The following is a 1,153,433-nucleotide window of genomic DNA, read 5'->3' as shown; positions in this document are numbered from 1 at the left end:
CTTTTCAGGCCAGAGCGCTCCGTCGACGCCGCACCAGGATGGCGGAGATTTTTGCAGTTGACTCCGCGCCCGGGAAGGCTTCGACGTCGGCCTCGGCTTCGGCCCCGGCCTTGACCTCGGCGCCCTCGGCTTCGCCGCGTCCCTCGGCCTCGACCTCGAAGCCGACGCCTGCGACCAAACCTGCCTCGGGTAAGTCCTCTTTTCCATCCCCGACTCCAGGGTCATCGAAGAAGCCATCCTCGAGCTCCTCTGCTGCGGGTGGGTCGTCCTCGGCCCCGCCCCGGACTCCGGCCACTAATGCCCCGAGGGAATACTCGAGACCGAGGTCGCCCTCCAGGGAGCATCCCCCGGCCTCGGACCTGCCTACCATGGTCGGGATCCCGGCGTTCCAGGACCTGCTCCGAGCATTGATTTCCTTGGAGCTGTCTGGCGCCCTCAAACAACTGCAGTGGGCTGCGACCTCGACTGCTTTGACCTCGGGGGCGCCGACCTCGGCGACCTCGGTCTCGACTCCCTCGGTCTCGGGTACTGGGGCACCATCGGCCTCGACCTTGCCCTCGACCTCGGCCTCGGGGGCCCCGCCTGAGAGCAGCGTACGGCCCCGGGACAAGGTCCGCAGAGTGAGACGGATTTCCTCCTCCTCCTCCTCGAGGTCCTCCTGGGATTCCTCGCCCTCGGGCCGGCCTCGGGCGAGGCGTCGCCCGAGGAAGCCTAAGCGGTCGCGAGGCTCTCTTCGGCGACGTGCTCGCTCATCGCCGCTCGGGGGCGAGGCCTTGCGGGTCTCGGAGCTTCGCCTCGATAACCCGAGGCTTCTCCATTCCCCTGCGAGAGGGGGTTCTCGTGACTCCTCGCCGAGGAAAAGGGGGCGTGCCTCGGTCCCTCGGACGCCTGGGACTTCTCCCAGGGGTTCTTCGAGGCGGAGACGTTCCCCGACCCCCTCGAGGCCATTGGATCTGGCCTCATGGGGCTCGGGGTCCGGTAGGGAACCACGCTATTCTCACGAGGCTTCCCCCTTCTGTTCGGCGGAGAGGTCGAGAACTCCCTCGCCGCCTGCCAGACCGTCCTCCTTCTCCAGCTTTGTGCAGGACATGGCGCGTGCCTTGGGTCTGGATCTCAATATACTAAAGAGTTCCTCGAGGAGCAGGACCTTCCCACTCCACCTTGAATAAGGTCCTTCATCAGACCTTACTTAAGAACCTGGCTTCACCTCTTACAGTCACGGCGGTCCCGTCCAAGATGGAGTCCAAATATAGGACGATTCCACCCAAGGGTTTTGAGAAGGCTCAACTCTCCCACCAGTCCTTACTGGTCGAGTCTGCGCTCAAAAAGACGCAACCCTCCCGAGTTTCTGCGGCGGTCCCGCCCGGCAGGGAGGGTCGGACCCTGGACAAGTTTGGTCGTCGCCTCTATGCGAATTCCTTCATGGCAACCAGGGTTTTAAATTATGCCTTTACCTTTTCATCCTATCTGCGTGGCATGGTAAAGGATCTGCCCCAATATCGCGAATCCTTGCCGGACTCCCGCAAGGAAGGGTTTGACAGGTTTATGTCCAACCTGTCTCAATTGCGCCTGTACCTTTTTCATGCGGTGTACGATACGTTTGAGCTGGTATCGAGGGTGTCGGCTTTCGCGGTAGCTATGCGCCGGTTGGCGTGGCTACGCACCCTCGATATGGACCCAAACCTACAAGAACGCCTTGCAGACTTACCTTGCGTGGGGTCCGAATTGTTTGATGAATCCCTGGAGGCGGCGACCAAACGGCTCTCGGAACAGGAGCGCTCGTTGGCCTCCTTGGTCCGACCGAAACCTCGAGCCACGCCGCAGAAACCCTTCCGGCCTCCCCCGAGGCGGTACCCTCAAAAGTCGACCCCGGCTTTTTCTAGGCCACCGCCTCGGCGCCCCCCTCGACAGGGCAGAGGGGGACAAACCAAAACTCCAGCGCAGGGTCCTGCCAAGCCAGCGCCGTCCTTTTGACGGGCTAGGCGGATGGGGCCGGCCCCCCTCTGCGATCGCGCCGGACCCCCTTCCCATAGGGGGTCGACTCCGGTCCTTTTACGCGGCTTGGACCGAGATAACATCCGACACTTGGGTGCTCTGGACTGTCTCCGAGGGCTATTCTCTCAACTTTTGCTCTGCGCCGCCGGAACAGCCACCGGGGGGCTTGCCCATACAATCGGACCCAGCTCCCCATCCTCATGGCCAAGGCCAGGGCCTTGTTGAAGCTTTGGGCGGTGGAACCTGTACCCCCCGACCAGCGGGGGCGGGGGTTTTACTCCGGTTACTTTTTGGTCCCCAAAAAGACCGGGGACTTGCGTCCCATTCTAGACCTCAGGAAGCTCAACAAGTTCCTGGTCCGGGGGAAGTTCCGGATGTTGTCACTTCCGATATTGTATCCTCTCTTGGAGGAAGGGGACTGGATGTGCTCCCTGGACCTGAAGGAAGCGTACACCCATGTTCCGGTGCATCCCGCCTTCTGCAAATTCTTACGGTTCCAGGTGGGCGAGCTACACCTACAGTACAGGGTCCTCCCCTTCGGCCTGGCTTCGTCCCCTCGAGTCTTCACGAAGTGTATGGTGGTAGTCGCTGCAGCCCTGAGGTCTCGGGGGCTTCAGGTCTTCCCTTACCTGGACGATTGGCTGATCAAGGCCCCGACCAGGGAGGGGGTTATCTCAGCGACCCTACAGTCTATCGCCTTCCTTCAGCGACTAGGGTTCGAAGTGAATTTTCCCAAGTCACAGTTGTGCCCGGCCCAATCACTTCAGTTCATAGGCGCAGTGCTGGACACTGTTCGCCTCCGTTCATTCCTCCCTCCTCCTCGTTTGGAGGCTTTGGTTCGGTTGGGCCGTCTGATCTCTCAGCTTCCTGTGGTGTCGGCTCAGCGCATGATGATGCTTCTGGGCCACATGGCGTCTACGGTCCACGTCACTCCATTCGCCAGACTGCACCTGAGAATTCCTCAATGGACTCTGGCCTCTCAGTGGCGCCAGGAGTGCGATCCTGTCTCTCGTCGCATAGCAGTGACTCCTTCTTTGAGACGTTCGCTCCGTTGGTGGACCGACTCTTCGAATCTTTCCGGAGGTTTGCTCTTTCTCGTCCCTCCTCATCACAAAGTTCTGACCACGGACTCCTCGGAGTACGCGTGGGGGGCCCACATCGACGGTCTGCGGACCCAGGGACTGTGGTCGGCCGAGGATCGCCGCTGTCACATCAATGTGTTGGAGCTTCGTGCCATTTTTCTGGCGGCTCGAGCGTTCTGCCACCTGCTCCGAGATCAAGTAGTCCTAGTGCGAACGGACAACCAGGTGGCCATGTATTATGTGAACAAGCAGGGTGGGACAGGCTCTTGGTCCCTTTGCCGGGAAGCTCTGCGCCTTTGGGAATGGGCGATCTCCCAGAACATCTTCCTACAGGCGGTCTATATCCAGGGAGAACTGAACTGCTTGGCAGACAAACTCAGTCGGCTTCTCCAGCCGCACGAGTGGTCACTCAACTCCAGAGTCCTACGCAACGTCTTCGACCGCTGGGGGACTCCGCAGGTGGATCTGTTTTCCTCCCCGGAGACTCGCAAACTTCCCCTGTATTGTTCTCGGATGTACTCCCTGGACCGTCTAGAAGCGGATGCCTTTCTTCTCGACTGGGGAGGGAGGTTCCTTTACGCATTTCCTCCTTTTCCCCTGATCTTGAGGACGTTGGTTCGTCTCAAATCATCCAGAGCCACTATGATTCTCATTGCGCCTCGGTGGCCTCGTCAACACTGGTTCTCCCTGCTTCTTCAACTCAGTGTCAGGGAGCCTCTGCTACTTCCTGTGTTTCCCTCTCTGCTATCTCAGAGTCGGGGTTCGCTGTTGCATCCCAATCTTCAGTCCTTACACCTGACCGCTTGGTTCCTTTCTCCTTGACTTCGGTCCAGGTTTCTCAGTCGGTGAGGGAAGTTTTGGAAGCCTCGCGCAAGGTCTCAACCAGGCTTTGTTATTCCCAGAAATGGACCAGGTTTTCCTCCTTGTGCTCCTTGCGTCATCTGGACCCGGATTCGGTTCCGGTGTCTTCGGTGCTGGACTACTTGTTACATCTGTCTAATTCCGGCCTGAAGACGACATCTGTTCGGGTGCATCTCAGTGCCATTTCTGCTTTCCATCGTCACTTGGACGGACGTTCTCTTTCGCTTCATCCTCTGGTGACACGTTTCATGAAGGGTCTAATAAATGTTTGTCCCCCTCTGAAGCCTCCTCCCGTAGTTTGGGATTTGAATGTTGTCTTAGCTCAAATGATGAAACCTCCCTTTGAGCCTATCGACAAGTCTCTCCTGAAATTTCTTACTTGGAAAGTGGTATTTCTGATTGCCCTCACGTCTGCTCGACGGATTAGTGAGCTGCAAGCTTTGGTTGTGGACCCGCCTTTCATTGTGTTTCATCATGACAAGGTGGTTCTCCGCACCCATCCTAAATTTTTACCTAAGGTTGTGTCTCACCTCAATCAGTCCATTGTCCTTCCTGTGTTCTTTCCTAAGCCCCACTCCCATCCTGGCGAGACGGCGCTCCACACGCTTGACTGTAAGAGGGCGTTGGCATTTTATCTCCAACGTACCAGGTCTCATCGGAAAGTTCCTCAATTGTTTTTGTCCTTTGATCCTAATCGTTTGGGACATCCTGTTTCCAAGCGCACCTTGTCCAACTGGTTGGCTGCTTGTATTTCTTTTTGCTACGCTCAGGCCGGTCTTACGCCCCCGGGTCGAGTCACGGGGCATAAGGTCCGGGCGATGGCAGCTTCGGTTGCTTTCCTCCGATCTACTCCTGTGGAGGACATATGTAAAGCTGCCACTTGGTCTTCGGTTCATACGTTCACCTCCCACTACTGTCTGGATGCTTTGTCCAGAAGCGACGGCCGTTTTGGCCAGTCGGTGTTGCGTAATCTGTTTTCCTAAATTGCCATCCTCCCACCTGCCCTTTTTGGTTGGCTTGGAGGTCACCCACATGTGAGAATATGCTGCCTGCTTGTCCTGGGATAAAGCACAGTTACTTACCGTAACAGGTGTTATCCAGGGACAGCAGGCAGATATTCTCACAACCCGCCCGCCTCCCCGGGGATGGCTTCTTTGCTAGTGAAGGAACTGAGGACCACGAGGTGGGATGCGCCCTCTAGTGGGCGAGAAGGCATGCACATGCGTGGTGCAGTGTAGCAAACTTGAAACTTCAATCAAGTTTGCTTGAAAAGCTGTCCGCGCTGGGGCTCCGTAGATGACGTCACCCACATGTGAGAATATCTGCCTGCTGTCCCTGGATAACACCTGTTACGGTAAGTAACTGTGCTTTTCGAACACACAGAACACGGAAAATACCTTCGCCTAGTATGGAATATGTAATCACAAACTAACCCCTCCCTCTTTTACAAAATTGTAGTGTGGATTTTAGCCACAGTGGTAACAGCTCTGACGCTCATAGAATTCTGAGCATCAGAGCTGCTACCACCACTGCTGGCGCTAAAAAACGCTCCACAGTTTTGTAAAAGGGGGGATAAAATAGAAATACATAGACAAAGGTTAAATTGAACCAGCAGGACTCTGCATACAATGCAACACCACAGAAACAGTGACACATGTCTCCTAAAGCAACAAATAAATAGAAAATTTTTGTTCTACCTTTGTCTTCTCTGGTTTCTGCTTTCCTCATCTTCTTGTTACTCTCTTCCTTCCATCCACTGTCTGCCATCTCTCTGCCCCTATATGGCATCTTCTCTCCTTCTATGCCTCTTCCAGAAACTGTATACCTCCCCCTTCCATCTCTCCTTTCACCCCCCTTGGTCTGGCATCTCTCTCCTCTCCTTCCCTCTCCCACACCTCTCTTCTGCAATCCCTTTCTTCCCTCATTTTCCTTTTCAATTTATTTTCTGCATCCATCTAGATTGTTCTTACTACCCTCTCATCAATTTCCTTTTTTACTGTCTACCTACAGCTTGCCACCTCTTTCCCTCACCCCCTCCAGTATTTCCCTAACTCAATCCTTTTCCCCCATCATGTGCCCTCCTTTTATTTATCCCCTCCTTACATCCTCTGCCGTCTTCTCTCTCTCCCTTCTCTCCACTTCCATCATCTGCCCTCTTCTCTCTCTTTCTCCCCACTTCCATCATCTGCCCTCTTCTCTCTCCTTCCATCATCTGCCCCTTCTTTCTCTTTCCCCCCTCCTTCCATCATCTGCCCTCTTCTCTCTCCCCACTTCCATCATCTGCCCCTTCTCTCTCTTTCCCCCCACTTCCATCTTCTGCCCTCTTCTCTCTCCCCCCTTCCAATATCTGTCCCCTTCTCTCAATCTCTCCATCCACCACAGGCCCATCTTTCTCCCTCACCTTTCCGATTTTGGCAACAAGATCGGCAAGACCCCCCCCCACGATGACACTGAGCGGCATTGGCGCCCCCCCCACGACAGCACTCAAGTTTGGCCTCCTCCCAGCATCAGCAGAATTTCAGATTGGCAACAGGTGCTCAGTCAAAAGCTTCCCCTGACTCAGCTTCCTGTTTCCGCCCAGGCAGTTCAGTCAGGGGAAGCTTTTGACTGAGCACCTGTTGCCGATCTGAAGTTCTGCTGATGCCGGGAAAAGGAGGCCGAACTTGAGTGCTGTCATGGGGCGCCGATGCCACTCAGTGCCTTCATGGAGGGGGGGGCGCCGATGCTGCTGAGTGCCGTCGCAGCCCAGGAATTTTCCGGACCTGTCCGGCTGTGCACCCCCCCTAAGGCTGCACCCGGGGCGGATCTCCCCCCTGGTACACCACTACTTACATTTATTTGCTTCAAAATTTATATCATAAGAAAAAAAAAAACAAACAGTTTAATTCATTATCCAGCAGTCTTTGAATCACCTGAACAATTGTAATTGGATACAGGTGGGCTCTTTAATTTAAAAGTCAGCTTTATTAAGGCTGTTTTTTGGAAATGGAGGTAATCTGAGTTTGCTGTGACAGAGTGTGAAGTTGGGTTTTTTTTTTTTAACAATTTACCCCCTCCTTTACCAACACGTAGCATGGGTTTTAGTGCCAGCAACTGCTCCGATGCTCATAGAATTCCTTTGAGCAGCTGCCGGCGCTAAAACCCACACTACACATTAGAAAAGGAAGGGGTTAGTTTATGATGAAGTTTTAACACTTAAACAAAGCTCTACAACTAAATGTGCTTATCAGCATTTCCAATTCAACACCTCTTCCACATTAACTCTAAGGAAAGGAAATAAACAAAAGCAACTCCCCAGGTAGAAGAAGTCATTCATAAGTCAGGAACTGTAGAATGAGGTTAACATATATGAGAGGTTTTCAGACAAAGTCCAAGTAGCATTGAAAAGAATTCCAACACATCTCATAAGTTGTTGCTCAATTTAACCGCTTGGTTGTCAGTTTTTCTATTAAAAGAACATAATGAAGCTTCTTGTGCAACTTCTCTATTGAGGGGGGGTGAAATTTTTTGTAATTTAGATTCTTGTTAATTATTTTTTTAGATATTTCTATAATTGCTGTTTTTTTTGTTAAAGTGTGGAATATATTATATAAATCAATGCCATGAATCATGTAATGCATTTGAATATAATTTATTTGACAACAGCAAGTAAAAATAAGAAGTACAGGGTTGTGAAGATTGTGCAGTGGATGGTAAATGTATATGAATCATGTCTGGTTTTTCATAAACTAACACAATAAATGACAGATTAAGTCCTGTGTGTGTAGCACAGTGGTTAAAACTACACAGCCTCAACACCCTGATGTGGGTTCAAATCCGTGCTACTGCTTGTGACCCTGGGCAAGTCACTTAATCCCCTTGTTGCCCCAGGTACATTAGATAGATTGTGAGCCCGCTGGGACAGACGGAAAAAATGCTTGAGAACCTGAATAAATTCATGTAAACCTTTCTGAGCTCCCTTGGGAGAGCAGTATAGAAAAATGAATGAATAAATAAGTGGTCCATCTAGTCTGCCCAACACTAACCCACATTATTAATTCATGATTAAATTGTCTTTCTTTGACTTTTCTGGGACAGACTATAGGAGTCTGCCTAAGACTGTTCTAGAGTTGCTATCAAGCTCACTCCAGCCTATCCAAATCATCTTGTCATTTGTGGGAAACAGACCATAAAAGTCTATCCTCGTATTCCAAATTACTGGTTTCCATTGAGCCTTCTCCCAGTCCATTCTATACTAAACTGCTATATTTTGACACAGACCACGCAAGTCTGCCCAGGATTGGCCTTAGTTCTGTGCACCTTCTAAATTCCATTTGTTAATTTATTTTTGTTGTTATACTATTTATTTTCTAATTAGAGATCCTCTGTGTTCATCCCATGCTTTTTTTCTCTAATTATAATCAGTATTTCTGGTAGCTGAAGATCCTGGAAGACATTTCACTGTGTTCCAAGGTTAATGCCTCTGATAATGGAATTCCTTAGCAGAAATAATTTTCTGGTTTGACCTTTTCTGTTTGTGGGTTGGGGGATGCTTTTCTTCTTGAGCTATTGTCAATTGTTTGTTTTTTTCCCTAGAGCAAATGAATGGTGGAGGGGATAAAAATTGTAAGGGTGAATATTTCTGTGCAATATGTCGTAGTCTACCTCAGTGTTTTTCAACCTTTTTTGGGCAAAGGCACACTTGTTTCATGAAAAAAATCACGAGGCACACCACCATTAGAAAATGTTAAAAAATTTAACTCTGTGCCTATATTGACTATATATAAAGTAATTCTCTTGAATAGGAATCAAATAAACACAAAGAAAGTATTTTATAATTACTTTATTATGAAATATTAAGTAAACAGAATAGTGAAAAATTATAAAATACTTTATTCAGTGTGAAACCTGGGCCTGTTTGGCTGAACACAAAGCTGATATTCTGGCTGGAATCGAAGAAAGACACACACGTAGCTCTTCGTCAACAGCCGTTCCCTTCACCGCCCCGTCACCGCCATCCCTTTCACCGCCCCGTCACCGTCCCCGCTGCATCCATATAAGCCTTAGTACTGTAATATTTAGCTTATTCCTTTCTTATAAATCAAAGTTCCTGCTGCTGAACTAGAGAAAGAGATGTTCAGCTGGCAGGGCTTTGTTTATAAATTTTTATCAACACAACTAATATACTATTTTATCCTAAAGCAAAAAATAAATAAATAAATATAATTTTTTTTTTTCTACCTTTATTGTCTGGTTTCTGCTTTCCACATCTTCTCATTCAATTCCTTCCATCCACTGTGTGTCTTCTCTCTACGTCTTCCATTTGCTGTTACTGTGCCTCTCCCTTCACCCCCCCCCCCAATTGGTCTAGCACCCATCTTCTTCCCTCCGCTCCCCCATAGTCTGGCATCTGTCTTCTTCCCACTCTGTCTTCCACATTTCCATTCGGGGTCTGTTCCTCTCCACCCTCCTTCAATGTCTGTCCTATTCCTTTCCACCACCACCCTTCCCTCCCTCCTTTACCATCTGTTCCTTTCTACTACCCTTCAGCTCCTCTCACTTGGCTTATCTATCTACCTTCCTCCCTCTTATTTTCATGGCACGTTACAATGTAATTTGTGCAAGCCACTGGAGCCTGCGAGCTCGGTCCCTGTCCCATCCCCACAAACCATCTCGCTTCTGTGCTCCTATTTTCTCCATTTCTAATATCTCCCCTATGTATCTGTCATTGCCCCCCCCCCCTGTGTCCATATACCATCCCCATGGCATGTCCCCTTTATGTCTCTGTCCCTATGCCCCATGCACATAATTTCCCCTCTTTGTTACCTTCCTGTGTCCAGATTTCCCCTATCTTCCTCTTCCATACCAGTGTGTCTCTTCTTTTCAACCCCATCTAGCTTTTTTCCCTCTTTCTTCCCCCCCCTGCTTCTAGCATCTGGCTCACCTGCCTGTCCTTCCCTTTCTTTCCTGCTGTGGGTTTTTCTTTCCGTCTTCATCCCCTTGGCCCAGAATCCTTTTCCCTTTCACTCCCTCCTTCCAATTTGAGCCGGGAACACGAGCGATCGCATGGTCCCCGCAGCCACCACTCGCCTGCCCAATCGATCCTACTGTTTAGCCAGCTCTCTCCCTTCGCCTCACCTTAGTTTGTAGGTTTTGTTTTTCGGCGACATGCACGCTTTCCCAAAGAGCCGCGCACGCGCGGCTGCTCAGTGTTCAATCTTCTGCTCTGCTGCAACTTCCTGTTTCCGGTTGCGTCAGAGCAGAAGATCGAAACTGAACAGCAGTGGGGACCGGGGGAGTCTCATGGGAGCGCGTGCGGGACCCGGCCTGAGGCCTAATCAGTGTCTGCACCGTACAGCACACCAGGCAACATCTCGCGGCACACTAGTGTGCTGCGGAACAGCGGTTGAAAAACACTGGTCTACCTAAGCCTACTGGGACCTGTCTATTTCTGAGTTGTTTTATTCTTTCAGATAGCGATGGTAAATTGGTATGATTCTGTATGGTAATTGAAGCTGCTTTAATTGCATCCAGTTTCTAAGTTTACTGAGTTCCTCTTTAATACTAGCAAGCTGAAAACAGATGTGACAAGCCTTAAACCTCTAGATCAGTAGTCTCAAACTCACAGCCCAGGGACTGCATATGGCCCGCCAGGTACTATTTTGAGGCCCTCGGTATGTTTATCATAATCACGTAAGTAAAATAAAAGTTTCTTGATCATATGTCTCTTTAGCTATAAATTACAATATTATTATTAAGACTTAGCCAAAAGGAAAGATTTATAAAGTTTTACTTCATACAAAATTATCATTTCTTTAATAAAACATTAACTATTTTTTCTGCGGCCCTCCAAGTACCTACAAATCCAAAGTGTGGCCCTGCAAAGGGTTTGAGTTTGAAACCACTGCTCTAGATGGTGTGCCTTGGAACTAAAGCACCTCAATGATTACACTGACTAGAAGGCATTGTGATTGCTTGAAATGGGTATTAACTGAGTATTCTTAGAGACAAGCAATGCAACACTGTTTGTGATAAAATCAATTTCTACTTGAAATCTTTTTTCCCTTCACATCCAAACACTCCCAATAAATATGGAGCTCATAATCAAAACTTAAATACGTTTAAAAACCTGCGCAAGTCAGCACTTGAACGATCTAAAAGACAGGTCATCCAAGTGCCAATAATTGAAATGGCTTTTTGTACGTATCCATGGACATTTTAGGCCTCTGAAGCCCGCTGTGTGCCCAAAGCTGAAAGGGGCATTTTTGGAGGAGTGGTTAGGGCAGGATATGGGCTGACTTAGTTCTGCAGGGATAATCGAATGTTTGATGAGACTGCCTAGGTGAAACTTATATGTTGTGAGATGATGTAAAGACAGTATATGTGCCCAAAAGGTATCGAAAGTGACCAAATAACCACTGTAGAGAAAGTAGACCCCCCACACACTCCCCTCGTGATCACTGACTCTGTTACATCCCCACAAAGTTCAGAATAAAAACATACATACCTGCCTCCCGAGCATTAGTACCTGGCATAGGAAAGCCTAGTAGAACTGCACAGAGGTGGCTTAAGTAGTCTGGGGGATGGGCTAGTAAAACCATAGGAGGACCCAGGCCCATAAGCAACTCTAACCACTACATTCATGGTGGAAAATGTGAACCCACCAAAACCCTACTATACTGCCATATAGATACCACCTAAAGCCATATGGACTATTGGGATTGTAGAAAGGTAGGTATGGTGGGTTTTTGGGGGGCTCACCATAACCTATAAGGGAGTTCTGGTGAGATGTTTATGTGGCAACCTGTAAGGTACCCCACTGTTCATATGCAGTCTTGCATGAACAATGGAGAAATGCCACGTGGCCAAGCAGGTGTAAAATGTGGCATGCAGGCAGTTGCTTCTCTCATCTGTGTGCAGAGCTTTGTCATAGTCCTGTGCCTCCTCAGAAGATAGGCATGCAATTGTGCATATGTGAGCTCCCATCAATGTAAGTGAGCAAGCAAGCAGGAAGAGACATTTCATAGTTGATGATGAAATCCAGGGATAGTAGGGTGGATGTGTCCTGGATAGTGATAAGCAAGCAATTCCTGGAATAAGCCACAAGGAGCCAGTCATTAAGGTAGGAAAAAAAGTGCTACTGCTTGCATAGTTATGCTGCTAGTAATGCTAATCACTTCAGGAAGACTCATGGTGCTGAAAAAGACCAAAAGGTATAACCTTGTACTGGTAGTTGAGGAACATGAAGCGAGTTTATTTGATTAAACGCCTATCCAAAATACTAAGCGTTGTACAATAATAATTAAAACATTAACAAAAGTACACAGAGACTAACAATTTTAACATATTTCGGGTTTGTTTGTTTTTTATTATTAATCTACAAGGACACAATAGGAAAAGGGGGGGGGAGAACTACAATATTTATTAAGAAAAGATAACAGCAAAGGAAAGAACAGTGGGATGGGAAAAAAATCAAGAGTAACTGGACTTGAAACGAATAGTCAATTGTAGGCATCTTTAAAAAAGAAACATTTTAAACTATTTTTGAATTTCTGTAAATTGTGTTCAGATCGTATATATATAGGAAGAGAATTCCAAATTGTGGGGGCGGATACTGAAAAGATTATATTACATCGAGTGCCTATTATTCTTAAGGATGGGATATTAAGAGTATGCTGTGAGGTGGATCTTAGAGCTCTCGGAGGGTCATATGGAATAAGAAGTCTGTCAATAAATGCTGGGACATGTGTTTGTATGGTTTTGAAGGTTAGAAGTGCTATTTTATATGTTATTCTATATATGACGGGTAACCAGTGAGCTTTTTGTAGAAGAGGGGTGACATGATCATATTTATTTGAACCTGATATGTTTGATAGCTGTATTTTGAATCAATTGTAGACGTTTTATATCCTTTAGGTTTATCCCTTTCAGTAGAGAATTACAGTAATCACGGACTCACATGGGTGGGATATGGCTATACCGGGCTACAATCTACTTCATCAGGACAGAGAGGGCAGGTTAGGAGGGGGGGGGGGGGTAGCTCTATACATTATGTTTAAATTTGTTTATTGATTTTACAATAAAAGCAGAAATTCACAAGTCAAACATTTTCATCCCCCCTCCCTCCCCCTCCCTCATCCCAACACCCCACCCCCCCAACTCCCTTCTAGAACAACAAGTATCCTCCAGCAGACAATATTTTACGGGTTCAACAGGTTACTTCGGGCTCTGTGAGTCAACGTTAACCAAAAAGGTTCCCAAATAGAACAAAATGCATGACCTCCAGGAGATTCCAGGGAAGTCAAAGACATTCGCTCCAGTGATGCTTGTCGAAGCATCAGAATTCTCCAGAATGATACCGTTGGTGGGTCTGCAGTTATCCAATTATGTAGTATGGTTTTTTTTCCCATGAGGAAAGTCCGGGCCATAAAGCCTCGAAAACCCTTCGGGGGCCCCCGGGGAAGTGAGTCCATCGTAAACAACAGTTCCGGACGACTAACATATCCTCGGTGCCACATGGAAGCAATATGCAACTGCAGTTGTATCCAAAAGCCCTGTACCAATGGGCATGTCCAAAACTGGTGACCCAATGTTGATCCTGGTTGGGCACATTTAATGCAAGCATCTGTTGTGCTAAGTTTTGCACGATATAGATAGGTTGGAGATCGGTACAGTCGTAAGTAGAATTTATAGTTCGTTTCAATAAGGGTCGATTGCAAGGTTATAGTTTGAATGGATTTAAGACCCTGTTGAATATGTTGGCCGGTCACCTCACACTGCAAGTCCCCTGACCAGCGGGCCGCGTATACTTCATAGGGAATGGACCCCAAACTTTCACGCAGATAGCGTAGGTGGAATTTCAATGGAATATGAGTCTGCGCCGTTAAACATAAAGCTTCCGAAATCTTCTCCTGAGTATGGTTTGTAAGCCCTGCCGATGGGAGAGAGCGAATATAAGAAGTCATCTGGACATACGCCAACCAGTCCCGAGGTGTCCAATGATATTCAGTCTGCATCACCAGGAATGGTGGAACCGTGCCCTGTGCAGTTACCACCTGAGAAATATACTGCAGATTAGACGTTCTCCACACCGATACCGGAAATTTGGAAGTCCCAGGTGGAAAGTCTTTATTGTCCAGGAAAGGAAGGTAAGCTGTAGCTGTGGGGTCAATCTTTAGCATTTTACATAAACGTCTCCACATATGGCGTAATGGTTGAAAAAGAAATTTTCCAACTGGTGGAGGTCTTCCAGGGAGATGTAATGTGTGCAATAAATAACTGAAGTGGTATGGGGAACATAGGACTAGTTCCGACGGAGTAGCCGAAAAGTGGCTGGTCCCCCGGAACCAATCACTCAGGTGTCTCATTTGGCACGCCCAAGAGAACAGCCTTATACTATGAAGGCCCAGTCCTCCCTGGACCCTGGGAAGCATCAAAATGGACAAGGAAATCCTAGCCCTTTTGCCATTCCACAAATAAGAAGTTAAGTATCTCCCCACCTCTTTCTCATGTTTAGAAGACAATAAAATAGGGAGCAGTTGAAATATGTATAGCCACTGGGGCAAGAGCACCATATTATATAAAGCAATTTTCCCCATTAACGATAAAGGAAAATCCCTCCAAGTTAACAATTTCTGTCTAGTGAGAGTCAAGAGTGGCAGGACGTTCTCTGAATATAAGTTGGTGATGTCCATTGGTATTATAATCCCTAGGTATGTCAAGGAAGTGGTTGCCCATTTTAGAGGAAAGGGCCCCCTCCACTTAGCTGGGAGCTCTCGAGACAGAGGAAGTACCAAGGATTTTTGAAAGTTGAGTATCAATCCGGAATATAAGCTAAATTCGTCTAAGATGGCTAACGCTCTGTTTAGAGAAGCCTGAGGGTCAGCTAAGGTCAACAACATATCGTCGGCGTATGCCAAGACACGTAATTGCGATCCCCCTTCCGGAAGACCCAATATCCCATCGTCTCTCTGCAGTGTTCGCAGAAAGGGATCCAGATAGAGCAGGAATAACAAGGGAGAGAGAGGACTACCCTGTCTCGTCCCTCGTGCTATCTGGAAGGATGTCGTCCTCGTACCATTCACCAAAATGCTAGCAGTGGGTGACGTATATAATAACCTAACCATATCATAAAACCAACCGGTAAAACCCATGTACGAAAGTACAGAAAATAGGTAATTCCAGTTGACCTTATCAAAGGCTTTAGCCGCATCTAAGCTTACCAATATGCCATCTGTATGTGTTACTTGAGCTCTGTGAATGGCCGTCAATAATCTTCGAACGTTGAGGACCGAGTGGCGGTGCTTGACAAAGCCAACCTGCTCCGACACGATCAATTGAGGTAGCAATGCGGCCAGTCGATTGGCTAGTACCTTATCCAATATTTTAATATCTACATTAAGTAGAGAAATTGGCCTATATGATTCTATATCTGATTCTCGTTTCCCTGGTTTTGGAATTAATGTTATGTATGCATGATTAGCTCCCTCTGGAAATGCTCCCGCCTCCTCTGCCGCTTGATAGTATGCCTCCAAGGGTCCACAAAGTTGTGTGAGTAAAAGTTTATAAAATTCGGGGGGATATCCATCAGGGCCCGGGGATGTTCGGTTCCTTAATTGTTTCACCGCTAATTGTATTTCCTTCCCCTGTATTGGTCTATTTAAGGAAGTACGCATGGGAGAGGACAATCTAGGCATCCCCGCGTCCTCCAAAAAGTCCCCAGCCTCTGGTCCCTGGTCACCCTCCACCGAGGAGTAGAAATGTTTATAATATCGTAAAAAACTGTCAGATATTTCCCCTGTGCCAGTCACCTTCGTTCCATCTGGCAAATGCAAACAGGGAATATATCTATCAGACCTCCTTGATTTGGTGAGGGAAGCGAGTAACCTGCCCGGTTTGTTCCCGTATCTATAGTATTTGTGTTGTGTATAATATAAGTATTTTTTGGTTCGCTCATGAAGAAGGCCATTTAGGGCAACCTGGGCTGAATGCAATTGTTCATTAGAACGTGGTGTAGGATGCGCTAAATGTTGTTTTTTAAGGGTCTTGTATTGCCGCTCAAGGCAGATAATGCCCCTTGCCACTCGTTTTCTGTATGCCACTACATAAGATATGATATCTCCTCGAAGGACTGACTTGGCCGCCTCCCAGAATAGGAGAGGAGTCTCCCTATGCTGAGCATTAAAGCGAAGGTAGTCCTCCCACTTCTCCGTCAGGTATGTTATAAAGTCTGGATTATCGATTAAATAAGAGGGGAAACGCCACCCACTGAAAACCTGGGATGTCTCTTCAAGTACATCCATCCATATCGGGCAGTGGTCCGATATGGAGAGCGGACCAATTTCTGAGGTTGCAATCCGAGAGAATAAAAGTGAGGACACTAAGATGTAATCTATTCTGGAAAAGGATTGATGGGCTCGAGATTGGTGTGTAAAGTCCCTCTCCCTTGGATGTAATAATCTCCAAGGATCTACCAAGTCCAGAATGTCACATAAGTATGGCAGGCCCTTGTGTGAATTTGAACTTTGACTCGTGCCTGGACCCGTACGGTCCTGCTCTGGGTCCAGGACCTGATTGAAATCGCCCAGGAGTAGTAATGGGTTCTTAGGATCACGTTGCCCCAATTTAACCAGGTCTTGAAAAAATTTGTGATCATATTGAGTTGGGCCATAAACAATTAGAATATTTAGTACCTGGTCCGACATGGTCACCTTACATAGTAACGATCTACCCTGTGGGTCTGCATATAATTGTTCCACCCTTCCCTGAAATCCTTTTCGCACCAAGAGGGCCACTCCAGCATGTTTAGTATTGGCTGAGGCAGAGAAAATCTGGCCCACCCATCCCCTTTGTAGTTTTGCATGCTCGGTCATATTTAATCGTGTCTCCTGTAGGCATGCCAGATCTGCTTTATGGTGCTTTAGTCTACTTAGGATCTTAGTCCGTTTCACTGGAGAAGTTATGCCCCCAACGTTCCAGGACAATATTCTGAACGTCCTACCACTCATCTGAACCATAGAAACATACCTGTCTCAACCGTGTTTCCTGAAGATCCCCAGGCGCCCAGCCTTCGCCTGGGGAACCACCAGAGCTGATATTTGTATATAACCCGTTTACATTCCCAAGTTTTATTTGCCATATCACATTGGAGGATTTATCACAAAAGTCACACTTCCCAACATACAAACCCCCTCCCTCCCCTCCCAAAGTCCCCCCCATCCCCCCATGTACCCCCTGTTCCCGAACATCCCCCCCCAAACAGTAACCCATCCTGCAACACAAGGATACAGGAAGGAGGAGCACGTCTCTGATGCATGGAAACCCGTTCCCCTCTTCACTAGATGTAATGAAAAACACATGTCAGGAAAAACAGTGCAAACCATAATCTGCATGGGTAAGATCCCTAGTGAATATGGACCTTATACCCAAGATCAGGTTGTTGTCGATGGCCCCGGGGTCCCCATTCTATTAATGAATTCCCCGGCCAACACATCCGAGTCAAACACATGCCATTTACCCTCTAACTGAATTTTCAGGATAGCTGGATAGAGAAATAGGAAGCGACATTTGAGATCTGCCAGTTTCCTACAGAGAGGATAAAATACTTTCCTTTTGTCAGTTAATGCAGCAGAATAGTCCTGGCCAATTCGAATGGGAATAGAGTCATAGTTCAGTTTGTCTTTTTTAAGGCGAAATTCCTTCAGTATCTCTGTTTTGTGTCTATAATTGTGAAGCTTCCCAATCACTACTCTGGGTCTCTGCTCATTCCCTGCTCTGGGACCCACACGGTGGACCCGTTCAAAGCGTGCTGGGCCCAGGGCTGTTGGCATAGGTAATTCACTGGCTAGCCATGTTTCCAGCACATTTAACAGTGAAGAGTCAGTGATCGTCTCAGGGAACCCCATAAATCTCAAATTCCCCCTTCGGGACCGATTTTCCAGATCCTCCAGCTTGGCTTGTTGTTGATCCAATTGTTCTTTCATGCGTGCCACGTCCGTTGTGAGAACGCGGGCCTCATCTTCTGTTGTGGATACCCGGTCCTCCAGCGCTGTCACCCTCACTGAATGATCCTCCAGTATATTTTCTATTTTTGTCAGTTGTGCAGACAATTGTTCCATGCTAGGAGATATTGCTTGGGTGATCAAAGTTCTCAACTCTGCCAGCGTCTCCGGCGTAAATTGTCGCAGCACGCCGCCAGTGGGATCCGCCATCTTGTCTTCTGTGAGTTTACTTTTTTCTTTGTCTTTCTTCGTCGATTTTGAAGACATAGCTGGGGGGTTTGTGGTCAAATATCTGTCCATATGTTTCCCCAACTGAAGTCGCCGAAATTCGCGTTTTAATCTGCGCCGTTCGTTCCGGTTTTACGAGTCGGAGGGGAACGAGCTCCGGAGCCGGTTTAGCTGCGTGCACGCCGACTCACCGCATCACGTGATCTCCTAGCTCTATACATTAAAGAGGACATCAAAACCACCAGGATCACAGATGTCAAGTACACCGGGGAGTCCCTCTGGGTAAACCTGGCAAGAGGCAGAGAAAAATGCCTGTATCTAGGTGTGGTATACAGACCCCCAAGACAACTGGAAGACATGGACGCAGAATTAATTGAAGACATAGAGAATATCACTCTACGAGGAGAAGCTGTACTGCTAGGGGACTTCAATATGCCTGATGCAGACTGGAACTCATTTTCAGCGACAACCAGCGGTAGCAGGAGGCTCTTAACCTCCATAAAGGGAGCACGTCTCAAACAAATGGTAACGGAGCCCACTAGGGCCCAGGCGATCCTCGACCTGGTACTCACCAACGGGGAAAGCGTCTCAGAGGTCTCAGTAGGAGATACGCTAGCCTCCAGCAACCACAACATAGTATGGTTCAACCTTAGGAAAGGCTTCCCTAGATCAAACACGAAAACAAAGGTACTCAATTTCCGGGGCACAGACTTTGCACGCATGGGAGATTTCGTCCATCAGACGTTGCAGGACCAAGCGGAGACCGATGATGTAGAAGCTAAGTGGTTAACACTGAAATCAATCATACATGAAGCAACTAGCCGCTTCATAAAATCAGTAAATAAACGACAAAGAAACAATAAACCCCAATGGTTCACCGCGGAGATCTCGCACCTCATTAAGGAGAAGAAAAAAGCATTTCTCTCCTACAAGCGCACGGAGAAAAGAGAGGCAAAAGTAGAATATAGGACCAGGTCTACAGCAGTCAAAATGGCAGTTAGGGAGGCAAAACTTCGAGTGGAAGAAATTCTGGCAAAAAACATTAAAAAGGGGGACAAATCCTTCTTCAGGTATATTAGTGACAGAAAAAGGAACACAGGCGGGATAGTACGCCTTAGAAGACCGGACGGAAGTTACGTGGAAGCAGATTCCGATAAAGCCGAATTACTGAATACTTCTGCTCGGTCTTCACCTGTGAGGCACCGGGACACGGTCCGCAGTTGAAGGCAACACAAAGCACAGAAGACCCGTTTCAGAATTTTGAGTTCACACCAGGTGAAGTTTATAGTGAACTGGAAAGACTCAAGGTGAACAAAGCCATGGGACCAGACAATTTGCACCCAAGAGTGCTCAGAGAATTGAGCGATGTCCTGGTGAAACCGTTGGCTGAGCTATTCAATCTCTCCCTAAGGGGAAAGTTCCCCTGGACTGGAAATTAGCTAATGTCGTTCCTCTGCATAAAAAGAGTTGCAGGGCAGAGGCTGCGAATTATAGACCGGTGAGTCTCACATCAATAGTGTGCAAACTCATGGAAACACTAATTAAAAGCAAATTGGACACGATCTTGAATGAAGGGAATCTTCGGGATCCTAGTCAGCATGGATTCACCAAGGGTAGGTCCTGCCAATCCAATCTCATCAGCTTCTTTGACTGGGTAACAAGAAAGTTGGACTTGGGAGAGTCTTTGGATGTCGTGTACCTGGACTTCAGTAAAGCATTGGAGGTGACCAGTGGAGTGCCGCAGGGCTCGGTCCTGGGTCCACTCCTTTTCAACATATTCATAGGGGATCTGACTCAAGGGCTTCAAGGTAAAATAACACTATTCGCCGATGACGCCAAACTATGTAATATAGTAAGTGAATGCAGTTTACAGAATTATATGGCGCAGGACCTGCTTACATTGGAAAGTTGATCCTCAACCTGGCAGCTAGGCTTCAATGATAAGAAATGTAAGGTCATGCACCTCGGAAGCGGAAATCCATGCAGGACGTACTTCTTGAACGGAGAAACTTTAACTAGGACTTCAGCAGAACGAGATTTAGGAGTAATCATCAGTGCAGACATGAAAACTGCCAATCAAGTGGAGAAGGCTTCATCTAAGGCAAGGCAGATATTGGGTTGTATCAATAGAAGTTTCGTCAGCCGAAAGCCTGAAGTCATAATGCCGTTGTACAGGGCCATGGTGAGACCTCATCTGGAGTACTGTGTGCAATTCTGGAGGCCACATTACAGTAAAGATGTGCGCAGAATTGAATCGGTTCAACGGATGGCCACCAGGATGATCTCGGGGCTCAAAAGGGTCTCTCGTACGAAGAGAGACTGAACAAATTGCAGCTCTACACTCTTGAGGAACGTAGGGAGAGGGGAGACATAATCGAAAAATTTAAGTAACTCACGGGACGTGTCGAAGTGGAAGATGATATTTTCTTTCTCAAGGGACCCTCGGCCACAAGAGGGCACCCGCTCAAACTCAGGGGCAGAAAATTTCATGGCGACACCAGAAAGTATTTCTTCACAGAGAGAGTGGTTGATCATTGGAACAAGCTTCCAGTGCAGGTGATCGAGGCAGACAGCGTGCCAGACTTTAAGAATAAATGGGATACCCATGTGGGATCCCTACGAGGGTCAAGATAAGGAAATTGGGTCATTAGGGCATAGACAGGGGGTGGGTAAGCAGTGTGGGCAGACTTGATGGGCTGTAGCCCTTTCCTGCTGTCATCTTCTATGTTTCTATGTAATCCATTTTGGATATCACGAGGGAGTGAATTAATGTAGTAAGGGATTTGGCATCGAGAAGGGGGGGCCAAAGATCTAATCATCCTTAATTTATAAAAACAGTTTTTAACTAGAGCACTAATTTGTGGGCGAAATGTGAGTTTATGGTCGATTAGCAGAGGATTTGCCAGTGAGTGGGATGAATGGGGACATGGGTATGAGCATCAAGATCTAGCATAGCCAACCAGTCCTTGGGTCTCAGCGAGGGAGTGTGATTTGGAGTGAGATAATTCTGAACTTTTCCTTCCTGAGATAAACATTGTGTGAGAGGAGATTTAGAATGGGATAGGGTCCTCAAGTATTCTTGGGGATAAAATATGAAATTTTGAATAGTAGCCCATGTCTTCTCATCATTCCGGTACTTTCTGTATTGCATTGATCTAAATGAGAAGGGTTAGTTCTGCGGCCAGAAGCAGGATATGAGGGCATCTGAAAAATTTGGACTGTTGAAAAGAAATTTAGACAATAGCCTTGAAAGATAATATCCAGAACCCATTTCTTCATCATGATGGCTTGCCAGGTAGAAGTGACTGAGTCAGCTCCACACTAGTAATTTGTCAAAAAGTAGGGAGGACTTGAGAGCAGGGTAGTCTCAACCAATTTTGAAATAGTAGAAAAATATAGAACACATGCAAAATACTTCTTTTTTTCTGTCTGAAGTGTGAAGAGAGGTGTGACTGATACATTACAGCTAATGAGAACTCTGTGAGGCTATACCTCAGTCCCTCCTGCATCTCTGGAGCTGTGGTTCATGTTTTTTTGGCTATATCAACAGTATTATTTACTATAGTGATGTACGTTAGAAGCCTTCTTGTCGTGGTGAAAATCATGCTTCTAAAGCCCATCTGATTGCCAGGACCATTTCGTTAACACACAACCAGCATATTTTTCTGCTCCAGCTAACAAGCATATTTGCCTTAAGAGGGAGAACTTCCCCTGCCTAGTTTCCCAGCTGGAATACATGTTGGGCCCTTGAATATTATATCACAGTTGTATAAAACATAAGGTATAGCTTTAGTGCTCAGCAAGCCCGGCAATCTGCTATAAACAAGTTTTTATTTGTTTTTTTACATTTGTCTATTTCTGCTGGGCTAGAAAGCACAGTTACTTACCGTAACAGGTGTTATCCAGGGACAGCAGGCAGATATTCTCATTGATGGGTGACGGCACCGACGGAGCCCCAGTACGGACACTTTAGAGTGAATTGCACTCTAAGAACTTAGAAAGTTCTGGCTAGCCTGCACCGCGCATGCGCCAAGTGCCTTCCCGCTTGACATAGGCACGCAGTCCCTCAGTTAAGATAAGCCAGCTAAGAAGCCAACCCAGGGAAGTGGGTGGTTGTGAGAATATCTGCCTGCTGTCCCTGGATAACACCTGTTAAAGTAAGTAACTGTGCTCTATCCCAGAACAAGCAGGCAGCATATTCTCACCAAACTAACAGAGATGGGATAGTGGGAGTATTGGCCAAAGAAAATATAATGTGAAATACAAAATGGCTGAAGTGCCCATCCCGTCTGGAGAAAAAAAATCCAGACAGTAGTGAGAAGGTATGAACTGAGGACCAAGTGGCAGCTTAGAGTTCCTCAAGGATGTAGTTAAAAGGAAAAACAACAAAAACTGCCAGAACTCGAACTCAGGGGACCGGGACATGATATCCCTGTGCCAGTCCGGTCTGAGTATAGCAGAACGAAAGGCAGGCAATCAGCCAGGTGAAAATCGTTCTCATTAATATAGGATACCCGAACTGGGTTAAATCAAAAGAAAAGTTAGGGGAAAAAAAAAAAATCGCTGTGGCTTTGACCGGTGAATTGAGGACAAAAAACCGATTACATTCCAAAGTATACAAAGCAAGAGCTTCCTTAGGAGAACAAGGTGCAGGAGAACACACAGACAAGAACTGACTGAGTGAGATGAACACTGTAGAAGAGAATTTGGACATGTACACAGAACCACCTTGTCATGATGAAAAAACTGTTAAGAATGAATCTGCTAGTAATGCCTGAAACTCACCGACCCTCCTGACAGAGGTGAGAGACATAAGAAAAAAACACTTTCCAGGTGAGAAACTCAAGTTGAGCTGATGCCATTGTTATAAATGGTAGTATCAACAAACAGGAAAGAACTACAGGAAGTGCTCAGACGACATGAGGAGACTGTAGAGATGGTTTCACAGGGGATAAAAATTCCATTATAAACCTGGAAACCCAGTAGAAAAGGCTATAGCCCAAATGACAGAAGGTATGAGGTGTGGTTATACACATTAAAAAATCCCTGTTATGAATAGAAACCATCAGGATAAGCAGAAGTGGGTGATCCTTGACTGACAAAGGGGAAAAAATGCAATAGCATGGAAAAAGATATAGACTCGAGACTAGAATCAAACAAAAGGAGAAATAAGGTAAGATAGATTCCACCGGCTAGGAAGGTGGAACATGCAGACAAAAAAAAGACACCAGGAAAAAACCAAAACCACTTTTGATAGTAACATGGTTGAGTGGCTGGTGTCCTGGAGACATCCAGAAATAACAAACGGGCTGAGAAAGATGCAAATGAAATGGATGAAGCCCGAGGAAAAACCAATGGAGATTGGAATAAATCAAAAATTCCTGAGTCAGACTGAACCAAGTAGGAAAATTAGAATAAGAAAGGGCTCCCTAAAACTGAGTTTAAGAAGAAAGGAGAACCTATGTTGCCTGGGCCACCATGAAGGAAAGAGAAGCATGGTGGCTACTTCTCTCTCGAGCTTAGATAAAATGCTCAACAGGAGAAGAAGTGGAGGGAATGCATATAGAAACATGCCCGTCCAATCCAGGAGAAAAATAGCTGTTGGCAGACGAAGAAGGGAGTAAAGTCTGGAGCAAAAAACCTGGGGCAACTGGTGATTGTGAGGCGTTGCCCACAAGTGCACTGGAAGAGCGCCCCCTTGAGCAAAAATGGACTAGAGTTGTAAAATGGAAAGTCCATGCAGGAGATTCAAGAATCCTGCTGAGATTGTCTGCCAGGAAATTCAGCTCCCCATATATAGTAGCAAGAGCAGATAGCAAGTTGCCTCAAGTCCATAAAAATAGGGCCTCCTGACATAACAGGAGAGAGCCTTAGCCTTAGCTCAATTATATGTAGTGTATAACCACTGGATTGACTGTGCAATAGAGGAAGACTTGAGGACAGAGATGATGAAAAACCATGAGGGTCTAAAAACATCACTCAAAAAATTAGGAAATGGATGGTAAATTTCCGTTGCTTGAGAATCGAAAGGCATTGAGGCTGCAGATTACCCATATGAACCCCCCATGCAGAAAAAGATGCACCAGGCATGATGTGCAAGGAGGGACAAATAAAAAAAAAGGGAATCTCCGTAGAGAGTAGAGGAGAGCAGCCCCAATTGAAGCAACTGCAGATATACATGCTTTGAGAGATGAGCCCTGCCTGATACCACTGGAAAAGAAAAGACCACTGAGGAGTACAAAAAGGTAGTCCGACCCATGGGATAACAGAAAAAGGAGAAGCCCTGTTGCTCAAAAGAACCATCATGTGTCCGGCAGGAAAGGATTGAAACAACTGCGGACCCAGACGAATGAGAGATTGAAAGCAATCTTAAAGAAGAAGCACTCTCACCAGAGTGGTTTCAAGAAGTACCCCAATGAAACACAGACATGAATTCAGGTATGTAAACTCAAAAACAAAAGAAAATGAGATCATTTGAGAAGGTGTCTGAACCATTTCCCAAGAAAAAAACAGCCGGGGAAAAATCAGATGTTTAAAAAAAGGAAAAAACTGAGAAGGCCCTGTAATCGAACAGATGTGGCCAGCACCATGAGACACCTCCTGAAGAATCTTGGAGCAAATGCAAGTCAAAAAGAAAAAACCTATACTAGGAAGAACAGCTGAGTAGAACTGAAAAGCACAGTTTGAAAGCCGTATGAATTGGAGCATATGGCGAATGTCTTGAAAACCAGAAAGAAGAGCCATGAGGTCTGAAGGAGAAACTAGTCCTGAAGAACTTTCTCAACTAGAAAAAAAAAATAAAAGAGTTCTGAGATCCAGAACCCCCCCTCCCCCCCCCCGTCTCCTTGAAAATCAAATGAAAAAGGGATGAGAATTCTGCAAGAAAAATCAGCAGGAGAAAAAGGAAGGACTGCATAAGATCCCACGTAGACTCTCAAGTTTCAAGTTTCTTAGGATTTTATATACCGCCTATCAAGGTTATCTAAGAGGTTTTTACAATCAGGTTCTCAAGCATTTTTCCTATCTGTCCCAGTGGGCTCACAATCTATCTAACGTACCTGGGGCTATGGAGGACTGAGTGATTTGCTCAGGGTCACAAGGAGCAGCGCGGGGTTTGAACCCACAACCCCAGGGTGCTGAGGCTGTAGATCCAACCACTGCGCCACATGCTCCTCTCAAGAGAAAACAGAATCTGAGCAGGGTGAAAACATTAAGTGGATAAAACCTGCCATATGAATAAAACTGAGGTGACCAGAGAAACTGACCTGGTCGTTTGTGCAGAGGAAACATGGCCCAGACAGTCCTGGGAACATCAAAAAATGTTCCCCAAATCAGACATATACAATAACCTGTCCTGGTGAGTGATGATTAAAACAGATATTCAATTGCAGACCAGATCAGGAAAAAAACAGATCTGCAAGAACAGGTACTGAAAACATAGGCACCGTATGTGAAAGTAAAGAAATTGAAAAGCGGCTACATGGAATGTGTGAACAAATGTATGCCAAGGAAAAGCATTCAGGTAGTATAGGAAGCTAATAAGCCCATTTGGGGCTAACCGGTCCCTAGCCTTGTCCACTCTGCCCAGAAAGACAGAGGCCTACACACTAGCCGGTAGAATGAACAGCACCAGGAAGGAAACAATGACACATGCTGACTGTTTCGAAAGGCGTGTCAAAAAGTTCCCGCAAATATCACAGAAGGGAAGCAAACAAACCTTGAGTAGATAACTACAAATCAAGGAAAAGAAAATCCTTAGGGAAGGAAATGACTGACTGTATAGAGTCAACTTCCAAAGGAATGCTTTTACAGTGATGAAGAAGCACCCACTGCTTCAAAGAGATATGGGTTGTAGTTCCAAAAGACACTGCTACCCTCTCAGAAAGTCAATCCCAATACAGTCAGGGAGTCGATGTCGAAGGCCGAATACAGCGTAATGACTGCAAAGCCTTCCCATACCAGAGCAATACCAACACCGGTAACTTCAATGACAACTGGCGATGCGTTATAGGAGTTGTCAAAAATAAAGGAGACTTCAGTGGAAAAGCTACCGGTATTAACAACTCAACTGGATCAGCACCAGAAGAGACGGTGTCGACATGGCTGATGACCCCAACGGGAAACGCAGTTGAACATGGCGATGTGGAGAAAGAAGGTCCGACATATCGACATGGGTGTCGATGTGGACTTCGGCATGGATCAGAGATGTCGATATCGACATGGGCGCCGAAATCAATCAGAAAAGTCGACACTAATCATAGACGTTGTCACCCTCATAGAGATTGACATCGACACAGGAGTCGACAGGTACAGTGAAAACATGCCAATACTGACCAAAGTCGTGGACATGAAAGAAACACTGCTGAAAAGAAAGCATCGGTACCAATGGATGCAGTACCGGTATCATCGTGCTACATTCCAGAGATGAAAATGCCAGTATCAAGGCACACATCACTAAAGGAGCAGAAAGAAAATGACACCGGCACCCTTGGTCCATGGACCAGTACCATTGGTGTCGCTCCGGAGTAGAAAGAAAAGAACACCAGTACCCTTGGACCATGACCAGTACCTTCGGTGCTGCTCCACGCTTCCAAGATGAACATGCCCATATCAAGGCAGCCATCGACATCGAAGCGGAGCCAAAAAGGGGGCTAAAAGAGGTCGACAGGACTGGACTCACTGCTACAGTGACCAAAAGCCCAAGGAAGAAATAGCACCAACTTACCCAGAAGAGGATCGGGCCTGCAAAGTCGGTGCGGACTGGAGGAGCAGTGCTGGGAATACGCTGGGCACCGGATCACCGACACCAGCTGGTGCCGGATTCTTGTCGGCACCGACAGGAAACTACTGCTGAAGAATCCACATGAAAATGCACTGAAGCAGAAAAAAGCAAGGGGGGAAAAAAAACCGGCAAGGTCGATGTCCTGACAACACCAAAATCACAAAAGGATGTCTGTGAAGACAGGTTCCACAACAAAACAACCGCGTGGAAGAAAATTGAGCAGGAAAAACCTGCACGGAACAAGAGCCATGAAGTGGGGAGAAAACAAAATGGCAATCCATAAGGCCCCAAGCCAAACCAACAATGGTAAAGAAAAAAGGAATAAACTATAAAAGTTTAGAGTTTTTTTTTTTTTTACTAATGATAAACGAAAAGAAGAAACTGACTAAAAAAACCAAAAACCGCGAGAACAGAAGGCAGAGAAAAGAAAAAAACATTTTCAACAGACGTTGAAATGCGACTTCTTAGCTTCATGGAAACTAAGAAACTGAGGGACCGTGCGCATGTGCGGTGCAGGCTAGCCAGAACTTTCTAAGTTATTAGAGTGCAATTCACTCTAAAGTGTCCATACTGGGGCTCCGTCGGTGCCATCACCCATCAGTGAGAATATGCTGCCTTCATGTCCTGGGATAAACCACCCACCTCCTGAGGCACTAAATTCTATTAGAAAATCAAGTCACGGGAACTGTTCACCAGGACTTCACTGTAGCAACTCTTATCATAGGCTGTCTGCAATAAAGTATTCAGGAACTGGTAGAACTTTTCTGACACCAGCACCGAGTGCATGTGCAGACTGACTATAGACCTGGTCTATAATATACCTTGCTCCAAGATTACCCAGAACAGATAGCTGAAGAGCCCTCCTCTGTTTTCTGCTACTCCTACTAGTTAGAACTTATTATTTGGGTGTCACCAGTTGATACCTATAAAGCAGCTGTATCCACTTATGCTTATTCCTGACTTACCTGAGTACCTAGGTATGTGGATTCCCATCTGCTGCTAAGAAAGGTAGATAAAGCAGTTTAACAGGTGTTATCCAGGGCCAACAGGTAGATATTCTTACAGATGGGTGATATTTCCCCCAGAGCCCAGGTATAGACAGTACAAAACTGAAATATCACTTTAAAAACAAAAGGTCATGCTGCCCATACCACGCATATGCAGGTGCCTTCCTGCTTGCCACCAGCTTGCAGGACCACAAGCTCAGTAACAAAGCTAAGAAGCCAACTAGGGAAGGACGACAGGTTATAAGAATATCTGCCTGCTGTTTCTATATAACATCTGTTACAGGTAAGTAACTATGCTTTATCCCAGGACAAGCAGGCAGCATAGTCTTACAGATAGGACTCCTTAGCTGCCAGGATCATGCCTCTGCAAGGAGAATTTTTATTATTACCATAAGCCTGGTGATACCAAAATGGTTGGGGGAAGTTGGCTTTTAAATATAGAATAAATTTTGTAGAACTGTTTGGTCAAAATGGCTGTCCCTTCTAGAAAGATTTTTCAAACAGTAATGGGACATAAAGGTGTGGACTGAGGACCAAGTGGCTGCTTTACAGATATCCTTAATGGGAATGGAATGCACATGGGTTCTGAAGTTGCCATTGCTCACACCTTATGTGCGGTAACATGATCTCCTAGCATCAACACAGTTCCAGCATAGCAGAAAGAGATAGTTTGCTAGCCATGTAGAGATGGTTCTCTTGGAGACAGGAAATTTCAGCCTGTTAGGATCAAATGGCAGGATCAATCAAGTAGATGATCTGTGAGGTTTAGTTCTTTCTAGAAAATAAGCAAGAGCACATTTATAGTCTAAAGTATGGAGGGCAGCCTCAACACCTTTTAAAAGAGAACTGGAAGAATTATGGACTGGTTGAGTTAATGCTGAGACAACTTTTGGAAGGAATTTAGGATGAGTGCGAAAAACTACTTTGTTGTAGAATATTATAGGAGGATCTGCAACAAGTGCTTGGAGTTCGCTGACTCAGCATGCAGATGTGAAAGCAATGAGGTACACCACTTTCAGGTAAGATTTTTAAGAGATGAAGCCAAAAATCATTCAAATGGAGGTTTCATTAGTGTGGAAAGCAACATTGCAGTCCAAAGCCACAGGAGGAGGTTTGAGAGGTGGTCTGGTATGATAAAGTCCTTTCATGAATCTGGTCACTAGAGGATGTAGACATTGGTTTCTCATCTAGTGATGCCTAAAAAAACAGAAATTGAACTGATATGAACTCTATGTAGCTTTAAGGCCAGAGTTGGAGAGATGCAGAAGATAATCCAGTATTGATGAGAGAGAACAGTTTACTGGATCAAGCAAGTTATTACACCAAATGGTAAAATGAGTTCATTTGAAGCAGTAACATCACTGTGTGGAAGGCTTTCTGGAAGCTACAATGATGGCCGACACAGGTGCATATAGCGAAAAGGTAAACTACTGGCTGGGAGAGAGATACCATACTATGAGGGACAATAAATGCATATTGGGATGCAGACGAGCCCTTGTTCTGTGTAGTAATGTGGGAAAGATTTGAAGTGGGATGGATTCCTGTTTGCTGAAATGTAGAACTAGAAGGGACCAAGGCTTATGTGGCCACCAATGAGCTGTTAGTAATATGGTGACTGGCTCTTGGCAAAGTATGAGTAGAGATTTCTGATTAAAGGAACTGGAGTGAAAGCATATAGGAATGTTTCACCAGTTGAATAGAATAGCATCTGACTCCAAGCGATTGGAGTGTAGAGCCTGGAACAGTACAGATGAAGCTTGTGATTGTGGAGTGGAGCAAATAGGTCTATCTTTGGTGTCCCCCAATATGCAAAGATGCAGAGTCACTGTGTTGAGTGGCTGGAGAAATCTGCTCAATTTGTCCGACCAGATATTATGTTTTCCTTCTAAGAAAACTGTAATCAGAAAAATATTGTGAGAACCAGTTTTGAATGGCAGTTTTGAATGGCTTCCTGGCATAGAGACCAAGAGCATGGCTACTTAAGTTGTCTGTGTGAATCAGTACTACTTGAGTGAGACGGTTCTGGGAAGTGCAAAGAGCATTGCGAGCTGTGTCTCTGCAGGACTCCAAGAGCCCTGAGTGTGGAATTCATCAAAGTGAACTCCCCATTCAACCAGAGAGGCACTAGTTGTTAATACTTTCTGGTGCAGTAAAGTCTGGAAGAGAAGTCCCCTAGAGAGATGAATTTGAGACATCCCTTGAGACATCCACCATTGAAGTGACTGTCATAGTTGTAAGGTCACCTTGATTTGTGAGATAGAAGACCTGTTGTCTGATGTCATTGAGATAAGTGTCCAGGAGACGGGCAAATGGAGTTACATCACCTGTTAAGGCCAAATGGCCAAGCAGTCATAGCATTTGCCATGCAGAAATGTGACAAGAGGAGATCTCCTGGCAAAGTTGAAGTATCATATCTAGTCTTTGCTGAGGTAGTAAGGCCCAAGTTTGAGTTGTGTCTAAAAGGGCCCCAATGAACTCCAGTGCTTTGAGTGGGCTCTAGACGGGATTTCTGGTAACTGACTTTGAATCCCAGGAGCTCTGTTAGACAAAATGTTGCATTCAAGGCATGTTGAGCCAGTTGAGACATGGAGTCTGAACAACCAATTGTATAGGTAAGGGAACACCTGGAAACTGAGCGGAGAAGTACCGCAACCACTATTAAAAACTGTGTGAAAACTCTGGGTGCAGAGGCCAGTCCAAAGAAAAGCACCTTGTATTGGCAGTGTGTTCCAAGATAAAAGTGGATATATTTTCTGTGAGATGGTAGGATGGATATACAAGTGTACGCTTGAGATCTAGAGAGCAGAGCCATTTGTTTCTCTCCAACAGTGATAAAAGGGCTCCCCAGAGATCATACAAAATTTCTCCTTCACGTATTTGAGAGCTCAGAGGTCTAGTATTGGATAGATGCCTCTAGTTTATTTTGGTTTAAGGAAATACTTGGAGTAGAATCCTTGTCCTATTGCACTGAATAGGAAGGAGTAGGGCTGAGAGCTCTTGGAGGGTCTTTTGTTGGAAAATGAAATGAGATTTGGAGGTCTGCTTTGCAAATAAAAGGCACAGCACCGACTCACAACCTGAAATACCCACTGATCTGATGTAATCAGGGTCCAACACTGATAACAGGTGTCTCTGTAGGAAGAGTCAGAGGTGATAACTGAGGTGACTAGGATCTCTAGAATTAAGTCAAAAAGACTGCTGTTTAGATTGAGTTGGTGCACATGACTTCTGCTGCCTTTGTCTTGGTCTTCTCCGAGACAGTGGTTGAGAAGCTGTAGGAGGTTGACAATATTTACATCTAGAATAATAAGATGTACACCTGGACATGTTGGAAAATCTGAATTGATGAGACTAGTCTTTTAGGAGGACAAAGCTGTCCTGCAGTCAGCAAGTATTCTGAATTTTTTAATAGCCTCCTCTATATAGTCTCCAAATAAATCATCTCCCATACAGGGCATATTGGAGAGACAGTCATGGATATTGGTATAAAGATCTGAAATTCTGAGCCAGGCCAGTCTGCGCATAGCAATAGATCCTGGAGAGGCTCGATAAGTAATGTCAAAAGCATAAAATGTGGCACATACCAAGGTCATGTTCAAGATGCTACACAGGGAGATGCTCAGATGGAATAGAGATATCTTCTGTATGAGACATCATGCACAGTAGAATGTCATAAAAATTGTAGTTTATAATTCTTGTTGGCAAGCAGAGTTTTGAAAACTTCTAAGGCCAAACTTATCTAAAGTACTGCCCTCTTTTCCAGGGGGTTAACTGGCATAATTCTTAAAATTGCTATTTCTCTTCAAGACAGATTCTACAATCAGAGATTGGTTCTGTAACTGTGGTGTGTCAAAGCCAGAAGACTAAATCTTGTAAAGATTGTCTAATTTCTTTGGGGCAACTGAAACACAAAGTGGAGATTCCCAATTTCTTAATAAGGTTTCCTTCATGAGCTCATGCAGGGAAAGTTTTAAATGTTTTTTTGGATAACTCCATATAGTTAGTTATTTATTGGAATACATATAATCTAGAGCAGGGGTGTCCAACCTGAGGCCCTGGTCAAGGGCGATGCAGTATTTTCCTCTGCTGCCCCCAGATGTTTACCATCTTGCTGGCTCCCTCCTCTGTCTTGCTGCAGCGTTTGCACATTTGTGCGGCCCCAGAAAATTTTTTTTTGGCCAATGCAGCCCAGGGAAGACAAAAGGTTGGACACCCCTGATCTAGAGCATTGCATTTGGCTCTGTGGTAGACTCCATTTTAATACACACTTGCACCATGTCTTTGATGAACTTTGTACAAATGTCTCTGGGGGCAGTTTGTGCTGGCAGAGTTGGAGATGAACCCAAAATTGCACCCCGAGAATCATCTACTGAGTGTAGAGAAGAGTCATTCTGCTCAATGTGGGTCCCCGAAGCCTGAAAACGTTGATGAGAGGGACTAGTATACATCACAGAACATCTAGAGCTTGCATCAAGAGCATCGAAAGTGATGAAATAGTGCACTTTTGAAGCAGTGCACTTGCATGCACATCTAATCAACGCATGTGTTAGGAGCAGATGATGTGCCCTCAGGAGTCTAAAAATAAAGCCTTGCTGGAGTCAATGGGCAATGCTTGGACTGGGTCAAGGCCACAGGCATCAGTACCGATATCTGTACAGAGTGTGACTGTAGCACCGCTAAGCCATGTAGCAATAGCATGTAACAGCCATGTAACATGCATGTTACATGTAAAACCATGTAACATGCATGTTTATGCATTGATGGTGCTGATACGGTAGTTGGTGATGATGGCACAATGGGTGGTACTTGTACTGCAATAGATACATATGGCACAAAGGACTGTCCTGCAGCAGTGCTGTGGCAATTGCAGGGTTAAGCACCCACGTTTCAGCACTGATTTGAAGGGAGGTGTGGGGAAGCATTTGCAGCTTCTACCGGCAGCGCCGGAACTCGGGCCTGTCACCCTTGCCTAAGTGTTTCCCAGCACCTGCCTGCACTCGAATACAGCAGCAGGGCCGTCAACGAAGGGAGCACAAAACATGGCAGAAATTGAGAGCAGCTTCGAAGATTCCTCTTGCTTCTCGCCTCAGAGTCCAGGCTCCCAGTTGACAACGAAAAGGCAGAGCAAGGAGACCATGATCACTCTAAGTGAAAACCAAGTGTAAATTTGGGGCATTAGCAAGCAGGGTTGCCATAGAAACCCAGCTGGCAGAACAGAAATGATGCAGTCACAAAGGTCAGTGAAAGGGGAGCAGGAGCGACATGCACAGCCACTTGCAGCAGGAGCTTAGAGGGCAAGAGAGCTGCAGTTGGAGAGACCGAGGAAGGGAATGTTCAGAGAAAGAAGAGCTGAGACTGAAGGAAAAAAAAAAAAAAGGAAGAGACACCTACAGGGAAACACAGGATCAGGAGCATACAGAGAAAACAGGAGAGCTTAGAGCAGGGGTGCCCACACTTTTTGGGCTTGCGAGCTACTTTTAAAATGACCAAGTCAAAATGATCTACCAACAATAAAATAAAAAAAATAAAAAAACACAACGCACACTGTACGCATACAATTGTTAATTATCATTCCTATTCTGGGTTTTTTTCAAAGAGGTCAAAGGAGATGACTCTATGCACTGTCACCTCAGTAACAACCATACAAAAATAGACAAATACCCACCCCCTCCCTTTTTACTAAACCACGATAGCAGTTTTTAGCGCAGGGAGCTGCGCTGAATGCCCAGCGCTGCTCTCGACGCTCATAGGCTCCCTGCGCTAAAAACCTCTATTGCGGTTTAGTAAAAGGGGACCATATTGTAAAATATAGAGAGCAGATATAAATTCAGACACATTTTGATCACTAAATTTAAAATAAAATCATTTTTTTTACCTTGTCTGGTGATTTCATGAGTCTCTGGTTGCACTTTCTTCTTCTGACTGTGCATCCAATCTTTCTTCCCTTCTTTTAGCCTGTATACTTCCTCTCTTCCTGACCTCATTCCCCCCCCCAATGTTTTCTTCTTCTCTCCTTGCCCTCTCTTTCTTTCTCTCTTCATGCCCCCATTCTTTTTTTCTGTTTCTCTTCTTTCCTTCTGTCTCCCTGCCTGCCCTCTTTCTCCCTCCCTGCCCACCCACAAGCCACTGCTTCTGCCGCTGCCATCGGATAACAGGCCCCCAAAGCCGCCCGCCAAGCTCTCCTTGCTTTGGGCCCACCAGCATTCCTCTCCCCGACGTCAATTTTGCCGTCGGAGAGGAAGTTCCGCTGGCCAGAACTTCCTCTCCGACGGCACAATTGAGGTCGGGAAGAGGAAGGCTGATCGGCCCAAGATCGACATTTTGGGAAAAATGCTGCCGGGTCCTGCCTTTGAGGAAACAGAAAGTAGGCAGGACCTGGCAGCAAGAAGAGCAAATCGCAAGCTTCACTGACCTGTCTCCCGCTTTAGCCCGTGAACAGGGCTCTAACATGTGCGTGCCGGCTTCCCTTCTTACCCCTCCCCCTCCCCGGACATAACTTCCGGTTTCAGAGGGAAGCGAAGGGAAGCCGGTACAAGCACATGTTAGCCCCCGGAGCATAAGTTCTCCAAGCCTTTTTTTGTTTTTTTTTTTTAAATGTTGAGCAGCGGAGGCAGCAGCAGAATTCAGGAGCGGGCCAGTCAGGAGGGGAAAAAAGAGAAGGGAAGGGAACCCGTTCTGCGATCGACTGGGGTCGCCTGAGCAAGCGACCTGTCGATCGCGATCGACGCGTTGGGCACCCCTGGCTTAGAGGTTTGCAGGAATCAGGAACATATAGAGAAAGGAGAGCAGAGACCCCTGCAAGAAGAGAAAAGCAGAGACTGGGGATGAGAAAGAGAGCAGAGATGCTTGCAGGGAGAAAAAGCGAGGCAGTAATGTTACAGCTGGAGAGCGCAGAGTGAGGAAGAAAGCAGAGACAGCGCTGCACAGGGAAATGGAGGGGGAGGGACAGAAAGAAAAACAGACATATTCTAGCACCTGTTAATGTAACGGGCTTAACAACTAGTATATATACAGTACTTGTCTATAAGATAAGAAAAATTTTTTTTTTTTTTTTTTGGGGGGGGGGGGGGGGGGAGTTCCTCAGTTCCCCAGAAAACTAGTGGTCCTGGGAGCTGGCGGTAGCTGGGAAGGTACCTGCACAGTATAGATGATCTTAGACCTTTTGGCTTAATAATGATATTTCACTTTTGTACTGTCCTTACCTGGGCTCCATGGGAGACGTCACCTACCTGTAAGAATATGCTGCCTGCTTGTCCTGGGGTAAGATTAACATTCCTTGGGGTGACTGAGTGAAAATTATTTGCTCAGCACATATGAGGAAGGCAAAAGAACCCTTAGTTGTGGTCCTCTCTAGCTTGTTTGGGACCTCAGCAGTTATCAGCATATTGCACAAAGCAATATAGCTTTTCACATAATCTTGAAGAAGTTCATTAGTAAAGAGTACCTTATATCCTATTTATGTGAGCAAGGCAGGTCACAAATCATAAAAGAAATCTTACCCGAAATGCACAGATTTTACCTGAAAAGTAGAAGTGTGGTCATATACCTTGAGGATAATGGTACATGATCAAGGGCTGGAGGGTTTAAACTGCTGACAATAATAACCTTTGACTGGAGAGGGCTGTGAGGCTGAAGCTGGGCCCACAGGAGCCTTACCGGTGTTCTAAAGGCAGAGGCAGGCCTCGGATTTGCCTCAGATATTGGCGTCATGCTGGCTGGTGGATACAGTGTGCAGCATATCTGGCTGCTTCCTTTGGTTGCAGTTCCTGGAGTTGTCCTGAGGTTTCTGCCACTTGTCCCCAGTTCTGAAAATGCTGGGGAGTGGTGGTTTACCTCTCCCAATGGTGCATAACCAGGGTCCAGGGTGGTAAAGAGGTCTTTATGCTGGGTTTTCCTTTTAAAAAAGCTGCTTTAAGTACTTTAGATGATATTCTTCTAAGAGGGGTTTTTTTCCCCAAGTTCTCTGTGAGGTTCTTATTTTCAAGTTCTTTGTGAGGGTTCTTTTTTGTGTATGTGTGAGTAAGGAGAAAGCTGCAACCTGTCAGAAGCAGCTGAAGAAAAACTGAGCTGGAAAGTGGCAAAGCCACTGAAGGCAACCCTGCAGATGCCCAGTAAGCCAAAATCTTACTATTGCTAGAGGAGAGCACTACTTACAGGATCAAACTGAAGACTTCAGCAAGTGTGTCTGCATTAATCTGTTCATCTCTGACTAGCCTCTTTCACTTCACCTTTTAAATCATGCCAGCAGTCATTTGACCTTCCTTTCCACCTTTTCTAATTGTGGAATACAATTCCCAAATGGTATTTTGAACGCACCTGATACATTCATTTGACCTTTGCAACCACTCCATTTAGGGTTTAATTTTAGTCTGTTGCTTCATTTTACTGTAGTCTTTCTTTTTGAAAATTATATGGGAGCACAGTAAATTTCTAGTGTCCTTCCTCTAGTTAAGAGAAATTTGATCATGTTATGCTAACTTCTCTAATATGCCAAATCTTGTGTTTCACCAAGGACTAAGTAGGTCTAAAATAGCACACCCCTCTACTCATTTGTCAGTTCCTGAACCAGCTGGCTCCATGAAGCTTAGTTTGTCTAAGAACTTCATCTTCCTAAATTCATATTTTCTGGGCTCCAGAAATCATTTCTGAACTGGTTCCGTGTGACTGGTTAAGGAAGATTAAGTTCTTACTTCAGTAATTTTCTGTTAGAAGACATAGGATTCTGTACTGAAGCTGTTGTCCTCCTATAGTCTGAAATTTTGCAGCAGGGTGCCACTCATCTTTCAACTCCTCCCCTTCATCAGTGGACAGTAGCTCCCTCTTCAGTTAGTACCAAAGCAATCAAACACCACTGAAACAAAAGAGGAGGGGCATGGGCAACTTCTCCAATACAAACTACATTTCTGTTCTGCAAATTATTACAAAAGAATAATTAACAATAAATAATATGAACTCAGATTTGGGAGTATCTAGGAACCAACCTATGTGCAATTATCATTATCAGTTAAACCCCTCAAAGATTAAGAATAGTGTTATCCATACTCCTGTGGCTTTTTACTCATCCAAATGACAGAAGAAATCCATGACAGACACCAGCAACCGTTCGCAGAGAAACACCAGATTCTGTAAACCTGAGGAATGGTTCTCTGCAGAAGAGCATTAATTCTGAGATTCACCTCGCTGAGAATGGCCACCAGAAATAAGCCTTAACTGTAAGGTCTACAACAGACATATTTTGCAAAGGCTCATATGGAGTCTGAGAAAGGCCCTTCAGAATGACATTAAGGTCCCACGACAGCAGGGCCGGATTAACGGATAGGCCCAAGAGGCATGTGCCTAGAGCCTGAAATTGTGAGGGGGGGCCCACTCACTTTCACCTTTCCAATTATTTTTTTAATGGCCATGACAGCACAATTGGGCCTCCCCCACCCCCGCTCCAATGACAGTAAGTTCAGGCCCCCTCCCCCGATGACAGCAAGATTGGGCCCCACCACGGCATCGACATCAAGATCAGCCACAGCACCTGCAAGCGGTGCTCAGCCCAAAGTTCCCCTCTGAGGCAGCTTCCTGTTTCCGCCTGAGCAGTTCGCACCAGAGGGGAAACGGGCTGAGCACCGCTTGCAGGTGCTGTGGCTGATCTTGCTACCCGCTGGCATTCTTTGCTGCGTCTATGGGATGTATGCGGGAACCTCTGCAGCAGGTGAGCGCTGTGGGAGGGGTGGTTCTGGGATGCGTGAAGAGGGAGTTCCAGTGGTGAGGTGTTTGCTGCAGGTGTTGGGCACAGTGGGGAAGGAAGAAGAGTAGTAGCTGGTGGCGCCAAGGGTACTACAAACTGCAGTTCCTCTAAGAAGTCCGTAGAGGGGGTGCAGGGCCTGGATGCAGTGGGAAAGGAGCTGGAGAGGAGTGCGGGCTGCAAGCACCCCGAGTAGCTGAAGGGGAGAAGTGGAGAAGCAGAGGTCAGAAACCCTTAGAAGAACAGAAGGTGGTGGGGAGGGTTACAGGCCGCAAACCCTCCGAAGAATAATGAATAGTGGTGACCCGCTCGAAGGTGAGGGGAAGGGAGGGAGAAGGGCCTGGGGTGGAGGTTCAGAGTGAGGGAGAGAGAGAGAGACAGAGAGAAAGGGGCAGTTAGGCAGATGATGGAAGTGGAGAGAAGGGAGAGAGAGAAGAGGGCAGATGGATGTCGGTTGAGAGGGGAGAGCAGATGCTGAATGGAAGTGGAGAAAGAACACATACTGGATGGAAGGAGGGGAGTAAGAAAAAGGCTTATGCTGGATGGGGGGAAGAAGAGAGTTAGTGAGATATTGGAGGGGTGAAGGAAAGGGGTGGAAATCTGTGGGTAGGCACAGTGAAAAGAGAGAAACTGAGAACTGAATAGTAAGAGAATTGAATTTAGATAGAAGAAGAAAATAGAGAAGAGGGAGATGCCAGAGCATGGGGGGAAAGGGGACAGAAATATCAGATCTGAGTGGAGGAAATGAGAAGAGAGAGGGAAATGGAAAACTTAAGGGCTTCCTTTTTAAAGAAGCAAACTTAAGGGCTTCCTTTTTAAAGACGCTTTTAGTGATTAACTGAATTCTTTTCGTTTTTAATATTTTATATTAAATTTCTTCCCCTTTTCCCAATGTTATTTTACCTTAATTGTTTCTTTTATATTTAATTGTATTTCTCCCTATAACTTTCCCTTTATTTGATCATGTATGTTAAACAGTCTTGTTAGATATGTTTAGTCATGTTATTTTATGTTATGTATTTTTACAATATTTTAATATGTTTAATATTAATTAGTCATGTATGTTTCCCCTAACTTTGTAATTTTTAGCTGTACATCGCTTAGAATCTGGAATAGGCGATTAATCAAATCTTATAATAAACTTGGAAAGAAATGCCAGGGTAACAGAGGGAAGAAGATGGATGCCAGACCAAGGGGGCAGGAGGAGAAATGGAAAGATGGAAGGGGGTTGGGCAGACAGTTTCTGGAAGGGGCAGACAGTGGATGGAAGGAAGGAAGAAAATGACAAGATGAGGAAAGCAGAAACTGGGAGACAAAGGTTAAGTGCCATCAACGCGTGCTCGAGTCCTAGTCCATTGTTAGATGAATATTGGAGAAGAGCAAAGAACACCAAAACCCTAGTCTATACCTTTGCTTCATTAACTACAGCAAAGGTATTGACTGTGTGGATTACAATAAACTATGGAGAACTCTAGTGCAAATGGGAATACCCAAACACATAGAGAGCCTATATGAAAATCAAGACAAAGACAAGAAAAAAAAGACAAGACAAAGACAAGAAATTCTATTTTTAATTTTTTTGTTATAGGATAAAGTAGTAGTATAGCTGTGTTGATAAATGTTTATAAACAGAAAATGGAAATACGATGAGCGTTTTATTGGACTAATTTTAATATACTGTATTTTTGACTAACTTTTTGAGGACAAATTCTCCTTCCTCAGGTCAGGACAGGATACTGTAACAGCAGTATACTTTACTGACCTAAGGAAAGAGGGTTTGACCTCTGAAACCTAATTTAAAAATGTATTAGTCCAATAAAATATCTTATTTTCCATTTTTTGTTTTATTTGTTAATTTGTAAAGTGATTTGAATCTCCTTATTGTCTGCTGATCTTTTGTTCCATGTTGGATTCTTTGGTGGACCGCTTGCCTTGTTGTTTTGTTACAAATTAGCATACATGGAATGGAATGTACCAGAGGAGTTACAGATTTAGTTGTTTATACATATGGGTTAAAGTTGGATGACAGAGTGAGGCAGTTGAGACGAGTTGCAAACTTGGTTATTAATATAGACTTGTGTTTTGGATAGTATTACTGCTTTACAATGCATTTGAACACTTATATACGTATGGAAAGGGTTCAAAGTTAAAGTCCTGGGCAAATAGGTGGGAAGGGAAGGAAGGGGGGATTTGTTCAGAGATGTTTGGGGCTTGCATAGAACTAAAACTGTACATTGGCACTGGCATGAAAATCTTTGTTGTTTGTTTTGAATTTTATAATAAAAGAAAAAAAAGAAATGTGAGTGGAAATAAAGAAGTAAATAATAAAACAGGTAAATAAATGGGGGTGGGATGTGGGCAGGGCACGGGTGTGGGCAGGGCAGAGCTGGGGGGCCCAGTGTACTTGTGTGCCTAGGGGCCCTTGAAGAATTAATCCTGCCCTGCATGACAGGAAAGGCCGATACAATGGAGGACACAATCTGAGCGCCCCCCTCAACCATCGAGTGATGTCTGGATGAGACACCAGTGACTACTTACCTCCTAAAGCCCGAAAGCATGAGAGGCCTGCCACCTGTACTTTGAGAGATTCAACTGCTAAGTTTTTTTCAAGTCCGGTTTGCAAATTGGTGCCTGACAAAACTCTACCTGCTCCTTAGCACACCAGAGCTGGAAAGCCTTCCAGGTTTTAGCGTTAAGCCACGAACATTGAAGGCATTTTTGCTCTAAGAAGAATTACAATGACTACCTATGAGTAATTCATATGAGTATGGGCCAAGCACTCAAGAGCCATGCCGTTAGATCAAAGCACTCTGGATTCTCTGTGGGAACAGGGCCCTGAGTCCTGGATGAATCAGCAGCTTGAGACACCTGCCTCTATGCAGTCGCGCCAGATCTGCATACCAAGGCCGACGAGGCTAGTCCAGAGCAACTAGTATTATCAGTCCCTGGTGGCTCACAACTCTGTGGATGATCCGGCCCACCACAGCCTATGGTGGGAACACAGAGTAGCTTCTCTGTAGGCCAGGGCTAAACCAGGGCATCCAGCCCTGCACTTCCCTGTTCAACTGACATCCATTTTCACGTTCTTGCCTGATGTCATGAGATCCATCTCTAGTCTTCCCCAGCACTGACGAGGCTTGATGTTCTTCTGGGACCGGGACCACTCCCCTGGATCCAGAGTATGCCTGCTTGGACAATCTCTATTCCCGTCACATGGGCTGCTGAGAGTGCCTGTGAGCAGCATCCACCCACTTGAACATCTGTGACTCGAAGAGTAATAGGGAGCTTCTGGTCCCTCCCTATAAGCTACTGTGGTGACATTGTTGGAGAATACTTTGACCGCTTTGCCTGTCAGGAAAGTCTCCAGTGCTTTCAACACCAAATGAATAGTTCTCAGTTCCAGATGATTTAAGGACCACTTGCTTTCTGATGGCATCCACTGGCCGTGGAGCAGGTAACCATAGCAGTAAGGCTCCCAAGCTGGTCAGGCTAGCATTGGTTGTATCACCCATGTGGTGATTCTGAGGGGCATACCCTTCGACAAGGCATCCTCCTGGAGCCACCAATGTTAAGTTGTCCCTTGTCCTCCCAAGACCAAGAAAGCTGCATCTGTAGAGAATGCTGCTGGGGGGGGGGACACCTGGAGAGAAGGGAATCCTGGAACGGATGAATATGCACTCTCACCCAGGGGACGACCTTTAGGGTGACCAACATCAAGCCTAATACCCAAAGGTAATGCCAGGCTGTGGGGGCTTAGCAACGCTAAGCCTTCTGTGATCTGCTTCCTGAGCTTGTGTGGCTCAGGAATGAAGATGCAACCTCTTGCTGTGTTGAAGCAGACTCCCAGATATTCCAAGTACTGAGCCAGCTGTAGGTGACTCTTTCTTAAATTAACTATCCAACCGAGTCTCTGGAGGAGATCCACCACCTGCTGTACTGCATACACACTTTCATGCCTTGAGGAAGCTCTGATGAGCCAATCATCCAGGTATGAGTGAACCTGAAAACTCATCCTATGAAGGTGAGAAGGTGCCATGGCCAATCCAAAAGGTAGCACCACAAACTGGAAGTGCCTCTGGAGAACATGGAAGCTCAGATATCTTCTGTGATCTGGAAAAATGGGAATGTCAAGATATGCCTTCATTAAATCCAGTGAGGCCAGGAAATCCCAAGGAACCTCCACCACAATCACTAACCGGACCGTCTCCACGTGGAAGCATGGTACTCTCAGTGCCTCGTTTACTGACTTTAGTCCAGGATAGGCCTCCAATCTTCTGTGCCTTTCTTGGGCACTATGAAGTATCTGCCAGAGCCCGATTTGTCACTGGGAACTAATTCTACGGCATTAATGTCCAAGAGTATTATTTATTCAATTTTCTATACCGTTCTCCCAGGAAAGCTAAGAATGGTTTACATGAGATTATTCAGGTACTAAAGCATTTTCCCTGTCTGTCCTGGTGGGCTCACAATCTATCTAATATACCTGGGGCAATGGGGGGATTAAGGGCTAGATTCACTAAGCAAACCGATCGTGTACCGCTCAGTTTACACTCACTTTCCTATTACGGCTCGATTCACTAACCTTCCTCTAGACCCCATCCACACCCTATCCGATCTACGCATGCAAATGAGTAAAAAGGCATGTACATTTCTTAAGGCATCGATTCATGAAACCATTTCGTCCAAACCGACTGGCCTTTCCGTTCCAAAAAGTTACAACTGCTGAGGACCAGTCGCTTTACATCCTCGCCGACTATTCCTGCCTTGCAACTGCCGCGTGCATGTTAAGAGCCCCATTAAAAATATATCTCTACCCTGCAAAAAATCCAAAATATATCTAAACTTTAAATATATGTAAACTTTCATGTACATAAGTGTTACAAAAAGTTTTTTGGAATGTGCATAGCGAGAGTGGGAGTGAATCTCTGATTTAAAAATCAAAAATAACTTTTAAGGGCCAGCTATCCCTCCTCCCTTCCTTCCAGCTAGATTGTCGCGTGCATCTGACATCACAGGGTCGCCTTTTGTTGCTTCGTGCTTCATGGCAGAAAGAGCCACACAGCCTCCTGGGATTCGTAGACTGTATATAACAGCATGTGATCCCAGCGCATTCAACTGCTTTTAACTGTTGTGCCTTCTAGCAACTTAACAGTTCTTTTCCTGAGAGAAATGGACGGCGCTTGTCGGCTACGCTATCTGCTTCTTTTGGAACATGAGTATGCCGAGGAGAGGTTGGTAAAAACTAGTTCTTATATTGCATTTTTTACAATGCTTTGCGGTAGGCGCATTCGCAGCCCGCCAATGACGTCCATGATTAAACCCCACCCCATTTCTATGTAGTGAAGTCCTAAAGAGCTAGCGCATGCGGTCCAGATCTTGAAGTGTAATCGGGCCCTACGTGAGCAACCTCCGATGGCAAGGAAGACGCAGACCTCTCTCCGAGCTCAACCTCACATGGTCTGCATACCAAGGTCTTCTGGGCCAGTCTGGAGCCACAAGGATCACCGGACCCCTTTGAGAGGACACCCGGCGCAGCACTCGCCCAATCATGGGTCGGGGGGAAAGACGTACAGATGTTCCCCTTCGGGCCAAGGTTGAAACAGAGCATTGAGTCCTTCGCTGCTGACCTCCTGTCTACAGCTGAAGAATCTGCCTGCCTTCCTGTTCTTTGATGATGCCATCAGATTGAAGGTGGGACAATCCCAGCGGTGCACTATGGCCTCGAACACCAGCCCAGACAGGGACCATTCTCCCTGGTCCAGAGTCTGACAACTGAGAAAGGCTGCCTGAACGTTGTCTACCCTGGCCACATGAGCCACAAAGCCAAGAGATGACGCTCTGCCCAAGCAAGGAGCATCCGCGCTTCCAAGCCCAGCAAGGGACTCCTCGTACCCCCTTGACGGTTGACATAGGCAACAGCTGTCACATTGTCTGAGAACACAACAGCCTTCCGGTGGAGACTTCCTTGAAATCTTATCAGAGCTAACCAGATCGCTCACAGCTCCAGTCGATTGATCGACCATCTGCTCTCCCTTGCCGTCCAGCGGCCCTGGACTGGGACAGACATGCAAACTGCTCTCATCCGGAGAGACTCGCATCCGTAGTCAGGGTCACTCAGTCCAAGACCTGCAGAGGGAGCCCTTTGTTCAGAGTGACTGGGTTCAACCACATCATTCTGCTGCGCCACTGCCAACCAAGGCAGCTGCACCCCCAGCACATATCTTTCGGGATTCCACATCAGAAGGGATAACTGAAGAGGACGGAGGCGAGGTCTCGCCCATGGAATCACATCTATGGTCGCCACTGTGAGACCCAACACCTGCAGGTACTGCCAGGCCATCAGTGCTGGGACTGCTAACATGTCCTGAATTTGATTTTTCTAGATTCTGGAAGAAATACCTGGTTCAGTCCCATGTGGAACCAAGTCCTGGGTCGGCTCGAGTTGACTCTTCTTCAGATTGATCACCCATCCGAGATTTTCCAGCAGCCACCACTTGGCAAACCACTAAGTGGCTCTGCACCCTTGAGGGAGCTCTGATCAGCCAGTCGTTGACGAACGGGTGAACGAGCACACCCAGTGATTGCAGATGAGCAGCCACCACCACCGCCATGACCTTGGTGAAAGATCTGGGTGCCGATGCCAAACCGAAAGGAAGCGCCGCAAACTGGAAATGCCTCCCAAGAACATGAAACCTCAGGAACCTCCGATGATCTGGAAATATCAGGATGTGGAGGTGTGCTTCCGTGAGATCCAAGGAAACCCCAAACTCCCCAGGCGCCACTGCTGCTATTACAGAACACACTTTTTCCATCCGGAAATGTGGAACGTGCAGGAATGCGTTCACTGCTTTCATGTCCAGAATTGGTCTGCAATCTTCAGAGTCTTTCTTTGGCATGATGAAGTAAATCAAGTATCTCCCGGAGCCCAAGTCGTCCCTTGGGACCAGCTCCATGGCTGCCAGATCCAGTAACCGGCGCACCTTGCTGGCCTTGTACGGATTTTCCTTGGGAGAGGACAGGAAGTCTGCTGGCAGCTGAAAGAACTGTAGTCGAAGGCCGTCCCCGAGTACCTCTAGGACCCATTGGTCCAAGTTTATCTTGAGCCATTTTGGAAGGAAGGCCGAAAGCCACCCCTCGATTTGGGGGGGGGGGGGGCGCAGGCCTCATCAGAGACCTGGCATCATAATTTTCTCTTGAGTGGGATAGAAGGTTGAAAGTTGGAAGACTGTTGGTGCGCTGCATCTCCAAAGTGACGCCTGGAGGACGCTCCAAAACGCTGTCCCGCCACAGTGGGTGTGGTGTATTGTGTGGCTCTCTGGAAGTGATGAAAATTTGGCCATCCTGTCCCCCTGGTTGGGCGAGGTCTAGAGCCAGGAAGCACCTTAGGCTTACGGTCCTGCACACTTGCCATAAGGTCATCCAAACCCTGGCCAAACAAGAGTGAACCTTTGAAAGGCAACTTGCTCAGCGTAGCCTTAGATGAAGAATCACCCAACCACAGGCAAATCCATAACTTTCTCCTTCTAGAAACCGAATAAGCTCCCAGCTTAGCAAAAGCTTTCAAGATATAGTGTGTCTGCCAAATAATTCACCCCAGAAACCAGGAAGTCGAGGTCCCGAAGGACAACCTCCTCAGGATCCTGACGGATTTGGTATGACATGCCTGGGCCACAAAGGAAGTGGCTGCTGCAGCTCGCACTCCTGCCACAGTGGAATAAAAAAGATGTTTCATGACAAAATCCACTCTTCTGTCCTGGACATCCTTCAGGACAACCCCTCCATCCGAGGGCAAAGAGGTACGTTTAGTGATCTGAGCCACTGCAGAATCCACCTTCGGCAGGACTAAGTGCTTGGAAAATTCCAATGTCATGGGATACAATTTAGCCATGACCCTAGAGCACTTCAGGAGACCCTCCGGGGCCTCACAAACCTCCACGAGAATTTCCGCATGATCCGAAAATGCAGCAGAAAGTGAGCGCTTAGAAGTCATGACGGAACACTCTGCTTGAACTGCTGAGTCTGAATCACGTTTCCATGTCCGCAGTGACTCAGATAAGATCAGGAAGGCGGCTGGACTTAAAGAGCCTGTGCATCGTCTGATCCTCTCCCAGATCATGGAAATCAGTGTTCTAAGAATCCCCGAGATCCGCTAAGCTAGCCACATCAGCGGACCTTGCTGAAGAGCCATGTGACAGCAACGGCAAATAAATTGACGCAGGCACTGAGGCAATGGTGGGGAGTTGTTGCTTACTTTCAGGTGGATCAGCAAGGGAGCAAATGGACATGCTGAAATCCAAAGGCTGAACAGACTGCTGCACCGGAGTCTGAAAGGGAGATACAGGCATAGCTCTCTTTCTCATGAAAACCTGATACATCATATCCACAAATTCCGGCGGAAAATAGTCCCCGGCGGCTAGAGAGGGACTCCGATTTGGTATGTTTAGAAGACTTATGAGACTTTTCCCCGGAACTGCGCTTGCGTTTCACGGAAGCGCCCTCCTCACCCAAATTTGGCATCCCGGATGCCTGAATCATGTCTCCGGCAGAATCGGAGGAAAGCAGGGCCTCTCAGAGGATAGTGCAGGATCCACGCTCCTCGCGGGTCATGTGATATAAGGCTGTGAATCCGTTAGCCATCTGCCACATTTACGGCATGAACCACGCTATCCTGTCCTGAGGTGACCATCTTTGAAGTGTGGAGCATAAACGAAGCTTCTAAGTCAAAAAAATATACTTTAAAATACTTTGAAGATAGCCCAAGATGGCCGCTGTGGGTGCCGATTCTGCATTAAAAACGCCTGGGAAAAAAGCAGGAAAACACGAAAAACATAAATTTTACAGGTGGGGGGGGGGGGGGGGGAGGGGAGGAAGGGAGACCAGGGCATGCAGGGAAACCACCCAAAACCCAGATTTCAGCACACCCCAAAATTGGTAAACTCTGTGACTCACAGACACCTGTGCTGCAATGAAAGTCTATGGCAGTCTGCAAAACATAGTACAAGTAAAGATATCAGTACCTCAGGAGCTGATTAAACTGGATTTTTCAGGTCTTCTGACCGCCTCACCTTACCTGTCACCTCAGATCACAACCACCAGGACCCCTCAGGGAAATTAGGGAAGACACGCGGTCTGGTTCTGAACCTGGCGTACCTCCACGGAACTGCAGCAGCTTGCGCTCTACCCCTTTGTGGACGAACCAGGGGAGAAATGGCTCCCAATCCCGGAAACCCAATCTGCAGGCTGTCTAGAAGGCTTACTGCAGTTTAGGCTCACAGAGCACCCTTCAGAAGCAGATAAAATTTAAAATGTCTGTGATCTCCTGCCGAAGGATTACTCCCACAGAGTTGATTTGCAGCACTTGGGCAAACCCGTGAAACAAATCAAATAAAGACTAGGAATTGAAAACAAATCACGAGCAAAAGAAACCGATTTTACCCTTGTAGTGAGACTGCAGGAACAAACTGAGCATGACAGGAAGCTCCCAGGCAGGTAGCCTGAAGGGGAGGAAACAAATTAGCCCTACAGCTAAGGCTACAAAGGATGCAATTTACCCACGAGTTCAGCCTCCAGAGGGATTGTTCATGAATTTGCTATTGTTCTCTGTCTATTTCTTGAGATGCTGTATATAATTGCAAAACTTCAGTAAAATGTTAAACCAAAAACAAGGATCTCCTCCTCTGCCGGCAGTCAAGCCTTCTGTCCTGGCGCGGAGAGGCCTAGCGCAGAGGATGGCGTGCTCAAGACGGCTTCCCAACAAAACACATGTGGTTGCATACACACTAGCGGCAGCCGCGAGACATGCTGCGTGGGATGGGTGCCAGTTCTGCTGCAAGTTCCAACCCCAGTAAAAGCAGTAAATCAATATTACTCAAACACCCAGTGTGACTGAGGAACCTACTCACTGTGGGTAGCTGAGAGTGCAGATGCTCTCTTCACTGTAGTTAACCGAGACTGCTGGTGTTCTTTTGAAATACCTCCAATCCTAGCACTCCTTTTGAGTTTAATCAGTTAGGGGTTTGTTTTGTTTTTTAAGTGAGGAGGGAAATAAGAACATAAGAATAGCCTTACTGGGTCAGACCAATGGTCCATCAAGCCCAGTAGCCCGTTCTCACGGTGGCCAATCCAGGTCATTAGTACCTGGCCAAAACCCAAGGTGTAGCAATATTCCATGCTACCAATCCAGATGAGTGCAGAACTACCGGATAAGTGGGGGTCCAGGGGATGGGAAGGAAAGGGCACCTCCAGCTATACCTATAGGCACCCTAATCCCCATGCTCAATGGAGACGGGAAAGCCGCAACAGGAGCCAAGCTAGGATGGATTGAGCAACCGCTGCCATTCCATACAAAAGATGAAACCAGGAGAAGAGACCATCCAGCCGCCTGCAAAGATAGAGAATATTGAAGTACAGTGAGCAAACCATAGCATATATGGCAGAGCTCAACTTTGTGTTCTCTATCTCCGCCTGGTCATAACCCACTCATCTACATTCAACTGCAGCTGATGACAAGGAATATAAAACTAGGCATTAACATCACACCACCCTGTGCTTATCCCACATTCTCTTAAATTCCAACACCTTTTTTCTTCTTTGCCACCTTTGATTTGTTGTCTCAAGCGGTCACAACTTCTAAAATCAAACCTTTATGTAACTTCAATACAAATGAAGATCTTTCAATTATCAAAGTTCTTTTTTAAAAATAAAATAGTTTGCTAAACTTTTATTGCGTGCAATAATTTACCATTTGTCTTATTTTAACCTCAGTCAGCTGTCCATGTTTCTTTGCCAAACTTCCCTCCAAGTTGCATATGTTCCTTCTTCAGTCTGCTCACCCCAACCAATCTCAGTCTTTCCTTCTCATCCTCTCCTATCAACTATGACTTGAACCCTCCTACACAAAATTCAAATCCTTTCTCAAATATTGCTTTTTACCAAGATCTTTGGTATGGCAACGTGAACACTCTCTCTCATCTGTCCCCAATTCTCTCCTTCCTTGACTATCTTCCTTCCCTTCTGATATTGTTTTTCTTTCTAAATTTGACTACCTAGAAGCTATCTCCAGCCTTTCATGGTATATCAAGTCATGCATACTGACAGGTTGCTCCCCCACACCACCAAATGCTCCCTTCTTTGTGACCTTCATCTATAGTTAGGTGCCTGAAATGTTTTCTATACCACTCTGCATGCCTTCAATGATGCTGGCCATTAGGCTGGGGAAAAGGACAGTAACAGGAGAAATGGTAGCTGAAAACACAAACTGCAACCGTTACAGAGTCAAAAAGGATGACTGCAGAGGAACCACTGGCAGCCAGAAGCTTGCTAATTAGCGGTGGCCAATGTTTTCCATACAAGAAGCAAATTCTGAAGATGCCATATCATGTACAACTGTAGATTCTGGTAATCAAGCTACTGAAAGATTTCTTTCAAAACAATATAGGATACATCTCCATATCCCTCCTACCACCAGCCAGTCTAAGGATGTGATATTCCACCTGTGGCTCTTGAACAGCAAAAAGCTTTTAAATTCAGTTCACTGTTAAAAGTAACCAATAATAAAAAATATATCTATATATCTCAAGTAGAAGTAAATAAACTGGCCTGAGTAAAAGGGTAAATAAACTGGCCTGAGTAAAAGGGTAAATACAGTAGCCTCGTCTTTCAAAAATCTCAAAGTAGATGGTAGAAAATACATGCTGCCTGAAATAACTTGGCTTTTTGGAAATCGATTTGGGGCCAAATAAATTGTTTGTTGGAAAATCCTGTGGCTCTATCCTATGATACTATATTATTTGGAATGTCAATGAGGAAGAAAAGTCAAATTTCTGCAAAGAATAATAAGCTATTCCTTATTATGACAGGAGTTGCCATTCAGCAGATTACATTTAATTGGAAAAATTGGAATAGATTAAATTATAGTTTTTGGTGGAATTCATTATGTCATGTACAAGATGGAAAGAATGTTAGCCTTGCAGAAAGGTAATTTTAATAACTTTCAGGAGGTTTGGAGGCCATTAATAGAATATTGTAATGAGCAGTTATTGGATTATCATTTTTCCCTAATAGGTATAATTGCAAAATATGGGGGGGGGGGGGAATTTCTGATTTGATATTAAATGATTAGATTAATAGGACAGAATATATAATATGATATATGTACTAGATATTAATTAGTAGGGTTGGGAGGGAGGGTTTAAATATTATGATTTAAGTTAAATTGATAGAGAATCAAGTGATATTGTATAAGTTCAAATGTTATTATATGATACACTTGTTGTAAGATGTAAAATGAATAAAGAATTAAAAAAAAAAAAAAAGAAGAAATAACTTGCTAACAAAAAATGAACCTGACAACCTAGCATTCTATCCTAATTGATGGAGGAAGGGGGAAGGACAAGACCATCTTTATTTAAGAATACTGTATGCTGTTAGTTGTTTGGGAGGACAGAACTATAAACAGCTTAAGGTAAGAAAATATAACAATGTTGATGCAGAGCGGTGCCTGAAATACAGTTTTGTTTGCTCTGCTACCTAAGACTAAGGTAAATCATTAAAGCTTCTTGGTCAGTAATAGTTCTGATAGTCTACAAACTTTATTGAACAATTTAGGGAATTCCATATTGCAATAGTTTTATGCTGGGACCACATTCCCATAGCAAGAAATTGTATTAACCACTTAAGCAACAGGAGCTCCAGACCATCAGCATATTAAGCTTTTTTTTCTGACAATACTACAAGACCTAAAAATGCAGTTTAATATACTTAAAAAAGCATTCTCTTACAGCGTGCTTAGAACCTTGAAGCAGACTTGGATGGGATACAAGGAGCTATGAAAAAGTTTAACGGGAAGTGAAAAAAGAAAAAAATAAGGCTTCAAAAGGTATTAAGTTTGAATTTCAAATCTACATTTTAAATATTAAAGTATCAGACTCAGGATGGTGCATGTCTTCTGCTCACATCTGAAGTATGCAATCCAAATTACCCAAACATAACCGGAACATCTTTTAATTTTAAAAGCACTCTTGTTTTCCTTCCAAGCAGTTATCCTGGCTTCTAATTAGAAAAGTCATTTAGACTACACTTCTCCCCCCAGTGACTTTATACACTGCCATTTCCAGATAGTGCTGCTTGGATATTACACACTGCTTGTTATAATTTTCACCTTTATATTAAATGTTTATCTATTGCAGGATTAAACGTGCTGCAACTTTTATTCACACTGAGGAGAATGTGACATTTGTGCTATTCCTGGATAATGAACCCTACTGAAGATAGCTTCACTTGATTAGTTATCCAGAGATGGCCAATGATAGATTAAATGTAAGATCTTAGAAGAAAACCACAAATGGGTCTGACTTTTAGGATATCCAGAATGATTATTTGTTGGAAGTAGCTTCATACAATGGTCCAAAAACAAGGCTAGCCTGCATTGATTGCTTACCCTGATAACAAGCCCTTTTTAAAGCCTTTGAGTACAAAAACTGAAAACCTCAAAACTAGCAATCCTGAACTGAGTATTGAAAGCGTCATGCGTGAGAATAGATATTACTAAGAATTTTGTTCCTGGAATTAAAAACAATTCCAGATCCAGCAGTGTATAAGACTGCCATTACATATAAGCTGTATGGCCCTTAAAATTCTGATACAGCCATGGAAATGTAAACAAGTAATTTTCATGATTCCTACATTCTAGGATTTTTTTTTGGGGGGGGCAGGCAGGTGGCCTTCATTAAGTTGTTAAAAAAAAAAAAATCTGTTCCCATCATCATTCACTAGAAAACATCTGTTCCCATTGTTTACTGTTTTGTTGTTTGTTTTTCTAAATTAATTTTGTTTTTATTTGCTCTATTCAAAACACTTCTGGAGTATTATGCACCAGTATTCAAGATCTGAAAATCAGAATTTGTTGTTCCTTTTTAAGCAAGTTGGTAGATAAAGGCAAATTGGAATGCAAACAGGGAAATTCCATTTTATGCAGTTACCAATGGGAGGTGAATGAGTAAAGGAAATAAGAGGACAAAATGAAAGAATTTAAGATCATTCCACTGATTTCATAAATTTCCAACTTTCTTCTTATGCTTGCTATAGGCTTCATGGCTTTCAGTTTAGGAAAGTTTGCCTCACATGCTCACATGCTCACATGAAACTCACAGCATGTACAAAGTGACTTGTTAAGTTGTATTTTCTACAGTATACTTCACAACAATTTTCTGCTCTCTTCCTTAAGTATGAGTTATTATGAACAGGGGAAAAAGTGGCTCACTGGTATCTAAAAAGAAAAATGTCAACCTATCTTTGCCAGAGTAGACAGACCTTTCAGATGGTAAAAGAAAGATGACCCTACTTAAGTATCACATTTACTATTCCTTTTAAAAGGAAAGGGTAGGTGGGAATCACTCAAATTCCAGAAAATCTTGTACCATATCTATTTTAATTCCTGTGAAAGTTTTTTAAGCTTTTCACAAGATACAGAAATCAAGATAAAGAAGCCAGGACAACTACAATGGAAAGAAATATGGCTTTTTTCAGATAGGTAACAGCTAAATCAACTTAAATGCCCAATCTAAGAGCCAAAAGTATCAAATGTACATGTCTGCATTTGTCAAACTTTATACATCAACATATTTCTCACTGCTGAAGTTTGTGCAGTCCAATAAACTAAGATTTTAACAGTAGTAACTTTCAGACAGGTTACAGATTCCCTTCCTTTCATCTTAACTTTGAGGGATTTTGCATCATGCTAAGAATCCCAGAACGCAGAATAAAATGAAATGTTTATTGCCACTGAAGGTCTAAGCTTAATCTCCACTCACCTCCTCCTAAAATCAGCAGGCAAAGGAGATATCTATTCAAGAACAGACATGATTTAAAAAAAATACTAGATAAGAAATGGGTCACTCACAATATTAGTTTGCAAAGATGGTAGAGCACACTAGGTATATGCTATTTTCTTTTAGAGGGAATGGGGATTACATACACACACAGAGCTAACTTCATATAGATCCCATTAAACAACTGGATTTACAACAATTTTTTTCCCCTAATAAGAAACAGGCCAAGTCAGCCTTTTTCTTTTCAGAATCAAATGCATAACAAATGGAGAGAATTATGGTGTTGCAACCTTCACAAGTTTCAGTATCCACAGATTAACCCAACCAAGATGCTATATTTTTGAAGACCCCTTTTATGTGGCTCTAGAAAGATCAATTTACATCTCCACTCCTATCCTAGAATTCTGAAAGCCCCCCTCCCCCCACTTGTTATTGCCAGGCTCTGCTAGGCTCCCAAGAACTATGTAGGAAGGATAGTGGGATCATGCAAGCAATACAAACTCCAGAAATTCTAAGATATCCACGATCATTCCAGAGCTGACTGCCAACATGATTACCATTATTGTTAACAGGGACTATTTTGTATTGTGAACTTGAGGGGAGTAAAATCCCTTAATAAAAAGGACACCAAATACAAAGCAATATCATTTACTTTTAGTTATGGTAAGAAAGGGGAAAAGAGAAAGATCACATTTTACAGATAAAAGGTAGAACCCTGAAATACTGACATTCTCTTATCGTTCATGATGCCGAGGTTCTCTTACGATTTCATTTTAAAACTGCAATTAAAAATGTACAAAAAAAAGAAAACTCAAAATCAACCCACAGTATCTAAAACAAATGAAACAAAACCAGAAATGGGGGTGGGGGAACCTGCAGGCACTTCCTCTTGTGGAATGTTTTAAAAAGTTAGCCTACTAAAGAAAACAGTCGACTTCTTGTGAAGGTTTTGAAGAGAAATATGTATCAGTTCATTTATATTTGAGTATTTCAGTAATAGCCTTGGTGATACTGCTGGTTCCATGGCTTCTGACCCCAAAATTGCTGTGAATGAAAAACAAAAAAGGAGAAAAAATCAGATTAAAATTCTGGATAAATTTAACCTCAATTTTCTGGAAGAAAAAGCATCACCTAACCCATGGTCAAATGAAACTTGCTCCTCCTGCTAAATAAACATTAATACCACCTTGTTAAGAAATACAAAGCTAGTTATGAATAAGCTTCTCATTAGAAAATGCAATGATACTTATGTAATGTAATGTAATGTAATTTATTTCTTATATACCGCTACATCCGTTAGGTTCTAAGCGGTTTACAGAAAATATACATTAAGATTAGAAATAAGAAAGGTACTTGAAAAATTCCCTTACTGTCCCGAAGGCTCACAATCTAACTAAAGTACCTGGAGGGTAATAGAGAAGTGAAAAGTAGAGTTAGAGGAAAAATAAAAATAAAATAAACATTTTAACAAGACAGCATTGATCTAAATACTTTGGAAGGTAGAAGAGAGGAGAGAAAGGAATAGAAGCATGATGAAGTGATGAAGTGGAGCAAGTAAGTTTAGGAGGAGCGATTGACGTTTCCAGAAAGGGCTTCTTCAGGGAAGAGACTTGGCCGACAGTCCCAGGATGCCTATGTCTCCTCCCCTGAGATGTTCTCCCATCCATGCATTCCCTCCCAGACACACTGCCTGTGCCCCAGCCGTTCCAAGGATGCTGCCCCAGATGAGGCCCACGGTGAATGCAGGATTCTCTCCTCTGCGGGAAAGCCGCCCGGAGCCGACAGTCGATCTTCTTAGTGGATTGCAGGGGGGGGAGAGTTCACACTCTTGGTAGTATCGGGTCTGTGTGCTCTCGGTGGTTGTGGCTGGTCTCGTTGCTGCTTAGGTGTAAAAGCAGTTGATCTCCACTGCTGCTGATATTTAAAAGCAGGCAGATTGATCTCTCCAATGGACTGCAGGGGGAGGAGTTCACACTCCTGGCAGGATCGGGTCTGTGGGCTCTTGGTGGTTGCGGTAGGTCTCGCTGCTGCTTGTATGTAAAAGCAGTTGTTTTTCTACTGCTGCTGATATTTAAAGCAGGTAGATTGATCTCTTAAACGGGATATAGGGGGAGGAGCTCACATGCCTGGCTGGATCGGGGCAAGGGCTCCTATTATAGGCAGCTGGTCTTGCTGCTACTTAGGTGTTAAAGCAGTTGATCTTCCTAGCGGAGTTCTCCAAGGACAACAGGCATATATTCTCATGTGTGTGACGTTATCCATGGAACCTGGTATGGATATTGCCAAGTGCACTTTAACCAGTGCCCATACCGTGACTTCCTGCCCGACGCCAGCTCATAGGACAATGAGTTCAGTAACAAAGCTAAGAAGCCAACATCTGCTTCAGTCAAACTGAGGGGTTTTTGAGGCAGAATTTAAAGTTAGAAAAAAAGATCAATTTTAAAATCCAAGATGGCCACCATCATGAATTCACACCATAAAAATGGCAAAAATAACAAACATCTGAAAATTTTTTTAAAAAAATAGTGATTTGGGGTCTTGGGAGAATTACAGATTTTAAAACGTCTTCCAAGCCACCCTGAAGTTCCCATAGGAAACAATGGCGTTACTCACAGACTCTGTAATGCCTTCTGCTCATCAGCAGCTGAATGAATAAAAGGCTTTTCTGCCTCAGAACAGCTCTAAATGCCCAGGAATGGAGATCTTCAGACTGCCAGCTGGCCAGAGACCGACCTCAACCTCCACACCCACAGATCCTCTGCCATGCGGTCGAGTGGTAAAGGCAACCTGTGCCCTGAAACCCGAGTGGGTTTCTATCCAGACGCACTCAGCTTGCGCAAGAAACCTGTGACTGTGGGGTCACCGGCCTGTAAACTCCATGGGAGGGACCCCAGGTATTTCCAGAAGGTGGCACACAGCAGGCTGGCTTCACAGTGCCACCAGAGTTTCTCTGTGAAGCTGCAGTCTGGCTCCGCAGGACTGCGCCTTTTTTTCTGACAGCAGACCATTGAGGAGGGGTTTCAAGGCACTGAAGTCACCGAGAACAAAGTGAACTTTAAGCAAAAAAATAAGGAACAGAAGCAGAGTAACAGTAAAAGACTTCTGCCCAGACTGCTTGCAGAAGTTGAAACTGTTTCTACCACTAGAGGGTGTGCAGCATGTGCTCTGAAAAGATGTGAATTTTGCAAAACACAGACTGCAGGTTGGGATTGAACACTAGAATATGGAATCCAGAAGGGACGTAACAGAACTATGTTTGACATTCCCCACTCAGAGAAAATCGGATGCAAGACTTATGTGAAAGACCATTGCGAGGTTGGAAAGTCTATTTAACCTGTCTGCCATTCTGATTTCCCACCAAATAAAACTTCTTTGAGAAGCATCCTGTGAGCAGTGGCCCAATTCCAAATTTCGACTGCCTCCATACAAAGGGAATAAAAGCAAGTGCCTCCTTGTTTAAATAAAACATGACAACCTGGTTGTCTGTATGGACAAGTACTAAGACGAGGTGCTGAAAGGTTCTCAGCCTAACTACAAAGAGAATGATGTGGAGCCATAGATAGATGCTGCACCATGCAAGTTCAAAACAAGATGACCATCCAGAAAGACTTTTGGACTACTGCAACATCCTCTACCTGCCGTGCCCTGCAAACATGATAAAACAATTACAGACAACACAAAACACAGCCCTCAGACTGATCTATTCACTAAGCAAATATGACCACATCACCACCACATACCTAGACTTATACTGGCTACCTATACAAGCGTGAATACTATTCAAATTCTACTGACTATTATTCAAAGTAATGAATGGCACTGCCCACACATCTAATCAATTGCCTAAACCGGAACAAATCAACCAGACAAATGAGAACTTAGACCCCATTTACCCACCCCCCAATCAAAGGTACAAAGCACAAGAAGATGTATGAGAACCTACTAGCAACACAAGCAGCAAAACTTGATCACCTCCTCTCCAACATGCTGACAATGACCAACTTCAAATCATTTCGAATAAAACCCTGCTATTCAAAAAATTTATCAAGAAATCATAACACATCTCCATGACTATCCCTACTCTTGTAAATTTCCCATCAAAGTCTCAGCCATGTAAACAGCACCCTAATTTGTAATTTTCCTGGAAATGTCCAGTTACCTTCTTTTGTAATCCACCTAGAACTGCAAGGTATTGGCAGAATAGAAGTAACTAATGTAATTAATCTTACAAGTTATTCCACATATTCACCCCTAAGTTCAACACACCTGGCACATTGTGTCTGAAGTTTCTGTAACCCTTCTAAAAAACATTCCGATATCTGATAAAATCGCCTCTGAATCACTCGCAAACTGTCACCCTTTCAAATTCTTTTTAAGGTTTGGAAACGGAAAAATAGAGCAAGATCTAGTGAGTAGATGCATTGTCTTGCAAAAAGAACTCCTTTCAAGTTCCCCCTCTTCTTTTTTTCTTTCAATGCCTCATTTAATCAGCACAGCAAGTTACAGTAACTGATTGGCTTCTTGTAAGATATTTATTAAATTTTCTATACCGTTCTCCCCAGGGAGCTCAGAATGGTTTACATGAATTTATTCATGTACTCAAACATTTTTCCCTGTCTATCCCGGTGGGTTCACAATCTATGTAATGTACATGGGGCAATGGGGGTATTAAGTGATTTGCCCATTGTCTTAAGGAGTAGTATGGATTTGAATCCACCACCTCTGGGTGCCAAGGCTGTAGCTTTAACCACTACACCACCTTCCTGGGTCTTGAATTTCTTTGGCCTTGGAGAACTTGAGTGCTGCCACTGTATGGACTGTTTTGTCTCAGATCATAGTGGTATAATGCTTCAACAACAGTAACTTGCTGTTCCAAAAGTTTGACACCAGCTCACTGAAAATGCTGCAAATCAACTTCGAAGTATCCACTCGACCTCATTTCTCATCTCACTTGGCTGACAGCTTCTGCATACACAGCTGATCATGGATTATACACCCACCAGGTTCCCTGGATATCTGTAGTCTCAGCAATTGTTTTAGCTGATATTTGCCGATCTACCAAAATCAGGTCACGGACGTAGTCAACAATTTTAGGAGTTGAAACTCTTGAGGCCTCCCAACCTTGCTGCATCTTCGGTATCAAAATCTCCACACTGAAAGTTTGCACACCAACTTCTTCACTGTGGAGTATGATGGGCATTTGCCATTCAATGTTTACATCATACATTCATGGATTTCCTTTGGAGTTTTCTTCTACAGGAAAAGGAACTTCATGACGACTCAGAGTTCCACACTTGAAAAATTCCACACTTTTTTGTTGACATGGTTCAATCAATGATCTGAAACAATGTCAAAACATAGCATTAATGATTCTACAAATTGGCACTCTGCAAAATAAAACACCTTTTTCAGCTACAGTGGCAAAATAACGCTCAGAATTTAGGAAGTTGGTTGAGCTGAGAACTTTTCAGCACCCCCTTGTATTTCCTGAAGGAGGTAGTCCTGGAATGTTTTGAAAACATTCCTTATTGCTCATAACTCTAGGAGATTGATATGGAGGGTCAGTCCATGGTGAGACCACACTCCCCAAGTATAGAGACTGTCTAGATGAGCTCCGTAACCCAGTATCAAAAGTGTCCATGGTCATAAGTTTTTGGAGGGAAAGTGGCTGGAATGGGAGACCAGATTGTGGGCTACTATTCACCATTGGAGAGAGTGCTGGAGATCTGGGATAAGTTGTACTGGAGTAGATAGGGATCCCGTGGCTTGGGACCAGTGGGCTGATAAGGTCTGTTGCAGAATCCTCAACTGAAGATGTGCGAATGGGGTCTTGCCATATGAAAAAGGCGGCATAACATCTGGCGGGCAGAAGTGCTCTTGAAGATAAAGACTGACACAGGCAAATGAGATTCTTGACCCTCTGCTCTGAACTGTGTTCAAGAGTGCTCCTAGTAAGAACACACATGAAACTCTATGAGTGAAAGGCTGCTGCAGCTACACTAGGCATTTCATAAAGACATAAGGAGTAAACGCTCATCCAAAGGGCAAAGCCTTGTATTGGAAGTGCCTGAGACTTATGAAGAAGTAGACACTTCTTGTGAGCAGGTAGAATGGATATGCGAGTGTAAGCTTCTTTGAGATCTAGAAAGTAAAGTCAATCTCCTTTTTCTCCTCAGAAAGTTGTTGTTTTTTTTTTTTAGCTATGCATTTCTAGTTTACTGATGTACTATATGCAACAAAATATTTTTATATTATTCCAAAATACTGTATAATGAATGAGAGAGAACTCAGAGGTATTAAACCAGCATATTAAACCATTTCTAAATTATGCATGTCGGGATAATTGAATAAATGTATTACACATACTGTAGAGAAGGCTGTTTTACATGCAAAAAAGGGCTTTTAAAAACATGTGCCTTCATTTGCACATAAAAAGTATGTGAACAGAAAGTGCATACCTTTCTTTTATGCAGTCTACAGAAGGATGTTGCTGTGTTGATTTTGGTTGGCGTAAAAGAGGAGTTGTGATGTTGAATGAGGCAACCATTGGGAGAGGAGACACCAGAGATCGTTCCTGCCCCCCTTAACTAGACCCCAGGTGATCAAGTTCAGTCCAGGTCCGGCGCTGTGGCGGGAATGTCTATGCTGAGCATGGAGCTCAGCTCGTAGGCTCAACATGTAGGCAATGAGCTCAGCATTATGCACAAAGAGTCCCCTCCCCCGGATGATGCGTGCATACGTGGCTCAGCTCACTGCCTATGTGCTCAGCATAGACGTTCCCGCTGCGGCACCGGACTGAATTTGAAATTAGGTAGGCTCCCCATGGGAGCCCCGTAGACTGGGGGATCCCCACGGGACCCGGGGGATTCCCGCGATCCCCGGTCCCATGCAGACCTCTAATTTAGAGGGGATGGAGGGAAGGTAAGTGTATGCAGTGGCTATGGGAGCTTGTGTCAGTCATGCTGCCAAGAGAGAGAAGCTGCGCTGCAGCTTTGCTGTCAGGTGAGAGCAGCTTGGTCCTAGTGTCCGCATCACTGCTGGTTGAAAAGTTTCTCCCATTTTTAGAAAGTGTCCCTCGTCAGTTCTATTTTTTTTTTAACATTTATTTTCTCTGAAGGAAGGGGTTGATTGAAGATCATCTATGTGCTTATTTTTTAATCAGGCAGAGGTTTAAAAAATCTTTGAAACCCTATCTATATTAATTTTTTTTTTAAATTAATATGAAATAATTGTTTGAATGAGAGAGAGGGGAGAGCTGCGACCAGTTAGAATCAGCTAAGAAAAAACTGACAGGCTAGGGAAGGAGGTGGGAGTCTCTGCACATACTCAGTAAGCCAAACGCTTACTATTGTTAGGAGAGAGCACAGACACATAAGATCAGTCTAGGAGTTCACCATCAGGTGTACCTCCATCTCCTCTTTTTGTTTCAAGAGAACTAAGTACATGTACAGTATGCTGGCTCAAAAACTTGGTTAATTCAAAACAGTAGCTTCTCATGCAGGCTCCACTGTCCTCTGAGAATATCAACAAAAAAGGAAATGCTCCTGGCACCCCCTCTCTAAATTAGAGGTTTTTCCACTGCACCTCTCTTTACACCTGAGGCACTGCTATAATTCAGCACTCTTTAAAGCAATGCATAAAACCATAAACATTAAGCACATCTTCCCATTCACTGCACCTAATAAGATGACTAATGTCATATCTAAACCTCCATTCGAAGCAATAAATACTTACACCCTGCTGCTGCCACTGGCTGTAGCCCTGAGAGTGATTTTTGTAGCCACGATTATTTCCCCTTCCTCTGAAATTCTGCAGAAAATAGATCACAGTAAGATTTTAGGTTGGGTTTTTTTTTTGGGGGGGAAGGGATAGGAATCCAGAGATTTTGTACACCCATGTCTACATAGTAACATAGTAGATGACGGCAGATAAAGACCCGAATGGTCCATCCAGTCTGCCCAACCTGATTCAATTTAAAATTGTTTTTATTTTTTCTTCTTAGCTATTTCTGGGCAAGAATCCAAAGCTTTACCCGGTACTGTGCTTGGGTTCCACTGCCGAAATCTGCAGAAAAAGTCCTATACCCTGCAGTCCTTTCACAAGGAATTACAATACAGCTGTATGAACAAGAGTACCCAATCTAATGTTACTGGTAATCTTATTCATATAGGCCCTTTGATGCTTTGCAGTTGCATGCATGATAGGGTACTCAAACAGCACAGTTACTTACCGTAACAGGTGTTATCCAGGGACAGCAGGCAGATATTCTTGACTGATGGGTGAAGGCACCGACGGAGCCCTGGTACGGACAATTTTAGAGTGATTGCACTCTAAGAACTTAGAAAGTTCTAGCTAGGCCGCACCGTGCGTGCGCGAGTGTCCTCCCGCCCGACGAAGGTGTGCGGTCCCCAGTTAAGATAAGCCAGCTAAGAAGCCAACCCGGGGAGGTGGGAGGGACACAAGAATATCTGCCTGCTGTCCCTGGATAACACCTGTTACGGTAAGTAACTGTGCTTTATCCCAGGACAAGCAGGCAGCATATTCTTGACTGATGGGTGACCTCCAAGCTAACAAAAAGAGGGATGGAGGGAAGGTTGGCCATTAGGAAAACAAATTTTGTAAAACAGACTGGCCGAAGTGTCCATCCCATCTGGAGAATGCATCCAGACAATAGTGAGATGTAAAAGTATGAACTGAGGACCAAGTAGCAGCCTTGCAGATTTCCTCAATGGGAGTGGATCGGAGGTAAGCTACAGACGCTGCCATAGCTCTAACCTTGTGGCCCGTGACAGAACCTTCCAGTATCAGGCCCGACTGAGCATAACAGAATGAAACGCAAGCCGCAAGCCAATTGGATAAAGTGCGTTTAGATACAGGATGACCCAGCTTGTTAGGATCAAATGACAAAAAAAGCTGAGGAGATGATCTGTGAGGTTTAGTGCACTCGAGCTAGTAAGCCAGAGCACGTTTACAGTCCAAGGTATGCAAAGCCTGTTCACCTGGGTGAGAATGAGGCTTCGGGAAAAAAACAGGTAGGACAATGGACTGGTTAAGATGAAAGTCAGACACAACCTTAGGGAGAAACTTTGGGTGTGTACGCAGAACTACCTTATCGTGGTGAAAAACAGTGAAAGGTGGATCAGCCACTAGTGCATGTAACTCACTGACCCTCCTGGCAGAGGTGAGCGCTATAAGGAAGACCACTTTCCAAGTGAGAAATTTGAAATGTGCTGTAGCCAGAGGTTCAAAAGGCGGCTTCATTAAAGCGGAAAGAACCAGATTGAGATCCCAGATAACAGGAGGGGCTTTAAGAGGTGGCTTCACATTGAAAAGGCCTCTCATGAACCTGGAAATCAAAGGATGAGCAGAGAGGGGTTTTCCATGAATTGGCTCATGAAAAGCAGCAATGGCACTGAGATGAACTCTGATAGAAGTAGATTTGAGACCAGAGTCTGACAGGGAAAGAAGATAGTCCAACACGAGTCCCACTGCTAGAGACGTGGGATTATGGTGATGTAAGAGGCACCAGGAAGAAAACCGAGACCACTTCTGTTGGTAACAATAAAGGGTGGACGGTTTCCTGGAAGCATCAATGATAGAATGGACAGGCTGAGAAAGGAGTGAGTGAGCCGAAGTTAGCCCGAAAGATACCAAGCTGTCAGATGCAGAGACGGTAAGTTGGGATGCAATAGGGACTGTTGATGCTGAGTAAGCAGAGTAGGAAACAGTGGAAGAATTATGGTTTCCCTGGAACTGAGTTGAAGTAGAAGGGAGAACCAATGTTACCGTGGAGCGATGAGAATCATGGTGGCTTGTTCCCTCCTGAGCTTGAACAATGTCCGCAGCATGAGAGGTAGAGGGGGAAATGCATATAGGAAGAGATTGGTCCAATCCAGGAGAAATGCATCGGGTGCCAGACGGTGAGGGGAGTAGAGTCTGGAGCAAAACAGGGGCAGTTGATGATTGTGAGGAGCTGCAAAAAGGTCCACTTGAGGAGTGCCCCGTTGAGTGAAAATGGACTGGAGAGTCAAGGGGTCGAGAGTCCATTCGTGAGGTTGGAGAATTCTGCTGAGATTGTCTGCTAAGGAATTCTGCTCTCCTTGAATGTAGACAGCCTTCAGGAATAATTGATGAGCTGTCGCCCAAGACCAAATCCGTTGGGCTTCCTGACACAACAGGCGAGAGCCCGTCCCTCCCTGTTTGTTGATGTAGTACAATGCAACTTGATTGTCTGTGCAAATGAGTAGTACTTGAGGAAAGAGAAGATGCTGAAAAGCCTTGAGGGCATAAAACATTGCTCGGAGTTCCAGGAAATTGATGTGGTGTTTCTTTTCCTGGGCAGTCCAAAACCCCTTAGTTTGGAATTCGTTCAAGTGAGCTCCCCAGGCATAAGGGGATGCGTCTGTGGTGATCACGATATGATGAGGAGGTAAATGGAACAGAAGACCTCTGGATAGATTTGAAGATGTCAACCACCAAAGAAGCGACTGTCGAAGAGACGATGTCACAGATATGTGTTGTGAGCAAGGATCCGTCGCTTGGGACCACTGGGTCGCTAGGGTCCATTGAGGAGTGCGCAGGTGGAGACGTGCAAAGGGTGTGACATGCACTGTCGAAGCCATGTGCCCCAAGAGCACCATCATGTGATTTGCTGAGATGGTAATCTGATGAAATACCTGCCGACAGAGATGAAGGATGGTCTGAAGGCGGTTGGATGGAAGAAACGCCCTCATCAGAACAGTGTCCAGAATGGCTCCAATGAATTGAAGTCGCTGGGTTGGAATGAGGTGCGACTTGGGTAGATTGATTTCGAAACCTAACAGTTGAAGGAAGTGAATGGTCTGGTTGGTGGCAAGCAGAACCGCCTGAGGGGAATGAGCCTTGATCAGCCAGTCGTCCAGATAAGGGAAGACTTGAAAATTGTGAGAGCGTAGATAGGCTGCTACCACAATCAGACACTTGGTGAATACCCTGGGAGAGAAGGCCAGACCGAAGGGTAGCACCTTGTACTGATAATGATGTTGATTGATGAGAAAACGTAGATATTGCCTGGACGTCAGATGGATAAGAATATGTGTGTAGGTCTCTTTGAGATCGAGGGAGCATAGCCAGTCGCCCTGAGTGAGAAGAGGGTAGAGGGTGGCAAGAAAGAGCATTTTGAACTTCTCCTTGACCAAACATTTGTTGAGATCTCTGAGATCTAATATAGGTCTGAGGTCTCCGGTCTTTTTGGGGACTAGAAAGTACCTGGAGTAAAATCCCTGACCTCGCTGATCTGGAGGAACTTCTTCGATGGCATTGAGAAGAAGGAGGGATTGAACCTCTTGAGCGAGAAGGAGGGACTGAGACTTGTTGGAAGCAGACTCTTTTGGCAGGCCTAACGGCGGAGGAGTCTGAAAGTTGAGGGAGTAACCGTGGGCGATGATAGAGAGCACCCACTGATCGGTGGTGATTACCTCCCATCGAGTCAGAAAAATGTTTAGTCGACCTCCTATAGGCTGTGGAAGAGGACATGAGGGAGGAAGACTGGCAATGCTCTGGAGAAAAGAGTCAAAAGGGCTGAGTTGGTTTAGGCTGGGCAACAGGTTTCATTGCAGGTGGCTGTTGTTGCCGAGCCTGTTGTTGCTGTTGTTGCCGTTGTCTCCGAGGCTAAGGAGGATGAGGCTGAATTGGTCGAGCAGAGAACCAGCGCTGGTATGAAGTTTCTGCCTAAATGGAAGAGGAGGAGGAGGTTTCTTTTTATTTTTCAATAAGGTATCCCACCTCGTCTCATGAGCCGAAAGTTTCTGGGTGGTGGTGATTTTCCAAACAGCTCATCACCCAGGCAGGGAGCATTGGCAAGGCGGTCCTGGTGGTTCACATCAAGGTCTGAGATGCGAAGCCATGCCAATTGTCTCATCGCTACAGACATAGCAGTGGCTCGGGATGTCAGTTCAAAAGTGTCATAGATGGAACGGACCATAAACTTCCTGAGCTGCAAGAGACTGGCAGTGCATTGCTGAAAAGCAGAAAGCTTGCGGTCAGGAATATATTTTTGAAAAGTGGCCATCTGTTGGATAAGATGTTTCAGGTAAAAGGAGAAGTGGAATGCATAGTTACCTGAACGGTTGGCCAACATAGCATTTTGGTAAAGTCGTTTACCAAATTTGTCCATAGCCTTGCCCTCTCTGCCAGGAGGGACAGAAGCATACACACTTGAGCCTGCAGATTTTTTCAGGGTTGATTCCACTAGCAAAGATTCATGTGGAAGCTGAGGTTTGTCAAACCCTGGAATAGGTATCACCTTGTAAAGTGATTCCAATTTTCTTGGAGCTCCTGGGATGGTGAGAGGAGTCTCCAGATTTTTATAAAAAGTTTCCCTTAAGATATCGTGAAGGGGTAATTTTAAAAATTCCTTGGGAGGTTGGTCAAAGTCCAAAGCATCTAAGAATGCTTTGGACTTCTTAGAATCAGACTCCAAGGGGAGAGAAAGGGTTGCTGACATTTCCCTAAGAAATTGAGTGAAGGAAGAATGCTCTGGCTTACTAGCAGGATCCTGCACTGATGGGTCATCCTCATCCGATGAAAAATCCTCCTCGGTACCGAGGGGATCCTCGGAGTCATCCCACAAATCAGGGTCACGTACCGATGGAAGACGGCCCTGAGATAGAGGAGTAGAGGATTCGGTATGCTTGGTCTTGCGTACCGATTTACCAGAACGCATCGACACCGTACCCGGTGACTGTAAAGCGGTACGGGTGTCGGAGAGCGGTACCAGATCAGAGACAGCATGAGCAGCTCGACGAAGAGACTTTGGCTCTGCCGATAAAAGAGGCATAGATATAGAAGAGGCAGATTTAAGCCGTGCCGATAGCGTCGATGCTGACAGAATAGGCTGGTCGACGATCAGTACCGTAGGCTCAGTAGGTACCGACACCGGAAGGTTCGGGGTCAGGAGAGCCGGAAGCAGGTGTTGCAATTGCTCCTTAAGCTGGACCTGGAGAATGGATGCTATGCGCTCATCCAGAGACGGTCCCGATGGCACCGGTACCGCTTTTTTCTTGCTCGGTACCTACGGTGCCGCTCTAAGCTCAGGCGAAGTCGATGCCGATGAAGAGGCAGTCACTTCTATGGGAGTGGAGCGTTTGCGGGGCTGGCGCGCAGTCTGCAGGACTTGGCTCACTGCATGCTCGACTGGCGGGCCAAGAACAGTAGGGGATGCTTCTTAGCCGGCTTACCTGTGGGGTGCGACACCGAAGTTGCATCTTGCGGTGTCGAAACCACCGGTGTCGACTTGGAGAAAGTTGCCGATGCCGGGGTCGATGCCGGTGGAACTTCCATAGCGGCACCGAAAAGAATCTGCTGTTGGATTTGGCGATTCTTCAAAGTTCTCTTTTGAAGAGAACTACAGCGGGTGCACGTTTCAGCCCTATGGTCCGGACCCAAACACTGAAGGCACCACTTGTGCGGGTCGGATAAGGAAATAGGGCGTGCACACCGCTGACACTTTTTAAAACCCGGTGAAGGGGGCATGAAGGGAAAAACGGCAGTAGCAAAATCGAAGCTCGAGGCTTCGATGGTGTCAACAGGCCCCGCTGGGGCCGATCGAAAAAAGTCGAAAAAATAGACTTTTTTTTTTTTTTTTTTACAAGTAAAGGAAAGAAAAAAATAATGTGAAGAATTTCACGAGGAAAAATAACGCGCGAGCGGGAAGGCGACGAAAAAAGAAAATTTTCCAACAGCCGTTGGAAACGCGCGTCTTCTTAGTTCCGCGGAAACTAAGAAACTGGGGACCGCGCGCCTTCGTCGGGCGGGAGGGCACTCGCGCATGCGCGGTGCGGCCTAGCTAGAACTTTCTAAGTTCTTAGAGTGCAATCACTTTAAAATTGTCCGTACCGGGGCTCCGTCGGTGCCGTCACCCATCAGTCAAGAATATCTGCCTGCTTGTCCTGGGATAATGAGGCTTACACATATATATACACTAGTGCTGCCTGATTAGGGAAAATTTTTTCAATTCAGCCTTTTGGATCAATTTTTTGACTGATTTTCCCACTCAATCATGCGGTTCCCCCCCCCCCCCCCCAACATCCTGGTAAGTTTATTTTGTAATCCTTTCACCCACCCCACCCCCCTTTGCTCTCTCCAACCCCACACTGTCACTGTGGTGTAAACAGTCTTTTCTTCTCTGTTGGGTCCTAGCTCATGCTTGCTGTCTAAAACCAGCTCTGGCAGGATACACATTTCAAATCACACATATTGTAATCACAAAACAGAAAATATTTTTCTACCTTCCACTGCCATAGCCAACATTTCTCTTTCTTTCCCACTGTCTACCATATCTTTCTCTCCCTGCCTTGTGCCCTGGGTCAAATTTCTCTATTTTCTTGCAAGCAGCATCTATCCCTTCCTCCCCTCCATTATCATGTGCAACATAGAAACATAGAGTATGACGGCAGAAAAGGGCCGACGGCCCAACAAGTCTGCCCACTCAAGAACCCTCCCTCCTCGAGAATCCATCTTTTAAGCATTCCTCTGGAGTGACCCCACTAGACAGTCCCATCGTCCCTTGAAGTCGAGTGTAGTACTGGCCTCAATTACCTGACGTGGAAGACCATTCTTCGATCAATTACCCATCTCTCCCTGCCCTCCACCCTATGTCCAACATTTCTCCCTTTTCTTCATGCATGTCTCCTTCCCCTCCACTAGATGCAGGATTTCTCTTTCTCACCCCTTTTTACCCTCTTTGTTACATCTCTCCCTTCCTCTCCTCCGCTCCATGTCCAAAAGCTTTTCTCCCCTTCCCCTGTGCAGCAGCTACCCACTACCCCCCGTGTGAAATCTGATATATCTCCGGGCCTCCCAAAGCAGCAGTGGGAAGTCTAGCAGAAGCAGTGCTGTGAATAGGCAGCTTGCTGCCTGTCCCACTAGTGCTTCCCTCTGCCACGTCATCAGTAACATGGCAGAGGGAAGGCCCTGGCAGGGCAGGTCGCAAGCTTTCTGTTCAGAGTGCTGCCTCTGTCAACCGGCCACCCTCTGCTTTAGGAGGCCCAGAGGTATGTCAGGTCTCACTCTTTGTGTGTCACTGAATCGGCAAACAAATTAAGAGAAAGGGAGAGAGTGAATGTGTGTGCTTGCTTGGTGGGGGGGGGGGGGGAAGAGAATTTTTTTAAAAATCAGACTATTGATATATTATATAAAGTCTAGGTGAGCAAAGTTCAAATTCTGTTGCAGACTTACTTCTACCAAGTCAAAATTGGTACAGGATATACAGGCAAGCTTTGAAGCAGTCTGGATTTGCTTTTAACTGGTTAAAAATAATCTGCATATAGGGCTTACTAATTTTAGAATACCCTATATACTTGTATATAAACTGACCTGTATATAAACCGAAATAACCCTTTTTCTCACCAAAAAGGAGAAAAAAAGGGCCAACTTAAATATATAAACCTGAGGGTGTTTGTGTGAGGGTTATCAAGTGCCCTGCCAGACTCTGCACCCTCTCCTCCCTTCCATCCTTGCCAGGCTGTGTCCCTTGTAACCCCCCCCCCCTTCCCCAATGCCTTGCATGCCTCTACCATACCTGCCATAAGCCCTGGTGGTGCAGCTGGGACAGGAGATCCCTCCCGCCTACCCCATTAGTAAAAAGCATACCTTTAAAATCCCTGGTGGTCCAGGATCCCTTCCACCTCCTGTCCTGGCTGACTAAACTCTCACATCCCTCCTGCCTCCCTGATTAGTAAAAAGTGTACCTTTAAAATCCCTGGTGGTCCAGCAGTGAACCAGGGCAGGAGTGCTCTTCCTAAGCTCCTACCCCATGCAGAGCTGCTATCTGAACGGTTGCTGTGACTTCTTGCTGTAACCTTGCGAGACCGTGGGAACTCACGGCAGCCATTTAGATAGTGGCTCTGCATGGAGCCACTGGGGCAGGAGCGTAGGAAGATTAAAATCCCTGGTGGTCCAGCAATGCACCAGGGCAGGAGTAAAAGGTTTTTACTAATTGGGGAGGTATGGTACGATCCAAACAAGCTCAACCACAGAACAGCATATCAATGAAAGGCTCCGGCTAAAAGTAAAATTGGAGTGTAATTCCAAACTCTAATGGTCTATAATAGAAGTTAGTGAAGGGCTTACTGGTCTACCCAATTCATAAAGCCATACAGCCTACTAGACCGCCCATCCAAACTCATACGTAGAACCCACCTGTTTAGCTACCCTACCCTAAGGACCTGCCGTTACAAAAGATATCTAAATAGAACTCTTGCCTTCCAAGCAGGTCATCACAATAACTGGCTGGCCCACATCATCTCACGCTCTTCATCCTACTTAAACTTCAGGAAACTACTAAAAACTAATCTTATCCCAGGACAAGCAGGCAGCATATTCTTAACGCATGGGTGACGTCACCGACGGAGCCCCGGTACGGACCTTTTTAACTAGAAAGTTCTAGTTGGCCGCACCGCGCATGCGCGAGTGCCTTCCCGCCCGACGGAGGAGAGCGTGGTCCCCAGTTTCTTCGTTTCCGCGGAGTAAAGAAGACGCATGTGCTTTCAACGGCCGTTGAAAAGCTAGTTTCTGCCTTCCCGCTCGCGTAATTTTTTGTTTTTCTTCTAATTTTTCTTTTCGGACTCCCTATTTTTACTTGCAAAAAAAAAAAACAAAAAAAACTCGTCCAGTTTTCTTTATTTTTTCAGGCTGGCCCCGGCGGGGCCTGTTGCCACCATACAGGCCTCCGGATTCGATTTTGCGGAGGCCGTGTTTCCCTTCATGCCCCCTCAACCGGGCTTTAAGAAGTGCCAGCGGTGTGCACGACCGATCTCTCTCACCAACCCGCACAATTGGTGCCTGCAGTGCCTGGGTCCAGAGCATCGGGCTGACTCTTGCACTCGCTGTGCTACGCTTAAAAAGCGCACATTAAAAAACAGGCAGATCCAGCAAAATCTTTTATTCGGTACCGGATCTGCCATGGAACCTGCTGCGACGTCGACGGCACCACAAAAGTCGGCACCCACGACGTCGACACCACCTGACCCTTCTTCGGGGTCGTTGGGCCCAGGTAAGCCGGCTAAGAAGCCTTCCACTTCCCTTGAGCGCCCTCCTGCCACGGTTGCGACACCGGCCCTCCCGGCACCGCACCGACCCCGCAAACGCTCCGCTCCGATATCGGTGAGTGCCTCATCATCGGCCTCCTCATCGCCGGAGCGTAGAGCGGCACCTATGGTACCGAAGAAGAAAAAAGCGGTACCGGTGCCCCCCCTGGATGACCGCATCGCGGCCATACTCCAAAACCAATTACAGGAGCAGCTCCAGCAACAACTCCAACAACTGTTGCCGGCATTGCTGGCACCGCACCTTCCGGTACGGGACCGGTCCGAGCCTCGCACTGTCCCATCAGTGTCGACCCCCTCGGTACCGATTAATACCTCCATGCCGGTGCTCTTGGCTGAAACACCTACAGTGCATACCCGTACTGCTGCCGACCCTTCCCGGTCCCAGGAACGACATCGGTCTTCCTCTCCCGGTACCGCCTCGGTGCGCTCAGGCAAATCTCTCTCAAAGATCCGCCATGCCGAGCCTTCCACACCGATATTCAAACGTGCACACCCTGACGTTAGAGACCCAGACTTGTGGGAAGACTCCCTGCACGGTACCGAAGAGGACGCTTCGTCAACCGACGAAGAACCCTCCATGACCGATACCGCCTCAAAACCAGAACAATCCTCTTTTTCTAAATTCCTTAGGGAGATGGCAGCAGCTCTTTCCATCCCCTTAGAGTCCGACTCTAAAAAGTCTCAGGCTTTCCTCGATGCCCTAGACTTTGAGCAACCTCCCAAGGAATTTCTAAAGTTGCCTGTCCACGACATCTTACGGGAAACTTTCTATAAAAACTGGGAGACTCCCCTCACTGTTCCCGGGGCCCCTCGCAAATTGGATAGCTTGTACCGGGTTATTCCAATCCCAGGGTTTGACAAACCTCAATTGCCCCACGAATCCCTCCTGGTGGAATCTACTTTGAAAAAGTCTCAGGGTTCCAGTGTATATGCCTCCACCCCTCCTGGCAGAGGGAAAAACCATGGATAAATTTGGTAAGCGCCTTTTCCAAAATGCCATGCTAGCCAATAGAGCCAACAACTACACCTTCCATTTCTCCTTCTATATGAAGCATGTGGTGCAACAGCTCTCCTCCTTACAGAAATACCTTCCTGAACGTAAGGTCCCTCTTTTCCAGCAACATATTTCCAGCCTCCTCCAACTCAGGAAATTCATGGTTCGCTCCATCTACGACTCATTTGAGCTGACCTCTCGCGCATCTGCCATGGCGGTGGCCATGCGACGTTTGGCATGGCTGAGAGTCTCTGACCTGGACATTAACCACCAGGACCGCCTGGCTAACGCACCTTGTCTGGGTGATGAACTCTTCGGAGAGTCCCTGGACTCAACAACCCAGAAACTCTCAGCACATGAGACCAGGTGGGACACTCTGATTAAACCTAAAAAGAAGACTCCACCTGCTCGCACCTACAGACAGCAGTCTTCATAACAGCGCAGGTTCTCGGCCAGACCTCTCAACCCGCCTCAACAGCAGCCTCGCCGACCTCGTCAACAGCATCAATCTCAGGCTCGCTCACAGTCTCACCAACCTGCCAAGCCTCTCCCTCCGTCAAAACCATCTCAGCCCTTTTGACTTTTTCCTCCAGGGCATAGCCAGTCTCCCACCATCATTGCCTCTTCCTCAGCCTATCGGAGGTCGCCTCCAAATCTTCCTCAGCCGTTGGGAGGTCATCACATCAGACCAATGGGTCCTCAACATCATTCGCCACAGCTACTCTCTCAACTTCCAGACTCTTCCACCAGACAATCCTCCCTTAGAGTCTGCTTCTCACTCCTCCCAAACCCCCCTCCTCCTGAGGGAGGTCCACTCCCTCCTTCTTCTCAATGCCATCGAAGAGGTGCCTCCGGACCAAAGGGGTCAGGGATTCTACTCCCGCTACTTCCTGGTTCCCAAGAAGACAGGAGACCTTCGTCCCATCCTCAATCTCAGGGACCTCAACAAGTGTCTGGTCAAGGAGAAGTTCAGAATGCTCTCCCTTGCCACGCTTTACCCTCTTCTCTCTCAACACGACTGGCTATGTTCCCTGGACCTCAAAGAGGCCTACACTCACATCCTAATCAATCCGACTTCACGTCGCTTCCTACGGTTTCAGATTCAGCACCGTCACTATCAGTACAAAGTGCTACCTTTTGGCCTCGCTTCATCGCCCAGGGTGTTCACCAAGTGCCTTATTGTGGTGGCGGCCTTCCTCAGGTCTCACAACCTCCAGGTGTTCCCCTACTTGGACGATTGGTTGGTGAAAGCACCTACGTCTCCACTTGTGCTACAAGCCACTCATCACACCATCTCTTTCCTCCATCTCCTGGGGTTCGAGATCAACTACCCCAAGTCGCATCTGCTTCCCACACAGCGACTTCAGTTCATTGGAGCAGTTCTCGACACCACACTAATGAGGGCGTTTCTCCCCTCCGACCGTCAACGGACCCTGCTCCACCTCTGTCGTCAGGTGCTCCTTCATCACTCCATTCCTGCCTGACAGATGATGGTCCTCCTGGGCCACATGGCCTCAACGGTCCATGTGCTTCCTCTGGCGCGACTCCACCTCAGGACACCTCAATGGACTCTTGCCAACCAATGGTCACAGACCACGGATCTTCTTTCTCATCCCATCTCTGTGACATCGTCTCTTCAGCAATCTCTTCAATGGTGGTTGAACTCCTCAAATCTTTCCAGGGGTCTACTCTTTCATCTACCCCCTCACTCCATGATCTTAACCACTGATGCCTCCCCCTATGCGTGGGGAGCTCACCTGGGAGATCTACGCACCCAGGGACTCTGGACCCCTCAGGAGCGTCAACATCACATCAATTTCCTGGAACTCAGAGCCATGTTCTATGCTCTCAAGGCCTTCCAGCACCTTCTCTGCCCTCAGGTCCTTCTCCTGTGCACAGACAATCAAGTCGCCATGTACTACATAAACAAGCAAGGCGGCACCGGATCTCGCCTCCTTTGTCAGGAGGCTCTCAGCATCTGGACCTGGGCCACGGCCCGCAATCTCTTCCTCAAGGCTGTCTATATCCAGGGCGAACAGAACTCCCTGGCCGACAATCTCAGCCGCATCCTTCAACCTCACGAGTGGACTCTGGACCCTTCAACACTCCACTCCATCTTTGCTCGCTGGGGCACTCCGCAGGTGGACCTCTTTGCAGCGCCTCACAACCATCAGTTACCCCAGTTCTGTTCCAGACTCTTCTCTCCTCATCGTCTGACCCCAGATGCATTCCTGCTCGACTGGACGGATCGGTTCCTCTATGCCTTTCCTCCACTACCTCTGATGTTGCGGACGTTATCCAAACTCCGCAGGGACAGGGCCACCATGATTCTCATCGCTCCTCGGTGGCCTCGCCAACACTGGTTCTCCCTCCTGATTCAGCTCAGCTCCAGGGAGCCCATTCCTCTTCCTGTATTTCCTACTCTACTTACGCAGCAACGTCAGTCTCTACTGCATCCCAATCTGTCTTCGCTCCACCTGACAGCTTGGTTTCTCTCGGGCTGACCTCTCCAGAGAATCTGTCTCAGCCTGTCCGTCGCATTTTGGATGCCTCCAGGAAACCGGCCACCCTCCAATGTTACCATCAGAAGTGGACCAGGTTCTCCTCTTGGTGTCTACTGCATCATCACGATCCCACCTCATTAGCGGTGGAAACTGTACTGGACTATTTGCTCTCTCTGTCCGACGCTGGCCTCAAGTCTACCTCAATCAGAGTCCACCTCAGTGCCATCACTGCGTTTCATGAGCCTATCCTCGGAAAACCTCTCACGGCTCATCCACTGGTTTCCCGGTTCATGAGAGGCCTCTTCAATGTCAAACCACCTCTGAAGCCTCCTCCTGAATGTGGTTTTATCAGCCCTCATGAAACCCCCTTTTGAGCCTCTTCCCACAACTTCGCTCAAACTTCTCACATGGAAGGTGCTTTTCCTCATTGCCATCACCTCTGCCAGGAGGGTTAGTGAGATGCATGCACTGGTCGCCGATCCACCGTTCACTGTTTTTCACCATGACAAGGTGGTTCTGCGTACCCATCCTAAATTCCTTCCCAAGGTGGTCTCGGCTTTTCACCTCAACCAGTCCATTGTGTTGCCTGTCTTTTTCCCTAAACCCCATTCTCATCCTGGGGAACAGGCGTTGCACACGCTGGATTGTAAGCGTGCCCTTGCATACTACCTTGACCGTACCAGGGCTCACCGCTCATCCTAACCGTCTAGGTCGTCCTGTCTCTAAACGGACGCTTTCCAACTGGCTTGCTGCCTGTATTGCGTTCTGTTATGCTCGGGCTGGTCTCTCACTGGAAGGTGCTGTCACGGCCCACAGGGTCAGAGCTATGGCTGCTTCTGTGGCTTTCCTCCGTTCCACGCCCATCGAGGAAATCTGCAAGGCTGCCACTTGGTCCTCAGTTCACACGTTCACTACTCACTACTGTCTGGATGCCTTCTCCAGACGGGATGGACACTTCGGCCAATCTGTGTTACAAAATTTATTTTCCTAATGGCCAACCATCCCTCCTCCCTCTCTGTTAGCTTGGAGGTCACCCATGCGTTAAGAATATGCTGCCTGCTTGTCCTGGGATAAAGCACAGTTACTTACCGTAACAGGTGTTATCCAGGGACAGCAGGCAGATATTCTTACGTCCCACCCTCCTCCCCGGGTTGGCTTCTTAGCTGGCTTATCTTAACTGGGGACCACGCTCTCCTCCGTCGGGCGGGAAGGCACTCGCGCATGCGCGGTGCAGCCAACTAGAACTTTCTAGTTAAAAAGGTCCGTACCGGGGCTCCGTCGGTGACGTCACCCATGCGTTAAGAATATCTGCCTGCTGTCCCTGGATAACACCTGTTACGGTAAGTAACTGTGCTTTTTCACCCGATTCATACCCTAAGACCCTATGCCCACCCTGGCCCTCTATCTCTCTATGTCCTTTACGCAGATTGTCTTGACCTTCTTCACTGTACCATTTCACTGCCATAATTGTACCCATCTTTCTTTCTGTTTGTACCATTTTTTCTCTCAGTTGTACCATTTTTTTCTCTACCACCTAATTTTATCTGATTGTAACATTGTACCATTTTCGCTGATTGTCCAGCCCTTCTTCGTTGTAAACCGGGTCGAACTACTATGGCTTTTGCGGTATATAAGAAATAAAATTATTATTATTATTACTAGGTAAACAACAAACCCTTTCTAACTCCTGGCTATTTCTTCTCCCCATGCATTGTCTACTTTAGAAATGATCAAGTTCTGTTGGCCTACCTATCACATTTACTGGTCTATTAGTTTGTGGAAAAGCTTTTCCTACTGTGTCATACCAAATGATACTTGAGACCATATATTAATGGCATTTACCTGGTTATAGTTCCCCCTGGTGGGCAAGCCACCTCGACTGTAATTTCCTCGGTTGGCATAGCCACCCCTGCTTGGATAAACAGGACCACGAGGATATGGATAGCCAATTGCACCACCACCAGATCCACCTCCTCGCTGTGGCATGTTTCCCCGCCTGTTGTATCCACCACGGTTCCCTGGAACTGAAGAGAGATGATTAATCAGATTACAGTTCATCTATGCCAATTATTTCATTTCTAGCATTCAAAGATATTTTGGAATAAAGTGGAATATTAAAAAAATAATTAAAAGCAGCAGGAGATCCAAGATAGCATTCTTCAGAAAAGGACGCAAAACCAGAAGCTCCTCTGACAGGGCAAAATGCTGCTGAATTGAGCCTGTACCTCGAGTAGGATGGGAAAAAGGAGAGGCACAGTTTGGGAGTCTCCCCTAACTTTGGTTGCAGCACCTGGGATGAAGCCAGCCATGTTTGATCGTTTTCAAGCTCCTGTCAGACAAACCACTTAGTTGTGCCTGGAATGGAAGCTTTGGGCAGTTTAGATGGGAGTGTTTTGTGCCCCATGGAATGGGTGGCTCCCCTGTAGCCAGATGGTGGCTTTGTTGCTGAGCAGTGCACTGCTGAAGGGCCCTAGTGGAGACAAGATTTGGAGTGCAAGGGGGCAGCCAGTAACTGTATCAGGCTTGACTCTCAATGAAGACTTACCTTTGCAGGCAATTGTCAGGGTCTGAGTCAGGAAACTAAGTAACCTGTGGAGTGTTAAGAACCAGGCTACTCCTGAATTAAGAGCTTGGGTAATGAGACCAGCCGCAGTGATGGAGCCACTTTGGGAAGCTATCCTTTTTATTGGGAAGCATTCCTTTTTATTGGCAATGGTAAAACAGACTACTAGTAATACTGTGACCATTTTTGATGTTGCTCTTCTTCAAGCTCAGATATCTGGTCAAGTTTTCTCACAATTGGATTCCTTGAAAGCTAAAATGCAGTCTGTGGAAAGTTTGGAAGTAGCTGCCAAAGATAAGAACTATACCCATCAATGACTGGAGTATCTGGAAAATCAATTTTGCATGTCGCGACCCATTGAAGCAAAGCCTTAGGAGGGGCAGAATTGTCAGTGGGATAGGGGAGGAAGAGAGGATACTGCACACAGAAGGGAGAGAGGATATATTGTGCATGGGGTGGAGAGGAAGGCAGAGATACAACAAAAATTGGTCAGTGAGGGAAAGTTTCAAGTTTATTAAAAGTTTGATATAAACGCAATGTCAAATATTTCAATGCGTGTAACAATAAAAATTTTGAGGGGACAAAGTAAAACAATTTATACAGGTAAACATACAATCTATGTACACAATTAATTAGCGATACATAAGGGAAAAAGGGTGAACTACAATTTTAAAGAAAGTAGAAGAACATTTAAGGAAAAAACAACATCAGGAGGGTAATTGAAAATGTTTTACAAATAAGGCTAGGCCTAAAAAGTGAAAGGGAGAGGTTGTGATCTATATATAGATCTGGTTAAATTTAGAGCCCGAGATTGTTGATGAAAGAATTATCCTGTCTGTGACCAAATGCATCTTTGAATAGGTAGTTTTTTAATATGCTTTTAAATTTTTCTAAAGAAGTTTCACCATGTAGATAAATTGGTAACTTGTTCCAAAGCTGGGGTGCTATGATTGAAAAAATTGTAACTCTTCTGGTGCCTATTATTTTCAAAGAAGGGATAGTCAGCAAATGCTGTTCTGTTGATCTTAGAGATCTGGCTGAAGAATATGGTATCAAATAACGATGTAGAAATAATGGTGTGTTGGTTTGTTGGATTTTGAAGGTTATTAGTGCAATTTTATAGATTATTCTGTGTGAAATTGGTAGCCAGTGTGCTTTTCGTAGAAGAGGAGTGACATGATAGTATTTTTTGGAGTTTGCAATAATTTTTATTGCTGTATTTTGTATAATTTGTAACCTTCTTATTTCTTTCTGAGTTATGCCGTGGTACAATGTATTGCAGTAGTCCAGCCTGGAAATAGCCAAAGAATGAGTTAGAACATTAAGAGCTTTTGGTTCTAAGACTTTGGATAAGGATCTAATGAGACGTAGTTTATAAAAACAGTTTTTAACTACAGATCTAATCTGATCATGGAAAGATAATTCTTGGTCCAATAATACTCCCAGTATTTTTGTCGTCGTCACTTTTTGCACATGGGAAAGAAGTGTTCAACATGGGATGGAGGAGAGATGCAACAAAGAAGTTGAGAGGGGTAAGAAAGGGAGCAATCTTGCATATGACGTGAAGGGGAGGAAGAGATGCATGGAGAAGATGGGAGAGAAATGTTTGATCCAGGGCAGAAGGCAAGGGAGAGGGAGAGATGGTGGACAGTGGGAAAGAAACAAATGTTGGTTATGGCTGTGAAAGAGAGAGAATGCTACATGGGGAAGGGAGAAGAGAGATATTAGACCCAGGGCGCAAGGGAGGGAGGGAGAGAGATGTTGCACATTGGAATGAATGAAAGGGAGGGAGGCATACACAGGAGGGGGAAAAAGAGGGAGATATTGAATCCAGGAGCAGAAGGGAGTAGAGAGATGCCCGACAATGTAAGGCTACCTGGGAAGGGTGGGGAGGTAAGGAAGAGGAAGCAGATGTTGGACTATAAGGGTGGAGAAAGAAATATGTTGAGAATGGTAGAACTGAGGGAGAGGACAGAAGGGGGTGGCAAAGAAACAGATGAGAGGACAAGTTATTAGAGAGGGTAGAAATATGGTCACAAAGTACAGTCATGTGAAAAAATTAGGATACCCCATGAAATATTCAGTTCTTTCTTAAGAAATGTTCACATATTGATGTCAAATCTTTTATTTATCTCTGGAAAAGAAAGTGATATAGTTGCAGGTAAACAACAAAAATTTTCCTTGATTTATTTATGAAACAAAAGATATCCACAAAAAATGTGTATTCTAACTGAGGAATAAATTTGGACACCCTACACCCTAATAGCTAGTGAAACTGGAAGGGGAGAAACTGGAAGGGGAGAAGTTTAGAACAAATGCCAGGAGGTTCTTCTTCACACAGAGGGTTGTGGACACATGGAAAACGCTCCCGGAGGAAGTGGTCAGGCAGAGTACACTACAGAGATTCAAAGAGGGATTGGATGGATTCCTGAAGGATAGGGGGATTGAGGGATACAGATAAAGGGAAGATAAGAGTATGGAAAGAGTATAGATGAAAACAAGGGGGCTAGGGCTAAATCAAGATAACATGAAAGGTCATGGACCTGATGGGCCGCCGCGGGTGCGGACTGCTGGGCGCGATGGACCTCTGGTCTGACCCAGTGGAGGCAAATTCTTATGTTCTTATGTTACCCCCTTTGGCTGAAATAACTGCAGTGAGACGCTTCCTGTAGCCATCTACCAGTCTTCGACATCGGTCTGAGGGAAGTTTGGCAGACTCCTCAATGCAGAATTCTTTCAGTTGTGAGATGTTTGAGGGGCTTCTTGCGTGTATAGCCCATTTCAAATCACCCCACAGCATCTCAATGGGATTAAATCAGGGCTTTGACTCGGCTACTGCAGGTATGTTTTGGGTCATTGTGTTGCAGGGTCCATTTCTGCTTCAGCTTTAATTTTCTTATTCAAGTACCCTCTGATACATTGTAGAACTTATGGTGGATTCTATGATGGTGAGCTGGCCAAGTCCTGCTGCAGCAAAGCATCCCCAAACCAAGACACTTCCACCTCCATGCTTCACAGTTGGTATGAGGTTGTTCTCCTGGAATGTTGCATTTGGTGTATGCCAAACATGTCCTCTTTTCTGATGTCCAAATAATTCAATTTTAGACTCATCTGTTCATAGAACACTATTCCCGAAGTCCTGGTAATTTTCTTCGTTCTCTCTGGTAAACTTCAGTCTGGCCTTGATGTTTTTCTTAGAGAACAAAGGTTCCTCCTTGAACACCTCCCATGCAAGTTAAATTTGTGCAGTCTCTTTCTGATTGTAGAGGCATGCACTTTCACATCAACAGTAGCAAGAGCCTGCTGTAGGTCCCGTGATGACATTTTAGGGTTTATGGAAACTTCTTTTAGCATCTTGTAGTCTGCTCTGGGGGGTTAACTTTCTTGTACGGCCAGAGCTGGGAATGTTGGCAGTTGTTTGGGAAGTCCTACACTTGCTAATGTCAAATTGTTTCGCGATCTTTTTAAATCCCTTACCAGACTTAAAAGCTGCTACAATCTTCTTTCTGAAGGTCTCAGACAGCTCTTTTGATCTCACCATGGTGTTCACTCTTATCACAGCAGTCATGAGCCCATCAAACTAAATGTCTGAGGTTTAAGTAGGGCAAACCTCCTTCAAAATGCTGAGTAACGATATTCTAATCATGTGCACCTGATGTGATATACCTGTGTATTTAAGCTACTTTATTTGGGAGGATATGTGGGGGTGTCCTAATTTATTCCTCAGTTAGAATACATATTTTTGTGGATATCTTTTATTTCATGAGTAAATCAAGGAAAAGTTTCATTGTTTAACTGCAATTACATCACTTTCTTTTCCAGAAATAAATTAAAAAAAAAAAAAAAGATTTGACATTGATATGTGAACATTTAAGAAAGAACTGAGTATTTCATGGGGTGTCCTAATTTTTTCATATGTCTATACGTTGAAGATGAAAGAGAATGGCTGAGGAAGGAATAAGATGGGGAATGGGAGAGAAGTTGGAAATCTGATAGGTAGCTGAAAAGTGAGAGGAGAAGGGTAAGAAAGAGGCAAAAAAAGAGTTAAAAAGGAATTACCGTGTTTCCCCGAAAATAAGCCCTAGCATGATTTTCAGGGTAGGTCTTAATATAAGCCCTACCCACAAAAATAAGCCCAAGTCACCGGTGGCAGCAGCACTCCACCCGCGACCCTTTCATCTCACCAACCCATCAGAACCCCAACCACGAGACCGAAATACAGTACCTTATAACAAACCGCATTGTCGGCAGCACAGGCTCCATCGTGGCTTTCTCACATCATCAGCAACACAGCAGAGGAATGCCCGGGCGTGAGAAAGCCACGATGGGGCCTGTGCTGCCGATGATGCGGTTTGTTATAAGGTACTGTATTTCGGTTTTGCGGTTGGGGTTTGGATGGGTGGGAGAGATGAAAGGGTCAGCAAGGAGAGGGGGTGTGTGGCGGGGGGATGGGAAGGATTATAAAATGCTCCATGGGGGGATGGGAGGAATAGAAGCTGCAAGGGTTCTGCTGCACAGGGGGATGGGAGGGAGGGGAGAGAGATAGAAAGATTCTGCACAAGGGGTTGGGTGAGAGGGAAGGAAAGATGCTGCACATGTGGGGAAGAGAAAGGAAAACAGGAAGAATTGGAGTGGGGGAGAAGAAGGGAAAGATAATCATTGTACAGGACATGAAAAAAATAAGACCTTCCCAAAAATAAGACCTAGTGCCTTAATTTTGGGAAGGTAATTAGTCCCAATTTCCAACAGGTTGAAAATAAACTTATCCACCACTCAGAAGAATTAGAAAAATTAAAATTGGATATGACTTCTTCTAATAGTTTACTTGAAAAGACTCAGCAGGATATGGTTTCAATAAAACAACTCCAGGAAGCTATAATTAAAGACAACTTGAATCTTAGAAGAAAAGTAGAGTTATTAGAAAATCAGGAACGTAGTAATAATTTGAGATTGATAAACTTTCCAAGAATAACTATGGTAACACCTAGAGATATATGCTCAGGAGATATTTATTAGAAATTTTGGAAGTTCCGGAAGGTAATCTTTCACCATTTGATCAAGTTTATTATCTCCCTAGCAAAATTCCGCACCAACAGCAACCTGAGCCTACTGAAGGACAAGTAATGAATATTACAGAGATTCTGGAGAAGTCAGATAAGGAAGTGATAACACCTGCAACATTAGTAGCCACTTTGGCTTTCTTTTGATAAATCTTGGTTATTGAGACTATTTCTTAAGAATAAACAAAAGGAATTTCTTGGCTGTAAAATTCAAATGTTCCCTGATGTTACAAGGACGTGACTTCCTTCTTTTGAAGCCGGGGATCATCTCATTGGGGGCTACATTTTATTTGAGACATCCTTGTAAGTGCATTGTCCGTTATCACTCAACTAAATATGAATTCTTTGAGCCCCAACATTTGACTATATTTTCTGGCAATGTCCCATCTGGACAAGGAGAAAACTCAAGTTTAAGCTCTAAAAGAGAATAGTAACTTCCTTACCGATCTATAGGAACAGCATTACTTTTTTGATTGTTTCTTTATGTTCTCACAATTAATTCTTGGATCTAATGAGGACTTGAGCTAATTTTACCATAATAGTTTTTCTTGTATTGCTTAACATTGTTAAGTATGGATTTATACGATTGTAATATGCTTTGGTTAAATTTGCTTTCTGTACAAGTTTACTTGATATAATATTGAAATCAATAAAAATACTTAAATATTAAAAAAAAAAGACCTAGTGCCTTTTTTGGGCCCAAAATTAATACAAGACAGTGCCTTATTTTCGGGGAAACACGGTATCAATATGACAGAGGCAGGCATAGTGAGGGAATAGAAAACATAAGGAAGTAAGAGTTGTCATACTGGGACAGACTACAGGTCCATCAAAGACCAGTATCCTGTTTCCAACAGTGGCCAATCCAGGTCACAAGTACCTGGCAAGATCTCAAGAAGTAAAACAGATTTTATGCTGCTTATCCTAGGAATAAGTAGATTTCCCCAAGCCATCTCTAATGACCTATAGACTTGTTTTAGGAAATTATCCAAACCTTTTTTAAACCCTGCTAAGCTACCTGCTTTCACCACATTCTCTGGCAACAAAATTTCAGAATTGAATTACATGTACAGTGAAGAAATATTTTATCTGATTTGTTTTAAATCTACTACTTAGTAGCTTCATCGCATGACCCCCCAAGTCCTTGCACTTTTGGAAAGAGTAAATAAGTAATTTACATCCACTCTTTCCAGAATTAGGGAAAGGGATTGAGACTTGTGTACCACTTTTTTGTAGTTTTACAGCCACACTCAAAAGTGGTTTGCCAACAGGTACTTCAAGCATTTTCCTTATTTGTCCTGGTAGGCTCACAATCTACCTAATGAACCTGGGGCAGTCGATTAGAGAATGACATGGGGACAAATTTTTCCCCTTCCCCGCAGGAACTCATTTTCCCGTCGAGTTCTCTTTCCTGTCCGTGCCCCATTCCTGCAAACTTTGTTCTCATCTGCACAAGCCTCAAAAGTGTTCGAGGCTTATGTGGTTAAGGCAGAGCTTACAGGAATGGGACAGAGACAGCGACAAAACTCGTAGGGACGGGGAAATTGAGTTCCTGCAGGGACAAATTAGTCCCCGTGTCACTCTCTACAGTGGATGATCAAGGAGCAGGGTGGGGTTTGAACCCACTATTTCAGGGTACTGAGACTTTAGCTCTAATTACTATGTCACAAGACAGATAGGAAAGAAGGAAACTGGAACAACCATTATAGAAAAATAAAACATACAGATAAAGGTTGAAAAAAAGTATTTTGAGTGTTTTAGATGAAATATGGATAGTTAGCAAAAAATATTGTTTAAATTTTAACAGAGTAAGCTTGCAGAATTTGCTAATTGTGTGCAGAATTTTGAATTTTTTTTGTGCAGAATTCCACCGGTAGTTCTTTTACCCTATTTATCAACAGTTTGCATCCAACTTACTGATGCTTATGTTGCTTCTTGTTTCCTTTATTTGGATTCTTTTTCAATTTTTTTTTTTTTGGAAAGAATTCTCCAAAACATCCTGTAAGAAAAAAAGCAAAGATACTTACCTGCAGCAAGTGTTCTCCGAGGACAGCAGGCATATATTCTCATGTGGGTGTCCATCCACGGAACCCAATACGGATTCTACCAAGTGCACTGTCACTTTAAATTTAAGTCAGTGCCTGTACCAGTGTCTTCTCACCTGACGACAAATTTTGGGACTTACAATTCAGTAACAAAACTAAGATGCCAATTAGGGCAGGTTGCAAAAATACACTGTCTGTTCACATTATTCAAGCATTTCCAATGTATGTATCCATGGTTACCATCTATTGTGACCAACATTCCTCATTTGTGCTGCTGTGCTTGCGTAGTCGCGGATGTGCTTTCATTTTCACTTTGCGTCTGGTGTTCACTTCCAGATATGGCCTTCAAGTGTCCAGAGAGTGAATTACAAGTACCTATAGTGCTGTCCCGTACAAGAACCTAACCCTATTTTCTCAATAGGACCCACTGTTCACTTTCCACTTTTTGAGGCACAATACATACTGCTGGAACCTAAGTTCTATTTTCCCATAGACTCAAATTTACATTATTTGTGATTTTGCGGTTTGTGAACATTTTTGAGAACCATACTACCGCGAATATGAGAATGGACTGTGTGCCTGCTGTCCCCAGAGAACACTTGCTACAGGTAAGTATCTTTCTTTCTCCAAGGACAAGCAAGCATATTTTCACATGTGGAACTCCCAAGCTGCCAGAATCATGACTCTGGACAAGGATAATGGACATATCAACATGATGCTGTGAAACCCAAATGGGACTGGAGAGAAAGTTGGTGCTCAGGAAGTAAAAAAGATTTTGTGGAGCTATTTATTCAAAATGACAGTTTCTCCTGGAGTTTTGTTCAAAACAGCAATGAGAGTTGACTGTATGGATTAAGAACTAAGCAGCTGCTTTGCAGATGTCCTCAATAGACGTGAAGCCTTAATGAACTACAGAGGTAACAATAGCTTGGACATTGTGGGCTGTTATAGGGCTCTGCAATGTCAACCCAGCCTGAATATATATGGAGATAAAGTCTGCCAGCTAAGTAGAGATGGTTCCCTTGGTAACAGGAACTCCAGTTTCTTAGGGTCCAGTGTTACACAGCTGGGAGGATCCTCTAGGAAGCAAGTGTGGTCCATGTAGTTTGCAGTCCAAGGTGTGAAGAGCTGCTTCACCTGGATGGGAATGTAGTTTTGGAAAGAAAATAGAAAGAACTATGGACTGGTTGAGGTGACATTCTGATGCAACTTTGGGTAGGAATTCTGGATGAGTTCATAGCAGTACTCTATCATGGTTAAATCTTGTATAGGGCGGGGAGGTGTCACATGACACACTGGGGGAGCTCTCCCGACGTTTCAACCCAAATTTATTGCTTTCTAAGTTCCACACCGAGAATTTTTGCCCATTTTTCACTTTAGTCAGTAATATTTATAGCTACTGGGTATGCCTCCTTGGCAAGGCCCAAAAAAACTTAAGCTCGCTGATCTTCCAAACAAAACGGCAAGACCTACCAAACAAACCACCAAGCTACAATGCTTGTCGCAGCAGGAAAGGGTAGATTCTCCAGAACAAACTCCTTCTCTGGATATCGCTGCTAACTCACCTCCAGTGACAGTTTCCTGAAGAACCGGCCAAATCATTGGAAAATGTGCTGGAGGTTATTCAGGAGGAGAATGCCCGCCTGGAGGCCCAACTGGCTAGCATACAGAGTTTGGTACCCATTCAGAACAGCAAGCAATGGCTGGTCAGGTGTTGGCAGCAGAACGAATTGCAACCACAGAGGATGACATAGTGGCGATCTGGAGGGACACAAAACATGACATAGCTATTAATGCCTTGATGCAAAAAAATAAATGATTTGGAAAACAGGAGTCACCAATCTAATATTAGGCAGTATGGTGTTCCCTTTAGGTGTCTCCATCTTGTGTCTCTTGGCTCCGTGGCTTCCACCCTCCTATGCTTAGGTAAGCCACTGTTCCAGGGCTCTGGAAGAGATTTTTCTCCTGGCAGACAGGCCCTTCAATATCTCTGCAGCCCTAGAGACCTGAGGGAAGGCTAAGCCCAAAGCTCCCACTCCTTCACACGCTGCGCAGCACATGGTGCAAGGGCACACTTTTGGCATCCATTCAGCACATATTAGACATAAATTAGGGATAAAAGAGCCTGAAGACTCCATCCCTGCAAGTCTTTAGGCAAAACGAGGAGTTTTGAAGGTTCTGGAGAACTTTGGAAAAAAAAAATTATCAGGAAATCCAAGATGGCCAACAACATCTTGGCACCAAAAACTCCCAGCTTAGTTGAAAAACTCAGAAAAAAAGGATTGTAGAGGACCTTAAAGAAAAGAGTAGTAACCTTTAAAACTAGCTTTTTAAGAACACCCCCTCGATTTCTTTCATAGGCTTTAACAGTGTTATCCACTGTGACCTGTGCTGTGGATGTGCTGCAGCCTGACTAAGCTCCTAAAGTAGCTGGATCTGGGAGAAGAAACCACTGCCTCAATGGAACTGTCCTCCAAAAACCGGAAATCTCCAGGCTGCCAATCAAAGTCTCTCACTGATCTTCATCTCTCGTGGACTCGCATATATGAAAGGGGGGGATGGGAACGTGAAATGCAGCCAGCACCCTGCAGAGCTGAACCTTACACGGATGATTGACATCTACTGGGCCCTGCGACCCAGTAGGTAAGCAAAGCTACTAGGGGATTGAACCCTGAGCTCCACACGGGTTACTGCTGGCTTACTAACAGCTGCAGACCTTAATCTGCTTCTCCTCCATGTAGGCAAAGTTTTCCTCCTGATCTAGGGAGCTCTGAGCACCGAAAGCTGCCAAAAACAATGTGAAAATAAATAAACAGCAGATCAGAAAGACTTCTTCTGGCTTTCATACAGAAGGAAAAACTGAAGGGGTCAGCAGAGCCCTCTGGTGAAGGGGGAGGAGTTGAAAAGTTGGAGTGGATTCCTTCTGCATGGCTCACGAGCATGGTGACAAACCAAAAGAAAGGCAAGGGAGGCGTCTTTTCAGCCAATCATAGTCTTTATTTGAAATAGATGGTCCCAACAAAGATCCTAGTTTCAGTGTGTAAACCGACGCCTTCCTCAGGGACACTGGTCTGAGAATGTCAAACCAAATACAGTGGGAACACTGTGAAAACACTTAATGTGAATAAGCGTTTCCCAAATACACGGAGAACAACATGGTGAGAATACCCTACAGTCCAGAATGGCACACCTATTGCACTAGAAATATTATATATACTAGTCTTTAAGCCCGTTACATTAACGGGTGCTAGAATATATGTATGTCTGTCTTTCTTTCTGTCTCACTCCCTGCCCTTGTGTCTTTCTTCTTTTATTTCTGTCTCCCTCCATCCTATTATTTGTCTTTCTTTCTATTTGTCTCTCTTTCTGCCCCCTATGCAGCATTTATCTCCCCTTGTCCACTTTCCTGTACAGTAGCCATATCAGCATTCCCTCCCCCTCCATTTCCTTGTGCATCAGCATTTCCCCCCTCCCTACTTCCCTGTGCAGCATTTTCCTCCCTCGGGCTAGAATATATGTGTGTGTGTCTGTCTTTATTTCTTTCTCTCTCTGTCTCCTTAGCCACTTTTTCCTGTCCATTCTCCCTTCTTTTTACCTCCCCTGTGTCCATGACCACCCCTTCACTGCTCCCCTTATCCAGCAGCAGCCCTTCTCCCTTTGTTTTACCTCCCCCCTGTCCATCAGTACCTCTTCCTTCTCCCCCTGTCCAACAATAGGCATCCCTTCCTTTTTCCCCCTGTCCATCATCACCTCTTCCTGCTCCCTCTGTCCAGCAGTAGGCCTCCCTTCATTTCCCCCCCCCGTCCATCAGCATCTCTTCCTGCTCCCCCTGTCCAGCAGTAGGCCTCCCTTTATTTTTTTCCCCCTGTCCATCAGCATCTCTTCCTGCTCCCCCTGTCCAGCAGTAGGCCTCCCTTAATTTTTTCCCCCTGTCCATCAGCACCTCTTCCTGCTCCCCCTGTCCAGCAATAGGCCTCCCTTCATTTCCCCCCCTGTCCATCAGCAGGTCTCCCTTAATTTCCCCCCCTGTCCATCTGCACCTCTTCCTGCTCCCCCTGTCCAACAATAGGCCTCCCTTCCTTTTCCCCCCCGTCCATCATCATCTCTTCCTGCTCCCCCTGTGCAGAGTTTTTTAATTACTCGGATAGAGTCCTTGCGCCCCCCCCCTTCCTTTCCCTTGTAAGTCGGCGATTCAAGAAGCCTGTGCAGCAGTCTTCACACGCTGCTTCGGGTCCTTCTACTGCGCTTATTTGCTCTGTCGCGTCTCTGATGACACCATCAGAGACGTGGCAGAGCAAATCAGGGCAGTAGAAGGGCCTGAAGCAGCGTGTGAAGACTGCTGCACAGGCTGCTTGAATCGCCGGGTAGGTATTCGGGTCAGCGGCAAGGGAAGGGGGGTGAGCGGCAAAGAACTCCTCTGGTCTGTTGCGGAGGGCGGCCCGGCTCGATTTATTAATTCGTTGGGGGGGGAAATGCGCTGTGTTGGGGGGGAAGGGTAGGCAGATGCGGGGACCGTCCAGTTCGAGAGAGGAGCCGGGGGTGAGAAAGGCCGCCGCAGCTATGGAAATTTTTTTTTTATTTGAAAGCCGCCGCCGGGGCCGCGCATGCGCAATTGTTTTTTTCGCGACAGCTCAGGGAACACGTTTTTTTTTAGTGCGCATGCGCGGCTTACCATTTTATTATATTAGATTGGTATTAGATCCCTAGTATGTGTCACATTAGGATAAAAACTTATATTGATAAATCTTGCACTGTAGCTTTGTCAAATTTATCTTGTAAACTGTATACTATGTATATTGGCTAACAAGGGGTCTAGTATGCGTCAAATTAGGATATTGATGACTTCCGGTGACGTCATCAGCAGGATGGCAGCCTGAATCCCGAGCTCCCAGCCACCCTGACTAATTGATAATGTGCGATATTGCCCCACATAAAGTAGGCACAAAAGATACGCTAGAGGTTAGTTATACCAAAGGGATGACCAGCAAAAAACTATGGCCGGATTTGAAAGCATTTTGCCTTCCAAGCACCCCAGGTGGAAAATGTGTCCCTGCGCCAATCAGCAGGAGATGCGAAAAGTGGTGGAAAATGCAGACCCTATTGATGGGAGGGGGTGTCAAGACTGGCCTCGCGTATGGAGCTTCGTGAATGGATTAATGAACCAAAATCTGCAATGCAAACGATGCATCATGATCTGCATGCTGATTTTGATGGTGTGCGCAAAACAGTGGAGGATATGGGCAAATGGCTGAACAACTTTGAAGAAAAAGTGAATGACCATATCGGGGACTTAACTGAGCTGCAGAAAAGGTGCAAATGATTGGAGACCAAGCATGATGATCTCCTAGCAAAGCTAGAGGACGGTGAAAACTGGGCATGCCGCAACAACTTGCAGGTGTGGGGGCCTCCGGAATCGCAAGATGGCCTCTTGCCAGCAGAGCTAATGCAGGCAATATGTGAGCAGTCTCTGAGCTTAGCAAATTCGGATTCGGACTACCACATGAAACCCCGTGGAGGTCAAGAGACCTAATCGCCTGCTTTCTGCTTTTCCCCATCAGAGAGCATCTTGGCAGTGGCGAGGAAAGTCGGTTCCATTCAGTGGGATGGGGCTAAGATGGAGATTTTCACAGACGTGTCTGCCATTACTTTATGTAAGCAGCGGGAATTCAAACCAGTCACCAAATGTCTTATTTTTAGTACCACTGGCACTATCCCTTTGGATTATCCTTTGCAATGAATACTACAACTCAAAGTTACTGCCCTGCAGGAGGCTCAAGGCCATGAACACTATGTTCTTAAATACCCTTATGTGAATTTAGCCTCTAACAAGAAGGGTAATAAAACAAATGGAGTGGGATCTTTTTTGAACGATCGCTCCAACCTAAGGTGCAGGAGGTCATTAGGGTCAAGTCAGGTAGATACCTACTGATGAAAGTGGAGTTGGAGGGCTACCTTTAGATCCTGGCCAATAATTTTCAAGCTTGTCCCAGTCAGAGCATGTCCTATCACCTTTTTACAAAATGGTGTTGATACCTGACATTAGAAAAAGGTGTTCACAATTTTTGTGGCCTTTTAAGGCCCTCACTTGCTAGCTAAACAATCTTTAATGGACAGGAGTCAAGACAGTAGATGGATGGCTGAAGGCCTCTCAGAATTCTGGCTTCAGCTGGCCTCTGTGATCTCTCAGGCCCTCTGTTTTTGGTTTAAGGGAGTCCCATATGTTTGTGTAATAAGGCAAGTTTGTGTGCTCCTGATTGATAAGAGGAAACTAGATGAAGTTGCCTGTAAATCCTGGTGCAGACTTAGTTTTAGTGGCAAGAAAATCATTGCAGTTGAATTTTGAATGGACAGGCTAGTTCAGAGGGGCTGGCTCTGACTGGGACAAGTTTGAAAATTATTGGCCAGAATCTAATTCTATTTCTAGTGCAATAGATGTGTCATTCTGGACTGTAGGGTATTCTCAACATGCTCGTGAGCCATGCAGAACATACAGACCATGGTGGAGGTTACAGTAAGTAATTTAAAATGATGAACAGATACTTGGTTGAACTGGCAGCCTGTTCAAGACAGAGAAGCTTTGTTTTCTGGTTGCTAAGGCTTGGCAGTGCATTTATCATGCATTTCCTCAATTTAGCCTGTCCTCATCTAGGCAAGATTTATGCCTCTCTCTCTCCATTTCCATCCTTCACGCATAGGGTCTGAAGTTCTGGAAAGAACCAAGGCAAGCGTGAGTGAGTTATTAAGAGGAAGGCTACTATAATGGTATGTGGTCTTCATCATAAGGCGTATGGGGACAGAAAGGAAAGGGGATATATGATAGACACTGCTTAATGTAAATGTGCATGAGTCAAGTCTCTTTAATTTGAAAGGAAACTGCATTGAGAGGGCATAGGATGAAGTTAAGAGGTGATAGGCTCCGGAGTAGTCTGAGGAAATACTTTTTTACAGAAAGGGTGGTAGATGCATGCAACAGTCTCCCAGAAGAGGTAGTGGAGACAGACTGTGTCTGAATTCAAAAGGCCCTGGGATAGGCATGTGGGATCTCTCGAAGAGAGAGAGATAATAGTTACTGCAGATGGGCAGATTAGATGGGCCATTTGACCTTTATCTGCCATCATGTTTCTATAGGTGCCATTTTCTCTAGGGTCTTAGCTAAGTGTGTATGCCAAATATCAACCTGCTCTCACACTATAGTTGTCTTGGATATAGCAATAAGGATCATTTGGGTATAGATCCTTGGGGATGTGTTAGGGTTCTTAGGAGAGGAAGAGGTGGGGCCATCCCTGTTTTGAACAGTAGGCTGTGTAAAAGGACAAATTCGGAGAAAATCTGAGGGGAGATGGGTGTCCTGAAACACATTTTGTTTTGAAAACACATTCTACTCTATTTAAATTTGATTTGGAGGGAATATTCAGCCATTTTAGCACCACATCCTATATTTGCGGATTTTCAAAATTCATGGGTGGTCTTGGAATGGAACAACCGCGAATTTTGGAGGAGTACTGTTACCAGCAATTTGAAAGTTTATACTAAGAAGTGATTGTGCTGCTTTTTCTACCTGTGAATTGTTATATTTTGTTTGTTTTCGTATAAGATAATATAATTATTATGAACTGAAGAGGTTGTGTTAACCATCCTGATAATTTCTGTTATGTCTGCGGACAATTTACTGCACAAGATCAGCGAAAGAATCTGTCCAGCATGCAAACATTATTATGAAAAGTACAGGAGGCCGCCCATCGGTCAAAGCTGCACCAGAGCGTCCATCCCCTCAGCCTGAAGATCTCTGTGCTAACTGAAGAACCATGGCGCTTTGGCATTGACATTCGTGGCCATCAGGTCCATGACCCGCCGGCCCCAAGCCTGATCAACTTGAAGGCTGCTGGACCTAGACACCATCTGCTGGGATCCAACAGGTGATGACTGAGGAAGTCCGCCTGGAAATTCTCCACTTTCGCTATGTGGGAAGCCAAGATGTCCAGAAGATGAGCCTCTGCCCAAGCCATGAGCAGAGCAGCCTCCTCCGCTAACAGATGACTCCTAGTTCCCCCTTGACGTTTGACGTAAGCCACCACTGTGGCATTGTCCGAGAGAAACTGAACTGACTTGCCCTTCAGCAATGTCTGGCACACTAGCAATGCCAACCGGTTGGACTCCAGTACATTGATCAACCAAGATGCCTGCCTCCGGAGACCAGCTGCCCTGAGCCAAGTGAGGAGACTGGCGTCCGTGAGAAGCACTGTCCACTGAGGTTGATCCAGACACACTCCCTGCACCAGATTGGAAGACTGAAGCCACCAGCAGAGGCTGTGACAAACTAACCCACAAAGAGGAATGGGAGAGTTCAGATTGTGCAACTGAGGCAACCATCGCTGCAGAAGAGCATACTGAAGCGGCCACATGTGAGCCCAAGCCCATCGGACCATGTCCAGGGAGGTCGCCATCAACCCCAAGATTTGTAGAAAATCTTGCGCCCAAGGACACTGACAATTCATCAGGAAGTGAATATGCAACTGCAACTTCCACAACTGGGCCTCTGGAAGTAAGACCCTAGCCAGGCTGGTGTCAAAGAGAACCCCAAGGTACTCCAGGCACTGGCTCTTGGACAAGTTGACCATCCATCCCAGCGATTGTAGGGACTCCACAAACCGAGCCGTAACGCTGGAGCTCTTCGGAAGACTGCTTTAATCAATCAGTTGTCCAGATAGGTATGAACTAGAATGCCCTCCTTGCGTAAGGCCGCCGCCACAACCACAATAATTCTGGTGAACATCCACAGAGCCGTGGCCAGACCAAAAGTAAGCACACAAAACTGATAGTGCTTTCCCAAAATCGCAAAGCGAAGGAAGCGCTGATGGGAGGCCTGAATGAGAACATGCAGGTAGGCCTCCGTCAGATCGAGAGAAGTTAGGCATTCCCCTGGCTGGACTGCCACATTGACCAATCTCAGGGTCTCCATGTGGAAAGACGGAACCCAGAATACCTTGTTAACCCCTTTCAGATACAAAATGGGCCGGAAAGACTTCTCTTTCTTGAGCACCACAAAATAAATGGAATACCTGCCGGTGCGAAACTCCAGAGAAGGCACTAGGACTACCACTTTGAGGTTGAGCAACCGCTGCAGGGTCTGATGAAAAACCCGCTTCTTCCGGGCTGTCTGACAAGACAGGAAACGATCTGGCAAGGGTTGGGCAAACTCCAGAACATATCCATCTCCGAATCACCTCTAAGACCCACTGATCCGTCGTGATCACGGCCCACCCCTGATAAAACTCCCACAACCGGGTACCTACCAGCACCAGGGGAACAGCCCGAAAGGAGTCATTGGGCTGGAATGGATTCCTTCTGCAGAGGGTCATGGCCTGGGAGAGATAACCCGCTTGTCCAGAATGATACACCTATCTACTGAAAAAAATATTAGTAAGGTAAGAACCTAATTTCTTTCTATTTAGGGTGCTATACAGCCTGCGGATTTCCAGTGACTATCTTCAGTAGATGATGGATACGCAGTGGTAGTGTGATGGAAGATTTGGTTGCGATTCAGATACAGAACCATGTCTGCCTAATTCAGCAGAACAAAACAGCAGGGAGGGGGTGTTTCCCTTGTGGCCTTGTCTGGCAGAGTACCCTGTGTTCCAAAGAATGACACTTGAAGAAGTTTCAGTCCTTCTCCCTTTCTTTTTCCTGCTTGAGTAAAAAGTAAAAAGAGGAAGGCCAAAGAGAAGGCACAACAGTGTTTGCTTTCAGCAGTAATAAAGTTAAGGAAAAACAAAGCAGCAGAAATCAAAACCATTGCTACAAGGTAAGATGGTAGAGCCATAGAAGTGGGGGTTTGGTCAGTGCAAGCTTCATGTTCTCACCAGAAGCAGTGGGTGAAAGCAGGATTTGCAGACATTAAGAGTTGAGCATGGGAGACACTATCCTCATATGCATTGGGGCTGTCAGGAAAAGCTCCAGGCAAAGCAATCTGTGTTCTTAATCATCCCTCTAGACTGGCACAGCTACTGATGGGTAACAGCTCACCATGACCAGCAGGTGGAGACTGAGACACGAACTTTTTGGCCGTAGTACAAGTGGGATGTGCAGTCCTAAGTACAATCATTCTGCTCTCAGTCTCCAGCAGGTGGAGGTGGTAAGCCTGTGCAGATTTCCCTGGTTGAGTGTAGGGCTGTTGGATTTGGTTTAAATTTGCAGCCTTGTCCCCGCTTCTGGCGTCGGATTGAGCTTGGGGGACCTTTTCAGGGGGTCCATTTAACCTCGGGGGTGCCACACTTAACGTGTCTAGTCCCGTCCCCCCACCTCCCCTAATTTTTTTCTGTGGTGGTGCCTCAGCTGTAAGCTTTTTCACCAATATCTGCAAGGCATATAGCTTTGAGAGCCAGTGTGTGTGTGTGTATGTGAGGGGGGGGGGGGGGGGGGGGAGAAATGTCCTGAGGCAGTGCCGGTCTGAAGGGAAGCCTTCAGTTGAGTTTAATTAAATTTAATTGCTAACCAGAACTTTGTTTTTTTTCTGAGTAGCAGTTTTTGCAATGAGCACTTTTAAAGGGTAAAAGTGCTCATTGTGTTCCCGGCGCAAGGTCAACGCAGCCAGCGTATGTGCATGAGATGTGCTGGCTGCCAGAAAGGGGAATCCTCGCCGGCTTTGGGTACTGGCGAGCAAGGTTCCTTTTTGCACGTGCACCACTCTTCAGCAGCAGGCAGGAGGGAAGCCCGGGCTTCCCTTACAGCCCACATAGGGATTTCCCCAGCCGCTGACAGTCAGGGAAATAATGTTTCCCTAACCGTCGATAGTACTGGGGACTCCCTTACCACTGCTGCCGGCTTGCCTGCTTTAGTGGTTGGGGTGGTTCAGGCCTCTTTGCCAATGCAGGCCTTGGGGGAGGTTTTTTTCAGCAGGTTTTGCACCAGTTTTAGCAGGATGCTCCTCCATCTTGTCTGCAGCCTCAGGTAACCTTCCCCCTGTATTGGAGAGTCAGGGGCAGGCTTCTGCTGGGTTTCCTGCTGACAGTGAGTCCTGTGCCACCGGGTGGGGGGGGTTCCCCCCCAATTTTGTTTTGGCTTTATGCAAGGCTTACCTTCTGGCGACCGGGGGTCCTGTTTCCTACCTGGGGGTCTCGGGGTTTTTTGTTTGTAGGGGAGGGAGCTTTTTGGTTCTGTATTCAGTCCCCCTCAGCGCCGGTTCTGACCCAATTTTCTCCCCTCCCATCTTCGTCCCAGCAGCCGAGGGTCTCGTGGGATGATGATTTTTTTGTTTGGAAATGAGTTTACACCTGATAAGGACTTGGATCCCTTGGTGGAACCCCCAAGATCCTCTTGGGGATGGATGGTGGGCATTTTGCGGAGCCGCCAGCTGGCGAGAATGCATTGGTAGTGCACATTTTACAGCGGGAAGAGCTACAGGAACTTATTCTCCAGGTTTCGTTGGTTTTGCATTTCAAGGAGGACACAAAGAAGCCTCTGCATGTAGTGGATCCCCTGCTTCGGGGTTTCCGCTCAGCCTCCTGTATCTTTCCTATGTGTTGGGATATAGTGCTCGTGTAATGTCTTTTCGTCTTGCGCGGTCCATGACTCACCTGTATCCCATCCCAGAGGGGGATTAGGGTACCTTGAAGTCTCCTGTGGTAGATGTGGTGGTCTCGGCCATCGTGTGTCTGCATATGGTGCCGATTGAGGGGTCTCGGCCTTATGGGACTCTGAGGATCATAGGATAGAGCAGAGTTTTGATGTGGCTGCCTTGACAGTCCAGGTGGCGTAGTGTGGTGGTCTGGTGGCTCGGACTTACTTTCGGTGGCCCAAGCGTGTGCATAACCGGGAGTCTGATGACTGGTCTTTTGGTGGATCAGGAGGTTGATAAGATTGAGCTGGGCACTTTTTATCTCTTGGATGCCATGTATGATCTGCTGCGGGCTTTGGTCAAGTCCATGGCTCTCGCCGTACCCTGGGGTTGGTCAGCAGACGCAGCGTCTAAGGCTAAGCTTATGAAATTTCCTTCAGGGGTCTTTCTTGTTTGAGGATCTGGATGTTTGTTCAGTCCTTGACTAACTCTAAGGTATCCTGACTTCCTAAGGACTGTGCTCACCCTCCGTTGTTTATGTGTGGGGGTGTAGCTCAGGGGTGTTTGCGTGATTTTCACTGTTACCAATCTGGTTGAGGGGTGGCTTCCTTTCCTTCCACTGTTTTTTCCAGGAGCCGTTTCTCTCAGCACATGCAATCCTTTCAGGGGGGCTTGCCGGTGGGGGGGGGAGGGGGGGAACTCCACCTGTGGCCCCTCCGCCGCTCACCCAGCCATCCAACGAGGTATTTAAAGGGGATTTAAAAAGGTACCGAGGGGGAGGGGGAAATGATTTTTAAAAAGTTCAGCTACTCTAGATACGCAGCGGCCCGCCTCAATTCGACTAGTAACTGTTAGATAAGCCACGGCTAGTAACATGGGGCAGATCAACTAACAGTTTTAAAACTTAACTCAGCATTTTCTGTGGCCTATACAATGGGGCGGCCTATCATTGGGGAAATATTTTTTAAAGGCACCTTTCTACTACCTTAAGGTACATGATCTATAGTACATAAGGTACATGATCTATAGTACACCTTTCTACTACCTTAAGGTACATGATCTATAGTACAATTATACTATAGATCAGTGGTTCCCAACCCTGTCCTGGATGACCACCAGGCCAATCGGGTTTTCAGGATAACCCTAATGAATATGCATGGAGCAGATTTGCATGCCTCTCACTTCCATTATATGCAAATCTCTCTCATGAATATTCATTAGGGCTAGCCTGAAACTCTCACTTCCATTATATGCAAATCTCTCTCATGAATATTCATTAGGGCTAGCCTGAAACCCCGATTCGCCTGGTAGTTCTCCAGGACATGGTTGGGAACCACTGCTATAGATTAATAAGGATCATACTCCCATTTTAACAAAAATTCAGTGACTAGAACATTTTTTTTTTTAAACCATGTGTATCTACTTAAGAATTACAAATAAGCCAGAGCAAGGAGGTGGAAATGAGGGTAGATGTAGCTGATTTTATTTTATTTTTTCATATAAATTCTTTATTCATTTTAAAACTTTCATCAAGTGTACAAAAATTTATAATAAATAAACATAAATCTAAGCACTTGTGTATCTTATCATTAAGAACATAAGAAATGCCTCTGCTGGGTCAGACCCGAGGTCCATCATGCCCAGCAGTCCGCTCACGCGGTGGCCCAACAGGTCCCGGACCTGTGTAGTAATCTTCTATCTATACCCCTCTATCCCCATTTCCAGTAGGAATTTATCCAATCCTTTCTTATATCTTATAATTATAAATATAACCCTCCCCCTCCCACCCTCGAATCCCTCTACTTATTTTATTTTCATATAATGGAAACCCACCCCCCACCCAACCCTAAATCTTACATAATTAATAGAAAAATATTAGAAAAATGGCATCAATCATGACAAAAGGACGTTAATGGCTCCCAAATTTTAATAAAATTTTTATAATTTCCATTCTGTACCGCTATTGATCTTTCCATTCTATATATGTGACATACTGAATTCCACCAAAACTTAAAATTGAGCCTACTATGATCTTTCCAGTTATTAGTAATATGTTGGATGGCAACTCCAGTCAAAATCAATAAAAGTTTGTTATTACACATTGATATCCGACTCTTTTCTCATAGACATACCGAAAAGCACAGTATCATAAGATAAGGCTACATGGTTTTCCAATAAACAATTTACTTGATCCCAGATGTAGCTGATTTTAAATTACTAATGAACAACCCCCATATGCTTTGCTAGTATTAATATTTCTAGAGTACACATCTCCTTCCATATTTGTGGGTTTGGAATTCGTAACTTCGTTTATTCGTGGTTTTCATCTGGGTGACCCACCCCTGCCTCCTAGACCTCTCCACTTACTTTTTAAAACATGGTGGTCTAGCGGTGAAGCAGGGCTGAAGCAATCTTCCTACAGTCCTGCCCCGTGCACAGCCGGGAACAAAAATGGTTGCCGCAAGTTCCCATGGTTGCGGGAACTCGCTACAGCCATTTTTGTTCCTGGCTCTGCACAAGCAGAAGCATAGGAAGATCACTCCTGCCCTACTTAACCGCTAGACCACCAGACTTTAAAAAGTAAGTACAGTGGAGAGATCCGGGAGGCGAGGTTGGGTCAGTCTTGGCCCTAAAGTTATTCGTGATTTTTTGGTATTCGCGGGCTGGCTCTGCCCCTAACCCCCGCGAATATGGAGGGGTGTGTACAGTATTGAAGGCACTATAACCAGCTTACCTCCACCTCGGAAGTTGCCTCCACGCATGCTATATCCTCCACCGCCACGACCTCTGTGCCCACTAGTGCTGCCGCCGCCACCACCTCCTCTATTGAACTGATTTTTGCTGCTTTTTTTATTATTTTTTTTAGAGCCAGTGTTCAGCTTCTTTTCTGGAGGAAGAGCCTTTTTGCTTTCCTCCTTGTACTGCTCCAAGAGCTTTTGGGCCTCTTCCTTCTGTAGCTCCACATAAATGATTTCATCAAAGCATTCCCCTGCATCAGGCAGCGTGAAGTTCCCTGTGTATTAGGGAGCAAGAGAAATAGAAACCAGAAATCAAAGACAGGCAAAAGTTTCCCTTACTGACAAGGGCACTGGCATCAGATGCTAGATATGGAAACTAGAGATTCAATGTTAACCAAATTTTGAATATAGTAATCACAATCCAAGTAAACCCTTAATAGAAAGCAGAGGGATAAGGAAGGATTATGCTCTTACCTTAATCTTCTTTTCTGCAGAACAGCATATGATTGTTTGTGGATGGGTTAAGCACCCCTTCTCCTCAGTCCATACCAAAGCGAGTAATAACCCTATGAAATAAAAACAAGGGGGGGGGGGCATCTCAGGGTCTCCCTGCTCCAAATGAGTATGATCTTCTCTATAATAGTAAATAAGAGTCAACGAACAAGTACCCAACAAGGCAACAATTAACGGTAGAGAAAGAAACCACCTACCTGCGTGCAACCAGCACTAACACTTGTACAGCTCTGAGCATAATAAAATGTTCTGATATCGATTTTGGCACCAATATGCTGCCATTCAAAAGGTTCAGATTCTTTTCCTTGGCTGCCTCAAGCTAAGTTGCTGAAGACACTTCCCAATTTGTTAGCCAATGCAGGCATAACAGACATCTGACAGGGCAGGGTGTAAAGAATCGTATGCCATTCTACAGGAAAGAGGATTATTGAGGTGAAAACATAATTCTTACTTCCTGTGCAAACAGCATAAGATTCCTTACGGATGGGATGTACCAGAGAACCTGAAAGCCCCATCCTCCTGTGCCGTCATATCCATTCTGGAAAATTTTGTCATGGAGAATAAATAGACCATATGGCTGCCTTATAAATTTCAACGGGCAGCACTGCCCTGGACTCTGCCCAGGAGTAATCCACACTTCTGGTAGAGTGAGCTTTCACTGCAATTGGCGACTGTTTGCCACAGCCAATGTACGCCAAGGAAATTGCCATCTTAATCCATCAAGAAATAGACAATTTAGAGGCTGGTCTTCCCAAAGGCTAGCACTGGACAAGACAAATAGGTTATCCGACTGGCAGAACTCATTTGTCACCTCAAGATAATGAATAAGGACTCTCCTGACATCCAGTACTTTGATATTTTGTTCTGTTTTTTTCTTGACTGTGAGCTGAAAAACAGGAAGCTGCACTTACTGGTCGACATGAAATGCCAAAACCATCTTCAGCAGAAAGGAAAGCATAATGTGCAGAAATACCCGCAGATTCTGTAAAACTAAGGAAAGGCTTTTCTGCAAGAGAACGCCTGCAATTGCATCACTCTTCTCGATGATATCGTGACAAGAAGACTATCTTCACAGATCCATGAGAGATGCCACAGAGGCTCATATGGTGTTTTAGTGAGGGAGGAACACATATCGGACAAAGAAACAAATTCCAACAAGTCTGAAGTGAAGGCACAATGAATCCAAGACAAAGAAGAAAACTTCAGACCTCTGTACAAGATGCAGGCAATGTTTATTTCAATAAACATTTTGTTGCGTCAAATATATCACTTTTTAAAAGGTAAAGGGACCCGCAGCCCATAGATCAGGCAAAATTGTTGTATCTCTCTCTTTAACCACCTTAGGGACTCCTGATGAAGACGTGTTGATCGAAACATGGACCATGTCGGGTCCCTTTACCTGTTAAAAGGTGGTCTATTTGACATAACAAATTGTTTATTGAAATAAACGTTGCCTGCATCTTGTACATAGGTCTGAAGTTTTCTTCTTTGTCTTGGCTTTAGCGAGGTCCCACAACACAATGTTTGGGATTCCATGTAGGGACTGCCTGCTATACTGAGTGGAGCCCGAGAGCTCCCTTCAGTAACCTGAAAACATCTGAAGGAGAGACAAATTACTTTCTGACCAGTTGAGCTCTGTAACATGAAAGAAAGGCTATTTGAACTTTGAGAGATCTAATCGCAGAAAGGGCAGGACCTCAGAAATTGGAGCCCAGAAGAGGCCTGTTTCTCCTTACACCAGTGCTGAAAGTTTCCACACTTTTGCATAGGCTGCTTCAGTCGCTGGCTTCCTCAATTGTAAAAGAGTCATAACCATACCTGAATATCCTGCCCATGCTAAGACTGTACGCTCAATAGCCATGCCATAAGGCCAAAAGCATTCCGGATGTTCTAGGACTATGGGCCCCTGGAACAGAAGAGCCTGGTGCAGCAGTAGTCATACAGCTGTCCCACAGCAACTGAACTAGATCTGCATACCAAAGACAACGCGGCCAATCCAAGGCCACAAGATTGCCAAACCTCAATAGGCCACTATCCTGCGAAGGACCTGGCCTAGAATCAGCTACACCAGAAACACATACAGAAGCCCCTTTACTGGCCAAAGTTGTACTAGATTTCAATAGTATAACCTACAAAAGAAGAAGAATCTAGATAAACAAAAACGAAAAAAAAATATCCTATAGTAATTTATTGTAACTGGGAAGTGCAAGCGTGCCAAATGACACAGATTCAAAACACTGAACTGCTAATGCAAATTTAATTAATTATTAAGTTGTAAAAGTCTTCAGTATTCACTCCTCTATAATCAGGACAAGCCTGTAATAAGAGTTGTGAGCAAATGTTACCCAACATGGTACTCAAGCGTGAAACATCCTCGGACCTTAAACAACTATATAAAATCCAGTGAAAAAGTGTTCTGATTGCGTTTATTCTTTTTTCTTGTTTCTCAGTTCTAAATCTTAAATTGTTTAGATATTAGCACCATAGCCACTCCCAATGTCCAATAATAGTTTTTAGCAAAACATACGCCGAGATCAAACATGTAAGAATAGAATAAAAAAGTTCTTATAAACTCCCCTAACATCCACTGCTTCAAGAAAGTTCGTAAGAAAGCACAACAGTTTGTACTTAGCTGTGCATAAAGTCAATAGTTGAAGCTCTTCAACTTTAAAGAAGTCCTTGCTCAACAGAACTCCGTTTCAGGGAATAGCTCCCCTTCCTTAGTAATAAGGGAAGAATCAAACATAAGTTGTTCCAAGTCAAAATGGCGCCATTTTGACTTGTGACAACTTATGTTTGATTTAGCCAAAGCACCATTTTGACTTGGGACAACTTATGTTTGATTCTGCACCCTTGTTAGTTATCGCCATAGTATGACAGAAAGGTAGCAAAGCAACAGGAAAAAGAGCCACCTTATAGGCTCCATACCCCATGATGGAATCCTGAAGTAATCACAGTGAGTGATGAATGATAAAAGGTGCGCCTAAGAAGTTGTCCTGTAGAAGGAAGTATGTACTCCTAGGACTCAACTTGAGAATCCAGACCAAGGCACCAGAAACACCAATGATGGGATTAATGGAATGGGTGTTTTTAAAAAAATCTAATGGTCACAGACATAAAAGCAGCTCTGTACATCGACTCAAAAGCACTGTAAACGGACCAAAGTATGGACAGTTAGCTGTGTGCTGAAAATCTGTAGTGAAAAAGATATGGGGGAATCTAACTTTCAGACTCTACACCCATGTTAGATTCCCAGTGTAGACCTTTGAGAAGCAGAGGTAGTCACAGACTTCTGCTAGGTAAGGTAGTTTGGTAAAAATGAGGAATCTAACTTTACACACTCTATATCAGATTCCCCACCGTAGTAGTAGAAGAAGCAATAAGAACATAAGAACATAAGAACATAAGCAATGCCTCTGCTGGGTCAGACCTGAGGTCCATCATGCCCAGCAGTCCGCTCACGCGGCGGCCCAACAGGTCCAGGACCTGTGCAGAAATCCTCTATTTATACCCCTCTATCCTCTTTTCCAGCAGGAAACCGTCCAATCCTTTCTTAAATCCCAGTACCGTATTCTGCCCTATTACATTCTCTGGAAGCGCATTCCAGGTGTCCACCACACGTTGGGTAAAGAAGAACTTCCTAGCATTTGTTTTGAATCTGTCCCCTTTCAACTTTTCCAGATGCCCTCTTGTTCTTTTATTATTCGAAAGTTTGAAGAATCTGTCCCTCTCTACTCTCTCTATGCCCTTCATGATCTTGTAAGTCTCTATCATATCCCCTCTAAGTCTCCTCTTCTCCAGGGAAAAGAGACCCAGTTTCTCCAATCTCTCAGCATATGAAAAGTTTTCCATCCCTTTTATCAGACGTGTCGCTCTCCTCTGAACCCTCTCGAGTATCGCCATATCCTTCTTAAGGTACGGCGACCAATATTGGACGCAGTATTCCAGATGCGGGCGCACCATCGCCCGATACAACGGCAGGATAACTTCTTTCGTCCTGGTTGTAATACCCTTCTTGATTATACCTAGCATTCTATTCGCTCTCTTAGCGGCCGCTGCGCACTGTGCCGTCGGCTTCATTGTCATGTCCACCATTACCCCTAAGTCCCTTTCCTGAGTACTCTCATTCAATAACATCCCTCCCATCGTATAGTTGTACCTCAGGTTTCTGCTTCCCACATGCAGTACTTTACATTTCTCAACGTTGAACTTCATCTGCCATCTCGTTGCCCATTCCCCTAGTTTATTCAGGTCCCTTTGCAATTCTTCGCAGTCCTCTTTAGTCCGAGCTCCACTGAATAGTTTGGTGTCGTCTGCAAATTTTATTATCTCACACGTCGTCCCTATTTCTAGATCATTTATGAATATATTAAATAGTAGTGGCCCGAGCACCGAGCCCTGCGGAACACCACTTGTGACCCTCTTCCAGTCCGAGTAGTGGCCCTTCACCCCCACCCTCTGTTTCCTACCCGCCAACCAGTTTCTGATCCATCTATGCACATCTCCGTCCACCCCATGGTTCTTCAGTTTCCGGAGTAGACGCTCGTGAGGCACCTTGTCAAAGGCTTTTTGGAAATCCAGGTATACGATGTCTATGGGGTCTCCTTTGTCCGTCCGTTTGTTGATTCCTTCGAAGAAGTGCAATAAGTTAGTTAAGCACGATCTCCCCCTGCAGAAACCATGTTGGCTTGGTATCAGAAGTTCATTTCTTTCCAAATGTTCATCGATGTTTTCTTTTATCAGCGCTTCTGCCATTTTCCCCGGAACCGAGATCAGACTCACAGGTCTGTAGTTTCCCGGGTCACCTCTTGATCCCTTTTTGAAGATGGGCGTGACGTTGGCTATCTTCCAATCCTCTGGTATCACACCTGTTTTCAGGGATAGGTTGCAAACTTGCTGCAGTAGTTCTGCTATCTCCTCCTTTAATTCCTTCAGAACCCTTGGATGGATTCCGTCTGGACCCGGGGATTTGTCAGTTTTTAGTTTTTCTATCTGCCTGCGCACATCTTCAAGGCTCACTTCCATGGATGTTAATTTTTCTGCTTCATTTCCATTGAAGAATTGCTCAGGTTCCGGTAAGTTGGTTGTGTCTTCGTTCGTAAATACAGACGAAAAGAACATGTTAAGTCTTTCTGCGACTTCTTTCTCCTCCTTCACTACCCCCTTCCTGTCTCCATCATCCAGCGGTCCCACCTCCTCCCTAGCTGGCTGTTTCCCTTTAACATATCTGAAGAATGGTTTGAAATTTCGTGCCTCCCTGGCTAGCTTCTCTTCATACTCTCTTTTGGCTTTTCGAACCACTCGGTGACATTCTTTTTGATACTTCCTGTGCTCCATCCAGTTCCCCTCAGTTTTGTCCTTTTTCCATTTCCTGAATGAATTTTTCTTATTGCCTATCGCTTCCTTCACTATTTTAGTCAGCCATACCGGGTCTTTTGTTCGACTCTTTTTGCTCCCCTTTCTGAATCTGGGTATGTACAAATTTTGCGCCTCGCTCACCGTGTCCCTGAAAAAAAGCCAGGCATGTTCTACCGTTTGCCATTTCTTGGAAGTGTTCCTAAGTTTCTTCCTTACCATTTCCCTCATTGCTTCATAGTTTCCTTTCCTGAAGTTGAAAGTTGTTGCTATGGTTCTCTTTCCTTTCGGTATTCCTACTTCAACTTTGAACTTGATCATATTATGATCGCTGTTTCCCAACGGTCCCACTACTTCCACTTCCTTTGCAGGGCCCATTAACCCATTTAGGATTAGATCCAGAGTGGCATTTCCTCTCGTTGGTTCTCTAACAAGCTGCTCCATGAAACAATCTTGTGTAGCCTCCAGAAATTCTGTCTCTCTAGCGCATCTGGAGCTTCCAAGTTTCCAGTCTATCCCGGGGTAGTTGAAGTCTCCCATAATAACTGTGTAACCACTTTTGCATTCTCGCTTCATCTCGGTTTCCATTTCTCTGTCGATATCTCCGGTTTGCCCGGGTGGACGATAGTATAGGCCCATCTTTATTTCATGTCCTTTCCTATCCGGTATTTTAATCCATAGCGATTCCAGCTTGTTGGTCATCTCCACTGTGTCCATTCTTGTCGATTGTATGCTTTCTTTTATGTATAGGGCTATTCCACCTCCTTTCTGTCCTGACCTGTCCTGGCGATAGAGCTTGTACCCCGGCAGTGCTGTATCCCATTTGCTTTCCTCATTCCACCATGTTTCAGAGATTCCAATGATGTCTATGTCCTCTGCATTGGCCAAAGCCTCTAGTTCCCCCATTTTGTTGCTTAGGCTCCTTGCATTAGTATATATGCAATTTAGGTCCTGGCATTTTCTTGTCTTCACTACCTTTCCCTGTGCTTCGATCCTTGGTGTCTTCTCTTTTGCTGCACTCTTTCTAACCTCCTCTTCTAGGTTAGTCGACTCCTGTAATTTATCCCTTGCTTCTTCCCAGCCTTTTTTCCCCTTAGTATCTTCATGGGATACCTTCTTCCGAATCGTCGACTCTAGGTCGACTGTCGGCTTTCCCCTTCCTTTTAGTTTAAAGCCTGTTCTATTCCTCTCATGACGTTGCTTGCTAGAAGTCTTGTTCCCGCTGCGCTCAGGTGCAGTCCATCTCTCCTGTAGAGCTTGTTCTTGCCCCAGAACGTTGTCCAGTTCCTCACGAAGTGGAAACCTTCTTCCTCACACCATTTCCTCATCCACGCATTTATTGATTGTAGTTCCTCCTGCCTTTTCACATCTGCCCTCGGTACCGGTAGGATCTCTGAGAATGCTATCTTCTGGGTCCTCATCTTCAGCTTCCTTCCCAGAATCTTGAACTGTTCTATCAGCGTGCCTCTTCTGTAGTCTCTCCTGCTGACATCATTCGTCCCGATGTGGATCATTACTGCGGTCTCTTCCGTCTCTGCTCCATCCAGGATCATCCCAATTTTGTCCACGATGTCCTTGGTTCTCGCTCCTGGGAGGCAGGTCACCAGTCGATCCTCTCTCCCTCCTGCTATGTGGCTGTCCACATGCCTCAGGATCGAGTCTCCCACTAGGATCGCTGACTTTCCCTTCTTCAGTTTTCGCTTCGGTCTCAGGTCAATGTCCTCGGTGTGCTTCTCTCTCTCTTCTGGGCATCGACTAGCCAATTTCTCCCCCTCTTGTGGTATTCCTCCGTGGCTGTCTTCTTTGAGGTCATCTGCTTCTTGCTCCCCCTTCCATATTGGTGTAACTTCATCCTTCATCTGGAGTTCGTTCTCTGCCACCCTCCTCCTGTATGCTTCCTCAATGAATTCCTCGAGCTCCCTGACTTCCTTCTCAATGTGTCTCTCACTCCTGAAGTCTTCAAATGCCTTGATAGGGTCCTCTGTGGTGTAAAGTCCTTCTAGCTCCAGTATCTTGTCCTCAAGTCGCTTGACTTCTTTCTTCAAGCTTTTCAGCTCCTGACACCGACTGCATACATAAGACTGTCTCCCCGAGGGGAGGTAGTCATACATATGACAGTCTGTGCAGAACACTGGAAAGCTCATCTTCTGGTTTCCCTCTGCTTCCATCGTCGTTCCTACTTTTAAGATAACAGTTAAGATTATGTGCTCTTTCTGTGCCTGCTTCTTGCCTTCCTGCCTTCTTATGTGTGCTGTCTTTGCTCTTCCTTACTTTACTGCTTCTTGTGTGTGCTGGTTCTTTCTGCGCTTGCTTCTTCCTTACCTTCTGTGTTTCTGTACTTGCCGCTTCCTTACCTTTCAGTCCTTCCCTGTGCTCCTGGGTGTAGTGACTTGGCCCTTCTTGAGGCCCTTCGCAAAGGCGCTCTCGCTAAGGCGAGCGCCTTTGCCGCCCGCCTTCGCCGCGCGCCGAACGGCCGCGCGCCGTTAGCTCCTCCCCTTTTGTAGGGGAGTTCGGACGCTGACTCTTCCGACGCGGTGGGGGTGGGCGGAGCTTACTCTCGCCCTGCCCCTAGCCTCCTGCTCTTCCTCCTCGGCTCTTTTCTTTACTTGTAACTGTTTTTAAACAGCTTTCTCCTGCTCCTCTTCCTCTCCCTTAGCTATCCTTGCTGCTCCTCCTGTCCGATGCTGTGCACCGCGTGTGTCTTTGACTCCTCCCCTTTTGTAGGGGAGTTCGGACGCTGACTCTTCCGACGCGGTGGGGGTGGGTGAAGCTTACTCTCGCCCTGCCCCTAGCCTCCTGCTCTTCCTCCTCGGCTCTTTTCTTTACTTGTAACTGTTTTTAAACAGCTTTCTCCTGCTTCTCTTCCTCTCCCTTAGCTATCCTTGCTGCTCCTCCTGTCCGATGCTGTGCACCGCGTGTGTCTTTGACTCCTCCCCTTTTGTAGGGGAGTTCGGACGCTGACTCTTCCGACGCGGTGGGGGTGGGCGGAGCTTACTCTCGCCCTGCCCCTAGCCTCCTGCTCTTCCTCCTCGGCTCTTTTCTTTACTTGTAACTGTTTTTAAACAGCTTTCTCCTGCTCCTCTTCCTCTCCCTTAGCTATCCTTGCTGCTCCTCCTGTCCGATGCTGTGCACCGCGTGTGTCCAGTAAGAGACTTAAGAACATAAGAAGTTGCCTCCACTGGGTCAGACCAGAGGTCCATCGCACCCAGCGGTCCGCTCCCACAGCGGCCCATCAGGCCTATGACCTGTGAAGTGGTCCCTGACTATTCCTATAACCTACCTCTACTTCTATCTGTACCCCTCAATCCCCTTATCCTTTAGGAACCTATCTAAACCTTCCTTGAACACCTGTAGCATGCTCTGGAAGCGCGTTCCATGCGTCCACCACCCTCTGGGTAAAAAAGAACTTCCTAGCGTTTGTTCTAAACCTGTCCCCTTTCAATTTCTCCGAATGCCCCCTTGTACTTGTGGTTCCCCACAGTCTGAAGAATCTGTCCCTGTCTACCTTCTCTATGCCCTTCAGGATTTTGAAGGTTTCTATCATGTCTCCTCTAAGTCTCCGCTTTTCCAGGGAGAATAGCCCCAGTATTTCCAACCTGTCAGCGTATGAAAAGTTTTCCATACCTTTTATCAGTTTAGTCCTCTGAACTCCCTCAAGTACTGCCATGTCCTTCTTGAGGTATGGCGACCAGTACTGGACACAGTACTCCAGATGTGGGCGCACCATTGCACGATACAGCGGCATGATGACTTCCTTCGTCCTGGTCGTGATACCCTTTTTAATGATACCCAACATTCTGTTCGCTTTCTTTGAGGCAGTCGCACACTGTGCTGATGCTTTCAATGTTGTGTCCACCATCACCCCCAGGTCTCTTTCAAGGTTGCTTACCCCTAGCAATGATCCCCCCATTTTGTAGCTGAACATCGGGTTCTTTTTCCCTACATGCATGACCTTGCATTTCTCTATGTTAAAGCTCATTTGCCACTTTTTTGCCCACTCTTCCAGCCTCGTTAGGTCCCTTTGCAGGTCTTCGCAGTCTTCCGCGGTTCTAACCCTGCTGGTGTCATCCGCAAATTTAATAGCCTCACATTTTGTTCCCGCCTCCAGGTCGTTAATAAATATATTGAACAGGAGCGGTCCCATCACCGACCCCTGTGGAACTCCGCTCGTGACCCACTGCCAGTCTGAGTAATAGCCCTTTACTCCAACCCTCTGTTTCCTGCCTGCCAGCCAGTGTTTGATCCATCGGTGGACATCCCCTTGCACCCCTTCTTAAGCAGCCGTTCGTGAGGTACCTTGTCGAAGGCTTTTTGGAAGTCAAGGTAAATGATGTGGTACCATCCGAACTTATACCCCAGATTTTGGAAATCAGAAATAGGAATCCCCGCTGAACAAGGCCCGCAACTCGGAAAACTGCAGAGCCAAAACCATCGCCACAAGAAACCCCGTGTTCAACGGCACAAGGAGGAAATGAAGCCTTCGGTAAACTGCGAAGAAGTACCTGAAGATTGTACTCCGGACAGGGCTTTCTAAGAGGTGTATAAATATACCGTACTCCGTTTAGGAACTGAACTACATGAAGCTGAGAAGTAATCGAAGAGCAATATACCTAGCCCTTGTAACAAGCTAAGAATGACACTTGAAGCTGAAGGGAATTGAACGCTAAGCCCTCGGCAATACACCTGTGCCAAAAAGGAACTCTGGAAGGGTGCAAATGTTGAGAAGTATCCAAGAAAGGAAAAACCTCCAAAAGGAAGCAGAAGCCACAGGTGAAGACGTCTGTAGCACCTGGATAAGAGAAGAAACAACCTGCTTCGCATAACCCTTACACGTCAGTCATGACTTCTCAAAAGCTAGGTCGTAATACCAAAGTAGTACGAATATCCATGTTAGAAACATAGAAAGATGACGGCAGATAAGGGCTATAGCCCATCAAGTCTGCCCACACTATTTACCCACCCTCTTAAGTCTACTGACCCCCTAAAGTATAATTGTAATTATACTGTCACTCTACTGACCCGCTCATTCAAGTCCTAGTGACCCTATCCCTTGGCATGACCTCGTAGGGATCCCACATAAGTATCCCATTTGTTCTTGAAGTCTGGGATGCTGCGTGCCTTGACCACCTGCACTGGAAGCTTGTTCCAAATAGACCCTAGGTGAGCAAATCCGGAGATACCAGGAAACTTCTTAGTCCGGCTGTCGAAAGACTCATCAGATCCGCATAGCAAGGATGGCACATCCAAGCCAGAGAGTCTACAAATACTGTGCCCGGAAAGCGAGCTTGAGATGGCAAATCCAAGCCATCATCAGCCAGGGGAAAACACTGAAAAAGAGAAACCAGAGGTGAGAAAGAAGCCACGCTGTTACCCCCTCTAACTCCCACTCCCTGTGCCCACCGAAGAAGCTAGGAAGCATTGAATTGTGAGACGAGGCCATGAGGTCTAGTTCCAGGAGATCTCACTAGGCCAGCCAGGGAGTGCAGGGCGAGCTGAGCCTAGCAGAGCACGTGGCAGCATGCAGCGACCTGCTTGAGCTAGCAGGGAGGAGGAGAGAGGCATTGGAGAGAGAAGTTGCAGGGGCGAGTTCGGGGAGAGGATAGCAGAGCGGAGGAGGCAGTGAAAGCTCCGCCTACACCCCCGACATCACCAGCCAAGCTCCACCCATAAAAGGGGAGGAGCCAACGGCACACAGCCGTTCGGCGCACGGCGAAGGCGGGCCTTAGCGAGAGCGCCTTTGAGAAGGGCCTTGAGAAGGGCCTCAAGGGAGGGCTCCGGACAACCACCAAGGGAAAGAACTCCACACATACATTTAGACTATCTTTTCTACTCAACTCTCATACCCTTCTATCTTTTCTATTCAACTCTTACCCTTCTAAGCTAGTAAACAAGCAGACAGTTCTCTCATACCAGACATCAGGCAGACCCTACCAGTCTCTCTATCCCTCCCACTCTCAAACTACCCCTTCCACTCTCACTCTCACACTTTCAAACTATCTTAAAAAAATAAATAAATAAAATTTTTTTTCTTAGAAATGGCAGGAAGAACGAGGAATGCGAAGACTACAATCAAGACCGGCAGCCCAGTCACAGAAGGGATCCAGGGGATGGCCTCGGTCCACGTGCAGACAGAGGGAGAACCAGGACAGAGGTCTCTGCACAGACCGAGTCCCTCCCCATCCCCATCCCCAAGCAGACAACTACAGCCTCCACACAGACGGACGAGACAGACCAGCTAAACGGAGACATCCTGCGTGAGCTGACGAGCCTAAGAGAGGAGGTGAAGCGCTTGAGGAGCATCAGGGAGGACGAGGCCTACATCGATGAGGTCATCCAGGAGCTGTCCCAGATCACCGAGCAGGAGCCAGGCAAGATCATCCTCGAGACTCCCAAACTGACCAAACCTACAACTTTGGCACCAATGACTGGGGTGCAGGAGGAGGATGGGGATGCTGACTCCTGGCAGCTGGTAACCTCCTCCACAAGAAAACACGGAAGACCTTCTTCTTTTTCTTCTCCTGTCTCCTTCTCTTGCACACAGAGCAGCCCTACATCGACCCCACTAATAACCTTGAGGAATAGATTCCAGATACTACAGGAAGGACCCGTGAGCGAGGCACAGGAGGTCAACCCTCAGACAGTCCCAGTTCCAGAGACAACTGATCAGCTCCCCTCAAAGAAGCGCAGAGTAGTAGTCATTGGGGACTCCCTGATGAGGGGCACCGAGGGACCAATCTGCAGACCAGATATGCAGTCGAGAGAGGTTTGCTGCCTGCCAGGAGCCAAGATCCGGGACATAACCGCCTGCCTGGACCGACTCATCAAGCCCGAGGACTACTTCCCCATGCTCCTTATTCACGTTGGTACAAACGACACTGCCAGGAACACCCCAGAGAACATACCTAAGGACTTTGGAGCCCTGGGTGAGAAGCTGAGGCAGATGGGAGCGCAGGTGGTCTTCTCCTCGATCCTCCCTGTAAGAGACAAGGGAAGAGCCAGGGAGGAGCGTAGCCAGAGGACGAACGAGTGGCTACATGAATGGTGCAGGGACATGAACTTCGGCTTCCTGGACCATGGAGAGGCACTAAAGGGACTGCAGGGACCAGATGGACTCCACCTGACAAGGAGAGGCAAGAACGTCTTCGGACATCGACTAGCCCACCTACTCCGAAGGGCTTTAAACTAGGTAAGTTGGGGGAGGGTACCCACTCATGTACTAGCGCAGTAAGTAATTTTCCAGGAGAGGTGAATCGACACTCCATTTCTGAGACCGAGGTAAGTTCACACAGTAAAAACAATCATATAAAAGCCACTCAAACTCAGGTGGGAAATTCTACACAGGGTCTTAGCAAACATAAAGTATGGAGGGCTATGTATGTTAATGCACACACAGCTTAGGCAATAAAATTCTAGAATTAGAGACAGAGATAACGAACGCCGACCTCGATGTAATAGCGATATCTGAGACTTGGTTCACAGACTCACATGGGTGGGACATGGCTATACCAGGATACAACTTACTTCGTCGGGACAGAGAGGGAAGAATAGGGGGTGGGGTAGCACTATACACTAGAGATAACATCAAAGTCACCAGAATCACAGATGTCAACTACACCGGGGAATCACTCTGGGTGAACCTGGCCAGAGGAAACGAAAAATGCTTGTATCTGGGTGTAGTATACAGGCCCCCAAAACAGCAGGAAGACAGGGATATGGAACTAATTAATCAAAGACATTGAGAACCTCACTTTACGCGGGGACACGGTTCTGCTAGGGGACTTCAATATGCCTGATGCTGATTGGAAGACACTTTCCGCTACTACCAGCGGCAGCAGAAGGCTTTTAACCTCCATAAAAGGGGCGCGACTCAAACAAATGGTGCTGGAGCCCACCAAAGATCAGGCGACACTGGACCTGATACTCACCAATGGAGAAAGCGTTTCAGAAGTTTCGGTAGGTGATACACTAGCCTCCAGCGACCACAACATGGTATGGTTCAACATCAAGATAGGCTTCACTAGATCAAACACAGCAACAAAGGTCCTCGACTTTCGGGGCACTGACTTTAAACGCATGGGAGACTTCGTCCATCAGGCGCTACAAAACCAAGCTGAAACCAATAATGTAGAGGCTATGTGGTCAATCCTGAAATGCACCTTGCATGAGGCAACAAACTGCTATACAAAAACAGTAAGCAAACGACGGAGGAAGAACAAGCCCCAGTGGTTCTCTGCAGAGATCTCGGATCTTGTCAAGGAAAAGAAAAAAGCTTTTATTTCCTACAAGCATACTAGAAACAGGGTGGCAAAAGAAGACTATCTGACCAGGTCTAAAGCAGTCAAAGCGGCAGTCAGAGAGGCCAAGATTCAAACAGAAGAACAACTAGCGAAAAACATTAAAAAAGGGGATAAATCCTTCTTCAGATACATTAGCGACAGGAAACGAAACACAGATGGGATAGTACGTCTCAGGAAAACAGACGGGACCTATGCAGAAACGGATTCTGATAAAGCCAAACTACTAAATGAATATTTTTGCTCAGTCTTTACTTGTGAGGCGCCGGGAACCGGTCCACAACTGCAGGCAAGGCAAACCTCGGAAGACCCGTTTCAAAATTTCAAGTTTACACCCAGCAGCGTCCATGGCGAACTATCAAAACTCAAGGTGAACAAAGCCATGGGACCGGACAATCTACACCCCAGGATTCTTAGGGAGTTGTGTGATGTCCTGGTGGAACCGCTATCTGTGCTGTTCAATCTTTCCCTAAGTACCGGAAAAGTCCCCATGGACTGGAAAACAGTTAACGTCATTCCATTGCACAAAAAAGGTTGCAGAACGGAGGCTGCGAATTACAGACCGGTCAGTCTCACCTCAATAGTGAGCAAACTCATGGAAAGACTAATTAAACACGAATTAGATACGATTCTGACCGAGGAGAATCTACAGGATCCCCAGCAGCATGGATTCACAAAGGGAAGGTCCTGTCAATCCAATCTGATCAGCTTCTTTGACTGGGTTACAAGGAAACTGGATATGGGGAAGTCTCTAGACGTCGTGTACTTGGACTTCAGCAAAGCTTTTGATAGCGTCCCGCACCGCAGATTGTTGAGCAAAATGACTTCAATGGGATTGGGAGTGATATTGACGACATGGGTCAATGACTGGTTAAGCGGTAGAATCCAGAGGGTAGTGGTTAACGGTACCCCCTCCAATACATCGGAGGTGACCAGTGGAGTGCCACAGGGATCGGTCTTGGGACCAATCCTTTTCAACATATACATAAGAGACCTGACTCAAGGGCTTCAAGGTAAAATAACACTATTCGCTGACACCGCCAAACTATGCAACATAGTAGATAACAGCACCTTGCCCGACAGTATGGAACAGGACCTGCTCTTATTGGAACATTGGTCCTCGACTTGGCAGCTAGGCTTTAATGCCAAAAAATGTAAGGTCATGCACCTTGGCAGCAAAAACCCGTGCAGAACTTACACTCTGAATGGTGAGACCTTAGCTAGGACTAGGGCAGAACGTGATTTGGGAGTAATCATTAGTGAAGACATGAAAACTGCCAAGCAGGTGGAGAAAGCTGCATCCAAGGCTAGACAAATGGTGGGATGCATCCGTAGAGGTTTCGTCAGCCGGAGGCCCGAAGTCATAATGCCCCTGTACAGATCCATGGTGAGACCTCATCTTGAATATTGTGTTCAATTCTGGAGACCATATTATCAAAAAGATGTGCGGAGAATTGAGTCGGTACAGCGAATGACCACCAGGATGGTCTCGGGACTCAAGAACCTCCCATATGAGGAAAGACTGAATAAACTGCAACTATACTCGCTCGAGGAACGTAGAGAGAGGGGGGACATGACTGAGACTTTTAAATATATCACGGGCCGCATCGAGGTGGAAGACGATATCTTCTTTCTTAAAGGACCTTCAACCACAAGAGGTCATCCGCTGAAAATCAAAGGTGGGCAATTTCATGGCGACGCCAGGAAGTATTTCTTCACCGAAAGGGTAGTCGATCATTGGAATGAACTTCCATTGCAGGTGATTAACGCCAGCAGCGTGCTCGATTTCAAAAAGAAATGGGATATGTATGTGGGATCTCTAGCCGGGTGAAGTCTGGGGGTGGGTCATTAGCGTGGGCAGACTTGATGGGCTACAGCCCTTTTCTGCCGTCATATTCTATGTATGTTTCTATCTATAAAAAGAACTGGAACGCCTGAGCCAAAATTCCCAATATCCAGGATGTAGAAGATTTCACTATTACTAACGTTTACACTTTCTAGAGCGTACATAGTGCTGTACACTGTAACATACAATAAATGGGCCATGCTCAGATTTCGCGAAGAGAAAGTCTATCCAAACTCTTTTCCTGACCCTTAAAATGATCTGCCAACAGAAGAGGAAGATGAGGGTCCACCCATTGAAGTAGAACAACAACTGTACCTGGCAACTGAGTACATCATCTACTGCCCAAGCTGTAGAGAAATACCCCCATCATAATACTGACTGAAAGGACCCTCAGCGGCATTCCGGAAGAATGGTCTGAAGCTCCAGAAAGGTAGCCTGACCATGCTCAAGAGTAAAAGAATGAACAAGTACTGAGTCGCCTCTTAAGACCAGATTCCTGGAGCTGAGGATGGAAGGCACCGAGTTCCCCAACCCGACAGCCCGGGATGTTTGGTGGCCATGAGCTAGTCCAGCAAAGACCGAGGCATGCCTTTGAAAAGAGAAATCTCGCTGAGCCATGAAATCATACAGCGCGATGCATGAGGAGCCTACCAAATAATTAGAGCCCTGAGATACCACCGGAACAAAAGTGACTGCTGTAGCGTTATAATGGGAAAGCAAGTCGAAGTTCCCAGTGGAGTCAGCAACATGGATCCTAGAACCTGTACTCTTGGTCATGGTGACCGAAGAAGAATGCAAACCTGAGACTGTGACTCATCGCCCTAGTCTCTGGGAAGAAACACATTTCTCTCCTATATGAATTAAAAACACCTCCCCGATATACCTATAAATAGTACAGGAGAAAAGAGTGCTGTGCAAATTCGAAGATTCATGTCCAAAGAACTGAGGAAAAGAAACCACCCTTTTCGTGTCAGTCAAATGGCCCGACTGGAAGACGTCCGAATCAAGCAGTCAGTCAAGAAGAAATTAGGTGAATCACCTGGTAGCGCCAAAACGGTACCACTGCCCACATTTTCTAAAATGTTCTTGAAGCCTTGGGTAGGTGAAATGGCATGTGCCAAAACCGAAAGCGCTGCTCAAAGAGAGGCAAGCAAACCTAGTGCCGATTCAGAGTCCATAGGGAAAATGTAAATATTCTCCCAGTTTTTCTGTAGAAATGTGTAACCCTGAGAAACTAATTCAGCAGAATGGGATCCAGCCAGCACAATGCCCCCGTCTTGGGCACCATGCAGTAAGTGGAACAACTCCCTTAGTTCCCGAAGAACTACAAGAACTGTCCCGAGGACCAGAAACACTGAAAAAGGAAACACAAAACAGAGACTCCAAGAACGAACTGAAAACATGAGGAGGATGCAAAGTTGCAAGCATCCTGAAAAATCTTCACAGCCCCCTGACCTGACATTATATCGTCTTCTCCCTCATGAGAAAGCCTGAAGAGTCATTGGAAGAAGTCAAGATCCCCTCAGAATGAAGTGCAGAAGGTCAGGGAATGGCAGGATGAGAACTGTAGGATCTGCAAGAAGATTCTCCTAGGAAAAATCAAGTTTTACAATGTAAAGAGGAATATACTGGAATCATGAAAACAGTACTAACTCCATACAACATGAGCGAAATACGTATGTCCTTTAAAGTGAATATGCACTAGACTCAATCAAGATGCTGCACCTACCGCCCTGTGGAAAACAACAGCATCCTTACAGGTATCAGATAAAGCTCACATCGCTAATGAGAGCTTCAGGGATGAGGCTAACAGCCACATAGCGCGTGATCTTCCGCGGGTTTGATAGAATAGGTAACTGGCTCCTGGTTAAAAGGAGCTGTACAGCCCTTCCTGTCTGGTCGGGGGGTCCGTCTAGCATGTGCCATGAGAAAATGGCAACAGGAGAAACCAGCGTGATAAGCATGGAAATCTGAAGTCCAGGCCCCCTCAGAAATAGAGAAAGAGAGTCCTGGCCGCAGGAAGATGCGCAGTGTCATTATGCCCATAGAGACAGCCCGAACTTGGAAACTGTTTGTACTACCTTTAGGCATATATATCCTGTGCCACTACTAGACACATGCAGCTCAGCACAGAGGCCCAAATAAAGACAGTTACTAACAGACAAAGGCTCAATCTGCAGGGACCCCAAGAGAGACAATGAGATACCTGTGTGAAATACAGGGCACTATCTTAGTGCTGATTTCACCGTGCCGTGAGTTGCCGTATGTCGCCCCAGTCCGGAGACAAACCGAGACTGGGTGACCTAGCACAGGTCAGAGTCTCTCTGGTAAACCCCTTGAGTGCTAACCCCAGAGTCCGATTAAACAAGCAGATTCCTTCAAGGGAGTACAGCAGGAACACAGACATAGACATATAAATCTGCCCAAGCTTGTCCCAAAGCTGGTGAAACACAGCTGAACCGGAAAGGAGAGAAGCCCTGGCATACCCTGACCAAAGTCAGCTGGAAACAAACTATCGGAACGCTGCAGCTCTCCCGCCATCGCCGGAGATCCAAGCGCACGCCTGATTCTTGCTGACACGTGGCCGCTGCATCAACGCTCCTAGAAACATAGTCGGATTCAAGCCCCGCAAAATTTACCCTGCCGCGGCTTGCATAGAAAGAAAATCAGATTTGAGGAATAACCAGAAGAATGGCCCACAGTGCCGGAAAAAACATGTCCCATCTCATGCGCGCTGCTATAAACCGGCACCTGCACAATCAGCTGCACATGGCCGAGACAAACACCGATGAAAGAGAGCCTCAGAATAAATAGGACTACTGCTGCTGCACTGAAACCCAACAATGAGAACAAGTGCGAGCAATAAATCGCACCGCTACTGCCGCGCTGTAACCAACAAGGAAACCAAGCGTGTGCATGCAAAGGACGGGAAGTCCCGGCTCCCTCCACAGATTTCTAGTCATAAAACAGCCTTAATAAACTATCCATTCCTTAAACATACGTTGACTGAACCCACATTACTAAGACTCCCAAACAGAACCTGAAGTTCAACCAACATTAAAAAACAGAGACATACTCACAAGCTTGTTGTTAGGGCCGGTTGAAGCCAGTTAAAGCTGGTTGAGCAGCAGTAACATGCATGAATGTAGCAACTGTGGTCTCTTTTTTTTTTTTTTTACAGAGAAGGGAAAGAAGAAAAAAATTGAGACCCAGTCAGACCCTCTAGCAATGGAGGGAGGGTGAGGCAGGGACCTGGGGGGGGGGGGCCCAGGTGTAAACCCCTAAAGCCGGCACCGTTCAGCCGGACACCCCTGTCTCACTGAAGAGAAAATCTCAACAGGAGAAATAGCATTGCCAGCTCACTGAACAGAAACCTCAACAGAAGAAAATAAAGTTCCAATCACAGCCAGAATTCAGGAGCTAGTTGAATAGCGACCATTTCCTGCTGGGAGACAGAGAATACTGGAGATACAGGAGGAGTGCTAGCCAATGGGACCACCTGTTAATCAGTTTCTCTATCTCCGCCTGCTGGTAAATGTGTGCTATCCCATTGGTCTCTGGATTCATCTGCTGCTGTTGCTAGGGAATAGACAAATATACCCCCTCCCTTTTTTCTAAACCGCAACAGTTTTTAGTGCAGGGAGCTGCGCTGAATGCCCTGCGCTGCTCTTGATGCTCATAGGCTCTCTGCGTTAAAAACCACTATTGCGGTTTAGTAAAAGGGAGCCATAGTGCAAAATATAGACAGCAGATATAAATTCTCAAAACGGACACATTTTGATCACTAAATTGAAAATAAAATCATTTTTCCTACCTTTGTTGTCTGGTGATTTCATGAGTCTCTGGTTGCACTTTCTTCTTCTGACTGTGCATCCAATATTTCTTCCCTTCTTTCAGCCTACTATATGCTTCCTCTCCTCCAGACCTCATTCCCTCTCCCAACTTTTTCTTCCTCTGTCCCTGCCCCCTCCCCTTTCTTTCTCCCTGCCCCCCTTCTGTCTCCTTGCCCCCTTTCTTTCTTTCTCTCTCCATGCCCCATTTGTCTCCCTGCCCTCCTTTCTTTCTGTCTCCCTGCCCCCCCTTCTTTCTGCCTCCCTGCCTGTACCCTTTCTTTCTTTCTCCCTGCCCTCCCCCAAGCCACTGCTTTCATCAGGGAACAGGCCCCCCAAGCCACCCGCTGCCCCAAGGTCTCCCTGCTTCCCGACGCAGAAGGGCCGGGCCGACCAGCCTTCCTCTCCCTGACGTCAATTCTGATGTCAGAGAGGAATTTCCAGCCCAGCCAGGCAGCAATTGGCTGGCCCAGAATTTCCTCTCCAACATCAGAATTGACATCGGGGAGAGGACGGCTGGTCGGCCCGGAGCTTCTGCATCCTGTTTACAACGTCGAGATACAAGTAGAACACAAAGGCAACATGAGTATCACGGAGCCCAGGATGGGCTCCGCGATTGACCTTTTGGGCACCCTTGGTTTAGAATCTATCACCTATTGCACTGGAAAAACAGGGTAATAGGCACTACTGTCTCTCACTTAGAAAAGCCCCTCTACAATTGTTGAACACAAAATGGATAACAATTCCTGGGTGGGGGAGAAGACAGTGCACACACATTTCAAATCTCAGCCTGGGAATACTAACCTTTCATTTTAAGAACAGCATGCTCAGGAAGATCTTTCCCTTCCACTTCTGCCTTCTTTTGTGTCCGCAACTTGTATTCTTCATCTGTTGGACACACCACAACTGCCTTGCGCTGAAAGCCTGCAAAGAGGCACATTTTTCTCCTCTGAGCAGCTGCAGAAACATTAGTCTGAGGGAATAAAGGAACATCTCAGGAAATGATGCCTACAAACGTCTTTTCATATAAAACATCCTTTTTACCAGACTCCCATTTATAGCTTTCTAAAAAGTCAGCCTACTAGATTAAAACAAGTTCACTACAACTCAGCCACTTTAATGTATGTACCAGATTATTCCTTAGGGCAGCACTTTCCAAACTGTGTGCCATAGCAATGTGGAGTGCTGCAGCAAACTCAATAGGGTGCTGCAGAGGAAGACAAGCTTGCTGCCAATTTAGCACCCCACCTCCCTTCCCCATGCTGCAGCTTACAATCTTCAGGTTGCCGACAGCTTAAACACACTGCCTTTGATTCTTGGGACAGGAAGTTGAAGAGGGGAAAGCTTGCAGAGGTACCAAAAAGCACAGTTACTTACTGTAACAGGTGTTATCCAGGGACAGCAGGCAGATATTCTTAACTGATGGGTGACGGCACCGACGGAGCCCCGGTACAGACAATTTTAGAGTGATTGCACTCTAAGAACTTAGAAAGTTCTAGTTAGGCCGCACAACGCATGCGCGAGTGCCTTCCCTCCCGACGGAGGCACGCGATCCCCAGTTAAGATAAGCCAGCTAAGAAGCCAACCCGGGGAGGAGGGTGGGACGTAAGAATATCTGCCTGCTGTCCCTGGATAAAGCAATGTTACTTACCGTAACAGTTGTTATCCAGGGACAGCAGGCAGCTATTCTCACTAGTGGGTGACAGCATCAACGGAGCCCCGATGCGGACATCTCACAAGCATACTTGCTTGTAGAAACTTTTAGAAGTTTCGAGTTGCCCACACCGCGCATGCGCGAGTGCCTTCCCGCCCGATGCACCGGGCGTGTCTCCTCAGTTCAGATAGCTAGCAGAGAAGCCAACCCAGGGGAGGTGGGTGGGATGTGATGTGGCCTGCTGTCCCTGGATAACAACTGTTACGGTAAGTAACATTGCTTTATCCCAGGACAAGCAGGCAGGTATTCTCATGAGTGGGTGACCTCCAAGCTAACCCAAATGGGATGATGGGAGAGTTGGCAACTTAGGAGAATAAATTTTGTAATACTGTTTGGCCAAACTATCCATCCCGTCTGGAGAAGGTATCCAGACAATAGTGTGAGGTGAAGGTATGAACCGAGGACCAAGTGGCAGCTTTACGAATCTCCTCAATCGGTGTCGATCTGAGGAAAGCTACAGAGGCTGTGACTTTACTGTGAAATGGTAATCCAGCCTGGGCATAGCAGAAAGAGATACAAGCCGCCATCCATTTGGAGATGGTGCGCTTAGAGACAGGGCGTCCAAACTTGTTCGGATAGAAGGAGATGAAAAGTTGAGAAGCAGTTCTGTGAGGCTTGGTGCGTTCCAGGTAGAAAGCCAAAGTACGTTTACAGTCCAGAGTGTGAAGAGCTGATTCTCCAGGATGATAATGCGGCTTCGGAAAAAACACAGGATGAACAATGGATTGATTCAGATGAAATTCCGAGACCACCTTGGGGAGGAATTTGGGATGAGTGCGAAGGACCACCTTGTCATGATGAAACACTATAAAGGGCGGATCCACAACCAATGCTTGAAGTTCACTCACTCGACAGGCAGAAGTGAGGCCAATGAGAAGCACCACTTTCCAAGTGAGAAATTTCAGAGGAGCCTTGTTAAGAGGTTCAAATGGAGGCTTCATGAGCTGAGAAACAACGACATTGAGGTCCCAAACCACAGGAGGCGGTTTGAGGGGAGGACTGATATGGAAAAGTCCTTTCATGAAATTGGAAACCACAGGATGAGCAGAAAGAGGTTTCCCCTGAAGAGGCTGGTGGAAAGCAGCAATTGCACTAAAGTGGACTCTGATCGATGTAGACTTGAAGCCAGATTGAGACAGGTGCAAAAGATAGTCCAAAACAGAGGACAAGGAGGCATGTTGAGGCTCCTTGTGCTGAGAAAAACACCAAGTAGAGAATCTAGTCCATTTCTGGGAATAGCACATTCTAGTTGCAGGCTTCCTTGAAGTATCCAAAACATCCCGCACAGCTGGTGAAAACTAAAGGGGAGTTACGCTGAGAGGAACCAAGCTGTGAGGTGTAGCGACTGCAGGTTGGAATGAAGCAGAGATCCCTGATGCTGTGTAAGCAGAGATGGAAACACTGGCAGAAGGAAGGGCTCCCTGCGGCTGAGTTGCAGAAGGAGGGAGTACCAAGGTTGCCTGGGCCACCGAGGAGCAATCAGAATCATGGTGGCCCGGTCGGACTTGAGCTTGACCAGAGTCTTTTGAATGAGAGGAAACGCATACAGAAAGAGATTCCCCCAGTCCAGAAGAAAAGCATCTGCCTCGAGATGATGAGGAGTGTATATCCTGGAGCAGAACTGAGGCAGTTTGAAGTTGTGGGGAGCTGCAAAGAGTTCTATCTGAGGCGTTCCCCACAGGGAGAAGATTTGATGAAGGAGCATGGAATGGAGAGTCCATTCGTGAGGCTGGAGAAGACGACTCAAGTTGTCCGCCCCCTGAATGTAGACAGCTTTGAGGAAGGCGTTGTGGCGAATCGCCCAATCCCAAACTTTCAGAGCTTCCTGACAGAGGGAGGCCAAGCCCATGCCTCCCTGCTTGTTGACATAATACATGGCGACCTGATTGTCCGTACGAATGAGGACCACCATGTCGTGAAGCAGATGCTGAAAAGCAGTGAGAGCATTGAAAATCGCCCTGAGTTCCAGGAGATTGATATGGCACAGACGATCCGCACTCATCCAATAGCCCTGGGTGCGGACACCGTCCAGATGAGCCCCCCAAGCATAGTTCGAGGAGTCGGTCGTGAGGACCTTCTGATGGGTAGGCATGTGAAACAGCAAACCTCTGGAAAGATTGGAAGAGAGCATCCACCAGCGAAGCGACTGCATCAGAGCAGGAGTGACCCGAATGTGACGAGTCAAAGAGTTGGAGATCTGCGACCATTGAGAAGCCAGGGTTCACTGAGGAATCCGCAGGTGAAGTCTGGCAAAAGGAGTCACGTGAACCGTAGAAGCCATGTGGTCCAGGAGCACCATCATGTGTCTCGCCGAGATGGACGGGTGAGAAGAGACCGAATGACAAAGATGAAGAAGAGCCGCCAGGCGCTGAGGAGGAAGGAAAGAGTCTGTGAAGGTTGAAGATGGGATTTGGGAAAGTTGATCTCGAATCCCAGACTCTGTAGAAACCAGATTGTCCTCTGAGTGGCCCGGACGGCCCCCCTGAGACGTGGAATCCTTGATGAGCCAGTCATCGAGGTAGGGAAACACCTGCAGACCATGGTTCCTGAGTGCTGCGGCCACCACAACCAGGCACTTGGTGAAGACTCTGGGAGACGAAGCTGGGCCGAAAGGAAGCACTCTGTACTGAAGATGAAGGTGTCCCACCCGAAATCTGAGGTATTGACGGGAGGCCGGATGGATGGGAATATGAGTGTAGGCCTCCTTGAGATCCAGGGAGCATAACCAGTCGTTCTGCTCAAGGAGGGGATAGAGAGAAGCCAGGGTCAACATGTGAAACTTCTCCCTGACCAGGAACTTGTTGAGCACTCTGAGGTCCAAAATAGGATGCAGGTCGCCCGTCTTCTTCAGAACAAGGAAGTACCGGGAGTAAAAACCCCTGTTCTGCTCAACGGCACGAAGCCGGAGCAAAGCCTGAGCTTCCTGAAGAAGAAGGGCGGTCTGGGTTAAGTTGGAAGGATACTCTCTTGGAGGATGTTCCGGAGGAACATGATGGAACTGAAGAGAGTATCCCTCTCTTAAGAGGGAAAGGACCCAGAGGTCGGTGGTAATAGTCGTCCATCGATGGTAAAAATGATGGAGACGACCTCCGATGGGAAAAAGCGGGGAGGGCAGAACGATGGAAGTTATGCTTCCTAAGAGACAGTCAAAAAGGCTGGGGAGCCTTGGGGACAGCAGAAGGTTGAGGCTTTTGTTGGGGCTTCAGCTAGTGCTGTCTCTTCACAGGCGGGCGGATGGTGGGGGGGCCTGCTTCGGCGGGTAGCGCCTCTGATAAATCATAGGCGGACGAGACGGACGAGAGATAGCAGGCTTGGGCTTCTGGCGGAGAATAGATTGAAAAGATTTTTCATGTTTGGACAGCTTCTCCGTCGCCGCCTCGATGGACTCGTCGAAAAGGTCCGCTCCCGCACAGGGAACGTTCACTAGCCTGTCCTGGAGATTCGGGTCCATATCAATGGTCCGAAGCCATGCCAAGCGTCTCATGGCCACCGAACAAGCAGCCGCTCTGGCCAAGAGTTCAAAAGCGTCGTAAGACCATTGCATCATCTGCAAGCGGAGTTGGGACAACGACGCAGTACCTCCGAGTACTCGAAGCGAGCCTGAGAGTCCAGATAGGGCAAAAACTTTTGAAGAATGAATAGAAAAAACTCAAAGTAGGTTGCAAAATGAAAGCTGTAATTCAGGACTCGAGAAGCCATCATCAAGTTCTGGTAAATGCGCCTGCCAAATCTGTCCATGGTTTTACCCTCCCAGCCAGGAGGAGTGGAGGCATAGACCTGGGAGGGATGAGACCGCTTCAGGGAGGATTCAACTAATAGGGACTGGTGAGAGAGCTACGCCCCGTCGAAGCCCTTATGGTGTACCGTGCGGTACCTAGTATCCAACTTCCCTGGGATCGCAGGAATGGAGTATGGAGTCTCGAAGCATCTCATGAGGCACTCCCCAGGGCTCGAGGCTGGGCATCGAGGAGGAAGTCTCCGGTCTAGGCAAGAGAACTAGGCCTTGCATCGAGGGTATCGATTCCAAAGGTGGCATGGGCAAAGACTCTGCTCCTTGCGAGGCATGCCCCGAAGCCAGACCAGATACTTGCCGAGACTCTGCTCCCAGCAGTGAGAGTGTGTGCCGAGGAGGCACCGGAGGCGGCTCGACCTCGTGGGAGGCTTCCGCGTGCCCAGGCTGGATCTGGGAGAGAAGCGACGGTCCAATCTTAGTAAAGAGCTCGACAAATCGCTTCTCCATCATGGCATGAAACGAAGCCAGCAAAGAGGGATCCGCATCAGCAATGGGACCTCCAGTACGGACATCGCTAACTCGGCCGCCAGGGGCCTTGGGCTTAGAAGCCTTGGGCACCTTGAGCACCACTGGAGGAATGGGAGGCTGCGCTACCTGATCGGAGGAGACAGCGGAAGGCACCGCAGCAGGCATCTGAGTCGAAGCTGGCATGAACGAGGCAGGCTTCAGCAGTCTCGAGGCCGAAGATGTTGAAGCGGAAGTCGAAGACGTGGCGCTCTGCGATGAGGGCAGCTCCGGGGACGCCTCCATGCTAAACAGCAAGTCGCACAAAACACAGCGACACTTAAAAGCACGTGCTGTAAGTGTGGAGCAAGGCCGACATGATTTCGGAAGATGTTGAGGCCCCAGACACTGAAGACAGCGTCGATGAGGGTCCGTCAACAAAATCGCGCGCTGGCACTTGACACACCTTTTAAAACCGGTAACAGGCCGGGACATGGGCCGAAAAAGCTCCGCCGCAAGATCAAAGCCGCGGGGCCGCAGCCACGTGGCCTGCCCGGTCGAAAGAAATTTTTTTTTCCTTTTTAAACAAGAAAACGCAACGTGAGCCAACGATAATGAGCCCAAAAAACTCAAAACCTCGGGCACAGAAGGCATAAGTGAAGGAACTTCACGCAGAGAGTCGAAGACAGACTTCTCAGCTCCGCGGAAAAGAAAGAAATGAGGAGACACGCCCGGTGCATTGGGCGGGAAGGCACTCGCGCATGCGCGGTGTGGGCAACTCGAAACTTCTAAAAGTTTCTACAAGCAAGTATGCTTGCGAGATGTCCGTATCGGGGCTCCGTTGGATGACCACCACTAGTGAGAATACCTGCCTGCTTGTCCTGGGATAACACCTGTTACGGTAAGTAACTGTGCTTTATCCCAGGACAAGCAGGCAGCATATTCTTAACTGATAGGTGACCTCCAAGCTAACAAAAAGAGGGATGGAGGGAAGGTTGGCCATTAGGAAAATAAATTTTGTAAAACAGATTGGCCGAAGTGACCATCCCTTCTGGAGAATGCATCCAGACAATAATGAGAGGTAAAAGTTTGAACTGAGGACCAAGTAGCAGCTTTGCAGATTTCCTCAATAGGAGTTGATCTGAGGAAAGCCACAGATTCTGCCATAGCTCTAACTCTATGGGCCGTGACAGAACCTTCCAGTATCAGTCCGGTTTGAGCATAACAGAAGGAGATGCAAGCAGCCAGCCAATTTCAATTGGAAAGCATATGCTTAGAAACAGGACGACCCAATTTATTGGGATCAAAAGATAGAAAAAGTTGAGGAGAGGAGCGGTGAGGTTTAGTGCGCTCCAAATAGTAAGCCAAAGCACGCTTACAGTCCAACGTATGCAAGACCTGTTCCCCAGGATGAGAATGAGGTTTCGGGAAGAATACATGTAAGACAATGGACTGGTTAAGGTGAAGTCAGAGACAACCTAAGGGAGAAACTTTGGATGTGTACGGAGAACCACCTTATCATGATGAAAGACTGTGAAAGGTGGATCTGCAACTAGTTCATGCAACTCACTGACCCTCCTGGCAGAGGTAAGAGCAATAAGGAAGATGACTTTCCAAGTGAGAAATTTGAAATGAGCCGTAGCCAATGGTTCAAAAGGAGGTTTCATTAAGGCGGAAAGAACCACATTAAGATCCGACAACAGGAGGGGGCTTAAGAGGTGGTTTCACATTGAAAAGCCCACGCATGAATCTGGAAACTAAAGGATGAGCTGTGAGAGGTTTTCCCTGAACTGGATCATGAAAAGCAGTAATGGCACTGAGGTGAACTCTGATAGAAGTAGACTTGAGACCAGAGTTAGACAAAGAAAGAAGATAATCCAACACAAGTTCTACTGCTAGTGAAGTTGGATCATGATGATGCCGAAAGCACCAGGAAGAAAACCGGGTCCACTTCTGTTGGTAACATTGAAGAGTGGCCGGCTTCCTGAAAGCATCAAGAATAGAACGGACAGGCTGAGAAAGAAGAGAGTGAGACGAGCTCAGCCCGAGAGATACCAAGCTGTCAGGTGCAGAGACTGGAGGTTGGGATGTAGAAGGGACTGCTGATGCTGAGTAAGCAGAGAAGGAAACACTGGAAGAAGTATGGGCTCCCTGGAACTGAGTTGAAGAAGAAGGGAGAACCAATGTTGACTGGGCCACCGTGGAACGATGAGAATCATGGTGGCTTTTTCCCTCTTGAGCTTGAATAAGGTTCATAACATGAGAGGTAGAGGGGGAAAGGCATAAAGGAATAGATTGGTCCAATCTAGGAGAAATGCATCTGCCGCCAGACGATGAGGAGAGTAGAGTCTGGAGCAAAACCAGGGCAGTTTATGATTGTGAGGAGCAGCAAAAAGGTCCATCTAAGGAGTGCCCCATTGAGCGAAAATGGTCTGAAGAGTCAAGGGATCAAGAGTCCATTCGTGAGGTTGGAGAATTCTGCTGAGCTTGTCTGCTAAGGAATTCTACTCTCCCTGAATGTAGACAGCTTTCAGGAATAACTGGCGAGCTGTCGTCCAAGACCAAATCTTTTGAGCCTCCTGACATAACAGGCGAGAGTCCGTCCCACCCTGTTTGTTGATGTAGTACATTGCAACTTGATTGTCTGTGCACAGCAGTAGTACTTGAGGAAAGAGGAGATGCTGAAAAGCCTTGAGGGCATAAAACATCGCTCTGAGCTCCAGGAAATTGATATGGTGTTTCTTTTCCTGGGCAGTCCAAAGACTTTGAGTTTGAAGATCGTTCAAGTGAGCTCCCCAGGCATATGGGGACGCGTCTGTGGTGATGACCAGAGGATGAGGAGGCAGATGGAACCGAAGACCTCTGGAGAGATTTGAAGATGTCAACCACCATTCTAGACACTGTCAAAGAGACGATGTCACAGATATGTATCGTGAACAAGGATCCGTCTCCTGGGACCATTGGGTAGCTAGGGCCCATTGAGGGGTACGCAGGTGAATATGTGCGAAGCCATGTGACCCAAGAGAATCATCATTTGCTTCGCAGAGATAGAAAGCTGTGGGAGTACCTGCTGACAGAGATGAAGAAGGGTCTGAAGGCGGTTGGATGGAAGAAACGTCCTCATGAGAACAGTGTCTAGGATTGCTCCGATGAATTGAAGTCGCTGAGTGGGGATGAGATGGGACTTGGGCAGGTTGATCTCTAACCCCAGAATTTGGAGAAAAAGGATGGTCTGGTTGGTAGCCAGAGCCACTGCCTGAGACGAATGAGCCTTGATTAACCAGTCGTCCAGGTAAGGGAAGACCTGGAGATGGTGAGAGCGTAGAAAAGCGGCCACCACAATGAGATCTAATATGAGTCTGAGGTCCCCGGTTTTTTGGGGAACCAGAAAATATCGGGAATAGAATCCCTGCCCCTTCTGATCTAGAGGAACTTCTTTGATGGCGTTCAGAAGAAGAAGGGATTGGACCTCCTGAAGGAGGAGGGAGGACTGAGATGTGTTCAAAGCAGACTCTTTTGGAGGACTGTGGGTGGGAAGAGTCTGAATGTTGAGAGAATAGCCATGGCGAATGATGTTTAGAACCCACTAGTCTGAACTGATGAGCTCTCAATGGCTGAGGAAAGTAGGAAGACGGCCTCCTATGGGATGAGGCAGAGGGGAAGATGGTGGCAGACTGGCTAGGCCCTGGAGAATTAAGTCAAAAGGGTTGAGTAGACTTAGGTCGGGCAGGAGGTTTCACCGGTTGCTGCTGTTGAGCACGAGGCTGCTGGCTGATTTCATGAGTCTCTGGTTGCACTTTCTTCTTCTGACTGTGCATCCAATCTTTCTTTCAGCCTGTATGCTTCCTCTCCTCCACACCTCATTCCCTCCCACAACTTTTTCTTCCTCTCTCCCTGACCTATCTTTCTTTCTCTCTTCATGCTCCCTTTCTTTTTTCTGTTTTTCTTCTTTCCTTCTGTCTCCCTGCCTGCCCCCTATCTTTCTTTCTCCCTGCCCTTCCCCAAGCCACTGCCACTGCCATCGGGGAACAGGAGCCAAAACGCCACCAATGGATAACAGGCCCCAAAGCCGACGCCGACCCATGCTCTTCCTGCTTCGGGCCGACCAGCATTCCCTCTCCCCGACGTCAATTCTGCCATCGGAGAGGAAGTTCCGACCAGCCAGGCAGCGATTGGCTGGCCCGAACTTCCTCTCCAAAGGCAGAATTGACATTGTGGAGAGGAAGACTGATCGGCCCGATAGATCGGCAAGGCAAAGTGAGTCCTGGGTGATCGACTCACTTTGCTTTGGCGAGCTACCGGTTGATCGCGATCGACCTATTGGGCACCCCTGGTCTAGAGAGTCTCCAAATAACTCATCCCCGAGGCAAGGCGCATTGGCAAGGCGGTCCTGGTGGTTGAGATCGAGCTCCGAAACCCTAAGCCAAGCTAAACGGCACATAGCAACAGCCAATGCCGTAGCCCTTGAGGTCAGTTCAAAGGTGTCGTAAATAGAATGGACCATGAACTTTTGGAGCTGTAACAAACTGGAAGTATATTGGTGAAATCAAAGTGTTTTCCGTTCAGGGAGATACTTCTAAAAGGAAGCCAGTTGTTGAATGAGGTGCTTCAGGTAAAAAGAGAAATGAAAGGCGTAATTACCTGAGCGATTGGCCAGCATAGCATTTTGATATAATCGCTTGCCAAAGTTATCCATGGCCTTTCTCTCTCTGCCAGGAGGGACAGAAGCAAAGACACTAGTGCCCGAAGTCTTTTTGAGAGTAGACTCTATGAGCAAGGATTCATGTGGGAGTTGGGGCTTGTCAAAGCCCGGAATGGGAATAACCTTATATAAAGTGTCTAACTTGCGAGGAGCACCAGGGATAGTTAAAGGTGTCTCCAGATTTTTATAAAAAGTTTCCCTCAAAATGTCATGGAGGGGCAATTTAAGAAATTCCTTTGGAGGCTGATCAAAGTCTAAAGCCTCAAGGAATGCGTTAGATTTCTTGGATTCAGCCTCCAAAGGTATAGAGAGGGAGTCACACATCTCCTTCAAAAAGTGTGTGAAGGAGGACTTATCAGGTTTAGAAGGTTCCCGGATAGAGGGATCATCCTCAGCCGAAGAAGCCTCCTCATCAGACACCAGAGGTTCTTCGGAGTCGTCCCACAGATCAGGATCTCGTACCTGACAATCTCGACCTCGTGAGCCCAGTGTCGAAGGCTCAGTATGTAAAGTTTTGCGCACCGACTTCCCAGACCGCAGAGAAGCGGTGCCCGGAGAAGTGAGACGAGACAGGTGCCGGGAATGTACAGAAGGCTGTGGCTGTTCAGATGTCGTTTGAACGGCACGATGCAGGCCTCTGGTTTCTGCAGATAACACAGGCATAGAAAGCGAAGAGGCGGCATGCACCGGTACCGACAGAGTGGAAACTGATAAGAGAGGCTGCTCTGTAGCTGGTACCGGCAGATCAGATCGGACTGGTACCAGAGGCTCAGACTGGACCGGGACTGGAAGGTTCGGTGCCAACAGAGCAGGAAGAAGCTGCTGTAATTGCTCTTTGAGCTGGACTTGGAGGATGGCCGCTATACGATCATCCAAAGAAGGCACCGGTATCGCTTTCTTTTTCTGTGGTACCTGTGGTGCCGCTCGACGCCCAGAGGATTAGGAGGCCGATGAAGATGCACTCACCTCTATAGGGGCGGAGCGTTTACGAGGGTGCCTCGAGGTCAACAGGATTGGACTCTCTGCCGGAGCGACCGGAGGCCTCTCCAGGGAAGAGGAAGGCTTCTTAGCTGACTTACCTGGAGGGTGCGACACTGGAACGATGTCATGCGGTGTTGAAGAAGTCGGTGCCGATTTAGAAGGGGCTGCCGACGTCGGGGTGGATGCCGAGGAATCAGTCATATCGGCACCAAAAAGCAGTTTTTGCTGAATTTGTCTATTTTTTAAGGTGCGCTTTTTAAGAGAAGCGCAAGGGGTGCAAGAAGAAGCCCTGTGATCCGGACCCAGGCACTGTAAACACCAATTGTGGGGGGTCGGTCAGGGAGATGGGACGTGCATACCGTTGACACTTCTTAAAGCCCGGCTGCGGAGGCATGAAGGTAAAGACGGCCTCCGCTAAATCGAAGGCGGAGGCTTCGATGGTGGCAACAGGCCCCAACGGGGCGAGACGGAAAAAAGAAAAATAAATTTGTTTTGTTTTTTTTAATTTGAAAAGAAAGGAGAATCAAAAAAGAAGGGAGAGGAACTCTCAAGAAAAAAACGTGCGAGCGAGAAGGCAAGGAAAAGTTTTTCAATGGCCATTGAAAAAAACGCATCTTCTTAGCTCCGCGAAACTAAGAAACTGGGAACCGTGCGCCTCCGTCGGGCGGGAAGACACTCGCGCATGCGCGGTGCGGCCTAACTAGAACTTTCTAAGTTCTTAGAGTGCAATCACTCTAAAATTGTCCCTACCGGGGCTCCGTCGGTGCCGTCACCCATCAGTTAAGAATATGCTGCCTGCTTGTCCTGAGATAAGCAGTGAGTTTAAGCTGCTGATCAAAAGCTGCAGCAGAGGGAAGAGAGAGGTAGCAGATACCACAAAGGGAGGGGGGGGGGGGGTTATGATGCAGGTAGAGGAGCAATACAGAAACACTCCTCCGTCCTAATAGGGTGCAGCACATGAGAAAATTGCCAAACTGGAGGGGGAGAGGAGAAGGAAGGAGACAAATGCAAGACTACGGAAGGAGAGAGATATAGAAGACCAAAAGGAAGGGAAGTTCAAGTGATGCACATAGGGCCATCCTCTACCTGCTGGAGATAAATAGTGTGGAGCTGTACACTGCCCTCTCAGGGTTGAGCTCACAAACTTATAATCTCTACCTCCATCCTGATGGTGGATGGACATAAACCTACTGGCTTTGGATTGTTCTGGTGAGGATGCTAAGAAATGTTTCATTTGAATATTCCCCCAGTTGCCCTTTAACTATCATCTATATAGATAAGGTGTTGTCTTCACCTGATCCAGGATAAAGTTCCTTTTCTTGCGAGCAGCAATCTCAATGAATTTGCCAAGACACTGTGGGGCTCTCTGCAGCAGTGTGTTCAATTTTCCAGTTTCAGCCATCTGCTTCTTGAAACCAGCCACCTGCAGTTACAAGAAGATTAAGAGATCAGTCTAAACACCTCCTACATATGGGTTTAGTTAACTTAATAAAAACACTATTGATCTGCCAAATTATTTTAAACCAAAAAAATGTGCTCTTAACAGGAAGCTCCATTACATACCATCATTTTGTCCATGATGGTATTTGTGCCAAGAATATTGTACTTCCCAGGATTCTCTGCTGCATGTTTGGAAACCCATGTTGTTTTTCCTGCTCCAGGCAAACCAACCATCATCACAACCTTTTACAACACACATTGGGAGGAAGGGAGGAGAAAAACTAATTAGACCCCATGCAAACCTGCTATTATTCATGGTATACAGATATATATATCTAGGTACAACACTTGAGTGTATGTATTAAAAAGGTCCTGTTCTGGATTGAAAAGAAAAAAAAAATGCTCAACATATACCCTTACGTTTGAGTTACTTTTAGACTAAGCTAGTCAAAAATCTCCCTAAGGCTTGCAGGTATCATATTTGTAGGCGTCCTTGAACTAAATATAGCAGGAACCTTCAGGGAGATCATGTTCATCCATTTGTGACCTCATACACAGGCAAAAATGATAGGAAGCAGCAGTTCAAGCTTTGATGCAATGTAAGAATGAAGTATACTGGCTACCATTACACAATGGTCAATTTAGTTACTCTGGAATAAAAAGAATATCATTCTTATAACTAAAGACTTAGTGAGAGGATACTTGTTGCTATGTTGAAAAATGAATAAAACATCAGCAGGATGGAGCTAAAGAAGAAATTATCATGACAATCTTCTACCCAGATCCAGAGGGAATGCCAAACAATGGGAAATTCTGAACAGGAAATGAGCACAAAATGATTTAAAGTGTAGAATAAACTCTGATCTTCCATGAGCATAATGAAAATAAATATATTAACATCATATATCTTACCTGATAGTGTTTGTTCTTTTAGTTACAGCAGATGAATCCAGACCAGTGGGTTAAGTCCACCTACCAGCAGGCAGACATAGAGAGCACAAGTTGACCTCTGGCATATATGTGATGGTTTACTCACAAGAACGCCAGTATTCCTCGTAAGAAAACACCGACTGAAGATGCTCCTCGGCAGAGGACTCCCTCCTCACAGCAGTTGAATCCACCTCAAGGTCAGCCACAAGTCCATGTCTATGGGGATTCATCTGCTGCGACTAAAGGAACGAACATCAGGTAAGATATATAATGTTGATCCTTGAGGGCCACAATCCAGTCGGGTTTTCAGGATTTCCCCAATGAATATGCATGAGATCTATTTGCATGCACTGCTTTCATTGTATGTTAATAGATCGCATGCATATTCATTGGGGAAATCCTGAAAACCAGACTGGATTGCAGTCCTCGAGGACCGACATTCGACACTCCTGGCCTAAACCATCAACCAGCAAGGCCATGTCCAAGAAGCCATGCTAGCAAAGGCGTGCGCATTTGCACCCTAGAGAAGCGAAGATAAGAATGTGATAAAGGAGATCAACCTGTAGAATCCAGTCAACATACCCAAGATGAAGACACGAGAACCAATGCTGCACTGCACATCAGAAGACAGGAGTCCACAAAGCGGCACGCCATATGTGAAGATGGATATAAACGGAGGAGGCATCCCAAGCACAAGCCTACATCCGAAGACAGAGATGTGCTAGGCAGGCATCCAAAGCAATAATTTATATCTATAGAGGAACAGTGCTGGTCAACTGAAGACACCACCAGGGAGAGCCACATCATGGAACAAGTTAGAGAGCTCGAGAAGTTCATCGAGGAGGCCTGCAGGATGGTGGAGGCACAGGACCACCAGCACACCAGGAGAGAACCAACAGTTGGACGACAGAATCCACCAGACGCCATGGGAGTAGGACCTTGCGGAGGATCTGGACAGGCAGATGAGGTGGAGACCCAACAGAGCCCCGGAGGAAGGACTAGCGGACTGTGCCACTGACACAGACCTGAGACCAGAGAGACAGTTGAGGAAGGGGAGATCTGCTATCGTAGTGGGAGACTCAATCCTGAGAGGTGGACAGTCACATAGCCGGAGGGAGAGAGGACCGACTAGTGACATGTCTCCCAGGGGCAAGAACGAAGGAAGTCATCGACAGAATTGAGAGGATCCTGGAGGGAGCCGAGATGGAGGAGACAGCAGTAGTAATCCACATTGGAACCAACAACGTCCGCAGGAGGAACTACAACAGGACTACACTAACTGACCAGTTCAGGATCCTGGGGAGGAAACTGAAACTGAGGACAAGGAAGATAGCCTTCTCAGAGATCCTGCCAGTACCGAGAGCGGACGCAAGGAGGCAGAGCGAACTACAAGCAATAAACGGTTGGCTGAGGAGATGGTGCGAAGAGGAGGGGTTCCACTTTGTTCGGAACTGGACAACTTTCTTGGGGAAGAACAGGCTTACAGGAGAGACGGACTGCACCTGAGCACGGCTGGGACGAGGATGCTGGCACGCAACGTCCAGAGCGTCATTGACTTGGCTTTAAACTGAGGAGAAGGGGAAAGCCGATAGTCGATCTGACCTCGACACATCGGACAATAGTATCAAATAAGGATACTGAGCAAGGACATTGTAAAATAGGGCCCGGGACTGGGTGGGAATTTTTGGAAAAAGGACCTAAGGACGCAATGCTGGGGCCCAGGGCACAAATGAAACTAGCAAGCAGGATCAACAGAGAACAACGGGAGCCAGAGAGGCAACCAAAAATGGGGAAACAGGCTGAGGACGAAACAGACACACCGCAGGAGGAGGATGACCGAGACGAGGCTCGGGGACTGGCAACCCATGAGGGGGTCAGCAGGAGTGCCAAACCACAAGGAAAACCAGCAGAGAGGGCAAACAACCGGGACTTACATTGCCTATACACTAATGCTAGGAGCCTAAGAGCCAAAATGGGAGAGCTGGAAGTCATAGTCAGCAAGAAGGACCTAGACATAATTGGAGTCACAGAAACGTGGTGGACTGATGACAATAAATGGGATGTGGCCATACCAGGGTACAAACTCTACAGGAGAGACAGGACACACAAAAAGGGTGGAGGAATAGCGCTATATATAAAAGACTCCATACCCTCAACCAGGATGGAAACAACAGTAAAGGCGGATGGCTTGGAATCACTATGGGTTAAGCTACCGGGAGGAACTGGAGCAGACATAAAATTGGGTTTGTTCTATCGCCCACCTGGACAACCGGAAGAAATCGACCAGGACCTGGAGGCTGAACTGAGGCAGGTATGCAAAAGCAGAAGTGTGGTGGTGATGGGGTCTTCAACTACCTTGGGATAGACTGGAATATCGGGCACTCAAACTGCACGAGGGAGACCAATTTCCTGGAGGTCACGAGGGACTGTTTCATGGAACAGCTGGCCATGGAACCAACATGGGGAGATGCCACTCTTGACCTAATCTTCAACGGACTAGGGGGACCCGCAAAGGAGGTGGCGGTACTAGCCCCACTAGGAAACAGCGATCACAACACGATCCAGTGCAGGCTAGAAATTGGATCATCAAAAGTGAAAAGAACCACAACGACGGCACTCAACTTCAAAAAAGGGAATTATGATGCCACGAGGAAAATGGTGGGGAAAGAAACTCAACGGCAACACAAGGAAGATGGAGTCCGTAGAAAAAGCCTGGACCCTACTCAAGGGCACTGTGCACGAAGCACAGAACCTGTGCGTCCCCAAGTTCAGGAAAGGGTGCAAAAAAAAAAAAAAAAGAACAAAAAACTCAGTGTGGATAACAAATGCAGTGAAAAAGGCGATAAGTGACAAGAAAGCATCGTTCAAAAAATGGAAAAAGGACCAAACAAAGGACAACCAAAATGAGCACAAAGAACACCAAAGGGAGTGTCACCGAGTGGTTAGGAAAGCAAAAAGAGAATATGAAGAGAGACTGGCGGGGGAAGCAACAAACTTCAAATCAGGTACGTTAAGGGGAGGCAACCAGCAAGAGAGGAAGTGGGACCCTTGGATGATGGAGACAGAAAGGGAGTGGTAAAAGAGGAAAAAGAGATAGCTGACAAGTTAAATGAGTTCTTCACGTCAGTCTTCACGAGGGAAGACACAACCAACATTCCGGAACCCGAAGAGATCGTAAATGGAGATCAGGATGATAAGCTGGTCTAACTAGAGGTAAGCCAAGAGAATGTCCTCAGGCAGATAGACAGGCTAAAGAGCGACAAATCGCCAGGTCGGACGGCATTCACCAAGGGTACTCAAGGAACTAAGGAACGTAAATAGCAGAGCCACTTCGACAAATATGCAACCTATCGTTAAAAACTGGAGAGATCCCGGAGGACTGGAAAATAGCAAATATCACGCCCATCTTCAAGAAAGGTTCAAGGGGTGACCCAGGAAACTACAGGCCGGTGAGCTTGACCTCGGTCCCGGGAAAGATGATGGAAGCGCTGATTAAGGACAGCATCTGTGAACACATCGAAAACAATGGACAGCTAAAGTCGAGTCAGCATGGTTTCTGCAAGGGTAGGTCATGCCTCACAAACTTATTGTACTTCTTTGAGGGGGTAAACAGCCAGGTGGATAAAGGGGAATCCATAGACATCATTTACCTTGACTTTCAAAAAGCCTTCGACAAGGTACCACACGAAAGACTGCTTAAGAAGCTATGGAACCACGGGGTGCAAGGGGAGGTCCACTGATGGATCAAAAACTGGCTGGCAGACAGGAAACAGAGGGTTGGAGTAAAGGGCCATTACTCAGACTGGCAATGGGTCAAGAGCGGAGTTCCGCAGGGGTCGGTGCTGGGACCGCTCCTGTTCAATATATTCATTAACAACCTGGAGGCGGGAACAAAATGTGAGGTCATTAAATTTGCAGATGACACCAAACTATACAGCAGGGTTAAAACCACGGCAGACTGCGAAGATCTCCAAAAGGATCTGACAACACTGGAAGAGTGGGCCAAAAAGTGGCAAATGCATAGGGAAATGCAAGGGAAATTCAACATAGGGAAATGCAAGGTCATGCATGTAGGGAAAAAGAACCCGATGTTCACTTACAAAATGAGGGGATCACTGCTAGGGGTAAGTAACCTTGAAAGAGACCTGGGAGTGATGGTAGACACAACATTGAAGGCGTCGGCACAGTGCACCACAGCTTCAAGGAAAGCAAACAAAATGTTGGGTATCATTAAGAAGGGTATCACGACCAGGACGAAGGAAGTCATCCTGCCACTGTATCGTGCAATGGTGCGCCCACATCTGGAATACTGTGTCCAGTACTGGTCGCCGTACCTCAAGAAGGACATGGCAGTACTTGAGGGAGTCCAGAGAAGAGCAACTAAGCTGATAAAGGGTATGGAAAATCTCTCATATACTGACAGACTAAAAAAGTTGGGGCTGTTCTCCCTGGAGAAGCGGAGACTTAGAGGAGACATGATAGAAACCTTCAAGATCCTGAAGGGCATAGAAAAAGTAGACAGGGACAGATTTTTCAAATTATGGGGAACCACAAGTACAAGGGGGCACGGAGAAATTGAAAGGGGACAGGTTAGAACAAACGCTAGGAAGTTCTTTTTCACCCAGAGGGTGGTGGATACATGGAACGCGCTTCCGGAGGCTGTGGTAGGCAGAAGCACGTTACAGGGCTTCAAAGAAGGTTTGGATAGGTTCCTAGAGGACAAAGGGATTGAGGGGTACAGATAGGAGTAGAGGTAGGTTATAGGGATAGGAGTAGAGGTAGGTTATAGAAATAGTCAGGGACCACTGCTCAGGCAATAGGCCTGATGGGCCGCCGCGGGAGCGGACCGCTGGGCGAGATGGACCTCTGGTCTGCCCCAGCGGAGGCAACTTCTTATGTTCTTATGAAGAGCTAATCTAATCTAATCTTCTATTTCTGCATTGCTCATACCTAGGCAGGCTCAAGGCGACTTAGAGAGAGGAGCAAGGAAGAAGGGGGGAAAGGTGGGGGAGAAGAGAAGAGGTAAGTAGGAGGGGGTAGGGAGAGGGGTGGTGAGGGAAGGAGAGGATACAGGTGATTAAGTATCAAATAGATGAGTTTTCAGTTTTTTCCGGAATATGTTGTGGTTAGGTTCTGTTCTGGCCATTTCTGTAAGGTCATTCCAAGTTTTTACTCCTAGAAAGGTAAGAATGGAGTGGAAAACACGTTTGTATTGAAGATTTTTTGTGGGAGGGAGATTTAAAAGTATTCTGTTGAAGTTTCTGCGGGAAGCAGACCATGCCTTGGAGAAGAGTTGGATGAGAGGAGCCACGGAGTTTCCGTAAAGTATGCAGTGAATGATGCATGAAGTTCTGAAGGTTATTCGTGATGGGATGGGTAGCCAGTGCAGTTGCCTGGTGAAGGTTGTAATCAAGTCATAGTTTCTCAGGTTGAAGATTAGTCTAACAGCAGTGTCTTGGATGAGTTGCATTTTGTGGATTAGAGCGGTGTTGATTCCCATGTAGATGGAGTTGCAATAGTCCAGTTGCGGTAGTATCATCAGTTGTACAATTAAGGCAAAGAGGTATTGGTGAAAATATGGTCTGATTAATCTTAGTTGTCTCAAGGTATAGAGGAACCAACTGTGCCCGAACCAATGAGTCATCCAGGTAGGGGTGCACCAGAATGCCCTCCGACTGCAAGGCCACACTGCGACAACCACCATCACCGTGGTGAACGTCCGGGGAGACGTGGCCAGGCTAAAGGGAAGCGCACAGAACTGAAAGTGCTGACCCAAGATCGCAAAGCGAAGGAAGCGCTGTTGAGAGGACCGAAAGGAAACATGCAAGTAGGCCGCCGTCACAGTGAGAGAAGTCAGGAACTCCCCCGGCTGAACCGCCAGAAGGACAGACTGCAGTGTGTCCATGCGAAAAGAGGGAATTCTGAGAGCCCTGATGATCCCTGTTTAAATCGAGGAGGGGCTGAAAAGGTCCCCTCCTTCTTGGGCACCACAAAGGAAATGGCATACCAGCCGGTGCCGCACTCCTGAGGGGACACTGGAACAATCGCTTTGAAATCTAGCAAGTACTGAAGGGTCTGGCAAAAGGCTAGTGTCTCCCAGACACGGAGAGGCAAGATATGATCTGGCCTAGAGCGGCAAACTCCAGAACATAACCGTCCCGCAGCACCCCCAGGACCCACTGATTGGCCCACTTGGGAAACAAGTAGCGCAGCCAGGCACCCACCAGAACCAAAGGGGCGCCAGCAAAGAGCCATCGGGCAGGACGGGCAGCGGGGAAACCGGCGGGGGAACTCTCAGCCCCCCGAAAGGACTGCATGCGCTGAGCCAACCGACCCCGGGGAAAAACCGGAAGCCTGAAAAGATGCAGTCCGACGCCCAGGGCGAAACTTGCAAAATACCCGCAGACGCCCCCAGGCAGTGCCACCCCGAGACACTGGGTGGGCACGGTCCTCAGGCAGATGGGGCATCTCAGAGACCGTCAGAGTTTGAACCAACTTATCTAAGTCCTCTTCAAAACAAAAACGACCCCCGAAAGGGAAATTTTTGGAAATTAAATTTGGACGCGGCAACCGCCGACCAAGCACGAAGCAACAAGGTACAGCGCACGGCCACCAAAAGCCCCAGACTTAGCCACAGGCCGCACCAAGTCAGAAAGAGCATCCGAGAGGAACGAGGCAGCCATCTCAATCTTCACCACCTCCTGATCCACAAAGGACCAGACATCAGACTCAAGATCCAGGACAAGCTCAGACCACCGAAACACGGTGTGAGCCACCAGCCCCACACAAATAGCCACCTGGACCCCTAAGGCAGAGACATCAAGATTCTGCTTAAGAAGTGTCTCTAATGTACGCTCCTCAGAGACCCTAAGGGCAGAAACCGCCCGCAATGGGCACGGTATGCCGCTTACCAATCACTGAGACCACCGCATCCACCATTGGCGAAAATAAGGTAGCCCGATCCCCCTCGGGATGGGATCCCAACGAGCCAGGGTGTGCGCAAACCGAAATGGCGCCCCTGGCGAAATTCACTGCGCCAGCACGATATCCCGAAAAATCCTGATCCACAGGAAAAGAGCGGAAAAACAGGACAGACCCCTTGAAGCAGAGGGGACCTCATACGCGGGGTCTCCGGTGGTGCATCGTCAAAAAAGCAGCACCGAGACCTGCTAAATCAAGTCTAAAAGCGCATCCCTCTAAATAAAAGCGCACCACGGACGCCTCTGCGCTGGAAGACGGGAAACCTGACACACCGCTGCCAGCGGCCGTCCCCTCTAGAGGATCCTGGAAGCCCACCAAAGCGGCCAGGTCCGCACTCATGCCAAAACGCTCCTCCGACCACCAATCCGCAATCCAAGCCCTCCCGCGGGCGCATGGATGAGGGAGAAGGAAGAGTGGACGCCAAACGAAAAAAGAGGGAGGCAAAACCACAGGGAGTGCGGAAGGAAAACCACCCCCCAAACCCCCCGGGCACACGTGGGACCCTCAACTGTCTGCATAAAGAAAGAAATTAAATCAGGGGGAAAAAAACCCTGGGGGTCCCCAGGGACTCCCTGCCCCAGCAGGGGTCCCTGCTGAAACCTACCCCTGCGTTTGCAATACAGGGGGAAGGTCACCTGAGGTCGAAGACAAAATGGAGGGGCCAGACAGAGAAAATGGCGAAGTTCCCGTCAAAAATGCTCCCTCCATGGCCTGTAGCGGCTGAGAAGCCTGAACTGTCACAGCCGCTAAAACAGGCAAGTCGGCATCAGCTGTCAAAAAAATCAGCTGAGAGGGAATCCTTTGCAACCTGACCGTCGGTGGTTCGGGGAATCCCTCCGTAGGCGGTTGGGGAAGACCAGGCTTCCCCACTGCACCCAGCCGACTCGCAAGGTACCATCAGCGGGGAGCTCTGGGCACCTGCAGCCGACGGAGCTCCACCACCTCACCGGCCCAAACCGCCGAGTTCAGGCCGGCCGCAAGTGCCTCACGGCTGGACCAAATTGTGTCACACTCCCCCGGAGAAGGGCACAATTGCTCCATACACAACCTAGCTAGAATAAAAGTGCCGGTTAGTGCAAAAATACAGTAAAATACAGTAAACTGACAGGGAAGCAATCCTGCAGACCGACACTACCTCAGGACTTTTTTTTTTTTTTTAGAACAGACTCCACAGGCTCTCAAACCAATATGCCTTGGTTGATTTAGGGGGCAAGGCTTTATGCTGAGGCTCCTCTAAAAAAATGTGGGGAGGTAGAGGAAGTGGGGGGAGGGACCCCGCTCGAGACCCGCCAGATTTGACACCCCCGAGGTCAGACGGACCGCCAAACAGGGCCCGCCCAAGCTCTGTCCGGCCAAAAACAGGGACTAGAAACCCCCTAAACAAATTTCAACAGCCCTACCAAGGGAGATGGATACAGATCATTCAACACCTGCTAGAGACTGAAGTAGACTGATGAGAATAGAGAAGGGGATATCTTATGTACTATCTCACAGTTTTGTTTTCAGTCTCCACCTGCTGGGTATATGATTGGATATATACCCATTCATAAAGATTAACCTCTACTGGTCTGGAGAGTACTAAAGAATATCAAGTTATTTGAATACTTTTTCTGTTAATATTGTCTAATGCCTATGTCCAGATTGATCATCTTCTATCACCATCTTGGGTGACTTTCTTCAAAAAGGTAGTAAATAAATTAAAAATAAAGCTCTGAAACAGCAGCATTATGCATATGCCTGCAGCACTCCATATAGCAGGATAGGCAACTTTTATATATAGAAGACCACATGAACATTAGTACTATCCTTAGTGGGCTGCAACATCACCTAATGTTGGAACTGAAAATGCAGAACCCTGCAGACCTGTGATAAATAAAAATGTAACTAAAACTAGGGAAAAAACTGCTAGTGTGGTTATTCTGAAAATATTTGCAAGCTGCAGTATTTAAAATTGCCAAACCTCTGGTTAATGCTTCTTGTGTGTACTTCCCATGGTCTCACAAGCCACAGGTTGCCCATCCTGGTACATAGCAATAGCCTTGAACTACTTCTCGTATAACACACCTTTTCAAAAAGAAGGGTGGAAGCAGAGGCCCAGATATGCTAAAGCAGTACAAGCTGTTATCTTGTAAACTTTAAATGCAATATTGTTAAAGAAATTTAATAGTGTTTTATTCCAAAACATTAAAAAAAAAAATATCAACGACTCCCTTCTATGACAAGTACCTCACATTCCTTCTTCTGCTCAGGTCCCTTTGGACCTCTGACCCGATTCTCCAGTGGAATCTTCTGAATAAACGTGTAGGCTTCAGGTACTGGAAAGTATGGTTGTGCCATCTGACCAAAGTTAAATTCCACTGCACAGTTGTGGCAGAGTACGTGTGGATACAGAGCCTGATCAGCCAGGGTCTCCTTGGTGATTTTGAAGGCAACACCCAGATCTTGTCCGTTCTTTGCATAGGAAAGTTCAATTTCATCACCTTCAAGGTTCTTTAAAAATATAAAGCGAAAAGTGACCATTAACAGCCCACATCCACATCTTTTTGTTACAAATCAGGTTCTTCAAAACACTTGAAAGACACTTGGAAAACATTAAGATATGTGAGTAATATAACACTTATTCCAATTCACAAATCAAACTACATGGCTGAACTCCAAGATTTAAATTGGCGGATTTAAGGTCATCTGGAAACATTGGATGATTGCAGGAATACGTGTATTAGAAGATGTTATTTCCAAAGGTAAACTGCTTGAGTTGTCAGTTGCAACATAAATATGGCCTTAATAAATCACAAAGTTTTAGATGGATGCAACTGAAGCAGGCCATTCAGGTGGGGTTCCCTGAGTGGAAAAATCTAAATAATCAATATAGTTTGGAGTCTTATGCTTTCATGTGGACTTCCTAGGACACCAGGCCGCTCAGTGGTACAAATTAATATCTGGATTTATGAATAAAAAACCAAAGACTAGTCTTAGAGACATTTGGAGCATTGAGATTAAGCATCAGATTATTGTGTCTCAATGGCCACAAATTTGGTCTTGGAGGATGAGATGTACAATGTCTGCATCTATGAGACAAACATGGTTTTTTTCTGTTTCATAGAGCATTCTGGACCCCTGTTCATTTACAAAAATTAGATTGCTCTAAGTCTGATAGATGTCATCTTGAAGCAGGGACTTTAGACCATTTATTTTTCTATTGTCCATTTATTATGGATTTTTGGAAATCAATTTGGGGCCAAATTAATAGTTTATTAGAAAATCATGTGGCATTATCGTATGATACAGTACTATTTGGAATGTCTATGAGGGCTAAGAGCCAAATATCTTCCAAAACTAATAAACTCTTACTTATTTTAACAGGAGTTGCCATACAACAAATAACACGCAATTGGAAAAATTGGAATAGATTAAACAACAGTTTTTGGTGGAATTCAGTGTGTCATATTTATAAAATGGAAAGAACATTAGCTATTCAGAAAGGAAATTTTAATAACTTTCAAGATGTGTGGGGGCCATTAACAAATTATTGCAAAGAATAAGTATTATTTTCCCTGATTTGTACAAATGTAACAATGGGGTAGGGGGATATTATTATATGGTATAAGCGTTATGAGATGTTGAAAGGATGGGAGGGAAAGGGATAATTCTATTTAATATGAAGAATTGTAGAATTTCAAGTGATATATTTAAGTTATAATGGTTGATACCTTTTGATGCACTTGATTAAGTTATAAAAATGAATAAAGAATTACAAAAAAAAAAAAAAAAAAGAAGTAATTGGACCTTTCAAAATACATTCTTGCTTATTTCCAATCACAAGCACACAAAGCACAAATACACAAACACATGCATATCAATCCACACAGGAACCTGGAAAACACAGTTTACTTTCCTCACCACACCCCTACTATCTTTCTATTTCTACTAGGCTGGCTCTTAATGCTTTAGCTGTATATATAATTTCTTTATTGTAAATTCCACTGTAAAACCTAGAAGACTAAATCATATAGCTTTTTTAGTAATTAAATATACCACCTTTATTTTTGTAATTCCTTTTTTTATATTTTGCCTATGGAAACATTTTATATATCTATATCTATCTATCTATACACATACACACACAATACAATACAATACAATACCTAAGAACCAAATTATGCAATTTTCTACTGGTTGCTATGTGTATAACCCCCAAAACTTCCTTTGGATAGTGGCAACTGTGGTTGAACTTAGAATTCATCCTTTGAAATATCAATAATGACCAACAGTTAGATATTTTATTTTTCTTTATCAACCAATAGAATACGCAATTCTTACCACCCGTCTCCTTCAGTTCAAATATAAACAGCCAGATAAGGAGAAATGAGGTTCTTCTTACCTGCTAATTTTCTTTCTTTTAGACTCTCCAGACTGGCCCAGTTCACTGATAGGTAACAGCTCACCATGACCAGCAGGAGACAAAACCTTTTGGCTGCAATACAAGTAGCTGTACTTCCTCCTAATATATTCAGTCTGCCGAATAGCTAAGAAGTACTAAGTATAATATTAATAACACTCCGAACAGGAGTAACAACTAACATAGAACAATACTGTTGGAAATTGCATAGAAAAAGCCCCTTCAACAAACATCCCCACAGCTCGCCAGCTTCACCAAAGCCGCTGTTCTTTTTAATCTCCCCGACCCCAGAAAGAGAGTCCAAATCATGCACCTGGGGGCGACCACCGCTGAAGCAGAGCATGCTTAAGCAGGTGCATGTGAGCCCAGGCCCACCAAATCACATCCAGGGAAGTCGCCATCAACCCCAAAACCTGGAGAAAAACCTGCGCCTGAGGACACCAAGAAGCTATCAATAGGCGAATTTGCAACTGCATCCCCTCCTCGTGGTCTTCAGTTCAGATAGCCAGCAAAGAAGCCAACCCCGGGGAGGTGGGAGGGTTGAGAGAATATCTGCCTGCTGTCCCTGGATAACACCTGTTACGGTAAGTAACTGTGCTTTATCCCAGGACAAGCAGACAGCATATTCTCACATGTGGGTGACCTCCAAGCTAACCAAAAAAGGGACGGAGGGAAGTTGGCAATTTAGAAAAACAGATTATGCAAAACCGACTGGCCAAACCGGCCGTCGCTCCTGGACAAAGTATCCAGACAGTAGTGAAAGGTGAAGGTATGAACTGAAGACCAAGTGGCAGCCTTGCAGATCTCCTCAATTGGGGTGGACCTGAGGAAAGCGACAGAAGCCGCCATCGCTCGGACTTTATGTCCCGTGACCTGACCATGCAGCGAGAGACCAGCCTGAGCGTAGCAGAAGGAAATACAAGCAGCCAACCAGTTGGTCAAGGTGCGCTTGGAAACAGGATGTCCCAACCGATTAGGATCAAAAGACAAGAACAACTGAGGAACCCTCCGATGAGACTGGGTGCGCTGGAGATAGAACGCCAACGCCCTCTTACAGTCAAGAGTATGAAGTGCCGCCTCCCCAGGATGAGAGTAGGGCTTCGAAAAAAACACCGGAAGAATGATAGACTGATTAAGGTGAAAATCTGACACCACCTTAGGCAAGAACTTGGGATGAGTGCGCAGGACCACCTTGTCATGGTGAAAAACAGTAAAAGGTGGGTCCGAGATTAAAGCCTGCAGCTCACTCACTCTGCGAGCAGACGTGAGTACAAGCAGGAAGATCACCTTCCAAGTAAGGAACTTCAGATGAGCTTTGTCCATGGGCTCAAAAGGAGGTTTCATCAATTGAGCGAGGACTACATTGAGATCCCAAACCACCGGGGAAGGCTTGAGAGGATTCAAGACAAAGTTAGACAAGTTTTTGTTGAACAAGAACGTGCGCTGGTAGGGCTAGTCTCAGTTAGGGTGCTGGTCTTAGACCAGAGGGCCACCGCGTGAGCGGACTGCTGGGCATGATGGACCACTGATCTGACTCAGCAGTGGCAATTCTTATGTTCTTATGGATATTCAAGATCCCCCGCATGAAACGAGAAACCAAGAGGTGGACAGACAGCGACTGCCCATCAAGCTGCTGATGGAAGGCGGCAATTGCACTAAGATGTACACGAACCGAGTTGGTCTTGAGGCCAGACCGAGACAAATGAAGCAAATAATCCAAAACCGAAGACAAAGAAGCAGACAAAGGTTACATAGAAACATAGAAATAGACGGCAGATAAGGGCCACAGCCCATCAAGTCTGCCCACCCAAAGACCCTCCCCTACCTTTCTTTGTGAATAGATCCCATGTGTCTGTCCCATTTGGCCTTAAAATCAGGCACGCTGCTGGCTTCAATAACCTGAAGTGGAAGACTATTCCAGCGATCAACCACGCTTTCACCTGATTCGAAGCACACCACGTGGCGAATCTAGTCCACTTCTGGGCATAACACTGCCTAGTAGAAGCTTTCCGAGAAGCTTCCAGAACATCCCTCACCGACTGGGACAACTCAAAGGAAGGAGTCAGGTGGAAAGGAACCAAGCTGTCAGATGTAGAGACTGCAGATTGGGATGCAACAGCGAACCCCAACTCAGAGACAGCAGAGAAGGAAACACAGGCAGAAGCAGAGGGTCCCTGACACTGAGTTGAAGGAGCAGGGAAAACCAGGGCTGCCGAGGTCACCGAGGAGCTATCAGAAACATGGAGGCGCGTGTCAATTTGAGATGGACAAGCATCCTCAGAATCAATGGGAAGGGAGGAAACGCATACAGAAACCTGCCCGTCCAATCCAAAAGGAATGCATCGGCCTCGAGACGGTCCTGGGAGAATACCCTGGAGCAGAAAAGAGGCAGCTTGTGATTGAGGGGAGAAACAAATAGATCTATCCGCGGAATCCCCCACCGAAGGAACACCTGACACATAGTCTGGGAGTGAAGAGACCATTCGTGCAGCTGCAGGAGGCAGCTCAACTTAGTCTGCTAGGTAGTTTCGCTCATCCTGGATGTAAACCGCACGAATAAAGACATTGTGACGCAACGCCCAATTCCAAAGGCGCAGAGCCTCCTTGCAGAGGGACAGGGAACCCGTACCTCCCTGTTTGTTGACGTAATACATCGTCACCTGGTTGTCCGAGCGTACCAGGACTACCTGATCTTGAAGTAAATGGCGAAAGGCCACCACCGCATTGTAAATGGCCCAAAGCTCCAACACGTTGATGTGGCAAAGCCGGTCCGCACTCGACCAAAGACCCTGTGTACGCAGAACATCGAAATGCGCCCCCCAAGCATACGCCGAGGAGTCCGCTGTCAGGACACGGTGATGCGAGGAGCGAGAAAGAGCAACCCTCTGGAAAGATTGGAAGAGTTGGTCCACCAACGGAGCGAGCGTCTCAAGGAAGGGGTCACCGCAATACAATGAGAAGCGGGATCCCGATCCTATCGCCACTGAGAGGCCCGAGTCCACTGAGGGACCCTTAGATGGAGGCGTGCGAATGGCATGACATACACGGTGGAGGCCATGTGACCCAAGAGGACCATCATCTGCTTGGCCAGAACCGTAGCCCGCAGAGAAACCTGCTTGCTCAGCCGCATTATCGTGGCCTGCCGAAGAGGAGGCAGGAATGAGCGGAGGCGAATCGTGTCCAGCACGGCCCCGATGAACTGTAGGGATTGAGAGGGGCATAGCTGGGACTTTGGAAAGTTTACCTCGAACCCCAGACTCTGAAGGAATGTAATAGTCTGTCGGGTCGCTGAGATAACCCCCTCCCTCGATGGGGCTTTGATCAGCCAGTCGTCGAGGTAGGGAAAGACCTGCAGGCCCCGGGACCTTAGGGCCGCCGCCACCACCACGAGACACTTCGTGAAGACCAGTGGGGATGAAGCGAGCCCGAATGGGAGGACCCTGTATTGGAGATGCAGATCTCCCACCTGAAAACGAAGGAACCAGCGACAAGATGGATGCACCGGAACATGAGTGTAAGCTTCCTTCAGATCGAGGGAGCACAACCAGTCCCCCTTGTTGAGCAAGGGATACAGAACCGGAAGGGAGAGCATCCAGAACTTCTCCCGAACGAGGAATTTGTTGAGCCTCCGGAGGTCCAGAATCGGCCGGAGGTACCCGGTCTTTTTGGGGACCAGGAAGTACCTGGTCCCCAAAACCCCCGCCCCCCTCTGGGAGGGGGGAACCACCTCTACCGCATGAAGGCGACGAAGCGCCCGGGCCTCCAGAAGGAGTAAGGGGAGCTGCGTCCGATTGGAAAGAGACACGCCGGGAGGACTGTCCGGCGTTAACTCCCAAAAGTTCAAGGAATACCCCTCCCTGACCACGGTCAGGACCCAAGTGTCTGAGGTAATACGAGCCCAGAGTGGGTAAAAGGCTCGGAGACGGCTTCCGATGGGAAGGGGGGCATAAACCATCGCGGAGGGGGCCAGCCCCCATCCGCTCAGCCCGTCAAAAAGACGGCGCCGGCTTAGACACCACCGGGGTCTGAGGCTTCGGAACAGGCCGCTGCTGCGGCTGTCGGCGAGGAGGCGGGCGCAAGAAAGCAGGAGTGGACTTTTGCAGTTACTGCCTGGGCGGAAGCCAATAGGCCTTAGAAGGAGTGGACTTCGGCTTAGGCCGCACCAAAGCAGAGAAGGAACGCTCGTGCTGAGAGGCGCTTAGTGGCCGCCTCGATCGAGTAATCGAAGAGCTCATTCCCCAAACAGGGCAGATTGGCCAAGCAGTCCTGCAGGTTGGGGTCCATGTCCACGATGTGGAGCCACGCCAACCGGCGCATGGCCACCGCAAAGGCGGAAATCCGGGAGGAAAGCGCAAAAGCATCGTAAGCTGCATGGAAAAGATGCAACCGAAGCTGAGAAAGAGTGTCCACCAACTGCCCAAACTCCACCTGGTGGAAGGTAGACAAGTCACCCTGAAAGGCAGGCAGGCAAATTTGTCCATGGTCCGCCACTCCCGTCCCGGCGGGACAGCCGCGGAGACCCGGGAGGGATGGGACTTCTTAAGCGAAGACTCCACCAACAGACACTGGTGAGACTGTTGAGTCTTCTCAAATCCCGGGCAAGGGACAGTCCAGCACTTAGATTCCATTTTGGACGGAATAGCTGGAACCGCATAGGGGGTTTCCAAGTTCCGAAAGAAAGCTTTGCGCAAGACCGGGTTCAACAGGAGCCGCAGAAACTCCAGCAGAGGACACGGCAGGTCCATCTCCGCCAGATACTCTTTGGTATACTTGGAGTCGGCCAGGAGATCAAGGTCCAGTGCCCTCCCCATATCCTGCACAAACCTCGTGAATGAGGAGGGGCGACCCTCGTACCGACCCACAGGGGGGTGGTCGAACGAGATTGAGGCGCCGCCGAAAAGGAGGGAGAAGCCTCCCAAGAATAATCCCTGTGGCTGATCAGTATCCCTGTGGCCCGAATCCCAGGACGCTCCGCTGAGGGAACGCGGTGGGGTCGAGGGCAGGCGGCGCTTCGAGGACCCCCGAGGCGAAGACCCCGGCCCACTGACGCCGAGGAGACATGTCCCGGGAAGAAGTGGGCGAACCCCTCGAAGTCGGGGCCTCCCGGACCGGAGCCCCAGACCGGGAAGGCGACTTCAACAGCCGGGGGTTGGAGAAGGACAACTCTGAAATCCGGAGAGCCCTCTCAGTGCAAACCCCCGGGGACCAACCCCGCCTTGGGGAAGAGTCCCAGGGGGGGGCGCTTCGCCGAATGTCGAGACGGGGTCGAGACACGTTCCGACCGGTGCTTCGATCTCAGGTGCCCCAAGGGCAAGGAACGCCCCAAGGCGAGGAGTCCGAAGACGAAAGGCGCCAAGACCAACGCACCTTGCCCCCAGAGGCATCGACGCGACGCTCAGGCTGATCCGGCGTACGGGAGGTTGAGGCCGGGGTCAAATGGGCCAAAGCCGAGGTGAGCTCCGAGGAGATCATAGCCCTTAACATCTCCTGAAACACGGGCACCGAAAGCATCGAGGGCATATCGGGTGCAGCAGTGCATTCCACCGAGGGCGACCTCAAAGATGAGTATTCCCTAGAGGTGGAAGCACGCTTCGAGGGCTTGGCCAATCTCGATGAGGCTGGTGGAAGGGCATCCCCACCATGAACGGCCGGTGACTCCGAGGTTGGCTTCCTCGCCAGCGCTGACCCTGAAAAGGAAGAAAGAGGGGACTTACACGGAGCCGAGGTCTTCACCAGAGTCGAGCCCTTCGAGGCCAAGGTCTTCGAGGCCGAGGTTCAGGCCAAGACCGGAGCCGAAGCCAGGGCTGGATCCACAGCAAACAGTTCAGCCATGCAGGTCGTCGCAGGGCACGATTCTGAAAAATAGCACATCTGGGGCAAGCGTCGGTCAGATGGTCAGCCCCCAGGCACACCACCGATGCGGGTCGGTGATTGACAACAGCCGACCGCACTGGGTGCACTTCTTAAACCCAGTAAGAGGCCAGGACATAGGGAAAAACTGGCTGCGGCTAAGCGAGGCTAAGTGGCCACGGCAAACTGGGAGCCCCCGGATGCTGAAGACAAGGAAGTCAAAACCTTTTTTTTTTTTTTTTTTAAAAACCCAGAAGGCAAAACATAGAAACATAGAAATAGACGGCAGATAAGGGCCCACGGCCCATCTAGTCTGCCCACCTTAATGTCCCTCCCCTACCTTTGCTCTGTGAAGAGATCCCATGTGCCGATCCCATTTGGCCTTAAAATCAGGCACGCTGCTGGCCTCAATCACCTGTAGTGGAAGACTATTCCAGCGATCAACCACTCTTTCAGTGAAAAAGAATTTCCTGGTGTCACCTCGTAGTTTCCCGCCCCTGATTTTCAACGGATGCCCTCTTGTTGTCGTGGGACCCTTGAAAAAGAAGATATCTTCCTCCGCCTCGATGCGGCCCGTAAGATACTTGAACGTCTCGATCATGTCCCCCCTCTCTCTGCGCTCCTCGAGCGAGTATAGCTGTAATTTGTCAAGCCGTTTTTCGTATGGTAGATCCTTGAGTCCCGAGACCATCCGGGTGGCCATTCTTTGCACCGACTCCAGTCTCAGCACATCCTTGCGATAATGCGGCCTCCAGAATTGCACACAGTATTCCAGGTGGGGCCTCACCATGGATCTATACAATGGCATAATGACTGCCGCCTTACGACTGACGAAACCCCTTCGTATGCAGCCCATGATTTGTCTTGCCTTGGACGAAGCCTGCTCCACTTGATTGGCAGACTTCATGTCCTCACTGACGATTACCCCCAAGTCTCGTTCTGCTACCGTTTTTGCTAGGATCTCGCCATTAAGGGTATAAGACTTGCATGGATTCTGGCTGCCCAGGTGCATAACTTTGCATTTTTTGGCATTGAAGTTGAGTTGCCATGTCCTAGACCATCGCTCCAGTAGGAGTAGGTCGTGCATCATGTTGTCGGGCACTGAATCTTCGTCTGTTGTGCATTTGCCCACTACATTACTCAGTTTGGCGTCATCGGCGAATAATGTTATTTTACCTCGAAGCCCTTCTGCCAAGACTCTTATAAAGATGTTGAATAGGATTGGGCCCAAGACTGAGCCCTTGGTACTCCACTAATCACCTCCGTCATTTCGGAGGGGGTGCCGTTCACCACCACCCTTTGGAGCCTACCTCCAAGCCAACTCCCAACCCATTTCGTCAATGTGTTACCTAATCCTATAGAACTCATCTTGCTCAGTAACCTGCGGTGTGGTACGCTATCGAATGCTTTGCTAAAGTCCAGGTACACGATGTCCAGGGACTCCCCAATATCCAGCTTCCCCGTTACCCAGTCAAAGAATCTGATCAGGTTGGATTGGCAGGATCTCCCCTTAGTAAATCCATGTTGTCGGGGATCCCGTAGATTCTCTTCATCCAGGATCTTATCTAATTGGTGTTTGATTAGAGTTTCCATTAGTTTGCTCACTATCGATGTTAGACTCACTGGTCTGTAGTTTGCTGTCTCCATCTTTGAGCCTTTCTTGTGGAGTGGAATGACGTTAGCCGTCCTCCAGTCCAACGGGACGCTGCCTGTACTAAGGGAGAGGTTGAAGAGCGCGGACAGTGGCTCCGCCAAGACATCACTCAGCTCCCTAAGCACCCTGGGGTGCAGGTTGTCCGGCCCCATTGCTTTGTTAACCTTGAGCTTTGACAGCTCACCGTAGACACTGCTGGGCGTAAACTCAAAGTTACTAAACGGGTCAACTGAGCCAACCCTTGTCTGTAGCTGAGGGCCGAGCCCTGGCGCTTCTCGGGTGAAGACTGAGCAGAAGTATTCATTTAATAGTTGGGCTTTTTCCGAATCCTTTTCCACATAGTCTCCGTCTGGTTTCCTAAGACGTACAATCCTGCCTGAGTTTTTTCTTCTATCACTGATATACCTGAAGAAGGATTTATCTCCCTTCTGGATGTTCTTTGCTAGAGACTCCTCCATGAGGAATTTAGCCTCCCTGACTGCTGTTTTGACGGCTTTTGATTTGGCACAGCGACTCCGAGAGAAAAACAAAGAAGCCGCGGTGCTAGAAAGACACTTTAACAAGGAGAGAAAAACAACAGGGCTTTCTGGCTCCGCGGAAAACTAAAAACTGAAGACCACGAGGAGGGGATGCGCCCTCTAGTGGAGCGGGAAGGCACACACATGCGTGGTGCAGCACCAGCAAACTTGAAATCGTCAATCAAGTTTGCTTGAAAAGCTGTCCGCGTCGGGGCTCCGTGGATGGCATCACCCACATGTGAGAATATGCTGCCTGCTTGTCCTGAGATAATATCTGCCTGCTGTCCCTGGATAACACCTATTACGGTAAGTAACTGTGCTTTATCCCAGGAAAAGCAGGCAGCATATTCTCTACATGTGGGAGACCTCCAAGCTAACCAGAATGGGATGGAGGGAAAGTTGGCAATTTAGGAGAACAGATTTTGCAAAACGGACTGGCCAAAATGGCCTGGAGAAAGCATCCAGACAGTAGTGAGAGGCAAACGTATCAACCGAGGATCAAGTGGCAGCCTTACAGATTTCCTCAATCAGAATCGAGCGGAGGAAAGGAACAGACACTGCCATCGCTCTGACCTTGTGGCCCGTGACTCGACCCGGCAGGGAGAGACCAGCCTGAGCGTAACAGAAAGAGATACAAGCAGTCAACCAGTTAGAAATGGTCCGCTTAGAAACAGAGCGACCTAAGCGATTAGGATCGAAAGAGATGAATAGTTGGGGAGCAGAATAATGAGGAGCAGTGCGCTTCAAGTAGAAGGCCAGCGAATGCTTGCAATCAAGAGAATGCAGAACCACTCTCCCAGGGTGAGAATGGGACTTCGGGAAAAGCACAGGAAGAACAATGAATTGGTTGATATGAAACTCAGAAACAACCTTAGGCAGGAACTTAGGATGGGTACGTAGAACCACCTTATCATGATGGAAGACAGTGAAAGGTAGATCCACAACCAAGGCTTGAAGCTCACTGACCCGAAGGGCAGAAGTGAGAGCAATAAGAAATACAACCTTCCAAGTAAGAAACTTCAAGTAAGTCCGCGCAAGCGGTTCGAATGGGGGTTTCATCAATTGAGCAAGGACTACGTTAAGATCCCAAACCACAGGAGGTTTAAGGGGCGGATGAACGTGGAAAAGGCCTTTCATGAAGCGGGAAACCAAAGGATTAACAGAGATAGGCTTCCCGTCAATAGGCAGATGAAAAGCAGTAATGGCACTAAGGTATACGCCTCTTTGAGGTCCAGTGAGCACAGCCAGTCCCCCTCGTCCAAGAGGGGGTACAACGTAGGAAGGTGAGCATTTTGAACCGTTCCCCGACCAGAAACTTGTTCAGAGCACAGAAGTCCAGGATCGGACGCAGATCTTCTTAGGTACCAGAAAGCACTGGGAATAAAATCCGGTGTTCCACTGGTCTGGGGGAACCTCCTCGACCGCTCGAAGGCGAAGAAGGTCCTGAGCTTCCTGCAGAAGGAGAGGCAGCTGAAGCGGAGCAGAAGGAAACTCTCTTGGGGGAAGGTCCGGGGGTACGTGACTGAAGTGAAGGGAGTACCCATCCCAGATGATAGAAAGCACCCAACTGTCGGTGGTAAGACTTTCCCACTGGGCATAGAAATGATGGAGACGACCCCCTGATGGGGAGGGGGGAAGGCTCCAGCGGGAAGGGAGCCCGAAGGCTTGGACCGGCTGCTGGGCCTTAGTTTGACGCTGCTGCTGTTGCCGCGGCCGCTTTGAAGGAGGCCGAGAGAAGGCAGGAGTAGATTTCTGTGGGTACCCCCAGAGAGAAATTTTGTATTGCCGAGCCGGTTTAAGTTTCACCAGAGAGGCGAAGGACCGTTCATGGTCCGAGAGGCGCTTGGTGGCCACTTCGATGGAATCATCGAACAGCTCATGACCCACACACGAGAGATTGGCAAGACGATCATGTAGATTCGGATCCATATCCACAATCTGGAGCCAAGCAAAGCGATGCATGGCGATCGCAAAGGCCGTGACCCTCGATGACAACTCGAAGGCGTCGTAGGTCACCTGAAACATGTAAAGGCGGAGCTGGGAGAGGGTCTCCTCGAGGAGACGAAACTTCAGACGCCGAGAAAGCAATGTTACTTACCGTAACAGTTGTTATCCAGGGACAGCAGGCAGCTATTCTCACTAATGGGTGACATGATCCAAGCATTTTTGCTTAATGAAACTCGAAGTTTCGAGTCGCCCGCACCGCGCATGCGCGAGTGCCTTCCCGCCCAGACCAGGGCGTGTCTCCTCAGTTCAGATAGCTAGCAGAGAAGCCAACCAAGGGGAGCTGGGTGGGACGAGAGAATAGCTGCCTGCTGTCCCTGGATAACAACTGTTACAGTAAGTAACATTGCTTTATCCCAGGACAAGCAGGCAGGTATTCTCACTAATGGGTGACCTCCAAGCTAACCAGAATGGGATAGTGGGAGAATTGGCAACTTAGGAGAATAAATTTTGTAATACTGTTTGGCCAATTCCATCCCGTCTGGAGAGAGTATCCAGATAATAATGTGAAGTGAAGGTGTAAACTGAGGACCAAGTGGCAGCCTTACAAATCTCCTCAATCGGTGTCGATCTGAGGAAGGCTACAGAGGCTGCCATTGCTCTGACCTTGTGGGCTGTGACTTTACTGTGAAGGGGTAATCGAGCCTGGGAATAGCAGAAGGATATACAAGCTGCCATCCAGTTGGAGTTGGTGCGCTTAGAGATGGGACGTCCCAACTTGTTTGGATCAAAGGAGATGAAAAGTTGAGGACCAGTTCTGTGTGGCTTGGTGCGTTCCAGGTAGAAAGCCAAGGCACGTTTACAGTCCAGAGTATGAAGAGCTGATTCTCCAGGATGAGAATGAGGCTTTGGGAAAAACACAGGGAGAACAATGGATTGATTCAGATGAAATTCTGAGACCACTTTGGGGAGGAATTTTGGATGAGTGCGAAGGACCACCTTGTCATGGTGGAATACTGTGAAAGGTGGATCCGCCACCAATGCTTGAAGCTCACTAACTTGACGAGCAGAGGTGAGGCCAGTAAGGAACACCACTTTCCAAGTGAGATACTTCAGATGAGCCTTGTGGAGAGGTTCAAATGGAGGTTTCATAAGCTGAGAAAGAACAACATTGAGGTCCCAAACCACTGGAGGCGGCTTGAGGGGAGGATTGACATGGAAAAGTACTTTCATGAATCTGGAAACCACCGGATGAGCAGAGAGGGGTTTCCCTTGGAGAGGCTGATGGAAAGCAACAATTGCACTAAGATGGACTCGTATCGATGTAGACTTGAGACCAGAATGAGAGAGGAGCAAGAGATAATCCAAACCTGAAGACAAGGAGGAGTGTTGTGGCTCATGATGATGAGAAAAACATCAAGGAGAATCTAGTCCACTTCTGGTGGTGGCACTGTCTAGTAGCAGGCTTCCTTGAAGCTTCCAGGACCTCTCTCACAGGTTGAGAAAACTGGAGAGGGGTTACGTTGAGAGGAACCAAGCTGTCAGGTATAGAGACTGCAGGTTGGGATGAAGTAGAGATCTCTGCTGCTGCGTAAGCAGTGATGGAAACACTGGTAGAGGGAAGGGCTCCCTGCTGCTGAGTTGAAGTAGAAGGGAGTACCAAGGTTGTCTGGGCCACCGTGCAGAGATCAGGATAATGGTGGCATGGTCTGACTTGAGTTTGACTAGAGTCTTCTGGATGAGAGGAAATGGAGGAAACGCATATAGGAAGAGATTCGTCCAATCCAGAAGAAAAGCATCTACCTCGAGGCGGTGAGGTGTAGATCCTGGAGCAGAACTGAGGCAGTTTGAAGTTGTGGGGGGCTGCAAAGAGGTCGATCTGAGGAGTTCCCCACTGAGAAAAGATGTGATGGAGGGGCGTTGAGTGGAGAGTCCACTCATGAGGTTGCAGCAGATGACTCAGGTTGTCCGCCAAGGCATTGTCCGCCCCCTGAATTTAGACAGCTTTGAGGAAGGTGTTGTGGCGAATCGCCCAATCCCAAACTTTCAGAGCTTCCTGGCAGAGGGAGGCCGATCCCGTGCCCCCCTGCTTGTTGATATAATACATGGCGACTTGGTTGTCCGTACAAATGAAGACCACCTCGTCTTGGAGCAGGTGCTGGAAGGTATTGAGAGCATTGAAAATCGCCCTGAGTTCCAGGAGATTGATGTGCCACTGGCGGTCTGTGCTGGTCCAGTGACCCTGAGTGCATAGACCGTCCAGATGAGCTCCTCAAGCATAAGTGGACGAGTCGGTCGTGAGGACTTTCTGATGGGGGGGAGTTTGGAACAGCAAACCTCTGGATAGATTGGATGATAACATCCACCAGCGAAGAGACTGTTGCAGAGCAGGAGTGACCCGGATGTGTCGGGGCAGAGGGTCAGATATCTGCGTCCACTGAGATGCCAGGGTCCACTGGGGAATCCTGAGGTGAAGTCTGGCAAAAGGAGTCAAGTGAACTGTAGAGGCCATGTGGCCCAGGAGAGCCATCATGTGTCTCGCCGAGATGGACGAGCGAGAGGACACCAAGTGGCAAAGATGGAGGAGAGCTTCCTGCCGCTCGGAGGGGAGGAACTCTCTGAGTTGGGTAGTATCCAGAACAGCTCTGATGAAGGGAAGAGTCTGTGAGGGTTGTAGATGGGATTTCGGAAAGTTTATCTCGAATCCCAGATGTTGCAGCAACCAAATCGTTTTCTGGGTCGCGAGGGCGACTCCCTGAGATGTAGAATCCTTGATGAGCCAGTCGTCCAGGTAGGGGAATAATTGGAGGCCGTGGTTCCTGAGTGCTGCGGCCACCACTACCAGGCACTTGGTGAAGACTTGGGGTGACGAGGTCAGGCCGAAGGGAAGCACTCGGTATTGGAGATGAAGATGTCCCACCCTGAATTTGAGGTATTGGCGGGAGGCCAGATGAACGGGAATTTGGGTGTAGGCCTCCTTGAGATCCAGAGAGCATAACCAGTCGTTCTGCTCGAGGAGGGGGTACAGGGATGTCAGGGTCAACATGCGAAACTTCTCTTTGACCAGAAACTTGTTGAGCACCCTGAGGTCCAAAATGGGTCACAGATCGTCCGTCTTCTTTGGAACAAGGAAGTACCGGAGTAAAAACCCTTGTTCTGTTGAGATACAGGAATCGGCTCAATGGCTCCGAGCCGTAATAGAGCCTGAGCTTCCTGAAGAAGAAGGGCGGTCTGGGTCAAGTTGGAAGGATACTCTCTTGGAGGATGTTCCGGGGGTACTCGATCGAACGGGAGAGAGTATCCTTCTCTGATGATGGAAAGGATCCAGAGGTCAGTGGTAATAGTTGTCCACCGGTGGTAAAAGTGATGGAGACGACCTCCAATTGATAGAGCAGCTGAGAATGGCAGGACGACTGAAGTTATGTCCTCTATGAGACAGTAAAAAGGGCTGAGGAGCCTTTGGGACGGAGGATGGCTGAGGCTTCTGCTGCTGTTTTTGGAAATGCTGCCGCTTCACAGGCTGTCGGATGGGGGAGCCTGTTTAGGTGGGTACCGCCGCTGGTATATTAATGGTGGGCGTGCAGCATGAGGAGGAGCAGGCTTAGGCTTCGGACGCAGGATGGATTGGAAGGATTTCTCGTGGTCTGAGAGCTTCTTGGTCACTGCCTCAATGGATTCATCAAAGAGGTCAGTACCAGCGCATGGAATATTGGCGAGCCTGTCCTGGAGATTAGGGTCCATATCGATGGTCCTGAGCCATGCCAGACTGCGCATAGCCACTGCATACGCTGTAGCCTGAGCTGAGAGCTCAAAGGCATCGTAGGATGACTGCATCAGCTGTAACCGGAGCTGGGACAGCGAGGCCTGGACCTCCTGGTACTCAGATTGTGTCCTAGGGTCCACATAGGGCGAGAACTTCTGGAGTACCGACAGGAAGAACTCGAAATATGTGACAAAATGGAAGTTGTAATTCAGAACCCTGGATGTCATCATTAGTTCTGATAAATCCTCCTGCCATATCAGTCCATGGTCTTGCCCTCTCTACCAGGTGGGATGGCAGCGTAGACCTGGGAGGGTTGAGGCCGCTTCAGTGAGGACTCCACCAAGAGGGATTTGATGGAAGAGTTGGGAACCATCGAATCCCTTATGGTGCACTGTGTGGTACCTGGTATCCAATTTGCCCAGTACAGCGGGAATGGAATAAGGTGTTTCAAGGCATCGCATAAAGGTCTGATCCTGAAACTTATGAAGAGGAAGTTTGAGGGATTCAGCAGGTGGTTGAGGGAGGTGCATAGTCTCCGGGTATTCCTTGGAGAATTTGGAACCTGTGTCCAGGTCGTCTGCCATTTGTCGAAGGAACGAGGAGAACAACAGCAGGTCAGCCGAAGCCGGGCCTCGAGACGGGCTCGAGGACGTAGAGGCCTCGGGATCCAATGAGGACGGGGATTGTGTTGGTGATAAAGACCCCATCGTGTCCTCGAGCTCCGGCATCGAAGGAGGTGAATTAGCCAGTGAAGAATACTCGAGGAAAGGCTGCTTCCGATGAGGCGAGGCGAGGCATGCCTGGACGAGTGCCTCGATGAATGCCTCGACCGATGTGATCTGTGTTTGGATATCGGCCTCGATGAACGAGGCGAATGGATCTTCGCTGAGGCCCCCAGGTAGTGGATGGGGCAGAAAGCAGTCGATTGAAGCACAAGTGGATGGCTGGAATCACCCCGAGGTACTCATAGGGACTCGAACTCCTGCATCGGGTGGATCGGCTCCAATGGCAGCACTTGCAAAGACTCTGCTCCTTGCATCGAGTGGATGGGTTCCAATGGAGGCACCCGCAAAGACTCTGCTCCTTGCAATGCATGCACTGAAGCCAGACCAGAGACTCTGCTCCCTGTAGAGAGTGTGTGTATCGCTGAGGCACTGGAGGCAATTCGACCTCGCGGGAGGCCTCCCCGTGCCCAGGCCGGATTTGAGAGAGAAGCTTAAGCCCAATGGTGGTAAAGAGCTCAATGAATTGCTTCTCTAACAATGTCTGGAACGAGGCTGGCAAGGACGGATCCGCATCTGCAATGGGACCGCCTGCACGGGGTTCGCGTTCTTTGGGGGTAGTGTGTGAGTGCTTGGGCCTAGAAGCCTTGGGCACTTTTAGCACTACCGGTGGAATAGGTCCTGTGCTACCTGATCTGAAGAGACTGAGGGAGGCATCGCAGCAGGTGCTGGAGTCGGGGCCGGCACAAACGATGCAGGCTTGATGAGACTCGGCGCTGCAGAGGTGGAAGGCTGAGGAGCAGCGGATGAAGTCGAAGGTTTATAGAGTATAGCCTTTCGATGACGATTGCTCCGTCGAGGACTCCATACTGAACAGCGACTCCCACAAGACGCAACGGCGCTTGAAAGCACGTGCGGTGAGTGTGGAGCAGGGTCAGCACGATTTCGGAAGGTGTTCAGGCCCGAGACATCGAACACAGCGTCGATGAGGGTCCGTGAGCGAAATCGCGTGCTGGCACTTGGCACACTTTTTAAAACCGGTGATAGGCCAGAAAAGCTCCGCCGCAAGATCGAAGCCGCGGGGCTGCAGCCACGTGGCCTGCCCGGTTGGAAGAAATTTTTTTTTAAACAATAAAGAATGACAAAAATCAGTGATTGAGAAAAAAATAACCCAAAACCGTGGACTTTAGAAGGCACAAGTGAAAAATCTTCACGCAGAGTCGAAGACGGACTTCTCGGCTCCGTAGAAAAGTAAGAACTAAGGAGACGCGCCCTGGTCTGGGCGGGAAGGCACTCGCGCATGCGCGGTGCAGGCGACTCGAAACTTCGAGTTTCATCAAGCAAAAATGCTTGTGAGGTGTCCGCATCGGGGCTCCGCTGGATCACGTTCACCCATTAGTGAGAATACCTGCCTGCTTATCCTGGGATAATCCGGCATAGCTTCCCGGAATGAGCGGAGGGCATCCATACAGAACCGGAGGTAGGACGTGACGATAAAATTACAGTTGAGGACACGATTAGCCATCATTAAGTTTTGAAAAAGGCGGCGACCAAATTTGTCCATCATACGGCCCTCCCTGCCCGGAGGGATGCAGCGTAAACCTTCTAGGGGTTAGACTTCTTCACGGAAAACTCAACCACGAAGGATTGGTTTGAATGCTGAGAACTTTCAAACCCCTTAACCGGGATCGTCCGGTAACGAGACTCCAACTTGGAGGGAATGGCTGTGACCGCATATGGGGTCTCCTGGTTCTGGAGAAAAGTCTGCCGGAGAACCTGGTGCAATGGTAATCATAGCACCTCACGGGGCGGATGATCGACACCCATTTCCGCCAGGTATTCCTGGGTATAACGGGACTCAGACTGGAGGTCCATGTTCAAGGCCCTCCCCGTGTCAGAGATGAAACGAGTAAAGGAGAAGTTTTGAGAAGACATCCTCCTAAGGAGACCCCGAGCCGAGAAAGAAAGAGAAATTTCCCTCGAATAGTAAGCCGGGGCCTCGGAATCCCGCGAATGGGAGACCAAAAAGGCTCGAGTAAAGTGTCTGGGGGGTGTCGAGGAACGACCCCGTGCAAGGTGGACCGGGGAAGACCCCGGGGTCCGAAGAAACAGCTGGCGAAGCCTCGGAGAAGACGGGGCAAAGGAAAATTCCTCCACCGGTTTCAAAGAAGACCCCTTAGAGGCTGGCAGCTGCCTCGATCGGGAACACACACTAGAGTTCAACTCAAGGACAAGCGTGTGCCTGGAAGATTTTGTGGTCGGAGACCTGCCCCGAAGGGGCGGAGAAGACCAGGGCTTTTTAAGAGGGGCAAGCCGCGACATAGTAGCGGGGGAAAAACAGGCCCCTGGCCTGGACCCCCAAAAAGTCACAGGTAACACAGGGGATGAAGAAGCGCTCGAGGGAACCCGGCGAGTCTTGCGGGCATGTCCTTGAGATACGAGGGACGCTCAGGCTGGTCAGACCGAGACTGAGTCGAGACCGAGGTCAGAGGCGTTGAAGTCGGGACCAGTTGGCTAACCACCGAGGAAAGCTGTGTGGTAAGTATAGCCTTAAGCATGTCCTCGAACATAGGCACCGAGACCAATGGTGGTTGGTTCTTAGGTGCAGCAGTGTGCTCCTTCGGGAGCGACCTCAAGGAAGAGTATGCCCTACGTGAGGAGGCACGTTTAGAGTGATGTCTCGAAGACGCTGAAGAGGTGGCACTGACATGAGACTCCGAGGTAGGCTTCTTTGCCGGCACACCTGAGGAGGAAAGAGGAGACTTACCCGAGGCCGGAGTAGCAGGGGGAGCCGAGGCCGGGGACTTCGAGGCTGAGGCACCCAACCAAGGCGCCGATGGCCGAGCTCGAGGCCTGTACCCGCAGGATCCATGGGGCCAAAGAGTTGGAGAATCTTGGCCACCCCTCCTACGAAGAGCCCACGGTTTGCTAAGTCGCACAACAGGGACACGACTCAGCGCGGTGCTCTGCCCCGAGGCACTCCACACACCAACGATGAGGGTCGATGATGGTGATAACCTGGTTGCACTTAGTAGTTTTTAAACCCAGAATGAGGCCGGGACATAAGAAGAAAATACGGCCGCGGGCACAGCGACTCAACTAAAACTAACCAAACAAGCCGCGGTGCAAGAGGGACAAGATCGCGCAAAGCAAGGAAGCAGTACTTCTGGCTCCGCGAAAAACATAGAAATGAGGCCACACTGAGGAGACGCATGCCCTAGACTAGGCGGGAGGGGCACGCGCGCATGCCAATCGCAAGCTTGAAGGTCTTCAAGCATGTCTGTTTGCGAAAATGTCGGTGATGTCACCCACGTGTAGAGAATATGCTGCCTGCTAGTCCTGGGATAACTATAGCAGTCTTTTTACAAACAATATGGAAAAGCTAACTTGGCTAAAGTTCAAGGGGGTATTGGGGGGTTCTTGATTTCTAAGCAATATAGCAATAAGCAAAAAATGTGAACTAGCTAGTCGTATCAAGTTCCTACCATGGAAACTAACTCAATGACTAATGCATGGCCAGAGATTTTTTACCAAAGGAAACAAAGGATCTCCGATATTCATACCTATGAACTATTTATGATCCACAGTTATGATGTATCCATGACATGTTATTAACTTTTATCTGTTTTTAAGTTCTGTTCTATGCAAAGTTAACTTGGTATCTTTTAGTTATGAATTCTAAGACTTTTAGTATGTTTATTCTATTATGTTTTAATATTATGTATATCTTGTTAGTCGTTTAGTTGTAAACGGTATAGAAATTTTTAAATTAAATAAATAATAAATAAATAAGTGTCAAAAGGTAGTTTTGGATGATGGTATCTATCATAGATCCTAAGAAAATCTCTCTTAGGATCTAGATATCATCCAAAATTTCCTTTTGATACTTATGTACCATAGGTATGAATATCTAAGATCCTTTGTTTCTTTTGGTAAAAAATCTCTGCCATGCATTGTTCATTGATGTTAATTTCCATGGTAGGTTCTTGATTTTTACTCACTCTTTTAGTCTTCAACATAACTTCAAGTAGGTGGGGGCTGAACAGAAATCTTTGACCCCTTTAGGCTCGAGGCAGAGAAGAAGTAGACAGACCCTTTATAACTATTTTAGTCAATAGCCATTGAATTACCCTGCCCGTATTATCTTTTTGAAAGTTATTCAGTGCTTGTAGTTTTAAGTTGCATTGATTACTTTAGAAGTTATCTGGCAAGATCCAGTGGTCCATCATGCCCAACAGTTCGCTCATGCGGCGGCCCCTGGGTCAAAGACCAGTGCTCTATAATGAGTCCAGCCTCACCTGTGTACAACAGTTTAGCAGGAACTTGTCCAGCTTAGTCTTGAAACCCTGGAGGGTGTTTTCCCCTACAAACAGACTCCGGAAGAGCGTTCCAGCTCTCCACCACTCTCTGTGTGAAGAAGAACATCCTTATGTTTGTACGGAATCTATCAGACTTGGTCAAAGCCATGATTCCTCAAGTTAACTCCTTAGCTTTTAGCTACTCGTGTACAAGTGAAAGGCCAGTGCTCTTTTTGGGGTTTTTTGACAATGAGGTTGAAAACAACAATGTAAAGATATTAAGACTGTGTAAACGGACATTAGATATGTGACTAATTTGAGCGGAACACACAGCGAAGGCAGCTATTTGTTGAATTTTCCTTACTCTATAAACATTTTAAACCTTGTAAGATGCTGCAGAAATCTTATGGAAGCATTAAGAAATCTATTGAATCAAGGGAAAGGACAGAATTCTGAACACCAAGGAAACTTCTGGAAACATAGCACAGGAATTAGATTTGGCTATTTTAACAGACATTGTGGAATCTTCTAAGTACCTGATTGTAAAACCGCCTAGATCAGTGGTTCCCAACCCTGTCCTGGAGGAACACCAGGCTAATTGGGTTTTTCAGGCTAGCCCTAATGAATATGCATGAAGCAAATTTGCATGCCTATCACTTCCATCATATGCAAATCTCTCTCATGCATATTCATTAGGGCTAGCCTGAAAACCCAATTGGCCTGGTGTTCCTCCAGGACAGGGTTGGGAATCACTGGCCTAGATAACCTTGATAGGCGGTATATAAATAAAATAAAACCCAGATATTTTTGTGCCTTCAACCCTAATGAAGTCTTTGGCTTTATCTATAGGCAGACTGACTGTTTAGAATGTTAAAGAATAGATAAAGTTGTTCTACAATAGAAAAGTGGGAATTTTTCCTGACATTTCCAGAGAAACTCAAACACAATTTTTGCTCTTTCAACTTAAAGTTCTGCAACTTTGTTAATGCATGGTTAGATTACATACACAAAGATATGTGGGCTATTTTTATTCCCACTTGTCTGCTTGGTCAGCTATTAAGAAACTTGCTGCTGGGCAAATTGGGGAGACTAGTTACAATCGCCACTTAAAAGGTTCATTATAGTAATTCTAGTACAGAAATGGTTTAGCTGAAAGTAAGTATGTTTTTTCATCTCTTCTTTCTTATTAATAATCCTTGGAATCCTTCGTTACTGGGATTATAAGGAGTTTGAGATTGGATTCTCCTTGGAACAGTTACTTTATTACTAAATATTGTGATCTCTGTTCCTATTTCTGTACAAGTTATTATATTTTGGTCTGTTACGTTAAAAACTGCATGAATAAAAATAAAGCATAGCCAATATGGAATTAAGGGCTGTAAACATACTTCCTCAAACTACCACCACCAAAATGCAATACATAATGCATACCTTCTCTTTATCAAGGAAATGTCATAAATGGCAGGTAACGTCTAAGTATTATCAACTTGATAAAGTTTCAGTTACAATGTTCTTATCTTGCCAAACAGTTTTTGCAAATTGTGAAGTATTTTTAAAAAAAATAAAAATAAACTTACAGCAAAACATGCGATGACATCGTTTTCATCAAATTTTTCACCATAGTCTTCAGTTTCACAGTTGCTTACTTTTATCCCTTTCATAGAGTAACCGTATGAATTTGGCTCCTCGCCTAATTTAAAAAAAGTTATTGCAAAACTTTTCAGAACCAATCTAGAATTTGAGATGGAACTCTTCTATGCAGTTCTGCATGTTGTTACCTGAACTTTTCCAGCAACTGTCCCCAGTGGGGTTTTGTCCTGGAATAAATTACTGAACTCAGATCCAGCTTTAGGAAGCTCTAGCATATAAAAAATAGCAAACCATCTCAACACACCACTTTACCAACCAACACACTCTTGCTACTTTTCTATTGATAACACTTTCAGTTTTTATTTCCCAAGTTTATGTGCCCCCCAGCCACTTTTTATATGTAAAAGGTTGGTAGTTTCTCATGAACCACATTCCTGTTTTAAAAGCTTCCTTTCCATCAGTCTACAAATAGCTCCCTTCTTTCATTCTGCAAATATGCAGCTCTTACACACAATTTGTGTTCATAATTGTGCACTAGGCCAGTGTGTCGCAAACTTTTTAAGCTGCTGGCATACTAATCCCAAGGCTGCGGCTGGAGGGCACCTGGAAACATGCAGACGTTGATGCGCTATCACACAGATGCATGACATCACGTTGATGTATGCGCAGATGTCCTCCAACCACAGCCCTGAGCCTCTTATTACCGATGGGGGGTGGGGGGGGAGAAGGTGTGCTGTAGAAGGAGAGGTGAAGAGAAGGAGCAGTGGCACAGGTTGACCGACTACAGAATGTGCCTCTCGCTGCAAGAGCCAGTGCTTGCGCCTTTCCTCCTCGCTGGCATCTCAGGGCACACCTGGAATCCTCCGTGGCACACAGTTTGCGATACACTGCACTAGGCACTTCCAAAATATGCTCACTTTTTCTTTAGGAAAGAAACTAGCCACCAAACAATCTTTTTGAAGAACTTTGACAGCTACAATAGATGAATAAACCCAGAGTATTTTATTTCACTTACAACCTCCCATTTCCTAAACCAAGGCTCTACAAAATACTCTGACAATTTAGGTAAATAAGATCAATACTTAGTACTGAATGTAAGAGAAACTGTGACCTAATATGTAAGATAATTTAAGGTTACTCCCTTTTTCAGGGCATAGGGGGAGTAAGGGGGCAACAAATAGTAAATGACAATTATTTAAAAGTAACTATATGGACACCTTAAAATACCAATTCCCTTCCTAGTGGCTTGACTACAGATCACTTACCCAGCAGCATTCCACTGGTACTCATGGACCAGCCCACACGCACCTCATGGATATCTATATCTTTTGTGTACAAATGTTTGACTGGTATCTTCTCTGTGACCTGTTTTAAATAGAAGCAGCACAGACCAAATCAAATAATTAGAAATGAAGCAAAGTGAATAATACATGTGGCACCAATTGTTTTCTGAAAATCTTCAATGGGTTTTAGTTTTGCTATCGCATTCATGGCTGCTGCTATAGAAATACTACATAATTTCTACCATTTCACTGTAAGATTCTCTGATCTGAAAAAGAATTACCTTTGAAAGCTAATCTAACCATGCTCTAGTTAGTCCAATACAAAAAGGTATTACTTGGATTCTATTTGTTTTGTTTTTATTTCTACATATTAACTGTAAGATTTGTAAAGAAATAATGTTTATCCAGCATGGAAATCCTTCTATAATAAAGAATCTGTTTTGGACCTAGTCTGAATATTCTCCCTCACAATTACAATGTCTTGGTGGCCGAGTTACTTTAGTACTATCTGGAATTAAGTACTGCTTTTCATGGGATTCAAGCACAAGTTGGATGCACACCTTCTGGCATATCATATTGAGGGATATGGTAAAGTCGGATCTCCAAAAAGGAGTACCTAAATGGGCCGCCGCGTGTGCGGAGCACCGGACTGGATGGACCTCGGTCTAATCCGGTGAAGGCGTTTCTTATGTTCTTATGTGCAAGAACGGTACTCAGTAAGAACTAGTGAAATAAAATACGCTACCAAACTACAAATCAATTTGGAGCAAAAGCCTCAGAAAAAGCAATTTTAAAAACTTGCTAGCCTTCTGTGATGGAAACCTTTTGTCTGCACAGTTGTGGCATGGTAACCTCACTGCACAGGGAATTTAAACAGTGGGAAGAGAGACTTTTCAAGAAAAAAGAAAGAGAAGCACAGATTTCAAGCCCCTTCTGCCCCATCCCTCAAGTTGGCAAACCTTTTAAAATCTGCTGCAAACAAAGCAAGAGACCAGAATGCACAAAGTATTTACTCTGCCAAAGTTCTGTTTATTACTCTGAGCATAGCTGTTAGCTAGGCAGGAGTATGGCGCTACACTAAAACCATCTCCATCAACCCAGAGGTTACATTTAATGGGGTACAGGGAAAAAAATTGTTCTGAACCAAGTACTGCCATCAACAATCTAGTCAGAGAAGCTCCAGCTGCAGTGACACAGCAGGATGCTATCACCCATCTGTTACTATAGAAAACATGAGGGTCAGGCTTTAAAAACTCAAGTTTGCCCAACCCTCCCAGTAGGTAATATATGTTTATATATAATACTGTATTAAACAGACCAACCTTCATCTCAAAGCAGACTTTGCCTTTAGAAAACCCCGTAGGAAGCCCTTCCTCCAGCCCACAGGAAGGCAAAGCTTTCCATGGTAAGAGAAGATGCACTTAAACGATCTCTTGAGATTTTGAAGTGAAGATCGCAGTTATCTGTCAAGACAAACATGACAGATTATTTCGTCTCTAGTAGTTTTCCCAAGTAGATGGCTGAATTGGATTAAACAGAAGTTAGGTGGGCCCAAATACAGGCTTCACTATTTTTAAATAGCTGCTCTGTCACCAGTGGACATTTATGGCCCAGCAGTGGTCTTAAGGTGAAACTTGATAGACAAACTTGGTCATCTGCTAAGCAGAGGAAATCCAGGCATTTAAAAAGGGCTCACAGCCAATACACAGAGTTCAGACAAAGACTGCAATAAGCTTGGTGCTTAAAGCACACCATCTGTTACAGGAAGAAAAAAAAAGGTAGACATGTAAGCCTAATGCTTTCTTTACCTCAAATTTTGACTGGCAGTACTTGGATTTACACAAAATTTGTTTTTTTTGTTTATTTTGTTTTAATTTCTTGAAGTCCTCTTGTGTTTGTTTGCTGCATTATTTGTACTTACATTATGTCGTCATCTTTTTTTGCTATTATTTTTCCCCATCGATGATGTATACAAATTTACATACCTGATTTCTCTTGTTTCTAGATGCTTCACAATTCCATTAGCAAAAACGATTAACAATATATATAGTACAACTTGTATGTGTGTGGTGGAGGAGCTTATATGGCCACATGGATCAAGGGAGATATCAGAAGGATTTCTGCACTCACATGGCCTCTCTATGTCTAAACAAAAATATTCATACCTCCTCTCAAAATTAATAAGCTATATCATTAGTAAACATGTATTTTGGCTGTAATTGCATGCACTGCAAAGACTGTAACCTACAGAAATGTTTTTACACAGCGAGTTAAATATCCAACAAATTAGTAAGAGGGCTGTGCACTACCATGTGGAGGAAAAGAGTTAAACTCCTGGGACAGATGAGTCTGGAAATATTGCATTCACAGTACAGGGAATTGTGTGTTCCAGTTACTACTACTACTTATAGTTAATCAACAACATGCAGTAGATGACCAAGGGCTTATGAAAGCAAGGCTAAGGATGGAGTCCTCTTGTATAGCTCCTAGCCAATGAATAATCACTTATCTATGACAGTACTAAAGGATGTGGGGAGAATATAAACAGAGAAGAAAAACAATAATAATAATGTCTCCATAGTGATGAATGATCATAGCTAACAGAGGCTGGTTATAACAGCTACAAACTGTTTTTTTTTTTTAAACCCACAAAAAAATGAATATTGAGACCAATTTTCTCTCTTACTTTAACAGAAGTTGGCCAAAATAGTCTATAGTATCAACAATGCCAGACCCAAATTTGCAGCCTAAAGCAAGTAAAAAAGCAGCAGTAGTAAGGAATACATTTTCACTATAAGAATTTTATACCAAAACTACATCATCTATAAAATGACTATATGAAAATTTAAACCTAAAAAAAATTTAAACCTAAACAAAACCAAAACAAAAAAAACCAACAACCCACACGATTTCACATCTACCCCCAAGGTCAACAGCTGCAATGTTCTCCCCTAAATTAGAGCCCTAGTATCAAATTGTGTGTTCATCTTCTGGGTCTTCTGAGAGATCCCATACTCACAAGAACAAAGACAGCATGCCCATGTCCTCACTTAAGAGCCTTTCAACTTAACGTCAATATAAACAGAGGGAAAGATTTGGATGAATAAAAAGAAAACAAACCACCAAAATACTGGTTATGAAAGGTATTAAAATAGGTAACAAACAAGTGCATTCAGTGAAGGAGAAGCATTTAATAACTAGAAAGTTTAAGAAAACAAAAATTGCCTGGAATAAAAAAATCTGCAAATGAAAACCGACAATGTAGACCTTCAATCTTTATACTCTAAATAGATCTCAAGTTGTTGCAGAGGCAGGCAATATTGTGCATGCTGAAGTAGTCTTGGCTTCTAGTACAGTATTGATCTTAATTGTTAGCATTGTTTTAATTATAATGAAGAGAACTACAGGTCAGATCTGTACACCTGGGAAAAAGTTTACCCCAAATTAGAATAAAGCCTTTTACAACCACCCTATTTTATATTCTGCTTATGCAACATACAAAGTACTTCTGTTAAACTGCTCCATTTCTAACATATTTTAAGGAGGATTGTGAAGTTTGCAAAAACTAATCAACCAAGCGGTCCAGGTCAGCATTAATGTATCAAGCTACTATATGCTGACTCCATGGTAGTCCTTAAAATTGCTTTTATCACTTTATATCATTGCCTGTATATAAATAACTAGTACTGCAACCACATGCCTGGCACAGACTAAAACTAAGTAGAAAATCAGGAAGAGCAATACAATGAACCTTTACAATTTGTAAACTGCATTTAATACACACACATGTATGTATGTACATTTTCAAAACATATTGATCTCTTTTCACCAATGTATATTTTTCTAATCAGCATGTCTGAATTTAACTTCAAAACACTGATTGTTAACAGGAAATACCACAAACCCAAATATTATATGACAATTCAATAATTACCATTTACATCAACATTGCCTACACAAATGCATTACTACTCCGCCCCTTTCCCATATGAGGGCAAGGTATTCCTACAACAGACTAACTGTATTTGAATTTCCTATTCAAACAGAGCACCATGGGCTCATTCTATATAATAATTATCTTAAATCAGGATTTTGCACTATGCTGATACAGTTTAAAAATCTTGGTAGCCCACAAATTAAACTTTCCTATACTATGTTGAGAAAGGACTTGATCCACTTAACTTCACTGTACAGTAGGTTGAATCTGGCTACATGGTAGCTAGCCAACCTTAAAAACCATGAAGTTGAAAGGGAAGATAAGTTTAAGACTCATGGTAATCTGTGTTAAAAAGGAACACATATGAAATGGTTTGTGCAAAATTATAGTGTCAATATTCCACTCCACATACTTCAAAACAAGTCTACAGAGACCCATTATATTACCAATATAACAAGTAATAGGAGTCCACAGAGACATAATTACAGTGGCAAAATAAAACACAGAAATAAAACCCAATTAAAATGTTATACTACGAAGGTGAATCAAAAATTAAAGGCAATTGTTAAATTAAGCAATACCGGAACAGAGCTAGTGAAATGCAACATACATTGCCTGTTGGATATTTCATCCACACTAGAGAATGATACGGTGGCAGTTACCCGCGGGTAACATACCGAAACGGTGGGGTGGAAAAAGTGCTCACTGTGGGCACGGGTACAAGGCCATCCACCGTCCCGTGGAGTGGTGAATGGCCTTGTCCCTGCAGTTAAGGGAGGGAAGGCGCGCAGTCACCGATCGCGCGCAGCCCCCTCCCTCCCTCTGGCCAAATCTATCTCCCTCCCTCCCCCTTACCTTTATGGCGCTTTCGTAAAAAAACTTACTGAAGCCGGCAGGTAAGGGGGAGGGAGGGATATTCTCGGGCCGCTGAAGGGCGGTGAGATGGTGAGAGGGAAGGGTGGATGCTGCGGGGATGGGGTGGTGAAGGGGATAGCGGGGACGGGGACAGATTTTTTCTCCTGCCTGCTCATAAATTTGTGGAATATGTAATTTGTCGCTCATGCATATTTTTTTTTGCACACACCTCATCAATCCTTAGAGGGAACATTGGTCTGGGAAGCTGCTGGGCAGGGGAAAAAAGGGACAGCTGCTACTGGAGAGGGAGAAGGAGAGATGATGCTGGGAGGAGAGGAGGGAAATGAATCTGGGAAGCTGCTGGGCAAGGAAAAAAAGGGACAGCTGCTACTGGAAAGGGATAAGGAGAGATGATGCTGGGAGGAGAGGAGGGAAATGAATCTGGGAAGCTGCTGGGCAAGGAAAAAAAGGGACAGCTGCTACTGGAGAGGGAGAAGGAGAGATGGGAAATGAATCTGGGAAGCTGCTGGGCAAGGAAAAAAAGGGACAGCTGCTACTGGAGAGGGAGAAGGAGAAATGCTTCTGGGAGGGGAGGAGGGAAAGGAATCTGGGAAGCTGCTGGGCAAGGAAAAAAGGGACAGCTGCTACTGGAGAGGGAGAAGGAGAGATGCTTCTGGGAGGGGAGGAGGGAAAGGAATCTGGGAAGCTGCTGGGCAAGGAAAAAAAGGGACAGCTGCTACTGGAGAGGGAGAAGGAGAGATGCTGCTGGGAGGGGAGGGAAGAGAATTACTGCTGGACAGGAGGAGGAGGGAAGGGAGAATGAAAAAAGGAAGGAAACAGCTGGCAGATAGATTAGAGGAGGGGAAGGGGAGACACAGGCATGAGAAAGTAGAGAGATTGATAATAGGAAGGGGTCAGCAGAAAAATAAGCAGAGAGGGACAACGATGATAGATCTGGTGTAGGAGAGATAAAAATGAAGAGAGCAGTGAAGCTGGAATGAATCATATAAAAAGGAGAGAGGGGGCACAAGCTGGATGGAAAGGGGAGAGGGGCATAGAAAGAAGACAGATACCATATGGAAGGGGAAGAGGACAGACAGTGGATGGAAGGGGCAGATGCTGGATTGAAGAGACAGAGAGGGCAGACGCTGGAAGGAAGAGAGTGAAAAGAAGATTGAAAGCAGAAACTAGAGACGACAAAAGGTAGAAAAAAATAATTTTATTTCTATTTTGTGATTAGAATATATCAGATTTGAAATATATATCCTGCTAGAGCTGGTGTTAGACATAACTGGGGACTGCAAAGCCCAGGCAGTGCTTCTTTAGCTTCCAGCTGGCTTAGGGCGCTCTCTGACCAGGGGGCAGTTGCCCTATTTGCACTCCCCTAAAACTATTTCTGTCATGTGTGACTGCAGTATTCTGTTAGCATGATATTTCTGTGTAGCATTCTGTAATAATTTGGTTTGTTCAGTTTTCTTGATAGTAGAGGGGATATATGTGAAGGGGAGGGGAGACAGGGGTTTTGTTGGTCCTGCTCTGAATTATTTGTATTTGTAAAATGACAATTGTACAGAATATTGTTTCTTTTTATACTTTAATAAAATACATTCAATATAAAATCATAACTGAGGCTTGTGTGGATGGGGTCAGATGATCTGTGGGGACCGACTTGTGGAGATGGGGCGGAAACGGGGTTTTTTAATTTTAGTCCTAGTAGTTTGCCGGTCCACAAAATAATTCTTTTTTTTCTGCCGGTCCACGGGTGTAAAAAGGTTGTTGTTGTTTTGACTGATTGAGGTCATCTTGCTTATGGTGGCTTCTGGGCTCCAGCGGTCACTGGGGGCACTGAGGTTTGGTCTGCTGAGAGGGGGGGATGGTTGGTGAGCTCCATATTCTAACTGTTGAGTGGTTCTCTTAAGTTCTAAAAGAGGTTCTTGATGTGGTTGTGGGGATTTTGGCAGAAGCTATGACGGGTTGGGGGGGAACAAGTTATATTTTGTCTGTTTAGCAGGGGGCTGGGGTACTTCCTTCTGTATTTTGGAGTTTTCCCTTAGGGAGAGACGTGGGGGTTATGTTTTTGTGGGTTGTGAGGGGGGGTCAGTCTTACAAGGTTTCTGGTGTGTGGTTAAGCCTGGGGTAAATTTTTTTATTTTTTGGGTACTTTCTCTTGGCTTTCGTCCAGAGGAGGGCGACGAAAATGATAGGAGGCCTGTGCCAGAAGACGTATGAGAAGAGACTGGAAGCCCTGAATATGTATACCCTAGAGCAGAGGTCTCAAAGTCCCTCCTTGAGGGCCGCAATCCAGTCGGATTTTCAGGATTTCCCCAATGAATATGCATGAGATCTATGTGCATGCACTGCTTTCAATGCATATTCATTGGGGAAATCCTGAAAACCCGACTGGATTACGGCCCTCAAGGAGGGACTTTGAGATCCCTGCCCTAGAGGAAAGGAGAGACAGGGGAGATATGATTCAGACGTTCAAATATTTGAAGGGTATTAACGTAGAACATAATCTTTTCCAGAGAAAGGAAAATGGTAAAACCAGAGGACATAATTTGAGGTTGAGGGGTAGTAGATTCAAAGGCAATATTAGGAAATTCTACTTTACGGAGAGGGTGGTGGATGCCTGGAATGCGCTCCTGAGAGAGGTGGTGTAGGAAAACGGTGACTGAGTTCAAAGAAGCATGGGATGAACACAGAGGATCTAGAATCAGATAATAATATTAAAAATTGAACCAAGGCCAATACTGGGCAGACTTGCACGGTCTGTGTCTGTATATGGCCATTTGGTGGAGGATGGGCTGGGGAGGGCTTCAATGGCTGGGAGGGTGTAGATGGGCTGGAGTAGGTTTTAACAGAGATTTTGGCAGTAGGAACCCAAGCACAGTACCAGGTAGAGCTTTGGATTCTTGTCCAGAAATAGCTAAGAAGAAAAAATGAAAAAAAAAATTAAATTGCATCAGGTTGGGCAGACTGGATGGACCATTTGGGTCTTTATATGCCGTCATCTACTATGTTACTATGCTATGTCTGCTGGGGAGGGATGGTTCTTCTCTTTCTTCAGGATTTTGGGAGGCAGGCAGCTGCTGGGGGGGGGGAGGGAATAAGTGGTAAGGTGCCAATTACTTTGCTGGCCTGCAATGCTCAAGGCCTGAACAGCCTTTTCGTAAACAGTTGTTGTTTAAAGAAACTCTCCGACTGCGGGTCTTGATCTGATTCAGGAAACTCATCTGCTTCAGAAGCATGAATACTTGGTGCGCCACCCTAAATACCCTCATACTTATTTTGCTTCTAATATTAGGGAAAGGAAAAAAATGAGAGGGGTGGGTATTCTGATGTTCCATTCTCTCCCTTTTGAGGTGAGGAAACTGTAGCGAGATCCGGAGGGTCGCTATTTGTTGTTGCAGTTGGCTGTGGTCCCTGTTCTTTTCACAATACGTAATGTGTATGCTCCTAATGTCCGACAGGGGGAATTTTAACATCTGGACACTGTGCTCCTGCGGCATGCTGAGGGCCTGCTTGTCATCGGGAGGGATTTTAATCTCACTATAGACCCAATATGGAATAATACTACGGAATCGGTGGCATACGCGGGGGCGATCGGGAGCAGTTGGTGTTCTTTATAGCATATTGGGTCTTGGTGGACATTTGGCAAGGATGTCATCCTGAGCGGACTGCTTATATACTTACTATTCTTCCGTTCATGCCTCCAGTTCACGCATAGATCTGTGGTTGGGAGATGGCCAAATAGCAAGATGGATGATAGAGTGTGACATTTGTGCGAGCACTCTGTCTGATCATGACCCGGTGGTTTTAACTCTGCGGGGAGTGGGGGCTTCGCCTATTGGACTCCCATGGCGGATGTCGGACTTTTTGCTGGCGCACCCCATGCATGTTAAACAGATGGAGGTGGCACTGCAGGAATACTTGACTTTTAATGATTTGCCTGAAATCTTCACTAGATCCTTATGGGAAGGTTGTAAGGTGGTTATGAGAGTTAAGATCATAGATCTGCAGGCCCATTTTGTCAAAATGCGTAAGTTGCAGGAAGCGGGTTTGAGACATCAACTGCGGGAGACGAAAAATAGGTGTACTCTGGGGGGGATGTTGTTCGGGAACAGGAGCAGGTGCGCAAATTGACACAGGCTTTGCGTGATCTGGAGTTAGTGGATATCAGTGATGCCCTCCGAGTCCAGCAGACTCATTTTGAGTTTAACAATAAAGCCAGTCGCCTGTTAGCTAATAAATTGAAGAAGCAGGCAGCCTGCTCTGCTATTTTGCAAATCTATGATGTCAGCATCGGCTTCAGACTTCTGCTAGTGGTATCAGTGCTGTAGTTCAGCAGTTTTATAAATCTTTATATGGGGCGCCAGCGGCGGAATCGGCAGATGCTATGGACGCCTATTTGTATTCTCTCCAGCTGTCCAGTTTGTCTGAGGGGGAAGCTAGGGGACTCTTGGATCCTATCTCAGTGGAAGAGACGCTACAAGCTAATCGTTCTTTGCAGGTGGGAAAATCGCCAGGCCTTGATGGCTTTTCAAATGGGTTTTATCGATCCTTTGCATCATTGCTAGCTCCTGTATTAACCCAGGTCTTTAATTCTTTAGCTGTTGGACAGTCCCTCCCTCACTCTTGGCGGCAATAATTTTGCTGTTGAAGCCGGGCAAATCCTCCTTGGAATGTCAATCGTATAAGCCGATTTCCCTTTTAAACAGCGATTATAAAATTTTTACTAAAATATTGGCTGCAAGTTGATCCATAAAAATCAGGTAGGCTTTGTCTGCAATAGGCAAACTTTTGATAACATTAAGTCTGCTTTGCATCTTATTTAGGCGGCTCGGAGGTCCAGCTCACCCCTCTCTTATACTGTCCTTGGATGCTGAACCTTATTTTGCATGTTACATAAAATGGGATTCCGGGGTCAATTTTTGGACTGGATTTCGGCGCTGTATATGCCACCATTGGCAACTTTAAGGATTAATGGCTCTCAAACAGAGCTCTTTGGTCTTTCCCGGGGTACTCGCCAGGGTTGTGCACTTTCTCCTCTCGTTTGCTCTTGCAATGGAGCCTTTCGCATGTAAGGAATGCGGCAATGCTCGGATATTAGGGGGCTTGAGATCCATAACCAGCAGCATAAAATTTTGTTATATGCAGATGATATTTTATTAACTTTGCAGGAGCCAGAGGTGTTCCTGGTTGCAGTATCTCGGGTGCTGCAGGAGTATGGTGAGCTCTCCGAATTTAAAGTCAATTTTACTAAATCAGAAATTTTGAACCTCACCATGCCCCCTGAGCAGGTTGAAGCACTACAGTACGCCTTCCCCTATCAATGGGCATCGGGGGCCATCAAATATCTAGGGTCTCTTTGACATCTGACCCAGCAGAGCTTTATCAAGCTTATTTCCCTGCCTTGCTTGAGTCCATTTTTGGGGAATTGGAACTGTGGGAGGGTTTGACGGTTAGCTGGCTTGGTAGGATTGCTGCAGTAAAGATGCTTATCTTGCCTAAGTTGTTGTATCTGTTTATGGCTTTGCCCATAGCTTTCCCCTGTGGGTTTTTTTTTTGTAGGCTACATGGGAGGGTGTTCGTTACATGTAGAAACAGAGGCCTCCCCGAATTAGACGGTCTATCCTCTTTCAAAGAAACTCAGAGGGTGGTATGAGAGTTTCCAATTTCAGTCTATACTATCAAGCTGCTCTGTTATAGGAGATTGCAGTGTGGGTTACCTATGAAGATCGCCTTTGGTTGCCCATGGTCGTCTTTTATTCCCGATTTCACGTTGTGGAAGTTGCCATGGGCACCAATGGCTGCCTGGCGGGACCGGCTTCGCCATGATAATCCCTATATAGCTGTGATCTTACGCACCTGGTATAAAGTGCGCCAGTGCATGTTCCCGGAGAGGGTCTATTTTTCACATACCCACATTTGTACTGCTCAGGGGTTTTTTTTGCGGGTCGGAAGGAAATTAAGAGGTCACTGGATGCGGGAGGGTATTCGCACATTGGGCCAAGTTTGGGAGGATGAGATGGTTCTTTCTTTTGCTCTTCTTAGTGATGAATATGGGCTTACGACACGAGATACCTTTGTATTTACCCAGTTGCGCACCTTTTTGGGACCTCAGTCTGGGGGAAACCTTCCTGGAAAGAGCCCTTCATTCAGGGGCAGGTAGGGGTAGTATCTCCCGCCTGTATAGAGCCCTTTTGCTTCCTGAGGCTCCTTAGGACTCTTATAGGGATGCTTGGGAAGGAATGTTGGGATTGTGAGGGAGGCTGGTGGCTTGGCGCCGATGTTATAAACATTGGTTATCTCACCTCTGTCAAGCTTCACCGTTTTGCCAGTACAATTTCTGAGTGGTGTTGGCAGGGATGTGGCCACAGGGGAGATTTCTTTCATATGTGGTGGACATGCCCTGTTATTCAGCACTACTGGCATCAAGTGGGACAAGTGCTAAAGAAACATTGTCCTTTGATTCCTGCCTGTTGTCTCTTGAATGTTCCTGTATCTGTTATAACAGGGCTGAGCAGTGTTTGGTGGCCTTTATTTTCACAGCTAGTCGACTGGAGGTGGCTGCACAGTGGAAGCTACCCACCCTCTCCTGGACTCTCCTTGTTTTATGCTAAATTGGACTATCTCCAGTTAATGACCAAATTGACTTCAATTAGACATGCGGCCCTGCTGGATTATAGTAAGATCTGGGACGTTTATACGGCCTGGAAGACCCAGCAGGGGTGAAGCACATCCTTTCCCTTAGATAAGAGTTTTGTTTGATTTGTATGTAGGACTGTAGGGGTGGGATAGGGATACTAGGATTGTCCAGTTTTTGTGTGCATTTCTTGTTGGCTTGTATTTGTTTGCATTTTCTCAAACTTTTGAAATTAAAAAAAAAATAATGGTCTCAAAATCTGTTCAGACAATCATTCCTGCCAACTTCTAAGCAGCCTGTAAATGCAAGGAAAAAAACAAATCTGAATTGTTCTAAAAAAAAATATGGGAGAGTTACAGTATATAACACTAAATGAAAAGGTAGATATAATAGACATCTCAGAGATCTGGTGGAAAGAGGACAATCAGTGAGACACTGTTACAGGTAGGACAGACTCCACCTCAGCAGACATGGAACGAGGCTACTTGCAAGCAACATCAAGAGAGAGGTTGAGAAGTTTTTAAACTAGGAAGAAGGGGAAAGCCGACAGTCAACCGAGAGAGAGTTGATGGTTTAGGAACCGGTATACCCAGAGGATACCGTGCAAGAAGATAGAGGGAAAGACTCACCAGATCACAGACAAGACAAATCAAAAAGGACACAAGAGGGAAGGAAATGCAAGAAAGGAACAGGCCGCAAACTCAAGTGTATGTACATGAACACAAGGAGCCTTAGGAATAAGATGGGTGAATTAGAAGTACATAAGTACATAAGTAGACGCCTCCGCCGGGGCAGATCAGAGGTCCATCCAGCCCAGCGGTCCGCTCACGCGGCGGCCCATCAGGCATATTGCCTGATCAGCGGTCCCTGACTAATTTTATGCCTACCTCTACACTTATCTCTAAACCTTCCACTGCTCTTATCTGTACCCCTCAATCCCTTTGTCTTCCAGGAACCTATCCAGGTCATCCTTGAAACCCTGTACTGTGCTATTTCTTATCACGGCCTCCGGAAGGGTGTTCCATGTGTCCACCACCCTCTGTGTGAAAAAGAACTTCCTTGCGTTTGTTTTAAACCTGTCCCCCTTCAATTTCATCGAGTGACCCCTTGTTCTTGTGGTTTCTTTCAAATTGAAAAATCTGTCTTTGTCAACCTTTTCGATGCCCCTCAGGATCTTGAAGCTATGGCACAAAAAGATAACGTGGACATCATAGGCATCACGGAAATATGGTGGACTGAGGAAAACATCTGGGACACTGTGCTACCAGGATACAAGCTATACCGCAGAGATAGAATGGCTCAAAAAGGTGGGGGCATTGCCATATACGTCAAAGCAGGAATTGAATCTACTGGAGAACACGCCACAACTGACGTATAAGTTAGAGTCTCTATGGGTCAAAATTCTGGGAACAAGTGGCCTGGAAACGAAGATCGGCATTTACTACCTACCCCCGGGGCAGTCCGAAGAAATTGATGGAGCAATGATGGACGAGATTAAACACAACTGCAAGGGAGGCAACGCAGTTATCATGGGTGACTTCAACTATCCGGGAATAGACTGGAACGTAGGCACCTTCAGCTGCGTTAGGAAGACCAAGTTCTTGGATGCTGTAGGCGATTGCTTCCTGGAACAACCTGTCAAGGAAAATACTAGAGGAAATGCAATTCTGGACTTAATTCTAAATGGCCTGCGAGGACTGGCACAAGATGCAGAAGAAGAAGGGACGCTGGGAAACAGCGATCACAATATGATACACTTCGATCTGGATGCAGGGGAGAAACATTGGTCCAGAACGACGAACGACGGCATTGAACTTGCGAAAAGGGAATTACGAAGGGATGAGACTCATGGTAGGGAAGAAGATTAAGAAGAGGATAAGCACTGTAAAATCGCTAGAGCAAGCTTGGTCCCTTTTTAAAGACACAGTCACCGAGGCGCAAAATCTATATATACCGCGTATCAAAGGATACAAGAGGAAAAGAACAAAGAACTGGCGTGGCCCACTGTAGAGGTGAAGGAAGCAATCAGAGACAAGAAATCTTTGTTTAAGGAATGAAAAGGTCAAAAACGGACGAGAACTGGAGCAAGCACAAACATCAACGCTGGTGCCATAGGACTGTAAAAGGGGCCAAAAGAGACTACGAGGAAAAAATAGCCAAGGAGGCGAAAAACTTCAAGCCGTTCTTTCAATATATCAAGGGGAAACGACCCACGAAGGAAGCGGTGGGACCGTTGGATGACCATGGAATAAAGGGAGCGCTAAAGGAGGACAAAGCAATCACCAACAAACTGAACACATTTTTTGCATCTGTACTTACCAAAGATTTACACAGCATACCGGAACCCATCAGGCTACATGCTGGAAACGAAGACGGAAAGCTGATAGGATTGACGGTCAGTGTAGAGGAGGTGTGTAGGCAGATTGATAGGCTTAAGAGCGATAAATCCCGGGGACCGGATGGCATCCATCCGAGGATCATCAAGGAACTAAAAAAGCACAGTTACTTACCGTAACAGGTGTTATCCAGGGACAGCAGGCATATATTCTCACATGTGGGTGACATCATCTACGGAGCCCCAGCGCGGACAGCTTTTCAAGCAAACTTGATTGAAGTTTCAAGTTTGCTATGCTGCACCACGCATGTGCATGCTTTCTTGCCCACTAGAGGGCGCATCCCCACCTCGTGGTCCTCAGTTCCATATCCAGAAAAGAAGCCATCCCCAGGGAGGAGGGTGGGTTGTGAGAATATATGCCTGCTGTCCCTGGATAACACCTGTTATGGTAAGTAACTGTGCTTTATCCCAGGACAATAAGGCATGATATTCTCACATGTGGGTGACCTCTAAGCCAACCAAAAAAGGGCAGGTGGGAGGATGGCAATTTAGGAAAACAGATTTCGCAAAACTGACTGGCCAAACCGGCCGTCACTCCTGGATAACGTATCCAGACAGTAGTGGGAGGTGAAAGTATGAACCGAAGACCAAGTGGCAGGCTTGCAAATGTCCTCCATCGGAGTAGACCGGAGGAAAGCAACAGAAGCTGCCATCGCTCGGACCTTATGTCCCGTAACCCGACCATGCAGCTCGAGACCAGCCTGAGCGTAGCAAAAAGAAATACAAGCAGCCAACCAGTTGGACAAGGTGCGCTTGGAAACAGGACGTCCCAACCGATTAGGATCAAAGGACAAAAATAATTGAGGAACCTTCCGATGAGACTGAGTGCATTGAAGATAAAAAGCCAACGCCCTCTTACAGTCAAGCGTGTGAAGCGCCACCTCGCCAGGATGTGAGTGGGGCTTTGGGAAGAACACCGGAAGAACAATTGACTGATTGAGGTGGAAATCAGACACAACCTTAGGTAAAAATTTAGGATGGGTGCGAAGAACCACCTTGTCATGATGGAACACAGTAAAGGGCGGGTCCGCAACCAAAGCCTGCAGCTCACTAATCCGACGAGCAGACGTGAGCGCAAGTAAAAAGATCACCTTCCAAGTGAGAAACTTAAGAAGAGACTTGTCAATCGGCTCAAAAGGAGGTTTCATCAGCTGAGCCAAGACCACATTAAGATCCCAAACCACAGGAGGAGGTTTCAGAGGAGGATTAACATTCACTAAACCCCTCATGAAACGAACCACCAGAGGATGAAGCGAGAGAGAACGTCCCTCGAGATGCCGATGGAAAGCAGCAATAGCACTGAGATGCACCCGAATGGAAGTCGTCTTCAGCCCAGACTTGGACAAATGCAACAAGTATTCCAGAACCGAGGACACCGGAACCGAACTCGGATCCAGATGGTGCGAGGAACACCAGGATGAAAATCTGGTCCACTTCTGGGAATAACAAAGCCGAGTCGAGACCTTGCGCGAGGCTTCCAACACCTCCCTGACCGACTGAGAAACAGAAACCGAAGTCAGGGGGAAAGGAACCAAGCCGTCAGATGTAATGACTGAAGATTGGGATGCAACAGCGAACCCCGACTCTGAGACAGCAGAGAGGGAAAAACAGGCAGAAGTAGAGGCTCCCTGGCACTGAGTTGAAGGAGCAGGGAGAACCAGTGCTGACGAGGCCAACGAGGCGCAATGAGAATCATAGTGGCTCTGGATGACTTGAGATGAACCAACGTCCTCAAGATCAGAGGAAAAGGAGGAAACGCATAAAGGAACCTCCCTCCCCAGTCGAGAAGGAAGGCATTGGCCTCGAGACGGTCCTGGGAGTAAATCTGAGAACAAAAGAGGGGCAGTTTGTGAGTCTCCGGGGAGGCAAACAGATCCACCTGAGGTGTCCCCCAGCGGTCGAAGACCTCCCGCAGAACTCGGGAGTTGAGCGACCACTCGTGCGGCTGGAGAAGACGACTGAGTTTGTCGGCCAGACAATTCTTCTCTCCCTGAATGTAAACCGCCCGCAGGAAGATGTTCTGGGAGACCGCCCATTCCCAAAGGCGCAAGGCTTCCCGGCACAGGGACCAAGAGCCCGTCCCCCCTTGCTTGTTTACATAATATATTGCCACTTGGTTGTACGTCCGTACCAGAACTACCTGATCGCGCAGCAGATGGCAGAACGCTCGAGCTGCCAGAAAAATGGCGCGAAGCTCCAACACATTAATGTGACAAAGACGGTCCTCCGCAGACCATAGACCTTGAGTCCGCAGACCGTCGAGGTGAGCCCCCCACGCGTACTCCGAAGAGTCCGTGGTCAGGACCTTGCGATGTGGAGGGACGAGAAAGAGCAAACCCCCGGAAAGATTGGAAGAGTTGGTCCACCAACGGAGCAAGCGTCTCAAGGAAGGAGTCACTGTTACAGGAAGGGAGAGCGGGTCTCGATCCTGACGCCACTGGGAGGCCAAGGTCCACTGAGGGAGTCTCAGATGCAATCGGGCAAACGGTGTGACATGAACCGTCGATGTCATGTGGCCGAATAGAATCATCAGCCGGTGTGCTGAGACAGAGCGCTGCAGAGAAATCTGACGGCACAGTCAAAGCAGAGCCTCTAGCCTCGAAGAGGGAAGGAACGCACGAAGGCGAACCGTGTCCAGCACGGCCCCGATAAACTGAAGGGATTGAGCAGGGCACAGCTGCGATTTGGGAAAATTCACCTCGAACCCCAGACGTTGAAGGAAGATGATAGTCTGTCGGGTCGCTGAGATAACCCCCTCCCGGGATGATGCCTTGATCAGCCAATCGTCCAGGTAGGGGAAGACCTGCAGCCCCTGAGATCTCAGGGCAGCCGCGACTACCACCATACACTTCGTGAAGACTCGAGGAGACGAGGCCAGCCCGAAGGGGAGGACACGATACTGAAGGTGCAACTCCCCCACCTGGAACCGTAAGAACTTGCGGAAGGCGGGATGCACCAGAACATGAGTATACGCTTCCTTCAAGTCTAGGGAGCACATCCAGTCCCCCTCCTCCAACAGAGGGTAGAGAACCGGAAGCGACAACATACGGAACTTATCCCGGACCAGGAACTTGTCGAGCTTCCGGAGGTCCAAAATGGGGCGTAAGTCCCCGGTCTTTTTTGGGACCAAAAAGTAACGGGAGTAGAACCCCCACCCCCGTTGGTTTGGGGGGACTGGCTCCACCGCCCGAAGGCTCAACAAGGCCCTGGCTTCCGAGAGTAGGAGAGGAAGCTGGGTTCGGTTGCAAAAAGATGCCCCCGGCGGTTGTTCCGGCGGCGTGGCCGAGAAGTTTAGCGAGTAACCCTCGGAGACGAGACGGAGCACCCAAGCGTCTGACGTGATCATAGTCCAGGCCGAATGAAAGGCCCGCAGCCGGCCCCCGATGGGCAGGGGGTCCGGAGAGAGTGTGGAGGGGGCCCGCCCCCATCCGCTCATCACGTCAAAAAGACGGCGCCGGCTTAGACGCCCCTTGCGTCTGAGGTTTCGGCTGGGCCCCTCTGTCCTGCTGCGGTGGGCGCCTGGGCGGAGGCCTCGAGAATGCTGGTGTAGACTTTTGAGGGTATCGCCGCGGCGGAGGTCTAAACGGCTTCTGCGGCGTTACCCGTGGTTTCGGACGGACCAAGGAGGCGATGGAGCGCTCGTGTTCGGACAGGCGTTTGGACGCCGCCTCCAAGGACTCATCGAACAATTCCGATCCGACACATGGCAGATTGGCTAGGCGCTCCTGCAAGTTCGGGTCCATATCAACCGTTCGGAGCCATGCGAGACGGCGCATCGCTACTGCAAAGGTGGAGACTCTGGAGGCCAACTCAAATGCGTCGTAAACCGCATGAAAAAGGTATAGGCGCAGCTGTGACAAGTTGGCCATAAATTTACCAAAGTCCCCCTTATGGGAATCCGGCATGACCCCATGATAACGGGGTAATGCCTTCACCATCTGCCTCAGATAAGATGAAAAAGTGAAAGCATAATTAAGGACCCTGGCCGCCATCATGGAATTGGAATAGAGGCGGCGACCAAACTTGTCCAAAGTCCGACCTTCCCGCCCGTGAGGGACCGCAGCGGAGACCCTAGAAGGCTGGGACTTCTTTAACGCCGACTCCACCAGCAACGACTGGTGAGACAGTTGCGCCTTCTCGAAGCCCTTAGTTGGGATGGTACGGTACTTCGACTCCATTTTAGATGGAACCGCTGTGACTGTAAGAGGGGAGTCCAAGTTCCTCAGGAAGGTCTGATGTAGGACTTTATTAAGAGGCAGACGAGGGGTCTCCCTCGGGGGAGAAGGTAAATCCTGCTCCTCCAAAAACTCCTTGGTGTATTGTGAACCAGACACCAGATCCAGGTCCAAGGCCCTCCCCATATCCAGCACAAATCTGGAAAAAGAGGAGGGTTTGGACAGAGGGGAGGGCGATCGAGAGGCCCGCGTCTCCAAAAAGGAAGGGGAAGCCTCACGGGAATAACGAGGTTCCCTACCAGACCCCGAGCCCCAAGAGGCTGCCCCGAGCGATCTCGACGGGGTCGGGGACCGCCTATGCCCCGAGGAATCCCTGTGTGAAGTCCCCGGGGTACGAGGCACCGAGGTCTGCCCCTTCCGTTTCGGCGAGGAGTTCTCGACAACCCTCCCTCGGAGGAACGGAACAACCTCGGATTATCGAGGCGGAGCTCCGAGACACGTAGCGTCTCAGCCCCGGTTGGCGAGGAGCGACCGCGTCTCTGAGGAGACCCGCGAGAACGCTTGGGCTTCCTCGGCCGGCGCTTCGCCCGAGGCCGACCCAAGGGCGAGGAGCCCCGGGAGGACCTCGACGAGGAAGAAGTGGAAGAGATCCTCCGAACTCTCCGCACCTTGTCCCGAGGCCGCACACTCCGTTCCGGCTGGTCGACCGATGTCGAGGGCAAGGTCGGGGTCGAGGTCGGAACCACCCCGGGGGCCGAAGTCGAGGGCACCGAGACCGAGGCCGCCGAAGCTGGGGCACTCGGGGCCGAAGCCGGCTGCAGGTGCGCTAAGGCGCTGGACAGCTCCGAGGTAATGAGGGCACGGAGCAAGTCCTGAAAAGCCGGCACCGCCATCATGGCTGGTAGATCCGGGGCTGGCGGGTGCTCCCGCGGGGCACCCGACTTCAACGCTCGGGGCAGGGCCGAGGACGACCCACCCGCCCCCGTCGAGGATCCCGAGGATGGCTTCTTCGAAGTTGGAGCTGAGGAAGGAAGAGAGGACTTACCCCCCATCGACTTCGAAGTCGAGACCGTCGGCTTCGAGGAAGCAGGATGTCTCGTCGAGGCCTGCTCCACGGGGTCGACAGCAAAGAGCTCCGCCATTCTGGCACGACGGCGGCGGAGAGCTCTTGGCTGAAAAGTCGAGCACCTGGGACAGGAATCGGTGGGGTGCTCGAGACCCAGGCAAAGTAAGCACCACCGGTGGGGATCGGTGAGAGAAAGTAGCCGATCGCACCGGGTGCACTTTTTAAAGCCCGTCAAAGGACGGGACATGAAATCGAAAACGGCCGGGAACGGAATGAGGTCCCGTGGCCGCGGCTACCGGGAGCCCCCGGAGCCGAACGAAAAATCTTTTCTTTTTTTTTTCGACGATTAACAAACACACGAACGAATAAAAAAATAAAGCAAGCACAGCGACCGAGAAAAACGACTCAGACGCGGTATCAAGGCAAAAAAAGAGAGAGCACAATTTCCACAGGGCTTCTGGCTCCGCGGAAAAAACTGAACTGAGGACCACGAGGTGGGGATGCGCCCTCTAGTGGGCAAGAAGGCATGCACATGCGTGGTGCAGCATAGCAAACTTGAAACTTCAATCAAGTTTGCTTGAAAAGCTGTCCGCGCTGGGGCTCCGTAGATGACGTCACCCACATACGAGAATATCATGCCTGCTTGTCCTGGGATAAGCATGGTTACTTACCGTAACAGGTGTTATCCAGGGACAGCAGGCAGATATTCTCACATGTGGGTGACGTCATCCACGGAGCCCCGACGCGGATCGCTTTTCAAGCAAACTTGAAAGAAAATTCAAGCTTGCTGTGCTGCACCACGCATGCGCATGCCTTCCCGCTCCACTAGAGGGCGCATCCCCACCACGTGGTTCTCAGTTCACATAGCCAGCAAAGAAGCCATCCCCGGGGAGGAGGGCGAGTTGTGAGAATTTCTGCCTGCTGTCCCTGGATAACACCTGTTACGGTAAGTAACTGTGCTTTATCCCAGGACAAGCAGGCAGCATATTCTCACATGTGGGTGACCTCCAAGCCAACCAAAAAAGGGAAGGTGGGAGGATGGCAATTTAGGAAAACAGATTACACAAGACCGACTGGCCAAACCGGCCGCCGCTCCTGGACAAAGTATCTAAACAGTAGTGAGAGGTAAAAGTATGAACCGAAGACCAAGTGGCAGCCTTGCAGATCTCCTCGATAGGCGTAGACCTGAGGAAAGTAACAGAAGCTGCCATCGCTCGGACCTTATGTCCCGTGACTCGACCCTGCAGCGCGAGACCAGCCTGAGCGTAGCAGAAAGAAATATAAGCCGCCAACCAATTGGACAAGGTGCGCTTGGAAACCGGCTGACCCAACCTATTGGGATCAAAAGACAAAAACAATTGAGGAACCCTCCGATGAGACTGAGAGCGTTGAAGATAGAAGGCCAATGCCCTCTTACAGTCAAGAGTATGCAACGCCACCTCTCCAGGATGAGAATGTGGCTTGGGGAAAAAAACAGGAAGAACAATGGACTGATTGAGATGAAAAGCAGACACCACCTTGGGCAAGAACTTAGGATGAGTGCGGAGAACCACCTTATCATGCACCTTATCATGATGGAATACAGTAAAAGGCGGATCCGCCACCAAAGTCTGCAGCTCACTAGTCCTACGTGCAGACGTAAGCGCAAGCAGAAAGATCACCTTCCAAGTAAGAAACTTCAGGTGAGACTTATCCAGAGGTTCAAACGGAGGCTTAATCAGTTGAGCAAGAATCACGTTAAGATCCCAAACCACCGGAGGAGGCTTGAGAGGAGGATGGACATTCAAGAGCCCTCTCATAAAGCGAGAAACCAAAGGATGAACCGAAATAGGCTTGCCATCAAGCTGCTGATGAAAGGTAGCAATCGCACTAAGATGGACACGAACAAAATTTGTCTTAAGGCCCGAACGGGACAAATGAAGCAAATAGTCCAAAACTGAAGACAAAGCAGCCGACGAAGGATGAATAGCATGCAAAGCACACCAGGAAGTGAACCTAGTCCACTTCTAGGAATAGCATTGCCGCGTAGAGGCCTTACGAGAAGCCTCCAAAACATCCCGCACGGACTGAGATAACGGAAGAGAAGAAATCAGGTGGAAAGGAACCAAGCTGTCAGATGAAGAGACTGCAGATTGGGATGCAACAGCGACCCCCGACTCTGAGACAGCAGAGAAGGAAAAACAGGTAGAAGAAGAGGCTCCCTGACACTGAGCTGGAGAACCAGGGCTGCCGAGGCGCAATCAGAATCAGGTCGGCATGAGTCGACTGAGATGTACCTGCGTTCTCAAAATCAGAGGAAAAGGCGGGAACGCATAAAGGAACTTCCCCTCCCAAGCCAGGAGGAAAGCATCCGCCTCGAGACGATCCGGGGAGTATATCCGGGAACAGAAAAGAGGCAGCTTGTGATTGAGGTGGGACGCAAACAGATCTATCTGAGGAGTCCCCCAGCGTTCGAATACCCAACGTAAAGTCTGAGAATGAAGAGACCATTAGTGAGGTTGGAGAAGACGACTCAGCTTGTCTGCCAGACAATTCCGTTCTCCCTGAATGTAGACCGCACGAAGAAAGATCTTGTGGCGAAACGCCCAATCCCACAGGCGAAGGGTCTCCCTGCAAAGGGACAGGGACCCCGTGCCCCCCTGCTTGTTGACATAATACATTGCCACCTGATTGTCCGTGCGCACGAGGACCACTTTGTCCCAAAGCAGATGACAAAAAGACACCACTGCCAAATAAATCGCTCGAAGCTCCAGCAGATTGATGTGGCAAAGGCGATCCGCCGCCGACCAAGCGCCCTAGGTCCGAAGGCCATCGAGGTGCGCCCCCCACGCATACTCCGAGGAGTCCATGGTCAGGATCTTCTGATGCAGAGGAGCGAGAAAAAGCAAACCCCTGGAAAGATTGGAAGAGACGGTCTACCAACGGAGCGAGCGTCTCAAAGAAGGAGTCACGGCAATGATACGGGAAACCGGGTCCCGATCCTGCCGCCATTGGGACACCAAGGTCCACTGAGGAACTCGAAGGATGCAACCGGGCGAACGGTGTGACATGAACGGTGGAGGCCATATGACCCAAGAGAATCATCATCTGCTTGGGCGAGACTCAGGACCGCAGGGAAAGCTGCTCGCAGTCTGACAAGAGCCTCCCGACGGGGTCGAGGCAGGAACAAGCGAAGTTGAACCGTGTCCAGCACGGCTCCAATGAACTGCAGAGACTGCGAGGGGCACAACTGAGACTTGGGAAAGTTCACCTTGAACCCCAGACCCTGAAGAGAAATAATAGTCTGTCGGGTCGCTGCAATAACCCCCTCTCTTGATGGTGCCTTTATCAACCAGTCGTCGAGATAAGGGAAGACCTGAAGGCCCAGGACCGCAGCGTCGTCGTGACAACCACTAGGCACTTTGTGAAAACTCGAGGGGACGAAGCCAGTCCAAAGGGGAGGACCCGATATTGGAGGTGCAACTCCCCCACCTGAAAGCGCAAAAACTTGCGAAAGGCAGGATGCACCGGAACATGAGTGTAAGCCTCCTTCAGGTCGAGGGAGCACATCCAGTCTCCCTCGCCGAGCAGCGGGTACAGAACCGGAAGGGAGAGAATTCTGAACTTCTCTTGGACAAGGTACTTGTTGAGCCGCCGGAGGTCCAAGATGGGGCGAAGATCCCCGGTCTTCTTGGGAACCAAGAAGTAGCGGGAATAGAACCCCCGGCCCTGCTGACAGGGAGGGACAGGCTCCACCGCATGGAGGCGCAACAGTGCTCTGGCCTCCGACAGCAGAAGCGGTAGCTGCGACCGGTTGGAAGGACACGCGCCGGGTGGATTGTCGGGAGGGACCTCCCGGAAGTTGAGGGAGTAACCCTCGGACACGACCCGTAGGACCCAAGCGTCTGAGGTGATAAGGGTCCAAGCGGGATAGAACTCGCGGAGACGGCCCGCCCCCAACCGCTCAGAGCGTCAAAAAGACGGGGCAGGCTTAGACGCCGCCTGCGTTTGAGGTTTCTGCTGCGCCCGAGACTGCTGAGGCGGCCTTCGAGGAGGTGGTCTTGAGAAAGCTGGCGTAGTCTTTTGAGGGTAGCGCCGAGGCGGAGCCCGGTAGGTCTTAGGAACAGCGGGTTTTGCCTTAGGACACACCAGGGAAGCAAAAGATCGTTCGTGCTCCGAGAGGCGCTTCGTGGCCGCCTTGATAGAGTCATCGAAGAGCTCGGAGCCCACACAGGGCAGATTGGCTAGGCGATCCTGAAGATTAGGATCCATATCCACGATCCTGAGCCACGCCAGCCGGCGCATAGCTACAGCGAAAGCAGACACCCTGGAGGTGAGCTCAAAGGCGTCATAGGTAGCATGAAACAGGTAAAGACGGAGCTGGGAGAGGGACTCGACCAGCTGTCCAAAGTCGTCCCAGTGCAAAGCCGGCAGGACCCCCTGAAAGGTCGGCAATGACTTCACCAACTGGCGGAGGTAGGATGTAAAAGTGAAGGCATAATTCAGAACCCGATTAGCCATCATGGAGTTCTGATAGAGCCTCCGCCCAAACTTATCAAGCGTGCGGCCCTCGCGCCCCGGCGGAACCGCTGCAGAAACCCTGGAAGGGTGGGATTTCTTGAGCGACGACTCCACCAGCAACGACTGGTGGGATAACTGGGCTCGCTCAAACCCCGTACAGGGCACAGTACGGTACTTGGACTCCATTTTAGATGGAACCGCCGTCACCGCGTATGGGGATTCAAGGTTTCTCAAAAAAGTCTGCCGGAGCACCGGATTCAATGGGAGGCGGGGAGATTCCCTGGGCGGGGAAGGCAAATCCAGCTTCGCCAGGAACTCCTTGGAATATTTGGATCCAGCCATAAGGTCCAAATCCAAGGCCTGCCCCATATCCAGAACAAACTTCGAAAACGAGGAAGGCCGCACACCGGACTGATCGTCCTCCGGGGTAGGCAAGCGAGAACAGTGAGCCGCCGAGAAAGAGGGATAGGCCTCGCCAGAATACCGGGGCTCGCGGCCAGCACCATGACCCAAACCCCAAGAGGCAGCGCCGATAGAACGTGCCGGGGTTGAGGACCACCGAGGTCCTGAGGAGCCCCTCGGGGATGACCTCGGGGTACGGGGCACCGAAACCCTCCGACGCCTCGGAGAGGGATCCAGAGAGCCCCGGAGCTAACCCTTCCGAGGAGGCAACCGAAGCAACCCAGGATTCAAAAGAGAAAAGTCAGAGACCCGAAGTGCCTCGACGGTCCGAGCCGGCGGAGAGCGACCCCGCCTCGGAGGGGATCCCCGAGAGCGTTTAGGACGCTTAGAATGGCGCTTCGATCGAGGCGGACCCGAGGGCAAAGAACCCCCCGAGGCCCTGGGGGAAGACTCCGAGGACGAGAGCCGCCGGGTCCGGCGCACCTTGCCCCGAGACACCCGAACGCCCCGCTCAGGCTAGTCCGAGGCCGAGGGAGGCTGCAAGTGGGCCAAAGCTGAGGACAACTCAGAAGAAATTAGAGCCCGGAGCATTTAAAAAAAAGAGCGAACTCGAACGCGCACAGCGACCCCGTACAAAAAAGACAAGGCCGCGGTGCTAGAAGGCAAGTAACCGGAGAAACACAAAAACAGGGCTTCTGGCTCCGCGGAACTTTTAGAACTGAGGACCACGAGGTGGGGATGCGCCCTCTAGTGGAGAGGGAAGGCATGCACATGCGTGGTGCAGCACAGCAAGCTTGAATTTTCTTTCAAGTTTGCTTGAAAAGCTGTCCGCGTCGGGGCTCCTTGGATGGCGTCACCCACATGTGAGAATATGCTGCCTGCTTGTCCTGGGATAAGGGATTTTAGCTGAACTGCTTCAACTAATAGCCAATCTGTTGATCAAATTGGGAAAGATTCCAGAAAACTGGGAAGGTGGCGAATGTTACGCCAATCTTCAAGAAAGGTTCGAGGGGAGATCCAGGAAACTACAGACTTGTGAGTCTGACCTCGGTACCGGGAAAGATGGTAGAGGCGCTGATAAAGGACCGCATCATTGACCACCTTGACGGACATGGGCTGATGAGGACCAGTCAGCACAGTTTTAGCAAAGGCAATCGTGTTTGATGAACTTGCTGCACTTCTATGAGAGAGTAAACAGGCAAATAGACAAGGGTAACCCAGTGGATATTGTATATCTGGATTTTCAGAAGGCATTTGACAAGGTTCCACATGGACTACTTCGGAAAATTGCAAGCCATGGAAACGAGGGTGAAATACTCACATGGATTAAAAACTGGCTGGAGCATAGGAAACAGAGGGGGAGGAGTAAATGGACAATACTCAGACTGAAGGAGTATCACCAGTGGGGTGCCGCAAGGCTTGGTGCTTGGACCCGTGCTCTTCAACATCTTTATAAATGATCTGGACATTGGTATGACGAGTGAGGTAATTAAATTTGCGGACGTTACTAAGTTATTCAGAGTAGTGAAGACACAGGGGGATTGCGATGATCTGCAAGGTGACATAATCAGGCTCAAGGAATGGGCATCCAAATGGCAGATGAGGTTCAACATGGATAAATGTAAAGTGATGCATGTAGGTAGCAAAAATCTCATGCACGAATACAGGATGTCCGAGGCGGTACTTGGAGAAACCTCCCAGGAAAGAGACTTGGGAGTTCTGATAGACAAGTCGATGAAGCCGTCCACGCAACGTGCGAAAGTGGATCACAAACAGATCAGAGAAGGTTATCATGCCGCTGTACCGGGCCATGGTGCGCCCTCACCTGGAGTACTGCGTTCAGCACTGGTCGCCGTACATGAAGAAGGACACGGTACTACTCGAAAGGGTCCAGAGAAGAACGACTAAAATTGTTAAAGGGCTGGAGGAGAAACTGGGCCTCTTCTCCCTCGAACAGAGGAGATTGAGAGGGGACATGACCGAAGCATTCAAGGTACTGAAGGGAATAGACTTGGTAGATAAGCACAGGTTGTTCACCCTCTCCAAGGTAGGAAGAACGAGAGGGCACTCTAAAATTTAAAGGGAATAGATTCCATAAGAAAATAAGGAAGTTCTTCATCCAGAGAGTGGTAGAAAACTGGAACGCTCTACCGGAGTCTGTCATAGGGGAGAACATCCTCCAGGGATTCAAGACAAAGATAGACAAGTTCCTGCTTAACCGGAACGTATGCAGGTAGGGCTAGTCTCAGTTAGGGCGCTGGTCTTTGACCAGAGGACCACCGTGTGAGCGGACTGCTGGGCACAATGGACCACTGGTCTGACTCAGCAGCGGCAATTCTTATGTTCTTAAATTATACCACAAAGATAGAGTAAATCAAATTGGGGGAAGGGGTTGAGCTATATGTTATAGAGGAAATTGAATCCAACAAAATAAACATTCTGTTTGACAAGGTAGCATGGAATCCATATGGTAGAAATTCCATGTGTGAAGAGAAGTTATATACAAGGAAGGGCTGTACTACCGTCCCCCAGGTCAGAATGAGCCGACAGATGAAGAAATGTTTACAGAAATTAGGAAGCTGGCAAATTGAGCAACAGTATAATAATGGGCAATTTAGAAACACAGAAATATGACGGAAGATAAAGGCCAAACGGCCTAGCCAGTAAACCCATCCACAACATCCACTAACTCTTCCTCTCCCTAAGAGATTCCACGTACCTACTCCATACTATTTTGAGTTCAGACAAGTCTTTGTCTCCAATTACCCCAATATTGACTGGATAAAATGTTACATCAGGGAGTGCTAGGGAGGTAAAATTCCTATACGTAATAAATGACTGCTTCTTGGAACAACTGGTTCAGGCACCAACAAGAGGGGGATCTATTCTAGATTTAGTCCTTAGTGGAATGAAGGGAATGGTACAGACAAAACTGATGGGTCCACTAGGAAACAGTGATTATAACATGAGCAAATTTGAGCCGATATCTGGAGTGATGTCACTAAAGAAATTTTCAAAAGAATTACGATAAAATGAGGAAAATGGTTAAAAAGAAGCTAAAAGTATTGGTGGCAAAGGTTATAATTTTAAATCAGGCGTGCATGAATGTTATATAAAAATACTATCATTGAAGCGCAGACCTGATGTATTCCATATATTAACAAAAGTAGAACGATGAGAAAATGAGAGCCGGCATGGTTTAAAGGCAAAGTGAAAGAGTATTACAGTCAAGAAAACACCCTTTAAAGAATGGAAAAAGGATTCAGATAAAGAAATAAGCACTGGCAAATTAGTTGGAAAGCATTGACAAAGAAGGCTAAAAATTATCAAGAGGTAAAAAATTCATAGTAACAACGTTTTCAGATACAACAGAAGCAGAAAACCTGCGAGGGAATCTGTGGAACTGATAGATAATCAGGAAGCAAATGGGGCACTCGGTGAGGATAAAGCTATAATTAAGAGACTGAATTAATTATTGTACAGATGATAATGTAAGAGATCTACCTGAACCATAAATAGTTTTCAAGGGTGATAATGTACAGGAACTGTAAGATATACTGAGACAAGTTAAGAAATTTAAAGGAGTATCGATAGATCAACTGGACTGGATGGTATACATCCCAGAATTGAAAAATGAAATTGATGATCTGCAACCTAATCACTAAACTTCTGTAGTACCTAAATAAAGACTGGAAGGTGACCAGTATTACGCCAATTTTTAAAAAGGGTTCCAGATGTGATCTGAGAAATTATAGACTGGTAAACCTGACTTCAGTGCCAGGCAAAATAGTGGAAACTATTTAATATATATAAATAATTTTTTTTGGGCGGAACAGACAAACATGGCTTAATGGGACAGAGTCAGCATGGGTTCAGCCAAGGGAGATCTTGCCTCACCAATCTGCTTGATTTCTTTGAAGGTGTGAGTAAATGTGGATAAAAGTTGCCCACTGATGTAGTGTATCTAGATTTTTAGAAAGCTTTTGACAAAGTTCCTCATTAAAGACTCCTGAGAAAATTAAAGAATCATGGGATAGACAAATATTCTGTTGTGGATTATGAACTGGTTATTGGACAGAAAAGAGAGGGTAGGATTAAAAGACCATTTCTCTCAATTGAGGAGGGTACATTACTAGTAGAGTGACACAGGGATATGTACTGGGACCGGTGCTATTTAACATTTATAAATGATCTGGAAATTGGAACAAATTAGTAATTAAATTTGCAGATGACACAAAACTATTCAAAGTTATCAAAACACAAGGACACTGAAAAATTGCAGGAAGACCTTAGTAAATTAGATGACTGGGCATCCAAATGGAAGATAAAATTTCATGTAGACAAATGCAAAGTGATGCACTTCAGGAATAATCCAAATCAGTTACCTTATACTAGTGTCCAACTTGGGAATCAGCACCCAAGATTTGGTAAACATTGCAGCTGGGGCAGAAAAAAAAGCAAACATGATGCTAGGAATTATTAGGAAAGGGATGGTAAGACAATAAATTATTTTAATGCCTCTACATCACTCCATGGTGTGGCCTCACCTTGAATACTGCTCACAGTTCTGGGCTGCTGTATCTCAAAAGATAGTGGAATTAGAAGAGGTTCAAAACGATAAAGGGGATGAATTCTTCTCATATATGGAAAGACTAAAGAGTTTGGGGCTCTTCAGCTTGGGGGGGAAAAAATATGGCTGAAGGGGAATGGCTGAAGTCTATAAATCCTGAGTGGTATAGAACGGGTTAAGCGTAAATCTATTTTTCACCCTTTCAAAAAGTAGAAAATCCAGGGACACTCAATGAAATTACATGATAATACTTTTAAAACAAATAGAAAGAATCTTTTTTTTATTCAAATTATAGTTAAGTTCTGGAACTCATTGCCAGAGGATGTGGTTAAAGCAGTTAGATTAGCATAGCTGGGATTAAGAAAGGTTTGGACAATTTCCTGAAGGAAAAAAATTCATTAGTCTGCTGTTAAGACAGATATGGTGGAAGTCACTGCTTGCTGTTTCTGTACTGCAGACACTGTTGGATTTGTTTTGTTGTTTGCCGGAAGTCACTGCTTCATGGATTGGTAGCATTGAATGTTGCTACTATTTGGGTCTCTGATAGATGCTGTGGCCACTGTTGGAAACAGGAAACTGGGCTAGATGGACCACTGTTCTGACCTAGCATGGCTTTTCTTACGACCTTGCAGTCTAAAGCTGAAGTTTAAACAAGTTTCCTCTAGACTGAATTCTTTGGAAAAAAAAACAAAAAAAAACTTTTAACTCTCATTCTCCACTCTACAGCCTTTAAGGACTAACCTTTGCTTAGAAGTAAGGTTGATAACCTAGGGACTACTGTCAGATCTGAAAATTGCTTTTTAAAATTTTTCCTGTCTTTGATGATGGTACCATGTGAAATGTCTCAAACATATATTTTTTCCAGCTTTCTCCATGTATAAAAAGTACTATATCTTACCCCAGGAAAAGGGACATAATCTCTCTCTGCTGTGTTACCAGACACAGAGGATATTATAGCTCTTTTGAGAGATTTCTGTTATAGATTCTCTAACACCTGCCACCTTAAATCATGACATTTGATTTAGCAACCATTTGCGATCTACAGCTAAGATTATAAAATAATTTCAGACAAGCATACTTTGAGAATATTGGCCTTTCCTAATATTTCTATAGAGACCCAGAGAAGGTGTTTTTTCTAATAATGTCCCTTCAAATGTGTGGTTAAATGTTTTTCTTCCTTTTCAATTATAAACTTTTGTAGTCTCTCCAGACAGAGCCATCATTAATAGCACATGAGCCTCCAATAGCCTGGTTTTGCTTTGTTTCTTATCTCCCTTCTGCATCCAATAGACCCTCCAATTACAGCGGATTTGATATGGTAATTCTTCTTTATTGTGCACTTTTGTAAATTTGGAAAATTGTCTTCTATACAAGACATTTTATTTGGTTCAAGTATAAAAAATGTTACATAACATGTTCTGTCAAATCCCTCCCACCCACATCAAGGGTGACCACACCTACAGATAGAAAAAGGGTGTTAAAATCTAAATTTTAACATATAGCCCAAAATGTCTACTTTGATTGCAAAAGAAAATTATGTCCCGAATTTAGTTAAGTCTAAGTCATGGCTTACTCTGAAGGAGCATGACACTCCTACCTTTAACTGTCACAAAATGGAGAACCCTGATGGGTGAAATACTGGAGAAGTTTACAAACTGAAATCTTCCAATTGAGGTTGGCAGTTGCAGGGATGTTAAGACTAGGAAGCTGTGCACCTCTCAACTGTTTAGAAACCAATCAATCATGTGCATGGCTTTTATATCACTAGATTTAGTAGCTTTTCAATATATTAATTAAAATACAAAATAAAAAGTAAACAATAAGTACATTTACACTTTTTATGAACGTGTTCCATGTATAAGCAACATAACTATTATTTTTGCTCTGGCCTCATATCAAACCAATAAAGCTTCAAAACAAGAAGTTTTCCACCAATACTGCAAAGTTTCATACCTAGAACTTGCTTAATTTCCACACACCTCTGGGTTGACACACCCATATCTGCATGCAGGATACAACTGCACACTGAAAACTCATTGTGAAGATGAACTACTGCTTCCTCAGACTTTGGAATCTAGTTTTTGTTTTTTTTAAATGTGCCATTCACAAGCATGTAATGCTAATCTAATCTAATCTAAACCTTAAGTTTATATACCGCATCATCTCCATGAGAATGGAGCTCGACACGGTTTACAAGAACTTAAAATAGTGGGTAGAGAAGAAGAAAAAGAATGCTAATCATAATAAATCACAAGCTTTTTTAGAATTAAGATAATACTAACACATATTTAAACTTCCACAATGAAGCACTAAATACACTTAGCATATAGTCTTTCTGCCTCTCAGGGATTAGCAGTTACAAGAGAACCATCAGGACTTTTCCCCAGTCAAGTAATCACACTGCTTAATCACTAGAAGTCAATCAATAGAGGCTTCCCCAAAAAAGAAATGCTACAACTTATATACTAACAGAGAGGACTGGCCTCAGAAACTATATAAATGAATATTTAAGATAAATTCTACATAACTACATCACAAATACTTTACAATGAACATGGTCTATAGATGAAGATTGGGGCCTTTAATTTCATGCACTCAATCTTAACACTTCATAATTAAGACCCATATAAATCTAATGATAGTATGTATTATGACTAGAGAAAGGTTTTTGCTTCCATTGGGAAAAGGTTGGCCTTCCTTAGTGAAACTAAAGACCAAAAAAATGTCCTATTGATAAAAAACAGAAGACATTTACTCAATTTAAAGAGCACCAGTCAAGCATTCTATTTAGATTATCAGACAGCAGAATTTGTGCTGAAAATGCCACTTAAAGTGCAAGTATATCATTTGAAAAGAATATTTCATCACTGATCCAACAAGTGTATTGCATCCTTTCTTGCCTGTGACTAGAGCAAGAAACTAAATATCCACTCATTCCCTGCTGTGGTCCATTGATCAATTAAACTTTTGTGGCAAACACAAAAGATATCACGAGAAATATTAATCAGTTTCAATACTCAAGCAAATATAGAAATTAATGATACAAGAAGTAATCATGGTTGCTTGTGTAAGCTTTGGCACTCCATATATGAGCTTCCTGTGATAAAAACAAAGCAACCTGTGAGCTCCAAGTTTGTGAAAAAGAGCAAGATTACTGAGCATCATGACTAATAGTTTAGAGAATTAATCCTGAAATCCAACATTTATGCAAAGATTCTACTTCAATTTTATACAATTACTCTCAAAAGCAATAAACTGGCACTCTTCCCAGTGCCTCACCAAATCAGTCTATTAAAGAATGACTAATAATTATCAACTATAACAGTGAGAGATAGTAGAATATATGAGCTAGACATCCATTTTTAATCTGAGGCCATACAACTATATGGTTATTTTCTCTCCTCTCAAATACCTATTTTGTATATATTTTCTACAAACATTTGACCTCTTGCTTTGGAGACATGGCACTCCCATAAATACCCATATTCATGCTATAAGTAGTCAAATGTTAAAAATTAAGCACAACTTACAAGTATCAAGACAAACCACTGTATCATCCAAGTGCTCATCCTCCTCTTCAACTGGTGGTTGAGGAGATTTGGCTCTACAATTTAATAAAAATAAAAGTTTAAGACTAAACTAAATGTTCATAAATAAAAACTACTGTACTGGTAAAACAGTTTAATATGTGATTGTAATTAAAATTAACCACTTAAGATTGTTTTGTAATTTTGTGGTATATCAAATTAAATAGATTTGAAATCCATAGTTGTTACCTGCTATACTTATTTTCTTCAATATATTCAAAATAGCCACGGCCATGATCCTCACGTGGTCTCTTAACGCCCCTTTTCTTCTCTCCTGCCTTCTGTTCACCCTTTCCATCTCCTAAGATAAAAATCGCATTTTCTTAAAAGAAGGTTGTAGAACTCTCAAAAATAGTACATTTCAGAACAATCTCGGAGTAAGGTCCATGCTAAACTATATAAACAATTAAAATTCATGTATGGGGCGGCCTTCCCTTTGGACCCAATACAAACTGCACATCATTAACAACTGGAAAGAGAATTCCCATTTACCATTACACATGGTGTAACTGAATACTGGATGTACAAAAAAATATGAATCTCTTATAACTCTCCAAATTACTTTTTAAGAATCAGAAAATGGAAGTCTCTAGATTGTTTTCTTTCATAATTCAGGAACAATTTTCTTTATTCAATTTTTTGGTGCCTTATTACAAATAAGTACGTATACATTTCTTATTCTCTTTATGTTCGTATATATATATATATGAATCTTTTGTATTGTAACAATTTACAATTTCAATAAATATTTGAAAACAACAACAAAAAAAATAATCCCTTATTTTACACAAGCACTAATAAATATTTCCGTACTGTACAACCACATAAAGCCACCTACAACAAAGCATTCTAGAGAATCGCGCGTTTCTATTCCCCGTGGAGTGCAGCTTTAAAACTACAGACAATTTCAAACAAAGCATGACACATACATATGGCAGCATGGCTCGGACACTCAAAACGGGCGCCAGGTCCCGCACATGGCGCGCGGCTCCTGGAGAATTCCGGAGGCGTCCCTATTTCCTCCCCTACATCGTGCTCAACGTTCGAAAACCTTCCCAGGAACGTTCTAGTGACGTCACAGGAGCCCCACACAATACCCGCAAGATAAAAGTCGCGCGCCCTGACATAACTAATCCTCCCGCCAACTAAATAAGGGTGCCCATTGGGACATAGGCTCGACCTACTTCGAGAGCTTCCAAACGGCACCTATCCCGTATGCCTTTAATTCGGTATCAATAGAAAACACACTCTCGCTTTTCATAAACTTCAAATGAAACCCACTCTATGTTATTAAAAAAACAAGTTTCGTGATTAGAGGTATAAACAATAAGGAATCAACAAATAAAAAATAAAAAAACCCCGAGACAACAAAAGGCCACAAAAACCAATGGCGGCGGAAGCGCGCCGTCTCCTCGTTGCTCTATTAACAGCCCCCGCCCTCACCCATACGGCGCTATTAAAATCAATCTAAGACAAAAACACATTGGCGGAGATCGCCTCTTACCTTCAGATTTCGAGCTGCCTCCTGCCTCCGCTTTACGGTCCTTCTGCAGCCCTCTCTTGTCTCCAAGCTTTCCCGCAGCACTGCCTCCCGAGCGCTGCTTGTTTTCATCACCCACGTCGTCGTCATCCTCGTCCTCTTCACCCATAGGGATACCCTCGTCTTCTTCCTCCTCGCCCTCTTGAAAACCTTGGTCATCACCATTCTCATCCTCCATCGCCTGATCGGCCGTTTCCTCGCCACTGCCCACGGCCTTCTGGGCTCCCGCCTTGGGCCGGGACCCATTCTCTCCCGCGCAGGTCGCCGCCTCCTCCCCTGGATCCGTTTGCTCTCCGCCACCAGCAGCGGCCTCCTCTTCCTCCTCTTCTTCACCCGCAGCGGTCTCCTCTTCTTCTTCAAAGCCCGCCTCCGCAGAATCCCCGCCGGCGCCTTCCACGGACTCCCCGGCCCCATTGCCAGGTCGTCCAGCCTGCTCCTCGTCGAGCGCGGCCTGTAGCCTTTCCATGAGATCGGCCTTCAGTCCTTTGTCGGAGAGACGCCGTTTTTTGAGCTCCTCCTTCAACTCGGACACTTTCAGCTTTTTTACGCACAAGGGCGAACTCATTTTGATTTTTATGTATCTTCTCTTTGGATCCGATACTCGATTGTCTCGTACTTTTCCTCGTTGGATCCTTTTTTGCGGCCCACAAGTATGTCGGCACGAATGAGAACAGAGGAGTTGTGTGCCCTCGGGATGAAAAAAAAAATCTAGATGAAATAAAAGTAATGGGTACGGTAGAGGAACAAGAAGCAAAAAAAAAAAAAAAAAAAAAATTAAAATAAAATTCAACTGAACGGTTGGATTCGCTGGCTCGCGGATCCCTCCTGCCTTCCTCTCTCAGCGCGCGCTGTTTGCCTCGCTGTGAGGGTCTCCGAGCTCGCGTTGCAGAGCGGACCCGCCTGGAGTCGACGAACTGCGCCAATTCCTTTCAGCAAGCTACAGACGTAGGGAGGGAGGGGAGTGTCTCGGGAGCACGCACGCACATCACGCAGCAGCACCTTCGAGGTCGAGTAGGCGGGAGAAGGATGAGCTTCCGGGATGGCTATTGCGCATATGCAAAGATTAAAAAAAATGGTATCGCTTCCTGGCCTGAAAAGAAGCCAGTTAAATATCCTTCACTTCACTTCTTGATCTGTGCAGTTCTCCTGTGCTACAGATCTGCCTTAGACGGCTAAAGTAAAAAAAAAAAAAAAAAAAAAAGCATGAGGGAAAGACAATTTTTAGTGGGGTTTTGTGTTTTGTTTTGTTAATGTGGTGGAGCAGAGTTTAAAGCACTTTTTTTTATGTCATTTGAAAAAGCATCTTTTTTGCTTCAAAAGTCACCTTGTTTCATTTTGGACCCAGTGTTACTTTGGTCAGAATTAAGGTCCCAAAGACATGCATCATTTGCATATGTGGATACCCTATGTGATATAGAGCCATCTTTGGTGCCCTATTGTGTAACATGCAAATGAGCTAGAGATGTGACATTTTACATTGCATATTTTCTTTCCTCCAAACTCACCACCTGTTCCTCTGATCCCATCCCCACCCATCTACTTATCACTATCTCCAGTGCTATAGGTGAGCCATTCTTCTAGATCAGTGTTTCTCAATTCAGACCTGGAGTACCCCTTTGCCAGTTAGGTTTTCAGGATATCCAAAATGAATATGCAAAAACTTGATTTGCATACACTGCCTCCATTATATGCAAATTTCTTTCATGCATATTCTTGTTTTTTTATTTATTTCAATTTGTTATATAAAATACATAACATCAAAAGTATCAGGAAAATTAACGCAAAAAATAAAATATTGTTACTGTCCTAGCCCACATCATTGGGGCTGTCTAGTACCATCAAAATAGCAAAATTATAAAAAAGAAAAAAAAATTAACAAGAAAAAAAAATTCCAAGAAATTATTATTAGATTGTCACAGGCAAACTAATATAGGCCTAATTTTAAATGTCTCTTATTATCATCAACCACTATAATAGTTTCATGCATATTCATTGTGGATATCCTGAAAACCTGACTGGCAACGGACTGAGTTCTAGACTATAGGGTTATTTCCCTATACCCACATGGGCTGCAGAAGAGATCCACTCCAAGTTTTCCACTCTCCCTCTAGTACACTTCACAGGCTAGCTTAGCTCCTCCTATCAGTCTTTCTCTTCAGCATATATCTGCAAGGTGTTTCGGTTCTGCTCTCACATTTATTATTTTTAATTCAATAGTTTAATCCCCTTTCGTGGTTCTTTCGTGTTCCATCAAATTTGAAGAGCTGCCTGCTTAAGAATTCACAGATTTCGGTCTGTAGCTGATAGGCTGATCTCTTCAGGGTACCTGTTAGTCAGTCTGCTAGTCTTCCTTGGAGCTCAGGGCCATCCCTGATTTGGTCTCACTCCCTGTTAAGCAGGGGGTTTGAGCGCAGACTTTTTAGCATGCTTAGGGCAGGTTGTGCAGGCTGTGTTTTCATGCCTCTGCCCGGCCTGGTGCACATTCAATGGTCCAAACAGGTGGAGGCATAGTCAAACAGTGGAGTCTGACCGGCAGCCCGAAGATCAGCTTGGAGACAGTATTTCCAGCAGTATGGCAGTGATTTTTGAATTGACGAAGCAGGTGCTAATATGCTAAGCCAGCCTGTTGGGACAGCTGGGCTCAGTTCTGAGGTTGCGGTGGCGGCCTGCCACAAGACTGACCCTCCGCAGCTTACGAAACGCAAGTCTAAGTCATCTAAAGGTGACTCTATGCCCCAGGGTCCAGATATCTTTTCTTAGTTCATGAGATTTTTGTAATTTGAGTTTCAATCCAGGGGTTTGGCTGCTTGATGTTCTTCTGCCCCCCCTGTGCTGTCACAGACCATCAATATCTTCTCAGAGATTTCTGCATCTGCACCCATTCCATCTGTCCCTTCTTCACAGCCAGTGCAGGGGCTCCAGCGGCAGATCTGGACCTCGTTGATCATTTATTTGATGGTGCTGTCTTGCCCAAGGTGAAGGTTCTGGGTATGGATGCTGGATCCACGGATCCCTTAGGGGCTTCGGACCTGGGAGATGATCCGACTGTAGTACACTTGTTTAAATTTGTGGCGCTACCTGATCTGATTGCTGAGTCCTTGCAGGAATTGAACTTGGATGCCAAGTCTACTCCTACTTCCATTTCTCCCTGGGTTTGCAGCGTGCGCTCACAATCTGTGACCTTTCCATGGCATCTAGATATGAGTTTCATGGTTATGGAGCAGTTTGACTCTCCGGAAGCTGCTTTAAAGAAAGCTAGAGCTATGTCACGCTTGTACTCTCTAGCGCAGGAATGTCAGCAGCTTTTGGGGCAACCAAAGGTGGAGTCCCTGGTCGTTCAGGTGACCCGGCGCACTTCACTGCCTAGTGACGGTGGAGTGAACCTGAAGGATATGCAACATCGCAAGGTGGATGTGGTTCTCCGGAAAGTTTTTGAGAAGGCTAACTTAGGAGTTAAAGCTGCTGTGGTGATGTCCTATGTGGTGTGTGCCTGCCTAGCTTGGCTGCATACACTGGAGACTGATGCTTCTTAAGGTTGGGATGGACTATATGGTGGATGGTTTATATGACCTTTTGAAAGTGCTGGCTAAACTTTCACCTTATTCTATTTCAGCCTGTTGAATGCTTTGGGTTTAGCAGTGGGCTGGTGAAACCACCTCCAAAGCGACTAGCCCAGCTGCCTTTCAAGGGGAAGTTACTGTTTGGTAAAGAGCTGGATGACTTCATGAACCTGATAATGGATTGGCATCTGAAGACTCTGCCTGACAGTAAAGTAAGACCTAGGGGTTCTCTGAGCTCCTTTTTTGGGGGATCCCGATGTAATTTTTGGGACTACAGGACATATTTTCCTTCCTTGTCGAGAGGTCCTTTCAAGGTACTAGGAGTCGCTTTGCAGGCTACAGGTGCTCTCAGCCTGCCTCCGCCCATCCTACCCAACCTCCCCGAAAGTCACAATGACGCCAGGAAGCCAAGTGTCTCTCTGCAGATAGGGGGTCGGCTCTTGGAGTTTTTGCCGGCCAGGATGTGCATTATTGCAAACCAGTAGGACTTGGAAATTATTGGATCCAGCTATAAGCTGAAATTTGTCCGGCCGCTGACAAACTGCTTTGTGACTTCTACTGGGAGACCAGGCAAAATCTGGGCTACAGTTCAGCGCTTGCTGGTTATTTGAGCAATCGAGCCAGTGCCAAGAGATCTTTTGGGATCAGGCAGATACTCTGTTTACTTTATCGTACCAAAGAATCTGGATCTGCAAAACATGAATGCAGCTCTCAGGATTCCTCAGTTCCAGATGGAGACCGTGAGGTCAGTCATTGTAGCATTGTTTCCAGGGGAGTTTCTGGCCTCCCTGGATCTTCAAGAGGCGTATCTATCCATTCCCATTTTTCCAGGGCACCGCAAGTTCCTGAGATTTCATGTACTGGATCAGCATTATCAGATTGTTTTTCGCTTCCGCTTTTGTCCTGCACTGTGTAGGAGCTTTTACAGATTGTTTGGCTGTGCACTTCCGATTCCAGTTGTTATCCATCAGGTTTTCTGCTTATGATATCAATTAGGACCCCTGAGGAAGGAGTGTTTCTTCGAAACATGGACCGGGTCCAGGTTCATCATCCTTATTGGATACAAACTGTTTTATGATTATTTATTAAATATTCATTTTATGATCAGTTAAAGACTTATCATCTTGTACATCACTATTGAAGTTTTTGCCTTTGTTCTTCTACGTAATACTTCACTGCAATTTTGTTGGATTTTCTGTTTGTTGTTGCCTTTCAGTTTTCAGCTGTGCTATTTGGACTGGCAATAAACATACAAACCTATCCATAGTTAATTAAAGGAATATCAGGAAAAACTACATTTGTTTTAAAAGAAAAAAAAAAAAGAAAATAAATAAACATTTAGGAAAGGAACAACATCAGGAAGGGTATTAAAATTTTTTTTTATGAAATTTGGTTTGGAAAAAATGTTTAAAAAAAGGCTTAACCCTGCTCACTCTGTTCGATATTTATTGCAAGCACTTGACGAATTCAAATTTTATTCAGGATTTACGTTGAACTACCAGAAATCTATGGCCCTAGCTAGCCCCCTGACACTACAACAGACCTGGAGCAGTCATTTCCCATTTACGTGGGCTCAGACTTCAATTCGCTATTGGGGGTACAGATCCCCCGAGACCTTACGACCCTGTACACCAGCAATATCACCCCATTGCTTCAAGACACCTCACAACATTAACAGAATTGGTCCACTTTTCCCTTATCGGTGGCGGGCCAGGTAGCCCTTTTTAATATGGTGCTCTTTCCCAAATGGTTATATCGCTTTCAGGTTTTACCTCTGCTGCTGTCCCATGCCCATAACATTCGTTTAACGAAAGAGCTACAGTGTTTTCTATGGGGTGGTAAGCGACCACGTATGCCCTTGCTACGGATGTGTCTGCCCAGGGATAGGGGGGGCTATGGTTTATTAAATGTACGTTGCTATGCTATGGCTTGTCAGATGAAACATATTAATGATTGGTTTAGAGGCGCATCTGATTTTTCTGCTACACCACTGGAGTTATCTTTGCTGGCTCCGTTCCATGTGAGCTATTTTCTACATGTGGCGGATCCGAGGATGCGTCCTTTGGTGTCTCACTACCCCATTTTTATGCCGGCCAGAAGGACATGGAGATGGGTCTGTAAAACAGCCAAATTGTCTTCTAGGGTGTCTTTATATTTGCCTATACTGGGCAATGGAGCTTTCCAGCCGGGCATGCAAAATGCCACCTCTCTTAGCTGGCAAGCACAAGGTCTACAATATCTTTTTCACCTGTTTTCGGAGGAGGGGAGCCTGGTCACATTTGCCGAGCTGCAACGAACTTTTGACCTACAGGCTAATGATCTCTTCGCCTATTACCAGATCCGTCACTATGTTCAGTCCCTCCCAGTGGCTGCCCTTACTGAAGTCTGCAGGGAGGCGCTTTCGGAACTCTTCAGCCTTTCAGCCCAACAGAGGATTCCTCTACGATTTCATATTGTGGGGAACCGGGATTGCCAACCAAGTATGAATCTGGATATATTAGCGACAGCGTGGGCTGAGGACTTGCATTGCCAGTTGACTGCTCAACAGTTACAACGGGTCCTGAAGAACATTCAGAATGTGTCACCCAATATTACTCACTGGGAAATGCAATTGAAAATTGTTCTTAGACTTTACATTCCACCAGAACGTGCAGCCCGGATGGGGATTACTGCGTCGCATTCTTGCCCGAAATGCAATCAGGCTCACGCATCTTTGAGTCACATGTTTTGGGCCTGCCTCACAATCTAACAGTTTTGGAGACATCTTGGCCTATAAACCACATCGCTTTGGGGAAGGCGATGGCTTCCGCAACCGAGGGCGATATTTGGATTTTATAATATAGCTTCGCCCAAACCCAGGGGAATGTCAGCATTTATCTCCAGAGCCCTTTTGATGGGAAAAAAAGCCATCCTCACCAACTGGCTCTCCCATGATCCCCCGTCATATGCACAATGGAGATCCCTAATGATAGTGCACGCAACACTGGAGAGACGCATGGTGGGAGACTTGACTCTTGGCCCGGGTCGCAAATTTTGTCAGGTGTGGGAGCACTTCTGGCAGGACCTCACACCGCGTGCTCGCAGTAGACTTTTGAATCTTTAAGATTTTATTCCCACTCTCAGCTGTTGGACTGGCCATGGATTCTTGGGGAGGGGGGGATGGGAGGGGAACTGATTATATTGTTGAAAATGTTATTTCCTGAATGGTACTACTGTTTGTATTTGCTTCTTACTGCTGGAATAATAAAAATCATTTAAACATTAAAAAAAAAAAGGCTTAATCTAGAAGTAAATAGGAAAATCAAAAAAGATTATCTGATCTAAGATTCATATGCATCTTTATAAAGATAGCTTTTTAGTTTGCTTTTAAATTTTTCTAAGGAGGTTTCAGCGCGCAGAAAAATTGGAAGTTTATTCCAAAGCTGGGGTCCCAAGATAGAGAAAGTTGTAGTTCTTCTAGTGCCAATTATTTTCAATGATGGAATGGTCAACAAGTACTGATCTGCTGATCTAAGGGATCTAGCTGGGGAATATGGTATTAAATATCGATAAAAGAATATTGGAGTATTAGTTTTCTGAATTTTAAATGTTAGTAACGCGATTTTATATGTTATTCTGTGTGAGATCGGCAGCCAATGTGCTTCTTTTAAAAGTGGAGTGACATGATCATATTTTTTGGAGTTAGTAATAATTTTTATTGCTGTGTTTTGTATGATTTGTAACCTTCGTATTTCTTTCTAAGTTATGCCTTGATATAATGTATTGCAGTAATCCAGCCTGGAGATTATCAAAGAGTGTATTAAGACATTTTGAGCTTTAGGTTCTAAAACTTTAGCTAAAGATCTGATGAGACGTAGTTTATAAAAACAATTTTTAACTACAGAACTGATCTGATCATGGTATGATAGCTCGTGGTCCAATAATATTTCCAATATTTTAGTCGTTGTTACCTGTTGTAATGGAAAATTGTCCAAAAAAATTTGTGATGTAAATGTAATATCTTTTTTCCATGGCAAGAACATTATTGAAGATTTAGATGGATTCAGGGCCTGTTATTACAGGTGCCTCTACTTCACATACATGGATGCCTCTCGGTGCTTGGGTACTGACTGTAGAGGGCGCTAAACCAATCAGTGAAGTACTACCGTGGCAGAGTGAAAAATCCGGAGTGGATTCCTACTGCAGAGCATGCGAGTATGGGGGAAATAACTCTATTGTCTAGAATGGCTCTTCTATCTACTGGAAGAGTTTACCAGTATAAGTACATAATCTCTTTATCGAAATGTCATTTTAGCAGTGTGTTGAGGCAGACATTTTGGGAACATGCCCTGGCCTGTGAAACCATTGTGCCCTTTATGGTACAATGGCTGCCTTATGGACAGGTCCTGGCCCATCCTGATATTTCTTTAGCTTAATGAAACTATGACTTAGTCATCTTATTTCCATCTGTCCCTTTCTCCAAAATAGCTGTTTATTTTCTATTGTTTAACAGATGTCACTTCTGTTTTCTTGTTGTATTCTTTATATTCAAACATTTTTATTGAAGGAATAAAAAGAAAATACATTCATATAATATATAAAGATATTCTTAACAAATAAAATTCACATATTTAAAAATTCCATTCCTTATAATACATATTATCAAATAATATTATTCCGCCAATCATTTTATATTATAAACAAAATCCCTCATTATCACCTCCTCTCTCCAACCCATTTCCTTTTTCCCCCTCCATCAAGTTTCAAGTTTATTTAAAATTTCTTATACCGCCCAATCAACCTTCTAGGTGGTGTACAAAATCATAAAAACATACTTTAGCTAAAATACAAATTTAAGCTGACAAAGCATCACCAAACAGTAACAATAATTTATGAAGACTTTTAAAAACAAAGACAAACAGGAACAAAAGGTAAAAAGGCAAGAACTACAATAGTCAAAGTAAAAGAGAACAATTAGGGAAAAAACAATAGGAGGGGCTGCTATAAATAATGTTGAACTCAATTGCCCTTTAAAGGACAGTTAGGTCTCGAAGGCATCAAGAAAGAGAAATGTCTTTAGCTTCATCTTAAAATTATTAAGAATTGATTCTTCGCGTAAGTAATTTTGGATACTATTCCAGAGAGAAGGGGCAGTAATAGAGAAGATAGTAGACCTCATTGTATTTATATACTTCAGTGATGGAATAGAAAAAAGGTTATTGGCTGTCGATCTTAGAGTCTTAGAAAAGTGACAAAAATCAGCCAAGATCTGGAATGCATTTAAGACAACCATAGCTTCAATGTAATTCACTGAGAATTAAACTTCTTGCTCTAGATGAAAGTTTTTGAACATAGGGATCCCAAGGGCTCCTTTTAAGAAGCCACGTTAGCAGATTAACGCACGTAATAGAGTGTGCTAATTTGCCAGCCGCGCTAGGCGCTACCGCCTCCTCTTGAGCAGGCGGTAGTTTTTCGGCTAGCACAGGGGTTAGCACACACTAAAAAGGTGCATGCAATAAAGCCGCTAACGTGGCTTCGTAAAAGGAGCCCTAAGTCTTCATAAAAAGACGCTTTCATCTAGGAGATCGACAAACCTCCCAGATCTCGAGAGAGAGAACCCTAGCACTAAAAGAGAGAGAACATTAACACTAAGCTGTCATGGTAGGAAACCTCTCCCTTGACTGAAAGAAGCCATTTCTGGCTCACCAAGTTAAGGCACCTTGTCTATCCTCTTCAGCTCTCATATAATGCCATTTTCTCAAATATTATGCTGTTTGCAGGCTGTGAGGCAGTTTAGACATCTCATTGGACAGTTGAGCAAGTGGGAGACTTGCCAGCTCATCCCCCCCCAAACTTAGCACAGCTACCCTGTTTGCCACCCCCTAAGGGTCACCCCACTTCTCTCCTTTGCAGCCTGGGCTTCATGAAACACTAGATAAGACAAAGGTCAATGTGACGAAGTAGCTGAATTTACAGTTGTGCTTATTAAGGAAACACTAATGCCTGGATGCTACTCAATGTATCTGAATGGGCACTGGCCTTCCTTTTGTAAATAAGCACAAGGTGAAAAATGGTTTAAGATTTTTATTGTAGAACATCATGTAACTTCTTAGACACTCAAATGTAGAATCATTGCATAGTCCAGGAAAGCTGCATGCATCTGCAGTTCGATGAGATGGATCACAGGTATGCAGCGTAAGCCACTCCTAGGTCCAACTGTGGTTGACTTGTTAAGATCCCATAATCTTCTGGTTGCAGAAGGCAGGCTGAAGAAACAAGAAAATGGTTTGAGATAAATTAACAGTATATTGGTGTGTTTTAGGCTCTCTTTTATATAGGTGCGCTAAATTAATGCACGCATTACGATTTACCACACGCTAACCGCATTGTCCATCAGGGTGTCCTTAGCGCGTGCCTAATGTTAACGCGTGCATGTTAATCTATGAATGCGTTAGCAGTTAGCGCATGCGTTGATTTAGCGCACCTGTATAAAAGAGAGCCTAAAACTCACCAGGGAAAAGTGTAAAACATGTTACCATTGTGAAGATGCATTTAATTCATCACAAGAGCTACTCAGGGAAAAGGTATAGTTATAACAGTGCAGATAGTAAGCAAAATTTGCAGTCAGGTAAAGGATATCTAGCATAAGCAAACAAAGGTTGCAATACATCATTCTTACCTGACCCCAGTTTTAACAGACTTGCTCTGACCTCTGGGAAACACAAGGGGAGTCATTAGCCACCCTGGGGAGATGAGCATAGTCAACCTGAAATCAGGGGAAAAGAGTGAATATGTTAGAAAGACATCTGTGGCAAAAATAAAAAGCAGAAGTTATGAGAGAATATGTCACAGCACAGTCTCAAAATAACAACTAGAATGAACAGAAGCGCAAACACTGTTGGAATCCTAAAAAGAAGAGGCAGCTGCATCTGAACTCTTTTTATAATAAGGATGCCTAACAATTATGACTAAAAAGATTTACCTTTAGCTCTATGAGTAAAAGCACTGCTTTCATCTTCCTAACATCATAGGTTCCACTCTCGGGTACAGTTAATACATATTCATGTAACTTGCATATCCATTTTCCTGGCACCAAAGTTTCAAACAGCATGGGTGTTTTTTCAGCAAACACACATGGAATCAATTTTTATCATCACTAATTCTCAGATCTGCTAATGGCCCTGTAGAATGGAGAAAGTAGTGGCAGATATCAGGGGGACAAAAAGTTAAAGGAGAATCACCATAAGTATTAACACAGAATGGGAGTCCAAAAGAAAAAAATTAGTTCTGCCTGAGCTTTTTTGTAATAAAGACACCTAAATAGCAAGCAATATATCATTCTCAGCTGGATTTGGTATCTGAACTGTTAGCAAGGAGTTCCTTGCATAGGTGCAGCATATTCATCTGGAAAGATGAAAAATGTTAGAAAGACATCAATTGCAAATTACTATAGCTGCTAATGGTCCTGTGGAATGGAGAGAGTTGTGGCAGGTATAGGAAATAAAATGTTAAAAGATAATCAGGAAAAGTGAGGTCTCAGAAATCAGCATAAGCAATAACACAGAATGGGAGTCCTAAAAGAGAAAACACTGCTCTGATGGACCTTCTTATACTAAGCACGCCTAAGTGGCATCTGACGTCGTAGGCACTGTTAGGACTTCCCGCCAGAAAAGGTTCAAACTGATTGGGCATGCTTTGGGTGTGGTTTGGCCAAACACAGCTGTACTGACTTTTAATCATTTCCTTCACTTCTCAAAGCTTTTACTAGAAGCAATTTGTCATCTGCTTAGTCTCTAGAGGCTCCTGTTACCAAATTCTGAAAGGAATTCCCTCTATAACTCTATGCTTCAAAGCACTGCTTTTGTCTTCCAAACGTCAGGGGTTCAAGTCTTGAGTGCGGTTAGTAAATATTTTTTATATTCATTTTTCTACCAGAAAACCTTCAAACTCTTTGGCCATTCCTTTGCTTAAACATATTTGGGTTGAGCTTTAAAATGATTTGCAGCAATTCTCAGATGTCTAAAGCAGCCTGTTCTCTCATCCTAAACTCCCTCGCCCATGCATGTTAAGGTCTGTATCTGGTTTTTCTATTTTTAAGTTTTGAGAAATGAAGTAATGTGTGCAATATTTATCTCCTTTTCATGTTCTTTCTTTGCTTTCAAGAAGAGCTGATTGCAGCACTGTTTGGTGAGAAAAAAAGGGGTTATTTTTAAGCAGGAAATCCAAAGGTGTTGTAATTAGTAAATCATATTGCTGTTTGGGCAGAAAAGTACTATGTTATGCATGCAATATATTTGTATTGATGTGCCCTATTGATATGGTGGCTTATTACATCTATTAGGACGGGAAAAAAAGAGAAAAAACATATTCCGGAATTCTATGTTTGGAAGCCCAAAGCACGTCTATGTTCCGCCCACAGAAACTTGCGTTCAGCCCAAGCAGAAACCAAGCAGAAACCACACTTATATCAACTTTTCATTCACCTACAATTTTTGCGATGTTTAGACACGGTCTGCCGCCCAACTAGCATCTATCTGGTGCCTATCCTTAACCACGCCCAAGTTATGCCCACATTACACCCACATCTACATACTTAGGCATGACTTTTGTTGAAAACGCCTACAAATATGGATATGTGTCTGAAAATTCACGTCATAGAAACATAGAAATGACGGTAGAAAAGGGCCATGGCCCATCCAGTCTGCCCACACCAAGACCCACCCCCTATCTACCTCCATGAAGAGATACGACATGCCAATCCCATCTTTTCTTAAAATCTGGCACGCTGCTGGCCTCAGTTACCTGTTGTGGTAGACTATTCCAGCGATCAACCACCCTTTCAGTGAAGAAGTGTTTTCTGATATCGCCATGAAATTTCTCACCCTTGATTTTCCACGGATGCCCTCTTGTCGCCGTGGGCCCTTTAAGAAAAAAGAGATCTTCTTCCACCTCGATACGGCTCGTGACATATTTGAACGTCTTGATCATGTCTCCCCTCTCTCTGCGTTCCTCGAGTGAATATAGCTGCAACTTATCCAGCCGTTCCTCATACGGGAGATCCTTGAGACCTGAAACCATTCTGGTGGCCATTCACTGAACCGACTCAACTCTCTGCACATCCTTTTGATAATGCGGCCTCCAGAATTGCACACAGTATTCCAAATGGGGTCTCACCATGGATCTGTACAATGGCATAATAACCTGGGGCTTACGGCTGATGAAACTTCTATGGATACAACCCATGATTTGCCTAGCCCTGGAGGAAGCTTTCTCCACTTGATTGGCAGTCTTCATGTCTTCGCTAATGATCATGCCCAAGTCGTGTTCTGCTACAGTCCTTGCTAGGATCTCGCCATTTAGGGTGTAAGTCCTGCATGGATTTTTGCCACCAAGGTGCATGACTTTGCATTTTTTGGCATTGAAACTTAGTTGCCAAGTCTTTGACCAATGCTCAAGCAGGAGTAGGTCCTGCGTCATACTGTCAGGCATTTTGTCGGGCATGGTGCTTTTGCCTACAATGTTGCATAGTTTGGCTCATCGGCGAATAATGTAATTTTACCTCGAAGCCCCTCGGTCAAGTCACTTACGAAGATGTTAAATAGGATCAGGCCCAAGACCAAGCCCTGCGGCACTCCGCTGATCACCTTCGTTGTATCGGAGAGGGTACCGTTAACCACTACTCTTTGTCGTCTACCCCCAAGCCAGTCCCTAACCCATGCGATTAATGTTACACCCAATCTCATCGAACTCATCTTGCTCAGTAACCTGCGGTGTGGGACGCTATCAAACGCTTTGCTGAAGTCCAAGTACACGATGTCCAGGGATTCCCCTGTATCCAACTTCCTTGTTACCCAGTCAAAGAAGCTGATCAGATTTGATTGACAGGACCTTCCCTTCGTAAAACCATGTTGATGGGGATCCCGTAGTTTCTCCTCGTTCAGGATTGTATCCAATTTGCGTTTGATTAGCATTTCCATAAGTTTACTTATTATCGATGTGAGGCTCACCGGTCTGTAATTCTCAGCCTCTGTCCTGGAATGACGTTAGCCGTCTTCCAATCCAACGGAACTCTTCCTGTACTTAGGGAAAGATTAAAGAGCGCGGATAACGGTTCCGCCAGGACGTCACTCAGTTCCCTGATCACCCTGGGGTGTAGTTTGACCGGTCCCATGGCTTTGTTCACCTTGAGTCTAGATAGCTCATCATAGACACTATTGGGCGTAAACTCAAAATTTTGAAATGGGTCTTCCGAGCTTTCCCTTGTCGGCAGCTGAGGGCCGGATCCCGGCGCCTCGTAAGTGAAGACCGAGCAGAAGTATTCATTTAACAGTTTGGCTTTTTCGGAATCCGAGTCCACAAAGTTCCCATTGGGTTTCCTAAGGCATACTATCCCATCTGTGTTTCTTTTTCTTTCACTAATGTACCTGAAGAAGGATTTATCGCCCTTCTTGACATTCTTTGCAAGGTCTTCCTTCACTCGGAGTTTGGATTCCCTGACTGCCGTTTTGACTGCTTTAGACTTGGCCAGATAGTCTTCCTTGGATTCTGGCTTCCCTGTTTGTGGAGGATGAATGCCCTTTTCTTCTTTTTTATGAGGTCTGAGATCTCCGTAGAGAACCATTGTGGTCTATTGTTTCTTCGCCGTTTACTTACTGATTTGACGTAGCGGTTGGTTGCCTTTCGTATGGTTGATTTGAGAGTTGACCACATCACCTCTACATTATTTGTTTCAACTTGGTTTTGCAGCGCCCTCTGGATGAAATCTCCCATGCTTTTGAAGTTTGTGCCCTTAAAGTTAAGGACCTTGGTTGATGTGTGTGACTTTGTGAAACCTTTCCTGAGGTTGAACCGTATCATGTTGTGGTCACTGGAGGCTAGCTTATCACCTACCGAGACCTCAGTGACACTTTCTCCATTGGTAAGTATTAGGTCTAGTATCGCCCGGTCCCTAGTGGGCTCTAATACCAATTGTCTGAGTCTAGCACCCTTTATAGAGGTTAATAGCTTCCTGCTGCCGCTGGTCATAGCGGAAAGTTTGTTCCAATCCACATCTGGCATATTGAAGTCTCCTAACAATACTGTATCTCCACGCAAAGTGATATTCTCAATGTCCTCGAGTAAATCTATATCCATGTCCTCCTGTTGTCTTGTCTACCTCGTGTCTATGTTCTAAGAACGCCTACCAAATGTCTAAGTCCAATTAACATTTGTTAAGACCCTTAAATCGCTCATTATCCACTTAAATCGGACGCCTTAACGGTAGGTATCACTTAGGCGCTATAGCGCACAGTAGCCGAAAATCTACCACCTCCTAAAAAGGAGGCGGTAGTGGTTAGCGCGCTCGGGAATTTAATGCACACTATTGCGCGCGTTAAGGCTCTAGCGCACTTTTGTAAAAGGAGCCCTTAATAAATAATCATAAATCAATTCATTATAGTCTCAAAAACTCATGAAGATCTTTCATTAGGCTAGGAATGATAAATCAAAAAATAAACCAGAAGAGCCAGCATTCCAAATCTTTTTGAATTAAAAATGTTATCATACCAACTGCCTTCAAAACTGTTTATAACAAATAATAACTGTTAATATCACCAATTCTCTCATGAAATGAAGAAAGATATTAAATTATGCATGCAAAGCCAGCAATATAAAACCAAAAACCACATGTCACACTAAGCTGCTCTCAGATCACTGGAATCTTTCTTCTGGTAATATAATAGTAATAATAATAATAACTTTATTCTTATATACCGCCAACAATCTTGCAACTTCTAGGCGGTTTACAATGAAGAGAAACTGTACAGACAGCGAATTACAGAGTATAGCATTGAACATCTAGTGATAGTAACAGGAGAGTTACAGGGCTGTGTATTACATGGTTTCACAATGAGTAGCATTATACAGTCGACGATATTCAGAGTATAAGTAGGAGAAGAGAAAGGAGATTGCGCTTTGAGTTACAAAGGTGCAAGGCTGCGAAGGTGAAAAAGATAACATAAGATGTTGATGAGAAGTAAGTTGTTAAGTTGGTACATTTGAACGAAGGACGGGCACCAGTGGGAAAAACTGGTAACAATTAAAGATAGAAATTTTGGCAGAAGAGGGTAGACGGACTCCTTGGGATGGGAGGAGGCTCCGATTTTAGGGGAGAAGTCTGGTTAGGTTATAAATTTCTTAAACAATGTGGTTTTTAGTTCTTTCCTAAAGATACTATATGATTCTCTGGCGGCATAAGTGAAGTAGCCTGTCCAAGTTTGCAGTCTACCTGCTTGGAATTTGAATGTTCTATCAAAGAAGGTGCGATATCTACAGCCTATGATATTTGGGTAGGTAAAGAGGTTACGGTTTCTGGTAGGCCTAATAGAGGAGTGGAATTCGAAGTGAGGTAGTAGGTAGCCGGGGGCCAGTCCCCAGATTAGTTTATAGCAGAGGCAGGAGAATTTGAATAGAATTCGAGCTTCAATTGGTAACCAATGAAGGAGTTTGTAGAATGGACTAACATGATCGCTCTTCTTTAGTCCGAATATTAGACGGATGGCCGTATTTTGAACTATTCTCAGTTTTTTCACATTTTTTTTAGATATTCCCAAGTAGACAATGTTACAGTAGTCCAGGGTGGATAAAATCAGTGATTGTACCAATATTCTGAAAGATAGCGGGTCGAAGTATTTTTTTATGGTTTTCAGTTTCCAAAGGATGGAGAAGCATTTTTTAGTCACCGAGTTTATGTGCTCGGTCAGGGACAGGTGGGTATTCAGGGTGACTCCCAGTATTTTTATGGTTTTTAGTATTGGGTGATCTTGGCCGTTTACATATATTGTAGTTGCGGAGATTTTCTCGTTTGGGCTAGCAAGGAAAATCTTTGTCTTTTCTGAGTTTAATTTCAGTTTGAAGTTTAAAGTCCATTTTTCTATTTCGAGCATGATGGAGGAGATATGTTTTGAGTTGGTTGAGGTCACATTTGTTATTGGTATTAATATGGAGATGTCGTCTGCGTATATATAATAAGTTAGGTTAAGCTTTTGTAAAAGGTGGCCTAGAGAAGAGATGTATATATTGAACAAGGTGGGAGATAGGGGGGATCCTTGTGGGACTCCCGAGGGGCTTTTCCAGGGTTCAGAGTAATTTCCTTCATGGACCACTTGATAAGATCGTTTGGTTAGGAAACCTTGGAACCAGGTCCACACTCTTCCTGATATTCCCATTTCGTCGAGGCACCTAAGCATAGTTTCATGGTCCACGAGATCGAAGGCACTGCTGAAGTCTAACTGTAGGATCAAGGCGCTGGAACCTTGATTGAAAAGGTCGTATAGGTGGTTAAGGAGAGAGCCTAGGACTGTCTTGGTGCTGAATCCTTTTCTGAATCCAGATTGGTGGTCATTTAGGAGAGAGTACTTATCTAAGTGATTTACTAATTCCAAGTTGACCAGCCCTTCCAGCATTTTGGTGAAAAAGGGGGTGCTCGCTGATGGACATTCATCTAGTAGACAATTTGATTTGGAGTATTTGTTGAAGAGTGCAAGGAAGTTATTCCAATCTGGGGGCTCGAAGTGGTTCCAGCTCATATCGCCTTTGGATTCACTACTCTGCATTTTGAGGTTGAATTCAAGATTGGGTGGAGGAGGGGGTATTGAGGCTCTGAGGTCGGTGATTTTTTTCCTAAAGTGGTTGGCTAGGGTGGAGACCTCTGGGATTTGATCGTGATGGTTCTGTAGTATCTGTGTGGTGTCTGTTATTTTGCTTACTAGTTTGAATAGTTCTCTACTGTTTGTATTGGTTGTTCCTATTTTCTGTGCATAACAGTTATAACACTTTTCTTTGATCCGATTCTTGTAATTTTTCATTTTTTGTTTCCATTTAATTTTATCTTCCACTTTGTCTGTTTTTTGCCATACTCTTTCCAGTTTTCTGAGATCTTGTTTGAGGGCTAATAATTCGGCGTCATACCATTCTTTTGATGCCCTTGTGTTCTTTTTGTATGATTGAACAGGAGCTATTTGATTTAGTGTGTTTTTTGTGAATTTGTCCCATCTAGTGGGGAAGTCTTGCTCTTCCTCTATTTTGGGGTGTAGTTCATAATGGGTCCAGAATTCTGCTGGATTGGTGATGTTTCTGCAGGTGACTGTTTTTTTCAAACTGGTTTTGTTTATATGTTTTGCTGTTGAGTGTTTCTTTTGCCAACATAATTCAAAATTGAAAGTATAGTGATCTGACCATATGTTCTTAACCCATTTTCCTGCATGGTATTGTATTTTTTTTGTGTCGGGGTCTTTGTGGGAAAAAGTGACGATGTCCAGTTGGTGTCCCTTTTCATGTGTTTCCTCTTTGTCAGGAATTTCAAAGCCCAGGGTATTTAGGAACAAGTCGATTTCTGTCACTTCTGGTTTTTCCTTTTTCTCTAGGTGAACATTTATGTCTCCCAGAAGTAAGTTGTATGGGCCTTTTATGGTATTGGATGAAAGGTATTCAAAGAATTCTTCTTTTGCACTTGACCATTTATTGGGGGGGATGTAGAATAGTGTGGCTATTAGAGATTCTTCCAGTTCGGGGTTGGTGATCTTGCAGGTGATGATTTCCAGATCTTCTGTGATTTTTGAGTCCATTCTGGTGAGGTCAAAGTAGCATTTAAGGATTATCAGTAGGCCCCCTCCTCTTTTCCAGCTTCTAGTTATTGGGACGATTTTATAGCCCTGCGGTAACATTTCCTTCATAATGACATCTGTGTCTGAGATCATCCATGTTTCGGTTAGGAATATGATGTCCGGGTTTTTGTGTTCTATCCAGTCATGTATGATGTGTGCCTTATTTCTCACCGACCGGGCGTTGAGATAATATCCTTTGAAGTTCCTGTATTGTTTGGGGGTGGGGGTTTCAATATGTTTCAGTTGTTTTAAGTTTTTTTTGTTTTTGGTCTTGTTTCTGTGTTGTTTGGATGCTTTATATTTAGGGTTTACTGCGGGTATTTGAAAAGGACCGAGTTCTGAGCAGTTAAAAAGGGTTTGAGGAGAGGGAGTTGGTTTTGTCTGTTTGAGTGGCCTTTGCCAGGAGATGTGGATTGGGATTTGTTCAGGGGGGTCTTTTGTCGTTACACTGGCATCTATAGTAAGTTAGGTAGATGATGCATAATACTATCTGTGTGGTATTTGATGCCCTCATTTTGGCTATGGGTGAAACAGATATGGCCTTGGTGATAGTAGAGACGCAGTACAAATATGAATATGAGGCTGATTATAAAACTTTACAATAATAATAATGATAAAACTTCACAATATTCATGCAACTTCACGGTATTCATGCAGTGACAAGCAGGATCGCAATATCGTGTATGTTCGTGTAGTCTTGCGCTCTCACCTAGTCAGGCAGTGCAGTTATAGACTTCACAGTATTTAGGCAATTATTAAACTTCACAATATTCAGGCAAAAATCATGCAGGTTCGTAGTAGCATGGAGGTTTGTGTAGTCATGCAGTTAAACCTAGCCAAGCAATGTCATGTATGGTCATGTTAAGTCAGTATAAATTATTGAGGTTAATAGTTATTTAGTTATACTTATCGCTAGGAGACTTTTGAGGCTGTTGGGAGTCCTGCTGAGACTGGTTACTGTGGTGGCTGGTTACTGTGGTGGAGATTCACTAGTCACCCTGTGCAGCGTTGGGGCGCTTCCCATGTCGGCTCTTCCCGAAGGCGCACACGCCGAACGGCTGCACGCCGTTAGGGAGTCCTTTTTCAAGGCTCCCGAAGACTGGTTTTGGTCCGGAGGAGGGGCGAAGCAAGGGCTCCCACGCTCCTCTCCTGGGTGCTGGGCAGCTGAAAAAGGCTGCACTTCGTTGGGGAGTCCTTTTTCAAGGCTCCCGAAGACTGGTTTCGGTCTGGGGGAGGGGCGGAGCAAGGGCTCCCACACTCCTCTCCTGGGTGCTGGGCAGCTGAAAAAGGCTGCACTTCGTTGGGGAGTCCTTTTTCAAGGCTCCCGAAGACTGGTTTCGGTCTGGGGGAGGGGCGGAGCAAGGGCTCCCACGCTCCTCTCCTGGGTGCTGGGCAGCTGAAAAAGGCTGCACTTCGTTGGGGAGTCCTTTTTCAAGGCTCCCGAAGACTGGTTTCGGTCCGGGGGAGGGGCGGAGCAAGGGCTCCCACGCTCCTCTCCTGGGTGCTGGGCAGCTGAAAAAGGCTGCACTTCGTTGAGATGATGAGATGATATATGATGAGATGAAATAAATTGAATAGCATCAGCCAGTGTAGAGAAATAATGTTGTTTTCCATGATGATTCAAACGTAATTTCATTGGAAGCAATAAGGAAAAAGGCACTTTAGTCTGAGCTAGACGTGAACAAATGGAAGTAAAAGTTTTTTGTTTAGCTACTATAATGTTTGAATAATCCTGAAACAAGATTTTTTGAGACTGATAATCCATCTTCTTCCCAGAACGAAATGCTCTCAAAATAAATTATTTGTGTGAGTAATTCAAAAGTCTTATTAAAACCACTCGTGCAATTGCAGGAAATACAGTTTAAATTGCTACACCACACATACTTTACCAGGGACAGGGGAGTGCGGGCGGGTCTCTGGGAATCGGATGAGTTTGTTAAGTGCAAGTGTATGAAAGGGACCCTACTGCACATGATGCTTGAGTGTCCGATACTGAGTACTTACTGGAATGGGGTGTTGGACTTTCTGGCCCAGATAGTGGGAGCACCCTTCCAGTGGTCATATTTGCTCCTGGCCTTGGGCTGTGAGGGGGAGGTGCAGGATCAGGGTTTGGGGATGGAGCAATGGCGCTTCCTCTATACCGCCCTGTTGGTGGCTAAACGGGGAGTGCTCCAGATGTGGATGGATGAGCTTGCCCCTGAGGTACTTGCCCCTTAGTCAAAAACTGATTTTACAAACTAAGAATGATTCGAACACTAGCTCCTCTTCTCGACACCAGTTCCCTTAACGTTCTGATTCATTCACTCGTAATCTCAAAAATAGACTATTGTAATTCACTTTTAAAAGGAATATATCATAAGGATTTGAAACGTTTACAGTTAATTCAAAATACGGCCATTAAGTTAATTTCAAGAGCATCAAAGTACGATCATGTTACCCCTCTGCTAAAAGACGCCCACTGGTTGCCAATTTCACATAGGATAACTTATAAAATAGCTCTTTTAACATTTAAAACCATGCAAACTAATTCTCCAGCTTTTATTGATAGATTATTGATCCCTTATGACCCTCCAAGATCTTTGAGATCCATAACCCAATCTAACCTTAATATCCCTTCATTAAAGATGATTGGCACACGCCGTACTACCATTTTTTCGGTAACAGCCCCAACGATTTGGAATTCTCTTCCGTTGTATTTAAAAATGGAAAATAATTTAAAATCATTCAAAAGCAAATTAAAATGCTTCCTTTTTAATGATGCTTTTAACTGAAGTTTTACTTTATCTTAAATTTAATTTTAACTGACGTCTTATTTTTAATCTCTTTTTTTTAATCTCCCTGCCCTTTTGTACTTTCCATTAATGTTTCTTCCATTTACTATAACTATTGTATTTCCTCCCTCTTTACCATGTGTGTCTTTTGTTCGTTCGTCCACAACAACTTTGTATGTATTATAGTTCGCCTGTAGTTTTTTAAAAAGTATGTATTAATTGTAATATTGTTTGTCTAAAGGAAAAAAATTTTTTTTTTACTCTGTACAACGCTTTGTAGAATCGATAAGGCGTTTAATCAAATAATTAAAATAAACAATAAACAATAAACAGTACTGGGGTGGAAGCAGTCCCTTTCAGAAGGGGCTTGCTGGGAACTTTGTAGAGCTCAGGGGGGGGTCTCCCTTTCACCGATTGTACCGGTCTCTCTGGGAGGCGGCACTGTTGGAGGTCAGTTCCTTATAGATAACCTCATTTTTTACTCTCTATCACCCAGATGGGGGGTGGCGGGGGGGGGGGGGGGTTCTGGGGGTGGTATGAATGGGGGGATGTGTGAGTGTGCATGGTTATATGGCTGGGTTGCTTGGGGAGCTATTACTTTCTGATGTTAAAAATTGGAACTTATTGAACGGTCTGTTTATTCTTTGCCCAATGATCCTGATCTGCTATTATTTTTGTTGTGGGGACTAGTATTTGAGGGGGTATGTGTGGGCTTCGGCCTCCCTCTCCTTAGAGTGCAAGTGTTTTCCTTGTCCTTGTGTCTGCATTTGCTGCCAGTGCATTGTTTGCTTGTTCTGTCCGTTCAGTAATTTTCTGTTCAATAAAAATTATTTTTAAAAAACCCAAAACCAAAACCCCCCACTCATGGTCGTTGATTAATGTCCCACTGAATCCCTAAATAGTGTGCCCTCTCAACTCTCAAAGGGCCATCTTCACAGGAAAAATCCAATTGAGTTTTAAGCCAAGATTCAATTATACCTCTCATGTTGTCCATTATAATCTCTGGCAAGCCTATCAACCTTAAATTATTTCTCCTGCTTCAATTCTCTAAATCATCCACCTTTTCCTCCAACTGTCGACATACATTGCTCAAACGTTGATTTTCCATCTAAGCTGACCCACATCTGTGCCAAGCAAATCCAAATGTTGACCAATCACCACCACCTCTCGATTCAGCTCTGCCACTCGATCTCCTACTTCCACAAGTTTATCTAAAATTGATTTTAATTTCCAGTCCAAGGAATCCTCCACCGATGTTGTAATTTCTGCCATTATTTCAGCAGCAGTCCACCCAACTCCAGCCTGTAAAGAAGTTGACGCCACAGGTTCCGCCATCTTACTTTTACCTCCTCCTCAAAGCTTTTCTTTCTCTTTCTGGAGTGATTTTGCCGCCATGAGAATTCTACCCCTGTAAATTTCCACTGGCAGTTAACACTGTAATGTAGTGCTAAAAAAAAAGTAAAAATATTGATTTGAACGGAATTAGAGGTCGGGCTTGAGTAAGTAAGGGAGGAGCTAAGCAGTTCAGCAACCGCTCAGTACCATAGCCTCACGCAACCCCGTTGTATTCTTAAATGTTGTATTCTTTTAAGTTTTCCTTGAATCATTTCACATTTCTTTTATTATTGTTATCTTTAGTTGACAATTTATTCTATCTTACAGAGGTTAACAACGAATTAGGTTCTTATAGTATTGGGATTTATGATGTTTCTGAATGCCACAAACTATCATGGTTTTATTATGGCCAAAATGGCCAAAATGAGTTCTTTCCTGAAGAGCAAGAGTTAATAAAAAGACTCATAAGAACATAAGTAAGAATAGCCATACTGGGTCAAACCAAATGGTCATCTAGCCAGTGTCCTGTTTCCATAGTAGCTAATCGAGGATTGGGATTTATTATGGTTCCGAATGTCACAAATTATCAGGGTTTATTCTGGCCAAAGTGGCTTAAAGTCCATCAATGATTTCTTTCCAGAAGAGCAAGAGTTAATAAAAAGACTCATAAGAACATATGTAAGAATAGTCATACTGGGTCAGACCAATGGTCCATCTAGCCCAGTATCCTGTTTTCACATTGACCAATCGAGGTCACAAGTACCTGGCAAAAACCCAAATAGTAGCAACATCCTATGCTACAAATCTCAGGGCAAGCATTGGCTTCTCCCATACCTGTCTCAATAGCAGACTATGGACTTTCCCTCCAGGAACTTGTCCAATCCTTTTTTAAACCCATCTATATTGACCGCTGTTACCACATCCTCTGGCAACGCGTTCCAGAGCTTAACTATTCTCAGAGTGAAAAAATATTTCCTCCTATTAGTTTTAAAAGTATTTCCCCGTAACTTCACTGAGGCCCAAATTCTGTAACCAGCGCCTAAAGTTAGGCACCTATTTCGGAGATGCCCAACTAGATAGGCACCCATCTAAACCGAATAATAAGCTCAATTAAGCTTTTTAATCAGCACTGATTGAAATATAGGCGCCTATCAAGAAAGCGCGATTCTGTAACAAGGCACCTCTAAAAATTTAGGCGGTCTTCAAAAAAATAGGCACTATGCATGTTAGGCGTGGGCATGGCTATGTGTTAGAATCACTGCTCTTAAACATACTTAAGTGCTTGCATGGGCGCTTAACTTTTAGTTGTGCCTAGAGCTGGCCTATTTAATGGGCGCCTCCATGATTCACTAAACGGCACCCAATTTTACTTCAATCACGCTGAACAGTGCCTATATCGGTGCCTAGCTTTTGGGCACTTCTTATAGAATTTGCCCTTGAGTGTCCCCTAGTCTTTGTAATTTTTGATGGAGTATAAAATTTATTAACTTGTACCCATTCTATACCACTCAGGATTTGTAGATTCCAATCATATCTCCCCTAAGCTGTCTCTTATCCAAGCTGAAGCATCCTAACCTCTTTAGTCTTTCCTTATATGAGAAGAGCTCCATCCCCTTTAACATCTTGGTTGCTTGTTGAATCTTTTCTAATTCTACTATATCTTTTTGAGATACAGCGACCAGAATTGAATGTGAGCAGGGGCTTTTATCCTATCTAATAAAGTAAACCACCAGAATGCTTGTGCAAGTATAAGTAACTTTATTCTTTGGTATTAATAACAAGCAGTCAGCCTTGGCTATAGTTGTATGAAGGGGCAGTGTATCTCCGTAGGCTGAGGTAAACGTCCCAAAACCTGAGATACACATTAGAGAATGACACGGGGAAAAATTCTGTCCCCGTCACTGCCCCGTCCCCAGACCACCATCCCTTTGACCGTCCCGTTCCCGCCGTCCCCTTCACTGCCCCGTCCCCTTCACCGCAGCATCCATACAATTACATTACATTACATTACATTAGTGATTTCTATTCCGCCTATGCCTTGCGGTTCTAGGCGGATTACAAATTATAAGAGATCTGGACATTACCGAGAGAATTTCGTAACAAAGATTATCTAGAGAATTACATAACAGTGATACAGGGTACTTTACATAGTGTGGTAGAGGATTCAATAATAAGAATTACATAGCAGAGAATCATATGATAACAGTGATAACAGAATCAAGTGATAACAGGGTACAGTGGAGAATATCAGTATATACGGGTTATAGACGAGAAGTTACCTAACAATGACGTAAGAAGTTTGTTGGATAGTGAGGTAGATGCTTATTTAGGAATAAGAATATTTTTGGAAGGAAAGGTTCTAGAGTTGAGAGGGAGAGCTTGTGCGAAAGGGAGGAGATTAGTTAGTAGGGATGTGTTTTTTGAATAGAAATGTTTTGATTTCTTTTCGAAACACTTTGATGTCTGTTGTGTTGATCATTAGTTTGGTGATGGTGGGGTCAATTTTCGCTGCCTGTGTCGCTAGAAGGCTGTCGTATAGTTTGTTACGTCGGATACCATTATGAGGGGGGAAGGTGAATAGGTTTTGAGTTCTCCTTGATCTGGATGAGTGGTAGCGGTATAGGCGGTTGTTTAGGTAACAGGGGGCAGTTCCATGGGTTACTTTAAATAGTAGACAATAGAACTTGAATTGAGTTCTTGCTTTTATCGGTAGCCAGTGTGAGTCTACATAGGCGGGGGTGATGTGGTCAAATTTGCTGAGACAGTAGATGAGTCTGATGGCTGTGTTCTGAACGGTCTGTAGTTTTTTTATCATGTTGTTTGGGCATGGTAGGTAGAGGCTGTTGCATGGTATCTACAGATAGTCTGTGCATGCGTCGGGATCGCTAGAGAGCGATCCCGACAGTCGGATGGGGGCATGATTCCAATCGCATTTGCATTTGCATTCGTGAATCAGCCCCCCCCGACATGGATCGGATCAGATCCCTCACGAATCGGATCCGATCCATGCCCTTTGTGAATCTAGCCCTAAGTTGGGTATGCAACTTGGATCATACAATTCAGAATCTGGGCCTAACAGTATAACTCAGTATCAGTATGCCTAGCATTTAGGCACTCCAGTTACACCAGCCATAGACCTGATGTAGGTGCAAGTAAGGCAGGAATGTACATGCAGCTTATATATTATGCAAATTATACTCATAATTAGGAGCCCCGTATATGTAACCAATAAATAAAATCCACCATTCAAAATATAATCTTAAACAGTTCTTACCATAAACTTCTGTAAGTGTTTAAGCATAAAATAAACTTTTTCCAAATACCTGGGGAGAAAAAGCTTCAGGGTACAGGTTTGGGATAAAAGTTCTCACAAACCACAATAGGAAGTGCCTCCTCATTGGTATAAAACCCCTTTTAAGCTTAGAAATTCTTTTGAAAATCATGAGTCAATTCATGCAAAAATAGTTCACATTAGATAATCAGTGCAAAGTTAGGGTGTATGCTGGATATATTCACTCCATCACAAGATACCCATCATTGTGTGTGCTGTTTATTGCTATTGAAAATGCAATGTAATAAATACATCCATTATGGTGGAGGGACATTTTTAATGTTTTGGCGCCACATAGTGGTGAATGAATGTATTTCTGGGGGAATTTTAAATCTTTTGAGGTAGATTTATTAATAGCCTTAACGGTTAGACCACAAAGACAGTCAGGATAGTTTTCAAGAATTATTATGAAGTCATGAAAAATCAAGCAGTTTCCCATTAGATATAACATCATCTAATGTACAAATGCCTGCCTGAATCCAATGCTTCCAGAAGATCCCAGACCCTCCTATTTGAACCTTGGAGTTTAACCATAAGGATTGATAAGTGGATTTCTCTACTGGAACATCTGTGAATTTATTAATACATTTCAAAGTTTTCCAAGTATCAAATAAAATACTATTGTCCTTAACATATCTGGGTAACTTGATACTCAGCACATGAAATAATTGTAAAAGGGACATAATTTGCCACTCTAAGTATAGCCAATCCGTAAGATTTTCCATAAGCCTGTAAAGTAAGTTGTTCCCATTTTGAGGCCAATTGTGACTCCAAATGTTTAATATTTTGTTCCAGATAAGTAAATTCCTTAATAAGTTGTTTCCTAATATGTACTGAATATGAGATTATATGCCCTCTCATGGTAGCTTTAAAAGCATCTTATTTACCACCCCAATAGCCCTTATGGTTGCAGGAGTCACTTATATACTAGTAAAAAAGGGTTTTGGGGGTATATAGGGGAGTGCACATGTTTCAATATCAATGCAGGGATTACAGGGGCTTATGGGCATGGGTCCACCTCTCTATGGGTCCCTAACCCGACCCCAAGATGGTTTAAGAGACTTCTGTACAGCACAACTAGGCTTTCCTATGCCAGGCTGCCAGGTGATGATGTTCTGGAGGCACAATTTTCAAGTTGTGATTAATATTTTTATGGGGGTGATCACTGGGGTAGTGTGTGGGGGTCTGTATTATGTGTTTGCAGTGCTTATCTGGTGACTTTAGGTGGGTTTTTGTGACTTAGATCATGTTTTAAATGGTCTAAGTCACAACGTCCAAGTTCCGTCTAGGCTCTGTAGTAAAACTTTCGGTTATACATGCTATACGACTAAGTCTAAGCCTGCCCATGTCCTGCCCAAATCCCACCCTCGACACTACTCCTGAAACGCCCTGTTTAGCTATGGTTGTTCAGCGGCACTATGAAGGCCTAGGTTGTTTAGAAATACGTCCAAAACCCAGTTTGATTATCGGCACTTGGACGTCTTTCGTTTATGATCGTCCAAGTGCCAACTTAGGCCGGTTTTGGACGTTTTTCTCTTTCGATTATGAGCCTCTTAGTATTTATGATTAGTATTTTATCAAATTTTTAATAAACTTGAAACTTAATAAGTTATTTGTTGCTTAAAAAAAAAAAAATTCTGCCATTTTATTTCTTCAAGTTCTCAAAAGTAATTCTATCCAACATCAGTTTATATTTCCACCAGTTTTTCTTCAAAGCATTGTATTCTCAGGGTTTGCGTTTGTGCCATTCCTCTCCAGAATTCAGCACTTGAACTGAGGTACCGGTAATTGTCACTGACTACAGAATTTCTAGGTAAATTAGTAGGGCATTTGCTGAAACAGAAGAGGAAGACCAGTCACACTATGCTTCAGTCAATTTTGAAAATAAAAATAAAAAATCCTGAAAATGCCAAAACTTAAAGAAACATTAATTAGAGGAGGGGTTCTCATAGTGAATTATGGTACTAACACCCCAATTCTGTATATAGTGCCTCCACATTGCGTGTGTTAATCAGTGTGCACAGCCGATTTATGCACACAACTTAATTGTTTAACAAGACCAATTGGTGCTAGTAATTGGCAGTTAATACCTCATAACTGATGCTAATTGACACTAATTAGAAGTTATGAGCACATCTTAATGCGTTCAATAAAATGATGCGTATCAATTTTAGTGCAAGAATATTGAAAGGGAGTGTAGACAGGGAGGAGCATGGACAGGTAGTAGGCATTCCTGAAAATTAAGCACACTATTATAGAATATGCCCAATCGGAGTCACGTGATGATATGAACGAGTGAGGACGTCTCCTCGTTTCACTCCGGGGCAGCCCTGCCGAATTGGACTAATTTCCTGACACCCTGCCGACCCGATCGCAGCGAGAGTCGCCGGGTACGATCCCTCCATATATGGATCGTTATCTCACCCGATCCCAGGAATTAATGCAGCAGAAATCGGCGAAAAAAACCGGACCACGTGCCAGACCGGTGGAGCCCAAGATGGCGGTGAGTCCCGCGGCGGCGGTCTCCAGCCTGACTGAGTCGGCTTTGAGCGATATTAAAACAGCGCTCTCACAGGTATTGGGGCCCCAAATGGAGACACTCACCTCCCAAATTGCTCATATTGAGACTTTGTTGGCTACGGCTGCGGCTCGTACCGCGGAGCTGGAGGGTAGAGTGTCTGACCTGGAAGACTCCTCGACGGCGCGGGACACAGATATTAGCACGCTGCAGGCGCAGGTTAGGGCTCAGAATGAAAAGATTGATGATCTTGAGAACAGATCTCGTCGCTCTAACCTGCGTCTGATGGGCATTCCGGAGACGTTACCGGAGAGAGCCTTACCCGAATTACTGGAGACCTGGCTGCGGGATGAGTTCACTTTGAGACCGTCACTGGGGCCCTTACGCATAGAACGGGCGCATCGGCTGGGCCCCCGACCTGGCCTAGACATGCGCCCGCGTGTTGTGATATTGAAATTGTTGAATTTCCAACACAAAATTGAGTTGCTGCGCCAGTATAGAGCCAAGAAGGATGACCTGAACTATGATGGTCAGCCAGTCCGACTGAGCCAGGATTTCTCGATAGCTTTGCAGGAGCGGCGACGACCTTACTACCCTTTATGTGCACGCCTGGCGGATTTGAAACAGCGTTTTCAATTCAACTACCCAGCTACATTGAGGATTCACTGTAATGGAGTCTGGAAAACTTTTCAGACCCCAGAGGAGGCGGATGTCTACATGCAGCAACTGGGCGCTAAGAAGCCGGGAGCGGATTAACCTGGGTTTGGACACAGGCTGGGTGGGGTTGGTGTCTGCATAAGCCTTTTGTGTTCATTGCTGTTTGCAGGGACAATGTTTTTCATATATTGTGTTAGATAGACAGATACTTGAAGGTCAGGGAGGCCCTGGGGGGTGATCATTTCTGTGACTCTAGTTCCTCCAGATGGGGGTTCTGGGCTTAGTTAACGGGGAAGAGGGGGTTGGGGATTTCTTGGGGGCAGCAGCGGTATGGTTTGGGGATATTTGTATGTTTACTGCTTTTTCTGTTTTATTGCATGGTTTCCAGCGGAGAGGGTGGTCTGCTTGGGAGTGGATTGTGTGGTCTCGGGGCGAGGCTGGGTGTCCCGGGACTCTTAATACTACTAGAAGTGGTGTTATTGATAGAAGGGATAGGGATCCTTACGGGTGATCGTAATTTACGTATTCTTTCCTGGAATGTTTCAGGAATAACGTCTCCCGTAAAACGCACTAAAATACTTTCTCAATTGAAACATCACTCTGCAGATATAGCTTGCTTACAGGAGACTAGGCTTACTGATAGTGAACACCGGAAACTTCAGAGAGGGTGGGTCGGAGATTTACACTTTGCTTCTGCACCAGGGAGGAGAGCTGGGGTGGCCATATTGATTCGCAAGGGCTTCTTAGGTACAGTGCGGGTATTGCGACGTGACCCTCAGGGTAGGTATCTATTGGTGCGGGTGGAGGGACCTGGTGGGACGTTCCGACTATTGGTGGGATATGGTCCAAATAGCTATCAACATGCATTTTTTCAGAATCTGGTGAATATTTGTGTGCAGGATCTGGGCTGCCCCATAATTTTGGTGGGTGACCTGAATCAGGTACATAATCCCACTATGGACTGCTCTGGGTCGACGTGTATGACCAGAGTACAACAAACAAAGGGCATTCCTTATTTGTGTAGAGCCTTGGGGTTGGTGGACTCCTGGAGACTATTACATCCAACTGAACGGGATTATACGCACCAGTCTAGAGCACACGGTTCTTTTTCTAGACTAGATTACATTTTACTCTCTGAGACTTTGTTTCCTAGGGTCGCGGAGGCCACGATAGGCCCTTTAGAGATATCGGATCACAATATGATCTGGATTGACGTGGCACTGGGAGGTCAACAGGGTCCGGGAACTGGATGGAGATTTCCCTCCTATTTACACAAAGATGTTCATTTTCAGGAATTCTTACAAGAAAAATGGGAGGCTTATTGTACACACAATGCCCAACATGTTGACCACCCAACTTTATTTTGGGATGCGGCCAAAGCGGTATTACGCGGGGATATTATTGCTTATGTCACTACTAGAACCCGTAGAATAGCACACCGCATAATATACCTGGAACGACAAGTGACACTGTTGAAGCAGGATTTGTTGCGTGCTCCATCTGAGGCTAATACCGAGGCGTACAGGGCGGCGTTGGTGGAGCTTAACTCCCTCATCCACGAACGCACCAAGAAACTTTTGTTTTACCGTAAATTTCAATTTCATAAATATGGTAACAAGGCGGGTAAATTACTAGCGGCTATAACAAAAAGTTGGAAGGGGTCCAGATACATACCCATGATAAAGGAGAGCTCAGGGAGGTTCTTGACTTCGTCGGTGGACATTGCGGCGGGTTTTCAGAAATATTTTGAGGCATTTTATGCATCCCCTGGCTTGTACACGGGTCCCGACGTACAGGACTATTTGGCGGATGCGGGATTGCCTCGACTGACAGTGGCCCAGACATCCAGATTAGACAGGCCGTTACATGTACAGGAGGTGACCTTGGCAATCCAAAAGCTGCGATCTTGTACAGCACCGGGCCCGGATGGCTACTCCCCCGAGTTTTATAAGATCTTATCCCCCTGTATAGGTAACTCTCTTTTGGATTATTACATAGCTATACAGGAACAGGGGGTTTTTCCCCGTCATAGTAATGACGCCCTGATTACTTTGATTCCAAAACCATCTAAACCCCCAGACGACATAGAATCCTATCGACCAATATCTCTCCTGAATGTTGATGTTAAGATCCTAGCTAGAATCCTAGCTGATAGATTGGCCCTTATTCTGCCCTCCATAATAGTGCCTGAACAAGTGGGATTTGTTCGCAACAGGCATTCCACCATTAATGTCCGGCGCATACTTTTAGCTCTTTCCCGTGCACAATTAGAACAGCGCCCTGGACTGCTTGTCGGGTTGGATGCAGCAAAAGCCTTTGATAAAGTTAACTGGCATTACCTGTTTCAGGTCTTAAACTATATCGGGATCCCCGCGAGCTTCCTCTCCTCTGTACAAGCACTCTACAATGGCCCGACGGCCTCGGTGTTGGTTAATGGAGTGAGATCTTCTCCCTTTGCCATTGGTAGGGGGACAAGACAGGGCTGCCCACTATCCCCCTTGCTTTTTCTGCTGTATTTAGACCCATTGCTGCGTACTATACAAAAGGATGATATACTTGTGGGTTTACCTGAGGGCACGTCGCAACTACGGGTGCTGGCCTTTGCGGATGACCTTTTACTCGCATTGGATACTCCACACAGCTCACTACCAAGAGCGTTAGAACTATTGGATGAGTTCCACATTTATTCTGGCTTGGAGTTGAATAAGCAAAAATCTTTAGCACTACCCACTTTTCCAGAGGTGAGATACACTTGGCCGGGTGACTTTCCCCTACAGTGGGCTACTTCCTCGTTGACATATTTGGGTGTAATTATCCCCCAAAATTTGAATAGACTCTATTCCGCAAATATAACACCCCTGCTTCATCGAACTGCTACTACACTGCATGGCTGGCGGACATTCCCTATTTCCCTGTCAGGCCGAATAGCTCTTTATAACATGATGGTTGTGCCTCAATGGACATATGTCCTACAAATGCTCCCTCTCATGTTAACCACATCTCACACTGCACTTCATTGCTCCCATCTCTCTAAATATTTATGGCAGGGTAAAAGAGCGAGGATTTCTTTGGCTAAGTTGAGGCTTCCAGTGGACCAAGGGGGGCTGGGATTACTATGTGTATCTCGGTTTAACCTAGCATGTCAATTACGTCACATTCATGACTGGTTCTGTGACACTTCTGATTTTTCTATGCCTGTGATTGAACACTTTTCCTTCCAGCCCTATCATTTTAGCTATCTTCTCCATGCTCCTCAGTTACCAGACTTACCTCAGCTGAAGTCCCATCCACTTTTGCCAGCGATGCGTACAGCATGGAGGTTGTTGTGTAAGGGCTTGCAGATTTCTCCTCATCATACACCTTGCCTTCCATTGATTGGAAATGGTGATTTCTTACCTGGCATGGACTCTGCGGTGTTCAGACGCTGGTCTCGTGAGGGCCTCCAATATGTGTCACAGACCGTACAAGATAATGGTTCACCGATTCCCTTCAGAGACCTACAAACGCAGTTTCGGCTATCACCTATGGACTGGTTTGCGTATCGACAACTTACACATTATTTACAGTCCTTGACAACGGGGAGGTTGCAGGAGGATATACAAGACAGATTGCAAGAAGCGATTGCACTCACAGCTCCTGAGTCAATGTCCCTCAGATTCTTCCATAAGGGGCTACAGAAACGGGCGGGTGAATTGGACTTTCTTGCCCTGGCTCAGAGGTGGTCTGCTGATCTCCAATTGCCCATTGCAGCGGAGGTGATTCGCAGAGGCATTCGTTCGGGAAGGAACACGACGGTGTCCTCGATTGAGAGGGAAAGAAATTACAAATTTATGCTGAGAGCCTTCTGTACGCCCAAGAGGGCGCATGTGATTGGGATAAGTGCGGATCACAGTTGCCGGAAATGTGCTGGTTCTATGGCATCGTTTGGACATATGTTTTGGTCATGCCCCATGATCTCTTCCTTTTGGATACAGCTAGTGTCCTTAGTGGCACGACTTTGGCATTGCTCTTGGAGATTGCACCCAAACTTCCTTTTCACGATGCAGATTCGATTTCATCCACCTAGATCAGGTTGTGCAGCATTCTTAAGGAAAACTGTATTGCTGGGACGAAAATGTATCTTGTTGCAATGGCTTTCACCACAACCTCCGACTGTCCCTCAATGGAGAGCATTAATGTTACATCAAATGCTACTGGAACGTCGTGAAGTGATGGACTTGTCAACTAAAGCTGGACGTTTATACACTCAGTGCTGGTACCCTTTTAGCTTGACTTTTACTCCTTATGTTCAACACCAACTTTGGGGTACTTAATTGACTTCTTTTTGCCCCTTTGCTTTATCTTTCTTGATTTGTTACCGCTGCTGCCGGGGTGGGTGGGAGGGTGGGAGGGGGGGGGGTTGGTTGGGTGGGTGGGGATTGGCTTTGTATGCTATTTGAACTTTGTGCTATGCTTTGTTAATTGCTATGTTTATGCTTTAATAAAAATGATTTAAACATAGAATATGCCCAATCCATGCACAAAAATGAAAATGTTACAATGCCCTTGCATTGCTCTATGGTACAGTTACATCTCAAATACTGTGTGCAGTTCTGGTCTCCGTATATCAAAAAAGATATAGCAGAATTAGAAAAGGTAAAGAGAAGGGCAGTAAAAAGGATGAAAAGGATGGGAGGACTTCCCTATGAGGAAAAGCTAAAGTGGTTAGGTCTCTTCAGCTTGAAGAAGACACGACTCAGGGTTGATATGATAGAGGTCTATAAAATACGGAGTTGCGTGGAAAAGGTAGATGTGAATCACTTGTTTACTCTTTACAAAAATACTAGGTTTAGGGAGCATTTGATGAATCTACTAAGTAGTAGATTTAAAACAAACCTTCTTGCATATCATATTGAGGGATACGGTAAATCTGGGTCTCCAAAAAGGAGTACTTAAATGGGCCGCCGCGTGTGCGGATCGCCGGACTAGATGGACCTCGGTCTGATCCGGTGAAGGCGTTTATGTTCTTATGTTTATTTCTTCACAAAATGTGTAATTAAACTCTGGAATTCATTGCCGGAGAATGTAGTGAAATGTTAGCTTTGCGGCATTTGTTGTAAACACTTCAATTAAATAGGCATTTCAAAACGCTGGTTACCTTCAATGCAGTTCCCACAGGTGGGAGCGTCTTTTTGAACATTCAAGCTGCATTGAAGGTAACCAGCGTTTTGAAATGCCTTTTTAATTGAAGAGTTTACAACATAAATATTATTATGTAAGGTGTTTGCTTATATTGACTTAGAAGTAATATATTGTTGTTTTACATTTAGATTTAAAGTACCTATTGCTGCCCAGCACGTTCTGATGAGTGCGGCTAAATTTTAAGCTGTTTGGTTTCCTGAAGCAGGAGCACGAAACGTGTGCACGTTGAAACCAAGAAACCAAGCTTTAAGTTAAGCAACTTTGATTTTTTGATTTGTTCACACTAATTTGATATTAATTTGGCACAAATTGGCACTATTTATGCTTCAAAGTATGGAAGATACAGCAATGATTGGGTGGTGAGGTGGTATAAGGGGGGTTTTGCCTTCTGTAAAAGCCCCTCCATATGTTTGAGCTGATCTTTACATATGTATAGCATTGTCAAATCATTACTATTGCATATCCAGGAAAGTGTTTAAAGATGAATGTAGAGCAGAAAGTGAAGAAGGAGAGAAAACCAGCAAATGGATAATGCAACCCTGGAAACACAAGAGCACAGACAGAAGAAAGTGCAACCAGAAACTGGGAAAAGATCACCAGATAACAAATGTAGAGAATATGATTTTATTTTCAATTTACTGATTAAAATGTGTCAGTTTTGAGAATTTATATCTGCTTTCTATATTTTGCACTGTTCAGGAAGAAATCAAATTCTTTCTATTTCTCTGGTGTTATAATGCATGTAGAGTCTGGCATCTTAGGGTTTTGTTTGTGTATATTAGTACTTTGAGTTTGTGGTCCTGTGTTTGCTTAGGGGTTATCATCTGTGTTCTGCATTGGTGATCAAGGCTAGGTGTTCTGGTAGGAAAGAATGTTGAGAAGCATATAGTGTGCTTTGTGTAGTTTAATTTTATGGTTAACAAGATTATTGTGTGTGAGTGTATAAGAAAAATGAATGGAAAAAATGGTATTACAATTAATAGTATCATTATTATGGGGGTGGGGTCAGGGATAGATAGGGTCAGATATGGAACTTTTGTTCCCCCCAAAAAACAACCAAACAAACCAAAAAGCGTTCTGCTGCCTATGATATATAGAATCAGGCCCTAAATAATCAAAAGCAGCCTAATGCCAAAGCTTTTTTCGTTATACATCTTACCCCAACCCCTGATGCAATAGCTGACAAATCTTATTGAGTTAGACTCTGGGGGCTGCACAATAATTGCAACTTTGCAATTTTTGACCTTAAAAAATATGATCATATTAGTCCTTTTTATACAAAACTCCATTGGTTGCCTTTTGGGGCCAGAGTGCTTTTTAATTTGGGAGCATCTGCTATAAGGCGCTTTTTGGATTATTGCCCTCATATCTGACTTCCTATTTGAAACTTTCTTATTCAACAAAAGGTACTAGAAATTCAGATAAGTTTATCTTCCCTACCCCAAAGGCCTGTCGTTATAAGACTTTTTTAGACAGGACTTTGGAGTATCAGGCTGGGAAGATGAATTCCTGGTTAAAGCCCGATCCTATTCTTACCTTACATTCAAGGAAACATTAAAAACCTATTTATTTGACAAACAAGAATGCTGATTTTGATATTTCCAATGAGGTTTTATGGTTCTTATTTTTTTTAAAGTATGTTTTAATCTTTTTAATAATTTTGTATTATTATTAACTTATAACATTATATTGATATATGTAGTTAATGTGTTTTTTAAAACTGTATCATGTGCTGAAATGTCTAAGTTTTTTCCTGCTGTGAACCGCCTAGAACTATCGGTAGGGTGGTATATAAGAAAATAAATTATTATTATTATTATTTTGAAATTTGGAGGAGAAGAGCCAGTTTTGAGATATGTAACTTGAGCTCCTTTTACAAAATCTCGCTAGTGATTCCTGCATGGCAAATGTGACAAAGCCCATAGGAACTGAATGGGCGTCATAGCATTTGCCTTGTAAGAATCGCTAGCATTGCTTTGTAAAAGGAACCCTTTATTAGTAACTCTAATAGAGTGCATTGTTCATTAAATAGTTGCACAGTTGACACAATTGCACTGTTGGCACTGACAATATATTAGGAGGGTGCTCAGTGACTATATAAAAATGAGAATCGAGAGTCAAGCTTTTCCAATTAGGCTGCATTGATTGCTCAGAAATGTACTATGGGAACCCTTCCTTTACTTACTTAATTGATTGTTTCTTTTAGTTTCGGCATTTTCAGAATTTTTTATTTTGACATTGGGGGTCAATTTGAGAGTTTCAGTCGATTCTGAACAATAGTTTGTCTGATTGGGTAGTCTCATATATGTGGAGACATTCTATTGTCCCCTTCTTAAGAAGTCAAATTTGGATACGTCTTTGTATTTCAAATCTTTCTCTATGTATTCAAAATTCTGGAGAAGATTGTTATTCTCAGCTAATAAGAATATTATTTATCCCAGATAATTAGGATTCCATCCAGGTCATAGTGTTGAAACTATTGCTGGCCTTCTCAGCAAATTACACAGCATTCTCAATGGAAGTAGAATTGCTTCGTTATCTCTTTAGAGCAGTGTCTCTCAAACTTTTTTGTAGCTCAGGCACACTAAACGGAGCAAATCATAATTGCAAAACCAACATATTAAATTTGAAAGTTATTTATTTAAAGTTCTTTAAGCTATGCATGGGTAATTGTAACAACGGTGAAACTAACGTAGATAGAATAGAACTGCTAATCAATGGATGTTCTTGTTTTTGAGTGCAAATTAACTCAAAACGTGACTCGATAGTCGACAAGCAAACATGCATTTCATCATCCACCATCTGTAGTCATTCTCTTTTTTTTTTAATTTAATTTCTGTCAGAGTAGAAAATCCAAGTTCACAAGGATAAGAAGATCCAAATGCCTTGATTGCTTTGATTGCTCAAGTTAGGATAACTACTGCATAAAAAGTAAGAATAAAACTAAAATTATTTGTCGTTAGTTTTCATGGACCAATCACGTCAAAGAATGATGCTTGTTTGGGTAGTTGTTTCCTTATGCATGCAGACGTTCTTAACATTGACAGACTTTTGCGTACACGATGTACATGTCATCTATTCTAGTGTATACTTATGAAGGGAATTTGTAAAAATAAAGTTAAATTCTGGAACCTCTCATGGCCCACCTGGAATCTCTTCAGGGCACACCACTGTGCCATGGCACCTTGAGAACACTGCTGTAGAGTTATCAACAGTGTTCATCCTTGTTGACCATTCCTTGCTCTTCTCTGCCTTTCTGATGTTGGTCTTTCAGGGACAATTTTCAGATGGTTTGCATCTTTTCTCCACCAGTGTTCCTTTTCTGTCAAAATCCTCCCCTCGTGGTCCTTACTGATATTATTATAATGTGGTATTCATCATGGTTTGGTGCTGTCTTTTTGCTATTTCATGTTTTCTTAAGTCTGTTAGCCACACTGGGACAATCACAGGGAATCTCAGCTTACTATTATGCAGAAGATATTCACCTGTTCTCTACTACTATTGCTTGTTACCTTGTTTAAAAGCAGACTGAAAACCCACCTTTTTGATATAGCCTTCAATCCTTAACCCTACTCCTTTGCCCTCCAATCCAGCCAACTTCTTAACCATTCCCCGTAACTGTATCCATGACATCCTGTTTGTCTGTTTAGATTGTAAGCTCTTTCAAGCAGGGACTGTTTTCTTCTTTGTGACTCTGTACAGCGCTGCATACATCTGGTAACGCTAGTACTACTACTACTACTACTACTCATTTCTAGAGCGCTGCTAGATATACGCAGTGCTATGCACATCATAAGCAGGTACTTTCCTGCATGAGATTACTTCATGGCTGCAGGATAATTGACTTGTTTTCAGTCCTCCCAAGTCCACTGTTTGTTGGATTACTGGTCACTTCAATTGCCTTTGGTTGTTCTGTCCTTAGCAAGTTCAGTTATTAATTAAGGACCCCTTTTACAAAGTTGCAGTAGTAATTCTCCTGAGGTAAAAGCACCAAAGCCCATAGGAACTGAATGGGCTTCGGTACATTTGCCGCAGGGGAATTGCTACCGCAGCTTTGTAACAACAGGGGTCCTTAGTGGGCTCATTCAAGTATCTGGATATGGTAGCATGGGCTAGCAGCCAGGCGTGGACCCTTCAGAGCTCTTGACACCAGACATTACAAACAAGGAATGCACGTCCTAGTAATCTAGTTCCACTCTCTCTTTTTGTTGAACTATTCCAACTGGACCCTGGAGCTTCCCATCACCACCAGGGAGTGACAACAGGTACAGAGTGCACATTTACTAAAATGAAAATTGTGTACAGGCCCAAAATTTTCAATTTGGGGTTTTTTTTTTCTCAATTTTGGGGTGCCTTTTTTGTTGATTTCACATTCATTTAATAATTATTTTTAACACATAGAACTTTTTAAATGCATGCAAATCGAATATACGTGCATTGATTGTAGATTAATATGCATTAAATCAAGTTTGTACTCATTAACATTTTAAGAACATTTTAAAGAGCATTAATACGGGGAGCTGCATTGATTACCTGACTGGGACGCAGGAGGAGATCCTGAACGCTGCCCCGTGTTCCCGCAGCAGCGGCTGGGCCCAGAGGAGGAATCGGGCAGGCACTGAGAAAGACGGACCCTTGATGTCATCGGGTCCGTCTTTCCTGCTTTGTGAATTTCTTTAAATTGGAAATCGCTGCTGCGGTTGCGGCTGCAGGGCGTGGCCGAAGGGGCGTGCCCTAAGGGGCAGGTCTCACCCCTTGGGAGCCCCTTGGAGCAACAAGGAGCCGGGGAGCGGGAACTCAGGTTGTATAACTTTAATCTGTTATTATGGGTAAAAGGAAAATTAAGCCTAAGAGCTCAATACCTGCTGTTTCTGGTCCTATGGATAGACATTTGACATTTTCTACAGAAATTTCTTCACGACCTTTACCTGATATGAATTCTCCCATATCAGGAGCATCGTTGAGCCCCCTCGAAAGGACACCCCCCCTTCATCCAGTACCTTGTGGTAGCGGGAATACTATGCCCGCTATATCTACTGAATTAGTGGTATCATCTACTCAGACAAGTAAACTAGACTTTACTGAAATACCTAAACCACATGAATTTTCAGGTGTAGTAGAAAATCAATCACTAGCAGTAGAAAAACAAGATATTATCCTTAAAGATTTATGGTTAGGTATTTCTAGAGTTGAAGGGTTTTTCAGAGAGTCAGTGAAACAAACAGTGGACTTTTCACATTCAGTGTCTCAAAAGTTTGAGAATGTGGATTCTAACTTAAGTTCTTTGGATAAAAGATTAAGTGTGGTTGAAACCCAAAGTAATACATTGCAAGCTGTCTCAGTATCTGCTGTTAAGGATTCTACGGTGTTACATTCTAAAATAGAAATGTTGGAAAATATGCATAGAGCGAGGAATCTACGTTTGGTTAATTTCCCAGTGACTCACTTATTATCTCCTGAAATTTTGTTAAGGAAGCTTTTTTAAAGAAATACTGGGATTACCTAATCCGGAGAATTTCCCAATCAATAATTGTTATTATATTCCGCAAAAGAAAATACAATCCGACCAGGAGGTGGACCACCTGGTAACAAGTGAAATAAATCTTACAGAGTTTTTGGAAGATACTCAGGATGTTATTCAGAGTAGGTCCACCATGGTAATAACATGCATGAGTGAGATAGATAAAATGTTAATTATGAAACTTTACTTTAAAAATAGGTTGCTAAGAACTAAGAAGGAAAGAATTTTTGAAATTAAGAACAAGAGTCTTAGCTCTTGAGGCATCTTTTTACCTAAAAAGGGTTCGGTGCTGGTTCCAATCCTGTTCAATATGTTTGTGAGTGACATTGCTGAAGGGTTAGAAGGAAAAGTGTGCCTTTTTGCAGATGATACCAAGATTTGAAACAAAGTAGACACCGAAGAGGGAGTGGAAAATATGAAAAAGGATCTGCAAAAGTTAGAGGAATGGTCTAATGCCTGGCAACTAAAATTCAATGCAAAGAAATGCAGAGTAATGCATTTGGGGATTAATAATAGGAAGGAACCGTATATGCTGGGAGGAGAGAAGCTGATATGCACGGACGGGGAGAGGGACCTTGGGGTTATAATGTCCGAAGATCTAAAGGCGAAAAAACAGTGTGACAAGGCAGTGGCTGCTGCCAGAAGGATGCTGGGCTGTATAAAGAGAGGCGTAGTCAGTAGAAGGAAGAAGGTGTTGACGCCCCTGTACAGGTCATTGGTGAGGCCCCACTTGGAGTATTGTGTTCAGTTTTGGAAATTTGTATCTGTATCTGGCGAAAGACGTAAGAAGACTTGAGGCGGTCCAGAGGAGGGCGACAAAAATGATAGGAGGCTTGCGCCAGAAGATGTATGAGGAGAGACTGGAAGCCCTGAATATGCATACCCTAGAGGAAAGGAGAGATAGGGGAGATATGATTCAGACGTTCAAATACTTGAAGGGTATTAACGTAGAACAAAATCTTTTCCAGAGAAAGGAAAATGGTAAAACCAGAGGACATAATTTGAGGTTGAGGGGTAGTAGATTCAGGGGCAATGTTAGGAAATTCTACTTTACGGAGAGGGTAGTGGATGCCTGGAATGCGCTCCCGAGAGAGGTGGTGGAGAGTAAAACTGTGACTGAGTTTAAAGAAGCGTGGGATGAACACAGAAGATTTAGAATCAGAAAATAATATTAAATATTGAACTAGGCCAGTTACTGGGCAGACTTGCATGGTCTGTGTCTGTGTATGGCCGTTTGGTGGAGGATGGGCAGGGGAGGGCTTCAATGGCTGGGAGGGTGTAGATTGGCTGGAGTAAGTCTTAACAGAGATTTCGTCAGTTGGAACCCAAGCATAGTACCGGATAAAGCTTTGGATTCTCGCCCAGAAATAGCTAAGAAGAAAAAATTAAAAAAAAAAAAAAAAAAAATTTAAATTGAATCAGGTTGGGCAGACTGGATGGACTATTCGGGTCTTTATCTGCCGTCATCTACTATGTTACTATGTTAAAATTTCCATGTAAATGTCTTGTTAAATTACAAGCTAATACTACTGACACTGGCTTTTTAGGAAAAACTTAAGTCCAGTGTAATTGAATCAAACAGCAATACCTTTAAACACTTGGAACAAGAAAAGCTTGAAATCACTTTAGTATGTAGTTTTGGACGCCTCAGCCCCACCACTCCACCGCTGTAATTAAGTTTAGTATTACACCGGGAAGGCTGTGTGGTGCCTCATCATCGGCAGTCCATTAACAATATCTTTTTTTATATATAATTTTTAATTTTGTTAATGGACTGCCGATGATGAGGCACCACACAGCCTTCCCGGTGTAATACTAAACTTAATTACAGCGGTGGAGTGGTGGGGCTGAGGCGTCCAAAACTACATACTAAAGTGATTTCAAGCTTTTCTTGTTCCAAGTGTTTAAAGGTATTGCTGTTTGTTAAATTACAAGACATTGAATATGTATTTTGGGATCCTATTCAATTGCAACAATTTCTAATAGCTCGAGAACTGATTGTCTTAAATGATTCATCACTGAGAAATTGGTGGATGTAAGATTCCCAAATAGTAGGGAATGGTCAAGATTCATATGAATCGAGAACCAATTCTTAGTTTTCTTTATTTTTGTTAGTTCAAAAGTTGCATGTCTCCCCATTGTTTGTGGGCTTGAAAAGGAATGTTTGTGTTGTATAAGTATTGCTAAATCTTGGTGTAAGTAACCTTTATCCTTGGTATCTTTTGATATTGTAAATCATTAAATTTATACATAAATTTTTTAAAAAAAGAGCATTAATACATCAAATGTACACTAATAAATGTGCATCCCTAATAGAACCACTTTTTTTTCACCAGCGCAAAACAACATCAGGTGAGTAACAGAAATGACTTTTCTGAGAAAATCTGTGGGGACCTTATACTAAGCTGGGGGAGTTCACTTGTCAGCTGGAGAGAATTGGCCTCTCTCCCAGTGCTGGGGGAGGCACTTCTAAAAATGGCTTTTCTAGCAGTCTCCAACACTGCTATGCTGGGGTTTTCACTATTCCGGCACCCATGGACCAGTTGCTAATTTTTGTCACCACAAGCCGACACTGCTCTTGGAGAATGGCTCGGTGATTTTAAAGAATCCACCGGAGTGCTCATTTTAATGTTGAAGAGCCCATTTGCATGTCAGTGTTGGAGACTGCTAGAAACCTTACTAAAACCAGAGATAAGCCGTTTTGATAGTCCGCTGCTTAAATGTGTGCAGGCTAAACTGTCAGAAAACAGTTTAGTGACGATGTTAAACTTTTAAGACTTTGGGCCTAAGTGACTTGCCCAGGGTCACAAGGAACAGTGTTGGGATTTGATCTTACAACCTCTGGATGCAGAGGTAGCAGCTCTTCCAGTGAGCCACACTTTCCATTGTGTTAGAACATAAGAACATAAGAATAGCCTTACTAGGTCAGACCAATGGTCCATTAAGCCCAGTAGCCCGTTCTCACAGTGGCCAAAACTCAAGGAGTAGCAACATTCCATGCTACTGATCCAGGGCAAGCAATGGCTTCCCCCAAGTCTTTATGAATAACGGACTATAGACTTTTCCTCTAGGAAATTGTCCAAACTGTTCTTAAAACGAGCTACGCTATCTGCTCTTACCACAACCTCTGGTAATGCGTTCCAGAGCTAAACTATTCTCTGAGTGAAAAAAATATTTCCTCCTATCGAGTGTCCCCTAGTTTTTGTAATTGTTGACAGAGTGAAAAATCGATCCACTTGTACCTGTTCTACTCCATTCAAGATTTTGCAGACTTCAATCATATCTCCCTTCAGCCGTCTCTTTTCCAAGCTGAACAGCCCTAACCTTTTTAGTCTTTCCTCATATGAGAGGAGTTCCATCCCCTTTATCCAGTGGCGTACCTAGGGGGGGGCGGGCCGCCCCGGGTGCACACCCAAGGGGATGCACAGGAGAGAGCTGAATGGGAATGATGGGGGATCCGCAGGGTTAAATACAACTTGAGCCGTGAGGCTCGTCTTCTGTTCCTACCTGCCCTGCCGTGCACACATAGCCGACTGGAATGAGGTGGGAGAGGGAGTGCATTTTTGGACACAAAGCATGAACTTGGGAGAGAGGATGGAGGAAGGGAGGGAATGAGGTGGTAGAGGGAGTGCGTTTTTGGACACAAAGCATGAACTTGGGAGACAGGATGGAGGAAGAAAGGGGAAGAGGTGGGGGAGGGAGTGCATTTTTGGACACAGAAGGCATGAACTTGGGAGAGAGGAAGGGAAGGAAAGAGATGCTGAGGTGGGGGAGGGAATGCATTTTTGGACACAGAAGGCATGGACTTGGGAAAGAGGGAGGGAAAGAGATGGTTGTGTACATGGGGAATGGAAGAAAGGAGAATTTTTGGTCATAGGGAGGGAGTGAGGTACAGATGAGAGGGAGAAATGTTGTGGTGGAACAGACAGATTGAAATGGATGCAAGAGGGAGGAATGTTGGACATAATGGTGAAGGGAATGGAGGGAGAGATGTGGCATGGTGCTGGAGAGGGGTGATAGAAGGAGAAATATTGGGCATGAGACTGGAGGGCAGGGGTGAAAGATGAGAAAGGGATAAATACTGGACCCTGGTAGGAGGAACTAATGGACAGCAACAGAAGAATTTACAGAAGATGGGAAAGCGGAAAAGAGAAACTGGGACCAACTTTATGGAGAAATAAGTCTCCAGACAACAAAGGTAAAAAACAGAATTTATTGACTAAAATATGTTAGCTTTGGGAAATGTATATAGCAGAATTCTTTGTATTGTGTTCAAAAGAAAAGGAAATGCATTTCTGGTTTTATTTCTACAGTGTTGAAGTACTTGCTGACCCTTGCTGTGACTAGTGGGGATCCCCAAGCACTGCCAGCAGAGCAGTGGTGTACCTAGCATATGTGACACCCGGGGCCCATCATTTTTTGACACCCCCCATCTGTATGAAAAACATGATTTTTAGTAACAAGCCACATGTCACACATGAGTACCTAGGAAAAGGCAGCATCTTACATACTGCAGTGAGCAGTACAACATCAATACACCCATTGTAAAACTAAACAAGCCAGACTAGTACAGATCAATCCTGCAGTCAATCCCAACAAAAAACCATGTCTTTCGAACACACAGAACACAGAAAACACCTTCGCCTAGTATGGAATATGTAATCACAAACTAACCCCTCCCTCTTTTACAAAACTGTAGTGTGGATTTTAGTCACAGTGGTAACAGCTCTGACGCTCATAGAATTCTGAGCATCAGAGCTGCTACTACCACGGCTGGCGCTAAAAAATGCTCCACAGTTTTGTAAAAGGGGGGGATAAAATAGAAATACATAGACAAAGGTTAAATTGAACCAGTAAGAAGCTGGATTCTGCATACAGTGCACCACAGAAACAGACACATGTCTCCTAAAGCAATAAATAAATAGAAAATTTTCTTCTACCTTTGTCTTCTGTGGTTCCTGCTTTCCTCATCTTCTTGTAACTCTCTTCCTTCCATCCACTGTCTGCCGTCTCTCTTCCCCTATATGGCATCTTCTCTCCTTCTATGCCCCTTCCAGAAACTATATGCCTCCCCCTTCCATATCTCCTTTCACCCCCATTAGTCTGGCATCTCTCTCCTCTCCTTCCCTCTCCCACACCTCTCCTCTGCAATCCCTTTCCCTTTTTTCCCTCATTTTCCTTTTCAATTTATTTTCTGTATCTGTCTAGATTACGTTCTTACTACCCTCTCATCAATGTCCTTTTTTACTGTCTACCTAAAGCTTGCCACCTATTTCCCTCACCCCTCCAGTGTTTCCCTAACACAATCCTTTTCTCCCCATCATGTGCCCTCCTTTTATTTATCCCTTCCTTCCATCACGTACCCTCTTTCTCCAACCCTTCCATCTAGTACCTTCTCTCTCTGTCCACTTCCATCCAACGTCTTCTCCCCTCTTTCTCTCCTTCCATTTCCTTCCTGCATTTGCTCCCTTATCTTTCCCATCTGCACTTCCATCCAGCAGAGGCTCCCCACTACCATCCAATGTTTGCCCTTTCTCTCACCTTCCACCCCTCTTCAATCAGCATCTGCCCCCTTTCTTTCCCTCCAATATCCTTCCCCCTTATGTCTCTCCCCTTTCCCTGTACATCAATTCTATCAGCATCACCCTTCCATACCATCCTGCCCACTTTCTTTCTCTCCACCACTCTTCCAAAAGGGACTCCCGGCCAACTGCAAAGGAAGTCCTCAGCTGACAGCTTGGGAGTTCTCATCAGCTGAGTATTTATATTTTATATTTACATTAGAGGCTCTGGTAGAAACCTGTTTAAAAAATATGTATTCTTCCCAATTAATAAAGTGTATTTGCTTATATGTAAATGGATCTCTGCCAGAGCCTTTAATTCAGTAGCATAATTAAATTAAATAACTATTTCTGAAGTTTATAGGGATGGGTAGGGATGAAGGGGATTCCTCGCAGGGACAGGTGGGGATGGAGGGGATTCCTCATGGGGACAGGTGGGGACGGAGGGATTCCTCACGGGGACGGGTGGGACTTCTGTCCCTGCGCAACTCTCTAGTGCACAGCCGGCCACCCTCCCTATTCTGCCGCTGCTGCTTTCCTTAACCAGCAGCAGTGGCAGTAAACAGGGGTGTCCATGGGTGCTCACCGGCATTGCTCATCTTCTGGCTGGCTCCCCTGCTGAATGCCGCGGGCGTCCGCTCCTTGTGCGATCCGCAGCTGTGTCAAAAGCATTCCCTCTGACATCACGAAGTCACAGAGGCTTCCAACACAGCTGCAGATCGCGCAAGGAGCGGATGCTCACGGCTTTCAGCAGGGGAGCCGGCCAGACATGCTGGGCAGGAAAGGGGGGAGAGTAGACATGCTGGGCAGGGAAGGAGGGAGGGTAGAAATGCTGCACAGGGAAGGGGGAAGGGTAGGAAAGCTGCACAGGGAATGGGGAGAGTAGAAATACTGCATAGGCAAGGGGGGAGAAATTCTGCAAACGCAAGGGGGGAGAAATGCTGCTGCTGCTGCACTGGGAAGGGAGGAGGGTAGAAATACTGCACAGGCAAGGGGGGAGACATGCTTCTGCAGCAGCACCCAATTGGGGAGAGAGAAGGAAGGAGGGAGAAGGGAGAGGAACAGAGATGCCAAGTCCATGGGAGGGAGGGAAAGGAAAAAAGGAAAGGAGATACCAGACCATGGATGGGGAGGAAGAGATGCCATGGCATGAGGAAAGGGAAAGAGATAGAGATACCACACCATGGTGTGGAGTGGGAAGGAAGGAAGGAAAGGAGAAGAGAAAGAGAGAGATGCCAAAGCATAGGGGAGGGGGTGGAGACAGAAAAAGATAGGGGTGAAGCTGAAATGAATCATGTGCAAAGGAGAGAAGGGACCCCAGATATACAGTTTATCGAAGGGACATAGAAAGAGGGAAGATGCCATATGGAAGAGAGAGAGGGTGGACAGTAGATGGAAGGGGCAGAGAGAGTGTGGGCAGTAGATGGAAGTGGTAGAGAGATAGGGCAGAAGCTGGGTGGAAGGGGCAAAGAGAGGGCAGATGTTGTATGGAAGGGAGAGAGGACAAATGCTTTATAGAAAGAAGAGAGCAAAGAAGATGATTAAAGCAGAAACGACAAAAGGTAGAAAGATTTTTTTGTTGCATTACTTAGAATCAAGTAGTATTGTAACTGTATTGATAAAAGTTTATAAATAGGAAATGGAAATAAGGCAATTTTTTGGACTAAACCCCTTTCCTCAGGCCAGGATACCATAACAGCAGTATACTGTACTGTTCTGAAGAAAGATTTGGCCTCTGAAAGCTAATTGAAAAATGGATTAGTCCAATAAAATGGTATTTTCTTATTTCTCATTATTTGTTTTATTTTTATTTGTTAATTTGTAAAGTGGTGATTGTTATGTATCAGTTTTTTCAAATTTACATCTACTGTCTTTATATTTTGCACAGTATTAGGGGACATGTATCACTGTTTTTGTGGTGTTGTGGTATTGCATTGTATGCAGAGTCTGGTTTCTTGGCGGTTCATTTTAACTTTTGTCTGCATATTTCTATTTTTAGTTTGTGATTATTCCATATTGGGTGAGGGTGTATCTGTTCTGTGTGTATGAAAAGGACATAGTTTTCAGTTGGCACTGACTGCAGGATCAATTGACTGTGCGGGATCTGGCTTGTTTAGTTTTACAATGTATGTGTTGGTATTCTAGTGCTCACTGCAGTGTTTAAGATGCTGCCTTTTCCTAGATACACTCTTGTGCGATAAGCGGATTGCTACTAAAAATCATATTTTTGATATAGATGGGGAAGGGGGGGTGTCAAAAAATGATGGGCCCTTTTCTAGTGACGCTATATCTTTCTTGAGATAAGGAGACCAGAATTGAACACAATACTCCAGTTGCTATAACTCTCCTCAGTTATGATTGTCTTGTGAGGCTCCTGCCCAGCTAAACCCCACTGAGCAACCCGGCACCTGATATTCAGTGGCACTTTATCAGTTAGTGCCACTGAATATCACTTCTAACTGGCCATCTCCTAACTGCTTAGGTTGGGGGTGGAATGCCTACTTAGCCGGTTAGCGGCAATTTTGATTCCACTAATCAGCTAAATAACCACAAAAAGCTGCCCTAACTTTGTGCTCTATAGTTAACTGGGCACCAGTCTGAATTAGAGAGCTGCCCAGGGACAGAAATTCCATCTATCCCCATCCATTCCCAATGGAATTTAACCCATACCCACTTGTACCTATTAAGATTCATTCTATCCATAACCATCCCCATAATTACGTAGTCTCCTCCATCCCCACCTGTACCTGCAGGAATCAATGCTATTATTTACTTGCTTGCAGCCCTCTGTTTCCTCTCAACCCCAAGATCCTTCCATGGTTTTTTGGATAGCATTCACTATTTAACTAATGAGTGCTCCAAGCCTCAGTCTGGTGTTCTAGCTGCCTCTCTGGGCATTCCAAGTTTCATTCTGGTGCTTCAACTGCCTCTCTCCATACTTTCCAAACTTCATCCTGGTGCTCCAGTTGTCTCTCTCAGTATGTTCCAAGCCTCATTCTAGAGTTATCAGATATTTTGACTATACTCATATGGAATGTCATGGTAACTTCTTTCATCCCTGCAGAATTCTTTCATCCCACGAGAATCTTGTGGCAAATTCTTCCATACCTATGGGAATCTTGCTGGTTTTGTGAGATTCCCGCAGTCCCCATTCCTATGCAGCTCTATAATCTGAATATTGGCTGGTGTCTGGTTAACTTCCAGGTGATGCTGGTACCTGAATACTCACTAGACAGACAAACAGAAAAACGCCATGCCTTGGGATATATGCAGACAAACATAAAGACAAGGGAGGCATCTTTTCAACCAATAAACGAGTCTTTATTTGAAATCAAGTAATTCCAACAAGGATCCCAGTTTCAGCGTATAGCAAACACCTTCCTCAGGGGACATCAGAAAATGCAAATTCAAGATCTCATTAATCTGGCAGTAACTTGCTGTTCTCATATATCTGGCAGTTACAATTGTTGCCAGTCAAGTCTAGAGCACTGGGATCCCTGTTGGGATTACTTGATTTCAAATAAAGACTCGTTCATTGGTTGAAAGACGCCTCCCTTGCCTTTCTGTTTGTCTACCTAGATACTTAATGCCAAAAACTACATATGCCCCAGCATTGAATATCTGGGGTCAGTTCTGCCATGGGTTGTTTATCGCGCCCAATATTCTTTTCTCTTATGGACAAATACACTTATGATAACCATAATGCCTAAGTGTGAATTTGTGCTGCCTATAGGTCATCATGGGGCAATAATTATTTAGTAAATTCTACAGCTTCACTTAATTTTTGAAACTTACCAATTCAAATTAACCAAATGTGTGTCGTTTTCATTTTTACTTGTAATTCTAACCATATAATAAGAAGGGGAGGGAAAAATTCATCTGAAGCTGGATAGTCAGAAAAACTGGCATACACCAGCAATTGTGATTAAATAATTTTTACCATATTACTTAGTGCATATAAAACAGGTTACTACAAATGTCAAATTAGATAGCTTCCTCTCAACAATCAGCTACAGCTTCTGACCCAGTGGATCAAGCCTGTGACTCCTACAATGCCACTGAACCCTCCTATTCATGTATAGGAGATGCTAGCTTCACCTCATGATAAAGCAGTGAATGGCAATTGTATTGCTTCAATGAGTCCAACACCAGTGATCACTCAGTTAAGATGCATGGCGAAACCTACGTACAGAGCAGATCTATGGAAACTCATCTATGGCAGTTTGTTTACAGCAAGGTGAATGAGCAAAAACAATGCTATGCTAGCCATCATTGCAAGCAACAGTAATTTTCTTTCTTTTTTTTTTGTTTTAGTTAAATATTTTTATTAAATTTAATCAAATGAATACAACAAACTCAAACCCCACCTCCCCACAGGATATAATTTTTTTTAAAACTTTATTTAGTTTTTAATGCCAGCAAAAAGTGCATTACAATTTACATACAAATAATAATAATCAAATAATCAATCAGTAGCTATACAAAAATAAAATTTCCTCCCCATCCAACATTACCATCAGGAATAATACCAAAACAAAAGATATACCCCCTTCCCCCCTCCCCCGGATGTGTAGGTGCAAAACAACGGAAAATAAAGCTAAAGATAAAGGACATCTATAACAAATCTACAAAAGATGTCAGTTACCATCCCCTGTAAAATTCCAGAAACTAAATGCACACAAGCTTGCAAAAAATCATCCAAAGGTGCCCAGACTTTTAGAAATGATTGCACATACCTTTTTCTTCCAGCAACAATCTGTTCAATAAAATTTGCTAGATTGGAGGTTCCCATTTCTACTTCAGCTGCAATGGGGAAAAGGAATCGATTTCAAAAAAGTTCTGGGCCAGTTGGAGAAGGTTCTGGATCATAGACTTGGCAGAAATCCACTACTGGAACTCAGGTTTATTGTTAAGACTAACACTCAGGTCCACAAATGCACACAATTGAACAATGGTACATTAAAAATTAAAAATATATAAAGATGTGTTCATGAACTCACCCTAGAAAAAGTGCTACATACCTATGGTCACCTTCAAAGTACTCCTCTTGGGAAGCTATGCACCAACGCCAGCACCTAGTCTACCCTTCAAAGCAATTTTGGAACTCTTTCTGGAATGGTCATCGGAGCTGTCGTTGTATTACCCTTGATATCCTGAATGTCTTCAAAATGTCTTCCTTTATCTTTGGGTAAAGAAAAAATTCATTGGGGGCCAGATCAGGTGAGTAGGAAGGGTGTTCCAATACAGTTATTTGTTTACTGGCTAAAAACACCCTCACAGACAGTGCCATGTGAGCTGGTGCATTCTCATGATACAAGAGCCACGAGGGACCATTTTTGCACACATCTTTCTCATGCCAAGATTTTCAGTTAAGATTTTCCTAATTGTTTCTCTATCAATTTTTACTTGGTCTACTATGCTTCACACAGTTAGTTGATGATTTTGACTCACAATTTGACAAATTTTTGCAATGGTTTTCATCAGTTCTACTCGTTGCTGGTCGCCCTTCATCAGTGATGCTTTCTCTCCCCTCAGAAAAATGTTTAATTCATTTGTATACTGCCGTTTTCTTCATGGCATTATCCCCATAAACTTGGACTAACATGTCCTTGATTTCACTTCCACTCTTGCCAAGTTTAACAAAAAATTTAATGTTTGTTCATTGCTCTAATTCAAGCTCTGACATTCTCACGACAGAACACAAAAACATGCCACTCAGCAAGATACCACCACACGTCGACACGAACACAGCTGTGAGACACTGATATACTAGGTTATAAAGCTGTTTGTATAGTGCTGCCAACGTAAGCGCACAGTGGCAAGTTCATGAACTAACTGTCAGATCTCATAAGAACATATTTTCTTATGTTCTTATTGAGCAATAGAGTCCATTATTGTGCACTAGTGCGCACTATCAATGACATTGCCCTGTGGCACCCTTGAAATGTCAGAGAAATACAATTCCCTATTAAGCACCAAGCTTATTTAGGTGTTTATAAGTGGTGATTATCTGAGCCCTGCTTTGGGGAGGGATATTTGGTTAACTGCCAGAAAATGCTATATGCAGCTCTGGTTGTTTGATACCTTTACAAGGTTGCTCATAGGGAACCTAGAAGGTATAGTTCTGACTGCTGAGGAAGGGGAGAATAGGCTGCCAAATCCATAGTACGCTGGAGCCCTGGGGAGGAGTTGTGAAGCTCCTGGGATGTGTGTATGGTTACAAGAAGCTTCAATCAAAAATAGATGCCCTCTGACCTATTCCTGCATAGTCAACTAGGAGGGGCTGATGTGAGCATCTGCAGAAGAGAAACTGCTCAAGGTCAGGGGTTGGCAACCTTTTTAAAGCAAAGAGCCAATTTATCCTATAAATTTGACCCAAGATTTACAAAGAGTCACAATGGGTAGAAAAGGGAGTTTAAGATATTCCAGGTCTCTCACTCTCTCTTCCTTCCCCAAGGTCTAGCTTTTCTCCCTTCTTTCTTTCCACCAACCCCTCACAGGTCTCTGCACCTCTCTTCCCTCCCTTCCTCCCCTGCCTGTCCCTTTCCCCCAATCCATAACCAAGGTTCTCTCCCCTCTTCAGGCCCTGACCCTTTAATCTCCCTCTCAACTCCATGACCCCCTCTCGGGCCTACTAAGGTACGTGGTGGTCCAGCGGGGTCTTCGTGGCATGAGCGCTGCCCTCTCACTCTGGCTTCCATGTGGCTGCCTTCTAAAATGGATGCTGAGACCATTCATGACTGCTCAAGGTATTTCCTGTAGTACAGCAAGCTGTTGCGAGAGGTTGCGGCAGCCATTTTAGAAGGGAGCCACGAAGAGGCAGGAGCAAGAGGGATGTCCCCTGCCCCCCTCCGCTCCTTCCATGCCACACTCACCCACTCCCTTCCCATACCTCTTAAAATCTTTGCCAGCATGAGCAACTTCTCCAGCCTACTGCTCGCGCTGGCTTTTCTTCTGACGTCACTTCATGGCCCCGCGTCCCAGAAGTAATTTAGACCCAGAAGTTATTTCAGGCCAGCACAAGCAGCAGGCTAGAGTAGTTGCTCACACTGACAAGGATTTAAAGAAGTACGGGGATGGGGAATTGAGGGCATGAGCGTGGCATGGGGGGGGCAGAGAGGTACCGGTGCCCCACCAAGACGGCGCCCGGTGCAGACTGCTACCTCTTACTACGCCACTGATGCCAGACATGGGAGGGGAGTATACTGACACAGAGGGAAGATGCTAGACAAGGGGGAGAATAGGAACACAGAAGGGAGATGCTGGACTTAAGGGCATAGGGACACAGAGGAGTGATGCAAGATACAGGAGGAGGGGATAGGGACAGTGGTGATAAAGAACATGGAGAGATGGACATAGGGGAGATGCTGGACAGGAAAGTGTAGGGGACACAGAGAAGGGAGATGCTGAATATGGGGAAAGATAGGTACAGAGAGATGGAAGATAGATGGTGAGCATGGAGAAAGAAGAAATGTTTGTTTGTTTGTTTTTTAAATTCTTTATTCATTTTTAAACGTACAATAAGTGCATCAATATAATATAACAAATAGATCATAAATATATCACTTAATCGTCATCAAGAGTACACATAAAATGCTATTAATCCCCACCCTCCCCAACCCTTCCTATTATATAATCAAATACAATGTACAATATACATTAATAAAATAATAAAATTATCCCCCCTCCCCCCTCGTAATTGAACCTGTAAATCAAGGGAAAAGAATCATTTAATCATTGCAATATTTTGTTAATGGCTCCCACACATCTTGAAATTTTCTAAAACACCCTCGCTGTATTGCAATATATCTTTCCATTTTATATATATGACATAGGGAATTCCACCAAAAATTATAGTTTAGTCTACTCCAGTTTTTCCAATTGTACGTAATTTGTTGAATGGCAACCCCGGTCATTATAAGTAATAATTTGTTATTATTTGAAGAAATTTGACTTTTTGCTCTCATTGCCATACCAAACAACACAGTATCATATGACAATGCCAATGGATTGTCTAATAAACAATTAAATTGATTTCCATAATAAATGGACAATAGAACAATAAATGCTCTAAAGTCCCTGCTTCAAGATGACAATGCCAACATCTATTAGACTTAGAGCTATCCAATTTTTGTAACCGAACAGGGGTCCATAACGCTCTATGTAACAGAAAAAAATCCATGTTTGTCTCATAGATGCTAACATTGTACATCTCAGCTTCCAAGTCCAAATTTGTGTCCATTTAGACACAGAAATTTGATGTTTAATCTCTATACCCCAAATGTCTCTCAGACTAGTGTTTGGTTTCTTTTTAATAAGTCCAGTTAATAATTTATACCATTGGGCAGCCTGATGACCCAGGAAGCCTGCCTGAAAGCATAAGAACTTCATACTATATTGCTCGCTAAGATTTTTCCATTCAGGGAACCCAGCCTGAATAGCCTGCTTCAATTGCAACCATCTAAAACTTTCTGATTTATTAAGGCCATATTTGTATTGCAATTGTGAAAACTCAAGCAGTTTACCATTAGAGATAACATCATTTAATAAGCGTATACCTGCAATCATCCAATGCTTCCAGACAATCCTTTCTCCGCCTATTTGAATCTTGGAGTTCAGCCATATAGATTGATTTGTAGATTTGTAAATTGGAATAGTTATTAAATTACTTACATAACGCATTGTTTTCCATGTAATGGCAAATATTCTATTATCTTTACCGTAACTAGGCATTTTGATACTGAGCACATGGCAAAGGCGTAATGGAGACATGAGTTGCCATTCTAACCACAACCAATCTGGGAGTTTTTCCATGAGCTCTGAAGGACCCAATACATACCCTGGCGCAATATATAGGCTTGATGATACCTATAAAAATTGGAAAAATTTACCCCTCCCTCTGAAATTGGCCTTTGTAAAGATACCAAAGCAACTCTAAGAGTTTTACCCAGCCAAATAAATTTTATAAGAATGCTATTTAATTTTTTATAAAAGGACCCTTGAAAATAAACCTGCAAAATACTCATCTGATAACAAACCACAGGCAAGATCATCATCTTAATAGTTTGGACTCTCCCCCACCATGAAAGATGTAAAGGATTCCATTGCTCACACATTTTTGTTACCTTCTGTAATAAAGATTTTTCATTTATTTTCATTGTTTCTTCCAGCGTATTTTTAATCCAAATACCTAAATACTTTATTCCATCTTCCCTCCAAAGAAAGGGAAATGAATCAAATAAACCTTTTGTACAGTGGACATTAAGTGGAAGAATTTCTGATTTACTCCAATTTATTTTGTAACCTGAAAATTTTCCAAATTTCTCAATCAGTTCAAGTAAATAAGGAATGGTTGTCACAGGATTTCTCAAATAAAGCAATATATCATTCGCATAAGCAGAGACCTTATATTCCCGATCTCTACGAGGAATACCCTGTATCTCCTCTGTTTGCTGACTAGCTAATAACAAGGGTTCCAATACAAAATCAAAAAGCAGAGGAGATAAGTGACAACCTTGTCTAACCCCCCTTTGCAACCTAAAACTTTCTGAAAAATTATTATTAATATACAGTTTAGCAACAGGGGAGCTATACTGTGTTTGAACCATTTGTATAAATCCTGAACCTATGCCAAACCACTCCAACGCTTGATACATGAAGGTCCATTCAACTCGATCAAAGGCCTTCTCTGCATCTAGGGATACAGAAAAAGCCAGATCATTTAAGGCTTTTGACAGATTTAACATATGTAAAGCCAGCCTAGTATTATTAGAAGAATGTCTTTGAGCAACAAATCCTGTTTGGTGCAATCCAATAATAAAAGGAGAGCTTTAGCCAAACGTATAGCCAAAGTTTTAGCTAAAAGTTTTCCATCCACATTAATTAAAGAAATAGGCCTATAATTTGAAACCAGTGTGGGATCTTTATTTGGCTTTGGCAAAACTATAGTTAACGATTCTGCCATGGTACCTGTAATACAACCTTTAGTTAGTTGATTCTGATATAAATTTAACAAATATGGTAATAGGGTAATTTGAAATGATTTATAAAACTCTACTGTAAAACCATTCCCACCTGGAGCGGATCCAACTCTAAGGTTCTTCAATGCTGCTTGTAATTCTTTTATTGATATTGGCTTTTCTAAGCTTTCTTTTATATGCTCAGGAATTTTCGGTCCCTTAATTAATTTTAAAAATTCCAATCCATCATTTTCTTTATCTAAATAAGGCTCAGAAGAATACAAATCTTTATAAAAATGTAAAAATTGTTTTAAAATAGGACCAATTTGTGTAAATTCCCTTTTTCATCTTTTATCGTCACTACTTTTGTTTTTCATTTTTTTGCTTTTAAATAATTTGCCAGTAGTCTTCCTGCCTTATTTGAATTTGCATAATACAATGCCTGTTGGGAAAATAAATCTTTCTTTATCATTTTAGAAGAAATCTCATTATATTTCCCTTTCGCTTTCAAGAGATCTTGTAATGTGGAATATTCCCATTTATCAACCAATTTTGATTCTAATATCTTTATATCTTGTTCCAAATTATAAAATTGTTTTTTAATTTGCTTTTTAATGTATGCCGAAAAAGAAATAATTTGACCTCTCATGGTTGCCTTGAAAGCATCCCACAGCGTTTCTATAGAGATATCTTCTACATTATTAATTTGAAAATAATCATTTATTTTCAACTGTATTTCCTCTATAAAATTTGGTTCCGTCAGCAATGTATTATCAAATCTCCATACCGGTCTATTATCTTCTTGGTCAGTTATTTTCATTTTAATCCACACCCACACATGATCAGATAAAATAATTGGATCAATGGAGGCTTGTGTTACTTGCTGAATTAATGTATTTGAAACAAATATATAGTCTATTCTTTTTTTTTTTTAAGTATATTTTATTAATTTTTCCAAATGATACAAAACACAGGAACGCAAAGTGCAATGCAAGTAAACAAAATGAGTACAACAGTTCAGTCCAAACCCATTCCTGTCCCCATCCTATATAGTCTATTCTTGAAAATGATTTGTGTACATGGGAACAAAACGAAAATTCTCGTTCATTAAAATGAAATATTCATTATATATCTTTCAAATCACAATTTTGTACCAAATTATCCAATCCTAATGATTTCATAATTCTGCTAGGTTTTTTGTCCATTAAAGGATCCATAACAGCATTAAAATCCCCTGCCACAACTAAATTAGAAGCAGCCAGTGGTAACAACAATGGATGTAGAGATTTAAAAAATTCAATCTGATTCGAATTAGGTGTGTATACATTGAATAGCGCCATTGTAGTATTTCCCATAGTCATTTCTACATGTATCAATCTCCCTGCAGGATCAGCAGCAATCAAATTAAATATAGCGTTACATTTTTTATGAACTAATATTGCTACACCTGCTTTTTTTTTCACAGCAGGGGCAAAGAAACAATGTTTTATCCAATCCCGTTCTAGCTTTTTAGTCTCTAAATCTGATAAATGGGTCTCCTGGATAAAACATATATCTATGTTTTGCTGTTTTAAAAACAATAATGTTTTCTTCCTTTTTATTGGGTGATTGAGACCATTAATGTTTAATGAGAATAATTTAAGCTCCATTTAAATATTTATTCCTATGACATTTGAACTTCAACAGAAGCTTGATCATTTTATAATTTTCCTGTATAAAATTATTTTCCCTTAAATTACAATAATAAACATCCCCTCTTACCCTTGATTCATTAAAATTTATATATATAAGATTACAAAATCCCTTCCCTTCCCCCTCCCATATCCCTCCCCTCTTTATAATACGATAACTTAAAGACATAAGATCAGACCAGCTATCACACTCCTCCCCCAAACGTCCTCTTTACTATTTCTCTTCATTATATATATATATATATATATATATATATATATATAAAATTGATCCATTCATATATTTTAAAAAACCCTTTGCTTATTCATTTAATTATTTCCCTATCCCATTACATATAAACTACATTAATTCAATTCCATAGATAAAAGTATACATTAAAAATATCCTGTTATTAATATCAATCTAAAAATCAATAACATATTAAAATTTCCAATTACATATCTCTAATAATTCTTAAATTAGTTTTAAACCATAAATGTATTACAATATTATAGTGTTTTAAATCCCATTGAACTAGGAACTCTATTTCATTAATTTATAAAAATTCATTCAAACAATCATTCAATCTATTAAATATTTCATAAACTATTAATTTTATACAATCCTTCTTTTAATTTTATTTATTTTAGTAAAACAGCTATATAGTAATATAAATTATAAAATAAAGTAGAATGCATTACAATATTTAATTCTTCCTTCCCACAATTTATTATGTAATCAATATAACTTCCATATTCAACCATTCATTCATCTCATGTTATCTTTTCATTTAAAATATATAAAAGGTATAATTTAGAATCCATCCAAACTGTAAGTTTTAATTCTGTTAGTAATTCTTATTACTAAAAGCAAATGTATGTTAATGAATCAAATATCACTTCAGTTTTGTGCAAAACAGAGCTGCATATCTCCATTTCAAAACTCCCTGTCAGTACCACCAGAGAAATTTCTTCTAAGGCAGTAATTGTTCACATAATAGCAGCTGTATGACAACACTTGGTGACCTTGAACTTTTCAGACAAAGATCCATTCAATATCTTCAAACCCCACTCTCACCTCTCCATGCCAGCAGGGAAGAAGTGCGACCAAAGGGAATTACCTTGACGTTTTCTCCATTCAAACCCGGAACCGGAAGTGACCAGGAACTATGAGCTGTAAACAAACCAACGAGTTTCTTTTTTGTCACTCCATAGACTTCACCGGAAGGAGCAGAAATTTGATATCCAAACGCCGCAAATCAGCCTTTCTCTATCCCGATCTCACACAATCCATTTTCTCAGCTGCCCCGGCCCCATCTCTCATCTGTTCGCCGACCTTTGAGTGCGCTGCGGCGGTGGATTTATTCCAAGCTGCGCAGCCATTCTCCAGGGATCACGGCTCTATCAGATGCATCGCCTCTCTTCCAGGCCAGTCAGGCAGCTGCAGCGGTCTTTTCTCCGATCTGTTCATAAGGATGACTTCACAAAGAAATTCCACCATCTATACAGCATGTCCCCCCCTGCAATCATTCATCAACACAGATCCAGTGAAGGCATCAGGATCAGAAGATTTTACCATTCCATCCTAGATTCATCAGATGTCATCATATTCTTGAATAATTAATTACATCACCAGGTATTTATGTGTAACCTTAGAATCTTTTCTTGTTTTAAAAAGTTTCCAGTTCCATCAGATCTATTTCAGTTAAAAGTGAGTTATATCAGCCATTTTAGAGTTAAAAATAAATCTTAATATATATATTCATTTATTTCTATAATTCTGAATTTTTTCTATTTTTCCACCTAAATTTTCCCCTTACCAGCATTTTAAGTTTCAGTTCATGGGTATTTCTTGAGCAGATATGAACTCTTTAAGTTTTTCTGGGTCTTCGAATAAAATAGTTTTATCTTTATAGGTGATTTTCATTTGTACCGGATAAAATAATCCATATTTTGCACTATTTCTTTTAACGGTTGTCTTAGTTGTAAAAACCTCTGCCTTATTTGAACAAATTCCTTAGCCAAGTCAGGAATGAAGATCAATTTAGAATCTTTATACATAATATTTTGTACATCTCTAGCCGCTTTTAAAATGTCTAAAACATGTTGGAACCTCATTACTTTAAATATAACTATTCTTGTCTTACCTTGGTTTTGAACTTTTTTTGTTCCAATTCTGTGTGCTTTTTTTTAATTTCTAATGGTGTTTTTATCTTTAGTGGAAGGATCTTTGATAGAATTTCTTCTAGAAATGAAATCATGTTTTTTCCTTCACTCCCTTCTTTTAATCCTAAAATTCTCAAATTCTGTTTCCTAGAATGATTTTCAAGATCAATCATCTTCTTCTGCATCTCCATTAACATTTTATGATCCTCTTTATTTTCTTGTTGTGTTTGTTCTAATTTTTCTATTCTGTTTTCCATATTATCAATCCTGTTAGTAATTGTATCCAGTTTGTTGTTCATGTGATTCATTTCCTTTCTTATCTCCAACAGAGTTAAACTTATGTTTTCCAGTTTGTCTATAACATCAATTACATCCAGTGCATCTATAGATGTTGAACCTCCATTTGATGTCTGTGGATCTTCCTTAAGCCTTTTGTTTTTACCCAAAGATTTTATTGAGATTTCTTGTAACTTCTGTTTTGTGGTTGTCATCTTTGAAGATTTTCTCCCAAACAAGGCAAAAATTATTATTTATTATATATTAATCTCTTATATTAGATGTTCATTGGAGGGAACTCAGTTTTCAGCCAGCCATTCACTCTGCCTCCAAGTTCCGGAATCCGAAAGAAGAAATGTTAATGGGCAGGAAACCCTGCTGAGTGTGTTCAGAGAAGACAGAAAAAGAAACCAAAACTTGGGTCCAAAATGATTTGAAAAATAAAATGACCAGACAAGATTTTGTGATTAGAATAGGTCAGATTTGAAATGCCAAATGTTGATTGGGCTATTACACTGTTTGATTCTCCAAGGTAGCTTGGGTCTATGAAAGGTAGCTGAGGGTCTATGAAAGGTTGTTATAGGTTGCTAATTTGGCTTGAAATAGTAATTCTAGCTAAAATGTTGATTGGGGGCATCCCTTTTGTGGGGTCTTCTGGAAGTAGGGAGTCGAGTGCTGCTGCTGCTGCTGGAGGCCTGAGTTCTGTTGCCTGCTGCAGAATATAGCTGGCTGCGGAGAGACAATTTACCACGGATCCGTGAAGCTGCTGCAGGAAATACCTGCACAACTTAGCCGCACCCATGGGGAGAAAGAAAATCACAATGAGACGACTGAGCAGATGCGGCCCAACCCCGACGCGGACTCCCCACTCACCATTAAAAACAAAACGCCAGTTCTGTGCATTGGTGGCTGAGGCAGAGGGTGGCTGAGTGCAGTTGTGCAGGACTGGACTGACTGCATGTAAGAATCTGATTAGTGGTCTGAGCTTAGATTGGTTGGGCCTGGGCAGTCTGGGCCTATGTGTAAGAATAGTGAAATATCAGTCAAGATATCTACGAATGACTAAACCATCTCAACTGTGGACATTGGACAGTTAGAATAATGCAATTTGAAATGGTTCTGTTCTGAAAGTAAATGCAGACGGCAAAACCAAATCTTGGAAAACATTCAGATTGGTTGGAACTGCAAACTGAGAGCAGATTTTTGGTTGGGCGGCCTGTGTGAATTGTTTGAGTTGTCTACTGTTTAAGTCAAGGTCAGATGAAGAATTGATTGAACAGTATGGCGCCAAAAATATAACAGATCATATGAAGGCGGGCAAACGCTGATTAATCGGTTGTGAGAAAGGTTCCTAATACAAATAGTTCACCAGGGGATAGAGCTGTCTGTGAAGAGTGCTAAACTGCATATAGTTATTGAGGCTGGACTATTGTTCTCTGTTGGTGAGAGGCCTATATTTGTCAATTGTAGCCTTATCTGCTGACACTGCATCTGGAGCTGGGAAAACATACTGTGGGTCATGGGTATGGGTCATAGGTTACAAAAGATGACCCAATGTCAGCTCTGCTTCAGGAAAATCACAGTAATTTGCTCCTCCCCAGCCATAAAGGGTGTCATTCCTTGTGCTAACACAAAGTACTGTTGGTGCTAAAGCTGGCTCTGTTCTTATACTCTTGCCAGCTTCAACAGCTTTAGCTGCCACCCCTCCCTTAATGGTGCCACTCAGAGCAATTTGCATAACTGGTTGCAGTGACCCTGCATCTGTAGGCTTGTTATGAGTCTCATTTTCCTGAACTTACTCCAGCTTCTCTTCTAAAAGCAGACAAGTCGCAAGAGACGAGAGCCAGAGATTATAGGACTGGGATGTGGGAAAAACATTTGGTAAGTAAAAATCCTTTTTGTTCTAACAGGTGAGCCCTCAGCCAGAGTCATGGATCTGATAATGAATTCTTACACCCCCCCCCCCCCAAAGAAGAGATCAGTTCCAGACAAATGCATGCATTTTTTTTCTTAAAAAAAATTAACTTTATAATTTACTTTCCTTGTAGTAGAGGGAATAATGAAAAATGGTTGCAGGGGCAATAAAAAGGCCACTGCAGGGACATTTTCCTGGGCTTTCCTTTTAGTAAATTATTTGGCGTTTATCATGTAGACATGTGCATTCGACTGAGACCTCCAAGTGTATTTTGCAAGGGGAAAAGGGGAGGGGCTGCCAGGAGCTAAGCAGAAGCCAGTGTCAAAAGGCCCAGTTCAGGCCTCTTGCACCACCTCTGCAAATCTGCACATCATTACATCTCATAAATTTGCTTCACCTTCCCCCCCAATCTTATTATTTTTTTGAAACATTAATGAAACAAATCAAGCTGTCATCTGAATGCTTGCTAAGGAATATTTAAGTGCATAATCTTGGAAGACAGTTATGCTTTATTTGATGCTAAGAGCGTCTCATGCAATGCCTAGTAAATCAGGAAGTTTCTGCTCCAATAGTTTCCTTTGAGACCATCAGCTCTCTGTGGACAGGGAAATAATTGGCATACCTGAATGTCACTTGCCTTGAACTATTCCTGAAAAGTCTTGAGCTAAATCTCATGCTCCCCTCCATTTTTATCAATGATACACTTTATAATGAGTTTTTAATAAAGAATTACATCTTTCAAGGACCTTGTTTATCTGTGGTAACTCCATTGCCCCATGTACAAAATAAGTATTGATAAAGAAAACTAAGAAAGAATATGAAAAGAAACTTGCCAAAGACACAAAAAACTCATAGTAACAACTTTTTCAGGTACATCAGAAGCAGAAAACCTATGAGGGAATCCGTGGGACCATTGGATGATCAAGGAACAAATAGGGCACTCGGGGAGGATAAGGCCATAGCGGAGAGATTGAATGAATTCTTTGCTTCAGTCTTTATGAAAGAAGATCTACCTATATGAACTAAGCCAAATTGACAAGTTAGAAAGTAATAAATCACTTAATATACATCTGATATACATCTCAGGGTACCAAAAGAACTCAAATATGAAACTGCTGACCTCCTATTAGTGATCTGTAACCTGTAGTTAAATCATCTGTAGTACCTGAAAATTGGAGGGTGGCCAATGTTACACTAATTTTTAAAAAGGGCTCCAGGGCAGATCTGGGAAATTACAGACTGGTAAGCCTGACTTCAGTGGCGGACAAAAAATAGTGGAAACAATCATTATAAAATCACATAGACAAACATGATTTAACGGGACTAAACCAGCATGGGTTCAGCCAAGGGAGATCTTGCCTCACCGATTTGTTTAATTTCTTTGAAAATGTGAACAAACATGTGGATAAAGATGAACTGGTTGATGTAGTGTATCTAGATTTTCCGAAAGCATTAAGAGGCCTAAATTACATTGGCAAAATCATATATGGTAGGGAAAGGGTTATTTTATCATTATGCTTTGTGTGGTTAGACCCACACCCAGAGAACCTGAGAAACTTTTAATATAAAATTCTGTTTTCTGTCACTCTGAGAAACAATATTACTGTTATCTTTCTCTTCCTCTGTCTATTTCTCTTATAATCCTGTCTGTGCTTTTATGATGGTTTCATTAATTTTTTAAATAAGGTTTATATAGTAACTGACATCAGATAAAGTCCATTGTCTATCTAGTCCAGTGGTCTCAAACTCAAACCTTTTGCAGGGCCACATTTTGGATTTGTAGGTACTTGGAGGGCCTCAGAAAAAATAGTTAATGTCTTATTAAAGAAATTACAATTTTGAATAAGGTAAAACTCTTTATAGTTTATAAATCTTTCCTTTTGGCTAAGTCTTAATGATAAAACTGTAATTTATAGCTAAAGAGACATATGATCAAGAAACTGTTTTATTTTACTTTTGTGATTATAATAAACATACCGAGGACCTCAAAATAGTACCTGGTGGGCCGCATGTGGCCCCCGAGCTGCGAGTTTGAGACCACTGATCTAGTCTGTCCAGCAAGGTGGCTAGAGTCCTACCTTCCACTCTGTGTGGAACCTGTAGGTTACCTCCACTGGTGAGGCTGTTAAACTATACTGTATGAAAGTAAACAGTTTTAGTTGGAAGATTATACTGTTTAGACATTAATAATAATAATAATAATAATAATAATAACTTTATTTTTGTATAACGCCATACCCCGAAGAGTTCTAGGCGGTTCACATTAGTTAGACAGAGATTACAAGTGGTTACATATCAAATTGAACATAGAGTTGCAGACAGCAAAGCGAGAGTAGTTACAAATGGTTACATATCGAATTGAATCATAGAGTTGCGAACAGCAAGGAGAGAAGTTGGGGGGAGAGGAGGAGATGGGGGAGGGGAGTAGATCAGAGCGAGGGGAGGGTTGAAGGGGCATTAAGGGTCTTGGTATAGGTGAGTTTTGAGTAATTTTCTAAAGTCGAGGTAGTTGTAGGCCTTGAGGACCATTTGGGCTAGCCAAGGGTTTAGTTTGGCGGTTTGAAAGGCATAGGTTTTGTCGAGGAATTTTTTTGAGTGGCATAGTTTTAGGGAGGGGAAGGAGAAGAGTTGAATTTTTCAGGAGTTCTTATAGTTGTGGTTAAGGGTGAAGTGAGGGGTGATGTAGCTTGGGGATAAACCAAATATTGTTTTGTAGCAAAAACAGGCGAATTTGAATGTGATTCTGGATTCTAGTGGGAGCCAGTGGAGTTTGTGGTAGAAAGGGGTGATATGGTCCCATTTTTTCAGGTTAAATATGAGGCGGACAGCGGTGTTCTGGATCATTCTTAATCTCCTGAGGGTTTTCTTTGTGGAGCTCAAGTAGATGATGTTGCAGTAGTCCAGTATGCTGAGGATGGAGGATTGTACTAAGAGGCGGAATGAAGAGTCATCGAAGTATTTTTTTATGGTGCGGAGTTTCCAAAGTATCGAGATACTTTTCCTGACTGTGATATCAGTGTGTTTCTCGAGGGTTAGATATTTGTCCAGTGTTACACCCAGTACTTTTAAGGTTTGTTCGAGGGGGAATGTGGATCCTTTTACTTGGATTGTAGTGTCCTTGATTTTGTCTTTGGGGGTTGCTAGGAAGAATTTTGTTTTGTCTGGGTTTAGTTTTAGTCTGTAGGATAGCATCCAGAGTTCTATCTGATTAAGTATGCTTATGAGGGAGTTAAGGAGTTCTTGAGTGAAACTGGTTAGAGGGATGACTATGGTAATGTCGTCTGCGTAGATAAAGAATTTCAGCTTGAGGCTTTGCAGGAGGTTTCCTAGGGAGGTGAGGTAGATATTGAACAGGGTGGGGGACAGGGGGGAGCCCTGTGGCACACCGCAGGAGTTTTCCCAGGAGTAGGAGAGAGAATCATTTTTAAATACTCTGTAAGATCTGTTCCGTAGGAACCCGTTGAACCAGTTAAGGGCCTGGCCGGAGATGCCAATGTAGGCAAGGCAGTCTAGGAGAATGTCGTGGTCGACTAGATCGAAAGCACTGCTCAGGTCCAGTTGTAAAATCGGGGCACTGGATCCCAGGCTGAAGAGTGTGTGTATGTGGTCTAGGAGGGAGGCTATGATTGTTTCGGTGCTGTGATTGGAGCGAAAGCCTGATTGGTTGTCATTAAGGATGTCAAATTTTTCTAGGTATGTGGTAAGTTCGGCGTTTACCACCCCTTCTGCTATTTTGGTGAAGAGCGGGATACTTGCGATAGGTCTGTAGTTGGATGGGGTGCTTGATGGTTCTTTCTTGTTTTTTATGATGGGAGTTATTGAGATGTGGCCTTGTTCTGCTGGGAAACTTTCAGTGGTTAGTAATAGGTTTACCCATGCTAACATATTGGCTTTAAAATGTATTGGTATAAAGTATAATTAGAGAGTATTAACGAATGGTGCTTTGTTTAATATTAACTCTGTGTTTGTTTGTGTTGTAGTGGCTTCCCCCTCCTGATGAAGCAATATACAAGCAAAACTCGAGTCAAGGGGGTAACCTGTGAAACAGGTGGTTGGGAATTTAGAGACTACATACAAGCAGGGAGGAGCCGATGGCATATTGACAGCCATACATCAGATAAGTTGGTGTTATTATTAGAATTGAAAGTATTACATTATTTATGTGGTTTATGGGACCATGTGAGTGCTGTGATGGTTCCTACAGCATTCAATTCATTGATTTGAAACATTGGAGGTGTGAGTCTGAGCACTACATAAATTACTCTGAGTAGTCTTTACTGTATAATTTTTCATTGTATTTTTTTGTGATTTGGGATATATATATATATATTTTTTAAAAAAATCTTTATTAATTTTCAAAACTAATACAAAGTGCCAGGAATTATACAGACATTAATAATCAATAACAACGCAGAAGAAAAATATCCCTCCCCTCCCATCCAACAATTTAATCAAGAAATAAACCAAAAAAATATCCCCCCCCACCTACCCTGTCTTAAATGTGTATGGAAATAGGTTTTGGGATATATTTAAAATATGTAATCCTGTGGTAAAATGGTGGATTTGTTTAGGATTACCCTCTAGTCCATATAGATTACATCTTGCAATGTAATTTGTTTTCTTTTATTCTTCAGCAAAATAATTTCTAAAGTTAGAACCTTACTCTCTGTTGATGCAGGAGAGAAAATGGTATGGTATTGATATTTGTTTTATAAATATAAATATATAAATATAAAGCCAAAGGTAAATCTAAGCGGTTTACAATAAAAATTTAAAATAAACAATGTAAAAATTAAATAGGGTAGATAACAAAAAATTAAACAAAACATAAAATACAATAGAAAACATGAGGAAAGAGGGAATCAGTGGTCAAAATAAAAGTAAAAAAGACGGAGGAAAGGGATGAACAATATGGTAGGGGAGGAAACAGAAAATTTAGTTCTACCCACACTGATTTGATAAAGCTAGAAGTGCAATAAAGTCAGGATTTGATAAAGCCAGCAGTGACATAATCAGTCATGGGATTTGGGGGCAGCAAAGAAGAGATTGGTGAAATGATTTGTTTCTGCCTTCTCCCCTCCCGAAGCGACTGTGATGTGCTGGCCCTATAGGCTGTATTGCAATAATGCCAGAAACAAATGTGCATGAATGAGGATTCAGCTCGTTGCATCCCCTGTGATCACTAGATTCACTTAAAGATACAGAAACAAAAAACACCCTTATTTGTTGCATCTTACTACTTCTCCAAAAATAAAATGTAATATTCTGCCCCAAAAAATGAAATAGAGGCATGATTGTGCAGCTCTTTTTAAGAAGAATTATGGGGGAAGTTTTGTTTGCAAGAACTTCAAATTTGCACAGATAACTAAACTCACTTTTCACACTTTTTTGTTTGTTTGCTAGACCTTAAATTAGGTCATTGAACTTTACATGAATCTCCATTTACTCCAAGACCACATAATAACCTCTCTCAAACAAGAACATACAGTACTTTCTTGAAGGTTCAGATCTCTGTTTTTAATTACACTTGTGATTAAGAGCTTGTAAATATTTAAGCTTTTGCTTCAGTACTAGTAGGTTTCCCATTTAATTAAGCCTCGAGTCCTTTTTATTGCTTTATTAATTCATGATAAAATACAGATTTTACATGACACTAATGATTAATTAAGCTTCATTTTCATTAGTGTGCAGTGAAATCAAACAGCACAAATTTAATGGGGTTTTTTTTTTCTCTAACGTGAGGCAAATTTAAAAACTATTGAAACAGAACATCAGCAAGGAGTCTATGAGTTCCACATGTAGGGCAGTTTAAGGGTAGGGGCCAGGGCAAGAATCAATCAAAAATTTTGGAAATAGATTTGAACTGGAAACTAAGGGCTCCTTTTACTAAGGTGCGCTAGCGTTTTTAGCACACGCACAAAATTACCGCACGCTAAATCGTGTGCTACGCTTCTAGAATAACACCAGCTCAATGGTGGCGTTAAGGTCTAGTGTGCACAGCAATTTAGCGTGCGCTATTCCGTGTGATAAGGCCATAATACACCTTAGTAAAAGGAGCCCTAAGAATTCCTAGATGTGTTAAATCAGAGATCCATCTAGCCCAACATACTCTCTGTAACAGTGGTATGTAGAGAGTGCTTAGAAAAATAGGACAAGATGTGAAGTCTCCATTTGCTTTCCTGGGGTGACATCCTTGCCAATTATGTTAAACTAGTTTTTTAGCCTGTTACATTAACTGGTGCTTCAATAGATGTGTAGACTTAGGCATTTCTTTCTTTCTGTAAGTCTGTATTTCTTTCTCTCTCCGTGCTCCCTTTCTTTCTTTCTGTCTCTCTCCCTGCCCCCTGTCTATCTTTCTATCTCTCTCCCCCTGTCTGTCTTTCTTTCTGTCTCTCTCCTGCCCCCTGTCCAGCAGCACCCCTTCCCTGCTCCCCCTGTCCAACAGTAGCCCTTCTCCCTTACTTTTACCTCTTCCCTGTCCAGTAGTACCCCTTCTCCCTTCCCTGCTCCCTATGCCAGGCAGCCTCGGGGCTTTTGCTAGGCCGGCATTATCGCATTATCGAAGTGGGCTGGCCTAGAAAATGCCCTGCAGCTGCTTGATGAAACTGCCGCTGCTGGTCCGGGGTGAGAAGAGGCGTCTCAGCAGCAGCAGCATAGTCAGAAGGCAGAAAGTCAGCCGGCATCGGAGATAAGGGCAGGAAATCAGCAGAGGCAGGCACTGCGTATTCATGGCATGGAAGCACGGATCACGGAGTTTGAAGTGCGCACTAAGGGTTTTATTATATCGGATAGCCTATAACTGATCTATTTTATTCTCATACTACAGAGAAAGATGTGAGCTAAATCCAAAGAATCAAAAATCCAAATCTTTTGAAGCCAGGTGCCCTGCTTCCAATGGCAGTAAGTTTTACAAGCTATAAGAGCCAGTGGCATAGTAAGGGGGAGGCGAAGGGGTGGTCCACTCCGGGCATCATGCTAGTGGGGGTGTCAGCACCCCTCCTCCTCTCTGCCTTCCACCTCTTCCCAATCTCCCCTCCATGCATGTGCCCCCCTTCCCCGTACCTCTAGTTGAAGTTGTTGCTCGCGGTGGTCAACATGCTCTTCGTGACCCCATTGGCTCTCCCGCTGATGTCACTTCCGGATGCCGTGCATAGGAAGTGACATCAGAGGGAGAGCTGATGGAGTCACAAGGATCACGTTGTTGATTGCTGCGAGCAACAACTTCAGCTAGAGGTACGGGGCAAGGGGAGGAAAGGGGAGCGTTCATGGGGGAACACATGCTGCCGGCGGGATTGGAGAAAGTGCGGGGGGGGGGGGTAGAGAAGAGGGGGGGCACCACTGCCCCAGGCACCTCTCACCCTTGCTACACCACTTATAAAAGCCGACTTTTCAAGTCCATATTAGGAAATTAAAGTATGGTGGGTTATGAATACAACTGGCCAGGCTGTTCTTAAATGAAAAGCACAGAGGGTGGTGGCACACAGGGAGGACTTGTGGGTAAGAGGAATGCTAGGGGTAGCACTGCAAGTCCCACCAGTGTCTCTTCCTCCCCAAGCCCAATTCATCACCACAGTTTATCATCGTACTCCCAGACCATCTACACCACACTCATGCTATGCCATCCAGTCCACCCAGGTCTAAATAATACAACCCATATTTTCCCTCTCCTTCTTCCCTAACAAACCTGTGCACACCATATACTTTCAATTCTCTTAGACCATCTCTTCTTCTTTCTCGGATCCTCCCTGCCTTAATGCCCTTTCCTCCTCTCATTTTCTCATTCTCTTTTTCACTCACATCATTGCAGTTTGACTTTTGTTTTGGGGTAGGATGCTTAATATCATCTACCCCGTACCTACTCCAACCTCCTATTCCAGTGTCTCGCAAACCTTTTGAAGTTGCACATGTGTGATATCATCACATCAATGTCCGTGCATGCACTGAGGATCTCCAGACGGGTCCCTGAGATTGCTATTACTACAACCGGGGGGGGGGGAGGGGGGGGAAGGGGGGAGGGGGTGCAAGAGGAGGAGAGGTGTGGAGATGAAGAGAGGCACTAGTGAGGACAGAGGCATGAGAGAACATGTCTTGTAGGCAGTAATGCTGCCCAACTCAGAGAAAAAATTTTCAATTCGATTTGGTCCATTGAATTGATTTTAAATAATAAATAATTATTTGATTTGATTTACTTTTTCTGCCCAATCAGGCATATTTTTCAAACATCCTGGTGGGTTTATTTTGTAGCCTTTTCACCCCATCTACCCCCTTTGCCCTCTCCAACTCACTGGCGTTGTGGTGTATACAAAATAAACAAAAAAGACTTTTCCTCTCTGTTAGGTCCTAGCTCACGCTCTGGCAGATTATACATTTAAAATACGACATATTGTAATCACCAAACAGAAAATACCATTATTTATCCTACCTTTTATTATCTGGTCATTTTATTACTCAAATCATGTTGGTCCCAGGCTATGGTTTCTGTTTGTCTTCTGTTAACTTTCTTGCCAGGGTCTCCTGCCCATTTGACGTTTTCTTCTTTCTCACCATTGATCTTCCATCTCTGTTCCTTCCCTTCCATTGCCATATCCAATATTTATGTTTCTTTCCCACTGTCTACCATCTCTCTTTCCCCCTGCCTTGTGCCCTGGGACAAACCTCTCTATTCCCCTCCATGCAGCATCTTTCTCTTCTTCCCCTCCATTATCATGTACAACATTTCTTTCTCTCCCCATGCACCATCTCTCCCTGCCTATGTCCAACATTTTTCCCTCTCTCTTCTCCATGCATGTCTCCGTCCCCTCCACCATATACAGGATTTCTCCCTCTCACCCCTTTCTACCTCTTTTTTTGCATCTCTCCCTTTCTCTCCTCCACCCCATGTCCAACAATTCTTCTTCCATGTGCAGCAGCATTCCATCCCTCCCTCCCTCCCATCCCCCTGTATAGCAGCTTTCCATTCCTCTTCCTCCCCCTGTGCAGCACCTCCTTACCAACCCCCTTCACCATGGATCTGACATACAGATCTCCCACAGCAGCAGCAGTGGTGGCCGGCAGGAAGAGGCAACACTTGGAACAGGCTGCTTCTGGCCTGCCTCGCCAGAGCTTCTGTCTGCCTCGTCATCAGTGACACCATCAGTGACATGGCAGATAGAAGGCGGCCAGGAACAACATGTTCCAAGCACTGCCTCTTTCTGCTGGCTACCGCCGCTGCTCCTGCTGCTTTAGGAGACCTGGAGGTATCAGGACTCACTGAATCGGTGAGTCCTTTTTTAGAACGTGAATCGATTTGAATCGATCCTCCAATGTGAATTGGTGAATTGATTCGAATCGGTGAATTGAGCTGCACTAGTAGGCAGTCAGCCAGCAAGGCGCTTCTCCTTCTCTCCGGCTCTAGTGGCACACCCTGAATTTCACCATAGCACACTAGTATGCTGCAGCACAGTTTGCGATGCACTGCCCTACTTCTCTGTTCTCTACTTCTTCCTAATTTGTCCTTCCTTGCCCCCTACTAATTCTTTCCCTACTAATTCTTTCCTGTCACTCTGCCTTAGTCAGTGCCCTTCACCTGTAGGCTAGGCACACCCAACCCTCATACTTCCTAAGCATATTGTACATTTCAAAATTTTTATTCCCACCCTTCCTGGCAAAGATCATATTCTTACTCCCCCTTCCCAGAGTCCCAGATACCATTCATATCTAGAACTCACAGACTGAAATACAAGTTCCACATCCAGAAAAGCCCTATGAGCTGCACCACTACCCGAATGCACAAACCCTGGAAGCTCAGCAATCAATTGCTCCACATCCTCTAGGGCTACATTTGAATGTGGTGCTTCTTGATCTCAGACTGAAAATCCCAAAGATCACATGTTGAGAAGGAAATCAACCCACTGTGTGCCAGCCCACCTGCTATAACTCTAGCAGAATAAGTGCTGGACTTGGTGAATTGAGTTAGCACTGCATCTAGCACCTTCTGCAGAAATAGAAATTGGCACCTCATTTAGTGGTAACAACTTTGGCACAATACCCACTTCTTTATTAATGATTCCCTCTTACTCTCTCCTTTTACCAAACACTCCCTTCTTTCTCCTATATTCTCTAACCAGCACCATTATACCCCAACTCCCCTCTTTCCCTGGCCCACATTATGTGGACGGATATGGGGTGGCACACCACTACACCAGTACCCCCTCAGTCATGGTGCCCTGCAGTGCCACAAAAGTCATAGCTCCCAAAAGCTAGCCTATAGCAGAGCTGTGCTGACACAGAATGGAAAGACAGGGCTTAGCAGCTGAGCCAAGAGGTAACCCAAACCCACCTACCCCTTCTAGTTTCACCCATCTCTCCTGTAACCTCTTCCAGCTGCTGCCATGCTATTTCTTTGGGATTATATAGCATAATGAGCCCACTTAGTCTCACCACTATCTCCCATAAGATGTAACAAAGGAATGAGAGCTAGATTTTCACAACTTTGTGGTAAAAACCGATGGGCTGCTGTTGCAGCCGTTATTGTACTGATTTCATAAAGGCAAGTCATTCTCCATAAAACGCACTTGCAAATGAGGTTGGCGAAGAGTAGCGAAGATTCATTAAATTTACATGTGCCCATCGCTGGTGATGGTGATGGGCACATGTGCAGAATAAACACATGGGAGTTTGTGGCGCAGTGGTTAAAGCTACAGCCTCAGCACCCTGAGGTTGTGGGTTCAAACCCACTTGCTCCTTGTGACCCTGGGCAAGTCACTTAATCCCCCAATTGCCCCAGGAACATTAGATTGTGAGTCCGCCAGGACAGACAGGGAACAATGCTTGAGTATCTGAATAAATGAATGTAAACCGTTCTGAGCTCCCTTGGGAGAACGGTATAGAAAATTTAATAAATAAACAAATCTTTCCCCCAAATCGAAGATTGGCAGGAGGGATGCCCACTCTCTCCCGCTGCTGAAGTCAAGCAACCCTCCCCATGGCAGTGAGAGAGATGCCCAATCCATCCTGTCGCCAAAAAACAACCCCCCCCCCCTCTGACAGCAGGAGAGATGCCTACTCCCTCTTGCCACCAAGCAATGCCCTCCTGGCAGTGGGAGAGATGTCCACTCCCACCCACCACCAAGCAATGCCCCCCAACACCCTCCAGCAGTGGGAGAGATGCCCATTCCCTCCTTTTGTCATGCAACTCCCCAACATCCCCTTGTGCCTCTGACAACCCCCGCTCCCTCTCCTTTACTTTATTTATGATGGGTGGCTGGAAGAATGCCTACTTCCTAAAGCCAGCAGGCCAGCCTCTTCAAAATGGCTGCCTTCCCCTTCACAGTGCATCCTGGGATGCACTGGGGAGGGGCCTAAGACTCTGATTGGCCCCTCCTATGGGGGCTGTCAGGGGAGTTGCTTGGGGGCGGGAAGGAGTGAGCATCTCTCCCGTTGCCAGGGAGGTGTCATGGGGGCGTTGCTTGGCGGCAGGAGTGGGCATATCTCCCACTGCTGGGGGTGTGTGTGTCGGGGGGAGGGCATTGCTTGGCAGCGGGAGGGAGTGGCTATCTCTCCTGCTGCTGGGGGAGGGGGTTGGGGGTTGCTTGATGGCGACAAATCTTCTGACAGGTCTGAGCTGTCAAGCCTTAGTGCCTGAGCCAATCTGTGCTCAGGCACTGATCAGAAAGTAAGGCAACAGCTCAGACCTGTTGGCAAATTTTGGCCGCAAATGTGACACAATGAGTTTAGGGAATCACTCGGCGATTATAGAGAATTGCTTGGAGTGCTCATTTTAATATTAATGACCTCGTTGTAATATATTTGCATGGCAGTTATAGAGACTGCTAGAAAATTCAGAAAAGACCATGGTAAACCATTTTAATAATCCACCGCTAAAATATGTGCATGCTAAACTGGCTGGAACTGGTTTAGCAAGCACATTGAAGGTAGATTTTAGTTTTTGAAAATCTGTCCCTGAGTGTTTTATTTTTGGGGATGCAACTCTATTCCCTTTCTATTTGAGACTCAGTCATAAGTCTCTGTATTTCAAAGCTGCCCACAAGAAGCAATTTTAAATATATTTTTGACTATGGCATCAAATACTGGAACAGTCCCTTCCTCCTCTCCCATGTTCTTCCAGAAAAGTAGCATATGAATTCTGGTGACTACAGGGCTGGAGGAGAAGGGTAAAATATAGCTATTGCCTACCCTTGATCCAGCCCAGCTGCCACAGGAATCTTTTCTAAAACCATTTTCCAACCTTTATGTCTATAGCTTAGCTTTTGTCTCTACTTGACCTTGGATTTCTCTATGTCCTCAAGTTCTTTCTAGCCCCACCCCCATCCCCACCCTAGCCCCGCCCCAATTTTTTCCATTCATTTTCATGTACACACAATATCTTATTAATTCATAATGGTAAACATAAAATATAACCCCCCCCCCACAAAGTACACTGTACGCAGAGAAAATGTTAATTATCATTTATGAGTTTCAGGGTTTTTTCAAAGATGTCAAGGCAGATTACTTTAAAATATGCAATGTCACCTCAGTAACTATACAAAAATAGACAAATATAGTGCAAAATATAGACAGCAGATATAAATTCTCAAAACAGACACATTTTGACCACTAAATTGATAATAAAATAATTTTTCCTACCTTTATTGTCTGGTGATTTCATGAGTCTCTGCTTGCACATCCTTCTGACTATGCATCCAATCTTTCTTTCTTTCTGTCTTTCTTTTGCATTCAACATTTCTTTCACAATCCAGCCCCATCCCCTTTGGGTCCAGGTCTCTCTTTCTTTTCCCTGTTACCCTCCCCAGATTCAGTGTCAGTTCTCCTTTCTACCTTTGTTTCAGGTCTCCCTCTCTCTCCCCCTCTGTTTGAACCTCCCATAGTCCTGCATCTGCCTCCTGACTTTCCCCTTTCGTCCAAGCCTTTTTCTCTGTAGTCTTTCTAATGTGCTTACAACCCTCTTTCTCTGCCTCTTTCTCTCCTTCTTTCCTTCCTTCCCTCCCAGCAGATTTTAGCATAGCTCTCTCCTCCTTTTTCCCCCTCAGATCTAGTATCTGTCTCCTTCCTTTTTTCCTCCTCCCAGGTCTGGTATCTGTCTCCTCTCCTTCCCCCCTGCTCTGGCATCTCTCTCTCCACTCCCTTCCTCCTGTTCTTCCCTGGTCTTCCTCCTCAATTTATTTTCTGCCTCTGTCTAAATTATTTTTTATTATTCAGTCCTCAATTTCTCTCTTTCATTGTGTCTATCTATAGCTTGCCACCTCTTTCCCTCACCCCTTCCAGTAACTAACTCTATTCTCTTCCCTCAATCCTGCATGTGCCCTTTTTTTTTCTCCTCCCCACTTCCTTCCAGCGTCTGCTCCCCCTATCCCTCACACTTCCATTCAGTGTCTGTTTCCCTCTCTCTACCCCTTCCATCTACTATTCACCCTCTATCTCGCCTCTTCCATTCACTGTCCTCTCTGCTCTTTCCATCCAGTGTCCACCCTCTCTCTCTCTTCCATATGGCATCTTCCCTCTTTCTATACTCCTTCCATAAACTATCTATCCTGTGCCCCTTCTCTCCTTTGTACATGATTGATTTCAGCTCTGTCACCTCTCCGTTTTTCTCTCTCTCTGTCACCACCTCCTCCCCTTTGCTCTGGCATTTCTCTCTTCTCCTTTCTTTCCTTCCCACCCCACGGTCTAGCATCATCCCTTCCCTGATTCCCGGCATCTCTCTCCTTTCCTTTTCTTCCATCTCTCCCTCCCCTCCATGCTCTGACATCTCCTCCTTCTTTTTCCCCTTCCCTCCATGCCCTGGCATCTCTTCTTCCCTCCAAGCCCTGGCATCTCCTTTCATTCCCTCCCTCATCTTCCTTTTCCCTCCAGTTGGGTACAGCAACCCTCTCCCCAATTAACTCCCCCTCTGCTCCCTTTCCTCCTTCTGTCACCCAAAGACTGGTGTCCTGACCTTCATCGGGCAGCAGCAGCATTCACAATTCACTGCTGTTGCCACCTTCAGGCCTTCCTCTCTGTCGAGTCCTGTCTTCATGAAAACAGGAAGTAGGCAGGACCCGGCAGAGAGGAAGGCCTGAAGCCGGCAACAGCAGCGAATTGTAAACGCTGCTGCTGCCCGAAGAAGGTAATAGCGCTAGGCCTTGTAGCACCCGAGGCAGACCGCTTCTCCCCCCTCCCAGCCGAACCCCCCTCCTATGCAAACCCTGCTGACACTCCCAGCGAGATGACCGAGCAGCAAACCTCCCTCCAGTAGCGTCAGCAGCCGCAGCACGCTAAAAAGGCTGCTTCACAGCTTTCTCTTGCCGGTGAAGCGTCACTGATGACGTCATCAGTGATGCGGCAGAGGGACACCGGCAGGAGAAAGCCATGAAGCAGCCTGTTTAACGTGCTGTGGCTGCCGATGCTCCTGGAGGGAGATTTGCTGGTTACTGGGAGGGTCGGAAGGGTTCGCTTGGGGGGGAGAGATAGGAGGGTCAGCGGGACCCGAGCAATGATGTTTCCACTGCCGAATCCAGACTGCGATCCCCTGTCCCGTTGTTCCCACTCACAGCTTCAGGACGCCCTCTCTGATAACGGGACATTTCGGCATCCCGAAGCTGTGAGTGGGGACAACGGGACAGAGGATCTGAAAAAGGGACTGTCCCGTATGGTCACCTTATGTATGAATTACTGCTATTCAATGGTCTCACAGTGAAGAACGTATGACATCTCCAGTGTGTACAAAATGCAGTGATCAGGCTCCTAAAAATCCTCCATGCCCGTGACCCTGCCTCTCAGGCTCTAGCGTCGACTCATTGCCTGCCCATAGTCAAACATTGTGTCTTCAAGGGCCTGATGCTAGTGTTTGAATCCTTGTACAACATGGCACCAGGATACATGATAGCTAAGCTTCCTCCGTATGTGCCAAATAGGTCCTTCCATTCCCAGGATGAAATATGCCTCAAAACGCCCCCTGGTTGTGCCCTTCAACTGCAAACCACCATACGATATTCCTACTCCCCAACTTCATACTGAGCAACTGGAATTGACTTCCCCACAGATCAAATCCCTTGAAGGACTCCTCAACTTTAGGAAAGCAATAAACACATACCTCTTCACCTAATTCCCCTGCCCTTGATTGACAGATTACACAGAAATGTATGTTGGTACCAGAGCCCAGTATGTGTCATGTAAGGAAAACTTGTATTGAAAAATCTTGCAATATAACTATGGCAAATCTAACCTGTAAACTGTCTATGTGTGTTAAGTTAGGATAAAACTTGTACTGGAAAATTTGCACTGTTAAGGATAACTATGGCAAATTGTAACCTGTAAACTGTATACTGTATTATGTAGATTAGGATTAGCTCCTAGTATGTGTCAAGTTAAGATAAAAATTTGTATCGTAAGCTTGTACTGAAATTATGGCAAATCCAGCGCAAATCGCAACCTGCTAACTGTATATTACGTGCGTTTAACCTGTAACCAGTGGCGTACCTAGCATATGTGACACCCAGGGCCCATCATTTTTTTGACACCCCCCATCTGTATGAAAACATGATGTTTAGTAACAATTCACACGTCACACATGAGTACCTAGGAAAAGGCAGCATCTTACATACTGCAATGAGCAGTAGAACATCAATACACCCATTGTAAAACTAAACAAGCCAGACTAGTACAGATCAATCCTGCAGTCAGTCCTAACAAAAAACCATGTCTTTCGAACACACAAAACACCTTCACCTAGTATGGAATATGTAATCACAAAACTGTAGTGTGGATTTTAGCCACGGAGGTAACAGCTCTGACGCTCATAGAATTCTGAGCTTCAGAGCTGCTACCACCACGGCTGGCACTAAAAAACACTCCACAGTTTTGTAAAAGGGGGGATAAAATAGAAATACATAGACAAAGGTTAAATTGAACCAGCAAGAAGCTGGACTCTGCATACAATGCACCACAGAAACAGTGACACATGTCTCCTAAAGCAATAAATAAATAGAAAAAAAATTTCTATCTTTGTTTTTTGTGGTTCCTACTTTCCTCATCTTCTTGTAACTCTCTTCCTTCCATCCACTGTCTGCCGTCCCCTATATGGCATCTTCTCTCCTTCTATGCCCCTTCCAGAAACTGTATGCCTCCCCCTTCCATCTCTCCTTTCACCCCCATTGGTCTGGCATCTCTCTCCTCTCTTTCCCTCTCCCACACCTCTCCTCTGCAATCCCTTTTTTCCCTCATTTTCCTTTTCAATTTATTTTCTGCATCTGTCTAGATTACGTTCTTATTATCCTCTCATCAATTTCCTTTTTTATTGTCTACCTAAAGCTTGCCACCTCTTTCCCTCACCCCTCCAGTGTTTCCCTAATTCAATCCTTTTCTCCCCATTATGTGCCCTCCTTTTATTTATCCCCTCCTTCCATCATGTACCCTCTTTCTCTAACTCCTCCATCTAGTACTTTCTCCTCTCTCTGTCCACTTCCATCCAGCGTCTGCTCCCCTCTCTCTCTCCTCCCATTTCCTTCCTGCATTTGCTCCCTTATCTCTCCCATCTGCACTTCCATCCAGCATAGGCTCCCCACTACCATCCAATGTCTGCCCTTTCTCTCTCCATCCATCCCTCTTCAATCAGCATCTGCCCCCTTTCTTTCCCTCCATTATCCTTCCCCCTGTTTCTCCTCTTTCTCTGTACATCATTTCCATCAGCACCTTCCATACCACCCTGCCCCCTTTCTTTCCCTCCACCACTCTTCCATTCCAGCAGTCCTGCTCCTTTCTCTTCCTTCATGCAGCAAGGTCCCACGATGACTGTAGCTGCCGGCTGCCAGTCCACCCCACTCTGACGTACTTGCTCTGGAGCGGACTCGGCAGCCGCATACTGGAAGGTCCCGCGATGACTCGTCTGCTGGCTCTGCTCCGGAAGAAATAAATTACGTTGGAGGTGGTGGACCCGGCAGACACAGGGAGTTGCGGCAAAGTCCCGCAATGACTGCGTCTTCCGGGTCCACCCCCTTTTACGTAATTGATGTACCGAGAAAGAGGAGAGACAGGGGGAAGGATATTGGTCGGAAAGAAAGGGGGCAGATGCTGATTGAAGAGGGGTGGATGGAGAGAGAAAGGGCAGACATTGGATGGTAGTGGGGAGCCTATGTTGGATGGAAGTGCAGATGGGAGAGATAAGGGAGCAAATGCAGGAAGGAAATGGGAGAGAAAGAGGGGAGCAAATGCGGGACCTTCCTGCACCTCAGCGCAGCTGTCGACTCTGCTGCAGAGAAAGAGGTAATGTGACCATTTATTTTTTTCATCAAAAGGGGACATCTATTAATTGACTGTGTATCCTTTCTTTCTTCCTGCACTCAGGCCCAACAATTGTCCCTTTCTATTCCCTCCTTCCTTCCCATGTCCTTAGTGCCCCCAATGCCTCGTTCCTGTGTCCTTAGTGCCCCCAGTGCCTCCGTCCTGTTTCCTTAGTGCCCTCAGTGCCTCCATCCTGTGTCCAGTGCTTCCTTCCCATGTCCATAGTGGCCCCAGTGCCTCCGTCCCGTGTCCATAGTGCTCCCAGTGCCTCTATCCTGTCCTTAGTGCCCCCAGTGCCTCCGTCCTGTGTCCATAGTGCCCCCAGTGCCTCTGTCCTGTGTCTATAGTGCCCCCAGTGTCTCCGTTCTGTGTCCTTAGTGCCCCCAGTGCCTCCGCCCTGTGTTCTTAGTGCCCCCAGTGCCTCTGTCCTGGGAGTGCCTCCGTCCTGTGTCCTTAGTACCCCCAGTGCCTCCTTATGTCCCCACACTGCCTTCCAGATTTTATCCACCCCCAAAGCCAACCTGCCTGCCTATCTATCTCCCTCCCTCCCTGTCGCGCTAAAGTCAGCCAGCTTGCCTGCCTACATCCTTCCCTCCCTGCTGCGGAAAAACAAAAGCCTCTCTCCTTCCTTTCCCCCAGTCCGCACCGCTGCAATCTTACCTCCCCGCTGCTGCTGCTGCTGCTATTCACCGACAAGAAGTCTTCTTTCCAATGTCAATTCTGACGTCGGAGAGGACATTCCAGGCCAGCCAAGCAGTGATTGGCTGGCCCGGAACATCCTCCCCCTTTGTACGCCACTGCCTGTAACTCATTCTGGGCTCTTTGGGGAAAATGAGATAGAAAACGAATAAAATAAAAATAAATAAGATAGTGAGGTGCAGCCAAGTGAATGCATTTGTAGGTCAGTAGGAGGACTTTGAATTATATTTGGAAATGGATGGGAAGCCAATTAAGTGACTTTAGGAGAGGGGTAATGTGACTATAGTGGCTGTCATGGAAGATGAGTCGTGCAGCCAAATTCTGGATGGACTGAAGGGGAGAAAGATGGCTGAGCGGAAGACCTGAGAGTAGTGAGTTGCAGTAATCTAAGCACAAGGTGATGATGGTGTGGACAAGGGTTTTGGTAGTGTGCTCAGAGAGGAAGGGTTGGATTTTGGTAATATTATAGGGGAAGAAGCAGCATGGATCATCGATATGTTGTATCTGGTTGGAGAAGGAAAAGAGGCGTCAAAGATGACCCCCGAGATTGCAAGAAGACAAGACAGGGAGGATGAGAGTGTTGTCTACAGAGACAGAGAACAGGGGAAGCGGGGCGGTGAGTTTATGCAGAAGATGAGCAGCTCCATTTTAGCCATATTCGGTTTTAGATGGCAGTGGCACATCCAGGCAGCAATGTCAGACAGGCAGGCTGAAACTTAGGTCTGGGTTTCAGTAGAGATATCTGGTGCAGAGAGGTAGATCTGGGAGTCGTCAGCATAGAGGTGATACTGGAAACCATGGGAGATCAGCACTCATTCATGACTTCCAGAAAACAGAGAAGAGACCACTGTACATCTAAAACTCTGAGGGTTGAAAACTGTGGCATCTTCTTTCTTTCTATGCCCCTTCCAGAAACTGTCTGCCTCCCCCTTCCATCTCTCCCCCCTAATAATAATAATAATAATAATAATTTTATTCATATATACCTATACCACCAAAGCCATAGTACTTCGAGGCGGTTTACAATAAGAAGAGCTGGACAATCAGCAAAATAATTACAATAAAAGTCGTCGAATACATGTAGGTAGGTTAAAGAGGTAATCAGAGAAAGGGAGAAAGTCACAATGTAGGGACATCGAGTACATGTAAGTAGAATACAGAGATAAGGCTTTAAGAGTTCTTGGATACAAATCTGTTAAACAAATTTGTTTTAGCTAGTTTTTCTAATGCTAAGATAGGATGAGGAATGCTTAATGATGTTACCCAGCTAACCGTTCTGTTGACCTCCATTGGTTTGGCTTCTATCTTCTTCCATTCCCTCACCCAATGGTCTGGCATCTGTCTCCTCTCCTTCCCCTCCCATGGTTTGGCATTTCACTCTCTCCCTTCCCTTCTCTTCCCTCATCTTCCTTCTCAATTTATTTTCTACATCTGTCTAGATTAATTTTTTCATACTATCCAGTCCTCAATTTCCCTCTTTTCACTGTCTACCTACCACTTGCCACCTATCCTCTTTCCCCATCCAGCATGTGCCCTTTATTTTATTTATTCCCTCCTTCCATCATGTGCCCTCTTTTTCTACCCTTTCCATCCATTCCATCCTCTCTGTCCTCTCCCATCCAGTGTCTGCACCCTCTTTCCACTTCTAGTGTCTGCTCCCCTCTTTCTCTCCTTCCCTCTTCCTTCCTGCATCTGCTCCCCCGGAACCTGAAAAAATCTTCAACGGAGATCAAGCAGAAAAATTAACATCCATGGAAGTAAGCCTTGAAGATGTACACAAGCAGATAGATAGATTAAAAACTGACAAATCTCCGGGCCTGGACGGAATCCACGGAAAGAACTAAAGGAGGAAATAGCAGAACTACTACAGCAGGTTTGCAATCTATCCCTGAAAACAGGTGTGATCCTGGAGGATTGGAAGATAGCAAATGTTACTCCCATCTTTAAAAAAGGTTCGAGAGGGGACCCGGGGAACTACAGACCGGTAAGTTTGACTTCGGTTCCAGGGAAGATGGCAGATGCGCAGATAAAAGCATTGATGAGCATCTAGAAAGGAATAAACTGATGAAAACAAGCCAACATGGCTTCTGCAAGGGAAGATCGTGCCTAATGAACTTATTGCACTTCTTCAAAGGAATTAACAAACGAATGCATAAATGGGACCCCATAGACATCGTATATTTAGATTTCCAAAAAGCCTTTGACAAGGTACCCCATGAACGCCTACTATGGAAACTGAAGAACCATGGGGTGGAAGGAGATGTACATAGATGGATCAAAAATTGGTTGGTGGGTAGGAAGCAAAGGGTAGGAGTGAAGGGCCATAAAGGGTAGGAGGAGGGTCACGAGTGGTGTTCCTCAGGGGTCGGTACTTGGACTGCTGCTGTTCAATGTATTCATAAATGATCTAGAAACAGGGACGAAGTGCGAAGTAATAAAATTCGCAGATGACACCAAACTATTTAGTGGAGTTGGGACTAAAGAGGACTTTGAGGATTTACAAAGGGACCTGAACAAACTAGAAGAGTGGGCGACGAGATGGCAGATGAAGTTTAATGTAGAGAAATGTAAAGTCTTTCATGTAGGAAACAGAAACCCAAAGTACAGCTATATGATGGGAGGGCTGGTAATGGGTGAAAGTACCCTAGAAAAGGACTTGGGGGTAATAGTGGACAAGACAATGAAGCTGTCGGCACAGTGCGCAGTGGCCTCTAAGAAGGCGAATAGAATGCTAGGTATTATCAAGAAAGGTATTACAACCAGAACAAAAGAAGTTATCCTGCCGTTGTATCGGGTGATGGTGCGCCCGCATCTGGAATACTGCGTCCAATATTGGTCACCATACCTTAAGAAGGATATGGCGATACTCGAGAGGGTTCAAAGAGCAACGTGATTGATAAAAGGCATGGAAAACCTTTCATATGCTGAAAGATTAGAGAAACTGGGGCTCTTTTCCCTGGAAAAGTGGAGGCTTACAAGATCATGAAAGGCATAGAGAAAGTGGAGAGGGACAGATTCTTCAAACTTTTGAAAACTACAAGAATGAGAGGGCATTCGGAAAAATTAAGAGGGGACAGATTCAGAACCAATGCTAGGAAGTTCTTCTTCACCCAAAGGGTGGTGGACATCTGGAATGAGCTTCCAGAGGGTGTGATAGGACAGAGTATGGTATTGGGGTTCAAGAAGGGATTGGATGATTTCCTGAAGGAAAAGGGGATAGAAGGGTATAGATAGAGGATTACTAAACAGGTCCTAGACTTGATGGGCCGCCGCATGAGTGGACTGCTGGGCATGATGGACCTCTGGTCTGACGCAGCAGAGGCACTGCTTATGTTCTTACTCTCCTCCCAACTTCCATCCAAAAGCTGCTTTCCTCTCTCTCTCCCATCCCCACTTCTATCCAGCATTGGTCCCCCTCCCCTCCCCATTTCTATCCGGCAACTGCACCCCCTCTTCCCTCCCCACTAACTTCCAATGGCTGCCCCCTTCTTTCTCTCCATCTACCCCACTTCTATCATGCATTGTCAATTATTATTATTTTTTAATTTGTAAAAGTTTGGAATGACCTTTCTTCTATAATGAGTTCTCTGTCATCTACCCACTTTTCGTAAAGTACTGAAGACATATTTATTTCAGAAATTTACTAATGATCCTTCTTTTTCAAATAATCAATCATAAAAGATAAAATTCTGGCCTAAAAGATATGGGGTTCCTTTTACTAAGGTGCGCTAGCATTTTTAGCACGCGCTGAAGGTTAGCGTGTGCAAACCCTGCGCTAAACGGAAAATACTAATGCAAGCTCTATGGAGGCGTTAGCATCTAGCTTGCACTAAAACCACTAGCTCACCTTAGTAAAAGGAGCCCATAGTTTCTGTTCTAATCTCCTGTATAATTTTATTAATATTTTGTTAACTGAGTCAAGATCTCCTATTAGGATGAATCGGTATAAAAAAAAATCAAACATTAGATTAGATCTATCCCCTCTCTCTCCCTCCAACCCAATTCCCTCCAGTATTCTTCCCCCTTTTGTCTCTCCATTCACCCCAATTCCATCAGCATCTGCCCCCTCTCTCTCCCTTCACCCCACTTCCCTCTCCCTCTACCCCCCTCCCAAACCAGTATCCTGCTCTCTTCTCCCTTCACCCTAATGCTATGCGGTATCCTGCCCCCTCACCTTCCCACCACTGCTCTATGCTTCTCAAACCAGCAGCAGCAGCAGCTGTAAACTTAATGCAGCCATCTTGGGACCTTTCTGCACCTCCTCGTGGCTGTTGACTGTGCTCCAGAACAAGGAAGAAATGTCAGAGGAGGTGGACTGGCAGCCGCAGGAAGGTCCCGCGATGGCTGAACTTAAAGTTTACTGTTGCTGCTGCTGGTTCTGGAAAGTAGCGGCAGAGTAGGGCAAGGGGTCCTGAACCCAGTGTGCTGGCTGTACACCCCCTTAGAGCACCCAGGGTGGACTCCCCCCTACTTGGTATGCCACTGCTTTCCCTGACCCAGAGTGAAGGGATACTTCCACATCATAGCTGGAACCGTTATCTGAAGACATGGCTATGGATATAGAAAAAAACAGATACCTGGATTGGGAATTGGTTTTCTCTGCACTGTGTGGAGCTATGATAGGCTGTGATGAAGAGAAAAGGTGTCAGCCTCAACTGAAGAGTCTGAACTCCTGACACATCCACTATTTTGCTGAAACATGGCTGTGTTGAGTTTTTACCTTTTGTGCCACATGTATATTTTGATAAAGTGAAGAAATAAACACCAGTGACCTCACTTTTTGTACTTTAAAAAGAAACCCAGCTCAAGAGCTAATACCCTTGGGTGCATAGAAATTCTATTCTCACTTCTAATGTAGCAGGAACCAAATCTGGAAATACATATATTTTATAACCATGAAACAATTCATGCTGACGCTTAAAACACAAAGCAAAAATTATATATTTAAACTAAACTAAACTTTAAGTTTATATACCGCATCATCTCCACGGATGTTTTGGAGCTCGGCACGGTTTACAAAAACTTAAAATATAGGAAGAGAAGGAAAAAAAAGGTTTACATGAACTTATATATAGAAGAGAAGAGTAAGGGGGGATAGAATTACATTTTAGTGAAAAGCCAAGTTTTCAGTTGCTTGCGGAATAATTGGAAGGAGCTCAGGTTCCGTAGCGGGGTAGTAAGGTCGTTCCAAAGACCTGTGATTCTGAAGAGAAGGGATTTTCCCAGTTTGCCTGCATAGCGAATACCGTGTAGAGAGGGGAAGGATAATTTATACCTTTGGGTGGGTCTGTTAGATTCAGGACTCGAGGAGTTATAAGATAGTGGGATTAAGGGAGGAAGGATGCCGTGAATGATCTTAAAAGCCAGGCAGGAGCATTTGAAAAGGATTCTGGAAATCACTGGGAGCCAGTGAAGTTTGGCTAGGAGTGGGGAGACATGATCAGACTTGCGTTTTGCAAAGATCAACTTGGCTGCAGTATTCTGGATTAGCTGGAGTCTTTGAAGACTTTTTTTTGATAGGCTTAAGTAGATGGCATTGCAGTAGTCTAATTTGGAGAGGATGATGGATTGGACAACGATGGCGAAATGCTGTTGGCGAAAATAGGATCTTACTTTCCTCAGCATGTGGAGGCTGAAAAAGCATGATTTAGCCAAGGAGTTGAGGTGGTCATTGAGGGAGATAGAAGAATCGATAATGATGCCAAGGACCTTGCTTGAGAACTCAAGCTGCAGTGCAGCGCCTGAGGGTAGTGCGAAGAGGGTGGGCAGGTGTTCTAATTTTGGGCCGAGCCAGAGTAATTTTGTTTTGGATTCATTCAATTTAATCTGTACCGAGAAGGACTAGGAATGGAGTCTCATTATGCAAGCTGTAATGTTCTCGTGGAGGTTGGTGAGGTTCTGGTCTGTCTCAAGGAGGACAAGGATGTCATCAGCGTATGTGTAGATTGTTTCAAGGGGGGATAATTGGAGGAGTTTCAGGGAGGACATATAGATGTTAAAGATAGCAAGAATGTCACTATGCAACTACAATAGCGCCATTATTAGTTTCCTCCACTGAAGTCTCTAATAAAGCTTAAAACTCAGGAGTCTGACCCTGAATTCCTTTAAATGAGGTGAGAATATAACAAGCCCTAGATATCACGGAGAGATTTCCACCTTAAAAAAAAATTTTCAGATTTTGTTGGTAGATACCAATTTCTTCAAAAGAAATGTAAATTATTATTATTATGAAAATTATTTTCAAGAAGATCTATTTTAGATTTCAAAAACATATATATCTTTCATGAAAACCTGATTTCCTCCTTCTAATAAAGTAATTTGGCCACTGTGAATAGAAATATACTTAATATTTACTCATAACTTGCTAATTTAGCTGCTTCTTCAGCTGAAAATTGCATAATTGAGAAAAGCAAGAATCCAATCTAGCAATCATTTTCCACAATTCAGTATTAGAAACCTCTTTAGGAGGAACAGTGGAAAAGCCAGAAAAGATTTGCACAAGAGGCAAGATTAGCAGGCTTTATTATAGAGACAGCTATTGTTACTAATTATGTTTCAGAGGAAGATACCTCGGCAAACATTTGGAAATCATCATCTTTCTCTAAATTAATTTTTAATTGAATGTGCTAGAGTCACATCAAAGTCTTTTCTAGAAACATAGAAACATGATGGCAGATAAAGGCCAAATGACCCATCCAATCTGCCCACCTGCAGTAACCATTATCTCTTCCTCTCTCTAAGAGATCCTACATATTGATACTCATATAAAAAAATAGAAAATCAGCCATTTTACAGCTGCCATAAAAATGGCCATAATGTGTGGGAAAGGCGAGCATAGGTGCATGCTAGTAGAACCCCTTAATGAAGAAAAACAAATGTATAATCTCAGGACTCCATGGACCTCCTTCGGCCACGCACCTTTGGTTGTCTGCAGACTCTAGCAGTCACATTATTCCAGACAGGGCTCACCACCCCACAACAAAGGCTGAACTTGCTGATCTCCTCAATGAACCCAGGTTCTGCAGTGGATTAAGCAGCGGTGAGTCTCAGGCAGATGACTTCAGCACAGGTGCACCTCAGGTTCTGGCAGCCACATCACTCCGATTGGGCTTTCCTTCACCACCCTTCCCTCTCGCCACTTCTCCGCCCTTCGGCACCCCTTGAGCGACCCCCCTCCCTCCTTTCTACCTACCTGAATCTATCTATTTCCTTCACTCCCCTTTACCTTTGCAGCACATTTTGAGTAATTTACACAAAGCTGTCGAAGCCTGCAAACAGTAGCATGCGTGTATGGGCAGAAGCTTCTCTTCTGACGCAACCGGAAGCTGCGTCATAGGAGAAGCTTCTGCCCACACACACACGCTACTGCCTGCAGGCTCCAACGGCTTTGTGAAAGTTACTCAAAATGTGCTGCGAAGGAAAGGGGGAGGGAGACAGATAGATTCAGGTAGGTAGGAAGGAGGGAGGGAGCCGCACGCGATTGGTGACTGCATGCATTCCTTCCCTTAACTGCGGGGGCAAGGCCATTCACCGCTCCATGGGGCGGTGGATGGCCTTGTCCCTGTACCCACAGTGAGCACTTTTTCCCCGCTCACTGTTTCAGTGGGTTACCTGTGACTAGACGCGGGTAACAGCCACCGTGTCATTTTCTAATTCACATCTACCCAGTATTTTATAGACCTCTATCATATCATCTCAGAGCTGTCTCTTCTCCAAGCTGAAGAGCCCTAGCTGCTTTAGCCTCTCCTCATAGGGAAGTCATTCCAAAATTTTTATCATTTTCATCACACTTCTCTGTACCTTTTCTAATTCTGCTATATCCTTATTGAGATACAGCAACCAGAACTGCACACAGTATTCAAGTTGCGGCTGTACCATAGAGCGAGACAAGGGTATTATAACATTTTCATCTTTACTTTCCAGTCCTTTCCTGATAATTCCTAACATTCTATTTGCTTTCTTAGCCACCGCCACACATTGAGCTGAGGGTTTCAATGTATCCTTTACAATGACACCTAAATCCTTTTCCTGGGCAGTGACTCCTAACATAGAACCCAGCGTTACATAACTATAGTTCAGGTTCCTCTTTCCCACATGTATCACTTTGCATTAATCACATTAAACGTCATCTGCCATTTTGACACCCAGTTTCCCAAGGCCCTCTTGCAATTTTTCATAATCCTCTTGCAATTTAACAACTTTGCACAATTTTGTGTCATCAGCAAATTTAATTATCTCACTAGTTATTCCCATCTTTAGATCATTGATAAATATGTTAAAAAGCAGCAGTCCCAGCACAGACCCCTGGGGAACCCCAAAATTTACCCTTTTTCATTGAGAATATAGACCATTTAAACCTACTCTGTTTCCTCAATGAAGATAATGGGAGTATTTCTTGATGAGAATCTGTCTTTTAAACAACACTATATTGCTAAAAAAAAAATTTTAAATGCTACTACAGCCTTCACATGATTCAGAGGGGCATTATCAACTGGTCGCCATACCTCAAGAAGGACATGGCAATACTCGAGAGGGTCCAGAGGAGGGCAACGAGGATGATAAAGGGTATGGAGAACCTTTCATATGCCGAACGGTTGGACAGGCTGGGGCTCTTTACCCTGGAGAAGCGGAGACTGAGAGGGGACATGATAGAAACTTATAAAATCATGAAAGGCATAGAGAAGGTGGAGAGGGACAGATTCTTTAGACTAGCAGGGACAACTAAAACAAGAGGTCATTCAGAAAAACTGAGAGGAGACAGATTCATAACGAATGCAAGGAGGTTCTTCTTCACTCAGAGGGTGGTGGACACCTGGAACGCTCTTCCCGGAGAGGTGATAGGACAGAGTACAATTCTGGGGTTCAAAAAGGGACTGGATGATTTCCTGGAAGCAAAGGGAATAACAGGGTACAGATAGAGGTTTACCTTACAGGACATTGAGCGAATAGGGTATGGATATTTTAGGTTAGGTAGGGAACACTTTCAGGTCATGGACCTGGGGGGCCGCCGCGGGAGCGGACTGCCGGGCACGATGGACCCCTGGTCTGACCCGGCAGAGGCAACGCTTATGTTCTTATGTTATGTCTAAGTTCGACTTTGGAAGTTTCCCGCAAGATGTTCAAAGTTGGATGTGGAGAAACAGTCATTTTTAAAACTGGCAACACCACAAGACATCCAAAGTTGGGTTTTTTTTTGTTTTGAAAATTGCCTACTTAGACGTCTTGGCCAAGGACTGGATTGAGAAGATTAATACTTGAGAAATACAAGCAAAAGTCTGTCAACACTGCACAAGAAAATATAATCAAATTAAGGAAAGTATGGCACTGATATTTCCAGCAACTTGTTCACTAGCATAAGGCCAATGTACAGGGCTGAATATATATATAGATCAGACTCAAAGCTAGTGCAAGTTAACTTGTAAATGAACCAGGAGGCATTTTCAAATCAGGGATCAGACTTCTACAGGTTTCCCCTTTTCCCTGCCTAAGAAAAACTAATTATCAGGCTTCCTTTCTTTCTGATTCAACAAAGGAAACGTTCCAGACGTTTTTACATGGCTTAGTGAACAGTAAAGGTATTCTGTTGTTTCTCAGGCAAGCAGGGAGAACTGACTAAACGAACATATGGCAGATTTATAGAAGTGTGTAACGGTTACAGGCCTACAACAACCGCCTTTTCTGCGAAATGTATGTGAATTATTTTTTTTTTCAATTCAGAAAAGAAATGATATGCTATGTTCTGGAGGCCTTCTGTTCTCAATCCAAATTTATACAATGCATCCATTTTTGACATATAGATTGATGTCCAGTAAATATCTGTAATTTGGGTTTATATGGCTTCTTTCATACAGACATGATCCCAAAGCCCCTTATAATTTAACATTTCAGAATTGTACACAAAGCAACTTCTATGATGGGAGGCCCATGGACCCGGCACCTGGCCTTCATGAAAGTCACTAACGAGAAGTTAAGGGAAGAAGGAGCAAGGTATTAAGGGAACTTTTTATTATCCAATTAGAATTGTGTAAACTAAAGGATAAGCTCATACAAAGAGCTAGTGTTATCCAAATTTGTATCCCAGGACTGGCTCTGACTTTCAGTTCCCCAAGTACAGACCTACTCCTCTTCCCTTCTGCCAACAGGGCTTCTTTCAATAGAGTCATGTCTGACAGCAGATGAAAGAATATTTCTATTACAGCATGACAGGATAAGCTAGGGAGAAATAAATAGTAGTGTTTACTAAATGGCCATGAACACTTCTTGTGTCAAATCAGGAAAAAGTGCAGAAAGTGTTCAAAAGAATGAGATAATTCAGAAGTATTAAATCTCACCAGGCTACACTTACCAGGGAATGTCTATAGCAAACAGCATGTCAGAAATCTGCTGTACGTGCTTCCCCAGGTTTTTTTGAGGTTCTCTATTTTCAAATTATGGAATATGGGATTTGGAGATAACATTTGCAAGGAGAAAAGAAAGTGACTTCAGGGGAGGCATCAGCAGGTCACAATGATGGGCAAACATTTCCTTCTTATTTCAGAAACTTACAATAAGGAAGCTTTTTGCTTCATTTCCCAGGTGTAAAGAATAAGTACAAGAAGACTTTTTTTTCTCAAATAATAGCATATCGAGCAGCTTTAACTTATAATATACCACCCTTAGAAATTTTTTTTTTAAAAAGCAATTTTTGGCACAGGCCGGCACGCTGAATGCTCTGCACGGCTCATCATGAGCTCATAGGAGCTCTATGAGTGTCGGGAGCAGTGCAGAGTATTCAGTGTGCCAGCCTGTGCTACAAAAATGCTATCGCGGTTTTGTAAATGGGGGTGGGGGTTAATTCTCATGCTTTTTGAAATGAGTTGTGAACTGAGATTCTACAAGGGATATTGTGGACTGATCGAAAATGGGTGCTTCCTCACTTTGATTGGAAAAAGAGCACATATATATGAGCTACGTTAGCAGCCATTTTCTTAGCCCTATATAACTGAAGAGTATATTATTAAAATATTACTTTTATTATTTTTATTTTTGCATAGAAATGTTAGTAAAATGAGAAATTAAAACATTCTGGGAATCAGAGATTAGTAAAAAAAAAAAAAAAAAAAGAAATTAGATTGTTAGGTAAGTTTTCAACTGTGTTACAAAAATAAAACATAATTATCTTTTTAAGAAACACTTATCTGGCTGATTATGTTTAACTTTATTTTGTTTATAGTAACATAGTAAATGACGGCAGATAAAGACCTGAGTGGTCCATCCAGTCTGCCCAACCATACATGCTCCATAAATTAATTATTTAGTTTAAATTCTTTATTGATTTTTAAAACTTATATATAGAATAACAGCACTTGTATTCTTACAAACAATGAAACAAATTACCCTATCTCCCCCCTTTTCCCTCCCTCCCTGGATCTGTGTAGAAATATAAGAAAATCTAGAAATTAAGGATTCAATAATTCTGCTGTTTGACAAATTCCTCCAATGGACTCCAAATCTCTTCGAACCTTTTATTATTTCCAGATTGTTCCGCTATCATTCTTTCATATCTATAATACAGACAAAGTGTTTCCCACCAAAAAGAAAAGTTCAACCCCCCCGTCATAATAATAATGTCTATTTTTATGTGTATCAATTGGACTCTTAGGTTTCAACAATGTCTCAAATAAAACCACATATATCACAAAGTTGGGAGTTAACGCTTGTACTGCTGGATAATTAATACTTGTATTCTCTAAAATCTCAGCTTTATTAGTTTTTCTTTGTTAAAACAATACTATAATTTAAATACTTATAATTTAGTAAAGTGCTCAGTCCTTATAACCATTAGTGCACTGATAACATGCTACAGTGGTTAATCTGGGGCCATCATCGTCTTTACTACCCCTTTACCAACATCCTACCAGATAGTAAAAATATGTACTACTTATCTGTAGTCTCTCCTTAGGTTGGATTTCTTTTATAACCACTGGATAAATAGTGAAAGTGAGCTTGTGCAAAAAGTGCTATGGTGCTGTAAACATGACTCCTTTGGGTTTCATCTACCCCCCGACTCGAGTTTCGAAATTGTATTCGTCAGGAGGGGTACTAGGAGCATAAAAGCATTATGAAATCTTTAATTACTATTAGATCTTAAAAGTAGATGTTATCTACTCTAAAGATTTAACAAAATCCTCTGATTACTGATACTCAATACAATCTTTCTAAATCAAATAACATTCAATAAATACATCTACATTCATACCTGTCAATCGGCTCACACTGCCTGGGGAGAACGAGCAATGCCGGAGACTCTCTCTACTCAGAATGGGCTTTAAATATTCTATCTATTTACCCTAGCCGGAAGGACTCTCTCTAAACCGGAAACTAAACTTTTACAAAATTGACCATTCAACTTCCATATTCAATCCTGTAACAGTGAATGTTTTCCAGTTAAATATGAAATGTTGTTCCTTATAATGCAATAATTTACTTAAATCACCCTGGAAATTTTTTATTTGTATTAAAACTGTATATTGTAACGAGTCAACTGTATGGGATTCCTGTAACCAATGGGTTACCAAAGGGGCGGTAATACGGGCACATCGAATATTACTAAGATGCTCTGTAATGCGAGTCTTTATCATCCTACTCGTCTGGCCAATATATAATTTGTCACACGGACAACTAATACAATATATCATACCTTCTGACTCGCAATCAGTACCCGAAGATAGCTTAAATTGTTTACCATTAGAATGGGGAACTGCAATCTGATCCTGCTCCATAACATATTTGCAGTTACAACAGTGACCACATTTACGATGTGGAGGTAAATGCCTATAATCTTTATGATATTTACGATATTTAAGTTGGGATTATCTTTCAACTCAGGGTGAACTTCAGCACAGCATTTACAGAATCCCATTCCTGAATTCAATTTTGTCTTACGGAAACCACAACAAATTCCCATCCCACGGCAAGACGACCGGAGAAGAAAGCGTTATTCTAAGACTGATCCCGAAACTTGGGGACACATTAAAAGCTTGAGTGACCAAGCCATTCTCACCTTGAAAAAGACTGATAAAGAAATGACATCTGAAAATTTTACAGCTGCTATTTTTGCACAATTAACTTGTAATTCTTTAATGATTGTTATTTGGTTGTTAACTTTCCTTAGTCTTCCTTTATCTTCTGCTGGGGAAGCATGGGAGCAAAGAATGCAATATAACATTTGGGAAAAAATAGATGATATTTCAGGGAATGACAACTTCTGCTTACAGCAGAGTACTGATGCAGTGTGTAAAGCGCCGGGGGGAATAGTAAATACTACCCAACCCACCAATTTTATGACTGAAGATGAAGTATCATATGTTTACATCATGGGGACAAGTAGCCCGAAAATTACCCTTGGATGCCATGACCATTTATACCCCCATAATAGCAAATCACAAAAATCTGTCATGTGCTAGGGTACAGAATTGTACTAGAAATTGCATTAAGAATTGTACTAGAAATTGCATTAACAGTGGACTAGCTTTATGAAACTGTTCGCATTTTGTAAATATATCATATATTATTGCTCACCTTGTCCTGCCTGCAGGTTGGTTTTGGACCTGTGGAAAGCGAACATGAAATTATATTCCTGCTAATTTAACACACAATACCCAATGCTGCCTTAGTAGATTGGTGGCAGCATTGGTAAATAAACAGCAATTGATTAATCCCAGGATTACTAAAGAAAGACGCTCTGCCTTAAATGACCAGTGTGATAGTAATGTTAACCTGCTCTCAAAAGCTGAAATTATCTCTTTGACAATCTGTTTAGTTGGTGTACCTGGGTTAGCATTGTATAATCAAAAAACCTTAGCACAATTAGCTTGTGCATTAGCTAAAGACATTAATCATACCTCACACGCACTTAGCTTGCTAAATCAAGAACAAAATGAACTACGGACAGCTGTTTTAGACAACTGAGCCACTATAGATTATCTCTTACTATTACATCATCACGGCTGCGAAACCGTTAAAATTATGTGCTATTTCAACCTATCCAATAACAGCAACCATGTACACGACCAAATTCAGCAACTACATATATTGGCCTCTAATATGCATCAAGACATCTCACCTCAGTGGTGGAATGCTTTATGGTCCTAGCTCCTGTCTGGCCAATGGATCCAGGTTCTTTTGCAGTATCTCCTCATTGGAATAGGTCTCTTAATTGCTCTCTGTTGTTTTGTGCAATGCCTGCCTTCTTTGTTTAACTTATTCATAAGTCCATTTTATGGTCGATATCGCAATTTATCCCGAGCAGATTTGCCTTACCTCCATAAAGCACTTATCAATAGTAAAGTAAGGGGAAATGAAGGGATGCAGTTCTGATACAAGGCTATATCAGCACACTGATATATAAGAAATAAATTACATTACATTACATTACATTACTGATCTAAGGCCCTGTAAAGGAATTATGAATCATTCCTCATTCCCTCTCCCCTCTTGCCACGTAGTATCACCAGCGGGGTCAGGGCAATGGGTCCCGAGCCGCTGGGACACAGAAATTTTGGCTCGTGTGCTGCGGCTGGCGACACAAGGATAAATAAGTCAGGATTCGCACAAAAAGGAAAAACACACTGCAAACAGATAAGTAAGAAAACCAAAACCTGGACTGGATTTAATGTGAAATATTCCAAAAACAAAATAGTTGCATCACTCTCCAGCTTGAATATCAGTCCTCAAAACAAAGTTATCATAAAATAAACTTGTCAGAAAATGACCATCAATAGGAAAGTCTTGTAATGTTCAAAAGGAGGTAACTCATTAGTCTTATAATCTCTCCCACCAGAGAGTTCCAAAAGCAAAAACACAGCCAAAACAGTAAAGAGGAAAACAAACTCCAAAAATCTGTATTTTTTAGTCTGATTAGGAAATAGGTGCAGCACAAGTCCTTATTTCCCTCCTAAGCAGACTCAGCTTAAACCAGTGCTACGGCACTGATTCCCTCCAGCATCCGAAGTGCTGGTGCAAGGTGGTGTGCCTCATGTGATGAAATTTTGCCAGATATTGGCCCGCTATCCCACCACATATAACGTGAGGCTAACCCCCACACCTTGACTACAAAAACAGTCTGACTTGCTAAACAATAGGCCTTCCAGGAAAACCTGGGCACTTGTAATCCACAGTGATACAAAACAGTTGCAATGCAAACAAAAATAGTCCATTCAGCAAACACCCGGATATTTATAATCCACAGCTTAGAGGCTTTAAACACTTGCCTTGGCTTAGCTGACTTCCATGGGCTGCACGCTGGATGGTAACTCTGTCACTGGCTCCGGCTCCAAATCCAGTTCCATACCCTGGACTTCTTCCAAAGGGCCTACCGGTGATTCTGCTCCTGCCTCAACGAGTTCCATGGATTCGGGAACTGAACAGCTAGGCAGAGCTCCCAGCCCTGAGCCTTGCGACTGCCTCGCTTGCCTCCAGCTCTCCTTCTCCCCCTCTAGCCAAGCAGACCTAAGGTTTAGAAGTTTGGGACCACGCCCCAAACGCTCAGGTGTGCCGGATATCCTGACTTTCCTTCCCTGACTAAGTGGGGGAAGGGAAACCTGCAGTTTAGCACTAGCACTCCCTCTGCTGGATACAGGAGTCAAGGCAGGCAAAAGGTTACCTTGGGGCTTAAACAGAGTAGCTTGGGCACTATCTGCTCTAGCAATGGGCTTTATATTAGGAACAGCCCTAGCAGACATACCTCGCATACTACAGTAGCCATTCGCAAGGGAAAATGTTGGCACCTTGTGACAGAATGTTGAGGCATTCCCCCCTCCCCTCTTCTCGTAAGACCCCTGTCACAAATTAACCCTTATTTTATTCCTTATCTTGTTTAAGTATTCCTTATATGGGCAGCAAACAGACAGTGTCTACGTGCAAAAGCAGGCCTCTGTCACGTGCTGAGTTTAAGGCTGATCATGAGGTGCTTAAGGAGCACCTCATGATCAGCCTTAAAGTTTGCTATAGTAAACTTTTAGACATATTAGATGTGTACACAAGGGAATCACTTTATTGTAACCGTTATAATGTATTCAGATGTCACGTGAGATAGTAGCTTTGAGAATCACATTAGATATGTAAACAAGGGAGTTACCTTAGTATAATCCGCACTGTAAATGCATGATGAAACTGTAACCTTGCAAAGCATTAGATAAGTAATTAAGGGAGTTAAGATACTCAATAAAAGGGTTAGAAAGCTCCCATTTAGGGTCACCTCATCCCAATCTGAGTCCTGTATGAAGCCTCATTCCTACACTATGTCAGCATAATGCTTATGAAACACCTAATAAGCACCAGTTAGAGCAGGGATCTCAAAGTCCCTCCTTGAGGGCCGCAATCCAGTTGGGTTTTCAGGATTTCCCCAATGAATATGCATGAGATCTATGTGCATGCACTGCTTTTAATGCATATTCATTGGGGAAATCCTGAAAACCCGACTGGATTGCAGCCCTCAAGGAGGGACTTTGAGATCCCTACGTTAGAACGTTCAAATAACATACATATGATGCTAATGCTTTTTTACATAAGAACATAAGAATTGCCACTGCTGGGTCAGACCAGTGGTCCATCGTGCCGAGCAATCCACTCCTGCGGCGGCCCCCAGGTCAAAGACCAGAGCCTTAACTGAGATCAACCCTACCTGCGTATGCTCCGATTCAGCAGGAACTTGTCCAACCTTGTGTTGAATCCCTGGAGGGTGTTTTCCCCTATAACAACCTCCGGAAGAGAGTTCCAGTTTTCCACCAGAATTTCCTTATGTTTATACGGAATCTATTCCCTTTCAACTTTAGAGTGCCCTCTTGTTCTCCCTACCTTGGAGAGTATGAACAATCTGTCTTTATCTACTAAGTCAGTATCTTGAATATTTCGATCATGTCCCCTCTCAGTCTCCTCTTTTCAAGGGAAAAGAGGCACAGTTTCTCTAATCTCTTGCAACTCCTCCAGCCCCTTAACCATTTTAGTCGCTCTTCTTTGGACCCTTTCGAGTAGTACTGTGTCCTTCATGTACATCGACCAGTCCTGGACGCAGTATTCCAGGTGAGGGTGTACCATGGCCCGGTACAGAGGCATGATAACCTTCTCCGATCTGTTCGTGATCCCCCTTCTTAATCATTCCTAGCATTCTGTTCGCCCTCTTCACTGCCGCTGCGCATTGCGCAGATGGCTTCATTGACTTTTCGACCAGTACTCCCAAGTCTCTTTCTAGGGGGGTCTCTCCAAGTACCGCTCTGGACATCCTGTATTCGTGTATAAGATTTTTGTTACCAACATGCATCACCTTACACTTATCCATGTTAAACCTCATTTTCCATGTCGCGGCCCATTTCTCGAGTGTGTTTATGTCCTTATGAGTCTTCACTACTCTGAATAGCTTCGTATTGTCTGCAACTTTAATCACCTCACTCGTCGTACCAATTTACAGATCGTTTATAAATATGTTGAAGAGCACGGGTCCAAGCACCAAACCCTGCGGCACTCCGCTCGTGACACTTTTCCAGTCCAAGTATTGTCCATTTACCCCCACTCTCTGTTTCCTATCCGCCAACCAGTTTTTTATAAACATGATTATGTCACCCTCGATTCCATGGCTTGCAATTTTTCGTAGTAGTCATTCATGTGGACCTTGTCAAATGCCTTCTGAAAATCCAGATATACAATGTTAACCAGCTCACCCTTGTCTATCTGTCTGTTTACTCCCTCGAAGAAGTGCAACAAGTTCGTCAAGCAAGATCTCCCCTTGCTGAAGCCGTGCTGGCTGGTCCTCTTCAGATTGTGTCCGTCAAGGTGATCAATGATGCAGTCCTTTATCAGCGCCTCTACCATCTTTCCCGGTACCGAGGTCAGACTCACCGGTCTATAGTTTCCCGGATCTCCTCTCGAACCTTTCTTGAAGATCGTCGTAACATTTGCCATTTTCCAGTCTTCCAGAGTCCTTCACGATTTGATCGACAATACAGCTTATCATATAGCCAAGGGGCCAACTGCAGGTTGCTTTTAACTCCTAACCCCCTCTCACTTATAAAGTACTCATGCCTGAGAAACTCCCTAACCCCCTACTTGTCCTGTATGTCTGTTTGATTAGATTGTATGCTCTACTGAGCAGGGATGGTCTCTTAAATGTTTTAATGTACAATGCTGTGTATGTTTAGCAGTGCTATAGAAATGATAAGTAATAGTAGTAGATATATAGATGGGGACAAGATGGGTGGTAATGAATCCATTGGGATAAATAGATGGGTAGCTAAACTCAAGGCAAGTTGCTTTTACAGTTAAACAAGACATAACGATCTGATCTATGTTACAGCAAGCTAGTTCAAGTGCAGAATGGGTGTACAGGTGGAGGGGCATTTTCAATAGGACTTCTAAGTTTGAGCATGGAAATCTTGAGAAAGACATCCAGAAATCCAGTAGAGAAAATGTTCATTTTCAAAACTGCAAGATGTCTATCTTTTTTGTTTGAAAATGTGTTATCTAGATCAGTGGTTCCCAACCCTGTCCTGGGGGACCAGCAGCCAGTCAGATTTTTGGGATAGTCCTAATGAATGTGCATGAGAAAGATTTGCATATAATGGAGGTGACAGGCATATAATGGAGGTGACAGGCATGCAAATCTGCCCAATGCATATTCATTAGGGCTATCCAGAAAACCTGAGTGGCTGGTGGTCCTCCAGGACAGGGTTGAGAACCACTGATCTAGACGTTTGGGTCCTTAGTACGTCTTTCTTTTTGGCCATTCTCATATATAAAGACGTCCACATGAAAAACACACAAAAGCAATCTTTTTAGATGTCCAAACAGCCAGCATTCTTAGCAAACTGTTCACAGACAGCTGAGCATTCCTGAGCACAGCAGAGGGGCACTCTAAAGATTACTGCAGAGAATTTCATATTAAAGTCCCAGGTACAGATGTCACTATAATTTACTTATATTATATGGTGAGCCCTCCAAAACCCACCCAAAACTTACTGTACCCACCTGTACACCACAAAAGCTCTTATGCCTACAAGTGCCAGCTTTATGTAGGTGCAGTAGATTTTGGAAAGCTTACCATACGATATAAGCAAGTTATAGTGACAGTTGTACCTGGGACTTTTAATATGACATTCTCTGCAGTAATTTTTAGAGTGTCTTTCTACTCTCTGTGCTGATGTATGAGAGCCATCTGTCATACAGACTGGACAGTACTGGGTTTTTTCACATCTTTGGGTGGTGGAAGGCAGTCGGTGACCACTGGGGGAGTAAGGGAGGGTCATGCCTGGTCAGTTTGGGCACCTCTATAGCATTTCGATGCTTTTAAAAACAGGTCTAGCTCCACACATCTAAAAAAGTCCTGGATGTTTTTTTTAAAGGTTTGATTATCCCTGCTGAGCATCCAAGTCCTAAGCCCACCCTAAGGCTGCCTCTAACATACCTCCTTAAGATTTAGATGTACTGGAGACAAAACAACCAGAAAGGCATCTAGAAAGTCTTTTTTGAGAATGCCCACTTGGACGTTTTGACTAGTATGATGTTCAAGTACCGGTTTGTGCTGTCTTTTGGACATCTATCTTTTTTTAAAATGAGTCCCTTTGTCACTCTATGTATTAAAGGCTTAGGAGAACAGCCAGGCTTTTACCTGCTTCCTGAAGTAGAGATAGTCTGAAGGTAGACATAGCCCCGCTGGGAGTAAATTCCACAATGTGGGGGCAGGTAAGTTTCAAGTTTTTATTTATATTTGATGAATCGCTTATTCCAGTTACTAAGCGATTTACAACTTCATAGAACAGGTTTATAAAAGTAGTCCAAATAACTTAAAACTAACACTATTAAGACATACACGAAACGAGAAGGATAGAAGTAGGTAAAGTTACATCTTCTCGGCTTAAGAAAAGAGACAAAACAAGGAATGAAACAATAGGATGGGGTAATAAAACTGAGCCCTAATGTCTGCATCTAATAGGAAAAAAGCTAGAGATTGAATGCATCTTTAAAAAGATAACTTTTTAGTAGTTTTTTGAATTGACCAAGGTCTTTTTCTTCTCCGATATATTGGGGAAGAGCGTTCCATAATTGGGGGGCCATTACTGAGAACATATCATGTCTTCTAGTGCCAATAATTTTTAAAGAAGGAACAGCTAGGAGATATTGGGCTGTCGATCGAAGAGACCGGGAAGTGTTGTGGGGGATAAGCATTCGGTTGATAAATAGAGGTTCTTTAAAAGTTAAAGTTTTGTATTTTAGAAGTAATATTTTGAAAGTAATGCGATGGCTAATTGGGAGCCAATGGGAGTTAATCAATAAAAAGGGGTGACATGATTGTATTTTTTTCCATTGTGTATGAGTTTAACCGCAGTGTTTTGTATTATTTGAAGGCGTCTTTTTTCCTTCTGGGTAATATTGATTAGTAAAGAGTTGCAGTAATCAAGCTTGGCAATGACCAGAGATTGGATTAATATATTGATAGATTTGGGCTTGAGAAATTTTGAAATCGAACGTATCATACGTAATTTGAAAAAACATTGTTTAACTGTATTACTTATGTGATCATGGAACGAGAGTTTATCATCGATGACAACGCCTAATATTTTTAAGGAGGTCACTGACTCTATGTGGATATTGTTAAGAGAAAATGGGATGCTCAAATGTATGTCTTTTTTTCCACAGAAAAAGCAGTGATTTTGTTTTTTGGATATTTAAGGCTGGCTTGTTAGAGCAGAGCCAATTTTTTTATTGTCTCTAGTTTCTTATTGATTTCGTGTATTTCCTCTATGTTCTCTGGGTTTAATGGATGTAAGAGTTGAATATCGTCAGCGTATGAGTATGTGGTGAAGCCTATTGATTGGCAAATGCTCAGTAGCGGAGATAGGAAAATATTAAACAATAAAGGGGAGATAATAGAACCTTGAGGGATACCATAAGTTAAGGAGTAAGCTTTAGAGAACGTATCATTGTATCTAACCATGGTAAGAAATGAGATGAACCAGTCTAAAACTTGATCCGCAACACCTATGGATTTTAATCTTTTAAGTAGTAGATCGTGATCAATTGTGTCAAAAGCAGCAGACAAGTCTAATGAAAAAAGAATTACGGATTTATGATGATCTAGATCAGGGGTGTCCAACCTTTTGGCTTCCCTGGGCCGCATTGACCGAAAAAAATGTTTCTGGGGCCACACAAACGCGCAAACGCTGCAGCAAGATAGAGGAAGGAGCTGGCAAGACGGTAAACACCGAGGGGCAGCAGAGGAAAACACTGCATTGTCCTCGACCGGGGCCGCACAAAATACTTTACGGGGCCGCAGGTTGGACACCCCTGATCTAGATAATAATGTGTATTCGTTATCAATCCTAACAGTGAGTATTCTGTGTTATGATATTTCCTGAATCCCGTCTGATTCGGGTGAAGTACGTTTGTGGATTTGACAAAATCGGAGAGTTGTTCAAATACCAGCCTTTCCGTTAATTTGGTTAGGAAAGGTATATTGGCAATGGGACAATAGTTTGATACTTTGTCCAGACTGATTTTGTGGTCTTTTGGTATTGGGGTGATTATTGCAGTTTTTCAGGACTGCGGAACCGTACTTGTAAGTAGGCTTTTTAGTATAAGGGAGTGAATGAATGGGCCGAAGCAAGAAAATAATTTTTTAAGAAAGAACAGGGGGATGGTTTCTGAACTGGATCCTTTTATATTTTTTATTTTAGAAATTTTTGCATTATTTAACAAGCATATCATCTTGTACAGAAAGTGCAATTAAGAAAACATAATATTAAACACAACATTAAAAATACTTTCTATCCAAAAAAGAAGAAATAACTCTCAACTTAATCGCACACTAGTCCTCAAAATTAGGATCCAAGACTTAAGAAACGGAGTGATTTAAGGATACAAAATAACAACTAAAGGAAATCACATTATCTGATACTGAAAAGGAGCTAATTATTCCTTGGATGCTGATTTTCCTTCATTCCCAAGGCGCTTCGTGGAGAGGAAGGCTGTCAAATGAGCTGGTTCAAAGAACACATATTTCAAAGTATGATACCTTACTACACATTTACAAGGATATCTAAGGAAAAATAAACCCCCAATCTGGGTCACACCAGGTTTCAACATTAGAAATTCCCTTCTTCTCTTTTGAGTCTCCTTAGAGACATCCGGAAAAATTTGAATATGAAAACCCAGGAAGTCTGTGGTTCTATTTTTAAAGAAAAGTTTAAGGATCCAGTCTTTATCTGGAGCCAGAACTACAGTCAGTAGGAGAGTGGCTGGAATAGCCACTTCTCTGTCCGACTGCTCTAATAAAGCAGATACATCCACAGAACTTTCCTGGGATTTTCCAATTACGTCTTTCTTCTAAGCATCCTGAGTCTTTATAGGTAAATAATATACTCTTATCAATGGAGGTAATGAATTCTCAGGAATTTTTAATATTTCCAGAAAGTAACGCTTTATCATGTCTCTTGGGGAAATTGAAGAGACCTTTGGAAAATTAATTAAACGCAAATTATTAATCCGGGAATTGTTTTCAAGTGCTTCCAATTTTCTCCTCATTATCAAGTTATCTTTTACCAATGAGTCATGATTACTTTTTATCATTTTTATGTCCTTCTTATCTTCTTGGGTATCAGATTTCAATATTTCTATGTCTTCTTTCAAATTCTTAATAACTTCTTTCTGGTCTTTAAGTTCTTTATCTAAGTTTTTAATTTGAGGAGTCAGAGAATTACCCAAAGCCACAACTAACTCCCAGAGCGAGTCTAAAGTGACTTCTGGGGGTTTAATTGGAACAAAAGGAATTATTAGTGTAGGCAAAGATAGTTCAGATGTCTGGTCTACCTCTTCAGTGCCCTGTTCCTCCATAGCACGAGTTGTCCCAGTCTCTGGTTTCTCCAAAGGGAGCGAGTCCCTCTGAGTTGTCTCCTGCTGCAAGCCCTCCGACGTGCTGGCCTCTCGAGGGGAGAACACACTCTCGTCTGACGTGCTCTCCTCTCGCGGTGAGCTAGCTCCCAGCGGCAACGGCTGGAGGGGAGGCGTCCTAACGTCGGGGCTCAGAGTCACGTCTAGCCCATGGGATGTCGTCGAAGCACCCCTCTCTGCCGACGCTTCCATCGGGCGATTCCCCGAACCGACTTGCTCGTTTTGAAGGCGTCTGAAGATGTCTTCAATTGTAGGAACCGTGGGTCCTGAGCGCTGGGAGGCACCACCAACACTCTTGCCCCTTCTTTTCGGCATTTCCAAAAAGGTAAGGAAAACACTTTCAGGCGTCCTTCCAGCATCAGACAGCGGCAGCCATCTTGGATCCGGATCCTTTTATATTGACTTTTTTGAAGAGGGCTTCAATATTTGTTAGGGTAGGAATCTTGAACTTGGCACATTTGACTGTAGGTAAGTATTCAAATTTGGAACTGTTGGTTGAGTTCCTTGATGTGCTAGAATCAAATGTATTGCGGATGTTACTAATTTTTTTACAAAAGTAATCGGCCAGTTCTTGGGCCGTGAGTTGAGTCTTTTATTTACTATTATCTCTATGGGTCATGGGAGCAATTGATTTCAAGATGACATATAAAATAGATGGATTTTTTGCTTTAGAAATGTTTTTTGAATAATAACTCCGTTTGGCATAGTTGATTTTCATTTTGTAGAGAGAGGCATGTTGTTTGTAGCATTTTAGGTTTAAGTCAGATTTAGTGTGGCACCATTTCCTTTCCAGTGACTGTAATTGTTTTTTAAGAAGGGAAAGTTCGTTAGTGTACCAAGGATTCGATAATTTGCGGAGGGGAATTGATTTGAAGATTAATGGAACTTTATTGTCTAGAAAAGATAGTAAGGTTGAATTCCAAGTTAGCAGTTGCTCTTCCAGCGAGTCAGTGTTGAGTGCTGGAGAGAGCGGATTAAATGAAAGGAGAATATCGGATAGTTCTAGTTTAGAATAATCACGAAATGAAATCTTTTTATGTTCTAAAGGTGTTTGTATAAGTGAGCCCTTATGTGAATAGATATTGCATGAAATAAAGTAATGATCAGACCAGGGCACGGGTGAAATATTCGGGACCGAATAAGTGAGGATTTGAGATTTGGCGGCGAGAATCATGTCCAAAGTATGATTAGCAAAATGCGTTGGGTCCTGAATTATTGTTTGTAAATTTAATGTCTCAATGTGAGTTAATATGTCTTTGGTAGTTGGATTAGTTATTTCCTCGAAGTGAATATTAAAATCTCCTAATATCAAAGGATAGTTTGTAGCGGAACAGAAATCAAAAATTAGGTTTTGGAGAAGAGATAAATTATTTTGTCCTATGGGAGGGGGAATATAAAGTAAGAGAAGGTCAATTTTGGGATTAAAGTTAAGTTTGACATGGAGATATTCGAGAGCCTCGTTTCCGGTTGACAAGTCACTGGTCTTAATTAAATTGTTATGCTAAATTATGGCTAAGCCCCCACCTTTGCGGTTAAGGTGGTGGTTCCATCGATAAGCGTAGTTTGGTGGGCAACAATAAGAGAGGTAAGCTTCGTCTCCTTCGGTTAGCCAGGTTTCAGTTATGCATAGAATATGGAGGCCCTGTAAAAGGATGGCATCTTTTATAAGGTGATATTTACTTTTAATGGATCTAGCATTAATGAGACCTAATTTTAAGCAAGTGTTATATGAAGTCTGATTGTTGTAAGAGGAAGAGGGAGTAACTGCTGGTGTGTGATTCAAAGACTGAGGTAAGGTTGAAATTTCCAGAATTGCTGGTGAACGAAAACTAGTGGGCTTTTGATTTAGTGGTCGGTGGCCCCAATGAACAGGGATGGTAGTTTGATGAGAAGACATGATGGGATCGATAAAGGCACTTGAGTACAGATTCATTAATCCAACCAGTAATGTGTAAGTTATAAGGAGAGTTTTAAGTCTATATGACTTTATAGAGTCAGTTGATATATCCAGTTTGGCTTTCAGAGTGGGGGCGCCCTCAGTTTGCGCACGAAGGAGCGAACTAAGGAGCAGGTCCTGCTCCTTATGTGTGCTCCTTCTCTGAGGCGTGCACCGCAGAGAGCCCAAATTTAAAGTACATGGGCTGACTTGGTTGGGGGCGGAGTCCGGCGGGCCGCCGCTTTGTGGCGGCATAGGACAAGTAAAGCAAGATTACAAAGTAAAATATAAATAAAATATAAGAACACAGTAAAATAAACTTGTAAAAACAACTTTAAAATTAAGTGCTGAGTAGAATGGCCGCTGGTGCAAAGGTGCATCATATCATACACTTACTTTTGGTGAGGGTACACATAGCAATACTACTTGAGAGGACCTTGGAGGTCTCAAAGGTATGTAAAGGGCTAATATTCTTTGTATTCTGGCCCATTTTGTCTGATGACCTTAAAAATTAAACACAGTTTTAAATTTAGCTCTGTAAGATGCTGGTAAACAATGAGTTTGCAAAGAGGGCACACATTAAAAGTGTTGGACATGGGTGAGGTGGGGCAGGTGTCCTATGTTTTGACTTAGCAGATATGATCTACACTTCTCCCTCCGTATTTGCTGTGATAGGGGATTAACAGACCTGTGAATATAGAAAAATCATGAATAACTTTTCATATGTTATTCGCTGTTTTCTATTAAAAACCATCGTAAATATGGTGAAACCGCAAATAGCATGGTGGGAGACCTGGCCTGTTCCTGAAGGAGAGGCAAAACAGGGTGAAGAAAGTGCTGGGAATCAGCGATTTTCTGTGTAAACGCTTGGAATCAGCGATTTCTCTAAGCAAACTGATGTAATTGGGGGGGAGGAGCCAGCAAACTAAAATCCGCAAATAATCGAAACCTTGAATGCTGAAACCACAAATATGGAGGGAGAAGTGTAGTGGTGGTCAGGACAGGAAGTGGGGCAGGAGTGAACCTGACTCATTTCTTCCTCACAGCTCTTAATTAAAAATGGCTGCTGTAACCTCTAGCAGTAGTCTCGGTATTATAATAGGGGTCAGCTTCTAGCAGTAGTATGTGTGATTATAGCTAGAGCCAGGTCAGGACAGTTATTTTAATCAGGAGTTGCAAGGGGTCGGAGTGAGAGGTTTGTCCCTTCCCTGGCTACCACTCAACCACCAGGCATGTTTCAGAAGGCCTGAAGAGAGCCTGCTGGGACTTGGGGGGGGGGGGAGAAGGGAGGGAGATCAGAGAATGTTGGAGGGGTCAGAAGGAAAGATCAAAGCATGTTAAGCATGTGAGAGGGAGAAAGATCAGCTCCAGGCTACTGCTCAGAAGTGATGCAGGTGTTGTCAGATATCCAGTGCCAGCAGATGCATAGCTAAGCAGTCATAGTTTGAACTGCTTTCTGTGGCAACTGCATAACTGTTGGCTCCTCCCTGACTCTGCCCCCCCATGCCCCTTTTCTTAAGGGACTTAAGATGGCCAATAAGGGCCAATATTCAATGACACTACCCAGGGCTGTAGCGAGTTATGTGCTGGCAGTGTGGCCGCATAGTGCTCAAAGGGGGCAGAGGCTCCAAACCTTTGTCCTGTCCACTGTCTTCCCTGCTTGGTGGCAATGCAGTGAATGGGATAGGAGTTCTAGGGGGCGTGTCACAATGGGTGCATTTCCTGCTTGGGATGGTCCTGGCACTACCCAGATAAATGCTACTGAATAGCACCAGCCTGCCATCTGTAGCTGTAGTTGTGGCTTCTCTTGCCCACTTATATCACTGAATATCAGGTCCTTGGGGCTAGATTCACTAAGCAAACCAATCGTGTACCGATCGATTTGTGACCCCTTTGCGACCCAATTTTACTCCGGCCCGATTCACTTACCTCTGTCGATCCGATTCCGATCCGCGCATGCAAATGAGGGGAACGACATGCAAAGTAGGCAGGGACACGATTCACAAAACAAATTTTGCGATCCGACTGGGCTGGCCGATCAACCCAAGAAGCGACTGCTGGGGACCAGTCGCAAATGTCCTTTCTGACTCTCCAGCTCCATTGCTGCCCTTCTCTCTGCATGCTTTGCTCTCTGCTGCCCCGAATCTCTCCTGCCTGCCACCCTGATGCTCTGCCCTGAATCTGTCCTGCCTGCTCTGCCCCAAATCTATCTTGCTTGTCGCCCCGAATCGCCGCCCTGCTCTCTCCTGAATCGCCGCCCTGCTCTTCCCTGAATCTCTCCTGCCCTTCCCCGCACTGCGAGTCCGTGGTTTTAACCCGCAGGTTTAAAGCGGATTAAAACCACTGGCTCGCTGGGCTACTAAAGGTAAAGTAAAAGTAAAAAAGAAAAAAGTTGCGGCTAAGACGGGTCTTCGACGCATGTGCAGACCATCTACAGATGGTCTGTGCATGTGTCGGGATCGCACACTAGTGATCCCTGTTGGTGGATGGGGGCGTTCCTCTGATCGCCCCCATTAGAATATTGCTGGTTTGTGAATCCATCGGACCTGCCCGGATAGGACACGGATCGGGCAGGTTAGTGAATCTAGCCCTTGGTGTCCAAATCAACAATAAGTGCTATTTTTCTGGCCACAGAGACAAATAATGGGTGCCATATGTATTGAAGTTTTATGCATTTGGGCCCATGAGCATTCAATTTGTTTAGAGCAGCAGGGGTGTAGCCAACTCCTTGTGCCTGCTCAGTTTTTGTGTGAACTGAACGTGCTCAGGGAATCCTTGAGTTGGCAGCTGGAAACATGCTGCCGACTTCCTAAAGCATCAAAATAAAGAGGGGTGCAGCTCGGCAGTATTTAGGTGGGAAACCTAGAGAGTAGCTAATGCAAAATAATATACGGTAGTAGCGGTTCATTAGGTCCGTAACTGCTAACCAGCAGAGGGCGCCAGTTCTCCACAAACTCGTTACACCAAGTTTACACAGGGGGTGCTTAGGAATGCGGCTCCTTGCTTTTCCAAATAACAGATAAAAAAGGGTTGTTTGTTTGTTTATTTAACTGGCATTATTAGTATCGGGCGCCATTAACGTGCATTTAAGCTCACTGCACTTGCAATCAGCTGTATTCAGGATTTTTCTCCCTTTTGCTCTTTAGGGAAATTTTGAACACAGTATATAGTATATTTGGCTTAAGTAGCACAACCAGGTAGCCAGCCAGAAGCCGCTTCACGCTACAAGAAGTACGGAATTTAAATATAGCCCAAGTGGCACAGACCTATGTGCCTTGTGCTGTTTTGAGCCGGAAATGGCGAGTCATGGTCTGGCTTTCAGTGAATCAATCAAGCCACCAGAAAACCTATTCCCTTTTTGTTTTGTTGGGGTGCTATAGCTGTATAAAAGTCAGGTAATATTTGTTGTAGGATGTTTTATACCAGAATTGGAAAAAAAAAAGAAAAAGAAAGTAAAAGCAAAGTCTGGGGTACGCAAATAGAAAAGGCAGGTAGTGCGCCCAAGGATAAAGGTGTCCAGAGCCTTGACTCCCAGGAACTGGCAACTTAGCATGTGGGCACGAAGTACGGGGGCAGAGGGCACTATTAGCATCTACGCTGCTGTAGAGCCCAGGTTTTGCTCGGGCTGGGCAGTGGGCATCTTGGTTCTGTAATCCTCCCCTCTTCTCCCCCCCATGGCTTGCAAGCTCTGCGCTAGCCCCCCACGGTCGCCACTTGTCAAGGACGCAGCATCAGCTCTGAGCGACTTTTTCGCAGCCACAATAAATCCGCATGACACCCCCATCTCGAAAGAAGGTATCACGGACGTGTATGCGAAAGACCAAATAATGTATGCGTATGCCTATACATAAGATTTTTAAAAAGTGTGTGTGTGTGTGGGGGGGGGAGGGGGTGCTTGGAGGCTGTTTCTTATCCACCCCCACCGGCAATTCCGTGGCTCTCAAAGGAATCATTCCTCCGGTCGAAGGGAATCATAATGAAACGACCCCCCCCCCCAAGAAAAACCCACCAAACAACCCGAAAACCTGTCAAGTGATCGAATACATTAGCATTTCCTATTATTTTACACCGTGGGGGAGGGGAGCAGTGAAACACCGCACACGAAGGAGGGATTTACTTTCACCTTTGCCCTGACAGAAATCTGAAATCCTGCCGACCGATAAAACCTCTGTGTGTGCGCGTGTACAAGGCATTGGGGGGGGGGGGGGTTAACCCCAAAACCAACCCAAAGATTAAAAAAAAGAAAATAATTCTGTTTGCGAGGGTTAAGGTGGCTCACAGCCTCTGCTCGGAAAGGCTGCGGCGGGGAGCTTTATATGCCTTTTCCCGACTGTCAAACACAGCCCCTGTCTCAGGATATTGGCTCCAAGTGACCACTGACTCCTCCCAGACACTAGATGCTGATATATATTTTTTAATTTTTTTTTTTTTTTCTTCAAGGGAATTTCTTCCCCCCCATCCCCCCCGCTTAAGTCAGTGAAAACCTCGCTGAGGGAAGCAAGTTACCACAGCGCCACTGGCAGAGGCGGGGAGAAGTCTCCACTTCTAGGAGCAGCGCAGTTCTCTGTCTCTTTGCCACACATCTCTTTTTCCATGGGATTTCTTCTTCTTTTTTTTTTTTTTTAACCCCCCTGGATTTTAAGTTGCTGTAGGGAGGGGGGGATACGATGCCTTGTTGAACGGTGATATCAAGCTTTTCTGGCTCGGGATGATGCAGTGTTCCAGTGAAAAAAGGAGCGCGCGAGGAAAAAAAAAAATGATGTGAAGGAGAAAATTAATGGCATTTAAGGAGCTCGAGGGTTTTTAAATACATTTTTTCTTTGTTCCGGGAAAAGGGGAAAAATAACACTGCCGAGCGTTTATCCGGCGGATGGCCCGGATTGGACCGAAACCATAAATCGGATCTTTTTTTTTTAAAAAAAAGTGCAACAGAGAGAAGAATTCCTCTTTTGCCATTGCCATGAATTCCGTGGCTGGGAATAAAGAGCGAACTGCGGTGACCAACAGAAGCCGCAAATGTGGGGTAAGAGAGGTGCGCTCTGCGCGCATGCATGCTTTTTGACACGGAATAGCGTGGCGGGGACATTCCTGCGTCCTCGCTCTTTCCGAGCCCGACAAATGGTACAGGCGCCTCATCAAGGTGCGTGTAAAACGTTCACGGCTCCTCCACCACCACCACCAATTTTATTTTTTTTTTTACAAATTTATCACGAAAAAAAATGCATTTTCCCTTCTCGGTCGCGACCGAATTCTTCTCGTCGGATCCCCCTTAAACTTTGTTTATTTTCCGCAATCTTTACCTGCTCTTCCTTTTCCGTGGACGAGATCTTCCCGGAATCGAGAGAGCGCTTGTTTGGAAGATCGACGCGTAAAGCGATTTTGGACTAGATTTAACATCACCTATCGAGGCTTTATTTTCTATAACACCTTGCTGCTTATGAATGCATAACATAAGGCTCTGTAGCACTCGTGAGCAGGATGCATGCAACTGCTATATTTTGCACATACGGGTATGAAAGAAATAAATTGAAGCTTGGCACGATTGCATTGCGGGCGTCTGAGCGCAGATCGGCTTTTTGACACCCGAAGTTGCGCCGATCCTTACATTTATTTTTGCACCATCTCTTCTTTTCTTCTATCTTTCAGGTGAACGAAGCGTGCTCCCCCACTAAGGCCGCCGCCGCCTTCTCGCCGGAGATCTGGTACCGCAAGGCGTACGAGGAGTCCCGGGCCAGCAGCCGCCCCGCCCCCGAGGGAGCGGGCTCGGTGCCCGGCTCCTCGGGCACCCCGTCGCCGGGCTCGGGCACCTCGTCGCCCGGCTCGCTGGCGGGCTCGCCGGCCGGACCCGCCTCCCCGGGCATCGGCACCAGCTCCCCGGGTTCGCTGGGGGGCTCGCCGGGCTTCGGCACCGGCTCGCCGGGCTCGGGCAGCGGCGGCGGCTCGTCCCCGGGCTCCGACCGCGGGGTGTGCTGCGAGAACTGCACCGCCCGCCTGGTGGAGCTAAAGAAGCAGGCGCTGAAACTGCTCCTCCCGGGGCCCTTCTCCAGCAAGGTTGGTACACGTTTATTTCCTGGTGGAGATTAGAGTTGGGCGCCTATTATCCCTTTTGGTACTTGCATGTGGGCTGTGTGGAAGGGGGAGCCTCGGTTTCGCTCGCCCCGCCCCCTCAGCACGATGTTGTTGCTTTTAAGCGGGCTCCAAGGGACTCTGGAGCGAAATTATATGGTGAAAGCTGTGGGAGATCTGGAGTAATGTTGAGGGGGCTCCGGCAGACCGATGCCAAGTGTGGAAGGAGGCATGCAGAGAAACTCTATAAAGCTGTAGGATATCTGGGCGATGGGAAAATAATAATAACAACAACAACAAAAAAACAACTTTTGTTCAGGTTCGGAGCAGCCTTTGAAAGTTTGAAAGAGGCAGGGCATAATGGCATGCGAAGGGATCGGTACAAATGGGGTCCGTCGGTGTGGCGGAGCATACCAAGTGAGCAAGTAATCAAGGCCAAGCTTAAGGTATCACGGTAGGGAATTGGGGAGGGGGGGGGAAGGGCTCAGCAAAGCTACGCAGGTGGGTGAAAGTGAAGTGGAAAGGAAGCTGAGGCGTTTGAAATAATTACTGCTGAGAAAGGGGCAGAGCGGTAGTAACGGGGGCAGTGCAGGGTGGGGGGTTTGGAAGATGTTGGCAATGCATCTCACATTCTGGTGGTATCTGGGGAACAAGGTAAAACCGAATCCTAATTTTACCCAGACCCCTTGTCTCCTCAGTTCTCCATGATGTTATTAATCCATCTCTCCTCCCTCTAATCCTGGCATGGTTCGCAGGAAGTGTATTTTGAGAATTCTATTTACTAAACCAAGGCACGTGTGAGCTCCCTATAGTCAGACATGCTTAATGTAGCAAAGGTGGAGGAGAGGATGCCTGCTGCCTATAATTTTCAGCATAATGTCTGTCTCTCTTTGCAAACTGTTATGCGTGCATCTCTTTTTCAGGGCTGTCATTTTTTAAATCTCATTTCAGTGTATTTCATGCAGTGCATTTTTCTGGCAAAAAAGGTGCTCATTACTCAAATACCAGGCCATTATTCAGGAGTGGGGTGATCACTGAGGGACTCACCCCACAGTAACCAGCCACAGAATCCATGAAAAAGCAGCACAGAGTATGCAGAAATTGAGCTCTTATCAGTGACATATTAAGGGTGTCTGTGTGTGGACTGGGTGCTGTCTTGGAGTCTCTCTGCCCCCCCCCTCCATGCCACACTCGCATCCTCCCTTTCCCCCGCCCCCATATATTTTAAAATCTTTACCAGCATGAGCAAGCCTGCTGCTCTCACTGGTCTGGCTCCTTCTGAAATCACTTCTGGATCACAAGTCCAGGAAATGATATCAGAGGGAATGCCAATGCCAGTGTGAAGAGCAGGCTGGAGAAGTTGCTCGTCTTGGTGAAGATTTAAAGAGGTATGGGGGTTGGAAGGGAGGGCACAAGTGTGGCGTGGAAGGAACAGGGGGATGGAGAGGAGGGCGCTGGGGCGCCACTGCCTGTGTGCTTCCCACCCTCACTAGGCCACTGGCTCTTATATTAATACTTGGAGACCCTGGGTCATTTTTATCAAGTAATGGAAAAACTGTCAATACTCAGTACCCTTTCAAAAAAGCTCTGATTTCTTGTGGTCAGAAAATCTTGGCATGCTTCTAGATATGAATATCTTAAATAGAGATCTTTCCAAGGGAGAAATATTTCAAGAGCAGGCGAGAGATACTGTGGGCTCCTTTTACTAAGGTGCATTAAGGCCTTAACATGCGGAATAGCGCACGCTAGACCTTAATGCCAGCATTGAGCTGGTGTTATTCTAGAAGCGTACCGCGCGATTTAGCGTATGGTAATTTCCATGCGTGTGCTAAAAACGCTAATGCACCTTAGTAAAAGGAGCCCTGTGTCTTTGAGAAGCAGACATGCAAGCCACCATCTCACAGTCTTTAGAACTTTTATTTTTGCCCTCCTGCGCTTTTTCCAGAACTCAAGCCCTGACTGTGTGTCAATTGTTGTGGTTTTATGTTTTTGCCTATTATTTTATGACTGTTCTGATACACTCCACTTAGATCAGCTCAGATAAAGGAATACATGAATTATTTCTCTGCTTCTGGAAATTTGCTTGGCAAACTGGGTGGGCTTGGATTAGGCAAGAGCATCTCTAGCTACTGCTAAAGCTTAGTACTCCTTAGCAAAATGGCTCATAGGAGGGGGGTGCAGAAAAGTTCTCAGGCCAATCAAGAAGAGAACGACGGCTATAGTTCAGCCGCTGATCTGAAACAATGTTAAAACATAGGATTTCATTTCTGCAAATTGGCACTTAACGACTTTAGGAAGTTGGTTGGTTGGGCGGAAGACTTTTCAGCCCTCCCCCCATAAAGTATTAATAGTAAAGAGAAAGACAATTTGTTCACAGTGGCATAGCAAAGGTGGGTGGCGCCCCTTCCCTCCCCATCCTGTTCTCCACCCCCTCTCCTTCCCAACCCTTTCCTGCCGTGTGCGTGCCCCTTCCCTTTCCACTGTACCTCTTTAATTTTTCCAGCGCGAGCAGCATCACGAACTTGCTGCCTGCATCATGCCTGCTCTCCCTCTGATGTCACTTCCTAGGCACGGGACCCGGAAGTGATGTCAGAGACAGCTGACACCGATGCAGGCAGCAAATTCGTGATGCTGCTCGCTCCAGGAGAATTAAAGAGGTACGAAGGAAGGGAAGGGGGCCAGGGGGGGAGCAGGAAGGAGTGGGGGTGAAGAGGAGGATGGGTCCCAGTGACCCCACTAAGACAATGCTCGGGGAGGACCACCCCATCCCCCCTTACTATGCCACTGTCTGTTCATCATGATAATGAGCAAATAACCCGCAGCACTCCAAAACACGTGGCAGTATTAGATGTAAGGAGTACAATCTTAATAAAAAATCAGCAGAGGAAATGCTATTGATGAACATTTTTTCTCTTTTACTTCCTATAACATAATATGCTGTAAGGTTGTACGCAATTGGATGTGTGTGATGTTAAATGCACGTTACAAGGCAGGCGCGCTCCCCCTAATTCTATAAAAAGTGCAGAAAATTGGACGCCTACCCGATTTGCGAGTGAAATTTAATTGAATAATTGGCACTAATTAAAATCAATTACAAGTTATATGCATGGATTTTTAGGCACAGGATTCACACCTAAATTTTACGCACGAGTCAAAAAAAAAAGGGGGATGCAGAGATGGGCAGGTCATGGGTGGATCGGGGGCATTTCTTTAAGTTACGCCAATAGTTGTAGAATGAGGGCATCTGTGCCTAAAGCTTAAGTGTGGGCATTGGCACAACATTTTTATTGGCGCAAATAGTTGTGTGTGAAGTTAGGTACATCTGGATATGCTATTCTATAAACTGTGCCTAACTTTTAGCACGGTTTATAGACTAGCACTTTATCAGCACCAAATTCTTAGGTGTCATATATAGAATTTAATGTGCAGTGTTTTATGTACCCCCTCTCCCATACACACACCATATTCAACGGGGCTTAGCAAGCCAAGAATGGCTCCTTGCCAGCTAAGTCCCATTTGTTGAGAAGGGGTTTATCTCTAGGAGTTTGCTGGATGAGAACGTCTGGAAGAAGTAAGAGTGAAGGATAGCCAACTTAGTAAAAGGAGGGATAAGCAATTAGTAGTCATAGTAATAGTAATATATAATCAATCTACCTGCTTATACATACCTACTTGTATATACCTATATAAAATATATCATATATTTTTTCATATTATAACTTCTGTTATGTGCCTAACTCAGTAGGTACCATGTTAGCATCTACACTGAAATGCGGTGCCTGATGGTGCCTACCCAAAAAATAGGCATAGTTAGGGGCGGAGTGTAGATGTGGATTGAGTTAGGCACTGGTATATTAGACCGAGAAAACTCTAGCTTATTACAGGGTGGGCCAAAAGTAGGTATACAGTATTTATTCATTATTTACTCCTGGCGGAATTCTGTGCATAATACAGAATTTCCACAGCATTGCACAATCGTGCAGAATTCCCTTTTCCTGCCCACGATCTCAACTGTGTCAAACATCTATGAGTTGCAGTATCGGCAGCAATTCCCATGCTCTGCCTGCCACTAACCCAAAAGTTTCTCCTGCAGAGGGGAGGCTTCCGGGTTAGTGGCAGCCAGCCTGTGAGAGTTGCTGCCGATACTGCAACCCAAAGAAACAAGCCTTAGAGTACAGGGAAGGAGATGAAGGAAAGGTTCTGGCATAGGGGGAGGGAAGGGGTGAGAGGAAAGAAAGTTGGTGGCACAGGGGAGGGGTGAGAGGAAGAAAAGATGCTGACACAGGGGGAGGATAGGGGAGAGGATACAATTGAACATAATGGAGGGTAGGAAGGGAGAGATTTGTCAAAGGGCACAAAGAAGGGAGAGAGAGAGAGAGGTGTTGGATATGGGCGTAGGTGAGAGGGAGAGAGAGATACACAGGAGTTTGAAGGGGAGAAGGAGGGAGATATTGGATCCAGGAGCAGAATGGAGTGATAGAGAGATGCATGGAAATGGGAGTGAGGGAAGAGAGTGGGAGAAAAGCTGGACCATAGGGGAGAATGCAGTAGGGAAGAGATAGGGAGATGTCAGACTATGAGGGTGGGGAGGGAAGGAAGAGAGAGCAGATGTCGGGCTATAAGGGTGGAGGAAGGAAGATACAGAATGGTAGAACTCTGAGGGGGAGGAGAGGGTGGCAAGGAAACCTATGAGAGGATAGATATAACAGGGTAGAAATATGATAATAGAGGTACATTGAAGATGAAAGGGAATGGAGGGTTGATGCACTTTATTCTGAACGACTGTTGGTCAGTTTGTCTTCCCCCCTTACGTTACTCCCTTCTCCCTCCTTTTTCTTTATACATTGTAGTTCTTTCCTCTTCCCTATTGTTTCCATCATGTAGGTGTATATATATACTGTATATATACATATATTTATTTTTTATGACATTGTACCATCTTCATTTGATTTTGTATTTTATGTATTTTGTATATATTTTACCTTGGTAAACCACCTTGAAGTTTGATTAGGTGTTATAACAAATTTTAATAAAACTTGAAACTTGAGAATGAGATGGAGAATGGGAGAGAAGATGGAAATTTGATAGATAGCTGAAAAGTGAAAAAGAGGAGAAGGGTAAGAAAGGCAAAAAAGAGCTAAAAAGGAATGATCAATATGTCTGAGGCAGGTGTATTGTGGGAATAGACAGGTGAGAGTAGAAAAGACAAATGGATAGCAGCCACTTGAAGGAGAATTAGTAGGCGACAGGAAAGCAGAAAAAAGAAACTGCAACTAACATGATGGAAAACTAAAACACCCAGACAACAAAGAAGTCCTTTTACTAAGGCGCCTTAATAAAAGGACCCTACTGGTAGAAGAAAAACATTTTTGTTGCAGAATTTGCTAATTTTGTGTGTAGAATTTTGAATTTATTTGCGTAGAATTCCACCAGGAGTAATTATTTCCTTTTATTTTACAGGTGTCATGAATAACATTCGTGTGAAGTTTTTGTATCAGTTACATGGTTTTGCTTCTACTTGATTACCATTCTGTACTGTCTTATACCTATTCGATACCTGTAAAATAAAAAGAAATAACGAATAAGTAGGAATGGAGGAGTGGCCTACTGGTTCGAACTGCAGCCTCAGCACCCTGGGGTCACAGGTTCCAGCCCAGCACTTCTCCTTGTGACCCTGAGCAATCACTTAATGCTCCATTGCTCCAGGTATCATTAGTCAGATTGTGAGCCCACTGGGACAGATAGGGAGAAATATTTGAGGACCTGAATGTAAACCACTTAGGCTATAAGTGGTCTAATTATTAAAATAAATAAATATTGTATACCTACTTCTGGCCCACCCTGTATACCAGTGCCTAACATTATGATGCCTACCAGTGCCTAAGTCCGAATTAGGCGCTGGTAGGTGAGATTCTACAAATGGCACCTAACTTTGATTAAACAAGGAAAGGGTATTAATAAGTACTCTTACCCACAATATACAAGCAGTCCCCAATTTAAGAACTCTTGACTTATGTCAAACTCATACTTATGAACCGGAGTACCACCTCTCCCTTCCTGTGTCAACGTGCCCTTTCTTCCTCCCTTTCTGTCCAAACACGACCCTCCTCTTCCCTTTCGTGTTCCAATGTGCCCCTCGTCGGCCACTTCCGTTCTGTGTCACAAATTCATACCTCCCGCAGGCGTTTACCTCCTCTGTCCAGCTCCCTCCTCTCAACCACATTTCTGTTGTCAAAGCCGCGAGTGGTGGCTTCTGCACGCGGTCTGCTGGTCTTCCAAAAGGGCTCCTGCTAGGGTGTTTTTTGGGGTGGGAGCCACCACTGGGGTGTTGTTTAGGGGGGCTTGGTTGGACATTACCCCCCAAACGAACCGAGCCACTGCTGGGGTATTTGGGGTGAACGTAAAGGGCTGCAAAGGCAACTCCAGCTGATTCAATGCAGCTGTTTCACGTGTCCGTGGCGGTGAAACGGCTACGCTCAACTGGCCATGGTGAAACGGCCACGCTGAATCATCCTAGATCTGTTTTAAGAGGGGCTTTTCCTGTTGGTAAACAGCTGTGCTGCCTCTGATTGTTAGCATTATGTCACCGTTATAATGTTACATAATTTTTGTCAGATGTACAAACGGGGGAAAATAACATGGCCTCTACTGAAATAAGCCACATGAAAACCACAATTGCAATAAAAAATATTCTTTAGAACTAGTTTGCAAGGAAGAAATAAAGAGAAATACCATTTTTAGTAGCATAATCTCAAGAGGCTGGCGCATTGTACTTCATCTACTGTAATGCTCTAATATATAGGCTTCTTTCTCCATAAATGAAGGAGACCCCTTTATTAGAAGTACTAAAGGAGTACCTTTGTCTTTCATTTTACTGCCCTTCTTGCAATGAGAGCTTATAAACCAGATGCGAGGGAGGGCTAAAGGAGTGACCGTCTTTCTCCTAGCCCTGGCCTGCCCAGGCAACCAGCCATCCGTCTCTGCCCAAGGCCCTTCTAATTGCATGTTCCTCTTTATTAGCTGCCTTGACCTCCATTAAGACCTTTCTTCAGGCTAACAATGCCTGAAATTTGAGACTGTGAGTGACTAACATGTCAACTCAACAGCAGCTTTCCAGCAAAGTTTATGAATGATAAAAAGCATGACAAAACATTGCAGTTGATTTTAAAGAATTGCCCTTCAAGAATCATGGCTATCGTTTTACCAATCAAAACAGTTTTCAGAACAAGAAAAAACAGTGAATGATGCAGGGTGTGGATTTACATGTAGCTATTTGGATTTTAGAACCATGGATAGAGTAGTTCCTCCATTGTCTTTAGGTAATAAATACATATCTTTAAGAATACTAAACTTATTATTTAACATGTTTATATCCTGTCCAGTCTTAGAATTCATACTCCAGAAAATCTATGAGATTTGTTTTAAGACCAGAGAAGCTAATTATCTTGTGGCAGTCACCTGGGGAGCAGTAGACAACATAAGTGAACAATTTTCCTTTCTCCTTTGAAAGCTAAATTTCTACTTTATTCCTCTAGTGTCTGTCCAGTTCACCCCTACTTAAGTTAGGAGTAGTTCCAAAGGACTGGAGATAGGCAAGTCTGGTTCCTGTTTATGATAGTGGAAGTAATAATCTTGGGGGAATTGTGCACAAAATAATTTAGGAGTCAATATTCAAAGTTCTAGTGCAGTGTGTCTAGTAGTCCTGAATGCTAGGTTTATGCACCTGAACCCGCAAGTTGCTTGCAGAATCATATCACTCATCACTCCTTCCCAGCAGGCTTGCATCTGCCGCCTTAGTTTTTCTTCTGCAAGCAAGTTGCTCAGATGTGTTTCTGATCTGCTCTGCAATTTTATCGTTTTTTGGGGTTTTTTTCCTGTCCTTTTAAGTTTGAGACTTGGTGCCCAGAGGTTTCCTCTTGTTAGGACCTCTGCCTGGGAGAATATGCAGACTTGCATGGCGGAAGTCTTCTGCTAGCAGGATCAGCCCTCAGGGACACCTGACTAGCCAGCTTGCTGTAATATTTTTGGAGCTTCTTTTCCCCCTCTTGGACCTACCCATTAGCTAGCTCATCCCACCAGGCATACCTCAGGTGTCCTGGTGGTCTAGGGCCTAATCAAGGCAAGACTGATTCACAGTAGCTCTTGCCCCAGCCTTATCTGCTGCCAAAGTGGCTGCCGTGATCTTCATCGGCAGTCTTGGTGGACATCTTGAGTATCTTTGTTGTTCTTGCCTATACCATCTCCTATCTGAAGATGGCCGCCGAAACCTTCAGTGGCTATCTCATAAAACTGCCCCTAAAGCTCACGGTAGCCATTTTGTCAGCTGGTAGGGCTGGGGTGAGAGTAACAGTGCCTGCTCTTGCCCCGATTAGGCCACTAGACCGCCAGAGTGCCTGAGATAGACTGAGTGGGGGGTGGGGTGAGAAGTTTCTGGTGGGGGAAGGAGGCTGTATGCAGCAACAGCGGCAGCTGGGGAGATGGAGACTGGCTATGAGTTGTGGCAGTGGCAATAGGTCAGGGACCATTTCATTTCTAGCTTTGTTTTCTGCCAAAACCAAGTGGTCAAACTCTACAGTATTATGTATGTTATGTGCATAAATGTTGGTCCTTCTCATACCCTGGTCCTTCTCATACCCTGGTCCTTCTCATACCCTGTTCATGCATCTCCCCTGTGAATGCCTCCCTTGCATTTTATCCGCTAAGCAAATTGCACATGTGATGCTTACATTTGCATGCAAAAGTTATAAATAAACCAAAGTGTTGGATATTATCTTTATTCTACTAATGACTATAAATTATTGATATGGAGCATTAGTTCCATGTTGGGTTTTTTTTTTTTTTTTTTTTAAATCATCCAGAGTAATCACTGTGGTTCAGAAGTTACAAACTTGGCTTATTGGATGAGAAGAGAATGCTGAGTTAAGCGACTGCAGTGCTTTTCAGCCTCCCAGCCCTGGCCCTGACTTTACAAACTAGTCCTAAAAATACGTACTGTAAAGTAACTCGCCCTGATGCTTGCCTGTAAGAAAGGTTTTTGAGAAAGGCTTCCAACAATATAGAGGATGGTTTGGAGAACATGATGAGAGATCTAGTCAAGTTGAGTTTGGCAACTAAGATTTAATTTTGAGAAATGCGGGGTCATGCATTTGGGCTGTAAAAGCTCTGAGTTGCAGTACAGTGTAGGGATGAAGTTCTTTAGTGCGCAGAACTGTTTGGTTTGGGGATGATTGAATCTGACAAACTTAATGTGGCCTAAGAGGAAGCATAAGGCAACAGGGAAAGCCATAGGAATGCTTAGATACATAAGGCAAAGAATTGCTAGCAGGAAGATAGAAGTGATATTGCTTCTGTGCAATGTCCCTGGTGAGACCTCATTTGGAGTACTATGCACAATTCTACAAATCATCATGTCAATATTCAACCAGTGGCAGTAAATACATTTTAAGCACAGACTGTCGCTGGCTAAATTAGACCCGGCTGTTCAATGTTGGACCATACTAGGCATTAGCATTGAATATCTGGGTATGACTAGATATGTGATGACTGCTGATACTTATGGGGGTTCCAGCCCATATTAAACCAGGACCCACATAAGGCGATCTTGCCTGTTCTGCCCCCTCCCTCCAATTGCATTCTCCCCTCCCATCCTCCCTCCAAGAGCATTGTGTCCTTCCCTACCTCCCCAGCAAGACGAGTACAATCTCAACCTCCTTCCCAACAAAAGCCTGCTCCCCCTAAGCGAAGTCCACTTCCTGAACCCTCCAACATGCCTTCCCCTCATGAAGTCTCCCCCATTCCCTTGTAGGTCTCCTTTGGTCCACTTTAGTATCCCAAGTGGTCAAGGGGGATAGGCTGGTCAGGAGTGAATCATAATTGCTTCTGCCCATGTTGGTTCTGGGAGCAAAATAGTGGCCACAACATCTAGTTGTAGCTTTGCAGCCTTCCACTTAAGGGCACCACCACAAGAGGTCGTGGCCACCATTTAGCATCCAGAGCTGACATGAGCAGAAGGGATTGGAGTTTGTTCCTTCCCAGCCTATCTCCCTAAACCACAAGGGACACTAAAGTAGGCTTAGGGAAGTTCCAGAGTTTGGGGAGGATTTCATGAAGAGGGAGGGACATGGAAGAGAACAGGAGGGAAGCTTCTTTAGGGGGAGAGGGGATTGAGAGAAGGATGCAATTTTGTTGGGGGGGGGGTCAGGAAGGATACCATGCTCATGTGGATGGGGTTAGGACAGTGGATAGCTTGTGTGTGTGTGTTGGGGGGGGGTGTGTGAGAGGATGGGAGAGCAGAAGAATTTTTAGGCCACTATCCTGGTACCAACCAGTATTCAGAGCCAGCATCTGCATAGTTAAATGACCAAAGTTAGGACAGCGATTTGTGTGGTCCTACATGATCACTTAGCTATGTGGACACTGGCCTTGAAAATCACCAGCATTTGCATAACTCCCAGTTCCTCTCGACTCCATCCATGGATTGCCCCTCCACTGCCTGGTTTTGACATGCCCAGTTCGAGTCAGTATTCAGTGGTACTGTCTGGTTAACTGTTGCTGAATATAAGTGGTGGGTCTCTCCAATGTGGTTTAATCAGCAAGATTCTCTCCTGTCTGGTTAAACCCTTTTGAATATTGGGTCCCACATCTTTAAAAAGGACACAAACTGGACAGAGGGCAGTTGTTAAAATATTCAGTAGCCTTCATCATAAAGAACATGTTGACATACTTAAAATCCTAGACAAGTATAAACTGGAAGAAAGGGGACATATGATGGAGGCAACATGTCTAAGGAATAAATGTACAGGAAGAAGGTCTCTTTCATTGGAAAAGAAGCTCTGGCAGGAGAGGTCATGGGATAGTAGGGTGAAAGGTCCCATGGGTATACCCAAGATTAAGCTAATAAGATATTTATATACAGAATGAGTGCTGAAAGTATGGTGGACACGAGGAAAGAATCAGAATGCAAGAAAGCACGAGAAAGCCCTCTGGGAACAGGGAAATACCTGGTGTACTTCAGTGTACTTCACTTTGACCTACTACTGAAAAAGATGTGAGCTGGTGGTTAGAGCTACAGCCTCAACACCCTGAGGTTGTGGATTCAAACCCCGCACTGCTCCCTGTGACCCTTGGCAAGTCACTTAATCCTCCATTGCCCCACATACATTAGATCAGGGGTGTCCAACCTGCGGCCCGAGGGCCACATGCGACCCCGTGAAGTATTTTGTGCGGCCCCGGTCGAGGGCGATGCAGTGTTTTCCTCTGCTGCCCCTGGGAGTTTACCGTCTTGCCGGCTCCCTCCTCTGTCTTGCTGCAGCATTTGTGCGTTTGTGCGGCCCCAGAAACATTTTTTTCGGCCAATGCAGCCCAGGGAAGCCAAAAGGTTGGACACCCCTGCATTAGATAGTTTGTGAGCCCACCGAGACGGATAGGGAAAATGCTTGAAGAATCTGTATGTAAACCGCTTTGAGTGTGGTTGAATAACTACAGAAAGGCAGTATACAAGTCCCAATGCCTTTCCCTAAATCTAAATAAAAATAATAATAAAGCATAAAGGATTTCTGATGGAAAAGAAGGAACTGTAAAGCTAAACTGGGGGTGTGGAAGGGCAGACCGAACAAGCCATGTCTTTTTTCTTATATTCATCTGGTAAACCTCCGCCTGACTTGTCCATAATATGGTTGCATCCAGTCACATTCGTACAGTGGAGCAGAGTTCTGGCACCTCACTCTCTCCAATACAGACTGGCATCCCCTGAGCTTAGCACCTTGGAAGGCCCTTCCAAGGGCCTTGATTTTTATCTGCAGTTATTTTCTCTGTTCTTGCACTCTGCATGTACATAGTAAGTGGTCGCTGGGGGCATGGGGAGATCTCACGGCTTAAGGATGGTACGAACAACCCCGACTGGCTTAGAAGCTGACCCAGATACTAAAATAAGGGAATGAGAGGAGATATGCCTCAGATCAGGCATACTAAGCTTAAATTTTCCGGAACTGCTAGAAGTGTGATTGATGGCAATTACCAGATTTTTCATGCTTATTTTCTTAAGTGGGAGAAAAACCTCCCAGAATACGTCATGGTGACAGGGCTGACAGGACTGAGAATGTTTTGTGATTCACTGCATAAAATACATTAGCATTGCCAAGTTAAGGGTGGCAGTAGCAGTTTTACTACAAAATCCCTGCTGCTAGGCTCTCAGACAACTAGACAAAATGTTGCCTCCCTACCTTTTTGAAGCATTCAAAATAGAGAATGACATGGGGACAAATGTGTCCCCATCCCTGTAGGAACTCAATTTCCCCAACCCATCACTGTGTGTTTTTTGTCCCTGTCCCTGCCCCATTACTGTAAGCTCTTCCTTAACCCACAAGCCTCAAACAGTTATGATTTTAAAGGGCCTAGGCAGATGAGGATGGAGCTTGTAGGAATAGGGCAGGGACAGGAAAAGAACTCGCCAGGATGGAAAAATGAGTTCCTGTGGGGCCGGGGAAAAATTTGTCCCCATATCATTCTCTAATTCACAATTGCTGTAGGTGGAGGTGGGGGAACAATAATTGTCAGGTTCCAGAAGGAGCCCTAGTGTATGGCTTAAAGCCAAGGACTGTTACTATGGCCAAAAAAGCAAACAAGATGCTAGGAAGTATAAAAAAGGGGATGGCTAACAAGACTAAGAATATTATAATGCCTCTGTATCGCTCCATGGTGTGACCTCATCTGGAGTATTATGTTCAATTTTGGTCTCCTTATCTCAAGAAAGATATAAATGCACTAGAAAAGGTTCAAAGAAGATTGGCCAAGACGATAAAGGGGATGCAAGTCCTCTTGTATGAGGAAAGACTAAAAAGGTTAGGGCTCTTCACTTTGAAAAAGAGACGGCTGAGGGAAGATATGATTGAAGTCTACAAAATTTTGAGTGGAGTAGAACAGGTACAAGTGGATTGAATTTTCACTCTGTCAAAAATTACAAACACTAGGGGACACTCAATGAAGTTACAGGGAAATATTTTTAAAATTAATAGGAGGAAATATTTTTTTTCACTCAGAGAATAGTTAAACTCTGGAACGCATTGCCAGAGGTTGTGGTAAGAGCGATAGCATAGCTGGTTTTAAGAAGGGTTTGAACAATTTCCTGGAGGAAAAGTCCATAGTCTGTTATTGAGAAAGACATGGGGGAAGCCATTGCTTACCCTGGATTGGTAGAATGGAATGTTGCTACTTTTTGGGTTTTGTCCAGGTACTAGGGACCTGGATTGGCCACCGTGAGAACGGGCTACTGGGCTTGACAGACCTCTTAGGAGACCCTATACAACAGAAGGAAAAACTCAGCTAGCTACAAATGAAGGTTAATGATGCCAAATCCCATCTGGGTTCTGACTGAGCTGGAAGTCCAAGGGAGCGGGAAGAAACTACTAAGTTAAAAAGAATAGAAAACACATTCTAGACACATGAACAGGCATTTCTTCAAAGTCCTGTGTGTGTATGAAATATTCATTCATTCATCAATTAATTTATTTAATTTGTATGCCATCTTTCCAAAAAGTTCAAGGTAGCAAGGGGCAAAGAATATATTGCAATACAACCACTAAACACCAAAAATCCCCAAACAATAATTCCCCAATCCTGACAGCCAAGAGATTTCCACAGTCACCCTCAGACCGATGCTCAGAATCTAACGCTGGCACTAGAGGCGACTAGTACCAGTGTTGGCGTGCTCAGGATGTTCAGAGGGTACTAGCGAGGGAACAGAGTGGGAAATGAAGATTAGTGCAAAGAGCATACAAATGAGGCCTTAGATATTCCCTTACTACTGAAAACCTAACAGCAGCTCAGAGCTGGCATTAGGGTGTCTGAATGTGAGTTTCTCAATGGCTCAACTGGGTTTCTTTAATAACTTGAGTCCTGTTTTGTGCTAACAGCTGTGTCAGGAAATGGGCAGAAGGAAGGTTGCCAGCAGAAAGACAGCAAATCCCCTTTCCCCTCACCCACACATAAATCAAATTTTGCCCAGCAGTTCTCAGCTCTTTCATCCCCTCAGTTATTTTGCGGTGGTAGCAGCATATTTGACTGAAATCACACCTTCCAGCAGGAGATTGGTCCACCTCCCTTCTGGGCATTTGCCAAGATCTATGCAGTAAAGTGCACACGTGCCAGGTATCGGTAGAAAAATAACTTCCTCTAATGTTCAATACTAACAGCAAACATATATTCTCTTAGACTTCCGCAGCTGGTGTCATGATTGTAGCAGTTTTCTGGGTCTTCCCGCATCTGAGTAGAAAGAACCGACGTTTCAGCCACAGCTACTCAGACGCAGCAAAGACCCGGAAAACTGCTCCAATCAGCCTGCTCCCTCCAACATGCCTTCCCCTCATGAAGTCTCCCCCATGCCCCCTGTAGGCCCCTGTATGTTTTTGGTGTTGAGCATTAGGAAGTTATCTTTGTGCGCTGTCCCATAGACTTTTCCCAGCATTAAGTTCTCTATAGTGCCAGAGTTTTGAGCATCGACTTGCCTGTGAAGGAGCTGCCAATGGAATGAAGGCCTGAGGATCACCTACTAGGTTAGACAGCTGTCAGAGAGGGGTGTGCACAAAATACAGCTACGCTTAGCCCGGGTGTCCAACAGCAGAACATTCTTTTCAAGAGCCAGATGTTTCCTTCTCTCACTGCAGGGCATTAAAGACCCCTTGAGATCCTCTTTAAAACCTTTTCACACTTGCGTTGAGCAAACATAGACAAGGGAGACTCTCCCCAGAGAAGAGAGTTAAGTAAGCAAAACAGGACAAAATACTGTTATTTCAGGAGCCTGGTGTGAATCAGGAGAGGAAGAAAAAAGGAAAACCGAGACTGCCATCAACGACTGAGCTCTGTATATCATTATTATTAGATTTCTTATGTACTGCCTTTCTATGGTACAATCAAAACAGTCATACAAAAACTCTTCTACTATAAATAAGCCAGGTACTAGTGGTGCTTTAAGAAGCATTATGATCACACTTCCATAATCTACATTTCCATCTATTAAAAAAATGATGGATATATGTGCATCTCTAATGTATTATCTATAATTTATTATCAAACAGTTGTATTTAGAAGGCACATGCTATCCAAAAAGTGGCAAAGAGAAAAAAGCCTCAAATCCCTCCCTTTGCTTCCCGGAGAATGGGCAAATGGTTATAGGGTATGTCCAGTGGCGTAATGAGGGTGAGAGGCGCTTTTCCGCCCTCTTCTCCGCCCCCCCACCTTAACACACTCCTTCCTCGCCCCCTCCTGCTGTGTGTGCACTGCTTCCCTTTCCCTCATACTTCTATACCAGTGGTCTCAAACTCAAACCCTTTGCAGGGCCACATTTTGGATTTGTAGGTATTTAGAGGGCCTCAGAAAAAAATAGTTAATGTCTTATTTTAAAAAATGACAATTTTGTATGAGGTAAAACTCGTTATCATTTGATCAAGAAACTGTTTTATTTTACTTTTGTGATTATGATAAACATTCCGAGGGCCTCAAAATAGTACCCTGGGGGCTGATTGTGGCCCCCGGGCAGCGTGTTTGAGACCACTGCTCTATACATAAGAACATAAGACTTGTTGCTGCTGGGTCAGACCAGTGGTCCATTGTGCCCAGCAGTCCACTCACGCAGGTTCAGGAAGTGATGTCAGAGGAAGAACCGACGCTGGCGTGACAGCAGTTTGGGAGTGGCTGCTCATACCAGGAATGTTAGAGGTATGGGGGGAGGGAAGCAGTGCACAAGTGTATCAGTGGGGGCGGGGAAGGAGTGGGGGTGGCAGAGAGGAGGACAGGTGCCTGCGCCCAGGGCTTCTCTCTCTGGCTCCACCCAATTTCGCCTGCCCCGAACCTCCCTGAGGTCGAAGGCCGCATTTGGAAGTCTTCATGCATGCGCAGATGTTGACGCAATGACATCACACACATATACGTGTGCATATGACATCACAGTGATGGCTGCGAATGCGCAAAGGCTTCCAGTCACGGCTTCCAACTCAGGACTTCCAAAACCCGGACAAAGTGCCAGGTTTTGGAAAACCCTCCAGGCACCCGGACAGTCCTCTAGAAGAGGACATGTCCTGGTTTTCCTGGACGTCTGGTAATCCTACTTGTTGGCTATTTTGGTTTTGTAATGTAATAAAGCTGTTAGATAATACTTTTCATATGGTATTCCCCTGGGTCAGGAAATCACTCTACTCACAGATCCCAAAGGATGGCTGACACAGCCAGAGGAAAAGTATGCAGAAGTTAAGTGAATTGAAAGGATAATAAGAGGTTCAGGGAACCTGACAAAGTGTGTGAGGCTGAAAGCTGACCACTAGCATCAGAGGAGCCAAGAGCATGTGGGCCTGTGCCATGAGCAGCTTGGAGTCTACAAACAGGAGCAGGCTGGGGTGACATTAGAAACATAGAAATTGACGGCAGAAAAGGGCTATAGCCCATCGAGTCTGCCCATACCAATGACCCACTCCCTGATTCTTACTCTCCTAGAGATCCCACATGAATATCCCATTTTCTCTTGAACTCTAACACGCTGCTGGCCTCAATCACCCTCTGAGGCAGCTCGTTCCAATGATCGACCACCCTTTCAGTGAAGAAGTACTTCCTCGCATCACCCTGAAATTTCCCTCCCCTGATTTTCAGCGAGTGTCCTCTGGTTACCGAGGGCCCTGTAAGACTGAAGATATCATCTTTCACCTCTATATGCCCAGTAATATACTTAAAGGTCTCAATCATGTCCCCTCTCTCTCTTCGCTCCTCCAGTGAGTACATCCGCAGTTTTTTTAACCTTTCTTCATATGTGAGTTCCCTGAGCCCCAAAACCATCCTGGTAGCCATTCGCTGAACCGACTCAATTCTCAACACATCTTTTCGGTAGTGTGGTCTCCAGAATTGAACACAATACTCGAGATGAGGTCTCACCATGGCTCTGTACAGCGGCATTATGACTTCAGGTTTTCTGCTGACAAAACCCCTACGGATACAGCCCATCATTTGTCTTGCCTTGGACGATGCCTTCTCTACTTGATTGGCAGCCTTCATATCGTCGCTAATGATCACTCCTAAGTCACGTTCCACCGTGGTCCTGGACAAGGTTTCACCATTTAGTGTGTAAGTTCTGTGTGGATTTTTTTTGCCTAGGTGCATTACTTTACATTTTTTAGCATTAAAGCCCAGCTGCCAAGTTGATGACCACTGTTCAAGCTGTCTTAGGTCCTGCGTCATAAAGTCAGGCACACTGCTTTTGCCAACTATGTTGCATAGTTTGGCATCGTCAGCAAACAGTGATACTTTTCCTCTAAGTCCTTGGGTCAAATCTCCTATGAATAAATTGAATAGAATCGGCCCTAAGACGGAGCCCTGAGGTACTCCACTCATCACTGCTGACGTTTTGGAGGGGGTACCATTTACCATCACCCTTTGAAGCCTACCATCTAGCCAATCCCTTACCCATGTTGTGAATGTATCCCCTAATCCCATCGATTTTAGTTTGTTCAACAGCCTGCGGTGTGGAACGCTATCAAAAGCTTTGCTGAAGTCCAAGTATATCACGTCAAGGGACTCACCGGCATCCAGATGACTGGTCACCCAATCAAAGAAGTCAATCAGATTAGATTGGCAGGACCTTCCCCTGGTGAATCCGTGTTGATGTGGATCACGTAGATTTTCTTCATCTAGAATTTTGTCAAGTTCCTGTTTGATCAGTGTTTCCATGAGTTTGCACACTATGGATGTAAGACTCACTGGTCTGTAGTTTCCTGTCTCCGTTCTGCAGCCCTTTTTGTGGAGTGGAATTACGTTAGCTGTTTTCCAGTCTAGGGGTACTATTCCCGTGCGCATGGAAAGATTGAAGAGTACGGATAGTGGTTTAGCCAGAACTTCACTCAGCTCTCTGAGTACCCTGGGGTGTAGATTGTCTGGCCCCATAGCTTTGTCTACTTTGTCTACTTTGAGATGAGCTGCAGGATCTGAAGAGACAAGGAGTCTGTTTCTTCTATGGAACAGCTTACTATATCTTAGTGTGTGGTAGACCTCTCTAATACCGTATGTACTGGAATATAAACCAATCCAAATATAAACTGAGGTAACCTTTTTCTCTCCAAAAAAAGGAGGAACTTGAATATACACCGAGGTTAGAAATCTGGGTATTTGAGCGTTGTTTGTCAGGGATCATGGCATAAGTAATCACTAATTTTTCAGTTGGTGCTGTTTCAAGTAAAAAAAAACTGAAGGAAAGCCAACAAATATTTTCCTACTTGGGACCACGAGACCAACCAAAGTTTCTGGACTTCTATCCTCACTGGAACTCTTGGCCTCAGTCACACATACGGAAAAGAAAAAAAAAAACCCCAAAGACTTTTCAAATACAAACCTACAAACTAAAAGTACTGTTGTACACAAATTAAACCCTAATATGCCAGACTCTGCACACAGTACATCACAAGAGAAATAGAAAGAAATGCATTTTTTCCTGAACTGTCTAAAATATAAAAACAACAGATGTAAATTTTCAAATTTGCCATATTTCAATCACTAAATTCAAAGTAAAAACATTTTTCTATCTTTGTTATGTGGCGATTTTATTTTTCTGCTCATCTTGTTCCATCTGTGCTTTTAACGCTGTTTCCAAAGCTTCAATATGCATTTGCTGTTTCTTTCCTCTCCATTTTTTGCACTACATCCTTCTTTGACACTGATTTTCATATTCAGTTTTCTTCCATTTTTCTGCCTGCATCTCAAATCTATCTTTCCATCTCTTCTCCTTCCCTCCATCCATGTACACCATCTCTTCCCTCCTCTTCCACTTCCTTCTATCCATGTGCCCAGTGGCATAGTGAGGGTGAGAGGCGTCCCTTCCCCACCCTCTTCTCTGCCCCACAACCTCCACATACTTCTTCCCCGCCCCCTCCTGTCTCGCACATGCTGCTTCCCTTCCCTCGTACATCTGTAATGTTCCTGGCTCGAGCAGCAACCCCCAACCTGCTGTTACACCAGTGTTGGCTTTTCCTCTGGCATCACTTCTTAGGCATGGGTCCAGGAAATGACATCAGAGGAAGAGCTGACGCTGTCGCAACAGCAGGTTGGGGGTTGCTGCTTGCGCCAGGAATGTTACAGAGGTACAGGGGAAGGGAAGCAGTGTGCATGTGTGGTAGTGGGGAAGGAGCGCGGGGTGGGGGGCAGAGAGGAGGATGGGTGCCTGTGCCCTCACCAAGAAGGCACGCAGGGCAGAACACCCCCCGTTCCTCTTCTCTCTGCTCCCATTCAGCGTCTCTCCCTTCTTCCTCCCTCCCTCCCCCTCCAGTTCCACCAAATGTTCTTCCACCTGTTTTGAAGCTCCCCTCACCATGAAAGCTATAAAGAAGTCGGTGATTCTTTTGCGCTACCGGTGGCCTCCTCTGCATTGTTCCTTTGCTTCAGTCCACCCAAGCGGAAACAGGAAGTTGTTTCAGAAGTGAGTGGACCACAGCAAAATAAAATTACAGAGGAGGCCACTGGCAGTGCTGGAGAATTGAAGAACAGTGGCTTAGGCATTCCTATCCTTCACTACCCGCTTCCTTCTCCAGACTGACATCGCACTTACAGGCCTGATGCTTTGAAAACCGTCACCGATGCTGTGTGCAGGTGAAGGGCCTTGAGTGTCTGTGCATGCTCAAGGCTTGCTGGACTCCTTTTGAGAATCCCAGAGAGGGCAGGAACCAGCAGGCCTTGAGCATGCGCAGATGCTCAAGGCCCTTCAGCCCAGCACAAAGCACTGGTGTTGTCTTCCAGAGCATTGGAACTTTAAGTGTAATGTTGGTCTGGGGCAGGGGGGAGTGGGTAGTGGAGGATAGGAGTGCCGGTCATTGGAAGGGGGTGGAGGATAGTAGTATTGGTCATCATTTGGGGAGGGGAGGAAAAAAAGCACCATCATCAAAAGGAGGCTCGAATATAAACCGAGATCCCCATTTTTGGCCCCAAAATAATAAGGTAGGTGGAACTGAGGGATACTGCAGAGGCAGATATACAAACAATTTGGCCAAATGTAACCCCGCTCCACCCCTGAGAGAAATACCTACTGCCTCTCAATCTTTGTAGTTATTTAGTTGAGGGTTTGTTAGCAGGACTCCTCCCAGGAAGAGGAGACCAGACCAACAAAAATGGATCACCCAAATAATAAAATGGGTGAAATAGAGCTTTTGTTAAAGCTTGAAGAAAGAATAAGATCAGGTTTCCACAAATCCAGTCAGTCATATAAAGAAATTTATTGCACTCAAAGTTTTAAAAGTCAATTTTAAAAATTAATAAATATGTAAAAATTCCCATTAAAATGTTACAACACATAGGGGGTCCTTTTACTAAGGTGCGCTAGCCGTTTTAGTGCGCGCTAAATACTAACACATCCATAGACTATAATGGACGCGTTAGTGTTTAGCGTGCACTAAAACGGCTAGCGCGCCTTAGTAAAAGAACCCCGTAGTTAAGAAAACACTTTTAAAGGTCCCTACTGGCCAGTGAATTACATTGCCAGTGAAGTAAATTGCATTAAATGAATGTGGTGCTTTCCCTCTGCTAGTGTCACAATTTTCGCTTTTAAAATAAAACCAGAAATATTTACCCCTCCCCTTTTACAAAACTGTAGCAGTTTTTAGTTCCGGCCGCAGTGATAGCAGCTCCTATGAGCAGCTTAGCTCTCTCATATACTGAGATACAAAGTACCCAACTTCAGAAAAGGACCTAATGTTCTACCAAATAACTACGGGCTAGATGCACTAAACATAGTCGCCAAGATTGTGCGAGTCACTGTTGGCCGATATTTTGGCTGATTGCGGAACAGTGATTGATGTTCCAACAAGTTTCCATTTAAATGATTGCACTGAGGTTCGCCGTAATCCCTGTTGGACCACTCACTCTGAGAGCGCCTGGACACATACACAGAGCCAGTTTAGGGATGCCTGAATAGCTGAGTGGCAGGGGAAGCCCCAAACCAACCTCCTGCCATTCAGCTGTTGGCGCTTTTTCCATTTTAAATGGCACAGATATGTGTGTGCTACACGCATAATATTTACTCCATTAAAAAAAAATGGCCCGCCCCTGCTGATAATGACTCCTCCTGACAACCCCCCCCCTCCCCGGAACCATAATGGAGGCAGGAGCGATGCTTACTCCCTCCTATCACCATGGAACCCCCCCCCACACCAGCCAAAATTGGCAGGAGAGATTCCTACTCCCTCCCCTGCACTCAATTTCCCCTGCAAGGCCACCCTGAACTGACCCCTCCCTCCTCTGCTCCCAATCCTAAAGAAAAAAAAAATCAGCAGGAGGGATGCTCATTCCCTTCTGCCACTGGATGCCCCCTGAACCCCCCCACTACCCTGACCCCCCTCTTACCTGGAAATTATTCGACAGCAGGAAGGATGCCCAGTTCCTCCGCCACTGCAAAATGGTGGGCCTTCCCCTTCCCAGTGCATCCTGGGATGCATGGGGAGGGGCCTAAGGCCCTTATTGGCTCAGACGCCAACTGCACATATGCCAACTTTTCAATGCTGAGCAAGCAATTCAGTTTGGTATTAGTAGCCCCAGACTGCAGGAGCAATTGAGATCTCTTTTTGCACTCTGCTCGGTTTTATGAATAAGAGGGTCTTACAGAGCAAAATCTGATTGCACCGCATGTGACCCTGAGTTTCATTCTGAACCATTCTATAACTAAAGTTAGTTTTCCCTATATTTCCCTCAACTCATCTCAGTTGCGTTACACCCAATATTAGCACAGTGGTCAGTGACACAATTTAATGAACAGCTCTAGTTGTCCAAATTTAATGGAGTTAATCTTTCCAGAAGCTGACAAATGACTTCCCCAGGCCATTTAAAATTCACATTTCTAATACAGTAATCCCATCTGCCTTACAATGAGTCAGGACAAAATGATTAGATGCTGGGAATATTTGCACAGTGAATCAAGTTACCGTCCAGGTTGGCCACTCTTCATCACAAAGGTGTGGGCGGAAATCACTCCAAGCATGATAAAGCACCAAGAAAGATTTGTTACATCTCTCCTTCCACCAGAAGCATTTCTAAGATAGTTACAAGCTAATGAGAGCATTTTACTATTCCCCACTGCAGTGTATATGAGGTCTGACATATACTAATGCTCAAAGTATGGGAAACAAAATTCTGGATCTAGAAGCAGTGATGGAAGAAGATGAGTTGAATGTAGTGGCAATCACAGAGACATGGTTCACGGAGAACCATGACTGGGATGTAGTTATACCGGGCTATAATCTGTTCAGGAAAGACAGGGTAGGAAGATTAGGAGGGGGAGTAGTGTTATATGTTAAAGATCATATTGAAGCCACACAATTGCAGGATCTGCACGACAAGGAAAGGCACTGTGGATCAATTTAGAAAGAGGGAATAATAAATATATTTACATTGATGTGATATAGAGGCCTCCTTCACAGACAGAAGAAATGGACTGAAATTTAATAGTAGACATTCAGAATATATCTAAAAAAAGGGACTTTTTATTAATAGGTGATTTTAACATGCCAGATGTTGATTGGTTTATCCCTATTGCAGGGTGTTCTAGAAGTAGGGAGATTCTGGATTCTCTACAAGAACTGTTCCAGCAGTTGATAATGGAACCCATGTGGGATGGGGGTCATACTGGACTTAGTGCTTACAAATGGGGAAAATGTTTCTGAACAGTGGGTGATCATCTGCCTTCCAGTGATCACTGCATGGTACAGTTTAATATTAAGACAAGTATAGAGAGGGCTCATTCAAAAGTAAAGGTTCAAGATTTTTAAAAAACTAACTTTGTTAAGATGGGGGATTACATCAAGTAATTGTGTGGATGGGAACGTCTGGAAGTAGAAATGCGGTGGGCAAAACTGAAAGGAGTTATTGTAAGGGTGACAAATCTTTTTGTGAGGCAAGTAAGTAAAAGTAAGAGGAAAGAAGGCTACTTTGGTTCTCAAAAGTAGTAGCTGAAAAGGAAAGGAATAAAAGGTTAGCTTTCATAAACTGCAAAAGATCGCAAAAAAGAAGAAGACAGGCAAAATTATCTGGAAATGTTAAGAGAGGCTGGTTGAGAAGTCAGGAAAGCAAAGATAGAAATGGAAGAAGAAATAGTTGACATGGTAAAATGGGGAGACAAAATATTTTTTAGATATATCAGTGATAGTAAGAAGTACAAAAGTTGCATTGTTAGTCTCAAAAGTGAAGGGGAGGAATATGTAGAAGCTGATAAAGAAAAGGCTGAATTGCTTAACAATGTAGAAGCTGATAAAGAAAAGGCTGAATTACTTAACAAATATTTCTGTTCTGTGTAGAGAATGACACGGGGGAAAAATTTGTCCCTGTCACTGCCCCGTCCCCGCAGCATCCATACAAGCCTCAGTACTGCAATATTTGGCTTATTCCTTCTTTATAAATCAAAGTTCTGGCTGCTGAACTAGAGAAAGAGATGTTCAGCTGGCAGGGCTTTGTTTATAAATTTTTATCAACACAACTAATATACTACTTTATCCTAAAGCAAAAAAAAAAAAAAAAAAAAGGGAAATAAATAAATTACTCCCAAAAATTAATTCTCCTACTTTAAATAGTCACGAACTTTTCAAAATAGTCAATTCTTTCTTTGATATTGAATTCCACAAGCACTCCAATACAGACTCTCCACCCTCTGCGGCGATCTTAGCTGACTTTTTCGCTACAAAAATGAACAAATTGAGATCGTCTCTTGCAGGTTCAAGCATAGATTTACCTATCATGTTTCCTGCCTTAGACAAAGAAGGTAGAGCTGTTGATATGATTTGGAATCACTTTGAAAACCCAGACTGGAGCCACTTCCTCAAGCTTTACTCAAAATATGTAAAATCCAATTGCCTATTAGACAACTGCCCACCGACTATTATGAAAACAGCTCCTATCTCCTTCAAGGCTGAACTTTTTAACTGAGTTTCATCATGCATGCGTACCGGTAAATTCCCGGAGGAATTTGGTCATATCCTTGTGACTCCTATTATCAAAAACCCAAAGAAGTCCGTTTTCTTGAAAGCCAACTACAGACCCATTGGCAACATACCATTATTTCTTAAACTAATGGAAGGTCTGGTTAACATCAACCTCACGGAATATTTAGAGAAGTTTAACATTCTACTTGATTCTCAATCTGGCTTCCGAACAAATTACAGCACTGAAACAGTTTTGGCCTCCATGTCTGACCATCTTTTCCATTTGTTTTCCCGGGAAAAAAGCGCACTGGTTCTGCAGTTCGACCTGAGCAGTGCCTTTGACCTTGTTGATCATGACCTCCTGCTTAGGTGCCTTGATTCCATCGGCATTTCTGGACAGGTTCTAAATTGGTTCATGGGTTTCCTAAAAAAACGTACATACCAGGTCTACAGCGAAGGAACCTACTCTCAAGCTTGGTCCAATCCCTGCGGAGTGCCACAGGGCTCCCCACTCTCCCCCTCACTTTTCAATATCTACATGGCTTCACTGGGAAATATGCTATCCAATTTAAAACTGAAATCGTACATATACGTGGATGATATAACAATTATTATTCCCATAACCTCATTGACCCAAGAGACAGAACAATTCATGTCATCTGTCCTTACCACGGTAGAACATTGGACTATGCACTCCAAACTAAAACTGAATCCCGAAAAAAACAAGATCTTCTTGGCAAGTCCCAATAACAAGATCATGAACACCTCCTTGAGACTAAATGGATCAGATTATCCAATTAATCCCACAACCAAAATCCTTGGTTTCACCCTGGACCGAAGCCTGACGTTTGAAGATCATACTAATGCTCAAGTCAAAAAATGATTTCTCACTCTATGGAAATTTCGTACCATTAAACAATACTTCAATTTCTTTCCCTTTCAACTGCTGGTTCAATCCCTGATCTTAAGTACCTTAGACTACTGCAATATTATATACTTAGGATCTCTCAAGAAAACCATCAAACGACTGAGAGTCATCCAAAATGCTGCAGTCTGTCTCATTTATGGCCTCAAGAAATCCCATATTACAAAAAACTACACTGGCTGCCTGTGGAAGCAAGGGTCATTTTTAAGTTTGCTTGTCTTTGCTTCAAAACCATGACAGGTTCATCCCCATCCTATCTGTCTCACCAATTCGAATTCCCAGGCACAACTAATACATGCAGTACCTACTTATTTGCTTTTCCATTCCATTCCACCTACAAGAGATACCTCAATAGAACACTATCATTCCAAGCAGGCAAATGGAGCAAATGTTTAACCAACTTCATCTTAAATGTACTTTCGTACCAAACGTTTAGGAAGTCAATAAAAACTTATCTCTTTGACAAATTTCTCTGACCCCACTTCAACCTGATGTACTTCCAAAACACTTCCAGATAAACCTGACAAAACTTAGCATGCCAATGTAATTTTGAAAATTCTCTGTAATGTCGCTGTCTGTATACAGTCTCTTCCCTTGTAAACCACTTAGAACTGTTTGTGGTATGGCGGTATATAAAAATAAAGTTATTATTATTAATAAATAGAAAATTTTATATACCTTTGTTGTGTGATTTCTGCTTTCCTCATCTTCTCATTCAATTCCTTCCATCCACTATCTGTCTTCTCTCTGTGTCTTCCATTTGTTATGTTACTGTGCCTCTTCTTTCACCCCCCACCTCCCACCCCCCCAATTGGCCTGGCACCCATCTTCTTCCCTCCGCTTTCCCCATAGTCTGGAATCTCTCTCTTCCCCATTTCCCTTCAGTGTTTGTTCCTCCCACCCCACCTTCCCCAGTTCCCTTCAGCGTCTGTTCCTCTTTAGCCCACCTTCCCCAGTTCCCTTCAGCATCTGTTCCTCTCTAGCCCACCTTTCCCAGTTCCCTTCAGCATCTGTTCCTCTCTAGCCCACCTTCCCCAGTTCCCTTCAGCGTCTGTTCCTCTCTAGCCCACCTTCCCCAGTTCCCTTCAGTATCTGTTCCTCTCTAGCCCACCTTCCCCAGTTCCCTTCAGTGTCTGTTCCTCTCCTCCGCCACCTTCCCCAGTTCCCTTCAGCATCTGTTTTTCTCCACCCCCACCTTTCCTCCCTTTCTCCTTCCCTGCCCCTTACCTTCGCGGCAGGCAGTTTCTAAATGTGTTTCCTACCAGCAGCGGAGCGTTGAAATTGTGCATGGCTGCAGGAAAGGTCGTCTCTGATACAACTTCCGTTTGCATCAGGGATGACCTTTACGGCAGCCGCAAGCGATTTCAACGCTCCGGCTGCTGGTAGGAAACACATTTAGAAATTGCCTGCCATGAAGGTAAGAAGCAGGGAGGGAGATGATCATGCGGCAGCGGTGGTGATTGGGCTCAGGCAGCAGCGATCGGGCTCAGGTGGCAGTGATATAGAGGGAGGGAGATGCTTTGGCGGTGTCGGCAATCAGGCAGTGTCGGTGACTATCAGTATGGAGGGAGGGAGCGCTATCGGTGACTTCGCGCGTTCCCTCCTTTACTGCGGAGACAAGGCCATTCACTGCTCCACGGGGCGGTGAATGACCTTCTCCCCGTACCTGCGGTGACCACCTCTTTTCTCTCCCCCGTTTTGGCGGGTTACCCGCGGCTAGCCATGGATAACAGCCACCGTGTCATTCCCTAGTTCTCTGTTCACGGCTGAAGATCTGGGAGCAGGACCGCAGAAAACAAATGTGAATAGGGATGGTGGAGTGGTAAACCCCGATCAATTTTCAGAGGGTTGTGTTCGTGAGGAGCTAGCAGATGGGCAGACTAGATGGGCCATTTGGCTTTTATCTGCCATCATGTTTCTGTGTAAGTTCGCAAACTCATCCTAGGAAAAATGCTACATACCTCATTGCTTAATATCACTACGGTCACCTGCAAAATACTCCCCTTGGGAAGCTATGCACTTAGTCCACCCTTCAAAGCAATTTTGGAACTCTTTTTATGGAATACCCATTAGAGCTGTTGTTGTATTACCCCTGATGACCTTAATGTCATCAAAATGACAGTGCCATGTGAGCTGGTGCATTGTCATGATATAAGAGCCATGAGATGTTTTCGTCTAACTTTTTCACGCAGACTTTTCAGCACTTTCAAATAATAAACTTGGTTAACTGTTCGTCCATTTGGTACAAATTCTTAATGAACAATCCCTCTGATATCAAAAAGGTTAGCAATATTGTTTTGACTCTTGATTTGGACTGGCGGAACTTTTTTGGTTGTGGAGAATTGGCTGACATCCATTGTGCCCTTTGATACTTTGTTTCAGGGTCGCATTGGTACATCCATGTTTTATCGCCAGTGATAACATGGCCCAAAATATCATCTTACTTCTCCTAAGGGACTTGGCAAACTTCGACTCTCCTTTACTTTTGTTCATCAGTGAGCTCCATTTTTGCATACACCTTTCTCATGCCAAGATTTTCAGTTAAGGTTTTCCTAACTGTTTCTCACAGTCAGCTGACATTTTGACGCAAATTTTGATGAATTTTTGTAATGATTTTGCCAGTTCTGCTTGTTACTGGCTGCCCTGACCTTTCTTCATCAGTGACGCTTTCTCTCCCTTCAGAAAAACATTCATTCCATTTGTACACTGATGTTTTCTTCATGGCATTATCCCCATAAACTTGGACAAACATTTCCCTGATTTCACTTCCATTCTTGCCAAGTTTAACAAGAAATTTAATGTTTGTTCGTTGATCTAATTCAAGCTCTCACATTCTCGTGATGGCACATAAAAACACGCAACAATAATGAACGCCACTCAGCAAGACACCGCCACACGTTGACATGAACACAGCTGTGAGACACTGATATTCCAAGACTATGAAACCTTACTGAGTTGTTTGTACCGTGCTGCCAACTTAAGTGCACAGGGGCAAGTTTGTGAACTTAATTATCAGACCATATGTTTTTATTGTTATTACAGTTTGGTAGGTCTAGAATAGGGAAATCTGAAACATTTGTTTTCTAAGGGGTGGATAGCCTGGCAGCGATCAGCATATTTTGGCTACCACTGGCTTTATCACCTGATATTCAATACCAGGCCATGTCTGGACACCAGCACAAGATATCTTGGCATATGTGGCCAACTAACACTTTTGTTATTAAGAGCAATATTCAGCACTTTTAACCGCGTAAGTTGAACCACATAAAAATGTGTTTTATACAGTTCTATTTTTGTGGTTACCTTTTACAGTTAAACACTAAATCTCAGCACTTAACCGCATAAGTACTGATTCTGCCCCCAGACCACCCACAAATTAGCCAGTTTTGATTTAGATTCTAACTGTGAATTTTCAGTGATATTACCTAGCTAAGTGCCACTGAATATCCATAGTTAGCCCTGGACAAGTAATTTAAATGGCCAGGAGCCTCTCCTGGCCATTTAAATCACTTTGAATATCAACTCCTAATATATATTTCTGTCAAGTTTCTCCCTTAAAATGTTCAGGAATCTCACGCCTAAATCACCATTTCCACCTCACCTCGGTATTCCCACACAGCCTTGTTCTCTCACTTCCCACTGCACTGTGGTTGCGACTCACAGGTAGCTCCTTATTAATGAAGCCCAGCCACTTCTTCTTTCTGTTTCCTCCAACTAGCCCCCAAGGCTGCCATTCCCAACTCAGTCCTCGGGGCACATCTAAGTTTCCAAGTTTATTTGTTCTTTGATATACCGTTTATCAAAAACATACCTAAATGGTTTACAATTATCAGAATATTGTTAAAATTAAAATAGGAAAAAAAAAAAAGTGTGTATGGGGGGGATGACAAGACATATAGACATACTGGAATGAAAAGTGGGAGATGGGAAGAGCTTAAATACAATGGCAAAAATAAAAAGGGAGGGAAGAAAAGGGAGGAAAGACACAGGAGGGAATTAATACATTAGGTTAGGGGTCACTTCAGAAGAAGTGTTGTGTTTTTTGATTCGGTGCTACCGAATACAAAGAAGCTGTTTGGGCTCATGGAGAAGAGTCAAATTGAGAAAACGTCTTTGAAGAGGAATGTTTTAAAATTACATTTGAATTTTTCAAGGGATGTTTCTTGTCTGAGATCTAATGGAAGGTTGTTCCATAGCATAGGAACAGTGACTGAAAAAATGGTTTTACAGGAAGAATCAAGAAATAAGGAACAGAGAATAGGTTTTGGGTAGTGGAAAGCAGATTCCTGGAAGGGCTATACAGAATAAGTAATTTATCGATGAATGCTGGTGAATTGGACTGCTTGGTTTTAAATGTTAACAGATGTATTTTGTAGGTGATGCAGTGAGGAATGGGTAACCAGTGAGCTTTGCGAAGGAGGGGAGTCACGTGGTCAAATTGTTTAGCTTTGTAAATAAGCTTGACCGCAGTATTTTGTAAAAGTTGTAACCGACGGATTTCTTTGTGAGTAATTCCTTGATATAAAGCATTGCAGTAGTCAATGGAAATGACAAGGGAAGTGAATTAGAATATTGATGGAGGGGGATCTAATAAAGAAAGAATAGAATGGATAAGCCTTAATTTGTAAAAGCATTTCTGAATGACATTGCTGATTTGGTAGTGAAAGTTGAGATCTTCATCAATAATAACTCCTAGGAGTTTGATTTTCTTGTCATGTTGAATACTGCATGAATCTATACTGATCAGATGGTTCAAGAAAGCTTTCTGGGGAAGTAGAGAAAAATACACTCTTGGATTTGGAGATGTTTAAAGAAAGCTTATTTTGCCGAAGCCAAGAATTGATCAGGTTGAGTGTATTATTCATTTCTTTTATTTCAGCTAGTGTAGTAGTGTTTAGGGGGTGAAGTAATTGAATATCGTCAGCATATGCAAAGATAGTAAAACCTATGGATTGTGCCAAAGTAAGAAGGGGGCTCATAAAGATATTGAAGAGAAGGGGAGAGAGAATGGATCCTTGTGGAACGCCATAGGTTTGAGTTATTGTGGATGATGTGATATTAAATTGGACTTTGTAGTTACGATTTTGAAAGTAGGATGTGAACCATTGTAATGAGGTCCCTGTGATACCTATGGTTTGTAATCTATTAAGCAGTAAGGTGTGGTCTATGGTATCAAAAGCAGATGTCAGATCGAGTGATATCAGGAGAACAGACTTACAGTGCTCTTGGAAGTAGCGGATATTTGTAACTAGTCCGATTAGTGAAAGTTCGGTAGAGTGGTGGGCTCGAAAACCTGTTTGGTAAATCTAAACCTGACACATGAATGGATAAGGCGTGATTAAAGATGAGAGCTTGATCATTGCAGTGGAGGGCAGTGAACCCATTGGGTTCTTAGGATATCCACAGTAAATATGTATGAGATAAATTTGTCTACAAGACAATGCATGCAAATGTAACTCATGAATATTCATTTTAGGTTTCCTGAAAATCCAATTGGACTAGGTGTGCCTCAAGAACTGGGTTGGGAATGGCTGTCCTAAAGGGCAATTCTATAAGGAGCTGCCTAGTTTAGGCAGCAAGAATGTGCACAGATGGTAGTAGTCTAGTCATTTATACATGTCAGTGGGTTCTTACATGTGATTATGACCTCTTATAGAATACCAACTAGCTGAAACTTATGTGTCATGCTTGGATATATACTTTGTGAAAACAAATAATGGGGAAAACCAAATCCTTGGTACTCTATCTTAAGAGTGATTAAAGGGAGTATATAAAAAATGCTATAGAATCACTCTTCTAATACATTAAACAGACTTTTTATGCACATAGAACTGTGATCATTTAAAGTGAAAAAATATGCTCAGAGACACGGAGGCAAAAACAAGGAGCGAACCCCAAGAATATCGCCTCACCACCCAGTCATTGCATATAATTGAATGATGTAAAAAATACAATTCTTCGCTGCAAAAAGCAGTCAAACTTATTCTTATGCTGTTACAAGTTCATAAGCAAAGAACTTATCTTAATCGGGGGTTTTGACATGGCCCGTTTCGATCCTGCATCAGGGAACCGAATTGTGCATTCAAAAAACCTTACAAGGTGGTGTGGTCTCAAAAATATTAGAGGACGTTTCCAAAAAGCTAACTTCCTCCACCAAATCTCAACGGCAAACCCCCCCCCCCCCTAAAAAGTCTGTTTAATGTATTAGAGGAGTAATTCTATACCATTTTGGATATATACTTTGCCAGTGAGCATGTGCATAGGTGGAGTCTCAATGAATATGGGTGGGGCACACTGTAAGTAAATTATATGTAGATACTGAATACTACGGAAACGAGATAGAAAGATTGACTCATTTGAGCTTTGATGCTGGAGAAGGATTTAAGGCATGCCGTGGACCACCAGAAGAACTAACAAATTGATTCTGGAAGAGGTCAAACTGGTTATGTCACTCGAAGCCCAAATGATAAAGTTACGACTGTCTTATTTTGATCATACTTTCAGAAGAGAAAGATCACTGGAGAAGGACATTATGTTTGGGAAGCTTGAAGGTACCAGGCGAAGAGGGCGACCTGCAATCAGATATCTGGACATGTTGAAAACAACCATGGGGATGACACTGGAGGACCTCTCCAGACTAGCACAAAAGCGATTTCTTTTTAGATCCGCAATTCATCAAGTCGCTAGGACTTGAGCACGAGTCGATGGCACCTAACAACAACAACTGAACAGGAAGAAGGTAAAAGGCCCACAAAAAGACAGACAAAAGAAAAGCTGCAGATCAATATTATTCACAGGGTATTGGGAATCATGCTTGGTTGACTAGCATGGCAGAGGGTAACTAGGACCTCAGGCCACACAAGTAGGAAAAATACTTAAGTGGAAGACATTGACTTATCCCAGACAACAAGGTGCTCGAGACACACCAAAGCCTTTTTGTACCAGTTTCATTTAACCACTCAGGTATGACAGTACCAGTGACATCATATAACTTCATCATCTACAGGTAGATCTAAACCTTACACATGAATGTATAAGGAGTGATTAAAGATGAGAGCTTGATCATTGTAGTGGAGGGCAGTGAAGTGCAGCTAAGACAGTTCACAGCCATCACAGGAAAAAAAAGTCCAGTAAATCAGACAAATATTCTGTATTACAGAACTGAAAAGTGTTGCACATCTCGCCTCTGGGTGCGACATGCTCATGTCAGAAGTCTGTATATAGAAAGACACAACAAGTTAGAACAGCTGATCATCTGGAAACTACAAAATAATACTGCTGTATCAGAAAAACAGTGGGGTTGTGACCCTGGAAGAACTGCAGAGAATAAAGACGCTGTATTTAATTTTTAGCTCACACCTTTCCAGTGGTACTTCATGGTGAGTTACATCCAGGTACAGTAGGCATTTTCTCCAGTTCAAAGATTTTTTTTATTGATTTTAATAACATACAAATGTAATACAAATATAAATGTTAATGAGGCATGATACAAGTTGTACAAAGCAAAGAATCACAAAATATTATCTATGCAATACAACAAGCTGGCCCCTATCTAAAAAGAGAGTGTCAGCACAACCTACAGCCATAACAATATACAATATCCAAAGCACAGAGGAACACCGGAGTTATACCCCTGTATAAATATGGATAGCGAGCCATGATATAATGTATAAGTTCTGTTGTAGATATCTATATCCTAGCACAATAACTGAATGCCATCAGTCTGTATTGCAATAAGAGTTGACCGGACTCCAGATTTTGATAAATGAGCTCATAGACTTGTGCCTTTCCACTATGACACTTTCATATTTTACTGTAAGGCATAACATATTCCACCAATTAATATAATTCCCCTTAGGTCTTTCCAACAATGTAAGATATTTTTAAGGGCCAAAAATAGAAAGATGTTAAGCAGCCTCGCATAATGATCAGTCAGCATCTGCAGTAGGCCATGATGACCCAGTATGATAATGCGCAAACTTAAGGGCTCTTGTATATTCAAGATTGTAGAAATGGTTTCCCAGACTTTGCTCCAATAGATGTGATGTGATAGATGTGAACAGTCATAGATCATATGAGTTAGCGTGCCTTCCTGTAAGTTACAAGACCAACACATGGTAGAGAGTCCATTTGAAATCTTAGCTTACCTAAATTGGAGTCCAGTGTGCTCTATGCATAAGGAAGAACAGAATATGTATGGTCTAGGCTTGTACCTGAGTTAATGGAAGGTTAAGTGATTTTGTTAAGGCCACAAAGAGTGCTAGTGGGATGTAAGCCCTGATATCTTTGGTTTATAAATATTTATTATTATATTAAACCCACTGAAATTAGACTAATGTTACTCAACTCCTGTACTCAAATGAAACTTCTGTAACAAATGAAAAGAACCACCAGAGAGTTACCTTGAAGCAGCGGGAACGAGAATAATCACTGCAAAATGCTGGCTGCGTCGGTGGCAGTGTAGCGGCTGGAAAGCAAAAACTGCAGGAGAGAACATTTATGTGAATGTGCAACGCCACATTAAGGCTGGAAGGCTTGTTCTGAACAAAGGATAAAGAGAAGAAATTTAAGATAAGTGAGCTGAGCTGAGCTAATTATACGTAGAAAAATTATACGTAGAGAAATTATACGTAGAAAAACTCTATACTGTTTTGATTGCTGTTTCTCAGGACTAACTCCCTCTTTTACTAAGGTGCACTAACCGGTTAGCGCGTGCAAACTGATTTAGCGCGCGCTAAACACCAAAGCGTGCAATTCGGTTAGCACACCTTAGTAAAAGAGGAGGGTAACTGTTACTGAACTCTGTGCTTGAAATTGATTAAGGCAAGAACTAATACTGTTTGTAGTTTTCCTTGATTGTCTCATATGCCTTCAATTATTGTATTTCCATCCCTACATTCCGTATTGGTTCTGTTTGTCCTGTAAGTCATGTATTTGGTATATTAATTTTTGTTTCCCTGTACATTGTCATAAACTGTTTTTAGAATTGTGCATCGCCTTGAATCTATGATTAGGTGATCGATCAAATTTTAAAGAAACTTGAAACTTGCTATTGCATGATAGGACTAAAAGAAGTAAATAACAAATATTTGAAAAAAAAGAAAATAACAACAAAAAAAGTTTTTTGTCTAAAGTTGAGGGTGAGGAAGGTGATTTTTTATGCCAATAATTTGATTAGGTCAAATCAAAATCTATATTGTAGGCTGTTCCAGACTGGACTCTAGCATACTTATTTCAAATTCAACACCAGTCAAACAATTCTCATAAGAAATAACATAAATTCTTAACGATCCTCAGAGGGTTTAGAATGTCCCATAGGTTCTAATGATAATAATCACCGGACCCAATCGTCATAGAATCAGTAATTTATGTATTGTTTATATATTGTTTATATTATATATTTTTTATATTTTTATCTTAAATTATTCATCAGTCAAGTTTTACTTAGCTTTATAGTTACTTCACTCGAATTGGGAGCGCCTCTACCACACTTTGCTCCATTTCTGAGGCATTTTCCACCTTGCAGAGAGAAAATTGAATGCAGGAGTTGAGTAACATTTGTCTAATTTCAGTGGGTTTAATATAATAGTAAATATTTAGTTATCGGACCACTTGCTTAAAGTATTGGTATAAGAACATAAGAATAGCCTTACTGGGTCAGACCAATGGTCCATTAAGCCCAATAGCCATTCTCACGGTGGCCAATCCAGATCACTAGTACCTGGCCAAAACCCAAGGTGTAGCAATATTCCATGCTACCGATCCAGGGCAAACAGTGGCTTCCCCCCGTATCTTTCTCTGGTTTATAACCTGCTACTCTAACCACTACACTATTCCTACACTAGGATTCTCCTCTGAGAATCTTCACGCCCCTCGACCACAAGAGGGCATCCGCTTAAACTTAGAGGAGGGAAATTTAGTAGCGACACCAGGAAGTATTTTTTCACGGAAAGGGTGGTGGACCACTGGAATGAGCTTCCGGTGCAGGTGGTCGAGGCCACCGGCGTGCTCGACTTTAAGAGAAAATGGGACACTTACGTGGGATCCCTACGTAAGTCGAGTCACTAGCATCTAGACTATTGGGGTGGGTCAGTGGAGTGGGCAGACTTGATGGGCTATAGCCCTTTTCTGCCGTCATCTTTCTATGTTTCTATGTTTCTACATTGGCTTCCTATTCAGTCAAGAGTCAAGTTCAAATGTGCTTCTGCAGTTTTTAACAAATTTTATGGACAATTAGGTGACACAGTTGTACCATTGCCTTTAGGTCTGTCAAGACAAAGTTGCTGTAGATCTTCTACTGCTTATAAGCTGTTTTTTCCATCATTTAAAGGTGTTCAGTCAAGGAGTGAAGTCTTCCGTTCTTGCTCTTTTCTATTTACCACTCTATGGAACGAATTACCGTTCAGTTTGCAGTCATGAACTATCAAATCTTTTCAAAATGATTAAAGCCTTTCTTGTTTTCTGCCATTTCAGACTAGTTTTTTTTTAATAGTATAATTCATACAAATTTTTAAATTAATATACTGTGCAAAGTCTTAATGTAAAGCTGCCTGTTTACCGGTGCTTCCTCTGTTCGCCGACTGCTGCTACAGCTTCAGCTTCAGGTGAGTAAGGAATGGAGGGAGGGAGGGAGGAGAGTTGTCAGGACACTCTGCTGTTTCAGGAACGGAGGGAGGGAGGATTGTTAGCATCAGCTCTACTGCTTTGGAAATGGAGGGAGGGAGGAGGTTGTCAAGACTGGCTCTACTGCTTCAGGAATGGAGGGAGGGAGAGAGGGGCAGTTGTTAGGACTGGTTGCCTGCTGCTTTGGGAACGGAGGGAGGGAGATTTGTGTTTGTTGCGATGCTTCGGGAGCCGGAGGAGGGAGATTTGTGGCTGCTGCTGATACCTCTGGGACTGGAGAAAAGAAGGGAGGGGGTTGTTGGGTCAGGAGCACCATTTTAGAGGAGCGCGGGAGACAATTTTTCTTTTTTTTTTGGCTGACAGATTTTTTGTTGGTTGAGAGTGCCGGTTAATTGAATGCCGGTTAACTGAAATTCTACTACAGTATATGTTTTTACATGATGTATGTTTTTTTTTAATTTTGTATGTCGATTGTACACTGCTTTGGTTTAAAGTGGTATATACATTTTTTAATAAATATGTCATTCTCTAGGATCCCAGCCCACTGAATTAACCATTACGTTACTCCTCTGCTTCATATAGATATGCATATATTTACAGAATACTACATAGGCATGTATGCATATAGCATAAGAAAGTCCTTAAGGTAAGCATGTATGCATATAGTGAAGTTATTCATCTGTAGTAAGTGTTCGAGGACAGCAGTACATAAGTTCTCACATGTGAGTGTATCACGGATGCTGAACAGGATTCTTTCAGCCTCTGGAAGCCATTGTCAGGCCTGACTGTGCATGTCTGACTCGTGCAGGTCCTTCAGTTGAATACAAATATATTCAAAAATGCAATTACTACAGGGAGGTGGGAGGATATGCAAGAACTTATGTCCTGCTGTCCTCAGAGAAAACCTGCTATAAGTGAGTAATTTCACTTTTTCAAGGACAAGCAGGTCTATAGTTTTCACATGTGAGAATCCCTAGCTACCAGGCTCACTGAAAGCAACATACAATGGTTAATAGGGTCTTGTAACACCAAAGCAAACAATAAACAATAAAATTAACAACAAAAAATAGCCCTGGTGTGAAGATGCAGCCTGGAACTGCCTAGAAATATAAAAAACATACATCATGTAAAAACATATACAGTAGAATTTCAGTTAACCGGTACTCTCAACCAAAAAAAGAAAAGAAAAATAGTCTCCCGCGCTCCTCAGACAACGTCCAAAGTGGTGCCCTTGACCCAACAACCCCCCTCCCTTTCTTCCTCCAGCCCCAAATGGGCCTAGGAGGGTGGAGTTGGATTCTAGTCCCCAAACAAATTCTGCATCACTATCTGTCCAAACTGGCTATTTTATTGGGTATACTGCCAAAACAGTATTCAAATGTGAATGTATGGACTGAGTACCACATCCATTCAATGTCTCCCCTCTCTCTCATCATCTTTCTATTCATCCTCTCTCTCTATCCCTCTTCCATACAGCATCTCCTCTCTTTTATCCATTATTTCCCATTCGCTCCTAGCACATTGAGCCCAGGGATGATGCGGTATATAAAATGAAGGATTAGATTAGATTAGTGTAGAGGAGTTGGGAGGGGAGAATCAATCTTTTGGTGTTTAGAAATTAAACTGGGACACTCCCATTCCTACTGAAAAAAATCTTGATGCGAGAATAGCAACCACCATAGTAAAATAGACAAGCACAACAATGGCATTGCTAATACAAGCATCAATATCAAACACCAATTTTATACACAAGAACATGAGATTAGCCATATTGAGTCAGATCAAGCTTCATCAAGCTCAGCAACTTGTCTCCAGCAGTGACTAGTGCAGCTAACTTATACCCAGCAGATCTACTTGAAGAGATAAGCAATGAACAATGTACGGATAGAGCAAACTCCCTTAAAAAGTAACAAAAGACTAAGAAAATGCGACCAAAAAGTCCCAGCTGTTTTGGGCACCACTTTCTTGCTATGTTCTACATGTTACAGCTTATGAACTGCAGATGGAGGCTCTCTTTAGCTAGATCTTATTAGCTTTACAGATCATACGAAAGAGCATACTAAGTTAAATGAGGTATCATTGGCAAAAGGTTCCTTGATCAGATCATTTTCTTGGACGCTTCTGTCTTCCAATATTCATGTCCCCTATTAATGAAGATAAGCCGCAAAAACGAATCATAACTACTAGGAAAAAAATTGATTCTGAATCTTTCTGGTCCGAATTAATAAAAATACTACAAGACAAATCATCAGATAACATCTGGAAAGAATGGATGAGATTGTCTGAAAGTGCATTTCAAATGTTATCCCCTTTAACAACTAAAGCGATGAGTTATATGCGTATAGCACCCTGGTATTCAACGTATCATCGGGAATTAAAACAGGGATGTAGAAAATTAGAATGGAATGGGAAAAAACAAATTTAGATTCAGATAAAAGACTCTGGAGAGTTAATATCAAGAAATATAATCTGGAAATCAGAATTGCAAGGAAAAATTATTATGGTATTAAGATAGCTAAATCAAACAACCAAAATAACATTCTTTTTAAACTTTGGCATTCATTATCTTTAGTAAATACAAAACCGAAGCAAGACTGTATTCCAACTGCTGAAGAGTTAGCGAAATTTTTTAACAACAAAATTGCTTTTATTAGAGATATCTTTCCAGCCATCAATCCTGTTGACTTTTCCTTAGGCTCTAATGGGTCTATATTAACCCATGTAGATCGTCTTTGGAATGTATTTGACCCTGTATCAGAACTTCAAGTTCTAAAATTATGTGAGAAACTGAAGAAGTGTAGTTGTACTTTGGATCCTTTTCCTTCCTACCTTTATGGCAATTTACCTTTACAGGCTATTACTTAGCTGACTTTTTTTTTTTTATTAAACCACCTTCTTAGTAATGGTCATTTCTCACTGAAAATGGGTAATATAATCCTAACGCCGATTTAGATCCTTTGGTTTCTTCTCATTATTGCCCTAAACTTTCCAACTACTTAGAGAAATTTTCTATCTTATTACCATTTCAACATGGATTCAGGCCAAATTTCAGCACAGAAACTCTTTTAATATCATTAATTGCAAAGATTCAAAATTTACAGATGCAGAACAAATATGCAGTATTGTTACAATTTGATCTGTTGGCGGCATTCGATGTGGTCCACCATGATATTTGATACATATGTTGGCTGACATAGATCTGACTCATGTGGTCCTGGATTGGTTTAATAAATTTCTCTCGCAACGTTCTTATGAGGTATGTTTAAAGGATGAGGTTTCATCTTCATGGACAACCCAAATTTAACATTTATATAACCTCATTAAGAAACTTTTGCCTCTCTTCCGTAGAGACCATATATACTTATGCGGATGATATTTTCATCCTATTAGAAGTTAATCACAATCTTTGCGACCTGGTTACAGGAATAGACAGTTACATCTCCAAGCTTCAGAGGTCCACTGTGCTTGCTCAGTTGGATTATTGTAATTCTGTATATTTGGGTGTTATACAGGGCAGTCTAGATCGACTACAATTGACACAGAATACAGTGGCCAAACCTATCTTTGGAAAGAGAAAGTACGATCATGTATCGCCGTTGTTGACGGATACAGTTGTCACAGGATACAGTTTAAATGTGCATGTTTGTTTTTTTTTAAATTCCTATATGGAATATTTGATCCTTCAATCCCTCTATTGGAATGCTATTAGATCCTGTCATTCAAGGATTACAACAATTTATAAACTATCATTTCCATCCTCTAGAGGACTTAAATGTGCTGGGAAGCTTAGTAAATCTATGGCATCTAAACTGGTGGAGATTTTGAATAAACTACCAGATTCTTTAAGACTGTTAGGTCAGCTACATCAATTTCGGAAAGATCTAAAAACTTGGTTGTTTATGTAATAGTTATTTAAGATTACCAGTCGACGAACATCAACTAAGTATACTCTATCTTTCAACTATTTAAATATCTATCTAATTCTTAATTAATAGTACTCTCTCCATTTGGCCTATTCCAAATGGGTGACATGATCGAGACATTCAAATATCTCATGGGTCGCATCAAGGTGGAAGAAGATATCTTCTTTTTCAAGGATCCCGCGGCAACAAGGGGGCGTCTGTGGAAAATCAGGGGCGGGAAACTGCACGGGGACACCAGGAAATTCTTTTTCACTGAAAGGGTGGTTGATCGCTGGAATAGTCTTCCACTTCAGGTTATTGAGGCCAGCAGCGTGCCTGATTTTAAGGCCAAATGGGATAGACACGTGGGATCTATTCACAGAGAAAGGTAGGGGAGGGTTATTGGGGTGGGCAGACTAGATGGGCCGTGGCCCTTATCTGCCGTCTATTTCTATGTTTCTATGTTTCTATTAGTTTGTTATCTTATTTTTAATGAACTGTAAACCAAATCAAGTTCCCTCGAGAAATGATCCGGTATATAAACTGAAGCCTAGATTAAATTAAATTAGAATAAAGATGCAGAAATGAACAGTAGCAATAAACCTGAAACGGAAATTGTCATCAACATGCCCTGGCATAGGAGAGAGGTCCATTCTTGTCACGGTGGGTGCAAAATTTAATCATTTGGAGACATTATCTCCAAAAGAGACATTTGGGTCTACAATGGCAGGTGACTGTAAAAAAAAAAACCCCAAGTAAGCTCAAATAAACATTTATCCTGATAGCTCAGAGAAACTGACAAGCTGTCAGATGACATGCTCAAAGAAACTGGAGTAAAAATAGATTTGAAGAACATGAGAACATAAGCAATGCCTCAACTGGGTCAGACCTGAGGTCCATCGTGCCCAGCAGCCCGCTCACGCGGCGGCCCAACAGGTCCAGGACCTGTGCAATAATCCTCTATCTATACCCCTCTATCTTTTTTTCCAGTAGGAAATTGTCCAATCCTTTCTTGAACCCCAGTACAGTTCCTTTATAAATGAAGGAAAAGATCTCAGAGTTGCCATTCCCAGGATAATAATGTTATTGTCCAGAAGGGAATTGTGGCTTGTGGTTTCTTTCATTGATCAAAAAACCTTCATTATTGATTATTGTAATATGTTTATTTTTAATTTTTCTTTAAAAATTATTAAATACTACCACTCTAAACTAGTTTTCTCATTTTCTTCGAGGAGTATTAAACTTATAATTTTTTCTTGTTTTTTCAAATTTTTACTGTGCAAAAATGCTTAAAGTGCAAACGTTTCCTAAAGTGGCTAGTGCAAACCTAGCTTATTAATCTAAATAGGCTGTGCAAAATAGCAAAAATGAACATAAAACATCATGAAAAGGCCTAAAACTGGCACTTATCTGTTAAACATGATGTTTCAGAAAATGGCACGTTCATCTAGCCGTAGGAGACCCATATATCCCAACCAACGGGGACCCGTTTCGCCGCACTCATGCGGCTTCCTCAGGGTAATATAAGGCAAACGGGCTGAAAATAGAGATATACATACAAAATAATTGGTTAAAAAGAATCAAAAATATAGGATTGGTAAATATTAAATCAACAAATTTAAAGCACAGCTTACTTACTGATAACGTATAGCAATCTGGGCTGTTGTTACACACACCCGCTTACAAAAATGGCGCTTTTAAGCATAGGACGCCAATGCATGCGCAATGCAACCACCAATCAGATATTTTTAGATGAGGAAACATTGGATGAAATATTGTACAACTATTGTTAAAATGGTATTATTAAAATGATTGAGCAACTAAATCAAATGAATACAGACCAATCTACTGCCATATTTAGACCATATGGGTGCATACTCTTAAGAGCATAGATCCACCTTACTTCTCTTCTTTGAAGTCTTTTAACTCTGTCTCCCCCGCGCTGGATTTTTGGTTCATGATCAATTGCTAAAACTCTGAGGTCAGAGAAAGTATGTTTATATTGCGTACAGTGTTCTACAATGACTTCAGAGCATCGGTTGCGTTTAAGGTTGGATTTATGTTCGTATAGTCTTGTTTTTAAATCACGTGTCGTCATTCCGACATATAGCATCTTGCAGGGGCAGAGAATAACGTATATGATAAAGGTGGACCTGCAGTTCGTAAAATAATTCAATCTGTATTGTTTATTGTTGTTAGGATTAATAAAGATCTTCGTTTGTATAGTGATTTCACATATACTACATGATAAACATTTATAATGGCCTTTAGTCTGCTGAAATGTTGACGGAGATTTCGTTATGGATGGACATAGAATCTCTTTTAAGTTTGAATTTCTTGAGAAAGCAATTCGAAGACCCTTGTTTTCAAAAATAGAATGAAGTTTCATGATGTCCCAATTACTTTTCATGATCTGTGTTACCCTGTTGGAATTAGAGGAATACCTCATTACAAAAGTCTCTACATCATCTTTGAAAGAATTATTCCTTTTCATATCCAGAAGATGGTCTCTGTTGGTGTACTTTGCCCGACGTCTTGCTTTTCTCACAACATGATGTAGATAACCTCGTGATGTCAATCTCTCTTGTAATTTCTTTGATTGTTTTTGATATTCATTTAAGTTGGTACAATTCCTTCGGATTCTCAACATTTGAGAGAAAGGTAAACTTTCCTTCAGTTTCAACGGATGACAACTGTCAAACTGAAGGAAAGTATTTCTATCGGTATTTTTCATGAAGACTTTAGTCACAAACGTATTGTTATCCTGACATATATCTACATCCAAAAAATGTATATTAGTGCTGGAACATTCCATTGAAAATTTGATGTTAGTGTCACAGGAATTTAGCCAGGAAACAAACGAATTTAATTCGCTGTGAGATCCTTTCCAAAGAAGGAATACATCGTCGATGTATCTGTGCCATGAATAAATCAAAGAATCAAAAGGGGAATTCCTAATCCAGACCCTTTCAAAATCAATCATGTACAAATTTGCAATGGAAGGCGCAAATGTAGCGCCCATTGCTACCCCTCTAAGTTGTAAATACAGTTCATTCTCAAAAATAAAGAAATTTTCTTTTAGAGCTAACCTTGTCAATTGAACAAGGAATTCAGGTGGAATGCGGAAAGGCCTAGCTGATGCAAAAAGAGCTTCTTTCACAATTTGAATTGCTGAGTCCTGAGGAATGACTGTATACAGGGAAGTGACGTCCATGGTTACCATTAAAAAGGAAAATCGTCAGATGGAACTGACGACAAAATATTCAAAAAATGAGCAGTATCTTTTATATAGGTATCACTGGAACTAACAAGATCTTTCAAAAAGAAATCCACAAATTTACTTAAAGGGTCAAGCAGTGAATTACGAGAAGAAATAATCGATCGTCCAGGTGGATTGACTAAGCACTTGTGTACTTTTGGTAGAAAGTACATAACTGGAATAGTGGGGTTAGCTGTGAATAAGAACCTTGCATCTCTGGAGATTAGAAAACAAGCTTCAGTTCCTTCCTTAATGATCCTCTTAATAATGCCTTGTAAACGTTTAGTGGGATCAAGTTTGATATTTCTATAGGTGTTTGTGTCTTTTAGTTGTTTAAATGCCTCAGTTAAGTAGTCATTTTTGTCAAGAATGACCACAGCTCCACCTTTGTCGGCTTTTCTTATAACAATGGATTTATCTTCCATCAAATCATTTAGGGCATTCCTTTGTTGTTTATTTAGATTATTAAAAGTTTGTTGTTTCTCTAAATGTAGTTCTTCTACTTCTTTTATGATTTTTTGTTTGAAAATTGACAAAGTTTGGTCCATAGGACCAGGTGGAAACCAACTTGAGTGAGGTCTCGTAATGGATTTACTTCCAAAATCAGTGCTGCCTTGAAAAAATAACTTTAGATTCAATTTCCTGATGAACCTCTCTAGGTCAATATTGAACTGGAACAGGTCAAAATGCTTAGAGGGAACAAAGGAGAGTCCACAGTTAAGAACTTGTTCCTCAAAATTTGATAGTACTCTAGCTGATAAATTAATTATCGCTGTGGAATCAGTTGTACATGATTGATTTTGAAAGGGTCTGGATTAGGAATTCCCCTTTTGATTCTTTGATTTATTCATGGCACAGATACATCGATGATGTATTCCTTCTTTGGAAAGGATCTCACAGCGAATTAAATTCATTTGTTTCCTGGCTAAATTCCTGTGACACTAACATCAAATTTTCAGTGGAATGTTCCAGCACAAATATACATTTTTTGGATGTAGATATATGTCAGGATAACAATACGTTTGTGACTAAAGTCTTCATGAAAAATACCGATAGAAATACTTTCCTTCAGTTTGACAGTTGTCATCCGTTGAAACTGAAGGAAAGTTTACCTTTCTCTCAAATGTTGAGAATCCGAAGGAATTGTACCAACTTAAATGAATATCAAAAACAATCAAAGAAATTACAAGAGAGATTGACATCACGAGGTTATCTACATCATGTTGTGAGAAAAGCAAGACGTCGGGCAAAGTACACCAACAGAGACCATCTTCTGGATATGAAAAGGAATAATTCTTTCGAAGATGATGTAGAGACTTTTGTAATGAGGTATTCCTCTAATTCCAACAGGGTAACACAGATCATGAAAAGTAATTGGGACATCATGAAACTTCATTCTATTTTTGAAAACAAGGGTCTTCGAATTGCTTTCTCAAGAAATTCAAACTTAAAAGAGATTCTATGTCCATCCATAACGAAATCTCCGTCAACATTTCAGCAGACTAAAGGCCATTATAAATGTTTATCATGTAGTATATGTGAAATCACTATACAAACGAAGATCTTTATTAATCCTAACAACAATAAACAATACAGATTGAATTATTTTACGAACTGCAGGTCCACCTTTATCATATACGTTATTCTCTGCCCCTGCAAGATGCTATATGTCGGAATGACGACACGTGATTTAAAAACAAGACTATACGAACATAAATCCAACCTTAAACGCAACCGATGCTCTGAAGTCATTGTAGAACACTGTACGCAATATAAACATACTTTCTCTGACCTCAGAGTTTTAGCAATTGATCATGAACCAAAAATCCAGCGCGGGGGAGACAGAGTTAAAAGACTTCAAAGAAGAGAAGTAAGGTGGATCTATGCTCTTAAGAGTATGCACCCATATGGTCTAAATATGGCAGTAGATTGGTCTGTATTCATTTGATTTAGTTGCTCAATCATTTTAATAATACCATTTTAACAATAGTTGTACAATATTTCATCCAATGTTTCCTCATCTAAAAATATCTGATTGGTGGTTGCATTGCGCATGCATTGGCGTCCTATGCTTAAAAGCGCCATTTTTGTAAGCGGGTGTGTGTAACAACAGCCCAGATTGCTATACGTTATCAGTAAGTAAGCTGTGCTTTAAGTTTGTTGATTTAATATTTACCAATCCTATATTTTTGATTCTTTTTAACCAATTATTTTGTATGTATATCTCTATTTTCAGCCCGTTTGCCTTATATTACCCTGAGGAAGCCGCATGAGTGCGGCGAAACGGGTCCCCGTTGGTTGGGATATACGGGTCTCCTACGGCTAGATGAACGTGCCGTTTTCTGAAACATCATGTTTAACAGATAAGTGCCAGTTTTAGGCCTTTTCATGATGTTTTATGTTCATTTTTGCTATTTTGCACAGTCTATTTAGATTAATAAGCTAGGTTTGCACTAGCCACTTTAGGAAACGTTTGCACTTTAAGCATTTTTGCACAGTAAAAATTTGAAAAAACAAGAAAAAATTATAAGTTTAATACTCCTCGAAGAAAATGAGAAAACTAGTTTAGAGTGGTAGTATTTAATAATTTTTAAAGAAAAATTAAAAATAAACATATTACAATAATCAATAATGAAGGTTTTTTGATCAATGAAAGAAACCACAAGCCACAATTCCCTTCTGGACAATAACATTATTATCCTGGGAGTGGCAACTCTGAGATCTTTTCCTTCATTTATAAATGACCATTATATTTAATGGTTTGTAGTCTTCAGTAGATTAACCTTTTTGGGGATCTTGTTGATAGCAGTTAATCTGTTTTCTTGTTTTGTACTACCTCCCCCAAAGCCAGCCTCCCCCAAAGCCAATCTGCCTGCCTACCTACCTCCCCCAGAGCCAGCATGCCTGTCTCCCCCAAAGTCAGCCAGTCTGCCTGTGCCTGCCTACCTCCCCCAGAGCCAGCCAGCCTGCATGCCTATCTCCCACAGAGCCTGCCTGCCTGCCTCCCCCAAAGCCAGCCTGCCTGTCTCCCCCAAAGTCAGCCAGTCTGCCTGCCTGCCTCCCCCAGAGCCAGCCAGCCAGCCTGCCTGCCTGCCTACCTCCCCCAGAGCCTGCCTGTCTCCCCCAAAGTCAGCCAGTCTGCCTGCCTACATCCCCCAGAGCCAGCCAGCCTGCCTGCCTACCTCCCCCAGAGCCAGCCATCCAGCCTGCCTGCCTACCTCCCCCAGAGCCTGCCTGCCTACCTCCCCCAAAGCCTGCCTATCTCCCTCCCTCCCCCAGAGCCAGCCTGCCTACCTCCTTCCACCCCCCCCCCCCCGGAAAACAAAGCCTGACGTTGGAGAGGACGTTCTGGGGCAGCCAGGCAGCGATTGGCTGGCCCGGAACGTCCTCTCCAACGTCAGAATTGACGTTGGGAAGAAGGCTTCCGGGTGCGAGTAGTGGCAGCAGAGGAGCAGCAGGGGTGGACCTAGGAGGAAGTTTAAATCGGGCCTGGAGGGAGGCTTTTTTTTTTTTTTGGTGCGGCAGGGGAGGGACAGGAAGCGATCGCCTGTCCCGTAGTCCCCGTGCACAGCTTCGGGACGCTGTCCCTGAAAACGGGACATTTTGGCGTCCCAAAGCTGTGTGTGGGGACAACGGGACAGGGGATCCGAAAACGGGACTGTCCCGTTCAAAACGGGACGTATGGTTACCTTAAGCTCACAAAAGCTCTCCAAACCCCTCTCAATTCAACAAAAACAATTGTTTGCTAAAATGAATGTGGGCTTTATAAATTATTTTCTTTAATGAAGAAACGCAATGGAAGCAACTAAAGTCAGGATAAAATCCTAAGCAACCACCCTAGAGACCCTTTTACAAAGCTATGCTTTTTTTACTGCATGGGTTTTCTGCATGCTGAGGCCACTTTTTAGTGTGGCTGTAAAATGGCCACAATTTGTTTCTTCCCATTAATGGCCATGCGCTAATTTCAAAATTAGCATGTGAGCCCTTACCATTAATCCTGCACTATTGCGCGCCAGTGCCCACATGCCAACCAATTAGCTCAGGACATGCCTACACCTCTAAATATGCCCCAATGTGGTTGGCGCATGCTAAGCCCAAAATTAGTGTGGTATCTGAGCATACCCTGCAGCTGTGTCTAGTATTTTTGTTAATTTTAGTTCCTATTTCCTGACTGGCTCTTTACTTTCAGTAATCCTTGTTTACCCTTTATGCTGGATGTACTTCTTGGAGGTACCTTAAGGACTTACCTTGAGCAATCCTAGTTCTTGTTTTGTTATATAGTTTAGTATTCAAGCCTCAGGATGACAGAATGAACCAGATAAAATAAGGTACTGACTCAGCTAAATAAAAAAGCTGATAGAAAAACTCAGCTAAATGAGTCTAACCAGAAAGGACAGCTTAGCAGGGTTTAAAAAAGGTTTGGATAATTTCCTTAAAGAGAAGTCCATAGGCCATTATTGAGATGGCTTGGGGAAATCCACTGCTTATTCCTAGGATAAGCAGCATAAAATCTGTTTTGCTACTTGGGATCTACCTAGGTACTTGTGGCCTGGGTTGGTCACTGTTGGAAATAGGATACTGGGCTTGATGGACCTTTGGTCTGTCCCCGTATGGCAATTTGTATGTTCTTATCAGCATTTTTGAATTTTCCACATAGGCATCCTGTTATAGCATTACTCCCTCAGAGTTTTAAATTTATATCTTTACTGAAACAGAAACTTCAAAACTGCCTGTGTTCTTCTTGTTGCTAAAAAATAAATAGGGTAGTGATTTTGTGGTGACCCGTCAAAAGCGCATAAGACAAATGTGTGCAGACAAGCGCACGCAAGACATATGTGCGCAAGTCACATGCGTGCAACAGAAATGCACGTGGATCAAATGTGCGCAGGTCAAATGCACGTGCCGGGTGCGCTAAATGCTAACCGATATTGTGGCACATGCGCATGCCCCTAAAAGGCGGACATGACATATGCATGCATGCGCATAAGCTGATGTGCAAATGGCAACTGCTATTGTGGCACATGCACACGCCCTCAAAAGGCGGACATATTGTAGTGATTCCTGGGCTCCGCAGAAATGTTTCTTGTATTAAATATAAGTAACTTACACAAAAAGGAAAGCTGGTTGAATTCATTCTTCATCCTTATCATCAGTAAAGAGAAAATTTAAATTCCTACTCCCCCATTCTGAAAATCTGCACTATTAGAAGACAAAAGGCTTTTGGTATCCAAACACCAGGAAGAGATTGAAGAAGGACCGTTCCTGAGCTTCAACTGGGCTTGTATTTTGTAAGAGGCTGATGTTAAGGAACTGTGGTAATTCAGATCATGACATTGATAAATGGCTTCCCTCCAACAAATAGCCTGAGTACATTCTCAGGCAGAGATTTCCCAGCATTCTCTGGTCCACTGGGTGAATAAAATCTTTGCTGAGCCATTAGTTTCCCAGCTACATGTAAGGTGAAGGAAGAAAGAATTAATGATTTTGAAACAGATCTCTCTCTCTCTTTTTTGAGAGAGAATATTGCTTTCTAGCTCTGGGTTCAGGTGATGACAACGTCCTTCTACTGAGTAGCAACTAGGAAGTGCAAGAATCCTTTTCAAGAAGAGTAAAGGGTCATGGATTTGATATATCACCTTTCTGTGGTACAATCAAAGCAATTATACATGTATTATATGCAGGTACACCCTCTGTCCCTAGTGGACTCAGTGGACCTGAGATAAGAAACTAATTAGGAAGGAGTAGCCTAGAGGTTGTGGGTTCAAACCTTATGCTGCTCCTTGTGACCCTGGGCAAGCCACTCAATCCTCCATTGCCCCAGGTACATTAGATAGATTGTCAGCCCACCGGGACAGATAGGGAAAATGTTTGAGTACTTGATTGTAAACCGCTTAGATAATCTTGATAAGTGATATATAAATACCTAATAATATAAAATAAAAATTACTTTCCAGCCAGTATTCAGCACTATTTGGCTGGCCAGGAATGGCTCCTAACTGGTCAAATAGCACATAGCCAGGTATCTGCCTATATTCAGCAGGAGATAGTCGGCTATGCCACGTGACATAGCCGGTCACTGCCAATATTCAGTATCTGGCCAGCTAAGGCTAGAGGCTAGATAGACCCACCTAAAAAGGTGGTCTATCTTTGGCCGCTAGAACTTAGCTGGATAGCTGCTAAATATTGTTTTGGCTGGTTAAGTCCACGATGGTGAAATTTGACCTGGATATTTGATGTTGGTGGCCAGATATGGCCCCGGCATTGAATATCCGGGATCACTACCGACTGCGGGAGGTAGCTGGGTTGCCTCCCACAGACTCAGTATTGGGCCCTTTCAGTTTAAGAGGAAGTTGAAGACATGTCTCTTGCAAAGGTTTTCTTAAAAGTATTTATTTTTTACAGTTTTTATGTTAGGAATTTTTGCATTGTTACATCCTAGCTAGGGCTGAACAATTAACGTGTTAATAAAGTGATTAGTGCAGGCCTTGGGGGAAGGTTGAGCAGGGTAGCTCCTGGGGATCCCCATGGGAGGGAAGTCCTTCCCTTATTCCCCCCATTGTCCAAAGATCCCCTACCTCACTTTTAAAATTTAAGGGCATCCCCAGCATGATAGCAGTTCTCAAGCACTGCCTGGGCCTCCTCAGTGTTCTGCCTCTGTCACGGCCCACCTCCTCTATGATACAATTTCCTGTTTCCGGCTCAGCGGACTGTGATGGAGAAAGAATGCTGAAGAGACCAGGGTAACTCTTGAGAACCGCTGCCACACCGGGGATGCCCTTAAATTGTAAAAGATTAGGTGGGGGGTGGTCTTGGACAGGAGGGGGAAGAAGGAAAGGACTTCCTCAGTGCCTGGGCAGTGTTTGAGAACTGCTGCTGTGCCGGGGATGCCCTTACATTTTAAAAAGTGAGTGTACATCTGCTATCTCTGTATTGCACTGTACAAGGGATGCTTTTTAATTGTGATTAATCATGTGATTAAAAATTTTAATCGATGTACAGCCCTAATCCTAACGCATTTTACTAGTTTCTTATTTGTACTCCATGTTGAACCAATTTATAAGAATTAGTATGGTAAATGTACAGAATACTAATACTGATATATTCCTATGCTACAAGGGGGTAATTCTCAAAAGTTGCCTAAAGTTAAATACTAAGATGCTGTGCATAAAGAGCCGTATTCTACAAATGTACTGGTATCGGTGGCCGCCTATAAAATGGCGCTGATCATAGTATTATGATGCACTCGTTAGGTTAAGAACTTGAAAGACATAGGGCTCCTTTTACTAAGCTGCGCTAACGGTTTTAGCACGTGCTTAGTGCGCGCTACAATGCCGCACGCTAGACACTAACGCCCCATAGAGCTGGCATGAGTTTTTCCGCGTATCGCGGGGGTTAGCATGCGCTAATCTTCAGCACGCGCTAAAAACGCTACCGCAGCTTAGTAAAAGGAGCCCATAACGTTTCCATTTATATTTATGCTGATGATATCAGCATTCTTTTACCTTTCAATAATAAGGATTTTGATTGGAAGATGTTGAAGTGTTTGCTCACTACAGTTGAACAATGGATTATTGCTCTTAAATTGAAGATAAATACAGAAAAAAACCCAAATTCCTTTGGTTGGGTTCGGCAGGTTTGGCTAGATCAGGTCTTTTGTCCTCTTTCTGTCAGAATGGTTATAAATTCAAAATGCAAACTAGAGTATTGGGAGTTCAACTAGATAATAAGTTAACTATGGAATATCAGGTTAATCTAATGAGTAAAAAAGTTTTGGGGTTTTTAAAGAAATTAAGATTAGTCAGAAAATGTTTTGATAGTTCAACATTTTCACTAGTGGTCCAGTCATTAATTCTTTCGCAATTGGATTATAGTTTATCTTGGGTGTACTACAAGATTCCTAAAGAGATTATAAACTGTTCAAAATATTGCAGTTAGAGTTATATTCGCGATTCCCAAATATGAATGGATTACACCTTCCTTTGTTCCATTACATTGGTTACCAATTTCTGCTAGGATAACTTATAAGATTTGTGTATTGGTTTTTAATATTTTACATGGCCTAGCTCCTTTTTATTTGCTGGATTTTGTTTCCTTAATAATTGGTAGACAGGGTCATATACAACAAAATTGATTCTGTTTACAATTTCCATCGCATAAATCAATTAAGCTATTCCGTCAATTTAGTGCTTCTTTTAGTTATCAAGCTCCGACTATTTGGAAAAGCTTCCTCTCACTGTTAGATCAGAAACTAATTGTTTACTTTTTAGAAAGCTTTTAAAAGTTTTATTCAAGAAATTTTTGAACTGATTGCTTTTTATGATTTTTTTTCAATATTGCCTGTTTAACCGGGTTTGTTTCTGGTGATCTGCTTTATTGTAATCCACCTGGAACTCATAAGGGCTATGGCGGAATATAAAAAGCTTTGTAATGTAATGTGTCAAACACGCAACGATGCCGTTTATAGAATCATGGCTACCTCAAACATAGGAACCAGAAATGTAGGCCAGGGTTTTCGAGGCCTACATTTCCGGTGCCTGCATTTGATGTGAATCACATCTAGGGCAGCATCTAAGGATGCCTATGGTCATTTCCAATGTTAGCCACGCTTACTGTGACCATAGGTGTTCTAAGGTGCCCCTATAAATATGATATAGGCACCTATATTTTGTTTTTACATGATTTTTAAATGGCTTTACCACTTAAGTTAGGCACCTAACTTAAAGCGTTGTTTATAGAATATGGGCCAATGTGTGTATTCTAGAACTGTAGTTGCTGTTATGGAATACTAATGTAAGTCTATAGTTATACATTTAACTTTAAGTGTGAGCACTTATGCCAGTCAAATGGCTAATGCAAAACTTGCTTCTAATTGTAGGCAGTAAGGTTGGTAACTTCCCAGTGATTTCCAGAATCCATTTCAAATACTCCTGCCTGGCTTTTAAGATCATTCACGGCATCCTTCCTCCCTTAATCCCACTATCTTATAACTCCTCGAGTCCTGACTCTACCAGACCCGCTCAAAGGTATAAACTATCCTTCCCCTCTCTACACGGTATTCGCTATGCAGGCAAACTGGGAAAATCCCTTCTCTTCATAATCACAGGTCTTTGGAATGACCTTACTACCCCGCTGCGGAACCTGGGCTCCCTCCAATTATTCCACAAGCAACTGAAAACCTGGCTTTTCACTAAAATGTAATTCTATCCCCCCTTACTCTTCTCTTCTATATATAAGTTCATGTAAACCTTTTTTTTTTCCTTCTCTTCCTATATTTTAAGTTCTTGTAAACCGTGCCGAGCTCCACAACATCCATGGAGATGATGCGGTATATAAACTTAAGGTTTAGTTTAGTTTAGTTTAGTTTATAGTTCATTAGGTGTTTTCTATACCCCGTTCCTCAAGTCATATCACAGTGGTTTACAAAACTAAAAACAACAAAGAATTAGGAAAGGAACCTCATGTTCAGAAAGAACAGCACAAAATCTTATCAGAAAAAAGTAAGGGATTAATTAGTATTAGATGCCTACCTGAGTTCCACCGAACCATCCGCAGATGCATTATATTAAAAAAGCTAAATTTTATATATTGTCACATAATTATACAGTAGAATCGGTGACGGGACAAAAGCGCGCGAGACTTCAGCGGGCTGACATTGCAGCGGCGACAATTTGGTGCAAGACACCAGCGTACTGCCTAAAAAGTGACTTTTAAGGAGCTCTGACAGGGGGGGTGGGGGGGAACCCCCCCAACTTTACTTCAGACTGTTCGTGCTGCCGTTGGGGGTGTGTGTGGGGTGCAACTCCTCACATTATAGAGAAAACTTAACTTTTTCCTAAAAAGTCAGGAAAAAGTTAAGATTACTCTATAATGGAGGGTTCAAACCCCCCCCCCCCCGAACGGCAGCTCCCCAGTTAACCGGCACTCAACCAATCAGCACTCTCAACCAACCATTAAAAAAAAAAATTGCTGGCAAAAAAAAATTGTCTCCCATGTTCCTGACCCAACAACACCCCTCCCTCTCTTCCTCCAGTCCTGGCAGGGCCTTTTCTCTGTTGTGTCACTTCCGATGTGGCAGAGAAAAGGCCCTGCCTAGGCTGGCTGCAAGCAGCCTGTTTACAGTGCTGCCTCTGCTGAATAGCTGCTGCTTTTGGAAAGCCGCAGGTAAGAGATACTGGCTCTATAGGGTGAAGGGGATACATTGGAGGCCAGACTCACATTGAGGGAGGGAGGGCAGACAGGGGGGGAGGGATGTAGACCAAAAGTGTGTGTGGGGGGGAGGAAAGGACATGGATACTGAACCTGCAGGGTGAAGGCAGGGAAGAGAAAATGGATGGATGCTGGACCCATAATTGATGGGGAGAAGGGGGAGAGAAAGTGACCCAGTCCAGAAAGGAGGGTGGAAGGGAGAAAGAGATGCTGGACCTATAGGTGGAGGTATGACAGAGGAAGAAAAAGTTTATTGACTGCCATTTAACTAAAATTGCACACTGCATTCATAAAGCTGTTTTTTGTCTTTTTTTTAAATTACTTTATTTGTTTTTATTTACTGTATTTCAATATTAATATCAAGTCAATACAAAGTTTATAGTATGATATGGGGTATGGTATTAGTTAGGTCTATTTTTAATAGTAACTCAACCAGAAACTACATTTATGTGGCACCTACCAATCCCCATTGGTGCCGGTTGTCTACTGTATTTTGCCGCATATTAGGTTGAATAGTGACAAAATAGGATGGAGTTTCATTCCCTCTCTAATCTTCATCTAGCCGCTCTTTCTTTTATGTATCCCCTCCTATCCTTCACCTAGCCTCTCTATCATATAAGCCTCCTGCCTCTCTTTCACCCTGCTTACTTAAGCTGCATCAATTTCGGCTTCCTGCTGCAACTCTTGCTCTCTGCAAGCTTATGTTGTGCAGTGCAGGAAGTTTGGGAGCTCTCATGGTTTCAAATCTCAGAAAACCTGAAATCACGAGAGTATAGGGTTACCATATTTTTCTGTGAGAAACCATGGACACATAACTGCCCCATTCTGCCTCCTGCCCCACCCCGTTCTGCCTCCAGCTCCACACCGTTCTGTCCCAGGCTCGTCCAGTTCCGTCCCTAGCCCCACCAGTCCTGCCTTCAGCCCCCTACCCACAAAACCTCCTCTCTTCTTCTGGACAAGCTCCAGCTGTGTCTGGAGGGCCTGGAGCATGTACAGATGTGTGTGACATCATCCACACATGCTCAGAGGCCCTCCAGATGAGTCCAGAGCTTGTCGGGGCTTTCCAAAATCCGAAAAAATGCTGGGTTTTGGAAAGTCTATCTGGGATCCTAAACATCTCTGGGTTTTCATGGACATCTAGTAATCCTGTGAGAGTGCCCAAACTTTCCACATCATGCGCTGACAAGGTAGCAGCTGCAGAGGCCCTGGCCTGACAAGTGCCATGAGGTATACTAGCTCCTTATTCATTTATTGATATCTCACACTGGGCCCCGCCCCAGTGCTAGTCCTATTATGGACTGAACATATTTAGGTTACATGTAGCTCACATAGTCCCAAATTCTCTGAGAACAACATGACTATGTCTGTAAATGTGGGGGAGGGAAAGGGGAGGGTGAAACTAGGATTGTCAAAAGCTGTGGAACACATTTTTGGATGGACAGGCTAAACATACTGTTCTCCAGATCTTTGTAGTTGATGATGCTGTGTTAGACAAAATATTGTTGGGGCCATGGCCCTTGTGGCCTGCCCCATCCTGTTGCCTATGATTTTAGTTTCTCTCTTATTGTGGAGCTCTCCAGTCAACTGAACAGTATTTTTTTTCCTTATGGGATCAATAAGTTTGGATGTCAGAGCATTGCCTTCTGGCTTCCAAGTTATGATTGTGCAGGGCAAAAAAAAAAATAAAAAAGCCCAGAGTCAATAGAAGGTCATCAGCGAACAAAGGCAGCAATCCTGGGTAGGTCTAATTAAAAGGCAAGTGTGCCAGAAAAGACAGGCCATTCAACTAACTGACACTCGCTCCCCTAATTGGCCTAGTTTGGCATTTTGTCACAGTTTCTCACAGCTCTCCCTTACTCCCCTCTGGTCTCCTCCTCAGTCATATTGTGGCAGCTATCATACTGTTTCTTAAACTTTGTGTTTTCTTTTTTATGGGTCTCCTCCTATGGGTGCGGATGAGTGTCATCTCCCTTCCCCATTTATAATATAGTAACATAGTATATGATGGCAGATAAAGACCCGAATTGTCCATCCAGTATACCCAACCATACACTCTCTACAAATTAATGATTTAATTCAAATTGTCCTTATTCTTAGATATTTCTGGGCCAGAAATCCAGAGCTCTGGCTGGTACTGTGCTTAGGTTCCATCTACTGGAGTTTCCGTCAAAGCTCACTCCAGCCCATCTAAACCATCCCAACTGTTGAAGCCCTCCACAGCCCATCCTCAACTGAATGGCCATACATGGGACCCAGACCATGCAAGTCGCCTAGTATGGGCCTTAATTCTTCAATATATACCATTATTTTCTGATTAGAGATCTTGTGTGTTCATCCCTTGCTTTTTTGAACTCTGTCACTGTTTTCCTCTCCACCACCTCCCTTGGGAGCGCATTTCAGGATCAACCACTGTAAAGAAAAATTTCCTAACATTATTCTTGTCTGCCACCCCTCGATCTCAAATTATGCCCTCTGGTTTTACCATTTTCTTTTCTCTGGAATAGATTTTGTTCTACGTTAATACCTTTCAAGTACAGTGGTGCCTCACACAACGAACTTAATTGGTTCCAGGAGCAAGTTTGTTATGCGAAAAGTTCATTATGTGAAACGCGTTTTCCCATAACAATACATGTTAAAAAAAATAATTCGTTCTGTAGCATAAAATATGCTAAGATGACATAAAAAAAGATAAATTTTTTGTTATTATTTTTATTTAGATACATCTAAAAACATACATCTCCCTGTCCTTTTACTTCCACTATCTTCCTATCCCATCTCTATTCCCTTTTGTCCCTCTCCCCATGATCAATCATCTCACCACCTCTCTCTGCCCTCACCCTCAGGGTTCAAGATTGCTTCCACTCTTTTTCCTGTTGTTCTCTCTGCCTGTCACCCTATGATTTAGCATCCCTTCTGCCCTTGTCCAATATTTCCCCTTCTCTCCCTCCCTCTCATCCCCTGCTCCAACATGTGCTTTCAGCGGCCTTCTCCCCCCTTAAGCGTCTTTTCTTCTCCACTCCACCTTTCCTCCCTCCCTGCCTCCACCTTTATGGCGCTTTTGCACCCGACCGACAACAGAACAGGCCCGGTCGGACAAATCTCCCTGTCCTGTAGCCGCGAATCTAAATTACCTTCTTACAGCAGCTGGATTATTGAAGCTGCTGTAAGAGGTAATTTAGATTCGCGGCTACAGGGCAGGGAGGTTTGTCGGCCGGGCCTGTTGTCGGTCGATCGGGGGACCTGACCAGCTGTGCACATTCTTCGGGGCGGACCGCCCCCTCCCCCCTCTTTCGTTCGCCATTGCCTTCTTCCTACCTGCCCTGCCGCAGCCGCACACAGCCGACCGGAAGTCTTCCTGATGTCAGCGCTGACGTCGGAGGAAGGGAGGGCTTTGCTTAAGCCCTCCCTCCGACGTCAGCGCTGACATCGGGAAGATTTCCGTTCGGCTGTGTGCTGCGACAGGGCAGGTAAGGAGAAGGAGACTACCCTCGCGGCTCGACCAACCCCGCTGCGATCCAACCCCGCAGGAACCCCGGAAGGATGCAGCTCGGGCGACTTCGTTGTGTGAAACGAAGTCCGTTGTACGAATCAAGACATAAAGTTCGTTGTGCGCAGCGTTCGCTGTGCGAGGCGGCCGTTATGCGAGGCACCACTGTATTTGAATGTCTGAATCATATCTCCCCTGTCCATCCTTTCCTCTAGGGTATACATATTCAGGGCTTCCAGTCTCTCGTTATACGTCTTTTGGTGCAGACATCCTACCATTTTTGTCACCTTTCTCTGGAGCGCTTCAAGTCTTCTTATGTCCTTTGCCAGATATAGTCTCCCTAATTGAACATAATACTTCAGGTGGGGCTTCACCAATGACCTATTTGGCTGTTGGCTGGGAGTTTCTATTCTGAAAGAGCAGAAGCAATGTAGTTGTTATGGTACTTTCCCCGTCCTAAAGAAGAATCGAAACGTGTTGGTGGGGGTGTAGTGTAACAGGTTGACCCATAGTGCCTCTTCCTTACCCTGTAGATCCTGCAATTGTGTGACTTTAATATGATCTTTAACATATAATGCAACTCCCCTTCCTTTTCTTCCTAAACTGTCTTTCCTGAACAGATTATAGCCTGGTAGAACTATATCCCAGTCAAGGCTCTCCATGAACCACATCTCTGTGATCACCACTAAACCCAACTCAGCCTCTTCCATCTTTCCCATACTTCAAGCTTAAATATATACTGCTTTCCAGACATTGTCCTTTTTTCTCATTTGTGTAAAGATATTTAGTGATTCACCTATTTATTTAATCACTTTTTTAGCCTATCCTCCCAAAAGAGACTAGAATGGGTTACAAGTTAACATACATAGTATAAGTTAGCTAAAGAAAGTTAGTGAAAGACTTGTAATAGAGATAAGCGAGAAGATGGATAGAGAGAGTCTATTAATAATGATAATAGACATCTTGCAGTGGTGGGACAATTCCCATACATTAATGGACTGATCTAATATAATTGATTGGATGATTTACATTAGTAAGACAGTCAAAACAATTACTTGAGGGCTTATACTTACCTGAGGGCTTTGATTACCCTACCCCAACGTTTCAAGTTTATAGTCCTCTTCAGCAGGTTAATCAGTCTGCTGCTGAAGACATTTCTTCTTCTTTGATAAATGCACACCATCCCAGCTCAGCAGCCCTTGGAAAATCATACCATGTGCCAGGAAGCCAAAAACGCTCATAATCTGTGCAGCCACGCATTTATCTCCAGGATGTGAGTTTCTCTGCCATGACCTTTACCCTCGACAGGGAGGATTGATGAGAACTCTACCTGCACACCTGACTGCTTTCCTTCTCTCCCAGAGCTACAAAGTAATTTTTGATATGTTTGGATGGGTACCATAGTGCCAACATGGATGAGCAGCATTGGATAATAGTCATTAGGCTTTATGAGTCATGGCAAGCTCTCCATAACATCTTCAAATTTGGCATCAGGCAGACAACACACCTCCCAGGATGTGTGGTCTGCAGATGTACACCTCTGAACCCCTCAGAAGGGAATCACCAATCATCACTACCTTTCGCCTCCTAGTGGTCACAGAACCAGCAAGTTTGGGGATTTCATGCTTTGGTCCTTCTTCTCTCTGGGATGCTCTCATCTCCTCCACTGCCAGGGCTGTACACCGATTCTTCAGTTCAAGAATAGGTAGAGTCACAATATCGATCCTGCAGAGTCTCATAACCTGAGTCCAGCTGTACTCAATCAGCATGGCTTCTTCTTCGCCACAGAGCAGCAATATAAAGCCAGTAGTTATATAGTTAAAGTTCACAATAATGTCAGTTACTTGTGTATTATGCTCTTGAAATTCTTTTGTTTTGTTATATAATATCAATAAAATTTATTGAACTTAAAAAAAAGTTCACAATAATGTGTGTAGCTGTTTAAAGTTCACAAAAATATTGAAAACAACCTTATAATCAGTCCAAAGCACCTAAAATATTAGTCCATCAGCCCATGTTTTGGCACTATGGTGGTAATATTCAGCTCATGGAAGTAAGCGGCTTATAAGTTGATCTAACCTTGGATATTCAATGCTGGGGCATGCGGGGCTCCTTACATCAAATTTCTGGGTATGTGCACTGACCCAGAAGTCTCCAACCAATATTCAGACTGCAGGCCAGATAACTCATTGCTTAAAGATAGGACAGCCTTTTTTCTGTCCTAACTTTGTGTGCTTACTAAGCTGGTTGGTGGAGATATTCAGCAGTGCTACTCAATTAAATGCCCCTGAATACTGGTGGGCAGCTAGCTCAGTGGGATTTAACCAGGCAAGAGCCTGTCAGTGAAACCTTTTTAATTATTATACAAATTATTATATAAATTATTCAAAATACAGCCGTTAAGCTAATCCACAATGCAAAGAAATACGACCACGTCACGCCCTTAATGATTGGCTCCCATTGGCTTCCAATAAGCCATCGCATCACCTTTAAGGTGATACTTTTAGTATTTAAAACATTAATCTTCAATGAACCCCTATTCATAACCAGAATGTTAATCCCTCATAATACCTCTCGACCTCTTCGGTCAACCACTCAGAATCTCTTAGCTATCCCATCTCTGAAAATAGTAGGCACCAGAAGACACAATATGTTTTCCGTAATGGGTCCTCAATTGTGGAACTCATTACCCCAATATATTAAAGACGAAAAGGACCTTATTTCTTTTAAAAAAATCTTTAAAAACTTCTCTTTTTAAAGACGCTTTTAATATTTAAATTTTAGACATGATATAATGTTTTAGGCTTTTAACTCTCTCCCTCCCTTTTTTTTTATCCTTTTTTTGTTTATTCCTTCTAAGAAAGAATTGTAACTTTTCCCTCTTTTCCTCCCCGATTCATGTTTGTTTTAATTGTAAGATTCATGTTACTTCGTTAGTTTTTTTGTTGTAACTTAGTATCTTTTTTATATGGTTGTACATCGCTTAGCAAATTGAATAAGCGATTAATCAAATATCAATAAAAACTTGAAACTTAATATTGACTCCTATATGTAAGTAAAGATAACATAGACTGTGTATCAGAGAGCTCTGACAGCTTGAAAACCTGACTGGCTATGGGTCCTCCAGAGCAGGTTTGGAAAGCTCTGGTCTAGGGGGCATCATATTTTGAAAGATGTCAATTACCTGGATGGTAGCTACCAGGACTAAGTGCCTTCTTATTCCCCCTGCTTTTCCAATGAGGAATAGCCTCCTAAGCTCTGAATTCTGAACCTGGCCTTCCTGCCATGTTGCCTGGCCCTGCCTGTGGGCGTTCAGTGTAATTTGCCTGATTGGGGTGAGAGAATGGGGAGGCAAAAGCTAAGGAACTCTTGATGGCAATGAGGGAAGGGGACTCAGTGCGGTCCACCCTGGGTGCCATCTTGGTGCTGTACCTACAAGTGGGAGTGAGAGGATGATAAGAGTGAGGTGGGAAGAGAGACCAAACTTATTTTTACAGTAACTCTCAAGCAACTAGAAACTACAGTTATCCGGCATCCATCAATCTCCATACTACTACTACTATTTATTATTTCTAAAGCGCTGAAAGGTGTACACAGTGCTGTACATTTTAATATACAATAGACGGTCCCTGCTTTGATGAGCTTACAGGACATTTTGGGGTTGGGGAGATTATGGTAGAGGAAATGATACAGTGGGTATAGGTATCTGACAGCAGTGAGTGGGAGTTAGGAGTTGAAAACAGATTCAAAAAGTGAGCTTTTAGCTTGGATTTGAGTGCTGCCAGGGAGGGAGCATGACGTATTGATTCAGGTAGCCTGTTCCACGCATATGGCGCCGCAAGAAAGAAAGGACGGAGTCTGGAGTTGGTAGTGGAAGAGAAGGGTACAGAGAAGAGGAGCTTGCCCGATGAACGGAGATCACGGGGAGGAGCATGGGGGGAGATAAGCGAAGAGAGATATGGGGGGCTTCAGAGCGAACGCACTTGTAAGAGGAGTTTAAACTGTATTCGTAGATGGACGGGGAGCCAATGAAGCGACTTGAGGAGACAGGTAATGTGAGAATAGTGGCTTTCATGGAAAATGAGTCGCACAGCAGCATTTTGAACGGATTGAAGAGGCGAGAGGTGGGTACATGGGAGGCCAGAGAGAAGTACGTTGCAGTAGTCTAAGCGCGAGGTGACGAGAGCATGGACAAGGGTTTTGGTCATGTGTTCAGAGAGAAGAGGACGGATTTAACTGAGATTTGACTGTATAATTCCCACCGTAGCCCCTTGTGACTTTCCCCTAGGTACAAAAAATTAGATTGTGAGCCAAGTAGGGACAGTGAAAGTACCTGCATATAATAAATGTAAACCACTTTAGCTGTATTTCAGAAAAGCAGTATGTCAAATCCATGACCCTTTGCATATTTTACAGGTGAGCAGGGTGCACATTTATACATGTAATGTATAGACTACTATAAGTTACACATGTATCACTGTCACATAGATGCACACATGTATGCTAGCTCTGTGGCTGGGGTAAGTGCTTGGGCCTAAATTCATACATATATACCGGTACCTGCTTCTGTCTGTATTCTATAAAGGAATGTGGTTGTCTATATTCCTTTATAGAATATGGGGTTTCCCCTGTTTCCCCGATGATAAGGCAGGGCCATCAAATAAGACAGCCCCCCCTTTTTAGAAAAAAATGTAAAATAAGGCACCCCCCGCAATAAGCCACCCACCGATACCTGCACTTACCCGAATCGGGTGGTACGGTGGGTGACTCCGTGTGGTCCCTCCGTCTACCGTATTTGCCTCCATGGCTGCGTGCCGCGCCTCGTCATGAAGTGAAGAGGAGGAAGTGACAGGACTGCAGCGCGTGCACGTGACTCCGCGCAAGGAAACACAGGCAGCTTCCCTCATCCCTCCCTAACGGAGACTGCAGGAGTTTGTTCACGGCCAGAACATCCAAAAGTGAGACACGCAGACAGGTTTCTTTTGCTGTGAGCAATACCACTTACTGTATATAAAGCCTGTTTAAAATGCATACGGTATATAAACAATGGTTTCACATTGTCAAGTCCCCTCTGATGCTGCACTACAGAATAATCTCTTTACTGTGTTTCCCTGATGGAGAACATTGGGGACATTAAATGGTACAATATATGGTATGATGGATAAAGCTGGCCATACACGGTACGATTTTTCGGCCGACCGATTCTTCAGCCGTCAAATAAGACAGCCCCCCCTTTTTAGAAAAAAATGTAAATAAGGCATCCCCCCGAAAATAAGCCCTAGAGCATATTTTGGCCTTCCAAAAAAAAATAAGACAGTGTCTTACCATCGGGGAAACAGGGTATTATAAATAACATAGGTGTCCAAAAGACAGCATAAACCGGCACTTAGATATCTTACTAGTCAAAATGTCCAAGGGGGCATTTTCGAAACTGACATTTTAGACTTCTTTGTCTCCAGTGCGTCTAAATATTAAGGGTGTGTGTTAGAGGCGTGTTTTGGGCAAGATTAGGGCGGGCTTAGCACTTAGACATTTTACACCGATATCTTTCTTAAAATTTGATAAACAGCAAAGTGGCCAGTGGTATACATCAACACATAAAGCAACAATTGAAATCATGAGCAGCGAATACAAATAAATAAAGGTCAATATGCATCAGAGCAGAGGATATAAATTACATAAAGCAATAATGTCAGGCTAACTAAGACAAAAACATGAATGAAATTAACCAGGAAAGTTTGCAAGTAACATAGTAACATAGTAGATGACGGCAGATAAAGACCCGAATGGTCCATCCAGTCTGCCCAACCTGATTCAATTTAAATTTTTTTTTTTTTTTTTTTTTTCTTCTTAGCTATTTCTGGGCGAGAATCCAAAGCTTTACCCGGTACTGTGCTTGGGTTCCAACTGCCGAAATCTCTGTTAAGACTTACTCCAGCCCATCTACACCCTCCCAGCCATTGAAGCCCTCCCCTGCCCATCCTCCTCCAAACGGCCATGCACAAACACAGAGCGTACAAGTCTGCCCAGTAACTGGCCTAGTTCAATCTTTAATGTTTTCTTGAATTCGGACAGACTAGATTGATTCCTGATATGTGGTGAGAGATTGTTCCATAGTTTCGAGCCTATGTAACGAAAAGACAGATTGTCGTGAGGTGGTGAGATGAATTTCTGAAAGAGGTTGTAGACAGAGGAGGTTGCTGTCTGCTGAGCAGAGGGATCATGAGGGAATGTACAGCATAACAAACCGACTCAGATTTAAAGGAGTGTGTGGGAGATGAGACAAAAACACTAAAGTTTAAAGTTTAAAAGTAATATGAGCAGAGAGAGAGGGAGCCAGTGTTCCGATTTAAGAAATGGGGTTACATGGTTAAAATGGCATGCTGAACGCAGAAGCTTTGCTGCAGTTGATTGAACAATTTGTAACCTTTTGAGTGCGGACACAGAGAGACCAGCGTTTAAGGAGTTGCAGTAATCTAAGCGTGATATGACTAATGCGTAGATTAATGGCCATAAAGGTGTGGAAGTGAGAAGAGAGCAAACCGAATGGTTGCGTTTCATTACGTGGAGAAATGACCTAACATCTGAGTCGATTCGTGGCTTGAAGGTGAGTTTAGTATTGAAAAAGAATCATTTTACAAAACATTCAGGGCACAATTTGGATATTTTGGACTAGACCTGTTTTTAAAAAAAGGGCCAAAAAGGTACCCAAACTGACTGCTGGAGGGATAAAAATATGGCCCCCACAGAGACCCCCAGTGGTCACTGACCCCCATCCTAACCCCCAAATATCTGCATGATACAGTACATATCTGTCTCTGTGACAGCTGCAGACACTGTGGCTAGTCCTAGTACCGTATTTTCACCCATATACCGCGCACCCGTGTAAAACGCGCACACGGGTATAGCGCGTGGGGAACAGAAATTTATGTAAAAAAATTTAACTATAGCGCACACACGCATATACCGCGCATGCCGCCCCCGACTCTCCTCTTGCCGCCCCGACTCTCCGTTCGCCGCCCCGACTCTCCGTTCGCCGCCCCAACTCTCCGTTCACCGCCCCGACTCTCCTCTCACCGCCCCGACTCTCCTGTCGGCCGCCCCGACTCTCCTTTCCAAAGGACCGCTCGCACCCCCACCCGAAGGACCGCTCGCACCCTCACAGCCTCCCCCCCCTCCCGCATGGAGAAGCTGCCTACCGTTGTTTCCGGATGCCAGTGAGCCCAGCTGCTTCCTCTGCTGGCGGTCCCGCCCCTTCTCTGAGCCCTGCACTATGCTGCTTCCTCTTCCGGCGGTCCCGCCCTTTCTCAGACATCAGTTACACATCAGAGAAATCTGACATCAGAGAAAGGGCGGGACCGCCGGAAGAGGAAGCAGCGCAGGGCTCAGAGAAGGGGCAGGACTGCCGGCTGAGGAAGCAGCTGGGCTCACTGGCATCCGGAAACAACGGTAGGCAGCTTCTCCATGCTGGAGGGGGAGGGGGAGGGGGGAGGCTGTGGAGGTGCGAGCGGTCCTTCGGGTGGGGGTGCGAGCAGTCCTTCGGGTGGGGGTGCGAGCGGTCCTTCGGGGTGATGAATCGGACATCGGGGGGGGGGGAAACTATGTAAAAAAAAATTTGTACAACGCGTTCATGCGTATAACGCGCATGGTTATGCACGGTTTGTAAAATCGTGTATAACGCGCGCGTTATATGCGTGAAAATACGGTAGGTCTGTGCAATACCCTGGTGGGTAGTGCAGTGGACTGCAAAGAAAGGGACCCAGGCCTATATGCCACCCTAATTAGTATACTTGTGGAAAGTGTGAGCCCACCAAAAGCCCACTGTATTGTCATATAGTAATGAGTAATGTTCGGAAATTCTTTTTCACGGAGAGGGTGGTGGATGCCTGGAATGCCTTCCCGAGGGAGGTGGTATTGAGGAATTCAAAAAGGCATGGGATAAACACAGAGGGTTTCTAATTAGGAAACAAATGGTATAAATTAAAGAACTAAGGCCGGTATTGGACAGAGTTGTATGGTTTGTGTCCCATATATGGGCTGGGAAGGGCATCAATGGGAACTCTGCTAACTTGGAACATGAGGATGTTACTGGCCAGACTTTACGATAGATATCCTGCAAACAACGGGATGGTTGGATAGGCTGGAGTGAGCTTAGATGACAACTTCAGCAGGTGGAACCTAGGACAATACAAAGTGGACTTTAGTCTATGGCCCAGAAATATCTAAGAAGAGACAAGTTAATTTAATCATACATTTTTAATGAGAATAACTAATAGGCAGACTGGATGGACCGTTCAAGTCTTTATCTACCATCATTTACTATATTATTATATAGGTGACACCTGCAGGCATAAGGGCTATTGGGGTGGTAGACAGGTGGGTACAATAGGTTTTGGGAGAGTTTTGAAGGGCTCACCATATAATATGTGGGGGTTATAGTGAAATGTGTACCTGGCACCTTTAATGTGAAGTTCATAGCTGTGCCCCTTAGGGTGCCCCACTGCTTTGCTGGCATGTCTGTATGGCCAATTCATTAAAAATTAACTTCTAAAAATGAAATAACTAGTAAGATGACTAGAATTTGGAAAAAACAAGGAAAATTGGCAGACCGTAACAACTGGAGATCCAACATAAAAATCTACAAACAACTGATAAAAGACAAACGTAAAGCATTCCACTCTTCCAAAATCGACTTATCTAGCACTAGCTCAAAAGGAATCAATACAAAAGAGCTGTTCAACTTGGTTACAAATTTATTTGACAACACATGCCACACTCAACTCATGCACAATATTGAACTATCTTCAGCAAATGATTTAGCACAGCATTTTGATTCAAAAATTAAAAACCTAAGAAACAACTGTTTGACAAATGACATTAATGTTCATCAAATAGCTAACATACAAGGAAATGAAATACCAGCGGACATGATCTGGAGTTCCTTTCAAGATTTAAAATGGAATAATTATATCAAACTATATAACAAATACTTTAAATCATACTGTGTTCTGGACTCATGCCCCCCAGAAATTATGAAAGCAGCTCCACTAGACTTTAAACTATCTTTGCTAAATTACTCAGCTGATAACCTAAAAAATGGAAAATTCCTCACTAATAATGGTCACATAATAATAACCCCTATTCCAAAAAATAGTAAAGAATCATCAGCACTAGTAACCAACTATAGACCAGTAGCATCCATTCCATTTATTGTAAAAATCATGGAAGGATTGGTACATACCCAATTGATGGAATATCTGGATCAGTTTTCTCTCTTACAAGAAACTCAATCTGGTTTTAGACCTTTGTTCAGTACTGAGACAGTAACTGCGGCTATCTTAGATAATCTGCGTCTCTTGTTCAGTAAGGGCCTTAATGCCCTGATCATGCAATTTGATATGAGCTCTGCCTTTGTCTTAGTGGACCATAGGAAACTGCTACAATGCTTAGATGCAATTGGTATCAGGGAAGAGGTGTTAGACTGGTTTCGAGGTTTCCTCATGTCCCGTACCTATCAAGTACGTTTCAATTATGATCTCTCCCAAACCTGAAGCAATCCACTATCCCCACTGCTTTCCAATGTCTACATGTCCTCACTAGGTGCGCAATTGACCCAGCTAGGGATAAAATTATTTAGTTACGCAGATGACTTTACGATCATCATACCATTTGCTAACTCTCTCTCGGAAGTTACTCCCAAGGCAACAGAAGTACTAAATTTGATGGAGCAATGGATGACTGAATTCAGACAAACTTAATTTAAAAAAAACCAAAATTTTTTATTGCTTTGCCACACCCACTTGACATCAAAACACCACTATGAATCAATAAGCTTAATTATCCTATTCAGTCTACTATGAAGGTACTGGGTGTAACACTAGACCAGAGCCTAACCATAAAAGACCAAACTTGGTAGTGAATTTGGGGAATTCCTTAAATCCTCAAATAAAAAGTTTGGATAAAGAATTAAAAGAACAAAAGGAAGAAATAAAAGTTTTAAAGCAGGATATGTTACAATTTAAAACTGAGACACAAAATACAAATAAGGAGTTAATCTTACTGAAACAAAATCAAGATATGTTGGTTAAAGATAATATATTACTCAGGAAGAAGTTGGAAGTGCAGGAGAATAATGGTCGTATAAATAATTTGAGATTTATAAATTTTCCAAGAATCCTGTCAACTTCTCCTAGAAAAATGGTGAAAAGATATTTTATGGAAATTTTGGAAATTCCTGAAAACTCCTTACCTCCTCTTACAAGAGTGTATTACCTACCTGCTAAGCCCATATCCAAAGAAGAAGGGAAAATTGAGGAACCCCGGGAGAGGTCAATGGACATTTCGGCAATACTGGAACAATCAGATAGGGAACTGGCTGTTCCAGCTACTCTCTTGTTGTCTGTCGCTTTGGCTCCAGACAAAGATTGGATATTAAAACTTTTCTTCAAAAACAGATCCAAAGACTTCCTGGGGCAGCATATTCAGATTTTTCCTGATGTCTCTAGAGAGACTCAGAAAAGAAGGAAAGAATTTTTAATTCTTAAGCCTGGAGTGACTCAAATAGGGGGTATTTTCTTTTTGAGATATCCATGTAAATGTGTAGTTAGATATTTATCATTTAAGTATATATTTACAGAGCCATCTCAGCTGATTAGCTTTATCTCAGTGAAACGTCTAGAAAAAGGAATAATAACAACATAACGTCTATTTAAGGTTAATTCCCTGCACTTTAGTCAGAAAAGGATTTTTTTTCTTATTTAACTAATTTGAATTATATTTGTTCTACTCTTAATTATGGATCTAATAATATTGAGGACTAGTGTGAGATCAGCTAGATTAGAAGTTCCTTGTAGTAATATTAATTTTGGAATGTTAATTTAATATGTTGTGTGATCTCACTTTACTGTACAAGATGTATATGCTTGGAAATTTTGTAAAAAATTCTATAAATAAATAAAAAAAAAAAAAAAAAAAAAAAGACCAAGTAGACTCCTAAATCAGAAAGGGTTTTTTCACTCTCTGGAAGCTTCAGTCCATTAGAGCATATTTTGATTTGACAGCATTTAGAATTCTGGTACAATCCTTTGTACTGAGTCAACTTGATTACTGTAATATCGCCTATTTAGCAATTTCCCAAAAGAATATGCGACGATTACAACTGGTGCAAAATGCAGCGGTCAAACTGATTTTTGGACTGAAGAAATTCGATCATGTGACACCGTACTACCGACAACTGCATTGGCTGCCGATGGAGGCACATGTGAAGTTTAAGTTTGGTTGCTTTTGCTTTAAGGTACTATTCGGTCTAGCCCCTAAATATATAACTGACCTTTTCTCTTTCTCAGCCAACAGACATAAGAGAAGCTCACATTTTAACTTTGTTTCCCCTCCAGTTAGAGGATGTAAACTCAAACAACATCATCAACAACACCTTTTCTCACATCAGGCAGCACTATGGGGTAAAGATCTAGAACAATTGCTTACGCCTACTACTTATGGGGAATTTAGGAAACGCCTAAAAACATATCTCTTCCTGAAATATCTAGGCATCTGACCTGTACAACTCTTTCTCCACAATAACTGATCCATAGAGCTGTTAATCACTAGCTTTTAACTCTGTTATGTTCACTCATTCTGTACTATTTTTTAATCATTGTAAACCGCATAGAAGTTTCAAGTTTGAAGTTTATTTACAATTTGATTAATCGCCTATTCCAAATTCTAAGCGATGTACAAATCAGCAAAATACATAGTTAAAATATACATAAAATAAACATACAAAACTAACAAAGGGACTAAGTTTGCAAAACATAATAAAAAAAACTCATTTACGAACACAATGAAACAATAGGTAAGGCAAGGAAAGAAATACAATCTAAGTAACTTCACGGTCCTGCGGTATATAAACTGTTATTATTATGGCCAATCCATTAAAAATGCTGGCTCCTTCTACATGCAAATGACTTGTTTTAGATGTTTTTAATTTGGATTTTTTATTTTTTTTTAATAATGGCAAAAAAAAAAAAAAAGATGTCTAGCTGAACAAAACATCTATCTGGGCCATTTTGGGGAAAAAAGAGAGAACAGCCTCCCGGAAGAGGTGATGGAAACAGAGACTGTGTCTGAATTCAAGAGGGCCTGGGATAGGCACGTTGGATCTCTCAGAGAGAGAAAGAGATAATGGTTACTGTGGATGGGCAGACTAGATGGGCCATTTGGCCTTTATCTGCTGTAATGTTTCTATGACTTCTTGTGCAAAGTCAGACTTAAACATCCTATCGAAAATGCCCCTCTGCGTGTTTATTGGATGCTCTCTAGGTACATGTATATAGGCATAGAGTTATTGATTCTCTAAGGAGGTAATTTTATAAGCGGGCATCTATTTTTAGGCACAAAGGACCTGATTCTATAAACAACGCCTAAATCGAAGGCACCTAGGAATGTGGCGCTTAGTGCATGTCAATCTCAAGTTAGGCGCCTTTTATAGAATCACACCTAGCAGCACCTAAAGTGGAATTAAAGCGCCGGTCGGTGCACCCTATTTATGCCAGGGTTTTCTTGGCCTAAATACTGGTGTCTAAGTCTATTTAAGGCACCTACATATAAAACATGCCCACGATTCACCCCTATCCATACCTACTTTCTGGTAGGCGTCTTGGACTAGGAGCCTTCCTGAAACTGGTAGGCGCTAGTGGCATAGTAAGGGGGGGTGCGGTCCACCCCAGGCGCGGTCTTCCTAAGGGTACGGTGGCACCTCTCCTCCTTTCTGCGCCTCCGCTCGCTCGCTCACCCACCCATTCGCTTGCTCCCACTCCTCTTCTTGCCAAATGCGCCTTTTGCTTTCCCTGTACCTTTTTGACGCTCTCTGATATCACTTCCGGGACTCGTGCCTAGGAAGTGACGTCAAAGAGGAGCCGACATCAATGTGGGCAGCATGCTGCTCATGTCGGAAAAGTTTAAAAGGTACGGGGAAGGAAAAGGGGCACATGTGTGGCAGGGGGATTTAGGAAGATGGCAGGGGAGGGGCGCAACCGCCCCAGGCGTCACTCACTCTTACTACATCACTGGTAGGCGCCACCAAGTTAGCCACCTATTTAATTTAAGCCAATTTTGAGTTGCTAATTGCTTGTTATTGGCACCAATTAAGCTTTTCAAAGAATTAAGTTATGCACCTAGAGCTAGATTCACTAAACCTACCGATCCTGTAATGACAATCACAACCAATTTTTGCTATCGTTCCCCAACCCAATTTACTAAACTGCTGCCCGATCAATCTCCTTTCTGATCCACCCATGCAAATTAGTAAAACTCCATGCAAAATAGCTAAGTGATTGATTCACTAACAATTGCTTGGCTATTTTGAATCGGGTTTTACTATCCTAAAACCCAACTGCTGCAGACCTGTTTTTTTGTTTTTTTTAATGGCACTGGTATTTTACGTGTATTAGACATGCAAAATATCATGCAAATAAAAATGAAAAAAAAGCCACCCACCCCCCAACAGCACTCCCTCCCCCCCAAAATATCAGGAGGGATGCCAACACCTTCCTGCCATTGGCGCATAGTCTGTGATTAAAAATATGGCAGTAGGGATGCCAACACCTTCCTGCCATCGGCACATGGTCCGTAATTAAAAATATGGCAGTAGGAATGCCAACTCCCTCCTGCCACCAGATGCCCCTGCCCTCCCCCTCCCTGTACCTGTAAAGTTGGGAGCAGGAGGGGTGCTCTGTCCTGCTTCTCCAGCCTCCTCCAAACATGTGATGCACGGGAAGGGGCTTAAAGCCCTGATTGGCTCAGGTGTCTCGGGCTCCCAATCAGGGACTTCCTTAGACTTAGCCCTAAGGAAGTCTTTGATTGGCTCAGGCGCCTCAGGCCCCTCCCAAGGGAGAAGCCGGAGGCACCTGAGCCAATCAGGGCCTTAGGCCCCTCCCCAGGCATCACATGATGCACTAGGGTGGGACCTAAGGCCTGCAGTTGTTCATAGGAGGCCAGAGGAGCAGGAGGGACTGAGCACCCTTCCTGCTCCCAACTTTACAGGAGGGGAAGGTCCAGGACGTCCGGTGGCAGGAAGGTCGGCATCCCTCCTGCCATTTTTTTTTAAAGGGTGGGGGAAGCGCCGATGGCAGGAGGGAGTTGGCATTCCTCCTGCCATTTTTTTTAAGCGGTAGGGGGAGGAAGGGACCCTGACAGCAGTGACAGATTCTCCTGTCACTACTGACAGGGCTCTGCCCCGACTCAATCACTCTCTGAGCAACTATTAAGTTTGCATGCAAATGATTTGCACCTCCGTGCAAATCATTTGCATGCAAACTTAATAGTGAATCAATTGCTGTTGGCAAATCGGCTAGAGAATCAGCTAACAGTGATTGGGTCGCTATTGTTAGTGAATCTAGTTCCTAGATTGGCTAGATAAGCTGATCTAGGTGCCTAACTTTAGGCGCCATTTATAGAATGTATGTGTCTCTGCAGGGGTTATTTTAGACATTAACATATGCACACAAATGACCTCTTAGAAAATCATGGCCAACATAAAGGTATGCACCATCCTCAATGGCAATAAAATAACATTTTGATTATTCTTATTTGCTTGCTTAGATCACTTTATTGTTATGAATGTTTGATTTATGTATTTATTTAGTTAAAAGCACTAGATATAAGAGAATACGGGATAGGGACTTGTATACTGCCTTTTTGTAGTTACACAACCCCATTCAAAGCAGTTTACATACAGGTACTCAAACATTTTCCCTATCTGTCCCGGTGGGCTTACAGTCTAGATATGCCACTGTTAATGCCATAGGCTTTACATAACAGTTTACAATAAATTCCAAAAGTGAAGGGAGGGATTCAAGGTGGGATGGGAAGGGGTGGCAGGGATGGGAAGGGGAGGCAGGGGAAAGCTGGAAGGGACAGGATCTGAGGGGAAGCAGAAACCTAGAAGTCTGGAGAAAGTTATTCAAAAGCTAGCTGGAACAGCCATGTTTTGACTGCTTTTTTGAATTTAGGATGAGGAGATTCCAGGCAGAGGTCTCATGGAAGACAGTTCCAAAGATATGATTCTGGAGAAAGCAAAATACCTATAGATGTTGAGCTGGAGGAGGGTGGGGGTGGCAATGCAAAAGGAGTGCAGTCTGAAAGAAGCAAAGAGAATAATTGAGGACATAAGGCATGTCATAGCCACAGATGGAACAGGGTTGGCATAGACCCATCCATTCTTAGCTCAGGACCACCCAGCAGTGGCACCTCTCTTCCTCTCCTGCTCCAGTGGCCCAATGGCCCTCAGAGATGTCCCAGTGTCTGCAGCAATTTATCTTCATTGCCTGTGCTAGCCCTCATAGACTTTCCTTTGTCACCTTCCACCCTTGCTGACATCATTTCCTGTTTCCTTACTGGTGGGATGTGACAGAGGGAAGATGGATCATTGTGGCGCTGGGACACCTTTGAGGTACCCTGGGGAGGGACAGAGGGATTCAGAGAGGGGACAGGTGCTGTTTTTGGGGGGTAGAGGGGGTATTGGGAAGGACAAAAGAAATGCTGACATAAGGGTGTGGGGTGGTTGGAAGGCCCCAACAAAATAGTAAATCTAGCTAATGGCAAAGCCAACCAGAATAGCACTAACAACAAAAAATAGTCCTGTCTCAGTGTTCCCTCTAAGGTGAGCGCATGAGCGATCGCTCACTATTTTCAGTGGCATCGCTCATACGCTTTCCTCTGTCGCTCACTCGAGGGCGGGAAGAGGTGAGAGGAAGCGGTGGTGGCGGCGGCGGCCTGTATTTTAAAGTTAAAAGATGCAGCGGCGGCTCCTCTCAAGATCCCAGATTGCATCGGACTTCCGACGCAGGTGGGGATTCGTGAGAGGAGCCGCTGCCACGTCTTCAGTGTCCTACCAAGGGGGGGGAGGGGCGGTCCGCCCCGGCTGTGCACCCGCCCTAAGGCTGCAGTCGGAGAGGAAGTTCAGGCCAGCCAATCGTTGCCTGGCTGGGCGGAACTTCCTCTCCGACGGCAGAATTGACGTCGGGGGAATGCTGGTCGGCCTGGTGGGAAGCAGAGAGAGCTTGGGGCAGTTTCCCCCAATGGTTGCGGCGGTGGCGGATTTGGGGCCTGTTTCCCCCGATGGTGGCAGCAGTGGCTTTGTGGAGGGTAGGGAGAAAGAAAGGGGGCAGGCAGGGAGACAGAAGGGAAACAGAAAAAAAGAAAGGGGGCATCAAGAGGAAAAAAAAGAAAGAAAGGGCAAGGAGAGAGGAAGAAAAAGTTGGGGGAGGGAATGAGGTCTGGAGGAGAGGAAGCATACAGGCTGAAAGAAGGGAAGAAAGATTGGATGCACAGTCAGAAGATGAAAGTGCAAACAGAGACTCATGAAATCACCAGATAAGGTAGGAAAAATGATTTTATTTTAAATTTAGTGATCAAAATGTGTCTGAATTTATATATGCTGTCTATATTTTGCACTATGGCCCCCTTTTACTAAACCGCAATAGTGTTTTTTAGCGCAGGGAACCTATGAGCGTCGAGAGCAGCGCTGGGCATTTAACGCAGTTCCCTGCGCTAAAAACTGCTATTGTGGTTTAATAAAAAGGAAGGGGGGTATATTTGTCTATTTTTGTATGGTTGTTACTGAGGCGACAATGCATAGAGTCATCTGCCTTGACCTCTTTGAAAAAAAACCAGAATAGGAATGATAATTAACATTTTATCAGCGTATAGTGTGCTTTGTGTTTTTTAATTTTATTGTTGGTAGATCATTTTGACTTGTTCATTTTAAAGTAGCTCGCAAGCCCAAAAAGTTTGGGCACACCTGAGCTAGAGCGTTGAAGCTGTGTATTTCTATTTTATCCCCCCTTTTACAAACTGTGGAGCGTTTTTTAGCACCAGCTGTGGTGGTAGCAGCGCTGATGCTCAGAATTCTATGAGCGTCAGAGCTGTTACCACTGTGGCTAAAATCCACACTACAGTTTTGTAAAAGGGTGAGGGGTTAGTTTGTGATGACATATTCCATACTAGGCGAAGGTGTTTTCTGTGTTCTGTGCGTTCGAAAGACATGGTTTTCTGTTAGGATTGACGGTGTAGGATTGATCTGTGCTGGTCTGGCTTGTTTAGTTTTACAATGGGTGTATTGATGTACTGCTCACTGCAATATGTAAGATGCTGCCTTTTCCTAGGTACTCATGTGTGACGTGTGGTTTGTTGCTAAAAATCATGTTTTTCTTACAGATGGGGGGGGGGGGTGCCAAAAAATGATGGGCCCCAGGTGTTACATATGCTAGGTACGCCACTGTATGTAAAGATACCAGAAAGCTGGCGTAGCAAAAACTTTAAGTAAATTGTTATTCTTCTAAGCTTTGAGTATTTAACCCTCCCACAATCTCATGGGCACTCGTTTCAAGTTTATTGAGATTTTGATTTAAACGCAATATCAAATATTTTCAATGCGTATAACAAAAATAAATTTGGGGAAATAAATAAAACCATTTGAACAATAAACATACAAACATATCCATAGATGATTAAAATTACATAAGGAGTACAAGGATAAACTACATTTGTTTAAAAATGCGTCCTCTGCGCCTGCTCATAAATTTGTGGAGTATGTAACTTGTTGCTCATGCATATTTTTTTTTGCACAGACCTCATCAATCCTTAGAGGGAACATTGGTCCTGGTGTGAAGGTTCAGCCTTTTATTTTATGTATCAAAAATTAACAAAAAGGCAGAATACAAATATGAATAAACAGAAGTCACCAGTCTCTCTCTGTGTGCTTCCATTTTCTTATGCTTCTGTGACCCTACCTCCCTTCCCCCACCTAAAAGCCTCTATATCTTTCTCTAGCCACCTCTCTGTCTCTATCTGACTTTCTCTCCAGTTACCATTTCAAACCATCCTCTAGTCTAACACATGGCTCAAACACTGTGGATGTTTCCAGGCCCTTTCATTTACTAAGGTGGTAATGTGAAAAGATCTAAGACTTAAAATTACAGGTCATTTACTACATTTCTCCCTTCTTGCCTCTGGGTACAGCATTCTTATAAGCACCCAGGTGGCTGAAACGCCTTGCAGGGCTCAGTTTCCCAGTGATCTTGAGAACAGTTGTTGAAGGAGGAGGAGGGATGGAACATTATTTCATAGTTCAGCTGCAGAGATTTCCATTTAGGACCTTGGAAGGAAGATTTAATTGAATATCCCAGGAACGCTTTCTGCCATTAACTCCCTTGCTAGAAATCCATGTCTTGCAGCTGTACATAAGCAAACATGCGGTGAAGAAATAGGAAGAAAGAGAATGAGGTAGGGCAAGAGACAGAAACAGTGTGAAAAAAACAGGGTGATTTTCAAGAAGATGGAAGTCTTTGCCTAGAAGGTCATTGTTCAGTAGAACACGGAGAAAAGTGCTCTTGGACACAGTAATACACATTAATCGTATTCATGTGAGCTCCTTGTCATGTGCTAATTCCATTTCTCTTTTCTTTTTATTGTAGCCACATGCATCATGTGGATGGTAGATGAAATAAGAATTTATCAGGAGTACATGGTTTTCTAGCATAAATGAGAGAACGAGGGAGATCAGCTCTAAACCAAAGGGCATATTTTGAAGAAATGCTTATGAAAGGTGTTTTTAGAGAAGAGGATCTCTAGAAAAGTCCATTTCTGCCACTATAATCCTACTACTACAACTACTACTACTGTTTGTTATTTCGAAAGCTCTGAAAGACCTCACAACACTGTACAATCCAGGCAATTTTACATTAAATATGAGTTAGATAATTCATTTAAAAAAAAATTAGGGTCCATTTGATGCGTGTGGATGCTTACAATTCAGAAATTATTTGAATTTTAGCAATGGCATAAATTCTGCTCAAGCAGCCTCATATTGTGGGGGTTGGTGGGGGGGAACCAAGACAAGAAAGGATCCAATAGTTTTAATCATCTTGATGGTTCTGCTTCTGGGCTTGCCTCTTTGCCCCCCCCCCCCTCTCATTTAGAGCTCCTAACTAGAGAATGACATGGGGACAAAGTTTGTCCCCATTCCTACAGGTCTTCTCCTTATTCCTGCTCTGTCCTCGCTGGCTCTGTCCCTATCCCTGCTCTGTCCTGGCAAGTCCCATCTTCATTCCCGCCCAGTCCCCGTGAATTCTGTCCCTGTACCCGCTCCATTCCCTTGGACTCTGTCCTCATTTGCACAAGCCTCAAACACTTATGATTTTATATTCAAATCTTGTTATTAAAGTATAAAAAGGAACAATATTCTGTACAACTGTTTATAAATCACAAATAGAACCTTACATTTCAATCTGGTTTTAAACATAGAAACATGATGGTAAATAAAGGCCAAATGACCTATCCAGTTTGCCCATCCACAGCATCCTCTCCTCTGCCTATGAGATCTCACGTGCCTGTTCCATGCTTTCTTGAATTCAGATACAGTCTTTGTCTCCGCCACCTCTGTTGGGAGAGTATTCCAAGCATTTACCATCCTTTCTGTAAAAAAGTATTTCCTTAGATCAGTGGCGTACCTAGGGTATGTGGCACTAGGGGCCCATCATTTTTTGACCCCCCCCATCTATATGAAAAATATGATTTTTAATAACAATCCACATATCGCACAACAAGAGTGTAGCTAGGAAAAGGCAGCATCTTAAACACTGCAGTGAGCACTAGAACACCAACACATACATTGTAAAACTAAACAAGCCAGATCCCGCACAGTCAACTGATCCTGTAGTCAATGCCAACTGAAAACTATGTTCTTTTCATACACATAGAACAGAGATACACCCTCGCCCAATATGGAATAATCACAAACTAAAAATAGAAATATGTAGACAAAAGTTAAACTGAACCGCCAAGAAACCAGACCCTGGATACAATGCAACACCACAAAAACAGTAACACATGTCCTCTAATACAGTGCAAAATATAAAGACAGTAGATGTAAATTTGAAAAAAACTGATACATAAAAATCACCACTTTACAAATTAACAAATAAAAATAAAACAAATAATAAGAAATAAAAAATACCATTTTATTGGACTAATCCCCGTAAGCTCGGTCCCCATTCCCGCAAACCACCTGATTCCATCCACACAAGCCTTGAATTGTTTATATTAAAGTATAAAAAGAAACAATATTCTGTACAATTGTCAATTTATAAATCAGCATCTTCTCCCCACTCTCTCTTCCCCATTTCCCTTCAGCGTCCTCAGCCCACTCTCTCTCCACTTTCCTTCAGCGCAAGCACATAAAATCAAGCAAGTAATTTTATATCATTTTCATTCTATTCATTCATAGAAATTAAAGTCTAAATAATGCCAGTCACATAACAAAACATGATTTTACAAAAATAATTCCCTGCACAGTCAAGCCTGCAAGGATTACTAGATGTCTTTCAGCAGCTCCCCTCCCTCCCTCCCCCTTACCTTTGTGGCCAAGTCAAAATGATCTACCAACAATAACATTTTAAAAACACAAAGCATGCTGTAAGCAGAGAAAATGTTAATTATCATTTATATTAGAAACATAGAACATAGAAAGATGACGGCAGAAAAGGGCTACAGCCCATCAAGTCTGCCCACTCTACTGACCCACCCCATTAAGTCTGAGTGCTGCTCGACCCACGTAGGGATCCCACTGGATGTCCCATTTATTCTTAAAGTCGAGCACGCTGGTGGCCTTGATCACCTGCACCGGAAGTTTGTTCCAGTGATCTACCACCCTTTCTGTGAAGAAATACTTCCTGGTGTCACCACTAAATTTCCCTCCTCTGAGTTTGAGCGGGTGCCCCCTTGTGACTGAAGGTCCCTTAGGAAAGAATATGTCGTTTTCCACCTCGACACGACCTGTGACATATTTAAATGTCTCAATCATGTCACCCCTCTCCCTGCGCTCCTCTAGAGAGTAGAGCTGCAACTTGCCCAGTCTTTCCTCGTATGAGAGGCCCGCGGGTTTTCAAAGAGGTCAAGGCAGATGACTTTATGCAATGTCACCTCAGTAACAACTATACAAAAATAGACAAATATTCCCCCTCCCTTTTTACTAAACCGCGATAGCGGTTTAGTAAAAGGGGGCCATAGTGCAAAATATAGACAGCATATATAAATTCTCAAAACGGACACATTTTGATCACTAAATTGAAAATAAAATCATTTTTCCTACCTTTGGTAATTTCATCAGTCTCTGGTTGCACTTTATTCTTCTGACTGTGTATTCAATATTTCTTCCCTTCTTTCCTGTATGCTTCCTCTCCTCCAGACCTCATTCCCTCCCCAAACTTTTTCTTTGTTTCACCCTGCCCCCTTCTTTTTTTCTCTCTCTCTCCATACCCCCTTTCTTTCTGTATGTCTGTTTTTCTCTCTCTCTCCGTGCCCCATTTCTTTCTTTGTTTCACCCTGCCCCCTTCTTTCTTTTTCTCTCTCCATATCCCCTTTCGTTCTGTATGTCTGTTTTAATCTCTCTCTCTCCGTGCCCCATTTTTCTTTGTTTTACCCTGCCCCCTTTTTTTCTTTCTGGCTCCCTGTCTCCCCCTTTCTTTCTTTCTACTTGCCCTCCCCTATGCCACCACCATTGGGAAAATGCTGCCACCGCCACTGGGGAATAGTCTGCCACTGCCGCCATCGGGAACAGGCCAGCGCCGAGTTCGCCCTGCTTCTCTTCCCTGCGGGGCCGACCAACTCTCGCCACCCACGTCAATTCTAACGTCGGAGAGGACATTCTGGGCCAGCCAGGCAGCGATTGGCTGGCCCAGAAAGTCCTCTCCGACGTCAGAATTGCCGTGGGTGGCGAGAGTTGGTTGGCCCCAAAGGGAAAAACAGGGAGAACTTGGCGCCGGCCTGTTCCCGATGGCGGCGGTGGCACTCAGGTGGCTAAAGAGACGCAGTTTGCCGGCCTAGGGAGAACACTGGAGGGTGGCCAGCTGTGCACCCTCTTGGGGCGTAAATCCGGGGTGGACCGCCCCCACCCCCACCCCCACCCCACCCCACCCCCACCTTGGTATGCCACTGTCTGTACCTCACTCCCTCCCTATGGCCAAAAATTCTCCTTTCTTCTATTCCCCGTGTACACAACCATCTCTTTCCCTCCCTTCCTCCCATGCCTTCTGTGTCCAAAAATCCATTCCATACCCCACCTCAGCATCTCTTTCCCTCCCTTCCTCTCTCCTAAGTTCATGCCTTGTGTCCAAAACTCACTCCCTCTCCCCTTTTGTGTTCCGCGTTTGCCTGCCAGCCCATCTTAGCAACCTTCTCAGCAAAATGGAGCTCGAGCCGCGAGGCTTATCTTCTGTTTCCAGCCTGTCCTGCCGCGCACACATAGCCGACCAGAAGTCTTCTCCGACGTCAGCGCTGACGTCGGAGGGCAGGCTTTGCTTAAGCCCTCCCTCCGACGTCAGCGCTGACATCGGGGAAGACTTCCGATCGGCTATATGTGAGCGGCAGGGTAGTCGGAGCAGAAGACGAGCCTCGTGGCTCGAGTTATATTTAACCCCGCAGATCCCCCGTCGTCCCCGTTCAGCTCTCTCTCCTGTGAAGCCCCTTGGGGCGTGCACCTGGGGCGGACCGCCCCCCCCCCCTAGGTACGCTACTGCCTTAGATTACTCCTGAGTCTATCACTTCTTTACCTTATTCTTTGCCCTCTCACTCTGGAGTCTCTTTAGTTGAAAGAGACTTGCCTCATGTATATTTATGCCACATAGATATTTAAATGTCTCTGTCATATCTCCCCTCTTCTGCCTTTCCTCCTAAGTACTCCCTTCTTCTGCCTTTCCTCCAAAGTACCCCGTGTTTCCCCAAAAATAAGACCCTGTTATATTAATTTTGGGTTCAAAAAATGCACTTGGGCTTATTTTGGGGGGATGTCTTATTTTTTTTGGTGTACAATGATCAACTCTCACCAATCTCCTTGTGCAGCATCTTTCTATCCCTCCCTCCCATCCCCCGCCCCCGTGCAGCAGAACCCCGAAAGCAATTTCATTGTGTTGCATTAGATCTAATCTAAGCAATGTTCTTGTATGCCACATCTTCCTTATACAATAGAGCTTTGAATGGTTAACAAATAAACAAATTACAGATCATCCTTAAACAAACTGAATTTCAGATGTCATAACATTTCTGAAATAAAAAAGTCTTGAGATTTTTGTGGAACAGAAAATACATGTGCTTTTCTGAGGTAAATACAATACCAAACAACTCCAAAAGATAAGCCACTTGCCTGTTTACTGTAATGGAATCCTGTGCTGCTGAAGTGTCTGGCACCATTTTGACAACTTTTAAAAGACTGTTACACTCAGTGTTTGGGGTGTTGCAGCCCAACTAAAGCGTGCATTTACATAGTAACATAGTAGATGATGGCAGATAAAGACCCGGATGGTCCATCCAGTCTGCCCAACCTGATTCAATTTAAATTTTTTAAATATAAATTTTTTCTTCTTAGCTATTTGTGGTCAAGAATCCAAAGCTCTTCCTGGTACTGTGCTTGGGTTCCAACTGTCGAAGTCTGTCAAATCTCACTCTAGCCCATCTACATCCTCCCAGCCATTGAAGCCCTCCCCAGCCCATCCTCAATCAAAAGGCCATATACAAACACATACCATGCAAGTCTGCCCAGTACTGATGGGAAGGTCCTGGCGGGGAAGGCTGCAAAGCAGGCTGTTCAGTGCTGCCGCTGCCGCTGTTTTGAACAGAGGTATGTTGGCTTCGTGGTGGGAGGATCGGTGGGGTTTTGCTGTGTGGGATGGGAAGGAGGGATGGAAAAATGCTGCACAAGGGGATGGGTCACCCAATCAAAAAATTCAATCAGGTTCGTTTGGCATGATTTACCTTTAGGGCTCCTTTTACAAAGGTACGCTAGCGTTTTTAGCGCATGCACACAATTAGCATGCGCTATAGCACGTGCTATCTGAAAAAATACCGCCTGCTTAAAAGGAGGTGGTAGCGGCTAGCGCGTGTGGCATTTTAGCGTGTGCTAAGCGCGCGCTAAAACCACTAGCGTACCTTTGTAAAAGGAGCCCTTAGTAAAACCATGTTGCCTCGGATCCTGTAACACAGTTGTCCTGCCACCCCACAGCTCCAGGTGGCCCCATGGCCCAGCATCTCCCACCTTTTCCTCAGAATAGCCTGATGTTTCCCTTCCTTTCCCCTCACCTTCCAGGCTACAAAATCCATTTCCTGCGGCAGTGATTTCAAATGGCTGTCTTGAAGGTTTCTCTCTGTTACGTTCTGCCCAAGTCGAAAATAGGAAATTGTGTTGGGAAGAGGAGCAGAATGCAGCAGAGAGAAATCTTCAAGGCAGCCATTTGAAGTCGCTGACATGGGAAGTGGGTTTTGTAGACTGAAAGGGTGAGGGGTAAAGGAGGGAAAAGGTGGGTGATGCTGGGCCACAGGGCACCCTAGAGCCTTTCTAAGTTAGCTGTGGTGGAGGGAGGGGGGAGAGGGGATGAGAGAGAGAGGGACATGCTGGATCAAAGCTGGGAGGAGGGGCCTTGAGAAATGATCTGCCCAAAAATAAGAGGGGGAGGTGGATGAGAGAGAGAGATAGATATATGGTAGACAATGGGAGGGAAGAGAAAAGGAGAGATATTGGACATAGGGATGGATGAAAGCACATTTAGGAAGCAAGAGCGTTGTTGGTCTTGGGGATGGGAAGGAGGGAGGGAGAAATGGTGGACAATAAGAGGGAAGGAAGGATGAAAGAAAGATAGAAATGTTGGACTTAGGGGAAAGAGGGAAAGATGTTGGAAAATGGGGCAGGAGTAGGATAGAACAGCAGGAAAGAGAGGGAGAAAAATTGGATGAGGAGAGATGTTGGACCATGGAGAGGAGCAGAGATGGACCATGAAGGGAGGAAATGGGAGGAAAGAGAGGTGGGCTGGTAGATAGTGGAGGGAAAAGGACAGGGTAATTTGAGGCTATGAGGGGAGAGGAGATGCTGAGCTACAAGAGTGGAGGGATGAGAAATACTGGAAGTGGTGGAACCATGTGGGAGAGATCAAGGGGAGGGGATAAGTGGGAGAAGGATAGTGAGTACAGAGGTAGCAGTGTGGTAATGAAGTGTAGATGAAAGGTAGCAGGGAATAGGAGGCTGGGGAAGGAGTAAGATGGGAGCACTAACGCATGAGAGAAGGAGATAGAAAGTTCTAAGTAAAAAGAAAGAAGGTGACATTTGAGTGGACAGGGGCAGAAAAGGAGAAAAGAACTAAAAGGGAATGATCAGTATATCAGAGACAAGTATAGTGAGGAAATGAAACAAGAGAGATGAGAAAAGCCAAATGGATTGCAGCCACTGGAAAAGCAGAAGAGACAGAAAGGCAGAATGCTGGAATTAGCAGAAGAGACAGAAAAGCAGAAGAGACAAACTATGACCAACATGATGGAAAATTAAAATGTCCAGACAACAAAGGTAGAAAAAAGGTATTTTATTTTGGAATTTATTAACTGGAAAATGTTAACTTTGTATGGTTCAGTGGCACAGCCAGACAGCTGATTGGGAGGGAGTATGAGCCCAAAGTGTGCTGGCCAGTGGCGTACCAAGGGGGGGGGGGGGGGGGGCGGTCCGCCCCGGGTGCCAGCCCTGAAGGGGTGCTCCCGGCCTTGCCGTTCAGTCCCCCCACACCCCCGAAGGACCGCTCGCCCCACTGACCTTCCTGCACCACCTGTGAAGCAGCAAGCAGCAGGATCGCGAGGTCAGCTATCCCTGAGCTGCTTGGGCGCTGCTTCCTGCGCCGCAGTCCCGCCCCTCCTCTGACATCAGAGGAGGGGCGGGAACGCGGCGCAGGAAGCAGTGCCTAAGCAGCGCAGGGATAGCTGACGTCGCGATCCTGCTGCGGCTGCTTCATAGGTGGTGCAGGAAGGTCAGTGGGGCGAGCGGTCCTTCGGGGGTGGTGGGGACTGAACGGCAAAGCCGGGAGCATAGGTAGTGCTGCTTCATAGGTGGTGCGGGGAGGCCAGGGGGGCGAGCGGTCCTTCAGGGTGGGGCGGGTGGGCAGGCAGGCAGGCAATCAAGGGGGAGGGGGGTGACAGGCAGGCAGGCCTTCAAGGGGGGGACAGGCCTTCGGGGGGGGGTTCAGACCTTCAAGGGGGAGGGACAGGCCTTCAAGGGGGGGCAGGCAGGCCTTCAAGGGGGGACAGGTCTACAAGGGGGGACAGGTCTACAAGGGGGTGGGCAGGCCTACAAGGGGGTGGGACAGGCCTTCAGGGGGGGGTGCAGGCCTTCAGGGGGGGTGCAGGACTTCAGGGGGGGTGCAGGCCTTCAAAGGGGGGACAGGCCTTCAAGGGGGGGACAGGCAGGCAGGCCTACAAGGGGGGGACAGGCTTACAAGGGGGTGGGACAGGCCTTCAAGGGGGGGACAGGCCTTCAGGGGGGTGCAGGCCTTTGGGGGGGGTGCAGACCTTCAAGGGGGGGACAGGCCTTCAAGGGGGGGACAGGCAGGCAGGTCTTCAAGGTGGGGGGACAGGCCTACAAGGGGGAGGGACAGGCCTTCAAGGGGGGGACAGGCCTACAAGGGGGTGGGACAGGCCTTCAAGGGGGGTGCAGGCCTTCAAGGGGGGACAGGCAGACCTTTAAGGGGGGACAGGCCTTTGGGGGGACCCTGGTTTAGAAGTACACGGAGGGAAGGGGGTGTTCAAAGAGACGTGCATATGCCAAACTTTGGGGGGGGGATGAAGAAATAATGGGTCTGAAAATAGAGGAGAGGGAGAGAAATGATGGACCATGAGATTTAGGGAGGGAAGGAACTGAAAGGGAGAGAAATTGGACACAATGGATGGTGTGGAGGAGGGATAGAGATACTGGATAGGATGGTAATTGGGAAAAGAAAGGAAGAGATGGTGGACTCTGGGGTGGTGGGGAAGGAGGGAGAGATGCCGGATGAAAGGGTAGTTAAGAAAAGGTGGATCTGTGGAGGGAGATGAAAAAAAGGAAAGATACCAGACTTCCTGGGGAGGGAAGGGAAATGGAAAGGGAGGACAGAGTTGGCAGATGGATGGTTAGCACGCAGAAAGAAGAAAGAAGGAGACCCTGGCAAGCAAGTTATCAGAAGAAAACCAGAGCCTTGGACCAACAAGATTTGAAATATAACCAGACAACAAAAGGTAGAAAAATTAATTTTATTTTCTGTTTTGTGATTATAATATGTCAGATTTGAAATGTGTATCCTGACAAAGCTGGTGTTGGACTGCAAACGTGAGCTAGGATTTAACAGAGAGAGGAAAAGTCCTTTTTGTTTCTTTATTTTATTTACACCACAGCGCCAGTGTGGTTAGGAGAAGCCAAAGGGGGTGAAAAAGCTATAAAACCCACCAAGAGTTTTGAAAAAAATCACCCAACTGGGCAGGAAAATCGAATTGAAAAACCAATTCAATAGGCTGAATCGAATCGAAATTTTTTTTCCTGAATCTGGCATTAGTTTGCGCTACTGTCTTAGACTTTAGGACCTGGGATTGGGGAGAGATGGCATCCTCAGTACTTTATAATGCAAGTGAAACGAGGATTTGGTCAGACTTTTGAAGGGTCTGCAGAAAAAAAATATTGTATAGGCCGGGGACATGAAACAGCAGGAAATGGGAACTTTTCTTCCTTCTATTTTTGTGAATGGAAAGGCTGAGGATGTCAGAGAATTCAGTTAAAATATGTGCTTTATAAGAAAATATAATAATGTGTTTTATAAAGTTTATAGCATAGCTGGCCTACCCAGTGAGGTGTTTCTAGTGGTGGTGGTGGCAGCGTGTCAATGTGTTGAGAGGAAGAGGTGGTCTGGGAAATTCTGCTGAGCAAACTCCGGGCCCATTTCCACCCCCCAGTTAGTCCACTCCACTCAATTGGTTCACACACTGAGTGGGTCTTTGGGTGTTGTGTTGGGATCTCTTCCAGTGGTTTATCAGTATCTCCTTCTGGTCTAAGGAAGGAAACTTTGTTATCCTTAGCATTGACCTACAGAATATGTTTGTAACAGCGCTGCTTGTGTGGCATTAGGCTATGTAGTGATCGAAAGAAAAAAACAGACCTTTGCACATTTTTGCACTATATGGTGGGTGTATGAGGAGATTCACATTTCCTGCACAGCTAAGTCCATGTGAAGTTACCTTGTGCTGTATTTGACATCTAGCAAGGTCTCTGTTTGAAAGGAAAGATCTAAATTTAAAAATGAAGTGGCCAGAAGTTATGGTAAATGCAGATAGTGTAGCTGGTTTTAAGAAAGATTTGGACAAATTCCTGGAGGAAAAGTCCATAATCTGTTATTAAGACATGGGGGAAGTGTCTGCTTGCCCTGGATCGGTAGCATGGAATGTTGCTACTCTTTGGGTTTTGACCAGGTATTAGTATCCTGGATTGGCTACCATGAGAATGGGCTACTGGGCATGATGGACCATTGGTCTGACCCAGTTAGGCTATTCTTATGTTATGTTCTCATCTGTAGGGGCCTTTGTTTTCACTTCTTATTTTAATGTATTTTTTTTCTGGGAACTTATCAGTGTTTTTTATAATGGGAACAAAAATGGAAGAGAATTAATGTGTGTGGGATGAGGGGGTAACTAATTTCTTCAGCTAAATAATTCAATCCACTTCAAACAGACATAGGAGAACTCACGCACCATTCACACACCCTCCAACCAAAAACGTCAAAAGAAAAAAACTGTTCGACAACCTCCTAGCCATTCGAGCTGCAACACTCGACCCCCAACCCTACAACCAATTGACATCGACCACATACTGCAAAACCTTCAAAAAGAAATAAAAACCCTTCTATTCAAAAAACACATAAAACCGAACTAACACAATCAGAACTGTCCCAAGCATCACCTGCAACTACTCCATATGTACTTCTGATGTCATGACAATTCAGACATAATTTATGTTATGTTATGTTTGGAATATAAGAAAATTTTCACTGCCTGTTTCTATTCTGACCATTTATTCCATTTCATGGTCATTACAAAAAATATTTTTTTACATGGGGGGGGGTGTCAAAAAATGATGGGCCCCGGGTGCCACATACCCTAGGTACGCCACTGGTGCTGGCACCAAATTTTCTCCATGCCCCCTACCCAAATGCAAAATATAAATACCTGATCTGGCAGGGATCCCCAATCCCCACCAGCTGAAGACCTCTGCCTCTAGTCAGGCAGCCAAATCTTTTCAATGCTCTGCAGCTGGTGGCAGTTCAAGGATACTGCTAATGGCTGCAGAGGTTGGAGATTTCTGGCGGATAGACTGAATGAGGAGATGGTCTTCAGCTGACAGCAAAGGAGGTGGTTAATTGGGCGGGTGGGGGCTAGGCTCTGTCCAAGTCCCATCCCTGCTAGCTCTGTCCTAATTCCTGCCCTGCAGTTATCGTGGATACCCATCCCCATGCCATTCTCCACACCTAACCTCAGTGCTCAGTAGTAGCACTCTGTGTCCATGAGTTCTGTGCAGTTCACAAAGCCGATGCACGAACTACGTGGATGAAAGAGAAGAGGCACTGGCATTGGCATCACAACAGAAAAAACGCTCAGGTTAGGAGTTTTGGGTTGTGAAAAATGGAAGAAAAATAAGGGGAAGAATGAGAAAAACTAAAGGTGAATGTAATAGAGGATGGCACCTGGAAGGACAACCTGGACAACACTTAGGAGAACATAGACTCTCTGACTGGATGGGATTTTGATTAGAGGGGAGAGGAGGTAAGGGACAAAAGTGAGAATAGAGATTCCCAGATTTGGGGGATGGGGTTGGACAGTAGGGATTCCCAACAGGCTGGGCATTGTTAAGGGAGATTTTTTTTGGATTTAGGATTATTTTTTCAGAAGTTAAGTAGCGGATATTATATTGAGGCTGTTTTTCATGCTGAATATATTCAAGATTTAGAACATAATAGCCTTACTGGGTCAGACCGCAAAAACCTAAATAGCAACATTCCCCCATGTCTTTCTCAACGGACTATGGACTTTTCCTCCAGGAACTTGTCCAAACCTTTTTTTAAAACCAGCTACGTTAATTGCTCTTACTACATCTTATGGCAATGCGTTCCAGAGCTTAACTATTCTCTGAGTGAAAAAATATTTCCTTCTATTGGTTTTTAAAGTATCTCCCTGGTCAGCCATAGGTAACATGTAGAGATTGTTACTGCTGCTGGGGACCTGTACAACTTGAAAAGAGGGACACAGGACTGTATTGGTTCACTTCCAGAGTGGGAGCACACCGGGCCTCCTGAACCCTTCAGGCCCAATGCAAGCGCCTATTTTGCCTATCTGTTAATCCAGCCCTGGCTGTAGACAGTTCTTGCAGTTAGCAGACAGTAAGTTGCTATGTGCTGTCACTACTGTAGGCAGAACATGGCTGCCTGTTTTTAAAAAATCCTGGTCCTCTCCAGCAGCATCCTGAACACCCTCCTCCTCCCATTCCTCCAAGCAACAAAATGATTACTCCCTCTCCTCCACCCACTTGATCCTTTTCTGGAACTTACCAGGAATGTCTCATGCGGATTAGTGGTGAGGTTGAAGAGAACCCTAAACACTCCTGCCCAATTGCTGGTCTGAGTTCAAAATGGCAGAACTGGTGCCAAATAAGAAGATGCAAAAGAATGGAATGAGAGAATAAAGTTAAAAAAAAAAATCCAGATTACAAAATGCTCAAAACTGGGATGGGTATTTGGGATACACTGAGATGTCCAATCCCTGATTCCTCAGTTCTGGGCTGTTCAAGAGTAGAAATAGGATGCTTCTTAATGGTCCTGCTCACCTCACTGAGAAAGTTCAGCCCTCAAACCCCTCTAAGTCCTTTTCAGTTCTCCTCTCTCCAAACTATTTTATTTTAGCAATTAATGTAAGTCCATATATAACCAGTTTAATAATTGTAGCACTCCCTGCCTTGTATGACCTTCAAAAAGGCTGGCTGGCCATCAAAAAGGCTGCTTGGGGCTCCTGAATCCTCTCCTTCTCTGGATTTCTGTGGAGTTCACAAGAATACGCTTGACCCTGAATTCAGCAGGGCTATGCATTTTTCCCTGCAAAAGTAGCAAAAGAGGTACCTCCTGACCATTGAATAGCAAGTCCGCCCAACCTCCATGACTTTGTATTACAGGCAGGTCAGATTAGGAGCAGGGACTTTGTGAGAATATAGAGGGCACATTGTAGTAGTTCAGCTACAAAGAGGAAATTTTCCTCTCATCCAGTCTCTGCCTGATACTTCCTAGTCTTTGAAGAGGACAAAGTACAGAAGTCTGCTCATAAGTACAGAAGTCTGCTATAAAATGTAACTCTTTCCAGATGCTTTGGCAGTAAGCTTAAAAGCCATTCATGTGCATTCCTCCCCTCACTTATACATGCTGACTAGGCTGGCTTTGTCCCTGGATGATATGCCTTTATGAATCTTACTAGAGCCTTATTGGTCATTCACGAACACAGGGGCAAGGGAGGCCAAGCAGGCATTGTGGGTCTTGATATGGAAAAGGCATTTGACAGCATCTCCTGGCAATACCTGTTTTGGGCTTCTCCAAGAGTATGGTATGGGGGGTCAAATTTTTATTTTGGGTGCAGAGCTTATATCATACCCCTCAGGCAAAACTCTTAATCAATGGGAAATTGATTGGGGAGGAGGGGGGGGGGTGTTCCACTGGCCAGGGAACCCAGCAAGGGTGCCTTCTATCCCAGTTTCTTTTTCTGCTAACTATTGAACCCTTGGCCCTTAAGATATGACAGGAACCACAACTCACAGGTGTTCGAATTGGAGCTCAGGAAAGAAGAATTAATTTATTTGCAGACAACATCCTGCTTTATTTAGACCAGGCGCCCATCCACCTGGAAGAAGCATTGAAATTGGTCCGGGATTTTGGTGTGATCTCTGGACTTATAGTTAACTGTGCTAAATCAGAGCTTCTCCCCTTAGGGCAGGGGTGCCCACACTTTTTTGGCTTGCGAGCTACTTTTAAAATGACCAAGTTAAAATGATCTACCAACAATAAAATTTAAAAAAAACACAAAGCACACTGTATGCAGAGAAAATGCAGGGAGCTGCGCTGAATGCCCCACTCTGCTCCCGACGCTCTTAGGCTCCCTGTGCTAAAAACCACTATTGCGGTTTAGTAAAAGGGGGCCATAGTTCAAAATATAGACAACAGATATAAATTCTCAAAACGGACACATTTTGATCACAAATTGAAAATAAAATAATTTTCCTACCTTTTTGTCTGGTGATTTCATGAGTCTCTGGTTGCACTTCCTTCTGACTGTGCATCCAATATTTCTTTCCCTCTTTCTGCCTCCTGCATGCTTCCTCTCCTCTAGACCTCATTCCATTCCCCAACCAACATCTCTTGCTGTCCCTCCATGAGTCTAACTTTTCCTTCTTTCTCCCTGCCTGCCCCCTGCCACCCAACACACTCCATTCCCTCCCTCAACTTTTTCTTCCTCTCTCCCTGCCTCCCTCCCTCCCCTTTCTTTCTCTCCGCCCCCTTCTTTCTTTCTGTTGGTCTTACTTTCTTTCTCTCTCCCTGCCCCCCTTTCTTTGTTTCTGTCTTTCTTTCTCTCTTGTCTCTCTCCAGGAAGCATGAAGCTCTGTGTCTTTCTTTCTCTCTCTCTGCTCCCCGAAGCCACCACTGCTGCTGCCGATTTCTCCCTGCTTCCCCAACACACAAAAGCCAGGCCCGTGCAGCCACTGCACAAGCGTTTCACCCCCTTGACGTAAATTCTGACGTCGGAGAAGAAGTTCCGGACCTGTCAGTCAGCGATTGACGTTGGGGGGAGAGGGGGGGAAGGCTTGTGTAGTGATTGCATGGACCTGGCTTTTGTGTGTCAGGGAAGCAGGGAGAACGCAAAGGCAACGCAAATCTATTGCCGAGCCTGGGATGGGCTCCGCGATCGACTTGCGTTGCCCTTGCGATTGACCTTTTGGGTACCCCTGCCTTAGGGTCTGGAAGACCTGAACCCTGGCATGCTCAATTGACTATCCCACCAGTAAGAAAACCCATGTAGTATCTGGTCATTTATCTCAGTACCAACTTACAAGCTATGTACAAAGCTAATATTTTAGACCACATTGATAAATATTCGTACTCTATGCAAAGTAGAAGGAACTTCCTTTAAAACTGTAGGATAGCCCTAGTAAAGATGGTCATGCTTCCTAAATTGCTATAGCCTATTCAGGCTATGAACGGGTTTTTAGGGCTATTATAACCACTTTCATCTGGAGAGGTAAAAATCCTATAATCAAATATTAGAAACTCTCTATGGACTGCTGCCGAGGGGGGTTAAGCCTGCCAGATATTCACCTGTACAATATAGCTGCCTTGATGAGGATTATTTTTGAAGCTATCAATGGGCAACCAAAATTCTTGCCTGCTGGATGGTTGGAGATATGGCACGCCCCCTACTCTCTTATGAATCTTATTCATGTGAGGAAGAGTCAGGTACCAGGCCTTCTTCACAAAATCTGCTTTCTATTACCCCTTTGAAATGCTTGGAGGAGAAGGCAATGTAAATCTCCAGAGGCCTCTCCGTTCCTTTTCATGGTGGGATATGGAGATTTCTCTTCAGGATTTGAGTGCTCCTGTTTTCATGACAGGGCGAAGAGGGGTTGTAAGTTTCTGGGTCAGCTTTTAGAAGGGCAGAGTACTTCTTTCCATACATTTAAGCATATTAAGGATACTTGGCGAATCTCTACCTCTCAGTTCTGGGCCTATCTGCAAATTCGACACGACTACAGTTCTCTTCGGGCTAAGTGGGATGAAGCGCTAGTGGCTCGATAACTGAAAGTAGTTGAAAACGTGCTTACCGTATATTTTACCTTTGAGATTATTGGAGAAATCGTTTCAAAATAGCCTTGCAATTTCTTTCCAAATTTTCAACTACGTCCATCATACATGCTGGAACTTGACCATGAAGACCCAAATATTTTAAAACTCACCCTGGCCTCAATAGACAACCAATGCAATAGAACCAAATTGAGTGTCTACACAATCATTTGATAACTTTTAGGCCCAAAATTGATTCTTTTCTTCCTAAGTTTCCAGAACATTCTGTATACTTTAACAGACAACACTTTCACTTCTGAGTCCAAAAAAGTGTGCTATCAAATATTATTCCCCAAATTTTAAGTTATTTTCCTAACTTATATGTTGTGGCATTTAACAGTAAACTCTGTAGTAGGCAAACAGTTAAAGTAACTGCTTATAGTCATAAATTTATTCTCCTTCGTGTCTTGGCTGTGGGAGCTTTATTTTTCCTAAAGTTCCCATGTAAATGTTTAATGACTTATCAGAATAATAAATACATTTTTGTTGATTCAGCTTAATTAGAAATATTTCTTCAAGATAAACCTAAATTAGATATATTGCCTGTAACTAATGCAGAGGCTGAGATTGAGTGAGTTATGTAGAATAGTTTGTTTTGCCTGATATTAGAGGATTATGATTTATATTTTTCTTTTTTTTTATGTGATTCCCGCAGGAGATAATCAGCCCCCATAATGTGGAATTAATAAATACTTTTAAGTTTGGTATATTTTTTTTGTACCATTTTGTAATTGCTGAGGTTGTTATATGTTGTAACAAATGAATAAATTCATTTAAAAAATAAAAAATTATTCTCCTTATTGAACTTAAGTCTGAGCTGAGAAGCCCAGCATTCCAATATGGTTAAATCCTTTTTAATATCTTGTAGGACTTCAGCAAGATCCCCAATCAATTGTATATAAATCATAATCACATCAGCATATATAAATGGGTAGAATCCTAAGGCCATTAATCTGTTGACAGAGTGGAAGAGTGGCCTAGTGGATATGGCTACAACCTGAGGTTCCTCTATCCTGTTTCCTCTAAATAAGTTCACTGTGGAAGTCATAAATCAGATATCGTCTATATTATCTCAGACAGAGCAATGGACTATCAATTTCAGGCTGAAACTTAACACAAAAAAGACTAAAATTTTTTTAGCCTAATGATAAAATAACAGAAACATCGCTTTATCTTAATGGACATGGCTATCCAATAACCAATTCCATTAAAATTCTGGGAATCAAACTTGACTGGCAATCATACAAATTTAGTGGTACAAGAATGTTTTTATATATTATGGAAATTACAGACCATTAAAAAATATTTTGATCCAGTTTCTTTTAGGCTATTGGTACAATCATTGATCTTACCCATTCTGGATTATTGTAACATCATTTATTTGGGGTCCTCCCAAAAAATTTTAAGAAGATTGAGAATAATTCAGAACACCGCGGTTCGACTGATTTTTGTTCTGAAGAAGAATGACCACATTAGCCCATATTATCATTTATTGCATTGGTTAAAGCTAGAAGCAAGAATACTATTTAAATTTTCTTGCATTTGTTTTAAGTTGATATCGGGAAAGTCTCCAATTTATCTGTCTCCTCATTTTGAGTTAAATAGACTATCAAGGAATACAAGAAGTTCTCACTTATTTGCCTAACCTAAGCCAAATGGTGTCAGATATAAGACATTCTTTAATAGGACCTTAGCGTTTCAGGCAGGTAAACTACAGTTCTGGCTTGGTGAATGTATTCATCAAGCCATGTCTTACTGTTCTTTTCGAAAATTAGTCAAGTCTTCTCTGTTTGACAAATGTATTACTTAGTTGGGTATTTTTAAGATTGTAATCATATTTTTAAACTTTTGTAAGATTTTATTTTCATGGTATGAATGTATTTCGCTGATTGTTCAGTTTCTTATGGTGTAAACCGCCTAGAACTCTTGGTAATGGCGGTATAAAATAATAAATTTATTATTATTATTATTATTATTATTAATAAACCTAGTGCTGCTCCTTGTGATCCTGGGCAAGTCATTTAACACAACAAAAAACCAGTAATTCCACAACCAAATATCAAATACACAAAGAAAGTGGAATGAAACAAAAAATTAACTTTGTCAATTCATGACAGGGCAACCAACTTCCTCAATGGTTTCCTCTGTCTTGACATTCTCTGCCGCTGTGTCCTCCTCCTCCACTGCTCAAAGTGCTTCCTATTCCAGTATTCTGCCTTCCAGGAGTCTGACTTGTTTCTTCAAGCTCTCCAGTTCCTCGTATCGAGTGCATACATAAGACCGCCTCCCAGAGGGGAGGTAGTCATATATATATGGCAGACGGTGCAGAAAACTGGGTAGCTCAACTTCCTGATTCTGTCTGCTGCTTCCATTGTTGTCCGCTTGCTGGTCTGTTGTCTGCTGTGGCTGTCCTCTGTGGCTGTCCTCTGTGTATGCTGTGGCTGTTCTCTTGCTCTTCTTCAGTGACTCGTCCCTTCTTAAGGCCCTTCGCAAAGGCGCTCTCGCTAAGGTGAGCGCATTTAACGCTCGCCTTTGACATGCGCTGAATGGCTAAGCGCTGTTGGCTCCTCCCTTTTTAAGGGGGAGCACTAGTGGATGACATCGGAGGGTGGGCGGAGCTAACTTTCACCGCTGCCCCTAGTTCTCTCTCTGCTCTCTGCTTCCTTCTGCTTTTTCTCCCCCTCTTCTCTATCGTTTGCCTGCTTTCTTCCCCTCTAAACTCCTTCTTCCTCATGCTCATCTGCCCGAGCCTTTAGTTCGCTGTTGGCTCCTCCCCTTTTAAGGGAGAGATCTGGTGGGTGACTTTGGGGGTAGGCGGAGCTAACTCTCGCCATTGCCCCTAGTTCTCTATCTGCTCTCTGTTTCCTTCTGCTTTTTCTCCCCTTCTTCTCTCTCTCGTTCGTCTGCTTTCTTCCCCTCTAAACTCATTCTCCTTCCTCCTGCTCGTCTGCCCGAGCCTTACATGTATATTTCTAACCATGACAAGGAGAGGCATTTTCTAGGACAGAGGTTGTGGATATACACATACATGTGGATTTTCAAAGGTTTGCATATCAGTTGTTGCAAAAATTCTTTTTTAAAAAAATTATTTTATTTATGCATTTTCAAAATAATCCACAAGAGTACTCTTGTTACAGAAAACAGAGTATATATAAAATATGATTATCATAAAATAATAATAAGACAAAACAAAATAAGGTAAATTAGATAATCATTGAAATTCAATTACTGTATTATAATTATTCATATCTTTAAACTCTTAATAAGTCCTCAATTCTCTAGAGAAAATAATAAAGAAAAAGACAAGGAGGTCATATATTTCACATTAATACATAATCATAGAAATGGCTTAATGTTGTTTATATTCATCCAGAATTTTTCTTTAAACTGCCCTACAGCATTTTCTTAGTGTCCAGAAAGGTGCGAAGTTGCTCAATAACAAAAAATAAAACATTTTTAATTCCAGAATACCTAACTAAAGATTTACAAGGATACCCAAGCATAAATGTAGCTCCCAAACTTTTAACTTCTTCCCTCATAGCTAAGAATAACTTCCTATGGTTTTGAGTGCTCTTTGTGACATCGAGAAAAATCCAAATTTTTTGACCAAAAAACAAAGTTTGGGAGTTGCGGAAAAAAATTCTTAGTATAGCTTTAATATCTTGCTCAAAAACCAAAGTTATAATCATTGTTCCACGATATTCAATTTATTCTTGTGTATTTTCCAAAATATCAGTTAAATTGTTCAAATCCAAGGTTTGTAATCTTTCAGCTTGTTTATCAGGAGGTAAACTTTCTGACTTATTAGGCAAATAATAGATCCTATTGATTGGCGGGATTTAGTCTGAGGAAAATTTTAAATTTTCAATCAAGTATTTTTTAAACATGTCAATAGGAGCTCTAATTGCTGATTTAGGAAAATTCAGTATTCTTAAATTAAGTCTTCTATTATGAGTCTCAAGCTGTTCAATTGTTTTCTGGAAGAAAAGTCTGTCCTTAACAAAAGTTTGCTTACATATTTTGAATAGAGGTTATCTCTTTATTGATATTGTCAAACTTAGAATTAGTCTTAGTTTGAATGTTGTGAACATAGGTTGAAAGATCATCGATTTTACTTATGACCACGGACATATCAGTAGTGGATTTAGTAGCAGCAGCTTCCAACCTCTGGAGCACTCGCCAAATGCCTTCCAGTATCACCTGCGAAGAGCGGTTCTCTCCCGCTTCTTGTGATGTTACAAACTCAGCGATCAGGCCGGCATGAGGCCCCCCCAATGCATGAAGGCGTCGGACTCATCAGGAACTCGGCGTTCACGCTCTCAATATCCTCCTGCTCTGGGTTAAGTGGCAAACGGGCTGCCTGAAGGGACAATGAGATCTCCAGCCCCTAGCCTCAGGTGGCTCCTTCCATCAGAGTTAACGCTGGGTTCCTTCCCCCTTCAGTACTGGCCGGTGAGCTGGTCAAGAAGCGATCCATTGAAGCTTGCCTAGGTATGGGGAGGTCTACCCGAAGAGGGCCCTTATGTTTGGTATGGGGCATTGTCGGTTCCCCGAAACGATGAGGTAAATGGCTAATGGGAAATTATAAGGCACAACAGAACTCGCGTTAAAGCAGCTATCACGCCGCCGCCATATTGTTTTCCCCTGTTCTGTTGCAAAAATTCTATGATACTAAATAGCATTTGTGAACATGTGTAGAGTTTTGGTGAGGCAATTTTCAAAAGGAAAATATGTGTATACTTTCTCTTTGAAAACTAATGTCGCTTATGCACAGGCCTGCTACAAAGTTACCCTCACTATGTACTTACTTCTTGTGATTCATTGTGATTCTGGAGCTTTTGACAGTTTAACACATTTTGTTGTCAAATCCTTTTGTTGAAGCAGTAACTCAGGTTTTTTTTTTTTTTTAATGAGGTTCAGGTTCAAGAGACTTTCAGATAATATTTCAAGTTCTGTTCTAATTCAGGAGAAAAAAAATAAGTTTGCTCTGGTATTTTGTTCAGGTTCAATTTGACTCTCTAGTGTGCAGGACAACCTTTTAGGGGATCATAAATTAGATGTGACTTAGAAATGTGCAGCAACCACTAGATGGCCTCATCGGGTGGCCACTGTCCTCTTTTCATTAAATCATGGAAGGAGGGGGAGAGAAATCCCTCATTCATTCCAGAACTGTCTGTTTTTGTGTTTTCCTGGACTACCAAGGTAGCTTTAGGCAAGTTGACCTTATGTTTCCTCTTGCAAGCCGTCCTAGATAACCCTAGGTACTTCATTACCGGTTCAATACTAGCTGACCGTCCCTAAAGTCATAGTTGTGTTACACAGTCAAAAGGTCTCAGACCTCTGAGTGCTGTGGAATCAAACAATTTAATGGTAAATTAATTTTCTTTCTTTAGCCTCGAGCCAATTCTCATGGAACCATAGGTGCCAGCGTTTCAATATGAATTGGAGTGCCAGACACAATGCGCATTATCCCTCCCTGGACACCAATGAAGTTCCTACTACTACTACTACTTATCATGTCTGTAGCGCTGCTAGACGTACACAGCGCTGTACATGAAAGCATTCAAGACACAGTCCTTGCTCAGTAGTTCTTGCTCAGCACCCATTGCACCCACAGAGCTGACTCCTGTAAAAGAAACTTAAGGGCTCCTTTTTGTAAGGTGCACTAGCGTTTTTAGCGCACGCAGGAAATTACCGCATGCTACACCGCGCGCTACGCTTCTAGAACTAACGCCAGCTCAATGCTGGCGCTAAAGTGTAGCACGCGCTATTCTCTGCATTAAAGCCCTAGCGCACCTTAGTAAAAGAAGCCCTAAAGTTTATTAGTGAACAATTTTATCATAATTATTTTTACCGTAAGTAACCATTGTTTTAATAAAGGGATGAACAGAGGAAAATAATACACTTTCTTAAAGGAGCTTTCAGTGCATTTTGAAGCTTATTTAAAGATATATTATCTAATGTTACCAAAAGATTTCTTTTCCCATGACTGTTGAAATGTTTTTGTGTGACAAGCATTTCCTTCTGCAGTTAGGTTTGTTTTGGATTTTTTTTCCCCCTGCTGCTTTGCGTTCATGATTTGGTTTCTTTATGCGCTCAGTCTCCTTTCCTGGGATGGAATTTTGTATTTATTTGCAGTGGGACTGTGGCATTCCTGAATAAAACAGGCAGGTGCCACTTTTTCTTTAAAGAAAACTATTTCATTAAGCTGCATGGAAAGAATGAATGGAGGGAGACCGTGAGTTTGGCTTTGTAGGATTAGTTTCCAAAGTCACAATCTGATTTGGCTGCCTCTGTTCATGATGTCAGGGACTTGGCGAGAGAGCTGTGAAAAATGTTCCTATTTTTAACAAGTGTTTATGAGCGTCTTACTTATTGTAGAAGTTTTGTCACTTGTGTTCACAAAGGAGAAACCTTTTTTTGGCAGCAGAAGACCTGCTTGTAGGGGAGCAGACATTTTATGATGGAATCCATATATCCGATGAACTGAGGCAGCATTTTGAAAAATAATATGTTTGTAGCTGTGTGCAGAGGGTCTCCCCTCAGCTAGAACTGAGCATTTACTTATTAAATTCACCCTTTTGCTCCCTTGTGGGTGGTATAGTTAGATAGGCTTGGCTGAATTAAACAGCTATTATGACCAGAGGAGCATGCTAAGAAGCAATTGTAGCATATTTCTCTAAAATAAACAGGTAATTGTGGTGCAATGTTAGTCCATAGAAACAGAGAAAAATGAAGGCAGATAATTGGCCATATGGCCTATATAGTCTGCTCATCCATGCCATCTAATATCTCTTTCTCTCCCTCAGAGATCCTGTGTAGAAAATGACATGTGACAGAATTCATCACCGTTCCCATCCCCATGGATAACTACAGGAATCCATTCCCATGTCATTCTTTAAGGAGAGAGGGAAGAATCAGAGTTTGAATGGGCACAACCACTGACCCTCAAGCCTTGCATTGAGGAATGCTGGTGTAGAAGGACTGAGGTTGAGATAGACACGAAAGAATGACACGGGATGGTTTCCCATGGTTATCCGCGGAGATGGGAACAGTGCTGAATTCTGTCACCATGTCATTCTCTAATCCTATGTGCATATCCTTTGCTTTCTTCTTCACCATCTCCAATGGAAGGCCATTCCATTAATTCACCATCCTTTCTGTGAAGAAGTATTTCCTCAGGTTACTTTTGAGTCTGTCACCCAGAGCAGGCTCAAGGAACTGTGGTGCCCTAAGCCAACCTTTGCATTGGTATCCCCCCAACAATCTGATATATATTCCTCCATTACCCCCTGCCCTGTGAACTGGTATCTCCCCCTGTCTCTTAAGTCCCCCCTCCTGATAAATCAGGTGGGACAGTGGCTTGTAGTAATGATCGTAAAGGTTGCCAAAATCCCAGCTGATCATCTCCAGGGGTAGGGAACTCCAGTCCTCGAGAGCCGTATTCTAGTCGGGTTTTCAGGATTTCCCCAATGAATATGCATGAGATCTATTTGCATGCACTGCTTTCAATGCATATTCATTGGGGAAATCCTCAAAACCCGACTAGAATATGGCTCTCGAGGACTGGAGTTCCCTACCCCTGATATCCCTTTAGGAGTGTGAAGGCAGACCAGACTGGGATTTTAGTGTCCTTTATCATTGGCGACCTAGGCCAGTGCTTCACCTGGCCATAGGATGAGCCAGCCCTACTGTCCCCTTTCATTAATATCCTATGCCTTCTCATTTCAGAGCTTCCTTTCAATTGAAAGAGATATGCTGCAGGTGCATAACATATCCTCCCTCTCCTGTCTTTCTTCCAAAGTACAGAGATTGAGATATTTAAGTCTGTCCCCAAACACTTTATGATGAAGACCACCAACTACTTTAGTAGCTGCCCTGATGCATCTATATGGAAACAGAACAGATGAAAGCTTTTTCTTGCTTTAAGTCATCGAGTTTTGGCTTTAGGCGCAACATTTCAATTGCGCTATCCTTGTAAATGCTTAGTTAAGCTACAGGAAGTTAGAAATTTTTTTGAGCCATATCAGTTGCAATTATTCTTGGATGGTAAAGGAATAGTGTCAAAAGTGAATTCTCAATGTCATTGTATTTAGGGTCTTAGATACTAAGGGGCTCATAATCGAAACGTAAACTCATCTAAAAACCCACCCAAGTCGGCACTTGGATGACCTAAAAAACAGGTCATCCAACTACCGATAATCAAACTTATTTTTTTTTATATATATCCGGGACCTTTTAGGCCTCTGAATGCTGCTGTGTGCCCACAGCTAAAAGGAGCATATCTGGAGGAGTGGTTAAAACGGGATGAGAGCTGACCTAGACTTAGCCGTCCTGCAGGGACAATTGAATGTTTTATGAGACTTCCTGGATGGAACTTATACATTGTGACTTAGACGGTGTAAAAACAAGTATAAGTGCCCAAAGGTATCCAAAGCGACCCCTACACACTTCCCCAGTATTCAATGACCCCCCTCAACCCCCCGCAAAGATCGGAATAAAAACGTACATACCTTTCTCCAGAACATCAGCACCTAGTATAGGAAAACCTAATACAGCTGCATGCAGGTCTCTTAAATAGCCTGGGGGGGGGGGGTCTAGTAAATCATAGAGAGGAGGACCCAGGCTCATAAGATACTCTAACCACTACATTTATGGCGGAACATGTGAGCCCACCAAAAAACCCCAAACCCTCTGTACTGCCATATATGTGCCACCTGCAGCCGTAAGGGCTATTGGTGTTGTAGACAGGTGGGTATAGTGGGTTTTGGAGGACTTACCATATCCTATAAGGGAGTTCTGGTGAGGTGTTTATGCGGCACCCTTTTTGTGAAGTTCACAGCAGGGCCTGTAAAGTGCTCCACTGCTCTGATGCCATGTCTGGGTAGCCAGTCCATCACAATGCTGGCCCCTCCCATGTCCAAATGGTCTTGTTCTGGGTATTTGGAACTTAGACAAATTTTTGGTTGAAAATGTGGTATAAAGATAGACATATTGGTGGTCTGGACAATCAATAGCCTGGCCTTCCAGATAGATGATTGTAAAAAAAAAAATAAATTCTAGATGTATTTTTCGAGAATGGAAATTTTACCACTGCTGACTTTGCCCACCATCTATCGCGATCATGATCCTCCTGAACTTCCGCAAATATCAGCAGTAAAGATGCCAAATCTCTTCTGCAGAGGTGCACCCCCGACACCCCCACCCCCGCAAATACCGGCATGACAGATGCCCAATCTCTCCTGCCGAGGTGTACCACAGACAGCCCCACCCCTGCGAATACCGGCATCCCAGACCCTCCTGCCAAGGTGCACCCCCGGATCCCCCTCCACAACACCAGCAGGAGGGATCCTAGGCCTAACTGCCGAGGCACACCCCCAGAACCCCCCTAAACAACCCCACCACCACCTATAGGCGTGCCTTAGGCGACTAGGCAAATCAGGCCCTACGCCCCTCCTTAGTGCATCCCACAATGCAACGAGAAAGGGCAGGCCTGCCATTCCGAGGATGGCGGGCCGGCCGGCCGGATCAGGGACCCATCCATCTGGCCAATGTTAAAGGTTAGTGTGGGGGGGTCCGTGGTGGTAGGGAGGGGAGTCTGGGTCCGGGGTGGTTGTGGTGGTGGTGGGATTGTTCGGGGGGGGGGGGGTTCTGGGGATAAGCCTTGGCAGAAGAGCCTGGGATCCCTCCTGTTGGTGTTGGGGGGGGGGGTTTCCTGGGGTGCGCCTTGGCAGGAGGGCCTGGGCGGGTGGGAAAATTCTGTAATCAGTGTTGTTTTTGACAGATGCCGGTTACAGAATCCAGCTGTTAAAAGGACTGGCCCCTCCTTCGTTTCAGACTTGGGTGATTTTTTGTTTAGGAATGTGTTTTAATGTTAGACATTGTGGTGGTCTGGGAAATTAAACTGCTGAACGTAGAGGTAGGCCATTCTCAAACAAAACCTCATTTTGGACTATTTTTTGAGAATGGACATTTCCATGCTGCTACTTTCATCGTTTAGGGGCTTAGGCCAAAAGGGGACTTAGAGGTTTTGTAAAATTATGCTCCTCCACATGGTTTACATTTAGATACTCAAGCACTTTCCCTTTTCAGTCCTGGTGGTCTCACATTCTATCTGGGGCAATGGGGGATTAAGTGACTTGCCTCAGTGTGTTAAGGCTGTAGCTCTAACCACTGTGCCACAGTGTAGGGTGGGGGAAGATTTTGGGACAACAGAGAGTAATTCTAATAGCTTTCTTTACCTCATTTTTTAACCATGCCAGCTGTCGTTTGGCCTTCCTTTCTCCTTTTTAATAAATGAAATATATCTGGTCTGGGCTTCCAGAATGGTATGTTTGAATATTATCCACATCTGATGTAAATTTTTGACCAATGCAGCTACAGTTTTTTTTTTGACCATTCTCTTCATTTTATCATAGTCTCCTTTTTGAAAATTAAATGCTAATGGATTGGATTTCCTGATGTATTTTGGACAAGTTTGAGAATTACCTTCTTTTCAACAGACCTGAATGAAGAAAGGATAATACTAAAAAGCTTGTCAAAGATACTTTTATATTGGACTAAATTAAGGGGAATTCTATAAGTAGGTACCTTCTTTTATGTGCTCTGATGTCACACAATGTGAACCTATTGTATAACAGCATCTGGGCATTCAGATTCCATTACAAAATACTGTACTACTATAACTTGACATCAGTATGCCTTACATTTAAATGTCCGCAGCTACACCAGCCATAGATGTGGGAGTTATCCACATACAGTTGAGACAAAGTACTGCTGTGTCCTTACCATGAGAGAGAAAAACATTTACTCATGCTATTGCCCATTGCAGAATTTACCTTGTTTCATGCAGAATTTGGCTTGAGGAAGGAATATGAAGTTTTGCTTCAAATGCCTGAGCTACAATAGCCTTTTTGCACCACATAACTATTCCAGCTGGCGATCAGCCTGTTGCAGGAAGTCATGTGCTATTCTTGTGAGACTTAAGAACAGCACAGGATTTTCAGGACCATGTTAATCACACACTGGAACAGCCACATGATGCAGGAAAGCTGTGGCAGAAGCAATATTTGAAACGGAGAGCCTGTCTCACAACAGTCATGCCAGCTGGGGAAGAAGGATTTTGGAGACTGAAGATAAGAAAAGAAGGTATTGGGAGAAAATGGACCTAAGAAAAAATGAAGAGGGAGAAATGAATAAATGGACCATGCATGGAAGGGGAAATAAGCTGGAAGAGACAAGGGGTACGACAATATATGTGGGGAGGGGGAAGATATGGGGACAACTCATAACTCACAATATGTGCAGCATCTTTCCTTCCTTCTCACTCATCTCCTTGTGCAGCATCTTTCTATCCCTCCCTGCCATCCCCCTGTGCAGCAGAACCCCACTGACCCTCTCACTATGAGACTGGCATATTCCTCCACTCTGAGGCCTCCAAAAACAGCAGCGGCAGCAGAGCTCAGTGATGCGACAGAGGAAAGGCTCCAGCGGGGAAGGCCGTGAAGCAGCCCGTTCAGAGTGCTGCCACCGCTGTTGCTTTAGGAGGCTTCGGAGCGGAGGTATGCCAGGTCTTACTGGGGTGGGGGTTGCTGAATCAACGAGTCTGATTTTTTTTCGGCGAATTGGGCAGGGATGGAGTCAGAGAGTATTGGGGACATTCAGGGGGGAACCTTCGGTGGTTGATCTTAACTAGGACTTATTCTTGGGGTAGGGCTTATATTAGGAACATCTTTAAAAATCATGTTTTTGGGTTAGGTCTTATTTTCAGGGAAACAGGGTATGTATCAAGCAGAATCAATCACATCCAAACAATAGATTGGGCATCTCAACTGCTGCGGCAATTCAGGTAGAGGGGTAATTGCATTGTGGCAGGCGAGATGCCATCTCTCCTGCCGTGGTGGGGTGGGTGGATAGGTTGCCGGGCCGCTGAGCTGATCGCGGCAGCCGCCATCAGCTCAGCGGGCCCTTTTTTGGCACTTATACCTGTTTTGACTTGGTCTAAGTCAAAACATATAAGTGCCGACTAGGCAACCTGTCAAAATGTTTGGTTATATCTGCTGTACGCCTAGATCTAGGCCGTCCCACCTCCCGCCCTTTCCCCTCCTCTAAAAACGCCTCTTTTCGCTCTATGCGTTTAGAGGCAGGGGAAAGGCCTAAGCTAGTTTTAGATACGTCTAAAACCAGCTTTGGTTATGGGTACTTAGAGGATCAGGTTTTTTGATCGTCCAAGTATCCATTTAGGTCACTTTTTTAGATGTTTTTGTTTTTTTAAATTATGAGCCCCATAGTTTATAATATCTGTCTATCTATATCTTCACCATTTTGCTATCCGTATTCGCTGTGAAAGGGGATTAACAGACCCGCAAATACAGAAAAACCGCAAATAACTTTTTCATATGTTATTCGTTGTTGTCTATTAAAAACCATCGTGAATATGGTGAAACCGCAAATAAATTGGTGGGAGACCTGGCCTGTTCCTGAAGGAGAGGCAAAACAGGGTGAAGAAAGTGCTGGGAATCAGCTATTTACTCTGTAAACACTTGGAATCGGCGATTTCTCTATGCAAGCTGACGTAATTTGTGCGGAGGAGCATATTCATTGGGGAAATCCTGAAAACCTGACTGGATTCTGGCCCTCGAGGACTGGAGTTGCCCACCCTTGGACTAGACAGTGGCATAGTAAGAAGGGGAGAGGGGCAGTCTGCCCCGGGTGCCATCTTGGTGGAGGCGCTGGCACCCCTCCTCCTCTCTACCCCCGACTCTTCCTCTCGCCATGTGTGCACCCACTTCCCTTCCCCCATACCTCTAGTTGTTCACCGCTGCGAGCAACAACTTCAACGTGCTCCTGGCGTTGTCTGTCCCATTGATGCCACTTCCGGGTGCCGCACATTGGAAGTGAAACCAGAGGGAGAGCCGACGGGATCACGAGGAACATGAAGTTCTTGTTGCTTGCGGCAGTGAACAACTAGAGACACAGGGGAAGGGAAGGAGTCGGAGGGAGGGCGGAGAACTAGGGCAGGGGAGGAGCATCACCACCCCAGTTGCCTCTCTCTCTCGCTATGCCACCGAGACTAGATGTTGATGTTTTTTGTTCGACTTTACCTTTAATGTTGGATTAGATCTTTTTTGCAAAGTCTGTCTGATTGGGTTTATAGGTTCTAAAGGAGACCACAGTTCATGCATTTCAGCTGGAGAGCTGTTACTGAAAGCAAAGCCTTAGAGCAGGAAGGCTCTCTCATATTGCCTTAGGAAAGGGACAGATCAGACTGACCATGTGGTTCATAGCTATTTTTATTTGCTCAGTTTCTCTGTAATCGAGGCTAGTTGTAAAGGTTAGTGAAGAATAAAAATGCAAATTTTCCTTCTTGTGAATTCCTACCTAGCATGGCATGTGTTCATCTTAAATGGTATGATATCTTCCTGTGACGGATGCAGAGAAAATTGCTATGTGTCAAGCCAGAAGCTTTGAAAGGTTGTCACAATTTGTATTATAATTACATGCTGAAGTGGGTGGTAAGGGGTTCTTTCTTGGCCAGCGATAATAACTGAACATAATTGCAGAAAACAATTTGGATTTTATTAATGAGATACTCTAAACAAGATCGTATGGCCTATTGTCTGGTTTAAATGCCAGTTCATAAGAATGAGTGTTTATAATTCTCAGTTATTTTCCCCCTTTTATATTGTAATGACACTTGTCTATAATTGCTCCTGCTGCTTGAAGCAAAAGATGGTGCTTCTAGTAGGTGTTGTATCACTATCAGAAATTACTGACATCAGCCAAAACAGTGTCGTAGGGTGTTGCTTAACTTCTGTGCTGTAGTACTTTGGTGGAATGCGTCTAAGAAAAATGTACTGGGTCAGACCAAAGAGCCATCTAGCCCAGTATTCTGTTTCTAACAGTCCAGGTCACAAGTACTTGGCAGGATTAAAAAAAAAAGAAGAAGAAGCAGGATTTCATGCCTCATACCCCAGGGATAGGCAGTGGCATCTGATTGTCATAAAATCTGTTTAGCTGCATAAGATTGGAAGTGATGGAGATATTTGTCACCTTTAGAATTTTACCCTTTCCGCTCTGTGCAGCTGACATATTTGGAACAGATTTTTTATACAGTTAGTTTATTTGATATACTGGATTTTTTAACAAATGTAGTTAAATCAAAGCGGTTTACAAAATTAATAACAGTGGGTTTAAAAAAACCCAAACGGATGGGGAGGGGAGGGACAATAGACATACTAAGAAAAAGGATTTACAGGGAAGGGGTAGTTATTTGCGGGGGAGAGGGAAATAAAAATAAAGGGAAAAAAAAAAACAAAAGGTGAAAAGGTAAAAAGTTCTTCCTGCAATACAGAGAGTCTATTGCGATTCGCAGTCAAATGCCTATCTAAAGGATTAAGCTTTCAGCTGTGACTTGAAAACTTTGAGGGAGTTTTCTGACCTCAGATAAAGCGGTAATGAATTCTAGAGGCTTGGGGCCGTAACAGAAAAGTTTCAATAGCGATTATGTGCATCTCCTCTTATTGGATACTATGGTTGATCCCCACATTCTTATAAGTACCAATGGTACTTCTGTGTTAAAAGTCCACCCCAGACAATGCAACTTTCTTTGTACAGTATTGCATAAAGCGGAAAATTATCCCGCCCTCAGTTCTCAAAGATCGCAAATTGTTTGGGATCACCCTTAATCAACAAGATTCCCTCTTCCTTCCCTTCCTAATAATTCTGCTGCCTCTCATCCTGATTACAATTTTTTCCAGCCTTTTAGCCTACAGCAAACCAATTCTAACTTTAATCTCACTGTTACCCTTTAGCACATTCTGTTACCACAGCCAATTCTGCCCTGTCCACTGCTCTGGAGTCTCAAAGGTTTCTTCCTTTTGGCCCACCGTTGCTTCCATCTTCTCTAGAGCATCTCCAACTAATTGCCACAGCAGCAACAGGACTGTTGTCTCCTCTTCCTTTTAACAGGGAACATTGATTCTGACTGTGGCTTTAAAGGCTATTCTCAAACCAGGACACTTCAAAGTGCAGTCCTTCCAACATTATTTTCCTTTCTCCACACTCTTCTGTTTCTTGAGTCCCCGGCGGAATGTATCCTGCATTTTGAATTATAGCTTTATATAGGGTGGGGGAAGGGAGGTTGGAAAACCTGGTAATGTAATAGGAACCAGACCTACTCTCGATGTATATGTACAAAACTGTATAGAGGTGTATATTAACAGGTAATAAGATACCAGACTATCAGCTTACTCAATCTGTTCCCCCATTATGCAAAAAAAAAAAAAAAAAATAAAAAAAAGGATTTGAAACAGAACAGATGGGGAGGACAGGCCTAGTGGCTAAAGCAGCAATTTGTGAACCAGAGAGAACAGGGTTTGTATCCTACTGATAGTGGCGTAGCTAGGGAGGTTGGCACCCGGGGCGGTGGCTCCTGAAATCCCCACACCATGTGCCCCCTTCTCTTCCCTGCCACTTGAGCACTCCCTAACCTCACTGATTGAATCAACCCCCCCTTACCCTGTGTATCTCTTGAAATGTTCACCAGTGCGAGCAGCATCTTCTACCTGCTGCTTGTGCCGGCCTCGGCTCCCTTCTGATGTCATGTCCTGGTCCTGCTTCCGCATGTGAACATTTCAAGAGGCACCGGGGAGGGGGGGGGGGGAACGGACAGGAGGAGAGGAGCTAGTGCCAGTGCCTCCATGAATACAGTGCCTGGGGTGGTCCGTCCCCTGCTCTCCCTTACTATGCCATTGCTGACTGATATTCCCTTGTAACCCTTGGCAAGTCACTGAACCCTCCATTTGCGCAGGGTACAAACTTGCTGGTCAAAATATTCAGCCTATGGTATTCAGCATTTTTTAAATGTGAACCGTCATGGTCGGTATTAGTCCTAGATATTAAATGCTGGGCCATGTCTGTGGCTAATTTGGTATATGTAGGTGCTAGAGTTATGCCTGGCCAATATTCAGCCTCCCTCTGAAGTCTCCCTTCCTCTCCCCTGAATCTACTTTCTCTCTCCCACGATCCAAAGGGATTGTGATCCCCCAACTAGCCCCTCCCAGGCCTACCTTTGAGGTGAACTACAGCAGATCTCCCATCTCCATCAAATCCCAATCCTCCCTTGCTGATACCCAAAACAACAAAATCCTTGGTGGTCTAGTGGACCACCTCCCCTGACTCATAGCCCCTTCATTCTCCAACATCCCTGACACCCAAAATAAAATCTATGTAGTCTAGTGGACCCCTCCCTTCTCCAACCCCCACCCCCTCCCAAAATAACATCCATGGTGGTCTATTGGACCATGACCCTCACTATAGCCCTCCCCTGGATTTCTCTGAGCCCTCCCCCCCCATTGAAGTTAGGAGACGGGTATAGTTGTCTCATAATGCATGCACTTGTTGCGAACCATTGAAATTCTGAGAACCGACCCTTAGAGCAGGTTAAGGTTATGCCTCCTATTTGTGTGCTCAGACTCAGCCCACGAAATATAGGCCCCTATTTACTAATGATTAGTGTGCACTGAGGGTGTCATGGCATGTTATCTATGGTGAAGCCCATTCTTTTGCAGTAGATAATGTGTCATGAGTGTGGAAAATTCAAGTTAACTGCTTGCATGGGCTAAACATATCCAGGCTGTCCTTTTGATGCTCTTCAGGGAGAAACTAACAGGTTGTTAAATCTAACCACATAACTCCCTGAATAAGTGGCTAGATCCTTTGGAAAATAAATCCTACACTTTTTTCCTATTGACAAAGAATAGCAAAAAAACCTGACAATCTCGTTGAAATGATTTGCTTGAGATTAGATCCAAAAAAGATGCAAATTTTAAGGATTTTTAATAAATGCACAAGCCTTAAAAAAAAAAAAAATTCCCTAATTTGTTTTGGAGCTCCGACAAATGCTGCAGTCTTTCTGCCCTTCACCTTTAAATGTATTTGTTTCAGACTGCTCAAAAAGTGAGAAGTGATGTGTGAAAGCAGAAATTTCAACCACAAAGCACATTCTAAAGCTCTGTGGTACCAGCTGGCATCCAAGTTCGCTTTCCTGCTAGCCTCACATCATTGGGCAGCTAATGCCTTGTATTTAGGAAAACATATGACCCATCAAAGAAGTGACTCTTTAATCTTTTCTGAACAATGAAATAGCTGGGGGCTATAAAACAATATACATTCACTGGCCTCTTATTGTCTGCTTGTTTTTCTTTAAACAAGGTGGGACATAATGGAGAATTCTAAAAAGAGTTACCAGAAGCCAAGGACAGGTGAAAATTCCAGGGATTGTTTCTGACTTCATTGTTACCTCACATCTCTGGCTCAGGAAGAGCCCTATCTGGCTTTTCCTGTATGTCTCACATCTTTGCTGCTGGCATGGCGTCATTCTCTTGGGATGTGCAGTTGAAGAGTTGGGATGTGTGATGTCACTGGGAGATTAGAGCCTTAGAAATGCTCTCTAAGGCTTCCGCGACTGGCTTCATGATTGTAGCAGGTTTCCGGGTCTTGCCATGTCTGTGCAGAAATAAAGTGATGTTTCAGCCATCATGCTGTGGCTTTCTTCAGAACCTTAGAAATTTAGATTATGATGTCAGATAGGGATCATAAAACCCATCAGGTCTGCCCAATTTTATTTCTTCAAGACGTTCTTTCAATATATTAAGGGGACACAACCCGCAAAGGAAGCGGTGGGGCCATGGAATAAAGGGAGCGCTAAAGGAGATCAAAGCCATCGCCGACAAACTGAACACATTTTTTGCGTCTGTATTTACTGAAGAGGATATCCACAACATACTGGAAGCCGACAGGCTATATGCAGGAAACGAAGACGGGAAACTGATTGAGATTGATAGGCTTAAAAATGATAAATCTCCTGGACCAGATGGCATCCATCCGAGGGTAATCAAGGAACTCAAAGGGGTTATAGCTGAACTGCTTCAACTAATAACCAATCTGTTGATCAAATCAGGAAGGAATCCGGAAGACTGGAAAGTGGTGAATGTTACACTGGTCTTCAAGAAAGGTTCGAGTGGTGATCTGGGAAAATACAGACCGGTGAGTCTGACCTTGGTACCGGGAAAGATGGTAGAGGCGCTGATAAAGGACTGCATCATTGACCACCTTGATGGACACAATCTGATGAGGACTAGCCAGCATGGCTTCAGTAAAGGAAGATCTTGCTTGACGAACTTGCTGCACTTCTTTGAGGGAGTAAACAGGCAGATAGACAAGGGTGACCCAGTCAACATTGTATATCTGGACTTTCAGAAGGCATTCGACAAGGTCCTGCATGAACGACTGCATTGAAAAATTGCGAGCCATGGACTCGAGGGTGAAATACTCACGTGGATTAAAAACTGGTTGGCGGATAGGAAAAGAGAGTGGGGGTAAATGGACAATACTCGGACTGGAAAAGCATCACGAGTGGAGTGCCATAGGGTTTGGTGCTTGGACCCGTGCTTTTCAACATATTTATAAACGATATTGGAACAACGAGCGAGGTGATTAAATTTGCAGACGATATGAAGTTATTCAGAGTACTGAAGACACAGAAGGATTGCGAAGACCTGCAACGTGACATAAACATGCTTGAGAAATGGGCTGTGACATGGCAAATGAGGTTTAACGTGGATAAGTGTAAGGTGATGCATGTCGGTAACAAGAATCTTATACACGAATACAGGATGTCTGGTGCAGTACTCGAAGAGACCCCCCAGGAAAGAGACTTGGGAGTATTGGTCAACAAGTCGATGAAGCCGTCCATGCAATGTGAGGCGGCGGCGAAAAGGGCGAACAGAATGTTAGGAATGATTAAGAAGTGGATCATGAACAGATTGGAAAAGATTATAATGCCGCTGTACCAGGCCTTGGTACGCCCCCACCTGGAATACTGCATCCAGCACTGGTCACCGTACTTAAAGAAGGACACGGTACTACTCAAAAGGGTCCAGATAAGAGTGACTAAAATAGTTAAGGGGCTGGAGGAGTTGCTGTACACTGAGAGATTAGAGAAACTGGGCCTCTTCTCCCTTGAAAAGAGGAGACAGAGGGGACATGATTGAAACGTTCAAGATAATGAAGGGAATAGACTTAGTAGATAAAGACAGGTTGTTCACCCTCTCCAAGATAGGGAGAATGAGAGGGCACTCTCTAAAGTTGAAAGGGGATAGATTCCGTATAAACGTAAGGAAGTTTTTCTTCACCCAGAGTGGTGGAAAACTGTAACGCTCTTCCGGAGGCTGTTATAGGGGAAAACACCCTCCAGGGATTCAAGACAAAGTTAGGCAAATTCCTGCTGAACCAAAAAGTACACAGATAAGGCTAGATTCAGTCAGGGCACTGGTCTTTAACCTAAGGGCCGCTGCATGAGCGGGCACGATGGACCACTAGTCTGACCCAGCAGCGGCAATTCTTATATTCTTATGTTCTTTAAATAATCCATGATTTTTTTTTTCTACATTTTAGCATTTCTCATATTTTATCTTTCATTATAAGCCTTATTACACATGGGTATTTTTATTTATTATCAGGATACATGAGTTATGTATCAGGGCTTCTCTGAATGAGTTATTTGGATCACTGCTAGTCCTTAGCTCAGTTCTCTTGTGGTAGGAAATTTAAGGTTTCTTTTTGGGCTAGTAGTGTCTTCATATGGCTTTGTTTTGTGCATACCATCCTAAACCAGTGAACCATAGAGTGGAGGACCCAGGCCAATAACCCACTCTAACCATTACATTCATGGTGGAAAATGTGAGCCCATCAAAAAATCCCAAAGCCCTACTGTACTGCCATATGGCGGTGAAAAGGGCAAACAGAATGCTAGGAATGATTAAGAAGGGAATCACAAGCAGATCGGAGGTTATCATGCTGCTGTACCGGGACATGGTACGCCCCCACCTAGAATACTGCGTCCAGCACTGGTCGCCAAACATGAAGAAGGACAGAGAAGAGTGACTAAAATGGTTAAAGGGCTGGAGGAGCTGCCGTACAGTCAGAGATTAGAGAAAAAATTAGAGATTAGATTAAAAAGCGGAGACTTAGAGGTGACATGATCGAAACATTCAAGATAATGAAGGGAATAGACTTAGTTGATAGAGACAGGTTGTTCACCCTCTCCAAGGTAGAAAGAACGAGAGGGCACTCTCTAAAGTTAAAAGGGGATAGATTCCATGCAAACGTAAGGAAGTTTTTCTTCACCCAGAGAGTGGTGGAAAACTGGAATGCTCTTCTGGAGGCTGTTATAGGAGAAAACACCCTCCAAGTATTCAAGATAAAGTTAGACAGAAAGTACGCAGGCAAAGCTAGGCTCGATTAGGGTACTGATCTGCCGCGTGTGTAGACTGCTGGGCACGATGGACCACTGATCTGACCCAGCAGTGCCGATTCTTATGTTCACGCTGTATTGAGCTCTTAAAGAACATCCACTGTCTATAAATGAATAAAAATTAGAAAAGATGAGACACTTCAGTCCGGGCCAAAGTTAAATGCATTAATACTACTGTATAACTTTTTATGGCCTTGGGCAAAAGACTCATAGGTGACCAGCACCAGGTTTAGAAAACCTTAATAAGTCCTGCCTCATACATCATTCGGTCTCTATAGTAATAAATAACTAATGTGAGTAAACGCTCAGTGAGAGGCTTTAAGAGCAAAATAAAGGGATCCATATAAGAACTGTGAATGAAATGATTTCCCTTATATCTTTTTAGATTTTTTGCACTTTAGCACGCAGCACTTATTTTTTTAGTTTTTGAAATTATTCATTTAAAAGGCGGGGCTTTTATGAGCCATATTTTTGGCCTTTTATTTATCAGTACAGGACGCTGCCAATCTTTTTTCTGTTTTGTTATATTATAATTTTGTAAGGTGTTTTTAGAGGTTTTTGGCTGCCATATAAATGTCACCTGCAGCCACAAGAGCTATTAGGGTTGTAGACAGGTGGGTTTTGGGAGGCTCACCATAACCTTTAAGGGAGTTCTAGTGAGATGTTTATGTGGCACCCTTTTTGTGAAGTTCACAGCAGTGCCCTGTAAGGTGCCCAACTGCTCTATTGCTATGTCAAGGTGGCCAGTCCATCACAATGCTGGCTCCTCCCACATCCAAAAGGTCTAGTTCTAGGCATTTGGAACTTAGATGAATTTTTGGTCAAAAATGTGGTATAAATATAGAAGTACTGGTGGTCTGGATGATCAATGGCCTGGCCGTCCAGATAGACAATTTTTGAAAAATCTAGACATATTTTTGAGAATGGACATTTTACCACTGCTGTCTTTGGGCATCTAGCACCATATGTCCGAATCGGACTTAGACATTTCTTTTGATTAAGCCCCTTCATGTGTATACAGTATAGGCAACTTATCCAGGTGTTCTTAAAAAAATCCTTTTAATCAAGCCTATGGCTCCCAATACAATGGGAAATATATTTTTATAGCTTTCTGAAACATTTTCATACTATTTGAAGATCTTTTCTTTCTTCACTCAATGCACAGAATAATCACTTGGCACTGAGACCTCTAGAATCAATGCTGTTCTCATGTTTTTCTCCTTTACCACAATTTCTGGTTTTCTTGCATTAAGCTTTTTTATTGATTGGAATTTAAATGTCCCCAAAACCTCTGCATTTTCTAGAATTCTCTTAGGATCCTGATTCTAATGTGTGCTGTTACTACAATGTTGTAATATTTACAGTTTTCAGTGGATGAGATCCACCACCTTATTCTGCTTTTCTGTATACAGACCTAGGGATTCCAATGAGGATGCTCAGGAAGCTCCCATACAATAGCCAAGAGAATGATGGAATACAATATCGGGTGCCAGAGCTGAGACAGTTTGCCTCAGGGTCTGTTCTAGGATTGATGTTTTTCAGCGTGCTTATAAATAATCTGCAAATGAGAACGATGAATGAGGTAATCAAATCTGAAGAAGGCACAAAAATATTCAAAGATGTTATATCACAGTCACCATCAAACAAAGACTGATCACTGCCATTGTGCTCCCAATCATGACATATGGCTGCGGGACATGGATACTCACGAAAGCAGATAGAAGAAAAATCAATGCCTTCGAGTGTGGTGCTGGAGAAGACTTCTATGAATCACATGGACAGCTAGGATCACCAACAAAGATGTTCTTGGAAGGCAAGTCCCTGGAAGGCAAGATTACCTGGAAGGCAAGATTACCAGACAGAAACTGACCAATTTTGGACATGTGATGAAGGAAAATTCACTAGAACAGGAGGTGCTACTTGGAATGGTCAGTGGTAAAAGGAAGCAGGGGAGACCAAAGACCTGTTGGCTGGATACCATCAAGAAGGACACGAGAATGGACATCAAGCAATTGAAAGAAGACAGAGAAGTATGAGATGGAAGACAGAGAAGCATGACAGAGAAGTATGGAGATGGCTGGCCTACAGAGTATCCAAGGGTCGGACACGACTGAATAGATAGTAATAGTTATATCGCATGTGGACTGTATGAAATTGCAGGAGGACCTTGAGAGGCTGGCGGACTGGACATCAAATGATAGATGAAATTTAATGTGGACAAGAGCAAAGTAACCCAGACTTTTACTACATGATGCTAGGTTCCACATTAGGAGTCACAGCCACAGATTTATGAAGGCAACATTGTCAGCAGTGGAATACAACACTGAAAAAGTCGTAATGTATCTCCAAATCTCCAAAGTAATGCCCAACAAATGAGATAAGAGAAGTTGAAAACGTGTGAAAATATTTTATTAGGTTCTGCTGTAAAAGAAACACTGCTAACAACAGCCATTTTTTTTACATTTGTACAGTGAGTATGCTGAATAAGAGAAGAAACATTTTTGAAACATTACCGGAACTTCACGGGTTGTGCTGTAGGCATAAATATACATTTTATAAACATACGGTAAATGTTTCACTTGAGTGCATGACAGTGAGAATTTGCTAAATTATTAAGCTGAAGAAACTTTCAGTGCTTATAAGTGATGGGGTCAAAATGACCCCAGGTGTGTAAAGTTGTGGATAATTTAACGTATGCATGGAAGGGTTAATTCAGGAAAAAAAATGTGCACAAGTCAGCGGGGGTAAATGATTCTGAGTGCTTCTCTAGCATAATTTTCAAAGTGGCACTTCCTTTTGAGTGAAATTGTGCAAATGCGCAGCATAAAGTAATAACAAAGATGGCTGGGTCTTCGACATTTTAGTGCTGTTTATGACAATTTTTAAAATTTTATTTTGTAAGCATAAAAAGATAATAATATTTATGTTAAATGCAAGTTGTGCTTGGTAAGCCACAAGCCTGAGAGGATGAACTGGAGTCAATGATAGCAAAGAAATAAAATCATATTCAATTAACTGTTGATTTTAACTTTGACATCAGATTTCACAGACTCATATTGATGGTCTTTTCATGAACTTTGTCATGGAAAATATGCAAAACAACAGGAAAGCCCAAACGGGGAGCACGAACTCAATGAAAATATATATTCCCCTACATGTATAGGATTGGTATACTTGTCAACACAACTTAGGGCTCCTTTTACTAAGGTACGCTAGCATTTTTAGCGCACGCAGCAGATTAGCGCGCGCTAACCCCGCGCTACGCAGCTAGAACTAATGCTAGCTCAATGCTGGCGTTAGCGTCCAGCGCGTGCGGCATTGTAGCGAGCGCTATTCCGCGCGTTAAAGCCCTAACGCAGCTTAGTAAAAGGAGCCCTTAGATAACGCTCAATAAAATCAAATATAATTAATATAGTGAATGTGTACCCTCAGTGTGTTAACAAAAGCTATGAGAACAATGGAAAACAAGTTCAAAGGCTTACGTGTCAAGCGTCTCCCAAGGCCTCTAAGGCAGGCTTTTACAAAGGTGCACTGCCAAGCATCACATGCTAAAAGCTGAGCCACCTATAGGAACAGAATGGGCTTTCATTGCTTGGCAGTGCGCCTTTGTAAAAGGAGCCATAATTGCATTAGATCCCTATACAGTATTTGAGAACTTGAGCATTTTCTGTTTAGTTTTCTTTGATAATGGATGGATATCCAACTTAGAGAATGACACGGGGAAAAAATCTGTCCCCGTCACCGCCCCGTCACCGGCCCACCATCCTCTGCACCGCCGTTCCCTTCACCGCCCCGTCACCGTCACCGCCATCCCTTTCACCGCCCCGTCACCGCCACTGCCATCCCATTCACCGCCCCGTCACCGTCCCCGCTGCATCCATATAAGCCTTAGTACTGTAATATTTAGCTTATTCCTTTCTTATAAATCAAAGTTCCTGCTGCTGAACTAGAGAAAGAGATGTTCAGCTGGCAGGGCTTTGTTTATAAATTTTTATCAACACAACTAATATACTTTTTTATCCTAAAGCAAAAAATAAATAAATAAATATAATTTTTTTTTCTACCTTTGTTGTCTGGTTTCTGCTTTCCACATCTTCTCATTGAATTCCTTCCATCCACTGTGTGTCTTCTCTCTGCGTCTTCCATTTGCTGTTACTGTGCCTCTCCCTTAACCCCCCCCCCCTCCACAATTGGTCTAGCACCCATCTTCTTCCCTCCGCTCCCGCATAGTCTGGCATCTGTCTTCTTCCCACTCTGTCTTCCACATTTCCCTTGGGGGTTTGTTCCTCTCCACCCTCCTTCAATGTCTGTTCTATTCCTTTCCAACACCACCCTTCCCTCCCTCCTTTACCATCTGTTCCTTTCTACTACCCTTCAGCTCCTCTCGCGTGGCCTATCTACCTTCCTTCCTCTTATTTTCATGGCACGTTACAATGTAATTTGTGCAAGCCACTGGAGCCTGCAAGCTCGGTCCCTGTCCCATCCCCACAAACCATCTCGCTTCTGTGCTCCTATTTTCTCCATTTCTAATATCTCCCCTATGTATCTGTCATTGCCCCCCCTGTGTCCATATACCATCCCCATGGCATGTCCCCTTTATGTCTCTGTCCCTATGCCCCATGCACATAATTTCCCCTCTTTCTGTTACCTTCCTGTGTCCAGATTTCCCCTATCTTCCTCTTCCATACCAGTGTGTCTCTTCTTTTCAACCCCATCTAGCTTTTTTCCCTCTTTCTTCCCCCCCCCTGCTTCTAGCATCTGGCTCACCTGCCAGTCCTTCCCTTTCTTTCCTGCTGTGGGTTTTTCTTTCCGACTTCATCCCCTTGGCCCAGAATCCTTTTCCCTTTCACTCCCTCCTTCCAATTTGAGCCGGGAACACTAGCGATCGCACGGTCCCCGCAGCCACTACCTGCCTGCCCAATCGATCCTAGTGTTTAGCCAGCTCTCTCCCTTCTCCTCACCTTAGTTTATAGGTTTTCTTTTTCGGCGACCTGCACGCACGGCTGCTCAGTGTTCAATCTTCTGCTCTGCTGCAACTTCCTGTTTCCGGTTGCGTCAGAGCAGAAGATCGAAACTGAGCAGCAGCGGGTGCGCGGCTCTCTGATAGTGTGCGGGTCGCCGAAAAAGAAAATCTACAAACTAAGGTGAGGAGAAGGGAGAGAGCTGGCTAAACACTAGAATCGATTGGGCAGGCGGGTGTGAGCTGCGGGGACCGCGCGATCCTTCATGCCTCACTGTGGGGACAAGACCATTCACCGCCCCGCAGGCGGTGAATGGCCTTGTCCCCGTCGCCGCAGCGACTGCTAGTTTTCTTCCCCGTTTTCGGCGGGTGACCCGCGGCTAAAATGCGGTGGCCGCGGGTAAACCGCCACCGTGTCATTCTCTAATCCAACTGCTAGAATTATTTTTCTGTAATGTCAAAACAATGGTTTATACCCAAGAAATAAAAATTATCTAAAAGTAACATATTAGTTTCACAGTAACTTTACATATTACTTCACTGAACAAGTACTAGTAACTTTAATATATTACTTTTTCCTTGCAGTAACTAATAACTTTAATGTATTATTTTTATAAAGTACTTGTCCAACTCTGGTGGCAAGAAAAATGTGTGTGTATTTTTCACCTGTGGAGAGCTATTTTCAAAATGGATGTGTAAGTTCAATTTGGGCAATTCCCTCAAGATATCCAAATTCGGAGGCTCAGAAATATCCATTTTTGAAAGGTGAACTGCTAGATGTTCAAATTGTTTTTTTTGGGGGGAAATCATCTATTTGGACGTTTTGGTCAATAAGATGGCCAAAGAATTTCCAACCTTAGCACACCTAACTTTATACCCCATTTTTGACCACAGAAACATCCAAGTCCAAAAAGAGACCATTTGAATGTGGGAGGGGCCAGCATTGTAATGGACTGGCTACATAGATATACCAATAGAGTAGTGGGGCACCTTAGAGGGCACTGCTGTGAACTTCACCATAATCCCCTTATAATTTATGGTGATCCTCCCCCAACTCACCCAAAACCTACTATATCCACCTGTCTTCCACCCCAGTAGCCCTTATGGCTACAGGTGGCACCTATATAACAGTAAGGTTTTGGTGGCCTCAGACTTTCTACCATAAATGTAGTGGTTAGAGTGGCTTATGGGCCTGGATCCTCCTCTCTATGGTTCTCTAGCCCTCATCAGGCTACTTAATACACCTGTGTGATGCTCTACTAGGCTTTCCCATACCAAGTGCTGCTGTTCTGGAAACAGGTATATAATGTTTCATTCAGAACTTTATGGGGTAGGAGGGACTTAGTGACCACTGGGGGAGTGTGTGTGTGTGTATGTGTGTGCGCGTGGAGGGTTATTACTTAATCCCTCCAGCAGTCATCTGGTACCTTTGTGGCACTTCTAAAACATCTCTAGCCCAAAATGTCTAAGTTTCATCTAGAATGTCCTGGGAAAGGTTTGATTATCACTGCATGACGTCCAAGTCTAACCCACCCAAAGCCTGCCCATAACATGCCTCCCAAAACACTCCCTAGACCTCTGGACACATAGTGAGCAAAATGCCTTGCTAGCCATCCAGAAAGTTGGCTTTGAAAAAGTCAGCACTTGGCTGTCCCTGTGATTAGGACATACAAGTGCCAACTTATGATTGTTTTTGGACATCTTTATTTTTTGATTATAAGCTCCATAGGCAGCTATAAAATGACACATTAGTGTTTTCTCCAATTCTGTGCCTCCATAAAGTCTGGTGCACATGAAGCGCTATGCAGCCATCTCAGACGTGTTGAATATGCATCAGAGTCCTTTTTCCAGCTAATTTTTCCAGACTGACATATAATAGGACATGAATAAAACTAAACAAAGTCAGAGGCAGAAAGAGCAGGCAGCAGGTCTGTCACAAGTGAGAACAAAGGTCCTGCAAATCCTAATCAGGCAGGATAAAGTTACAACTTCATTCATGCCTAACTAGGAACTGGCAAAAGACTGAAATTATTGCACTTCCACATGTCGCTAAAGACAAGAGTACCGATTGTTTTCACAAGTTTTAAATTTCAAGATTATTCAATGCTTGAAATGCCACCTATTGAGGACCTCTAAACAGCATACAATAAAAAGTCTTATCAAATCAGGGAACAGAAAGAACCATAGGGGGAACAGAGAGGGAAGGAAGGAGGAAATACAATGATTTTTGATTTGAATTAAAAAATATACAATGTTTTTGTTGGTTGCCATCTTTTTTTTTTTTAATCTTTATTCATTTTTAAAACTCACAAAAAGTGTAACATAAAATACAATCATTTTATACTTTAACATCACTTAATATATCATCAAATTATAGTTGGTTTCCATCTTTGATGTTGTCTAAAATATGTAAAGCGCTTTGATTGTGTAACCACAAAGAAAAAGCGATATATCAAGTTCCCCCCCCCTTATACTTTTGCCTGTCCTTCAGTATTTAAAATGAAGTTGCCTACTTAATAATTTCAATATGCCTGATCCCAGATAAAGGGAATCAAGTGTGGCAGACTGCTCTAGAATTCTGGAGTGCATTAAAATTAAAATGTTTTTAGTGGTGGCTGATAATACAATATACTCTACAATACAAAGAAGCATACCAGTAATTGCCTGACCACACATTTCTGTTCTATGATGCTGATAGATACTATGCACCAAGCTAGATTATCACTTGATACTAGTGTTGCCAGATTTCATATTAAAAAAAAATAATTTGAATACCTGGCCCCGCCCCTTTCCAGCTCCATCCCCGCCCCACCCCACCCTCAGCCCTGCCTCCACTCAAACTGTGTGCCTCCTTCCTCAACCTCGGTGCCATATCTGGATATCCTCTGCGCATGCGCGGACATCAACATGATGCGTGTAACATCATCATGTTGGCGTCTGCACATGCGCAGAGGACATCCAGCCATGGCCCCAAACTCGGGCCCTTCTGAAACCCAGACAAACTGCTAGGTTTTGAAAATCTCTCCAAGCACCCGGACAGTCCTTAAGGATATGTCCAGGTTTTCTTGGACATCTGGTATCTCTACTTGATACATATACTGTACTCGTATAACATAAGATAAAATTTTATTTGTATACTGTGAGGTTTGATGCGATTAACAAAAAACCAGAGGACATAATTTGAGGTTGAGGGGTGGTAGACTCAAGAGCAATGTAAGGAAATTCTTCTTTATGGAGAGGGTGGTGGAGGCCTGGAATGCACTCCGAAAGAGGTGGTGGAGAGGAAAATGGTGATGGAGTTCAAAAAAGCATGGGATGAACACAGAGGATCTAGAATCAGAAAATAATAGTAAATATTGAAGAAATAAGGCCAGTACTTGGCAGACTTGCACGGTAGGTGTCTGTATATGGCCTTTTGGTTGAGGATGGGCTGGGGAAGGCTTCAATGGCTGGGAGGGTGTAGATGGGCTGGAGTAAGCTTTGACGGAGACTTCAGGAGTTGGAACCCAAGCACAGTATCAGGTAGAGCTTTCGATTCTTGCCCAGAAATAGCTAAGAAGAAAAAAATTTAAAAAGAATTAAATTGAATCAGGTTGGGCAGACTGGATGGATCACAAGCACATAAGCATTGCCTCCGCTGGGTCAGACCAGAGGTCCATCATGCCCAGCAGTCCGCACACACGGAGGCCCATCAGGTCCAGGACCTGTGCAGTAGTCCTCTAACCGTACTCTTCTATCCCCTTTTCTTCAGAAAGTTGCCCAATCCCTTCTTGAACCCCAATACTAACTATAAACACCTTCACCGGATCAGACTTTAGGTCCATCTATTTTGGCGACCCGCACACGCAGAGGCCAAGCCAGGTGCTCCCAGATGGAGACCCTGATTACCCATATCCCTCAATGTGATTTGCAAGGAGGTGTGCATCCAACTCACGCTTGAAACCCAGAATGGTAGTCTCCGTCACCACCTCCTCTGGGAGAGCATTCCAAGCGTTCATCACTCGCTGTGTGAAATAGAATTTCCTGACATTTGTCCTGAGCCTGCTGCCCCTCAGCCTCAGTCTATGACCTCTTGTCTGTGTCACTTTTGACAATGTGAACAACGGTATTTCTTGCTCAATTTTATCGAATCCATTCAGTATTTTATAAGTCTCAATCATATCTCCTCGCAGTCTCCTCCTCCCGAGGGTGAACAGTCCCAGTCCTTCGAGTCGTTCTTTGTAGCTCAAATTTTCCATACCTTTTACTAGCTTCGTGGCTCGCCTCTGCACCCTTTCCAGCAGGGTTATATCCTTTTTTAGATATGGAGACCAGTGTTGGACACAGTACTCCAAGTGTGGTCTGATCATTGCTCTGTAAAGCGGCATTATAACAGCCGCCGATCTACTGGCTCCTCCTTCGTCTAAAAGCTCTTGTGTTGGGCGTTTGGGACTTAGGTTTTTTTCATTGATTATATGTGGTAAGTGTAGACGTTGTGGTGGTCTGGGCGTTTAATCAGCTGAACATAGAGGCAGGCCATTATCCAAAAAAACCTTTGGGATGTTTTTTATGAGAATGGACATTTTCCCTACTTCTACTTTCAGCGTTTAGGGTCTAGGTCAAAAGGGGACTTAGATGTTTTTTTTTTATTATGCCCCTCCATGTAATGATCTAAAGACATACATAGGTGGTTGGTGTACAAATACAGAGAGCACAATACAAATACAATCACTTCTGGTCTTGTGTAATGCACCCATTGATGTTTTGTGTTCTGGAGGCACATAAATTCCTGACTTAAGAGCACTGAACAATTCACCTTGTCATACTAGTTATATTTTGAATACTGAGCCAACTTTCTAAATGAAATGATCAAGTCCAGTCATTTTATAGCTGCCTGTATGGGTGAAAAGCACACTCTTTTCTTGTCGTAGACTTTCACTTTGAAATTGTCCTAGGAAAACACCATCATATATTTATCCATACTGACTTATGTGGATATTTTATCTGACTCATTTGCTGTACTGCTAACATTTTCTTTCATTAGAGAGGTCATGCTAGGAGCATCTGCATATGTAAACAGTGGTACCTGCATATGCAGATTGCATGAAACTGTATACATTTTGGTCATATAGCAAGTACCAGCCAATTCTTTATATAGTCTAGGGCAGTGTTTATCGACTCCCTTGCCAGTCAGGTTTTCAGGGTATCCACAATGAATATGCATAATAGAAATTTGCATATATTGGAGGCAGTGTACGCCAATCAAGTTGATGCATATTCATTGTGGATATCCTGAAAACCTGACTGGCAAGAGGTTACTTCAGGAATGAGTTGAGAAACATTGGTCTAGGAGGAACCAGTAACATTTTGAAGTCTGATTTCTGTGTTTTTACAATGCACCAGAAGAGCTGACCTTGAGATATGCTTTGGAGAGGGTAGAGCTAACTGTGGAAAAGGTTGGAAGAGACTCCGATGACCCCTTTCATGACTTGACTGTCAAAAAGACAAATCTTTCCCTCCTCTAAAAGTCATTCTCCATTTATCACTCCTGGTTTATGGTGAGAGTGTGACAACCCCTGCGCGGTAGCATCTAAGTAAAGCTATGCATGAAAAGAAAGTGTTTGTCAAACCGTTATAGAAAAATGTCAGCAGTCTGAACATCTTACTGGAATCGTCTAGTTTTTCTTTTCTTTTTAAAAGAAGGAATAGAAATGTTTTGCATAATCACAATTTTAAAGGATTGCTTTTAAATCACCAGATTTCAGTATGTGAGGACTGTACAGTACTCCCCCGAAATTCACAGAGGTTCCGTTCCAGGAACCCTCGTGAATCTTGAAAAACCGTGAATACGGTTTTTCGTGGGGGAGATTGGAGAGGGCAGCGGGAGAGGCAGCGAGAGCTGCCGGAGCACCGGCGAGTGAAGGAAATCACTTGCTGTATGCTCCGACCGCCTCTTCTTGCACCAAAGTTGGGCCTTACCAATCAGGAGCTGCTTTTTCCAGCTCTGGATTGTATGTCACTACTAAGGGGGTCCTGTCTTTGTTTTTCTTGTCCTTGTAGTGTAGTAAGTTTTCTCTGGGTGTTTTAAGGGTTTTAGGCAATATTCTTGGAGACTATTTTAGGGTTGTATCCTTTTTGTCTGAAGGATTCAGTCAGGGCCTTTAGGTGTTTATCTCTGTCTCGTGGGTCAGAGCAGATGCGGTGGTATCTTGTGGCTTGGCTGTGTATAATGGATTTTTTATATGTGAAGGATGAAAGCTGGAATTGTGGAGGTAACTGCATCTGTGCATAGGTTTCTTGTATATAGATGTTTGTATGTAACCATTGTTGATAGAGACTTTTTCCCCCACTATAAAGACATAAGAACATAAGACTTGCCTCTGTCGGGTCAGACTGGAGGTCCATCGTGCCCAGCAGTCCGCTCACGCGGCGGCCCCTCAGGTCCAGGACCTGATAGTGCTCCTACCCTAAAACTCACATACACTTTTTGATTTTGTCCTGTAGAGTAACCTTCTATCTATACTCTGCAATCCCCTTCGCTTCCAGGAAGTCATCCAGTCCCTTTTTAAAACCCAGTATTGTACTCTGTCCTATTACCTCTTTTGGAAGCGCGTTCCAGGTGTCTACCACCCTCTGAGTGAAGAAAAACTTCTTTGCATTCATTTTGAATCCGTCCCCTCTCAGTTTTTCCGAGTGACCTCTTGTTTTTGCTGTCCCTGCTAGTCTGAAGAATCTGTCCCTCTCCACCCTCTCTATGCCTCTCCTGATTTTATATGTCTGTATCATGTCTCCTCTCAGTCTCCGCTTTTCCAGGGTAAAGAGCCCCAGTTTGTCTAATCTTTCGGCATATGAAAGGTTCTCCATTCCTTTTATCATCCTAGTTGCTCTCCTCTGAACCCTCTCAAGTATCGCCATGTCTTTTTTAAGGTACGGTGACCAGTATTGGACACAGTATTCCAGATGTGGTCACACCATTGCTCGATACAATGGCAGGATAACCTCCTTCGTTCTGGTAGTGATACCTTTTTTGATAATGCCCAGCATTCTGTTCGCTTTCTTTGAGACCGCTGCACATTGCGCCGTTGGTTTCATTGTTGTATCCACCAAAACCCCCAGGTCTTTTTCCAGGGTGCCTTTCCCCATCACCCTCCCTCCCATCGTATAGCTGTACATGGGGTTCCCTTTCCCCATGTGCAAGACCTTACATTTCTCCACATTAAAGCTCATCTGCCATCTTTTTGCCCACTCACACAGTTTGTTCAGGTCGCTCTGCAGTTCTTTGAATTTCTCAACAGTTTTGACCCTGTTGGAGAGTTTTGTATCATCCGCGAACTTGATAACTTCGCACTTCGTGCCTGTTTCCAGATCGTTAATGAATATATTGAACAGCAGCGGTCCCAGCACTGACCCCTGCGGGACACCACTCGTGACCCCTTTCCAGTCAGAGTAGTGTCCTTTTACTACTACCCTCTGCTTCCTATCCGCCAGCCAATTTTGGATCCATCTGTGGATGTCCCCTTCCACCCCGTGGTTCCACAGTTTCTTCAGCAGGCGCTCATGGGGTACCTTGTCGAAGGCTTTTTGGAAATCCAGATAAACTATTTCAATGGGGTTACCTTGGTCCAAATGTTTGCTTATCCCCTCAAAGAAATGTAGTAGATTCGTTTGGCACGATCGTCCTTTATAGAAACCGTGCTGGCTTGTTCTCATCAGTTTATTTTTTTCTATATGCTCATTGACACCTTCCCTGATCAGTGATTCGACCATCTTCCCGGGAACTGAGGTCAAGCTCACCGGTCTATAGTTCCCTGGGTTGCCTCTCGATCCTTTTTTGAAGATTGGTGTAACATTTGCTATCCTCCAATCTTCCGGGATTATCCCTGTTCTTAAGGATAGGTTGCAAATATGCCTGAGTAACTGCCACTTTTCTGTCTCTGCCCGCCCACCCACTCCTCCCTCTTCCTATCTCCGAAATGCTTTCATGTTTTCTTTATATATACTGATATTTGTCAACATTTGCTTTTTTCTAATCTGAAGAAGGGGTTACCTTTGAAAGCTCATCATAAAATGTATTGAGTTAGTCCAATAAAAAATCGCCTTATTTCCTTTCCCCCTCTTTTACAAAGGGCTCCTTTTACTAAGGTGCACTAGGGCTTTAATGCGCGGAATACATTGCCGCACGTGCTAGACCTTAAAGCCCTTGAGCTGGCGTTAGTTCTAGAATGTGTAGTGCGTGGTAATTTCCTGCGTGTGCTAAAAACGCTGACGCACCTTAGTAAAAGGAGCCCTAAGGTGCGCTAGAATATAATGGACGCATTAGCATTTAGCGCGTGCTAAATCGGTTAGCGCGCCTTAGTAAAAGGACTCCTTTGTTTTATTTCTTTATATTTTCTAGGAGCATAAACAGATATCAACTTTCTTTTGTCCAGCTCTGCCCTCCCCAAATGTCTTGGCTAAACGTCTTCTTTGAACATACTACTTGAAACATCAGCCAATCAAATTACTCTTAGCTTTCTCCATCATACACACTTTCTTGCAGCAATACTCTCAGTGTGCATGCGCAGCACAAACTTTCAACAAGCAACATTTAAATAACATAACATAACATAACTTAACATAACATTGTGCTTATTGACCACGTAACCAGAAGTTCAACGCGGTTTACAAAAAGTTATAAAAGTAAACATGTTACATGAAATAAGATGATTCATTAAACAGTCAAATATTTAGAAAAAGATAGGTCTTCAATTGCTTACTAAAATGGCCATAGGAATGAGTAGAAAACAATAAATAACACTTCTTCCATTTGTAATTTGTTTCTATTAAGAACTTAGAAGAGCAAATGCAAGACAGCAATAACCAAAATTGAGATAACACTAATGAAAAGAGTAATAACAAATTACCAAACCTTGTAGCAACACATTGAACAAAAGTAATTTTTACTTTTTCCAGTGAGTAGAAACAAGCCACTCCCCCCCCAACCACATCAACCCTTCAAGTAACCACCCCAACAAGGAATCTGATGCCTTATGCAGGTATCGGATCCAAGAAATAAACATATGCAAGATACCTTCTAATTTAGTAATTGAGGATCCAACTGCAGCCCGATGGGGCATCCCAGTCCAAATTGGCTCCTATATCTTAAGAACATAAGAATTACCGCTGCTGGGTCAGACCAGTGGTCAATCGTGCCCAGCAGTCCACTCACGCGGCAGCCCTTTGGTCAAAGACCAGCACCCTAACTGAGACTAGCCCTACCAGTGTACGTTGTTGTTCAGCAGGAACTTGTCTAACTTTGTCTTGAATCCCTGGAGGGTGTTTTCTCCTATGACAGACTCCGGAAGAGCGTTCCAGTTTTCTACCACTCTCAGGGTGAAGAAGAACTTCCTTACCTTTGTACAGAATCTATCCCCTTTCAACTTTAGAGAGTGCCCACTCGTTCTCCCTACCTTGGAGAGGGTGAACAACCTGTCCTTATTTACTAAGTCTATCCCCTTCAGTACCTTGAATGTTTCGATCATGTCCCCTCTCAATCTCCTCTGTTCGAGGGAGAAGAGGTCCAGTCCTCTCTAATCTTTTGCTGTACGGCTTAGTCCAACATCGATGCCAACTCACTCAGAGTCTTTCAAGATAATGCCCAATAGCTGAACTTAGTTTATCAGTGGGATATTACTTCACCATTGGACAAGAATACATTTCCTAGCTAAAAGAAACAAAGTATGAGATGCCACAGTAGAGCAGTGAAATACTACATGAAGTACCACAAGCTGCTGTGAGAGGTCATGGCAGCCATTTTCAAAGGCAGCTGCAAGGGGGCAGGAATGAGAGGGCTTCAGTACTCCCCTCAAAAATCCTCCTTGGACCACCAGGTAAACAGGTAGGCCCAGGAAGGCCTGGCTGGACATCTAGGGGTGGGGAAGGGTGGGGGTTCATTCAGTGGCAGAAATGGGACTTAGGACATGGCAGGGAGTGTGTATGCGTGTTTGTGTGGGATTAGAGAGGCTCTAGGGGGGCTTAGGAGGGTTTAAAAAAATAGTTATGCGGGTGTTGGCCCGATATTCAATGCCAGCACTCACATAGCTAATTTAATATAGCATCTTAATTTAGGACAGCTTCTCTCCAGTGCCGCCTCTCAGCGGTCTGTGTAAATATTCAGTAGCACGCTCCAGTTTAGCAGGAAGTGATTTAAGCAGGCAGGAGAGATGCCTACATTGGCCCCCTTCTCTTTAATTTGGACACTATGCAAGTTCACCCTGAATTCAGAGTCCTTCCCCCAACAGATGCCTATATAGCACTGCTAGCTCTAAAGCAGCTTGAACACAGTCAGAAGCTGCCTACTTATAGGAAGCCAATAATGACAAGAGTGTTGCATGGAGCTTGCTAAACTGAAGGTAATAATAATAATAATAATTTTATTCTTATATACCGCCATACCCGGCGAGTTCTAGGAGGTTTACATCAGTTAAATTAGGATCCGCGTTGACAAGCAGATTTACAACAAATTATAAGATATATAACAACAGATTTACAACAAATTATAAGATATATAACAAATTTTAACCAAACTTGATAGAGGAGGAGGGGAGATTGGGGAAGATCGGGAATAGAAGCTATCGTGGGGGAGGAGAAGTGCGGGGGGGCGAAGTGTAATGAAATCAGGGGAGGACCCTTAGGGGTTTTGTTTGCTGAATAGGTAAGTTTTGAGTGATTTTTTAAAGCTGAGGTAAGTGGGGGCATCAAGTATCATTTGGGCAAGCCATGAGTTCAACTTGGCTGCTTGGAAGGCGAAGGTTTTGTCTAGGAATCTTTTGAGGTGACAAAGTTTTAGCGAGGGGAAGGCGAACAGCTGAATTCTACGGGATTTCTTGTTTGTGCAATAATGGTTAAAGTGAGGATTGATGTAATTTGGTGATGAGCCATTTACCGATTTGTAGCAGAAGCATGCGAATTTAAAAAGAACTCTAGATTCGAATGGCAGCCAGTGCAGTTGGTGGTAAAAGGGGGTGACGTGTTCCCATTTCTTTAGACCGAAGATGAGACGCATGGCGGTATTTTGGATTATTTTTAGTCTCCTGGTAGTTTTCTTCGTGGCGTTAAGGTAAATGATGTTGCAGTAGTCAAGAATGCTGAGGATGGAAGATTGTACAAGTAGGCGGAAAGAGGTGTCGTCAAAGTATTTTTTTATGGTGCGTAGCTTCCAAAGTACGGAGAAGCTTTTCCTGACAATGAGGTCAGTGTGGTTTCTAAGGATAAATTTTTGTCCAGTGTGACTCCCAGAATTTTTAGGGTGGGTTCAAGGGGGTAAGTTGTTCCTTTCAGTTGAATTGTAGTGTTCTTGATTTTGTCGTTGGGGGTGGCTAGGAAGAATTTTGATTTGTCGGGATTGAGTTTCAGTCTGAAAGATAGCATCCAGAGTTCAATCTGGTTGAGGATGTTTGTAGTGTAGTCCAGTAGTTCTTGTGAGAAATTGGTTAGTGGGATGATTATTGTGATGTCATCTGCATAGATGAAAAATTTGAGCTTGAGGTTAAGTAGGAGGTTACCTAGGGAGGCCAGGTAGATATTGAACAGAGTGGGTGATAGGGGGGAGCCCTGAGGGACCCCACAGGTGTTGTCCCAGCTATATGAGAAGGAGTTGCTCTTGAGAACCTTGTAGGATCTATTTCTTAGGAACCCCTGGAACCAATTGAGGACCTGGTCGGAGATGCCGATGTGAGCCAGGCATTCTAGGAGAATGGAATGGTCGACCAGGTCGAAAGCACTGCTCAGGTCGAGTTGTATAATCAAGGCACTTGAGCCCTGACTAAAGAGCGAGTGGAGGTGGTCAAGAAGGGAGGCTATGATGGTTTCGGTGCTGTGATCTGCGCGGAAACCTGATTGATTGTCGCTTAGAATGTTGAATTTTTATAGGTATGCGGCGAGTTCTGCCTTTACCAACCCTTCTGCTATTTTGGTAAATAGGGGGATGCTTGCGATCGGTCTGTAATTCGATGGGGAATTTGGTGGTTCTTTCGCGTTTTTCATAATTGGGGTGATCATAATCTGACCTTGCTCTGACGGGAAGTTTCCTGTGGCTAAAAGGGAGTTAACCCATGTCATCATATTTGCTTTGAAGTGGAGCGGGGCAGCTTTCATGATGTTTGGTGGGCATGTGTCCAATTTGCAGAAGGAGTGTGTATATTTGTTGTAGTAGGTATTAAAGGTGTGCCAGTCAATTGTTGCGAATTGTTTCCAGCTTAGGTCTGTTCTGGTTCCTGGGTCTGGGTTAGATATATCCGGGTCTGGCAGAATGGGAAACAACTCGAGGGGATTGGGCCTGGAAGGTAATGTTGATCTTAGTTTTTGGATCTTGAAGTTGAAGAAGTCAGCCAGGGTGTTGGCAGTTAAAGTGGATTCCTCGTGTGTGTTTGTGAAGGTCTCGGTGTTGTATAGGTCATTAACCAGTTTGAAGAGGTTACTACTGTTGGTTTTGATATTACCGATTTTGTGGGAGTAGAAATTTTTTCTTTTTTCATTAGTGAGGTTTTTGTAATTTTTTAGTTTTTGTCTCCAGGACAATCTATGTTCTGGGATTCCCGATTTTTGCCATAGTCTTTCTGCTTTTCTGAGATCAAAGCACGGGGCTAGAAGGGATACATCAGAGGAACTTAGGGAAATGATGGTGGCTCCACTACCTGACCTTTTCAATGCTTCTTTAAAGTCATGAGTGGTCCTGAAGGAATGGAGAAAGGCAGATGTGGTCACTCTCCGCAAAAATGGAAGTAAGGAGCAGGTTGGTAACTAGATGCTGAGTAGTCTGAAGGCTGTTGTGAGTAAATTAATGGAATCACTTCTAAAATAGAGGACAGTGAGGTTTCTGGAATCTAATGGTTTGCAGGACCCAAGGCAGGTCTTGTCAGACAAATCTGAATAATTTCTTTGACCCAGTGACCAGACAGTTGGATTGAGGGGGAGCACTGGATGTGGTGTATTTAGATTTTAGCAAAACCTTTGAGACAAACTGCTTGCTTTTGGTATTGGCCCTAAAGTGACTGATGGAGTTAGAAACTGGTTGAGTGGAAGGTGATATAAGGGTGATGCTTAATGACGTTCACTTAGAGGAAAGGGAAGTTACCACATTTGTTCTGCAAGGACTGGGCCTGGCTCTGTTTAACATTTTTGAAGTGCTGTCTGGAAAGGTTTGCTTGTTTGCTGATGATACCAAAATCTGCAATACGGTAGACACCCCTGAGGTGTAGACATCATGAAGAAGGAGCTAGCAAAGCATGAAGAATGGTCCAGAATTTAGCAGCTAAGATATAGTGGAATTAGAAAGGATTGAAAGAAGGGTGACCAAAATGATTAAGGGAATGGAACTCCTCTCATATGAGCAAAGGCTTAAGAGGATGGGGCTCTTTAGCTTGGAGAAAGACAGCTAAGGGGGCATATTATAGAGCAGGGTTACCAGACATCCAGGAAAACCCTAACATGTCCTCTTTTGTGTGTGTGTGTGTGGGGGGGGGGCTGTCTGGGTGCCCAGAGGGATTTCCGAAACCCGGCAGTTTGTCTGGGTTCTGGAAGTGCCTGAGCTCGGGGCCGCATCTGGAGGCCCTCTTCGAATGTGCGGATGTTGACCTGATGATGTCTTATGCATGCGTGCTTGCACATGATGTCATCAAGTCAATATGTGCACATGCACAGAGGCCCTCCAGATGTGGCCTCGAGCTCTGGGAAGGAGATTGGAGGTTCATGTGGGGGCGGGGCTTGGAATGGAACGGGCCAGGGCCAGGTGTCGTCTTTTTTACAAAGAGGAAATCTGGCAATCCTATTATAGAGGTCTACAAAATCCTATGTGGAGTAGAATGAGTAAACATAAAAAAATCTTTTGCTCTTTCAAAAAGTACAAGGACAAGAGGACACTTGATGAAATTACATGGTAATATTTTTAAAACAAATAAGAGAAAATATTTTTTTCACTCAACAAATAGTTAAGCTCTGGAACTTGTTGCTGGAGGATATGGTAAAATCATTTAGCTAATTTGTGTTTTAAAAAAGGTTTAGAAAGGTTCCTGGAAGAAGTCATAAGTATATAACATAAGCTTTGCTATACTGGGATAGATCAAAGGTCCATCAAGCCCAGTACCCTGTTTCCAACAGTGGCCAATCCAGGTCACAAGTGCCAGCAATATACCAAATGAGTGAAACAGTCCATAAACTGCTATTAATGTAGATATAGGGAAACTCACTACTTATCCCAGAAGGGCTTACAGTCCAATTTTTGTACTTGAGGTAATGAAGGGTTAAGTGACTTGCCCAAGATCATAAAGAGCAGCTGTGGGTTTTAAACTGGGATTTCCTGGTTATTAATCTGTAACCTCTAAGCTACCCCTCTACATAAGAATAGCCTTACTGAGCCAGACCAATGGTCCATCAAGCCCAGTAGCCCGTTCTCATGGTGGCCAATCCAGGTCAGTAATACCTGGCCCAAACCCAAGGAGTAGCAATATTCTGTGCTACCGATCCAGGGAAACAGTGGCTTCCCCCATGTCTTTCTCAACAACAGACTATGGACTTTTCCTTCAGGAACTTGTCCAAACCTTTCTTAAAACCAGCTATGCTATCCGTTCTTACCACAACCTCTGGCAATGCATTCCAGAGCTTAATTATTCTTTGAGTAAAAATTTTTTTCCCTCCTATTTGTTTTAAAAGTATTTCCCTGTAACTTCATCGAGTGTCCACTTGTACCCATTCTACTCTACTCAGGATTTTGTAGACTTCAATCATATCTCCCCCCAGCCATCTACTCCACTTATAATGCTTCATTGGGTCTATTACTTAAATAAGCATCATAATTCATTTAAGCTTTGACCCATCTTAGCCCCATCTCCCTACCTCCAGAAGCAACCTTGATGATAAGTAGGATGGTGGGGGAAGAACAGAAGAATCTTCCCCATCAATTGTTGTATGTTTCAGGTGACCTGAAGACAACTTAGAACATCTAGCCTCATCAGAGATACTCAGCGCCATCAAGCGGGAGTCTCCTACGTCCTTGGGTGTTACATTTCATTGTATGCTCTCTGATCTTCTGTTTCTCCTCTTAGGTATCTTTTTTTATCATCTGACCTTGTGTCCATGTACTCCCACAATCTGCTGGGCCACTAATATATATGACTGACCTTTCACCAGCTGCATGGTTATTTTTTTATCTTTCTGGCATTTTGCCTACCTATCACTCTCAAGAGAACATTATGTATGGTATTTCTTGGCAAGACAAAGGAATAGAGCCACACTTCATCATCACTGGACCACTGGTGATACTGTCATATATTTTGGTGAGTTTAGCATGCTACTCAAAATATAGGTAGCTCTGGAGACTGTTGTTTGTTTCAAGCCTCTGTGAAGCTACTAGACCCTCCTAGATTGGTAACTAATCAAGACTGTCATTTCCACTTACAGCTTTTGTCCAAGGTTTGTAATTGAAGCTACACTTCAGCCTTGACAGCCTAAAAGTAGAAAGGCTGGCATTTCACCCCCCACCTCAGTTTATGGCAATAGTGCTTTGTAGTACACCCTTAGAAAGCAAGAATCATTTTCCGTTTATAAATGACTTTTTGCCTTCTGAGGGAACCTAGCAAGGCTCCCTAGATCGTAAATATCCACAAGGAGCATTTCACATTGCTTTTGCTAAAGTTCTACTATAAAATCTGAGCAATGTGTTCAGTGCTTACATGACAGGTATTTAATACATTACAGCAGTTCAGGAAACATTTTTACCCTTTATTTAAGTGATCTCCAATGCACAGTCCCAGAGCCACATGCAACTCCTTATTTATTTATTCAATTTTCTATACTTTTCTCCCAAGGGAGCTCAGAACAGTTTACATGAACTTATTCAGGTACTCAAGCATTTTTCCCTGTCTGTCCCGGTGGGCTCACAATCTATCTAATGTACTTGGGATAATGGGGGAATTAAGTGACTTGCCCAGGGTCACAAGTAGCAGCGTGGGTTTGAACCCCCAACCTCAGGGTGTTGAGACTGTAGCTTTAATCATTGTGCCACATTCTCACCTCAAGTCTCCTGAAGTTCTCCATTGTGTCTCTCAAATAGTTGGCTGAAATGCTCTTCAAATCCTGAAGCTGTGTTAATTTCAATCTTACCTACTTGATACAGTAACTGCAAACAGTCTTAAGTGTGTTACTCAGGTGTCTCATCGATGGAATTTTTTTTACTACTGCTACTTATAATTTCTATAGAACTGCCAGACGTGTAAGAGACAATCCCTGCTCGATAGAACTTATAGTCTAATCAAAATAGGCAAATGGGAGAATTAGGTGTTAGGGAATTTCTCACAGAGGGAATGATAAAACAGACATTGGTAAGAGTTAGGAGTTAAAAGTGGGCTGTTAGTCTAGATTTGAACACTGCCACTTTCTACTGTTGACAATCCAAAATAAAGAGATTTTTAATATCCTTGAATTGTTGTAGAATCAATATTAGTATTAAATGTTTAATATCCAATCTGAACAAGCAGTAATAGTATGTGCAAGCTTGAAATCTTTTGGTGGTCCTCAGACCTTTCTCATATTCATATGGAAAAGATTGGAGACCACTATTTTAAGATGTGAAGTACTGTTGAAATACTTGCTTTTCAATAAAATAATTCACTTAAGGTTCTATTCACTAAAATGTGTTAAAAATAAAAAAAATGTGAGTTGCCCTATTGGGACAGATGAAGAGTCTATCTAGCCCAGGATCCTGTTTCCAACCCTGGTCAGTTCAGGTCACAAATATCTGGCAGAGTTTCAAAAAACAGCAAGATTTCATGTTACCAATCCTAGGGATAAGCAGTGGCTTTCCTCAGGTCTACCTTAGCAATGATTTGTAGACTTTTCCTTTAGAAATTTGTCTAAAACTTCTCTAAACCTAGGGTTACCAGACGTCTGAGAAAACCTGGACATGTCCTCTTTTTAGAGAACTGTCCGGGCACCCGGAGGGATTTCCAAAACCCAGTAGTTTGTCCGGGCTTTGGAATTCAGGGGCTTGGAGGCCGCATCTGGAAGCCTTTGCACATGATGGCGTCATACACATGCGTGCATGTGTGTGACATCATTGAGTCGACGTCCACACATGCAAGGCTTCCAAATGCGGCCTTCGAGCTCAGGGAGGTTTGTGTAGAGGTGGGGTTGAGGGAGAAACAGGGTGGAGCCTTAGGCAGCATGGGGTGGGACTGGGGGTGGAGTGGGGTGGGGTTTGGCATCCTCTTTTTTCAAAGAGGAAATCTGGCAACCCTGTCTAAACCCAGCTTAGTTAATTGCTTTTAGCATGCTCTAGCAAAGATTTCCAGAACTTAACTATCCAATTTTTTTAAGTGCACTATGCAACTTACCAAATCCCAACTATCCCACCATTGGCGCAAGCTCTGTAGGTGCTAGAGTACCCCCAATATTCTTTCGAGCACTGCCCAGACATCAGAGCTGTAGTCTTCCTGATGTAGAGCAGCAGGAGAAAGCAGGAAGAAAGGCTGTGTCTCTACAGCTACAGCTACTGCTTCTGCCTCCCCCTGCAGCCCATTGGCCAGGCATTCCTTAGCTAGCCAATAAGCTGCAAAGGAAGCAGGCCCAATAGCTTAGGAGACATCATTGGTTAGACATTCTTTAACCAGCCAGCAAAGGAAAGCAGGACTGGTATTTACTAAGCTATTGGTCCTGCCTCCTCTGCAGCTTATTGGCTGACTAAGGAATATCTGACTAATGGGCTAATAGAAGGGAGCACAGAAGAGATGCAGTGTAGGTCAGAGAGGCTTCCTGCCTTTGGTCTACCATAGAGAGGAGGAGACATGCTGGGGAAGGCTCTGGGAAAGGAATGAAGAAGCAAAGAGTAGCACAGACTCTGAGAGCTAGATGGAATGGTTGTAATGGTAGGAGAGGCTGAGGGAAGAAATATGGACTATGAAAGGGAAAACAGAGCTGAAATGAATGCAAGTTTGGGGGGAGGGCATGGGCTGTGATACAAAGATAAGTGGGTGAACGATGGGCTGAAGAAAGAGATGAGGGCAGAGAGAGACTGTGTGGGGTTCAAATAGTAGGAAACTGAGAAAAGTGTTCTGAATGCCACTTGCCTGTTATGCTCCTTTTTCTGTGAGTGCTATTTCTCAATAAAATAATTCACATAGGGTTCTGACTCCTAATGTATGTTGGTAATGTGTTAATATAAATTAAGCATGTGGAGATAATTTTAGAACAGTACACCTATATCCAAGTAGTAAAGAGATGCCTCTTTTATAAAGATCCCATAGGGATCTATGCACAAATACTAACGCACACATTTCAACCAGCTCCAAATTTGGCGTGAATGTTTATTTATACGTTGTTTTTTTACACATGTGGAGGATGCACTTCCCCCTCCCCATTCGCGGTTTCCCTACTCGCGATTTCACATAATCGAAATTTTTTGGGGGGGAGGAGGAGGGAAAATCCCCCCCATATTTTTGTCTTCCCCCCGGCATCCTGGCCTTACCCAGTGGTCTATCTGGTTTTTGGGACAGGAGCGATTTTCCTACGCTCCTGCCCCGTGCAAATAGCCATTAGGAAATGGCTGTGGGGAGTTCCCGTAGTCTCTCGGGGGGGTAGGGGGGGTGGATGCCGTCTTCCTTCCACTCCGGGCACTAGCATTTTTGCTATGCCACTGCACAGGGGGGTGGAGGGAAATGGGGAAGAGTCCTGGATTTTGGACCAGGTTTGGTGCTGATTGAATCTGAAATTCAGTTGGCCTCTATTGCTGGCACTGACATAAGTCCCAGTTCCTCCCTGACTCTGCCCCTGTAATGCTCCATTCCTGTCCACTTGCAACATGGGCAGTTAGTGCTGATATTAAATGGCACTGCTTAGTTGCATGTCACTGAATATTGGTGGATAGCTGGCCACAGGTGATTTAATAATACAGGAGTGTTAAACTTTGAATATTGACCAGGAAGTGGTTAATTTGCTGGAGGGGAGTCATGTCCTTGGTTAAGGGCAATGTCCAGGGTTAAGTCCAGACAGCCAATTTTGGACAGGCCAGAGCCCAAAGTGGGTGGTCATCTCTCTTTCTTTCCCTCCTTCCCCCCCCTTCCCCCAGGCTGTGCAGCAGACCCTTTCTCTCTTCCTCCCTTCCCAGCCCCCCAACCCATGTACCATTTCTTTAGGTCGCTAGCAGCGGTTCCTACACGCTGACCCAGAAGCCTTCTCTCTGACACAAAATGCAAATGTGTCAGAGGGAAGGCTTCTACGTCAGCACTGGCACCTTGTACAAACCACTTCTGGTTCCCTGTGGTTACTGAGTAGCTAGGCCTGGGTAACTTCCAGTGGCTAGATTCAGAAGTCCAGTTGCATGGACCTCAGCTGAGGAATGACATTGGAATAACTAGACTAAATGTGTTTGGTAGAGGGAGGGAGGGTGGATATAAATAGAAGCTATAACTGACAGTTCATGGCACCAGATCTCTGCTTCTGACTGAGCTAGAAGTACAAAGTGACAGCAGGAAACTGCCAGGTGAAAAAAAATCCAGCAACTAGATGACTTCTTTGGCTGAAATGAGAGGAGGTAAAAACCAGAATAGGAAAAGTCTATTGCTGTCATAAAAAGGTACTTAATTTAAGTAGGGCTACACTGACATGTACTGGAACAGAGAACTGGGGGAGGAGGAGTGGGGGGGGGATACCAGCTGGATAGGGGTTAGTACCCTAAATTTGCATTGCACCAATACACTGAAGCTTAATGCAGAGCTGCCTAACACAAACTTTTAAATCCCCCAAACTAGAAGCAAATATCAGTAGATTATATCATAACACAATTACAATACTAATCTTAATATAATATAATTTTTGTAGACATTCAGAAGGTGAACTTTACTGAAAATGTAACAATCATCATCGGTCCTAGTTTTATCCTTATTGTTGCTATCACAGAGACATGGTTCAGTGACTTCCATGGATGGGATGCAAACATACTGGAATATAATCTTTTTAGGAAGGGCAGAGATGGTCAAAAAGGTGGAGGAGTAGCTCTCTATGTAAGGATCAATATCTAAGCAACTGAAATGCAGGAAACCTGGGGAGAGGAAGAAGCAATATGGATCGCTCTGAAAAGAGAAGATGGAACTTCTATCTACGTGGGTATAGTCTACAGACCTCCGACTCAATCACAGCAAATTTATAAATATCTGATTGCAGATATTGAAAAGTGGAAAGAAAGAGAAGGTGCTTCTTTTAGGTGATTTCAATCTGCTGGATGTGTACTGGAAAGTTCCATCTGTGGAATTGGAAAGAAGTAGGGAGATTGTAGATGCCTTTCAAGAGGTTCAGCTCAGATAAATGGTGACCGAACCTACGAGGGAAAAAGCGATACTGGATCTGGTCCTCACAAATGAGGAGAGTATCTCTAATGCTCAAGTGGGTGCCCACCTGGAAAGTAGCGATCATCAAACAGTTTGGTTTGATATAACAGCTAAAGCGGAGAGTGGCCACACAAAATCACAAAGTCCTAGATTTCAAACATATGGACTTTAGTAAAATGGGAGTGTATTTGAAGAAAGAGCTGATAGGATGGAGGACATAAGAGAAGTGGAAAATCAGTGGTCTAAGCTGAAATGAGCAATAAAAATGGTTACTGACCTTTATGGGAGGAAAATAAATAAAAACAAGAGAAAAAGGAAATTGAAATAGTTCTCCAAACTAGTGGCAGAGAAAATAAAGGCAAAAGAGTTGACATTTGTGAAATATGAAATTGCGAGACTAAAAGATGCTTTGAACCAATATGTGGAGAGTGAAGAAGAAAAAGCAAACATGCTAAACAAATACTTCTGTTCTGTGTTCATAGAAAAAAATCCTGGAGAAGGACCGAGATTGTCTGGCAAAGTTACACATGAGAATGGAGTAGATATTGCACAGTTCACAGAAGAAAGTGTTTATGAATAACTTGAAAAACTGAAGGTGGACAAAGCAATGGGACCAGACAGGATCCATTTCATGATATTGAGGGAGCTCAGAGAAGTCCTAGTGGGTCCTATTAAAGACTGGTTCAACAAATCTTTGGAGACAGGAGCGGTTCCTAGGGATTGGAGAAGAGCAGATCCCTATTCACAAAAGTGGTCGCAGAGATGAAGTGGGAAACAACAGGCCAGTAAACCTCACTTCGGTTGTTGGAAAAATAATGGAAGTGTTGCTAAAGGAAAGATAGTGAATTTCCTAGAATTCAATGCGTTACAGGATCCGAGGCAACATGGTTTTACTAAAGGTAAATCGTACCAAATGAATCTGATTGAATTTTTTGATTGGGTGACCAGAAAATTGAATCAAAGACATGTGCTAGATGTAATTTACTTAGATGTCAGCAAAGCCTTTGTCAGTGTTCCTCATAGGAGGCTCTTGAACAAACTTGACAGGCTGAAGTTAGGACCCATAGTGGTGAACTGAATTAGAAACTGGTTGACAGACAGGTGCCAGAGGGTGGTGGTTAATGGAATTCGCTCAGAGTAAGGAAAGGTGAGTAGTGGAGTCCCTCAAAGATTGATGCTGGGGCCGATCCTATCCATTGTGTTTGTGAATGACATTGCCGAAGGATTAGAAGGAAAGGTTTGCCTTTTTTGAGGATGAAACCAAGATTTGTAACAGAGTACACACCAAGAAGGGAGTAGAAAACATAAAAAAGGATCTGCAAAAGTTAGAGGAATGGTCTAATATCTGGCAACTAAAATTCAATGCAAAGAAATGCAGAGTAATGAATTAGGGGATTAGAAATCAGAAGGAGCCATATGTGCTGGGAGGTGAGATGCTGATATGCATGGATGGGGAGAGGAACCTTGGAGTGATAATGCATGAAGATCTAAAGGCAAAGAAACAGTGTGACAAGGCGGTGGCTATTGCTAGAAGGATGCTAGACTGTATAGAGAGAGGCTTGACCAGTAGAAGAAAGAAGGTGTTGATGCTCCTGTACAGGTCATTAGTGAGGCCCCATTTGGAGTATTGTGTTCAATTTTGGAAACCGTATCTGGCAAAGGACATAAGAAGACTTGAAGCGCTCCAAAGAAAGGCGACGAAAATGGTAGGAGGTCTGCACCAAAAGACGTATGAGGAGAGACTGGAAGCCCTGAATATGTATACCCTAGAGCAGGGGTGTCAAAGTCCCTCCTCAAGGGCCACAATCCAGTCGGGTTTTCAGGATTTCCCCAATGAATATGCATGAGATCTATTTGCATGCGCTGCTTTCATTGTATGCTAATAAACCTCATGCATATTCATTGGGAAAATCCTCAAAAGACTGGATTGCGGCCCTCGAGGAGGGACTTTGACACCCCTGCCCTAGAGGAAAGGATGGACAGGTGAGATATGATTCAGATATTCAAATACTTGAAAGGTATTAACATAGAATAAAATCTTTTCCAGAGAAAGGAAAATGGTAAAACCAAAGGGCATAATTTGAGATTGAGGGGCGGTAGACTCAAGAGTAATGTTAGGAAATTCTTCTTTATGGAGAGGCTGGTTAATGCCTGGAATGCGCTCCCGAGGGAGGTGGTGGAGAGGAAAATGGTAACAGTTCAAAAAAAGCATGGGATGAACACAGAGGATCTCTAATCAGAAAATAATGGGTATATATTGAAGAACTAAGGCCAGTACTGGGCAGACTTGCATGGTCTGTGTCCTGTATATGGCCATTCAGTTGAGGATGGCCTGGGGAGGGCTTCGACGGCTGGGATGATTTAGATGGGCAGGAGTGAACTTTGATGGAGACTTCAGTAGATGGAACTTAAACAGAGCTCTGGGTTTCTGGCCCAAAAATATCTAAGAAAAAGGAATATTTAAATTAAATCATTAATTTATAGAGAGTGTACGGTTGGGCAGACTGGATGGACTATTCGGGTTTTTATCTGCTGTCATTTACTATGTTCAATAAACTTCAGTGTAAAATTATCTTCTCAAAATAATTTTTAGTCATTCATAGTTCAGGAGAATAACTGCCAGTGGAGGAGTAGAGTGGAGGAGCCTGGAGAGTGAACCAAGGATTCCATTGAGGGCCACTAATTTCATCTTTTTATTAATCAGATTGTATTTCTTTCCTATTCTTTCCTTGTGTTTTATTATGTTTGTAAAGTTGGTTTTTATTATGCTTCGTAGATTTAGTATTTTTGTTAGTTATGTTTGTTTCCCCTAACTTTGTAATTTTATCGATTTGTTCATCGCTTAGAATTTTGGAATAGGCGATTAATCAAATTTTATAATAAACTTGATCAATGCGGGCCAACTAGGTATACAGTGCAGCAGTCTCCTGTAAAGAGTAGAAATTCTGGAGGAGCCTGGAACATGACCCAAGGTACCTAGAGATCTTTACCACCATCTGGCAACATGCATCCTTCATTCCAGCATCAACCCGCTAACATCATCAACCTGGGCTGATGATGCAGCAGTTTTCTATAGCATGGCCACAGGTTGTAGCCAAAGAGATATGGCCTAAGGCAGACATGTCAAATTCTGGCCCACAGTGTAGTAAAATTTGACCTGCCAGAGGATTACCAATTTTCACTGAAGCTGGCCCACCAGCAGAAGGAGCACACGTAACGACAAAGCTTTGTTAAAAAACAACAACCCTATATCGAATCAGACTAAAACCCACCATATTACAATACAATAAAACTATGGCTGCAGGTACAGCAACGTAGACAACAAGAGTTTACATACCGAGCACTCTTTGATAGTTCTAATCTACCTACACTTTCTGGTCCGCCCCAAGGCATGAGGTGTCCAGTCTGACCTCGGGCTGTTGCCTCATTGACGTTCGCGCAAAAAATTGAATATTCTTGTGTTAGGAATAGCAGGGAGAAATGTGAGTGTCACCGGTAAGAGAAACATGACCTGGGTCCCGGAAAGGATAAGAGCTGATGCCTGGCAGGTCTGATGCCTGGCAGGTCTGATGCCTGGCAGGTCTGATGCCTGGCAGGTCTGATGCCTGGCAGGTCTGATGCCTGGCAAAGAAAAGGGAGGACTGATAATTCTGGGTGTGGGACAGATGTAGCTGTGAAGGATTTTGCTGGATAGCGAGAAACTGGCTTTGGCCGCTACTAGTAAGTCTTATTGATTCGCTTTCGCATGCACATCCACCTGGTCCTTGTCAGGGAGCTGGTCGCTTGTAGTCTTTTCCTATATTAAATGGAGTTTATTTGAACTATGTAGTGTAACACCCTGCTGTGTCCAAGAGAACCACCTTCTCAGTTTGTGCACTGTGCAATGAGAGTAATGCTGTGCTTCTCTCTATGGCCTGGAATAAAGACCAGACAACAAAAGGTAGAAAAAATAATTTTATTTTCTGTTTTGTGATTACAATATGTCAGATTTGAAATGTGTATCCTGCCAGAGCTGGTGTTAGACAGCAAGCGTGAACTAGGACCTAAAAGAGAGAGGCAAAGTCTTTTTTATTTATTTTGTTTACATCACAGAGCCAACATGGGGTTGGAGAGATTGTAACCCTATACTTCTACTAAGACTAAGGGGTACTTTTATTAAGATGTGCATTTAGCGCGTGCTAAATTGGTTAGTGTACCTTTTGCTTACTGACACTTATGGGGAATTTAGGAGACATCTAAAAACATCTGTTTTCAAAGTATTTAGGCAGCTAATTCGTAAAAATTTTATTATGCACTATTTTGATCATTTTAATGTCTCTAATTATAGGCTTTTAACTTTTTTAGTTCTATTCAACTTCTTTTATTGTAAACTGCATAGAACTTTACGGCCTTGCGGTATATAAACTGATTATTATTATTATTAATAAAAGGACCCCTAAATATCTTAATAAAAAATTTGGCCTGCAATTTAGCCTAAGTTTTAGAGTTTGGCCCCTTATGTGATTGAGTTTGACACCCCTGGCCTAAGGGGCATGCCAGGCCCCTTATGAACCTCTTTGGAGCTCTGATGGAGATTTGGTGGACCAGGACATACTGCTTGGAGGTATTCTTAATATCCCACAGGTACTCTTTAACTTGTTTTGTTATGAGGAAGTGAAAGACTAAAATCCAACAGTGAGTACGCCAACAGTCCCTCATCCAACAGAGAGACACTTGCAGCTGCTAAATAAGGATACTTTGTCCCTTCTAAGAGCAGTCTTAGACTTTGCATTTTGTATCAGAAAGAAGGCTTCTGGTTGAAAGACAGAAAACATAGACAGAAAACAGACAGAAAACAAAGACAGAAAACATAGGTTTAAATGGTCAGTATTCTCAATGGCGAAAGGTAAATAGTGGTGGTGATGTGAGGGGGGGGGGTGTTCCCCCAGGGATCTGTGCTGGGACTGCTGCCTTTTAACATATTTATAAATGATCTAGAGACGGGAATAACTAGTGAGATAATTAAATTTGCTGATGACACAAAGTTGTTAAATAACAAGAGGACTGTGAAAAATTGGAAGCAGACCTTGTGAGCCTACGAGACTGGGTGTCAAAGTGGCAAGATGAGTTTAATGTGAGCAAGTGCAAAGTGATGCATGTGGGAAAGAGGAACCCGAACTATAGCTATGTGATGCAGGTGTCCCAAAGATACCGTTGGACAGTCCTGCTTTGTGGGGGAGGGCTCCTGTGACAAGAGAGGAAGTGATTTTAACACCGCTGCCTGGCTGGCCCGGAACTTCCTCTCCGACGTCAGAATTGACGTCGGGGGGAAGGCTGCTGGCCTAGTGCGGTGTCGGAAAACAGGGAGAACTCAGCAGCAACGGCAGCAGTGGTTTGGGGGCCTGTTCTAAGATGTCAGTGGTGGCTTGGGGCTTGTTTCCAGACGACAGCCACAGTGGTGGCTTAAGGAGAAAGAAAGGGGAGAAAGAAAGATAGGGAGGCAGAACAAGGAGACAGAAAGAAAGAAAGGGGGGCATGGAGACAGAAAGAATGAAAGGGGACAGGGAGACAGAAAGAAAGACAGAACTAGAGAAAAAGAAAGAAAGGGGGGCAGGGAGAGACAGAAAGAAAGGATAGGGGGCAGGGAGAGAGGAAGGAAAAGGGAGAGGTAATTGAGTGTCGGGTGGCAGGGGACAGGTAGGGAGAGATGAAGAAAAAGTTGGACTCATGGAAGGACAGAGATGCTGGTTGGGGAATGGATGAGGTCTGGAGGAGACGAAGCATGTAGGAGGCATAAAGGAGGGAAGAAATATTGCATGCACAGTCAGAAGAAGAAAGTGCAACCAGAGACTCATGAAATCACCAGACAACAAAGGTAGGAAAAATTATTTTATTTTAAATTTAGAAATCAAAATGTGTCCATTCTGAGAATTTATATCTGCTATCTATATTTTGCACTATGGCCCCCTTTTACTAAACCGCAGTAGCGGATTTTAGCAAAGGGAGCATATGAGCGTCGAGAGCAATGCGGAGCATTCAGCACAGCTCCCTGTGCTAAAAACTGCTATCACAGTTTAGTAAAAAGGGAGGGGGTATATTTGTCTATTTTTGTATAGTTGTTACTGAGGTGACATTGCATATTTTAAAGTCATCTGCCTTGACCTCTTTAGAACCCCCCTCCCCCCCACGAGTATAAATGATAATTAACATTTTCTATGTGTAGAGTGTGCTTTGTGTTTTGTAAAATGTTATTGTTGGTAGATCATTTTGACTTGGTCATTTTAAAAGTAGCTCGCAAGCCCAAAAAGTGTGGGCATCCCTGCCCTAAACTTTCCATTGCCTCTAAACTTATAGGTATGCTTCCTTAGTATTTACTCCCAGTCCTCAAGGGCTACCAGTTGTTCAGGATTGAAGGATATCTATAGTGAATATGCATGAGAGAGATTTACATATCTGCTACTTCCATTGAACAGTATGCAAATCTCTTTCATGTATATCCATGAGGAATATTCTGAAAACCTCATTGATTGGTGGCCCTTGAAGACTGGGCGTGAATCTCATTTTTCATTTTATTAAAGTGCATTATGGCAAGAATGTGATTTATTTGTCCTTAACAATATGAATAATGCAGTTTGTGTTAAATCTCGCAAGTTGTGTTACTTATGGAAAAATAAAACAGCTGAAGGAATACAGTACTCCCCTGATATTCGCGGGGGTTCTGTTCCAGGAACCCCCGTGAATCTTGAAAAATCGCAAATATAGTTTTTCATGGGGGAGACTGGAGAGGGCAGCGGGAGAGGCAGGAGAGAGCAGCTTTCTACTTCAAAATGAAGCCTCAGCACCCTGAGCGGTAGTTATATGTTATTTTAAAGGATATGTCTAAATGTTTGGGGGTTAAGGGGAATTTGAATATGTCAAAGAGGGATCAGGGGTGGAAGATATGGCAAAAGGGTATCATGAGTAATAAAGAAGGTCTTAATTTTGCAACTGCTCCAAGAACAGAGAAATCCCCCACATTGTACCTGGATGTAACTGGTGTTGAGCTTCTTCTAAAAAGACAAACTAAATATAATGCTGGGTTCTGTGTTAGGAGTCACTGCCCAGGAAAAGGATCCAGGTGTCACTGTTGAGGATACATTAAAACCCTCAGCTCAATGTGCGGCGGCTGCTAAGAAAGCAAATAGAATGTTAGGAATTATCAGTAAAGGAATGGAAAGCAAAGATGAAAATGTTCTAATGCCCTTGTATCGCTCTATGGTAATGGCCGCACCTTGAATGCTGTGTTCAGTTCTGGTCACCTTATCTCAAAAAATATATAGTGGATTAGAAAAGGTACAGAGAACGACAAAAATTATAAAATGATGTACTGGGCCATGGTGCGCCCTCACCTGGAGTACTGCGTATAGCACTGGTTGCCATACATGAAGAAAGACATGGTACTACTCAAAAGGGTCCAGAGAAGAGCGACTAAGATGGTTAAGGAGTTGTAGGAGCTGCCGTACAGTGAAACTGGGCCTCTTCTCCCTCGAACAGAGGAGATTGAGAGGGGACATGATCGAAACATTCAAGGTACTGAAGGGGATAGACTTAGTAGATAAGGACAGGTTGTTCACCCTCTCCAAGGTAGGGAGAACGAGAGGACACTCTCTAAAGTTGAAAGGGGATAGATTCCGTACAAACGTAAGGAAGTTCTTCTTCACCCAGAGAGTGGTAGAAAACTGGAACGCTCTTCTGGAGTCTGTTATAGGGGAAAACACCCTCCAGGGATTCAAGACAAAGTTAGACAAGTTCCTGCTGAACAAGGACGGACGCTGATAGAGCTAGTCTCAGTTAGGGCGCTGGTCTTTGACCAGAGGGCTGCCGTGTGAGCGGACTGCTGGGCATGATGGACCACTGGTCTGACCCAGCAGCGGCAATTCTTATGTTCTAGATGACGTCCCTATGAGGAGAGGCTAAAGTGGCTAGAGCTCTTTAGCTTGGAGAAGAGATGACTCAGGGGGGATATGATAGAGGTCTATAAAATAATGAGTGGAGTGGAAAGGGTAGGTGGGAATCACTTGTTCACTCGTTCCAAAAATACTAGGACTAGGGGACAGGCGATGAAGCTACTAAGTAGTAGATTTAAAACAAACCAGAGAAAATATTTCTTCACACAACATGTAATCAAACTCTGGAATTTGTTCCCAGAGAATGTGGTGAAATCAGTTAGCTTAGCGGGATTTAAAAAAGGTTTGGCTCATTTCCTAAAAGAGAAGTCCATAGGCCATTATTGAGATGGCTTGGGGAAATCCACCGCTTATACCTAGGATAAGCAGCATAGAATCTGTTTTGCTACTTGGAATCTAGTTAGATGTTTGGGACCTGGGTTGGCCACTGTTGGAAACAGGATACTGGGCTTCATGGACCTTCGGACAGTCTCAGTATTGCAATTCTTATGTTCTTATGTAAATAAATAATAATAAGAGCAGTGCAGAGTAGTTAAATCAAAACTGCCTCAGGCTACCAATATATGTAACACAGACACAGATGCCAACCTTTAGACCAACTTGCCTTGAGAGAAAAAGCCTGAAAGTGCACTCTTTCCTCAACCAACATTCCCTGAAATTCGCACAGCTCTTTGCACCACCTGAGGCCTATTTATCAATCATGGTTCTCTATTAGGTTACTGGGAGAAGAATCATTACCCTTAATGTTTAAAAACTGTGCTGGGAAAGCTAACGCAATAAAACTCATTGAAAGGTAATTTAGAGACGCTTTCTACTCAAGCTTTCTGGTGTTTTTTTTTCTTGTTGTTTCTGTTAATCTTTTCTACTCTTATCCCCAGGGTTCAGCAAACCTTGGGTACTCGGATTCTGTGAAGCTTTGCTTACCTGAATTACAGTGCTGTATATTAATTAAGTAAATGTAACTAGTTACTGTACTTAAGTAAATATTTGATCACTTTTACTTGTAAAGAAGGACAGAATAACATTTGTTACTTTTACCGAAGTAATCATTTTGACAAGTTATACTACTTTTAGGGCTCCTTTTACTAAGCTGTGATAGTGTTATTAGCGCACGCAGAATTTTAGCACGCGCTAAACCTGCACTACGCGGCTAGAACTAATGCCAGCTCAATGCTGGCGTTGGCGTCTAGCGCACGGGGCAATTTAGCGCGTGCTAAAACCGCTAGCGCAGCTTTGTAAAAGGAGCCCTTAGTCAGTTACACCTGATGCTTGCAGTTAAAAGTATAAAGTAAAAGCAGAAGTAAGATGCAAATGATCACACTCGTTACCACTTGCTCTCTCAGCAACAATACCGTTGGATACAGCTGAGACACAGCTTGACCGCTCTTTATCCGGATGTGAGGAAATTGGGAACTACTCCGACATTGATCTCTCAATCATCGTTAATTAATAAAAATAAAAAAGGAGTCGCCTCGAGATGGTATATCCTATTGAGAAAGTCTTCAATTTATTCCCTGTCAAAGGTGATGAATGCATGGCATGGAGACTTGGGACTAGTATTAGAGGAAGAAACTTGGCAGGCTGTCTGGAAAAATTTGTTTAAATCCTCTCGATCTGCCAGCATTCTTCAATCTATGTTCTTTCTGTTGCATAGAACTCACTGGACCCCAATTAAGGTAGCGAAAATCTCCCATGTGTTGGTCTTGTAACTTGCAGGAGGGCACCTTAATGCATATGATCTATGATTGTGCACTATGATTGTGCACACTTAGTAGGTTATTGGAATAAAGTATGGGAAACTATTTCTAAAATCTTAAACATGTCAGAACCTCTAAGTTTGCGCATTATTGTACTAGGTCATCATGGCCTCCCGCATGCACTGCCTGATCACAATGCGCGACTGCGCAACATATTGATATTTCTAGCCCTTAAAAATATATTACATTGCTGGAAAGACATGTCTAAGGTGAATTACAACACATGGTGGAACACGCTATGCCTTACAGTAAAATATGAAAGTGTTATTGCAGAAAAACATAAGGCCATGAGTTCCTACACTAAAATATGGAGTCTGGTTAACTCCTATTGCAACACAGGCTGATGACATTCAGTTCATTTGCTGAAACATGGATATCATCATCTAAACCTGGCTCTTACTTTATGGCTCACTCCCAGTGTTCCTATAGGTGTATGGCTCCGGTGTCTCTCTGTGCTCGGTGTTTTGGATTTTACATGTACTTTTGGCTGCATGTCGTGCTGCTACTTTCCTCCTTATAGATAGGCATAGGTCTGCCTGCTGTATTACATTATGTAGATAATATTTTGTGAATCTTTGCATTCGTATGGCATGCATGTTTCTTGCCTTGTTAACATTTATTGTACTTCATCTACTAAACTCAATAAAAAATTTTTGAACTAAAAAAAAAAGATGTAAATGATGATTCCTTAGTAAACCAAAAGAAACTGCAAAACCAGGAACAAGATTTTCTATTGCAAACCCTTTCATATAAACAGTGGATTATCTCATCTTAAATTTTGCTGTGAATATAGCCTATGAGAACAGTGGTGTTACCTGTGTTTTTGTTGAACTAGTTACAGGTCTTCAGCCCAACAGAACAGTGATGAGTTAGATCACTTTAAAGTGGAGAAGAAGCTGAAGCTGGTAGGAATTCTTGTTGATCAGAAGTATATCTCTATCAGACTGATCATTATCCCATAAAAAATTCTGCATTGGGGTGATAGTCTTTAGAGAAGAAGTCTGCTTCTCTGGCCTTAAGACTGAAGGATTCCCACATAGTGTTACCAGGGTACAAATTATATTGCAATAATAGAGTAGATCAAATTGGAGGGTGTGTGTGTGTATGCTATATATTAAAAAGGCAGTGGTGTAGCAAGGGTGAGAGGCACCCGGGGCAGTGGCATCCCTATCCTGCCTTCTTCTCTGCCTCCCACCTCCACATGCTCCTTCCCCGCCCCCCTCCTGCTGCACGTGTGCCGCTTCCCTTCCCCCATACCTCTGTAATGTTCCTGGCGCGAGCACAAGCTGTTGTCACTCCAGCGTCAGCTCTTCCTCTGATGTCACTTCCTAGGCGCGGTTCCAGGAAGTGACATCAGAGGAAGAGCTGACACTGGCACGACAGCAGGTTGGGGGTTGCTGCACATGCCAGGAATGTTACAAAGGTATGTGGGAAGGGAAACGGCATGCATGTGCAGCTGTGGGGAGTGGGGAAGGAGGGGTGCGGAGAGGGGACGGGTGCCTGTGTCTTCACCAAGATGACTCCCGGGGTGGACTGCCCCCCTGCCCCCCCTGCCCCCCTTACTACGCCACTGGAAAGAGGGAATTGAATCAAACAAAATAAATATTTTTTATGACATAGATAGTAGCATGGAATCCATATGGATAGAAATTCCATGTGTGAAGGGAAGGAATATACAGGTAGGTCTATTCAACCATCCCCCAGGACATAATGAGCAGATAGGTGAAGAAATGTTTACAGAGATTAGGGAAGCTGTCAAATTAGGCAACAGTATAATAATAGGTGATTTCAATTACCTACAACATCAAGAGTCCTGGATATATTTCACTAACCATAACAACTAATTATCCAGTCAAACAGAGAAAACTTGATCACGAAAAAAGTATGATCATGGAAAAAAGTTGAAAAATGTGAAGAAAAAGTCTCAGTTTAATAAGAGTCAAAGTCCCAGACAAGCCATGGACCTACTCCTATTCTTTCACTGGCAGAAAAAAACTCCACTTATCTCCTGTCCACTTAATTTTATGCATCACATATAAATTGAAAAATTGAAAAAATGTAACCATGAAAAAAGTATAGCTCTTTTCAATTATAATGTCTCATGATTTTAAACTCCAAACAGGTTCTAACACCACTTTGCATTCCAACTACTGTCATGTTTCTATGCTTCTATGGTAGATGCGTGGAACAGTCTCCAAGGTGGTGGAAACAGAGACTGTGTCTGAATTCAAGAGAGCCTGGGATTGGCACGTGGGATCTCTCAGAGAGAGAGATAATGGTTACTGTGGATGGGCAGACTAGATTGACCATTTGGCCTTTTATCTGCCGTCATATTTCTATGTTTAGGCAAATAATAGCCATGTACTTATCTTCCAAACCATTGCATGGTCACTCTCATACCTGATAGGATTCCTGTTTCACGATTCATTGTCGCTGCTTCGGGAGAAGACTGTTTCATCTGGCATTTCTCTGGCTTTCTTTTCAATTACCCTAATATTGACTGGATAAATGTGATATCAGGGAGTGCCAGGGAGGTAAAATTCCTAGATGTAATAAATGAATGCTTCCTGGAGCAACTGGTCCCGGAACTGACAAGTGGGGGAGCTATTTTAGATTTAGTTCTTAGTGGAATGCAGGGCATAGTGTGAGAGGTAATGGTGTTGAGTCTGCTGGGAAACAATGATCTACTGTAGCAGCATTTAATTTTCAAAAGGGTGACTATGATAAAATGAGGAAAATGGTTAAAAAGAAGCTAAGAGGACTGGCAGCAAAGGCTAGGACTTTAAATCAAGAATGGACGTTATTTAAAAATACCATCATGGAAACCCAGACTAGATATATTCCACTTATTAACAAAGGTGTAGAGAAGAGAAAACAAGAGCCAGCATGGTTAAAAGGTGAAATAAATGAGGATATTAGAGCTAAAAGAACATTCTTTAAAGAATGGAAAAAAAGATCCAAATAAAGAAAATGAGAAGCAACATAAGCACTGAATATTTGTCATTGTGTACTGGATAGCACTGGCAAGTTAGATATAAAGCATTGATAAAGAAGGCTATAAAAGAATATGAAGAGAATCTTGCCAAAGAGGCAAAAAACTCATAGTAACAACTTTTTCAGGTACATCGGAAGCAGAAAACCTGTGAGAAAATTTGTGGGACCATTGGATCATCAAGCAGCAAAAGGAGAACTCAAGGAGGATAAGGCCATAGAATTCTTTGCTTCAGTCCTTATGGAAGAAGATGTAAGAGATTTACCTGAACCAGAAATGATTTTCAAGGGTAGTGATGTGTAGAAACTGAAAGAAATCTCAGTAAACATGGAAGACATACTGGTCCAAATCAACATGCTGAAGAATGATCAATAGTATGCATCCCAGGGTACTGAAAGAACTTGAACATGAGATTACTGATCTGCTGTTAACGATCTATAATCTATCACTAAAATTGTCCGTGTAACTGAAGATTATGTTATATGCCAATGTTATACCAATTTTTAAAAAGGTTCCAGAGGTGATTCTGGAAACTACAGACCTGTATGCCTGACTTCAGTGCCAGGCAAAATAGTGGAAACTATTATTTAAAAAAATAAAAATAAATTACGTATCATGTAGACAAAGATGGTTTATTGGGAAAGAGTCAGCATGGGTTCAGCCAAGGGAGGTCTTGCCTTACCAATTTGCTGCATTTCTTTGAAGGTGTGAATAAACATTGGATAAAGATGAGCTAGTTGTTGCAGTGTACCTGGATTTTATGAAAGCTTTTAACAAAGTTCCTCATGAGAGACTCCTAATAAAATTAAAGTGTCATGGGATAGGAGGCAATATTCTGTGTGTGTGTGGAGTGCGTGGTGCAGCCTCAGCACTCTGAGGTTGTGGGTTCAAATCCCATACTGTTCTTTGTGACCCTGGGAAAGTCACTTAATCCCCATTGCCCCAGGTACATTAGATAGTGTGAGCCCATCAGAACAGAGAGGGAAAAATGCTTGAGTACCTGAATGTAAACTACTTAGACTATACGTGGTATATAAATACTTAAATAAAAATAAATAAATGTGGATTAGGAAATGTATACGAGACAGAAAACAGAAGGTAGGGTTAATTGGCTCTCAATGGAGGAGATAGATAGTGGAGTGCCACAGGGATCTGTATTGGGACCAGTGCTATTTAACATATTTATAAATAATCTGGACATTAGATTGACAAAAAAACCATTCAAGGATGTGAAAAAAACCCATTCAAGGTTGTCAAAACATACGAGGACAGAGAAATTACAAAGGGCTCCTTTTACTAAGCTGTGTTAGCGTTTTTAGCACATTCAGGATTTTAGCGCATGCTAAACCCTGCGCTACTTGGCTAGAACTAACGCCAGCTCAATGCTGGAGTTAAAATCTAGCGCGCAGGGCAATTTAGCACACGCTAAAACCGCTATCGCAACTTAGTAAAAGGAGTCCAAAGTTACCTTATGCTAGGGTCCACCTTAGGAGTCAGCATCTGAGAAAAAGATCTGGGTGTCATTGTAGGCACAATGCTGGAATTTTCTGCCCAGTTTGCAGCTGTGACATAAAAAGCAAACCAAATGCAAGGAATTATTAGGAAAGGTACTGTAAATAAGACCAAGAAATTTATTAACAAATTAACAGATGTTCCATTAGAGAAATCCACTTATCAATCCTTATGGCTAAACTCCAAGATTCAAACTGGCAAGTCTGGGATCTTACATTACATTACATTAGAGATTTCTATTCCACCATTGCCTTGCGGTTCTAGGCATTATCCCAGGACAAGCAGGCATGATATTCTCACATGTGGGTGACGTCATCTACGGAGCCCCGGCGCGGACAGCTTTTCAAGCAAACTTGATTAAAGTTTCAAGTTTGCACACTGCACCACGCATGTGCGTGCCTTCTCGCCCACTAGAGGGCGCATCCCACCTCGTGGTCCTCAGTTCAAATTTTTCCGCGGAGCAAGAAAGCCCTGTGGATCTGAGCTCCAGTGTTTTTGCCTTCTAGCTGCCGCGTTTAGTTTGTTTTCCTTCGAATTAGTTCGCGGTGCTGTTTCTTTCTTTTCGTTTCTCTTCAAAAAAAAAAAAAAAAAAAAAAGTCTTTCGTTTTTCATCGGACTCCGGGGGCTCCCGGAATCCGTGGCCGCGGGACGTTGGTACGTTCCCGGCCTTCTTCTTTTTCTTCGTGGATGTCCCGTCCTGTTACGGGATTCAAAAAGTGCAACCGGTGCGAGAGGTTGCTTTCCATCACTGACCCTCACCGGTGGTGCATCGTCTGCCTTGGGCCCGAACATCCGACAGACTCCTGTGATCGCTGTGCTACCTTCCAAAACAGGGCCCTCCGTCGCCGTAAGGCAAGAATGGCCGAATTGTTCGCCGTCGACGCGCCGCCTAAGGCCTCGACGTCGGCCCCGGCTTCGGCCCCGGCCTTGACCTCGGCCTCGGCGTCCTCGGGGGCCTCGGCCTCGCCTCGGCCCTCCTCCTCGAAGGCGTCGTCAGTGAAGCAAGCTTCGGGTAAGTCCTCTGTTCCATCCCCTTCAGCAAAGAAGCCATCCTCGAGTCAGGCCAAGGCGGGTGGGTCGACCCCGGCCCCGCATCGGACCTCGACTCCGCACACCCCGAGGGAATACTCGAGACCGAGGTCGCCCTCCAGGGAGTGTGCCCCGGACTCGGAACTCCCCACCTTCGTGGGGATTCCGGCCTTCCAGGATCTCCTCCGAGCTCTGATCTCATCGGAGCTGTCGGGAGCCCTGGAAGTGTTGCAGCGTGCTGCGGTTCCGGCGGCCTCGACCTCGGCCTGGACGCCTTCGGTCTCGGAGGCCCCGGCCTCGGCTCCCTCGGGAGCCCCGGCCTCGGCGACCTCGGTCTCGGGTACTGGGACCCCGTTCACCTCGGTCTCGGCCCCGCCCCGGACCTCGACCTCGGGGGAACCCCCTGAGCGGAGTATAAGGCCCAAAGAAAAGTTGCGCAGAGTGCGCCGTCTTTCCTCCTCTTCCTCCGGGTCTTCCAGACACGCCTCGCCCTCGACGCGACCTCGGACGGGGCGTCGATCGAGGAAGTCTAAGCGGCCCCGAGGCTCGCCTCGGCGCGACCGTTCCTTGTCGTTCGGGGGCGAGGCGTTGCGGGTGTCGGAGTTGCGCCTCGACAACCCGAGGCTCCTCCGCTCACCCCATGGGAAGTCTTCCCGGGCCGCCTCGCCGAGGAAACGGGAGAGTGTCCCACGAACCCCGGGGTCCTCACCCAAGGGCTCTGCGAGGAGGACAACTTCCCCTTCCCCCTCGAGGGCCCTCGAGAGGGGATCCTGGGATTCGGGATCGGTTAGGGATCCTCATTATTCCCATGAGGCCTCCCCCCTCTCCTCAGTGGGGCGGTCGAGAACCCCCTCTCCCCAGGCTAGGCCGTCCTCATTTTCATCCTTCGTTCAGGACATGGCCCAAGCCCTGGGGATTGACCTGATGGTAGGCTCTCGGTATTCCAAAGAATTTTTGGAGGAACAGGACCTCCCCATTCTTCCTAGGGAGGTGCCTAGACTCCCCCTCAACAGTGTCCTTCTGCAAACCTGGCTGAAGAACTTGTCAAACCCTCTTACAGTCACGTCTGTGCCCTCAAAAATGGAATCGAAGTATAGGACGATTCCCCCTAAAGGGTTCGATAAGGCGCAGCTCTCACACCAGTCTCTTCTGGTGGAGTCTGCTCTTAAAAAATCACAGCCCTCACGGGTTTCTGCGGCGGTTCCACCAGGCAGGGAGGGGCGGACCCTGGACAAGTTTGGCCGCCGCCTCTATTCAAATTCCCTGATGGCCACCAGGGTTCTAAACTACGCCTTCACCTTTTCCTCCTTTTTGCGTGGTATGGTGAAGGACCTTCCTCAATATCGAAACTCGTTACCGGACTCCCAAAGAGCAGGATTCGACAAGTTTATGTCCAACCTGTCTCAATTGCGGTTGTACCTATTCCATGCAGTGTACGACGCCTTTGAGCTGGTTTCGAGGGTGTCGGCCCTCGCGGTGGCCATGCGCCGCTTGGCCTGGCTTCGCACCCTCGACATGGACCCAAACCTGCAGGAACGCCTGGCAGACTTGCCTTGTGTGGGGTCCGAGTTATTCGACGAGTCATTGGATGCGGCGACCAAGCGCTTGTCGGAACAGGAGCGCTCCCTAGCATCCCTGGTCCGCCCCAAACCTAGGCCCCCGCCGCAGAAACCCTTTCGGCCTCCGCCGCGCCGATACCCTCAGAAGTCGACCCCGGCTTTCTCGAGACTGCCTCCGAGACGTCCGTCTCAGCGAGGCAGAGGTGGACAACCCCAAGCCCCGGCGCAGGGCCCTTCTAAGCCAGCGCCTTCCTTTTGACGGGCTGAGCGGACGGGGCGGGTTCCCCTCCGCACTTTCACAGGAACCCCTTCCTATCGGGGGCCGTCTTCGGTCCTTCCGGGAGGCATGGACCGGGATTACCTCAGACGCTTGGGTGCTCCGGATCGTCTCAGAGGGCTACTCGCTCAACTTTGTGTCCTCGCCGCCGGACAGTCCCCCAAGTTTAGTCCCCTGCAACCGTTCGCAGCTACCGACCCTTATAACCGAAGCCAAAGCCCTCTTGAAGCTTCGGGCGGTCGAGCCGGTCCCCAAGGACCAGTGGGGTACGGGGTTTTACTCCCGCTACTTCTTGGTCCCAAAAAAGACCGGGGACCTGCGCCCCATACTGGACCTCAGGAAGCTCAACAAATTCCTGGCCCGGGAGAAGTTTCGAATGCTATCTCTCCCGGTTCTGTATCCCCTCTTGGAGGAAGGGGACTGGATGTGCTCCCTCGACCTGAAGGAAGCATACACCCATGTTCCGGTGCACCCCGCCTGTCGAAGATTCTTACGATTCCAGGTGGGGGACCTCCACCTCCAGTACAGGGTACTGCCCTTCGGCCTAGCCGCGTCCCCACGAGTATTCACGAAGTGCATGGTGGTGGTCGCAGCAGCCCTCAGGTCGCGTGGACTTCACGTGTTCCCTTACCTGGACGATTGGCTCATCAAAGCCCCGACCAGGGAGGGGGTTATCTCAGCGACCCGACAGTCTATTGCCTTCCTGCAAACCCTCGGGTTCGAGATAAACTTTCCAAAGTCTCAGTTGAGGCCGTCGCAGTCTCTTCAATTCATAGGTGCGGTGCTGGACACGGTGCGCCTACGCTCCTACCTGCCGACCCAGCGGTTGGAAGCCCTGGTATGGATGAGCCACCAGGTCTCTCAACGGTCGAAGGTGTCAGCCAAGCGCATGATGATGCTGCTGGGCCATATGGCCTCGACGGTACATGTCACGCCGTTTGCGAGACTACATCTGAGGATCCCTCAGTGGACCCTCGCGTCCCAGTGGCGTCAGGAGTGCGACCCGGCGTCTCGCCTCATTTCGGTAACTCCGCCCTTGCGGAAATCGCTGCGTTGGTGGACAGACTCTTCAAATCTGTCCATGGGACTATTGTTTCGCACTCCGCCTTTTCGCAAGGTCCTGACCACGGACTCCTCGGAGTACGCGTGGGGAGCCCATCTCGACGGTCTTCGCACGCAGGGCCTGTGGTCGTCAGAAGACCGCCAGTGTCATATCAACGTGCTAGAGCTGCGAGCCATCTTCCTAGCACTTCGAGCCTTCGTTCACATATTGCAGGACCAGGTGGTCCTCGTCCGCACGGACAATCAGGTGGCAATGTATTATGTGAACAAGCAGGGAGGAACGGGGTCATGGCCCCTCTGCTCCGAAGCTCTTCGCCTCTGGGAGTGGGCGACCTCCCGGAACATCTTCCTCCGGGCGGTCTACATCCAAGGAGAACGGAATTGCCTGGCGGACAAACTGAGTCGACTTCTGCAACCGCACGAGTGGACTCTACACTCAGCAGTTCTACGCGAGGTCTTCGCTCGCTGGGGAACGCCACAGGTGGATCTGTTTGCCTCTCCGGAGACACACAAACTACCACTATATTGTTCTCGGATGTACTCGCAGGACCGTCTGGAAGCGGATGCCTTCCTACTCGACTGGGAAGGGAGGTTCCTGTATGCATTCCCTCCGTTCCCTCTGATCATGCGAACGTTGGTACACCTAAAATCGTCCACGGCCACGATGATTCTCATAGCACCTCGGTGGCCGCGCCAGCACTGGTTCTCCCTGCTGCTCCAGCTCAGTGCCAGAGAGCCTCTCCCCCTGCCTGTCTCTCCTTCTCTGCTGTCTCAGAGTCAAGGATCCATGTTACATCCCAATCTGCAGTCATTGCACCTGACAGCCTGGTTTCTTGTTCCCTGACTCCTCCGGACCTGTCTCAATCGGTGAAGGAGGTGTTGGAAGCCTCCCGCAAGATCTCGACGAGGCTTTGCTATGCGCAGAAATGGACCAGGTTTTCCACCTGGTGCTCGTCTTTTCACCTGGATCCGGTATCAGTTCCGGTATCCTCGGTTTTAGAATATTTGTTTCATTTGTCGCGCTCCGGCTTGAAAACCACTTCGGTACGGGTTCATCTCAGTGCGATTTCTGCTTTCCACCAACCTCTGGAGGGACGCCCTCTGTCACTCCATCCCTTGGTGACACGCTTCATGAAAGGGTTACTCAGGGTTTGTCCCCCTCTTAAGCCTCCGTCAGTCGTGTGGAATTTGAATGTGGTTCTGGCTCAACTGATGAAACCCCCGTTTGAGCCACTCAACAAGTCCCTCTTAAAATTTCTGACTTGGAAGGCGGTGTTTCTAATTGCCCTCACCTCCGCCAGGCGGATCGGGGAGTTGCAAGCCTTGGTCGCGGACCCTCCTTTCACTGTCTTTCATCACGACAAGGTGGTTCTCCGCACCCATCCTAAGTTTTTACCTAAAGTTGTTTCTGACTTCCACCTCAATCAGTCCATTGTCCTTCCTGTGTTCTTCCCGAAGCCCCACTCCCATCCTGGCGAGACGGCGCTTCACACGCTTGACTGTAAGAGGGCGTTGGCATTTTATCTTCAACGCACCAGGCCTCATCGGAAGGTTCCTCAATTGTTTTTGTCCTTCGATCCCAATCGATTAGGGCATCCAGTTTCCAAGCGCACTCTGTCTAACTGGTTGGCCGCTTGCATTTCCTTTTGCTACGCTCAGGCTGGCCTTCCTCCCCCGGGTCGAGTCACGGGGCACAAGGTCCGAGCGATGGCAGCTTCGATAGCTTTCCTCCGATCCACGCCGATGGAGGACATATGTAAGGCTGCCACTTGGTCTTCGGTTCATACATTCACCTCTCATTACTGTCTGGACACTTTATCCAGAAGTGACGGCCGGTTTGGCCAGTCAGTATTGCAAAATCTGTTTTCCTAAATTGCCATCCTCCCACCTGCCCTTTTTTGGTTAGCTTGGAGGTCACCCACATGTGAGAATATCATGCCTGCTTGTCCTGGGATAAAGCACAGTTACTTACCGTAACAGGTGTTATCCAGGGACAGCAGGCATATATTCTCACAACCCGCCCGCCTCCCCGGGGATGGCTTCCTTGCTAGTTATGGAACTGAGGACCACGAGGTGGGATGCGCCCTCTAGTGGGCGAGAAGGCACGCACATGCGTGGTGCAGTGTGCAAACTTGAAACTTTAATCAAGTTTGCTTGAAAAGCTGTCCGCGCCGGGGCTCCGTAGATGACGTCACCCACATGTGAGAATATATGCCTGCTGTCCCTGGATAACACCTGTTACGGTAAGTAACTGTGCTAGATTACAAAAGAATTACAAAAAAGGTATTACATGAAGAAGATATCTGGTAATTTCTAGGGGAGATACGGAGTAGATGAGGTTGCTTTGGGGATTCGGGATGGTATTAGGGAGTGGTATTGGGAAGTAGGAAGTAGCTAGCGGTATTAAGTCATTTGCAGGAATTTCTTGAAGAGTAGAGTTTTTATTTCTTTTCTGAATGTTTTGTAGTCTGGGGTCATAATTAGTAGATTGGAGATTTGGTTGTCGAGTTTTGCTGCTTGTGTGGCTAGGAGGCCATCATATAGTTTTTTCCGTTTGACTTCTTTGATTGGAGGGTATGTGAATGGAGTGTGGGTTTTCCTATATCTAGTTGATGTAGTTTGGATGAGACGGTTGTTCAGGTAGATTGGGCTGTCGCCGTTTATGGTTTTAAATAGTAGACAGTAGAATTTGAATAGTATTCTTGATGGAATTGGAAGCCAATGTGAATTGAGGTTTGCCTCTGTGATGTTTCCTCAATGAATAGATAAGTCTCAGTGCTGTGTTTTGGATTGTTTGTAGTTGTTTTATCATTGTTGCTGGGCAGGGGAAGTAGAGAATGTGGCAGTAGTCAAAAAGACCTAGGACTAGTGATTGTACCAAGAGCCGGAATTGTGTTCTATCAAAGAATTTTCGATAGAATTGTGTTCTATCAAAGATCTTCTGGAAGCAATGGATGCAGGCGGGTATACACACATTAGATGATGTTTTATCAAATGGGAAAATGTTTGGTTTTTCACAACTGCAACAATCATTTGGTATTTTAAAGTCTCTAAATTATAAGTGGTTGCAGTTGAAGCAGGCCATTCAGAAGGGGTTCCCTGATTGGCGAAATAAAAAAAATCATTATAGCTTGCAGGTCCTAAGCTTCAAGACAGATTTGCTAGGACATCAGGCTGCCCGGTGGTATAAATTAATATCTGAATTTTTGAATAAAAAAACAAAATCTAGTCTTAGAGAAATTTGGAGCATTGAGATAAAGCAGCATATTTCTGTATCTCAATGGCCATGAATTGGTCATGAGATGTACAGTGTCAGCATCTATGAGACAAACCTGTTTTTTCTTGTTACATAGATCTTTTTGGACAGTTCTAAATCTAATAGATGCTGGCACTGTCATCTGGACATTGGGACATTGGATCATCTGTTGTTCTATTGTCCTTTGATACTCAACTTTTGGAAGTCAATATGGGAACAGATTAATATCATACTGGAATCATCAATTCCATTGACATATGAGGTAGTCATATGTGGAACATTATTGCATACTAGCTCGTTACATTAACGGGTGCTAGAATATATGTCTGTCTGTCCTTCTTTCTGTCTCTCTCCCTGCCCCTGTCTCTTTCTTCCTTTCTTTCTGTCTCTCTCCCTCCAGCTGTCTGTCTTTCTTTCTGTCTGTCTTCCTGCCCCTGTGTCTTTCTTCCTTTCTTTCTTTCTCTCTCCCTCCCACTGTCTGTCTTTCTTTCTGTCTCTCTCCCTGCCTCCTGTGCAGCAGCAGCATTTCTCTCCCCCCACCTCCCTGTGCATCAGCTACAGCAGCATTCACCTCCCCCTCCATTTCCTACGGCGGCTTCTCTCACAATCCCTGCCTTTGTCGGAAGCCTTCTCTCTGACGTGATGTCAGATGCAGCTGTGAGAGGAGTTGCCGTGGTCAGGGACTGTAAGAGAGTCGGCCAGACCGCGGGCTGCAGAACAGTACTTGGGGGGCCGCAAGTATGGGGCCATTCTGTTAGACAGAGTGAGGGCGGGAGGGGGGAGTCGCCTCCATGCGTCCCTGCTTAAGGTGACTCTGCATGCGCAGAAGAAACCACTGCTGACTCCTTCTACTACACATGCGGGGCCACGGAGCTACGGATCACAGAACACGCAGGTAGGAGTGCGCATGTGCACTTAGGGTTTTATTTTTAGTGATTAAGCCCCCCATGGACCGCTATAAATGTCAGGTTTTAAAAATTATGACCGGGATAGCCATGCATATGGTAACTCGTAATTGGAAAAATTATGATCGCCTCAATTTTCCTTTATGGTGGGCGAATTTATGTTCAAGTTATAGATATGAGAAAATGAATGCTGACATGTTAGGGCATAGCAATTTATTTAAATTGGTTTGGGGACCATTGACATCTTTTATTTCTTCATTATAGTTGTCTTTTATCTTTAATTTTTATTTCCAAACACATCCAGGGAAGGGTGAGGGTGATGGGAGGGATACTTTTATCTTAATTATAGCCCTTTGAATACATACATCCAGGGTGGGTGGGAGGAGGGTGAGATACATTACTACTTTAAATAGGGAAAGGTTATTGAAAGAATCTATGTATTTATGTTTTAGTTGAATAGTTATTGGATGGGTGGGTGGGTTTAAAGGCTCATGTATGCCTGTAAGATGAATGTGCTTTTCTTGATTTATTATATGTTTATATACTTCTGTATTGCACTGTTGATATATGGAAAATCAATAAAGAATTTAAAAAAAAAGACCAAGAATATTATAATGCCTCTGTATTGCACCATGGTGTATGCTCAATTTTCAGCTCAAATATTTGCCTCAATTTCTCCTCACTTTGTCTATATTATTTCAGAGGCTCAAAAGAAACCCCAAATAATTTAATGCTGTCTTGATTCATTTGCGAAGCAATACTACACTTAAATCATTCTAGAATTATATCCTGGATGTACCATCTGAAAAATCTTCAATCTCACTCCTTGGCATGGTAAATCTCATTCTTTGAGATGATTCACTCTTGGCATCTCTACTACCTGCCACCCTTGAGAGGGGTTTGCATTAGTCTGGTGTCTGGTTATCTTACAAGTTCCCTTTACGCTCCTAATTACCTTTCAGTGCCATACAAAAGAAGCTAGCCTGGTATTGCACGCTGACCTCTGACCCCCAGTTTGCACATTGGTGTTATAATTGTACCACAACCCAGCATCAAAGTGATTTCCAGATGTTTTATATTTTGACAAGCTCGGCTCTGCAGTCTAGTTTTGTAAACAACATCAAAGAGAACGGGCTAAAGTGCAAGGAAAACAAAGCAGAATTTGGAGGCCTAATGTCCAAGTTTGAAGAGGCCGAGGTGGTAAGGAGCTGAGAGCGCTGGGAGTGGAGTGAGAAGGCTGGGGAAGAAGAGAGCACAGGGGGTTTTATTGACCTTTTTTTTTTATTGCTCTATATTCCCTCACCCCCTGCTTTCTTGGATGACCAAGGTTAATAAACACCTTTTCCAATGGGATCTGCAGTAGAGTGGCAGCCTCAAAGATCAACATGAAACAACTTTAGACAGTGTATTCTACCACTCGGGCCAGTTTAAGTTTACAGAGGTATAATTTTTCAAACTGTTCACACTACATCAAAGTCCTTGGGTACTCTTTACTCATGGCTATCACGCCAATTTTCAGTGAAAGCATACCCCTATTTTCATTTTGAAAACTGCCTAAGAAAAAAGTACCAGCTGACACCCGCTTTTCCGGTAGGTGCTTTTTTCTGGCCAACACAACGCATTGTAGCAGTCTCTGCCCTAAGCCTCCCTGCTGGATGCTGGTGAAAGTATGTGTTAAGGAACAAGATACCTGCTTTCAGATCCTAACAACAACCCATCTGCTAGCACCCATGTCTTTCATTCCCTCTGTAATTCTCCATCTGAGCACTGTATATAGATGCACCTTTTTGTCCAATTTGTCTGTAGATTGTAAGCTCTTTTGAGCAGGGACTATCTATTCCATGTAGAGAATGACACAGGGACAAATTTGTCCTCATCCCCGCAGGAACTCAATTTCTCCGTCCCATCCCCATGAGTTTTGTTCGCTGTCCCTGCCCTATTCCTGTAAGCTCAGCCTTAACCACACAAGCCTCGAACACGTATGATTTTAAAGTGTTTGAGGCTTATGCAGATGAGGACAGAGTTTGCAGGAACGGGGCAGGGACAGGAAAAGAACTCATGGGGATGAGACGGGAAAATGAGATCCTGCGGGGATGAGGACAAATTTGTCCCTGCGTCATTCTCTAGTGTACAGCGCTGCATATGCCCAGTAGCGCTATAGAAATAATCAGTAGTAGTAGTTCATTGCACATGGGGTAACCAGTTTCCAGATAATTGTTTTACCTGTGTAAATAGGTATCTATGCAAGTGGGTTTTGGAAATTGTCTTCATAATGTATTCCAAATAAATAAATACCTAAAGAACGACTTAAAAATGCAATCATTGAGGGCAGTTCAAAGCTAATCCTAAAGGATCAATATTCCGAAAAAAATTGTTAAACCCCACTGAACTGTCCAACTGCTGATATTCAGCAGCACTTAACCAGGCAGTGTCACTGAATATCAGCACTAAGCAGCCATGTCAAAACTGGGCATTGGAGGGGTGGTGTGAGGGCAGAGTTGGGGAGGAGCCAGGAGTTATGCGGGTGCTGGCAAGATTCAGTCCTGTCTTTGGTCACTTAGCTATGTGACTCTTGGCACTGAATATCGGCTCATTCACATTTTAAACTTTCCCTCCCTTCTAGGAAAGGAATTAAAGGAATCAAGAATTTCAGCCTTTCTCATTTCCCCAATTATGGAATGAACTTCCTTTAATTTTGAGGTGTCCCGGCTCTTTCCAATCTTTTCGTAAATCTTTAAAAACTTTTCTATTTGCTATACATTTAAAAAATTAATCCCCTTGTATTTTAGCATATTTCTTAACTTATTGTTAACCGCGTCGAGCTTCCTCTGGTTGAAGACCCGGTATATAAAGTTAAGTTTTAGTTTAGTTTATATTCTAGGTCACAGACTGCATTTCTCACTGTTCTCCTCACACTTCCACCCCCCAAAACAAGATCTGACCCTCTCTCGACCTCCCTGACAAGATATTGCCCCCACATAACCTGACCCCCCTTAACAAGAGACACTCCCATATATGAACTGACCCCCTCCCATTCCCCCCAATAAGAAAAGCCCTCCTCCAACCTCCCAGCAGGCCCCCTCAGGCCTACTCTAACATCGCTGGTGTTCTAGTGATTGGTCCAGGCTATGTGATGTAGGGTTTCATGTTAGGAGTCGCTTACCCAGGTGTCATCGTTGAGGATATGTTGAAACCCTCAGCTCAATGTGCAGTGGTGGCTAAGAAAGCAAATAGAATGTTAGAAATTGTCAGGAAAGGAATGGAAAACAAAGATGAGAATGTTATAATGCTCTGGTATCACTCTATGGTACAGTCACACCTCAAATACTGCGTGACATTCTGGTCATTGTATCTCAATAAAAATGTAGAGGAATAAGAAAAGGTACAGAGAAAGGTTAACACGGCTAGGGCTTATGGATGTAATGATAGAGGTCTATAAAATACTGAGTGGAGAGGAAAGGGTAGATGTGAATCGCTTGTTTACTCTTTCCAAAAATACTAGGACTAGGGGACATGCAATGAAGTTACTAACCAGTAAATTTAAAACAGACCGGAGAAAATATTTCTTCACGCGTGTTAAACTCTGGAATTTGTTGCTGGAGAATGTGGTGAAATCAGTTAGCTTAGCAGGGATTTAAAAAAATTTAAATAATTTCCTAAAAGAGAAGTCTAGCTAGGTACATGGGACCTAGGTTGGCCACTGAGGGAAAAAGGATGCTGGGCTTGATGGACCTTTGGTCTGTTCCAGTATGGCAATTCTTATGTTCTTTTGAGTGAACTGCACTCACTGTTGCTCCTGGTTGCTCTGGCTGAAAAATGTCAGCCACAACATCTAGTGATAGTTTCTCAGTACTACCACTACAGATATGTTATCCACTTAAAAACTGCTGGCTGCCACTGACTGAATATTGACTGGTAAATATTTTTCTTCCCATTTTATTTTTGAGTAACTCCAGCCACTGACAATTTCTTGGATTGTGAGATAGGCTCTGGTCACATGTTAATTGCAATCTTTTGTCCTATGCCAAAACAAGACATCTGTTTTTGTCCTTTTTTTTTAGTGTATTTTATTTACAACTACAGTATTTTTCACTGAATTACAATTATCCTTTCAGCGAGTTACAACAGAATAAAAACATAGGGGTAATTTTATAACAGGGCACCTAGATTCATAGCACAGAAAGGGGCCTATTTTTTAGGCTGTTTTATAATGTCACCTGGACACCTATGTGCATTTATAAAATACTAGCACAAATCCTGCAGAAATCATGTCTATAAAGAAGGCGTGAACCTCATGTCTGCTCAACAGGTATAATTGTCTTATGCATATATGCACATATTTTACAGAATATATACATAAATCATAACTATGCCCATCCAGAGTCTGCCCCAGAACATGTGATCTTGCCATTTCATGTATTTTTCTATGTAGGTTAATTTTATAAGAGGCATTATATTTATGTATATTGACAAAACATGTGAAAATGACTTTATAAAATTACCTTCACAATGCAGATCCAAGGTTAAAATACCTTCATCCATAAAATCAACATAAAAATCATGAGAGCCAAGATGGCTGTATTGAGACTTTGCCCTCAAATCATACTCTGGGTTCCTTAAAAGGTTTGTTATCTTTTATGGGGGGTTTTTTCCCTACCATATTTGGACATGATGAAAAAGGGCAGAGTGAAGTAGAGATAGAGAAGAGAGGACAGGGTTAAATGGCCATTTTTTTCAACGGAGGAGAGTAAACAGTGGAATGCTGCAGGGATCTATACTAGAACCGGTGCTATTTAATTTATCTATAAATGATCTGGAAATTGGAACTATGAGTGAGGTGATTAAATTTCCAGATGACACTAAACTGTTCAAAGTTGTTAAAACACATGCAAATTGTGATCTTAGGAAATTGGAAGACTGGGTGTCCAAGTGGCAGATGAAATTTAATGTGGACAAATGCAAAGTGATGCACATTGGGGAAAAATAACCCAAATCACAGTTACTGGATGCTAGGGTCCACTGTGGGGGTTAGCCCAAGAAAAGGATCTGGGTGTCATTATAGACAATACGATAAAACCTTCTTTCTAATGTGCGGCGGTGGCCAAGAAAAGCAAACAAGATTTTAGGAATTATTAAAAAAGAGATGATTAACAAGATTAAGAATGTTATAATGCCTCTGTATCGCTTCATGGTATGACCTCACCAGGAGTATTGTGTTCAGTTCTGGTTTCCTTATTTCAAGAAAGATATAGCGGTACTAGAAAAGGTTCAAAGAAGAGCAACCATGATGATAAAGGGTTTGGAACTCCTCTTGTATGAGGAAAGACTAAAAAGGTTAGGGCTCTTCAGCTTGGAAAAGCGAAGGCTGAGGGGAGATAGATTGAAGTCTACAGAATCCTGAGTGGAGTAGAACGTGTGCAAGAGGATTGATTTTTCACTTCATCAAAAATTATAAAGACTAGGGGGACACTCGATGAAGTTACAGGGAAATACTTTTAAAACCAATAGGAGGAAATATTTTATCATTCAGAGAATAGTTAAGCTCTGGAATGCATTTCCAGAAGTTGTGATAAGAGTGGATAGCATAGCTGCTTTTAAGAAGGGTTTAGACAATTTCCTGGAGGAAAAGTCCATAGCCTGTTATTGAGAAAGACATAGGGGAAGCCACTGCTTGCCCTGGATCAGTAGCATGCAATGTTGCTACTCTTTGGGTTTTGGCCAGGTACTAGTGACCTGGATTGGCCACTGTGAGAACGGGCTACTGGGCTTGGTGGACCTGTGTTCTAACCCAGTAAGTCTATTCTTATGTTCTTATCCCTTTGCTTCTCCTCTGTCAGCAAGGGATCCATGCATGCACATGTTTGGCTGATTGGGCATGGCCGGTTGGCTGGCTGGCTGGCTGGCTGGAATGAGGCAGGCCTGGGGGCGGGGCCATGGGTACAGATTTTCAGTTTGGAAAATTGGTAACCCTACCTAGGGGGAGCCTCAGGGTGGCTTACAAAAGCAATTATTTTCTAAATACAATTCAAGGTTCTCTCCTAATTTAATATTCTTCCCACACTGCTTCCCTGAGTTTCTCCTCAGGTATTATAGTTCAGCTTCAACTGGAGTCCTCTTGCTTGGAGACCTTTTCTTCTCTCATTGACTCAGGGAATTTAACTCCTTCCTGGCCTGAATCCTGCCTCTCTGATTCAGTCTCAGTCTTTGTGGGCTAGCGCCTCCTGCTGTAAGGTGGATGAACTACACTAACAGTGAGGGAATGCTCTTTACTATCCACTCCCTCACAAAGAGGCATATAATTGCAGGTGTCTAGATTATAGAACTGCCCTTTAGTACAGGCCTCCTTAAAAGGTTTACAGAAAGTGTTAACTTGAAGCATCAAAGCTGAAATGGTGTTGCAGTCTCCCTGTTCCAACTAAAGTGATTCCAGAACACATTTGGAGCAGTGGCGTAGTAAGGGTAGGAGGCACCCAGGGCTGTGGTACCCCCCCTAAGCTCCCCATGCCCCCAGTCCTTCTGCATCTCCCCTTTCCTTCCTGCCCCCCATTCCACACTTGTGCTCTCCCTTCCTACCCCCATGTACCTCTAAATCTTCGCCAGTGCAAGTGGCTTTGGCAGCATGCTCCTCGCGCCAGCGTTGGATTTCTCTCTGATGTCACTTCCTGGCCCTGTGACCTGGAAGTGATTCAGAGGGGAACTAGGGTGGCGTGAGCAACAGGCAGAAGTTGCTCGCTCCAGCATAGATAATACAGAGGTACAGGGTGGGGGAAGGATGGCGCGAGTGTGGCAGAGAGAAGCCAGTGCCCCCACCGATTTGGTGCCCAGGGCGGTCCGCACCCCCCTTACTATGCCACTGATTTGGAGAATTTTGTTGAAATTCTTCATTACAAGTTTTCAGGATATCCACTCTTCCTCTCCTGCCATTCCTTGGACATCTCTTTCTTTCCCATTATCATCTGCTGCTAGGGATGCCATTTCCCAGGGATCAACCCAGACTGTCCATGTCTGGTTTTGCCCTATTGCATACATGGAAATATAGTGCTCCACTTCTTAGGAAAATCTAAACTCCAATCATGCAGTTGGATAAAACCAGGATACGATCAGTCTTAAGGGTGAATGTGCATGAGATGGCAGCTCTGCCTGGTGCTGCTCCTTAGACTTTCCTTTTGTCCAGGGGCAATGGTCTCTATATGGGTTCGTTTTGCACTTAATCTACAAAAAGGCTAACAAAATGCTGAGTAAAGTCAAAGAAAATTCCAAACAAATCTCTGTTATGCTGTGTTGAATGGATGACCCTTCATTAGATACTTTTAAAGCTTTCAAAACACTGTGGTGGAGAAAAATCCTCCAACTCACATGACAGCAAAGATCAAACAAGCTGTCATTAATACTGTCATAGGCATAAAAAAACTCCACCCACACTACAAAAACTTTATAAAGTCTCAAAATGACCCAAAGTCATCCATGTGCACAAATCCACCCCCCCCCAACGCATCAGAGGAAATCATTCACTCCCATGATACAATCTCTGGATCCACCGTTCATACAAGGTGCATTCTGGTGTAAAACTGTGACTGAGTTCAAAGAAGCGTGGGATGAACACAGAAGATTTAGAATCAGAAAATAATATTAAATATTGAACTAGGCCAGTTACTGGGCAGACTTGCACGGTCTGTGTCTGTGTATGGCCGTTTGGTGGAGGATGGGCAGGGGAGGGCTTCAATGGCTGGGAGGGTGTAGATGGGCTGGAGTAAGTCTTAACAGAGATTTCGGCAGCTGGAACCCAAGCACAGTACCGGGTAAAGCTTTGGATTCTTGCCCAGAAATAGCTAAGAAGAAAAAATTAAAAAAAAAAAAAAAAAAATTAAATTGAATCAGGTTGGGCAGACTGGATGGACCATTCGGGTCTTTATCTGCCATCATCTACTATGTTACTATGTTTTATTCTCATTTCAATCCAAAGTGCCTCAAACACATCCTTTTCAGTTTTTAAAAATCAGCTTTGTGACCTTTGTGACTTTTTTTTTTTGCCCTCTTACAAGCTGAGATCCTTTTTTCTATACTCCTTGCCGCACACTAGATCATCTCTCTTACTTAGGGTTGTCACCTCACTTAGGTCAAGCCACCACTGCATGTATAAACTTCTAGTTCCTCTAGGAAAAGCATGGCCCCCAAGTCAATGGGAACAAATTAGAACTGGATCAACCTCTCAGAGTTGATCTTGGTCTTCCTACACTGTTCTTACCCATTTGCTGCACAGTGCTATTGCTTGGGTTCATGTGGAAATCTGTTCAGGTCATCTCCTTGTGAGCAGGTAGCAGCAGCAACACCGTGTTTATTTTTTGAGTGAGGATGGCCGCTCCTTTGTATGTCCAGGAGGAAGTTGACAACCATTGTTCTGCTTCTGCGGGGATGGTCTGGTCAGGGCAGAGGGACAGAGGAGACAGGGATAGGTAAACATGGTGCTCGTTCAGATGGGTATGGTGGGTGACAAACCAATAGTGGCTTTCCACAACATCTTTTAGAGAATGAAAACATTGGTATCAGCTCTTAAATGATGGATAGAAGGCATTAATCTTTTCCAGCACATGCATGATGCTATAGAAATTGGCTGGTGATATCTGCCCGTTGCATGTCTGCAGACAGAAAGCAAGCATGCCTTGAATAGCTGTATTGTTGGGAGCAGGAGAAATGCTGATGGAGACAGAAAGAAGGGAGACGCTGGATGCAAGGAGGGAGAGAAAGACAGGAGATGCTGAATGGAAGGGTAGGAAGGGAGTTGGGGGTCAAATGTAAAAAGTAACTACTTGCTCCAGTAAGAAACTATTATACTGACAGCAAAGCAAGGAAGGTAATGTGAGTAAGGAAACCAAATATTTTCAAATTTGGAATAAGAATTTTTAACTAATCACCACTGGCTGTATCTAGGGAGGTGCTGTGATGTAACAGTTATAGACAACTCAATGGAAGGGGTATGCCAAGACCAGCTGAAGATTTCAAAAATGTTCTTAGAAAGCTGTACTTGGATAAGTTAACATTTAAAAAAAAAATCAAAGGTGAGATACTTAGATCAAATAAATATATAGAATTTAGTTTCAAGTTTAAGTTTCAAGTTTCAAGTTTATTATATTATTTGATTGAACGCTTTTCAGGATACAAAGCGTTTTACAAAGAAATAAAATTGGATTTCTTAAATCACAAATACATCGTAAATAAAAATAATTACTTTAAAATTAAAAAACAAACCGGGGTAACAAACCACATGAAACAATAGGAAAGGAGGAAAAAAAGAAAAAATACAATGTGGAAAAGATCAAACATCTTTGAGTCCATATTGCAGTACTTGTACATCAGCTGGGCACTAGATTGTGACTGAAATGGTTATGGAACTGTTTTCCAGTACAAATGATAAACAAGTCATTTTATAAATGGCGGGTGCTGGATCTTTCTAGTTCCTTATTACTCTTTAATAATTAGATTTTATTGTTCTTTTTAAATTGCATAGGGGATGGGAATTAAATAAGAAAATCAAGAGGCAAACTCCCAGATCACAAAATGTAGCCTTTTCACTTTCAGACGAAGGAACATGGTCATGTCCTGGGCTTGGATATCAGAGTGCACAAGATTTTTACGGCTAGATTCACTAAGCAAACTGATTGTGTACTGATTGGTTTGTGAGCTCTTTGCGACCCGATTTCCCTCTGACCCGATTCACTAACCTGTGTACTGATCTGATCTCGATTCGTGCATGCAAATGAGGGGAAGCAGGAAGGACATGATTCACTAAACTTTCTTCTGGCACACCGACTGGCTGGTCAATCAAAAAACTAGCGACTGGTGAGAACCAGTCGCTTGTGCTAAAACCCTGCTCTCTGCCCTGATTCTCCTGCTCTGGCCGCCCTGCTCTCTGCCCCGACTTTCCAACCCTGCTCAACCCCAACTTTCCTGCCCTGCTCAGCCCTGATTTGCCTGCCCTTCCCCGCAGTGCGAGCCTGTGGTTTAAACCCACAGGTTTAAAGTAGGTTAAATCCACGGGCTTGCGAAGTAAAAAAAACAGTAAAGTAAAAAAAGAAAAAAACACGGGCACGAAAGACCAGTGCATGCGCAGACCATCTACAGTCAAGGAAGATGGTCTGCGCATGCTCAAGGATCACTCTCCAGCGATCCGTGTGGTTGGTGGGGGTGGAGTGCCAACGATTGCCCCATATGCATGCAGGCCTTTAGTAAATTAATCGGCCTGCCTGCAATTGGACACGGATCGGATACGGATCTCAGGTTAGTGAATCTAGCCCTTAGTTCAGGGGTATCAAAGTCCCTCCTTGAGGACCGCAATCCAGTCAGGTTTTCAGGATTTCCCCAATGAATTTGCATGAGATCTATTAGCATAGAATGAAAGCAGTGCATGCAAATAGATCTCATGCATATTCATTGGGGAAATCCTGAAAACCCGACTGGATTGTGGCCCTCAAAGAGGGACTTTGACACTCCTGCCTTAGTTGGTAATAGAGGCCGGGTTAACACAGGGAGAGGATAGCCTAGGGGTGAGCAACTCTTGTCCTCGAGGGCCGGAATCCAGTCGGGTTTTCAGGATTTCCCCAATGAATATGCATGAGATCTAGTTGCTTTCAATGCATATTCATTGGGGAAATCCTGAAAACACGACTGGATTCCGGCCCTTGAGGACCGGAGTTGCTCACCCCTGATAGCCTGTGTACTTGTTTGTCTCCATGCTTGGATTCTCTGTGACTCTAAACCTTTGTTGTTTCTGGATGCATGCCAAGCTCAGCAGCAAGCCTTGGAAGCAGTTTAGCTCCAAGCAGAGGTGGGTTTTTTTTTTCCTTTTCATAGGTTTCTTTACTAAGCTGCCCTTTTTATGTTTGGTAAGATAATTACCATGTTTGTTTTCTTTCCCTATAACATTGGTTTTAAGCATTTCTCTTTGTGCTTCTGCTTACATTTCTCTTTTCTTTGTTTGACCTCCCCTCCCTTTCTGGCTAAGATTCTGTGGCATTCGCCCCTCCCCCCTCCCCCGAGAATGACACATTTTTCCTTGTCCCAGCAGGAACTCAATTTCCCCATCCCGTCCCCGCAAGTTTTGTCGGAGACGGGTCAAAAGCGCGCAAGGATAAAGGCGTGCTGACAACTGAGCGCAGGGCTTAATTGCGCTGAAGAAAACCCGTATTTTAAAGGGCTCTGACGGGGGGTGTTGGGGGGAACCCCCCACTCTACTTAATAGGGATCGTGCTGCCTCATGCTGCCATGTTGGGGGATTTTGGGGGGTGTAACCCCCCACATTATACTGAAAACTTAACTTTTTCCCTAAAAAACAGGGAAAAAGTTAAGTTTCCAGTATAATGGGGTTACAACCCCCCAAACCCCCCACAATGCCAGCGTGATCTCTATTAAGTAAAGTGGGGGGTTCCCCACCAACACCCCCCATCGGAGCCCTTTAAAATATGGGTTTTCTTCGGCGCGATGAAGTCCTGCGCTGTTGTCCGCACTCGGATGTCGGCACGCCTTTGTCCTCGCGCGCTTTAGACTATGAACCGTTTTGTCACTGTCCCAGATATTGCAACTGAATGTTTCTACTGACCATCTCAGCATAATCTGGATAGTTTGGGGGCTGAGGTTTAGGTGAAGCTGGAAGTTATCTGATTAGCAAGGATATTGTAGTCTGTAAACCAGAAAAGACAGGAAGGCAAAAAGGCTGCCCTAACCTTAATTAGTTGGCTAACCAGTTAGCAGCTTGAACATTTCTGCTAAATGGTTAGTATCACTGGTCATCCCAGAATCAGGATATTCAGCGCCAGCTGGTTTCTGACCTCTAATGATAGTAGCATGGAATGTTGCAGCATTTGAGTTTCTGCCAGGTTCTTTTGACTTGTACTGGCCACTTTTGGAAGTAGAATACTGATCTAGTTTGACAATTGGTTTGACCCAGTATGGCCATTTTTATGTTCTTATGTAGTACTGCATTTACCAAATGGAGCCACGAGGGGCAGGAGCAACTAGAGATTGCTACTGCCCGGTTCATAGACAACGGCGCGAAAGACAAAGGCCTGCGCTGCGCTCAATTGTCTGGGCGCGCCTTTGTCCCGGCGCGCTTTTGACCTGACACTCTACTTGCCCACTCTATCCCACTGGACTATCAGAGATGTATGGTAGGCTTTTGAGAGGGAGGTCAGGAAGGGAGCACATTCACAAGTCTGGCCAATATTCAGTGCTGGTATCTGCATAGCTAGGTGATCAAAGTTAGAGCTACTATTTTTGCAGTCTTCTTTGGTTGTTTAGCTAGGTGGACTGAATACTGTGGCACCTGCATAGCTGCAAGCTTCTCCCTGACTATGTTTTCGGAATGTCCCATTCCTGCCCACTTGCAAATGACTGATTATTCAGTGCACTGCTGGTTAACTACTATTGTGAGTCTAGGACAATTCATCGTGGCCAGTTCATCACGGCTGTTTCAGCACTGGTCAGTTCAGCACTGAATAGTCATCCCATGATGAAATAGCCGCGAAGATTCAATGGGCCCGGGAGCTACAGCAGGGCAGGAATTTCAGGCTGATTACATTGTGGAGGGGAGATGCCTCCCCCCAAATTCTTCCCTTCCTCTCTCCTCCCTCGCTGCGTTCTACTAGCAGCACACCTGGAAGGGGATGATTTGTGATTTGGCACCTTTTGGGTGATGCCTTCCATCCACCCAAAGTTTTCCCCTCCCCCTCTTCTCCTTGTTCACGATCCACTGGCACCTCTCCCTGCTCCTTGAAGGGGACGATTCAGCAAGGCCTTCTCCTTGTCCATGATCCGCGTGCTCCTATGCCCATGGTGACAGAAGGGGACAATTCAGTGTGGCCGTTTCATCGCAGCTGTGCTGAAATGCCCACAATGAAACAGCCCTGATGAATCGTCCCATTCCGTGCTATTGAATATCAACGGCTGACCCACTGACCGAGATTTAAATGAGTAGGAGTCTCCCATGCTTATTTAAATCACTCGGAATATTGAGTCCTGTTTGTATAGCACAGCCTCCATTGTCTGCAAACAGATCTCATGCACGTTCATCAAGGAAATCCTGAAAAACCATTTGGGTTGCGGTTCTTGAGGATTGCGTAGATGCCAAGTCTGATTTGAAAGCTTTCTCACTATCACACTCCGTGAGCCCTATTTTCATTCATCATAGCTTCAGTACTAGTCTTGATCACTGCTTTCTTTCTTTCTTTATAATTTTTAACTATTGACAATTTTACAAGTTAAAAAACCCCCAAAACAGCCTGAAATAGAAAAACGTATTGATACGATGTATTACATTGCCTTCCCATTATTTCAGAAAAAGGAAAAAAATTTTATTTTTTTTAAAATAAATTTGAATAATACAATATCCAATAATACAAAAGAAAAAAAGGTGATCTCGTAGGCAATACATAATCAATCGTACACAATTCCTTTTTAAGCCCACATAGATGGGGAGACATGATAAATTTTTACAAACAAATTATAAGAAAAGATAAAGGAAATAATTCTCGACTCACCCACGTGAGTTTTAAACCATTCCTTACTTTGTAGGGATTCTTAATTTTTCTTCCTCATATTCTCAGCTCTGAAACTTAAAGAAAAATTAATTCATTTCTGTTCTTGAGTAATTAAAAATTATTGTAATTGAATGGGATCCCAAAAAACATATTCAATGTCTTGTAACTTGATGGAAATTTTAGGTAAAAAGATGCCTCTAGGGCCAAAACTCTAACTTTTAACCTCAGAAACTCTTTTTTCCTTAATTGAGTAGCTCTAGAGACATCAGGGAAAATTCTAACCAAGTCCCCACAAAATTTTGTTAGTCTATTTTTGAAATAAAGTTTCATTATTAATATCTTATCTATCTCACTCATGCATGTTATCACCAGAGTAGACCAACTCTGAATCACATCCTGACTATCTTCTAAAAATTCAGTCAAATTAATTTCGGTTGTGACCAAATGGTCCACCTCCTGGGCAGATTCTATTTTTTTTTAAGGAACATAGTAATAATTATTGATTGGAAAATTCTCCGTATTGGGCAATCCCAGTCTTTCTTTAAAAAATTTCCTTAATAAGATTTCAGATGATAATAGATGAGTTGACCAAGCGGAGATTCCTCGCTCTATACATATTTTCCATTAATTCCATTTTAGAATGAATCACAGTAGAATCTTTAACAGCAGATACTGAGACAGCTTGAAGGGTATTATACTGACCTTCCATCACATTTAATCGTTTATCCAAACATCTCAAATTGGAATCCACATTTTCTAGTTTATGAGAAACAGCTTGTGAAAAGTCCAGTTTGTTTTATCGTTGACCTGAGAAACCCTTCAACTCTAGAAATACCTAACCACAAATCTTTAAGGGTAATATCTCGTGCTTCCCCCGTTAGTGGTTGTTCCTCCACTACACCTGAAAAATCAAGTGATTTAGGTATTTCAGTATAGACCAATTTATTTGACTGGGTGGGGGATACCACTTGTTCGGTGGATATAGTAGGATTTATATTCCCACTATCACTTGATACTGGATGAAGGGGAGGAGTCCGTTCGAGGGGGCTCATTGAAGCACCTGACATAGAGGAATTCATATTAATTGGTAGTACTGAAGGATTTTCAGTTAATAATGTTAGATGCCTATCCATGGGGCCAGATACGGCTGGTTTAATTTTTCTTTTCAAAAAGTGTATGAAGATGAAAGTGAGGTAAATCGAACCTTGACAAATCCAAAACTTCACCTCACTCTACAAGAAGAGGATTTTCAGTTAATAATGTTAGATGCCTATCCATGAGGCCAGATACGGCTGGTTTAATTTTTCTTTTCCCCATGTTCAATCTATCAAGTATTTATAAAGTAAAAAAATACAAACTTTAGTTCCAGCTCCTCGTGGATCCAAGGGGCCAGACGTGCCCCTTTGGGCACGCCCCTTGGAGCCACGTGGCAGCGGCTTCAATTTGAGAAGTTGGAGACGGACCCAATGATGTCAGGGGTCCATCTCACTCAGTGCCTTCCCACTAAGCAAAAAAACCAAGCGCTGCTGCAGAGAGCTCGGGAGCGGCAATGAAGTCTCCTCCGGTGTCCCTCTAGCAGGTATCAAGCTCCTGGGTTAGCCGCGGCAGCAGCTTCAATTTGAGAAGTTGGAGATGGACCCAATGACGTCAGGGGTCCATCTCACTCAGTGCCTGTCCACTGAGCAAAAAAAACAAGCGCTGCTGCAGAGAGCTCGGGAACGGCAATGAAGTCTCCTCCGGTGTCCCTCTAGCAGGTATCAAGCTCCTGGGTTAGCCGCGGCAGCAGCTTCAATTTGAGAAGTTGGAGATGGACCCAATGACGTCAGGGGTCCATCTCACTCAGTGCCTGCCCGCTGAGCAAAAAAACCAAGCGCTACTGCAGAGAGCTCGGGAGCGGCAATGAAGTCTCCTCCGGTGTCCCTCTAGCAGGTATCAAGCTCCCCGGAAAAATACTTTAAACTTGCAGGTTGTAGTTATTCCACTATATAAGGAGGAGGAACTGAAATTTAACAACATCAAAATTTTTTTAAGGTAAATTAACGATGAGGCTATATAAGTCCAGAGCTTTTCTTTACTGAGCTAGCAAATGGCAACATAACTCAAGAGGTAATAGTAATTTGTCCTTTAGTGGAAATAAATCTGGATAATTGCTGTGGCTCATAAAAAACATACCCGTATTTTTCGCTCCATAAGACGCACACTAAATTTAGAGGAGGAAAACAAGAAAAAAAATATTCTGAACCAAATTCTCCCTGCCAGGCTCTGCACCCAACCCCACACTCCTTGCCAGGCTCTGCACCCTGTCCCCCTTCCCTGCCAGGCTCTGTACCCTCTCTGATGGTCTAGTGGTGGGTAGGTACAGGGCATAGGGCAGGCAGGGACAGGGCACAGATATCAAGGCAATGTCACCTCAGTAACAGCTATAGAAAAATAGACAAATACAGTGCAAAATATAGACAACAGATATAAATTATCAAAACTGACACATTTTTAATCACTAAATTGAAAATTACATCATTTTTCCTACCTTTATTGTTTGGTGATTTCTTTCTTTCCTTCCTTCTTCAGGCCCAACAATTGTCCCTTCCTCTCTCCTATTTCCCCCTCAATGCCTTCCAGCCTTTGTCCTCTTCCTCCCCCTGTTGTCTGGTGATTTCTTTCTCGCTTTCCTTCCTCAGGCCCAACAATTGTCCCTTCCTATGTTCCCCTCACTGCCTTCCAGTCTTATCCTCTTCCCTTCTCCCCCACAACTCAAGCCCAACAATTGTCCCTTCCTCCCTCCCTCCAGTTCCCCTCACTGCTTTCCAGCCTCTGTCCTCTTCCGCCGCACCCCCAAGTCTGCCTGCCCACCCGCCCGCCTGATTTAATTACCTCCAGCTGCTGCTGCTTTGAGGACACGTCGACGAAGCAGCAGCAGCGGGTGGGGTGGGGAAAACTCCTAGCTCAGTGCTGCACCCAGAACAGAAGATCTTATTGGAAGGGCCGGGCGGGCGCAGCAATTGCACGCCTCCGACCCAGAAGCCTTATGCCTGACGACGAATCAGCAGCAGTGGGTGGGGGGGGGAACTCCTGGCTCAGCACAGCACCTGGAACAGAAGATCTAGTTGGAAGGGCCAGGCGGGTGCAGCGATTGCACGCTGGCCCAGAAGCCTTACTCTCGTTGTCAATTCTGGCTGGCCCGGACCTTCTTGCCGACGTCAGAATTGACGTTGGAGGTAAGGCTTCTGGGCCGACATCATGCAATCTCTGCACCCGCCTGGCCTTTCCCTTCCTCTACCTTCCGTGGCAGTGAGCAAATAGCAGAAGCAGCGGCATGCGAAGGGTGAGCAACGGCGGCAATCTAAATAAAGTAATGGGGGGATTTGGGTATTCATTCCATAGGACACACCCCTTTTTCCACCCACTTTTTTGGGGGGAAAAAGTGTGTCTTATGGAGTGAAAAATACGGTATCTGTTTTTCTTAAACACCACAACATACTTGCAAGGATATCTCAAAACAAAGGTTGCTCCCAACTGAAGAACTTGAGGTCTCATAATCAAAAACTGTTTCCTCCTCCTTTGGGTAGGACGAGACACATCTGAATACATTCTAATCACGTTACACAAAAAGGGAACATCTTTATGTTTAAAAAACAGTTTAAGCATTCATTCCCTATCAGAGTCTATGGCAAATTGTACCAATAGTGTAGCCGCAACCTGGACCTCAGTATCCGACTTCTCCAGGAAAATTAGTCCAGACTAATCACAGATAAATTCTGCTGATTAGAACTTTGAAACTTAGGGCTCCTTTTACTAAGCTGCAGTAGTGTTTTTAATGTGTGCTGCAGATTAGTGTGCACTAACCCCCGCACTACATGAAAAACTAACGCCAGCTCTATGGAGGCGTTAGCGTCTAGTGTACATGGCATTGTAGCGCATGCTAAAACCGCTAGCGCAGCTTAGTAAAAGGAGAAATTAATCTGTCTAGGTAGATAATATACTTTGCAGAGAGGGGGATATGAGGTCTCCAGTACCTTCATTTAAATATCTTTTAAACATGACTAGTGCTGTTAGTGGAAATATTTTTGGGAAGTTAATAATCCGAAGATTACACCTCCTGATAGAGTTCTCCATTATTTCTTGTCTAAAATGCAAGCTTGCACTATCTTTGACCCAGGTCAAAGCTTGCGTTTCCAAAGTCTTTATCCTGGTTTCCACCTCATCTGATTTATTTTCCAAACTTAGTATATTAGTCTTAAGTTCCAGGTTTTCTGAAAGCACCATAGTACACTTCAAGGAAAGTTGTTCCATTTGATTCCCCAAAAACATTTGTAAATTAGAAATCGCCTCCCAAAGAGACTCCATATTAAAGACCTTAGGTCTCCATAAGGGGGTAAACTCAGTTCTGGGCCCTACAACAATACCTTTTGCCGCAATATTAACCACTGAAGTAATCACTGGATTTTTTTGAGCTTGTTCCAATCTCCCCGCTGACTGCAATGATGGTACCAAAAACTCCTCCTGCCTCCTTCGTTCAGGGACAACCATTCTGCCCTGCTGGTCAGGCAGAAGAACATCCTGAGTCAGTTCAGTCAGAAACAGCTCATCCGATACTACAGGATGAGTTGTCGGGCTCCGCTCATCCGTGGACAGAGTGGCTCCCTCGAAAGAGAATTTGCGCGGTTCAGCCTGCACGCTCTTTCCAGCCAAGGCAAAATCCTCCGGTTGTGTTGCTCGGACACTCCTATCTACAAAGAGATCTATCGGACCGGTCTGTGCAACAGCTGATTCCTCCGGGAACACTCGGGGCTTCGATTACGCTTCACCATTTAGGCAAATCAGGGAAATTTTCAAAAAGACCGTGACGGCATCTCCCTGCAGACATCAAGCCGCCATTTTAGGTTAGTCTTGATCATTGCTTTCATGAGAGGGAAGCCATAGAGAAGTAAACCAAGTGGTCCAACCAATAGGAAGAAATCTGAGCACACCTTCCTGCCTACAGCGTCCCCTTGCCCTGTCCCTTTTTTCTTTACAGCAAAAGTACAAGTGCTCTGAAACCAATACACATTCTTTACATAGAAGCATGATGACAGATAAAGACCACATGGCCTATCCAGTCTGCCCGTCCTCAGTAACCATTATCTACTGGGTTGAACAGTGGCCTAGTGAGGGTGAGAGGTGCCTGGGGTGGTGGCACCCCTCCACCTCTCTCATCTCCATCCCCCCCTGCTTCTTCCCTGATCCCCCTTGCGGCGCATGCCCCCCCTTCCATTCTCTCGTACCTTGAGATGAAGTTATTGCTTGTGGCACCTTGCAACCCTATCAGCTCTCCCTTTGATGTCACTTCCTATGTGCTGCACTAGAAGTGACATCAGCGGAAGAGCTGACGAGGTCACGAGGAGCATGTTGACCACCTCGAGCAACAATTTCAACTAGAGGAACGGGGGAAGGGGGCACACACATGGCGAGGGGGGGAGTGGGAAGAGGTAGGGGGGAGCAGAGAGGAGGAGGGGTGCTGATACCCCCACCAACATAGTGCCTGGGGAAGACTACCCCCTCGCCCCTCCCTTACTACACCACTGGGGTGGAAGACAATTTTCAGCTCCAAATATTTATCTAAATTGCTCCCACTTTATATTCTTTCAGAGGCTCCAAAGAAAAGCCAATATTATTTCATGTTGCCTTGATTCATTTGCAAAGCAATACTATACTTTAGTTATTCTAGATTTATACCTTGGATGTACCTTTCGAAAAATCTCTCTTTGGTCTTAAATCTCACTCTTTAGTGTGGCAAATCTGACTGTTTGAGATGATTCACCCTTGGCATCTCTGGAAATGCTTTATTCCAGCTTGCTTAGCCACAGTTTGCAAGCTGGAATAAAGCTTTGTTGCTAGATGGAGGGTACCTTGGTCCTCATTGTTACAACTGCATTTCTACTTTGTAGTCGATGCGTTTACTTTTCTGCTGTGCCTGTTCTGTGATTTGTGCAGTTTCATGGAAGAATGGCATGGAATGTTTGCCTGGCAGAGTTATGCAAGCTGCTGGTGTGAGATAAAATGATATTTCAAAGCACAAGTTTCAATGAATCCACATTTAGAATACTCCTGTGAACTGTCTTTCAGCATTAAAAAAATTTTTTTTTTAGATGCCACCCGAGGTGTGCTGTTAGTGCAAACCTACTCCTGCAACGGCCCTGAACACTTCAGAAGAATTTTGTAGGAGTAGGACTGACTAACTTGGTTATTTATTTTTTCTTATTTATTTATTTTTTTCCTTATTTTTCTTATTTTGCTATTTCTACATAATCTGAAAATGTAAAAAATGTTATACTGCTTTGAAGGAGGACACACGTAATATATCTGAATAACTCTGACATGAGAGTTTTGACCTTGATGTAAATCAGAACACTTGCAAAAATTAATCCCTTGCATTCAACTCTCTAGAAAATAATATTCAGAATCAATAATTTGACTACACATTTTTTAATTTAATTTTTTTTTTAACTTTTTCCCCAACCCATTACTGTCTCCATCTTATCCCTATCTTCCTCCTTCTTCCTTTCTTTTTAGGGGACACTCGATGAAGTTACAGGGAAATACTTTTAAAACCAATAGAAGGAAATATTTTTTTTACTTAGTGAATACTTAAGCTCTGAAACGTGTTGCCAGGGGCTGTGGTAAGAGTGGTTAACATAACTGGTTTAAGAAAGGTTTGTATAAGCTCCTGGAGGAAAAGTCCCTTGTCTATTATTGAGACAGACATGGGGGAAGCCACTCTTTGCCCTGATTGGTAGCATGGAATGTTGTTACTCTTTAGGTTTTTGCCAGGTACTAGTGACCTGGATTGGCCACCATGAGGAAGAGCTACTGGGCTAGATGAACCATTGGTCTGACTCAGTAAAGCTATTCTTATGTTCTTATCTTGAGCATATTCTAACACAGAGAGCACATTTTTTTTCATCTTACAGTTGTCCAAGAAGCAAATCAAAGGTAACCAGAACCACAAAATTTATGATGTCATTATCTCTTGTTTCCTCCCAGTGGCGTACCAAGGAGGGGGGTGTGGGGGGGGGAGGTCCACTCCGGGTGCACACCCCAAGGGGGTACACAGCTGGCCACCCTCTCTATTCTGGCGCTGCTGCTTTCCTTAACCAGCAGCAGCGGCAGTAAACAGGGATGTCCGTGGGTGCTCACTCCGGCGACTCTTCAGCTTCTGGCTGGCTCCCCTGCTCAAAGCCGCTGGCGTCGGCTCCTCGCGCGATCTGTGGCTGCATCAGAAGCGTTCCCTCTGACGTCACGACGTCAGAGGGAAGGCTTACGATGCAACCGTGGATCACGTGAGGTGTAGACACCCGCGACTTTGAGCAGGGGAACCGGCCAGAAATGCTGGGCAGGGAATATTGTTGCTGCACAAGGAAGGGGGGGAGGGTAGAAATGCTACACAGGCAAGGGGGATGGAGAAATGCTGCACAGGCAAGGGGGGGAGACATGCTGCTGCTCCATAGGGAAGGGGAGGAGAAATGCTGCACAGGCAAGGGGGGGGAGACATGCTGCTGCTGCAAGGGAAGGGGGTAGAGAAATGCTACACAGGCAAGAGGGGAGACATGCTGCTGGTGCACAGGGAAGGGGCAGGGGTGGAGAAATACTGCACAGGCAAGGGGGTAGACATGTTGCTGCTCAGGGAAGGGGGGTAGAAATGCTGCACAGGCAAGGGGGAGACATGCTGCTGCTGCACAAGGAAGGGGCGGGGGTGGAGAAATGCTACACAGGCAAGGGGGGAGAAATGCTGCTGCTGCACAGGGAAGTGGAGGAGAGAAATGCTGCTGCTGCAGCACCCAATTGGGGAGAGAGACAGAAGGAGGAAGAAAGAAAATAAGGGAGAGGAACCAGAGATACCAAGTCCATAGGAGGGAGGGAAAGGAAAAAAGGAAAGGAGATGCCAGACTATGGAGGGGGAGGAAGAGATGCCATGGCATGGGGGGAGGGAAAGGAAGGAGATAGAGATACCAGACCATGGTGTGGAGTGGGAAGGAAGGAAGGAAAGGAGAAGAGAAAGAGAGAGATGCCTAAACATAGGGAAGGGGGTGAAGACAAAAAAATGGAGAGGGGGTGAAGCTGAAATGAATTATGTGCAAAGGAGAGAAAGGACACAGGATATACAGTTTATTAAAGGGACATAGAAAGAGGGAAGATGCCATATGGAAGAGAGAGAGGGTGGACAGTAGATGGAAGGGGCAGAGAGAGTGTGGGCAGTAGATGGAAGGGGTAGAGAGAGAGAGGGCAGAATCTGGGTGGAATGGGCAAAGAGAGGGCAGATGTTGCATGAAAGGGAGAGAGGACAAATGCTTCTTTGACTGGGTAACAAGAAAGTTGGACTTGGGAGAGTCTTTGGACGTCGTGTACCTGGACTTCAGTAAAGCTTTTGACAGTGTCCCACACCGCAGGCTACTAAGCAAGATGGAATCGATGGGGTTAGGAGAGACACTAACTGCATGGGTCAATGATTGGCTGAGTGGCAGACTTCAGAGGGTGGTGGTTAATGGTACCCTCTCTAAAACATCGGAGGTGACCAGTGGAGTGCCACAGGGCTCGGTCCTGGGTCCACTCCTTTTCAACATATTCATAGGGGATCTGACTCAAGGGCTTCAAGGTAAAATAACACTATTCGCCGATGACGCCAAACTATGTAATATAGTAAGTGAATGCAGTTTACAGAATTATATGGCGCAGGACCTGCTTACATTGGAAAGTTGGTCCTCAAACTGGCAGCTAGGCTTCAATGCTAAGAAATGTAAGGTCATGCACCTCGGAAGCGGAAATCCATGCAGGACGTACTTCTTGAACAGAGAAACTTTAACTAGGACTTCAGCAGAACGAGATTTAGGAGTAATCATCAGTGCAGACATGAAAACTGCCAATCAAGTGGAGAAGGCTTCATCTAAGGCAAGGCAGATATTGGGTTGTATCAATAGAAGTTTCGTCAGCCGAAAGCCTGAAGTCATAATGCCGTTGTACAGGGCCATGGTGAGACCTCATCTGGAGTACTGTGTGCAATTCTGGAGGCCACATTACAGTAAAGATGTGCGCAGAATTGAATCGGTTCAACGGAGGGCCACCAGGATGATCTTGGGGCTCAAGGGTCTCTCGTACGAAGAGAGACTGAACAAATTGCAGCTCTACACTCTTGAGGAACGTAGGGAGAGGGGAGACATGATCGAAACATTTAAGTACCTCACAGGACGTGTCGAAGTGGAAGATGATATTTTCTTTCTCAAGGGACCCTCGACCACAAGAGGGCACCTGCTCAAACTCAGGGGCGGAAAATTTCATGGCGACACCAGAAAGTATTTCTTCACAGAAAGAGTGGTTGATCATTGGAACAAGCTTCCAGTGCAGGTGATGGAGGCAGACAGCGTGCCAGACTTTAAGAATAAATGGATACCCATGTGGGATCCCTACGAGGGTCAAGATAAGGAAATTGGGTCATTAGGGCATAGACAGGGGGTGGGTAAGCAGAGTGGGCAGACTTGATGGGCTGTAGCCTTTTTCTGCCGTCATCTTCTATGTTTCTATGTTTCTATAGAAAGAAGAGAGCAAAGAGAAGATGATTAAAGCAGAAACGAGAAAAGATAGAAAGATTTTTTGGTTGCTTTACTTAGAATCAAGTAGTATTGTAACTGTATTGATAAAAGTTTATAAATAGGAAATGGAAATAAGGCAATGTTTTGGACTAAACCCCTTTCCTCAGGTCAGGACAGGATACCATAACACCAGTACTGTTCTGAAGAAAGATTTGGCCTCTGAAAGCTAATTGAAAAATGGATTAGTCCAATAAAATGATATTTTCTTATTTCTCATTATATGTTTTATTTTTATTTGTTAATTTGTGGTGATTGTTATGTATCAGTTTTTTCAAATTTACATCTACTGTCTTTATATTTTGCAGAGTATTAGGGGACATGTGTCACTGTTTTTGTGGTTTTGTGGTGTTGCATTGTGTGCAGAGTCTGGGTTCTTGGCGGTTCAGTTTAACTTTTGTCTACATATTTCTATTTTTAGTTTGTGATTATTCCATATTGGGCGAGGGTGTATCTCTGTTCTGTGTGTATGAAAAAGACATTTTCAGTTGGCATTGACTGCAGGATCAATTGACTGTGAGAGATCTGGCTTGTTTAGTTTTACAATGTATGTGTTGGTGTTGTAGTGCTCACTGCAGTGTTTAAGATGCTGCCTTTTCCTAGGTACACTCTTGTGCGATATGTGGATTGTTACTAAAAATCATATTTTTCATATAGATGAGTGGGGGTGTGTGTCAAAAAATGATGGGCCCAGGGTGTTACATATGCTAGGTACGCCACTGTTTCCTCCATCTTCCCGCTGATTGTCCCCCGAGGACTGCTTCTGTTGTTGCTATCTGTCATAGAGGATATCTTTGCCCCATAAAGATAATGTTGGGTTGTGCTCTCCTCCTCCTGTAGGTTTCATGCCCCTCCCCTTTTCCCCCTCAGTCCCACACCTTTTATTCATTCTTTTCATCCTATTATTCCTCTGTCATATGTTGATCTCCTGCAAAGTCCCTCTTCTCTTTTCTCACTGCCTTTTACTCCTGACTTTCCTTCCTTAAACTGTTTCCTCCTTTCCTTATTCATGGATACTTGACTTCTATATTGATGATCCTTGTGACTCATATCCCTCAAAGCTCCTTGCCATAACCACGTTATTTATTTAGGAATTTATTATATTATCAGTGTAAGAAATCAAAACATGGTATAATAGGAGATTTGACCTCCAGTTATACTCTTCCACCCCCACCCCCCCCATTTACCAGTATGACCACTGCTTTGACCTGGTCATTTCTTCAGTGTTCTCTGTTTCCTCTTACTGAGCATCATCTGATGACTTTCACTCTTAATCATCTTGTACCAGAATTTCATCCAGTCATAACCAACATCTGTAGGAACCTCCAGATCGTTGGCTATTGAATCCTTTCTACTTTTCTGAGATTTCAGATTTAGCTCCCACTTTTCTCAGTTGTAGCTCAAGATGAGTTACATTTAAGTACAATAGGTAATTTTCTGTTTCTGGAGGGCTTATAATCTAAATTTACATCTGAGGCAATAGAAGGTTTAGTGGCATAGCAAGGAAGGGTGGTGTCTGAGGTGGTGGCACCTGGCATCACTGCACTGTGTGCCCCCCCCTCTTCCCTACCCCCAGGACCTAATTAAAATCTTTGCCAGTGCGAGCAACTACCTCTAGCTTGCTGCTCACGCTGGCCTGGCTCCCATTGAAATCACTTCCGGGATGCGGGGCCAGGAAGTGACATCAGAGGGAAAGCCAGCACAAGCAGCAGGCTGGAGAAGCTGCTCGCACTGGCGAAGATTTTAAGAGGTATGGGGCTGGGAAGGGAGGTCACGAGTGTGGTGCAGAAGGAGGGGGGGGGGTGTAGAGATGGGCACATGAAGGCGATACTACCCCAGGCCTTCTACCCTCGCTAAGCCACTGAACTGGTTTGTCCTGTTCTCTAACTACTATATTTTAGTCTAAGTTTTAGTTTAATCTACAACCTCCTTCTAAGAAAATAAATTGGACCATATTTGGGAGGGGGGAAGGGGGCTTAAGTTTTTCTGGAACCCTTAGTCCGATTTGTCCCATTTTCATACACGACGTGCTTTTATCTGTTTTTTTCCCTCACGCCAAGTTTCTTCCCATTCGGTGAAATCTTCCGATTTATTTTGCCCCCCGACAGACGTTCTCAACTCCTATTGTATAATTCTTTCCACCTTTCATTGGGCTGGAAAGAATAATAATAAAATAGCTCTAAAATTATACGTGGTGCTTGTAGCTTTCAGAGATGACACATTATGAAAGCATCTCACATTATTGAAGTTGTGTACCACCAGATATGGAAGAGCGAGACAGAGGATGGAGTGTTTGAGATACTGATTTACTGCTTTTGTCTAGGCTGTATTTGCTATATACTGCCTGAGGTGAATTTCTTTAAAAAGTCGTAAATAACTAAGGGCCCTTTTTACAAAGCTGTGGTAGTACTGCTGCTGTGGTAAATGCACTGAAGCCCATTCAGTTTCTATGGGCCCTAAGTAAATAAATAAAATTATCTAAGGGAAACCACCTGTTAGAAAAGGTTAATGATAGCACCAAGGACAGTCTCACAATTATTTGAGCTTCTGCTCTTGCTGCCATGCCTTCTAGGGTCTATGCTTTTGGGCGGGGTGGGGGGGGGGGAGACGTTTAGTGAAACCAGCTCCTTGGTTTGGCCATGGATTGTAGAATTTCACAGTTTGGCAAGTGTTTAAGCTGTACAGGAAACTATCCTGTTTACAACGGAAGATGTTCATACAAAGGATGCTGTTATTGTGTAATATAAAACAAGTGCCAGGATCGGAATGATTAGCTGGAGGCTAAACTTCACAGCTCTACAGGTCGAATCTAGTCTCCCTGTAACAAATTATTAGATACGTGAGGATGCTCTTCTCCTTTAGGGCAGGACCACTAGAAGAGAATTATGGAAGCATCAGATTCTGCTGGGCAGACCACTGCTTCCTGAGGTCATGCTGCCCCAGAGGCTGTATTAATTTACATTGTGTGAGTTACAGATGTAATGGGATTTTCCCCCCAAGATTTTCATTTGTTTGTGTACACCAGTATAGAACACCGTGTTTTTTGTGTGTGTGAACCTGAGTTTATATTCAATATTATTGGCATGTTTCCATTCACAGCATTAGTCTTTTTTCTCAGGAACATTTTACAATTTGGGATAACTTACATACCGGTATATTAAATCAAGGGAGAGAAAAGTGTGGTAATACCTGAACTTTTCTGAGCCTGAAAGTAAATTTTCAGTTTTTTAAAAATAAAGCACTCAAATGCAATTCTTTTATTTTTAGTAGGTTTAAATAATAATGCAAACATACACTTGTGATAAAAAGCATATGTGTACGTCTGGTAGCTCTATAGAAATAATTATAGTAGTATAAAGAATTTCCGGGTGTTTTTTGGCTGCTAAAAACATAGCCAGTTGGCCCAGGCTGTAGAAGCTTGGACCAATCAGGCCTTAGGCATAGCGGGTCCGCCCATCCCCACTAATCCTAAGGCCTGATTGGCCAAGGTGCCTAGCCTGGGCCAATCAGGCCTTAGATTTAGCGGGGATGGGCCGGGAAGGGGCGTGCCGTCTCATTTCCACTAGGCAGACCCGTCGGCTGGACGGCAGCAAGACCCGTCCAGCTGACCAACATTGAAAGGTTAGTTGGGGGAGGGAGATTAGTTGGGGCGGGGGGTCGTTGGGCTTTCCGGCAGGAGGAGTTGGGCATCCTCCTGTCGGCGATTACAAGTTTGGGGGGGAGGGGGCTCGGGGTTCTGACAGGAGTAGTTAGGCATTCTCCTGTCGGTGATGGGACAGGCAGCCGCAACAACCGCGGCCGCTATACATATTGCAGAAGGGAGATCCCTTGCTGCCATAAGTATAGCGGCCGCGTCTAATTTAACCCGATTCTCTAAAGACGCTGGTTACAGAATCGGCGTTTAGTATAGGACGCCTCTCCCGGGCGGCCTGCCTGGGGAGCATTTTTTTTAAAAAAACGTGCATCCTGATTGGCTGATTAGACAGCTGTAGGACGTCTACAGCTGCCTAAAATCGGGACGCACTTTTGGAGAATCAGGGCCTAAGTGCTAATATTCCACGCCATCATGCTGGGGTTATTTTACCATGGGAGCATCAGGACATGCAAAGCGGTGGTTTGATGCTCCCAGTCTGCTCCCAGAGGTTGAATCCCCTCCCCTGTCAGACACCACTGGCAGACACCCCCCAGCCCCTCAACCCCCCCAAACCCCCTGGTGGCTACCAATTCAGGGGGGAGCCGTTGGAGGCCAGGGAGGCAGCCAGGACCAATGCCACTAACAAAATGGCGCCCCTAGCAATCATCTTGCGAGCGTACCGCTAGGGGTCTTATTTCCATATAAGGAAAATTTCCAAACTTTCAAAGACCAAGCTTTGCCTGTGGAAAAATATATCAACTGCAAAAATGGGGCAGGTCAGAAATGGGGTTCCAGAGAATTAAAGTGACCACCCAAAAATGACTGAAAGCAAATGTGAGAGAGCGAATTCTAAAACTGCAACATGCTGTAGAAATACCAATACATTGATACTTAGCAGATAGGGAATTGATCCTTTTAAACAGTTCCTCCCTCTTATCTGTCCTGGTGACACATACATAGAACACATACATACACACATAGACAGATACACAGATACTGCATCGATCCTAATTTTGAATACTGCGGTAAAGAATTTTTATGTGCGAAAACTGTAAGGGACATGCCAAGCATTCTTCTAACAGTTATTGCACAGCCTTTGTGCATACCATGCATTAATGTTTGTTGTTAGAGCAGAGATGCCAAGTTACCCAGATCCAGGCTGGAGATTCTGGAACAGTCCTTGATTTCTAAACACCCAATCCTGGTACATTATTGGGCTTGCGGCACTGATTTCAATGGACAGGATCAGGTACTATAAATCCCACACTGCTTAGGGATGTTAGTTCAAAACTAGAAGTGTCCCAAAATCTCCAGCCTGTAACTAGGTAATTTGGCATCTCTGATAGAGCAGAGTAAATGTCAAAATTAAAATCTTTCACTTGGCGTTGGAGTTCCTTTAATGCCAGACTAGTATGGTCCATGGAACTGCGGGACTCCTTTACAGCCTGAGCAAGGGTTGACACATGCTCCTCCAGTGCTGCAATGCAACCTCCAAGAGCACTCGCCTCCATTCAAGTGTGGCTTTGACATCATTGTGAACCTCCACTATCTCCTTCTTCAACTCCTGATACCAGGTATACATCGTCTTTTTTGGAATTTCGTTTTTGTCCAGTGGGTGAGTGAGGAAATTCTCCTCCTTTGTATCTGATTGCGTTGGCATCATCTTTTTTTTTTTTTCTCTCCGATTGCGAGCCAGTGTAGTGAAACTTGTCTAGCTTCTTCCGACTCGCCATTCTGCTTGAAAACCAGCTCCACTAATAGCTCCACTATTATATTATCTCTGCAGCCCTGACGGAGTTTTCTAACTAGGCAGCCATTCCATGTGTGACATCACTTCCTCCCTGTAAGTGGCAAAATTTACCACACTTTAGTAAAAGACCTCCATAGTATTATATTTCCAAAACTAGCTGCATGTATGTGCAGGATTTTATCCTTTGGCATTTTTCAAAATACATGTGCAAAGTATTTGCATTTATAAAAAGGTGCAAAATCAGTGGGTATTGGATTTTTCAGCAGTGGTGACAGCATGAAAATTGCCCTTAATGGTTGAAAGGCCAGTTCAGAAAGGCTGCAAATTGACTTAAAAAGCAACCTGCCGACAGCTGCACACAAGCCAATGATAACGTACTCATAATGTCAGAAATGCAGAGCTTTGACCACTAAACACTTGCCCACAGTTGTGTGTAAGCCAGTAATAACACATTCACAATGCCAGAGTTAGAGAACTTTAACCACTAACAGCTAACTCATACCACACGCCATAGCGCATTCATAATGGCAGAAACAGAGAATCCAGGATTTTGCCTCTCTTAGCAGCCATGCCTGGCCACTTGGAAACACTCAGGAAATCCTTATGGGAGATCAATTCCATGTTGTTCATTCCCAAAAGTGAGAGGTGGCACTTTTCAGGTTTGCTCGCTGGCAGAGCTGCTGCCTCTGCACCGAGAGGTTGTGAGATCAAATCGAAGCGCTGACCCTGGGCAAGCTACTCAATTCTGCAGTGCCCACCACTTTGAATGTCAGTTTTGAATGCCAAAGCCACAGAAAGGCAGTATACAAGTCCTCATTCCCTTCCCTTACCTGGCTAATAATTGTTACGGTAATATAATTGGCCCTCCCAAAACTTGCCAAAATCTTTTATAAATCCAACCCGACTACTTGTGCTGACAACAAGTTCTACAGGTTTTAATTGTGCATGGACTGGAAAAGAAAACTCCCTTAAATTTTTATATTTTGTATAATGTTCCCCCATCTTAATACTGTAGGTAACTGTTCCCTAGCAACTTAGTCTACACTAGTCAAGGGTTTTCTTTTTTTTTTTTAAATCTTTATTGAGTTTTCATAGCTGCCAAAAAATATAATACAATATACATACAAATAATAATAATCACAAGGTTTTATAAACCTCTATCTTGACATTTCAGCAAGAACCCAAATCCTTTTATTATTTGATACCCCTTTCTGTATCTCTTTGACATTCTGCTATATCTATTTGAGCTGAGGCAACCAGAACCACACACACGTGATCGCAGGAACATTATTACATACTTCGAATATCCCTCTAATCTAGTCAAATATTTCCAGTGCAATCCTGTCCCACTGTACAATCAATTATATAACTATTGTAATCCCAGGTTGTAGTACTTACCTAGGCAGGTACCTAGTGTGTGCTCTGAGTGGTGGTGCCAAGTACACAAACAAATTGTTGATTATAAGGACCAGAGCCAGGACTGGATTACTCCAGGAGGCTAAATAAGCAGTTCAGACTTCTAGAAAGCTCCACTCAATAATTCAGTCAACTCTCAGTATGTTGTTTTGCTTACTAATTCAAGTGCGGACCAAGTAGGACCAAGCTAAAACCTCTACCCAACTTCACCCATCAGTAACAACAGTCCACAAAGCTGTTTAATTGAGGACCAGTGCATTGGAGGAAATCGCTCTTGAAATCCACCTCTGAGTTTCAAGTCCCAAAATGTGGAACTGCCTCCTGACCTGCTTACGCCAGACCTCCTCCTATCTTCAATTTAGGAAGGTGCTAAAAACGCACAAGCGCTAATCCTAGGACTCCTGGCCTACTGTAACATCCTATACCTGTCATGCCCAACCAACATGCTAAAACAATTACAAACAGTCCAAAATACAGCTCTTAGACTGATTTACTCGCTGAAAAAATATGACCACATTACCACCGCCTTCCGAGATTCACACTGGCTCCCAGTACAAGCACGCATACAATACAAATTCTACTGCACCCTATTCAAAGCCGTAAATGGAAACAGACCAAGCTATCTGAGCAACCGCCTAATCAGGAAAAACACATCTAGACCAAGGAGAACTCATGCACACTTTATCCACCCCCCAATCAAAGGCATACAAAGCAAAAAAATATACGATGGACTATTAGCCACCAGAGCAAAACTAGACCGCCACTTCTCCAATCTGTTGACTATGATGCCCGACTACAAAACATTCAGGAAAGAACTTAAAACTTTTCTATTCAAGAAATTTGCCAAATGATCTAACTAAACCTGATAGACCCTCCACAGATCCCGACGCATACTACACCTATTAACCATGTATTCTCCCTGGGAATGCCCAGGCCAACTCTTGCTGTAAATCGCCTAGAACTGAAAGGTATTGGCGGAATAGAAGACACCAATGTAATGTAATGTAATTATGGTCTTGCTATGATTCATAATGTTTATGTTGCTAACCTTATTAATATTATGTAAGCCACAATGATTCCCAGTTGACCTTTGCGGGGTAAAAGAAACACGATGGAATGGTATATGCAAGTTCAAATGTGGAAGAAGCAGTTAGCAACAACCTGAAACTGTTTTCAAACATACTGTATGTACAAGTTATCTTTTAGTTCACTTCTGTTACCAATAGTGTTTAATCTCTTTTTAGTTTCTACCACTGCAGAGTGTTAGGTTTACACACAGTTTTCCTTTTGCTCCACTTATTTATTCAATTTTCTATGCCGTTCTCCCAGGGAGACTCAGAATGGTTACATAAATTTACTCAGGTACTCGAGCATTTTTCCCTGTCTCAGTGGGTTCACAATCTATCTAATGTACCTGGGAAATGGGGTACCACGTGGCCTGCTCAGGGTCACAGGGGACAATGTAGGCCTGAACCCACAATCACAGGGTGCTGAGGCTGTAGTTATAATATTCCGCTATGGGAGCAGATAGGCAGATTCATTTTGTAATTCTGCATCATAACAATGGTGAACCCCAGGGAGCCTGAGATCTGATGTTAAGCCACTGGTTAGGAACCTAGATGACTGAGAATTCTAGAAACCTGTAGAGATGACAGATGTTATCCTTTTGGCCTTAAGATGCTCCTGAATCACAGGGATTTGTGGCTAGGGTGCCTTGCCGGAATTCACAACTGTAACTCAGCCTCCCTATCTCCTCTACATTATTTTAAGGGATGCAGAAGGGCCTCCACCTTCTTGCCTGCAGTACAGGTCAGACACTGTAAAGGGCTTAATATCTCTAGGATCTATTTTGATAAGGCTTGACTTGAAGGCTCTTCAGAGGCTAGGAGGCATAAAACCTAAGACATTGCTCCTAGGTGGAATTTGTTTTATAGTCAGAGGAGGATTCTGCTGACCCCAGAGCCTCCAACTGATTAGACTGGACACTCCTTTTGTTTTGCAACTTTAGTATGTGTTCTAGTGCTCTCTGGGAAAGGTCAGACACTGTTCTACATGCTTATAGATGATGGCAGTAAAAGGTTTTTAAGGACACTTTGAATCTTTGCCAGCAGCTAACCTTGCCAGATTCCCTGGGGGTCCTACATTATTAATTGTTTCATAAAGAGAAATACTGACATCTTTCTTTATCCTTGGATGCCGTGGCGTAGTGAGGGTGAGCGGCGCCCCTCCCCTGCCTGCGCCCCCTTCCCTTTCCCCATACCTTTTTAACTTCTCCAGTGGGAGCAGCATGCCCACATCCGTATTGGCTCGCCCTTTAACGTCGCTTCCTAGGTGTGGGTCCCCAAAGTGACATCAGAGAGAGTGCCGATGCCGACGCAGACAGCCACCTCGCACCGGGGAAGTCAAAAGGTACGGGGCAAGGCAAGGGACATATAGCAAGGAGAGGAGTGGGGGAGGGGCGGCGCAAAGGAGGAGGGGTTCTGTGCTATAGGAAGATGGTGCCCATGGCGGACCGCCCCCCCTCGCCCCCGTTTACTACACCACTGCTTGATCTTGCCATATCACCTTTGCTGTATCCCAAGTCAGCTCATGGATGTCTCTGGCATCATACAGAGAAAGGAATTCTCCCCTTGCAGTGTCAAAATCCGCTACTTGGCCAGGGAATGTTGGGAACACTGGGATTTGAACTGATGTCCCAGAGACATCCGGGGTAGAAGAACAGAAAGAGAGCATACAGTGTATACATGTCTTCTAAGGCATTACTTCCCCACCTTCTGGAAACACACCTAGCCAGATAAACTGTAGCTGAGATCCCTGTATACAAATCTGTCTCATGCACATTTGTTGTGGCGATTCTGAAAACTTTACCAACAAAGTGTACCCTCGAAGGTTCAGGACAGTCTGTATGAGTTACTGCTTGCTGCTTGCCCAGCACTAAAGGATTTAAAAGGTACCGGGGGTGGGGGGGGAATGAAATTAACAGATGCTGGATTGCTTAGGATGAGAGATGCCACACAGGGTAGGGAGGAATTGGCAGCGGCTGCAGTGGTTTCAGTGGGGAGGGGGTGGGGCAGGTAGAGAGACCCCTGGCGGTGGCCAGCCTGCATACCCCCAACAGGCGGCCCGCGTACCATACTGCAGGTTGAGACACACTGCACTAATGCACATGCCTTAGCTGGTTAACATTTCCACATCCATTCTCCACACATGACACGCCCCCAGTAAAAAAAATAATTTTTTTTTTTTTTACAATTTAAAAACAGCTAACATATAATTTGGCATGTTTTAACAAAAGGTTCTTACATCTTGGCTTCCTTGGTTTACAATCTGTTCTTCAACCACTAGGACACTTCCTAGGGTTACCAGACGTCTGGAAAACCCAGACATGTCCTTTTTGTAGAGGACTGTCCGGGAGTCCGGAGGGATTTTCAAAACCCGGCAGTTTGTCTGGGTTTTGGAAGTCCTGAGCTTGGATGCCGTGTCTGGAAGCCTTTGTGCATGCGGGGCCATCACCGTGATGACATCATACACAAGCATGTACCATCATTGCGCGAAGGCTTCCAAATATGGCCTTTGAGCTCGGGGAAGTTTGTGTGGGGGTGGGGGTAGGGGTGGAGGTGGAACAGGGCGAAACTAGGGGCAGAGGTGGAATGGGGCGAGACTGGGGGGCGGAATGGGGTGGGGACCTTTTTTCAAAGATGAAATCTGGCAACCCTACTGCTTCCCCTTTTGCTGAGAATGATCATGTGACTTGACAAACTCAAGCGACACAAATTCATGGCCAGCAGCAAGGACAGCAGACCACCAAGCAAACATAAAACAGTAGTAGAAGAAGTATTAAAGCTTTTAAAGTTTTTCTACTGCTGCTTTGTGTTTGCTTGGTGCTCTACTGTGGTTGTTGCTGGTCATAGTGTCATAGATCCCTGCCTCCTGTGATCCCTGACACCAATTCATGGTCACTGGTTTTGGTGTGGTAGTAGGGGAGAGAGACTGATACTCTTCAGATAAATAATGGATATGTTTTAGTTTATTTTAGGATTGTGGTATAAGTAATTCATTGAAATATATATATATATATATATATATATATTTTTTTTTAAATCTTTATTAAATTTCCAAACTACCATTGTGCAAACAAACAATTTCAATATACATTACACAAAATGCACATTAAACTTATAGACATTAATGCACAACTATTTCCCCCCCCCCTCAAATAATCAGAAAAGTACATACCTACAGGAAACCCTCCATATATTCCCCGAATGAAATTCCAATGCAAAACCCTCCCCCCTTCCACCCACCCTGGATGTGTATGCTTAAGGGTCAATAAAATAAAATCAGTTATTCCTTACAGAACTTAGACAATGGTTCCCAAACATCCATAAATTTCTTATACCGTCCCTGTTGTACGGCCATCGAAAGTTCCATTTTAAAAATATAACAGAGAGATTTCTACCAGAAAGTGTAATTTAACCTATTCCAGTTCTTCCAATTCTTCAAAATGAGTTGAATGGCAACCCCTGTCATTATAAAGAGAAGTTTATTATTTCGAGCTGATATTTGACTTTTAGCTCTCATTAACGTACCGAACAGGATAGTATTGTACGTCAATGCCACTGGATTTTCTAATAAATTGTTTACTTGATCCCAAATGGATCTCCAAAATTTAAGTATCAAGGGACAATAATATAGTAAATGATCCAAAGTCCCAGCTTCAAGATGACAATGCCAGCATCTATTAGATTTTGAACTTCTAATTTCTGTAAACGAACTGGGGTCAAAAATGCTCTATGTAATAAAAAAACCATGTTTGTCTCATAGATGCTGACACCGTACATCTCATCCTCCAAGTCCAGATTAGTGGCTATTGAGACGCAGTAATCTGATGCTTTATCTCAATCCTCCAAATGTCACGAAGACCAGTCTTTGGTTTCTTATTTAAAAATCCAGATATTAATTTATACCACTGAGTGGCCTGGTGTCCCAGGAAGTCCGCCTAAAAACATAAGACCAGCAGACTATACTGATTTTAAAGATTTTTTCCAATCAGGGAACCCCTCCTGAATGGTCTGAGAAAAGTCAGAGCTGGTATTGGATATTGAACCAGCTAAGCTCTAAAGCAGGGGTAGGGAACTCCGGTCCTTGAGAGCCATATTCCAGTCAGGTTTTCAGGATTTCCCCAATGAATATGCATTGAAAGCAGTGTATGCAAATAGATCTCATGCATATTCATTGAGGAAATCCTGAAAACCCGACTGGAATACGGCTCTCGAGGACCAGAGTTCCCTACCCCTGCTTTAAAGTGTTTATTCTGTGGTGTATATTTTCTGCCAGCTCATTAGAACAAGCAGGCCTTGTTTAGGCTTTTGTTATTTTGCTGTTTTCTTTACTTTCAATTCCCCCAAGGATATTTCCTTAATCTGTTTGACTGTGAACAGTATGTATGCTGCTGTTACACTAGAAATTATGCTAGACAGCAAAACACCGCTTCAGCTTGGTTACCCAGATGTTAGCTTATGTACGAATGCAAATAACATCCCATTACGCTAGAAATTAAGCCAGAAGAATGGTTCTTGAGCTTTATGTGCTCGAGACTCTCTCCTTTTCCAGCTTTGACACACTAACGGGAACCACCCCAGCTAAAGACCTCACTGCAAATTCCAGACTGAAATTACATCTACTCTTTATTTTAGTGCTGATGTTGCTGATGCAGTATGTGTTAAAATAATTCACAAGCTATTCCCTTACCATGGGATTTTATTTTGCTCCCCCGAGAGTGGAACGTTAATTCTTGACCTGCCTGTGCATCCCCTGGGACTTGGCTGTAGGTTCAGATTTGGGTTGTCAACAAGCCATATACTAATGGAGGCTCACTTCACCAGGCCTGCTTTCAGCACTTCGAATGTCTGGACTTCCAGTCCTGCTTTCTTTTTTTTTTATTTTTAGAAATAGAAGCTGCAGGTCTCCAAAGAGACTATGGATTAAAACTGGGACTTCATGGCCTGCCTCTTGAGCCATGGAGCTTGCGGACAGCTTTGGTTCAGATCTACTCCATGGGGTCCTATGAGAATAGTATACAGATCTTATTTTCAGTAACATTCTTGTAGTCATTTCTGTGCAATCAGAATATTGTTTGCATCCTCACTTTGTGAGAAAATGTATTAATGAAGAACTCAGTGAAATTCCTGAGCCACATAAAATGACTAGTCCTTATAGGTATTGGGGCCAGTATTCAGATCATGGGAGTTAGCCAGGCTAACTCCTGTGGTTGGCGGTGAATCCTGAAATTTTTATTTCAAGTTTATTTAAAAATATTTATACCCCCATATAAGAGATTTCTAGGTGGTTTACAATATTAAAAATATAAAAAAGGGAAGACAAACAGTAGGACTTACAGGACGAACATCAGACAGGTCATTGACAATGTCAAATAGAATTGATTACAAGAGGTTAAGGGGGAGAACTAGAATTCTGTATTGGAAAGGGAAAACAATTAAGGTTAATACAGTGGGGAAGAGAATTTTACGTCTGTGTTGGAGAGAAGGAGATATAGTGTCGTTTATAAATTGAACGCGTCCTTAAAATAAAAAAGTCTTTAGACATCACTTATACATAAGTGATGTCTAAAGTGTAAAATGTTTAATTTTATTTTGTTTTCACTTATTGAATGTATTGAAAATGAATAAAGAATATATAAAAAAAGTCTTTAGATTCGATTTGAATCTGTCCAAGAAAGATTCTTCTCGGAGAAATGAAGGCATAGAGTTCTATAAGAGCATGGTTGTGACTGAAAATATTGAATGCTGGACTGTGTCTGGCGAGTGGCATTGAATTTCTGGTCTATTTTTAGCCGCTAAAGCATAGCTGGCTAAGACCCTATTCATTATTTGGCTGGCTGTCTGTGTTATAGGCCAAAGATAGACCTACTATATATGCAGGTTTATCTGGCTGCTAAACCTAGCCAGTTATCCAATGAATAGTGGTACTACCCAGATACATCGAGCAACATAGCTGGAGACGTTTTAGCTCTTAGTACGTCTATCTTTTTTGGCCATTCTCGAATATAAAGATGAAAAACGCACAAAAGCAGTCGAACTTTGGAAAGGAGTGGTTCTATAAAATAGTGGCTAACATTTACATGTCTATTATGAATTTAAATGATTAGAATAATGGCATATATATTAAATAGGTGCCTAAGTGTTATTCTGCAAATATACATATATTGTAAGTATTTTACAGGTAGGAGTACACATGGGTACAGAATATTGCCAGCATCTGCATAGCTGCCTGCTCCTCCCTGACTCTGCCTTGGGAATGCTCCTCGCCAGCCCACTTCAAAAATGGCAGGTAACAGCTGATATACAGTGGCACTATCCACTTAGATGCTGCTGATTATCAGCACCTGGCCTGCTTTGAATATTGACTAGAGCATGTCTAGTGGACATAGCTGGTGACTGAGCTAGCGCTTAGCTGGCTATGTGCTAGTTAACAGCTCCTGGCCTGCTAAAAAGCACTGAATATTGGGTGGATTGTGCATGTTGGTTCTGTCTGTACAATACAGAAGATTTGCATGGGCCTGTAGTGGAATGTTTTGGTTTTATATCTAATGTTTTATTTTCTCAGTTTTGAAGACCAGAAGATCATAGGAACAAGTGTTTGAGTAGTTGCACAGATAGGGCTGGATTCTGCAAACGACGCTCTTATTGGTGGCTGCCTACAAAGGTGTGCCATTCATGTGTCAAGTCAAAAGTAGGTGCTGGAAATGTAGGGCAGGGTTTCAAGTTTTAAGTTCATTAGGTTTTTTATATACTGCCTATCAAGGTTATCTAAGTGGTTTTACAATCAGGTACTGAAGCATTTTTCCCTATCTGTCTTAGTGGGCTCACAATCTATCTAATGTACCTGGGGCTATGGAGGACTGAGTGACCCGCCCAGGGTCACAAGGAGCAGTTTGGGGTTTGAACCCACAACCCCAGGGTGCTGAGGCTGTGGCTCTGACCACCCCACCATACACTCCTCCTCCTCCATGGGTTTTACAGGCCTATATTTATGGCGCTTACCTTTAATGAGCATCACGTCTACTGGCACCTACATCCACTTCTGTTGCAAACCACACCTACTTATGTGCCTCTATAGAGGGGCTTTGGATGATGTTCTTTATAGGTGCCTACATTTATTTAAAATTACTTTATAAAACTGCAAAATGTCTATCTTTTTTTTTTTTTCTTAAAATGACTTATCTAAATGTTTTGGAAAATCTGGTAACCCTAATGAATTCCCTCCTTAGGCCCCAATGTACAAAAGTATTCCTTGCAAGTAAGAATGGTTTTAACCTTAGGTGCCTGAGCCAATCAGTGCCTTAGGACCCTCCCAGTGCAACCCAAGATGCACCGGGAAAGGGAAGGCCCACCATATTTTGTATGCTATTGTGCTGAGCATTACTAGTAAAAGAAAAATTGCTCCCACCATGGTATGTTTTACCTTGGTGTTGGAGCTTTGTGCATCTGGGCCTTAATGACATCCATTGTATTGCAATGAAAGGGGAGATATTGCTGATAGGAGATTTTAATAGGCAGGTGTTGATTAAGAGCATCCCTGTGGTTGAACAAGATGTTAAAAGAGATCTTGAGCTCTTTACAAGTAATAACTGGCATGGACCTATTAATGGGGATACAGCACAGGTGCTGAAAGTCATAAATGGGCAGAAAGTTTCTTATGCCACACAATATTTATTTATTTGGATTTATATCCCGTCCTCCCAGAAGAACTCAGAGCAGGTTACAAGTAGTGGTCAAATGTTCTCCAGCAATCACCAATCTGTTTAATATTGAGAGAATTTAAAAGTGGGACCGGGATGTAAAGGGGAAAGGGAAGATAAATAGTCAGGAGGTATAAGTTGAAAATGCTTCATTATTACATTCAGTTAAATTCTTGAGCTAGAGCCCCTTCGTTTTGCCTTACCATTTCCTCTTTGATTATGCCGTCTGGAAGCACAGAAGCAGCAGGATTCACATAACTGATGGGAAGCAGTTCATAATTACAACAGCTTACAATAGCTTGCTTTTTTCCTACTCCCACTCCCACCCACGTTCCTGTCCTCTTTCTATTCTGCAGGCCCTTCAGCGCACCTGAAACCCAAGTTAGGGTGTATTTCTGACCTGAGAGCTTGGTTAGATCACCGACTGTTCTTTCTTGTTATTCCTGTTCAGAGTCACTTTGGGAATATTTTAGAAGAGATTTGTAATCTTAGCCCTCTTCAGACCACACAAGTCAAGCGGTTGGTGCTCTCTTGGGTTTGTCAGTGGTTGGCCTGCTCAGGTCAAAATGATATTAGAGCTGCAAGGTTGGCCCATGCTTGGAGATCAGCACTATAAGGCTAGCAGTGCAGTGCTGCTTTAGTACTTGGAATCTATTACATGAATATTTCTTGTTCTGATTTGCAGGGATTGTGTCTGAGAAAGGAGACTTGGAAGGGAGTGTGGGGGATGGGCTGGCTTGGGAAGTGGCTGACTGGCCTCACTCAACACTGAATGTATTCATTGAGCCCCTGCTGAGAAGGCTTTCCAGCTGAGACCATTCACATCCTGTAGTAACCAGACAGGTTAGGGACTTATGTTTTTTGGAATGGCTGGGGGAGACAGGAAAAGGAACTGGATACTACAACAACCCGCTGTAGATTATTTCATGAAATGCTTTTAAAAAACTTCAATTAACTGTGGAGCTTTTAAAATCATTGAAGAAGCTGTGCTATATCAATTATAGAGCCTTCCTACAAGTTGACAATAAGTTTTGACTTATTTTTCAGGGATTAAAATTAATAAAAAATGAAAGTACTTTGCCCAGGTTTCTCTCTTTCCCACCTTTGAGAGTCGTGGTGAGCTTCTCTCTTTCAGTCTATATAATTTCTCTTTTCCTTCCTCTTTCTCATACTGCCCATCTCTTATTCTCTCTTTCCTCTCTGTTCCTCTACTCTCACACTTTCTAAGCAAACTGATCATGTTCCGATTGGTTTGCGACCCCCTTTGCGACCTGATTTTACTCTGGCTTGATTCACTTACCTCTCTGCCGACCATCCTCCGATCCGTGTATGCAAATGAGGGGAATGGCATGCAAAGTAGGCAGGGACGCGATTCACTAACCAAAACCCTGCAACACCGACTGGGCTGGCCAATCACAAACAAGCGACTGCTGAGGACCAGTCGCTTAAGCCCTTTCTGCTTCTCTGCTATAAGCCCCGATCTCCTGCCTGCCCTGAATGAATCTCCTGCTCTCTCCTGCCTGCCCCAAATCTCTTGCTCACCCTGAATCTCCTGCTCTCTCCTGCTGCCCCAACTTGTTCCAAATCTTCCTGCCTGCCACCCCAACTCGCCCCGAATCTTCCTGCCTGCTGCCCCAACTCACCCCAAATCTCTCCTGCCCTTCCCGCAGTGCAAGCTTGTGGTTTTAACCCGTGGGTTTAAAGTGGATTAAAACCACGGGCTTGCAAAAAAGTTTTTTAAATAGTTAAAAAAAAAAAATTAATAAAAAGAACACTGCTCTTAAGCATGCGCAGACTATCTACAGATGGTCTGCGCATGAAACATAGAAACATAGAAAAATGACGGCAGAAAAGGGCCATAGCCCATCAAGTCTGCCCATTCTAATCACCCACCCCCTCGACTTTACCCCTCTAGAGATCCCACATGTGTATCCCATTTACTTTTAAAATCTGGCACGCTGGTTGCCTGAATCACCTGCAGTGGAAGTTCGTTCCAATGATCAACCACCCTTTCGGTGAAGAAATACTTCCTGATGTTGCCATGAAATTTCCCTCCTCTGATTTTCAGCGGATGCCCTCTTGTGGCCTTTGGTCCTTTAAGAAAGAATATATCATCTTCCACCTCGATATGGCCTGTGATATATTTAAACGTCTCAATCATGTCTTCTTTCTCTCTATGTTCCTCGAGCGAGTATAGCTGCAATTTATTCAGCCTTTCCTCATATGGGAGATCCCTAAGCCCCGAGACCATCCTGGTGGCCATTCTTTGAACCGACTCAACTCTCAGCACATCTTTTTGGTAATGTGGCCTCCAGAATTGAACACAATATTCTAGGTGAGGTCTCACCATGGATCTGTACAACTGCATGATGACTTCGGGCTTCCGGCTAACAAAGCTTCTGCGGATGCAACCCATCATTTGTTTAGCCTTAGATGAAGCCTTCTCTACCTGATTGGCAATTTTCATGTCTTCACTGATTATCACTCCTAAATCCCGTTCCGCTACAGTCTTGGCTAAGGTCTCGCCATTTAGTGTGTAAGTTCTCCACGGATTTCTGCTGCTAAGGTGCATGACCTTACATTTTTTTGCATTGAAGCCAAGCTGCCAAGTCGAGGACCAATGATCCAGTAGAAGTAGGTCTTGCGTCGTACTGTCGGGCAAAGTGCTTTTACCTACTATGTTGCAGAGTTTGGTGTCATCGGCGAACAATGTTATTCTACCTTTAAGCCCCTGAGTCGGATGGGGGTGTGATTCCAATCGCCCTCATTTGCATGAGGACGATTCGTGAATCAGCCCCCCGGACACAGATCAGATCGGATCCCTCACGGATCGGATCGGATCCATGCCCTTTGTGAATCTAGCCCTTTGCTTCTTACATCTTTATCCATTCATCGTCTCCTTTTTATGCCCTCTCACCTTTTCCTTTGCCTCCTCTGTTTCCAACCCCCCCTCCAATTTCCTTGTCATCAACTCTCCCTCTTCCCCAGCTAGTAGGAAGGCAAAGGCACTCTAGGGAAGGTCCATGTCACCTCTTCTGCTGAGTTTAATATGCTTAGTTTGAGCTCTAAGGTCCCTGCAGCTTTTGCACACCATGGAACTAGCCCAACAGCTGAAACTATGTGAAAAAGCCACTGGAAAAGTGGAGTTTCAGTAACAGCCACTGGAAGGGGCGGGGCTTAGTTGGGGGGGGGATGTTCAATGCTTGCACTTGCTGACTGTGGGTGGAAATTTATAACAGTGTGCCTATACTTAGTTCCCAGAGGGCATGTATGTGGCACATACGTATAGAGGAAAGTACATGCCTACCTTACCTTATAGAATACTAGCATAACTGGGTATATATACGCATATGAAGTTCGCTTAGCCATAGAGCTGGTGTAACCATTTGCACCTAAATGCTGGAGATAAGTGTATACTTGGAAACCGCTTAATCTTAGGCGGTATATAAATTTTTTAAATAAATACGTGATGCGATTTGAGGAGGCTTTTTAAAACCCGGACAAAGTGCCAGGTTTTGAAAAGCCGTCCGGACTCCCGGACATGTCCTCAAAAGGAGGGCATATCCGGGGAAATCCGGACGTCTTGTAACCCTACTCATATGTGTGAGTCCCAGCTATGCTCTGCCAAGACTCTTCCCATGTGTACTCCTACCTGTAAAATACATACTAGTATATAAGATATATGCATATTTGCAGAATAGCACTTAGGCACCTATTTGGTATATATGCCATTATTCTAATCATTTACATTTATAATAGTCATGTAAATGTTAGCCGCTATTTTATAGAACCACTCCTTTCCAAAGTTCGACTGAGTTGCACCATTTTGAGCTCTGGTATACTGTACGTGTGTCTGCACAAATACTAGTTTATTGAGAATACACAATTGCTCCCCATTGCTAAAGGGTATGTTTCACTCCCCTTGAATTGATTATAGGGCTACAGTTAATTCATAAGTGATGATGCCATGGCAGGAGAAACTCAACGCAGTAAGCTGTTGTGAGACAATGGGCAAAATGGCACCTTTCCTTCCAAGGTGCCTAAAAGGGCAGGAGGGACGCCTACTCAGAGTGCCAGTAATAAAGCAGGAAGGGGGGAGGGGTGGGCATTTCACTCAGGACAGCAGACAGCTGTTGCAAGTTAATTATCTAGCAGGGGACACTAGAAAAAGCAATGCTGACCCCCTCACATTGCACACTGCACCAATACAATGTTAAATGGTAGCGTATCCACAAAAACCTCCCCTCCTGAAGCAATGGTTGCAGAACAAATGAGGGCATTCCCCAACAAAACTCACCATACAAATGTTTTGATTATGATGTCATCTCAGGAACAGCAGCATACAGTATCCATTCTCCAATCAATCAGGACCTACAGACAGGGCAGGATTAATTATTCGAGGGCTCCTAGGGCACACAAGTACTCTGGGCCCCCTAGCCCTGCCCGTGCTCCACCCACACCCCACCCCTGCCCCCCATTTATCTACCTGTTTTCTTATTTACTTCTTTATTTCCACTTGTATTTCTTTTTTTCTTTTATTATAAAATTCAAAACAAAGATTACCATACCAGTGCCAGTGTACAGTTTTAATTCTATGCAAGCCCCAACCATCTCTGAACAAATCCCTCCTTCCTTCCCTTCCCATCTACTTGCCCAGGACTTTAACTCTGAACCCTTTCCATACGTATATAAAAGTGTTCAAATGCATTGTACAGCAGTAATACTATCCGAAACATAAGTCTATATTAATAACAAAGTTTGTAACTCCTTTCAACTGCCTCACTCTATATCATCCAATTTTAACCCATATGTATGTATAAACAACCAAATTTGTAACTCCTCTGGTACGTTCCACTCAAGGCAAGTGGTCCACTAAAAAAATCCAACGTGGAACAAAGAAGATCAGTAGACAATAGGGAGATCATTTCAAATCAGGTTTATTCAAGGTGCTCCCAGGAACCATGCCTGATGCATTTCGCCAAGCAAAGCTGGTCAATGCTAACAGAAAACCTCACCCAGTATGGAGTAAGTACCGTATTTTCGCGGATATAACGCGCACCCGTGTAAAACGCGCACACGGGTATAGCGCGCAGAAATCACGATGATATGTACAAAAACTTTTGTATACCGCGCTCACGGGTATACCGCGCGAGGGGTATGCGCGGTAGGTAAAAACGCGTATAACGCGCGCGTTATATCCGCGAAAATACGGTAATCACAAACTAAACCCTCCATTTTTTTACAAAAGCACAGAAGAGGCTTTTAGCGCTGGCTGGCGGGCTGAATGTTCTGCGCTGTTCTGACGATCATAGGAATTCTGTGATCATCGGAGCAGTGCAGAGCATTCAGCATGCTGGCTTGTGCTACAAACCGAAGGAACGGTACAGTTTAGGGGGTGAATAAACAGTGGTGCATATCCTCCAATACTGAACAAAATATAAAGATAGATGTAAATTTGAAAACAGAGAAATAACAAATCACTTTACAAATTAACAAATAAAAATAAAACAAAAAAAATGGAAAATAAGATAATACCATTTTATTGGACTAATACATTTTTAAATTAGCTTTCAGAGGTCAAAACCTCTTTCTTTAGGTCAGTAAAGTATACTGCTGTTAAGAGTATCCTGTCCTGACCTGAGGAAGGAGCATTTGGTCTCTGAAAGTTAGTCAAAAATATATTAAAATTAGTCCAATAAAATGATCACTGTATTTCCATTTTCTATTTGTAAACATTTATCAACACAGCTACAATACTACTTTATCCTAAAGCAAAAAAATAATTTTTTTTTCTACCTTTGTCATGTGGTTTCTGTTTTCCTCATCTTCTTGTCATTCTCTTCCTTCCATCCACACTCTGCCCCTTCCATAAATTGTCTATCTACCTCTGCCATCTCTCCTCCTCCCCCCCCCTGGTTTGGCATTCATAAGAACATAAGAACTGCCATCTCCGGATCAGACCCATGGTCCATCGAGTCCGGCGATCCGCACACGCGGAGGCCCAGTCAGGTATACACCTGATGTAGTTTTAGTCACCCATATCCCTCTATGCCTCTCGTAAGGAGATGTGCATCTAATTTGCCTTTGAATCCCAGCACAGTGGATTCCTTAATAACCTCCTTTGGGAGAGCATTCCAGGCGTCTACCACTCGCTGCGTAAAACAGAACTTCCTGACATTTGTCCTGGACTTGTCCCCCCTTAGCTTCAAACCATGTCCTCTTGTCCGTGTCACGTTGGACAATGTAAATAATTTATTTTCCTGCTCTATTTTATCGATGTCTTTCAGCATTTTGAACGTCTCGATCATGTCCCCTCGCAGCCTCCTCTTCTCAAGGGAGAACAGTCCCAGTTTCTTGAGTCGTTCCTCATATTCCAAGTTCACCATACCTCTTATTAACTTCGTTGCTCATCTCTGCACCCTCTCCAACAGTTTTATATCCTTCTTTAGGTTGGGAGACCAATGTTGGACACAGTATTCCAAGTGTGGTCTGACCATTGCTCTATAAAGCGGCATTATGACTTTCTCCGATCTACTCGTGATTCCTTTCTTTATCATGCCTAACATTCTGTTTGCTTTCTTTGCCGCTGCCGCGCATTGTGCCGACGGCTTCAGGGTCCTATCTATCAGTACACCCAGGTCCTTTTCTTGTTCGCTCTTACCCAGAGTTGCGCATGACATTCTATACTCGTGTTCCTTATTCTTACTACCTAAATGCATTACTTTGCATTTCTCCACGTTGAACTTCATCTGCCATTGCTCTGCCCATTTCTCTAACTGATACAAGTCGCTCTGGAGTTCCTCGCTATCCTCCTGCGATCTGATTGCCCGGCATAGCTTTGTGTCGTCTGCAAACTTAATCATCTTCCCTCTGTTCCCCTCATGGTCTGGCATCTCTCTCCTTCCATCTCTCCTGCCCTCCCCCCTGTGGCTTTTAGCATCTCTCTCTTCTCATTTCCTCCACTCAGATCTGATATCTCTGCCTCCTTCCCCGTTCTCTGGCATCTCTCTCTTCTCTCTTCCCTTTCCTTTTCTTCTCTGGTCTTCCTTCTCTATTTTCTGCCTCTGTCTAAATTAAATTCTTTCTTACTATTCAGCCCTCAATTTCTCTCTTTTCATTGTGTCTACTCACAGCTTGCCATCCCTTTCCTTCACCCCTCCACTATCTCACTAACTCTATCTTGTTCCCCCCCCCTCCAGCATGTGGGAAAGCAGCAGCAGTGGTGAGGAGGTGAGGGCTGGGCGCAAGTTCTCCCCACTTCCATCATCTGCTCTGCTCCCTTCTGTCTCCCTTATTCCAACTTCCATCATCTGCCCTGCCCCCTTCTCTCTCTCCCTCCCTTCTCTCTCTCCCTCCCCCCCAGGTCCATCTCACTACTCACCTTTCACTCCGATTTTTTTTTTTCTCAAATGGCGAAAGCCCCCCCAGCATCGATCGGCAATGGACCCCCCCCCCGATAAACGGAAAGTAAGATAAGCAAGCAAAGCGGGTAAGAAAGGCAACAGCAACTGTAATTTTGCAAGTGGTGTTCAGCCTAAAGCTTCCCCTCTGACGCAGCTTCCTGTTAACGCATGGGCGTGTCAGATGGAAGCTTTGGGCAAGCAGCATCGCTTGCAAAATTTCAGTTGCCGTTGCCGATCTTATCCGCGTTGCTTGCTGATTTTACTTTCTGTTGATGGGGGGGCCGCATTGCCGATCAGTCCGTTGATGGGGGGGGCCCGTCGCCGTTTGAAAAAAAAATTTTGCGTTGATACCCTCCTTCATCGGGTCCCCCTGACCATTTTGGGCCCTAGGCATGTGCCTACTGGGCCTATTTTTTAATCCAGCCCTGCTTACAGAGTAAATCAATCATAGTATAATAGCAGTAACTTTCTGAACTCAAACACCAAGGACACTACCTAGGAAAAGGTAGCACCCTAAACACTGCAGTGGGTCCTAGAACAATATACCTTTGGGAGTATTAAATAACCCAGGTTACAACAGATCCAGACATAGAAACTACATATTAACAGGATACCTGGTCTTTGCTACATACCCAGCACATAAATGCTCACCAAGTCTGCATTTACATGTTGGCGCTCATTCTGGGTACCTATATTATAAAGAAACATAGACACCAATGTTGCCTTCATAATGTAGGCACCCTGTTATAAAATCAGGACATTTTTTTTCCTAATTAAGTTTGTCCTATTTTCTGGTTTCTGCATTCTTCTTACAGGGTCTTCTATTTGTCACTTTTCTGTCCTGTCTTCACTACATCCATTTCTGACATTTAAAAAACATTTTCAACTTACATTCTTCAATACAACCATTCAAGAGGGGGGAAAAATAATTGAAATTAAGAATAAAAGCTACAAGAAATAACAAACCCAATTTCAGAAATCATCAAAAGAAAAAGAGATTGGGAGCCGAGAAAAATACCCAGAGACCATAGTGAAGAGCTCATCTCATCTTTTAAGGAAGTCAACCCATAATAAAGGGAATTAGGGAACAAACACAATTGTCAGTTAGACAAGATGGGTTATCAAGCTCCTCTACATGTTCTCCATGATTCCACAAACTTCTGTAGCTTGCCAGATCAAAAAGGCAAAATCTACATAACATAACAACATAACATAACATTGTGCTTATTGACCGCATAACCAGAAGTTCAATGTGGTTTACAAAAAGTTATAAAAGTAAACATGTTACATGAAATAAGATGATTCATTAAACAGTCAAATATTTAGAAAAAAGTTAGGTCTTCAATTGTTTTCTAAAATGGCCATATGAATAGGTGGTAAGCAACAATATTCGGAATTCGTTGTCATGAAGAGCTGCCTGAGATGCCAAAGTATGACTTAGAAATTTCTTACTCCTGCAATCCTGGACAGATGGAAAATTAAACAAAGGATGAGTTCTTCTACTATGTCTGTATGATACTAAAGAAAATCTATTGACTAAAAAAACAACACAACACTTTCAGGGAAATTTAAGTAAAAAATAGTGCTAGGGCTTCATCTGTTTTAAATTTCATAACCCAGTTCCTGCAGGCATAAGCGGCAATCAGGATGGTTATAGATATGGGTTATTCCATAGCATGTGGACCAGGAATCTATGCTTGACCTCCTCCAAATTGAACAAAATTTTATGTTGATGTTCCTCAGGGTCTCAAATAAAACCATGCAAAACTTTTTGTCTGGATCTCTGTTGGTTCAAGACTTACAGGCAGCAGAATGGAGGTCACCTTTAGAGTGCCATACTCCGTATAACGCAAAACAGTCATTTTGGCCAGGAGTTGCAGCCCAAGAAAAACTGTCATGGGACATGGAAAAGCAAGCTAAAAGCATAATAAGTGCAACAAGCTGAGCTACATTGTAAAATGTCACATCTCTAGTTCATTTGCGTGTTACACAATAGGGTGTCAAAGATGGCTCTGTACGAGAGGTTGCTGAAAAGTTCTCAGCCAACCAAGAAGAGAATGACGTAGATATGATTCAATCAATGATCTGAAACAATGTCGAAACATAGAATTTTGTTGGATGGTTCAAAGTCTAACAGATGCTGGCATTGTCATCTTGAAGTAGTGACACTGGATCATTTGTTGTTCTATTTTCCCTTGATACTCAATATGGGGACAAATTAATATGATACTGGAAACATTGATTCCATTGTCCTATGATGTGGTAATCTGTGGGACATTGTTGACACCTAAACCTCCATTAGAGAGATATAAAAGCAGACTCCTTATCATTATGACAGGAATTGCCATGCAAATGATTACCAAGAATTGGAAAAACTGGGACAGGCTTAATTTTTCCTTTTGGTGGGAAACTATGTTTATGTTATAGATATGAAAAAATGAATTCAGATATATTGGGTCATAATAAATTATTTAAAACAACGTAGGGTCCATTAACAAATTTTGTTAACTCTGAATAGCTGTATTTTGCCTTTATTTTCTATTTGATTTGCACACCCATCTAGGGAGGGGGGAGGGGGAAATATATTTTGCACTATTTTTTGATTGGATATAGTGGAAGTGGGGGGGGGGAAATATATTTTGTATTGTCATTGATCGCATGTAAGTGCTCTTTCTGAAGATTCTTGTATGTAAATTCTAATGCACTTTTGTACTTGCCTTGAAAATTAATAAAGAATTATATAAAAAAAAGATAGGGATATGTAAAATCTCAGGGCAAATGTGTCTAAATACTATCCAGTCAATATCCATCCAACAGTGGTCAGTACCTTTTCAAACTGCTGTTTCCAGCTATATTAACCTTGGATATTCATTGCTGGTCTAGGTGCCAGCACAAGCATTGAATATCTAGGCCTGACTAGACTGCTAGCAGCTACCAAAACTTATGCAGATCTCACTCGATATTCAACTGGGACCCTCATAAGATACTTACACTAATCTCAGCTAAATATTGACCAGGACCCGCATATGTTTCATCCCAAAGTAGCTCCAAACCCTGCACCCACCCCCTGAGCCCCAGATGGCCCCATCAAGCCATCGATTTTGGGGATGCCATGGCCCCTGTGGCCTTCCCCGTTCTGATGCCTATGCATTAAGCTATATCTGTTCATAAGGCGGTATATCAAATCTCAAAAAACATAAACATAAGGCTAGTAATTTTGATTTTCAGAATAGTTTCTATTTTGTTGGTGACAACATCAGGCTTACTGTTCTATAAAGTACTGATGCTATAGTAGTCACCCTTCGGTCTTCAGGTACTGTAGCTGTTTTTAATGATACAGTAGGATACAAGTTGTTAGTAATAAGTCTGTGGTGCCATTTTTTAGTTCTTTTAAAATTCTAGGGTAAATAAATCCAATCCAGCCTTGGTGATTTGTTACTCTTTTTAGTTTGTCAGTTTATTACTCGTATATCTGACAATTAACATCTCTGCCAATACATATTTTGCCTTTGCTATAGAGACTGTGCCTCAGTATGTAAATATATTTGCTGTATTTTAAATACATCCTGCTTCCACAAAGAATAAGAGCAAGGGGTTGATATTCAAAGCAATTTAACCAGCTAGAAATGGCTCCTGGCCAGTTAAATTGTTTGGGGTTAACTGGTCATATTCAGCAGCATTTTATTTATTAATTGGGATTTATTAACTGCCTTTTCATGAAGAGATTCACCCAAAGTGGTCCACAATACATTGAATAGTAATCAAGTACTCTTGGGTATTTTCCCTATCTGTCCAGGCAGGATCACAATGTAACTGTGGTACCTGGGGCAGTTGAGGGTTAAATGACTTGCCTAGAGCAGTAGTTCCCAACCCTATCCTGGAGGACCACCAGCCAGTCAGATTTTTAAGATAACCCTAATGAATATGCATGGAGCAGATTTGCATGCCTGTCACCTCCATTACATGCAAATCTCTCTCTTGCATATTCATTAGGGCTATCCCGAAAACCTGACTGGCTGTTAGTCCTCCAGAACAGGGTTGGGAACCACTGGCCTAGAGACACAGGGAGCAGGCTGAGATTGAACTCAGAACCTCAGGGTGCTGAGGTAACAGCTCTAACCCCTTTAACCAGTTAGCAGCACTGAAAATGTACAGTTAGCACCCAACTCATAACCGGCTATTTTGAGGGCAGAGTCAGCACTTGACTGATGTGCCGAATATTCAGCCATGGTAACTGCATGAATAGGACTGCATAAAAATCAGTCCTTTCTTTAGGCAGTTCGCCATAACCAGTTAAGTGCTGAATATTGCATGTAACTGGCTATGGTTTCATTGGCTCCATAAATTTGGAAATTCACTGCTTGAGCTTGGAGATGGCGGTGCAAATGCTGAATGTCACTGGCTGAATATCAGCCCCTGGGTTTTTAATTTTTGAACTAAGACTAGTAACCTGTTAGGAAATCACTTTGGTTGTACCACTGCTTTGACACACAGCTCCTGATTGGTGAGGCCCGACTTTAGTGCGGGAAGAAGCGGTCGGAGCATACCGCGAGTGATTTCCTTCACTCACCGGCTCTCCGGCTGCCCTCTCCTGCCTCCCCCGCTAAAAACTGTATTCGCGGTTTTTCAACATTCGCGGGGGTTCCTGGAATGGAACCCCTGTGAATATCGGGGGAGTACTGTATATCAAATGCAAAAAACTCATACCCTTACTAGGTGAGGAACAGTGAGTTTGGTTTCAGTGCCATGAATTAACGAATTCTCTAGCCACTGGGTTTGATGGGCCATTGGTCTGACCCAGTAAAGCTATTCTTACATTCTTATATTCAAATGTTACAATACATGAGCTCCAGTGTCTTTATGTCCCATGTGTAATTTGTTTTTTTTTAAACATGGTTCTCTTTAGCATTTTCATCCAGGGGTGTAAAATATAGCATTAGGTTTAAGCCCAATTTCCTGTGGTTAATGAACTAGACAAGAATAATGGACTAGCATTAATAGCCAACTGTGCAGTAGGCCTATGAATAGCAGAGCTGCCAGGAGGCTTTACCGCTTCTGCTTATAAATAGGCAAAGTTTCAGTTCATAGATAGATTCTCGTTAGCTGTGTTCTCTAGGGTGTCTGAAGAACTCTCTCCTTGCACTGCTGAAACGAGGAAAAAAGTGGGTTATGGCAAAGTTATATTGCATTCTTCCAAAAATGCAGCATACTCATGGAAGCTGATTGAAAGTTTGGGCAACCTTAACTTTCTCACTAATGATTCTGTTGTGAATATGGGAGGGGCGTGGAGTAGAGGGACTGGGGCTGGTGGATGGAGGGGAGAGAGCATGCTTTCCTTACACTTTTCCACTTTGTGGTCATCTTTTCAGTACAGTAGAAGTGGCCAGCCTGAGGGTTTACTGAGTTTAGGGTTTCATCTCCCCAACACCATTGTTTTTCATCAGTTTCCTGCCTGGGTCAGGTTTCTGTCACTGAGCTGCTCCTTGCCCTGTTCTGTATACGGGGGACGGTAAAATGATTTATAAATCAATTAAGCACTGCATGCTGAGGAGTTGTTCATGGTTGCTGAACAGTAAAAACAAAATGCTTGAGCATATACTGTAATAATGATGGGCTATAATTAACAATGCTCCTCCCAGCCTGGTCACTCCTTTCCCACTCCCAAAAATTTGTAGTAACTGGGGATAAAAAATCAGACACAGGTTACTACTATTTAGAAAGCTTTTAGTTTTTATTAGTCGTGTTTTAAACAGTTTCAAGTTTTATTTAAAATTTAATATACCGCTTAAAAACCTGTCTGAGTAAGCGGTGTACAATATAATAGCTATTAAAAACAAAGGGGATAACATTAAAACCAAAAGACATTAATGACAGCCGGCAGCCATGCTAGCGGCTGCCGGTGGCAACAGCCCCGAAGCCTTTTAAATCTCTATGGGCTTCGGGGCCGTTAGCGCAGGGCAGCCGCTAGTGCGGCTTTGTAAAAGAGGCCGATAGAGACATAATGATAAGGGGAGAAGTACAATCTACGACAGGAAAGGAGAACATAAATGGTCAGTACATGAGGAGGGGGGAGATGTTCTTCCATCTGCCTAAGGTCTGATATCTACTTGTCATAGGCATCCTTAAAGAGAAAGGTCTTTAGATTGGCTGTCTTGTCTGATACATCACAGTTGTGTGTGTTAGAGGAAGCATGGAAACTGCCAAAAATAGCATCTGCAGTGTTTATTATGTATTCCAGGAGGTTTTAGTGAAGTTTGAACAAGGAATTTTAACTATCAGGAGATGGCGGGAGCAGGCTTGGTCCATTACCCCATGCGAAGCCAGTAGGTAGAGCTTGTCACCATATTGATTCACCCTATACAGCCTATTAGAATCCAAAGAGGTTTAATTGACAGGAGAGTGTATCAATCAGAGAATATGTCTTGAGTGTATCAAGATAGTGGCAGCGTGAGGAGATGGCTTCAGCATTGTCACATGACAATGACGCTGCCTCCTGTTATGTAAACCTCCTTGGGTATTAAGATGAGGGGCCAGGATCAGCGTAAATATTGTGCATACTAGGTGATCACCTGGGGCAGCAGATTCTAGGGGGTGACAAAAAAAGCAGCTGCAGTCATGACAGTCAGCAGCACCAACTCAAAGAACCATCAGCATGTATTTTTATCTGCAGGAAGAGTGGGCAGTTTTCAAAGAGCCTTGTATCTGGATAAATAGGCATTTGCCCGGGTAAATGGCTATTGGAACTTGTCTTCAATACATATATACAGGCCCAGTTTAATATTTAAAAGTATTAATGTCCAATTAAGTGCGTTTTAAGCCTCATATTATTATGCTAATTACATTCAACAATCTTAAATACCTCATTCTAAGAAAGATAGGGCTAGATTCACAAAGCAAACCAATTGTGTACCGATCGGTTTGCGACCCCTTTACGAGCAAATTTCCCTCCGGCCTGGTTCACTTACTTCTCCTGTGATCCACTTCCAATCCGTGCATGCAAATGAGAGGAAACGCATTCAAAGTAGACAGGGACACGATTCACCAAAGAAATTTTATGCTGGCCAATCAACGCAAGAAACGACTGCTGGGGACCAGTCGAAAACATCTTTCCGACTCTCCCGCGCTTTTGAAGCCCTGCTCTCTGCCCTGTTGACCCTGATCTCCTGCTGCCCTGAACGCCTCTTGCAGCCCCGACTCTCCCGCTGCCCCAGATTGCCTGCCTGCTCCGACTCTCCTACCTTTCCCCGCAGTGCAAGCCCATGGTTTTAACCCATGGACTTTAAGCGGGTTAAAACCACGGGCTCTTTTGCTGCTATCACCACTGATGCGAGCATGGGAGCATGCGCTGGACAGCTCTGTGGTGCAGGTACCTGGAGGACGGAGGTGCTTGTTCGTGTGCATGCTCTACTGTTGTTGCCACTACCTGCAAGTGTCTCCCCTAATGCCTGATTCTCTCCCTCTGTATTTACAGCTGTGATTCCACTGCTGCTGCTCTCCCTTACCCTTTTATTTTCCTGTTACTCATACTAGCGGTCTACCCTCTGCATTAGGAGAGCCGCCAAGTATCTATCCCCAAATTATAAATTTTTTAAAAAAAATCTGCTGGGCCCAGAGGTCCAGCGCATGCGCAGACCTTCTACAGATGGTCTGCGCATGCGCTGGGATCGCTTTAGAGTGATACGGGCAGGCAGATGAAGGCGTTCCTCCAATCACCCCAATCTGCATATTGTACTTTGGAGAATTCATTGGACCTGCCCGGATCGGGCCCAAATCAGGCCCGATCGGGCAGGTTCGTGAATCTAGCCCATAGTGTTGAGGAGATCAAGATTATTGAAAGTAATTAGCAAAATCTCAGGAAGGAATCTACAGGCTAGAAAATTAATTGGGGAGAGGGCAAGACTGCAGATTTTCCTGGTGGTCTTAATACCTTTCCATCAGCCCTGAAGACAGTGAAAAACAGTTTATTACATGATATTTAATCTATGCCTCTAGTCTTCACTTTTTCATTTTCAGCTATTTTGCAAAGCACAGTTGCATGGGGAATATATTACATTCAAGATGTCTTTGTTTCTGCCTTTGTAAGCACATCTCAAGTGGATTTTCTAAATGCATCATCAGCAACAGTGTTATTCAGAGAGCCTTCTGCTTCAAGCAGATTTTTAATGCTGGTTTCTTGTTCTGTTATTTTATTTCAGGACCCGGCTTTCTCCACCGTGATTCATGACAAGCTTCAAGTACCCAACACCATCCGGAAGGCTTGGAACGAGAGGGACAATAGGTGTGATGTTTGTGCCACCCACCTGAACCAGCTAAAGCAAGAGGCCATTCATATGGTGCTGACACTTGAGCAGGCCTCCAGCACTGAGCATTACGATGCTGGTTCGCCAGGCTCCCCACCACCACTCTCCAGCATTCCTGCAATGGTGGGCTCCCGCCACATGGGCAACCTGCAACCCAGAGACTGGGTATATATGCCTACACCATACACCACAACTACCTACACAGGCTTTGTCACAAATAAGCATAGTGGCAAGCCCAATGTTCTTGGAACTGGCAATAGTCAAGAAAAGAAAAATGGTTCACCTGGTCACCAGGCCAAAGTCAGCCTCCAGATGGCTACTAGCCCAAGCAATGGCAATATTCTGAACTCTGTTGCCCTGCAAGCCCACCAGTACCTAGATGGCACCTGGTCCTTGTCAAGAACAAACGGGGTCACTCTATACCCCTATCAGGTAGGTGCCATTTTAAAGTTAAGAAACATTAAGATGGAGTTTCAGCTGAAAACTTGTGCTTCTTAGCTGAAAATAGGGCATAAATTTAGGAGCTCAGCTTTTTGTAACTATCAGGCCCTTGATTAAAAATGATGCATATAGTTATTTCCAGACCAAGTTCTATTAGAACAAATCGAGCATTCAATAAAATGTTAAAATGGGTATCAATGTGCAAAACCTCATGCAGATTTAGTGCTCTTTTGTAGATACAGTCTAATGATAGCTATATGGAGCATTATGCCTTTTTTTACACCATAAACTAACAAGTCTGATATATTATCAGCTTGCAGTGTGCACAGCCTTCTATGAGCCATTTTCTGTTATTCCTTCTAAGTATGTCTAGCTAAGCTTTGGGTGGGTGTTGCAAGAAGCAATGTTGGTGATATGGGGCTAGATCAGAGGTGGGCAACTCCGGTCCTCGAGGGTCAGAATCTAGTTGAGTTTTCAGGATTTCCCCAATCTCCTACAATCTCTCCCAACTTAACTGCCCGCTGCTGCTGCAACTGCTGGAAGGGAAGGGCCAGGCGCTGGCCCACAATCCTTCTCCCCGATGTCAATTCTGATGTCGGAGAGGAAGTTCTGGGTCAGCTGAGCAGCAATTGGCTGACCCAGACCTTCTCTTTGACGTAAGAATTGACGTCAGGGGAAGGCTTGTGAGCCAGCGCCTGGCCCTTCCCTTCTGGCAGTTGCAGCGACGGCAGGAAGCAGCAACGGGCGGCGGGCAGTGGCGGCGGACCGGGGGGTGGGTGGGTTGTAAGCCGAAGAAGGAGATAGGCCAGGCTGAAGCTGAAACTGTACAGCAAATTTCGGCCACAGATTCAGTTTCACTCACTCTCTAAGCAATGTCACTTGTTTGAACATACAGTACTTCATTTTAACTGTATGAGCCACAATCAGTACATTCATTTCCCTCATCCTCACGTGTATGTTAGAAAAGGTTCCATGTTCAGCAAACCTTCTGTAAAATACCCTGGAAATTGCGCTTATCCTGACCTGGATGACCAATTTTTATTAGAGATCCTATGGAAAATTCAGACTTCACATGCTTCTTATTGGTTATGTCATGTAAATAAGTAATTTATCTTGAATCGGACACTCTTAAATCTCCCCAGGACTTTCATATTTATTGATGACTTCATTACTCATGTGTCCTATAACGAAAGCACCATAAAAGAAAATATTGAAGCAGTAAAGAACATAAGAGCTGCCATATTAGGACAGACCACAGGTCCACCAGGCCGAGTATCCTGTTTACAACAGTGGCCAACCCAGGTCTCTAGTACCTGGCAAGATCTCAAAGAGTCAAACAGATTTTATACTGCATATCCTAGAAAAAAAGCAGTAGATCCCCCACATCCATCTTGATAATAGCTTATGTATTTCTCTTTTAGGAAGTTATCTAAACCAGTGGTCCCAACCCTGTCCTGGAGGACCATCAGGCCAAGTGGGTTTTCAGGCTAGCCCTAATGAATATGCATGAGAGAGATTTGCATATAATGGAAGTGATAGGCATGCAAATCTGCTCCATGCATATTCATTAGGGCTAGCCTGAAAACCCGCTTGGCCTGGTGGTCCTCCAGGACAGGGTTGGGAACCACTGATCTAAACCTTTTTAAAATCCTGCTTTGCTTGTTGCTGGTGCAATAATATATTTAGAAAGTAGCCCTCCTCCCCAACATATTCAGCTGGCGGCAGGCAGAGTTGTTGATATCCACCTGCGGAGTTAATCCTGGATATTCAATGCCTAGAGAATGCCAGCATTGAATATCTGATTTGATTTATTTTTTTTTTTTTTGGCTAGCTAGTACATGCCCGATTAATTCAATATTCATAGGTAACCAGCTAAGCATTAGCACATAAATATAGGACAGCTACTTATGAGATCCTATTAATGCATTTAACCTCCCTCCCTTTTACTAAACCGCGATAGCGGTTATTAGTGCAGGGAGCCGCGCTGAATGCTCTGCGCTGCTTCCGACGCCCATAGGAACTCTAAGAGCATCAGGAGCAGCATGGAGCATTCAGCATGGTTCCCTGCGCTAATAACTGCAATCGTGATTTAGTAAACAGGGGGGGGGGGGGAGTGGGGGCGGGGGTAGTTGGCTAGCTCTGAAAACTGGGAGCTTACCAGGCTCCACCTCTGAAATGCTCCTGTAACTCCCCAGATATAGCCAGCTTGCACTTTGGCTTTGGTGCTAACTGGTCATTTTCAGTGAAAATAGCTAGTTAAGCACTATTGAAAATGACTAGTTAGCTGTTGACCAGTGAGTTAACTGGTTGGAAGCCATTTCTGGCCAGTTAACTCATGCTGAATATTGGCCAGATTGCATTCCACAGTGCAAATGATTGAACCAATGTGTAACTGTGTTTGTGGCATTTCTTTTAGTGCAGGTAAAATGGCCTTTGTGCTACCTTAGTATTCGGGGGGAGGGGGAGTATTTCTATGACAGAAGACAATGCATTCCTTCCTCATCAGTAGTACAGTATCCTTTAAGTTTAACATAACCTAGTACTAGTGGCCTGGATTGGCCACTGTGAGAACAGGCTACTGGGCTTGATGGACCTTTGGTCTGACCAAGTAAGGCTATTCTTATGTTCTTATAACCTCCCTAAAGTGATGAGTAAAAGGCAGGGGCGAATGGAACTGGCTAGACTTACTGGCTCTGGTGTGGTCATTCTCCCACTGTAAATTACCTTTAGGCAGTCTGGACAACTTGTCAAAAATGGTTGAGCGCTTTGAAAGCCAATCTTAGTTTTTCTGCTTATGTGTAATCTATTCATTTTACTTTCGCAGTGGAACAGAAAACTATAAAGACAGCAGAAGTGCAGGGTGACATTCAAAACACCAGGAAAGACCATTTCATACCAACACATACATATTAGGCAAGTGGGGACAGAAACATGGCAGCAGTTTTATAGAGCATTATCTACATTTAAAGCCTGATTTTTTAAATAAAATTGCCCAGCTGCATATGCACTTAAAGGGAGTAATTCTCTAAGATGCTTGTAGTAATGTGGGAGCGGTGTGGGAGCAAGGCCTTCATAAAACACAGTGAGACAAGGATACAGAGTAAAACAAAAGTCCCTTTATTAAACAATGCTGAACTCTGTTACTTTACAGACATAGTCAATAAAGAATGATGTCCCTTTCCGTTCAGAGGCAAACTTTACACAATTCTCAAACTCTCAGTATGTATAGCTACTTACGAGATTGTATAAACACAGGCCCAAACTTCCTAAAAAGGATTCTTGTATAGTCAAAGTTAAAGCTCCGTTTACCTTAGCTGGCTTCTAGTGTCTTACGTACAAGCAGGGGAGACCCAAAGTCTAGGGCAGCTTCTCACCTACCTCAGGCTCTCTCCTGGAGACTTCCTGCCTCAGGGCCCTTCCATTCTGTCCTGCCATAGGGTTTTTACTTCCAGGCACCCTGTTGAGTCCCACCTAATTTTCCATCTGGTAAAAGAGGAAGTATGACCCCCACCCTGTCCAACCCCCGGGTCTGCCTCATTCTGCCCCCAGCCCCACACAAACCTCATCTCTTCGGGCCGGGCCTGGAGTGCATCTGTGTGTGAACAGATGCACTCCAGCCCTGGATCTGATCTCACCAGCTTTTCAAAACCCGGCACTTTGTCAGGGTTTTGAAAAGCCGTCCCTAGTCCCGCCCCTCTGGCCAGACAGCCTAACTGTCCTCTGCTTCAGCTTCTGATTCTTCAAGTTATCACCACATGTTGGAAGGTAGCTTAACTGCCACATCAGTGGGGGAGTGTTTCTAGGGATATCTGCTATTATGCCACTCCCTCCCTCATAGGGCTGTATACTTCAAGTGGTAAAGTATGTGCCCATTTTGGGAAAATTGAATCATTTACTCATGGATGTCATACTCTTGTGAATGACCCTTTACAGCAAACCAACCAGTTGAAAAGTATGTGCCATGACATTATGGCAAGAAACACAGTGAAGGCGACCCTTGGTGTTCAATTTCTTTATCGTATATATTAAGACTCGACATGTACATGTTTCGGCCCTAAGGCCTGCTTCAGGAGTCTGAATGATAAAGAAATTTGAAAATGTCAACTACAATTATTGCCTTTATAGCAGTGTCCTTAGGAAGGGGAGTGAGGAAGGGAAGGAGAGGAGAGGGGCTGGTTTGAGGAGGTCCTGGTAGGGAGGCTCAATTTGGCGGGGTGGGCTCATGGTGGAAGAGGGAGAGGGCATACCTCCTTCCGATTTTGATTGGTATGGGGGGAGGGGGTGCAGAAGGGATTGGGCATCCCTCCTTCCTCTATTTTGGTTCTGGGGGGTCATTGGGGGGGGGGCAGTTCGATTTTTTTTTTTTAAATGTAACACATGCACAGCATCTGTGCCATTAAAAAAAGAAAAAAGCCCCAACATCTGAGAGGCAGGAGGCTGCTTTGGGGCTTCCCCTGCCACTCAGCTGTTCAGGCTTCCCCAAACCGGCTCTATGCATTTGTTAAAGTCACTTTCACAGCCATTGATTGGACAGGATAAACGGGAACCTCCGCGCAAACCATTTGCATGCAAACTTGTTGGAACCAGGGCAGGATTAATTCATCGAAGGCCCCTAGGCACACAAGTACACTGGGCTCCCTGTCCCATCCTACCCCACCATGCGACCAGGTGGAAACAGGAAGCTGCGTCAGAGGGAAGCTTTGGGCAATTACAGTTCCTGTTGCCTTTCTTACCCAAGTTGCTTGCTTGTCTTACTTTCCGTCGATGGTGGGGGGGGGGGGAGCCATGTTGCTGATCAGGGTGGGGCCCACGTTGCCAATCGGGGGGGGGGGGGGTCAGCATTGCCAATCGATGCTGGAGGAGCCCATCGCGTTTGGAAAAAACAATGTTGATGCCCTCCTTCATCGGGCCTCCCTGATCATTTCGGGCTCTAGGCACGTGCCTATTTGGCCTATTGGTTAAATGTGCCCTGGTTGGAACATTGAACACTGTTCCAGAATCAGCCAAAATATTGGCTCACAGCGACCCACATGGTCTTAGCAACTGTGCTTTGTGCATCTAGCCCAGAGTCCCCATATCATTCTCTAAAAATTTGAAACTAGGATCAATATGTAAAAACTTTACACATCTTAGACAATTGGCAACTGAATTCAGTGATTAAACCCCGCAGATGCTGCTTTTGGATTTCAATGAACTACTGTTAAATGATATCATTTGTGTCTTGTCTGCCATCTGCAACATCCATCATGTGCCCAGTTGCTCAAACATCTTACTGTTACTGCAACAGATTCATCTATCATTGCTGGCATCAAAGAACATTTCTAACATTTAATAGACACTAATTTTCCTGTTCACCACTACACAGTTTAGGTTCTCTTCTACATCCACACCCAATATAATTTATTTATCATTTATTCTAAAAATTTATAGACCGCTTAAGTCTAAGCTGTTTAATTAGGAACAGACACAAAATTGTAACGAACAACATATAGCTCAGATTTTAACAATATCAGCAGTGTTTCTATATCTCAAACCATAACATTAATATTTGCATTTCTCAAACATGATGTTATAAAGTTACTATATTAAATTCAAGATCCTCCCTTGCTATAAATCCTTCAGTTTCAGAAATGAAAGATAGCTATATCAAGGACAATGTGCCATCATCATATTTTACATGAAAGCATCCACAAATAATTTAGGAGTCTTTTTACTAAGGCATGCTAAACGCTAATGTGTCCATTATATTCTACTAGTCTTTAAGCCCGTTACATTAATGGGTGCTAGAATAGATGTGTCTGTCTGTCTGTGTTTCTTTCTCTCTCTCTCTTAGGCCGCTGTCTGTGTCCTTCTGTCTCCCCCCCCCCGAGCAAAGCTGTCTGCCCCCAGCACACACCTCCCCCCAAAGCAGCCCCTTTTCCCTCTCTCTGTCTCTCCATGGCCCCTTCTGTCTTCCCCCCAGAGCAAAGCTGTCTGTCCCCAGCACACCCCTCCCCCCAAAGCAGCCCCCTTTCCCTCTCACCCTGGTCCCCTCTATTGTTCCCGTTCTTACCCTCCCTCCATCCTGGCGTCTTCTGGCCTGCTCCTCTTCAAAGCAGCCTGCGATCGTGACCAACTTCAGCGAACCTCGCAGGCCGCTCTCCAACTCGGTAGCACGTTCCCTCTGACGCGATCCTGTGCATCAGAGAGAATGTGCTACTGAGGTTGGAGAGCGGCCTGCAAGATTCACTAAAGCCGGCCACAATCGCAGGCTGCTCTGAAGAGGAGGATCAGCGGCGGCGGCGGTAGCGGTGAGCGAGGGCGGGAGGGGGGAAGCTCCAGTGTGTTCCCTGCCGAGGACGCGGGCAGGGAGAGAGCTTTTGCCAGGCTTCCTCCAGCAGTTGGTGAGTGAGGGTGGGAGGAGGGGAGTGGCCAGAACATTCCCTGCCGCCGCGTTCTAAATAGAATTCGGCCAGGGAACAGAAAACACGGCGGCAGGGAACACGAAACCCTAAGTGTGCAGGCGCGCTTAGGATTTTATTATATAGGATGGATGTGTTAAAATTTAGCGTGCCTTAGTAAAACAGGGGGTTAGTTTTCAACAGTTTCATGAAGGTTAAGCGGTCTGCACATAGTCTCAGGGTCCCAGGAAGAAAGTTCCAAAGTGTCACTCCAGCTATGGAGATCATGGACACCCTCGATCTTATATAATAAACGCTGTCCTCCTTATCTGTAATCAACCTCATCCCTCCCTTGGACCTCATCTTTCTCCTTGGTTGATAGATTTTCCAGAGATTTTGAAAACATAACGGCTCAAATGAATATAAAACTTGATACACAGTTGAAAGCACTTTATAGTTTATTCACTGTTGCACTGGAAGCCAGTGTAATCATTTCAATACTGGGGTGATATGTCCTGTCTTAGATATAAAGGTAATCAACAATCCAATTACCTTCCCAGATGATGTAAAAACATAGGCAACTGAATCTTTGGGAAGGTTATACCAAAACCAGATAGACATGGAAGGCTCTATACATGATTTATAAACAGTTGTACTGAATATTGTCCCTTTTTATAATTTAATAAAAAAAGATTTAAATATAAAATCATAAGTGTTTGACGATTGTACAAATGAGGACAGAGCTTGCAGGAACGGGGCAGGATGGAGATGGAGTCTGCGGGGATGGGTCGGTGACAGGGTAGGGATGAGGACAAACTTTGGGCTAGATTCACTAAGCAAATCGATTGTGCACCGATCGGTTTGCAACCCCTTTGCGACCAGATTTCCCTCCTGCGATCCGCTTCCAATCCGTGCATGCAAATGAGGGGAAACGCATGCAAAGTAGACAGGGACGCGATTCACCAAAGAAATTTATGAAACCGACTGGGCTGGCCGATCAACCCAAGAAACGACTGCTGGGGACCAGTCGCAAACGTCTTTCTGACTCTCCAGCTCCATTGAAGCCCTGCATTCTGCACGCCCTGCTCTCTGCTGCCCTGAATCTCTTCTGCCTGCTGCCCCGATGCTCTTCCCCAATCTCTACTGCCTGCTGTGCCCCGAATTGCCGCCCTGCTGTTTCCCAAATTGCCGTCCTGCTTGTCCCCGGATCTCTCCTACTCATCCCATTCCCCGCACTGCGAGCCCGTGGTTTTAACCCACGGGTTTAAAGCGGGTGAAAACCATGGGCTGGGCTAAAAAAGTTTTTTTTAAAAGTTGTGGCTCGGATGGGACATAGACGCATGCGCAGACCATCTACAGATGGTCTGCACATGCGTTGGGATCGCACACTAGTGATCCATGCCGGCAGATTGGGGTGTTCCTCCGATTGCCCCCATTTGAATATTGGAGGTTGAAGAATCCATCGGACCTGCCCGGATTGGACATGGATCGGTCACGATCGGGCAGGTTAGTGAATCTAGCCCTTTGTCCTCGTGTCATTCTCTATCTGATCCTAAAGAATTTCTAGCCTCTGTTGGGTATGATGAAGATGCAGCATTCTAATCAAACTTGTGGCAGGCAGAAGCTAGATTCTTTGAGAAAGAAACCTTCAGTGATTGTTTCAAGTGCAAGTACTGGTCAGCTCATAGTTTTAGTAGGGAAATGTTTATGATGAAATTAAGTTTATGCATTAGAAAATAATTTCAGAAACGTATTGCTCTTGATTGTAAGTTTTCAGAGCATATAGTCCTCATGTTCAGTAACATCGACGTGCTTTTTTTAATTCTGGATTGTTCTTCAGGCTGGTACAATATACTGTAATCTCTGCAGTATAAACCAGTGTCTGGACTCCTTTACCCTTGTTTAAGGCCCCCTTTACAAAGCAACAGTAGCGATTCTCTCGTGGCAAATGCACTGAAACCCATAGGAATTGAATGGGCTTCAATGCATTTGCAGCAGCGGAATCATTACCAGAGCTTTGTAAAAGGGGCCCTTAATAAGAAACTATATCATGCTTAGTGGCATAGCAAGGGTAGTAGGTGTCCGGGGTGGTGGCTCCTCCTTTGCTCTCCTCTCTGCCCCCCTCCTTCCCTACCCCATATATCACATTCGTGCCCTCTCCCCCCGTAGCTCTTTAAATCTTTGCCAGGGCGAATAGCTTCTGCAGCCTGCTGCTTGTGCCGGCATTGTCTTTTCCTCTGACATCACTTCCTGGCCCAGTGACCAGGAAGTGATGTCAGAGAGGAGTCAGGCCAGCGTGAACAGCAGGCAGGAGAAGTTGCTCGCACTGGCGAAGATTGGCATGGGGGATGGAGTGGTGTTGGCACCACTCCACTTGGGGCGCTTGGGGCGATCCGCCCTCCCTTCCCCCCTTACTACATCACTGATCATGCTTGTCCTTAAATCAGTTTTATAACTAAATACAAAACGGAAAGCATCTCAGTACTACTTTCTCTTGTTACGTGTGCAGTTTAGGTAAACATAAAAAGCTGGTGATCACGATTTTTAAAAAAACATTTTCTCACAAAGGTCCTGTCTCAGAGGATATTTAACTACATTGCATTGATTTGGGAATCTAAACATGCCAGACTTGTTGAGAAGTCCTTGTTAAAAATAACTCTCCGAGTTGTCAGCCTGTGCTTGCAGTTCCTGGGACAGGAAGGTAATGATCTCCTGTGGGTTTAGCAGAAAGATGCTGGCTGCAAGTTCTGACTAATGGGCCTCACTGGTCCACATTCACACAACCAGACTTTAGTTTCATTTTGGGCTTCAGTCAAAACAAGGTGGAATTTTGGCTGCAGTTTCTTTTTCTGATGAAAGTGTGATAATTTCAGTGGCAGTTTTGGTTTTGGCTAAAACTGAAAAAGGCAGTTTCAGTTTGCCTTTACCTATGACCTACTTCTGCCCCGAGAATAACTTGTCTCCTATTCCATACTTCAGATACCCATAATTTATTACTCAAATTATAATTGTAAGAAAAACCAAACCAAAACAATGCCCACATCAGTGAAAGCTAGAAGGACAGAAACTATTTCATATGCTTTTTTTTTTTTTAAAATAGATCTAACGATAATGTCAGTGCTAGAAGGGTACATCAATACAAATGTTATTATACAGGGTGCCCACAAAAACACTCCTTGATTTTAAATGGTTACAAAATCAAAACTTATTGGAATATGTTTATAAATAAGATGACAGCAAATACAAGTCCCAAAAAGCACGGTTAGCAAGATCTTACACAATCGCTTGCACTTTCACCCTTATAAGCTGCAATTGGTGCACAAGTTACAATCTTCAGGCAATGCAACATGACAAAATTGTTCCTCAAGTGGCTCCCGCGATTGTGACTTTTTCCTTTGGGGGTATGTACCTCCACTGCCCTGAACTATGGATGATCTGCAGGAACACATCACTGAAATTATAAATGCGATCACGCCGGATATGTTTCGGAGAGTCTGTTTCGAGCTCGATTATCGCATCAATGTTTGCCGAGTAACAGGTGGGGCCAGGGCCGCCATCAGAAATTTCTGGGCCCCTTACTGAGCAATCCTATTGGGCCTCCCACGCACCCCTTCCCCCCCCGACCTCCCTTCTTCCATGGGCCGAATACACACATACTTTTCTCTGTCGCCGCACTCTTTGACCAAAAGATTTGTAAGCCTGCAACCACGTCAAGGTAGATTCTTTCAGCAGAGCCCTAACCTAACCTAAACTAAACTAATCTATACCTATCTATTCTAAACTAACATATGTCTAATACTGAACTAATAACAAACTAACAAACATCTGCATAATAAATAACTAATAAATAATAGTGCTAATAGCTATAATTCACTTTTGAATGTAAAATCTCAGTTAAGGATTTCTTTTGACCTTTGTAGGCCAGAAGTAGATCACAATTGCACAATATTTTTTGTAACAAGTATTAAATGTGTTTTATAAATACTGTAAGCTTAATAAATATATCAGAAAAAACTACACATCTGAGCGCATATCTGAACATACACATCTGTATGATCCCATCCTCCTCTGCTTGCCTATAGCTGCATCATGCATGTTAAAAATGTACGATATGTTGATATGTGCACCTTCCTTCCTTCCCATCCATCCTCCTCAGCCTGTCCTTACACATCCACAGCTGCATGTTAATGATGATGTATATGTTATGATGATAAATAAGTGCATATGAGCACATCATTAACATGCAGCTATGGATGAATATAAAAAAGAAACAATATTCTGTACAATTGTCAATTTATAAATCAGCGTCTTCTCCCCATTCTCTCTTCCCCATTTCCCTTCAGCGTCCTCAGCCCACTCTCTCTCCACTTTCCTTCAGCACACGCACATAAAAACAAGCAAGTAATTTATATCATTTTCATTCTATTCATTCATAGAAAATAAAGTCTAAATAATGCCAATCACATAATAAAATATGATTTTACAAAAATAATTCCCTGCACAGTCAAGCCTTCAAGGATTACTAGATGTCTTTCAGCAGTTCCCCTCCCTCCCTCCCCCTTACCTTTGTGGCCAAGTCAAAATGATCTACCAACAATAAAATTTTAAAAACAAAAAGCACGCTGTACGCAGAGAAAATGTTAATTATCATTTATATTCCGCGGGTTTTCAAAGAGGTCAAGGCAGATGACTTTATGCAATGTCACCTCAGTAACAACTATACAAAAATAGACAAATATTCCCCCCTCCCTTTTTACTAAAATGCGATAGCGGTTTTTACCGCAGGGAGCTGCGCTGAATGCCCCACGCTGCTCTCAACGCTCATAGGCTCCCTGCGCTAAAAAACGCTATTGCGGTTTAGTAAAAGGGGGCCATAGTGCAAAATATAGACAGCATATATAAATTCTCAAAGCAGACACATTTTGATCACTAAATTGAAAATAAAACCATTTTTCCTACCTTTGGTAATTTCATCAGTCTCTGGTTGCACTTTATTCTTCTGACTGTGCATCCAATATTTCTTATATTTCTTCCCTTCTTTCAGCCTCCTGTATGCTTCCTCTCCTCCAGACCTCATTCCCTCCCCAAACTTTTTCTTTGTTTCACCCTGCCCCTTCTTTCTTTTTCTCTCTCTCCATACCCCCTTTCTTTCTGTATGACTGTTTTCTCTCTCTCACCCTGCCCCCTTCTTTCTCTCTCCACACCCTCTTTCGTTCTGTATGTCTGTCTTTCTCTCTCTCTCTTTCCGTGCCCCATTTTTCTTTGCTTCACCCTGCCCCCTTTCTTTCTTTCTGGCTTCCTGTCCCCCCTTTCTTTCTTTCTCCCTGCCCTCCCCTATGCCACCACCATTGGGAAAATACTGCCACCGCCATTGGGGAATAGGATGCCACTGCCGCCATCGGGAACAGGCCGGCGCCGAGTTCGCCCTGCTTCTCTTTCCCGCGGGGCCGACCAACTCTCGCCACCCGACGTCAATTCTAACGTCGGAGAGGACGTTCTAGGCCAGCCAGGCAGCAATTGGCTGGCCCAGAACGTCCTCTCCGACGTCAGAATTGACGCGAGTGGCGAGAGTTGGCCGGCCCCACAGGGAAAAGCAGGTAGAACTTGGCGCCGGCCTGTTCCCGATGGCGGCGGTGGCACTCAAGTGGCTAAAGAGCCGCAGTTTGCCGGCCTAGGGAGGACACTGGAGGGTGGCCAGCTGTGCACCCCCTTGGGATGTAAACCCGGGGCGGGGCAGACCGCCCCCCCCCCACCCTGGTATGCCACTATCTGTACCTCACTCCCTCCCTATGACCAAAAATTCTCCTTTCTTCTATTCCCCGTGTACACAACCATCTCTTTCCCTCCCTTCCTCTCTCCCAAGTCCATGCCTTCTGTGTCCAAAAACTCATTCCCTCCCCCACCTCAGCATCTCTTTCCCTGCCTTCCTCTCTCCCAAGTCCATGCCTTCTGTGTCCAAAAACCCATTCTCTCCCCCACCTCAGCATCTCTTTCCCTCCCTTCCTCTCTCCCAAGTCCATGCCTTCTGTGTCCAAAAACACATTCCCTCTCCCACCTCAGCATCTTTCCCTCCCTTCCTCTCTCCCAAGTCCATGCCTTGTGTCCAAATGCACTCCCTCCCCCCTTTTGTGTTCCGCGTTTGCCTCCCAGCCCATCTTTGCAACTTTCTCAGCAAAATGAAGCTCAAGCCGCGAGGCTTGTCTTCTATTTCCTGCCTGCCCTGCCGCGCACAAATAGCCGATCAGAAGTATTCTCCGACGTCAGCGCTGACGTTGGAGGGCAGGCTTTGCTTAAGCCCTCCCTCCGACGTCAGCGCTGACATCGGGGAACACTTGCGATTGGCTATATGTGAGGGTAGGGCAGGCAGGAACAGAAGACGAGCCTCGCGGCTAGAGATGTATTGAACTCCGCGGGTCCCCCGTCCAGCTCTCTCCTGTCCACGTGGGGTGGACCGCCCCTCCCCCTAGACTGTGGCCTAGGACCCTGGGGGAGCCCGGGCCCCCTGTCAGCTTCGGGCCCCTGAATGCAGGACTGGTGGTACTGCCCTGATGGCGACCCTGGGTGGGGCACACATTGAGTGTATGTAATCAACAGATACTATATGAAACTTTATGAGTTGATGAAACTGTAGCCTCAAAGGTGAAAGAATATCCCAATACATTTTGGTTTTGTAACCATTTAAAATCAAGGAGTGTTTTTGTGTGCACCCTGTATGAGATGACTTATCTTTGATGGCTTATTCTAACAGATGTTCTCTGGAATGCCATAATGCTCTTTTAGCTGCCTCTTCATAATCTTTGAAGAATAACCTTGGGCTTGTAATTTAGTTAATAATTCTGGAACTCTTTGTTAAAAATTTTCAGTGGTACTACAAATATGGTACTACCTGAGAAACTGAGTAAAAGAAATGAAAAGGATGCATACTAGAAAATCCTGATAAAGAACCACAATCACAGTATACAGTACACAAATGTAAAAAAATTTCAAGCACTGAAGTCAAATAAAAGATAAAAAAAAAGTAACAGTGGATGTGTGTCATTATCCCTCAAACCTTATAGTAGGATGACAAGTGTTCAAAACCCCCAGAAAACCTTGCAGCTGAATTGCCGTACCATTTCATATCATCATCAACATACTATGTTTTGGCACCATGATTAAGAGAACACCCACGATTCTTGAAAGAATGACATGAGCAAATTGACAATAGCCTGGACAAATGCTGCCCCCATGTTCTAGAAACTTGCAGATAATATTTCCAGTCAAACAAAAAATAATTCCGTATGTTAGCCATTTCACCAAGATCAACTAAAAAATCTGGTGGGATCAAATGGGGATGAGAAGTAGCCTCCAATGTATCGCAAATCACCTCAAGAGCCTCAAATGACTCAAATGATAAATTACTCAAAATATGTGTACTGTCTTTCACATACGAACCAACAGAACACACACAAGGCTGCAAGAATTTATCCACATATTTGCATGTGTGTTCAAAGAGAGATCCCCTGGCAAAGACAATCAGGCAGCCTAATGGAGCAAACGATGGTCATGAAGCCATATTGCGATTTCCTGAAGACAGATCTGAAGAGGTAGCAAATCTATTACTTCTCTATTAGTCTGTTATTGAGAAAGACATAGGGGAAGCCACTGCTTGCCCTGGATCGGTAGCATGGAATGTTGTTATTCTTTGGGGTTCTGGAATCTTTTGTTACTCTCTGGGATTCCAGAATCTTGCTATTCTTTGAGATTCTGCTACTCTTTGGATTTTGGCCAGGTACTAGTGGCCACCGTGAGAACGGGCTACTAGGCTTGATGGACCATTGGTCTGACCCAGCAGCGGCAATTCTTATGTTCTTATGAGATTCTGCTACTCTTTGGGTTTTGGCCAGGTACTAGTGACCTGGATTGGCCACCGTGAGAACAGGCTGCTGGGCTTGATGGACCATTGGTCTGACCCCGTAAGTAAAAATTCATCTGCATAAGAATGAAAATTGATCCTTTGTGTTTGAATTAATAATGCTAAAGTACTAACAGCAAATTAAAAAGAAGTGACGAGAGAACTGAGGGAATCCACAATTAAGAGTAGGAATGGAAGACTGAGAAGACTTTTGTCTAGCGTGAAGGGAACATTGTGCTAAAAAAGGAGAACCAGCTCAAAACTGTTCCTGAAATCCTAACTGAAGCTAGACATTGAAGCAGTGAATGATGATTAATCAGGCAAAATGCAGCTAAGAGAGCTAAGGCTACAACCAGTGCAATTTGATCTAACTCTAAGTGACTATGAAGCTCACTCAAGAGTCCAGTAACAACCTTCCCTGCGCTAAAGCCAGACCTGAAACCTGACTGACATGAGTGCAACGCATTAGTTGATTTTACATGTGATTGTAGTTGAGAAAAAACTGCAGATTCCAAGATCTTAGAGAGGATTGGATGATAATTCTTAGCCTTGAAGTGAGTCTAAGGGCTCCTTTTATGAAGATGCGCTAGGGTTTTTAGCGCACGCACAAAATTACCGTGCGCTATAGTGTGCGGTAGCCGAAAATCTACCACCTCCTATTTACACTTCTCCCTCCGTACTCGCTGTGATAGGGGATTAACAGACCCGTGAATACAGAAAAATCGCAAATAACTTTTTCATATGTTATTTGCTGTTTTCTATTAAAAAACATCGTGAATATGGTGAAACCACGAATAACGTAGTGGGAGATCTGGCCTGTTCCTGAAGGAGAGGCAAAACACGGTGAAGAAATAATAATAATAATAACTTTATTTTTCTATACCGCCATAGTCAGATGACTTCTAGGTGGTTCAACATCGAAAGAAGGCTGGACATTCAGCGAATTACAAATGCATGAGGGGAAAGTTACAGAAGAAAGGGTAGTAGTGGAGGGAAATGTAAGAGGAGTTGAAAGTGGGAGGGAAAGTGAGAGGGGTAGTTATTGCCTGAAGATTGCTTTCAGAATCAGCGATTGCTGGGAATCAGCGATTTTCTCTGTAAACACTTGGGAACAGCGATTTCTCTATGCAAGCTGACGTAATTTGGGGAGAGGAGCCAGCAAGCTAAAAACCAAGAATAATCGAAACCGTGATTGCTGAAACTGCGAATACGGAGGGAGAAGTGTCATTTTATTGCTACACGATATGAGATTTTAACAAACATGAACATATCACTACAGTGCAGCTTTTCTCTCCAGAGCAAAGGGTTCTGTCACAGCACTTCTCTTTCCTTTTCCCCATTACTCATGCTGTAAGAAGGAGATGAAGGAAAACCAGCCATGCTTTCTGGGTAAGACAGTGTAAAACTATATGGTTCAAAGTGAGACTTTCTGGGCCTTCCAGCAGAGAAGGATGGACCTAAGCTACTGTACTGCCAGGTTCATAGATGAAAGCATGCGGGACAATCGTGCGTAGACAAACCCGCTAAGACAAATATGCGCAGGACGTCAGCGTGCTGAATTAAAAGGTAAGGTTAAAGTGCTCCGAGGGGGGTTTGCCAGTTTATTTAGAACAGTTGCCGCTGCTGTTGAGGGGCTTGGGGGGGCACCCCCCATTACAGAGGAAAGTGTAATTTTTCCCAGTGTTTTAGTGAAAAATTACAGTGATTGGCTGTCCCGAAATGTCCTCTCTGACGTCAGAATTGACGTCGGAAAGAGGACTTCTTGTTGGCGATTAGCAGCAGCAGCGGGGAAGTAAGATTGCAGCGGCGCAGACTGGGGGAAAGGAAGGAGAGAGGCGCTTTTTTTTTCTGCAGCAGGGAGGGAGGGAGATAGGTAGGCAGGCAGGCTTTGGGGGTGGACAAAATCTGGAAGGCAGTGGGGGGACATAAGAAGGAGGCACTGGGGGCACTAAGGACACAGGAAGGGGGCACTATGGACACAGGACGGAGGCACTGGGGGCACTATAGACACAGGAAGAAGGCACTGGGGGCACCAAGGACATGGGAAAGAGGCACTGGGGGCACTAAGGACACGGGAAGGAAGCACTGGGGGAACTAAGGACACGGGAAGGAGGCACTGGGGGCACTATGGACACGGGAAGGAGGCACTGGGGGCACTATGGATACAGGACGGAGGCACTGGGGCACTAAGGACACAGGACGGGGCACTGGGGACACTATGGACACAGGACGGAGGCACTGGGGGCACTAAGGACACAGGACAGGGGCACTGGGGGCACTATGGACACGGGAAGGAGGCACTGGGGGCACTATGGACACAGGACGGAGGCACTGGGGGCACTATGGACACAGGACGGAGGCACTGGGGGCACTAAGGACATGAGAAGGAGGCACTGGGGGCACTAAGGACACAGGACGGAGGCACTGAGGGCACTAAGGACACAGGAAGGAGGCACTGGGGGCACTAAGGACATGGGAAGGAAGGAGGGAGGGAATAGAAAGGAACAGTTGTTGGGCCTGAGTGCAGAAAGAAAGAAATGAAAGAAAAGATACACAGTCAATTAATAGATGTCCCCTTTTGATGAAAAAAATAAATGGTCAAGTTACCTCTGACTTATTTTCTCTGCAGCAGAGTCAGCAGCCACGCTGAGGTGCAGGAAGGTCCCGCGATGACTCGTCTGCCGGCTCTGCTCCGGAAGAAGTAAGTTACATCGGAGGGGGTGGACCCGGCAGACGCAGTCATTGCGGGACTTTGCCACAGCTCCCTGCGTCTGCCGTGTCCACCCCCAACAACGTAACTTACTTCTTCCAGAGCAGAGCCAGCAGATGAGTCATCGCGGGACCTTCCATCATGCGGCTGCTGTGTCCGCTCCAGAGCAAGTACGTCGGAGTGGGGTGGACTGGCAGCCGGCAGCTACAGTCATCGTGGGACCTTGCCGCATGAAGGGAGAGAAAGGAGCAGGACTGCTGGAATGGAAGAGTGGTGGAGGGAAAGAAAGGGGGCAGGGTGGTATGGAAGGGTGGTGCTGATAGAATCGATGTACAGAGAAAGGGGAGAGACATAATATTGGAGGAAAGAAAGGGGGCAGATGCTGATTGAAGAGGGGTGGATGGCGAGAGAAAGGGCAGACATTGAGCCTATGCTGGATGGAAGTGCAGATGGGAGAGATAAGGGAGCAAATGCAGGAAGAAAATGGGAGGAGAGAAAGAGGGGAGCAGACGCTGGATGGAAGTGGACAGAGAGAGGAGAAGGTACTAGATGGAAGGGTTGGAGAAAGAAGGTACATGATGGAAGGAGGGGATAAATAAAAGGAGGGCACATGATGGGGAGAAAAGGATTGAGTTAGGGAAACACTGAAGGGGTGAGGGAAAGAGGTGGCAAGCTTTAGGTAGACAGTAAAAAAGGACATTGCTGAGAGGGTAGTAAGAATGTAATCTAGACAGATGCAGAAATAAATTGAAAAGGAAAATGAGGGAAAAAAGGGAAAGGGATTGTAGAGGAGAGGTGTGGGAGAGGGAAGGAGAGGAGAGAGATGCCAGACCAATGGGGTGAAAGGAGAGATGGAAGGGGGAGGCATACAGTTTCTGTAAGGGGCATAGAAGGAGAGAAGATGCCATATAGGGGAAGAGAGATGGCAGACAGTGGATGGAAGGAAGAGAGTTACAAGAAGATGAGGAAAGCAGAAACCACAGAAGACAAAGGTAGAAAAATTTCTATTTATTTATTGCTTTAGGAGACATGTATCACTGTTTCTGTGGTACACTGTATGCAGAGTCCAGCTTCTTACTGGTTCAATTTAACCTTTGTCTATGTATTTCTATCTTATCCCCCCTTTTACAAAACTGTGGAGCGTTTTTTAGCGCCAGCCATGGTGGTAGCAGTTCTGATGCTCAGAATTCTATGAGCGTCAGAGCTGTTACCACTGTGGCTAAAATCCACACTACAGTTTTGTAAAAGAGGGAGGGGTTAGTTTGTGATTACATATTCCATACTAGGCGAAGGTGTTTTCTGTGCTCTATGTGTTCGAAAGACATGGTTTTTTGTTAGGATTGACTGCAGGATTGATCTGTACTAGTCTGGCTTGTTTAGTTTTACAATGGGAGTATTGATGTTGTACTGCTCACTGCAGTATGTAAGATGCTGCCTTTTCCTAGGTACTCATGTGTGACGTGTGTCTTATTACTAAAAATCATGTCTTTCGTACAGATGGGGGGTGGGGTGTCAAAAAATGACGGGCCCCGGGTGTCACATATGATAGGTGCGCCACTGTTTTGATTCCTTTCACAGAAGGAAGGGAGAGTTTGAATTGTTGGGTGCCTCTTGATTAGGAGAATCTATAAGCATTCCATAATAAAGGGACAAGAGGGATGAAGATACCATATAAAATTTTAAAAGTAATACATGCACATTTAAAGTGAATCCTGAGATAGACTGGAAGCCAGTGAAGGTTTAAAAGTAAAGGAGACACATGGTCAAATTTACTTTTTCCAAAAATTAATTTTGCAGCGGTATTTTGTATCAGTTGGAGTCTTTGAAGGCAGGTCTTTGTTATGCCGAGATAGATAGCTTTACAGTAAATCACTTTACTCTCCATTTCCTTGGATACAAGATTAGATTATAAGCCCGATAGAGAAAACCCAGTTTACCTGAAGGTAATTCACCTTGAGCTAGCACTGAAAAGGTGTGATCAAAGTTCAAATATGCAAACATACCAGGACCACTCAAAACATTCTGGGCCGGGCAGGAGAGAAGATGATTCTGGCCTACAAAGCTGTTGTCTTTCTCTTTTTAAGTAGAAGGTATCAACTCATTGACACTATGGGCAGTCAACTGACCATACAGTGAATTAGCTGAAGATCTGCACTGGGAACAGAGGTTGGATGACAGAGCTGGGTGGGTTTATGCTGTTTTCAGCAGGATAAGCCTTAGAAATGGAATCCAACGTCAGGCAGAAAACACTGGACTAGAAAAGGTCACTTCTTAAATGGCTCACCTGTTTCTAATATCTCAAGATAATGAATATGGAGGGGCAGACTTTGTGATGAAATAAAAACTCAGCCTGGTGGGTTAGCTTTGAGATTGCAGCTAAATTTTAATAGTGGATCATAGAGAAACTGGATTGTGTTGATGAATGCTCTGACATAGCAAATTGAATTTTAATGCAGATAAATGAAACGTGGTACCCATGAGACTCCAGATAAGACAATTAAAAAAAAAAAAAGGTTTGAATTGGAGCTGAAGGAAGGTAGTTGTTAGAGTTCAAAGCTATTGTATGCTCCTGAAAACCTCTGTACAAGGTAGCAAAGCAATTATATCCTGTGAAAAGCCCTGGTTACCGCTTGAAGGACAGTCCTGGAAAGCCTTAACTATGCTTTTATAAGTCTCTTTGTTGAGGGACATATTTCTGATTATTTAGTTTTGGTGTCCTTGGTAAAGGATTTTTTTGAAAAGGTCTGTAGAATGATAATTGCTAATACAAGAACACTAGTATTTTGGATGTATAAAGTCCAGCTTTAAAAAAAAAAAAAAAAAGGTATTATGTGCAATAATAAGTTGAATGGTCTGCGGCTAAAAAAACATTTTTGTCATGCAGCCTTTCTTCTCCACTTGCTGTTCAATTAATATGTAATCCTGGGTCACCACTTCCACAGACTCTGGAATAATTATTTAGGAGCCATGGAAACATTTCTAAAGTGTCAAGGCTACGGGTTCTTTCCCAACTTGGGGAGGGTGAGGGAAAGACAGATTAATTCTCTGACCTCCTCTTTTACTAAGGTGCGCTAAGCGATTAGCACGTGCTAATCGAATTAGCGTGCTAAATGCTAACACATCCATAGACTAACATACACGCATTAGCATTTAGCACACGCTAATTCGATTAATGCACCTTAGTAAAAGAGGGCCTTAATCTTCTTATGGCCAGATTCTCAAAAATTGGTGGGGCACAGTCGCAGGTGTTCATGTGGCGATTTAAAAAAATGCGAGTCATTCTCAAAAAAATCACTCATGGAAATGAGGACAGTGGCGAAGATTCGCTAAATTTGCTGGTGATAGCGATGGGCACATGCACAGAATAAAGGCAAAAAAATAAAAATAAAAACAACAGCAAAAAATTGAGCCGCAAGTAACCCTCTTCCGCTGCCAAGCAACAACCCCCGGCAGCGAGAGAGATGCCCAATCTCTCCCGCCGCCAACTGACACAGCCCCCAGGCATCGGAAGAGATGCCCAATTTTAGAAAACCCATCTGGATGCCCGGATAGTCCTCTAAAAAGAGGACATGTCCAGGTTTTCCTGGACGTAAGGTAACCCTGTGCAACATATATGTGTAAGTACTGGAGAATGCATGTATAGGTTGTGAAATCAGCATATTTTTGTGTATGCACGTAGAACTGAGCAATGCTGTTCTGTTTCTGTACAATGCAGCTTTTTTTTTAAATATAAACTTTATTGCTTTTCAAAAAGTTATACAAAGTGCAACAAATATATAAACAACAAGTAACAGCACTTATATTTGTGCAATCAACTGGATCACATTCAGTGGCGTACCTAGGGTATGTGGCACCCGGGGCCCATCATTTTTTGACACCCCCCCCCCCCCCCATGTAAAAAAATTTTTTTTTTTTTTTTTTTTTTGCAATAACCATGAAATGGAATAAATGGTCAGAATAGAAACAGGCAGTGAAAATTTTCTTTTATTGAACCTCATATATGTAACCATTATTCCAAACATAACATAACATAAATTATGTCTAAATTGTCATGACATTAGAAGTACATATGGAGTAGTTGCAGGTGATGCTTGGGACAGTTCTGATTGTGTTAGTTCAGTTTTATGTGTTTTTTGAATAGAAGGGTTTTTATTTCTTTTTGAAGGTTTTGCAGTCTGTGGTTGATATCAATTGGTTGTAGAGTTGGGGGTCGAGTGTTGCAGCTCGAATGGCTAGGAGGTTGTCGAACAGTTTTTTTCTTTTGACGTTTTTGGTTGGAGGGTGTGTGAATGGTGCACAAGTTCTCCTATGTCTGTTTGAAGTGGATTGAATTATTTAGCTGAAGAAATTAGTTACCCCCCATTCCACACACATTAATTCTCTTCCATTTTTGTTCCCATTATAAAAAACACTGATAAGTTCCCAGAAAAAAAATACATTAAAATAAGAAGTGAAAACAAAGGCCCCTACAGATGAGAACATAACATAAGAATAGCCTAACTGGGTCAGACCAATGGTCCATCATGCCCAGTAGCCCATTCTCATGGTAGCCAATCCAGGACACTAATACCTGGTCAAAACCCAAAGAGTAGCAACATTCCATGCTACCGATCCAGGGCAAGCAGACACTTCCCCCATGTCTTAATAACAGATTATGGACTTTTCCTCCAGGAATTTGTCCAAATCTTTCTTAAAACCAGCTACACTATCTGCTTTTACCATAACTTCTGGCCACTTCATTTTTAAGTTTAGATCTTTCCTTTCAAACAGAGACCTTGCTAGATGTCAAATACAGCACAAGGTAACTTCACATGGACTTAGCTGTGCAGGAAATGTGAATCTCCTCATACACCCACCATATAGTGCAAAAATGTGCAAAGGTCTGTTTTTTTCTTTCGATCACTACATAGCCTAATGCCACACAAGCAGCGCTGTTACAAACATATTCTGTAGGTCAATGCTAAGGATAACAAAGTTTCCTTCCTTGGACCAGAAGGAGATAAACCACTGGAAGAGATCCCAAAACAACACCCAAAGACCCACTCAGTGTGTGAATCAGTTGAGTGGAGTGGACTAACTGGGGGGTGGAAATGGGCCCGGAGTTTGCTCAGCAGAATTTCCCAGACCACCTCTTCCTCTCAACACATTGACACGCTGCCACCATCACCACTAGGAACACCTCACTGGGTAGGCCAGCTATGCTATAAACTTTATAAAACACATTATTATATTTTCTTATAAAGCACATATTTTAACTGACCTCTCTGACATCCTCAGCCTTTCCATTCACAAAAATAGAAGGAAGAAAAGTTCCCATTTCCTGCTGTCTCATGTCCCCGGCCTATACAATATTTTTTTTCTGCAGACCCTTCAAAAGTCTGACCAAATCCTCGTTTCACTTGCATTATAAAGTACTGAGGATGCCATCTCTCCCCAATCCCAGGTCCTAAAGTCTAAGACAGTAGCGCAAACTAATGCTGCCAGATACAGGAAAAAAAATTTTTGATTCGATTCAGCCCTATTGAATTGGTTTTTCAATTCGATTTTCCTGCCCAGTTGGGTGATTTTTTTCAAAACTCCTGGTGGGTTTTATAGCTTTTTCACCCCCTTTGGCTTCTCCTAACCACACTGGCGCTGTGGTGTAAATAAAATAAAGAAACAAAAAGGACTTTTCCTCTTTCTGTTAAATCCTAGCTCACGTTTGCAGTCCAACACCAGCTCTGGCAGGATACACATTTCAAATCTGACATGTTATAATCACAAAACAGAAAATAAAATTAATTTTTCTACCTTTTGTTGTCTGGTTATATTTCAAATCTTGTTGGTCCAAGGCTCTGGTTTTCTTCTGATAACTTGCTTGCCAGGGTCTCCTTCTTTCTGCATGCTAACCATCCATCTGCCAACTCTGTCCTCCCTTTCCATTTCCCTTCCCTTCCCAGGAAGTCTGGTATCTTTCCTTTTTTTCATCTCCCTCCACAGATCCACCTTTTCTTAAATACCCTTTCATCCGGCATCTCTCCCTCCTTCCCCACCATCCCAGAGTCCACCATCTCTCCGTTTCTTTTCCTAATTACCCTCCTATCCAGTATCTCTATCCCTCCTCCACACCATCCCTTGTGTCCAATTTCTCTCCCTTTCTGTTCCTTCCCTCCCTAAATCCCATGGTCCATCATCTCTCTCCCTCTCCTCTATTTTCAGACGCATTATTTCTTCCCCCCCCCCAAAGTTTGGCATATGCATGTCTCTTTGAACACCCTCTTCCCTCCGTGTACTTCTAAATCATGGTCCCCCCCCAAAGGCCTGTCCCCCCTTAAAGGTCTGCCTGTCCCACCTTGAAGGCCTGCACCCCCCTTGAAGGCCTGTCCCTTCCCCTTGTAGGCCTGTCCCCCCCTTGAAGGCCTGCCTGCCTGTCCCCCTCTTGAAGGTCTGCACCCCCCGAAGGCCTGCACCCCCCCGAAGGCCTGTCCCCCACTTGAAGGCCTGTCCCACCCCCTTGTAGCTTCTCCCCCCCCCCTTGTAGGCCTGTCCCCCCTTGAAGGCCTGCCTGCCTGCCTTTCCCCCCTTGAAGGCCTGTTCCCCCTTGAAGGCCTGCACCCCCTTGAAGGCCTGCACCACCCCCCTCGAAGGCCTGCACTCCCTTGAAGGTCTGCACCCCCCCCCCGAAGGCCTGTCCCCCACTTGAAGGCTTGTACCACCCCCTTGTAGCTTCTCCCCCCCTTGTAGACCTGTCCCCCCCTTGTAGGCCTGTCCCCCCTTTAAGGCCTGCCTGCCTGCCTTTCCCCCCCTTGAAGGCCTGTCTCCCCCTTGAAGGCCTGCACCCCCCTTGAAGGCCTGCACCCCCCCTTGAAGGCCTGTCCCCCCCCTTGTAGGCCTGTCCCCCCCTTGTAGGCCTGTCCCCCCCCTTGTAGGCCTGTCCCCCCCTTGAAGGCCTGCCTGCCTTTCCCCCCTTGAAGGCCTGTTCCCCCCCTTGAAGGCCTGCACCCCCTTGAAGGTCTGCACCCCCCCCAAAGGCCTACACCCCCCGAAGGCCTGCACCCCCCTGAAGGCCTGCCTGCCCCCCTTGAAGGCCTGCACCCCTTGAAGGTCTGCACCCCCCCCCCCCCGACGGCCTGTCCCCCCTTGAAGGCCTGCCTGCCTGCCTGTCACCCCCTCCCCCTTGAAAGCCTGCTTGCCTGCCCGCCCGCCCCACCCTGAAGGCCTGATGCCCCGACCCACCCCGAAGGACCGCTCGCCCCCCTGGCCTCCTCGCACCACCTATGAACAGCCGCAGCAGGATCGCGAAGTCAGCGTCAGCGATCCCTGCGCTGCTTCCTGCGCCACGGTCCCACCCCTCCTCTGACGTCAGAGGAGGGGCGGGATCGCGGCGCAGGAAGCAGCGCAGGGATGCTGACGCTGACTTCGCGATCCTGCTGCGGGCTGCTTCACAGGTGGTGCAGGAAGGTCAGTGGGGCAAGCGGTCCTTCGGGGGTGGCGGGGGACTGAACGGCAAGGCCGGGAACACCCCCTTAGGGCTGGTACCCGGGGCGGCCCGCCCCCCCCCCGCCCCCCCCTAGGTACGCCACTGATCACATTAACCCAACCCATCCTCCCCCCTTTCCCTCCCTCCCTACCTGGAAGTGCGTAGAAATCTAAGAAATCTAGAATTAATGTCTTTAAACTTTTCCCCATTTCCAAATGTTTCTGCAATCATTCTCTCATATCTGTAATACAGACAAAGTGTTTCCCACCAAAAAGAAAAATTGAATCTGTCCCAATTCTTCCAATTTCTGGTTATTAACTGCATGGCTACCCCCCGTCATAATAAGTGTGTTTTTATGTATATCAATTGGACTCTTCAGTGTCAAAGTCCTAAATAGGACCTTGTCATACGACAATGGAATCGAGACTCCTAATATCATGTTGATTTTGCCCCAAAATGATTTCCAAAAATTGAGTATCAACAGACCATAGAATAGAAGATGGTCCAATGTCCCTATGTCAAGATGACAGTGCCAGCATCTATTAGACTTAGAACTATCTAACATTTGTAAATGAACCGGGATCCCAAAAATTCTATATAACAAAAAAACTCAAGTTTGGGAAGCCAGTGGTACCTGTGTTGCCAGTGGGTTAAGGGGGGGAGCGGTGGGGAGGCTTCTCTTGTTGGATGGGGCTTGGTCGAGTCTGGGTATAAGAACCCAATCTGGACTCTTCTGGTCTCCGCCGTTTGGGTGGTTTGTTGTTGTTGTTTCTGTTTCTATATATAGTCAACTGAAAATGCTATCTTACCTGCTATGTTGATTTGGCCTTTATCATTTAATACGGTGTCAGGTCAAAAGCGCGCCGAGACAAAGGCACGCCGGGACAAAGGCACGCCCAGACAATTGAGCGCAGCGTGGAGGCGCGCGCCGCTCAAAATTACTGTTTTTAGGGCTCCGACGGGGGGTCGTGGGGGGAACCCCCCCACTTTACTTAATAGACATCGCACCGCGTTGTGGGGGCGTTGTGGGGGGTTTGGGGGGTTGTAACCCCCCACATTTTACTGAAAACTTCACTTTTTCCCTGTTTTTAGGGAAAAAGTTAAGTTTACAGTAAAATGTGGAGGGTTACAACCCCCCAAACCCCCTATAACACCGGCGTGATGTCTATTAAATAAAGTGGGGGGGTTCCCCAACAAAAACTCCCATCGGAGCCCCTAAAAACTGTAATTTTCTTCGGCGCGCGCCTCTGCGCTGCGCTCAGTTGTCGGTGCACGCCTTTGTCTTTCACGCCGTTGTCTATGAACCTTTAATACACTGTTTGAAAACCCTCCCCCCAAAAAAACTAAACCTCAAGTTTGTCTCATAGATGCTGACGCTGTACAATGCAGCTTTACAAAACGGATGCTCTGGGCTATATGAGCCAGCAAATAGTGCATTCTTGCAGGGCCTTATAGATATTTGCAAACTGGTTGAAATTCAAAACAATTTAACTGGCCAGAAAGGGCTAATGATTAATTCACTTGTTTGGGGCTATCTGCTAACTTTGAGCAGCATGTAACTGGATGTAAAGCAGAAATTCAGTGTAGCTCATCCGATATGGTGCTGGCATTGAATTTCTAGTTTTGCCGCAGACCACAAGATCCTAAAACTAACAGGCAGCCAGTGTTGAACACAGAGTAAGGGTGTAACTTCATTGAACACAGAGTAAGGGTGTAACTTCATTGAAATGCCTAGCATCAAAGAGCAATTTAACATGTGTATTTTATATGAATTGAAGTCTGATTGAGTAAAGAGATAGACCAGCTAATAAAATGCTGAAAATTAGCAGTTAGTACCTAAGTGAAAACTGGCTATTTTGGGGGGCATTGTCAGGGGCAGAGTCAACACTTGGCCAGTTAAGTGCCAATATTCAGCACTTAAATGGCCAGGGTAACCACATAAATGGCACCACCTAAAATACAGTCCTATCATTTTGCGATAACCCACAGCCACTTAAGTGCTGAATATTGACTTAACTGGCCATGTATTAGCTGGCACTGCATAAAATGGATCTTTAGCGCCGAAGTCCTAGCATTAAATATCTGAGAATAATGCAAAATGTTCACTGGCGCCGGCTGAATATTGAGTCCAAAATCTTAAATAATAAAATGCTAGCCCGCGCATGCGCAGTAGCGAAACGTGTTCCCTGATCCCTTTTCTGTCGGGATGTGGCCGCACGACTGCGCATGCGCTAGATGGCGCGTTGGGGAGTCATAATGCAGACCCGGAAGAGCGAAGGAAGCCTCACACTGAGCAACTGTATTTACACTGTGCAACGAGCCTCTGCAACGGTCCCGGGTCCCTCTCAGCCCACCCTTCTCGCGGTCTGGACGGCTACCTTAGTCCTTTGCCGCCGCCGCCACCCCCTTCCCTTCCCTTCCCGCGGTCGACAAAACTCTTGCCTCCAGCAGCCGCCGCAGCACTGTAAACACGCTGTTTCGCGGCCTCTACTGCCTTCATTTGCTCTTCCGTTTCTCTGATGACGTCATCAAGGACACGGAAGAGCAAATCGGGGCAGTAGAGGCCGCGAAGCAGCGTGTTTACAGTGCTGCGGCAGCTGCTGGAGGCAAGAGTTTTGTCAACCGCGGGAAGGGAAGGGGGTGGCGGCGGCGGCAAGGGACTAGGGGAGCTTGCCAGACCGCGAGAAGAGAAAATCGCGTGAGCCAGGAAGAGACAGGGAGGAACTGGGAAGAAGGAAGAGGAAAAGGGGCCTGCTTTGGGGTAAGGGTGTGCTTGGAGGCACACAACTTTGCTTGGGGGGGGAGACAGAAGGGAGGCCACGGAGAGACAGGGAGGAACTGGAGCTGGAGAGGGAAAGGGGCCTGCTTTGGGGTAAGGGTGTGCTTGGAGGCACACAGCTTTGCTTGGGGGGGAGACAGAAGGGGGGCCACGGAGAGACAGGGAGGAACTGGAGCTGGAGAGGGAAAGGGGCTTGCTTTGGGGAAGGGCTGTGCTTGGAGGCAGACAGCTTTGCTTGGGGGGGAGACAGAAGGGGGACCACAGAGAGACAGGGAGGAACTGGAGCGGGAGAGGGAAAGAGGCCTGCTTTGGGGGAGGGGTGTGCTTGGAGGCAGACAGCTTTGCTTGGGGGGGAGACAGAAGGGGGGGCCATGGAGACACAGTCAGGGAGGAATTGGAGGGGTAGAGGGAAAGGGGTCTGCTTTGGGGGGGAGGGATGTGCTGGGAGGCAGACAGCTTTGCTTGGGAGGGGAGACAGAAGGGGGACCACGGAGACACTGTCATGGAGGAATTGGAGGGGTAGAGGGAAAGGGGGCTGCTTCGGGGGGAGGGGTGTGCTGGGAGGCAGATCATTTTGCTTAGGGGGGAAGACAGAAGGGGGGGCTACGGAGAGACAGTTAGGGAGGAACTAGAGGGGGAGAGGGAAAGGGGGCTGCTTTCTAGCACCCGTTAATGTAACGGGCTTAAAGACTAGTATTTTATAAAATATTGGATGAAATGTGCATGGCCCACACTAGATGTCCCTTTTCTCACATACTGCCCCTATTTTAAATAGTAATTTTACCCTGTTAAGTTGGAGGAATTACAGGGCTAATGCTCTCTAGATAATTTTTACTGATTACACTGGTCAACAAGCATTTTGCTACTGAAGTTCTGTCACCTATACCTTAACAAGGGCCACATGCTGACTCTAAATATGAAAACAGTTTTCATCTATCACATGCTGTTTTTAAGTTATTAGTTAGTTTGTGTTTATATAATTTTCATCAATAACACTACTGTGAAACGTCGATATTTTACTGTTTCTGTAACACAATATTGCATTTTAGAACAGCTCATCGATCACATATACCAGTAATTTGAAAGTTTTTATACTAAAAAGTGATTGTGCTGCTTTTTCTACCTGTGAATTTTTATATTTTGTTTGGTTTTGTCTAAGATATTATAATTATTATGAACAGACGAGGTTGTGTTAACCATTCTGATAATTTCTGTTATGTCTGTGGACAATTAACTGCACAAGATCAGCGAAAGAATCTGTCCAGCATACAAGCATTATTATGCAAAGTGCATACAAGTATTATTATGGCTGTAATGTTGGTGACCAAGATAAAGCATGGGTATCTCATGTGTGCTGCACTGTATGCTATTCCGGATTAACACAGTGGCTGAATGGGAAATGGAAGAAGATGCCTTTTGCTGTACCCATGGTATGGCATGAAACAACAAATCATCACTTAGACTGTTATTTTTGTATGACAAAAATTGCTGGATTCACAAAGAGGAAAAAATAGAAAATTGTGTATCCTGATTGCCCGTTAGCAATTAAACCCGGTCCTCATGACTCGGAGAATCCAATTCCAATTCCTTTTCCACATCTGCAGCACAATGTGCCGAAAGTTCAGATGAAGAATGTGCCTCTGCTGCTGTAGAGGAGTTGTATGAACCTGAAATGGATGAAAAACAGCCTCACTTACTAACTCAAGAAGATCTTAATGATCTGGTTAGACTTGTTAGAGACTTGTCTGTCAAAGGAGAAAGCAGAATTGTTGGGTTCAAGGCTGAAGCAATGGAATCTTTTAAGGCAGGTCACCAAAATATCTTTTTTTCTGTGATCGTTACACCATCCTGGCTTCCTTTTACCAAATGGAAGGAAACATTTGTTTCTGTACTGTTATTAATGGTCTCATGCGTGAACTGGGATATGAACATGTTTCTGATAAATGGAGACTATTCATTGATTCAAGCAAAGCAAGCCTTAAAGCGGTACTTTTACACAATGGAAACCAGAAGCCATCTATTCCTGTTGCTGATGCAGTTGGGTTGAAGAAAACGTATGAGTCGATGGAGATACTTTTAAAACTCATATGCTATGCAGATCACCAGTGGAACCTCTGTGGTGATCTCAAAGTTGTATCACTCCTTCTGGGTCTGCAACTGGGGTACACCAAATGCAAGTGCTTCTTGTGTTTTTGGAACAGTCGTGATGTTGCCAACCACTATAGGCAAATACAATGTGAAGCACCTGCCGTTAGTACATCGTGAGAAAATCTGTCTTCCATCACTTCACATAAAACTGAGTCTGCTGAAAAATGTTGTCAAGGCGATGGACAGAAATGGTGATGCGTTTCAACACCTAAGAAGTACATTTGTTTTTGAGAAAAGTGAAGCCAAAATCAAAGAAGGTGAACCCAGCTGAATCAGCAGCATGGGAAGCATTCTTGCTGGTTGTTCAGAATTTTCTTGGTAATCACAAATAAGATAATTATGGCTTGTGGAGAACATGCTGACAGCATATCAGATAAAGGAGGCCAGAATGTCACTTAAAATGCTCTTTTTACATTCTTACCACGACTTCTTCCCACTCAATCTTGGTGATGTCAGCGATGAGCATGGGGAAAGATTTCATCAAGATATCAAGGTGATGGAAAGCAGATATCAGGGAAAGTTCAATCCCAGTATGATTGGAGACTATTGGTTCTTGCAAAGAGAGACAAATGTACAGTACAAGCGTAAAAGCAAGTGTCTCAAACATTTCTGAACATGCTGACATCACTTTTGTGTGAGTTAAGAGAGGCGTAAATATATGCTGTAACATGTCTCCTTATTGTCTTCGTGTTTGTTTTCAGAGTAAACTCCAAAACACAAGTTTGATGGGATACAGTTCATACTCGCAAAATTGTGCCGATATGGCAAACTGTCTAAAAAATCAGTAACGTGTATCTCAGAAACCTGACGTGCTAGCTGAATTTCAATTACAGATCTGAAATCTGCGTCATTAAATTAACTAAAAACACTTAAGTTCTCAGTAGCTAAGAAAACCCCTTTTTTTGACCAGTGATGAGATTTACCCAGTTATGTTCCTGGAATGCTGTTTTTTATTTATTTAACTGCCTTTCTCATGAAGAGATTCACCCTATACAGTCTACAATACACTGAATAGCAATCAGGTACTCTTAACTCCACTCCCTTTACAAAACAGTAGCGTGGTTTTTAGCGCTGGCTGAGGCAGTAAAAGCTCTGATGCTCATGAAGTATTTTCCCTCTCTGTCCTGGCAGGCTCACAGTCTAACTGTGGTACCTAAGTGACTTGCTTAGAGTCACAAGGATCAGGCTGGGATTGAACTCACAACCTCAGGGTGCTGAAGCTGCAGTTTTAATTACTAGGCCACATCTCCACTTCTCCATTTGGATTTTTTTTTTTTAATTATTACCACTGACGAGGTCACTGAATATTAGCCCCAAAGAAACCAACACATGAGGCAAGATTACCGTGACCATTTATTTTTCTCATCAAAAGGGGGCATCTATTAATTGCCAGTCTCACCCCCAATCCCGCCCTAGCCCCACCCCCAATCCCACCCCCATTTTTTTTCCATTCATTTCTCATATATACATAATATCTTATTAATTCATAATGATAACCATAAAATTTTTAAAAACTACAAAGCACACTATACACAGAGAAAATGTTTGTTTTTTTAATTGAAATTTATTAATGTATCCAAACAAGTATACAGGATATGGGAATTTTCACAAAAAATATATAAATATTATTTCTTAATACAACTTAAATCAGTCATAGAAAATCAGAAATCCCATCAAGCCCACATCATTGAGGAGAAAGAATTATATTACATAATAACATAAAATTTAGTAATCAATAAGGGATAACACTCTTAATTTTATAGAGGCATTTAACTATTTAAACTCCTATTTTCATTGAAAATGTTAATTATCATTTATATTTGGGGGTTTTCAAAGATATCAAGGCAGATGACTTTAAAATATGCAATGTCACCTCAGTAACTATACAAAATAGACAAATATAGTGCAAAATATAGACAACAGATATAAATTCTCAAAACTGACACATTTTGATCACTAAAGTGAAAATAAAATCATTTTTCCTACCTTTGCTGTCTGTTGATTTCATGAGTCTCTGGTTGCGTTTCCTTCTGACTGTGTATCCTTTATTTCATTTTTTTCTTTCTGCATTCAGGCCCAACAATTGTCCCTTTCTATTCCCTCCCTCCCTCCTTCCTTCCTATGTCCTTAGTGCCCTCAGTGCCTCTGTCCTGTGTCCTTAGTGCCCCCAGTGCCTCCGTCCTGTGTCCTTAGTGCCCCCAGTGCCTCCTTCTCATGTCCTTAGTGCCCCCAGTGTCTCCTTCCTATGTCTTGCCTTCCAGCCTTTGTCCCACCCCTCCCCCGAAGCCAGCCTGCTTGCCTACTCCTTCCCTCTCTCCAGTGCCTGATTCAACCACCTCCCCCCCCGCCCGTGTACCGCCGCTACCTGCTAGCCTCCCTCCTTCCCTCCCTGCCGCGCCGATTCAAACCCTGGTCTGCTGCTGCTGCTTTTTGCCTTCTTCCCAACGTCAATTTTGACGTCGGAGAGGAAGTTCCGGGCCAGCCAATCGCTGTCTGGTTGGCCTGGAACTTCCTCTCCGATGTCAGAATTGAAGTCGGGAAGAAGGGAAGAAGCAGTGGCGGCAGACTGGGGTTTGAATTGGCGCGGCAGGGAGGGAAAGTGATCGCCCGTCTCGGTGTCCCTGCGCACAGCTTCAGGATGCGGTCCCTGAAAACGGGATATTTTGGTGTCCCAAAGCGGTGGGTCGGGACAACGGGACGGTCTGTCCGAAAACCGGACTGTCCCATCTGGTCACCTTAGGCAAGATATACAGAGAGAGGTGTGCACAGCTGCGTATACAAACATACATGTTGAGATATGAATGTTTAGGATTAAATGAATTTTCAAACAGGAAGTATATATTTCCACTTTGAAAACTATGTCAGAGAAACAGTGCACTTACTTTTACACCTTTTCTTTAACATACATTTTTAGGGTTCATTTAACATACATACTTGAGGGTTATAGGGTTAATCTAACATATATACTTGAGGTTTCAAAATACTTGTACAGGGAATGTCTTTGTTTAGTCTAGGAAAGCTCACAGGATATATGAATCTAAGTTTACCTTCCTATCAAGTATGTGAGGAGGCAATTTTATGACAACTCATTTCTGCACCGTTTCACCTGTGGAGATGCTTTAGAAAATCACCCCCATTTGCATCCTGTGAGATAAAAAATGATCTGTCATCTTCAACAATGGGAGATCAGACCTTCGAGCCATGCATCAATTTCCAGGTAATTTAATCTGACTGTTTCAGTGAATGTATGCAAACAGTTATGCACGAGAGTAAATCCCCTTGGGAGAGAACCGAGTGCTCTACTCTTTCCACTTAAGTGGCTCAGGAGATTTTGCAGAATTGAGGTCATACCTGATAGCAGCAGCAGTATATATTCCAAAATCCAGGCAAAGGGAAAGGGAGGAGGAGGAGCAGAGAGCTGTGTGAAAGAAGGAAGGAAAGAGCTCAGCTGCCAGTCAAGTCTTTCTTCCCTTCCAAGCCACCACATTCTGCAGGAGCACTGCTACAGATTTTAGTGGGGTCGATATTCAGCACCATTTAGCCTGCTGGGAACAGCTCCTGGCTGGCTAAATAGCACATGTACATTAGGCATCTGTAATTTTGGTGGCAGGTGTATCATTATGTAATAATTTGACTGGACCATTAAAGTTGCTCCCTGATGTTCAGAAATTCAAGATGGTATTGAAAACAACTTTGTTTATAGAGGCTTTTAATTAACTAGATTATAATACTGGTTGAGGTGAATGCAAGCTAGGTTATGTTTTGCTTTCTTTTTTTAAATGGAGTTCCTTTCCCTACTTTCCTCATAGTCATGTAAAGTCTTACCACAGTTTTTATTTTGTTTTGTTTTTATCTTATTTTCAAATTATAAGCCGCCTAGATATATTTTGATAGGCAGGATATCAAAATTGAAATAAACTTGGAAACTTTTAGGGCTCCTTTTACTAAGCTGCGATAGCGTTTTTAGCGTGCGCAGAATGTTAGCGTGCGCTAAACCCACTCTACGTGGCTAGAACTAATGCCAGCTCAATGATGGCGTTAGCGTCTAGCGCATGGGGCAATTCTGCGTGTGCTAAGCGTGCGCTAAAACCGCTATCGCAGCTTAGTAAAAGGAGCCCTTAATGTTTTGTGTGTCAGATTACAATAATGTTTGTATTTTGTAAACCACTTAGGACTAAGTGGGTTAAACATTTTTTGAGGAAAATAAATAAATAACTACTGATATTCAGCGAGAGATGGCTGGCCATCTCCTGCTGAAAATCCCAACTGGCAGATTGCCCAGTGACTGCCTATGCCATGCAACATAGCCGGTCACTGCCAATATTCAGCAGCTGGTTAGCTAAATTCAGTGGCCAGATAGCCCCACCTAAAATGCACGTCTATCTTTGGCCACTAAGGCTTAGCTGGCTATGTCTCAGCTGGCCAAATGTAAAGCAGAAATTCATGCGGCTCATCGGATATGGTGCTGGCATTGAATTTCTAGTTTTGCCGCAGACCACAAGACCTTAAAACTAACAGGCAGCCAGTGTTGAACACAGTAGGGGTGTAACATGATTGAAATGCCTAGCATCAAAGAGTAATTTAACAAGCATATTTTGTATTAATTGAGGCCTGATTGAATAAAGAGGTAGACAAGCTAATAAAGAGATGTAGTATTCTAATCAGGTAAGAAGGGTCTTTAGACATCTATCATCAAGAAGAAATTTAAGAGATCTGATTTTCATAGGGGCACAAGATGACCTGTGGATACTTTTAGAGATGATCATCCCCCCTAAGGCAGTAGTCCTTAATCTAGGGGCATAGCCAGCCCTGCAATTTGGGGAGCACTCAAGTATGGACTGGGGGTCAACATATTCATATGTTTCCTTGTGTACTCATAAGATACCTTTGTTGGTAGGGATGCCAAAGCCCCACTGATCAGTTTCTGAGCTGTTCCCTTTCTCCTGGCATTGCTTCTTTATTGCAGAAATCAGCAACATGCCTCCAGTTGCCACTGGGATTTCTGGTGGATGCTCAGTTTGCGAACTGAGCAGGCAGGAGAAAGCTTGGCAGCAGTTGGAGGCACACTACCAACTTATGCATTACATAAGTAGTGCTAGGAAGAAGGGAGCAGCTCAAAACCTGGCTTTTAAACTAAGATGTGTGGGGGTGGGGTGGAGGAGCCAACAGTGGCCCAGGAGCAGATGGTTAGGTATGGAGTATCCTTGAAGAATACTATTGAAACAGAATATTTAGGGAATCCCAATAAAGAGGTTTGAATAATGGTGAAAGAAAGCCAGGAGTGTTTAAGGGGAAAGCAGAGTAAAGGATGCAAATTATCCCCATCAACTTCTAAGCAGTCTATAGATGCAAGGAAAAATACAATTTGAAGTACCTGTATATAAATTCTAGAAGACTAAAAATAAGAGAGGAGAGTTAGATTATATAGCACTAGATAAAGAGATAGATATAATAGGCCTCTCAGAGACCTCGTGGAAGAAGAATAATCAATGGGACACTGTGTTACTAGGGTACAAATTATATCAAAATGATAGAGTAGATCAAATTGGAGGAGGGGCTATGCTATATGTTAAAGAGGAAATTGAATCAAACAAAATAGATATTCTGCATGACATAGATAGCAGCATGGAATCCTTATGGATAGAAATTATTTTTGTGAAGGGAAGGAGTATACACGTAGGGCTGTACTACTGCCCCCAGGACAGAATGATAAAACAGATGAAGAAATGTTTACAGAGATTAGGAAAGCTGGCATATTTGGCAACAACATAATAATGGGTGATTTCAACTACCTGTGTGAACAATAAACTTAATCTAGGCTGAATAGTAAAATATTTCAATAACACACTTTTCTATTCTCCCTTAATGAGGGAGAGACAGCAAAAATACCACATTTTAGTAGTGGAGAAAAAAACCTCACATTTCACCATTTGAGTATAATATAACTGAAATCAAGTAAGCTCACTCTTCATCATAGGTCAGAAAAAAACTCCACACTAGAAAGAACGGGAACTATATATGCTCCTCTTCCTACAATAGACAATAAGCACTAAACTTTAAACCATACAAGTTCATTTAAAGTTCATTTTCAGTTCAAAATGTTTTTTTCATCAAACGGGGTAGCAAATGTAGTATTTAGCTCAAAGCCATTTGACACTTCACAATAGAATCCACCTTATTGAACCCACGACCATGGCATTATCAGCTTGATGCTTGTCTGGATGATTGAATCCTTATACACACAGATGCTCATAACATTTGACTGGCTCTTGCATATACAACGTATATGTTATCTATTCTAGTATATACTTATGAAGGGAATTTTAAAAAATAAAGTAGAATTCTGGAATCTCTCATGGCACACCTGGAATCTCTTTGGAGCATACTACTGTGCCATGGTACACAGTTTGAGAGATACTGCTTTAAAGAATGGAAAAAAAGACTCAAATGAAGAAAATAAGAAGAGACATAAGCACTGGCAAATTAGATGCAAAACACTGATAAAACTAAAGAAGACTATGAAGAGAAACTTGCCAAAGAGGCAAAAACTCATAGTAACAACTTTTTCAGGCACTGTACATTAGAAGCAAAAAGCCTTTGAGAAAATCTGTGGGACCTTTGAATCAACAAGGAGTAAAAGGGGCACTAAAGAAGGACAATGCCATAGCGGAGAGACTGCATAAATTATTTTCTTCGGTCTTTACAGAAGAAAATGTAAGAGATCTATCTGTACCGGAAATGGTTTTTAAAGAGTGACGATGCAGAGGAACTGAAATAAATATTGGTGAACCTTGAAGACATACTGAGCCAAATTGACAAGTTAAAGAGTGATAAATCACCTGGATTGGATGGTATACATCCCAAGGTACTGAAAGAACTCAAACATGAAATTGATGATCTGCTGTTAGTGATCTGTATCTATCGCAAAAATCATTTGTAGTACATGAAGACTGGAGGGTGGCCAATGCTGTAACCCCAGTAGTTAAGACTGGAGGGTGGCCAGTGCTACATGAATTTCTAAAAAGGGTTCCAGGGGCGATCCAGGAAATTACAGACCAGTAAACCTGACTTCAGAGCTGGGCAAAATAGTGGAAGCTATTATAAAACATAAAATTATGGAACATATAGACAAACATAGTTTAATGGGACAGAGTCAGAATGGGTTCAGCTAAGGAAGGTCTTGCCTCACCAATTTGCTTGATTTCCTTGAAGGTGTGAATAAACATGTGGATAAAGGTGAGCCTGCTGTTGTAGTGTATCTAGATTTTTAGAAAGCTTTTGACAAAGTTCCTCATGAGAAACTTCTGAGAAAATTATTCATGGGATAGAAGGCAATAAATTTGTTATAAATTAGGAATTGGTTATTGAACAGAAAACAGAGGCTAGGATTAAATGGCCATTTTTCTCAATGGAGGAGGGTAAATAGTGGAGTGCCGCAGAGATCTGTATTGGGACAGGTGCTATTTAACATATTTATAAATGATCTGGAGATTGGAATGACAAGTGAGGAGATTAATTCCCTCTTTTACTAAGGGCTCCTTTTACTAAGGTGCGCTACCGTTTTTAGCTCGTGCAAACCCTGTGCTAAATGAAAAATACTAACGCAAGCTTTATGGAGATGTTAGTGTTTAGCGCTCGTGGTATTGTAGTGCACGCTAAGCATGCGCTAAAACCACTAGCGCACCTTAGCAAAAGGAGCCCTAAAGTCAGCAATACAAGCCAGTGCAGTAAATTCTCCGACAACTATAGGAATTGAATTGACGTTGGAGCATTTGCGACTTTGTAAAAGGGATCCTTTTTTAAAAAAAAAAAAAATTCTTTATTAAGTTTTCAAGGCTATTATAAAGTGCATAAAATTGTACATACATTAATAATCAGAATCAGCACTTACAATCCATCAGTAACAATACAAAATGAATTACCCCCCCCCCCTTCCATCTTGGTGAGGGCGTTGGCATCCTTTCTCCTCTCTGCCCCCCACTCCTTCCCACTCCTCTCCCCCTGCTGCGTGCATGCCTTCACTACCCCCTACCATACCTCTATCTCTTCGCTGGCATGAACAGCAACTCCAATGTGCTGCTCGTGCCAGCGTCAGCTCTGCCTCCGATATCACTTCCGGGTCCTGCACCTAGGAAGTGATGTCAGAGGGAGAGCTGATGCCGACACGGGCAGCAAATTGGTGATGCCGCATGCACCGGGGAAATTAAAAAGAGGTACGGAGTAAGGAAGGGGTACGCGCATACAACGGGGTGGGGGGGAAAGGAGCAATGGAGGTGGGGGTGGGGGGTTTTCGCCACCGCCCTGGGTGCTTCTCAGCCTCGCTATGCCACTGCCTGAGTGGATTCTCAGCGCACCACTCAGGACTTAATATGTCTTATTGTCCCAAGCTTTACGTGTCTAATCCTCATTGGATCTGCTTTGAGGCCAGTGTCCCTAGCCAGAGACCACTTGGTTTAAGCTAAGTTTTCGCTTATTCAAAAACTAAATTAATGTATTACGGTAATTAAAAGTAAAAGTTAAGCTCTTAAATAAGATTTAAAAGAGAGAAGACTAAAAAAGCAAATCCAATGAGGATTAGACACGTAAAGCTTGGGACAATGAGACATATTGAGTCCTGAGTGGTGCCGCTGAGGTTGTTATAATTAGCTGAAAAATTACAGGTTTTTTTCGGTGAAGGTATTTACAGTCACACCTCCCTTGAAGTATTTAGATGACCTGTGCATTATTGGTTTGACTGCCTGAGTGGATACATTTTTACTGAAAATTTTAGTAAGCTCTTAGATTTAGGAGCATGAAGAGTCTATGGCAAAGGGCAGATTTAGGATAGGGGGTTGCTTAGCACTGAGCTTCATCACTAGACTCATAAATACAGGCAAACAAATGTCAGACGTACTGTATATTTATGAGCATAACTTCTTTTTTTAATAAATCTTTATTCATTTTAAAACTCACAATAAGTGTAACATAAAATACAATCATTTTATACTTTAATATCACTTAATATATCATCAAATTCTAACTCACATCAAATATCCCCCCTCCCTTATACCCAACAATGAATTATAAGCATAAAAAAATCATAAAATATTCCCACCCCCTTACCCTACCCTGGACGTGTATGAACAAAAGGGAATATTTATTCTAAGCAGTAATTTAGGTGAAATGAAGATGAATTTTCAGCTGAAAAGTTATGCTCCAAAGTTTAGCTGAAAATAGAGCCCAAATTTAGGAGGCCAATTTAGGAGCACGGCGTTTTCTGAATATCGGGCCCTTTGTCTTTCCTTCCTTACATCCAGTCACCTCATGCTTCATTTTGGCCACTGAATAGAAGTCTGGGCAATTTACATTGGCAACAACTTATACAATTGGGCAAATTGCTTTGAAAATTGTTCTTATAACGTGTGTGTCATCACATCGACATCCACAAATACGTGGAGGCCCTCTAGGCGTGGCCCAGAGCTCAGGGAAGGAAACATGAGGCTCGTGTGGGGGCCGGGGTGGGAGGCAGAACAGGACGGGATCATGTATCCTCCTTTTATAAAGAGGAAATCGGGTAGCCCTAAGCATGGAATACCATGAACTGAAAATTTACCTTTTAAAACTTACTTTCTCTTGGCAGCTTTGATTTTGAGAGGGCTGTGGTCAGGGATTGAACTGAGGGAGAATAAAGAGTAGCAATGTTCCCATTCCTCACATAACTTAAAAATATTTTCTCCCCAGTAAATGCCACAGGTGGTAGAAATGGTGGGGGCACTGGGCTATGTGTGCCTAAAGACGTAGCATAGCAGCTGCAGGAGGAAGAGTGGCAGGACACTATTGGCAGTATTGGGAATGGGGCAAAGGAACGTGCTACCTCACAAACTATACGTGTTCCTAATTTGGCTCCCTGGCTTTCGTCTTGCTTAATTGCTAAATCCTTGCTATCCTCTGTATTCTTGGTAAAATTCCGCAACTACCTCCCAGGTAGAGTTATCAGATTTTCCGTATGGAAAATCCAGACCCCTAGACCTGCCCCCAGGCCCACCCAGTTCCAGCCATCCCCGCCCCGTTAAGCCCCCAGTTCCGCCCTATCCCCAATCCCTCCCTAGCCCTGCCCCCGCTGCCTGCTTTCGTCAGGCAGGAGCACATCCGTGCATGCGCAGATGCAATGCAATGACATCATGCGGCGTCTGCACGTGCGTGGATATGTTCCTGCCCAACAGTGATTTGTTCCAAAGTGCCGGGTTTTGAAAGGCCGTCCGGACTCCCAGACATGTCCTCAAAAGGAAGACAGGTGCCGGGAAATCTGGACAACTTGTAACCCTACTCCCAGGTCTCAGCTCCTTAAGCTGGATGCTTATTCCTTGGTTACTGGAGCAATATCCTGAAGGCAGCTCAGAACTAGAGCTATAACTAGAGAAATAGACACGGTGGCTATTACCTCAGGTAACCCGCCAAAATGGTGGGGGGAAAAATGGTCACCTTGGGTACGGGAAGAAGACCATTGGAGCGGTGAATGGCCTTGTCTCCACAGTTAAGGGAGGGAAGCGCACGCTCACCGATCGCGCGCAGCCCCCTCCCTCCTTCCTAAAGACCGCCGCTGCCGTTGTCTGTCCGGGCATCTCCCTCTCTCCCTTCTCCTTACCTTCAAGCGATTTTGAATTTTTTTCCTACAAACAGCCAGAACTGCATGTGGCTGCCGGAAAGTCCTTCTCTGACGCAGCTTCCGGTTTTGTCAGAGGACTTTCCTGCAGTCACACGCAGCTCCGGGTGCTTGTAGAAAAAAAAAAATCCAAAATCGCCTGAAGTTAAGGGGAAGGATTTATCTCTTGGAAAGAGTTTGCTGATTCACAACCTACTTGAGTAGTTATTTTGGGGATTTCAGCTCCTCTCCGGATTCTTTGAGTTTTCTTTGTGTTGTTCCTCTTGCACCACTTTGTAAGTTTTGTTAAGCTGTGGGGAGTGAGGATTGTTTGGAGGGAAGGGATAGGGTGGTGGAAGGTGAAAGAGGGGGTTGGGGGTTGTGTATTTTTTTATTTTTTTTTGCCATGTACTAAAGAATTATGGTACATCAATTGTATTGTATCTGATCCTCTGCTATCTTGTCTGTGATATTGTGTTTGGGTGTTTTTTTGGTGTTTGGCTTTTATATTGTAATTTGTGTTTTTTTGAACAAAATATATACAAAAAAAAGAAGATTAGTGAAGGAGGGAGATGCCCAGATCGCACGAAGGGTACTGAAGGGGGGTGGAGAGAGGGAGGAGGTGGAGAGGAACAGACGCTGAAGGGAAATGAGGAAGAGACAGTGGGGAGAAGGTGTGTTGATAATCATTTACAAACAAAGCCCTGCCAGCTGAACATCTCTTTCTCTAGTTCAGCAGCCAGAACTTTGATTTATAAAATGACAATTGTACAGAATATTGTTTCTTTTTATACTTTAATAAAATAAGCTCAGTGTAAAACTATTCGAGGCTTGTGTGGATGGGATCAGATGGTTTGCGGTGATGGGTTCCGAGCTTGTGGGGATGGGACAGTGACGGGGACCGAGCTCGTGGGGACAGGCCGGTGACGAGCTCGCGGGGAAGGGGACAAATTTTTTCCCCGTGTCATTCTCTACTCAGAACACAGTGGCTTAGTATGAGTGCATGCTCCTGTGCCCTGGGCTGCTAGAACATGTTCTCCCACGTAGCATGTTCTCTTTGAGGTTTCACACTATGATCGTTGCTGGGCTTCCAAAGCTCAGGGTGAGCATGTGGCAAAGAATCTGATGTGGACTCTGCAGGCAGAAAGGTGGCCATTGGCCTGGAATGTGTGAGTGCCAGGGTTAAGTGCTGCAGTGCAAAAGGAGATGAGGAACCAGTCCCGGAAAAAAAGGAATGTGCCTGGAGCCAGGGAGAGCAGAGCAAGGAAATGATACACGCCTGTGGTCAATGGGAAGTCATAAATTGAGGATAAGTTAAATGTGCAAACAAAAGGAAGCCTCACCTGTAGAGGAGAGTGGGAAGTGGGAATCTTTAGAGATGGGTGAGTGAGATCTGCTAGGGAAAAGTGCATTGGACCTTGCTGAGGAGTGGAGGAAAATAGAAGGCTGGGAAAAGGAAAAAACCCCGAGATGTACAACAGATTAAAAAGATTTAGGGAGTAGAGCAGACCAAGAGCGATTAAATTCCTTATGCCTATGTAGTAGGAAAAGAATTAAAAAGTGCACATGGATGAAATTAGGGGAATAGAGTGGTATAGATGGACTGAGGGAAAAGAGGGACTGGTTGAAGAAAAGTGCTATAAATGGCATGAATGGAGGGAGGGAGAGAGAGGGAGAGTATGATGCTGGCACCTGGGAGAGGAAGGAGAGAGTGGCTGAACCCTAGCTTTTGATTTGTCCTCATTCCCTGCCCCTGCTCTTGACATTTAGATACAGTCTGGTCATCACTACCATTTGCTACCAGATGTATTTTGTTTTTCCTTTTTTTTAATTTGCTGGGCGAGGGGAAATTTGTTATTAGTTACGAGTTGAGCACCCCCAATCATTTTCAAAAGTTGGCTCCTAAGCCTGAGGTCAGTGAAGAGGGAAACAACCCAGGAGCAGGGCCCCTCCACCACTACTACTCACTTATAGTAACAGTACACTTTTCCCTCTGTATTCGCGGTTTCAGCATTTGCGGTTTCGATTATTCCCGATTTTTAGCTTGCTGGCTCCTCCCCCCCAATTACATCAGCTTGCATATAGAAATCGCTGATTCCAAGCATTTACAGAGAAAATTGCTGATTCCCAGCACTTTCTTTGCTGTGTTTTGCCTTTCCTTCAGGAACAGGCCAGGTCTCCCACCATGTTATTCGTGGTTTCACCATATTAACGATGTTTTTTAATAGAAAACAGCGAATAACATATGAAAAAGTTATTCACGGTTTTTCTGTATTTGCGGTTCTGTTAATCCCCTATCACAGCGAATATGGAGGGAGAAGTATAATGACAAGGTAGAGAATCAAACAACACATTTTCCTCTTAGATCAGCCCCTATACTCAGGGCCTGTGCAAGAGCATTAGGTGCTCTAAATGAACTTTCAGCCTCGCTACTCACCCCCCTACACCACTAACCCCTCCTTTTATCAAGCCGTGTTAGGGTTTTTTATCGCAGGTCATGGCGTTGAAAGCTCCGCCGATGTTCATAGAATTCCTGTGAGCGTCTGAGTTTTTGCACCGAGGCCGGAAATATAAAACCCTAACCCGGCTTGAAACAAAGGGGGGTAAGTTTTGATTTAAACTTGAGAAGCATGATCACCCCAATACAACTGCTTCCAGAACAAACCCACAAAAAGACATAATTGAACATCATATTTTTTAAATTCATATATTTATATTGTGTTTGTTTTACATTGGAACCTGCTTAGGTTGTAGGTGGAATATAAGAGCAATAAATAAAATAAATACATATGATTGTATAAGCAGGACAATTTCACCAAAATATGTACCTGGGTAAATAAGCTATTTTAAAACTGTCTGTTCTCCATGTAGGTAAAAGTATGGTTCCTTGAGTTTGTGCAGTAGTCAGGACTTACTGTTTTGCTGTCTGCAGCTGCTCTTTACGGCCATACCCTTAAACCAGGGCTGCCCAAGTCCGGTCCTTGAAATCTACTGGCAGGCCAGGTTTTCAGGATATCCACAATGAATATGCATGAGAGAGATTTGCATGCCAAGAAGGCAGTGCAGGCAAATCTCTCTCATGCATATTTATTGTGGATATCCTGAAAACCTGGCCTGCCAGTAGATCTCAAGGACCGGACTTGGGCAGCCCTGCCTTAAACTATCACCCCAGGCCCTGTCCATAATGCAGACCCCACACATGCAATTGTCCTATGTTCAGTGTTGTATAGTAACTAACTCCTCTTTTTACAAAACCATAGTATGGTTTTTAGAGCTGGCTTTGGCGGTGACAGCTCTGATGCTCATAGGAATTCTATGAGCATCAGAGCTGTTACTGCCACAGCTGGCGTTGAAAACCACGCTACAGTTTTGTAAAAGGAGAGGTGAGTAAATGTAACTAATTACTGTACTTAAATAAAGTTTTATTACTTTTCATGTAAAGAAGTTCAGCATAACATGTTACTTTTACTGAAGTAATAATTTTGCCACTTTTCTGATTCTTGCAGTTAAAAGTTAAAAGTAAATGCAGAAGTAAGATTTAAATGACGATTCCTCAGTAAACCAAATCAAACAGCAAAACCTGGAACATGATTTTGCTATTGCAAACCCCATCATGCAAACAATGGATCATTTCATCTTAAATTTTGCTGTTCAATAAATATAGCCTATAAGATTAGTGGAGTTATTTTGAACTGGTTACTAGTCTCCAGCCAAAACAAAGCAGTGACGAGTTGGGTCACTTTGATATAGAGATGAAACTGAAGCTAGTAGCAATTCTTGGTGAACAGACATATATCTCTACCACAACTGACTGCTAGTTATCCCAAGGAAAATTTTATACTGGGATGACTGTCCACTGGGTTGATAACAGGATCATCATATTCAGACCATGGGTGATCACCAGCAATCTCCCACAATTGGCGGCGATACTGGAAATTCAATGCCAGCACCTTATCCAGCCATGGTATTGAGCTTCCAGTCTATTTTTGGCTGCCTGGGACATAGCCGGCTATACAAATATTAAGCGGCTAGCCGGCTAAATCTCAGTGGCCAGAGATATAACTTTTAGGCAGTTTTCTTTGCTTGTCGAACCGGTGAAACTCCTGCTATGTCGCTTGATATAGGTGGTCACCAGACAATAGGGCTCCTTTTACTAAGGTGCACTAGCGGTTTTAGTGCGCGCTACAATGCCACGCGCACTAGACGCTAACGCCTCCATAGAGCTTGTGTTAGTATTTTTCGTTTAACGCATGGTTTGCGCATGCTAAAAACGCTAGCACACCTTAGTAAAAGGAGCCCTTAGTGTGAGATCTGCCATTGAATATGGGTGGATAACTGGCTATGTGCTATTTGCAGATGGCCGGTAGCTATTCCTGGCTATCTAAATAGCATTGAATATCAGGCCCATAATCTGTAGAGAGTAAGCCTGTTTGTCTGGCCCTAAAACTAAAGGGTGCCCACACATTTGATATTCTTGCATCAGTTCTTGAAGATAGAGTTTGCCATCAAATGAAAAATTGATAGAATATCAACAGAATAAGCGACGAGGTGGCAGATGAAGTTCAATGTAGAGAAATGTTAAGTCTTGCATGTAGGAAACAGAAACACAAGGTACAGCTATACGATGGGAGGGCTGTTACTGAGTGAGAGTACCCAAGAAAGGGACTTGGGGGTAATGGTGGATGAGACAATGAAGCCATCGACAGTGTGCAGTGGCCGCTAAGAGAGCAAATAGAATGCTAGGTATAATCAAGAAAGGTATTACAACCAGAATGAAAGAAGTTATCCTGCCGCTGTATCGGGCGATGGTGCGTCCGCATCTGGAGTACTGCGTCCAATATTGGTCACCGTACCTTAAGAAGGATATGGCGATACTCGAGAGGGTTCAGAAGAGAGCGACACATTTGATAAAAGGTATGGAAAACCTTTCATACGCTGAAAGATTGGAGAAACTGGGGCTCTTTTCCCTGGAGAAACGGAGACTTAGAGGGGATATGATCGAGACTTACAAGATCATGAAGGGTATAGAAAAAGTGGAGAGGGACAGATTCTTCAAACTTTCAAAAACTACAAGAACGAGAGGGCATTCGGAGAAATTGAAAGGGGACAGATTCAGAACCAATGCTAGGAAGTTCTTCTTCACCCAACGGGTGGTGGACACCTGGAATACGCTTCCAGAGGGTGTGATAGGACAGAGTACGGTATTGGGGTTCAAGAAGGGATTGGACAATTTTCTGAAGGAAAAGGGGATAGAAGGGTATGGATAGAGGATTACTACACAGGTCCTGGACCTGATGGGCCGCCGCGTGAGCGGACTGCTGGGCATGATGGACCTCTGGTCTGACCCAGCGGAGGCACTGCTTATGCTTATGTTCTAAATAAGTTATCTTACTTTTTTTTTAGTTACTAAGGGCTCCTTTTACAAAGCTGCGCTAGGACCTTAACGTGCGGGATAGCGCATGCTAAATTGCCGTGCGCACTAGCCGCTACCACCTCCTTTTGAGCAGGTGGTAGATTTCCAGTTAGCGCGCGCTATAGCGTGTGCTAATCTGGTGCATGCGTTAAAAACGCTAGCGCACCTTTGTAAAAGGAGCCCTAAATTGTATTGTGTTTTAAAAAAAATAATTTTATGATTAAATTGTAATAATTTATTTAAATTCAATAAAATATGTTGAGAACTAAAAAAAAAAAAAAAAAAAGAGTATCAACAGAAAATGATTCCAACTTTGTGAAAAACCTTCTCTTTAGTTGACCAGCATGATGATGATGATAATGGAGATGAAGATGCAAGTTATGAATTAGACTGTATTGCTTCCAACGTAGATGATAATGACGATGATGATGAAGTATTCTTTGCTATACAGAAGTCAAGTATTTTAGAGAGAGATTCCCTTGATCAGTATCTCCAGACCCAGTCAAAAGACATTAGTAATATTGCAGCCAAGCCTGCTTTGAAGGAACTTTTTACTCAGACTGAGCAATCCACTTTCTGCCAGTGCAGTTGTTGAACACCTTCTTAGCTGTACTGGTTTGATAACAAGCACACTTTTCTTTCCATCACCCCCCTTGTCTTCTCTTCCTACCACTTTTATCTTCCCTTTTTGTGTAACATAATTGGACATGCTTAACCATCATACTGTATTATATTAGCTATTATCATTAATCCCTGATTTCTTTGATATTGCCTTTATATGATTGTCCTTGATTGTTCTTATGACCCTTGTACACCTTTTTCCTTTTTGTATTTCACAAAAACTCAATAAAATTTCAAGTTAAAAAAAAAAATAAGCACACTTTAATGAGTGATGTTCATTTTGAAAATTTAGTTTTACTAAAAGCAAAGTAGATTGAATTGTAGAGCAATAAAATTGAATTAAAACAATAACAATAGTTGCATTCATTGTAATATTTTTACTTTTTATTCAAAAAGTATTATATTAAGCAATAACTTTTTTCTTTTACTTTTACTTCAGTAAATTTTTAAATGTGTTCTTCACTATGGGCTCCTTTTACTAAGGTGCGCTAGCATTTTTAGCATGCGCTGAAGATTAGCGCATGCAAACCACGCGCTAAATGAAAAATATTAACGCAAGCTCTATGGAGGTTTTAGCATCTAGCGCGTGTGGCATTGTAGCGCACGCTAAGCGTGCGCTAAAACCGCTAGCGCACCTTAGTAAAAGGAGCCCTATATTTTTACTTACTGTATATACTCAAATATAAACTGAGATTTTGGGGCCAAAAAATGAGGGTCTCGGTTTATATTTGGGTAAGTGCTGACCTGCCCCTTTCCTGGACCTGTTGCAGGCCTCTTCCAGGCTTGCCGTGAGACCTAGTGGTGCAGCGGTAGCTGGGACAGGAGGGATCCCTCCCGCCATCTGTCCCAACCGATTGTAAGAATTTTTACCTCCCTCCCGCCTCCCCCACATACTTGTAGCATCCTTGGTGGTCCAAAGCAGGAGCGACCTTCCTTCACTCCTGCCTGCACAGAGCTGCTAGCTCATTGGCTGTCATGAGTTTTTACGGGACCGCAAGAACTCACGGCTGCCAATTAGCTAGTGGCTCTGCATGGGCAGAAGCAAAAGAAAGTCTCTCCTGTCTGTACACAGCCGCTAGTTGATTGGCTGCCGTGAACTCGCGGCAACTAATCAGCTAGCGGCTCTGCATGGGCAGGAGTGACCTTCCTTCGATCATGCCTGTGCAGAGCTGCTAGCTGATTGGCTGCTGAGAGTTCAGTTAGTGGCTCTGCGCGGGCAGGAACGAAGGAAGGTTGCTCCTGCCGCAATTCACCGCTGGACCACCAGAGATATTAAAGGTACATAGGGGAGGCAGGAGGGTAGTAAAAATTCTTAGAATTGCTTAGGACAGGAGGCGGAAGGAGTGTGTGGCGCAGTGCTTAAGAGCTACAACCTCAGCACCCTGGGGTTGTGGGTTCAAACTCTGCTCCTTGTGACCCTGGGCAAGTTACTCAGTCCGCCATATCCCCAGGTACATTAGATAGATTGTGAGCCCACCGGGACAGATAGGGAAAATGCTTGAGTACCTGATTGTAAAAAAAACACTTAGATCAGGGGTGTCCAACCTTTTGGCTAAAAAAAATGTTTCTGGGGCCACACAAATGCGCAAACACTGCAGCAAGACAGAGGAGGGAGCTGGCAAGACGGTAAACACCCGGGGGCAGCAGAGGAAAACACTGCATCGTCCTTGACTGGGGCCGTACAAAATACTTCAAGGGGCTGGATGCGGCCCTCGGGCCACAGGTTGGACACCCCTGGCTTAGATAATCTTGATAGGCAGTATATAAAAACCTAACAGACTTGAACTTGACACTGCATATGTTCTATTCTCTCTGGTAGTTCCACCATGAAAAAATAACTCATGACAGCTTGGCTCCTATAGATCAGATGTGGTTCACAGTCCCAGGAGTTGCTAAACTGATTGCATTTGCTAATCCCCAAGTTTTTGGTTTTTTAAAAAAAATCTGCATTTAACAGCAGTAGCTATTCTGTTGCTTTCATTTTATTTTTTAAAGTTTTTTTTTTCCATTTCAGGGGCAATGTCATTAATAGGGTACACTACTGCTCACAAAGTTGAATAATTTTATTTAATTATTTATTTGTAGTACTTATATACCACTTATGGTCTAAGTGGTTTACATTCAGGTACTCAAGAATCTCCCTCTCTGTCCTGGCAAGCTCACACTCTATCTAATGTACCTGGGGCAATGGGGAATTAAGTGACTTGCCCTGGGTCATAAGGGACAGCATAGGATTTGGACCCACAACCTCAGGAGGCTGAGGTTGTAGCTCGATCCACTGTGCCACACACTGCTATACAATAGTGCACTATTGATAGCACAGAATCTGCCCCCCGTCATTTCAGATTTTTTCCTATTGTTTTGCCATGTCCCTACCTTCTGGGTCCTCCTTCACTGAAACACACACACCTGGTCACAGTGGCTTTGATTTCTTTCCATGTAGGTAGAGGCCCACACAGTTGGAACTCAGGCCCACCCAGCAATGGCATAGAAGCGATGTGGCTGGTAGGGATGCCCAGGCCCCACCAGCTAAAGATTCCTGGTATTTCTCCTTCTAGGAGATCAGGGACTCCACTCTCCTGCCTTTAAATCATTATCCTTTAGATCTAAGACAGCAGTGAGCAGGAACTCATTCCTTGCTCATGCTGGGCCGAGCCTTCCCTCTGATGCAACTTCCTGTTTGCAGAACCAGGAAGTTGCTTCAGAGGGAAGGCTTAGAGTTGGTGTGAACAAGGAGAATGCATTGTTGCTTTCTGCCAGCAAAGACCTAAATGATTTAAACATGTTGGAGGAGTGGAGTTAAGTGATCAACTTGGAGGAAGGGTGATGCAGAGCACAGGGTGGGTTTTTCTTTCCCATCCACTTTGGTCTCAAACCTGCCAAAAACTGAGTGTCTGGCTGTGCCCCTGCTTCCATCTTACCATAGTAGCAATAAACAGCTGTCTTCATCACCTGATTCTGGCTTCTACTTAGCCCTGCATGTCTGAGTTCATCTCGGCTATTGTGCCCACATTACTGGAGCCAAGTATCCTCCCTCCCCCACACTGTGATAAAGAGAAGCCAGATGCATGAAAAGGAGGACTAAGACCTGCTGGTTCATGTGGGGCTTCTATTCTTGGAGCCACAGCGATGGCATGGCAGGAGGGTGCTTCTTAGTGCTTCAAGTGGGAATTTGCAGAGATGGCGCAAGGTTTGGCCTGCTGGATGACTGAATTTGATAAAGGAGAAACAACTGATGTGCTATATGTTTGACGCCCCTTTAGAGGGCATTCCCCCCCCCCAATATTCTCAGTCACAAAGGTAGGAAATGTCTAGTTTAATGGCTTTGTAATAAATTCTTGGTCAACAGTTCCTTTTTCCAGTGGTTGGTTAGGGTGAGCATGGGTAGAAGTATCTTTCCTTCAACCAGCAGAACGAGTGCTCTCTAAATCTCAGTTGAAAATCTGCAGACAGCCTCTCTTTAAACTTCTCAACAAACCAAAGCCTCGGGGGAAGGCGTGGGAAACATGATACGCCTGGTATAAGACTGTTGGAGAAAAGATAAATGATACCCCATGCAGACATAAACACAGAAAATCCTGTGTAGGTAGCAAAGGTCACGGCTTGTATTTCGAAATGCTGGATCATTTCATGATAATGTAACGTTTAGGCATCCTCATTTTGTTATGTTTTCCCAGAGAGTATTGGGTGGCTGTTGTACGTTTTCTTAGAGAGCTGAAAGAAAACAAGCATTATCCCTGAATCTACTGGGTGTTTCTGAGAATATCAGCCTTTCGGGCAGTTTTTGTGTTTTCCCTAACCTGCAAGCCAATACAAAATAACGAATGCAGCTACTGAAATAAAGTGCTTTTTAAAGGCTGTCATTTTCATCAAAATATTGTTTGATGATAATAGTGCACACACACGGGGGCTTGATTTTCGAAACGCGTGTCCTCCTGATTGCAAGCGACGGTAGAGATTTTGATGGCGATTTTGGCAGTTGGAACCCAAACACAGTACCGGGTAGAGCTTTGGATTTTTGCCCAGAAATAGCTAAGAAGAAAAATTTAAAAAAAATTTAAATTGAATAAGGTTGGGCAGACTGGATGGACCATTGGAGGCTTTATCTGCCGTCATCTACTATGTTACTATGTAAGCATCCTACCGCTGTCTTGCAGCTAATCGTGACACACGTTGTTAAAAAGAAAAAGTGTCCGAGGCAGGATACCTACATTGTAGGCCTCTGTAGTGTGTCTATGGAGAAGCGTACCCTAGATTACGAACACCCACGACATGGACGTGGTTTTGCCCAGAAGAGGCCTTGGGCAGGCTTAAATGTCAGTACGCGTCTCTGTAGACGTGAGACAGATGCCTTAAATGTAGGTCTGCAAAATGCTGGCCTTCATTTCAGGCGTCTGGCCGGGAGAGTAGACACGATTCTGAATAGGATGCTGATGCGTGATTGTCACACAATCGGCGGCCGCCGATATCAGCGTCCAATACAGAATTAGGCCCACAATGCCTTAATAGTTGGCACTCACCAGAATGTCACCTACCTTGATTTTATAAATGCACTCGCCATAGAATCACACTTAGGACCCATACGCATGACTAACATTTAGGTGCGCCCATTTAGGTCAATGAAAACCAAGCCTAAATATCTGTGCCTAAGTTGTGTGTGGATCGGGCTCACTGGAAATCTAATATTGTATGTACATTTGAAAGTGTGTGACTTGTATTTTTTTTTCTCCAAAAACTGTTTATTAGAAAAAGGGCAAGATAGAAATAAAGCAGACACAGCATTTTTCAATAGCCAACAAACAAAAGAACAGTGGTCAAATGAAACAGACTGAGACAAACGGAGTCCAGGCTTGGGTTCTTATAACCCAGACTCAGCTAATCAACCACCCCACTGGAAATCCCCCCACCCCCACCATCCCCCAACCCACCCTCAACCAACTGACAGTAAAGGTATCGCTGGCTTCCATTACAAATTAACCACGTGACTTTTAATCAGAGGGGGTAAAGACTCTAAACAAGAGGACCAGACGGATAGAAAAATCTTACTCCGATGTCTAGAAAACTGAGCTGACATGGATTCCCACACTATTAAAAGATGAAATTTATTGCGCCAATACCAAATGGTGGGTGGAGAGTCCTGAAGCCAGTGATTTGTGTGACTTGTTTTTTTTAATGTTGCCACCAGATGAGAGATGAGTGCAGCGGTCTCTGGTAGGGGAGAAGCAAAAAAACATATTTTAAATTATTGTTTTATTATGGCATATGGTGTTCAAAATAAGGAGGTTGTGCAAGATCTCCCATTCCCAACGCTGTAAATAATATTTAACAGTGTCTGCTTGTGTGAGCTGTAGTGTCATCATGTACTATTCCGTAACAGTGTACCTAACTTTTAGGAATGCCCAAGCTCCACCCATGCTCATACCCTAGCCACACCCCTTTTGAGATTTGTGCACCAGAATTTACATGCATCACTTTATCGAATACACTTAGGGCTCTTTTTACAAAGGTGCGCTAAGCATTTTAGCGTACGTTAACCATGCGCTAAACGCTAACGCGTACATGTTAGTCTATGGACGCATTAGTGGTTAATGCACACGTATATATAGCGTGCGCTAAAATGCATAGCGCACCTTAGTAAAACAGGGGGGTAAGTTGTGCATGTAACTTCTAATTAGTGCCAATCAGCATCAATTATTAGGTAGTAATTGTCAATTATCAGCACTGATTAGCTTGTTAAACAATTAAGGTCAGGATTCCGTAACCTGCCCGATCGAGCCTGATCCGGGCCCGATCCGGGTAGGTCCGACTAATTCAGGAAACTCTAACATGCAGATGAGGGCAATCGGAGGAACACCCCCATCTGCAGGCACGGTTCGCGCTATAGTGATCCCATCTATAGATGGTCTGAGCATGTGCGGGACCTCTGGGCCATCGGAGTTGTTTTTTTTTTTTTTCTTCTTTTATTTTTTTTTTAACTGAGCACAGCCAGGGAACCTGATTGCTGGACCTCAGGGCCGGAGATCGAGGAACTTTTGGGAGCCCGTGGTTTTAACCCGCTTAAGCCCGTGGGTTAAAACCACGGGCTTGCAGTGCGGGGAAGGGTGGGAGAGTTTGGGGCAGGAAGGCACGTTTGGGGGGGGGGGGATTCCGCATATTTTCCTTCCCCATGGCTTCCCCATGCTTGGCAGAAGGATATAGATGAGAGGGGGCTGCAGCCCGGGGCCCAGCCAGCCCGTACAATTACAGGGGTAGCCTGGATTGCCTGGAGATGGGTGCGAATGGGTATGCCCTTGGCTCCCGGCAGCCGCGGCCATATTCGAGGCAGGCAGGCAGTCACGTTCAGGGCTCCAGGAGGCATTCGGGGCAGCAGGAGATCGAGGCTGACAGGACAGAGAGCAGGGCTACAGAAGGCAGGGCAGTCGCAAAGGGCTTCAGCGACTGGTCCTCAGCAGTCACATTTTTTTTAATTGTCCAGCCCAGTCGGTGTTGCAGGGTTTTCTTTAGTGAATCGCGTCCCTGCCTATTTTACATGCCATTGCCCTCATTTGCAAGCGTGGATCGGAGGATGGTCAGAAGACAGGTAAGTGAATCGGGCCGGTGTTGCTAAGGTGTCACAAACCGATCAGTACACGATCGGTTTGCTTTAGCCCAAAGTTGGGTGCCTATGGGGAGAATTTTGTTTAAGGCAGCCTTGGGGCTAGATTCACAAAGTAAACCGATCATGTACTGATCGGTTTGCGACACCTTTGCGACCAGATTTCCATCCGGCCCCATTCACTAACCTCTCCTGCGATCCGCTTCGAATTCGTGCATGCAAATGAGGTGAAACGCATGCAAAGTAGGCAGGGACACAATTCACAACACAAAATTTCACACCCGACTGGGCTGGCTGATCAACTGAAGAAGCGACTTCTGGGGACCATTTGAAAACGTCTTTCCAACTCTGGAAGCCCTGCTCTCTGCCCTGCTCCCCACCCTCTCCTGCCTGCTCGCCCTGAATCGCCGCATCACCGCCCCAGTTTTCTCCTGCCCTTCTTCCCTGAATCTCTCCTGTCCTTCCCCGAAACTCCTGCCTGCCTGCTCGCCGCATCGCCGTCCCGGTTTTCTCCTGCCCTTCTTCCCCAAATCTCTCCTGCCCTGCCGTATTTTTAACCCGTGGGTTTAAAGAAGGTTAAAACCACAGGCTGGCAGGGCTAAAAACTAATAATAATAATAATAAAAAAAAGATTGCGGCTCCGATGGGCATGCGCAGACCATCTACAGATGGTCTACGCATGTGTGGGGATCGCAGAAAAGCGATCCGTGCCAGCAGATGGGAGCGTTCCTCCGATCGCCCCAACCTGCATATTTTAGTTTGCTGAATTTGTCGGACCTGCCTGGATCGGACCCGATCGGACAGGTTGGTGAATCTGGCTCTTGGAGGTCAGGTTTTCAGGATATCTACAATGAATACGTGTGAAAGAGATTTGCATACAATGTGGGAATTAAATCTGTTTGCTAGAACAAACTCAGCAGGAAAGTCCCCTGGCTGCTCAGCTGTTGTAGTCAAACAAAAACAGAAACTAAGTTGAAGAATGACATCACTCTATTGACACTCTCTAGTAAAGATAAGAGACAGAAAATCTAATCCAACCTAATCTACAATTTGTGATTCGCTCTGTGCCTAAATAGGTTCAAAACTGAGGTACAGGTCGAGAGAGGCAGAGAAGTAGAGGGAGGAGAGAAGTGACAGGAGGAGGAGGGGAGGGAGGGAGGAAGGTCAACATTAATGGTTATTACTCATTCTGCAAAAAAAAAGAGAAGAAAACTGTACAATTCCCACAAACTTTTTTTTTTTTCATTTACTTTCTTTTCTCTGACCTCAGTTACTGAGTTAGTGAGAGACAATGAACAACAGGTTTATGCCACAATATAGCTACATGCCCCACCGGGTAAAAAAAAGTCACACAAGAAGTCTGCAACATGTCCAGCAAGCTTATCATACATGTCAGTGGCGTCGCTCCCCTGCTCCTTCCCACCCACCCCCTGCTGTGCGCACTACCCCTTCGCTCCCCCATACCTTTTTAATTTTCCAGGTGAGAGCAACAGCATGAACTTACTGCCTGTGTCGTGTCGGCTATCCCTCTGATGTCACTGTCTAGGCACAGGGCCTGGAAGTGAGTCAGAGAGAGGCCACACTGACATGGGCAGCAAGTTCATAATGCTGTTCGGGGCTTTCCAAAACCTGGATAAACTGCCAGGTTGTGGAAACCCATCCAGGCACCCAGACAGTCCACTAAAAAAAATAGGACATGTCCAGGTTTTTCTAGACATCTGGTAGCCCTGTCCCTCCCCCAGGTCCTGCATCTCTACATCTCCCAGAGTGCAGCGCAGCTCCGCCAATGTAAAAAGGAGCTAGTCGAAACGGAGTCCTGCCACTGCCGGAGAAGAGAAACCACAGGGTCTCATATCCAGCACCACTCAACAGAGCCGATCTTCCCCGACACCAAAGAGGAGCACAATCCAAACTGCAGCAGGTAAGAAGCCTACAGCCATTGGACCAGAGTAACGGTCAATGGAGGAATAAGTAAATAGAAAAGAAAGGAATAACGGCTTTAAGCTCTGGACCAATAAAGCAAGATTGAAAACTATGACGATAAAAAAAAATGATCAACTGAATAAAAAATGTAAAAGTAAAAGTTTTATTACTTTTGATATACCAACCATCAAGTTAATATCTGGCTGGTTAACAATATGTTTAAAAGAAAGAGAAGTTATACAAAACTGAAAAAAAAAAAGAGGCATTGTGTATCTACATATAACATCACAAGACGAACTAGATAGTGAGGGTAAAAGGCAAAGGGAGGGTAAAGTTACATATTTGAGAAGAAATTGGAGATAGTAGGGTGAGGATAAAACATGATGGAGAGGGGCGCTTTAAAGAAAGCGGTTATTATTAGATTTTTTGATTTTGGTAATTAGGGAAGACGTCTCTAGTTTAATGAGAAGGCATCGCGAAATAAAAACGTTTTTAAGTCTGTTTTAAATTTGTCAAGTCGTGATTCGTCACGGAGTTGCTGTGGCAGGGAGTTCCAAAGAGTAGGGGCAGTTACTGCGAAATTTACTTTACGTGTGTTGTAGAAGTCTTTGATGGTGGGGATAAATAGAAGTTGTTGATCAGTTGATCTTAGAGCGCGTGAGGAGCTGTAGGGAATGAGAAGTTTGTCAAGAAATAACGGCAAATGAAAGAGCTTTATTTTGAAAGATAGTAAGATAATTTTATAGGTGATGCGGTGAGAAATAGGGAGCCAGTGTGCTTCTTTTAGAAGAGGGGTAACGTGGTCGAATCTGCCTACTTTATGGATAAGTTTTATTGCTGTATTTTGTATTAATTGTAGACGACAAATTTCTTTTTGGGGGAGGCCATTTAAGAGAGAGTTACAGTAATCAAGATGAGAAATTACTAATGAATGTACCAGAATAGTGATTGAATTAGTTTCAAGAATGGAAGAAAGAGATCGGATGATGCGTAATTTATAAAAACAGATTTTAACCACTGAACTTATGTGATCATGAAAGGTAAGATCTCTGTCAATGATGACCCCTAGAAGTTTTATCTTTGTGTCCATTTGGATCGGTGTAGATTTAATAGAAATGTCGTCCAGTAAAAATTCAGTGGATTTGATAGGGAGTAGCAGACTTCGAGATTTGTCCAGATTGAGGGAAAGCTTGTTTGTATACAACCAGTCATATATTGTGTTTAGTTTGTTATTAATGTCTTTGATGTCTGAAGTGTTTGAAGTATTGATTGGGTGAAGAAGTTGTATGTCATCGGCGTAAGCAAAAATGGTAAAACCGATGGATTGAGCCAGTGTGAGAAGAGGAGATAAGAAAATATTAAATAGAAGAGGGGATAGAATAGAACCTTGAGGGACACCATAGGAGTTAGTTGTGGGTGCGGAAGAGTTATTATTTATATGTACTATATTGGAACGTTCATTGAAGAAGGATGTAAACCATAATGAACAAAAATAGGACAAATGGGAAAAGGAAGCGCCTACAACCTAGCAGATGCAATCTTGCCAAAATCCAATTTAGTGCCAATTAATGTCAATATTTGGTTGTCAAAGGCTCATTATTGAATTTATTTACATGTGGATCTCAGGATCACACACAACTTTGAGTACCATTTATACTAGGGTTGATTCATAAGTTATAGCAACTATTTTTTTTTTTCTCTCAAAAATTCCCCCACACTGGAAATCTATTATACAGTATACATTTGAAAGTGTGTGGCATGTACTTCTTAATGTTGCCAACAGATGAGAGATGAGTGCAGTGGTTTCAGCAGGGGAGAAGCAAAAAAAAACAACCCCATGACATTTGAAATCATCGATATATTATGGCATACAGTGTACAACATGAGCAACAAAGAATAGGGAGGTTGTTGCGAGATCTCCCATCCCCAATGCTGTAAACAATGTTTAGCAGTGTCTGCTGTGTGAGCTGTAGCATTACAAAGAAAAATGGGGAGACCCAATGATCCACAATGAAAACAATCCATCGATGAAAACAAAAACAAAAATTGTGGATATAGATGTTCTGGAGATAATTTATTAAACACTGACATATAAAATCATGAAAATTCAATTAAAAAAGTACAGTGATAAAAAATACTGTGATAAAAATCCAACCAGACCCTACACGTTGTGTTTCGGCGAACACGCCTTCCTCAGGGGTCCAATGTTTTTTTTTGGGGTTTTTTTTTTTTGCTACTTCAGCTTGTCTGCGGTGTTCTTTGCTCACATGTTTAAAGACAATAGACTGTTTTCAGTCCAATTCTTTATATGTGAGTTTGCAAACCATTGGACCCCTGAGGAAGGCGTATTCACCGAAACACGGACCGTGTAGGGTCCGGTTGGATTTTTATCACAGTATTTTTTATCATTGTACTTTTTAAATTAAATTTTTATGGTTTTAGATGTCAGTGTTTAATAAATTATCTCCAGAATATCTGTATCCACAGTTTTTGTTTTTATCGGTGAGCTGTAGCAATGTCATGTAGGATTACTTTGTTGTTCATGTTGTACACTGCATGACAACATTAAGAAGTACATGCCACACACTTTCAAAGATTTCCAGTGTTGGCGCATTTTCGAGAAGAAAAAAATATAGTTGCCATGATTTTTGAATCAACCCTCGGTAGAATCCGGAGGTACATGTGTACTTGCACGATCTAGGTGCAAGTATTGACACCAATATTATGCTGGTATATTATAAAGAAATATAGGTGTCTAGTTTTTTTTATAGCTTAGACTCCAAATAGGTGCATTCTTGGCACCCAATAATAGGCATCTTCATAGAATTACCCTCTAAAAGGGAAATTATATAACCTAGATGCCCATGTTTACAGGTGCATTGTGCATGTAATTTTTTTTCCCATAAAAAATTAAAGACTTTTCTTTTCGAGACAATATACTCCATTGACAACCAATAGCTTATTCAAATCCAAAGATTACTTCCTCATCCTATGTAAACTGTTCTTTAATACCTCTTCAATGCTCATCCAATGCAAACTGTTTTGATAACTCCTCAATGCTGTCCCGAAGAAGTCTCTACCCCCCTCCATCTCCTCTTCCAGCTTAGAGCCCCCTCTCTTCTTTTTCTGCTATCTGTTTTTCTAATACCTGAATTGTATGTCACCTTGAACCTATTTAGACATATAGAGCGACTCACAAATTGTAGATTAGATTAGATAAATATTTTATTGAAATTTTAAAGAAATCATTACAAATTAAAACATAAAATAGTATTAATAAAATATTTAAAAAAAGTCATGGGGTGTCATAACATATTATCCAAAATAAATAATTACCAACATTTAATCCTTAAATTTAAGTAAACAATCCCATACTTTCTTAAATTTTCTCAAACTGCCACACTTAACTGCATATATTTTTTCATATTTGCTATACAAACATAACATATTCCACCACATGTTATAATCCAATTTGGAAAAATCCTTCCAATTAGATAAAATTGTTTTAATTGTTATCATGATTAAGTTCTTCAATAGTTGTGTTGTATAAGTGGGGGTTTTTCCCATTAAATAATTAATTGAATTTTTTTAACCCCCTCTTCTACAAAGCCGCGCTAGCAGCTGCTGCGCGGCTTTGTAGAAGAGGGGGTAAATTTATAAAGATACAACATACCAAATCAAATGAAAAATACAAAAAAACAAACTGAAAGCATAAAACAGAAAAAGTCATATGGTGTCATAACATATAACATGAATCCAAATTAAGCGTAATACTGTACATTAATCATTAAGGGGTCCTTTTACTAAGTCGCGCTAGCTGTTTTAGTGCGTGCAGAATGCTAACGCGTCCATTCTATCCTATGGACGCATTAGCGTTTAGCGCATGCTAAAACAGCGAGCGCGTTAGTAAAATGACCCCTAAGTTTCAATAAACATTCCCATATGTGCCTAAATTTTGCTAAATTACCACATTTAGGGCTCCTTTTACAAAGGCGATTTAGGGCCTTAACGTGCGGAATAGTGCATGCTAAAATTCCGCACGCGCTAACCGCTACTGGTAGTTTTCGGCTAGCGCGCGCTAATCTTGTGCGCACGCTAAAAACTCTAGCGCACCTTCGTAAAAAGAGCCCTTAATTGCATAAATCTTCTCATACTTACTATACGACATAACATATTCCACCATGTATTGTATTCTAATTTAGAAAAGTCCTTCCAATTCATGAAAATAGTTTTAAGCGTTAGCATTAATAAGATCTTTAACAGCTGTGCTTTATGGGTACTTACAGAAGTCTGCAACCCAAAACCTCCTAATATAATTATTGGATAAAACAGTGGTTCCATTATGGACAACAAATGTGAAATTGTCCATATCTTATCCCAATAAGAGGCAACATATGGATATTTGAATAGCATATGCTCCAATGTACCAGTTGCATCTTTACATGACCAACAAAGTTGTCCCTTAGATGCATCAATTCTGTATAAACGAAGTGGAGTCCATAGCACCTTGTGAAACAAAAAAACCAAAAGGACTGCATCATACACACAGAATGTAGTGACGTGGTAACTGATTTCCATACTAATTTCCATTGTGATCCATCTAAATTGGTGTACAAATCAAATTCCCACGTTCCTTGCAAACCCCTTGGCAGTTTACATACATTAATCTTCAAACATTTATACCACCTGGGCCAGAGGATAATGCATAGCAAAGAGACAAATAATCTGGCTGACCCTTCTGCATCGTAATTTGAGGATGGATCGATGTAATACAGTGCTTAAGCTGAATCCAGTGCTTAAGTTGTAAAATTGATGTTGAGGTAGTTTATATTTATTCACAATTTCAGAAAATGGCGTCCAATCGTGACCATGCAACAATTGTTTTATCTGCCAGATACCAGCCTTCTTCTAGAGACTTTAGAATGAACCCCCCTAAAATAATAATTGGTTAGAATGTTAGCGCTTATGGACCATATTCTCTAAATGGCGCCTTAACTTAGGTGCTGGTAGGTGCCTAAGTTAAGTGAAAAAAATGCCATTTAAAATGCTACTTAAAAAAAATTTCAAGCTTCTTCAGGAGGAAGAAAGGAAAAAGTCCCGTTTAAATGAAGTAATTTAAGGCAGTAAGACTGGCAGGGAACTGCACGGCTCGCAAAGCTTGCTACTCCTCATGAACGAACAGGGTGAGGAAGATGAACTGATTATGCCTTAGTTTGGAGAGTGTATTTTGTGTAAGTGTGTGTTTTGGACACTAATTTGTGGATTATAACATTTGATACTGTTTGGGGATTGAAGAACTCGGTAATGGCGAGGTTACCACCCATAGCCGCATTATGACTAAAGAACATCTTGGAACATCAGCTAAAGATACGTCTCACTTCTTTCTTTTTTCATCTATGAATTATTGGCTGGTAGGGGGTGATGCTATGATGTGATATCTATAATCATTACCTGGAGAGATGGTTTATATCAGGGGTGCCCACAATGATCTACCAACAATAAAATTTTAAAAAACACAAGCACACTGTATGCAGAGAAAATGTTTTTTAAAAATGTATTTACTCATTTTAAAGCCATAAGTAAGTGCAAAATATAATACAATCATATAACTCTATAAAAGCACTTAAATACAATTACAATTATAATCTGTGACAAAAAGATATATAACCCCCCGCAGAGAAAATGTTAATTATCATTTGTATTTGGGGTTTTTATCAGAGGTCAAGGCACAGGACTTTAAAATATGCAATGTCACCTCAGTAACAACTATATAAAAATAGACAAATATACCCCCTCCCCCTTTACTAAACAGTGATAGCGTTTTTTAGCGCAGGAAGCTGTGCTGAATGCCCTGCGCTGTTCTCGCTGCTCATAAGCTTCCTGCGCTAAAAACCCCTATTGTGGTTTAGTGAAAGGGGGCCATAGTGCAAAATATAGACAGCAGATATAAATTCTCAAAATGGATACATTTTGATCACTAAATTGAAAAACTTAATTTTTCCTACCTTTTTGTCTGGTGATTTCATGAGTCTCTGGTTGCACTTCTTTCTTCTGTAAAGCCAATATTTCTTTCTTTCTGCCTTTCTTTCTCTCTCCCCTTGGCCCCCCTCTTTCTTTCTGCCTTTCTTTCTCTCTCCCCTTGGCCCCCCTCTTTCTTTCTGCCTTTCTTTCTCTCTCACCTGCCCCCCTCTTTATTTCTGCCTTTCTTTCTCTCTCCCCTTGCCCCCCCAAGCCATCGTGCCGATTTCTCCACTTCCCCAATTCTTTCCTTACCCCCACCTCCAAGCTACCAATGCAATTTCTCCCTGCTGCTTCCCTGAGCCAGGCCTGGCGCATAAAAGTGCCGGGCCCACAAGACTTCACTTCCGATGTCAATTCTAATACTGGGGAGGAAGTTCCAGGCCAGCCAGGCAGTGATTGGCTGGCCCAGAATTTGACGTCAGAGGTGAAGTTTTGTAAGTCCTGTGCTTGTATGCGCCAGGCCTGGCTCGGGGAAGCAGCAGGGAGAAAAAGATCGCAAAGGCAACGCGATCGATTCACGTTGCCTTTGCGATCTACTGGTCGATCGCGATTGACCATTTGCGCACCCCTGGTTTATATTATTTACTGAGCACCTTTTTTCATATATTATTATTTTTTCTGATATTTTGTATTTTATATTTGAGATTCATTATTTTTTGTGCTTATTTTATAACTATACGTGTAATTTAAAGAACTCCCCCTGATCCCCCCATGACCCGCCATTTCTGTGCCCTCTTTTTTGACTTGCGCATAAAATATAGGCACATATCTGGCACCTAATTTATGCATATAATTTGTAATCAATTCTAATTAATGCCAATGAGTGCTTGTTGAAATGCCAATTATTGGCGCTAGTTAGCTTGTTATTCAATTAAATTGTGCATGCAAAGTGGGTACACACCCAAATTTGTGTGTGCAGTTTTCAATTAAATAAAAAAATAGAATTAGGGGTTAATACATCTGGATTGTTTCTGATGACATATCTACTGGTGTAATGGTAGTACAGGCATAGTGCCGGGAGATTTTGCAGCTTATTTTGATTTTATGCCTAATGTTGATGTTATGTATAAATTTTTCGGACTGTTTAATCATGATCTGCCTAGTGTTTAGGTGGAATATAAATTAATAAAATAAAACAAACTACATGCATGTGTGAACACATCTTGCCTGTACAGCACAATATGCATGTGAACTCATGAAATTAAAGAGCTCCTACAGTGATGTAGTAAAGGGGGAGGGGGCAAGGGGGGGTCGGATCGCCCTGGGCTCCAACTTGATGGGGGTGTTGGCACCTCTCCTTCTGTCCATTCCCCTGTTCTTTCCCACTCCTTCCCCACCACTTGCATGCCTTCACTTCCCCCCTCCCCGCCATTCCTCTAGCTCTTCGCCTGCGCGAGCAGCACCTACAACCTGCTGCTCGTGCTGACCTCAGTGCTCCCCTCCGACGTTACTTCCAGGTCCTGTGACTAGTGGCGTTAGATTGAGAGCCAACGCTGGCACAAGCAGCAAGTTGGAGATGATGATCGCACCGGGGATTCTAAACAGGTACAGGGGAAGGGAAAGGGCGCGTGTGCAGTTGGAGGGAGGGGGGGCACCTGCTACGCCAATGCTCCTACAAAGAAGAAGTCAAGTATATCGAGATGCTTCTTTTTGTTGGGGGGGAGGGTTGGGGGGGGGGGTTAACACTAGGGAGATACTTAAACAGTGGTACCTTGAAATCTGAACACCCCAGAACTCGAACAACTTGGAATCCAAACTATTTTTTTGATTAAATTTTGCCCCGGAAACCGAACCCTGCTTTGGAATCCAAACTGCAAGCGTTGCTCAGCCCAAAGCTTCCCCTCTGATGTAACTTCCTGTTTCTGCCTGGGCGGTTTGCGTCAGAGGGAAGCTTTGGGCTGAGGACCACTTGCAGTTGCCGTTGTCAGTCTTGCTGCCTATGCCAGCGGGGGCTCAATCTTCAAGTTTCAAGTTTATTATAGATTTGATTGATCGCTTATTCAAAATTCTAAGCGATGTACAGATCAAAAAATTACAAATTTTTAGGGGACAACAAAATAAACAACAAAGACTAACCTTACAAACATATTAAAACAAAAGGAAAGAATGGGAAGAGAAATACAAGTTGTTGATAGTAAATAAGACACTTATGGGGAAAAAGCAATGTGTCTATCCCGATTGGGGGTGCCTGATCTTGCTGTCTATTTGAAAATCTGAGTTTGTGGGAGCAAGGAACGGATTAATCCAGGTTCTATTATTTTCAATGGGAAAAATTGTCTTGGAACTCGAACGGGGTTCTGGAATGGATTAAGTTCGGATTCTGAGGTACCACTGTATTTCAAAACAAAACAACAATAGTCAGAAAAGCTATCTGACAGGTTGGCGAAGAGGCCTTTTTACTGGAAGAACTTCAGAAGCCGTTGAACAGGAGTTAAAACTTTATCTAAAGTGTTTTGTTGTCTAGTGAGCCTATTCAGCCTAGTGCAAGGATAGCCCAACCTATGATTCTGTGTGTAAAATATCTGTCTAGGAAAGACTTGGTTCAGGTTGCCTGGCTATCCTAAAGGAGGCAGTTTTCTGGGTCATTAATGCCCTGTAGGCAGAGGTCACATGCAGACACACTCTGGTAGCTGCCATTACTGTCAACAAAGGAGTGAGAGGTCAATGGCTTACAGATTGCTGTCTGTGATGTGAAAGCTACTAAAATAACAGTGGATCATGTTGGCACTAGGAGAACAGTAACTAAACAAATAAGAAGAAACAGAAGTGTAAAATTTGCTTAAGTTCAAGCTACGAATGTTTTTGTTTCTATTTCACTATTGCCCGAGTTAAAAAAAAAAAAAAAAAAATCGAACCTTTCCTTTAGTGCCGGGGGCAGCTTAACAAAAACCTGTTAAAATTTTCTGGTGGACGGGGGTCTACCCGAAAAGTTTAACAGGTTTTTGTTAAGCTGTCTCCAATTTTCCATAACGGTGATCTGGGATTTCATAGTGATAGAGTCAACAGTCTACATTGAATGCTTAATACTCTTCAGGGTCTGAAAAGCTCTTAGACCCTGATTCCTATAAACGGTGCCTAACCCCTAGGTACTGTTGAGGGCAATTGCTGATCATCCACTGGTGCCCTTCATAGAACTGCATGTAGAAGCACCTGAGCAGTCTTAGGCATCATTAGATGTTGAATCCTCAGGTGCACCGCCATTGGGAGAATCTTGTCATGAAAAGGCAGATAATAAAATCTCAATAAATAAATAAATATAGACTAGGGGTTTCTTGGCCTACATGAGTGCACCAAGTTAGGAGCCTATGGGCATCTAAGACAGACCATGCCCAAAATCTGTCCCTAACTACACCTAATTGCTGGTAGGTGTCTTGGTCTAGACCAGACAAGGGTACTACTTATATGTATATTCAGTGGCACTAGTCAAATGAATATGGCTGGGGAGGTTTTGCAGCTCATTTGCATATTCTTTCCAGCATTCTCCAGGCTGGGAAGTCCACCCTGATCCACTCAGCCTCTGCTCCTGCTAGTTTATGCTCCTTGCTGAGTGCTGGGAAAGTTTTGTCTTCTGGTGTGACTCCCACCAGCTGAATATCAAGGGGGGATGGATTATTTTTTGTAATGTACGAGTACATACTCATATTTTTTTTTTCTTGAAAAATGATACTATGTCTCTATCAATTGCTCAGGGCCCTCTTGAAAGAAAGAGTTACCGTTTCTTTGCCACTATTTCTAAAACTTCTGCAGTTCAAAAGCTTGTAATCTGTATGCATGTTTCATACTTCAATATGGGTGTTAAAAAGATATCCTTGGTGGCACATCTGCCAGCAATATAGAGTATTCAGAATGTACCTGAAATCTCATAGTGAGCCAAAAACTGCTGAATATTAAACAGATGAAAAAATTCCTTATGGTTAAGGTCAGAGATAATATTGTACACTTACATTGGCATGCCTACCCAGAAATATTAGTGTCTCTCAAGTTTACAATAAATCTGGAAGTCTCTGTGCTAGGTTTCTCAAACAGATATGGCAACAGATGATATAGTATGTGGTTAATTTGCCTGTAATGGTACATGCAAGGGACATGACTAAGGCACTGAAAGATTTTCACTGGGAAAGGTGTGTGTGTGTGGAGGGGGGTATCTTATCTAGATCTGAAACTGATCTCCAGAAATGGCTCAATATTGCTAAATTGTGATATCGCTGCTCCCACTAGGTGGCGTTACACACCCAAGTTTCCCTCTGGCCCTCATCATTGCCCTTTCAACCTGCCCTGCCATCCGAGACCACCTGATATGACCATCCTAAGTTCCATCATCCCCATGAAAAGAAGCACCTCACCCCCAATACCAAATTAATGCATGTTAATACATAGTAACATGAATAATTTGATTTAACAACATAGATAGAAAATAGCCCCCATGGTGTTAAACATCTTTTAAACCACATTAATGCATTACTGATTAATTCATGTTAGTAAATGAGGCTATTAATTTGCTTCTTTTAAACTAAAAACTCTAATAGCAGCTGTTCCTTACTATTTCAAGTTCAGTCCCCAACTTTTTTTTTTCAAGTAAGACATGCCAATACTAAGTATTGGCACCTTTTCTTGTTTTCTAAAAATGCTCCAAAGCCTCATGAACTTGTAGCGCAGACACAGCAGAACAGAAGCAGTGCTGCACAGTGGCGTACCTGGCTTGGTAACCGCCTGGAGTAGGTTTGGATAATTTCTAAAAAAAAAAGAAGTCCACAGGCCATTATTGAGATGGCTTAGGGAAATCCACTGCTGATTCCTAGGATAAGCAGCATAGAATCTGTTTTGCAACTTGGGATCTAGCTAGATACTTGGGACCTGGGTTGGCCACTGTTGGAAACAGGATAACGGGCTTGAAGGACCTTCAGTCTGTCTCAGTATGGCAACTCTTATGTTCTCTACTCTCAGTTCTCATATTATACAGCCAGCCATGAAGGGACATTTATACTCATTCTGTGTGCTTTGGAAAAGGATTTTAGAAGAGAAGGATGGGGGGGGGGCATTCAATGGTGTTATCTGTCTACTAATTTTAGCCCCTTAGTATTGAGAAACTGGTTACATTAGGACAGGGATCTCAAAGTCCCTCCTTGAGGGCCGCAATCCAGTCGGGTTTTCAGGATTTCCCCAATGAATATGCATTGAAAGCAGTGCATACACACAGATCTCATGCATATTCATTAAAGAAATCTTGAAAACCCAACTGGATTGCGGCCCTCAAGGAGGGACTTTGAGACCCCTGCATTAGGAACTACTTGTGAGTTTTGAGTATCTAAGTCAGTGGTTCTCAACCCAGTCCCTGGGATACACTTAACCATTCAGGTTTTTAGGATCACCACAATGAATAGGCATGTGATAGATTTGCATGAAATAAAAATAATGTATGCAAATTGACCTCATGCCTATTCATTGTGGTGATCCTGAAAACCTGACTGACTGGTTATGCCTTGAGGACTGGGTTGAGTACCTGTGATCTAGGGTAATCATTATCTGAATATTGTTGACATAGGAAAATGGAGAGAACAGTGGCGTACCTAGGGGGGGGCGGGCCGCCCCGGGTACCAGCCCTGAGGGGGTGTTCCCGGCCTTGCCGCTCAGTCCCCCCCCACGCCTGAAGGACCGCTCGCCCCACTGACCTTCCAGCACACCTATGAAGCAGCCCGCAGCAGGATCGCGACGTCAGCAATCCCTCAGCTGCTTGGGCGCTGCTTCCTGCGCCGCTGTCCCGTCCCTCCTCTGACGTCAGAGGAGGGGGCGGGACCGCGGCGCAGGAAGCAGCTCCTAAGCAGCGCAAAGATAGCTGACGTCGCGATCCTGCTGCGGCTGCTTCATAGGTAGTGCGGGGAGGCCAGGGGGGCGAATGGTCCTTCGGGGTGGGTCGGGGCATCAGGCCTTCAGGGTGGGGCGGGCGGGCGGGCAGGCAGACTTTCAAGGGGGAGGGGGGTGACAGGCAAGCAGGCAGGCCTTCAAGGGGGGGTGCAGGTCTTCGGGGGGGGTGCAGACCTTCAAGGGGGTGCAGGCCTTCAAGGGGGGGACAGGCAGGCAGGCCTTCAAGGGGGGGACAGGCCTACAAGGGGGGGGGACAGGCCTACAAGGGGGTGCAGGCCTACAAGGGGGGGGGACAGGCCTTCAAGGGGGGACAGGCCTTCAGGGGGGGTGCATGCCTTCAGGGGGGGTGCCGACCTTCAAGGGGGTGCAGGCCTTCAAGGGGGGGACAGGCAGGCAGGCCTTCAAGTGGGGGGACAGGCCTTCGGGGGGGTGCAGGCCTTCGGGGGGGGTGCAGACCTTCAAGGGGGTGCAGGCCTTCAAGGGAGGGGACAGGCCTTCAAGGGGGGGACAGGCAGGCAGGCCTTCAAGGGGGGGACAGGCCTACAAGGGGGTGGGACAGGCCTTCAAGGGGGTGCAGGCCTTTGGGGGGGTGCCAACCTTCAAGGGGGGGTGCAGGCCTTCAAGGGGGGGGACAGGCCTTCAAGGGGGGACAAGCAAACAGGCCTTCAAGGGGGGGACAGGCCTTCAAGGGGGGGACAGGCCTACAAGGGGGTGGGACAGGCAGACCTTTAAGGGGGGACAGGCCTACAAGGGGGTGGGACAGGCAGACCTTTAAGGGGGGATAGGCCTTCAAGGGGGGACAAGCAGGCAGGCCTTCAAGGGGGGGTCAGGCCTTCAAGGGGGGGGACAGGCCTTCGGGGGTGCAGGCCTTCGGGGTGGGTGCAGGCCTTCGGGGTGGGTGCAGGCATTCGGGGTGGGTGCAGGCCTTCGGGATGGGTGCAGGCCTTCAGGGGGGGACAGACCTTCGGGTGGGGGGTACAATCCTTCGGGGAGGGTGCAGGCCTTCAGGGGTGGGGTTTAGGCCTTCAGAGGGGGACAGACCTTCGGGTGGGAGGTAAAGTCCTTCGGGGGGGTGCAGGTCTTCAGGGGTGGGGTGTAGCCCTTCGGAGGGGGGACAGACCTTCGGGGGAGGGGGGTCCTGGTGTAAAAGTACACAGAGGGAGAGAGGGAAGGGGGGGTTCAAAGATACGTGCATATGCCAGACTTTGGGGGTTAGAAATAATGGGTCTAAAAACAGAGGAGTGGGAGAGAGATGGTGCATAATGGGATTTAGGGAGGGAAGGAACAGAAAGGGAGAGAACTTGGAAACAGGGGATGGTGTGGAGGGGGGATAGAGATACTGGATAGGAGGATAGTTGGGAACAGAAAGGGAGAGATGGTGGATCCTGGGGTGGTGGGGAGTTGAGAAAAGGTGAATCTGTGGATGGAGACAAAAAAAAGGAAAGATGCCAGATCTCCGGGAGAGGGAAGGGAAACGGAAGGGGAGAACAGAGATGGCAGACGGATGGTTAGCACGGAGAAAGGAGACCCTGGCAAGCAAGACAACAAGAGCCTGGGACCAACAAGATTTGAATATTGATCAGAGAACAAAAGGTAGAAAAAATAATTTTATTTTCTGTTTTGTGATTACAATATGCTAGATTTGAAAAGTGTACATGAGACAGCTTGAAATGGGAACTTTTCTATTTTTGTGAATGGCAAGGCTGAGTTCAGTTAAAATATATGCTTTATAAGAAAATATAATAATGTGTTTTATAAAGTTTATAAGCACTGCTGGCATACTCGGTGAGGTGTTCCTAGTGTTGGTGGTGGTGGTAGCATGTCAGTGTGTTGAGAGGAAGAGGTAGTCTGGGAAATTCTGCTGAGCAAACTCTGGGCCCATTTCCACCCCCAGTTAGTCCACTCCACTCAACTGGTTCACACACTGAGTGGGTCTTTGGGTGTTATTTCTGGGTAGTTGTTTTAGAATCTCTTCCAGTGGTTTGTCAGTATCTCCTTCTGGTCCAAGGAAGGAAACTTTGTCAACCTTAGCATTGACCTTCAGAATATGTTTGTAACAGCGCTGCTTGTGTGGCATTAGGCTATGTAGTGATCGAAAGAAAAAAACAGACCTTTGCACATTTTTGCACTATATGGTGGGTGTATGAGGAGATTCATTTCCTGCACAGTTAAGTCCATGTGAAGTTACCTTGTGCTGTATTTGACATCTAGCAAGGTCTCTGTTTGGAAGGAAAGATCTAAGCTTAAAAATGAAGTGGCCAGAAGTTATGTTAAAAGTAGATAGCGTAGCTGGTTTTAAGAAAGGTTTGGACAAATTCCTGGAGGAAAAGTCCATTGTCTGTTATTAAGACATGGGGGAAGCGTCTGCTTGCCCTGGATTGGTGCACTCAGCAGCAACAAATACTAGTTTTGGCTGGCTCTTTCCCCGCATTTCTCCTCTCTTCCCCACGATTTAATATCCAGTTCAGGCAATAAGTAAATGCATCGGCAGGGGGGGTCTGGTAAGTCTTGGGGGCTGGGGATGGAAGGTGAGAATCAGTTCTGTAGGCTATCAGAAATTTGCTTAATTATCTACTCACACAGAAAAGCAGTAAAGTCAATAGGTTCTCTGAGTGGGAACAACCTGTTTGATCTTGCACTCTTGTGATTGACCAATTGTTTATCACTGTTTAATTTATCACATTGATTAATTTGAGCACACCTGAGGTGTCCTATGATGGTGTGCACTGCAGGCAGAGGAGCCTTATTGTGTAAAGCACTGGAGAATTCTCTCCTCTCGCTTACCTCTCACGCTGAGGACACCCTGCTTCAGTATAATCATTTATATGATTTATCTTATAAACATTATTACGTGGTCTTTTCCTCAAGTGCTGAGACATCAGGTTGTTCCCACTTGGAGAACCTATTGACTTTTACTGCTTTTCTGTGTGGCTTTAACATTTTTGCTATTCAGTATACCTAAACTATTATTCAGTAGAAAAAATTTGGTTTGTTCAATCAAATCCTGTGTGGACATTGGACTTCTATGAGTGAATGTTCTGCTTGATTGAACAAACTAAATTTTTTCTACTGAATAATAGTCTAGGTACAATGAAAGTAAATAGCAAAAATGTTTGAGTAGATAATTAAGGAAATCTTTTTCATATTGCTTGCTTATGGACTGGGAAAAAAGACTGTTCAAGCAAATGTCTCCAGAACTGCTTTAATGGAAAAATGTGATTTTTTTTTTTAAGTACTTTGTGAAATTTATTGTTGTTGTGAAATTTATTGTTATACTTTGTTTAAACTTAAAAAGCGGTGTCATTAACAGTGAATCTAATCGAAAAATCGATTCAACAGGGTGAATCGAATCGAATGAAATATTTTTCTCTGAATCGGGCAGCACTATTGGCTACCATGAGAATGGGCTACTGGGCATGATGGACCATTGGTGTGACCCAGTTAGGCTATTCTTATGTTATGTTCTCATCTGTAGGGGCCTTTGTTTTCACTTCTTATTTTAATGTATTTTTTTTCCTGGGAACTTATCAGTGTTTTTTTATAATGGGAACAAAAATGGAAGAGAATTAATGTGTGTGGAATGGGGGGGTAACTAATTTCTTCAGCTAAATAATTCAATCCACTTCAAACAGACATAGGAGAACTCACGCACCATTCACACACCCTCCAACCAAAAACATCAAAAGAAAAAAACTGTTCGACAACCTCCTAGCCATTCGAGCTGCAACACTTGACCCCCAACTCTACAACCTATTGACCTCGACCACAAACTACAAAACCTTAAAAAAAGAAATAAAAACCCTTCTATTCAAAAAACACATAAAACCAAACTAACATAATCAGAACTGTCCCAAGCATCACCTGCAACTACTCCATATGTACTTCTGATGTCATGACAATTCAGACATAATTTATGTTATGTTATGTTTGGAATAATGGTTACATAAATGAGGTTCAATAAAAGAAAATTTTCACTGCCTGTTTCTATTCTGACCATTTATTCCATTTCATGGTTATTGCAAAAAAAATAAATAAATAAATAAATTTTACATGGGGGGTGGGGGGGGGGGTGTCAAAAAATGATGGGCCCCGGGTGCCACATACCCTAGGTACGCCACTGGGAGAGAACTCTAGGTTTTGTATCAAACTTGCCAGAATGACCTTAAAGATATTAAAAGGTATGGATTGCTAGTAACTAGCCAAAGGGTAGAGAGTAATGAATTCACTGTAAAAGATCTAAGTGGTTTACAATCAGGTACTCAAGTATGTTCCCTATCTAATGTACTTACAAGTTACTCCACACTTTCCTTGACACTTTTTTGCCTGAAAGGAAACAAAACATGTCAAGAAAAGTGTGGAATAACTTGTAAGTTTCATGGCTCCACATCATTCTCTTCGTCCGTGGCCCCTTGTATTGCTCATTTACAGGCCAATGCTCAAAACTCCAGTGTTGTGTGGAATAGCACTGAGCAATAACATGAGAATAGCGCATCATAATAACTTTCCAATAATGGCTGTTAACGTTGAACATTCAGGAGGTAAGGGGGGGGGGGAAGAATGTGCCTGGTGCATGTGCACAAGAGTTTGTAGTAAGCTCTCATGCGAATGCACTCAGCAAACCCAAAGGTGAGGCATACATTTGTGCCATTTTTTGTGCCTTTAAATATAAGCTTTCCAATTTTTTGTTTCTCTTGGAAGGCTTATATTTAAGCTGGAAATAGGCGCCAATGTGTGCTTTCAGTTCTGGGTTTGTTCTGACTCGCACACATTTGTTTCACTACCATTGCCAGCATTTAGGGCAGGGGTAGCGAACGCTGGTCCTCGAGAGCCAAATTCCAGTCGGGTTTTCAGGATTTCCCCAATGAATATGCATTGAAAGCAGTGCATGCACATAGATCTCATGCATATTCATTGGGGGAATCCTGAAAACCCGACTGTAATACGGCTCTCGAGGACCGGAGTTCCCTACCCCTGATTTAGGGGCTTGCACAGGCTTCCTTCTGTTTCTAAATTAAATAAAAACTGGCAAATTTTACAGACTGAATTGTGGGAAATCCTCTCTTCAAACACCCTAATGCCTGCTCCAAACTGGTATTAAGTGGCTTTGTTTTCTGCACTAGGGAACAGGAAATGACCTCATCAACATCCATTTGACTACATTTGTGTGCTACTTGCGCTAATCTTTGGCACACACATTATCTCCCTTGCCAGAGCCCTCTGCACTCACCAACGCCAGCGCTAGTCTGGTGCTAATCGCCTCTAGCACTGGTTTTAGGTTTTGAGCATGGGCCGATCAGAGAACAAAAAAGGTCTGAGGTGCATAAAATGGCAAACAGCTGAACTACTGAACTTGATCACAGCGAGGAGGAAGAAGGCTGATTAAGAGAATCACAGCTATTGTTTCTTGTTTACCTAGATCTCTCAGCTGATTACTGAGACTGGCCGAGAGGGCCTAACTGAAGCAGTGCTGAACCGCTACAATGCAGACAAGCCCGCTTTGTACAGCTTCCCTGCTCCTCAGAGCAGCTATGTGGCCAACGACACATCTACAGGCACATCAGTGGCCGCCTCTTTCTTTGCCAGGTAAGGCCCTATCACTTCTTTTGGCTAATTTTCTATTAGCTAAACATTGCCATGGAGGATTCCTGCTGGACTGAAAGAAAAATGCACATGTGAGCTGGTAAATATTATGGTGTTTCCAGTAGGATCATTTGGGCCACATGTGTATTGTATCAGATTGGTTAATAATTATTTTACTGTTGTTTAGGTGAAAACTGCTAACGATTCTTATGTACTGAAATTAATAGCTTTGGACGGGTCAATATTCAGCCAGCTGTGGTCAGTCTGGACTCTGATATTAAATATCTGGGTCGTCGGTGGACTTGGAAGTTATGCTAGTTCAAGGGTTATCAGATGTTTGGGAAAACCCGGATATATCCTCTTTTTAGAGGACTGTCCAGGTGTCCTGATGGATTTCCAAAACCCAGCATTTTGTCTGGGTTTTGGAAAGCCTCGAGCTTGGGGCCGAAGCATCTGTTGTCAAAATATGGTCTAAGACCTAAAATAACTTATCCATTTAGAGGCCCATTTTCTAAACAATGCTAAAAATTAGCCTGCGCTAACCCCTATGTGGGTCTTTCCTGTGCACTAAGGCCACTTGTAGTGCTGCTGGTAAACGTTTGATTTTTTTACGTTTTTGCAATAATGGCCATACACCAATTTTCCCATTAGTGTGAGGCCATTAGCTTGTCAGAATTTGCTGACACCTATTTTGTAAGCAGTAAGGGGGATATTCTATAAATGGTGCCAAAACTTAGGTAACTGGCACCTACGTTAATTGAGAAACGCCATTTAAAACAGTGAAAAACAGTAAAAATTATGGGCCTACCGGTGCCTAAGCTAATTGAGAAATGCTATTTAAAATGGTGAAAAATAGTAAAAATAAAGCACTTACCGGCGCCTAAATAAAAGGCACTGGAAATGTGTCTATGTAGGTGCTTTAGCCTGCCAAATGCCAAAGTAGGCAAGGCCAATGCCGGAAGTGGTGTTAGGTGGCCTAAAGCACCTATGTAGGTGCGATTCATGCAAAGAAAGGCACCAGAAATATAGGCCTGGGAAAGAGAGTAGTGGTGTGTGAGGATAGAGATGGTGTTGTTCTTTGGAAGGAAGATTTTTGGTTGGCTTTTTGGTTCGCATTAGTAGCCCTTCGGCCGGGCTGCCAGTGGAGAAGCTTGTCTAGCAGTGGAGTTGCCCTGCAGAAGAAGTCTTTGAAAAGGCAGCACCACAAGGCACTTGGGGGGTGGTATTGGTCTCCCACACCTGGCCAACTCTTTTCCTTGCGGCAACTGGAGCTGAGGTGAGGAGATGGGGCTGCTCCCGATAGCAGTGGAGCTGCCCTACTGAAGGAAGCTGGGGGTTTTTTTTCCAAAGAAGAAGTGGCACAGCAAGGGCCACTGGGGGCGGAGCTGGTCTCCAAAGTCTGGCCAACTCCTTCCTTTGTGGCGGCTCACTCTCTCTCTCTCGGGCCTACATTTCTGGCTCCTATCTTTGCCAGGGGATCCCAAAAGTAGTACACAGCTTGCCATCAGCTGATCACAGTAGGGGTATCCCATCAGCTGAGCAGGCAGGACTCCCTGAAACTGCAACTTCAGGGAAATCTGCCAGCTCAGCTGATTGGGGATTTCCCTGCTGCAGTCTGCTGAACCAGCAAGAAGATCCCCATTTCCTCTCTCCCTCCCTTCCATCCACCAATTCCCCTAGCCTCCTCCACACTCCTGACATACCCCCAGCCCCCCTCCCAATACCCCACAAACCCCCCAACACCCCTCCGACATCCCCACATACCCCTCCATACTCCCCTACATTGGCAGGAGGGATGCCCACTCCCTCCTGACGATAGGACTGCCTCATCAAAATGGTGGCCCTTCCCCCCTCCCAGTGCATCTTGGGATACACTGGGAGGGGCCTAAGACCCTAAGCCAATGGAAGAGGGAAGGGCTACTATTTTGAAGAGGCAGCCCCACGAGGAATCCTGCCAGCTCATCTGATTGGTGATTCCCTTGCCGCAATCAGCTGATGGCAAGCCCTAGACTATTTTTATTTTTGAGGTGCAATTCTCTAACAGGCACCACCGCATGACTGACACACATGTGTGTTTGTTCTTTGTAATGATTACTACAGTGGTAGGTGAGATTACAAGTTTCAAGTTTTATTAGGATTTTATATACTGCCTATCAAGGTTATCTAAGCGGTTTTACAATCAGGTACTCAAGCATTTTCCCTATCTGTCCCAGTGGGCTCACAATCTATCTAACGTACTATGGGCTATGGAGGATTAAGTGACTTGCCCAAGATCACAAGGAGCAGCGCGGGGTTTGAACCCTGAGGCTGTAGCTTCAACCACTGCGCCACACACTCCTCCTAAGAGGAGACAGAAGTCGGCCTTGATGGGTTTCTCTGGCCAATAAAAAGCATTTAAAGAGACTGAGAATAATCATTATGGGTCCGATTCTAAAAATGGTGCCCTTAGACACCACTGCCTAACTTAATTGGGTTTGATTGGTTTAATCAGTGCTATTAAAAATGGAGGTGCCTAAGGGTGCCTCCAAAAAGAGTGCCGCTGTCATGCCTACAGAAGCACCTTATGACGCCTAACACCACTGTAGGTGTGGTTAATGCCGGAAGTGGTATTAAGTGTTGTAAGGAGCCTCCATGGATGCGATTCTCATGAAAGATAGGTGCTAAAAATGTAGGCATTGAAAACCCTGACCTATATTTCTGGTGCCTACCTTTCATTTAGGGCTCCTTTTACAAAGGTGTGCTAGCGTTTTTAGCGCATGCACTGGATTAGTGCATACTATAGCATGTGCTAGCTGAAAAATTACCACCTGCTTTAAAAGGAGACGGTAGCGGCTAGCACGCGTGGCATTTTAGCGCGTGCAAAGCGCAAGCTAAAACTGTTAGCGCACCTTTGTAAAAGGAGCCCTTAGCCGTGATTCTGTAAATGACGATGTAGTATGATTGACAGGCGATTGGCGTCCGGTTTTAAGGTGGCCGCCAATAACAGCGCTGTTTACAGAATCCAGCCCTATGTTTTTTAGATCCTTTACAGTTGGAAAATTTTCTAGTGGGTAAGCAAATTAAGAGTAACTTAAGTAATGTGGGATCTGCTACTTCCTGAATGTATCAGTCGTTTGAGGATAAGAATAAATTAGTTCAGATTAAGTTATTGATGACTATAATTAGCCATTTGTAAAATTTCCTTAATATTGTACTTCTTGAATCTGTGGAACATGTCCCATGATGTGGACTTGAAGTATTTTTTTTTCTTTATATAATGGTTGTATTTTCCTTCTTTTTCCTAAAGACGTAGGTCCTGATTCTATAAAGCCTGCCTAAATTTAGGTGCTGATATCAGTGCCTAATTTAATTGAGCAATAGGCTTGATCAGTGCCTATATTGGCACTTAACACCTTACAATTAGTTTTAATTGGATGCAATTGAAAGTTGCCTAACTCAAAAAAACTCTATTCTATAAAAGGTAGGCGCCTAGCCCAAAACACCTACACTAAAAGTGGGCATAGGTGTGATTTTCAATAAAGCGTGATCATAGGCGTGATTTTCAGTAAAGTGCCTCTTTGTGCTATTAGGCTTTGATATTGGTGCCTAACTTTAGGCATAGATAGGGTTACCAGATGCCCGGGAAAACCCAGACATGTCTTCCTCATATTACTTCCCTTCCCTCAACCCCCTCTTTTATTTTTATTTTATCATTGTAATTAATTACTTTCCTATCCCCAAATATCTTCTCGTTTCTAATCAGTCTCAATTGTCATAGTTTTTTTTTTTTAGTTCAAAAATATTATTGAGTTTAGTATAGAAAGTACAATAAATGTTAACAAACATTTATTGTACTTTCTATACTAAAGTCATAGTTTTAGGTTTACTCCATATTATTTTATTTTACCTATTTATATTAAACCTTTTAATTTGTGATATTGTAAACCGGCCAGATACATGTGAGGGTCGGTATATCAAGCCATGAATAAACTTGAAACTTGAGGGCTGTCTGGGCTCCTGGATGGACTTTCCAAAATCTGGCATTTGTCCGGGTTTTGGAAAACCCTGACCAGTTCCGGCCGCACCTAGAGGGCCTCTGAGCATTCGCGGATGATATCACACATATCTGCTCATGCTCCGGGCCCCCCAGAAGCGGCCGGAGCTGGTTGTAGAAGAGAGGAGGCTTGCTACTACTACTATTAATTATTTCTATAGCGCTATCAGATGCTAGGGGTGGGGCTGGAGGAAGAATGGGGTGGGACTGGGAGCAGAACAGGGCGGGGTTATGTGTCCGGGATTTTCGTTTTCAAAATATGGTAACCCTAGGCATAGAAAACCCTGGCATATATTGGGGTCGCCTAAATATTAGGATGCTGAGTGCCGCCTAATCACATGCTTAGATGATGTTGAGCGTGATTCTATAATAGAATTGATGTTGATATCGGCACCTAACTTTAGGCAGACTTTAAAGAATCAGGGTCTTATTATTTATTATGATAACATGTCAATTAAAAAAAAGCTTTCAAAGAGATGATTACTGGTAGGACCTTCACCACACTGGATAAATGCATTCCAAATTTTAAACCATTAAAGAATACTGAAAAGATATTCCTATTCCACACAATCAAAAGCCTGTTCTGCATCCAGAGAAAGGAACATCTAGCCTCTCTGATACATGAAAAACATTGTGAGAGTGGCATTATCCACAATCTACTAAATATAGATTCTGCTAGATCCAAATCTGTGGAAATTGTTTTACCTGGTACACACTGAAACTGATTAGCAAAGAATTTTGCATACATTTTTGCATCGATGCTAATCAGTGATATTAATCTATAATATGCTTTGAAATTGAAGAAGATCTTTTCCAGGTTTTTCTAATATTACAGCCATGACTACTATAAAAGAGCCATTAATGTTTCTTAAGGTTATAAATGTCTGATATAGATTTTTTAAGTGTATAATTAAAGGCTTACAAAAGTACTAATAATACTCCATTGTAAATCAGCCCTGTTCAGGAGATTTACAAGGTGATAAGCCATTATTGCATTTTTAATTTCTTCCTTACAAATTTCTTTGTTTCATATTGTATGTGAAGGATTGGGTAATGATGAATGGATATGTTAAATTGTGGATAAATTGAGGTATACTTCCTTTATCTTGACAACCATCAAACATGTATAGGGCAGAATAAAATTGGCTCATGATAATTTATTTTCATTTTTTATTTAAGTGTTTATATACCATTTATAGCCGTGGAGGGGCATAATCCAAAAAAAGTCTAAGTCCCCTTTAGGCCTATGAAGAAGCAGGGAAAATGTCCATTATCAAAAAAAACATCCACCCCGCCGAAATGATCTGGGCAGCAGTGAGCCCAAGCCCTTCTGCCCTGGCGAACACCCCAAACGCAAAAACAATCCGGGCAGGAGGAAGCCCTTTCTGTCTGGCCTAGGTGACCCCCCCTACACTTGATCCGGGCAGTAGGGAGCCCATCCCCTCCTGCCCAGGTGACCCCCCAGCACACTTGATCCGGGCAGGAGGAAGCCCAACCCCTCCTGCCCAGGCAACCCCCCACACACATTTGATTCGGGCAGGAGCGAGCCCAACCCCTCTTGCCCAGGTGAACCCCCCCCCACATACACTCAATCTGGGCAGGAGGGAGCCCAACCCCTCCTGCCCAGGTGACCTCCCACACTCGATCCGGGCAGGAGGGAGCCCAACCCCTCCTGCCCAGGCGACCTCCCACACTCGATCCGGGCAGGAGGGAGCCCAACCCCTCCTGCCCAGGCGACCCCCTCACTTACACTCGATCTGGGCAGGAGGGAGCCCAACCCCTCTTGCCCAGGCGAACCCCCCCACACACACACTCGATCCGGGCAGGAGGGGCCCAATCCCTCCTGCCCAGACGACCTCCCCCACTCGATCTGGACAGGAGGGAGCCCAACCCTTCCTGCCCAGGCGCCCCTCCTATCCCCACCCCCACTAAGATACGGACAGGAGGGATCCCAGGCCCTACTGCCCTCAGCGCACCCCCCTTCCATGATCGCCCCCCCCAAACCTCCAATTGCCTCCCTACCCACTGACCTGCGAGACCCCCCTGCCGACCCCATGACACCACCCCCTACCCCCAACACCTCCCCCGTACCTGTCAAAACATTGGCCAGCCAGACAGGTCCCAAGCCTGTATGTCCGGCAGCCCCGCCATCCATCGAATTGCGGGCCTTAGGACCTGATTGGCCCAGCCGCCTCAAACCCCGCCCATAGGTGGGGCCTGAGGCACCTGGGCCAACCAAAATTGGCTCAGTAGCCTTAGGTCCCTCCTGTGGGTAGGGCCTTAGGTACATGGGCCCAACACAGCCAGAAAGAGAGAGTCATGTCAGAATGTGAGCAGGGCCCCGGCTCCCCCCCCCCAAAAAAAAAATGCACTTAGCATGAATCAGGAAGGAGTAGCAACAATCCCCAAACACTGCAGGAAGCCTACCCAACCCCCAACAGGTACCCTTCCCCTTAACACTCTCCCATTCAAAGCCACTAGCAAGCATACCCCACAGACTCATAGCAGACAACACAACACAAACACACCCACCATACACACAGAGAGAAAACAAGGCAATAAGAAAGGGCAAAAAGCCCCCCAGGGCCGAATATGCGGGAGACCACCAGGTGCGGTCCACCCGAAACTCCACAGTATACAATAGGGAAGAGTGGAAGCGGAAGAACAGAAAAGCGATCTGAGCAGATCAACTCACGCCAACAGGTAAGCAGAAAAAGAAAGACAAAAAGCACCTCACCAAACAAATCCCCCAATGCTGCCATCCACCCCACACACAAACCCAAACCAATAGCCCCACCAACCCGTATACAACCACCCGGAACACTCAGGCACAATCAAACCCACAATACTATCTGGAAATTATTACGTTCAAATTTATAAGTTTGGCACAAGGATTCCCACCAAAAACTATAGTTTAATCTGTCCCAATTTTTCCAAATAAGTTGTATGGCAACTCCTGTCATGATGAAAAGCAGTCTATTGTTATGTGAAGCTATTGGACTCTTATCCATCAATAACATACCAAACAGCACTGTTGGGAGACATTGGACATTATAGGCACCTATATTTTTAGACACCATTTACAGAATTTCCCTGTCATCAGCACTTATCTGGTTCGCTGAATCAGTAAGGGGGACCACAAGTTTGGTGCTTGATATTATGTGAATGATCAAAGGAGCTATGGAAAATCTGATGCAAAATCACTCTAATATATTCAATAATATTTATTAGATATCATATCAACTTATAATGAAACCAGTGCTCAGAGACATGGAGGCAAAAACGATGGGCAAACCCCAAGACTATCGCCTCACCACCCAATCATCACATTTTCAATATATTTCAGTTGATATTCAAAAATCTTCACTCAGCTGTGTACCCACAGGTTATCACTTTTTCATATAAAAATGGTTTAAAAATGATTCAAAAGGCAGACTTGTCTGAAATCACAGGTTCCGATTCAAAAGGCAGACTTATCTGATATCACGTGGCTCATTTCGATCCTGAGTCAGGGAACCAAAATCTTAATTCAAAACATTATTTCAAAGGTGGAAATGTCTCAAAAAGTTAAATTCATTTGAAGCTGTGAGTTAAACTGAGTTGTTCTTATGCTCACTTTCTCTTTTTGCTCCTTGTTATTAAGTTTGAGCATCTTGCATCGCTCTGTTGCTGCAGAAAAGCAGGTTAAAGTATGTGCAGATAGAAATACAGAAACAAGGTTCTTTGAGTTTATCTGGCAAGAACTGTTGTTTGGCTTTGACTGCAGCTGCTCAGCTCAAAGTGCAGCGGTGGCTAAGAAAGCAAATAGTGTGTTAGGAATTATCAGGAAAGGAATGGAAAACAAAGATGAAAATGTTCTAATGCCCTTGTATCGCTCTATGGTATGGTCGCGCTTCGAATACTGTGTGCAATTCTGGTCACCGTATCTCAAAAAAGATATAGCGGAATTAGAAAAGGTACAGAGAAGGGCGAAGAAAATGATAAATGGTTTGGGATGCCTTCCCTATGAGGAAAGGCTAAAGCGGCTAGGGCTCTTAAGCTTGGAGAAGAGGCGACTCAGGGGGGCTATGATAGAGGTCTATAAAATAATGAGTGGAGTGGAAAGGGTAAATTTGAATCACTTGTTTACTCTTTCCAAAAATACTAGGACTAGGGGACAGGTGATGAAGTTACTAAGTAGTAGGTTTACAACAAACTAGAGAAAATATTTCTATACACACATGTGTAAACTCTGGAATTCGTTGCCGGAGAATGTGGTGAAATCAGCTTAGCGGGGTTTAATAAAAGGCTTGGATAATTTCCTAAAAGAGAAGTCCATTGGTCATTATTGAGATAGCCTGGGGAAATCCACTGCTTATTCCTAGGATAGCAGCATAAAATTTGTCTTATTACTTGGGATCTAGCTAGGTACTTGGGTGTGTATACTTCTAGCAGCAGATTACTTTGAGCCGCCCCTTTCCAGAGAGCTGGCTCCTATGTTGCCCTAGAACTAAAACCTCCCATCATATTCTATGATGACTGAATATTCGGTTTTGTGGTGCTGTACTGAACTGGAGCCAATCTGGGGGTTTTCACTGTTTGATAGGAGTTGGAAAGCAACCAGTGCTAAATCATTATCACCTCAGCCATGGAGAATTTCCTCCTCTTTCCTAGGAAGCCGTGGCCTGGCAATATGACAGTGGGTATTGTTGGCCATAATTTCTCTTTAATTGGAGGTTGTTTCCTGGTGGTGGCTCTTCTCGCCTTCCCACACAGTACTGTTGAAAACAGTCAGCATTGGATCTTATTCATGTTTTTATAGATTGTGCTTTTGCAGTTGAAGAGGATGGCTTGTCAAATTCATTTTGAGATTGCATCTGCTAGCTATTAAAACTGAGCCTGTTTGTTCTAATCTAAGAATGAAAAAAAGCTTCACCAGGTGTCGGCAAATGAGTGGAACCCCACTGGAGTCACAGTGAAGAGTTGTGGTATTTGAAAAGGAGTAGCCAGAAAAAAAGTGCCATGAATTTGTTACAAGGGTCTTCTGAGGTTCCTGATGGTTACAGTTAAGGCAGTGTGCCAAAATGTTCTTAAATAAATTAACTGGTTGCAGCGAGTTAACTACAGCAGGACTGAATGGGCCTTGGGCAGAAAAATTAAGATGAGTCCCTATAACACCGTCTCTCTCAAGGAAGTGGGGACAAAAAACATATTCCACACTTATAAAGAAAATCTATCATAGTAATAGACATGGAAACTGAAATGCAAGATATCAGAGATGCACATTTCCCCAAACTGACATATTGCAATTAATAAATTCAGAAAGTAAAAATACATTTTCTCATTGTCTGATCATTAGTTTGGTTCCAGTGTCTCTTTTCTGCTTTTTTTCTTAACTCTTTTCAGGGTCTCCTAATTTCTTCTCTCTCCATGTCCGCTAGGGTGGTCCACAGTAGTATGCAAAAAAAAAAAAAAAAAAAATTAGCCTTGTCAAATCTTGTCTCCACAAGGCTTATTTTTGTCCACTTGGTATATCTTGCTCATGTGTCAGATTTCAGCTTGATTAGACAATATTTAGAGGTCACCCCCAGCATGCACTGTTTGCTTGTGTGCTGTAGGTGATTGCGTATGTAGGTGATTGCGCATAATTAATATTTATAGCTAGTATAGTATGTATAATTAGTTAGTATGTTTGTATGGTGTCGTCTAGTTTGCAATCTGAACCCGAAAACTGGCTCCTTGGGAAGTCAGTCTGTCAGCTGGACTGGATGTTCTTCGAAGGGTCAATTTTCATCACTATGATGAAGGAAAACCTTTACCGAAAAGCTATAAGTTGGCATGTGAGTCAGTATGGGATTGAACCAATGGGAATTAGGGCACCATATAATGATGTTGAACTGCTGTCTGCTCTCAACACATATCCAAATAAAACTGTTGCAAACAAGGCACTCACAGCTATTTCCAGACATCTATGGTTTCTAGCAGCACTTGCCTTTTTTGATGACAGAATTGCACCAGAAACAAAGCCACAAATGGTGCAAAACTTACAGCGTCCACCATTGTCAGACGTTCCACGATGTCTTATGCGTACAAATGAAACACAATCTGTGACCTTTGAAAGTCTTGTAACATAGAGAACACAGTCATTTTTTGATCTCTTGATTGAAGGAGGATCAACAAAAATGAAAATATTCCTGAAGAAACATCCCACAGAGTGGACTGACAATCCAGTTTTCAAGGAACTTTGGAACTGGGCATCCAAACTAACTGTTGTTAATGATGCAGCAGAACAAAGGATAAACCTCACTGAAAAAACACAATGATACTTTGACAAAAGGTGAAGTACAGGAGCAATTTGTTCTCTGGCTAGTGGCCAGCCACTGAAAGAAGTTTCCTTCTGCATCAAAGGCAGCTCTTATGCTATAGACTGTTCATTATTTGTTGAGTGCACAAGAATCACAATATACTGTAAAGCTTAATGGTAGTTTTAAAAAACACTGAAGTGGGGTGACCCTTCAACTTTGTTGGTTTTAAGTAAAATTTTGCGTGTTTTTCATTTTTATATAAAAGAATAAAATTAGCCTTATGGACAAATGGAATGAGTTGATTAATTTTTTGGGACTACCCTGATATCCACCATCCATCCTCCCTCTGAATCCTTTATCTATCATATCCAGCATCTCCTTTCTGTGTCCCTGTCTCTATTCTTCTCTCCAGTAATGCCCCTTTATGTCCCTGTTACTATGCTCCCTTCATGCCCAGCATCTTTTCTCTGTTTCATGTCTCTCCTCATATCCAGCTTCTTCCTTTCCTCCTGTATCCCCTTCCCAAGGTACAGGCTTTCTCCTCCTATCTCTCCTGCCATCCTGTACCCTGTCCACCTACTTTGGAGCAATATCTGTCCCTCTTGTACCCTTCCCCTTCCCCCTGTGGTCTTGCATCTCTCCCTCCCTCTCTGTATTAGTCTAGCATCTCTCATCTGCTTTCCTCCCCCCTCTTTTTAGTTTGGTCTCTCTCTTCCCTTCCCTTCACCCCAGGTCTTGCATCTCCCCTCCCCTCTCTTACTCTCTCTTGTCCCTTCCTCCTCCTCCCTCTGCACAGGCCTGGCAGACATCTCTCCATCTTCAACATACGAGTATAGCAAATGTGTTATACAACCAGGGCTGTGGACTCGGTAAACCAAATCTTTGATTTCAACTCCTTTGTTTTTCTATTATCCAAATCTGATTTCGATTCCTATTACATATAGCAAATCTAAAAGAAATTTGATTAATTACAGCAACATAAGATATTTCTTTATGAACAAAATAAGGCCTAATAGAATGTAAAAATATATATATTTCAAGTTTAAATAAAGAATCTGAAAAAAATGTATATAAAATGATAAATTTACAATGTCACATCCTGAAAGTTTTTATTTTGAAACTGGAGTTGGAGTTGGTACATTTTTACTGATTCTGACTCCACCTAAAATTGCTTCTGACTCCACGACACTAATTCTGACTCCACAGCCCTGCATCGGCAGTAGTGCTAATTATGGGCTCCTTTTACAAAGCCGCGGTAGAGGTAAACGCTCTGATTCTCACAGGAATTCTATGAGCATCGGAGCATGTATCTCGCTGACCTACAGTAAAAACCTCTACTACTGCTTTGTAAAAGCTGATGTATATGATTCAAACAGCAAAAATCCTACCTATGAGTAGGTAGCACTGCAGCTATTACAGTATTCCCTAAAACAGCTACTCCAGGTAAAACAGAACAAATGGGACTGCTAATGAGGTCTACACAGAAACTACAACCAAGAAGAATACCCCATCTCAGTCTTATCCAAATCAGACAGACCCTTTTCAAATACAGAACAAGAGAATACAAAATACAAACAGAAATAAGAAGACAACAATGAACTGTAAAACATGGCATGTATCTCAACACTAAAGAAATAAAAACGGAAATGCATTTTTCCTTTTATACTGAACATAATACAAAGACATTTACAATGCACATTTTCCAAAGCTAACATGTTCCAGTTACTAAATTAAAAAAACAAAAAACAACAAGAAGAACAACATAAGTTGTTTTTTTTAATTTCCTTAGTACCATCATGCTGATCCCCATTTCTCTTTTCTGTTTTCTTGTCTTCTGCTCTCTTTCCATCAGCTGTTGTCCATTTGTTATTTCTGCTCTTTCCTTTTACCTTGTTCTGTTCCCTCACTATACCTGTCTTTGAAACACTGATCATTTCCTTTTAGTTCTTTCCTCCCTTTTTTCTTTTCTATTTCTTTGTCCACTGAAACTATCTTTTCTCATCTTCCAGTTCTCCATCTTCTTTTCACTTTCACCTGCATACTAACTTTCCATCTCTTAATCCATATGTGAGGGAGTCTATAAGACTCTGACATTTCCCCTTAAGGGCACTCCCCTCACACTGTCAGAACCACTTTAAAACTCCTAGTCCCGTCCTAGGAGGGTATGGTCCAGAAAGTATAAAACGACAGGCAAGAGTTAGATTAAGGGGGGCCCAGAGGGATGCTATGATACCTACTGCAGATATCTTTACTCTGAAGCTGAGAAGCTGTAATCAGGTAGGCAAGTTCAGCTTGGAATCTTGAAGAGCTTTTGTTTTGACCTTGCCATCTGCAGGTCAACCTCATGTATCTACTACAGACTATGCTGAAACTCTGGATTCTGAAACCAGGCCAGAGATCAGCAAGAGTTGTTGCTGTGTGATGAGGAATCCATATATGCTGTTGATTGTGTGGGGCTTGTCTTACCTGGCCCTGCGACCCTGCCCTCACATATGGTACCACACCATAGCTCTTCCATTTCCAGTCTCACTTCTTCCCCAGCTTCCTATTTTATTCTATCTTTCATGTAGTCCCCAGTACCACATTTCTGTCTTCTGTAGTCACTATCCTTCTGTCACTCATCACCTTGACAGCTCCCGTTGGGTTCTAACATTCCCAGTATCTCCCTTTCCTCTCTCCATCTTTCTAACCTAGCATTTCCTCCCCCTCTCTCTCTCCTCCCAATCTTGTATCCTAATTTCTATCTGTCCCTTCCCCTGTTCCTGGTCCTGGACCTGTTGGGCCTCCGCGTGAGCGGACTGCTGGGCATGATGGACCTCAGGTCTGACCCAGCAGAGGCATTGCTTATGTTCTTATGTGCCATCCATGGTTCTGAATGCTGCTTCCCTTTTTCTTCTCTCCAACATCTTTCTCCCTCACTTCTTCCTCACAGTCAAACATCTCTCCCCCTCCCTTCCCTCTCTTCCTCTCCACTACACCCTGGTCCAACTTTTCTCCATCGCTTTTCCTCCTATTCCCCTACTCCACAAGTCCTTCACCTCTGTCCTTGGATACAACATATTCCCATTTCTCTTCCTTCCCTCCCTCCCTGCATATAACATCTCTCCCTTTTTGTTCTCTCTCTTCCTCTCTGCTATCCCAGGTCCAATGTCTGTCCATCACTCTACATACCACACCCCACCCCATGTGTCCAACATCACTTGTTCTTATTTCCTTCTGCTTCCTTGTTTGACACTGCTCCTCTCACTCAACTGCTCTCTTCCTGTCTGTGAACTGATATCTTCCTCCCTATCTTAAAATCTGCAAATGTCACTGTTGCTGTCTAACTTCTACTATACAGAAACAGCTCTCTGCAAGTCCTCAGGTTTTTGTACTGAAGCAAAGACTTCTTTAAATTACTGGCCACTTTAAGTTTCCTGTTCAGCCAACTCCTAATTCCTTAATCTTTTTATTTTATTTATTTATACAGTTTTTAAACAATTACCAAGCATAAACATCTTGTACAGAAAAGTGTGATCAAAGACATATTAACTTAAATTTACTTTCAAACTTGAAAGATAAATTACTCAAATTATTTAAAAGAAAAAAAAGGAAAAGCTCGCTTGATCACACACTAGTTCTCTAATCTTGGATTCAAGACTTAAAGAGTAGAGTAATTAAATTCACATATTTATCAAAAGAAAGCGTAATAACTGCAGGACAGAGAACTAATTCTTATTAGGCACAGTTGTTATTTCATTCTCAAGACGTTTCATTGAGAGAAAACTTATCAAAGGAGATGGGTCTACAAAAACATATTTCAAAGAACGATATCTGCCTACACACTTGCATGGATATCTCAAAAAGAAAAGACCCCCTCCTAATTCCTTAATCTTGATGTCACCAGACTGAATCAATTGAACAGTTCTTTAATAATTAAACAAACAACTTACAGTCAGATGATAGTTCAATGTAGTTCAAGCCTGTACATTCCTTCTCACTCCACTAGCATATCATGTCTATGCCAGGAATGTCCACACTGTGGAGATGACACCGTTCTCCAGACTTTGAAGTAATCTAACCTGTACCGTATTTTCGCGGATATAACGCGCGCGTTATACGCGTTTTTACCTACCGTGCATACCCCTCGCGCGTTATATGCCTGAGCGCGGTATACAAAAGTTTTTAAACATAGTTCCCACCCCGCCCGACGCCCGATTCACCCCCCCAGCAGGACCGCTCGCACCCCCACCCCGAACGAATGCTCGCACGCGCTCCCACCCGCACCCGCATCCACGATCGGAGCAAGAGGGAGCCCAAGCCCTCTTGCCCGGCCGACTCCCCGATGTCCGATACATCCCCCCCCCGGCAGGACCACTCGCACCCCCACCCCGAAGGACCGCCGACTTCCCGACAATATCGGGCCAGAAGGGAGCCCAAACCCTCCTGGCCACGGCGACCCCCTAACCCCACCCCGCACTACATTACGGGCAGGAGGGATCCCAGGCCCTCCTGCCCTCGACGCAAACCCCCCTCCCCCCCCAACGACCGCCCCCCCCAAGAACCTCCGACCGCCCCCCCAGCCGACCCGCGACCCCCCTGGCCGACCCCCACGACCCCCCCACCCCCCTTCCCCGTACCTTTGGTAGTTGGCCGGACAGACGGGAGCCAAACCCGCCTGTCCGGCAGGCAGCCAACGAAGGAATGAGGCCGGATTGGCCCATCCGTCCTAAAGCTCCGCCTACTGGTGGGGCCTAAGGCGCGTGGGCCAATCAGAATAGGCCCTGGAGCCTTAGGTCCCACCTGGGGGCGCGGCCTGAGGCACATGGGCCCAACCCGACCATGTGCCTCAGGCCGCGCCCCCAGGTGGGACCTAAGGCTCCAGGGCCTATTCTGATTGGCCCACGCGCCTTAGGCCCCACCAGTAGGCGGAGCTTTAGGATGGATGGGCCAATCCGGCCTCATTCCTTCGTTGGCTGCCTGCCGGACAGGCGGGTTTGGCTCCCGTCTGTCCGGCCAACTACCAAAGGTACGGGGAAGGGGGGTGGGGGGGTCGTGGGGGTCACGGGTCGGCTGGGGGGGCGGTCGGAGGTTCTTGGGGGGGGCCGTCATTGGGGGGGAGGGGGGTTTGCGTCGAGGGCAGGAGGGCCTGGGATCCCTCCTGCCCGTAATGTAGTGCGGGGTGGGGTTAGGGGGTCGCCGTGGCCAGGAGGGTTTGGGCTCTCTTCTGGCCCAACTACACAAAGGTACGGGGAAGGCGGGTGGGGGTGTCGTGGGGGTCGGCCAGGGGGGGCGCAGGTCGGCTGGGGGACGGGCGGAGGTTCTTGGGGGGGGGCGGTCGTTGGGGGGGGGGGGTTTGCGTCGAGGGCAGGAGGGCCTGGGATCCCTCCTGCCCGTAATGTAGTGTGGGGGTGGGGTTAGGGGGTCGCCGTGGCCAGGAGGGTTTGGGCTCCCTCCTGGCCCGATATTGTTGGGGAGTCGGCGGTCCTTCGGGGTGGGGGTGCGAGTGGTCCTGCCGGGGGGGGGATGTATCGGACGTCGGGGGGGGGGCATCAGGCTTTCAGGATGGGGACAGACCTTCAAGGGGGGACAGGACTTCAAGGGGGGACAGTGCACGGAAAGTCAGGGGGGGTGAACGGAGAGTCGGGACAGCGCACGGAAAGTCAGGGCAGTGCACGGAAGTCTGGGGGGGTGAACGGAGAGTCGGGACAGCGCACGGAAAGTCAGGGCAGTGCACGGAAGTCAGGGGGGGTGAACGGAGAGTCGGGACAGCGCACGGAAAGTCAGGGCGGGTGAAAGGAGCGTCGGGCATCATGCGCGGTATACCCGTGAGCGCGGTATACAAAAGGTTTTGTACATATCATCGTGATTTCTGCGCGCTATACCCGTGTGCGCGTTTTACACGGGTGCGCGTTATATCCGCGAAAATACGGTATTTGATTGTCAGAATTAAAGGGGTAAAAAACCTGGTGGGAGAACACCACTCTCTGGCTCTCACGCTAGCATGTGCTGAGCAAATATGGCCACTGCTCTCCTCTGACTGCGGAAGTAGCCCAGTCCACTGGACAACAAAACCCTCTGGGTAGTTGAGTCCACAGAGCACCCATAATTAAAACACATCTAAGCAAACATTAACTGAGCAAATGCCCACATAAAATGTCTGCTACCCAGCCCAGAGCTTGCTGTCTGCTATGTTCCACCCTTGCCAAAGTAGGAAGTTACATCTAATATAATAAAACGCTAGGCCACACATGTGTACTTCCTATGTGTGCGCCAGTTTTCCATGAGCTGTAGCGACACATAGGAAGTGCGCATGCGTGGCTTACAGTCTGGAGTGGTGAGCGGTGGCTACTCTCACGATCCCCGCCTGCGTTTATTGCTCTTGACGTCGCTGCGTTGTAGGGACCCACAGGTAGGACTGCGCATGCCCTTACAGTACTCTCTCCGCTCTCTCTCTTCCTCCCCCCCCCGAGGCGGATGTCGACCGCGGCGGCCCCAGTCAGATGTCGGCCGCGGCGGCCCGAGTCGGATGTCAGCTGCGGCGGCTGCTGGCCGTGGTGGCTGTCGGCGGCTGCAGGCCACGGCAGCCAAACCCGCAAAGCAATTTAACATAAGTAGGAAGGAAAGTATGAGGAAGGTATGGGGGGGAGGAAAATACTGCACAGGGAAGTGGGGTGGGAGGGAAATGCTGCAACACATGGAAATGGAGGGGCAGAAAAGTGGTTGATGGACAGGGGAAGAGGTGCTTATGAACAGGGAGGGGGGACAGAAAAATGAAGACAGGCCTACTGCTGGACAGATGATGGACAGGGGGAGGTAAAACAAAGGGAGAAGGGCTTCTGCTGGATAAGGTGAACAGTGATGGGGTGGTGGAGGACACAGGGGAGGTAAAAGGAAAGGAGAATGGACAGGGGGAGCAGGCAAGGGGTGGTAGTGGACAGCCAAGGAAAAAAAAAAAAAAAAGACAGACAGAAATACAGAAAGCGGCTAAGGAGAGAGAGAAAAAAATAAAGACAGACACACACACATATTCTAGCACCCGTTAATGTAATGGGCTATAAGAGTAGTTAGCCAATAATCCCCTTAATAGGCTGAAAAAAAAAAATCAACTTTTACTTAGCTAAATCAGAATCAAGAGCTCACCAATATGATCACATTTTAATTATAAACTCTATGTCAGGGATTATTGGACTGTTTATATATAAAAAATAATTTTTTGAAATATTTTTGGTAAAGAATATGATTTTTGGTATAAAGATTTTCAAGGTAGCTTTTGCTTTATGAAACTGATGGCAGTCCCTAATGCTTATATCTATGAAGAAATTTAAGCCTCTGAAATAATGGTCCCCAAACTTTATTAAGTTATATTCATCCATTCAATTATGTTGAAGATTTTTATGATTAAAATTTGAATTTGTTTAAAGGTGGTTTTTTTTAATGGTTAATCGATTCACTTTTGTGCAGAATGTTTTTTTAAAAGCTTTTATACAGTAGTCTTACAATAGATGTCTTTTTGAACTTGTCACCTAGACGCCAGATCTATAGTATTCAGTTGCATATTAGGAAGGACAAGGCCAAAGTGGCTATGGCCACCAGTTCTGGAACCTGATTCCAGAACAGTCATTAGTTCACCCATTTCAGTATAGCCTATAATAACTGCATGCTTTCCTCTGTCAGCCTTAAGTGCAGTTCTGTCAAACTGTTTTCTTTTTGGGATATAATTTATGGTTTAGAATAAAAGACATTTTTTTCTGCACAGTTTAACAAATTAACCAGGGAACAGGAAGTTGAACATTAAACAATAACACTCTGTGAAAAACGTCCTATTTTGTTATTGTACAAAATTCTGTAGATATTAAAGTGTGTGTCATGCCTTGGGGGTTGTTTCACAATCATATTGAACTCTTGTCCCTACCTGACTTGCTTCACTTGAATCTTGATGGAAGGGTGTTAACATCTGTTTCTGATTATATTTAGTGTACCATAACAAATGGAAAAATTGTTGGTTGTATTCTGGTATAGTCCACTGGATGCAACAGACTTTTTAATATATTTACCCATTCCCTCTTAAAGAAGAACATGCAGGCCAATATTTTTAACTAAGGGCGCCCCACTGGAAATGTTGCCTATACACAGCAAGCAGATTTTTCTTGAATTGAATTTGAAAATCAAGTTGTTATTTGGCCGACTGTACTAATGTACGTTTAGATGAAACAAAGCAGGGTGAAAATTAGGTGTGGTATCCTCAATGCCTCTTTTCAATGCAGTTACCGTATTTTCACGCAAATAACACGCACCCGTATAAAACGCGCACACGTGTATAGCGCGCAGAAATCACGATGATAAGCACAAAAACTTTGGTATAACGCGCTCACGATTATACCGCGCATGCTGCCCGACTCTCCGTTCACCCCCCCTGACTTCCGTGCACTGCCCCGCCTCTCCGTGCGCTGTCCCGACTCTCCGTTCACCCCCCCTGACTTCCGTGCACTGCCCCGCCTCTCCGTGCGCTGTCCCGACTCTCCGTTCACCCCCCCTGACTTCCGTGCACTGCCCCGCCTCTCCGTGCGCTGTCCCGACTCTCCGTTCACCCCCCCCTGACTTCCGTGCACTGCCCTGACTTTCCGTGCGCTGTCCCGACTCTCCGTTCACCCCCCCCTGACTTCCGTGCACTGCCCCGCCTCTCCGTGCGCTGTCCCGACTCTCCGTTCACCCCCCCCTGACTTCCGTGCACTGCCCCGCCTCTCCGTGCGCTGTCCCGACTCTCCGTTCACCCCCCCCTGACTTCCATGCACTGCCCTGACTTTCCGTGCGCTGTCCCGACTCTCCCTTCACCCCCCCTGACTTCCGTGCACTGCCCTGACTTTCCGTGCGCTGTCCCGACTCTCCGTTCACCCCCCTGACTTCCGTGCACTGCCCCGCCTCTCCGTGCGCTGTCCCGACTCTCCGTTCACCCCCCCCCCCCCGACGTCCGATTCATCTCCCCCCCCCCGGCAGGACCATTCGCACCCCCACCCCGAAGGACCGCCGACTCCCCGACAATATCGGGCCAGGAGGGAGCCCAAACCCTCCTGGCCAGGGCGACCCCCTACCCCCACCCCGCACTACATTACGGGCAGGAGGGATCCCAGGCCCTCCTGCCCTCGACGCAAACCCCCCTCCCCCCCAACGACCGCCCCCCCCCAAGAACCTCCGACCGCCCCCCCAGCCGACCCGCGACCCCCCTGGCGACCCCCACGACGCCCCCACCCCCCTTCCCCGTACCTTTGGTAGTTGGGCCAGAAGGGAGCCCAAACCCTCCTGGCCACGACGACCCCCTAACCCCACCCCGCACTACATTACGGGCAGGAGGGATCCCAGGCCCTCCTGCCCTCGACGCAAACCCCCCCCCCCCCCCCAACGACCGCCCCCCCCAAGACCCTCCGACCGCCCCCCCGGCCGACCCGCGGCCCCCCTGGCGACCCCCACGACCCCCCCACCCCCCTTCCCCGTACCTTTGGTAGTTGGCCGGACAGACGGGAGCCAAACCCGCCTGTCCGGCAGGCAGCCAACGAAGGAATGAGGCCGGATTGGCCCATCCGTCCTAAAGCTCCGCCTACTGGTGGGGCCTAAGGCGCGTGGGCCAATCAGAATAGGCCCTGGAGCCTTAGGTCCCACCTGGGGGCGCGGCCTGAGGCACATGGGCCCAACCCGACCATGTGCCTCAGGCCGCGCCCCCAGGTGGGACCTAAGGCTCCAGGGCCTATTCTGATTGGCCCACGCGCCTTAGGCCCCACCAGTAGGCGGAGCTTTAGGACGGATGGGCCAATCCGGCCTCATTCCTTCGTTGGCTGCCTGCCGGACAGGCGGGTTTGGCTCCCGTCTGTCCGGCCAACTTCCAAAGGTACGGGGAAGGGGGGTGGGGGGGTCATGGGGGTCGGCCAGGGGGGTCGCGGGTCGGCTGGGGGGGCGGTCGGAGGTTCTTGGGTGGGGGACGGTCGTTGGGGGGGAGGGGGGTTTGCGTCGAGGGCAGGAGGGCCTGGGATCCCTCCTGCCCGTAATGTAGGGCGGGGTGGGGTTAGGGGGTCGCCGTGGCCAGGAGGGTTTGGGCTCCCTTCTGGCCCGATATTGTCGGGAAGTCGGCGGTCCTTCGGGGTGGGGGTGCGAGTGGTCCTGCCGGGGGGGGGGGATGTATCGGACGTCGGGGAGTCGGCCGGGCAAGAGGGCTTGGGCTCCCTCTTGCTCCGATCGTGGATGCGGGTGCGGGTGGGAGCGCGTGCGAGTGGTCGTTCGGGGTGGGGGTGCGAGTGGTCCTGCTGGGGGGGTGAATCGGGCGTCGGGCGGGGTGGGAACTATGTTTTAAAACTTTCGTATACCGCGCTCACGCATATAACGCGCGAGGGGTATGCGCGGTAGGTAAAAACGCGTATAACGCGCGCGTTATATGCGTGAAAATACGGTAATTCTGTGCCTGTTGTGAAAATATGGGCCTACTTTCATTTGGCAAAAATGCTATGTTATTTTTAAGCTATCTTATATTATTTTGTGCTTTTATACTGCTATAAACTTAAGTATGAGAGTTGAATGAAAGGCTAAGCTTCCACCTCCATAATTCATCAACAGATGGCAGCAGTGACATGTTACACATGTTCAGTTGTTTGAAATCTCTTCCTTCACCTCACTTGGCGAGAAGGGTCTGTGTGAAGAGGCTGTTTTGTTACTGTTTGTGAAATGGAGGCATTCAGTGAGCATATGGTGCAATGTTACCATACAACCCAGACTTAGCGCTATGTGATACCCACCTTTTTTCAAAAATTGAAGGAATACCTTCAGGGGCATTTGTTCAGGTAGAAAGAAGTGCGAGCAACTGGTTGGAGAGACAAGATGTGCAGTTTTTTTGTGACAGCTTTCGAAAACTTGTCCATCGTTGGCAGAAATAAGGGGCAAATGGTGGTGACTATGTAGAGAAGAAAATACATGTAATAAAAGAGCAACTTTCAAGTATTATTTTCTTTTTTTTTTTTAATTCATTACAATATTTTCATTTAAAAACAAAAGCTATGGAGGTGGAGAAAGACACGGAAAAAAAAATTGAAAGCTACCTCAGTAATATAAGAATACATCAATTAAGTGTACAGTAGCAATCTTTTTTATTTTGGTAATTTTCTGCCTCGTTTTTGAGGACTATGGGTAATTCTTCTGGCGCATCAATGTCTTCCATCCAGATAGTGGTGTAGCGAGGGTGGGAGGCACCCTGGGCGGTAGCACCCCCTTGCCCTCTTCTCTGCTCTCCCCCCATGCACCCCTTTCTTTCCCCAAACCTCTTTAAGTTCCCTGGCACAAGCAGCATCTCCAACTTGCTGCACTTGCCGGCCTTGGCTCTCCCTCTGATGTCACTTCCCGGTTGCAGAGACTACGGGAACTCACGGCAGTCATTTCCTTTTGGCGATCTACATGGGTCAGGAGCGTAGGAAGTTCGCTCCTGCCCCGAAAGCCCGCGAGACCACCAGGTAAGGCTGGGATGCCGGGGAGAAGGCGGGAGGGAGGCGGGGTGGGTCAGAGCCGGACCAGAAGATATTCACGGTTTTTCTCTATTCGCGGTCTGGCTCTGCCCCTATACCCTGTGAATAACGAGGGAAAAGTGTAAACTCATGTCAACCATTCTAAGCTCTCCTGGGAGAATGATATAGAAAATTGAATGAATGCATGCTAGGATGTCCATGTGGCTAATGTACTAGGAATGTTGGACCCTCCAACATCCCAATCGCTTGTTTGTGTGCATTTATTTTTGGGAATTTTTTTTTTTCCAAAAATGGTTCAAAATGATGCACTGAGCACAAAAGCATCTAAGAAATGGCAATTTTGAAACAAAAATATATGTTTTCCTGTTTGAAAATGTTCATTTTTGCTACTGGATTCTTGGACATTTTATGCAAAATGTCCAAAATTGGATTTAGACATCATTTTGAAAATGCCCCTCCACAGATCCTAGCTAAAACAGTATATCAAGCTTAATAAATCAAACGTATTTAATTTATTTTAAATTTATGACTAGCTTGATCCACTATTTTAGGTAAAGTAGAAAATTCTGACGTTTAAAATAAGAAATGACCGGGATAGCCATGCACATGGTAACCCGAAATTGGGAGAACTATGACTGCCTAAATTTTCCTTTCTGGTGGGCAAATTTGTGCTCCAGCTATAGATATGAAAAAATGAATGCCGATAGTTTGGGGCACAGTAATGTATTTAAGCTGGTTTGGGGAACATTGACATCATATATTACTCACTATAGTACAGTGGTTCTTAACCTTGTTGGAGGTTCTGAACCCCACCAGTTTCATATGCGTGTTCACCGAACTCTTCTTTATTGGAAAAATAAAATATGATTTTTACAAATTCAAAACGTAGGTATACAGTGAGGGAAAAAATAATATCAATTTTGAAAACAAAAAAGTTATCCTACATTTCGAATAATAATAATATAATAATGAAATTTACTGCAAATCAGTGTGACTTCTGCTGTTGCCTCTCAGAGACCAGTTCAGAAATGCGCGGCTTTACCTTGGCAAGTGCCACTCTCATGTCATTTTCGCAACAAAGTCTGTTCCTTTTCTTCGTTTTTATGTCCAGGATCCTCGAAAAGGATTGCTCGCAAAGATATGTTGTAACAAACGGTATGAAAATTTCCAGAGCTTTCTTAGCAATAACAGGGTACGTTACCAATTGTTGACACCAAAATGTTGAGAGCGTTGTTGTTCTGAAGAGTTGCTGTTGAACCTTGCTCTGCTGAATTTCAATGATTTCATCGAGGTATTCATCATTGACATCTGTTGTCTCAACACTAAACGTGAACGGCTGTCTCACCCATGCTGGATATGACTCTCTTGTAGGGAAGTATCCGTCGAGAGACTTTGCAAGCTCATCTAAGTGCGTGGCAATAGTTTGCTTCAGTTCCGCGGGTACAGAAATGTCTCCGATTCCAGATACATCTTCGATCTTACTTACACAGTTGTCTAGCAGGGGAAAGTTTGCGAAGTTATCGTTTTCTGTTCGTCGTTTCCATAATGGGTAGCTTTTTTTGAAAAGCTTTCAGGTTTTCTTCCGCTTCGATGATGTTGACTCCACCACCCTGCATCTGCTTATTGAGATGATTGAGAGCTGCAAAGATATCAGCCATGTACGCTAAAATGAGAATGAACTCAGAATTTTTGAAGCAATCTGCATGACAATGTTGCTGCTCTTGCAAAAACAGAGCTAATTCCACACGCATGGCAAAAACACGATTCAGCACCTGTCCCCGGGATAACCACCGAACGTTAGAATGGTACCTCGAATTCAGATCCCAATTCTTTACACAGCTCCTTGAAGATGGGGTGCTTCAGAGCATTATTTTGCTCATAGTTCACGCATTCCACAACAATTTTTAAAACTTCTGCCAGCTTTGGAGGCAAGGTTTTTGTTGCCAACGCATGCCTGTGCAGAATGCAATGCGTAACAATGATGTGTGGTGCATCGGCATTCACTAGCGCACCAAAACCGGACTTTCTTCCGAGCATGGCTGGAGCTCCGTCCGAACAAACTGCAGAAACCATATCCCACGAAAGATTGTTGTCTTTGAAGAAGTCATCCACAAGTTTCTTCACATCAGTTGCCTTAGTTGTTGTTGTAAGAGGCTTACAAAATAAAAAATCTTCCTTTATCACGTAGCGCACGAATACTGCAAGCTGGCTTAGATTGGAAATGTCTGTGGTCTCGTCGAGTTGAAGGCTGAATTTTGCCAGGCTTGAAATCAGATCTGCAACTACTTGAGCCAAGATGTCTTTGCTCATGTCCTCTATTCTGTTGCTGATGATGTCATTTGAAAGAGGAATTTTAGATAACTGAACTTCAGCTGCTTTTCCCAGCATGATATTCGCCATCTTCAACACAGCTGGTTTTATGAGTGTTTCACCAATGGTGTGCAGTTTGCCCTGCTTTGCGATCAGGTAAGCAACTTCGTACGATGCTGTGAGGATCGGTTTGTTGATGGGTACAAAGCCGAGAACAGGCAGAGTAGCCTTTTCATCGAATCTTGCTCTCTTCACTTTGAATTCAGCGAGCGTTGTGTTCTTGTATTTTCCATCTCCATGCAGCTTAAGGAAGTGTTCCCTTAGTTTTGCCGGAGCTAGACTAAAATTACTCAACTTGGCATTGCAAATCATGCAATTAGGATGCTGACTCCCATCACGTTCCGTTATACATGTGAATCCATATTATACATATTCGTCCGACCACTTTCGTATTTTACTTGACATAGTTAGTAAGGGATTAAAATATTAAGATAGGTATCACACGATGTACCATCACAACAGTTACAATTCGACTACTGTGCGCATCAAATCCCCTGCAGCACAGAAAGGCCAAGCGATGTTGCGTGATCACCTGCAGCCAATTATGGACAAGCGGGGCGTATCATCACAAATCATAAGCGCTTCGGTCACGTTCAATCATCTATCAGTTAAATCACAAATTTTGATCAGGAATTGATTGATGTATATAAGGCTTTAGTTACAGATTGATAGATCAAGAAACCAAGTACACGATCAGTCTTGATCAAAATCACTGAATAACTGATAGATGATTGAACGTAACCGAAGCGCTATATGAGTCGGAGGTGTGTTCTGACCTCCGCCGAACCCGCGAGACTGAATCACCGAACCCCTGGGGTTTGGTCGAACCCAGGTTAAGAACCACTGCTATAGTAGGTCTTTGATTATGAGTCAGTTTTGGTTTATTTTTGTTCACATCCAGGAAAAAAAAGGGGGGGGGGCTATTTCTGTCCTAATTTGACTTTTGAGTATGTCCACCTGGGGTGAGAGGATATTTTAATCTGAATAGAGTAAGGTTATTTGGATAGTCTATGTTTCTGTGTTTTATTGAATAATCCATTGGGTGAGATGGGTGAGGGGGAGAAAATGGTTGGATATGCATATTTGTAAATTGAATGTGCTTTTATTAACTTATTATATGATATATTTGTGTATTGCACTTTTGAAGTTTAGAAAATCAATAAAGAATTTTAAAAAAATGGTTATGAGACAGCGTCAGTATACATTATAAAACACTAAGGGTTCCTTTTACTAAGATGTGGTAATGGATTTAGCTCATGCTAATGATTAGTGTGCAAAATGCTAAGGAAACATAAATACTACTGAAACCATATGTAAACTCTGCAGATAGTGTTTTTCTAAAATGCTGTCTGCAGTATTTAAATACTTCTTATATATTCTATGCCATTATCTGCAAAAGTAAACGTGCTAAATATATGTACAGAGTAGTTACTACTGCCATTTTGCAGTTTAAGTTTTGACAGCTGTTTGGTGTCCGCCTAGGGAAGTTTATATTCAATGCTGGTGTCTGGACATGTCTTGGCATTGATTATTGTGATGAGCACCTCTCTAAGGAGGTCTCAGACAATTGGAAAAAAGACTCCTGGCTACAGTATTACAGAATTAGTGTGGCTTTTTAAATTGGTTTTTTTTTTTGATATCTGTTTTTATTTTGTGCATATTGTGCTGAGCCATCTGCCTGTGTCAACAGTGCTAGATAGAATCAGTGGACCAACTTTTCCAGGCCTAAACCATAGAGAAAAATGAATTAAGCTAGTTTGAAGCTTATAAGGCTTGTCCTATATTGTCTCTTCACAGTCAGAGTGATAAAAAAAAGTCCAGCTTATTCCATATGAATATTCAGCAATATATTTATTAAAGCATTCAGTCATTATTTCCATTGAAGTTATTCTTCTTATACATACATCAACGCACAATCCCAACAAATCATTTCCCAGCATCCTTTCAGGTATCCAAATTAGTTCTTCAATGGCTGCTAATACTGCCAATTGGGGAAGGCACAAACAAAAATTGTTGGTTGCTGTGTCACTTCTGCAATTCCATAGGCTTCTTAGTGACCTGCTGCTTCTTATCAGGTTTAAAACATTCAATATTCCATCTTCATTATCCAAACTTGTGATCTTTAGTTCAGCTGCTTTACTTTCACTCAAGTGAATACTGGTTATAAATTTTCTGTAATATTCACACTTAAGACTGAACGCATATGCATCAAATCCAGAAAGCCTTAAGGTACATCACTAACAGACCTCAGCGGTGCAGCTTGTATGTATCAAACTTTTTCACATGCAGCAAATCAGCACCAAAATCGTCTTTGGTCTCATATTTTACAAATAAATCTTTTATAAATTCCAGGTAGAAAAATACTTTGAGTAAAACGATACTCATCTTATCCCCTCTTCTATTAAACTGCGCTAGCAGTTTGTAACGCAGAGAGCCACGCTGAATAGCCCGCGCTGCTCCCGACGCTCATAGGAACTCTGTGAGCGTCGGGAGCAGCACAGGCCATTCAGCGCGGCTCACCGCACTAAAAACTGCTATTGCAGTTTCGTAGAAGAGTAGGTTAGTCTACACGGATAGGGGCTAGTACTCCGACATAGGACCGTGTTTCGCCTTAGAAGACTGTATCAAGGAATTCCCCCTTTAGGCGGCAGACTCATGTTCCCCGTGGCTGGTTTAAACTGACTGATGTGGGAAGCATGAGTCTGCCGAATAAAGGGGGAATTCCTTGATCCAGCCTTCGCAGGCGAAACATAGTCCTATGTCGGAGCACTAACCCCCATCCGCGTAGCCTAAGATGAGTATCGTTTTACTCTAAAAGTATTTTTCTACCTGGAATTTAAAGCAAAGTATATTTAAATTATTTATAAAAGATTTATTTATAAAATGAGACCAAAGACGACTTTGGTGCTGATTTGCTGTATGTGAAAAAGTTTGATTCATACAAGCTGCACCGCTGAGGTCTGTTAGTGATGTACCTTATTGCTTTCACTCAGCCATTCCAAATACTAGCAGCATACAGCCCACTTGGCTTCACTTCCTTAAACACTACACCCCTTTCTTCTGCTGTACCCCTTTTGATAGAGCTCTTTATTTATTAACACTTGATAACCGCCTTTACTAACTGGCAGACCAAAGCAGTGTACAGAGTAAAATATTATCAGAGGTTGGAAAAGAACTACGACATTTGACAGGACAGAAATCATACACACAGGTAGATACAGGAAACAAGATATGGGTAGGAGGGAAAAGAGATGAGGGAAGGTCTAGGAAAAACCCAGGGTAGAAGCAGGTAAAGGGGGGATGGCTTTTTTTGCCAAAAACTTCTCCGTAATCATTCCCAAACAAAAAGTGCAGTCAAGCTACCAGAGCATTTGCTCTCATAGCAAAATTGCTTACAATTCCAACTGTCTTTTCTCTAAAATCCATCTTCTCTAGAAGAGAGTTCAACATGAATTAGCACCAGCATTCTTTTTTTTAAATTTATTTAAGAAGTCTTTATTGAAGCATATAAACAACCCCATATTTACACATATCATAACCATCAAACTTAGTTCAAAATATCACATTTATACCTCAAGACAAGGCTGAGGGCTGTATGGTAACTTATTGCCAATAAAGCTTGTGGCAGAAGACAAGACTTTACCTTTCTCCTCTGAATTTCCATGGCAGGGTATTTTTTCTCAGCACTATCCAGCATACTTTTTCTCAGTCCTGAGTAGGGCTCTTCCTTTCCTCCCTCTCCTCCTATCCTTCTCTCAGCCTAGGGAAGTTTATATATCCTACAGGGGAACTAACATCCCTCTCCCCTGTGATTGGAGTGTTAAACCTCCTGGGTGGAGCCCGGGAGACCAACTTGCCGGAATGTTCACTGTCTACCTTGGACTTTGCTCCCCTAGCCTTTAAAGGGACATACTCTTATTCCTTCCATTATCCTAGGGTCTATTGGGCTACTAAAAGCCCATCTGCCCCAGATTTTCTTTCCCTCCTGAGCTCTAGCCCACCTCTCCTTAAACTCTCTAAAACTAATCATGTGGGAAAAGGGCAGCAGGATCCTGGGGCAGCCTCTGAATCATCACAATATCCAGGCATCCTGATGATTTTCTTCAATCTACATATCATGGTATTTTAGATATTTTAGACACACTCAAAAATTATGAAAAATCAAATTATCCTAATCACAGTTGGAACCCAAGCACAGTACCGGTTAAAGCTTTGGATTCTTGCCCAGAAATAGCTAAGAAGGAAAATTTAAATTGAATCAGGTTGGGCAGACTGGATGGACCATTCGGGTCTTTTTCTGCCGTCATCTACTATGCTACTATGTTACTATGTTGTGACAACCTTCACCCCTTGCCAGTTAAAAATTAGTTTGATATCAAAGTTGTTGGGAAGGGAAAGGCTCTCAAGTGTTTAAAGTGTTTTGCATATCTTCTTATGTATTGATTGTATAAAATGTTATGAGAAATAAATGATTTGATCAGAGTATTTTTATCAACTAATAGCTTCTGTATATTTGATGTATTGACTTAACTGAAGCTGTGGTGTATTGAAACTAATTTTGTCCCGATTTTTATGTGATTTGGATACATATTCATTAGGGACATGCTGTAAAACCTGACGAATTGGAGAACCACTATGTTAGGGTATAGATATTTAAATCCTTAAGTCTCATTTCATAGGGTTTTCGATAAAGACCCTATACAGTAATGGTGGTCCTTTATTGAACTGCGCCACTGTATCCATATCTTTATGAAGGTACAACCTCTAGATCAGGACCCAGTACTCCAGGGCCTGTATGATGAAATAATTGGTTCCTTTTTCCTACTGTCACTATGTACCAACCCTTTGGCTCTGGCTACTCTCTTGTTTCACTGTTCTGGGACTTTGATTCAAGGTCCTTAAAATCACTGAAATAATCACCCTAAGAGATCTCTTCAAAAAAATATTCAGTTCAGTATCTCGAAGGAATTACATATGTTTCCAAGGACAGATATCTTTTACAGACCAGTACAAGGGTATTGGGGACTCAAGGCAGACTTTCTGCCTCATTCTCCCCCCTCTTTAATTAATCTTCTGCTCTCCCCCACAAGATTTTGATAAACTCAGAAGTCATGATCATCCCAGCACCAGTCCTTCCATAGTAATCCTGTAAAAAGGTATATTGGACATTTGAATTTTGCTTTGCCTGTGTGTCATGCAATGAAGGAAATTTCCAAAAGTCATTTATCCAAGAAAACGAGATATTTCAAAACTGTCCACCAATCCTGCAAATAAAAGATGCTGATGGTTCTTTCAGTTCATATAGGGTTCAGTTCATATAGCTATGACAACCTAGTATGTGCCGCCTCTTGCTGCCTTCAGAAGCTGCCACCCCAGGTAATTTCCTAGCCTTGCCTAATGATTAAACTAGCTCTGACCCTTTGAATTTATGGTGATGGGTGGAGCTGTATAACAAATCTTTTTCAGGCCTGTGCTCACAAACTGATCCAAATTCTAATGAGAATGAGTCATAGAAAAAAATGAGAGTCCAATAGCAGTTGCTGCTCACTTTCAGGGTGTTCTTGTAATTTATAGATAAAGAACACTTTGAGAATAACTTGGGGAGCATTCATGCCATCTTTCCTCTTCTTTGTTTAGAAATGTTATCTTATGTGAGTTGTCAAATTTAACAATAAACTGCAGAACACTAAATTCTGGTACAGACATGACTGCCTTGTGCGATCACAAGACAGAAAGTGCAGGAAGTTGATTTATTGTTTTGTGGATTCCTTATTTCCGATAAAGTTTCAGCACAGGACAAGGACTGATTTATTGTGTCTATAGCCTGGGGCTGGAGGGAAGAAATTGGAATAAGGATATAACGCCACACTGCTTTTCACTTTCTGCAGTAGACTTTCAACCCTAACTATGCCAGACTGTTACAAGACTGAGAACCAATAAATCCAAATTAGGAAAACTGTGTCCTTCAGATGTGAAATTTCAGGACTATGGTTATTTTTCCCCTAGGTATGGGTCAGCTATTCAAAAGGACTTATCCACATAGTGGCTTGAGTGGCCTAATGCAGTGGAATACTGTGTGCAATTTTGGAGACCACAGCTTCCAAAAGATATAAATAGGATGGCGTGGTTCAGAGATCTACTACAAAATTGGTTAGTGGCCCTTGTCATAAATCATATGAGGACAGACTTAGAGATCTTAATATGTATACTCTGGAAGAAAGACGGGAGAGAGGGGATATGATAGAGACATTTAAATATCTCCATGGCGTTAATGTACAGGAGGAGAGTCTTTTTCAAATAAAGGAAAACCCCGAGAGGAGAGGGCATAGGATGAAGTTAAGAGGTGATAGGCTCAGGAGTAATGTAAGAAAATACAGTAAAATCTTGGTTTGCGAGCATAATTCGTTCCAGAAGCATGCTTGAAATCCAAAGCACTCGTATATCAAAGCAAATTTCCCCATAGGAAATAATGGAAACTCAGACGATTCGTTTCACAACCCAAAAACTTTAATACAAAATACTATACGTACTTGTATTGCAAGACCTCGCCTCCCCTCACTCACCCCGCCCCCTGTGCGTCCCTGTCTCTGATTGGCCTGCCCCTTCCTGGCCCTATTTCTCTCTACCCCGATTCCACCCCCTTTCCCTTCCCCTCTAGGCAACGGCCTCAGCCATTTTGTTTCTGCTGCCCCCCTATAAGGTGGGGCGCTTGTCCTTACTGTATGTACTTGTATTGCAAGACATTGCTTGTATATCAAGTTAAAATTTAATCAAATGTTTTGCTTGTCTTGCAAAACACTTGCAAACCAAGTTACTTGCAATCCAAGGTTTTACTGTACTTCTGTACAGAAAGGGTGGTAGATGTATGGAATAGTCTCCCAGTGGAGGTGGTGATGAAGACTGTTTCTGAATTTAAAATAACATGGGATAGGCATGTGGGATCTCTTAGGGAGAAGAGGAGATAGTGAATGGTATGGAAGGGCAGACTGGATGGACCATTTGGCCTTTATCTGCCATCATGTTTCTATATCCACAAAGAATATGCTTAAGATAGATTTACATGCACTGCCTTGTTGGTATGTAAATATATCTCATGGACGTTCATTGTGGATATCCTGCATGATAAAAAAATGGCAACCATATAAAAGGCAATGATGAAAGATGGAAATACTAATACACTAAGAAAGCAACACTAAAAACAGTCTAAACAAAACAAATAGAACCTCTCAAAACTTTTAATGACGTCATGTGAATAAATGCTAAAAATAAAACTAAACAAAAAAAGGGGGTAATGAGGACCCAACGTGTGAAAGACACGCAGTCTAACAACTGGAAAGAACTATTAAAAAAAAAATTACCTTACTGGATGTGCATCTTCTAAAATGTCATATTATGAACCACCGATGTCACAATAACACCAGAAAGAAAAAGGAAAAGGGAAAATTCTGGAAACCAACAATACTGATTGTGGTAACACTTAAAAATCTATCCCTTACTGGCAGGAAAACTCTCCATAACTTATACAAATGAGTCTATAACAAGCTAAGGAGCCATACAAAGTAAAGCAAAATGGAGCAGGGCAACGCGAGGCCATTTTGAGGTGTTGTGACATCATAAAATAACTTTATGTAGCACATGGAAAGAACAAGAAAATAAGGAGAGGTAAAAAATATAAATAATAATAGAAAGAGCATCTAAAGATGAATAAAAATGAACCGAAAACAACAAGTGCATGTAGAACAAAGCCATACCATGAAGGGTAAAAACCCCTGAAAATACGAAGACAAAGCGCACTGTGGAAAGTTACTTTAAAAAGTACAGCAAAATATCATATAAATACAAGCAATGTGATTCATGGAAACAAAATTACGGATGAATAATTAAACCAAACATAAAAACGGCAAACAAATGAAACTGACAAAACTGAGCCAGCTAGTAATAGAACAGATAAAGCAACACTTAGATTTAAACATATTTTTATTGAAGGAACAAAAAGAAAATACATTCATATAATATATAAAGATATTCCTTACAAATGAATTCACAAATTTAAAAATTTCATTCCATATAATACATATTATTAAATAATATTAGTATTCCTCCAATCATTTTATATTATAAACCATGATTCCTCATTATCACCCCCCTCTCTCCCCTTCCCTCCTCCCTCCCTCCCTATCCTTTCCCCCCATCCCTCCTCCCTCCAACCAATTTCCTATTTTCCCCCCTCCATCCCATTCCCCCTTCCCTTCATCCCATTTTCCCTTCCCCCTCCCCATATGAAAGGTGACAAAAAAACAGCCAAGATCTGGAATGCAATTAAGACAACCATAACTTCAATGTAATTCATTGAGAATTAAATTCATGCCCTAGGTGAAAGTGTTTGGACATAGGGATCCCAAGTCTTCATAAAAAGACGAGTTCGTCTAGGAGAGCAAAGAACCTCCCAGACCTCAAATAAAAGTAAACGATGCAATTGGTTCCTCCAATGCCAAAAACTTGAAGATTCTTTCTGTAACCAAAATTGCATAATATATTTATGCCCAATCATACATGCCTTCTGAAATAAAATACATCTCCCTTGACCAAATACCCCTCAAGCAGCTGCCTTACCAAAAATTATTCCCCTTGGAGAACCCACAACAGGACTATCCCATAATGAACCCACATATAATAGGATGGCAGATCAGAAAGACTTAATTAAAGGGCACAGCCAAAAAAGCATGAGATAATGTACCAAGATCCCTATCACATTTAATACAAATTGGGGATTTTAACAAACCCGCATGAAAAGCTTGAATTTGGGAAAAATAAGCCCTATGTAAAACTAGCACGCACTATAGTGTGCGCTAATCCGGTGCATGTGCTAAAACGCTTAGCGCACCTTCGTAAAAGGAGCCCTATAAGTACATTACCTCCAAACAAAACCCATAATAATTTTTGGTAATCTATTAATAGCATGACTAAAATCAAGAAGTGAGATCTGAGTCACTCCAATTTTGTAAAAATTTTTCATATGTACGATTTGGAAGTAAATTCCACCACTACTTATGCAATAAAGATATTGAAATTGGCACATCTTCACATTGATTAAAAAAAGATAGAATTCTATCACGAACTCCACATGAAAGACCCGATCTCCGTAATTTATTCAAATAGTTCACCAACACTTAAACAAACCTATGATGTATATGACTGTGGTGTATATGGCTAAAAAATGAATTGATAGACACTATAGTGTGGTCTGTTCTTCTTCTGCAAAATGATTTTCTTTAACCCTATAATAACTGTGCTTCAATAGATATTTCACAGGGAAAAGGTTACCTCAAGTGCTTGCGGCTGCATGATTTTAGATCAAGGCTTATCATACCAGCCTAATGCAAGCTATCATTGGTACCTTTTAATTTTCCCTTTTATTTTTGACTAATTAATTTTTTTATCTTTTACTATTCATTTAATTAAAAATTATTTTTTTTAACTAAGCAAAGTGTCTCTATTAAATTCTTATTTGTTTTTATGTTAGTAATCCAGGGGCTGTCAAGCTATTTCTTATAGTTAATTCAATATTATACTTAGCTTTGACTCTCCAATAAGCTGGGAATATGATCTCCCAGCTTAACGTGTAGCTGATAAGTTTCAGTGTCCTTCTTTTCTGTAGTGATGTGTTTCTGTGCTGCAATTCAAAAGATATAACAAATACAGTATAGGAGGCAACCTATCACTTTAAATAAGAGTGGGTTATTGGAAGGATACTTGCATTTATATTATTAAATAAAGGGGGTGGGGAAAAGATTACTTTTGAATATTTGTAAGTTTAAAGTGCTTTTCTTGATTTGTTATACATTCAGATTCATATGTATTGCACTGTTACTACTTGAAAATCAATAAAGATTTATATAAAAAAAAAAAGATTGCTTGAAAGTTGCTTTTAAGTCAACTCTTTTTACTGATGAAGCAATACTGTATATAGCAGTGTCTCGCAAATTTCTGGAAGCCGTGGCACACTAAACCCGGTGCCGCAGCTGGAGGGCATCCGGAAATGTGCGGATGCCAATGTGATGACATGCGCATATGTGTAAACATCATCACGTCGACGTCCGTGCATGCGCAAAGGCCCTCCAGATGGGGCCCTGAGTCGCCAGTGGGGGTACTGCAAGAGGGAGAGGTGTGCATAGGAGGAGAGGTGCTGGTGCCAGCTGACTGCCTACAGAACGTGCCTCTCGACATGACCTGTAAGCAGTCAGCCAGCGCCGGCGTCTCATGGCACACTCGGAGTGTGCAGCGACACACAGTTTGCAACACACTGGTATATGGGAATAAAGATTAGCAACAATAAAAAATTTCCATAATAGAGACAATCAAACATCCTAGAATTTGAACTCCCCACTTCACTAACAGTCTTTATTTCTTATATCGTTTCTTCCCCCTGCCCTGTAACTATTCTTCGTAGCTCTACCCGACTTCCATCCCTTCCATGGCCCACATTCCTGGCTAGTAAAGGTACAGCTAAAATTCTCTACCCCATGCAAGCCCCAACATAAGTACTTTCAAGTCTTCCCCTACCACATTCCCCTCCCCCAAGATATTGGGTCTAAAAAGTATATAATATCAGGCTACCACAAGGCATATGCCAAGGATTGGTACATTGCATCCCTGATCAGTCATGTGGCACCCAAAATGATGGGAAATATAGTTCTGTATCTTTCTGCCACATTTTCTTGGTCGTTGACTGCATTTCTTTGTATCCGAGAATCTTCTCTCTCCGCATAATGCACAGAGCAATTATTTAGTGCTGGCACTTCTGTTATCAAATGCCATTCTTGTGTTTTTTTCAGTTTTATTAATCTGTCCAGTTTTCTTGCATTGAGTTGTTTATTGGTTAGAATGAGAATGACTTGCTTTCTGCCTTGTGAAGACAGCTGCCCTGTAGAACAGAAATGGAAAATGACAAAGTTACAGAGGCACTTTAAAAAAGTTACATTACATTACTCAGTTCTATTCCATGTTAGCCATTACTAGTTGAACACAGTTTACAGATCAAGAAAAAAGGACAGTACCTTGTGAATTACAGTCTATTTTTAGCTATCTACCTTAGGAAAGACGAAAAAGGTTAGGGCTCTTCAGCTTGGAAAAGAGATGGCTGAGAAGAGATATGACTCAAGTCTACAAAATGCTGAGTGGAGTAGAACAGGTACAAAAACTAGAGGACACTCGATGAAGTTACAAGGAAATACTTTTAAAACCAATAGGAGGAAATATTTTTTCAATCAGAGAATAGTTAAGCTCTGGAACGCATTGCCAGAGGTTGTGGTAAGAGCGGATAGCGTAGCTGGTTTTAAGAAAGTTTTGGACAGGTTCCTGGAGGAAAAGTCCATAGTCTGTTATTGACAAAGACAGGGGGAAGCCACTGCTTGCCCTGGATTGGTAGTATGGAATATTGCTACTCCTTGGGTTTTGGCCAGGTACCAGTATATGCACTCCTAGGCAGTTGCCTGGATCTTTTACAAGTCCTGAAGGGATCCTCTAGTTACAGAGGACACATTGGGGTAGTATTTTGTCAGAGCCAAAGCACACTAATGGAGGGAGTTAGGTGCCAAGCTCCGTCGCTGACAGTATTCAAATCCAGGCTAAAAGCCCAGTTTTTCAAGGTTGCTTTAAACTCCTAACTCACACTCGCTTGTAAAGCATTCATGCCTGAGAAATTCCTGAACCCCCTATTTGTCTTCTTTGTTTGTTTGATTAGATTGTTAAGTTCTGAGCAGGGACCGTCTATTGAACGTTTTAACGTACAGCGCTGCATATGTCTAGCCCAGGGGTGGGCAACTCCGGTCCTCAAGGGCCAGAATCCAGTCGGGTTTTTAGGATTTCCCCAATGAATATGCATGAGATCTATTTGCATGCACTGCTTTCAGTGCATATTCATTGGGAAATCCTGGAAACCCGACTGGATTCCGGCCCTCGAGGACCGGAATTACCTACCCCTGGTCTAGCCTTTGGAGAAGCGAGGGTAGGAGGTGCCGGGTGGGGGTGGGGTGGCGCCACCCTCATATCTGCCTCTCCTGCTCCTTCCCTACCCTTCCTGATGCACATGCCCGCTCTTTCCCCCCCCATACCTGTTTAGCTTCCCCAGTGCAAGCAGCATCTCCAACCTAGCTTTGGCTCTCCTAATGTCTCTTCCTAATCGTGGGACCAGGAAGGTGGCGTCAGAAGGGAGTGCCAGTTCTGGCATGAGCAGCAGGTTGGAGCTGCTGCTCGCGCCGGTGAAGAGCTAGAGTGGAAGTGAAGGCATGCACACAGCAGGGCGGAGAGGAGGAGAGGTGCTGGCAACCCCACCATGATGGTGCCCGGGGCAGTCTACCCCCCAACCCGCCTCCCCTTTACTACATGATCTGTAATTCGCTTTATCCAGTATTTCGCTTTATTCTGTAATATGCTTTATTCTGTAACTCGCTTTATTCTGTAATTCGCTTCATTCTACAATTCGCCTTATTGTCCAGCTCTATTCTAAAATTTGCAGATTGTCCAGCTTTATTCCTTGGGTTGCATACAAGAGATCTATACTACATACTTAAGATTCATATTTTCCTTTTATCTATTTCTTATGTAATAAATTGTACCCTCACTTCTTGCATTCTGTAATTCGCTGATTGTCCAGCCTTCTTCGATGTGAACTGCCTAGAAGTCATTCGACTGTGGCGGTACAGAAGAATAAAGTTATTATTATTATGTCACTGCATCTAGCACAGACATGGGCAACTCCAGTCCTCGAGGAACAGAATCCAGTCGGGTGTTCAGGATTTCCCCAATGAATATGCATGAGATCTATTTGCATGCACTGCTTTCAATGCATGTCCATTGGGGAAATCCTGAAAACCCGATTAGATTCCGGCCCTCGAGGACCAGAATTGCCCATGTGTAATCTAGCAGCACTATATAATATAGCAGTTTCTTAATAACTGATTCTTCACAGCCTACGTAAATCACATTACAGTAGTCCACATGAACTAACACTAAAGTTTCAACCAATATACAAAATATTTCAGTCCTAAAAATAAGATCTAATTATCTGAATTTATCCTATAATACCATGTGCCCACTTTCTCCTGATATATTTTCCCCAGACAATCAGGGAGCTGGAACTATATCGGGGGTGGGGGGGGGAGAGGGGAGTGGTGCTACAGGGGTGAGGTGGGCCCTGCTAGGGTGGAGGGGTAGGGGAATTGACCAGGTCCATCCTGTTGATTCGGGAGTGGGGAAGGAGGGGAATTGGTACAGCAGCAGAGGGAGGGAGAGGTCAGAGTAGCTAAGGCATTCTGTATTTATGTGGTTCCAGGTCAATATTCAGTTCAGGCCTGCATAACTGTCTCATGTGGAACCTGGCTGTATATCGACAGGGACTTGCATAAGCACTGGTGGCCAGTGCATGTTCAGTTAGCCCCAGATAATCAATGCTGGTGTCCAGACATGGCTCTGCATTGAATATCTGGGGCGAATTCTGCCCAGTTAGGCAGTGTTTTAAAAAAAAACAACAACCCTACAACCACTGATCACTACATGCTGAATATTGACCAACTTTGGTATTCTTGGTGTTTCATTCAGTCATAAAATACTGACCCCTTTGTAAATGACTGAAAAGTAGTCATAACTGACAGGTAGATATTATTACTGCTCGAAGCAGAATAGAAAACACTCAGGTTCATATTCAAAAGCAGTTCTGTTTGGCCATTAAATCACTAAGGGTCCCTTACTAACAGAATTAACACATGCTAAATTACCCTCTCCTTTACAAAGGCGCACTAGCGTTTTTAGAATTCCTATGAGCATCTGAGCTGTTATCGCCGTGGCCGGTTCTAAAAACACTGGCGCAATTTTGTAAAGGAGGGGGTTAGGTAAGTAGAAAATAGGTTCTTATTTAGTAAATGGGCCCTAAATAATCAAAATAATTTGTTTTGGATTTTTTTGAGTATGGGGCTTATAGCAGTAGAAAGAGTGGTGAAATCAGCTACTATTCACATAAACCTATGCATTTTAAATCAAACATATAAACAGCTGGTGTAACTTGAAAAGGATTTGTTATCCATTAAAGTTATATAAGAATTTTCATTGATCTTACTTATATACTGTGTTTCCCCGAAAATAAGACACTGTCTTATATTAATTTTGGGCCCAAAAAAAGCACTAGGTTTTATTTTCAGGTAGGTCTTATTTTTTTTCATGTACAATGATCATCTCTCCCTTCCTCTCCTCCACCCCAATTTTTCCTATTTCCTTTCTCTCCCCCACATGTGAGCATCTTCCCTCCCCTCTCACCCATCCCCTTGTGCAGTATCTTTCTATCCCTCTCTCCCTCCCTCCCATCCCCCTGTGCAGCAGAACCCTTGCAGCTTCTATCCCTCCCCTTGTACAGCAGAACCCTTGCAGCTTCTATCCCTCCCTTCCTCCCATCCCCCTGTGTAGCATATTTCTATCCCTCTTATCCTCCCCGCCGCCACACACCTCACACCCCCCTGCTGACCCTTTCATCTCTCCCCCCCCATGTGAACCATAACTGTGAGTTGAAATACCTGGAAACAAATGGCAGTGTCGGCAGCACAGGCTGGATCACAGCCTGCCCTTCTCACGTCCGGGCATTCTTCTGCTGCATCATTGATGATGTCATCAGCAACGCGGCATAGAATGGCCGGGCGTGAGAAAGGCAGGCCACAATCCAGCCTGTGCTGCCGACACTGCCGTTTGTTTCCAGGTATTTCGGCTTGCAGTTGGGGTTTGCATGGGAAGGAGAGATGGCAGAGTTGGTGGGGAGCGCGCTAGCGAGGGGGAGCAGGGGTAAGTGCTGCTGCCGGCGGCTAGGGCTTATTTTCAGAAGTAGGGCTTATATTAAGACCTACCCTGAAAATCATGCTAGGACTTATTTTCGGGGTAGGTCTTATTTATGGGGAAACATGGTACTTAGGGTTGTTGAAAATTTGCATAATTTTAAATAAATAACATTCATTTAAAGCTGAAATTTGATCTCCTAATTTCTTTAATATTGTGTCACACAAAAAGTATCATACGTAAACCCTTACTGGTTTGTTTTCTTTTCACTGAAATGAGAGGGTCTGATATTCCAAGCGATTTAACCAGGAAGGAAAAGCTCCTGCCCAATTAAATCATGCAAAGTTCCAGCCATTGGTATTCAGAGACACTTAACCAGCCTGCACTGCTGCATCTCAGCTTGTTTAGTTCCGAGGTAGTTTGTGGTAGAGTCAGGGAGGAGCTGCTAGTTAGCCGGGCTACAGCCATATTGCTTGCTGGTTCCTGCATAGCCAAGTGGGTGGTGGAACTAGGCTTGCCATATTTTGTTCAATAAAATGTTTATGTTTATTGGTGTTTATAGACCATTATTCAATACACCATCATAGTGGTTTACATAGTACTAAACAAAAAAGAAAAGAACTCTATAATCAATAGGAAAGTAAAATACAAAGAAAATAATAATAATTTACAAAGTAAATTCTAATTAAAATAGAAAATAGAGTATGATTTCATAGAAAAAAATAGAAAATAGAAAAAAAATATAACTTATAATACAATTATAAAATGTTACAACTGCAAATCTCGTACCAATATGATACTAACCCCCTCTTCTACGAAACCGCGCTAGCGGTTTATAGCGCAGAGAGCCGCACTGAATGTCCTGCACTGCTCCCGCCGCTCAGCTCATTGAGTTCCTATCCCCTGATTAAAAAATAACGAATGGCCTCTTTACAAATGGCCCCAAAGCCCATAGAGATTTAAAGGGCTTCAGGGCTGTTGCTGCGCGGCAGCCACTAGCACGGTTTTGTAAAAGAGGGCGTAAGAGTATGTCAATCGAAAAGTTAAGTTTTTAACAGACTTCTAAATTTAATATGTGAGAGTTCGCTACGTAATTCTAATGGCAACAAATTCCATAGATAAGGTACAGAAACAAAAAAGGCAGAATTACGTGTAGAGGTTAATCTCACTAAATGGACTGAAGGTAAGGATAATTGATGACCATTAGTGGAATGTAAATTTCTAGCTGGTCCATATGGGATCAAAAGATTGGCTAAATATTCTGGTTGCCCCTTCCGTAATGCTTTGAAAGTTAGAATCAAAGCTTTATGCATTAGTCTCGACTTTATTGGAAGCCAAAGAAAATCTTTCAGAAGAGGAGTAAAACATGGTCATATCTACAGGCATTTGTTAATACTCTGGCAGTATTTTAGATAGTCTGCAATTTTTTAAGAGCTATTTTCGGAAGGCCAGTGTAAATAATATTGCAGTAATCCAACTTTGAGATAACCAAAGTGTGTATCAAAGATTCACAACAAGTTTTGTCTATGTAGGAACGTATCAATCAAATTTGACATAACAATACAAAGCAAAATCTAACCATAGAAGTTAATTGGAATTTAATTGGAATTTACTCGCACACCCAAATATCTCATATTTTCCAAAAGTCTAATTGGCTGATTGTGGAGTGTAAGTGCTATAGTAGGTGATCTTGAAGTACCTGTAATCCAAATCCCAGTAGCTTTTTTGCAGATTCAAGACAAGCATGGCCCAGTCCTATTCTACCCCCAGCCCCAATCCGCCCTAAGTCCCCCCCAAATCCGCATTTTGAAATTTCTGTCCTGTGGACCGTGTCCGGGGGCTTCCGAGCATGTGCGGATGCGTGTGACATCATCCGCACATGCTCAGAGGCCCTCCAGACATGGCCAGAGCTTTCCAAAACCTGGACAATTGCTGGGTTTTGGAGAATCCTTCCGGGCACCCGTTCAGTCCTCTAAAAAGAAGACATGTCTGGGGTTTTCCCGGACGTCTGGTAATCCTAGGTGGAACTGCATATCAGCCAGCACTTAACTTCTTTCTGCTGTTCACATGCATATTCACTGCAGGTAGACAAATTCTTACAAAGTCCTTGATCTCAGCTTGCATGTTAGGCCACTAAAGGGTATCATGGATCAGCTAGTATCACACTAAGCCATCAACGTGGCTTGAATGGGTACATGTTAGAATCTCTGCTCACAGTGATTTGGGTATAATCCTGGATCCTCTGTATATAATGCCATTTTGTATGCGTGGAGGGGCATAATCAAAAGGAACGTCTGAGTCCGTTTTCATCTAAGTCGCAAGTCGTCCAAAGTAAAAAAACAGCCTAGGACACATTTTCGAAAAATACGTCCAAAATTTTTTTCTTTCGAAAATCGTTTAATTATACATCCTGATAATCTGTCATCCAAGTCGCTAAATCGTCCATCTTTATACCACATTTTCGTCCAACTGTTCGTCCAAGTCAAAAACACCTAGAATAAATCCTGTTGGATGTGGGAGAGGTCTGCAAAGTGATGGACTAAACACCCAGACATGGCACCTAAATAGTGGGGTATCTTACAGGGCACAGCTGTGAAATTCACAAAAAGGGTGCCATGTCTTTTCCTCACTACAGCTCCCTTATAGGTCATGGTGAGCCCCCCAAACCACCTCCAGAATCCCCTAGACCCACTTATCCTACCACCCTAATAGCCCTTATGGCTGCAGAAGCCTCTTATATGCCAGTAAAAAAGCGTTTGGGGGGGTGTATCGGGAAATGTATGCGAAAAATCTTTAAATATCCTAATACATTCCCTTATCATTTCCAAATTAGATTATTGCAATGCATTGTTCATGGGCATATCCCAAAAAGAAATTAGACGCCTTCAAATCATACAGAACGCTTCCATAAAAATAATTTATAAAGCTAAGAAATTCGACCACGTCACTCCTTTACTTAAAGAGTCCCACTGGCTTCCCGTGGTACATCGTATTCTATATAAAATTTGTTTGCTTACGTTTAAATCAATAATGTCCCAAACCCCAGCTTTTATTTTTAGAGTTCTAATTCCCTATATAACTTCAAGAACACTTAGATCTCAGGACCAACATCTATTGGCTATTCCATCATTGAAAGTTATAAACACTAGACGGCTTACTATTTTTTCGGTGACCGCACCACAATCTTGGAATAATCTTCCTATTTATATTAGAGAAGAAAAGAACTTAGTTAATTTTAAGACTAAGCTTAAAAGTTTCTTATTCAATGATGCTTTTAATTAATATTCAATGATGTTTTTAGTTGATATACAACTTTATAATCTTTCTTATCTTTTACATTTTTATTTATGTTTTTATTCCCTCCCTATTGTTGTAATCCTGAAATATAAAATTTGATACATAATGTAACCCTTTAAATATCATTTTCCTAATGTTTCATGATTGTAAGTTTTTGTAATTATGTAATTTTATTTGTCTATGTAATAACTACCCCAAGTTTTTATTTATTCATTATTGATTGTATATCGCCTAGAATGTAGAATAGGCGATTAATCAAATTGCATAATAAACTTGATAAACTTGAAAATGCACATGTTTAAGTATCAATACAGTGATTACAGGGGCTTATGGGCATGGGTCCTCCTCTCCATGAGTCTCTAACCCACCCCTAAGATGACTTAAGCCGTCTCTGTGCTGGACGACTAGGCTTTCCTATGCCAGGCGGCCAAGTAATGATGGTCTGGAGGCTGAATTTTAAAGTTGTGATTACGATTTTTATGGGAGTAGGGGGGGTCGGGGATCACTGGGGTAGTGTGTTTTGTGTGTTTGTAGTACTTATCTGGTGATTTTAGGTGTTTTTTTGTGACTTAGACTATGTTTTAAATGGTCTAAGTCACAACTTCCATGTTCCGTCGATCCTGGGCTGTATAACTTTCGGTTATACATGCTGTACGACTAAGTCTAAGCTGGCCCACGTCCCACCCAACTCCCACCCTCGACACTCCTCCTGAAATGCCTCATTTAGCTTTGGTCGTTCAGCGGCACTATGAAGGCCTAGGTCGTTTAGAAATACGTCCAAAACCTGTTTTTATTATCGGCACTTGGACGTATTTGGACAATGTTTGTCCAAGTGCTGACTTAGGCTAGTTTTTGGATGTTTTTCTCTTTCGATTATGAGCCCCATATTTCATCCTCTAGCATATAAAGGGCAGGGTGGTGGGAGCGATTCACCCCAGGTGGAAGGAGTTGTGGGTGCAGCAGCGATCATGAGGCTGTGGTTCACGTGTACATGGCTGTCAGCTCCGTTGGTCCTGCCCCCTTGACGCCATCTTTCTATTCCAGACTAGGAGACTAGCAGAGTCAATGGCCAAGCGCATACGGACTGCAGCCTTGCGACCGCTCCACTTTCCCTGTTGCTGGGAGGAGGAGGTGGTGCTCTGCCCTGGATAACCAATAAGCCGAGTATGCCATTGATTTCATCCCTGAATGACCAGTATTCCCCAGTTTCAGCTGGCGTTTCCTCCTTCAAGTCTTGTCATCTAGCCAGGACTACAGATGTCAGTACTTTCAAGGTCTCATCTCCTGCAATGAGCTGTATGATCTGATTCAACCTTCTATCTTTGACATTCAAATAATCTGCCTAGTTGATTTGTACAATGTCACTTTATTCTTCTTGCACCTAGCAAACCCTGAGATGTTTAGTACCGCTGGACTGCTGATGGTTGTCTACAGTGGCTCTGCTGACTGAGTGTATCACTGATAAATATCTCATGACTCAGTTCATAAACAACTCTGAAGTCACTTCATTGTACACAATAGGAACTTTTGAAGATTGCTTTCAGAGGCCTGTGGTCAGTTTTTGCTGTAATTATGTCTCAGCCACAATGGTAATAATGAAAGTGCTGCAGGCAAACACAGTGCTGAGACAGTCGTTTCAATTTGTGCATAATTTTGCTTGGCTGTGGTAAGTGCCCTGCGTGTAAAAGCCATACCAATCCTCTTAAGCAACAGACAGCCCCATTTTGCTAAAATCAGTATGTGTTACAAGGGACTTGGTAACATCAGGGTCACTGAGAAGGGGGCAAGATTCCCCCAGGCCTCCAAGGCTGGCAGTGCCAGATTTAGACTTGGTGAGGGCCTAAGCTATATAACGCTTGGAGGTCTCTTGTTAATAAGTTACACCAGTGGTCTCAAACTCGTGGCCCGGGGGCCACATGCGGCCCGCCAGGTACTATTTTGAGGCCTTCTGTATGTTTATCGTAATCACAAAAGTAAAATAAAACAGTTTCTTGATCATATGTCTCTTTAGCTATAAATTACAATATTATTATTAAGACTTAGCCAAAAGGAAAGATTTATAAACTATAAAAGTTTTATTATTAAAGAATTTTAACTCATGCACAATTGTCATTTCTTTAATAAGACATTAACTATTTTTTTTCTGAGGCTCTTCAAGTACCGACAAATCCAAAATGTGGTCCTCCAAAGGGTTTGAGTTTGAGACCACTGAGTTACACCATATTGTATACCGTAAAAACAAATACATAAATGGAATTTTTAAAATAATTTTAGCGCTAGGACTGCTGCTGCAGTACTGTAATCGTTCCGACATCCATAGGGAATTAATGGACATTGGGGTATTTGCCGACGGCAGCCACTAGCGCGACTTTTTAAAAGAAGCCCTTAGTAATTTTGATAAGTTTATTAATATAAGTAATAATGATCTTATTTGCAAAAATCAGAAAACTGCTAAGCCTGGAAACAAGAAAATTTACACTTAAAATATTGCCTAAATTCATTACATATGAAGCCATTTTAAAAGTACAGATGAAAGTAATTCCACCTCTTGAACATTTAAAAAGTTTGATAAAAAGCCACATAACATTTCTAGAGCCCTCCTCTCCAATTCAGAATATTTTTGAGGCTCTTGTGTAGGGTTACCAGATTTTTGTCCGGAGAAACCCGGACACATGGCCCCGACCTATTCCGCCCCTAGCCCCGTCCTGTTCTGCCTCCAGCCCTGCCCAGTTCTGCTTCTAGCCCTACCTCCCACAATGCCTCATCTTTGTTTTCCGACCTCCGGGTCGCATCTAGAAGGTCTCCGAGTATGCCCAAATGAATGAGGCCCTCCAGACGCGGCTGGGAAATCAAGGTTTTCTAAAACCCAGACAAACTACCGGGTTTTGGAAAGTTCATCCAGGCACTCAGACAGTCATCTAAAAAGAGGACATGTTTGGGTTTTTCCAGATGTCTGGTAACCCTACCCTTTTGAAGACCCCTGCAGATTGTGAGGCCCTGAGCTGCTTATAGGTAAATTTGGCATTACATCCTGGACTTTACGATCCTGAATCTCCCTCCCCCTCCTTCCCTTAACAAGCCTCTCTGAAGGGGTTAATGGCAGTGGCAGCAGTGATTCTCACATGCTGCCTGCAGCTGATCAGAAAACCACCCTTCTACTGCATCAGGAAGTTATATGAGAGGGGGGTCAGGACACGGCAGAGGTTTGGTTTCCTGGTAAGCTGCAGGCAGAGTATGAGAGTCACTGCTGGCAGGATGGGGACAAGGAGTGGGGCAGGGGCCAGGGCTGAACTCTCATTATCATTTGCCCCAGGCCCGGCTTTGTCTCTTGGTGGCCCTGGGTAACATCATAGTACCTCAGTACAGGGGCAACAGTGATTAAGTGCTTTATTTTCTGTTCTGCCTGGCCATGAATTAGAAGCCAGTGCCAAACTGCATCTATATCCAGAATTCTTCTCAAACGCTCACATAGCTCTCACAGGCATGGCATGAATTTTGCTATGTATGTTATAAACCCAGTAAAGCACTGCACTGATTTTAAGCAGTGGCATATCCTATATGGCTTTAATCATCTCTGGATCTGCTTTCATGTCTTGGAAGACAGAATATGTCCATTGAAATGGACTTCCTTCACTTTAAATTATATTTGCTTCATATTGAGGTGTGGCTCCCCTGTCTGCAGTAATCCATTAGGGTGAAAAGCTTTTCATAGTCATGTTTTGCTTCCTCAGCAGAGTCACCACAGCCAATGATATCATCTGCTATTGAGTCTGTGCCACTGATCCAAGCCAAAAATTCATGCTGCTTCCATTGATTTAGTGCTTTAGAGACTCCAAATGATAGTTTAAACCAGTGATATTCAACCCAATCCCCAGGGACCACCTGGCCAGTCAGGTTTTCAGGATATCCACAATGAATATGGATGATAGAGACTTTGAAACCCCAACCGGCCAGGTGGTACCTGAGGACTGGGTTGAATACCACTGGTTTAAACCATCTTATCCTGCCCTATGGATACAGAATGTGGTCATGAGACTTTTCTCATCTAACTTACACTGCAGGAATGCATCACATGCATCAACAAATGTAGACAAGGGAGCTTTGGGCAGCCTGTTTAAAACATCTTTGAGTGCTGGCACAATTCAGTGCCTCCTTCATGGTGATCCAGTGAGGAAGCAGTGCAGGAGTGAACCCCATTTTCTCCTGCCCATGGCTGCTCTAGCTTAAAATAGTGATCAGTACCTGTTACAGAAGTACCGCCAGGGACAGGAGTGAGTGGGAGTTGCTTCTGCTCTGCTTAACTATTGGTGCACCATGGAAGTTAAGGAAAGGCCCAGGGGGAGGGGTTGAGAGGAGGGTACAGACATGTTGGGGGGGTTGGGAAGAGTTTTGTATATTACAGATTGGTACCCAGTAGATATGATGGTGCTGGCCTGTTCAAAGCTGGGACCCACATAGCTAGGCAGGCATGGTTAGGACCTCCTTTTGTGCAGTTTTACCTGCCTCCTCTGCTATGCGTCCACCAGCAGTGAATATTGCCAGTACCTGCATAACTCCAGCTCCTCCGTGATACCACTCCCAGAATGCTCCACTCCTGCCCAGATTTGAAATGGGCAGTTAGTGCAGGTATTCAGCAGCACAACTAGGTTAAGTGATGGCTGTTGGTGGCTAGCCCACTGAGTGTGATTAAAATGGGCAGGAACCTCCTCCTATCCGTTTACGGTAAATTGCTTTGACTACTGACTGCATAATGTTTATGAAAATAGAACATTCTTTAATAATATGAACAAACCATGTACAATTATCCCCTTTTAACTCATAAAATACAAAGAATGTTGGATTTAAGAATAACGATGCAATCAAAGCCAACTAGGGCCTATAAGCCCCAGCTCACCGGCACCTGGTAAGTCCTGTTCACGATGTGCTCGATAGGTGCTTCGTAGTTCTGGTCCTGGATTCTTCACACAACAGGTTGGATTTTTCAGGACAGCCCAGATATACAAATTAACTTGTGTTTTAGACCAAATAGTTACAAACTTAAGGCACCTTTTACAAAACCAGGCTAGCGACTGTGGTATGGCAAATGCGACAAAATCCATTCAGTTCTTGTGGGCTTCATCGCATTTGCCGTGCTGGAATCGTTAGTATGGCTTTGTAAAAGGAGCTTCTAATGAATACTGTGTGCATTCTGGAAACCTGATGGGAAGTGATAGGGCTTTAAAGACCACATTGGGAAATCACTGACCAGTGCCTTCCCTTTGGCACAAATTGAAAGGTCTTTTCACTCTAGCAGTCCTTTTCAAATTACATTCCTGTTTGAAGTGCCTTCTGATTAATTGCTGCAAATGCATCAGGCTTCTAAAAAACCGCCATGCTCGCAACCCTGTCTCTCAGGCTCTAGCATCAGCTCACTGGCTGCTCATAGCCAAATGTTGTACCTTCAAGGATCTGATGCTAGCGTTCAAATCCTTGCAAGACATGGCGCCGGGCTACGTGATGGCTAAGCTTCCTCCGTACGTGCCGAACCGATCGCTCCGCTCCCAGGATGAAACACGCCTCAAAATGCCCTCTGGTTGTGCCCTTCATCTGCAGAGCACCAAACGAAGGTCCTATTCCCACCATACCGAGCCACTGGAATCAACTGCCCCCGCAGATCAGATCCCTTGAAGGACTCCACAACTTTAGAAAAACAATAAAAACATACCTCTTCACCTAAACCCCCGCCCTTGACCGAATGACTATAAAGAAATGTATATTGGTACCAGAATCAGTATGCGTCACGTAAGGAAAACTTATCTTGTAAATGGCAAATCTAACCTGTAAACTGTCTGTGTGTCAAGTTAGGATAAAAACTTGTTTCGTAAACCTGTACTGAAATTATGATGAGAAAGCCGGGATAGAAAACGAATTAAATACATAAATAAATCTCCATCTGACTTCATAACATATCTATGATACAGTACATCTGTCTTTGCTGTTGCAGCACTCAGACCAAAACGTACTCTCATAAGAACATAAGCATCGCCTCTACTGAGTCAGACCACAGGCCCATCATGCCCAGCAGTCCGATCCCGCGGCGGCCCCCCAGGTCAAATGACCTGTTAGTCATCTATTACTCTAAAGCATTTTGTATTGCATAGTACCCCTCTATTTGTACCCCTCAATCCCCTTTTCCTTCAGGAACCTGTCCAGTCCCATTTTGAATCCCACAATCCCCCTTTGTTCTACCACTTCCTCTGGAAGCGCATTCCAGGTGTCCTCCACCCTCTGAGTGAAGAAGAACTTCCTGGCATTTGTTCTGAATCTGTCTCCCTTCAACTTTTCTGAGTGCCCTCTAGTTTTTGTTTCCCCGGCCAGTCTGAAGAATATGTCCCTCTCTACTTTCTCTATACCCTTCATGATCCCTCTCCAAGGGTTCATTTGTCACCTCATGACTTTTAAAGGATTTCTTTCTGGCATCTGTTGAATTCCATTCATTTCAGCTTTCATAAAGTGGTTTATATGATTCTGTGTGTTCAAACAACCAGTGGCATAGTGATGGTAGGAGGCACCCAGAGTGGTGGTGCCAACCACGCCCTCCATGCTGCCCCGCTCCTTCAGTGCCACCCTGCTCCTTCCTCACTCTCCTCCCCATACTCGCAACCATCCTTCCTAGGGTTACCAAATTTTCCCGAAGGAAAATCCAGACCCATGGCCATGCTCCCCAGGCACACCCATTTCCACCCCATTCTGCCTGTTTCATGCCCCATTCTGCTCCCCAGCCCCACCCCCAGATGGCATCCACGCATACGCGGACACGATGCAATGATGTCATGCACATGTGCACATGAAATCACCGCACGACATCCACGCATGCGTGGATGCCCTTTCCTGATGTGATTTTGATGGGAAGCTTTTCAAAATCTAGACAAAGTGCTGGATTTTGAAAAGCTATCCGGACCCCCGGACATTTCCTCGAAAAGGAAGACATGTCCGGGGAAATCTGGACATCTGGTAACCCTAATACTTCCTCCCGTACCTCTTTAAATCTTTGCTAGTGCGAGCAGCATCTCCGGCCTGCTGCTCACGCCGGCATTGGCTTTCCTTCTGATGTCACTTCCTGGCCTCATAACCAGAAAGTGATTTCAGAGGTGAGCCAAGCCAGTGCGAGCAGCAGGCCAAACTTGCTCGCTCTAGCAAAGATTTAAAGAGTTTGGGGGGAGAGGAAGGGAGGGTGTAAACATGGCATAGGGTAGAGTAGAGAGGTGCCGGTGTCCCCCCCCCAAGATGGCGCCCGGGGCAGTCCATCACCTCCTTGCTACTCAACTGTAAATAACCATTTTTATCTATTTACGTATATACTGTACTTAACTAGATTCCCAGAATACTTTGGGACTTGTAATTTGTTTTCTCTGAAGGAAAAGAAATACAGTACAATTGAAGCCACAGACATATCTGGGGCTTCTTAAAGTGGGGCTGAACATTCCTCCCAACCATCAGCTATATGATAGCATGTGGAAGGTGTAGAGTGATGGGGGTGGGGATTGTGATGAGAGAGGTTGGTGACCAAAAACTGGAGAGAGTATGGTGTCATGAAGGCAGTCACTATCTGTTTGTTTTTCTGGCAGTTGGGTGCATATGTTTTTGATGTCTGAGGAAAGTTTGAGATTTCTGACAGGAGCTGGACAGGCAGTGAGAAATTGCTTAGGATGACTATAGAATTCTAATTGGGTTTGGGTTTGTAACCTTTTCTGGTCTCTGGATATTCAGCGGTGACTGTTAATGGCAGTTATATCTGGTTGAGGGCTCTGTATGCAGTGCGGCTTTAGGCATGAGAGAAAAGAGGAGACTTTACTTTCAAGTCAGTACTGTGCGGCTGCCCCAGCCAGGTGGCTTTCCTTTGTTGATGATTTAAGCAGTGTTTTTTTTTAGATGTGATTCAAGAGTTTTGATGGTCAGCTTCAGGTAAGCTGATTTCAGAATGCTGAGAAGGGGATTAATTTGTTTGGATGTGTTGGTGGTGGGGAAGTTGGGTTTGGGGTTTGAGTGGATGTATTTGTGGAAAGATTAAATTCGCGCGAAAAGAAGTTAGGCTATTGCGCATGTGTGCTACTGCATGCGTCACAGCACTAAACCCGCCAGAAGGATTTATAATTGAGGTCGCACACAGCATAGCGGGTTCTCTGAGGAAGCCAGTTCGGCGAAACGCGTCAGAACCCTGCCGGACCATCGCTGTATGGACATTGAAGCTAAGTTTTTGATTACACTACCTTTTGCAGTTACAAGGTGTTGGACATTTTATTCACTTTATGGATATACTAGTGTTTAAGCCCGTTAGATTAACGGGTGCTAGATGTCTCCTGCTTTTGAACCTGGGCAGGGGCAGAGGCAGAGCCAGGGCGGGAGGGAGTGATGGTGGGAGAGCAATTTCAAAGCCTCGGCAGCGGCGGCTCCTTGACCAATCTGCGCTTACAACGTCCCCACACTCGCGGTCTGGCTGGCTCCCCCTCCAAAGTCCTTCGCAGCGGCAGCCCCTCCCGCATCCATCCCCGTGTCCCATGCCTCTCCGAAGGCCGGCTCCCATGAAAATGGTGCCCCTCTGTCCAAAGCTGCAACGGCAGCCTCCCTCAAGACACATTTCAAATCTGACATATTGTAATCACAAAACAGAAAATAAAATTATTTTTCTTACCTTTTGTTGTCTGGTCATTATTCATACCATGTAGGGGTCCCAGGCTATGGTTGGCTTTTGATAACTCACTTGCCAGGGCCCCTTCTTTCTTCTTCCCTCCCTCCATCCCTGCAGCTGAAGACAGGCACCTCCCCCCAGTGGTCTGAGACAGGAGGGAGCAGTTAGGAGAGGGTCTGAGGGCAAAGAGGGGCTCAACAGCGCACAACCACCTTTCCTTCCCTCCCTCCATCAGGTGCAGTGAATCCACCAATATTAAAAGGAGCCGCGTCGAAATCGGAGGCCTGCCACTGCTGTAGCACGTTCCCCTCTGCCTTGGTCCCACCCCTTCTCTGACATATGGGACCGCGGCAGAGGGAACGTGTTATGGTGGCGGCAGGGCTCCAATTTCAAAGCAGCTCCTTTTAACATAGGCGGAGCTGAACTGTACCTGATAGAGGAAGGAAGGAACGGTGGGGCAAATTTCGGCAACGGCAGGAATTGTTTGGCGGGCCAAGCACTGTGAAACTTTGTTTCTTTAGGCAGCCCCGGTTGTTTACTTGGATTCAATGTCAGCATTAGGGTTCGCCGGCCGCCAGCCATGAGAGCCGGGTGAGGAAGGCCGCCGCAGGCTCGCGGTTAGGTAGGGGGACAACAATGGCGCTTATGCTCAAGCCCCCGCCACAGCTCCTCTCTCGATCCTGGTGCGGTTCGAGAGAGGAGTCATGGCGGCGGCTTGAACATAAGCGCGATTGTTGTCCCCCTACCTAGCCGCGAGGCTGCGGCGGGGTTTCCATGGCAACCCTGATCGCGGATCTCAGTGTAGGGCCGGGTCTGGCGACGCCGTGTAGGGTGGAAGCGGGAGGCGGGACCTCAGCACAGCACCGCCGGGCGGCTCACGCCGCCGGCCCCCAGGAGCTCGAGGCCGGCGGCGGACATGCCTGGCGTGGCATGGTGCAGGAGGAACAGTGATCGGTGGCGCGAGGTGGAGAGCAGGTAATGACAGTGATCGGTGGCGCCAGGTGGAGAGTAGGTGATGATGTAAAACGCGCGCATGCGCACTCATGTTTTCGCGACGAATCAGGGAACACGTTTTTGTAGTGCGCATGCGCGGCCTAGCATTTTATTATATTAGATAAGACATTTACACTGTTTTTTATGAAGCCATTTTAATCACCTTTCTATCAAATAAGATGGTGCAATGATAGATTCAGTGAAAGACTCTTTAGGGGTTTGTTCCCCACGTTGAGCTTTTCCATTCCATTCTTGGATTCTGAGCGCCACTTTGGTTTGGAAGGTATTAAAAACTTCTACTTTTGTTCCTTTTTTGATGTTGTTGCTATATTTATCTTGGGAATATTTTTTGTTCACTTATTTACCCAGTTGTTGGTATTGGGAATCACCAGCAGGTGCCACATCCAGAAAAACATCTTTTTTTAACATAGGCTCTTTAAATATAGGCCAGCATTTTAAAGCCAGGAAGTTCGAGACAGGCGTCAACATAAAAAAAAAAATACTGTATGTCCCGATTGGTTCATTAGATGGCGGTAGGATGCTACTGCCACCTAACTTCAGGACACCATATGATGAATTTGGCCCTAAGTATCTAGCACTTAATTTGAGTATTGGTTTTAAACAAAGAGTGGTGATTCAGCAGGAGGATTTGGGAAGGTCTAGAGTTGTTAAAAGGGTGTCTGAACAACCCAAACACTTTGTGAATGAGATAGCTGTTCCTATTGGAGTGAATCAGAAGAACAGAAGGGTGTGAGTGGATGATGAATCTAAAGTCACAAAGATGAGAAAGAAAATTATTTAGGGGAGGGTGAAGAAGAGTAAGTCAAAGGAGGGTTCTTTGATCGTCAGCCTTTAAACAATGATCCTAATTTTCCTTCGATTGCTTCTCTAGCCGACGGGCACTTTTTCATGTGCTTGGTTTTCCAATTTAGAATTTAGCGCTCCTTTTACAAAGCCATGCTAGGGCCTTAACGCGCGGAATAGCGCACGCTAAATTGCCCCGCGCACTAGCCGCTACCGCCTACTTTTGAGCAGGCGGTAGATTTTCGGCTAGCACGCGCTAATCCGGTGCGTATGCTAAAACTGCTAGCGCACCTTTGTAAAAGGAGCCCTTAGTCTTCTTGTATCACTACCTTTCGTCTTATCACACATTTTTTTTTAACATTCACCCATTTAGTTTACTTTCCATTGACCAATGTTTGGCACATGCTCTCCAATATTCATTCATTTGTGCTTTATTATATATTGTAATTTTATATTAATGTCTTAGGACCTCCGAGGAAGGTGTTGTACTGAAACATGGCCCGTGTTGGGTCTATTTCATACCAATGTGCACAGTGTTTTAGTCTTTTTGAAGAAATAAAACAAAGATTTTGAAAATTGTTTCCACAGTTTTTGCTTTGGTTGGTTCTGCCTTTGTTTTCTGTGGAAACTAGGGTCTCTTTTTGTTTCTAGTTAATAACATTTGCAATGGGATTGAATAATCTATCCAGTACACTATTCCTAGTATATGGCTTTCAGGGAGTGTGTGGCACAGTGGTTAGAGCTACAGCCTCAGCACCCTGAGGTTGTGGGTTCAAATCCCGTGCTGCTCCTTGTGACCCTGGGCAAGTCACTTGATCCACAATGGCAAATGACTCCACTTCTGAGTGTTCAGTACAGAGAGAGATCTAAAGAGTCTCCAACACCAACTGAATTCCACACCGATTGTGTGGTACAAACGTTTAGTGGGTAATGATGTATATTCTTATCCCTTATTTCCACCTCCTCATTGATGTCTTGCTTAACATTTACTGTTGTTTCATAGTTCAATGAACCAATTCAAATAAAACACCACAATGTGCAGAATCTTTTAATGTGCAGAATCACTAGCCTGCCCCGACAGGACCCGTTTCACCACAAAAAGGCTTTTTCAAGGGTTCTTAAGGTGCTCCACTCAAGCGTCCTTTCTTTCTTGGGGCTAGGTTTTCTCTGCAGACAATTGGTTCATTGAACTATGAAATAACAGTAAATGTTTAGCAAGACATCAATGAGGAGATAGAAATAAGGGTCAAGAATACATATCATTACCCACTAAACGTTTGTACCACACAATCGGTGTGGAATTGAGTGGGTGTTGGAGATCCTTGAGATCTTTCTCCATACTGGAGACTCAGAAGTGGGGCCATTTGCCATTGTGGATTTTTCCAGTTTACCTCACTTTATCATCTTCTATACAGGACAGGATTAATTCGTTGAGGGCCCCTAGGCACACAAGTAAACTGGGCCCCCTGCCCCGCCCCAACCCACCATGTGCCCAGGCAGAAACAGGAAGCTGCGTCAGAGGGAAGCTTTGGGCAAGCAGCACCGCTTGCACAATTACAGTTCCCGTCGCCTTTCTTACCTGCGTTGCTTGCTTGTCTTACTTTCTGTCAATAGGGGGGGGGGGGGGCGTGTTGCCGTTTGGGGTGGGGCCTGTGTTGCCGATCGGAGGGGGGCCTGTGTTGCCGATCGATGCTGGAGGGGCCCATTGCCGTTTGGAAAAAACAATGTTGATGCCTTCCTTCATCAGGCCCCCCCTGACCATTTCGGGCCCTAGGCACGTGCCTACTTGGCCTATTGGTTAATCCTGCCCTGCTTCTATACCTTGTTAGCAAGTCACTTGATCCCACATTGCCCCAGGTATATTAGATAGAGTGTGAGCCCACCGGGACAGATAGGGAAAAATGCTTTGAATACCTGAGTGTGAACCACTTAGGCTATAAGTGGTATATAAATACTAAAATAAATAAATAGTATATCCCACCATGAAAGCTTTTCTATATTCTTTATTTTTGACACTAACTGATGTATTAACTTTATACCCTTGGTGATTTTCTCAGTTACTATCTTGTTTTCCTTTTTAAGTTGCTCTAAGGACCTCTGTATAATAGGGTAGTCCCATTCAAACTGTAAGTATGTTACATTAAATCCTAAGGGAATAGGTATTAGTGGGAGTGGATAGGTCAGTAGAAATATAGAAACATAGAAACATAGAAAAAGACGGCAGAAAAGGGCTATAGCCCACCAAGTCTGCCCATTCCAAATACCCTCCCTCCTTAAATTACTCCCTTAGGGATCCCATGTGAATATCCCATTTTCTCTTAAAGTCTGACACGCTGTTTGCCTCAATCACCTGCAGTGGGAGTTTGTTCCAATGATCCACTACTCTTTCAGTGAAGAAGTATTTTCTGTAGTCGCTATGGAACTTCCCTCCCCTGATTTTCAGCGGATGCCCCCTGGTGGTCGAGGGTCCCCTGAGGTAAAAGATATCTTCTTCCGACTCGATACGGCCCGTGATATACTTAAACGTTTCAATCATGTCTCCCCTTTCTCTTCGTTCCTCAAGTGAGTACAGCCGCAGTTTATTCAGTCTTTCTTCATACGTGAGATCCTGCATCATTAATCTGGAATAGCTAAAAATCACATCCTGTAATCCTAGTGACATCACATAAACTTAGAGCCAACCCATCAATTACAACAAACAATTTACTATCAGCAATAATTAATGGGCAGGTAGTTCTAATACTTAAAAAGAATGAGAATATGGAACTACTGTACTACTATCATTAGAAAGATGAAAGGCTCATACACCATTAAGCATGCAATTATCATAATAACTGTCTAGGTTACTATCACGAACAAAATAATTAGTTCTGTCTCCAAGAGGACATAAGGAAAAACAGGATCATTGTCTGATAACATGAACTGTCCTCCGGGTAAAACCAATCCCAACTGGATTACTCGAAAGGCCAAAACGTTCTGTTCAGTCATATACGTAATAATAGTGATAAATAATTTATGATGGCGTAGGTCAGAAAAGAATGATGTTACGAGCCTCAGTTGACTTGTCCAAGGAAGAAATATCTTGCCCCAACAAGCTTAGGATCTCTAATGAAATGAGTCCATGCTTTGCAGACCTGATAATGCTACGTAGTGTCTCTGTCAAAAAACTGTTGTGCTAGTTTGCAGGCAACTGCCAAGGAACTAATGGAAAATATATAATTTTGTATGTTGACTGTTATGTTCATGGTTGCTGACTGATGATGATACCAGTATAGGGTTGCCAGATGTCCAGATTTCCACGGATGGATTTTCAATACCGGGACTTTGTCCGGGTTTTGAAATCACGTCGGGCAGGAGGAAATCCATGCATGCATGCACGTGATGTCATCACGTGGCATCCGTGCATGCATGGATTTCCTCCTGCCCAATGAGCAGGTAGTGGTGGGTGGAGTTGGGCCGGGGCTAGGGAGGGATTGGGGGCAGGACTGGGGCATAACGGGGCGGGGATGGGTGGAACTGGGTGGCCCTGGGTGGTGGGTCTAGGGCAGGGGTGCCCAACGCGTCGATCGCGATCGACCGGTAGCTCAGGAAGGCAACGTGAGTCGATCGCAGAGCCCATCCCGGGCTCTGTGATAGACTTGTGTTGCCGTCCTGATCTACCGGGCCTATCAGCCTTCCTCTCCCCGATGTCAAAGACGCCGACGCCGGGCATTAGGCTGTTTTTGTCATTTCGGGAGGGGGGGGGGGCGTGGCGGCGGCAGCAGCAACAGCCTGAAAAAGAAATCATGCTGGCCCGGGTCGGTGTCATTCTCCGGAACTTCTACCTCTTCTAGCAGCCCTCTCCCTTCTACCTGCTTCCGGCCACACCCCCTGCTCCGCGGCTCTCTTCGGCAACTCAGCAGCAGCGATCGACAAGCTTCTGACGTCGGGGCCTACCCTCTGCGAGTCCCGCTTGTTTCAACTTCCTTTTTCCACAAAGGCGGGACTCGTAGAGGGAAGGCCTCGATGTCGGCAGCCTGTCTTGATCACCGCTGCTGACGAGTTGCTTAAGAGAGCCGCAGAGCAGGGGGGTTTTGCCAGGTGCAGGTAGAAGGGAGAGGGCCAGATGCAGGACTCGTGGGTGAGGGAGCAGAAGAGAGAGAGAAAAAGAGAGGGGAGGGAAACAAAAGGAAATATTTCATACTGGGCTGGGCCGGAGTGGAGGGAGGGTGGAAAGATTCTGGCTACAGGGTGCATTAACAAAGGGAAAGGGGGGAAAGCTGAAAATGGAGATAGTGACACAAAGAAGAGAAAGAGTAAGCAGGACCTACTGAATAAGGATAGAGATACAGAGGGGACATGAAGAGGAGGTGAAATAGAGACATAGAAGTAATGCTGAAAAAGTGTGTGGGGGGGAGATAAAGACATTGAAAGGGCAAATGGTGAACATGGGGTAAAGACAAGGACAGAGACAAATGAAGATTCTGAAAAAGTGGTGAGATGTACACAAAGAAGGGTGATGCTGGAAAATAGGTGGAATGGTAATTCTGACAGACACAGAAGGGAAATGCTGGATCAAGGAGAGATGGGGTTCAGGCTGGATGGAATGAGGAGAAATGCCTTGTTGGCCCGGAACTTCCTCTCCTACGTCAGAATTGACGTCAGGGAGCGGAATGCTGGTCAGCGCGATGCTTCTGCAGGGAAAGCTTGGGACGGCGGTGGCTTGGGGGCTGTTCCCTGATGGCGGTGGCCGCAAACCGAGTGGCTTGGGGGAGGGCACGGAGAAAGAAAGAAAGGGGGCAGACAGGGAGACAGAAAGAAGGAGAACAGGGAGACAGAAAGAAAAAGTTGGGGGAGAGAATGAGGTCTGGAGGAGAGGAAACATACAGGAGGCTGAAAGAAAGGAAGAAAGATTGGATGCACAGTCAGACGAAGAAAGTGCAACCAGAGACTCATGAAATCACCAAACAGCAAAGGTAGGAAAAATGATTTTTCATTTTCAATTTAGTGATCAAAATGTGTAGGTTTTGAGAATTTATATCTGCTGTCTATATTTTGCACTATGGCTCCCTTTTACTAAACCGCAATAGCGTTTTTTAGCGCAGGGAGCCTATGAGCATTGAGAGCAGCGCGAGGCATTCAGCGTAACTCCCTGTGCTAAAACCTACTATTGTGGTAGTAAAAAGGGAGGGGGTATATTTGTCTATTTTTGTATTTTGTTACTGAGGTGACATTGCATAGAGTCATCTGCCGTGACCTCTTTGAAAAAACCCGGAATATGAATAATTAACATTTTCTCTGCCTTTCAGTGTGCTTTGTGTTTTTTTAAAATTTTATTGTTGGTAGATCATTTTAACTTAGTCATTATAAAAGTAGCTCGCAAGCCCATAAAGTGTGGGCACCCCTGGTCTAGGGGGTCTGGATTTTACTATAGTAAAATCTGGCAACCCTACCATAGTGTAGCCAAGTCCAACTGTTAGGATTGAAGTGTATGTACACTATGGCTGCCAATTGGAGATAAGTCCATAGCTTGTCTTATTTTTTCAGTACTACCTGTAATCTCATTAGCAAATACCTCTGAATCCATATCGTTGATGTCACCCAGACCTCTTCTGACTACTCTTAATTCTGTGCTGTAATAATTCAGTATTTATGAGATATATGACCACTTCCCAGCCACAGGTCTTTGCACTCAGTCAAAACTCAATTTAAAGTCTTCATAAAGAGCAGGGGTGTCAAAGTCCCCTCCTCGAGGGCCGCAATCCAGTCGGGTTTTCAGGGTTTCCACAATGAATATGCATGAGATCTATTTGCATGCACTGCTTTCATTGTATACTAATAGATCTCATGCATATTCATTGGGGAAATCCTGAAAACCTGACTGGATTGCGGCCCTCAAGGAGGGACTTTGATACCTCTGATATAGGGGAAGCATGGGGATAAATAACAGAGGAATTAGTAGTAGTAGATGTAAAGAGCAAGAGTGGACAATGGGAGTAGAAGATAACAAAAGGGATTTAGCAGCTTTTTCCAAGGACAAACAGGCAGTATATTCTCACATGTGGGTGACATCATCCACGGAACCTGGCACTGTTAGTTTTCAGTTTTCCACAGAGCTGAGAAGCTATTCATTAGAGTTTCTCCAAGCATGTGCCTTTTTGTTTCATTTTTCCCTTACTTTTAGTCATATTTTTCTATTTCATTTATTTTTCTTTCATTTGGTATAAAAATTTTGGAGTTTTTACTGATTTTGTTTTTCGGGCTTTTGGGCTCTTTTCAGTCTGTTTTCAGACTCAGAATGTCAACGCTTTTTCAGACCTTTCCAGACCATAGAGTCCTTTGACCTCACATCGGCAGTTTTTCCATCAATGTCCAAGGCTCCTAGCGGCTTCAAGTGGTACACTCGGTGCCACAAAACCACCTCAGTACGGATCCGCACAATTAATGTTTCCAGTGCCTAGGTCCTGTCCATCTAGACATATCCTGTATATGCTGCTCTCATTTACAGAAGAGGCTGCTTAAAGCCAGGAAGTTGCAATTCGAGAAGCTTTTTAAGTCAACTTCACGTATATCGACTATGACTGGAGACGTCGACGCCGATGCTCAACCTCGAATTACTCCAACATCAACACTCCCACTGACAGCATCTACAATCCATTCCACCTCTTCATCTTCAGAGCCACCATCATCGGGGGAGCTTCATGAGAAAGCTAAGAAGTATAAACATGTCTCCCCATCCAAGCATGCATCGGCATCTTCTCAAGCATCATCACCCTTGACACACTCTAAGCATCGACGCACAGATACCAGATTGCCATCTCTTCAGTTGGTGTCTCCTCTGAGACATGCCTTGACACTGAGGTCCTCAACACCTTGACACCCAACGCAGCTAACGCCTAATGTACCCTTGTCAATATCGGTATTGGTGCCTAACTTCGGTATAGGCACCAATATCGGTATCAGTATAGGTATAGTTATCAATATCGGTATCGGCGCATAACTTATTTATTAAAAAAATGTATAAACCGCTTATAATCAAAGCGATGTACAAAACAACATACATATTGTTAAAACTTAATTATTTAAAAGGATTAATCAGCACCAATAACTAAAAATTAGTACCTCATACTTGACGAAATTTCACTTAATTGGACGGTAGGCACCCAATTTGGAAGGTACCTACCACTACAAGGGAGGTTCTTAGTCCAAGGCACCTACCAGAAAGTAGGCATGTTTAGGGGCAGATCATGGAAGCATTTGTTATGTAGGCACCCCTTTTGGACATAGATGTACTCATTTAGGCCAAGAAAGCTAGCATACATATTTATTACTTATTTTTTTACATTTGTAAACCTCCTACAACTAAGCAGCATACAATATGAACATACACAGCAAAAGAAAAACAAGAACAGCACACATTCATTTTACAGCTTAACATATCTTTAGCATAGATTCTTTCAGTCTTGAGATGCCTATTGATGCCTAAGTCCACCTTAGGTGCCACTAGGCATGGTTCTTTAAAGTGCGCCTAACTTTTATAAAATAACGCCTAAGCATCACACTAGTCAGTACCTAAGTTTTAAGCGCCATTTATAGAATCAGGTTCGAAATGCACCCTAAGGAGTCCTTTTACTAAGGCGCTAACCAATTTAGCGCGTGCTAAATTCTAAGGCGCCCATTATATTCTATGAGCGCCTTAGAGGGGCATAATCGAAAGGGACGTCTAAGTCCGTCTAAGTCCATCTCGCAAGTCATCCAAAGTAAAAAACAGCTTAAGACACATTTTCGAAAAATATGTCCAACTTTTTTTTCGTTTCGAAAATTGTCTAATTATACGTCCTGCCGATCTGATCGTCCAAGCCACTAAATTGTCCATCTTTATACCACATTTTCATCTAACTTTCCGTCCAAGTCCAAAACGCCTAGAACAAGCCTGTTGGATGTGGGAGGGGTCTGCAAAGTGATGGACTGCACACCCAGACATGCCACCTAAATAGTGGGGTACCTTACAGGGCACTGCTGTGAAATTCACAAAAAGGGTGCCATGTCTTCTCCTCCCTACAGCTCCCTTATAGGTTACGGTGAGCTCCCCAAACCACCTCCAGAATCCCCTAGACCCACTTATCTACCACCCCAATAGCCCTTATGGCTGCAGGAGCCACTTATATGCTAGTAAAATAGGGTTTTGGGGGTGTATAGGGCAGTGCATATGTTTAAGTATCAATGCAGTGATTACAGAGGCTTATGGGCATGGGTCCTCCTCTCTATGGGTCCCTAACCCACCCCCAAGACGACTTAAGCTGCCTCTGTGCTGGACAACTAGGCTTTCCTATGCCAGATGGCCAGGTGATGATGGTCTGGAGGCTGAATTTTAAAGTTGTGAATAATATTTTTATGGGGTTGGGGGGATCGGTGATCACTGGGGTAATGTGTGGGGGTCTGTATTATGTGTTTTCAGTGCTTATCTGGTGAGTTTAGGTGGGGTTTTGTGACTTAGACCATGTTTTAAATGGTTTAGTTTAGTTTTGGTCATTCAGCGGCACTATGAAGGCCTAGGTCGTTTAGAAATATGTCCAAAACCCGTTTTTAGTATTGGCACTTGGACGCATTTGAGAAATGTTCGTCCAAGTGCCGACTTAGGCCGGTTTTTGGACGTATTTCTCTTTCGATTATGAGCCCCTTAGCATTTAGCGCATGCTAATCTTTAACACACGCTAAATCGGTTAGCGCGCCTTAGGGCTCCTTTTACAAAGCCACGCTAGTGGTTTAACGCACATAATAGCGCTTGCTAAACTGCCGGCCACGCTAGCCGCTACCACCTCCTCTTGAGCAGGCGGTAGTTTTTCGGCCAGCGTGGGGGTTAGCGCGTAATTAAAAGTCACACGCTCTAAACCCGCTAGCGTGGCTTTGTAAAAGGAGCCCTTAGTAAAAGGACCCCTAAACTGGTATTATGTAAAGGCAGCATGCCATTTGCAAATGTTTTAGGTTGATGTGTTTTGTGTTTGTATTTTTTATACGTGTTCTTTTTTGCAATGAACAATATAACAGAAAAGTCAGATATAGTACATTTTTTAAATGATCCAGTCCATAGGTCAGAAGGAAAAAACTAACAATAATATCTGAATTGAATTCAAGACACACATTGACATTGAACTCCAGCAAAACAATTTTTTCAATGTGATTTTATATTTCTCTACCCTCCCCATCCTTCCAGCAAATTAAAAAACAAAACTCCTTCTCCACCCGAATCCAGTGGTAGTGCTTATACTGAATCCACGATTAAGCAAGCCCAGTAAGTCCATTCTGTCCATAGAAAAAAATATTAGGTATTTAAAATCCAGCTGTGTGCTCTGTGTTGCATTGCAAGCCGTACTGGTTCCTAAATTTCTTGAAAACATATCCAGTGCTGTGTATTATACCATCCAACCTTGTGTTTCTCTACTACCAGCACCGTATAAAGAAGATTGAACCATTGTGTAACAGATGGTGATCATAATTACACCACTGCAATAAAATAATTTTTTGAGCTAGAGTGAATATACAAAACATTAGTTCTTTTTCCGCTGGTTTAGCAGAAGATGTAGGAACAAAAAAATAATAATTCTGCAAAATAAATACAGCTGTGGAAAAAGTGAAAATCAAATGCCCAAATCTAAAGAAGCTGGAGTACACTTGTCAAAATTACTTTGTAATTGGACATGACCAGAATGACTGGCCAAATTAGCCATGCGCAGCCCACATTTAATACAATTGCTGTCTCTCAATATGTGCATTTAAAAATTTTGGAAAAAGAGATACAGTAATCCCCCGAATTTCACGGGAGTTCTGTTCCAGGAACCCCCGCAAATTTCAGAGGCAGGAGAGGGCAGCTGAAGCGCCGGCGGGTGAAGAAAATCACTCGTGGTCTGCTCCGACCACCTCTTCCTCTAGTAAAGTCAGGCTACACCAATCAGGAGCTGCTTTGACATGCAGCTCCTGATTGGTGTAACCCAACTTTACTACAGGAAGAGTAGAATCTCAGTTAACCGGGTCTCGGTTAACCAGCACCTCACCCAACTTGCAAAAAAAAAATCAACAGTGAAAAAAAAAAGTCTCCTGAAGCGACAGCGGTCCTGAGCTGCAAATCCCCTTCCTTCCCTTAAGCCCTGAAGAACTACAAGTAGCAGCAGTCCTGAGCCGTTAACCCCACCTCCCTCCCAACCCGAAACATCAGCGTGGCAGTGTCCTGAGCTACAAATCACCCCTCCCTCCCTCAAGTCCCCAAGCCCTGAAGCAGCTGAGAGATGAACACCCCTCCCTCCTGTATCGAAGCACCAGTGCGGCAGCGATCCTGAACTGCAAAGCCCTCCTCCGTCCCTCAAATCCCTTAGTGGCAGAAGCAGGCAGCGGTCCTGAGCCATGAACTTCCTCGCTCGCCTCAAAATAGGCTGCTCACAGCCAGACTCGGCAGGGCCTTTATTCTGATGCGCCACTTCCGTGAGCAGCCTGTTTTGAGGCTGTCTCCTGCTGACCGGCTGTGCTTTGGGTAAGGAAGGGAGAGAGGGATGGAGGAAGGAAGCAAGGGGGTTCAATGTTCAGGATGCCACCTGCTTCTGCCACTTCGGGGCTTGAGGGAGGGAGGAGCGCTTTGTAGCTCAGGACTGCTGCCGCACTGGTGCTTCGGGGTGGACTGGGGGGATGGGGGGATTGAGACTGTGTTAGACAAGGTTTCTAACACACTCTCAATTAACCAGAAAAACAGTTATTTGGTATCCAATACCTGTGGGTGCTGAATACATGATCTTGTATTTTATGTATTGTTATAAGTTTGTATCTGTTTTGTTCTATTGTTAATTATTTATGTTTAATTGGCTATAGTGCTTATTTTTGAAGCATATGGACGTCACAAACTGGGGAATTCTATAAATAGTGCCTACATTAGGCGACACTAGGTGTAGATGTGTACAGATACAACCCTCAGTGTCAATATAATATATATATGTTTTTACCATACCAACAATATTGTGTTGCATTTGTCAATAGTCAGCACTTTACTACTCTTTGTTCCAGCATACCATCTTTTCAGATCTTTTTCTCTTTGTTGTTATTGGGTTGTTTGTTTTAAACCTATCCTCTTTAAGGAAGCCAGAAAAAGTTGTGGCTCTTGTATACCCACAGTAAAGAGAAGAAACAGGCATGAAACCCTCACTAATGCTGACCACAGAAGAATGAGCTAACCCTTTACTTTTCCTCATACTTTGTGCTAAAGCCTGAGCACTAGAAAACTCTGCACTCAGTCTTCCAGTCCCTTGCACATCTCTGCATCTACATCGACACAGACGTCTAATAAATACACTGAGTGCCCTCGGGATGGGTCCCAAAGTGACAGGCTGGGTCAAGAGCTGATTGAATGGAAGGCAACAGAGGGTAGTAGTGATCAATGGAAATCACTCTGAGGAAAGGGATGTTACCAGTGGTGTGCCTCAAGGTTCTGTTCTTGGGCATGCTCTTTTTAACATTTTTATAAACAATATTGCTGAAGGGTTGTCGGGTAAGATTTGCCTCTTTGCAGATGATGCCAAAATCTGCAATAGAGTACACACGCCGGATGGTATGAATAACATGAAGAAAGAGAATGGTCTGAAATTTGGCAGCTAAATTTTAATGCTAAGAAATGCAAGGTCATACATTTAGGCTTCAAAAACCCGAGGGAACGGTACTTAATCCCTCTAGTGGTCAGTTTGGGTACCTTTTTGGCAATTAGATGGTTTTAAAACAGGTTTATCTCCGGTCATCTATGTTCTGTCCTGGACATCTTTGGAAACGTTTATAACCACAAGATGTCCAAGCACTAAGCATGCCCAAAACATGCCTCCAAAATGTCCCCTTGAACTTTAGATGCGCAGTGGCTAAGAAGCCTAGGAAGATATTCAGAAAGTGATTTTGGCGAGAAAAATGGCCGAGTGCCAATTTATGCCATTTTTTTGGATGTCTTAAGTGTTCCGAAAATGAGTCCCTATGTGTTAGCTGGCTTAAAAAAAAGATATTCAAAGCCAGTCTTCACAGGTCCAGGCTTTCAATAACCGGGAATAGTGCTGTCTGTGGTGAGCAAAATGCCCCAATAGGACTGTGAAGGAAAGATCTTGTGAGACTAGGAGAATGGGCATCTATATGGCAGATGAAATTTCACATGATCTGATGCATAATGATGCACACAGAGAAAAATAATCCAACTACAGGCACAAAATATTGGGCTCTTAGGAGTCTGCACCCCTCTACCCCCCAAAAGGTCTTAGAGTCATTTGGGCAATACATTGACATTTTCATACCATGATTCCACTGTTGCTCAAGACAAAAAAATTGAATATTAGGTATATGAAAAGGAGTGGGGAACACAATCAAGAATATCATAATACTTCTAGAACCTTTGCCACTTTTGTAACAGCCATACTTGTGCATACATGAATTGTTCAGATTGAACTGAGTAAAGTGGTAGCCATGTTAGTCTTCTTTTAAAGATAATAAATATTAATAAAATAAAACAGAAAAGAAGATGAAACTTTTTATTGGTCTAACAAAACATTTTTTGATTAGCTTTGGCCCTCTGTATCTATTAGTTTGAGATCCGTGGATTCAACCAACCATGGCTCTCTGTATCAGGTCCCTCACCTCCTGGTATACCTTGGCATTGTGTCTTTGGCTGTGCAGTAACATCAACAGCTATACTCAAAGGCTACAGCTTGTGCGAGGTCTCTTCCTCGGACCTGGCCCATCCAGGAAGTTGCATCAAAAAGGGCAGACCAGATCAGAGGGCGAAGCCCTTTGAATTTGGCTCTTGCTGTTGTTACAGGGGCCCAGCAGGACCAAAGACATGATGACAAGGTGCACTGGGAGTGGGGGACCTGATACAGAAAGTGGGGGACCTAATACAGAGAGCTGCCAGACCACATGGTGCAGAGGGGGAAGAGGGGGAAACCAAGAAACTTGAACATCCACAGATTTGGGTATCTGCAGGGGTCCTAGAACCAATCCCCTGCAGTACACAGGGCCAACTTTACCTTCTTCATATCACAAATGGTCATAATTTGCTTATTTCTAATCTGAAGAAGGTGTTGCCTTCCAAAGCTAATCCAAAAATATATTAACGTTGGTATCATCTTGTTTTCTTTTCCATGTTTTGTTTTATTTGTGCTTATTAACTTCTGATTGAACTGAATTAGATATTTTAGCATTTTAAGCATTCCTTGTTTTCTAAACTTGTTTGAAGGGAAGAGTGGAGCAGAGAATGAAGATGCCCATATGGCAAGTAGATGCTATATTTTCTGCATTCGTTGAGCTTGCAAAGTGTAAAATGTGTCAGAGCACGGCATCTGCTAAACAGCAAACCTGACCTCATTTTCTAAATGCTGCAGTGTTCAGATTTCATATTACTGAACCAGCATGCTCAGCATTACTAAATACTAATCGCTAACAAAACAGGATCCATTATTTTGTGCTCCTGGTTTTTACACGTAATCTTAACATGTGAAGGGCAATTCTATTACTGGGTGACTGCATTTACATGCCACTTTCACATGTAAATATACACTTGCATATGTAATTGGCAAAGTGCTATTCTGTAATGGTGCACGCAAGTTGCGCAGGGCAAAATTTAGCAAATGGCACGTTGAAAAAAAATGCACACTGAGCGCTATTCTATAATTAGCGCTCTAAGTTGAGTGCCACTTATAGAATAGTGTATAGTGCAGGGATCTAGGCTCTCTCGAGGCAATTATAGTTTAGGATATGTGTGAATCTTATGAAATCAGTCCTATCTGTAATGGTTTTTGAAGTCTATAAATGGGCAGTATGATAACTAACTATGTCACGAATATACTGTAAGTTCAGAGTGAGTTGATGTTTGTTAGGTCTTGAGACGCAATAATGAATGTCTATTTTAATGGAAACCACTTAGGCCCTGATTCTTTATAGGACGTCCAGGAGAGGTGTCCTATACAGAATCAGTCCTACACTAAACCCCGATTCTGTAACCGGCGTCCATGGTACAGACGCCGGTTAGAGAATCGGGTTAAATTAAACACAGTCGCTACACTTATCGCTGCAAGGGATCTCTCCCTGCTGCAATAAGTATAGCGGCCACGGCCGCCTGTCCCATCGCCGGCAGGAGGATGCCCAACTCCTCCTGTCGGAACCCCGAACCCCCCCTCCCCCCCAAACTGATAATCGCCGACAGGAGGATGCCCAACTCCTCCTGTGGGAACCCCGAACCCCGGACCCCCCTCCCCCCAAACTGGTAATCATCGACAGGAGGATGCCCAACTCCTCCTGTCGGAACCCGAACCCCGGACCTCCCCTAGCCTGGGCCAATCAGGCCTTAGGATTAGTGGGGATGGGCGGACCCGCTATGCCTGAGGCCTGATTGGTCCAGGCTTCTAGAGCCTGGGCCAAACAGGCCTTAGATTTAGCGGGGATGGGCCGGGAAGGGGCGGGCCCATCTCATTTCCACGAGGCGGGCCTGTCAGCTGGACGGCAGCAAGACCCGTCCAGCCGACCAACATTTAAAGGTTAGTTGGGGGAGGGAGATTAGTTGGGGGTGGGGGGTGGGGGTCATCGGGCTTTCCGGCAGGAGGAGTTGGGCATCCTCCTGCCGGCGATTACCAGTTTGGGGGGGAGGGGGGGTTCGGGGTTCGGGGTTCCGACAGGAGGAGTTGGGCATCCTCCTGTCGGCGATTACCAGTTTGGGAGGGAGGGGGGTTCGGGGTTCCGACAGGAGGAGTTGGGTATCCTCCTGCCGGTGATGGGACAGGCGGCCGTGGCTGCTATACTTATTGCAGCAGGGAGATCCCTTGCCGCGATCAGTATAGCGGCCGCATCTACTTACAATGTAGACCAGCATTTTGCTGGCCTACATTTTAAGCGTCTCTTCCTCTACTAGGGAGATGCGTAGGGCTGCCTAGGTTCGCCTAAGGCCCGTCTAAGGCCCTTAGGCGAGCTTAGGCGTCTTGCGGGTCTCCCTAGGCTCCCAGAGGCGCCTTCAATATAGGCGGCCTGCCTGGGGAGCATTTTTTAAAAAAACGTGCATCCCGATTGGCTGATTAGACAGCTGTAGGACGCCTACAGCTGCCTAAAATCGGGACACACTTTGTAGAATCAGGACCTTAGAGTATAGGTGGTGTATACAATTTTAAATAATTTATAACATTTTATTGAAGGAAATAAATAAATATAATATAATACAAATAGATTTTCATTTCAAATAGATTCACAGTTATGATATTTTCATACATATTTCTATCATTCCTCCAAAATATATTTCCATATGACCCATATCAATCCTCCTACTCCCCCCACCTCCCTTCCCCCCTTCTCCTTTCCCCTTCCCCTTCCCCCTCCCATTCTATTGAAGTAATTAATTAATCAATCAATCAATTTACAGTAACTGAATTGTGGCATAAATCCCTGTGCCTTAATTAGGTGCACATCTTCTGAATTCTAAGTTATTAGTGCAGTGCTGACAGTGCTGCTGGGCTCCATCTGTGCTACATTTTTTCCCTTCTTGTATTCCACTAGACCAGAGGTGGGCAACTCCAGTCCTTGAGTGCCGGAATTCAGTTGCGTTTTCAGGATTTCCCCCTATGAATATGCATTGAAAGCAATGCACGCAAATAGATCTCATGCATATTTATTGGGGAAATCCTGAAAACCCGACTGGATTCTGGCCCTCGAGAACCGGAGTAGCCTACCCCTGCGCTAGACCTTCCTGCAGGGACATTGTTGGTTTCATCCCTAGTAACGACATCAGGTGTGTGGAATGAAGAGCAGGAGGCTGACACTGGAGGCGGAGTGATGTTTGTGCTGTGCGGTTGTAATCCACCAGATTCTCCTACAGGGATATTGCAAGTTTCGCCCCCTAGTGACATCATCAGGCACGCAGAATGAAGATCAGGAGGCTGACACCGGAGGTGGTGTGGTGTTTGTGCTGTGCTGAGTGCTGGGTTCCATCTATGCTGCATTTCTTCCTTTCTATTGTCATCCATTGTACCGTCCAGCAGGTTCATTGCTGACTCTGCCCCCAGTGATGTCATCAGGTGCATGGAGTGAACAGCTGAAGGCCAATGCCAGAGGCATCACACACCAGAGGAAACATGCCAATTTTCTCGTGCCGACAAAGAAGCATAACTAAGGAGCTTCTTAGGGCAATTCTTTGGGTGGAATTTGGGTGCCACGACAGATAATTTTCCGTTATTATTTATATCCTATCAAACTCTACTTGGCTCAGACTTTCTGAACTGGTAACTTCCTCACAACAAAAAAATGAAAGTCAATTAGTTGAATCAGCAGATTTCTAGTCCTAATATAGAGGAAGGAAAAGATTTCAGTTATGCTTTTCCGACATGGGTTGCTTAATTTCAACCTAATCCTAAACACTCTTGTGTAAGTCAAAGATAGGTAATTAAACCAGAGGAAAAAGAGTCTCAGTAACCTCACAAACCATCCACCAGGGATAATCTAGGTTCGTATCTACATGGGGTTCCGGTGTCTATCATTGACTCAAAAAACCTCCGAGTAATTCTCTATTTTTAACATATAATTTTTATTTTTTTATTAGTGTTTTAACTTTGTTTTATCAATAAATATACTTAATGTCATTTTTCATATAAAACTTTTTGTTGTTTAAGTTACTCAAAAAACAGTGGGACTTATCTTAGTCTGCAGTTATGACTGTTTAATTAATTCCCATCCCCTTGTTAATGCTAATAACATATTTTAATCACCTAATTAACTAACTAGTTTATGCATGAACCCATGATCCAGGCCCAAATTTGCGCACCGAATTTTCAGTGGCCTACACAGAATCCAGCGGTGAGTGTTATAAAGGCAACCTTCCTATCAATTAGTGGCTACATACAACTCTAACTTGATGGGACTTCATGACAAGAACTAAATTAATTTTGGGTTTTCTTATCGAACAAAACTAAATAGGCTTATACAGTATACCGCATCTTCTCTATAAATAATAGAGCTCGACACGGTTTACAAGTCCTAATATTGAGGAAAGAAAAGATTTCAGTTATGCTTTTCCGACATGGGTTGCTTAATTTCAATTCACCTTATGTATTATAAGCACTCCATGGTGAGCTGAAATTAAGCAACCCATGTTGGAAGAGCACAACTGAAGTCTGATGATTCAACTAATAGACTTTTTTTGTTGTTGTTGTCTGGTATTTATATTGCCATGTGTAAGATATCAGTAATTACCAGCAATGAATGGTATGGTGTATTGTTGCCTCGATGTCCTACTATGTCTGGATGAAAGGAAATAACTTTGGTGTCTGTTTTGGTGGTTGCCAAGTGCAGTAAGATGGATTCCTGTCCCATATGGATGGACCTCCTAAATGTGTGCTCAGTGAGCAGTAAGACTATATTAATCTATGTGTAGGGTTACCAGATTTTCCATTTGGGAAATCTGGACCCCTATACCCGCCCTGAGGCCCGCCCAGTTCCACCCATCCCCACTCTGTTATGCCCCAGTCCCGCCCCCAATCCTGCCCAAGCCCCGCCCCCCATTGCCTGCTCTCATCGGGCAGGAGGGCATCCGAGCATGCGCGGATGCCCTCCTGCCTGTCGGCGATTTCTTAGAAGCTTTTCAAAACCCGGACAAAGTGCTGGGTTTCGAAAAGCTGTCTGGTAACCCTATCTATGATAGTGGAGTTGAGTGGAGGCGTGGTCTAGTGGTTAGAGCTGCTGCTGCCTATGTGCTCTGAGGATGTGGGTTTAATCCCAATGCCATTCCTTGTGACCCTGGACAAGCCACCTAATCCTCCATTGCCCCAGATATCATAGTTAGATTGTGAGCCCACTGGGACAGATAGGGAAAATGTTGAGTACCTGACCTCTAATTAGAGAATAACACGGGGACAAAGTTTGTCCCCCCCCCCCATCTCTGAGGGCTTTATCCCTGTCCCCACCCCATCTTCGCAGACTCTGTCCTCATCTGCACAAGCCTCGAACACTTATTTTACATTTAAAACATTTCAGTAAAGTATATAAAAGGACAATATTCTGTTCAACCGTTGTTTGTAAATCACAAACAGAGCCTTCCATTTCAATCTGGTTTTGGTACAATGCTCACAAAGATTGTGTTGCCTCTGTTTTTCCATCATCTGGGAAGATAATTAGATTGTATATCAGATATGGATGTAGAAGAGCACCAACACAGTATAGTGGATGCACAGAAAAAAAGTGCCTATTAAATGCTGCAAATGCTCCTTGATGCCAGCAATGATGGATGAATCTGTTGCAGTAACAGCAAGAAGCTTGAGCAGGTGATGGAGGGACATTACAGGTGGTAGGAATCTGATCAGCAGACAAGACACAAATGATGCCATTTGAACAGTAGTTCATTTAAACCTAAAAGCAGTTTTTGCAGTTTGTTATTGACTTCACTTGCCAGTTGTCTAAAATGTGTTAAGGTACTGTCCTCATTGTCACCCCTCTATCCCTATCCTCATCCCTGTGGGCTCTGTCCCTGGTTAATCGCGGGTACCCGTTCCCATGTCATTCTCTATTCATTGTAAACCACCTTAAGTGAATCTCTTCAAAAAGGTGGTTAATAAATCCAAATAAAAGATATGTTATTTCTCAGCATGCTTGGATGTGTTTGCTATTACAGAATCCTGGTTAGAGCTTTCTGATATAAAGTTAGAAAAACATTATTGTCCAAAGGAATATAATTGGGATTGGGTCTGCAGTGATGTTAAATGAGGAGGGTGAGTATGTGATTTATTGAGAATCTGTATTTTGGAAAAGTTTATGTAGATAATATTGGGCTGTGTGACAGGGATCTGGCTAGCCTTACTAGAAACAAGGAAAAAAATCCCTGTAAGCCCCATTAAAAACCCTGTTACCAGGTTTAGGAAACATCCTGAACAGTGTAAAAATCCTGTGCACAACATTAGAAAGGAGCCCGTCCCTTTAAGAGTGTCCAGAGCTCAGGCTGATATTGAGAAGGCAGGGCACTTTAAGAGTTTGTCTAACCCTGCTAGGAGGGGGTGTGGCTTGTTGCCGAGATTCCCATTTACTGAGCTTTCCTCGTCAGATAGAGAGGAGAGACAGCTGGGACAAGGAGCTGAACAGAGGCTGGGTAGGAAGCCAGTCCTTCCAGCTGAACCATGGCCAGCACAAGGAACTTTCCCTGAGGATTGGGAGATGGAAACCTGGAAGCCAGCCAGTCCAAACCAGTCGCAGAAGCCCAGCCTGAGGACTATGACATGGAGTACCAGGAGGACTGTGTTTTGCCTAATTTGGAAGAACATTCAATGGACTGTGAGTAGGCTGCTAAGCCAAGCAGTTTTTCTTTTCCCTCATGGGAGTTTTGAGTTTGTGTTTTATTTTTATTTTTTTTGGAGCAGTTTGTACACTGCTCTGACTTGTGCTTGGGGGTTGAAGAAGGAAAACCTGAGCCCGTCTATTGGGAGGGCGGCAACACCTGTGGTGTATGGGCTTATCTCCTCCCAGCCTGTTGGGGATTCGGTTCTACCCAACAGGGCCACAGCCAGAGTCAGAGAGAGCATTTTCAGAGAACAAGTGTTTGGTGCATGTACTGTTTTGTTAGGCCTTGAGTAAGGCCAGAAGGAAAAGTTACGGACTTTTGTGTTGATGGACTGGACTGCCTCTGAAAGTACGGCTTGTGCTAAAGTGAGACTTATCTGCTTCCTATGAGGAATGAATTGAATTCATGGAAGCCTGTCCTTTGTGTTCATGCCATTTCTGAAATTGTGTTTGGAGTTTTGTTTTCCATTAAAGTGTTTTGTTTTGATCAACCAGGAAATCTCAGTGTGTAATTCTTGGGAGGCACTGAGTGCTGTGTTCCACCACCTTTATTTAAACTTTTGGACTGGGATTCAGCAAAGCAACTAGGCCTAGCCAGGATCCTGTCCCACAGCTGATAAGAACATAAGAATTGCCGCTGCTGGGTCAGACCAGTGGTCCATCGTGCCCAGCAGTCCGCTCACGTGGCAGCCCCCAGGTCAAAGACTAGTGCTCTAAATGAGTCCAGCCTCACCAGCGTATGTTCCAGTTTAGCCGGAACTTGTCCAACTTTGTCTTGAATTCCTGGAGGGTGTTTTCCCCTATGACAGACTCCAGAAGAGCGTTCCAGTTTTCTACCACTCTCTGGGTGAAGAAGAACTTCCTTACGTTTGTACGGAATCTATCCTCTTTCAACTTTAGAGAGTGCCCTCTCATTCTCCCTATCTTGGAGAGGGTGAACAACCTGTCCTTATCTACTAAGTCTATCCCCTTCAGTACATTGAATGCTTCGATCAAGTCCCCTCATTTCTAGGGAGAAGAGGCCCAGTTTCTCCAATCTCTCACTGTATTGGTGTTAAAAAATTTACAGTGGTATATGTGATTTATTATCCTCCCACTGTGTTGCGGCATGATTGTTCATTATTTTTTTGAATGTTTTGGTTGTTTTATTTGTAGGTTTAACAATTTTATGATAGTAGGTGATTGTAATTTGCCCATAATCCTTGGGATGAGATGCTCACATATACTATTTGATGTTTTATCTGCTTACTCAGATTGTGGACCAAATCACTCATTCAGCAAGATAAGAACATAAGAATAGCCTTACTGGGTCAGACCAATGGCTCATCAAGCCCAGTAGTCCGTTCTCACGGTGTCCAATCCAGGTCACTATTACCTGGCCAAAACCAAAGGTGTAGCAATATTCCATGCTACCGATTCAGGGCAAGCAGTGGCTTCCCCCATGTCTTTCTCAAATAACAGACTATGGACTTTTCCTCCAGGAACTTGTCCATACCTTTCTTAAAACCAGCTACGCTCTCCGCTCTTACCACATCCTCTGGCAACCCGCGTTGATGTACTGCTGCTAGTGTGGACAGACCACTATTAATTACTTTTCTAATTACCATTGATTGAGACTGAAATTAAAATCCAGAGAGATGAAGTTACTAAGGCCCGGATTCTCAAAACGGCGCAGTTCAGAAGGCTCCAGTAGGCGCCTAAGTTAAGTGTTCTAATTGGCCATTAACAGTGTGGTAATTGACCATGCCATTAAAATCCAATTAAAAACTAATTAAGAAACAAAATAGGCTCTACGAGGCACCTACAAAAAAAAGGCGCCTGAATCACATCTACTCAGATGCTTACTGGTGCTGAACATCAAAAGAGGTGTGATTATGGATAGGGTTGATGTTTGGCGCTACTAAGCGTGATTCTACATCAAAGATAGGGGCCAGAAATGTAGGCCTGTAAAATCCTGGCCTACATTTCCGGTGCCTGTCTTCAACGCAGGCCACAATTTTCAAAACAGCGCTGTAGTTTGAGTGATGTGCGATCATCACCGGCCGATTCTGGCGCTGTTTTGAGAATCCAGGCCTAAGTGAATAAGAGGGGAGATTGACCTTTTGTTTCTGATGAATATTTGGGCCCTTTTCTGGCTGATAGATCGGGTTGCACTACCGGTGAATGATGCAGTGGACCATTGGAATACTACTCTGACTCTTGCCTTAGAGAAGATTGCTTTTGTGAGAACAATTAGAATTAGAAACGCTGCAATATAAATTGGCGGGAATGGATAAAAATGTATTTAAGGTTGTCTGTGTATGCACTGGGGTTGTTAGTTTCAAGTTTCAAGTTTATTGAAATTTTGATGTAAACGCAATATCAAGTATTTTCAATGCATATAACAATAATAATAATTTGGGGGGACAGATAAAACTTTTTGAAACAATTAACATACAATTTTGAAACAATTAACATACAATTTTATCCATAATCGATTAGTGATACATAAGGAAGGCAGGGATAAATTACAATTGTTTAAAAAAGAAAAAAACAACAACGCGAAATAGCAAGAACATGGTCTTCTGCTAATATTCCTACGATAACCCAGATGATTCAGGGTATATGGAATGCATATTATCTTAGTCAACTAACAGCTATTTGTAGAAATCAAGTACAGTGGTACCTTGGATTACGAGCATAATCCGTTCCAGGAGCATGCTCGTAATCCAAAATGCTCATTTATCAAAGCGAGTTTCCCCATAAGAAATAATGGAAACTCGCTTTGATAGGTTCCCACCCTCGACCCCCCCACCCCCCGAGGCCAGCAGCGCTGCTCCCCCCCACGAGAATCGGCATTGCTCCCCCCGAAAGCCCCCACCCGCGAACCGGCACCCTCCCCCCCGTGATCTGGCACCCCCCCCGCCGCCATCGGGCACCCCCCGCCGTGACCTGAGGTCCCCCCAACCCACCCGAACCCTCTTCTTACTTTGATGTAGCCTTCGCACCGGCACCAGCATGTCCTGTGCTGTGCCGGTGCCCGAAAATCTGCCTCCGGTGCTGGGCCTTGAGCATGTGCGCATGCTCAAGGCCTGAGAGTTCACGTTGGACGTTCGACGTGAACTCTCAGGCCTTGAGTATGCGCACATGCTCAAGGCCCAGCACCGGAGGCAGATCTTCGGGCACCGGCACAGCACAGCACAGGACATGCTGGTGCCGGTGTGGAGGCTACATCAAAGTAAGAAGAGGGTTCGGGTGGATTGGGGGGACCTCAGGTCGCGGCGGGAGGGGGGGTGCCTGATGGCGGCGGGGGGTGCCGGATTTTGGGGGGGAGGGTGCCGGTTCGCAGGGGGGGGGGGCGTTCGCAAATCGAGGCGCGCTCGGTTTACGAGGCACCAAGTTTGCAAATGTTTTGCTCGTCTTGCAAATCACTCGCAAACCGGTGCACTCGTAAACCGAGGTACCACTGTAACTAGTTTTCAGAAGAGGTGGGAATTGGTAGAGGCCTGGTTTGTTAATCATAAATGTGATTAGATATTATGATCATTATTTAGGGCTCCTTTTACAAAGGTGCGCTAGCGTTTTTAGCGCACGAACCGGATTAGCGCACGCTAGCTGAAAAACTACCGCCTGCTCAAGAAGAGGCTGTAGCGACTAGCGCACGTGGCATTTTATTGCATGCTATTCCATGCGTTAAGGCCCTAAAGTACCTTTGTAAAAGGAGCCCTTAGGGGTCCTTTTATCAAGCTGCGGTAGGGGTTTAACACACATAATACCGCGCGTTAAACCGCCTGTCGTGCTAGCCGCTAATTCCTGCATTGAGCAGGCATTAGTTTTTTAGCCGGCCGCGGGGGTTAGCGCGTGATGAAATGTCTGACGCGCTAACCCTGCTAGCGCGGCTTGATAAAAGGACCCCTTAGTGTTCTACATACCTCAGATTGTTCTTACTCATGAGAAGTTTTAAATATAACAGCTGATTGAAAAAAGTGAAAATGTTACAAGTTGGATATTCTTGGAATTAATGTATTTGGTTTTCATACTGTATGTATGTTTTTTCTTTTTTTTTTAATAAAATAAAGAATTATAATTAAAAAAAAGAATTACTATTTTGAAGAAATGAATGACATGCGATGAAATGTTAATATGGTAAATTTATTATGTAATGATTATATTATTGTATATTTATTGGAGTTCTTCAATAGAAAGTTATAAAGTAAATAAACTGAGTGCCCTCGGTAAGGGCCCCAAAATGACCAAAAAAAAAAGAATTAGAAACATTGCTGAATTTCTGCCTTGGTTTAATGCTGGATCGATGCAATTGCGGCATGAATTATGCCAAGCTGAGCAAGAGTCTAGGAAGAAGAAGGATAAGGGCTTTCAAGATATTTAATTAAACTGCAAGAATATAAGCTAGTTTTAGCTAGGGAATGAAGAACCTATCAGAAGTGGATCAGTGAGTCCTTGAACTGCCTTAAAGAATTGTTTCCGGTTGTTTGCCCACTGACGCAGCCAGTGAAACTATTAGAAATTAACGCACCTTTTTCCATGAATGATTTTGCAGATTTTTTTTAATGTGTCTAAAATTTCTGATATGGTAGCCTTATTTCCAAAAAAATGGGGGTGTAGAAAAGCACGCCGTTATCTGTGGTGATAGTTGGGACAGGCTTGAATCTTTGAGTGAGATGGAGGTGGGATTTAACTTGAACTTTTGTTGCCCTATACCAGACCTGCCCAAATCCAGTCCTCGAGATCTTCTGGCAGGCCAGGTTTTCAGGATATCCACAATGAACATGCATGAGAGAGATTTGCATACCAAGAAGGCAGTGTAGGCAAATCTCTCTCATGCATGTTCATTGTGGAGATCCTGAAAACCTGGCCTTCCAGTAGATCTCGGAGACCGGACTTGGGCAACCCTGCCCTATAGGATCAGCCATGGATATTTATAGGCCCTATCTACTAGGGCAGTGGACCCCAACCCTGTCCTGGAGGACCATCAGACCAATAGGGTTTTCAGGATAGCCCTAATGAATATGCATGAGAGAGATTTGCATATAATAGAAGTGACAGGTATGCAAATCTGCTCCATGCATGTTCATTAGGGCTATCCTGAAAACCCGATTGGCCTGGTGGTCCTCCAGGACAGGGTTGGTGACCACTGTACAAGGGAACATGGATAGCTTTATACTTGTAGCATTGACTATTATGGTCAATAAATCTTCGGAGAGTGGATTTTCCTGACGCATTAAAGGTAGTCACAGTTCACCCTAATTTTGAAAATCCTGCCTTAGGGTTTGGTGTGCTCTGCAACTTTCAGAGTTGGTGAAAGTTATTGAGAAATTAGATTTTCATCAAGTTGATGAATATCTATCGAAGATGATGTGTTTGAGTTCTTTCCAGTATTGCTTTCAAAAGGCCCATAATACTGAAGGATTGATAGCCACTATGCTTGATGAGATATAATGATGGATAATATTGAAGATTCCTCAGATTGCACTTTATTATGTTGTATTGAATTATTGTATGTGAATGCTGTTATGTTTTTTATGTATATTATCTTGGAAACCGCTGAGTCTCCAGGTGGTATATAAATTTTTAAAATAAATTAATATCAGGGGTTGGATCAGGTTATCAGCTATCTCCTAGTTTTTCTGTGAGATTTCTGCAGCATTTGATACCCTTGATCATCAGATTGTGTTGTTGCCGGATCTGTACTGAACTACCATATTTTCACGCATATAACGCGTGCGTTATACACGATTTTTACAAACCGTGCATAACCTTGCGCGTTATACGCGTGAGCACGTTGTACAAAATTTTTTTTACATAGTTCCCCCCCCGACGTCCAATTCACCCCCCAAAGGACCGCTCGCACGCACCCGCACCCCAAGACTGAAGGACCGCTCGCATGCACTCCCACCCGCACCCGCACCCCCAGTCTGAAGGACCGCTCGCACCCCCACAGCCTCCCGACCCCCCCCATCATGTAGAAGCTCCTACCGGTGTCCTGCTGCTTCCTCTTGGCGGTCCTGGCCCTTCTGTGAGCCCTGCGCTGCTTCCTCTTCCGGCGGTCCCGCCCTTTCTCTGACGTCAAGCCCTTTTGCCCCGCCGACTCCCCGACACAATCGGGGCAAGAGGGAGCTCAAGCCCTCTTGCCCCAGCCAACCGCGGCACCCCCGACACGATCGGGGCAAGAGGGAGCTCAATCCCTCTTGCCCCCCCCAACTCCCCGACACGATTCGGGCAAAAGGGAGCCCAAGCCCTCTTGCCCTGCTGACTCCCCAACTCCCTGAAAATATCGGGCCAGGAGGGAGCCCAAGCCCTCCTGGCTCAGGCGAACCCCCCCTCCTCGCTAGTTGTTCGGGCCAGGAGGGAGCCCAAGTCCTCCTGGCCCTGGCGACCCCCACCCCGCTAGTTGTTCGGGCCAGGAGGGAGCCCAAACCCTCCTGGCCATGGCGATCCCCTACCCCCACCCCGCACTATATTACGGGCAGGAGGGACCCAGGCCCTCCTGCTCTCGACGCAAACCCCCATCCCCCCACCGACCCCCCCCCCAAGAACCTCCGACCACCCCCCCAGCCGACCCGCGACCCCCCTGGCCGACCCCCACGACACACCCACCCCCCTTCCCCGTACCTTTGTGTAGTTGGCCGGACAGACAGGAGCCAAACCCGCCTGTCCGGCAGGCAGCCAACGATGGAATGAGGCCGGATTGGCCCATCTGTCCCAAAGCTCCGCCTACTGGTGGGGCCTAAAGCACCTGGGCCAATCAGAATAGGCCCGGGAGCCTTAGGTCCCTCCTGGGGGTGGGGCCTGAGGCACATGGGCCCAACCCGACCATGTGCCCAAGGCCAGCGGGGGCCGTCGGAGGTTCTTGGGGGGGGGCAGTCGTTGGGGGGAGGGGGGTTTGCGTCGAGGGCAGGAGGGCCTGGGATCCCTCCTGCCCATAATGTAGTGCGGGGTGGGGGTAGGGGGTCGCCGTGGCCAGGAGGGTTTGGGCTCCCTCCTGGCCCGAACAACTAGCGGGGGGGGGGGGGTCGCCAGGGCCAGGAGGACTTGGGCTCCCTCCTGGCCCGAACAACTAGCGGGGGGGGGGGGGGGGGCGGTCGCCAGAGCCAGGAGGGCTTGGGCTCCCTCCTGGCCCGATATTGTCGGGAAGTTGGGGAGTCGGCGGGGCAAGAGGGCTTGGGCTCCCTTTTGCCCTGTAACTTCATCAAGTGTTCCATAGTCTTTGTAGTTTTTGACGGAGCGAAAAATTGACTTATTGATTTAGGGGATTAGCCTAAGTATGCACTGCCTCCAACACCAAATTCAGGGGTCCTATCTGAGGAGCGCATTTTTATGCTGAGGATGACCTGGATATGTAAAATATTAGCTACGTTTTTAGTTGATATGAGTTATACTTGTGCATGATTGTCAGCAAGCTGCTAAAGAGCTCTAGGCAGATTCCAGGCACATTGACTTAAACCTAGGGTTATCAGACTTTACGATCGTAAAATCCGGAAACATGACTCCGCCCCCAGCCTCACCCAGTCCTGCCCTGTTCCGTCCAAGTCAATCCCCATTCCACCTCAGCCCTGGCCTCCCCCAATCTCTTCTTATGCTCAGAGCCTCATCTGGAGAGCATCTGCACTTGCACAGATGTGATACAATGACATCACATGCAGGTGCGCATTCGTATGACATCACTGCGTTGCATCTGCACATTCGCAGATGCCCTCTCAACTCGGTCCCAAGCTGAAAGCTTATCAAAATCTTGACATAGTGCTGAGTTTTGAAAAGTCATCCGGACTCCCGGACAGTCCTCTAAAAAGAGGACATGTCCGGGTAAATCCTTACGTCTGGTACCCCTACTTAAACCCATGAGATGACAATTGAAGGGCATCTGCCTGCACCGAGAGGCAAAATAAACCCTGACATTCCCATGAGCTAAAGATAAATCAGTCATTTTTAAACAGCTACAAAAGTTTTTCATTGCAGGCACCAATTATTTTTTGGCTTTTTTTTTTTTTCCTGATTTGTGCTTTTCTCTTTGCGTCACAAATGTGATTTTTTTTTTTTTTTGCACTGACACTGTTTCTCTGCTGACCTGCTGCTATTTGCTGAGCATATAATAAACTTCACTGTGCTGTTGATAATCACCCTGCATGCTAAATAGACTCATTATTTTGAATGCAGGTTGTTCTTGTTTCTGCAGTTCATCCTGGGCCTGATTTTTTTTACACTAACCTTACCAGATGGCCCTTCAGCAATATCACTTATAAAAATGCTTAAAAAAAAAAAACAGGCCCAAGAACCAAACTTGCAGAAACAAGAACAAGCTGCATCCAAAATAATGAGTCTTTTTAGCGTGCAGGTTTTTAACACTATTTGTGGAGAGGAATTTTCGATAGAACATCTAAGTTCAACTTTGGACATTTTCTGCAAGACATCTAAAGTCGGAGGTAGAGAAATGACCATTTTCAAAACAGGCAATACCACAAGATTGAATGATATTTATGTTACCTGTATAGATAATAGTGGAATATGTGGAATATCTTTTGTTCTTTCATTTGTATGACACTGTTTTTAATTAAAAATCAATAAAGAATTAAAAAAAAAAAAAAATTGCCTACTTAGACGTCTTAATTGCTAGCAATATAGTAAATGACGACAGATAAGACCTGTGTGGTCCATCCAGTCTGCCAACAGTCACATTCATTTTTGAGACAATGTTAAACCAACAATCCAGTCCTTATTCATTTTACTTGCTAAGTTCCACTATAAAATGTTTTTCCCTTCTCCCCTGACTATATGAATGTGGTAAAAATGTGCATTCTTGTTCCTGATCGATATTTCTGCACACGGGACACAAGCTGTAGAAGTTTGCCCGGCATCGGTCACACTGCCCCGTCGTTGCAGTCGCTGTCCAAGCTAACTCCAGCCTAGCCACATACTGGGCCCAGACCGTGAAAGTCCGTCCGACATCGTCTTCACTACTGGGACTGCCATTTAAGCACCATTCTTGCACACTTTTGGGGTGTGGGCGTAGCCCAGAAAAGGGGGGCTACCCTCCTTTAAGCATGTCCAACCTTAGGACATCCAACTTTATTTGCCATTTATGACTACATAATTGTCCAAGTTCAAAATGTCCTAACATAGGGTTACCATATGGCTCCAGAAAAAGGAGGACAGATTGGGACATCCAGGTTTTACTTCCACTGAAAACAATGGAAGTAAAACCCGGATCCTTTTTTCTGGAGCCATATGGTAACCCTAATCCAGGCCATTTGGAGGTGGAAGGGGCCATCCTTCAAATGGACTGGCCACATAGTAGACACATCAATAGAACAATGGGACACCTTAGAGGGCATTGCTTTGAATTTCACATAAAGGGTGCCAGAAGTACATCTCACCATAACCCCTTTCTAATGTATGGTGAGCTTTCCAAAAACCCCAAAACTTACTATACCCACCTGTCTACTACTCCAATAGCCCTTATTGCTGAAGGTGGCATCTAGGATTTGTGGGTATTGGTGGCTCACACTTTCCATCATAAACATAGTGGTTAGAGTGGTTTATGGGCCTGGGTCCAACTCTCTAAGACCCACTTACCAGGCGACTTAAAACACCTGTGTGATACTCTACTAGGATTTCCCATAGCAGATGCTGCTGTTCTAGAGTCAGGCATGTATGCTTCATTTAGATTTCTGGGGGGGGGAGGAGGGGTGAGAGGAACATTGTATGAGAAAACTTGGTATGGTCAGACATAGGATGAAGCACATAGCGTTAGAGACTTGTGACAGTGGGGAATTGGGGCACTTTGTCAGAAGGTTTGGGGAATTTGAGCAGGCGTACTCTCATAGAGGGTCAGAGGAATAGGTGAGTTTTTATTGCCTTCCTGAAGTTCAGTAGACCTTTTAATGATCTTATGTGGCAGGTAGTGTGTTTCAGAGGCGCGATAGGTAATGCATTATTATTATTTTCCAAACTAGGTGTGGGAATTATATACTAAACACGTGGAGGGGCATAATCAAAAAAAGCATCTAAGTCCCCTTTTGGCCTAAGTCCCTAAACGTTCAACCCAGAAGCAGGGAAAGTGTCCATAACCAAAACAAACGTCCATGTTTTGATTATGGCCTTCTTCTGCCTAAACGCCCAATCTCCACTACATCTAAAAGTACACCCACAGCACGTCTACACTTTTTAGCCATAATGAAAGAAAAAAATGCCTAAGCCCCAAACGTCCAACAGAAGAGCTTTTAGGCGAAGGAGGAGCCAGTCCTTCGCCTAAAAGCTGGATTCTGGTGTCTGTCAAAAACAACACCGGTTACAGAATCCCCCCCACACACACAATGATCCAGGCAGGAGGGTGCCCAAGCCCTCCTGCCATGTCAAACCACCAACCTCCCCCCCCCCCCGACTCGATCGGGGCAAGAGGGAGCCCAAGCCCTCTTGCCCTGCTGAAGCCGCAACCCCCCGACTCGATCATGGCAAGAGGGAGCCCAAGCCCTCCTGCCCTGCAGCAGCCGCGACCCCCCCCCGACTCAATCGGGCCAGGAGGGAGCCCAAGCCCTCCTGGCCCAGGCGACCCCCTACCCCCACCCCCCACTACATTACGGGCAGGAGGGCCCCTCCCCCCAATGTCCACCCCCCCAGAACCCCTGATCGGCCCCCCACCAGCTGACCCGCGAACCCCCCGGCCGACCCCACGACCCCCTCACCCCCACCCCCCCCCTCCCCGTACCTTATTTTCGTTGGCCGGACAGACGGGTGCCAAACCCGTCCGTCCGGAAGGCAGCCCACAGAAGAATGGGGCCGGATTGGCCCAGCCGTACCAAAGCCCCGCCTACTGGTGGGGCCTAAGGCACCTGGGCCAATCAGAATCGAGTCGGGGGGGGTCGCGGCTTCAGCAGGGCAAGAGGGCTTGGGCTCCCTCTTGCCCCGATGTTGTTTGGGGGGGGGTGGAGTGATCCATCGCGGCAGGAGAGATGCCTTTTCTCCCCTACCGCGATGCCATCACTCCTCTATCGGAACTGTCGCGGGTCGCTGCAGTTTGGGTAGAGGAGTGATGGCATCGCGGTAGGGGAGATGAGGCATCTCTCCTGCCGTGATGGTTAAGTTGCTGGTCCGCTGAACTGATGGTGCAAGCGGCCATCAGCTCAGCAGCCCCTTTTTCGGCACTTAGACCTGGTTTTCTTTCGTCTAAGTCAAACAGGTCTAAGTGCTGACTAAACTGTTTTGGTTATAGGTGTTGTACGCCTAGGTGTAGGTCGGCCCACCTCCCGCCCACTGCCCGCCCTTTCCCCTCCTCTAAACACACCTCTTTTCTCTCTGTGCATTTAGAGGCAGGGGATACGTCTAAAAACCAGCTTTGGTTATGGGTACTTGGACGATCAGGCTTTTTGATCGTCAAAGTAGCCACTTAGGACACTTTTTAGACGTTTGGGTTTTTTTTTAATACCCCCATAAGTCCTTCTTTGTTCTGAACCGCCTGGATCTTATGGTTGGGCGGTATACAAGAATAAAGATTATTATTATTATTAAACTGGGTCAGGCCAGTGGTCCATCTAGCCTATTTCCACATTGGCCAATCTAGGATACAAATAACCTGGCAGAAACCCAAACATTACCAACATTTTGTGCTACCGACCCTAGGATTTTGAAGACCTCAATCATATACCCCCTTCAGCTGTCTCTTTTCCAAGTTGAAGGCCCTAAGCTCTTTAGACTTTCCTCATATGAGAGGAGTTCCATCCCTTTTATCATTTTGGTTGCTCTTCTTTGAACCATTTCTAGTTCTGCTGTATCTTTTTTAAGATATGGCAACCAGAACTGAATGCAGTACTCGAGGTGAGGTTGCACTATGGAGCGATACAGAGGCATTATAGTATTCTTGGTTTCATTTAATATCCTTTCCTAATAATTCCTAGCATCCTGACTGCTTTTTTGGGCCAACACCACCACACACTGGGCAGAAGATTTCAGCGAACTGTCTACAATGACACCATCCTAACAGTCAGATATTGTAAATCTAGATCAGGGGTGCCCACACTTTATTTGCTTGCGAGCTACTTTTATAATGACTAAGTCAAAATGATCTACCAACAATAAAATTTTAAAAAAACACAAAGCACATTGAAAGGCAGAGAAAATGTTAATTATTCATATTCCGGGTTTTTTCAAAGAGGTCACGGCAGATGACTCTATGCAATGTCACCTCAGTAACAAAATACAAAAATAGACAAATACCCCCTCCCTTTTTACTAAACCACAAGAGTAGGTTTTAGCACAGGGAGTTACGCTGAATGCCTCGCGCTGCTCTCAATGCTCATAGGCTCCCTGTGCTAAAAAACGCTATTGCGGTTTAGTAAAAGGGAGCCATAGTGCAAAATATAGACAGCAGATATAAATTCTCAAAACAGACACATTTTGATCACTAAATTGAAAATAAAATCATTTTTCCTACCTTTGCTGTTTGGTGATTTCATGAGTCTCTGGTTGCACTTTCTTCTTCTGACTGTGCATCCAATCTTTCTTCCTTTCTTTCAGCCTCCTGTATGTTTCCTCTCCTCCAGACCTCATTCTCTCTCCCAACTTTTTCTTTCTGTCTCCCTGTCTGCCCCCTTTCTTTCTTTCTCCGTGCCCTCCCCCAAGCCACTCGGTTTGCTGCCACCGCCATCGGGAAACAGCCCCCAAGCCACCGCTGTCCCAAGCTTTCCCTGCAGAAGCGTTGCGCTGACCAGCATTCTGCTCCCTGGCGTCAATTCTGACGTAGGAGAGGAAGTTCCGGGAAAACAATGCATTTCTCCTCATTCCATCCAGCCTGAGCCCCATCTCTCCTTGATCCAGCATTTCCCTTCTGTGTCTGTCAGAATTACCATTCCACCTATTTTCCAGCATCCCCCTTCTTTGTGTCCATCTCACCTATATCCCTATCTCATCACTTTTTCAGAATCTTCATTTGTCAATGTCCTTGTCTTTACCCCATGTTCACCATTTGCCCTTTCAATGTCTTTATCCCCCCCCCACCACCACTTTTTCAGCATTACTTCTATGTCTCTATTTCACCTCCTCTTCATGTCCCCTCTGTATCTCTATCCTTATTCAGTAGGTCCTGCTTACCCTTTCTCTTCTTTGTGTCACTATCTCCATTTTCAGCTTTCCCCCCTTTTCCTTTGTTACTGCACCCGGTAGCCAGAATCTTTCCACCCTCCCTCCACTCCGGCCCAGCCCAGTATGAAATATTTCCTTTTGTTTCCCTCCCCTCTCTCTTTCTCTCTCTCTTCTCCTCCCTCACCCACGAGTCCTGCATCTGGCCCTCTCCCTTCTACCTGCACCTGGCAACACCCCCCTGCTCCGCGGCTCTCTTCAGCAACTCGTCAGCAGCGGTGATCAAAACAAGCTGCCGACATCGAGGCCTTCCCTCTACGAGTACCGCCTTTGTGGAAAAAGGAAGTTGAAACAAGTGGGACTCGCAGAGGGTAGGCCCCGACGTCAGAAGCTTGTATCGATCGCTGTTGCTGAGTTGCCGAAGAGAGCCGCGGAGCAGGGGGTGTGGCCGGAAGCAGGTAGAAGGAAGGCTGTAGAAGCTCCGGAGCATGACACCGACCCCAGCCAGGATGATTTCTTTTTCAGGCTGCTGCTGCCACGCTCCCGCTCCCCCCCCCCCCCCGAAATGACAAAAAAACAGCCTAATGCCCGGCGTCGGCGTCTTTGACGTCGGGGAGAGGAAGGCTGATAGGCCCGGTAGTTTGGGACGGCAACTCGAGTCTATCACGGAGCCCGGGATGGGCTCTGCGATCAACTCACGTTGCTTTCCTGAGCTACCGGTCGATCGCGATCGACGTGTTGGGCACCCCTGATCTAGATGATTCTGAAAGTAAAGCCTGTGTTAGTGATGGTGAAAGAATGTTCACCCTGAAACACAGCTAGTGCTTGAAACATGATCATATTGGTGTTTCTTTGTTTCACTAAGATAAGTTACGTTTCACTTCATTTTTCTATATAATTGAGAGACCATTGATTAGACATTTACTAGCCATAAGCTTTGCATTTGACAAAATTGCATTATAGTCCTGAAGCTGATGGTGACAAAACTACATAAATATTTTTTTTCTGCATAGATTTACTATACTTGACCGTTGGGGAGGTTATTATTTTCAGCACTTATGGAGTGCCCTATATCAGGCTGCTTTCCAACAATAGGTTTCTCCTCCAGACAGCTCACAATGTGTGTGCTTAAGAGAGAAGGAGATTGGGAGAACAATAGTGAAAGCCCCTTTTATAGGTAAATGCTATTTTACCCATGGAAATAAGCTTTTTTACTATTGACTATCTTCCATGTAGATAAAAGTGAGTGCATTGTTCCACATACTGTAGAAGCAGAGAAAAAGGAAGGCCTATATAGTCTGCCTATCTGTTATCTAGGACCCCATCCTCTCCTTTAGAAAGCCATTGTACTCGTCCCAAGCTTTCATGAATTCAGATACATTTTTCATCTCCACCACATCTACCTGGAGGCCATTCTATGAATTCACTACCCTTTCCATGAAAAAGTATTTTCTGAAGTTACTTCTTAGTCTATCCCCTTTCACCTTTATCCTATGCCTCCTCATTCAAGAGCTTTCTTTCAACTGAAAGAGACTTGCCTAATGCGCATTTATGCCAGAGCATTTCAATGGCTCTGTAATATTGCCCCTATTCCGCATTTCCTCCAAAGTATACGCGTTATAATGAAGACCACCACAAGGGGGGGGGGGGAAAGTGAGCAGAGCTGCTACTTACAGAGACTGTCTGGTCAGCCATCAACATGATTGGAAAGAAGGAAAAAAAAATAAAAAAAGCCAACAGTATTATTCTTCCATTAATACTGTTCAGATTATCATACCTCTAAAACTGCAGTCTCCTTATCTCTCGGTCTGTCTCTGAATAAAAAAAAAGAGGAGACTTTAAATGTCAACAGTGGCCAACCCAAGACACAAGTTCCTAACAAGATCTCAAGCAGTAAAAAAGATTTTATGCTGCTTATCCTAGGAATAATCTGTGGATTTCCCCAAGCCATCTCAATAATGGACTTTTGTTTTAGGAAATTATTCAAACCCTCTTTAAACTTTGCTAAGCTAACTGCTTTCACCACATTATCCAGAAACAAATTCTAAATTAAACGTTGAGTGAAGAAATATTTTCTCTAGTTTGTTTTAAATCTACTACTTAGTAACTTCATCACACTCTGCAGGCCAGTATCATGGAATATGGATGCTAACTAGTCATTTCTAAAGTGCACTGGAGAGGGGTGTTTCAGAGGCAGAGTTGGGGAGGAGTCGGTAATATTCAGTGCTGGCGCCCACATAGCTAAACAAATAAATAGGACCCTATATCTCCATGTACCAAATAAAACCTCTGAAGTATTTACTGTAAACATTTGTGCAGGCCTCTATTTAGTCTTTGTTTTGACCTTTTGCATTTTACAATAATAGACAAATCCCGCGATCAAATCTTCTATGCGTGTTTGCTTTCTAGTCAGAATGTGGAAAGAAGCAGCCAAAAGGAACCAATCAGTGGTTATCAAATAAATGAAATATAACCCCTCGCTAAAAGGCATTTCCCACACAGGAAAGCTAGGGACCTCCCTCCACTTCAAAATCACTGAGCTCTGGAACAACCTTACCTCCCCTCTTCGGAACTTGAGCTCTCTCCAAGTTTTCCGCAAACATCTGAAAACCTGGCTTTTCTCAAAAAATGTAAGTATCCCTCCAACTTAGGAATCAAGGAAACTCTTATATCTTGGCATCCCAAGTCCTCTAAATTTTCTTCACACTTCTACCTCTAACCCTCTGTTGTAGTTCCTTCCTATTTCTCCTACTGTAAACCGCGTCAAGCTCTACGAACGTGGAGATGATGCGGTATACAAACCTAAGGATTAGATTAGATTAGATTAGATAACAGAGAGGGGGGGGGGGTAAATGGACAATACTCGGACTGGAAGAGTGTCACCAGTGGGGTGCTGCAGGGCTCAGTGCTTGGACCTGTGCTCTTCAACATCTTTATAAACAATCTGGACATAGGTACAATGATCAAGGTGATTAAATTTGCAGATGATACGAAGTTATTCAGAGTAGTGAAGACGTAGGGGGATTGCGAAGATCTGCAACGTGACATAATCAGGCTCGAGGAATGGGCATCGACATAGCAGATGAGGTGGATAAGTGTAAAGTGATGCATGTCGGTAACAAAAATCTCATGCAGAAATGCAGGTTGTCCGGGGCGGTACTTGGAGAGACCTCCCATGAAAGGGACTTGGGAGTTCTGATAGACAAGTCGATGAAGCAGTTCACCCAATGGCGGCAGCGAAAAGGGCGAACAGAATTCTAGGAATGATAAAGAAGGGGAGCACGAATAGATCGGAGAAGGTTATCATGCTGCTGTACCTGGCCATGGTGTGCCCTCACCTGGAGTACTGCGTACAGCACTGGTCGCCATACATGAAGGACATGGTATTACTCGAAAGGGTCCAGAGAAGAGTGACTAAGATGGTTAAGGGGCTGGAGGAGTTACCGTACAGTGAAAGATTAGAAAAACTTGGCCTCTTCTCCCTCGAACAGAGGAGATTGAGAGGGGACATGATTGAAACATTCAAGGTACTGAAGGGAATAGACTTAGTGGATAAGGACAGGTTGTTCACCCTCTCCAAGGTAGGGAGAACGAGAGGGCATTCTCTAAAATTGAAAGGGGATAGATTCCATATGAACGTAAGGAAGTTCTTCTTCACCCAGAGAGTGGTAGAAAACTGGAACTCTGTTTCGGAGACTGTCATAGGGGAAAACACCCTCCAGGGTTTCAAGACAAAGTTAGACAGGTTCCTGCTGAACAAGTTGGTAGGACTAGTCTCAGTTAGGGTGCTGGTCTTTGACCAAAGGGCCGCCATGTGAACAGACTGATGAGCATGATGGACCACTGGTCTGACCCAGCAGCGGTAATTCTTATGTTCTTATTAACAAGCAACCTTTAATAAACAGAGTCTAGCCAATATTCAAAGCTATTTAACTGGTTAAATGTGAGTATTCAGTGTGAGATAACTGGTTATCTCTGCTGAATATTTGCACTGGTGACTAAAAATTAACTGGCTATAATTGGCAATTTTCAGCACTAAGTGGCTAATGTAACCTCCTCCTTCTTGGACTGAGGTAAAAGGTCTTGAAATAAACTTCGTTTGTAGTCGTGAACACCGAGGGTTAAATTGATACCTTTCCCCAGGAGGAGTGATTTACATTAAAAAAATATAATGTATGCAATAATAACATGTAATATAACCTGGAAATAAAAATGTTAATTAAACCATTAAGAAAATAGATATAAAGCAGCTTACCATATTTAATCTGTTTTTCTGATATTCTGTGAAACACCAGTAGGGACCCTTGAGGAAGGAGGGTTCCTCAAACACGGACCGTGTTGGGTCCGGTCCACAGGAATATTGAGACCAATTGCTGTAGATGTTTTTATATTTTTGTTTTTGCGGTTTTAATAAACTCCTGTACCCTGTACATTTCCTTGCAGTATTGTTTTTGTTTGCTTTTGCTGTTTTTTACTGCAAGTTCTGATGGTTTTTTGGTTTGTTTTGGCATTCTTCTAAGTCCCAGACAGACACTGTTCTCATAAACAGTATACCACTTCTCAGGATGTGGGCTCCATGCACGACTATCTGGACTTGGGCTCCGTTCCTGTGGACTCTCAGGCATGCATATGACTTCCTAACCGGGCTTTCATCTCTGGCCGACTTTTGAACATTGAGGTCTTCTAACCTAGCACAACAAAACCGGATAAGGTGTCCTGGTTGACCACAATAGTAACAATAGACTAACTTTCTCTCACTCCAGTTCTGTTGGAAGGAATATCTTCTCCCATTTTCATATCTTTCTGGGGAGTACTGTTGACTCCTATTCTGCTGCCAATATTTTTCACGATTCCACTCTTGCCGCTCAGACAAAATATCATAATAATCTCCTCTTTTCCTCCTGTCATTATGGAACTTCTGCTTATATCTTGGCCATTCTAACTCTTCTTCCTCTTGATCTTGTCTCTGTCTATAGATACAGCTCTCTTCATCTCTGTATTTTGCCATTTACAATGTAGAAAAAATACCTGTCTCTCAGGAAGATTTAATGTTACCCAGGAAAAATTTTAGTTAACCACAGTGCAATTCACCACAATGCAATTCATCATAAAACAACACATTAATTTCTCAGATTTGCTCACAGGTCCTTTAATAGATTTCAAGATTTCTGGAATAATGCACTAAAATATCTTGTCAGATGTCATAAGCAAAAATCTATCCTGCCGACTACACCATTTTAATGTAACCCCCTCCTTCTCGGATTAAGTTAAAAGGTATCCCTCTTGAAATAAGATTTATTTTGTAGTCGCTAACACCGAGGGTTAAATTGATACCTTTCCCCAGGAGAAGGAGTGATTTACATTAAAAAAATAATAATGTATGTAATAATAAAATGGAAATGGAAATAAAAATATTAATTAAACCATTAACAAAATAGATATAAAGAAGCACTAAGGATTCAAAATTGAAAATAGAAATAAAATTTAATAACCAGTTATTGTATAAACACTTTAAATAATAACATTCAGCTTCAGCTTCACTTCCTGACAGTTCTCTTTTTTTTCCCTCAGGTTAGTATATTTGAAGCTTTCTGTTTTTTTCTGTGTAGGGACCCTTGGCTGGCTTTAAGGTTGTATATGTTACTGTATTTATTTATAAACTATGCCTGCATCTTTGTACATTATATGCAGTTTGTTTGTTTTTTGCTTGCTGTTTGTCACTGCAGACCACGTTGGATTTTCTTTTTTCCTTTGTGCATTTTCTGTGTAGGGGTAAGAACATAAGAATTTGCCTCCACCGGGTCAGACCAGAGGTCCATCCCGCCCAGCGGTCCGCTCCCGCGACGGCCCTCCAGGTCTATCACCTGTGCTGTGGTCCCTGACTATTCCTATAACCTACCTCAACTCCTATCTGTACCCCTCGATCCCTTTATTGTCTAGGAACCTATCCAAACCTTCTTTGAAGCCCTGTAACGTGCTCTGTCCTATCACGGCCTCCGGAAGCGTGTTCCACGTGTCCACCACCCTCTGGGTAAAAAAGAACTTCCTAGCATTTGTTTTAAACCTGCCCCCTTTTAATTTCTCCGAGTGCCCCCTTGTACAAGGGGGTACCATGTTGGCATGGTTTTGCTAGCAGACTCTCTCTTCCTGAAACCAACCTACTACTATAACTAAAACCAAATCAATAAGAAAAACCCTATCCTAAATCTAGAAACCCTTAGCTAAGAAAAAAATAGATAATTGATGTTCCCTGTACTATTTCCCTCCCCAAAATTTCCTATATACTGTATAATCACAAAAAATCATACTTTCACTAAACATTTAATGCATATAAATCTTTTCCCAAAATCCCAAAAATCTTTACAGAAAATATTCCCAGAAAAAGATTTCCAAGGCAGTTTCATAACTTTGCTTCACTAATAGTCTCTCACAACATTCCACAGAAATTTGTCACAGGACATCTCATTAAGTTCTCCAGAAATCAGCACCACAGATTTGTTACTCAGAGAATCTCAAACATTTCCCAGAAGATTCTCACAGGATATCAAACTGAAACTTTCTCCAGACTCTCAAACATTACCAGCATCAAACAGTTTCACAGATAAAACAATTCTTCACATCAGCAAGAAAGAAATGTTTTCACCTTTGGATAAATACCAGAACCTATAAATTAAACCTCAACTTCAACCAAAACCTCCAATTCCTATTCAAAATTCAATAAAACCAGCTATAATCACCTTCTCACAAGGCACAGAAACCAAAACACCTGCACACAGATCCAAGTCACCCTCCCAGCTGTCAAATCTGACTGAATGTTCAGACAGCTGATGCTGATCTCTGCACTAGGACAGCAAACCTGGAGATCAGCAACAGAATACCAAAACTGCACCAATATAAAAAAATACACAAACCAAACTTCTCAAAATAGGAAAAAAAAACACAGGTCTTACATTCCAGATTTTCTTTGTTTTTTAAAAACCTTTAAAAAAATTTTTAAACCCTGTTTTTCTCACTCAGGTAACTTTTAAATTTTTAATCCTGGTTACACTAAGTTTAGTGGCCAAATCCAGCAGCATATCTTTGGCCACTATAATTGTAATTAGTCAGTGCTGAATATTGACTTAACCAGTTAACTCTTAAGCAGCCAAAAAAAATCCCAGATATTCAATGCCAGTTACCAGAAAGAGCCTGGCATTGAATATCCGCAATTAGCACCTACCCTGGGAGTTAGCTAGGCTGCCTCCCGGCAGCTGAATATTGGGCCCAGTGTGTTTTGTATTTTATTTTAGTTATTTATATACAGTGTTCTCCCATGAATTCATGGTTCACGGACTCACCCATTTGTTGTCTGCTCCGACCGCCTCTTCCTGTAGTAAAATCGGGCTACACCAATCAGGAGCTGCATGTCAAAGCAGCTCCTGATTGGTGTAGCCCGACTTTACTACAGGAAGAGGCGGTTGGAGCAGACCCTGGGTGATTTTCTTTATCCACCGGCACTCCAGCTGCCCTCTCCTGCCTCTCCAGCTGCCCTCTCCTACCTCCCCTGCCTTTTGACAAGTAAACAACCACATTCACGTTTTTTTGGAATTCATAGGGGTTCCTGGAATGGAACCCCTGAAAATTTCGGGGGAGTACTGTACCGCTTATTAATTGTCTAAGCAGTTTACATTCAGGTACTCAGTCATTTATCCCTATCTATCCTGGTGGGCTCACAATCTATCTAAAGTACCTGGGACAATGGAGGATTGAGTGACTTGCCCAGGGTCACAAGGAGCAATGCAGGGCTTGAACCCACAACCTCAGGATGCAGAGGTTGTAGCTCTAACCACTAGGCCGCTCCTTCCTACCATACAGGCATATTAATAATTGTTCAATATGTTTTAGCAGTAAATCCTTGTAATATCCTTATCCTTATAATTTGAACACGCAACACTGCTAGAAACAGATCAGAACAAATATATGTAATAAAAACACAATCAGTAATTAAAATCAGACCCCTAATATTCACCCTTATTTATCCAACCAGGAACGGCTCATGGCCGTTTGGCCAGCTAACCACTCATATCCAGTAGGAAATAACTAGCCACAAATAACTAGCCACTGACATTTAAGCGCTGACCGGCTAAGTATGTTGGTTAAATTTAGCTGCGTAAATAGCATCAGTTCCATATTTATGGAATTCCCTTCCAAATGAATTATGCTGCGAACCTACATACTCAAAATTCAGAGCCTCCTTAAAGACTTACCTATTTGGATTGGCATTTTCTTCTTAATTTTAGTGCTTTTAGATTTTTTTATATGATTTAAAATCATACATTTCTTAATTTCAAGCAACAGACTACGCTGTGACTAATGGACTATTAATTTTCTTTTTTCTCTTTCTTTCTATTATCTGTCCTATAAATATTGGCGTTCCTTTCCTTTTAAATTGTTGTAAACCGCACTGATGCTGTAACGAAGAACGGTATATAAATACTAATAAACCTGAACCAGGCTTATCTTTGGCGCTATTAAGTTACTGGCCAGTCCTGAATATTGACTTACTAGCGTTTTTAGCAATGGCTATGGCGGTAACAGCTTGGATGCACCAAAAATGCTTACATGGCTTTATAAAGGAGGTGGGAAGTTAATAATGGCCAACCCCCCCCTCAAGATTTTCAATGCTGGTTACTGAAAACAGCTCAGCACTGATTATCTGGGCTCATTGCCAACTGTGGGACTTAGCCAGACTGTCTCCCACAGTCTGAATATGGGTCAACAATTAATCTCAAATGACAGGCTAATGAAGGACTCATAAAAACAGTGAACACATGCACATTAAAAATGATGCACTCAATATATAAAGAACATGTAAAATAAAAAAAGGGAGAGGTATAATTTTACCTCAGTGCTTAAAGGTTGGGCTCTTTGAGGCCACTGTGAGCTGCTCAAAAGGGAATTTCATATTTCAGTACAGGTAGCAGCAATGTTTCCAAAAATCAATTAAAGATAAAAATCAGAGGTGCTTTTTAGTACGATATGATACAGTTTTGCAAATTTCTATGCTGCCTCCTAAAACAAACTTTGAGGAGGAATAGCTCTGTTTTATTATTGAGGTATTTCATTTTTGGAGGGATAAAAATGGACAGTTTTTAAGATGGTTCTGTAATTCAGAAAATTGACCACTTTCTACTTAACTGCTGGTAATTTCTTCAAACTATGGGCTCCTTTTACTAAGGTGCGAGAGGCATATCCTATAGCTGTCAGCTTGCACCAACGACTCTCCTCCTCTCCACCACCAGCAAAGGGACAGGTTTAGGCTCTGGCCAGAAGGCCTCCACATGTGTGGACGTCAACACGATGACAACACACATGCGTGTGACATCATCGCACTTCCGGGTGCCTTCTGGCTGCAGCACTGGGTTTAGTGTGCTCCAGTGCCGAAATGTTTGTGGGACACTGATATACAGAGTCATGTTTAGAATACAATTTGGTCATTTTAACTTACAGTAAAACCTTGGATTGCAAGTAACTTGGTTTGCAAGTGTTTTGCAAGACAAGCAAAACATTTGAGTAACTTTTTTTTTTTTTCAGTTCAATAAGTTTTATTGATTTTATGAAGTACAATATAAGAAAAATAACCAACAATATGAGTGACTTGATATACAAGCAATGTCTTGCAATACAAGTACATACAGTATACACGCATCACAGCATCACAACTGAGCCGATGGTTCTTCTCTCTCTGACGCTGCAGAGTTTAGTAAATCAGCGAGGTCTTGCAATACTAGTACGTATAGTATTTTGTATTAAAGTTTTTGGGTTGTGGAACGATTCGTCTGAGTTACCATTATTTCCCATGGGGAAATTCGCTTTGATATACAAGTGCTTTGGATTACAAGCATGCTTCTGGAACAAATTATGCTCACACACCAAGGTTTGACTTGGTTATTTCCATCTTCAGTTAACAGAGTGAATCTAGATCAGTGTACATTAGAATACATATGGTTTGAAGAGCATGACTGGATTTATGGGAAGAGGTAAGTTTTTATTGCTTTCCTGAAGTTCAGAAGCTCTTTGAGGGATCTGATGTGAGGAGGCATTTGATTCCAATAGCTTGGTAGGAAGTGGGAGTAGGAACAGCATTTGGCTCTCTGGAGTTGGAAGGCTCCCGCGCTAAAGTTATATTTCTGGTTTATAAAACATTAATCTTTAACGAACCCCAATTTATATCAAAAATGATTGTCCCATACAACACTTCTCGCTCTCTAAGATCATCCTCGTCAAACTTGCTTTCAATCCCCTCGTTGAGAATTATCGGCACAAGACGAAATGATATGTTCTCCGTGGTGGCCCCTTCATTGTGGAACTCCCTTCCAAATTTTATTAAAAACGAAAAAGACCTTATTTCTTTTAAAAAAATTTTAAAAACATATTTACTTCAAGACGCATTTGATTTATGATAGATCTATTCTAAATTTTCGCACTCTTCTATTAATTAATAAAATTTCTACCCTGCCTCACCCCATTTTTACCTAATGTGTTTTCCTTTTTTATGTAAATTTTAACAAATATCGTAATTGTAACTTTCCCCCTCCTTCCTACTCATTCATGTCTGTCCAAATTGTCTGTCTATTGTCTAGCCCATTCAAACTATATGTATTACCACAATCTGTTGGCTTTTAAACTGTACATCGCTTAGATATTGTAATAAGCGATTCATCAAATGTAATTAAACTTGAAACTTGAAACTAACCCTGCACTAATCAGCGTGCGGCAGTGCCCCAAACGCTAACTAATTTGCACTGTTATGCTCACTATTCATCCCCAAACTTGCCCCTTCCCAGAAAACAAAAATTATTTTTTTAGTGTGTGGTGTGCACGCACAAATTGCCAAATCTACCAATGGACACCTCAGCGCGTCCAGTAGTAACCCTTTTTAAGCTGAAGTAAGTACATATTAGTGCTTACTGCAAGTTAATAGAAGGACCCCAAGGTACAACTACTCTGAGGCAGGGGTAACTTTCTGTTTGTAGCCTGTGTGAATAAGCACACAAAAAAAGGGGGAAGAAGACCCAATGTTCCACAGTAGAAAAAAAATCAAACAATAAAAGCAAAAAAAACTGTGGATATTGATGTGCTGAGACAAATTTATTGTACACTCATACTTAAAAACATAAAAGTTCAAATATAGTAGTCCAATGGACCCTACACGGTCTGTGTTTCAGCGAACACGCCTTCCTCAGGGGTCCAATCGATCTCAATTATACAAATAGACTGTTTTCAGTCTATCTTTTTAATTGTCTTTAAGCGTATAAAACAGATCACTGCAGGTGAGCCAAAATGATGTGAAAAAACGCTAAGAGGGCATTTTTCACGTTATTTTGGCTCGCCTGCAGTGATCTGTTTTATACGCTTAAAGACAGACTGTTTCCAGTCCATCTTTTTCAGCACGAAATCAGTTTGTAAAAAAACCCCTAATGGTGATATGATGCAATTACATTTACAATTTAATTATCACAATTAAATGTATGAGATGCTATAATCACGGTCAGATGTTTCAATAGGTTTAACCTTCATTTCACACCAACACAGAGGTTAAACATTTACATATTTGTATTTATTTGTTGCACCCAAAAGAAACAATAACAATTGAGGGTGAAAGAAAACTAGATAAGTACAATCAACAATTTTTATGAGATGTTGTTTAAACAAGGTAAATTATATTTAAATGTACACTTCCCCCTACATATTTGCGGTTTCCGTATCTACGGTTTCGATTATTCGCGATTTTCTGCCCAAAAAAATATTTTCATTTTTCGGGCTATTTTAAGCCCTGTTAGCCCCCCCCCCCCCTTAAACCTTACCTGGTGGTCTAGCGGGTTTTCGGGCAGGAGCGATCTTCCCTCGCTCCTGCCCCGTGCAGATCACTCACAGGAAATGGCTGGTTTCAGCTCCCGTCATAGTCTCGAAAGACGACGGGAGCTCAAGGCAGCCATTTCTTGTGAGCAATCTGCACGGGGCTGGAGGTGGGCAGATCACTCCTGTCCGAAAACCCGCCTGACCACCAGGTAAGGCTTACAGGGCTTAAAATAGCTGGGGGGAAGCGGGGGTTAGGGGCAGAACCGGCCAGAATATTATTTGCTGTTTTTTAATATTCACGGGCCGGCTCTGCCCCTAACCACCATGAATACGGAGGGGGAAGTGTAAATGAATAGCAAAGCTAATTTAACATTCACATACGATCAAGTTTACATCAATGACAACATTATAGTTAGTAATAATATTCAAACCTCAAACAAACATGTCATGCCTTTTAGCTTAATATTGACTTTGTTCCAGGATATCCAGAACCACAGGTAAGGATTTGAACAGATGACTCTTTTAAAACCAGAGAGTGTCTCTCAGTCCCAATGATGGATGCGGACATCATAGCACCTTTCTTGTGTCCCCATCACAACATGTAGAGTTCACTTTTTTCTTGTGGGTCTTTTTTTTTTTTTTATTCGGGGATAGAGGGCTTCTCATGAGTATTTTAGATTCAGAGGCGAAGAGGCCAGACAGCATCTGTTCTTGATGAAAGCCGACTGAGCTTTGCTCTTTTCTGTTCTTCCCTTTAACAAGTCACGGATGTTCTCTGTTTCCTTTATATTTCCCTAGTGTGTGACAAAATAATCAATAGCACACATTTATTCAGGTTTTGATTATAACTGAGCCATAGAGGACAGGAAGGTTTGCTATGAAGTTGATCCTACTCGAGTACATCATAGTAATGTTTTAGCTGATAGCTGAGTCGTCTTCTTCCCTTCAGCAGTGGGGCTTACTTCAGGCTATATGTAACAGACCTGAACAAGGCATCTCTACACCTGTAACTGATGCAAAATGAGACATTTTCTATGGCTGCAGTTGTAACTTCTCTTATAGACATTTTTCTAGTAGGAAAGATCACTTTCAACCATTTGCTCACAAGTCATTAAAACTGTAATTAAAATAATGATGAGTTTTTAAAAGACTTCCTCAGTATTTCCACTGTTGGCTAGAAAACAAAACCACTAATGGTGATTGGTTTATGCTGTGTTTTCCTATATTAGCATCCCAAATGAGCTTTATATTTCATGATTTATACTTTACATGTATTCAGCTTGCATATCAAGAACTACAGTAGAAAATTAAATTATCTCTTCCCCATCGTCCGCCAGAAATTGATTTTATTTTCGTTTAAAAAAAATATCTTTATTCATTTTAAAGCCAAAAATAAGTGCAACATATTTTACACTTTAACAACACTATGGGCTCCTTTTACAAAGGTGCGCTATAGGGCCTTAACACGCACAATAGCGCGCGTTAAATTCCCGAGTGCACTAGCCATTACCGCCTCCTTTTTAGGAGGTGGTAGATTTTCAGCTACAGTGCGCTATAGCGCACAGTAATTTTGTGCGTGCGCTAAAAACCCTATAACTTCTATCAAATTATATTTATGGCAAATACATATATCATCCCCCCTTTATACGTATCCAACAATTGCACTCTAATTAAAAGTATCTCCCCCACCCTGAACGTGTATGACCAAAGGGCAAAATCAACAATCACTTCTCACTGAATTCTGTCAATGGCTCCTAAACATCCATAAATTTCTTATAATGTCCCTGTTGTATGGCTATCATATGCTTCATTTTAAAAATGTCCCTAAGAAAATGGCTGTATTTTCTTATATTAATTCACCGGAATCAGATCTCTAAACGTACTATAACCATACATAGAAACCGGTATGAAGTGTTTTCAAAAAGCTTCAATCGAGTATGAATATGCTATTTTTTCAGAATTGTTTTTTTATGTATATGTTTTTTTGTGTATTTTCTTATGCATATCTATAAAAACTTCTTAGCTATAAAGCTCAACTGTGCTTAGTTGTACTTAGCTTGTATTGCACAGCTAATCCAGCCAACGCCAGGGAGTTTAACCCAACGTGTTTCGCACCATACAGGCGCTGTGTCAAGGGTCTCCCGAGGTGCAGCGTGTCATCCGACTCAATTGGTGTCTGGAGTAGACTCGTGTCGGATGACACGCTGCACCTCGGGAGACCCTTGACACAGCGCCTGTATGGTGCGAAACACGTTGGGTTAAACTCCCTGGCGTTGGCTGGATTAGCTATGCAATACAAGCTAAGTACAACTAAGCACAGTTGAGCTTTACAGCTAAGAAGTTTTTATAGATATGCATAAGAAAATACACAAAAAAACATATACATAAAAAAAACAATTCTGAAAAAATAGCAATAGTAGGTTTAAAATGATTATGAGCGGCCAATGATGAAGTGCCACATAAATCTCTCCGCAGTCAAGAGCTAGTTCAGCGGTGGAGTGGTGGGGCTGAGGCATACTCATACTCGATTGAAGCTTTTTGAAAACACTTCATACTGGTTTCTATGTATGGTCATTTAAAAAATGTGGCATAGAGATTCCCACCAGAAAGTATAATTTAACCGAGCCCAGATTTTGCAATTCCTCAAAATAAGTTGTATGGCAACCCCTGTCATAATACAGAGAAGTTTATTATTATGGGAAGATATTTGGCTTTTGGCCCTCTTTAACATACCAAATAGCACAGTATCGTATGTCAAAGCCACTGGATTTTCCAATAATTTATTTACTTGATCCCAAATGGATCTCCAAAATTTAAGTATCAATGGACAATAGAACAGTAAATGATCCAATGTCCCTACCTTGAGATGATAGTGCCAGCATCTATTAGACTTAGAACTATCTAATTTCTGTAATCGAACAGGGGTCCAAAAAGCTCTATGTAACAAGAAAAACCATGTTTGTCTCATAGATGCAGACGCCATACATCTCATCCTCCAAGTCCAAATTCGTGGCCATTGAGATGCAGAAATCTGCTGCTTTATCTCAATGCTCAAATGTCACGAAGACCAGTCTTTGGTTTCTTATTCAAAAATTCAGATATTAATTTATACCACTGAGCTGCCTGATGTCCCAGGAAATCTGTCTGGAAGCATAGGACCGGCAAATTATACTGATTTTTTAGATTTCGCCAATCAGGGAACCCCTTCTGAATGGCTTGCTTCAACTGCAACCACTTATAATTTTGAGACTTTGAAATACCAAAAGATTGTTGCAGTTGTGAAAAATCAAGCATTTTCCCATTTGAAATATTTTCATTTTTATTTAAAGTACGTATTGCAGTATTTCTTAGATGTTTTTTCTTGTTGCTTGAGAGTTCCGGTTAACAGAGAGTTTATTGTATGCCAAAATGCCAAAGTCTCTTAGGGGTAGTAGAGGTAGTGGTGGGATTGGTCAGGAGCTGTGGGAATTACATGAGATATACATAGGCTGCTGGCAGAGAATGAGAGAGGTGTAAAGAGTAAGGACATTCTGTTGAATACTGCTAGATAGCGTACCTCTTCATTCCTGTTCCAGTTTTTTGCCTGGATAACAGCAAATAGATTAAAAGAGGGATAGGAAAGTGCTGAAATTGATTGGCCATCTGGGAAAATCATATATCGTACATAATATTTACACTTCTCCCTCCGTATTTGCTGTGATAGGGAATTAACAGAACCGCAAATAACTTTTCATATGTTAGTTGCTGTTTTCTATTAAAAACCATCGTAATTATGATGAAAATGTGAATAACATGGTGGGAGACCTGGCCTGTTCCTGAAGGAGAGGCAAAACACGGTGGAGAAACTGCTGGGAATCGGCGATTTTCTCTGTAAACGCTTGGAATCGGCGATTTCTCTATGCAAGCTGATGTAATTTGGTGGGAGAAGCCAGCAAGCTAAAAACTGTGAATAATTGAAATCGCGAATGCTGAAACCTCGAATATGGAGGGAGAAGTATATTTATATATATCTCAAAACCATAACAAATACTCTATATCAGCAAGTGAAAGGGATCACAAAGGCTTCCTCCTGTTTCTCTGCCTATCCTGTTACGGTGGCAGTTTTCAAATCCTTGAGAACAGATTCAGTTTTAGATTGCTGCAAACTCCTCAATAAAGAGGCTCAAGCGGTGAAGCCGAATGCAGCGTTTCAACATTTTTAGGGACTGTGGGGCCCTCTGCAGAAATGTAGTCGTGTTTTCTACTTACTGTAATTTTCCAGCAAAAGCTAATGTCTAGTAAGTCCAAACCCTGTGCAGTAGATGCGAGGGTCATGCCCAGCAACTGCCCTGTAAGAAAGTCTGAAATAGGGCACCTCCATTAGCGCACATCGAAGCCATGTGTCAGGATCCTACGAATCAACAATCAATTTTGCAGCCAATGTTAGAGCAAACTGTATACTGTCATTGCATCAACATACTCCCAATCCGACAGTAATAACATACATAATCAAGTTTTATTTAGCTAGATCCTCAGAAGTGCTTTCTATAGGCACAATGCTTTAGTCCCATAGAGAAACAAGCACATACATTGTCACTAGATCTGCCAGAATTATTTTCTTTATTCTTTAGTAGTACTCTGTGTTCTTTACTGAACTTATTTAAAGTGCTTATTAATTAAAAAAAATATTGTAAAAATAACTTTTTCATCAGTCGGGAGGGGACTAATCACTCTGACATGTTTCGCCTTATGGCTTTTTCAACGAAGTCCCCCCTTCAATTTTTCTCCGTACCATCCCGACTTCATTATTTCTGCATTAGGGCTGGGGCAGAATGGGGCGGGGCCACGTGTCTTCTTTTTTTTAAATTAAGAAATACGGTAATCCTGGGTAAAACCACATACTGTGATGCAGTGACAAGCCTGTTTAGCAACTCTTTCCCGAACTCTTGCAATGAAATGATGCACCATGTATGAAGCTCCTGGTTGCATCCGCTCTAATTAGCCGAAACTTAAATACATATCTGTGTCAGTGATCTCGGCCTGCATTTAAAACTTCAAGGCCTTTGAGTTATTCATTACTTGATGGGTGTTTCAATGGCATCTTCCCACTGCCTGATGCCTTTCTCCTACCATGGTTCCTTTCGTTTTTCTCTCTTCCTTAGATGTCCTGTTATTTATGTATCTTCTGGTAATTATTTTCTATGTTGTGCTTTGCTTTTCCTCTCCATTCATTGCCTTTAATATATTAGTATTTTCCATATTCTGTTTGAGACTTTGATGTTTTGTAAGTGGCCTTGATATCTCTGGATGATTTGACAGTATAACAAATGCTCCAATAAATATTCCTCTACTTGAGTCCCAATGTGCTATAAATATTGGCAGTACCTGGATAATTTCTGGAAACGACTCTTTACCCAGTCAATGCTGGTATCTGGATTACATCCGGTGCTGAATATTCGGGTACAATTTAAATGACACAGCTGATGTTTAAACGGCTTTACCATGTTTTCCCTAAATTAAGACACTGTCATATTAATTTTGGGCCCAAAAAATGCACTAGGTCTTATTTTTGGGGTAGGTTTTCTTTTTTTTCATGTACAATTATCATCTCTCCCTTCCTCTCAATATTACCATGTTTTCCCTAAATTAAGACACTGTCTTCTATTAATTTTGGGCCCAAAAAATGCACTAGGTCATATTTTCAGTGTAGGTTTTCTTTTTTTTCATTTACAATTATCATCTCTCCCTTCCTCTCCTCCACCCCAATTCTTCCTCTTTCCTTTCTCCCCCCTTCCATGTGCAGCATCTTTCCTCCCCTCTCACTCATCCCCTTGTGCCTTCCCTCTCTCCCATCCTCCTATCCCATCCCTTGTGCAGCAGAACCCTTGCACAGCTTCAATCCCTCCCTTCCTCCCATCCTCCCCATGCAGCATCTTTCTATCCCACACTTGCGCAGCCAAACCCCAACTGACACTTCCATCTCTCCCTCCCATTAGAATGCCACCAACCGTGAGACCGATATATCTTGCAAACGGCAGCATCAGCAAAAATCTAATCAGGCTGTTTTGAGGCCTTCTCTTCTCCCTCCCCGGTGTTCCTCTGCCGCATCACTGATGATGTCATCAGCAACGCGGCACACTATTGATTTTCCTATCATTTTCTTGTACACTGAGAAATTGAGGATATGATTTACAAAGGCTCCTGAGGCAGGCCGTAGAGGCCGAAACACGTGCATGTCGAGCCACCGCAGAAAACAGTGATTTGACTAATAAAATTGTACACCAACTTTTCTTGGACCTGGACTGTGGTTTGTTGATGGAAAACATGTGCATGACCTAGCGAAGCTTGAGGAATGATCTAAAATCTGGCAGCTAGTATTTAATTGCTAAGAAATGCAAGGTCATGCATTTGGGCTGCAGAAATTTGAGGGAATGATACAGTTTAGGGGTGAAGAACTTTTGTGCATGAAAGAGGAGCGTAATTTAGGTGTGATAGTATATGATGGTCTTAAGGTGACCAAACAGGTTGAAAAGATGACAGCAAAAGCTAGAAGGATGCTTGGGTACATAGGGAGAGGAATGGCCAGTAGGAAAGAGGAGGTATTGATGACCCTGTATAAGACTCTGGTGAGACCTCATTTAGAATATTGTGTACCATTCTGGAGACCACATTTTCAAAAAGATTTAAACAGGATGGAGTCAGTCCAGAGGAAGGCTACTAAAATGGTTGATGGTTTGCGTCATAAGGTGTACGGGGATAGACTTAAAGATCTCATTATATATACTGTGGAGGAAAGGTGGGAGAAGGGAGATATGATAGAGACGCCTAAATACCTATGTCGCATAATAAACAAGAGGTGAATCTCTTTCAATTGAAAGTAAACTCCAGAGAGAGGGCATAGAATGAGGTTAAGAGGTGATAGGCTCAGGAGTAATCTAAGAAAAATATTTTTTTTTACAGAAAGGGTGATAGATGTGTAAAATAGTCATCTCCCAGTAGAGGTGGTATCTGAATTCAAGAAAGTGTGGGACAGGCACATGGAATCTCTTAGGGAGAAAAGGAGATAGTGTATGCTCTGGATGGACAGATTGGATGGGCCATTTGGTCTTTATCTGCCATCATGTTTCTATATTGCTATGAGGGTAGTAGCAGCCATCTCATGGTCTATAGATTTTCCCTGTAAAAATATGAAAATATACAGTAGACCCTGATACTCAGTGACATTTATCTGAGTAGGAGAGACACATTAAGGCTTTGCCATTTAACATCATTACTGAACTCCTTGGCAGCATCCAAAGTGGCCAGGGGGCAGAGCCAAGGAACTAAAGTTATCCGGGTACCACCAGTACTCAGCGCTGGTATCTGGATAACTATCCCCATAATTGTATAAAGCTAAGTATGCAGATCTATAACTAACATGCAAATTTACGTGTGGAATTTATAGACTAGGGTCAGTTGTGTACATGATTTAATAATTACCGTAGATGCTAATTGGTCTTAACAGCCAATTACTGCAGAACTTGGACCCATGTGTTGTATAACATTGTCAAAAAGCAAAAGTCCAACAGGACAGGAACCCACGAGTTCAGAAACACACAAAAAGCATTGTTCGGTCCCACTGCTGTATAACATTGCTTCATAAATTAATACATTGGCCAATATGAGAGGAGGTTGAACTGAAAGCGACTTGCATTTATTGGCTGCCTTTCTGTGTTTCCCGAACCTTGACTATAGATGGGTCAGAATACTTCCGTGAATTCAGTTGGCGGCTAAGCCACATAAGAAGGCTGGGCAAGCAGTTAAAGAATGGAAATAAAAATAAAAATAGAGCAGAACAAATACTGAGCATTGCAGAATGTGAGTCATTGCATGTAGAGCACTGCAAGACGAAACATCAGACTGACTTCTCTTGCAAAGTGGGCGGATTTAACGCTTAATGTAATAAAAGTCCAAAATTCCAGGCAGCTCAGGGATTGGGTCAGTCTGGATTTTAAGATTTTCCAGATTCTCAGAGAGTACTTTTAAAATTCAAATTTAAGGAATAAATAAGAGATGAACAATTCAGTTTTGTTGATTTATTCACTAACAAATACAGAATGCTTCATTTATCAAAATGAATATATTTACAGGAAAACATACAAAGAAACTTACATATCATGGGGCTTCTTTTCAAAAAATAAAGACATCTGAAACACGGTCTAGACGTCCAGGAAAGCCAAAATCATCTAGGTCAGTGTTCTTCAACCTTTTTACACCTATGGACTGGTAGAAATAAAATAATTATTTTGTGGATCGGCATCGGTTCGCGGACCGATGGTTGAAGAACACTGGGCTAAGTCGTGGGCCAGACCCCGCCCATCTCTACCCAATCTCCACCCCAGACCCCGCCACCATAAGCATTGTAACACAATTTTTCCCATTCATTTTTCATAGATACACATAATATAATCTTATTAACAACACATAATGGTTAACTACAAAATTAAACTACACAAAGCACACTGACAGTAGATGTAAATTTTCAAAACTGACATAATTCAATCACTAAATTCAAAAATAAAATCATTCTCCCCCTACCTTTATTGTCTCCCTCCCTCTATGCTATGCCTTACCTTCTGGCCTGCTCCCTCCTGGCCATTTTGTGCCGCCCCCAGTGTTATCTTCAGGCCAGCTCCCTCTTCCTCACTGAAGCAATGCACAAAGCTGCGGGCAGCGGCTCCTTGCACGTCCTGTACCTCATCTGGAAGCCTTCCCTCTGACATTGCGATGTCAGAGAGAAGGCTTCCGGTTCAGGCGCAGGACGCATGTAGGAGCCGCTGCCCGTGGCTTTGTGCACTGAATCAGTGAGGAAGAGGGAGCTGGCTCAAAGATAACGCCGCACTGAGCGCACTGTGGACCGGTGGTTGAAGAACACTGTTTTGGGCCTGATGCATGTGCCGGCTCTGTGGACCGGCAGGAAATTTCTGTGGACTGGCACCAGTCCACAGACCGGTGGTTGAAGAATACTGATCTAGGTCACGTAATCAAAGGGTTTTTGAAAAGATGTCCAGGAGTGCTGGATGCTCAGTGAAAGACATTCAAGATGTGGGTCATACATGGCCATGCTGTGGGCGTGCGTAGAGACTGGACATCCAAGAGTGATAACAGAAACTAAGATAATTTGGTTCAGTTAGAACTGTTTCAAAAGTGCATAAGGTGAGTCCCAGGCTGTCTTTTTTAACCCACTCGTGATCTGGTTGTGTTGGAGAGCTAGAGCCATGTGTTTGTCTGAAGTTACATTGGAAGGAGGGACTCAGCCGGAGAAAAGGTCCCAGAATAGGCCTGCGACATTGCCTCTTTGTCAATGAAGCCCAGGGCAGGAGACGCAAAGGGGCTGACCCGGTAGGGAAGTTGCAGGTTTTGGGGGGAGGGGGAGTCAATGAAGCCCAGGGCAGGAGACGCAAAGGGGCTGATCCAGTAGGGAAGTTGCAGGTTTTGGGGGAGGGGAGAGTTTTGCCATTTGACCTGCAATTGTGAGGGAGGGAGGGTGGGGGGCTGTTGGACCCACAATTGTGAGGGAGGGGGCCGGGCTGCAGGACCCAAGATCGTGAGGCAGATAAGGGCCATGGCCCATCCAGTCTGCCCACCCTAATGACCCTCCCCTACCTTTACCTTGTGAATAGATCCCACATGTCGATCCCATTTGGCCTTAAAATCAGGCACGCAGCTGGCCTCAATCACCTGAAGTGGAAGACTATTCCAGCGATCAACTACCCTTTCAGTAAAAAAGAACTTCCTGGTGTCACCTCACAGTTTCCGTGGAAAATCAGAGGCGGGAAACTGCGAGGTGACACCAGGAAGTTCTTTTTTACTGAAAGGGTAGTTGATCGCTGGAATAGTCTTCCACTTCAGGTGATTGAGGCCAGCTGCGTGCCTGATTTTAAGGCCAAATGGGATCGACACGTGGGATCTATTCATAAGGTAAAGGTAGGGGAGGGTCATTAGGGTGGGCAGACTGGATGGGCCGTGGCCCTTATCTGCCGTCTATTTCTATGTTTCTATGTTAGGGTAGGTGGAGATAGAGGTGACTTGTGGCAGTCATCCTGTACTGCGGGAACAAGGCCCTTTACCACTCCCATGGGGCAGTGAAAAGCCTTGTTCCCAAACCCATAGCAAACGATCACATTTTTTCCCTGTTCCTGTAGGTTTACCATGGTTTGCTGCGGCTTACTGTGGGGAACAGTCACCATGTCATTCTCTAATCTCAATCTCTCTCACACTCTCTGTCTCTCACATTAGCGCTCTCTGTCTCTCTTACTCTCTGACTCTTTTTTTCAATAACTCTCTCTCCACCACCAAACTCCTCACTGCATCCACAAGGAATCATCATTCCACGTGCAGAACTTTATATAGATGTGCCGGACGTCAGGGACATCCTGTTACTACTGCAGGGATATTTTGATGGCACAACTAATGGGATGTCTACTTTAGAAGTCTTGTGGGCTGTATAATCAAAATGCTTGGACATGCAGTAGAATGGACTTTGGATGGCGATTTTTAAGATGTTTAACTAGTTTATTTTCAAAATGTCCCATTCTTCCTGTACATCTTTTCAATTATGGGCTCTGCACTTTGGATGTCCAGTTCTGGACATCCTGGATTGAACTTAGACATCCTATTGCAAATGGCCCTCTATGTCTCATTTAATTAGACCAGATCTAGGAGAGTCATAGAAAACATAGGTATTTTACTATAAAATTTAGTTTTGAATATTCATTGTAAAAGCTCCAGCATCACTATGTCTCTCTCTCTCTCTCTCTCTCTCTTTCCCCAAGAGCCCGAATTACAAATTTTAAAGGGTTTGGATGCTTAGGCAGTTTGGTTTTCTGGCATCTGGATTTTTGGACTGTGTACTGTACAGGGAGCCCTTCTCCTGCTAATTAACAGTGATTAACAATGCAGAATAACCATCAGTGTGGAAACAGTTTCCCTTCAACATGGATTTTCTTTTTTTTTTTTGTAAATCTTTATTGACATTTCAAACTTTCACAATGTATACATTGAAAGAATTCATAGAAATTAGAGTCAACAACTGAGCTGTGTATGAAACACTTTTTAAAAATTGGATTAACTATGGGACCCTCTTACTATAACGGGCATTAAGCCCCTAATATGCAGTTATTACATGGTAACATGCTACTGCACAAATGTGTTAAGGAGTTGTGTGGTGGTTTGGCTTTTATTGCCAAACTGCTTGTTATTGTATTTCTTTGCATTTTTGTCTGAGGGGGTGTGGCATGGGCAGAAGCTGGGCATGGAAGCATTAGCTAGCTAATGCATAACATTTAGAACAGGGGTGTCCAACCTGCGGCCCAAGGGCCGCATGCAGCCCCGTGAAGCATTTTGTGTGGCTCTGGTCGAGGGCAATGCAGTGTTTTCCTCTGCTGCCTCTGGGTGTTTACCGTCTTGCCGGCTCCCTCCTCTGTCTTGCTGCAGCGTTTGTGCGGCCTCAGAAAATTTTTTTTCGGCCAATGCGGCCCAGGGAAGCCAAAAGGTTAGACACCCCTGATTTAGAATTTAGATAAAGCAGAGTTAATGTGGGAGCATATATGGTACCGAAAAATTAGGTGCCAACTAGAGCGACACTAAGGGTGATTCTATTAAAGGTGCACTTTACAGAATAACGCTTAGCATTGCTCGGTGTCCTAAGTTTTAGGAGCACTGTATTTATGCCAGAGTTTTCTTGGCCTAAATACCTGCACCTAAGTTAGGCACTTACCAGTACCTAAGCCCAAAAGAGACTCCTGCATGCAAAACACTCTCATGATCTGCCCCCTAACCATGCCTACTTTGTGGTAGATGCCTTGGACTAGGCACCTATTTCAAAATGGTAGGCGCTACTAAGTTATGCGCCTAACAGCTAACTGAGCACGATTTATATCAATTACAAGGTGCTAATTCCCAATTATTGGTGCCGATTACATCTATGAAGAAATTAAGTTTGGCGCCTACATCAGCTAGGCACGCTGATTTAGGTGCCTAACTTTAAACGGAATTTATAGAATCTGCCAGTTAAGGCCTCCTAAATAGGAAGTGATAAATGGTCCCTCATTAACGTCCTGCAGGTGCCACGAGTTAACATAGAACATATTAGTGCATGACCTGCAGAAATGAAGTGGGAAAGCCCTCAAGATTCAAGATTCTTTATTTTTGATATACCGTCTATAAAAATACATGTCTAGACGGTGTACATTATAAAAAATTATAAAAACAATTAAAGGAAGCAAATAAAAATGGTAGTTTATCAGATGTTAAAAATACTGGACAAATTTAAATTAACATACATGAGATGAAAGGATAGTAGGGGAGGGAGAGGTTGTTTAAAATACATCGAAGTAAAATTAATAGAAAAGGAGGGTAAATGTGGAGTGGTAAAAACAATAGGAGGGGATCACTTCAGAAGAAGTGTTAGATATTTCAAAACTATATATGAAACAGCAAGCATGGAGATCTATTAACCCAGGAAGCTGGAAAAACTGGATTTTTTCTTCTTCTGACTGCCTCACCTTCCCAATCTGGACCTCCAGAACAATCAGGGAAGGTACGCAGTCCAGTCCAGTCAGTCCAGTCCAGTCCAGTCAAAAATTGCAGAATAAAAATTCATTGTTTCATGTGGCATTAAAACGTGTTAACTGCAAATTTTAGCACACTTCAATAAACGTGCCCCTTAACAAGGGGGATAGAGGAGCAGCATAATGGTTAGAGGAGTGGACTGGGAACCATAGCGTCGAGGCTTAAATCCCACAGTAGCTTTTTGTGGCCTTGGCAAGACACGTCAGCCTCCTTTGCCTCAGGAGAAGGCAAAAGCAAATGACTTCAGTATCATGCCAAGAAAACTACAAGGTGGGGGATTCCTTTCTTGTGTGGACACCAGGAGTCGAAGGCACATCTGGATCTGGAACTTCTTGAGGGTCATGTTTTCTACATGGGGTTAGTGAAACTGAGACCAGTATGTTCAGCTCATTTTGGTTTGACCTGGGGAAGGGGCAATAGCTCTTTCATGTTCAAGGTTTAAGATTCAAGGTCCCCTTTGTTTGGTAACTCGCTTAAGGTAAAACCATCAAAATGATAAACAATTGTAATTATAAAATACAATAAAAAGAGCCAAAGGGACAGAAAAAGAAATATAAAATGATAGGAAAGCAAGAGATCAAAGTCCTCTATTATGCTCTCCATGCTGCAAGTCACAAACGTAAGCTATCACCTACAACTTGTTTGTCATCCTTTATTTTTACATACTGTATCCAAGTGAACTGATGTGACAATGGGGCTATTTGATAAAACGGCCCCAGAATTCGTTCAGTTTTATATTATTAAGGGGGAGACGCTCAAAAGTTACTGTGCTTGTAACCTTTCATTTAGACTGGTTTTAGCCAGCCTAAATGAAGCATTATGGTGCAGCCGATGCACAGAGGAATTTGGGGACTGCTTTACTGTGCACAGACGCAGTGACCGAAAGTCCCATGCTAATGAGCTAAGTTTATTTAAGAAAAAAAAAAGTTTCCAAGTTTATTAAAAATTTGTTAAACCGCCAATTCAAACTGCTACAATACATTAAAAGGGCATAACATAGAATATCAATAGATGATTAATAAAACAATTAAAATAGCAAACATATTAATATTGAGACTAATAAAAACAAACAACAATACCAGCATATTAGTATCGAGACAAACTCTTTTACGAACGCATAATGCGGGTTTTAGTGGCGGCAGTGGCAGTAACTACTCCAACGCTCATAGGAATTTTATGAGCGTCGGAGCAGTTACTAAAATCTGTGTTATGCATTTGTAAAAGAGGGGGTAAGTTACTTAATACAAACTGGAACAAAAGGAAATAGGGTAGAACTACACAGTTGATAGGAAAGAATAGAGAAGGGGAATCACAAGAGGAAAAGGGGGACGTACATTCATCCTAAAGAAAAATAAAAGGTAATATTAAAACAAGCTCATGAGCAGATTATGTGCAATGCTCAGAACAACGGCACACAGAAAACCCCTGCCAAACTACCGACAACTGTTGAGATAAAAAAAAATTCTGGTTGTGCCACAGAGTCTATTGCTGAGTATTTTTTTCTGGTGGAATCAAACATATCCATTTGCATAACTTAGGAGTTATTAGAACAGAAAAGGCACAAAAACTGAATTGAGGATGCAAGACAAGACATGGGAGAGATAAGAGAATACTGGAGGAAGTGATGTTTTTCCAGTATTTATCCAATAAACCCCTTTTTTTTTTCTTTTTTTTTTTGCATCAGGGTGTTTTATATATGTTTATTGGTTAAAACCTATAATCAAGAGCCCTAACCATAATAAAGAATGAAAAAGGCTCCTTTCATTTGTTTAAAATTTAACAGTTTAGATTTTAACCCTGCACAAGCTCAGGTTATCTAAGGAATTTACTTATGGATTATATTGCAGAGATGATGTACCAAATGCCAAGTCTTTAATCAATAAGTAAACAGTTTGTAGCCAAAGAATATGGACCACATTGAGTTATAAACCGGGACCCGACACGGTCCATGTTTTGAAAAACACTCCTTCCTCAGGGGTCCTAAAGGTATTAAAACCACATTCTAGGGAACCATTTGGTATACAACTGGATAAAACAACGCAATAGGGTAGATAAAAATGAATCTGGTAACCTCCTTTGCTTTACTATACTTTCGTTTTCAGTATAGTAAAGCGAAGGAGCTTACTGGATTCGTTTTTATCTACCATATTGCATTGTTTTATCCAGTTGTATACCAAATGGTTCCCTAGAATGTGGTTTTATTACTGCAGCTCTGTTGGATTTCTTTGCTTGTGCTTTCTATATGGATTATACTACATCACAGGTTCTGAGCTTACTCTAAAAGGGTCTGTTGACCAATCAGACCTATCTGTGAGACTGACATGCTCCTGACACTATGCTTTTCAGTGCTCTGCCTCTAAATTCTGGAATATGCTTAAACGGACCTGTGTTTTGAAGATTGCTATCCACAGTTTCCTAGTTTAGTTACTGCAAGTGCTGGCTTTCTCCCTCTTTCTTCCATCATACTTGGCAGTCGTTCTGTCTCTCTCTCTCTCTCAACCAACACCCAATCCCCAGAAGTTTCTCTCTTTGTTCATCCATTTCCTGTAAGCACTCTCTCAAGCTTCCAGTGCCAGCATTCTCTCTCACCCCTTTCCCTTGGCCTCAGCAGTGTCTCTCTCCTTGGTATAGTTGGTGAGATTGTAGAGGCAAAATGTATTGGAATTAAAAAATGTGTGGGATCAACATAAATGTTTCCTGTATGGAAGAAGAATGGAAGCAAGACAACCTTAGTAGTGCTTAGTTGGAAACTAATAACTGAGAAATAAGGCCAGACTTCTATGCTCTTCACCCCTATTATGGTTAGAGAGATCTGGTTGGGCTGGAGTGAGGCTTCCATGGCAACTGCAGTAGTTGGGGAATAAAACCCGTGCCAGGCAAACCTCTCTGGTCTTTGCCCCAAAAATGGCAAAGGACAGAGCAAGATCAAGTATGTATATGTTATATCCTATCATACCTGAGTATGGTACAGTACTGTATACTGTATAGTCAAATATAAACCAAGATTTTGGGGCTAAAAAATGGCCCAAAACTAGGGGGTCTTGGTTTATATTCGAGTCAACTACCACAGTTTAAATAAATATCAAAATTTTAGCCTACAGGAGAAATGGAGTCATGGGCCAAGGGCAGACCCGACATGCGAGGCAGACAGCTGATTCCTCCCGCCGGTGGCCATGGCAGTCCTCCATACTGTTTGCCGGCTGCTGGGAAGAGGGAGAGGTGAGGAGTCAGTGGCACAGTGGATTGTGAGCAGGGCACCTTTGGTCCTGTCCTGGGCCCGCTAAACCATCTGACAATAAAAAAGCCAGATGCCCAGGGGCCTTCCCTCTTGCTAGATCACTATAGGCTGTGCCAGTCTCGATCCCACCCCCCTCTGGTTACTTCCTGATTTTGAGGGGCGAAATCAAGACCAGCAGAGCCTATAGTGATTTATCAATTAAACTCTGGAATTCATTGCCAGAGAACGTAGTGAAATTAGTTAGCTTAGCGGGGTTTAAAAAAGGTTTGGATACTTTCCTAAAAGAGAAGTCCATAGGCCATTGTTGAAATGGCTTGGGGAAATCCACTGCTTATTCCTAGGATAAGCAGCATAGAATTTGTTATGCTACTTGGGATCTAGCCAGGTACTTGGGACCTGGATTGGCCACTGTTGGAAACAAGATACTGTAATGGGTTTGATGGACCTTCGGTCTGTCCCAGTATGGCAATTCTTATGTTCTTATGTTTTTAAGGCCCCTGTGGCATCTGGCTTCATTATTGCCAGCCAGTTTAGTGGAACCGGGACAGGACCAAAGGCAGGGCTGCTACAATCCAGATATGCCACTGACTCCTTACTCCGCCTTCATCCCGGCAGCCAGCAAACAGCATGGAGTACCACCGCTGCCGCAGTCTGGAGTATTTAGCTACCTGCCTTGCATGTCGGGCCTGCTTCTGACCCGTGACTCTGTTGGAAAAAGCAAAGAGAGAGATGGGAGAGATCTTGGATGTAGATGGAGAGAGAGAGATATAAGGTGTTCGAGGAAAGAGGGGAAAGATATGCTGGATGGAGGGGACAAGACAGTAGATACTGGTTAGAAGAGTGAAAATAAAGAGGAAGAGAGAAAGAGATGCTGGAATGGGGGGAAGAAGGAAGAGTTAGCAAAAAAAAAAAAACCAACAACAACAACCCAACAACTGGAGAAAGAAGCAAACGGAGATGCAGAAAAAAAATGTAGGAAAACTGAAAGGAAAAGGTTAAAGTCAGAGATGGATGTAGGAGAGGAAGTGAAGACATGAAGGAGAGAAGAGGCAGATAGACTACAGACCCTGGGAAGAAGAAAGCAGAAACTGGGATAAACATGAATAAAATGGTCAGACAACAGAACATGCAGTTTTACTGTAAATTTGCACTGCTTTCTTTTTATATTCCAAAGTGTAAAGTGCTATTTCTCTTTCTCTGCATATGGCTTCTTGAGGTTTAAGTTTGAATTTTGTCTACATTTATTTAAGTTTGTGGTTGCTTGTAGTTGCGTTTTCCTATTTAGGGGCCTTGTTCTGAATATGTTAGCTTTGGGATTTATGCATCACCGATATTTGTTTTGTGTTTAGTGACTTACGAGATAGCTGATGGGGAGGGAGGGTGACCAGTCTTTATAGATTGGCTCATCATGATAACCCAAATTTCTAACCTCGGTTTATATTCAAGTCAACCTTTTTTCCCCCTTTTTGGAGGGAAAAAAGGATACCTTGGTTTATATTTCTATCAATTTATATTTGACTATATACAGTTGATGTGTGGAATAGTCTCCCAGTGGAGGTGGTAGAGATGAAGACTGCATCTGAATTCAAGACACGCATGGGACAGGCATGTGGGATCTCTTAGGGAGAGGAGCAGATAGTGAATGCTGTGGAGGGACAGACCGGACGGGCCATGTGGCCTTTATCTGCCGTCATGTTTCTATCTTGGGCAGCTTGGGTGGATCATGCAAATCTTTATCTGACATCAGCTGCTATGTTACTATGAGTTCTGCTCCCAGAGGACACATCTCCAGGCGTATAATTGAACTGTGTTGGCCAGATCAGGTAAATAAACAGCCTTCTTCCCAGGGCCAAACACTAGCCTGTTATCTCCACTGAATAGCTGTGGTTAGTGGCCCAATAGCCATTATAGCCAGCTGTAATGTGCGATAAACAGCAATTTTCAGCACTGACCGACCATGTTTAGTGGCCAAATTTGGACGCGCAACTAAACTTAACTAGCTAACCCTGGTTATTATTCAATGGCAGTCAACAGAAATGGCATGGCACTGAATATCCGCAGTCAGCCACGACCACGGGAGATAGCCGGTCTGCCTTCCACGATCTGAATATTGGCCTGCATTCACTTGGCCATGCCTGTTAAGCCCTGTAAGAGCCCCTGTTGCATTGGTGGAAATGCAAGTTCCAAACTGAAAACAATGATTAAAAAAAGAATAGCGTGGGCAGGGTAGCTGCAAACACAACAATGATAATCAAAATACTATTAAGTCTTTACGCCAGGATTCTGCTGAACCTCTGATGAAGGAAAAAGAAGCGATGCAAATTATTAAAAACAGCAAATACAAATCAAACCGAGAAACCAAATTCATCTGGGGAAAATCTAAAAGAAAATAGATATAATTTGCATAATGTGAACTGATATAATACATCTAAATTTCTTAAAAGACTCTCAAACTGCTCATCAGAGAAAATCTTGTAAATGATGGTTAAATTATTTTATGATATCAAAGAGTATTTCACCAAGTGGAGAATAGTAGGTGAGAGCGCTCCTTAATAGGAAATTTATAGCTCCTCACTGGCCATACTTAAGAGAACAGATGTAAGTATGTTAAAGAGACAAATTGAGCTCTTCTTTTGGAAGTGTAATATTTCCTGACTGATCAGAATACTACAGAGTGGTGTTAAAAGAGAAACCATTTTACAGAAATATCAGATACAATAATGTAGCAGAGTCTGGGAAACAGTTGAACACCGACAACCAGGAACCTTGTCAAACAGTATGCTTCTAGTACAATTTGCTTTATATCAGTTTAAAATTATTCAGATTTTTCCAAAAGTGAAACTGGGTTTAAATCAATTTCATCCTAAATTTATTTATTTATTTGGTTAGTTTTATATCCCGTCCTCACCAACATACATAACACTGGCCAACACTCATTTTGGTGGCTCAAGTGTTAGACCTGTTTCTGGGTATATTTGACCAGCTGATTCCAAAAATGGCACCGGTTTTCTCCTATCAGCTCTAGTTTTTGAGATACAGAACATGTGCTATAAACCACTCTTCACTCTGCTCGCCCCTTAAGAAATCAGGATATTTTAATATAGTGTTTAAATTAATATCTTTTAAGCCTGATGGAAACATATTAAAAATGAAAAGAAAAAGTGTACAACATGAAAATCTCCTTATTTCATGTCGAAAGCACAAGTTTCAAGTTTCAAGTTTATTCAATCTTTTGATGGATCGCCTATAACAATTTCTAAGCGATGTACATAATATAATAAAAAGAGATAAGAAACTTAACGTAATAATTATATTAACATAACATAAAAACATTCAAAACGTACTTGAGGGGCAAGGGAAAAATAAAAAGTTACAATTTCGGGTTTTGTAAGAAAAAAGGGAAAGTACAAAAGGTAGGGTAAAATAGGTAGCACAAAATGGCTTAAGCATACTTCATAAACAATAATACCAGAACATAAGTAATTTAAAGGAACTATTAAAAGTCAAAGGCATCTTTAAATAAATATGTTTTTAAAAGTTTTTTAAATGTTGTGATATTTTTTTCAATTCTAATAAATTGAGGAAGTTTATTCCACCTTTGCGGACCGGCGACAGTAAAAATATCTGCTCTTCTGGTGCCTATGATTTTCAGAGACGGAACTGCTAATAAGCATTGATCAGTAGAGCGAAGAGATCGATGAGGTTTATATGGAATTAGGGTTTTAGAGATGAATTGAGGTTCATTGGATGTTAAAGTTTTGAAAATTAGAAGCATTAGTTTAAAACAGATCCTATGATTTACTGGTAACCAGTGTGCATCTATCAGTAATGGAGATACGTGGTCAAATTTTTTAGAATTATAAATTAATTTTATGGCTGTATTTTGAATTATTTGTATTCTTCTTATTTCTTTTTGTGTAATGTTTAAGAATAGGGCATTACAGTAGTCAATTTTCGCTATTATAAATGAATGGATTAGTATGTTTAAAGAAGAAGGAGTGAGAAATTTGGCAATAGATCTTATCTGCCGTAATTTAAAAAAACAATTTTTAACCATATAAGATATATGTTCATGGTAGGATAGTTTGTCATCTATGTAAACACCAAGAATTTTTGTTGAAGATACCATGTTAATGGGGGTGTTATTAAGAAGAAAAGGTTTAGAAAGAAAAATATCTTTTTTCCAATTGAATAGGATGGATTGAGTCTTATTAATATTTAATGCCAATTTATTTGTGTTTAACCAATTTTGCACATGCTCTAGCTTTTGATTTATTGAGGAAATATCTGTAGTGTTTTCTGGGTCTAAAGGGTGTATGAGTTGGATATCGTCTGCGTATGAATAGGGGATGAAGCCTATGGCCTGACAAAGTTCTAATAGAGGAGCAAGGAAGATATTAAACAATAAGGGAGACAAAATAGATCCTTGTGGAATTCCAAAGGTTGAGGTGTAAGGGGCGGATTCCTCATTATTAAATCTAACGGTAGAGGTTCGGTTAGTGAGGTAAGATTTAAACCAGTCTAAGACTTGCTCGTTAATTCCTTTTTCTTCTAGGCTTCTTAAGAGAAGATCATGATCAATGGTATCGAAGGCGGCGGAAATGTCTAAGGAAAAAAGTATTACTGATTTGTGTTGATCGAGATAGTAATGGATGTTAGAGGTTAAGCCTATTAGGGAATACTCAGTATTATGGAATTTTCTGAATCCTGTTTGGTTCGGGTGTAATGCATTTGTTTTTTCGATAAAATCAGAAAGTTGATTGAATATAATTTTTTCTGTTAGTTTAGCAAGAAATGGAATGTTTGCTATCGGACGATAATTAGTTAAATCGTTAATACTAGTTTTGTAATTTTTCACAATAGGAGTAATATAGGCAGATTTCCATTGTGATGGAACTATAGAGGTAGTTAAGCTACATTGAATAAGAGATAATATAAAAGGGCCAAAATGAGAAAGATGTTTTTTTAAATAGAAGGGAGGAATTAACTCAGATCGGGAGCCTTTTAAATTAACCTGAGAAAATAAAGATTCAATGTCTTGTAAAGAGGGAATTTTAAACTTAGAACATTTTGCTGTTGGTATAAGGTCAGATTGATCAGAATCGTTAGTACAGACAGATGGATTTTGAGTGAAGGATTTCCGGATGTTATTAATTTTAAGAATGAAGGCGTCCGATAGTTCTTGGGCTTTTAAGGTTGATTTCTGCATTGAGTTTTTTGATTTATGTAAAGGGTCCATTGATTTTAAAATATTATAGAGTATGGAGGAATTTTTCGCTTTCTCAATTTTTTTGGAGTAATAAGTTTTCTTTGTTAGATTAATTTTAGATTTATAATGAATTGCTTTATCTCTGTATTTTAGTAAATTGTCAGTTGTTTTGTTTTGGCGCCATTTTCTTTCTAGGGAACGCAATTGTTGTTTATGATACAAAGTTTCCAATCATTCAACACACAAGAAGCTCCTTTTGCAAGACTTCTGAGAATGGGATCTGCCAGGACAATCCCACATTAGATTCTAACAATAGTCTGTCATCATGTGTGCATCCCATCTTCCTTGGTATCTGGCTTCCATTGTTTGTATGTCTTGGTGAAATCTTTTTTAACATGTCTTTTTAACTTTATTCATTTTACTTATATGCTTTGTATTTTACCTTGATGTATTTATCAGAATTGCATATACTGCTAAGAACCTCCCTGGTATGGCAGCATATAAATAAATTATTATTATTATTGCTCTTTGCTTAAGTCACCAAGGTTCTCTGGAAAGCAATCTAAGTGACTGTGCAGACCAATGGCTGAGAACGCTGTCCGGTGGCGTTATGAAGGGGGTGGGATAGAGCCAGATCGGGAGGGTGTTCCTTAAAGGATGCTTTTGCCGCTCCCGCCGGCTTCTTAGCCTTTTTCGAACCACAGCAATGGCGTACCAAGGGCGGGGGGAGGGGGGGTAAAAAAAATGATGGGCCGGTGGTATGTGTGTGTGTCAAAAAATGATGGTTGGGAGGGGGTGTCAAAAAATGATAGGCCCTGGGTGTCACATACCCTAGGTACGCCACTGCTTACAAGTGTCTGCAGTACAAGCTGGCACGTATACTGTATACACATATACACATATACTGTATACACATATACAATAGGCATGCTTCAGGCAGAGTTTGGGAACAAGCATCTTGTACCAATGTGCAGCCTCAGTATCCTGAGGTTGTAGATTCAAACCCATACTGTACCTTGTGACCTGGGCAAGTCACTTAATCCCCCTCCCCCATTGCCTCAGGTACATTAAACAGATTGTGAGCTCCCCAGGAGAGAAAGGGAAAAATGCTTGAGTACCTGAATAAATTCATGTAAATAAATTCATGAGCTTCCTTGGGAGAATGGTATAGGAAACTGAATAAATTTATAAAGACAATAGGAGCCTACAAGCCTTTATAAAATATCTAAAAACGTACGCTGAAATATACTTTAGTCCTGCTTGATGAGAGAATTCTTGGAACTATAGAACATGCGAGCAGTGGGTGTTCCAGCAAGCAGTTCTGTGTGCCTCTCTCTTTTTCTGTCAGTGTCACTCTCATAAAAACGTGGAGAAGAGCAGAGAGCGAGTGCAGTTCTGTCTGTGAAGCAGGCTTGGCTGTCTGCGTTAGCCAGACTTCAGCGCCACTTCTGGATCACTGTAGGCTGCTATTTCTGGGAAGTTGCACAGTGGCCACGGAGGGCTAGGATTCTGGGACAGAGCTAGCACCAAACAAAAAATGTCTCGGGTAGATTTGATTCCTGGATTCATCCGGGGGCCTGCAGCCCTTGTTGGTGGTTAGCTTGCTTCATTCATGCTCAACCCCTTCCACTGTTGCACCATGCACTGAAAGGACCACATATCTGCAGGAATGATTTGAAAGGCGTACTCTCCTAAACCAGTATGAAGACATGGACCCAGTATTAAAACAGTTAACCTCTCATTTAACCAAAGATGATGGACTGGACAATGACGTAAGTAGTACAATTATGACTCTTCCTCTAATGAATCATGTGCATTTTCTGCCTTTGATTCTTTTTTATCACTTGCATGGAAATGAATAACTTCAGTCGATAAGGAGTAGTGGCACAGCAAGAGTGAGTGGCACCTAGGGCGGGGGTGCCCCTCCCCCGCTCTCTTCTTCACCCCTGCTCCTTTCCGCTCCCTCTCCCCTTCCCCCGTACCTCTTTCATTTTCCTGGCATGAGCAGCATCACAAACTTGCTGCCTGCGCCGTATCGGCTCTCCCTCTGATGTCACTTCCTGGGTGAAGGACCCAGAAGTGACATCAGAGAGAGCCGACACCAACAGGGGCAGCAAGTTCGTGATACCGCTCGCGTGGGAAAAATGAAAGTGGTACGGGGGAGGGAAGGGGTGCACATACGCGCGGCAGGGGAGGCGAAGAGGAGGATATCCGATGCCCCCACTAAGACGGCACCCGGGGTGCACTGCCCCCCCCTTTACTACACCGCTAATAAGGAGTGCAGTTTAGAGCAGAGGTGGGGAATGGTGGCCACAATCCACTTGGGTTTTCAGGATTTCCCCAATGAATATGCATGAGATCTATTTGCATACAAAGGAGGCAGGGCATGCAAATAGATCTCATGCATATTTGTAGATTTTGAAGCAACACTTGCCTGACGAGAAATGAATGGTGGATTGAGTGTAACGTCAGTGGGTGTCCCCTCCTGAAGAAGCCAAAATCAGCAAAACTCGAAAAAGGAAGAATCACCAGTCATTCTATAAAGATAAGTACACTGGATATATATATATATAAGGAATGGTTTTAAAAATATTGTAAAAGTGTGATAAGGTATGAGTGATTGGGACATTGATATGACTATGATGGTCCCGTGGTAACCCTTGCCTATCCTGTGGCATTTTGGTTATGGGTCAGAGCACATCATATTTTTTAAAAAATTATTTTTAAAAAATATTATTTTGAATGAGTTGACTTATCTGAAAGTGGACTTGTGTTTTTTGGTGTAAAGTTTTTACACACAAGCAATAATTTTCTAGTGTCCTCTTAGTGTGAATGGGAATTCATATTCATAGGGGAAATCCTGAAAACCTGACTGGATTGTGGCCCTCATTCCCTACCCCTGGTTTAGGGGCTAATCTGCTGTTGCCTTTAGATTTTTGCCTGACTGGTATATACAGTAGGCATGATTACCTAGGAAATTATCCTTTGGATTGAAGGACAGTCAATTGCATCTTGAATATGTAGAGAAACTCATTGCATGCCCTTTCAACTCTTTTGGGTGTGATCCAATCTGTAATTATGTGATCTATTACTTTTTCTAAGCGGAATGAAAGAACACCTGTTTGGACTTAATGCTAACAGTGTAAGCCTAGTAATTGTTCTGGATTAGTTTAATCTAGCCATAGAGAACATTCTGCTTGATATTCAGTGCTATATAACTGGCCAAGAATGGCTTCTAGCCAGTTAAATGGTGTATGGCCGGCTAAGCTCTAATATTCTGAGGGAGATAGCTGACTATCTTTGACAACTTTGACAATATTAGTAGTTAGTGGCTACATCTTAGTCAGCTATATCACTTTAGCTGCTGATTATGTGGTGTAGTGATTAGTGCTACAGCCTCGGCACCCTGAGGTTATGGGTTCAAACCCTGCACTGCTCCTTGTGACCCTGGGCACTTAATTGCCCCAGGTACATTATATAGATTGTGAGCCTGCTGGAACAGATAGGGAAAATGCTTCAATACCTGATTTGTAACCCATTGTGAGCACCTTTGGGAGGACAGGCTAAAATATCAAATGAATGAATGTGCTGACCAACCAAACTGGGCCACCCAAAGAGCTGGTCTATCTTTGACAACTAAAGCTTAACCTGTCAAAGCTTAAAATCAACTTAGCCGGCTAAGTGTCAGCCAACCAAAAATAGACCAGATATTCAATGCTGGTCACCAGATATGGCCCAGCATTGAATATCTGGGCTCAGTGCCAACTAGGAGTTAGCCAGCCTCTCTCTCATGGTCTCAATATCGGCTCCATTGTATTTATTTGTATTTAATTACTTGCATTTCCAAATGCAAGTTCAAAATTCAGTTAAGTATCAGGTGTCATTGGTAGGTTTCTCTTAAAGTTTAAGGGGCGTTTGTACTAAGTTGAGCTAGTAAATGGGTTCAGTATGCTCTTACACGGGACTTTCCTGCACACTAAGGCCCTGATTCTGTATAGGACGCCCGGGAGAGGTGTCCTATACAGAATCGGGCTTACACTAACCCCGATTCTGTAACCGGCGTTCATGTTACAGACGCCGGTTAGAGAATCGGGTTAGATTAGACGCGGCCGCTACACTTATCGCGGCAAGGGATAAGTATAGCGGCCGCCTGTTCGATCGCCGGCAGGAGGGTGCCGAACCCCAACTGCCGGAACACCGCTGCCCCAAGCTCACAATCGCCGGCAGGAGGGTGCCCAACCGCTCCTGCCGGACCGCCACACCCCCAAACTCACAGTCGCCGGCAGGAGGGTGCCCAACCCCTCCTGCCGGAAATCCGGACCCCCTCTGGACCCCCCATGTTAGTGACCTCCCCCTCATGACTCCCCTAACCTCCCCCCCCCAACTAACCTTTAAATGTTGGTCGGCTGGACGGGTCTTGCTGCCGTCCAGCCGACAGGCCCGCCTCGTCGAAATGAGACGGGCCCGGCCCATCCCCGCTAAGTCTAAGGCCTGATTGGCCCAGGCTCTAGAAGCCTGGACCAATCAGGCCTTAGGCATAGCAGGTCCGCCCATCCCCACTAACCCTAAGGTGTGATTGGCCCAGGCTCGTAGGCACCTGAAGGATGCTGCTCTTGCCAGGAATGGTTATACTACCGTCCCTCCTGGCCAAAATGAGCAGACAGATGAAGAAATTTTTGGGGAGATTAGGAAAGCTGGCGAATTGGGCAAAGTATAATAATGGGTCATTTCAACTATCAATTTTAAGACAATTCCTTACTTATTCTCCAATACGATCCAGGGTGATTTCAACTACTCAAAATATCTAAGGAAAAACATATATAATCACAAAGTTTCTCAAACTTATGTCCTATCAGGAACCAAAGGGAACCACCTACTGCACTAAACCCACACACACTGTGTGCATACCCATATACAACAACATACAGAAAACAAAGAAAAAAGTGGAGAAAAAGCCTCCGTTCAGCTTCATATGGCAAAAAAAACTCCACCTATAGAACAAGAGCAGGTAAAATCATAAACACGCGTGTGATAACTTATCCGCAGTGGGGAAAACACTGTAGCAGCCCTCAACGGAATCACCCAAAAGTCATCACCATGCCAATCAATTTCAAAATTCAAATGTGTGAGTAAAAAAACAGTACATTCACAAAGTCTCAAACAATTTCAAAAGTGAGCAGAAGAAACAAAACTTGAAAACTTAGCTGCAGACAGTATCCAGGCTGTCTTCCAAGCACCCAAAAAGGTACTAGCCTGCCCGGCCCCCACAGCCAGTCGTGCCCAATAGGGAAATCTTCGTTTCACTATGCTGCATCAGGGGATAAGGTCATCCTCATCGCCAGCAAACAGTCGAGGCCCACCTTGTACTGAAACTGCATTACATCCAAACACATGGATAAACACAGGTAAAATCACAAACAACAAACAGAAAGATCTGATACGCTTGGAGTTGCACAGTGCCTCATTGGTTGAATATTGTAAATTGGAGATCATTCCTCGGGGGCTCCAATAGACTCGAGCACCCGAAGTTTGACCCAAAGTTTGACCCGAAGGATGACCCAAAGTTTGTCGATCAATGGAACAAGATCTTGAATCGTTGCTCCCTTGATTTGATGTTGCTTCTGATTAAAACAGCTTAGAGCAGAATTCTGGGTGAGCAACCGATTCAGACTAAGGCACTGGAGGCTCTTAAAAATTCTGAGTCCTTTGAAAATAAATTGAATGATATGAGTATCAAGGCTGACAGGTTTAGGGGAGAATTGTGTCAACAGAAAATTAAGAAATTTCATAGAGACCTGAGGGAGTGTTCTTCTGGCTTTGTATATGTATGGATGAAGTGTGGTACTGGTGCAACTGAGCAAGGGAGTCAGAAGAATAAGATTACCCAGTTCCAATTATCCTCAGGGGGATTGAGTGGTAGTGATGATACATCTCAGGATGGTGAGCAGGAGGGAGAGTACAGACAGCCCAGAGGACGTTGCAGCCATTGCAGGGGTTGGGGCAAGAAACATCAAACCAGGTCCCAATCTCGAACAGATCAATTGTGGTGAACATCTCGGATTATGTTCTGTTGAGGGCTGAGGAGAGTTTGCTGGCTAAGGGGTTATCATTTATCCCTACTGAGAAACATTCCCCGTTTCAGTTCCAGGTGGATTTAGAGATCTTTATCAGACAACTTCAGCTTCAATTACATTTTGCCCATTCTGAAGGTTTCTGTGAAGACCTCTCGGTTGTTAGGAATAAATCTACATGGACCCCCCCCTGGTCCGCCTGACCCTGTGTTAACCGTGTTCCGCCTTGCTGTTTTGAAAGACACTGAGATGGCAGAGAGTTTGGATGATCTTTTTCATCATAATCTTACCCATTTTGAACGAGATGTGCTGGTTAAATTGTGTTCTGAAACTTCAGTGGTTATTCAGCGGGCAGACAAGGGGAGTGCCATTGTGATTTGGGGAAAAACTCAATATTTAACAGAGGCTAACAACTATCTGCCTCTCAATCAGGACCCTTCTGATTTGTTCTGTTAGTGGACATGGTGAATAGGAGTAAACGAATGGGCTTTGTTACATCAGCCGAATACAGTTTTCTTACCTTCAGTCAGTTTAAGGTTCAGGTGTTTTATCTTTTACCTAAAATCCACATGAACCTGTTAAATCCCCCCCGGGCGACCTATAGTTTCAGGGAGGGATTCTCTGTTTGAAAGAGTCTGTAAGTATGTGGACATTCATTTACAACCTTGTCTGTCAGATGTGAGATCCCTTTTGAAAGACACCACACACTTTTTGAGATTATTGAAAGATTGGGAGTGTTTTGTGCTGGAGGTCACCTATTTAGTGACCTTCAACGTAGCAGCCCTGTATACCTCCATGCCTCAGGATGAGACACTCGAGGTAGTACATCATACCTTATGTCAACTGCCACGCCCATGGTTGATTCCACCTGATTTTCTTATAGAACTGAGTTCTCTGGCTATGAAGAAGAACTATTTTTTGTTCGAGAACCAGTTCTTTATGCAATTATCTGAGGTGGCTATGGGCGCTACCTTTGCCCCGACTGTTGCTAACCTTTTCATGAGTCACTATGAGGAACAGGTTGTATATTCCTCTGTTTTCCCGGGACATTTTGGGTTGGACCCGCTTCACTAACAATATTTTTTATCTTTGGAGAGATTCATTGGAAGATCTGTTCCAGTTTAAGGATTACATCAATTTATGTCATGCATCTCTCCGATTTGAGATGACATATCATCAGACTCAGGTCTTTTTCCTGGATATCAAATTGGAGATTCGGGAGGGACATTTCTGTACCACCATACATGTTAAAGAAACTGATCGCAATTCTCTATTGGAGTTCAGCAGTATGCACCCTTACCCTTCTAAGACTAGTATTCCATTTGCCCAGTTCCTGCGGTACTGATGTATCTGTAGTTGTAACTGTGAATTTGAATGGCAGTCAGCCACTTTGATGGAAAAATTCAACCAAAGAGGATACCCAGCAACCATTGTATCTAGAGCAGCTAGAAGAGCTTTCTACAATCATAGGGAGTCCCTATTAGAATATCGCAAAAGTCAGCCACAGCAGGATGTGATCCTATTTGTTTCTAAATTCAACCAGATGTCACCTAGGACACAGAAGGTGATACAGAGACTTGCGGAGATGTTGCGGGTTTATCCCTGTTTTCATGATATGAGGATCCTGTTTTCCTACGGGAGGAATAGAAATTTGTGTGACATTCTAAGCTCCAGTGTGCTGACACTGAGGGGACACAGGTTGAGGAGCCGGGGCACCGGAGATGTGGAAACTGCTCCTTTTGTCCCTTAATGTTGGCGACCAGGGAGTTTGTGCATCCAGTGTCAGGACAAGTGTTTCATCTGAAGAGCATGACCAATTGTACTTGCCCTTTGCTGTATGTTGGGCAAACCTTGAGAAGGTTGAAGACTAGACTTTTGGAGCATGTCATGTCTACATACTAGATGATTGGAGGAGTCCCTTGTAGTACATTGTTTGGAGGCTAAACATCAGTTTGGGTCTCTATGTTGTGTTGTGATTGAACACCTCCCGTATTCAGCTAGACGTGGTGATTGGAGGCGTCAGCTCATCAGAAAGAACAGAGGTGGATCTACACTCTGTGTGCCGTCCACCCAGCTGTGTGGCCTGTGTTGGGGGAGCTTGAGATCATGTTTGAAGATGTTGCAAAGATTCTCTACGCCAGTGTTTGTCCATGTGTTGGATGTGATGCAGTTTTAGTACATGGTGGGCCTTGAATGATTGCTGGTGATGCAGGATGACCTTATCCCCTGATGCAGCATAGCGAAACAGAGATTTCCCCGTTGGGCATGACTGGCTGTGGGGGCTGGGCAGGCTAGTACATTTTTGGGTGCTTGGAAGATAGCCTTCAACTAAGTTTTCAAGTTTTGTTTCTTCTGCTCACTTTTGAAATTATTTGAGACTTTGTGAATGTACTGTTTTTTTGCTCACACATTTGAATTGTGAAATTAATTTTATTTATTTAATTTTCTATACTGTTCTCCCAAGGGAGCTCGGAACGGTTTGCATTGGCGTGCTGATGATTTTTGGGTGGTTCCCTTGAGTGTTTTCCCCACTGCTGATAAGTTACCACACGTGTGTTTGTGATTTTACCTGCTCTTGTTCTATAAATGGAGGTTTTTTTGCCACATGAAGCTGAACTGAGGCTTTTTCTCCATTTTTTTTTGTTTTCTGTGTGTTGTTGTATGAGTTGGTTTGTACACAGTTGGTGTGGGTTTAGTACAGTGGGTGGACCTTGCAGTGTCTTGGGGATGCCCTTTGGTTCCTGATAGGACATAAGTTTGAGAAACTTTGTGATTTCAACTTCCCCAACATTGACTGGATAAATGCTGTATCAGGGAGTGCTAGAGAGGTAAAATTCCTAGACATCATAAATGACTGCTTCTTGGAGCAACTGGTCCAGGAACCATAAGGGGGGAGCTATTTTACATTTGGTCCTAAGTGGAATGCAGGACATAGTATGGGAGGTAACTGTTACGTAAACAGTGATCATAACATGATCAAAGTTGAACTGATAACTGGAATGACTTTGCAAAAGAAATCTACTATAGCAGCATTTAATTTTTGCAAGGGTAACTACGATAAAATGAGGAAAATGGTTAAAAAGAAGCTAAAAGGGTCTGTGGCAAAGGTCAGAAGTGTAAACCAGGTGTGGATGTTGTTAAAAAATATCATTGTGAAAGCACAGACCAGATGTATTCCATGTATTAACATGGTTTAAAGGCAAAGTGAAAGAGGCTATTACAGCCAAAAAAAATCCTTTAAAGAATGGAAAAGTGATCCCAATGAAGAAAATAAGAAGAGACATAAGCACTGGCAAGTTAGATGCAAAGCATTGAAAAAGACATCTAAACAAGAATATGAAGAACAACTTACCAAAGAGGCAAAACCTCATAGTAACTATTTTTTTAGGTACATCAAAAGCAGAAAACCTATGAGGGAATCCATGGGAACTTTGAATGATCAAGGAGTAAAAGGTATGCTCAGGGAGCATAAAGCCATAGCGGAGAGACTGAATGAATTCTTTGCTTTGGTCTTTACAGAAGAAGATGTAAGAAATCTACCTGAACCGGAAATGGTTTTCAAGGGTGATGAGGTGGAGGAATTGAAAGAAATCTTGGTGAACCTGGAAGATGTACTAAGCCAAATTGGCAAGTTGAAGAGTGATAAATCACCTGGACCAGATGGTATAGATCCCAGGGTACTGAAAGAACTCAAACAAGAAATTGTTGGTCTATTGCTAGTGATCTATAACCTGTCATTAAAATCATCTCTAGTACCCGAAGATTGGAGGGTGGCCAATGTTAATGCCAATTTTTTAAAAGGATTCCAGGGGAGATTCGGGAAATTACAACCTGACCTCGATGCCGGGCAAAATAGTGGAAATGATTATAAAAAATAAAATTGTGGAACATGTAGACAAATATGATTAATGAGACAGAGTCAGCATGGTTTCAGCCGAGGGAGGTCATGCCTCATCAATTTGCTTTACTTCTTTTAAGGTCTGAATAAACATGTGGATAAAGGCGAGCCAGTTGATGTCCCAACTCCTTGGTAAAATCATGCTGAGGAAAGTGAGATCCTGCTTCCGTCAACATTTTGCCGCCCTTGTTCAATCCATCATCCTCTCCAGACTAGACTATTGTAATTCCATCTATCTAAGTCTAACTAAAAAAACGTCTTCAAAGACTTCAACTAATTCAGAACACTGCGGCCAAGTTAATCTTCTCAAAATGCAAATTTGATCATGTTTCCCCACTCTGTCCAAACTCCACTGGCTCCCAGTAATTTCCAGGGTTCATTTTAAATGTTCCTGCCTAGCTTTTAAGATCCTACCCGGCATCCTCCCTCCCTAATCCCACTATCTTGGAACTCCTCGAGTCCTGACACCACCATGTCCACCCAAAAACTTAAAATATCCTTCCCCTCACTAAAAGGTATCCTCTATGCGGGAAAATTGGGAAAATCTCTCTTCTTCAGAATCACAGGGTTTTGGAATAATCTTACTGCCCCACTACGGAATCAGAGCTCCTTCAAACTATTCCGTAAGCACCTGAAATCTAGGCTTTTCACAAAAATGTAATGCTCTCCTCCCCCTTGTATTCAACCTTCAAACCCATTATAAGAACATAAGAACATAAGAAATGCCTCTGCTGGGTCAGACCTGAGGTTCATCGCGCCTAGCAGTACGCTCACGCGGCGGCCCACCAGGTCCAGGACCTGTGCAGTAATCCTCTATCTATACCCCTCTATCCCCTTTTCCAGCGGGAAATTGTCCAATCCTTTCTTAAACCCCAGTACCGTACGCTGCCCTATAACGTCCTCTGGAAGCGCATTCCAGGTGTCCACCACACGTTGGGTAAAGAAGAACTTCCTAGCATTCGTTTTGAATCTGTCCCCTTTCAACTTTTCCGAATGCCCTCTTGTTTTTTTATTTTCTGAAAGTTTGAAGAATCTGTCCCTCTCTACTCTCTCTATGCCCTTCATGATCTTGTAAGTCTCTATCATATCCCCTCTAAGTCTTCTCTTCTCCAGGGAAAAGAGACCCAGTTTCTCCAATCTCTCAGCGTATGAAAGGCTTTCCATCCCCTTAATCAGTCGTGTCGCTCTCCTCTAAACTCTCTCGAGTAACGCCATATCCTTCTTAAGGTATGGTGACCAATACTGGACGCAGTACTCAAGATACGGATGCACCATTGCCCGGTACAGCGGCAGGATAACTTCTTTCGTTCTTGTTGTAATACCCTTCTTGATTATACCTAGCATTATGTTATTCCTTCCTATATTAAGCTCTTGTAAACTGTGCTGAGCTCTATAATTATGGAGAGGATGCTGTATATAAACTTAAGGTTTAGTTTAGTGTAGTAGTTTAGTTTAGATGTAGTGTATCTAAATTTCCAGAAGGCTTTTGACAGTTACTCATGAGAACTCATAAGGCTCCTGAGAAAATTAAAGAGTCATGGGATAGGAGGCAATGTTCAGTTCAAATATATATATATATATATATATATATATATGTGTATGTATATATATGTATATGTATGTATATGTATATATATATGTATGTATATGTATATATATATATATGTATATATTTTTTTATCAACATATCCAAACAAGTATACAGGATATAGGAATTTATACAAAAAATGTGTCAAAGTCCCTCCTCGAAAGCCGCAATCCAGTCGGGTTTTACGGATTTCCCCAATGACCTTGCATGAGATCTATTTGCATATACTGCTTTCATTGTATGCTAATAGCTCTCATGCATATTCATTGGGGAAATCCAGAAAACCCGACTGGATTGCGGCCCTCGAGGAGGGACTTTTACATCAGATGAACTTTTGATGAATTTTTTAAGAATTTTGATACCGGGAGATTAAAACGTTTGTAATTCTTTTTTCACCTGGCCAATTGTGTTTTGTACATTTATATTTGAATTATTGGCAAACCTTTTGGGTTCTTTTTTGTTGCCTATTTTGTAATATCAAATGGTACAGGATGGATACAAAGCGTGCTGCAGAAGAGCAGAATGTTAGTGCTTTGTAGTACATGTGAATTCTCTCACTTCTTCTGTGTCCTTATCAGGCCAACAAACTATTTTGCTTTCTGGAATTTATGCAACATGTCAGCCGAAAAATACCCAATAGAGAGAACAGATAACAGGATAACATAAAAGCAAGACCAGTTATGTACATGACCTTGGATTAATTTTGGAGCTTTGGTGTTCTTTATACTGGTATAATTCAATCTGCAGTAAGCTAAAATTGGTTCTGAATGAAGCAACTTCATTGTTTAGAAATGTCTCAGAGGCCCTAGATTCTCAGATTTATCATATAAACAATTTATTCTTCTGGAACCTTGACAGAAGATATTCAGAGAAATGGGATGTGCAGTTTGTGCACAGAAGTAATTATTTGGGGGGAGTCCTGATTTTTGCACAATTTTATTTTTTCTCTTTCAAAACATTTTGGCACTCTGAATCCCTAGCAGTACTACAACTAGAGAACATAAGGCCACCAAAGCAGATGCACCCAAGGATTGCTCCTTTCCCCCTCCATACTCAACAGGAAGACCTGCTGGTGAAGTGAGGCATTTTAAGAGAGGATTGGGCAGATGGTAGAACATTTTTTTTAGTGCATTGGCCTCTTTAATTTGCTTCTGGCGAGGAAAGATATCAACACCTCTTTGATGTGGTATTTTCTATGAATAACAGGCTTGTGAGGTTTCATGCAGGCTATGTTAGTCATTTTGCATAATAATGAGTTGTTTTCCTTACATTAGCATGGTTTTCATTTCATTTTTAGTTAACGTGTTATAGTAAAAAAAAAAAAGTGCATTAAGGGCTAATAATGCACATCCTTTTTTTCATAGACATTTTATTGAGGTTTTATGAATAATGCACATCTAAATAATGTTGTTTATTTGTCATTTGGAAAAAAAGTGAAAGTGCAGTCTTGAGGAAAGATAATTTTATACGCCTCATCTATGTGAAAGCTAAGTAGGCACCTGTTTTGGGATTATCCTACAGAGACAACATAGGTGCCAGATGCATATCAATCATGCTTAGGCACCATTTAAAGAATCATGGCTAACGGTGCCTAAGTTCTGTTCCACCCCCTATCCACGCCCATTTAAGTGTAAGGTCTACAAAACATTTGGAGCATTGAGATTAAGCATCAAATTTCTGCGTCTCAATGGACACGAATTTAGTCTTGGAGAATGAGATGTACAGTGTCCGCGTCTATGAGACAAACTTGTATTTTTCTGTTACATAGAACATTTTGGACCCCCGTTTGTTTACAGAAGTTAGATAGCTCTAAGTCTAATAGATGCTGGCACTGTCACCTTGAAGCTGGGACATTAGATCATTTGCTATTCTATTGTCCATTGATACTTGCCTTTTGGAAATCAATTTGGGGTCAAATAAATAGCTTGTTGGAAAATCCGGTTGCATTATCGTATGATACTCTGTTATTTGGTACATCAATGAGGGCTAAGAGCCAAATATCTTCTAATAACAACAAGCTATTACTCATTATGACATGGGCTGCCATACAACATATTATGAAAAATTGGGATAGGCTGAATTATAGCTTTTGGTGGAACTCACTATGTCACATATTTAAAATGGAAAGGGTAATTGCCATGCAGCAGGGTAATTTAAAGAAATTTCTGGATATTTGGGAGCCATTAACAAAATACTGTAATGAATGAGTGTCAGTTTTTTCCCTTAAATATGCACATCCAAGGTAGGGGGGAGAAGGGGGTGTATTTTGGTTTTCTCATGAGTGCAAATAATGTGGAGAGGGGGTTATTATATGTCTTATGTTTGATGAAAGTTATTGAATATGGGGGAGGGAGGGTTATGGGATCTGAATTAGATTTTAATAGGATATTAAGTGATGTATTTAAGTATAAATTGATGTTATATGCTGTTGCACTTATTTTAAGTTTTAAAAATGAATAAAGAATATTAAAAAAAGGTGTAAGGCACTGTTAGGCATCCTGCTGTAGACACGATTAAAGTGCCTACACTGTACATGCCTTCCGGAACCTACTTTTTTTAACGAGATTTTTAATCGATTTTAAATGACATGGTCAATTACCGTGCCAATTAAAACAATTAATCCCCCTCCCCCCCTTTTTATGAAGCTATGTTAGCGTTTTTTATTGCCAGCCGCGGTGATAAAAGCTCCGACACTCTTAAAAATTCTATGAGCATTGAAGCTTTTACCGCCATGGCTGACGATAAAAAAGGCTAATGTGGCTTCATAAAAGAGGGGGTAAGTTAGGCAGTTTTAGGGTGCCTACTGCCGCCTAATTGATGGCGTCATTTATAGAATATAGCCTTTGGATCACATGAAAGTAGGTGTGAACATTCATTGCGTCTACCTCATGAGTGCATAACCCCTGAGGTAATGTTATAAAAGCCAATTTCTGCAGGTAAAACATGATTTATCCAGGACTGTTCTAGGCAGAACTTAGACGCAGGGAGTTAGACCTGTTTTAGGTGCATCTAAATTCCATTAAGGCATGACCCCTCCCCCTTACTCCTCCAGTGATCACGACCCCCTTCCACCACCTAAAAATGGGGAAAAAAACCAGTAGGCTGTACTGGATAGCAGTAAGGAGAGGTTTCTCCCCAAAAGATTATAGAGCATGGTCCTAAAGCATGTGGAGTCAAGCTCCTGTTTAGTTCAGGTATTTGGTGATTTCAAAATCTGGCACCCTAGGCAGTTGCCTTCTTGCCTATGCCTAAATCTGAATCTGCCTACTAGCTGACTGAAAAATGGGATGGGTTTGCATGAAACAAAACTGAACAGAACGATAAATATAGCCGGATTAGAGAATGACATTGGAGCACATTTTTCTCCGTCCCCACAGGAACTCAATTTCCCCGTTCCATCTGCGCATGTTTTGTTGCTGTTCCTGTCCCATTCCCGTAAGCGCAGCCTTAACCACACAAGCCTCGAACACCTATGATTTTAAAGTGTTTGAGGCTTGTGCATATGAGGACAGAGTTTGCAGGAATGGGGCAGGGACAAGAAAAGAACTCGCCGGGACGGGATAATGAGTTCCTGCGGGGATGGGAAAAAATCTAAGCCAGATCTTTCCATTATCTTTGATTTAAACAGAGCTTCTAAAAAATACTCCCATAAATGAGTTATATTAAAAATCCACAAGCCATCAAATGCCTGCTAATAAATGAAGTCATTGGTTGCCAAGTACAGTGTTCCTTAGGGAGACAGAGATAATTTATTTTAGAAATGAGCTGATTGGAATGATTGAAATCACTGAACAATAATGATGTGCAATTCAAGACGAGGGAATAAAGAGAGGGAGTTGCGCAAAAGAACTCTTTCCTAAGTCTGTCTGTCCTGTTAACTCATGATGTGCAGCCACAGTTCTGTTCAGAGTCTAGAAAAAGCAGTTGAATTGGGTCTAAATAGCAATACCCCTTCCTCTCCCCCCTCCCCCCCAGAATGGGAGAAGAGACTAGAAAATCAGTTCTAGAGCCAGCTGACTGAAAAGTCTTACACCTATAATACCTTCTAAAAGGCAAGAAGCTTTCATTTGATCTAATGCTGGCTAGATAATGGTTTGTATCCCACCTTGCACAAAGCGGGTCACAACATACACAATCATCATCATAACAATACATATACAAAAACAGTTACGGACAACAAAATAATTAAGCGCCCAGCGACCTATTGTACAATTCAAAATTCAGATCCCGTACTTCATTTTACTAAAAAGGTGTCTTTTTAGTAATTTTTTAAAAAAATTCTGCAAATTGTTCTGCTGGTGTATATACAATGGGAGCTAATTCCATTCCCTGGGGCCTATACATGAAAATATACTGTACCTAGACACCTTCAGCCTTAACTGCTTAATTGTTTTAATATGTAAATCTGCACTAGAACTGGCGCACAGCGCTTTATAGACAATGGGGCTCATAATCGAAAGAAAAAAACATCCAAAAACCAGCCTAAGTCAGCACTTGGACGATTTAGCAACTTGGACGATCTGATCGGCAGGACGTATAATTAGACGATTTTTGAAACAATAAAAATTTTGGACGTATTTTTCGGAAATGTGTCCTAGGCTGTTTTTTTTACATTGGACGGCTTGTGACTTAGACAAAAACGGACTTAGACGTTCCTTTCGATTATGCCCCTCCACGTCTACAAACATGCACGCCTAAATTTCATAGTATGCAACTCCAGAGGGGGCATGGCTAAGGAAAGGGCACGGGCAGGTCAGGAGTGTTCCCAGAAATTAGGCACAAGACTATAGAATTTGCTCACCTAATTGCCCTCAGTTCTGTACAAACATTTACACCAGCCTTTGACAGGCATAAATGTTTATGTGCAAAGTTAGGTGCAAAATATGCACTAAGCTAATATTCTGTAAAAGTCATTCTGCACAGAGAGCCCTTTACTGACTACAAGCTTAGCGCAGATCATCTTGATACCTAACTTTGGGTGTCATTCATTGAATTTCCACCATAGTGTTTGGTCAAAAAATCTGACTGAATGGCCCGATTCTGCCATATTTGAAAGCCTCTGGGTTTAGGATAAGGGAGGGTCAAAAAAACTATCCCAAAATTCTTTAAAGTGTGTCCAACTTGGTAGGCTTGATTCTGTAACAGTTAGGTTCCTATTGTAAAGTGCATAGTTAAAAGCGGGTGAGGTTAGGGGAGGATCATTGATGTGTTTTTGAGTTAGGTGCCATTGGCCCCTAACAGGTGCAAACACAGGCATTTAATCCAGGAAAACCCTAAAGGGCTCATTTTCCAAAAATAAAGATGTCCCAGAAAATGGTATAAACTTGCACTTCTACGTTTTAATCACCAAAATGTCCAAGTGCCAATTTTTAAAACAAAGTTTTAAACATCTTGCAGGTCATTTACCGTCCAGAATGTCTAAATGTTAAGGGGACGTGATAGAGGCTGTTTTGGGTGGGATTTGGGCGGTCTTGATACTTGGACATCTCACAGAGATAATCAAACTTTTTTTGCAGATATTATGGGACATCCTAGGATAACTATAGTAAATTGTAACCTGTAAACTCTATATTATGTATATTAGTATTACATTCCTAGTATGTATCAAGTTAGGATAAAAACTTGTATCGTAAACTTCTACTGAAATTATGGTAAATCCAGTGCTAATCATAATCTGTTAACTGTATATTATGTATGTTTAACTTGTAACCCATTCTGAGCTCTTTGGGGAAAACGGGATAGAAAACAAATTAAATAAATAAATAGTAGAGCAGGAAGCAGGAGTAGCCTGGTGGGAAGTGTAGTGAACTGTAGAGAGGGGGATCCCGGCCCACATCCCATGCTACTCAGTACATTTATGGCGGAAAGTGTGAGCCCACCAAAACCCACCCAAAACCTACTGTATTGCCATATAGGTGATTCCTGCAACCATAAGGGCTAGAGGGGTGATAGACAAGTGGGTATAATAGGTTTTGGAGGGCTCACCAGACACTATAAGTTGGTTATGGTGATGTGTACCTGGCACTCTTTATGTGAAGTCCACCATAGTGCCCCCTAAGATGCCCCACTGTTCTGTTGGCATGTCTACATGGCCAGTCCATTAAGATGCAGTATCCAGTTGAGCAAGTTCTTGTTTACGCAGTCTATTTAATTTTGAGTTGTAAGCTATAATTTCTACACTTAGATATGCTTTATAGGCATCCCAGATAACATGATAGTCCAAAGGATCAGAATCATTAAAGTGAAGGTATTCCTCTGTCCATCACACAATGGACTTTAAAAATTCAGAGTCTGTTAGCAAAGCAGAATTCAATTTCTATCCTTTTGGAGCATCCACCTTCATATCTCTCATAAAGGACAGAGGTAGCCATTGTTCAAAAAATGTAACTGGATCACTTACTTCTGATCCTTCAGAAAGGCCTAGTATTCTTCAGTTGTTACGTCTACATCTATTGCTGAAGTCATCAAACTGTGTCTCCTTGTGTAAAGCTTTACCATCTGTGTTGAGTAGATGTGAGTCCATCTCTCTGTGTACTTTTCTTTTCCATGAGTCTCAATCAAGAATCTGTGTTAGCCATTCTAGCTGTGAGATTGGTTATCTCCAAGTTGATATATTTAATATCAATCTTACTTTCTGACAGCTGGGCTGGAATCTGTCGCAACAGTTCTGCCATCTCCAACTTGTCAACCTCTGGCCTGTTTGCATCTGACTTTATCAGTGAGAGAAGATCCTGTTTAGGACATTTAGCGCTATTATTGAGAACAAACACTGCTTTAGATTTTCCAGTTTTCATTTGAAGCATGATCTCCAAAGGATACGATCAATGTCAACTATGACAAATATTATATTTGTGCCAAAAATTGCTAGATTGAGCAGGAGCTCCTCTCTTACTGTGAATTTTAGTGTTACAGTAGGGAGCACTTGTGACTTAACTAGACAGAACACCCATATGGCCTAGTCCTCTCACCTCTCCTAGATCTCTTTCTGAGTCAAGGGCTGTCTACGAAGGAAACAGTGGGAGAAAGAGCATCCAAAAACCCATTTGATAAAAGGTTGGAAAAAGAATCAATGTAAACCTGTAGGGCAATGGTATTACAGCATCAATGTTTCTATTAGGGATGATATGGCCTCAATAGCAGCAATCCCTTTTAACACCAGTTGTGGAACAAATAAGAGCCCTGATCTCTGATCAGCATCAGGGATTGCAAAGAAAAGGATTTAATGTAGTGGCATCGGCAACAGGCTGTGGAGAGAGATGGAGAAAGCTTTAAGCATGAGAGAAATTTGCATACCAAGAAGGCAGTGCAGGCAAATCTCTCTCATGCGTATTCATTGTGGATATCCTGAAATCCTGGCCTGCCAGTAACATAAGAACATAAGAACATAAGCAATGCCTCTGCTGGGTCAGACCTGAGGTCCATCATGCCCAGCAGTTCGCTCACGCGGCGGCCCAACAGGTCCAGGACCTGTGCAGTAATCCTCTATTTATACCCCTCTATCCCCTTTTCCAGCAGGAAATTGTCCAATCCTTTCTTAAACCCCTGTACTGTACTCTGCCCTATTACTCCCTCTGGAAGCGCATTCCAGGTGTCCACCACTCGTTGGGTAAAGAAGAACTTCCTAGCATTCGTTTTAAATCTGTCCCCTTTCAACTTTTCCAAGTGTCCTCTTGTTCTTTTATTTTTCGAAAGTTTGAAGAATCTGTCCTTCTCTACTCTCTCTATGCCCTTCATGATCTTATAAGTCTCTATCATATCCCCTCTAAGTCTCCTCTTCTCCAGGGAAAAGAGACCCAGTTTCTCCAATCTCTCAGCGTATGAGAGGTTTTCCATCCCTTTTATCAAGCGTGTCGCTCTCCTCTGAACCCTCTCGAGTAACGCCATATCCTTCCTAAGGTACGGAGACCAATATTGGACGCAGTATTCCAGATGCGGGCGCACCATCGCCCGATACAATGGCAGGATAACTTCTTTTGTCCTTGTTGTAATACCCTTCTTGATTATGCCTAGCATTCTATTTGCTTTCTTAGCGGCTGTTGCGCACTGTGCCGTCGGCTTCATTGTTATGTCCACCATTACCCCCAAGTCCCTTTCTTGGTTGCTCTCATTCAATAATATCCCTCCCATCGTATAGTTGTACCTCGGGTTTCTGTTTCCAACATGCAATACTTTACATTTCTCAACGTTGAACTTCATCTGCCATCTCGCCGCCCATTCCCCCAATTTGTTCAAGTCCCTTTGTAATTCTTCGCATTCCTCTTTAGTCCCAGCTCCACTAAATAGTTTTGTATCGTCCGCAAATTTTATTATCTCACACTTCGTGCCTGTTTCTAGATCATTTATGAATATATTAAATAGCAGCGGCCCGAGCACTGAGCCCTGCGGAACACCACTCGTGACCCCCATCCAGTCCGAGTAGTGGCCCTTCACCCCTACCCTCTGTTTCCTACCCGCCAACCAGTTTCTGATCCATCTATGTACGTCTCCGTCCACTCCATGGTTCTTCAGTTTCCGGAGTAGACGTTCGTGAGGCACCTTGTCAAAGGCTTTTTGGAAATCAAGGTATATGATGTCTATGGGGTCTCCTCTGTCCATCCGTTTGTTAATTCCTTCGAAGAAGTGCAATAAGTTCGTTAGGCACGATCTCCCCCTGCAGAAACCATGTTGGGTTGTTTTCAAAAGTTCGTTTCTTTCCAGATGTTCATCGATGTGTTCTTTAATCAGTGCTTCCGTCAGTTTCCCCGGAACCGAGGTCAAACTCACTGGTCTGTAGTTTCCCGGGTCACCTCTTGATCCCTTTTTAAAGATGGGCGTGACATTGGCTATCTTCCAATCCTCCGGGATCATGCCTGTTTTCAAGGATAGGTTGCAAATTTGCTGCAGTAGTTCCGCTATCTCCTCCTTTAATTCCTTCAGAACCCTGGGATGGATTCCGTCCGGACCCGGGGATTTGTCAGTTTTAAGTTTTTCTATCTGCCTGTGTACATCATCAAGGCTCACTTCCATGGATGTTAATTTTTCTGCTTGATTTCCATTGAAGATTTGTTCAGGTTCCGGTATGTTGGTTGTGTCTTCGTTTGTAAATACAGACGAGAAGAACATGTTGAGTCTTTCTGCGACTTCTTTCTCCTCCTTCACCGCTCCCTTCCTGTCTCCTTCGTCCAGCAGTCCTACCTCCTCCCTAGCTGGCTGTTTCCCTTTAACATATCTGAAGAACGGTTTGAAATTTCGTGCCTCCCGGGCTAGCCTCTCTTCATACTCTCTTTTGGCTTTTCGAACCACACGGTGACATTCTTTTTGATACTTCCTGTGCTCCTTCTGGTTCCCTTCAGTTTTGTCCTTTTTCCATTCCCTGAATGAATTTTTCTTATTGCCTATCGCTTCCTTCACTATTTTAGTCATCCATACTGGGTCTTTTGTTCGACCCTTTTTGCACCCCTTTCTGAATCTGGGGATGTGCAGATTTTGTGCCTCGCTCACTGTGTCTTTGAAAAAAAGACCAGGCATGTTCTACTGTTTGCCATTTTTTGGAAGTGTTCCTAAGTTTCTTCCTTACCATTTCCCTCATTGCTTCATAGTTTCCTTTCCTGAAGTTGAAAGATGTCGCTATGGTTCTCTTTCCGTTCGGTATGCCTACTTCAACCTTGAACTTGATCATATTATGATCACTGTTTCCCAACGGTCCCACTACTTCCACTTCCTTTGCAGGTCCCCTTAGTCCATTTAGGATTAAATCCAGAGTGGCATTTCCTCTCGTCGGTTCTCTAACAAGCTGCTCCATGAAGCAATCTTGTATAGCCTCCAGGAATTCTGTCTCCCTAGCGCATCTTGAGCTTCTGGAGGATCTCGAGGACTGGAATTGGGCAGCCCTGATCTAGAGATTCTACACAAAAATAGTACCTTGAATACTTCTGGGATGTGTCAGATACATGTCAAACCTAAAGCTGCTGCACTATAATTTGGAAGTAGCATTGCCTATTGTCTGTGACAAGTGCAAAATTATACTGCAAAGGAGAGGGTCAGATTCCAATTATTGTACATGTGGCAAAAAGGAGCAGAGGTAAATATATTCCTATAAATGACTGGCCATGTTTTAGACAAGGAATTCAGAACTAAAAGGAAATAAACCCAGTATGGTCTAAAGTGGCCACTTAGCATGGTATGTGGCTCTGCTACTCCAAAAATGGAAAAGAATGATCAAAGGGACAATACCATAGCTGAACTAAGAAGCAGATAATGGAGAATGACTCAGAAGGCAGCAGTCAAGATGACACAATTCCCAGAGGAATCTTTAGCATTGCAATTAAAGGTGTATCTGACTAGCTCTCTAAGTCTAGCTGTCTATGAAATAGATGTTTCTAAGCCAAAGAAAACATCAAGTTATAAATGGTTTAAAAAGAAACACATGGGAATAAAATTGAACTTTCTTAGAGAATTTTCACATCTCTTTAAGACACTTCAGAAAATGAAGTAAAGATTGGTATGATAACGAAACCCCCCTCTATGAAGGAGCTTTCAATAGGACATGGTTTGTTTGTTAAAAAAACAGACTGGCACTTCCTTTATGAGACCCTTTTGTGAAGCAGTTTTACTAGGAAAGGGAATGGGATTTGATGTATGGTCTTTCTGTGGTTCTAATCAAAGTGGTTTACATGTCATATATAGGCAATGGTGTAGCGAGGGTGAGAGGTACCTGGGGCAGTGGCGCCCCTCCTCTGCCCTCTTCTCCGCCCTCCTCCCCCATTTGTTCCTTCCGCACCCCTTCCCTTCCCCCGTACCTCTTTTTAAGTTCCCAGCGCAAACAGCAACCCCAACCTGCTGTTCACCCCAGTGTCAGCTCTTTCTCTGACATCACTTCCTTGGCACGGGTTCAGTAATAGTTTGCCACTCTTATGCTTTCAGGTGGACTTCCTGGAACATCAGGCTGCTCAGTGGTATAAATTAATATCTGGATTTTTAAATAAGAAACCAAAAACTGGTCTTCGGGACATTTGGAGCATTGAGATCAAGCATCAAATTACTGCATCTCAATGGCCATGTATTTGGGCTTGGAAGATGAGATGTACAGTGTCTACATCTATGAGACAAACATGTTTTTTTTCTGTTACATAGAGCATTTTGGACCCCGGTTCGTTTACAGAAGTTAGATAGCTATAAATCTAATAGATGCTGGCACTGTCATCTTGAAGCTGGGACATTAGATCATTTATTATTCTATTGTCCATTGATACTTGCCTTTTGGAAATTAATATGGGGTCAAATAAATAGTTTGTTAGATAATCCAGTGGCATTATCCTATGACACCTTATTGTTTGGCATGTTAATGAGGGCTAAAAGTCAAATATCCTCTAATAATAATAAGCTTCTATTCATTATGACAGGGGTTGCCATACAACAGATGATGAATAATTGGAAAAATTGGGATAGGCTGAATTGGGATAGCTTTTGGTGGAACTCTTTGTTTCACATATTCAAAATGGAAAGGATAATTGCCATGCAGCAGGGAAATTTTAAGAAATTTCAGGCTATTTGGGAGCCATTAACAAGATACTGTAAAGATTGAAATTAATGTATAGAATAAATATTTAATTTTTTCTCTTTTGTTCATACACATCCAGGGTGGGTTGGGAATATTTTATGATTTCTTTTGCTTATGATTAATTGTTGGGTATAAGGGGATATTTGATGAGAGCTATAATTTGAAGATATATTAAGTTATGTTAAAGTATAATATGATTGTATTTTGTGTTACACCTATTGTGAGTTTTAAAAATGAATAAAGATTTAAAAAGAAAAAGAAAATTTCAATATACATACAACAGTCTCTTGATCATCAGTTTTGGAAGTGTACTGAAGCAACTGATCCCAAGAACTGAACTTAGCCCTTTTAACTACCTTGAATGTTTCAAGCATGTCCCCTCTCAATCTCCTATGTTCGAGGGAGAAGAGGCCCAGTTTCTCTAATCTTTCGCTGTACGGCAAAAGATTAGAGAAACTGGGCCTCTTCTCCCTCGAACAGAGAAGATTGAGAGGGGACATGATCGAAACATTCAAGGTACTGAAGGGGATAGACTTAGAAGAATAAGGACAGGTAGGGAGAAGAGGTAGGGAGAACGAGAGGGTACTCTCTAAAGTTGAAAGGAGATAGATTCCGTACAAACGTAAGGAAGTTCTTCACCCAGAGAGTAGTGGAAAACTGGAACACTCTTCCGGAGTCTGTCATAGGGGAAAACACCCTCCAGGGATTCAAGACAAAGTTAGAAAAGTTCCTGCTGAACAAGGACATACGCTGATAGGGCTAGTCTCAGTTAGGGCGCTGGTCTTTGACAAGAGGGCCGCTGCATGAGCGGACTGCTGGGCATGATGGACCACTGGTCTGACCCAGCAAAGGCAATTCTTATGTTCTTATGTGGTCTAAATCAGATTCGCTAGTAAGAAACTTCAGTTCCTGCAGTCGATATGAGGGGTTGGTCTCATACTATGGCCAGCCCAGTTTCCAGATTGGCCAGCTCTGTAGGTAGGTGGTTTTATGACATCAGACTCCGTCGAGTTCAAAATCTGTTCTGAAGAATGTAGTGAAATCAGTTAGCTTAGCGGTGTTTAAAAATTGTTAGGATCATTTCCTAAAAGAAAAGTCCATAGGCCATTATTGAGATAGCTTGAGGGAAATCCACTAATTATTTCTAGGCTGAGCAGCATAAAATTTGTTTTACTCCAAGGGATCTAGCTAGGTACTTAGGACCTGGGTTGGCCACTGTTAGAAACAGGATACTGGGCTTGATGGACCTTCGGTCTGTCCCAGTATGGCAATTCTTATAGTCTAAGGTTTTATGACTTTGTTCCAAATATTCTTGGAATTGTACTGGATCTGCTAAACTTTTCATGTTCACCATATGAATATTTGATTTTTGTGTACCATCATTAGGTGCCTTTGAAATAGTCTCCACAATGAGTACCATTAGATCTAAAGAGCACTTATTATGAATAGCTGCCCATTTATCAATCATCAGCAAAATAAACCTTCCCTATTTTATAGAATGCTACAATATATAATCATACAGTGAAAAGATTATTTCTTCGCTACTTGGTTTAAGTGTGAATTATACCAAAACCTCAATATCACAATTAATATTAAAACTAGAATAGCAAACACTCATCAAGGAGGCAGCAAAAGAATGTATCAAACTGTACTTATCTCAGTTATTGAATAAATTTCAGTACTTCTAATCTTCTGTAATGAAGTAGTTCTTTTCTCCAGGATATATAATTCCTTCTTATTGCTTATATCTTAGTAGTCGTCACAGAAGATTGGAAGTACTGAGATTTTCCTTTCATGGAGCCTCAGGTGCATGATCCTTCTGTCTGCATGGGGAACACCTCTTACAACCGTGTTTCCCTGAAAATAAGATAGTGCCTTATATTAATTTTAGGCCCAAAAAACAACTAGGTCTTATTTTCAGGGTATGTACATGATCATCTCTCGCTTCCTCTCCTTCACCCCAATTCTTCTTCTTTCCTTTTTCCCCCCACATGTGCAGCATCTTTCCTACCCTCCCTCCCATCTCTCCCCTTGTTCAGGATCCTTGCCCAGCTTCCCTTCCCTCCCTCCCATCCCTTGTACAACAGGACCCTTACCCAGCTGCTATCCTTCCCTCCCTCTCATCCCTCATGCAGCAGGACCCTTGCCCAGCTTTCCTTCCCTCCCTCCCATCCCTTGTGCAGCAGAACCCTTGAGCGAGCACCCCCCCCGCAACTGAACCCCCATTCCTCCCTCCCATCCAAACCTCACCAACCGCGAGCGAGCCCTAGATACCTCCCTAAGCAGTGTCGGGCCGGCAGCATTCTAAACAGGCTGCTTTTGCCTTGTCCGCCAGTGAATTCACTCTGCCGTGTTACTGATCAGTGCAGTGAAGGTGCAGTGGTGGTGGGCGTGGGTTTGAATCGGCGCTGCAGGGAGGGAAGGAGGGAGGCTAGCAGGCAGCAGCAGGTAGGCTTTGGCGCAGCAGGGAGGGAGGTAGGCAGGCAGGCTGGCTTCGGGGGAGGGGTGGGACAAAGGCTGGAAGGCAATGAGGGGGATATGGGAAGGAGGCACTGAGGACACTAAGGATATAGGAAGGGGCACAAAGGACAGGAAGGAGGCACTGGGGGCACTAAGGATATAGGAAGGGGCACTAAGGACATGGGAAGGAAGAAGGGAGGGAATAGAAAAGGACATTTGTTGGGCTTGAGTGCAGAAAGAAAAACAGTAATGAAAGAAATAATGCACAGTCAGAAGGAATCGCAACCAGAGACTCATGAAATCACCAGACAGCAATGGTAGGAAAAATGATTTTATTTTCAATTCAGTGATCAAAATGTGTCAGTTTTGAGAATTTATATCCGCTGTCTATATTTTGCACTACACTTGTCTATTTTTCTATAGTTACTGAGGTGACATTGCATATTTTAAAGTCATCTGCCTTGACATCTTTGAAAACCCCCCAAATATAAATGATAATTAATATTTTCTCTGCGTATATTGTGCTTTGTTTGTTTTTTAATTTTATGGTTACCATTATGAATTAATAAGATATCACGTGTACATGAAAAATGAATGGAAGAAATTGGGGGCGGGATTGGGGGTGGGACTGACAATTAATAGATGTCCCGTTTTGATGAAAAAAAATAAATGGTCACGTTAAGTATTCTACCTTGATGATTTAAGAATTCTGTGAGTTTCTTTTCTTTTGTTTTAGGAAATAGTCCAAACACCTTTTAAACCCTGATCAGCTAACTGCTTTCACCACATTCTCTGCCTAAACTAAACTAAACTAAACTAAACCTTAAGTTTATATACCGTATCCTCTCCACGGAAGTGGAGCTCGGCACGGTTTACAAGAACTTAAAATATAAGACAACGAATTTCAGAGTTTAATTACATGTTGAGTGAAGAAATATTTTCTCCAGTCTGTTTTAAATCTACTTCTTGGTAGCTTCATCACATGTCCCCTAGTCCTAGTATTTTTTTTTTTTTTGAAAGAGTAAACAAGTGATTCACATCTACCCTTTCCACTCCACTCAGTATTTTATAGACTTCTATCATATCACCCCTGAGCCGTCTCTTGTGTAAGCTGAAGAGCACTAGCTGCTTTAGCCTTTCCTCATAGGGAAGTCATCGCATTCCCTGTATCATTTACGTCGCCCTTCTCTACCTTTTTTAGTTCCGCTATATCTTTTTTGAGATAACAGTATTCGAGGTGTGGCCATACCATAGAATGATACATTTTAGTTTTTGTTTTCCATTCCTTTCCTGATAATTCCTAACATCCTATTTGCTTTCTGTGTCACTGCCACACATTGAGCTGAGCGTTTCAACACATCCTCAATGATAACACCTAGATCCTTTTCCTGGGCAGTGACGCCTAACATCCTAACAGTGGAACCCTGCATCACGAAGCCATTATTCAGGTTCCTCTTTCCCACATGCATCACTTTGCACTTGCTCACATTAAACATCATCTGCCATTTTGATGCTCAGTCTTCCAGTCTCACAAGGTCTATAAGCAGATCCTCTTCCAATTCTTCACAAGGGCAAATCATTTTTGTTAAAGCTGATGTTATTAGATGATTTCCATCCTGTGGAGGATTGTCAACTCCTGAAAGAAGCTCCTAGAACTTTGCTTTTCAGTAAATGGAGTGTTTATAAGCAGCAGGACACTGCCTTGCTCTCTCCTCGCCAGAGAATGTGGTGAAATTGATTAGCTTAGCAGGGTTTAAAAAAAGGTTTGGATAATTTCCTAAAGGAGAAGTCCATAGACCACTATTGATTTGGCTTGGGCAAATTCACTGTTTATTCCTAGGGTAAGCAGCATAAAATCTGTTTTACTACTTGGAAACTAGCTAGGTACTTAAGACTTGGGTTGGCCACTGTTGGAAATAGCACACTAGGCTTGAAGGACCTTTCGTCTATCCCAATATGGCAATTTTATGTTCTTATATTCTTAGTTTCCTCATATTTTACTGGATGTCTAAATCAATAGTTCTTAACCCAGTCTTTGGATAGACTCAGTCAGTTGGGTTTTCTTGATATCCACAATGAAGATAGATGAAATAGAGCAAAGGAGGCAGTGTGTGCAAATATTTGTCATGCATCTTCATTGTAAGGATATCATGAAAACAAAAACCAGCTAAGTGTCTCTTGAGGACTGGTTTGAAAACTACTGGCCCAGATAGTTATTTTTTAACCGAGCTATCAGATATGAACTGAAGTGACAGAGCAGAGAAACAGTTCACAGGTCTCATTTTTTACAGCAAATTTCCAAAGGACTTCTTTAATCCTTTCCACTGTAGATTCAGCTGTCTCGGGGGAAATTTGAGTGAAATGAGAGCACATTGTGAGGTTAGTAAGATTTATCCTAGCTGCTTCACTATTGGTTACATTTTGACTACAGTAAACCATCGCAATAATGGTCGCATGTCTGGCAAATAATGCTTGATTTTTTTTCATCCTTTATATAGTGGAAATATAAATAATATTACGCTGTCATTGCTGGGGGGGGGGGGGGGGTTGTCAAACATTTATTTTGTATATGGAAGGATATCTATTTTCTTCTCAGCCTTTTCTGTTTCTATATAATACTAGGAACTCTTGGTCTGCCTATGCAGGTGAGATACGCCTCACCCACCACCTCTTCTCCTGCCATCCAACCTACACACTTTACCTTACTCACCAGACTATAATCTCCTCACCCACCACTCATCCCACGCTCCTGCTTTCATGATCTACATCCATAACATAACTATCTTAATTTACTACACACACACACACCCCATAGGAAAATCTGCCTCTGAATATCAGAAGAAAATCTTGTTGAAAGGATTTCCTGAGAACATATGAATATTCATCAGTAAAAGGTGCAATTCCATCACTCCTCCTCTGCAGAACGGATAAAGAATTGGCACAAATAGATGGCTGCGATACAAGGCAGAATGTATATACATTACTGCAATCCAGTCTTTAAGGCCTTGTAGAATCAGTTAACTTTTATTTAGTCTTACTTTTAAACATCTTAATCTTTGGTATAAGCTTACAATATAATTATGTTCTCATCCAGTAGTATTTAAATAGGTTACTAAGCAACCATAGCAGTAATTGATAAATCTCTCTGATTAGATTTAAGCTACTTACTAACATATGTGGCTCTTTCCTCCTATGCTCTACTAATCATAACTGCCTGATTTTATTTAAGTCAAGTTGAGGGCTTTAAGTTGATTTATTCATGAAACAATGCAGTATATGTCTGGCTTCCAAGACAGATTTAATCATGCACTATTAAAAAGGCACAAGACATGGGCAGGCACCGTGCAGTGTTATTTTATGTTAGGTGAGTTATTTATGTTACGTGTTAAACGGGTGCTATTGTAATCAACAAAGTACAGTAGACTCTCTGTTAACCAGAACTCTCAAGCAACCAGAAAATAAAATCTAAGAAATACAGTAATATTTTAAATAAAATGAAGATAAAATCAATTTCGGGCAGAAATTTAAGTGTAAACTTGGCACACCACACCTACCACATGTCTGGTAGTTTGTCTGGAACAGTTTATGGTATGGCATAGTATGGGGTATAGTATTAGTTAGACCTATTTTTAATAATAACGCTCAAGCAACCAGAAACGACATTTATTTGGCATCTATCAATCCCCATGGATGTTGGTTAACTGAGAATCTACTATATAAAAGTAAAACTATTGACCTTCTGTTTTAGGTATCTCAAGCATTTAAAATATTTATTTCTCATGTTTCTTTGATAAAATAGCCCAAAAACACTTCTTATGGACTCTTTTTGCAAAGCCACGGTGGTGAGTCCTAGTGCATCAAATGCGATGCAGCTCATAGGAATTGAATGGGTTGCATTGTATTTGCTGTGTGGGGAATTGCTACTGTGGCCCTATATTTGTTAATTCATGCAGTATGGATTTATTATCACATTCACATATCCAGTAATCTTTTACTTTGTTAGCATTTTACTCTATCCACAAAATGAGCAATTATTTTATGGTGGTTCACATACAATAATTTAATATGATTTCATATATGTGATCTGTACATTTATTTTTGTTTATATTTGTAAGTAGTCTATTATAAGTGTCATACTGAAAATAATGAGCAACAATTTTTTAAAAATCAGAATTTATTAATGTAGGAAAAACAAGTACATCATAATGTACAGACTTTACACTACATGTTGAGGTATTGTGACATCATTAGCTTCTATCACGTGACCACAGGCAGTAGATTCAAAATGGCCGACATGTTTCATTTCATCAACATGCTGTCATTGAATTCCTTGTTAAAGAGGAAATCCCTGCTGCAGAAATTCTCCAAAGACTTCAGTGTGCATATGGAGATGTGTGCATGGGCACTAGCAGTGTTAGGAGATGGGTGAAACATTTCAAAGATGGAAACACGAGCATCCAAGATTAGCCTCATAGTGGTCGCCCTGACACTGCCTGCACTGAACGGAAAAAGAAAAGGGTTGATGACATCATTAAAGAAGATAGACATGTCATTGTGAATGAAATCGCAGCAAAATTTGGATTAGGATACAGTGCAGGAAATCATTGAAAGCTTAGGCTATTGAAAGGTTTGTGCCCGCTGGGTGCCTGCTGGGTTTTGTTGACTGAAAAACCGCAAAATTCAGAGAAAAACCATCACTCAAGACCTTCTTCAGAGATATCGAAATGAAGGAGATGATTTTTTGATGAGTATTCTGACAGGCGATGAAATCTGGTTCCATCATTATGAACCTGGAACAAAACAACAGAGTATGGAATAGCACCACTTGAATTCTCCAACCAATAGTGAGTCTATGTCTTCCGTCAGTTGGAATGGAGTTCTGCCACAAGGGAATTTTCAAGCTTGCATAATGATGGGAAAAATGTGTGCAGAGAAATGGCAACTATGTTGAAAGGTGAAAAAAAGTCTGTACATTAAAATGATGTACTTGTTTTTCCTACATTAATAAATTCTGATTTGTAAAAAATTGTTGCTCAATTTCAGAATAACATTTGTCATTTATATGTATCTTGCTCTTTTGAAGAGATCCTAACATAGGCACTGTGCACCAAAACATAGCCCTAGTCAGGTTTAATAAACACTATCCCCATTTTTTGAGGCTCTTGATGCTTTTTTTTTTCTGTCTTTGATAAAACAGAACATTTAAAAAAAACTGAAAAAGGACAAGACAGGAGTGATCTTATGGGAGTTTTTTTCTGAGCTGAATTAAGCATTAATGTGCACATAATACAGCATAAAAGGGTGTACTGTAGAACACATTCAAATGTCCTGTAGTAACTGACAAATCTTGTTAAATGAAGAGTCCACATAACAATTTATCTCTACTACGTAACTTGAGCCATATTTATAGATTGGCCCTTTGAGATCCAATTTTGAGCTTGGGTCCAATATTTAAGGGATTTGTGATCCTAACTGGAGAATGACATAGGGATGCGTTTCCATGGTAAACCACAACAAACCGCGGTACATCTATGGGAAAAGGAGAAATTGCTACCAGTTTATCATGACAACTGACTCCAAAAAAAGAATTGCCAACGAAACTTAAAAGAATCCAACAATGAAGCAAAAAATGGTCAAAAGGTTCCGTGAGTGATTGCAGAACAGCAAAACCATCAACATACAAAGGAATATGTATACTGAAATAATAATAAGAGTGTGACAATGTAAGGTACCCTCAGTGCGCAGGATAAGCGACAGGAGAAAAACTCCAACGCTTCAAGCGAAAAGGTAGAGGCTAGAAAGCCCCCACCTACACACCATCATGGGGTACCTATAGTGTGTTTTGAAATTAAATAGCACAACCCCAAACAAGTGCACAATGAACACAATAAAAAAATGAATTCACAAACTGCAATCACTCAGGGAACCCCCCCCAGCCAACTCCCAGCAAAAAATCCAAAAAGCAACTTAGCTTGAAAAGTCTTCATTCAACGTCCAGGGGTGCGGGAACAATGTAGATGAAACACCGCAAAACCAGGTTCAACCAAGCCTGGTTTCAGGAACAAAATCCCTTCCTCAGGCCTTTTTCCTCTGCCCCCCCCCCCCCCCCCCCCCCGTTAGCTCCTCTCTTTCTCTCCAGCCTGCCTTGAAGTCCGTTTGGATACTTGATTCATGGGTTCCTGAGGAAGGGATTTTGTTCCCGAAACCAGGCTTGGTTGAACCTGGTTTTGCAGTGTTTCATCTACGTTGTTCCTGCACCTCTGGATGTTGAATGAAGACTTTTCAAGCTAAGTTGCTTTTTGGATTTTTTGCTGGGAGTTGGCTGGGGGGTTCCCTGAGTGATTGCAGTTTGTGAATTCATTTTTTTATTGTGTTCATTGTGCACTTGTTTGGGATTGTGCTATTTAATTTCAAAACACACTATAGGTACTCCATGATGGTGTGTAGGTGGGGGCTTTCTAGCCTCTACCTTTTCGCTTGAGTTGGAGTTTTTCTCTTGTCGCTTATCCTGCGCACTGAGGGTACCTTACATTGTCACACTCTTATTATTATTTCAGTATACATATTCCTTTGTATGTTGATGGTTTTGCAATCACTCACGGAACCTTTTGACCATTTTTTGCCTCATTACCAGTTTATAATGGGAATGGAAGCAAGGCCTTTTACAGCCCTGAGGGAGCAGTAAAAAGTTTTGCTCCTGTGGTTTTGGTAGTTGGAGTTTCACATATGGGATAGAAGAGGACATCATCACTGTGTAACAGTTTGGAATGGCCAATCAGGCCTAGTGCATCCTAGAGTGCTTGTAAGGCAACCACCGACATGGGCACCTATTAAAGAATCCCAGGGTATGTGTATACTTTCTTGTATATGATTCAAGTTTTGCAAAGCTGGCTTTTTACATGCAAATCCAAAGAGGAGAAGACACACTACTCCAGAGTGCAACACATTAACTTGTATGTCTCCTACTGTTTGTGCTCAGAGATCGAAAGGGTAATAAATATATTTATTAAATGGGTCTCCAAAATCCAACGGATACACACTCCACAAGAGCAAAGCTCTTTAAGAAGAGCTTTGTTACAATCATTGGCCCCAGTAAAATATCAGTGAGAAAAAACTCCCTGCTTCCTATGGGAGAAAACTTTTCTGGTCCAAACAACCAGGCTTAATCTCAAGACCTGTAAAGATCACTCAGCACAAACAGGTATTATGTCAAAAGGTTATTGAAATTGGAGGCTAGTACTTAGCTTGAGAGTAGTCTTCTATCCTTCGCTTGTACTGCCATTTCATTCAAGGTCCCCTGCTTCCACGTTAAGCAAAAGATTGTAATCCATAGGTTGCCAAACCTTCTATTACTTCTCAGGGGTAACCAAACTGTCAAATCAAATCTCAACAAGAGATCTTGCAAGTTCTTGTTTTGCAAGGTGTTGCGTCAGGATAACCTCGCTCAATATCCCCTATGAAGTTACTTCCTGATTTTGAAGGGCGGGATTGAGACCAACAGAGCCTATAGTGATTTGGCAAGAGGGAAGGCCCTCGCATCATCTGGCTTTATTATTGCTAGCCTGTTTAGCAGGACCAGGACAGAAAGATTTATCCACTAATGTCAAATTCACCAAGCACCTTTAATACTTAAAAATACTTGAAAGGTATTAATATAAAAACAAATCTTTTCCAGAGAAGGGAAAATGGTAAAACTAGAAGACACAAATTGAAGTTGTGGGGAGTAATGTCAGGAAATTATTTTTCATGGAGAGGGTGGAATACCCCCCTGAAGGAAGTGGTGGAGATGAAATGGCTTCGGAATTCAATAAAGCGTGGGATGAGCACAAAGCATCTCTAATTAGAAAATGAATAGTATAAAAAAACAAAATGTAAATGGTTGCATGTGTGTTTGAAGTGTCAAATGGAGCTTAGATGCCACCTCTGGCTGTGAAGAACTAAAGCTGGTCTGGGCAAATATGCACAGTCTGTGTGCTGTACAGGGCAATTCAGTTTAGGATGGGCTGGGAGGGCTTTGACAGAAACTCCAGTAACTTGAAACATGAAGACAGTGCTGGGCAGACTTTTATGGTCTATATCCCACAAATGACAAGATGGTGTGGATAGGCTGGAGTGAGTTTTGATGATAACTCCAGTAACTGAAACCTATTTTGTAAAATAAAATATAGGAATTAAGTTTTATGATAATTGCAATCTCTGGTCGCTGATAGGTTTTGCTTGTCTGATCTGTTTGTAATGTATGTAAAGTTGCATAAAGCTGGATATATTAACTATAAATTATAAGGACAGTACCAGGTGGACTTCTATGGTCTATGTCCCAGAAATGTCAAAGACAATTTAATCATGAATTAATAATTCATGTGACTGTTGGGCAATGGATGGACTGTTCAGATCTTTAACTGCCTTCAATTACTACGTTACTATTAGGGGCATTTTCAAAAATCTAAGACATCCAAAAAGTGGCATAAATCGGCACTTGGACAAGTGCCGATTTTCAAAATAGTCTTTCTGGACGTCTTGCAAGGCGTTCTACCCACTGTGTGTTCAGAACTAAAGAGGTGTTGGAAGCATGTTCTCGGCAGGCTTAAACTTGGACTTCTTGCAGCGATAATCAAACATTTCCCAAGATGTCCTGGATGGTAGTGCTGCCCGATTCACAATTCTAATTGGTTCACCGATTCGAATCAGTGAATCGATTCGAATCAGTTCGTTTTTGTAAAAAACCGGACTCACCAATTCAGCCCCGATTCAAGTTCATTCTTTTTTCACCGCCGGCCACCGGACTCGTTCCCATCTAATGTAACTTCAGGTTTTGCAAAACTGGAAGTTACATCAGAAGAAACAAAGGACATGGGAGCGTCGAGGGGGGAGCGAGCAGACCTCGTTCAGCGGACCTCGGAAGCAAAGGATATTTTTTGCTGACTCTGTCTCCGCATTTCTCCTCTCTTCCCCGCGATTCCACATCCAGTCGAGTAAGTAACTGAACCGGCGGGGGGACTGAGAATCGGCAGGGGGGTCTGGAATCTGCAGGGGGGGGGCTGAGAATCGGCAGAGGGGCTGGTGAGTCTTGGGGGCTGGGAATCGGCAGGGGGGCTGGTGAGTCTTGGGGCTGGGGATGGAAGCTGGAAATCGTCAGGGGGCTGGTGAGTCTGGGGGGCTGGGGATGGAAGCTGAGAATCAGGGGGCTGGTGAGTCTTGGGGGCTGGGGATGGAAGCTGGGAATCGGCAGGGGGGGCTGGTGAGTCTTGGGGGCTGGGAATTGGCCCAGTCTTGGGGATGGAAGCTGGAAATCGTCAGGGGGCTGATGAGTCTGGGGGGCTGGGGATGGAAGCTGGGAATCAGCAGGGAGGCTGGTGAGTCTTGGGGGCTGGGGATGGAAGCTGGAAATCGGCAGGGGGGCTGATGAGTCTGGGAGGCTGGGGATGGAAGCTGGGAATCAGCAGGGGGGCTGGTGAGTCTTGGGGGCTGGGGATGGAAGCTGGGCATCAGCAGGGAGGCTGGTGAGTCTGGGGGGCTGGGGATGAAGCTTTGAATTGGCAGGGTAGCTGGTGAGTCTTGGGGGCTGGGGATGGAAGCTGGGAATCGGCAGGGGGGCTGGTGAGTTTGGGGGGCTGGGGATGAAGCTGAAATCGGCAGGGGGCTAGTGAGTCTTGGGGCCTGGGGATGGAAACTGAAATCGGTAGGGTGGCTGGTGAGTCTTGGGGGCTGGGGATGGAAGCTGAAATCGGCAGGGGGGCTGGGGATGGAAACTGAGAATTGGAATGGGGGCTTGTGAGTCTTGGGGCCTGGGGATGGAAGCTGAAATTGGCAGGGGGGCTGGGGATGGAAGTCGGGTGATAGCGATACCACCAAGTGCCGCCAAACGCAGCACTTGGGATCGCTATCGCAACAGGAGAGATGAGCCATCTCTCCTGCCGCAATCATTACAGTAGGGGGTAGGCAGGTTGCTGGGTAGAGAATGACATGGTGACAAAATTCATCACCGTTCCCGTCCCCGCGGATAACCGCGGGAAATAATCCCATGTCATTTTCTAGTGTCTATTTCAACCTCAGTCCTTCTACACCAGCATTCTTCAAAGCAAAGCTTGTGGGTCAGTGGTTGTGGCCATTCATACTCTGATTCTTCCCTCTCTCCTTAAAGAATGACATGAAGATGGTTTCCCGCGGTTATCCGCGGGGACGGGAACGGTGATGAATTTTGTCACCGTGTCATTCTCTATTGCTGGGGCCGCTGAGCTGCTGCAATCAGCTCAGCAGCCCCTTTTCGGAACTTATATCTGTTTTGACTTGGTCTAAGTCAAAACGTATAAGTGCCGACTAGGCAACTTGCCTAAACTTTTGGTTATACCTGCTGTACGCCTATGTCTAGGTCGGTCCACCTCCCGCCCTTTCCCCCTCCTCTAAAAATGCCTCTTTTCGCCCTATGCATTTAGAGGCAGGGGAAAGGCCTAAGCTGCTTTTAGATACGTCTAAAACCAGCTTTGGTTATGGGTACTTGGACGATCAGGCTTTTTGATCATCCAAGTACCCGTTTAGGCTACTTTTTAGACATTTTTTTGTTTTGATTATGAGCCCCATAGTGTCTAAGTTGGAGATAGGAGAATATGTCTAGACTACCCCAACCATAAGCAGTGTGCAACAAGGAGAGTGCTGGCAGAGTACCTTCATCAGTAACAACCTGATACAAGTAAGATGTGTTCCCCCCTCCTATCTGCCAGAAATCCAGCAGTAAAAAACAAAAACAAAGACACAACATTAGTCCTTGATACAGTACTAATGAGAAGTAAACTTTCTTTTTTATTACTAATCCTTCTTTATTAGGGAACAGTGACCTCAAGTGCCCATATTTGTTTGACTTAGATCAAGTCTTGTCAAGCCAATCATTTCATGAGCTATCATTGGTCTCATGTAACCCCAATGATAGCTCATGAAATGGTTGGCTTGACAAGACTTGATCTAAGTCAAACAACTGTGGACACTTGAGGCCATTGTTCCCCAATAAAGAAGGATTAATAATAAAAAAGAAAGAATTTACTTCTCATTAGTATCACAAAGGAATGGTGTTGTGTCATTGAAAACAAAAAAAAAAGAGCCATTCCCACTAATAGGCAGGAGAGGAGTAGCAGTATGCCATTTTAAGCTGTGGTAAGCATACTTTAGTACTTACCACAGCTTGGTTAGAGGGCCCCATTAGAAGCTGCATAACTTCATGAGTAGGGTGGTGCCCACAAAATTTGCCAAGGACTGAATTCAGGAAAGCTAAAGTGAAACAATGAGTTTTTAATAATGATCTGATTTTTTATAAAGTGGACTAAGAATGGAGGAATAGAGGGAGACAGCTCCATTATGATGAAGCTAGAAAATAAAAATTATAATAAATAAATAAATATGACCTGGTGGTTTTGTTCCCTCTAGGGCTGCTCAGAAGCTGAACCTGTCTTCAAAGAAGAAAAAGCATAGACCTTCTCCCTCATCTGCATCGGAGCCACCCCTCTTCTCTACCAACTTCAGTGGAATCCTGCAGACATCCCCTCCACCTGCCCCACCCTGCCTGCTGCGGGCCGTCAACAAAGTGAAGGACAACCCAGGACTGGGCAAGGTAGATCCCTCTGAAACAATGACTTCCTTTAAAAATGAAATGTCGTATTGAAGATTGTGGTAGAGATGCTGCGATATTTAGCAATTCCTGTCTTCCTTAAATGAACCTATTTTACATATGAACAGATATGTACATACTCGTATATTTTTCATACAATATATTCTTATTTTATGGAAAGCACTGCAAATGTTGACTCTGACTACTAAAGCTATTTTATTTTCTGAAATAACAGTTGGATTCCTTTCAGGCTATCATATTTTTATTGGACCAGTAGAAGAATTATCCAAAGCTGCTAGTTTGCATGAGTTTTGAAGACCATATGGACCCCTTCTGATACCATCTGAAGCATGAAATGATTCCTCAGATGTTTAATAAAGGCAATTAGTAAATCAAGTCTGTATACAAGGGTTTCCAACAAATTTAAGAATACCTATTAAAAATGTTTTCAGTTATAGTTGGTTTTTTTTTTTTTTAAATAACCTACTCTAGATTCACATTTCAAAGCATTCTAATTATGCTTACAATTATATTTCATTGAACCAAAATTCTTTCTGTAATATGATTACTCCATTTTCTTTTGCCAAATTCCTAATTTTGTTCATCTATGTGATGAAGGGATTTATGCAATCTTCAGCGTTTATGTATGGCTTAATTTTTAGATACCTGTATCAGAACCTTCAAAGAATCAGATAAATATGGCTAATTGGATTGTGCACTATTGAAACCCTAAGTCATCTTTTGAAATATCCTCACAACACATACTGGCTAAGTTGCTAGACAGCAAAATAAACCAAATTAAGGAATTCTATGACAGTTGGAGCTTTTACTGCAGCGGCCGGCAATAAAAAAAAACCCTAATGTGGCTTGATAAAAGGGGGCCTATCTGGTCTCCCGCAGTACCGCCTCTCCCCCTTGCAATCGTGCAAAACAAAACTCTGCTGCACGACTCATCTTCTACCAACCTCGCTACACTCATGTCACCCCTCTCCTTAAATCACTTCATTGGCTCTCTATCCGCCTTCACATACAGTTCAAGCTCCTTTTGCTTACCTACAAGTGTGTTAATTCTGCTGCTTCTCAGTATCTTTCCTCTCTCCTTTTACATCTCCCAGAAGACTCTGCTCTTCAGATAAGCCACTCTTAACTGTACCATTTTCCTCCACTGCCAATTCCATACTTTGTTCCTTTCATGAAGCTGCACCCTATGTCAAACCCCTTCCCTTTCCATATTTATAAGCAGACTGAAACCCACCTTTTGATATAGCCTTCAGTCCATAACCCTACTCCCCACTGCCCACCAACCAAGCCATCAGATTAACAGTTTCCTTTAACTGTATCCATGTCATCCTGTCTGTCTGTCTTGTCTGTTTAGAAGGGACTGTTTTCTTTGTGACTCTGTACAGCGCTGCGTACGTCTGGTAGTGCTATAGAAATAATTAATAGTAGTAGTTTATGGGAAGACTTGCTTTCTTCATTTTCAATAGGTAGTTGGAATCAAGAGTGTTGTAATGATTCTAGGTCAATACAAGCATAATGAGTCCTGTAGACATTTCAGTACAATTTAGTGAGTGTTAAAAAAAAAAAAAAAAAAGTAATGGCGCTTACAGGGGAAGAGAGGAGAGGCATCAGTGAGCCAACTTGCACAATGGAGATCTGTGACCAAGAGGGGAGGGAAATAATAGATTATCCACAATGACTAGGGAATTGGAATTTCTAGAGATGACTAGTAGGATCAAAAGCAGAGGCATAGCCATGGGTAGGCCTGGGCATCTCAGTCCTTCAGCATTTATTCTGCTCCATGGTACTATGTAACCTCTCTTTTGCATAGATTTATACACGTGTAAATGCAGAAAATCCTGTTAATAGCTATTTTGTAAATACACATCTATTTTACATAACATGTACGAGTATTTGACAGGTAGGTCTACACATAGGCAGAGCATGGATAAGACTCACACTTGACGCATGCAACTTATAGAATACTATAAGTTATGCATGTTATCTCTGGTTTTTAGATACAAACACTTATGCTAGCTCTATGGATGGCATAAATACTCATGTCTAAATTATAGGCTTGTATTTTAGCTGTTATATAAGAACATAAGAAAAGTCATGCTAGGTTACTACTACTACTAATAATAATTATTTCTATAGCGCTACACCACAGTGGCCAATCCAGGTCCCAAGTACCTGACAAAAACCCAAATAGTAGCAACATTCCATGCTACTGATCCAGGGCAAGCAGTAGCTTCCTTCATGTGGTTATATGTTCTCTTAGGCTTCTGTGGCTAGCTTCATGCTTGTTAAAATTTTCCAGGTCTTATCATATCTGGTCAGGTAGAACTGACGTTTCAGCCATCATGCTGTGACTTATATATAAATGGACAAAATTCCAATCTTTTTCCCAATGGAGACATAACACATCGATCAATATGGGTGATAGTGGTGAACCCTAGGGGACACCACAGCCTGGGGCCCAAGCGGTCGAATAAACCTGATTCATTTTGACCTTTTTTAATTTTTTAATCTTTACGTTTTCAAAGCTAACAACAAGTGCAAAACAATATACATACATATATTAATAATCATAATAAGCACATATAATCTATCAGTAACAATACAGAAAAAATAGAAACCCCTCTCCCATCCAACATTTTCCATCAGGGAATAAAACCAAACAAAAGAGATACCCACCCCCCTTCCCTGGATGTGTGTGTGCTAAAACAACGGAAAATAAAAATAAAAGACAACTATAACGAAACCACAAAAGATGTCAATGGACCCCAAACTAATTTGAATAACTTATTATGCCCCAGCATGTCAGCATTCATCTTCTCATATTTATAACATAAGCATAAATTCGCCCACCAAAAAGTAAAACTAAGGCAATCCCAATTTTTCCAATTGCGAGTAACCATATGCATGGCTATCCCGGTCATAATAAGGAAAAGCCGACATTTACATCTGTCCAATGGGGGTTTAAGAAGCAATATCATCCCACGTATGATTACATCATATATCAATGGAATTGTTGACTCCAGTATGGTATTAATCTGTCCCCATATTGACCTCCAAAAGTTGAGTATCAAAGGTTAATAGAACAACAAATGATCCAGTGTCCCTGTGTCTAGATGACAGTCAGCATCTATTAAATTTAGAACTATCTAATTTTTGCAAACGAACATGGGTCCAGAAACTTCTATGTAACAGAAAAAACAATGTTTGTCTCATTGATGTTGCCGCTGTACATCTCATCCTCCAAGTCCAAAACCGTGGCCATTGAGAAGCAGAAATTTACTGCTTAATCTCAATGCCCCAAATGTCATTTTGACCTAATAACATCAATTTCTTAAGAAGCCTTGGAACCATCTTATTATACAATCACCAATCCCATAGTAACTGAGTAAATTCAATAAAATAATATGATCATCTAAGACCAAGTCAAATGCACTTGACAAAGGAAAGAGAAAACATTGGACACATGAGTTGGGGGTAGGCAAGAAAAGATGCTGGGCCCCTGAGGTGAAGCAAAGGGGAGATGCTGGATAAAAGGAAATATGTGGAGGAAGATAATAGAAGGGGAGATGCTGGACTCCTGGTGGTTTAGGGAAGGAAATGGGAAACACTCAATATTTGGGGGTGAGAGTAAGGAATTGAAGGAGAGAAGCTGGACACTTGGATAGGAAGAGAAGAGGAGATGCTAAATTATGAGATTGATATGGCAGAAGATTTGCTTTCCACCTTGGGTTGGCTCTGGGTGGAAAAAGGCTGTGTATGGGAAGCACAGTAGTATCATATGAATACCAGATGCATCCATAATTAAAATGTAGAGGGCTCTGTGAAGACTAAATATATATTCCATGCCAAATGAGATTGGGATAAAATACTGTGAATGCACTCTTCTTGGGGGGTGAGAGAATCTGCTGAGTTAGTGTTTTGGAAGAAACACACAGCTGGAGATTGAGAGTTTTATAGGAGGAAGACAAAAGCAACCTAGAATGAGGACAGAGATACTAATTTAAAATACATTTTTCTTAGTTAAAGCAAATAGGATTTTTTTGGCAGCCACAGCAGGAACTGGAATTATATTGTGCTTAAGCAAAGGTTTGACATTTGTTTGTTCAACAAGTGAAATAATTGAACAATCTGTGCCCTGCTGCTGAAAAGATAAATGTAATACATGCTTATCCCTAGTACACAAACACCTCCTGGGGGGCTAAAGGATTGTTTGCTAATTCACACATTACATTAATAATAATTTGTGCTGCAAGTCTTACTCACAGCAAGGCAGTTTTATTTTTTATGCATCTGTATATTGTGTAATCAAGATTTTCATTTAGCTGAAGTGAAAAGCAAAATGTCAGACTTCGTGTATGCCAGTATTTTCCGGGTTTATGGAAAGCACAGAGGAATTTTTCTTGTAAACTGGACTCCCATTCTTTTTTGCTGTGAAAATAACTGATTCCACTCTTCAGTTAGAACTGATCCCTTTCCATTCTTTCCAACCCAATCGAATACTAGAAGGAAATTGTTTTAAAAAAGTCTGTCCAACTATCGGGTCAAGATTGTGTTCTGAAAATGTAACAGAATGGGATCAAAATATGGCAAAGATGACTAATGTTTGAACACCAAGGGCTCCTTTTACTAAGTTGTGATAGCGGTTTTAGCACGCGCTAGATGCTAACGCCAGCATTTATCAGTATCATCTGCAAATTTAATTACCTCACTCGTCGTGCCAATTTCCAGATTGTTTATAAATATGTTAAAGAGCACGGGCCCAAGCACCGAACCCTGCGGCACTCCACTGGTGACGTTCCTCCAGTCCAAATATTGTCATTTACTTCCACTCTCAGTTTCCTATTCGCCAGTCAGTTTTTAATTCACATATTTCACCCTCGATTCCATGGCTCACAATTTTTCGAAGTAGTTGTCGAAACCTTGTCGAACGCCTTCTGAAAATCCAGATATACAATGTCGACCGGGTCGCCTTTGTCTATCTGCCTGTTTACTCCCTCAAAGAAGTGCAGCAAGTTCATCAAGCAAGATCTTCCTTTGCTGAAGCCGTGCTGCCTGGTCCTCATCAGATTGTGTCCGTCAAGGTGCTTAATGATGCGGTCCTTTATCAGCGCCTCTACCATCTTTCCCAGTACTGAGGTCAGACTCATCAGTCTGTAGTTTCCCGGAACACCCCTTGAACCTTTCTTGAAGATCGGCGTAACATTCGCCACCTTCCAGTCTTTCGGAATCCTTCCTGATTTGATCGATAGATTGGCTATTAGTTGAAGCAGTATAGTTATAGCCCCTTTCAGTTCCTTGATTACCCTTGGATTGATGCCATCCAGTCCTGGGGATTTATCATTTTTAAGCCTATCAATCTGCCTGCATACCTCTTCTAGACTAACCGCAACCCTGTCAGTTTCCCATCTTCGTTTCCCGCGTATAGCCTGTCGGCTTCCGGTATGTTGTGTATATCCTCTTCAATGAACACAGACACAAAAAATGTGTTCAGTTTGTTAGCAATGGCTTTGTCCTCCTTTAGCACTCCCTTTATTCCATGGTCATCCAACGGCCCCACCGCTTCTTTCTTGGGTCTTTTCCCCTTAATATATTGATAGAACGGCTTGAAGTTTTTCGTCTCCTTGGCTATTTTTTCCTCGTAGTCTCTTTTGGCCCCTCTTATCGCCTTATGGTACCTGCTTTAATGCTGTTTGTGCTTTTTCCAGTTTTCGTCCGTTTTCGACCTTTTCCATTCTTTAAATGAAGTCTTCTTGTCTCTGATCGCTTCCTTCACCGCTATAGTGAGCCACGCCGGTTCCTTGTTCTTTTTCCTCTTGGATCCCTTGTTGATACGCGGTATATATAGATTTTGTGCCTCGGTGACTTTGTCCTTAAAAAGGGACCATGCTTGGTCTAGCGTCTTTAAAGTGCTTATCCTCTTCTTAATCTTCTTCCCCACCATGAGTCTCATCCCTTCGTAATTCCCTTTTCGAAAGTTCAGCACCATGTTGTTTCAAAGAATTGGGACGAGTCTTGCGTGTTAGTTTGTCTTCAAAGATTTCTTGAATAGCATGGTTTTTATTTCTTTTCTGAACGATTTGTAGTCTGGGATCATTATCACTAAATTAGTTTTGCTAGAAGGCCATCGTGAGAGCATGGTATTATGTGTAGTTTATTTGCCACCTGGGAGTGTGAGAATGCATGGCTTCCCATTTGTAGAATTTTTAATGAATCTCCAAATAGATTTTACAAAATTGTGTATTTGGGGGGATTTTAATGTTACTTTTGAAGTGGAGGATGAAGATTTTTGAAGTCAGAAAATATTTTACTCTCAATGTTGTCTGCTTGTATGTTAACACAGATTTTTAGAGAGCGAACCCACAGTGATGGACACATTTTACATTTAATATTTTTTGGACAGAAATTGTTAAAGGTATTGGAAAGTACTGTCAGTGTGATTAATGTAGTATGGACAGATCATTGTTTATTGACATTCTTTTTGTGTAGAGAGACTGAGGTGAAGAGGCAGATGTTGAAGAGATGGATATGGCCACAATTTGTTAGCAGAGGTATGGTGTCCTGGTTTCGAAGCTGATGAGTCAAATTTGGTTCATTTGGGGCTCCTTTTATGAAGTCACGTTAGCGGTTTAATTCGTGTAATAGCATGTGCTAAACTGCATGCCGCTCTAGCTGCTACCGCCTCCTCTTGAGCAGGTGGTAGTTTTTCGGCTAGTGCGGGGGTTAGCATGTGATAAAAAGTCATGTGTGATAAAGCCGCTAACGTGGCTTTGGAAAAGGAGCCCTTGGTTGCAAAACAATGGAATGAATCTTTGAAAAATGCATTGGATATTTTAGCCTCAGAAAAATTGATAAGTCAGAGATGATTATAAACCTTGCCCTTGGTGAATTGGTCCTGTTTTAGAAGTGAGGCGGGAACTAAGGAAAGCAGAGTGTAAATGGAGGAAGTTGAGTGACAGTGTATCATAGTAACATAGTAACATAGTAGATGACGGCAGATAAAGACCCGAATGGTCCATCCAGTCTGCCCAACCTGATTCAATTTAAAAATTTTTTTTTTTTTTTTTTTTTTTCTTCTTAGCTATTTCTGGGCGAGAATCCAAAGCTTTACCCGGTACTGTGCTTGGGTTCCAACTGCCGAAATCTCTGTTAAGACTTACTCCAGCCCATCTACACCCTCCCAGCCATTGAAGCCCTCCCCTGCCCATCCTCCTCCAAACGGCCATACACAGACACAGACCGTACAAGTCTGCCCAGTAACTGGCCTAGTTCAATCTTTAATATTATTTTCTGATTCTAAATCTTCAGTGATGATTATGCTAGTTTTAAGTTTGCTATCCTGCCTTTTCACAAGAGCTATTTCATATTGTAAGGCACTTGATTGAAGTTTATAAGGGTTCTGGGCAGAGCAATGGTCTTAATGCTGATGAGTTTGCTGATTTTCTAGAAAAGAAGTTGAGAGCCATTGTTGATGCACCGATGGGGAGAACGTTAGAGAGTGAGCAAAGTTGGAGACAGTGAGAGATTATGATCACATTTTGGAGAAGTAGAAGAATCAAATGTGGATATAGTAATTTGAAGTATTACAGTGTTGAACTATTGTTATTATCTGTGGTTGAGACTTTGAAGGAGGGGCTGGATAGAAATGAGACTTTTTGTCTGGTTTTAATGGATGTGGCAAGTGCGTTTGACTGTCGGTTTGCAACTTTATTATCGAAATTGGAAACTTTGGGAATGACCGAAACGGTTTTACAATGGTTCAAGTCATACCTAGTAGGTCGTTCTTATCAAGTTGCAGTGGCGGGATAGTTTCTCAGTTAGTGACCATTGGGAAGGGTGTCCCCAGGGTTCCACCCTTTCAGCCTTACTATTTAATATCTATTTGTCTTCTGTTGGATCCTTATTTGAATCTTTGGTTGTTTTTTTTATCGGATTTATGCCAATAACATTCTTTTTTTCTTCCCAGTGGAGATACAGGGCTCAGAGCGGAAGGTACAATTGAATGAGTGTTTGAATCACATGACAGACAGGATGACTCACCATAGTTTGAAATTGAATATAAGTAAGACTGAATTGGTGTGGGTTGGTAGAAATGATGACCACAGAGCTGGATCAAAGACATATGCTAGATGTAATTTACTTAGATTTCAGCAACGCCTTTGACACGGTCCCGCATAGGAGGCTCTTGAACAAATTGATGGGCTGAAGTTAGGATCCAAAGCAGTGAACTGGATTAGAAACTGGTTGACGGAGAGATGCCAGAGGGTGGTGGTTAATGGAATTCGCTCAGAGAATGGAAAAGTGAGTAGTGGAGTCCCTCGGGGTTCTGTGCTAGGGCTAATAAGAACATAAGAATAGCCTTGTTTTATTTATAATTTTAATGATTACAATATCAAACGATACTTAGAGAAAAAAAGGAGTCCTCTACAAGTTTACAATATTCAAACCTTCATACACAATTCCTTTCCAAACCCACAACAAAGGGGAGACATGATACTATTGCGAATAAACAAAATTATAAAGAAAGAACTAAAGAAATGATTCATGACTCATGATTCATCCTCGCGAATCCAAGCCATTTCTTACTCTATATTGGATCTTGATTATATCCTCTTATTCCTCAGAAGTGAAAGAAAAGCCACTTTATTTATTAACTCATTTCTGTTATCTAGCACTCAAAAATTGTTGCAATTGAATGGGATCCCAAAAAACATATTCAATGTCTTGTGACTTAACAAGTCACAAAAACCCAAAAATAATGGAAGGTGAAAAAATCAGTACAAAAGCGAAAACCTCCCAAACCCCAAGAACTGTAACTAGACAAGGGGAAGAGACAAGAGCGGGAGCGGCAGAGCTACACACCACAATCTGTAAATAATGATTATAAATACACGGGAGAGCCCTCAGTCACACAGCCACCCACTCTTCTGGGTGTAAGCCAAGTGACAGCCTGTACCACTGGGAGTTCCAGTGGGTGGCTGTGTGACTGAGGGCTCTCCCGTGTATTTATAATCATTATTTACAGATTGTGGTGTGTAGCTCTGCCGCTCCCGCTCTTGTCTCTTCCCCTTGTCTAGTTACAGTTCTTGGGGTTTGGGAGGTTTTCGCTTTTGTTGTGACTTAACAAGACATTTATATGGAAATTTTAGGTAAAAAGATGCCTCCAGAGCTAAAACTCAAACTTTTAATTTCAAAAATTCTTTCCTTCTCATTTGCGTAGCTCTGGAGACATCTGGAAAAATTCTAACCAAATCTCCACAAAATTTTGTTAACCTTTTTTTCTCTAGATATCGTTTGATATTGTAATCATTAAAATTATAAAAAAGAAAAAAAAATAGCCTTACTGGGTCAGACCATTAGTCCATCAAGCCCAGTAGCCTGTTCTCACTAGTACCTGGCCAAAACCCAAAGAGAAGCAACATTCCATGCTACCGATCCAGGGCAAGTAGAGGCTTCCCCCATGTCTTAATAACAGACTATGGACTGTTCCTCCAGGAATTTGTCCAAACCTTTCTTAAAACCAGCTACACTATCCGCTTGTACCACAACCTCTGGCAACATGTTCCAGAGCTTAACTATTCTCTGAGTGAAAATATATTAGTTTTAAAAGTATTTCCATGCAGTTTCATTGAGTGTCCCCTAGTCTCTGTAATTTTTGATGGAGTGAAAGATCGATCCACTTGTACCCTCCCCCATCTAAATGGTGCTGATGTGGATGTTTCTAACTTGGACGTTTTTGTGGTTGAAATTGGCGAATAAAATTAGGTGTCCTGGCATTATGGACGTTTGGCAGCCAAGATGTCCAAGTAGGCAATTTTCCAAAAAAATATTTTTGGACATCTATCAATTCAGTTTTCAAAAATGGGTGTTTTTGTGCTTCCGACTAGATGTTTAACAGGAAACATTCAAATTGAATATAGACTTTTTTTTTCCAGAGAGTATTCTCAATGGAGAAAGGTAGATAATGGGGTTCTCAACGGTATGAGCTGGTACTGCTGCTTCTTTAATATTTTTGTAAATGATCTGGAGATGGAAATAACAGGTGAGGTGGTTCATTTATTTATATTATTTATAGTTCACATGATCTAAAAATCCTTGGCAGATTGCAACTAATACACAATCAAGCATAGCCTCTAGATACATTAAAATAATACAGTACATGACAGACACAATAAAATAGTTTTACTCCATTATCACTAGCAGACTCCAACTGAGCAAATCTCCTCTAGCTACATTATTATGAAATGCTGTAAGCCTGCTGAAACATTATTTTAAATTTGCTGATGACACAAAGGATGACATTTCCCAATGAGCTGCAGATTACTTCTGCTATTTTAACGCAATAATTTGTATGCTCATTGATTACTGCATCCCGTGGATAATTTTTTTTTTCTCCTGGGAACCTTGTGTTAGAAGCCATGTAGTCATCAGCTCTAACATGCAGCTTTCTGCTTTGTCCCTTCTGTGTTTCAGGGGAGAGCTGTGGATTAGAACTCAGATGCTTTGTGATGGGTGGTATATCCAATATCTAATGCATTTGAATAAACTTGAAACTTGGATCAGACTGATATGATTTTAATAAATTTGGAACAAATTTGCGGTTATTATCCCACACCATAGATAATCCTTCTGGGTAGCTTACAATCTAAAATTCGGTAATACAAATAATAAACGATTTCACATACGCAGGAAGTTATGATAAATCGAACTACAAAATTGTGTGGTAAAGAAGAGAAAGGTAAACACAATCTGATAATTTTATGTTATGCAGAACTCTACCAACGATAGGTCCGCTTTTATTTATCTTAGCATTAATCTTACAACTTTATAATTTATAGTTATCATCAAATAAAAAAGTTTTAAGATCAGTCTTAAATTTATCAAGAGAATTCAGTAACCTATGAGATAATGGTAGAGAATTCCAAAGTTTGGGCCCAATTCTGTATAGTCTGCCTAAAATAAATCTGGGCCAACTGGTACAACGCTAAGTGCAATTCTATAAAAGTTAGACAAAAAAAAGAAAAAATATATAGAATCACATTTAGCACCACCTAAGCAGGCTTAGGCATCGCTAGGTATCCTAACTAGGCACACCCAATTTATGCCAGGGCTTTCTTCACCTAAATACTGTGCCTAAGTTAAGCACCTAACGGAGCCTAATTCACAAAGAAGTGCCTACAATCCACCCCTAACCATGCCCGCCTTTAGGTAGGCACTGTGGACTAGGTGCCTACTTTTTATAGAATCGTGTTTTTTTGAGTTAGGTGCCTAAATTTCAATTGAGTCCAATTAAAGCCAATTTATAAGGTCTTAAGTGACAATTATTGGCACCGATTAAGCCTACTAATTGTTAGGCACCTATATAGGCTAAGCATGCCAATGTAGGTGCCTAACATTTAGTTATACTATATAGAATTTGCCAGTCACCTTTTAGTGTGTATTAGGAGACAGCTGTGGACCAAGGTAGCAACCCTTGTGTTTGTTCTTCTTTTCATTATCCCCCTAGAGTAGAAACAAAGGGCTAGATTCACTAAGTCCACCGATCGTGTCCCAACCAGTTTGCGACCAGTTTGTGACCCCGATCCAATTCACTAACCTTCCTCCCGTTCCGATCTGCACCCGATCCAATCCGCGCATGCAAATAAGGTGAAATGGCATGCAAAAGTAGGAAGGCAGCTATTCACTAAACAAAATCAGGAACCAACTTGGCTGGCCGATCAAAAAAGAAGCGACGTCACTGCCTCTCTGCCGCCTTGCCTGCCTCTCTAGACTGACAGCACACAAACACCCACCCACTTCCATACCAGAAAACCAATAGAAAAAATATATTTATAGATAACAAAATGAAATACTTATCCTGTTGGATGCACACATAGGGGGAACTGGGCAATAGGTGCTCCGAAAGAGAAGCAAACGAGAAGCGGCGGCGGGAGCTAATCCCACCGTTTGGTAAATGAAAAAATGCAAATCTACCTTTACATATGCATCAGTATTAAAAAGCAGAGTCGCCCTGCTTGCCTCTCTGCCGCCCTGCGAGCCCGTGTTTTTAACCCACGGATTAAAAGCGGGCTGCACTATGGCATTGTCTGAATTTTGGTCTTGAAAGCAAACTTCATTGAGTGTCCCATTGTCCAATAGGCAAGTGTTGTGTTCCATAGCCCCCTTCCCCCCTTGCTTGTGCTGACCTCGCTTGTGCGGAGAGCAGGCGCATGCATGGATCACACCTACAGGCAAAGAGGATGATCTGCGCATGCATCTGGATCGCTCTGCAGCGATCCATAGGGTCGGTAAGGGGCTTGCGTCCGATCACTACATTTGCATGAGGACGCTGTAGTGAATCGGTTGCCCACCAAGACTCGGCCATGGATCGCACACGGCCATGGATCGCAAAAGGAGGTTAGTGAATCTAGTCCAAAGGCTTCAGTGGGCCCCAGAATAAATAACCCACCGTCTGTATTTTTATATGCTTCTTACTGGACCACTTCAGGGAGAAATTAATATGGTTCCTTCCTTAACCAGAGTTTTATTATTCCATTCAAAAACTTAAGCTTCAATCTTGTTAGGCCACTTTCTCAGGATACACCTCCCACTATTCAGATTTTATTAGCACCTTTCTGGAGCAGGGGCCCAGAATGTCCTTCCTGTGGTTGCATAGGAAGCACATTTTGGCAGCCTGATTCACAAATGTACATGATAAAAAAAATGAATGACATAGATTTGGCAGTTTTCATATGAGATTTATTTACTTATTGGAATTTACTAGTCTTTAAGCCCATTACATTAATAGGTGCTAGAATAGATGTGTGTCTGTCTTTCTTTCTCTCTCTCTCTCTCCTTGGCCGATGTCTATCTGTCTTTCTTTCTGTCTCTCTTTTTCCTTGGCTGTCCACCACCACCCCTTGCCTGCTCCCCCTGTCCAGCATAGGCCTTCTCCCTTCCTTTTACCTCCCCCGTGTCCAGCAGGACTCCTTCCCTGCTTCCCCTGTCCAGCAGCAGCCCTTCTCTCTTCGTTTTACCTCCCCCTTGTCCAGCAACACCTCTTCCCTGCTCCCCCTGTTCAGCAGTAGGCCATCTTCCTTCCTTTTACCTCCCCCCTGTCTAGCAGCAAGTCCTTGTCCCTGTCCGGTGAACAATTGGAAATCTTTATTTCAGTGATGGATGGAGACATATATTATGAGAACAATTATGCAACGAGGTTGTTCCAAAACTGTATGCCAGAGAACTTGTCATAGCCTTTATCAAGCTTGTTAATAATACAGGAGAATCAGATTACAAATTGACAATTATAATGTGACCAATCCAAGGGAAATCATAGGAGGCATGAGAGACCAGCGATGCCTTTAATGAATTCATTTTAGAGCTTAATCTGCATCATGCTTTGTTAAGGAAGAAAATACACTTTTGGAAAATATGGTTATCTTACTGTATATTTCCTGATAATTGTGTGAAATGTAATAATCTTTCCATACAACAAGATCTACCGTTTATGCTGCTAAGGTTTTGACTGTATTTCATGGTGCAATGTTCTCTGTAGTTTCCTTGCGATGTGTCTATGAATGTGTTTGAGGAGAGGAAGATCAGAATGTAATTTATAAGGTGGAAGGACAGCAGAAATCAGATCAATTGGGACATGATGCTTGTCAGAGATGTAAAATACTTTGGGAAAAATTCCTTTTTATTCCAGAGATCATAAAAGGAAACTCTAGCAATGTTGGAAAAACTGACAAACATTCTCTTTAAATTAATTTCTCTCTGAACAACACATGCAACAGGGGTAGACTGACATTGTTCTGGGCCCCTAACCACCTAGCAAAAGTGAACATAAGAACATAAGAAGTTGCCTCTGCTGAGGCAGACCAGAGGTCCATCTTGCTCAGCGGTCCGCTCCCGCGACGGCCCATCAGGCTTATTGCCTGAACAGTGGTCCCTGACTAATTTTATAACTTACCTCTAATCCTATCCCTATAACCTACCTCTACTCCTATCTGTACCCCTCAATCCCTTTGTCCTCCAGGTACCTATCCAAACCTTCTTTGAAGCCCTGTAGCGTGCTCCTGCTTATCACATCCTCCGGTAGCGCGTTCCATGTATCCACCACCCTCTGGGTGAAAAAGAACTTTCTGGCGTTTGTTCTAAACCTTTCCCCTTTCAATTTCTCTGAGTGCCCCCTTGTACTTGTGGTTCCCCATAATTTGAAAAATCTGTCGCTGTCTACTTTTTCTATGCCCTTCATGATCTTGAAGGTTTCTATCATGTCTCCTCTAAGTCTCCGCTTTTCCAGGGAGAAAAGCCCCAGCTTTTTCAGTCTGTCAGTATATGAGAGGTCCTCCATACCCTTTATTAGCCTAGTTGCTCTTCTCTGGGCTCTCTCAAGTACCACCATGTCCTCCTTGAGGTACGGCGACCAGTACTGGACACAGTACTCCAGGTGCGGGCGCACCATTGCACGATACAGTGGCAGGATGACTTCCTTCGTCCTGGTCGTGATACCCTTTTTAATGATACCCAACATTTTGTTTGCTTTCCTTGAGGCTGTGGCGCACTGCGCCAATGCCTTCAATGTTGTGTCTACCATCACTCCCAGGTCTCTTTCAAGGTTGCTCATCCCTAGCGGTGATCCCCCCATTTTGTAAGTGAACATCAGGTTCTTATTCCCTACATGCATGACCTTGCATTTCCATTAAATTTGATGGAAGCTAGGGGAGAATGGGTCTCTTACTGCTGTGGGGCCTCTGGCACTGCCCTATTGTTTCAATAATCAGTTCACCTCTGGCATGAAGGAGCTGATTCTATAAACAGCAGAGTATGGTGGTTACAGCTAAAGCCTCAGCACCCTGAGGTTGTCGGTTCAAACCCTGTGCTGCTCCTTGTGACCCTTGACAAGTCACTTAATCCTCCACTACTCCATGTACAAAGGGATTGAGGGGTACAGATAGGAGTAGAGGTAGGTAATAGGGATAGGATTAGAGGATTAGAGGCAGTTACAAAATTAGTCAGGGACACTGTTCAGGCAATTAGGCCTGATGGGCCGCCGCGAGAGCGGACCGCTGGGCAGGATGGACCTCTGGTCTGACTCAGCGGAGGCAACTTCTTATGTTCTTATGTTCTTACATTAGGTAGATTCACTGGCCAACACTCATTTTGGTGCCTCAAATGCTAGACTTGTTTCTGGGTATGTTTGACCTGCTGTTTAAAAAAAAAAAAAAAAAATGGCACCAGTTTTCTCCTGTCAGCTCTAGTTTTTGAGATACAGTACTTATGCCATATACTGTGCTCGCCCATTAAAAAAATCAGAATATTTTAATGTAATGTGTAAATTAATATATTTTAAGCATGAAAAAACATATTAAAAATGAAAAGAAAAGTGTACAATGAAAATCTACGTGTTTCATACCAAAAGCACAAGTTTATGATACAAAACTTTCCAGTCATTTGACACGCAAGAAGCTCCTTTTGTAAGACTTCTGAGAGTAGGATCTGCCAGGACAATCCTGCATAAGATTCCAATAATAGTCTGCCATCGTGTGTGCATCCCATCTTCCTTGGTATCTGGCTTCCATTGTTTTTATGTCTTGGTGAAATCTTTCACCTTTCTCTTCGCTTAAGTCATCAAGGTTCTCTGGAATGCGATCTAAGTGATTGTACAAATAATGGACTTTAACACTCATGTTACAGCCAAACTTATTGAAATTAAAGAGCACATCCACTACTAATTGTGTATGCAGTTGTCTGCCTTCTTGTTGCCACGAAAGTTTTTCACAGCAAGAACAAATGAAGACTAGGCACATGATTTGATTTCATTCATCGATGATATGAAATGTGGGTCATTTATAAGTTGTCTGATCTTTGGGGCTCATAATCAAAACTTTAAAATATCCCAAAACCAGCCTAAGTCGGCACTTGGCTGTCCTAATAGCAGGGACGTCCAAGTGCTGATAATCAAAATAAACTTTCTGGACGTGCAACTGCACTTCTAAGCTACTGAGTGTCCAGAGATCAAAGGGGTATGTTGGGAGGTATGTTATGGGCGGGAATCAGATGAGCTTCAACCTGGACGTACCCCAGCTATAGTCCAAGCTTTCCTAGAGGGAACTTAGACGCTGGCAGTTAGTCCTTAGCGTTCAGGAAGGTCCTGCTAAAGCCATTTTTTACTGCTGTATAGTAACAGGACCCCTTTATAATTTACAGGTTTACTTGCAGAGCCTATGTGCTGCGTGAACTCTACCCCTGTAGATGCCTACTGACCAAGTACATGTCATTATGTCAACACATATCCTTTAATGCTGATTGAAATTTGATAATAGACCATTTACAAGTCTATGTGGCCACATGTATAAGCCAAATCACTCCACAGTTGATTTCTCCACAGACCCTTTGTTTAAACTACTTCACATATATGGGTTCTATGGATAGAACTTTATATTCTTAGAGATTTCAGTAGACCTCAGTGGTACCTTCTGTATGCCATAAACTTTTTATTCATACAGAATAATGGTACCCAGATTCGTCATCGGTCTAATGAATATTTAATTTATCTACTTTATTAATTTAAATATCCAAAAGGTTATACTCATCTTGCTCTACGCGGGAGGGGGCAAACACTCCTGACATAGAAACTATGTTTCGCTCTAATCAGGCTTTATCAAGGACAATCCCCCTAAAAAACATAAAAAAAATCTCAATATATTCATACTTTAGTTAGTATAAATGACTAAATAAACCTGCAGTAGAATACATTTATAAATATAGTTATAGAATTTAGATATAATTTAGATAAAGTATAAGCGGCAGCTCTGTGGGTGCTGTGGGTGCCTGAGCACTCCCAATATTTTTGGAACCTCTGGTGAAAAAGGCCGGCCTACAGTCCGGGCATCTCGTCCCCTTCTGCCCACTCCCTCCCTTCTCTTCATCTTCCCGATCTCCTTTCAATCATTTTTTGGGGAGGGGTCCCAGTGTGGCAGCCATTTGTACAAGCTGCCAGCACTGCCTGAAGCTTTCTCTCTGCCATGATTCGCCCCTCTTCTGATGCAACTTCCTGTTTCTGCCTGGATGAATCTTGGCAGAGGGAAAGCTTCGGGTCAACACCGGCAGCTTGTGAGAATGGCTGTCACACTGGGGCTCCTCCCCCCAAAAAGATTGATAGGAGACTGGGAAGGTGAGGGAAAGGGACAGAAAGGGAAGAGATGCCCAGAACGCAGAAACCCCTGGAGCTGTTTTAAGTTAGCCCAAGGGTTGGGGTGGGGGCGGTGAGGGATGATAGCAGAGTGAAATGCAGATGGGGGAGGGATGGAGACAGATGCCAGGCTGTTGGAAGGAGAGGAGAAAAATGTCAGACAACTGGAGGGGGAGAGAGAGGAGATGGTGCACAGGGATGGAGGGGAAGGGGAGAAAATGGTAGATGGGAAAGGAAGACATGGAAAAGTAGTTAGATTTTGAGAAGAAAACTGGAAGAAAGTTGAATATTAAAAGTTAATGCCAAAGATGGATGTAAGGCTAAAAGTAAAGGCGAGAAAAACAACAAATGGATAAAAATGCCCTGGAAACACAGTTAAGAGCACAGACGGAAGGAAGTTCAACCAGAGACTGGTAAAAGATGATTAGAAAAATAAAATCACCAGACAGCAAAATTAGGGAATATGATTTTATTTTCAATTTAGTAATTGAAATGTGTCAGTTTTGAGAATTTATATCTGCTGCCTATATTTTGCACTGTTCAGGAATAAATTAAATTCTTTCTATTTCTCTGGTGGTGTTCTTCATGTAGAGTCTGGTATCTTAGAGTTTCATAAGAACATAAAAATTTACCTCCGCTGGGTCAGACCAGAGGTCCATCGCGCCCAGGAGTCCGCACCCGCGGCGGTCCATCAGGTTCATGACCTGTCAGGTTATCTTGATTTAGCCCTATAGCCCCCTTGTTTTTATCTATACTCTTTCCATACTCATATCTACCATTTTCTGTATCCCTCAGTCCCCCTATCCTTCAGAAATCCATCCAATCCCTCTATGAATCCCCATAGTGTACTCTGCCTGACAACTTCCTCTGGGAGTGCGTTCCATGTGTCCACAACCCTCTTTGTGAAAGAACCTCCTGGCATTGGTTCTAAACTTGTCCCCTTCCAGTTTCTCTGAGTGCCCTCTTGTGCTTGTGGTTCCCCGTAGTTTGAAGAATCTATCCTTGTCTACTTTCTCCATGCCCTTCATGATCTTGAAAGTTTCTATCATGTCTCCCCTAAGCCTCCTCTTTTCCAGGGAGAAGAGCCCCAGCTTGTCCAGCCTGTCAGCGTATGAACAGTCCTCCATACCATTTATCATTTTCGTAGCTCTTCTCTGGACCTTCTCAAGTATCGCCATGTCTTTCCTGAGGTACGGCGACCAATATTGGACGCAGTACTCCAGGTGCGGGCACACCATTGCACGATACAGTGGCATGATGACTTCCCTCGTCCTGGTTGTAGTTCCCTTCTTAATGATGCCCAGCATTCTGTTAGCTTTCTTCGAGGCCGCTGCACATTGCGCTGATGATTTCATTGTTGTATCCACCAGCACACCCAAGTCTTTTTCAAGATTACTCTCCCCCAGCAATGTTCCCCCCATTTTGTAGCTGTACCTCGGGTTCCTTTTCCCTATATGCATGACCTTGCATTTTTCTGTGTTAAAGCACATTTGCCATTTGTTTGTCCACTCTTCCAGTTTGCTTAGGTTCCTTTGCAGGTCTTCGCACTCTTCTGTGTTCCTAACTCTGCTGCAGAGTTTGGTGTCATCAGCAAATTTTATAACTTCAGACTTCGTCCCCGTTTCCAAGTTGTTGATAAATATATTGAACAGCAGTGGTCCCAGCACCGACCCCTGCGGAACACCGCTCGTGACCATATAAGTGTATATAAGTACTTTACCCCCCTCCTCTTTTATGAATCCGCATTAGGCTTTTTTATCGCCGGCTGTGGCGGTATTAGAACCAGTGTTCATAGAATTCCTATGAATGTTGACGCTAATACTGCTGCAGCCAGTGATACAAAAAGCCTAACGCAGCTTAGTAAAAAAAAAAAAAGGGGGGGGAGGGTGGTTTGTGGTACTGTATCTGCATAGGGGTTATCTGTATTCTGCATGTGTGACCAAGGCCAGGTGTTCTGGTAGGAATGAATGTTGAGAAGCATACAATATAGTTTTATTTTGTGGTTAAGCATTATGTATTATTTATAAAATTATATTGTGCATATATATGAAAATGAGAATGGGATCGGGTCTGAGGAGGGGCTTTTGAGCACCCCCAATCATTTTGAAAAGTTAGCTCCTATGGCCACATACATGCAAAAATGATTTTATACAATTACCCCTACTATTCTAATTATTCACAATGGGCCCCATTAAGATGATTCCTTGTTTGTGCAGAAAGGAGAAAAGTATTTCTTCATGTTTCCCCACTGCTTAAGCATCAGTCTGAAGCTAGGAGATTTCACTTACACTAACATACACAAAAATCCAGGGCCCGACATTCATAAAAAACTAAGCCAATAAATTTATGCTCCTGTTAAACATCTAAGGTATCCTTTTACAAAGCCTTAGTAGCGATTCCTATACAGCAAACGTAATGCATCTCATTCAAATCCTATGGTCAACATTTGCTACTGTGGCTTTGTACAAGGGGCCCTAAATTTGTGCCCTACTTTCAACAAATTTAGAGTCTGAGTCCCTTTTACTAAGCTGTGTTAGCCACTAAAGCATGCATAATGCAGCAAAAAGTGGAGCATTGTGGGACCTGCTTTGGCATCATATGGTAACTTAGAAATGTGTGAGCGCTAACTGCACGCTAAGCAGTTTTTCAGATTTTTATGAGGAGCAGAGAGTGAACATTTCTGCGCTAAACAGTTAGTGAATGTACATTGTCACTTTCTAACTGGTTAGCACATGGATACTGCGTGAGCCTTACTGCCTACAAAATGGGTGGAGGTAAGCGCTCAGACATCACTTTAAATAATGGCCGCCCACTAATGGCAAGCACAAGAAGAAAAGAAGCACAAAGGTCCTTCATGTTCTGAGCAATCAGAGTTAAGTATATTGATGGACCTGACATGGGACATGTTTCGGCATACTCATCTGCCTCAGGGGGGTCATTCAATATAATACACATAAAAATGAAATAGAGAATAATGCATCCAGTTCAATAATTCCGAAGTAAAAACCAAGTTCTGACGTGCTTAACAAACTAAAGGGGCCTTTTACTAAGGCGCGCTAGCCATTATAGAGTGTGCTAAAAAATTAGCGCGCATTAAAAATTAGCATGCAATAAATTCTAACGTGCGCTAACGTGTCCATAGGATATAATGGACGCATTAGCATTTAGCGTGCGCTAAAAAGGCTAACGCGTCTTAGCAAAAGGACCCCTGTTTTATGTACTTTCTAGCCAATACACACACCCCTGTTGCCACCTATGCTCCTCAATTTAAGAGTGCAGTGAAATTCTGAGTGAAATTTTATGCATACAGCCAATTTATGAGCATAATTCTCAAAGTTAGGAGCATAAATCCTTTGAATATCGAGTCCATAATGATTTTTTTTTGTTTGTTTGCTCATGCCTTTTAATTTGGATTTAGCTCATGCTTTTTCAAAAGTAGTTCAGTACGAGTGTCATTTTTCTATTCCCAGAGGGTTTATAATCTAGTGGGTTGTGAGAGGAGGAGGTGCCGGATGACTCCTACAGGACGTGCCTCTCGCCGCGAGAGGCAGGTCCTGTAGGCCAGTGTTTCTCAACCCGGTCCTAGAGTACCCCCCTTGCCAATCAGGTTTGCAGGATTTCCACAATGAATATGCATAATCTTGATTTGCATACACTGCCTCCATTATATGCAAATTTCTTTCATGCATATTCATTGCGGATATCCTAAAAGCCTGACTGGCAAGGAGGTACTCCAGGACTGGGTTGAGAAACACTGCTGTAGGCAGTCAGCCGGCGCCTCTCCTCCTTGCCGGCGTCTCATGGCACACCCAGAATCTTACTGCGGCACACGGTCTGCGATACACTGCACTAGGGTATCCCTCCACTCTGAAGTCATGCACCTTATATTAGGGGAGTAAAGGTGAAACCCATTTGAAGAAACACTTTAGTGTACATTATTAGAAAATTCACTGTTCACGTGCTTTTACAGGTGCTCCATTTCCTTTTAGAAACAAATGACATTAAAAGTCACTAACCTGACTTCCGGGTCCGATCCGGGGCCAATTCCAGCAGGCCCAACCAATTCACAACAGCCAAATATTGTAATGAGGGCGATCGGAGGAACGCCCCCCTTTGCCCGCATGGATTGCTAGTGTGCGATCCTGACGCATGTGCAGACCATCTGCTTTCCCTGCAGATGGTCTGTGCATGCATTTTGTGTCCAATTTTGTGTTTTGTTTTGGGTTTTTTTTGGACCCCGACTCTCCTGCTCTCCCAGGGAAGGGCTATCCCCGGCGGCAGCAGCCTTTTCCCTTTCGCCGATACTACCAGCTGGTCATGCCCTGCATTCTGCGCCTTCCCTGCAGTGCAAGCCTGTGAGTTTAAAGCGGGGCTTCACTGCAGCATGTAGCCCCGCTTTAAACCTGCGGGCTCGCACTGCAGGGAAGGCGGCAGAGATCCAGGGCTCGGAGCAGAGAGGACATGGGGGAGAAAGCAGGGTTGGAAGATCGGGACTAGACAGGCTTCCATTTGCTTACAGAAAAAAAACCCCGAGACTGACTGGAAGATTGGGGCAGAGTGCAGGGCGGCAATGGAGCATGAGAGTCTGCAGAGATGTGTGCGACTGGTCCTCAGCAGTCGCTTGCTCTCTTGAACGGGCTAGCCCAATCGGTGTCCCAAATTTGTTTTGTGAATCGGGTCCCTGCCTACTTTGCATGCTGTTCCCCTCATGTGCATGCGGGATCGGAAGTGGATGGCAGGAAAGGTTAGTGAATCAGGCCGGAGGGAAATCGGGTCGCAAAGGGCTCGCAAACCGATCGGTTTGCTTTGTGAATCTAGCCCTAGATGTTTAAATCCAGTGCACTGTTGCAATGGGTTATGTTACACAAAGCAGCATTTTCTAACTAACTAATGTTTGCTGTCTGTTTTTCAAGAAGACCCCTATTATTGTGGGAATCATTTAAAGACCTACATTTGCCAGGCTCTCTCTCAGTCTGTTGCCAGGGAAATGACTCTGATGTCGGCCTCTCTGGGATTAAGATTTCATTAATGATTCAGCAATTTAAAAGGATGGGACAGACTCTTCCATTGGCTCCACAATTTTCAGTAATTCACAGTAAGAGGAGAGAAAATGTAGGAAAAAAAATAAAAACCCACATTTAGCACATGAATTAATTATAGAAGGCAAACTAGGAACAGCGATAGATGCGGACTGAGCATTATGTCCTGCAAAACACCTGTCAGTGGAACAGCTGTTATCTGAAGTGCTGGCTGACTTGGGCTAGTATGGTTCAACTGGATGCTTTTGTAAAGTCATTTCAGGGAAAACATTTTTTCCCCAGCCCTTTAAACTCCACTACCATAGATGTACTGAAATCCTAAATAGCAGCACACATGGAGGGGGCAGTGTGTTACTCAAAATCTGTGGGAAATGATGCAGTATACAGTTAGGGTTACCAGATTTTGCATCTGGAAAAAGAGGAGAACATAAGAATTGCCGCTGCTGGGTCAGACCAGGAGCCAACGTGTCCAGCAGTCCGCTCATACGGCAGCCCTCTGGTCAAAGACCAGTGCCCTGAGACTAGCCCTACCTGCGTACGTTCCGGTTCAGCAGGAATTTGTCTAACTTTGTCTTGAATCACTGGAGGGTGATTTCCCTTATGACAGACTCCGGAAGAGCGTTCCAGTTTTCTACCACTCTCTGGGTGAAGAAGAACTTCCTTACGTTCATACGGAATCTATCCCCTTTCAATTTTAGAGCATGCCCTCTCGTTCTCCCCACCTTGGAGAGGGTGAACAACCTGTCCTTATCCACTAAGTCTATTCCCTTCAGTACCTTGAATGTTTCAATTATGTCCCCTCTCAATCTCCTCTGTTCGAGGGAGAAGAGGCCGAGTTTCTCTAATCTTTCGCTGTACGGTAACTCCTCCAGCCCCTTAACCATCTTAGTCGCTCTTCTCTGGACCCTTTCAAGTAGTACTGTGTCCTTCTTCATATATGGCGACCAGTGCTGGACGCAGTACTCCAGGTGAGGGCGCACCATGGTCCGGTACAGCAGCATGATAACCTTCTCCGATCTGTTCGGCTTGGCCCTGCTCCATTCCACCCCCAGCCCTGGCCTGCCCTTGGTCCTGTTCTACCTCGGAACCCTGGCTCACGCAAACCTTGTCTCTTCGGGGCGAGTCTGGAGTGCATCTGTGCCAATCTCAACAACTTTTCAAAACCCGGACAAAGTGCCAGATTTTGAAAAGCCATCCGATTCCATTAACGGACCCCATGAAGAAGGTTTTGGGTTTTCATGTCAATCAGGAAGTTCGTCTGCCCATGTTTCGTTCTACAGGATTGAAGAGTAAGGATAAACTCTGAAGAGGCTTGATGTCAGGAAAACTCTTCTGCGCTATCTCAAGGTGATGAATGAATTTCATCTGTCTGGATCATCTGTTTGTGCTAACGAATCAAGGGTAGACCGGCTTCCAAAGCTACCATTTCCCATTGGGTTCACATGGTGATCTCATCTGCAAATATTGTGTGTGGAAAACCATTGCCGATTTCTTTGCGGGTGCATTTGACTAGAAGTGTGGCCTCTTCATGGGTGGAGGCCAGGGCTGTATTGTAAGGTGGCCACGTGATCTACTTTTCATACCTTCATAAAATTTTATAGGGTGGATGTGGTGGCATGATTGGATGCTGCATTTGGGTCCTCAGTGCTAACAGCAGGCTTATCTGCCCCACTCTAGACTCAATGGACTGCTCCAGTATGTCCCAGTTGTTCAAGACTTTTATGCCTTTTGAGCTAGAAGAGAAGATTAGGTTTTTACCTCGATAATTTTCTTTCTAGTAGAAAGGCATATGAGTCTTGAAGGCCTGTCCTGTCAGTTTTCAACTAGCCTACTTTACTGTCTCAGACATGCATGTATTGCCAGATGTTTGCTTTTTCACTGTCAAGCAGGTTTGAAGTGTGAGATGAAATTAAGTTACTAAGAAACAAATAAGGGAGTGTAATTCTGGGAGTTATACTAGATCAAAAATTGAGCTACCATGAACAAATTAGTGCATTAGTAAGAGCCTGTTTCTATAGGCTGAGAATGATCAGATCTTTATCAGCTTTTCTAGATGAATCAGCTTTAAATATTTTAATACACTCACTGGTAATATAAAAAATCGACTATTGCAATGCCCTATACAAAGGATCCTCTTTAAAAGAAATACGCAGAATCCAGATCATTCAAAATACCGCAATAAAAATAATTATGAAAAAGAAAAAATTTGATCACGTAACACCACTTTTAAAGGAAAAACACTGGCTACCAGTAAACCATAGAATTACCTATAAAATAGCACTACTTACTCATAAAATACTCACAAATAAAGCCCCGGCATTCTTAGAAAGATATTTAATACCATACACCCCCTTAAAATTTTTAAGATCAGAAGACAAAGTCCTACTAATAGTCCCTTCTTTAAAAGTTATATATTCTAAGAGAGAAATGATTTTTTCTGTTTCAGCTCCCCAATTCTGGAACTTACTCCCACTTAACCTAAGAGAAGAAAAACTATTGAACAAATTTAAAAGTCTCCTAAAAAGTTGGCTATTTAAAGACGCTTTTTAATAGACCAATCTTATTATACTTTAGGTCAGGATGAGGAGGTCTTAGAAATATGTGGGTATTTGTTTCCCAACCCATGTGTCCTAAACCTATACCCGATTTTATTTCAGGTTTTTTTTTTTTTATTATTATTGTAATTAAGCAACCTCCCTTCCTAATGCTATTGTTAATTAGTAGTGTTTGTCATGTATGTGGATTTTATTATTTTATTTAATTTTTGACTGATGTAAATCGCATTGAAATTGGATTATGCGAACAAATCAAACAATCTATTAAACTTGAAACTTAAAACTTCATAGTTATTAATGCAGTTTGCGCTTAGCTAGGTGGCTTGTTTGTTATTCCACCTTGGTTCTTATTTTCTACCATGTTTACCAATCGTTTTTAAGTTGATGTGTTTTGTTCACTGATCTGTACAGTGCAGAACAGAGTTGATGTAGATAGGGTGGTTCCGCGTGCCCCTCCTTCTTATGTTTATTCTTATAGAGTTTTGCATTGCTTTGGTTTAACCTGAGGAAGTGGTGGAGGTAGAGAAAATAATGTGATTGATGCCTTCTGGAGGGTCTCGCGACCAATGGAGGGTAAAACCCAATTGTTCAAGACATATCCTTTTGTACTGGAAAGATAGGGGGGGGGGGGGGTAGTGGTGTTAAGTAGCTATGCATTATCCAGCTCTGGAAACCCGGATTTTCAGTGTCAAACCGGGACATGGCCCAGCGTTGAATTTCTGTACATAATGTCGACAGCAGTCAGCAAAATGCTAAGTGCCACAGCTGAATATTGACTCATAAATCTACTAATTTTATATTTTGCATAGTATAATATAGTATAGGCCGGGAGTGGCAACTCCTATCTCTCCGGTGTTGTACTGGATGCAGAGTGTAGTTTCTTGAAAATTCAGTTTAATTTGTGTATATATTTCTATTTTTAATTTGTGGTCATTTATTCTGTATTCTGAGGGTCTGTATTTTAAGTACGGGACTGAGACCAGATAGTCTGTTAACATAGAGATTATGTAGGGATTTTATTTATTTATTTACACCATTTATATCCCACACAAAATAACATACACAGAGAAAATAAACATCATCTGCAATTAAAACTAAATAATAAAAGACCATTACATAAAACCACCACTTCAGTTCAAGTCAACATCAAAGTCTTTTAAAATAAGAACATTTTCAAATTCTTGTTATAAACTTGCAGATTACATTCCAGATGCAAAGAGAGAGGTAATGTATTCCATAGTTTAAGGCCTGTTCATGTAAAAGATCGAGGACTTGTTTAGTTTTTGCAGTAGACCCTTCTTCAGAATGGTACTACTGACCCCTAGTGACAGTTTCTCAGTACTACCGCTGAGGGGGAGGGGGTTTCAAGCTGTTCTATAAGATTATTCTTTCTTTTATATGGCAGTTTGAACCTCTTAACAACACCATTTTGATGGAGGAGCAACCAGGGCAAGAACGAGTGGGATCATTCTGCCTCTGTCATCCTCGCTTCTGGGGGTTATATAGGTGAGCTGGCCAGAAGGTAGCTGATGTGAGGGAACACTGAGGTGGAGTGTTGTGGGGTGCCAAAGCTAAAGTTGGCTTACGGAATCACAGTCTCTTGAGACGGTCCTGGTCAGAGCCTACACTCGCATAGCTAAGCTGTGAAGATCTGTCTGTTTAACTATGCAGGTACCTGCACTGAATATGACTAGTGTTTCAAGTGAATATGACTAGTGTCCTCATAACTGCCAGCATCTCTCCAACTCTGCCACCAGACCGCCCTGACACTAACCAAACGGTGCTGCAATGGTTAAAAGGGATTTTTGGCAGCACTGCACAGGTCAGTGTCACATTCCTTCCTGGCCCGCCAATTGGTGTTTAAGCAGGCAGGAATCTCTTATGTTTGTTAAAACTCTTTTAAATATCTGCACTTGTAATATCTTTTTTAGACCTCTTCTACTTGCATGTGAAAAGACCTGGAACAAGGCCAGATTTCTGTACATTGTGGCCCCCTAAGCTGTGATATTTTAGAGGTCTACCTTGATTAAGTGGAAATCAGTAGCGTACCTAGGTATGTATGTGACACCTGGGGCCAACCATTTTTTATCACCCACCCCCCAATATAAAAAGGGATCGGAAGACACCCCCTAGGAGCTGCACCCAGTGCGGACCATTCCTCCTCCTCCCCCCCTCTTGGTATTCCATTGCCTGAGAAAGGGGATTTTGGTCTCCAAAAGTTAGTAAAAAAATGTATTAAAATTACACTTCTCCCTCCGTCTTCACAGGGGTTAGGGGTGGAGCGGACCCGCGAATACGGAAAAACCATGAATAACTTTGTAAATTACTTCTGCATGTCCCTGCGGCTTAAAGGCAACAGTGCATCCCCCAAGTCATGTCCCTTATGGTCTGCTTCGAAACGCAAGCTCCTCTGTCGCCTTGCACCTTTTCAAAAGACATCTGCAGCCATTGGAGCGATAGCGAGGGGTGGTGAGCCGGAAGCGGCGGTGGTGGGTTGTGGCGGGTGGTGAGCCGGAAGCGGTGGCTGACAGGATTCTTTTGGTTCCACATTCTCCCTTCTTGTCATTGTTGAGTGCAGGAGCTAGGAGGGAAAGGAAGGTAAACTGTGGTTTGTTGTCCTTAGCAACAAGGTAAGAAAGAAAGAAAGACATAAGTGAAACTTCATGGGGAAAAGTGCCCGCTCGGCAATGCTGCACGCTGAAGAAAGTGCTGGGATGATGCCATTTGTGGGGGAGGATCCAGCATGATAAAAATCATGAATAATCGAAATTGCGAGTAATAAAACCGCGGATACGGAGGGAGAGCTGTAGTCCAATAAAAAGATTACCTTATTTCCATTTTCTATTTATAAATGTATATCAATACAGCTACAATACTACTTTATTCTAAAGCAACAACAACAAAAAATATCTTTTTTTCTATCTTTTGTCATCTCTAGTTTCTGCTTTCCTCATCTTTACTCTCCATTCCATCCAGTGTCTGCCCTCTTTCTCTGTCCCTTCCATTTTTCTCTTTCTGTCTCCACACCCTCCCCCATGCTTTGGCATCTATTTCTTCTCCTTTCCTTTCCTTCCCTCCTTGCTTCCCACTCCAACTCACCTCACGGTCTGGCATCTGCTTTTCTTCCCCCATGCCTAGGGCTCTGTCGCCTCTCTTCTCCTTCCATCTCTCCCTCTCCCTCCATGCTTTGGCATTTCCTTTCCTTTCTTCCTTTCCCTCTCTCCCTTCCTTCCCCATGGTCTGGGATCTCAGGTCTCTTTTCCTTCCCTTATGCCCTTGCATCTCTCTCCTCTCCTTCCCTTCCATCTCTCCCTCTCCTTCCATGCGCTGGTATCTCCTCTTTTTCCTTTCCCTCTCTTCCTCCTTTCTCCCTGGTCTATCATCTCTGTCACCTTCTCTTCCCTACCCCCTAAACCCTGGCATCTCTTCCTTCCCCTCTATGGCCTGACATCTCCTTTCCTTCCTTCCTTTTCCTCCCTCCTTTCCTTCCCCATGGTCTGGCATTTCTCTTTTGTCTCTTCTCCATTCCCTGGTCTTCCTTCTCCCTCCCTCTCTCTCCCCAGTTGGGTACAGCATTTCTCTCTCTCTCCCCTCCCTTTGTCACCCTGCAGTTGGTAGTACAGCGTTCATAATTAGATGCTCTTACTGGCAACGGGCCTTCTCTGCTAGGTCTTACCTTCGCAGAAACAGGAAGTAAGCATGACCTAGCAGAGAGGAAGGCCCGACGCTGATAAGAGCAGTGAATTGTGAACACTGCTGCTACTGCTGCCAGGAAAAAGTTATTGACGCTGGCACTCGGAGGAGTCGTCGGAGCACCACAGTATCAAACATATGCCCCTGTTCCCCCAGCTCCACTCCATAAGTATATTCAATAACCCCTCTTTTGATCTCCCTGAACAAACTCAATATCCCATCTCCCACCCCCTACCCAGATACCCCTAACATCTTGATGATCCCCTTCTCCTGACCCTTCTTGCTTTTACCAGTGGTCTTCTTAGTGTCTATCTGGGAGCAATCACTCAGGCTTTTTCAGGTGTCCAGGTTGAAAAGCATGCCTCTAATATCTTGGCAGTAATACCTTCTTGTTCAGAATGTCTGTCATGACTAGGGGCTATATTCACTAAGCAAACTGATCGTGTACCGATCAGTTTGCGAGCCCTTTGAGACCCGATTTCCCTCCGACCCGATTCACTAACCTCTCCTCCAATCCAATCCCGATCCGTGCATGCAAATGAGGGGAATCGGCATGCAAAGCAGGAAAACGCGATTCACTAAACTTATCGACTGGCAGGCCAATCAAAAAACTGCCTGCCGCCTTTGCTCTCTGCTTTCAGCTCCAATCTCCTGCATGCACCGATCTCCTGCTCTCAGCCCCAAATCTCTGCCCCGACTCTCCTGCCCTTCCTCGCAGTGCAAGCCCATGATTTTAACCCGCAGGCTTAAAGTGGGTTAAAATCACGGACTTGCAAAAAAATGTTTCCTACTGAGAGCATGTGCAGACCATCCACAGGCTAAGGAAGATGATCTGCGCATGCTCAAGGATAGCTCTCTAGCGATCCATGTGGTGGTTGGGGGGCATGCCAACAATCGGCCCCATTTGCATGCAAGCCTTTAGTGAATTTGTCAGCCTGCATGCAATTGGGCACGGATCGGATACGAAAAGGAGGTTAGTGAATCTAGCATTAGATTGTAAGCACTTTTGCGCAAGGAGTGTCTCTTCTGTGTTTTGATGTACAGTGCTAGGTATCTCTATTAGCATTATAGAAATGATTAGTAGTAGTGGGAGTCAAGCTGCAGGTTATAAAGGGTGTCAGTGGGGAGAAATGGCTTTTGAAAGATGTTAAGAGATCTACCGTGTTTCCCGAAAATAAGACCTACCCCCCAAATAAGCACTAGCATGATTTTCGGGGTAGGTCTTAGTATAAGCCCTACCCCTGAAAATAATCCCTAGTCGTAGGAAGCTGTGCTTCCCCCGCCCCGCCCCCATCGCACAGCTGAACCGCCAAACCCCTGCTGACCCTCCATCCTTTCCTCCCAACCGATCCCCGCAGCCTTCTCGCTGGGGCCTTCTGTGTGCCGCATTACTGATAATGTCAACAGTACACAGATGGCCCCAGCGAGAAGGTCGCAAAGCAGCCTGTGAATGCTGCTGGCCCGACGCTCCTCTACCAGAAGGTGTTTATGGTTGCAGTCGGTGGGGATCAGTTGGGAGGGAAGGATGGAGGGTCAGCCGGGGGGGGGGGGGCGACTGTGCAGTGGGGGTGGCGGCGGGTGCTGAGGGGTTCTGCTGCACAAGGGATGGGAGGGAGGGAAGGATGGAAGCTGGGCAAAGATTCTGCTGCACGAGAGATGGGAGGGAGGGAAGGATGGAATCTGGGAAATGGTTATGCTGCACAAGGGGATGGGTGAGAGGGGAGGAAAAATGTTGCACATGTGGGGGAAAGGAAAGAAGAAGAATTGGGGTGAAGGAGAGGAAGGGAGAGATGATCATGTGCTTGAAAAAAATAAGCCCTACCCGAAAATAAGACCTAGTGCATTTTTTGGGGCCCCAAATGAATATAAGACTCTGTCTTATTTTTGGGGAAACACGGTATTAACACCTGCTAATATCTATTTGCATGTAATTCTGAAAAATAATGAAATTACAGCTGCTACACACTGACAAGGATGGTAAATTATTGAGAATATTTTGTATTGTGGGCTGGGTTTGCAAATATTTAGACTGGAATTAAAGTACTGGCATCACTTACCTTTTCTATTATTACCCCTTTCCTTATGAAAAGGTGATTTCAAGGCAGATAAGAATTTGAATGTCACAAATGAATATACAGTATTCTTATCTTCTTTACAGTACAGCATCATGCCAGTAATGTGTCCATTGTTTTAGCTTCACATCCACATCTTGAGAAAGGGGACATTATTGCTAAATTAGGCCTGAAATGTGTGTTAACTTTAGCTGCAAGATGGATAGATCTGCCCTAAGCCTGTACTAAGGGTAATCTATATATATAAAATCGGAGGTATATATGTGTGTATGTAAGTATGTATGTATGTGTGTGTGTGTGTATGTGCCGCGATCACGCAAAGACGGCTTGACCGATTTGAACGAAACTTGGTATGCAGATCCTTCACTACCTGGAATGATATGTTCTGGGGGTCTCGCGGCCCACCAGCGCACGTGGGCGGAGCTACAAACAGAAAATCAGATTTCACCCATTCATGTCAATGGAAAAAATGTAAAAAGCTGCCATTCTCACTGTAATTCAAAAACGGCTTGACCGATTTGAACAAAACTTGGTATGCAGGTCCCTCACTACCTGGGGTGATATGTTCTGGGGGTCTCGCGGCCCACCTGCACACGTGGGCGGAGCTACAAACAGAAAATCAGATTTCACCCATTCATGTCAATGGAAAAAATGTAAAAAGCTGCCATTCTCACTGTAATTCAAAAACGGCTTGACCGATTTGAATGAAACTTGGTATGCAGATCCCTCACTACCTGGGGTGATATGTTCTGGGGGTCTCGCGGCCCACCTGCACACGTGAGCGGAGCTACAAACAGAAAATCGGATTTCACCCATTCATGTCAATGGAAAAAATGTAAAAAGCTGCCATTCTCACAGTAATTCAAAAACGACTTGACCGATTTGAACGTAACTTGGTATGCAGATCCCTCACTACCTGGGGTGATATGTTCTGGGGGTCTCGCGGCCCGCCTGCACACGTGGGCGGAGCTACAAACATAAAATCAGATTTCACCCATTCATGTCAATGGAAAAAATGTAAAAAGCTGCCATTCTCACAGTAATTCCAACTACCTGGGGTGATATGTTCTGGGGGTCTCGCGGCCCACCTGCACACGTGGGTGGAGCTACAAACAGAACATCAGATTTCACCCATTCATGTCAATGGTAAAATTGTAAAACGCTGCCATTCTCACAGTACTTCAAAAACGGCTTGCCGAATTGAACGAAACTTGGTATGCAGATCCCTCACTACCTGGGGTGATATGTTCTGGGGGTCTCGCGGCCCACCTGCACATGTGGGCGGAGCTACAAACATAAAATCAGATTTCACCCATTCATGTCAATGGAAAAAATGTAAAAAGCTGCCATTCTCACAGTAATTCCAACTACCTAGGGTGATATGTTCTGGGGGTCTCGCGGCCCACCTGCACACGTGGGCGGAGCTACAAACATAAAATCAGATTTCACCCATTCATGTCAATGGAAAAAATGTAACAAGCTGCCATTCTCACAGTAATTCAAAAACGGCTTGACCGATTTGAACGAAACTTGGTATGCAGATCCCTCACTACCTGGGGTGATATGTTCTGGGGGTCTCGCGGCCCACCTGCACACGTGGGCGGAGCTACAAACTGAAAATCAGATTTCACCCATTCATGTCAATGGAAAGGATGTAAAAAGCTGCCATTCTCACAGTAATTCCAACTATAAAACACTTTCAATGACACTATAATCACTAGGGACATCGTTTCTATTCTACCACGGACACCATACATATAGAGTTTGTATGTTCTAACTGTGTTTATAACTGTTTCCTTCATGCACCCCAGTTCATAATGTTATTACATTATATGAGTACTCACATATACTGAACTAGGAACACAGGTTCCATTCTGAACCGGGAAAAAACTGCATGGAGTTTCTTTTCAACCTGAGTTTCCACATATTGAGTTATTTAAATCAATACTGAAACTTTTGGATGCCACTTATTCCAACAGATCTTCCTTTTCAGTTTAAGAGATTGCAAATTCCAGTGAGCCTTGCATTCTCTATCACAATCAACAAATCACAGGGACAGACTATTACATACTGTGGAGTGGATATAAGATCCCCCTGTTTTTCCCATGGACAACTCTATGTTGCTTGCTCAAGGGTGGGCTCACCCATGAATTTATATGTTCTTGCTCCTGGAGGTGAAACTAAAAATGTTGTTTATAATCAAGTTTTGTGTTAGTTGTATTGTCTTCATTTTGTCAAATATTTCACATTATAATTTGAATATAGTACTTTTTATAAAGCTGTTAAAAAATAATTTATTTCACCACTATAAAGTATCTTTATTTGAATCCATTTACAGTGTTATTGCTATAATTAAATACCCGTGCAACGCCGGGGCATCAGCTAGTAATTGTAATATAGTGATTAATCAGAGTCTGCCTTATAAGGCATGGTCTGCATACACTGTCTCGGAAGGCTAGACTGTGGAGATTAAGTTAGGGACATAAACAGAGTCGCACAAATAGCAGAAGGCAGAACGTTAATATTTCCACTCAAAGGTTTCCCAGATAGCGTCTGGTACTGGTAGGATTGCACAGATGAAGTGAGAAAGTAGGCTGCTACTATGTGAAGTCTATTTTTTTCCTTTTGGATTTTATGTTTGCAAAGTTCAGCTAAAGTGTTGAAGCTGCAATTAGCGAACAAAATATTTCCCAGTTTAGATACTAAAGGGACTTCCTTTTATCCAGTCCACCTCTGAATCCCTATATCAGAAAGTGATATAATGCTAAACAAATAATAGAATGACTTTATTCATCTATATAGAGATAAAGAGTAAAAGGTCATGTAAGATAATGGGATTTGATATACCGCCTGTCTATGGGTACAACCAAAGTAGTTTACATATAGTATGTGTCTTATATAATATTATAATAATATAATATTATATACAGGGTGCCCACAAAAACACTCCTTGATTTTAAATGGTTACAAAACCAAAATTTATTGGAATATTCTTTCACCTTTGAGGCTACAGTTTCCTCAACTCATAAAGTTTCATATGGTACCTGTTGATTACATACACTCGATGTGTGACCCATGTGTTACTCGGCAAACATCAATGTGATAATAGAGCTCAGACCAGACTCTCTGAATCATATCCGGCGTGATCACGTTTTTAGCTTCAGTGATGCGTTCCTGCAGATCATCCATAGTTGCGGGTAATGGAGGTACATATCCCCAAAGGAAAAAGTCACAAACAGTAATGTCCGGTGATCTCAGGGGCCACTTGAGGAACACCTGGTCATTTGTCGTGTTGAATTGTCTGAAGGTTGTAACTTCTTCACCAATTGCAGCTTATAAGGGTGAAAGTGCAAGCGATTGTGTGAGATCTTGCTAACCGTACCTTTTGGGACTTGTATTTGCTGTCATCTTATTTATAAACATATTCCAATAATTTTTGATTTTGTAACCATTTAAAATCAAGGAGTGTTTTTGTGGGCACCCTGTATTATATAAAGTGCTTTGTTGGTAGATGTGAAGTCAGGCACCTGTACATTGCACATTGTAGGCAAAGAGTCATTGCTGCTTGTCCCTTTGTATGTCCAGGCTGCAGTAGAGCCTTATGTTCCTCAGCGGGTTCTTCACTCATTAGCCTCTTGTGACTTAACTGTACTCAGCTTAAAGCAGTTTCATTTGACCATAACACAGTCTGAGACCTTTCTGTGGCTGGCCCATTGAATGGGAACAAGCAGCCTCAGGCTTTGAAATTAATGAAAGATCTGGCATACTTTAATGAGGGATTGAGACATTAATTGTTGAGTTGATTACTCTACCTTGCTTTTCCCAGCCTGAATGATGTAATTCTGATTTGTTTATTGTGTCTCTGTTTGTACTTTTGATATTATGTATGTTTTTACCTGTTACCTGCCTTGTAAAAGGTCAGGATATAAATAATGTGTTCCAAATGTATGGTCCTAGAAATTCAAAGGTGGAGTCAAGCATCTTTTTTCAGCGCACTTGCTGAGAAAATGGGAATGGTATCTTGAAGTGTTGCATAGACCTTGAGCTGAGGAAGGTGTGTGAGATCTTCATGTTGGACACTAGGCTGACAGTTCTCTCCGTAGATAGCCTTGTAAATCATACAAGCTATCTTGTCATGAATTATTTTTTTCACTAGTAGCCAATGTAGTTTAAGCACAAAAGAAGGGGATAATGAAATTAAATCGTTCAAAGATAGAGTGATAAAAAAGAATATGTAAAGCAAAAGAAATCACTCTTAATGATGTTTATAGGTCCACTGTGTCAATGGTATATACAGTGTTAATAAATTTTATGCTCTCCGTCAAGACATTCTTTATCTTTTTGAATCAACTTCGCCCATTACTAAAAATTTTTGTAAATCATAGTAACATAGTAGATGAGGGCAGATAAAGACCCAAATGGTCCATCCAGTCTGCCCAACCTGATTCAATTTAAATTTTTAAATTTTTTTCTTCTTAGCTATTTCTGGCAAGAATCCAAAGCTCTACCCGGTACTGTGCTTGGGTTCCTACTGCCGAAATCTGCGTTAAAACCTACTCCAGCCCATCTACACCCTCCCAGCCATTGAAGCCCTCCCCAGCCCATCCTCTAACAAATGGCCATATACCGACACAGACCGTGCAAGTCTGCCCAGTACTGGCCTTAGTTCAATTTTTTATATTATTTTCTGATTCTAGATCCTCTGTGTTCATCCCACGCTTCTTTGAACTCAGTCACAGTTTTACTCTCCACCACCTCTCTCGGGAGCGCATTCCAGGCATCCACCACCCTCTCCGTAAAGTAGAATTTCCTAACATTGCCTTTGAATCTACCACCCCTCAACCTCAAATTATGTTCTCTGGTTTTACCATTTTCCTTTCTCTGGAAAAGATTATGTTCTACGTTAATACCTTTCAAGTATTTGAACGTCTGAATCATATCTCCCCTGTCTCTCCTTTCCTCTAGGGTATACATATTCAGGGCTTCCAGTCTCTCCTCATACGTCTTCTGGCGCAAGTCTCCTGTCATTTTCGTCGCCCTCCTCTGGACCACTTCAAGTCTTCTTACGTCCTTCGCCAGATACGGTCTCCAAAACTGAACACAATACTCCAAGTGGGGCCTTACCAATGACCTGTACAGGGTCTTCTTCCTTCTACTGGCTACGCCTCTCTTTATACAGCCCAGCATCCTTCTGGCAGCAGCCACTGCCTTGTCACAATGTTTTTTCGCCTTTAGATCGGACACTATCACCCCAAGGTCCCTCTCCCCGTCCGTGCATATCAGCTTCTCTCCTCCTAGCATATATGGTTCCTTCCGATTATTAATCCCCAAATGCATTACTCTGCATTTCTTTGCATTGAATTTTAGTTGCCAGGCAATAGACCATTCCTCTAACTTTTGAAGATCCTTTTTCATATTTTCCACTCCCTCTTTGGTATCTACTCTGTTACAAATCTTGGTATCATCTGCAAAAAGGCACACTTTTTCTTCTAACCCTTCAGCAATGTCACTCACAAACATATTGAACAGGATTGGCCCCAGCACCATCGTTGGTTCCCTGAGGCAGGAACGAAACGTGGCACGTCGGAACCTGCAAGCTATAAGATAAATTGGCTTTGTTTTCTTAAATGATATGACGTACACAAGTTAAGAATTTCTAGCCCCAGTGGCATATGATTACACAAGTATACAAATTTGAAGTTGCTTTTTATTTTTTGTATATGCGATGATTGGGCGGTGAGGCGATAGTGTCGGGATTCTTCCCAGTTATCGCCTCCATGATTCTGAGCATAAAATTTATTAACACTGCATACACAGTGTACCTATAAACATCATTAAGAGTGATTTCTTTTGCTTTACAATATAGTTTAAGCAGCAGAGGACTAGCCCTCTTGAAACGGCTTGAGCAAAAAATTAGCCTTGCTGCTGCGTTTTGGAGTATTTGCAGTCACTTCAATTCATTCTCTGTTGAGGGAGTTGCAATAATCTAGGTAGGGCAGTAGGACAGCTTGCACCACCTCTCTAAAGCTGTCTTGGGTCAGAGCCGACCTAATTTGAAACCAATTGGAGGAAAAAAATTTTCACTCAGAGAATAGTTAAGCTCTGGAACGCGTTGCCAGAGGATGTGGTAAGAGCGGATAGCGTAGCTGATTTTTTTTTTTTTTAAGTTCAAATAGTTTTATTAAGTTTTTCAAGAATTAAACAAAACCATATAACAACAAGATCAAGCTTCCAAACTAAGGCAATGCATCATTATGAATCACTAGCTGATGCCCCGGCGTTGCACGGGTATTTAATTATAGCAATAACACTGTAAATGGATTCAAATAAAGATACTTTATAGTGGTGAAAGAAATTATTTTTTAACAGCTTTATAAAAAGTACTATATTCAAATTATAATGTGAAATATTTGACAAAATGAAGACAATACAACTAACACAAAACTTGATTATAAACAACATTTTTAGTTTCACCTCCAGGAGCAAGAACATATTAATTCATGGGTGAACCCACCCTTGAGCAAGCAACATAGAGTTGTCCATGGGAAAAACAGGGGGATTTTAAATCCACTCCACAGTATGTAATAGTCTGTCCCTGTGATTTGTTGATTGTGATAGAGAATGCAAGGCTCACTGGAATTTGCAATCTCTTAAACTGAAAAGGAAGATCTGTTGGAATAAGTGGCATCCAAAAGTTTCAGTATTGATTTAAACAACTCAATATGTGGAAACTCAGGTTGAAAAGAAACTCCATGCAGTTTTTTCCCGGTTCAGAATGGAACCTGTGTTCCTAGTTCAGCATATGTGAGTACTCATGTAATGTAATAACATTATGAACTGGGGTGCATGAAGGAAACAGTTACAAACACAGTTAGAACATACAAACTCTATATGTATGGTGTCCGTGGTAGAATAGAAACGATGTCCCTAGTGGTTATAGTGTCATTGAAAGCGTTTTATAGTTGGAATTACTGTGAGAATGGCAGCTTTTTACATCCTTTCCATTGACATGAATGGGTGAAATCTGATTTTCAGTTTGTAGCTCCGCCCACGTGTGCAGGTGGGCCGCGAGACCCCCAGAACATATCACCCCAGGTAGTGAGGGATCTGCATACCAAGTTTCGTTCAAATCGGTCAAGCCGTTTTTGAATTACTGTGAGAATGGCAGCTTGTTACATTTTTTCCATTGACATGAATGGGTGAAATCTGATTTTCTGTTTGTAGCTCCGCCCACGTGAGCAGGTGGGCCGCGAGACCCCCAGAACATATCACCCCAGGTAGTGAGGGAACTGCATACCAAGTTTCGTTCAAATCGGTCAAGCCGTTTTTGAATTACTGTGAGAATGGCAGCTTTTTACATTTTTTCCATTGACATGAATGGGTGAAATCTGAATTTCTGTTTGTAGCTCCGCCCACGTGTGCAGGTGGGCCGCGAGACCCCCAGAACATATCATCCCAGGTAGTGAGGGATCTGCATACCAAGTTTCGTTCAAATCGGTCAAGCCGTTTTTGCGTGATCGCGGCACATACACACACACATACATACATACACACATACATACATACATACATACACACATACATACCTCCGATTTTATATATATAGATTATGTGTAAGGCCATCAAGAAAGGGGATGGAATCCCTAGCTTGTTGTGCCTCAGTTGAGTATAAGGTAGAATAGAATTCGTGAAATTGTGTAAGAATCTCTTTGGGATTAGTGACCAATGTATCATTAGTAGTAGTTAGAGCTGAAATTGTGGTCTTATTTCTTTTCCCTTTAAGATATGAAGCAAGACGCTGGCCACATTTGTTACTATCAGAATAATATTTGGCAGTGTTCATGAAAATCTGCGAAGCAGCTGTTTTACTAAGGCATGTGTTGTATTGAAATCTAATATGTTGGAGTTTCTTCAGTGTCTGCATGTCACTAGGGTTCGTTTGATGTAGGATCTCTAGATGTTTAAGTTCAGCTTCATAAGTATCTACTTCCTGTTTATTAGTTTTCTTTAAGTGAGCATTATAAGAGATTATAACTCCCCTTATATACGCTTTAAACGCATCCCACACTGAAATCCATGAATTTTCTTGGGGTGAGTTTAAAGAGAAATAATCTTGAATTGCTGTTGCTATGTGATCACAGAAATGCTTTTCCTGCAGGAGACATGTATTTAATCTCCACGTTCTCTGTGGAGAGGGGGCAGGTAGCGTATCCAAGGATAAGAGGACTGCAGCATGGTCCGATACACTAATTACTTTGATATCAGTATGTACAATGGATTTAACTAAAGATGGGCCTATCAGAAAGTAATCAATCCTTGAATATGAGGCATGAGGCGCAGAGAAAAAGGTGTATTCTCTATCTTCCATGTGAGTTATGCGCCATGGATCAGTTAATTGAAATTGAGCAATAATGTCTTGTAAGCATAACCAGGTTTTTTATTTTTTGTGTTTATATATAGATTTTCTGTCCTTTAGGGGATCAATAATCAGATTGAAGTCACCCCCTAGCACAAAAGGGGTGTCTTGATAGGAATTTAGTTGATCAGCTATGTTGGTGAAAAAAGGGCAGTCCTCAGTGTTGGGACCATATAAATTTAAGAGATATAAAGTTTGGGAATTTATACATAATTTTGTAGATATCCATCTTCCCTGAGTATCAGTTCTATGCGAGAGAATCTTTATGTGATTTATGTTTCTAATAAAGGTAATGACACCATTCTTTTTGTCAACAGCAGGGGAAAATTGAGGCGGATGAGCCCAGGGGAGAGATAATTTGGCAGAAGAGGCAGCATCCAAGTGGGTTTCTTGGAGAAATATTACATCCGCAGATAATGATGAGATGTAATTTAGAATTTTTCTGGATTTGACTGGATTATTTACGTAGCTGATTTTAAGAAATGTTTAGACAAGTTCCTGGAGGAAAAGTCCATAGTCTGTTATTGAGAAAAACCCAGGGAAGCCACTGCTTGCCCTGTATCAGTAGCATAGAATATTGCTACATCTTGGGTTTTGACCAGGTACTAGTAACATGGATTGGCCACCGTAAGAACGGGCTACTGGGCTTGATGGACCATTGGTCTGACCCATTAAGGCTATTCTTATGTTCTTAATTATCCTCAGTTGTCTTACTCTGAAAAAGAACTTCCTTACAAAGGATGTCATTTGATCTGTGAACGACAGTGAGGAGTCTAAGGTGACTCCTAGCACCTTAGAGGAGTTCTTTATCATGAGCATCTCATCTGTAGATAGCATCAGTTCCTTGTAAGGTAGTAAACTTTAGGCCCCAAACCAGAGCACCCTGGCCTTTTGTTTTTTGATCTTACGGAAATTTGTCTGAGCCCACATACTCTGGTTGTCAACAGTAGCTTTTAAGAGGTGTAATGTGTTGTCCAATAATTCATCGGCAGCTCTTAGGTAGATATTGAATAGAGAAGGTGAAAGTGGGGAACCTTGTGGGACCCCACAGAAGGATTTCCAGTTTGGGGACTTTTTCTTAACAGCTGTGAGAATCAACTGAGAACTGTACCGTGCATGCCCAGTTTGCTTAGCCTTAGAAGCAGGAGTGAGTGGTCTACAGCATCGAATGTAGCTGAGATGTCGAATTGTAGTAAGACGGACTGCTTGCCTTTGATCAGGTAGGATTTAGCTATCGAGGTTAGCTCCAGTAGTAAGGATTCAATGCTGTGCATAGCCCTGAAGCCATGTTGCAAGCTGTGGAATCCATCCACTTGATTGAGAAAGTTGGAGAGTTGGATATTTGCACAGAATTCTAGTAACTTTGCAGGCCAAGGTATTCCAGCTATTGGCCTGAAATTCTTGACCTTAGCTAGCTCAAGGCCTGGGGCTTTTGATATAGGTATCAGTGTGATTGCTGACAGTGCCTTAAGGTATATCTTTGCTTAAGCACGCATTGATAAAGTCTGTCAGCCATAGGAGGAATCCTGGACATATATCCAAGCAGCAAGATTTTTTTTTGAGTAAATAAATATTTTATCTAGTTTATTTTAAATCCACTACTTAGTAGCTTCATTGCATACCCTCTTCCTAGGTGATTGAGGAATAATATGGCTAGATTACCCATTGGATACATTGGAGAAAGGAAACAATATGCATAGATGTGATTTTCAAAATTCTGCTTGGTGTTTTGCTATTTTATGCAAGGGGCTCTGCAGCAGATAACATGTGATAATGGCATTACCATAGTGTATACCAGTGGTTCCCAAACCTATCCTGGGGGACCCCCAGCCAGTCAGGTTTTCAAGATATCCCTAATGATTATGCATGAGAAAGATTTACATATAATGGAAGTGACAGGTATGCAAATCTCTCTCATGCATATTCATTAGGGATATCTTGAAAACCTGACTGGCTGGGGGTCCCCCCAGGACAGGTTTGGGAACCACTGGTGTATAGTAACTGTTAATAATAACTTCCATTGAATAAAAAGCCCGAGAGCTTGTCTCGACGGGCGGCTCTAACGCGGAGCTGGGAGGCCCGCGGAGCCGTCCGTCGGGGATAAGTTAGGAAGGGGTGGTTAGGCAGGCAGGGAAGACGAATCGAGGGGAGGAGGTCTTTCCGGCCATGGGAGGGATCTCCAAAAGGGTCGGGTAGGGGCCGCAGGGTAGGGTGGGGAGGGGGTATATAAGCAGGGCTCTCGGAGGACCGTAACGGTTTCCGGTCCTCCGAGGCTGCTTTAGTTGGTGTCGGCGGTTTGAGGTGTCCTGCGGCCTGCCACGTGGCCGTTTTTCATTTTCGGTTCGGAGGCTAGTGTCGGGTCGGGCGGATGGAGCGTGCACCTACCGTCGATGCGGCAGATCCCGCGGAGCTGTCCCTGCTGGCCGGAGACTCGCTGGACGAGGAAGACAGCGAACCGGTGAGTGCCTCTGCTGCGGGGGGGCGCGATTTGCCTCCTCGGCGCTCGCGTTCGGCTGCCCGAACTGCGATAGCGCTGGAGGCAGGGGGGGAGGGGTTGGCTGCTAGTGGCCGCGCGGGGTCGGCCCGCAGGGGCAGAAGCAGGCCGCAGGGAGGACGTGGGAGGGGTAGAGAGGTTCCTCACACAGTCAGTGTGCCTGTAGAGCCTGCAGCATCTGCTCCTGTAGGAGCGGGGAGGGCTTCTGCTGAAGTGAGTGTGCCTGCTACGGAAGTGCCTTTAGCAGCTTCGGGTGGTTCAAGGGGGGACTGGGTCGGGTCCGATCCCGGCCAGCAGAGAGGGACGGCGTATTCCTCCGGGGTGAGGGGTGAGTTTGGGGTGGATACCCCCGTGTTTCCCTCCACGTCCGGGTTGGGTCGTGGGTCTCCGTCAACCTCTTGGTGGCCGCCTTGGGCGTATGGGCCTTGGTGTTCTCCTTGGGGATCCGGCCCCTGGGCTATGGGTTCTTCGCCATTCCCGGGAGTGGTTCCTTCGCCGTCTTGGGGCCCGGGCACCTCTTTTGGAGGGGTGTCTCGGAGGTTGGAAGGGGGGGTGATCAGCTGGCGGGGGCTTGGCCCCCAGGGTTAACCTCTCCTCATACTGTGCAGGTTGCTGGCCCCTGTTTGGATTTTTTCCCCCAGGATCCCGCCGCTGGACGTGAGCGCCTCACGGAGCCTTGTTCTGCCGGAGTTGCGACCGGAGGACGGATGGAAGCCCCGCGGACCAGAGTCGAGGAACCAGTGCAGGCGAGCCAGAGCCCTGTTATGGTGGTTGCTTCGGAGGGCACCACTCCTGGAGCGGCAGGTGCGGGAAGTGGACCTGGAGGAGTCAGGACCACGGGTAACATGGCCTTAGAGGCTGGGGTCGGGGACAAAGGGGGGAAGCGTAAAGAGAAAAAGAGGGGTAGGAGGGGTCGTCGGAGTAGGGCTTCTTCTTCTTCGTCCTCTTCATCTTCTTTAACCTCTTCCTCTTCGTCGTCGTCTTCCTCGTCAGGGTCTCCGCGGCGGGGGGCGGGTGTTAAGTCAGCGCAGGAGGGGGATATTCGGGGAGCTCCGGCTCTCGTGGCGCTGTCGGAGCTGTGGGAGAAGGTTCCGCGTTCTCTCCGTCGTAAGATCCGGAAGCGTACGTGTGTTGATGTTTTTAGGCTTTTGGAGGGCAGAGTGCACGGGCGGAAGAAGAAAAGTAAGAAGGATGGGGGGAAGCAAAAGGTGGGCTTAGTGTCCCGCAATGTCGTGAATTGGACGCGGGCATTCTTGAGGTTGGCAAGTGTCTGGGGGCGGGAGCGCCCTCAGGACTATGGCCTTTTGCTGGCATATGCGGATTCAATCCTCGATGCTTATCAGCGGTTCGGCGGGTGGTCGTGGCTCAACTACGATGAAGCGTTCCGCGACAAGATGGAGGAAAACCGGCACATGTCCTGGGGTACGCAGGACATCAATCTTTGGCTCACTCACATGTCGAAACCAACTGGGTCGGGATTGGGTGCGTCGGGGAAGCCGGGGTCTCAAGTCACTGGGGGGGCTCGTTCCTTTCGTCCCATTGGAGGCCCGGGGGCTGGGGGGGGCCCTGGCCTCTGCTGGCAGTTTAACAAATCTTCCTGTTCCTTTACGGACTGTCGTTTCCGTCATGCCTGCTCCTTGTGCGGGCAAGGGCACTCAGCGCTCAAGTGCCCCAAGAAGAGAGCTGGGCCGCCTCCCACCCAGGCCAAGTGAGGTCAAGGTGCAGGGGTTGCCCACCCCGGTCCGGGTGGGCGCCATGCAGCCTTGGTTGGACCTTTACAGCGATCGGCGGGCCGCTGCGACGCTTATACGGGGATTTAGGGAGGGTTTTGCTATTCCTTACTCACTTCCTTTGGTTAATGTGCAGGCGTCCAAGGCATCCTCGGTGTCTCAGTTGCGGGGGGAGGTACGACGCAAGTTGTGTGAAGAACTAGATCGGGCGCGTATTGCGGGGCCCTTTATGGAACGCCCGTTTTCTGTGATGGTATTGTCTCCTCTGGCGATTATCCCTAAGAAAGAGCCGGGCAAATATCGCCTGATCCATAATTTATCCAGGCCCGTGGGGCACTCGGTGAACGAAGGTATTCCTCGCGATTTTTGCTCTGTCCGCTATGCCTCCTTCGACTGTGCCTTACACCTCGTTCGTAAGGCGGGCAGTAGTGCCTTGCTGGCTAAAGTAGATATCGAGTCGGCCTTTAGGTTACTGCCGGTTCATCCGTCTTCATATCCTCTACTGGGGTTTCGTTTCGAAGGTGCCTTTTATTTTGATCGCTGTCTGCCGATGGGTTGTTCCGTCTCTTGCGCATTCTTTGAGTTGTTCAGCTCCTTTTTGCATTGGGTAACTGTTCGTCGTGCAGGGAGGGAGTCGGTGGTGCACTATCTGGATGATTTTCTTTTCGTTGGTGGGGCAGGTTCTGGTGATTGTAGTCTGTTGAAATCTACTTTTGAAGACATGGCCGCTGAATTTGGGGTACCATTGTCAGCTGCTAAATCTGAAGGGCCCACTACTTGTCTCACTTTCTTGGGGATCGAGATTGACTCGGTGGCTATGGTGACTCGGCTCCCGTCGGGTAAAGTGCGCCAGTTGTTAGCTTTGATTTCGCTTGTTCGGGACACCCGTAAGCCTACTTTGAGGGTGGTTCAATCTTTGTTGGGGTCCCTCAATTTTGCCTGTCGGGTCCTACCTATGGGACGTGCCTTTTCCCGGCGTCTGGCGGTTGCGACGTCGGGTATACGTGATCGTAGACACTTTGTACGGATTACTGCGGGGATTCGAGCGGACTTGCATATGTGGTCTTTATTCCTATCCCAGTTTAACGGGTCGCTCCCGATTCAGCTTCCCGACATCTCTACTGTAGATCTCGAGCTGCAATCGGATGCCGCAGGCGGTGTGGGTTTTGGTATTTACTGTCAGGGGGATTGGTGCGCGGCAGCATGGCCTGAGGGTTGGCGTCAGGCGGGTGTTACTCGCAATGTGACCTTGCTGGAACTTTTCCCCTTGTTGGTGGCATGCGAGTTGTGGCCGGAGAAGTTACGGAATCGGTGCGTTGTTTTCTGGTGCGACAACATGGGAGTGGTGGAAGTGGTGAATCGGCAAGCCGCGAAATGCTTGAAGGTGAACGCAGTGTTGCGAGAATTTGTCTTGCGCTGTTTGCAGCTTAATTTATACATTCGGGCTCGCCACGTCCCCGGGATTCAGAACAAGCTTGCTGATGCCCTTTCTCGATTTCAATTTTTGCAGTTCCGGCAGCTGGCGCCGACAGCGAAGACGGATGGGTCACCGATGCCGGAGCACTTGTGGAACCTGGTGGTGAGCGGATCTGGAGCCTGCTGCAGCAGTCCGTAGCTCCTGCTACTTGGACCCGTTACAATCGGGGTTTTGTTACAGTGTTTAACTGTCTGCGCTCGCGGGGTTGGGTACCTGGCCCTGTTACCGAGGTCTTGTTAGCGGATTTCTTAGCTGATTCCCTGACTGCGGGCTGTTCACGCAGTTCAGCGGCGGGCCATCTGGCAGGCTTTGCCTTCTTTTGTAGAGCCTTCGGATGGTTCTGCCCAGTGTCGGGATTTTTGCCGCGCAGGATGCTGGCGGCCTGGGATCGGGTGGCACCGCGGTTGCCGGATCCTCGGTTGCCTATAACGCATGCATTGTTATCCCGCATCTTAGGGGTTTTGCCTGGGATTGCGCATTCGGGCTTCGAAGCAGGTTTATTTAGGGTGGCGTTTTCCTTGGCGTTCTTCGGGGCTTTGCGAGTGGGTGAGTTGCTCGTTCACCCGTCCGATTTACGGGGCATGCGCGGTCTCTTGCATAGTCAAGTGCTCGTGGATGGGGATACAGTGAGGTTATTCATCGCCCGGTCTAAGTCGGATCAGCTGGGCAGGGGGCGCACGATAGTATTGCACCGAGTGGAGGGTTGTACTTCGTGCCCCGTCCAATCTTTGGCTGCCTATATGGCGGTTCGACCTGATTCGGACTTGGCGTTGTTGATTCATGCAGACGGCTCTCGCCTTACTCGTTACCAATTTCTGGCAGTGTTGCGGCGGGCACTGGGTCGTTGCGGAGTTGAGCCGATGCGCTTCGGCACACACTCATTTCGCATAGGGGCTGCTACCAGTGCCTTCGAGGCGGGGTTGCCTACTGAGGTTATTCGACGACTGGGTCGTTGGTCCTCGGAGGCCTATCGTGGGTACATTCGTTCGTCGGGAAACGGGCGGGGGTGTTCTCCGTCGGGTCAGTCCAGCGGGTAAGGGTGTTCCGAGTCAAGGGGGGGTCTAGGGCAGCTGGGTGGAGTGTCCCGTGGAGGGGGGGGCTGTTTGCTGGTGGGGGGCAGTTGGATGGGTTCCCTGCATGGCTCTCTGTTACTAACTGTTAAAGTGTTGGGGGACGTTGGCTTGACTGCTGGGCTTTGCTTTACAGATGCCGCTCGACGTGTCCTGTCGGTATGGATCATCGGGCACTCCTTCGTCCATTGGGCCGGGGAGCGTGCTGTGGTCCGTTCGGGTGGTCAGCACTTGGGCCTTCGTCTTCGAGGAGTCTATGTCTCTTGGTGGGGACAGCGGGGTATGCGCTGGCATCAGCTGCTCACTCTTCTGGACGATCTTCGTCGTCGTGCCCGGCGTCCAGATCTTTTAATTTTTCACCTTGGGGGCAATGATGTTGATTCCCTCAGTGGAAAATTTTTAATTGATATGGTCATAGGTGATCTTGGAGTGATTCAGGGTTGGTTCCCGGGGGCTAGGCTTGTTTGGTCTGACATTATCCCGCGACCGAAGCGGTTGGTATCCCGTAGATGGACCAGGGGGCTTATCAAGGTGAATCGACAAATTGGGAGGTGGGTGGAGGCTCGGGGCGGGTTGCAGATCAGACATGCTTGGGTAGATGTTTCTTGTTCTGGGTTGTTTTCTAGAGATCAGGTACATTTGTCAGACATCGGGTGGGACCTATTGCTCGATGATTTTGCTTCTTGCTGTGAACGCGTGTTAGACTTCTAGCCGCAGCTCTGTTCATTGTTGGGGGGGGGGCCTGTAACGGTTTCCGGTCCTCCGAGGCTGCTTTCCCGCCCTCCCGCCCATTGGTTCAGAAGGGTGCAGCGTTGGGTTTTCGGTTGGCGGTATCCCGAGCTACTGGCGGCTGGTCTCATCATGGGATGAGTGGTGGGCCGGCTGGGAGCCGTGCCTGGTGGGTCTGATGACCCTGGACAAGGGGGCATGTGGGGTCATGCCACCCCTCGGACCCTTGCTTAGACGGCAGGGTCGGGGGCCATTTTCATCTATGTCGGTAGCTCGGGATCAGGGTCACAATGGTGATACCATTGTGTGGGTTTAATCAGATAAACTGTTATATAATGCTGTTTGTATATTTGGTTTATTATGCAAATGTTATTTAAATATGTTTATTTCACAATAAACAGGGCTGCGGCCAGTTTTCACCAATCTGGTGTGCGTGTCTTTTTGGGAGGGGGAGGGGTTTGGATTGGAGTTTCAAGGCTAGGATGAGTATGCTTCAGGGTAGCGGGCTGCTCCAGCTTCCGCTGTTATAAAAAGCCCGAGAGCTTGTCTTGACGGGCGGCTCTAACGCGGAGCTGGGAGGCCCGCGGAGCCGTCCGTCGGGGATAAGTTAGGAAGGGGTGGTTAGGCAGGCAGGGAAGACGAATCGAGGGGAGGAGGTCTTTCCGGCCGTGGGAGGGATCTCCAAAAGGGTCGGGTAGGGGCCGCAGGGTAGGGTGGGGAGGGGGTATATAAGCAGGGCTCTCGGAGGACCGTAACGGTTTCCGGTCCTCCGAGGCTGCTTTCCCGCCCTCCCGCCCATTGGTTCAGAAGGGTGCAGCGTTGGGTTTTCGGTTGGCGGTATCCCGAGCTACTGGCGGCTGGTCTCATCATGGGATGAGTGGTGGGCCGGCTGGGAGCCGTGCCTGGTGGGTCTGATGACCCTGGACAAGGGGGCATGTGGGGTCATGCCACCCCTCGGACCCTTGCTTAGACGGCAGGGTCGGGGGCCATTTTCATCTATGTCGGTAGCTCGGGATCAGGGTCACAATGGTGATACCATTGTGTGGGTTTAATCAGATAAACTGTTATATAATGCTGTTTGTATATTTGGTTTATTATGCAAATGTTATTTAAATATGTTTATTTCACAATAAACAGGGCTGCGGCCAGTTTTCACCAATCTGGTGTGCGTGTCTTTTTGGGAGGGGGAGGGGTTTGGATTGGAGTTTCAAGGCTAGGATGAGTATGCTTCAGGGTAGCGGGCTGCTCCAGCTTCCGCTGTTAGATTGCTAATGTCAAGATTTTTTGTGATATTGTTCATAAATGATATAATGAAAGATGATTTGAAATGATGTTCTACACACTCGTCAGTTATAAAATTACCAAGGGCCAGCAGCAGGTCACCTGTTTGTTACCCAGTAGTGTTTACAGATGTTGACCTACACAACTTGTGTGGGTGATACTAATCTCTCCCTCCTTGGGAATGGCTAGAATATCAGGTGGTCATCTCAGACATTGCTCACTCTGAAGTGTTCCAATGATATGAGTCATACGGGATGATATTAATATTCATTTTGACCATCCCTACCACTCATATTCAAGTTTTCATTACACTTACTACTGACCTAGGCCTGACCCAACACATCACTAGAGACCCATACTTTAGATCTAGTACTTTAATATCTCTTTGTCAGCCCTCTGACCTGTTTCAACAGCTTCTTGAGATAACTCCCCTTTTGTTGGCAGCTTAGCCCATTCATTCTGAGCCATCTTCTGGTTGGACACATGTGCTGGTTTTCTTTTGGTCTTTCTACAGTGTTCAAAAGAATCATTGGGACACACTTGAGAATACATTTGAACAATTAATGATTTTGCTGAAGGCAGAGTAACAGAAAGACTTGGTTTAGACTGATCTAGATATTGCCTGTTATTAACCCTTTCTGTAGTTTGGTCTGTATCATAAACTTTCAGAAGACTAGACAGGGAAGAAGCACTAACACCATTCTTATCAAAGAACTACTGTCATCTTCTGATTATATCAGGCTTATACCTAGGGCGTCTAGTAACTGGTATGAATTGTATGTCATAGGATAATCAATAGATGTCTGGTCCCACTTTGCTAGCCTTGTCACCAACTTCCCTAGTTGTCAAAATCATATACAGATTAGATGGTTTGTCACCCCCTCATAGTTGGAAAATCACATGGATATCTGTTTTCAGCATGCTTAAGCAGATTGGACTGCTTATTGGCCTCAGTGGCTTTCTGCATGAGGCTATTTATAAATTGTACAGAGGGTGTCACTCTACAATTTTTGCAGTTGCCAGACCCATTAGATGCTCTGTCTATATTTCCTCAAGCCAGACTTATTTATTCCTGGATAAGAAGGCTGTCCCTATAGAACAACCTGCAACAAGAGTAATCTAGGTCTCTGCACAGAACCCAGAGGGGGAGGGGAGATAAAGCCCTTAATTACAGAATTACATGATAGATCTCTGAATCCAGCAAGCAGAGATTTCATCTCTAAGCCAATACAGACAGGGCAGCTGGAAAGGTAACAGAAGGGCAACCACAATGCAGCAACAGAAGCAACCAACCACACGGTAGCAGTCTCCAGCACACACAGCTCTACAGCCTTCCAAAGGAAGAAATTTTTATATGCTTCAATGTAAAGCCCACGTCTTGGAAAGAGGAAGCCAGAGTGTTTGCAAGTAGTCAGAATCAAATTCTTGACAGGGAGAGAAACATTGCTAAGTGGCACAGATTTATTTCAGCTAAGCATGCCAGTCAGGTTAGGGCTCCAGACACTGGAATCCCAAGTTCTGAATTAACCCCAGACTCTGATAAGTGGGAAGCTAACTATATGGGAAGTGATAGCATGGAGTGTGGCTTTTCATGGGATCCTAATGTAGAAGAGGATTCCGTAATGCAATGGCAACCTGAAGCAGGTGTCACTGATTGAAAGGAGAAATTCCTTTAGAGTTAAAGTTTGGGTGTGAATAAAAGATGTTTGCTGCCCTGGTTTACATGAATGTAAGAAACTCTTGAACCTGAACTTGCTATCCAAAGAAAGCTTAAATACAGAAGGAAATTGCCTGTGTTTTAAATTGTGCCTGTACACGTGCAGGGCTGTAAGAAACAGTGGGGGAAGGGTATCTGCTTTACTTTCCCATTGTTTCCAATGGATTAATAGAAGCAAGGCTAAAAGACTTGCCAAGCAGGATAAAAAAGGTAGGGTTGCCAGATTTCCACTTTGAAAAAAAGAGGACACCAGGCCCCGCCCCATTCTGTCCCCAGCCCTGCCCCATTCTGACTCTGTCTCCACCCCATTCCTCCCCCAGCCCTACCCCTCTATGAACCTCCCTGAGCTCGAAGGCCGCATTTTGGAAGCCTTTGTGCATGCATGGACGTCGACGCAATGATGTTGCACACATGCACACGTGCATATGATGTAATCACAGTGATGGCTGCACATGCGCAAAGGCTTCCAGATATGGCCTCTGAGCTCAGGATTTCCAAAACCCAGACAAACTGCCGGGTTTTGGAAATCCCTCTGGATGCCTGGACAGTCCTCTAAAAAGAGGATGTCTGGGTTTTCCCGGATGTATGGTAACTCTAATAAAAGGGGCTTTCTACCTGAAAAGTTTTTGTTTGAATCCTTATGCCTATGATTGTTTGTACTGTGATTTGCCTGAGCTATGGAACTTTAGGAAGGCATTTTTTCCTGAAAACTGTTTGGTCTTTGACACAGAAGAAAGCCTAATAAATGAACATTGAGAGATTTCTGGATGCAGGATTCTTTATTGCACCTCAGTTCCTATTTGGCCACTCCAAGGCTCGGCCTGGTGTTTGGTTGTGGTATAGGCAAGCCAAGGCTTTCGTCTACTCCCTGCCACAATACGTGTATATATATATATATATACATACACACTTATAATATGTATGTGTGTGTATGTGTATATATATATATATATATATATATATACATACACACATATAATATGTATGTGTGTGTATGTATATATATATATATACACATACATATTATATATATATGTATATATATATATATATATATACTGTATGCAGTATATAATAATAATAATAATTTATTCTTATATACCGCCATACCGAAAAAGTTCTAGGTGGTTCACAACTGGACAAGTACATAAAATACAGATGAAATACGACAGATTGGAATAATAGAACTTAACAATAATCAGAATGCATATCTACTATAATAAAATGTTAAGCGCGCATGCGTACTCCTACCTGCGTGTTTCGTGATCCGTAGGTCCGTGGCAGGCAAGAGAGCGCATGAGCGCTTACAACGGGCCCACACTTGAGCACTGTGGCCGACTCTTTTATACTGCACGCCCGAACTCAGGAGCCGCACCTGTTGAATTTATTAAGAGCGGCGGCAGCTCCTCTCAAGAGCTTCACCAGTACTCGAGCACTGTAGCCGACTCACAGTGCACGCCCGAACTCACAGCCACATCTGTTGAATGAGCCACATGCAGACGGGGATCGTGGGAGGAGGTGCCGCGCCAAGTGCTGCACAGGGTCTGGAGGGGGAGGGACATACCGCTTCTCCTTCACATACCGGCACAAACCTCCCTCCAGCGTTGGCAGCCGCAGCATGCTAAACAGGCTGCTTCGTGGCTTTCTCACGCTGATGAGTCCCTCTGCCGCATCAATGATGACATCAACAGTGACGCGACAGAGGGACTCAACGGCAGGAAAAAGCCGCGAAGCAGCCTGTTTAGCATGTTGCGGCTGCCAATGCTAGAGGGAAGTTTGTTGTTAAGGTCACTCGCTGGTAGAGTCGTATGGGAGGGAGAGATAGGAGAGTCAGCGGGGGTTGGGCTGGGAGGGGAGAGAAGCGGTCTGCCTCGGGTGCTTCAAGCAGCAGCAGTGTTTACAATTCGCTGCTGTTACCCACCACCTCTCTCAGGAGCGCATTCCAGGCATCCACCACCCTCTCCGTAAAGTAGAATTTCCTAAACAACACATACATATCTACATTATATATATATATATATATATATATATATATATATATATATATATATATATATGAAACTTTTGATTGCTAGTTGTTTCCGTTTTCATTATATATGTTCAAAATGTATCAGTTCTTTACAGTTTATTAAACACTAGAATGAACTCTTGTCAGGAATCAGTTGGGATAAATACACACTCCCTGTGGCTCTAGAGGCCATCTATATGGCATCTTCTCTCCTATTCACTTTCCAGAAATTTTATGCCTCCCCCTTCTGTCTCTCCCACACCTCCATGGTCTGGCATTTCACTCACTCCTTTCTCTTCCCCCCACTTCCATCAGCATCTGCCCCTTTCTCACCCTTCACCACGCTTCCATACCACCCTGACCCCCTTTCTCATCCTTCACCACGCTTCCATCAGTTGGGATAAATACACACTCCCTGTGGCTCTAGAGGCTATTTGTTTGTTACCCATTAGTGATTATAGATCATCACCTGCATGCAAGCAGTGTCTCACTTCCGGCTCACCACACAATTGTTTCTCACGTATTCACCTTTATAGGACCCCCAGGGACCCCTGAAGAAGACTTTTTGTCAAAACGCGGAACATGTTGGGCCCTGTATCCCTAGCGGACTAGGTCCTTTAAGGCTTTTATGTGGATGATTTATTTTTATGTGGATAAAATTATTTTATGTGGATGATTTCAGTGTACCTTTGGAACTTTGACACTTTCAAATAAAGTCCATTTAGGAACATCGTCATTCCACAGAGTTTTTTTGATTTTCTCTGGAACAGCAGGTGGTCCACACAGGCAGTGCTCACTCTTATGTGCCACTGCAAAGCTCATTTATATACCTGCTGAATGACACTCTTTGGATAATCTCTCTCCAATAATTTCTGTTGAAGCAGTCTTGATTGCATACAATATTCTGCTGTAGAAGAACATATCAGCTGATAGCACACAAATTTGGGAGAACAGCAAACTATCTTTCAATTGGCATGGATCAAAATTTTCATAACACAAAATAGTTCTCCATATACAAAACTTTTACCAATAAATTAATATCTGAATAGCTGTATTTCAAGAGAGTAAGAGTTTAATCAGGAGTAAAAAGATTGCATTTATGTCCATATCTGACAATAGCAAAACCATGCCATCTGTATAATGATTTCTTTATAATGTCACTGGGGTACTAATAGTTAAATATTAGTGGAAGTCAGAAAAATATTAGAGTTCAAATAAAAGAACTGTCTTCTCATTCAAATTGGTAACCAAACTTCAGGATTGCAACCGTCACGTTTGAAAGTCACTCAGAGGTATAGAGTTCTTCAAGAAGAGAGTTGCGCCCTCTAGTGATGAACCAAAGTATATTTTTCAGTCGTTGCAACTTTATTAGTTCTGGTTACGCTCCAAGTTTGAGTACAAAAGTAAATAAATAAATAAATGTCTTTACAGTCTTTCAAACACTTGTATGAAAATACTTTGTTTTTTCTTATCTTTACAAATCTTTTCAAATGAACATCGCTCTGTGAGAAAATTGAGAGCAGTTTGATAATTCAGTTTATAACAGGTTCGGGGTCTCTATGTGGCCCCATTTTGATTCCTTCTTCAGGAGACCCTATTGTATGTAAATTGAAAAACCTTTTCAATGCTGATAGAATGCTTCAAGTTTGCGATGTGGTAACATCGTCAAAAGAACGCTGTCGGTGCTGTGAATTTAAACTGTCAGAGAAAACATAGCATCAGCTGTCTGGTTTAAAAGAGTACAGGGGGAGGAGTATAATGTATAATGATGCCAAGTACCAATAAGTTGTGAAAAAGGTAAAAGTAGCCACTGATATTCAAAGCTGCCGTATATACATTGGCTATCAAGGGATCAAATGTAGCCCTCATCACTATATCAAATATTTATAAATAAAATGAACTACCACACAACAACAACAAAAAAATATTTTTAAGAAAATAAAAGTTTGGTTAGAAAAGGTGTAGTCTCTTTCAAATGCTCCCAATATTCATATAAAACTTAAACTGCTGCTGTTTGTAAAATTGATGTAGTGACTGACCATCAAGAGTCACCATGTAAGCTATTGAAAAAATAATAAAAAAAAAAAAATGGAGAGCATTTGCAAAAAAATAGAAACATGACGGCAGATAAAGGCCAAATGTCCCATCTAGTGTGCCCATTATCTCTTTCTCTCTCTGAGAGATCCCATGTGCCTATCCCAGGCCTCTTGAATTCAGACAGAGTCTCTGTCTCCACCACCTCTTCTGGGAGACTGTTCCATGCATCTACCACCCTTTCCATAAAAAAGTATCTCCTCATATTACTCCGGAGCCCATCATCTCTTAACTTCATCCTATGTCCTCTCATTACAGAGTTTCCTTTCAAATGAAAGAGACTCGACTCATGCACATTTATATTATGTAGGTATGCTTGAGTACCTGATTGTAAAAACCGCTTAGATAACCTTGATAGGCGGTATATAAAATCCTTCTAAAAACTTGAAAAAAAAACCTTTAATGACTCTATCATATCTTCCCTCTCCCGCCTTTCCTCCAAAGTATACAGATTGAGATCTTTAAGTCTGTCCCCATACGCCTTATCATGAAGACCATACACCATTTTAGTAGCCTTCCTCTGGACTGACTCCATCCTTTTTATATCTTTTTGAAGATGTGGTCTTCAGAATTGTACACCTGAGTCTTATACAGAGGCATCAATACCTCCTTTTTCCTACTGGCCATACCGCTCCTTATGCAACCTAGAATCCTTCTAGCTTTTGCTGTCACCTTTTCAACCTGTTTGGCTACCTTAAGATCATCACATACAGTCACACCCAAGTCCCGCTCTTCCATCATGCACATAAGTTCTTCATCCCCTAAACTGTACCGTTCCCTCTGGTTTTTGCAGCTCAAATGCATGATCTTGCATTTTTAGCATTAAATTTTAACTGCCAAATTTCAGACCATTCTTTAATCTTCGCCAGTTCTTTCTTCATGTTAATCACACCATCCGGCGTGCCTACTCTATTGCAGATTTTGGTATCATCCGCAAAGAGGCAAATCTTACCCGACAACCCTTCAGCAATATCATTTATAAAAATGTTAAAAAGAGCAGGCCCAAGTTGTGTCTTTAATAAAAGAAGGATTATCAAAACCTATGAACTGAAAAATGTATCCAAATACAGACTTACTTTCTCCAGAAATGTATAGTTTGTTGGAAACAATCAGGCATCCTTGCAGATTATACAAAATTTTATGCATCTTCAGTAACACATAAAAAAAATTGGTATTCTTGAAATAAAAGTACCAGTATTCAAAAAAGTAAATTCCTTTGAAGTCAACTAGAAGAGATTTATTTGACATCTTTTATCTATCGTCGAATAATTCCAGTAGAATAATGATGGTAATGTGCAGTATTATACAACTTGTCACATGACTTCACTCTCATGTGTTGCCTTGCCCATTATTACCTTTTTATCTGCTCTTTTAAAGGTCAGTGAGCTATCTTGCTGTAACTAATAGCTGCTCGTTCAATCCTTGTTAAATTATGGACTTGTTGACATGATGTCTTTTCCAACTTAACTACATGATTAAGGACTACGTTGTAAAAATCAACAATGACAGCTCCAAAGGACCAGGGGGGTGTCCACAATGATTTATTATATGCTAATGATCTGTCCATTCATAAAAGCTGTGTGCTAAAGTACAATCTCAGCTTTAAACTCATATAAACTTTTCAAAATCAACACAAAATGGAAAAGATCTTAGAAGTAATCTGGACAAACGTGGTAGCTGTGGCTCAGTCAAGCCATGATGTAACAAATTAATCAGGCTGACAGAACTTGGCTGCAGATAAGTTGTCAACATGAATGATTCCCCTTGTCTAAAAAGGAACATTTACATAAACATCTTCTTCATTACTTGATCAGGCATCAGGTGGTATGTTAAAACTAACCATCCAATCATCCTTCTATGTGCAGGTATGATCAACCATCCTCATCCAGGGATAGATTTCTCCTTTCTTAAAATCCATTCATCTCTATGAAATTGACTTCAGTTCAGACTGACAATGGTCCTAATTAACTTGATTATCCTTATACTGTTTCTCATGATCAACATCTTCTTTCATTTTAATTCACCCTAATTCAGAATCCAGTGTGGCTTGTAACAGCTCTTGTTTAGTTTTAGTGGTTTCTATAATTAGTAGCATTAAATCCAATTCACATGTGTTTAGAATGTTGTTCTGCTTCTTTAAAACACATGTCATTCAAAAACAATTAAGGGGTTTTCAACACACGACGATTGAGAGGGACCAAACACTTCTTAGAATAATGAATGATGATGGCTCCCTAGAGTTTGAGTGTTAGTGTTTAAGGGCTAGATTCACTAAGTCTACCGATCAAGTTCCGACCACTTAGCAACCCTTCTACAACCCGATTTCCCTCCGACCCGATTCACTAATCTCTGTCCCAATCATCCTCTGATCCGCGCATGCAAATGAGGGGGAATGGCATACAAATGTAGGCAGGAAGCGATTCACTAAAAAAAAAAAAATGAGGGACACTGACTGGGCTGACTGATCCAAAAATAAGCGACTGCTGAGGACCAGTCACTCAGGTCCTTTCCGACTGCCCTGCCTTTTGCCACCCTGCTCTCTTCCCTGCTTCTCTGCCCCGATCTCCTTCTTTCTGCCCCATCTGTTCTCGGCCCGATCTCCTGCTCTCTGCCCCATCTGCTCTCTTCCCCACAGTGCAAGCCCGTGGTTTTAACCTGTGGGTTTAAAGCAGGTTAAAACCAAGGGCTCGCGAAAAAGTAAAAAGCTCTGCCAGGCACGGAAGGCCAGCGCATGCGCATAACATCCACAGATGGTCTGCGCATACATCGGGATCACTATTCAGTGATCCCTGCAATCAGTTGAGGGCGTGATTCCCCCAGACACAGATCGGATCAGATTTAGCTGGGGAGTTCATTAATCGTGCTGAGTCCACTGCTGAAGCTACTTGAACACTATATTCTGTATTTATGGCAATGATGGTATTGGGGGTTTACAATTATTGCTGGTTATTTATAAGCTGTAAGTGCAGTCTGTATAACTTTCTGAGAAAGGCAGGGATCAGATAGCCTCACAGATGCAGGGCCGCCATCAGGGCAGTACTACCAGTCCTGCATTCAGGGGCCTGGAGCTGACAGGGGGCCCGGACTCCCCCAGGGTCCTAGGCAGTGTTCTAAGGCAGGGGCGCCAGTAGCTCACCAAGGCAAAGTGAGTCGATCACCCAGGACTCACTTTGTCTTGGCGATCTAATCTATCGGGCCGATCAGTCTTCCTCTCCCCGACGTCAATTCTGCTGTCGGAGAGGAAGTTCGGGCCAGCCAATCGCTGCCTGGCTGGGCGGAACTTCCTCTCCGACGGCAGAATTGACGTCGGGGAGAGGAAGACTGATTGGCCCGAAGCAGGGAGAGCATGCGTCGGTGTCGGCGTCAGCTTTGGGCCCTGTTATACATTGGTGGGTCTTGTTCCCCGATGGCAACGGCAGTGGCTTGGGGAACGGCAGGGAGAAAGAAAGAAAGGGGGCAGGCAGGGAAACAGAAGGAAAGAAGAAAAAAAGAAAGAAAGGTCAGGGAGAGAGGAAGAAAAAGTTGGGGGAGGGAATGAGTGTGGAGGAGAGGAAGCATACAGGCTGAAAGAAGGGAAGAAAGATTGGATGCACAGTCAGAAGAAGAAAGTGCAACCAGAGACTCATGAAATCACCAAAGGTAGGAAAAATGATTTTATTTTAAATTTAGCAAAGTGGAGGCAGTTTTACCACAGTTTTCAAAGGAATTTGCCCAAATAACTTAATAGTTAACTGGGTAAATTCCCAGAGATGAAAACTTCCCTTCACTTACTATGCACAGTTCTGAATTTATATCTGCTGTCTATATTTTACAATATGGTCCCCTTTTACTAAACCGCAATAGTGGTTTTTAGCGCAGGGAGCCTATGAGCGTCAAGAGCAGCTCTGGGCATTCAGCGCAGCTCCCTACGCTAAAAACTGCTATTGTGGTTTAATAAAAAGGATGGAGGGTGTATTTGTCTATTTTTGTATGGTTGTTACTGAGGTGACAATGCATAGAGTCATCTGCCTTGACCTCTTTGAAAAAAAACCAGAATAGGAATGATAATTAACATTTTCTCAGCGTATAGTGTGCTTTGTGTATTTTAATTTTATTGTTGGTAGATCATTTTGACTTGGTCATTTTAAAGTAGCTCATAAGCTCAAAAAGTTTGGGCACCTCTGAGCTAGAGCGTTGAAACTGTGTATTTCTATTTTATCCCCCCTTTTACAAAACTGTGGAGCGTTTTTTAGCGCCAGCCGTGGTGGTAGCAGCTCTGATGCTCATAATTCTATGAGCGTCAGGGCTGTTACCACTGTGGCTAAAATCCACACTACAGTTTTGTAAAAGAGTGAGGGGTTAGTTTGTGATGACATATTCCATACTAGGCGAAGGTGTTTTCTGTGTTCTGTGTGTTCAAAAGACATGGTTTTCTGTTAGGATTGACGGTGTAGGATTGATCTGTGCTGGTCTGGCTTGTTTAGTTTTACAATGGGTGTATTGATGTACTGCTCACTGCAATATGTAAGATGCTGCCTTTTCCTAGGTACTCATGTGTGACGTGTGGTTTGTTACTAAAAATCATGTTTTTCTTACAGATGGGGGGGGGGTGCCAAAAAATGATGGGCCCCGGGAGTTACATATGCTACGTACGCCACTGTATGTAAAGATACCAGAAAGCTGGCGTAGCAAAAACTTTAAGTAAATTGTTATTCTTCTAAGTTTTGAGTATTTAACCCTCCCACAATCTCATGGGCACTCGTTTCAAGTTTCAAGTTTATTGAGATTTTGATTTAAACGCAATATCAAATATTTTCAATGCGTATAACAAAAATAAATTTGGGGAAATAAATAAAACCATTTGAACAATAAACATACAAGCATATCCATAGATGATTAAAATTACATAAGGAGTACAAGGATAAACTACATTTGTTTAAAAATGCGTTCTCCGCGCCTGCTCATAAATTTGTTGACTGGAAGGATCCAGCAGTATGGCCAGATGCCATTCAGGACAAAGACAGAGAAAGAATTGTGCAATTTGGATTAATGATGGAAGATGATTTAAAGCAAATGGCACAGTCTATGAGTAAAGATCTTGACGGACGTTCTTTTTATGAATATCTCCTCTATGCCAAATCACCCAATGCACGTGAGAAGATTTTACGGGACTGGCTTAGGTGGAGCATTAGCAGAAAAGTATGTGTGTATTCGGCCCATGGAAGAAGGGGGGGGTGTGTTGGGGGGGGGAAGGGGTGCGTGGGGGGCCCAATAGGATTGCTCAGTAAGGGGCCCAGAAATTTCTGATGGCGGCCCTGCACAGACGTGATCTTAGGCCCTGGAGGGTTTGAGGTTAGCCCAGTATCTGTTTAGGCGGGGGGATGGTAGGGTTAGAAAGGGAGGGGGGTTTGGGGTGGTTTGTGTAGGGGTGGGGGGGAGTTGGGTTTGAGTTTTGGAATATCAAACATGCAGCATTTCTTTGTGTTTTCCACTCCAGTGCAGTTTCTGAGATCTCACTTTAGTTTCACCTATGGACAGCTTTGTTTTGCGTTCTCCTTGGTCAGGCTGGGAGCCTGGGAGATCCTGTGAGTGGAACTGGGTGGTTACTTGCTCATTTCCTTATCCATGACTTCTCAAACTTTTTGAATATTATCCTGGAACGTATGTGGTATAACCTCCCCTGTTAAGAGAAGTAAGATTCTTCAGCGTCTTCAGCATCATAAAGCTGATTTAGCCTGTTTGCAGGAGACAAGACTTTCTGATGTTGAACACGCCAAGCTTCTTAGAGGACGGGTAGGACAGATTTTTTGTTCCTCCTCTAATAAGAAGGCAGGGGTGGTGCTGTTGGTACGTAGGGGATTCCCGGGCAAGGTGGAACAGCTTTACCGGGATGCATTGGGAAGGATTTTACTGTGTAAGGTCACTATGTCGGGGTCCGTTATTAATCTATTAATGCTTTATGCCCCTAATCAATATGATCACTCCTTTTTTACTTCCATAGCGGGTGTGGGCGTCCGTGATCCTACTAACCCTCTTATAGTGTTAGGTGACTTTAACCAGGTCCTGGATCCCAATCTGGACAGAATGGGACCGGGCTCCTCTCAGCAACATGGCCCCACGGAAGGCATTCCATACTTATGCGACACCTTAGACCTTATTGATCCGTGGCGTGTACTTCACACCACGGAACGGGATTACACCCATCAGTCCCGTGCACATCACACGTTTTCCCGTATAGATTACATACTGACGTCAACTGCTTATTTGTCTAAGATACAAGCATCCGAAGTGGGACCTCTTTCCGTGTCGGATCATTGTCCTATTTGGATAGATATCTTAGGTGGCACGGATAACAAGCCCGGGGGTACCTGGAGGTTTCCATCCTACTTATTTAAGAATTTGAATTTTCAGAAATATCTTACGCAGAAATGGGATGATTATGTGGCTTTCAATGCACAACATCGGAACACACCCTTGCTCTTTTGGGAGGCCGCCAAATCTGTACTTCAGGGGGATATTATTTCCTATGTCAGTGCCCACAGAGCCCGCCTTTCCCGGGGCCTTCTCCACTTAGAGGGTGAATATAAACGTCTGAAGCGTGCTCACCTTGCGCATCCCTCCCCTAAATCTCAGGAGGCTGTGGTAGCGGCGCAGAATGCTTTGAATACTTTATTACATGAACGCACGCAACATTATTTTCACTATTGTAAGTTTAAATTCTACAGGTTTGGGAATAGAGCGGGGCGGCTTTTGGCTAATTTGACTAAACCTCACCACCCTAATCGCCATATTTCCCGTATTTTGCTGCGTTCGGGTGAGGAGCTTACATCTACTCCTGCCATAGCAGATGGTTTTCTTAAACACTATAGGGAATTTTATGCCTCCAGGGATGGGCAGGGGGGACCAGACGCGGAGGACTATTTAACGGATGCTGGGGTTCCCCGATTGACTTCACCTGATTGTCTTTACTTGAATTGTCCCATACAGGGTAAGGAACTTCAGGGTGCGGTTAAACAGCTTAAGGAAGGCACATCGCCAGGCCCCGAAGGATTTTCTCCTGAGTTCTATAAACTTCTTTTTCCCTCCATTTGTGGTCCTTTAGAAGCATATTATACAGCGGCCCTTGAGGGTGGGTCCTTTCCGTTGGGGGCTAATCAGGCATTATCACTTTAATACCTAAACCGGGTAAAAATGAGACGGATATTGAATCCTATCGACCCATATCTCTAATCAATGTGGATATCAAAATATTGGCCAAAATATTGGCCAATAGATTGGCTACCCTGTTGCCCACTTTGATAGTACAGGAACAAGTGGGTTTTGTTCAACATCGTCATTCGGTACTAAATGTTCGTAGATTACTCACTGCTCTACAGCGTTCAAGGGATTCTGAGCTTCCGGGAATACTGGTGGGCTTAGATGCAGCAAAGGCTTTTGACCAGGTTAATTGGGGATATTTACTCCGAGTGCTCACATACATGGGTTTCGATGGGTGGTTCCTGGATATGCTTCACTTGCTTTATACTGATCCAACAGTTTGCATTTTGATCAATGGTACCTGTACACCTGTTTTCCAGATAGCGCGTGGGACGCAGCAAGGTAGCCCGCTTTCCCCTCTTCTTTTCTTACTATATTTGGACCCTCTTCTACGTACTATCATGCGGGATGATATTGTCCAGGGCTTACCAGAGGGAGATTCCCAACTGAGAGACTTAGCTTATGCGGATGATCTTTTATTAACTCTGGGATCTCCCGAACTCTCTCTTACTAGAGCTTTAGATTTGCTGGATGAGTTTAGTATGTACTCGGGCTTGATATTAAACAAATCAAAGTCTACAGTTTTGCCTTTGACCCCGGAGGTACAGACACAGTGGAGGGGGCCCTTTCCTCTCACATGGGCATCGGGATATCTTACTTATTTGGGTATTGCTATTTCCCCTGACCTTTCCAAACTATATGCAGGCGAGGGCAGAAGCTACAGGGCTCGCTGCCGATTCCAGCGGCAGCGAGCAGGAGAGGAGAAAGGCGAGGGGGACGCGGTGAGCCAGAGGCGGGCGAGAGCTAGCTCCGCCCACCCACATCGCGTCAGCGACTTCAGCCGGGCTCCCCCTTAAAAGGCAGGGAGCCGCGGCCAGGAGAGGAGGCAGGCAGGCGAGGGCAGAAGCTACAGGGCTCGCTGCCGATTCCAGCGGCAGCGAGCAGGAGAGGAGAAAGGCGAGGGGGACGCGGTGAGCCAGAGGCGGGCGAGAGCTAGCTCCGCCCACCCACATCGCGTCAGCGACTTCAGCCGGGCTCCCCCTTAAAAGGCAGGGAGCCGCGGCCAGGAGAGGAGGCAGGCAGGCGAGGGCAGAAGCTACAGGGCTCGCTGCCGATTCCAGCGGCAGCGAGCAGGAGAGGAGAAAGGCGAGGGGGACGCGGTGAGCCAGAGGCGGGCGAGAGCTAGCTCCGCCCACCCACATCGCGTCAGCGACTTCAGCCGGGCTCCCCCTTAAAAGGCAGGGAGCCAACGGCGTGCAGCCGTTCGGCGCGCGGCGAAGGCGAGCGGCAAAGGCGCTCGCCTTAGCGGGAGCGCCTTTGCGGAGGAGCCTTAAGAAGGAGCCAGGAGCACAGGCAGCCCAGTAGAGAAATTCCTGAGGTACATTTTCTCAAATTTATTCTTGATTCATTCTCATTCTCTTTCTCTCTCTTCTCTTACAGAACACAGGAAAGAAAACAGAGAAATGGAGGCTGCAGGAATCCAGCAGGGCTACCCAGTATACTGCATCGCATGTCATATGTATGACTACCTCCCCTTTGGGAGGCGGGCATACATATGCAATCGATGCCAGGAACTGGATAGCCTGAAGAGGGAGGTCGGAAGGCTGCAGGTTAGAGTCCAGGAGCTGGAGGGACTCTGCTCAATAGAGGAACAGTGTGGGGAAACGGAGGAGACTACCAGAGAGAGCCACATCTCAGAACAAGTCAGAGAGCTCGAGAAGTACATAGAGGAGGCCTGGCAGATGGCAGAGGCACAGGACCACCAGCGTATCAGACGGGAATCGGCAGCTGGAGGTCAGGAACCAACAAACACCATGGGAGTGGGACCTAGCGTAGGGTCTGAAAATGCAGATGATGGTACACAACAGGACCTGGCGGAAGGACCAGCGGAGATCCAGCAGAGCCCGGAGGACACGGACCTGAGACCAGAGAGACATCTGAGGAAGGGGAAATCTGCTGTTGTAGTAGGAGACTCAATCCTGCGAGAAGTGGACAGTCACATTGCCGGAGGAAGGGAGGACCGACTAGTGACATGTCTCCCGGGGGCAAGAACAACGGACGTCATCAGCAGAATTGATAGAATCCTGGAGGGAGCCGAGACAGAGGAGACGGCAGTTGTAATCCACATTGGAACCAACGACGTCAGCAGGAAAAATTTCAACCGGACTACACTGACTGAGCAGTTCAGGATCCTGGGGCGGAAACTGAAGCTGAGATCAAATAGGATAGCCTTCTCGGAGATCCTACCAGTACCGAGAGCAGACACAAGAAGACAGAGCGAACTACAAGTAATGAACGGATGGCTGAGGAGATGGTGCGAGGAGGAGGGATTCCACTTTGTTCGAAACTGGACGACCTTCTTGGGGAAGAACAAGCTCTACAAGAGAGATGGACTGCACCTGAGCACAGCTGGGACGAGGCAGCTGGCAAGAAACATCCAAAACGCCATAGACCTAGCTTTAAACTGAAGAGAAGGGGAAAGCCGGAAGTCGATCTGGCCTCGACACACCGGACATTGGTATCAAAAAATGATACCGAACAAGGACATTGCAAAAGAGAGCTTGGGACCGAGTGGGATCCTTTGGACAAAGGGACTGAGAGAAAATTCTTGGGCAAAGGGACTATGAGAGGCTTCTTGGATAAAGGGACTGAGGGGACACTTTTGGGCAAAGGGACCGAGTGGGAACTCTTGGACAAAGGGGCTGAGAGGGACTTTTTGGATAAAGGGACTGAGGAGACACTTTTGGGCAAAGGGACCGAGTGGGAACTCTTGGACAAAGGGGCTGAGAGGGACTTTTTGGACAAAGGGACTGGGAGGGAACTTTTAAACAAAAGGGTTGAGTGGAAATCTTCACAAAAAAGGCCCACAGATGCAATGCAGGGGCCCAGTGCACAAACGAGCCTAACAGGCATGGTTGAAAGAGAACAATGGGAGCAAGAGGACCATCCAAAAAAGGAGATACTGGATGGGGGCAAAACGGACACGCCACAGGAGGTGGATGACCGAGTAAAGGCAAGCCAGGTGGGAGCGCCGAGCCATGGAAAGAAAACAGCAGGGCGGGCGACAAATCAGGACCTATATTGCCTCTACACAAATGCGAGGAGCCTCAGGGCCAAAATGGGAGAGCTGGAAATTATAGCCAGTCAAAAAGCCCTGGACATAATTGGAATCACAGAAACGTGGTGGGCTGATGATAATAAATGGGATGTGGTCATACCAGGGTACAAACTTTACAGGAGAGACAGGACACACAAGAAGGGTGGAGGAATAGCGCTATACATAAAAGACTCCATACCCTCAACCAAAATGGAAACAGCAGTAAGGTCGGAAGGCTTGGAATCAATATGGGTTAAGCTACCAGGAAGATCTGGAGCAGACATCAAATTGGGTCTATACTATCGTCCGCCTGGCCAATCGGAAGAAATCGACCGGGACCTGGAGACGGAACTGCGGCAGGTATGCAAGAATGGAAGTGTGGTGGTGATGGGAGACTTCAACTACCCTGGGATAGACTGGAGTATCGGGCACTCAAGTTGCGAGAGAGAGACCAAATTCCTGGAAGCCACGAGGGACTGCTTCCTGGAACAGCTGGTCATGGAACCTACACGAGGAGAAGCTACTCTTGATCTAATCTTCAGTGGACTGGGGGGACCTGCAAAGGAAGTAGCGGTATTAGACCCACTGGGAAACAGCGATCACAACATGATCCAGTGCAGACTAGAACTGGGATCATCCAGGGTGAAAAGAACCACAACAACAGCGCTCAACTTCAGAAAAGGGAATTATGATGCAATGAGGAAAATGGTGGGGAAGAAACTCAACGGCAGCACAAGGAAGGTAGAGTCCGTAGAAAGCGCCTGGACCCTGCTCAAGCGTACGGTGCACGAAGCACAGAACCTGTACGTCCCCAGGTTCAGAAAAGAGTGCAAGAAAAATCGAATAAAGAACCCAGCATGGATAACGGCAGTTGTAAAAAAGGCGATCAGTAACAAGAAAGCATCGTTCAAAAAATGGAAACAGGATCAAACGCAGGCCAACCAAAAGGAACACAAGGAAAGCCAGAAGGAGTGCCACCGAGTGGTTAGGAGAGCAAAGAGGGAATATGAAGAGAGACTAGCGGGAGAGGCAAAAAATTTCAAATCATTCTTCAGGTACGTAAAGGGGAAGCAACCAGCGAGGGAGGAAGTGGGGCCCTTGGATGATGGGGATAGAAAGGGAGTAGTGAGGGAGGAAAAAGAAATAGCTGACAAGTTAAATGACTTCTTTACGTCGGTCTTCACGAGGGAGGACACATCCAGCATTCCGGAACCAGAGGAAATAGAAAATGGAGATCAAGATAACAAGCTGGTCAAATTAGAGGTGAGCCAGGAGGATGTCCTCAGGCAGATAGACAAGCTAAAGAGCGACAAGTCGCCAGGTCCGGATAGCATTCACCCAAGGGTGCTCAAGGAATTAAGGAATGAAATAGCAGAGACACTTCAGCAAATATGCAACCTATCCCTAAAAACTGGAGAGATCCCGGAGGACTGGAAAATAGCTAATGTCACGCCCATCTTCAAGAAGGGTTCGAGGGGCGACCCGGGAAACTATAGGCCGGTAAGCCTCACATCGGTCCCGGGAAAGATGATGGAGGCACTGATTAAGGACAGCATCTGTGACCATATCGAAAAAAATGGACAGCTAAGGTCGAGCCAGCATGGGTTCTGCAAGGGTAGGTCGTGCCTCACAAACTTGTTGTACTTCTTTGAGGGGGTAAACAACCAGGTGGACAAAGGAGAACCCATAGACATAATTTACCTAGACTTCCAGAAAGCCTTCGATAAGGTACCACATGAGCGGTTGCTCAGGAAGCTATGGAACCATGGGGTGCACGGGGAGGTCCACCGATGGATCAAAAACTGGCTGGCAGACAGGAAGCAGAGGGTTGGTGTAAAGGGCCATTACTCGGACTGGCAAGGGGTCACGAGCGGGGTTCCTCAAGGATCGGTGCTGGGACCGCTCCTGTTTAACATATTCATTGACGACCTGGAGGCGGGAACAAAATGCGAGGTCATCAAATTTGCAGATGACACCAAACTATTCAGCAAGGTTGAAACCACGGTTGACTGCGAGAATCTCCAAAGGGATCTTACGACATTGGAAGAATGGGCGAAAAAGTGGCAAATGAGCTTCAATGTAGGGAAATGCAAGGTCATGCATATAGGGAGAAGGAACCCGATGTTCACTTACAAAATGGGGGGATCAATGCTAGGGGTCAGTAATCTGGAAAGAGACTTGGGAGTGATGGTAGACACGACATTGAAGGCGTCGGCACAATGCGCCACAGCCTCGAGGAAAGCAAACCAAATGTTAGGTATCATTAAGAAGGGTATCTCGACCAGAACGAAGGAAGTCATCCTGCCACTGTACCGGGCTATGGTGCGCCCGCATCTGGAATACTGTGTACAGTACTGGTCACCGTACCTCAAAAAGGACATGGCAATGCTTGAGGGAGTCCAGAGAAGAGCAACTAAACTGATTAAGGGTATGGAAAACCTTACATACACTGACAGACTGAAGAAGCTGGGGCTGTTCTCCCTGGAAAAGCGGAGACTCAGAGGAGATATGATAGAGACCTTCAAGATCCTGAGGGGCATCGAAAAGGTTGACAAAGACAGATTTTTCAATTTGAAAGAAACCACAAGAACAAGGGGTCACTCGATGAAATTGAAGGGGGACAGGTTTAGAACAAACGCAAGGAAGTACTTTTTCACACAGAGGGTGGTGGACACATGGAACACCCTTCCGGAGGCCGTGATAAGAAATAGCACAGTACAGGGTTTCAAGGATGACCTGGATGGGTTCCTGGAGGACAAGGGGATTGAGGGGTACAGATAGGAGCAGTGGAAGGTTTAGAGATAACTGTAGAGGTAGGCAATAAAATTAGTCAGGGACCGCTGACCAGGCAATATGCCTGATGGGCCGCCGCGTGAGCGGACCGCTGGGCTGGATGGACCTCTGGTCTGCCCCGGCGGAGGCGACTACTTATGTACTTATGTACTTATAATATAGACCCTCTAGTTCTTACCACAGTCCAAAAATTGGAGAATTGGAGGGTTTTTCCGCTTTCTTTAATGGGCAGAATAGCATTGTATAATATGGTACTTGTGCCCCAGTGGCTCTATGTGTTTCAAATGATACCTGTATTATTATCCTCCCGTCATGATAAACTACAAGGGAAATGTTTACAAAAGTTCCTGTGGAATGGGAAGAGAGCACGCTTGTCTTTGACTCATCTGGCGCGCCCTAAGGATCGCGGGGGTTTCGGCCTCCGTAGTCTTCGTTTATTGTCCCGGGTGTGCCAGATGAGACATCTGAACGACTGGTATCGGGGGACCAATCATTTTTCGGTTTCCAGACAGGAATTGTCAGTTTGTGCTCCATACCATTTTAGTTATCTGCTGCATGTGTCTCACCTGCCACGGAAAACTTCATCGGCACGAGATTTGTTTCTACTACCCTTGCGACGCCTTTGGAAATTATTATGTAAACAGCTCCAGATTACATCTCAGGTGACTCCATACTTACCACTGCGGGGTAATGGTGACTTTTCAGCGGGCATGGACCCCGTTTCCTCTCCAGTGTGGACATTACAATCTAACCAATATATTTTTCAACTGGTACATTCCAATGGCTCTTTGAAATCATTTGACGAACTTCAGCGGAACCATGGCTGGAGGCCTATTGACTGGCTTTCTTACCTTCAACTTTCTTCTTACATTAGCTCCTTGCCACGGGACTCCATCGCGGACCGTTGTATGGAACCTCTTTCTGAAGCATTGAGTCTGTCTGCACAGGTACCGATTCCATTGAGATTTCATCATCGCCATCTTCAGGAATGCCTGGGCGAGCCTCCCTATGAATCCTATGCTTTAAAATGGTCACAGGACCTTTCTTGTGAGGTGACAGCTGATATGATCCGCAGGGGGGTCTTTCGGACTGCTCGTGTTTCGCACAATGTGATTCTGTTTGAAATGAACTATAAATTTTTGCACTGGTTGTACAGATCTACTTCATACCAATTTCGGGCAAAGATGTGTTTGTCAGATCGCTGTCTTAAATGTTCTCATTCTCCTTCTACTTTGGGACATCAGTTCTGGTCTTGCCCTCGGATTCATGCTTTCTGGCAACAGCTGTGTACTCATATCCACACCATGTGGAATTACAAATTTTCCTTGAATCAAATGATGCTGTTTACCCTGGATCATGTTCCCCTGTCAGCTCCTAAGGGGTTTCGGAGCTTTCTCGCTCGTTCTGTGTTATTGGAGAAGAAAACTATTTTACTTCACTGGATTTCGTCTGACTCTCCGACGCTTTCTCGTTGGCGGACTCTGATGATACAACAAACCTTCATAGAGCGAGTATGCTTTTCCACGTTAAACTCAACAATGGGCAGGTTGTTTTGTCAATGTTGGGCACCTTTCTGGGACACTTTAACACCAAGAGCTCGAAGTCATTTGTTAAATGTATGAATATCTATTTGAGACTGTATTGGAGTGGATTTTTGTTATATTTCTTTTCTGTTTGGGCTATGGGAGGGATGGTTGGGGGGGGGGGGGGTGGCATGGGGGGGGGGGGTGGCTTTGGATTATGATGAATTTGAGCTGTACTTTGGTATTCATGATTCCTTGTTGTACACCATGTACATTTGAGTGTTTGTTCTTCATTTTTGAAAAATTTAATAAAATATATTTCTCAAAAAAGTTAACTGGCCATGTTACGCTTTAACTGACAGTTTTCAGCACCAACCAACCAAGTTTAGCAGCACACAAGCAGTCCTTTCTTTGGCTGATATAAACTTAACTGGCCAGTACTGAATATTAACTTAGCTGATTAAGTTTATGCTGGCCAAAAATAAACTGGATATTCAGTGCCGGTCACCGGAAATAGACCAACATTGACTGTGGAAGTTAGCCGACTTGTCTTTTGTACTCTGAATATCAGCTGGATAGTCTTTTAAAATCAGATACAGCAATGAATTACTGTATCGGATCCTCAAGGAGCTTATGTTTTTTGTTTTTTTTTAAAGTAAGATGTTAAACACAGTAACATAATAAATGATGACAGGTTCATCCAGTCTGCCCAACCCTACTTGCTCTATAAACTAATAATTTAATTTAAATGGTCCTTTTTCTTAGATATGTTTGGGCCAGAAACCCAGAGTTCTGCCAGGTAGTGTGCTTAAGTTCTATCTACTGGAGTTTCCTTCAAAGCTCACTCCAGCCCTTCCAAACCATCGCAGCCATCGAAGCTCTCCCCAGCCTGTCCTCAACTGAATGGCCATATACGGGACACAGACTGTGCAAATCTGCCCAGTACTGGCTTTAGTTGCTTCAAAATATACCTATTTTCTGATTAGAGATCCTCTGTGTTCATCCCATGCTTGTTTGAACTCTGTCACCGTTTTCCTCAACACCCTCTCCTCGGAAGCGCATTCCATGCATTAACCACCCTCTCCGTAAAGAAGAATTTCTTAACATTACTCTTGAGTTTACAGTCCGTCAACCTCCAATTATGCCCTCTCATTTTACCATTTTCCTTTCTCTGAAAAAGATTTTGTTCTATTTTAATACCTTTCAAATATTTGAATGTCTGAATCATATATTCCCTGCCCCTCCTTTCCTCTAGGGTATACATATTCAGGGCTTCCAATCTTTCTTCATACCTCCTACCATCTTCATCGCCTTCCTCTAGACTGCTTCAAGTCTTCTTATATCCTTTGCCAAACAGCTGAATTCTGCCTCTTCACATCTCCAGCTGGTAAAGGATTGGTAAGGAAGGCATCCTTTAAAGTTTAGCCCTTTAGCAATACATTTGGAAAGTTAAAAAAAAAAAAAGTCAAAAGGTCCATTGAGCCCGCATCTGCTTAAGTGGTTACCAATCAAGGTCACAAGTACCTGGCAGGATATTAGAAGAGGCTTTGGATTTCCCAATTTCATCCATCTACCATATGAGGCAACTGTATATTTCTATTTCAGGTAGTATAAATCTGGAATAATTTACTTATGGCCATGAAACAGACATCTTCTTACATTTCATAGGAATGTAAAAACTCACTAATTGATAATTGATATTGATATTGCAGTGAGGTAGGGATTGGAGATGAGAGCTTTATGAGTTGGGAGTTTTTATAGAATACTGTCCTATGTATGAATTTCATTGTATGCTATACAGTAGCTTGCCTTGGATTTTTAATTTACAGGAGTAGATGATCAAATATTTGGAAATAAAGGAGGCGAGAGTGGCATTGAGGTTCTGATGGAATGGAGAAGAGAGTAGTGAAGGTGGAGCCTGGTAGGAGCACCAGTGGTGAATTAAGTCACTTCGGGGCTCTTGGACCCTTCAAATTACAGCGGCAATCATGGAACATTAGTGGAGAGAGCAGCATTGAAGTCCTGATGGAGCAGAGGAGAGAGTAGTGAAGGTGGAATCCAGCAGGAACACCAATGGTTGAAAAAAACCTGAGCTTTAAGCACTATTCTGTAAACTAGTGTTGCAAACTTTTTAAGCTGCTGGCACACTAATCTCAAGACTGAGGCTGGAGGGTACCCAGAAATGCACGGATGTCGACATGATGACATCATATGCATTGGTGATGTCATCACATCGACTCCCATGCATGTGCAGATGTCCTTCAGCTGTGGCCCTGAGCTTCCAATTACCACTGATGGTGGTGGGGTGCTGCAGAAGGAGAGATGAGGAGAAGGAGCAGAGGCACCGGCAAGGAGAGGCGCAGGTGCCAGTTGATTGACTACACGACGTGCCTTTTGCCATGAGAGGCATGTCTATTAAGCAGTCAGCCGGTGCCTCTCCTCCTTGCTGGCATCTCAGGGCACACCTGGAATCCTCCGGGACACACAGTTTGCCATACACTGCTATAAACAGTATTCCAAATTGGGTGTTGTTATAGAATAATGTTTGGTACCAAGCCCCATGCCTAAATTTTAGGCACAAGGATTTACACCAACTAAAGCCTGGTTTAAATCCTCACACCTAAATCAGGCGCTGATCTCCTTTATTCTGTCACACTGCATGAATTCCAGGAATGTCCCTGATCTTCTTATGCCTTGCTCCCTTTTCAGATCCATATGCAAAATTTACACACATGATGCATGCGTAAATTTAAATAAATGCCAATTGGTGCTAATAATTAGTGCTCAATTAGCAGTGTTAATTGGCTCAATTGGCAATTAAATTGCACATGCAAATTAAGGCACATGCCTCAATTTGCACACGCAATTTTGAGCACCATATATACTGTAGATTTAGGGAGCAAATGTCTGATCCAGAATGGTTTTCTTTAAAGTTTGTGCATGAGGTCTATTTTTGTGAAGTTTTAATCTACATTTGATTGAGTGGTATAAAATATTTTAATAAAACTTGAAACTTGAAACATTATGTTCTCACAAAATAAATTTGTATCTCCCTCTCGATGTGAGTTCTTTTACGCTTCTCTGTGTTATTCCTTATAATAATAAAACAAACGTGAATATATTTCTAGATGATTTTCCTGGATGCAAGTCAAAAACATGCACAGTGAGAAAGCTGACTTTGGAAGCAATCCAGAATGCCGTGATTAAAAAGAGGGGTTGTATTTTATTAATTATTTTTGATAATAAAAATACATTTGGTTTAATGTAGAAACATTAGCTGAAGTTATTAATTTTTTGAGGGGGGTGTGTGTGAAAGACAGTTGTTTGGTCAAACTCCTGTGCTACATATATGCAGCATAGAAGTGTAGTGGACCTCTCAGATAGGTTCAGACTGAGGGTGAGTCCAGAGGTCGGTACCTAATTATAGCGCTGTTGAGGGCAAAAATGTATAATCTCCTTAAAAACCACTCTCAATACACACAAACCAGTAAAGAGCCCCCTGATAGCTGGTTATTTCCATAATTAGAATAAGTAATCTACATAGGCATACAAAAGTTGCTTAATATAAAAGGTCCAAGAGAATCTGATATTGGCCCCCTTTTATCAAGTTGCATTAGGGTTTTTTTTTAAATCACAGACTGCTGCAGTAAAAGCTCCGATGCTCATAGAATTCCTATGAGTGTTGGAGCTTATACCACAGCAACTGGCAATAAAAAACCCTAACGCAGCTTGATAAAAGGGGCCATTATTTGTAATAAAGATATCAATATATTGAATTTTCTCAAAATTCACAAATACATACAAGGCTATAAAACTAATGAGGCAGACAATTCTTAGCAAAATTATGTCAGTTGCAAAATGGATCATATTTGATCACATTGGACCAATAGTGAAGCAAACCAGTGGAATTTTGCACATTGTACAAAGTTTTGGCACGTATTCATCAAGCTGTCTGTACGGGAGTTCCCTGGTATTTGTATGAGATATTGGTTTTATACCATCCTTGCCATTGCCTAAGGTCTGAGACAGACACACAGCTGCCTCTTAATAAGCTGGTGCAGGTATGGTATGCTGAAACCAGGACCACAGCCATTTTGGTGGCGGTTTCTGTACTCTGGAACAAATTACCTGGCTCTTTAAGATTAAGAGCTCCTTTTACGAAGCCGCATTAGCGGCTTTATCGCACGCACATTTTTAGCGCGCGCTAACCCCCGCGTTGGCAAAAAAACTACTGCCTGCTCAAGAGGAGGCGGCAGCGGCTAGCGTGGCTGACAAACTAGTGCGCGCTATTTAAACCGCTAACGCGGCTTTGTAAAAGGAGCCCTAAGTGCTGTTAAAGTGTAAATGACTGTATAATATGTTGCATTTATTTTTGGCTTTAAAACGAATAAAGATTTACAAAAAAAAAAAGATTAAGCGGTGGAATGCAGCAGTTTAAACATTTTTAAAAGACATTTATTTATGCAGGCTTTTTTGACAGGATGATAATATACAGTGGAATTTTTGTATTGCTTTTGATAAAAATATTTTTGGGTGGAGTTTTGTTTATGTGATACATTGTCCCACAAATTCTATGTAGTGTGACCACAGTTTCATGCGAAATCTGTGCACATTGCTGATTGGTTCAAACAACTTAATTAACAAATCAATCAGTGCTGGCAATTTCCAATTAATAAGCAATTATTGACACTAATTAGAATTTATGTGCACAACTTTCTAAGCATATTGTATGAAGTGCACGTAAACTCTACTGCACAGATTTCAAAAAGCGAGGGAGGGGCATGGGCATTCCTAAAAGTTAGGCACACTGTTATAGAACACATCCAGTCCATGCACAAATCAGTCATAGGCATTTGTGCCTGGTTTTCATTGGCATCAATGGCTGTGCCTAAATGTTAGTCACGTGGACGTGTGCTATGTGTGCTCTATAAACCTGAGGTGGTTTATAGAACAGCGCTAAGTGCAGATTTTTTGGCATTGATTTTTCAGGCAACATATATCGAATTTGGTCCTGGTGGTCCAATGATGGACAGGAGGGATCCCTCTGGCCCCCCTGTCCCAGCCTGATTCTAATTATTTTTATTTCCCTCCCACCTCCCCTGCATACCTTAAGAATTCATGGCAGCCAATTAGCTAGCGGTTCTGCATGGATAGGAGTGAAGGAAGATCACTCCTGCTGTGATTCACTGCTGGACAACCAGGGATACTTAAGGTATGCGGGGGAGGTGGGAGGGAGATAAAAATAATTAGAATCGGCTGGGACAGGAGGTGGGAGGGATCAGGAGGGAGGGCGGAAAGGGAACAGAGCCTGGCAGAGAGGGAGGGGGGTTGGGTGTAGAGACTGGCAGGGCATGGGAGTGAGTGAGTAAGGGGGTTGGATACAGAGCCTGGCAGAGCAGTGAGGGAGGTGGAACAGGGTTCAGAGCCTGTCAGGGCAGGGCAAGGCAAGGCACTGCACTTGAATGAAGGGACGTAGTTCTGATACAAGGCCAGATCAGCACACTGATCTTAAGCCTGTGTGAATGAATACTGAATCATTCCCTCTCTCCCCCTTACCTGTTACACATTAACCCTTATCTTATTTAAGCTGTCTTTATTTGGAAAGGACATCAGCTGACAGGCATTGCATTGCATACGTGCAAAACTCAGGTTCTGTCCACATGTTAATCAGGCCCTTGCCTACGTGCAGAGTTGAGGGTGACACGATGCAAAAGCATGTACCTTTGTATCCATCAATCATTAGACATGTAATTGAGGGAATTACTATGATGTCATTAGCATGGAAGCATAATAAAAGGGACTCGGAGCTAGCCACTGGCAATGCCTCCTTTCCGACTCTTAGCCTGCATGTGTGTGTTTGCTGTGTCCCATCCCTACACTTGAATATTAATTCCACCCGGTTTCTAATGATTGAAAATGTAACCCTCATTTCTAATGTATTAGTACTCTAAACCATTTAATACTCATGTACAAGCGGTATATCAAATATAATAAATCCAATCCAATCAATATGGAATGTAAAAAGGAGAACACAGCTGAAGTTAATGCAAACTGGGGGAGCCATGGAAAGTTACAAACATAACTGCAGTGCATTGTTCAGACATTCCTATGGAAGCTTAACCAGCCAATAAGCTGCAGGGAAAAGCAGGACTGAGATTTGCTAAGGCACTGTCTCTATGAGAGGCAGAGAGAAGCAATGGAATGTATAAGGGAGAATACAGCTGAAGTTAATGCAAGCTGGGGGAAATTGATTTCTTCCTCTCAGCTTCCTTCATTTATTTTTTTTTCTCTATCCACTTAGATTTCACCCCTCCTCCTTACCACTCCTCAATCTACTCTTCTTACTGCGTCTACCTACAGATTTTCATCTCTTTCCCTCATCCTAGCCACCACTCCCCAGTGGCGTACCTAGCCTATGTGACACCCAGGGCCCATAATTTTTGACACCCCCATCTGTATGAAAAACTTGATTTTTAGTAACAATCCACACAAGAGTATACCTAGGAAGAGGCAACATCTTACATACTGCAGTGAGCAGTACATCAATACACCCATTGTAAAACTAAACAAGCCAGACTAGTACAGATCAATCCTGCAGTCAATCCTAACAGAAAACCGTGTCTTTCGAACACACAGAATACACCTTCGCCTAGTATGGAATATGTAATCACAAACTAACCCCTCCCCCTTTTACAAAACTGTAGTGTAGTTTTTAGCCATGGTGGTAATAGCTCAGACTCTCAAACAATTCTGAGCATCAGAGCTGTTACCACTACGGCCGGCGCTAAAAAGCGCTCTAAAATTTTGTAAAAGGGGGGGGGGGGGGGTTAAAATAGAAATACGTAGACAAAGGTTAAATTTAACCACCAAGAAGCTGGACTCTGCATACAATGCAATACAACAGAAACAGCGATGCATCTCCCCTAAAGCAAAAAAAAAAAAGATTTTTTTTTTCTACTTGTCTTCTCTAGTTTCTGCTTTCCTCATCTTCTTGTCACTCTCTTCCTTTCATCCACTTTCTACCCTCTCTCTGTCCCTTCTATATGGCATCTTCTCTCTTTCTATTCTCCTCGCCCTTCCATCTCTCCCTTCACCCCCCATTGGTCTGGCATCCATCTTCTTCCCTTTTCTCCTCCAATGGACTGGCATCTCTTTCCTCTCCTCTTCTCTCTTCCACACGCCCATGGTCTCGCATTTCACTTTCTCCTCTTCCTTCCCCCCACTTCCATCAGCATCTGCTCCCTTTCTTTCCCTCCAACCCAATTCCCTCCAGTATCCTTCCCCCTTATGTTTCTCTTCCCTTTCCCTGCACACCAATTCCATCAGCATCTGCCTCCTTTCTCTCCTTCTACCACCTTTCAATACCACCCTGCCCCTTTCTCTCCCTCCACCACCTTTCCATACCACCCTGACCCCCTTTCTCTCCCTCCACCACCCTTCCATACCACCCTGACCCCCTTTCTCTCCTTCCACCACCCTTCCATACCACCCTGACCCCCTTTCTCTCCCTCCACCACCCTTCTATGCTCCTCTCTCCCTCCAAACCAGCAAGGTCCCGCAATGACTGCTTCTCCTGCCTCTGCTCTGGCAAATGTAAGTGACGTTGGAGGGGATGGGCCGGCAGACGCAGGGAGTTGTGCAAGGTCCCACGATGACTGCGGCTGCCAGTCCACCCCCTCCAACATCACTGACATCTTCCGGAGCAGAGGCAGCAGAAGCAGTCATCGCGGGACCTTCCTACACTTCAGCGCGGCTGCTGACTCTGCTTCGGAAAAAGTACAGCAGCTGCGCTGAGGTGAGGTTTAGAGCAGCGTGGGAGGTTCTGGACCTGGCCGGCCAGTTGGCTGTGCACCCCCCTAAGGCTGGCACTCGAGATGGTCAGCACCCCCTGCCCCGCCCTTGGTACGCCACTGCCACTCCCCATCTCTTTTTCATCAGCCTTTCAATAACTTCCTCCTCCCCTGTATCCAAAATCTCCTCCATTGTGCTCCTCCATTAATGGGGAAGTTATCAACGTTGGTTATTGTAAGAAAGCAGGCCTGATCACAGCCAACACCTGTCCCTGCATACTCAAAGTAGAGTCTATTCAAACCCCCAGTATCTTAATTTTCTTTTGCACTGGAATTCTCATATTATTGATTTTAATTTTATTCAATTTTTTTTTTTTTTTTTTCTATACCGTTCTCCCAGGGGAGTTCAGAACGGTTTACATGAATTTATTCAGGTACTCAAGCATTTTTCCCTGTCTGTCCCGGTGGGCTCACAATCTATCTAGTGTACCTGGGGCAATGGGGGGATTAAGTGACTTACCCAGGGTCACAAGGAGCAGCGTGGGTTTGAACCCACAACCCCAGGGTGCTGAGGCTGTAGCTTTAACCACTGCGCCACACACTGGCCACCTAGAGTCTTCGTCCTTTCCAATCAACATCACACCAGTCTTTGTAAGATCGAGCACCAATTTATGATCCATCATCTATGTAATGACAGCTTGTAAACTCATGGACAATTTTGCCTGCAGCTCAATTGACCAATCATCCATTATATAAAAAAACAACACCTGAATGTCATCTGCATAGAATCGATAGCTCACTTGTAGGTCTTAAAACGCATTCCCTAATGACACCAAATACAAGTTAAACATTAATGCCGAGAGCATAGAACCTTGAGGAACCCCCCCCCCTTTACAAATGGGCACATGCTTTGTGTATATTAACAGAAGCAACAGTCACTCAAAAGCAGTTGTTTTATATTTATTTATATGGGTTTAATTAACTGCCCTTATGAAGAGATTCATGCAAGGCACTATATAGCAGATACACTTAACATAAAACTTACAATTTTATTAACATCATAATAACAGTGAATTGATCAAACATAAACATAAATCAACTAGGTAAACTTAGAAATGGCAGATTGAATCCTAGAAATAGGAGTACCGGTAATATAATACAGTATCAGAAAGATAACCATTAAATAATGTTAGCTTTTCATTATTGGACAATAGCCAAATCTTCTGTAGTGCTGAGCTGACAGTTACGCCATACATGAAAATAATTTTAAAATGCAAGCATTGTATTGGTTTACTTGCTGTGTATATTTCCATTCCCCCGTTTTATATCTTCTCAACAAACGTGAATTGATGAATAGCGATTTGATAATGACAGGCATGAACTATGAAGGCTGAATATCAAAAACATTGATTTCAAAGCATAAGAATTTTTTCCTCCACTGCCGGGTTTAAAAAGATTTACTGAGCAATTTCGAGCATTTACGCTCTGGCAGTATTTTCTGGTATATAAACAACTGTATGGATCTAAGTGAGTCAGGCATCAGAATTGTTAACTTAGGAGCGCTTCGGGGGAAAGTTATCAATGTGGGTTACTGTTAAGATGAGTTATTTTACCACTAAGTGGGAAGTTATCAATATGGGCTTCCATTAAGACAGTTTATTTTACTTTTGACCCTGATGAGCACGAATCAGTGCCTTTGCAAATCCAGTCCTGATAAGTGCTTGAAGCAGCCTTGAAGTGAAACGCTTGGCCATCATGAGGTGGAAGGGCCACTCCCAGTATTTTGCACCACAAAATGGCATTTAGCATATTGCACATACAGTATACCTGTTGAATTATAACATATCAAGTTTATATCTTGCTATATTAATTTTCCTTTGCTCGCTAATTTGTAATCTTGGATCAATATTTTGAGGACTTGAGTTGGGTTAGTTGAAAATAATTTTTTTTATTATTAATTATCTAAAGGTTTGATTGAGATTTATACTTGTTATATCATTACTAACTTACTTTCTGTACAAATGATTGCTTGGTATTTAATTTGTAAAACATAAATAATAAAAAAACTTATAAATAATAACTTTTAAAAAATCAAGTTTATTTAAAATTTCTTAAACTGCCTAATCAGACTTCTAAGCGGTGTACAAAATCATAAAAACATACGTTGGCTAAAATACAAACTTAAAATGACAAGGTGTCTCTAGGGATGACTACTACATTCAAAGACATTAAAAACCATGACAAACAGGAACAGAAGGTAAGAAGGCAAAAACTACAATATTCAAAATAAAAGAGAACATTGACTGTTAGTATAAGTTTGGAAGGTTTTTATGCCTATGAAGTAATTGCCCTTTCCAGTTATGAGGAGAGGGTTCCAACAGGGTTCTGAGGCTTTTTTCCTCCAAGTTTCTCACTTGAATACTACAATTGTATTCAGCTTCTAATTGGATTTGTTGATATATAATTGTTAGCTGAGGGTTTGTTGTTTTCCTAACCCCACTATTTACCCTTCTCCATTGAGAATATTGAGCATTTAACCCTACTCTGTTTTCGACCTTTTAAACTGGTTCTTAATCCATAATAGAACATTACCTCCTATCTCATGACTTTCTAATTTCCTCAGAAGTCTTTCATGAGGTACTTTGTCAAATACCTTTTGAAAATCCAGAGAAAACAACCAAAAACAAAGAGAATGACCCAGGTTTTCACAGAGAAAGTAGCAAACCAAACAAAAGCAAAAAGTGTGGAAACCAGCAATGTTCAAAAAACTTTTTATTTCTTCGGAAAAAAACTAAAAACACTTTCCACATTTGTTTTTCATGGACCCAACACGAGCCATGTTTCGGAGAAACACCTTCCGCAGGGGTCCAATAGAAGCAGATGTAATAAAGAAGCGTTGCTAGTCAAATGTAGAGAAGGGTAGTTACTGCAGCATGAGTCCTGCTGAACTGTAGGTAAAAATCTAGTAGATTGATGAGGCAAGATTTCCTTTGACTAAATCCATATTGACTTTATCTCATTAATCCATGCTTATATACAGTATATGCTCTACCATTTTGCTTCAACAGTATCTCCTGCAGTCAAATGTAAGACATTGAAAACATAACTAATCCAAAACCATCTCAATGTCCTTGATGTTCCTTTAATTTTCTTTTAAACTTTTTTTAGGCCTCAGACTAGCCATTAGATGCCATGCATTTCTATGGTCACCAAACAAACTTATGGCAATTGCATCCTCATTAGCCCCATTATATATTTTTCACATTTTTCTTATTTAAAGTGCTCAGTGCTATATTTCTTTAGTGTCTCATATAACTTAATTCTTAAAATTATTATAACTTAATTGACTTATCTTAAGTCAGTCTTGTCTCATACTGTCATCGGGAAGGGACCTGTCATTCCGACATGTTTCGCCTTCTGGCTGTTTCAAGAAAAGTTCCCCCTTTTCAAACTTGTTCACACCATCCCGATCTGTATAATGCTTATTGAGATGATAGGTCCCTTCCTGATGACAGGTCCCTTCCCGATGACAGTACGAGATAAGACTGACTTAAGATAAGTCAATTAAGTTATAATAATGTTAAGAATTAAGACACTAAAGAAAAATAGCACTGAGCACTTTAAATAAGAAAAATGTGAAAAAATATATAATGGGTCTAATGAAGATGCCATTGCCATAAGTTTGTTTGGTGACCATAGAAATGCATGGCACCTAATGGCTAGTCTGAGGCCTAAAAAAATGTTTAAAAGAAAATTAAAGGAACATCAAGGACATTGAGATGGTTTTGGACTACCATTTTGCTTGGCACAAACATCAGATTCATCAGTCTATGATTTCCTAGATCACTTCTGGAACCCTTTTTTAAAATTGGCGTTGCATTGGCAACCCTCCAGTCTTCCTGTACCACACTCTATTTTAAATATAAATGACAAATTACTAACAATTACTGCAAGTACATTTTTCAATTCTGTTAGTACTCTGGGATGATATGCCCGATCACATGATGCTATTTGACAGATGAAAATGTTGGTTTTTATCTCTTATGCATTTCAAGGCTATTCAGTTAAGAACATAAGATTTGCCGCTGCAGTGGTTCATCGTGCCGAGCAGTCCGCTCACGCGGTGGCCCTTAGGTCAAAGACCAGTGCCCTATTTGAGTCTAGCCTTACCTGCGCATGTTCTGTTCCAGCAGGAACTTATCCCACCTTTGCATGAATCCCTGAAGGGTGCTTTCCCCTATAATAGCCCCTGGAAGAGCGTTCCAGATTTCTACCACTCTCTGGGTGAAGAAGAACTTCCTTACGTTTGTACGGAATCTATTCCCTTTTAACTTTAGCGAATGCCCTCTTGTTCTGTTCACCTTGGAGAGGGTGAACAATCTCTCTTTCTCTACTAATTCAATTCCCTTCAATATCTTGAATGTTTCGATCATGTCCTCTCTCAGTCTCCTCTTTTCAAGGGAGAAGAGGCCCAGTTTCTCTAGCCTCTCATTGTAAGGCAACTCCTCTAGCCCCTTAACCATTTTTGTTGCTCTTCTCTGGACCCTTTTGAGTAGTACTATGTCCTTCTTCATGTACGGCGACCAGTATTGGATGCAGTATTCCAGGTGGGGGCGTACCATGGCCCAGTACAACGGCATGATAACCTTTTCAGATCTGTTTGTGATCCCCTTCTTAATCATTCCTAACATTCTGTTTGCCCTCTTTGCCACTGCCACCGCGCACTGTGCGGACGGTTTCATTGACTTGTCTACAAGTACTCCCAAGTCTCTTTCCTGGGGGCTCTCTCCGAGTATAGCAAAGGACATCCTGTATTCGTACATATGATTTTTGTTATCGACATGCATCACCTTGCACTTATCCACGTTGACCCTCATTTGCCATTGTACGGCCCATTCCTTGAGTGTGTTTATGTCTCATTGTAGGTCTTCGCAATCCTTCTGTGTCCTCACTACTCTGAATAACTTTGTATCATCTGCAAATTTAATCTTCTCACTCGTCGTGCCAATTTCTAGGTCGTTTATAAATATGTTGAAGAGCACAGGCCCGAGCACCTCCTGCGGCACTCCACTCATGACGCTTTTCCCCCCACTCTCTTTTTCCTGTCCACCAACCAGTTTTTAATCCACGTGAGTATATCACCCTCGATTCCATGGCTCGCAATTTTTCAAAGTAGACGTTCATGCGGGACTTTGTTGAACGCCTTCAGAAAATCTAGATATATGATGTCGACCGGATCACCCTTGTCCAACTGCCTATTTACTCCTTCAAAGAAGTGCAGTAAGTTTATCAAGCAAGATCTTCCTTTGCTGAAGCTGTGCTGGCTGGTCCTCATTAATTTGTGTCCGTCAAGGTGATCGATGATGCAGTCCTTTGTCAGTGCCTCTACCATCTTTCCCAGTACCAAAGTCAGACTCACTGGTCTGTAGTTTCCCGGATCTCCCCTCAAACCTTTCTTGAAGATCGGCGTAACATTCGCCACTTTTCAGTCTTCCAGAATCTTTCCTGATTTGATTGACAGAATGGCTATTAGTTGAAGCAGTTCAACTATAACCCCTTTTAGTTCCTTTTAAAAAACCACAGAAGTGGTTTTTAGTGCAGGCCAGCACGCTGAATGCTCTGCACTGCTCCCGACGCTTATGAGCGTTAGGAACAGTGCAGAGCATTCAGCATGCTGGCCTGCACTAAAAACCGCTTTCGCGAATTTGTAAAAGGAGGGGTATATTTTCTAAAATCCTGCATGTCTTTTTTATGCTTTGTGATCTTACACTGCAAACACTGGCCTGTAGAGGGCATCAGTGATGCTCCCTGCTACCACTCAATGAGCTATTATAACAGAATGATGAGCATCAGGAAGTTTCTTTCAAATGGCACCTTTGTTTAACGTAAATATCACATATTATTTTTAGTTCTTCCTGATTACGATCTAAAAATTCTGCAGTGTGAAATGTCTCTCTTTGAATCCCAACAGCCATTTAAGACTATGAGTCAGAGATTGGTGTCAGTACTATATATTATGATGTTGATGATGGTGATTATCCAATGATGACTGGTTTTAACTCTATTATCCCCCCCCTTCCCTTTTACAAATAGTGGTTTTTAGCATAGGCCAGCACGCTGAATGCTTTGCGCTACTCCCGACACTCATAGAGTACCTATGAGCATTGGGAGCAGCACAGAGCATTCAGTGCGCCGGCCTGCGCCTAAAACCGCATCATACTCAAGGACCTGGGAGTCATAGAAATAGTAGTGTAAAGGCAAGTCGACCATATTTGGTGCCTAAAAGCAGGGCAAGCAGCGTTATTCCTTTGCCACAATAGTCAGCAACCTGCGGGACTGTTATACTGCAGATAGCTGACTCCCGTGGTAAATCAAGGTGTGGTATCTTGATAACTTCCCCCCTAAGTTTGCAGACTACAGCTTAGTGCCCAACACACGTTTAAGTGCCAGTGTTCTATAATCCTGCTGTGACAGATATGGAAAATGCTTGAGTACCTGACTGTAAACTCCTTAATTCACCTTGTCCAAGCGATATATGAAATCCCAATCCCTTTCCTTTCCCATGTGCTAAGGCCATTTTAACTGCTGCTGAAAAATGGCCATTTTTCCTAATTAATGGCCATGTGCTAATGTTACAACAGTTGCAATTCCTGATGCTTAGCAAATCAAATACAATATATCATGTTTATTAGTGCTCAGAAAAAAGGTTTTAAGAGACCAGACTTGGAGCAGTGCCCCAACAACAGAAATCTCTCCTTTTTCAATCACAGTACTTGCAATAACTTCTCATTTGGCAAACGTCTGCTGAATCAAACATAGGTAATGTTAGAAACAACTTATCTGTGCTGGAGCAAGGCAAAACTTAGCCGATGTTTAGCTACTTCAGAAAACCTGATGCTGACTTTTTAAAAATGCCAGTCTGTGAAAACAGAAGTAAAAATAAGTTTGTATTCTTAATACATCATGCTCTTTTCGATATCTTCACTTAAATTGCAAAAAGCAAACAAACTCAGGTTACCTCGCTATGTATTACTTCTTTACAGTGCTTACAAAGACGCCATCCACACTGAGGTTAGCTGATATACCAACCCGGAAATGAAATCATTCACCCGAGAAAGCAGAAAACTGTCAAATTGTTATCCAGTGAATAATGAAACTAAACCCCCCCCCCCCCGATCAGACCCGCACCCCTACTTGTGAAGGAAAGTCCACCGTTCCACTTCCTTGTTCAACTTCCGAGGCTGCACCATCTGCCAGTTGAATAATCCACTCTTGCTACTTTTTCCATAGGGTATCTGGCAGATTCCTCCCTCCCCGCCGCAAGGGAGCTTCGGTACTTCAAGAACCAGAAACTGAAGATCCATGACATCATGAGAACATTCAATCCAATGTTGTGTTAAAGGGGCCATTTGACCCCCACAACGAATCTTACTTAAATGTTCAATAATTCTGGTTTGCACTGCTCTCGTCATGACCAATGTACAATAGCAGGCAGGGGCATTTAATAACATATACTACTCCAATGGTATCACAAGTAGTATGGGATTTCAAACCATGTTCCATACCTAATTGGGGATGTACAAATGATTTTGTAACAATGACATGGATACACACCGAGCAGTGACCACATGTATAATGGCCCACCTCGATGTCTCTCGATCTACTTTGGAGCTCTCAAAATATGATCTAGTAACCAGGTCCGAATTAAAGAGTAGGCCCAGTAGGCACATGCCTCGAGCCTGAAAACATCAGGGGGGCCCACCTGTGTGGTGCTTTGACCAGGGGTGGCATTAGGGGAGGGCAAACAGGGCAGCTTCCCTAGGCCCTGCTGTCTGGGCATCTCTTTCCCTTGTCGGGCCATCTGCCTCCCTTCCCTTCACCTTCGCGGGGCTTTTCCAAACCAGTTTTCTCTCAAAGAGGGGCCCTGATGCGGCAGCCATTCTCATTAGTTGCATGCGCATGACTGTCCCGAAGCTTCTCCTCTGACGCAATCCGGCAACTGGAAGTTGCATCAGAGGAGAAGCTTTGGGGCAGCCGCATGCAACTAATGAGAACAGCTTCCCCACCAGGGCTCATCTGAGAGAGAACTTTGGTTTTGGAAAAGCATCTGTGAAGGTGAGGGGAAGGGAAGGAGATGGCCCGATATGGGGAAGAGGTTGAGAGATGCTTTAGGTTTATTCAAGTTTCAAGTTTATTAGGATTTTATATACCGCCTATCAAGGTTATCTAAGCGGTTTTTACAATCAGGTATTCAAGCATTTTCCCTATCTGTCCTGGTGGGCTCACAATCTATCTAATGTACCTGGGGCTATGGAAGATTGAGTGACTTGCCCAGAGTCACAAGGAGCAGCGTGGGGTTTGAACCCACAACCCCAGGGTGCTGAGGCTGTAGATGTAACCACTGCGCCACACACTCAGATGCTGAATGGAAGTTGGAGATGGGTGAGAGAGTGCTTGAGTACCTGAATGTGTAAGCTGCTTAGATAGATTTGCATCTCAAAGAAGCAGTGCATGCAAATCCATCTGATACATATTCATTGTGGATATTCTGAAAACGCGACCTGCCTGTGGCTCTCGAGGACCGGAATTGCCTACACCTGGCTTAGACATAGTAACATAGTAGATGACGGCAAATAAAGACCCGAATGGTCCATCCAGTCTGCCCAACCTGATTCAATATAAATTTTTTTTCTTCTTCTTAGCTATTTCTGGGCAAGAATCCAAAGCTCTGCCAGGTACTGTGCTTAGGTTCCAGCTGCTGAAGTCTCAATCAAAGCTCACTCCAGCCCATCTACACCCTCCCAGCCATTGAAGCCCTCCCCAGCCCATCCTCCACCAAAGGCCATATACAGACCTTGCAAGTCTGCCCAGTACTGGCCTTAGTTCTTCAATATTTACTATTATTTTCTGATTCTAGATCCTCTGTGCTCATCCCACGCTTCTTTGAACTCTGTCACCGTTTTCCTCTCCACCACCTCTCTCGGTATATAATAATACCCTACAATAATAGCTCTTAAGGTTGCAGGTGTCACTTATTTGTGGGTTCCTTAGATATTTTTTTGTATTTAAGGTGCTCACACTTCCACCACAAGTGCACCAGTTAAAGTGAGATATGGGCTTGGGTCTCCTTCTCTACAGTCCACTGCACCAGCCACTAGGCTACTCCAGGGACCTACTTGCTGCGGTAAGATGAATGGCCATTATATTTACAGTTGTTATAGAGCCTGGTATGTACTGTAGTTTTTACCTCTTGGGGGGGATAGGTGGGGGAAAGGGGAGGATCAGTGATCACTGGAGGATTAAGGGGAGGTCATACCTTTAACCCTCCAGTGGTCATCGGGTCAATTTGGACACCTTTTAAGCACTAAAATCTTTATTGAATCAAGTCTAGCCTAAAGCATCCTATTTTTTGCCCTGGATGTTTTTACAATGTTTAATTATTGCAGAAAAATGTTGAAATCATAAGCCCGCCCCAGTCCTGCCCAAAGCTCACCCCCAACACGCCCCTTTGAGCTTTAGACAAATAGTGGACAAACTGTGGAGAAGAAGTCATAAAAATGATTTGAACTTTTTTTTTACAAAAAAGAAGTCCATTTGCCATTATCTGCCATTTTGTGGGACGTTTTTCTGTTTTTTAAAAATGAGCCTCTAAATCTTAATCTCTGATAGTGTTGTCCCGTAAGAACAAAATGGGTGGAGCGCCTTTTATAAATCAAGCCCATTTACTCAGTTGTCTGTAATCTACAGAGATAAAATATTACAGCCTGTAATAATTTGAACTATTTTTCTGATCATCACCAAAATCTGTGGAATGTCGAGAATAGCTGTGCAGCGCCATAATTAACAGTATTGATCTGAATTACATATAAGCATGAAACTACCATTCATGGCAAACACTTTAACATGGCGTACCTGGCTTGGTTGCCACTCAGGGCGGAGCATACCCCCAGGCATTGTGTGTGTGTGTGTGTGTGTGTGAGATGGTCATGGGGCCGCAATCTGTGAGCACACAATATCAGCTTTGACAGTCCCCTGCCCCAGAACAGGAAGTTGTGCCAGAGGGTGTAGAGGTTAGCAGAACTGATGGCTGTGCTTGTGGACTGTGGCCCCACAGCTTCTCTGTGCACCCCTTTACCAGCTGCACTTGGGGTGGACGTCACCCACCGCCCTGGTCTTGGTACGCCACTGATGGCTTGTAAATTAAAGTGGACTCTTAACTGGGAAGTGATTTGCAGGAAAATGACAGCAGCATAATTGGGAGCCTTTAAAGGAATTCTGACTACTGTTTTGAGATGTTCTGTCAAACCCCCTGCTTCTTTTCAACAACACACTGAAATGCCAGACTAAAGTAAATACTCCTGTTTGAACTGGGGAGATTTGTAGTGGGGAGGACTTTTCTGCAGAATTGTGTTGCCTGTTTGACACAGAGAAGCTCAAGAGCAGAAACAGATGGCCTGACTGTTTTTAGTCACTGTTGGCTTATTCTTGCAGCCAAGTTTGGGTTTCTTCTTCCTAATTTTTTTTATTTATTTTTAGCTTTTTGTTGATAAAAGTCAATGAAAATAGTTTACCATATATCTTAAAGGCACCAGTTCCTGCACAGTAGGAACAATTTGGTTTTTCCTCTCTGAATTTATACATTTCTGACCATGTCCATTAAATATTTGTAAGGCTTTCTAAAGATGATTAAATCTACTGATTCACAGTAGTTTGCCATTATGGGTGATATAGTACATGTAAGTCAGGGGTTGAGAATATACTCGTATTGAGCCAGACATGCTATGCAGTTTTGCCTAGAGACAAAACCCTTTTAATACATCTGCCCAATGAATGTCTTTGCTGTGAATGCTAGCCTTATCTCTATAAAAGAAGGGAAGGCAATGTGAATTTGGTACAGAGTAGAGGTCTGCACGGGAATGGGGATCACGGGAATCCCACGGGTCCCGCGGGAATCCCATGGGGATCCCCCCTAGGTCAGCGGGACTCCCACGAGGATGGAACTGGGGTTCCTTCTTATCCTGACTCGAGGCCTACCTTATTTCTGGTCCGGCGCTGGTCTGAGCTCCCGACGAATCAGCAGCATGTCACATAGCCATGGAGATCATCCATGGCAGTAAGCTCAACACAGGCACACATTGGTTCAGCTGCAGCACAATGGGCCAATCACAAACAACCTCAGAGTTCTAATGTCATTTATGATTGGCCCATTGTGCTGCAGCTGAACCAATGTGTGTCTGTGCTGAGCTTACTGCCTACGTGATGAGCTGCAGAAGAGGGAGAGCTGACGGCCGAGTTGCTGTTTCTGGGGAGCTGGGGTGTTTCACTTTTCGTTGCCTTTGTGCAGCCGCCCAAACGATGAGTAGGATGGCTCTCTGGCTCTCTGGCTGTGTTCTGCCCTGCCCCCACCTGAGCTGGCCAAAGTTGCATGGGGTAAGTGTGGGCACTGGGTCTGGAGAAGGGAAGGACCTCTGGGGGGGGGCAGGTCAGGCCAGAGTCCTGCACCTCCCCCTCCAGGGTTCCCCGCTGCCGTAGTGAAGATGGCTGCAGCTCCTGGGCACTGGGGTGGGCTGGCTGGGAGAGGGCCTACTCCCCTTGCCAAACCACTTGGCAGGAGCTGGCTGGTGCTGCTGAGGTCAGGTTAGTAGGGGTGGGGGAGGGGGAAATGCATGGTGAGTGCTGGGACTTAGCCTGCATGTGACAGGTGGGGGAGGAAAGAGAGGAGAGTCAATTAGGCAGGGGTGGGCTTGGGATTGTGGGGGGACAGCTAGGGGGAAGGAAGAGGGAAGTGACAGGCAGGCCAGGGTAAGGAGAAGAAAGAGTGAGAGCTAGCATGAAGGGAGAGAGTGAGGAGACGGGGGGGGCACAAGATAGCAGAGACAAGTAAGCAGACAGTATAGCTAATATGAGAATTAGCAAAAGGGACAGATAACAACCATCATGAGAGGTAGAGCGAATGAGGCAATGGTGACATGGAGCATGGGATGACAGGTGGCTAGATAATAAGGTGGCAGACAGGCCAGCCAAGGTGATAGCCTTCCACCTTGGGCAGAGAGAGATATAGGGAGAGTAAAGTGGCAGGCTGGATGGGGTGAAGGGGAAGGGAGAGAATCTGATGACTGGAACAGGCATAAGAGGGTACAGAAATGATGGTGACATGATCAGGGGTAGGGAGAGTGTAGTGATGGTGACAAGGAAGCAATTGGCCAGTATAAGGGGTAGAAACATAGAAACATAGAAAAAAGCGGCAGAAAAGGGCTATAGCCCACCAAGTCTGCCCATTCCAAGTATCCCCCCCCTGGATTTAATCCCTTAAAGAACCTACGTGAGTATCCCATTTTCTCTTAAAATCCGTCACGCTGCTGGCCTTTATCACCTGGAGTGGGAGTTTGTTCCAATGATCCACCACTCTTTCGGTGAAGAAGTACTTCCTGGAGTCGCCATGAAACTTCCCTCCCCTGATTTTCAGCGGATGCCCTCTGGTGGTCGAGGGTCCCATGAGCCAGAAGATATCATCTTCTGACTCGATGCGTCCCGTGATGTACTTGTACGTTTCAATCATATCTCCCCGTTCCCTTCTTTCCTCAAGTGAGTACAGCTGCAACTTCTTCAGTCTTTCTTCATACTTGAGATCCTTGAGCCCCATGACCATCCTGGTGGCCGTTCGCTGAACCGACTCGATCCTCAGCACGTCCTTTCGGTAGTGTGGTCTCCAAAACTGAACACAGTACTCTAAGTGAGGCCTCACCATGGCTCTGTACAACGGCATCACAACTTCAGGTCTCCTGCTGACGAAACCTCTGCGTATACACCCCATCATTTGTCTTGCCCTGGAGGAAGCCTTCTCCACCTGATTGGCCACCTCATGTCCTCGCTAATGATCACCCCTAGATCGCGTTCCGCCGTGGTCCTAACCAAGGTCTCACCATTTAGTACATAAGTTCTACGCGGGTTTCTCTTGCCCAGGTGCATTATCTTGCATTTTTTTGCATTGAAGCCTAGCTGCCAAGTGTTTGACCATTGTTCCAGTAGCAGTAGGTCGTGTGTCATTTTATCAGGTAATAAGCATCTGCCTACTATATTGCAAAGTTTGGTGTCGTCGGCGAACAGTGATACACTTCCTCTAAGTCCTTGCGTCATATCTCTTATGAATAAGTTGAATAGAATCGGGCCCAGGACCGATCCCTGCGGCACTCCACTGATCACGTCCGATGCTTCGGATGGGGTACCGTTTACCACCACCCTCTGAAGTCTGCCGCTCAGCTAATCCCCAATCCATGTAGTTAGAGTGTCTCCTAATCCTATCAATTTCAGCTTGTTCAGTAATCTTCGATGATGGACGCTATCAAATGCTTTGCTGAAGTCCAAATATACCACGTCCAGTGACTCTCCGGCGTCCAGTTGTCTAGTAACCCAGTCAAAAAAGCTAATCAGATTAGATTGGCAGGATCTACCCTGGGTGAACCCGTGTTGGTGTGGATCACGCAGTTTTTCTTCGTCTAGGATTGTGTCAATATTCTGTTTGATCAGTATTTCCATGAGTTTACACACTATAGACGTGAGACTCACTGGTCTGTAGTTTGCTGTCTCTGTCCTGCAGCCCTTTTTGTGGAGTGGGATTACGTTGGCGGTTTTCCAGTCCAAGGGGACCCTTCCTGTGCTTAGGGAAAGATTGAAAAGAACAGATAATGGTTCTGCCAGGACTTCCCTTAACTTCCTGAGCATTCTGGGGTGCAAGTTATCCGGTCCCATGGCTTTATTTACTTTGAGTCTTGACAGTTCGTTGTAGACACTACTGGGTGTAAATTCGAAATCTAGAAACGGGTCTTTCCGGCTATCTCCCGTCTGCAGCTGTGGACCAGCTCCCGGCGCTTCGTGGGTGAACACTGAACAGAAGTATTGGTTTAGTAATTCTGCCTTCTCAGAGTCTGATTCTGCAAAGTTGCCGTCCGATTTCTTCAGGCATACTATCCCATCTTTGTTTCTTTTCCTGTCACTAATATAGCTGAAAAAAGATTTATCCCCTTTCTTAATTTTCCGTGCTAGCTCTTCCTCCATTCGGAGTTTGGCTTCTCTGACTGCTGTTTTGACAGCTTTAGATTTGTCTAGATAGTCCTCTTTTGCCCCCTCTTTGCCTAAATGTTTGTAGGCGATAAATGCGTCTTTTTTCTGTTTAACTAGGTCTGAAATTTCTTTACTGAACCATTGGGGTCTTTTGTTTCTCCTGCGTTTACTTATTGTCTTTATGTATCGGTCTGTTGCTTCGTGTAGTATGGACTTCAGAGACAACCACATATCCTCCACATTGTCAGTTTTTGCTTGTTTGTGTAGCTCTTGATGGACAAAATCTCCCATGTGGTTGAAGTCTGTGCCTCTAAAGTTGAGGACCCTTGTTGTTGTGTTTGTATTTGGGAAACCTTTCTTGAGGTTGAGCCATACCATATTATGGTCGCTGGAGGCCAGTGTGTCTCCCACTGAGACTTCTGTGACGCTATCTCCGTTGGTGAGAACTAGGTCTAGTAATGCCTTGTCCCTGGTGGGCTCCAATACCAATTGCTTGAGACGTGCTCCCTTTATGGAGTTTAATATTCTTTTGCTGCTACCCGTAGTCGTGGAGAGTGTGTTCCAATCTGCATCTGGCATGTTGAAGTCTCCTAGCATTACTGAGTCCCCGCGCAGTGTGATATTCTCTATGTCCTCGATTAATTCCATGTCTTTGTCCTCCTGTTGCCTGGGAGGTCTATATATCACTCCAAGGTATAGGCATTTTTCATTCCCTCTGGCCAGATTCACCCAGAGGGATTCCCCGGTGTATCTAACATCTGTGATTCTGGTGGTTTTGATGCTTTCCTTAATGTACAGCGCTACTCCTCCTCCCAATTTACCCACTCGGTCGCATCGAAGTAGGTTGTACCCTGGTATAACCATATCCCACCCATGTGATTCCGTGAACCAGGTTTCGGATATTGCTATCACGTCAAGATCGGCGTTTGTTATCTCAGTCTCTAATTCTAGAATTTTATTGCCCAAGCTGTGTGCATTAACATACATAGCCCTCCATATCTGTGAAGAGTTTACTTTATGAGTTAGTGTGGCTCCTAAATTATCAGTGATATTTCTCCCTGAATTAGTTAGTGTGGCTCCTAAATTATCAGTGATATTTCTCCCTGAATTATTGTGGATATCATTGGTACCTACTTTAGACTTGTGGATATCATTGGTACTTACCTTAGACTTGGTAGTGTGAGTGCGACTTGCCTCCTCAGGGTGGTTTCTTACTGCACTGGGATATAAGTATGTACCCTCCCCCAACTTACCTAGTTTAAAGCCCTATGGAGTAGGCGGGCCAATCGATGTCCAAGTACGTTTCTACCTCTTCTGGTTAGGTGGAGTCCGTCTGGTCCTTGTAGTCCCCGGAGCGTCTCGCCGTGGTTTAGGAATCCAAAGTTCATTTCTATGCACCATTCTCGGAGCCATTCGTTGGTTCGTTGAATACGCTCTTCTCTAGCTCTGCCTTTGTTTCTCACTGGAAGAATTGACGAAAAGACCACCTGTGCTACTATCTGCTTCAACTTCTTTCCCAGCGCTCCAAAATCTCTGGGTATGTTCTCTGTGGCATTCCTAGCAGTGTCGTTTGTGCCTACATGGATGAGAAACATGGGAAAATGATCATTAGGTTTTAGAATTTTGTCTAGGTTAGTGGTAATATACTGGATCCTGGCTCCAGGGAGACAGCAGACCTCTCTTGACTGCAAATTAGGCCTACAAATTGGTCCCTCGGTGCCCCTTAGCATGGAATCACCAATGACTACCACTCTTCGTTCCTTCCGAGGGGGCTGGTCTGCGTGCTCTGGATTTGACGTTGTGAGCTGGGTATCCTCATGAGCCTCTTCTGCTATTTCCTCGGTGGTTCCATCCTGCAGGATCTGAAATCTATTTCTTAGAGTTATCTGTGGTATTGGTGAATGGTTATCCTGTTGAAGAGAAAAAGAAGAAGAGTGTGAGAATGAGGTGGGTTTAATTCGCTTGCCCGTAGAGGAGGTTACTAGTTGCCAGGGGCCAGCATCTCCAATCATCTCCTGTACTCCAATCGTTGTGTTCATTGCTGTAGGTTTGGGCGTGTCGAGGATGGATCTGTCGTGGGTTCTCTCTGTGATGTGTGACAGTTCCAGGATGGCGTCGTCGATGAAGGCCTCGTCATCCCTTATGCTCCTTAGGCGCTTTATCTCCTCCCTGAGGCTTAGTAGTTCCTGCAAGATATCCTCGCCTAAGTTTCCCAGCTCCTCTGTCTGCGTAGAGACTGTAGTGTACTTTGAGAGGGGGGGGGGGAAGGTCTCGGTCTGCACTGAGACCTCTGCCTTCTGATCCATGTCGCCCTCTACCTTCTGGGTACAGACTTTGACCTTCCCCTGGGTCCCTCCGGATGCTGGAGTGTCGATCTTGATAGTAGCTTTGGTACTCCGTGTCCTCCCTGCCATTTCCAAGATTTATTTCTGTAAAGAGAAAGGTTGAGATGTCAGAGAGTATGTAAGGAGAAGGATGAAGTTAGAGAATTGGTTTTTTTTATTTTTATTTATTTATTTATTTTTATTTTTTAATAGGGTCTGAGAGGTTCAAGGGAGGATTAACTATCTAGCTGAAAGTGTAAGAAAGTGTATGGGTGTGTAGGGAGGTTGTGTTCTGTATGTATGAGAAGGACTGTTTTTTTTTAGCGTTGACTGTGCAGGATTGATCTGTATTAATCTGTCTTCAGTTTAACAATGGGTATATTAATGTTCTAATGCTCACTGCAGTGTTTATGATGCTCTCTTTTCCTATGTGCATCCTTGCTTTGTGACTCATGGATTGTTATTAAAAATATACTTTTATGGAGAGGAGGGGTATTAAAAAAAGGAGGGGGGTGTTAAAAAAAAAAAAGATTGTATTTTATTGTTGGTTTAAATAAACTAAGGCTTTAAAAAAATCAAATCTTTCTGAAGTAATTGCTGCTTTTTATGGGGACAGGTAACTTTAATGGGGCGATAGGCGAACACGGGTGGGGATAGAGGGGATTCCTCACGGGGACGGGTGGGGATGGAGGGATTCCTCACGGGGATGGGCGGGGACGGAGGGATTTCTCACGGGGATGGGTGGGATTTTGGAGGGGACGGGTGGGATTTCTGTCCCCGTGCAACTCTCTAGTACAGAGGTGAAATTTTTTCTTCTTATTCGTTTGCCAAGAGCTTTCCAACTGAGGAAATATATTTTTTTGAGGCCAACAGTCAAATGATTGATATGCTCCTGGTTTTAAGAGTTCAGGCCCTAAACTGATCTTTTTTAAAATTTGCTAGGGCTGAGCATCCAATTTTTACTCAAAATTTCACTAAATTCCTAAATTTAAGAATGTGGAGGGGCATAATTGAAAGGGATGCCTAAGTCCGTTTTCGTCTAAGTCGCAAGTCATCCAAAGTAAAAAACAGCCTAGGACACATTTATGAAAAATACATCCAAAATTGTTTTTGATTCGAAAATCGTCTAACTATACGTCCTGCCGATCTGATCGTCCAAGTCGCTAAATCATCCATCTTTATACCACATTTTCATCCAACTTTTCATCCAAGTCCAAAACGCCTAGAACAAGCCCTGTTGGACATGGGAGGGGTCTGCAAAGTGATGGACTGAACACCCAGACATGCCACCTAAATAGTGGGGTACCTTATAGGGCACTGCTGTGAACTTCACAAAAAGGGTGCCATGTCTTCTCCTCACTACAGCTCCCTTAGGTCACTTATCTACCATCCCAATAGTCTTTATGGCTGCAGGAGCCACTTATATACCAGTACAAAAGGGTTTTGGGGATATATAGGGGAGTGCACGTTTAAGTATCAATGCACTGATTACAGGGGCTTATGGGCATGGGTCCTCCTCTCCATGGGTCCCTAACCCACCCACAAGACGGCTTAAGCTACCTCTGTGCTGGACAACTAGGCTTTCCTATGCCAGGCAGCCAGGTGATGATGGTCTGGAGGCTGAATTTTAAAGGTGTGATTAATATTTTTATGGGGGTGGGGGGGGGTCGATGGTCACTGGGGTATTGTGTAGGGGTCTGTGTTATGTGTTTTCAGTGCTTATCTGGTGAGTTTAGGTGGGTTTTTGTCCAAGTTCCATTGATCGTGGGCTGTATAACTTTTGGTGATACATGCTGTATGACTAAATCTAAGCTGGCCCACGTCCCACCCAATTCCTGCCCTCGACACTCCTCCCGAAACGCCCCGTTTAGCTTTGGTTGTTCAGCAGCACTATGTAGGCCTAGGTCATTTAGAAATACGTCCAAAACCCGATTTTATTATTGGCACTTGGATGTATTTGGGAAATGTCCGTCCAAGTGCAACTTAGGCCAGTGTTTGGATGTTTTTCTCTTTCGATTATGAGCCCCTTGGTATATGGGTAACAATAAGGGCTAATTTAGGGTGTTGAAAAATTTAGAGATTAGCTTTGATTTTTAGCACTAGGCACCTAAATTAGGCCCCCTTTTATGAAGCCGCGTTAAGCTTTTTTATTGCCGGCCATGGCGGTATTAGCTCCAACACTCATATGATCATTGGAGCTTTTACTTCTGTGACCAGCGATAAAAAAGCCTAAAATTGCTTCATAAAAGGAGGAATGAAAGAAAAGCCTAAATTTAGAAGTATAACTTAATGTAGATTAATTTTCAGCTGAAAAAGTAGGTTTCTATGTTGGCCTGAAACAGTGGTTAAAATTAGGATGTAGTTATTAAAGGTGGACTATAGGCATAACTTAAGTTATTTGCCCCTTAACATATGCTAAAGGGCAATAACATGAGTTATATTACCATAGGAGGAAGATTGGAAGATTAACGTATTAGGTTTTGACACACTTAAGGCCTCTCTCCCTCTGACTAGTTCTTGTATAGGCAAGTGAATCATTATGTTACCGAACTTGTGGATATTCACCAAGACAGTATGGAGATTGGCCAATATGAGGAATTCTACCCCCTAGTGGCCACAGCTAGAGACTTAACTGGCATGTATTATGAGGGGCACATATGGGATCCTAGGCGCATCCCCTTCCATGCAATGGTAGGCACGTAAATCTGTGATTTTGGGGAAGTTCCTTCTGAGGATGACTTACTTGGTGGCATTCTCGGAGGGTACACTTTAGTCATGAGCCCACAACTGCAGGAAACACACTTCAGGATAATCTATATATATAAAATCGGAGGTATGTATGTATGTATGTATGTATGTGTGTGTGTGTGTATGTGCTGCGATCACGCAAAAACGGCTTGACCGATTTGAACGAAACTTGGTATGCAGATCCCTCACTACCTGGGATGATATGTTCTGGGGGTCTCGCGGCCCACCTGCACACGTGGGCGGAGCTACAAACAGAAAATCAGATTTCACCCATTCATGTCAATGGAGAAAATGTAAAAAGCTGCCATTCTCACAGTAATTCAAAAACGGCTTGACCGATTTGAACGAAACTTGGTATGCATATTCCGGAACTTGGAGGTGAGGAGGATGGCAGTTTGAGTGCAGAGCTCCTCTCCCTGGACAATCTGCCTGCTTTTAAATATCAGCAGCAGTGGGAGATCAATTGCTTTTACACCTAAGCAGCAACGGGACCAACCCACCAAAAACCCACAGTCCCGATCCTGCAAAAATATGAGCTCCACCCTCCCTGCAGTCCGCTAGGAAAATCAACTGCTTTTACACCTAAGCAGCAGCAGGACCAGCCACCACTACCAAGAGCCCTTTGCCCCGATCCAGCCAGGCATGTGAGCTCCTCCCTCTGCAGTCCATTGGAGAGATCAATCTACCTGCTTTTAAATATCAGCAACAGTGGGAAATCAACTGCTTTTACACCTCAGCAGCAGCGGAACTATCCGCAACTACCAAGAGCCCACAGACCCGATCCAGCCAAGAGTGTGAGCTCCACCTCCCCCTGCAGTCCACTAGGAAGATCAACTGTTTTTTACACCTAAGCAGCAACAGGACCAGCCACCACTACCGAGAGCCCTTTGCCCTGATCCAGCCAGACAAGTAAGCTCTTCCCCCAGCATTCCGTTGGAAAAATCAATATGCTTGCTTTTAAATATCATCAGAAGTAGGAGATCAACTGCTTTTATACCTAAGCAGCACCAAGACCAGCCGCCACTATCGAGAGCTTTTGTCCCAATCCAGCCAGTCGTATATGCTCTTCACCATACAATTTGTTGGAGAGATCAATCTGCCTGCTTTTAAATATCAGCAGCATTGGGAAAACAACTGCTTTTACACCTAAGCAGCAGCGGGTCCATCCGCAACCACCAAGAACCCACAGACCCGAACCTGCCAGGAATGTGAGATCCGCCCCCCCCCTACAATCCGATAAGAAGATCAACTGTTTTTACACCTAAGCAGCAATAGGACCAGCCGCCACTACCGGGAACCCTTTGCCACGATCCAGCCACACATATAAGATCTTCCCCCAGCATTCCATTGGATAGATCAATCTACCTGCTTTTAAATATCAGCAGCAGTGGGAGAACAACTGCTTTTACACCTAAGCAGCATTGGGACCAACCGCAACTACCAAGAGCCCATAGACCAGATCATGACAGGAGTGTGAGCTCCACACCTCCTGCAGTCCACTAGGAAGATCAACTGCTTTAACACCTAAGTAGCAGCAAGACCAGCTGCCTATAATAGGAGCCCTTGCCCCGATCCAGCCAGGCATGTGAGCTCCTCCCCCTATATCCCGTTTAAGAGATCAATCTACCTGCTTTAAATATCAGCAGCAGTAGAAAAACAACTGCTTTTACATACAAGCAGCAGCGAGACCTACCGCAACCACCAAGAGCCCACAGACCCGATCCTGCCAGGAGTGTGAACTCCTCCCCCTGCAGTCCATTGGAGAGATCAATCTGCCTGCTTTTAAATATCAGCAGCAGTGGAGATCAACTGCTTTTACACCTAAGCAGCAACGAGACCAGCCACAACCACCGAGAGCACACAGACCCGATACTACCAAGAGTGTTAACTCTTCCCCCCCTGCAATCCGCTAAGAAGATCGACTGTCGGCTCCGGGCGGCTTTCCCGCAGAGGAGAGAATCCTGCATTCACCATGGGCCTCATCTGGGGCAGCCTCCTTGGAGAGGCTGGGGCACGGGCAGTGTGTCTGGGAGGGAATGCATGGATGGGAGAACATCTCAGGGGAGGAGACATAGGTATCCTGGGACTGTCTGCCAAATCTCTTCCCTGAAGAAGCCCTTTCTGGAAACGTCAATCGCTCCTCCTAAACTTACTTGCTCCACTTCATCACTTCATCATGCTTCTATTCCTTTCTCTCCTCTCTTCTACCTTCCAAAGTATTTAGATCAATGCTGTCTTGTTAAAATGTTTATTTTATTTTTATTTTTCCTCTAACTCTACTTTTCACTTCTCTATTACCCTCCAGGTACTTTAGTTAGATTGTGAGTCTTCGGGACAGTAAGGGAATTTTTCAAGTACCTTTCTTATTTCTAATCTTAATGTATATTTTCTGTAAACCGCTTAGAACCTAACGGATGTAGCGGTATATAAGAAATAAATTACATTACATTACATATCCCTCACTACCTAGGGTGATATGTTCTGGGGGTCTCGCGGCCCACCTGCACACGTGGGCGGAGCTACAAACAGAAAATCAGATTTCACCCATTCATGTCAATGGAAAAAATGTAAAAAGTTTCAAGTTTATTAGGATTTTATATACCGCCTATCAAGGTTATCTAAGCGGTTTTACAATCAGATACTCAAGCATTTTCCCTCTCTGTCCCGGTGGGCTCACAATCTAGCTAATGTACCTGGGGCTATGGAGGACTGAGTGACTTGCCCAGGGTCACAAGGAGTAGCGCGGGGTTTGAACCCACAACCCCAGGGTGCTGAGGCTGTAGATCCAACCACTGCGCCACACACTCCTCCAAAGCTGCCATTCTCACTGTAATTCAAAAACGGCTTGACCGATTTGAACGAAACTTGGTATGCAGATCCCTCACTACCTGGGGTGATATGTTCTGGGGGTCTCGCGGCCCACCTGCACACGTGGGCGGAGCTACAAACAGAAAATCAGATTTCATCCATTCATGTCAATGGTAAAATTGTAAAACGCTGCCATTCTCACAGTACTTCAAAAATGGCTTGACCGAATTGAACGAAACTTGGTATGCAGATCCCTCACTACCTGGGGTTATATGTTCTGGGGGTCTCGCGGCCCACCTGCACACGTGGGCGGAGCTACAAACAGAAAATCGGATTTCACCCATTCATGTCAATGGAAAAAATGTAAAAAGCTGCCATTCTCATAGTAATTCAAAAACGACTTGACCGATTTGAACGTAACTTGGTATGCAGATCCCTCACTACCTGGGGTGATATGTTCTGGGGGTCTCATGGCCCACCTGCACACGTGGGTGGAGCTACAAACATAAAATCAGATTTCACCCATTCATGTCAATGGAAAAAATGTAAAAAGCTGCCATTCTCACAGTAATTCCAACTACCTGGGGTGATATGTTCTGGGGGTCTCGCGGCCCACCTGCACACATGGGCGGAGCTACAAACAGAACATCAGATTTCACCCATTCATGTCAATGGTAAAATTGTAAAACGCTGCCATTCTCACAGTACTTCAAAAACGGCTTGACCGAATTGAACGAAACTTGATATGCAGATCCCTCACTACCTGGGGTGATATGTTCTGGGGGTCTCGCGGCCCACCTGCACACGTGGGCGGAGCTACAAACAGAAAATCAGATTTCACCCATTCATGTCAATGGAAAAAATGTAACAAGCTGCCATTCTCACAGTAATTCAAAAACGGCTTGACCGATTTGAACGAAACTTGGTATGCAGATCCCTCACTACCTGGGGTGATATGTTCTGGGGGTCTCGCGGCCCACCTGCACACGTGGGCGGAGCTACAAACTGAAAATCAGATTTCACCCATTCATGTCAATGGAAAGGATGTAAAAAGCTGCCATTCTCACAGTAATTCCAACTATAAAACACTTTCTATGACACTATAACCACTAGGGACATCGTTTCTATTCTACCACGGACACCATACATATAGAGTTTGTATGTTCTAACTGTGTTTGTAACTGTTTCCTTCATGCACCCCAGTTCATAATGTTATTACATTACATGAGTACTCACATATGTTGAACTAGGAACACAGGTTCCATTCTGAACCGGGAAAAAACTGCATGGAGTTTCTTTTCAACCTGAGTTTCCACATATTGAGTTGTTTAAATCAATACTGAAACTTTTGAATGCCACTTATTCCAACAGATCTTCCTTTTCAGTTTAAGAGATTGCAAATTCCAGTGAGCCTTGCATTCTCTATCACAATCAACAAATCACAGGGACAGACTATTACATACTGTGGAGTGGATTTAAGATCCCCCTGTTTTTCCCATGGACAACTCTATGTTGCTTGCTCAAGGGTGGGTTCACCCATGAATTTATATGTTCTTGCTCCTGGAGGTGAAACTAAAAATGTTGTTTATAATCAAGTTTTGTGTTAGTTGTATTGTCTTCATTTTGTCAAATATTTCACATTATAATTTGAATATAGTACTTTTTATAAAGCTGTTAAAAAATAATTTCTTTCACCACTATAAAGTATCTTTATTTGAATCCATTTACAGTGTTATTGCTATAATTAAATACCCGTGCAACGCCGGGGCATCAGCTAGTATTAACATAAGAACATAAGAATTGCCATATTGGGACAGAGCAAAGGTCCATCAAGCCCAGTATGCTGTTTCCAACAGTGGCCAACCCAGGTCCCATGTAACTAGCTAGATACCAAGTAATAAAACAGATTTTATGCTGCTTATTCTAGGAATAAGCAGGTGATTTCCCCAAGCAGTGGAATAAGCAGTGGATTTCCTCAATAATAGCCTATGGAGCTCCCTTTTAAAAAATTATCCAATCCTTTTTTAAACTCCTGCAAAGCTAACTGATTTCACTGCATTCTTCGGGAACAAATTCCAGAGTTTAATTACACATTGTGTGAAGAAATGCTTAATCCAGTTTGTTTTAAATCTACTACTTAGTAGCTTCATCACATGCCCCCTAGTATTTTTGGAAAGAGTAAACAAGCAAGTCACATTTATTCTTTCTACTCCACTCAGGGCTAGATTCTCAAAAAAAAAACAACACGTAAGAAACTGATAGGCTGCTGTCACAGCTGTTATAGTAGTGATTTTAAAAAAGCAAGTCATTCTTCCAAAAACGTTCATACAAATGAGGTTGGCGGAGAGTAGCAAAGACTCGCTAAATTTTACATGTGCCCATCGCTGGTGATGGGCACATTTGCAGAATAAATGCAAAAAAAACCCCTAACCCAGCGGGAGAGATGCCCAGTCTCTCCCGCCACCAACCAACACCACCTCCCCCCAGCAGTGGGAGAGATGCATAATCTCTCCCACCATCAAGAACACACCTCTCAGCAGTGGGAGAGATGTCCAATCTCTTCGGCCACCAACCAACATCCCCTCCAACCCCCCTTGGCAGTAGGAGATGCCCACACTCTCCTGTCACCATGCATTCCTCCCCCCATGCCTCCAATGACCCTCACCCTCTCCCCCTTACCTTACTTTAGATGGCTGGCTGGAGGGATGCCTACTCCCTCTGGCCAGCTGGCCTGCCTCTTCAAAATGGTAGGCCTTCCCCTCCCCAGGGCATCCTGGGATGCACCAGGGTTGGGCCTGAGGCTCTAATTGGCCAAGGTTGTTTAAGGCCCGTTCAATGGGAGGGGCCTTAAACAATCTGGACCACTCAGAGCCTCTGCATAGAAGGGGCCTTAAACAACCTGGGCCAATCAGAGCCTCAGGTCCCTCACCAGTGCACCAGGATGCACTGGGGAAGGGAAGGCCCGCCCTTTTGAAGAGGCAGGTCAGCTGGACGGAGGGATTAGGCTTCCCTCCAGCCAGCCTTCTAAAGCAAGGTAAGTGGGAGAGGATGGGTGTCATCAGAGGCATGGGGGGGGGGGTGTTACATGGCGGCAGGAGAGCATGGATATCTCTCCCACTGCCGGGGGGGGGGAGGTGTTAGTTGGTGGCAAGAGAGAATGGGCATCTCTCCCGCTGCAGGGGGGGGGGTGTCGGTTGGTGGTGGGAGAGATTAAGGATCTCTCTCGCTGCCAGGGGTTGTGTTGGTTGGGTGGGAGAGATTGGGCATCTCTCTTGCTGCCGAGGGGGTTGGAGGGTGTTGATTGTCGGCAACGTGGCAGGAGAGAGGGCATCTCTCCTGCTGAACTTTAATTTAGGATTTTTTTTTAAACTTTTTAAATTGCATGTCAAAACACATGCCAGAGATGTGTTTTTCACAGTGCTGGCACTGTACCGGCACCCTGGACTAGTCGATGATTTTTGTCACCAAAAGCCGATGCCGCTGTTGGAGAATGGCTCAGTGATTTTTTTTTTTTTAATAAATCTTTATTGATTTTTAAACTAAGAACAGTGCCAATAAATAAAGAACAGTAGATATTACATACAATGCACTATTATCTGTACAGGCAATTTATATATCATTCAGGATTTTCAAATTTCATATATTAAATAATAATGCATTTTAACATAATATATGATTTAAATAAATAATAAAGTTACTTAAATATCACCATCAGTAATTATTTATTTCCCTCCCTTCCACCCCCCTCCCCCATGGATGTGTACAGGAAATAAATAAAGGAAATATTATCATAACTCCATAAATTTAGTCAATGTGCTCCAAACTTTATTAAATACACCGCTAAATCCCCTACATTCTGCATTAATTCTTTCATATTTGTATGTAGTGCATACATTCACCCACCAAAAAGTGTAACTTATTCTGTCATGGTTTTTCCAGTTACTCGAGATCAATTGCATGGCTATACCTGCTTGTTTAAATATTGTCGAGCCCATATGCCTAGCAGTGTCGGAGACTGCTAGAAAGCTCGCAAAAGACCTTGGTAAACTTATTTAGCGAGCACGTTAAAGGCAGATTTTGTTTTGAGAATCTGGCCCTCAGTATTTTATAGACCTCTATCATAGCACCCATGAGCTGTCTCTTCAAGCTGAAGAGCCCTAGCTGGTTTAGCCTTTCCTCATACGGAAGTCATCCCATCCCTTTTATCATTTTTGTCGCCCTTCTCTGTACCATTTCTAATCCTGCTATATCTTTTTTGAGGTACAGCTAATAAATATAACTAAAAAAAATGAATTGCACAAGGTGTGGCAATACAAGAGAGAGACACAAAGGCATTATAATATTTTCATCTTTGTTTCCCATTCCTTTCCTGATCATTCCTAATATTCTATTTGCTTTTTTAGCTGCCGCCACACATTGAACTGAGGGTTTCAATATATCCTCAACAATGATACCTAGATCCTTTTTCTGGGTAGTGATTCCTAACGTGGAACCCTGCATCACGTAGCTATACTTCAGGTTCCTCTTTCCCACATGCACCACTTTGCACTTGTTCACATTACATGTCATCTGCCATTTTGATGCCCAGTCTCCCAAGGTCCTCTTGCAATTTTTTATAATCCTCTTGCAATTTAACAACGTTGAACAACTTTGTGTCATCAGAAAACTTAATTATCTCACTAACTATTCCCATCTCGTCTAGCGGTCTTCCCAGCTTCTTGCTTTTAATATACCTAAAAACGTTTTTACTATGGGGCTTATAATAATAAAAAAAACTGTACAAAAAGTAGCCTACATTGGTACTGGGTGAATTAATACATCCTTCTCTAATAATTTTACAATCAGAGGGAAATTAGAGATATGCCTGAATGTTTTGCACAGGTCACCACGCTGTTCCTCTTTCTTGACTATAAAGGTTTCAACTGCTTCTTTTAGGGAAGGTGGGACTATGTCCTAACTTAATGATACATTTAGAAGGCCTGCAAATTGTCACAAACCCGCTACTGAGGTCAGGTTTGTGCCTTTGAAAATACAAAAACCCCTAATCTTTAAAAGGGCTGATCAATGTAGCAACAGTGCTAACAGTGGAGAACAGGATTCTAGCCCTGATGGGAGTGCCCAAGAGCAGGAGCCCTGGGGGGAGGGGAAGCAGGATGAGTTTGAGAACTTCCCTGAACCTAGAACAGTCCCTGCTAAAAAGCACTCTGGTAGGCAGGCTCTTAATCAATCTAGCACACAGCTCCTGAGACTAATTGAGCAACACCAGAAGGCTCAGCAAAAGCCAACCCATTCCCCTTTCAGGATAGGGCGTGGCTTTCTCAAGTCTGGTCATAACCAGCAGTCCAAGCTGGGAAGATTCAGTCTGGATCCAACCTTGGAAGGAGACTCATGGCCAGGTGCTGCTCCCATGGCTCAGCAAGGGAACGAGATTGAGATGAAGGACCTGAGTAATTTCCCTTTGGCAAGCCTACCTGAGGAAGCAATGGATATTACCTGCGAGCTTGGAGAAGACTGCATGGAAGAGAGTTAAGTTGTTTTTTCTATGTTTTTGCTTCTCTTACAAAACTGATTGGTGTTTTGAGGCACCTGGGACTTGTGCTGGCTGGGACTGTGTGTGTGTGAGCATTTTTATTAAGTCTCACCCTAAAGAAACTCTAAGGACTGTGAACTCTGTTTTGAGTTTTTGTTTTTCCTTTTTCCTTGGTGATAAGGAGCTACTGTTTGTTTTCCAGTGGGAGTTGTGGGGTTTGAATCCACAAAGATCCAAGGTTGGGATAGAGGGGCCATTTTCTGGCAAGCTAATTAAGTGGATTCAGCAACTCCCCACCCCCGCCAGCTTGGCTGGTTTAAAAGGGGAGAAGCCTGTGATACACTCAGGCTAACACAGTGTGCTTGCTAAAACAAACTGACTTTAAGTGTCAATAATAAGGACTACCTGATAAAGACTTACCCTGAGGAAAGGGCTGCTTATGTTTAGCTCTGGAATAAGCTGGACTACTGAGCTTTCTTTTTGGTTTTCTTTTACTTTTTGATTTGGACATGAGCACAGAGACTGTATTAAATAAAGTGTGGTATCTTTAAAAACTCAGATATCCTGAGCATTTTTGGGTGTCCTGACATTATTATCACCAGCAGGGCCTTTCAATTCGCGAAGGCACGTCCAGGAACTGTGTTTGTGCGCAGCACCCGGTAGCCATTCTGACTAGCCAATACCGGGTGTGCGACAAAATGCTTGGAACAGCCCCCGAGGAGAAAGATAGGAATTTGATCTAGGGTCATATAGGATGATTTCAAAGAAGTAATCCATTTCTATACTTTGTCCTCAGTAATTAAGGAGAAAGGGTCCAGGCTTATCATAGGAGGACAAGTTTTAGTCACAGTGCCTCCTCTCATTTCATTAAGGGAAGTCTTTATAAGAGAAGTTTGCCAGATGATCAGCTGGAGTAGATTTTTGGGCCTACCGCTCTTTCACTAGCAGTAAATTGATCACCTAGAAGAATCGCTAAGGCTTATTTAGATCAGAATTTATGCATGAGAAAAGATTTTGCTTTTTGAGCCTTCTTTAAATAGGTATTGGGTTCCATGTACTATTTAAGTCTATTGTCCATTAATTTTGTCTTTTTCCATCTCCTCCCTAAAATTTGAACATTCTATCTAGCCTTTTCAGTTCTGTGGTAAACTATTCCTTTCAGATGGTAGCCTTTACCACTATCCTATGACTTAGGGTTACCATACGTCCAGGAACACCCAGACATGTCCTCATTTTAGATGGTTTTGTAAATTGTGGGGTTTTCTGGGTTTGGCAGGGCCGGTTTACAAGGAATCCAGTTGATCTCCTTCTCTTCCTCGGCACTGCAATTCTATTTTCTTTGGGCCACTGGCAGCTCAGCGACATGAGCCTGCTGCCATCAACCCGCCCCAGAAGCTGCCTCTCTGCAACGACTTCCTGTTTCCACAGAGGCAGGCCATGCAGAAAGGCGACTTCCAGGTCAGGCTAACAGAAGCATGCTCACATCACTGAGCTACTGGTGGCCTGAAGAAAATAGAATTGCAGTGCTGAGGTAAGGGGGGGGGGGGGGGCACTGGATTCCTTATAAACTGGCCCTGCCAAACTAGGTTCGGGGGCTAGCCATGAGGCGGAATGAGGGCAGAGCCGTAGTGGGGGTCTTGTGTCCTCTCTTTTCAGGTCAATAATATGGTAACCCTACTATGATTAGAAGCTGCTAGGTCTAGAACAGTCCAAGTTCTTATGCATCAGGTGTCTTATAATGTCCCAATATGCCCTCCTTCTATGAGTTGGTGTGATCCACTTGTCCTCCCTCTTTATTGTAAACTTCTTGTCTTTGTCCTGTGTAAGGTCTGTCCAAGGGTGTGGACAGGGTTTACTAAATTCTCAATCAATTAATAGCCTATAGCAGTCAGGAATAAAATTTGGATCTGGTAGGTGTCCTTCCTGGTGGGTAGGTTTCATAACAATCTGTTTAAGGTTTCCTAACACCAACATATCTGTGAGGACTGAAGCTCTACTATCACAGAAATTTTCAAAATGTACTTTGAGATCTTCCAAAAACTCAACAGTATGATTTTTCTCACAGATCTCTTTCTTGTATCCTTGGCCAAGGCTGGTGGACAATATACTGGTAAGAAAATCCAAACTCGATGGAGAAGGTCATTTTTAGTAATTGGCCATCTGCTCTGTTGATGAATCCTGTTCTTCCTGAGCCCACAGTAGGAGGTTCTTTATTATGACTGCAACCCCACCCTTCTCTGATCCCCTACATGGTACATGTCAGTACCTATACCCCTGCAGACATAAGTACGTATGCCTTATTCAGGTTGCTATTTTCACCCAAGACTCAGTAACAAAGTACCAGTAACGAGTCCCAGCATGGCAAATGCGACACAGCCCACAGGAACTGAATGGGCTGTATCATATTTGCTATGCAGGAATTGCTACCATGGCTTTGTAATTGTGACCCTCAGTTACAAAGAGTCCATCAAGCTTTTCAGATTTTTCGAGATTCCCCAATAAGATGCCAGTTGCCAATATCAACCACACATTTAGTATCATACATTTAAGTTTATTTCCCTTCCCAGTAATTTCTGGTGGAGTTGTTCTGATTTGGGGGCCTTTGTCTTCTCTCCTACCATATGTACCCCTACCTGCCACATATTGAAGTCCTGTTTTGCCCATCCTACTGTTCTGCCCTCCCCCCATATAAACACATATTTTTCCCGAACACACTGTTCACCTCTGTCTGCAGGCAGTAGTTACAGTATCACTGGAACAACTGTATCGTAGGTGATTCCGATATTACAAAAGAATAATTTTACAGTTTCTTATGGTAATGGCCAGAGGAACAATGGGTCCAGGCAATATCATCCTATACCTAATTAACACATTATTGCTGCATTGCCTTGTCGGAGTCGATTGCTTTGTTTTTAATTCATTTATCTGCCTGAGTAGATGCAGGTGGTTAATATCAGTCCTTTAGCACATGTGCCCCTATTAACCATATTGCTGCTTTCCTAGATAAGTAAAATATAAATGTAGTGTTTGATCAAAATAGGTCAGCTCGTTGTATTCTGCAGATATGCAGGAATACTCTTTGATAGTATATTTGAGATTGTAGACAAACTACATAGAAGACATATGGCTAATGCTAAAGTTATCTGCACAACAATGAATTATTACTGTTATAATTCTATAGTATTTCCAGGGTTGTAATTATATCTGTCGATGTCATCTATTGAGGAAAGCTGAGGGATCATATTAGACTCTATTCAACGGAATCTGTCCAGGCTATTTGCAGGACAAAGCAATGTTAGGTTTTATAGTGCTGGTAGACGGTAGCCAGGGGCTATCCATCTCTATCCATGATAAATGGTTTTGATATTTTCCACCGGCACAACTCGCGAGCAAGGCTTTTTCGTTTTCAGGTGGTGAACTCTACATTATTGATCAGGTGCCATTCATTAAAGGTTGCTGGAAGGAATTGCACAGGAGTCCCTAAACTACATTGTGTAATGAATTATAACCAGCTCTTTTCATTTCATCTCTATACTCTGGTCTGTGGTAGAAAGAGAAACTCAGGGAATGGGGGTATGAGAAGGAACAGGAAGGGATGTTAGCACATTTTGGTTTAGACCTAGACTTGCAGCTTTAAAACAAAAGTTCAATTTTATTTTACATTCAGAAGCTAGCAGCAGATTATGCTGGATTGCTTTTTCAGTGGTAGCTCAAGGAGAGTTACAATTAGATATAGTAATTATTTCTCTGTCCCTGGTAGGGCTCACAATCTAAGGGACTCTTTTATTAAGATGCATTAAAACATGGGCTTAGTATATTTTAATGTGGGGCTTTCCCACACGCTAAGCCCATATTTAATGGGTCAGTAAAGTAAGGCTTTTTCAGGGTTTTTGTTTAAATTTGCAGGTTGTATGCTAGTGTTGTCATTCGTGCATGGGAGCTGCAAATAATTATTGTGGAAGCACTTATGGCTTTTATAAATGGTGCCTAGGTGCGGAATTTAATGTTTATAAATGGGTTAATTGGCCAAGCCATTAAAGATGTAAAAAAAAAACCCAAATTACTTAAAGTTATGTGCAGATAACCTCTTGGTACCTAGTGATGCCTGAGGCACACTCCAATGCCTAATGATGCATACCTGAAAAGTAAGCATGGTTAGGGGCAGAGAATAGGTGTGGTAAACTTAGGCCTCGCTAGGAGATTGTGGCGTAGTGGTTAGTTTCAAGTTTATTAATTACTTGATATACCATCTATAATGCATATCTAAACGGTTTACAATAAGGCTAATAGTAAAAAGATAAAAACAGCTCTATTAAAATTGAGGGAATTGCACAGACTAAGCACAACTAACGTAAAGCCAGGAGGAAAAGGGGGAAGGGAATAGGTACATCGAGATAAAAAATATTTTTTCACTCAGAGAATAGTTAAGCTCTGGAATGCGTTGCCAGAGGATGTGGTAACAGCAGTTAATGTAGCTGGTTTAAAAAAAGGTTTGGAAAAATTCCTGGAGGAAAAGTCCATAGTTCGCTGTTGAGACAGACATTGGATGGTAGCATGGAATGCTGCTACTAGGTGGATTGGCCTCTGTGAAGACAGGATACTGGGCTAGATGGTCTGACCCAGTAAGGCAATGAGCAAGAATTATTTTAATTGCTAAGTTAAGCAAAATTCATATAAGTTTGGCCTGTTCATCTGTGATTGAAGTATTCATGCAAAGTCGACCCAACACAATTAATGAGCATATATGAACAAACAGTTGTGTCTTCAACATTTTTCTAAATTGTAAGTGGTCGGAACAGGTCCTCAGGATACCAGGGAGGGAATTAATATACCAGCGCCTAAGTTATTCATGGCTACCGGCGCTTAAGTCAATTTAGGTGCCGCTAGGTGCGATTCTACAAATGGCGCCTATCTGTGATTCTTAGGCGTCTACTGAGTTAGGTGCCGTTTAGAGAATCCACACGTGCAGATGGCAAAATGAATGTGGAGCACTTTAGTAGGCCATTTTTTCTGTATTAGGTACCTATCGCAGCTTAGTAAAAGACCCCTAAATTATATTGCATGATAAAGGCAGGAAAAACAGCTTTTAAATAGTAAGATCCACTTAATAAGTGCCAAATCAATTTATTTTTCTTAAAAATAGATTAACCCTGACCTATGGTGCAGAAGATACAGTAGTTTTCTGTATGACAGAAGTGAATACAAGAAAAACAGCAAGATACTGTATGTGTACCTGTAATGTCTGTTTACACATGCCAGATTAATATTGAGCCGTTCTTACAAATTAAACCTCTCATGTATTTTTATGCCAGTGAGCAGCATTGTCATTTTGATAGCTCTCTCCCAAACAGGCTTTCTTCAGATACTGACCAGTTGCACAGCACTGTCATGTTAAATCATCTGCAGGACAAGTGCATTATGTAAATTCCTCACCAGTCAGCTCATACCGTGTTAATTGCTAAGTGATCAATCTGTCACGGTGGCTTTGGTTAACTGCAGGTATGAGGTGAGAGAGCAGGGCTGCAAGAATAACTACGGTAGTTTGAAAGCAATAGGATTATTCAGTGTGAAAGCACTCAGAACTTGGAGCAAAGAATGGAAAGTTTTATTGACTCTGGACTGTAAATTAAAGTATGTTTTGAGCGTGATGTAATTTTGGGCAACAAATAATCTCAGCTGAAAATTAAATGATGTCATTATGGTTAATTGCCTCCTTTAGTGGTACAGTCTGTACAAATCACTACTATTCACCAAAGAGTAGTAACCCTGTGCTAAATGAATGCTGGCCACTCTAACTTGAATGAAGATTAACGTGCACATTAATTGCCACGTCCCTCGCTGCTGGACGAGGGCTGATTCACCAACTCAAACCGTTGTACAATATTGTATAAGATTATTATTTTTCAAAGTAGTAGATTTAGCAAAAAAATAAAAAATGGAGAAAATATTTCTGCACAGAATGTGTAAACTCCAGAATTCGATGCTGGAGAATGTGGTGAAATCAGTTAGATTAGCAGGGTTTAAAAAGGTTTGGATAGGCCATTATTGAGACGGCTTGGGGAAATCCACTGCGTATCCCTAGGATAAGCAGCATAAAATCTGTTTTACTACTTGGGAACTAGCTAGGTAGTTGGGACTTAGGCCAGGATTCACTAACCTGCCGATTCTGGCCCAATCCGGGCAGGTCCGATGAATTCTGCAAACTCTAGCATGCAGATGAGGGCAATTTGCAGGCACGGATCACGCTATAGCGATCCCCGCGCATGTGCAGAGCATCTGTAGATAGTCTGAGCATGCGTGGGGCCTCCGGGCCGTCGGAGTTATGGGTTTTTTATTCTTCTTCTATTTTTTAACACCAGCCAGGGGATGTAAAAGTGCTGCCTACCTGCCTGCCTACCCCGAACATTCCTGCCTTCCAGGCCCGAACACCCTGCCTGCCTGCCCAGACTTTCCCACCCTTCCCCCTCACTGCAAGCCCGTGGTTTTAATCCGTGGGCTTAAGCGGGTTAAAACCACAGGCTCGCAAAAGTTCCTCGATCGCCTATTAAAAAAATAATAGTGCTCAAGGAACTTTTGGGAGTGCATGGTTTTAACCCGCTTAAGCCCGTGGGTTAAAACCACGGGCTTGCAGTGTGAGGAAGAGTGGGACAGTTTGGGGCAGGCAGCGTGTTTAGGTTCGGGGCAGGCAGGCAGCGTGTTCGGGGCTGCAGGACAGGGACTGACAAGGCAGAGAGCAGGGCGGCAGAAGGCAGGGCAGCCAGAAAGGGCTTCAGCGACTGGGCCTTAGCAGTCGCTTTTTTTTGATCAGCCAGCCCAGTTGGTGTTGCAGGGTTTTCTTTAGTGAATCGCGTCCCTGCCTATTTTGCATGCCATTGCCCTCATTTGCATGCGCGGATTGGAGGATGGTCGGAAGACAGGTAAGTGAATCAGGCCGGGGTCGCTAAGGGGTCGCAAACCGATTGGTACACGATCGGTTTGCTATGTGAATCTAGCCCTTAGGTTGGCCACTGTTGGAAACAGGATACTGGACTTGATGGACCTTCGGTCTGTCCCAGTATGTCAATTCTTATGTTCTTATGCCTCTGATGTGACAACAAAATATATTGTTTTTCCTGGCAATCAGAATTTTTCAATAATGAATGGGTGGCATAATTTAGTTCAATGTTCCTCCTCTAAAGAACATTCTTATTTTAACTTGCATGTTTTTTGGGAGGTTTTTGTGCTGACTAGTACAAGAAAGCAGAGTGAAAGCTTTGAATTTGTATACAATATGCTAATTATTAGTGGAAGGAGAGAAGGCGTTTCACATGTTTTGGTTGCAAGTAAGATGAATAATTCTCCGATCAAATAATTCATCTTTTTATAGCTCACTCCTGTGTTGGGGAGGAACTAAAATGTTGATCCAGCAGCAGTTATACTTTGAACTTGCCTAATTAATTGGTGTCAGGAGCTGTAGGGATGCTTATTAATGAATAAAATTGCAATCTCACTTTGTACCTTCTACAGTGCACATTGCCAGCACCTCATGTTCTTTGTTTTATCCCACCAGGTTTACAAAATTGCCTATGTTTCTCTTCCTCATATGAACAGCAAATGATTTGGTGTCTGAGTGGAATACCAAAATGAATTGGGTTACTATATAAAATGTTTATCATTAATTGGCTTTCAGCTATTGCATTATCAGACCTAAATTTATATAAGGCATGAAGGTTGGAAAAGAGACATCCAAGTTAGGATAGTCAAAATTTTCAACGCATTTTAAAATAGGGTTTCCTGGGCATGGAGCTGTTTGTGAAATACGAACAGGGTCACATAAACAAACAAAAAAAATGTTCATTTGTTGTCATAAAGGGGTATGTCCAGGGCATAGCTACCAATGAGTGGGTCCAGCAAAATGCATGGCGCCATCCAATGGTAGGAACTGCCTGCAGCTGAACCCTGCATCCTCTCTTACCTGGGTCTAGCATCTCTCCAGCTCTTTATCTACCTGCTGGTCCTCCACACTGCAGCAGGCTGCGGCAAAGAGAGCGCTGAAAACTGCCTTTCTGTAGCTGGCAAAGCCTTTCCTCTATCTTGTCCTGCCCACAGGAAGTTGCATCAGAGAAGTGGGCCATGGCAGAGGAAAAGCTCCATCGGCCAAAGAGGCAGCTTTCAGTGCTTCCTCTGCCACAATCTGCTGCAGTGTGAAGGACTGGTGGGTGGCTGAATAGCTGGACATATGTCAGACCCAGACAAAGCAAAGGGAAGAGAGAAAGAAAGAGAGAGAGAGAGGCATGAACCAAAGGAGAGGGAGCAGACACATACACACACACTGGACCAAGGTGGAAGGGACAGGGAGAGAGAAAGAGAGAGACCTGGACAAAGAAGGGGGTTATGAGAGTGTGATCATGTGGCCAGGTCAAGCGGTTATACCCATCACATATCCACCCCCAGGCATCTTGATTCTCCGAGTCTCTGCTAAAACAAGAACAGAGTTAAATACACATACATATATGGGAATCGTTTGGGCAAATTGTTGGCAAGGCTGGTCTACCCTTGGCAGGGCCCTCAATATTGTAAGGGGCTTTAGCATAACCAGTCCTTTATTACTGACCGGGACCGACTTACTGAGATATTTTATTGTCACTTTCAAGACTTCTACTCTGGGAGGCCTTTGTCGCCGGATGTTACGGTTTCATATTTGGACTCCTTACACTTGCCTCGGGTTTTGGGGGACGTGGGTGAGGCGTTGCATGCTCCTATCTCGGCTTTGGAAATCTGGCAGGTGATTCGGGACTCTCTGCTAGCGAAGGCCCCTGGACCTGATGGTCTTTCTTCTGAATTTTATAAAATTTTACTGGGTCATATCGAGGGCCCCTTGGAGGCCTATTTTGATAGGGTGGTGTCTCAGGGGGCTTTTCCTATCTATGCTAACTGTGCCCATGTTGTGTTGATCCCTAAACCTGGTAAAAACCCAGCTTTTGTGGATTCCTACCATCCCATTTCATTGATTAATTATGAATTGAAGCTTTTGGCTAAAATCCTGGCCAATCATCTTTCTGTTTTGCTGCCTGAGTTAATTGACCCTGATCAGGTTGGGTTTGTCCGCGGGAGGCAGGCGGTTTGGAATGTTTGAAAGGTGATGGCGGCTTTGGGCCATAGTGCCACTCGTTCTCTTCTAGCTCTTTTGATCAGTCTTGATGCCCGTAAAGCATTTGATTGTGTGGATTGGGACTATTTGTTCGCGGTCTTGAACAGATTTGGGTTGGGGGGACCTTTCCTTGATATGGTTTGCCTCTTGTACACCCATCCTAGCTTGGCAGTGTTGGTTAATGGTCAGGTTTCAGCTTATTTTTCTGTGGAGCGTGGTACACACCAGGGTTGTCCCCTCTCCCCTTTATTGTTTATTTTCTTGTTGGAGCCTTTGTTGCGACAGATTCGAGAGGATAGGTTGGTCTTGGAGTTGTCTGTGAGATGGGAGGAAGTGCGCTGTCTGGCATTTGTGGATGATATTTTACTATTGTTGACTCGGCCGGGTCGGTCTCTTCCGCGGGTCTTGAGATTGATTGAGATTCATGGGGCGGTGTCTGGTTTTGAATTAAAGCTGGATAAGTCAGAGGCTTTGTCCATTGGTGGGTATGCTTATGCGGATTGGTCTCTTCCCTTCCCTTTGCGAAAGGTAGCACGTAAACTAAAATATTTGGGGGTTTATATCACCGGTAATTTAGCTCAGGCTTACAGAGAAAATTTCACGGTGTTACTGGGGAGAACCAGAGATCTCTTGGGTCTGTGGACCCGGTTTCCACTGTCACTAAAGGGGCATATAGCTCTATTTAAAATGGTCTTGTTCCCCCAGTAGGTGTATGTGATGCAGACCTTTCTTATGTATCTTACCAACAAGGATCTTGGTATGTACCACTCTGTATTGCGCAAATGTCTATGGAATAATAGAAAGCCCCGCATGATGCTTACTCAATTGTCTCTGCCTGTGGGGCATGGGGGACTGGCACTACCGGACCTGAGGAGATATAACATAGTCTGCCTTCTCAGATACCTGGTGGACTGGATACATAACACCCAACACTACACTCCTGTCACTCTTGAACAACAATTGATGGCACCTGCTTTATTATCTTCATGCGAAGCGCCCACATCAAATTTTTCCTACTAGAAGTCATCCTTTGTTGCGATCCATGCGACAATGTTGGCAATGGTTGTGCAAGTGCATGCAGTTGCCGTTTACGTCTACGGTTTTGTTGCCTTTCTGGGGTAATAGAGATCTGGACCCTGATGCTTCCAAAAGGTTCTTACAGCGCTGGAGTGCTCGTGGACTTTGTTATGTGCGTGATGTGGTGACGCCGGAGGGAGTGCCTTGTTTCTTTCTGGACTTGCAAATAGCTGGATTCCTGGAGGCCACTGAGTGGCTTTACTATCATCATGTTTCTCACTACCTCCTATCTTTAGATGTCACATGGCGGATATGGTGTGTGAGACTCTGACTTTATCTCGCTTGACTAGGACTAGTTTGTCTTTTTATCAAACCAGTTTGGGGAGTTTCAGTGCTCCCTGGGACTATGAAGGCGTGGCTGCTGTGTGGAACCAGGATTTGTCTCCCTCTGAGCAAGTCACAGGGGAGGGCCTCCATATTTTCATGAAACATTTACCTCGGCTGACTTGTTCCATAGTTTTACAGAAATAGCAATACAAGTTTCTTCTGCGGCTATATGTGTCTCCATACCGGGCCTATGTTTCTGGGTTTGCATCCCATGCTCGGTGTCCTAAGTGCCAGTTCACCCCAGCGGGCCTACTTCATATGTTTTGGTCCTGTGACCGACTTCAGACCTTTTGGTCTTTTGTTGCTTTGTATTTACAAACAACATTGAGTAAACCGATTCCTCTGCAGGCGGATATTTTGGTTTTTTCCCAAGTTACTTCCTTGGGTTTGTCTAGAGGGGATAACTTGCTGTTACACAAAGCATCCTTATTGGCCAGGAAATGTATCCTTGTGTTGTGGCACCTATGGTAACAATGTGGAGAAATGAACTGTTTATTAAAATTTGAATACTTGGATGTGCATAAGGGTGGCTCTGGTCCCTGGTGGAAATTTTGGAGAATCTGGGCCCCTGTATGGGACGGTCTGTCCCATAGAGCTAGAAGTTCTCTCTTGAACTTTTGACACTGGAGTGGAGGGGGAGGGGGAGGGGTTTGATTTGGGTTGGGAGGGGGGGTCTGGGTCTTTAAGGCCTCCGTGAAGGATCAACATTGACTCTGTCTTCTCCAGGTCTTCCCAAGTCCTTCCTTCAACCTTCTATTGGCCCTCCATCTTTGGCAGCCTCCTCAGCCTTGGATTCTGCCAGGTCTTTCAGCTGCCTCTTGTGGGGCCACCTCCAGTCTTTCACTCCCTGGCCTCTTGGCTCCCCACCACCTGGATTCTTCTTCAGAGGTCCCACTGCCGGGTCATCAAGCCTGAGTCACTTCCTCAACTCCAGGCTCTCTAGGCCCTCTGGCTACTTCTGAGCTCTTTCCCACCAGTGTATAGGTCCATGCAGACCCTTCCACCACTGGGCTATACTACAGGGGCTACATCTCTCTTCCAGATCTCTCTGCCAGTGTAAAGGTTCCCCACAGGCCCTCTCACTACCAGGCGCAAAAGTTCTGGACCCAGCCGCTTTAAATATCATCATTCATTCATTAATTAAATCCAAATTAGATTACTGGAATTCTCTTTATAAAGGCATTTCACAAAAGGTAATAAGGAGGTTACAAATAATACAAAACACTGCAATAAAAATCATTACCAATTCAAAAAAGTACAAACACATTACTCCACTACTAAAAACAGCTCACTGGCTCCCAATCCAACACAGAATTTCCTATAAATTAGCTCTTTTAACATTCACATTCAGGCAATCAAAATTATCAGCTTTCCTGGACAGACTCCTTATTCCATATTTTACATCTAAGATCAACAAATCAACATCTTCTTACAGTCCCTTCTTTAAAGGTAATTAATACAAGGTGAAATGAAATATTTTCGGTCACAGCACCCCAGCAATGGAATTACTGACCTATTCATCTCTGTGAAGAAACAGTATTAGAACGATTTAAAAGTTCACTAAAAAGCTTCCTCTGCATAGATGCTTTCGGGAATTAGCTTAGGAAAAAACCTCTGTTCTCTTTGGCCGCGCTATTAATGCTGTAATTTTTGAAGACTAGGCACTTCAAGCCAACAGAGTCCCCCTCCCTTCATGTTTTCCTTAATTGTTCTTTTCTTTTTGAAATTGTAGTTCTACCCTTTTCCCCTCCTTTTCAAGTATGATGTCTGTAGTTAGTCCATTGTATGTCTCAATGTGATTAATTTTAATTTACATCACTTTGAATTTATTAATAAAACTTGAAACTCTCCTGCACCAGTCCCCCTGTCAGTACTGATCAGCCTGGCCACTCTACTCTACTGCACTGTCAGCTGGTCAGGGATTTAGGCCAGAGACCAGCATTCCTCCTCCTACTCCCAAAAGAGCTCCTTGCCTTCTGAGCTCTCTGTGCTGGGAGCTGTTTGTTTCAGTACCACACCTACTCAGGGTGAGTGGCCATCTCCCAGCATCACTTGCAGCTCTTTGCAGATTAGCTCTTCTCTCAGGCTCAATGAGCTCCACTATTCAGGCTCCCTCCGCTGGCCAATGACAGGTACTCCACCCTATCACAGAGAGACACACCCTGGATAAAGGAGGGCTGAGAGAAAGCAAGAGAGACAACCTGGACTAAGGGGAAAGGGAGGGAGAAACACCCTGGACCAAGAAAAGAGGGAGGGAGACAGACAGACCCTGGAGCAAGCAGGGAGAGGGAGAAGGGAGAGAACCCTCCACAGACCAAGGAAAGTTGGAGGGAGAGGGAGAGAAATATCCTGGACCAAAGCGTGAGGGAGAGAGAGACACACACATACCCTGGACTAAGCAGGAATAGAGAGATATTCTGGCCAAGGAGGGAGGCTGGACCATGGCAAGATGTTAGAGATTTGGGTTGCAGATGGAAGGGTAGAGGGAGAAGAAAAAGTGGACATGGAGAGGGGATAGGAAGACAGCAAAGATATCCTGGGCATGGAGGAAGCATAGAGACAGGGACACAGAGAGGCAATGCTGGATACAAGAGGAGGAACAGCAACGCTGAGGGATAGGGACACAGAGAAGAGATACTGAATAGGGGGGTAGGTTAGGGACAGGGACACAAAGCGAAGACGCTGAATAGATAAGGACAGAAAGAAAGATGGATAATGGACATAAAGAAGAAAGAGTTTAAAACAATATAGAGAAAAGCAGTAGACGAAAGCAATGCTCAGACATCAAAAGTATAAAACATTTTTATTTCTGAATTTATTAATTGTAATATGTCAGCTTTGGGAGACTGCATTTCAATTTATTTTAAGTTCAATATCTTTGTTAATATTTTGTAGTTTGCATACGTACAACTTGGAAAGATAACAATATCAACATTAATCTTACAACAAAACATGTAAATAAGAGGGCTACACCAAATATATGAGGGTTCTTCAAAAAGTTTCTGCATTTTTATTTTTTAAACACTAATTATTAAATATCTCAAAAGCAAATTACATCACTTTTCCACAGGTGAGCTGGCTTGCCTGACTGACTAGTCACATGACATTCTATGACACGCCCTCTTACCACTTCTCCCACCCCAACTATTTCCCATGAAAATATGAAAATGCTGAAACTTTGGGCTCCTTTAACAAAGCCTTAACGCGCGGAATAGCTACCGTCTCCTTTTGAGCAGGCGGTAGATTTACAGCTAGCGCGCACTATAGCGCACGCTAATCCGGTGCGTGCGATAAAACCGCTAGCGCAGCTTTGTAAAAGGAGCCCTTTTTGAAGATCCCTCATATTATAGATAAGTATGAATCGTGCATTACAAGTCTTTTTTTTTTTAATTCTATATTCATTTTTAAACTTACAAGAAGTGTAATCGGAAATAACATTTAAACTTACAAACATCACTTGAATTTCTGTTACAATCATCTTAAATTAATGAAATTTATCCCCCCCACCCTTACCATATCATATGCAATCACGTATTACATATAATATATTCTTTTCTACTAGTCCCAACAACTAATATGAGATCAGAAGCCCCCCCACCCCCACCCTCTCATTTGCAATTGTATAATTAAGGGAAAAATGTTTTTACTCGTTACAATAATCTGTTAATGGTCCCCAAACATCCTTGAATTTATTAAAATGTCCTTTTTGTATGGCTTATATTCTTTCCATCTTATATATATATGACACAAAGAATTTCACCAGAAATTAAAGTTTAATCTACTCCAATTCTTCCAATTAAAAGTAATTTGTTGAATGGCGACTTCAGTCATAATTAGCAAGAGCTGATTATTTTTTGAGGATATTTGACTCTTTGCCCTCATTGACATGCCAAATAAAATAGTATCATATGATAGGGCCACCAGATTCTCCAATAAACTATTTATTTGGCCCCATATTGATTTCCAGAAATCCAAAATAAATGGACAATAGAATAATAGATGATCTAGAGTCCCGCTTCGAGATTGCAGTGCCAACATCTATCCGACTTAGAGCTATCTAATTTATGTAAACAAACATTACATCACATCACACAAGTCTTATAGTGGCTATACAAACTTCACTATACATATATGCAATTAGGGAGCTTGTATAGTAATATTTGATTTCAAATAAAGCTTCAGTATTAATATAATATTATGGTAGATTTGAATTATGGCTACTTGCAATACTCTCCCACAGGAGACTATACTTTATCAAAAGATATTAAAGTACCCATCTTTTCTGCAGCTATTTTCTCAAATTTAGCAAAGATGCAGCCCAAGTTCCATCAGGTATTATAGTCCAGCTGGGTAGAGTCCTTCCTGCTTGCTAATGTATTATAGTCTTCACTGCTATAAGCAGCAAACATTTCAGAGCTTTACCTGCCATATGGAGCACTGAGACGTCTCGCGATAATTTCAGAATGTGCTAAAAAAAGTTTATTTTTTTCAGTGGGGCATGTCGGAGCAGAGAGTGGGTGTGTTCTGCAGTAATCAGTTAATGCAGCTACATTCCGCATGCTAACCAATTAGCACATGAGCACTTACCACCTATATAATGGGTGGTGGTAAGGACTCGTGCGCTAATTAGTTGTAATGTCCATGTGCTAATGGCAAAATTAGTGCAAGGCCATTAAATTGGGCTTAGCATGCGGGAAAGTCCTGTGTAAGGGCACACTAAGAAAGGTTTATTGACCTTCCTTCTTTTCTTTGGGTGCGGCTTGAGAAATATCAAACATCTATTTTTTATATTACTGGACCAAGATTATGGAATGCTCTTCTTCCTGCACTTCGGAAAATATAAACAGTAAGAGTATTTAAAAGAGAATTGAAAACATGCCTTTTGCAACAAAATTATGGGGTAAACTGAAGGCTGATAGACTAAATCAATCATATTTTACGTTATTTAATGTGAGCTGAAGAAAATCAACTATTTTTGATCATGTGCTTTTTAGGTTGATTTTTGAATTAAGGAGTTGATATGAGAAGAATGATCTGATGAGGATTTATAATATCTACATTATGTCATATCGGGATATTGTTTGTTTTTATTCAATGTTTTAATTAAGACTATATATTGTTCTCCACTTAGAATGTTAAGATAATGTGGAATATAAATAAATAAACAAACAAATAAAGGCCTCTTTTTACCGCTGTGTGATAAAAGCTCACTATTTTTTGTATTTAAAATAACGTTATGTTCCCTTTACAGGCTTGCTAAACTTAGGTATAAAAATCCCTTGGAATTCAGTATTAATATTCCTGCAGCTCTGTATCTGACAAGGCTCCACATTTGCTGTATTCACTAATCTTTGTCTTGAAGATTAACCAAAACCAGGTCTGGTCCAGGATTAGGATTTCACAAGGTTCTTAAGTAAAACTTGACCTACCAGTATTAAGCTTTTGCTGCTTGCACATCTGTGGTGAAGGCATATGCTGGAAGGCTGTTCTTGTCTTCCCTGGGCCTCTCTCTATTCCATAGGTTCCCAACCTTTTTTGAATCAGAGCCCACTTTTTCAGTGAATGATTTGATAGTGCTCCCCCCTTGGGTAAACTATATTGTACATATTATATAGAGAAAAACAAGGACAAATTTTTTTAATGATTTTATTAGAAGATAATAATAATATTGATGTATTGCTCACAGTATGATTTAAAAAGTATGTTATTAAAAAAATGAATATAATATTATTAGTGAGAGAGCTGAGCTTGATGTGATGAAACTTCCATCCAGCGTTTGCTCCTTCCCCTCTCTTCACTTCCCTTCAGCATCTGTTACTCTTCCCCCCCACCACTTTCCTTCAGCGCCACTCAACCTCTTCCCCTCATTGATCCACCTTCCTCCCTTCCCCTCACCTTCACAGGCGCTCTTCATAGTTTTCTCTTTCGGAGATGTCCAGACGCGGCAACGTTCTCACCAAGTCCTGTGTGACTGCCCGAAAGCTTCTCCTCTGACGCACTTCCTGTTTCCGCCTGGGTGGCTTGCATCAGAGGAGAAGCTTTGGGGCAGTCACGTGAGAACATTGCTGTGGTGGCAAAAAGTTGAAGTGTCAGAAGTTGAAGCGGGAGGGGCCTTGGGTGCTTGGGCCAATCAGGCCCTAGGATCCTGTGGGTTGGGCAGGGGAGGGGCGGGCCCACCTCAATTGGACAGAGGTGGGTCTGCTGGCCGGATGGTGCAAAGACCCGTCCGGACAACTTGGCGGTAAGCTTATGGGGGTTTCTGGGGTGGGGGGTTTGTAGGGTGGGGGTCTGGCGGGAGGGGTTGTGCACCCTCCTGCCGGCGATCTTCGGGGGGGTGTTGAGGGGTCCGGCAGAAGGGGTTGGGCACCCTCCTGCCAGCGATTTTCAGGGAGACCGTTGGGGGGTCCGGGGAGGGCGGTTAGGGCATTTTGTTTGGGGGGGTCATTGGGGGGTGTCTGGCAGGAGGAGTTGGGTACCCTTCTGCCGGCGATCTTTGGGGGGCGAGTTCTTTCGGCAGGAGGGGTTGGGCACCCTCCTGCCGCGAATGTCGGGGGGGGTTGGGGAGACTGGCGGCTGTAGCTGCGGCTGCTATACTAATCGCGGCAGGGAGATCCCTTGCCAGGATAAAGTATAGCGGCCACATCCTATACAGCATAGTTCTTCAACCGCCGGTCCGCAGACTGGTGCCGGTCCGCAGAACATTCCTGCCAGTCCGCGCAGGACTGGCGAGATCAACTTCTTCAATTTCCTGCCGGTCCACACAGGACCGGCAAGATCGAGGAGCTGTCCTTCGCGCAGGGCCGGAGAGATAATAGGGAGCCTCACACTGTGCTTTCTCCCCTCCCTGCGGCTCTCCTTACAAACGCAGCGATTGAAGAAGGAAGCCTTGGAGCTTTTGCTCAGTCGGGCCGCCTCTGATGATGCAACTTCCGCTTTCCTCAGAGGCAGTGCAACCCAACAAAGGACCCGAGGCTGCCTTACTGAATCGCAGTGCTGGCAAGTAAGGAGAGTTGCTGGGAGGAGAGAAAGCTGCTGGGCATGGTGAAAAAAAAAAGAGGGACAGCTGCTACTGGACCTGGATAGGGAGAAGGAGAGATGCTGCTGGGAGGGGGGAGGGAAAGGAGTCTGGGAAGCTGCTGGGTAAGGGGGAAAAAGGGACAGCTGCTACTGGACCTGGAGAGGGAGAAGGAGAGATGCTGCTGGGAAGGGAGGAGGGAAAGGAGTCTTGGAAGCTGCTGGGCAAGGGGGAAAAAGGGATAGCTGCTATTGGATCTGGAGGGAGGGAGAAGGAGAGATGCTGCTGGGAGGGGAGGAGAGAAAGGAAAGGGAAGAGAGTTACTGCTGGACAGGGGGGAGGAGGGAAGGGAGAAGAAAAAAGGAAGGAAACAGCTTGCAGGGAGATTAGAGGAGGGGAAGGGGAGAGACAGGAATGAGATGGGAAGGGGGTCAGCAGAGAAATTGAGAGGGACAAAGATGCTAGATCTGGTGTAGGAGAGATAAAAATGAAGTGAGCAGTGAAGCTGGAGTGAATCGTGTAAAAAGGAGAGAGGGGCATAGGCTGGATGGAAAGGGGAGAGGTGCATAGAAAGAAGATAAATACCATATGGAAGGGGGAGAGGTCAGACAGTAGATGGAAGGGGCAGATGCTGGATTAAAGAGACAGAGAGGGCAGACGCTGGAAGGAAGAGAGTGAAAAGAAGATGAAAGCAGAAACCAGAGACAACAAAAGGTAGAAACAAATAATTTTATTTCTATTTTGTGATTAGAATATATCAGATTTGAAATATATATCCTGCTAGAGACATAACTGGGGACTGCAGTATTCTGTTAGCATGATATTTCTATGAACTTGGCTTGTTCAGTTTTCTTGATAGTAGAGGGGATATATGTGAAGCGGAAGGGAGACAGGGGTTTTGTTGGTCCGTGCTCTGTATATTTGTATTTATAAAATCACAATTGTTCAGAATATTGTTTCTTTTTATACTTTATAAAATACATTCAATATAAAATCATAATTGCGGCTTGTGCAGATGGGATCGGATGGTTTGCGAGGACCGAGTTCGCGGAGATGGGGCGTAAATGGGGTTTTTAAATTTTAGTCCTAGTAGTTTGCCGGTCCACAAAATAATTCTTTTATTTCTGCTGGTCCACAGGTGTAAAAAGGTTGAAGAACACTGCTATACAGAATCCGAGCCAAAAACCCGATTCTGTAACTGGCGTCTGCAACATGGATGTCGGTTATAGAATCGGGTTTACTTTGGGTGGGTTTTGTTCTGATTCTGTATAGGACACCTGGGACGGGCGTCCTATACAGAATCCAAGCCAAAATGTCCCCCTTTGACTTTTCAGCGTGAAGTAGCGCCCCCATTGGGAACTACTGTTCAATTCAAATCTATCTCATTCCTATTCTTTGTGGAGATACTGACTATCCAATTGGCTGGGTGGTTCCAGCGACTGGGTTGAGAACCCCTTATCTAACCATATCATTTATTACGTAAGTCTAAGGGCTCCTTTTACTAAGGGGCGCTAGCGTTTTCAGCACACACAGCAGATTAGTACGCGCTAATCCTGCGCTATGCTGCTAGAACTGATGCCAGCACAATCCTGGCATTAGCATCAAGCGCGCGCGTGCTATTCCCCGTGTTAAAGCCCTAACGCAGCTTAGTAAAAGGAGCCCTAAGTTGAATGTAAATGAGGAGAGTTTGGGGAGACTTAGATTTCTAGGATGAATCTGTGCCTACTCCCAAATAATATCCTGTATGTTAAGGTAGAGAATATAGAACAGTATCAGATTAGTTTAAGTGTATTTTCCTTTTCCTTAAGTGAGTGTAACAGGGACTGTAAGAAGATTCAAGCGGCAGCTTTTGTCTGTGTCTGTCATTATTCCATCATTCAGGAAGAGTTTATGAGATTTCAGTGCCCCCTGATAACTCACAGGGGCTATCAGTCTCTACATATTAGCAGTTTAAAGCCAGAGATGGAGAAAATGAATGAAGTTTTTTAAAAAATAACCAGTTTGGAGAAACAAATAATCCCTTTTCAGCTTACTTTATTAAGGAAAAGAAGGCTTATGAGATGACTGCGTCTGTATGTGTGTCGGTAATATTAAGCCCTCCATTCCAGCCTAGATGGTATCTCACTTCTATATATAGACCACACGTCTTTTATACCTGGAGACTATATCAGTAGATCATCCTAATTTTTGTGTCCCAAGTGGTAAGGTCGTTTCACCAGCTATTTTTCTTTTGATTTATATTTTTCTTATTTTTTCAGCCAAGGCCTCAGCAACACCACTCTGCCGCTCAAATCACTTTCATAGCGGCAAGCTTTATGTGTTTGATCGTCACTGGTCCATTCACTTTTTTATCTAAATTTAATCTTAATTTATTTCTTAAGATCTAATCAAATGTATATTCTATTCATCTCCTCTTAATCAGATTTCTATTTTACTTTTTACAAATCACATATCTTTAGTGCTCATTCACTCTCTGACCTGCGAGGGTTAGATCTGACATGTTTCCCATAAAAAGTGTATGGGCCCGTGACAATCAAACACATAAAGCTTGCTGCTATGAGAGTGATTTGAGCAGTGGAGTGGTGTTGCTGAGGCCTTGGATGAAAAAATATAAATCAAAGGAAAATAGCTGGTGAAACAACCTTACCACTCGGGACACACAAATTAGGATGAGTAATATTGAGCCAGCAGCAGTTATGGCTGGCACCATACAGCCATAGTTAGTATGGTGCCAGCAGCACCATACTAACTATGGTGGACTGAATTAGGCCTCAATATTCAGTGCCGCCACCTTTCCGGATACAAGCACTGAATATCTAGCTCCTGGTCACAGCCAGGATATCTGCGGGCAGATGCATTATTCAGCCCAGCCCAGTTACCTAATCTGGTAGCAAGCTGAATATCCCCTTCCTCAACTCCCTCAAAGCACTTATCTCCCTCCCCAACTCCCAAGCCCCCTTCCCAGATGCCCTCAAGAGCAGGCCCAATTGCTCCTGCTTCAGTCTTATATGACAGCCAGGATCCTAGCAGTAGTTATAGGGTGCTACCACTGAAGGTCTAAGGTAGTGAAGTTCTGGCCTTTAGTGAGCTGTGCTTTTCAGTATTTTGTGGGAAATCAGCGTGTGAGAATTTTCTCAGATGTATTTTCCATTGTGCTTCATTTACTATTGTTTCTGTATATTTCTTGATTGTTTGCATTACACATTGATTTTCTCTTTACTTCAGATTAATGGTTTTATAGTACCCGTTAAGTTAGTTAGAACATGTTTGTGCATTGCCGACAGTTTTCTCTTTTTGTTTAAAACTAGTATTGAAAAGCAACCCTTTCAAGCACTGTTGGCAAATGTATTTTCAGTGGTTTACAAGAGGTTGCTGTGAGAAACTATTGACGCAGGCAGCCCCCCTCCCTTACCCTCTCTTCCTCTAGCTTTGCCCCTCGGTGAAAACAACTTCCAGGCATCACACAAAACCCTGGTCTATGGGGTCCTTTTACTAAGGTGCACTGATGGGTTTAGCATGAGCTAAATGCCATGCAGTCCATTATATACCTATGGGCTGCATGGCACTTAACACACTTTACTAATTCATTAGCGTGTGTTAAATTCATTAGCGCACCGTAGTAAAGGGACCCCTCTGGGATTAAGAACATAAGAACATAAGAACATAAGCAGTGCCTCCGCCGAGTCAGACCACAGGTCCATCCTGCCCAGCAGTCCGCTCCCGCGGCGGCCCAAACAGGTCACGACCTGTCTAAATCACCAGAAGGGGCCCCCATGCCGCCTTGGTTTCCCTTCCTAGCCCTCCGGTCTTGCACATGCACGACCTGGGTTTCTATACTTATTTTCTGGTTAGCTTTCTCAATATCCCATGATCCCTTTATCCTTCAGGAATCCGTCCAGTCTCTGTTTGAATCCTTGTACCGTACTCTGCCTGATCACTTCCTCCGGTAGCGCATTCCAAGTGTCCACGACCCTTTGGGTGAAGAAAAACTTTCTTGCATTCGTTTTGAACCTATCTCCCTTCAGTTTCTCCGAATGCCCTCTCGTACCTGTTGTCCCCTTCAGCCTGAAGAATCTGTCCCTATCCACCCTCTCTATGCCCCTCATGATTTTGAAGGTCTCTATCATATCACTCCTGAGCCTCCTCTTTTCCAGAGAGAAGAGCCCCAGCCTATCCAACCTGTTCCAGCCCTTTTACCAGTTTTGTTGCTCTCCTTTGGACTCTCTCAAGTATCGCCATGTCCTTCTTGAGGTGTGGCGACCAATACTGAACGCAGTATTCCAGATGTGGACGCACCATCGCTCGATACAATGGCATGATGACTTCCCGCGTCCTGGTTGTTATGCCCCTCTTTATGATGCCCAGCATCCTGTTGGCTTTTTTCGAGGCTGCTGCGCACTGTGCAGATGGCTTCAGTGATGCATCCACCAGCACACCCAAGTCTCTCTCAAGTCTGCTGTCTCCCAACAATGCCCCCCCCAATTTGTAGTTGAACAACGGGTTCTTTTTCCCTATATGCATGACCTTGCATTTTTCCACGTTAAAGCGCATTTGCCATTTGTTTGCCCAGTCTTCCAGCTTGTCCAGGTCCCTTTGCAGGTCCTCACACTCCTCCCTGGAGCTAACTCTTCCGCACAGTTTGGTATCGTCTGCAAATTTTATAACCTCGCACTTTGCCTCCTTTTCTAGGTCATTGATAAATATGTTGAAGAGTAACGGCCCCAGAACCGATCCCTGTGGCACACCGCTCGTGACTCCCCGCCAGTCAGAATATTGGCCCTTTACTCCGACCCTCTGCAGTCTACCCGACAACCAGTGCTCGATCCATCTGTGCACATCCCCTCCCACCCCGTGGTTCCACAGCTTCCTAAGCAGCCTTTCATGTGGCACCTTGTCGAAAGCCTTTTGAAAATCGAGGTAAATGATGTCGATGGGTTCCCCATTGTCCACCCGACTGCTTATTCCCTCAAAGAAGTATAGAAGGTTCGTTAAGCACGACCTTCCCTTACAGAATCCGTGCTGGCTTGTTCTCAGTAGGCCATTCCTCTTGATGTGCTCGCAAATGCCGTCCTTTATCATAGCTTCCACCATCTTCCCTATAATTGAAGTCAGGCTCACCGGCCTGTAGTTCCCGGGATCACCCCTCGATCCCTTCTTGAAGATAGCTGTGACATTTGCCAATTTCCAGTCCTCTGGTACTTCTCCAATTTTCAAGGATAGGTTACAAACATGCTGGATTGTGCCCGCTATTTCTTGTCTTAGCTCCTTCAGAACCCTTGGGTAGATCCCGTCCGGACCCGGTGATTTGCCGCATTTTAACCTGTCTATCTGTTTGAGGACATCCTCCTTACTTACCTCTATGTGCTCCAATTTTTTAGCCTGTTCCCCACTCATGAGATCCTCTGAGTCCGGTATATTAGATGTGTCTTCTCTCGTGAAAACCGACGAGAAGAACGTGTTCAGCCTCTCAGCTACCTCTTTATCCTCCTTAATCACTCCCTTCCTATCCCCATCATCCAACGGCCCCACCTCCTCCCTCGCTGGTCGTTTCCCCTTTACGTAACTGAAGAATGCCTTGAAGTTTTTCGCCTCCCTGGCCAGCCCCTCTTCGTATTTCCCTTTTTGCCTTAAACAGGCTTCATTCAGCCCTGCCAACATAGCACTTCTTAACTCACTAATATAGAGAAAACATTGAAATTGGACTGCACCTTGTCCGAAAATGAAATAGAATAAAGTAATGGTATACTTCATGAAATACCACAGAAGAATTATACTATTTCCTCTTTAATCCCTAATAATAGAGGAAACACCATATTGAGAGACCATGGGGCTCATTTAAAAAAAAAGTCCAAAAAGTGGCATAAAGGGGCAGATGGATATTTTTTCTTGCCAATCCATTCCTATTTGCCATTTTCAAAACCCAATTTGTAGATGGATTTCTATGGGGGTTGTCTGCAGCGCATCTAAATTTCAAGGGGGGGTGTTGGAGGCGTGGTTTGGGTGGGACTAGGGCGGACTTATGATTTGGACCTTTTTCTGCAATAATCAAACATTTTAGAAAACATCTAGGGCTCAGCTTTGATGTCAGATAAATCTGATCAATTTCTTTGACTGGGTGACCAGAGAATTGGATAGAGGATGTATGCTAGATGTAGTGTATTTAGATTTTAGCAAAGCCTTTGACAGTGTTCCAAACAGACGTCTAATAAATAAACTTTCCACTCAACTAATTCTTGACCCAGCCCATCACTTTGGGACCCATCCCAAGGGCAGTGATCAATAGAGATCACTTTGAGGAAAGGGATGTTACCAATGGTGTGCCTCATGGTTCTGTTCTTGAACCTCTTCTTTTTAACATTTTTATAAACGATATTGCTGAAGGGTTGTTGGGTAAGATTTGCCTCTTTGCGGATGATATGAAAATTTGCAATAGAGTAGACACGCCGGATGATGTGAATAACACAAAGAAAGACCTGGCGAAGCTTGAAGAATGGTCTGAAATTTGGCAGCTAACATTTAATGCTAAGAAATGCATTTGGGCTGCAAAAACCCAAGGGAACGGTACAGATTAGGGAGTGAAGAGCTTATATGCACAACAGAAGAGCGGGACTTGGGTGTGATTGTATGTGATGGTTTTTAAGGTGGCCAAATAGGTTGAAAAGGTGACGGCTAAAGCTAGAAGGATGCTAGGTTGCATAGAGAGAGGTATCGCTAGTAGGAAAAAGGAGATATTGATGCCCCTGTATAAGACTTTGGTGAGAAAAAAAAACAAACCTGTGGATTCTGATGTTCTGAAAATGATTTATTATATGTCCTTTCACAATAAAACCATAACAACATAAAAATACATATGGAAAAGTCCAAACGGATCCTACACGATCCGTGTTTCGGCGAACACGCCTTCCCTCAGGGGTCCAATTGATGTCAAATGCAAAAATAGAGAAATGAACTAAAAACAGTGTACTTGTCTTTAAGCATGTAGTAGGAACTGACTGGAGACAAGCAGAAATGGCACAAAAAATCGCTATGGAGACCTCATTTAGAATATTGTGTACAATTTTGGAGGCCGCACCTTCAAAAAGGTATAAAAAGGATGGAGTCGGTCCAGAGGAAGGCTACTAAAATGGTATGTGGTGTTCATCATAAGGCGTATGGGGACAGACTTAAAGATCTCAATCTGTATACTTTAGAGGAAAGGCGGGAGAGGGGAGATATGATGAGTCATTTAAATATCTACATAATATATGCATGAGTTGAGTCTCTTTCATTTGAAAGGAAACTCTGCAATGTGAAGGCATAGGATGAAGTTAAGAGTAATCTAAGGAAATACTTTTTTTTACAGAAAGAGTGGTAGATGCGTGGAACAGTCTCCCAGAAGAGGTGGTGGAGACAGGAACTGTGTCTGAATTCAAAAGGGCCTGGGATAGGCACGTGGGATCTCTCGGAGAGAGAAAGAGATAATGGGAGTGATGATAGACAGATGCTGTACCATGCAACCACAAATCAACAAAACAATACAAAAATCATTCGCAGTCATGTGAATCGTAAGGCAAATCCAAAAATTATTTGACAGAAAACAATTCCAGCTCATGGTCCAATCCCTAGTCATAGGACTTCTAGACTCCTGCAACATCCTCTATTTCCCTTGCCCCGCAGTCATGATAAAACAACTACAAACAGTACAAAACACAGCTCTGAGACTGATCTATTCACTGAAGAAATATGTCCACATCACCGCTGCATACTTCGACTCATACTGGCTCCCAATACAAGCAAGAATACTATTCAAAATCTACTGTCTACTATTTAAAGCCATAAATGGAGACAGCCCAGCCTACTTGAACAACCGCCTAATCGAAACTACCACAACCAGGCAAAGGAGAACCCAGACACCATCCATACACCCTCCAATCAGAAGCATCAAACGCAAAAAAATGTACGATGGCCTACTGGCCACACAGGCAATGAAACTAGAACACCAACTCTCCAACCTACTGTTCATGACACCAGACTACAAAACTTTCAGAAAAGAAATAAAAACCCTGCTATTTAAGAAATCCATTAAAACAAGCTAACACCGCAGGAAGCATCTCAATCCCCCGAAGCAACCCGCTCTACTCTGTAACACTTCTGGAAATGTCCAGATAATCTCTTATGTAATCCGCCTTGAACCGCAAGGTAATGGCAGAATAAAAGTCACTAATGTAATGTAATGGTTATTGCGGATGGGCAGACTAGATGGGCCATTTGGCCTTTATCTGCCATCATGTTTCTATGTTTGTAGCTAGACCTGTTTTAACAACTAATAAGTGCCAAAACGGTGCCCAAACCTACCAGATGACCACTGGAGGGATGATCGCATGACCCCCCCCCACACACACACACACTCCCCTCTAGTGATCAATAGCCTCCTCCCATTCCCACAGTGACATTAGGCAGCCTAAAGCGCCTACAAAGGCGTGATTCCAGTGCTAATTTTTTAGATGCCGGTAAGCACATTAATTAGGATTTTTTATTAGGATTTTTTTTTTTTTTATATACCGCCTATCAAGGTTATCTAAGCGGTTCTACAATCAGGTACTCAAGCATTTTCCCAGTAGGTGCCCAAACTCAGTAAACATGCTGAGTTTGGGACCTACTGGAGCTTAAAAAAATGGCACCATTTAGAGAATCCAGGTCAAAACTATTAGTGTGGTGTACCAGTGTTTGGGTAGGCTTTGGAGGGCTCACCATGCACTATTAGGGGGTTATAGTGAGATGTGTATCTGTGCCTTTTAATGTGAAGTTCACCGCAATGTCCCCTAAAGTGCCCTACTGCTCTGCTGGGATGTCTGTATGGGCAGGCAACTAAAATTCTGGCCTCTCCTACATCCTAATGACTCGATTTATGCATTTTTCTTTTGGACGTGGTTTGTTTTTCTTTTGTCGAAAATGGTTCTAAAAGATAAATGTACAGAGGACAAGCACTCTGAAAAATGCCCATTTCAGAAACAAAAAGATAGATGTGTTGCTGTTTTGAAAATGGTCATGTTCACTTCTGGATTTTTTTTTTTTTTTTTTGCATCTTCCTCAAAACTCCAGACTTGGATATAGAAACATAGAAACATGCCCATCCGTAGCAACCATAATCTCTTTCTCTCTCCGAGAGATCCCACGTGCCTATCCAGGCCTTCTTGAATTCAGACACAGGATATGGACGTCATATCAAAAATGCCCCTCCATATCTTAAAGAAAAATTTAAAAAAGAGGAAAAATGGCCTATAAGCACTTTATCTATAACACACTTTTCATCAAATGTTCTTAGGTCAAAATATGGTATAAACAATTATACTCACTGGGAAGTAACTCTAGTTTCAAGAAAATTTTTTAATTATTTAGGATGATAAGATATATAGCGAACATTTTATGAGAAAATACTTTAAAGGAAATCAAAATTCTTCACTCAACAGAATTAGGTTTCAGGTTTATTTAAAATTTGATGTACCACCTTATCAAATATCAAAGCAGTTTTATATAGTAAATATAAAAAAAAAAAAGAAATTATAAAAATATATATTAAAAACAAATTTCAATAAAATAACACTAACAGACTGACACACTGACAAACAATGACATATGGGTACAAAAGGTAACTGGGCAGAAATGCAATATTTAAATAGAAAAAGCTGGGAAGAGGGGAAAAAAAAGAAGGGAAAAACAGGCAAATTATCTAAAATACGAGTCTAATGGAAGGAAACAGACTTCCATTATCATCCTTAAAAGGACTATCATACATCATATGCATCTTTAAAAAGAAAGGCCTTTAAGCTACTTTTTAATTTATCGAGGGATATAATTTCTCTTATGTGATTTGTGTGTAGCTCCAGCCTTTTGTAAAACACCTATAAAAAAAATGCAAGAACACAGCGTATTTGTCATTTTACCATAAATAGTGCATACTACTTCCAAAGATTACACTCTATTGAAAAATACCACACACCCTTTTGAAAGCATGTGCACTTTCTCCATAGTGCATTCTGAAATGGCTGGGTGGCATATTCCAACATTCAGGGCCGGGGGATGTGTCAGGGGTGGGGGTGATGGCTCAGGGGGTAGGGGGTTTCCGGCAGGAGGGACTGGTCATCCCTCCTGTCGGGGGATGTCTTAGGGATGGGGTGGGGGGAGGAATTGAGCACTCCTCCTGCCACAGACATTTGGGGTAAAGGGGGGCGGCTTCAGGGGTTCCGGAAGGAGGGACTGGGCATCCCTCCTGCTGGCAATCGTCACAGGGAGGGGGGAATGATGGGTTCCTTGATGCTAAACTGATCACGGCAGGGAGATTCCCGTGTTGCGATCAGCTCAGCGGCAACCCGATTTTCTAACCGCCATCTGTGACATGGACGTTGGTTAGAGAATCATGTGGTTAGACGCGGACAGATGCGATTCTATATAGGACACCCATGTGCGATTCTCAAAAGCTGCTTAGGCGGCTTCTGAGACCAGGTGTCCTATACAGAATACGGCCCTTAGTGTTAAGGATATCACAGCTAAGGGGAAAAAAAAAATCTATGGTGTCCCCCTTCCTTTGGTGTCCTAAGCATGTGATTAAATTGCTTAATGGTTAATTCAGGGCTGCTATCCATTTCGTTTAAAGCATCAGCATACCTCATCCTAAACATTTTGCTCTATTTCAGCCAATAGCAAAGGCAGATCAGAAATATATTTTTCATGAGCACATTTATTTTATTTTATTCCATGTGACCTTTGAAATGGTCTGAGTATTTGACCTTTTGAGCTTCCCCTTATTCCAAGCTAATTTCAGACACAAGATATAATGTTAAAAGAGGGAATATGAATTCTATGTAGGAAAAGATTTACCTCATACAACCTACAAGTGAAGGATAATTTTATAAGGTGTACATACTTGGTACCCACATTGGCAGTATTTTAGTCATTTATGCTCAGATGTGACCACATATGAAACACCAATTGTCACATAAGAACATAAGCATTGCCACACTGGGATGGATCAATGATCAATCAATCAAGACCAGTATCCTGTTTCCAACAGTGGTCAATCCAGATCAAAAGTGCCTGGCAAAATCCCAAAAGAGTTAAACAGATTTTATGCTGCTTGGCCTAAAAATACTATAAGCAATGGATTTTCCCAAATACATCTTAATAATGACTTATGAACTTTTCTATTGGGAAAATTATAAGAACCTTTTTTTTTTTTTTTTAAACCCTGCTAAGCTAGATACTTTTACCACATTCTCTATCAATGAATTCCAGAGTTTAAATACATGTTGAGTAAAGAAGTGTTTTCCATGCGTTGTTTTAAATTTACTACTTAGTAGCTTTATTGCATATCCCCTAGTCCTAGTATTTTTGGAAGAGTAAGCATCAATTCACATCTACCTGTTTCACTCCACATAGTATTTTATAGATGCTGAAATCTTCTACCCAATGTGTGGCAGAGGCCAAAAAAGCAAACAAGATGCTAGGAATTATTTTAAAAAAAGGAATGGTTAACAATACTAAGAATGATATAATGCCTCTGTATTGCTCCATGGTACGACCTCACCTTGAGCATTGCATTCAATTCTGGTCGAAAAAGTTCAAAGAAGAGTGACCAAAATGATAAAGGGGTTGGAACTCCTCTTCTTTGAGGAAAGACTAAAGAGGTTAGGGCTCTTCAGTTTGGAAAAGAGATGGCTGAGGGGAGATATGACTGAAATGTACAAAATCCTGAAGTGATATAGGACAGTTACAATTGGATCGATTTTTTACTCCATCAAAAATTACAAAGACTAAGGCACACTTGTTGAAGTTACAGGGAGATACTTTTCACTCAGAGAAAAGTTAAGCTCTAGAATGTATTGCTAGAGGATGTGGTAAGAGTGGTTAAAGTAGCTGGTTGTAAGAAAGACTTGGATAAGTTCCTGGAGGAATAGTCAATAGTCTGTTATTGAGACAGACATGGGGGAAGCCACTACTTGCAGTAGCACCTTTCACCTTTCCCGTTGTCCCCACGCACAGATTTGGGATGCCGAAATGTCCCTTTTTCAGATGTGCATGGGGATAACGGGACAGGCGATCGCTTCCCCTCCCTGCTGTGCCAAAGCCAGCCTGCCTGCCTCCCTCCCTCTAGCGCCAAAGCTGAAGCCTACCCCCACCCCGAACCGGCCCCCGCTGCTGCTTCCTGTCCGCCGAAGCCTGGTCTACCGTCACTTCAAACCCCTTCCCCCTGGGCCACCGCCACTGCTGCCCGCCGCAACTAAAGAAAAGAAAGGTCCAGGCATCGGCCCACAAACTAGGGTGGGATTGGGGCGGGGCTAGGGCAGGATTGGGGGGGTGGGACTGACAGTTAATTAATGTCCTGTTTTGATGAAAAAAATAAATGGTCACGTTAGGCATGGTGGTCAGGGAAGGAGCAGGGGATGCAGAGGAGGGCACGGGGGTGGGTGGGGGGGGCACTATCATTCTGTCCACCTTCTACCCTCGCTGTGCCACTGATCAGTAGTATGGAATATTGCTACTATTTGTGTTTTTGCCAGATACTAGTGAAGATGGGCTACTGGGCTAGATGGATCATTGGTCTGACCCAGTAAGGCTATTTTTATGTTCTCATGTTCTATGCCATAACTACCGTCAGCCATCTCTTCTCCAAAGTGAAGAGCCCTACAGTACACACTTTGAAACAATGGTGGGTGGAGTGTGCTAATATGCACATAGATTATAAAGTACTATAATGTGTGTGCATACTTAATAAATATTACCTCTAGTGCACAGCTTTAACTATAATTAAAGGGAGCTTCAACTATCAACCAATAATTTCAACCGATAGTATAACTTTCCATCAGTTAACTTGCATCCCTTCACTTTCTAACTTATTTAGAACCTCAGCGCCACCACTCAGAGCTCAATTGGATTTCATTGCTCTAAGCTTTATGTGCCAGCTCCTCATCGGTTCCTTAATTTTTAATATCCGTTTTTAATTTTTAATATATTAGCTTTTGTATAATTTATTTTACTTATTTAACTTATAAGCATGTACTTAAGCATGTACTTAACTTGCAACTTGTGGTCTCTGGCTAGGGGAAACATCACGCCGACATGTTTCGCTGCTAGAGCTTTATCAAGGCTTTGCCCCTATAAATTCAGCCGTCAACCTGTGACCACTTTGTCCTCAGATTGTGGTCACAGGTTGACGGCTGAATTTATAGGGGCAAAGCCTTGATAAAGCTCTAGCAGCGAAACATGTCGGCGTGATGTTTCCCCTAGCCAGAGACCACAAGTTGCAAGTTAAGTACATGCTTAAGTACATGCTTATAAGTTAAATAAGTAAAATAAATTATACAAAAGCTAATATATTAAAAATTAAAAATGGATATTAAAAATTAAGGAACCGATGAGGAGCTGGCACATAAAGCTTAGAGCAATGAAATCCAATTGAGCTCTGAGTGGTGGCGCTGAGGTTCTAAATAAGTTAGAAAGTGAAGGGATGCAAGTTAACTGATGGAAAGTTATACTATCGGTTGAAATTATTACTTAATAAATATTGGCACAGACATTTGTACTAACTCGAGAGTGGAGTAAATATTTATGCCTGCCACTTATGCTAATATTTTATAAGACAAATAGATGCTTATTTTAAAAATAGGTTTAACATAGGCACTCGGAAAGGCATTTTAACTATTGACCCTCTTACAAAATGTCCTTCATACCATGGAAGAGTGGTTCATTAAAAAAAAAAAGGCAACAGATACCAATAAATGAGAGCTGCATTGCTTCCTTAATGATCTAAATTACAAGTAACGTTTCTAAGTATCTAGAAAGAGAATAGCATAATGTACCTTTAAATGCTGAACACAGTATTACCTGATCCTCCAAAGACATGCTTGACTGCAAGCAACTACTCTAGTGTGCCCATTCATCATTTGACATTACAATAAACTGTAGATGCAGTGAGTGACTCCAAGCCTGTTTGGGCAGGTTGTAAATTTTACTGTATTGAAAGGGGCTACAAAGCCAAAAAAAAACACCCAACCCTGCCATCATTATTTAAATACCAGTAACAGTGAGGAATTACAATGCCTGCTGTTCATTAACCTCTAATAAAGTAGATTCTGTGCCTTACGCTTCCTATTCCATTGATGGAATGCTAACACAGCTCACTAGTCATGCTTTGCCTATCTTTACATTTCATGTATCTTACTATTTCTGCCTCCTCCAAATGATGTACATGTCCAGTAGAATGTGCTGAAATGGCTAGACCAGCTCATAAAAACCAGCAAAGTGACCAAAGCAACAGCTGTATAGCTCTATGTAGCTATAGATTGCATAAGTGAGTTCTTTAGCGAGTCTTGCCATCTATGGTAGAAAGAGAAACATCTTTATTGTTGAGGCAAACCAGGACAAAGTTGGGTGGGATAGGCATAGGAGGAAGGGTATGGAATTGCTCGTTATTTAGTCAACCTAGACTACCCCAAACTGTCATGGCTACAGATATGCCACCCCCAACAGGGAGAATCAGGATGGAAATGAGAGTCTAAAATCGTAAAGTTGTAAGGCCATTTTGAATTATTATTATTATTTTTTTTTGTGGAATTGTTCAAGATGAATTTAGTGCATAGTTTGTTCCATAATCTGGCTGCAAACACTTCAAATGTTGAACATCTGCTCATTTCTATTCTTATCCTAGTATTTGAGGGGACTAAAATAAAACTGTTGAGTAGATCCTAGGAGAAGCAGTGGTGGACTGACCATTTGGGCAACTGGACAGTGCCTGAGGTCCCAGAACATTTGGGGGCCCAGTACCTCTTCCTCATATTTGATATCTATCTCTTTCTCTCTCCTCTCTCCCCCTACCCTGGGTCCAGCACCCCCCTCTCTCTCACCCATGCTCCAACATCTCCTCTATCTCTAAATCCCCCCCCCCATGTTTACCCCAAAAGTAACTTTCTTTGTATAGGGCCCCAACATTGGCTGTCTCCAGTTAAACAGATCTTCTTTCTGTTACAGCCTACTCTTGCAGAAGCAAGAAGTTACATCAGAAACAATTGAAGCATGAAAGATAGAAGGTTCTGGTTAGCAGCAGCTGGCCTATGTTGGGGCTCTGTATGTAGAAAGGGATTTTTTGAGGCAGACATGGGAGGGGGTGACAGAGGGAAAGTGTCAGACTCAGAGACAGAGGAGAGAGAGAGAGGGAGATATTGACATTAAAGGGGGGAGGAGATATTGAACTTGGAGGAGAGAAGGAGAGAGGGAGCAAAATGGTACATGGATGGAGGAGGTTAGAGATTGTAGACCCAGGGAATAGGGAGGGGCAGAAATTGTGGACCTGGTGGGAGGGAGCAGAGGTGGTGAAGATGTGGAGGAAGGGTGAAGAGACAGTTGACCCTGGGTGAAGGTGGGGCAAAGATGGTGTATGGGTGACGGTAGAAAGAATGAGAGGGAGAGATGTTGCATCTGGGGGGAGAGAGGGGGGCAAAAGATGTTGGATCAAGGGGGGAGAGATATTAGATCGGGGGGGCTGGGGTGATAGAGGAAGAAATTTGGGTCTTGGAGCAGAGGGGAGGGACAGAGAAGAGGAGACTTGTGAGACTCAGAGGCAGAGGGGAGAAATGTGGGACTCAGGGTGGAATGGAGGGAGAGAGAGAAGAGAAAGATACATGCTAGATCAAGGGGGAACAGAAGGGAATAGAAATGGGATGGGGTGGAGTGGAGTGGAGTGGAAGGAATAGGGAAGGTATCAGGCTGTAAAGTTTGGGGAGGAGAGATGAGAGAGGGATGGGATGCTGGGATAAAAGGGTGAGAGTAGGCAGAGGGAAGGGAGATACTGGGAATAATGGAACTATGGGGAGTTGTCGGGTTGATAAATCAGAGGAAGATAGTGAGTACAGGGGGCAAAAATGTGGGAATGGAGGAAATTGTTGAAAGATGAAAGGAAATAGGAGGGTGGGAAAGGAGTGAGATGAGACATGGGAGAGCTAGAGGGTGAGAGGAGAAGGAGATGGAAAATTTAATAGGTAGATGAAAAGTAAAAAGAGATGGAGTACAGGAAGGTGAGAAAGAGGGTGAATCCTAGGAATTATTAGGAAAGTAATGGAATACAAAAATGAGAATGTTATAATAAGAACATAAGAATAGCCTTACTGCAGTGGCGTACCTAGGGGGGGGCGGTCCGCCCCGGGTGCACGGGCCCAAGGGGGTGCACAGCTGGCCTGCCACAGGGGAAAGGCTGCCATTGCCGCGAAAGAAGCCGGCACCAGTTCTCCCTCCCTCCGAATTCGCCCTGCTTCTTTTCCCATGGGCCGACCAACATTAGCTGTCCTACGTCAATTCTGACGTCAGAGAGGATGTTCTGGGCCAGCCAATTGCATCGTTAGAATTGACGTTGGACAGCCAGAGTTGGTTGGCCCGCGGGAAACAAGCAGGGCGAATTCCGCGCCGGCCTGTTTCCAATGGCCAGTGGCAACCTTTCCCCGGCGGTGGTGGCAGCATGGTGGTGGTGGCGGCAGTAGCATGGGGGAGGGAAGGGAGAGAGAAAGAAAGAAAGGGGGGGGGGAGACAGGGAACCAGAAAGAAAGAAAGGGGGCAGGGTGAAAGAAAGAAAAAAATGGGGCATGGGGAGAGAAAGAAAGAAGGGGACAGGATGAAACAAAGAAAAAGTTGGGGGAGGGAATGAGGTCTGGAGGAGAGGAAGCATACAGGAGGCTGAAAGAAGGGAAGAAATATTGGATGCACAGTCAGAAGAATAAAGTGCAACCAGAGGCTGATGAAATTACCAAACAAAGGTAGGAAAAATGATTTTATTTTCAATTTAGTGATCAAAATGTGTCCGTTTTGAGAATTTATATCTGCTGTCTATATTTTGCACTATGGCCCCCTTTTACTAAACCGCAATAGCGGTTTTTAGCGCAGGGAGCCTATGAGCGTCGAGAGCAGCTTGGGGCATTCAGCGCAGCTCCCTGCGCTAAAAACCGCTATCGCGGTTTAGTAAAAAGGGAGGGAGAATATTTGTCTATTTTTGTATAGTTGTTACTGAGGTGACATTGCATAAAGTCATCTGCCTTGACCTCTTTGAAAACCCGTGGAATATAAATGATAATTAACATTTTCTCTGCATACAGCGTGCTTTGTGTTTTTAAAATTTTATTGTTGGTAGATCATTTTGACTTGGCCACAAAGGTAAGGGGGAGGGAGAGAGGGGAGCTGCTGAAAGACATCTAGTAATCCTTGCAGGCTTGACTGCAGGGAATTATTTTTGTAAAATCATGTTTTGTTATGTGGCTGGCATTATTTAGACTTTAATTTCTATAAATGAATAGAATGAAAATGATATAAAATTACTTGCTTGTTTTTATGTGCGTGCGCTGAAGGAAAGTGGAGAGAGAGTGGGCTGAGGACGCTGAAGGGAAATGGGGAAGAGAGAGTGGGGAGAAGACGCTGATTTATAAATTGACAATTGTACAGAATATTGTTTCTTTTTATACTTTAATATAAACAATTCAAGGCTTGTATGGATGGAATCAGGTGGTTTGCGGGGATGGGGACCGAGCTTACGGGGATTAGTCCAATAAAATGGTATTTTTTATTTCTCATTATTTGTTTTATTTTTATTTGTTAATTTGTAAAGTGGTGATTGTTATGTATCAGTTTTTTCAAATTTACATCTACTGTCTTTATATTTTGCATTGTATTAGAGGACATGTGTTACTGTTTTTGTGGTGTTGCATTGTATCCAGGGTCTGGTTTCTTGGCGGTTCAGTTTAACTTTTGTCTACATATTTCTATTTTTAGTTTGTGATTATTCCATATGGGGCGTGGGTGTATCTCTGTTCTGTGTGTATGAAAAGAACATAGTTTTCAGTTGGCATTGACTACAGGATCAATTGACTGTGCAGGATCTGGCTTGTTTAGTTTTACAATGTATGTGTTGGTGTTCTAGTGCTCACTGTGTTTAAGATGCTGCCTTTTCCTAGGTACACTCTTGTTGTGCGATATGTGGATTGTTACTAAAAATCATATTTTTCATATAGATGGGCAGGGGGTGTCAAAAAATGATGGGCCCCGGGTGCCACATACCCTAGGTACGCTACTGCCTTACTGGGTCAGTCCAATGGTCCATCTAGCCCAGTAGCCATCCTCATGGTGGCCAATCCAGGTCACTAGTATCTGGCAAAAAGCCAAAGAGTAGCAACATTTCATGCTATTGATCCAGGGCAAGCAGTGGCGTCCCCCATGTCTGTCTCAATAACAGATTATGGACTTTTCCTCCAGGAAATTGTCCAAACCTTTCTTTCTTTTTTTTATTCTTTATTCATTTTTAAACATACAATAAATGTATCCATATGTTAAAACAAATTAATCATAAATATATCACTTAATAATCATCAAGAGTACAAATAATATGCTATTATCACCCACCCTTCCCATTATATAATCTAATACATTGTACCATATATAATAATAAGATAATAAAACCTTTCTTAAAATCAGCTACACTCTCCACTCTTACCACAACCTCTGGCAATGCATTCCAGAGCTTAACTATTCTCTGAGTGAAACAATATTTCCTCCTATTGGTTTTAAAAGTAATTCCCTGTAACCTCATTGAGTGTCTCCTAGTTTTTGTAATTTTTAACAGCGTGAAAAATCCACTCCAATCAGGATTTTGTAGACTTCAGTCATATCTCCCCTCAGCCGTCTCTTTTCCAAGCTGAAGAGCCCTAACCTTTTTAGTCGTTCCTCATACGAGAGGCGTTCCATCCCCTTTATCATCTTTGTAGCTCTTCTTTGAACCTTTTCTAGTGCCGCTATATCTTTCTTGAGATAAGGAGACCCAAATTGAATGCAGTACTCTAGATGAGGAGTATATAGAGCAATAAAGGGGCATTATAACATTTTTAGTCTTGTTAACCATCCCTTTTTAAAATAATTCCTAGCATCCTGTTTGCTTTTTTGGCTGCCACCGCACATTGGGTGGAAGGTTTCATTGTATTGTCTATGATAACACCCAGAACCTTTTCTTGGTGCTAACACCCAAGGTGGACTCTAGCATCTGGTAATTGTGGTTTGGGTTATTCTTCCCAATGTACGTCACTTTGCAATTGTGCACATTAAATTTCATCTGCCACTTGGATGCCCAGTCTTCCAATTTCCTAAAGCCTGCCTGCAATTTTTCACAATCCGCATGCTTTTAACAACTTTGAACAGTTACATAGTAACATAGTAGATGACGGCAGATAAAGACCCGAATGGTCCATCCAGTCTGCCCAACCTGATTCAATTTAAATTATTATTATTATTATTTTTTTTTTTTTTTTCTTAGCTATTTCTGGGCAAGAATCCAAAGCTTTACCCGGTACTGTGCTTGGGTTCCAACTGCTGAAATCTCTGTTAAGACTTACTCCAGCCCATCTACACCCTCCCAGCCATTGAAGCCCTCCCCTGCCCATCCTCCACCAAGGCCATACACAGACACAGACCGTGCAAGTCTGCCCAGTAACTGGCCTAGTTCAATATTTAATATTATTTTCTGATTCTAAATCTTGTGTGTTCATCCCACGCTTCTTTGAACTCAGTCACAGTTTTACTCTCTACCACCTCTCTCGGGAGTGCATTCCAGGCATCCACTACCCTCTCCGTAAAGTAGAATTTCCTAACATTGCCCCTGAATCTACCACCCCTCAACCTCAAATTATGTCCTCTGGTTTTACCATTTTCCTTTCTCTGGAAAAGATTTTGTTCTACGTTAATACCCTTCAAGTATTTGAACGTCTGAATCATATCTCCCCTGTCTCTCCTTTCCTCTAGGGTATACATATTCAGGGCTTCCAGTCTCTCCTCATACGTCTTCTGGCGCAAGCCTCCTATCATTTTCGTCGCCCTCCTCTGGACCGCCTCAAGTCTTCTTACATCTTTCGCCAGATACGGTCTCCAAAACAGAACACAATACTCCAAGTGGGGCCTCACCAATGACCTGTACAGGGACTTCAACACCTTCTTCCTTCTACGCCTCTCTTTATACAGCCCAGCATCCTTCTGGCAGCAGCCACTGCCTTGTCACATTGTTTTTTCGCCTTTAGATCTTCGGACACTATAACCCCAAGGTCCCTCTCCCCTTCCGTGCATATCAGCTTCTCTCCTCCCAGCATATACGGTTCCTTCCTATTATTAATCCCCAAATGCATTACTCTGCATTTCTTTGCATTGAATTTTAGTTGCCAGGCATTAGATCATTCCTCTAACTTTTGCAGATCCTTTTTCATATTTTCCACTCCCTCTTCGGTGTCTACTCTGTTACAAATCTTGGTATCATCTGCAAAAAGGCGCACTTTTCCTTCTAACCCTTCAGCAATGTCACTCACAAACATATTGAACAGGATTGGCCCCAGCACCGAACCCTGAGGGACTCCACTAGTCACCTTACCTTCCTTCGAGCGACTTCCATTAACCACCACCCTCTGGCGTCTGTCCAACAGCCAGTTTCTGACCCAGTTCACCACTTTGGTCATCTGAAAATTTAATCACCTCACTCGTCATTCCAATTTCCAGATCATTTATAAATAAGTTAAATAGCACTGGTCCCAATAAAGATCCCTGCGGCACTCCACTGTTTACTCTCCTCCATTGAGAAAAATGATCATTTAACCCTACCCTCTGTTTTCTATCTGATAACCAATTCCTAATTCACAACTGAACTTTGCCACCTATTCCATGACTCTTTAATTTTCTCAGGATCCTCTCATGAGGAACTTTAGCAAAAGTTTTCTGAAAATCTAGATACATTACATCAGTGTTTCTCAACTCAGTCCTGGAGTACCCCCTTGCCAGTCAGGTTTTCAGGATATCCACAATGAATATGAATGCAAGAAATTTGCATATAATGGAGGCAGTGTATGCAAATCAAGTTTATACATATTCATTGTGGATATCCTGAAAACCTGACTGGCAAGGGGGTACTCCAGAACTAAGTTGAAAAACTTCATTACATCAACTGGCTTACCTTTATCCACATGTTTATTCACACCTTCAAAGAAGTCAAGCAAATTGGTGAGGCAAGATCTCCCTCGGCTGAACCCATGCTGACTCAGACCCATTAAATCATATTTGTCTACGTATTCCACAATTTTATTTTTTATAATTGTTTCCACCATTTTTCTTGGCACTGAAGTCTGTAATTTCCCAGATCTTCCTTGGAGCCCTTTTTAAAAATCGGCATAATATTGGTTTCCCTCCAATCTTCAGGTACTACAGACAATTTTAGTGATGGGTTACAGATCACTAACAGCAGGTCAGCAATTTCATATTTGAGTTCTTTCAGTACCCTGGGATGTATACCATCTGGTCCAGACGATTTATCACTTTTTAACTTGTCGATTTGTCTTAGTACATCTTCCAGATTCACCGAGGTTTCTTTCAGTTCCTCCGCATTATCACCCTTGAAAACCATTTCCAGTTCAGGTAGATCTCTTACATCTTCTTCAGTGCTATATACTCTAATTATCCTACTTTATTTTTTAGACTTCTAGCATTTGAATACAGACACTTCAAATTGTGTTTTTACCTTGTATCTACAGGCTGCTGAGAAGAAGACAGGGATAACTTGACATCTTTACTCTGCTTCCCTTTTAAGCATTGTTGGCTTTCTTTCTCCATTTTTAAACCTCTCTATTGCTCCATGGTATAACCTCACTTCGAATATTGTATGTAATTCTGGTCACCGCAGCTCAGAAAATGTATAGAAAAGGTACAGAAAAGGTCAACAAAAGTGACAAATGGGATGGGATGATTTCCCTATGAGGAAAGATTAAAGTGGCTAGGGCTTTTCAGCTAGGAGAAATATGATAGAGTTCTATAAAATACTGAGTGGAGTGGAACACGTAGACAAGAATCGCTTGTTTACCATTTCCAAAAATGCTAGGACCAAGAGGCATGTAATAAAGCTACTAGGTAGTAAATTTGAAATAAACCATAGAAAATATTTCTTCACTTAACATGTAATAAACTCTGGAATTTGTTGCCAGAAAATTTGGTAAAAGCAGTTAGCTTAGCAGAGTTTAAAAAAGGGTTGGCTATTTTTCTAAAACAAAATTCCATAAGCCATTAATAAGATGGATTTAGGAAAATCCACTGCTTATTTCTAGAATAAGTAGCACAAAATCTGTTTTACTTTTTGGGGATCTTGCCAGGTACTTGTGATCTGGATTGACCACTGTTAGAAACAGGATACTGGACTTGATGGACCTTCGATCTGTCTTAGTATGCCAATGTTTGGATCTAGGATGATTCATCACGGCCATTTCATCGCTTAATCAGCCACTGTGAATCATGCATGGCAGCATCTGACCTCTTGTGAGTGGGGCTGTGCTCCCCCACACCCAAAAATAGGAGCACCCCCTAAAGTTAAAGTGCCCCCCACATCCCCCAAGCCCCCCAAGGTAGGAGCATTCCCTGTCCTGCATACCTCTTGACAAGTTCACCGCTGCAAGCAGCATCTTCCACTACCTGCTGGCGCCAGCCTCGTCTTCCCTCTGACATCATGTCCTTGTCCTGCAACTAGGAAATGATGTCAGAAGAGAGTCAAAGCCAACTGAGCAGGGGGTGCAAGATGCTTCTTGCGCTGTCAAATTTTTCAAGAGGTATGTGGGGGGGGGGCAGAGAGGAATGACACTGGCATGGGGTGGGGGTGGAAAAGAAGAGACACATTGGTGGGGGGAGGAGAGGCACTGGCAAGTGGGGCAGAGAGGAGGAGAGGCACTGGTGCAAGGAAGAGAGGCACTAGTTGGGGGGGGAGGGAGAAGGAGAGGCACAATTAATTGCAGTTCATCGCAATGTCGTGATAAGAATGATTCATTGCCACTGTTTTATTGTGGCCTTGAAACATCCCATGATGAAACTGCTGCGATTAACCATCCCATTCAGGCAATGCTTATGTTCCTATGACACAGAGGCGATTATGAACAGGGTAAGAAAAGGATACAGAGGGGAGTTGCTGAATATGAAGGGAGGATAGGGACGAGGACACAGAAGTAGAGATGTTTTACAGGAAAGATAGAGACACAGAGAGAAGACAGATGGTGGAACACAGAGAAAAAAATGGACAGGAGACCATGTAAAGAAATGGGAAAAAACAGAGAAAGGGGGGAAAAAACACCACATTGGGAATGGAATGGAAAACTTTCTTTTTAAAATGCTTAGCCAACATAGAAAGAAAAAAGTATTTTATTCTGATTTATGATGTATGTTTTTGTGATTTTTATTGTGAATGTTTTCTTATAACCAGCTAAGAGCATTGGATTATGTGGGATATAAATACAATAAATAAATAAATAAGTACTCCTTTTACAAAGCCACGGGAGAGATTTCTACCATGGGCTGGCGAGTTAAATGCTCCAATGCTCATTGGAATTCTATGAGTGTTGGAGCATTTACCTCACTGGCCCGCAGTAGAAACTTTTATCCCAGGACAAGCAGGCAGCATATTCTTAACACATGGGTGACGTCACCGACGGAGCCCCGGTATGGACACTTTTTACTAGAAAGTTCTAGTTGGCCGCACCACGCATGCGCGAGTGCCTTCCCGCCCGACAGAGGAGTGCGTGGTCCCCAGTTTCTTCATTTCCGCGGAGCGAAGAAGACGCATGTGTTTTCAACGGCCGTTGAAAAACAAATTTTTGCCTTCCCGCTCGCGTATTTTCTAATTTTTTTTTTTCTATTTTCTCCTTCGGATTATCTTTATTTTACTTTAAAAAAAAAAAACAACTCGTCGAGTTTTCCTTATTTTTTCAGCCCGGCCCCAGCGGGGCCTGTTGCCACCATACAAGCCTCTGGTTTCGATTTTGCGGAGGCCGTCTTTCCCTTCATGCCCCCTCAACCGGGCTTTAAGAAGTGCCAGCGGTGTGTACGCCCGATCTCTCTCACCGACCCGCACAATTGGTGCCTACAGTGCCTGGGTCCGGAGCATCGGGCTGACACCTGCACCCGCTGTGCTACTCTTAAAAAGCGCACATTAAAAAATAGGCAGATCCAACAAAATATTCTTTTCGGCACCGGATCTGCCATGGAATCTGCCACGACGTCGACGGCACCCCAAAAGTCGACACCGACTACTTCGACGCCACCGGATCCTTCTTCGGGGTCGCTGGCCCCAGGTAAGCCGGCTAAGAAGCCTTCCACTTCCCTTGAGCGCCCTCCTGCCACGGTTGTGACACCGGCAACCCCGGCACCGCACCGATCCCGCAAACGCTCCGCTCTGATATCGGTGAGTGCCTCGTCACCGACCTCCTCATCGCCGGAGTGTAGAGCGACACCTATGGTACCGAAAAAGAAAAAAGCGGTACCGGTGCCCAGTGTTCCCTCTAAGCGGGCGGGTGTTGTGAGCAAACTTTTTTCACCGTGAGCCAAAAATATCGGGCGCCAGCAAGTTATGAGCCAACTCGCCCGATTCTCCTCTCGCCGCCCTGCCATCTGCCGTACGCCTCTTCCGATCGTGCGCTGTGACGAGAAACGTGTGCGCTGCGATGTAATATTTTGTGCGCCAGCGCACGCCAGCGCAGCTTAGCGGGAACACTGGTTCAAATGGTTTTATTTATTTCCCCAAATTTATTTTTGTTATACGCATTGAAAATATTTGATATTGCGTTTAAATCAAAATCTCAATAAACTTGAAACGAGTGCCCGTGAGATTGTGGGAGGGTTAAATACTCAAAACTTAGAAGTTTTTGCTACGCCAGCTTTCTGGTATCTTTACATACAGTGGCGTACCTAGCATATGTAACATCCGGGGCCCATCATTTTTTGGCACCCCCCCCCCATCTGTAAGAAAAACATGATTTTTAGTAACAAACCACACGTCACACATGAGTACCTAGGAAAAGGCAGCATCTTACATATTGCAGTGAGCAGTACATCAATACACCCATTGTAAAACTAACAAACAAGCCAGACCAGCACAGATCAATCCTACACCGTCAATCCTAACAGAAAACCATGTCTTTCGAACACACAGAACACAGAAAACACCTTCGCCTAGTAAGGAATATGTAATCACAAACTAACCCCTCCCTCTTTTACAAAACTGTAGTGTGGATTTTAGCTACGGAGGTAACAGCTCTGATGCTCATAAAATTCTGAGCATCAGAGCTGCTACCACCAAGGCTGGTGCTAAAAACGCTTCACAGTTTTGTAAAAGGGGGGATAAAATAAAAATACATAGACAAAGGTTAAATTGAACCAGCAAGAAGCTGGACTCTGCATACAATGCTTCACAGAAACAGTGACACATGTCTCCTAAAGCAATAAATAAATAGAAATTTTTTTCTACCTTTGTCTTCTGTGGTTTCTCCTTTCCTCATCTTCTTGTAACTCTCTTCCTTCCATTCACTGTCTGCCGTCTCTCTTCCCCTATATGGCATCTTCTCTCCTTCTATGCCCCTTCCAGAAACTGTATGCCTCCCCCTTCCATCTCTCCTTTCACCCCATTGGTCTGGCATCTCTCTCCTCGCCTTCCCTCTCCCACACCTCTCCTCATAGTCTGGTATCTCCCCTTCCCTGATTCTCTGGCATCTCTCTCCTTTCCTTTTCTTCCATCTTTCGTTCCCCCTCCATGCTCTCACATCTCCCCCTTCCTTTTCCCTTAGACTGGCATACCTTCCTCCTATGCTCCAAGCCCTGGCATCTCCTTTAATTCCCTCCCTCATCTTCCTTCTCCCTCCAGCTGGGTACCGCAACACTCTTCCCTGCAGCTCTGCACTTCCCCACAATTGCCATGCTTCGGTTCCTCTTCTTCCTTCCTTCCTCCCCCCCCCCCCGCGGGACCCTGCGGCACCATCAACTCTTACTCCCTCTAATGTCGGCCCTGCAGCTCCAGACTTCCTCGCACCTTCTCCCCTCCCCCTTTGGATCGCTATTATTTTAAATGTTATAGCCGCGGAGCTGTATCCATCAGTGGAGATGTCTAACCTCGGCCTGCCCCGGAACTCTTACTGCAGCAGCCGCCCGTCTAGGCAGGAACAGGAAGTCACTGTTGCAGTAAGAGTTCCGGGGCAGGCCGAGGTTAGACATCTCCACTGATGGATACAGCTCCGCGGCTATAACATTTAAAATAATAGCGATCCAAAGGGGGAGGGGAGAAGGTGCGAGGAAGTCTGGAGCTGCAGGGCCGACATTAGAGGGAGTAAGAGTTGATGGTGCCGCAGGGTCCCGCGGGGGGGGGGGGGGAGGAAGGAAGGAAGAAGAGGAACCGAAGCATGGCAATTGTGGGGAAGTGCAATCCCCCCAATGCGTCCCCTTACCTTACCTCCCCTTACCTTTGCGACGCGTGTGTGCGCTGTGAAGAGAAACTTTGCGCTGCGATGTAATATTTTGTGCGCGCGCGCAGGCCAGCGCACCTTAGCGGGAACACTGCCGGTGCCCCCTCTGGACGACCGCATTGCGGCCATGCTCCAAACACAGTTACAGGAGCAGCTGCAGCAACAACTCCAACAACTCTTGCCGGCGTTGCTGGCACCGCACCTTCCGGTACAGGACCGGTCCGAGCCTCACACCGTCCCTTCGGTGTCGACCCCCTCGGTACCGCTCAACACTTCCATGCCGGTCCTCTCGGCTGAACCACATCTCTCCCAACCGGCGGTACAGACCCGCTCCGATACCGATCCTTCTCGGTACCACGAACGACACTGGTCTTCCTCTCCCGGTACCACTTCTATACGCTCCGGCAAGTCTCTCTCTAAGACCTGCCATGCCGAGCCCTCCACACCGATGTCCCGCCGTGCGCACCCCGACATCAGGGACCCAAACTTATGGGAAGATTCCCCACACGGTACCGAGGAAGACGCTTCATCGACGGACGAGGAACCCTCGGTGGCTGATACCGTTTCAAAACCTGAACAGTCCTCGTTCACCAAATTCCTCAGGGAGATGTCAGCTGCTCTTTCCATTCCCTTAGAGTCCGACTCTAAAAAGTCACAGGCCTTTCTCAATGCCCTAGACTTTGAGCAACCTCCCAAAGAATTCCTCAAGTTACCCGTACATGACATCCTACGGGAAACTTTTTATAAGAACTGGGAGAACCCCCTCACTGTCCCTGGGGCCCCTCGCAAATTGGATAGCTTGTACCGGGTCATTCCCATCCCAGGGTTTGACAAGCCGCAATTGCCCCATGAATCTCTCCTGGTGGAGTCCACCTTAAAGAAAACTCAGGGCTCCAGTGTCTATGCCTCCACCCCTCCTGGCAGAGAGGGAAAAACTATGGATAAGTTTGGCAAGCGCCTTTTCCAGAATGCAATGCTGGCCAACAGGGCAAATAATTACTCTTTTCACTTCTCCTTCTACATGAAGTATCTGGTGCAACAACTCTCTCCCACAATCTCTACGGGACGAACAAAATCTAATTAAATTCAAGTCTGGCTTAAAGACATTCTTATTTCAAGATGCTTTCAATTGAACCTAGATCACTCTTTTTCTCTTTTCAAATCTTCTTTTTTTTTTTTGTCTCTCTCTCTCCCTTTTTCTACCTCTTACTGTGAATAAGTACTTGCTCCAACAATGCCACCCTATCCCTCACGTTCTACCCCTTCCCCTCCCCCCCTCTTTCACTAAATTTTGTAACTTCTCCCCTCCTCCCCTCACTTTCCTCACTATCCAGTTTGTCTAGTCTATGTCATCTATGTTCACTTTAGCTTATAACATTTTTAGCCTATACAAAACATTGTTAACCGGCCAGATATTCACTTGATGGTCGGAATATTAAAAACTAATAAACTTGGAAACTTGGAAACTTACAAAAATACATTCCTGAACGTAAGGTCCCTCTTTTTCAACAACAAATTTCCAGTCTGCTCCAACTCCGGAAATTCATGGTGCGCTCTATTTATGACTCATTTGAGCTGACCTCTCGAGCATCTGCCATGGCTGTTGCCATGTGGCGTCTGGCATGGCTGAGAGTTTCTGACCTCGACATTAACCATCAACACCGCCTGGCTAACGCACCTTGCATTGGTGATGAACTCTTCGGGGAGTCCCTGGACTCAACAACCCAGAAACTCTCGGCTCACGAGACCAGGTGGGATACTCTGGTAAAACCTAAAAAGAAGACTCCATCTGCTCGCGCCTACAGACAGCAGTCTTCCTACCAACGCAGGTTCTCGGCCAGACCTCTCAACCAGCCTCAACAGCAGCTGCGCCGACCTCGGCAACAGCATCAAACTCAGGCTCACTCTCAATCTCACCAACCTGCCAAGCCTCTACCTCCGTCAAAACCATCTCAGCCCTTTTGACTCCTTTCTCCAGGGCATAGCCAGTCTCCCACCGTCGCTACCTCTTCCTCAGCCTATTGGGGGATGTCTCCAGCTCTTCCTCAGCCGTTGGGAGGTCATCACCTCGGACCAGTGGGTCCTCAACATCATTCGCCACGGCTACTCTCTCAACTTCCAGACTCTTCCACCAGACAATCCTCCCATCGAGTCCGCTTCTCACTCCTCCCAATCCCTCCTCCTCCTGAGGGAGGTCCAATCCCTCCTTCTTCTCAATGCCACCGAAGAGGTGCCTTCAGACCAAAGGGGTCAGGGATTCTACTCCCGCTACTTCCTGGTTTCCAAGAAAACAGGAGACCTCCGTCCCATCCTCGATCTCAGGGACCTCAACAAGTGTCTAGTCAAGGAGAAGTTCAGAATGCTCTCCCTTGCCACGCTTTACCCTCTTCTCTCTCAACACGACTGGCTATGTTCCCTAGACCTCAAAGAGGCCTACACTCACATCCCAATCAATCTGACTTCACGTCGCTACCTCCGATTTCAGATACAGCACCGTCACTATCAGTACAAAGTGCTACCCTTTGGCCTCGCTTCATCGCCCAGGGTGTTCACCAAGTGCCTCATTATGGTGGCGGCCTTCCTCAGGTCTCACAACCTCCAGGTGTTCCCCTACTTGGACGATTGGTTGGTGAAAGCACCTACGTCTCCGCTTGTGCTACAAGCCACTCATCACACCATCTCTTTCCTCCATCTCCTGGGGTTCAGGATCAACTACCCCAAGTCGCATCTGCTTCTCGCACAGCGACTTCAGTTCATTGGAGCAGTTCTCGACACCACTCTGATGAGGGCGTTTCTCCCCTCCGACCGACAACGGACCCTGCTCCACCTCTGTCGTCAGGTGCTCCTTCATCACTCCATTCCAGCCCGACAGATGATGGTCCTCCTGGGCCACATGGCCTCGACGGTCCATGTGCTTCCTCTGGCGCGACTCCACCTCAGGACACCTCAATGGACTCTTGCCAACCAATGGTCACAGACCACGGATCTTCTTTCTCATCTCATCTCTGTGACATCGTCTCTTCAGCAATCTCTTCAATGGTGGTTGAACTCCTCAAATCTTTCCAGGGGTCTACTCTTTCATCTACCCCCTCACTCCATGATCATAACCACAGATGCCTCCCCCTATGCATGGGGAGCTCACCTGGGAGATCTTCGCACCCAGGGACTCTGGACCCCTCAGGAGCGTCAACATCACATCAATTTCCTGGAACTCAGAGCCATGTTCTATGCTCTCAAGGCCTTCCAGCACCTTCTCTACCCTCAGGTTCTGCTCCTGTGCACAGACAACCAAGTCGCCATGTACTACATAAACAAGCAAGGCGGCACCGGATCTCCCCTCCTCTGTCAGGAGGCCATCCGCATCTGGACCACAGTCTCTTCCTCAAGGCTGTCTATATCCAGGGAGAACAGAACTCCCTGGCCGACAATCTCAGTCGCATTCTTCAACCTCACGAGTGGACTCTGGATCCTCCCACACTCCGCTCCATCTTTGCTCGCTGGGGCACTCGTCAGGTGGACCTCTTTGCAGCTCCTCACAACCATCAGCTGCCCCAGTTCTGTTCCAGACTCTTCTCTCCTCATCGTCTGGCCCCGGATGCATTCCTGCTCGACTGGACGGATCGGTTCCTCTATGCCTTTCCTCCACTGCCTCTGATGTTGCGGACGTTATCCAAACTCCGCAGGGACAGAGCCACCATGATTCTCATCGCTCCTCGGTGGCCTCGCCAACACTAGTTCTCCCTCCTGCTCCAACTCAGCTCCAGGGAGCCCATTCCTCTTCCTGTGTTTCCTACTCTACTTACGCAGCAGCATCAGTCTCTACTACATCCCAATCTGTCCTCGCTCCACCTGACAGCTTGGTTTCTCTCGGGCTGACCTCTCCAGAGAATCTGTCTCAGCCTGTCCGTCGCATTTTGGATGCCTCCAAGAAACCGGCCACCCTCCAATGTTACCATCAGAAGTGGACCCGGTTCTCCTCTTGGTGTCTACTACATCATCACGATCCCACCTCATTGGCGGTGGAAACTGTACTGGACTATTTGCTCTCTCTCTCCGTCGCTGGCCTCAAGTCTACCTCAATCAGAGTCCACCTCAGTGCCATCACTGCGTTTCATGAGCCTATCCTCGGAAAACCTCTTACGGCTCATCCCCTGGTTTCCCGGTTCATGAGAGGCCGCTTCAATGTCAAACCACCTCTGAAGCCTCCTCCAGTCGTCTGGGACCTGAATGTGGTTTTATCAGCCCTCATGAAACCTCCGTTTGAGCCTCTTGCCACAACTTCACTCAAATTTCTTACATGGAAGGTGCTTTTCCTCATTGCCATCACCTCTGCCAGGAGGGTTAGTGAGCTGCATGCACTGGTTGCCGACCCACCTTTCACTGTTTTTCACCATGACAAGGTGGTTCTGCGTACCCATCCTAAATTCCTTCCCAAGGTGGTCTCGGAATTTCATCTCAACCAGTCCATTGTGTTGCCTGTCTTTTTCCCTAAGCCCCATTCTCATCCTGGGGAACAGGCATTGCACACGCTGGACTGTAAGCGTGCCCTTGCTTACTACCTTGACCGTACCAGGTGTCACCGCTCGTCTCCTCAGCTCTTTTTGTCCTTCTACCCTAACCGTTTGGGTCGTCCTGTCTCTAAACGGACGCTTTCCAACAGGCTTGCTGCCTGCATTGCGTTCTGTTATGCTCGGGCCGGTCTCTCACTGGAAGGTGCTGTCATGGCCCACAGGGTCAGAGCTATGGCTGCTTCTGTGGCTTTCCTCCGTTCCACGCCCATCGAGGAAATCTGCAAGGCTGCCACTTGGTCCTCAGTTCAAACATTCACTAATCACTACTGTCTGGATACCTTCTCCAGACGGGATGGGCATTTCGGCCAGTCTGTGTTACACAATTTATTTTCCTAATGGCCAACCATCCCTCCTCCCTCTCTGTTAGCTTGGAAGTCACCCATGTGTTAAGAATATGCTGCCTGCTTGTCCTGGGATAAAGCACAGTTACTTACCATAACAGGTGTTATCCAGGGACAGCAGGCAGATATTCTTACGTCCCACCCACCTCCCCGGGTTGGCTTCTTAGCTGGCTTATCTTAACTGGGGACCACGCACTCCTCCGTCGGGCGGGAAGGCACTCGCGCATGCGTGGTGCGGCCAACTAGAACTTTCTAGTAAAAAGTGTCCGTACCGGGGCTCCGTCGGTGACATCACCCATGTGTTAAGAATATCTGCCTGCTGTCCCTGGATAACACCTGTTACGGTAAGTAACTGTGCTTTACCGCAGCTTTGTAAAAGCTAGTGTAAATATGTCAAAAACTTAAGAATTGCTGCTGCTTGGTTAGACCAGCGGTCCATTGTGCCCAGCAGTTCACTCACGCAGCATCCCCCAGGTCAAAGACCAGTGCTCTAAATGAATCCAGCCTCACCTGCGTTAGTTCCAGTTTAGCAGGAACTTGTCTTGAATCCCTGGAGGGTGTTTTCCCCTATAACAAACTCCGGAAGAGCGTTCCAGTTTTCCACCACTCTCAGGGTGAAGAAAAACTTCCTTACGTTTGTACAGAATCGATCCCCTTTCAACTTTAGAGAGTGCCCTCTCATTCTCCCTACCTTGGAGAGGGTGAACAATCTGCCTTTATCAGCTAAGTCTATTCCCTTCTGTATTTTGAATGTTTCGATCATGTCCCCTCTCAGTCTCCTCTTTTCAAGGGAGAAGAGGCCCAGTTTCTCCAATCTCTCACTATACGGAAACTCCTCCAGTCCCTTAACCACTTTAGTCGCTCTTCTCTGGACCCTTTCGAGTAGTACCATGTCCTTCTTCAGCTATGGCGACCATTGCTGGATGCAGTACTCTAGGTGAGAGTGCACCATGGCCCGGTACAGCAGCATGATAACTTTCTCCGATCTGTTCGTCATCCCCTTCTTTATCATTCATAGCATTCTGTTCGTCCTTTTCGCTGCCGATCAAATCAAAAATATAACACCCCAACTGAGAGCAATTAACAGTGTGCTATATGAGATATTAAAACAAATGAGGAAAAATGACCTCAAACACCCAGACCCCTTGCTTATCCCTATATGTCTTTACTGGGGTTGGGTATATTATTATTCATTCACAAAAAAAAAAAAAGCAACACAACACAACCCTTGTTAAATTTTTAACTCCCAAAGTGAAAATTTAATTTATATAATGAATGTCCACAAAAAACTGCAACGTGCCTTGTATAATAACATCTTAATAGTAATATTTCAGAAATACTTAACTTTCACCCAATGGTGATTCAGCCATTTCACTTTAGAGGCTTCTTCAGGGGAATGTTTCCAAACAAATGTTGCAGAGCTGCTCATTTCAAGTAACATGTAGCTTGGTAGAGATCTGTTGCTGGAAAAACCAAAAGAAATTGATCCCTTATTGCTTCTGTTTTCTCACTAGGGGCTCCTTTTACTAAGGTGCGCTAGTGTTTTTAGCGCACGCACAAAATTACCGCACGGTACGCTTCTAGAATAACGCCAGCACAATGCTGGCATTAAGGTCCAACGAGCACGATAATTTTGCGCACGCTATTCCGCGCATTAAGGCCCTAACGCACCTTAGGAAAAGGAGCCCTAGATGGTGCATTCATGTTTTAGGACTCAGTGTTGCCTTTTCTTGGATAAGAGTGTTGCTTTTTGAGTCCTGGGAGTTAGTGTTCTTATGGTATTTATTTATTTATTGGGGTTTATTTACCAGGTTTGAAAGAATTCACTCAAGTCGGTGTACAGCAAGAATAAGTCAAAACATAGGGCTCCTTTTACTAAGCTGCGGTAGTGTTTTTAGCGCTGCCCCCCTGCGCTACGCAGAAAAACTAACGCCAGCTCAATGGAGGCGTTAGCGTCTAGTGAGCGCTAAAACCGCTAGCGCAGCTTAGTAAAAGGAGCCCATAGTCAATAGACAATTATAGCAGCAGAAATATTTAAATAACCATACAATAATGTAATTTTTGTTTTTCTTTCTCAGGTTTCCTTATACATCCAGGGTGGGGGGGAGGGGAGGGAGGGATATTTTGAGGGGTTAAAATATATGAGTATATTATTGTAATTAAAAAAATGATTTAATGTATTAATAATTGGATGATGGGGGGAAATGGTTGTTTCATTTATATTTTTTGTATTAAGGTGCATTTTATGCAAGCTTTTAATGTTATATTATCTGTAATGCACTGCCAATGTCTGAAAATTCAATAAAGTTTATTTAAAAAAAAAAAAATAACAGTACAAAATATGGCATAGAATGCTACATTACAATGTCAACACAATGCACAATAAAACATTTTAATGGACAGCATAGGGTTTAAGCAAAGATGGAACATATAGGGGGTCCTTTTACTAAGGCATGCTAACCGAGTTATCGTGTGCTAATCGATTTACGGCCTCTTTTACAAAGCCGCGCTAGCGGCTGCACTGCGCTAACAGCCCCGAAGCCCATAGAGATTTAAAGGGCTTCGGGGCCGTTGCCGCACAGCAGCCGCTAGTGCGGCTTTGTAAAAGAGGCCATAAATCAGTTAGCGCGCCTTAGTAAAAGAACCCCATAGTCAGATAAGAGAGAGTAATAGGAGTTAGAAAATAAGGGAACCAATTTAGAGAAAGCTGTACATGAGGTCAGGTATGATGAATTTTTGAGGGGCCCAGGCATAAAATGGTACCCTGTCCTTAAACAACCCATCCTAATGGTAACTCGCATTGATCATTTCAAGGACTGCGAAGAATTGCAAAGAGACTTGAACAAACTAGGGGAATGGGTGACGAGATGGCAGATGAAGTTCAAAGTTGAGAAATGTAAAGTACTACACGTGAGGAGCAGAAACCCGAGGTACAGCAATACGATGGGAGGGATATTATTGAAGGAGAGTACCCAAGAAAGGGACTTGGGGGTAATGGTGGACATGACAATGAAGCCGACGGCACAGTGCGCAGCAGCCGCTAAGAGAGCAAATAGAATTCTAGGTATAATCAAGAAGGGTATTACTATCAGAACGAAAGAAGTTATCCTGCCGTTGTATCGGGCGATGATGCGTCCGCATCTAGAGTACTGCGTCCAATATTAGTTGCCATACCTTAAGAAGGAAATGGCTTTACTCAAGAGGGTTCAAAGGAGAGCGACACGTCTGATAAAAGGTATGGAAAACCTTTGATACACTGAGAGATTGGAGAAACTGGGACTCTTTTCCCTGGAGAAGAGGAGACTTAGAGGGGATATGATAGAGACTTACAAGATCATGAAGGGCATAGAGAGAGTAGAGAGGGACAGATTCTTCAAACTTTCGAAAAATAAAAGAACAAGAGGGCATTCGTAAAAGTTGAAAGGGGACAGATTCAAAACGAATGCTGGGAAGTTCTTCTTTACCCAAAGTGTGGTGGACTCCTGGAATGCGCTTCCAGAGGACGTAATAGGGAAGAGTACGGTACTGGGGTTCAAGAGAGGACTGGACAATTTCCTGCTGGAAAAGGGGATAGAGGGGTATAGATAGAGGATTACTGCACAGGTCCTGGACTTGTTGGGCTGCTGCATGAGCGGACTGCTGGGCATGATGGACCTCAAGTCTGACCCAGCAGAGGCATTGCTTATGTTCTTATGTTCTAAATCCCTTTGAATATCAGACAGTGTATTTTTATTTAGGGTCTCTTCTACTAAACCGCGCTAGCGATTTTAGCGCAGAGAGTCGCGCTGCTACCAACGTTCATAGGAACTCAGTGAGCGTTGGGAACAGCGCAGGCCATTCAGTGCGGCTCCCCGTGCAAAAAACGCTAGTGCGGTTTAGTAGAAGAGGGGGTTAATATATGTATTTTAAGGATTAGAATATGTCCACTTTGGGAAATATACATATATTTTATTTTTATATTTAGCAAAGTAGAAGAGAAAATTGATTTCTTTTCTCTTTTACCAGTATTGCATTACTTTTAGAGTCAGGCTTTCTTTTGTGTGGGGGTGGGGGTGGGGGTGGAGGGGGATCTCTATGTTTTTTATGGTTCCTTATTTTATATCATGTGAGGGCCTGTACATATTCTATATGCATGTAGTATCCATGTACAAATTTGTATTAGTAGCAAGTATATTAGTGCTCTAGGCTTCAGTAGAGTATTTAAAGCAGGGGTGCCCAACACGTCGATCGTGATCGACAGGTCGTTCGCTCAGGCGACCCCAGTCGATCGCAGAGCGGGTTCCCTTCTTCCCTTCTTTTTTTTTCCCATCCTGATTGGCCCGCCTCTTGAAGAACGCCGGCCAATCAGAGTGCTGGAAGGGCGGGGTGAAGGTCGGTGGGGGATGGAGCTCAGCGCACCACAAGAAATAGAAGCGCCTGTCATGATTGAGGAAAGAGCCGAGGCCTAGTGCTGCCCGATATACAATTTTAAAACCCCCAAAATTGGCCTCCCAAACAGTGGCGTACCGGGGGGGGCTGTCCGCCCCCGCCCCGGGTGCACGGCTTGGAGGGATGCACAGCCGTCCGGTCCTCCTGCCCTTCCTTTCCCCCGGTCCGCGCTCGGGGCTCGCACCTGCCTGGTCCTGTACCGCCGCCCAAATTGTGCTGTTGGTTATCGCGAGACTCGCGGGAGTTGACGGCACCATTCGAGCGTCGGCGCGGGACCAGGCAGGCGCGAGCCCCGAACGCAGACCGGGGGAAAGGAAGGGCAGGATGACCCGGACTTGGCCGGCTGTGCACCCCTTCTAAATCCATTGTACTTGTCTTTTATTCAGTTCCACTAATGAGCATTGTGACACATGGGGCAGTTCTTGGAGGTATGTCTCTTCTGCATTTCTTTGTTTCTAGTAACAAGGGAGGGTGTATATTTGTCTATTTTTGTATGGTTGTTACTGAAGTGACATTGCATAAAGTCATCTGCCTTGATCTCTTTGAAAAAAAAACCCAGAATATAAATGATAATTAACATTTTCTCTGCGTACAGTGTGCTTTGTGTTTTTTAAAATTTTATTGTTGGTAGATCATTTTGACTTGGTCATTTTAAAAGTAGCTCGCAAGCCCAAAAAGTGTGGGCACCCCTGATTTAAAGCATTGTACATTCATAGATGGGTTAGAGCTTTTAAGATTTCCTATGCAGGTTTTAAGGGCTCCTTTTACTAAGCTGTGATAGTGTTTTTAGCACACGCAGAATTGCCGCACGCACTAAACCTGTGCTACGCAGCTAGAACTAACGCCAGCTCAATGCTGGCGTTAGCGTTTAATGCGCGCTAAAACCGCTATCGCAGCTTACTAAAAGGAGCCCTATGTGTCTTTTTGCAGAGTTTTGTGGGGTTTTTTCATAAAGGATCTGGCCCTATTTCATTTCATCTATTCAGTAATTGATAGACTACCATTTGTAATACACTTCATGGCAGTTTACATAAAAATATTATTTCAAAAAAACGGCAAACATACAACATAAGAACATAAGCAGTGCCTCTGCCGGGTCAGACCACAGGTCCATCCTGCCCAGCAGTCCGCTCCCGCGGCGGCCCAAACAGGTCAAGACCTGTCTGAATCATCAGAAGGGGCTCCCTTGCCACCTTGGTTTCCCATTTAAGTCCTGCCTTCCTATCGAAGTCCTAGCCCTCCGGTCTTGCACATGCACGACCTGGTTGGTTTATACTCATTACCTGGTTAACTTCCTATACTTGTGTTACATCCCAGCTCCTCCCTCAGTATCCCACGATCCCTTTATCCCTCAGAAATCCGTCCAATCCCTGTTTGAATCCCTGTACCGTACTCTGCCTGATCACTTCCTCCGGTAGCTCATTCCAAGTGTCCACGACCCTTTGTGTGAAAAAAAATTTCCTTGCATTTGTTTTGAACCTATCTCCCTTCAGTTTCTCCAAATGCCCCCTCGTACTTGTTGTCCCCTTCAGTCTGAAGAATCTGTCCCTATCCACCCTCTCTATGCCCCTCATGATCTTGAAGGTCTCTATCATATCTCCCCTGAGCCTCCTTTTCTCCAGAGAGAAGAGCCCCAGCCTATCCAGCCTCTCGGCGTATGAGCAGTGTTCCAGCCCTCTTACCAATTTCGTTGCTCTCCTTTGGACTCTCTCAAGTACCGCCATGTCCTTCTTGAGGTGTGGCGACCAATACTGAACGCAGTATTCTAGATGTGGACGCACCATCGCTCGATACAATGGCATGATGACTTCCCGTGATCTGGTTACTATGCCCTTCTTTATGATTCCCAGCATCCTGTTGGCTTTTTTCGAGGCTGCTGCGCACTGTGCAGATGGCTTCAGTGATGCATCCACCAGCATACCCAAGTCTCTCTCGAGTCTGCTGTCTCCCAACAATACCCCCCCAATTTGTAGTTGAACAACCATTGATAGTTTTATAATACTTTTAAAAAAAGACAAGGAGGAAGCATGCTCTGGGGCAGGGGCCTCCAAAGGCAGCCCTTGTCACTCAAAATAAAAAAATACTCTGGGCTAGTGGTTACCATATCCTGTAGTCACCTCACAAACAAAATCCGATCTGCTTTAAACAAAGGGCTCCTTTTACGAAGGTACGCCAGCGTTTTTAGCGCACGCACCGGATTAGTGCGCGCTATAGTGTGCTCTAGCCGAAAAACTACCGCCTGCTCAAGAGGAGGCGGTAGCGGCTAGTGCGCGCACTATTCCACGCGTTAAGGCCCTAACGCACCTTCGTAAAAGGAGCCCTAAGTGTCTGGCAGTGGAAGGAGCATGTGCTGCTCCTGAGATGATTATCATAATCTGAAAATGTTTTGTATGATGAGTTCTATTTTGGGGTATTGAAATAGTTTATGACTTAAATGGGTTTGATTTGTAGGAATCTGTTATATATATAAGTTTTAGTTTTATGTTGTTGTTTTTTATAGTAATCCACCCTTATAAAGAAATACATTTTAACCTTAACCTTGTTGAATGATGCTATCAATTATAAAGGCAGTGTTACCTGGTAGCTGAAACTAACTGGAGGTAGGAAGGTTTCTTTATGCATAAAAGGCTGTATTGTCTTATACTGCTAATTTACCCCCCACCCACCCCTTTTACAAAACCATAGTGTGGTTTTTAGCACAGGACGTGGCGATACCAGCTCCAACGCTCATAGGAATTCTATGAGCATCAGCGCGGTTACCACCATGGCTGGCATTAAAAACTGCACTATGGTTTTATAAAAGGAGGGGTCTTTGAGCATCGGAGATGTTACTGCCGTAGCTGGCGCTAACAGCCATGCTACAGCTTTGTAAAAGGGTGAGGGAGTTTAATGTGCAGAAATGTTACTTTGGCTTACCCCATCCTATACCTGGCTCACTGCTTGTTGCCGCCCTAAATATTTCTGTCTAGAAATGCAACTGCTCTCCCAGGTCCCATCAATGCTAATATAGATACAGGGGAGAGTGTGGTGCAGTGGTTAAAGCTACAGCCTCAGCACCCTGGGGTTGTGGGTTCAAACCAACGCTTCTCCTTGTGACCCTGGGCAAGTCATTTAATCCCCACATTGTCCAAGGTATATTAGATAGATTGTGAGCCCACCGGGACAGACAGGGGAAAATGCTTGAGTATCTGAATAAATTAATGTAAACTGTTCTGAGCTCCCCTGGGAGAATGGTATAGAAAATGGAATAAATAAATAAAGACTATTCATCAAAAATGCTTCCAGTTTAGGAAGATCAATATAAGGATCATTTAGACCTTGATATAAAATAAAGCAGCTACACAGAAAATGTAGGAAAACAGCTGCACCATCTTATGGATTATTGTTCATTATAATTTAATATACCAGTGATTCCCAACCCTGTCCTGGAGGAACACCAGGCCAATCAGGTTTTCAGGCTAGCCCTAATGAATATGCATGAGAGAGATTTGCATATGATGGAAGTGATAGGCATGCAAATTTGCTTCATGCATATTCATTAGGGCTAGCCTGAAAACCCGATTGGCCTGGTGTTCCTCCAGGACAGGGTTGGGAACCACTGTAATATACTGTCTGTCCTGAGGAGATAACATAGCAGTGAATAATAGATGATAGATCTAAATCTGAAAGGAAATGGTAAGAAAAGTTATAGTAGCAGCAATACTGTATAATAGTAGTATTATATCACTGGTAACATTTCACTAGTAATATACGAGTATTACTTTTAAAAGTATGAGTACCCACTGTTGAGTAAGTTACATTCCAAAAGTAATATAAAAGTTTCAAGTTTCAAGTTTTATTACCATTTGATGAATCGCTTATACAAACTTTCTAAGCGATGAACAACTTAAAAAGCCACTAGTTAGTGGTCCCGCAGATAATTGGGTATAAAAGACAACATACAAAATAAATAAACCGACTGACAATTTTGCAGTCAGATTAAAGACAGACATGATCAAAGAGGGAAAGGGGGGAAAAGTTACAATTCATTTTATATTGAAAATTACATAAAAAGGAAAAAACGAGAGGGAGGGAAAGGGGTTAATATCTGTATCAAAGTATGAAGGGTCCAAAATAAGACATATTAAATATTAAAAGCGTCTTGAAACAAAAAAGTTTTCAAAAATTTTTTAAAAGAGGTAAGATCTTTTTCATTTCTGATATAATGTGGCAATGGATTCCACAATTTAGGAGCCATAATAGAAAACATGTCACTTCTTCTTGTGCCCACGATTTTCAAAGAGGGAACCGTTAATAAATTTAAAGAAGATGATCGAAGAGAGCGAGGGGCATTGTAAGGAATAATCATTCTTGTCATAAATTGTGGTTCATTGAAGGTTAGAACTTTGAATACTAAAAATAATATCTTAAAGTTAATACGGTGGGAAATAGGAAGCCAGTGTGATTTAATCATTAGTGGTATACATGATCATATTTTTTCGCTTTATGAATAAGTTTTATTGCCGTATTTTGGATTATCTGAAGCCGTCTTTTTTCTTTTTGTGTTATGTTGATTAGAAGGGAGTTACAATAATCGATTTTAGCTATGATCATGGAATGGATTAATATATTAACAGATTTAGGGTCTAAAAATGTAGAGATTGAACGAATTAGACGTAATTTATGGAAACAAGATTTAACTATTTGACTGATGTGATTATGAATTGATAAGTCAACATCAACCACTACTCCTAGAATTTTTAGCGTAGGTACTGACTCTAAGGGAATATTATCTAGGATGAACGAAGATATTGGCATTACGGTAAGTCTTTTTTCCAGGTGAAGAACATAGTTTTAGATTTTTGAATGTTTAATGCTAATTTATTAGCACTTAGCCAGTTTTTTATCAAGTCTAATTTTTTATTGATAGCCGTTATTTCTTCATCATTTTCCGGATCAAAAGGGTGCAGAAGTTAAATATCATCTGCATAGGAGAATGATGTAAAACCTAGTGATTGCGCAATGGTGAGTAGTGGAGAGAGAAAAATGTTAAATAAGAGAGGTGACAGAATAGAACCTTGGGGTATCCCATAGGTAAGAGAGTAAGGTGTAGAATAGTCATCATTAAATCTGACTCTGGAAGAACGGTCGGAAATAAAAGAAGTTAACCAGTTCAGAACTTGACCACCTATACCTAAAGATTCCAACCGATTCAGTAAAAGATCATGGTCAATGGTATCGAAAGCTGCAGATAAATCCAACGAAAAAAGGGCAACGGATTTGTGATGGTCTAAGTAGTAGTGGATGTTAGTTACCAGTTAAAACAGTCACTAGTTTCATTAGGAAACAAGAATATGTTACAGTTACTAGTCTAGGTAAGTTGCTGTGAAAAATAATGTATTACTTGTAAAAATAATACATTACCAGGAATATATTACTGCCCAACTATGATTGCAGATGGCGTACACGCTTGCAAGTGTTTTGTGAAATAATGGCTCCAGTGCCTCCTGGATATAGCCTCTGCAAAGTCGACAGGGGAGTGGACTCTGCAAGGAGCACTGTCACGATCCCAGCAGAATGATCATTATTAGTTTTTTCTTTAAAAAAAATACGGCAGCAAGTGTACTAGAATCAGTCAGAGTCCCGCTGAACGCTGATACTGACAAGAACCTGTGCAATTATATGATGAAACATAAAAAAAAAATTGCCTGGCATGTGGTGAGAGTTTTCCTCTTAATCATAAATGGTATCTTCCAGACTCTATAATTACAAGGGATTACAAAGGAAGTGAGACATTTGACTGAAGGAATAATGACACATAAAAACCAAGCACAAAATCTCAGCTATGTCTTGTTAGGACAGAGAAAAGCCATCATCCCATGTATAGTTTATTTGAATAAATCCGAAAAGAAAGCTTGAAGTGTTATACTACAAGAAACTTGGTGCATCTAGGTTGTTCTAAAGCAGTGTTTCTCAACTCGGTCCTGGAGTACCCTCTTGCCAGTCAGGTTTTCAGGATATCTACAATGAAATAAATTTGCATAGAATGGAGGCAGTATAGGCAAATCAAGTTTGTCAATCAATTTGGATTTATGCGCATTTCTTGCTAAGCTCTAGTCTATAGAGATGTGGTATAAATTCTTTAGCATGCAACTGAAAAGGAAGCATGACCATGGGAGGGGCATGGTTGGGCCGAGGATGTTCACTAAAAATGCAGGCACTATTATAGAATTCAGATTTGTGCCAAATTTAGGCACGAGGATTTCTACCAGGGTTCAGATGGTGTAAATCCTCACACCTAAAAGCTGGGCACAAGTCCTGGCCTATATGCTATTCTAATCCTAGGAACAGAAGAATGGGTTCAATAAAAATCTTGCCCACAAAAATCACTCAATCAGTATAGAATGTAAGGGCAAAATACATCATACTCAAAAATAAACTTGGTTCATGCATCAATTGTGATGTCAAATATTTATCATTTAAGAGATTTCAATTCAGTCCTAAAAGAGTTTTGTTTTCAAAAAGTTATTTCCACAGGTACACCCACCATCAACTACCAGGGTGGGTATATCATTGTGCATATTGTACTCGTATCATAGGATCTCTTATTTATTTCAGAACCCCATCCTGGGATTTTAGCTCTAATCATATATATAGGAGCTTTATCAACCGAAAGCCTGAAGTCATGGTACTGTTATATAGATCCATGGTGAGACCTCACCTGGAGTACTGTGTCCAGTTTTGGAGGCCACATTATCAAAAGGATGTGAAAAGAATGGAGTCGATCCAGAGAATGGCCACTAGGATGGTCTCAGGATTTAAAGACATCCCATATGAAGAATATCCGACCAGACTGCGCTTATATTCTCTCAAGGAGCGCAGAGAAAGGGGGGACATGATAGAAGCATTCAAATATATCACGGGTCACATTGAAGTGAAGGAAGAAATCTTTTTTCTTACGGGTCCCACGGCAACAAGAGGGCATCCGCTAAAACTTAAAGGGGGAAGATTTCATGGTGATACCAGGAAATACTTCTTCACTGAACGGGTGATTGATCGATCGAATAAACTTCCACGCCAGGTGGTCGAAGCTAGTAGCGTGCTCGACTTCAAAAGTCGATGGGACAAACAGGTGGGGATGCTACAGAGTTATGCATAAAGGATGGTTACTCCAGGGAGGGAGGGTTCTTGAGTGGGCAGACTTGTTGGGCCGCCGGCCCTCTTCTGCCGTCATACTCTATATTTCTTTGTTACTCCATCCTGAGTCTCAATTCTTAGCCTAAATCCTATAATACCTAATCCCTTTGCTAACTCACAATGGTAACAATTTCATTCAGTGAACAAAATCACAGGAGAGCACAAAATATCAAGAATGTCTGTTTCAAAACTTCTCAAAGAAATGGCAACACTTATCTTTGAAGGTTGACACCATCAAAATCTTGTTGGACTGAATTGAAATCTCTTAAATATTTGATATCACAATTGATCCTAAATGCTATTTTATACATGGTGCCCAACTTGGAGAACTGTTTATAGAATGGTGCTCAGTGTGCCTTTATTTGGTCTCCATGTACTTAATTTAGGGAAGGGGAAAGAGGCATTTTTGCTGCTTTGGCATTTCAAAGTGGTGGGCACTGGAAGATTAAGGCCCAAATTCTGTAACCAGCGCCTAAAGTTAGGCACCTATGTCGGAGGTGCCCAATGACAAGCTCAATTAAGCTTTTTAATCAGCACTGATTGAAACCTAGGCGCCTATCAAAGAAAGTGCGATTCTGTAACAAGGCGCCTCTAAAATTTTAGGCGGCCTTCAAAAAAATAGGCGGTAGGCGTGGCTACGTGTTAGGCGCCTTCTTACAGAATCACTGCTCTTAAGCGTGCTTAAGCGCTCGCATGAGCGCCTAACTTTTAGTTGTGCCTAGAGCTGGCTTATTTAACGGGCGCCTCCAAAATAGATGCTGCTCAGCGTGATTCCACTAAACAGCACCCAATTTTAATTGAATCATGCCTACATTGGCAACTAACTTTTGGGTGCTTCTTAGAGAATTTGCCCTTAAGTGACTTGCCCAAGAGTCACAATGAGTAGGACTGGGATTTGATCTCACAACCTCTGAGTGCAGAGGCAGAAGCTCAACCAGTGAGCCATGGCCCTTCCTTAGTCCTATGTCTGTTTCATGATTGATGTATAGCTAACGTGACCATTTATTTTTTCATCAAAACAGGACATCTATTATTCAGTCCCGCCCCCAATCCCGCCCTAGCCCCACCCCAATTTCTTCCATTCATTTTTCATGTACATACAATATCTTATTATTTCCTAATGGTAACCATAAAATTTTTTTTAAAACACACAAAGCACCCTATAAGCGGAGAAAATGTTAATTATCATTTATATTTGGGGGGTTTTCAATGATGTCACCTCAGTTACTATAGAAAAATAGACAAATATAGTGCAAAATATAGACAGCAGATATAAATTCTCAAAACTGACACATTTTTATCACTAAATTGAAAATAAAATAATTTTTCCTACCTTTTTTGTCTGGTGATTTCATGAGTCTCTGATTGCGTTTCCTTCTGACTGTGCATCCTATCTTTCATTTCTTTCTGCACTCAGGCCCAACAATTGTCCCTTTCTATTTCCTCCCTCGTTCCTTCCTATGTCCTTAGTACCCCTAGTGCCTCCCTATGTCCTTAGTGTCCCCAGCGCCTCCTTTCTATGTCCTTAGTGTCCCCAGTGCCTCCTTTCTATGTCCTTAGTGCCCCCAGATCCAGTGTCAGTTCTCCTTTGTACCTTTGTTCCAGGTCTCCCTCTCTCCCTCCTCTGTTATGATCTTGCCTCTCTCTGCTCTTCCTCAGGGGCTCTCCCCCTTTGTCTGCACCTCCCAAAGTCCTGCTTCTGCCTCCTGTCTTTCCCCTTTGGTCCAGGTCCCTTTGGTCCTGTCTTTCCCCTTTATCTCTCTAGTCTTTCTTCTACTTACAACCCCCCACTTCTCTGCCATTTTCTTTCCTTCTTCATCCCTCCTTCCTATGTCCCCTCACTGCCTTCTAGCCTTTGTCCCACCCCCTCCCAAAAAGCCTGCCTGCCTATCTCCCCCAGAGCCAGCCAGCCAGCCTGCCTGTCTCCCTCAAAGTCAGCTAGTCTGCCTGCCTACCTCCCCCAGAGCCAGCCAGCCTGCCTGCCTATTTCCCCCAGAACCTGCCTGCCTGCCTCCCCCAAAGCCAGCCTGCCTGCCTCCCCCAAAACCAGCCTGCCTGTCTCCCCCAAAGTCAGCCAGTCTGCCTGCCTACCTCCCCCAGAGCCAGCCAGCCTGCCTGCCTATTTCCCCCAGAGCCTGCCTGCCTGCCTCCCCCAAAGCCAGCCTGCCTGTCTCCCCCAAAGTCAGCCAGTCTGCCTGCCTAACTCCCCCAGACCCAGCCAACAAAAAAAATTTTGGACATATTTTTCGAAAATGTGTCCTAGGCTGTTTTTTAGTTTGGACGACTTGCGACTTAGATGAAAACGGACTTAGACGTCCCTTTCAATTATGCCCCTCTTACCATTCACATTTAAAAGACCTGAATGCAAGATTTGGTATGATCTACCCTGAAAGATTTTGAATCACAATAAACAATCAAACTAAGGATTTCATTGACCTTCTGGTGCTGGGGGAATTTTTAGAGTCTAACTATCCTTGCAGAATTGATAAGGTTTTAGTAAGTATTGAATATTTTATCCATTTATTTATTTATTTGGTTAGTTTTATATCCCATCCTCCCTAACAAGCTCAGAATGAGTAACAAGGTTGACATACATAATGCATAAATAAAACAAGTTATGAATTTAAAGTGAAATTTAGCATACAATTTGGTCATTTTAAGTTAACACACGGTTATTTCCATCTTCAATTAACAGAGTGGATCTAGATCAGCGTATATTAGAATATATATGGTTGGAAGGAAGTGACTGCATTTATGGGAAGAGGTAAATTTTTATTGTTTTCCTGAAGTTCACAAGCCCTTTGAGGGATCTGATGTGAGGAGGCAGTTGATTTCAATAACTTGGTAGGAAGTGAGAGTAGGAATGGTGTCTGGTACCCTGGGGTTGGAGGGCATGATCAGGAGGTATTTGCAGATATGTTTCCTCCTGGGAATGGAGTGGTCTGATTGGGACATTTGGAGGAAGTTTAGTTGATATGTAACTGGGCGCCATATGGGACTTATATGTTATTACTAGGCCCTTGAAGTTACAACTTTTGGAAATGGATAGCCGGTAGGCTGATGATAGTGCTTTTGAGATGGAAACACAGGAGTGAAGGTTTTTTTAGGAGTCTAATTGCCGTGTTTTGTATGCGTTGTAGGTGCTGGAGATTTTTTGATGTCAATCCGTCGAATATCGCATTACAGTAGTCCATGCAGGACAGGATGAAGACATAGAGAAATTGGGTGGAGTCAGTTTCGGAGATAAAATGAGGAGGAGACTACCTGAGAGATGTGACAAGAGAGTGAAAGCTTTGCATCAAGAAGTATTCCCAGGCTGCATTCTTGGTCTTGCGGTTAGGGCAGTGGTTTCCCAAATAAGAGAGGGACAGAGTGTAACAAACCCACTGCCTGCAGAGGGTTTGTTCCTATGAAAGGTGTAAAGTTTAGACAGCCCCAGTGAAGAAGAGCTGACCAGGTCAGTGCCCTGGAACATGCAGTTAATGACTATCACTGGAATAGCCAGACTGAGAGTGGGAAGGTTCTGCAGGAAAGCTTGCACTCTTGTATAGAGCCTTGAAATCCTAGGATGAGACTTTTACCTGAAATGCTTGCTGTTCCTTTAAGATAGGAAATCTGATTCCTGTCAGACATAAGCAGTATGCTAGAGAACTGATTCACCTTCCCCCCAGCCAGGCAGAGAGGGCGTGGTTTTGAGCTCCCTAAATGGAAGCCAGGTTGTGATAAGAGAAGGAGCATGGAGGTGCCCAGCAGAAGGAGCAGGAGACAGAAAGAGGCAGAGGAGGCCGTTTGCTTTTCCCAATCAGACTGTGAGAGGCTGGAGGACTGGAACAGGTGAATAATGTGGAAATTAAGGATTTTGAAACAGCAGAGAGTGAACCAGAACCTAGTGTGAGTGTGCTGAGTTGTGCCAGTAATTCTCTGAGAAGGACATTGCCATGAACTGTGTTTTTGTTGATCAAATCAGGAAAGATTCCGGAAGACTGGAAAGTGGCGAATGTTATGCCGATCTTCAAGAAAGGTTTGAAAGAAGATCCGGGAAACTACAGATCAGTGAGCCTGACTTCAGTACCAGGAAAAATGGTAGAGACGCTGATAAAGGACTGCATCATCGATCACCTTGACAGACACAAACTGATGAGGACCAGCCAGCATGGCTTCAGCAAAGGAAGATCTTGCTTGACAAACTTACTGCACTTCTTCGAAGGAGTAAATGGACAGATAGACAAGGGTGACCCAGTCAACATCGTATGTCTAGATTTTCAAAAGGTGTTTGATAAGGTTCCACATGAACGTCTACTTTGAAAAATTGCGAGCCATGGAATCGAGGGTGATATACTCACGTGGATTAAAAACTGGTTGGCGGATAGGAAACAGAGAGTGGGGGGTGAATGGACAATACTTGGACTGGAAAAGCATCATGAGTGGAGTGCCACAGGGTTTGGTGCTTGGGCCCATGCTCTTCAACATATTTCTAAACGACCTAGAAATTGGCACAACGAGTGAGGTGATTAAATTTGCAGATGATACAAAGTTATTCAGAGTAGTGAGAACACAGAAGGATTGCGAAGACCTACAAAGAGACATAAATACACTTGAGGAATGGGCTGCAAAATGGCAAATGAGGTTCAACGTGGATAAGTGCAAGGTGATGCATGTCGGTAACAAAAATCATTTGCACGAATACAGGATGTTCGGTGCTATACTCGGAGAGAGCCCCCAGGAAAGAGACTTGGGAATACTTGTAGACAAGTCAATGAAACCGTCCGCACAATGTGTGGCGGCGGCGAAAATGGCAAACAGAATGCTAGGAATGATTAAGAAGGGGATCACAAACAGATCTGAGAAAGTTATTATACCGCTGTACTGGGTAATGGGACGCCCCCACCTGGAGTACTGCGTCCAACACTGGTTGCCATACATGAAAAAGGACATAGTACTACTCGAAAGGGTCCAGTAAAGAGCAACAAAAATGGTTAAGGGGCTGGGGGAGTTGCCATACAATGAGAGGTAGAGAACCTGGACCTCTTCTCCCTTGAAACGACATTCAAGATATTGAAGGGAATTGACTTAGTAAAGAGAGAGAGATTGTTTACCCTCTCCAAGGTGAAGAGAACAAGAGGGCACTCGCTAAAGTTAGAAAGAAAAACATTCTGTACAAACGTAAGGAAGTTCTTCTTTACCCAGAGAGTGGTAGAAATCTGTCTGGATCTGTTTTGGAGGCTGTTATAGGTGAAAGCACCCTTCAGGGATTCAAGGAAAGGTTACATAAGTTCCTATTGGAACAAATCATACACAAGTAAGGCTAGACTCAAAGACTGGTCTTTGACCTAAGGGCCGCCGCGTGAGTGGACTGCTGAACACGATGGACCACTGGTCTGACCCAGCAGCGGCAAATCTTATGTTCTTATGTTGAGTATTTTGCCTAGAAGAAAGTGACTTGTGCTGGCAGGAGCATTCCTGCCTATGAATTGGAACATTTATGAGCTGTAATTTTTTCTTTTCAAAACCAGCTCAGAGAAAACGTTTGTTTTTTGCTATTTTTGTTTTGCTTGCTAGCTGGGTGTTTTGGCACTGAGGTACGTTTGAACAGAGGCAGTTCATTAGTAGCAGTGCAGTGCAACAGCTGTGCCTGGAAGCCGTTTTGAATGCTGAGCCAGCCTGTGTTTAAGATCTGTCCTTTTCATGCCTGTTAGTTTGTGGACTGTAAAGGAGGTAAAGCTGATATTTGTACCTTGTGCTTCACTTAAATCCAGAGAGAGTTATTTAAACCTCTGGGAACATCAAATCAGTCCTGTACTAATAACTTGCCCAGCATGCATAATAGGGCAAAGCCAATACTGAAACTAAGCATTGCTACTAGCTATCTTAAGAACCTGCCTAAAAATATTGCTATACTGTACCTCTCTGTATCCAGTATCTGTACCTGGCATAGTGCTGGCCAAGAAGCTAAGATTGTTGGAAGTTGATCGAATTGCAACAGCTGAGGTGGCTGTTGGCCAGTTGCTGGAGGAAAAGTTGTATTTTTGTTTACTGCTGAAATTCTTTGCTTTTGTTACTTTTGAAACAGTTGAATTGTTCTGTGGGAAACAGGGTGCTTTGAACCCAAACACAAAGTCTGGCCAGTGGCCAAGAATAAGAAATCTTTCTAAGAACTTGAACCTTGGTGGAAGTTTCCTTCTTTTTCTGGAAAGAGAGATACTTACCCAAAATACTGGGGTTTGATCACAGCATAGACATTTCAAGGCCTAAAGGGTACCCCAAGCTAAAGGGGACATGCCGGGCCAGTATTTTGTCGCAGCCCAGGTGGTCTGCTGTGCACATCAGAGATCCTGGGTTGTGACAGGGTGTAGGTTCAGTGCTCTTTGCGGATCCAAAGGATTTCTGTTTTTGAGGTGTTTAGTTGCAGTTTATTTATAGACATCCAGATTCTGATTTCCATTAGACAGTTGAAGCATTATGTGTTATCAGCTACGTCATTATCAGATGGCATAGTCAAATGGCATGGCATGTATCCAATATTTATTTGAAGGATCCTATTTCTGATTTTTTAGCTTACCTAGGACTAGAAGTGCTGCTGAGGCATCATTCCAAATTCCTAGATGGCTTTTTTCCCCCAGTAATGATGTCTAGTTGACAGATGCAGGGTACATTTATATCACAATTCAGGCCCTTAAGCTAGGGGCTAACCACTGCAGACACATTGAGTCAGAGGAACTTGGTGAGCCAGGGGAAAAAGTAATACATTCTCCCATTTGGTAAACTGAACATAAAATGACATTGGTTTTCGCAATTTGCTACGAGTTACAACCCATAAACAAAGAAATTCAAGACTTCCCCGCAACATGGGAAATCTACAGCAAAGAACTCTTAGACCTAATAGCACCATATAAAACATACAAAAAGAAAAATAGACCACCAAACGAATGGTTTGACTGTGAACTTCTAACCACCAAACAGGAACTAAGAAAATTGGAGAGAATCTGGCAAAAAACAAACAATGACTCAGACAAGACAAACTGGAAACAAAAAATGAAAATATACAAAAATCTGATCAAAGAAAAACGCACTAAGCATTATGCAAATAAAATCGGTACGTCAAAAATAAACAGCAAAGAATTATTCAAACTAGTAAAAACTATAACCGATACAACACAAATACTGAAAAAGGACACTGAGCAAACTCCATCAGCACAAACCCTAGCCAATTTCTTTCAAAACAAAATCACCGAATTAAGAGCAACTCTACCCACATCCACATCAAATGCTCTTCAATTCCTGGATCCCCATGACCAAGACACCAGAGTAGACATGTTATGGGACCACCTCGAATACCCAAACTGGCAGCAATTCCTAAATTTATTTAACAAGTACACCAAATCTAACTGCCTACTTGATACATGTCCCCCTAAAATCATGACAACTGCCCCCCTAGAATTTAAAAAGGAACTTTTTGCATGGCTAACATCCGCCCTTGCAAATGAAACACTAAACAAAAAAATGGGACATATACTAATCACTCCAATCCCCAAAGATCAGAAAGCCTCCCCAGCACTGACACCCAATTTCAGACCCATAGCAAGCATTCCCCTCTTCACAAAGATACAGGAAGGATTGGTCAACCTTCAACTAGTCAATTACCTAGACAAATTTAACCTCCTTAACGATCACCAATCAGGATTCAGAAAAGGATACAACACAGAAACTGTCCTAGCCTCCTTGCTGAACCACCTTTATGATCTCTTTAGCAAGGGCAAAAGCGCACTGATCCTACAATTAGATCTCAGCAGCGCGTTCGACCTGGTAGACCACAAAATCATGCTACTGTGCCTTGAAGCAATGGGAATCTCGGGAAAGGCAAAGAAATGGTTCCAAGAGTTCCTAACAAATAGATCCTACCGAGTAATCAGCAATGGAAACTACTCTAAACCATGGAAAAACCCTTCAGGCGTACCTCAAGGTTCCCCCCTATCCCCCACACTTTTCAATATCTATATCGCCTCCTTAGGTCACCTACTACAAAAACTAAATTTAATATACTACATTTATGCGGATGACATATCCATCCTCATACCCTTAAACGACATCACAAAAGAAATTGTAGATAATCTCTCAAACACAATGACCGAAATCGATAAATGGACCACTAATTTCAAACTAAAACTAAACGCAGAAAAAACAAAAGTCTTTCTGGCTAGTCCCAATGACAAAATTACGAGAACATCGATAAAAATAAATAATCACGAATACGCAATTTCCAAAAACATAAAAATACTGGGCATCACTCTTGACACTCACCTAACTATGACCGACCACACAAACTCACTAGTGAAAAAATGCTTCTACACGCTATGGAAACTAAGAACCATAAAAAAATACTTTGACCCTTCTTCATTCAGGTTGCTGGTACAGGCACTGATCCTATCCCTTCTTGACTACTGCAACATCATCTACCTAGGCATCCCACAAAAAACAATAATAAAACTGAGATTAATACAAAACACCGCCGTTCGCCTAATTTTCGGACTAAGGAAAAACGATCACATCAGCCCCTACTATAAAAAGCTGCACTGGCTTCCAATAGAAGCGCGAATTCTATTCAAATTCGCTTGCACCTGTTTCAAACAAGCCTGGGGACTAGCACCTTCATACCTACAAACTCACTTCACCCTACACAACCCCACAAGAACGACCAGAAACAAAAACATCTTTGCATACCCAAAGATTACAGGCTGCAGATACAAATCCTTCTTGGACAGAACCTTCCAGTTCCAAGCGAACAGACAGCAAACCTGGCTGAAAAACCACATAAACGAACCAAACATGACTTATAATACTTTCCGCAAATCGATCAAAACCACCCTATTCGCTAAATTCTTTGGCTAAAACGGTCCCCTCCCCACTAAGACCCCTCTCATGGATGTTCTAAATCTTTCAGACACTCATTACCCTTAGACCTCCAATTAATATGTAAGTTACCATTCAGACTATTGTACTGCATCTAGACTCTTTATTCGGTACTGTATTTAAACTTATTGTATGATATTGAATTTGGACTCACTCTACTGTATTATATGTGGATTTATTGTATTGTATTAGTATTGTACTGTACTTGTTATTCGCTGAATGTCCAGCCTTCTTACTATGTAAACCGCCTAGAAGTCGCCTGACTATGGCGGTATAGAAAAATAAAGTTATTATTATTATTATTATTATTATTATAAATACTAACTTTTAAGAGGTGTATTGCTGGATCATGAACAAATCTTCTGCCAGCTGGTTCTAGGTTTATCTGTCAGGCTGATCCATTCGTGGGTTTACTCCACTGCATGCAGGGACTTGCAAGTCTAATTCCCCTATTTCAGTGGTTCCCAAATCTGTCATGGGGGACCCCCAGCCAGTCAGGTTTTCAAGATATCTCAAATGAATATGTATGAGAGAGATTTGCATACCTGTCACTTCCATTATATGCAAATCTCTCTCATGCATATTCATTAGGGATATCTTGAAAGCCTGACTGGCTGGGGGTCCCCCAGGACAGGTTTGGGAACCACTGCCCTATTTCAATCCCTAAGAATAGTGTATTGATTTCAGGTTGCCACTGTTCTGATCTCTCCCTGGGGATTATCAGGCAGCTAATGCCCCCCCACCCCCAACACTATAGTTCCAAAACATTCCCAGGATGGACTCTCAAGAGAAATAAAACACAGTTCATCTGCTTGTAAAAAATTATTGCCTTCCTCATATAGTCCCCTCAGTGTTTTTCTGGGGGTCAGAAAGCACTTCATGGAGATAATGATGTATTTCATAATAAGACTAACAGTACTAAGAAGGGGAAAAATTGATAAGGCGCAGTGCTCTCTGCAGGCATGTGTTTGGCTGAATCTTAGGGAACTCTGGTCCTCGAAAGCCATATTCCAGTCGAGTTTTCAAGATTTCCCCAATGAATATGCATGAGATCTATTTGCAAGCACTGCTTTCAATGCATATTCATTGGCGAAATCCTGAAAACCCGACTGGAATACGGCTCTCGAGGACCGGAGTTCCCTACCCCTGTCCTAGAGAATAGAATAGAGAAGCAAGGGGGGGGGGGAACGCTAGCCGGGCATGCTAGAGAGCAAGCAACCAATAGAAAGAGTGCCTATCACAAAGAGAACTACAATTACATCACTTAGTAGTCCTATTGTAATTAAAGTCACAGGTACTAAAATCTGCTATAGGCAAACTAATATATGCACTTAAAGAATCAAGTCTACTGAAAACTAAGCAGGTCAAATTCCCTTCAAAGCAAATATAAACAAAAAGTACTTTAAAAAATTTCATATGGAGGCATGATGGCATCAGAGCAGATGTGTAGATGAGTTCTCCTGGTTCTTTAGACTAATACCTTAATTATATTACCTTGAACTTTGGGGTTTTTTTTGGTTTTTTTTCAATTCCTGTTCCTAAAAGAAGAGGGAGGCAGAGGGTTATCCTTTCACCCATTTCTGTAATCTCATTTCCATGTCACACTGTAATAACTGCTTATAAAGTCAATGCAGTAATGGCAGGCGAATCCACTGCTGGGTTAAGGAAGAACCCAGTCAGGACAGTGAGCCTTCATTGAGCCCAGAAGGATCAAGTTTCAAGTTTATTTTGAATTTAATGGTTCGCTTATTAAGACTAAGCGAATTACATAATAAAAATTTTTAGAATAGAACAATAAAACAAGTTATTTTACATTAAAAATTTCAGGGGGCTTCAACAAACTCACAATACAGATGTACTTAGATACACATAGGAAAGGACATTAGGGAGAAAAAGATACAAATTGATGTTTCCCAAAGGGAAGAAAAGGGGTATGTGATGGGTAGGGTATAACATTTAGGCTGGGGTAGGATGTGTGAAGAGATATTGACAGTTTAGCTCTTCACTAAAAGTTGTACTAAAAATTAAATGAGGCTTTGAAGAGAAATGTTTTTAGATTAGTTTTAAATGAGTTAAGATCTTTGATTTCTCTAATATATAGGGGAAGAGTATTCCATATAAGAGGTGCCATGACTGAGAAGATGTCATGGCGTCTAGTTCCTATTATTTTCAGTGAGGGGACCATTAGTAGCCCTTGTGTATTAGACCGAAGTGAACGATTTGAAGTATGAGGAATTAAGAGCCGATCTATAAACTGTGGTTCATTAGTAGATATTGTTTTAAATACTAATAATGCTATTTTATATGTTATTCGTTGATTAATGGGTAACCAATGAGATTCTATCAAATAGGGAGTTACATGATCATATTTCTTCCCTTGGTGGATTATTTTGATTGCGATATTTTGTATTATTTGTAGGCGTCTTTGATCCTTGTGGGTAATATTCATTAGAAGTGAATTACAGTAATCTAGTTTGGATATTATAAGGGAATGTATTAGAATATTTCCAATCCATTTCCTGCTTTGGAAAGTATAATGGATGTTTTGCCACGAGTGGAGGGTCCTGGGAGTTTGCCCTCCAACCCAGCCTGCTGATTAACCGTTCCATGACATCCTGTTTGTTGGTCTTGCCTGTTTAGATTATAAGCTCTTTCGAGCAGGGACTGTTTTCTTATTCTATGTGACTCTGTATAGTGCTGCGTGCGTCTGGTAGCGATATAGAAATAATTTATTGTAGTAGTAGTAGTAGAGTAATGTGCCAAAGTCCTGTATCTAACCCAGAAGAGAATGCTCCACCTATCCTGATGCCAAACAATGTATCAGTGTTTTGCGGAGGAACATCGTTATTGGAGTTGAACGGTGGTGAGGGTGAGGGAAGGCAAGGTTCAGCTGTATCTGGAACTGTAGCCATTGGAAATTTGGCATCTTTATCCCCCACCCCTTTCCCTCAAGCCATTGGAAAAACCACAGATGGTGACTCTGGACTTACTTTGGGCTGCCATTGAGAGTTTACACTCGGTATGTGTTAATTTTGTTTCAGTTTTTTTTAAAATCTCTTTGTCAAACTTCAACAGCTCGAGAAATATTGCTGAAATTATATTCCAAGCTTAAGAAAATCTCCTATAAAGGAGAAAGTATATATATATTTTTTCTGATGTCCCAAGATGGACACAGTTTTGAAGGAAGAAATTTTAGAATTATCATCAGGTGGTTATATCATTGGGAGCAGAGTATCAATTGAGATTTCCCTGTAAATGTATTATAACCTATATGGATAGTAGATATATTTTTTATGACCATGCTCAATTACAATTTTTTTTAGAGGGTAAAGGAATCTCTTTGTCAACCCATTGTGAGACACAGTAATTAGGGTCGAGAAAAGTTGTGCTTTAGATTTATACTCTATTTCCTAGATTAATTGTTTGAATATATTCATTTCCCATGGATTTTTCTTTTCCTTATCTCTCCCCATAGTAGTGGACTATAATTAATAGAATTTTCTCTTTATTATTGCTTGCTAATGATGTAATTAGCTTTAAAATTTGTAATTTCCTTTCAGAGTATGTACTTTAAATTATAATTTAAAAGCAATAAAAAAATATTTCATATCTTATACTTTATCTCATATTATCCACTTCTATAACTAAATTTAAATGTGTGAATGGATTTCAACTGGCTATGCTCATTAATTTTTGTATATGAGCTTTAAGGCCGCATCTCATCCATTAATAAATCCCCCATATCAGCACAGTGTCTTGCTTTTTTCTTTTCCTTATTATATATAAAAGTCACAAACTTTTCAAAAATAATGGTACATTTTATTAATTTTATTGTAAACCGTGTCAAGCTCTATTCCTATAGAGAAGATGCGGTCTATAAGCGGTTTAGTTTAGTTTATCATGTCTCACATAATTCTTGGTCAGGACATAAAGGAAACCTATGTTGATAAAAAGCTGTTGCTCCATATCAATTCATTCAATCGACAACAAAAATAATGGCAACAGCATTATTTCAAACATATCAGCTTTATGTCATTACATCACGAGCATATAAGCAATGTTGTAAAATCATGCTTCTATAGACTAAGAATGATTCTGTCAATTTCCAAATTCCTCGAACCAAAACCATTAAATATACTACTTCATTCACTAATCATGGGCATCGCAAAAAAAACTCCTCTACAAATACTGCAAAATACCGCCATCAAGCTTATCTACAACACCAAGAAATACAACCACGTAATCCCATTATTTAAAAAAAATCCCACTAGCTCCCGTTCGAACATAGGATCACGTTCAAAATCTTGCTTCTAACATTTAAAACACATTCTACAAAAGAACCACAATTCATAGATAAATTGCTTATTCCATATACTACCCCTCGAACTCTTCAGTCTATGGATCAAAACTGTTAACAGTCCCTTCACTGAAAATAATAATAATAATAATTTTATTCTTCTATACCGCCACAATCTTGCGACTTCTAGGCGGTTTACAATCAAGAGTGCTGGACATTCAGCGAAATACAATAAGTAGATATTCAGAGGAAATACAGAGATCAGAGACCTCAGGAGGCAATAGTAGTATGAGTGGTGTATGATTAAAGCCTGTTTGTATTTCTGAATTGCTTAAATTTGATTTGCTTTGCATACAAATGTAAATTAATTTGTTTACCTACTTTGGAATCGATCATTTGATCTGATGTCTTTTGTTTTTTAATCAATGAATTTTGCTGGGGCAATGGAGAACTGAGTGACTTGCCCAAGGAGCAGCGTGGGATTTGAATCCACAACCTCGGGATGCCGAAGGCCACTCCTTCCTATTCCTGTTTCCCGTGGCACTTAATGCATGCTGGTAGTTACTGTAGGAACTCGAAGACTAGATATTTTTTCTCTGAACGCGCCTAGGCTTTGGAACACTATGCCATTATATCTTAGAGAAGAAGAAAACCTTACACGTTTTAAAAGTTCCTTGAAAAGCTTTTTGTTTAAAGATGCTTTTGACCTATAGCTCCCTCAAAACGCTATTGCAATTCCTCTCTTTTAAATTCTTCCAATCCCTATCCCTACTGTGCTTTCCATATATGTTATCTTTCTCTTTTCTATAACAAATTGTAGTTCTACCCCCCTTCTCCTTCAATACCGGTTAGTATATGTATTTGTTTTGTTTTAATGTTTTTATTAAGATTAGTTTTCGTAGGTTGTATGATACTTTATGTTCTTATATTTTAGTGTATTTCGCTTAGAAACACTTGTTAAGTGATTTGATCAAATACTGATTAATCTTGAAACCTTGAAGTTCAAATCTTCCAATCACATTATAGCATCTGCCACTCTATCATTGTATTCAAATTCTCAGGAAATATCACTGCATGTAGTTAAGAGCTGTAGCTATATATCTTTGATATGATGTCAGAATATGATCAATAATTGTCCATCCGATAAAGTATGTTGCATTTGCACCCAATGATGTACTAGAGGCACAGACAGTGTTTTTGTAGATAATCTACTTTTGTGTTCCGTTAATCTAGTTTTTATAGATCTACTAGTATGACCAATATAAATCAAGGAGCATGGACATAATATGGCATAAACTACATTCTTGGTTTTACAATCAGTGTAATGTCTTTGGTAAATAGTCTTCTCTATATGGGGTAAGCTTTAATCATAGAAGTACACCATTCACAGGAACCACATAAAAAGTGTCCAAGATTAGACTAATGTCCTCTCTTAGATCCTAACAGTTCTTCCAAATTGCAACCACGTTTATATGCAGTCATCACACATACGTGAATGAATGGCCAAACTTTATCATAGCTTCTTCTTCTGAATCAGCTAATGATTCATTTGGTGTCAGTAAAAAATCCCTGTTGATATATACAGTTCTCCTATGTGCTTGCTTAATCACTCATTGTAGAGATTAGAAATAACTTTATATCAGAAGAGAGTTCAGAGGAATTACTATCTACGTTTTGATGGTTACTATCCATATAGATTGAAATGTGAGATTCCTGAGAGCCAACTTTTTAGACTTTGAAGAATTTGTTCATCTCTTGACACATTTAAACAACATGCTGGAGATTCAGCACAGAGATTCCTACAATGACGATAGTCTTTAAGAGTGATTAAACAAATGTATAGGAGAGCTGTATTTATTATTGACACCTAATGTTTACATGCAAACATGACTGCAATTTGGAGGAACTGTTAGGCTTTAAGAGAGGTCATCAGTCTTTAATGGATGTAAATGTTGGACACTTTTCATGTGGCTCCTGTGAATGGGGAAGACTACCATAAACATCACATTGATTGTAAAACCAAGAATGTAGTTCATGCCATATTAAGTCCTGATGCTTGATTTACATTAGTCGTTCTAATAAAAAAAATAGGTTAATGGAACAAAAAAGCAGATTATCTACAAAGACTCTGACCCACTGTCTAAGCATCATTGAGTGCAAATGCAACATACTTTATTGGATATACGATGGATAATTATTGATCATATATATGACATCATATCAAAGAAGTATAGCTACAACTCATAATTACAAGGATCAATGGTGAATTTATACATTACAAGTGATATTTCCTGAGGGTTTGAATAAAATGATAGAGTGGCAAAGGCTATGTGATTGAAAGATTTGAACATGTGATATAATGACATAAAGCTGATATGTTTAAAATACGCTTTACTGCTGTTGGCTTTTTTGGCGAACTTGATACACACAGGCATCCTGTCGAGATCCGGACGGCATCCACCCAAGGGTACTAAAAGAACTGAGAAACGAAATAGCAGAGACACTTCAACAAATATGTAACCTCTCCCTAAAAACTGGGGAGATCCCAGAAGACTGGAAAATAGCAAATGTCACGCCCATCTTCAAGAAGGGATCAAGGAGTGACCCGGGAAACTACAGGCCTGTGAGCTTGACCTCGGTTCCGGGAAAGATGATGGAAGCAATGGTAAAGGATGCAATCTGCGAACACATAGAAAACAATGGACAACTGAAGGCGAGCCAGCATGGCTTCTGCAAGGGAAGGTCGTGCCTCACGAACTTGCTGCACTTCTTTGAGGGAATAAACAGCCAGATGGATAAGGGGGAATCCATAGACATCATTTACCTTGACTTCCAAAAAGCCTTCGACAAGGTACCTCACGAACGGCTACATAAAAAGCTGTGGAATCACGGGGTGCAAGGGGATATCTACCGATGGATCAAACACTGGTTGGCAGGCAGGAAACAGAGGGTTGGAATAAAAGGCCAATACTCAGACTGGCAATGGGTCACGAGCGGAGTTCCGCAGGGGTCGGTGCTGGGACCTCTACTGTTCAATATATTTATAAACGATCTGGAGACGGGGACAAAATGTGAGGTTATCAAATTTGCTGATGACACCAAACTCTGCAGCAGGGTTAGAAACACGGAAGACTGTGAAGACCTGCAAAGGGACCTAACGAGACTGGAAGACTGGGCAAACAAGTGGCAAATGAGTTTTAACGTACAGAAATGCAAGGTCATGCATGTAGGGAAAAAGAACCCGATGTTCAGCTACAAAATGGGGGGAACACTACTAGGGGTGAGTAACCTTGAAAGGGACCTGGGGGTGATGGTGGACACATCACTGAAACCATCGGCGCAGTGTGCGACAGCCTCAAAGAAAGCAAACAGAATGCTGGGCATCATCAAAAAGGGTATCACAACCAGGACGAAAGAAGTCATCATGCCACTATATCGCGCAATGGTGCGCCCGCACCTGGAGTACTGTGTGCAGTACTGGGCGCCGTACCACAAGAAGGACATGGCGGTACTCGAGGGAGTGCAGAGGAGGGCGACTAAACTGATAAAAGGTATGGAAAATTTTTCATACGCTGACAGGTTAAAAATGCTGGGTCTGTTCTCCCTGGAGAAGAGGAGACTTAGAGGGGACATGATAGAAACCTTCAAAATCCTAAAGGGCATAGAGAAAGTAAATAAGGACAGATTCTTCAAACTGTGGGGAGCCACAAACACTAGGGGTCACTCGAAGAAATTGAAAGGGGACAGGTTTAGAACAAATGCTAGGAAGTTCTTTTTTACCCAGAGGGTGGTGGACACATGGAACGCACTTCCAGAGGATGTGATAGGCCAGAACTCTGTACAAGGGTTCAAGGAGGGTTTGGATAGGTTCCTGGAGGATAAGGGGATAGAGGGGTACAGATAGAACTTGAGGTAGGTTGTAGAGGTATTCAGAAACCACTTCACAGGTCGTGGACCTGATGGGCCGCCGCGGGTGCGGACCGCTGGGCAAGATGGACCTCTGGTCTGACCCAGTGGAGGCAACTTCTTATGTTCTTATGTTCTTATGATTCTTCATTTTTTTGTGGCATTTTTTAGCCCCCCCTATTTTACCATGGACCCCTGACGAAGGTTTGTCCGAAACACGGACCGTGTCGGGTCCCTTTATTGGTAAAAGAGTTTTTTATATTGTGTTCTTGTCATATTAAAATTTGCCTGCATCTTGTACACAGTCTGCAGTTTTGTTTTGGTTGCTCCTAAAATAATGCTGCTGCCATTTTCTTTGTAGTCGATTGAATGGATTGTTATGGAGCAGCAGCTTTTTTATAAACATGGGTTCCTTGACATCCTTATGAAGAATCATGCAAACCTGATCATGTTGACGTTATTGGGATGCAGAAAAACAACAGCGAAGGTAATCTCTGGTGCTCAGTCACTTTATTATATAATCAAGACTCCACAAAATCGTGTTTCAGCCCAGAAGACCTGCCTCAGGAGTCTATGGTGTAAAATAACATGAATATATTCAACTGACACAAATGATATGAATATTATTCATCATGAATGGTGTAAACCAGAATATTGAAGTAAAATATGAACTGCCTCATATGTATGAAGGCTAAAACAACATAAATATGTGCAACTAACATCAATGATATCATAATATTATGTCTTATTAGCAATATAAAATGTTACGTTAAAACTGAAATATTAAGAAATAAACATCCATATATAGGCACATAAATAAATTAAAAATAATATTTACATCTTTTGAAAACAAGTCAATTATAGCCTGAAGTAGTTGAAGTACAGATATGAAATGCTGACAATGATAATACATAAAAATTAAAAATTGAGCTACAATATTATACAGAATATAAACATAAAATATTAAACATAAAGATGATAATAATGATAATAAATAATAATAACATATTAAAATAAACCACCTTTATTACTCATCTATAGAAAAGGACTAAAAATATAATAATAATAATAATTAGAAGTTAAAAGATTTTTCATTAACATTATGACATATGAAGTCAAGATTACCATAGACTTATAATTATGATTAGAATGAAGATGATTAGGAACATTTGAATGTAGGTTCATGTTATATAAAGTGTAATGTATATTTATTTATATATTAAGCAACATATCTAGGTATTGATTGAAAAGAAGTCAAGTAGTCAGTGGCGTACCAAGGAGGGGGCGGTCCATCCCGGGTGCACGCTTCAAGGGGATGCACAGCCGGCCAGATTCGGAACGTCCCACGCCGCTCAAATGGCACCTCAGTGTGGTTGCTATACTTATTCCAGAGCAGAGTCGGCAGCCGTGCTGAAGTGCAGGAAGGTCCCGCGATGACTACTTCTGCTGCCTCTGCTCCGGAAGAGGTAAGTGACATTGGGGGGAGTGAACCGGCAGCCGCAGTCATCGCGGGATCTTGTCACAAATCCCTGCGTCTGCTGGCCCAGCCCCCCTCCGACGTCACTTACCTCTTACGGAGCAGAGGCAGCAGAAGTAGTCATCGTGGGACCTTGCTGATTTGGATAGAGAGAGAAAGGAGCATAGCAGGGTGGTGGAAGGAGAAAAAGGGGGTCAGGGTGGTATGGAAGGGTGGTGAAGGGAGAGAAAGGGGGTCAGGGTGGTAAGGAAGGGTGTGGAAGGTGAGAAAGGGAGTCAGGGTGGTAAGGAAGGGTGTGGCTCATGCCCATAAGCTCCTGTAATCACTGCATTGTTACTGAAACATGTGCACTCCCCTATACACCCCCAAAACCCTTTTGTACTGGCATATAAGTGGCTCCTGCATCCATAAGGGCTATTGGGGCGGTAGATAAGTGGGTCTAAGGGATTCTAGAGGTGGTTTGGGGGGCTCACCGTCACCTATAAGGGAGCTGTAGTGAGGAGAAGCCATGGCACCCTGTTTGTGAAGTTCACAGCAGTGCCCTGTAAGGTACCCCACTATTTAGGTGCCCTGTCTGGGTGTTCTGTCAATCACTTTGCAGACCCCTCCCACGTCCAACAGGGCTTGTTCTAGACGTTTTTGACTTGGATGGACATTTTTACGAAAATGGACTATAAAGATAGACGTTTTAGATCAGATCTGCAGGATGTATAATTTGGACGATTTTCAAAAGTCAAAAGAAGTTGGACGTCTCTTTCGAAAATGTCACTTAGGCACTTTTTGACTTTGGACGACTTGCAAAATGGACGTAAACGGACTTAGACGTCCCTTTTGATTATGCTCCTCTATGTTTATTTCTTAATATCTCAGTTCTAACTTCATGTTTTATATTGCTAATTATACATAATATCTATGTCATTGATGTTAATTGTATATATTTATGTTGTTTTAGCCTTCATACATTTGAGGCAGTTCATCTTTTACTTCAATATTATAGTTTGCACACCATTCACAATGCATAATATATCATTTGTATCAATTAAATATATTCATGTTATTTTACACTTTACACTCCTGAGGCAGGTCCTCCAGGACGAAACATGATCATGTTGAGTCTTGATTATATTATAAAGTGACTGAGCACCTTAGCTGTTGTTTTTTTACTTTTCAATTTTGAGAAGGCGATATCTCCTGTTTCTTCGTGACATTATTGGGATTCCAGGATGAAGATAAGTACTGTTTTGGTTAATGAACCATTATTTTTTTTATTTAATATACCCCCTTCCTTTGCAAAGCCACACTAGCATTTTTAGAGCTGGCCGTGACAGTAACAGTTCGAGCTGTTACTGTCACGGCCAGTTCTAAAAATGCTAGTGTGGCTTTGCAAAGGAAGGGGGTATTTTAAACCATGCTTATAGGAATTCTATGTGCATCAGAGCTGTTACCCCAGCGGCCGACACTTAAAATGCTAGCGCAGCTTTGTAAAGGAGGGGGGGGGGGAGTCTATGAGCATCAGAGCTGATACCAATGCACTAAAAATGCAAGCTTTTGTAAAGGAGGGGGATAATAAAGAAAAGAAAAAAGCAAGACTTTGTGGTGATTGATGGACTAATGATGAGATGCCGTCTTAAAGCTCATGTACACAAAATAATGAGCATAGCCAGTTGAAGTCCATTCACACATTTAACTTTGGTTATAGAAGTAGATATGGTAATATGGGATACAGCATACAATATGAAATATTTTTTAGGCCACGTTTGTTAACATATACACTTAAACATAAACAGCCTGTTTCCATGAATATGGGGGTAGAACAAACATTAGGAAAGATGATGGAGGCGCTGATTAAGGACAGCATCTGTGATCATATCGAAAAAAATGGACAGCTAAGGTCGAGCCAGCATGGGTTCTGCAAGGGTAGGTTGTGCCTCACAAACTTGTTGTACTTCTTTGAGGGGGTAAATAACCAGGTGGACAAAGGTGAACCCATAGACATAATTTACCTAGACTTCCAGAAAGCCTTCGATAAGATACCACATGAGCGATTGCTCAGGAAGCTATGGAATCACGGGGTGCGAGGGGAGGTCCACCGATGGATCAAAAACTGGCTGGCAGACAGGAAGCAGAGGGTTGGTGTAAAGGGCCACTACTCGGACTGGCAAGGGGTCACGAGCGGGGTTCCTCAAGGGTCAGTGCTGGGACCGCTCCTGTTTAACATATTCATTGACGACCTGAAGGCGGGAACAAAATGTGAGGTCATCAAATTCGCAGATGACACCAAACTATTCAGCAAGGTTGAAACCACGGTAGATTGCGAGGATCTCCAAAGGGATCTTACGACACTGGAAGAATGGGCGAAAAAGTGGCAAATGAGCTTCAATGTAGGGAAATGCAAGGTCATGCATATAGGGAGAAGGAACCCGATGTTCACTTACAAAATGGGGGGATCAATGCTAGGGGTCAGTAAGCTGGAAAGAGACCTGGGAGTGATGGTAGACACGACATTGAAGGCGTCGGCACAGTGCGCCACAGCCTCGAGGAAAGCAAACCAAATGTTAGGTATCATTAAGAAGGGTATCTCGACCAGAACGAAGGAAGTCATCCTGCCACTGTACCGGGCTATGGTGCGCCCGCATCTGGAATACTGTGTACAGTACTGGTCACTGTACCTCAAAAAGGACATGGCAATGCTTGAGGGAGTCCAGAGAAGAGCAACTAAACTGATTAAGGGTATGGAAAACCTTACATACACTGACAGACTGAAGAAGCTGGGGCTGTTCTCCCTGGAAAAGCGGAGACTCAGAGGAGATATGATAGAGACCTTCAAGATCCTGAGGGGCATCGAAAAGGTTGACAAGGACAGATTTTTCAATTTGAAAGAAACCACAAGAACAAGGGGTCACTCGATGAAATTGAAGGGGGACAGGTTTAGAACAAACGCAAGGAAATTCTTTTTCACACAGAGGGTGGTGGACACATGGAACACCCTTCCGGAGGCCGTGATAAGAAATAGCACAGTACAGGGTTTCAAGGAAGACCTGGATAGATTCCTGGAGGACAAAGGGATTGAGGGGTACAGATAAGAGCAGTGGAAGGTTTATAGATAAGTGTAGAGGTAGGTATAAAATTAGTCAGGGACCGCTGCTCAGGCAATATGCCTGATGGGCCGCCGCGTGAGCGGACCGCTGGGCTGGATGGACCTCTGGTCTGCCCCGGCGGAGGCGACTACTTATGTACTTATTAAAATTACAAGTTCCTGTATTTACTGGGGTAAACCCCGAACTTGACCAACCTGTAAGACAAATCTGGGCCAACTGACAACTCTACTTATGTGTAGTTTTATCTTGAAAATGTCATTATCTCTGTCTGGCATATTTTTTTAAAGTTTGCTATATTTAAGGGCCAAACAGAATACTGTCACTAGTATTTTAGCCCGTTACATTAACGGGTGCTAGAATATATGTCTGTGTGTCTTTATTTCTGCCTCTCTCTCCCTCCTGCTGTCTTGTCTCTCTCCCTGGCCTCCTTTGTCTGTCTGTCTTTCTGTGTCTCTCCCTGCCCATGTGTCTTTCTTCTTTTCTTTCTATCTATCTGTCTCTCTCCCTGCCTCCTATGCAGCAGCTTTTCTCTCCCACCACTTCCCTGTGCAGCAGCCACAGCAGCATTCCCTCCCCCTCCATTTCCCTCCCCCCACACCACTTCCCTGTGCAGCAGCAGCGTTTCCCCTACCCCCCTTTCCCTTCCCGCGGTCTGGCCGGCTCCCTTAGTCTCTTACCGCCCCCCCCCCCCTTCCCTTCACGCGGTCCCGACTAACCTTCCGATTCCAGCAGTGTCTGCAGCACTCTACACACTACTGCTTCGGGGCCTTCTACTGGCCAGCAAATCAGGGCAGTAGAAGGCCCCGAAGCAGCGTGTGTAGAGTGCTGCAGACATTGCTTGAATCAGAAGGTTTCAGGACCCGCAGCCCTTGCCGGACCCGAAGCGAGCTCTGGGGGTTTTTGGGATTTTTACGCGGGCCCAGCTGGAGCAGGAGGAGAAGCCAGGGAGGCAGGAATTAAAGTCCGTTGGGGGAGGAGAGCCTCATCCACTGCAAACTGAGAAAAAGCTAAGCAGTGACTCTGTTGTTCCCGTTCTCAGGAGATTCACAATTTTGAGCCGATTGGCCTTCTAAGCAGGGGAATTTGTCTCGTGTTTGTTTGGGAGGGGAAGGGTGAAGTTCTGATTTCATTTTGTGGCCCAGAACCGATATACAGTATTCAACTGTTTGCAGGATTTGCTGAGGATTGGAAAGGGTGGAGGATGATTCTTACCTCCCCTATTTCAAGAAAGAAGATTACAGAAAAGCTCAACAGCCTCAACGAAGCTAATGCTGCGGGAGAAGGGAGACCAGACATGGCAGGGAGGGAGACTGAAGTTCCTTATTTCTTTTGCCTATGCTCCCCTAACTTTAAAGTCTTGGCATACTTTCCACGCTACTGCAGCTCCTCAGCAGCCTACAGTGCACGTGCAGCCCTGAACACATGAACAGAGCCACTCTAGGAGCGGGCAGTCTGCTCCTGCTGTAGACGCGGCAAAGGTTTGATTGGCATAGCCTTATACCAGGGTGGACCGCAGCCTGCGACTAACGTATGCAATGTTAGTCACTGCAGAACTGTAAGTAGCGGTTGGTTTACTGAAGGTTTTTATCTGTCCACTGCTCGTGACGTTGTCCTGCTGGTGCACATGCACAGAAGAATGCTGCACCCTCCCTTTTCTTCCCACTTCTCTCAGTAGCAATGGGAGCAAGTAGGGGGAACGGTGGCCCTTTCAGAACAGCAGCGCGAGCGCAGTGAAAAATATATCCAGCCCATAACTTTTAGAAGGGATCCTCATTTGGCAGGAAAACCGCCCATTTGCCAATACTGCTATGCTCTGTCGCTGATATCGCAGTCTCTCTCTTTCTCTCAAGATAAGTGCCAGAGCACAGGTGTCGATTTGTCGCAGATATCAGCTGGATGGGTTGACTGCGTCTTCTCCGGGCAGAGGTGGCGGCAACTTACTTGGCTTTATCCTTCAGATGGCAAGAGCTGCCGCGGCCGACAGGCTCCGCGCCGCTGTGCGCATGCGCACTCCTACCTGCGGGTCCCTACAGCTCACGGAAAACGGGAGCACGCAGGTGGGAGTGCGCATGCACGCTTAGGGCTTTATTATATTAGATTCTTCCTTATAATGGATGTCTTATCCAAATGTGAGAAGCTGATTCTGAGCCAGCCTTAATTTAGTGACTTCTACTTATGAAAGCAATAACTCTCCCAGCCTAGCCTGAAGAAGGATCTCTGGCTACTCCAGTCCCGGTGTTGCCTTATCCTCCTTAATCTGGCTCTGGCTTTTAGAAAAGACTTAATGCACCAGCTTTTGTTCAAGCACAACCCTTCTGTAGGTCGTGGCTTAAATTGATTGTCGGAATGTTTTGTCTGACACATCTCCTATAGCACAGTTTAGTCACAGATTATGTAGTTGCTTTAGGGATGTAAATTCTTGGCACTTTGCTGTGCATGATGTGTGATAGCAGCTTTGATTCAAGAGCATTGTAGTGCATTGAAAATATCCCGCTGCTTAGATCTAATGCTTTCTATCATTCCAACCTACGCTACTCATTTTTTGCTTCGTTTGTTCTTTATACAAAGCTGGTAAGTTTGTTTTCCATCAGTATCCCATGCAAATTCAACATTCATTGCCTGGATTTTGTCTTTAGTTTTAGAATATGAAAATGCAGGACTGCTTGGAATTTCATATTCAGAGACTTGCTGGCATTAATAGAAACATAGAAACATAGAAAGATGACGGCAGAAAAGGGCTACAGCCCATCAAGTCTGCCCACTCTACTGTCCCACCCCATTAAGTCAGAGTGCTGCTCGACCCACGTAGAGATCCCACTGGATGTCCCATTTATTCTTAAAGTCGAGTACGCAAGTGGCCTTGATCACCTGCACCGGTAGTTTGTTCCAGTGATCCATCACCCTTTCTGTAAAGAAATACTTCCTGGTGTCACCACCAAATCTCCCTCCTCTGAGTTTGAGTGGGTGCCCCCTTGTGACTGAAGGTCCCTTATGAAAGAATATGTCGTTTTCCACCTCGACACGACCTGTGACGTACTTAAATGTCTCAATCATGTCACCCCTCTCCCTGCGCTCCTCTAGAGAGTAGAGCTGCAACTTGCCTAGTCTTTCCTCGTAATAATGCAGAGGTTGCATCTTTTCTAAAATGCATATATCACTTTGCTTGTAGTTAGAGACAGAGTTTTTGGTTCCAGATGTTAGATTTACAGGATGTTATATAATGCATTGCTCTGTAACTAGCTACACTTCTAAGACCAGAGATGTAAAACAAAAAAGTTTCTAAATAAACTGAAATGGACTACATTCATTGTAAGGAGCACATGTGGCATTAGATTTCTGGCTCAGTTCTTTCTCTCCCTAGGCTGGGGGAGGGGGTTGGTATTTGGTACCCTAACTTGGGAGCTCCATTTAGAACCCATGTTTGGAGAGTTCTGGAATGATCCTTGGTGCATGGCACCCATCTGAGGGCTTTTGTGGTGATGATTGGGCTAATGAACTGGGATGAGACATGTAATAGGGATGTAGCCCCTCCTTTGGTAAGGTGAGAATGGTCCTGGAGGGTACATAAAAATCACAGTACAAACTGAATATAAAGTGTTCTGGTGGGCAGGGTGGGAGGAACTATCTTAAAGCCCCGAATGTATGATAATACCTGCAAACAAAAACCAAAAACCCAACCACCAAAAAATATGGTTTTAGATAAACCATAAACCTGGGTATGGTTTATGGTTTATCTAAAACTTGCTATACCGCCTGGGCTATAAACAATAGATCTCGGCAGTGTATAATAATAAACTAAAAATAAAGAAAAAGGAACTACAATAATAATAGGATCGAATACAATTAAACTTCATAAAAGAGAAAGATATGAAAGGTTTCAAAGAGATTAGGTACAAAAAGGAAGGAAAAGTAAGTTATAGAAAGTAAAACAAAAAAACACTGCAACTGATCAGACAAGCTTTAATCTACTCAAGATTTTAACTGATACACATGCATGTGATGTCATTGTGTCACATCCACACATGCTCAGAGGCCCTCCAGATGCAGCCGTACTTGGGAAAGAAGAGATGAGGTTTGTGTGGAGGCAGAGCTGGAGGCACAATAGGGAGGTAGAATGGGGCGGGGCTGGAGGCAGAATGGGGCGGGGCTAGAGGTGGAATGGGGCAGGGTCACATGTCCTCTTTTTTTCATGAATAAGTCTGGTAACTCTAGGAAGGGTGCCACTAGACACCAGAGAATTTGATTTATTTTTTTTTTTAGTCAGGGGTGGGAGGTGCCCCAGAAACCAGAGATTTATTTATCTAAAAATTTATACCCCGTTGAAAAATTGAATAAATAAATAATTTTTTTATAGAAAAATGTATACCCTGATTAAAATACCTAGGTGGTCTCCAATCAACATTCACAATTCTGTATAAAAAACATTACATATATACATATATATATAATACAACTTAATAGCTGCCCTGCTCCTCAGCCCTCTCACTCCCTCATATAAAATCTCTTACAAACAGATGTGTCCTTAATAGTTTTTAAATGTTGCTCTCCCCTCACACAAACACATTCGCCCTGGCATGGCATTCCAAAGTTTTATCCCAGCTAATGAAAACATTGAATTACTTATCTTTACATGACTTATCCCGGCTACTTTGTCTACTGACAATCTCATACCACTTTCAGATCTTAATACCCTCCTAGGATGATACATTCCCAGTAAGTCATGAAAACATGTAGGGGCTCAATCATACACCGTTATTGACAACACCTTATGCTGCACCCTCTGTTGAACAGGAAGCCAATGCAATTGCCTCAAAAGAGACATCACATGGGCTATCCATGGCGCTCCAGTTATTAAGCTCGTTGCTGAATTCATCAAAAGTTGTAAAGCCTTAGGGGCTCATAATAAAAAAAATAAATGTTCCAAAAGTGGCCTAATTGGTACTTGGATGATCAAAAAGACAGTTCTTCCAAGTACCGATAATCAAAGCTGGTTTTACCTGTATCTAAAACCAGCTTAGGCTTTTACCCTGCCTCTGAACATCTAGAGCGAAAAGGGTATTTTTAGAAGAGTGGATAGGGCGGGAAGTGGGCTGACTTAGACTTAGTTGTCAGGCAGCTATAACAAAAAGGGTTTGACAGGTTGCCAGATGGAACTTACACGTTTTGACTTACACCAAGTCAAAACAGGTATAAGTTCTGAATAGGGGCCTCTTAGCTGATCATGACTGCTGCGATCAGCTCAGCAGTCCCGGCAACCTGCCCACCCCATACTGCAATGATTGCAGCAGGAGAGATGCCTAATCAGGCCCTAGGCCCCTCCCTGGGTGCATCCCATAATGCACTGGGAAGGGGTGGGCCCGCCATTCCGAGGATGGCAGGCATGCCGGCCGGCCGGAGGACCCCTCCGTCTAGCCAACCTTCAGGGTTAGTGGGGGTGAGGGCCGGGGTAGGGGGAGCCGGGATTAGTGGGAGGCATTCGGGGGCATCGGGGGTCAGTGCCGGTTTTTGGAGCATGTCGGGCTGGGTGTCCCTTTGGCAGGAGGGCTTAGGATCTCTCCTGCTGGTATTTGGGGGTGTCGGGGTGGGTGCACCTTCAGCAGGAGGGCTTGGGATCCCTCCTGCCATGATCGCGGGTTTGGGTAGGGATGCCGGCAGGAGGGTTTAGGATCCCTCCTGCCGGTTTGTGGCAGTTCGGGGGTGGGGTGCAGGCAGGAGAGATTGGGCATCTCTCCTGCCGGGCATTGGGGGGGATCACGATCGGGTAGGGATGCCGGCAGGAGGGTTTGGGATTCCTCCTGCCAGTTTGCGGCAGTTCGAGGGGTGGGGTGCCAGCAGGAGAGATTAGGCATCTCTCCTGCCGCGATCGTGGGGGGCAAGGGGGGACAGTTACAAGATTCTGTAACCGGCATTGTTGTTGACAGACACCAGTTACAGAATCCTGCTTTTAGGCGAAGGACTGGCCCCTCCTTTGCCTAAAAGGTCTGGTTTTGGGCGTTTGGGACTTAGGCAATTTTTTTGGTCGGGAATGTGTTGTAGGGATAGATTTAGTGGCAGTCTGGGCGAGTAGATTGCTGAACATGGAAGTAGGCCATTCTAAAAAAAAACTCATTTTGGATGTTTTTTATGAGAATGGATATTTCCCTGTTACCTACTTTCAGCATCTAGGGACTCAGGCCAAAGGGGAACTTAGACGTTTTTTTTTATTTTGCCCCTCTTACACTTTAATTTTGTTACTCCTAAATACAGCGCATTGCAGCAATCCAATCTACCCAAAATCATTGCTTGTAACTGTTCTAAAATCATAAGGTGCAAACATTGGCTTCACTGTACAACATGTGCAACTGTCCGTAACCTGTCTAAATAGTTTTTATTTTATTTATTTATTTTAAAAATAACAGCACCTTCTCCGTTTTCACATAAAAGTGCTTTCCCATGACATTCATCTTCTCCAACTCAACCCCTTTATCATCATTCCCGACTACCATAACTTCAGTTTTATTAACATTCAACTGTAATCTATGACTCCCTAACTCTTCCTTTGCAATTGGGAAAAAAGCAGTGTATCGCCTGTATACATTCTATACTGTACTCCCAAGTTTTGAAACACTTCACTCAATCCAGCCTTGCAAATATTAAACAACAAGGCCGACAAAGCCGATCCTTGCGGAACCCCTCTCTCCACCAAAACAGCTTTGGATACCGTTCCACCATTTTTTATCCATAATGATCTTCCACATATGTCAACCAACTTAATACCTCATTTCTCAAACCTATTTCTTTCAACTTTAGCAATAACAAATCCACATTAGTTGAGGGGGGGGGTCTGGAGGGAGCCCTAAACACCACAGTCGTGTGGGGTGGGCCCTAGATGCCAGGGAGTTTGTGTAGGGTTACCAGATTTTACTGTAGTAAAATCCATCCCCCAGCCCCTCCCCAGGTTCGCCCAGTTCTACCCACCTCTGCTCTAGGCCTGCCCATAGTCCCGCCCTCCTGCTGCCTGCTCGAATCAGGCAGGAGGGTATCTGCGCATGCACGGATGCCTTACTGCTTGATGCAATTTCGAGGAAGCTTTTCAAAACCTGGACAAAGTGCCGGGTTTTGAAAAGCTGTCCAGATCCCCAGACATGTCCCCTATGTATAAATCTGTAATGTTCGTGTGTTTGTTGTAGTTAATAACTAAGACCCTGTTTTTAATTGTAAATCGCTTTGAATTTATGATATTGCGATACATCAAAATTTTAATAAAACTTGAAACTTGAATGTCTGGTAACCCAAAGTGTGTGGGTTTTTAAAAAAATTCAGAATAGAGAGTTGCCAGGTCCAGTAGCTGATGCAGAAATCTAAACAGCAGGGAAGTTTGGTTGAGCTATACCTTCCTTGGACCTGGTGATAAAATTTGTTCAATATCCACACAGTAAAAGCTATGATTTTTTTCTTGTGCATCAGTGCAGCATACTTAATGGCCTCATATGCATTAATTTAAATGCAATATGTGGCCAAGTATGCCATGCCAAGGAAAACTCATGCTCAGTCTGATCCTGCATTGTTTGCTAAACTAAACTAAACTAAACCTTAAGTTTGTATACCGCATCATCTCCACAGAAGTAGAGCTCGGCACGGTTTACAGGAATTGGTATAGAAAGGAACTACAATGAAAGTAGAAGGACTAAGAAGAGAAGTTTAGAGGGACTTAGTATATGGATGAGGGGGAAGTCATTGCATTTTGGAGAAAAGCCAAGTTTTCAAATGGTTTCGGAAGAGTTGGAGGGAGGTCAGACTCCGAAGCAGGGTAGTAAAACTGTTCCAGAGTTCGGTGATCCTTGTGGTATTCATGTGGCAGAGCTTGAGGTAGCTTTCTGCATCGGCCCCTCTGTTTGGCTGATCTGACCTTCTCTGTCTCCGAAGTCCTATCTCGTTATGTTTATGTTTGTTAAAAACTTTATATACCACATAACGTCCTAAAAGGATCCAAGAGGTTTACAATGTATAATTCGCATTCATCAAGAAAAGAACTCCATTTAAAAATAGAAAAGGAAAGATTAAGAACAAAAGTTTAAAAAAATTATCATAAAATATTATAACAAACATCATCTCCATAATAACAATTCTAACGGTAAAACAATAAAACAATAAAATCTCAATGAACCATAGTAATACATACAGCTAAAAATGTCCCATAACAAAATTAACCATTACATAAACTCAGATCACAGTCTCAAGCTCTATTCTAAGTTGAGAAAGCCAATTGAAAAAAATGTGCTTTAAAATGTCTTTTAAAATTTATATATGATTCTTCTTTTCTCAAGTCTATGGGCAAGTTATTTCATAACCGCGGAACTAAATAAAAGAATGCACAATCTCTAGTTGACTCAAGATGTGCCTTCGAAATGTGAGGAACAATTACTCTATTATCATTCAGAGATCATAATAGACTTCTTGGGGCGTAAATAGCACCAAGTTAGAAAGATATGAAGGCTGTAACCGAAATAATGCTGCATGTGCCAACATTAGGATCTTAAGTTTGATCCTAAATTCCATTGGTAACCAATGGAATTTTAACTACAAAGGTTTCATGTGATCACGAATATATGCCTGGCCTAATAATCTAATTGCAGTATTCTGCACTGTTTGTAAGCGCTTCAACTGTCCTGACCCAATGCCTGCATATACTAAATTACCATAATCTAACTTTGACAATACAAAGGCATGAATTAACGTGTGCAATGATTTCTCAAATCAAATGCAAAAAATCTCAAATGGCTCTAAGCTGTCTTAATACCTCTAAACCACACTTGAAACCTGCTCCTGAAAATTTAGATGACAATCGATTATAATCCCCAAATACCTGGAACTGTTTACTAGTCTTATACTACCATTATTTAAAGAAAAATCTAGTTGAGGTGTTGCTTTATCTCCTGAGATGCAACATGCTACGTGGACAGGCAGCTCCATTTGCTAAATGTTCACTTCCACCAGCTGAATGTTAACTGGTACATTTCTTTTTAATGGTCTTTTCTTTAAATATCTCCATAGAAATCAATTTCATGTTAATGCAAAGACAAAAATAGAGGCCTAGAAACAGGATATGTGTGCAAGCCTAGTAAAAGAGGGAAAAGGATAACCACCCTTGAAGACAGACAGGTAGATCTTTAAAAAAGTAATTCAATTACAGTACAAAAATGTCAGTGTTATGCTAATAGGTAGAACAGTGATGAGTAGCACTGTATTTTAAGCTCATACAAAATTAATGCTCTAATATATAATTACAAATTTTTCCACAATATTTGATGTTAAGCCTCCTAGTGAAAAGAAAAAAAGACAGAACACATCCTGGCAACACTTTAGAAGTTAGTTATATTGGTAACAGATAGTACAAATGCCCTGGTGAGTCAGCCAAGTGTATTTGTTTGTCATGCTTTGATCTCCTGTGTCTTGGATCTGCGTTTTGTGACTTGAGAAGGCACATTAGAACTGAATAATTATATCGCCTGTAGCAGAATATGAGGATTGAAGGGAGGTGAAAAAGAAGATAATGACAAAGCAGGAAGAGTTTTTCTAGAATAAAGGATCAGAAAAAGAACAGTGAGGCAGGACTTGGGAGAACTGGGAAACAAATCTTTCACTAGTTCCAAAAAATGACAGCCAGGGTTTGTGAAAATGCAAAATGAAATGACACAAAAGGTGGTCCATATGAATATTTCAAGAAGATTTATTTAAAATTCTTTATTCATTTTAAAAATGCACAAAGTGCATTAAAAAATACAACAAATGGTATAAAAAAACAGCACTTATAACTAACAAATAGTAATAGAAATACTTTTTCCCCACCCTCCCACCCATCCCGGATGTGCATAAAACTCTATTAAAAATGGAAGGCTTCTACTAGTGAATGGTTGTTACAAAATTTGCTAATGGGCCCCAAATCTCATTAATTTTTTTATAATGACCGGTTAGTTCCGAATTCATAAGTTCATATCGATAGAATAAGCACAGGGATTCCCACCAAAAGATATGATTCAGCCTATCCCAATTCTTCCAGTTTTTTTATCATCTGTATAGCAATCCCAATAATAACAAGAAGTAATCTATTCTGAGCTGCAGAAATTGGAGACTTGGATTGTAATATAGTTCCGAATAAAATAATATCATATGACATTGGAATGGAAATATCCAGTATCCTATTAATTGTAACCCATTTCGACTTCCAGAAGCTGAGTATTAAGGGGCAATAGTACAACAGGTGTCCCTATTTCAAGATGACAATACCAGCATCTATTAGACTTTGAACTATCTAATTTTTGCAAACGAACAGGGGTCCAAAAAATCATATATAACAGAAAAAAATAGGTTTGTCTCATAGATGCTGACGCTGTACATCTCATTCTTCAAGACCAAATCTGTGGCCATTGAGTAGTAGAAATCCTTGCTTTATCTCAATGCTCCAAATATCCCTTAGGCTCATTTTTGGTTTCTTATTCAAATATTCCGATATTAATTTAAACCACTTGGTGGACTGATGCCCTAGGAAATCTGTCTGGAAACATAGGCCCGGTAAACTATACTGATTATTCAAATTTTGCCAGTCAGGACACCCTTTCTGAATGGCTTGCTTCAGTTGCAACCACTTAAATGCTTGAGACTTTGTAATACAGAATGATTGTTGCAGTTGTGAAAAATCAAGCAGTTTCCCATTTGATAATACATCATTCAAAGTACATATAACTGCCTGCAGCCAATGTTTCCAGAAGATCTTAGACTCGCCAATTTGAATCTTGGAGTTCAACCATAAGGATTGACACATGGATTGTTGTATTGGTATAGATGTTAAATTGTTAATGAATTTTAAGGTTTTCCATGTAGCAAAAAAAACACTATTGTCCTTATAAATCCTTGGCAGCTTGATACTCAAAATATAGCACAATCGTAATGGGCACTCTTACTTACATAAAATCTCCAAATCTAGTATTGTTTTTAAATGGCCTCAGCCCCACCACTCCACAGCTTATTGAACTCTCACAGCGGGAAGCATTATGTGGACCTTCAATCATCGGCCAGTTAATAACAATTTTCTCAATATAAATGCTAGCTTTTATCACTATATTTGAATTAACTTATTTATTTTCACTTGCGTGTACATTTGCATTTTCAAGCTACTTATCTTATTTAGCTGAAATGACCCGGGAGAAGATGACTCGACATGTTTCATACAACCGTGCTTTATCAAGGGTCTCCCTGTAAATGGGGACAATCGTAATGGGGACATGAGTTGATATTCTAATATCAGCCAGTCCAGGAGATGCTCCAAGACTTCAGGAAGGATCCAATATATACCCTGCCGCATTATGAAAGCTTGATGGTATCTATAGAAATTTGGAAAATTTACCCTCCCCACCGATTGTGGTTTTTGCAAAGATGCTAAGGGGTCCTTTTATAAAGCTGCGCTAGCGGGGTTAGTGCGTCAGACATTTCATCACGCGCTAACCCCCGTGGCCGGCTAAAAAACTAATGCCTGCTCAATGCAGGTGTTAGCAGCTAGCGTGGCAGATGGTTTAACGCGCGGTAGTCTATTCTAGCAATTTTACTCAATCAAATAAACTTTGTAAGGATCCAATTCAATTTATCCAATTCAATTTATAAAAGGACCCTTGAACATACTCATACTCATTTTGTAGCAAACTACAGGCAAAATCATAATTTTTATGGTTTGGAATCTCCCCCACCAAGAAAGATGAAATGGATTCCAATGCTCACACATTTCTTTGACTTTCAATAATAAGGATTGTTCATTTACTATCATTGTATCTTCCGATGTTCTCTGAATCATGATACCCAAATATTTTATATCCTCTTCCTTCCAAAGGAAAAGGAATGAATCAAATAAGCCCTTTACACAATGCACATTTAATGGAAGAACTTCTGATTAGCTACAATTGATCTTACACCCGGAAAATTTACCAAATCGATCTATCAATTCCAGTAAATGTGGGATGGTGGATTCAGGATTCTTCAAATGAAGCAAGATATCATCTGCATAAGCAGAGACCTTATATTCCCGACCTGCATATGGAACAACAAAGGTTCCAGAGCAATATAAAAAAGCAAAGGAGATAAGGGACATCCCCTCTCCAGAGAAAAATGCTCTAAAAATGTATTATTAATATATAGTCTAGTGGAAGGGGAACTATACAAGGTTTGAATCATTTGAATAAACCTGGATCCTAAACCAAACCAATCCATTGTTTGATACATGAAAGTCCATTCTACACGATCAAAGGCCTTCTCTGCATCCAAAGAAACAGAGAAGGTCGGATCATCCATCTTTTTTTCCTAAATTTAGCATATGAAATGCCAATCTGGTATTATTTGAAGAATGTCCATGAGCAACAAAACCCGTTTGGTGCATACTGATCATATAAGGGAGAGCCTTGGCTAGTCTTAGAGCCAATAACTTAGCCAGGAGTTTTCCTTCTACATTGATTAAAGAAATAGGCCTGTAATTTGAAACTAACATGGGATCTTTATTTGGCTTTGGCAAAACAATAGTTAATGATTCTGCCATAGTACCTGATATACAACCCTTAATCAGTTGTGATTGCTATAAATTTAAAAGATGAGGTAATAATAAATTTTGGAAAGATTTAAAAAACTCCACTGTGAATCCATCACTACCCGGGGTGGATCCAACCCTGAGAGATTCAATGCTGCCTGGAGTTCTGCAGATGATATAGGCACTTCAAGTTTTTCCTTTATATGCTCGGGAAGATTGATTTGATTTTCTTACTTGTACTAGAATCTGCAGGCAGAAGAATTTACAACATGCCAGACTTGGCCAACTGACTTGGGGAAAACCTTTGTGTGTATAAGTATAGCAGTAATTAGGGTGACCAGGTTATCCATTTCAGAAGGGAAACTTTTTGGCCAGTCCTAGATTTTTGACAACCTCATCATGGTTCATTATGGGACCTGTAACACTGATGTCAATGGATAAAACCATGGATTACAAATACTACACTGCTTTGAAATATAATTTTAGAACCAGGACTAGCCAAAAAGTCTCCCTTTGGGAATGGTAAACTTGGTCACCCCAGCAGTAATAGACTGGTAAACACAGGCACATAGCAGGATAAGAAGGGTGTGAAGAATTGTAATTGCTGTGTTAGGTCACTTGCCTATGTGGAAGTAGGATTAGTTAGGGTTACCATATTTTGAGCAGTAACACCCCGGACACATGGCCCTGCCCTGTTCCACCTTCAGTTCTGCCCCAGTCATTCCCAGTTCCACCTACAGCCCCACCCAATTCTGTCCCCAGCCCTACCACTACAAAGCTTCCTCTTGTCTTCCCTGACGAGCTCCAGCCCCGTCTGAAGGGCCTGGAGGGTGCGTGACATCATCCACACATGCTCAGAGGCCCTCCAAGTGCGGCTGGAGCTCGTCGTGGCTTTCCAAAACCTGGACAAACTGCCAGGTTTTGGAAAGTCCATCCAGGAACCCAGATGTTTGATAACTCTAGGATTAGGATAATAAGAGCTGCTGTTTGAGTGGCTAGAGCACTGCTATAGAACTCTCTATTTAATGCCCTTAAGTGTGAACAAGATTGTTTAGCTTCCAGCATAGGCGCCAGCACTGTGGGTGCTGGGAATGAATAATTTTGCCAGCATTGTCCAGATATCAGAGCTGAAAGCTTCAGGATTAGGATTACCATATAGCTCCAGTAAAAAGAGGACAGATTGAGACATGAAAGTAAAACCTGGATGTCTCAATCCATCCTCCTTTTTCTGGGGTCATATGGTAACCCTATTCAGGATACATTGACCAATGCTCAAAACTCCAGTGCTGTATAGAACAGTTCCAAGAATACCACGAGAATAGCACAGCAAAATAACTTCTCAATGCTCAAGACTAATGGCATGCAAATTATATGCATGCTGTTAGTATCAAGCATTAGGAAGTTAAGGAGGAGGAACATGCTTGGCACATGTGCATGAGAACTGTGTGGTAAGCTTAGCCCTTGTGTGCATGTGCCAGACAAACTCAAAGGTGAGCACACATTGATGCCTGATTTCTGTGTCTTTAAATGTAAGCTTTTCAATGTTTCTTTTTCTTGGAAAGTTATATTTAAACTGGAAAGAGGTGCCAATGTGACTTTCATTTTTGGTTTAGCTCTTATTCAGCTCACTGCCACTACACAGGCTTCTTTCCACTTTTAAATGTAACAGGAAGAGAAATTGGTGAGGAAATACTGAGGGCTGCTTGGGGGATGGGCCGATGCACAGAGCCTGTGAGCTGTAGGGAGATCATAGAAATGAGAAACAGAGTCTCCAGCAGGAAGCTTAGCATATAATAGCTGCTATATAATTAAGAGAACCATTATTGTGAGAGGAAAGCAGAGAGCTCTGTGATAAAGCTGAGGTAGCTCAGATATTGTGTGAATGTGTGTGTTGAAACTCTGTGAGCTGATTTCATATCAGAAGCATTTTTTTAATTTTTTTTTTTGGGGGGGGGAGGTTCCTGAGAGGGTCAGCTAAGGGATAAAAGAATTATCTGTTCTTTTGCACATGTAGTTAGAAATACATGGCCTTAGCCTAAGAAGACACTGATTAACCTGCATTCATTTAGGGAGATTAAGGTTTTGTTTCCTTTCATTTGTTTGCAGATAGGATAGTAGCAAACACCCAGATCTTCAGAGGAGCTGCTAGTACTAGACGGGTGGCAGAACAATAACTCGGCTGTACCCAATGCAAGAAAATAAGTTTAAAAAAAAATACTATACTTTATTTTTGTGTACACACATATATACATTTTTTGTACAGTGGAACCTCGGTTTGCGAGTAACCCGGTTTGCGAGTTTTTTGCAAAACGAGCAAAACACTCAGCAAACTTTTGACTCGCAAACCGAGCACTGCCTCGATAAACGAGCACTTACAGCCCAAGAAGCGCCACTTCGGGGGATTCCTCTTCCGACTTCCGGCTAGCCTTCCATGTCGGGTGCCTTCCGTAAGTTGGAGGGCCTCTGTCTGGGCCTGTGCGGCCAGGTGCCGTCCCGCCTGCGTGTTGCATGTGACACACACAGCATCAATCATCGGCGTTGTGCATGTCGTACACGGCGTGCAGGTGGGGTGGCGCTCAGCTGCGTGGGCTCGGGTGGGAGCTCTCCAGCATGCGGGGGAATTCGACGTGGAGGGCTGGCCGGCGGATGGAGGAGGCATCCCTCTGAAGTGGCACTACGGGGTTCTCTGGTGGCTGGCGAACATTAGAGGCATCCCCCCAAAGCGGCACTGTGGGTTTCTTCTTCGGATGACGGATGGAGGAGGCGGACAGAGGAGACGGCGCTGCAGCACCCGGCACCCGACAGGTACAGACCCCAGGTTCTGGAACGAATCGTCAGTGTTGCCACTATTTTCTAAGGGGAACTTTGCTTTGATAAACGAGCGTTTTGGATTACGAGCATGCTTCTGGAACGGATTATGCTTGTAATCCAAGGTACCACTGTATTTTTATTGAACTTTGGGTCTGAGAAACACTTGTTGGTTTTAAAAGTCACCTAGTCAAATACTTACCTGTGGTTTTGGTTATCCTAGAACAAAGTTGGCATTAAGCTGAAAAGCACATGTTTGAGGTTTGAATATTATCACTAACTATAATTGTGTAGTCAGTGTAAATTTGATCTCATGTGAATGGTAAATTACCTTGTTTTAAACAACTTCCAATAATTTTTGACATACTTATTTAGTTGTCTTTCACTCTCAATTGTTATTTTTTAAAGGATATTTCAAGTACACCTGTGCTAATTTTAATTACTAATCCATAACAGTATCAGAAGGCAAACTTCTACATATTATTTACAAATCTATGGCACAGCCACTGAGAAGGCAATTTTCTCTAGTGGTAACAATAAATCAAACACACAAAACTACTGCCCTTACATTAATCTATGAATTATCTTGAGCCACTATCTTTGTAAGCTTGTCTTATAAAGCAACATAGTAACATAGTAGATGACGGCAGATAAAGACCCGAATGGTCCATCCAGTCTGCCCAACCTGATTCAATTTAAAGTTTTTAATTTTTTCTTCTTAGCTATTTCTGGACAAGAATTCAAAGCTTTACCCTGTACTGTGCTTGGGTTCCAACTGCCGAAATCTCTGTTAAGACTTACTCCAGCCCATCTACACTCTCCCCGCCTTTGAAGCCCTCCCCAGCCCATCCTCCACCAAAGGCCATATACAGACACAGATCATGCAAGTCTGCCCAGTACCGGCCTTAAATCAATATTTAATCTTATTTTCTGATTCTAGAACCTTTGTGTTCATCCCACGCTTCTTTGAACTCAGTCACAGTTTTACTCTCCACCACCTCTCTCGGGAGCGCATTCCAGGCATCCACCACCCTCTCCGTAAAGTAGAATTTCCTAACATTGCCTTTGAATCTACCACCCCTCAACCTCAAATTATGTCCTCTGGTTTTACCATTTTCCTTTCTCTGAAAAAGATTTTGTTCTACGTTAATACCCTTCAAGTATTTGAACGTCTGAATCATATTTCCCCTGTCTCTCCTTTCCTCTAGGGTATGCATATTCAGGGCTATGCATATGCATAATCTCTCCTGGATTCTTTATATAATTGTTTACGGTCATAGAATTCTTGTAATCTTTCAGCGATAGGCATTTGATCCCCATAAACTCGTGTCAACAGTTCAAAGACATCTTCTAAAGTGTTTGAGTCAGTGACTAACATAAATTTATCAGTCTTCTTCTTTGCCTGTCCTTTCAAATGATCTTTCACAATTTCTACCTGATCTTCAGGTAGAATCCTTAAAATTTTTAGAGCAGTTTTAGTCTGTTTTATTCATTCTTCTACAGTTGGATCACCCTGTTTCACTGGTGCACCTGAAAAATGTGGAATTTTCTTATCTCTGGGTATATATAAAGTTGCAAATTGTGTTGGAGCCAGTGGCTTAGTAAGGGGATGTGTGTGTGTGTGTGTGGGGGGGGGGTGGTTCTCTCTGGGCGCTGTCTTGCTCATGGTGCTAGCACCCCTCTCCTCTCTGCCCCCTTTCCCACTCCTCCCCCTTCCGCACGCACACCCCTTTCCTTTCCCCATACCTTTTTAACTTCTGCATGAGCAGCCACCACCTTGCTGCCTGCATCAGCTTCGGCGCTCTCTCTGACATCACTTCCAGAACCTGTGCCTAGGAAATGATGTCAGAGAGAGTGTTGAAGCTGATGCGGGCAGCAAGTTGGTGGCTGTTTGCGCCAAAGTTAAACAAGTATGGAGAAGGGGTGGGTGGGGTGGGGAAGAGGGCAGGAGAGGGGCACCACCTCCCTGGGTGCCACTCATCCTTGCTACGCCACTGGTTGGAGCCACTGAATTTGAACTCACTTCGGGCACTCTTACAGTCTCCTGTGTTTTTTCAGCTAACTGGCCTATCACTTCCATGGCTGTGGCAAAAGCATCCATCTACTCCTGGAATCGTGCTTCTTGAATCCTTAGGGCTCCTTTTACTAAGGTGTGCTAGCGTTTTTAGTGCACGCAGGATATTACCGCATGCTACACTGTGCGCTACGCGGTCAGAACTAATGCCAGCTCAATGCTGGCATTAAGGTCTAGTGCGTGCAGTAATTCAGCACGCTCTATTCCAGGCGTTAATGCCCTAACGCACCTTAGTAAAAGGAGCCCTTAGCTTCTCAATTAAAGCTTCTAGTTGTACTTTCAGTTCTTCCATCTTATGCTGCTGAAATTCTGAGTATGGACTTAGTCAATGGCACGTGTCTGGGTAGAAACCACACCTACTCAGATTAGTGCTGCTGAATATTGAGACTAATATACTTATAGACATAGTATATGGTGAACCCAGTAGAAATGGGTAGGCTTGACATGGAGCAAATCAAAGAGATGTTTTATGACAGTAGTATAAGATATCTTTGATATGTTCCCTATGGTTGTAAAACAATGGATACAAACTATAGTCATTGAACTAAGCTGGAAAGAGAAATGGTTGAATCATGTTCATCCTAAATAAAATGAGTTAGTTAGGTGCCATAGATTCGTGTTCAAGTTCTAGTGACTTGATGAATTACAGATCTGAAAAGAAATCAGTTTTGTGCTAGTCCAGTAAGCTCCTCCAGCATCATCCACAAGGTTGTTTTCAATGTGTCCAGCCATCTGGTTGCAGGTTGCCCTCTTTGCCTGGTTCCTTCGATCTTCCCAAATATGGTGTCCTTCTCCAATGATCTTTTTCTTCTGATTGTGTGACCAAAATAAGACAGTCGTAACTTCATCATTTGGGCTTTGAATGACATAGCCAGTTTGATCTCTTCCAGAATTGATTTGTTAGTTCTTCTGGTGGTCCACGGCACACTTAAAATCCTTCTCCAGGACCAAAGCTCAAATGAGTCAATTTTCTTTCTGTCTTAGCAGTAGCAGTTAAACTATACATTGTTTGGGCAATGGTCCTAAAATAATTTTTTCTTTATTTGGAGTCAAAGGCTAAGTGACCATTGACAGTTCATAGGCCAGACCTTATTCAAGAGATAAGTGACTGGTCATCAAGTACCATAGACAAAAGTTAAGCAACTTGTATAGTCATCAGGTAAAAACACCCCTATAATATCCATATCACCCATGTGAAAAAGTAACTGCTTCCTGAACTTAATAGCCGGTGCACCACCTTTAGTAGCAATAATTGCAACGAAATAATACCTATAATTTGATATTAGTCTTTCACATCGATGTTGAGGAATCTTTGCTCACTCTTCTTTGTAGAGCTGCTTTAATTCAGACACATTCAAGAGGATCATCCAGGTGTATTTTTGCAAACGTGAAATGACCATTAATGTTACTTTGGGATAGTAGCAGTTTCCACTTTCCTACTCTTCTATGAGTCTCATTTTTTCCAAGGCTCTTTCTTATTGTAGTCATGAACAGTGACGTTAGCAGAGGCTAGTGAGTCCTACAGTTTTTGGATGTTCTTTTGGGAAGTTCTGTGACATCCCAGATCAGTTGTCATTGCAACCTTAGAGTAATTTTGGCAGGCCGGCCTCTCCTAGGAAGTTTCATCACTGCTCTAAGTCTTCTTCATTTGGAGATAATGGCTCTCACTTTGGTTCTGTTGTAACCCTTTCCAGACTGATATATATCTAGAACTTTTTTTTTCTTATCTCTTCTTGAATTTCTTTTGCCCCATGGCATAGTGGTCTTGTAGAAACTTTGTGATAACTACTTCACTATCTTGTTAAGGTTCAATATATAGTGAGATTCAACAGGACTGCCTGCAATCCAACCTGGCTATGTTCAATCAGTTGAATCTAATTATCAATTAAATTCGCTCAGTTTTTGATTGATAATTAAGGGGGCGATTACTTTTTCACATGGATGATAAGGGTGTTGGATAACTTTGTTCCTTAAATAAATGAAGTAATAATGTTAAAACTGTATAATTTATTCAAGTTCCCTTTGTCAAATATTACATTTCAATTAAAGATCAGATGGAATTAAGGGTGACATATATGCAATACTAGGGGAAATCAGAATGGGGTTAAAAACCTTTTCACATTACAGTAAGTTGGCAGGTATAAATGTGTGAGCCTACATGCACTAAGCATGGATAACTGATGGTATTCTATAAGTTATGCATGTCACTTGAAGCAGTGGCATAGTGAGGATGAGAGGTATCCAGGGCAGTGGCACCCCACCTGCCCCATACCTTCCCCATACCTCTTTAATTTTCCCGGCATGAGCAGCATCACCAACTTGCTGCCTGCGTCAGCTCTCCCTCTGATGTCACTTCCTAGGCATGGGACCCAGAAGTGAAGTTGGAGGGAGAGCTGACGCTGGTACGAGCAGCAGGTTGGAGTTGCTCCTCATGCCGGCGAAGTGCTACAGGTATTCAGTATTCGTCCGAATAATATTTTTCACTATTTGTATTTGGTCAAATATTAAAATATGTTATTCACTACAGCTCTACACATACTCACCACTTGTGCGCATCAAAGGCACCCATAATTGGTAGTTATGCACAAATGTGCACTAGGCGCTATTCTATAAAGTAGCACCTAGGCGCTGTAGTATGAAACTGCGGGGGGTGTATATATGGGCAGAGCATGGTGTGCTTTCAAGTCAATGGTGTAGTAAGGGAGGCAGAGGCAGTCTTGATGAGAGTGCCGGCACCATTCCTCCTCTCTGCCTCTCCGCTATTTCCCATGCATCATCCCTCACTGCCGACGCGAGCAGCAACTCCAACCTTCTGCTTGTGCCAGCAAAGAGCTAGAAGTACAGTGGTGGTGGTGGTGGTGGTGGTGGTGTTATAAAAATTATATTAAATGAAGGGAACTCCACCAATAATATATAGCCCTCTTTGGCTTAGAGAGAGAGATATATTATTACATTACATTACATTAGATATTTCTATTCCGCCATTACCTTGCGGTTCAAGGAGGATTACAAAAGAATTATAGATGGTGGGTTACAATGCAAGAATATTTGTCATTTCTAAAGGAGTCCAGTGGATTTAGTGTGGTGGGAAGATGGAGGAAGGACAATAAGTGTGATGTTAGGACTGTTTCAGGAATTTCTTGTAGTATTTATTTCTTTTCTGAACATCTTGTAGTCTGGGATAGATATCGGTAGATTGGAGATCTGGTTATCTAGCTTTGCTGCTTGAGTGGCTAGGAGGCCATCGTATAATTTTTTCCATTTTACTTCTTTGATCGGCGGGGGGGTGGTGGTGGGGGGGGTGAATGGTGTGTGTGGTTTTCTATGTCTGATTGAGGTGGTTTGTATGAGGCGATTGTTCAGGTAGGTTGGGCTGTCTCCATTTAGGGTTTGAATAACATACAGTAGAATTTAAATAGTATTCTTTCTTGTATTGGTAGCCAGTGTGAATTGATGTATGCTTCTGTAATATGGTCATGTTTCCTTAATGAGTAGATGAGTCTCAGGGCTGTGTTTTGGATTGTTTGTAATTGTTTGGTCATAGTGGCCGGGCAGGGTAGTTATAGAATGTTGCAGTAAACTAGTAGGCCTAGGATTAGGGATTGTACTATAAGTTGGAATTGTGTTCTTTCAAAGAATTTCCGGACTTGTCTTAGGTTACTCATAACTGCGAAGGATTTCCGTATTGTTTTATTTATTTGCGGTTGCATGGTGCAGCATCTGTCTATAGTCATTCCTAGCAGTTTTATGGTGGTTTGGATGGGATAGTTGGTTGAGTTGATTTAAATATTGGTTATGGTTGGGACTTTGTCATTTTCGAGGAGGATGAATTTAGTTTTTTCTGGATTGAGTTTCAGTTTGTGATCTTTCATTCAGGTCGCTACTGTTTCTAGTGTTCGGTGTAGTGTGTTTGTCATGGCAGTCTTTGGCTGGTCAAAAGATATGAGAATGGTAATGTCATCTGCATAACTATAGGTGGTTATGCCTAGATTGTCCAGGTATGTTCCAAGAGAGGCAGTGTATAGGTTGAAGAGAGTAGGGGATAATAGGGATCCTTGTGGTACGCCACATGGGTTGGACCAAGGTTCGGATTTTTCTTTATTAGATTATAAAGAACTATTAATTTTGGGACAGTTAGCTCGCTTGATTAAAACCTAGTTCTGTAATAATAATTAAATATAATATATGTGAATATTTATTCAAGCACTAAGACTCAGAACATTTATAATCAAACTGAAAATGTATTTAAAAGCATTAATCAAGCAGGTAAAGCTGTTACAGATGGGACCTTTTGAGCCACAATAGGATTGCACAAGACAAATGTTGCTAAAGCAGAAGGATTAATTTATCTGGATTCAAAAAGTTACTCACAATGTGAATAGTCCTTAAAATGGAGCAGAGGCCGCATGGCCTAGTGAAACAGCATGGTGATCCAGGGAGAAGATGAATTGTAGCTTGATCCAGGCTGGTTCCAGAGGAAGAGAGAGCATCTTCCCCTCTGAGAAAGGATTCTACTTCATATATATAGGGTTGAAACCTGCTCTAAAAATATAATCCTATGTCCCTGGACCCAGGTGCATAGCAGTTCAGCCTTTTTCTCTGTTCTCAGGTGGTGTTATGATTGAATCACAATGGTTTAAAAGGATGTCCCAATACAGAGTATTGTTACTGTCTTTGCTGAATGTGGTGTGAATCTATGTCTGAGTGGTTTAAAATGGTGTGATGAGCTTCTATAGATCTTGCTGATTGGAGTAGTCCAGAGATGAATTTGGTATGAAGGGCTTCTGTTTGATCTATATCCTGTTAAAGGTCTGTTTAGCTCTGCTATCCACCCTGTTCATGTCTTATGTCTTATCTGAATAGGTGTACTTAACACTTTCTGAAGGTGATGGCTCAGTCCTTTCTTTTGTGCTCTATTGAATGGGGCATTTAACATCTTTCTGAACAGATGGCTGTGCTGGCTCAAAGACCACATCAGAAATTCACTTTTAAATCCATCAAATTAATATACTTTAACTCCAAGCAGAATTGTAAAACCATATCATTTTTACTTTATGTCCCTCAGAATAAATGATCTATTGGGTCAGGCAATAACTCAAATTCAAAATTCATAACCCCAGCATATTTTAAGATCATATCAGAATTATAAAATCATTTCATGTTACAATGGGGGGGGGGAATGGGTGGGAAAGAGCGGGAAGGCGGAGAGAAGGAGGTATGCTGGTACCCTCACCAAGACTGCCCCTGCATCCTTACTACACCACTGACTTAAAGGCGCACCCATTCTCCACCCATATATACCCCCCCCCCCCGCAGTTTAACACTTACAGCGCTTAGGTGCTACTTTATAGAATAGCGCCTGGTGGACATTTGTGCATAACTAGCAATTATGGGTGCCTTTGATGCACATAAGTGGTAAGTATATGCAGAGCTGTACTAAATAACAGATTTTAATATTTGGCCAAATACAAATAATGAAAAATATTATTCAGACGAATACTGAATATGAATAATGGACATTGATCTTTAGCATAACAAATAATAAAAGAAGCTTAATTTTATTTCAGTAGGATTTAGCACAGTAGAGCACTGAATCATATGTATTCAAATTTAAATCACTTTTTGGCCGAATGTGAATTTTGTATTGGGGGCAGAGTTGAATATGAATATGTAGGCACAAAATGAATGTGTAGGCACTAATTTATAGAATTATCTCTTATCTTTAGAATTATCTCCTATCGTATAGAATGATTTCCTATCTTATAAAATACACACATATTGCAGCCATTGCTCCCTCTAAGTTTTGTGGAAGTCCTCCAGCTTCAATCTTGCCAGTGGGGGGTGCTGTTTCACTATCACATTTTCAATAGTGAGGGACAGGAAAACTCTATAGGACTTCAGGGAACTTGCCTGTTCCTAATGATAGAAAACACAATATTGATGCACAACTGCCCACCGTCAGCAATGTAGTTGGAGAGTTCCCACACAGCTTAGAGTGATTGTAGTTGTCTCCAAGCTCCTCCCAGACTATGGCCCCTGGAACACCTACATATGAATCACATAAACAGGCATTGTTTTGCAGTGTGCCTACTTTTTAAGTATTTATACTTGCACACAAGAAAGAAGAGCTTTTTAAAATTAATAATGTTTTGAATAACTTTGGAAAAATTTAAAAGTAAATTGAAGAGTTTTCCCGAAGATGTTTGCATTCGATGCAGTCTTTCCCCAGGATGCCTCCCAGGTAAGCAATTTGTTGGGATAATGGCTTTTCTGCAGAAGGCTTGATGGACCTGCGGTCTGACCCAGTATGGCAATTCTTATGTTCTTACTACTGAAAAAAAGTGTGAGCTAACTAAGGCCCTCTTTTACTAAGCTGTGGTAGAAATTTCTACCACAGCCTGGGGCACTAACGCTCTGACGCTCATAGGAATTCTATGAACTAATTTGAAAATTAGTTATTTTAGTCAATTTTAATTCGACTCTATCATTTTATTGAAGCTTTTTAACTTTACCCTCCCTATGTTTTTTTTCCTTAAATGTCTTGCTTTCTTTCAAATAATTTGTAGTTCTACCCCTTTATCCTTCTGTGTTTAATTTTGTTGAGTTTGTTAATTACCCTGCAAGATTCTGTTTTTGTAATGCACTGTTTTGTCTCCCCAACACTGTATTTTAATATGTACATCGCTTAGAATTAAAATTAAGCGATTAATCAAATTTATTATTAAACTTGAAACTTGAGAGGACTGGAGTAGAGCAGAGATATAGCCCAGTAATTAGAGTGACAATACACACCAGCAAAATTAAGGTAGTGTTTTAAGTTGCTTTGAATTATGATCCTTAAGATAATAAGCCATTGGGGAACAAAAAAAACTGTGTACTGTACTCAAATGTAACTTTCCTTGGACTACTAAGTAGTAGATTTAAAACGAACCAGAATAAATATTTCTTCACACAACATATAATTAAACTCTGGAATTTGTTTCCAGAGAATATGGTGAAATCAGTTAGCTTAGCAGTGTTTATAAAAGATTTGGCTAATTTCTTAAAGTAAAAGTCCATAGGCCTTTATTGAGATGGCTTGGGGCAATCCACTGCTTATTCCTAGAATAAGCAGCATAAAATATGTTTTACCACTTCTGATCTAAGTACTTGGAACCTGGGTTGGCCACTGTTGGAAACAGGACCCTGGGCTTGATGGACCCGCGGTCTGACCCAGTATGGCAATTCTTATGTTCTTACTACTGAAAAAAAGTGTGAGCTAACTAAGGCCCTCTTTTACTAAGCTGTGGTAGAAATTTCTACCACAGCCTGGGGCACTAACGCTCTAACGCTCATAGGAATTCTATGAACGTCGGAGCATTTAGTGCTGCAGACCACGGTAGAAACATCTACCGCAGCTTAGTACAAATTTTGCAGAATAAGTGATTATTTATACAGAGTGAAGATCAGTACTTGATTTGACTGGCTCTTTTACTTTCTTTAGCTTCCTAACTTGCAGTCTTAAAAATGAACTTGAGGCTTAAAAGTGCTGACTTGTGTTATCCTCTCTGTTTGCTTACAGGTTAAAGTCATGGTGCGTATTTGTTCCACACTAGCCAAGGACACCTCAGACTCCAGTTCCTTTTTAAAGATCGATCCCCGTAAGAAGCAGATTACTCTTTATGATCCATTGTCTTGTGGAGGTCCCAGTGCTTTCCAAAAAAGGGGCAGCCAGGTCCCACCGAAGATGTTTGCATTCGATGCAGTCTTTCCCCAGGATGCCTCCCAGGTAAGCAATTTGTTGGAATAATGGCTTTTCTGCAGAAGGCTAGGACAGGCTATTCTGCTCATTACTAATTTAGTCCTGATGAAGGAACAACATTATATATCAGATACAGTTGTCATTAATATCAAACACCTTAAATCAGAGCTTATTACTGTGGATTTTAGTAGCATGCTTTTTCTGGTATTAAATAACCGTCCTTAACATTAACGGTCTCCATAAATCTGAGTTACTGAAATAAAGTGCCAGGCCAGTGCTTGGTATATGTGCAATGCTTCTGGTTAGTGCTCATGTTGATTGTTAAGATGTTGGAATTCATGAATGGTAATGAGGCCAGCTCTGCTCTGCTCAATCCTCAAAGGAGCCAGTCATCCTTTCTGCGAGCACTTGCTGTGAAAGAGTAAAGTGTGGAAGGAACAAATTCTATGCTTTTTCTTTTCAGGTTAGGGGTTCTTCCATATGTTCCCAAGAGCCTTTGCCTCAGGTTGCTGAAGCCACAACATGAAAATAGAATATATATCCATATACTGTGAAAACTTGTATATGTATCGGTCTGCCACCTCACATCGCCAAGATTTAATTAGGTTACACTTGGACTTTGCTCTTTTAGAGGTTTCACATTGCAACATTTCAACTGTATTTGATGTACCAAAATGGTCAATAACAAATCTAAGCAATTCATAGCTAAAATGCAGGGGTGGGGGGGAGAGACACAGCAACACACAAGGAGACTTAGGTTACAATAGTATAATAATAACAACAATAAGATAATTACAATAGTGATACTAAGAAACATTAGGAGGGGCAGTAATTCAAATATTAGAATGTGTTGTATGCATAGGTGCCAGCTCTGTGGGTGCTGTGGGTGCCCAAACACCCCCAATATTTTTGTGATCTCATGACCAGAGCTGCCTCTGCCTCCCTTCTCCTCACTTTCCTGGTCTCCTTTTAATCTTTTTTTGGAGGAACCCTGGTATGGCAGCCATTCTCACAAGCTGCCGGTGCTGCCTTAAGTTTACCCTCTGCAATTATCTGCCTCCATTCTGCCACAACTCCCTATTTCCACTTGGGTGGATCGAGGCATAGGGAAAGCTTTGGGGCAGCACCGGCAGCCTATGAGAATGGCTGTAGTGTCAGGGCCCCTCCAAAAAAGAAGATTGAAAGGAGACTGGAAAGGTGAGCGGAAGGGAGAGGAGCCGCAGGGCTCCTTGGAGCTGTTTTAAGTTAGCCCAGGGTAGGGGATGGGGGTGGGGAGGGATGAGAGCAGGGGGGAAACACAGAAGGGGGAGGGAAGGAGAGAGTAATGCCAGGATGTGGGAAGGAGAGAAGAAAGATGTTAGGCCACAGGAGAGGGAGAGGAAGAAGATAGTGCACAGGGATGGAAGGGAAGGGAGGGGGAGAAAGGGAAGAGATGGTGAACCAAGGATGGAGGGGAAGTGTGGGGAGAGAGAGGGAAGAGATGGTGCACCTGGGATGGAGGGGAAGGGGGAGAGAGGGAAGAGATGGTACACCAGGGATGGAGGGGAAGGGGGGGGAGGAGAAGAGATGGTACACCAGGGATGAAGGGGGAAAGGGGGGAGAGAGGGAATGGGACAGAGCTGGAGGTGGAATTGGGCAAGGCTGGGGCAGAACAGGGTGGGGCCAAGTGACCTCTTTTTTTTTTAAGAGGAAATCTGGCAACCCTAGGAAAGGAAGAGAGATGGGAATAGGGAAGGAAATATGGTACACATGGATAGATGAATGTATGGATGCTGTTGGACAAGTGTGAATAGGATGATCCTGAATGTGGCAAAAATGGAATTGATGATTGTGGGAAGAAGAGAAGAAAATTATTGGCCTGTGAGTGTGCGGTTGGATGGTTGTGATGTTATAGTAAAGAAAGAATTACGTTTGTTGTTCCATGTCACTTAGTCCCTAGTCCCCAGTTACTTAATCCCCAGTCACTTAGGGCTCCTTTTACGAAGGTGCGCTAGCAGTTTTATCACACACACCGGATTAGCGTGTGCTAGCCAAAAAATCTACCGCCTGCTCAAAAGGAGGCAATAGCGGCTAGTGCACGCGGCAATTTAGCGCGCGCTATTCCACGCGTTACGTCCCTAGCGCACCTTCGTAAAAGGAGCCCTTAGTCCTCTAGTTAGATAATTCCCACTATCTTAGGGCTCCTTTTACAAAGGTACGCTAGGGGCTTAACACACGGAATAGCGCGTGCTAAATTGCCGCGTGCGCTAGCCGCTACCACCTCCTTTTGAGCAGGCAGTAGATTTTTGGCTAGCATGTGCTAATCCGGTACGTGCGATAAAACCGCTAGCGCACCTTCGTAAAAGGAGCCCATAGTCTCCAATAATATTTGTTGTATTGTAATTCGTTAAACCCTTCCCTTTTTGAACCTTTTTAAAGAGCCTTTGGCTCGCATATACAGTTGGAAGAGACATTTAGGGCTCCTGTTATGAAGGCGCATTAGCGGTTTAACGCACGTAATACCGCCAGCTGCGCTAGCCGCTACCGCCTCCTCATGAGCAGATGGTAGTTTTTCGGCTAGTGCGAGGGTTAGCATGTGATGGAAAGTCACGCGCGCTAAAGCCGTTAACGCGCCTTCGTAAAAGGAGCCTTATTCTTAAAATGCAACAGTAGACAGCAATCAAGTAAAGTTTCGTTTAAATGTCATAATAGAATAGAGAGTATATAATTTTGCAAGTATATAATTTCTGTGTATCTATATTTTGACATTGTAACTTAGGTAGGATCCTTGGGTGTGCCAGGTTGCAAGCAGGGACGGGTGAAAGGCCCTGACACACCCGGACGGTGGATATATAAGGACACGTGGCTAGATAGGATGTAATGGTTAGTCAGTTGTTACAGACACAAGGGATATGAGTTTTGGTTTAAGAAGCAGTCGAAGAATGACAACATCAACTGGAGTGACTGGGGCTTAACTGACTAAACATCACGTTTGTTAGGGTTGGTGTTGGATTACCAATTAATCATGAGTGCACAGGTGACACAAGTTATGCGATGACACAAGTTATACGATGACTGTAAAATTGGTAAGGAAAGCCATTGGTGCCACAAAATGCCTTATATTATTGCAATGCCTTATATTTAGGTGTTATGAAGTATAGAATGAAGACATTGCAATTAATTCATAATGCAGTAGCCAGGGAGCTAATGGGTGTGGAACATTCCATACATATAATAACAATCTTGAAGCAGTTACTCTGGCTGCCAGTAAGTGGTCTCAAACTCAAACCCTCTTTGCAGGGCCACATTTTGGTTTTGTAGGTACTTGGAGGGCCTCAGAAAAAATAGTTAATGTCTTACTAAAGAAATAACAATTTTGCATGAGGTAAAACTCTTTATAGTTTATAAATCTTTCCTTTTGGCTAAGTCTTAATAATAATATTGTCATTTATAGCTAAAAAGACATATGATCAAGAAACTGTTTTATTTTACTTTTGTGATTATGATAAACATACCGAGTGCCTCAAAATAGTACCCGGCGGGCCACATGTGGCTCCCGAGCCACGAGTTTGAGACCACTGAACTACAAGTTACTGTTAGTGATGGTTCATAGACAGTGGAGTGCAAGACGTTAGCGCGCTGACAATCCAGCACCGACAATTCGGCGCAAGACAGAAGCGCGTGGGGGAAAAAGTAATTTTTAAAGAGCTCTGACGGGGAGTTTGGGGTGGAAACCCCCCCACTTTATTGGTTAGTGTTCACGCTGCTGTTGGAGGGGGGTTTGGGGGGTTGGAAACCTCCATTATAGCGAAAACGGAAGTTTTTCAGATTTTTTTCAGGAAAAGTTCCGTTTTCTCTATAATGGGGGGGGTTTTCACCCCCCACACCCCCCCGCAACGGCAGCACAAACACTAACTAATAAAGTGGGTGGGTTGCCATCCCAAACCCCCAGTCGGAGCTCTTTAAAAATTATTTTGTCCCCCGTTAGCTTCTGTCTTCCGCCGAATTGTCTGCGCTGGATTGTTGGCGCGCTGGTGTCTGGCGCACGATTATCCCGTCACCGTTAGTGATGCATCAGATTTTATATGGACCATGGTATCTGCAGCAGGCAGTGCGAATGTATGCACCCAACAGGAGATTAAGATCGGAAACAGCAATGTGTATGGTGGTTGAGCCTGCACGTTATGTTACAACAAGCTCATCAGCATTTTCCATAGCAGCTGTAAGGCTGTGGAATACATTACCAGGTAGTTTGCATTTATGCAAATGGATTGTCCAGTTTCATCATCTGCTTAAAACACAGCTATTTGTACAAGCAATTATTTGAGGAAGATGGGGTAACTAATATCTACTGTGAAAAGTGTGCTTTAGACATGAAATTATGTATGTTGATATGTAACTCACCTAGGTTTTAGGCGGAAAAGAAATGTTTAGTTTTTTATTTATTTTTATTTTAATCAGGAAAAAGCCTGGCCACAATAGTAAGTTTGCAGAGCTGATCACAATTTCTTATGTGAAATCTCTAGAGAAATGTCCAGAAGCAAATTGTTCTGGAGGGTAGAAACTAGAGTGCTAAAGCAAGATCTCCTAGCACAGTAATTTATGATCAGTTGCTGGGATTTTTGGATTTGCATAATATCTGAAACAAAAATCAGTTTGGTTTTAGGACAAACATGATACAATAACTTGTCATTTTTACGCTAGATCTGGGTAGAGCAGGCTTTCATAAAGGTTGTTTTTTTTTTTTTTTAGTTATAGTAGATATTTCTTCTGCTTTTGATATTATAGACCAGTGTTTCTCAACTTCTTCAAGCCAAGTACCCCCTAAGCCTAACAAATACCAACCGAGTTCCCCCACCCAAGCTCTGCCCCAGACCTGCCCAAGCTCTGCCCCTGACCCCACCTCCTGACACATTTTGATCACTAAATTGAAAATAAAATTATTTTTACTACCTTTGTTGTCTGGTGATTTCATGAGTCTCTGGTTGCATTGCCAATATTTCTTTCTTTCTGCCTCCTGCAAGCTTCCTCTCCTCCAGACCCCATTCCCTTCCCCAACCAACATTTTTCTCTCTCTATCAAGTTTTCAAGTTTCAAGTTTAATAGGTTTTTTGATTAATCGCTTAATCATACTTCTAAGCGATGTACAGTTTAAAATTATATTTGTTGGGTGACAACACAATAAATAAAAGCACTTAAAAAAAATACAAAATTACAGTCAATTTAACATACTCATAACATTAGGTAAGGAGGAATGAAATACAAATCTTTAAAGTAAAGAGAAAACATTAAGGGAAAATACAAAAGGTTAACAAAATAACAAATATAATAAGATAAAATTTAATGGGGTTGTAGGATATTAAAATTAGTTATCAAAGGCATCCTTGAAAAGAAATGTTTTAAAATTACTTTTAAATTTTCCGAATTCCTGTTCTTCCCTTAAAAATATAGGAAGGGCATTCCAAGTCTGTGGTGCAGTAACTGAAAAAATAAATTGTTGTCTTGTATTTATAATTTTCAACGAAGGAATAGTCAATAGGTTTTGTTCATTAGATCTTAAAATTCTCTTTACAGAATATGGAATTAATAATTTGAATAAGAAAGCAGGAGTCTTATTATAGAGGGTTTTGAAGGTAATTATACAAAGCTTATACGTAATTCTATGAATAACTGGAAGCCAGTGTGCATTTTTAAGAAGTGGTGTTACATGGTCAAACTTTCTAGATTTGGTTATAAACTTAATTGAGGCATTTTGTATAATTTGAAGACGTTTTATTTCGTGTAATGCAATTCCTTTGAAAAGAGAATTACAATAGTCGATTTTAGAAATCACCAAAGAGTGAATGAGAATATTAAGTGATTTAGAACATAGAAATTTAGAAATAGATCGAATTTTACATAGTCTATGAAAGGTAGTTTTCATAATATTACTAATATGATCATGAAAATGAAGTTTATTATCAAAAATCACCCCTAAAATTTTAATATTATTAACTGATTGCAGGGGGACGTTTTGAATAGAAATTGGAGTAACAAGAGGAAAACTATCTTTCCATGAAAAAAGCATAACATTAGTTTTTTTAATGTTAAGAGCAAATCTGTTTGTATCCAGCCAGTGATAAATTTGGTCAAGTTTTTCATTAATCGCTAAGATTTCAGAGGTATCATTATTGTTTAATGGATGCAATAGCTGGAAATCATCAGCATAGGCAAAAACTTGAAAGCCTACAGATTGGCATAAAGTCATTAGTGGTGCAAGAAAGATATTGAAAAGTAAAGGCGAAAGAATAGATCCTTGGGGGACCCCATGTGCAATCTGTGTAGGTTTAGAAGAAGATTCATTGAAAAGAACAGTGGAGGTACGATCAATGAAATATGATGTAAACCAAGAGAGAACTTGATCTGTAACACCAATAGATTGAAGTCTACCAAGAAGAAGTTGATGATCAATCGTGTCAAATGCTCCTGAAAGGTCAATAGAGATTAACAGCACCGATTGATGATGATCTAAGAAATATTGGATAGAAGTGGTCATGCCAATCAGTGAGTGTTCAGTGCTATGGTGCTGTCTGAAACCAGTTTGGTTAGGATGTAACACGTTAGTTTTTTCTACAAACTCTGAAATTTGATTGAAAACAACTTTTTCTGTCAATTTTGCCAAAAATGGAATGTTTGATATAGGTCTATAGTTGGATGGATCCTCATAGCCAATGTTTTTATCTTTGATAATTGGACGAATGTATGATTTTTTCCAGGCCATGGGTACAGTATGTTGACTTAAACTTTCTATAACTAATGTATGAATGAAAGGTCCAAGGATGTCAAAATAATGCTTAAGAATGAATGGTGGAATTTGATCAGCCTTAGAGCCTTTGATATTCAGAGTTTTAAGAGTGGATTCAATTTCTTTTTGACTTGGCATTTTAAATCTTGAACATTTAGAAGTTAGTGATTCTGGATTAACCTGCTCATGATCCTTTGTAATCTGTAAGTTATTTGTAAAAGTTTTCCTAATGTTATTGATTTTTTCGATAAAATAATCAGCGAGTTCTTGAGCAGTGGGAACGGTACTACTACTACTCTATCCCTCCATGAGTCCAACTTGTCTTCCTCTTTCCTCCACCCCTATGGGCAAAATGTCTTTCTCTTTCTCTCTCTCATTGTCCATCTGTCTTGAGAGATCCAGGCATCTCTCCCACCCCCTCTACTGCCACATCCAACATTTCTCCATCTCTCATCCCCTGGATCATGTGCAGCATTTTTCATCACTGCCCACCAGCCCCATGCCCATTTCTCCTTCTATCACCCCTCTCCAGCACAATTCCACATTCCTCCATCACTATGTTCAACATTCCTCCCCCTTGCATCCCCTTCAATCTGCCCTCTCCACTAACATATCCAACATTTCTCCCTCTTCTCCTTCTATTCCCCATGCATCTCTACCTCACTCTTCTCTCTCAATGCCCAATTTTCCTTTCCCATGTGCACCATCTCTCATTCACACATTCATGCCCATCAATTCTCCCTTTCTATTCCCTCTCTCCTATGTCCCAAGTTAGTGCCCCCATGTTCATGCCCCTTCCCTTCCTTCTGTGTTGAGTTTGTGCCCCCTCCCCCCGAAGCCGACCCATCCACAAAAGCCGCAGGCAGCGTCGGGGATCCCTGCCTGCCCCGCACTGAAGCCGCTGGGGAGTCCTCCCTGTCTGCCTGTCCACTGCACCACCCCACACCCCGAAGCTGACCCTGCCACCTCGCCAGAGCCGACATGCTCCATCAGCAGCATCCAGCAGCAACTCCATGCAAGGACTGGCCAGGGCGCGTGCAGTGACTCACATGATGCATGCGGCTGGCCCACAAGCCTTCCCTCCGACATAAATTCTGACATCGGAAAGAAGGTTCCGGGCAGCCAATCGCTGCCTGGCTGGCCTGGAACCTGTTATAGACCACAGAATTTTAATCGATTTGGTTACAGTCCATCGGTTTCGGTGGACTAGTGTTAGACTGGTTTCATTCATAAGAACATAAGAACTGCCATCTCCGGATCAGACCTTCGGTCCATCAAGTCCGGCAGTCCGCACACTCGGAGGCCCAGCCAGGTGTACACCTGGCGTAATATTAGTCACCCATATCCTTCTATGCCTCTCTTAAGGAGATGTGCATCTAGTTTGCTTTTAAATCCTAGAATGGTGGATTCCGCAATAACCTCATCTGGGAGAGCATTCCAGGTGTCCACCACTTGCTGCGTGAAGCAGAACTTCCTGATATTTGTCCTGGACTTGTCCCCCCTCAGCTTCAGTCCGTGTCCTCTTGTCCGTGTCACATTGGACATTGTAAATAACTTTTTTTCCTGCTCTATTTTGTCGATTCCTTTCAGTATTTTGAAAGTCTCGATCATATCCCCTCGCAGTCTCCTCTTCCCAAGAGAGAACAATCCCAGTCTCCTAAGTCGTTCCTCGTATACCAAGTTCTCCATACCTTTTACTAGCTTCGTTGCACGTCTCTGCACCCTCTCCAGCAGTTTTATATCCTTTTTTAGGTTGGGAGACCAATGTTGGACACAGTATTCCAAGTGTGGTCTGACCATTGCTCTATAAAGTGGCATTATAACCCTCTCCGATCTACTCGTGATTCCCTTCTTTATCATGCCTAACATTTTATTTGCTTTCTTTGCCACTGCCGCACATTGTGCCGACGGCTTCAGGGTCCTATCTATCAGTACAAACAGGTCCTTTTCTTGTTCGCTCTTACCCAGAATTGCACCTGACATTCTATACTCGTGTTCCTTGTTCTTTCTGCCTAAATGCATTACTTTGCACTTTTCCACATTAAATTTCATCTGCCATTTCTCTGCCCATTTCTCTAACTGACACAAGTCACTCTGGAGTTCCTCACTATTCTTCTGCGATCTGATTGCCCGGCATAACTTTGTGTTGTCTGCAAACTTGATGATCTCACTGGATGTTTCTTCTTCCAGGTCATTGATGAAAATGTTAAATAAGATGGGCCCAAGTACCGAGCCCTGGGGTACACCGCTAGTCACTTTCTCACAGTCTGAGAATTTCCCATTTATGCCCACTCTCTGCTTTCTGTTTTCCAGCCATTTGCCTATCCATCTTAGTATGTCTCCCTCTATTCCATGGCTTTGTAGTTTCCTGAGAAGTCTTTCATGTGGAACCTTGTCAAATGCTTTCTGGAAGTCCAAATATATTATGTCCACCGGTTCTCCACTATGAATATGTTTGTTCACTGTCTCAAAAAATTGAAGTAAATTCGTCAAACATGATTTCCCTTTCCTGAAGCCATGTTGACTGGCTCTCATCAGGTCATGTGTATCCAAGTGCCGGACTATGCTATCTTTAATCAGTGCTTTGACCATCTCTCCAGGGACAGACGTAAGACTCACAGGTTTGTAGTTACCCGGTTCTCCTCTTGATCCTTTTTTGAAAATTGGCGTGACGTTCGCTATCTTCCAGTTGTCTGGTATCTGTCCAGTTCTAATTGACAGGTTGGCAAGTTTTTGCAATTGTTCTCCGATTTCAACCTTCAGTTCTTTTAAGATTCTCTGGTGAATTCCATCCAGTCCAGGGGATTTGTCACTTTTAAGTTTGTCGATCTGGTAGTATATCTGTTCCAAGTCCACTTCGACTGTGGTGAGGCTGTCCTCTATTACTCCTTTGAACACTTTCACTGTTTCTGGTATTGTTGCGGTGTCCTCCTTCGTAAAGACAGATGCAAAAGAGGAATTTAGTCTGTCTGCAATTTGTTTGTCTTCCTTGATGTACCCTTTTCTTCCCTGGTTGTCCAGCGGTCCCACCGCCTCTTTTGCGGGTTTTTTCCCTTTTACGTATCTAAAGAAGGGCTTGAAATTTTTGGCCTCTTGTGCTATTTTCTCCTCATAGTCCTTTTTGGCATCCCTCACCGCCTTTTGACATTTCTTCTGATCATCTTTGTGTTTGTTCCATGCTTTGGTTGTTTTTGTGCATTTCCATTTTTTAAAAGAATCCTTCTTTTCTTGTATGGCTTCCTTCACCTCTCTAGTAAGCCATGCCAGTTCTCCTTTGCCTTTAGTTTTCCTTTCTTTGGAAATTTGCGAAATGTAGAGATTTTGTGCTTCCGTGATAGTATTTTTCAGTAGGGACCATGCCTGATCTACGGTTTTAACTGTGTCCATCTTTTTCTTGAGCCGTTGTTTCACCATGGCTCTCGTGCTATCGTATCTTCCCTTCTTGAAGTTTAAGGTCGTGGTTAAGGTTTTGGTATGTTTCCCTTTTACCAATGTCAAATTTAAAGTTGATCATGTTGTGATCGCTCATCCCCAGCGGGACAGTGACTTCTACTTCTTTTGTCGGTCCCATAATGCCATTTAGGACCAAGTCCAAGGTGGCGTTTCCTCTCGTCGGCTCTCCCACCATTTGTTCCAGGAAGCAGTCCCCTAGGTAGAAAGTTTTGTATACAGAAAGACTCAATAAAAGCTAGTGAGTTTAATTGTTCAACTGGAATCCCTCAAGAATCTTTCATACAGCTAAACTTTTGAATATCATTTGCTTAATTGCCTGAATTTACAATTCAGGCTATATGCCGAAGACATTTAGTTCTTGTTGAACATTGAGAAGTCGGTGAAAGATGATCTTAACATGTTGTATCTTTGTGTTTACATTCTTTTTTGTGTTCAATATTTTTATTAGTATTTAACAGTACAATAAAGTACATCAATAAACAGGGAAAACATCAACATCAGGTATGCAAAGTAGAGCCAACGTCCAAAGAATAAAAGGAATAAAATTCAGTACAATTAGATAGGTAAGAAATTATGTAAGGAAAGTATTGCTGCATACATGTACATGTCATTAAGGGGAAGTAGAACAATAAAATGTAGCACAATTGATGCCCATGTGTTAAATACCAGCAAAGTTAGGGAAAGCCTATGTAGTGTCAAGGGTTGAAATCACCTGTGCTAGAGTGCATGATGAGGTATGGCTCCATAGTTCCAGTGCTCCGCCGACCAGTCTCTAAAAAAAATTGATTTATCAATCTCCGAATTCGAGATATATTGCTTTCTATATATTAAACGGCAGATATAACTCATGGCTACAGGTAAATCCGGTAAGCGGAAGAGTGTCGACCCTATTTCTCCGCAGAAATCAACATCGACTAAACCCGAGGGTGACAATGAGGCCTTGCTGTCTATGATGGCGGAACTAAAAACCATGCGTGATCTCATCTAAACCGCTGTTCAAAACACTGAGGATATAAAGACCGATCTCACCTCTTTATCCACCGAAATGGCGGTCTTTCACTCAAGAGTTGACATCGCTGAGCAATGAGTGGAGACCAAAGGGATGAATGTTAAGACTCTGCAGCATCAAATTAAAAAAATGGAGATCCTCGAACAGGAGCTGGAGGATGCGCAGAACAGGTCTTGTAGAAACAATTTCCGCATCCTTGGGAAGGATGGGAAGGATATTGTTGCCTTTCTGCTGACCACGCTCTCTAAAATCTTCGATCTGAGCTTCCAACATGATCTAGAGATCGATCTTGCTCACTGTGTGCTGACGCACATGGTTGATCCCAGCACACGCCATCCTAGGCCCATCGTGGTTAGATTACTCCGTTATGCACAAGTAATAGAAATCATGCGTCAAGCTAAGATTAAACATCCTCTTAAATTTGATGGCTCGTCTCTGATGATTGTCCCGGATTTGGCTAAACAGACAGCCAAGTGCAGGAAATTACTTCTTGCGTATCGACCCCGGTTAAAAGCGATTGGAGCGAAATTTGGCCTCCTCTACCCTGCCACGATGCGGGTCACTCATAATAACTGCACAAAAAACTTTGTGAATCCTGCTGAATTGGCTGATTATCTGGAGTGCCTTGCACCAACTGCTATAGATAAGACATGATATCTTTATTGTTATCATTCTACTTTTGCAATAGCTACTGTTCCTGGGTATAATGTATTCAAAATGCTATTTGTCTCTGAGTATGATATTCCCATTTACTACCATTCTGTTTAGCCATTTGTTGCTGCTCTCCTTTTGAGGATATATTACTATTTCTCCTGCTATAGTACCATCTTTCCTGATACAAATATCATGCATATCAGATGTTATTTACTTCTCTGCACTCTTCCTATGGTTACTGCTATATGATGATAAATTTGTTCTCATCCGTTTACTTTTACTTAGTATTTCTATGCTCTCCTATACTATACAACAAATTTTATCTCCTAGAAAGGACTGGTTGGTATGGTATGGTTCTTCGCTGCCCTTGCCGGCTCTCTATCTCATCTTTTCTTTTTAACTTTGCCTCCGTCTGCTGTTACTGTCCTGAATCACAAATAGGCTCAATACTATTAGTACTATTGGATGTCTCTTTCTAGGCCCTTTGCTGTATATTCTTTTATATGCAATATATATCACTGTATGACTGTGGTTCGGCTTCACTACTATTGCATAATTCTGAGTCTGTCATTTGTATATGGGATTTTCTTGATGTAGCTCTTAATCTTGATGTCACTACTTGTCTGCGGTTTAAGGCACAGGTTCTGCAAACTGCTTATGTATGTCTCTGACCCTGTGTTCCCTCAATGTTAAGGGATTAAATAACCCACTAAAGAAATGTAAAATATGGGATTATGTTAACAGATTACAACCAGATGTATTCTTTTTACAGGAAACCCACCTGTCTAAAATTGATTCACTTAAACTTTCTTTTCCTTGGGCACTCCCTATACTGTTTTCGGCTGCAGAAGACAAACATAATGGTGTTATAACTGTAATATGTAACAGACCTGACATTGAACTCCTCTCGCATTACACAGATGTTCATGGCAGATGGATTAATGCTACTCTTAAGTTCAATGGCAAATCTATCACCTGCATTAACCTATATGCTCCTAATTCTGATGTTCCAACCTTTTATGATGGGATATCTGAGCAAATTGCATCTTCCCTGGAATACCCTCTCGTTCTAGGGGGTGACTTCAATATGATCATAGATCCTAGCACTGATAGGAAATCTCATGCGACCTATACAAAATATAGGTCCTGGTATAAACTATGTGATCTGATTCTGCAATTCGACCTTGTTGATCCTTGGAGATTGCAGCACCCCTGTGCACGAGAATTTTCTTTCTTCTTAGCGCCATATTCCACATATTCCCGTATAGATTTTTTTATGGTCAGTGCCTCCTTGTCAACTCACCTGGTATCAACCCATATTAAAGAAATTGTGATTTCCGACTATGCGACAATCCTGATGAAACTCAATGGCCTCTCCGCTACTTTACATCATAAGACCTGGAGACTTAATGACTCTCTTTTTCAAAAGGAAGAGTTTATACCACATATAAATGCTACTATTGAATTCTTTCTGATGAACAAACCAGGTGATACCAATTGGATCACCTTGTGGGATTCATTTAAGGCTTTTATCCGTGGTAGGATAATATTTTTCTCAAGCTTCCTAAAGAAACAAAAATTGCGGGTGCTGAATGAACTTGAAACTAACATCAAGAATTTAGAACAAGACCATATACTGCATTCAAATGATTTTTCTATTCTGACAAAGCTCCGATCTCTCCGTCTGCAGCATAGTACAATTATGAGTCAGCTTGCCAGTAATCACTTACTCCACAAAAATGCTACTTACTATCTTGAAAATAATAAATGTGGCCGTTCTCTGGCTCAATATCTTAAGGGTAAACGTACCAAAACCTATGTTGCGGCTCTCAAAGATGACTCTGGAGGATCTATAACTGCCTCTGATGCGATAGTTCATACATTTCAGCAATTCTACCAATCTTGTACTCTTCCGAAATCGATACTTCTTCAGTTGAATCGGATTTCTTGGAAACTCTTCCTCGGATATCGCTGTCTGATTCCCAAGCTGAGGCCCTTTCACAGCCTCTCTCTGTGGAAGAGATCTCTTTAGCCACCCGATCTCTTGCGCACAACAAATCTCCAGGACCTGATGGGCTTACATCAGAATTTTACCAGGTCTTTTTGCCTCGCCTACTACCCCACCTCCATGCCTTCTTCATGACCTTGATTGAACATGGATGTGGTAAAGGCACTTTCACGGAAGCGATGATAATAGTTCTACCCAAAGAGGATAAAGACCCTACGGATGTGAGGAACTACAGACCATTATCCCTGATCAACTCGGATGCCAAGATTTTTGCTAAAGCTATCGCATCGAGATTACAAACTGTGCTAGATACCATCATAGCCCCAGACCAGATGGGATTCATGAATAGTCATCTCTCCAGTGATAATACCAGGCTTTTTGCGAACATTATCCATCAAGCTTCTTCTCCACCTCTGGTTGCTCTTAGATTGGACGCGGAAAAAGCATTTGATCAGATCGAATGGACTTATATATTCCAAGTACTTCATTGGTACAGCTTTCCCCCATATTTCATTTCTCTCATTCGGGTTCTTTATACTAATCCTTCCTCTAAACTATATATCAATGACATATATTCTGCTCCTTTCAGACAAGGATGCCCATTGTCTCTGCTCTTATTTAATATTGCGCTTGAACCCTTGCTCACTGCCATTCGCACTGATGTGCACATTACTGGATTTAAACTGGGCACTTTCAAAGTCAAATTATCTGCATATATGGATGACGTTTTGATTTATGCATCACCAACCTCTGTACCCCATATCTTAGAGGCGATACATAGATATTCTACCATTTCTGGGTACAAGCTCAATCTTTCCAAATCAGAATGTATGCCATTGAATTGTCCGGAAGTTGGCACAGATATCAAAGTGCTTGGACTCAAGTGAAATTGTGACAAGCTTAAATATCTTGGGGTTTTTTGTAGTCCATCTTTAGAGGATTCCATTTCTTATAATAATGACTTTGTCATAAATAAAATTTGACGTATTCTTGCCGGCTGGACTCCATTACAACTCTCATGGTGGAGACGTCTTGATACCATTAAAATGATGGTCGTACCGGTGATTACCTACGTTATGGGAATGCTCCCTTGTCTCTTTCAGAAATACATTTATAAGAAATTTGAATCCTTACTGACGGATTTCCTCTGGAATCATAAAGCACTGCGCATTAGTTTACAAAATCTTAAATGCTTAAAGAAAGATGGTGGTGTGGCATTCCCTAGTTTATATGACTATCGTTTGGCCTTCTTGATGTGTCAGGGTGCTCTGTGGAATTATGTCTACACTTGTGACCGGTTACCTCCCTGGTTGGCATTGGAATCATTGCTCAGTTCTACACCATTGAGATATATTCATCAGATGAAACTCCAAACACCGCTCCAGGCGAATCCCATCATATCTTCTTCAATACAAGCTATACGTGAGGTCGATTATTTCTCTGACATCAAGTGGGAATCTTCCTCCTTGGCTCCTTTATGGAACAACCCTAGGATTACAATTCAAAACAATCCGATATCATGAAGCTTTGGCAAGATTGTAACATCTGGATGGTGAACCAACTTTACGATGGTAAACAGTGGTTCACTTATGCTGACATATGTAGAACATATAACTTACCTCCTTCACAGTTCTTTCGTTGGCTCCAGCTCACCCATGCTATTAGAAAGGATCTTCTCTCGCTATACTCTTGCACTGCTTTCCCCACACTTCTCTCATACTGTGATAAGTTCTCCTTTAAAAGGCATGAAGCTTCTTTTTGGTACAAGTGTCTCCAACTTTGCAAATTTTCTTCAGATCGGCACTTGAGAGAGATGTGGCAAGCAGAAACGAATCTGATTTTGGACGATGAAAGCTGGAACTTTATATGGTTGAATTGTGGTAAGGTCCTTCACTCATCATCACTGTTACAAACTGCATTTTTTACACTTCATGAAGCATACTGGACTCCACAACGTCTTGCAAAAATTGGATCCTTGTACCTGGATTCCTGCTGGTCTTGCAAAGCAACTGGGGGCTCTTTCTGACACATGTTCTATGAATGTCCTCTCTTAGAGAAATTTTGGAGAAGGATGTGGGAGACGATTACTGAGATTTTATCCATTAAACAACCCCTCTCCTTTGCTATAATAATTTTTGGATCTGCTGCGATCTCTCATCCTCTTACCTACAGTGACTCACTATTGTTGCGACGCTTATTGGTCCTAGCATTGAAAGTCATATTAACCAACTGGAAAGATCTATCATCTGCCTCTTATTCTGCTTGGTGGGTTAATGTCTCTACCATTATTAAATACGAGTGTATACATGCCGTGAAAACTGGTTCACTAAGAACATTTAATGTGGTATGGGCCCCTCTATTGTGTTTACATTCTTTTAATCTTTGGAAGAAAGGAAATCATTTGAAGCTAAATATAGCAGAAACACAAATCCTGATATTATCAGGTTATTCATAAAATGACATCCCTGTGAATTTTATTATTAATAACATTGCTATTCTAATTGTTAATAAAATACAAGATCTTTTTAAAGTCTCTCAAGCTGAGTGTAAGATGGGTGCTAGACTTATTCCGGAAGGATCACAGTCTTGGGGTTCAATTACATTCATTCAGGCCCAGAAACTCAAAACTTTTTTTATGTTCAATATATTTATTGAAAATTGCATGAAATAACAATAACAGAAAAATAAAGAAGTGCTGAGCAGGAAAAAAAGTAACAGAAATACACATCAGAAATCTAATGTCAAGCATAACAATGGTAAAGCAGCTATAGTGCATGATAATGCAATAACCAAAAGGTAGGTACAACCCAATAGGCAAGCAGCAAACAAACTTCTATGGGAAAACCAGTAATCAACTTAAAGGGGAACTATACGCAGATAGTCAAGACGTACAGTAACTAGGCCTGAAATGGGATAATGTACATTAGATGTGTTCAGCATAACAGTGCAGCACAAGCATATTTAATTAGGGTATTATAGAAGACAATAATCAAAAAGGGGGTCCCATATAGCATGAAATTTATGTAATGAGCCATGTTTCTCAGGGTTCAATTACACTCACACAGGCCCAGATTATCAAAACTTTAACCTGGCCGTCACTAAACTGTTGAGTACTCCGGTAGATTCTTAACACTTGCTGAACCATTTTCTAAGAGCAGTGTCGGCTTTTGGCAACAAAAATCAGCGACTGGTCCAGGGGTGTCAGAACAGTGACAACACTATTTAAAACCGTGGCATGGCAGTGTCGGAGACTGGTAGAAAGCCAACGACCAACCACCTCCAGCAGTGGGAAAGATGTTGATTCTCTCCTGCCACAAACAACACCTCCCCTGAAGTTGCGCCCCCCCCAGCAGTGGGAGAAATGCCCACTCTCTCCCGCCACAAACACCCCTCTGCAGCGGTGACCCCCCAAGCAGCGGGAGAGATGCCCACTCTTCCCCACCACAAATAACACTCCCCACCCCTGCAGCGGCAAAAACCCCCCAGCAGCGGGAAAGATGCCCACTCTCCCCCACCACAAACAACAACTCCCACCCCTGCAGCGGCAACCCCTCCACCCAGCAGCGGGAGAGATGCCCACTCTCTCTAACCAAAACAACATCCCCCCTGCAGCTGTGATCCCCCTCTCCCCACAGCAGCAGGAGAGATGCCCATTTTCTCCTGCTGCCACACAATACCCTCCCCTGCCTACGACCCCTCTCCCCCTTACCTTGAATTAGTTGGTTGACCGGAGAGATGCCTACTCCCTGCAGCCAGCTGACCCGCCTCTTCAAAATGCACCAGGGAGTGGCCTGAGGCTCTGATTGGTCCGGGTTGCCTAAGGCCCCTCCCATAGGAAGTGATTAAATTTGCAGATGATACTAAACTGTTCAAAGTTGTTAAAACGCATACAGATTGTGAAAAATTGCTGGCAGACCTGGAAATTGGAAGACTGAGCATCCAAGTGGCAGATGAAATTGGAAGACTGAGCATCCAAGTGGCAGATGAAATTTAATGTGGACAAATTCAAAGCGATGCACATTGAAAAGAATAACTCGACTCACAGTTACCAGATGCTAGGGTCCATTTTGGGGATTAGCCCCAAGAAAAGGATTTGGGTGTCATTGTAGACAATATGATGAAACTTTTCACTCAATGTGCAGCAGCAGCCAAAAGAGCAAACAGGAATTATTTTAAAAGTAGTGGGAATTATTTTAAAAGAGATGGTTAACAAGACTAAGAATGTTATAATGCCCCTGTATCGCTCCATGGTGCAACCTCATCTGGAATATTGCGTTGAATTCTGATCTCCTTATATCAAGAAAGATATAGTGGCACTGGAAAAGGTTCAAAGAGCGACCAAGATGGTAAAGGGGATGGAACTTCTCTCATATGAGGAAAGACTAAAAAGGTTAGGGCTCTTCAGTTTGGAAAAGAGACTGCTGATGGGAGATATGATTGAAGTCTACAAAATCCTAAGTAGAACAGGTACAAGTGGATTGATTTTTCACTCCGTCAAAAATTACAAAGACTAGGGGACACTTGAAGTTATAGGGAAATACTTTTAAAACCAATAGGAGGACATTTTTTTCACTCAGAGAATAGTTAAGCTCTGGAACACCTTGCCAGAGGTTGTGGTAAGAGCAGATAGCGTAGCTGGTTTTAAGAAAGGTTTGGACAATTTCCTGGAGGAAAAGTCCATAGTCTGTTATTGAGAAAGACATGGGGGAAGTCACTGCTTGCCCTGGATTGATAGTATGGAATGTTGCTACTCCTTGAGTTTTGGCCAGGTACTAGGGACCTGGATTAGCCACCATGAGAACGGGCTACTGGGCTTGATGGACCATTGGTCTGACCCAGTAAGGCTATTCTTATTTATGTTCTTATATTCTATCAGAGAGGTCCTGGAGAATAGTACCTCCCCTCCCCATTGGACAACAACCCCTGCATCCATCTCATGTTAAAGATTGATGCATGGCAACATCAGATTAATAATATAAATAAACAAAATTGAGGCTTAATAAATAAAAACAATAACAAAAGAGAATATAATATATCTCTTTATTGGACTAAATACTTTTTTAATGAACTTTTGAGAGCTAAAACCCCTTTCCTCAGTACAGGACAGTGTCACTTGAGGAAAAGGGGTTTTCGCTCTCAAAAGCAAGCAAAAAAAAATGTTTTATATTTTTGTATTTGTATTTCTTTATTAGCATTTATTTCTGTACATTCAGCAACTACACTAGTTTATGTATAAACACTATTTTGCCACATTCAGGTGGCACATTAGTATTCAGGTGCCCAGGCTGCTGCTTTGGAAACATCTGTGGTACCAGCTGGACAATCTGCCAGACACTTGTACTGTATTCTTTTTTTCCAGAATGATGTTCTACTTTTATGGAGGCTGAATGTTTTAAACTCCTTCTTATTGTGTAGTAAAAAAACCCCAACAACACAAAAAACAAAGACATACAGGCTGAATTCCTTTCTCAGCTGGAGGTTTCCTGTTTCTGTTGGGCACAGTGCTTATTTTATGTTTGAAACCTCGACAGGGACAAGTTGTGTCATAAATTTAGGTAAATATCAGTGAATCAAATATTCCGAGTTCATGATCTCTAACCTCACATTCTTCTTTTCTCCTCCCAACAGGCTGAAGTGTGTGCTGGGACTGTGGCAGAAGTCATCCAGTCTGTGGTGAATGGAGCAGATGGCTGTGTGTTTTGTTTTGGACATGCCAGGCTAGGTTGGTATTGCTGCAGCCAAGCATCAAAAAATAATAAATATTTTATAAAATGTAATTATTTTTCAAGGCATGCCTGACTTTTTTTTTTTTTTCTTTTATTACATTTCCCTGCTTTGTAAATTCTTCCACACCACCCTATATTATGTGCCTCTTTAGGACAAAAAGATGTTCCCAATGAAGCAGCAAGCCACAAAAAAGAGAATGAAAGTTTTTATGGCTCATAATGGCGAGGAGGGGATTGAACATTGTAAAAGAAAACTAAAGGATTGCTTGAGGGCAGAATTCCAAAATCCCCTTCCAATAAACTGACATTAGCCTATATTTTTAAAGCATCTCCATGTCTAAATAGAAGCATGCGCACATGTATTTTCTGTACATGTGTAAAGAGCAATTTTAGAAAGCTGCTGTTTAGACATGCAAAGGTTTCAAGAGAGCATGGTGATGGTGGCATAGTATGGGCAGGGCAAAAATTTACACATGTATTCCTTATTTCAGAAAAGAAATACTCGTACATCATTTGGGAAAAATGTCCCCATTACGTTTTACCAAAACTACAAGAGAAACCACCTCCACAGGATAATAACACACAAAAGGTGAAGACAATCAAAGGTGCTCAGATATTTTATTCTTCAAATAATAGACTTGACTCGAATATGTTTTGGCCTTCAGGCCTTCCTCAGGAGTATGATCATTGATTTAAGGCTTCAGTTTTTGGAAATTGGATGATGTCTGAGGGTTTATGTACATACCTTATTCCTTCTATGTCAAAATAAGTGGAAGGATCGGGCCAGGCCAGTGGAGATTAATAAGTGCTAACGAGCAGCCATTCACAACATGACTCTGATGCCGACTCAGTTTCTCATACATTGGCAATTATTTCTTTCAAGATACCACTTAATGATGTGCTCCATAATATTTCGACTTAGAAGGATTAAGGTTTTTGTACATAAAACCACAGACATCATCCAATTTCCAAAGAAGTGTAGCTTTAAATCAATTATCAGAAGTAATTAGACTCCTGAGGCAGGCCTGAAGGCCGAGACACATTTGTGTCGAGTCTGTTATTTGAAGAATAAAATATCCCAGCACCTTTGGTCATCTTCACCTTTTATGTGTGACCCATAATGTTTTACACCAGCTCAAAGCCCTGAACAGTTTTTTTAAAAAGTGCTTGTTTTAGCCCAGTGTATCACAAACTGTGTGCCTTGCAAGATTCCAGGTGTGCCGTGAGACACCGGCAAGACGAAGAAGCACCAGCGCCAGCTGACTGCTTGCCTCTTGCAGTGAGAGGCACATCCTGTAGGCAGTCAGCTAGCACTGGCACAACTCTCCTTTTCCAGCACCCCCAAACTGGTGGTACTAGGAGGCTGAGGACCACAGCTGGCTGGCATCTGTGCATGCACAGATTTTGACATGACGATATCACACATGCGCGTGACATCTTTACATTGATGCTTGTGCATTTCCAAATGCCCTCCAGCTGCAGCCCCGCGTTTAGTATGCTGCAGCTTCAAAAGGTTTGCAGCACACTATTTTAGCCAGTGCTTTACATTAGGGAATTAGGGAGTAAACCTTGTGAATGTCTCATTTATTCTAGAGGTTCTCAATATGTGGTACATGTACCCGAGGGGGTACACGCACCATTGTCAGGGGGTACATGCCACAGCACTGTAAGTCTCCCATCCTCCTTCTGTCTCATATTTTGCCACCATCTTCTCTCCCCAGTCCTCCCAGAGTAACAGCAACAACTCACTGTGTTCTTAACTTCCCCACACAGCTGCCGATAGCGTTACTTTAGTGATTCCATTAAGTAGCCTCAGGCCTTTTGCTAGCAGGCTGCCTCTAATGATGCAACTTCCTCTTTTCTCAGAAGCGGCCATTCTAGCAAAGACCCCAAAGTTGACTGATGGAATCGCTTTCCAGGCCCCGACCCTTTAATCTCTCAACCTATCCCACAATCTCTCTCCTTCCCTCCCCTTCTACTGGTCTGACATATTTCTCCCCTTCAACAGCTTGCAAGTCTCTGCATCTCTCATCCCTCCCCTGCCCCTCCCCCAACCCGTGGGCAAGGTTCTCTCCCCTCAACAGGCCCCACCCCTTTAATCTTCCTCCCAGCCTCACGATTCCACCCCGGGCCTACTGAGGTACCTGGTGGTCCACTGTTCAGCGGTGATATTTGTGGCAGGAATGTAGCCCACTCTCTCCTGCCTCCTCATGGCTGCTTTCTAAAATAGCTGCCACAATCTCTCACAGCTGCTCGTAGCATTTCCTGTAGTACCGCAAAATGCCAAAAGAGATCATGGCAGACATTTTAGAAGACAGCCGTGAGGAGGCAGGAGCAAGAGGGCCAAGCTCCTGCTACAAAGACTTCCACTGCCGCTTTTCCTTGCTGGCACCCCCCTTGCCATCCAAAGCTCCTTCCCTACCATTTATCCCCTCTCCAGCTCCAGTAGCTAATCCCTAATGGCCAGATCGAATGAAAGATAAGCAGAGCATTGGCAGCAAAAAGAGACAATCCCATTGCTCTGCAAACAATTTATAACTACAGGGCTTGTGGGAGAAGGGGGTTGAAAAGCATGAGGGGGAAGCAGGTGTTTAAAAAAGCATCTGTAGAGAACTCTGGTGGTCCTTCCCTTCTAACGCTCATGCTCCACAGTCAGTGCAGTAGATAAGTGTGGCAGCTTGTGGCATCCCCCAAATATCGACACCCTCCCACTATGCTTACCACGCTTACTGTGTTGTGCTGGCTCTGGTCTCATTTTTCTTATATGGTATTGTTTGCATATAAATTCTGTTTGTTTAATTTTTTGGTGTTGCTATTTAATCATTTATCAACATCAAAGAGCAACGGTACTTCACTGATGGTCGAGAGTGTGACTGAAACTGATTTTCATTATACTTTCTGACTGCTAGGAAAGTCATACACCATGATGGGGAAAGATGATTCCATGCAGAACCTTGGAATAATCCCTTGCGCTATTTCTTGGCTCTTTAAGTTGATCAACGAACGGAAAGAAAAGACAGGAGCCCGGTTCTCAGTCCGAGTTTCTGCGGTGGAAGTGTGGGGGAAAGAAGAGAACTTGAAAGATTTGCTTTCTGAAGTAGCTACTGGCAGCCTTCAAGATGGCCAATCCCCAGGGGTCTATCTTTGTGAGGACCCAATCTGCGGGATGCAGGTAAACACTGGGGTAGATTTGGAGCTTTTAAACGCAGACTAGCTTCTAACCTAATAAACTTTTGATTTTAACTTTTTGTAACAGGGATGACGATTTGCAAGATCCTGTCTAAAAACTGCCTTCCTCAAATGTGAATAAAAAATATGTGTGAACAGGAAGACTATTTGGCAGCCTGACCCCTAGGAGGGAGAGGTCTTCTTGTGAGTGAGGGATTCTTCAAGGAAGATTGAAATGAGGGTTGCCTTGTCAAGGGAGCTAGGATCAGTGGTTGCATTGCATAAAAATAGAACAGATTTTTATGCAGTCCCATTTATGCAGTAAGCCTGGCCGCTTAAGGGTTGAATATCAGCACTTAAGCGACCAAGTTTCAAATTTTATTTAAAATTTGATATACCGCTTAAAAAACTTTTTTTTTTTTTTTTTAATCTCTTTATTGGAGCAACAAGAATGTACATCTCTGCAAAGATAACAATAATGCACAACAAACAGAGTAAGCAACAGCAGAAAAACACCATCATGTGAGCCATTAACCCCCCCCTCCCCCCCCGCCAGAGCAAACAGAAGAAGACAGAGCATAGATAAGGCACAAGATAGAATGCTACGATACCTTAAATGGGGCACCAACAGCACTCAAACCTCTGCTGTCAAAAAAACAAAACAAAAGGATGGCAGGAAACTATGCTCACCCAGCCGAGAAGAAGAGTACTCCCATTGCATTTTCAAAAAAGAAAAAAAAACCCCAAAACCAGAAACCCGAACAGAACCCCCTCCCCTCTCCCACCAAGTATTACCCATCCCCCACTCATATACACCAAACACACTCAAGCTCTCTAAGTGGTGTATAATAATAACTATTAAAAACAGAAGGGGATAACATTAAAACTAGAGAATGACACGGGGAAAAATTCTGTCCCCGTCACTGCCCCGTCCCCGGACCACCATCCTCTTCACCACCCCGTCCCCGCCGTCCCCTTCACTGCCCCGTCCCTGTCTCTGCCGTCCCCTTCACCACCCCATCAGCTGTCCCTTTCACCGCTCCGTCCCCGTCTTCAGCATCTTCTCCTCTCCATCCCCCCACCCCCAGCACCCTTATCGCGGTCCAACAGCTCCCCCCTTCCGGCCAGCCGTGGATTTCCCTCCCTCCCTTTCCCTTGCCTTCTCTTGTTGAAACTGGCAATTTCTATAAGGCTAAGTGCTGTATTACAGCCGGAGCCTTGAAGTTGCGTTGGGTTGCCTGCTAGAAAAGTCTCTTCCGATGCAACCGGAAACAGGAAGTTGCGTCGGAGGAGACTTTTCCAGCAGGCAACGCGACGCAACTTCAAGGCTCCGGCTGTAATACAGCACATAGCCTTATAGAAATCGCCAGTTTCAACAAGAGAAGGTAAGGGAAAAGGAGGGAGGGAGGGAGGGAGATGCATGTCTGGACGGCCGGCGGGAGAGAGGGGGCTGCCGGATCGAATGCTCTTCACCGCACGTTAACGCTCGTTCACCGCGTGTGCTAACCATTCATCGCTCCAGTTGCGCATGAAGTGGAATCCTTCTTCCTCACACCAGTACCTCATCCATGCGTTGACTGCTTGCAGCTCCATCTGCCTCTTCTCATCGGCCCTGGGTTCTGGCAGGATCTCTGAGAATGCTACCCTCTGCGTTCTGGTCTTCAGCTTCCCTCCTAGGATCCAGAACTGGTCCTTTAGTCCTTCCCTGCTGTAGTTCCGCTTGCTCACGTTGTTTGTTCCCACATGGATCACCACCGCTGTATCTTGCTCTTCCACGCTGTCGATGATCCTGTCTTCTACCTTGGCTCCCAGGTCATCAGCTAGTCCTGTCTTCCTCCCGCTATGTGGCTGTCGACCTGTCTGATGATGGAGTCCCCTATGACGATCGCTGTCCTCTCTATCTTCTCTTGGCTCTCTAGTCGCATGTCCGTGTCCTTGGTGTATGACCATCTCTCCAGCCGTAGGTCCGTGTCCTCTGTGCACTTCCATCTTCCCTCATCCTGGTGTTGGCTTGCACCAGATTCGTCTTCGTGTGGGTTCCCTCCGCTGTTTCCAGATCTCGTTGTGTCACCCATTTCTTCCTTGTGGTTGTCCTCCAGGGGGTCCTCACTCCCTGTAGGTGTATCTTGACAGTTCCACTGTCGCTGATAATTTTCTACAGCCTCCCTGTATGCCTCCTCGATGAACTTCTCTAACTCCTGGACTTCTTCCTCAATGGTTTCCTCTGTCTTGACATTCTCTGCCTCTCTATCCTCCTCCTCCACTGCTCGAAGTGCTTCCAGTTCCAGTATTCTGCCCCATGCATACTTTCTTTCCATTACCACAGCGATCTCAGGAAGCAGCAGTGGCAGAGGTGAGGTAGGGAGAGCAGTAGAAGATGCAGAGGAGGTGGGACTGGATATGAAAGAGAAAAAAAGAAATGCTGGATGGAAGGGAAGTAGAGAGATAGAGAGGAGGGCATGCTGGATGGAAGGGGGAGGAGGGGTGGGGAGGGGAGATGCTGGATGGAAAGGGGCAAGAGAGAGAGGGGTGTTATGCTAGTTGGAATGAGAGGATTTAGAGAGAGAGAGAGGAGATTCTGAATGGAAGAAGGAAAGGGTTAGAGAAATTCAGATATTGGATAGGATGGGGTTAAATATGTTAGTTTGAGGTTTCTAGATGAAGGAGGGTGAAAGCGACAGATAAGGCAGGGAGTTGGATCGGAGAAAAGAGATTCTGGATGGAAGGGAAGAAAAGTGATACAGGGGAAATATTTAGTGGAAGGGAAAAGAGAGGAGGATATGGGAGGAAGGGGAATGAAAGAGTGAAGATGCTGGATGGAAGAACAGACATGCTGTGTGGAGGGGGAGTGGTGGGCAACAGAAGATACCAAAGGGAAGTGGATAGGGAAGAGGAGAGAAGAGGTGCTTATTTTTAGGGTAGGGCTTTTATTAAGACCTACCCAGAAAATTATGCAGGGCTTATTTTCGGGGTAGGCCTTATTTTCGGGGAAACACTGGTGCTGGACCATGTGGGTATAGGTGTTGGGGGGGTGAGTTGGAGGGAATTAAAGAACCAGAACAGGGCCAAGATGGGAGGGAGAAAATAGGGAGAGTTGCCTCTGAGGGAAGAGGGAGAGTTGGACCTGGGGTAGGGAGAGAAGAAGGGAGGGGGAGAGAGAGAGAGTTGGACTGATTGGACTGGAGGATGGGCGCAGAGAGGAAAAGAGTTGAACCTAAGGAGGGTGGAAGGAGGGAAAGAGGGAGAGTTGGATCTGGGGGCAAAGTGAGGGGGAAGGGAGAGAGAATTGTATCTGAGGCTGGGGGCAGGGAGAGAGAGAGCTGGACCTGGGAATAGAAGGAGGGAGAGAGAGTGTTGGACCTGGGGGTAGAGGGAGAGAGGGAGGGAGGGAGGGATAGAGTTGGACCTGGGGGTAGAGGAAGGGAGGAAGATGGACCTAGAGGTGGAAGAAAGGAAGACATTGCAAGACCTGATAAAAGCAGGGTGGGGATGGGAAACAAAATGACGGAGATGGTACCAATATGACAGGGACAGTGTGGGGATGATACCAATAATGATGGGGATGTGGTGGGGACAGAAAAAAGTTACCCAAGGACGGTTGGGGATAGGTACTAGAATATGTCCCGTGCACATCTCTAAATATGACCAAGGCATAGATGTAACAAAGAATTTAGAAATTGTCTTTATAAAGCATGTTGGGACAAAAATCAAATCCAACATGTGACTTGTTACATATGTAGTAAAGATTATTATTTGATTAAAATCAAAAGACACACAAAGCATCAGTCAAAACATTATCTATTTCCTTACTCAGAGAAATAGGAACATTAAAATCTCCAAGGATAAAAGTTTTTGAAAGATTGGTAGTAAAGTGAGTAATAAGATCTAAAAAGCTAGAACAATCCATTGCCAAAAGACCAGGGGGACTGTAAACTAGGCAGAAAGCACACACTGTATTTTCCAAAACAATTATTTTGATGGGTTGTCTACAGGCAAAGAAACCATAGGAAAATCAAGTGCACGTTTAAACAAAATTAATACTACCTCTCCCCTCCCTACAATCTTGTTTATGTGAATAATTAGATGGACAACATTGTTTCAACAACACTAGGTCAGGCATTTGAAGCTATGATTCTGTGATACATAATACATCAATACATGAAATCATACATTAGAGATATTTTATTCCATACTAATTGTGCATTCTCTTGCAAAAACACGAGGAGTCTGTACTCCAGCTGATTATCCCCTGATTGCGAGTTGCCTGAAAAAGAATGTCAAACACATTTTTCAGCTCCTCCTTCTTCACCAGTGGAGTATATAGTGCCCTCTTCAGATTTTCCTTGTGCAAGCGAGTTGAAAAGATGTGTTCTGATCTGCACTATTCATTTTATTATGTGCTCTGAGTACAGATGTGCTTAGGGAAAGTAGCCCTCACCCTTCTGAAGTAGCCTTCACCCCCTCACAAATCGGATAAAAAATACCCGAAAATAATAAAAGTAACACTTGCTGAAAAATGGCATCCCTAGCAGTAGTCTTGCAGACTACTGTTGTATTATTGCTTTGAAACATGACCCCTAGTAGTAGTTACGCAAGACTACCACTAGGATGCCATTTTGCTGCTGGCACTGGACTGGGCTTGGCTGGAACAACTGGGCATTGCTCTTGCCTGAAGACAATCTCTCCCCCCCCGACCACCACTGTTCTAAAGGCAGCGCTTAGGGGGGTGAGGGCTACTTCCCCTAAGCACACATGTACTCAGAGCACATAAAAATGAGTGTGAACATTTTTCATGATGAATGTTATCTCTAAATAAGATAGGATCTGATATTCTAAAAAAGCTGAACTCTTAAGTAAATTTATGCTACAAAGTTAGATTCCTAAATTTGTGCCCGTTTACAGCCAAGGGGCCTAAGGGGATAATATTCAGCCAGAAGTGGTCAGCGCTATTTTAAATGCCTAAATTATATCCAGATATTCTATGCCAGGCCATGTTTGCCACCATCCAGCACTTATCCAAGTAAGTGTCGATATTCAACTCCTGACCAGATAAGTTATTTATGTGGTCCTATTTGCCTAGTTAGCTTATCATGGTAAGTGCCAACTCCGCTCTGCCTCTGCCTCCAGATCAACCACACAATAACCAGTTTTGGCTTTAGTGATTCGAGGGGACATTCACTGGTACTATCAAGTTAAGTGTTGCAGAATATTCCCTTGGGGCCCGATCAGCGGGAATTACCTGGATAAGAGCCTCTTTTACACAATTAACTCACGTGAAGTATCGACCTCTATGATTTTAGCTGAAATTCATCTTACTTTTGGAGTTTAAAAGTTATTCAAACTTACCCCCTCTTCTATTAAACTGCGCTAGCAGTTTTTAGCGCAGAGAGCCGCGCTGAATGGCCCGCGCTGCTCCCGACGCTCATAGGAACTCCTTGTGCTAGAAAACTGCTAACACAGTTTAATAGAAGAGGCTCTTAGGTTTGCCATTCATTTGCCTAGATTTATGAACCTATTTATGTCGCCTAAAAAATTGGCACTGAAAAATATCCACACTTAGGGCCTGATTCTCTAAAAGTGCGTCCCGATTTTAGGCAGCTGTAGGCGTCCTACAGCTGTCTAATCAGCCAATCGGGATGCACGTTTTTTAAAAAAAATGCTCCCCAGGCAGGCCACCTATATTGAAGGCGAAGCCCGCAAGACACCTAGGCCCTGATTCTGAATAGGACGCCCGGGAGAGGCGTCCTATTCAGAATCGGCCTAAACTAAACCCCGATTCTGTAACCGGTGTCCATGTTACAGACGCGGGTTAGAGAAACGGGTTAGATTAGACACGGCCCGCTACACTTATTGCAAGGGATCTCTCTGCCGCTATAAGTATAGCGGGCCGCGGCCCCCTGACCAGGAGGGTGCCCAAACCCTCTGCCCGAAGATGCACCCCCCCCCACACACACTACCGACCGCTCCCCTGACACTACCGACCGCCCCCCCCCCCCGACATTACCGATCTCCCCCCCTCGACAATATCTTTTGCTGGCAGGAGGGTGTCCAATCCCTCCTGCCCGAAGACGCACCCCCCCCGGCGCTAACAACCCCCAAACCTCCACTCCACCAAACCTGTTCTTAGATGGGTCTTGCACGTCTTGAGCCGGCAGGCACGCCTCGTCGAAATGAAGCGGGTCCGCCCCTTCCCGGCCCATCCCGCCGAAGCCTAAGGCCAGATTGGCCCAGGCTCTAGAAGCCTGGACCAATCAGGCCTTAGGCATAGCGGGTCCGCCCATCCCCACTACGTCTAAGGTCTGATTGGCCAATCAGGCCTTAGATTAAGTCTAAGGTCTGTTTGGCCAATCAGGCCTTAGATTAAGTGGGGATGGGTGGACCCGCTATGCCTAAGGCCTGATTGGTCCAGGCTTCTAGAGCCTGGGCCAATCAGGCCTTAGGCTTCGGCGGGATGGGCCGGGAAGGGGCGGGCCCGCTTCATTTCGACGAGGCGTGCCTGCCGGCTCAAGACATGCAAGACCCATCTAAGAACAGGTTTGGTGGAGTGGAGGTTTGGGGGTTGTTAGCGCCGGGGGGGTGCGTCTTCGGGCAGGAGGGATTGGGCACCCTCCTGCCAGCTATCGATATTGTCAGGGGGGGATCGGTAATGTCGGGGGGGGGGTGCGTCTTCGGGCAGAGGGTTTGGGCAACCTCCTGGTCAGGGGGCCGCGGCCCGCTATACTTATAGCGGCAGAGAGATCCCTTGCCGTGATAAGTATAGCGGCCGCGTCTACTTACAATGTAGGCCAGCATTTTGCTGGCCTACATTTTAAGCTTCTCCTCTACTAGGGAGACGCGTAGGGCCGCCTAGGTTCAGCCTAAGGCCCGCCTAAGGCCCTTAGTCGAGCTTAGGCATCTTGCGGGTCTCCCTAGGCTCCCGGAGGCGCCTTCAGGCTTGCCTGGGGAGCATTTTTTTTTTAAAAACGTGCATCCCGATTGGCTGATTAGACAGCTGTAGGACGCCTAAAATCGGGATGCACTTTGGAGAATCAGGGCCTTAGTGTATTCTATGAAAGCATAAGAACATCTGCTATCTCATTAGCAGGAGTGACCTTATGGAACAATTTAACTGGACCATTGAGAGCCCTTTTGGATTTTCAAAAATTTAAGAAGGTATTAAAGACCACTTTATTCATGGAAGCATTTAAATGATTGTTTATTCTCGTTCCATGAGGATATTCCTACTGATATATGTCGTTGGCCATGTTGAAGAAATTGATGTATCTGTTGTTTGTTTGTGCAACATTGTTGTATGTGCCTGCATTTTATGCCTGTATTTTGTAAATTGCCTAGGAACAGGCGGCTGAGAAATTTTGCAAATAAAAAAACCACATCTGAAGTCAGACATAGGGCTAGATTCACTAACCAAACCGATCGTGTACCGATCGGTTTGCGACCCCCTTTGCCGATTTTCCTCCGACCTGATTCACTTACCTCTGTGCCGATCCAATTCTGATCTGTGCATGGAAATGAGGGGAAATGGCATGCAAAGTAGGAAGGACGCAATTCACTAACAAAATTCAGGCACACCAATTGGGCTGGCTGATCCAAAAACAAGCAATTGTATAAAAACCCTACTCTCTGCCCCGATTCTCCTGCCTTTTTGCCACCCAGCTCAGCCCCGACTCTCCTGCCTTTGCAGCCCCTATACTCTCCTGCTCTACCTCCCTTCTCTGCAGCACGAGCCCATGGTTTTAACCCACTTTAAAGCCACGGGTTAAAACCACAGGATCGCAAGTAAAAGTAAAGTAAAAAAAAAAATAAGCACGGACAGCAAACGCATGTACAGACCATCTACAAGCAAAGAAGATGGTCTGCACGTGCGTCGGGATCGCTCAGCAGCGATCCGTGCAGTCGGTGGGCATTTCTACGATCGCCCCCCATTTGAATAGTGTCCTGTCGTGAATTGGTTGGCCTGCCACAGATCGGACATGGATCGGTCATGATCGGGCAAGTTAGTGAATCGGGCCCATAGTACCCTACCCTGTGACTAAAATGTAGGTGTGGCCATTGAAAATCTGATATAAATGCCTGCGCATAAATTGTGTGTGGATCGGGCTTTTTCTATAACAGTGTGCCTAGATTTTATGACTGCCCACAACCCGCCCATGCCCCCTTTTGAGATCTACGCAATACAATATACACATACCACTTTATAGAATATACCGTATTTTCACGCAGATAACGCACACCCGTGTATAACGCGCACACGGGTATAGCGCGCAGAAACCACGATATTATGTATAAAAACTTTTGTATACCGCGCTCACGGGTATAACGCGCATGCTGCCCGACTGTCCTTTCGCCCGCCCCGACTCTCCTCTGGCCACCCCGACTCTCCTTTCGCCCGCCCCGACTCTCCTCTGGCCACCCCGACTCTCCTTTCGCCCTCCCCGACTCTCCGTGCGCTGTCCCGACTCTCCGTTTACCCGCCCTGCCCTGCCCCCCCCCCCGGCAGGACCACTCGCACCCCCACCCCGAAGGACCGCCGACTCCCCGACAATATCGGGCCAGAAGGGAGCCCAAACCCTCCTGGCCACGGCGACCCCCTACCCCCACCCCGCACTACATTACGGGCAGGAGGGATCCCAGGCCCTCCTGCCCTCGACGCAAACCCCCCTCCCTCCAACGACCGCCCCCCCCCCAAGAACCTCCGACCGCCCCCTCATAAATGCTTTTATTAGAAGCTTATGGCTTGCCCACTACCGTAAATATCCTCCCTTCTGGAAGACACAGCAGAGAGTCTAATAAGAGCCCACGAGATACAAAATTTTTCTACATAGTTCCCACCCCGCCCGACGCCCGATTCACCCCCCCCAGCAGAACCGCACGCACCCCCACCCCGAATGACCGCTCGCACGCGCTCGCACCCGCGAACGGAGCAAGAGGGAGCCCAAGCCCTCTTGCCCGGCCGACTCCCCGACAATATCGGGCCAGGAGGGAGCCCAAACCCTCCTGGCCACGGCGACCCCCTACCCCCACCCCGCACTACATTACGGGCAGGAGGGATCCCAGGCCCTCCTGCCCTCGACGCAAACCCCCCTCCCTCCAACGACCGCCCCCCCCCAAGAACCTCCGACCGCCCCCCCAGCCGACCCGCGACCCCCCTGGCCGACCCCCACGACACCCCCACCCCCCTTCCCCGTACCTTTGGTAGTTGGCCGGACAGACGGGAGCCAAACCCGCCTGTCCGGCAGGCAGCCAACGACGGAATGAGGCCGGATTGGCTCATCCGTCCCAAAGCTCCGCCTACTGGTGGGGCCTAAGGCGCGTGGGCCAATCAGAATAGGCCCTGGAGCCTTAGGTCCCACCTGGGGGCGCAGCCTGAGGCACATGGTCGGGTTGGGCCCATGTGCCTCAGGCCGCGCCCCCAGGTGGGACCTAAGGCTCCAGGGCCTATTCTGATTGGCCCACGCGCCTTAGGCCCCACCAGTAGGCGGAGCTTTGGGACGGATGGGCCAATCCGGCCTCATTCCGTCGTTGGCTGCCTGCCGGACAGGCGGGTTTGGCTCCCGTCTGTCCGGCCAACTACCAAAGGTACGGGGAAGGGGGGTGGGGGTGTCGTGGGGGTCGGCCAGGGGGGTCGCGGGTCGGATGGGGGGGCGGTCGGAGGTTCTTGGGGGGGGCGGTCGTTGGAGGGAGGGGGGTTTGCGTCGAGGGCAGGAGGGCCTGGGATCCCTCCTGCCCATAATGTAGTGCGGGGTGGGGGTAGGGGGTCGCCGTGGCCAGGAGAGTTTGGGCTCCCTCCTGGCCCGATATTGTCGGGGAGTCGGCCGGGCAAGAGGGCTTGGGCTCCCTCTTGCTCCGATCGCGGGTGCGGTTGGGAGCGCGTGCGAGCGGTCGTTCGGGGTGGGGGTGCGAGCGGTCCTGCTGGGGGGGGGTGAATCGGGCGTCGGGCGGGGTGAGAACTATGTAGAAAAACTTTTGTATACCGCGCTCACGCATATAACGCGCGAGGGGTATGCGCGGTAGGTAAAAACGCATATAACGCGCGCGTTATATGCGTGAAAATACGGTACTTAGAAAGCTGTGTGAATTTAAATTCTAATTAGACAATTTTCACCAATAATTGCTTGTTAATTGGCAATTATACAGTGCAGATTGGCTTGTTAACTAATTAAGTTGTGCACGCGAATTGGGAATATGCACAGATTTGTGTGCACAGCTGTAGTTGCGGTATATGCAATCTAGGGGATAGTGCTGAAAATCCATACTGAGCTCCTAATCTTTTTTCCCTGCCCTAAATCTGCCCCTGTTGCCACCCACTTTATATACTGCTAAATTTAAGAGTTTAGTGGGATTTCAAGTACAAAGTTATGCACTCAGCCCTAGCAGATTTTCAGAGTCCTCATCCAAACACATTTTTGTTCAATAAGTTTTTTATTATAATTTGAATAATACATTATCCAATAATATAAGGAAAAAAAGAGAATCTACAATCAAAAATGCATAATACACCATACATAAATCCTTTATAAGCCCACTAAACAGGGGGAACAGGATACTACATTCAACAAAGAAAATAAAGAAAAGATAAAGGAAATAATTCTCAGTTCACCAACGTGAACCTTGTATCATTCCTTATTATTTTAGGGATACATTCCTCCTCTATATCTAAGCAATGAAACATACAAGAAAAATAATACTCATTTCTGCTCTCGAGCAACTAAAAATTGTTGTAATTGAATGGGATCCCAAAAGACATATTCAACATCATATAACTTAACTAAACATTTACAGGGAAATTTTAAATAAAAAGATGCCTCTAGAGCCAAAACTCTAAGTTTTAATCTCAAGAACTCTTTCCTTCTGCATTGCGTAGCTCTAGAGACATCAGGAAAAATCCTAACTAAGTCACCGCAAAATTTAGTTAATCTATTTTTTAAATAAAGTTTCATGATTAACATTTTATCTATCTCACTCATGCATGTTATCACCAAGGTAGACCGACTCTGAATCACATCTTGGGTGTCTTCCAAAAATTCAGTTAAATTAATTTCTGTTGTGACCAGATGGTCCACCTCTTGGGCGGATTCTTTTTTTTTTTGAGGTACATAATAATAATTATTTATTGGAAAATTCTCCGCATTGGGAAATCCCAGTATTTCTTTAAAATATTTTTTTAACAATATTTCAGGTGATAATAAATGAGTTACAGGGAAATTGACCAAGCGGAGATTTCTCACTCTATTCATATTTTCCATGGATTCTATTTTAGCATGTATCACAGTAGAATCTTTAACAGCAGAGACTGAGACAACTTGTAATGTATTACATTGAGTTTCCATAACATTTAAACGTTTATCCAAACAACTTAAATTGGAATCCATATTTTCTAATTTACAGGAAACAGATTGTGAAAAGTCCCCCATTTGTTTCATCGTTGACCTAAGAAACCCTTCAACCCTAGTAATACCTAACCACAAATCTTTAAGAGTAATATCTTGTGTTTCCACCATAGGAGATTGTTCCTTCCCTAGACCAGAAAAGTCCAAAACTTTAGGTATTTCAGAGTAAACTAACTTATTAGTCTGAGCGGAGGTTACCGCCTGTTCGGGGGATATGGCAGGAACAATGTTCCTGCAGATACTGGATGAAGGGGAGGAGATCGTTCGAGATCCCTCGTTCCCTCAGGTAACAGTGTCCAGCTCACCCCCAAACACATTTTTATATGGATAATATTGGACCATCTAGTCCCCCTTTTATCAATCTGTGTTAGGGTTTGTTTTATTGCCGGCCGCTGCAATAAAAGCTCTGACACTCATAGGAGTTGCCAGCGATAAAAAATCTTAACATGGCTTGATAAAAGGGGGCATTAGTGATTTAAATGATTCAATGTTTAATTTTCAGTATATTACAATTGTTGTTGAATTGGGAGTGCACTAACAGGGAACTTGCGACTCTGCCGATTGTGTCATTTTTCAAGAAATTGCTGAAAACACAGTTATTTGTTATTATCTCTTAGCAGTTAGTAATGAAGATATAAAGTAAGATGTTCTTGTCTTCGTAATGATATTTGTCTTAATTATATGTATGTTTAATTGGAAACCGCTTGGTAACAGGTGGTATATACATTTTTTAAAATAAATACTACTACTTATCATTTCCATTGCGCTGCTAGACGTACACAGCGCTAAACATTCAAGACAGCTTACAAACTAATCAAACATTCTAATCTAATCAGACAAATCATTCAAGAGAGTTTACAATCTAATGAGACAAACAGGACAAGTAGTGGATTAGGAAGTTTCTCAGGCATGGGTACCTTACAAGTGAGTGGGGGTTAGATTTAACAAACACTGTCTATGGCCCTAGAGATCAGGTGCATATCGGTAACCCAGTAACCTTACTGTCAGATTGGATTAGACGGCCTGAGAGACACTTTCTAGAATAAAAATACATTGCCTATCAGGCCAGATGCTAAAAAGAGAACTTTTTATCAATGCTTAAAACCCTAGGTGCTCAGGCCTCTCATATTCTGATTGATAATCCACTTTTGTAGCAGTGTCCAAAGTGTCACGTTCCAGCAGCGTGTTTTAATTCACCAGGCACAATAACCTTTGCCGAAAAGGAGTGTATTCACCTTTCTAAAGTTCCATGATGGAACTTCTTCTCGACCACAGTCACAGCTGAGATGCGACCAATTCTGTTTTGGTTTTTTTCAATCTAATTTCTGTGAGATCCATGCCAGTTAGTATATTATGGGCTCCTTTTACTAAGGTTCGCTAGCGGTTTTAGCGCACGCTACAATACCGCACGTGCTAAACGCTAACACCTCCATAGAGCTTGCGTTGGTATTTTTCATTTAGGGCATGGTTAGCGCGCGCTGAAAATGCTAGCGTACCTTAGTAAAAGGAGCCCTATGTTATTTCATCCAAAAGGAAGCGGAGCCTGTTCTGGCTGAGCGATTTTAGATTCTAATTGGGTTAATATTGCATTATCAGTTTTCTTTTTCCATACTGAATAGCTAATAATTTCCCCACGCAGACAAGATTTAAATGCCTCCCACACCGTGTTTGGCGAAATAGAGTCCGATGCATTAATTTGATAAAAAGAACAAGCTCCTATCCCGTTTAGGAAGGAGCGAGGCCAAATCGGCCGAAGCCGTTGCTCGGGAGGGGGGGGGGGGGCGAGAAGAAGGGCTAGGGCAGAGAGGGCCGAGGGATAGGGGAGGGTCAACAAAGAAGGCCAATCAGGGAAGAATAGGGGCCGGAAGGGGGGATAGCTTAGCCAGGGCGGAAGGGAGGTCGCCCCCCTTTTGGTTTGGCAAGCTGAGGAGGCAGACCCTTGCTCCTACAACCCGCTGCAGCCATACTTTGTCCCCTACATCACGCGCACTCGCGATCCGAAGAGCCGAGGTATTCGGCAGCTGTTACCGGTGCGCACTGCTTCTGACGCAGCGTCGGGGCGTCCTCAACTCGCCTGGGCAGTGCCTGATGCATTAATTTGATAAAATTCTGTTATGAAATTGTTTATTCTTTCAATAAATTGAGGATCTGAGAGACAGGAAGCATGAAATCTCCAACTTCTTTGCTGTAGTAGAGAGGCTAAACGTAAATCCATAATGATCAACGCATGATCCGAAATTACTATTGGACAAATAGGAATTAATTTGGAAACCAGAAAGGAATCGATTCTAGAGTAAGTTTGATGAAATGCAGAGAAAAAAGTGAATTCTTTACCAGTAGGATTATGAATTCTCCATGGGTCAGATAGACCCATATCCACAATAATAGAGTGAAGTTCAGACCACATCTTGGGTGGATGAAAGATGGAAGTGGACTTTCTGTCTAATACTAAGGGCTCCTTTTATCAAGCCGCGCTAACGGTTTAACACGCGTAATAGCGCGCACTACACTGTCGGCCGCGCTAGACGCTACTGCCCCCTCTTCAGCAGGCGGTAGTTTTTGGCCAGTGCAGGGGTTAACGCGTGATAAAAAGTCGCGCGCATTAACCCCGCTAGCGCGGCTTGATAAAAGCAGCCCTAAATCTAGGGGGAGTTTGAAATCACCTCCCAGGTGTTATACTTATTGTGAGTTTAAAAAATGAATAAAGATTAAAAAAAAAAAAAGAACTTACCTCCCAGGATCAAGGGATGAGAACCATATTTGAATAGAATGGCTCTTATATCAGCCATGAAACCATCATACTGGAAGTCAGCTCAATTATTAAACACCTCTTTTTGGTGGGCTACAGTCATGATGATTCATAAATATGAATGCAAAGCGAATTCCCTTACTAATAGGAGCTTTAAAACTAACAAAATATGTTTTCCAGTAACAAATGTCTCTTCTCATTTTTGAGGTAATTGTTACATTTCAGCTGGTGATGCTTAGGGCTCCTTTTACTAAGCTGTGATAGCGTTTTTAGCGCACGCAGAATTTTAGCATGCACTAAACCCACGCTACACGGCTAGAACTAACGCCAGCTCAATGCTGGTGTTAGCATCTAGCGCGCGGGCCAATTCTGTGTGCGCTAAAACATCTATCGCAGCTTAGTAAAAGGAGCCCTTAATTTGCTAAAATGAGTTCTAATCGAATCTTATCTCATCTTTGGTCTTTACCTAATCGTATGGTTACATATGTACAGTACTCCCCCGATATTCGCGGGTGTTCCGTTCCAGGAACCCCCGCGAATGTTGAAATACTGCAAATACGGTTTTTAGCAGGGGAGACAGGAGAGGGCAGCCAGAGCACTGGCGAGTGAAGAAAATCAATTGCGGTATGCTCCGACCGCCTCTCCCTGTACTAAAGTCGGGCCTCACCAATCAGGAGCTGCGTGTCAAAGCAGCTCCTGATTGGTGAGGCCTGGCTTTAGCACAGGAAGAGGCGGTCGGAGCATACCGCGAGTGATTTCCTTCACTCGCCAGCGCTCCGGCTGCCCTCTCCTGCCTCTTCGGCTGCCCTCTCCTGCCCGGTCATTCGCAGTTGGAAAATACTGCGAATGACCGGGACCTCGAATTCGTGGGGGAGCACTGTATATTTAAAATTGTCTACATAGATGCTTTTATGGCTCCTTTTACAAAGCCATGATAGCGGCTTTAACGCGCGTGATGTTTAATCACGCGCTAACCCCTGCGCTTGCCCAAAAACTACCGCCTGCTCAAGAGGAGGCGGTAATGGCTAGCGCATCCGACAGTTTAACGCGCGGTATTACGCGCGTTAAACCGCTACCGTGCCTTCGTAAAAGGAGCCCTTAGTCTTCTCTGCATCTATGTTTTACATTTATAAATCATTTGTTCTGTAAAATCTCATTGTATTTTATTTAATCACTTGTTATATGTTAAACTTCAATAAAAAAAATTTTTAAATGAAAAGAAGAGGAGCACTCTGTTATGGAGTGGGCTGGTGTCTGCTTTCAAAGATGCCTACGGAAAAAAAAAATTGCTGTTGAGCTTCGGTAATAATAATTTTTTAAAAATGCAAGCACGGTGAAAGGAAAATAGAAGGGGATTGTGGTATTTCCCACTTGACAGCTAGAGATTATCAGTTTAAATTTAGAATTAGCGTGCAACACTTCTTTGTATCAAGAGCCAAAAAACACACAAGAATCTATTTTCAAAGGGATTGAGAGTCTAAGGGATCTGTTACTAAGCTACACTTAAATGGCAAATTACCAATATTTTAAGAATTAAAATACAAGCAAGTTCTCATGGTCACCAAACACAGAAGCTTAACAAATCCCACTTTGGGTTCAGCTGGAAAAGTGCATGCATTCCTCATCCTGGCTGTCCACTTCCCCCCCCTCCCCGGTCACTCTAGCACTAGTTCAGCAGCAAAGGGCTCCCAGCTCCCTCTTCCCAAATGTTCATCTTTAAACCAGGATAGCCAGAGGGTGTTCCAGGCAGAACAAATGCCCCAGTAGCTCCTGCTTTGTAAGTGCCATCATTTAAAATGGTGCTGACTCACCCAAGTTTCATTTTACTTCACATAAGAGGGGCAAAGGAAAGGTACAGCTAATCTGAGCAGATTTACACAGCCTGTGTCCTGCCTATGGCTAGTCGGTTTGGGATGGATTGGGGAGGGCTTTGGAAATTCCTTTAATTTGGGTAGTTTAGATAGGCTGGAATGAGCTTCAACAGCAAATCCAGTAGTTTGAACCTAAGAACTGTACCGGGCAGACTTCTACAGTCTATGACCCAGAAATATAAAACAATTTAATTGTGAATTTATAATGTATGTGTTATTGGGCAGACTGGATGGACCATTTGTGAAGTTTTTTTTAAATAAATAAATTCACTGCTTTATAGAGCATGCCATAGTGGTTAGAGCTACGGGCTCAGCACCCTGAGGATGTGGGTTCAAACCCCATACTGCTCCTTGTGACCCTGGGCAAGTCACTTAATCCTCCACTGCCCCAGGTACATAAGATAGATTGTGAGCCCACTGGGACAGATAGGGAAAATGCTTGAAGTACCTGTATGTAAACCGTGTTCTTTTAAAAAACTGTACTGGCAGTCCAGCTGATGGGCCTACTTGAAGAGGTTAATTATGTGTCTGATTAGCTAATGAGTTTCAGCTGATTTTAGATAGATATTTGTTGTTATTTTCTGTGGTTTATGTTTATTGTGTCATATGTTGATTTGTTGCTTTGCTTATGTAGATTTCTGGAATATTTTTAAATAAATAAATGAGTTTCAGCTAAATGTCTGGAAGATGATATTCAACGTTATGTGTTTTTAGAAGTTATTTAGCTGTTTTGAAGCTATAAACATAACAATACTATCCATATTATAGGGGACCAGGATTGGGGTGGGTGTGAGAGCAGGCTGAAAACTAAATCGAGAGAGTCATTATAATAATAATTTATACATTGAGTTTGGGCCCAAGCAACAGCATGTTGAAACTAAATAGACGGTGCAGCACAGTCACTGCAGTATCCACCTAATTCAACATCTCTATCTACAGTGCGTTCTCGCTATTTGTGGCAGTATGGTTTCCAAAAATCTTCGCGAACTACAAATTCGCGAATAACGAAGCAATGTGTCTATGTGACAATAGATGTTAAGTTACAGCCATTTATGAGAAAAACAGGGTTAGGTTCCTTTGTGCATTTTTTTTTTTTTCTTGGAGTTGTTGTTCACAATTCACTCCTTGGATGCTTAGTGGCCTTTTTCAGAAGTGAAAGTGAAATCTAAGAAGGCCGATTTTTAAATGTGCAGGTCGTGAATATGCTAGGTTTACGAGATTTTCCGTTTGGAAAATTCAGACCCCTAGACCTGCCCCAGGCTTCCCAGTTCCACCCATCCCTGCCCTATCATGCCCCAAAATATGTCCCAACCCTGCCCTGCTCTCGTCAGGCAGGACATCCGCTCATGCGGGGATGACCTCCTACCCGACGTAACGTGGAGGAAAGCTTTTCAAAACCCATACAAAATGTTGGCTACACAGCAGGCGTCTTTAAAAAAATTTCAGGATGTTTGGAAGCCTTTAACAAATTATTGTAATGAGTAACCTTTTTTTCCCTTTAATTGTGTATATCCAAGGTTGGGGGAGGGGGAGGGGGTCGATTTTGGTCTTTGTATAAGTATAAGGAATGTTAAGAAGGAATTTATTATATGCTTTTATGTGATTTAAAAATTGTTATGGAATGGGAGGGAGGGAAGGCGATAATTTTTAAAAATGGATTATTAGAGAATATTAAGTGTTGCATTTAAGTTAAAATGTTATTTTCTTTACTACATTTATTATAAGTTTTAAAAATGAATAAAGATTTTTAAAAAAAGAGAGAGAATATTGACCATTTAAAAAAAGAAAAGCCGGCCGGACCCCCGGACATGTCCTCAAAAGGAAGACATGTCCGGGAAATCCAGAAGTCTGGTAACCCTAGAATATGCAAACATAGTGGCACAAATGTTAAATAGCGGTCACAATTCATGCACCTGTGAATATGCAAAATTGTAAATATTGGATGTGCGAATAGCAAGAATGCACTGTATACAGATCGTGGCACTGAATATACATGATGTCCAGAAAGACAACACGTTATTTTTCCAAATAACCCAAAACGTCCTACTGCAGCAGAAACCTCTGTCTGAAATTCAAGACATTTCTGAGTACTTTAGTTTTTCAACAGGATGGAGCTCCAGTGCATCGAGCTTGCAAAACAATTGGACTCTTAATTAATGAAACCCCAGAATTCATTGAGCCAAAAGCTAAGTGGCGTCGAAGACTTCATAAATGTGTCAAGGTTGAAGAAGGACATTTGAACACAAATGATGAATTAACTAATAAAAAGCCCATGTATTTTCAAAGGTCATATTAAATGTTTAAACCAATCGCAAAACACTTTGAAACTAGTCAAGAGGTCCCATTTGATCTGGACACCATGTACATATTAATTTAACTACTGGTGCCAATACTTAATAAAGTCATTATAATAGCTTTAAATCTACTGTACCTCTGGCTGCTTTAGAGAGCCAAAATGTAGCAATTTAAGGGCTCCTTTCACAAAGGCGCGTTAGGACCTTAATGCACGGAATAGCGCGTGCTAAATTGCCCCGCGCGCTAGCCGCTACCGCCTCCTCTTGAACAGGCGGTAGTTTTTCAGGTAACGCACACTATAGCACGCGCTAATCCGGCGCGTGCGTTAAAAATGCTAGCGCACCTTTGTAAAAGGTGCCCTAAGTTTGACACTCAGCCCTTTTTTTTTCTGAAAACCAGTCTGCTTGTTATTCCAAGACATATAAAAAGAGACAGAAAGTAGAATATAGGAGGCAGAAAAGAAAGGAGGCAATATCGGAATCTAGAAACTATCAGTTTTATGGAAACTATCGGTTTTATGGTTAGCATGGTAAAACAGACTTACAGGCGAAGAAAGACAATTTCTTTTCTAATGCTATCATTTTCTCTGTGGTATGATCTTGCAGCTTCAGAATCAGAGTGAACTCCGTGCTCCCACAGCGGAGAAAGCTGCCTTCTTCCTGGACGCCGCCATTGCCTCCCGGCGCAGCAGCCAGCGGGACTGTGATGAGGAAGACCATAGGAACTCCCACATGCTCTTCACTCTGCACATTTACCAGTACCGAATGGAGAAGACTGGGAAAGGGGGAAGTAAGTAAAGGGAAGTTTCTCAAACTTACAGGAGGTAAAATGTGGAACCATAGGAAAGAGAGGAGCCAAATTCAAAATGTACCAGGTGCAGTCGTTAAGTGGTGCGTCCGCACAGGGCGCAAATAAATGAAAATTGAAAAAGTAAGGAAGAGTTCCAGAATTGCTCCCAGTCCACCCTCCCCTCTCAATTGTAGTGGTGAAGGGGCAGGGCGGCCGCAGGGTGCCAGAGGGCAAGTTGCATAGGATGAAACTATAGCTCGGTATGATCCTACCTTATTTAGAAAACTCCTCAAAATAAGTTCCAAATTTCAAGTTTATTTAAAAATTTGATTTGATCGCAAAATCATAATCCAATGCAATTTACAAGTAACGATGAAATCGGGGTAAAAAAGAAAAGCACATTGATTAAACCAAACAGTTAACACAACTTTTGACCAACCAAACACAACAGGGAAAAAGAAAAAAAAAGGATTAAATACAATTTATAAACAAAATAAAAAGGGCATAGGTAATGAAACAATAGGATGGGAAAAGGTTACCCGTTCAATTTTCACATAACAGCATTATTAGTCCGCTAAAGAGTATCCTGATTACCGTATTTTCACGCAAATAACACGCACCCGTATAAAACGCGCACACGTGTATAGCGCGCAGAAATCACGATGATAAGCACAAAAACTTTGGTATAACGCGCTCACGATTATACCGCGCATGCTGCCCGACTCTCCGTTCACCCCCCTGACTTCCGTGCACTGCCCCGCCTCTCCGTGCGCTGTCCCGACTCTCCGTTCACCCCCCCTGACTTCCGTGCACTGCCCCGACTTTCCGTGCGCTGTCCCGACTCTCCGTTCACCCCCCCCTGACTTCCGTGCACTGCCCTGAATTTCCGTGCGCTGTCCCGAGTCTCCGTTCACCCCCCCTGACTTCCGTGCACTGCCCCGCCTCTCCGTGCGCTGTCCCGACTCTCCGTTCACCCCCCCCTGACTTCCGTGCACTGCCCCGCCTCTCCGTGCGCTGTCCCGACTCTCCGTTCACCCCCCCCTGACTTCCGTGCACTGTCCCCCCTTGAAGGTCTGTCCCCATCCTGAAAGCCTGATGCCCCCCCCCGACGTCCGATACATCCCTCCCCCCGAAGGACCGCCGACTCCCCAACAATATCGGGCCAGGAGGGAGCCCAAATCCTCCTGGCCACGGCGACCCCCTAACCCCACCCCGCACTACATTACGGGCAGGAGGGATCCCAGGCCCTCCTGCCCTCGACGCAAACCCCCCTCCCCCCAACGACCGCCCCCCCCCCAAGAACCTCCGACCGCCCCCCCAGCCGACCCGCGACCCCCCCTGGCGACCCCCACGACCCCCCCACCCCTCTTCCCCGTACCTTTGGTAGTTGGGCCAGAAGGGAGCCCAAACCCTCCTGGCCACGGCGACCCCCTAACCCCACCCCGCACTACATTACGGGCAGGAGGGATCCCAGGCCCTCCTGCCCTCGACGCAAACCCCCCTCCCCCCCAACGACCGCCCCCCCCAAGAACCTCCGACCGCTCCCCCAGCCGACCCGCGACCCCCCTGGCGACCCCCACGACCCCCCCACCCCCCTACCCCCCTTCCCCGTACCTTTGGTAGTTGGCCGAACAGACGGGAGCCAAACCCGCCTGTCCGGCAGGCAGCCAACGAAGGAATGAGGCCGGATTGGCCCATCCGTCCTAAAGCTCCGCCTACTGGTGGGGCCTAAGGCGCGTGGGCCAATCAGAATAGGCCCTGGAGCCTTAGGTCCCACCTGGGGGCGCGGCCTGAGGCACATGGTCGGGTTGGGCCCATGTGCCTCAGGCCACGCCCCCAGGTGGGACCTAAGGCTCCAGGGCCTATTCTGATTGGCCCACGCGCCTTAGGCCCCACCAGTAGGCGGAGCTTTAGGACGGATGGGCCAATCCGGCCTCATTCCTTCGTTGGCTGCCTGCCGGACAGGCGGGTTTGGCTCCCGTCTGTCCGGCCAACTACCAAAGGTACGGGGAAGGGGGGTGGGGGGGTCGTGGGGGTCGCCAGGGGGGTCGCGGGTCGGCTGGGGGAGCGGTCGGAGGTTCTTGGGGGGGGTGGTCGTTGGGGGGGAGGGGGGTTTGCGTCGGGGGCAGGGGGGCCTGGGATCCCTCCTGCCCGTAATGTAGTGCGGGGTGGGGTTAGGGGGTCGCCGTGGCCAGGAGGGTTTGGGCTCCCTTCTGGCCCAACTACCAAAGGTACGGGGAAGGGGGGTGGGGGGGTCGTGGGGGTCGCCAGGGGGGGTCGCGGGTCGGCTGGGGGGGCGGTCGGAGGTTCTTGGGGGGGGGGGCGGTCGTTGGGGGGGGGGGGGGTTTGCGTCGAGGGCAGGAGGGCCTGGGATCCCTCCTGCCCGTAATGTAGTGCGGGGTGGGGTTAGGGGGTCGCCGTGGCCAGGAGGGTTTGGGCTCCCTTCTGGCCCGATATTGTTGGGAAGTCGGCGGTCCTTCGGGGTGGGGGTGCGAGTGGTCCTGCCGGGGGGGGGGGATGTATCGGACGTCGGGGAGTCGGCCGGGCAAGAGGGCTTGGGCTCCCTCTTGCTCCGATCGTGGATGCGGGTGCGGGTGGGAGCGCGTGCGAGTGGTCGTTCGGGGTGGGGGTGCGAGTGGTCCTGCTGGGGGGTGAATCGGGCGTCGGGCGGGGTGGGAACTATGTTTGAAAACTTTCGTATACCGCGCTCACGCATATAACGCGCGAGGGGTATGCGCGGTAGGTAAAAACGCGTATAACGCGCGCGTTATATGCGTGAAAATACGGTATATAGAATTCAAATAACTCAGTTAAAGGCGTCCTTAAAAAGCCAGCTTTTCAGGAGACCTTTGAATTTACTAAATAATTTTTCTTCCCTTATATTGATTAGGAGCGAATTTCAAATTTGAGGGGCTGTGACAGAAAAGATCGTGTCCCTCCTTGAATAAATGAGTCTTAATGAAGGGACTAAGAGGAGAGATTTTTCTTCAGATCTTAAAGATCTTGTGGGGATATAAGGGATTAAAAGCCTTTCTAAGAATGCAGGAGCTTTGTTCATTAAAGTTCTGTGTGTAAGTAATGCTATTTTATATGTAATTCTATGATTTACGGGTAACCAATTCTTTTTTGTAGGGTCTGACTTGTCCTGGTCGGAGATTAACTGTGAATTTAAATTCTGATGTTTTGTTTCTCTTTTGTACTGCTTTTAAGTATTATGTACGTGGATATATTGTAAACCACCTAGGACTTAGACAGTATAGAAATTTAAAAATAAATAAATAAATGTATATCTAGTTTATCTTTAAATTGTGGAAACAAATTGCAGGTTTGAGGTTTGCCTAGCTGATGCATTCAGTATTCATATTAAGGGCTCCTTTTACTAAGGTTCGCTGGCGTTTTTAGCGCGCGCTACATTGCCACACGCGCTAACCCCACGCTACGTGCCAAAAACTAACAACAGCTCAATGGAGGCGTTAGCGTCTAGCGTGCGCTAAAACCGTTAGCGCAGCTTAGGGCTCCTTTTACTAAGGTGCGCTAGCGTTTTTAGCGCACGTACAAGATTAGCGTGCGCTATAGTGCGCGCTAGCCGAAAAGCTACCGCCTGCTTAAAAGGACAACGGTAGCGGCTAGCTCGCGCTAAAAAAAACTAGCGTGCCTTTGTAAAAGGAGCCCTTAGTGAAAGGAGCCCTAAGTCAGATATGCTAGATTGCTGAGCTGATGGCATTTTCTCCCACAACCAGAAGTTGCTATTTTGCTTCAGTTCAACCAAACAGGCTGCTCTAGTAATGAGTTTGCCTTTGCATGTTTGTTCAGCAACTGTCCTCTCAGTGTCTACATCCTTCCTCTATGTAAAATATTGTGCTATTTTATTAGTCAAAAATTTACTGTGGAATTTACTTACATGCAGTAACTTATTACCACCTATTGATAAATCCTCCATAAAATTATTTTTGCATTGCTTCATCAAAGATGTTAGACCCAATATCTTTTAAAAAAAACTTCCTCCCCCTCCTCCCAATCCCTTTTCCAAGAAGAGCTCCCTCTTTGGAACTTCCAGCCCCCCTTCCATTCCTTTTCTAAGAAGAGGTCCCTCCATAGAACCCACCCTCCTCACTCCCTCTGGTAGCTATCGAGGCTCTTTCTGATGTATCCGGGGCTTAGGATGATCCATGGACCCCTTCTGCCTTGGCAGCGCCATTAGTTAAAATGGAAGCCTTAATTAAGGGTGCTGCAAAGGTAGGAGCACTCAGAGGCCACTTCTGCTAACTTCCCTTCCCCTTTTCCCTGACACTATGATAGAGTGTTCCTAAAGAGAATTGGCAGCATCCTACAGACCCATACATGGCTTGCAAAATTAAATACTAGCTGTACTATTTGATTACATGATAAAGAAAAGCTGTTCATGTATTCTCATGCTTTGCATCTCATTATTATTGCAGTAAAATAATCCCTACCTTTTACTAAGTTGCGGTTGAAGTTTTTACCGTGGCCCGGAATGCTAAATGCTCCAAAGCTGCTCCAACGCTCATAAAAGGGGGGAGGGGGGAATATGCATTATGGTAAAATGATACACGATTTTGCCATTAAACGTGCCATTTGGCAAAAATCATGCATTATTTCCTTAATACATTAGTAACGGTGTCAGGTCAAAAGCGCGTCGGGACAAAGGCGTGCCCAGACAATTGAGCGCAGCTCGCGCCGCTCTAAATTACTGTTTTTAGTGCTCCGACAGGGGGGGATGTGGGGGGGGGGGAACCCCCCACTTTACTTAATGGATATTGTGCCGCGTTGTGGGGGGTGTGGGGGGTTGTAACCCCCCACATTTTACTGAAAACTTCACTTTTTCCCTGTTTTTAGGGAAAAAGTTCAGTTTACAGTAAAATGTGGAGGGTTACAACCCCCCAAACCCCCCATAATGCCGGCGTGATGTCTATTAAGTAAACTGGGGGGGTTCCCCAACAAAACCCCCCATCGGAGCCCCTAAAAACTGTAATTTAGAGCGGCGTGGCGGCGCGCGCTGCGCTCAATTGTCGGCACGCGCTTTTGTCTTTCGCGCCGTTGTCTATGAACCATTAGTAACTAAAGAAGCACAGCCAAAAAATGTCCATGTTATTTTTTTCTGGGGGGTTTTACTCATTCTGGAACAAATGTCATCAAGAGTGCACATGCTGCATAAGAGTTCACATTATCCCCCAGATTCTATATATGGCGCCCAAATTTGGGTGCACTGTTGAGATGTGCGTGCAAATTAACTGGTTAATGAGCTCTTTTTTTTAACTCTTTATTAATTTTCCATTCAAAAACAGTGCATTAAAATATACATACAATTGACTTCAAGACGGCACTTACAATCGATCAAAGAAATACTACAAAACATCCCCCCCACTCTAATTCAAGAACAAAAACAAAGTGGATACATACAGTAAAAATCATAAACAGCACTTTCATTTGGTCAATGAATAGAAGAAAATATAATACCCCACCTCCTCCCTGGATGTGTAAATCAAATAGGAAATACGGGAATAATCTAGCTAATCAGTGTTAACAAAATTTGTCAATGGATCCCACGTTAATTTAGATAGCTTATTATTACACATAATTTCTGAATTCATTTTCTCATATTTATAACATAAATATAAAGAACCCCACCAAAAGGAGAAATTAAGTCTATCCCAATTTTCCAGTTTTTAGTAACCATTTGCATGGCTATCCTAGTCAGTATGACAAATAGTCTACTTTTAAATCTATCCAATGGAGATTTAGGTGCCAACAATGTACCACAGATCGCCACCTCATAAGACAACGGAATCGAAGACTCCAGAATCGTTCTATTGGTTAATGAGCTCTTAACCTTTAATAATTGGGTGCAGCAATGTTGGGTGCCAACAATTCAATAATTGTGTGCCAACAATGTTAAATTGGCAATCATTAAAATTTGTGTGAGCCTCCGGCTGCATGCTGTCCTATAAGGCATGGCACCTAACTCCCATAGTGTTTATCTCAAAGAGGGAATGGCCAAAAAAGGGGCATAGGTGTGTCAAGGATGCTCCAGAAAGTTACATGCGTATTTATAGAATACTGGGTTAGTGCACCTGACTTGGGCACCAGCATTTACACCAGGTTTCAGTAGTCCTAAAGTTAGGTGCAGAAATCAGCACTATGCGCTATTCTATAAAGCAGTGTGTGTCAAACTTTTTTTTAGCAATGGCACACTAAACGGAGCAAATGTTGAATGTGGCATATTATAATTGAAATTATAAAATTGCAAAACCAACAAAAAATGAAATTTGAGTTATTTATTTATAGGCAATTGTAACAACACGATGAAACCTTCCGCCCAATGTGCGGCGGTGGCGGCCAAAAACGCAAACAAGATCCTAGGAATTATTAAAAAAGGGATGGTTAACAACACTAAGAATGTGATAATGCCCCTGTATCGCTCCATGGTGCGCCCTCACCTGGAGTATTGTGTTCAATTCTGGTCTCCTTGTCTCAAGAAAGATATAGTGGCAGTAGAAAAGGTTCAAAGAAGAGCGGCCAAGATGGTAAAGGGGATGGAACTCCTCTCGTATGAGGAAAGACTAGAAAGGTTAGGGCTCTTCAGCTTGGAAAAGAGACGACTGAGGGGAGATATGATAGAAGTCTACAAAATCCTGAGTGGATCGTTTTTTCACTCCATCAAAAATTACAAAGACTAGGGGACACTCGCCGTGGCTCCTATAGCCGAACCCACCGTCCCATCACTGTGTATGACTATAATGCTGGTGATATTGGGGTGCTTCTTAAATAATAAAGGTATTTTTCAATGGCAATAAAAGGAAAAACAATTCCTACTTAACTTAAAGGAGTGTTGGTAGGTCCCGAGGGTCTTTTTCAAGGAACTCAAAAGAGGTGTTAGTTTCAAATGCCAAGGAAATAATTGCTGGGTGATGTAGACGAGAAAAATTATACATAAGTTGAAAATGTCGCTTCTAATCTTTCAAAGGTTTGGACAAATTCCTGAAGGAAAAGCCTATAGTCTGTTATTAAGACATGGGGGAAACCTCTGCTTGCCCTGGATCGGTAGCATGGAATGTTGCTAATACTTGAGTTTTGGCCAGGTACTAGTGACCTGGATTGGCCACCGTGAGAACGAGCTACTGGGCTTGATGGATCATTGGTCTGATGCAGTAAGGCTATTCTTAAGTTCTTATGTTCACCTAAGTCCAATTTAGGCACCTCCAAGCAAAACACACCCATGATCTGCCCATGACTGACTTTAATCCTACCCACTTTCTGCTAGGCACCTTGGACTAGGCACCTGGCTGTATGTGGTAAGTGCCTACCAAGCAAGATGCCTAGAAATCAATTAAATTTAATTGAAGCCAATTATTGACACCAATTTTGCTTTTTAAATGTGTTAGGCACCTAGATTGGCTAGGCACATCAATTTAAGCGCCTACGTTTTAGGCATCTTTTATAGAATCTGGGTCTGTGCACGTAAATCACAACTTCACGTGTTCTTTTCCCAAATTCCATCCCAGAGCACACCTACATCTGTGTCACGTAAAAGTACATGCCTTATTGGCAGCACACATACTTTTACACTTATAACCCATGGGGTAAATTTAAAAAAGGCTGTTTACCCATGAAAAAGTTTTAAAATTACCTCTGTACTACATAGCTTTTTAACATGAGTAACATATCACTGATGTAAAAAGAAATTATCACATAAGCTCTCTTTATTCAAATGTGGTGGTGATACTATGTAATCTAATTGCATTTAAAACCTTCAAAGGAATATTGACCTCAAAAACTAAACTCACCATGTGAACCAGTGGCATTAAATGCCAAATATGGCTAACATGTTCATTTGCAATACTGAATGAACTCTTCCTTTTCAAGCTGACATTCTTTCATTTTAAGATATCACATAAATCAGGTAACTGTGGATAGAAAAGAGAAATGGGAGCATGAACTCATGGTCATTTGGTATGTTTGGGGTTTTTTTTTTGTTTCAAGATTTCATGGAATTTATGTCTGTTGCCTGTAATGTCTCTAGTAAGATACTTTGCCTTAGAAAGTACTCACAAGAAATGCTTGTGCTTTATCAGGAAACCCTTTCAACAGGGATAAGTGCAATTTATGAACCACTCGAGGCTAATCGCTTTTTTGTTTCCATGTATGGCAGTGTCTGGAGGTCGCAGTCGCCTACATCTAATCGACTTGGGGAGCTGTGTGAAAGTGCTGAGCAAAAATCGGGATGGTGGATCAGGGCTTTGTCTCTCACTCTCTGCTTTGGGCAATGTCATCCTTGCCCTTGTCAATGGCAGCAAACACATCCCATACAAGTAAGTGATGTTAAGAAGAAGAGAGGAGGAACTTATACAGGAGCTCTGGGCCTCTGTGTTGCAATTAACTCTGTTTCCAAACCATAAAGCACCTTCATATTTCAGTTTCCCGGTCTTTAGCACCTCACATTTCTAATCTCGAGTACCCCCTCTGTAGTCTCATCCATTGTTTTTTCAAGCCTGTGATATTTCTGTATCGGTTGCTGAAGACCAAGGGCAATCATTCTACTAAAGCAGTTCATGACTATAGCCATCTTTCTATTTTTTTAAATTTATTTATTGAAAAATTGATATGCCGCATACAACTATGCGGTTTCCATATGACATACATAGAATCTTGTTTCCCTCCGATTATCACATATAACATAGACATATCAAGACAACATCATTAATCATCCCTGTTATAATAGGGATAGAGCACAAATTCAACCAATTCAGAAGTACAAACAAGCTTTAAATCATACTTCGATGTCAGAAAAAAAAAAAATTCTAGAAAATTGCTCTAAAATACTGAAAGGCAAACTTTATCTGAGACCTTGGTTTCCACCAGTGGAATACAAACAATTGTAAAAATAAAAATATAGAAATACATGTTAAAATGACGACCAAGGAAGGAAAGGGTGCATTAAAAAAGACAAACAAATTGCAGATAGGCTAAATTCATTCTTTGCCTCCGTCTTTACCAATGAGGACACAACAACATTACCGGAAACAAGAAGGGTATTCATGGGTGACATAGAGGATAGCCTCACCTCAGTGAACGTGGAATTGGACATGATATACTATCAGATTGACAAACTAAAAAGTGACAAATACCCCGGACCGGATGGAATTCACCCGAGAGTATTAAAGGAGCTAAAGGTAGAAATTGGAGAACTATTACAAACCCTAGCTAACATGTCAATTAGAACCGGGCAAATACCTGATGACTGGAAGATAGCGAATGTCATCCCAATCTTCAAAAAAGGATTGAGAGGAGAACCAGGCAATTATAGACCTGTCAGTCTTACGTCGGTTCCTGGGAAGATGGTTGAAGCACTAATCAAGGATAGCATAGTGCAACACCTGGAGAATCATGACCTGATGAGAGCTAGTCAGCATGGCTTCAGGAAGGGGAAGTCATGTTTGACAAATTTACTTCAATTTTTCGAGAAGGTGAACAAACTAATCGACAACGGAGACCCGGTGGATATAATTTACTTGGACTTCCAGAAAGCATTCGACAAGGTCCCGCACCCAAGGCTTATAAGGAAACTACTAAGCCATGGAATTGAAGGGGACGTACTTAGATGGATAGGCAAATGGCTAGAGAATAGACTGCATAAATGGGAAATTCTCGGACTGGGAGAAGGTGACTAGCGGCGTGCCCCAGGGATCGGTTCTTGGGCCCATCTTATTCAATATCTTCATAAATGACCTTGAAGAGGAAACAACAAGTATTATAATCAAGTTTGCAGATGATACAAAACTATGTCGGGCAGTTGGGTCACAAAAAGAAAGTGAAGATCTCCAGAAGGATCTAAATCAGCTGGAGGAATGGGCGGAAAAGTGGCAAATGAGGTTCAACACAGACAAATGCAAGGTGATGCACCTGGGTAGGAAAAATAAGGAACATGAATATAAAATGTTAGGTGTAACATTGGCCAAATCCGATCAAGAAAGGGACCTGGGGGTACTGATAGACAGGAACCTGAAGCCGTCGGCTCAATGTGCGGCGGGGGCAAAGAAAGCAAACAGAATGTTAGGTATGATAAAGAAGGGGATCACGAGTAAATCGGCGGCCGTTATAATGCCGCTTTACAGAGCAATGGTCAGACCACACTTGGAGTACTGTGTCCAACACTGGTCTCCATACCTAAAAAAGGATATAACCCTGCTGGAAAGGGTGCAGAGGCGAGCCACGAAGCTAGTAAAAGGTATGGAAAATTTGAGCTACAAAGAATGACTCGAAGGACTGGGACTGTTCACCCTCGGGAGGAGGAGACTGCGAGGAGATATGATTGAGACTTATAAAATACTGAATGGATTCGATAAAATTGAGCAAGAAACACCGTTGTTCACATTGTCAAAAGTGACACAGACAAGAGGTCATGGACTGAGGCTGAGGGGCAGCAGGCTCAGGACAAATGTCAGGAAATTCTATTTCACACAGCGAGTGATGAACGCTTGGAATGCTCTCCCAGAGGAGGTGGTGACGGAGACTACCATTCTGGGTTTCAAGCGTGAGTTGGATGCACACCTCCTTGCAAATCACATTGAGGGATATGGGTAATCAGGGTCTCCATCTGGGAGCACCTGGCTTGGCCTTCGTGTGTGCGGGTCGCCAAAATAGATGGACCTAAAGTCTGATCCGGTGAAGGCGTTTATAGTTAGTATTGGGGTTCAAGAAGGGATTGGGCAACTTGCTGAAGAAAAGGGGATAGAAGAGTACGGTTAGAGGACTACTGCACAGGTCCTGGACCTGATGGGCCTCCACGTGTGCAGACTGCTGGGCATGATGGACCTCTGGTCTGACCCAGCAGAGGCAATGCTTATGTGCTTATGTACAATTATTTCAAAAGTTCTCCCAGCACTCTTCTATCCTCTTTCATAGAAGAAAATAGGCCCCTCACTGTACTCAATGGCATAGTAAGGGGGGGGGGCAGGGTCCGCCCCAGGCACCGTCTTGGTGTGAGTGCAGGCACCCTCCTCCTTTCCAGCCCCTTGCTCCTTCCCCACCCCCACTGCTGCACGTGCACACCGTTTCCCTTTTTCCGTACCTCTGTAGCGTTCCTGGCGTGAGCAGCAACCCCCCAACCCGCTGTTGCACCAGCATTAGCTCTTCCTCTGATGTCACTTCTTGGACCCTCGTCTAGCAAGTGACATCAGATGAAAAGCCGACGCTGGCCCGACAACAGGTTGGGGGTAGTTGCTCATGCCAGGAATGTTACAGAGATATGGGGGAAGGGAAGCAGCTCACACACGTGGCAGGAAGGGGCGGGAAAGGAGTGTGTGGAGGTGGGGGGTACAGAAAAGAGGGGCGCCACCACCCTAGGCACTTCTCACCCTCGCTACGCCACTGACTGTACTCAAGGGGCACCCTCTTAAGGTCAAGCCAACACATCGCCTGCACTCAGAATACTAGTGGGAGATCTGTTAATAACGCTCAACCACAAGTCAGATGTTCACCACTCTCAAAACTCACTGAAGAAATGCATGTCATACTTACATATTCCAGCCAGTCTTTTAAAAATATTCAGCTACTGTTTTAGGAAATCCTATCCTTATATGTAGATAAATTACAAATGTGGTTCCCAAACCCGTCCTGGGGGCTCCCCAGCCAGTCAGGTTTTCAGGATAAACACAATGAATATTCTTCGATATAGAAAGTCACTTTTCTTATGCATCTTATCTGTGGGATTCGATTCAGAAGTTTAATAGGATTGTGGTTCTATGCATTAGGCAGATTGATGCCTTATTTGGAATCCACCAGATGCGTTACTTTCAGATTTGCAGGCTCTTTAGCTGAAACACGACCCATGTTGCGTCAGTGAAAATCGCAATTAAGGGTTTCTAGGCACCTTCTGTTTACTGGTTTTGTCAGCTCCACTGTTTTGCTTGCTTGTGGAGGCAGTAAATGCAGATCTCTCCCATGAATATTTATTGTGGATATTCTGAAAACCTGACTGGATAGGGAGTCCCTAAGACAGGTTTGGGAACTATTGTCATACAATACTGGTACAAGTAATGTATGAGATTATCATGAGTTATTACATGTAGCTTTGCACAAGGGCAGTAGTAGCGAGGGAAAGAAGCATCCTGTATGATGGCGCCTGGCATCGCTGCACTGTGTACCCCCCTCTGACGCAGCCGGAAGTTGCGTCAGAGGAGAAGCTTCCACCCACACACACACGACTGCAAACAGACAGGCTTCGCCAGCTTCAGTAAGTTTCTTTACTAAAGCGCCACGAAGGTAAAGGGGAGGGAGGGAGATAGATTTGGCCGGAGGGAGGGAGGGAGCCGCACGCGATCGGTGACTGCGCGCCTTCCCTCCCTTAACTGCGTGGACAAGGCCATTCACCGCTCCACGGGGCGGTGGATAGTCTTGTCCCCGTGCCCACAGTGAGCACTTTTTCCCCCTCGCCATTTTGGCGGGCTAGCCGCGGGTAACTGCCACCGTGTCATTCTCTATGTTAGAGCCATCCTTCTGATCACTGAAATTTGGAGTTAGGAGAAAAGAAATATAACATTCACCATTTGGAGGAATATAGGAGGACTGTATTTTTCCAGAAATTGTTTTCACTGTTCAAGAGAGTGCCACTTTTCAGCTTGTGAAGAGTAAAGTTCAAGTCTTATGTTTACAGCACTGGTGTGGACTTCCTTTTTTTTCCTGAGAGATGCGAGAGTGGATTGTCTGGTACCTGCTTGCTGTGGGACTCCAGCTGCTAATTTGGGCCTAGCTCTGGTCTTAACAAATAAAATAAACTTTGTGTGCCCTTTGCCAGTATCCAGAAGAACAAGGGGTTTAGGGGAGCAAAGGTTTTTTGCGGCACACCAACCAGAGCAAATGGTTTTCATGGCACATTATAACTGAAATAATAAATTTGCAAACCCAACAAAAATTTAAATTTGAGAGTTATTCTAAATTGTAACAATGGTGAAAATAAAGTAGATAGAATAGAATTGCTAATCAATGAGATGGATGTTCTTGTTTTTGAGTACATAGGCAAAAGAAGAACCTTGAGATACAGACAATCCAACAAAAGGCAAGGGAAATGTCTATTCAACCAATGACAGTCTTTATTTGAAAATGTTGTCTCCCATTGATGAAATCACCCTGTATATGTTTCCCTGTTCATCTCCTCCCGCCCCCCAGTCCCATTGTCTGCCCTAACCTGCCTGTACATTGTCAGGCATTGTCCTTGTGTTCTGTGATTTCCTATATGTGCAGCCAATGTATGTTTGTGCCTGAGTTTTGGTGGTGTGTGTGTGTGTACACACACTTAAGTGCTGTGTCTGTGTGCATACGTGCTGGTAGGTGTTGCCATTGGTGTCTAAGAGCACAGTGGAGTTGGTAGTGAAACACATGGTATGGTGCTGGTGTAGATAGTAGTCATGACCAACATTAATGATTGGGCAGTGTGGGCCTTGCTTCATGAGTCCTATAGGAAAGAGAGCAGGAGACATCCCTATCAGAATATACAGGGTCAGGGCCCATTTACTGGATCATACTCATGAGCAGTGCCTTACAAAATTCCTCTTTGATAAGGCTGCCATCCATCAGCTATGCCAGGAGGTAGAACCCTTCCTTCAATCCCAGATATGCATGAGCCAGTGTCAGTTGAACCTTAGGCCCCTCCCTAGTGCATCCCAGGAAGCATTGGGGAGGGGATGGCCTGTTATTTTGAAGAAGTGGGCCTGCCGGCTGGAGGGAGCAGGCATCCCTCTGGCTGGCCTTGAACTGAGAGGTATGGGGAGGGGGGGTAGTGAGCATCAGTGGCAGCAAGGGGGTGGGCATTCCTCATGCTGGGGGGGGGAAATCACTGGTGGCAAGGGGGAGTGGGCATCCTTCCTCCTGGGAGGTGTCGGGTATTGCCATGGAGATGGAGCAAAATTTTCTGGCAGGTTTGAGCTGTCAAAAGCCTTACTTTCCTGTCAATGCCTGAGCCAATCAGTGTTCAGGCACTGACCAGAAATTAAGGCTATGACAGCTCAGACCTGTCAGAAAATTTTGCCTACAAATGTAGGACAGCGATAATAGAGAATCACCCAGAGTGCTCGTTTAAATATTAATGACCTCGTTGTAATACATTTGCATGGCAGAGTCGGAGTCTGCCAGGAAGCTTGGAAAAAATCCATAGTGAGCCTGTTTGAGAACTGGCCGGTAGAATACTTCCATGCTAAACTGGCTGGAACCAGTTTAGCGACCATCATTTAAGGCATGGTGGGTTTTGAGAATCTTCCCCTTAGTTGGGCACTTAAACTACCGTATACTTTCTAAGCTGTAGTTGACTTTGTAGCCTTAGATAGTGTTAAGCCTTACATCCATTGACACTTGATAGTACATTCAATATTAATGCCCAATGAGGTCATCAGCATTTTAAAGGCTATTTGCATGCCATACTGGTGTCACTACTTAGGAATGTGGATCAACTTCAATATGCATAAAAATAGCACTTGTTAATGCAGATAATACTTATTACTGGTTATTAGCAGTCTACACTAATGTAAGCTGTAATTCTAGCATATCTTAGTATATCAGCTCCAAAGTGTCTGAATATAAGGGAAATGAATTTGTATTGTAAAACCATTATAGAAGAAAAGGATAGAAATCCAAATGCTAGTAATGATTACATTCTGCTGAATTAATGTGGCTTGTTCTCTAATGGGAAAACTGTATTTACTCTGATTTGTGTGGTAATCTTTACTGCAAGTAAAAAGAATAAAACATTACAGAATTTACTTTACATCTGTATTATCTGCTTGTGAATTCCAAGATAAATGCCTCTTAAGTCCCCAAATGACTAGCTGTTTGCATAAACTTGAGAACCAGTGTACAGAGATCACCATTCAAAAAAAAAAAAAAAGAATCTCTGGTTACCAGGCAACAGCTGTGGTGATAATTTGTAGTAATACAGTTTTAGAAGTCATCATTTTTAATACATTTTAATGAATGCAAGGAAGCAGAATCGCAGTTCTTACAGAGGAATGCAAATTGTTCGCTCATTGTGCTGTGACTTTCATCTTGTACGTGAAACTCTTAGACCAGCATCCGGAGTGAACATTGCAGCTATTTCTCCTGTATGAGCTTAGTCAGTTGCAGTTGCAATTTTCATTACAATGACATTGACTTCTTCCCTACACCTTTTGCTTCAGTGAATTTGTCAGATTTCATCTTCCTGTGTGGAAAAGAAGACCCAGGTAAACCATTGCAACTGAATCACCAAGTCAGTAGGCACAGTTTTAGAATTGCAATGTATTGAATTTATAAAATCTGCTGTGGTTATGACTACTTAAATCAGTGTTCTTCAGCGCAAGGCCCAGGGGATAATGGCAGCCCCTGAAGACCTGTGTGGTGGCCCTTATCATCATTCTGGCTTTTTTTCTCATGGGAGAAAAAACTGCCTGCTTGTAGAACAAGGCATTTCTCAATAGATGAAGAGAATGCATTTTAATAATAATAATAATAATTTTATTTTTCTATACCGCCATAGTCAAACTGACTTCTAGGCGGTTCACATAAAAAGAAGGCTGGACAATCAGCGAATTACAAAATGCAAGAAGAAGGAAGTTATGAATTGGAGAAGCATGGGGAAAGAATACATTAGAGAAGAAAGATACATAATACAATGGGGTTATAAGGGGAAGAAAAAAAAATACATGAGAGAAGTGATCTGATTAAGCAAGGAATTTGCCAAATAGAACGGTTTTAATTGCCTGCCTCCTTGAGGATACCCCCAATAAAAAGTTTGAAGGCAGGCTGGTGGGGCAGATGTCATTGACACACACTGGTCAGCAGTATCACAGGCTTGCATGGGAAGATATTTGGAGACTCTCCTTCAGCTCATTTTAGATCCAAAGTGGCCTTGGCTTAAAAATTAGTAAAGACCACTGACTTAACGCTTTTCAGAACAAACTGAATAGCTCCAACATAGTCTATTATTTACAGAAAAATTTTGTTTCTATGTTTCTAACTATGCTCATGATAATGGCTCTGCCTCTTGTCCTTGAGTTGATGCCAATGCAGCTTGCAAGATATCAGGGCATGATTTTTATTGGTTGTAACAAATGATAAGTCAATAGCTTTTTGTTGTTAAAGAGCTATAAACCCTGGCATGCTTAATGTCAGCATCCTGTTGCTTGCATCTGATTGATCTTTTTTTTAACTTTATTTAGTTGTTAATGCCAACAAAAAGTGCAATACAATTTATATACAAATAATGATAATCAACCAAGCACTTATAATCAATCAGTATCTATACAAAAGATAAAAATTCCCTCCCCCATCCATCATTACTATCCCTCTGGAGTCTTCTGATTGATCTTTAAAACTTCAGCCATTAATTGCCATTGGTATTTATTTTAACCAACCAGCAGTTATCACTGAAATTTCAGTTTATTGGAAACTGTTAGTGTTGCACAGTCCGTTGGTGATGAGAGCAGCCAAGGGGGTATCAAGTCATCAGCTGCATCCTCACTAGACCATTTGACTGAGGCAGCCTGCTGTTCTTCTCTCAGACAGACTCTGGCAGAGATTATAATGAGAAAAATGCACTCAGAAACTGAGCGGTGCAGAAAGAGGTATCTGACTACTTATTTCTGCTATTGGCCCCAGAATGATCTGGGGTCCTTTAGAGGAAAATTTTTAAAAATGCAGACACGCAGAGCTGATTTGTTTTAGCACTAGCCTTAATACAAATGGAAAATTTCAAACAACACTTTCCCTTGCAAAAATCCAAAGCAAGGAATCATGACATATAAGTATTTAGGGAGATGAAGGATCAAGATGAAAACTAGAGTCCAGGCACAGCTTGCGCATGAATCTGACACAGGAGTAGGAACTAGAGAAGAGGTTGGCATAGGACAACAAACTAGATACAAGGGAGGAAACAGAAGCAGAAACGCAAGCATAGTCAATGTCCCAGCATTAAACCAGCCCAGTGGCAGGGCAGAAATTCCCCACCCCACACACACAACAATCTAGACTGGCTTAAGCAAGCCAATTAAAAGCAAGATAAGAAGCATAAACAACATATTATCAAGGCATGTGTAGGGTTGCCAAATTTTGTCCTAAAAAAAAAAAGACATGTGGCCCTGCCCCTGGTTCTACCCCATTCTACCCATGGCCCTACCACAATCCCTCTATAGCATTTCCACATTCCACCCCCCTACCCTCCCCCTAACCCCACACAAACCCCATCTCTTTGAGCCGCGTTTGGAAGGCATCCAATCATCTGGACAGTCCTCTAAAAAGCATACGCAGCACTGTACAGAGTCACAAAGAAGACAGTCCCTGCTCAAAAGAGTTTACAATCTAAACAGACAAGACAGACAAACAGGATGTCATGGATACAGTTAAGGGGAACACTTAATCTACTGGCTGGGTTGGTGGGCAGAGGGGAGTAGGGTTATGGATTGAAGGCTATACAGCCATGAAATGCCTCTCCTGGTTCATTGAGAACAAAGTTGAGTTGCTGGACTGACCAGGAAACAGCCTAGATCTCAATCCCATTGAGAACCTCTGGAACAAATTAAAGAGAGCAGAAGTGGCACAACAACTGTCCAACCAACATGAGCTGATAGCAGCAATAATCAACTCCTGATTCCACATAATAACACCTATTTATCTCCAAAGACTTGTAGACAGCATGCCAAGAAGATTTGAGGCAGTAATCAAGACTGAGGGATTTGAAATGCACTACTAGTGAGACTGAAGTCATCAGATAACTGGACAAATTATCATTAGCTTATGAACAACATTATTTTTGTGAAATGGGCCAAATATTATGCTGGTCTTGTTAAGTGATTACAGAGTTTCTGTTATTAGTCAAAAATCTATGCATTAAATAATTTATTTTTTTTCATGATGGCGCCACACTTAGTGCCTCCCTCCCTCATTTCTTTTACTCTATTTATTTCCATTCTTTTCCATTCTTTCATTTACTTGTTTACTTTGTTTTGGGCCTGATCTGAGCTGACTAGAGGGCATAATGTATTATCTTTATTCTCCCCCGTGTTTGACCGTTGATTTTTGTGGCCCAACGGTAAAAACAGCAACAGGCCTCTTACTTGCCTTTTACAACCGGGATTGAGTGGTCCTATGTCAGTAGATCAAGCCTCTTTGATGATCAGTGCCTGGTGGGCAATGAAGAACTGACTGGTGGTGATGTCAGTAGGAGATCTAGGTTGCAAGAGCAGCGCATCTTGGAGGACGCTGGGCTAGAATGAACTAGAGTTGCGTGTTGGCAAAGAGGACATGTGAGGGCGAAAGAGGTGAAATCTTTAAGTCAGCTGCCAGCCTGAGAGGCCCTGCAACAATCGGAAGAAGTTGTGTGGTACAGCCGATGGCCAGCCAAGTGTCCATGATCTTGCCTGGTGCTCTTGGCTCTTTCCTGCATCAAGGTTGGAGAGTCCTGAAGGCTTGAATGGAGTTTCTGTATAGGTATGAGCGACGCACAAATAGAAGATTAGATTAAATTATCTTTCTTCCCTGCTCCTCCACCTTCACTCGGCCTTCACTCGAAAAGGTCCAGAGAAGAGTGACTAAAATGGTTAAGGGGCTGGATGAGTTGCCGTACAGTGAGAGATTAGAGAAACTGGGCCTCTTCTCCCTTGAAAAGAGGAGACTGAGAGGGGACACGATAGAAACATTCAAGATACTGAAGGGAATAGACTACGTTTTTAGCGCACGCAGAATATTACCGCACACTATGTGACTAGAACTAACGCCAGCTCAATGCTGATGTTAGCGTCTAGCGCACGCGGCAATGTAGCGCACGCTATTCCGCATGTTAATGCTTTAACGCAGCTTTGTAAAAGAAGCCTTAGTAGATAAAGACAGGTTGTTCACCCTCTCCAAGGTAGAGAGAATGAGAGGGCACTCTCTAAAGTTGAAAGGGAATAGATTCCGTACAAACGCAAGGAAGTTCTTCTTCACCCAGAGAGTGGTAGAAAGCTGGAACGCTCTTCCGGAGGTTGTTATAGGGGAAAACACCCTCCAGGGATTCAAGACAAAGTCAGACAACTTCCTGCTGAACCAGAACATACACAGGTAAGGCTGGTCTCAGTTAGGGCACTGGTCATTGACCTAAGGGCCATCTTTTGAGCGGACTACTGGGCATGATGGACCACTGGTCTAACCCAGCAGCGGCAATTCTTATGTTCTTATCAGATTGACCGGATTTCATTTATTTATTCTACTTATTTCTTTTTAGTGAGTTTTTTTTGTTGTTGAGTTCTATTTAATTATATTGCCTCCTGGTTTTCTTTCTTTATTCTTATTTTCATTTTTGCTGCTTCTGGTGTTTGCCTGTTCCAGCTCACGAACTGTATATCAGTCTGAGTCCATGAGGAGGAGGATCTATAGCAGGGGTGTCCAACCTTTTGGCTTCCCTGGGCCACATTGGCTGGAAAAAAAAATGTTTCTGGGGCCGCACAAACGCTGCAGCAAGACAGAGGAGGGGGCCGGCAAGACAGTAAACACCCAGGGGCAACAGAGGAAAACACTGCATCGCCCTCGACTGGGGCCGCACAAAATACTTCACGAGGCTGCATGTGGCCCTTGGGCCGCAGGTTGGACACCCCTGATCTATAGCCTGCTATGCTGAGATCTGGTGATAACTGAAGGGGCTGCAGTGAAGCTGAAGTGATCTAAAGTGGATTTCTTTTGGACAATGACTCTGGAACTAAAATCTAATTTGACTGTATATTATTTACTTATCTTTAATTTTAATTTTTTGGTTTAGTATGACTTGTTTTAATTTGTTAACTTTTAAGGGGGTCTGGGGGATGCACATTCTATATTTTATATTATTAGCTAGTTTGTGAGGAAGGTCTTTTTATTTTGACATACTGTATGATTTAAGAGATGTGCTATGGGGCTCATAATCGAAAGAGAAAAACGTCCAAAAACCGGCCTAAGTCGGCACTTGGACAAACATTTCTCAAAAGCGTCCAAGCACCGATAATCAAACCAGGTTTTGGATGTATTTCTAAACGACTTAGGCCCTCATAGTGCCGCTCAACGTCCAAAGCTAAATGGGGCATTTCGAGAGGTGTGTCGATGGCGGGAGTTGGGTGGGACGTGGGCCGGCTTAGACTTAGTTGTACAGCATGTATAACCAAAAGTGATACAGCCTGCGATCGACGGAACTTGGATGTTGTGACTTAGACCATTTTAAACATGCTCTAAGTCACAAAAACCCACCTAAACTCACCAGATATGCATTAAAAACACATAAAACAGACCCCCACACACTACCCCAGTGGTCACTGACCCCCCCCCCATAAAAATTTTAATCACAACTTTAAAATTCAGCCTCCAGACCATCACCTGGCCGCCTGGCATAGGAAAGCCTAGTCGCCCAGCACAGAGGCAGCTTAAGTCATCTTGGGGGTGGGTTAGGGACCCATAGAGAGGAGGACCCATGCCCATAAGCCCCTGTAATCACTGCATTGATACTTAAACATGTGCACTGCCCTATACACCCCCAAAACCCTCTTTTACTGGCATATAAGTGGCTCCTGCAGCCATAAGGGCTATTGGGATGGTAGATAAGTGAGTCTAGGGGATTCTGGAGGTGGTTTGGGGGGCTCACCATGATCTATAAGGGAGCTGTAGTGAGGAGAAGACATGACACCCTTTTTGTGAAGTTCACAGCAGTGCCCTGTAAGATACCCCACTATTTAGGTGCCCTGTCTGGTGTTCTATCCATCACTTTGCAGGCCCCTCCCATGTCCAACAGGGCTTGTTCTAGACGTTTTGGACTTGGACGGACAGTTGGACGAAAATGTGCTTTAAAGATCGACGTTTTAGCAGCTTGGCGATCAGATCTTCAGGACGTATAATTGGACGATTTTTGAAAGTCAAAAGACGTTGGACGTCTCTTTCGAAAATGGGACTTTGACTTTGGACTACTTGCGAAATGCACATAACGGACTTAGACGTCCCTTTCGATTATGCCCCTCCATGTGTATAGCCACTTATGATAATATATGTATATATCTTCAGCTTATCTCTAGCTTTCCTATCTCTAATGGAGTTTCTTTCCTAATTTATCTGTATTTTACTGTAAACTGCTTAGATCTGTAATATGCTTAAGCGGTATATCAAATGTTAATAAAACATAAACATAAATACAAACCATGTTTTTTTTTTAAAGCGTAATTCCTAAAATGCTAGTTGTTGTCACAGTTTTGGCCACTAGTATATAGTAGTATAGTTTCGGTAGGGTCATAATTTCCACCATAAATCTAGTGGTTAGAGTGGCTTATGGACCTGGACCCTCCTCTCTATGGTTCACTAACCTATCCACCAGGCTACTTAAGACACCTGGGTACTTCTCTACTAGGCTTTCCATACCATGTGCTGCTGTTCTAGAGGCAGATATGTACTGTTTCATTCAAATCTTTATGGGGTGATAGGGGTCATTTACTACTGGGGGAGTGGGGGGGGGGGTGTTTCATTATTTAATCCCTTCAGTGGTCACCTGGTCATTTTGGCATTTGGCATTTAGATGCTTTTAAATCAGGTCTGGCTCTGGATGTCTAAGTTCTATCTTGGACGTCATGGGAAAGGTTCAATTATCACCATAAGACATCCAAGTGCTAAGCATGCCAAAACCTGCCCATAACATGCCTCTTCAAACTTTTGATGTACAGCGGCTAAGAAGCCTAGCAAGACATCTAGAAAGTTGTTTTCGAAAATTGGCACTCGGATGTTTTGGTGAGAAAAAAGGCCAAGTACCAATTTATGCCTTTTTTTGGATGTCTTAAGGCTCCTTTTACTAAGGTGCACTAGCGTTTTTAGCAATGCTGGCGTTAGCGTCTAGTGCGCATGGCAACGTAGTGCATGCTATTCTGCGCGTTAATGCTCTAATGAACTTCATAAAAGGAACCCTTAATGTTTTGAAAATGAGTCCCATAACAAAGGTTTGCTATCGGATGGTAATTATTGTGAATAGAGGGATTAAGTGTTGTTGGGTTTTTTTTAGAATGGGATAGGTCAGGAAAATGTCCAGTTGCATGGATGTGATTAATTATGGTTAGAAGATTAGGGGGTAAATCCAGATTTGATGATTTTAAGCAAGAAGAAGGGAGTGGGTCACTTAAGCTGTATGTTGATTTCATTTTGGCCATAACTTTCGATAAGGAGACCAGGGATTGACTTTAATAAAGGACCAGATGGAAGACCCTGTCAGATTGGGATATGAGAATGACACAGAATCACTTATGATATTGAGCTGTGACTTGAAGGCTGACCGTCGATACAGTGGATAACACACTATTAGAAAAGGGCTTTAGTAAGTCTTCAGTTTTGTTAATAAAAAATTATGAGAGGGCTTCCACTGATGGCCTAGCACTGATAGGGTTTTTTTGATGACTTGATACATGTTGGAAAATAGAATAGAGTTTCCTGGTAGGATTTGGAGATTTCTAAAGGCTCTTGATAAAATAAGTCTGCTTAGCTTTTTTAAGTTGGCAGTTATATTCTCGATGGAGCCATTTACAATGCTGCAGATCAATCAGAGACCTTGTGTTTTACCAAATTATTTCTGCCCAACTATATATTGACGCTTTAATAAGCCAAGTTCACAATGTGTGTAGTAGAATTTTTTAGGTGCAACAGTGTATAAAACTTCAATCAGAATAGAGTACCAAAGTTCAGTTTGTTCATTTTAGAGATTTTGACAAGAAATCTGCTGGAAAAAGAAGAGTAGAAGTAATAAGGTAATTATATCAATTTTTGAAAGATGTCTAGTCCAATATCTGTGAACTGGGATGAGATTTTGAGATTCAAATGAAATAATGAAGTGATCAGACCATGAGTGTGGGTGTGATAAAAAAAAAGATTATGAACAAATAGGTGGCTCATCTAAGATAAGAACAAGGTCTATAACCTGGCTTATGGATTGGAAAAGCTAAGGAGAGGCTAAGGTCAGTCAAAAATTTAAGAAGATGCTTAGCCTACAAATTTCTTGAGATCATCTATGTGAATATTATAATCTTCTATTAATCAATTTGGAAAGTGGATTGTAGCCTCAGCGATAGCCTGCAGGCACAAACCCCATTTTTCAACTGAGAGGGAAGGGGAACAGTAAAACAACAGAATTTGCAGCCTCAATTTTGACAATCTAGATAGGGAACAATTCTGGATAGGGAAACGAGGATGCAATTTCCGATAGTTTTAAAACATTAGCTTAGATAATTGCAAGGCTATTTCCAAGTTTAACTAATAGAAACATGATGGCAGCTAAAGGCTAAATGGCCCATCCAGTCTGCCCATCCACAGTATCCACCATCTCCTCCTCTTCCTAAGAGATCCCATATGTTTGTCCCACTCTATCTTAAATTCAGATACAGTCTTCGTCTCCATCACCTCTACTGGGAAACTACTGTAAAGAAGTATTTCCTTAGATTACTCCTGAGCCTATCTCCTCTTAACTTCATCCTATGCCTTCTCCTTCTGGAGCTTTCCTTCTTTTGAAAAAGTCTTACCTCCTCTACATTAACACCATGGAGATATTTAAATGTCTTTATCCCAGAGTAAATTTGCCAAGGCACATAAATTTTCAATCTTAAGCTTTTTGAGAAACTCATTAATCATTAAAAATTAGGAAACAGCTTACAACCTCAAGGTTGTAAGCTGTTTCCTAATTTTTGATGATTTTTGTTTATCCCAGAGTATACATATTAACCAGTGGCGTACCAAGGGAGGGGTGTGTGGTCCTCCCTGGGTGCACGCCCCAAGAGGGTGCACAGCTGGCTACCCACCGGGGAATAGGCTGCCGCCATGGAAAGGCTTCCACTGCCGTCATCGGGAACAAGCCGGCCGAGTTCTCCCTTCTTTTCTTCCCTGCAGGGCCGACCCCAACGTCTATTCTGACATTGGAGAGGACGTTCTGGGCCAGCCAATCGCTGCCTGGCTGGCCCGGAACGTCCTCTCCAACATTAGAATTGACGTCGGGCGACGAGAGTTGGTCGACCCCGTAGGGAAGAGAAGCAGGGCGAACTCGGAGCCGGCCTGTTCTCAATGGTGGCAGTGGCAGCCTGTTCCCCAGCGGCGGTGGCAACATTTTCCCAAAGGCGGTGGCATAGGGGAGGGGAGGGAGAAAGAAAGAAACAGGGGGGGGACAGGGAGCCAGAAAGAAAGGGGGCAGGGAATAACAAAGAAAAAGAAAAAAATGGGGCACGGAGAGAGAGAGAGAAAGACAGACAGAGAAAGAAAGAGGGCATGGATAGAGAAAGAAAGAAGGGGGCAGGGTGACACAAAGAAAGAAATGGAGCACGAAGAGAGAGAGAGAAAGACAGACAGACAGAAAGAAAGGGGGCATGGAGAGAGAAAAAAAGGAGGGGGCAGGGTGAAATAAAGAAAAAGTTTGGGGAGGGAATGAGGTCTGGAGGAGAGGAAGCATACAGTAGGCTGAAAGAAGGGAAGAAATATTGGATGCACAGTCAGAAGAATAAAGTGCAACCAGAGACTGATGAAATTACCAAACAAAGGTAGGAAAAATGATTTTATTTTCAATTTAGTGATCAAAATGTGTCCGTTCTGAGAATTTATATATGCTGCCTATATATATGCTGTGCTAAAAACCACTATCATGGTTTAGTAAAAAGGGAGGGGGTATATTTGTATATTTTTGTATAGTTGTTACTGAGGTGACATTGCATAAAGTCATCTGCCTTGACCTCTTTGAAAACCCGCGGAATATAAATGATAATTAACATTTTCTCAGCGTACAGTATGCTTTGTGTTTTTAAAATTTTATTGTTGGTAGATCATTTTGACTTGGCCACGAAGGTAAGGGGGAGGGAGGGAGGGGAGCTGCTGAAAGACATCTAGTAATCCTTGCAGGCTTGACTGTACAGGGAATTATTTTTGTAAAATTATGTTTTGTTATGTGACTGGCATTATTTAAACTTTAATTTCTATGAATAGAATGAAAATGATATAAAATTACTTGCTTTTTTTATGTGAATGCGCTGAAGGAAAGTGGAGAGAGAGTGGGCTGAGGATGCTGATGGGAAATGGGGAAGAGAGAGTGGGGAGAAGACGCTGATTTATAAATTGACAATTGTAAAGAATATTGTTTCTTTTTATACTTTAATATAATAAGTTCAATATAAAACAATTCAAGGCTTGTGTGGATGGAATCAGGTGGTTTGCGGGGATGGGAACCAAGCTTATGGGGATTAGTCCAATAAAATGGTATTTTCTTATTTCTCATTATTTGTTTTATTTTTATTTGTTAATTTGTAGAGTGGTGATTGTTATGTATCAGATTTTTCAAATTTACATCTGCTGTCTTTATATTTTGCACAGTATTAGAGGACATGTATTACTGTTTTTGTGGTGTAGTGTTGCATTGTATGCAGAGTCTGGTTTCTTGGCGGTTCAGTTTAACTTTTGTCTACATATTTCTATTTTTAGTTTGTGATTATTCCATATTGGGCGAGGGTGTATCTGTCTGTGTGTATGAAAGGACATGGCTTTCTGATAGCATTGTCTGTACAGGATCAATTGACTGTGCAGGATTTGGCTTGTTTAGTTTTACAATGTATGTGTTGATGTTCTAGTGCTCACTGCAGTGTTTAAGATGCTGCCTTTTCCTAGGTACACTCTTGTGCGATATGTGGATTGTTACTAAAAATCATATTTTTCATATAGATGGGGGGGTGTCAAAAAAATGATGGGCCCCGGGTGTCACATATGCTAGGTACACCACTGATATTAACGTCTCTAATTCTATCCCCATACAATGTATGACAAAGACCACTAACCAATTTTGTAGCAGCCCTCTGGACCGACTTCATCCTATTTATATCTTTTTGAAGGTACAGTCTCCAAAAATGTACACAGTATTCCAAATGGAGCCTTACCAGAGACTTATATAATTTCATTATTACCTCCTTTTTCCTAAGGCCATTCCTCTCCTGATTCACCCAAGCATCTTCCTGGTTTTTACTTTTTACCACCCCGAGATCATCAAATACAATCACTTCCAAGTTCTGCTCTTCTTTCATACCTGGTCAATTAATTTATTCCTGTTTTTTAGTCTATGTTTATTGTTTATAATCTTTTGTAAACCTCATTGAACTTACGGTTACGCGGTTAATAAGCACAATATTATGTTATCCCAGGACAAGCAGGCAGCATATTCTTGACTGATGGGTGACGGCACCAACGGAGCCCCGGTACAGACAATTTTAGAGTGATTGCACTCTAAGAACTTGGAAAGTTCTAGCAGGCCGCACCGCACACGCGCGAGTGCCTTCCCGCCCGACAGAGGCGTGCGGTCCCCAGTTTCTTAGTTTCCGCGGAGCTAAGAAGACGCGTTCTTTTCATCGGCCGTTGAAAAGTACTTTTTTCGCCTTCCCGCTCGCGAAAATTCTGTGAGGAAGAGTTTCTTCCTTCTTTTGTTTGCCTTTTATTCAGTTTTTCTTTCGTAAAAAAAAAAAAAATCTTTATTCTTTTTCTCGGGTTCGCCCCAGCGGGGCCTGTTGCCATCATCGAGGACCCTAGCTATCCAGTGGTCCCAAGCGACGGATCCTTGCTCACCACACATATTTGTGACATCATCTCTTCGTCAATCTCTACAATGGTGGTTGATATCCTCAAATCTCTCCAGAGGTCTTCTGTTCCATCTCCCTCCTCATCAACTAGTCATCACCACCGACGCCTCCCCTTATGCCTGGGGAGCTCATTTGAACGAGTTTCAAACTCAGGGCCTTTGGACAGCCCAGGAAAAGAAGCATCACATCAATTTCTTGGAACTCAGAGCGATGTTTTATGCCCTCAAGGCTTTCCAACATCTTCTCTTTCCTCAAGTTCTACTACTGTGCACAGACAATCAAGTTGCAATGTACTACATTAACAAACAGGGTGGGACAGGCTCTCGCCTCTTGTGTCAGGAGGCCCAGAAGATTTGGTCTTGGGCGACAGATCACCAATTATTCCTAAAGGCTATCTACATTCAGGGAGAGCAGAATTCTTTAGCGGACAATCTCAGCAGAATTCTCCAGCCCCACGAATGGACTCTCGATCCTTTGACTCTCCAGTCCATTTTCGTTCAATGGGGCACTCCTCAGATAGACCTCTTTGCAGCTCTTCACAATCATCAGCTGCCCCTATTCTGCTCCAGACTTTATTCTCCTCACCGTCTGGCAGCGGATGCATTTCTCCTGGATTGGTCCAATCTGTTCCTGTATGCTTTCCCTCCTCTACCTCTCATGTTACGAACCTTGTTCAAGCTCAAGAGGGAACAAGCCACCATCGCTCCATGGTGGCCCAGACAGCATTGGTTCTCCCTTCTACTTCAACTCAGTTCCAGGGAGCCCATTCTTCTTCCACTATTTCCTTCTCTGCTTACACAGCATCAGGAGACCCTTCTGCATCCCAACCTCCAGTCTCTGCACCTGACAGCTTGGTATCTCTCGGGCTGATTTCAACTGATTCTCTTCTGTCTCAGCCCGTTCGTTCTATTCTGGATGCTTCCAGGAAACCGGCCACTCTTCAATGCTACCATCAGAAGTGGACACGGTTTTCTTCTTGGTGTCTTCTTCATCATCATGATCCCACTTTGCTTGCAGTGGAGACCTTATTAGATTATCTTCTTTCTTTGTCTGACGCTGGTCTCAAGTCTACTTCCATCAGAGTCCACCTCAGTGCTATTGCTGCTTTTCATGAGCCAGTTCATGGGAAACTTCTCTCAGCTCATCCTTTGGTTTCCAGATTCATGCGGGGTCTTTTCAATGTGAAACCACCTCTTAAAGCCCCTCCTGTAGTCTGGGATCTCAATGTGGTTCTTTCTGCCTTAATGAAGCCTCCGTTTGAACCTTTGGCTACAGCTCCTTTCAAGTTTCTCACTTGGAAAGTGGTCTTCCTTATTGCTCTTACCTCTGCCAGGAGGGTCAGTGAGCTGCATGCACTAGTTGCTGATCCACCTTTTACAGTCTTCCATCATGACAAGGTAGTTCTGCGTACACATCCAAAGTTTCTCCCTAAGGTTGTCTCTGAATTTCATCTCAACCAATCGATTGTCCTGCCTGTATTCTTCCCGAAACCTCATTCTCATCCTGGAGAACAGGCTTTACATACTTTGGACTATAAACGGGCTTTAGCTTACTATCTAGAGCGTACTAAGCCCCACAGATCAACTCCACAACTCTTTCTGTCCTTTGATCCGAATAAATTGGGACGCCCCGTTTCTAAACGTACGTTGTCAAATTGGCTTGCAGCGTGCATTTCATTCTGTTATGCTCAGTCCGGACTGACACTGGAAGGTTCTGTCACGGCCCATAGAGTTCAAGCTATGGCAGCATCTGTAGCTTTCCTCCGTTCCACTCCTATTGAGGAAATCTGCAAGGCTGCTTGGTCCTCAGTTCATACTTTCACATCTCATTATTATCTGGATGCTTTCTCCAGACGGGATGGACACTTCGGCCAATCTGTTTTACAAAATTTATTTTCCTAATGGCCAACCTTCCCTCCATCCCTCTTTTTGTTAGCTTGGAGGTCACCCATCAGTCAAGAATATGCTGCCTGCTTGTCCTGGGATAAAGCACAGTTACTTACCGTAACAGGTGTTATCCAGGGACAGCAGGCAGATATTCTTACGTCCCACCCACCTCCCCGGGTTGGCTTCTTAGCTGGCTTATCCTAACTGGGGACCGCGCGCCTCCGTCGGGCGGGAAGGCACTCGCGCGTGCACGGTGCGGCCTGCTAGAACTTTCCAAGTTCTTAGAGTGCAATCATTCTAAAATTGTCCGTACCGGGGCTCCGTCGGTGCCGTCACCCATCAGTCAAGAATTACGGTAAGTAACTGTGCTTTATGTTCACCTCCTATATTATACCATTCTCCTGGATCTTTGTAACCCAAATACATGACCTTGCATTTTATTAGCATTTTTCAAGCTTTGCCAGATCCCGCCTTATGTTATCCACACTCTCCAGGGTGTTTACATATTGCAGAGCTTGGCATCATCCATAAAAAGACAAACTTTGCAAGACAGTTCTTCCAGTAATATCACTCACAAAGATGTTAAATTGAACCTGCCCAAGGACAGAGCCCTGCGGCACTCCACTAACAACATCCTTTTCCTCCGAGCAAACTCTATTTCCACTTAACCAGCTTTTAATCCAGTTTGTCGCATTAGGGCCCATACCGAATGCACTCAGTTTATTTATCAATCCCCTGTGCAGCACCATGTCAAAAGCTTTGCTAAGTCCAAGTACACATCAAGCACCCTTCCCATATTCAACTGTTTGTTGCTAAGTCAAAGAAATCAATCAAATTTGTCTGACTAGACCTGCCTCTTGTAAAACCATGCTGCCTTGGGTCCTGCAGTCCATTTGATTCTATACTGTGAATCGAAAAAAAAACAAAAACCCCACAACACCAAAATGTTTTTTGTCGTATCTTCCACAGAACTCAGTCGATTAAGCAGATGTTTGAAGTGCACTCCCTTTACATGAAGGCATGCCCTCATCCTTGGCCTCCACTGATCTATGGACTTGTCAACGATGCTCTGCTTCAGTTCAGCTCAAACAGAGATGAGATGCTGTTTAAGGTTTTTGCTGTCAGATATCACTGTCTGGTAGATGGGTTCCTGTATGAGCTTCCAGATCTGGAAATCAACTGGGTAGGTCTGGTGAATTTGCAGGTGAGAAGTCTGGACTAATGAAGTCTGGGGGCTCCCAATGTAGCAGTTCTACGGTGTCTGTTGCCCAATGTAATGGGGCATTGTCCTGTTGGAAGATAAAATAGTCTCCTGACGTGCGATGGATCATTGGCAACAGCTTCAAGAGGACGTCCTGGTAGTATGCACCATTGATCTTAACCCCAGGATTGATGAAGAACAGATCTGTGAATCCAAGTTTTGAGAGTGCTACTGAGACCATGACTGATTGCTTGAAGATTGGGTGGATTCATAGTAGGCATTTGGCATTAACCTCATTCTTTAGTGTTGTTGAAGGCACATAAAGGCGATCATTCTGTGTGTTAATCGGTGGAGCTACTGTAAATAACTTTTCATCTGTACTCTGGGTACTTGGTCAATAGCTGTTTGCACTGTTTCAGGCCTGTGTCTTTGTTGTGTAAAGTTAATAACTCTTGGGCACAACACTTTTTTAAGATAATTATGAATTATCCTATCCACAGTTGCCTGGCTTATTCCTGCTTCTCTTGCTATTTGACGAGTTGTTCAGTGTGTTTGTGGTGCATCCTGGCTCAGTACAAGATTGTGTACACTGTCAATGTTGCTCGGATCTTGCATAGCAGCACATCAAGGTCGTTTTTCAACCCTTCTGTGGGTTCTTTATCAGAATTTGGTCTTTTGTAATGAAAACCAGTTTGATACAGAAACTGTTTACAAACTATTATCTTCTGCGCGTATCCCATAGCAACATTTCATTTTCACAAGATAGTGTTGTGGTGCAGTGGGAAATATTTACGTACTAAATTTCATAAGAATCAGCTGAGTTCTGTGGAAAAATTTTTTGTCGTATTTTTTGTCGTATTTTCCACAGAATTGGTCAAGTTCTGTGGAAAATACGACAAAAAAATTTTGGTGTGATTTTCTTTTTTCAGTTCACTGTGTAGAAATCTCACTATCCTCCACTTAAGAAGTGTTTCTATTAGTTTATTCACTACCGAGGTTAGACTAACTGGCAGGTAATTTCCAACCTTCTCTTTACTTCCACTCTTGTGCCACATCCATCCTTCTCCAGTCCCCCAGAACCACACCAGACTCTAAGGAAGCATTGAAAAGATGAGACAATGGAGCCATCAGAACCTCTCTGAGTTCTTTGAGTACCCTCGGATTTATCCCATTAGGCTCCATAACTTTTTCTATTTTTAATTTAGCTATCTGCTCACAAACACAGTCTTCTAAGAATCTCCCCTGGTTTACCACAGAACCATTCCCATTTGCATTTGTTTTCTGTGGTCCTACCCTTGGTCTTTCATCTGTGAATACAGAACAGAAGTAATTGTTAAGCGGTTCAGTTTTATCCTTATCAGTGTCTGCATATTTGTCCCCTTTACCCTTGAGCCTCTCTATGACACTTCTTCCCATCATTTACATTTCTAAAAAATGTTTTGTTCCCCTATTTACCATATCGGCTATCTTTTCTTCCATTTGCATCTTTGCTTTACTGACAGCTTTTCCTACTTTTAACAGCTTTTCCACATATTTTTGCCTGTCATCCTCTTTCTGCGGTTTTAGCATGCTTACTAGACTCTAACGCCTCCATTGAGCTGGCGTTAGTTTCTCTGCATAGCACGGGGGTTAGCGCATGCTAAAAACGCAACTGCAGCTTAGTAAAAAGGAGCCCTTAGTTACTTACCACCTTGTTGTTAGTGCCAGTCAGTTGCCACCCCTTAGCTGGGCTTTTCATCTAGTTGCCAAAGAAGTGCCCAGGATTTCTCCATTCCCCTTTGGAGTAGATAACCTGCAGTGTTTAAAAAAGCTATACAGCTACTGCTGGTGAAACTTGGCTTTATTTTCTTTTGGTATTGGTAAGATCACATAGATACATTACAGGAACAGAGCAACAGGTATGCAATTATATATACTTTGTTCCTACTGACCTTTCCTTTCTCTTGCATTATAAATTAATACCCTTTGTACAATTGAACTTGCACCAGTAGTTCCTTAGTGTGCTTGGTCATTTGACCTGCCTGGTGTTAAGGTGGTAGACTCTCACCTAGATAAGACTTTAGACAGTGCTAGGAATGTGCCTGTTGTTTTGGTACAAGAGGCTTGTTTCAATCAGAATACACTACAGCTTGCACAGTGAGGTCCAATTCTTAAGTCAAAAAAACCTCCATCATGAATATGTATGAGTTAAATCTGTAGGTGTTGAAAACCCAGTATATGTGAATTCATGCTATGGATATTCAGTGTAGCTATCCTGAAAACCCAACTACCTGTAAGATAGGACAGGTTTATAAAGCCCTACTGTAGTATACTGAAATCCAGAAACTGCATTATGTTTTGGCTCTTCTCTTAATATACTTACCACCAATATCATACTAACTGGCTGTAATTTTGAAGCCTCCCCTTTAGTTCCACTTTTGTGAAGAAAAACCACATCTGTCCAGCTCCAGTTTTCTGGAACCCCTCCCAAATCTAAAGAAGTATATAGAAAGAATTAGACAGTGGAGCTGTCAGATATTCATTATACACAAAGCAAAAGTGGAAATGTCATAAAGACTGATGGACTCAGTTTATTCCATATAAGTCTTTTCTTGTCCTGAGAACACTGAGGGCACGTGTTGCCTCCTGCACGTATTCACCTAGAGGTTTCAATTTGATATTATCAACGAGGAAGTTCTTGCGTTTGTGGATAAACTAAATTACCAGATTCCGAAGACTCCTGAAGCAGGCAATTTGGCCGAAACATGTACATGTCGATTCAGAGTTTTTGGATGAATAAAAGGACTTTCCATTTTTGCTTTGCGTCTTTGAGTTTGTGGATTTGGTTTTCCTGTTCTGTATTCAGCTCGTTATACACCATCTGGTTCTGTTGATTTATCTCATTTTAGCATAGCTAACTCTGTTTTCTGAAAATTATTTGAGGTTTACATCGCATTCATTCTTATTTGTGTCTGTTTCTGAAGTTCTCTGGCTTTTCCTTAGTGAACACCATGTAGATACTGGCCTTTATTTTTCAACTCACCAATTCTAGTTTAATCTTCTTTTGACTTTAATGTGTGTAATATATGTTGATCTAGGCTTCCCATAATGATATTTTCAAGCAGTGTCGATGTTGAATACAAATCTTTATAACTGTTCCCTTTTTGTGTCATTTATTTAGTCCCTCGCCCCATGTTAAATGTTGCTGTAGTGGCTTGCTTAGACTGTGTTAAATTTGACTGCAGTCCAAATAACTACTACCAAAATGGAACAAGCTCTACACTGAAACCCTTATGAAAGGAGAATTAAAAACCTAAAAATGTATAGCCTGGAGGAGCAAGAAAAAAGGTGCTAGGTTTGCTTCTTAGGGAGGGGTTTTCAATCTTGCTGTGATGTTCAGAAGGGATAGGATAGAGCGATCACATTAGGAAATATGTTGCTGGAAGAACAAGTAGATAGGTGGTGGTACAGTAGTAATCAAATTCAAGGAGGATAAACAGGCTTCTTACTTGCAATGCAGCTATCGCTGGAGCTCAAGGAGAGTCTACAATATACCATCAGGAACATTGGACAGGCCTTACTTTCATACTCTGTATGAAAGATATTTGCATTGTGCTAGAGAGTGACACGGGAAAAAAAAATCTATCCCTGTCACTGCAGCATCTCTGTACTGCAATATTTAGCTTATTCCTTCCTTATAAATCAAAGTTCTGGCTGCTGAACTAGAGAAAGAAATGTTCAGCTGGCAGGGCTTTGTTTATAAATTTTTATCAACACAACTAATATACTACTTTTACCTAAAGCAAAAAAGAAAAGAAATAAAAAAAATTCTTCTACCTTTTTGTTGTCTGGTTTCTGCTTCCCTCATCTTCTCATTTAATTCATTCCATCTGCTCTGTTACTGTGCCTCTCCCTTCACCCCCCCCCCCAATTAGTCTGGTACCCATCTTATTACCTCCCAGCGTTTTCTCTCCACTCTATCTTCCCCATGCCATTGTATCCTGCTGTTGCCCAATTGGTCTTCTACACTGTCTTGCTTGGGCTGCTTTGGGTCTTTGAGATTTTGATTTACTTTAATGCTATTCTTTTTTTTTTTTTTTTTTTTTAATTGTTATATCTTTCCTATTTACTAATTGTTTTCTTAGGTACTTTAGCTAGATTGTGAGCCTTTGGGACAGGTAGGGAAGTTCTAAGTACCTAATTTTTTTATTTTTATTTTACTGTAACCCGTTCTGAGCTCCTGGGGAGGACGGGCTATAAAAATTAACAAATAAATAAATAAATAAATCTTATAATTAAGGCTAACCTTTTTTTTTTCCTCTAACCTTTTCAGCCTACATTTGAGAACAAAAGCAGCCTTTCTTTACCTTTTACTTTATGTACTTTCTTAACATAAAGGTTTGTTGCCTTTAGAATAGCTTATTTCAGTTTCCCCCAATGCTTTTCTACTTCATTCAGCTATTTCCATCCATCTAACTCTTCCTTGAGGTATTCCCCCATCATGACAAAGTTATTCTTTTGAAGACTAGAACCTTCAAACTTGAGTAAGTCCTCTCATCCTGCATTTTAATATTGAACCTCACCATTCAGTGATCACTAGATGCCAAATGATCACCCACTGTAACCTCAGAAACACTTTCCCTGTTTGAAGCATCAAGGCCAGAATAGTTATATCTCGCATGGGTTCTGTTACTAATTTCCGGAGCAATTCTTCCTGTAGCAAATCCAAGATCTTGCTTCTAGAGGACCATGCAGCAGGGACGTTGTTACCCTGTTAATTAAAGAACATCATTGCTTATCAGCAACTTAACATATCAAATTTAGAATTCTTATATTAGCACTCAGAACTTTCTGTACTGGGCTTCTGACCAATTTGTTTGATTATAATAACCTGTTTTATAAGATGGTCCTCTTATTTGCAAGATCAACATTGTCTAGACCCAACAGCTGAAAATGGAGCTAGATTCTACCCATAAATCTGCATTATTTTTCTTACCTCCAGCTTTATGCAGTTCACTGCCTCAGAGCTGAAGCTGCCTTAAAAATTAAATCAGGATTAAAAAGGTAAATTTTACATAAGCTTTCAGTGAAGAATGGCAGGAGGAAGCTTTGAGGATGCTCCAATGGGGGTTTTCTTCAGTCTGTTATGTGTCTGGATTTCTTTTAGTTTACTGTAATATGCAATATAACTCACTCTTTCAGGCAGGGTGGTATAGCAAATATTTTAATAAATACAAGCATAATAATGTGGGATTCACTGCTTAAAAACATCCCTACATTATTTAAAAAAAATATGATCGTTCAGATGACATCATATTTTTCCCTTGTTCTCAGGAAATTTATTATCTAAAACCTCCTGATTTGCCTCATCCCATTTTCTTTGCAGCCATTCATTGCATTTGGCTTGTCTGGATTTTTCCATCTCGCGTGTAATTAATAATGGCTTCTTTCCATTTATTCCCCTGGCCATCCTTTCACTGATGCAGGCACAATTTCACTGAGGCAGGCAGTTTCAAAACTCATCTTTCTGCTGTCATGATCATGTCTGTTCATTTTTGAGAATAAGATCAGATTGGCCATTGAGCTTTCTAAATGGAAGGTAGGGGTGAGCCGGAGTTGATTAATCTTTCAAAACCACACAGTTCAACTGAGTGCGCTATTTATTATTCTAAATGAACAACTTCATTCAGCAGAGAATAATTCCATATTTCACAGTGGAGACTTTTCCTGGCTGTTGTAAGGTAACGTGAAGGTTGAACAGTGTGAGTGATGACGTTCTTGTCTATCTGCATTTCTGTTTGAACAGAGATCCTTAAATAAACTTCAAGCAACAGGCTATCTTGTAGCAGAAAACAGTATTTCTTATCTTCTGCTATGAAGCTGCACTGCTGGCTAGAAGCCAACACAGACTTCACTGTGGGGGAACCTTGATAAGACCATTTTGCTTGAAAATAAATCAGTCATTGGACTAGTTATGCTTTTTATTTTTATTCCAAGAGACAGTGAATGTTCAAGCAGATTGTTCTGCAAATGAGACTGTTCAATCAGCTCTTAACTGGATGTGTCATCAAATGTTAATACCCAGTAAGACAGTGAATAAAGTGTGCAGGACCCAGCTCATTTTTCAATATGTTCATTGGCAGTCTGAGTAAATGGGTAGAATACATTTGTTTGTTTATTGGGATTTATTAACTGCCTTTATGTATAAATTCACCCAAGTAATGTATGGCAGGTTCAGCTTGACATACAACGTACAATTTTGTTAACAGCAAAACAATAATGAAATGTTTACAAAGATGAGTCACATCATAGTACCTTAATACAAAATTAGCCTCTTTTGTGACTTACTTGCTTACTTAGGGGTCCTTTTATCAAGCTGCGGTAGATGTTTAACGCGGATAATACCGCGCATTAAACCGCCTGCCGCGCTAGCTGCTAACGCCTGCATTGAGCAGGCGTTAGTTTTTTAGCCGGCGGCGGAGGTTAGCGCATGATGAAATGTCCGACGCGCTAACCCCGCTAGCGCGGCTTGATAAAAGGACCCCTTAGACTTAGGGCTCCTTTTACCAAGCCGCGCTAGCGGTTTAACGCACGTAATACTGCACGCTAAACCGCCGGCCGCGCTAGCCACTATCGCCTCCTCTTGAGCATGTGGTAGTTTTTAGCCAGCGTGGGGGTTAACACGCGATGAAAAGTCGCGCGCTTTAACACCGCTAGCGCGGCTTGATAAATGGAGCCCTTAGTTCAAGTAAAGTCATATATACGAGGGTCGATTCATAAGTCATGGCAACTAATTTTTCTCTCAAAAATGTGCCAACACTGGAAATCTAATATTGTATATACATTTAGAACATAAGAACATAAGAAATGCCTTCACCGGATCAGACCCTAGATCCATCCTGTCTGGCGACCTGCACACGCGGAGGCCAAGCTAGGTGTTCCCTAATGGACACCTTGTTCACCCGTATCCCTCAATGTGATTTGCAAGAAGGTGTGCATCCAACTTGCCCTTGAATCCCAAAATGGTGGTCTCTGTCACAACCTCCTCCGGGAGAGCATTCCAAGCGTCCACCACTCGCTGTGTGAAGCAGAACTTCCTGAAATTAGTCCCGAGTCTGCCGCCCCCTCAGTTTTAGTCTATGTCCTCTTGTTCGAGTCACTTTTGACAATGTGAATAACGAAGTTTCTTGCTCTATTTTGTTGAAACCTTTCAGTATTTGAAAGTATGTAACATTCTATTTTGGGTTGTGATTTGACATTTGAGAATCAAATAAATGGATTGATGAAAGAGTATTTTTTTCATTTGTGTCAACTACGGGCAATATGTTCTGTCATATCTTTAGTAGGGTTAATAGATGTCCGTATTTCCTCAGACATGTACTCCTTTTCGAGGACATGTCCAGGGGTCTGGACGGCTTTTGAAAACCTGGCATTTTGTCTGGGTTTTGAAAAGCTTTCCAAGTAGCAGCTGCTCCTTGTGACCCTGGGCAAGTCACTTAATCCCCCATTGCCCCAGGTACATTAGATAGAGTGTGATCCTGCCAGGAAAGATTGGGAAAAATGCTTGAGTACCTAAATGTACACTACTTAGGTTATAAGTGATATATAAATGCTAAAAATAAATAGCAGTGATGTCGGGACAGCATCTGCGCATGCATGGGTGCAGCACAATGATGTCACATGCATAAACGCATGAGTGTGATGTCATCATGTCACACCAACGCATGTGCAGATGCCCTTCCGACAAGTGACCAGGTTGAGGGGGCGGGGCTGTGGGTTGAATGGGGCGTGACTCAAGTAGAATGGGGCAGGCCTGGGGGCGGGTCCATGTGTCCGGATTTTCGTTCCCGAAAATCTGGTAACCCTATTCTTTAGACAGTTTTCAACTGGTGGTAAGAGCTATTGTACTGCCTCAGTTAGATTATTGTAACTATATTGTTGTGTTGCATTGAATTTGAAAGATATGCAGCAATTGCTTCAGAATTCGATTGTATGTTTGATTTTTAGAGCAAAAAAATATGACCGGGTTACTCCTCTTCTGAATCAATTACTTTGGTTGAAGATCAAGATGAGGGTGAATTTTAAGTTGATTATACTTATATATACCGTAAATTATTACAGGGAATGGGACCAGAAGGTTTAATGAAGTACATAACTTTCACAGTAAATAGAGTTAGTTCATGGTATAAACCGTCATTAAGGCTTGGCTACTTAATAAGTTCATGTGGTTGCTTACAGACTTTAATAAAATGGTAGAGTACCTGAAGAAAGAGCTGTTAGGATGGGAGGACATAAGAGAAGTGGAAAACCAGTGGTCTAAGCTGAAAGGAGTGATAAAAATGGCTACGGACCTTTATGTAAAGAAAATAAATAAATAAAAAGAGAAAAAGGAAATCGATATGGTCAGGACAGAATTAACCAATAGGCCAAGTAGGCACGTGTCTAGGGCCCGAAATGGTCAGGGGGGCCCGATGAAGGAGGGCATCAACATTGTTTTTTCCAGATGGCGATGGGCCCCTCCAGCATCGATCGGCAAAGCAGCCCCCCCCCATCGACGGAAAGTAAGACAAGCAAGCAACGCGGGTAAGAAAGGCAACGGGAACTGTAATTGTGCAAGTGGTGCTGCTTGCCCAAAGCTTCCCTCTGACGCAGCTTCCTGTTTCCGCCTGGGCACGTGGTGGGGTGGGGCGGGGCAGGGCAGGGGGGCCCAGTGTACTTGTGTGCCTAGAGGCCCTCGACAAATTAATCCTGCCCTGGATATGGTACTCCAAACTAGTGGCGGAGAAAATAAAGACAAAAGAGTTGGCGTTCGTGAAATATTTAAAAAAACCAAGAAGAGGAGTGCAGAAAGGACTACTGGGTGAAACTGAAAGAAGCTAAGAGAGAGAGACGTCTGGCGAAAGCGCAAGTGGAAGAACAAATGGCTAAAAATGTAACAAAGTGAGACAAAAAATTTTTCAGATATATTAGTGAAAGGAGGAAGATGAAAACTGGAATTGCTAAACTAAAAGATGCTGGAAAGTGATGAAGAAAAAGCAAACGTGCTAAACAAATACTTCTGTGTTCACGGAAGAAAATACTGGAGAAGGACCAAGATTGTCTAGCAAAGTAACATGAGAAAATGGAGTAGATTCTGTGCTGTTCATGGAGGAAAGTGTTTATGAGCAACTTGAAAAACTGAAGGTGGTCAAAGCGATGGGACCAGACAAGATCCATCCCAGGATACTGAGGGAGCTCAGAGAGGTTCTGATGGGTCCTAAAGACTTGCTCAACAAATTTCTGGAGACGGGAGTGGTTCCTGGGGATTGGAGGGGAGCAGATTTGGTCCCTATTCACAAAAGTGGTCACAGGGATGAAGCGGGAAACTACAGGCCGGTAAGTCTCACTTCGGATATTGAAAAAATAATGGAAGCATTGCTGAAAGAAAGGATAGTGAATGTCCTAGAATCTAATGGATTACAGGATCCGAGGCAACATGGCTTTACTAAAGATAAATCTTGTCAAATGAACCTGATTGAATTTTTTTAATTGGGTGACCAGAGAGCTGGATTGAGGACATATTCTAGATGTAATTTACTTAGATTTCAGCAAAGCCTTTGATACGGTTCCTCATAGGAGGCTCTTGAACAAACTTGAAGGGCTGAAGTTAGGACCCAAAGTGGTGAACTTGGTTAGAAACTGGCTGTTGGACAGACACCAGAGGGTGGTGGTTAATGGAAGTTGCTCAGAGGAAGGAAAGGTGAGTAGTGGAGTCCCTCAGGGTTCGGTGCTGGGGCCAATCCTGTTCAATATGTTTGTGAGTGACATTGCTGAAGGGTTAGAAGGAAAAGTTTGCCTTTTTGCGGATGATACCAAGATTTGTAACAGAGTAGACATTGAAGAGGGAGTGGAAAATATGAAAAAGGATCTGCAAAAGTTAGAGGAATGGTCTAATGTGTGGCAACTAAAATTCAATGCGAAAAAATGCAGAGTAATGCATTTGGGGACTAATTGGAAGGAACCGTATATGCTGGTAGGTGAGAGGCTGATATGCACGGACGGGGAGATAGTGTCCTAAGATCTAAAGGCGAAAAACAGTGTGACAAGGCTGCCAAAAGGATGCTGGGCTGTATAAAGAGAGGTGTAGCCAGTAGAAGGAAGAAGGTGTTGATGCCCCTGTTCAAGTCATTGGTGAGGCCCCACTTGGAGTATTGTGTTCAGTTTTGGAGACCGTATCTGGCGAAGAACGAAAGAAGACTTGAAGCAGTCCAGAGGATGGAGTTGAAAATGATAGGAGGTTTGCGCCAGTGGGAGGAGTCTATATAATGACATTAGAAGCCTATTTGCTGAATTTCTGCACTTGAAAGATTCAGTGAACACGGGAATTCCTCCTCCTCATACTCTCCCCCTGCCACAATTGGAAGGGTTCCCACATCCACCTGTAAGGCAACTGTGGTAAGCACAATTGCTACCTAATAAGGCAGATTCATCCTGACTAGCCAGTTGAACATATTTGCCCAGGCATTTAAGAACTGTCAACCAATCAGCAAATACAGTCTTTGCAGAAATTTGTATAGAGTGATTAGAAGGGGTACACAATTCATTATTAACAAGTTTTGTGACAGGCTTACGGGTCCTGTCTGACCTGCATACAACTACAGTATCATCAGCATGCTGACCAGATGAGTCATTTAAAATAGCAGGCATACGTTCACTGTCAGCGGCATTTTCCTCAGTTGCATCAATTAAAGGTATGAGAGCATTAATGTCTTCCAATATTCCCTTGTAAGGGGATTGTTATCAGCTGTGGTAGAGGTTCAGATTCACTGGTTGATTCAGATAAATTTGGCATTACTTTTGGCCTATGTATAGGAAGTACATTATGTGTATCATGTGTATGTTGTGTGAGAAAGGGGTCATTAGGATCCTCTGCACTTCTAGCATTTCTTTCAGTTACCGTCTTAATTAGTGACCCATCTGTGAAGCGTTTCACTAACTCAATATACGAGTACATAGCTCTGGGAATCAGTGTCCCAGAACCTTGAATATACTGGTAAAGGGAGAATTTCTATTTGTCCTATTTACCATCTTCTTACCTGATAGTGTTCTTCTGACCTGCCTCCTGTGCACATAACCAACCATAGGGTATCATTGGAGGCCAGGGATTACACAAATTGCACACAAACAGGGACCTATCCCAAAGAGCTTACCTTAATTTTGGTATATTTTAGTACACTCTAGCCACTTTGGAGCACAATGGTTGCTGTACCTGTCAGGGAGGGGTGTCAAAGTCCCTCCTCGAGGACCGCAATCCAGTCGGGTTTTTAGGATTTCCCCAATGAATATGCATGAGGCCTATTTGCATGTACTGCTTTCATTGTATGCTAATAGATCTCATGCATATTCATTGGGGAAATCCTGAAAACCCGACTGGATTGCGGCCCTCGAGGAGGGACTTTAATACCCCTGCTGTAAGGTATAAAATAAAAACAAGAAAAAGGTCTGAAATAGAAACTGATTTGTGTGCTTTTGGATATTACTGTGAAAATGGCAAAGCATACTTTACTAAATTGGTGTTCAGCAGCGAGAATTGATTCTGCAAGGGCCTTTCTGTTGAAAGAGGTTCCTTTGGGAATTAGTTCTCAGGAAATTCAGACTGTACTGGAGAGAAACATGAGTGGAAGGTATAAAAATCTTAAGTAGGATTTCCAACACAGGAAAAATTACTAGTCCTGTATGTATGTCCTTATGACACATACCCTAGGATATTTCCAAAGGAAATTGTACCATACACTGAGGCCACACCATGGAAGATTCTGGCAGTGAAGGAAGCTGGTGACCCCTCAAAACAGAGGGCAGAAGTCTAGAGAAGGAGCTCCATGAATGTTTAATCAGCAAGATAGAACAGTAGCTGACATTAAACCAATGCTCAGTCTCGGAGAAACTAGTTCTAGTGACACTGCCTCTATTCTAGCAATATAAAAGGTGCTAGAAATAATCAAAAGACTCAAAGAGAAAACACTATCTATAAGAGGTTAAACACTTTTTCAGGCACACTCCCTGGTGCTAGGAAGGGAAGATGATTATGAAAATTGGATGAAGCAAGCTGCCCAGATAAGAACATAAGAACATAAGCAGTGCCACCGCTGGGTCAGACCACAGGTCCATCCCGCCCAGCAGTCCGCTCCCGCGGCGGCCCAACAGGTCATGACCAGTCTGAATCACCCCTTGGTTTCAGTACCCTACGATCCCTTTGTCCCTCAGGAATCCGTCCAATCCCTGTACTGTATTCTGCCTGATCACTTCCTCCGGGAGCGCATTCCATGTGTCCACGACCTTTTGGGTGAAGAAAAACTTCCTTGCATTTGTCTTGAACCTATCCCCCTTCAGTTTCTCCGAGTGCCCCCTCGTACCTGTTGTCCCTCTCAGTCTGAAGAACCTGTCCCTATCCACCCTCTCTATGCCTCTCAGGATCTTGAAGGTCTCTATCATATCTCCCCTGAGCCTCCTTTTTTCCAGAGAGAAGAGACCCAGCTTATCCAGCCTCTCGGCGTATGGGCAGTTTTCCAGCCCTCTTACCAGCTTCGTTGCTCTCCTTTGGACTCTCTCAAGTACCGCCATGTCCTTCTTGCGGTGCGGTGACCAATACTGAACGCAGTATTCCAGATGCGGGTGCACCATCGCCCGATATAGTGGCATGATGACTTCCCGCGTCCTGGTTGTGATACCCTTCTTTATGATGCCCAGCATCCTGTTGGCTTTTTTCGACGCTGCTGCGCACTGTGCGGATGACTTCATTGATGCATCCACTAGCACACCCAAGTCTCTCTCAAGTCCGCTGTCCCCCAGCAGTGCCTCCCCCCCCCATTTTGTAGTTGAACAACGGGTTCTTATTTCCTATATGCATGACCTTGCATTTCTCAACGTTAAAGTGCATTTGCCATTTGTTTGCCCAGTCTTCCAGCTTGTCCAGGTCCCTTTGCAGGTCCTCACATTCCTCCCTGGTCCTAACCCTGCCGCAGAGTTTGGTATCGTCCGCAAATTTTATAACCTCGCATTTTGCCTCCGTTTCCAGGTCGTTGATAAATATGTTGAAGAGCAGCGGCCCCAGCACTGATCCCTGCGGCACACCGCTCGTGACTCCCCACCAGTCAGAATATTGGCCCTTCACTCCGACCCGACAGCCAGTGCTTGATCCATCTGTGTACATCCCCGCCCACCCCGTGGTTCCACAGCTTCTTAAGCAGCCTTTCATGTGGCACCTTGTTAAAAGCCTTTTGAAAATCGAGGTAAATGATGTCTATGGGTTCCCCTTTGTCCACCTGACTGCTTATTCCTTCAAAGAAGTACAGTAGGTTCGTAAGGCATGACCTTCCCTTACAGAATCCGTGCTGGCTTGTTCGCAGTAAGTCATTTTTCTCGATGTGTTCGCAAATGTTGTCCTTGATCATCGCTTCCACCATCTTCCCTATAACTGAAGTCAGGCTCACCGGCCTGTAGTTCCCGGGGTCACCCCTCGATCCCTTCTTAAAGATAGGTGTGACATTTGCCAGTTTCCAGTCCTCTGGCACCTCTCCTGTTCTCAGGGATAGGTTGCAAACATGCTGGATTGTGCCCGCTATTTCCTGTCTTAGTTCCTTTAGAACCCTTGGGTGGATCCCGTCCAGTCCCGGTGATTTGCCGCTTTTTAGCCTGTCTATCTGTTTGAGGACATCCTCCTGACTTACCTCTATATGCTCCAATTTTTCGGCCTGTTCCCCACTCATGAGCTCCTCTGAGTCCGGTATATTGGATGTGTCTTCGCACGTTAAGACCGACGAGAAGAACGTGTTCAACCTCTCAGCTACCTCTTTGTCCTCCTTAATCACTCTTTTCCTATCCCCATCATCCAACGGCCCCACCTCCTCTCTCGCTGGTTGCTTCCCCTTTATATAACTGAAGAATGCCTTGAAATTTTTCGCCTCCCTGGCCAGCCCCTCCTCGTATTCCCTTTTTGCTTTTCTAACCTCTCGGTGGCATTCCTTTTGGCAATTCCTGTGCTCCTGGTGATTTTCCTCCATTGGGTCCTTTTTCCATCTCCGGAAGGACACTTTCTTGTCACTTATTGCCCTCTTTACTTCAGTTGTCATCCAAACCGGGCTTTTTGACCGCTTGTTCTTACAGCCTTTCCTGAAACTGGGGATGTATAGGTTTTGTGCTTCCTGCAGGGTGTCCCTGAATAGGGTCCAGGCGCTTCCTACAGTCTCCATCCTAAAGCTGTTCTTGAGCTTCCTCCCCACCATTTCCCTCATAGCAACATAGTTCCCTTTCCTGAAGTTGAGTGCAGTCGTTGCAATCATCCTCACTATGGGTGTCCCCCTTTCTAATGTGAATCTGATTGCGTTGTGATCACTGTTGCCTAGTGGTCCTCCCACTTCTACCCCTCTTGCAGGCCCCCCTAATCCATTAAGGAAGAGGTCAAGAGTAGTTCCCCCTCGCATTGGTTCCTTGACTAGTTGTTCCATGAAGCAGTCCCTCACAGCTTCTACGAATTCCGTTTCCCTGGCGCAGTTGGAGTGACCCGTACTCCAGTCTATCCCCGGGTAGTTGAAGTCCCCCATCACTGTTACAATTCCAGTACTGCATTCCTGCTTCAGTTCCGCTTCCAAGTCGTGTCCGACTGCATCCGGCGTACCAGGTGGACGATAATACAGCCCCAGTTTTATGTCTGCACCTTTGGTTCCCGGCAATTTGATCCATAGTGACTCCAGCCCCTCTGTCTTTGTCGCCGTATCCATCCTGACCAAGTAGATAGAGTCCTTTATGTATAGTGCTATGCCTCCCCCCTTCTTGTGGGTCCTGTCCCTCCTGTAGAGCTTGTACCCTGGCAGCACCACATCCCATTGATTGTCCTCTGTCCACCAAGTTTCCGTAATTCTAATTACATCCAGGTCCTCCCCTTTGGCCATGACTTCCAGTTCACCCATCTTGGCCCTGAGGCTTCTTGCATTCGTGTATAAGCACTGTAGGTCCCGGCTTTTACCTGGGCTTTTACCTGGGCTGCCTTCCCTCGAGTTTCGGGCTGTTCACCCGTTAACTGTGCCTCTGCTTTACCCTCATCCTTTACCCTCACAAATTTCTGCCTTCTCGTGTCCCCTCCACCCCCCTTCCTCGCTTTTCCTCGGAAATTTCCTGCCCTTCCTACCCCCTCCCATGCTATTGTCCCCTGGGCCTTGGTTTGATCCCTCTTGCCTTGTGGTTCCTCCTTATTGCCTTCTGCTTGCACTCTGGTTCCACCCCGCCCCCCTGAATCCCCTGAATCCCCCTGCCACTTAAGTCCCTCACAGTAAGTTGCTGTTACCTGGTGCTTCCCTCGCTGTCTGATCTCGAGCTCCATCGGTTCCCCGTCCTCCTCCCTGTAGTCATCCCGTTCAGCATCCTTTCTGGATACCGTTGTCCGAAGCGTCATCAGGTCTGCTGTCGGCTTTCCCCCTCTCCTTAGTTTAAAGCCCTCTCGATCTCCTTCTTCATGTTGGCTGCCAGTATTCTTGTTCCCGCCGTGCTCAGGTGCAGGCCGTCCCGCCTGTAGAGCTTGCTCTTTCCCCAGAAGGACGACCAGTTCCTCACAAAGTGGAAGCCCTCATCTTCGCACCCACGCATTCACATCCTGGAGCTCGGCCTGCCTCCTTGCTTCTGCCCTCGGGACCGGCAGGATCTCAGAGAAGGCTATCCTCTGTGTCCTCCATTTCAGCTTCCTTCCCAGGACCCTGAACTGGTCCGTTAGCGCAGGCATGCTGAAGTTCCTCCGGCTCACATCATTTGTTCCGACGTGGATAATTACTGCTGTCTCCTCCGTTTCGGCTCCGTCCAGGATCCTCTCGATTCTGTCGGCGATGTCCTTTGTCTTAGCCCCTGGGAGACATGTCACTAGCCGGTCCTCTCTCCCTCCAGCCACATGACTGTCCACCTCCCTCAGGATCGAGTCTCCTACAACAATTGCAGTCTTCCCCTTTCTCAGTAGCCTCCTCTGCCTCAGGTCCGTATCCTTGGTGTATCTTGGTGCTCCTCCCTCGGGGTCCTGGTTCGCCTCGGCCCCCTCTGTTTGCCCGGCCTCTCCACTAGGTCCATCCTCCGGTGGGTTGCGGCTCTCATCATCTAGGGACGCCTGTCCGTGATGCGGCTGGTCCTGCTCCTCCACCCTCCTGTAGGCTTCTTCGATGTATCTCTCAAGGTCCCTCACCTGATCCTTGATGGGGCTTGCTGTGTCTGGTTCCTCAGACGCCTGGCATGGCTCTTCTAGGTCGTACAGCCCTTCCAGCTCCTGGACCCTGGCCTGCAGTCTCCCAACCTCCTTTTTCAGACTCTCCAGTTCCCGACATCGACCACATATGTACTCCCGCCTTCCCGAGGGGAGGTAGTCGTACATATGGCAGTCCATGCAGTACACTGGAAAGCTCCGCTGTGATCCGGCTGCCTCCATTTCAGTCTATCTGCTCTGCTCTCTGGTCCTTCTCAGCTCTCCTACTTTGGTCTTCGCTCCCTCCTGCTTCTGGTGTCCTCTCTCACTCTGCCTGCTGCTGCTGCATCCTCTCTCCCTCACTCTCTGTCTGCTGCTGGTGTCCTCTCCCCGACTCCTCTCTGGTGTGTGCTGACCCTGTAGTGCCTTGGGGAGTTCGGCTGTGGTGTCCCTCTGACGTCGGGAGGGTGGGCGGAGTTATCTCTCGCCCTGCCCCTCTCTAAGTCCTGCCTGCTCCAATGCCTTCTCTCTCTCTCTCTCTCCTCAGCCCAGCCGCTGCCTCGCAATTTCCTCAGCTGCTCTGCCCAGCCCAGCCGCTGCCTCCCGACTCTCTTGGAGGAATGGGAGTGCCCTGCCATGGAAAAAAAAGCGAATAGGCGAAAGCCCTTCTCTACAGGTTTTTGGGGCTGTAAAAGCTGAAAACCACCAAGCCTCAGCTTAGGAGTGCCTAGATGCATTAGAAAGCACATTTGGCACTGCAGAAAGTTGGCTTCACCTGTATTATAGGTTTAGAAACACGGGTCATAAAGAGGGAGAAAATCTTTTACATTATCTCTGGAGGCTAGAAGCTCTGCTTAGAAGAGTACTCAGGAAGAATAGCTTAGCATCATCCAGAAAAAGACTCTGCTATGATAGAACTAATAAGTGGTGCTCCCCATGCAGACAGAAAGCGTGGTAGATTTGTGGAACAGTCTCCAGGAAGAGATGGTGGAGACAAAGACTGTGTCTGAATTCAAGAAAGCCTGGGATAGGCACATGGGATCTTTTAGAGAGAGGAAGAGATAATGGTTACTGCAAATGGGCAGATTGGATTGGCCATTTAACCTTTATCTGCCATCATGTTTCTATGTTTCTAAGTTACACTACAAGACTTGCTGTCCTCACTTAAACCAATTTACTTTATGGATAGTATCTTTGTTTTTCATTCTGCAGTAACCCAAAGGGTTTTTGTTGTTTTTTTTTACTATCCTTCATTGGATCTCCTGCTCTCTACTTAACCTTACACAGGAAACAACCTCATTATGATGAATTAATTCCACCTGCGATTTGGTAACCAAGAGAACCAGTGTTCCCTCTAAGCGGGCGGGTGTTGTGAGCAAACTTTTTTCACTGTGAGCTAAAAATATCGGGCGCCAGCAAGTTATGAGCCAAATAAATATGTTGTCAAAGTTGCTGATACATGAGGACGAGGTATTCAAAGGAATTTTAGGCCTACACGCTAAATTAAATAACGTTAAATAATATTTTTAAGAACACAGAAATTGTAGGGATGAAATGATATCTTAATAAATGTTTTACAACAAATGTAGTTATGTCTGTTACATCTATATGTGTAAACTGTAAATTAAAAACAGTCCAGAAGACAATACGTTTGATGCTTTCAATTTCTAGACCAGTGTTTTTCAACCTTTTTTGGGCAAAGGCACACTTGTTTCATGAAAAAAATCACGAGGCACACCACCATTAGAAAATGTTAAAAAATTTAACTCTCTGCCTATATTGACTATATATAAAGTAATTCTCTTGAATAGGAATCAAATAAACACAAAGAAAGTATTTTATAATTACTTTATTATGAAATAAAAATTATAAAAATTATAAAATACTTTATTCAGTGCGAAACCTGGGCCTGTTTGGCTGAACACAAAGCTGATATTCTGGCTGGAATGGAAGAAAGACACACACGTAGCTCTTCGTCAACAGCTCTCAGTCTCTCTCTGTATTTGGTTTTTATAGCATACAAAAATAGACAAATATACCCTCCATCCTTTTTATTAAACCACAATAGCAGTTTTTAGCGCAGGGAGCTGCGCTGAATGCCCAGCACTGCTCTTGACGCTCATAGGCTCCCTGCGCTAAAAACCACTATTGCGGTTTAGTAAAAGGGGACCATATTGTAAAATATAGACAGCAGATATAAATTCAGAACTGTGCATAGTAAGTGAAGGGAAGTTTTCATCTCTGGGAATTTACCCAGTTAACTATTAAGTTATTTGGGCAAATTCCTTTGAAAACTGTGGTAATACTGCCTCCACTTTGCTAAATTTAAAATAAAATCATTTTTCCTACCTTGTCTGGTGATTTCTGGTTGCACTTTCTTCTTCTGACTGTGCATCCAATCTTTCTTCCCTTCTATCAGCCTGTATGCTTTCTCTCCTCCACACCTCATTCCCTCCCCCAACTTTTTCTTCCTCTCTCCCTGACCTTTCTTTCTTTTTTTCTGTTTCTCTTCTTTCCTTCTGTTTCCCTGCCTGCCCCCTTTCTTTCTTTCTCCCAGCCTCCTGTCCAGCAGTAACTCTCTTCCCTTCCTCCCCTCCCAGCAGCATCTCTCCGTCTCCCTCTCCAGTAGCAGCTGTCCCTTTTTTTTTCCTTGCCCAGCAGCTTCCCAGATTCCTTTCCCTCCTCCCCTCCCAGAAGCATCTCTCCTTCTTCTCCCTCTCCAGTAGCAGCTGTCCTTTTTTTTCCTGGCCCAGCAGCTTCCCAGATTCCTTTCCCTCCTCCCCTCCCAGATGCATCTCTCCTTCTCCTTCTCCCTCTCCAGTAGCAGCTGTCCCTTTTTTTTCCTGGCCCAGCAGCTTCCCAGATTCCTTTCCCTCCTCCCCTCCCAGAAGCATCTCTCCTTCTCCCTTTCCAGTAGCAGCTGTCCCTTTTTTCCCCTGCCCAGCAGCTTCCCAGACTGATAGTGGTTTTCTCCCCTCCCAGCAGCTCTTCTTACTTCCCAGCGCAGCGATTCACGAAGGCAGCCTCGGGTCCTTTGTTGTGTCGCGCAAATTCTCAATATCATGTCTATTCATCACCCAGTGGGACACCAATGGAGCCTCCAATTTGCCTAGCAGTTCGTTGTGACAAATTGTTGATATGCAGTGGACAATGGACATTTATTTACAGAAGCTAATGGTTTAGTGATCATCACATGGGTGTTTGATTGAGAGGGCTCTTTATGTTTGTTTTAATATGTGTATATTATATTTGTAAACATATAGAAAGAAGTTTCAAATTTAATGTAATTTATTAAAAACGTTAATGGTGAATTAAAATATTTTTGAAAATTAAAAAATAATAGCTTATTCATAATATGATGCATCTTCATTAGGGATCTGGGTATCATTGTAGACAATATGATGAAACCTTCCGCCCAATGTGTGGCGACGGTCAAAAAAGCAAACCGGATGCTAGGAATTATTAAAAAAGGGATGGTTAACAAGACTAAGAATGTTATAATGCCCCTGTATTGCTCCATGGTGTGACCTCATCTGGAATATTGCATTCAATTCTGGTCTCCTTATCTCAAGAAAAATATAGTGGCGCTAGAAAAGGTTCAAAGAAGAGCAACCAAGATAGTAAAGGGGATGGAACTCCTCTCGTATGAGGAAAGACTAAACCGATTAGGGCTCTTCAACTTGGAAAAGAGAAGGCTGAGGGGAGATATGATTGAAGTCTACAAAATCTTGAGTGGAGTAGAACGGGTACAAGTGGATCGATTTTTCACTCCATCAAAAATTACAAAGACTAGGGGACACTCGATGAAGTTACAGGGAAATACTTTTAAAACCAATAGGAGGAAAACTTTTTTCACTCAGAGAATAGTTAAGCTCTGGAACGCGTTGCCAGAGGATGTGGTAAGAGCGGATAACATAGCTGGTTTTAAGGAAGGTTTGGAAAAGTTCCTGAAGGAAAAGTCCATAGTCTGTTATTGAGAAAGTCATAGGGGAAACCACTGCTTGCCCTGTATCAGTAGCATGGAATATTGCTACTCCTTGGGTTTTGGCCAGATACTAGTGACCTGGATTGGCCACCGTGAGAACAGGCTACTGGGCTTGATGGACCATTGGTCTGACCCAGTAAGGCTATTCTTATGTTCTTATATCTTGAAATTCTGACTGGCTGGGGGTCCCCAAGGACAGATTTAAGAACCACTGTACTACATGATTAAGGACTAGAAAAGCTAAAAACTGTTAATAGCCTAGTGATAAGTTTTTCGAAGTCCTCTGCATGAAAGGATCTCTTATGTTGACTTAACCTACGTTTCTTTGCAAGGTCATAGTAGCCTAGACTGAAAGGCAAGAGCGCCTGTTATTATATAGACAATGGGATGCACAATGGGGCGTTTATTGGGTTAGCATTTCTGTGGCACCTGAGTTCAGCTAAGCTTTGTCCTCCTAGGGATTTAATTACCTGGATATAATCATTATCAAGCTCTCACAATGCCGGTTTGAGAAGTGGATTCTGAACAGGTCTGGTTTGATTTCTTTCTTCAGGAATCATTAATAAAAGTTTTGCTGTCATCTAAAACTAGGAGATCTGACCTAGTTTTGAAAAATGGAATTTCAGTCATAGTGCTATCTGAAAATTATTTTCCTAATTCCTTTATATCCCCTTTGGTTTATAACTGAATTATGTTGTCATTTTTCATACTTTGTAGAAATTTATATTACACAGAAACAGCACAACTATCAAAATAGAGGTATAAGAGAAAAAGAGAAAAAAATATATAAAGACATTATGGCTCAATATTTGGTCGTGGGATTTAAATATGTTTGGATCAATATGCAGTGCTATTTAATTGGATAGGACAATGTCTCTCAAACTTCTTTTTTGAGCTCCAGCACTCTAAAGGAGCAAATATTTTTCATGCTACCTTATATAACCAGTTTTAAAAAAATAATTTTTAACCCACCTGGAGGAGGAAGTCGCCGGCTGCAGTGTTTGGGCCTGACAGCTTGGCCCTTCATGTCACCCCTTGGGGTGGATGGGGTAGGTGGTTTCAATTCCCTAGGGTCGTGGCGGCAATCAGCTGTTTTGCCAGACACCAGGGAGAGGAGTCAGCAGCATGTATATGCCATTGCTGCTTGAGAACTGTAGAACCCTGTTCAAATTCAGTTTCAGAATACTACTACCATTAGAGTAGTGGAATGCTGCTCTCATTCAGACCTGCTGAAGTATGCGGTCTTTCAGCCCTGCAGTACTAGGCTCTACTGTAGGCCTGCAATTGCCATCTCTGTATCAGACTGGCACCATTTGCCTCTATTTCAGGCCTAAAGGAGCCAGCTCTAAATCATACCTTCTTGGTCTCTGCTATTTTGGGACTCCAAAAAGCTCTGTTAGGGGAGGTTACCAGACGTCCGGATATGTCCTCTTTTTAGAAACAAAACGGCAGATAAAGGCCAATTAGTCCATCCATTCTGCCCATCTGTAGCATCCACTATCTCCTCTTCTTCCTAAGATAACCCATGTGCCTGTCCCATGCTTTCTTGAATTCATACTGTCTTTGTCTCCACCACCTCTACTTGGAAACTATTCCATGCATCTACCACCCTTTCTGTTAAAAAGTATTTCCTCAGATTACTCCTGAGCCTGTCATGTCTTAACTTCATTCTATGCCTTCTCATTCTGAGCTTTCTTTCAAACAAGACTCGCCTCATGTACATTTATGCCATGTAGGTATTTAAACGTCTCTATCATATCTCCCTTCTACCGCCTTTCCTCCAAAATATACATATTGAGATCTTTAAGTCTGTCCCCATATACCTTATGATGAAGACCAAACACCATTTTAGTAGCCTTCCTCTGGACTGACTCTATCCTGTTTATATTTTTTTGAAGGTGCAGTCTCCAGAATTTTACCCAATATTCTAAATGAGATCTCAACAGAGTCTTACACAGGGGCATCAATACCTACTTTTTCCTACTGGCCAATATCTCTTCCTATGTATCCTAGCATCCTTCTAGCTTTCATCGTCACCTTTTCAACTTGTTTGGCCACCTTAAGTTCATCACATACTATCACATCTACATCATCATTCATGCACAAAAGTTCTTCACCCCTTAAACTGAACCGTTCCATTGGGATTTTGCAGTCCAAATACATGACCTTACATTTCAGAGCATCAAATCTTAGCTGCCAAATTTCAGACCATTCTTCAAACCTCACTAGGTCCTTCCTCATGCTATTCATATCATCAGATTTTAGTGTCATATGCAAAGAGACTAACCTTACCCGACAGTCCTTCAGCAATATTGCTTACAAAATGTTAAAAAGAACAGGCCCTAGAACCGAATCTTGAGGACTGTCCAGACAGTTTCCTGGACTGGAGGGAGTTTGGCCGGGTTTTGGACTCACACTCTCTCCAGTCCAGCCCTCACCCTGGAGTCGAGTATGGCTCTCCCCTGTCCCCATGTACTTCTTCCAGTGCTGCAATTTCAAACTTCGGGCAGCCAGCAGTATTAGCAACATGGTCCTGCTGCCATTGGCCTGCCCCAGAAGCCTTCATTCTGCAGCGACTTCCTGTTCCCGAGTAGTTGGGACACTGCAGAGCAAAGGCTTCCATGGCAGGCCAACAGCAGCAGGATCATGTCGCTAATGCAGCCGGCTTCCTGAAATTTGAAATTGCAGCACTGAAAGAGGTATCTGGGAACAGCGGATACTCAAAGAGCGATACCTGACTCAGGGATGAACTGGATGGGGGGCTGGGGAGGAGAGAGAGAGGCTGAGTTTTGGGGGAGAGTATGGGCAAGACTAGTGAGAGGCAGGGGTGGAGCAGGGCACTGTGAGTGGGGTAGGGCTTGGGCATGTGTTCTCTTTTTTTGACTTAACAAATATAGTAACCCTATGAATGACTGTCTAATAATTAAAAAAAAAAAATGCAATTACAAAACTGATCTTGGCCTTATTTCAACACATCCATCACGAGTAATAGGAGTCTTGGGAATATGGACCTTATGGAATTCATATTGGGACATGAACCGAATGTGCACTAACAAATGCACAGCCCTGTCACTCACACAAAGCCCATTCAGCCTTGCACCCACCTACCACAGAGCTCCTTCTTCTTATTGAGACTCTTCCTTTACTGGGTACTGTACACAGACATACCTGCATCTGCTTATGGGAGAAGAAAGAATGAAGCATTGTGCCACACTATAAGGAGGAAATTCTATAAATAATGCATCAAATATATTCATAATAAACTATAAACCCAGCACATATGCATGTATGCCTGGGGTGTATGTATATAAATGCTGAAAATCTGCTTACGCGCTGTTCTGTAAATACATAAGAACGTAAGAATTGCCACTGCTGGGTCAGACCAGTGGTCCATCGCGCCCAGCAGCCGCTCACACGGCGGCCCTTAGGTCAAAGACCAGTACCCTAAGTCTAGCATTACCTGCGAACGTTCTGATTCAGCAGGAACTTGTCTAACTTTATCTTTAATCCCTGGAGGGTGTTTTCCCCTATAACAGCCTCCGGAAGAGCCTTCCAGTTTTCTACCACTTTCTGGGTGAAGAAAAACTTCCTTATGTTTGTATGGAATCTATCCGCTTTTAACTTTAGAGAGTGCTGTCTCGTTCCCTCTACATTGGAGAGGGTGAACAACCTGTCTATCTACTAAGTCTATTCCCTTCATTATCTTGAATGTTTCGATCATGTCTCCTCTTTTCAAGGCAGAAGAGGCCCAGTTTCTGTAATCTTTCATTGTATGGAAACTCCTTCAGCCCCTTAACCATTTTAGTCGCTCTTATCTGGACTCTATCGAGAAGTGCTGTGTCCTTCTTCATGTATGGTGACCAGTGTGTATTTTACAGATGGGGCACACATAGGCAGAGTCTTTGTGGCTATGCTAATACCTGAATACAAAATTCCCCAGTGGAAAAGCTATACCAAATATTATAAACCAAATAATTCCCACTTATCCTAACATGTAAATGAAAGTTCTATTCTAATAACAGGAGTCGGCCTCAGTAATGGAGCCTACGCGTAGTCGAAATCAATGACTGGGGTGTTCAGCGTAGTTATTTATGCTCCTTATTCTCCAATCATTGGCCTTACTCCCATTACTTTACTTTATTCAAAAAGATTAAATCTACTGAAAATTAGTTATTTCTTATTTTAAATATAAGTTAATATTTTCTTTTTTCTTTTTTCTAGTTTTTCAACTTATTTTTATTAAAACATTCTATTTAATTCATTCATTACACTATCATTCTACTCCTTTCATTACACTATTACATATTTCTCATGAAACTGCATTCTTTCCGTTGTATCTACTGGTGATTTTTTTAAACTAGGCAACATTCATTATTCAAAAAGCCTACTTATCTTGAGTCAGCGCTTGTGTTTCAAAACAGCCAACGTGGCCAGCGTTTCGTGGGCACAAACTCAAACCCACTGCATCAGGGCCAAGTAATTTAGGAAACAAGTCGCTGGAAAAGACACAAAAAAAGTTTATTTAGTGAACAGTACTAAAGTCTTACTTACTATTCACGATAAGCTCACTTACTTGCTGCTCAATATTCATTTGAAAGCGGTCTCAGATCAACAAAATGGCGACAGCCTCGATTTAAAAAGCTTGGTTGTGTACTGACGTCAGTCAGAGTATCAGATTACATTAGTGCAGGAATTCATTGATAAATACCTTGATCTCCACTATAGACTTTAAAGCAAGAAACAGTCTAAAACCACAGGTTGAAAAACGGCTTACATTTAGTAAAAATGTTGCCATTCTATTTGTTTATTCAGGCCATTAGGATACAATGTATTTAATCTACTAATCCAACGCTGTTCATGCTGGGCTAGCATACGTCTAAAATTGCCTCCTCTATTATCGGGTCTGACAATTTCTATGATGACAGCTTTTAATGTCATGAAATCATGTTTCCTTGTAATACAGTGTTTTGCTAATGGTGCTCCCATATTCAGATTTTTAATATTGCTTTTATGCTCAGTCAACCTGACATTTAATTGTCTAGAAGTTTGGCCTATATATAATAGGTTGCAGGGACATCTCAGAGCATAAACCACCCCACGAGTTTTACAATTTGATGTATGATTCAGGATATATTCCCTATTATCTTTGGGGTTCACAAATATTTTGGTGCATTCCATCAGAGCACACATCTGACATTTATTACATGTTTGATGACCCAACATAGAATTGTCTAAGATGGTGGACGTATCTTTAGGACGTGAGGGACATAGTATCTCCTTTAAATTCCTATTACGGCGATAAGCTATCCTGAGAGAATAGTCTTTAAAGGTTCCTGCTACGCTCAAAATCTCCCAGTGTTTTCTCAAAGCTTTAGCAATTTTATAACTCTGGTTAGAGTACGTTAACACACATGTCATAATTTTCTCACATGTTTTATCATTGTTCCTATTTCTAGGGGTTAACAGATGTTCCCTGTGGTTATAAAGAGCCCTTTTATAGGCTCTATTAATAATTTTTTCTGGGTAGCCTTTGGCCTTTGACCATACTTCTGAATCCTCTAGTTTTGGCTCAAGTTCTGAGGAGGATTTTTTGGGCCCAAAACCTCAGTTCCAGCGCAGAGGTCGGCGACGAAGAGGCAATGGTCGAAGAAATTATTTAAATCAGGGCCAATATCAGAACCAAGGTCAATATCAGAATCAAGGCCCATATCAATATCAAAGACCACAGACCCGCTCGCAGCGGGGTCAACAATTCCCATAGTGAAACCATCGTATGTATGTCAAGGAATACAACCTGACCCCGTTACATCAGAGGGTTCTTTGATAGTAAATTTATCTAATCATATATTGACAAATGATGAGATTTCTGTACTGTCTAAAGGTTTATCCTTTGTTCCAATGGTTCCGGTAGATTTATTTCATAAGTCGCTAACTGCTCCACCAGGAAGACCCATTGTCTCTAACAGAGGTTCACTTTTGGAGGCTGCATCAATTTACATTGATAAATTTCTTCAAATATTTGTAAAACAGACTGTTTCATATCTACAGGATACTACAGAATTTTTGAAGAAAATGGAGTTGATTCAACCGGATGAACACTCAATATTAGTTACGATAGATGTATGCTCCCTTTATACCATCATCCCTCAGGAGGAGGCGTTAGAGATTATCAATAAAACCTTGGATTTAAGAACGACCCCCAAAGTACCGACAGTATTTCTTTGTCAACTTGCTTTCTTGGATGTATTGATTAAAATTGTTGATGGGAAATTTAAAACACAAGTATATACGAAACCGACTGATAGTAACTCGGTATTACATTTTTCAAGTGCTCACCCCAGTTCTCTTCGAAAAAGTCTTCCATTCTCCCAATTCCTAAGAATTAGAAGAATTTGTACTTCTGATGCTGATTTTAAAAGGCAAGCAACAAATCTGAAATACAAATTCCTACAAAGGGGCTATCCAGAAAAAATTATTAATAGAGCCTATAAAAGGGCTCTTTATAACCACAGGGAACATCTGTTAACCCCTAGAAATAGGAACAATGATAAAACATGTGAGAAAATTATGACATGTGTGTTAACGTACTCTAACCAGAGTTATAAAATTGCTAAAGCTTTGAGAAAACACTGGGAGATTTTGAGCGTAGCAGGAACCTTTAAAGACTATTCTCTCAGGATAGCTTATCGCCGTAATAGGAATTTAAAGGAGATACTATGTCCCTCACGTCCTAAAGATACGTCCACCATCTTAGACAATTCTATGTTGGGTCATCAAACATGTAATAAATGTCAGATGTGTGCTCTGATGGAATGCACCAAAATATTTGTGAACCCCAAAGATAATAGGGAATATATCCTGAATCATACATCAAATTGTAAAACTCGTGGGGTGGTTTATGCTCTGAGATGTCCCTGCAACCTATTATATATAGGCCAAACTTCTAGACAATTAAATGTCAGGTTGACTGAGCATAAAAGCAATATTAAAAATCTGAATATGGGAGCACCATTAGCAAAACACTGTATTACAAGGAAACATGATTTCATGACATTAAAAGCTGTCATCATAGAAATTGTCAGACCCGATAATAGAGGAGGCAATTTTAGACGTATGCTAGCCCAGCATGAACAGCGTTGGATTAGTAGATTAAATACATTGTATCCTAATGGCCTGAATAAACAAATAGAATGGCAACATTTTTACTAAATGTAAGCCGTTTTTCAACCTGTGGTTTTAGACTGTTTCTTGCTTTAAAGTCTATAGTGGAGATCAAGGTATTTATCAATGAATTCCTGCACTAATGTAATCTGATACTCTGACTGACGTCAGTACACAACCAAGCTTTTTAAATCGAGGCTGTCGCCATTTTGTTGATCTGAGACCGCTTTCAAATGAATATTGAGCAGCAAGTAAGTGAGCTTATCGTGAATAGTAAGTAAGACTTTAGTACTGTTCACTAAATAAACTTTTTTTGTGTCTTTTCCAGCGACTTGTTTCCTAAATTACTTGGCCCTGATGCAGTGGGTTTGAGTTTGTGCCCACGAAACGCTGGCCACGTTGGCTGTTTTGAAACACAAGCGCTGACTCAAGATAAGTAGGCTTTTTGAATAATGAATGTTGCCTAGTTTAAAAAAATCACCAGTAGATACAACGGAAAGAATGCAGTTTCATGAGAAATATGTAATAGTGTAATGAAAGGAGTAGAATGATAGTGTAATGAATGAATTAAATAGAATGTTTTAATAAAAATAAGTTGAAAAACTAGAAAAAAGAAAATATTAACTTATATTTAAAATAAGAAATAACTAATTTTCAGTAGATTTAATCTTTTTGAATAAAGTAAAGTAATGGGAGTAAGGCCAATGATTGGAGAATAAGGAGCATAAATAACTACGCTGAACACCCCAGTCATTGATTTCGACTACGCGTAGGCTCCATTACTGAGGCCGACTCCTGTTATTAGAATAGAACTTTCATTTACATGTTAGGATAAGTGGGAATTATTTGGTTTATAATATTTGGTATGCTAATACCTGACCAGAAAATTTACACAGACCACAAAGTATATACATTTCCTGTGTATGATGAAAAAATACTTTTAGAAACAACAAAGTTTTTAAGAATGAGGCTGGATTGTATAAATGGCACTCAAATGCGAAGCCAAAAAATATCAGCACTGAATAGTATTCTATGAAGGGTGTTCCAGGATTGATGCCCTTTCTAGAATAGCATGTCGCACTAGGATGTACACCCAACTTTGGACATGAAGAATTACACCAGTTAAAACCAGGAATTAATCCCAGTACACAAGTTCTTTGACCCATCCATGCTCTTCACATGGCCTGGTGCCCCCTTTACAGATCTGCACAAAAACACTTAGGCACTATTCTTTAAATGAGCACATAAGCATGTTTTCACTCAACTCTGCCTTTTTGTCCCATTTTGCTGCCCTGCATCATTTAGAATGCTTTTCTGCACTGAATTTTTAATGTGGAAGTGACGCCTATCTTTCAGCACCGTATATAGAATTCACCTGGTAATGGGTATGTAAATATAATAGCATCAATAAGAACATAAGAACATAAGAATTGCCATACTGGGACAGATTGAAGGTCCATCAAGCCCAGTATCCTGTTTCCAACAGTGGCCAATCCAGGTATTCTGACTATAGATTTTACTAGACAGTTTATAGCTTCGAAATGGTGGGCTTTCCCCTTCCCGGTGCATCCTGGGATGTACTTGGGAGGGGCCTAAGACTCTGATTGGCCTGGATAACTTAAGTCCCTCCTATGGAAGGGGCCTTAGGTATCCGAGTCAATTTGAGTCTTAGATCCCTCCCCAGTGCATCCCAGGATGCAGCGGGAAGGTGGCCTAAGGCCCTGATTGGCCCAGATACCTAAGGTACCTCCCATAGGAGGGGCTTCAGGTATCCAGGCCAATCAGGGCCCTAGGTCACTCCCGGGTGCATCCCAAGTTCTCATATAGCCATGCGGTCTGACAAATATGGCAACTGTTCTCTATCAAACTGAAGAAGAAGGATGAGCTTAAGCTCTGTGGCTGCAGAAGCTCTGTGGTGAGAGAAGCAGAGCTTTCTGGGGATTTAAGTCCACAGAGCACACTTTACTTGTACGAGAAACTGAGTAAATGTGCACATAAAATGGGGGCAGAACACTACATCCCAAGTACCTAACTAGAACCCAAATAGATTTTATGATGCTTATCCTAAGAATACCCAAAATAACAAAATTCCAGTGATATGGAATAAGCTAAATATGGGGTGTCAGATTGACCGCTTGAAGTGAAAAACACCTCAAAGGTCTATCAAATCTTCATTCGTCCCCTATATCTTTATCATAGTCATATTTTTATACTTTTTTTGCGTTCATTTTTTTGTATATAAATGCACTTTTCAACTATTCATAATAAGTTATATAGAAAATAATAACTTAGCTTCTTTCAATTGATTATTTAGGTCATGTTGTTTTGAATATGCTTTCTCCAGTGTTCAAAATAGATCGCTCCCCTGCCAATGCGTTTCGCCGATCTTTATCAAGGCATGGGGCTCTAGGGAAAACACACAAAGCATACTGTTAAAACCTACCATTAAAACTTGAGAATACTGTTCAATTACTATTTTGAAAAACGTTATCAACAAGCACATACCTGTATCATTAAATGTACCTAACTTTTAAGTCCAGCGGCATCCGAAAGATGGCCGCGGCGTTTTTCCACTCACTGAAATAGTGACTACCCCTGACGTCATATCCGCAGGTCAGTAACTAAGATCAACTTGGGCTAGCCAATCAGCTGTTTCATTTAATCCCTCCGGGGCCATGGAGTTCAACATGAACATCCAACAAAGTTCTTTTAAGTTGAGGCTTTTTTCAACGTTACCTCCCTCCCACCCTATCCAGCACTCTCCACTTAAGATCTTTTAAAGTATAGCCACACAACTTCCAATGGAGAAGTTTCATTTCGGGTATGAACCCGAGATTTGTGTTCTGTCAACCTTATTTTTATAGATCTTAAAGTACGACCAATGTAAAGTTTTGGGCATGGACATTGTATGCAGTAAATGACCTGGCTAGAATTGCAATTTGTTAAGGCTTTGGAGTAATAAGAGACCCCTGTGATGGGATGTGTCCATAGTTCACCAGGGATCGTGAATGGACACCATTGACAACGTCCGCAGGGAAGGTGACAGCCTTTAATCTTAGGTGTCGGATTTCTAATGATGCTATGGTTAACATATTCACCTATATTTTTCTGTCTTTTATAGGAACAGATCGGATGATTTTCGAGCAAGGGAATAGCTAACCTAGCTACATGCCAATGTTTAGTAATGATTTGGGAGATCTTTAGAGCCAGAGTAGAATATTGTTGAATAAAGACAATATTCTCATCAGAATTAGACAAACGATTGTTCTCCTGTAACAGCCATTCACGGTGAGCATACTTCGCCCGGGTGTAGGCTCTTTTTACTACATCATATGGATAGCCGCGCTGATAGAAGCGTCTCTTCATAATTTTAGCCTGCATACGGTATTCTTCTATAGAATAGCAGATCCTCTGCAAGCGTAAAAATTGGCTAATAGGAAGACTCCTCCGAAGTCCAATAGGATGAAAGCTATGGAAGAGGAGCAGACTGTTACGATCTGTGCTTTTCCGGTGGAGAGTAGTAATTAATTTCCCATGATCTTTAATAATTCTGATGTCTAAAAAGGCTAGTTCGTGAAAGTCCTTTGTAGCTGTGAATTGAATGTTTGCATCTATTGAATTAAGGTCATTCACGAACTTGTCAAAATTGGCTTCAGTCGATGACCAAATACAAAAGATATCATCAAGATATCGCTTCCAAATGACCATGTCTGAACAGCGGCATGTGATATATCTTCTCCTCCTCCATGCTAGCCATAAACAAAGTGGCTAAAGACGGAGCCAGGGATGCCCCCATGGCAATACCATGTCGTTGTAAATAAAAACCCTCATGAAACCAAAAATAGCTCTTGGTCAAAACAAGAGTTGCCATTTCCATCAAAATATCAGTAGATAAATGAGGACGTATCATTTGATGACTAAATATTTCTTTAAGCAAGGTGAGAGCTTGGTCCGTCGGAATCATCGTATACAAGGCTGTGACGTCAAACGTCGCCAACAGCCATTGATCCTGTACATCCTGAATTTCATTAAGTAATCTCAACATGTGAGTAGTGTCTTTGATGTAGGATTTCACTTTCTGAAGTTCTGGTTGGAGAAAAAGGTCTAAGAATTTGGATAAAAAGGTCTAAGAATTTGTCTTTGCTTACATCCAAGTTTTATCCTAAGAATAAACAGTGTATTTCTCGAAGTCATCTCAATAATAGCCTATGGACTTCTCTTTTTGGAAATTAGCCAATCCTTTTCTAAACCCTGTTAAGCTAACTGATTTCACCACATTTTCTGGTGAAGAATTCCAGAGTTTAAGTACACATTGTGTGAAGAAATATTTTCTCTGGTTTGTTTTAAATGTACTACTTAGTAGCTTTATTGCATGCCCACTAGTCCTACTCTTTTTGGAAAGAATGAACAAGCGATTCACATATACCCTTTCCACTCCACTCATTATTTTATAGACCTCTATTATATCACCCCTGAGCCATTCCTTCTCCAAGCTGAAGAGCCCTAGCCGCTTTACCCTTTCCTCATAGGAAAATTGTCCTATCCATTTTTATCATTTTCATCACCCTTCTCTGTACCTTTTCGAATTTCACTATATCTTTTTTGAGATATGGTGACCAGAACTGCATACAGTATTTGAGGTGCAGCCATACCAGAGATCGATACAAGGGCATTACAACATTTTCATCTTTGTTTTCCATTCCTTTCCTGATAATTCCTATCATTCTATTTGCTTTCTTAGCCACCACTACACATTGAGCCAAGGTTTTCAATGTATCCTCAATGATAACACCTAGATCCTTTTCTTGAGCAGTGACTCCTAAAGTGGAACCCTGCATTACATAGCTTTAGTTCAGGTTCCTCTTTCCCACATGTATCTCTTTGCTCACATTAAAAGTCATCAGCCGTTTTGATATCCAGTATCCCTGTCTCACAAGGTCCTCATGCAATTTTTCACAATCCTCTTGTAAGTTAACAATTTTGAACAACTTTGTGCCATCAGAAAATTTAATTATCTCACTAGAGACAGAATGATATAGAATTAAATAGCATGAGCTTTTCAAATTGTTCTACTTAGGATTGCCATCATCTGATATGCCTAGTGATAGACAAAAAATTAATCACTTTGAGATGGCTTTAGGAAGGAGCGAGTCTTGGATGTGTAAAGGTTAAGCACAGCGTCTGAAGTCTTAAGCTGCTGTAAAAACATTGACAACTATAATTAATTGCAGTCTAAAATAGTAGCTTGAGTGGTTTTAACAGCGTAGAGATATCCATTGCAGATTGGCATTATCCACTTACTAAGCTTTCAGTGTCTTGTAATCATAGCATAAAATCTCTCCATGATCTCATAGTTAAACTTCATTACATGTATAATTAGTGTTCATTAATTCTGCACCGACGTTTTTGACTTGATTACCAATACCTAAATAGCTGTCATGTCTAAGGCACAGGAAAATAGTGATACGTTTGTGTTTTCTAACTGTAACCATTAATTATAACAAATAATCTGGCAGCGCCTGAAGGTTGAGACAGCATTAGATATTTCTCCTCTCAAGTAAAATTGACTGTACTGTGCTATGCTTGAATGTGTTTGATTTTTAATGGACACTTCCACTGATACTGTTGCATTATGAAATTGAAGAGCTTTATTCAATAAAGAGTTTTTCTCAAGGCACGAATCAGGAAACATCCTTTCTAAAGTAAAACTCTGGGGTCAATAGTCACCTGGCGGTGGTGCGCATTTTGCTGACCACCGCCAGTGTTTTTCCTGGATAGTCAGTGCTGGGCTTCAGAGGAGCCGGCTAACACATGGCCAGTTAAGTCAGTATTCAGCACTTGCCCAGGATGCCTGGAATAGATTTCTTGAGGTCATGCGTCATGCCCCTACCCTACCCCTTGTTCAAAAACAGACTGAAAGCCCACCTTTTCGAGAATGCCTTCAACACTTAAAACCTAGCCAGCAGTTTAACCATCCCCCGCTAACTGTTTCTCTGTCATGATTACTGTATTTTTTTGCTTCATAAGATGCACTTTTTCCACCCCCAGCTATTCGGAGTGCAGTGCGGGACCAAGTACGCACGCAAAAAGCGCGCGCCTGCCTCGTGCACCGTTGTGCTACTGCCACTGCCGGAAGAGACTTACCAACATGTTTTTTTCTCAGTTAGAATGGTGCATTATGGAACAGATTCCCACAAGTTTTGATGGCGATAGACATACTTACCTCCTTAAGTGGAAAAATTTTTGGATTTTTCACCTTAAATCATATGTTCCTATTGGTCTGAATGAAAATGTAGATAAATGCTTTACCAGCTAATTCTGCTATGAACGTTCTTGATTTTTTTTTTTTTTTTTAATCTTTATTCATTTTTAAAACTTATAATAAGTGTGACAGCAAATAACATTTTAACTTAAATATAACACTTAATATTCTCCATTAATCCACTTTAAAACTTATCTCCCCCCCTCCCTCCCATTCCATAACAATTTTTAACTCACATAAAAGCATACAATAAATTCCCTTCTTAACATTCCTTATAATTATATAAAAAACAAAATCTACCCTTCCCCCCACCCCAACCTGTCATTGCAGGCTCACAATCGAACTGTGTTACCTGGGGCAATGGAGTGCTAAGTAACATGCCCAGAGTCACAAGGAGCAGGCAGGGATCAAACTCACAATATCAGGGTGCTGAGGCAGCAGCTCGAACCATTAGTGCTCTTGCCCACTCTCCTCCCCCTTTCCTTATCCATCACCCTCTACCATTCTATGGTGTGAATTAGAGAATGACACGGTGGTTGTTACCTGCGGCTAGCCGTGGGTAACCCGCTGAAATGGTGACAAAAAAAAAAGGTCACCCCGAGATCAGGGACAAGGCCATTCACCGCCCCGTGGAGCTGTGAATGGTGAGCACGCGCAGTGAACGAGCGTGCGGTCCGGTAGCCCCCTCTCTCCCGCCGGCCGTGCATCCCCATCCCTCCCTCCCTTTCCCTTACCTTCTCTTTGTGGCGAAACTGGCGATTTCTATAAGGCTGCACGCTATATTGCATCCGGAGCCTTGAAGTCGCATCGCGTGTGGATGCTGGAAAAGTCTCCTCTGATGCAACTTCCTGTTTCCGGTTGCATCGGAGGAGATTTTTCCAGCAGGCAACACGATGCGACTTCAAGGTGCTGGCTGCAAGATCACATCAAAGCAGCGCCTTTCGGAGAAAGACGGATAAAAGAAAGCAGAGAAAAGCCCAGGTGGTCTCTAAAATTGGGAAAATTGGTCGGGAGACAGGGCCACATCCGTAGCCCCGATTGAAGATTTACAGAGCAAAGGATGGTGGCTCTCCAGGTCCTGCATATGTGGAGAGATTGTATATAAAAAAGTGTCTCTTTGTGGTGTTTAGAGTTTACAAAGAATCTAGGCGCCTAAGTCAATCGTGCAAAATGCCTCTGGTTGCCTTTAACTAAAGCCCCAGGGGCTCCTCCAGCATCTCCTCTACACTGAAGCACTTCCTGGGCAAATCACTTCTTTTGCTTTGCATGAACTGGCGGATCCTCCTTCCTCTAAAATCCAGAAGAGAGAGTGGGGAGAAGACGCTGGGAAATGGGGAAGAGAGAGTGGGGAGAAGACCCTGAAGGGAAATGGGTAACAGAGAGTGGGGAGAAGACGCTGGAAGGGAAGAAGGCAGAGATGCCAGACTATGGGGGAGCGGAGGGAAGAAGATGGGTGCCAGACCAATTTGGGGGGGGGGGGGGTGAAAGGAGAGGCAAAGTAACAGAGCAAATGGAAGATGCAGAGAGATGGCAAACAGTGGATGGAATGAAATGAATGAGAAGATGAGGGAAGCAGAAACCAGACAACAAAGGTAGAAAAAAATTTTCTATTTATTTATTTTGCTTTAGGATAAAGTACTATATTAATTGTGTTTATAAAAATTTATAAACAAAGCCAATCCAGCTGAACATCTCTTTCTCTAGTTTAGCAGCCAGAACTTTGATTTATAAGGAAGGAATAAGCTAAATATTGCAGTACTGAGGCTTGTATGGATGCTACGGGGACGGGGATGGGGCAGCAAAGGGGACGGTGGAGATGGGGACGGGGCGGTGAAGGGGACGGCGGGGACGGGGCGGTGAAGAGGATGGTGGTCCGGGGATGGGGCAGTGACGGGAACAGAATTTTTCCCCGTGTCATTCTCTAGTGTGAATGCCCTTTGGTTACGAATGCTGTTCTCTTTACTGTTGACAATTATTGTAGTTCTTTTCCTTCCTTTTTGCTTTTAGTCATTATATTGTACACCATTGTGATTTGCTAGTTAGCAACAGCGATATAGCAAGTCCTAATAAATTATAAAGCACATGTTCCCTAAGAAGTTTACAAAGCATTAAGCTTTGGAAGGCTAAGTCTCCCCAGCTCAGGGAGAGACTTAACTTCAGGAGAGAGGGAAAGGTCAGTCTGTGACCTTTCTCTCTCTCCTGCTGCTTTCCCAGCTGTAGCATAAACAATGTGAAAATGCACGGGACCTAACCTGTGCACACTGCTGCCGGGTCTTCCAAGTTATGCACCTCTACCTGTGATGTAACTTCCTGCCTTAGAGGGTCATGTATAGGGTTACCAGATGTCCTGGAAAACCTGGATATGTTCTCTTTATAGAGGACTGTTCGGGTTCCTGGATGGACTTTCCAAAACCTGGCAGTTTGTCTGGGTTTTGGAAAGCCCTCGGCTCCAGCCGCATCTGGAGGGCCTTCAACAAGCATGTGTGAATTGGTGCTCTATTTGAGAGTGGTGAATATTTGGATATAGCATCAGAAATTGGATTTGAATCTCTCTAAAACAGAATTACTGTATTTTTCAGACCATAAGATGCACTTTTTCCACCCCCCAAAAAAGGGGCTGGAACAGGGTCTTATGGACCAAGTACACCGCACGACCCCCCCCCCCCGGTACCTTTTTTAAGTGGTGGTGGTCCAATGCTGTCTCCTGCTGGATGGCTGTCTCTTTGCAGAGCGACGCTCAATGTAGGAACGCGACCTTTGCACTTCCTGCCTGGTCCCTCACCGCAATGTGAATGGCTGCAGTTACTGACTGCAGCCAATCACAGAGCGGCATGGGACCAGGCAGGAAGTGCAAAGGTTGCACTCCTGCGTTATGTGTTGCTCTGCAGAGAAAGGCATCCATCCAGCAGAAGACTGCGCTGGACCATCGCTACTTAAAAAAGGTAACCGGGAGGGGGGCTTCGGGATGTAGGCTGCTTCTTCGGGCTGCGGGCGGCTTCGAGCTGCAGGCTGCTTCTTCGGGCTGTGGCCGGATTTGGACTTCCCATTACCAGACCACCAGACGCACCTATGTGTAGAGGAAGAAAAACTAAGAAGAAAAAAATTTTTCATGGTTTTTCCTCCTCTACAAGTGGGTGCATCTTATGGTCCGGTGCGTCTTATAGTCCGAAAAATGCACTATTAGATGGGCCGTGGCCCTTTTCTGCCATCATTTTCTATGTTTCTATTATGGAATTATTGACGGGTAGAGTGGAGGATCCAGACTGGCCAGAGGAAATTGAAGTGGATACTATGATAATTTCAGTTAAGAGGAAGATTAAGGTTTTAAGTGTTTGGTTGGATTCAACTTTGTCAATAAGAGAACAAGTATTAGCTATTGTTAAATCCTTCTTTTTTCAGATGCATCTTTAAGGAGGTTGAATCATATACTTATGATTTTAGAATAGTAGTTCAGTGTATAGTTCTACAAAGATTGGACTACTGCAATGCTTTGTATCTTGGGATGGTATCTTCTGAAGGTGAGGCATTGCAAGTGGTTCAGAACACTATTGCGCGGTTGATCTGTGATGGTAGTTTCTCATTTTTTGAAACAATTGTACTGGCTGTCTGTTAAAAGTAGAATTGTATTTAAAGTATTGGTAATGACATTTCAGGCAATTCATTTTGGAATATTGTGGTATCTATCTCAGGTAATGACATGGTATAATCCACAATGCTTACTGAGATCTGTGGTAGTGAAGCATTTATTAGTTGATTTCACAAGATTAAATATGCTGATACTAGAGCTAAGGCTATTTCAGTGACTGGAGTGCAAATGTGGAACAACTTAGAGCAATTATGGATGATAAACAATATACAACAATTCAAAAAGTTTTTGAATACAGTACTTCCTTATTTGCAGAAACGTTTTGGGTTTTTTTTTAATGTATGCAGAATATTAATTTTTAGGTGATTACAGAATTATTAATTAACTTATGTTAAATGTGAAGAATGTTTTATGTTGGTGTTTATTATGTATGTTTGCTATGGTACCCATTTAGGTTTTAAGCGGACTATTTTTGGTTTAAAAAAAAAAAATTAAATAAATAACTTGTTTAGCTGTAGACATATCCCTAAACCACAGAATAATATGGATTATCTGTCATACGCTTGTTTAGGAGGCAAAACATTGTTCGCTAACATAACCTGAATAATTTTTGCTTTCTAGGGAGAGCAAATTGACTATGTTGCTCCGGGAGTCTTTGGGAAATATGAACTGTCGCACCACTATGATTGCTCACATTTCAGCAGCTGCGGGCAATTATGCAGAGACACTGTCCACTATCCAGCTTGCTTCCCGGGTCCTAAGGATGAAGAAAAAGAAAACAAAGGTAAGAATAAAACACAGAACTTCTAGTACCTGTTTAGATTAGGAAGAAAAAAACTGAAGAACTCTATCAGAAAGCAGGTATAAATGTCCATGGTGTTAATCTAGCCATGATTTTTGCTGATTAACCCCTGGACATGTGGAGGGGTATTTTCAAAAAGGAGTCCAAGTTAGAATAGAAACGCTGAGCTTATAACATCCAAAATGGACGTCCATCTTACATGATTTTCCAACAGGAAATCGGTCCAAACTTCCTGTTTGAAAATATTTATGAGATGAACATCCGTGTGCTGAAGATGTCCTGCATAGACAGCCATTTTTCAAATGGAAATGTCCAACAAATGAAGGGCAAAAAAGCAAGGGCAAGAATGTCTGTCTGCAGCATTCTTAGAAGAATGGCCACACAGATATCTCTGCAAAACAGAGAGGCAGCCTACTGGTTAGTGCAATGCACTTTATTTTTTTTATTTTTATTTTATTTATTAAGTGACGTGCTGAGGAAATCTGAAAAGCTGGTGACACGCTGCCGGCAGCACTTTCAGCGTGTCACCAGCTTTTCAGATTTCCTCAGCACGTCACTTATTGGACCCCTGATGAAGATTATACGAAACACGGACCGTGTTGGGTCCCTTGCCTGGTAAAAGGTTTTTAATCTAATGTTTTATTCGTTATAAATAAAGGCTGCCTGCATCGTGTACAAAGTCTGCAGTTTTTTGTTTTGTTTGCTCTGAATGGCAACTCCAGTCATTATAAGTAATAATTTGTTGTTATTTGCAGAAATCTGACTTTTGGCTCTCATTAAACAGAGACCCACTTTCCTCTTATTTTGTAATTGTGAACCCTCCAGTGGTCAACTGCTCAAACAGAAAACCTTTTTGTATCCTGGGCGTGACTAAAACAGGTCTAATTTAGGGCATCCTTGTTTTTAGGCTTGGATTTTTCTTCTCCTTAAAGCTGCTGTTTGGACATGGACATCCACATCAAGTAGATTTCAAGGGGGTCATGGTTTGGGTAAGGTTTGGGAATGATTTGGGTGTGGCTAGGGAATCATCATTTATGAGGGAAAATTTCCATATTGGGATTTATACTTGCTTAAAGGCACATATGGATGGTGACAGGACAAAAGTGCACCGGACAAAGCCATGCCAACATTACAGAGCAGACAATTGAGCGCAAGACTCCAGTGTGCCGCCGTAAAAGTTTATTTTAAAGAGCTCCGTGGGGGCGTGGAGGGGGAACCCCCCCAGTTTACTTAATAGTGTTCGCACTGCCATTGGGGGGGGTGTAACCCCCCACATTATTCAGAAAACTTAACTTTTCCCCCTAAAAAATAAGGAAAAAGTTGTTTCCTCTATAATGGGGGTGAGTGTTCCCTCTAAGCTGAGCAGGTGTCCTCCAGCTGCATTGCTACCACTAGGGGGTGGAATATTTTCAGTCGCTAAGGACAGGTATGTTCCCTGGAGTCCTGCAGAACTTGCCTGTCCCTCACAATTGAAAAATGTGACAGTAAAACAGCACCCTCTATTGGTGAGACTGTGGGTGGAGGACTCCTGCTCAGCTTAGAGGGAACAGTGGTTCCAACCCCTAACCCCCCCCCCAACGGCAGCGCGAACACTATTAAGTAAACTGGGGGGTTCCCCCCTCACACACACCCTCGGAGCTCTTTAAAATAAACTTTTACGGTAGCGCGCTGGAGTCTTGCGCTCAATTGTCTGCTCTGTAATGTCGGCATGCCTTTGTCCGGTGCGCTTATGACTGTGAATCCATATGAATTGTTGCTTTTTTTTTGTATATTTTATTTTTAACAGTATAACAGCTTCAAAAATACTAATAAAAGAGCAACAGCTATAGGCCATAATAAGAAACCTGTTCACTACTTGTCTTTTTTTTTTTTTGCTTTCACTTCATCCCTAAGAGCAACACCCCATAACTTGAACTCTCCTCCTCCCCTCTTTTCTTTGTAAATACTGGGTCTGATTCTACAAATGGCTTATAAGTTGAAGGTGCTCTTAGTTGTAGCCGTCAATCATCTGCTAGACGCCATCTATAGAATTGCTCCTAGTGGCACTTAAGCATTGTTAAGCACTGGTAGGCATTAAATTCTTCGGCAAACTGCCATTTAAGCCAGGACTGGATTCATTTAGGTCATTTTCTTGACCTAAATGAATCCATGCCCAAATTCTGCCCCTAACTATGCCTTTGTGCTATTAGGTGCCTCGGTGTAGACACCTACCAAGTTAGGCGCCTACCAGCTAGTTAATTTTTAAGCATTTTTTAATTGGATTTTAATGGCACTTTCAACTATCAGCACTGATTAAGCCAATTAAAAAAATTAAGTTAGGTGCCTAGATCAGTTAGGTGCAGCAATCTAGGCGCATTTATGGAATCAGGGCCACTATGTCCAACCGGTGAGGTTCCTTGCACCAAATCCAGATTAGGAATGTATAGATTTTTTTTTTGCTTGTTTTATTTATTTATTTGGTTTCTGTCCCGTCCTCCCAGAAGAGTTCAGAATGGGTTACAAGAGAACATCCACAGTTGGTTGACGGACAGAATTTCTCATCAGGGATTAAGGGAGTCATTCTCTTTCATTCCATATGGTTTATGTCCACCTCCAAATTGAAACCACTTAAAATTACAATCTCACTACTTAATCGGTGGCACTTACAAATGTTGGTTTGTGAAGCATGGAAGTTGTGAACTTTATTTATTTTTTAATGCCAACAAAAAGTGCAATACAATAATGATAATCAACCAAGCACTTATAACCAATCAGTATCTATACAAAGATAAAAATTCCCTCCCCCATCCATCATTAACATCAGGAATAATACCAAAACAAAATATATACCCCCTAGATGTGGGGGGTAAAAAACAACAGAAAATAAAGATAAAGGACAACTATTGCAAATCTACAAAAAACCTCAATGGACCCCAAACTAGTTTGAATATCTTATTATGCCCCAGCATGTCAACATTCATTTTCTCATACTTATAAGTTAAACATAAGCTCGCCTACAAAAAAGGAAAAACTAAGGTGATCCCAATTCTTCCAATTATGAGTAATCATTTGCATGGAAGTTGTGAATGCACCACCTCTGTGTATATGTGCTGCTTCATGTAGAAGCTTCTGGACTGGACTGGATGAGTTACTTGATATACCACTTATCTCAATGTATTTAAGTGGGTTTACATAAAAAAAATTCATACAAAAAATATCCAAGGCAACAACAAAAAAAATTCAACTCACAGTTTCAAAGATAAAAATAAAAAGTAGTGCTAAACAGCTATGGGGCTCATAATAAAAAAAAAACATCTAAAAAGTGACCTAAATTGCTACTTGGACGATCAAAAAGCCTGATCGTCCAAGTACCTATAATCAAAGCTGGTTTTAGACGTATCTAAAACCAGCTTAGACCTTTCTCCTGCCTCTAAATGCACAGAGAGAAAGAGGCATTTTTAGAGGCGGGGAAAGGGCGGGAGGTGGGCCGACCTACACCTAGGCGTACAACAGGTATAACCAAAACATTAGACAGGTTGCCTAGTCAACACTTATACGTTTTGACTTAGACCAAGTCAAAACAGGTATAAGTGCCGAAAAAGGGGCCGCTGAGCTGATGGCAGCTGGCGTGATTAGTTCAGCGGCCCGTCAACCTACCCACCCCCCCACCGCAACCATCGCAGCAGGAGAGATACCTCATCTCCCTACCACGATGCGATCACCCCTCTACCTGAACAACCGCTACCCGTGGCAGGAGAAATGCCCAATCTCTCCTGCCGCGGGTTGTGGCAGTTCATGTAGAGGAGTGATCGCATCGTGGCAGGGGAAATAGCCAATCTCACAGACCGTGATACATCACCCCCCCCCCCGACGACATTAGGGCAAGAGGGAGCCCAAGCCCTCTTGCCCCGCGAACCCCAACCCCCCCCCCCGACGACATCGGGGCAAGAGGGAGCCCAAGCCCTCTTGCCCCGCGGCACCCCCGATCTCCCTGACACTATCGGGGCAGGAGGGAGCCCAAGCCTTCCTGCCCCGCGATCCCCAATCCCCCCCTGCCAAGTCCGATCTGGTCAGGAGGGAGCCCAAGCCATCCTGGCCACTCGACCCCCACCCCCTACAAGATTGGGCAGGAGGGAGCCCAACCCCTCCTGCCCAGGCAGACATCCTACCCCCCCACCCCCACTAAAATAGGGGCAGGAGGGATCCCAGGCCCTCCTGCCCTTGACTCAACCCCAATAACCGCCCCCGATCGCCCCCCCGCTGACCCCCCCCCCCAATCCCACTCCCCCGTACCTGGGCATCGTTGGCCGGACGGACAGGTGCCAAGCCCGCCCATCCGGCAGGCCAGCCAGCACAGTAATGGGGCCAGATTGGCCCAGAAGGCTCAAACCCTGCCCACAGGTGGGGCCTGAGGTGCCTGGGCCAACCAGAATAGGCCCAGGAGCCTTAGGCTCCTCCTGTGGGCGGGAACTTAAGCAAATGGGCCGGGTTGGGTCCATGTGTCTAAGGCCCCACCCACAGGAGGGGTCTAAGGCTCCCAGGCCTATTCTGGCTGACCCAGGCACCTCAGGCCCCACCTGTGGGCGCGGTTTGAGCCACCTGGGCCAATTCAGCCCCATTCCTGCACTGGCTGGCCTGCCGGACAGGCGGGCTTGGCACCCGTCCATCTGGCCAACGATGTCCAGGTATGGGGGGTGGGATTGGGGGTGGGGGGGGGTCATGGGTCAGCGGGGGACTGATCGGGGGTTCGTAGGGGTGGTCGTGGGGGGGTGAGTCGAGGGCAGGAGGGCCTGGGATCCTTCCTGCCCCTATTTTAGGGGGGGTTCAGGGTAGGGGGTCCACTTGGGCAGGAGGGGATGGGCTCCCTCCTGCTCGATCTTGTAGGGGGTGGAGGTTGAGTGGCCAGGAGGGCTTGGGCTCCCTCCTGGCCGGATTGGACTCAGTGGGGGGGGTTGGGGATCACCGGGCAGGAGGGCTTGGCCTCCCTCCTGCCCCGATAGTGTCGGGGAAGTCTGGGGTGCTGTTTGGCAAGAGGGCTTGGGCTCCCTCTTGCCCTGATGTCATCGGGGAGGTTGGGGATTGCAGGGTAAGAGGGCTGGGCTCCCTCTTGCCCCAAACATAATCAGGGGTACGGGAGTGCCGCGGGGCAGGAGGGCTTGGGCTCCCTCCTGCCCCAAACGTAATCGGGTTCAGGAGTGCCACGGGGCAGGAGGGCTTGGGCTCCCTCCTGCCCCAATAGTGTCGGGAAGGTTGGGGGTGCTGCAGGGCAAGAGGGCTTGGGCTCCCTCTTGCCCCGATATCGTCGGGGGGGGGGGGGGATACTGTAACCGGTGTTGTTTTTGACAGACACCAGTTACAGAATCCAGCTTTTAGGCGAAGGACTGGCTCCTCCTTCGCCTAAAAGCCCTTGTTTTGGATGTTTGGGGCTTAGGCTTTTTTAGATTGATTATATGGTATAAGTTTAGATGTAGTAGTGGTCTGGGCGTTTAAACAGCTGAACGTAGAGGCAGGCCATTATTTTAAAAAAAACCTCCTTTTGGACATTTTTTTTGATAATGGACATTTTCCCTGCTTCTATTTTTAACTTTTAAGGCCTTAGGCCAAAAGGGGACTTAGACGTTTTTTTTTATTATGCCCCTCCACGTCTTTAGTTCTTTACGAAATCCTAAATAGTTGTAATGCAACTTATTGTAGCTGGTAACATATTCCACAATGAAGGATTCAAGTAGCAAAAGGCTCGCCTCCAAATATTTATTTTATTTATTTATTTAAAAATTTATATCCCGCTTAAAACCTAGGTGGTTTCAAAAAAACATACACAATCCATTAAAAGACATTACATATACACATATAATAAAACGGCTCAATATCTGCACAACTGCTCAACCATTCGCTTGCTCACATAAATGCACTTACAAACAACTGTGTCTTTAAGAATTTTTTTAAGATGCCTGCCAGCACACATATGCACTTGCCCCAGCAAAGTATTCCAAAGTTTCATCCCAACTATTGAAAACATTGAGTTACGTACCTTGGCTAGTTTATCCACTGACAGCCTCATATTACTTTTAGATTTTAATGCCCTCCCAGGACAATATACCACCAGTATGTCATAAAAACATGTGAGAACTACATGATACATAGTCTGATGAATTATTGACAGCACCTTATACTGTAATAGAAGTCAACCTGACCATTTAAATTATAGGAAGCAACAAAAGGTTTGTTGTTCTGGTCTAGCTAATACACTCAAAAAATAAAAGAACCTTGGCACATATATAAATATGTCATTGGAACCCCCTAATAAAGTCAAAAGTCTGGAACAGCAGAATCTTAGAGATAAGCTCTGCCTTATTCCTTAAAGGATTATACATTTCACAAATCGGTATTTTTCTTCTTTTTTTAATATCTTTATTCATTTTAAAAACCAACATCAAGTGCAACATATAATCAAACCATGTACAAAATAAACAGCACTTAAATACCATCAAATGATATAATAAATACATATCCCTTCCCCCCTCCACCCTTCCATACAGCGTAAAGACAAACAAGAGTAATACAAGTGATCAAGACAAACTTACAATCAAATAATATATTAAAGGCATAATCCCCCCCCTCCCGCCCACCCCGGATGTGTATAATCAAAGGGCTAAAACTAATATTCAATCTTTACAAAATTTTGTCAATGGGTCCCAAACCTCCTTGAATTTTTTATAATGTCCCAATAGTATCGCACTCATACATTCAAATTTATATTCAAATATATTTTATTGAGCAAACAAAGCTGCAACAAAGCAAGGATACCAATAAGCAAAACAGCTCAACAGTTTAGAAAAATACCCCCCAAAGAACCCCCCCACACCCGCCCTCATTCAAACCCAAACAACCCCCCTATCTCCCTCCCACCCCGGGTCCTCCATCCAAATATATATTACCATGGAAATATCAAAGAAAATAGAGCACCAAACTAAACAAAAGGAATCTTAAAACAAGAATCAACAGTTAAGCACCCGGCTACGAGCCAAAGGAGTCAAGGTAGTCCAAAAAGGTTCCCAAGTGCGCTGAAAAATGCGGCCTGGGAGAGAAGAAAGATCCTTCACATCCCTCCTCTCCCACATCGGGAGAGTAATCATGCGGCATCGCCATAGAGAATAGTCTGGAGCATCAGTCTCAAGCCATTTCAACAAAATACATTTTAGAGCAATCAGGACAGTCCACTTGAGGAAAGCTGCAACTCCTATACATTCAAATTTATAAGTTTGGCTCAAGGATTCCCACCAAAAACTATAGTTTAACCTGTCCCAATTTTTCAAAATAAGTTGTATGGCAACTCCTGTCATGATAAGAAGTAGTCTATTATTAAATGGAGTTATTGGATTTTTGGTCCTCAATAACGTACCAAACAGCACTACATCATACGTGAATGCCAATGGAACTTCCAGTATTATAGTAATTTGACCCCAAATGGATCGCCAAAATTTAAGTATCAAGAGACAAAAGAAGAGCAGATGATCCAGTGTCCCTATCTCGAGATAACAGTGCCAGCATCTATTTGATTTTGAACTATCTAGCTTTGGTAATCTAACAGCGGTCCAAAAACGTCTATGCAACAAAAAAAACAAGTTTGTCTCATAGATGCTGATGCTGTACATCTCATCCTCCAAGACCAAATCCGTGGCCATTGAGTCGCAGAAATATGCTGCTTAATCTCAGTGCTCCAAATATCTTTTAAGCCAGTTTTAGGTTTCTTATTCAAATATTCCGACATTAATTTGTACCACTTGGCGGCCTGATGCCTTAGGAAATCTGTCTGGAAGCAAAGGCCTGGCAAGCTATACTGATTTTTTAAATTTCGCCTATCAGGGAACCCTTTATGAATGGCCTGCTTCAACTGCAACCACTTCTATATTTGAGACTTTGCAATGCCAAATGATTGTTGCAGTTGTGAAAATTCAAGCAGTCTCCCATTTGATAACACATCATCTTAAGTACATATACCTGTCTGTATCCAATGCTTCCAGATGATCTTAAACTCGCCAATTTGAATCTTGGAGTTCAGCCATAAGGACTGACATGTGGATTGATGAATCAGAATAGATGTTAGGTTATTAATAAATTTTAATGTTTGCCATGTGGAAACTAAAATTCTATTGTCCTTATAAAGCCTAGGTAACTTGATACTTAAAACATGACACAATCGCAATGGAGACAGGAGTTGCCATTCCAAGTAAAACCAGTCCGGAAGATGCTCCATGATCTCAGGAAGGATCCAATACATACCCTAACACAGTATATAGGCCTGATGAAACCTAAAAAAGTTTGGGGAATTTACCCCACCTGCCACAATTGGTTTTTGTAAAGATACTAAAGCAACTCGAGCAGTTTTACCCAGCCAAATAAATTTAGTAAGAATACTATTCAATTTCTTATAAAAGGACCCCTGAAAATAAACTGGCAACATGGTAGCAAACCACAGGAAAAATCAGCATTTTAACCGTTTGAACTCTCCCCCACCAAGACAGATGTAATGGGTTCCATTGCTCACACATTTCTGAGACCTTTAGCAATAAGGATTTTTCATTTACTTTCATTGTATCTTCCAGTGTTTTTTGAATCCAAATACCTAAATATTTTATACCCTCTTCTTTCCAAAGAAAAGGGAATGAGTCAAATAATCCCTTTGGACAGTGTACATTTAGCGGAAGAATCTCTGATTTACTCCAATTTATTTTTTTATTTTTCTTAATTGTGAAATTATGTCATAGAAGATTTATGATATTTTTGTGATATAATAAAAGAACACTTAATTGTAAGTAATAGAGTACCCACACCTCTAAATTTTCAGAATCTGAGACTTATAGTAGAGATCCATCCATTCAAGTTGGTACAGGGAAGGAGCATGCACACATGACGATGGGGGAGGGGCACTGTCCTGGGCACTGCTCACCCTCGCTATGCCACTGGTGATTGTACTTAGGTGTTCTAAAAGGAAGTAAAAAAATATAGTATGTAAGATCAAGCACTGTTTAATATATCTGTTCAAAAATGCATTGCATTTTAGATAGTGAGTGAATGTGAATGTGAAAATAGTTTGCTCTTACTGGGGATTTCCTTTTGAGTACTATATTATTCCTGATACAATCGCAATTGGCAAAGGTTATGCAAATATCATTGTACTGTATTGCATGAACCTTGACTTGATTACTCATTAGCAATGAAGTAGCTTGCAAAATAGAAATTTTACAGTCTAGTGAAATAAATTTTTCTCATATGCAAGGAGCTTTCCCTGCTTACTGTCTACATGTAGGCTTATTTTACACTTGAAAAGTGTCAGAAAATGTACAGATCTGAGCACAGAACTTCATGCATCGTGCAGTAGAATCTAGCTGTAGTTTGTCAAGGTAGACCAGGGGTTTCAATCATTACATGAAAATTTATCTCCTTTTATTTTGGATACTGAACTTGTACGAAACAGATGGGTTTGTTTTGGGAATAGTTCTAGATCAGCAGTCTCAAACACGCGGCCCACGGGCCGCATGTGGCTCTCCAGGTTTTATTTGCTGCCCGCGGTCTGGAGGCGATCATTCTCTTCCTTTTGGAGCAGCAGCCGGCTCGTTCGTTCAAAGCCGCGGGTTGGCGGCTCCTTGCGCTATCCATTCCTGCATCGGAAGCCTCTCTGATGTCACAACATCAGAGAGGCTTCAGACGCACACGGATCTCGCAAGGAGCCGCCACCCGCGGCTTTGAACGAACGAGCCGGCCAGACACGCTGCTGCTCCAGTGGCGTACCAAGATGGGGAGCGGTCCACTGTTCTCCCTAGAGTGCGGCTCGCGGCTCGTCTAGAGCAGTGGTGCCCAACCTGCTTCCCTTCCCTTCTCACTGCTGCCATCGGGGATCAGGCTGGCACCGTGTTCTTTGATCTCCCTGCTTCTCTTTCCTGCGGGGCCGACCAACTCTCGCGGCCCGACATCAATTCTGACATTCAACTCTTTCTGTGAAGAACTAAACTGCCTATATCTCCTCTCAAATCTAACCCTAACCTAATGTTCGACCCTACCTTTCACATATCCCTTTTCTTCCCTTTGGGAAACAGCAAAATGTAACTTTTACTTCCTAATGTTCTCTCCTAAGTGTATATTAGTACGTCTGTATTGTCAGTTTTGTCACAGCCCCTTGATATTTTTTATGTAAAATAACTAGTCTCTTTGTCTTATGCTATAACCTTTTTACTATGTAATTCGCTTAGTTTTTGATAAGCGAAATATCAAATTCAAATAAACTTGAAACTTGAAACTTGACATCGAGAGGACGTTCTGGCTAGCCAATCGCTGCCTGGCTACCCGGAACGTCCTTTCCAACGTTAGAATTGACGTCGGGCAGTGAGAGTTGGTCGGCCCTGTGCAGAAGAGAAGCAGGGAGATCACGGCCTATTCCCGACAGCGGCAGCGGCAGCAGCCTATTCCGCAGCGGCGGTGGCATGGGGGAGGGCAGGAAGGAAGGAAGAAAGAAAGAAAGAAAGAAGGAAGGTGGGCTGGGGACAGGGAGCCAGAAAAAAAAGCAAAAAATGGGGCACAGAGGAAGGAAGGAAGAAAGAAAGAAGGAGGGGGACAGGGAACCAGAAACAAAGCAAAAAATGGGGCACGGAGTCAGAGAAAGACAGACATAGAGAAAGAAAGAAAAAGTTGGGGGGAGGGAATGAGGTCTTGAGAAGAGAAAGCATACAGGAGGCTGAAAGAAGGGAAGAAGTATTGGATGCACAGTCAGAAGAATAAAGTGCAACCAGAGACTGATGAAATTACCAAATAAAGGTAGGAAAATTATTTTTTTTTCAATTTAGTGATTGAAATGTGCCAGTTTTGAGAAAGAAAAGATATTGAACTTTAAATGTGGGTGCCGCAGAAAAAATAGTTAATGTCTTATTAAAGAAATGACAATTTTGCATGAGGTAAAACTCTTTATAGTTTATATATCTTTACTTTTAACTGTTAAAGGAAAGTTTTATAAACTATAAAGAGTTTTACCTCATGCAAAATTGTCATTTCTTTAATAAGACATTAACTATTTTTTCTGCGGCCCTCCAAGTACCTACAAATCCAAAATGTGGCCCCGCAAAGGGTTTGAGTTTGAGACCACTGTTCTAGATGCTAATTTGATATTTCAGGGACACACGTCTCAACTGACTAAGGTCTGTTTTTATTTCATGCAAGGAATTTGATTACTGTGACCTTACTTGGACTAGAAAGATTTATTCTTGTTATTTCATGCCTGGATGCTTAGTACACTGGACTATAGAACTAGTCTTCTGTCAGTTATTACTGTTCATTCTCTTAAAGGGCTTCAATTAATACAAAATACTGTCATTTGACTGTTATGTCATGTTCATAGATTTGCAGAAAAATACTGTAATAACGAAACACACTTCTACTTGTCATAAAAAACAAAACAGGCACGACCGTCCTAGGCTTCAAGAGCAAACTAGATGCATATCTCCTTAAGAGAGGCATGTAAGGATATGGTGGACTATAAATTACGACAGGTGTACACCTGGCAGGGCCTCCGCGTGTGCGGATCGCCGGACTTGATGGACCGAAGGTCTGATCCGGAGATGGCATTTCTTATGTTCTTATGTTCTTATACATAAAAAGGCTTATCTGCGTTAGAAAGGTCTATTACACCAGCGTTTTACATTCATGGCTGTTTCAGGGTGTGGGCAGATGCAGACATAGGAGAGCCATTGTAGCCATTCCTAATTAGACATGATGATAGCACAGGATTGATTCAATATCAAAATACAAACTTAATTTCACATATAAATAAATATTTGCTTTCCCCTTCCTATCTTGATTTTAGAAAATTATTGAAGACCCAATTATTTGATAAATTTGTATCCTAATTGTATTCTGTCATCTTTTTAAAATTTTATGCATGTCTTATGTTTTATTATCTGATGTACTTCCATTTTAAATTGTATTCTTTGCTGTATGTTCAGTTTTTATTTGTTGTGAACCGCCTAGAACCATTATTATTATTATTAATCTAATCTTCAGTCTTATATCATTCCCCAAGGGGACTTGACCCGGTTAACAAACTTTAAGTTAATAATACATTAATGAGACAGTAATGAATATTAACATTCAACAATTGATTAGAGAAATTCTCAAAGAGACATTCTCTTTCAACTATCTGTTAGGAATTTCTTAAACAGATACGTTTTCAAAATTTTTCTAAAATAGGTCAAAGATAAAGAAGTTCTAAGAATGTGAGAATTTACCCAAAGTTTGAATCCCTCTGACAGATGGAAATTTTAATTTAAATTTATGTATATTCCTAGTAGACTGAAGACGATGCGAATTAAAAGAAAGAGGAAACAGTGGTGAAGAAAATCCCATATAAACTCTTAAAAACAACATTAGCACACTTAGGCCTCCTTTTATTAAGCTGCGTTAGGACTTTAACACGCGGAATAACGCACTACATTGCTCCGCGTGCTAGACCTTAACACCAGCATTGAGCAGATACAGTGGATTTAAAATTTGTGTTTCACATGGGTTAGGCATCAGGCTGTCCAAAGGAAACAGCAGAGAGGGCCAGGTCTTCAAACGAGCCACACTTTAATGGCAACCAATGCAGTCTACAACATGCCCAGGTCTGGCTGTCCAAGCAAGTTGACCCCCCAGACCAGACCACAAGATGCTAAAAGAAGTCTCCAAAAACCCTAAAATGTCATCACAGGACCTACAGCAGGCTCTTGCTACTGTTAATGTGAAAGTGCATGCTTTTACAATCAGAAAAAGTCTGCACAAATTGAACTTGCCTGGGAGGTGTGCATAAAGGAAACCTTTGCTCTCTATGAAAAACATCAAGACCAGACTGAAGTTTGCCACAGAGAATGTAGACAAACACCAGGACTTCTGGAATAGTGTTCTATGGACAAATGAGTCTAAAATTTAATTATTTGGACACCAGAAAAGAGGACATGTTTGGCATACACCAAATACAGCATTCCAGGAAAAGAACCTCATGCCAACTGTGAAGCACGGAGGTGGAAGTGTCATGGTTTGGGGATGCTGCAGGACCTGGCCAGCTCACCATCATAGAATCCACCATGAATTCTACCATGTATCAGAGGGTGCTTGAGGAACATGTGAGACCATCTATAGGAAATTTAAAGCTGAAATGGAACTGAACCCTGCAACACGACAATGACCCAAAACATACCAGTAAATCCACTAAGGACTGGCTGAAAACTAAGAAATGGAGAGTCCTGGAGTGGCCGAGTCAAAGCCCTGATCTAAATCCCATTGAGATGCTGTGGGGTGATTTGAAACGGACTGTACATGCAAGAAAACCCTCAAACATCTCACAACTGAAAGAATTCTGCATTAAGGAGTGGGCCAAACTTTCCTCAGACCAATGTCAGAGTCTGATAGATAGCTACAAGAAGTGTCTCACTGCAGTTATTTCAGCCAAAGGGGGGTAACACTAGCTATTAGGGTATAGGGTGTCCTAATTTATTCCTCAGTTAGAATATACATTTTTGTGGATATCTTGATTAAATCAAGGAAAAGTTTTGTTGTTTACCTGCAATTACATCATTTTCTTTTCCAGAGATAAATAAATAAAAGATTTTACATTGATATGTGAACATTTCTTAAGAATATTTCATGGGGTATCCTAATTTTTTCACGACTGTAATTTTGACAGTAGTATTTACATTTCAGGGAGCTGAGTTTTTTCAAGGCAGGATTTTAAGGGTATATTGTATAACATGTACAGCCTCTTTTACAAAGCCGCATGGCAACAGCCCCGAAACCCTTTAAATCTCTATGGGTTTCGGGGCCATTAGCGCAGCACAGCCACTAGCGCGGCTTTGTAAAAGAGGCCGCTAGTGTTGAGGATATTCTAGCTTCCTACCCTGAAGATAGTGGCTCTGATTTATGATCTATAATTAGTTGTTATGATATATATATTTTAACTTTTTATTTTTTGCTATATTTTACTTTGACTTTTTAATTCTTGCTATTATGTGTATTTTTTTTCATTTTCCTTATATTTTATTTCAATTTTTTTTAAATTTGTGGCTTTATGTTTTAATTTTGTTTGTTTCTTTTTTTTCAGTTTGTTGATATATGTTTCTATAATGTCTAATCTGTTCTGTTAATTTATATTTAATCATTGCTTCTAAGGTTTTGTAATTTTTAATTTCATTGTGAAAGGCAGTACAGTATATCAAATTAATAACCTGACCTGAAATACAACTGAACTGTATTTAATTGGCTTTAATACTGTTATAGAATTTAATTTCATCTATAGTTATGACAGTGTTCATTCCTGTTATCAAGAACTTAATTTGTATCTCATACTCTTTATTCATAGTATACTTCAAGCTCTTCTGGAGGAGAAAGTTCCTGTGAGGAAGGAAGAATGCGCAGACCAACCCAACTGAGACCGTTCCATTCCAGAAATGTAGTTGATGACCCTGACTTTCCACTTCTGAACCTATCAAGTGACCCTGACTACTCTTCCAGCAGTGAGCAATCCTGTGACACAGTCATATATGTTGGGCCAAATGGCACAGCACTTTCTGACAAAGAGCTGACTGATAACGAAGGGCCACCTGATTTTGTTCCCATAGTCCCCGTGCTTCAAAAAACAAAAAGTGATATCAAACTTGAGGAAGCAACTGAGGTTCTTTCCAATAAATCAGAGGGAGACTGCCTGAAATGCAATACTTTTGCTGAGCTGCAAGAGAGGCTAGACTGCATAGATGGTAGTGAAGAGACCAACAGGTTCCCCTTTGAAGAAGTACCAGCTCAATTAAGTGCAGACCACACAACAAAGTGCCCCATTTCAACTCAAGTGGCAGAACCAAAGTATTTATCAGATTCAAATAAAGCTGATAATGAAACAGACAGGCATCATCTTGATAGGGAAGCAAGGGAAAATATTAATCCAGCAGCTAACAAAATGCAAAGAAATAACTCACCTGTCTTGACTGGATCTCTGACGAACATTTCAACCCCTTCATCTCCTAGAAGTGTAACTGGTAGTTGTAGCAGTCAAGGCAGTTCTTCACAGTCACAGTTGGTACACAGTACAAGTCTGCAGGGAAGCAGAGAAGGCCTCAACACTTGTGGATTTGTTGAGGGAAAATCCAGAGCAATGGGTTCACCCCGCCTTGGCATAGCAAGTCTCTCCAAAACTGCAGAATATAAGCCACCAAACTCTCCTTCTCAGCGGTGCAAGGTCTACACTCAGAAAGGGGTATTGCCCAATCCCGTTCCACCATCATCCTTGAACAAGGACACACAGATCACATCTGGTGAGTCTTTGCTACAGCCAGAGATTCGAACACCACCAGTAGGAATGAGTCCTCAAATTCTGAAAAGATCTTTGTCTTCCACTAGTGGAGGCTCCGTGGAGTCTGCATTTGACGATCAGAAATCAAAAATTTCATTTGAACCCAAGAAAGAAGTTCTTAGCACCACCATGGTAACTGTGCAGCAGCCGTTAGAACTCAACGGAGAGGATGAGTTAGTATTCACCTTAGTTGAAGAGCTAACTATTAGTGGAGTCCTTGAGAATGGGCGTCCCACTAGCATCATCAGCTTTAATAGTGACTGTTCTGTGCAGGCCTTAGCTTCTGGTTCCAGACCTGTTAGTATTATTAGTAGCATCAGTGAGGATCTTGAGTGCTACTCTACTGCAGCACCCATTTCAGAGGTCAGTATTACACAATTCCTGCCACTTCCTAAAGCAGGGATAGATGAAAAAGTCAGAGACCATGGCAGCAGACGCTCATCTATTAGCTCTTGGTTAAGTGAAATGAGCACTGGAAGTGATGGCGATCATTCCTGTCACAGTTTTGTTGCACAGACATGCTACGGTCATGGTGAAGCAATGGCAGATGCTCCCAACCTCGAGTTGGCAAATGCCATACAAAATACTAATGTTGATATGCAAAGTTCCATGACTGATGATTTGTGCATCCTATCAGAAACATCCGCAGAAATGTTCGATAAAGCGTCGTCCATTAGGGGCTGCAAAATATCATCTTTGGGGAAAACTACTGTCACAATTTCAAACACATCAAACTTGAGTGGTTGTGAAGCTTATATCCCTATGAACACCAATATTACCCTTTACCCATGCATTGCTGTGAGTTCTTTTAATAAGGAGACTGATGCTGTATCAACGGATGTTTCACCTATTAATGCCCCCCATCCTCAGGAAAGTAAAGAGTCCAGCAACAGGATGGAAATCACGTTTGAAGATCCCTGGCTAAAACGGGAGGATGATGTGAAAAAAGACCACATTGGCTCCAGTGAAGGAGCAAGGCTTAATGCGGTGGTCAGTGCAATGAAACCTGAAGAAAGCAGAAAAGAAAACTCAACTGACAGGTTTAGCAGCAGCAGTGAAGAGGGAGCCACATCACCATTGTCTGATAGATTGAAAAGGATTGTAGATGGGTGTGAGATGGCATTGCCAAATTCTGCCACTCACAGTCCCGTTCATACAAATGATGGCTCCAAAACAGGCAGTATATCACAGGAGTTGCCAAAGGTTATGAAACAGGGAGATATAGAGAATAATTCTTTCAATTTTGTTGCTGAAAACAATGGAGATTGCCCTGCTGCTATGTCTCAGGCATCTAAGTCTACCTTAGAGAGGAGGGTTGCTTCTCCCAAGCACTGCCTTCTCTCTCGACCCAAAGGTGCGCCACCACTGCCTCCTGTAAGAAAGTCTAGTTTAGATCAAAGGAACAGGGCTAGCCCTCAGCACAACACTTGCAGCGATAGTCCATCTAGCCAACCTTTATCATCTTTAGCTGTTTTTCCAGATGAAATCAATAGTAAACTGAAGAGTTTGGTTGTGGACACCAGTATTAACAGCAGCAGCAAATTGTTCAGTGCCAAACTTGAACAGCTAGCAAGCAGAACTAATTCATTAGGACGGTCTAATGGGAGCCACTATGAATGCTTATCATTAGAAAGAGCTGGCAGTTTATCTTCAGTAAGTTCTAGAATGAGCCCTGTTAAAGACAGCACCATGCCACGGACTGGCAGAAGCCTCAGCCGTAGTGTATTGTCTTCACCTACTAATTCCTGTGTTTCCCAGTCTGCAGGTGCTTCACCAAAGTCCAGTCCATCTAAGATATCAGCAGTGAGCAAGCTCCTTCTAGCAAATCCTAAGGCTCGTAGTTTGTCTGCCTCCACCACTAAAACTCTCAGCTTTTCTACCAAGTCTTTGCCACAGTCTGTAGGCCGAAGTTCAAGCCTGCCTCCCAATGGGAAAAATTTATCCTGGTCAACCCAGTCTCTAAGCAGAAACAGAGGCACTGGACTTGCTTCAAAACTTCCTCTCAGAGCAGTCAATGGGAGGATTTCAGAACTTTTGCAAGGAAGCACTATCGCTAAGAGTTTGCACATGAGAGGAAACTCAGAGACAGATGAACGTGGCAGCCTCCATAGTGATGAAAAGCCCACTGTCCACACACTGCCTTCACCTTATAGTAAAGTCACCCCTCCTCGGAAACCACACCGTTGCAGTAGTGGCCATGGGAGTGACAACAGCAGCGTTCTGAGTGGTGAGCTGCCTCCTGCAATGGGGAAAACTGCCTTGTTTTACCACAGTGGTGGAAGTAGTGGCTATGAGAGCATGATGAGAGACAGTGAAGCAACAGGGAGTGCATCTTCAGCACAAGACTCTATGAGTGAGAACAGTAGTTCTCTAAGCGGGAGGTGCCGAAGTCTCAAAACACCCAAAAAGCGATCAAATCCAGGTAATGCATGCAGTTGTATATTTTAAGCAGTAACCAAGACACTGCACCTCAAGAGGTAATATGTAAGGCTGCCACCTGACCCCTGTCAATCTTGACAGGCTGAACCAATTCTGGGTTTGCCTTATTGCATTTCTGAACTGGTAATTAGATTTTCTTTAAGGTACAACTCTTTTCTGTTTCTTCTTTTCCTCTCATCTTAATTTTTTTTTTTCCTCATTGCTTTCTGATGAGCTTTGATGCTTGAGAGTTGAGGTTGGTTTAGTATTATATTATTCATGTTTTCTTTTGAGAAATGTACAATTAATGTTGTCTTAGGCTTCCACAGCTTACTTCACACCCTGAAGAAAGCCACAGCATGATGACTGAAACATCAGTTCTGCTTCCTCGGGTTCAGCAACACTCAGACAATTGGGTGTTTTTTTTAAAGAGTGTCGTGAAAAAGAGAGTCAGACTACAAGTTCATAGATGCAAATGTTGTAGGATTGGTGTGTCAGGGTAAACCTAGGGCAGTTGGTAATACTAAAAATTGCAGTTTGGGCAACATTGAAGGTTTGAGGGAAAACATAGTGCATCGTCCACCCCAAAAGTAACAAGATCCCCTCCATGTTATAGAATGCAATATTTTTACTGAGGACAATTTTCAAAATCTTTTATCTGGGTAAAATCTGCTCCTGTTGCTGCCTGATTTTTCTAGAATCCTAGATTTAGAAGCCTGTTGAAGCTAGGAGCATGAACTTAGGGCTTCTTTCATCAAGCCGCGCTAGTTGGGTTAACGCGCGTGACTTTTTATCATGCGCTAACCACCGTGCTGGCTAAAAACTACCGCCTGCTCAAGAGGAGGCTGTAGCGGCTAGCACGGCCGGCGGTTTAACGTGTGCTATTACGCGTGTTAAACCACTACCACGGCTTGATAAAAGGAGCCCTTAGGCACATCCCAGTTAAAAAGTTCAATCAGATTTGTTTGGCATGATTTACCTTTAGTAAACCCATGTTGCCTCGTATCTTGAAATCCATTAAATTATAAGAATTTCACTATCCTTTCCTTCAGCAACTTTTCCATTATTTTTCCAATAACTGAAGTGAGGCTTACTGGCCTGTAGTTTCCCACTTCATCTCTGCAACCACTTTTGTGAAGAGGGACCACATCCGCTCTTCTCGAGTCCCGTGGAATTTCTCATCTCTAAAGATTTATTGAACAAATCTTTAGGAGGACCTGGCAGAACCTCCCTCAATATCCTGGGATGAATCCCATCCGGTCCAGTAGCTTTGTCCACCTTCAATTTTTCATTTTGTTCATAAACACTTTCTTCCATGAATGGTGCAGGATCCACTCCATTCTCAGGTGTAACTTTGCTGACCAATCACGGTCCTTCTCCATGTTTTTCTTCTGTGAACACCAAACAGAAGTATTTGTTTAGTACATTTGCTTTTTCCTCATCACTCTCCACATAGCGATTTATACCTTCTTTCAGTCTCGTAATTCTATTTTTTTGTCTTCCTCCTTTCACTAATATACCTGATAAAAATTTTGTCTCCCGTCCTTATAATTTATAGCCATAAATCTCCACTCAATAACCCAATTGACTCCAATAAAGTTGTTTTGAATTAGGATTTTACTAAGGGCTTTCTCCAAGTACTGTATTTTTTGCACTATAAGACGCACTTGATCATAAGGCGCACCTAGGTTTAGAGGAGGAAAACAAGAAAAAAAACATTCCAAACCAAATTGTGTACTAATATATTTAATAAAATATACCAGGCTTTGCACCTAGCCTCCTTCACTCCTTGCCAGGCTCTGCACCCTGACCCCCTCCCTGCCAGGCTCTGCACCCTGTCCCCCCTTCCCTACAAGGCTCTTCACCCAGCCCCCTTCCCTTCTTGCCCTGAAAGGCTCTGAACCCAGTCCCCTCCTACCAAGCTCTGTACTCAGCCCCCTCACTCCCTACCAGGCTCTGCACCCAGCCCCCTTCCCTGCAGGCTCTGCACCTAGCCCACTTCCCTCCCTGCTCTACCAGGCTATGCAGCCAGCCCCTCTCCCTGCCAGGCTCTGCACTCTGTCCCCTTGCCCTGCCCTATACCCTGTCCCCCCTCTGGTGGTCTAGTTGTAGGCCAGGACAGGGTACAGATCAGGTCTAGAGGTACAAAGCAGGTCTAGTAGTAGGGCAAGTCTAAGTGGTAGGCAGTCCCAGCACCTTCCCCCCGGCACCTTTAAATTTTGGTAGGTCAGGTCTAAGTGGTAGGCAGTCCCAGTCCCTCCCCCCCTCTGGTACCTTTAAATTCTGGTGGTCCAGCAATATATCAGCAGGAGTGAGCTTTCCGCGCTCCTGCCCCTCCCTTGCTGTATGGCTGCCTCCTCACATCTTGCGGCCAGTGGCGCACAAGGCAGAAGCAATCTTTTCACGCTCCAGCCTTGCCCCGTGCCACTCCCTGAATGGCTGCCGTCAGTTCATGCGAGGTGCTTACTGACATCTAAGTGAAACCATGCCTACTATTCTCCCAGATTTTGCGCTTAGCCATGCCTACTTTCTGGTAGACACCTACCAGATTATTTATTTTTGAATAATTGTACATTTTTTTATGGTGCTTTCAATTATCAGCGCTAATTAAGAAAATTCAAGGGGTCCTTTTCTAAGGCATACTAGCCGATTTAGCGTGCGCTAAATGCTAACGCACCTTTTATAGTAAAAGACCCCCCTCAGTTAGGTGCCTAGATCAGCTGGGCATGCCGATCTAGGCACTGTTTATAGCAGGGGTAGGGAACTCCAGTCCTCGAGAGCCGTATTCCAGTTGGGTTTTCAGGATTTCCCCAATGAATATGCATTGAAAGCAGTGCATGCAAATAGATCTCATGCATATTCATTGGGGAAATCCTGAAAACCCAACTGGAATACGGCTCTCGAGGACCGGAGTTCCCTACCCCTGGTTTATAGAATCAGGGCATTAGTGACTAAAACCTTTTAAAAATGTACCCTCATTCTGTCTTTTTAAATATATGTCAAATCGACTGAGGATTGTCATTGCTTTGGTATGCTGCACTTTGGCTTAGTGAAAGATGCTCCTGTGATATTTGGCATTAGAAATGAGGCTCTTTAAATTCCTGTGTTGTCTAAGCTTTGAACATACAATGAAGTGTCTCTCTTATCTACCTCTTCTTTATGAAAAAATCAATCCTGCAAGAGTTTATAGTTTCATGATGCCTTAATACAGAGCTGTGGGAAGGAAAAAAGCATCCGTCCCCTTGAGAAATGCTTTCATAAATTGGATTTAAAAAAAAAAAATTAAAGTACCAATGAAAAGATTTTGTTGCCTTTCAAGATATGAGGGTGTCAAGAGCAATGAACCCCCTTGAGGTTTGTCATCACAGAATACACTGTGCCATAAAGAATATGGTGGCCTAGATGTGCTCATTTTGGGTCAGGCGACCTTGTCCAGCTTATTTATGATTATTATTAACTGAAATGCTTTCTGTCGGACATAATCGGCATGAATCAACAGAAGCTCTGGAAAAGAGGTCCCATTAGCTAGAAGGGAATTGCAAGTCATCTTGTCAGATTTCTCAACTGCTATTGAAGTTCCGATATGAGGTTGATGCATTAAACAGCACAAACGTGAACACATTCCCTAAGGTTTTTTGGGGTGGTTTTATTTAATGCACTATTTACTACATCTAATTTTCCTACAAAATTTTTCCACAATAAAAGTACCCTACAGGGATCAAAAGGAGGGCTTTTTCTGTCAGAGGGCTGAGTTTATTGAGCCGTTGTCTAAGGATAGAAAGATTAGTAGAGGAAGGGTTTAGCTATTTCAAACAGTATATGCGTACATTAATGCTGGGAACTAGATGTGTTAAGTTTAATTTGCAGCTATGTTAATTGCAGATGATGATTGTAAAGTGCTTTGAACTGTGATAGAACCAGTCGCTAAATGCAAATAGAGAAATAAACAGAAATTTTGTCTGAACCTACTACTACTACTTCTACTTATCATTTCTGTACATCAAACATGGAATAAGCAGTCCCTGCTTGAAAGAGCTAACAATCTAATTTTGACAGACAAATTGGACAAAAAGACATCTATACACAGAAGTGTAGGGAAAGATTTTGCAAACTAGTATTGGCAAACTCTAATTTAGTCTATATTTATTTATATTCCACAATTCTATGCGGATTACAAATTATTCATTTTTCCCTATCTGTCCCGGTGGCCTCACACACTATCTAATGTACCTGGGGGATTAGGTGACTTGCCCAGGATCATAATGAGCAGTGTGGGATTTGAACCCACAACTCCAGGGTGCTGGGGCTGTAGCTTTAACCACTGTACCATACATAATTTTGAATGGCAGTGATATACAGAGCCTCCTCATTTAACAACCTACCTTTTCAATGAATGAACGTACTTACGGCCAGCTGTCTGAACAGTCAGTATACCATTCCACCAGCAGCAGTTCCTAAATTGTTGTAAATCCGATAAATTGTTGTAAATCTGCATGTCAACACGGATCCTAATTTAATTGATGTGAACCGCCTAGAACTCGCTGGGTATGGCGGTATACAAGAATAAAATTATTATTATTAAATTATTACTCGCTGCAAGTGGCTGACCCAGAAGCCTTTCCTCTGACGTGTTTACATTTAGAGGAAGGTGTTAGAGGAAGGTGTCTGGGTCAGCTGCTGGAACAACTGCTGGCGACCTGAAGAAAAAGTACACGGGCTGGGGTGGATGGGAAGGGAGAGAGAGGCAAATTTGCCTCATGGGTGGCTCCTCATTTATCGACCAATTTGCTTAATGATCTAGTTGTAGGAACCGAACATGGTCATTAAGTGAGGAGAATCTGTAGTAACTATTGGTCCAATGTTTAAACACCAAAGTAGACATTGTTATTTAATTGCCAGCAGCAGCACTTAAATCCCTCAGTGGTTGCTGTCCCCTGCCCCCTCCCCCTTCCCTGAATATGAAACTGGCAAAGGATACAAGGATCTATGTTATACAGGTTTGAGGAGTAGACTAATTATTAGTGCAGTGGACTAAAAACCAAAGGATCCAGGTTCAAATCTCACTTCAACTGTTTGCGATTTTTTTGTTTACTGTGAGCCTTCCATGAAGAGAATAATACCTACTATACCTGAATGTACAGTACTTCAGTAGCCTTCAGGTTTGTTGGTATCTTAGATGTTTTTCTATTCCTGGAAAGCTTACAATAAAAAAAAAAAATTACAAACAGTCAAAGTGGGATTTGAACCTGGATCCCCTGATTTTCAGTCCACTGCTCTAGCCATTAAGTTATCTTTCTGCTCTGCATAGACAGCTGAGTGGTCATTTCATAAGATGGAAATTCCTAGGTCCAAGAAAAGATGTCAGAGGCGCTGTGTCTTACAGCCTAAATTCCGATTCCGCTGAGATTCCATCATAAATATCTACAGGAGTTGTCGGGAGAAGTGGACTACATTGCAGTAGCTCAGAAATGGACTCAAGATTTGCGGGTTTCCATAACATCTGAGATGATTAAAAAAGGACTACAACTGGGCAATAAACATCTCACACAAGCTACGAAGAAGGAACGTAATTATAAATTTTATTGCGGGCCTTCTATGCTCCTAATAGGGCCTATAGAGTGCAAATTTGTGAGGAAGATCACTGTATTAAATGTTTGCAGGAACAAGCAACTCTTGGGCATATGTTTTGGTTCTGCCGTTGTATTTTTCAGTTTTGGACACAGCTGATAGTGCATGTGGTGAGCCTTTGGAATTGCACTTCGCGACTGCATCCTAGATTCCTTTTCACATTGAATGTTCACTTGCATCCTATCCGGCCTGGTTATAAAGCCTTTCTCCGGAAAACTATTGTTTTGGGTAGAACAAGTATCCTACAATGCTGGCTCTCTCCACAACTCCCACTATTTCGCAATGGAGATCTCTGATGATCCAACAAGTGCTATTGGAGAGGAGAGACATTGCAGACCTGGACACATGTCTGTTTGAACAATGTTTGACACCATTTTGTGTGACTTTGACCCCATATCTTCAAGCTAAAATTTGGATTTGAGAATATTAAAACTTTAGCTTTTCTGTAGTTTGGGAGACCCCCATGATTTTAATTGCTGCTGTTCCCTGCGTGGGTGGGGGGGAGGGGTGGGAAGGTGGGGGGGTTGGTTGCTGTTCTAGTTCTAGTGAAGTGTAATTGTGATGTAAATTTATGATTTATGCTGTTTATTTTGGAAACTTTAATAAAAATAATTTAAACATAAAATGGACATTCCTATGCTAGCATACAGATGTCCACGCCCTTCGTTTTCCCCATTGGATATTTCAGTTTCTAAAATGGATGGTCATGCTGGATATTTTCAGCTCATGAATATCCATCTCACATGTTTTTGGGTTTTTTTACAACTGGCAGTATTGTGAGATGGGCATTCATTTGTGATGATCTGACTTGGATATTCATATTCTAAGTTGGACGTCTTTTCTAAAATGCCTAGCCACATTTTCAGCTGAAAATTCATCTTAATTTAGGACCTTAAAAGTTATGAGGTTCATAATCAAAACAGAAATACGTCTAAAAACCCGGCCAAATCAGCAATTGGATGACCTAAAAGACAGGTCGTCCAAGTGCTGATAATCGAAACGGGTTTTTAGACATATCCAGAGAGTTTTTAGGCCTCTGAATGCTGCAGGGTAGAGAATGACATGGTGACAAAATTCATCACCGTTCCCGTCCCTGTGGATAACCGCGGGAAATAATCCCATGTCATTTTCTAGTGTCTCACCACAGTTGAAGTGGACTTAGACCAGATATACTATCAGATCGACAAACTTAAAAGTGACAAATCCCCTGGACCGGATGGAATTCACCCGAGAGTCTTAAAGGAATTGAAGGTTGAAATCGGAGAGTTATTGCAAAAACTTGCAAACCTGACAATCAGAACTGGACAGATACCAGACGACTGGAGGATAGCGAACGTCACGCCAATTTTCAAAAAAGGATCGAGAGGGGAACCGGGCAACTATAGGCCTGTGAGTCTTACGTCTGTCCCCGGCAAGATGGTTGAAGCACTGATCAAGGATAGCATAGTCTGGCACTTGGACGCACACGACTTGATGAAACCCAGTCAACATGGATTCAGGAAAGGGAAATCATGTTTGACGAATTTACTCCAATTTTTTGAGACCGTGAACGAGCAAATTGATAGTGGGAAGCCGGTGGACATAATATACTTGGACTTCCAGAAAGCGTTCGACAGAGTTCCACACGAAAGACTTCTCAGGAAACTACAAAGCCATGGCATAGAGGGAGATATACAAAGATGGATAGGCAAATGGCTGGAAAACCGAAAGCAGAGAGTGGGCATAAATGGGAAGTTCTCCGACTGGGAGAAAGTGACTAGTGGTGTACCCCAGGGCTTGGTACTTGGGCCGATCCTTTTTAATATTTATATCAATGACCTGGAAGAAGGAACATCCAGTGAGATCATCAAGTTTGCAGACGATACAAAACTATGCCGGGCAATCAGATCGCAGGAGGATAGAGAGGAACTCCAGAGCGACTTGTGTCGGTTAGAAACATGGGCGGAGAAATGGCAGATGAAGTTCAATGTGGAGAAATGCAAGGTAATGCATTTAGGCAATAAGAATAAGGAATACGAGTATACAATGTCAGGTGCAACTCTGGGGAAGAGTGAACAAGAAAAAGACCTGGGTGTACTGATAGATAGGACCCTGAAGCCATCGGCACAATGCACGGCAGCGGCAAAGAAGGCAAATAGAATGTTGGGCATGATAAAGAAAGGAATCTCGAGTAGATCGGAGAAAGTTATAATGCCGCTTTATAGGGCAATGGTCAGACCACACTTGGAATACTGCATGCAACATTGGTCTCCCTACCTAAAGAAGGATATAAAACTGCTGGAGAGGGTGCAGAGACGAGCAACAAAACTGGTGAAAGGTATGGAGAAACTGGAATACGAGGATAGACTTATAACACTAGGATTGTTCTCCCTTGAGAAAAGGAGACTGCGTGGGGATATGATCGAGACCTTCAAAATACTGAAAGGAATCGACAAAATAGAGCAGAGAAGATTATTTACATTGTCCAATTTGACACGGACTAGAGGACATGTAATGAAGCTAAGGGGGGACAGGTTCAGGACTAATGTCAGGAAGTTCTGCTTCACTCAGAGAGTGGTTGACACCTGGAATGCCCTCCCAGAGGAGATTATTGCGGAATCGACCGTCCTAGGCTTCAAGAGCAAACTAGATGCATATCTCCTTAAGAGAGGCATATAAAGATATGGTGGACTATAAATTACGCCAGGTGTACACCTGGCAGGGCCTCCGCGTGTGCGGATCGCCGGTCTTGATGGACCGAAGGTCTGATCCGGAGATGGCAGTTCTTATGTTCTTATGTCTATTTCAACCAAAGTCCTTCGATACCAGCATTCTTCAAAGCAAAGCTTGTGGGTCAGTGGTTGTGCCCAATTATACTCTGATTCTTCCCTCTCTCATTAAAGAATGACATGAAGATGGATTCCCGCGGTTATCCGCGGGGACTGGAACGGTGATGAATTTTGTCACCGTGTCATTCTCTACTGCAGGGGTGTTTTGGGAGAAGAGATTAGGATGGGAGGTGGGCAGGATGTGGGCTGCAGGGATAATCAAAAGTTTAATGAGATTGCCTAGATGGAACTTATACATTGTGACTTAGGCGATCTAAAAACAGGTATAAGTGCCCAGAAGTCATCCAAAGTGACCAGATAACCACTGCAAGGACAAAGTATAGACCCCACACATTACCCCCATTGATCATTGACCAACTCACACTGCTATAAAAATCAGAATAAAAACATACATACCTGCCTCTGGAACATCAGCATCTTACATAGGAAAGCCTAGTAGAGCTGCACAGAGGTGGCTTAAGTAGTCTGGGAGGCGGGCTTGTGAACCATAGAAAGGAGGACCCAGGTCGAAAAGCCACTCTAACCACTGCATTCATGATGGAAAATATGAGCCCACCAAAACCCCCCCAAGCCCTACTATATTGCCATATAGGTGCCACCTGCAGCCATAAGGGCTATTGGGGTTGTAGACAGGTGGGTATAGTGAGTTTTGGGGAGCTCACCATGACCTGCAAGGGAGTTCTGGTGAGATGTTTATGTGGCACTCTTTTTGTGAAGTTCACAGCAGTGTTCTGTAAGGTGCCCCACTACTCTGTTGCCATGTCTGGGTGGCTAGGCCATCACTTTGCTGGCCCCTCCCACATCCAAAAGGTCTTTTTCTGGGTGTTTGGGACTTGGACGATTTTTTAGATGAGAATATTGTATAAAGATAGACGACTTGACGGTAAACGGCTGGATGTATAAGACGATTTTCAGAAAAAAAATATTTTGGACATATGGACTTTAGACGCTGCTGACTTTGGGCGACTAGAGCCCTAGACCCAAAACAGACTTAGACTTTTTTTAAAATTATGCTCCTCCGCGGGTCCTATATTCTAAAGGATTTAACTGGATGGGAGAGATTCCTGCTTAGTTAAACCGTGCTGAGCAGGCTATGAGTAGATATTTGGTGACACTTAACTGGGCAATGCCACTAAATATGTCGTTTGACATAGCACTGTGTAGGCAATGTTGGGGGAATCTGGGGGTGGAATTGAGGCAGTCTCGGGGCAATATCTCCTCAAAGCCTCTACTATGTATCCAACTCCTAAATTGTAACTTCCTGGAAATGTCCAGCTATCTTCCAATGTAATCCACTTAGAACTGCAAGGTACAGGCGGAATAGTCACTAATGTAATGTAATGTAATGTGATATTCAGGGCCTGTACCTGTATAGCTAGAGTTACCAGATTTTCTGTTTGGAAAATTCAGACCCGCCCCCAGGCCAATCCAGTTCCACCCATCCTTGTCCCATTATGCCCCAGCCCTGCCCCCCACTGCCTGCTCTCGTCGGGCAGGAGCGACCGACATTGCCAGGTTTTGAAAAGCCAGCTGGACCCCTGGATATGTCCTCAAAAGGACATGTCAGGGGAAATCCACACGTCTGGTAACCCTTTGTATAGCTAACCAGGTAAGTAGGACTACTTAAATAGCAATCCTAACTCTGCCCAATTTAGCTATTCAAGTACAACACTGCATTTCGGCCATACCCATATAATTTTCAGTTATTGCCACTCACCTGACTAGTTCTCCATGCTTGTGTCCAGACATGACTTGGCATAGAACAGACATGGGCAAACTACAGTCCGCGGGCCATATCCAGCCAGTTTAGGATTTTAATAATGCCCGCCAAATGTCCAGTCCTTCTCCACAGCTTATCCAGCGGGGTGGATTCGGCACAAGGCTAGGCGGGGCTTTTCCTGTGGAGCACCAATCTTTTCTTCTTGGCTCTACTGCTGATTGGTCAGAATAGTCCCTGGAGCGGGAAGAGTAAGAAAAAGGTCCACTCCGTAAGCACCGGGGGGAGGAGGGAAGCATTTCAGCTCCTTCTGGATCTCATTGGACAAGGATGAATTTGAGCTTTGGGAAGTGAAGTTCCTAATTCATGTCATGTCCCCTTGTGCTTTGCCAGTCCCGCCTCCTCTTCATTCTCTTCACTCGGCACTCTCGCCCTCACGCCACAGTAACGGTTTAAGGATGTGAAGATGCTGCTGGAGGAGGAGATCCTGGGCGGTGGCGGGCCTTGCTTGACAGCTTCACAAACTTGGAGAGGGTAGCCGACTACTGCGAATGCAATTGCTGCCATACCTGAGCTTTTCCTTCCTGGATACAGACTGGATGCACATATTTGTGATATTAAGCAGGAATATGGAGACAGCTGACTGCCCAGAGGTGAAGATCGAAAGAAAACATTGGGGTAGTTGTAAAAAAAAAAGTATTTTGGAACATTGTGCAACAATATTATTGGTTTTAAGGGTTACATTTTATTGTGGCATGATTGTAAGCCTGATCTCTTGATTTTGAATATGTACTATGAGCCATTGAGTGAGTTACAGGAAGCAGCGGTCATGCATATCCCTTAGGAATTCCCAGTTCCTCAGACCAAAACTTTGGATAAAAGCTGGAACCCCATGTATAAAACCTCTGTTTGGATTAAGAGTAGTCTGAAACCTAGAATGAGCCCTCTGAAACAAGACTGCATAGAAAACCATACTTCAGAAAACTCCCAGCTCAGTAATGCAGGTGCCATTAGGCCATCTAAACCCCTTGCCCCATTCATAAACACTGTCAATCATATTTTCACAACATTCACATATGTGACAGGGAAGTTTTGTAAACTGCATGAAGTAATTAATGAAGTAAGTCGGTTGATGTTGGGAAATTATGCCAATGTGTTTTAAATAAGATACGATTGAAATATAAGTGAAAGTTTGGGAAGGTTTAACATTAAAAGAATTTTAGGAAATACAGAGATAGAGGTATAGAGAGGCGCGGGGAGCGAGAGGGAAAGGCTCACAGAAATGACAGTATCATAGCAACTCCTCATGCACCATAGGTCGCCCCCCCTGTCGCCCCCTGTCGCCCCGCTCTTCTCTCTCAAATTTAAGAACCCATTGTGGCCCATGAGTCAAAAAGTTTGCCCACCCCTGGCATAGAATATCCAAGTTTAATTTGGCGAGTGATGGTGAATATTTTTTAAAATGTTCACTATTTCTAGCTGAATATTGACCGGTATGCTTTTAAATTTAGATTTGCCATTCATTCGTCTGGATTTTATGAGCCTAGTGCTGAAAATCAGTGCTAAGCTCTTAGAATTTTTTCTCACCCTAAATCTGTCCCTGATGCCAACTACTTTTTATGCTCCTAAATATAAGAGGGTCTTTTACTAACAATTAGTGCATGTTATCTGCAGCAGGGCCTATAGGAAAAAAAATGGGTCATATGGTAAATAGCATGCACTGAACTTTAAAAAGATCCACTAAGAGTTTAGTGAAATTTTGAGGATAAATTTAGGGTCAGTGTCATGGATTTAATATTCCAACTTTCCATGATACAACTAAAGTGGTTTCCATACATTACATGCAGGAACTTTCTCTATGCCTAAGGGGCACAAAATCCAAGAGGTTTGTGCAGGTTATCTGCCACAGGACCCATTTTATTCCTATGGGCTCTGCAGCAGATATATTTGCTAATCTTTAGTAAAAGACCCCCTTAGATTTTATAGGCACTCTTTCTTATTATATTAATAATAATAATAATTTATTTTTATATACCACTATACCAAAAAAAAGGTTCAAAGCGGTTCACAACATGATAAAATACGGTACATACAATCAATAAAAAACATTACAATCAGTACATACAATCAATAAAATATTAAAACAATCAATTAAATTGGAATATATCAATTAAGAAACAATAAAATTGAAGTACATCATTTAAGAAATAAAATAAATTAAAAAGTTATGGTTCTAGGATATAGACATGTCAAACAGACAGGTCTTTAATGTTTTCCTAAAATCAAAATATGAAGAGGCCTCTAATATAACCTAACCACATATTTAGTTTAGCGGCCTGGTAGGAAAAAAAATTCTGTCAAAAAACTTTTTGTATTGGCAGGATTTTAAAGGGGGTAGTTAAATAAATTTATTCTACATGTACTCTTGTTAAGATAATTCAACAAGAAGTGGGAAGCAAGATAGTCAGGTAACATTCCAAAAACTGCTTTGTAACAAATACAGGAAAACTTAAACAGAACTCTGGACTCTACCGGCAACCAGTGAAGTTTTTGATAGATAGGGATAATATGCTCCCATTTTTTTAGTCCAGAAATAAGCCGAACAGCAGTGTTTGGGATTAATCTAAGTTTTTTGAGTGTTTTTAAGCTCTATGGCCCTGATTCTCTAAAAGGCACCCTGCGGCTAGGCACCACTTAGTGTGGTCGTCAATCAAGCGCTAGGCGCTGTTTGTAGAATCGAACCTAGTGATTCCGGAATCTGGAGGCTGAGTGAATGGCTGGCTAAAGACTGAGCTCCCTCCTCTGAGCATATGATACAAGAATTTAATATACAATAATTATTATTTTTGTCTTGTTTGTGGGAAAATCTTCAAAGATAATATCTATGAAACAGAAGATACAGGAATTATCAACAAAGTCTGTAGGAAAAATCAAAAGATTAAAGGAGGATCCACAGACATCAATGGAAATTCATCATCTATAGATGTATTGGATGTTATAGACAAATTGGAAAACATAAATTTGACTCTGATGGAGATGAGAAAGGAAATGAATCAGATGAACAGTAAATTGGATATAATTACCAACAGAATTATTAATATGGAAATCAGAGTAGGTAAAATAGAACAAATACAACAAGAAAATAAAGAAGATCATGAGATGTTAAAAGTAATGCAGAAGAGAATGATAGATCTTGAAAATCGTTCTAGGAAACAGAATTTGAGAATTATAGGATTAAAAGAAGGAAGTGAAGGAAAAAACATGATTTCATTTTTTGAGGAAATGCTTCCAAAGTTTTTTCACTCAGAATAAAAATACCAATAGAAATAGAAAGAGCTCATAGAATTGGAGCAAAAAAATCCCCAAATTCAGGTAAGCCAAGAACAGTAATTCTAAAATTATTGAGATTCCAACATGTTCTGGATATTTTAAAAGCGGCTAGAGAAATACAAAATATAGTATATAAAGACTCTAAATTGTTTTTTACTCCGGATTTGGCTAAGGAAACTGTTCACATAAGGCAAAAGTTTTTGCAGCTAAGGGTACCATTAAAAGAAATAGGAGCAAAATATGGAATATTCTATCCAGCACAAATAAAAATCACCTATAAAGATAAGTTTTATTCCTTCGATGACCCAGAAAAACTTAAGGAGTTCCTATCTTCTCAAGAGACACCCATGAACTAAGAATTAAAATGCTGGGAAGAGGAGAAATTTAGCTTGGAAAAAATTAAAAATTCAGATCTTTAGATTTATATTAAGATTATATTTTTAACTTTAAATATGGCCGCTATAACGGACTTTTAACTGTATTAGAATTGTTGGAATTAGAAACATTTTAAAACAGGAGAAGATTCTAAGTTTAAACAAAAATACCTGGTGATGTAATTAATTTATTCAAGAACATGCTGACATCTGAAGAATCTAAGATAGAATCAAAAGATCTTCTGATTCTAATGCCTTCATTTGATCTCTGTCAGAGATTCAAGGCAGGGGAGATATGTTGATTAAAGGGAGGATGTTTGTATGAAGCCATCCATAGGAAATGGGTCGGTGAAAGAGATTATTGGCGCCAATCGGATGGATCGGGAGAGAAACAGTTCACTGGACAGGGTCGTGATATATGGGGCTCAGCTGCGCGGCATGGAATAAATCCACTGCCGCGGTGCGCTTAATTGCCGACGAACTGAATCGGAAAAAGGCCGGGGTGGCTGAGAGATTGGAAAAAGGAGACCAGGATGAAGGATGGTGGATCTGCAGCATTTTGATTGGTTACCCGGTTTATGCTCATGCCCCTCGGACCGGAAGGTGAAAACGGAAGTTGCAGAGAACACGGAAGGATTTTTTTGATGGCCCCCAGTAACTCAATATCTGAATTTATGGTCCAAAATTTATGGGCCAAAATGGTCCTCTCACCAGTCAGTCGCTGAAGCTAAGTCTCAAAGCGCTCTTGAGGCCGAATCGATGTTGCCTTCCCCTGACATTTGCAGTGTGCTTCGGACCAGAGTCTTGAACATGGAGTTGCTGGATACTGACCTGTTTCGAGGCATGTATTACTGGTTTCCTGCTTCTCACAAGCTCTTTGGGGAACAAAGCGTGCGTCAGGCCCTGGTTGCTGCTGCAAGGTCAGTTGGTGAAGATTTCTAGACCCACTTCCTACACTGCTACTTTGTATGAGTATCTAAAAATTCCAGTCCTTTATCAAATGGATCGAACCCGCATTGGAAACAATTTCTCAGCTTGCTCTGTGAAAGTATTTAGAACGGATAGCCCATCCTCATCTTTCAGGCTTCCTTTCAGAAATCTCAGGCGTTCCCCTTGAATCACCAGTTCCAAATGCCCTTGGTGCCACCACCAGAGCAGCTCCTCACCCGGGATATATCCTGAGGGAAAGAGCAGCTCCCGAGTGACACAGTCTTCGGGTGGGGGTTCCAACTATACCCTTGGTACTGGGAAGCCACTGCAACAGCCAGTAAGAAAGAATAGAATGGCTTCCAATATCTTTGGACCCTTGAAGATGCATAGTCAGCAGACTTGTATACTAATATATAAGACCACTAGTGTACATGGTGAAAAGATTAACTGTGTTGCCCTTGAAGATTTAATTTTGTGGCATGCTGCTCTATCTTATGTGTACATTCTCTTTTTAAAGGTAGAACTGAAATAATAGGTTTTTTAATAGTATACTCCTGATTTTAATAATAAGAAATATCTTAACAAAATTAATTGATTGTTTTAGATGGTTTCTAATTATACTTTACTACCTCTATAAGTATATTTCTATTTACGATTCGTTTCCTTGAATGAATAAATAAAATGAAATGTATGAATGATTGATTATATGAAATACATAATACATGGAGTGAAGATAGAATGAAATATTATAATGCATTTAAGTTTTATTTTATAAGATACTTTATTATATAATTGTTTCTTAAAATGAATACATAAAATGAAATGGAGGAATGGATAAAATTAATATTTATATAAAATACTTAATATATTGAATGAAAGATTAAAATAATTTTATAAATTAATTAAATGGAATTCCTAGTTTTAAGAGATTTGATGTATTGTAATATTGTAATGCATTTATGGTTTGAAATTAATTTACTATTTTTAAAGGGACGGATAAAGGAAATTCTAATGTATTTTTTATATTTAGATTGATATTGTAAACATAAGGTAGTTTATATTATACATTTCTTTATTGAAATGAATTTATGTAGATTTAATGTAACGGGTTTGGGATATAGTTAAAGGAATAATTAAGGGGGGTTTAATATATAGATTGATTATGTATAGTGAAAAAAATAGTAAAATAGGATTCTTGAGGGAAGGGGTGGGTGGCTGGTCTGACCTTATGTCTTCAATTTATCGTAATATAAGGGGGGGGGAGTGTTATGGGAGGGTGAAGGGATGGGATTTTGCAATCTTATAAATATAAAATTTAAAGAATTAAGGATATGGGAGGATGTTCTATATTGTAAATTAAGGGAAAAGATTTTTATGCAGAAAAATTATAAAAGGATGAAGTATTTGTTGAAGTTCAGGTGTCATAGGAATAAATATTTTAATGGAGCTTAAATTATTTTCATTAAATGTTAATGGCCTCAACCATCCAATAAAAAGGAAGAAGACTCTTTTATTTTTAAAACAGCAGAATATAGATATATGCTATATCCAGGAGACTCATTTATCAGCTATAGAGTCTAAAAAGCTAGAAGGAGGTTGGGTAAAGCATTGCTTTTTTGCCCCGGCTGTTAAGAAAAAAGCAGGTGTAGCAATATTAGTGAGTAACAAATGTAATGTGAAGTTTAAGTTGATTGCCGCTGATTCTTCAGGAAGATGGATACATGTAGACATGCGCATGGGAAATACTACAATGGCAATATTCAATGTACATGCACCTAATTCAAACCAGATTGAATTTTTTAAATCTCTACAACATTTGTTGTTACCACTGGCTGCTTCTAAATTAGTTGTGGCAGGGGATTTTAATGCTGTTATGGATCCTTTAATGGACAGAAAACCTAGCAGAATTATGAAATCATTAGGATTAGATAATTTGGTACAAAATTGTGATTTGAAAGATATATGGCGAATATTTCATTTTAATGATCGGGAATTTTTGTTTTGTTCCCATGTTCACAAATCATTTTCAAGAATAGACTATATAATTGCTTCAAATGCATTAATTCAGCAAGTAACACAAGCCTCCATTGATCCAATTATTTTATCTGATCATGGTGGGGTGTGGATTAAAATTAAAATAATTGACCAAGATGATAGTAGACCTGTATGGAGATTTGATAATACATTGCTGGCAGAACCAAATTTTATAGAGGAAATACAGTTGAAAATAAATTATTATTTTCAAATTAATAATATGGAAGATATCTCTATGGAAATGCTGTGGGATGCTTTAAGGCAACCATCAGAGGTCAAATTATTTCTTTTTCGGCATACATTAAAAAACAAATTATAAAACAATTTTATAGTTTGGAATAAGATTTAAAGATAGAATCAAAATTGATTGACAAATGGGAATACTCTACAAGATCTCTTGAAAGTTAAAGGAAAATATAATGAGATTTCTTCTAAAATGATAAGGAAAGATTTATTTTCTAAATAGGCATTGTATTATGCAAATTCAAATAAGGCAGGAAGATTACTGGCAAATTATTTAAAAGCAAAAAAAACAAAAAACAAAAGTAGTGGCGATAAAAGATGAAAAAGGAAATGCTTTTATACAAATTGATCCTATTTTAAAACAATTTTTACATTTTATAAAGATCTGTATTCTTCTGAGCCTTATTTAGATAAAGAAAAGGATGGATTGGAATTTTTAAATTTAATTAACGTGCCGAAAATTCCTGAGGATATAAAAGAAAGCTTAGAAAAGCCAATATCAATAAAAGAATTGCAAGCAGCATTGAAGTCCCTTAGAGTTGGATCCGCTCCAGGTGGAGATGGTTTTACAGTAGATTGAGATGGTTTTATAGTACAAATCATTCCAAATTACCCTATTACAATATTTGTTAAATTTATATCAGACTGAATTATCTAAAAGTTGTATTATGGGTACCATGGCGGAATCATTAACTATAGTCTTCCCAAAGCTAAATAAAGATCCCACACTGGTTTCAAACTACAGGCCTATTTCTTTAATTAATATTGATGTAAAACTTTTAGTTAAAACATTGGCGATACGTTTGGCTAAAGCTCTCCGTTTTATTATTGGAATGCACCAATCAGGATTTGTTGCTCAAAGACATTCTTCTAACAACACTAGGCTGACCTTGCATATGTTGAATTTATCAAAAGCCTTAGTTGATCCGGCTTTTTCTGTATTCTTGGATGCAGAAAGGCCTTTGATCGAGGTTTTAGATTGCAAAGGGGGGTTAGACAAGGCTGTCCCTTATCTCCTTTGCTTTTTGATATTGTATTGGAACCCTTGTTATTGGCGATTCAGCAAGAGAAGGAGATAACTAGTATTCTTTATAGAGATCGTGAATATAAGGTTTCTGCTTATGCGGATGATATTTTGCTCTATTTGAAAAATCCTGAGACAACCATTCCTTGCTTACTTGAACTGATTGAAAAATTAGGAAAATTTTCAGGTTATAAGATAAATTGGAGTAAATCAGAAATTCTTCCACTTAATGTCCATTGTACAAAAGATTTATTTGATTCATTTCCCTTTCTTTGGAGGGAGGATGGAATAAAGTATTTGGATTAAAATTACGATGGAATAAATAATGAATATAAATGAAAAATCGTTATTACAGAAGGTAACAGAAATGTGTGAGCATTGAAATCCTTTACATCTTTCGTGGTGGGGGAGAGTCCAAACTATTAAAATGATGATTTTGCCTGTGGTTTGTTATCAGATGGGTATGTTGCCGGTTTATTTTCAAGGGTCCTTTTATAAAAAATTAAATAGCATTCTTATAAAATTTATTTGGCTGGGTAAAACTCCTAGAGTTGCTTTGGTAACTTTTCAAAGGCCAATTTCAGAGGGAGGGGTAAATTTTCCCAATTTTTATAGGTATCATCAATCCTATATTTTGCACCAGGGTATGTATTGGGTCCTCCCGGAGCTCATGGAAAAACTCCCAGATTGGATGTGATTAGAATGGCAACTCATGCCTCCAATGCGCCTTTGTCATGTGCTCAGTATCAAATGCCTAAGTACAGTATAGTTAATATAATATTAGCTGATACATGGAAAACATTGCGTTATGTAAGTAATTTAACAACTATTCCAATTTATAAATCTACAAATCAATCTTTATGGCTAAACTCCAATATTCAAATAGGCGGAGAAAAGGTTGCCTGGAAGCATTGGATGAAAGCAGGAATATGTTTATTGGATGATGTTATCTCTAAGGGTAAACTGCTTCAGTTTTCACAGTTGCAACATAAATAAGGCATCAATAAATCAGAAAGTTTTAGATGGTTACTATTGAAGCAGGCCATTCAGGCAGGATTCCCTGAATGGAAAAACCTTAATGATCAATATAGTATGGAGTTTTTATGCTTTCAGGCGGACTTCCTGGGTCACCAGGCTGCCCAGTGGTATAAATTGCTAACTGGACTTATTAAAAAGAAACCAAACACTGGTCTGAGAGACATTTGGAGCATAGAGATCAAACATCAAAATTCTGTGTCTAGATGGACACAAATTTGGACTTGGAGGATGAGATGTACAATGTCAGCATCTATGAGACAAACATGTTTTTTTCTGTTACATAGAGCATTATGGACCCCTGTTCGGTTACAAAAATCGGATAGCTCTAAGTCTAATAAGTGTTGGCATTGTCATCTTGAAGCTGGAGCTTTAGATCATTTGTTATTCTATTGTCCATATGTTATAGCTTTTTGGAAATCAATTTGGGACCAAATTAATTGTTTATTAGATAATCCAGTGGAATTGTCATATGATACTGTGCTGTTTGGTATGGCAATGAGAGCAAAAAGTCAGATTTCTTCAAATAATAACAAATTATTACTTATAATGACTGGGGTTGTTATTTATCAAATAACTGGAAGAACTGGAGTAGACTAAATTATAATTTTTGGTGGAATTCTCTATGTCATATATATAAAATGGAAAGATTTATTGCAATACAGAAAGGGTGTTTTAAGAAATTTCAAGATGTGTGAGAGCCTTTAACAAAATATTGTACTGATTAGAGGACATTTTTTCCCTTGAATTTACAAGTTCAATTGTGAGGGGGGGAGGGAGGGTAATTTATTATTACAGATTGTACAAGGTATTTGATTATATGATAAGAAAGGGTGGAAAGGGTGGGAGATAAGAGCACATCATTGTACCATTGATGATTATTAAGTGATATATTTATTGTTAATTATTGTCACACTTATTGTAAGTTTGAAAATGAATAAAGATTAAAAAAAAAAAAAAAAAGAATCGCACCTAGTGCGCTAATTCAACTTAGGTACCGGTAGGCGTTTAAACGTTAGACACTGGTTTATTAGGCCAGGGCTTCTTGACCTAATTTGCCAGCCCCTAACCTTGCCCCCTACTGGTGCCTAAAGCAGTCCACAACCAAACTCCGCCCCTAACCATGTCTACTTTTTGGGTAGGCGCCGGTAAGTGCCTCGGTGTGGATGACTAAAATGACCTTTTCACATCCTTTACGCTGTTAGGACATCAGCCTTCGTGACTTGCAGTATGTTAAATGCCTTCCTTGAATTGTTACACAGCAGTAAATACTATATCTGCTCAATGACAGATTTCCAAGGATTGCATTAATTATTAATTTCCCCTTTATCAAGTGTTAGCAGGGCAGGATTAACCAATAGGCCAAGTAGGCACGTGCCTAGGGTCCGAAATGGTCAGAGGGGCCCGATGAAGGAGGGCATCAACATTGTTTTTTCCAAATGGCGATGGGCCCCTCCAGCATCGATCGGCAACACGGGCCCCCCCCCCCCCCGATCGGCAACGCGGGCTCTACCCCAGTCGGCAACACGTCGTCCCCCCCCCCCCCCCCATCGACGGAAAGTAAGACAAGCAAACAACGCAGGTAAGAAAGGCAAAGGGAATTGTAATTGTGCAAGCGGTGCTGCTTGCCCAAAGCTTCCCTCTGACGCAGCTTCCAGTTTCTGCCTGGGCGCATGGTGGAGTGGGACGGGGCAGAGGGCCCAGTGTACTTGTGTGCCTAGGGGCCCTCGACGAATTAATCCTGCCCTGAGTGTTAGACATAAAGAGATACAGATATCTATACAGTAATGAGCAGAATTCTGTTACCAGATAGTTACATTTTTATCTGTTAGGTGATTAGTCTTTACATTTCTTCCACACCTTCTTTTAAACCATAATCTCTTCTCTGTAATGACAGCATCATCATGCATACAGCACTCCCCTATAATTAGAAAACGCATCAGCCTTGTTTAACCTATTCTATATTGGGTCATTGGTTACATTAAATTTGTGACTGTTGTAATTGCAGACGTTACATGGAATATTGGTATAAGGTAAGGAGTTAGTAAAACTAATACATTTTTGTAAGGAAAATAGAATGTATAATAAAGACAAATATAGTACTGTAGATATATCACAAATATATCACAAAATCTCCTTTTAATGACTCAAGTGCAAGTGGTGTGCTTCAGTGATATGAACCAAATCTTCCACAAGCTACTATAGTAAGGAGAATCTAAAACAGTCACTTAAGGCACAATACAAATTTCACCCCCCACATTAATGTATATACTTCATCGATCCTCAGCTGGCTTCGCTGGCGTTCAACGATGTTCAAATGCTCAACTCTTCAGCCACTTTTGTCACTGGATCATACTATTTTATTCTTTTTTCTCCAAAATTAATTCTATCCTTTATAAATAATCCGTAATTGAGTCAATGATGTCACTTATCTAAATTTAAACCGTTGCAAAGATCGCCTCTCCCGACAGGTCCATGTTTCAATTAACTTCTTCAGGGTCGAGGCTCCTATATTACTGTATAAAGTGAGGAAGCTGTGACTGTGATTTGGAACACAACTCTAAGGATTTTGATGAAACTGGGTCAATCTATGGTTTTCAGTGTGAGAAAGCTAATTAGCTAGGTCTGGAGTTTGGCAAAATTCATTTAGGCGGGTCAAAAGGGGAATTTTTACAATGGTCCCACCTCCCCCTGCAAACCATTGATCAGATATTCCTAAGGAAGACTGCAGGGAAAAACAGGGTTGCTAAGGCATAGTCTCTGTAGATCAGTGTCCTGCAAACTTTCTCGAGCTGCGACACACTAAATGTAATGGCCATGGCTTGAAGCAACCGGAAGTGCGCAGACATCGCCTTGATGATGGCATGTGCATGCGCAAATGCCGTCCAGAAGGGCCCTGAAATGCCAGTGGGGGTGCCAGCAGAGAAAAGGGCCAAAGAGAAGGAGAGGCGCTGGTGCCTGCTGATTGTCTCAAGGACGTGCCTCTCGCCACAAGAGGCACGTCCTGTAGGCAGTCAGGCAGCACTGGTGCCTCTTCACTTCCCAAGTGTTCCACAGCACACCTGAAATATCAGGAGGCACACAGTTTGTGATACACTGCTATAGGTAATGTTCCCGCTTCCCCTTGCAGCCCATTGGTCATACATTCCTAAGGAAGCTTAGCCAGCCAATAAGGGATTGTGAGGGAGAGGCTGAGGGAACAGATATAGAACACAGGTGAAATTTAAATTGAGGGAAGAGATATAGAAGCTTAGGTAACCAATAGGCTGCAAGAAAAAACCCAGAACAGAAGGTTGCTAAGGCACTCTCTCTTTAGCTAAGGGGTTCTGAGGGAAGAGTTAATGCAAGCTGGGCGAGACATGAAAAGTGATACAAAGATAACTGCAGCCCAGAAGCTTAGCCAGCCAGTAGGCTGCTGGAAAAAAAAAAGAAAAGCACATAAGGTTACTAAGGCATTGTCTCTAGTTATTGCTCCCACCTCCCCCTCCCCTGCAGCCCTTTGGCAAGAAATTACTAAAGAACCTTAGCCAATAGGCTGCAGAGAAAACTATGGCACTGTCACTGTAGCTATTGCTCTCACATCCACCTCCCTTGCAGCCCATTTGTGAGACATTCCTAAAGCATTAAAACAGCAAGGGGCTGAAAGAGATTTCTCAGAACAGAGAATCAGCTTGGAGGGAAGAAATGCTAAGGGGTCAGGAAAATGATGTAAGTGGGAAGAGGTGAGACTATTTTCATTTTCAAATTTAGGGCACCTCCTCCCCTCAACTGAGTGAGCCTAAGAATCACTGGGTGGGAATGTGCACCCCAATACCTATACAAGATAACCCAAACAACAATCCCATCATAATCATTCACCCACTTTCTCAAGTGAAGCTCAGTTTTCCAGGTACTGCATTTTAAATGGAAATAGCATGTATTAGGTTACTATAATATATTAGTATAGGCTTGGCTCTTATAAGGCAATCTGACCTCTAGCGGTAACCTTGTGATACTACTGTCAGGGGTCTCGAGCACCATTTTGAACAAGGTGCCAGCAGGGAAAGGAGTTTCTGGGAATTGTCATTGCCCAACCTACCCTAAGGCTTAAGCTAAGTAAGAGGGGGCCTACAGTAAATATGGGGGTACAGTTCTTTGTTGGGTAGGGCATAATTTGGATGCATTATGTAATGTGTGGGGAGGGAGGGAGGACTGAATCGAAGTATTTTTGGAAAAGTAAGGGGAAAGCTGCTTCTGTTTTCCCCACACCAGCTACTGTAATAAATGCTCTACTGGGGCATGGGCTGTGTATTAGTAGCCCAATGCTTTACTCCATTCCCTCTGACTCTTCCCAGCTACCAACAAACCTCTTTCTCCAAGATCCTTTAGTCATCCAGTCTAATTACATGTCCAGTTGTTTTCACATGGATATGCAGAGGGTGCTAATGTTTTACATTTATGTTTGAATGTGTTCTTGTCTGATATTTCTATGTTACCGAGTTTGTGTATATGTTACTTTCTATCATGCCTTACTGCATTCAAGATTTACAAAGACTAGGGGACACACTTCATGAAGTTACAGAGTAATATTTTTTAAACCAATAGAAGGAAATATTTTTTCACTAAGAGAATAGTTAAACTCTGGAATGCGTTCATGAAGCTGGTTTTAAAAAAGGTTTGGACATGTTCCTGGAGGAAAAATTCATAAACTGCTGTTGAGACAGACATGGGAGAATCCATTGCTTGCCCTGGATCGGTGGCATGGAATGCTGCTATTATTTGGGTTTTTGTCAGGTACTTGTGACTTGGATAATTATCCATGAAGACGGGATATTGGGCTAGATGGACCATTGGTCTGATCCAGTAAGGCTATTCTTATGTTCTTAGTTAGAACAGCTCCACTTGTTCCCTTTCTCCCAGGCACAGAAGCAGCAAATATATTGCCACTCATACACACCTCAATCAATATCTTTTTTTTTTTTTCTTCAATATCTTTATTCATTTTTAAAGAAACTAAAACAGTGCATATAGGAATACTTACAGAAACAGTTATAAAAAACAGCACTGATATTTTACAGAATTTTTCCACCTAAAATTATTTTCTCCCTCCTCCCTCCCCCTATTACAACACACTCATGAAAACCAAATAATATTACTTGCATATTCCCACATCACAATCCCAAAATCATATCATAATCACCCTCCCTGGATGTGCAGTTATAGCTAACAGGATAAGGTGTATATATTCAAAAGTGTTTATTCATTCATTACAAAATTTTGCCAACGTGTGCCCATCTTCCCTAAATTCCTTATATTGCCCTGAATGTATTGCCTGTATTCGTTCTAATTTATATGTTTCAATATCTTGAACTAAAGTTAAAAAAAATAATCCAACCAATATCACAAAGGTGCACACCATTCGGATGATAAAGTTCAGTTCTGAACAATCTAATGTTAGTAAGTCATGCAGCACCACTAAATCCCCCAATAAAACCACAATTGTATACCACAGCCCTTACTTTTCTCTGCAACTTGTTCACTGCCTTCAATTTTTTTAGCCTCCATCTAGTCCTTCCTGGGAATTATTTACAGCCATATCATTCTAGCCACAGGAAAATAGCAACATACCAACTGCAAGTCCCATTTTGTCTGCCTAATCAACTCTATCCCTGCCCCCTCCCCAAATAGATCACTAACAGTTGTGATGGCAGAAGAAAAAATGTTTGGCTTGCAACAGGATAGGCAGGAGCTAGTCCCATGCAGGGCCGGATTAAAGGATAGGCACAGGAGGCACGTGCCTAGGGCCCAGAATTGTCAGGGAGACCCCAGGGCCGGTGTTAGGGGGGAGCAAACAGGGCAGCTGCCCTGGGCTCAACAGATCCAAGGGGCCCCACGCTCCAAACTTCTTTGTTAAACTCCTAAATTGTCCTTTTCAGAGGGGCCTCGACACTGCAGCTGTTCTCACAAGCTGCTGGCAGCTATCCCAAAGCTTCCCCTCTGCCATGATCTGCCATGTTGGAAACGGGAAGTTGCGGCAGAGGGAAAACTTTGGGACAGCCGCCGGCAGCTTGTGAGAACAGCTGCCGTGTCGGGGACTCTCAGAAAAATACAATTTTGGCTGTGGGGCAGAAGCGATCTCTTACCTTGCCTCCTCCCTTGAACTGTTCAGCATTCCCTCCCCTAATGGCCAGAATTCCTCATCTTTCCCCCCTTCTCGGCTGTATTGGCAGGCAGGGCCAACGTTAGGGGGGAGCAAGGAGAGTAGCTGCCCTAAGCCCTTGCCTTCTGTTTTGGGACGCGATGGTCATCTGCTTTCTCCCTGCTTCCCTGACGCAGCGGGCCACAAACCTTCCTCCTCCCCCCCCCATGTCAATTCTGACATCAGCGAGGAAGTTCCGGGCAGCGATTGGTTGGCTCGGAACTTTCTCTCTGATGTCAGAATTGACGTCGGGCAGGAAGGCTTGTGGGCACGTCGCGTCAGGGAAGCAGAGAGAGATTGACGGCAGTGGCTTGGCAAAATCAGCAGCAGCGGCAGTGGCCATGGGGGGCGGGGCGGAGAAAGAGAAAGAAAGGGGAGAGGGCAGGAAGAAAGAAAGGGGCGGGAAGAGAGAATAAAAGAAAGAGGGAGCAGGGAGAGAAAGAAAGAAAGGGGGCAAGGAGTTAAAGAAAGGGATGCGGCAGGAAGAGAGAAAGAAAAAAATAAAGGGGAGGGGGCAGGGAGAGAGGAAGAAAAATGACTCATGAAGGGACAGAGAGAGATGTTGGTTGGGATGAAGTCTGGAGGAGAGGAAGCATGCAGGAGGAAGAAAAAAGGATGTACAGTCAGAAGGAAGTGCAACCAGAGACTCATGAAATCACCAGACAACAAAGGTAGGAAAAATGATTTTAATTTCAATAGTGATCAAAATGTGTCAGTTTCTTCAAATTTACATCTGCTATATTTATATTTTGCAGAGTTTTAGGGGGTTATGTGTCATTGTTTCTGTGGTGTTTCACTGTAGGCAGTTTGGCTTGTTGGCAGATCAATTTAACCTTTATCTACATATTTCTATTTTTAGTTTGTGATTACTTATTCCATACTGGGTGAGAGTGTATCTGTGTTCTGTGTGTATGAAAGACATGGTTTTCTGTTAGCGTTTACTAGCCTTGTTTGGCGAAATGCATCAGGCATGGTGCTTGGGAGCACCTTGAATAAACCTGATTTGAATCTCCTTATTGTCTGCCAATCTTCTTTTGTTTCTTGTTGGATTCTTTGGTGGACTGCTTGGCTTGTTGTTTCATTACAAGTTAACATACATGGAGTGGAACGTACGAGAAGAGTTACAGATTTGGTTATTTATACATATGGGTTACAGTTGGTTTATGTAGAGTGAGGCAGTTGAGAGGCGTTGTAAACTTGGTTATTAATATAGACATATTTCGGATAGTATTACTGCTTTACAATATATTTGAACACTTTTATATACGTATGGAAAGGGTTCAGAGTTAAAGTCCTGGGTAAGTAGGTGGGAAGGGGAATTTGTTCAGAGATGTTTGGGGGTGGCATAGAAGAAAAACAGTCCACTGGTATGCTAATCTTTGTTTGTTTTGATTTTAAAAAAGAAAGAAATACAAGTGGAAATAAAGAAGTAAAGAAGAAAATAGATAAATGGGGGCAGGGCAGGGGAGGGCAAGGCCAGGGGGGGAGGGCAGTGTACTTGTGTGCCTAGGGGCCCTCAAAGAATTAATCCTGCCCTGGTCCCATGTCATTCCTCACAGTCCCAATCAGTGCCCTCCAACTCCTAATAATGCCAATCCCAAATGTGCTACCATGTGAGACTCTACCGCTTATGTCAAAATATATAAGAGGATCCATACATCCATGCACACATTCTGGAAGCAGTGGCGCTGCAAGTGAAACAGATAAAACAGTTTCAGCCATAAAACAGATCTCAAACTAATGCACATAGCACCAGAGTCAATATAAAGTGCTGAAAAAAAATTCTGCACTGAATAGTACTCTACAAAGGGCGTTCTAGGATTGATACCCTTTATAAACTAGATTGTAGTGCTGGGATCTGCTCTCAACTTTGGATGCAATGATCGACACCAATTAAAACCAGGTGTAAATCCTGGTGCACAAGTCGGTCGCGGATCCACTCTAGTCTATAAGATTACGTGCATCTTAAGGGAATGCCCCTGATCCACCCATGTCTTTCCTCCTGTGCAGATCCACATGAAAACACTTAGGGCTAAATTCACTAAGCAAACCAATCGAGTACCGATCAGTTTGCGACCCCTTTGCAAACCCAACCCGATTCACTAACCCAACCCGATTCACTAACCTGGCAATTAAAAAATAACTCTAACGCAACAGTCAAAAAATAAATAAATACATAAAATCATCTAGAATAGTGTTCTTCAACCACTGGTCCGTGGACTGGTGCCAGTCCACAGAAATTTCCTGCCGGTCCACAAGGCCAGCACGTGCATCAGGCCCAAAACAGTGTTCTTCAACTGCCGGTCCACAGTGTGATCAATGTGGCATTATCTTCGAGCCAGCTCCCTCTTCCTCACTGATTCAGTGCACAAAGCCACGGGCAGTGGCTCCTACGCCTGCCCTGTGCCTGAACTGGAAGCCTTCTCTCTGACATTGTAACGTCAGAGGGAAGGCTTCTAGAAGGAAGGAGCCACTGCCCACAGCTTTGTGCACTGCATCAATGAGGAAGAGGGAGCCGGCCTGAAGATAACACCGGGGGTGGCATAAAATGGCCAGGCGGGAGCAGGCCAGAAGATAAGGCATAGCATGGAGGGAGGGAGACAACAAAGGTAGGGTTAAAACTACGGGCTCGCAGTGCAGGGAAGAGCAGGAGCAGGCAGGAGAGATGGGGAAGAGCAGGGTGGCGATCGGAGCAGAGCAGGGTAGCATTCGGAGTAAGCAGGCAGGAGACATCGGGGCAGAGAAAGGCAACATTCGGGGTGAGCAGGCAGGAGACAGATCGAGGCAAAGCAGGACAACATTTGGGGAGAGCAGGCAGGAGACAGATCGGGGCAGAGCAGGACTTCTATGGAGCTGGAGAGTTGGAAAGACATTTTCGACTGGTCCCCAGCAGTAACTTCTTGGGATGATCAGCCAGCCCAGTCGGTTTGGAAAATTTGTGTTGTGAATCGCGTCCTTGCCTACTTTGCATGCATTTCTCCTCATTTGCATGCACGGATTCAAATCGGATCACAGGAGAGGTTCCTCTCACTGCCCCCCTCACTGCCTTCCAGACTTTGTCCCACCCCCAAAGCCAGCCTGCCTACCTCCTTCCCTCCCTGCCGTGCAAAAAAAAAAAGCCTCCCTCCTTTCTCCCCCCCCGGTCCGCTGCCACCACTGCTCTCCTTACCTCCTTCCAGCGCCGATTCAAACCCGCCGCTGCTGCTGATAATTACCGCCCAGAAGCCTTCTTTCCGACATCAATTCTGACATCGGAGAGGATGTTCTGAGCCAGCTAATCGCTGCCTAGCTGCCTGGGACGTCCTCTCTGACGTCAGAATTGACGTTGGGAAGAAGGCTTCTGGGCGTCAATTAGCAGCGGCGGCGGGGGGTTTGAATTGGTGCTGGAGGGAGGTAAGGAGAGCAGCAGCGGCAGCGGACTGGGGGGTTTGAATCGGGCGCTGGAGGGAGGCTTTTTTTTTTTGCACAGCAGGGAAGGACAGGAAGTGATCGCCTGTCCTGTTGTCCCCGCGCACAGCTTTGGGACGCTGTCTCTGAATATGGGACATTTCAGCATCCCGAAGCTGTGTGTGGGGACAATGGGACAGGGGATCTAAAAACGGGATGGTCCCGTTCAAAACAGGACGTATGGTCACCTTAGGATTAAGTGACTTGCCCAGGGTCACAAGGAGCAGCAAGAGATTTCAACCCACAGTCTCAGGGTAATGAGGCTGTAACTCTAACCCGTGCACCACACACTCCTACTACTATTACAACTAATCTTTTCTATAGTGCTACATGTGCAACACTGTATTAATATCTATCTAATTATACAGTATGTTTAGTTGCCCCATTTTGTAATGAAAAATATTGCCCCTTTAAAAATCCCTGACTAGCCACCAGCACAGGCTGCAATCACTGGCAGCCTCCCAGAAATGGTGCTCCCAGCAGCACATCTGTCTCCAAACCTTCTGTTTTTATTTACAACAAGCATCGCAATGCAGAGACACTTGGGACGCACGTTCTTCCAGCCACTGAAAGACCTGGAACCTTCTGACTGCTACTACATGCTACACAGCCACCCATAAGCCCGAAAGTAAAGCAGAAACAAAATAAATGTCTACCCTACATTAGTTAGAGTGGGAGCCCGTCAGGACAGTTAGGGAAAAATACCTGAGTACCTGAATAATTTGTAATCTGCATAGAATTGTAGGATATGCGGAATATAAATTAATAAAATAAAATAAAAACCTATAGATTCCCCTTCACATTCCAAGCCCTCCCATTGGTCAGCTCGCCCTTACTCCAACCAACTTGCAATCTGTCCAGCAACTGGCACTTGCTGCTGCTGACCCTCTCCCCCCATCACCTAATCTTCCCTTCCTCTAGCTGTGGGGGCACAGACATGTTGTTGCCCCCTAGTCCAAACCAGGGAATCCCCTTTAAAAATCTAAACTTTCTTTTAAAATCTGTCTTTTATATACAAAAATTCCAGATATCAGTTTCACAAATACAAGAAACTGCTCTCAGTCATTTCTTGGGAATCTTGAGAACACCTTTTCCTGAAGAAGTTTATCTCTCTCACACACACACCAATTATAATGCAGAAATATTTGCTAGTGGCAGGATACAAAGAAAAGCTAATACACTTCTCCCTCCATATTTGCGGTTTCGATTATTTGTGGTTTTTAGCTTGCTGGCTCCTCCCCCCCAAATGATGTCAGCTTGCATAGTGAAATCGCTGATTCCAATTGTTTACAGAGAAAATCGCTGATTCCCGGCACTTTCTTCACCATGTTTTGCCTGTTCTTATTCGCAGTTTCCATATTCACGATGGTTTTTAATAGAAAACAGTGAATAACATATGAAAAAGTTATTCATGCGGGTCTGTTAATCACCTATCACAGCAAATACGGAGGGAGAAATGTACACTGTTTTATGACTAATAGCCATCTAATGGTAAAAAAAAAAAAAAAGAGGAAAAAAGACTTCAGTGGCCTCTAAGGTCTGTCTATAAATGGTGATTCAAAAGACAGAGCAATGGGCTTGTCATAAACATTCCCCTGACGAAGCCAATACACATTCGTGAAACGGAGGCAGGCCCCATTGGGACATAAAGTTAAGTGCCCTAATTTAAATGTTTGGCTCTGCATGCGCTCCTTAATTACACAATTTTGATCTAAACACTGATTTGTGACAAGATTTTTGGAGAGTTTTTTTAAAGAGACTTATGATTAGTAATGACCTGCTAAAGAAATACACTAGTTTCACATCTTCCATTGAAGTCTTAGTTGCCCTTAGAGCCCACTATTAGTTATAAAGCAGTGCATTAGTTTTCTTTGTATTTTGATAGTGATTTGCACTTGTGTTTGAATTTGCTAGTATGTAGTGTTCAGAGTAAAGGAGGAGATGAATCTGTGTGTCAGTGACCCCTTTTAACATGTGACAGCAGACTTGAAAGTATGTTTCCTGAAGGCAGAATAACCCCACCTCACTTTTTTTTTTCTTTTTCATTCATTAAAACAACAGCATTGATTTTCCTAGGTCAAAACTAGGTCATTTCATGCACCATATCTCTACTGAAAAAGATACAAGTAATCATTTTGTACATGCTTGATTTCTGACTGCTGGCAGCGAGAGTAATGGCTGAAAACATAGGGGAGTGATTTAAAGACAGAAATCAATATTTAATTGAATCAGGCACAGGTTAGTTGGATGGAGTTAAAACCTACCTGCTCTGCTTGCATGGAGTTAAGTGAATGTTTCGATCATGTCCCCTCTCAATCTCCACTGGGCCTTTTCTCCCTCGAAAAGAGGAGATTGAAAGGGGACATGATCGAAACATTCAAGGTACTGAAGGGACAGGTTGTTCACCCTCTCCAAGGTAGGGAGAATGAGAGGGCACTGTCTAAAATTGAAAGGGGATAGACTCCGTATGAACATAAGGAAGTTCTTCTTCACCCAGAGAGTGGTAGAAAACTGGAATGCTCTTCCGGATTCTGTCATAGGGGAAAACACCCTCCAGGGATTCAAGACAAAGTTAGACAAGTTCCTGCTGAACCAGAACGTACGCAAGTAGGGCTAGTCTCAGTTAGGGAACTGGTCTTTGACCAGAGGGCCGCCGCATAAGCGGACTGCTGGGCACGATGGACCACTGGTCTGACCCAGCAGCGGCAATTCTTATGTTCTTAAAATTTCTTGCTATCCCAGGCTTAGTCAGCTGAGAGAGTGACTTTGTTCCACAGTAACAGCCTGCCTGGAAAAATAATTCAATATTCCTTTAAAGAAGAAACAATAAAGTTATATGATGCATCACTCAGTGGAACTGCATTTCTGCTGAGCTGGTGGAATCTCTCTCAATCGCATCTTATGCTATCTGGATCCCTAACATATCAGATAGTTCAGATGCACGGTCAGGTATATAAAAAAGGCTGTCCAGAATGGCTCAAGATGGCAAAGCCCACCACAGAAAATAAGGGGGCCAACAATACAAGCTTAATTCAGGAAATCATGTTGGTGGTAGTCTACACATTGGGGGAAAAATTTACAAATTTTGCAGATGAATTTAATTCTCTTAAGCAAATGGTGGATGATTTTGGTGGTCACTTAACTGAGTACAAACATCGCCTTAGTGTCACGGAAGATCTCACAGCAACTGCTCAGGCTGAAATAACTACTCTAAAAACTGCCTTCAGGAAATATGAAGCTAAAAGGAGGATTTTGTGAATCAGTCAAGACACAACAACATTCAACTAGTGGGGTTACCGGAATCCTTGAAGGATGATGAGCTGCTGGGATTTCTGGAAAAATGGCTGACAGGAATCCTTTTGGACCATTAAAGTACACACACAGGCTAGGGTGAAGGGCAGATAGTGGTAACTGGCCCCTGGTAGTTATAGCTTGTGTGCTTAATTTTGCCCACAAGGAGTTGCTGCTGTGGAATTATCAAAAACCACAAAGGGAGTTCTGTTATCAAGGCAAGAAAGCTCTCCTATCACAGGACTATTTGGTGGATGAGTCAGCTCAATGCCACAGTTTTGCACTGCTATTTAAGCAATTATTTGCAATAATGTTCATGTTATGCTCCAGTATTCTTCCTGACAGAATTGTGTAAAATAGCATGGCCATTCTCTATGAAACCCTACAATCTGCTAAGGAGCAGTTGGTCACAATTCTTGAGAAATTCACTTCAACTTCCCCAGAGCAGTTGCCAGCATCTCTGGACTTAGGACCAGCTCCACAAAATCATGCTGCAGGCATTTAGGGCTGGGTTCTATATAGGATACCCATCCCAACTTAAAACATTGGCCAACCAGAGGCATCCTTCCTGCCTCCAGCCAGCTGGCCCACCTTCCCACAAATGTCAGGCCTGCCCCTTCCCGGTGCATCGTGGGATGCACTGGGAAGGGGCCTAGGCCCTGATTGGCCCAGGTGCTTAAGGCCCCTCAAGTAGAAGGGGCCTTAGGCACCTGGGCCAAACGGAATCTTAGGCCCCATTTGCAGTGCATCCAGATCCCTTATGCCACCTCCCATATCTATGATTGGCTCTCAGAGACAACATATCATACACTGAGATAGTATAAACAGCCCTTGATTTCTCTACTTTTCATCAGCTAAAAAGCTTCCCAGGATGATCAAAACTAGTTGTTTACTGCAGTGAATTCAGAAAGTCTGGACTTGGCTTTGTGAACAAAAGCATATTAACCTGACAGTTACAGGTAGGCTCCCTGGGTGGTAATTTAGATTTCCTGGCAGGTATGACCAGTAAAATTTTTCAGACTTGGGAACTCAAGGGCATCAAACATCTTATAGATATAGATAGGAAACCTTTATTGCTTGACCAGTTAAAAGCAAATTATCAACTTAATTAGGCAGATTATTTTGCTTATCTGCAGGTAATACAATATATTAGATCCCCTCCTCGGTAACCCTGGACAGAAAATGGTATAGTACAGGTAGAGGATTCCAAGTTTTTAGGCAGAGATCAAGACTGTACAGTTTCCCAGGTATACAAGATATTTCAAGCAGATTTATACTAACTAAACTTAAGAACACAGGCAGATGGATGGATGTGAAATCGAGGGGTTATTACAATGGAGATGTTGAATGGTCTCTTTTGTAAATTAGTACTACTACTACTAATCGTTTCTATAGCGCTACTAGACATATGTATGCAGCGCTATACACCAAAACACAGAAGAGACAGTCCTTTCTCAAAAGAGCTTTCAATCTAGTCAAGACATACAAACTAGACAAGAAGGTGCATCAATCCACAGTGCTCAGATGGGGGGGGGGGGGTTAAAGACAGATATTGATGCTTAGAAGGTGGGTAGGAGTTTGGAACTGATTTGAATACTGCCAGAGACTAAGCTTTATGTACCATAATTCACCAGCAAAACTAATTAATTCAGGACATAAAGAGCTGCACTATAAGTTCCTCTGCTGAGCTTATATTTCCCCTTCTAGAGTATTTAAGATGGGCATAGCACTGAACAGTAAAACCCTGGTTCTATAAATGGCACTAGGTTCTGTTCAGTACAGTTGTCTATCAACTACTAGGCGACACTAATAGAATCATGCCTAGCCTAAGCATTCTTAGGCACTGGTAGGTGTTCATGTAGTTCAAGGTTTTCTTGGCCTAAATGAGTGTGCCGAAGGTAGGCAGCTACTGGCATCTAAGTCAATCCATATACAAACTCTGCCAAGAAATCCTCCCCAATCTGCCCCTAACTGTGCCTACTATGCCTACCGAGTTAGGTGCCAACCAGCAAATTCATTTTTTAAATTGTTTTTTATGGTGCTTTCATTTATCAGCACTGATTAAGCCAATTTAAAAAAAATTAAGTTATCATCTAGATTGGCTAGGTGCACTGATCTAAGTGCCTAACTTCCAATGCTGTTTTTATAGAACCAGGGCCTAAATGTATAAAGTGTGGGGAAGCGGGAGCAATATTAGGCCATCAATTTTGTGGGTGTCCACTGATTAGGAGATTCTGAGAGCATATCAAATCTTATTGTCTTCATTTTGCAGGTGTGTCTTCCCTCCCTCAGCATTTCCTGTTTGCTGACTTATTGGTACTGGAACAATCGACCTCTGCTGTGATAAAACAATTATTATATTATGGGGCTCATTTTCAGAACAGAAAAATGTCCAAAAAGTGGCACAAAGCGGGAGATGGATTTCTATTGTCCAAATGTCCAAGCAGCTATTTTCAAAATCTCTTTTTAAGATGCTTTTATTTGCAAGTCATCTGCAGTGTGTCTAAATATCAAGGGGGCATATTGAAGGTGTGTTTTGGATAGGACTAGGGAAGGCTTATGATTTGGATGTTTTTCTGCAACAATGGAACACTGTAAAAATGTTCAGGAACAAAAAAGAGGATGTTTGAGGCTAGACTTGCTTCAGTAACTAATAGCTGCTAAAAAGGTGCCCAAACTGACCACTGAAGGGATTAAGGCATGACCCCCCTTTTAATCCCTCAGTGGCTACTGATTCCCTTCCCACAGTACAACCTATCCTCTATGACAGCTGCAGATGTTATGGCCAGTCCTATTTGAGCAGCAAGCAGGTTCCTGAAGTATCCTAGTGATTAGTGCAGTAGACTGCAGAGAAGGGGGATCCAGGCCATATCCTACTCTAACTAGTATACTTATGGTGGAAAGTTTGAGCTCTCCAAAACCCACCCAAAATCCTACTCTACCTATATATAAGAACATAAGAATGGCCTTACTGGGTCAGACCAATAGTCCATCAAGCTCAGTAGCCCATTCTCACAGTGGCCAATCCAGGTCACTAGTACCTGGCCAAAACCCAAGGAGTAGCAATATGCCATGCTACCAATACAGGGCAAACAGTGGCTTCACCATGTCTTTCTCAATAACAGACTATGGACTTTTCCTCCAGGAACTTGTCCAAACCTGCAGGCATAGATTCTATTATTGTGGTATACAGTTGGATAGGGTTACCAGACGTCCAGATTTACCCGGATATGTCCTTTTTTTAGAGGGCATGTCTGGATGGCTTTTCAAAACTCGGCACTATGGGTTTTGAAAAGCAAATCGTGTCGGGAGGGTTGGTAGTGTGGGGGTCCAGGTAGCATGATATTCATGGGGGGGAGTTGGTAGTGTGGAGGAGTCTGGGTGGCTTCAGGCAGAAGGGAGTGGGCATCCCTCCTGTCTCTCTTGTTTTGTTGTTCAGGGGCATTGGGGAGACGCCATCATCAGAAGGGGCAGTATAACTTATTTTTTTGATGAGGACAGATATTGTGCGTATGTAAAACATGCAAAACATCTTTACCCATCAAAAGAAAAAGAAAAAATATGGCAGACCTGTCGATAATTTCAGGTCCTTAGCAGTCATCGCAAAATTTAGTGCATGCCTTAGTAATGTTAGGGTATCCATCAGAGGGCTTGTTTTAATACTAATTAGGTCATTTGCATGGCAGAGTTGGAGAATGTATGAATGTACAGAAAAGCATGCCATCCTCATCTTTCAGGCTTCCTTTCAGAATTCTCAGGCGTGCCCCTTGAATAACCAGTTCCAAATGCCCTCGGTGCCACCACCAGAGCAGCTCCTCACCCGGGATATATCCTGAGGGGAAGAGCAGCTCCCGAGTGACACGGTCTTCGAGTGGGGGGTCCAGCTTTACCCTTGGTACTGGGAAGCCACCACAATGGACAGTAAGAAAGAATAGAATGGCTTCCAATATCTTTAGACCCCCTGAAGATGCACAGTCAGCAGACTTGTATACTAATATATAAGACCACTAGTGTACATGGTGAAAAGATTAACTGTGTTGCCCTTGAAGATTTGATTTTGTGGCATGCTGCTCTATCTTAAGTGTACATTCTCTTTTCAAAGGTAGAACTGAAATGATAGGTTTGTTTAATAGCATACTCCTGATTTTAATAATAAGAAATATCTTAACAAAGTAATTGATTGTTTTAGATGGTTTCTAATTATACTTTATTGCATCTATAAGTATATTTCTATTTACGATTCATTACCTTGAATGAATAAATAAAATAAAATGTATGAATGGTTGAGTTATATGAAATACATAATACATGGAGTGAAGATAGAATGAAATATTATAATGCATTTAAGTTTTATTTTATAAGATACTTTATTATATAATTGTTTCTTAAAATGAATATATAAAATGAAATGGAGGAATGGATAAAATTTAATTTATATAAAATACTTAATATATTGAATGAAAGATTGAAGAATTTTATAAATTAATGAAATGTAATTCCTAGTTTTAAGAGATTTGATGTATTGTAATATTGTAATGCAATTATGGTTTGAAATTAATTTACTATTTTTAAAGGGAAGGGTAAAGGAAATTCTAATGTATTTTTTATATATTTAGATTGATATTGTAAACATAAGGTAATTTATATTACACATTTCTTTATTGAAATGAATTCATGAAGATTTTATGTAATGGGTTTGGGATATAGTTAAAGGAATAATTAAGGGGGGTTTAATACATAGATTGATTGATGTGTATAGTGAAAAGAATAGTAAATTAGGATGCTTGGGGGAGGGGTGGGTGGCTGGTCTGACCTTATGTCTTCAAGTTATCGTAATATAAGGGGGGAGGATTATGGGAGGGTGAAGGGAAGGGATTTTGCAATCTTATAAATATAAAATTTAAAAAATTAAGGATAAGGGAGGATGTTCTATATTGTAAATTAAGGGAAAATAATTTTATGCAGGAAAATTATAAAAGGATTAAATATTTGTTGAAGTTCAGGTGTCATAGGTATAAATATATTAATGGAGCTTAAATTATTTTCGTTAAATGTGAATGGTCTCAACCATCCAATAAAAAGGAAGAAAACTCTTGTTTTTAAAACAGCAGAATATAGATATATGCTCTATCCAGGAGACTCATTTATCAGCTATAGAGTCCAAAACGCTAGAAGGAGGTTGGGTAAAGCATTGCTTTTTTGCCCCAGCTGTTAAGAAAAAAACAGGTGTAGCAATATTAGTGAATAACAAATGTAATGCGAAGTTTAAGTTGATTGCCGCTGATCCTGCAAGAAGATGGATACATGTAGACATGAGCATGGGAAATACTACCATGGCGCTATTCAATGTATATGCACCTAATTCGAACCAAATTGAATTTTTTAAATCTCTATAACATTTGTTGTTACCACTGGCTGCTTCTAAATTAGTTGTGGCAGGGGATTTTAATGCTGTTATGGATTCTTTAATGGACAAAAAACCTAGCAGAATTATGAAATCATTTGGATTAGATAATTTGGTACAAAATTGTGACTTGAAAGATATATGGTGAATATTTCATTTTAATGATTGGGAATTTTCGTTTTGCTCCCATGTTCACAAATCATTTTCAAGAATAGATTATATATTTGCTTCAAATGCATTAATTTAGCAAATAACACAAGCCTCCATTGATCCAATTATTTTATCTAATCATGGTGGGGTGTGGATTAAAATTAAAATAATTGACCAAGATGATAGTAGACCTGTATGGAGATTTGATAATACATTGCTGGTGGAACCAAATTTTATAGAGGAAATATAGTTGAAAATGATTATTTTCAAATTAATAATGTAGAAGATATTTCTATGGAAATGCTGTGGGATGCTTTTAAGGCAACCATGAGAGGTCAAATTATTTCTTTTTCGGCATACATTAAAAAACAAATTAAAAAACAATTTTATAGTTTGGAACAAGATATAAAGAAATTAGAATCAAAATCGATTGACAAATGGGAATATTCTACATTACAAGATCTCTTGAAAGCTAAAAGAAAATATAATGAGATTTCTTCTAAAATGATAAGGAAAGATTTATTTTCTCAACAGGTATTGTATTATGCAAATTCAAATAAGGCAGGAAGATTACTGGCAAATTATTTAAAAGCAAAAAAACGAAAAACAAAAGTAGTGACAATAAAAGATGAAAGAGGAAATGCTTTTACACAAATTGGTCCTATTTTTTTTATTATTTATTTATAGAATTTTATAATATTACCAAGCATATACATCTTGTACAGTAAAGTGAGATCAATAACATAATAACATAATAAACTAAGTTTCCAGAATTAAGATGTACCATAATGCATAATTCAATTTGAAAATAAAAATACGTAAATGAAGTAATAAATGATCTAATTGATCACACACTAGTCCTCCATGTATTGGATCCAAGATTTAAAGAGTAGAGCAAATATAAATCAAATAGGTTAACAGGAAAACCATGTCTTACTACAGTGCAGGGAGCTAACCTTCCATGGGCGCTATTATTCCTTTCTCAAGACGTTTCGCTGAGAGAAAACTTATCTGATGAGATGGCTCTGTAAAAATATACTTCAAAGATAAATATCTGACTACACATTTACATGAATATCTCAAAAAGAAAATACCCCCTATTTGAATCACTCCAGGTTTCAGAAATAGAAATTCTTTTCTTCTCTTCTGAGTCTCTCTAGAGACATCAGGAAAAATCTGAATATGATATCCCAGGAAGTCCTTGGACCTATTTTGGAAGAAAAGTTTTAATATCCAATCCTTGTCTGGAGCCAAGGCCACAGACAGCAAGAGAGTGGCTGAAACAGCCAATTCTCTATCCGATTGTTCCAAAATTGCGGAAATGTTCAATGGTCTATCCCGGGATTCCTCGATTTTTTCTTCTTCTTTGGATTGGGGCTTGGCAGGAAGATAATACACTCTTGTAAGAGGAGGTAAAGAGCTTTCAGGAATTTCCAATATTTCCATAAAATACCTTTTCACCATTTCTCTAGGAGAAGTTGACAAGATCTTTGGAAAATTTATAAATCTCAAATTGTTAGCTCGGCCATTATTCTCCTGAGCTTCCAACTTCCTCCTGAGTATTATATTATCTTTAACCAACAAATCTTGATTTTGTTTTAATGATATTAGCTCCTTACTTGTATTTTGTGTCTCTGTTTTTAATTGAGATATATCCTGTTTTAACACTTTTATTTCTTCTTTCTGTTCTTTTAATTCTTTGTCCAAACTTTTTATTTGAGGATTTAAGGAATTCCCCAAATTCACTGCCAAGTCCCATAATGCTTCAAGTGTAACTTTGGGGGGTTTAGTAGGAGAAAAAAGTTGTAATGGTGTAGTGTATGTCTGTTCTGAAGTTAGTTTTACCTCAGCGAAGTCTTGTATTCCCCCAACCTCTGTTGTCCCGGTCGCAGGTCCTAGCAGAGAGAGCATGTCACTCTGCATTGTTCTGTTCGGCGAACCCTCCATGATAGCCTCTGGAAACAAAGAAGCTACCTCCTTGGGTGCATTCTGGTCCCGTGGAGAGCTAGCTGCTTGCGGCGTCGGTTGGAGGGGTGGCGTCCTGACGTCGGGGCTAAGGGTGACATCAAGCCCAGAGGATCTCACCACCGCGCTACTCCGGTGGTGTCCCTAGCGAGCTGGCACCCGACTCTTCCTGCTCCCGTTGTAGGCGCCGAAGAAAATCGTCAATGGTGACCGCAGGGGTTAAGGGTCGCTGGGAGGCTCCTCCGACATTCCTGCCCCGTCTCTTCAGCATTATTGTAAGTAAATCTCGACGGCGTCCTCACTGCAGCAGAGATGCAGTGGCCATCTTGGATCCAGATGTATTTTTTCAAAATTGGTCCTATTTTAAAACAATTTTTACATTTTTATAAAGATCTGTATTCTTCTGAGCCTTATTTAGATAAAGAAAAGGATGGATTGGAATTTTTTAATTTAATTAAGGGGCCGAAAATTCCTGAGCATATAATAGAAAGCTTAGAAAAGCCAATATCAATAAAAGAATTGCAAGCTGCATTGAAGTCCCTTAGAGTTGGATCCGTTCCAGGTAGAGATGGTTTTACAGTAGAGTTCTACAAATCATTCCAAATTACCCTATTACCATATTTGTTAAATTTATATCAGACTCAACTATCTACGTGTACCATGGCAGAATCATTAACTATAGTCTTGCCAAAGCCAAATAAAGATCCCACATTGGTTTCAAATTACAGGCATATTTCTTTAATTAATGTAGATGGAAAACTTTTAGCTAAAACATTGGCTATACGTTTGGCTAAAGCTCTCCCTTTTATTATTGGAATGCACCAAAAAAGATATGTTGCTCAAAGACATTCTTCTAACAACACTAGGCTTGCCTTGCATATGTTGAATTTGTCAAAAGCCTTAAATGATCCGGCTTTTTCTGTATCCATGGATGCAGAAAAGGCCTTTGATCGTGTTGAATGGACCTTCATGTATCAAGCGTTGGAATGGTTTGGTATTGGATCAGGATTTATAGAAATGGTTCAAACATTGTATAGCTCCCCTGTTGCTAAATTGTATATTAATAATAATTTTTTCAGAAGGTTTTAGGTTGCGGAGGGGGGTTAGACAAGGCTGTCCTTTATCTCCTCTGCTTTTTGATATTGTATTGGAACCCTTGTTATTAGCCATTCAGCAAGCAAAGGAGATTCAGGGTATCCCTCGTACAGATCGGGAATATAAGGTCTCTGCTTATGCGGATGATATATTGCTCTATTTGAGAAATCCTGAGACAACCATTCCTTGCTTACTTGAAATGATTGAGAAATTTGGAAAATTTTCAGGTTACAAGATAAATTGGAGTAAATCAGAAATTCTTCCACTCAATGTCCATTGTACAAAAGGTTTGTTTGATTCATTTCCCTTTCTTTGGAGGGAGGATGGAATAAAGTATTTGGATTAAAAATACAATGGAATAAATAATGAATATAAATGAAAAATCGTTATTACAGAAGGTTACTGAAATGTGTGAGCAATGGAATCCTTTACATCTTTCATAGTGGGGGAGAGTCCAAACTATCAAGATGATGATTTGGCCTGTGGTTTGTTATCAGATGAGTATGTTGCCGGTTTATTTTCAAAGGTCCTTTTATAAAAAATTAAATAGTATTCTTTTAAAATTTATTTGGCTGGGTAAAATTCCTAGAGTGGCTTTGGTATCCTTACAAAGATCAATTTCAGAGGGAGGGGTAAATTTTCCCAATTTTTATAGATATCATCAAGCCTATATTTTGCACCAGGGTATGTACTGGGTCCTCCCAGACATCATGGAAAAACTCCGAGATTGGTTGTGGTTAGAATGGCAACTCATGTCTCCATTACGCCTTTGCCATGTGCTCAGTATCAAAATGCCTAGTTACAGTAAAGATAACAGAATAATAGCTGATACATGGAAAACATTGCGTTATGTAAGTAATTTAACAACTATTCCAATTTACAAATCTACAAATCAATCTATATGGCTAAACTCCAAGGTTCAAATTGGCAGAGAAAAGATCGTCTGGAAGCATTGGATGATAGCAGGTATACGTTTATTGAATGATGTTATCTCTAATGGTAAACTGCTTCAGTTTTCACAGTTGCAATATAAATATGGCCTTAATAAATCAGAAAGTTTTAGATGGTTGCAATTGAAACATGTCATTCAGGCCAGGTTCCCTGAATGGAAAAATCTTAGTGATCAATATAGTATGGAGTTCTTATGCTTTCAGGCGGACTTTCTGGGTCACCAGGCTGCCCAGTGATATAAATTATTAACTGGACTTATTAAAAAGAAACCAAACATTGGTCTGAGAGACATTTGGAGCATAGAGATCAAACATCAAATTTCTGTGTCTAAATGGACACAAATTTGGACTTGGAGGATGAGATGTACAGTGTCAGCATCTATGAGACAAACATGGCTTTTTCTGTTACATAGAGCATTATGGACCTCGGTTTGGTTACAAAAATTGGATAGCTCTAAGTCTAATAGATGTTGGCACTGTCATCTTGAAGCAGGGACTAGATCATTTATTATTCTGTTGTCCATTTATTATGACTTTTTGGAAATCAATTTGGGACCAAATTAATTGTTTATTAGAAAATCCAGTGGCATTATCATATGATACTGTGCTGTTTGGCATGGCAATGAGAGCAAAAAGTCAGATTTCTTCAAACAATAATAAATTATTACTTATAATGACTGGGGTTGCCATTCAACAAATTACTTATAACTGGAAGAACTGGAGTAGATTAAATTATAATTTTTGGTGCAATTTCCTATGTCACATGTATAAAATGGAAAGATTTATTGCAATACGGCAAGGATGTTTTAGGAAATTTCAAGATGTGTGGGAGCCATTAACAAATTATTGTATTGATTAGATGACATTTTTTCCCTTAAATTACAGGTTCAATTATGAGGGGGGAGGGGGATAATTTTATTATTATATATTGTACAATATATGTGATTATATAATAGGAAGGGGTGGGAAGGGTGGGTAATAATAGCATATTATTTATTATTTTGATGTTTATTAAGTGATATATTTATGATTAATTTGTCTTAACATATTGATACACTTATTATATGTTTGAAAATGAATAAAGATTAAAAAAAAAAAGAAAAGCATGCGGTGAGCCATTGTGTACATTGGTCGACAAATTAGGTCATCCCTAAACCAGTTTATATTGGTTTAGTGATGATTGTTAGGCCCAGATGCACTAAATTCACCAAGCGTCTAAGTTTCAAGTTTATTAAAATTTTGATTAAATGCAAATCAAGATTTCTAAGTGTTTTACAAGTTATATTAAAAGGAGGGAGACATAATTTGATAGATTTCCACTGAACAAACATTTGACTAACAGAAAAGGAAGGAAAGGTGGAAGAACTACAAATTTAAGTCTGGCATAGGATGTACTATTTTGGACAATGGTGGTGATAGGGTTGAGAGGTTGGGTAGTTTGGGAGGGAAGTGTAGGATTTTTTTGTATTAACATAATACTAATATGTTATTTGTTATTATTTGGGGGGGAAAAAAACCCTTGTATATATACGTATATATATATATTGAGAAACATTGCAGGGGAGAACCCCACTGCTCAGGAAGAAAAAAAAAGTTGTACTTGGACCAATTAGGGATCCAGCATGAGAAAGGGTGGAGGAAGGGCAGAAATTACATAGCATAATTCATCGAATTATGTAATGTGTGGAAGACATTCCATTACCATCATGACATATCACAAATTTCATCATTATTTATTGTGTCTGATAATCCGCTTTATCTGGCTGGCAGATTAAAAAAAAAATTTTTTGTCATTTTATCTTTTCTTTTAAATTAAATGAAATGGCATTCCTTTCCTTATTGTTTTTATGTAAAGCGCATTGGTGTTAAAGAAAAGTGCGGTCTATAAATACTAAATAAACATACACAATAAAAAAACCATTTTAGCAAAAGAAAAGTTAAAACAGGAAAGATAAACATGCAGAGAAGAGATTACAATATGTCATCTTGGGTGGCTTCTTCACTCTCCAGCTCAGAAGAAAACATCTCCTTGCCAATAACAACATATTTTGGAGGAAGCCTCTGTTATCTGCTATGTCAGCTGGGAATAATCATCAAACAAGAGCTGAGGAGTGACATAAAACTGCATTTTCAGTATTTAGTAGGAAAAAAGAGAAACTTCCCAAAATCTGTGTTGCCCAAAGTGGCATTCTCTTCCCCATGTTTCAAACAAACGTATACTGTCTGTTGTGATTTTCAACTTGACTGCTCTTCCAGGAGAAATATACGCTCTCTGCCTGATAGTTAAAGCAATTTAAACGGCCAGGAGAGACAACAAATTTTCTCCCTGCCCTCCCCCAAGCCACTTGTCCAAACACAAATACCTAAGTTGGTGGGGATCCTGAAGCTCTGCCAGCTAAACACTTCTTCCTTCAGTCTGGCAGCCATAACGCTCCAAGCTCTGCAGCTGGTAGCAGCTTGGGAATGCTGCCACTAGCTGCAGAGCTTGGAGATTTCTGGCTGCCAGACTGGAAGAAGAAGTCTTCAGCTAGCAGAGCTTGGGGATCCCCCACCAGCCACAGCAAGAGAGGTAGCTACTTATGGGAGATGTAAGTAAAAATAGCCATATTGGGTCAGACCAATGGTCTATCTAGTCCAATATCCTATTTCCAGAAGTGGCCAATCCAGGTCACAACTACCTGGCAGAAATCAAAATGTGTTCAGTACAAAAACATCTGTTTTTATTTCTCCTGTATTGCAATACTTGCTGAGTTTAATTTCTTTTTTCTATTTTTGACCCCTTGTTCTGTATTTGGTAAAGGTATGTCTGTGTTTTGTGTGTCAAGAAATCATTAAAATTTGTTTTATGTGTGGTAGTAATGGCAGGTGGTGAGATCGAGGGAGAGGCAAAGAGGAGAGAAGATTAGGGGTCGCCTCCTTAATTTCTGCCCTGGGACCCAGCATGTCTAAAAATCGGCCCTGATTAGAAAAAGATGAATTAGATAAATTGAGATGAAAGAAAGTCTCTTTGCCTGGTTTGGATGGGTTTTGAATTTTATCCAAACTGTCTCACATCATGAAACACTGAAATATGTTCTTAGGCCCAGTGCCAATGTTCTGCTCTCATAAACTGGGAATCAGGATTTGAATTCCCACTCTCTCCCTATATTTGCAGTACATCTTTCCCAGGGTAAGGTTTATTTTTTAAGGGGCCAAAGTGCTAAGAACCCAACCTAAACAATCCAATCTTGGCTGACCAGATTTAGGTGAACTTTTTGTCCTAAATCTAATGCCCTATCAAGATTTAGGCTTGCCTTTTGTGCATTATAGTGAGATGTCAAAATTTACGAAAACTGGCTTGAGATAACAAAATTCTCCTCTGTCTGTGGCAGGACTAAATCTAAGACGTATCTCATAATTCATGCCTTATTGCAGTTGTTCAAATTATTTCAAGCCCTCAGCACAAGTTTTATCCAATTAGTCTTCCCCACTGTTATGCATCACTGGTAAAGCAGAGCTGTCAAAAGTTTTAATATCCAAACTTCCAACTCTTACAAGTGTAATTATTTATTCTATGCTGCAAATCTCAAACACCCAAATTTTGACAGCTTTTGAAAATTTTACATATCAGGCATTAACCTTAGGTCTAAAAATAAGGTATTCCAAATGTAGTTCCCCAAAACTGAACGTGAATGATTCCGTGTCTGCAACTTCTCTTCCAGTTGCAAAGAAGGAATGGACAACAGGCCCTGACCTTGTGACTAGAGTTCTTACAGACTCCGTTATGAATAAGTGGTAAACCAATGTAGCAAACTTTTTAAGCTGCTGGCACACTAATCTCAGGGCTGCAGCTGGAGGGCACCTGGAAATGTGCAGACGTCGATGCGATGACATCATGCACATGTGTGACATCATCACATCAATGTTCACGCATGCATGGATGTCCTCCAGCCACGGCCTTGAGCCTCCTATTACCGTTGGTGGGGAGAGGGAGTGCTGCAGGAGAGGTGAGGAGAAGGAACAGAGGCGCCGGCAAGGAGGAGAGGCACAGGAACTGGCTGACTGACTACAGGACGTGCCTATCACCATGATAGGCACGTCCTGTAAGCTGTCGGACGGCGACGGCACCTCTTCTCCTCGCTGGCATCTCGGGGCACACCTGGAATCCTCTGGAGCACACTAATGCCATAGCACACAGTCTGCGTTACACCGTGGTAAACTAACTTCAATGGGCTGTTGCATTTCAGCACCCCAAAGAAAAAAGATCAAGCTTTGCTTCAAGTCATCATGGATAACAAATGCAAATTGTTAAAATAATCATAATGGGACCAATTCTATAACTGGGTGCCTCCTACTACTGAACCTAATTTATAAGGCAAAGTAAGCACTTGCTGTCTGGCATTGAATATCAGGTTTTCCTGACCGCTAAAATGTTAACCAATGAAATCAACATTAAGCCCTAACTGGTTAAGTGTATAGTAGCCAAATATAGGACTGCTATTTAAGCAGTCCAATATGGCTGCTAAACTTAGCTGTTAGTGCTGAAAATTGCCAGTTATTGCGTGATATAGCCAGTTAACTTTTAGTCAGTGACTGTGAAGATTCAGTGGAGATAACTACCACATTTCCCCATATATAGGCCATGGGGTGCGGCCTAGTTATATGGGACAGCCTATGTACAGACTTTACATCATCCCCCCACCCCTGGTATCTTTATCGGAGTCCCCTGGACGGTGGACGGCGAATCTCCAGTGGTGCAGGGCAGCCGCAATCTCTTCAGCATCCAGCCTGCCCTCACACCGCTTGCTGAGTGACTGACGTCAGTTCTCGCGAGAGCTGATGTTGGCCATTCAGCGAGAAGTGCAGGGGAAGGACGGATGCTGAAGATATCACGGCTGCCCTAAATCGCTGGAGATTCGTGGTCTGCTGTCCAGGGGGCTCCAATAAAGGTACTGGGGGGGGGGGGGGATGATGTTAAAAGGCAGGGGAGGTACCGGAAAATAAGCCGCAGCTAATACCAAGGGATGGCTTATCTTCCAGTTTTTAAACATAGGCCGTCCTTTTCTGTGGCCTATGCAGAGGGGCGGCCTATATGCGGGGAAACATGGTAGTTATCTCACTCTCAATATTCACATTTAGGCCTAGATTTACTAAGCCCACTGATCCTACCCGATTCGTGGCAGGCCGACTGATTCTCAACGTGTCCTCATGCATATGGGGGCGATCGGAGGCATGCCCCCCACCGACCACACAGATTGCTACATAGCAAACCTGGCACATGCACAGACCATCTTCTTTGCTTGTAGATGGTCTGCACATCTTACAGAGCTGGAAACTTTTTTTTTTTAAACTTTTACTTCGCATTGCGGGGAAGGGCGAGCAGGAGAGTTGGGGCAGAGAGTGGTGGGGCAGAGAGCAGGAGAATTCCATGCCCCTTAGTCCCTTAGCTCAGTGTTCTTCAACCTTTTGACACCTATGTATCGGCGGAAATAAAATAATTATTTTGTGGACTGGCATCAGTCCACGGACTGGCAATTGAAGAAAACTGGGCTAAGTCATGGACCAGACCCCACCCATCTCCACCCAATCTCCACCCCCACAATAGTACTAAATGTAACACCATTTTTTCCATTCATTTTTCGTATATACTGTATACACACACACAATATAATCGTATTAACAACACATAATGGTTAACCACAAAATTAAACTACACAAAGCACATTGTATGCTTCTCAATATTCATTCCTGCCAGAACAGAGATAACCCCATGCAAATACGGAACCAAAAACTAAAAGTACTAATATATACAAACAAACCCTAAGTTGCAAGACTCTGCATGCAGTACAACCCCAGAGGAAAAGAAACAAATGTATTTCTTCCTGAACAGACAACAGTTGTAAATCTACTTAAACAACCGCCTCATCCAAACAATCTCTACCAGGCATAGAAAAACACCCCCCCCCCCATTCACCTACCCTCCAAGTAAAGAAGTAAAACGGAAAAAATTATACGACGGCCTACTAGCCACTCAAGCAGCAAAAATAGATAACCGAATCTCCAACCTATTGATAACAACCCCAGACTACAAGATGTTCAGAAAGGAAATAAAAACTATACTCTTCAAGAAATCCATTAACAAAGCTTAATACCACGAATACCCCTTTCCTACCTTCCCCTCCCTTACCCATGATCCTATGTACCCCTCTCCTGGAAACGACATTTGATCTAACTTTGTAACCCTTCTTCCATAACTCTTTTGTAATCCGCTTTGAACTGAAAGGTAATGGCGGAATAGAAATCTGTAATGTAATGTAAATCAATCACTAAATTTAAAAATAAAATCATTCCCCCTACCATTGTTGTCTCCCTCCCTCCATGCTGTGCCTTGCCTTCTGGCCTGTTATCTTCGGGCTGAAAGGGATCTTCTGGGATGAAAGTAGTAAGGAAAGCAATGGGGTTTTTCCCTTCCAAACCTTCAGGAATCCCCAAAATCCTGATATTATCCCTTCTACTTCTGTTCTCCATCTCCTCCAGCTCGGCAGACAGCTGAGCAACAGTTTTAAGATCCAAATGACTCTGGGAAGCAGTCTCCTCCACTGCCACAACCCTCTGCTCTAACTGTTCCACCCTAGCATTGCTTACTCTCATTTGATGGGATTGATTAGACACCTCTATTTGAAGTCTATTTAGTCTCGATGTAGTCCTTAAGTAGTTCTTTTATTATCTGGAGATCTGCAATAACCTGGTCCAAAAGTTCAGTGGCGTCTTTAGGCAGAGGAATCTTTGATGGTGTAGGGGGATCAGCTTTCAGCCTTTTAGCCTCGCCCCCTGATGAACAAGCAGCATCTTTCTTATTTTGCTTTCCTGATGCTATCCCTAAAGTTTAGTATATCTTTGCTTGAAAAAAGAATATAGAAAAAGGATGATTTACAATCCCTCAGAGTGTTCAGTTGTGTGAGGCAGGGGAGAGCAGTGAGATTATGCTGCCATCTTCATTCATGGCCAAGCTCCACCCCCCATGGTTTATTAATTTTAATATACTGCCTTTCGAGTAAAAACATCAAAGCAGTGAGAGGATGTTCTTCAGAGAAGAGACTGCCAAAGTGTATAATTCCAAATAGTTCCAATGGAATATTTTCAATTATCTCTCTATCATTGTGGATAGTAGAACCTGTAAATGTTAACTATATACTGGATTTTGTTTTTCTTTGCCATCAAAAACTGTGCTGGCAAGTGGCCAGATTTATTATTTTCTTCAAATCTTCTCACTTGTTGAGTAAACAGATCATAACCAGCTTTCTGGTTAAGTATAGTATTGTAACAATGCTTTAAATGCTGCAGCTCTAGAAGAGTTTTTAAATTATATTTTTAATATCTTTACCAATGAATGACTAAACACATATATTTTCTTAGGTTCTCAAAGACGGAGACTCATCCCAGCATTATCACTAGACGCAACTTCCCCAGTAAGAAAAACTGCAAACAGCCCAGGAATCCGCTGGGTGGACGGTCCATTGCGAAGTGCCCAGAGAGGGATGGGTGAGCCCTTTGAGATCAAAGTCTATGAGATAGATGATGTAGAGAGACTCCAGCGGAAGAGAGGGGGAGATGGCAAGGTGAGAGCATAGAAAGGGTCTTGCTTTCCATTTCTGTTTAGCAATAAGACAGTGAAATATTGAAAAGAAAACCATTTGTGGTTTGTATTAAGGTAGCAAACACCAACAAAGGAATGGGCAGCGAATAACAAGAAACTTGATGTAAGTTACCAGCCAGGTTTTATTGGACTATGATGTGACAAAGGCTTAGATGATTCAACACAAGCCATGTTTCAGCCAAGAGGCCTGGATCAGGAGTCAAACTAAACAAACAAAAAAAAAAGACAAAACTCATAAATTATACAAATTTAAAAATTAATATATATACACACACATGAAAAACTGAAAAATACATAGGAAATGATTAATACACAGTGATAAAAATTTGACAATAAAATTATAACAATAAAGATCGATAAAAATGGAACAATGAAATCAAATACAATATAATAACATCTGCTAGTAAATGTGAACTATAGAAAAAGATTTAGGGCCTGTTTTACAAAGCCGCAGTAATAGCCCCGAAGCCCATAGAGATTTAAAGGACTTTGGGGCTGTTGCCTTGCGGCAGCCGCTAGCACAGCTTTGTAAAACAGGCCCTTACTCTCCTGATGTATCAATACATAAGAGTCATAAACGTTTAGAAGCTCATGCAAATGGCAATCTGAATAAACAAAATAAAATAGAAAGTATATAATGACATGTACTGTATACAATAAAAACAATAGCTATATTGTGAATATCTTGAAAATCTGACTGGCAGCAATGTGTCCTAATGATGGTTTGAGAACCCCTGTTTTAGAGGGAAGTAAAGATATGACAGCTTGGCCCTGTAACAAACACATATGGGTATATAAACCTTTTCTATAGGGTCATGACCATGATGGCCTAATGCATGCAGTACTGTAGAGTGTTTTATGTTTATATTTTATCAGCATATTACAGACCTAAGCGGTTTACAGTAAAATACAATTAAATTATGAAAGGAACTCCATTAGAGATAGGAAAACACTAGATAAAAAGCACTAGATAGAAAAAAATATATATATTTATATAGGTATATATAATTGCACTAAACCACAGGGGTTTCTGATGACAAACTGTTCTTCCCAAATGATCCCTAAAAATGGAAGTTCTTCAGTCAAGTCTTGAATGACTGTGTGGTTACTTCTAGTCTAATGTCTGATTGTAGATGATTCCATAATTGGGGGCCGATGAAATAAAAAGCTTTATTTCTAGTAGATTCCCATTTGGCACTCTTTGCTGATGGGAGTACCGTATTTTCACGCATATAACGCGCGCATTATACGCGTTTTTACCTACCGCGCATACCCCTCGCGCGTTATACGCGTGAGCGCGGTATACAAAAGTTTTTCTACATAGTTCCCACCCCGCCCGACGCCCGATTCACCCCCCCCAGCAGGACCGCTCGCACCCCCACCCCGAACGACCGCTCGCACGCGCTCCCACCCGCACCCGCGATCGGAGCAAGAGGGAGCCCAAGCCCTCTTGCCCGGCCAACTCCCCGACAATATCGGGCCAGGAGGGAGCCCAAACCCTCCTGGCCACGGCGACCCCCTACCCCCACCCCGCTCTACATTACGGGCAGGAGGGATCCCAGGCCCTCCTGCCCTCGACGCAAACCCCCCCTCCCTCCAACGACCGCCCCCCCCCAAAAACCTCCGACCGCCCCCCCAGCCGACCCGCGACCCCCCTGGCTGACCCCCACGACACCCCCACCCCCCTTCCCCGTACCTTTGGTAGTTGGCCGGACAGACGGGAGCCAAACCCGCCTGTCCGGCAGGCAGCCAACGATGGAATGAGGCCGGATTGGCCCATCCGTCCCAAAGCTCCGCCTACTGGTGGGGCCTAAGGCGCGTGGGCCAATCAGAATAGGCCCTGGAGCCTTAGGTCCCACCTGGGGGCGCGGCCTGAGGCACATGGGCCCAACCCGACCATGTGCCTTAGGCCGCGCCCCCAGGTGGGACCTAAGGCTCCAGGGCCTATTCTGATTGGGGGTCGCCGTGGCCAGGAGGGTTTGGGTTCCCTCCTGGCCCGATATTGTCGGGGAGTCGGCCGGGCAAGAGGGCTTGGGCTCCCTCTTGCTCCGATCGCGGGTGCGGGTGGGAGCGCGTGCGAGCGGTCGTTCGGGGTGGGGGTGCGAGCGGTCCTGCTGGGGGGGGGCAGGGCAGGGCGGGTAAACGGAGAGTCGGGGAGGGCGAAAGGAGAGTTGGGGCGGCCAGAGGAGAGTCGGGGCGGGCGAAAGGAGAGTCGGGGTGGCCAGAGAAGAGTCGGGGCGGGCGACAGGACAGTCGGGCAGCATGCGCGTTATACCCGTGAGCGCGGTATACAAAAGTTTTTATACATAATATCGTGGTTTCTGCGCGCTATACCCGTGTGCGCGTTATACACGGGTGCACGTTATCTGCGTGAAAATACGGTACTAGTCTGGCATGGACTAAGTTTTCCTGCCTGTTTTTCTGAGGCTTGTGTTGATAAATATTGGGATTAGCCAGTAGCACATGATAACACAGTGTTTTCAAATTTTGCCATAGGTGTGATAATACAGAGTACTAGTCTGCTATCTTACATTGATCTTAATGTTCTCCTGGGATTATAAGGTTTTATTAATGAATGTAAATATTCAGGTTGTTGATAATACAGAACCTGATGAAACAAAGTTAGCGTTTTAAATTGTATCCTATAGTACCGTAAATAGGTAACCAATGAAATTTTATGAATAAAGGTGTGACCCTATCAAATTTCCTCTTAAATCCCAGCATTTTAATAGTGGTATTTTGAATAGTTTGTAATCTCCTAATATTACTTTGTGTTGTGGCCATGTAAACGATATTGCAATAATCCAACTTGACGATCAATAATGCATGGATAAGAGTATACAGATTGTGTTCCAGAAATAATCCCCTAATAGATCATAATTTTTTCATGGTATAAAAACATGACTTAACTAAGTTTGAGACTTGGCAGCTGAAATTTAATTGGAAGTCAATCATGACTCCTAAATATTTAAAGGTTGATATTAGAGGGATACTCTGTCCTAAAATGTAAATGTCCTCCTTTGGTTGAGGAGAGTGACCTGTAATCCAACAAGATGTACATTTTTCCACATTTAGTGCTGTTCAGTACTGTAGACTGTGGATTTTGATGGCTAACATCTTTATACGGCTGTTACAGGTAACTTTTGTGATGTTTTGAAATGTTTTCCTGGATAAGTTTTTTTTTTGCTCTCCAAAACATTCTCTTGTATATTTCACCTTTTGTGCTTGTTCCTCAGGGTATGATATGCTTCAATTCCAAGCTGAAAATCCTGGAGCACCGCCAGCAGAGAATCTGCGAGGTCAGAGCTAAATATGAGTGGCTGATGAAGGAGCTGGAGGTAACCAAGCAGTACCTGATGCTGGATCCTAATAAATGGCTTAGTGAATGTAAGTGCTTTGTCCTATCGGGTGTAATGGACAAGCTTAACCCTGGTTAAGTTATCTAATGCTAATTCATGAGCTTTCAAGTTGGTAGCATCCCATGAACAGGTATCATATGGCAGGACTAATCTCGTATGAAAGTAAATTAAATGCATAAAGAAGTTCACTTGATAGGACCCTCAGGTCAGCATTGTCTGTATTTCTTAGAAAAGTGGAGTAAAACTATAAGTGGTTTATTCATGAATTTAATTTCTCACCAAATGTGTGAAGACTTATTTATATAATAAATTTGTTTAAGAAATTTTTATTTGACAGACATATTTCTGTAAGTTATTTCTTCTGTGTTTGGCAGATCTTCTTGATGTAAACCGCTCTAAACTGTCAAAGTATAGCGGGTTATAAATAAAAAACATTTTTTATTATTATTATTCATCTTGGACTGTGATGCTAGCACTATACCTCCTATCCTGAGAGCTGAATAACAGAATAGGGATTATAAATATAGCCATTTTAAGATAGTAGATTTGAGAGATCGAGATTATACATCACATATTTAGGACTAGGAGTGAGGTTCATTACTGTCATGGAATGCAGAAAGCTAGCCCAGGGAGACATTGCCCTCCTAAAGAAAAGAACACTGAATTAATGCAAAGGGGCAACAAATAGCTCTGCCAAAATGTATATACATCAGTATTGCTTCTTCTAAGACGGTAGTCTCCAACTTTTTTCATGTAAAGGGCTGCAGGGTGAATACGAGAAAGCTCTGAGGCCATCCAAAAGATTTCAAGCTTTACACGTACTGCTCATTTTGTAAACTGTCTTCATCTGCTTGTTCAGACGGTATTAAACATTAAAAAATAATACTAATATTGATTCTACAACACTTCAAGGATATATTTTAAAAACTCACTTTATTTTAGGGATTGTCAAATTCTATAAATGAGACACCTGAGTAACACACTTAAGAGATTGTTTGCAGTTACTATATCAAGTGAGCAAGACTGAAATTAACTCATTTATAGGATATGAAGAGCATTTTAGTCAAATCTTTGAGGGCCTCAGTGGAGGATTTTGGGGACCACATGCAGCCCTGGAGTTGCACGTTGGAGACTGCTGGTCTAAGATATATGTGGCTATCTGTGTAGCACACAAGAACTGCAGCCAGTCTAGAATGGTTCAAAAGCGAGAGAGAGAATTTCCAGTGGTTACATGAATGACCACAAAGTCTTGTGCTCCTTTGAGGGAACACTTATGACCTTAGCTGTATTACAAAGATAAATAAAGGCCCAAGTCAGATCTTATCATCTTATGCACAACTCTTGAATTTAGGAATGACATCAAATCAGCAGTCAGATGAATTGACTCAGCATTCTATTCTTCCTAATTTTATAACAAAAACATATAAGCTGCCAAAAGTGTGACAGCCTAAACAGTTCAATTTCCTTTTGACTCCCTCTGGAAATATAATTTAATTATAGCCTTTTTATTCTGCTTCACTGGAAATACCAGTTCATGGAGGTTATAGAGGCCTAATATTCATATTATAAATTCAGTAAAATAAATATCCCTGAAACATAAGGTGACCATACGTCCTGTTTTCAACGGGACAGTCCCGTTTTCGGGCCAACTGTCCCATTGTCCCGACCCACTGCTTCGGGACACCAAAATGTCCCGTTTTCAGGGACAGCGTCCCGAAGCTGTGACACCAGGACAGCCGATCACTTTCCCTCCCTGCCGCGCCGATTGAAACGCTGGGCCGCCGCCACTGCTTCTTGGCTTCTTCCCGATGTCAATTTTGACGTCGGAGAGGATGTTCGGGGCCAGCCAATCGCTGCCTGACTGGCCCAAACTTTCTCTCCGACGTCAAAATTGACGTCGGGAAGAAGCCAAGAAGCAGTGGCGGTGGCCCAGCGTTTCAATCGGCGCGGCAGGGAGGCAGACTGGCAGGCAGCAGTGGTACACGGGCAGGCAGGGGGTTTGAATCCGCGGGGGGGGGGGGTTGAATCTGCGGGTGGGGGGGTTGAATCCACGGGGGAGTGTTGAATCTGCAGGGGGGGTTGTTGAATCGTGGGGGGGTTGAATCTGCGGGTGTGGGGTTTGAATCAGGCACTGGAGAGAGGGAAGGAAGTAGGCAGGCAGGCTAGCTTCGGGGGAGGGGCAAAGGCAAAAGAAGACATAGGAAGGAGGCACTGGGGGCACTAGGGACACAGGACAGGCACTAGGGGCACTATGGACATGGGAAGGAGGCATTGGGGGCACTAAGGACACAGGACAAGCATTGGGGGCACTATGGACATGGGAAGGAGGCACTGGGGGCACTAAGGACACAGGACACGCACTGGGGGCACTATGGACATGAGAAGAAGGCACTGGGGGCCACTCGGGACACAGGACAGAGGCACTGGGGCACTAAGGACACAGGACAGAGGCACTGGGGGGGCAGTATGGACATGGGAAGGAAGGAGGGAGGGAATAGAAAGGGACAATTGTTGGGCCCGAGTGCAGAAAGAAAGAAAGAAATGAAAGAAAGGATACACAGTAAGAAGGAAACACAACCAGAGACTCATGAAATCACCAGACAGCAAAGGTAGGAAAAATGATTTTATTTTCAATTTAGTGATCAAAACCTGTCAGTTTTGAGAATTTATATCTGCTGTCTATATTTTGCACTATATTTGTCTATTTTTCTATAGTTACTGAGGTGACATTGCATATTTTAAAGTCATTTGGCTTGACATCTTTGAAAATCCCAAATGATAATTAACATTTTCTCTGCGTATAATGTGCTTTGTAGTTTTTTTTTATTTTAAGGTTACCATTATGAATTAATATGAAGATATTATGTGTACATGAAAAATAAATGGAAGAAATTGGGGGCGGGATTGGGGGCGGGCTAGGGCAGGGTTGAGGCAGGGCTAGGGCGGGATTGGGGGCGGGACTGACAATTAATAGATGTCCCCTTTTGACGAAAAAAATAAATGGTCATGTTACTGAAACAGAATTTACCTACCATATATATTCAAATATAAACTGAGATTTGTGGCCCCCAAAAAGTTCCCCAAATTAAGATCTTACTTTATATTCGTGCCACCACCCAACCACCAGTGCAGCTATCCTCCACTTCTTCCTCCACTCATCCCCCCCCAGAGCCTATATACATGCCCCCCCCCTCCCAGCTAGCAGCTTACCAGTTTGTGCTCAAGAAAGTTGCTGCTGCAATGCTGAATAAAGCTATGACTGCTGACGGTGGATGCTGATCCAATGCGAGGCCTTGAGCGTCTGTGCATTGTCAAGCCCTGCTGGCTCCCACCTTCTCTGAAATTCTAATCTCAGTTTATGTTCGAGTTGACCTATTTTCCTCCTTTTGGGGGGAAAAAGGTCACCTAGGTTTATATTCGAATCAGTGTATATTGGAGTTTATATGGTTATCTGACACATGGTGGAATCAATAAAGCACCCAAATTTGCAGAGCCAATAAATCAAATACAAATTAATGCATATATTGGTAAAATTACAACTTTTACTTCAGCAAGTATTGTCTAAATCAGGGCTGCCCGAGTCTTGTCCACAAGATCTACTGGCAGGCCAGGTTTTCAGGATATCCACAATGAATATGCATGAGAGATATTTGCCTGCACTGCCTTCTTGGTATGCAAATCTCTCTCATGCATGTTCATTGTGGATATCCTGAAAACCTGGCCTGACAGTAGATCTCGAGGACCGGACTTGGGCAGCCTGGTCTAAATAATCTTGGGTCCAATATTCAAAAGATTTATGTCCTAACTTTTAGACCTTTGTTCTAAATCTTAGTATGTGCTAAAAGAAAATAATGTGCACTAAGGCCCTGTTTCTATAAATGATGCCTAAAGTTAGGCGCTCAGAGCAGCATGCCTATCTGATCTAGGCACCTAACTTATTTAAAAGACTTAATTGGCGCTGATAATTAATTAGCATCTCATAATTGATGTAAATTACACTTAAATTGGATGGTAAGTGCCTAGAAGACTAAGATGCCTACCAGAAAGTAGATGTGGTTAGGGGGGCAGATTGTGGGCATGCTTGTCATGTAGGCACCTGTTTTGGATTTAGGCAGATTCATTTAGACAAAGAAATCCCTGGCATAAATAGGTTAGGACACCTATCAACGATACATAGATGAAAGCGCGCAGGACAATCGCGCTCGGACAAAGGAGCTTAAACAAATGCGTGCAGGACGTCAACATGCTGGATTAAAAGTTAAATTTAAAGCACTCTGAGGGGGTGTGTGAGGGGGACCCCCCAGTTTATTTAGAAGTGTTGGCACTGCCGTTGGGGGTTCGAGGAGGAAACACCCCCCTCCACATTGGAGGAAAGTGTAATTTTTCCCTGTTTTAGGGAAAAATTAGTTTCCTCTCTAAGTGTGTGCGGGGAGGGGTGTTCCCCCCCCCACCCCTAACAGCAACACCAACACTTCTAAGTAAACTGGGGGGTCCCCCCCCACACCTCCCCTCAGAGTGCTTTAAATTTAACTTTTAATCCGGCATGCTGACGTCCTGCACGCATTTGTCTAAGCTCCTTTGTCCGCGCGCCCTTTAGTCCCGTCACTCCTATCGACACCTAAGCTCACTTTAGGCACCACTAATCACGATTCTATATAGTGCACCTAGCTATTGTAAAATCGCATATTGGCACTCCTCCCCTGCCCTATTCTCCGCCCACCTCCACTTCTTTCCGCCCCCTCCCATGCCGTACGCACACACCCCTTCACTTCTCATGTACCTTTTTAATTTTCCAGGCACGAGCAACATCACAAACTTGTTGCCCGCATTGTATCAGCTATCCCTGTGACATCACTTCCTAGGCCCGGAGCCCGGAAGTGATGTCAGAGAGAGGTGACATCAACACGGGCAGCAAGTTCGTAATGCTGCTCGAGCAGGGAGAATTAAAGGGAAGGGAAGGGAAAGGGCGCACATGTGTGGTAGGGGGAGTCGAGAAGGAGCAGGGGGGGCAGAGAGGAAGACCGGTGCCAGTGCCCCTACCTAGACCGTGCCCAGGGCAGACCCCCCCTTCCACCCCCACTCCTTACTATGCCACTGTTTGAACTTCTTTATATTTTGCTGTTCATATACTGTGTTTGTATTTGGTTTTTAACTATGTATGTTGAATTGTAATCCACCTTGGATAAAGGCGGAATATAAATAAATAAAGCATAAACCACAGTATTTATTTAAAACTTTTTAATACCATTTAAAGAAAAACCTAAATGGTTTACATCAATAAAAACATACATAAAAATAATAGACAAACTAAAATTTTAAAATCTCCATAATTAAATAGTTTCTTCTTTTCAGGTAACCACTAATAAATCACAAAAATGTGGTAACAAACAACTGTGTTTTAAACCGTTTCATAGATTGAAGCCAATTTATGTATGCAGTCAGTGGCGTAGTGAATGTGGGAGGTGCCCGGGGCAATGGCGCACCTCCCCGCCCTCTTCCCCACCACCACACGTTCCTCCCCCACCCCTCCTGCCGTGTATGCGCTGCTTCCCTTCCCTCGTACCTCTGTAACATTCCTGGGGCAAGCAGCAACCCCCAAGCTGCTGTCGCACCAGTGTCGGCTCTTCCTCTGACTTTACTTCCTAGGTGCGGGGGGTCCAGGAAGTGACATCAGAGGAAGATCCAATGCTAGCTTGACAGCAGGTTGGGGGTTGCTGCTCACGCTAGGAATGTTACAGAGGTACAGGGGAAGGGAAGTGGTGTGCACGTGTGACAGGGGGGGGAAGAGCGGCAGGGAATAAGCGGAGGATGGAGAGGAGGATGAGTGCCTGCACCCTCCACAAGATGGCGCCCGTCTGCTTTGTAGGATGTGCAATCATTAGCATGCGTTTGGTTCATTAGCGAGTCTTTAAAAAAATTAACAGGCCATTATTTACAGAGAAAAATAACCAGATAATTGCTACTGTTCTATCTGTAGGCTTTCAGATTGCAACCGTTAAGAATGAAGTACACACAGAGCAACTGAAAGACACCGTGAATTTGATTTTTTGAGATTTGTTTCTGTGACGATTTGTCTTATTTTGTTTGTCGGAAGTCACTTAAAACAGTTTGTTTTCAACATTATTATGGATCTATGAATCATTGATAGTGGTGATTTATGAACTGGTTAGCATTTTGTTATGCTGGTTTTTCAGTTTTTCTAAAATTTTGTATTGCTGTATATTTTGTTGTAGTACAAAGATGTATTTGTAACTGCTGTACTTTTTGTATTGTACACTTCTCCCTCGGTATTGGCAGAGGTTAGGGGTAGAGCCGGACTGCGAAATGTGAAAAATCACGAATAACTTTGTGCCGGCTCTAACTCACCCCTGGACTTTACCTGGTAGTCTCCGCCTCCAATCGCCTCCTTCCATGTGTGTTGCGTGTTTGCAGGGGCCAGTGTGGGTGCTTCGGGCTCCTCTTTCCCCGCTTCGGTGTCGGGCCGGGCAGAGCGAAGATCGTTACTTTCTGGGCTGGGCAGCCTGTGCCGGCCTTATCTAGTGGTCTAATGGGCTTTTGGGGCAGGAGTGATCTTCCTACGCTCCTGCTCCGTACAGATCGCCAATAGGAAATGGCTGCCATCAGCTCCCGTAGTCTCTTGGGCTTGCGAAGAAAAAATAGCAAAAAAAAGTTTTCTGCTCTCCCAAGAACGGAGGGCCAGTGCAAGCGCAGACCATCTACAGTCAAGCAAGATGGTCTGCGCATGCTCAAGGATCGCTCTCCAGCAATTCGTGCGGTCGGTGGGGGACATGCCAACGATCGCCCCCATTTGCATGCAGGCCTTTTGTGAATTCGTTGACCTGCATGCAATCAGACACGGATTGGACACGGAATATTTAATACTGAAAACATTATTATTTTCTAAGTATCTAACACCTCACTTCTCTTAACTTTCTTTAACGTTTCTTCTGTGTTTTTCAGTTTATTTTCTTCTTGGATTTTTAAATCTTTAATATTATTGTTGTTATTATTACTTTATGATTGTTAACCAAGTCGAGCTCCATTTTCCATGGAGGTGACCACATCTACAACTTTTAAGTTTTAGTTTAGTTTAGTTTACAGTTTCATATTACATTGCAATAAAGCAAAATAAGAAAAAAATTTTAAAAAAACACACCTCCACTAGTGTGTTCTAGCTTAGGGGTTCTCAACCCAGACCTTGGGACAGACCTAGCCAGTCATGTTTTCAGGATATCCACAATGAATATGGCTGAGATCAATTTGCATGCACGTCCTCCATTATATACAAATCTAGTCCATGCGTATTCCTTTCAAATATCCTGAAAACCTGACTGATTAGATGTGTCCTGAGGACTGGGGTTGAGAACCCCTGAGCTAGATTAAAATGAATCTTATACGTACATTCCAAATCAGTGTTATTATTTCAGAAGGAAAAAAACTCAGATGTTACAGGCACCATTTTCCAAACCTGCTTTTATCAACCAGTGTCAAAAACCTTAAATCTTTGAAAGTGCAAAAGCATGAATTTAATCTTAGTAAACTAAGACTGCCTCTCTTGCCAGTGGAACCTTTCCTCTTTCATGTTCAGCCCACAGGAAATTGCATCAGAGCGGCAGAACGCAGCAAATGAAAGGTTCTGTCAGCCAGAGAGGCAGACTTTAGCGCTGACTTTGCCGTTATTGCACATGGAGAACTGGCAGTAGGTGGAGTACCAGATCTGAGTGGGGGGGGGGCACTGGGGGGAGGACCATCTCAGTCTTCCTGCCCAGGGACAATTAAATCCCAGCTGGGATAGGCACATGGGATCTCTTGGAAAGAGAAAGAGATAATGGTTACTGTGGATGGGTAGACTAGATGGACCATTTGGCCTTTATCTGCTATCATGTTTCTATGTTACACCACTGATACTAATCCTTTTTGTCACTGCCCTCAATAGCTGGCTAATTTGTTTTCCTTTTCTTCCTCTTTCTGTTCAGTTGACCTGGAACAAGCATTTGAGATAGATTCCCTGGAGTACTTGGAGGCTCTTGAGTGCATGACTGAACGCCTAGAGAACCGTGTCAATTTCTGCAAGGCCCACCTCATGATGATCACGTGCTTTGACATCACTTCCAGACGCCGATAATTCAACCCTACAAAACAAACAACCAAAACTAAAATCCTCCCCTTGTTGTAACATTCAAAGACAATGGAATGAGGATGAAAGTTGGCGATAAGTGACTCTGAATTGCGTGTGAGAGAAGAAGAAGGAAAGAAAGGAAAGAGCTTTTTTTTTTAATTTATCGAGAAACAACTAAAATAGAGCATATATATATATGGAAAACAAAATGTTCAGATGTAAAGATGTCTAGAAGACTTTGTGGAACTTGTGTTTGTAAATACAGACTACTGGTAGATGGGACCTCTTCCACTTGCATTAGCTTTGGAAAAGAAGCAGAGGAGATCTGGGTGTAGGACTGCTGCTGAGGGCTTGAAGATATTAATATTAATAATAATACACAGAAAGACTGTTTAAGTGCCTTGCAAATCTTTATTATCCAAACATTTATGTTCATACTTTCTTGTGTACAGATGGTGCTAGTAGGAAAAAGATCAAAAGAACAAACTCACTTTTTAAGATGTATTACCAGCTTGTTTTCTCTTGGTGTTTTATCTGACTTGCTGTTTATAAGTAACTTGTGTTTGTAGAGACATTTGCTATTTGGAACAGCATATGAATAAATGTTTACTGTCTTTTATGGATAACAGAGTAAGGCCACTCAAAGAACATTTTAATCTCATGATTGGTAGCTGACAACTTATATATATTTTTTTCTGTTGAATTGTGAAATTTACATACACTTTTAAAGTGACATCGCTCTATGGCTAGATTAGTTAAAGCGTGTTACTGTATTAGAGGTCGCTAATGTAGACAACACACAATGGCACACTGTTTAAATTTTGCAGTGTCTGCACATTTATTGCCAAAACGAATGTGCAGTAACTAGAAAACCTTTATGTTAACTTTTGGGGGTGGGCTCAGCATCTCCACCTACAGTTAAGCCAGAGGTAGTGCATGTACCATGAGTTAATTTGGAAGCACTTGACAGCACTCATTGAAGTGTTAAATGTTTGGTGTTATCTGCTGGGTTAAGAGTTAACATGCGAGAGCAGATTGCATGTTAAATGAAAGGCAGAATCCCAACCTACCCTATGCCCCATTCCACATTTGTCAGTTAAAGCTGGAATTAGCGCATGTTAAGTGTCAAGCCACTGCATAAACTCTTAGCGTGGGTGTATTCCTGCATTAACGCCTTAATGCACTTTAGTAAGGGGCCCCTTATGTTAGTAATTGATCCTATTGCAAGCAATGGGACCTGTGGTAAGTAATGCACATTAATGCGTATTACTAATACAGTAGCACTTTTTAGGAGATCTAGCCCATTGTTTTGTATGGGGCCATTATAGGGAAGCTACTGGGTCAAAAGCACCTAGTCATACAACTCCAAACTAGTATCCAAATTAAGATTGCCCCCAACTAATTGAAAATCTGACCCATTCTGGCTCTTGGTTTTTGCTGTGGCGTGAATTCTGCCCAAGCAGACTGTGCAGTTAAGGGATTGTGGAACCCTAAGCCAACTTTTGCATGGGTGACTCCCTCCTGCCACACCCCCCCCCCCCCCATAATTTAGTAGCTCCTCCTCTATCTCCTTCCCCTAATACTGGTGATACAGAGCGCCAAAATCCTGAATCTCAGAACAGCATCTGTCCTTTCCCGCCCGCAGAGGGGAGGGAAAAGAGAGGAAGAGATGTCAGACTGGGATTTTGGCGCCATTTTTCACCAGCATCCTGGGCCAGGGTCTCCCTTGGTCCATATGTTTAGCCGGCCCTGGCAAGGAAGTGAAGGAAGAAGGAGCCCACATGCAGTTGTCCTCAGATCTTCTGCAGTGGAACTGCTGCTGCTCTTAGAAACCCTTTGCTAAGCAACCTCATACTGTATTTCTTTCTTTTCTTATTTACGGAGGAGGAAGAAAAACCACTCTAGAAAATGATGAGTGTGATATTTGATCTCATTGCTCTGTTTTATTTCTTTTTTTATTAGTGTGTGGGAGGTGTGTGTTACATCATCATACATTGTTATTTTCATTCTCCCCTACGTTTTCTGCAGCTCCTGACAATCCTTCTTAAGTAGGAGGAAAGCATGGCATTTTCAGAACAATTCTTTAATCAATGCAAAGTGGGAGAATGGCTTGTCTGAATTAGGTTGATGAAAGTATGGTCGTAAGTAACCAGTACAGTGTTCCCCGGTTGTTCGCAGTCGGCGGTTCGCGGTCCTGGTCATTCGCGGTATTTCCAACCGCAAACCGCCGACAAGAAGAAGGCAGCGGGAGAGGCAGGAGAGAGCAGCCGGAGTGCCACGAGTGCAGGAAATCACTCGCGGTACGCTCCGACCGCCTCTTCCTGCACGAAGTCGGGCCTTATCCAATCAGGAGCTGCTTTGACACGTAGCTCCTGATTGGAACGGAACCCCCGCGAATCTCGGGGGAGCACTGTATTCTTCCATAGCCATTCTGCCTATTTATAAAAATTATATAAGTATACATTGTTTAGCTCAACTGGTATGTATTCTAAGAGCTGTTACCAGTGACGTAGTGAGGGTGCGTGGCACCGGGGTGATAGCGCCCCTCCCCTGCCTTGTTCTATGCCCCCCTGCTCTTTCCAGACCCCCCCTCCTGCCGCACATGTGGCCCCCTTCCCCAGTGCCTCTATAATTTTCCAAGCTTGAGCAGCATCATGAGCTTGCTGCCTGCGTCGTGTCGGCTCAACGTCTGATGTCACTTCTTAGGTGCAGGACTCGAAAGTGACATTGGAGAATGCCAACACTGACGCACGTAGCAAGTTCGTGATACTGCTCACGTCAGGAAAATTAAAGAGGTATGAGGGGAGGGAAGGAAAGGGGCGTGCGGCAGGGGGGTCGGGAAGGAGTGGGGGTGGAAAGGACGGGGGCCCTCCCTCCCCTCACTACACCACTGGCTGTAACCAAGGAATAAACCAGACAGCATGTCATCTTGTGCTACAGTTATGTAGCTCATATGCAGAGTGTTGCATGAGTTCATATGCTGACATCTGGCAGTTGAGGAACAAGAGACACCCTCCATACATATAAACTGACATGCTTATGAAATGGAGGCCTAGCCTAAGGGTTAGAGCAGAAAACTAGGTGAGCCAGGGTTAAAATCCCACTGCTGCTCCTTGTGATCTTGAGCAACTCGCTTCGCCCTGCATTGTCTTGGGTACAAATGTGAGACTGTAAGCCCATCAAGGGCAGGGCAATACTTGCTGTTCCTGAATCTAACTAGTCTTAAGCTAACCTAGAAAAGGCATGAGCTAAATTCAGAATCCCTTCCTCTATTTTTATCTCATGCTCACTGCTAGACTTTTAGAAGCCCAAGTTGCAAAGTGAAACAGGGTCTTATTAAAGAGTTGAGGCTTGGGATATTATGGGGTAATTTTATAGCAAGACGCTTATGTGAAAAGTAAAAAAAAAAAAAGCATCTATCTTATAACGGCAACATACTATAGGGGGGGGGCAAATTCTATAAATGGCATCCTGATTTTAGGCAGCAGTAGGCATCTTACGCTATCTAACCAGTCAATCGGGACACACACGTTTTTAGAGAAAACCTACCTGAGGCAGGCGGCCTACATTGTAGGGATTTTTGCGGGTCTAGGGAGATGCATAGGAACACCTAAGCTCACCCAGGGCTGGGTGTGGTTTCGCCCGGAAGTGGCCTTGGGTGAGTTTAAGCGACTCTAGGCATCTCCCTAGAGCCACAACAGACATCTGAAATGTAGGCCTTTCAAATGCTGGCCTACATTTCAAATAGAAGTGGCAGCTGAGCTGATTGCTGCTGCGGCAGGAAACTCCCGAACCTCAGCACAAGTCGGCCAGCAGGAGAGATGCCCACTCCGTCCTGCTGCCACCCCCCCCCCACCTTGCCACTGTCTACGGCAAGAAGGATGGCCAATTTCTTCTGCTGGAACTCCAGAACCCCTATGCAACACTTTCCGCGGCAGGAACGATGCCAAATTCCGCCTGCTGGAACCCCTGAAACAACCCCTCCAACTGTGATAGGCAGGTGGGATGCCCACTCCCTCCTGCCAGCAGGCCCCCTCAAACCCATGACCCCGCCAATCTATGATCCCCCAGACCCAAACCCTAAACTCCAGCATGCCAAACCCCCTTGACACCCCCTGTACCTTTTGTAGTATGGTGGGTCAGAGGGATGCTTACTCCTGGCCACCAGGCCTGCCCCTTCACAATGGCAGGACTTCCCCTACCTAGTGCATCCTAGGATGCACCGGGAGGGGGGGGGGGGGCTAAGACTCTGATTGGCCAAATAACAAAGGTCATGAGCGTGGCGTTTGGTATCTGACCAATTGGAGTCTTAGGCCACTTTCTATACGGCCGTCTCGCTGTACTACAAAAGGTACAAGAAGAGTCAAGGGGGTTTGGGGTGCTGGGGGTTTGGGATGCAATTCAGAATTAGGTCCCATTAACCATAGATCTGGAGGGTTCAGGTCTGGGGGGTCATAGATTGGGGGGTGTCATGGGTGGGGGGGCCTGCTGGCAGGAGGGAGTGGGCATCACTCCTGCCAGGGGACTTCGAGGGAGGTTTGGAGAAGGCAGCAGGAGGAATTGGGCATCCCAATTATTGGTGCTAATTGGCTTGTTATCCAATTAAATTGTATATGCAAATAAATTTGGTAACAAGCGGACAGTGTTGGGTGGGGGTTTTGGGGGGTGGCTGAAGGAATTGGGTATCCCTTCTGCCATAGACAGTGTCGAGGGGGAGGGGCGGGGGCGCTGCCGCTCAGTTGATTGGATCAGGGAAATTCCCTTGCCATGATCAGCTCAGCGGCATCATGATTCTCTAACTGGCTCCTGTTAGAGAATTGAGGTGGTTAGGCAGGATTAGACATCTGTCCCTTACGGTAGATGCCATTCAGTATAGGACGCTAGTGTGTGATTCTCAGCCCCTTCTTTGGCGACTGCAGAAACCGGCATCCTATACAGAATTTCTCCCTAGGTTATGTGTCCTTTATAAAATAGGGTCTTGGAACCAGCCCAAATAGTATGGAAATGCACATTCGCAGCTTTGCATCTACTCAATATATGTATCTGCATATTATATAAAATATACAGTACATGTGCATTGTTATCCTGCCTCTGCTCCTCCTAAACTGCAACCCCCCAGAATGCATGCCTAGGCACAGATCATGTAAAAAGCAGGCAAAATTTTATGGTGCATCTACTGTTTATGGCCCAGATTTTATAAACAACTCCTGAAGTTAGGGCCTAGATTAGCATGCCTAGCTGATCTAGGAGCCTAACTTAAGTATTCAATTAGGTTTAGTCAGCACTAATAATTAAAAAGCGTCATTAAAAAATAATTAGCTGGTAGGCACTTAACTCAGTAGGTGCCTACCACTTTAAGGAGCCTATCAGGAAGAAGGCATAGTTAGGAGAGAATTCTGGCTGGACTTTTGGTGGGGTTTGACATGGGCACTGGTAGGTGCCTAATTTAGGCACCCTCATTTAGTCCAAGAAAACCGTGGCATAAATAGGAGTGCGCCTAAAGTTTCAACGCCCACCGATGCTTAAGAATGCTTAGGCACCACTAGGCATGATTCTATAAACAGCACCTAGCAGATGATTGACAACTGCGCTCAATGACGCCTATCAGTTAGGAATCTTTTATAGAATCAGGGCCTAGGTGCATTCATGATCACACAATTTTATAACTCCCTCTTTGGACCAGATTTGGTAAATGGTGTCCAAATATGAACGCCCCCCAAAATGTGTGCTGAATGCTGTTCTATAAATGGTGCTCCGTTGGATATCACACGCCACGCCCTCCTACCACCAAACAAAATTATGAATACAGTGTAATCTTTTACAGTGACATCAATTTAAAATAATGAGAAAAAAAGACCTCAAATACCCCAATGTTTTAGTATTTTAAAGACACATTCAGTGGGGCAAAAGGTACTATCGTTGTTCAAAAAACCTCATTATAATTATACTTTCACTTAGTGACTTTCTTTTTTTTTGTTTTTCGTTTATATTTTGTGATACTTTTCCTAAGGTCTTGCTTCAAATTTCACTGCTGTGTAAGTGCAATCGTATTGACTGAACGGCTGAGCGACTGTTGTCAATTGAAGATAACTTCACATCTAAGCACTTATCTCACTCCCAACGGTGGCCTGTCCGCATCACACAATGGCTTCCTCAGGGGATGTATTTAAAATACTGCTCACACTGTGCATTCCTTCACAAAAATCTTGCTCAGACAGTAACAAAATCTCTCAGCACAACTTCACTACGTCAAGATTACACTGTGCTCTGAGTTGGGTACCATTTATAGGATAGCACGTAGCACCGGGATCCATGTCCAGTTTTGGCAAAGATTTACTCCAACTGAAACCTGGTGTAAATCCTCAAGACAGGCGTGGATCTCCTGTATTCTGTAATACTGCGCATAAATTCTAGGACCACCCCCTGACCCACCCGTGCCTCTCCCATGGTGATCCCATTTTCAGTTGCATGCCAAAAATTTATAAGAACATAACATAAGAACTGTCATCTCCGGATCAGACCTACGGTCCATTGATTCCGGTGATCCGCACACGCGGAGATCCAGTCAGTTGTACACCTGATGTAGTTTTAGTCACCCATATCCCTCTATGCCTCTCGTAAGGAGATGTGCATCTAGTTTGCTTTTAAATCCTAAAACGGTGGATTCTGCAATAACCTCCTCTGGGAAAGCATTCCAGGTGTCCACCACTCGTTGTGTGAAGCAGAACTTCCTGATATTTGTCCTGGACTTGTCCCCCCTTAGCTTCGGTCCATGTCCTCTTGTCCGTGTCACATTGGACACTGTAAATAATTTTTTTCCCTGCTCTATTTTGTCGATGCCTTTCAGTATTTTGAAAGTCTCGATCATATCCCCTCGCAGTCTCCTTTTCTCAAGGGAGAACAATCCCAGTCTCTTAAGTTGTTCCTCGTATTCCAAGTTCTCCATACCTTTTATTAGCTTCATTGCTCGTCTCTGCACCCTCTCCAGCAGTTTTATATCCTTCTTTAGGTTGGGAGACCAATGTTGGACACAGTATTCCAAGTGTGGTCTGACCATTGCCCTATAAAGCGGCATTATAACTTTTTCCGATCTACTCGTGATTCCTTTCTTTATCATGCCTAACATTCTATTTGCTTTCTTTGCCGCTGCCGCACATTGTACCAATGGTTTCAGGGTCCTATCAGTACACCCAGGTCCTTTTCTTGTTCGCTCTTACCCAGAGTTGCACCTGACATTCTATACTCGTGTTCCTTGTTCTTTCTGCCTAAATGCATCACTTTGC

At 43.7% G+C, this 1,153,433-nt stretch overlaps 2 protein-coding genes across 2 annotated transcripts; one reads left to right on the top strand and one right to left on the bottom strand.

Annotated features, from left to right (window-relative positions):
• Positions 1 to 53,127: 53,127 nt before the first annotated feature.
• On the bottom strand, positions 53,128 to 198,525 carry HNRNPU (heterogeneous nuclear ribonucleoprotein U). Its single transcript, XM_033936173.1, is given in 15 exon segments — positions 53,128 to 53,539; positions 60,230 to 60,304; positions 74,923 to 75,104; positions 97,037 to 97,315; positions 117,683 to 117,851; positions 129,807 to 129,935; positions 130,076 to 130,195; positions 140,090 to 140,353; positions 162,589 to 162,701; positions 163,867 to 163,966; positions 165,207 to 165,236; positions 165,238 to 165,347; positions 195,961 to 196,034; positions 196,207 to 196,318; positions 197,522 to 198,525. Coding segments are annotated over 15 exon segments (2,412 nt in total). The 5' UTR covers positions 198,123 to 198,525; the 3' UTR covers positions 53,128 to 53,485.
• A 107,425-nt stretch (positions 198,526 to 305,950) lies between these two features.
• Positions 305,951 to 1,146,953, top strand: KIF26B (kinesin family member 26B). Its single transcript, XM_033938154.1, has 15 exons — positions 305,951 to 306,430; positions 307,054 to 307,458; positions 519,738 to 520,274; positions 592,126 to 592,292; positions 747,244 to 747,427; positions 957,941 to 958,147; positions 977,636 to 977,729; positions 980,643 to 980,905; positions 999,809 to 999,992; positions 1,008,163 to 1,008,322; positions 1,067,472 to 1,067,634; positions 1,082,012 to 1,085,417; positions 1,134,432 to 1,134,634; positions 1,137,909 to 1,138,059; positions 1,146,008 to 1,146,953. The coding sequence occupies exons 1-15, from the start codon at positions 306,368 to 306,370 to the stop codon at positions 1,146,154 to 1,146,156; spliced, it is 6,336 nt and encodes a 2,111-aa protein (XP_033794045.1). The 5' UTR covers positions 305,951 to 306,367; the 3' UTR covers positions 1,146,157 to 1,146,953.
• The last annotated feature ends 6,480 nt before the right edge of the window (positions 1,146,954 to 1,153,433 follow it).

The sequence above is a fragment of the Geotrypetes seraphini genome, chromosome 3, assembly GCF_902459505.1.
Source record: "Geotrypetes seraphini chromosome 3, aGeoSer1.1, whole genome shotgun sequence".
Classification (NCBI taxonomy): Eukaryota; Metazoa; Chordata; class Amphibia; order Gymnophiona; family Dermophiidae; genus Geotrypetes; species Geotrypetes seraphini.
The sequence above is the reverse complement of the archived record's forward strand: the minus strand, read 5'-3'. Positions and strand labels throughout refer to the sequence as shown.

Excerpts from the sequence above, each read along its gene's own strand:
- KIF26B (XM_033938154.1), top strand. The coding sequence starts at position 306,368 with ATGAATTCCGTGGCTGGGAATAAAGAGCGAACTGCGGTGACCAACAGA. Across the intron at positions 1,067,635-1,082,011 it reads TGAAGAAAAAGAAAACAAAG|TATACTTCAAGCTCTTCTGG; the intron begins GTAAGAATAAAA and ends CTTTATTCATAG. Across the intron at positions 1,085,418-1,134,431 it reads CAAAAAGCGATCAAATCCAG|GTTCTCAAAGACGGAGACTC; the intron begins GTAATGCATGCA and ends ATATTTTCTTAG.